At 39.5% G+C, this 1,153,433-nt stretch overlaps 2 protein-coding genes across 6 annotated transcripts in view; both read left to right on the top strand.

The window, feature by feature from the left end:
* The window catches only part of RhoGAP100F (Rho GTPase activating protein at 100F), a 660,953-nt gene extending 434,523 nt beyond the window's left edge, over window positions 1-226,430 (top strand). The window contains exons 2-16 of the mRNA XM_067148290.2: window positions 27,164-27,289; window positions 29,925-30,107; window positions 32,668-32,947; window positions 67,063-67,225; window positions 109,485-109,764; window positions 111,860-112,514; window positions 125,916-126,094; window positions 128,028-128,265; window positions 141,524-141,710; window positions 144,416-144,608; window positions 157,929-158,289; window positions 167,582-167,701; window positions 188,189-188,349; window positions 212,090-212,285; window positions 225,886-226,430. Of these exons, the coding sequence (XP_067004391.1) occupies window positions 27,164-27,289; window positions 29,925-30,107; window positions 32,668-32,947; window positions 67,063-67,225; window positions 109,485-109,764; window positions 111,860-112,514; window positions 125,916-126,094; window positions 128,028-128,265; window positions 141,524-141,710; window positions 144,416-144,608; window positions 157,929-158,289; window positions 167,582-167,701; window positions 188,189-188,349; window positions 212,090-212,285; window positions 225,886-226,430 (3,867 nt within the window). The remainder of the gene's footprint in view (window positions 1-27,163; window positions 27,290-29,924; window positions 30,108-32,667; window positions 32,948-67,062; window positions 67,226-109,484; window positions 109,765-111,859; window positions 112,515-125,915; window positions 126,095-128,027; window positions 128,266-141,523; window positions 141,711-144,415; window positions 144,609-157,928; window positions 158,290-167,581; window positions 167,702-188,188; window positions 188,350-212,089; window positions 212,286-225,885) is intronic.
* Window positions 226,431-363,079: 136,649 nt separating this feature from the next.
* Rfx (regulatory transcription factor Rfx) lies at window positions 363,080-923,652 on the top strand. Of its 5 annotated transcripts, XM_067136614.2 has the most exons (14): window positions 411,313-411,329; window positions 411,442-411,558; window positions 626,423-626,790; window positions 646,913-647,129; window positions 716,975-717,092; window positions 731,754-731,853; window positions 738,876-739,028; window positions 790,266-790,447; window positions 817,284-817,650; window positions 828,958-829,079; window positions 852,697-853,072; window positions 865,625-865,827; window positions 874,178-874,382; window positions 916,902-923,652. In XM_067136614.2, the coding sequence occupies exons 3-14, from the start codon at window positions 626,458-626,460 to the stop codon at window positions 917,070-917,072; spliced, it is 2,547 nt and encodes an 848-aa protein (XP_066992715.1). In that variant the 5' UTR covers window positions 411,313-411,329; window positions 411,442-411,558; window positions 626,423-626,457; the 3' UTR covers window positions 917,073-923,652. The 5 variants fall into 5 exon arrangements, with proteins under 5 accessions (XP_066992716.1, XP_066992715.1, XP_066992718.1 ...); XM_067136615.2 differs by lacking the exons at window positions 411,313-411,329; window positions 411,442-411,558 and adding an exon at window positions 363,080-363,187; XM_067136617.2 differs by having other exon boundaries at window positions 411,321-411,558; window positions 626,423-626,559.
* The last annotated feature ends 229,781 nt before the right edge of the window (window positions 923,653-1,153,433 follow it).

Genomic DNA, 1,153,433 nt, shown 5'->3' with positions numbered 1-1,153,433 from the left:
TTTCAAGACTGGAATTCATATTGATCAACGAGTACTGGCCAGTATCATCAATTTCATAATATAAAAAGTTTCATCAAAGACACTCATATCAATCCAAACCTACAACATCTTAGCTAGCAGATGGCCTCTGTGAGCAAAAATTGGAGGGAACCTACAACATCTTAGCTAGCAGACGGCCTCTGTGAGCAAAAATTGGAGGGAACCTACAACATATGAGCTAGCAGACGGGCTCTGTAAGCAAAAATTGGAGGGGAATGGGATGGAGGAACGGTTGAGCCTATTCCAACAGAAATGTTCAATCATGGTAGTAGTGTCTGAAAATACACTGCCGTGCAAAACTTAAAGAACGAAAGTAACTTTTGCATGTTGTGTCATTGCCAAGTAACATACAGTAGCTCAATTAAACTTGGACTATACATAGGAAAACTGCTACAGTGTGGTACGGTAGGCAACTGAAAGGAATATGCAATCAAACTAACAGAAATGACACTTTTATACAGAGACATCAAATTACACGTAAATCACTGCGACTCATGATGGTGCCCTGGACATCACAAAAGAAGGGATATGGTTCTTAAAAGGTTGTGCGATCACCACGAACAGCGATGCATGCTCTGCAATGTGTTCCCATGCTTGCCACAAAACCGATAAGGAGTCCTTGTGGTAGGGTGCTCCATTCCTCCAACAGCGCGGTTGAAAACTGCTGGATGGTCGTTGGTGCATGTGGACGTGCTGTAATACGTCTGCCCAACATGTCCCACACGTGTTCGATGGAATTTAAGTCGGTGGAACGGGCAGGCCAGCCCATTCGCCGAACATCCTCTCGTTCCAAGAGCTCCTCCACTTGCGTTGTTCGATGCGGTCGTGCATTTTCATCCATAACAATTAAGTCAGGGCCGAACGCAGCCCTGAAAAGACGCACATGTGGAAGGAGTACATTGTCACAATAACGTTGAGCGGTGAGTGTACCCCGTTCAAAGATTTGGAGGTCAGTACGCCCATGCAACATTATGCCTCCCCACATCATAACACTTGAACCACAAAAATGATCATTTTCGACAATGTTCCTGGGTGCATTACGTGTTCCCACCTCTCTCCATATGAGGGTACGTCTAGAATCACTACTCAGACTGAATCTGCTCTCATCTGAGAAGAGCACGCGAGCCCACTCCTCGTCGGTCCAGAGCTGATTCCCATGGCACCATCGCAAACGTTGCTGCCGATGTGTGGGTGTCAACGGAACACAACATAATGGTCGTCGCTCAAACAGACCACTCCCATATAACCGCCGTACCACTATGGAGCGTGAGATTGGGCGCGTTACAGTCCTGTTAAATGTTGCTGCAATTGCACCCGCTGTTTGACGCGAGTCTCTTTCTGCCTGTTGCACAATGTAGCGGTGATCTGTTGCTGTAGTTGACCATGGTCGACCCCCTCCTCTCCTTCGGGTAGCAGTGCCTGTGGTTCGGAATAATCTCCATGCGCGTGAAACAATGGTTTGAGCAATACCAAACTCCGGGGCTACACTTGTCACACTTCGTCTTTCTTCCAGTTTCCCGATGATTCTTCCCCGTGTGAAGTCATCCAAATGTTATCTCCGGGCCATGTTGTAATGAATAACACCACCACAGTGCACCGTAACAGCTCGCTGATTGACTCGCACTCTCTTGTAACGTTCCTTCAACTGCCTATCTTTGTGGGGCCAGACCCATTTGGCGCTATAGTCACGCTGACCTCACGCCAGGTTTCTATGCACGTGTGGGAGACACCTGGCAAGATGTTAACGCACTTTCGTTCTCTATCTCGTCCTTAAGTTTTGCACAGCAGTGTATAAATCACACCTCTGTATTTCGGAAGCTAGCTTGATAAATCCACACGCACACAAATCAATATACTGCGTGCCATTAATTTTAGATGGACCGCTAATCTGAGCCAGTTCATAGCCTGGGCTGCATCAAGCATGTTCTATACTGTCCCATTACTACCAGTAAACCCGTTAGTATCGGTAACCATTCTCATTGTTACCTCTCGGTGCCGGGCTGAGTGGCTCAGACGGTTGGTCCCATTACTACCAGTAAACCCGTTAGTATCGGTAACCATTCTCATTGTTACCACTCGGTGCCGGGCTGAGTGGCTCAGACGGTTGAAGCGCTGGGCTTCTCACCCCAACTTGGCAGGTTCGACCCGCGCTCATTCCGGTGGTATTTGGAGGTGGTCAAATACGTCAGCCTCGTTTTGGTATATTTACTGTCACGTAAAAGAACTCCCGTGGGACAAAATTCCGGCACCCCGGAGACTCCAAAAATCATAAAAGTAGTTAGTGGAACGTAAAATAAATAATAATATTATTATTGAACTTTCCGTAAGTAATGGGATCCGGAGTTATAGATCAATGTAACAATAATCCAGTCTGAGAACTTTCTTCCATCTTGCAAGTTACTGAAGGTTATAACCGCCAGATACATCTCACTTCAATTTCCCCCCGCTACGCTGTTATCCTATGAAGATACTCAGTCTAAACACTTGAATTGGTTCCCTGGTCCAATGTGATAATCTTCTCTCTGAAAATTCAATTTTATTAGGTCCTTTTCTTGCCAACATGACTTTTCTTTGGCAATGATACGTTTCTGTTCAAATATCAAGATAGTAGACTCCAATATATCTACCTAGAATGCCGTAACAACTAGGTCATTAGCATGAGCAGCATGAACCAAACTGCTTCACCTCTCTCATTTCTACCAAGCCATATTTCCGTTAATGGTCCATATTCACGATGTTCACACACAGACATAATGACGACGTTCTTTACTGTATTCATTCAAGGACGATTTTTGCACTTGTCGAGATGATATATTTCATGTGTTCTTTGGCATAATTCGCACACATATTTTTCGTTCGGTTGATGGAAGTATGGATTTTCACAGTTTTTATAATGGAATCCGTGTACAGCTTGTCTTGTGATGGCAGTTCGTAATTCCTTGTTGGCACCCATCCAACTTCTATCTATCATGGTATCCGATGCGTAGAATTCTTCAAAAATTTCGGCTCTTCTTCCGTTCATAGTATGCCAGGTGTATGCATACGTTTTTGCCGGTTTTGTGGTAAAGAAAACACGTACTTTTCAAAGGAAAATCATTTTTGAAATTCAAAATATTAGCCATCGTCCTCTACACACTTCGCCCATCTTTCAGGTAAGTTATGAATATCATGCCAGAAAAACTGCTTGTCTTTTGTGGCAAACCATTCGTCGAGCCATTTTTTAACTTCCTCGAATTTGCTGAAGTGCTGCCCTGCGAGCGCGTGCCCCACTGATGCGAAGAGGTGATAGTCAGATGGCGCCAGATCGGGGCAGTACGGCGGGTCTGGAAGGAAGTCCCACCCAAACTATTTCAAGGTGTATTTCACTGGTTTTGCTGTGTGAGACGGCGTATTGTCATGTAACAAAATAACTTTGCCATGTCTTCTGGCCCATTCCGGTCTGCTTTCGATCAATGCGTGATTCAAATTAATCACTTGTTGGCGATAGCGTTGTGCATTAACGGTTTCGCCTGCAATTGCTCGTCTTCACACTTTTGTGGTCTACCAGAGCGCGCACTGTCTTTCACATCGAAATCACCACGTTTAAACTGTCGAAACCATGTCTTAGGCCTACATGTTCAATTCGATGGAGCGTGTTCACCATATGTTTCTACCAGCAAACGATGACTTCACACAATCTTTTTCTTTTGATTAAATAAGAAAAGCTATGCGTGCCGCAAATGTCCTTGTTCAAGCACAAACGTCGACATGATCACTGAACACCGTGTTTGGCGGACGCAACTTGTGTGTGTGTGTTTTGTAGGTTAATGTCAGACGAACACACTGACGTACGTATGTGTCAAATTCATACGCTGCGTACTGTTCGCTGGCTCCATCTCTCAGTGAAACCTGGTAGCAGCGTAGTGGAGGAGATAGAAGTGAGATGTATCTGGCGATTGTAACCTTCAGTAAAGAACAGTAGTGAACCTCAATAATTTGCAAACACCTCTTGTATGGCTGGAGCCTCCGTGGCTCAGGTGGCAGCACGTCGACCTCTCACCGCTGAGTTCCGTGGTTCAAATCCCGGTCACTCCATGTGAGATTTGTGCTGGACAAAACGGAGGCGGGACAGGTTTTCTCTCCGGGTACTACGGTTTTGCCTGTCATCTTTCATTCCAGCAACACTCTCCAATATCATTTCATTTCATATTTAATTAATTCATCATTGCCCCAGAAGAGTGCGACAGGGTTCGGCAGCCGGCACAATTCCTATCCTCGTCGCTAGATGGGGGCTTCATTCATTCCATTCCTGACCCGGTCGAATCACTGGAAACAGGCTGTTGATTTTCATTTTCTTGTATGGCTATTCAGCTGCAATAAGTGTATTATTATTATTATTATTATTATTATTATTATTATTATTATTATTATTATTATTATTATTATTATTATTATTATTACGTTGTCCGTCGTTCCAAAACGCATAACTAAAGGACAAAGGAAACGTTTATTTCGTAACTATCTGTACACACCCGTACTGGCGGGTTGATCAGAATGAAGGTACGGTTAAGCTAAGCGGAACATTTGTAAAAAGAATATTAGTTTTGTGTTGCTTACAGTAGACAGGACTCAGTGCTCAACATTATATTCATATAGACATCGTCCTTTTCTTTCTTTCTTAATCTGCTTACCCTCCAGGGTCGCTTTATCCCTCGGACTCAGCGAGGGATCCCACCTCTACCGCCTCAAGGGCAGTGTCCTGGAGCGTGAGACATTGGGTTGGGGATACAACTGGGGAAGATGACCAGTACCTCGCCCAGGCGGCCTCACCTTCTATGCTGAACAGGGGCCTTGCGGGAGGATGGGAAGATTGGAAGGGATAGACAAGGAAGAGGGAAAGAAGCGGCCGTAACCTTAAGTTAGGTACCATCCCGGCATTTTCCTGGAGGAGAAGTGGGAAACCACGGAAAACCACTTCCAGGATGGCTGAGGTGAGAATCGAACCCACTTCTACTCAGTTGATCTCCCGAGACTGAGTGGACCCCGTTCCAGCCCTCGTACTACTTTTTAAATTTCGTGGCAGAGCCGGGAATCGAACCCGGGCCTCCGGGGGTGGCAGCTAATCACACTAACCACTACACCGCAGAGGCGGATAGACATCACCCTACTGTGTTTTATTATATATGACAAGATGGAATTTAATTCCGTGCCACCATCCATCAATTTTTAACATGTTACGTTGTACTTGTCATAGTTTTAGATTTCTTAGATGGGGCCCCCATTTTTCCTAGGTCTTATTGTATACAGGAATTTTAACTAGCTGAAGAAGAGAATGTGCATATTCTCGAAACATGTACTAGATATAATGTAAATGTGAAAGGTTAAAAGAATATTAACACGTAGTATTGACTAGGCGGATCATCCATCTCTCTATTTACTGTGATTAAGTCAATACGGACCCAATATTGACCATTATGGTCAAAATTATTTATAGCTTACAGTAGAGGCTAAACAAAACATGGTCTCTACCCATTATTCTTTGCACTTCACTGGCAGAAACAATGTAACATAAGATACTGGCACACACATAGGTTACGTAGCTTCTTCGTTGCTGACATACTGAATTTTAGGTGCTTACTATGAGGCCCTGCCTTTGCTGGCGAGATGTAGTGTTTACAGTGCACTACGTCTTCTGGTATGGGCTAGAATAAAATTGTTACTTTCATTGACCTGTCTCAGTCTCATCCTTGGCTTTGACAATATGAAAGTGACTCAGGTATGTGTGATGCTAGTAATACCATTGCTTATACAGCCAGTCCCTGTTATGAATGGTGTGAAGATATCCCTAGGGTCGGTTGGTGCATGCATTTCAGTGGGCTTGGCAGACTGATATGTAATAGCAGCGGCTGGCTCGGTGAGGAAAGCAACGGGAAACTACATCACTCCTCATTTCCCTAGTACGCCTCTTCAGTGACGCCTAGGCTATTTATGACAGCTGTCGGATGAGCTGCAGAGGATCAAACCAGCCTTCGGGCTGAATACCCAACATACATATACTATGAGGCCGGTTCTATATTACAGATACTTCAAGCCTGTCGTTTAATGTAATGCTGCTTTGTACACCACATTCGTGAGCTAGGTGAGAAGCAGCTCGACCTGAAGTCATGTCCTACAACTCTCAGAGTTTGACCCACGAGGAAATGCAAACGGAAACTGGTAGGCAAACTATGTTATTGTCATATGTGCGGAAATGTGTGCTGCTGTTATTACTTTGAGTGTAGCGGTAGGATAGGTGCTTTCGTACTCGAAATGAGGTACTATCTAAACATTTTCCTGGGACATGGGAGGGGGGGTGTACGTGGATTTATTACACTAATGGCTGGTGTACACGTCCAGCATCGAACTCTACAACCCCAAACAATACTGTGAATAAAGTACCTAACCAGAAAACTAATGTAAATACTCAGTAGTTTTCCAGTTATAACAATTCAGCACTACGCACACCCATTGCTCGGTTATATTCTCTACGGCTAAAAACTGTAAAAATTTCCATTAATAATATCTCTCTCATTATTCCTTCTACTGAAACATTCTACATAAGAAAAACGTTTTAGAAATAGTTTTCCATTAAGACTGGTACATTCCCCTTAGTTTGTCTCGAACAGCTGGGCTATGTCCGCTAGGACTTTCCACTAATAATATCTCCCTTATTAGCCTAGTTCAGTAGTTTAAGAAATCAGCACTAGCACATCCGCTGCTGGGCTATGTCCGCTAGGACTTAAACAGTAAAACATTGCGTTAATAATATCCCCCTTATGAGTACCCCTATCAAAAAAGTGTACATGAGAAAAAAGTTTTAGAAGGAGATTTCCATTACGATTTGTAGATTTTCATTAAGGTTTGTCGCGGATATTTTATAGGAAAGTAAAATATCTGTTTCGGTGTTCCTATAAACTGCCAGTCCATTCAGAGATTTTGAAATGACATGGACCCTAAAAACTATCTTTGGATAGGTGGATTCTAAATATGAAGTTTGGATAAAATATGCCAAGTATTTTTCCAGTAATGAAAAATCAGCTCTACTCGAACCCGCTTTTGAGCTGTGTCCTCTAGGACTGTAAAACAGTTCATTGATAATAATCTTCCTTATTAATCCTTCTATCGAAAAGATACACGTCACATGACAACAAGTTTTAGATTTTCATTAAGATTCGTAGATTTCCATTCGGTCATGGGTATTTTCTGGGAGAGTAAAATCACCATTTTACTCCCAGGCCATGTAGGGAATTTGAAATGAATAAACTTTAAACCTACCTTTAGATATGTTAATTCTAAATATCAAGCTTGGTTGAAATACGTTCAATAGTTTTTCACTTAGAAGAACTCGCACAAAAAACAAATACACAAATTATACCTGAAACGGTCAGGTGTAAAAAAATTCGCTAAAATAATCATTGTAGAGGCACACGATCGTTACGATTTTATTTATGTATTTTTCTATGCGTTACACGTTGTTTTTTTTTTGTTTTTGTTTTTTTTTCGTTTTGCCTGCTTAATATACTCCGCACTGAATTAAAGTTTCCTTCTACTTCTGCTATGCTTTACGAAGTGCAGTTAAGGGTAATGCTCACGACAGATATCGTACAGTAGAATAATCAAGCTGCATCCAAGCCATTTCTATAATGAAGCTCTATTTAATGAAAAGAAATAGCTATATAGTAGATATCTCTTCTTATTGTGGGTTTACATTCACTGCCGAGTAAACAATAGGATTTGGACGGTGGAAATATTACGCAACTATCAGGCTGAGATAATAAGCTTCAGTCTAAATTGCGAAGCACAGTCAGCTAACAACACCCTCCATAATCATCTCCTAATAGCCATTGCTAATATCTTTCAACAGAATTGCCAGAGCTCTGAATGATTAAAAGTGTGTACCACAGTAGAGACTCAAAACCTCGACCTAATGTGGAGTGTGAGGGTCTCGAGTTACGAAAATACGGGGTTTTACGGACTCACGGAGGGGTTATATAAAAATATAGAGGTCAGTGTGAACTATCTTCACCGATCTCGATAGCTGCAGTCACTTAAGTGCGGCCAGTATCCAGTACTCAGGAGATAGTGGGTCGAACCCCACTGTCGGCAGCCCTGAAGATGGTTTTCCGTGGTTTCCAATTTTCACACCAGGCAAATGCTCGGGCTGCACCTTAAATAAAGCCACGGCTGCTTCCCTCCCACTTCTAGCCCTTTCCTGTCCCATCGTCGCCATAAGACCTACCTGTGTCGGTGCGACGTAAAGCAGCTTGTAAAAGAAAAAAACATCTTCATGCACGAACACTCAATATTGATCTTTTGTTTTACCAGCCAATTATTATTGTCCTTTCGACGTTTAAGGGGAGTCGTGACTGAGATCTGAAACTTCTACCATTTGCGTCTTATCACAACGAAATTTGAAGCATAAACATATATTAATAAGAAGATAGAGCACAACACAAAATTTGGAGTTGATTAGTTACTTTGTTGCAAAGTATTCACAAATAATATTTATGTTGCCATTGATGCTTTTACGGCCCGTACTTATAGTCATGATACTGTATAAGGTGAAATTCTTTACGTTTCGCAGAGAACTGTGCTCTGCATCATCAGAAGAAATCTCGACTGTCCACGAGAAAGACTTCTTAAACAATGACTCTTGGACAGTCGAGATTTCTGCTGATGACGCAGAGCACAGTTCTCTGCAAAACGTAAAGAATTTCACCTTATTTTCCTTGACATGGCATAAGCCCAAAAGCCTATACAGTATCATGTCTATAAATAACATTTATTTTTATATGTTGCCGGGAAAATTCTCCTTGTGCCATAGTTTTAATTATTTTTGGGCTTTAATTTGGCAGACTTGTCAAAAATACTCTTATACTTAAAAATAACTCTGGATTTTGCGGTCAGGTATAAACTATTGGAGATACAATTGTTTCATTTTTTCATTATTCATACAATAGGCAAAAATCTAGTTCCGTTCTATTTTAGTAGCAAAATATGATAATAAAATGCAGAACTACTTTTAATTCTTGTACATATTGAAACATTTTTTTAAATGTTCACATGACTAAGAACTCTATTGCAAGAATCATTTTGTACGTGGCAAAGAGTTGAACGTATTTTAAGATAGAAAAATGCAACTGATAGTTTTAAGAAACATACTTGCTTTGAAACTGTCCTGGACTGTAAGTTACTCTCTCAGATATCTTTCTCATCTTACGTACAGCCTAGGCCTACTACAATGTAAATACTGTACATTCCAGCAGAATTATTGAAATAGTGTCCGACTCGTTGGTTGAACGGTCAGCGTACTGGCCTTCGGTTCAGAGGGTCCCGGGTTCGATTCCCGGCCGGGTCGGGGATTTTGACCTTAATTGATTAATTCCAATGGCACGGGGGCTGGGTGTATGTGTTGTCTTCATCATCATTTCATCCTCATCACGACGCGCAGGTCGCCTACGGGAGTCAAATAGAAAGACCTGCACCTGGCGAGCCGAACCCGTCCTGGGATATCCCGGCATTAAAAGCCATACGACATTTCATTTCATTTCATTGAAATAGTAGTCCGAGAACTTTGAAACCAATTATGTCTGACAATGGATAGAAAGGGGCTCTATCTTCGCCGTGCCACTGCCCTTTGACTAAGGCATTTCAAGCTTTAAAAATGGCGTTACGGCAAAACTGATAACGGAATTTGAAAGATGAAGATTTTTTTTTTTTAAGTTACAATTTAACATTTGAATTTTTGGTCAAAAATCCCTATATCTCAGTCATGACTCCCCTTAAGTCCATTGCAATGTTATTTACATTTTTTCTTTTATCCTGTCTTTTTATCGCATCCACATTTCATTTATGGTGTTTTATTTCTTCTTCTTCTCACTCGACATTTTCACAGCACTCAACTTGAAAACTTTCCCGCGCTACGAATCGCTTAGAAATCGCAAGTATTATCCACAAAAAGTTTAACTGAAAGAAATTCGCGCAGTTAATGCATGCCATTCAATAGTTATAGCTCATTTCTTGTTGGAAAGTTCACCCCATGTTATGACTTGAAAACGTAGAAATGAATAAAGTGAGTGACGAGTAATCGATGCGAACTGTTCACCTTCGAAAACTGCTACCTGGAAGCAGGTAGGAATTTCACCGTACAAGTCGCTTGTCACCAGAACGTTGTTATGTGTTACAATATCCTCTAAAAATTACTGCCCCAAGTCATATCGCTCGACAGAAATAAAATGTCATAATAAGACTCATTTCACGATTTATCCGCTACGAAAAAGGAAACTTACGTGTCGAGTTGTATGGAATTTCGGGTTACAAATGGTCGTGTTTCTTGTACTACTTCCTACTGTATTATTTCCTAATTGTACACATCTAAGAAGTGAATTTTACGGGTTAGAACATAACCTTAAAGGTGTTCTGTCATATCCTTCAAAAACAGAGAAGTTATATCTCACTCGGCTCCCTGCATGTCATAAATGCGAGGTCAAGATAGTCTTTTGGCGATTCCTTCCTTCGAACGTCTTCCTTTCTTTTTCCTGATACCATTTATCCCGCCTTTGTGTAGGATCGGCTTTCTTCAACCTTGGCTTACATTTCTGACGATCGGCAGCGTCTGAAATGGTAACTCCCACCATGGCCATGCCATCGCGTTACGTGTCAAATACCTGAGGCGGTCAGATAAACGCATGACTTCAGTGACATTGTCTTGGAACTTCAAGCCACGCCGTTCCTGTTTGAGATCTTTCTGTGGTAGTGCAACTTGTACTCCTCTCCAATTTTCCTAGCTTTTTACATCACTTAGTTTTTTGAAAAATGGCGATATCTACACCTCAGTTCTTCAGAATATCAGAAGTTCGTGACTGCGGCTTGTGAGAGTACCAATGTTGATAGTAGCTAGTTGGATTTTCTGAACTCGCTTCTTTAGCCCACTCCATCCTTGAATAGATAGCCCTTGCCCACTTCCCACACCATTCGGGTGAAGATAATGCACTTCACTTATTGAATGGTACTCCCTGAAATTTCTCACATTACTATTTATTTCCGCCAGTGCACGAGATGCGACATATCATTTTACCAACCAGCTTGTCACAAAGCCTCACGTTAAACCCTCAGTCTTTATCGGGGCTTAAGACTGACACTAGGTTTTCCGTGGCATCACGTAGTAACGGAGGTACTCAATTTTCTCTTTATAATTTTGCAATTTGTTTATCGTGGCGCCAATACTGGTAAGTTTCTGGTCGCATAGGATAATAAGGGGCTCGAACTGCCCTCTGTTACGGTACAGCTCCAACGTTTGCCTGGTGTAAAAAAGAGGAACAATCGAAACAGTTCCCCTTCTGAATAAAGTTCAGAGGGGATGGTTAAATCATTGCATTCCCTCTTAAAACAACAAACACCACCTACACCATCCAAATATGTAGCGAGTGAGATCCTGACCAAAATGAGTACTTCTTTGGCAAAAGTATGTTTTAATCGAAATTAAGATAATAAAGTAAAGCAGATTTTCCATAGACAGACTTATGTCGCTCTTTGTACCTGCTTTGACTACTGTATGCTCACTTCCCTTTACCTTTTATAGTCCCTTCCATTTCCCATCATCATCATCATCATCATCTGTTTACCCTCCAGGTTCGGTTTTTCCCTCGGACTTAGCGAGGGATCCCACCTCTACCGCCTCAAGGGCAGTGTCCTGGAGCTTCAGACTCTTGGTCGGGGGATACAACTGGGGAGTATGATCAGTACCTCGCCCAGGCGGCCTCAACTGCTATGCTGAACAGGGACTTGTGGAGGGATGGGAAGATTGGAAGGGATAGGCAAGGAAGAGGGAAGGAAGCGGCCGTGGCCTTCAGTTAGGTACCATCCCGGCATTCGCCTGGAGGAGAAGTGGGAAACCACGGAAAACCACTTCCAGGATGGCTGAGGTGGGAATCGAACCCACCTCTACTCAGTTGACCTCCCGAGGCTGAGTGGACCCCGTTCCAGCCCTCGTACCACTTTTCAAATTTCGTGGCAGAGTCGGGAATCGAACCCGGGCCTCCGGGGGTGGCAGCTAATCACGCTAACCACTACACCACAGAGGCGGACTCCATTTCCCATACTAAGCTAAATAACTTTCTGGAAAAGACCTTTGACTTCCATGTGCTTCCAAGAGAGGGGTGACCTGAGTAATAAAGAGTGAAGGCTGCAGGGCCAATGTTTGTCATTTACATTCCATCTCAGGCAAGGATGTTTTTTTACGAGTATACCGAATGTCTTGCAGTGACTCTTATTTTAGACAATCATGATTTTAACTTCACCCGTATAAGTGAGTGTCCATTATTCCATAAACGAGCGAATTGGCTGCAGTGTGCCGATCGTGTAATTATAAACCGCCCTTTTGGAGATGGTGACTTCGAACTCCACTGTCGACACCTTTTAATATGGTGATTTTTCACGTAAGGCATGTGTCGGAGCTGTATCGTAATTAAGACTACGGGTGATGCCATCAGTACCTATCCTACTGTCGTCAAAATCTCACCGTAACGTTTAACAAATAGTCGAACTGAGTGGCCCAGACGGTACCTTCTAAGTCTATGTTGACGGGTGCGATCCCAGTCCAGCTCGAAGGTGCTCAAATACGCCGGCCTCGTGTCAGTAGATTTACCAGCAAGTAAAATAATTCGTTGAGGACAAAATTCTGACTTCTCGGTACCTCCGAAAACAGCAAAAATAGACGTAAACCCAGTAACAGGAACAAGTTAACATGAGCCACACATTCCCGAGGCCCCTTTAGTGTATATGAAAAGTGGAAGAATGAAAAAGAAAATAGAAATTGCAAACAAAAATTAGAATTCTCTACTGGAAGTTAATGCAGTAGTGTTATCTGCAGCATTTTCCTCATTACTTTCGTTTTGAATATTTATTTACTTGACTAGAGATTAGCGCTGTAGCTTCCCGCCTGTTTGACTGGGGTTCGATTTCAAGATCTGCCACACATTTAAGTGTGTTAGAATGGGTTCACTCAGCCTCGGGCAACTTAGTAGATCACTGGGATAAAATTCCTTTCTCTTTCGTCCTAGAAGTGGTACCTCCACGTCAATGCAAGGTGACCACCGGGATCGTACCAACGACGCAGTCTCAATCAGTCAATTAAATACCCACATCAGCACAAACATTATAATTATACAGGTTATCAGACAGACTCCTCACAGGTCCCAAATTGTGTTTGTTTTGAGGCTTTTATTCATTCGAATGTAATGTTGAAATGCCATGCTTAGCTGACAGCAGAAAAACAGACATTGGCTACTCAAGAATGATAGAGCTGAAAACAAAGTTTAGTGGTCTGTATTCTGTCCCATTTAGGTTTTCTTAATCGGTGGCGTTGTCTGTCCGCCTTTGAAGAATGACTTCAGCCGGGCTGAATGGCTCAGATGGTTGAGACGCTGACCTTCTGACTCCAATTTGGCAGGTTCGATCCTTGCTCAGTTCGGTAGTATTTGAAGCTGCTCAAATATATCAGTCTCGTGCCGGTAGATGTACTGGTACGTAAAAGAACCTCTATGGGAAAAATTTCGGCACCTCGGCGTCTCCGAAAACCGTCAAAACAAGTTAGTGAGACGTAATAATAACATTATTAGGCCTATTACAAAGAATGACTTCATTAACTGATTCGTCACTAACGCAGACTTTATGCTGGGCTCCTAGAAAGTCTCTTGTAAAGAATGATCATATAAATGGTTACATTATGAGGACATCAGAAACCAGATTACCAAGAAAAATTATAGAGAAACTGTGGAATCTGAAGAAACAAGTAGGATGGATTAAGGGGATTAGAAAGGATATGGAAGAATTATAAATAACCCTGGACGATTTACAAAACAAAACTCAACATTTAAAGAAACGGAAAAGCATATAAATAAGATTTAAACCAAAAATAGACAAACGACATGCGATGAAAAGGGTATTTACAGACGAGGAGCGACAGAAAATATTATAACAAATGAAAAGCTACTGCAAAATTCGAAAAGAAAACTTATCGAAGATGATGATTGACTTAAGTGGTCCAATGAGGCCATAAAAGCAGAAGAAGAAGAAGAAGAAGAAGAAGAAAATGGCTATTCATGTACAAGTGTAGCAGTAATGGAACTGTTATTACAAGTAAGTCAGTTGTTGCAGCACAAACATACACGCTATGATGTAATTCACTGCCAGTAAGTGTTTCACAAATGCCATGGTTCCCATTACGTTCAGCGGCCCCCAGTCCCACCAGACCAAGTTTAGATACAGTTCACGGCCTGTCAGGTGCAGTTTGTTTCCATTGTCTCCAATGTGGATCTCACGTGGCTAATTGTTTCCGTGCATCAGGCGCGGTAGGAGGTCTGATTACTTTGGTCTGTCGATACACACATCTGGTCAGTGCAAACATTGCGCAGATTTGTAATGGAACTCGAGCCTATGAACGCTCGTACACTTAAACATCGGTTGAAATTCTCCATTGTCTGTATTATGATCATGTAATAATACAATAGATCCGATAATCAATAGAGATATTAATGTCGCAGCAGCACTGATAAAATTGCCCGGCTCCATGGCTAAATGGTTAGCGTGCTGGCCTTTGGTAGGGTCGAGAATTTTAACCATCATTGGTTAATTTCCCTGGCACGGGGGCTGGGTGTATGGGTTGTCTTCATCATCATTTCATCCTCATTACGACGCGCAGGTCGCCTACGGGTGTCAAATCAAGCGAGCCGAACCCGTCCTGGGATCTCTCAGCACTAAAAGCCATACGCCATCTCATTTCATTTCACTGATAAAATTGTTCTTCTTATCCTTTCATGGTAATCGATATTGCGGAGAATAAAGACTTCCATTTTCAATAATTATATTTTATAGCCTTTCAGTTCATCCTTTATTTTTGACGTGAGAACGCCTATACATTTTTTTGCACTTTTTGTTAATTAATAACATTTGTATTATTCACATTCTCCATGAGGCTTATATAAAAAAACCATGGCACTACAGCCCTTGAAGGGCCTTGGCCTACCAAGCGACCGCTGCTCAGCCCGAAGGCCTGCAGATTACGAGGTGTCGTGTGGTCAGCATAACGAATCCTCTCGGCCGTTATTCTTGGCTTTCGAGACCAGGATATGAATATACAAAAATTAAATATATACTACAAGCATTGCAAGTACCAACAGAAAATAAGACAGCACCAAAATCTACTCCTGAAACAGAAAAGGTTGATCCGCTCTCGCTCTGTCCGTGATTTAGTTCCAGATTCACTATCTCCCTCAACATTCGGACCTTAGTGTAACGAAGTCATGTATTCGCATTCAGGGTTATAACTCCGAAACTAAAGATCTTATTTGAATGATTGAAGTACCATTTGATTAGAAATTCTGAACAAATAAGAAAACATGACACTCGTTGGGCCTGAGTTAAATACTCGGAGGTATGGTGGCATTTTTTGTGTTATTGGGTCAAACTCTCCCCACTACGTATAGTATCTACTTATTATAGAGTAACAGTACTTCTCACTTGCTCTATGTTTCATTCTAATTTCCCGTCAGTTCCGGAGCAGATCCACTATTGCTACATCTCATAACCCTTAGGCCGCATCTGATGTCAGTCCAAGTTTCCTAACAGCAGTTGTAAAATTGTGAGACTGGCAGAAAGAGTGTCATATATTGGATGCATAGAGTGGGGATTCTCGGCGTATTTCAGAGAGTAAACATTACTCACATGCACTACTAAGTAGTCGAATAGTTTTAATAATGAAATACATAAATACAAATTGTAAAGCACTCACCAGATTACTGTGATCCTCAAACTTAAATGTTGATTAGAAAGTTAGTGATATCCAAAGAGAAGTCGCTTGTAGCTACACGAAAAAAGTCCTGCAGTTGTTAATCAGTACACAGTGATTGTTTTGTTTTAAGGAATTTCATAAAGGAAATTGCTCTCACAAGTAGGTCACCCCGAACATCGCTAAACATTTGAGAGAAAGAACTCGCATTATTTTGAACCTTTTGTTTTCTTCTGCTCCTCGAATTGCTTGGAATTTCTCCTTTTCTAACAAATATTTTAGCACTAAGGAAAACTGGAAATATGTCAATTCAAGTTCCACACGAGGTGTCATATTGTTTCTAATTTCAAATATTTCAAAGTGTAGCGCGGTAATTAAGATTAGACTATTGGTAGCATAAGCAGCAACAACTTCAGGTCACTAAATGCTAAAATATTGCAATTATGGACAGCAACACTACTATTCCGGTTCGTACAAGAACTGAATTTTAAGGAAGTCCTCAGGAGCGTTTGTGCTCGTGAACACTTTTTACTTGCATGGCCAGAGCACAAAATGCCATTCAAAGAGGGCCAGGTTGATATCACGTGGAGGAGAATGATCTCGTTTCTCCATATACAGTAGCCTGAAATAGTGGTAGGAAAAGTCCTGCACTGCGATCAGTAGGTGGCGTATTATTGCACGATTCCACCAACCGCACGCGTCTGCTGCAACGGATCTACATGGGGGGGGGGGGGGGGAGTCCTGATGCAACAACGACTGATATCCTTCTCTTTGGACCACTGAAGAAGGTAGAAAAGGATTAGAAATTAATGGTGAAGTTCAACGGGTCATAATGCTCTGATATTTTCGATGTCAAATTTACCGTTAAAAAAATTATAGTAGATAAATAACCATCCATTATAATCGTTAGCTAGACGGCCTCTTGTGGGCCCTGACCCTGGCCTTCTTCAAAAGTTTGCACCGTTCCTTTACTGTATATTTAGTCAGAATTCTTGGTTCCAATAAAACCCCATGTCATGCCAATCATGTGTGTCAATTATTATCACTCTACCTCCAATACCCCGTGAAGTACTGCCTCGTCAAATGTTAATGGACTTTTGGGTCACCCTGTACTTCAGTAGTTTACTTCTCTTGGCTATTAATCGGTACTCCAAATGTTTCCTGTGACCATAATGGCATCTACTCGCAGTATCCGATTCTGGATTTTCGTACAGAAATTATTTTTGAAGCTAACTTCTGATCCCAGGTTGGTGAAACTATGAACAACTTCGTACATGAACCAATTTCCGTACGTCCAAATCAATTTATACAATCCTCACTTTTTGGTTACAGGCATAAACTTTGTTTGGCTTCATTAATGTTCAGATGCCTCTTTTTATGATCGGGCTGAGTTGCTCAGATGGTAGAGTGGAAGCTGGCCTTCTCTCAAGTTGGCAGGTTCGATCCTGACTCAGTCCGATGGTATTAGAAGACTCAAATCCACCAGGTCCATATTGGCAGATTTACAAGCACGTCAAAAATCTCCTGCAGGACCCAATCCAATACCTCAGCGTCTCTTAAAATCGTGAAAGTTTTTACAGGCACGTATTTCTTTCCTTCTTTCTTTCTTTCTTTCTTTCTTTCTTTCTTTCTTTCTTTCTTTCTTTCTTTGTTAAGCCGTTTACCCTCCAGGGTTGGTTTTTCCCTCGGACTCAGTGAGGGATCCCACCTCTACCACGTCAACGGCAGTGTCCTTGAGCGTAAGACTTTGGGATCCAACTGAGGACGAGGACCAATGCCTCGCCCAGGCCTCACCGGCTATACTGAACAGGGGCCATGTGGGGGGATGGGAAAATTGGATAGGACAGGCAGGAAGGAATGGACAAGGAAGAGGGAAGGAAGCGGCCGCGACCTTATGTTAGCTACTATCCCGGCATTTTCCGGGAGGAGAAGTGGGAAACCACACGGAAAATCACTTCGAGGATGGCTGAGGTGAGAATCGAATCCCCGTCCACTCAGTTGACCTCCCGAGGCTGAGTACCACTTTTGAAATATCATGGCAGAGCCGGGAATCGAATCCGGGCCTCCGGGGTTGGCAGCTAATCACACTAACCACTACACCACAGAGCCGGACATTATTGTTGTTGTTGTTGTTGTTGTTGTTGTTGTTTATTGTTAAATGTACCCGTGCTTCGCTTCGGTAATCTACATTGTATACGGATATCGAAGTAAATTACTGTACACGCAGTGAAGCAGCTTTTTTTTTCCTTAATTGCACGTCTCTTAGCGTTATCCAAGAAACACGATGGGAAGATCCCCATACGTTGTTTCTAATGTAAAGTGCGAGTTGCGGAGTTGTGATGATAACGGCAGGCTCACTTGCCTATTGCCATTCACAATCGAGTTGGGAAGTTTTCGTTTTGATAGAAGGCCCCCTTGTCTACTGTGCGGTCACAGTCGATTTGGAGAGTTTTCGTTACAATGGTAGACCCCCTTTCCTACTTCTAGACACAATCAGGTAGGGGAGTTCTGTAGAAAATTTCATGCTCCCTTGCCTTCTGCCAGTCAAATCGAGAAAGGAATTATTTATTACAATGGTAGGCCCTCCTTACTAAATGTCCTTACTAGATACACAGGAGTTGGAGAAGGACCCCATTCTTACTGCCAGTCAAAGTCGATGTGGGGAGTATTGATTATAAAAGCAGACGCCCTCCTGCTGACATTCACTATCGATTTTTAAACTGTTAATTATAATGACAGACACACCCCTTGTAGATCACTACAAATCACTTCAATGAATATATATATAGATAGTAATACGACAAAAAGTTATAGGACTAAAGTTGTAGATCACGCCAAATTAAACCGAGACTGTGCCATTCGTTTTTTCAGGCAGTTCGGATGCGATTTCATCCTTGAAACTTTGGGAACATATTGTCAATGAGTTCGACTATTAAATAAAAGATCAATTGAAAATTGACATTTTGGGCCCATTTTATGAACGACCCCCCTTTAGGCCTTCATCCCGTCTCTTCCATCTAACCAGGCACTGAAATATACATATATTTTATTTGTATTACTTAACACAAATTAAATTAATAATACAAGAATGATGAGTGATGAAATAAATCAGATGTAATAAAAGGAAAAAAATATTAAAACTAATATCGTACATATAAAAAAGAGATAGTCCATAAAATGTAACAACATTTGAAAAACAAAACGGTTAAGAATTTTCTCCCAGGGCATCCATGGCAACAAAATGGTAGTGAGTAGCAACATCAAGTTTACAGATGATCCTTACTGGTGCATAAAACGTTTCCAAAGTGCTTCCTTGAAAGTGCGAATAGCTCTTAACCCTCTGATACTTTCGGGAAGGAGGTTCCACTCACGGCAGGCAATTACTGTGAATGAATTATCGTAGAATGCAATTCTATGGGTAGGTAAAGCAAGGATGAAATAATTAGTAGATCTGGTGTTAAGACTGTGATAAGATGAGAGGTATTTGAAATATGAAGTAAGGTAAAATGGCTGTGATGCATGAAGGATTTTATGGAGATGGCATAGGGTATGCACAGTGCGACGAATTTCTAGTCGGGGCCAAGATAGGTGGTTATATAAAGGAGTTACATGATCATAGTACCGTAAGTTACAGACGTATCTCACGCATGCATTTTGACCACGTTGTAATCTGCTCAATAACTTGCACCCAGCGTCTCTATAAATCGCGTCACAGTAGTAGAAATGAGGGATAAACCAGAGCTTCTACCAGATTTTTTTTTTAGTTTTTCAGGAAATAAGCATGTGCAATGCAGAGAATGTTTTCTGGGTGATGTTCGAAATACGCGTTTTCCATGACATGTCATCATCGAAAGTAACGCCTAGGACTTTCACTGATGACATTTATGGTATGTTAGTATTGCATAACCTTATAAATGGAGTCTCTCTGGTCGATTGGCATTCGCGAGTAATTTCAGGTATCCGAGGATGATAGCTTACGTTTTTGCTGGGTTTAACGTAAGACCACATCTCAAAGACCAAGAAGAAAATTATGTTAGATCCTGATTTGATTTTGTCTATGGCCGAAAATATTAGATCTAGAGATATGTGGAGCTACATTTATACATCATCAGCGTAAATATGGCATTTGCAGTGCGTTAGGATTTGGGAGACATCATTAATGTAAATAGAAAGAAGAAGAGGTCCTAACACTGTTCCTTGAAGCACATCACACTGCACGGACCGCAAAATTGATTTCTTTATCGTATCTGTAACACACTGCCGACAGCCATGCACATGCCGGTAGGAATTCAACCAAAGGAGGGCGCTGTCCGAGAAATGAAGTGAATACAATATCGAGAGCAAAGTTTCACTGTCAACAGAGCCAAACGCTTTGCTCAAGTCTAGAAGTATTAAAACTGTCACTTCCTTGTTGTCCATTGCTTCTCAAATATCTTCTGTGACTTTCAATAGTGCCGATGTCCGACTCGTTGGCTGAACGGTCAGCGTACTGGCCTTCGGTTCAGAGGGTCCCGGGTTCGATTCCCGGCCGGGTCGGGGATTTTAACCTTCATTGGTTAATTCCAATGGCTCGGGGGCTGGGTGTTTGTGCTGTCCCCAACATTCCTGCAACTCACATACCACACATAACACTATCCTCCACCACAATAACACGCAGTTACCTACCCATGGCAGATGCCGCCCACCCTCATCGGAGGGTCTGCCTTGCAAGGGCTGCACCCGGCTAGAAATAGCCACACGAAATTATAATAGTGCCGATGTAGTTCTGAGGTGGTTGACGAAAACCAGATTGTAGTGGATCAAGTAAGTTGTAAGTCGTCATGTAGTCTGTTATTACATGTCTGTGAGCGATGAACTCTAGCGCTTTGGATAAAGCAGAAAGTATGCAGATGGCTCTGTAGTCAGATGGTTCAGAAGGCGAAGGACGTATAATGCCCGCTTTCTATGTTTCGGGAAATGTGCTGTCTACAAGGGAAGAGTTAAATATGTTAATAAGTGCAGGTAATATCATATCCAGAGTAATTTTTATCGTCTCTATTCCTATACTGTCATTTCCTTTCGCCGTTGATTTTATCCGATATATAGCAAACCTTACTTGTGAGTGAGTTGCTGGTCGGAAGTAGAAGTTTTCTCTATCTGTTTGCGTCTTTGCGTAATTCCCGTCCAGAAATTCCTGTTTCTTTTTTTTTTTTTTTTTTGCAAGTTGCTTTACGTCGCACCGACACAGATAGGTCTTATGGCGACGATGGGATAGGAAGGGGCTAGGAGTGGGAAGGAAGCGGCCGTGGCCTTAATTTGACTGGTGTGAAAATGGGAAACCACGGAAAACCCATCTTCAGGGCTGCCGACAGTGGGGTTCGAACCTACTATCTCCCGAATACTGGATACTCCTGTTTCAGGGCAGCATGTAATGTGCAGTTAGATGAAAAATAATCGTTCAGTTTTTTAAAAGTTATATTTATTTCGTCGTCGTCTCGTCCTTTGGCAATGCCAAAGTTCTTTACGTATTTCCACAACACAGCTGTTGAAACATTTGGTTGAATTAAACTGTGAGCGTGTCGTAGTTTCGCGTAGATTACCTAGACAATTGAGGTACTCAGTCACACAATGAAGAAGAAGAAGAATCCTCATAGGCAATAGCATTGAATTATTTTGAGGTAAAGGCGTGAAAACAGAAAGGACCCCAGTGCCTATTGGAAACAGAGGATTTTTTTGCTATTTGCTTTACGTCGCACCGACACAGATAGATCTTAGGCGACGATGGGATAGGAAAAGCCTAGGAGTGGGAAGGAAGTGGCCGTGGCTTTAATTAAGGTACAGCCCCAGCATTTGCCTGGTGTGAAAACGGGAAACCACGGAAAACCATCTTCAGGGCTGCCGACAGTGGGGCTCGAACCCACTATCTCCCGATTACTGGATACTGGCCGCACTTAAGCGACTGCAGCTATCGAGCTCGGTACTAAACAGAGGATTAGACTGGATGCTGGAAGGTATAACAGTCACTGAATGCTAGAAGGTATAACAGTCTATAGGAAAAATTAAACGTGTTTAACATATATTGTGAGCAAACATACGTACTGACGCGTGTCTGTCTCATCCATGAACCCATTTGTCTGTGCCAGAATTCGACCCCACAATTGGATACAGGAGGTGACCCGAAAAGGTAGACAGGAAAGAAATACAGTAGTCCTAGTAGATAATTTTCCAAGGTGTGAACCAGCTAATGTAACTTGACTGTCACGCTGGCTAGCAATGCCAGATCGTGGAAACGGTATTCACACGTTGTAAATGAATCAGTTATTCCCTCTGACACTTGCTGTAATGTTATTTGATCTCGCCTGGCGCTACACCGCGGATAATTTTCTGGTATTAACACGCTATGGACCACACAGCCCTTACCTTGATGCGCCTGCTAGTGGCCGAGGGGCGACACAACTGTAAATTCGTAACGAGTTGCAGTCTGCTCACATTAGTGTAACACTGACATAAAAAATGAAATACTATTCACCTAATTAATAACATGTAAATTCTTTTCACCCACAAGAATAAACGGAAACTAAACGAAAAATGCCCTGTTTTAATGACCAAAGAAAAGGCTGTAGCCTGGTAAGCATGGGTTAATGGGTTAATGGGGTTTTGAATCAATTGGCTGATCTTGTTCTCAGAAATAGCTTTCAGCGCAACAGTTCATGCTGAAAATCATCAGCTCCGCATTGTGGATATTTGTTGGGAAGAATTTTTAGAAATAATTTGTTTGTTATGAACCGCTACTACAAGTTTTATAGGATTAGATTAAGTGCAAACCGCAGTCTGGGAGTAGCGAGCCTGTATCTTACCAGGAGGACCCGGGTTCGATTCTCTGCCAGGTCAGGGATTCTTTCCTCGATTTGAGGGCTAGTTCGAGGTGCACGTGCCGGGCTGAGTGACTCAGACGATTGAGGCTCTGGCCTTCTGACCCTAACTTAACAGGTTCGAACCTCGCTCGGTCCAGTGTTATTTGAAGGTGCTCAAATACGTCAGCCTCGTGTCGGTAGATTTACTGGCACGTAAAAGAACTCCTGCGGGACTAAATTCCGGCACCTCGGCGTCTCAGAAAACCGTAAAAGTAGTTAATGGAACGTAAAAAGCCAATCAACAAGGTCCACGTAGCCTACGTGAGAACATTTGAGGTACCACGCGTACGCTCGTAATCTGCAGGCCTTCGGGCTGAAGAGAAGTCGCTTGGTAGACCAAGGCCCATTAAGGCTGTAGAGCCAAAACGTTTGTTTTGATTTTCATAGGACGAACGATCCAATGTAGTAACTGTTTCGTAATGTTCAGTCCACAAGCAATATGGCAAATAACGGTGACGAGAGTTTTAAAAATGAACGAAATGTCGTGATCACCCGCCCCTATTTCTTCTGTTTTACGCAACTCGCAATTTATAATCTAACGCGAAAACATCTCTTCTGTCACCCGATAAGAAGTTCTTGCGTAGGTGCATGGCTTGAAATACCTGTATTCTTTGCTAACAAACCGATAATAACGAGGTATTAATTAATGTATAAAACCTTAAAAGGAACGCTCCAGTATTCGGGAGATAGTAGATTCGAACCCCACTGTCGACAACCCTGAAGATGGTTTTCCGTGGTTTCCCATTTTCACACCAGGCAAATTCTGGGGCTGTTCCTTAATTAAGGCCACGGCCGCTTCCTTCCAACTCCTGGCTCTTCCCTGTCCCATCGTCGCCATAAGACCTATCCGTGTCGGTGCGACGTAAACCAACTAACAAAAAAAAAAAAAAGGAACGCTCCATGGTGATTATAATCTACGTTGACACTAAAATGTTACGGTATAAGAACAGCTGCAACCGACTTCACCGTGGCATATGTTCGGAGGTTCAAACCCGGTGTTAGTCGAGTATTTTTATGCATTTATTTCAATCCGACATGAGCCACAATGGACCAATATTAATTACGATCAAAAGTCTCCGTGGCTCAGACGACAGTGCGCCGGCCTCTCACCGCTGGGTTCCGTGGTTCAAAATGCGGTCACTCCAAGTGAGACTTATGCTGGACAAAGCGGAGGGTGGACAGGTTTTTCTCCGGTTTATACTGCCGTATTTCATTCCAGTATCACTCTCCAATATCATTTCATTTCATCTGTCAGTCATTTATCTTTTCCTCCAGCCGGGTTGAGTGGCTCAGGCGGTTGTTGGGGCGCTGGCCTTCTGACCCCAATTTGGCAGCTTCAGTCCTGGCTATCCTATTTTAAGGTGCTCAAATACGTCAGCCTCGTGTCGATAGATTTACTGGCATGTTAAAGAACTCCTGCGGGACTAAATTCCGGCACCTCGGCATCTTCGAAAACCGTGAAAGTAGTTAGTGGGACGCCAAGCAAATAGCATTATTAATCTTTTCCCAAAAGGAGTGCGACAGGCTTCGGCAGCCGGCACAGTTCCCGTCCTCGCCGTAGATGGGGGCTCATTCATTCCATTCCTGATCCGATCGGATGACTGGAAACAGGCTGTGGAGTTTTATTAACTACGAACACATAATTCACTCGACGTGCATAATTTCTTGCGATACAATATAGGCAGTGCAGACGACTGGCTGATGTTCAGATCATGAGCTATGGTGTGTGGGTTATTCTCAATTCCATTATGCAGAGCTGCTTCATCATCATCAGATATCACTGGCGCATCCCGAACAGGTCCCTTCCAAATGACATCGTTTCAGGCAGCCGTCTTTGAACTCTTCGAAACGTATTCAAAGCCAGTAGTCGTCGTCCAGAAAATCGTTCTTGGTATAAGCACTGCGCTTCTCATGCATTACGTCTCGCTTCTTCGTAGAGTTAGATCATATTCACGTACTCATCACCTTACACATAGTGGTTGCCTGAGCAAGAACTACGACACAAATGTATAGACACTACCCATCTCTTTCCCATCCTGCATCGCCTAAACCCTTCGATGTCTATGTGCGGCGTTAAACCACTAGCAAAATTAAATTACATTTATGAAGGGATTTGTCTTCCTTCAATGACCCCATTTAAGCCCAGATAGTGATAACCATTCCCATTGAATGGAGCATGTATAGTCGCTCAAACAAGATTGAGAGCGTGGTAGGCCCTATTATATATTCCTCGCATTTAATATTTGATCAGAATTAATTTGAATGTCCGCCTCTGTGGTGTAGTGGTTAGCGTGATTAGCTGCCACCCCCGGAGGCCCGGGTTCGATTCCCGGCTCTGCCACGAAATTTGAAAAGTGGTACGAGGGCTGGAACGGGGTCCACTCAGCCTCGGGAGGTCAACTGAGTAGAGGTGGGTTCGATTCCCACCTCAGCCATCCTGGAAGTGGTTTTCCGTGGTTTCCCACTTCTCCTCCAGGCGAATGCCGGGATGGTACCTAACTTAAGGCCACGGCCGCTTCCTTCCCTCTTCCTTGCCTATCCCTTCCAATCTTCCCATCCCTCCACAAGGCCCCTGTTCAGCATAGCAGGTGAGGCCGCCTGGGCGAGGTACTGGTCATACTCCCCAGTTGTATCCCCCGACCAAGAGTCTGAAGCTCCAGGACACTGCCCTTGAGGCGGTAGAGGTGGGTTCCCTCGCTAAGTCCGAGGGAAAAACCGAACCTGGAGGGTAAACAGATGATGATGATGATGATGATGATGATTAATTTGAATGATAATCAAAATATAATTAACCTCCATATAGGTGCAAACCCTGTGGATACGCACAACAAACATATCCATAGGTTCAATCGTTACTCAAAAAAGTTTATCTGAGAGGAACCATGTGTTCTTTCTTCTTTTGAACAACTGAACCTATTACTTCGGTACCGCATAATGCTGACAATGGTATACACAATGAGTTTGTCAGTGTTTAGGTGGCTGTTATAACTTCGTTATAAGGGTATCTAAGACTTCAAGAACGTCAGATCTTCATAAACAAAGCCTACCCGATTACAAAATGAAAATGAAAACGTGCCATACGTAAAGGAGGATCCGAATCCTCACTGCTCTGAGAAGCCATGTATATCTGATGTATATCTACCGTGCATAATTACACACAGCTGCCTAAAGCACAAAGATTTACGCATTATTACTCTGTGTTCATGTACCATTTTCATCTCACAATGGTTGCCCAGAATGACGACCGCCACTATCTTCAAGCAGGACATCGGCGAACGAGATTCTGCCGCACTCTTTCAAATAGACTCCACAGAACTAAACACTGATCCATCCACTGACTAATACTTTGTGATGTTTAATTTCCTTTTTTCTAAATGTAAGTTGTGATTTTTGACATTAAGGATACAAATTAGTTGGCTTTCGAGACAAAGTTTGAAAGGAAACACCATAGTTGATGTTATACAACAATTAAGTTATACGAAGTTTGTTGGGAATATTTTTAGCCATTTTGAAGTTTTTAGACACATAATCATACGTGCGATCGTAAACAATACTTATAGTCAAAGGTCCATAGTTCTTAAAAGAAGAAGAAATGGTGATGGTGATAAATGACGAGTTCTTCGAACAGATTGAGGAGATGCTAGCTTTCACTATATGTACTGAACAGAATTAGTTATCCGTTGTTTCTTCCAGTGTGGACCGCATCAATTTATTTGCTCTGTCAAAAGTTTCATGCATTCTGTGGTGTGGCACTTTGAATGACAATGATATAACTGGCATGGTCCACACTGAGCATTAGACGACACCGGCCGCATAAGCCTACGAATAAAGAGGGTTAATTTGTGCAAGTTCGTGGTATTCTTAAATTATACACATACTCTACATTGGCAGAAATGTACTTCTGTAAAATAAACACAGTCATAGACCACAAAGTGCTCTTCGAAGAGCTAAGGCTTGTAACATGCTAATAGCAACTTGCTAAAACGTCAAGTGGTAGAGAACGCACCTGGTTTGACCTCATTAGTTACGCTTGAGTACACAATTGGTAAATATGCATATAGAATGCACGTACGTGTCCCAGGTTTGCTCTCGGAAGACGGCCACACAATATTGGCTTGCTTAAGACGACACTCACTATAGATCTTGATAGCTTGTGCAGTATTGCTATGAACAGCTGCTGTAAATGCAAAAGAGAGAAACGATATACTCTTGCTAAAGTGGAATGTTTTAAGACTATTTACGGTTATAATATTCTACAATACTCTCTTGCACTGATATGGTAGAATTTCCTAAGAGACTGGCATCTCAGAAGTATGTTTATGCATGTCTGATGTAAGATAGAGGGAAGAAGTTTTGTAAGAACATGTTCGAATTTGCTTTTTTGTCTCCCATATCACTAATGATGTCAAATTTAATTTTCTTTCAGGAGGGGCGGGAAGCGACGCCCGAGATGGCGACAAGCCCTCGGCGTCAAGCGTCGCAAGTGCCGGGTTCGACCACTGTTCGGCCGAAGGAGCCTCCACCCATGGTGGTCCAGGGAGACTTCAGAAAGGTGAGTCTTCCATCCAACAATGGCAGTACAACGTATACACCCCTCTGTATTCCTTAGGACTAGTCTCCAGTTGAGGACTCCACAGGACGACCTGGAATTTAATACCATTATCAGTCACAAGATCCAATGCAAATCTCCGTTACAGAAATGTCCAATTTTTATAAAATTTATTAGACAAAAAATCTAGGCTAATAAATATGACAATGGATACTCTAAAAACGGTCCACTATATTACAAAGATGTCCAAATTACAAAGACGTTCAGCGCCCAATATCAATTCATATGTGGACTATTTAAATATCAGTATAGAATTTTTAAAAAATTAGTACATTAACGCACACGTGACATTAATATTGCAATGGATTTAACTTAGATTTAATGCTGCTTCTTCTTCTTCTTCTTCTTCTTCTTCTTCTTCTTGAAGACTCCCATCTATATTTAACTTCAGATGGTATGATATGGCACGGAGGTACTGTTTTGTTTTCCAAGAATCTCGCGATACATGATATTCAGATACGAACTTTCATATCTATTCATTCATCCTTTACTTTCTTGACCTATACCCACTAAGAATGCAGTACTTCAAACTGTGATATTTGTGAAAATTCTTACAGTTCAAGTGTTCCTGTTACTGTTCATCATAATATCATAAACTCTACCAAGCGATTTGTCTACGCGGTTTGGGTCACGTAGCTGTTAGTTTGCATTCAGAACACAGAGAGTTCGAATCACACTGTCGGCAGCCCTGATGATTGTTTTCCATGCTTTCCCATTTTCACGTCAGGCAAATTCTATGGCTGTACCTTCATTAAGGTTAAGGTCAAGCTTAATCCTGTCCTATCCTATCGCCGCTGTACGGGCCTATCTGTGTCGGTGCGACGTAAAGAAAATGGCAAAATAACCTACCTTACTATCATTCTTCGTTGCCTCAAGGAATCTGTTCTGAATACTCTCTTTCCGTGCTTCCATCGTTATTATTTTTAGCAGCAATCCGCCATCATTCTACCTTTCACTTCCGCCATGCTGCATTTATACTTTCAGGAGCATAATGCATTCCTTCCACGCACAGAGAGGTGTTTATTTAATCTAAAGTTACCACATTTACTAGCTATAAATTCTCAAACGATAACATTTTAAATGATGTGCCATGTTCCATTATTCAGAAGGACTGCTTAGAAATGTATGTCTGGCTCAGTCCACACGTATTTCGAGCTCGAAGAGCCAACTTTGTGTCAGTACATTTACTGGTACGTAAAATCAATCCTGCAGACTAAATTCCGACATCTTGGCGGCTCTAAAAACCGCGAAAGCAGTGAGTGGGAGGTAAAGCCAATAACATTATTATTAAAACCTCAGCCTCTCCCCCTCTTCAAAATTTACTCAAGGATATAAAAGAATATAATAATTGGATTGAATATCAAGCAAATACTGCATTATTAAAATCTTGAATATCTTTCATCCAGTAAGACTTGTTTCTGAATAATTCCTTATTAAAACAGATTCATCCACTTACTCCTCCCAGACTTTTCTACATACATACATACATACATCATGATTATAGACCATTATGCCTTTCAGCGTTCAGTCTGCAAACCTCTGTGAATTGACTAAACGTCGCCACAGCCTTCTATTTGCAGCTAGTGCTGTGGCCTCATTTAGTTCTATACCTCTTAACTCTGAATCGTTAGAAGCTGAGTCTAACCATTGTCGTATTGGTCTTCCTCTACTTCTCTTACCCTCCATAACAGAGTTCATTATTCTCCTAGGTAACCTATCCTCCTCCATTCGCCTTACATGACCCAACCACCGAAGTCTGTTTATGCGTACAGCTTCATCCTTAAAGTTCATTTCTAATTTAGCCTTTATCTCCTCGTTCCGAGTACTCTCCTGCCATTGTTCTCACCTGTTTGTACTAGCAATCATTCTCGCTACTTTCATGCAGATATCCTGATTCCACCCAGCTTTCACTCCCGTAAAGCAAACTTGGTCTGAAAACTGACCGATGTAAAGATAGTTTCGTCCGGGAGCTGACTTCCTTCTTACACAATACTGTTGATCGCAACTGCGAGCTCACTGCATTAGCTTTACTGCGCCTTGATTCAATCCCACTTACTATACTACCATCCTGGGGAAACACACATCCTAAATACTTGAAATTATCTACCTGTTCCAGCTTTGTATCACCAATCTGACATTCATTTATCTTGGACTTTTTACCTACTGCCATCAATTTAGTCTTTGAAAGGCTAATTTTCATACCATACTGATTGCACCTATTTTCAAGTTCCAAGATACTAGACTGCGGGTTTTGGCACAATCTGCCATGAAACCAAGTCGTCAGCATAGGCCAGACTACTTACTACAATTCCACCTAACTGAATCCCTACCTGCCACTTTATACCTTATAGCAGATGATCCATGTAAACTACGAACAACAAAGGTGAAATATTACAGCCTTATCTAATCCCTGTAAGTACCTTGAACCAAGAACTCATTCTACCTCCTTTCATAACCGAGGTATAACCTTGACTGCTTTGTTCTGCCACTTCAATAGAGGTAGATGTTTCCCTGATGATGCATGTTATGAATTGTCATCCTAATATGTTCCAGTTACTTTTTCTTTGTAAATGTACAGGTGAGCGGAATCTCGACAGAGATCTTCCGACAGATTGAAACGGTAGAGAATGACCATGACGCGACGACCGCCGCGGCGTTGGAAGCGGTCGAGAGGCGGGGTGAAATGGTGGTCCGCCTGCTCGACCCACGACATATGGGGCGTGCCGCATCGGAGGCTGCTAAGCGCTTCCTCGCTTTACAGGTAAGCATACTCTACAGGGAACACAACCTACTTCGGAGGAAAGCTTTCTGGTTTAAAATGTTGAATTATAGTATTGAATTCTCTTCTTAGTGAGGCTATCCCTAACGAATTTATTAACAAAAACTCATGTAAATCCGTGATTCGGGTATTCAACAGTTGTAATGTAAAGTAAACGCAATTCTGCAGCCAAGTCGTAACTATTTATTTAAGAATACTCTACTTTGTGAGAGAAATACACCTCGTATAACTCTTGGAGAGAGCCCGAAAGCGGATGGCGGTCATTAACCAAGGGTTGCTTGAAGATACAGCCTACAAATCATTTTGCTCAAACAATAGCGTTAGTAACAATTATGATAAAGCTCATACATTTTTTACATTTATTTCTAAACCAGTTGACTAAGAACTGTCCATCTGCAAATTGTATTTAGAAACAAAGTGAAGATGATGATGTACAGTCGTTAAGAAAAAGCTAATGAGCACATGGTATTGTTTGTTCATCACATTTAATATTTTATCAGAATTGTAATTATTCTCAAAATATAATTCACTTCCCAAATAGATACAACCTTTGGATACACACAACAAATACTATATTTATAGGTTCAATTGTTTCTATGAAAAATCTACCTGCGAAGAACTTACACAACACTACACTCTCATCTTTTTCGCGACTGTACTATTGGCAGCGAATCTTTCAGTGCATTCAAAAGTAACATGGTGCCTCCGTGGCTCAGGCGGCAGCGCGCCGACCTCTCACCGCTGGGTACCGTGGTTCAAATCCCGGTCACTCCATGTAATATTTGTGCTGGACAAAGCGGAGGCGGGACAGGATTTCCTCCGGGTACTCCCGTTTTCCCTGTCATCTTCTATTCCAGCAACACTCTCCAATATCATTTCGTTTCATCTGTCAGTCATTAATCATCGTTCCAGAGGAGCGCGACAGGCTTCGGCAGCCGGCATAATTCCTATCCTCCCCGCTAGATGGGAGCTTCATTCATTCCATTCCTGAACCAGCCGAATAACTGGAAACAGACTGTGGACTTTTTTATTTCAAGCCTGACAACTTTAATTTCGAACTGGTTTACATTAAAAGTTCTAAGAAGGATAACTTGCTCATATGTAAAACAATGCATCGTATCGCAGGTATCATACGCAAGGCTTACAGTGTGACCTGTTTTCTAAATCAGCTTCCTTAGCTTAGTCCGCAATTTGTTAAAATCTAATTGGTCATTCGATGCAGAGTGGGTCTCGACCCACAAATAGCCACGGTAGGTCCATGGTCCGACAGCTCTGCACCAGCCAACCGAGCAGAGGAGGGTTGGCCACGGCTCTACCGTGGCTCTACGTCTCTGCATTCGGAAGACGGGACAGGCCTGGCCCCAACCGTCGGCTGAACACTGTCCGAGAGGATTCTTCGCGCTGACCATACGTCAGCTCGTAGTCAGCAGGCATTCAGTCTGAGCAGCGATCGCTTGGTAAGCTAAGGCCCATCAGCGCTGTAGTGCAGTGGGGTACAATGCTTCTTTCCTCTACTTTTTGGATGTAATTAGTACATTGCATATCTGTCTGTTTTCACATCTGACGACCTAAGAACCAGACAGGAGATGGACGAAAATTGAACTAAATCTTCGATTTCTTTATACCTAATCCAAGATAAAACTAAAAATGAGGCAAAAATCTCAGACAAAATCATAATTTTATTTGTATAGATTTCTTACCTTCATCCATCCCCGAAGTACACGTAAATCTTACTCAAACCATAAATTTCGTCCCCATAAGACCTATCTGTGTCGGTGCGACGTAAAGCAAAATGGGGGAAAAAAACATGAATTTCACGTAGTTCCAATTCAATAAACTTACAACAGATGCTGAAATCAGTTCCTTTAATATTCCTTTAATCGTCAGTAAACTATATGAATATAACGTACCAGATGATTCTTCGTGTTGACCACACGTCAGCCTGTAGTCCGCAAGCCTTCGGGCTCAGCAGCGGTCGCTTGGTAGGCCAAGCTCAAAGCTCATAATCAAAATATTTTAAATAAATAAAAAGCAACCCAGATAAACACAATACAATAAACTCCAAGCTTAATAATATAGGTAACAAATACTTACGCTTAGAATAATACATTCACGCCCCTGCGAAAAGTACTAAAATCAACATAGCTCAATTTATACTTATCACCATTGTTTTAGTAGTTTAACACTGGTCTTGAAAACCAGTATAAATGCAGTATATCTCTTATAAAACTCAGAGGAAAGAATACAATAGTCCAAGTTTATGGTATGAAACAACAGGAACGTTTTCCAGGGTGGAGAAAAATGTTTGAGCTAGTTTATCAACATGTTCAGTGATGCAAGGAGTAGATACTTAACTCTCGATGAAGCTGACCGTTTCACACATACCATGGATCGTTCACAGAAATAAAAACTGGTTCAAAGAATTATACGTTTTTGTTCTGATCTTTCAAAAATATAGATATACCTAGGTACATGAACACTCCTTAGAAAAATAAGTATCCCTCTTTGTTCTCACTCAGTATATTAAGATGCATGTTTTCAGGACGCGAAGCACTTCGTGCACCTGGTGGAAATCGTGAAACGGCCGGGCCAGACGCTAGGACTGTACATCCGGGAGGGCAATGGGCTGGACCGCTCGGATGGAGTGTTCATTTCGAGGATCGCCCTCGAGTCCGCTGTGTACAACAGTGGCTGCCTCAAGGTGGGTGACGAGATTCTCGCCGTCAACATGGTGGACGTGACGCACATGAGCCTGGACGACGTAGTCATCATCATGTCCATCCCCAGGAGACTGGTGCTTGTCACTCGTCAGAGGAAAGCAGGTAGGTAATCTCAATATATTCTTCTTTATACGTGGGATGTAAACAAAGCAGTGTCAATATTGATAGGAAGCAATATTTAATGAATTAACAAGTACAATTGCATTATATTCTTTAAATGCAGTCACCCGCAAAGTCTATTACCTTTTGCCAAATGACGAGAAGCCGTTAGGAACCGTTGGCAAGGAGTTCTCTGTTGATGATAGCAACAGACCGCCCTACTGCGCGGAGTACAGATGCCACGTCAGGATATCGGTGGCCTCAGAGGGGTTCCTTCAACTTCGGAAACAGGTCGAAGTCACAAGGACTCATGTCTGGTGAGTACGGAGGGTGTTCCAAGACCTCCCAATGCAGCAGTTGAAATAAGAGCTTGACATTGTTTGCGACGTGACAAGGTGCGTTGTCTTGCAACACGATAGCGCGATCATCGCGCAGCAAACGTTTGCGCGGCATAGCCAGACACAGATGTCGCTCCAGATAAGCTTCACCTGACTGGGTTCCTGTCGAAATTTTTGTAGATGTAGCGAATCTGCGTGACGCCACTCATTCCATTGGCGCTTTAATTGAGGCTCGTAGGCTCGTGCCCACAGCTCATCAATGGCAACAATACGCTGCACAAATGCGACTCCTTCGTTGCGGTATCTGTCCAGGTGGATGCCAGCGAGTGTATACCGGTGCCATTTCTGTGAGTTGATGTGGAATCCAGCGGGACACAGTTTTCTTCGTGTTAAGACATTTCGTCAAGTATGTGCCACACCGTTTGATGACTGAGGTACCAAGCTCGATAGCTGCAGTCGCTTCAATGCGGCCAGCATCCAGTATTCGGGAGATAGTGGGTTCGAACCCCATTGTCGGCAGCCTTGAAGATGGTTTTCCGTGGTTTCCCATTTTTACACCAGGCAAATGCTGTTGTACCTTAATTAAGGCCATGGCCACTTCCTTCCCACTTCTAGACCTTTCCTGTCCCAACGTCGCCACAAGACTTATCTATGTCGATGAGACGTAAAGCAACTTGTAAAAGAAAAAGATGACCGAGACCAACCTCTAAGGATGATTCCCGGAGAGTCAATCAATGTCTACGGAAACGACACCACTCACGATGTCAATCTGATCTTGAGGAACGGACGGCCGACCTGTGCGGCGCAAATCCGCAGTCTCATTCCGGCCGGCACGAAACGTCTTGACCCATCGTGCAACCGTCCTGTACGGTAATCCATTCTCTCCGCGGGCTTCGCGTAATCTTCCACAACATTCTGATGCATTTTTGCCTCGGGCAACCCCGAATTTAATCCACGAACGCTGATCACCTTTTGAAAACATGCTTTAGAGCGGTGAAATCGACACTCCTCACTTCAACGCCACACAGCAACATCACTCCCAACTGGATGCCCGTCAAATACATATCGACAACAGTACCACATTACCACTCCCATATCTTATTTACGCATGCCCGATCTCCTGGACTACATTGTCACTACTTTATTTACAGTCCTCGTATATCCTTCCTGCCTCTCGGCGTCGGAGGTAGCAGCCACTTTCTAAATGCCGACTCTCTCCTCCTCATTAATTTGAAGATTTCGATCATCATGAGTAATTATCCCTACATGGGCTAGCGTAGTGGGGAGGTTGCCCCCTTCATAGACTCCGTGCCTGCTGAACTCTCTGTCAAGGGTGATCACCCGTGTTCCTCATCCAGTTTTAAGAGCACATAGACGTGAAACCTCCGTGCTTTAAGGCCCATTTTGTAGGTTCATATCTAAGAAATTATTTGTTCTAGGACTACCAAACCTTGCTCCCCTTTTAATATCAACTTAGTTTATCAACAGTCCGGCTCAGTGGCTAATTGGTTAGCATGCTGCCCTTTGGTCCCTGCGTTCGATTCCTGGCCGGGTCGAACTTAATTAGTTAATTCCTCTGGCTGAGGACTCTCTCTCCCTCCCTCTCTCTCTCTCTCTCTCTCTCTCTGTGTGTGTGTGTGTGTGTGTGTGTGTGTGTGTGTGTGTGTGTGTGTGTGTGTGTGTGTGTGTGCGTGCGCGCGCGCGCGCGCGCGCGCAGACGCGCAAGTCGCCCTTGGTGTCAACTCGAAAGACTTTCACTAGGCCTTTCCAGAAGCCATAAGTAGAACCCTGTGCGGATATAAAAAATATTATCCGCATCCGCACTTTCTTCATCCGCAAATGAATATCCGCGAATATTTTAAACATTTAATTACAGTACATTACACCTAATATATTGAAGGATAGATCTGTTAATACAATAGGCCTGATACCTGGCACCAGAACTCCTAGTGTCACATGTTTATGAGGGATTTTTTCTTGCGACAATTACCGACGTATTGACAATTGTTCCTTTCTTCCATTAACTAAGGGCAGGCGCAAATTAGGCTTAGATCATATTTACGGCATTATGGTCTCAAGGCTCTTTATATATCACCATTCTCCTATACCACTGTCAAGGGTCACCTAACCACAAGCAAAAATAAAAGTAAAACTGATTGAAAATAAATTTCATTATTTAGAAATTATCAGCAAAATTATCCGCACTGCCATACAGTTTGGATCCGCAAAGACACTATCTTCACGGATATCCGCGGAAAAATCCGCATCCGTGCAAAGCTCTAGCCATAAGGAAATAAAAGTTACTCAACGGGGCTGCAATATATCAACTAATCAGTATAAAAATTCAAATTTTTGCCCCAACTTTAGGTACAATTTTCACGGAATATATCGCTTCGTAAGTCCTAATTCCTTTTGTGTACCTACAATAATGACTTAAAAATGTATTCTAAAAGTACTTTACCCTATTAAAATTGGCTAGCAAATACAAAATACATTTGAAGATGATTAATGCCATACTACTTACATTGTAGGAAAATATACCTCGTTAAGTCTTCCTTGCAGTAATTAAAGGATTGTACAGACTTTGATTGCTCTACTCTTATGGATCACGAGAAGAGTGTGCCTTAAGATTAAAGCTGACACTTTCAGCCACTGTCACTAACAGCCATTGAAATTTTTGTTGCAAGAACGTAAACATATATTTTGGATTCGGGAAAGCGGTCTACATTCGAAGAAGTAAAAAAGTTATATTGACTATTCATGTCCATATGCCATTAAGGTGCCTGAAACTCGCCCTGACTCCTTCCTTTACGGATCTAAGGTGCACTGGTTGCGTAAGTAGGCAACCCTACCTATTAGACACTGGTGTTCTCATTGACTCGATAGCTACTGTTCTCTCTATATATACAGTATATATCATTTATTGTATGTATGTATGTATGTATGTATGTATGTATGTATGTATGTATGTATGTATGTATGTATGTAGGTATGTAGGTATGTAGGTATGTAGGTATGTATGTATGTATGTATGTATGTATGTATGTATGTATGTATGTATGTATGTATGTATGTATGTATGTAGTCCTAAACCACTGGAGCGATTTACACCAAACTTGGTACACTTACGACTTAGCGTCAGGAGACAAACCGTGTGGGAGTAAACACCCCAGGTACCCTTAGGGACGGGAGGTGCGAGGGGGTGACATAAAAGTATTCGAAAATAGTGTCGAATCCAACTTTTCCGGGTCGCTGAGATGAATAGTGACACTCCGGATAAGTCCAAGTCCAAGTGGTGGGGGCGAAGGTTGAGTGATATATAAAAATAATCGAAAATATTGTCGAATCCATACTTCAAAATCTCTTTATTTGCAAATGAGGTGTCTACCTCGGTGGCAAATGGTACACTAAAATACATTATTGTCAAGCACTAAATTTTAAATTAACAAGAGACGAAGAAAATTTTCCTAGAATACAATATTATACAATTTACGCTAATAATTTGTTCTATTAAACACATACATCATCCTTAATAAATTTATATTGTTTACAAAATTCTACTTATAATATCTCACAAACATAGTCAACTCATATACAGTATGTGAAATTACTTCTAATAATAATATACAACTGGTATAAGATTAAAATTAACATTGAATTTATTTACATATTTGTATTTTACCCATTTTGGAACCTAAGTAGCATAACGACCTGCTGCGTCTTAACCAGAGCCCCTTTTGCCACCACTTTTCAGAGTTCCTGAAGGGCCTTCACAGCTACCGTAGCGGTCCCAGGGCCCTCGAAGTCCCCACTGTACTTCACCCCTACAGGCAGTCCCCTACTTGGGCTGTCCAAACTCCATAGACCAGGGGATGGAATTAATCACACACATTTTTTATTTACAATAACCTGCACTGGTCGAATGCCCTCTAACATTTCATTTATTTTCTCTGTTGTTGTTTATTCTCTTCTTGAATATCTGTACAGATTTTGGAAAATGATCAAACACTACCCCTGGTAAACTGTTCCACTCCTTCACGCCCTTCCCAATGAATGAAAATTTACTCCAATCGCTTCTGCTAAAATTCCTTCTAATTTTGTACTTGTGGTCAGTTCTACCAATATAATTATTTTCCAACTGAAGCCTCTCACGGATATCTCTCCATGCTTCTTCTCCTGTATAGGCTCTATATAATCCTATAAGTCTAGTTTTCTCCCTTCTCTTACTTAAAGGTTCCCAACCAAGTTCCTTTAACATTTCTCATACACTACTCTTTCTCCGGAAATCCCCTGTTACAAACCTTGCTGCTTTCCTCTGCACACCATCTAGTTCTTTTATTAGGTATTCTTGGTGAGGATCCCAAACACTGTTTGCATATTCCAATAATGGACAAACCATACTTCAGTAACTTTTTTCTTTTAATTCTTTGTTGCATCCTTTAAGTAGCCTCATTATGACATGTAACGATCTGTATGCTTTCCCAACAATGTCATCAACATGACCCTTCCAGTGCAAATTACTTTCAAATCGCACACCTAAGTATTTGCACTTGTCATCTTTTGGGATAACTACCTCATCCAAAGTATATTCATATTCAGTTTTAAAGCTCATGTTTGTAAATGTTGTAACAGTTGATTTGCCTCCATTAATCTTCATATTATTTTCTTCAACCCATTCTTGGATACTGTCAAGGTCCCTTTGTAATTCTGAACAATCCTCAATGTTATTTATTTCCTTATAAACAATTATGTCATCTGCATACAATCTTATTTTTGATGTTATATTGTTCCCTAAATCATTTGCGTATATTAAGAAAAGTAACGGACCGATTATACTACCCTGTGCAATTCCCTTCCAAACTTTCTCTTCCTGTGATATATAATTTCCTACTTTGACTTTCTGAACCCTTGAATTTAGAAATGTTCTTATCCAACGTATAACCCTTACGTCCAATCCTATTCCCCCCAATTTCTTTAATTATATTCCATGTTACACTCTATCAAAGGCTTTGGAAAGATCTATGGCTATGCAATCTAACTGGCCTCCTGAATCCAACTGATCTGATATGTCCTGCTGAAATCCCACCAGTTGTGCCTCACAAGAAAATTTCTTTCTAAATCCATACTGGCTCCTCATGAACCAATTTTTATCATCACATATCCCTCTGATGTACTTTGCTATTAAACTCTCCAGTATTTTACACACTATACTGGTCAGGCTGATTGGTCTGTAGTTCTCTGGTTTCCTTTTATCACCCTTTCCTTTATAAATTGGTATTATTATAGATTCCTTCCATTCCTTTGGTATTACACTATTATTTATGACATAGTCAAAGAGAAATTTTAAATAAGGCACTATAGACCACCCCATCGTCTTGAATACCTCCCCAGTAATTTGATCACTTCCTGCTGCTTTTCCTTGCTGAAGCAGTTGGATTTCTCTGAAAATATCTTCATTTGTGAATGAGAAGCTTCTTGTTTCCCTCTGTGTCTCTCCCTCTGTATCTTCTGTTTCAGTTTCCAACTCCTGACAATCATCTACTGAATATCTGAATTCCCTACTAAAGAGGTTTGCTTTCTCAGTATCTGTTAAATATTGTTTACCCCCCTTCTCCCACCATTGTAGGAATTTGTATTCCTTTTCCTTTTTGATTCCTGACATATAAATACAGCTTTTTCCATTTCCTTTTGAGGTCATTATGCTCTTGAAGTATGCCATTCATATAATTCTCTTTTGCTTCCTTTTTCACTCTATTCAGTTCCCTCATTAGCTGTTTTCTACTTTCTCTACTCTCCCTACGTTCTTTGATTTTCCTATTTACTATTCTACATTTTCTTTTTAATTTTCTTATTTCCCTTGTATAATAAACAGGGTCTGAGGTCATTTTACCCTTCTTAACAGGTACAAATCTCTTCTCTCCTTCCCAAACGATTCCTTTGAATTTAGCCCAAAGTGTATCCACATTACTCCCTTCACTTATCCAACAACTGAATTGTGATTTAAGGTAAGTCCCAAATTCATCAACTTTAGTTTTTCTGTACAATTTCTTGTCTTGTGTGACCCTCTTATTAAGCCTTTTTGGTACCAGTCCTTCCATTATTACAGCCTTATGGTCACCTATTCCTTCAATTACCTCAGTTTTATCAACAATTTCCCATGGTTTAACCAAGAATACATCTAGTAAGTTATTGAGACGAGTCGGTTCTTGTACTACTTGTGTAAATCCTCCCTCCCAAATTAACTTATTTGCCAGTTTCTGTTCATGGGCTTCACTTGCAGCTCCATTCCATTCAACTTCAGGCTAGTTTAGATCTCCCCCAATTATTACCATATCATTATTATTGTTTTTATGAGTATAATCTATTATTTTCTCAAATATTTCCATGTCTCTTTCCTCTCTTCCAGGCCTGTATGTTCCTATAATTACAAACCTCCTTCATATTATGACAAACTAATTTTATCCCTAATATTTCATCCCTTTCATCGGTAAACCATTCATGTGAACAATAAGTTTCCTTCGCCAGAATAAACACCCCCCCCCCTCCCTTTTTATCTCCTCGATCTCTTCGATAGACTGTGTACCCTTCTGGAAATACTTCTCTATTACCCACCCCTTCTCTCAACCATGATTCTACTCCTATCACCACATCAGTCTCATAAGATTCCATCAATGTATCGATTTTTAATTGTTTATTTACTACACTCTGACAGTTTACCAAGAGCAATCTCAGACATCCTTCCTCCCTAAAACTTGACTGTTGCAATTGGGTAACGTTTGACTCACGAGTTGAGAACGTCCCTGGAACCCAGATCCTTGTACATAGATCTTGATTTAAGGGTCTGGGTTTTCTGGCAAGTTTCCCTGTATGTGCCAGTTTAGTGGTATGGGTTTTCTTAAGTACAGATTAGTTTGCAAATCTCTGTTGATAATTGTAGCAATTTGTCTACAGAGATTTGCTTTTCCATTACCATTCAGATGTAACCCATGCCTAGTAAATATTTGCCTGCCAAGACCTAAAGTATCTACTACTTAGACATTTCTAAAACTCTTACATAATCTCTTGATTTTTATATTTACATCATGTACAGCTTTGTTCACACATGAGCCCTCTAAAAGGTCATACCTAGGTGGCACATTAACTACAATTACTTTTGAGTCAGGTAGTTTGGAAATCTTACCTCTGAGAGTCATAATTAGTTCCTCACCTTCATTTGCAGCAATGTCATTTGTACCACTCACAATTACGACATAATTGTCCTTCTCTAACACAGGATCACAACTTGAAAGGACGTCTTCAGTTTTGGCACCTGGTTTTATTAGTCCTAAAACCTCAGTTTCTGGATTCTGCAGCTCATCCTTGATGCCTTCTGCCATACCCCGCCCTTGACTGTCTGCGTAGAGATGAATCTTTGGCGATCTTGACTTTCGATTGGTTTTCTTCTTCTGTAGGTTACCTCCACTGGATTTAAAATTATTTGGAAAACTTGGTATGTCTTCTTCTGGAACTTGCTGAAGTAACTGAAATCTATTTTGGCACTGCAAAGAGTTTTTTCCCGGTTTTAAGTTGTACGTAGTTTCTCCCATATGTTTAACATTAGGCCTAAAATGGCTACGCGTCACCAAATACAGTAGAGACAATACACGACACTGAGCGAGATATCGAGAGACAGCTATTGGAGCTCACTCTAGCGGATAGACCTGAACGGTACTGATTCTGTCATAAGAGCACGTGTATTTTTGTGTGAAGTTTTTGGTGTTATTTATGCGTTCTCAGTGAGTTGACATAATTAAATAGTAGCGTGTGTCATTCCTTGATATCTCCTCTCAACATGAGGGGAAAGGTATGTGCTGTGTTTGGCTGCAGTAATTACGAAGTAGAGAAAAATGCGCGCTCGTTCTTCAGGTTCCCTCGTGACAAGAACATGTAAGTAATATTGTGTTTGCATATATATTCTTCCAGTGACAGAGATTTTTATAGTACTTCATAATCTTCTGACCTGCTCGACCCATGTTTTAACGGGCTTAAAATATAATACGGATATTTTATTGTATAGTGCAGCAGTTAACCTTCAATACCGATGTGTTGTTGTAGGTGTGATCTGTGGGTTTTGAAATGTCACAGAAGCGATTTGGATAAAGTGTACAAGAAAGAAGGGACGTTACGCTTGTATAAGAATTATAAGATCTGTTCAGATTATTTCCAGGCCAGCGACTTTAAAAATCCTCGACTATACAGCCAATGGCATGTTACATTTTAACTCTAATTTTACGTAAATATTCCTCAAAGCATCACTATCGACAACATTTTCAAACTTTTCTTTCTTTTATCCCTCTTCTCAGATTAAAGCCGGGATTTTATAGATTTTCTTTCTGTTAGTAGGCTTTATGTTAAGAGGAAAATTGTCCAGCTATTAAATGTTAATTCATTGCATCATATGTGTAAGGAATGTGCCGATATTTTCAATGACAAATGTCTTAATGTGATGATACATTGTTTTTAAATGAGGAAAAAGGACAAATCCAACCGTAAGATTTCAGGCAGGTATGCTAAAGCTAAGAAAGTAATGCATAAATGAAAGATCAAGCCATTTCACAGCAGTCCATTTCACACCTTGTTTATATGTCTAATTTCAGTCTTTGAATAATAACCTTTTAAAAAATTCTTCATTCATTTATCCAGAATTGCTTTAGCAACTTCGAAGTTAATATCTCAATACCACTGTCTTTCTAGACGTAATTTATTTATCCATTTCCGTATATACATTTCCATTGATATTTGAATTTAGCGCGATTTGTTCCGGTCAAGTCACTAGGAGCGCCACCGTCGAATTGTCTCCCATTTTAGCAAGGCGAAATCCGTAAGTGTCGTGTATTGTCTCTACTGTATTTGGCGTCGCTTCCGTCCACGGCGATCTTTCTTCTCCAATGTCTTCTTTATCTTCCAGTTTCTTTATTCTGTCCTTTAAGCTTTCATTTTCATGTTTCAGAGCGCATAAATCTTATTGTAGCACTCCTAAAATCTTAATTATAGTTTCGTATGTCTCTCTTTCTTGTTGTTCTGCCTCACTTTCGGTTTGTTTACACTCGGGACACAGCCACTCACTTTCTTCAATATCAGTCCTATTTACAATATTTGCACAACGAAAATGGTACCATTCATCACACTTACGACACAGAATCCCATTTTTAACTACTCTTCTGCATTTGCCACATTTTTCACTGCATCTTACACCATTATCTACTACGGATATCACAGACTCACACACAGTAGTCGCCATCTTACTTCCAGATCCAGATTTCGGGGTCGCTGTGATGAATAGTGACACTCTGGATTTTAAGTCAAAGTTCAGCCCCCTTTGGAGTGAGGGGCGAGGGGGGAGTGATATATCAATCGAAAATAGTGTCGAATCCATACTTTTCGGTGTCGCTAAGATGAATAGTGACACTCCGGACGTTTTAAATTCCAAGTTCAGTCTCCTATGGGATGGGGGACTAGGGGGGATTGATATATCAAAATAATCGAAAATAGTGTCGAATCCATATTTTTCGGGATCGCTGAAATGAATAGTGGCACTCCGGAATTTTTATAAAACCAAGTTCAGCCCCGTTTGAGATAAAAAAACTAATCAAAAAACAGTGTCGAATCGGTAGTTCTCGGGGTCGCTGAGATGATTAGTAACACTCTGGATTTTTTAAAATCCAAATTAATCCCCCTATGGGGAGGAGGCGAGGGGAAAGTGATATATAAAAATAATCTAAAATAGTGTCAAATCGGTTGTTTTCGGGGACAGGGAATAATTAATTTCGCTCCAGATTTTTTATTAGTTCACGTGCTGCCCCCTTTCGTATAGGTGTGAGAAAGGGTGAAAAATGACCTAAATGACCGACATTATGGATGTATCTGTGTATTTTCCAGCATAGCTGACTACTAAATTTGGTGCAAATATGATTTAATATCTGTGAAAAATGGTGTGGGGGCTAGACACCCCTAGAAATAGTGTCGAATCGGTTGTTTTCGGGGACGGGGAATACAGTCATTTATTTCACTCCGGATTTGTTATTAGTTCAGGTGCAGGGCTGAAATATAGATAAAAAAATTATCAATAATAACATCGAATCCATAGTTTTTGGACTAATTGAGTGATTTGAACCAAACTTGGTACACTTATGACTTACCAGCAGGAGACTAACCGCGAGGTACAGGACACGCCTAGTATCTTTTGGGTAGGGGTGGGGGTGAGATTATGGGAATACAAAAATAATCGAAAATAGGGGCGAATCCATCGTTTTCTGGGTCGCTGAAATGAATAATAACACTCCGGATATTTTAAAATCGATGTTCAGCAACCCTAGGGGCGAGAAGAGAGTGATATATAAAAAATAATCGAAAATGGTGTCGAATCGGTAGTTTTAGAGGATGCTGAGATAATTAGTTTCACTCCGGATTTTGTATAAGTTGAAATTCAGCCCCCCTTTGGGGTGGGGGCGAGGGGGATGGTTATATTCAAAAATATTCGAAAAGGGTGACAAATCCATAATTTTCGGAGTCGCTGAAATGAATAATAACACTCCGGATTTTTAAGTCCAAGTTCAGCCCCTTTCTCGGGTGTGGGGAAGGGGCGAAGAGGGAAGTGAAATAGTCGAAAATAGTGTCGAATCCATACTTTTCGGGGTCGCTAAGATGAACAGTGACATTCGTATTTGTTAAAGTTCAATTTAGTCTCCTTTGGCATAAGTTAATGAGAAAGTGTGAAAAAGAAATTGTCCAAAATGACCGAGAAAATGGACGTAGCCTATGTATGTTTCAGCGTAGTTATCAACCAAAACTGATACACACATGACTTACTATATAGAAGAAATTGCTATGGGGTGTGGATGAATTATAAAAAACACAGAAATACCGGTTAAATATACACTGACTGACAGAGCAAATGCAACACCAAGAAGGAGTGGTTCGAAAGGGATGAAAGTTGGGGGGAAAACAGAGACGGCACGGACGAATAATTGATGTTTATTTCAAACCGATATGCAGGTTACACAATGCGCACGGCATCGACTCAGTAGCATGTAGGACCACCGCGAGCGGCGATGCACGCAGAAACACGTCGAGGTACAGAGTCAATAAGAGTGCGGATGGTGTCCTGAGGGATGGTTCTCCATTCTCTGTCAACCATTTGCCACAGTTGGTCGTCCGTACGAGGCTGGGGCAGAGTTTGCAAACGGCGTCCAATGAGATCCCACACGTGTTCGATTGGTGAGAGATCCGGAGAGTACGCTGGCCACGGAAGCATCTGTACACCTCGTAGAGCCTGTTGGGAGATGCGAGCAGTGTGTGGGCGGGCATTATCCTGCTGAAACAGAGCATTGGGCAGCCCCTGAAGGTACGGGAGTGCCACCGGCCGCAGCACATGCTGCACGTAGCGGTGGGCATTTAACGTGCCTTGAATACGCACTAGAGGTGACGTGGAATCATACGCAATAGCGCCCCAAACCATGATGCCGCGTTGTCTAGCGGTAGGGCGCTCCACAGTTACTGCCGGATTTGACCTTTCTCCACGCCGACGCCACACTCGTCTGCGCTGACTATCACTGACAGAACAGAAGCGTGACTCATCGGAGAACACGACGTTCCGCCATTCCCTCATCCAAGTCGCTCTAGCCCGGCACCATGCCAGGCGTGCACGTCTATGCTGTGGAGTCAATGGTAGTCTTCTGAGCGGACGCCGGGAGTGCAGGCCTCCTTCAACCAATCGACGGGAAAGGGAAATTGTTCTGGTCGATATTGGAACAGCCAGGGTGTCTTGCACATGCTGAAGAATGGCAGTTGACGTGGCGTGCGGGGCTGCCACCGCTTGGCGGCGGATGCGCCGATCCTCGCGTGCTGACGTCACTCGGGCTGCGCCTGGACCCCTCGCACGTGCCACATGTCCCTGCGTCAACCATCTTCGCCACAGGCGCTGCACCGTGGACACATCCCTATGGGTATCGGCTGCGATTTGACGAAGCGACCAACCTGCCCTTCTCAGCCCGATCACCATACCCCTCGTAAAGTCGTCTGTCTGCTGGAAATGCCTCCGTTGACGGCGGCCTGGCATTCGTAGCTGTACACGTGTCCTGTGGCACACGACAACACGTTCTACAATAACTGTCGGCTGAGAAATCACGGTACGAAGTGGGCCATTCGCCAACGCCGAGTGCCATTTATCGTTCGCTACGTGCGTAGCACAGCGGCGCATTTCACATCATGAGCATACCTCAGTGACGTCAGTCTACCCTGCAATTAGCATAAAGTTCTGACCACTCCTTCTTGGTGTTGCATTTGCTCTGTCAGTCAGTGTAAAAATGATAGAAACGACAAATATTTATGTACAGTCCATAATTTTGGGGGTCGGTGAGGTGAATAATGACACTCCGGATGTCGTTGTTCAGTCCCCATCGGCATGGAGATGAGAAGGGTTGGAAAAGAAAATGATCAAAATGACCGAAATTACGGTTGTGTGTATGTTTATTCCAGCTGAGCCCTCATACAAACTTGGTACACATATGACTTACTATGTGAAGAAAAAAATACTGTGGGGTAAAACACCCCTAGCACTCTTAGGGGAGGTGGTTACACTTTAAAACAAACGAAAATGACTAATATTAATGTCGAATACATTGTTTACGAGGTCGCTGAATTGAACTGTGACATCCTGAATACTTAAGCCGCAATCAATATGGCGGTTGAGAAGGGGTGAAAATGAATGTAAAAATAACTGAGATTATGGATGTGTGTTGTTAGTTTCCAGAATTGCTCTCTACGGTACTTGGTAGGCCTAAACATAATGACTTACCATCTGAAAAAAATAATGCTATGGAGATGAAACATCACAGCCCCCGCTGGGGGATAACGTGCAAAACTAATAGAAAATTACCTATGTTTATGTAGAATCCATTGTTTATGTGTCGCTGGTACGAATTTTGACGCTCTGGATACCGTTTAAGTCCACGTTCAGCCTCCACTGAAACAGGGGTTGAGAGGGTCTTAAAAGTAAATAGTCTAAAATGACCAAGATTAGTGTTGAATCCACTGCTTTTGGGGTCGCAAGGCTGATTGGTGACAGTCTCAATAACAGCTGAAATCGTGTACATGATATCCATAGCGCGACGGGTAAATACATATTATAGTTATCTCTTATTACTTTTTTTTCGAGCTTCCACAAGGACAAAGTTTTACTCCAAAGTTAAATAATCGAAAACTTGAAATGAAACACATCTAAATAACTCTAAAACTATCAATCAACATTTCAAAGGAAAGCTATAAAAATTCACTTCACACATAACTAACTAGTAATACAAATCTTAAAGGTAAACATTCAAAAAGTATCCAGGCAACGCCGGGTACTACAGCTAGTAAATAAATAAAGGTTGATGAATTTGAACGTAAATACGTAATAAATCATTCATAACCGAGCTCGATAGCTGCAGCCGCTTAAGTGCGGCCAGTATCCAGTATTCGGGAGATAGTAGGTTCGAAACCCACTATCGGCAGCCCTGAAAATGGTTTTCCGTGGTTTCCCATTTTCACACCAGGCAAATGCTGGGGCTGTACCTTAATTAAGGCCACGGCCGCTTCCTTCCCACTCCTAACCCTTCCTTGTCTCATCGTCGCCATAAGACCTATCTGTGTCGGTGCGACGTAAAGCAACTAGCAAGAAGAAATCATTCATAGCGGTACGTATAAGGAAAATTTCCATATAATATTTCTACAAGGGAAATTTAGTTTTGAAAAGGCAGTATTTAAGAGAAAAATGTAAAAAAGTTTTGTACATAATTAGAATCTGATAAAGGATGAACTCCTTCCAAGTCGGATTCCTCTCACTGCTGCTCGTATCATTCGGATTAATGACAAGACGATCGACAGTCATATCGCACAAACCGTCCGATTCCCAAAATCTCAGCTCTTCCGCCACCACGTGATGAATAAAGGCACGCTGAATTTCAGCTGTTATACTCACCAGAGCTTCATTAATGTTTTATTATGAAGCGCAATATTTTCGTTTACCAAACTCCACACTAACTAAATGGTGGGGTAAAGCGTCCGTTGAGCCTTCGCGAACGGACGATGTGATAGAGGGTAAAAGATACAACATGGCGGATCAAGCATGAGGGCATGCGTCACCGGCATTCTTCAGCTCGAATTTGGTTGGTTATATTAATGACGATGAATACATACCGGTTCTTGCATATTTTTCTCGCTTAAAAGAAATTATATTTTGGACATTTTGTATGTAGGATCACATTATGCTATCGTCTGCCTTACGAACTACTTCGATGTTTCCGTGTAGGCGTTCTGCGGTAGTATCAACCAATAAACGTTAACATGAGCGCGGGCTCATCGTTTCTCAAACCGGTTTGGAACCGGCTACGGCAGAATTAATCCTCATTGTAATTAGGGAAATACTGTACCACGGGTATTTATTTAAAACAAGGCAGTATGATGGGTACCTCTACGATTACTGAGAAATCGCCTTTTTGAAGTTGGAAAACTTTTCTTCTTTCCTGTAATTCTACATTTCTAGTCATACCTAGCCCGTTCGCGGGTGTCACTTTCAGACTTCCCACTTCGTATGGAACAGCTTCATCTAAGCTCACAATTCTTCAAAATGATTCACTGAAGAAACAAAAGTACGTCTTCATTTTATTTATTTTTTCAAGTTTTGTCGCCACTTTCAGCAATTCAGCATAATGGGTTGCTATGAAAGTTAGACCGTTCTCCAGACACTCGCACAGGTAAAGAATTGTTGCAGCATCGTCTTGAGAGAATGCGAAAAAATTGTCCAAATTCTCCGAATAGTAAAAAAAACAAAAGTAGCAGAAATTATTTGATAAGAGAAAATTAGAATGGCACATTTATGTTCTGTAAAGGGTATCTTACCAAAATGAAGGGGAAAGGTGAAATACCAATTTGAACATTAAAATCCACAGCCTGTTACCAGTCATTCGAACGTGTCAGGAATAGAATGAATTGAAGCCCCATCTAGCGGCGAAGATAGGAATTGTGCCGGCTGACGAAGTCTATCGCACTACTCTGGGAATATGATTAATGACTGCCAGATGAAATGATACTGGACAGTGTTTCTGGAGTGAAAGATAACAGGGAAAACCGGAGTACCCGGAGAATAACTTGTCTCACCTCGTTTTGTCCAGCACAAATCTCACATGGAGTGACCAGGATTTGAGCCACGGAATCCAGCGGTGAGAGGCCGGCGCGCTGCCATCTGAGCTATGGAGGTTTCGAAATATCAATTTATATCCATAAAATCCAAGAAGAGGCACTATGTTTTATAAAATGCAGCAACGGCTAAAATAGGCAAAATAAAAGTTTGCCCTGCTATTCTGAGATAAGTATAAATATGTTTATCTCCATAGAATCATTTCATACTAACTGATGTACCCGGGCTTCGCTATGGAATTATCAGAAAGACTGTGGTTTTCCCAAATTAAGTCAACATAGGTCATTACAGTGACGTCAGTAGGAATGTCGCAATTAAAAGCAATGCTATCATATGAAGTAGGACCTACTCGATCAAATGGGAAAAAACCGCACATTTTCTCACTTTTAACGAACAGAACGACGCTGCCGATCTAACAGTTCAAAGTTCCAGAGTTGGAATGACCAGGCCGCAGACAGCCGCGAATACTCCTCTGCTATTATTCCGTTAAATGTGCACAATGCTAATTCCAATCAGTACCTCAGAGTAGGGATCGAATAGCTTGACTGCTATTATGAACCAGTGTGTTTACGTACCAGTACTATCAGAAAATTTATGAACCAGAGGAATGGCATGCTAAAGAAGAGAGAGATCTAACTTCCCAGCTACTTCCCGCCAATATTCAGGCAGGCTGTTATACTTGGTAAGCAGCAGTAATCCCATCTATTGGAGATGAGTGGCAACAGAATACACAAAGCACATCACAACAAACAATGGCCAATGTAATGTTATTGTTGATCAATTTTATGAGCTTTTTATATTGTAGGCCTTCACATTTAGTTTTCTTCTGACTCTGTGATAGTTGTACTTTCTCTTAAAACAATAATCGCCATCACTACCAACCTTATCATAGTCGGTACGGTAAAACTGGATAAGACATAAATTATCAGAAATTGTATTGTCTATAAATTTTGTTATGTAGTACTTTCTATAGGACGAATAACATAGGTACGGTAATTAAAAATTAAATTTTAGGCACCTTCCCCTTAACTACCATTTCACCCAGCGTGAATAAAATTATTTGTGGCCTAGATTGTAGCGACTTATTCCCCGACTTTACATACCGATTTTGTTTAAATTCTCTTCAGCCGTTTCCTCGGGATGCCCATTCAGACACACACACACAGACAGACAGACAGACAGACAGACAGACAGACAGACACTGTGGAAAATTAAAAGGTGCACGTCCTTGTTACTGTGGACACGACCAATACAGAAATACCTTTTTTTTTTATTCTGAGCAATGTACAGACAAAACGTTTATTTTATATATATAATAATACTATAATAACAAGCCAGCAAAACAAAAGGGCATTTTGCCAAACATCCGGGCTGTAATCATAAGCAATGAGGTACACTGATGAGTAGAGTCCGGACTTTTATATAATTACATAGTTTTTGTTCTGTATGTATCTGTCTGAAAACTTAACATGTTTACGAATTAGGCTATTGGGATCATTATACTTAATTTTAATGTTACATATGTTTACATATTTTATACAATATTAAATACGCCTATTTTAAAAATAATTACACATGTTTACATAAAACGAGCTCCTGTGCCACATAATTAATTATACACGTTGGATTATACAAAATTATAAATTACACTTAAGAAAATGGAAATTGCAACACCATGAAGGCATTAGTCGTTTGTGTTGATTTTCAAGATATGGAACAATGCCATGTAAGTATGTAAACGATCAAAGTTTCAGACCCATTGGATTGTTGCTACAGGTCTCCCCGCGTGATTGGTCGCAGAGGAATCAACTCCAGTATACGGACTCTGATGTAGCGTAGTTGATTGCAGTCTGTGCAATGAAGTGTTCCCCGTTAAACATGCCTCGACGACAGAGAAAAGCACGCTATCAACAACTGTCGCCGTTTGAGGGGGCTCGGATAATTGGGCTGTGTGAGGCTGGATTATCGCTAAGAACTGTCGCTGCACGTGTTGGCCTACAGGCATTTACGGTACAACGTGTATGGCAGCAGTGGTCAAATGAAGGTACTCATACTCGTAGACCTGGCACAGTCCCACCGCGACGGACAACTGTGAGAGAGGATCGTCGCATCATTCGGATGGCCCGGATGGAACCCCATGCAACAGCAGCCCAAATTCGAGCAGCTGTGGCATCCCACGTTATGCAACAAACAGTTGGTAATCGCCTGCATGCAGCTGGCTTACGAGCCCGTGTCCCTGCAGAAGGTGTTCCATTGACCCCACAACAGCGACGTGTAAGGCTGGCCTGGTGTCGAGAAAGATCGACGTGGGTCGACGAATGACATAGGGTCATCTTTAGTGATGAATCGCGCTTCTGTCTTGCCCGCAGTGATCGCCGAAATCGTGTGCGGCGACGTACGGGGGAGAGGGGCCGCCCAGATCTTATTGTCGAGAGGCACACAGGCCAATACCAAGCATTATGGTCTGGGGAGCTATTGGCTTTAATGTGAAATCACAATTAGTGCTTGTTGAGGGCACTATGACTGATCGACAGTACGTTGATAGGATACTCAATCAAGTGGTTGTCCCTATGATGGCGAACATTGCTAATGGGATGTTTCAGCAGGACAATGCCCGGGCTCACACTGCACGCATCTCCAGAGAAGCTCTCCACGACATCACCACCTTAGAATGGCCCGCCAGATCCCCGGACCTCAGTCCTATTGAGCATGTGTGGGACATGTTGGGTCGACAACTGGCCAAACGTCCTCAGCCACCCACAACTCTGGAACAACTGACTCGTGCAGTGCAGCAAGTATGGGCCACAATTCCTCAGGAAGCAATCCAGGGCCTTATTGACTCCATGCCTCGACGAATTCATCAATGTATTGCAGCTCGTGGCGGGCACATCCTGTATTGGTTGTTGTCCAAACTTGCGGTCAGAGGGACCTGAAAGTGTAATCATCGAATCAAAACCAAACACTCGTCCTGCATGTTCAATTGCAGCAATGTAGCACCACTCCTTCTGGATGTTGCAATTTCCATTTTCTTCAGTGTATTTAAGATTTCGACTTTAAATTGAAAGGTTTCAGTACGTTAATAGAGCGGTGGTGGTGGTGGTGATAATGGTGGTTATTGCTTTAAGAGGAACTACAACTAAGCAACCATCCGCTATAAACAAATAGTTGGAGGGGATCCGATGCTTCGAAAAATGAAGGTACCGGCCAAAGAAAGACAAGGTCCTTGAAGGGCATGAATATGAAAGACTACCTAGGCCTCAAATGCTCTAATACCGTCCGGATCGTTAAAAAACTAGCCTTCACCAAAAGAGAGGTCGGTTAGGATAGATGAAAGTGAGGAGCCTGGCACAAGTAAGTGGAAGCAATGCCACGACTCAACTAAGGGCCCGTGATCGCCAAACTCATGCTCCCAAGTTAAAAGTCTCTAGGGCCCCTTTCATTCGCCTCTTACGATAGGCAGGAGATACCGTGGGTGTTATACCTAACGTGACATTTCCTAGCTTATCCTTTCACCTTTCATTTCCTAATTAGCTCTGGAAAACATAGCTGATTGACAGGTCTCACTACATACTGTAATTGGCTAGTCACCCTACCACCTGAATTCAGCTTAACTTTTACCGCCATCTTTTGTTAGCTCGCTTCGCAAGAAAGTGAAAATGATAAAGTGTGTAAGGTATTTCCTCACTCCACCGCCTGAAGGCAGGTTACTAACTTAGTGATTTTTACAATAAGTCAGGTAGAAGTTTGGAAGGGAGATATAAGGGTTTTATTTTGTTCACTCATAAACGGTACGGGACGATCATTTATAGTACTTTCAGGAACGAAGGACGTTACGTCTGTTCGCGGACAGTAGTTCAATTTTGTGTTATCTCAGTTGCATAGTGAAGAGATAAATATTTTAACCGAGATGGTTCCAGTCCCAAGTGCTTTAGCTGTGAAACTTCGATCCTGGATAACTATGGACAATGCCTTTACTACCGATGAAAAGTAGTGTTGTGTCGAGTGTGTGTACAAAGAAATCTCAAATAGAACAGCACACACGAAGTGCGCTTTACAACAAAAATAAGAAGTTGCATTCATTATAAAGGCAGGTTTTATTAATACAAACTCGAAAATATTATTCTCTAAGTAAGTTTATTAAAGGCATGTTTGAAGCCATGATCGCAACAAACATTCCATGAAACGAAGTTCAGGTGTCGAAATCCGGCACATTTCTCTAGAAGTGCTGTTGTCGCCAAGTTGCAGATGAACATACACTTCGCAAGGGATACCTTAATGCCTGCTACGATAATGCTATGAAGTTCATTAGAAAGGAAATAGACGCTATGTATGTCTGGTTTGCTATAGATGAAACCACCGATGTTCTGGGCCGATACATTGCAAAGTTGGTTGTGGGAAGGCTGAGTTCGGACAGCACATCGCAACCGTATATCATTGTCAGCAGAGTTCTAGAACGCACAGATCACGCAACAATTGCCCGAATCGTTAATGACGGTCTAAAAGTATTGTGGCCTGGAGGTGTACAAGAAGAAAGCGTTCTTGTACTGTACTTTACACTGTCTCAGCAGTCTATATGTTGAAAGCTGCAACTGTACTTAAAGTATTTTGCTCCCACCTCATCCATTTCACATGTTTGGCCCATACTATTCACTGAGTTTCAGTAGAGGTACGACGTCACTTGCCTCAAGTCAATGAACTTGTTTCTTCAACCAAGAAGGTGCTTGTGACGGCGCCCTTAGTTGTGCAAGCTTACCGAGAACAATTACCACAAGCGACACTTCCTCTACATCCCATATTTAAACGATGGGGCACTTGGATAAAGGTAGTTAATTGCTAATATCAACACTTCCAAGATGTTAAGACTATCGTTGACTCTTTCCCTCCTGCGTCAGCCGTATCGGTGTGGGATACACAAAATATTTTTCAGAATAGTAACATTGCATGTGATGTGTACATCAAATCTAACTTCGCCTGGATTCCTGTGAACATCGAATAGTTAGAAACTTGTAAACTATCACTCATGGAATCGATGGACATCATCTGTGACGTGAAAAATAAATAATTGAATGCTGTTCGGGGGTCAGTAGGTGAGGGAGTAATAAAAAAATTTCAGTCAGTTCTTGAGATCCGGGTTACACCGGTTTGTTTACTGTCAGCTAGATCCTCAAAGGCTAGTCGCAAGAACCTCAAAATGAAATCGCTCACAGACACATCAATTTACTTAAGTAGGCACCAGTTACCTCCTGCGAAGTCAAGCGATCATTTTCGAATATAATTTTCGATCACTAACGAAACCTCACTCCTGAGAATGTGGAGAAATGCCTTGCTTCGTACCTTGATTATTTTTTTTACCACGTTCTAATGTGACATAATTATGTATACTGTAACTTATTTAAAATGAACCGGTTTTTTTTCTTTCATGCTCAATAGAAGCATGTTTTTTTAATTTTGGTATTACATATTTGGTACATATTTTGAGACTTTTTATCACATATTTCTGTAATTATTACATAGGTTAATACTACATAAAAATCCGGACTCTGTTGATGAGCACTTAAATTGGAGGTACCTTTCGCCCTTATGATGGCAATGACTATGCGTAGCATGGACTCCACAAGACGTCGAAGACGTTTGGGAGCCATACTGATCCATGACCGCCTCACAGCCTCCCATAATGCAAGGAAATTGGTTGGAGTTGATTCCAGGGCGCGTAAATTCCTCTCGATAGCACATCAGAGATGCTCAATGGGATTGAGGTCGGGTGACCATCGGGACTAGGCAAGCATCCTTATGTCTGTGGAGTTTTCATTACATCAATCGTCCACTATTCTAGAGTGATGGGCCGGTGCATTGTCTTGTTACAAGAAAAGGTTTCCTGTAGGATACTGGAGGTAAACAAATGTGTGGGCATGATCTGACAACAGGTCCCTGTGATATTAGCCAGTGAGGGACGTTGGCAGATATACAAGACATCCCCTGTGAAAAGTCCTCACACGAGGATACCGCCACCACCAGCTGAGCTGTAACCTGCTGGCAAGAGGAACTCATTGTCTCGTGCGCTGGGTGTCGCACTCGTACCAACTTGTACCTCACCTCATCTGCCTAGGCGAACTTTTTGCACACTTTGCAAGTCCAAAGACGATGTTCCTTTGCCCATGTCACTCATTGTGCCTTCTGACGTGCGGTGAGCAGAGGTACCGCTGTGGGATGGTGACTCCTGTTCCCTTTGCGAGGAGATGATTCTGGATGGTATGACTGCTCACACTTCGTTGTTGTCCAGCATTGAATTCGCTAATGATCTACTGCACTCTAGGCACATCTATCGCCTCTTACCATCTGAGCTAGCAACGGCGACCTTCGTTACCAACACGTTGTACGCCACGGCAGTTGGCCCTGGTGGTGGTGACTTTTCACGAGTCCACGTAGTTATGGAACACTCAAGATGGTGGTGATTTTCGTTTTAAGACGAAGTTCAACAAGGTAATCATCCTCTCTGAACAAATTAAGTGGAAGATAAAACAAAACTATTTATTCAACGGAGGAATTAGAAAATGAATTATACACTCCTGTTCATAAAAAAAACAGAACACCTTGAAAGACTAGAGGTAGGAATGTCATATTCACAGGACATGTTCGTTAGTATGTTCTGCAGAAACGATTAGCATTTCAGTCACTTAGGTTCAGCATGTGTCCTGTTGCCTAGTAGGCACTGGGTCTTCCATGGGCACTGATAAATTGTTCCATGCGTGATTGCATCGGCACGTATAAGGCGCGAATGGCGTTCTGCGATATAGCCATCCATGCTGCATTCACCTGGTTCCACCAGTTCATCTTTGGTGGCTGGCAGCGGGTCACAGCGCTGTACCCGTCTTTTCAGCATATGCCACACATTTTCGATTGGTGACAAGTCCGGTGATCGGGGGGGTCAGGGCAACAGTCTGACATCCTGTGACAACAAGAAGACACGTGTTCGTGCAGCAACGTGTGGTCACGCATTGTCCTACTGAAATGTGGCGTCTGGGATGTCGTGCAGAAAGGGTAGAGCTAAGGGGCGCAGGATGTTATTCACGAAGGCCTAGGTCAAACTGGCCACAGTGCCCTGGACACGTACCATCTGTGATTTGTGATTGTACCCAATAGCGCCCCACACCATAAAGCCTTGAGTTGGTGCTGTATGTCTTGTGCGAACGCAGTCAATGTGATGCCTCGCTCCTCCCCCCGCCCCGTCTGCGGCGAACCAGAATCCGGCCTTCATTTTCAAACAAACAGAACCTGGAATCGTCCAAAAACACTATATGCTGCCATTCCTGTCCCAGCGAAGCTGTTCCATACACCATTGCAGTCTAGCATGTTTATGCACATTAGTCAAAGGTAGGCGGAGAAGTGGACGACGCGCCGGTAACCCAGATCGAAATCCCCTTGTGGGTGGGGGCGGTAGAATAACACCCACGGTATCCTCTGCCTGTCGTAAGAGGCGACTAAAAGGGGCCTCAGGGGCTCTGAACTTTGGAGCGTGGGTTGGCGACCACGAGGCCCTAAGCTGAGTCCTGGCATTGCTTCCACTTACTTGTGCTAGGCTCCTCACTTTCATCTATCCTATCCGACCTCCCTTGGTCACCTCTTGTTCTTTTCCGACCCCGATGCTATTAGGTTTGCGAGGGCTAGGGAGTCTTTCATTTTCACGCCCTTCGTGGCCCTTGTCTTTCTTTGACTGACACCTTCATTTTTCGAAGTGTCGGGTCCCTTCCATTTTTCCCTCTGATTAGTGTTATATAGAGGATGGTTGCCTAGTTTTACTTCCTCTTAAAACAATAATCACCAATCACCTCACCACCAGATCGAAATAAACGGCGACGGACTGTCACTCCTGATACTGTACGATGTGTTACACTGTTCGACTATTGCGCCAGAGCAGAGGAGGACGCAGATCTACCCTGCAATGCCATTCGGATGAGGTGTCGATCTTCTCGGAGGGTGGTCTGGGTGGTGCGACCAGACACATCTCGTCGTGTTCTACCTACGGCCTCCTGTGAACCATTCTGTACATATCGTTGCCCTGCCGACACACTTCGTCCCACACGAGCAGCAATTTCCTGGATGGATGCATGACGTTCTCTCATGCCAATAATGCGCCGTCTTTCAAACTCGCTCATTCACGGTACAGTTCTCGCATACGTCTGCGAGACATCCTTCACGTCTGCTTAAGTCACACTGATCCATTACCTTTGCTTTACAGCGACAACGAGAGCCGCAGGCACATTTTACCAGTCGGTGGTGGTGCGCCGAGATATCGATGTGGAGCTTGAACCTGAGGACCAACATGGTTCAAATGCTAATAATTTCTTCAGAACATACTAATGCACATCTCCTGTGAATATGAACTTCCTATCTCTAGGATTTCAAGGTGTTCTGGTTTTTAAGAACACGAGTGTAAACAAAAAAAGAAACATTGTATTGAACCGAAAAAGTCACAAATATTTAAAAATCACATAGTAGTTAAAAATGAGATGGTGTCTCTCCTTCGTTTCTCGTTCAGTTCTCTGCAGTCTATTGACACCTGTTTCCCGCAATACCCACTGGTACATCAGATTCATGACATTCTAGCCAGATTGTGGGATGCTGGCACCAGAATCACTTTCACGTGGCTCCCAAGCCACTTTAAGAATGGAACAGAATTCCCTGAATAATAAAACACTTGAAATGTACATACCCTTGATTAATCCACTCTCACACATAAAGTGAATGACAAATGCGCAGCGATGGTCCAATTCTACGAACTTGAAGGTCCTGAAAAGGACCACACATCTCCTTCTTGTTCGCTCTTTGACCGAGAGGTCGTTTCCGACAGTTCGGTCCCATCTTATCACTGTTGCTTTCTTAGCACCACCCGGGGGACACGTGTAGGGCAGTGTAGTGGTTAAACCTACGGACGTGAAGCAAATGGGTTTGGACTAGCTCTGCAGATTGTGATTGTGGTGTCTCTTCTCAGTCAATCTACCACATTGTTGCTGACTGCCCAATTCGAGCTTTCAAAGGAACGCTAATGGACATTCACCGTACATCGGATGAAGCAGTTGATTGGGTCAAAATGCTAGACCTAGAGTTATAGTATTGTACGGACTTGTGACTACGCACATTTGTCCTGAACTATATGCATGTGGGTACATAGATTCATCATACGATAAATAATAATAAAGTGAATAACGCGATCAGCAGTAGTCGCGTCATCGGCTAGTATGAGTTCAAGTGTCTCCTGCAGGCTGAGGTTCCGTTTTAGGCCAGAGAGATCAGCATACTGTGAGGATGTGGGCCACGGTGAAGTCGGCACCACAAGAACACACTAGGGAAGGGGTCTTCTCTCTTTAGGAGGTATAAGTGTGTAAATCTTCATGAACCATCTTAAGCCCATTGTACACAACACTACGGTCTCTCTCCGTGAAGGCCGGAAAAAGGACAGCCACACGGTAGTTGTCTTCTTATTGCTCTCAGCTTATTGGGAGTTCGGACTGATAGATATTCAGATTATCAGGACGCCAAGATGGCTCGACGTAGCTGAGAACAAATATCCCTGCTGGTACATTCATAGGTCTAGGAGATAAAAGTACAGCGTTTTTGCTGTTTTATCTGCAAGTTCATTTCCCGCAATCCCACCGAGGCTTGGGAGTCACGCGAAAGTGATTCTGCTTCAGCATCACACAACCTGGCTAAAATGCCATGAATCTGCTGTACCAGTGGGTGTTGCGGGAAACAGGTGTCAATAAACTGCAGAGAACTTAACGAGTCGGTACACCGGGTGCAAACTGCGGAGCTTCTAAAAGTGTGAAAAGCCCCGCAGTAGGCCTATACACACCACAGACACTGGAAAACGAAAGATTTGTGGTAACATTATCGGTGACGAAAGAGCAACCCACATTTTCTCCGATTTTACAACCATCCGTGAAGACAAGTAGTACGGCCGGACACTTGTGAACGAAGTCCTGGAAATACCTCCGATGAACAGAGGCATTCGTGTTCTCCATGGGTCCACGGAGTAGATCTAGGCGTATATCCGTCCGCGGAACTAGCCAACGAGTTACCTTGCTAGGGGTCCACTCAAGACAACCGCCGATAGCCACATCTAACTCACGACACAAGCTATCAATTCGAATCCCAACCGGCGGTGTGGCATTCGGTCGGTTTTGGTACCGCTGGTGGTATTAGGTACCAAAGATGCATTGATAACTTGGATGTTACGGTATTACACGAATTTTGGCACTGTACGTGAGAAGTGTCTATTCCTGCCTTGTTCGTAAATGTGAAACTCCCGATTCAGTAAGTAGGCTGGGGAGGGGGTTAGTACGGAATGCTCCCTTTGCCAACCTAACTCCACTATGGTAAATACACTATCCTTGCACGACTTCGGAGATGAAATGACCATACGTCTGGCACCGCGATCAGATGCGCAGAGATCTCGTGCCATCTTGTGGTCAACTGTTACTCGCACTGCCAGTACGACATCGCAGTCACATGCTACGCCGTACTATTACATTTACCGGGCCGACAAAACGGCAGCTACCTCTATTTCAATTGCTCATCAGTGTATAGGCCTACATTGAAACACAACCATAGAGGCATGCATTCCCCTTTCAGTAATGCCACATGAATTGACCAGTGTTCGAATCACAGTACGCCTAACGGTGATAAGAACCAGTGAGTATTGTTGTCGGTAAGGACTCCCATATTTCCACCAAGCGAGTTGGCCGTGCGGTTAGGGACGCGCAGCTGTGAGCTTGCGTTCGAGAGATAATGGGTTCGAACCCCGCTGTCGGCAGCCCTGAAGATGGTTTTCCGTCGTTTCCCATTTTCACACCAGGCAAATTAATTAAGGCCACGGCCGCTCCCTTCCCACTCCTAGCCCTTTTGTATCCCATCGTCGCCATAAGACCTATCTGTGTCGGTGCGACGTCAAGCAAGTTGTAAAAAAAAATATATTTCCCGTACTTCCATGAATATAAGAATGGCAAAGGCAACGTAATCTCCCCTGACGTCCGACGGATCGGGGATTTTACCTTCATTGGTTTATTCCAGTGGCGCGGGAGCTGGATGTTTGTGCTGTCCCCAACATCCCTGCCGGGAATCGATCCTGGGACCCTCTGAACCGAAGGCCAGTACGTTGACCATTCAGCCAACGAGTCGCAGATTGAGGAGCCGTTAAGTACAAGTCTAATGATCGAAATATTACTATCAGGGGAGATAATAATTATAATTTCGTGTGGTTATTTCTAGCCGAGTGCAGCCCTTGTAAGGCAGACCCTTCGATGAGGATGGGCGGCATCTGCCATGTGTTTCATTGTGGTGGAGGATAGTGTTATGTGTGGTACGTACAGCCCAATAACAGCCTTGGCGTCTCAGAACGACTAATGCTCAGTTACACGTGGTCATCGTGAGGACTTTATCAGCCTTATTGTTCGGCTTTCTTCTGCCTCTCATAATAGCCAGTTTCCCAGTTTGAGTCATGAAACTGACTGAAAAACTTTCCAGTCTTTAGTCCAGGATTAACATTTTTGGACGAGACAGGAATTTAACCCGGGTAAGTGGTAGACACGGTAACCGCTACACTATGAGGCTGACCACTGATCTCTATACATGGATGGCTGGTAGCTTGGGTAGCAGTAAGCCGAATAGAAGATGACTGGCGTAGTAAGATGGCAGCGAGCGCACGGTGCAGTAGACGATGAGGAGCGCGCTTGCTTTGTTTATGCTTAGTTCAGTGACGCCAGGTCTCCTGATTGTAGTTCCACGGGTGTTCTGTGCTGTTTTATTGCAATACCCCACACATTTACAAAGGAATTAAGATGAAATACATCAATGAAAAATCACTAGATATTTCACTCGCTGAATTGAAACCACATGTTGCTTTTGCATGTTAGTAAAATATAAACAAACAAGGGAGCCATGCTTATACTACTACGATTAACACAAATACGAATTCATAAATGTAAATAATACAAATACATAATATAATTAAACTATCAAAGTATACATGTGTGGCAGATATAAATTGAGTACTATTTGGAAGAGGTACAACATTCTCTCCGTCAGTTCAAATTACAGTATTTCCTAACATAACGTAATTGTATTGATTATGTAGTAAACAAGCGACTGTCATCATGCCGAAGTGTACTTCTACGGCAAATACGCCGCGAAATACGTGAATATCCAGCGAAAAACACACAGTAAACTAACATTATGCCGTTACAGGAGAAGTGGGTGTGGTTTCGGGGCTTTTAAATGTCCTGCGGGCTCATAGTAAATGGCTTCTACAAGCTGCAAACAAGCCGGAATTACTACAAAAATCATTTTCTGAAAGAGGAAGAATAGGGCTATTTTTTATGAATAAAAAAGAAAAACCTAGTTTTTGGCTCAAAATACGAAAAGTTCAGTCGTACCTCCCCTTAAGAATGCATAATTTCGTGGCATACATGTATAAAATTTACAACAGTGTTTCCAGAAACTGTTTTTCACTCGTATTGTATTACCGATCGCTAATTGCATGTATTCAGCAACTAAGTTAATATTTGTCGGCCGTTATTATACACTTATTTTTATTGCTATCCCGGAGATTTACTGACCTGGTAATGACGTGTCGGTGTTCCCAGTTTCCTTATGCTTTGAGTGAACATGTCCCTATATTTTTAATTATTTCAATGCGCCATTAATTGCGATTTAAAGTTGATTATATTATCATTGCTTCCCCATAAGGAGAGCTCTAGGATGGGTACACCAACATGGCGGACCGCGCTCTCAACTTGGCGTACTTTCTCCTGCAGCGCAGAGCTGCCATCAGCGATCCATGTATAGAGATCAGTGAGGCTGACAAGTGAACGCATGAGGAAGGTAGAAATTCTGTGATATGTCAGTACCATGTATTTCACCCCGATATACCCCTATTGGGAATGAAGGTATGAATTCTTGCGCCATAGAGCCTACTTAAGAAATTGCTAGCCATCCTCCCTGCAGTTTCTTTTTCAAATACATCATTTGAGGAACTATAATTTGAGGCAGGGGTGTAGCCAAGCGGGGGGGTTACTGGGGGTTAGAACACTCCCTCCCCTACCATGGAAATTTTACAAAAAGAAAATAAACTGGCAATAAAAGTTCAGACATCATTGTAGAACCAACAGATCTGTTGAATCTGTCTTCTAACAAGCATCGAAAGTTGGATTTTAGATTTTAAAGTGAACATACCATTCGCTGAACAACTGTTGACCTTGAGCATACTGTTCTTGTTCTGTATTTTAATATAAGATTTTGTAGTGTACTACAATCTGAATATCAACATAATTCACTTGTGTCAGTATCGTTTAATGACAAGTCTTTAATGCGCGCACCACATACGCACAAGCATCTTCACTGAGTTCTATAATCATTTTGTAACTAAACCCCTCACCCACCCATCGGCCGATCGTGGTTACACTACTGAATTGAGGACAACATTCCAATCATTTCCTGCCCCATCAGCAGACTGCAATGTAACCAAACCTCGGCTATGTGTAACAGGCATCTCTGGTGGCCGTGTGAGTAAGAAAATACAACTCCGCCAGAGGCAATGAATCATTGTTTCCTGAAAGTTGGAGTGCAAGATGAACTTGGAGGTCATCGCTGTAGGCGACAGATGGATCAGCTGAGTGGGTGGAGTCGCACCTTGGCCCTGTGTCACAAATATTGATCGTAGCACACTTCCTTACCACAAACACACACTTCCCTGGCTTGGGCCAAACTCCCTCTAAGAAGAGAAGCAGTCTGAATTCAGGAAGCGTCAAAAACTTTTGCTTCGGTCCAGAGCGAAAGCTTAAAACACAGCCTGCAGCAGAAGAACAAGTTTCGCTTCTAGTTGGGAGCTAAATTTGTAACTTATTGACATATGGAAAACAGTCCGATGCAGTGAGAGTCAGATGATTCATTGGTTGTTGCTCTATCATAAGATGTCACTTACGAAAAACTGACCCAATAAAGTTTTACTTTTATTTTACGTAACCAAGACATTAAATTACTTAAGTATAAGCAGAGCTAAAATTAACTTGTAACGATAATAAAACACATTAAATAGAATAATAAATGTGAGCACAATGACAAATTCACTGTTAAATGTGACGTGAAGCCCAGCAGTCCGTATAGCCTTATACTTTACATTTTTGGTCTATTACTAGCTTCATTCCTTTGATTTTTGGCGTCCGATCTCTTTGAGCCCTATGAGTCTCTTGAATCAACAGAAAGTCGCACTGTGTTTTGTGGAAAGTCTAAGATCATAATAATTCATTTTCGGGAGAATATTGATGAAGAATGCCACGAGAGGTGACTTTTAATAAAAGCCCTTTTGATTTCTGAAATTGCTTAGCATTCTGGTGGTGGAAGGATTTTCCGCTAAAATGACTTCTAACGTAGCCCGGGACATGCCAGACCGTTGAAATTATCATATTGCGCATCAAAGTTTATTGACATTCGGGGAGACTATTTCTGTGTACCGTAAAAAATAGTTTATGGGACGTAAAGCAATAATAATAATAATAATAATAATAATAATAATAATAATAATAATAATAATAATAATAATAATAATAATAATAATAATATAGGCCTATTATATTATATTATATTATATTATATTATATTATATTATATTATATTATATTATATTATATTATATTATATTATATTATATTATATTATATTATATTATATTATATTATATTATATTATATTATATTATATTATTTGTGTGTACCCCAAACAAAGTCGATTAGTGCCCCCATGCAGAGTCGTGTAGAAGTAAGGTGGTGGTGGTGGTGGTGGTTCCTTTAGGCAACCATCCTCTATCAGAGGGGAAAAAATGGAAAGGATCAGATACTTCAAAAATTAAGGTATTGGTCAAAGAAAGACTAGGGCCATGAAGGGCGTAAAAATTAAATACTCCCTAGGCCTCACAAACCTAATATCTTCGGGGTCGGAAAAGAACAAGAGTTGTTAAAGAGAGGTCGGATAGGATAGGATAGGATAGGATAGGATAGGATAGGATAGGATAGGATAGGATAGGATAGGATAGGATAGGGAAAGTGAGGAGTCTGGCACAAGCAAGTGGAAGAAGTGCCCGGACTCAGCTAAAGGCCCCATGGTCACCAACCCACGCTCCCAAGTTAAGAGTCCTTGGGACCCCTTTTAGTGGCCTCTTACGATAAACATGGTATTCCGTGGATATTACTCTGCCCCCCCCCCCCAGAGTGGGAGAGTAAATGTTAGGACTGATAAAACATGATGGATTTAGAGAACATTTCAACGAGGACCAGTGTCACCTTGGGACTATCATCAACTGTCATTCCATTCCATTCCATTCCATTCCATTCCATTCAGAAAACTACGTGGATGTGTTTGCTCAAACTGTGTATCTCCATGTTCACACGAAGCAACGATAACCGATAACAGAAAGCGATAAAATGTTCTTGGAGGATTGAGTGGATATGGTAACAAGACCTCTCATTGCCTAAATATACTCAAAACCTACACGAACGTATGATACATAAGACTTAAAACAGATCATTTTGCACATAGTCTTCATACTTGTCTACACATATGCTTCAACAGACACCAATATAGAACTCAAAATATAAGAAATCAAGATATAGTGTCTGACTTCAGGACATGACAACTCACTGAACTTCTCCGTCTCATTTGTTTTTTAATTTGCTTCACGTCGCACCGACACAGATAGGACTTATGATGACAAAAATGAAATGGCGTATGACATTTAATGCCGGCAGTGTCCGAGGACAAGTTCGGCTCCTCAGATGCAGGTCTTTTGAATTGACGCCAGTAGGCGATCTGTGCGCCGTGAGAGGATGAAATGATAATGAAGACGACACCTACACCCAGCCCTCGTACCAGCGGAATTAACCAATTATGGTTAAAATTCCCGACCCTGCCAGGAATCGAACTCGGGACCCCTGTGACCAAAGGCTAGCACGCTAACCATTTAGTCATGGAGCCGGACCTTATGGTGACGATGGTGTAGGAAAGGGCTAGGAGTGGGAATGAAGTGGCCGTGTGAAAATGGGAAACCAGGGCAAACCATCTTCAGGGGTGCCAACAGTGGGGTTCGAACCCACTATCTCCCGTATGGATGCTTACCGCTACGTGACCCAAACTGTGTGGCCACCTGCCCGGTGTGTTGATGGTTTGGTGGACACTAACTTGAGGGTGAATGAAATTCGTCTTTGTGTTGAGTAGATTGGGGGTATTTACTTCAGAGTTCCTGGAATGTATGGTTTGGATTTACGGCGAGCACTGAAGGTTGATCTTGACAAATTAATGTCCCTTTCTTGAAGACTAGAGTTTCCCTATCGAATAGGTGTTTGGATTGTAAGTCGACATATTTACACAGGGTGGTCGGAAACAACGTGAACCGAGTATATGAGCGTTAGAACGTTGGTCATACTGATAAGTAATTTTAAAAAAATACAACTCGCGCCGTTATCATTTTATCAGCTGCTGAAGTTAGCCAATCAGATCGCTTCGCGGGTGAATTTCAAATGGACTTTACGGGCCGCGTGTTGCTAAATCTGCAAGTAGGGATGATATAAAAATGTTAGTACTGAACTGTAGAAGTATTGTAAAGAAAAGAATAGAATGAAGAAATTTAATAGATATATATTTACCAAATTTTGTAATAGGAGTTGAATCATGGCTGAAAAATGATACAATAGATGTGAAAATATTCTCGCGAAACTGGAGTGTTTAACGTGGAGACAGGAATAGAAATGGTAGGAGGGGAAATATTCTGGTGAAAGAAGAATTTGTAACGTAGGAAAAAGTTGAAGATGAGAAACAAATTCTTGGTGTAAGGCTCATCTCTGAAGGTAAGAGGCAACTTGATGTTTATGGAGTGTACAGACCTGGAAAGAGTGGCGCTGACGCTGATGCGGAATTATTTTCTAAGATAATCAGCTGTTGGGAAATGATATGGCAAGGGACGTGATCTGATCTCAATTTACCAAATGCCAGTTAGGAAGGTAACGCGAACGACAGGAAGCATGACCAACAAATAGCAAATAATCTGGGAAGGACAGCTGAATTAGAATTTGATGGAACCAACTAGAGGAATAATATACTGGACGTGGTAGCCTACTGGTAAAACCACATGAGTTCTGTAGAGAAACTCAAGTAATAAATAGTATTAGTGATCACGAGTCTGTTTTCGTCGTAGTTAAAAATAAATGCGACAAGAAGGAAGGTTGTAAAACTAGGGCTATTAGGCAGTACCGTATATATGATAATTTATAACTATTGCGTTCTTCAGTCTACCGAAACTAATTCTAAATAAATAAATCTATAAACTCTCCGAAAAAAACACTGTATGGTAAAAAATCCTGGAAAATAAATAATTTAATTAAAATAGAATGACATAATATTCTATCAAATCACACTCAAATATATTTAGAAATGTATAAACATGTATGTATATATCTATTTAAATGCTTAAAAACTTGAATTTTTGGAACTAATATTAACAAAATAAGTGCCTCCGTGGCTCAGGCGGCAGCGCACCAGCCTCTCACCGCTGGGTTCCGTGGTTGAAACTCCGGTCACTCCATGTGAAATTTGTGCTGGACAAAGCGGAGGCGAGACAAGTTTTTCTCTGGGTACTCCAGTTTTCCCTGTCATCATTTCATTCCAGCAACACTCTCCAATATCATTTCATTTCATCCGTCATTCATTAAGCTTTGCCCCAGAGAAGTACGACAGGCTTCGGCAACTGGCACAATTCCTATCCTCGCCGCTAGATGGGGCTTAATTCCATTGCTGACCCGGTCGAATGACTGGAAACAGGCTGTGGATTTCTTTTTATCTTAACGAAGTTCTCACTGCTCTCCGCTTTAGCATGTTCTATGCTCACTGCTCTCCACTCTCAGTGAGGGTTTTTTCCTACAACTTTCTGTTTCTTCAAATTCGGTAATCAAATGCGTTTTTAGCTCTGTATATGGAGTATTAGATAACGGTTTCGAGATGAGGTCGGAAATCAGTTCGACAACTTCACTATCTAACGAGCCTAATATGTAATGATACCGGATTAGTGCATTGGTTATTTTGCTGTTACAAACTGGGATTTGACTTGTATAAACCATACGTTTAAATCCTTTCTCCAAAAAAGGAGATATTTAACAGCCACACGTGATATTTCCGCGTGATCAACATCAAACCTGGAGACAGACATGTCTTTGCGATACGACAACGAGATGTAGGTATTTGGTTGTACTTACGATCACATTGGCTGTAACCATTTAGAGTGAATGAATATGACAAAGAAAAATTAACAAAAGCTACAAATAGATTTAATTACTCTCTTCTCTTCAATAACACCACCATTATGTATTTTTTTAAATGAATACAGAAGGTAAGTTGGAAGGCTACGGCCACAAGTATAACGGTTTCGAGATGAGGTTGGAAATCAGTTCGGCAACTTCAGTATCTAACGAGCCTAATATGTAGCATTGTTGACTACTTCGGTCCGTCACAAGAGGTTTCTGTTTCAGGTAAGGGAGGAGTGGTATCCCCACACCTGCAGCCCCGCTCAGAGCACAAGCCTCCCCCAGTAGTCGTCATCAAGAAGGAGCTGAGGGAAGATGATGACATGGACGAGGAGGATATGTCATCCCGCCGCCGGGGCGGAGATGGCAGGGAAACGTCTTCCTCCAGGTAAGTCTACTCCTTACTTCTATGTAACTTCCATTTTCTTCTCACTTAGGGTAAACAGTTAAGTGTAGTGCCCTATCCAAACCTCAACATTGACGATATAGCCTAAGAAGGATACAAATGACGGGCTGAGTGGCTCAGACGGTTGAGACGCTGGCTTTCTGGCCCCAACGTGGCAGGTTCGATCCTGGCTCAGTCCGGTGGTATTTTAAGGTGCTCAAATACCTCGGTCGGTAGATCTACTGACACGTAAGAAAGAATTCCTACGTGACTAAATTCCGTCACCTCGGCGTCTCCGAAAACCGTAAAAGTAGTTTGTGGGACGTAGAGTCAATAATATTATTATTAAGGATGCAAATACGAGTAAGCAACCAAGCTTGTAATTTTACGTCGCTATTATTATCATGATCATAGTGACGGAAACTCCATTTTTACGTGGAATATAAATCACAATAACGTGACTTTTCATTTCAAACTGTCCGGCTCGTGGGTGAATGGTCAGCGTACAAACCTTCGGTTCAGAGGGTCCCGGGTTCGATTCCCGGCCGGTCGGGGATTTTAACCTTCAATCTTTAATTCCAATGGCCCGGGGGCTGGGTGTTTGTGCTGTCCCCAACATCCCTGCAACTCACACACCACTCATAACACTATCCTCCACCACAATAACACGCAGTTACCTACACAAGGTACGTAGGTGCCGACCCCCTCATCGGAGGGACTGCCTCACAAGGGCTGCACTCGGCTAGAAATAGCCACACGAAAATATTATTATTATTATTATTATTATTATTATTATTATTATTATTATTATTATTATTATTATTATTATTATTATTGTTACCGTGTTTTAGCGGTAGGTAGAGGCGTAAGAAGGTGCGGGCGTGAATGGGTTTCAAACTACGGAATCAAAGTTAATGTAAAATTAATTTAAAATTTAACTAGGTTATATTTTCTTTTCAAAAACCAAGCAATAACAGACATGGCAGGTACAATGTAGCAAAACAAGGGGAGATACAATATTTACAGGTTTTGGGCTTCACGCCCTGACTTCAGCGATCAGCTCAGTTTTACCACAAACACAAGTTTTAACAGAGGGGCAGAAAACCCCATTCATCCCTAGGAGCCCCTGGCTCCGAATTACACAGAAAAGCCTCCACGAGGCATATGACACTCCATTTTCAAAAGAGCGATCCGCTCTTAAAATTTAAGCCTCTCAAAGGCCACACCAAACTCTACCTTCAAGCTGTCCTTTAAGGACGTATTCACAGGGGTAAAATACCCAACCTACAGAGGTCTATTACATGAAAAGAAGGTTGATTACATGACCTCTAAAATAACAATTTGAGAGGAGGCGATCTTGCACTCCTAATACACTTTGTTTTTTTTTAAAACCTAATCTGGCTCTGGGCCGCTAACGCAAGGGCTAATCCCATACTACAGAGGTGACTTAGAGAAGAACACTTTACATTACATAAACGAAGAATAGTTTGGGAAAATAAGTTCACCTCAAAACAAATGTGAGTGGGAGCTCGAGAGGGTTAGCACTCTCTATCCCAATATGTAGCTTTACAAGAAAAAGATGAAAAGAGTAATTACATTTTAGGAAAAGGTTACATGATGGAAATGCTTCGAACCCGCCGCGAGTGTTAAACTGCCGACCTAGCGAGAAAAGAAGTTATTAATAGGCCATTACCTGATGTAGAACGGCTGAAGAAGAAAGAGGCGCTTCCCGCCTCCTGCTATGTACTTAATACACTGAAAGATGGAACAGAAGTGGCCCGGAGACCCCAAAATCAGCAGTTTATAACCTCTCGCGGAAGATTCTAGGCGTTAGGGGAAATAAAACACCCTCCCTCAAAGTTTTTATTGGCTAGGTAAAAGAAACCCCTACATAGAGGAAGAAGAAACACATTATTGGTGGAAAATTAATTAAAGAAATTCGGGATTGGCTAGATACAAAATAAGGGGAAAAAGAGGGGTATACAGCCAACTTAAACCATGACAGAAAGAAATTTAACAAAGAACAAACTCTTGAAATAAAAATTTCTCCAACAAAATAGTTCTTTGATTTCGCACTAGGTCGCACTATTGTTGATCTTCAGTAGTGTCCTCTAGAAGAGAAAGTTCACACTTCTTACTTCAAGCGAAACAAAAACACATCAAAAATGACACAGTTCAAAAACTCAAAATTTTCCACGTGGTGACATCTTCTGAGAAAGTAGAGAATTAATAGAATAGATAAAGTTCAACCTTCCTCCAGAAGAGGAGTTTCAACTGGCGCAACTTTTAAATAAACGGTGTAGAGGTGTACCGCCCGGTACAGACCTCCCCCCCCCCAAAAGTTCCTCCAGGGGTGACACATGAAATCAGTTTGAAACAAAGTCCAAGAGATGATGTTGATACGAAGATAGATAGCAGAAGCATTTACAAGATTTCTTAATTCAGTTTCAAAATGTTGTTGTTGCAGGTGAATGAAAGTCTTTATGTTTGTAGAATTTGAATTTGTGAAGATAAACTTTTAATACTTAAAGGTGAAGAAAAATTTTGCAATGTCCACCAAATATTGTAGTTGAATTCCCAAGTATAGTTATTGCTTATGGTGACTGTCCATGTAGTTGATGTAGATTGAGTCGAATGGCCGGACCGGCCATTGCAGCTTGCGTCCAACGGAGGCCGCTCGGACCCCTCAAGTACCCTGAGATACCGCTCGCCCGCACTATGAGGGGAGCAGAGGTGTTGAAGTACGCCGTGCCCGCGGTGAACAGATACAGGCTGCGGGCATGTAGCAGGTCGTGCGCCGCACATCAGCCTTGGCCGGGAGGTGAGCTCCGGCTCGCCGTGCACATGTCGTCCTCGCTGGAGAGGAGGGGGCCCATCCCCCTCCCCAGTCGCTGCACGGCGCTGCGCGGCTGCGGGGGCGCTGAAACATTAAAGCTAGGCGGCAGAATTGTGTTGGACAATCATTTCCTTTGAGGGTACAGGCTTGTAGAGAGAGTGAGGGGCCAGCGGCGTGCAGATATTCATGGTATTCATTAAGCCACTGTGTAGAGTGGAGCAGGAGACGGGAGCGTGGTAATGGCCGTGGCAAAGACAGGATGGCAGTTTAATGGGTCGGGGCAGGTTTCACAAACATGCTTACATAAGAAACAAAATCCTATAGAAGGGGCAGAATGCCTTAAAAGTGAAACTCAAAAAAAAAATATAACCTTCATATCCTTTCAAAATAATATGAAGCAAGTTAACACAGAAATTACACCGGTTTCACCTGGGACAGGTGAACTCTAAATATCCTCTCGGTGGCTGGATTACTTAGCAATAAGGTAACCGGCGTAAGAAAATCGAGAATGATACAAGGCCCATGAAATCTGGGGGCAAGCTTGCCCGCGGGAACAAAATTTTTGACCATAACCTGGTCACCTACCTTCAAGGTGGTGGGTCTCCGTCCACGATCATACCTTTCCCTAACCTTTTCATGAGATACTTTAAGATTAGCTTTAGCCTTCTTCCAAAGATCTTTAATGTTGTCCGGATCTATTGTCTCGGGCAGAATGTCATTCAGAGACCAGAGGTTAGAGAGCGGCGTGTTGGGGACGAACTTAAACATCAAAGAAGCTGGAGTAAATTTGTGAGATTCATGAACCGCCGAATTCAAAGCAAAAGCTAACCAATGCAGGGACGTGTCCCACCTAGAATGATCTTCATGATGATAGGCAATAAGTGCGGACCTGAGATTACGGTTAACCCGTTCAGCCAGAGATGGTTGAGGGTAATAAGCAGATGTAGTTACATGAGAGATGGACAAGTCAAAACAGAATTTACGAAACAGATTTGATGTAAAAGCTTTAGCATTATCAGATACAATGTATTGGCACGGACCAAAAGAAGCAAAAATAGAATTTAGGCAAGTAATGGTGGACTGAGCGGTAGCCAGCTTAGTCGGAAATAACCAGGAAAATCTTGTAAAACCATCTACACACACAAAGATGAACTTGTTGGCATTACCCTTTGACTGGGGGAAGGGTCCCACATAATCGATATACAGGCGTTCCATGGGGCGCGACGCTTGATGCGAAGACAAAAGGCCTACCTTGGTGGACATGGTGGGTTTACTAAGCAAACAAGATTTACAAGCTTTTACGAGTTCCCGAATTTCACCGTCCATACCTTTCCAGATGAACATTTCACGAATCTTTTCACGAGTTTTAAAGATACCCAGATGCCCTCCTAATGGGGTCTCATGATAATACTTGAAGATCATAGGTACAAGAACCGCTGGAACAACAACTTTCATCAACTTATCATGCCTCGAAGGGCAACATAGAACACCATTCCTTAGAACATAAGGGACAGCATGTTCCCCAGAAGAAAGGGTTTCCATTATCGGAGCCAGCGTCGGATCTTCACGTTGGTATTTCTCAATATCCCTAAAAAGCATGGGAGCATCTGTTAAGATGGCATTAACACCAGATAGTATGGACTCGGAAGGTGATGAACTGTCGACCGGTTCGTGGGTCTCTACGTCGTTATGAAACATACGGCTGAGTCCATCGGCAACAACATTTTCAGTACCTCCGATATGCCGTACATCGAATTGGAAGGCAGAAATACGGATGGCCCAACGGGCTATACGACCTGTACGACGCGGCCTACCTAAGACCCAGCTTAAGGCTTGATTATCTGTCTCCAGATCGAATTTGACGTGTTCCAGATAGAGACGGAACTTTTCTAAGGCGAATAAGACTGCCAAACCTTCAAGCTCATATATGGAGTACTTTGCTTCTTGAGCTGACAATGTCCTAGACGCATAGGCGATGGGTCGCCTCCCTAGTTCAGTCTCTTGAAGAAGAACTGCAGCTACTGCTGACGACGATGCGTCGGTTTGGACGATGAATTTCTTCGAGAAATCAGGCATAGCAAGAACAGGGGCATTACAGAGAGCTAATTTCAGATCTTCAAAAGCGGCTTGTTGAGAAGGTCCCCACTCGAATTTGATGCCTTTCCTACGAAGAAGGTTTAAGGGCGCCGCTCTATTAGCAAAATTAGGAATGAACTTCCTGAAGAAATTCACCATGCCAATGAACCTGGCGATACCTTTAATGTCCTTGGGAGGTTTAAAATCACGGATGGCCTGTGTTCTAGAATGATCGACTGCTACACCATCAGGTGACACAATATGCCCTAGGAATGACATAGAGGGCTTAGCAAAGGCAACCTTGGACAACTTAACAGTTAACCCAGCCTTACGAAGGCGATTGAGAACTTCTCGCAAATGATCTAGATGTTCTTCAAAGGTTTCGGAAAATACGACGACATCATCCAAGTAGTGATATAAGTACTCAACTTTGATGTCGGAAAAGACCCTATCTAGTAGCCTAGTGAGCACAGCTGCCCCCGTGGGGAGCCCGAAAGGCACGCGGTTGTATTCATATAAATTCCAGTCCGTGGCAAACGCTGTAAGATGTTTAGACTCTTCGGCAAGGGGAATTTGATTATAGGCCTGATTCAAGTCCAAGATGGTGAAGAACTTGGCCTTACGAAACCATGAAAAGCAAGAATGAAGGTCGGGAAGGGGCACAGATTGCAACACCACCTTCCGATTGAGAGCCCTGTAATCAATGACAGGCCTGAAGCCTCCTTGGGGTTTCGGGACTAGAAAAATAGGCGAAGAATACGCTGACTTAGAGGGCCTAATAATACCATCTTTCAACATCTGATCGATGATTTCTTTCAGAGCCTTCATTTTAGGTGGAGATAGCCTATACGGTGGAAAGCGAACAGGAATCGAATCCGTGACCTCAATTTTGTATTCAATAAGGTCAGTAACACCAAGAGTATCAGAGAACACCTCGGGAAACGACTGACACAGTTTCCGAATACTATCAGCCTGCTCCTCAGGTAGATGTCTAAGGTCTAACAACATCTCATCCTGGGTAGGCGAAATAGATGAACATGATACAGAATTACACTTTAACAAGGGAATTCTACAATTGGACGCAAATTTGAATGTGCACGACCTACTCTGGAGATCGAGCACAAGACCAGTGTGAGACATGAAGTCCGCTCCCAGTATGATGGGGCAAGACAAATGCTTGGCCACAAACAATTTGATCTTCCATGTAAATTTAAAAACACGAATTTTGACCAGTAAGGAACCTAGAATTTCTAATGGAGATGAATTAGCCGAAACATATTTAACAGGAGATGAGTCATAGTCAGGGAGTTTACAAACAGATTTCAATTTAGAATACCAATCAGCCGAAATAATGGAACAAACGCTGCCTGAATCTAAGAGAGCTGTTATAGGCTCGTTATTCAACTCAATCCTAAGAAAAGGAACCGGTGCGGGGGTATCCGCCGCAATCCTAAGACACTCTCTGGGGCATTCAAAAAAAGAATTTGAAGATTGCTCATTCCCTGAATTCTCGACCCTTTTGCCCGGGGCTGAGCCTTGGAAAGCAGAATTAGTCGACTCAGCCGAAGCCGCTAGTCACTTTTTATTATTGGCATGGGTGGAATTTGCACCAGAGCAGGAGGGGGTGCTATTTGAGTTTGGGCAATTCTTGGCGATATGTGAGAAAGCCCCACATTTAAAGCAGCCTTGTGATGAACCAGCTCCATTCCTAGTCCCACTTGGCTTGATCAGTGGACACTTGTTGCGCAGATGGTCAGGCGACCCGCAAGCATAACATTTACGGAGATTGACTGGTCGGCGAGGTGGAGGCCGAGTGTTACTAAAGGAAGGCGGGGGTTCTTTCGCGACACGCAAAGAATCGGCGTATCTAACTCCTTCCGCTGAGACGGCCAATGCTTCAAGTTCAGAGAAGGTTTGCGGACACGCCGCGAAACACAAATATGACCTGTAGGATGGCGAAATACCTTCTACAATAGCCTGCACAATCTGATCTTCAGGAAAGTGCAGAGCAAACACCCTAGTGTAGAATTTGATATCTTGAATGAAATCAGCCAAGTTTTCATCCAAGCGCTGTACACGGTAATAGTACTTCTGAATCAGGGAGGACCTGGCCCTAGCCGGGATGAAGTTAGCTAGCAAATGGGCATGGAAATCCTCAATAGATGATTGCTCGGCAATGGCTCTTACGATTTTATCAGAGAGAATACCAATAGCATACGGATAGATAATTTGCAAAATTTGACATGGCGAAAGAGAAAAAACAAGAGCATGATCCTGAAATTCCACTAGAAATCTTAAAAATGAAATTACATCACTGGTGGTGTTGACGGAAAACTTAGAGATACCTCTAAGCAACATTGCCAATGGATGAGGCAAGCTACTGAACCCAGGTGACATAGTAGGTAAAGGTTTCAATGGCAAGGAAGTTAATTCAGCACGTACATTGTTCAACGATGTGCGGCGTTCAGACTCGTTGTCCAATGGGGCAGAGATAGTTTGAGCAGCAACGGTTATCCTATTGCCTTCTCCCTTAGCAGGTTCTTCCTCACTACTTACATTCACAACGGTGGGCTGATCAGATTTGGGAGGAACTTCCCCAGTTAACAATTGAGTGACTTTACTAGACAATTCAGAGATAGTTTCAAGGAGCGTATTAGCTTGCTTCCTCTGAACGTCATTCACCTTCAGAGACAACAGATCATTAACTCTATTTGAAAAGTGATATAGCCTGCCTTGCACACGCTTAATTTGATTAGGAGACGGATCGTTTTCATCAAAAAAGCTGACTACAGATGCTAGCCCAGTAATATTCTCGACGATCGTGGAAAGAGACTCATCAATTTCTTTCTCTCCCAAATTGGGGATGGAAATGGGCAAATCAAGGGACTCTCTAAGCTTGTTGGTGTCGATTGCAACCGTGCCTCCAGATTGCACATTTCTGATAGTTAACTCGTATATCAACTCCTCTTTGCGCAAATAGTTAAGGAGGAGAACATCGCGAGGGCCGGGCATGATGACCGAACAATTTTGAAAAACTCAAAAAATTCCAGCAACTGAGACAATTGTTAGAGTTCGAATCAAAGCAATGTTTAGCCGTCAAAAGGGGCTAAATTGAGACCCATTCAACCACGCTCTGCTACCACTTGTTACCGTGTTTTAGCGGTAGGTAGAGGCGTAAGAAGGTGCGGGCGTGAATGGGTTTCAAACTACGGAATCAAAGTTAATGTAAAATTAATTTAATATTTAACTAGGTTATATTTTCTTTTCAAAAACCAAGCAATAACAGACATGGCAGGTACAATGTAGCAAAACAAGGGGAGATACAATATTTACAGGTTTTGGGCTTCACGCCCTGACTTCAGCGATCAGCTCAGTTTTACCACAAACACAAGTTTTAACAGAGGGGCAGAAAACCCCATTCATCCCTAGGAGCCCCTGGCTCCGAATTACACAGAAAAGCCTCCACGAGGCATATGACACTCCATTTTCAAAAGAGCGATCCGCTCTTAAAATTTAAGCCTCTCAAAGGCCACACCAAACTCTACCTTCAAGCTGTCCTTTAAGGACGTATTCACAGGGGTAAAATACCCAACCTACAGAGGTCTATTACATGAAAAGAAGGTTGATTACATGACCTCTAAAATAACAATTTGAGAGGAGGCGATCTTGCACTCCTAATACACTTTGTTTTTTTTTAAAACCTAATCTGGCTCTGGGCCGCTAACGCAAGGGCTAATCCCATACTACAGAGGTGACTTAGAGAAGAACACTTTACATTACATAAACGAAGAATAGTTTGGGAAAATAAGTTCACCTCAAAACAAATGTGAGTGGGAGCTCGAGAGGGTTAGCACTCTCTATCCCAATATGTAGCTTTACAAGAAAAAGATGAAAAGAGTAATTACATTTTAGGAAAAGGTTACATGATGGAAATGCTTCGAACCCGCCGCGAGTGTTAAACTGCCGACCTAGCGAGAAAAGAAGTTATTAATAGGCCATTACCTGATGTAGAACGGCTGAAGAAGAAAGAGGCGCTTCCCGCCTCCTGCTATGTACTTAATACACTGAAAGATGGAACAGAAGTGGCCCGGAGACCCCAAAATCAGCAGTTTATAACCTCTCGCGGAAGATTCTAGGCGTTAGGGGAAATAAAACACCCTCCCTCAAAGTTTTTATTGGCTAGGTAAAAGAAACCCCTACATAGAGGAAGAAGAAACACATTATTGGTGGAAAATTAATTAAAGAAATTCGGGATTGGCTAGATCCAAAATAAGGGGAAAAAGAGGGGTATACAGCCAACTTAAACCATGACAGAAAGAAATTTAACAAAGAACAAACTCTTGAAATAAAAATTTCTCCAACAAAATAGTTCTTTGATTTCGCACTAGGTCGCACTATTGTTGATCTTCAGTAGTGTCCTCTAGAAGAGAAAGTTCACACTTCTTACTTCAAGCGAAACAAAAACACATCAAAAATGACACAGTTCAAAAACTCAAAATTTTCCACGTGGTGACATCTTCTGAGAAAGTAGAGAATTAATAGAATAGATAAAGTTCAACCTTCCTCCAGAAGAGGAGTTTCAACTGGCGCAACTTTTAAATAAACGGTGTAGAGGTGTACCGCCCGGTACAATTATTATTATTATTATTTCAAACTTCCCATAATAATGCATTACCCAGGTTCGATCCGCCTTGGTTAGAGGCAATGATGATACCACTTTGCTACCATGCCTACTTTAGACCAAGTCAGTGCCCCCGGGTAAAAACAGAGGCCAACTGATCGGGCACTGAGCCGGAGTTTCCATTTGGTAAGGTGAAAAGCTCCTTTCCTTTGACCCTCCAGCTAACTGTGTGCAGTTTAGTCACCTACACACTACAATGTTAATTATCTAAGGACAACTCGCAGGAACCGAAGTTTCAACAAGGCAAGTTATTACAGAAGTGGTTTGCTCCTGATTATGACGAATAGGTTTTCATACGGTGCAGTAACCTTCTCACAAGTAACAAAAGCGAATGTTAAACCGATCCACTTTCACAGCAAAACACGCTGAGTCAAAACAGAACTAGAGTTTAGTCATGAATATCTTCAACAGTTAGCGTGGGTAATTTTTCTTCTCACACTCGCTGAACGAGTGTACTGAAGGGTGATTGGTAGTGGTGATGGTGATGATAGTTGTTTTAAGTTGTATAACACCAACTTCATGTGGCTATTGCCGTGTAGAAAACTGAATGTTAGTGTGGTAGAGGTTAAGGTTGTGTGTGATGTGAGTTGCAGAAATATTGGGGACAGAAAAATTACCCAATCCCCAAGCCAAGGAAACGCATCATTTGCGATTTAAATCCGTAGACCCGACCGGAATCGAACCCAAGGCCCGAAGACCAAAGGCCAAGACACTGACCACTCAACCGTAGAGTAGGACTGTTTTAAGTAGACAAACATGATTTCCAGCTGGTGTCGGATCTTATTATTTCAACTTTATGTGCTCGTAACCCAATACTAAGGCCAAATAACGTTCTGAAGATCAAAGGTATGCCTAAACCCGATAAAGAATCGACAAGAGTAGCTTTTAGTTGACTTCCAACATCACCATGCAGTGTTTCAGTTTCCTACCACAATGTCATCAGTTCATTAGCCTGCTGGTACTTTTAAGAAATTCGTTGTTAATATACAACAGTATGTCATACACATAACATAATGAAAGCCATGGTAATTCAGTGGGTAATGATTTCGTTTCCAAACAGGAAAGGATATAAATTTTATCTCTAATAATAATAATAATAATAATAATAATAATAATAATAATAATAATAATTGTTACGGGGTTACCCGTGGAATGCAGAGGTGAAAGAAGGTGCGGGCTGGAATGGGTCTAACTACAAAGCTGAGATATTGATTAAAATTGCATTAAAGGTTATATTTTCAAAAATACCAAAACAATTTTCACATAATAGTTCAGATTTTAACAAGTAACAACAAGTCAAATCAGGTACAATACCAGTAACAAAATTTAAGTCTAGGAACGACAAGCTTGGTGGTATAACAGAGCTTCGGCTTCAAGCCTTCACTTTACATTTTCTGAGCTCTCAGCTCCCAACCACATATTTACCAAAGGGCAGAAAACCCCTAATAACATGGAGCACTTGCTCCCACCTTCGAATATCAAGCCTCTCTGAGGCGCTTTTACCACAAATAAAAGAGCTGACCCGCTCTCAATTTTCTGAGCCTGTCAAAGGCCACAACAAACTTTACTGTCAACTGCCCTCAAGGCACACTTACAAAGAAACAGGGGTATCTTGTACCCAACCTACTGGGCCTTCGTAGGAAAAAAATAGGTTAATTGCCCAAAATGCAAAACAGAATGAAGGCGTGAATATGCGCTCCTACATGAAACTTCTTAAAACCTAAGAGGCACTAGGCCGATGAAGCAGGGGGTATTCCAAAACTATGGAGGTGACTCGTATACAGAATAAATTTAGTACATTACGGAAGAGTAGAAGAACGGTTACGAAAACGTAGTCACCTCAAATTCAAAATGAAGGGGAGCTCGAGAGGGTAAAGCACTCTCTATCCCAGATTTACAGTTAAAGTTATATGAAAATTTTACATCAAAACTGAAAAAGTTACATTTTTGGACAGATAGGTTACATCAAAAAGGTTTCGGACCTTCCCCGAGGGTTAAACTGCTGACCTAGCAAGAAAATAAAGATGTTAAACGACCATTACCTTTGTGAAGAGCTGCTGCCCAAAGGAAGAGGCGCTACCCGCCCCCTGCTACACGTCCATACACTAAGCTAGATGTTGAAGAAGTGGCTGAGAGACAGGAAAATCAGCAGTTTTTATACTCTCGGGGAAGATTCGAGACCTGTCATGAATAATTAAGACACACCCACAGGCGTTTATTGGGTAGCTTACAGTTACACATCAAAATCGAAGAAGAAAGACACAATTGGTCAAAAATTAATTACAGAAATTCTGGATTGGCTAAGTTCAAAACTGGCGGAAAGAAAAGATTTATATTGCCAACCCACAAATGAAAGAACGAAATTTAGTAAAGAACAAACTTATGAATACAAAATTTCTTCAAATGAGGTTCTTCCCCTTCGCACCAGGGTGCATGGTCATAGTTTTTTTGTAGAGACATCTATCAGAGAATGTCCACACTTCTTGATCACTAGAAAACAAAACAAGTTGAACTCCACACAGTACTGACAACTTCGTAATCACAAAATTTACGGTAGTGACATCTTCTGAGAAAACTTATGAGTTGATACAGTTGTTAAAGTTCAGAGTTTCTCCTGTAAAGGAGTACTTTAAAGCGGAAAATTTAACTGTGCAGCGTAGAGGTGTATCAGCCGGTACAATAATAATAATAATAACAACAATGCATGGCTTGGCTGCTGTATTACAAGTCATTTGCATCCATTCCACCTGCGCGATTTCCACTAACCGACCGCACCAATGTCGCTAACTGCAGTCATTCTCTAACAGTGAAATCGAGAACTCTGTGTAGATAGATTAGAATGTGGGAAATTTTCGAATAAACAGCCTCTATGTTCTCTACCGTTTATTTATATACCGATATCAACGATATTCAAAAATTCACCACCACGACCAGGATTCAAGATCTGATCTAGGACACAAAAGTATTGGCACACTGACCATTCAACCACCATTAGGGAGAAAGATTTAAGAATTGTTCCTCGCCTTCCAAACAGATCTGATCAGTTGAATCACTGGTCAAAAGCAATACTCGATGGAGTTCCTCTATTGGCAGATTTCCTGTGTGGGTAAGAGCCGATCGAAGTGCAGTATTGATGACACCCCCTGTCCTCAACTCCTTTACCCTACGTTAAGAACATGAGAAACTTTCTCTACGCATATTATTATCAGAAGAAATGCCTTGCTTATAATGGTCGAAGTTTTATGGAACTCTTCGGATCAGCTTACGAGTATTAACTATTCTCTTTGTTTAAACTAACTACTGTACTTATAAAAAACCTTTATTGGTGTTTCTCCAGACTTTTTTCTTTATTTATATGGGCACGTACAAATATCTGCCCTTATTGATCCTTGTCTGCTGTCATGATGTGGAGGTTATCATAGTAGTTACCCTATCCTACCTTACCAAATCCTGGTTCTGTTACTGTATTAATTTAAGACTGGTTATACTGTCTACAGCGAAGTGCATCGAACTTCATAAAGACAGCTCAGAACAGGAATAAAATTTCTGCAGCAGTGGCCGGTCCAAATGTCGCAGGAAGGTGTTCATAATAGGTGTTTACAATTCAATAGCACCGAAGACGCACATTTTCGTTCTGCTACTGATATACCAGTATGATTTGAGGAAACACCAGTCGATGAATTTTGTTTTAACACTGTTCTCTGTTACCCAGAATTGGCGAGTAGCCGTCACTGTATTTCTGTGTTTTCTTCTTAAATCTGAGTCGGATGTCAGAGTCGAGTGTTATCATGGAGACCGTGGCCGCTTCCTTTACTTGCTCCAGTTGACCACAACATAAAGTACATCACTGCCAAACTGCACATCACTCAAACAACACGCTGTAAGTACTCTTTGCTAGAAAGCTAAGGTCGTATACAAATATTTCCCTGGCCTTTCTTTAAACGTTTCTCTATCCCCCAGTCCAAATTACGTGGTTTTTTTTCTTTCTTCTTTGAGGGATTAAGAGTAATACTCTCACATTTCCTTCTATCCCGGTAGGTCGTATACGAAGATAATTCATTTCGTATGGCTAAATTGCAATTTATTGTGAAGAAGTTCACATATATTTTCCCAACCTTTTTCCAACTATTTCCCATAAAAAATTTCAGTGCACTGTTTTCATTGTTCTACAAGTCCCTTTATTCCAATGAAAAGATTATTAGGTTAGTTACAAGGCTTCAAATTCATCGCTTCCTTCACTTAGTCATCGCTATGCAATCTTCGTCCTCATAATGCTTCCTTAAGTTTTCCAAACACCTGACAGACCTATGGAGCGTGATCTGAAGTTTAGTGTTTCAAATTTCCGTTTTTGAATGAATGGCAGGTTAGCGGCAGTGGATGTCGAGTATTGCATGAAGATGACGCCCTTGGACGGAAGTTCGCGACGACTGCAAATCGCAGGCTTAAGTTCGTCTTCCAGCATGATGGTGTGTTTAATTCTGTTGACTGCCCTTTTTTTTTTTAAATCATGTCCAGTAATATTGTCTGTTAGGTCTTCAGCCCAGAGGCTGGTATTATCCTCAGAATAGCACCGCCAAAGATTATGCAGTTACAGGAAAATTGCAAAAACTGATGTTGGGATTATAATGAGATGTTCAAGGCATAAGTAGAAATGAGATAATTTGCAATTTCTTTCCTCACTGTGATATAAAACCTTATTGCAGCACGACGATTCCCTAGGAGTAGCACCTTCCATATCATCCAGATGCACTAATCGTGCTTCGAATCTCATTACCTCAGCTAGGACTTCAGTGGAAAGTACATTTCACTATGGCCTGTGCCAAAAGACAGATGAAAAAATTGGCCAATTCATATCTCAGAATAATGTTAGTGTAAGTTTTCCAACAGAGGATGCTGACTAGGACTTTCTAATATCGGAAGATGTGTGTCACCATTCCATAGATTATCTTCTGGATTCTAATAATAATATTTCATTCCCCAAAACAACAAGCGCAATGAGCTCTTCACTGTCAGCATCAAACCTGCCAATAAAATTCTGTAACACAGCACCCATTTTAACCCGTATTCTTCAGTCAACTGTCTTGACAGCCACACAGATATCGTTATTTCAGATTTGTGAGAATAATGCATGAGCAAATAAAACGCCGATGTTCACCCTGTTAACAGCAATGGCCCCAGGAATCCTTCTCTCCTTGCGAATTAGTCCGTTAGTACAGCAACGTTTACAGCAGTGACGGCTGTCGACGGAGGATTCGAACACTGTTCATCAACGACGGACCTTCGACCGAGCTTCTTGAAATATTTCTAGCCACTGGCACACTTCCCTTGCACTAATACATTTTGCGCTATATTGCTGGACTGTACTTATGTGAAGCACCTTCGATTTTATGCTTTCTGACCACAAGACTCAGTACTGCTCCTCTAAGGCGTAATTCCCTTGCAGGTCGATAATGCTTTCGTACTGTCTCTTGCTTTGCGCTTGTACAGACATCTGTTGCACGTTTTCATAACCTATCCTGAACAGTGTGTATCAAAACTCGATGGTAAAACTTCGGAATGTACTCCTCATACAGAGGGGGGAAAGAAAGGATATGACACTATGAGTCCGGAAATGTATAATTACCCAGTAGATACCTCTTCACACCGGAGACGCTTCATAAGGCTACACCCACTCTTCTTATTATCTAGGGGGCCGATGACCTACGATGTTAGGCCCCTTAAAACAACAAGCATCATCATCATCATCATCTTACTATCTAGGAATATTGCCGTTGTTATTTGAATTGTTCTTGTATTCCATTTCCTGAAATCCTTATTATGTTAGATTATTAGCAATATTCTACCAGAACTCCCCTCCATCTCTTGACTTAAATATTGACAACTACAACGAATAGTTTGTGCTGCGAAGAAATTAAGGTCCATTGAAATATAAAGCAATATATAATCAACCTACTGTTAACATAATTTTACCATAGGCGATCTTTCGTATTATACCACTTTCAAAAGCAGATTTTCGCAGGCTATATTGTGGAAAATTCTTCGACCAAATAATGGTGCCTCGTCTGGCAGCCGCTTTCCAGTCTTTTGACCGGAATAGTGCAAGTGTCTTCGTACATCAAACCATCTTCTGTAAGATACCTGACATCCATTGGTATTACACACGTATAAGTATTAACTGGGCACTTTTTAGCGATAGATTTACACCCTAGTGCTGAATCGTCGACCTCGGCAATCTTCGAGATTCGTACTGGCAACCTTTGAAACACAAACTATGAATCGCTTATGCATCGCTGTGTGACATCTGGCGTACACTTTGCGTTATAGTACTGTTGTTACTTACACAGCAAAGCCAAACTAAAGAATTCACTCTAGGAATAAGATTCGCATCGAGAAATGTTATATAATGTTATATAATGTGTGTGTGTGACAGTTGTTGGCTTAAGATAACAAAGGATTAGAAAATTTATATCGATCGACCATATTATCGATTCGATACAGATTTCATTTCCATTCAGTTAGCAGTACTAATGGAACCGAGAGAGCTCCCTCTTTACTCCTCAAACCGTACACAAATCAATCGCTAAAAAGTGCGCAGATAATAGAGCGGAATGTATCTGATGACTCTTCTTTTGAATACTAGGTATATTCCGCCTTTAGAGAGACATCGTAAATCTTAGGATTTATTTCAATGTACTCTGATGACATAGCAGCGCAAACTATTTGCTATAGTTGTCAACATCTGGACACAATGACCGTTTTTCTGTACTGGAGCTAGTATTGGAAAATGTAGGGTAAAGGGAGGTATGTTCGTGATACAGGTAAGTTCGTGAAAATTTTTTTTATTAAGTATCATGTGTCCGCTAGAGCGGACCAATGCGAGTAGCCGGAGATGTGTTGAGAACTCAGGGAACTAGCGGTAAAGTTGAAATGTTTAGTCTGCAATAGGAAAGATCATGATACATATTCAAAGATTTATCACGAACGTACCTGTACGGCCTATCAAGAATATACGCCCCTTTCCCCTAGCTCCTGTATTTTAACCGTCACGCGGAAGCATAAATTGCTATTTAACTGTCAAAATGACAACAGCGCGGACCACTGTTGCCACAAGCTTAAAACTGTTATTACATACTGTAACCGTTCATAATATACAATCATAACTAAAGAGTTCAGAATAAATTTGTGTGCCATAGCGTTACTCATCGGAGATAGCAAAAGAATCCACTCGTAGGCGTGAAAGATCTGATAGGCATCGGTTACAGTTTCCAATAATAATAATAATAATAACAATAATAATAATAATAATAATAATAATAATAATAATAATCACAGATATATTATTGGAAAACAAAATCAGCTTATCTATAATGAGGTTGAGGAAGGATATTATATTCCATAAATGATAACAACTGGGATTATATTTGGAAGGAGGCTCCAGTCATATTATTCTGGATAGGAATTACAGGCACACATTGACCAAACATTGATCCCCCCCGAAAACATGACGGCACCCCCTTGCTGCTGAAGACGACGTTCTGAAAGCAAATACCGACCTTTCCTATAAGTTATTTTTGCGTGGGCATCCCTCCGTTGTAGATCAGCAACCTCTTGTATTTTCCTGAACTTTTTCCAAACTCTGCACATGTCACTCGGCTCACTCCAACACGAGCGGCGGCATCCTTCTTGCAGCAATGTCGCAACTGCAATGCGTCAGTAGTAAAATGCATGTTTACCTCAGTTTTAGACGCACTGTCTATACATCACTGACCTTAAAGTGATGTTAAACTGACCGAAACAACAAATGCCTCCTATCGGACTAATTTCGAATCCGATGCGTCACTGTACGTCTCAGGCATTGGCCTACAATGTATACTGCAAACTTGTTTGAGGTGCCGTGACATGTACCGTGAGAAATCGTAATATACAAAACTGTTTTTGAACACTGTATGACATTGAGAGCAATCAGTGGCGACTGGCCCATAAGGTCACAAGTTCAAGTGCCCTCCCATTAAACACGAATATCTTAATGTTTACTTCTCAGTACATTATACGCAAGTCACAGGTTTTAAGGAAAGCTGACTTCAGGATAGAGCGTAAAATAGTATATATATATATATATATATATATATATATATATATGTCGTGACCCTAAGGGATATACAACAGGCTGAGGACTTGGGTTCGGAGTTCTGGGAGCGTATAGTCAGATTGGCAAAGTTTAAACACTAATTATATTCTACACCCAGAATATTCACACATCAATATATACAATAATACATACCGGGCGAGTTGGCCGTGCGCGTAGAGGCGCGCGGCTGTGAGCTTGCATCCGGGAGATAGTAGGTTCGAATCCCACTATCGGCAGCCCTGAAGATGGTTTTCCGTGGTTTCCCATTTTCACACCAGGCAAATGCTGGGGCTGTACCTTAATTAAGGCCACGGCCGCTTCCTTCCAACTCCTAGGCCTTTCCTATTCCATCGTCGCCATAAGACCTATCTGTGTCGGCGCGACGTAAAGCCCCTAGCAAAAAAAAAACAATAATACATACAATATAAAATCTCTGACACCATTTACGCTCAATCCCTTCTCAACTTCAGATCTATGAGAATGTCTTTAAGTCTTGTTCCTAGTACACACAAGAATACTTATAATGCATATATTTACTGTTGAATACTTAACTACGGAGTATAGCTGATTCTTGTACAGCTGACGTCTTCACTCTTCTCTTCTTGTCTTCTCCTCTTCTGCGTAGGTATCCCTGGAACTCGTTAATCTTCGCGGCGACGTGAATTATCCCAATTACAATTAAGCTGCTAGTCTATAAGCTGATATTCCAACACCTACTTTGACAATCGGTGTGAAGAATCTTTGTGATTGTTCAGCAATAAGTCACACTCAGTTCAAGAGCCTGATACCCCTCTATCTTACTATCACTTTACTGCGTCTGCGACTGAATGCTAAGTTTACCAGTACTCCAACAGTTCTCCCTGATTAACTATTCACTCTTCTGCGCGATACTGCCTACCGTCGAAAAGCCTCCTTTGAGGTCTACTAGTCCAAAAGCCTTCTTCGAGTGTCGTCAGTCAAAAAGCCCTGTTGTTTACAAGTTACCCAGTTATAGTTTCTTCTATTCTTTCTCGAATAATCCTACTGATTCATATACCACCACCACCACAAGTCATATACCACCACCACAAGTCACTAGTTCACGTCACAACTGCACTGTTCTCCGATTGGTTGTTGCGCACGGAACCACCCTGTCACGTTGCATTACACACATTGTTCCAGAACACTTTGGAAACTGTTTCTACGACTCTTACACGTGACTCTGTATATTTCCAACCCAAAAGAAGTGCGTATTTTAACTTACACAATGTTTCACAATATTGAGACACAAAGCTCTTGGCTTACGAGCTCCCAAAGCAACATCGAATATTCTAAATCCTTCTTTGAAATATTCTGTTATTTCTCTTATTATTATTACTGTCATTTATGAATTATGAGTTATGAATATACACGAACTCTCCTATCATTTCCCTTCATATATACATGCGTTCATATGCCTGCTACTTTTAAATCACAGGCTTTCTACCCTGGAGTTCGCGGATTCGAATCCCATTCGAACCCGTTCGCTCTCTCGTTAATACGCGGAAGGCGCGTCGTGAGCCGCCGTTCACGACATATATATATATATAGCATATACAAATCCCATGTGACCGTAGACCAGACGTTTAAAGCAGGGCCTCTCAAACGTCCAAAATCTCACGCGTGCAAATCGAGGCGCAAGAGCTCCGTGCACTGTGCATCGGTCGCGCTCGGCTTGTCTCCAACCAACGCTTCGTCCTTGGGCTACTCGGCTAAGCTCGGCTCTACTGCTCGGATTTGGAGCGCTACGGGGCAAGTGTGGAAGAGGGAGACAGGGGGAGCGAGCAAGACAGGCGTGGGGAAAGAGAGAGACAGCGCTATTGCTCCAAATCGAGGAGTGGGGGGTCTGCACTCCGGTCAACCAAGCGAAGTCGTCTTTTGCACCGTGCACAGTGCATGCACCAAGCGCATGCACCCTGAGAGGCCCTGGTTTAAATTACAGGGTCTACGAACGTTGCCGTTGGCTATGCTTCTTGGAAAAGAGGCCTGCTGTAATGAGAAAGCCTCGGTCACAAGCAAACTGTGACCGAGAAGGTTGGCAGGTTGTTCAGCTACACATTTCACCGACTTGTTTATCCGAATGTGCTATTGTTGAATATAATAATATAACCATGACAATGACTACTGTGGAAAGACGGTGTTGCTCTGTACATTAAATAGAATAAAGATATTCCAGAGAAGTGCAATGGCAACTGAGAGCCTAAAATCTGCTGGCTATGATCGAGACATTTGTAAACAACTAAAGAAAGAAGGGTGGATCTGACATAAGCATTAATGAAAAGTTAAACCTAGGTGTATTTTGACATATTGTCTTCTAAAGTTTATACTTGCACGTGTAAATATGGGTGTATTTTTTAAACTTATATTATCTGTGCCTGTATTTAAACCATAACGTGATCTTCCTATATGCAATTTTACGAGCCGCCAGTGGTAGCAATTGCACCAGCACTGTCACATGAAGATTAAATAACTTCTATGCCAGCATGCCTGCATTTCGTACACAATCACTTGTTCATTCAATTCAATCAATCACTACTGATCTGCATTTAGGGCAGTCGCCCAGGTGGCAGATTCCCTATCTGTTGTATTCCTAGCCTTTTCTTAAATGATCGCAAAGAAATTAGAAAATTATTGAACATTTCCCTTGGTAAGTTATTCCAATCCCTAACTCCTGTTCCTATAAACGAATATTTGCCCCACTTTGTCTTCTTGAATTCTAACTTTATCTTCATATTGTGATCTTTCCTACTTTTAAAGACACCACTCAAACTTATTCGTCTACTGATGTCCTCCCACGCCATCTCTCCTCTGACAGCTCGGAACATACCATTTAATCGAGCAGCTCGTCTCCTTTCTCCCAAATCTTCCCGGCCCAAACTTTACAACATTTTTGTAACGCTACTCTTTTGTCGGAAATCACCCAGAACAAATCGAGCTGCTTTGGATTTTTTCCAGTACTTGAATCGAGTAATCCTGGTGAGGTTCCCATACACTGGAACCATACTCTAGTTGGGGTATTACCAGAGACTTACATGCCCTCTCCTGTACATCCTTACTACAACCCCTAAATACCCTCATAACCATGTGCAGAGATCTGTACTCTTTATTAAGAATCATATTTATGTGATTACCCCAATGAAGGTCTTTTCTTATATTAACACTTAGGTACTTACAATGATCCCCAAAATGAAAATTCACCCTATCAACGCAGTAATTAAAACTGAGAGGACGTTTCCTATTTGTGAAATTCACAACCTGACTGTTAACCCCGTTTATCATCATACCATTGTCCACCGTCCATCTCACAACACTATCGAGGTCACCCTGCAGCCGCTCACATTCTTGTAACTTATTTATTACTCTGTACAGAATAACATCATCTACAAACAGCCTTATCTCTGATTCCATTTCTTTGCACATATCATTGATATATATAAGAGAACATAAAGGTCCAATAATACTGTAATCGGGAAGACTTAATACAGTACGAAACCTACGTCAGCCTTGTGTCGGTAAGATTTATCGGCACGAGATCGAATCCACCAACTTAGGTTCAGGAAGGCAACACATCTGAGCCTCTCAGTTTAGGTGTAATGAAGTAATTTATGTTAAAGGGTGTGTTTTATATAGCTGCAAATTAGAAGATAAATTTCAAATGACCCTTGCATAGGCATATTCCATCGATCATAGGAGTCACGCACAAGTGTTCACAAATTACTGTACCATTAACTAGGGAGATTATTTAAACACAAAATGTCAACAGTAGCAATTTCAACACGACGAAGTCCTCATGTCTATTGAGTTATACTGTATGAGTTTGGTTTGAAGCTTACTAAACATTGACACTTCAAACAGATATAACGTTCCTCCTAATAAATAACATAACGACTCGTATAACGTAACGATTAAAAAATGAAATGGCGTATGACTTTCAGTGCCGGGAGTGTCCGAGAACAAATTTGGATCGCCAGGTCTTTTGATTTGACACCCGTAAGCGACCTGCGCGTCGTGATGAAGATTAAATGATGAAGACGACATATACACCCAGCCCCCGTGCCAGCGAAATGAACCAATGATGGTTAAAATTCCCAACCCTGCCGGGAATCGAACCCGGGACCAGCACGCTAACCATTTAGCCATGTAGCCGGATGACGGAACGAGTTAGTACCTCGCACACAAAGTGCTTTACCGATGCGTCAAAGACACTTCCCCTATATAGATTATGAAGTGTAAAATTAATTACCGGGCGAGCTGGCCGTGCGGTTAGGAGCGCGCAGGTGTGAGCTAGCATCCGGAAGAAGGAGGGTTCGAACCCCATTTTCGGTAGCCCTGAAGATGGTTTTACGTGGTTTCCCATTTTCACACCAGGCAAATGCTGGAGCTGTACCTTAATTAAGGCCACCCATTCCTAGGCCTTTCCTGTCCAATCGTCGCTATAAGACATATGTGTCTGTGCGACGTAAAGCAAATAGAAAAAAATTAATGGTAATCCACGAATACAAAAAGCAACATCGTGACTTTATATATGGAAACCATAACAGCTTCTCTTACGGATGAAGTGTGATATAATAATAATAATAATAATAATAATAATAATAATAATAATAATAATAATAATAATAATAATAATAATACTCCCGGAGGCCCAGGTTTGATTCCCGGCTCTGCCACGAAATTTTAAAAGTGCTACGAGGACTGGAACGGGGTCCACTCAGCCTCGGGAGGTCAACTAAATAGAGGAGGAGTTCGATTCCTACCACAGCCATCCTCGAAGTAGTTTTCCGTGGTTTCCCACTTCTCCTCCAGGAAAATGCCGGGATGGTACCTAACTTAAGGCCACGGCCGCTTCCTTCCCTCTTCCTTGTCTATCCCTTCCAATCTTCCCATCCCCCCACATGGCTCCTGTTTAATAATAATAAAAATAAATGGTTTTTATATCCCACTAATTACTTTTACGGTTTTCAGAAACGCCGAGGTGCCGTTATTGTGTCATTTAGGAGTTATTTTACGTACCGATAGACCTTACCGACATAAGGCTGGCGTATTTGAACACTTTCAAATAGGCCTACCACCGAACTGGGCCATGATCGAAATACCAACTCAGGTTCAGAAAGCCAACATATTACCATCTGAGCTTCTCAGACCGCCAGGTTCATCATTCTGACACAAAGAACTCTGAATAATAGCTAACATGAAAGTGTTTACTGGTGCTGTAATCGCAAGTAAACATTTTATCAAAAATCGTCTGGAAATATATTTAAGTCGTGTAGAACGACAACTATACTTTCATGCACGATCTTTGAAAAAATGTCTGTTTTACAGTTCTTGTTTTGTTTTCTTGTTTTTCAGATATGTTATATTATTTGCCTGTTTCTCTGTTTTCGTATAATACAACGTGCATGAAACGTAAGTTTGCCATCACAAACAAAGGTGCATCGTCAGTTTAAACCCAAGGTAGGTACTGTAGCTCTATGAGAACTGGCCTGGTCCATCTATATAAGACGTCGTGAGAAGATTAATTTGTCAGTAGAAAGAAACAGTGAATCATTCAACTTAGTTGAGTCTATGGACCCCTTAAAACAACATACAGCAGCATCATTCAACTTAGCGCTAATAAATGAGGAAGAAATTTGGAAGTAAATATTCCGTACTGAGTACTGCTTACCAGGGTCCATCAATCAATTGAACTGTAGGAATGTATGTTTGCATGACTGTTCAATCGCCATGGTAACGAACTAACTGGCGATGGTAAGTGTTTTTTGTCGTGATTGGTTCGCATATAAGCTGCAAAGCTGCGTAATAATGTCATGTTCTTCAGAAAAGTAATGAAGATTACTATTAAAAATTGAAGAAAAATGTGAAGGAACATTCACTCGGAGAATTAGAGGGAGAAATAATCATAAAAGGGGGAGGGCCGTTGAAGCCCTAATATCGCCGCGCTGTGAGAAAACAAACGTGATGACCAAGGTTAGAATGTATAAAATAGGTGCATACATAGCGTACGTATTAGAAATAGCCAAGATATGTGCATATACAGTACGGTATTCGTAATTATATTTTCTTAAATATGGGCAAATATGGACTGGTATGAAATAAAATATATAGGTTTAACCACCAAACACTTCCATTGCTCTTTATTTACGCATTCACTTCTTGGGCTGATAAGTATTGCAGAGTAACACTTTTGAATCAGTTGCAAAACCTTCGTCTTTTAACTCGCTAACATAATATTTTAATTTGACGATTGTAGATCTAGATTACTTTGAATTTTAGGTAGCAAGCTCACGGGACACGAACAGGATACCGACTAACTGGGCAGTTAAGCGAGCGATTATCATCCCATTGATCTCTACTGGCTCAAAGGAATGTTTACTATTGTTCAAGTTACGGTAACATACTTTTAAACATCAACTCGTCTTCTGCAAGACTTCACATTCAGATTTTTGTACATAATTGTAAAGCAAACCCGCATTGCCATACTTGCTGTCACGCAGCTGTGAGCTTGCATTCGGGAGATAGTGGGTTCGAACCCCACTCTCGGCAGCCCTGAAGATGGATTTCCGTGGTTTCCCATTTTCACACCAGGCAAATGCTGGGGCTATATCTTAACTAAGACCACGGCCGCTTCCTTCCCACTCCTAGGCCTTCCCTATCCCCTCGTCACCATAAGACCTATCTGTATCGGTGCGACGTAAAACAAATTGCAAAAAGCTGAAAATATGATGAATTCTTGTTTTTTTTTACTACAGAAGAAAACTATGTATGAATATTGAATTAAAATTGCTAAATATGGGATAATATTTGTTTTCCATACAAATATAGGCCTACGCTAAGCCCAAAAATATGGAAAAATGGATTTGCTCAATGCCACGCCACCCCAAAAACGTCTGGCGGGACAGCCGAATGTCTCGCTTTTGAGAAATTGTCCCGATTTTGTCCTGATTCGTCACAAATAACACAGGTGAAAGAATAACATTTTTTTTCTTTCTTTTAAAGACTTGGTACAATGGGAAATATTGTAATTAACCTAACCCTAGTGTAGGTCAGTGACACAAGATACAGCAATGTGTGATCGTAATAGTCATGTTAATAATGTAAATAATAACCATACTGAGAAATCTGACAGATATTGTATTTTCCTCCAAGAATTTGGGCCAACGAGTGCAACATTTCGAAACTTACGTTTCGGTGGGTGGCCGATGACCTAGCTGTTAGGCCCCTTTAAACAAACCAAAAACAACAGCATTTCGCGCGGGGGGGGGGCGGTGGAGTGAGAAAAATGTGTCCCGGTTTTTGGTGCAAGAATAATGGCCACATTGACTATGTCCCAAGTCCTTATCAACAACAGCATTTCACTGACTTAATGTTATTATTGTTGGTTGAGGGAGTGCTCAGTCTCTTCTGCTGCCACTCATGTCCGTTATATAGCATTATTACTGCAATTAAAAACACTAACCTGTCAACGAAGGGTACACAACAGCTAGTTAGAAATAAATATTACTCAGGATCTATAAAGGCCAAGTTTTAAGAGATATGTTACGTAGGATGATTCGCAATGTAAAATGAATGGTATTGCTTAAAGCAACCACTCGAACATAGCATCGTTTTTCCCCATACATCACGAACGTTGACATGTCACACATTCGGCCTTGAGACTTGACATGCAATTACATTATGTAGGCTAGTTAGTTAGTACTCGCACCCACTAGCGTGCAGTATAATGTATGTAAAGCTTAGAACATTCAAACCGATTCGAGAATACCGATAATGACGTGTATTCACGTTCGTTTGAAAGCATGAAACGAAAGTTTCCCGTTAGTTAGTAATTCTTTACATAAATTTCAAGGATTTAGCCATTTTTATAGACTCTTAAAAATTTGTTCACTCTGACGGAGCTCCCACGGACAAATTTGGGCATAGGCCTAACTGTCTCCGAAGTCGAAGACGGTGACCACTTAAGTGTTATTGAAACACAGGATCTTGCAAATATTTTGCAGTTAATAGCCGAATTCCAGTGCTGACTGTTACTTTGATGAACACCATTGGTGGGGTGTCATTATCTGACTCCACAATCTTCATACGTTTGGTACTATACTGTATTTCACTAGGTACCTAAACTTTAGAAATGGCATTTGTATTTCCAGAACTTCTAGTTGTTTGATGATCTGATGCAATTGCTATAAGATTTTTGTGAATAAAGGAAATGTGTATTTATTTGACAAGTTAGAGGACACAATTGTTGCCTTCATGTTGGGTGAACGCTTAAAAATATAAATAAAATGTTATTCTGGCATTGCATGTGGGTACCTAAAGTAAGATAATAGTTTGTACTTTTCAATTATGTCAATTATGTTATTTATCCCGAAAATGCCATTTACAGTATATACTAAAAAGGAATGTATGGACAATTTTAAGAAAATGTTCACGAATAATAGGCTATAAGACACTTCCATACGTACTAGTTTTCTTTTTTTACTAATATCTGAACAGTTTCGGTCCGTATTTTTCCAGCATAATCTTTAGTTTCACAACTCAAATTTTCAAACAGATTTTGAGTTGTCAAGACTTAATCACTGTTTTCTTCCTTGGCTTTAGACATTTCACATATAGTGAAAAGTAACCTCTCTCATTGACCACTTAAGGGCTCTGGGCTTGGTGTACAAGAATGGAAACTACTAGTCTCAGAACGTCGTTGGTATAGTTGGTACTCATAAAGGTGGTGCGAATACGCACTGGAGATGATTTCCAGAACCGGTATCTTATTGGTGCGGTATGCTTTGTGCGAAATCCTGGTGACACCGCTTGTTAGTAGTCACTTGACTGCAGTCGCCCAAATAGAAAGTGCGATTCAATATTTAGCCCTTCATCCTTCCTGCCCCACCCTCCGTGCACCAGATCAGCGGCAATTTTGTGGTGACTAGGTAAAAGTGACGTGTGAAGAGAGTGAAAAGCACACGAATCATATTGTAATACATGGTGACAAACTGTTGCAGACAACATTGGACAACGTGTCATTGTTCGTTAATGCTGCACTATCGCAACAGATGAATCATTCTGATTTTTCCCTGTGGATAGGGGTGGTAGAATAACACCCATGGTTTCCCCTGCCTGCCGTAAGAGGCGTCTAATAGGCGCCCCAGGCACTTAGGGAGCGTGGGTTGGCGACCACAGGGCCCTTAGATGAGTCCTGGCATTCCTTCCACTTACTTATGCCAGGCTCCTCACTTTTAACTATCCTATCCGACCTTCCTTGGTCAACTCTTGTTCTTTTCCGACCCCGATGGAATTAGGTAGCGAGGCCTGGGATGTCTCTTCATTTTCACGCCCCTCGTTGCCCTTGTCTTTCTTTGATCGATACCTTCATTTTTCAAAGTGCCCGACCCCTTCCATTTTGCCCTCTGATTAATGTTAGTAGGGGATGGTTGCCTAGTTGTACTTCTTCTTAACACCATCACCTTAGTAGTAGACGATTCTTTGTGGAATTTGTCCGATTAGGATGTCAGTGGCTAATGGCTCCCCATTCTCCACATGCTCTATACACGATAAAAATTTCGTGTCTCTTCGACTGCATATTTTCCCAGAAAAAGCATTGTGTTCGCTGATGCCAACAGCGGATGTGGACGGTACAGCTGTCGTACCTTTGACGTGGCAACCGTAACAACCTAAACTGCCAACAGCAAAACAAGCATTGATAGTATTATCCAAAACTGCGATATATTTGATCTATTATCACTCATTCACGTATCATAACAATGGGCCATCTGATACGCACCAAGCCACTACCACTATACCTGAGCGAATAGTAAACATATCTTCATTGCCTCATAATAAACTGCGAAACGCAGAAGCAAATCACATCTTCTTGACAGAGTTCCGATACTTAGCAACAGCGTTGTATATAATCATACATCCAGCACAAAGAAGATGATACGGTATTTAATATCTAATTTGGAATAACACCGTAGGCCTAATATCGTAAACATCTGCTATACTTCACAGTATGAATGAAACATGATCCCGTACACCAAGTACAGTACTTTCCACGCCCACTTTCGTTTTCAAAACCAGTAAGGAACATATTCTCTCCGAACCTCCGCAGAGATGTGCCTGAGCCGGAGTTTACGTACGGTAGAGTGGCCAGTTTCTTTCCGCTCCCCCATTCCCTTACTCCCCCTCCCAACAGCGCGTGACAACCCATCCAAATCTTGACCTCGCCCAATGTTGCTCAACTTCGGAGATTTCCGTTGTTTCAACACGGCTACGGCCGTTGGCCGTCAAAGACGTAGGTAAAGAATAATATCGTACCAGGTAAGAATGGAACAGGCCCTACACTCGTTCATCTCTAACGGGCGTTGCTGAATGGATCACTTTTTGGATGGAAAGTTCGCTCAATCCATTTGTCTTTGAGTTGCAGCAGACAATTTGCACACACCTGTTCTTGGTACGGTACTATTTTGAAGAATTATTCGTGAAGAATAAAACTATGTATTTAAATACAGTAGATTTTATTGGCTATTCTGCATGTATTCACAAAAAAATCAGAAAATTGCTATATCAAAATGGTAATTCGGCTGTTTCTTGGATGTTTTTGGATAAAATGTTTGAGTTCGATGGCAGTAACTAACGAAATATATAAGGTAGAAGCTGAATTAGAGGTCGTTAATATTAAAACAATATCAAATTGGTCCTGGCAATTAAATGATTGTGATAGGACCTACTTGCTTTGAAGACAAGCCTCTCTTAGAATGCCATTTATTTCTAGAAACTGAGATTCAGAGCACCGAACCAGTATTCGGAGAATAGTCACGTGCCAGCTTCCGCAAATTGGCAAGCCTTGATAAGCATCTCTACCAACTCGGCATAGAATACGAAATAATAATAATAATAATAATAATAATAATAATAATAATAATAATAATAATAATAATAATAATATGGCCTCATTTAGACTATGCAGCAATTTGAATTTGGCACAGTTTACGCTGCCCGCGCGTCAGTTTCAACGTTCCATTTTATTCTACCAGATGGCAGAATAAACCAAACCTCTCTTAGGCGATCTGTGACTGAGTTTCAATTTGGTCTGGAACATCAAGGTGTCACCAGAAGTCTTTTACATGCCGATATCGTACGACAAGGAGTGCTGAATGGACTTTTCTCCACCCTACAGAAATACGACTGGTTCTGCCGGGTTTGAACCCGCGATCTTGATATCCAGAGGCTGACACTCTACCATTTATCTACAGAGGGAGCTGGCGTGGTGTGCAAATGACGACGAGTACATCCCACCGCCGTCTCAATCTCTATACAGCGTGTACCAAAGCTCTACGGCAAAAATTTAGGAATGGATTCCTCACATAGAGAGAGGAAAAAAAGGTTATGGCAACATGGGTCCAGAAACGTATACTTACAGATTTATTCAGACTTTTGTACATTTACACCGTACGTCTGTAACGGCAGCTGAAACACTTTGAGCATGTTCAAAGTGACGACCTTCAGCTTAAATACAAGCCTCTGCTCGTCGTCGCATGGAGTTATGCACGCGATCAAAAATGCCTGGTGTAGTGTGTAGTGCCTGAAAGGTTTTCACAATGCGCTCACATAATGTTGCTTCATCAGGAACAGGAGTCGCATACACGAAAGGCTTAACGTGCCCCCCACAGGTAAAAGTCCAGGTGGTTCAAGTCAGGAGAGCGTGGTGGTGGCCAAGCAATTGATCCTCCTCTACATATCAGCGCTCAGGAAAATGGGTATTCAGGTACCTGCGGGCAGCAGACTGAAATGTGCGGGAGCACCATCATGCATGAAAAGCATTTGTCGACGGGATGCAAGTCGCACGTCTTCCAAGTAATCAGGCAATGCAGTACGCAAGAAATTCGTGTAGTTCTGTCCAGTAAGCCTATTCAGAAGAACGTAGGGTCCCAACAAGGAATCGCCAACAATGCCTGCCCAGATGTTAATGGCGAACCTCCGTCGATGAGACGATTGGATGATTGTATGAGGACATGTAAATTATTACTAAAATTATTTTGTGTCAAAAAGTGTGAATAAATCTGTAAGTATACGTTTCCGGACCCATGTTGTCATAACCTGTTTTTCTTCTCTCTATATGAGGAATCCATTCCTAAATTTTTGCCATCAGGTTTTGGTACACTCGGTATACTGCCTGCTCTGTGCCACGAGAAATGCGTTTACAGCAACATTGCAGATGGCAGCATTTACCACACCCAGAGCACATGTTGGTTAAATGAGAGTTCATCCGTAACACAGATATAAAATGATAAATAATTCTTAACATGTTACTAATTGAGAAGATAATGCTCCTACAGAAACTAACCTTTTACATTTGAGCTTGGCTTAACATCTAGAAATGTAAAATATATAAAATCTTACCAGTTACAGTAGATATATTAGGATCATCCCACTGCTGCATGACATATAAAAATTTCAGAATTTTCTCAACACGAGTAACGGAGCACCTTACGGTTATTTACCAGCAGTGGACGCACAAATGTTTCCATCACTATTTCCCTGACCCTTTGTTCATGACCAGGATTCAGGATAAGTTTTATAGCAAACTAGCTGATGTACCCGTGCTTCGCTACGGGATTCTTAGAAAGACTGACTTTGTGGCTTTCCTAACTGAAGTCAACATAGGTCATTACAGAAACGTCAGTAGGAAAGTAGTGATTCAAAACAATGTTATCAAAATACATACTCAATCAAATGAAATCGCACATTTTTTCACTTTTAAAAAATAGTACTACGGTGCCGATCTGACAGTCCAAAGGTACAGAACTGGAATGACCAGGCCGCAGACAGCTGTGAACACTCATCTGCCATTATTCCGTTAAATATGCACACTGCTCATTCCAATCAATGCCTCAGAGTGGGGATTGAATTACTCAAATGCTATGATGAACCAATTGTTATGTACTAGTAGAATTAGAAAAATTATGAACCAGAGGAATGGCATGCTAAAGAAGGAAGTTATCTAACTCCCCAGCTACTCCCCGCCAATATTCAGGCAGACTGTTACACTTGGTACGATCAGGCGAGATGGCTATGTGGTTAGGGGCACGCAGCTGTGAACCTGCATCCCGGAGATGGTGGATTCGAATCCCACTGTCGACAGCCCTGAAGATGGTATTCCGTGATTTCCCATTTTCACACCTAGCCCTTTCTTATCCCATAGTCATAAGACCTATCTGTGTCGGTGCGAAGTATTTAAATTTTAAAAAAGTACTCGGTATGCAGCAGTATTCCTATATATCTATCTATCGGAGGTAAGTGGCAACAGAAGACACAAAGCACATCACAATAAACAATGTTATTGTTGATCAATTTTATGAGTTTTCTATATTGTAGACCTTCACATTTAGTTTTCTTTCGACTCTGTGATATTAGGGCGTCTTATAAAATGATTTATAGTGTAGATTGTAGTTCCTTATTCTCCGACTTGACATACCGATTTTCATTAAATCCTGATTACCCATTTTCTCGTGACTCGGTGCTGATATGGACTTAGTAACAAAAATCCACATTCATGAATATCTCTGTGGTCATGGTCGGTACAGTAACAAATAAATTATCGGAAATTTAATACTATATGACTTTAGTTATGTAGTATTTATCGATACAACCACTAATGGCATAATTATTTGGTAATTAAATTGTAGGCCTTCCCCTAAACTACCATTTCACTCAGCGTGAATAAAATGATTTATGGCCTAGATTATAGCGACTTCTTCCCCAACTTTGCATACCGATTTTCATTAAGATAGGACCACTAATACGTAACATAAATATTTGGGAATTCCATTTTAGTCCTTCCCCTAAACTATTTTTTTCTCAGCGTGAATACAATTATTTGTAGCCTAGATTGTAGCGACTTATTCCCCGACTTCACCTGTCGATTTTCGTTAAGATACGGCCATTAATAACATAAATATTTCAGAATTAAATTTTAGGCCTTCCCCTAAACTATCATTTCACTCAGCATGAATCAAATTATTTATAGCTTACATTATAGTGACTTATTCCCCAACTTTGCATACCGATTTTCATTAAGGTACAACCACTAACAACATAAATATTTGAGAATTAAATTTTAGGCTTTCCCCTAAACTACTATTTCAGTCAGCGTGAACAAAATTATTTATAGCCTAGATTGTAGTGACTTATTCTCCGACTTTGCATACCAATTTTCATTAAATTCTCTTCAGCCGTTTTTTCGTGATGCGTGTATATACATACAGACAGACAAAAAGGACGGAAAAATAAAAAGTGCATTTCTTTGTTACTGTGGACACAACTGATACAGAAATACCATTCTTTATAAATTCTGAGCAATGTACAGACAAAACTCGTATTTTATATATATATATAGACATATTTCATTGTACCACTGAGAGGACATCCATTGATTCTTGAGCAAACTATTTCTCATTGTCTTGAATTATATTAGAAACTTTAGACATTCACAAGATGCTCATATTCCAAGAAACAAGGAAGACAACCACAGGGCTCTAGCTCTAAACAATGTTGTAGCAGACTACTTCATAATAACTTGAATAAAATTAATTAATTTTCTTAAAAATTGCTATTGAAAGCCAAGAAAACTCTGCACTCATAACAGGATATATTTTGAATACTTAGCCTACTTTAAATTTTTGTGCTAGTCTGTGGTTAAATTACAAAAAGTAACATTCTCCTTTCAAGTCTCCAGAGATTAAATAGCTGATTCCAATGGATACCAATGTACTGAATCTAAAAATTACAACTTCTTTTTCTACCAGGTTTAGTTCAATGGATATGAATAAAAACATGTTATCGTAATCATTCTATGCTAATTTAATATTTAAATTGCATGTTAACGTCTTCATCGCTAATGCGAAAATGTTAATGAAAACTTTTCAAACACTCAAAGTGTTAAATATGATTCAAATTGAGCCACCCTCTAAGAGTCACCACCAAGTAGTCTTTCGTGTTTTCTCTTTAGTTATGAGCAGCCATCTTTTGTTCAGTTCAATCTGCACCGGTCACTTGACTTATTCAGACGGTCTCATTGTATTAAACTTGTTCAAATTTCGTATTCAATAAACCTGCCCTCTAAAGTAACGGACATTGTATTTCATATCGTAATCCACAGCCTTATTAATAGGTTATTGGCTCAGAGTCGCTCATGGGGAAGTAAAATTATAGAAAGACTCATTAAGTGCTGATACGTTGTTCTGGAACATTCCTTAACGTGGCAAGAAAGAACAAGAAATGGCATTGTCCATGATAATGCACATCAAAATGCTTTCAAAAGACAATTTTGATACATGAAAAATCCATATGAAAGCATCACTCATAAAAAATTATGCATGGACCTACATAAGTGGTGCAAAAGTAAAGCCCATGGCAAATGCAGAGAATGCAGCCACAGTGATGGCATGGGAATCAAGAGATAGTAAGGCGATGTCAGATGTACTTCTGGGAATCTCTTCAACCAAGTTGAAACAGGTGGAGGAATATGCAACGTCGAGAGAACTTCGGCAATATTTGGAAAATGTGAACAAAATACAAAGACACTGCAAGAAAAGCTAACCTGCTGAAACAAATACTGCTTCAACACATGAATGAGGGCGACGATGTTCATGATCATCTGCGAAGATTCTTCGATGCTGTTGACCGACTCGGCAATATGGAAGTGCCGATAAACAACCGCCTTCTGTCGATACTGTTACTGTACAGTTTTTCACGTTGGTACCAACAACGTAAGGCAAGCTAATATAAGTACCAACATAGTTGGGCGATGTGTGGGATCTGGTAAATGCAGCAGGGTGAATTTTAAGGAAGCAAAGTTTGTTATCAGTGGGGATTTAAATAAGACTATGGAGTGGGTATGTGGGAAACTGGGAGTTATATTTCTAGACCCTAATGGGTGGGTAGGAGATAGGGATCTGCGCTCAGATGGACTTCACTTAATCCGCAGTGGTACATATAAGTTAGGAAATTTGTTTAGAAGGGTAATAGGGAGGTACATTCAGGGAAACGGGGTTGTCTACGGAGCGGTGATGAGGGTACAGAGATCTGGAAGTCAAATATAGATGACATAAAAATGTTAGTGTTGAACTGTAGAAATATTGTAAAGAAAGGAATAGAATTAAGTAATTAAATAGATATATATTTACCAGATATAGTAATAGGAGTTGAATCATGGCCGAGAAATGATATAATGGATGTAGAAATTTTCTCATGGAACTGGAGTGTGTATCGTAGAGATAGGATAGGAATGGTGGGAGGGGGAGTATTCATTCTGGTGAAAGAAGAATTTGTAAGCTACAAAAAAGTTAAAGATGAGAAACATGAAATTCTAGGTGTAAGGCTCATTTCTAAAGATAATAGGCAACTTGATGCCTTTGGAGTGTACAGACTGGAAAAAGTTAGCAGTGACACGGTTATTTGATAAGATAATCAGCTATGTGGGAAATGACATGGAAAGGAATGAGATTGTAGCGGGAGATCTTAATTTACCAAATGTCAATTGGGAAGGAAATGCAAACGACAGAAAACATGACCAACAAATGGCAAATAAACTATGTATAATATGGGAAGGACAGCTGATTCAGAAAGTGATGGAACCAACTAGAGGGAAAAATATCCTGGACGTGGTGCTGATAAAACCAGATGAGCTCTATAGAGAAACCCAAGTAATAGATGGCATTAGTGATCATGAAGCTGTTTTTGTCATAGTTAAAAGTAAATGTGATAGAAAGGAAGGTTTCAAAAGTAGGGCTATTAGGCAGTACCATACAGCTGATAAAGCAGGCATGAAGCAGTTTTTTAAAAGTAATTATGATCGGTGGAAAATGGTAAATAAGAATGTAAACAGATTCTGGCATGGGTTTAAAGAAATTGTTGAGGAATGTAAAAACAGGTTTGTACCTTTAAAGGTGGTAAGGAATAATAAAGACTCACCTTATTATAATAGAGAAATAAAGAGATTAAGAAGGAGGTGCAGATTGGAAAGAAATAGAAATGGCTGTGGAAATAAGGAGAAATTGAAGGAACTTACTAGGAAATTGAATCTAGCAAAGAAGACAGCTAAGGATAACATGATGGCAAGCATAATTGGCAGTCATACAAATTTTAGTAAAAAATGGAAGGGTATGTATAGGTATTTTAAGGCAGAAACAGGTTCCAAGAAGGACATTCCAGTAATAATTAATGAACAAGAAGAGTGTGTATGTCAGGATCTTCAAAAGGCAGAAGTATTCCGTCAGCAGTATGTAAAGATTGTTGGTTACAAGGATAATATCCAGATAGAGGAGGAGACTAATCCTAAAGAAGTATTAAAATTTACATATGATAACAAGATATTTACAATAAGATACAAAAGTTGAAAACTAGAAAAGCGGCAGGAATTTATAAGATATTTGGGGATATACTAAAGACAATGGTTTGGGATATAGTACCATATCTGAAGTACTTATTTGATTACACTAGCCTGCAAAAAACAACTTTTTTTTTGTGCGGTAAAAAGGAAAATAGGTGGGTTTTATGAATTTCTTAACGCAGAATTTGGGGGAAAAATTAGTTTTGCCATATCACATCTGGTTTAATGCCAATTTTACAAAATGTTATTTTGTTCTTACATAAAATTGTTGATACTTAGTATTGATTAAATTTGATATATTAATGTAAATTTCAGCTTGCAAAACGTAATCATATTTTGCATGCATTAAATACACATAAATTTTGCCTTGTAAGCAAGTAGATGGTTTGCATTATATTTTTAATGTATACTGAAATTTGTGAAACTGAAGCATAAAACGCCTATTTAGTTTCGGCCGTACAGTTCCTTTTAAATTAATATAACCGTACCTTGAATAAAAATGACATGGTTAAACATACATAGTTTTGTTACATTATGTGCAGGTTAGATTCACACCTACGTCTTTTCCCGTTTTCCGTGGAATTTCCGGGTTTTTGAAGTTCTTGAATGATCTCTAGAAGGGTCGTCTCGTGCAATCAACCAACAGTAATCGGCCATCATATTCACATCCCAACGTCCCTGATAGCGTCATTCTGCATCTTAGAGATCCTGGTGAAACCTTTCACCTTGTTCTTCACTGACAGCTCCTAAATTTGGAGGGAAATAATCCAGATGCAAAGCTAAGAAATGAAGTTTAAGGCTCATATTACAACCGAGTTCCTTAAACTTTACCAACATTTTTCTTACAATTTCTTTGTATTGAGGGTCCTTAATGTTGCCAAGGAATTTAGCCACTACATCTTTGAATGCGTTCCATGCCTCTTTCTCAATTTTGGTCATCATGTCTGTGAAATTTTTATCCTTCATCAGTTTACGAATGTGTGGTCCATCAAATACGCCTTCTTTGATTTTTGCATCTGATAATGAGGGAAATTTAGTGGATAAATATTGGAAGCATAGGCTACTTTTATCTAATGCTTTGACATACTGTTTCATCAATCCTAATTTGATGTGCAAGGGTGGAAGTAGAATTTTTTCACGGTCAATAAGACTTACATTCAAAACATGTTTGGATCCTGGTTGTAGTTGTTTCCTTTCTGGCCAATTCACTGTATTTCAATGTTTATTCTGTGCCCCGCTATCCCATTCGCATAGGAAACAGGGAAATTTTGTATAGTCTTTTTGTTGTCCCAGCAACAATCCAATGATCTTCAAATCACCGCAAATTTGCCACCCATGCTCGTGATATTTAATTTTTTCAAGCACCAACTTTAAGGTCTCGTAGGTTTCAGACATTTTTGTGGAGTGTGCAAGGAAACTGCTTTATCAGTCCATCGTAAACATTGCATAAGGGCTGGGGCCTTTAACACGTCTGTTTATTCAAGTGTTCTAAGATGAAAGACAAACGCTCAACTGTCCTGTCTTCAATCCTACATACCTCGCGGTCTGTTGCGTATCTGGGGGAGTTTGTTATGAATTTACCAGGAAACCACCAACTACAAAATGAACATTTAGACAGCAATAAACCTACAATAATATGCAAACAACAAAAAATCAAACCACATAATTGTATTCTAAAAAACGTTGTACGAGAACATCTCTCAACATTACATCTTACAAATTCATGCAGATACTAAAATACCAAATTGCGTCAAAACTAGACGTGATGGGAAAAAAAGTAGCATCATTTTCGGAATCAGGGCAGCAATTTCCATAAGAATTACATATTTTCTATTTTACCGCAAAATCATGTTGGCTAGTGTTATTCTTTGGTTGAAGGAGCTATACCAAATGAATGGAGAGTTGCTATAGTAGCTCCTGTGTATAAAGAAAGGGGTGATAGACATAAAGTTGAAAATTTCAGGCGAGTAAGTTTGACATGCGTTGCATGTAAGCTTTGGGAAGGCATTCTTTCTGATTACATTAGACATGTTTGCAAAATTAATAACTGGTTCAATAGAAGGCAATTCGGTTTTAGGAAAGGTTATTCCACTTGAGCTCAACTTGTAGGATTCCAGCAAGATATAGCAGATATCTTGGATTCTGGAGATGAAATGAACTGTATTGCGATTGACCTGTCTAAAGAATTTGATAGGGTGGATCATGGGAGACTACTGGCAAAAATGAGTGCAATTGGACTAGACAAAAGAGTGACTGAATGGGTTGCTGTATTTCTAGAAAATAGATCTCAGAGAATTAGAGTAGGCGAAGCTTTATCTGACCCTGTAATAATGAAGAGAGGAGTTCCTCAAGGCAGTATTATTGGACCTTTATGTCTCCTTATATATATAAATGATTTGAGTAAAGGAGTGGAATCAGAGGTAAGGCTTTTTGCGGATGATGTTATTCTCTATAGAGTAATAAATAAGTTACAAGATTGTGAGCAACTGCAAAATGACCTCGATAATGTTGTGAGATGGACAGTAGGCAATGGCATGATGATAAACGGGGTTAGTCAGGTTGTAAGTTTCACAAATAGGAAATGTACTCTGAGTTTTAATTACTGCGTTGATGGGGTGAAAGTTCCTTTTGGGGATCATTGTAAGTATCTGGGTGTTAATATAAGGAAAGATCTTCATTAGAGTAATCACATAAATGGGATTGTAAATAAAGGATACACATGGTTATGAGGGTGTGTAGGGGTTGTAGCAAGGATGTAAAGGAGAACGCTTGTAAGTCTCTTGTAAGACCACAACTAGAGTATGGTTCCAGTGTATGGGACTCTCACCAGGATTACTTGATTCAAGAACTGGAAAAAATCCAAAGAAAAGCAGCTTAATTTGTTCTGGGTGATTTCCAACAAAAGTGTAGCGTTACAAAAATATTGCAAAGTTTGGGCGGGGAAGAACTGGGAGAAAGGAGACGAGCTGCTCGACTGAGTGGTATGTTCCAAGCTGTCGGCGGAGAAATGGCGTGGAGTGGCGTTAGTAGACTAATAAGTTTGAGTGGCGTCTTAAAAGTAGGAAAGATCACAATATGAAGATAAAGTTGGAATACAAGAGGACAAATTGGGGCAAATATTAATTTATAGGAAGGGGAGTTAGGGATTGGAATAACTTACCAAGGGAGATGTTCAATAAATTTCCAATGTCATTGAAATCATTTAAGAAAAGAAACAACAGATAGGGAAACTGCCACCTGGGTGACTGCCCTAAATGCAGATCAGTATTGATTGATTGATTGATTGTTTACTGGCAAGTTTTGATAGTTTTGGTATTGCAATCAAGTCACATGACAAACTCCTGAATCTTGAAACATTGCACATAAAAATAGCTGAAGAAAGTGATGCACGATCAAGTAATCAACAGACTCGTGCAGAATGCAATGTTGGTGCAGAGAAAGATCAATAACAACAGTTGGAACTATGCCAAATCAGGTAAATTGAATATGCATGGTTCAAAAAGCTGGGTCACAAAGCAGTGAATTGTTGATCGAATATGAAAAGTGATCAGAACGAAAACTTGAGAGAAAAACACGACGTTATACACCGCACCAGTTTGAAATGTGTGTCATGGAGCAAATGTTTCACTGGCTCATTCGACAGACAAGAAACGGCGGTGTTTGGATAGTGGGTGTACCACACACGTAACCAAGGACCTTGACAGTTTTATTGAATTGGACATTTGTGAATCATTGAACTTGGCAAACTCCAGCTCCACGAAAATCAGTGCCAAAGATATTGCACAGTTGGTGACACAAGTGAACGAACGCGATATGACAGTTGAAAAATGTCCTGCACATGCCAGATTTACTAACTAATCTTCTGTCGCTTGGGAAGATTGTTCACAAGGGTCATCGTATGACATTCAGTGAACACAAGACTGAAGTTATCAACAGAAAGGACAACAGTGTAGTTCAGCATGTGTCGACGGACAATACTTTGTGAGTAATTCACACGTGATCAAGCCGGAGAAAACTGCTCTGGCAAGCAGTGAACACAAAAAATCTTAGGTGGACTGGCACAGGAAGATGGGACAACTGAACGTCAAAGATTTTCGAGAAGCAGTGAGAAACCACACTGTGCAAGGACTTGAAATTAGTGACATTAACTCAGTCATCGAATGTGAGGTTTGTTTTCAGGGGAAAATGAGATGTCAGCCATTTTCAAAATTGTCTCAAAGGAAAACTGCTCCTGATGAATAGATATGTGAAGGTTCAACCAAATTGTCATGCCAGATACTTTATTACATTCATTGATGCAATGACTCTACACATTGTGAAGTACTTGACGAATTCCGGGCCTTCAAAACCATGACTGAGACACAGTTCAATAAGAAGATGAAGCTCCTGCAATCTGATAATTGAACAGAGTATGTCAACAGGCAATTTTGATGATTATTGAAGAGTTCCAGCATTAAAAGTCGACTGACAGTCCCGAACAACACGGAGCAAAACGGGGAAGCTGGACAGAAAACAGCTGCCCAATTGCCGCATTGGGTGGAAATAATCCCTTTTGAAGCGTGGATGGGTCTACTGTTTTAATCAAACCAAGAGCACAGGCAAGTTTGAGCCATGTGCGTGAAAGGATGTGTTTGCTGCAGAATCCCGAGGCCTTCAGGATTTGGTCCCTGAGGAACGTCGAGTGGAGATTTCATACAATGTCTAGTTCCTGAAAGTGCTTCCAAAAGTGGATGGTGGTCGTCATGAGGATTTCCACCCAGAACAGATGACCGATATCGTTGAGATCGATTGATCGATCGATCAATCAATCAATCAATCAATCACCATTGATTTCCCAAGTAGCAGATTCCCTAGCAACTGTTTACCTAGTCTTTTCTTAAATTATATCAGAGAAGTTGGATACCTACCCCTTTAAATCCACCCCTGATTTCAGAAAGGAGAGTTTGGTCAGTGTCTTTGCCTTCAATCCTCGGGGCCCCAGGTTCGATACCCACCAAAGTTGAGGGATTTTAACCTTAAACGTTTAATTTCTTCAGCTCAGGAATTGGGTGTTTGTGATGTCTCCAATATTCCTGCAGTTCGCACATCGCACAAACATGCAGTTTCCTGTACGTGGCAGACACCACCCACCACCCGAGGGTCTGCCTTGTAAGGATTGCACCAGACTAGCAATGGCAACACAAAATTATTAGAGTGCCTAGTTGCTTTAATTCTGACCCTCACTCTGGTTTAGGAATTGAGAGAACATAGATACAAACTGAAGGCAAAGTTAGTCAGCATGTTGAAATGGTGTTGGTAATCACAAGATATTTAACAAAGTTCCTGCTACTATATGTGTATAAAAAGATCTTTTTTAGCTTAGGCCTATACCAGTCTTTGTGTGGTTGCCAGAGCTACACTGGCTTTTTTTAAGGTTTGGCCAAGGGTTAATGGCGGAGGCGCGCGGCTGTGAGCTTGCATCTGGGAGATAGTAGGTTCGAATCCCACTATCGGCAGCCCTGAAGATGGTTTTCCATGGTTTCCCATTTTCACACCAGGCAAATGCTGGGGCTGTACCTTAATTAAGGCCACGGCCGCTTCCTTCCAACTCCTAGGCCTTTCCTATCCCATCGTCGCCATAAGACCTATCTGTGTCGGTGCGATGTAAAGCCCCTAGCAAAAAAAAAAAATGGCTAGTTGACCTTCAAGGGAGCAAGTAATTTTTCAGATAAATAAAAAAAAACAGAAAAGCAAGTATGACTTACTGATGCAAGGACACTAAAGATATTCCATGTATGTCGCAGAATAGGAAATTTTTATGAGCGAGTAGAGTAGGCTTTTTCTTAGCAACAGCTTGTTTTGGCAGGTTTGTAGCTCTAAATTTAGGAGGCAGAGGCTGGTCCCGACCATTGGCTGTCCTGAGAATGGTTTTCTGTTGTTTCCCATTGTCCTAGACTAAGGCAAGTGATGGGACAGATCGTTTTATAGAACATGGCCACTGCCCCCTCACCTTCTCTGCACCTCAAATCACCTCTACAAATCTCCTTGGTCTGAGAGAGGACATTATCTTCTAGGAGGCCTGCCATACCCCTTCAAGGTACAAAATGAAAGCTTGCTAAAAACAAATCTGTAAATTCTTTGTCAGTTGTTTTTGTACAGTTAAAAAGCGGGTTTTATTCCATCTAGTTAAGTAGTTCAATTCAATCTTTAGAACTGATACAAAATACAGTATTATCTAATAGCATATATGTTTTGACCCTTTTGGGTCATCATCAGTACTTATCTAATAAGGTAATAAAATGAAAAATGTAAAAACTTAGTTAAGAAAAAATCTCTTTATAGTTTATCGCTATAATCTTCTCTTGTAAAAGTGTATCATTCCTAAAGATTGAATAGTAATATTGAACTGGATAGAATATAACCCACTTTTTAATTGTGTAAGACAGTCAAAAGATGATTTTTATTTCTTGTAGTTGTTTTTGTACAAAACAATTGAATTAGTCTCTGTTCACACAGAAAATATATTGTCAAAATATTTTATTGTTCTCTTTATTGTAACATTCTAATATTCCTGAACATCATGATAGCCTTGACTGTGTTGTTAGCTCTTCCTGTCAATCATTCCAATATTGCAAACTATATAGCTTGAAGAAGAATAGTCTAGAAAATGTAGATTGAATGTAGAATGTTATTACAATAACTTTCTTTTTAAATTAAGTTACAGGAGTATTAAGAATTTGTGATCTTGTGCGATGATTGAGTACTGAACTAGTTCCACATCCTCCATAATGTGATGAAATGAGGCATGCAGGCATAATTAAGAAATAAGAAAGTTCTTTCCTTGTGTTCTTAAACAATTCTGTTTATTGTTTGTCTGTGTGTATTTTTTTATCCTCACTCTACAACACTACCAACAGTACAGGGAAAGAAAACTTATGTAAATAGCAGTGAGGCTGTAATAGAGAAGTATGCTTATAATTCCATGTTACAGTATGTTTCTTTTGCTTTAGTAAATGATTTATCAAAGCTGTTTCTTTTAATTTGGATGTCTGTTATTTGAAATCTATGTTCCTGTTCATCCCATTATAAAGCACAAACTGTTACTGTACACGATAAACTGTTCCGTACTATCTTCAGTATGGAACCTCTTCGCGTACGTTCCAGGTCACGTCTAGGTCTGGGGCTCACGGGACTGGGCTCCACGCAGGACCTGGGTATGGACAGCAACGGGGATGCAACTACCAATGGTCTGGGTCTAGCTGACCTGTACTATAACTCACGGCCTGAGCATTCTGGGGATCGACCTTCTGCCACGGCATCTTGGTCGTACCAACCTCCACCACCACCAGTCATAACAGAGCAACCCAAACCGTCATCCACTCCACAGCATTTTCAACCCTACGACCGGAACTACCCCAAGACACTCGAATCCCTCGCTGAAAAGGTGAAGTTCACTGTATTTTCAGTAGCATAAAATGTTAACAAATAGCTTAAATAAATTGTGTCTACCTTAAGTATTTCACCTCCAGCATGTCTGACGTCACTATTACTGATCTTACCTTAAGTTTAAATTCAATGGAAAGAGATCCACCTCTCGCAGTCAAGAGAATCCAAGGTAACACCTCTTTCAAAAGAAGGAAATGGAAGCATCTGTATTTGTTAGAATGTAATTATATTTCCTCTTGGTAATATACTTCAGCACCATAATTAAGAACATCTCTGACTGTTTGCTTTGAAATATCAGGAAAACTAAAATGAAATGGCTGTAAGATAGGAAATTTGAGCCTCCAGTTCCTTTTTTACCTCTAGTACCAAAATTTTTTATAATAGACAGGGCCATATTTCAGCTTACTCGTGAAAGTATCTAGATGATAAAACATGTTCCACTAATTTTGACAGTAGGAAGATTCAACCAAAATCCACTTAACTTCAAAAATGCAAAACAAGTCATTTCTGTAGCTGAGGACAAAACTATAGTCCTTATATATAAATAACTTTTACTGTACACCCCTAAATATAAATATAAATAAATCAAAATCACTACTGCTGCAGTGATTCTTATTGTGTAAAAATGTTTATATTTTAACAAATGATGATAAAGAGGGCAGATTGCCTTAACTATAAATAAATTCAAGAGAAAATTGACCACTGAATCAGCATGTAGGATTTTGAAATACAATGTCTATTAGTAGATTTTTAAATATTTTTCTGTAGTTGCTAATACTAGTTCTATGGCTGATATACTCTCCTGCTACTTGGTTGAAAGATTAGTGTAGTGGCCTTCAGTTCAGAGGGTCCAGATTCAACTCCCAACCAGGTCAGGGATTTTATTCTTAAATGGTTAATTCCCTTGGCCCGGGGACTGGGTGTTTGTGCTGTCCCCAACATCTCTGCAAGTCACACACCACACACAATACCATCCTCCACCAGAGTAACACGTAGTTTCCTATACATGGAAGATGCCACCCACCCTCATTGGAGAGTCTACCTAACAAGGACTGCAGCAGGCTGGCAATAGCCGCACCAAATTATTATTAGCTGATATACTAGAGTAAACTTTAAATGATCAGCTGATAGAAGCAAAATGTACATGCATAAAAAAAACAGATGGAGAGTAGAGACTTACCATATAAGAGTACAGTTTGCAGCCTTTGTCGGTGGAGGATACAGTAGAATAAGAATGGTGGTGATCATTGCTGAAAAGTAGATGATGTTGCAAGTTAAAGGGAGAGGAGGAGATAGGTGAGACAAGAGAATGGAGAAAAGGTGTGGTTATCTAATGTTGAGGACTTCAACTCTGAAACAGTCATCAAACGTGGTTTGATGGTGCCAGGAGTGAATGGGGATAACAAGATCCATGTTATGAGTCTTACAGGTATAGCAGTAGCCACAAGTTCATTTGGATAGAATGTTAGTAGTTACCTCCAATGTTGAAAGTTAAGCAGAACTGCACTGAAGCTGGTAGATATTGTTGGATCAAATGCAGTCATGATGATCTTGTATGGGATAGAACATTTTGACAGTGGATCTGCTGGTGAAAGTGTTTCTGGGTATATAAGATGGAAAGTCTTGCAACAGTTGTGTTCAGAGGAGAAAAAGCAGGAGGTGAAGGTTGGTGTGGTACATTGTGGATGAAAATATTTTTGAGATTTGGTTGGTGCCTGAATGTGACTTTGAGGATTTCATAAGATCATGGGTATAAGGTGATGATGAGTGAAAGTTAAATGCCTGTTTTAAAATGTGATTGATTTTGTGGAAAGAATGATGTATGGTTATGAAGGATACTGTGTTTGATTGCTTGAGGAGTCTAGGGACAGAATCCAGGGCTTGTGAAATGATTGTTCACAGGAATTCACAGAAACTAGCAGTTAAGACATGCAGATGTAAAGAATATCTATCCATCTAGGTCATCACTGAAAAATAGTGGCTCATCTGGATAAATGTACATTATAGTTTTATTCTCCAGCTTAAAATGTTTACATTTACTATATATGGAGCTTTTTCAATTCTCTAATATGAGATTACATGTTTCTGTGCAGGTTCATGCGTTCTATACAGGCCCACCCACTGGCACAACTAGTTCAAGGAGAATGTCTGCTGGTCCACAGCCCACTTCACTACGGCAGCAACAACAGCAAGCATATGGAGCAAGACGTGCAATGCCCCGATCTGGAAGTGACCAGCATTTGCCGCGAGTGGAATATGACTATGGTACTGGTGGCACATCTCACACAATGTTACGTTCAAGTCTTAAGTACGGCTCTCGGTACAGGGACGTATCTGCACAACGACAACCGCTGGGCGGAACTCTTGCACGCAGGCACCGGCCCTCGCTCGACTATGCGTCTGACACGGAAGCCACTTGCACCTCATCCCCTCGTTCTTCCTATTATTACTATCATCATCGTACTCCCCCAGCTGCATCTCGTACCCCTACATTATCTCGATCGCCACACATAGGCAGCGGGACTGCCACTACTGGCTTAAGTACCCCTTCAGGTGGTACACTACGCTCCAATTCCCTGCCACGAGATCATCGAGGTAGGAGTCAACAGGGAAGACATCATGTGGTGCGCTTTGAAAGGGAAGCCAGAGGCAGTACAGGAGCATCTGTTGGAGGTAGCTTGTTAGACCAAGAGGACAGTGACGGGGCAGTATCTGCTCCTGAACTACCAGTCACCCGAAGAGAAAGAGGCAAGTTCACTTAGAATGCTTGTTTCCTCAGCAGTAAAAAAATTTACAGCTGATTTTGACCATAAAATACTTTTTATTTGAAGAAATTCCTATATACTGCTATTAGTGTTGGATTAATATTCTTACACACTTAAAACAAATAAATTAAATCAATAATAACTAGATAGATAGGTAGATAAATAAATCATCATCAGTATTCACTGTCATTTAAAGAATAATGTTAATGTAATTTAACTATATAGGTACTATATGTTTAACTTGCCTTACATTCCTTACCATCTCATTAAGCTGTTCTGTGAAATTGTATTTTTTAGATTCTAATATTATCTTCTTAATTAGCACTTATTGGGAGCTCCCTAGTCATAGTGATCAAGACATGCTTGGTTCACTCAGAAGTATGGAATTCAATCCTCTATCAGAAAGTAGGCAAATTTAGAAACAAGACCTCCATTTCAGAGAATTACATGGTCCTGGTGCTTCATCAGTCTGCACCAGAAATAAGTATCAGGGTCATTCTTGGGGCCATAAGAAGCTGGGCATAGAACTCACTAGTCTGTCTTGCCCTAGGTTACTCCTTCAGTGGCCCTTATGACCTTTATAAAGATGGCTTCACATTTTGCTTTTGCATAGCACGTATAGCTGGAAGTACCCTTCTGTATTGTAAGAGACCAAAGATACATTGATGGACATGGGAAATAAAGCATCCTCTTTCTCTACTTGAAATTTCATGAAACCATCATAAGCTAGCAGATCATATTACAAACCAGCAGTGGTGTTTCTGTCACATAGCATCCACAGTAACCGATCAGTATGAAGTAGGTCCTCCTTTCATAGCTATATCCGATTATACACATTGTTCAGTGTCACCCCCATTCTCTTTCACTATTCCTGCAACAAATTAAAACCTTCATTCCATGGTTGACTGTGTATGACATAATGCACAGGGGGTCATGATAAACATTGCAGAGAACACTGTGTCCATTTCCAGACTTGGTGCATGAAATGCTCCTCTTTCAGTAGTTGTAGTTTGCTAATAATAGCTTTAGATTTACTTTGAAGCAGTATGGTACCTCTGGCTCCACATGTTTATTAGTATGTACTGTACTAGGTCACTCAGTTCAGACAGTGCTGACACTGCATGACAAGCAGTTGTTTTTATTACATTTTGAGTCTTACCATACAAAGTGGTAGTGTGTTTGTGTTTGATGTGCTAGTTATAGAGCTTCCAGATAGTGCCATGAGACACATTAAACCACTCCTTCTGCAACTGCACACGTAGATTGTCCATTGATTATGCAGGTGATTGATAGAAGCACAGACACAACCTCATCTAACACCAGATGTCTTTAATTGGTCACAAATTCAGTTACCTTGATGACCAGGGAATAATGTTCACACCTGTAGAATGTGTTAGGTGATGCAAATTATATTATGAGCATTATCTTATTGTATAATAGTATTTTGTATACTGTGTAAAAGAAAGACAGGAAATGGGGTTGTAGAATTCACTGATATACTGCTGTGTTATTTCTGTGCCTTCAACAAACACGTGAATTAAGGCGACACTCCGGAGATAAAAATCTATATTTTGGTCATTTTTGGTGAAATTTTTAATGACTGAAATTGAAAAGATGGAGTTTCTTTTTTTTTCTTGTCATGAAGTTATTTCACTGAATTCAAAAAATTTATCACTGTAATATTGCTTTGTTTATCAATTGTAATTTCATATTTAAATCCCATTTTTCTCCCATAATATTCTGCCATATGTAACAAAATTTGTACAGTATATGTATCACAGCTATATTAAGATACCTGCATATTGAATTTTTTATTGCAGAATTTTTTCAAGTAGTAGGAATTTTTAAGTCCAAAATTTTAGAACGTAAAAAGACACAAACTTAATACGATATATCTCCTTATATAAATTACGTACAGAAAAATTGATATGTAGTGCTTTTAAAAGAAGTATTATCTACCTAATTACAAATTTACGTTAACATGTTAATTAAATTTCATGAAAAAATGGAATTAAAAATTTCAAAAGAATTTATTTTGAAAAAACTATTAATTGTATATGAAAGAAATGTTCGTGATATCTCTACTTTTATGCAAATGACATTCCCACAAAATTTTGTGAAAATCTATGCATTAGGTAAAAATACCTCTTTATCTCTGAAGTGTCACCGTAATCAGGAATCATAACGGATGGCATCCCAAATCGAAACATCTGGGGTTTAGGATTGCGCTAGATTGAAGTGTTGTCCTCCACTGCACCAAACCCTGATGCAATCATCATCTGCATTAATTTTTTCTATTGTTTTCAAACTGAGCTAGTACTGCAAACACAACCTTCAACCAACATGCCCAGTAAGTTTTTGAAAGTGATTTCAACATTTTAAACTTAATATCAACACTTTTTACTAGATGTCTTTTAGGACTCCCTTCTAAGAAATTGTACGCTAACTTCACAATACCATAACAACTTGGATATCATTGGGATTAGACTTGCGGTTGGAACATGCACTGACCAAAGTCAAGTTGAGACAATGACCCTACCAATGGAGATTTAAGATCGATTGTTTCCTTCATTGCAGAAACAAATCTCTTTCTGCACTCTGTTCCATTTCATCTTGTTTTCCCTCTTCTTTTTTCTTGGATTGCAGCTTATTTTGCTTCATCTAGTTGTAAATCAACGGATTTTCATCAAAATACTTCCAACCAAGAACACTTGAAGTATGGCATTTGATTGTTTCATATATTTTTAACTCTTCTGCAGCCTTACAACACTAAGAATGTCCAGATTTAATGAAAGTGTCCTTGGTTGAACCAGTAGTTGAACTACTATTGTTCAAAGCAACCAGTGGCAAGGAAAGCATAATGTAGCATCCTCTTCAGTACTGTATTCCAGCCAGTGAAATGTTTCCTACCATTTCTTGTTGAAACTCATGTGCCTAGCATCATTTCCTGCACCAACACTCTTGACTAGATAGTGAAAAATTCAAGGCTGAAAGTATCCTGGATTTATCCTAGCTGATCTTTCTAATGTATAATGAGGCAAACCTACCTTGGGATTGTCAGTTTGCTAGTGGCTTTACGTCGCACCGACACAGATAGGTCTTATGGCGACGATTGTCAGTTTGATGTATGGTATAGTTTTGTTCACAGCTGCAACATCTTAAGAGATATTTGTGTTGGGTGATATGAATAAAAATGAGATGTAACTCGGAGACAAGTCTCGAAGAAGGATCGAGACGGAAGTCACTTTGGAGACAGAACTCGTCATATATATGAATAAAGTTTGTTTCTCGCTAACGAGACTTGTCTCCTTCCGCTTGAGACGAGTCTTGCACACTCTTGCACACTGGCTCTGGTATCTGTCAGCTGATGAGTGATTTAACAATCGGAGAGCTACAAAAAGTGGTTTTGTTGGAACAGATGAAAATGTTAGATTTCTTCTTCTTCTTAATCTGTTCACCCTCGGACTCAGAGAGGGATCCCACCTCTATCGCCTTGAGGGCAGTGTCCTGGAGCTTCAGACTCTGGGTCGGGGGATACAACTGGGGAGTATGACCAGTACCTCGCCCAGGTGGCCTCACCTGCTGTGCTGAACAGGGGCCTTGCGGGGGGGATGGGAAGATTGGAAGGGATAGACAAGGAAGAGGGAAGGAAACAGCCGTGGCCTTAAGTTAGCTACCATCCCGGCATTTGCCTGGAGGAGAAGTGGGAAACCACGGAAAACCACTTCCAGGATGGCTGAGGTGGGAATCGAACCCACCTCTACTCAGTTTACCTTCCGAGGCTGAGTGGACCCCATTCCAGCCCTCGTACCACTTTTCAAATTTCGTGGCAGAGCTGGGAATCGAACCTGGGCCTCCAGTGATGGCAGCTAATCATACAAGTGTTAGATTTACAAGTGAAAAAGATTGAAAAGCGACAGTGTGTTCTCGAAAAAACAGAAGAACTAATTTCAGAGCAAAAACAGGTTTTGCAACTGCAAATGGAAAATCTTTTACATGAAACGGAGAAAAGAGCAGAACAAACAAATAAAAGCGAAATGGAACACCCACCTATATTTTTTTCATTTAGAATAGTTCTTGACAGCCTTTTCTTCTTCTTCAGTTGTCTTTCACTTGGGAGCCTATTCTGCAAACTATCCCTTTCGTATTAATCAATATTCAATAATCACTACAGTTATTATTTCAATTCTTTCTAGGCTTACATAAACGTAGTGGCTCGTACTCTTGGTATACTTGCACCCCAGCTTGGGAACAACTGATTTAAGGTTTCTTTTCTTGTAAGTTTCCTTCAAGATATTGTGTAAGAAGTCACATTGTATTTATCATCACATTTAGGAACCACATTCAAATGCATACTTTTCCGCGGTCATTGAAAGTCACTCAAACACTTTTTAAACATGCTTCGTACTTCATTCTTCATGAATATGAAGAGTTTATTGATCATACCTGTGCATAGCTAGGGGCGTTTCTGCATATAATATAATGCACCGACACAGGTAGGTCTTATGGCGACGATGGGATAGGTTTAGGAGTGGGATGGAAGCGACCGTGGCCTTAATTAAGGTACAGTCCCAGCATTTGCCTGGTGTGCAAATGGGAAACCACGGAAAACTATATTCAGGGTTGCCGACAGTGGGGCTTGAACCCACTACCTCCCAGATGTAAGCTCACAGCCGCGCGCCCCTAACTGCATGGCCAACTCAGCCGGTGTATAATACACAACCAATACCTATATACTGTTGCATAAACTGTCTAAATTTCAAACTTTCAAAACATAGAAATAATACAAAATTCTATCCATATTCATAAATGAATATAATTAACAAGGGAGTTGTTTGATTTGGACCGGACAAATTGCAATGAAACTTAGTAACATGATGAGCTAAGACATCCGGGACTCAATGGTGATAACCGTTCTACCGTGAAATAATATTTTCGTACCAGTATTTATTGACAGTAAATTTTTGCTCCAGTTTTAAATGGAACGTGGTGTGTAGATGGCAGCGATTTCTATGAAATATGGTAGGATGATCAATTAAGACATCAGAACATCGCTGCATGATTGATGTTGTTATATAGGTTACCCGCACTGTGACAAAATGAATGACTCTCAACAAGAATCCGAAAGTGTAAGACTATTTATAGCATGCAAGTTTATATACAAATGACAAGGATTTCATATTACATATTTTAGCTTCAATTGTAAATGGCAAAGAAGTATTAAAAGCCTCATATTTTGAAATATTCATATACTGTACATGTTAGTAAAATGGGTTAGACGAGCAAGACATTCTGTTCTTGTTGTCAAAATCTAATTTTCACTCTAAACCGCACTGTTTAATGTAACTTTAAAATAGAACTATCAGTGCATTTCTTTAAAATGTAACTATCAGTGCATTTCTACAGTGCATATGCGAGGTCAATACAGCTGCAAACCACCCAGCTGTTCTTTAGCAATTTATTATAACAATGTCGTTGATTTTATGACAAAGTGAATATAAGCAATAAATTTCAGGTAGATTGACAATTCATCAAAGTTTCATCGAAATCTGTCTGATCCAAACCAAATGCTTCCCTTGTAGTATTCGGCGCAAGTGAGATTTTGGTACAGTGGTTGAGAAAGAGCAGCACTAATAGAGGCAGCAAATCATTGGCTGAATAATGTCATTATGCGAATCTGTTAAATGTTGTGAAACCAGTTACAGCATATTTTTCTCAAGGGCACGAGCCGCCGGTTGAAACTTTTAATAAACTTAGAAACAGCACAATCGAACAAGGCATGGGCAGGGAATTTTACGGCACTTAAAGTAAACATAAATGGGATAGCTTACACCAGGACCAAAGATACTCACACACATTCGTTCAATACCATTTGGCCAACATGTGATATAGAGCAATAATTTTCAGACTTGAAAAAATATCCTTTCAGATATCGAAATGTGAATAATAATAATAATAATAATAATAATAATAATAATAATAATAATAATAATAATAATAATAATAATAATAATAATAATAATAATAATAATAATAATAATAATTTCGTGTGGCTATTTCTAGCATTGTACAGCCCTTGTAAGGCAGACCCTCCGACGAGGATGTGTGTCATCTACCATGTTATTGTAGTGGAGGATAGTGTTGTGTGTGAGTTGCAGGAATGTTGAGGATTTATGGTTAAAATCTCTGACCCGACCGCGAATCGAACCCGGGGCCCCCTGAACCGAAGAGTACCATTCAGCTAAGGAGCAGGATAAAGTGAATAGTGAAAGCCACCAAACTTGGTACACTTATGACTTACTATCAGGAGACGAGCACTGTGGGGGTAAGCCATCCGTAGCTCCCTTAGGAGTGGGGAGGTCAGGGGGGGGGCAAGGTATAAAAATAATTGAAAAAAGTGTCGAATCCACAGTTTTTGGGGTCACTGAGATGAATAGTGACACTCCCGATTTTTAAAAAGTCAAAGTCAGCTCCCTTTTGGATAGGGGGCGAAGGGGGAATGATATATAAAATTAAAAGAAAATAGTATTGAATACATAGTTTTCGGGGTCGTCGAGGTTGAATTATACACACCGGATTTTTAGTATCAGGAGACAAACCACGTAGGGGTAAGATAGCCCAGGAACCCTTACGAGTGGGGGGCGAGGGGGTCAGATATAAAATTAACGAAAATAGTGTCAAATCCATACTTTTCGGTGTCACTGAGATGAATAGTGACACTCTGGATTTTTTAAAGTCCAAGTTCAGCCCCCTTTTGGGGTGGGGGGCGAGGAGGGAGTGATATATAAAATTAAAGAAAAATAGTGTCAAATACATAGTTTTCGGGGTTGCTGAGGTGAATTGTACACTCCGGATTTTTAGTATCAGGAGACAAACCATGTGGGGTCAGACAGCACAGGAACCATTAGAGCCGTGGAGGGGGGGGGGGGGGCGACGACGGGGGTCAGATATACAAATTAACGAAAATAGTGTCGAATCCATATTTTTCAGGGTCGCTGAAATGGATAGTGATATTCCAGATATTTTTAAAGTCCAAGTTCAGCCCCCTTTGGGGTGGGGGCGAGGGGGGATTGATATATAAAATTAAAAGAAAATAATGTCGAATACATACTTTTCGGAGTCGCCAAGGTGAATTGTACACTCCGGATTTTTAGTATCAGGAGACAAACCACGTGGGGGTAAGATGGCCCAGGAACCCTTGGGAGTGGGGGAACGAGGAGGTGAGATATTAAAATCATCAAAAGTAGTGTTGAATCCATACTTTTCGGGCTCACTGAAATGAATAGTGACACTCTGGAAATTTTTAATGTCCAAGTTCAGCCCCATTCGGGGTGGTGGCGTTGGGGGTAATATATAAAAATAGTGTCGAATCCATAGTTTTCAGGGTCGCTGAGATGAATAGTGACACAATAGATTTTTAGTATCAGGAGACAAAGCACGTGGGGGTAATACACCCCAGAAACCCTTAGGGTCAGGGGGGAGAAGGGACTGAGATATAAAAATCATCAAAAGTAGCATCAAATCCATACGTTTTGGGGTAGCTGAGATGAATAGTGACACTCAGGGATTTTTCAAAATTCAACCTTCTTCGTGGTGGGGGGGCGGTGGGAGAGTGATACATAAAAATAATCGAAAATAGTGTCAAATCCAGAGTTGTTGGGGTCGCTGAGATGATTAGTGAGACTCCGGATATTTTATAAGTCCAAGTTCATCCCCCTTTGTGGTGGGGGGCGAGGGGGATTGCAACATAAAAATAATTGAAAATAGTGTCAAATCCATAGTTATCGGTGTCGCTGAGATGAATACTAACACTCCTGATTTTTTAAGAATCAAAGTAGCTCTTTTTAGAGTGGGGGAGGGGGGAGTGAGATGTAAAAATAATTGAATATACTGCCGAATTCATAGTTTTCCGGGTTACTGAGATGAATAGTAACATTCCGGATTTTTAAAGTCCAACTTCATCCCCTTCGGCACAGGGGTTGAGAAGGTGAGAAAATAAATTGTCAAAAATGACCGAGATAGTGGGCGTGTGTATGTTTCAGTATGACTTTCAAGTATGACTTACTACCTGGAAAACATACTTTGGGAGTAAGACGCCCCTAGAACCACTAGGGAAACGGATGAAATATGTTCCATATTAATGAATGAAAGTCAGTTTGGAGCGATCTCTTTATACTGTACTTTATATATATAAATTAAGGCATAAAAATGAAAAAAGACGTAAATTAATGAGACCATTCTAGGAATCTTAGAAACTTAAAACTTGGTACCAGAAAAGCTAATGACTTCAGGATCCCTAGAAAAATCTAAAATTCTCAAAATTCTCTGAGGGAGACATGCTGGGAGTTTCAAATCTGCATAAGAACACAGTCAGTGATATTTATCCAGAACGATAACTTATAGGTTTCATGGGCTTAAAAGTTTCCTGAAAGTCCTAATTTTAACCCCCCCCCCATCTGAAGATGGTGGCACAATCTCCCAGACGAGTTAAACAATTGAAATTTGGCAAAATTATAGCTTTTTTGTACATTCAGTTTGGCTGTATTTCTGGATTTACCTAAATTTTCCACTTTGTACACGTATAATTGATGGTTTGATTCACTTATAGGAAAGATGGGATCATCAAATTCTACATGAATATTGGCCCACCCAGTAGCCATATGTGAGCCAAATTCTATGTTTGAAGCTGTCGCATAAGTATGTGAAAAGTAATTCACTGTGTGAAAATCTTACACAAATTTCACCCTATTCAATGTTTCTAAAACAATCTTACCTTTAAATAGATATGACACGGGGAAATATCATAGGGCCAGTCATTTAGATCGCTAAATGAGGCCAGAGGCGCCTTACCGTACAATCCACTTTTCAATATCTTGCGCCATATAGCAGCAGTTATTCTGTAAATGAAGGTGAACATGCATAGACTTCCATATGTCGATCTATGTTTATTCACTGAAGTCGATTTGTAGCGATCTAGAAGGGGGTGTGTCTGACATTGTAATTAATACTTTACAAATCAATAGTGACTGTCGGCTGGAGGGCGTCTGCTGTTGTAATCAGTACTCCCACATCGACTTTAACTGGCAGTAGGAATGGGGTACTCCTCCAACCCCTATGTGCTATTGTAATGAATAACTCCCTTCTCGGTTTGACTAGCAGATGGCAAGGGAGCGTGCATTTTTCAAAACTCTTTTAGCTGATTCTCTTTATCATTAGGAATAGGTTTCCCCTTGCAAGGGTGCCCCCAATTATTTTAAAAAAATTACCCATCAAAATATGATGACATTACGCATAGTGAATTGCGGTATACAAGTGGACCTGTCGTTATCATCACAACTCTGCAACTCGCACTTTACATTGGAAACGTCTGCGGACCTCCCTATGCTGTTTCTCGGATAATGTCAAAAGGCATGCAATGTAAAAAATCTTATTCACTTCATGTACAGTAATTTACTTTGATATCCGTATACAATGTAGAATACCGTAGCGAAGCACGGGTACATTTGCTAGTTTTATTTATAAAATGTTAGTCGTATTTTGTGAATAGAAAGAAATGTCAACGTACAGAAAAAATCACAAATGTGGGATAGATTAAGAATAATTAAGTTAATTTAATAATTACTAAGAAAATTTTCAGAATTGTATGTTGCATAGTTTTGCGTATTTCTGGTTTGATTTTAAACATTTTATACTTTATGATGCATGTAAATCCTATCGCTAATGGCTATCATCGTCATCATCTTTATCATTATTGATATATGAATGTCTCGTGTATTGGCTCCAGAAAATGTGCTAACCATTCCACATTTTCTTTCCGAAAACGGTAGAGATCTTTATAATCATGTTCAAGAGAATCCCTTCGTACTTTATACATTTTTCTTCTCCATTGTAAAACCATCATAAACTCCGCCAGCGCGTTTTCAGCCTGATTCTATCGCCTTGAGTTATCTTCTGGGCAGTCTCAAGAAATTCTGAGATCAGTCTCCATTCAGAGAGACTAAGCTCCAGTTTATTCATATACATTTGGAGATGCGTCTCTGAGAGAATCCACTAATGAGCTGTGTCTCAAGGAGCAAAGGTCACTTCTGAGACATCGCTTTTTTATTCACATACATTTGAGACATGTCTTAATATTTATGAGACAAGAGATACGTCTCCAGTTTATTCATATTACCCATTATCTGTAAAGGAAGGAAAATTTTTGTATTCAATCAATCAATCAATCAATCAATCAATCAATCAGTCAGTCATTCACACTGATCTGCATTTTGGTCAGGATGCCCAGGTGGCAGATTCCTTATCAGTTGTTTACCTAGTCTTTTCTTAAATAATTTCAAAGGATTTAAAAATTTATCAAACATCTTCCTTGGTAAATTATTCCAGACCTTACCTCCAACTTTTGAATCTTCATATCTTCATGTGATCTTTCTTACTTTTAAAAACACCAGACTTATTCATCTACTAATGTTATTCCACATCATATCTCCACTGACAGCTTGGGACTTACGCATTAGTCAAGCAGCTCATCGCCTTTCTCCCAAGTCTTACCAGCCCAAACTTTACAACATTTTCATAATGTTACCCTTTTGTCTTTTAATACGTTATAGGGGTCAATATCAAAGTGAATTTCAAGGAAAATTGAAAAATTAAAGGTTTATATTCATATTTACAATGAAACAAAAAACATTAAAAAACAGATGGGAAAGACATTGCATAGGCCTAATATTAAATGCTTAATTCTCTAATTGGCCTCCAAATGTTGACTGGATAAAGAATTAAGCTGCTAGAGCCCGTCGAAGTTAACACATTGATGATTCAAACGTTGCATTGATGTGACAACTGAATTCCCCAATCACTATGCATGGAAACAATGTATTTTAATTAAAAAGCTTATTCATTGCCCCTGTTTTCATTTTTATAACACTATAATAATGGGTTAACTTTTAAAATCCTGTCGAATTTACAAGCAGGTAGGTACATCAAAGGTTGTGTTCAATCAACACTTCCATAAAACATGCCAAGCAATTACAGCACATAGAACTACTTTGGAGTGACTGATTTTATTTATACGTTTATTTATGTAAGTAATTTTTTATTTTACTCTTAACTTATCTACAACAGTTTTTGGTTGAGAATTAGGCCTATCAATCAAACGGTATTCAGAATTTCATTATGATTAATTAGGTCTTGTTGACTATTTTCATGGGACAAAACCATCCATGTTTCATCCATTGTCTGATTTCTGCCAGTTCTTACTGAAGTTTGAGGTTCTAAAAAATAAAAAATAAAAACACCTCAGAATAGCATTGTGAGTTTTCACAAATAAATCATGAAAAACGTTTAGACATGGATTGAAAGCTATCTTGTATAACACCCATTGTTTGGATAATCCAATTACTATACACATACAGTAAATATAAACGTTCCTCATTCTCATTTCCTTGCTTCACTTGTACTGTTTTTCTCCTTAATAAAAAGAATCTTTTATTGAAGTCTTCGCTGTTGTAGATTAGTGGCATTTCATGATAGTTCTGCTTTTAACATTAAATACCAAAAGGCACTCACATCCGCATGTCTGGGTACCTGTGACTGCTGGCAGGATGGATTACTTGGAGTATGGCAACTTGTCCAATCACTGATGAGTCCTGATGAGCTGTTGTCATAGTAACAAAACCGGGACATTGTCAACAAATTTTTATGCATTTCATTTGAAATGATACTCACACCTCAGGAAGGTTGCAGCACCAATTTGTCACCCTAGAGCTACGAAATCTATGCCATCACCTTGTCACCACTTCCATATTCATGTACACATAATTTAATCACATTATTTTTTGCACATCATCTATTTTAACCCTCTCCCCCATTGTGCACCCGCATGGCTCTCTCATGGTTCACCCTTCAAGAACCTGATCATCAGTTCATTGTAGCAGAACAGACATGTAGTAACTGAAGCAGATCCCTATTCATGCTGTCTAGCATTCATTGTTTCTTTATTTAATGTTAAGGTTCTGGAAACAACTAAATAGTTGGCCTTTTTTATCTTTGTCCTTAACTACACTGCCTGACAAAGAAAACTGAAGCACCCAGAAGGATTCTCCCCTTTTGGGTGCTCCACGTGTTGAGAGTGTATATGATGTTATTTCAGTGATTACAAAATCAAGTCAAATTTACAGAGAACTTAACAGTACGAGCCCACTTAACAGTATGATGTTGCTCCCTCTCTCCTCTCTAACCTGGATGCTTGCACTGATTCAGTTGGGAAAGGTGTCATAAAGCAGTTGCATCCTCTTCTGAGGTAAGATGGCCCACAACTGTTGTAACTGATCCTTGATATCCTGGATACTGGCACTGGGACAAAGTTGATGTTTGAGCTGGTCTCACATATGTTCTATTGGGGACAGATCTGGGGATCTTGCTGGCCGCGGGAGTACCTCAACATCATGCAAACTGTTCATGGAGACACATGCCTCTCGAAAAGATTGCAAGAATGGGACTTCTCCCCAGGTCACCGCCAAATTCGTAGACGATGGTCATCCGGGGTGGTGCAGAATTGCGATTCATCGCTGAACACAATGTGATGCAGTTCATCAGCAGGCCATGCTTCCTGGTCACGGCACCACTCCAAATGCAGCTGTTTGTGTTGTGGTGCTATCAACAGCCTATGCATGGGATTGTAATTCCCTAGTCTAGCTGCTGCAATGGTGCAGGATACAGAATGTTGCAGAGAGTCCATTACTTGTTTTCCAATGACAGGCGCAGATGTGCTCGGTGCACAATACGGTGATCAAATATGGTCAACTGGAACCTTGACAATGAGTACAATGAGTATGCCTGTTCCCATGCAGTCCAACATCGGGCAACTGTCACATCTAAATGCCCCACAAATCTGGATATTGCACAATTTAACCAGCTGGTCAAATGTAGACCCACAATGAGGCCCCTTTCAAACTCTGTCAGATGATAATAATGCTGTCTCACACCAGTAAGCGGCATCTCTCTGTCTTCCGCAGTGATCACTCAACATGTGACACTGTTCATGGCCCTTATATACCTTACCAGGCCTGGTAAAAACACTAAATAAGGACAACACTGGTGCACTCTGGTGGCTGTTCTACCTTTCACAGAGAATTGCAACTCTAATAATTTATATACCCACCAATGGTGTGTACATGTGCAAAGTTACAATGACATCTGACCATTTCCTCTGAGTGCTTCAATTTTGTTGTTGGGCAATGTAATATCATCACTACCCATTTAATACTTTATTGGAACAGAAATGAAAAATAGTACTCCTCAATGAAATCATGCTAAGAAATAGACTAGATGCCATTTTTAAAACAAGGACAAATTCTTCTGTTTCATTTTGCAATATTTAACATAGGTCGCATCCCATCCTCACCAAGCGTATTCACAGCAGATGAATATCGAGCCTGGTTGCAGCGTACACCATCTACTAGTGCCATCTATGAACGTATTCGAGCAAGCAGGGATGTCCTTCAGTCACAACGTGCTCAAAGATTCACTTACAGCGCTGAGAATCTCCTGGACCGAGCAAGAGAGGTATGACAATTTACAGTATAAGACACCTTTTCCAACATGAAATATGATGGTGGTGTTGATTATTGTTTTAAGATCAAGTTAAAATTCATGTTATGATAACCCATAGGGTAATTTTCTAAATGTGATTTTTTTTTTTCAAATTCATTCATTAGGTTAGCACTGTATGTATCTACATTTAGCTTGCTGTATATTTCTCAGGTATCAATAATACAAAAAAACTGGTAGCTGTTACAGTTAAACAAATCATGCTTGGAATATATAGCATAATAAAATTAACAAGTTGCTTATAATTAAGTTGCAACACAATCCAACATAATGAACTTCCAGTAGCATATACAATAAAGAAAACTGAGAATATCAGACGTTTTGCATAGTACTGCAATAAACTTTATTTTCCTTCAGCTGAGTATCTACAGCATCAAACTCTCTTTCTTTTTATTTTTACAGACAATATAAAAGAAATCGTCCGCCTCTGTGGTGTAGTGGTTAGCGTGATTAGCTGCCAACCCCGGAGGTCCGGGTTCGATTCCCGGCTCTGCCACGAAATTTGAAAAGTGGTACGAGGGCTGGAACGGGGTCCACTCAGCCTCGGGAGGTCAACTGAGTAGAGGTGGGTTCGATTCCCACCTCAGCCATCCTGGAAGTGGTTTTCCGTGGTTTCCCACTTCTCCTCCAGGCGAATGCCGGGATGGTACCTAACTTAAGGCCACGGCCGCTTCCTTCCCTCTTCCTTGCCTATCCCTTCCAATCTTCCCATCCCTCCACAAGGCCCCTGTTCAGCATAGCAGGTGAGGCCGCCTGGGCGAGGTACTGGTCATACTCCCCAGTTGTATCCCCCGACCAAGAGTCTGAAGCTCCGGGACACTGCCCTTGAGGCGGTAGAGGTGGGATCCCTCGCTAAGTCCGAGGGAAAAACCGAACCTGGAGGGTAAACAGATGATGATGATGATGATGATAAAAGAAATCGAGCAATTTACCAATTTTTTAATTATTTTTTTTCTTTACGTCGCACCGACACAGATAGGTCTTATGGCGACGATGGGATAGGAAAGGCCTAGGAATTGGAAGGAAACGGCCGTGGCCTTAATTAAGGTACAGCCCTGGCATTTGCCTGGTGTGAAAATGGGAAACCACGGAAAACCATCTTCAGGGCTGCCGATAGTGGGGCTCGAACCCACTATCTCCCGATTACTGGATACTGGCCGCACTTAAGCGACTGCAGCTATCGAGCTCGGTAATTTACCAATTTTATCACAGATGCAACCTATATTATGCTGAAATAGTTAATATCTTACATAAACACTCACTAATAGTAGAGACACAGGACATGATTAAGACAAAATCAATTTTCACAACTTCACAACAGCAAATAAGGAAATACTGTCTAAACATAACTCATTGGAACCATTCAATTCCTGACTTGTTATTGCCACAGCTGCCTAATTATAAAGTGTAGCCTATTTTGAGAGAAGTATCAACATAGTCCTCCTAATCTATTGTATTTTCTGCTCTTTCAATACACCTCTAGTTCCTTAAACTCTCAGCACAGAATTTTTTTTTTTTTTTTTTACTTTTTACTTTTTTTTTTTTAATCTTCCAAAAATGTATTTATAAATGTAATAATAAGTGATGCATGAATATCAATAATTAGTAGACTATCATCATTTAAAGAAAGATATCTCATTTATTTTGAAACTGAACTCTTACATACCTGTAATATCAATACAAATGCCTGCGATGAGGAAGTCCAAAATGGAGGAATTTAATGTGAAAAAGTTTCACATCCTACGACTTCTAAAGTGTAAATAATAATAAAATTATTAATTTGTGTCCAATTACTGAATAGAAATTCAGATGCAAGGAAACATTTGTTGTTGTATATTACAAATTCTCATTATCTTCTTAATCTGGAACACTTACAAATTTTCTATAGGAGAAGCCCTATTATTCATATCGCCCCCACCTAACCAGCACCCTGGACAGGCATCAGTACTCATCGGCACGAACGGGAGGTGGAACAGGTGGACTGAGTGGGAGTGCCACAACCAGCCGTGCCACATCAATGCGACGCATGAAGCACCTGCTGGACTTGGAAGCAAGGCATATCCCCAACCCGTCACCTACGCGAACCCAGGATCCACGCTCACGTCTCCTTGATATCAACCCAGCAGGTACATGGTTTACTAACTGATCATTTGCTTCTCTTTGTTTCCCATGGTTTGTTCTGAATTTGTGAATGAATGTTATATTTCCTTAACTACCAGTACTTTTATTGCTTGACGAGTTCAGCTCCTGACTGGCCTTGATTGGTTATTTCCTCTCAGTCGGGGATTGGGTATGTTTGTGCAATTTTCAAGATTAGCTTTCATCGTAGGTAGGGCCTTATCCTCACAGATGCTGAGATCACCCATAGGCATGGACTTGAAAGCCTTTCTAGAGTTTTAGCCAGTAAAACTTGAAATCCAATAATTTGATAAAATTGAATAATTCAAAAAAAGCATCCTGAACCAAAATAATCCTTCATTTTCCAAGAAATTGATGGATAGATACTGTGAAATCAGAGGTCAGCAAGAGGAATGTCAAGTGGGAGGAGATAGAGGAATAGAAACTATACTTTGACAGGAAGAAGTGGTGAGTGCTTGTACACTACACCTGGGAAACTGGAGCTGGATGATGATGATGATGATGATGATGATGATGATGATGATGATGATGATGATGATGATGATGATGATGATGATGACGATGACTATGGGGTGTTGGTGGTGATGATGATTATGATGATGATGATGATGATGATGATAATGATGATGACTTTGGTAGTGCTAGTGATGATAATGGCTATGATGACGATGTAGAACACCCAATTTGAAAATCTATTTGTCATCCTAAGTCAAGTCACTTAGTTGACTTTTGGAAAAAATTGGCATTCTAACATTAATCACTTCAAAATAGGATTTTAGTTTGGTGACTTTGTTCCTAATATTACTTTGAAAATGTTTATCTTATGCCATAATGAAGTAATATTGCATAAGTAAGCTTTGATTCAAAACATGCATTTCCCGAAAAATCAATATTTTTGACTTAGCGAGTTTTGGAAATGAGCTCTTCAATGATAGGTATTTATTCAGTGCAGTTCAAATATACTGTGCATCTATACTTGAGAGTGTACAATGGCTTCTTGACCAGAAGATAAACTTGAATCCTTCCAGATATGGCAAGAGGACAAATGCTCATAGGATACTGAGGGTGATTATTATCTTAGCAATGTGAGGAAAATTTCAACCTATTCTACCCCTAATTGAAAAAATATTTTTTTTAAATCAATGCCATAGGACCTATCTGTGTCAGTGTGACATAAGGCAACTTGTAAAAAAATTAATTAATGATTTGAGGCATGCTTTTTGAAGAGAAAGTGAAAGAATGTGATACCCTACTATTATCTAAAAAAAAAACATGTAGCAGGGACAAATGAAGTATATCTACCAAAACTATCATAATGTAATAATTCATTCTCTTCAAGAGGCTAGCTTTCCATTTACTGGTTGACGGTTTTGTTTTGATTTTAGGACTTAGAATATTATAGCATCAACACGTTAACTGACTGCATGGACGTTCTGACTGATAACATGTGTTGATATGATGTCTGTTCTTTTGCATGTACAGTATTTGTATCTAAATGAGGCTAAGTAGCCTTCAGAAAAATATCACCTCATTATTTCCCACAATTTGAAATAGGAAAACCATTATTATTACACTGTAATAGGCAGTGATTTGAACCTATTTGTCTCTCAAGTCTCAATTTTACGATCAAGGAAATGTTTTTGGTTATTTTTCAAATTTGGACCACTTGATATCGCTAAGTGTCTCAGTACCTTCCTCACTCACTCCCCACTCCTCAGTATGCTGTAAGTAATAGACGTGGATGGTATGTGTGCACCGTTACTCAGTCGCCATCGTAAATTTTACGAGTGATTAGCTTTAACGTGAGTTTAGGCATGGTGGTGTATGTTTATGTTTTCAAATCTTTTTAATTCTTGCACTGATGTATCATCAATATTAACACAAATGTTGACATGTACATAGGAAATGTGGACTCCTAACGTTCCCCTGATGAGGGAATTGAAATAACTGTTATGGCAACAGTGTACATAAACATTTATGGATATGAATATGTGATTTCAATAACATTTCTTGCAACTGATAAACTGCTTGATGAGCGCATTCCTTCTCAAAACAGTAAAATATTGTCTTAGTGAACAATGGCTCGTTATTGCAAGGACAAGCTTCTAACACACTCTGAAACTGAAGATGTTCTGAACAGATTGACCGATTATTCTGCTGATGAAATAAATGGTGGAAGTGAAACAGATAACCATGTCTTATCAGACTTATCTGACTCTTCTCATAATTATGTACCGTCACTGTCAGATGATGATGACGATGACGTCATTGAAAAACAGCTACCAGGGAAAAGGAAGAGGCTCTCTTTCACCCACAGGGTTCCTTCTTCCAAAGAATGCCCAGCTGATAGACGACCCTCTGATGTTTCAGAAGAACCTCAGCCCTCAACATCGGCCAGAATGTCAACACAGTTCACTTCGTCATCAACAGATATCCGACTTAAGTCAAGTGGTAACTTTTCAAACCAAGTAAATATATTGAGAGTAAAAAAACAGACATCGTTGGTCTACAAAACCACCTTCTATAACCACAAGAACGGCAGCAAGAAATATATTGCATATCATACAAGGACCAATTGGAGATCGTTTATGCTGAAGTTACAGGAAGATTTGGTAATGCCGTGGATAAATGTAAGGATATCAATCCTAACACTATCGAGCAACAAAAATAAATATTTCTACCATTCTCAGAGTAGACGAACTGAACCAACCCAACATTGTGGTGGCCAACAAATGAACAACGTGCTCTTTGTGTCCCTACCAGAAGAGAAGAATGACTACAAATTACTGTATTCACTGCAAGAAGCCATTTTGTGCAGAACATCATGCAACAAGGAATAGTGGAAGTTCTTACTAGTGATTTTCAAAAATCTGTTAAGTCAAATGGTACACAGTATATATTCATATAAAAGTGCATATGTGCTTACTCACTGAATACAAAAATAAATATTTTCCAAACATTTCATATGCCAAAAATCTTAGTATCACATGAGCATGTAGATAAATCCTAAATAACTATGTAAAAATAATTTTTTGATGATCTAATCAAGATTTTATCATGTTAATGTACAGGATATTTAATAAAATCACTCACTCAGTACTGATCTGCATTTAAGGCAGTAGCCCAGGTGGCAGATTCCCTATCTGTTGTTTTCCTAGCCTTTTCTTAAATGATTGCAAAGAAATTGGAAATTTATTGAACATCTCCATGGTAAGTTATTCCAATCCCTAACTCCCCTTCCTATAAACGAATATTTGCCCCAATTTGTCCTCTTGAATTCCAACTTTATCTTCATATTGTGATCTTTCCTACTTTTAAAGACACCACTCAAACTTATTCGTCTAATTGATGTCCTCCCATGCCATCTCTCCACTGACAGCTCGGAACATACAACCTATCCTTGATATCTTTGCCTAACATACAACCTAGTCGAGCAGCTCGTCTCCTTTCTCCCAAGTCTTCCCAGCCCAAACTTTGCAACATTTTTGTAACGCTACTCTTTTGTCAGAAATCACCCAGAACAAATCGAGTTGCTTTTCTTTGGATTTTTTTCCAGTTCCTGAATGAAGTAATCCTGGTGAGGGTCCCATACACTGGAACCATACTCTACTTGGGTTCTCACCAGTGACAAGTATGCTCTCTCTCCTTTACATCCTTACTAAACCCCTAAATACTCTCATAACCATGTGCAGAGATCTGCACTCTTTATTTTCAATCTTATTTATATGATTACCCCAATGAAAATCTTTCCTTATATTAATACCTAGGTATTAACAATGATCCGCAAAGGGAACTTTCACCCCATCAACGCAGTAATTAAAACTGAGAGGACTTTTCCTATTTGTGAAACTCACAACCTGACTTTTATCCCTGTTTATCATCATACCATTGCCTACTGTCCATCTCACAATATTATCGAAGTCATTTTGCAGTTGCTCACAATCTTGTAACTTATTTATTACTCTGTACAGAATAATGTCATCTGCAAAAAGCTTTATCTCTGATTCCACTTCTTTACACATATCATTGATATATATAAGAAAACATAAAGGTCCAATAATACTGCCTTGAGGAATTCCCCTCTTAATTACTACATGGGCAGATAAATCTTCACCTACTCTAATTCTCTGAGTTCTATTTTCTAGAAACAGAGCCACCCATTCAGTCACTCACTGACTGGCCTGTAATTTTCAGCTTTATGTCTATCACCCCTTCCTTTACATACAGGGGCTACTATAGCAACTCTTCATGCAAACAATAATCAAATAAGTACTTCAGATATGTTACTATATCCCAACCCATTGTCTTTAGTATATCCCCCAAAATCTTATCAATTCCAGCTGCTTTTCTAGTTTTCAACTTTTGTGTCTTACTGTAAATGTCATTGTTATCATATGCAAATTTTAATACTTCTTTAGTAATAGTCACCTCCTCTATTTGGAGATTATCCTTGTAACCAACAATCTTTACATACTGCTGACTGAATACTTCTGCCTTTTGAAGATCCTCGCATACACACTCCCCTTGCTCATTAATGATTCCTGGAATGTCCTTCTTGGAACCGGTTTCTGCCTTAAAGTACCTATACATACTCTTCCACTTTTCACTAAAATTTGTATGGCTGCCAATTATGCTTGCCATCATGTTATCCTTAGCTGACTTCTTTACTAGATTCAATTTCCTAGTACGTTCTTTCAATTTCTCCTTACTTCCCCAGCCATTTCTAACTCTATTTCTTTCCAACCGGCACCTTCTTCTTAGTTTCTTTACTTCTCTGTTATAATATAGTGGATCTTTCACAACAGATAAATAATGTTCTTTAACTTTTCAGCCTTATTCATTTCTAATAAAATCAGATGTTGTAAGATTTACGAATGGTTAGCCTTAACGTATGTCAAAGGAAGGTTAGCTTTCCAGGGTTAGTACCATTCTTATACATTAAGATTCACTTAATACCATATGCAACAAAATAAACTATGGTACACTGAAATCTTATTTGCGTTGGTGCAGGAAGTGTTCAAAGTATACAGCATCACATGCCACACACAGTTCATAAGTTTCTGAAGATTATTGACCATGTTTATGAAAAAAAGGTCACTGTAAGCACACAAAAAATTTAACATTCTCTTTTTGCATAATTCAGGAACATTTGTAAGTGGGTCATCTGTCTTGAAAACTGATTCTTTGAACATGCTCCATACGTAGGCATCTGAGGTCATGAGATCTGGGGAGCAGGAAGGGCACGAGAATGGAGTTCTACAAGAAATTAGGCATCTCCAGAGTGTCATTGTAGAAGGGTAAGTGATTACCCTGCGGTATGGACTATGCTGCATCCATTCTTGATGGAGGAGTAAACTTCTGGTGCAACAAAAACGGTGCAAATCTTGCATGAATAGGGTAATAATGAAGTCTTCTGGTCCAATGTTTTTGGCTTCTGTGCAGCAGTCTTGATGAAATAAGGGCCCAGTATTGCATGACCAGACACAACCACCAAATTGTACCCTGAAAACTGTATTATGGTTTCTGTATAACAACATCAGGCCATTCAAACCATAAAAAATGAGTTGACTGTTCATGTAGCCATCAAGGTCAACATGGCTTTCATCTGAAAATCATATGTTGGAGAAGAAATCTGGATCTTTATGCATCATAGACAACATTAGGCTGCAATAGGACCTACTGTAATGGGGCTCACTCATCCCTTTCTGTTAGATCTTGAGCAACTTGAATGTGATACGCAAATCCATCTAGCTCCTTAAATATCTACTGAACAGCCCTGTCCCTCAAGCCAAATTTCTGTGATGTGTGTCACAGACTACATTTTGGGACCGTAACATCTGTTAGAGAAGTAAGCCATGATTCTCATTTGTGGTGTTGGTTCTTGGACACCGTGCTGTCCTCTTTCATTGACAGAAGACTGATCCCTTTTGGTAGAACTCGTCGTACAATATCTATGGAAGGCCAGGAGAAAAGGACAGGCCCCCTACATGTAGTGCCCCCTGACCTTTTGAAATAATTACCTAAATCCTAAACTAAAACAGTCATATACACTGTTTACAGGCAATGTAACAAAGTATAATGTATACATATTTCTCATTTACACAACCTTTCACTCGCTGGTTCATTCTTCCACATAATCACATACATTTTCTCACTGCATTTGGTTCCTAACATAACATTTAACTATATTTACATTTTTACATTAATGTTGGGGGGGAGGTCATTCCAAAGCCGCGCTGAACGTGCAAAGAAACCTAGTTTTTAGGACTCGGTTCGCACAGAGTTGGGTATAAGACATACCCCTTTGCCTCTGTGGATGGTTAAGGGTAGTCGAGAGAATGGTGAAATGTGAAAGGCCCCTGTGAGGGACCTGTATAAGAAAGTGACATCACTTTGTTTACACAAGGAGGTGATTGACGGGAGGGAAGGCAGGCAGCTGTTCTTGTTAATCAGTCGTTTAGCGTGACATTGGAATCCTTCTAGTTTGTGAAGGTTAGCTGCAGTAGTAGGGTGCCAGACAGGTAGACCATAGGTTAGTACAGGTCTTGCTAGTGTCAGCCGTATAGCATTTGACTTGCACCCACAGAGGCTTCTGTGCTTAAAACTGAGCACCCTAGCAGCTTTGCATCCCACTTCCTCTGTTTGTGTGTTCCATTTTAGTTGATCAGAAATGGTTATTCCTAACAAATGCATGGTTTTAACTCACTCAATATGAACATTATTAATGTTATATATACATTCTATTGGGTTTCAGGACCTACTTAACCTAATGTATTTACACATGCCAGCATTAATGTTGAGACCATTGAAGCAACACCACACCACTATAGTGTCCAAGTCTGACTATAACTTCAAACAATCATCTGCACATTGTATGTCCCTGTACATTACTCTGACATCAGCATACTGGGCCATGGTTGAGGTCACACATTTAAGTAAAGCAGAGACAAATGCATTAAATGATAAAGGTCCCAAGACGGTGTCTTGATGAACTCCTGAGGTTACTTGAACTGTCAAAGATCGAACTCCATCATACACAACACGTTGTGTTCGACCCTCGAGAAATTACCGCAACCATGCCAGTATACTTCCCCTGATATTCATATGGCATCATTTTAACAAAAGTCATTCATGCAGGATTTGATCTAAAGCTTTAGCCCAGTCCGAAGTCATGCAGTCTACCTGAACAATTTTAGATTTCTCCAGGAAGAACTGCCACTCATCATTAACCTTTGTTAATAAAATATTACAGAATCTTCAGAAGAAAACCATGCTGGCTTTCACTTAATAGATTACCTTCCGAGAAGTATTCCCGTAATTTAGAGGCAACCAGTCATTCCATGCATTTACATACATGGGATGTGAGAGACACCAGCCGATAGTTATCAATGAACGATTTGTCCTCCTTCTCAAAAATCAGAACTACCTCAGCACTCTTCCAATCTTGAGGCAGAGATCCACAGTGAAGTGACAGGTTGAATAGTTCACAGAGAGATGGTTCCACAGACTCAGCACAGTCACGGAGTATATGGCTGGGTATTTCATCAGGGTTGCTCACCACATGGGGTCAAATCCTCTTCAGACTTCCTAGTACCTCAAGTTCCGAGAAGTAGAGACTGGAGAGAAGGATATATGGTATGGGTGTGTTGGTTACATGCATGTCCCCAGCTGATTGTACCTGGGAGAAATTTTCTTTAAATTTTTCACTGCTCTTTGGTATCGGAGCAAGCCTTGTGAATATTCTGATCATAAGCCTCCTTAATCTTATTCTTTGTATCTTTCCATGCAGATTTGTACTTTTCCCATGTGTGTTCCATTTGGCACTGTTTCCACTTTTGGTACAGACTGTTCCATTTTCTTATTAACTTCAAAACTTCTTTCTTTATCCACAGAACTTTCTTCTTTCTTTATAAAATGCATTTCAGTACAGTTTGGTCGATGCACCAGAAAAATGTATTTTTCCAGGTGAGCCACAAAGAGTCTATGTCACAGGTTGATAAGGAGGTTGGAGTGGGTAAGTGATTCGGTAGTAAGGTGGAGAGGGATTTCCAGTCAGCTCTTCTGAAGTTATATTGAGGCCTGGATTTGTGTTTGACAGGTTTTCTGCAGTCTACAGTAGCTAGAGTCACTCAAATGGTGTGGTGATCACTGAAGCCAGATATGACTTCAACCTGGGATACTGAGGAGGGATGATTGGTGGGAAATAGGTCTAATATAGAACAAGATGTTTTGGTGATACATGTTGGTTCTAGAACAAGCTGTTCCAGAAAGAGTTTGTAGAACACTGTTAGGAATGTATCTGCCAATGGATTTCCAGGGATGTGAGCAGAATCACAGGTCCATATGATGTCCAGGTTAAAGTCCGCTATGAGGTAGATGGCATTATACTTGTGCTGAATGAGTTGCACTCCTCTTAGAGATTCCATTAATCCTTCATTTATACAGGTCTTGGATTTTGGTGCCTGGTATATGCTGCCTATCAAGAATTTGTTGGCCCTAGATGTCACCTACACTCATAAAGCTTCACTGTCAGTCTCCAAGTATCCTGGTCAGATTGGTTGTAATTCCAGTTGTATAGTGAGGTAAACACCCCCTCCAGATGTCCAGCTTTCTATCCTTCCTGAAGACCAAGTATGGTTGTGGAAATACTTCAGTCATAAGTAGCACTGCCCAACCGCGTTTCACATACACTCACGATCGACGGTTCGATACTGGCCAGTATCTTATCCCCTGCTGTCTCCTATAACACATTATACTTTGTGCATTAAATGACAGAATGGTGATGTTTCAGGTGCCCTGTACACTGGTGACCGAGTTATTTACATAATTTCCTTTATTTGGCACTTCGAAGAACGAGTCCGATGGTACTGGGAGACAACTCTTCTAGCACTGCCAAGACCACAAACCATGTTTAATTTTATGGTAATCATATGGAGAGATTTTGGCACAGGTCTTATGTATGGACATTTCACACGAGACACACTTCACGTAAAGCTGATTGATGTGGCCCTTAGTACTACAAATATGACATTTTGTGTTACATTTCTATCTGAAGGTCCTGGATTTGTTTCTATGTCCCCATATACAGCCATGGACAGGAGAAAGAGGTGAAGTGTTGAGGAGGGAGGTATGGCAACCCTGCTCACTGCCAGTACCAGTGGTCACGTACACATTTTCACTGGCGCAACATATTGAACCCTTTAGGTCCATATTGAGGGATACCTACCTTCCTTACCTATCAGCAAAGTTCATGAGATCTGTCTCTTGGGTCGTTTCGGGTTCTTCGTCACTTGCTGAGGTAAAGGTAGGGTTCATTAATTCTAATCTATCTACCGGAATGAAAGGTCTGTTTAAAAGATTCCTATTTATTCAGGAAAATTCTGAAGCATGTCAATGGTATCATAGAAGTCGATTGTGTCCACTGGACACCACAATCATTTTACATAAATGTCATAACACTGGTGTGAGACTTTAACGTAATTGCCTGATGGGCATTCTTACTAGAAACCATTGTCTCAATTATTAATCATTTAAGAAAGGAAAGTCTGGAAATCCTTAAATTCGGCTTCCATGTGAGACCACATGTACCATCATAGTGATTCGTTATGGTCCAGCCCTCGTAACACGAACTCTGGACTCTGAGTATAATTAAGGCCGTCCAATCGGTGTGTGCCACACAGTGGTTCTACGGCATGGACCCTTAATTGAATCAATGTGACCTGCGTCTATGTCATGGACCGACCTCTACTCTTCTAAGTTACTTTAAAGTCATTGTGGATGATGACTGCAAGGAAATGATGCTACAATGGCATATGGCCCTAATCTAAGTCACAGAGGTTGATGACCCCCTGACCATCCAAGTTTCTAGGCTGAAGGCCAAACACAATTAAGTTACATCGGTTGATGACCAAAGTTCCACTTTACTTATCCCCAGCACAGTCACTGCTCAATCCATCAAAGTTCAATAATTACAACAATAGCAATGCTCACAAACTTAGTGGCAGAAAAATCCATTTCCTTCGGATATGTCCCCTTAATCGTTACTTTATTTTTATATTTCCCAGAAACAAACTAAAATTTCCAGAATGCATCTCCAAGTTATTCGCTTGATTAAAGTTATTTCAAAATGCGGTTTCACTGAATTTAATAATTAAATAAATTTAAATGATTTAACGAAATGTTAACGATCAGTAAATTTTATCTCCGCGGACTCTGGTTTCTTCACAAATTTCTACGCAGCTGTGATGTGAGTTCAATATTGCGATGTTTATCTGGCTGGAAAAGAATTTTACATAATTCATGTCCAGCTACATATATCCTATCTCGTGATATCATGCTTAAAAATCTAATCTAGTCCTAACCGTTATTAACACTTGGATATCATAATAATCTACGTACAAACCAAACAACTCGCCATATAATTACGATGTCATATCTCGTCATCACTGAATTTTGCACACCCCTCGCAGACAAACCGATCGTCACGACCATCGCTCTATATTTTGGACAACCCTGAAATTGGGTTACTCTGTTCCTTATACTCAAAGTTCGTGATTTCAAATGTTCACTACGTCCCCATTTACAGTATTTCACAATACTTAGATCATTACCGGCTATGAATTTCAACTAAATCCAGCATTTTAACGTTTCCCCTGGCCGAGAATTACAGTACAATCTCAACTCCACTTCTTTCCCGCTATCATAGCTGAGGTCTCTCACCCCATGCTCGCTTGGCAGTTACATAAACCACCCGGTTCGTTCTACCTGACTGACTTCTCAAAATGCTCCCTTTAAACTCTGCCGACATGATTAAACAAAATACGATATTCTAACCAACAAAATGCACAGATATGCTTCAAGATGCCCACACTAATTATACGCGTCGGCAATTGATACCGCTATGGATTTCTATGAATTTCTTTCCATTCCCAACATTATAAAATATTCCTCGGGCTATCATATCCCGGCTTCAATGACAGGACTCTAACCTGATTCGCACATCTCATCTCAACTCATATAAAACATTCCTCGGGCTTCCGTGTCCCGGCTTCAATGACAGGTCCAACCTGATTCACAAAACTAACCTCTGTTTCCCAGCTCCACAATTATCATCGACAAAGAACTGAAATAAAATCCTCACTAGAAATCCCGACGTCTGATATCGCACAATGCATTACTCATGAATAACTTCGCATAAATGATATCGTATTTAATAACTTGATTTTTACGAGAAATGACTGAAACATTCTACTAGATCTTTTATTTGTCAGTCAGACACAGTTTAAAAATGGGCATTAAATAAAAACGTTTCTCTCCGTGACCAAATTCATCACCCTAGGTTCTCATCCAACAGCGCGCTTCCACTCGATTGAAAATGAGTGACCATGGATTATTATTATTAACGTCAAATTGCAGACAGAAGAATTTTACGTCGAATGAACATCTTAATTTGACATCACAAAATATAGGCAGTACACTCACACGGATGACGATCTACATTGGACGTGATATCACTTCGAACCCTATTCAATAACTTTTTACAACATTATACGGCCCTCGCAAGACTTCAAAAATTTATCCAAGTGGAAAATAAAACAAATGACTCTTTTAGTCGTACTCTCACATTTACAAAACTTAGTAGGGTGACCACTGCGTCGTATATCCCCATTCAAATACACTTTAAGAAATCACGAGACAGGATATAAGAGGTAGCAAGATGGAAAATCACCTACCTCATGTCTTCATGCCAGTATTCGTCTTAGGGCTCACCTGCGACCCTGGCATTTTATTTAGCCATTTTTACATTCATGGCTGTACATATCATTGTGTTTCTTCAGGTTTCCTGGAATAAAGCATTAAAAAAAAGAAAATACCCTTCACTCGTTTGCTTGAACGCACACGATGGACTACAATTATTTCCGCACACGAATTACTCAATCACATTAAAATTTATTCAGTACTTTGACCGTCCTATCTGTTACAATTATTTCACTCAAGAAAACTATCTCCTCATGGAGTCAAGACTTAGCCGCAATGGCTAAAATCTGCAGTTGAACTCAGTCTACTTTCGTTGGTTTGATTTCGCAGAGCAGCTCAACAATTTTTCGTCCGCTTTGTATCACAAATGCCGGAGAAGGAAGCTTCGTCATGGCGTCCCTTCATATTTATAGCAGTTACCCCCTCTCTTCGGATCTCTCCCTTTGCCGCCAAGAAAAATTTTATAAATTTTCTGACTTACCTAAACTGTAATTTCAAGAGTTTTGAAAGTGACTACATGCTTGCTACATTTCTGGCGGTAGTGTTCATGGACATTTAAAAATTTTACGGGTTCGATTTGTGAGATGATTGACCTCCTTTGATAGGCACTATATTTTTTTGACTTGGCGTGGTCACGCCATGTACACGCGCTTTGAAATAGTTCATAAAAATGACTTGAGATTCTTCCGCCGTCGACACGTGTGGTTGACGTCACGTACCCCAGAGCGTGGGACCGAAGGTAATCACCCCCTCGTCACGTGTCAAATCCATGCTATCAAGAATCCAACTTTTAATTTAATTGTTACATTATGCATAATGTTCTTAGGGCACAAAGGTCATGGGTTCAATATTAAGCACGATATTTTAGAATTTTTCACAATTAGCAAATTCTCTTGGAGGATCGAACTGCTGAGACAATCATTGAACACCCCACCATTAATGATCACTTTGTCACTACCACACATGACACATTTAACTGCTGTAAACAACAAGAAAATACGGAGCACTTGGAACACTACATGTCGACCTGCCACCATTCTCCTCTCTAGTGAGAATCATTATTGCAGAGGTCAGTACAGTACTGAATTCACAATATGTCAAAATATGATACACAATAAATAAATAAATAAATAAATAAATAAATAAATAAATAAATAAATAAATAAATAAATAAATAAATAAATAAATAAATAAATAAATAAATAAATAAATAAATAAATAAATAAATAAATGGATCAATCAATCAATCAATCAATCAATCAATCAATCAATCAATCAATCAATCAATCAATCAATCAATCAATGCTAGAGAAAGTGGACAGCAGATGTGAAAGAATGTCAGTGTTGTTTGTTTTGCTGCATACCACAGTCTATTGCTTTTAAAGTAAAGTAATTTTGTTTCATTAGGCTTACAAATTTTATTACTGGCAATCAAACAAAATTTGTACCTATAACTTTGATATCTTGTCATGTTTTTTTTCATTCCAGAGTTCCTCAAATATAAAATGGACAAACCATCTACTAGCCTGGTGGAGCCTGGAGCCCCAACAGAACCTGGTGTAAGCGGGCTGCTCTGGGTTCACTTATTGGCAGGACGAGGATTACGAGCAACTCCATCCTCTGCAGCTACCACACCTTCCACCCCTTCAGGACCACCCTCTATAGGTGATTCTACGTCTTATGCATCCCTCTTAACCAAAAGTAATATGCCATGCATCAAAAATTGAGTACTATTTCTAATGGCTGTGGGATACTGAAGAGATTTATTCTATTTGGACTTCTGATAGCCTTCTTAATAATAATCTGTAGTCCTGAAGTGCAAATGGTCCAACAATGTTTGATCCTACAGTGCAGGAATGTACTGACAAACTTCTGAAACCATTTTCTGAAAACTTAAAATGTTTGTATTCAAGGAACATTTTCTCAAAAAGTAGGCTACTTAAACTATGGGGATTTAAATTTTACACATCCTTTTAGTTATCAAAGTACAGTTTTAAGACAGCTAATTTACAATACATCAAGTAGTTTAGATGAAATGTTATAAAAATACTTCATTTTAAATTTAAAAATCAGCTCTTAATACATACAATATACTAAAGAAACCAGAAAAGATACTGAATTTCCCTTCATCAAAACCACATAAATAAACCACCATATATCCTACAAAAATGTCAAACTAGTTCATATAGTTTTTGCACGAATGTTCTACAAATTGTGTCAATTTTATATTGTAAGCATAGTGCCTCTGGCTTCTCCTAATAAGAGTTATTTGAAAAGGTAATGTAGTGATTATAAAAGGTGTATATAAATTGGTGTGAAGTATTTTGGGAGCATATTCCTAACAACAAAACATTTACAAATTCCCTAAGAATATGGTCCTCAAAATATATAGTTTCTTAGTTACACTATTTTATTATTAACATAGAAAGTAAGTACAAGTGATACTATTACCAGGTGTATGCATAAGTCATTTCTGGTTTCAGTAAGAGACGGCACCAGCAAACAATATGCAGCATATGAATTTGACACATAAGTAAGTTTGTTTGTCTGACATTAACCTACCAACACACACAAGCTGAGTACGCCAAACACTAGTGTCTATGTTGTATCGTTCAGTGATTATGTCGACGTTTGTGCCTGGAAAGGAACATTTGCGGCACGCATTGCTTTTCTTATTTAATCAAAAGAAAAAGTCTGTGGAAAATCATCATTTGCTGGTAGAAACATATGGTGAACACGCTCCATCAGTTAGAACATGTGAGACATGGTTTCGACAATTTAAATAAGGTGCTTTGTCTCTAGTGGGACCAGAGCGGTATTGTGTATTATGAACTCTTGAAGCCCGGTGAAACCGTTAATACACAACGCTATCGCCGACAAATGATTAATTTAAACCACACATTGATCAAAAGACGACCAGAATGGGCCAGAAGATATGGCAAAGTGATTTTGTTATGCGACAATGCACCATCTCACACAGCAAAACTAGTGAAAGACACCTTGAAATCGCTTGAATTGGACATCCTTCCATACCTGCCACACTTCCCCAACCTGGCACCATCTGACTATCACCTCTTCGCATCACTCACAGAGCAGCACTTCAGCAATTTCAAGGAAGTGGGAAAATGGCTCGACAAATGGTTTGCTGCAAAAGACAAGCAGTTTTTCTGACATAGTATTCATAACTTACCTGAAAGATGGGCGAAGTGCGTAGAAGCCAATGACCAATATTTTGAATGAACAAAATATGTATTTCCCGTGAAAGTTATGGGTTTTCTTTACCAGAAAAACTGGCAAAAGCTTACGCATACACCTGGTAAGCAAGCTATTAGAAAATGCTCAAGTGGCCTCGTCCTGACCTTCTGTTCCATGTTTAGACCTACTCTGCAGAAAACACCTCAACACCTCAAGTGCTTTGTATTTGTTCAAACCTATTCAAGATACACTCTCTTAGAATGTCAACACTGGATATAGGAATTGCTCCTTCCCTTACAGCAATTCTTCTTATACTATCTGATGGATTTTTGTCAGCATTACAAAGAACTCATTCTCCAAACTCACAATTTCATACCTCTCTTAACATTTGAGACATTCCTCAAAAGTTTGTCCGTCTCTCCCAAATGTTGGTGAATTCGTAAGAATGTTCTTGTACAAGGTTGGAGTACCTTTCAGCATAAAGTTTGCATGTTCTTGATGCATTCCCATTTGAGAAACCACAAATTAAGTTAATATCTGTCATTTCACTTATTCCATACCATGTCATAAATGAAACACCATCAACCAGAGGAAAACAAATCTAATGGCCTGCCCTAAAAAATAGTTAAATAAAAAATAGTTACTATAACATGAAAGCAATTTGACTTGACTTGACTTGACTTGACTTGACTTGACTTGACTTGACTTGACTTGACTTGACTTGACTTGACTTGACTTGACTTGATTTGAATCATATGTTTTGTTAACAATATATCCCCAAAATACTTGACACCAATTAATACACACCCTATATAGTGCTAATATGGATTATCTTTGTAATGCTTCCCATCATTAGCCAAAATAATTGGGAGTACCTGTATATTGTATTTTTATTGCAAATTTTTAACTTAGCAATAATTTGACTGAATAGTCAATTATGCATAGAAGCACTTCAACAGTTATGCATAAGAAAAAGTAGAAAACACCTAGCTACTGTCCTGATCTTCATTTTTTCATTTCCTTATTTTACTGTAACTTGAAATATGGTAGTTCCTTGCAGATAATAACAGTTGCAGTAACAAATAATTTATTCAATTAGAGCTTGAGAAATTTCAAGCAGTATTTAACAATAGATAGATTTAAATAAAGTTTTCATTTTCTATTGTTTGGTGCAGGGACCATCAGTAGTACTGGGCTGCGGGACCTGTACTGTGTCCTTGAATGTGACAGAGTGCATAAAGCTCGCACAGTAGTGAGGACTGGCGACCTTGTCTTTGACTGGGATGAAACATTTGAGTTGGATCTGGTGAACAACCGTGAGTTGGACCTCCTCATCTATTCTTGGGACCCACAGTACCGGCATAAGCTGTGTTATAAGGTAAAGTAACTCTATAATTTATTATTAATCTTATACTTAAAATCCTAAGTTACCCAAATTTTCACACAGTAATAAAATAATTAATTGCAGCCCAGGCAGTAAATACCACTTGTTGTACTAAACTAAATAATGTTCTTCAGCATGTTTGACATATATTGTTATTATTATTATTATTGTTGTTGTTGTTGTCGTCGTCGTCGTCGTCGTCCTCCTCCTCCTCCTCCTACACCTACTTCAATCTGTTTGTCATATTCATGCCTTGGTCTATACCTACCATTCTTACTGTCTACACTCTCCTAAAGAACTAACTGAACAAGTCCTGGGTGTCTTAAGATGTGTCCTATCATTCTATTTCTTATAGAAATCGACTTTTAACCTATTAGGTCATGTTACGTACATTTAGTATGTGTTGAAGAGATGTTAAGCACAGAATAAAAATGGCCAACCGAACACCAGTGGGATCCGAACCCACAACCTCCCGATTTTGTGTTGGTTGCTCTACCAATTAAGCTACGGTGGCCTAAGTCATCTTTGTTCTGTTGGAAAGGTTCTAAGCTACAGATCTCTTCAACACTTACTAAATGTACATAACATAACCTAATGTGTGGAAAGTAAATTTCAATTACAATGCAGTCGTAAAGATTCAATATTCATTCTTTCTTCTTCTCATCAAATTTTGCCTAATCAATCCCCCCTCACCAGTTCATTCAGTATCTCACCATTCGTGATTCGATCTACTCATCTTGCCTTCAGCATTCCTCTGTAACACCACATTTCAAAAGGTTCTATTCTCTTTCTTTCTGTGCTAGTTATTGGCCATATTTCACTTCCATGCAATGCTACACTCCAGACAAAAGTCTTCCTGTATCATTGTTGAAAACGAATACATTTCTTTTCTTAAGGAAAACCTTCCTTGCTTGCGCTAGTCTGTGTTTTACGTCCTCCTTACTTCTGCCATTGTTAGTTGTCCCCTACACAAGTAATAATATTCATTTACTTCCTTTAAGACTTCATTTCCTAATCTAATATTTCCTACATCAATTGACTTTGTTTGACTGCACTCCATTACTTTTGTTTGGGATTAATTTATCTCCATCTTGTACTCCTTCTCAAAGACCATTCAGCAATTTCTCCAGATCTTCTGCAGACACAGGTAAAATAACAAAATCATTGGAAAATCTCTTAATTTTGATTTGCTCTCCTTGGATTGTGATTTCCTTGACAAATTCTTCTTTGGCCTCCTTTACTGCCTGTTCCATATAAACAGTGAAAAGGAGAGGGTATAAACTGCAGCCTTGCCTCACTCCTTCCTGGATTGTTGTTTGCTGGGCTGAGTGGCTCAGACGGTTGAGGCACTGGCCTTCTGACCCCAACTTGGCAGGTTTGATCCTGGCTCAGTCCGGTGGTATTTGAAAACCGTCAAAGTAATCAGTGGGACGTAAAGCTAATAACATTAAAATGGATAGCTGTTTCTTTTTCATAGGCCTCAATTCTAATCACTGCAGACTGATTTTTGTACAGAATGTAGATAATCTTTCTTTCTTGGTATCTAATCCCAATCATCTTCAGGATCTCAAATAGCTTGGTCCAATCAACATTATCAAATGCCTTTTCTAGATCTATAAATGTCGTGTACATGGGCTTGTCCTTCTTAAATTGATCCTCTAAGATCAGACATAAAGTCAGAAGTGTTTCACATGTTCCTAGATTTATTCTGAAGCCAAACTGATCTTCTCCCAGCTCAGCTTCACCTTTTCTGTCCATTCTCCTGCAAATAATAGATGTCAACATTTTTCAAGAGTGAGATACTAAACTAAAGGTGTGGTAGATGTCACACTTGTTAGCACCTGCTTTTGTGGAAATAGGTATAACAACATTCTGTCTGAAGTTGGATGGCACTTCTTCTGTATCATACATCTTACACACACTGGGCGAGTTGGCCGTGCAGTTAGAGGCGCGCGGCTTTGAGCTTGCATCCAGGAGATAGTGAGTTCAAATCCCACTGTCGGCAGCTCTGATAGTTTTCCACGGTTTCCCACTTTCACACCAGGCAAATTCTGGGGATGAACCTTAATTAAGGCCATGGCCGCTTCCTTCCAACTCGTAGGCCTTTCCTATCCCATCGTCGCCATAAGACCTATCTGCGTCGGTGCGATGTAAAGCCACTAGCCAAAAAAAATATCTTACACACTAAATGGAATAACTTTGCCATGGTGTTTCTACTAGGGCAGTCAGTAATTCTGAGGGTATGCCATCAATGGTGAGGAAATGGAACTATATAATAAATCAAACTGATTGGCGTAGGGATGTGACGACCCCATCGCCCAGTGGGAAACTACTGCAATCAGCTACCTGAGTATTGGCGGGAAAACCATAACGTTTGCGAGGTATGGAGGAAATGCCTACTCCCAGTCCTGAACAACTAGGACGAACTTGTAGCGTTTCATTTATCAGCAATTCATACTTCATTAAACACCTTTCCAGATCACATCTGGAATTGTAAAGCCTGACCTCGGTCAGAAATGTTTTGATCGAAAGATCAGACAATCAATGATGATGAGTCTTCTAATGAATAAATCCACCGGTACCGGGCGAGTTGGCCGTGCGCGTAGAGGCGTGCGGCTGTGAGCTTGCATCCGGGAGACAGTAGGTTCGAATCCCACTATCGGCAGCCCTGAAGATGGTTTTCCGTGGTTTCCCATTTTCACACCAGGCAAATGCTGGGGCTGTACCTTAATTAAGGCCACGGCCGCTTCCCTCCAACTCCTAGGCCTATCCCATCGTCGCCATAAGACCTATCTGTGTCGGAGCGACGTAAAGCCGCTAGCAAAAAAAAAAAAAAAAAAATCCACCGGTGTGGACAAACAACAACAAGGGTCTGCACAAAGACACCACTCGGAATCAGTGAGGTGTCAAGTAGAAGACCTAGGTGAGTCGGAGTGCCTGGAAGCCCAACAGACAATCAACAGACAGCTGACAGACAGTGGACAAACCCAACAATGTAAGAAGAGACTTAAGTTCAACAAATCAGGAAAATTTTCATATTTTGCAACATTAAACATTAATTCAATAAGTAAGGTGGGCAAGTTGAACCATTTAACTGATGTGATGGACCAACATAGGATTTTAATAATGGCTTTACAAGAACTTAGGAACACCGACCAAGACCCAATTGAATCAGGAGGTTATCATCTCTGCAAAGGACCTCCAGGACAAAGAGTAATGAATGTCCCCCAATTTGGTGTAGGTTTTCTTGTTCATAGTAGCATAATAGACTCAACTGAAGATTTTTCTTCAAACTCTTTGAGGATGGCACTTCTAACAGTTAAAGTAGGGAATAAAACTTATACTTTAATAAATGTCCATGCACCAACAAATGATAAAAACAATAAAGATAGAGAAGGAGTTGAAAACTTTTGTAAAGAACTCAATTACGTATTATCGAAGATCCCTGTTGAGCATATAAAAATCTTACTTGGAGATTTCAATGCTAAAATAGGCAGAGAAAAGAAGTATCGCAGAGTTGTAGGAAAATGGCCAGCTCATAAATTAACGAACGAAAATGGCCAAAGATTAATTGAACTTTGTGCAGATCATGGACTCATTTTGGAAACCACCAGATTCATGAGGCGACCACATAAACTTATGACATGGAAATGCCCTAATGTAAAATTGGGAGAGTTTCAGATTGATCATGTTGCTATGGATAAAGATTATCATAAAGAAATTTATAATGTCAGAGTCCTCCGTGGGGACTCGGATCATTATATCTCAAAAATAAAAATCAAGTCAACACCAAAAAGGAAACACAAACGTAATCATCTCAAAGCAAGGAGAAATTATGATCCTAGTTACTTAATAAATAATAAAATATATTTAGAGAGATCCAAAACACCTTTAAATGACAAATTAGAGACGATGATCAACAAACTTAAAACCATAGCTGAAGAAATCGCTTCAATTAAAAGGAGAAAGAAACATGCGTGGTGGAACGGGGAATGCGACAAAGCAATTCAAGCAAGGCATAAGGCACAGTTAAATGATCAACAGAGGAAAACAGAAAAATCTCGAGAAGAACTAATTAATGCCAGAAGACAAACAGCTAAAGAAATTAGGACAATTAAAAGGAATTATCAAAAGGAAATGCTTAACACTATAGAGGAAATATTCAATCAGCCTAAAACAAGAGACTATTACAAACATTCAAGCAATATCAATCTAAGTTTACCCCTCCCACACTTATGTTAAGAAATAAAAATGGAAAAATGGCACACAATAATCAAGATAATGCTAACATCCTTGAAGAATACTTTAAAGAGTTATTTAATTGTGAGGATCCTGTGGAACATTTAGAATTTGACCCTAATCCAAAAAATAAAACTCCATTACAAAAGATTATACCACCAGTTTACAATGAAGTGAAAACAGCAATTAATGCACTTAAAAACTACAAAGCAGCAGGAGAGAATCAAATAGTAGCAGAAATATGAAAGAATGCTAATGATCAGGCTATTCAAAACCTACATAAATACATCATTTATATTTGGAACATGGAGAAACTTCCCGAGGAATGGAATACAGCGATAATCCACCCACTGTATAAGAAAGGTGATCACTCCGATCCAAACAATTATCGGGGGATATCCTTGCTTGATATTACGTACAAGATTTTATGCAAAATTATATACACAAGAATCCAAGAACAACTCGACCAAAAACTTGGAGAATATCAGGGAGGATTTCGACCAGGTAGAAGCTGTCCAGATCAAATCATTAGTTTAAAATGGATAATGAAGCACCAAAGAGTTCGAAGTAAGGGTCTAGTCATCACGTTTGTAGATTTTAAAAAAGCACACGACAGTATTCATCATGAATCATTATTAAAAAGCCTTAAAGAATTTGGCTTACACCAAAAACTTGTTAACCTCATTAGTATGACTTTTAAAAATACGAAGGCAAAAATTAAATTTAGAGGTGAATTATCAGAATCGTCCACTATAAGAACTGGACTTTGACAAGGAGATGGACTTTCACCATTGTTATTTAATTGTGCATTGGTGAAGGTTATGCGTGAATGGAACAAGAAATGCCAACCAACTATCAAGATCGGTAGAAATATTAAACTCAACTGCCTTGCTTTTGCGGCCGATTTAGCATTACTTGCAAATACAATAGAAGAGGCTAAATTTCAAATTGAATAACTAGAAATTATAGCAAAAAAAATGGGATTGCAAATTTTATTTGAAAAAACAGAAATGATGCCAACTTTTAAAGTTGATTTACCAGTTATTCAACTGAACAGTAATAAAGAGATTAAAATTGTTCAGAAATTCAAATATCTTGGGGAAATAATAACATGGAACACAAATGAAAAAGAAGCAATAGAACACAGAACAACTAAATTTAAACAAGCACAAAGACTTACCTGGCCAACCTATTAAAAAAAAAATCTCTTTCGATAAACGCTAAGCTGAAACACTATAATTCCATAGTTAAACCAGAGGCAACGTACGCTAGTGAAACTTTATTAAAATTAAATGTAAAATCTACAACAGACAAATTACAGAAAACTGATAGAAGAACTCTTAAAACAATTAATAAAAACCACCAAGTTGATGGACAGTGGAGATTGTTGCCTAACAACATTGTCTACCATGAATGTGGATCAATAATATCTACAATGCGTAAAAGAAGAATTTCCTTTTTCTGTCACATATCAAGATTACCAGACACCAGGATATTGAAACAACTATTTGATTATTTTTTGAAAAATAAAATCAATAATAATTGGTTCAAAGAAGTTCAGGATGATTTGGAAGAATTGGGTATAACTCTGCAACAAATCAAAGACAGAAAAGAGAAGAGGATTTTGAAGAACAAAAGCATAAGTCTCAAACTAAAAACAGTTGAACGGAAACAATATACTATATCGGACACACAAAGGGCTTCCAGGTCAGAGAGGATGAGAAAGTTCTGGGAGAAGAAAAAGAAATTAACTCAAATGTATTGATTTAAGTGGTCCAATGTGGGCATAAAATATGTAAATAAATAAATAAATAAATAAATAAATAAATAAATAAATAAATAAATGAACTGAGTAACAAGAACTAAAAAAAAGAATGACACCCTAGCATGAACATTAAAAAATGGACTAGAGTCCCTCATCTCAATTTTCATATGACTCTTTTACACTTTCTGTTAGATAAAATACATATTTTCTGTGTTTTACTCTACTAATGATATGTATTTGTATCCTTTGTGTTAGCAAATCATTCTTCTTCTCTGTGAAAATGAAAACATACAACCTGTTTTCCAGTCATTGACCGGGTCAGGGATGTAATGAATGAAGCAGATATAGGCTCTAAGTACGATGGGGTCGCCACTCCCAAAGTGATTTATTAATGAATGATATATGCTATGAAATGAGAATGGAGAGTGTTGCTGGAATGAAAGATGACAGGGAAAATTGGAGTACCCGGAGAAAAACCTGTCCCGCCTTCGCTTTGTCCAGCACAAATCTCACATGGAGTGACCGGGATTTGAACCACGGTATCCAGCAGTGAGAGGCCGACGCGCTGCCGTCTGAGCCACGGAGGCTTCATTCTTCTTCTCTATCTTTTCCTAATTCAAACTCATTTGTCATCTGTGTTCTACATTTCTTTGACTTAATCAATCATCAATGATCTGAATTTAGGGCTGACTTCCAGGTGGCAGAATTCCCTATCAATTGTTTACCTAGCCTTTTCTTAAATGTTTCCAAAGAACTTTGAATTTATTGAACATTTTTCTTGATAATATTTTCAAAATATCCCTTCCACCTATCCAGTGATTCCCTGGGATCTATTATGAATTCACATGATTTACCCAAAACAATATTCATTTCCCTCTTTTCTCCCTTTCTAAAATTCTTTATTACTGTTCAGAAAGGTTTCCCTGCCTCTTAAACTAGTCTTTCCAGGTTTTTACCAAAATCTTTCCACGACTTCTTCTTGGATTCAACAACTATTCATTTCACTCTATTTCTTTCAGCTACATACAATTTCCTGTCCGTATCAGTCCTTGTTTGGAGCCATTTCTGACACACCTTCCTTTTACGTTTACAAGCTTCATCATTCCACCAAGATGTTCACTTTTTTCCCATCTTTACACACAGTATTTCCTAGGAATTCCTTTGCTATTTCTACTATAGCATTGCTGTATGTCACCCATTCTCTTCCTGAATCCTGAACCTGATTATTATTCGTAACTTTTCACTAATCATATCCATGTACTTCTGCCTGATTTCCTCATCCTGGAGATTTTATATCCTTATTAATCTGTAGATAGATTTCACTTCCTCACTCTTAGGCCTAGAGATAATTAGTTCAATACATATTAGACAGTGGTCAGTATCATCAAAAAATACCCAGAGTACCCACACATTCTTAAGAGATTTCTGGAATTCAAAGTCAGTTACGATATAGGCCATTATGGATGTGGTGCCCCTAGCCTCCCATGTGTAGCAGTTAATAGCCTTATGCTTGAAGAATGTATTCATAACTGTTAATCCCATAATAGCACACAAGTCCAGTCAATGATCCCCTTTCTTTTTAGCTTCCATATTGTCCCCTTTTTACTGGGCACGCTCAGCCGGAGAGTGAGGGTCTCAAAGGTGGACCGTTCGCTGTCAAGCTTTGCTTAATTTTGAGGACTGGGAAAGAAACAAGGACTGACGACAATAATAGAAAAAGAATTGAACAACAGGTTTTGACATTTATTATCAACTGGCACTAAGTGAAAATAACAAAATAACATCTTGTTATAAATCTTGATGGCAAAAAAAACATCTTCTCAGCCGGTCTCTCTCTAGATACAGCTCTTAAATTTTTGATCCCATTTCGACGTTAAATAATTCTGTAAATATACAAATGAATATTAGCCCACACCTGGCTTGACAAAATACAAAAATAAAATTCTACATTGGGATAAATTTCCTTTTGGTCATACTTGAATTATTTACAACATGAGAACGGGCAGATCTCAATAGGTTATTTGCTCCACAAATGATTTTAAACCTTCGAATTGTCAGATCTCTCCCTGACGACATTTAATACTTCAAAATAAAATTAAAATTATTTAATAATTGAATAAATTACGGTGTCTAAGTCTGCTAGAAACAAATCATTAATCGCGTTGTTCTACTCATAGATAATTTTATGTCACATTATCTTGTTCATAAAACATGAAATTATTCAAATTAAGTCAACATGTCTTATTCAGAAAATCATCATTTCAGAATAACTTTATCGGGCTCATTTCCATTGAACTGTATTCAGACAATAATTATTCCCACAAAATTTCTCTAATATTCAATTGAACAACACGTAAAGTTGACCTTAAACCTCTGATGCCTTGGTAAAATTTTACATTTTAAGCTTTAGAACACAATGAACCTTTGTCCAAACGATTGAAATAACCCCTCATTATTCATTGGCATTTGAAACTGTAATCTTGTCTCAACTTAATATTTAAACAAAATTTACTAAAGCTTAAACTCCAAATAAATTAAATCATCTTGAACAACGGTGTTAACAACCTGGGCCCAACCTGACAAAAACACAAGGCCAGGTCAAAATCACATTTCAAAAGAAAAAAATATATCGTCAATCACAGAAATTACTACAACACACACGTACCACATTCACACAAAGACACACGTGAATTATCTACACTATTTACAACGAACTCTAGTTCTTGATTTTTATGATTTTGATTTTTAACCCAGGATATGCGAATTCTCGTGATGACGATATCGGCTAAAGAAAGATTTTACTTTCGACTCTTGGATATGTGACAAAACTTCAGTGGTCACTTGGTCAAAGATGATGTAGATTCCACAACATTGGTTACAACAGTATTAGCAGTAAATATCTGGAAAATTGGTCATCTACAGACACGCACATAATACAGGTCAAATATAGCATTCACGTTTATGGCTCATGAGTCACGACTTTATTATTACTCCATTCTACATTCTCAAATTAACACGTGCTCAGCAATTGAAGAAAATACGTTTACCACGCATATATTCTTCAATAAAAATTCAATAAATGGATTTCAACCATTCAACCACTACATTAATTGATCCGTCAGGATTCTGCCATATTCCAGGCCCATCTTCACTACAACTGAGCACACATGAACATCGACACAAAATCGAGCAATATTTACACTCATGACCCTTTATCCATTCATTTAACCCGAAATGAAATTCTTATTATTATTATCATCATTATTATTATTATATGCGCGAGATATTACTTGAACCAAAGCTTGACAATAAGCCAGATGACTCTAACACATGTTAAATCCAACAAGAAGGAATTTATGTAGAAATTCAGCATGAAAAGTGTCATAGGACAGATATCCTAATTATGATAAAAACCTTCAATAATCGTATTTTGAAGTTTTACGATGAGCCAAAAGTATTACATTAATATATTTATGTTTCATGTCCATGGACGTATAACGTACATATGCTTATCCTGGTTATTATAGCAACAGACGTACGGACACACAGACTTTCAATGTGGCGTCAAGAAACAGCACCATTAGGTCTCTGATGTGAAACATGTATATATTCTATGTAGATTGTTTTAGAGGGCGATTGTTTTCTCTCGAGGGATTGTTTTCTTCTTCTGGCAGGAAAGAAATAAAAATTGGCGACCGTGACAGGATTTCAGAAACTTAACGATGAAAATTGATCAAATGACCGTAGTGATTTTACGAGAGGCACTGAATGTTTTTTTTCTTCTTCTGACAGGATAAGTTTCGTAGTGATAATAAAGTTGTTTTAGAAATACGTAAAAGTGTCCTCGTGTGATATTTTTAGTGCAAAAAATAGAAAATCGCATATAGAGAACGATAAAAGAAAATGCCGGAAATCTGTCCCACATTGTTTCCTTATTGAAAATATTCCAAAATTCAAATTATTAGTTATCGTCAAGGACAATGATTTTTAATTAATGCTAGGCTATTAAATGGGACCTTTAGATTAACCACAGAAGACACACACATATCCTAGCTATACTAATAGGTTTTACTAGTCATTCACACTCAACCTGACAACACTACCATCTCCCAGTGAAAGAAGAATGAAAATATCAATTACTACTGCAAATGTAGAAGAAATATCAACGCTAATGAATAAGCAAGCATTACTTCTACAAAGATGAACAGAGAAATATTATTAAAAAAAAAAAAAAAGTACTTAAATGCATGATGGAATTGGATATCTGCCAGTGATCTGGAATTTCTGGATCACAGGGTGTTGGATGGCCACTTCTGTCGTTATCTCCCCATGTTAGATTTCGCCTTCGCTTAGAACACCATGGCAGCAGCGAAGTCCAATGCAGGAATTCTGTAGGGTTCCTCTTCAATATGTGGAAACATCTTGAGGTACTGCAGTAGCCACGTGGTAATCCTCTTCCTTTTTCATATGCGGTATAAGCTGAAACTAACACAAGTCTTTAGGAAATATTCACACACAAATACACCGAGTTTAGATGATGAACGACACTTAACTTAGCCTGTGAAGGTTCATCAGAATCGTAGATTATTGTACGTAAAAGGATGACATTTCAAGTCCAACTACAGAATGCTCGTGTTCAAAATTTTCTGTAGAATAATTGAGAGCACCGATTCAGTCATTCAGCAGGAAAGCAGGAGAACAAGAGCGCAAGATAGCAAGAGAGTATTTCTTCACAAAACTAAGGTATTTATCAACTTCCCGAGGTAGGTGTGGCTCCACGTCGTCTTATAATTGGCTGCCGTCTTCCTCCTGATGGGTTATTGTAATGCTGGAAAGTGCTCTCATTTGAAGACACTTGTCATGCGTATTCACCTCGCAGTGGTCTTGAGAGCCCTCACTGGATCATGTGGCACAGCTGATCGCTTGATTGGAAAATCAATACTTTGCTCCTGGCTGGCTAAAACTGGTTCCCAACCTGTGAACACGTCTCTGTAACCCAGGCTGGAAATGTCTCGCCCGTACGAAATAAACAATAGCCTGTTAGTTGACTGCACTACAAAATGTTCATTGTAGGCCAAATTTGATTTGATTTGTATCCTTCAGTTCTGTTTCCAACTCTCGCATTGAAATCGCCCATTAGCACTATCCTATCCTTGCTGTTGACCTTGACTACGATGTCACTCAGTGCTTTATAAAACTTGTCATCTTCACATCCTCATCTGCACCCTCACGTGGTGAATACACTGAGACAATTCTCACCCTAATTCCTTCAACATCTAAATCTAACCATATAATTTGCTTTTTCACATGCATAACAGAAACTATGTTGTGTGCAATAGTATTCCTGATGAACAGTCTTACCCCACACTCTGCCCTTCCTTTTTGAACACCTGTTAAGAATAGTTTATAATCTCCTATGACTTCCTTATTATGTCCCTTTACCCAAAATATCATGAACCCCTAACACATCCAGACACATCCTCTTTGATGACTCAGTCAATTCTACTTCCTTTCTTTCTTCCATAAGCCCCATTAATTTTGATAGCTTCCCATCAAATTTGACTTTGTTCACCAAGTTGTTTCCAAGGAGTCCCTCATCTGTAAAATGGTATAATAATAATGCTATTTGTTTTACGTCCCACTGACTACTTTTATGGTCTTCGGAGACTCTGTAAAATGGAAGTGGGACTCCGTTATTCCCACTGCTCAGGCTTGCTTAAAATGTTCTCAGCTCAGTAAATTCTGTGAAGCAGGATGATACCCTTCTTGCACATAGTCCCAGTGAGGATCTCTCCTCTAGCAGGTTAGGACCACCGGTGGATTTTATAGTTCTAGCCGCCTATGACTCAGAATATGTCCAAGATATCCAATCAATCAATCAATCAATCAATCAATCAATCAATCAATCAATCAATCAATCCTATTCCATAGCAACTGGTATCCCAACTCTCAGGACGATTTGCTAGGCCACTCAGCCATTGCCCATGGTTTACAAACTAGGACGTGACTACAGTAACCAACACCATGAATCATATCATTTATGTCTATAACAAACGTAAAGGTCCAATACTACTGCCATGCAGGACCCCCATCTTAATCATTTCAGGATTAGGTAGTGCTTCACCCACTCTAATTCTCTGGGTGTCCGACTTGTTAGCTGAATGGTCAGTTTACTGGCCTTCGGTTCAGAGGGTGCCGGGTTCAATTCCTGGTTGGGTCAGGGATTTTAATCTTCATTGGTTAACTCCAATGGCTCGGCGGCTGGGTGTTTGTGCTGTCCCCAACATTCCTGCAACTCACACACCACACATAACACTATCCTCCACCACAATAATACGCAGTTACCTACACAAGGCAGATGCCGCCCACCCTCATCGGAGGGTCTGCCTTACAAGGGCTGCACTTGGTTAGAAATAGCCACATGAAATTTTTTAAAAAACTCTCTGGGTTCTATTTTCTATAAATTTAGCCACCCATTCAACGACTGTTTTATTCGTAATCTCCCATGATGTACCCTATGAAAAGCCTTGGATAGGTCTATAGCGATACAGTCCATTTGACCTCTAAAATATCTAAAATATCTGCTATATCTTGCTGGAATCTTGCAGACTGAGCCTCACTGGGATAACCTTTCCTAAACTTGAACTGCCTTCTCTCAAACCAGTTAGTAATCTCGCAAATGTGTCTAATATAATCTGAAAGAATGCTTTCCCAGAGCTTACAAACAAGACATGTCAAGCTGACTGGCCTGTAATTATCTTGTTAATATCTTTACTTTCCTGTTAAATTATAATTCATCTTTAACATTTCTTACCACCTTAAAAGGTACATACCTGTTTTCACACTCCTCAACAATCGCTTTAAACCCATCCCGAAGGCTGTTTACATTTTTATTTACCATTTTCCACTGAACGTAATTGAGTTTTAAAAATTCCCCCATGTCCCTCTTATTAACCATGTAATATTGCCTTGTCGTGATATAGTGTAATCAAACAAAAAAAAAACCTTTTCAAATTTTTATTAGAAACTACCTCAATAGACCAGGTGAATTATGAATTGCCACATACAAATGCTATTTTGTATGAAATTGTCTAGCAGTAATAGGAAAAGAATCATTTATAATTTCTCTTGTATGTTTCCTAGAGTAGTGATTGTCAATTGCTAATGGAAATTTATTTTAAAAACACTTATTTTTTCACAAATGATTGCCAGCCATATGTTGATGTCACTCAAAAATGCCATTTCTAGTTGTATGAACTCATCTTTTTCTGTTTGAATGAGAGATCTATACAATGTTTGCATTTTTCTAGGGCTCAGTGCATCTGGCGACACTATTACGAGAGTCTCCCATTCATCAACTAGCCCTTAAAATAGAACCTCGTGGAACATTGTACCTGCGACTACGCCACACAGATCCTCATCAAACATTCAAACGTCGTGGAATGCCCGGTCTTCTTCTGGGTCGTCCAGGTGGTAAGGCACTATCGGGTGCCTCGGGCTTCCTCTTTGGAGCAGATCTGGACACTGTGGTGGCACGTGAAAGCCTTACAGGAGGCGTTCCAGGAGGAGTAGCCACAAGTGTCACACTAGCCACACAGTCAGCTTCTGCTGTTCCCATTATTATAAGGAGATGTGTCGAAGAAGTGGAGAGGCGAGGCCTTGATATTATAGGTGAGTCAGTCCTTCTAATGAAGGTAAGGGAAGTTTGATGACATATAAAAGGTTCATACACAAAATGGTCCACAAGAACCTTATGTTTTATGCAACCTGCAGTATAAAGACAACCCTAAAATATCAGTCATTGTTCCTGTACAGACTTAGTACAACATTGTGTTTGGGTTAATGCTCAAGAATACGGCAGACTGAATTGTTCGGTGATAGAAACTCTGATGAATACTTAAAATGACCACAGTTGCAAATTATGTCAACATTAAGGAGAGATACCCTATAAAAGCAAACTTCTGATTATGTACTTGGTGTTTCATCGCCATCTGGTACTGATGCTCATTCTGCATTGTTGTCTTTATCAGCAATGGTTTCTTCCATGTTTCAGTTACCCCTAAACTTGTAACAGCCAGGGATGTGATGGTGGTGGTGATTATTGTTTTAAAAGGAAGTACAACTAGGCAACCATCCTCTATATGACACTAATCAGAGAGAAAAGATAGAAGGGATCCAACATTTTGAAAAATTAAGGTATCAACCAAAGAAAGACAAAGGCCATGAAGGGCGGAAAAATTAAAGACTCCCTAGGCCTCGAATGCTCATATATCACCTGAGTTGGAAAAGAAAAAGAGTTGACCAAGGGAGGTCGGATAGGATAGATGGAAGTGAGGAGCTTGACACAAGTAAGTGAAAGCAATGCCAGAACTTAGCTGAGGGCCCCACACTCCCAAGTTGAGAGCCTCTGCGGCCCCCTTTTAGTTGCCTCATGCGACAGGTAGGGGATACCATGGGTGTTATTCTACTGCCCCCAACCATAGGAGTTAACAGCCAGGGAATTCATGCCAATATGTTATTGACTGCATTATCTACATCAGTCTCCTATGTTGTTTTACCACCAGCAAAACTTTTTTTTGTGTTAGCTCAATTTTATCTGTGAAATAATGAACATCTACTAATGTGTAAACAAGTTCATATTCCTGACTATATAATATATATATGAAAAATATTTGAGTGAAAGTCAGAATATTCTTATATTATTATGTACAAAGATGTGCTGATATACAATGTTAACCTAACTTTAAAATTTAACTGATAAGAATATAGGTTTTTTAACACTTACAACAATGGTCTTCTTTAAATTCTGACACAAAACATCTCTAACATACACAAAATCTTTATTGTCTAGGATAAGACCCAGTAATAGAGCAATGTTGTGAATATTTTTCCACCCTCAAACTTTGTCCTCTTTGATAAGTGAAGCAGAGAAGGCTCCAAACAAAATTTCTTTCACATCGCTGATTTTATTAAGGATTATAATTTTGTTTGCAATTTGTTGCTGCTTAGAATTATTCATGTTTTGACTCCACACAACTAGAAGTTTGGCTGTCTAACAGAAATCAGCTAACTTATAAGACTTATAATGAAATGTACCAACCTTACAATTACTGTAGAAATTTGGTTTATGAAACAGGTAATTCCCTACAAGTGTATGATCATCTGCTTGTAACTACAACTTATAGTCTGCAGACTAGTATCTTTATGAAACCAGTTCCTTGTATATGCTTCACTGGAGAGCAGAAAGATACATTGAATGCCACCTCTGTAGCTTTTGGCTGGATTGAAAACCTCCCCATGGATCTGTAAATATGTTAAGTAAGTATGTAGTTATTACAGAACTGAGGCAAGTGGAGTCCTGCACAGCACAGCACCACAGGTAACAAACATGATGTCATTGAAGTAAAGTCAGCCAAAGAGTACAACCAAAGCACTAAACCTCTTGTACACAAGTCTGCGAACGTTACCATTATGGAAATCGTACCATGCTTTATATTTCATGTTTTAGGAGGATATTTATGTCTGTAAGACATAATAATTCATACATCAATATTTGTCCTCTTTTACTTACCATTTGTATAAATTTCAGATTGTTGGTCTTTCTTTAATTACATGAATATAGGCTAATACAAACACACATATGAGAAGTTGGGCACAAATGACAATGTTGTCTTTTTTTTTTTAGATTTTCTTGCTGCCTCAGACCAAGCTTGTAAGATTCTGCTTAATCGTGCTCCTCTTTGCTTGCGTGTCTGTCTCCAAATCAGCTGTTGCCGTATCTACTCCAGACTCATCGCTGCTGCTGCTGTCGAATTGAGGGTTAATTATTATGCACCTGATTTCTTCTTCCAGCATTGCATCCCATTTCCAGTACATTTGTTTCACCTTCAGAAATGACAGTTTCTAGTCATTCACTGTTATAGATTCAATCATTTCTCTTGCCAATGGTTTCAGTGTTGACAGAGAAACATAACAGACACTGGTAATCTCAGAGATATGACGACAGCATCTTCAAATATGTCAATGCAGTATGTTATTTTTGGTCTACATTGCTTATATGAATGATAAGTTCTGCTTTTGTCATTTCTTGGTTAAATGGTTTATTGTTATCTCACAGCCATGTATGTATGTCTGATTTTCAGTTGTTGGTTGAGGGTATTTTATTGTCTTGACTGTGGTGGTAGTCAAATGTGTTCAGTTTTGAACCTAGAATAAATCCCATCTACCGATCAGCATGGACAATAATAAGACTGTTATTTACAAACAATCCTGGCACATCATCGACCTGCCAACACTTGGAGACTGTATAATGCGTGTGAATCCATATTTCATTTATGTAATAATGTTATTTGCTTTACGTCCCACGAACTACTGTTTAATAGTTTTCGGAGATGCCGAGGTGCCAGAATTTAATCCCGCAGGAGTTTTTACATGCCATTAAATCTACTGACACAAGGCTGACATATTTGAGCACCTTTAAATACCACCAGACCGAGCAAGGATCGAACCTGCCAAGTTGGGGTCAGAAAGCCAGCGCGAGCTTCCTTCCTTTTCTCAATCACAAAACTTAATGACATTGTAAATAACATGCCAAGCTTGTTCAGTATAACTTTGTTCCTTTTACACTCCACCACCAGCACAGTAGAAACTACTCAACCTAGCCAACAACTTGCAAGCTGCTTTACGTCGCACCGACACAGATAGGTCTTATGGTGACGATGGGAGAGGAAAGGGCTAGGAGTGGGAAGGAAGCGACCATGGCCTTAATTAAGGTACAGCTTGGTGTGAAAATGGGAAACCATGGAAAACCATCTTCAGACCTGCCGACAGTGGGGTTCAAACCCACTGTCTTCTGAATACTGGATACTGGCCGCACTTAAGCGACTGCAGCTATCGAGCTCTGTAGACTACAACTGAAATAAACCAGACTATATGGTACTTCTGTGTATTGCACTTGTGGAACTGTGCTAGCTCACATAATTTCTGTGGATCCACTCAACTCGGTGGGGCAATAATTAGTATGATAAATGAATAAACAAACTGCAAGGAATTTTTCATTTTCATCCCTTTGTGGCCCTTCCTTTCTTTTGCTAATACCTTTGTTCTTTGGAGTGTCAGATGTCTTCCAATACTCTTCTGATTAATGTTAAGAGACCACCACCACCACCACCACCACCACCACCACCATGTTTTCCTTGGACTAGAGGTTCTCCTTGAAAGACTTCATTTTTGTGCTTTTGAGTCAGGATTAGCCTTTTGTTAATCACCTTAAGAGTTTTACAAATACAATTATGTACTCTAATGAAAATTTGAATTGATGAATAATTTGTTATAGTGATCAGCATGAACAATTCAAAATAATTTTCATTTATATGAATGTGTGACAACTAATCAGAATGAATTCTAGTAGGACATTGAAATACTGGAGATTAAAAACTGATTTTTGTTTATGAAAATGAATCAGTTATTTGAACTCTATAGGAAATGCACTTAAGATATTTTATTTCAAACTCCTAAGTACAGTGTATAACAAAAAAAAAAAGATGCACCAGGAAGGAATTATCCGATGGTGATAAAAATCAGTGGATGTGAGCAACAGGCATAGAAAAACAAACGATCAAAAGTGCAGAAAAATCAAATGATTTGTTGCAGAGTTAGAGTGTTACAAAGTGAGGACGCCAATAAGGTGTTGGTCCACCACTGGCCTGGATGCAAGCTGTCACTCGACGTGGCATAGACTAATAAAGTTCCCGGATGGTGTTCTGCGGAATTTCGTGCCAAATGGTCTCCAGCTGTTGGGCTAAATTGGCGACATTTCGGGATGTTCGCAATCGCCCTCTCATGACATCCCAGATGTGCTCTATGGGAGAGGGATCCGGTGACCGAGCTGGCCAAGGAAGGATAGGGCAAGCTTGAAGACAGTTCATAGCAATATGTGCCATGGGCGGCCAGGCATTATCCTGTTGGAAAGTAAGGCCTGGATGTCGCTGAAGGAACAGTAACACAACTGGCTGTAGAATGTCATCAACATACCGCTGTGCTGTCAGTGTGCCAGGAATGACTACCAGAGGGGTCCGGCTATCAAAGGAGATGGCACCCCAGACCATCACCCCCTGTTGTGGGGCTGTATGGTGTGCGATAGTCAAGGAAGGATCCCCACGCTGGCCTGGACATCTCCAAACACGTCTGCGGTTGTCGTCAGGGCACCGTTGGAAACGGGACTCGTCACTAAAGACTATACATCCCCAGTCAGCGCAGTTCCACATTGCTTGAGCGCGGCACCACTGTAGTCTGGCTTGATGGTGAACACGCATGAGTGGTAAGCGGCGTAACGGGCAGCGCGAGCGCAAATTCCTCTCGCTCAGGCACCTGTTGATGGTCATGATGGACACATGTATGCGGGTCACACGCTGGATTGTTGATAACGATGACTCTGGTGCTGACAGCTGTTCTGACAATAGCTCTGTCTGCCCGTGCTGTAGTGGCCCTTGGTCGACTACTGCCGTCCAGATGCTGATGCCTGCCGTTGCTGACCCATGCTTGCCAGCATCGTCTGATCGTTGCATCACTTCAACCCAAATGTCCAGTGACAGCTCGATTCGACCAACCAGCTTCTTTCAATCTGATCACACGACCTCTTTCAAACTCTGACATCTTCTCGTAATGAGCACAAATCCTTCGGCGTGGCATTCTTACAACTGACATTAAGATAGCGCAGTCGAATGCAACAGCTACTTTGAGCATATGCTTCAGAATCGCACCTTATATACACCTGATTCATGCACAGTTCGGATGCGAGGGAGCTCCCATTATTCGTTCATTGGACACAAAACTTTAATCATTTGCATGTTCAGTCCGAATGTCTTTGCATACGTAAATTCCTTACAATTGGACAACACTTTCCAGGTGTGTCTTTTTTTTTTTTTTTGTTATAGAGTGTATATCCACCTGTAACATAAATTTCTGTCCTCTTTCCAAGAGGTGATTAGGTGGATTAGGTGGATAAAATAATAAAATAACTTATTGTTATTATATAAAGTCAAATTATCTGATCAATTTGAACACCAAAGCAACAAATGATACACTGCAAAAGGTTGACAGGAGGATACTCAGAACAATCAGTAATAAAAAACATCAGGTGGATGGACAATGGAGATTATTGCCTAATGCAGTGGTTTATAGGGAAAGTGAATCTATAATAGATATGACAAGAGAAAGAAGAATTGCCTTTTTCTGTCGTCTTTCTAGATTAAATGATAATAGGATAATAAAACAACTATTTAATTACTTTTGGAAAAGTAAAACAAAAAATTAATTGGTTTAAAGAAGTTCAGAATGATTTAGAAGAGCTGAATATTACAATGAAGCAAATTGAAAATAGAGAAGAAAAAAAGGATTCTCAAGAACAAACAAATAAGATTGTCATTAAAAACTGTACAACACAAACAATATGTCACATCTGATGAAGAAAGGGCAGCCAGGTCAGTCAGAATGAAGAGGTTTTGGGAAAGGAAGAAGATGATGCAAGCTAAATCTTCAGTTAATTCTTTGTTAACATAAATATATTTGGGTTTGATTTAAGTGCTCCAATGTGGGCGTAAACTATGTAAATAAATAATAAAGTCAAATATCATCAGTTTTGATCCAAATGATTTATATCACATGTAATACTCCCCAATGGTGGTGAACTGTATGTACCTTTATAACCACATACCAGCACCAGTGCCTATCTTAAATTTCTGGCAGTATTGGGAATTGAACCTGGATCTCTGAGAATGGCAGCTAATAGCACTAATAATTACTCTATAGGTTAGATGTGATCAACATGAGCTGACAGCAAACGTCTCAAAAAATGAAAACAAAATGTGTCATAAATTTTCAGACATAACCATTCTAAAATATAAGTATTTCAACAGTTATAACATTAAAACAGCATACTTTATTTTTTCTGTATCTATACAGTGCAAATAAATGGTCCAAGGAAAACATTTTATAAATGGATAACTTGGTGTGGATTGTAAATAACTGAATGATGGTGCAAAACTCATTATAAAACATCAAAAAATAATCCACATATCCCACCAAAATTAAATACAGTATTTCCTTTTTTTTTTTTTTTTTCAGTAAACTTGTTAACTATTCACAGAGAAACATGTAACATTTAAAGAAATATTTTTATATGTAAAATTCAGTTTGCAAATGTTTGATTTCATAACAGCTTTGATTTAAAGGGTTGAATTTTTGCAAAAAAATGTATGTACTGTTTAAATTTGTTAACTTTTTTTTTTTTTCCCTGACAGAAAATGAAATCCCAACACCAATAAGGAGTTGTACTAGATAAACAAAATTTGGGAGGTGTGTTTACACATGTGAAAGATGTTGCCTATTCAAATTTTCACACTACTGTAGTTGAGTTGAGCTAGTAGCACCACTATGACATTGCAAAGCACGTTTGTTTTAAATAGGTGCTGTATACTTCATGAGCATTGATCATCATCCAGTTTTGATGTTGTGATGTAGATGTGAGTCAACTATGCCTTTAAGGAGATGAGACAGGCAGTATCAGCAGCTTACTGAGTCTGAATGAGGCCACGTAATATACAAGAAGGTGGATGTTCTTTCTGCAATACTGTAGAAAGACTTGGCAGGGATGTAACCACAGTGCATTGGTGTTGGCAATAATGGTCACAGGAAGGCACTGTCTCAAGAAGACTGGGGTCTGGCTGCACATGGGCCAGTACAAAGAGGGAAGATCGCCATATTCGCTGCATGGCTGTGGTGGATTGTGCAGCAGCTATTAGAGCTTCAGTTGGCATCAGAGTAGCACAGTAAACTGTAACAAGTCAATTCTTGAGGGACAACTCTGAGCTAGACATCCTGTAGTGTTCATGCCACTTAGTAGAATCACTGCCATCTGCGACTTCAGTGGTGTCAAGTTCATTGTAGGGCGGAGTGGAGATCTGCTGTGTTCTCAGACAAGAGCCATTTCTGTCTTGGTGCCAGTGATGGCCACAGTTTAGTACAAAGGAGGCCAGGTGAGTGCTTGGAACCAAGCTGTCTGTGATGTCAACACACTGAACCTAGACCAGGAGTTATGGTTTGGGGAGCTATTTCCTTTGAAGCAGGAGCACTATGGTCATTATCCAATAAACCTTGACAGCGGATTTGTACGTCAGACTGGTGACTGAACCAGTTGTGCAACCATTCATTCACAGTATTCAATTGGATGTTTTCCAATGCTCTTCATTATACCACTGCTGTCACTCAATAAGCTCTACAGAGCGTCAATTAGTGCTTTGGCCTGTGAAATCACCAGACCTTTCTCCCATTAAGCATATATGGAAAATTATCAGGTGACAAATCCAGCATCATCCAATACCAGCATTAACCTGTGCTGATTCGACTGACCAAGTGCAACAGGCATGGAACTCTATCACACAAAATGATATACGGTACCTGTACGACACAATGCATGCAAACTTGCATGTTTGCTTTCAAAATTGTGGCAACTACACTGGTTAATAATGCACCTCTATGTCACATGTCTTTTCATGCATATTTGGACCTGTGACCCGAAAACTTTAATCAAATAAGTATGTTACCTAGACTGTTGCTTAGCCTAAATTACATTCCTCTAAACTAATGTTCTCTTGGTGTTGGGATTTAATTTCCTGCTGGTTTATTTTGGGGGTGGGGGTTTGAACTCCATCACCCCTTCTCTGTCCGGGTATGACCTTGTCGGTAAGTACACTATACATCTACTGTATAAGTGTGCAAAGCTTTGGCTTTATCACCCATGTTATATTATTTGAGTGGGGAGTTGAAAGGAGAAGGTTTGAGTTTAATGAAACACGTATCCCATCTTTGGTTTTCCTTTTACCCTTAAGGTCACAAATTAATGTGTTGTACAGAAGATCATAATACTATAGGCTATAATTAGAAATGCTTCAATCAAAATCACTGTGTTATAAGGCCAGGGCTACACAAGCACATGAAGGGCATCCATTGCAACATACTGGATACTTTATGATGGATGTTGAGGACACAAAAGAGGTGCAGAATGTAATGCTTAGCTGTCCTTTTGCTAGTGAGCCAAAATATAATGTAGCTTTTGTCTCTCTATATGTATATTTAAAAACAAAGAAGAATAGAAAATGGTGTGGTCATCCCATAAGACATCACAATAGGAAATTTTACACACTGCACACCTCTATGAGATTATCCAACAAAGTTTGCAATTATCGTTTTACCTTTGTAATCGTCATCTGTAGTGTTGTATAACAGCAAATGAATTGTACTTCACTTACCAATATTTCAATATTCATGATAAAACAGGAACATCATATAACAACACTGGAGTACAACAAAAGAAGAAACCATAGTAATTCAAGAGAGAGACAGTCAGATTCCACAACAGATGGATGTTGACTGTGCACTCCATTTGGTACCATTCAAGATTACACAAAGCTGTGACATCAGTCAGCAAGACACTATGTGTGTTCTAGCATAAATGCAGTCAATGAAAATCAACTAGAGAGAGAGAGAGAAACACGTATCCCATCTTTGGTTTTCCTTTTACCCTTAAGGTCACAAAAAAAAGAGAGAGAGAGAGAGAGAGAGAGAGAGTGTGTGTGTGCGCGCGCGCTCATTTCTATTTCTGCAATGGATGTCATCTCGTGCATGAAAATTAATGCACCTTGTATGTAATCATGTGGCCTCAGCCTAAGGCTGAAGGAAATAATCTAGTATTAAGTCTGTAACAGATTTTAGTCTGGATATTTTGACCCTTAAAACAACAATTGTCACCATCACCAGATTTTAAAACTTTTACATATTTATCAGTGACCTTGTAGTATCCTGTATGTGAACTTTTTTTTCTCCTCTCCCTTCTGATAGGATATGTGTCTCATAAATTTATACTTGTGTAATAATGGTTTTTTTTTTTTTTTTTTTTTGCCTCCAGGTTTATATCGACTTTGTGGTTCAGCTACAAAGAAGAGGATCTTAAGGGAGGCATTCGAACGGAATGCACGAACAGTGGATCTGTCTCCTGACAATGTTCCTGATATAAATGTTATTACAGGTATTAAATTGAACAGCATAGTTGATGTATAATATGCATGGATAATAGTAGTGACATTTTAAAGTGGTGCTGTTTAAAAAAAACAGAAGGTGCCATTACATTCTATGTAGTTGTTTCCACTAACATACTCCCTTATGTATCGGAAAGGAACAAACAAGTGACAAATTGAATCATATAGAGAGAGAAAGAGAGACTTGATATACAACTTTTTGATTCCTTTCCGTTGACCCATTGTGATCCTTTCCTTCATCTCTATTTGTCTTGTTTTCCTGGTCTTTTAGCACCTGTACATGTTTTCATATTTTTGTCTCCTCCCTTTTCCTGAGTTATCTGCTTTTCTTTTCATCACATACTTCCCACATCAAATGAAGGAGCAATAGCAAATCAATGGAGATTTGCAGTAGTAGCCCCAGTGCACAAGGGAAAGGGTGACAAACATAAAGCAGATAAGCTTGACACATGTTGTTTGTAAGCTCTGCAAAAGCATTCTTTCCGATTATATTACATACATTTGCAAAATTACTAACTGGTTTGATAGAAGGTGGTTCGAGTTTAGGAAAGGTTATTTCAGTGAAGCTTAACTTGTAGAATTCCAGCAAGATATAGCAAATATTTTAGATTCAGGTGGTCAACTGGACTGTAGAAATTAAGAACTAGTGGAAGATTACTGACAATTATGAGGGCTAATGGACCAGACAAAAGAGTAGTTGAATGGGTGCCTACATATCTAGAAAATAGAGCTCCAAGAATTAGAGTAGGTAAAGCATTATCTGATCCTGTAATGATTTAGTGGAGGATTTTATATGGCAGTGTTTCTTACCTATGTTTTTTTAATATATACCATGATGTATTTTATGGCCAAAAAAGTTTCTACAAAGGAAACTTTGTGCAACATATGTCCACTTATTCAATACTATAGTCAAGTATTCAGTTACAATAGTTATATAATGTAAATTAGTACATGTTTCAATCATTGTTTGGATCATCTTTAGCTAATATTATTTAACGTCAAAAACTTCATAATGGTCCGTATTGAAAAAAAAATTTACATTCAAAAACAGAGGTAAGGTTATCCACCTGTTCAATACTACTTACAATGTGTTATCATTAAAATGTCACATTTTATTATTCCATTTGGTGGGTACTGGTTTTGGCATTATATAATGCCATCATCAGCCCAAGATTTAATCAAGCAAGGACACTTAATAAAATACATATATATGTACATAGATAGCTAGCAATGATAGTCGCGATACATCATAAAACATTTGACCATATAATATCTCTAAAAACATATTAAAATTATGAAATTCTGGAATTCTAGATTTAAGATAAGAGTTTTTTGTATGTACAATTCAGTATGTTCTTATCACCCAGTAATGTTGATTAATGATTTCTATGTATAGAGCTACAGTAGCTGCTAAGTTATGTAAGATCTTTTTCTTTTTACCATCTATATAGTTATATTATCATCAATAATGCAAGTTAAAATTATATAGGTACAAAAACATTTAAAATAATTTATAATCTTGATGATAATTATAGCTGAAGAAACAAGGATTGAAACATGTAGTACGGTAATTTGCATTAAATATGGTATGGTAACTATTTATTGTAAATGAATAGTTGACTATTGTTAAACTATTTTGAAAACAAAAGCTTCCTTTCCTCCCAGCAATTTGGGTATAGAAAGAACATGGGAACTCTGGCAGCAGTTTTTGAACTTGTTGTTAAATTGCAAGAAGCACTTGATGATGGTTATGTTTCAGGAGGTCTATTCATTGATCTTAAAAGAACATTTGATACTGTTGACCATACAATATTACTTGGTAAACTTGAGAAATATGGTATCCAAGGAACATCACTCCTATTCTTCACAAGTTACCTCTCTGACCGCAGTCAGTATGTAACACTAGGTCAAATTAAAAGTCTAAACAGTAATATTACTATTGGTGTGCCCCAAGGGTCAGTCCTAGGTCCACTACTTTTCTTGATGTATGTAAATGATATCAGTCTTTGACCACTGAATGGTGTCATCAGTTTATTCGTAGATGACATCAACCTTTTCTATAAAAGTAATTCTGCTTCTAGTCTTACTCAGCTCATGCAAGAGGACATTGAAACTCTGCAAAAGTGGTTTATTTTGAACAAACTGACCATAAATATTGCTAAAACTAACTACATAATCATCACAAAACCTGAGAATAAGGATACTTCACGTACTCCATCCTCCATCCTTGGTATACCTTCACAAAGAGTTTATACTGCCAAGTTCCTTGTTATATAATCATTTCGTGTGGCTATTTGTAGTCGGGTGCAACCCTTGTAAGGCAGACCCTCCAATGAAGGTGGGCGGCATCTGTCATGTGTAAGTAACTGCGTGTTATTGTGGTGGAGGATAGTGTTATGTGTGGTATGTGAGGTGCGGGGATGTTGCGGACAGCACAAACACCCAGCCCCCGAGCCACTGGAATTAACCAATGAAGGTTCAAATCCCTGACCCGGCCGGGAATCGAACCCGGGTCCCTCTGAACAGAAGGCCAGTTCGCTGATCAATCAGCCAGCGAGTTGGACAGTTCCTTGTTATAATAACATGGACACAATATATAAAGAGTATAAAAAGGAAAGTATCACCTTTTCCTTGTGTTTTTAGGAGGATACATCCCTACTTCCATATGAATTAAAGAGAAAATTATAGTATGCGACAGTCAATACCTATTTACAGTAATGACAGATTGTTTAGTCATTCTGAAAAATATTACTTAGATAATTGGACATATTTCAAAACAGAACTGTCAGAGCACTATATGATCTTTATCGTCTAACACCTCAATATGATATGTACTTAACTTCTCACATTCTACCCCTTAAATACCAGGCTCAATATTATACTGCCACCCTTATCTACTTAATAACAAACAACCTAATACACTCAGTTACTACAAGTTCATCACTATTATACAAATCTAGCTCAGATGTCCATATTACAAGCATGACGTCAACCAGATACATTATATCTAGTGCACTATATCAGTCAATCTCCTTTTACAGTAGTTTACCAACCAGTATCAAAGCCAATCCAACTACTGTTCAATTTGACCCGAGATGAAGAAGTTTAAGAGGTAACAATAACTGTTGTCATACTTTGTAACAAAAATTGTTATCATCTGTTAAATAGAATTGTATAGCTCCCTAAAAGAATTCCAGGCTCTCAGGAGCATTCTCTATGCAAAAAATAAAACAAAATAAATAATATTGAATAGGTGGACATATATTGAACAAAGTTTCCTTTGTAGAAAAATTTGGTCTTAAACTGTAAGTCAATATGGAACAAAAAAGCTAAAGTCATTTTTTGTAATTATATGATATGAGTAAAGAACTGGAACCATAGATGACTTCTTTGCAAATGATATTATACTGTATAGAGTAATAAATAAGTTAGAGGATTGTGAGCGACTGCAAAAAAAAAATCCTTGACAAAGTTTTGAGATGGACAGCAGGCAGTTGTATGTAAATGAGATGGAAAGTCAGGTTGTAAGTTTCACCAAAAGGAAAAGTTCTCTCAGTTTTAATTACTGTGTAGATGGAATGAAAGTACTTCATGGAAATCATGGTAAGAACCTAGGTGTTAATATAAAGAAAGATATTCATTGGGGTAATCACTTAAATGGATTGTAAATAAAGGTCTCTTAAAATGGTTTTGAGGGTAATTAGAGAATGTAGTAAGAATGTTAAGGACCAGGTGAGTTGGCCGTGCAGTTAGAGGTGCACAGCTGTGAGCTTGCATCTGGGAGATCGTGGGTTCGAGCCCCAATGTTGGCAGCCCTGAAGATGCTTTTCCATGGTTTCCCATTTTCACACCAGGCAAATGCTGGGGCTGTACCTTAATTAAGGCCATGGCCACTTCCTTCCCACTCCTAAGCCTTTCCTATCGTCACCATAAGACCTATCTGTGTTGGTGTGACGTAAAACAAATTACAAAAAAGAATGTTAAGCAAAGGGTACCGTATATAAGTCACTGATGAGACCCCAATTAAGAGTATGGTTCTAATGTATGGGACCATCATCAGAAATTCTTAATTTGAGAACTAGAAAAGATTCAAAGAAAAGCTGCATGTTTTTTCTGAGTGATTTCCAACAATCAAATATTATCAAAGTTTATAATTTTCATGTTCCGTATTGATGACAATATTATTACAAAAATGGTGCAAATTTTGGGCTGGGTAAACTTGGAAGTAAGGAGATGAGCTGCTTGACCAAGTGGTATGTCCCAAGTAGTCAGCAGAGGGATGTAGTGGAATGACATAGATGAATAAGTTTGAGTAGAGTTTTCAAAAGTAGGAAAGATCATAATATGAAAATAAATTTGGAATTTAAGAGGACAAATAGGAGGAAATATTATTTTATCAGAAGAGGAATTAGGGATTGGAATAATTTATCAATGGAGATAAATCCGATAAAATTCCAACTTCTTTGAAGTCGTTTAAGAAAAGATTAGGTAAACCACTGATAGAGAATTTGCTATCTGGGCAACAGCCCTAAATGCAGATCAGTGTTGACTGATGAGTCAATGATTATGTGATTGCTATAGCTTTCTGTATCAACTACATTCTGTATCCATATAGCAATACTTTATATCATAAATTTTGACCGCTGAAAGGTACTAGTACTTCATAGTTACATTCTGACAGAAAAGAAACTCTGATAAGATTAGTGTTATTATGTAATCAAATATGAACACACAATAGTAGTTTGTAGATATCTTTGATCATTTCTCCTGTATATTTCCTAATCGGTATTCAACAGAAATGCTGATAAATAAAATATGCTTATTATACCCTCTAGCATTTTATCCTATATTTTTAGGCAGGGAAAGTTTTGGGTTTATTTTGTGAGCAAACAGTGACGAGTGGATTGTTTATTGCTCTAGCCTTAATTTTTTCTTGAACAACCTGGAAAACACATCACTGGATGTGAGGCAAAGTTTTCTTACTCTTCAAACACTTACTGTTGTAATGTTGTATTGTACCCCTTTCCTTCAAATGTGTTTGTAAGATGTTTCTATTATTATCTTAATCAGTTTTCTGGAGTAAATATGCTGTTAAGTTCTGAAGATGCTGAAAAAGCTGTTACTTTGGTGGAAAATGGTCACAGCATGCATTATTTTGCAGAAGTATTGAGAACTATACCTTCCATGATTTCCAGAACTGTAAGAAGATACAGGGAACCTTGAGGTTATTCAAGGAGACCAGGATCAGTCCTGAGAAGGACAACTCCAGCAAGAGATGATCACTTCTTACAGCTTCAAATTTTCTGCAACTGTCACACCCCTCCTGTTGAAACATGAAATTGGCTCCACTAGTTTGAGGGCTAAATGTTAGTGAGATAACTCTCCTAAGACTGGAAGAAGCCAAGACCCTCTGAAGGCCCAGAACTCACAAAACAGCTTACGCGATGCATGACTGTGTTTCGCAAAGAAACATCACCTCTGGACAGTCCAAAAATAGGAGCGAGTACTGTTCACTGATAAGTCACGATTTGGCCTTCAGTCACCTGATTGTAGGGATGAGTCTGAAGAAATTCTGGGGAAAGGTATTCCCCTAGCATATTCTCACCTGGTATGCCTTCCAGGGAGGTTTTCTGATGGCACAGGCAGTATGATTACAAGGATGGATTTTCTCTTCACAGAGCATTGGAGCTGTATAGCATATCAGTATGTGGAGGAAATCCTTTTGGAACATGTTGTGCTCATTGTTTCATTTATTGGTGATAATTTCACACTAATACAGGACAATGGACACCCACAGGTACAAACTGAAGTGGTGATTCAAATTAAGGTTTGGCCTGCTCAAAGGCCAGATTTGAATTCGATTGAGCATCTGTGGAAGGGTCCATCAGCACTATCCAGACACCCTATAGGAACTATAGGAGGCTTTGTTGGAAGAATGGAAAATGATTCCTTACGAGGACATTGCACTCTTAAACGAGTATGCATACAAGGTTGAATGCTGTGATTGGTGCAAGAGGAGGTAATACATGCTTTTGAGGATAAGAAAACAAATCCAGGAAGTGAGGTGAGAAGTATGGAAAACCAAAAGAAAAAATACTAGTACTGAATAGGTGGTGTCAATAAATTAATTGTTTAACATTTAATAATTGAATATCAATACGGTCAAAATGAAAATAATCACTTGTAATATTTGTGGAATACCATTGGAGGTTACAATTGTTTTCAAATAGTACTAAGGGTGGCTGTTAAGATTTCAACAGTACCGCAGTGTGTGGCCCATTGTTTTACACCGCAAGTTTCTTTCTGGCATTTGCTATAATTTTTTACTGTATTTCTCTTCTACTTCTGTTTTCTGCTTTAATTTCTTGCCTCTGCCTTGTCTCTTTAGGTTTAAGTAATAACACCATAAGTCATCTTATCTGTTTACGTAAGAATCCCTGATCTTAAATTTCTCCTCTCTTACCACTTTCTTAAATCTGTAACTCACATCATTAGAATTTAGTGAGGGATATTTCATTTTCCTAATACATTCACATGGTATTTACATATTTGTCCTATCCGGCTGTCCTCAGTTATTATCCTATCTTCAACTCAACTTTCTTAACTGTATTACTTTGTTTCTTATTCTCCTTAAGTATGCAAGTGTTAATCCCGAAACCTGGACTCTCTTTCCTTTGAGTGATACTATGCACTATTTCTTTCTTGCATTTTTACCTTCATGGTCTATGATTTTGTCATTTAATTTGCATTACATATCATTATCTGGAATTTATTTAGAGTAAGTAGGTAGGTTGTGACACTTTTGATAGCAACTATGGCAACTAAAAGCTAAAAACTGAGCTGCCAGTGGAAAATCTTTGTTCACAGCTTAGAAACACCATTCCATGTCTAGAATGTCCGAAAATGCTTCTGAACGTGAGGCCGGTTCGAATGTGCTCAGATGTAGGAAGGCATTTTGGGGAATGATGCTGATAGCAGGCCAGGTTCTGCTCACAGAGAGAACATCATTGAAAATCTAGGGTGTCTGAGGCTGCTTTTAATATTGTTGCTGTACATCCCAAGGTTTCCGAAGACACCAAGGAGCCAGACATTTTGTGCTGCAAGAGTTAACTTATGTACAAGTAGATCTACCGACATTAGCTTTGCAGATATTTTCAGCTTCCCATGAGCAACACCTCTTCACATACTATCGAATTGAGGCAGGATCAAACCCACTTCAGATTTTGAAATTTGGGGCTCAGCATAAGAAAGCTAGTGTAAGCATTTCTTTCACCCCATGGGGTATATTTTTCCAAAGCGATGACCTATAGTTTTCAAGGGCTTAACAGTTTCCTGAAAGTCATTTTAGCCCCCCACCTCCCCAAATCAAAATTTGCCAACTGAGCTAGAAAATTGAAATTTGGCAAAATTATATCTTTTAGCCTGTAGCCAACAGAAAAATTCCAAAATGTTCAAATGTGTAATATTTTGTCCCCAAAATGTATCAAAATAAGGAGGCAATTTTAATGACAGTGCAGACCTTCATTTCGGGGTAATTGGTGGCGGTTAGCTAATAATAATAAAGTTCATATATCCCAGTAATTGCAGTTCAAGTCCCTGAAACAGTAGGAGTAGTTTTGATGGAAATATTTGAAAAATTATTGTATACAACCTAGTATTTTTCAGTAGGCCTGATTAAGGACACTTTTACTCTCTGTCCCATGGAGTAGGGAAAATAATAGTAATCCACCAGCTGTAATAATCACATAACCACATTTCAGTAGAATTGTAGTGAAGATAAGGTATAATATATTAGATAGTATCTAGCCAGTTATATTCGTGTTTTTCTTTGTATACGGCAATCCTTTCACTACTTAAGCATTTAAATAAACTCAGTGTAGTGTACCGGTAGTGTAGATACATTGTAGTATAGATACAGTACATTTAGATTGTGCCGTATCTTGCCTGCTATATTCGTGTGTTATCTTTCGTGTGTATTAGGCCGTAATACTAATAATAAATTGTCTAAGCATTTAGCTTCGTTGGTAATCTTTGAGTAGAGTAGTTCTTGCAAATTTCATTTCTGTTTGTGCTTAGTAGTGACATACGGTACCGGTATTGTAATTAGGATACGTCTGAAAGTAGTTTAAAAATTACTGCAGTGTGCTGTACAGTAGTATATGAGTAATATCCTATTAGAATTTAGTGTGCTTATTTTATTATTGTAAAGTATTTGTGTAGTACTGGTGTAGTAGAGGTATCCGTAGAAACTCGTACTAAAATACTGTTGTTGTAATTAGGATAGGCTTAATTGCAGTTTGGAATTGTGTAGTTCTGGTGTATTACTTTCGATATTCAGTAATTAATAGCAGTTTTTATCCTGTTAGGGGTTGCAGGATAAAAAATAGAGCACGACTAAGTAGTATTGTAGTGTAGTCGTATATTAATTACCTTATTGTGTGATCTTCGAGTACTATCCCAGACGATATATCCCTCCGTTCATTTACTTTTCGCAAATAAGTTATTTTATTTTTAATTTCATTTTTTCCAAAAAGTGTACGAACTGTGGATGTGGTGAGGCATTGAGGGGTATGAGGGAGGAGTTGGAAAGTTTGAGAGAGATAATTAGGATTCTCACAGAAGACAGGAAGGAAGATAGGACTCCCTCAAACAATGTACAGGTTACAGTAGGTGTACAAGAGGGAGGGGAAGGAAAGGGGGGAGTTGTAGAAGACAGGTGGTCTAATATTCTAAGGGGAAGGAGATTGCAGGCTAAGGGCTCTATTCAGGATCAGAATTCAGGACAGGTGTCTGTGCGAAATCTGTACGAGTCACTCCAGGTAGAACAACAGAGGGAGTAGAGGGACAGAGAACTGTTGCTGAGATGTGTGGAAGAAGGAGGAAGGGAAAAGGTAGGAAAGGGAAATGTAGAGTAGCGGATAGGAAAAGACAGGTGGAACAGGGTCATGGGAAGGAGAAAAGGGAGGAGGAAGTAGCTTCTGCAGCTATCAGGAAAGACAGGGCTGACCAGGAGGGGAGGGGATCGAATGAGGTGGGTAGGATTGAGGCTCTGGTCATGGGGGATTCCATCGTTAAACACATGGGGAAAGTGTGTGGAGGAAAGGGAACCAGGGTAGAATGTTATCCAGGAATTAGGTTGAGGCAGATGTTGAGGAAAATAGAAGAGAGGGAGGAGGGGAAGGAGAAGGTGGTAGTGTTTCACGTTGGTACCAACAACGTAAGGCAAGCTGATCTAAGTACCAACATAGTTGGAGATGTGTGGGACCTGGTAAATGCAGCACGGGTGAAGTTTAAGAAAGCAGAGATTGTTATTAGTGGAATACTGTGTAGGAGGGATATTGACTGGAGGGTGATTGGGGATTTAAATGAGACTATGGAGTGGGTATGTGGGAAACTGGGAGTGAAATTTCTAGATCCTAATGGGTGGGTAGGAGATAGGGATCTGTGCTCAGATGGCCTTCATTTAAACCACAGTGGTACGTATAAGTTAGGAAATTTGTTTGGAAGGGTTATAGGGAGGTACATTCAAGGAAACGGGATGGCCTAGGGAGCGGTGATAAGGGAACAGGGAACTGGAAATCAAGTAGGGATGACATAAAATTGTTAGTGTTGAACTGTAGAAGTATTGTAAAGAAAGGAATAGAATTAAGTAATTTAATAGATATATATTTACCAGATATTGTAATAGGAGTTGAATCATGGCTGAGAAATTATATAATGGATGCAGAAATTTTCTCAAGGCACTGGAGTGTGTATCATAGAGATAGGATAGGAATGGTGGGAGGGGGAGTGTTCATTCTGGTGAAAGAAGAATTTGTAAGCTACAAAAATGTTAAAGATGAGACACATGAAATTCTAGGTGTAAGGCTCATTTCTAAAGATAACAGGCAACTTGCAACTATTTGGAGTGTACAGATCGGGAAAGGGTAGCACTGACGCGGATTCGGAATTATTTGATAGGATAGTCAGCTATGTGGGAAACGACATGGAAAGAAATGTGATTGTAGCGGGAGATCTGAATTTGCCAGATGTCAATTGGGAAGGAAATGTGAACAACAGGAAGCATGACCAAAAAATGGCAAATAAGTTAATATGGGAAGGACAGCTGATTCAGAAAGTGATGGAACCAACCAGAGGGAAAAATATCTCGGATGTGATGCTGATAATACTAAATGAGCTCTATAGGGAAACTGAAGTAATAGATGGTATTAGTGATCATGAAGCTGTTTTTGTGGTAGTTAAAAATAAATGCGATAGAAAGGAAGGTCTTAAAAGTAGGACTATTAGGCAGTATCATATGGCTGATAAAGCAGGCATGAGGCAGTTTCTAAAAAGTAACTATGATCGGTGGAAAATGGTATATAAAAATGTAAACAGACTCTGGGATGGGTTTAAAGAAATTGTTGAGGAATACGAAAGCAGGTTTGTACCTTTAAGGGTGGTAAGGAATGGTAAAGACCCACCTTATTATAATAGAGAAATAAAGAGACTAAGAATGAGGTGCAGACTGGAAAGAAATAGATTTAGAAATGGCTGTGGAAGTAAGGAAAAATTGAAGGAACTTACTAGAAAATTGAATCTAGCAAAGAAGGCAGCTAAGGATAACATGATGGCAAGCATAATTGGCAGTCATACAAATTTTAGTGAAAAATGGAAGGGTATGTATAGGTATTTTAAGGCAGAAACAGGTTCCAAGAAGGACATTCCAGGAATCATTAATGAACAGGGGGAGTGTGTATGTGAGGATCTTCAAAAGGCAGAAGCATTCAGTCAGCAGTATGTAAAGATTGTTGGTCACAAGGATAATGTCGAGTTAGAGGAGGAGACTAAGGCCAAAGAAGTAATAAAATTTGCATATGATAACAATGACATTTACAGTAAGATACAAAAGTTGAATACTAGAAAAGCAGCTGGAATTGATCATATTTCTGGGGATATACTAAAGACAATGGGTTGGGATATAGTACCATATCTGAAGTACTTATTTGATTATTGTTTGGTCGGAGGAGCTATACCAGATGAATGGAGAGTTGCTATTGTAGCCCCTGTGTATAAAGGAAAGGGTGATAGACATAAAGCTGAAAATTAAAGGCCAATAAGTTTGACATGCATTGTATGTAAGCTTTGGGAAGGCATTCTTTCTGATTATATTAGACATGTTTGTGAAATTAATAACTGGTTCGATAGAAGGCAATTCGGTTTTAGGAAAGGTTATTCCACTGAAGCTCAACTTGTAGGATTCCAGCAAGATATAGCAGATATCTTGGATTCTGGAGGTCAAATGGACTGTATCGCGATTGACCTGTCTAAAGCATTTGTTAGGGTGGATCATGGGAGACTACTGGCAAAAATGAGTGCAATTGGACTAGACAAAAGAGTGACCGAATGGGTTGCTATATTTCTAGAAAATAGATCTCAGAGAATTAGAGTAGGTGAAGCTTTATCTGACCCTGTAATAATTAAGAAGGGAATTCCTCAAGGCAGTATTATCTGACCTTTATGTTTTCTTATATATATAAATTATATATGTAAAGGAGTGGAATCGGAGGTAAGGCTTTTTGCGGATGATGTTATTCTCTATAGAGTGATAAACAAGTTACAAGATTGTGAGCAACTGCAACGTGACCTCGAAAATGTTGTGAGACGGACAGCAGGCAATGGTATGTTGATAAACGGGGTTAAAAGTCAGGTTGTGAGTTTCACAAATAGGAAAAGTCCTCTCAGTTTTAATTACTGCGTTGATGGGGTGAAAGTTCCTTTTGGCGATCATTGTAGGTATCTGGGTGTTAATATACGGAAAGATCTTCATTGGGGTAATCACATAAATGGGATTGTAAATAAAGGGTACAGATCTCTGCACATGGTTATGAGGGTGTTTAGGGGTTGTAGTAAGGATGTAAAGGAGAGGGCATATAAGTCTCTGGTAATACACCAACTAGAGTATGGTTCCAGTGTATGGGACCCTCACCAGGATTACTTGATTCAAGAACTAGAAAAAATCCAAAGAAAAGCAGCTCGATTTGTTCTGGGTGATTTCCGACAAAAGAGTAGCGTTACAAAAATGTTGCAAAGTTTGGGTTGGGAAGAACTGAGAGAAAGAAGAAGAGCTGCTCGACTAAGTGGTATGTAATACAGATGTTGGTTCCCATAGGGAATCTGTAATATTTGTTCCGAATGAGTAAATTTATAATACCAATATAAATGGTCCATTATTGGACATTATATATTTTCCAGCTAACTCATTCCTGGTTGCCAGCGTTTCGCCCTCGTGTGCTAGGCTGGGCTCATCAGTTGGTACCTAGCACACCTACCAAGAAGCATGGCTAGTGCATACCGTGGAGGCCACTGCGTAGGCCAATTGTAGCCACCGGCAGTGCCAATGCACTATGAGACACTCTGTCTCACTACTAAAAATTGATGCCTGCTTGGCCATCAGATAATACAGATGTTGGTTCCTATAGGGAATCTGTAATATTTGTTCCGAATGAGTAAATTTATAATACCAATATAAATGGTCCATTATTGGACATTATAAATTTTCCAGCTAACTCATTCCAGGTTGCCAGCGTTTCACCCTCGTGTGATAGGCTGGGCTCATTAGTTGGTACCTAGCACACCTACTAGTGATGGGACATTCGATTCATTTTACTGAATCGATTCATTTGATTCCGTTCACGTTACTGAATTGATACAGTGATCCGATTCACGGCTCATTGGTCACCGCTCCTACTGCATCTGTGTAGTATGTGCTGGTAAGACAGCAGCAACAGCATTTAGTGCTCGCAGCTGCCATCTGGTCTTCATACTATGAACTCCTTTCTTAGAAAAAATGCTAGTTACTCTAATACATCGAAGGTTTCCGGTGACGCAGGGTGGGAAAGGTTAGGATTAGGAAGGTAGCAGCCATGACCTGAATTAAGGTACAGTCCCAGCATTTCCTGGTGTGAAAATGGGGAAACTACGGAAAAACCATCTTAACGGCTGCCGACGGTGGGATTCGAACCCACCATCCCCCGAATGCAAGCGCATAGCCACGCGATATTAACCGCACGACAACTCGCTCAGTCATTTTTAAAAAAAGTATTTTTCTATCAGCTGAGGATTTTTTTTAATAGTCATATTTTTTATAGGCTACCCGAGATGTACAGTAGCCCGCTGGTTTTCTGATTCAACATACTGTTATTGCGTCTGTCCACATATGATTGAAGTCTTGTGCAACGATGTGACATATGAACTGAGAGAATACTGAGCCGTTCTTCCCAATATAAAACAGGTACTTTTGAGTGGTCATGAGCATGACTCATAGTCATAGGGCAGGCTAGAGTCGAGTTTAATTGTCAAATGTCAACTAAGTTATAATACTAAGATTCATTAAACTAATAAATAGTATAATCTAATAGCCTACCTACTTACTAGCTACTTCAGAATTATGTTGTGACTACCTTTTTAACACTGCAAATAAATCCATCTATTATTTAAACCTCCCTGTAAGAACAGGACAGTGAATGAAAATGGGTATTATTTTCAAATGAGCTGAGCTCGAGAGTCCATTATAGCATACGATTCTTTCAGTGTAGCATGGCTCACTGTATGTCTCGCTGCAGTGAGCCGATAAGGAGCCGTGTGTATCTTGTGTCTCACTGAGCCGCGCTCGTTCACGATTCTTTCGATGTGCCATGGCTCACTGTATGTCTCGCTGCAGCGGAAGCTCGGCTCTCCGTGTGTCCAGTGAGCCGATAAGGAGCCGTGTGTATCATGTGTCTCACTGAGCCGCGCTCGTTCACGATTCTTTCGATGTGCCATGATTCACTGATTCACTGTCTCACTGCAGCGGAAGCTCGGCTCCCCGGCAACGTCCAGTGAGTGCGCCACTCAGCACTGTCCGCTGGGAGTAAGCTGAATCATGTGCCGTGAGCTCGCCGTTCCTGTGAATCGATTCACTCCGGACACTTGAATGAATCGATACACTGCTTCAAATCATACATTCAGTAGCCAACACTAACACCTACCAAGACGCATGGCTACTGCATACCGTGGAGGCCACTGCGTAGGCCAAGTGCATTGGCACTGCCGGTGGCTACAATTGGCCTACGCAGTGGCCTCCACGCTATGCACTAGCCATGCGTCTTGGTAGATGTGCTAGGTACCAACTGATGAGCCCAGCCTAGCACACGAGGGCGAAACGCTGGCAACCAGGAATGAGTTAGCTGGAAAATTTATAATGTCCAATAATGGACCATTTATATTGGTATTATAAATTTACTCATTCGGAACAAATATTACAGATTCCCTATGGGAACCAACATCTGTATTATCTGATGGCCAAGCAGGCATCAATTTTTAGTAGTGAGACAGAGTGTCTCATAGTGCATTGGCACTGCCGGTGGCTACAATTGGCCTACGCAGTGGCCTCCACGGTATGCACTAGCCATGCGTCTTGGTAGGTGTGCTAGGTACCAACTGATGAGCCCAGCCTAGCACACGAGGGCAAAACGCTGGCAACCAGGAATGAGTTAGCTGGAAAATTTATAATGTCCAATAATGGACCATTTATATTGGTATTATAAGTGGTATGTTCCGAGCTGTCAGCGGAGAGATGGCATGGAATGGCATTAGTAGATGAATATGAGTGGCATTTATAAAAGTAGGAAAGATCACAATATGAAGATAAAGTTGGAAATCAAGAGGACAAACTGGGGCAAATATTCATTTATAGGAAGGGGAGTTAGAGATTGGAATAACTTACCAAGGGAGACGTTCAATGGATTTCCAATTTCTTTGAAATCATTTAGGAGAAGGCTGGGAAAACAACAGATAGGGAATCTGCCACCTGGGTGACTGCCCTAAATGCAGATCAGCATCAGTATTCAAGTATATTTTCCATAAACAGTAAGTCATATCACAAAACAGATAGTACAATTGTTGCTGAATTTGGAGATCAACCCTTTTCATCCTACAACTTTTTGTCATATTGTGATCCCTTATATGTCAGATAGAGCTGCATTTCTCAATTGTTGGTTAAGTTTATCATTGTTGTACATATATCTTATAGTATGCTAGGAGGCCTGCCATCATAATCAAAACTCCCAATCTCGATCGTGACTGGATTCAATCAATCAATCAATACTGATCTGCATTTAGGACAGTCACCCAAGTGGCTGTTTTCCTAGCCTTTTCTTAAATGATTTCAAAGAAATCGGATATTTATTGAACTCCCTTGGTAAGTTGTTCCAATTCCTAACTCTACTTCCTCTAAACGAACATTTGTCCCAATTTGTCCTCTTGAATTTCAACTTTATCTTCATATTGTGATCTCTCCTACTTTTAAAGACACCACTCAAACTTATTCATCTACTAATGTCATTCTACGTCATCTCTCCACTGACAGCTCGGAACATACCACTTAAAGTAAACTCTTTCAAGATTAAAAATATTGTGTCCACCTATTCAATACAAATATATATTTTTAGTGGTTAAATTCTACATGAATTAAACACACCAGTTAGGGACATGTTTTGCCCTAGTTATGGGCATCATCAGCCTATATTAAACTTAAGGTCAAGGATTAAACTATAACATTGAAACTTATAGTAAACTAAATCTAAATACAATTGTCTTATGCTATTTACATAGTTTACAATAGTTTACAATATGTACAATATGTGCATTAACTTTGCCAGAATTTATGAACAATGCATTAACTTACTTTATCATGACTAGACTTCCAATTGTGGATTGGATTGATCAAGGTGTGAATTGGAGTTTCTCAAATTGTATTGACTAAAATTTATCACTGCGTGAGCTGGGGTTTCTTCAACTGTTCGTAAGAACTTTTACAAAACCGGAATCTTGGTTAAAATTGTTAATATTCAATTTATAGTCCACATGTAGTTGGAATGAATTCCTTTCCAACGGAGACAACATTTGGGCCAAAAATAAATGAACCTTATAAAATTGTAAATTTAGGAGGGCTTTCTTTTTGTACGTTGCTTTAATTTCATTTCCTGACTAGACTTCCAATTATGGATTGGATTGATCACAACATGAATTAGTGTTTCTCAAATTGTATTGACCAGAATTTATCACTGCGTGAGTTGGGGTTTCTTCAGCTGATATGGTCGCCTGAGTTGTAAAAAATTTAACAATACCGGAACCTTGGTTAAAGTCATTCATGTTAGGGTTTGAAACAGTTTGAATATTCCTTTAGAAAGAAGCATGGTTATGTTTTAAGATTAAAGCATGTAAGTAGGATACATATTGTTGATTTTATTCATTGCTTATCCGATAAAAATATTTGGAAAATTCTGTCATTCTTGTTGATAAACTTCCCATTGGTGCATATTCAATCTGGGAGGAATATGAGTTGTCTGTAACTGGATAAGAGGAAAAACGGGGAATTAGAATGATGAATGTGGAACCCAATATGGTAATAAATGTAGAGCGAGTGTTTATCATATGAACTTACTTGTCTTGTCGACGTTAGCTGGGACCAATTGTTCCGGTTGTGTCTGAACAGCTAAGCTTGCTGCTCCTAGTGTAGTATTGATGCTGTAGCGGAGGGGTGAAGTATGGTGGGGAAGGGGGCGTGAGTTTCAAACTGTGCGTCTGTATTGTTGCTTGAGAGGTGTTACTTGAATTGGATTGGGCGGGTCTGGCATTAGGTGTGGCTATTGGAGCGCATGCGTTCTGTGATTTAAACATACTGGGAACTTTATTCTGATTTATGGCCTGGATTAACCTCGGAGTTGTTTCATATAACGGATTTTTGTTATCGATGACATCGTTAAGATTATTATTATTGTTATAAGTTTGATCCAAATAAATGTACAAGTTTTCCGTTTCATTCAATAATTTCCCTTTGCTCAGGCTTTTAATGACCGTCAAATCATTTTCTATTGAGGTGAACTTATGGCCGGTTTCAGTCATATGCTGGCTCATGGCCGAATACTTATTATGCTTGGAAGCATTGTAATGTTCCAGATACCTCGTGTAAAAGCTCCTCCCGGTTTGTCCAAAATATGTGAACTCACATTGGGCACATTTTAACCTATAAACACCTGACCTTGAGTAAATGTTGTTGTTAATATTGACTCTACTGTGGTTGAGGAATATGTTCCGATTTATTATTTATTGTCTTGAAGACTATGTTGACGCCGTGTTTTTTTAAAATATTAGTGATATGATGGATAGCCTGGCTATTATACATAAGATTGGTGTAGCTGTTTGTCTTGGATTTCTCTGGGACTAGGTTGGACGACAACCTAATTTTGATCTTATTAATTAACCGATTGATAACATTTACTTTAAAGCCATTGTACCGAGCTAACTGTCTTATGTAATTTAGTTCTGTTTCCAAACTTTTTGGCGAAAGAGGAATTTTTAGTGCCCTATATATTAGACTATGATAGGCAGCTAGTTTTTGGGTCTTAGGATGCAAGGACGAATCTTTAATAGTTATGGGTGAATGAGTAGGTTTCCTAAAAATTTGAAATTCAAAAGTGTTATTTAAGCGTGCAATTGTTAAATCTAAAAAATTTAAAGAATTGTTGACCTCATCTTCTTTGGTAAATTTGACGTTAGGATCTATTTCGTTCAGTGAGACTAATATATCGTGACTGTTAGTAATGTCCTTATTGATGATTACGAAAGTATCGTCAACAAATCTTAGCCACAAACTAATGCCCTTTATTTGTGAAATTTTTGTATGTTCTATATAGTCCATGTAAATATCCTCTAGAATGCCAGAAAGTGGGTCGCCCATAGCTAGGCCTTTCTGCTGATAGTATTTGCCATTAAAGGAGAAGTAATTATTGTTTAGAACGAAACTCAATATCTTCATGAATTCTTCATTTTCCATTTTACTGAGGCCGCTGTGTTTATTGATGTTGTCATGGATAATTTTAATGGTTTCTTTAGTAGGAATGCTTAGAAACATGTTTGTGACATCAAAAGAACATAAAATATGGTTGGGTTGCAGTTCAAATTTCTTCAATACTTCGCAGAAATTCATTGAATTTTTGAAGGGAGATTTATTGTTGAAAATACAATGTTTTCTTAAAAACCTATGAATGTATTTCGATACTTTGTAGGTAGGACTATTCCTGCAATTTATAATGGGATGCATTGGGGTGTCCTTCTTATGTATCTTAGGTAAAGCTCTGGCGGTAGGGATACTGAGGTTCATGTTGAAAAGTGTTTGTTGCTCTTGTTTGTTGAAAAGAAAATTGGAACTTTTTACTAAAGTTTTTAAATTTTGCTGAATTCTTACAGTGGGATCTTTGTTAACTATCAAATAACTTGTATTATTAAGAAATTCTTCTGTTTTTTGAGTGATAAATTCTAGTCAATACAATTTGAGAAACCCCAATTCACACCTTGATCAATCCAATCCACTGCACTGCACTGCATTCATTGTTCATAAATTCTGGCAAAGTTAATGCACATATTGTACATATTGTAAACTATGTAAATGGCATAAGACAATTGTATTTAGATTAAGTTAGTTTACTATAAGTTCCATTGTTATAGTTTAATCCTTGACCTTAAGTTTAATATAGGCTGAAGATGCCCATAACTAGGGCGAAACATGTCCCTAACTGGTGTGTTTAATTCATGTAGAATTTAACCACTAAAAATATACATTTGTATTGAATAGGTGGACACAATATTTTTAATCTTGAAAGAATTTACTTATTGTATCTTCAATACGGAACAAAATGAGATTAGTTACTTGTAACATACCACTTAGATGAGCAGCTCGTCTTCTTTCTCCCAAGTCTTCACAGCCCAAACTTTGCAACATTTTTGTAACCCTACTCTTTTGTCAGAAATTACCCAGAACAAATCGAGCTGCTTTTCTTTGGATTTTTTCCAGTTCTTGAATCAAGTAATCCTTGTGAGGGTTCCATACACTGGAACCATACTCTGGGTTCTGGCATTAGGAAAGGAGCCTTATCATTATAATGAAAATTTCCCAACTTCATTGTGAATGGCAGTAGGCAAGTGAGCCTGCACTATAGCAGAAACTCCCAAACTTGATTGTGAATGGCAGTAGGTAACGTAGCCTGCCATTATCATCAAAACTCCCAAACATGTACCTTACATCGGGAACAACTTATGGGGACCTCCCCATGGTGTTCCTTGCATAACGTTAAGAGAGATGCAATTTTATAAAACTTACTCATTACATGTACAGTAATTTACGTAGAAATCCATATACAATGTAGAATATCATAGCGAAGCATGGGTACATGCTAGTTTAAAATAAATCTCAGGTTTTTAGCATTTTTAACACTATGCCCACACGAGATACGGGCGCACTGCTTTCCTGGTTGTGGATGACGCCCGTGTCCAGTACGGGCGTGATTTTTACGTGTGTTTAAAGGCAACTTCACATATCCCGTATGGTTCCCGTCCCTTGCTTTGAGGTAGTAGTTTATATAGTGCCTACTAGAATACAACAGTTAACAGGAAGTTCAAACCTAAATGATAAAAAGGGTAGTTTCTCCTTGCCGTGACCTCTACCGGAGCACCTGATGTGCCCGATGCAGTGTGCGCCAAATCTATCATGCTCTCAGCCATGTTACTGTATGAACATGTCCTCATGCCAGCTCTGTGATAGTGATATCTTAAATATTTTATTGGGAGAAGTGGGTTCAGAAATAGATGACAATGATGAATACTCTGCTTATGAACCAAATAACGTATCAAGTGATAGTTTAGGCAAGATTTTTATTTGTTACACCACTTTTGAGTGCAAGTTTCTTTAGCTGCATTATTTAACTCCAAATACAAATTATAGAAATACTTCACCTCTCCGGAAATTTGGTCTTATATTTTCATTTAGACAAAGAGACACAGGCTGATGATTCACCTGTATCGCGAAAAGAAAATAGATGGTGGTTCAAGGAATGCAAGGTTGGACTGTGCATAGCCCAAGGCTACTATACTAAAACAAACTGTTCTTAAATAGGTAAACTGTGTATTTTAAAAGTAATTGTGTTTATTTGTGGCTAAAGTAGCCAGATTAAATTATTCATTTTTATTGTTTGAGCATGCTTATTGGTAAAATCTGAATGCAAAAGTTTTTTCTTGTACATTTTTTATGATTTTCATAACACTAATATAATTCAAATACTTTAGATATGTACTTTCTGATGAATATCTTCATTTTGGATGGTTGAAACCTTCATATGATACCAAAATCAGGTACGTACTATGTTTTGCTGTTGTGTAATAATATAATAAATTTTAAGAAAAAGAATCTAGTTCACTGCCAGGGTCCATGTTAAAATATGGTAGCACTGAAAGGGTTAAGGAATTAAAGTGTTGTATTTTCTGTGCCAGTGAGTGTATTTTCTCTTTTTTCAAATGAGGAAATATTAAAGACAACTGAAATCAAATCCTTACACCTTATTTTAAATTCTTGTATATGCTTACTACATATTGTTAACGTACACAATTTTTTTTTTTTTCAGGGGTTCTTAAAGACTACCTGCGAGAATTGCCTGAGCCATTGTTTACAAAGTGTCTCTACCAGATGATGGTAGATGCATTGAGTGTATGCTTACCAGATGATCCAGAAGGTAATGCAAAGCTCATGTTCTCCATTCTGGACTGCCTACCTCGTGTTAACAGGGTGAGTGGAACATGATTACATTTTTCCTCTAAATTTCTTCTTCTAAAACATAATCCATTTACATCAGAGACTTCTTTTCAGTACCTTTTGAAAAATAGCTTGTGATTTTGGATACTCCAACATACTGTCAGTATTATAAAGTTGTTCTTTCTTTCTATATAAAATGCTTTTCAATATTAAACAAGTCAAACAATAGTAGATCCTTTCAATTCAAAATTATCACTCATCGTAAATGAAGTTTATATTTGTACATTGCAGGAGTAATCTTTATGAATATTATTACTAAAAATAAATGGAATACTTCCATATTAGTTTTGCATCTAACCAGTGTTGCCATATTTCAAGTATGTGACACTTTCTGATCAAAAGTACCTGGGTATTCCTCTGCAATAGTCATTGTCATCTGTTACTCATTTCCGAGTGTACAATTTCTCCTGCTCACAATCCATTAGTACTCAATGCTGTTTGTGCTTGTACTGATGACTGAACAAACCAATTCTAGTATGAAATATGCATCCACACAGATTGCACTCAACAAATGGAATAGGACGAAGCTGCATATGATGGAGTTTCCTGTACGTATCTATCATTTAGTCTTTTCATGCCTGCGATGCTCCTGCTCAGACAGTTCAACAGCAGCAGAGATCTCATTTCATGTGTACTGCAGGATTTGGCTCTGAAATCATAGTGTGTGGAGTAGTAAGCTGGGATCCACCATAAACAAATTCACACCAGTAGCACTTTTCTATACTTTCTGCAATAGTAAACTGATGCTTAATGTCACTATAACCACATTTAAAGTTATAAAAGGAGGCATACGGGTGTGAGATGTTCATTTATAAAAAGTGCCAGCAGAGCAGCTATTACAAGGAAGCTTAATGACTTTGAACTAGTTGTTGATTATTAAATCAGTTAAAAATCTGTCAGGGATATTTCTGATCTCAAGTTACTCAAATCAACTGTTCATGACATGATTGTGTAGTACAAGTGTAAAGCCCAACCACAGAAAAAAAACACAGTTGAGCAGGCTGTGTTTAATGATTGACAGAGACTGTCTAATGTTGAAGTAGGTGATTTATAAAATAATTACACATGAGTTCCACAGTGTTACAAACTATCTAGTCAGCATCATGATTGTGCATGTAGTGTTAAGAGGAATGGAGTTCCATAATTAAGCAGCTGCCAGTAAACTAATAATTTCTCCTGTGAATACAAAATACGAAAACAGCAACAACAAAAAACTGTGTTGTTTTGGTGGAGGATAGTATTGTGTGTGGTGTATGAGTTGCAGGTGGCAGCATAAATACCTAGTACCCAAGTCAAAGGAATTAACCATTTAAGTCTGGAAATATGTAGTTTGAAGTTAGACAGTCTGATGGGAAAGAAATTTGTGATTTTATTCTGACTATAAGGGTTGGACAATGCCAGAACTGCACATTCCTGGCTTAGAGAGAAATACAGTATAGTACAGATCTATAGGCAATATTGAAAGACTCAAATTGTTATGTCAGTCTGTCTCTGTTCTAATTAGAGAAAGAACAATAACTTTGTGTGGCTATTGCTAGTATGGTGCAAATCTTCTGATGAGAAGTGAGCATCATCTACCATGTATGGAAAACTGTGTGTTGTTTTGGTGGTGGTTAGTGTTGTGTGCAGTGTATGAGTTGCATAGAGCAGCGTAAATACCTAGTACCCAAGCCAAAGGAATTAACCATTTAAGATAAAAATTCCTCAAACCTGGCAGGAATCAAACCCAGGGCCCCAAGTCTAGAAGGTCATGGAAAGAGACATGGAAATATTTGAGAAAATAATAGATTATACTCATAAAAACAATAATAATGATGTGGTTATAATTGGGGGGAGATCTAAACTTGCCTGAGGTTGAAGAGAATGGAGCTGCAAGTGAAGCCCATGAACAGAAACTGGCAAATAAGTTAATTTGGGAGGGAGGATTTACACAAGTAGTACAAGAACCGACTCGTCTCAATAACTTACTAGATGTATTCTTGGTTAAACCATGGGAAATTGTTGATAAAACTGAGGTAATTGAAGGAATAGGTGACCATAAGGCTGTAATAATGGAAGGACTGGTACCAAAAAGGCTTAATAAGAGGGTCACACAAGACAAGAAATTGTACAGAAAAACTAAAGTTGATGAATTTGGGACTTACCTTAAATCACAATTCAGTTGTTGGATAAGTGAAGGGAGTAATGTGGATACACTTTGGGCTAAATTCAAAGGAATCGTTTGGGAAGGAGAGAAGAGATTTGTACCTGTTAAGAAGGGTAAAATGACCTCAGACCCTGTTTATTATACAAGGGAAATAAGAAAATTAAAAAGAAAATGTAGAATAGTAAACAGGAAAATCAAAGAACGTAGGGAGAGTAGAGAAAGTAGAAAACAGCTAATGAGGGAACTGAATAGAGTGAAAAAGGAAGCAAAAGAGAATTATATGAATGGCATACTTCAAGAACATAATGACCTCAAAAGGAAATGGAAAAAGCTGTATTCATATGCCAGGAATCAAAAAGGAAAAGGAATACAAATTCCTACAATGGTGGGAGAAGGGGGGTGAACAATATTTAACAGATACTGAGAAAGCAAATCTCTTTAGTAGGGAATTCAGATATTCAGTAGATGATTGTCAGGAGTTGGAAACTGAAACAGAAGATACAGAGGGAGAGACACAGAGGGAAACAAGAAGCTTCTCATTCACAAATGAAGATATTTTCAGAGAAATCCAACTGCTTCAGCAAGGAAAAGCAGCAGGAAGTGATCAAATTACTGTTTGTCCAAATGTTTGTCCAACCCTTGTCCCGTTTCCCTACGGGGTCGGGTATGAGGTGAGATGAATTTGTCGTGGCGGTTTTTTTTAATGACCGGATGCCCTTCCTGACGTCAACCTCATCAGAGGAGTTAATGAGAGATGAAATGAATGACGTGATATATGATAGTAGGGAGAGGGTGAAACCCGGTGCCGGCACATAGCCTACTCCTGTCGAATAGCACCAAGGGGTCTGCTCAAGGCTTAACGTCCCCATCCGACGGACGAATCACCATCAACAGCGTCATATGCCCTCACTCCATATGAGCACTGCGGAGAGGTTTGGAATTTAATCCAGGCTTTTGGCACGCAATCTAGTGATTAGAAATTGTATACCACCACCTCCCCTACCCTGCCGGCCAACATTCTGATGGTGAAAATTTTTTCGACCAACGGGACTCGAACCGGCTAACCTCGGTGTTAGACCGTTTTTAGACTTCAGCGCCTTAACGATCACGGCCACCAGGCGGGCTAAGTGATCAAATTACTGGGGAGGTGATAAAGACAAATCACTTATTTAAAATTTCTCTTTGACTATGTCATAAATAATAGTGTAATACCAAAGGAATGGAAGGAATCTATAATAATACCAATTTATAAAGGAAAGGGTGATAAAAGGAAACCAGAGAACTACAGACCAATCAGCCTGACCAGTATAGTTTGTAAAATACTGGAGAGTTTAGTATCAAAGTACATCAGAGGGATATGTGATGATAAAAATTGGTTCATGAGGAGCCAGTATGGATTTAGAAAGAAATTTTCTTGTGAGGCACAACTGGTGGGATTTCAGCAGGACATATCAGATCAATTGGATTCAGGAGGCCAGTTAGATTGCATAGCCATAGATCTTTCCAAAGCCTTTGATAGAGTGGATCATGGAATATTATTAAAGAAATTGGGGGGAATAGGATTGGACGTAAGGGTTACATGTTGGGTAAAAACATTTCTAAATTCAAGGGTTCAGAAAGTCAAAGTAGGAATTAACGTATCGCAGGAAGAGAAAGTTTGGAAGGGAATTGCACAGGGTAGTATAATCGGTCCGTTACTTTTCTTAATATACGTAAATGATTTAGGGAACAATATAACATCAAAAATAAGATTGTATGCAGACGACATAATTGTTTATAAGGAAATAAATACCATTGAGGATTGTTCAGAATTACAAAGGGACCTTGAGAGTATCCAACAATGGGTTGAAGAGAATAACATGAAGGTTAATGGAGGCAAATCAACTGTTACAACATTTACAAACAGGAGTTTTAAAACTGAATTTGAATATACTTTGGATGGGGTAGTTATTCCAAAAGATGGCAAGTGCAAATACTTAGGTGTAAGATTTGAAAGTAATTTGTACTGGAAGGGTCATGTGGATGACATTGTTGGGAAAGCATACAGATCGTTACATGTCATAATGAGGCTACTTAAAGGATGCAACAAAGAATTAAAAGAAAAAAGTTACTTAAGTATGGTTCGTCCATTATTGGAATATGCAAACAGTGTTTGAGATCCTCACCAAGAATACCTAATAAAAGAAATAGATAGTGTGGAGAGGAAAGCAGCAAGATTTGTAACAGGGGATTTCAGGAGAAAGAGTAGTGTATCAGAAATGTTAAAGGAACTAGGGTGGGAAACTTTAAGTAAGAGAAGGGAGAAAACTAGACTTATAGGATTATATAGAGCCTATACAGGAGAAGAAGCATGGGGAGATATCCGTGAGAGGCTTCAGTTAGAAAATAATTATATCGGCAGGACTGACCACAAATATAAAATTAGAAGGAATTTTAGCCGAAGCGATTGGGGTAAATTTTCATTCATTGGGAAGGGTGTGAAGGAATGGAACAGTTTACCAGGGGTAGTGTTTGATCCTTTTTCAAAATCTGTACAGATATTCAAAAAGAGAATAAACAGCAACAGAGAAAATAAATGAAATGTTAGAGGGCATTCGACCAGTGCAGGTTAATGTAAATAAAAAATGTGTGTGAATAAATTCCATCCCCTGGTTTAAGGAGTTTGGACAGCCAAAGTAGGGGACTGCCTGTAGGGGTGAAGTACAGTGGGGACTTTGAGGGCCCTGGGACCGCTACGGTAGCTGTGAAGGCCCTTCAAGAACTCTGAAAAGTGGTGGTAAAAGGGGCTCTGGTTAAGACGCAGCAGGTCGTTATGCTAGTTAGGTTCCAGAATGGGTAAAGAAAAGAAAAAGTAAATAAATGCAATGTAAATTTTAATCTTATACCAGCTGTACGGTATAATTTGAAGTAATTCCACATACTGTATATCAGTTGACTATATTTGTAAGTAGTACAGGAGATATTATAAGTAGAATTTTGTAAACAATGTAAATTTATTAAGGATGAGCTGTGTGCTTAATAGAAAAATTGTTAGCGTAAATTATATAATATTGTATTATAGGAAAATTTTATTCTCTTGTTAATTTAATATTTAGTGCTTGACAATAATGTATTTTAGTGTACCATTTGCCACCGAGGTAGACGTCAACGGTCTCGATGGCGGATGAGGATATTTCCCAACGGCTGAGAGGGCGGAAGAACTGGCTCTACGGCTAACAACCGTAGTTCTAACCACGGACAGAGTAATCTGTCCCACCAAGCATTACCATGAGGTAACATTATGCATGATGGAAACACTTTCAAGGAAAACTACCCCAGGTGGTACCCAGCAATGGAAATCCACCGTCGCACCAGGCGGCGCAAACAAGCCTTCGGATTCTGGGGAGCTTGTACCAACATGCAAGATGGAGTCGGAGCCATCTGGTAGCCAGACTGATGACGTACTAACGACAAACACGACTAACCTAAAACAAAATCTAAGGACAAAGAAACATCACTATTTTGGAACTATCAACATACAGACTCTACTTAGGACGGGGAAATTAAAACGGACTTTGGATGAAATGGAAAATCAGAATATTCTAATACTAGCAGTGCAAGAGACGCGTTTTACTGATATTAATACGTTTGATTCAGAAAATTATAGAATCTTTAAGGGTAAACCTGGACGAAAAATTGGAAGAAATCTGCAGCAACTTGGCACAGCATTTTGTGTAAACAAAAGGGTTATTGACTCCGTAACGGACTTCTCTTCTCCTTCTGATAGACTCTCCACTCTAACACTGAAATGTGCAAACAAGAGATACACACTATTCAATGCACACGCCCCCATAAATGATGACAACAGAAACAATCCTGATAAGGTGAAAATATTCTGGGATCAATTGGAGAATGAATTGCTAAAGACGCCAAGCAATCATGTCAAAATTCTGATGGGTGACTTCAACGCGCAGGTTGGGAAAGAACGTCAGTTCCGAAAAATAGTAGGTGGTTATCCAGCTCACACCAGAACAAATACGAATGGGAAGAGACTTATTGACTTATGTGAGACATTCGATCTTAAATTAATGTCCACGTACTTCAAAAGACTGCCAAGGAAAAAGAAAACGTGGTGCGCTCCACGGAAAGACCTAGGTGAATATCAACTGGACCATGTTGCAATTTCAAGGAGAAACACTAAAGAAATTATGAATGTGGTAGTACGGAAAGGAGCCAATCTTGACTCTGATCACTTCTTGACCCGCATAAAATTCAAGCCGTTACCGCTAAACAAGAAGAGACTCTCTCCGAATGCGTCAATAAAAGTAAACCATGAAAAACTTCAAGAAAACAGAAACGACTTTCAAAGACGTATGCGGGAGAAGAAAATGGAGACTTGTGAGGATATTCGAGAGAATATGGCTAATATAGCTAAGGATGTTGCACCACTGCGACGAACTCGCAGACACCGATGGTGGACTACAGACTGTGATGTAGCAATTGATAGGAGAGCTGCAGCCTATAAAGCATGGTACGCAGATAAAACAGAAGATAAATTTGAGACATACAAGGAGGTACGCAAACAGACAGCAAAGATCCTCCGGCAAGCCAAAAGGAATCAAATATCTGAAGAAATTCGAAGTATTGACACAGAATTTAAGAAGAACAATACTAGAATCTTTTATAGGACCTTTAAAGAGCACATACATGGATATCAACCATCTACCATGGGATTTCGAAGGGAAGATGGAAAATTGGCAGTGAATAAGAATGAAAATTGTGAGATATTAGCTACATATTTTGAGAAATTGTTGAACTGTGAAAAACCTAAAAATAAATGGCCAAAAGAGGATCCAAAGCAACGGAATGAAAACTCAATACCCCCTGACGAAAAAGAACTCCGTGAAATAATTACAGACTTAAAGAACAACAAAGCTGCAGGGGAAGACTCTGTCACAGCAGAGATGCTGAAAAGTGGTGGAGAAATCGCAATAACAATTTTAAGGCGAGAAATGGAAAAAATATGGGAAATGGAGGTAATCCCTGAAGATTGGAAAAATGCTATCATTCATCCTCTACACAAAAAAGGTGATAGAGCAGATCCTAACAACTACCGCGGCATTTCCATCACATCTGTAACTTATAAGACACTCTCTAAAGCACTACAGAGGAGACTTGTGGAACAAGTGGATCATCAACTAGGCGAGTATCAAGCGGGATTTAGGAAGGGAAGATCGTGCGTTGATCAAATCTGGAGTCTGAAACGTGTACTAGAGAATCATCTCTCAAAGGATCTGGTAGTCGTTTTTGTAGACTTCAAAAAGGCGTATGATTCAGTCGACAGGGAAGTGCTATTCAATATATTAGTGGAATTTGGAATTGACGCCAAAACAACAGCAATTATTAAGCAGACTTTAACTGGGACACATTCGAAAGTTAAGTTCATGGGAGAGAACTCCAAGCAGTTCGAAATTAAAACAGGAGTCAGGCAGGGTGATAGATTGTCACCAATTCTTTTCAACTGTGTGTTGGAGAAGATTATCCGGGAGTGGGAAAAAGAACTGGACAGAAAAGGATTACTTAACCAAGTATACATTGGAGGGTCAAAAAGTGGTGTCATGATTAATTGCCTTGCCTTTGCTGATGACGTTGCGCTGCTATCTAGGAATACTGACACAGCAATAGAACAGCTGAATGTACTAAAACTACAAGCAGAAAAAGCAGGACTACAGATTTCTTTCGAAAAAGCTAAATATATAACAAACATCAAAACAGCCCCTCGGTACCTGAAGACAGAACACGGTAAAATAGAAAGAGTTGATAGCTTTAAGTATTTGGGTGAAATAGTGCAATTGAAAACAAATGAAAGAGAAGCAAACAACACCAGACGGGAGAAAATGGCTGCGGCTTTTCGTAGGACATATCCTATATACAAGAAGAAAACCATCTCCAGACGAGCTAAACTAAGGCACTACAATACAGTGATTAAAACGGAATGTCTGTATGCTAGTGAGTGCCTCCAAATGACAGGAAAAGCGGGACTGAGAGAAGCTGAGAAATTTGAAAGAAAGATCCTTCGCAAAATAATGGGTCCAAAGATTGTGGATGGACAGTATAGGCTGCGAGGAAGGGAAGAACTTTACCGAGACAATGAAAGGCTAACTGAGTGCATGAGAAAACGGAGACTTAAATTCTATGGGCATTTATTTAGAATGGATGAGAAGAGACTAACGAAAAGGATTTTCACAATACTAGACAGCAGACCTAAAGTGTCGGACAAATGGTTCAGGGAGGTGAGGAAGGATCTCAGACAGGTGTGACTAAATTCGGAAGACATCTCAAACCGAACAAAGTTTAGGTCAGTGATCGACAGATTTCAGGGATTCCATGACGAACCAAAACTTAACCGTGGGTGGACGGACGAAAGAAGACAGGCTGCCAGAGAGAGGATGCTGAAGTTCTGGGCTGTGAGGAAGGCTTCCAGAAACATGTAATTGTTATCTAACGTGGTCTCTAATGGCCGTAAACGAATATATATATATATTTAGTGCTTGACAATAATGTATTTTAGTGTACCATTTGCCACCGAGGTAGACACCTCATTTGCAAATACAGAGATTTTGATTTTGATTTGATTTGACTCCGACCATTCATGGCATAAAATAAATTTCATTATAAAGCCTGTATTGTCATTCGTAAACTTAATCAAAAGGTATAGTCAAATGTTCCACCTTTACAATACAAATAATTTTTTATTTATTTAATTAACATTTAAAAATTGGAACATGTTTCATCTATCTTGTAGACATCATCAACCAAATAATATTAAGATTAAGAACAATGGGCAAGGACAAAAACACATTAAAATGATTCGAAATTACCAAATACGTCAGTTAAAAATTCATGTTAGAAATTATGTTGGAATATTCTGGAGCACAATATTTGGTACTATTAAAATGAAATATAAAGATGTTGAACACATGAGATAGTTCAGTAAAAAAAATATGGTAATTGAGTCCTTCTGGTGTGATGTGTTAAAATATGATTCAGTTTTGCTGAATACTTCGATTAAAACTTGGAGAATGCTATGGAGCACAATGTTTAGTTCTAATAAATGAAGACAAAAGTATTAACCTATGTTAAACATATGTGATAGTTCCAATAAGATAACATCATCAAACCAACAAGAAGAACTCAATTTTAACAATTCTTGGTTATAAGGCAGACGGAATATCTGACTGTGATTTCATAGGTGGAGAAATTGTGTGCATTTGAGTGTCCGTCCCCACCTGCCCAAGAATGGTTAGCTCGAAGCATGTGTTGATGTTGATGGCTGACTGGAGGTATTTTAGTATTGTACAGGTGGAATACTTGACTATACCTTTCGATTAAGTTTCTGATCATTCAGCCATGGAATAAAACATTTGAGCGATTACTAAGTTGGTCATTAATTGTGGTCATTGTCTGCTGATAAGGGACACTAGAATGAACCAACCAACCACCCACCATTTGTATGATGCTCTTCAATAATTCGTACTTATATTTCATTGCAAACAAATTTCATTGTTAAGTCCATATTGTTGCTTGTATAAGCGTTATAATGCTTTTAGTGAAAAAGTTCCACCTTTACAATACAAAGGTTATTTTATGCGCATCAAAATAACATATACTTAATAAAATACAACATGTTTCGTCCACTTTGGGACATCATCAGCCATTAGTAAAAGACAAAATAACTGGAACAAGGATAATTTAAAACACTTTATTAATCCTTTGACCACCAGCCTCACATGCGGTGTCCATGTCCTAGACTGCCAAGTCCTAATGAGCACTTTTTACGTTGCAGTAAATTATTTGTAATAACATCTGTTCAATTTATGTAAATGGGATGGGCATTTTTTGTTTTGAAGGTACTGCTCCGGGCATTTTATTGATGTAAATTAATGCACCCTTATTTTATAAAGTTTTATTTTATGAAGTGATAATTCAAATAAATATTTTCTTTCTTTGAGAGAGAAAAGTATTTCATGGTCAAAAATGTTAAGAAAAAATATTTTTATTATCAAAAACTGCATTATTTTAGAGAGGTGGTGTTTTCTATGCCACACATAAAAAATAGAGCTTTATGTACAATATTACAGTTACAATATTTTTATATTATTACTTTAACGTGAAATTTTCTTATCTCACATTATATGCAAATGCTGCAGTTCCTGGTTCGTTTTAAGTAAAAAAAATGTTTACTAATGTCTATTTTACAGAAACTTAACATTCAAAAATTCACTTTTTGCCCTAAAATATGATATAAGGAGCTATTTACTAATATTTACACATGTTTATGACGTGTTCTAGCAAATGTGCTTAGGGAGGCACAAAGGGTGTACACCCTTCTTACACTGTTTACAAATGTATCTGGTCTTTTTCCATTTACCACCTCGACTAGTACTAATCTTTCTGCATATGGAACAGTTGCATTCTTTTATTTTGTTTACAAAAGAATAAGGGGTTCGTTGCCCACCTGCGGGAGCTGAATTGCCGCTTGGTCACTGTTGATATATCTTAATTTTTACTCATTACACTGATTTAGGTAAGCAAATTATACCACAGAAGCACCAGCTTCCTCACACACATCCTTTTATTATGAGCTGTTAACGACAACTGAGCATCACACACACCAAGCAGTTCAAACATTTAACGAACAAAACAAACAAAGATAATAAACCACTCGACACAATTTACCTGAGTTGCCAACACATAACCTTAAAGTTGTTTTTTTTATAACTAATACAAAATATATATACATGGCATCTTATTTTTATTTTTATGAGAAAATAACAACATTCCAACACTCCCCTCTTTTTCAAAAAAATAAAAAACTACACTTCGGTAAGTTATCCTCTCATTGCAAACCTATAAGCTTATACAAACTCTTAAGCTTGTTGCCTGATAAATTCTTTGTGAACAAGTCTGCAGCATTTCTCTCTGATGCTACATATACAAAAATCAATGAACCCCTTTTCTACTAGTTCTCTACATACATGGTACATGATGTCAATGTGTTTTGACCTTTCCTCCATTTTTACTCGATTTAATTGCTGCTGCATTGTCAGCAAAAACTTTACAAGGTATTTCCATAAACCTTTCCAGCCCTAGCTCTGATAGCAAATCTTTCATCCATGTTACTTCTCGAGATACCTCTGCCAGCCCATTGCCATGTATTCAGCATCCATGGTAGATCTGTTTCTGTTTCTTAGTATACCATGTTACTGCTCCCCCTGCCACTGTGGTTACATACCCACTCACTGATCTTCTTGACTTAGTATCTCCTCCCCAATCTGCATCATAGAACACTTGTACTGACTCCTCACAATTTTTGAAACACAACTTTAAATCTCTAGTACCGGTACAGTACCCACATAGATATCTCATGATATGCTTCACCTCTTTTCAATCTTTAATCTTTGGTTTTTGACAATTTTGGCTAACTTTACTTATTGCAAATGCAATGTCGGGTCTAGTATTATTTGACAAATATAGCAAATTTCCTACTGCATTGCGATAGAAGGTACAATCAAATTCCTGCTCATCATTTTCAGCTGCTGAATACTCGCTTGGTAAAATAGTCTTAGTTTACATTCACTGATGGAAAAATCAGCAAGTAATTTGTAAATGGACAAACTTTGACTCAACATAACCCCTTCTTTTGTCTATTCTATTTTTATTGACAGTAAGTTTGTTGCTTTCCCTAGTTCTTTAATCTCTAACTCATCTGCCAACCTTATTTTAACCAACTTAACTACCTCTTTGTTACCTATTACAATTATGTCGTCAACTTACAAGACAATTATACAACACTCCTTTACATACACACATGGTTCTTTGACACATTTCTTAAAATCTAGTCTTCTAACTATATCATCAACACAAGCATTCCAGTCTTTACTCGAATTCGGCAGTCCATAGATACTTTTCTCCAATTTACGTACAGTACATTATTTTGGACATCTTTTTCTACGAAGAATTCTGGTTTTTCCATGTATACAGTACAACTGATTTCACTATTTAAGTAAGCACTAGTTACATCTAGATGTTCTACTATCCAACCTTTGCGTACTGCAATACCTATTAATAGTCTCATTGTTTTCCTCTTTATTACAGGACTAAATATTTCATCATAACTAAGGTTCATCTGTCTCTTAAAACTTTCAGCAACCAACCTGGCCTTATATTTCTGAATTTTACCCTCACTGTCATATTTAAATGAAAACACCCACTTAGAACTAATTATCTTGACATTTTCTGGTCTTTTTACAATTTCCCAAACATCTTTCTTTCTCATCTCATTGATCTCCACTTTCATGGCTACCATCCATTTATCAGACTCTTGGCTTGACATAGCCTCCTCAACTGTTCTAGGTTCCACTACACTCACATGTCTAACTTCCATCACTGTCTTACAATCTGCACAAGTCTTACCTTTTCTCTGTCTTACTGACCTTCTCAGATTATTCCCTGGCTCTTGTATTGCTATAGATTCAACCTCTAGTTGTTCCTCCCTGGTCGTTGACTCAACAGCCAATGTTTCCTCTCTGTCCTCCCTTGTGTCTAACTCAGTCCCTAATTTTAACTCTGGATCTTCAGTGCACAGTATGTCAGTTCCAGGACTTTTCACCTTAAAGGGAAATATCTGTTCCTCAAATACCACACTTCTCCTCACTATTACTTTTTTCCTTTCAAGACACCATAATCTATATCCGGGGTACCTGCCTCGTACCCTATCATAATGCATGAATCTGCTCTGGGATCTAACTTCCTGCTGTCTGCTCTCACAACCCATGTCTGACATCCAAATACTTTCAATCTACCTATTTCTTCCTCATCTAACTTCCTATTAAACCACAGTTCATACGGTATCCGAAAATTTATTGCTGAGGATGGGCACCTATTTCTTAAACACACTTCAGTCATTACTGCTTCTTCCCAGAATTCTTTTGGTAACCCTATCTGGATCGATGGACATCTAACAGTATCAAACATCATTCTATTCTGCCTCTCTGCTAATCCATTTTGTTGTCGGTACAGGCCTCCTATGAGTAATACTACATTTTTGCAAATTGTGCTTGAAACCCGCTACATGTATACCCTATACCATTGTCAGATTGCACTACCTTAATTCCTACACCATGTAACTTTTCTGCCTTTACCTGGTACCTATTAAACACCTCCAACACTTCATCCTTGTTTTTCACACACACCCACATTAAATCTGGAGTATTCATCAATCATAGTTACAACATATTGAGATTTCCCAAGTGATGATGGACTAATTTTTCCAATTACATCACTGTGCACAACATCAAGTGGTTTTTCTCCCTTACGCTCACAAGACTTAGGTATTCCCTTGTTGCTTAGTTTCTCCTGAATGTATACAGAACAAGTATTAATATCATTACTCCTTTTCAATTCTAACATAGGCAATTTAAACAAAGCTTCAGAATCTACATGTCCATATCTCTCATGCCACAACCTAACCTGCCCAACACATTTAAATGCTACATTGTTATTACATTCTTGATTATTATTTGGTCACAGTCACTCACAGCTACAATAACATTTATTCCCTCTATCTGTACTACATATACATCATTCCTCCTGTCTGCAATAAACAATGTTTCATCACCATTCTTATCTACAACCACTGCTTTCTCTCCTGCAAATCCTACTTTGAAACCTTTGCTGGGTAACTTACCAACTGATATTAAATTTGCACCTAAGTTTGGTACATACAACACATCTGTAAATGTAATTGTCCATACTGTTGACATTTTTACTTTGACCTTACCTATACCTCTAATATCCAGCTTACTGTTACCTCCTATTTCTACATTCCCAGTTACATTTGTTGACCTGTCTATAAACATCTCCTCTGTTGGACACATATGATGGGATGCACCTGAATCAAACAGCCAATCTCTAATTTTATCAGTTCCTACAGGAACTACCATGCTCATTGCTTTATCCACTACATGTATAATTTCTGATCTTACCACTTTTCCACTCGCATTCACTGATTTACTCTCCTGTGATGATTCATCACTCTTCATTGTTGGACATACTTTAGAATAATTTCCTGACTTACAACAATTGAAGCACTTTTGGGTACTGCGACAATATTTAGATACATGTCCCTGTTTACGCAATTGTAGCAACTATACTGTTTTCCTCGTCCCACGTCTTCTTTCTTGATATATCGCTTCTGTTGAACAACCATGGTTTGAGCTTCATCATCCTCACATTTTCCAGTGTCGTAAGCCTTTCCTCCATTTTGCCGAAGTTTCCTTCTGCTTTCCTCAGTGAGTAATCTCGCCTTCACCTTCGAGATGGACAGTTTCGCCAAATCAGCTTCCAAGGAAGGTATACAACCTGCATATTCCTCTGTAAGATTTCCAATTATCATTCCTGCAACTTGTTGATCTGTGAACTCGTATCTGGCTTTCCTCATTCTCCTCAACAGTTGATTTATTTTTGCGAAGTATTCTTGAACACTCCTGTCCTTGGGCTTCACAAAATGAGTTAACTGTTTCAGGGTCATAGCACCATTCACTAGCCCTCTGTCATTGCACAACTCATCCAGTTTTTCCCATGCCTTTTTCGCTGATTCAATATCTTCAATGTCACTTTCAAAATTTTATCCGACATATTTGAAAATAACCGCTCATGTGATCACATTGTTTTGTGCTCGCCGTCTTGTTTCTATCTGAGACAGTTGACAACCTGGCGTATCCTCATACCCTATTACTGATTCCCATACATCTTTCAACAACAGCTCTTGTTTCACCTTCAATGCCTGCGAAAAATAGTTCTCCACTGTAAGCTTGGCTACATTCCTCTTCAGTACATTCAAACAGTTACCAAGCCACTCAGCAGCAAGTTCCTCAAGTAAACTTGTTGTATATAGTCTTATTCAATTCAATACTAGACCAAAAAATGTATTATACATTATTAAAACGAATAACTTGGAAAATATTTTATCCCGGAATGTCCGATCAATCGGATGTTGGCATTTTTAGGCTGAACCTCGAACGTCCGATCAATTGGACATTGGCGGTTAAAGGATTAGTAATGGGTAATTCATATTTTCTTTGATAATCCAGTTTTCCAATTATTTTTCCTTTTAGGCCTATTTTTACATCTGTTGGCAAAAAAAACTGCTATCCAGTCAGTGCACTTTTCAAGGAAAGTTCCTCCTACAACTTATTATGTAATGGGATCAATCTTCAACCATAAGAGAACTTAAAAATATTTTTTCTAAGATCAACACTCCATGAAGCTTATTCAATGGCAATATCATACAATTAATAACTTGTATAGTGTGAAATTAGTCTTCAAGCTTTCTAAATGCATGTTTTAGATGTGGATTCAGTATTCAATACACATTTTAAATTCATCCACATGATAAATTTTGATATTAGCCCTTGAATTTTAATTTAATCATCATTGACTGATTCGTTAGTCGAATCACCCATTATTCATCAAGTGTTTTAAATTATCCTTGTTCCAATTATTTTGACTTTTACTATTAGTTGATGATGTCCTAAAATGGATGAAACATGTCCTATTTTATTAAGTATGTGTTATTTTGAAATGAATAAATAACTTTTGTATTGTAAACGTGGAAATTTTTCACTAACAGCATTATAATGCTTATACAGTATTTCAGTGCAGTGGTTACGGTAAAAATTTTCTAATATTCAAACTTGATCCCATAACAGAAAAACAAACCACATTATAATTTTATTCTTGCAGGTTGGTGATAAAAATTCTTAGTTCCTGACCAGTCCAGTACTGTAAAGACAGAATTTTAAAATTGCTGGAAAAATTGATTAAGGTCATGGAAAAATAGGGAGATATCTTAGTGAATAATTATACTAGTGAAAACACATTGAAGAACACCTAGATATGAGTTTTACAACACAGACTGTTTTTGTGCAGAGGGCACTGTGATCATATGTGGAAGGGTGCCACTTGCCTGCACTAGCCTACACCCGTTAGATGAAGTGTCTTATTGTAGGTTGTCTGACAACAAGTGAAATTGTCTGTGTGATTCCACTGCGCGTTTATCACAGAGTGTGTCTGCAATGCGTAAAAACTGACAGGGAGCACTCATTGAACATTTAAGTGACTGAGCGTGGCCAAATAGTGGGACTCCGAAAGGGTGGCTGGATGTTCTCAGTGTAACGTTAATTCGAGACAACAACAACAACAACAACAACAACAGCAGCAGCAGCAGCAGCAGCAGCAACAACAACAGCAACAACAACAACAACAACAACAACAACAATGCAAAAAAATAATAATAAAAATAATAATATTGACATAAAATGTGAATAAAAAAATAGTAAAATGACACAGTGGTGGTGAATACACATCAGAGCATGGAAACATGACGAATAACTTTCAGTACGCAAAATTAAGTCATATACAAGGGAACATTTACAGGCCTAATAATGACAACTAAGAAGGATTGTGGAAGTTGCAGGAACCATATGAGGTCCATGGGAGTGTATGGCGTTATAGGGTAGAAAAGATTTACGATCATCACCTCGAAACTCATCATATTAACATAATTAAAATCAACATTAGAAGAAACAAGGTCATGACATAGCAACTGATCCTTAATTCACAAATGAAGGGTGCTTAAAAGACTAACAAAATACAATTCCATGACACGGAATCAAGACATATATAAGTGACTTAGAGAAAAACTTGATTTAACATAGTTTAAAAAGAAAGTAAGTGAAAGAACTGAAATTACGGCAAGGGGAATCTAGGGCAAACTCAGACATGTTAAAACAAAACTTTAAAAATTATATTAAGTGAGAAAATACCAAAATGCAAAAGGAGTTAAATTAAATGAAACGAAATTAGAAAACAGGAATGGCAACGGAAACGGCACTTACCAATAAGGAGGTAGGGTCCCCGGAGGAGACCCTCGAGCACAACTGCACTCAAGGACAGTCAGATGGAAAAGACGCCAAGCACACGCATTATTTTCTCAAAGCCGGCAGAAGACCAGAAATGGGCCGATCACAATTAACCAATAAGAAACAATTTCCACTAGATTCTCATTTGCCAATACAATTGCATGACCATATATGGTCATTTCCTGGCCTACTGATGCAAGAGGAATTACATCACCTGTTTCAACATCGGTAACCGCACGTGCGGTATAGGATGCTTCAAAATAAAGCACCTTACGAAATTTTACATCAGATTACAATTTTGACATACAGAATTACATCAAATTTACATACAAAAAAAAATCACTTCAAAACACTTTTGCATCTTGCAATGTTCATTTACTGTTCAAATATATCTTGTCTTTTCCCTAAAAAAAAATTATTACACACATATTTAAATTAATATTTCTTTCCGTTACATAAAATAATTCCAGCAGAGTCCAGAGTTCTTATTTCTTCCTTTCGCACAATACAAAATATTACAAACAAAAATGAAATCCTTCAGACACATTAAATAAAAAACTTAAAAATTATATTTCCCCTGGTTCCAGTTCTCCGTCTCACCACATATTACACTATAGAGGTGTGTCGGTACTGGCGTACCGGTACGCGTCACCTATTCTCCGAATGGAGCAGTGACAACCTGCTCCAGGAGCCTCTTCTCTACCGGTCCACTGCTACTGTGACAGTGTTGCGATGCGATTTGCAGTTTGCTGCTACCGGTCCACTGCTACTGTGACAGTCTTGTGCTGCGACTCACAGTTTGCTGCTACCGGTCCACTGCTGTCTGCTACTGTGACCAAACTGTGACGGTCTTGCGCTGCGACTCACAGCGTCCTGTACCGGTCCACTTCTGTGACAGTGTTGCGCTGCGACTCGCAGTTTGCTGTACTGGGAAGTGTTGTTACTGCTATTCGCAAATGGTCCAGTGACACAGCCGTCGTCGTCCCGTACCGTTAGGGAGGTTATGACAAGAACATACTGGTATGGTGTTCAATATTTCATGTGAACGAAAGAAATCCACAGTAATCTACTTCAGCATTAAAACGTTTCTACAAATAATAATAATAATAATAATAATAATAATAATAATAATAATAATAATAATAATAAGAAGAAGAAGAAGAAGAAGAAGAAGAAGAGACCAATCAAAATGGCATAAGATTGATAGACTTTTGTAGAAACCACAATATGATATCAAAATCTACGTATTTTATGAGAAAACCTAATAAACTTAAGACATGGAAACATCCTGATTGGAGAAAAGGAGAATGGCAATTAGATCATGTTTGTATGGAAAAGAATTATCATAAGGAAATCAAAAAAGTTAAAGTACTTAGAGCAATAGACATAGGGTCTGACCATTACATGGTGAAAATTAAAATTAAATTCACACCAGTAAAGAAACCAAAATCAAAATGTAAACTGAGAAAAGTTTATGATCCCCATAAACTAATAAACAATGAACAGTATAAAGAACTAACTTGAGATATTGATAAAACAGATAAATTAGAAGAGATCATACCGAAACTAAAAGACATAGCTGAGAAAATAGCCTTGCCAAGTCCAAGGAAAAAGCATCAATGGTGGAATGAGGTATGCGATAAAGCATTTGAAAGTAGACATCAGGCATGGTTAAATCATCAAAGTCAGAAAACAGAGACATTGTATGAATAATTTACCAAGCAAAGAAAATTAACCCAAAAAAACCATCAGAAATATTAAAAGACAAAATCAAAAAAGCATTATTCAACAAATAGAAATAGATCACAAAAAGACCAATTCTAGGGATTACTATAAAATATTTAGTAAACAACTTCAAAAATATGAACCGCCAACACTTATGCTAAAAGATAAGAACGGAGAGATGGCACATAATAAAGATAATACACAAATTCTAGCAGACAGATTCAATAAATTATTGAATTGTGAAGAACCAAAAGAACTGCTTGATATAAACACAGACATGCCCATTAAAACTCCACCAGAAAATATCGATCCTCCTAGCTTTGATGAAGTTAATCAAGTCATTAAAGAACTGAAAAATTATAAAGCTTGTGGGGAAGACCAAACATTTGCCGAGTTGTGGAAAAATGCAGCAGAATCAATTAGAGAATCGCTTCACCAATGCTTGATTAAAATTTGGAATGATGAAAAATTACCGGACCATTGGACAACTGCAGTAATCCACCCTTTACACAAAAAAGGAGATAGAACAAATCCTGATAACTATAGAGGAATATCACTCCTGGATTGTACTTATAAAATATTCTCGAAAATAATTTACAAATGGTGCAAATATCAACTGGAAAAAGAATTAGGGGAGTACCAGGGAGGATTTTGACCATGGCGTAGTTGTCCAGATCAAATCATATCACAAAAATTATTAATAGACATCTACAAAAGAAGACAGAAACAAATGATTATCACTTTCATAGATTTTCGGAAAGCTTATGATTGCATTCACCGACCTTCAGTATTAAAAATATTACTAAATTTTGGATTACATGCTAAATTAGTTAAAATGATAAGCTTAACGTTTACAAACACTAAATCAAAGATGAAGTTTAGAGGTGAATTATCTCAAGCATTCTCAATCAGAAAAGGACTAAGACAAGGTGATGTACTATCACCACTTGTGCTTATACTCTGGAATACTTGAGGAGAGAATGGTATAAAGACAAAAACAAAAATATAAAAATTGGATGCACTAAAGATGAAATTAACCTAAATTGCTTAGGATTTGCAGATCATCTGGCACTACTAGCTACTAACCTTAATGAAGCTTGGAATCAAATCACAAGTCTCCAAACTATTGCTGGAAAAATAGGATTAACAATTTCATTTGAAAAAACTAAAATAATGGCAATAGATCCCTTTTAATAAGTAGTGTTCTGATATGTGGGAAAGAAATAGAAATTGTAAAACAGTTTAAATACCTTGGAGAAACCATAACATACAACTTAAATGAAAAAATTTCTCGGACAGAGAGAACGAATAAATTATCCAGAGCCCAAGAAGTAACCAGAAATACATACAACAAGAAATGTTTATCAATAAATACAAAATTGAAACATTGTAAGACTGTAGTCCAACCTGAAATAACTTATGGAAGTGAAACATTATTTAAACTAAAGCAAAAGAATAACATAGACAAAATGTTAAAAATAGAAAGAAGAATAGTAAGAACATGCATTAATAAGAAGTACCAAAAAGAAGGAGAATGGTGTATCATCTCAAATTCAACAGTATATCAGGAAATAGAACCTATAACGGATTTCATGAGAAAGAAGAGAATATCATTCTTTGGTCATCAGTTGAGAACACCTCAAGACGGGTTAATACCGGCACGCAGAATTTTGGAAAAGCTTTGGAAACAAAAGCAACAACATGTCTGGATAAAAGAAATAAAAGAAGACATGAAAGAATTAGACATAACACTGGAGGATTTAAAGAGTAAATCAAACAAAGTAAATAAATTGAAGAATATTAAGTTAGATTCCTACCAAAATGTGATAAAAGAGAAACAACTAAAAGGGTATTTTCAGAAGAAGAACGACAACGAAGATCAGATAGAATGAAGAAATACTGGAAGATCAGAAAAGAAAAAAACATAAAACATCATAGAAGAAGACCGGACATAAATTGACTACAGTGGTCCAATGCGGACATAAAAGCATAATAATAAAAAAAGTACGAGATGTAAGGAAAAGTAAAACGAAATACGTAAAAGTCGCGTTTTTATTTTCATCGCGTATAATAATAATAATAATAATAATAATAATAATAATAATAATAATAATAATAATAATAATAATAATAATAATTTATTATTGTGATTATTATTAATGACTGTTTTTCTTAACATAGTTAAAATATAGTCAAACGTCACTTCTAATACTATAACTAATCATTTAATCTGCCGAATATGATCAATGAACATTTTAAATTCACAACACTAAATACTTTTTAAAATGTCAGATATTTCAAAATGATCACCGGCGATTTCTAAACAACATTATAGGTCACCATTAATGTTGCCATTATAGGTCAGTCACATGTCAGAATCTTAGGGAAGAATTGCACACAAAATGTTATCATTTTCCTAGTTGGGAAGTAATTGGGTAAAAGTAATCAGATTATTTGTAATGATTACATTTTAAAAATTACTTGTAACCGTTACTCTTTCCAAAAAGTCTACTTGTAATTTACTTCTTGAAATAAAATTGTGCCAGGCAGAGTAGCTTGGTCGGTACAGTGCTGGCCTTCTGACCCCAACTTGGCAGGTTCGATCCTGGCTCAGTCCGGTGGTATGTGAACATGCTCAAATACGTCAGCCTCGTATCAGTAGATTTATAGACAAGTAAAGGAACTCGTGCGGGACTAAATTTTGACCGAATATCGTAATAGTAGTTAGTGGGACGTAAAGCAAATAACATTATTATTAGTAGATTTACTGGCAAGTTAAAGAACTCCTGCAGAACAAAATTCCGGCACCTCTGCGTCTCCGAAAACCGTAAATGCACTTATTGGGACATAAAACAAATAACATTATTATGCATTATTTATTAATTGAAGATAAAAAAATATTTTCGATACTTTCTACCTACCACCAGTGTGCCAGTATCGAATCGGATAAGACAGGCGTGATCATGACATAATCGAAGAACAGAGCAAATCGTGCATTCGCTGACTACGTAAGCCTACTATGCTATGTTCCTCAGCTCCATTTGTGCTTGTACCGGGTGTCACTGGACCGGTAGCATGTCACCGTGCTATGCATGCTATGCCATGCTCCTCAGCTCCATCTGTGGTTAGACCGGTTTGTCACTGGACCGGCAACGTGTCACTGCTCCAGTCGTGTCACTGGAGCAGTTGGAGCAGTGACACATTATATCTGGACCGTCACACCTCTATTACACTCAGAATTGTCACTCAGTAGAGGCAGGATGTATCAGTAGTCCATCGGTGATAGAAAAGATGGGAGACAGAGGGTTCCCACAGCTGCCTAGCTCCACCAGTGCCACCTCACTGCAATGATGAGTATCTGGACAGAACAATCACTCGGACTACCCTAACTGACTGAACAGCAACCACACATGCAATCAAAGCCACTGTGACCTCTTATGTGTCTGCATGAACAATAAACAATCAATTAACAGTTGGAGATAGGTTTATGAACTTATGTTCCTCTGGCCCTGACACCCTCTCATCATTGTGAATGACTCTGGTGGTACAGAGAGAGGGTGCGTTAGAGAGACAAAAGGAGAGCAGTGTTGTTCAGTGATGAGAATCACTTCTCTCTTGGACAAAGTTTGTAGACATGTGGATGAGTGGAACAATCCTTTTTATCTATTCACACCCACACCTGTGATTATGGTATGGGGAGGGCCATAAGGTATAGATTTTGACTGCCTCTGGTATTCATTGAGCGGAGCATGATGAATGTGGTGTTGTATGTCTGTGATGTAAATCCTGTTCTCCAAGCTTTTTTTTTTTTTTTTTTTTTTTTGCTATTTGCTTTATGTCGCACCGACACAGATATGTCTCATGGCGACGATGGGATAGGAAAGGCCTAGGAACTGGAAGGAAGCGGCCGTGGCCTTAATTAAGGTACATCCCCAGCATTTGCCTGGTGTGAAAATGGGAAACCATGGAAAACCATCTTCAGGGCTGCCGACAGTGGGGCTCGAACCCACTATCTCCCGATTACTGGGTACTGGCCGCACTTAAGCGACTGCAGCTATCGAGCTCGGTCAACCTTATTTTGACACACTACAGTAACCAACCTTCTGGCAGGATAACACATGTTCTGATGTTGCTAGGGCAGCACTGCATGCACTACACAGTAAATGCATACTATCATAGCTCACTAGATCTCCAGACCTCAGCACCATCAAGCATATGTGAGACATAATGGGATGGTACCTGATATCCAGCACAGCCTCAGTAAGGACCATCGTCCAGCTATGCCAAATAGTACAGCGAGTGTAGATACTGTATTGCAGAGAGAGATATTCAGCATTTATCCAACAGTTTACATGTCAGAATCACTGCATGAGCGGCCATTTGAGGTGGTCATATTCCTTATTATTTTTTTAAAATGTTATTCTTTTTTTGCTAGTGGCTTTACATCGTACTGACACAGATAGGTCTTATGGCAACGATGGGATAAGAAAGGCCTCGGATTTGGAAGGAAGCAGCCATGGCCTTAATTAAGGTACAGTCCCAGCATTTGCCTGGTGTGAAAATGGGGAAACCACGGAAAACCATCTTCAGGGCTGCTGACAGTGGGATATTCCCTTTTATGGTGTCTACTATATGTGTTCCATTTTATATCCCACATACCTTCTTCTTCTTCTTCTTCTTCTTCTTCTTCTTCTTCTTCTTCTTCTTCTTCTTTGGAGCAGATATGTGTATTTCTATGGGTGTTCCTAAATGCATTTCCATTAGTATATTTCTTGAGAGCATAAAAACTGGTTTCATTTCCAACTGCAGAAATGACTCTAACCTTATAGACAACTCCGTTAGATACTCCATATAAACTTGAACTTTTTGTTTCTTTCAGTGTACTCTTATCTTCCTGATGGACCATTTAGCTTTGGTGGTGTCACAATCCGAACGAAACAAGATGTCGCCCCAAAACCTTGCCATTGTCTTTGGACCTGTACTGATGCTTCAGTCAGAAGAGGGGCGTGAGCTGGACTTCAATCAGCCTATTAATGTTCTACGCTACCTGCTTGAAATCTGGCCCAATAAGTCAGGTAAAGTGTCTTAGGATCAGTTTGTTTACTTTTATATTAATAATAATAATATGTCCTCGGCTACTATGTGCAGACATTTTGATTTGACACCTGGCATCTAGTAACATTAACATATAAGTACAGTAATGACTTTATGTATTATGTAGATATAGAACCTACCTATTTTTGAAAATACATAGCATTGGCTATACTTCAATTTGAAGTTAACATACCTTCTTGATAACTGAAAGTAAAACTGTTCCATGCAAATCCACGTCTATCTGTGCTTCTTTGACAGAACCTTTTCTAGAATGAAGAAGATGGTCATATATAAATGAAGTATGGCAGTAAAAATCTCTTGATTCACTCTAAATTGGACATTTCTTGCATTTTATAAGAACATTTTTTAAATACACATTCTTTCAACAGTGACATTAGATTTTAGTTTGTAGATGTCAGAGTATACAGCTTGTCTCATAACAACTCTTAATCTTTGTAACTTCCTTTGTCACCAGAGTCTATAATGGCAATATCTTATCGATGAACATTAAAATTTACAAATCAAGACCAAAAGAGTGTAAAGGTAGAAATCTTTTAATGGGATTAAAAAGGTGTTAAACTCCAGTTGCCCTCATACTCATTTCTCATTATTTGATTTAAGATTTTTTTGTATTCAGTGCATTTGGTCGGTAGATGCAGAGTGGGTCTCTGCCCATAAGCGGCCATGGCTGGTCTGTGGTCCGACAGCTTTGCACTCTGACTGGCCAGCTAAGCAGTGGAGGGGTGGCCATGGCTCTACCGTGGCTCCACGCCTCTGCATTCGGGAGATGGGACAGGGCTGGACCTCACAGCTGGCCCCAACCGTTGGCTGTCCAGAGAATGGTTTTCCATGTTTTTCCATTCTCCTGCACTAAGGCGAATGCCAGAACAGTTCCTAGTATAGGCCACGGCCACCAACCCCCTCACCTTCTCCGAGCATGTCATTCACCGTAACAAATCTCCCGGCCTGAGAGACAGTATCACCATCTAAGGGGCCCGCCTCCCCCTTCAGGGGAGGAATGAAAACATTTTAGTAGTAGTAGTAGTAGTAGTAGTAGCAGTTAGTGTATTTGTTTCCAAGAGTACAAATGGAATATTATCTTATTGTTATTCAGTGATTTCCTCAATTTAAGAAATAGATTTAATTTAGAGACAAATACTAAGTGAGGTATATCAAAAAAATGTATTCAGAAAATCTTACATAACACTACATTCCAACATTACATTACATATTTGATACATGGTCTATTGGAAGACAATTCTGATTGCAGTCAACTGTTCTGTGATGTACTGATTTGTGTTGATTGTTTATTTTCTGCACATGTTAAATGCTACAGCTGTACAAAGTGGTAATCTAAAAATTATAACATTATACTTGAAAGCCAACTCAAACAACCAGGTGAAATAGTTTGAGCTGTAATTTCATACAACAGAATAATCAAACCATATATATTTTATGGCTCTGTGGCTGGTAAGAAGTATTTGGAAATGTTGTCAATGAATGTAGTTCCAGGACTGTAGATCCTGTATAATAATTTTGATTCCTTGTGCTCCATCATGATGCTCTACCATACTACACCACCACTGAGACAAAACTGCCACTGGGGTCTCCTGACCTCATGTCTATAGATTTCTTCTTTCACAGCGAAGTCAAAGACAAAATATATGCCAAAAAATCCAGAACACTGGATGACCCTCAAGCATTCATTGAACTAGCATTTGAAGAAACTGACTGAGATATTCTCCACTTCTTGGATGCCTTTAGCTTGTGTCAATATGGGGAGAAACAAATTGAACATAAGAGGTATCTGTAAATCAAAATAAACAGTAATAAATGAGAAAGCTACAGGTGAACAGTGAATTTTGTGCCACCTTGTATAACAAACTAATATGAAACAGTGGTGAAAGATGACATGACCAAAACATTGGGATTCAGGTAGAGATGATAATTTAATAGTAATTGTAAAAGGATGATGCCCCAAGATGGCGACCAGTGCATGGTATCATGTGTTTCAGTCTCCAGGTTTATCAGTGATTTGAAGGTGTAAGATCGGCATTTACGTGTGGAACTTTCAACTAAGTGATAAGTAAAACCACCGTGCTACAAATAGTCACTTCAAAGTGTATCACAAGTAATTAACAACATAATCCTTCTTGTAAACAGCCATGCCAGGGAAAGGAAAGGTAGCAACAACAGACAGCCCAGTGAAGCATGCCCTACAGGAAGCTCCGAGAGACAAGGAAACACTCGCCACGCTAGCAAACATCATACAAGACCAGGTAGCCAGGGCCGTTATAGACCAGCTTAAAGCTATGATAGATTTTAATACCAAAGTAATTGAGGAGATGAGGGAAGCACTCGAGGCCAAAGATAAAACAATATCAGACCTCAGGGAACAGCTTGAAACAAAGACTGATGCTCTCGAGCAATATCAATGGCGGCAATCACTGCGTGTGTTTGGGATGCGAGAATCGAGTGGCGAGGACACGGACAAAATTGTCATCGAGATAGCTGACAGTATTGGAGTACATTTAACGCACAAGGACATAGACAGAAGTCACAGGGTAGGCAATGAGTAAAGATAAGCCGCGTCCAATAATAGTGCAGTTTGTGTCGTACCGCAAACGGAACGAACTATTTAAATCTAAAAAGAAAATTAAAGGAACGGGCAAAACAATCAGAGAAGACCTCACGTCAATCAGGATGAAACTATTGCAAGAAGCGATCACTAGATTTTCTGTGTTCAGTTGTTGGACAATAGATGGTACAATTATTGTGAAACACAATGGTGTGAAATATCGTGTGTCGAGCCGAGCGGAATTGGACAGGATTAAATAAACCGAGAGACCGAAACTAACATGGCATTGCACATTTTACAGTTTTAACTAACTTAGACACTAGACTTTAATTACTAGACTATAATTACTATTCCAACTATTACTTTTAGATTATATCTTCATTAGATTTACATATAACTAAGCAAGATAGAGTACAGGTTGGCAGCTCAAAGTGAGAGTGCTGCACATGCGTCTATTTTCGGCAAGGTTACTGGTGGTCAGCTGAGCGGAATCTCTGCTCCCATACCTACCCAGTCCCCTAATACTAATCCCCTTACAAATGCTTTTAACAACTTCCCAAATTCCTTACAGGTAGTACATGCTAACGTTCAAAGTCTAATTCCTCACTTCCACGAACTCAGAAACTTAATTGCTAAGGTCAACCCTCACATCATGAACGGGGAAACCTGGATGAAACCTTGGTTGTTAGATTCTTTTGTCCACCTCAAAAATTATACTTTGATCCTAAATGATCGCACAGGTAAAGCCGGCGGCGGAGTAGCTATGTATATTAGGAACGACCTAAAATATAAAATAATCTACAAAACAATTAGTGAATACTGCGCAAGGCCTGAGTTCATGTTCATAGAAATTGAGGCTTTAGATAAAAAGTGCTTACTGAGTGTAGTGTATCGCCCACCAAAGATTGGATACATCACCAACCTTGAGGACATTCTACTAGACCTCTTACCCAGGTATGAGCATGTTTTATTACCAGGAGACCTCAATACTGACATCCTTAACGACAAAATGACTGAGACTAAACAACTAATCAACATTTTTAAATCTTGTAACATGACGATTTTGCCATTTAACGCAACACATCCCACAGCCACGTCACATACATTACTGGACTTAATTGTGACGAATAACCGTGTCAGGGTCCTGACCCACGGGCAAATGTCTGCCTGTGGACTATCCAATCACGACTTCATTTATTTAGCTTATTCACTTAAATGCCCCAAGTACAGACCTAAATTAATTACATTCCGAGACCTAAAAAGTATAAATAACGAAGCCCTGTTAGAAGACGATGCAAGCATACCTTGGCATAACGTCCATATTTTAGACTAGCAAGATACCCGTGCTTCGCTACAGTATTATACTGAAATTTATAACTGAATGCTTATTGTTTTATATATAATCCGCCAAAATCTGCGATCTGACTCGTTTTCTGAGAGAATCAGCCAAAATTCGCGATCTGACTCGTTTTCTAATAGATTACGGCAAGTTTCCTCCCATTTTTCAATCTTTCTTTCCAGCAATCGATTTCGTACTTCCCAGGCTAGGTCCAGACATTCCACCTGGTCAGTTGTCCCTAAATCTTTGCCATCTTTTCCTATAAGCATTTTTAATATGGATCAAATCCTTCAGAAGATCCGGCGTGGTGTCGTCTTGGGTGCCTTGGCGGTACTGAATCCGCGGCCAGACTGCATTCTTAGTCATTACCCATCCAGGACCCATTTCCAGCACGGTCTGCACACTTGACGACGATTCAGAACATTATTATTATTATTATTATTATTATTATTATTATTATTATTATTATTATTATTATTATTATTATTATTATTATTATTATTATTATTATTATTGTTATTATAGATGTTCTGGACCCCACAGCAAGATGCAAGACCGCTACTTGGCGGTAAATTAGTACATCTGCTGCCATTGTCATTGTTGACAATGTGACCAGCACCATTGTCGCGCGTAGGCAAGTGTGCTGAATTTCTGGCGATACGAACGACATATTTCTGTGCATTATTGACCTTATTATAGAGGTGAACAATTGGATGGTCAATCTCATTCCTATCGTTTATTTCAAATGTGTTTAAACTTTTATTTATTTGCCAGGAGAATCTACTGTAATCTAAGAACATTCTTCAAAGGAAAATATGGCTCGTGAAAACGAACCCAGGAAAGCTTAAAAATGATCGGTTTATGATCAGAATAAGTACATCAAAAATCTACAGCCTGTTACCAGTCATTCGACAGGGTCAGGAATGGAATGAATAAAGCACTCCTCTGGGGCAATGATTAATGAATAAGAAATGAAATGAAATTATATTGGATAGTATTGCTGGAATGAATTATGACAGGGAAAACCAGAGTAACTGGAGAAAAACCTGCCCTGCCTCCGTTTTGTCCAGCACGAATATCACATAGAGTGACCAGGATTTGAACCACGGAACCCAGCTGTGAGAGGCCGGCGCACTGCCGCCTGAGGAACGGAGGCTCCATATAAGTACATTATGAACAGTAAAATCAATTGGTCTCACCTCCTTTGACACCCGACCGCCGTTAAGTTTATTTACCCCCCCCCCCCAAAAAAAAATTAAAAGAAGGTGTGTTTCTTTGTGTTTAAAGGAGATTCCAAACACCAATGTTCACGTCTATTCCCTTCAGTTTTGAGATATAAGTGTCCCCATAAAAATAATTCACTTTTATTTTGCACTTCCTTTCACACTCCTCCCCCCACCAGGAAGTGAATTTTCCGGCAAAAGTACTTGTTTCTTTCATAGTACAGGATCTTCTAAATACCAATTATCATGACTCTAACTTCTTCAGCTTGTGATTTATGTGTCCTCATGGAAAGAATTCAACTCCTTTACACTCCCGCCCCCCAAGATGATTCCCCGCCCCCAAAACGCGTTTTTCTTTGTTTTTAAAGGAGACCCAAATACCAATTTTCACGTCTGTAACAACTTTAGTTTTTATTGGATGTAAGTATTCTCATATAATCAAGTCAATTAATTTTTCAATTCTTTCACCTAGCCCCCCCCTCCTCGTTGGATTTTCCGAGAATATGTGTTTCTTTACTTTAAAAGCAGATTCCAAATATCAAATTTCATGTCTGTAACATCTTCATTTTTGAGATATCAGTAGCCTAATTAAAAGAATTCAACACCATTTTCAGTCACTTTTACCCTCCTCCACCCAAGTGGTATTTCTAAAAACTAAAAATATATGTTTCTTATTTTTAATAGAGATAAAAAATACCATTTTTCACTTCTGTGACATGTTAAGTTTTTTGAGATATACTGTAGAAATTCTCATTTTAAAATTTCACCTACTTTTTAGTTCCCCTTAAGTGGAGTTTCCAAAAGCAAATCACCTACGTTTCTTTACATTTACAGAAGATTCCAAATACCACTTTTTATGTCTGTAACATTTTACGTTTCTCAGATATTCTGTAGATATAGTCTTTCAAAAAATTCACCCCAATTTGTCGCTCCTGTTTAACAGCCATAAATTGGATTTTCCAAAAAAAAAAATACGTGTTTCTTTATTTTTAAAAAACACAAAAGGAAGACCATCAGGTGGAGTCTCGTGCTACTACAATCCAGCACTAGGACAAGCGACTCGCATAGAGACAAGAAAAATCTTCAAATCGTAGGAATCTATAAAAGACCCCAGTGCTCAGCAGATGAAGTGATAGAAATCGTAATGACTGCACTGAACGAAACTGGCCCAGAGATTCCAACCCTGCTGGCAGGAGATCTAAACTGCCGAATAGACAGACCGAACAACAAATCAGAGGCACTATTTGAACTACTGGAAGAGGAAGGCTTCATCCTCAGCAACGAAGCACAGGATAAAACATACATCTCCCACAATGGCTCGAGCACTATAGACCTAAGTAAATTCGTGTCCGTCCGACTCATTGGCTGAATGGTCAGCGTACTGGCCTTTGGTTCAGAGGGTCCCGGGTTCGATTCAGTCCGGGTCGGGGATTTTAACCTTCATTGGTTAATTCCAATGGCTCGGGGGCTGGGTGTTTGTGCTGTCCCCAACATCCCTGCAACTCACACACCACACATAACACTATCCTCCACCATAATAACACGCAGTTTACCTACACATGGCAGATGCCACCCACCCTCATCGGAGGGTCTGCCTTACAAGGGCTGCACCTGGCTAGAAATAGCCACACGAAATTAAATTAAAAACTATAGACCTTGTATTCTACCGTGGAAATGACCTAAAGCTCAAGACCATAACTACCACCACAGAGTCAGCAGGCACACCTATAAGGAAACATCTCCCAGTAAGAGCAGAATTCCAGATAATATCGACGGAGAGAACCACACAAAATGAGCAGCGATGGACGCCAAGAAAAATAGTTCCTGATCTACTAGTTCAGAACATAAACATGGAAGAAATACTTAACACAATAGAAAGGGGCAACATTGATCTTGCACTGAGGAACCTAACTGAATCTCTGATGAAGTCTGCATCCCCAAAACCGACAAAGAGGAAAAGCAAACCCTGGTTCGACAGTGAATGCTACACAGCATGGAACCTGGTCCTGGAAAAACTGAATGACCTGAAAAAGATAGACACGAACGACGACACTCAAAGGCTCAAATATGTACACGTGAGAACGAGATATACCTCGCTCCTGAAGGCTAAGAAACAACACTATACCCAGGCCAAAGAAGAAGAATTAATATGAGAAGCAGAAGCAAAACCCTACAAAGTCCTAGAACCACAGAGAACCAACTTGACCCCAAGTATCTCAATGACAATATGGGAAAACCACTTCGCAAATATAGTTCAGAAGAAGAAAATGCAATACCATGCAAAAGGAAGTACCCCACTAACAGAAAAAGAAAGAATAACAGAAGACGAAGTTTGGCAAGCAATTGAAAAGAACAAACCTCGAAAAGCAGCTGGCCCAGACAATATCTCGAACGAGCTGATGAAAGGATCAATGATATATACCATTGTTATGGACAGCCCTATACAACAAGTGCCTAGAAATCATGGACACTCCTGCAGTATGGAGAGAATCGATGGTCAAGGTGATCTACAAAGGGAAAGGACCACAGAACATCCCAGAATCCTATAGAGGGATAGCCCTGGAATGTGCACCATTCAAGATAATGAACAATATCTTACTCAAAAAGATCCATAACAACATAATGGCAGTTATACTCAGGAACAGTACGGCTTTACTCCCGGAAGATCAACTATACAAGCGGTGCGACACGTACTCTAATTTATAAGCGAAGCCCTGGCTAAACCCAAAGGCTATGCATATGCAGCATTCATTGATTACAAACAAGCTTTTGATGGGGTAAACAGGAATAGAATACTGGAAAAACTAAAGCCTGTGTTAGACGAAGAAAGTCAGATCTTTAAGTTCATAGCAAGCATCCTCCGAGAAAATACAATCAAAATCCACGATAGCCTAATCCAATCCAAAGGAATCCAGCAAACAAACGGAGTACTCCAGGGAGATCCTATAAGCCCCATTATGTTTAACGTACTTACCCATGATGTGATACAAAGGATACAAACAGAAGAAGTGAGGATGTGGTTGTACGCTGATGACATGATCCTGCTCTCAGAAAGAAGAGAGCCCCTGCAAGTAGCCATAAACAAATTGGAAGAGTGGTCCCAAGAAAATGACCTAGTTATAAATAGGGAAAAGACAAAATTAATGAAATTCAGAAAAGGAGGAAATTTGGCAAACACTGATAGATTCACTTGCGGGGAAGAAGTACTAGAAATAGTCAAAAGCTACAAGTACCTAGGACTCACATTGCAAGTGACAGGACATGCCTTTTCCAAGCACATTGAAGACAGAGCTGTAAGAGCAATAAAGGCGACTTTCAAGATAAAGAAACTGAATCTACTATCCGTCACAACAGCCCTGAGACTATTCGACATAAAGATTGGTCCCATTGCCTCATACGGCATACAGCTTATATGGAACCACCTCACATACTCGAAACTGAAGCGATTAGAGGGAATTAAAACAGCCTACCTGAAAAGAATGCTCTGTGTCTCAAAATACACACAAAACAGAATAACGTATATCCTAGCAGACACAACCTTCTTTATAGAAGACCTGATGAAAGCTCATAATCTGATACCAACACCACAAAGCACCAGATTCCTAGAAGACAGGCGACAGAAAGTGAGGGACATCAATCCTGGACTCCTCACCACCCCAGCGATGACAAGCAACGAATGGAAAAAGGCCAACTACCAACTGCGCCATTTATAAACGAGAGTGGCAGCCCACGGACTACATCACCGAATATGTTCAACCAAGGGATACCACAGCCTCACCGACAGATGTCAGTGCACCATATGTGGAGGACCATGCAACACGTATCATATCATTGAGTGCAAAGACAGGACATTGACTTTGTCACACTATGCAAATGATGCTAATTTCGTTTAATTAATTAATACCTTGTACACAAAGTGTTTAATAAAATTGTGTATATTTATTTTTAAAGGAGATCTCATATACAAATTTTCAGTTCTGTAGTATCTTCAGTTTCTGAGATATATGTATCCTCATTAAAGGCATTCAACTCATTATTCATCCTATTGGGATTTACAGAAAGCAAAAAAATACATGTTCCTTTATTTTTAAAGGAGATTCTAAATACCAATTTTTACATCTGTAAACTTTTAAAGTTTTAAGATGTAGACACACTCATTTTAAAAATTCATCCCCCTTTTCACCCCCCATTATTTGGATTTTCCAAAAACAAAAAAATACCTCTTTCTTTATTTTTAAAGTAGATCCCAAACACCAATTTTCAGGTCTGTAATACCTTCAGGTTCTGAAATATAAGTAGCCTCATTAAAGGCATTCAACCAATTTTTCACCCTTTTCCACCCTTCCTATTGGGATTTTCCAAAAACAAAAAATACATGTTTCTTTATTTTTAAAGGAGATTCTAAATGCCAATTTTTACATCTATAAACTTTAAAAGTTTTGAGATATAGATACACTCATTTTAAAAATTCACCCCCCTTTCCCCCCCCCCCCATTATTTGGATTTTCCTAAAACAAAAAATCCTGTTTCTTTATTTTTAAAGTAGGTCCCAAATACCAATTTTCAGGTCTGTAATATCTTCAGGTTCTGAAATATAAGTAGCCTCATTAAAGGCATTCAACCCATTTTTCACCCTTTTCCACCCTTCCTATTGGAATTTTCTGAAAACAAAAAAATAACCATTTCTTTATTTTTAAAGGAGATTCTAAATACCAAGTTTTACATCTATAAACTTTAAAAGTTTTGAGATATAGATACACTCGTTTTAAGAATTCACCCCCCTTTCTCCCCCCCCCCCCCCCATTATTTGGATTTTCCAAAAACGAAAAATCTTGTTTCTTTATTTTTAAAGTAGATCCCAAATACCAATTTTCAGGTCTGTAATATCTTCAGGTTCTGAAATATAAGTAGCCTCATTAAAGGCATTCAACCCATTTTTCACCATTTTCCACCCTTCCTATTGGAATTTTCCAAAAACAAAAAAATAACCATTTCTTTATTTTTTAAAGGAGATTCTAAATACCAATTTTTACATCTATAAACTTTAAAAGTTTTGAGATATAGATACACTCATTTTAAAAATTCACCCCCTTTTCACCCCCCCTCATTAATTGGATTTTCCAAATCCAAAAAAAGTACATGTTTCTTTATCTTTAAAGAAGATCCCAAACACCAATCTTCAGGTCTGTAATATCTTCAGTTTCTGAGGTATAAGTATCCTCATTAAAAGCATTCAACCTCTTTTTCACCCCCTTTTCAGCCCTCCTATTGGGATTTTCCTTATTTTTAATGAAGATTCTAAATACCAATTTTCACATTTGTAAACTTTCAAAGTTTTGAGATATAGATACACTCATTTTAAAAATTCACCCCCCCTTTTCATCCTCCCATTAATTGGATTTTCCGAAAACAAAAAATATGTGTTTCTTTATTTTTAAAAGAGATCAAAATTACCAATTTTCAATTTTCAACCCCTTTTTCACCCTTTTTTGCCCCTCCTATTGGGATATTCCAAAAACAAAAAACAAAATATGTGTTTCCTTATTTTTAAAGAAGGTTCTAAATACCAATTCTTACATCTGTAAACTTTTAAAGTTTTGAGATATAGATACACTCATTTTAAAATTTCACCCACCTTTTCACCCCCTTAGTGATGGAATATCCAATAATTCTCTCTTAGCGAGCACCTACATCTTAATATGAATGTATCCCCAAAATTTCATTTCTTTACGTCCAGTAGTTTTGGCTCGGTGATGATGAATCAGTCAGTCAGTCAGTCAGGACAAGTTATTTTATATATATAGATAATATAGATGATAAAGTGGAATTCTTAAACACGCAACTGCTAGCTCATCTCAATAAACATGCACCAAAACGCACTGCTCGCGTAACACGCCCTGCAGCTCCATGGATGACTCAGGAAATATGAGACTTAATGACAGAGAGGGACAAAGCTTTCAGAAAATTTAAAACTAGCCATGTACCAAACGATTTTGACTTGTACAAGACCCTTTGTAACAGGACTACACAGGCCGTAAGGCATGCTAAAATAAGACACTCACAGAGCATTTTGCTAACCCGGAACACGACAACAATCTGGAAAGCCATTAAAAAAATGGGCATTGGTGGAAAGAAAATACATACTGCTGACTTTAAACTACCACTGGATGATTTAAACCAATACTTTACTACAAGACCCGTTAACATTGACGAGACTACAAAAGAACAGACGATTAACAAAATTCTACACAATGGCAATACTAACAATGGAGGAGAACGGTTATATTTTTCCCTAGTAACTCCTGCAGAAGTGAGACAAATTGCACGATCAATAAAGACAACTACGACAGGATGTGAAGAGATTGTTTCACAGTTACTGTTAAAAACTCTAGACGTAATCCTACCAACTCTAACCCACATCATTAATACCTCACTGATAACCAGCATATTTCCTTCCCTTTGGAAATGTGCAATTGTTCGCCCACTCCCCAAAACCAACAATCCCGTGGAACCCAAAGACTTTTGATCCATTTGCATTTTACCATTTCTGTCCAAAATTTTGGAGAAAATAGTTCACAGACAAATAACCGCATATTTAAACAACAATATGCTTCTTGACAAATACCAGTCTGGTTTTAGAAGCAATCATAGCACAACTACTGCACTACTTAAAGTTACAAACAACATAGCAGTATCCTATCCTGGATGTATTCCTATCTCTCTGATCACCAGCAGTGTGTGTCTACAGGTGAAAATTTATCTTCATGGCAAGCTGAAGAGACTGGAATATAACAGGGGTCAGTGCTAGCACCACTCCTATTTTCGATCTTCATTTCAGAACTAACACAAGTAATTAAACATTGTCAATATCATGTGTACGCAGATGACATACAAATATATACACATGCACATCCTCGTAACTTACCAACTGCAATAAATAATATGAATGACGACCTACAAAGAATATGTAGGTGGACCGATGACCATGCACTAAAAATCAATGCCCAAATATTGCAGTGTATTCTTTCAGCTACCCAAAAAACCCATGCACGACTTACAGGCATGCATACCCACTCAGTAACATTAAGAGGCACTCGGTTACAATTCAAAGACACAGTTAAAAACTTAGGGATGATAATGGATAAAAACCTTAGTTGGAACAATCATGTAACAGGTATATGTAAGCGAGTGTTTTATTCCTTACATTCCCTTAAGAAACTCAGAGATTTACTCCCCCAAAATGTAAGAAATATGCTTATCCAAGTACGGTAATTCCAGTATTCTACTACGGTGATGTAGTATACAGTAACCTGAATGCCTCACTTTCCATCAAGCTCCAAAAGGCACATAACACATGTGTTCAATTTATTTCAGATATACCAAGGTTTAGCCATATTTCTCCAGCATTTGATAGACTTTCATGGCTACGTTTAAGAGAGCGACGAAATTTACACACTGTTTCCCTGTTACATCGTATACTGAACCTGAACACCCCTGAATACCTTGCCACACAACTCCATCATCTTCTAGTATTCCTACCAGATCATCATCCACCTCAGTACTAAGCATTTCCATTCACCGCTCAACTGGCTACAGTAGATCATTTGTAGTCGCCGCCAGCCAAATTTGGAATTCCCTACCTGCTGAAATTAGGAGCATGTTAATTTTAAGGACACTTCCTCTAAAGCATTACTTTGTCAATTTTATATATTTTTCATCTAAACAGTGTTATGTGGCTGAAGATGTTGATAATATACGAAACATGTACCATTTTTGACCATTAAAAATTGCCTTAAGCAATCATTGTATCGACTAGGTGGAAAATAAATAAATACTTAATTGTGAATCTATTGAAGTGCGATACAGACCATGAAGCTGATTTTATGTAATTAAGAAACTCTGTCAAACCTGGTTAATAAATAATTATTATTATTATTCATAACATGGTAGGATTAGATCATAGCTAAGTTATTAGGTTAATTAAAACATTTGATTGATACCTTAAGATATTAAATTGTAGATAATTGAGTGTGTATTTAACTCTTCATGTAAGTGTATGTATGGTCGGACAGAATAGCAGGCTTCATAGCCTGAGTCCCGCCATATAAAACAAGACAATAACTAATAATAATAATAATAATAATAATAATAATAATAATAATAATAATAATAATAATAATAATAATAATAATAATTCATATTGATTTCAGAGAACCTCTGCAAGCACTGCAATCCTGTTAGGCCTACTTCTTTCAACCCACTGTATTTATACGGAATTTATTATTGGCTACCTTTGATGTGTTGTTTACTACTATATTTCAACTTGTCTCTAAGAGATGATAAATTAAACTCACTGTGTTAGATACATTATATGTCACTATGCTTATGATGTTTGCATATGTGAGGAACCCCAGATCATCAGTACTTCTTTCCACAGACAGTTCGGGAGTTCTTTGCACCTTCCCCCCACCTGTTGGCCTCCTCTCAGCAGCAGCCTCTACTGCCATCGCGCCTTCCGCCCGTGCTGAAAGCTCCTCCAGCAGTCACCTCTTCACCAGCGGGCGTAGCTCAGTGGTCCCTCGGTCGTGGGGGTCGAGGTACGGCCTCGAGGGGACGGAAGACTCCCGAGGCCTCTCTCCCAGTCGGTCCCCAGCAACAGGTAGTAGTGGTCTCATCTCCAGACTCTCCGACGAGTGAGGAATCTTCCCCCTCCCCCTCACCGGAATCAGAAGTGAAGCAGTCCATTCCCGCACAGAGGGCGGGAACATTGGGGAAGGAGCAGTTGCCTGAAGCAACATCACCCCAGCAGCAGGTGCAAACCCCCACTTCGTCCACCACCACTGAAGACTCTCGTAAAGGAGAGGCAGGCCGCGAAGCCGATGAAGAAGGTAGTGACGAGGTGAAAGAGGAAGATGCTGATGATGAAGATGGAATTGGAACAGAAGACGATGTCCACACGACCACCACAGAGGAAGAAGAGGAATGATAAGAGTATGATTCAGCAGGGTAATCGTTTGAGCTATTTAGTTCATTGTGCAATTCCTTAATATAATTGGAATGCAATCAAAGCTTTCTTTGGTACATAATGTACATTGAAATTGTGAGAAAAATCTGTCAGACCAATTTTTGATTGGTAGTATTTTGGACCATTAACGATAACTGGCTTTATTTTTTATTGGAAAATTTCTTTTAATATGTAAATATTGGAAAAAATTGTTGTGAAGCTCTCCACTTCTACGTTTAAAAGAAAATATTTATTAGATTTGATTCTCATTATGAAAAGTTTTTTAAAAGCTGTAGAATCTGTGTAAGGAATTTCTAACACTATACTTTGCTGTCCAGCAAATGCTGTACAAAGACCATAATCTTGATTAACCTCTTCAGCTCTTTTCTCAATAATGGGCAAATTTTAACAACTTGATTTTCCTTTGTCTTTAATTAAGACAAGCTAAGCTGAAAGCTATAGTCAGTGAAGATATATGCTAGCTCATTCTTGTATACTGAAGTGCGTTTCCACGCAAAAATTGTACATAGTAAGTCGATTGTTGCCTACAGATAACCCTATCTATTCATTCCAAACAAGGAGATCTCTGAAGTAACATGTGCAAAAATTGAACCTTTTACTATCCCCATTGTATTATAATGACTGAATGAATGAATGAAATAATTCAAACCAGCTAGGTAAGGATATTTTCCCAGAAACCCCTCTCTTATAATACAGATTACACTATTGCAGTTGGATGTTTAAATGTGAATGTGTGTTGGTGTTGTATGTAAGGGATACAGTGATTCATTGTTCTGTATAAACAAATATTATATATGCATACTACATAAATATTAATTATAATTTATCAAACTAGAAAGTGGCTTATGAATGAAAAGAAAAATATTACCTTTGAATGTTATGGAGTCAGATTTTGATTAAAAGTGCCTGATTGCAATTGCAGCTAGGTCTTTTAGACAGGTTTTTATTTATTTATTTATTTATTTATTTATTTATTTATTTATTTATTTATTTATTTATTTATTTATTTATTTATTTATTTATTTATTTATAATAATGCTTCTTCTGGCCCTGCCAATGTAACTGGGAAATCTTTAGGTGTGACTTGATTTCTCATTATATTTAAGAACAACTAATGCTACAATAGCAGCATTATGACACTCAAGGCCTTATGGATATATGTAAGTATGATTTATTAAGTTGTGGGAATGTTCCAAATTCACAGTGATTGCTTGTGCAAAATTCAAATGAGAATGCACTTTTAGAAGCAATTTAGATTAAGGATTTTTGTTGATTGTTTTAAACAATGATAAATCCTTTTATTCCATTTCAGACTTTATATAACAAGTGCTCTGAGTAAATGAGTCATCCTCTTTTCTTTGTCTCATATTATAGAATATAAATGAACCATAACTTATTTTGTTTTTATATAAATATAAAATATCATTTGTATTCTGACCTAAAATATAATGCCTTGAAATAGGATAGAATTGTTTACACCTATATATTGAAAAACAAACCAATTTCTCTTCTCTAGCAGTTTTAAAAGTTACCTACTCTGTGTCAAATATGTTTGCTATAACAAAGCTGGAATTTTATTTTTATGTTGTTCTGCAATAGCATATCTGCGTGATTTTCAGTAGTTGTGAAACCAGAATATTTCCTTCCTATCTTTTTTTTAATATGTCAGTAAACATTCAGGCGAGTTGCTTTTACCTTCCATGGCACAAATAACTTCATTACTTCATTATACAGACTGTTTCTTTACAAGCAATGAAATGATTAGACTTTATCCTTCTATCACTATGAAATGATCGCTCTAACATGAACCACATCTCTTACTGATAAGTATAAAATTTGTGTTGGGCAAAGAAGATGACAATGGTTTTCACCAATATTTTCAGTTTCCTTACATATTTCTTTTCAAGACTGTTTCTTTAATATTGTTAATCAATATAGGGTAGAGGTGTGCTAAGTCTCAAAAGTCATAATTCCTCAATTAAAATCTCAAAGCTACCTCTTTTTTTCTTCTACTATATTTTGTATTATTCAGTCATTACCATCATTTAAAGATATTTTATTTAAATTTCTTTCTGCCATTGCAGATTGCCATAAGACATAGAATACTATTTACAATAATAAAGGAAGTTATAATATAATTAACCTGAGGAAAATATTAAACTGTTCAATAAATTTAAGTTTTCAGTATCCACACATAGTTATTCTTTATAAACAATATATCATATTTTATGGACTATAAGACGCTGTGAGGTATAAGGCACACCGTAATTTTGCAGCAATATTTTGGAAATATAACACAATATTCTTTTATCATTAGTTTACAAAGACAAACTAAAAAAAACATGTATTAGACTTTATCCTTCTATCACTATGAAATGATCGCTCTAACATGAACCACATCTCTTACTGATAAGTATAAAATTTGTGTTGGGCAAAGAAGATGACAATGGTTTCCACCATTGAACTGACCTTCAAAATCCCAATAAATCATCATCTGAACTTTCTCCTTCCTCTCCCACTTAGTTGTAGACATCTTTTTCCTCCTCCTCATATATGGTCTTTTATGCCCAGTAGCGTAGCCAGGATCAGCCGATGGGGTGGGATGGTTATAGTTACAAAATGATAGAACACAATGAAGGTGCTTGTGCATGTGCGGTGCATGCATGCAAGACTTGTCATTACAAGGACGCTGATATAAGTAATTTATGTTGATATTCAGCTTGCAGTACACTACAAAATCTTACATTAAAATACAGAACAAGAACAATATGATCAAGGTCAACAGTTTTACAGCAAATGGTATGTTCAGTTTACAATCTAAAATCCAACTTTCGAGGCTTCTTAGAAAATATATTGAACAGATCTGTTGGTTCTAAAATTATGTCTCTGAATGTCTGTTTAGTTTAGTGTTTATTGTCAGTTTCTGTTCATTTATTTTTGTAAAATTTTCAAGGCGGGGTACCCCCCCCCCCCTCCTCCCCTGGCCATACGCCTGTATATGCCGCACTTCTTGGAAGATTTAACAGTAATATAATTAGTTACTCTACATCATGACTTTTCACCCACTGACACACTTGTTTAATTGAAAGCCATTTTAAAGCACCTTTTGGTGAGAAATTATGTTGGTTTGCATCCATTTGCTTTATTCCTCTTTCATATCAGATTTAAAGTATTTATTTTTTTAGGCATCAAGTGGTTGAAATTGTGAAGCAAGTCCTCCTGGAACAACAGCAAGCTCTGCATTTTCATGCCTCAATTTATCTTTCAATGAATCTTTCTCAAATGACGACTAAACTAATCTAGTACAAGCAGAGAACTTTTCTTCACTGAAGTGCCTTTCCTTCTTTCTTACACTCTGTTAATCTATATTTTCATATCCCCTTTCATCCAATCAATCAATCAATCAATCAATCAATCAATCAATCAATCAATCAATCAATCAATCAATCAATCAATCAGTCAATACTGATCTGCACATTTAGGACAGTCGTCCAGGTGGCCTTTTTTAAAATTATTTCAAAAAAATTGAATATTTATTGAACATCACCCTTGGTAAGTTATTCCAATCCCTAACTTCCTTTTCTATAAATGAATATTTGCCACAATTTGTCCTCTTGAATTCCAACTTTATTTTCATATTGTGATATTTCCTACTTTTAAAGACACCACTCAAACTTATTCGTCTACTAATGTCATTCCATGCCATTTCTCTGTTGACAGCTCAGAACATACCACTTAGTTGAGCAGCTTGTCTTCTTTCTCCTAACTCTTCCCAGCCTGAACTTAGCAACATTTTTGTTACGCTACTCTTTTGTCGGAAATCACCCAGAACAAATCGAGCTTCTTTTCTTTGGATTTTTTCTAGTTCTTTAATCAAGTAATCCTGGTGAGGGTCCCATACACTGGAACCATACTCTATTTGGGGTCTTACCAGAGATTTATATACCCTCTCCTTTACATCCTTACTACAACCCCTAAACACCCTCATAACCATCTGTACCCTTTATTTACAATCCTATTTATGTGATTACCCCATTGAAGATTTTCCTTATATTAACACCTAGGTACTTACAGTGATCCCCATAAGGAACTTTCACCCCATCAATGCAGTAATTAAAACTGAGAGGACTTTTCCTATTTGTGAAACTCACAACCTGACTTTTAACCCCATTTATCATCATACCATTGCCTGCTGTCCATCTCACAACATTACTGAGGTCATTTTGCAGTTGCTCACAATCTTGTAACTTATTTATTACTCTATACCAAATAACATCATCTGCAAAACGCCTTATCTTTGATCCCACTTCTTTACCCATATCATTTATATATAAGAAAATATAAAAGTCCAATAATACTGCCTTGAGGAATTTCCCTCTTAATTACTACAGAGTCAGATAATTCTCTGAGGTCTATTTTCTACAAATATAGCAACCCATTCAGTCGCTCTTTTGTCTAGTCCAATCGCATTAATTTTTGCCAATAGTCTCCCATGATCCACCCTATCAAATGCTTTAGCCAGGTCAATTGCGATACAGTCCATTTGACCTCCGGAATCCAGGATATCTGCTATATCTTGCTGGAATCCTACAAGTTGAGCTTCAGTGGAATAACCTGTCCTAAACCCGAATTGCCTTCTATCGAACCAGTTATTATTCTCACAAACATGTCTAATTTTTTTACTAGTTGCTTTACATCGCACCAACACAGATAGGTCTTATGGTGACGATGGGAAGGAAGCGGCCGTGGCCTTAATTAAGGTACAGCCCCAACATTTGCCTGGTGTGAAAATGGGAAACCACGGAAAACCATCTTCAGGGCGGCCAACAGTGGGGTTCGAAACCACTATCTCCCAGATGCGAGCTCACAGCTGCGCACTTGGAAATTGGCATTGGAAAAAGTTTAATCTACTTTCAACACAACATGAAAGGACAACAGTGCAGTGCAGTTTTTTGTGACCACTTGTTTTAACTGTTACAGTTTTTTCATGTTCTGTGACAACAGTTCTGATAATAATCACCACATCAAAATGTCAAATGAATTTCACTGATATTTGCAATTTGTCCTAGTTTCATGCTGCTTTCTTCTTAAAACAAAGTGATATAAAGATTTTAAAAAATTTCTTTTCATACTCATGTGATATTTTCTGTGATATTTTGGTTTTGGTTTGCATGCTGAGCCCGTGGGACTTCATAAATCTACTCCACCCTTAATCTTGTTAAGTTACACTGTTGCTCCAATATCACAGTGAGACCATGCTTATCACTGAACTTGAAATAGATTGTAGCTGGATTGTGTGATAGTGTGAGTGCATAGCTTAAGGGGAGATGGAACAGTGTGATTGTTATTAAGTCACCGGGCGAGTTGGCCGTGCAGTTAGGGGCGCGCGGCTGTGAGCTTGCATCTGGGATATAGTGGGTTCGAATCCCACTGTCGGCAGCCCTGAAGATGGTTTTCTGTGGTTTCCCATTTTCACACCAGGCAAATGCTGGGGCTGTACCTTAATTAAGGCCATGGCCGCTTCCTTCCAACTCCTAGGCCCTTCCTATCCCATCGTCGCCATAAGACCTATCTGTGTCAGTGCGACGTAAAGCCATTGGCAAAAAAAAGAAAAGTTTTAAGTATAAATTTTGCAATCAGTTAATTCAATGTTGCCAGATGGTGGTAGGCACTGAAATTTGGCCCCTTTTTAAGGCTGAGGGGAAAGTTGTAATTTGAATTCAAACACTATTTCTTTATCTGTTTTGAGTATGAGATTCAGCTGAATTTTAGAAGTCATCGTTTGAAGAGGAATGTGTATCTTATAGTCCATAAAATACTAAATTACTCCATAGAATTTGTATGGAACTTTTCAAAGCAGCATGGACTAAAACAGTTTTAGTTCCAAAATACTCCTATTCATAAATCGTACACACAAAAATCCTGCAAAATTGCATACTACAATATCTTGAATATTAGACCTCTAAATATTAAATATGAAATACTATAGTCAAAAGTTACTGTTTTTATCATTATTATCATGCCTTTGCTGGTGAGATGTAGTGTTTACAGTGCACTATGTCTTCTGGTATGGGCTATATCAAATTTGTTACTTTCATTGACCTGTCTCAGACTCATAATTGGCTTTGACAATATGAAAGTGACTGAGCTATGAGTGATGCTAGTAATATCATTTCTTATGCAGCCAGTCCCTGTTATGAATGGTGTGAAAATATCGCTCATAGGGTCGGTTGGTGCATGCATTTCAGTGGGCTTGAGGCAGACTGATATGTAATAGCAACGGCTAGCTCGGTGAGGAAAGCAACGGAAACTACCTTACTCCTCATTTCCCTAGTACGCCTCTTCAGTGATGCCTAGGCTATTTATGGCAGCTGTTGGCAGAGCTGCAGAGGATCAAACCAGCCTTCGGGCTGAATACCCAACCTACCATCATCATCATCATCATCATCATCAAGTTTTCTCAGATACCTCCACAGATTAGTCATGTGACATTATGTCTCATAAGTAATATGGATGCTGAAGCAAAAGGAATGATGTGAGTATCCTAAACCATCAGTAGGCCTATGTGAATTTGAGAAATTTCTGAGAGAATGAAATAAAGGATCAAATTAGATAAAATTCAAAATATATAAAATATCAACTACAGAACAAAGGTGACAACTAAAAAGTGTGAGGGCTTCTTGATTCCTAGCCTTTGATTCAATCAATTACAAATACACTTTTTGTTAAAGATACGATGATAAAGATTGACATACACTAGAACATGGACATCTAATATGCTTGTGCTATCAGAATTGACCAATGAAGATAGCACCAAAGTGATGTATGATTTAAGCTAGGTAGAGGTAAGTAAATCCTACCCCTGGTTTTCCGTGGTTTCCCATTTTCACACCAGGCAAATGCTGGGGCTGTACCTTAATTAAGGCCACGGCCGCTTCCTTCCCACTCCTAGCCCTTTCCTGTCCCATTGTCGCCGTAAGACCTATCTGTGTCGGTGCGACGTAAAACAACTAGCAAAAAAATCCTACCCCGTGTTGTGAGGGTCTCTTACCTGAAGTCCCTAGGTTTGATTCTTAGTTCACCTAAGGAGTTTAATTCTGAACTGAGGGCTGGAATGGGGTTTACTCTAAGGGACCAATTGAGGAGCTGTACGATACGAGAGGTAGTGAACTTTTTTCAAGAAGGTCAAACATATGACTGAGAATGTTGACACATGCAAACATCTGCAGGCTATCTCCTTGGGCAGCAGTCATCTTTGTAATTCAAGGCCATTAGTGGGCAATATGTGTCACATGATTTGTTTTGTAAGAGGTCTCAATCAATCACCACTCGTCTGCATTTAGGGCAGTAGTCCAGGTAGAAGATTCCCTATCAGTTGTTTACCTTGTCTCTTCTTAAAAAATGTCAAAGAAATTGGAAACTGATCAAACATCTTCCTTGGTAAATTATTACAATTCCTAACTCCTCTTCCTAAAATATATTTGCCCCAATTTTTCCTCTTTAATTCCATCTTTATCTTCATATTGTGATATTTCCTACTTCTAAAAATACCACTCAAACTTTTTGTCTACTAATGTCATTCCACGTCATCTCTCCTAATGTCGTTCCGTGTCATCTCTCCACTGACAGCTTGGAACATACCACTTGGTCAAACAGCTTGTTTTTTTCTCTCAAGTCTTCCCTGCTCAAACTTTGCAACATTTTCATAATTCTATTCATTAGTTGGAAATCACCCTGGACAAATCAAGCTGTTTTCCTTTGGATTTTTTTTCAGTTCTTGAACCAAGTATTCCTGGTGAGGGTTCCATACACTGGAATCATACTCTAATTGTGGTCTTACCAGAAAGTTACACGCTCTCTCCTTTACATCCTTACTGCAACCCCTAAAGGTGTTCTTGACATCATGTGATAGCCAGGAGATTTTTTCATGTAGACTGGCTGCGAGAATATTGTTGCTTGCTTAGCACCATCCAGAAGTCACGTGTAAGGTACTCTAGCACATCTGTTAGTATAACTTTAGAGTGGATGGAAGGGTTGGACATCCTGATATGAAATTGTTTTCTTGTTATTGTAATATATTCAATTGTACATATGTAGATTTTATGCCATATGGTAAATAATAAACAACCCCTAAATATCCTTATAACTATATTATAAAGAAATCTGTAACATTTATTTACAAACCTGTTTATGTGATTATCCCAATGAAGATCTTTCCTTATATTAACACCTAGGTATTTAAAGTTATATCCATGAGAAGATTCTACCCATTAACCTAGTAATTAAAACTGAGAGGACTTTCCCTCTTTGTGAAACTCACAAATTTTTCACCACATTTGCCATCATACCATTGCCTAATGTCAATCTCACAACACTGTTGAGGTCTTTTTGTAGTTGCTCACAATCTTGTACCTAGTTTATTACTCTGTACCGAATAATATCATCTGCAAAAAGCCTTTTTTTTTTTTTTTTTTTTTTTTTTTTTTTTTTTTTTTTTTTTTTGTTACAAGTTGTTTTATGTTGCACCGACACAGATAGGTCTTATGGCAATGATAGGACAGGAAAGGGCTAGGAGTGGGAAGGAAGCGGCCATGACCTTAATAAGGTACAGCCCCAGCATTTGTGTAGTGCAAAAATGAGAAACCATGGAAAACCATCTTCAGGGCTGCCGACAGTGGTTCGAACCCACTACCCCCCGAATACTGGATATTGGCTGCACTTAAGTGACTTCAGCTATCGAGCTTGGTCGCAAAAAGCCTTATCTCTGTTTCCAGTTCTTTACTCACATCATCATCATCATCATCATCATCTTCAGTTCATTTACTCATTTGAGTGTCTTGACCCCACTGGCTTTGCTGGTTACATCTCTGCTGTAGTTTCACCATCCTGGACGATCTTCTGTTTTCTTAAGGGCATGTTGGAAAGTTAAACCGGTGATAGTTTTCAATTGTCCTATCCATCTGGTTTCAGTCCTTCCCCGTGGTCTACCACCCTCAACCTTCCCTTCCATGATTAACTTCTCTAGATTTTCTCCAGATCATCTCACAATGTGTCCAAAGAACTGTGGTATTCTTTCACTGATATGAGAATTTATATACAAGAAACCATAAAGGTCCAATAATACTGCCTTGAGAAATTCCCCTCTTAATGATTAAAGGATCAGATAATGCTTCACCTTTTCTAAAACTCTGAGTTCTGAGCCACCTGTTCATTTGCCATTTGTCTAGTCTAATTGCATTCATTTTTCTCAGTAGTCTTCCATGATCTACTCTATCAAAAGCTTTAGGCAGGTCAATCATGATACATCCCATTTGACCTCCTGAACTTAAAATATCTGTTATATCTTAATGGAATCCTACAAGTTGAGCTTCAGTGGAATAACGGTTCCTAAATCCAAACTGCCTTCTATCAAACCAGTTAGTAATTTTACAAACTTGTTTAACGTAATCAGAAAGAACGCTTAGCTGTAAACTTGCATTCAGAAGATGGTAGGTTTGAGTCCCACCGTCTGCTTCCCCAAAATATTTTTTTTCTGTGGTTTCCCATTTACACACCAGGTAAATGCTTGGGCTGTACCGTAATTAAATCCCATCCTTTCGTTGCCTCCCTAATATGAAAAGAAGAAACATATTCAACACATTTTGGAAGAATCTCTGTTCTCTTTTTTCCAGATGTCCCACTTGAGCATATTGTATTACCATACTGTTCAAAATAAAAACATCTTCATGATCATTTTCTGATCACCACATATCAAGGCCATCCATGTTGTAAAGATACAAGATGAAGAAAATATTTTATAACTATTTGAATATAAATTCTCAACCAAAATCGTCCAGCCTTATCATATTCTTCATCAATACATCATAGTTGTCTGGTTAAAATGGTTCAGCCTATTTATCAACAATATAGAGATTAGAATCATTTGCTGATCCCTTATGGATACAGGATATGCAGTATGTTTGCTTTAACTACACTTTTCCCCAATGCATTTTCAATTAATTTCCACCTTTGTTCATCTTCTTCTTAGGATGCAATCTCCCTGCATAGGTTGATGATCCAATTAATTATGATTACTCATGAAACAGCAGCTCAAAAGATTCAATAGAAATTCAACCATACCAGCGGCACAAGTCTTTAAGCCGGAAATTTCTTTGTTTCCCCACAGATCGTCATCCTTCAATTCATTCATATCATTCATCTCTTACGATGTTCCTGGTATACCTGAGCTTTCACTCCTTGATGGTTGTTAGAAGCTCTTTTTTCCTCATCTAACAAGCTCAGGACTTCCTCATTGGTCTTCCTTCTATGCAGGATATTTGTAGCATTCTTCTATACAAGTACATTTCAAAAGCTTGAAATCTGCCTCTCCAGCAAAGGGCTGAGTATCCAGCCTTCAAAACCATTCAGAAGGACAGGGAAAACATAGCATCGTAACATCCAAACTCAGAGTTGAAGTTTGAGGTCTCTACTGGTGAATAGGGCCCTTGTACTGTTGAACAAATTTTTGGCTTACCCAGTCCTGGATAACATTTCATTCTTGGCATCGCAATGCTAATTCACAATAGTGCCGAATGGCACTTGCTTAACTTGTTGATCTGCAGGGAGGCCTTCTTTGGTGGTTTTGAAAATACAGTCAGCTTGGTCTTGCCAATATTCATGAGCAGTAATGCTGCACTGGTTCTTACAATGTTGTTAATAATAATTTGAAGATCAGTAAGGCTTCTGACTGACACAACCATATCATCAGCAAAGTGGGCATTATTAATGGCATTGCCATCAATCCTGATGCCTAGGTTAACATCCTTGACACCTTCTCTGAACATATTCTCAGATTAGATAGTAAAAAGAGGACAGGACACAGCTCTGTAGCATGCCTCTCCATATAGCTATGTCTTCAGTTGTGGTTCCTTCTATATTGACCTCTGCTTTTTTGGTTCCAGTAGATCAGAGTGATGATACTTAGATCACCAGCATCAACCCCAGTAGTTTTTAAAATCTCAGCAAGTTTCGCATGAGATATGCAATTGAAAGTTTTTTACTAGTCGATGAAGCATGCGTACACATCGACATTCATATCCAGCCATCTCTGAGTCAAAACATTAAAAAAAGAAAAGAGCCTTGTGAGTTCCAAGTCCATTTCTAAACCCAAACTGAATATGACAATTTGGGTTTCACATTTCGCTTAGATACAAGTGTGGATGATTCATCTTAATGTGAGTTAATTCAGTTTCATTTCTTATGACCAAAGAAACATTGAAATCCTGCATAACAGCTTTCATTGCCAGCATCATGTTGAATATAGGAGACTTTTCTGGGCCTCTGGGTTGTGGTGTAGTTGGGTTCCTAGCTTCCATTGTTCTACCAGAAATTCTACCCAGAATTTTGAAGGGTCCACTCACTCCAAAGATCAGTAGTGGATGTCAATTGGACATTGGCCTTCAAGCCTGGAAAATATCTTCCATATTCTTTGCAATCTTGACCTGATATATATGGTAAAAGAGAAAGTAGCTTTACAGTGTACCTATCATTCATACATTGCTATTATCTGTCTTAGAAATAAAAGATTAACCCCATACAAACACATGTACTGGTAGCTTCTACTCTTTAAAATTGTAGAGCAGAGGAGGTATTTAAGGTCACATTAATTTTTGAGAATAGACCTGATGATGTTACAGTGAAACATTAGAATGATTTAACAAGACATACCCCAAAAGAAAAACCCATATGATTTGTTTTACTGGAAAATATAACATCAACTATAATATTCCTAACACTTATTTCAGTAAAGTTAATATATCACAGAATAATTCTGTTTTCCTCTTTTCCTAAAACCTGAAATTATACAAGAATTTATAAAGAAAATAGTTGATGGTCTGCTTTCACTCAATTATTTTCTTTATTTACAGTAGCCTACTTGCAGCAGCTATTTCTTGAAGGAAATGCTATTAAACCAAGGGGACAGTAACAGGAATTGCAAGATAGAATGTTTTAAATGGCAAGGAAAGGAATAGCAACTTGCTTTTCTTACACACAGGGAAAATTCTTCAGTTTCACATTTTATCGCACAGTAATAAATATTAATACACTTGATGATAACTTAAGTGAAACATTGATAGAAATATGGTATACTATAGGTTTGGTTTGCGGTCCTATATTCTGCAGTTCATTATTGTGTAAATGTTCCTCTTTCACATATGTTGTGGAAACATAAGTTTAACATGTAGATTATCATGCTGTGTCAATTACTTGAGAGCCTCTTTCTAGTTTGAACTGTTCTGTGTCAAGTTTGGCATATGAGTCCATTACTGACCTGTCAGAAGTGCTCACTACATTTTCCCCTGGTCAAAATTTAATTATATTTTAAGGGTGTCTTACAACCAGAATGAGCCGTATTTACTTGAGGAAGAGACTGTGAGAGAGATTGAATGAGTGAGAGAGGGTATGTGTTTGTGTCATGAATTCTACCTGCAACATGTTTAATTTACCTCTCATTTCTACCTCTCCCTCTTTTTTTATATTCCCAGATGCTGAATAAATTTCTTTTTATATTTATCCTTGTATTCAGCATGAAAAAACTAAGTTCTGAGATAACTGTTCCTCAAGCATTCAGCATTCTGACATACTATTTCATTTTATAAAATTGAGAGATGTGAAGTTTGTGAAATTGATTGCTAATACTAATTAGTGAGAACATTGATAGGAGGACAATTGTAATGAAGCAAAGGCAAATTTAGGATGCAGAAAATAAATTTTATTTTAAGCACTCTTACAATCATTCAAAGAGTAAATATTTAATTAATAAATGTGGCATAGTATATACATTGAATTACCGTACTTATAATTCTACACATACAGTTGCTGAATAAGTTTCTTAAGAAATCAAAGGAATTTTTTTAAATTTCAGCAGAACAGTGTAAGGGAAGATATCCATCACACTAGCTGCATTCCCCCATTGAATTGCACTGGGCTGAGTGACTCAAACGGTTGAGGTGCTGGCCTTCTAACCCCAACTAGGCAGGTTTGATCCTGGCTCAGTCTGGTGGTATTTGAAGGTGCTCAAATATGTCAGCCTCCTGTTGGTAGATTTACTGGCACGTAAAAGAACTCATGTGGGACTAAATTCTGGCACCTCAGCGTCTCCAAAAACCGTTAAAAAGTTTTTAATGGAACGTAAAGTAAATAACATTATTATTACCATTGAATTGCAATTCTGACAGAATGTCACAGGAATTCAGTGGAATGTAGATCTCCTGTGAGAGTTTTTCATACTTATTTAGTTTACTGCATACAACCAATTCTGCAGAGGAGCCAGCAAACTTAGATGTTTGTGGCAGATGAGAAATCACACAAGTGTCAACACAAGTGGCATAAGAGAGATTTGAATGCTCCCTTCCCAGTTGGTGGTCATCCATGACAGAGAGGAGAGTATTCCATTCATTCGTCTATAAGAGAGGTTTGCCTTTGTTCCATGGGACTAGAGCCACATTATCAGGACACTTTGGGGTTGTGCATTATAGATTAAGTTCTCCTTATTAATCAGTGTAATTGCTGGGAGGAAATAATAATAATAATAATAATAATAATAATAATAATAATAATAATAATAATAATAATAATAATAATAATAATAATAATAATAATAATAATAATAATAATAATAATAATAATAATAATAATAATAATAATAATAATAATAATAATAATAATAATAATAATAATAATAATAATAATAATAATAATGGAATGATAAACCATATTAATAAATTTAAATACCTTGGGGAATGGATCCAGTAAAATGGACTTGATAGAGAGGCCATAGCAGCAAGAATCAAGAAAATGGAAGTCACTTTCCAAACCACCTGCAACATATACAACAAAAAGTGCTTTTACCTGAACACAAAAATTCATCACTACAACACTGTCAGCAAACCAGTATCAATGTATGCATCTGAATGCCTTATCCTGTCCGAGAAATGTTTGCTTGCGGATTTAGAGAGGAAAGAATGAAAGACCCTGCACACCATACTTGGCCCAAACTACAAAAATGGCATCTGCACTAGAAAATCCAGGCAAGAAGTATACTCAAAGATAGAGAAGATCGCGGACACAATGAGTAAAGGCAGAGTTTGCTTCTATGGTCATATACGATGGATGATCGACTCTCGATGGACGAAACATATCTTCAGTATATTTGACTCAAAACCAAAAACGGCAATGCCATGATACGTTAATGTCAAGAAAGATCGTAAAGAACTGGGCCTACAAGCAGAAAATGCATAAGACCGAAATCTTTCCAGAGCAGCCGTCAAGACTTTTGGAACTTTCCGGGATGAAAAACGGGCAACTGGTGCTAAATGGATAGAAGAATGTCATGCTAAACACAGTGAGCTAATGAAGACAATGTGAATCAAGTGAAAAATGAACAAATGCCAGAGTGTAAAGTGAGGTTTATCATGGTCCCTAGTGTGCTGATTAGCAAAGTTGAATTAATAAGAATAAGAATAAGAATAATAAAATTGACCTACTTTGCCACTTTGGCAACAAGTTCAACATTCCATCCGCCTCACCAGGTTGCACAACAGCTGTCAATACTGTAGTCGGTGAACCTGAGAATTTCATATAAACAGATTAAAATGACAAGAGTTTGACTTTATTAGAAGGACATCTAATGTGTTCAGCACAGCAATAAAAACAAAAGCCATCTCTATACATGCTATGAAGGTCCCATGAGAGATTGAAGGAAGATAGAGGCTTCCACTATTTGTAACGTCTTGGAGAGTGGTCATAGAAGAAGAAAAGTGTCATGTTTATCACCGTTGACTATTTGATTGTAAAATAAAGGTAAAAATCATCTGCCAGTCAACACTTTGTGAGAATTTATTTAAAATTTGGTCATCACATGCATGTTTTGCCCACTATAAAGGAATTTTCAGAGCAACAATCTTTTAACCAGTATCACATGTTTGGTCAGTATTTTTTCTGACCTCATCATCACATTACACCAATATATTGTGCAATCATCATCACATAGGAGTTTTTTCAGGCACAATGACAATATAAAGAATAAACCATCAAAATTTTTAAAAATTATGGGAACATAAGAAAATTAATAAAAACAAAAATTTGAATTTAAAAAAGGGAAGTGAAGGAGCATGTCTGGACAAATTGATATCATTTCACTATTATAACTTAAAACATTTTGGGGTGTACAGGAACAGGGATTACCAGGTTGGATTCATGGAAAATTTTATATGAAGCGACTGCCATGCAGTGCATGGAGAAGCTGTCTGTACTTCATTATGTGATATAATACCAACAACACACATACTTAGTTAAATATTGCCCAGATCCTTTTCAGGTTTTATTACAACATGACAGTGCCAAGTTTGACTGTGCCATGTCAATGCTGAGTGAAACACATGGTCACTAACCTCTTCTGAAGTGGTGGTCTCATTTCTAAATTTCTCAATTTCCTGGTGAAGAACTGAACCCACGTTTTTCTGTGCAAACCAAACGTACCAATAATTATCTTGAACATTAAAGGACTTGGCATTTGATGGAAAGAAAAGAAGGAATGTCCTGTGAGAGTGATTGTGTTTGTTATTATTTTGGAGTGAGAGGTATAAATAGGAAGGAGACTTCAGTACTAAGTAGAAATGGAAGATCATGAAGGTATTTTTTTGTTTGTTTTTTTAACTTCTGATTCCATGCTACGATTTGATGTGACTGTTCACATAGACATAAGATGTAATAGCATAAGAGTTCCCAGAGAGACATATGTGGCATTCCCCTTTCCCACCATCAAGTATTTTTAGTGGGAGCATAAGGCAGATAGAAGATAGAATGTTTACCATGACTGTCTGAAAAAAGAAAAAAAAATTCACAGCTCTTATGCACAGCAATATTCTGAACTTGTCTGTTAAGTTTTTAGCCCAGAGGCTGGTTGTATTCTTAAATAACACTTTTTTTTTTTTGCTAGTTGCTTTACGCACACCAACATAGATAGGTCTTATGGTGACGATGGGATAGGAAAGGCCTAGGAGTGGAAAGGAAGCGGCCGTGGCCTTAATTAAGGTACATCTCCAGCATTTGCCTGGTGTGAAAATACGAAGCCATGGAAAACCATCTTCAGGGCTGCCGACAGTGGGATCTGAACCCACTATCTCCCGGATGCAAGCCTACAGCCATGCACCCCTGACCACATGGCCAACTCATCCGGTTAAATAGCACTATCGAAGGTTATGTGGTTATAGGGAAACCACAAAAAATTATGGCGACATCATGAGGCACACACAGCATCATAAGAAGGAAGGTAGTTTGCCATTGCTTTCATCACTGGTGCAGAAAGTACTAATACAGCTTCAATGTCCCCATCAGTAACACCTTCCATAACATCCATACATGCAACCTATGCTCCAAATGTCATTACTCAGCACTACCTATACATCAGCAACACCTTCCTTCACATCCAGACACACTTGTCATGCTTTAAATGCCATTTCTCAGCACCATTTATGCCTCAGCATTCTCCATACTGTCACAGCCATAAATGAGACTGAGACCATTATAGAAGCTACCTTTTTCTTTGGTCCGTGCCAAGAGACAGATGCAAATACACAGCATCCATTAAGAACAGTAGGGGGATTCCAAGCTTACTCAACTCAAAAACTCTTTCTTCTCACCAAGTAAAATGCCTTCTTCAAGTCAAGAGGTATGATGTAACATTTGCTCATCTTCTTCTTCTTCACTGGTCCATTGTTATTTTTGCTGCCACGACTGTCTTGCAGCTCATCTGAAATGAATCAACATCCTGAGATTTAAAAAATGCACACTTTGCCATGACCCTAGAAGCAAAATGGGTAAGGAGCACCTCTTACATTGCAACAAACTTGATGTGACAGTTAGAACTTCAGGAAATCTCACTCAGCTATACTGGAATGCAAGAAAGCTGATGGATTGGAATTCAGGCTAGCCATAAGATACAACAACAACAATGTTATCACTACTTCTCAGTCCCTTTCTAAATCCTGACTGGAGTCTCAACAGTATTGAAATCCCCTCTTCTCAGTTCACCAGTATCTCAGTGTATTTCTTGCATACTGTATCCTTTAAAGTGATCCCTTCATAATTACTCAGCTTTGACCTCTCACCCCACTTCTTATACATCACATTTTTAGGAATCTTTCTCCACTGAAAAACTTACTGGAGTAGTGACTTGTTGGGGCAACAATCCCAATCAAGAGTTAAATTACAGTGCCACTACAAATGCAGTATGGTATTTATGTATACAGTACATTCTCCCCCGTGCTGACTTGAACTTCTTGTTTGCAAGCTTAAGGCAGACAACCTTAATTTCCCTGTAATTTTGAACATTTATTCTTCCTTGTGTGGTTTGTACTTTTACATTTTTAATTGTTTTATATTAATATGTTTTCCTTTTATAATAATACTTCCACATCCACTGTGTTCTTAGTGTATGCAGAGTTATGATCTTAGCCTTGCTGACTCGTAGCCTGCAATAATAATAATAATAATAATAATAATAATAATAATAATAATAATAATAATAATAATAATAATAATAATAATATAGCCTCAGCTACCATGTGCAGACATTTCAATTTAACGCCATCTGGCTGTCTGCTCATCAATTTCGACGTTCTGTTTTACTCTAGGCTTACTAGATGGCAGATCGAGTAAACCAAAACTCTCTTGGGCGTCTATGGCTGAGATTTAATGAATTTTGTCAGGTAAACACCAAATGTGTCACCAGAGATCTTTTACATGCCAGCATCGTACAACATGGAGTGTCGAATGGACTTTTTTTCACCCTTCACAAATCTGACTGCCTCTGCCGGGTTTTAACCCGCTATCTTGGGATACAGAGGCCGACACTTTACCACTGATCCACAGAGTTGCTCGTATCTCTACCACATTTGATGGAACCTTCATGCATCTTAATGCCACATATAGTTACCTACGGATGAACACTGGCTGAGACAGATAGATACCAATTACAGTATATTAAAAGTTTGTCCTTGGACTTTATTTATGATAATCACAAAGGTGACTCTCAAGGAAAATAGGTTCCTGGCACTGTCACTAAAAATAGCATATCGGGATCAATAGATACTTGTTTTATTCTTAGCAGAGAGACAATACTACCTTTTCCTACACCCATTATGATCTCCAGCTTTATATATTTTGCATCATGCTGCTCATCACTATGCAAACAGACGCCCACCTCTATAGTGCAACGATTACCACTGTTAGCTTACATCCTCAGGCGACTAGGTTCATTTCCCAGTACACAAGAACCTCATTTATCCAGATTAAGTGGGACCAGAACTGATCCGGATTTTTGAACATCCAGATAATCTGGAAAAAACTAAATAAACAAATACAGTACATGATATATCATATATTAATATAAGTTGTACAGTAATACCTTTTTTCAGTTGTACAAAACATGTAAGAACACTTTTCTTACATTTACAACTCTGTTTTATGCACTAAAACAGGGCCTCTCAGAGTGCACACGCCTGGTGCATGCACTGTGCACGGTGCAAAAGACGACTTGGCTTGGTTGACCAGAGTGCAGACCCCCCACTCCTCGATTTGGAGCAATAGCACTTACTCTCTCTTTCCTCATGCCTATCTCGCTCGCTCCCCCTGTCTCCCTCTTCCACACTTGCTACGTCGTGCTCCAAATCCGAGCTGAGTTGCACCGAATAGAGCCGAACTTAGGCGAGTTCAACCGAGTAGCCCAGAGACGAAGCGTTGGTCCGAGTCGAGCCGAGCGGGAACGATGCACAGTGCACAGAGCTCTTGTGCCTCGATTTGCACGCATGAGATTTTGGGCGTTTGAGAGGCCCTGCACTAAAAGAGTGTGTGAGTTTTTCCTATTTTACATTTGTATAGCATTTGTGTGCAGCACAATCACGAAGACATTTTACTAACAACAGTTCTGCCGGTGTGGTTTTAGTCTGGGATTCTAAATAGATCATCTGTTTGTCCATTTGCATTGTTGCCCCTCCATGAGTCATTGTTTCTTCTGATGGAGCACTGGTTTAATTTTCAAATTCACCATCACTCTTGTCATTACCTGCCGAGGAACAAGAGGCATAATTTATTCACCTGTCATTATGCCCTGGCCTGAATTACAGTCATTTTTCAACCAGTCATTTACATCATTCACATCTATGTCCAAGTATCCGGGAATGTGTGCAAATATGTCAAGGAAATCAGAAGAGTCCACTGTTTCCCATTCTCAATTCCAGGTGAATGCCAGGATGGTACCTTTTGATAGACCGTGGCCATATTACTTCCAATTCCCGTCCTTAACTATCCTTGACATTCAAGAAGAGTCGACCCCATAAAATAAATACTGTACAAGTAAAAATAAATCTTTATTATTTTTGATCCGGATAAATCAGAGATCCGGATTAATGAGGGCCAGATAAACCAGAGATCCAGATTAATGAGGGCCGGATAAACAAGGTTCTTGTGTACTGCAATAAATTTGAATATTGGCACAATGACTGGTATATGGCAAAAAAGATACCAGCAGCACATCTGTATTGGAGGTGTGCCTGAAAAGTCTATAGGCTGAAGACACAAATTAACATTTTTCTTACCATGTGAACACCATTTTTAAATTGGTACAAATAACTGTGCTGCATGCAGAAGTCAAAAATCGTACTCCCCCATGAGCAGGCAAAATTCGCAGACATCTACAGTTAAGAAAGTCTTAAATGCAAGATTTCATTCTGATGCAGATGCACTGTCAACATAACCTTGAAGCAATGGGTGGCGTAAGCTCGCTCAAGGGCTTGGCACACATCTGGCACCTTTGTTAGGAAAGGAACAAGAGACAAATTAAGTCACAGTAACATGAAGCACCTTTACTAATTCTCTGCTACTGATCATAACAGGTCATAGCTAGCACACAGCTTATAAATTATGTTAACTCTGTTAAGGTTTACAGCAGACTGAACGATGTGGCGAGCTTTCCTCTAGCACCTCTCCATTTTCTGGTGTACTGTAAAGCAAGAATATCAAAGCTCAAGCTAACATGAGATGCTGAATGTTCCAGTCAGAGTTGTAGGAATGTTTGTAGAAACCATAGGAGATGCAAGTGTACACTTCCCCTCCCATGCATTGTGCAGCACATTAATTTGGATCAAGTTTTATCAAGCCTGATCTGAAATTCATATTTCTGATTAGTACAATAGAGCATTTGGAGGCATTCTAAATGATTTAATAGATTTCAGGCACACCAGCTCCCAGGAATTTCCTTTCTTGTTACAGGAAATGAAGCAAATGCCACTATACTGCTATACATTCTGATGTTGAGGATAAAAATTGGACATGGAAGGAATAATTTCTTCAGATCAAACTTGATTTGTGATTCTGGAAAGAAATTAAAACCATTATGGCAGTAGGAACTAAAATTACTGCTGGATTTTCACTGAGCAAAGTGTGAAATTTTGTAGTGTTTACATGTTCATTTCACCTAAGCTTTGTTCTGATGTAATGCTTTCAGCCAACAAAGTCAGTCATAAATGGTAACATTTAGTTTCAATATGCCAAATGAGGAAACACTAAATACAAATATTTTGATAATTCAAGCACGCTCTGTTTTTTTGAAAAACTCACCCTTATTTGGGTGGATGATTCTAACCTCTGTTACTCATGTCAGACTCATGTGAATGCAACAAAATATTTAGACAAAGTGATGTTTTCCAGGAAGCACCCTGCAGAAGTCATTATACAAAAACTAACCTACCAACAAAGGGTACATCAGCAATGAACCTAATGTAGCTGTACATCTGCACTGTACAAGCTCGCAGGTTTATATAACTTTCGATAAAATAAAAGTAAACCTTGGGACCTCCAGTTTTTGGGAAACATGAACTACAACATGAAACACAGACTGACAGACCCCATGGTGCTACACCCCTGATGGGCTTTGGCCTACCAAATGACTGTTGCTCTGCCTAAAGGCCTGCAAATTATGAGGTGATGAATGGATCAGTGCAACATCCTCTCAGCCATTATTTTTGGCTTCCTAGATGGAGACCTGTATCTCTCTATCAGATAGCTCTTTAATTGTTCCCAAATGAGCATGTTGGCTATGCGGTTTGGGAGACATTGCTGTGGATTCGAGCCCCACTTTCAGCAACTCTAAAGATGGTTTTCCATGGTTTCCCATTTTCACACCAGGCAAATAATGGGGTGGAACCTTAACTAAGGCCATGGTTGCTTCCTTCTTGTTCCTAGCCCTGCCCTATCCCATCATCACCCTAAAACCTGTCTGTCAGTGCGACATAAAATAAATGGGAAAAAAATTGTTTCAAATAGGCTGAGTGGTTCCCAAACCAGCCCTCAGATTCAGCTAAATTCCTTGACCTGACCAGAAATTGAGCCCAGGGCCTCTATGAAAGAGAGAAGATCATTACCCCTATACTGCGGGGCTGGCATGAACCACAGGGACACTAATCTTCATTTCAAAAATATACATGCTTTGTCTGGGATTCCAATGTCATTCAGCTATTACTCTTCATCCAGTAAGTAATATACCGTATACTGTACTTTTCTTAATTCAGTCAGATGTGAGATAAGTGATTAAAACATTTTGGCACTTCTCCACCTCCTAAAATTAACAACATTATTATTGTCATTGTCTGGCTTCTTGGCTGAATGGTCTGTGGCCTTTGGTTCATGAGGTCCTGGGTTCAATTTCCAGCTGATACCAGGGATTTTAATCACATTTGGTTAATTCCTCCTACTTGGGGATGAGGTACTTGTGTTTGTCTCAACATTTTCCTCTCATTTACAAACACCACACCATACTACAACCATCACAGTGACATGCAATAGTGAATATATCCCTCCATATAGGATTGGCATCAGGACATCCAGCTGAAAAATATGGCCAAGTCAATGTGTGCCACATAGTTTCCCCCCATGACCACATCAGGATGTGGGAAAGCTAAGAAAAAATGAAAATCATCATCATCAGCAGCAGCATAGATCACTGATATGTATTCTTTTCTGATATTTATTTGGTAGTAACTCATCCATCTGACTTAACCTTTCTCTTCATAAAGGAATTTCATGTAAATTCTTAGCAAGATGGGGCAACTGGAACTTGGAACTTCCAAATAATGCTTCAGTTGAAATTACTGTGCATAGTCCCTCTTTCCTAATGTTTACCACGCATGTATCAGGGTGTGCTTCATGCCTTCACCTATCTTTTCCAGTTGAGGGCATCATCAAACATTACTCCTACAATTTGCGTGTCTCGCCTGATATAACTGAACTACCATTTCATACGATGACCATGGGGCTGATTTCCTCCAGGGTGGTACTGAGGGGCTGTCTTTGTCATTAAATTCTCATAACTTGCCATAACATGAATAAACCACTTAAGGCATGTTTCTTGAATACTTTCTGCATTATATATAACTCTCATACTGTATGTTACCTCATGTTCCTATTTCTGAAGTGGTAAAGTTTTGTCCAACCAACCAATGCAGCTTTTTGTCATCTCCCTGCTCATATTTCACTAAAGTGCTGCTGTGATATGCAGTATGATTACTTCTGCTGTAGTTACTTTTTTTTGCTAGTTGCTTTACGTCGCACCGACACAGATAGGTCTTATGGCGACGATGGGGAGGGGAAGGGCTAGGAGTGGGAAGGAAGCGGCTGTGGCCTTAATTAAGGTACAGCCCCAGCATTTGCCTGGTGTGAAAATGGGAAACCACAGAAAACCATTTTCAGGGCTGCCAACAGTGGGGTTCGAACCTACTACCTCCCGAATACTGGATACTGGCCGCACTTAAGCGACTACAGCTATCGAGCTCGGTACTGTAGTTACTAGTATGGTGTAAGATGTATGGCATTTGCCAGAGAAAAAAAAAATATATATTACACCCTGTAGAGATGACAACCTCCACTAAACACTGATCAGTACTCCATGAAGTTTAGACAATAAATTTTCATTTCTGTGTCTAATGTTGTTTTCAGCAGTCAAGTAACAGAAAGATTATAATGAATCTTACTGTTGTCCATAGACTGGTTTGATGCAGCTTTCCATGCCACCCTATCCTGTGGTAACCTTACTGATCTTACTGTAGAAGTAAGAAAAGCAAATTTATGGAAGTATATCAGTGTGTTTCCAGTTGTTGTTGTTGTTGTTGTTGTTGTTGTTTGGGTCATTGTTCTGTAAAGTGGTTTGATGCAGCTGGTTGATGTGTTCCCAGTACAGTTTATAAATGTATATAACTCTCTTTGTTGACATATGATTCATCATTTGCCAAGAAACCCTATTTCTAATTAATAACAGTGATGAACAAAACCACAGTCCATTGCTTAAAAGCTATCTGGCATATAGCTAACCTACTTTATTTTCTTAAACAAAATTATAATCATTGTTATAATATGGGAAGTTTTTGTAAGCCTTTATGAATGTTCAGTGCATTCATTATGGACATTAGTTCCTAGGAAGTATATAGTGCTTGGGCTCCAAATAAGAAAATCCTTCATATGCTATTCTGTTGTTGCACAATGTTCCAAGTAGTATAGTTACAAATATCTTCCTATAATTTGCCCTTTTCTAAAACACAAAATATTTTTCATCATTTTCTAGCTCTTTGTAAGTTATAATATGCTATTTTCTATTTAAAATATATATATATATATATATTTCTCTGAACTTGGTATCTCTGATCTTGTTTTCTAAACTTTTTGTAGATCCTGGCAATTTGTCAATTAATATACTAGGTACATACTTCAAAACAAAATATTATTTGTAAATGAGCACTTCTTTGACAGCTTGGTTAATGGATCTGGATATTTTTCAAGATGAATTTGCACAAGTTAGAGTTACATTGTTAATACAAATGTAAGTATATGTAAAGAAGACTTAAACCAAATAAGTCAACCAATGCACAAAATACCTCATCCTAGCTTCATACATTCAATCTACTAGTGTACGTCCGATATTGTGAAGTGAAGAAAAGAAGAAAGGTGTTTAACAAGATACACTACACCGTACGTCCGATTACAAACTAATGAAATGGTGATGAATTTTATGACTAAAATAGCAGTGCGTCATTTGTCAATGTGATAAGTTAGATATTTTGAGTGAGTTATAACAACATTGGAAGCATGGTATGGTGAAATTGTCATAATGATATTCAAAGATATTATTATGTTAGACTGATTGGCCATAAATCACAAGTTTGAGGTAAAAAGATTACAATGTGGGCTCAAACTGGAGGTAGAGAAATCATTCACATTATTTAATTTGGCTCTTAAAAGAGGATAATGAAATGATCAGGCCTGCAAATTGAACTTTAGACAATTGTTTCAAAGCAATAAGAGGAAGTGAGTGTGAAGTGTTGAAGTGTTTCTGTGAGTGGACTTGTTAGATTCTGAGTGCAATCAGTCAGGTGGGATAATACACACAACTGACAGTGGTACTGTCCTGTTCACACATTTCTAAGGTACAATATTCTTGTTGGGACCAAACAAGATTATTGTTAACAGATGATGAGAAATTCTTTTGTACAGGTAAAACAACCATCAAATTTGTGTAACTTTCATAGTAATCTCAAGAGTAGAACATAGTATCCCCTTCAATATAAAACAGTACCTATCTGGTGGGCTGGAATGCACTGCATAAGACATGCATTTCTCTTCCTTCCCTATGACTTCCCAAAGCTATATATTTAAATTATTAAGGTTCCGTTAAAGGTGCACATAGAAGGTGAAACCATGGCCTGAGAACACTTTAGTATACAGAGTAATCCCGTAATCATTACATTTTCATGAAATAGAACAACTCAAAACAAGGACTGCCCTTCAGCTTAGTAAGTCTAGAATCATTCTTCATGTTGTAAATATATAGCAGATTATTGTTTTACACATGATAACAGTGAGGGTAATATTCTTAGTGTAGATAATTATCATTTAGTGAGGAAAAGGAGGTTCTGTTTACTTGATAGCATCAAAACCAGGCAACTTCAAATATCTGTTGGATTTATTTCAGGAGTAAGTTGATTTTTTTGTTTTCTTGTCCATTACTCATCAGTAAAGAGTTCTATAATTCAGAATTATGCAAATAATACGTCCAGAATCATAATGTGATCAGACAACCTCTATTAAGCTCTTTTTCAGAGTTGGACAGTGTCTTTGCTTTATATACCTTACATATACAGTAGGTTTCCAACATCTTGAATACATTGCAGTCTTCTTTATCAAGGTAATTTATGTTCCCTACTCAATCCGATGAATCCTCCCAAGTTACCACCAGGCAAGAAATATGGTCCAAAGATTTCCTTGGGGCTTGTGGGAACCTGAGGTGAAGGCAGGACACAGAAACCACCTTCACAGTTGATTTTATCTGTCTGGGGAGACAGATTTCCTTGGATTGGCTAGAGGTACATCATTCATTTTGATAAAGAATACTACAATGTATTTGAAATGTCGGTAATCTGTACATAAGGTATATAATACGACACAGTTAAAGTGGAAAAAAAAAAGCTTTAATAGACCCTGGAAGATTATATGGTGAATAATGGTGAAGGTGGAATAATAATAATAATAATAATAATAATAATAATAATAATAATAATGATAATAATAATTTTTAACTATAAATTATGAAATTAAGTACATCACAAGATCTACTAATATGTGTAGGCTTATACAATAGAATGTATACAAACTATTAACATGCACAGAAATAGTTGCACAAGGGTGAAAGCTTGAGAAAATTGTAATCATCATAATAAGAAATTCTGAAATTTCATTCCCTCATATATTATAGGGCCACCTATCATAGCAATTTTTATGCTTATATAATGGAGTTTATTATTTTCCATTGCTTATAATAGAGAAAGTCAAGGATCTAAACCTCTGCCCCAGTTAAACTGGAAGATATGAACCAATTTGTGATAAACAGCCATAAGCAACAGTATGTTTGCCATGATTTTTCCCCATTCCATTCTATTCTATTCATCCTCACAATTGACTACAGCCTAATCTCCTATTTCTAAAAGTAAATTCTATCCTGTTAATTAAAGAGGCAGAGAAAGTTCAAACACTTTCTATTCTCTAATCCATTTGCCAAAGAAGGCTAGTTCTTCTCCTGAGCTTCAACAAAGATCTATGTTAACCATGATTTTTTTCCCATTCCATTTCATTCCTCCTCACCATTGTTTACAGGATGAAATGTTTATTTACCGAGCTCGATAGCTGCAGGCGCTTAAGTGCGGCCAGTATCTAGTATTCGGGAGATAGTAGGTTCAAACCCCACTGTTGGCAGCCCTGAAAATATTCTTCCGTGGTTTCCCATTTTCACACCAGGCAAATGCTGGGGCTGTACCTTAATTAAGGCCACGGCCGCTTCCTTCCCACTCCTAGCCCTTCCCTGTCCCATCATCGCCATAACACCTATCTGTGTCGGTGCGACATAAAGCGACTAGCAAAAAGGAAAAAAAAAGAAAAAAATCCTTATCATTTAACTCCCCACAAGTTAATGCACAGTTTTCCTCTTTGAAGTACCAATGAGAAATCAAACTAACCTTGACTGGAAATAAAGAACTTGATTATGATACCATATGTTTGCAGGGAATTCTGATAATGGTTTAGCCATCCCTTTACAAGCCCTGGTGTGGCAGTGGTGGTTATTGTTTAGAGAGGAAGTACAATTGGGCAACCATCCTCTCTTAACATTGATCAGAGGAAGAAGTGTAAGAGGTCCGAATCTTTGGAGAATGGAGGTATCAGCACAAGGAAGAGAACAACCACAATGGGCATTAAAATGAAAGACTCCCTAAGCCTTGCAAACTTAATACGGGCAGGGTCAAAAGAAAACATGAGTTAACCAAGGAGTCGAAATATGAAAGAGAGGAGCCAGACACAAGTAAATGGAAAGAGGATCAAACTCAATTAGGGCCCTGTGATCACCACCCCATGTTCCTAAGTTGAGAGCCACTAAAGTCCCCTTTGAGTCATCTCTTAAATCAGGCAGGGCATACCATGGTTGTATTCTACCAACCCCACCCACAGATGATTTAATAAACCTTCTCTTTACAGTACTTCCTTTCTATAAGTTCTCATGAGAAGAGATCTCTAGTCCTTTGTAGTTGTATCTCCTTCATGCACAAGACATAATATCTTCCCTTCTTACTTACTCCATGATATTATTTGTAGAGATCACTTTGAGATACACTAGCCTGCAAAAAAAAAAAAACCTTTTTTGTGCACTAAAAAGGAAAATAGGTGGGTTTTATGAATTTCTTAACGCAGAATTAGAGAAAAAATTACTTCTGGCATATCACGTCTGGTTTAGTGGCAATTTTACAAAATGTTATTTTGTTCTTAAGGGTTATAAATTTCATGTTGATGGTCCGTATTGAACTGAGAATAACATATGAGTAACAACACAGTAAAGGTTTCCACCTATTCAATACAAATATATTCACAATATTTTAAAAATTACATGGTACTAGTTTCGACCCATCTAGGGTCATCATCAGCCATATCAAAGCAAAGATCACTTTTTGACGAAATCCTAAGAACATGTAAATTTTTAACAGTAAGATTATTATGGAATAACAAGTGAATGTGGTAAATGAAATGAACTGAGATGTTAGTATGGGACAGGTGAGTAATAGCTAATAAATATACAAGGAATATACATAAGAGGTTTGGAAACAAAGTATAGAAGGGGGCTTAGTGTTGTAAAAAATTATATAATCATGGAAAACAGTAAGTCCTTATAATGAAGAATGCAATGTGAAATGACACATATAAGTTTATATATATCGCTTAGGATGAGTGGAGGTGGTTTGGGAGGGGAAGAGGGCTTAAGGTGGGGCTGAAGGGTGCGGGAGAAAGGGTAATTGTCTCAGAAAAGTACCTTTGATTAAATTTAGGATTGATTTTTGGTTGGCTGCATTATTGTTTCTGAGGAAAGTGATAAATAGGTCGAAGAGTATGTTGGGTTTCTCTGAGATTTCATTGAGATTGTGACTGGCGTTAAAGTATTGGTCAAGGTGTATGTAATAATTTTCCATTATGTCGAGTAAAGGGCCCTTGTTTGCTAATACGAGGATGTCCATGTCTTGTTCGATATTGGTGAAATTATGGTTACAATCTTGCATGTGTTGGCCGATGGCTGAAAACCTGTTGTATTTTATTGCATTAGTGTGTTCATGGTATCGGATATTGAAGTTTCTACCAGTTTGCCCGATGTAGGTTTTTCCACAGGTGTTACATTTGATCCTATAAACTCCTGATTTTAAAAAACTGCTGGTCCTGTTGATGTGTGAAGTATTGTGTAAAACGTTCATGTTCTTATAGTTGGTTTTGAAGGCTATTTTAACGCCAAGCTGAAAACCTGTTGGTTTTGAAGGCTATTTTAACGCCAAGCAACTATAAGAACATGAACGTTTTACACAATACTTCACACATCAACAGGACCAGCAGTTTTTTAAAATCAGGAGTTTATAGGATCAAATGTAACACCTGTGGAAAAACCTACATCGGGCAAACTGGTAGAAACTTCAATATCCGATACCACGAACACACTAACGCAATAAAATACAACAGGTTTTCAGCCATCGGCCAACACATGCAAGATTGTAACCATAATTTCACCAATATCGAACAAGACATGGACATCCTCGTATTAGCAAACAAGGGCCCTTTACTCGACATAATGGAAAATTACTACATACACCTTGACCAATACTTTAATGCCAGTCACAATCTCAATGAAATCTCAGAGAAACCCAACATACTCTTCGACCTATTTATCACTTTCCTCAGAAACAATAATGCAGCCAACCAAAAATCAATCCTAAATTTAATCAAAGGTACTTTTCTGAGACAATTACCCTTTCTCCCGCACCCTTCAGCCCCACCTTAAGCCCTCTTCCCCTCCCAAACCACCTCCACTCATCCTAAGCGATATATATAAACTTATATGTGTCATTTCACATTGCATTCTTCATTATAAGGACTTACTGTTTTCCATGATTATATAATTTTTTACAACACTAAGCCCCCTTCTATACTTTGTTTCCAAACCTCTTATGTATATTCCTTGTATATTTATTAGCTATTACTCACCTGTCCCATACTAACATCTCAGTTCATTTCATTTACCACATTCACTTGTTATTCCATAATAATCTTACTGTTAAAAATTTACATGTTCTTAGGATTTCGTCAAAAAGTGATCTTTGCTTTGATATGGCTGATGATGACCCTAGATGGGTCGAAACTAGTACCATGTAATTTTTAAAATATTGTGAATATATTTGTATTGAATAGGTGGAAACCTTTACTGTGTTGTTACTCATATGTTATTTTGTTCTTACGTAAAATTGTTGATACTTAGTATTGACTAAATTTGATATATTAATGTAAATTTCAGCTTGCAAAATGTAATCATATTTTGCATGCATTAAATACACGTAAATGCTGCTTTGTAAGCAAGTAGATTGTTTGTATTATATTTTAATGTATATTGAAATTCGTGAAACTGAAGCATAAAGCGCCTATTTAGTTTCAGCTGTACAGTTGCTTTTAAATGAATATAACCGTACCTTGAAAAAAATTACAAGTTTTGTTACATTATGTGCAGGTTAGATTCACACCTCCGTCTTTTTCCGTTTTCTGTGGAATTTCTGGGTTTTTTAAGTTCTTGAATGATCTCTAGAAGAGTCATCTCGTGCAATTGACCAACAGTAATCGGCCATCATATTCACATCCCAACGTCCCTGGTAGCGTCGTTCTGCATTTTTGAGATCCTGGTGAAACCTTTCACCTTGTTCTTAATCGACAGCTTCTAAATTTGGAGGGAAATAATCCAGATGCGAAGCTAAGAAATGAAGCTTAAGGCTCATATTACAACCGAGTTCCTTAAACTTTACCAACATTTTCCTTACAATTTCTTTGTATTGAGGGTCCTTAATGTTGCCAAGGAATTTAGTCACTACATCTTTGAATGCATTCCATGCTTCTTTCTCAATTTTGGTCATCGTGTCTGTGAAACTTTTATCCTTCATCAGTTTACGAATCTGTGGTCCATCAAATACGCCTTCTTAGATTTTTGCATCTGATAATGAGGTAAATTTAGTGGATAAATATTGGAAGCATAGGCTACTTTTATCTAATACCTTGACATACTGTTTCATCAATCCTAATTTGATGTGCAAGGATGGAAGTAGAATTTTTTCATGGTCAATAAAACTTACATTCAAGACATTTTTGGATCCTGGTTGTAGTTTCCTTTCTGGCCAATTCACTGTATCCCAATGTTTATCCCGTGCCCTGCTATCCCATTCGCATACGAAACAGAGAAATTTTGTATAGCCTTTTTGTTGTCCCAGCAACAATCCAATGATCTTCAAATCACCGCAAATTTGCCACCCATGCTTGTGATATTTAATTTTTTCAAGCACCAACTTTAAGGTCTTGTATGTTTCAGACATTTTTGTGGACTGTGCAAGTGGTACAGATGCCAGAACATTTGTATTCTGAAAGAAAACAGCCTTTAAACTTCTTTTGGAAGAGTCAATAAAAACACGCCAGTTACTCTCTTTCTATCCCAATTGACGTAAAAGATTTGAAACATCCGTACAAAATACAAGTCCATCTTCTTCAGTATAATACTTTCAGAATTCTTTGTCACAATTTCGGTACCAGGAAAATGTAACACCGTGTGCCAACATATTCTTTTCGCACAATCTTGAACCAAGTAATTCACTTTTTCCTTTGGTTAGCTCTAAATCCCTTATCAGATCATTCAATTCAGATTGCGTGAATTTGTTTGAAGGTGCGTCATATTGATATGGCTTGAAATCTATTTCTTCATCGTCAGATTGCAATGAACTGCTACTTTCCTCACTCAAGAGAATAGGTGGAGTAGGTACAGGTAAATCAGGTCCATGAGGAACTGGTCAAAGAGCTGACTTGAGATTCGGATATTTAATTTTGTTTTTACTTTTCTTATTGTAACCGACAGCATGGGTCATAGAAAAATAGCAGTCGTCATGATGGTTCTTTTGCTCTCGCCATTGCATGGGTATAGCAAACAGCATTAAGTTTCGTTTGCCCTCATACCAGTAACGTAGTCCCTCGACACAGGTATTGCATGCAATATGAGGTGCGAAAGATTTGTCTTGATCCCTAACTTTCAATTTGAAGTAAGAAAAATAAAGTTTCTTTACAAACGAGTCTATTTGACGCACCTTGGAATCAAACACATAAACTCCACAAATGTAACAAAACTTTTGAGGACTTTGTTTACACTGTCTTCTGTGCATCCCTTAAACACTAGCCATGATGGTGTTAAAACACTAGAACTTCACTTATTAGTGATCAATTTGAAATTAAATTACATTAAATCTCACGCACACGATAGGCCTACAATTAAATGAATGTGAACTTTAAAAGACGCACTAAACACGTACCAGTACTTCTTGGAGCCCGTCTCAAGCAACACTGTTTTCTTTGAAAGGAAACTGCTTTATCAGTCCATCATAAACATTACATAAGGGCTGGAGCTTTTAACAGGTCTGTTTATTCAAGTGGTCTAAGATGAAAGACAAATGCTCAACTGTCTTATCTTCAATCCTACATACCCCACGGTCTCTTGCGTATATGGGGCACTTTGTTATGATTTTACCAGGAAACTACCAACTACAAAATGAACATTTAGAGAGAAATAAACCTATCATAAAATGCAAAAAAATAACAAATCAAATAACATTATTGTATTCTAAAAAAGTTGCGCGAGAACATCTCTCAACATTACATCTTACGAGTTCATGCAGATACTAAAACACCGAATTGCATCAAAACTAGACATGATAGGAAAAATATAGCATCATTTTTGGAATCAGGGCAGTGATTTTCATAAGAATTACATATTTCATATTTTACTGCAAAATCATGTTGGCTAGTGATATTGATGATGATGATGATGATGATGATGATGATGATGATGATGATGCTTGTTTAAAAGGGTCTAACATATAAACTCCATCCAAATTATATTGAATTTTCTTTTGATAATTCTTAAAGCCCACTCCATCTCAATTTTCCTTTATATGGCAATGTTTTTGCAAAATTTCAAACATGATGAAAAATCAGCATGAATATCATATACGGTAGAATAAAAATCAAATTAAAGAAGCAAAGAAAACTTCAGGAAATGTAATACAAACCAGAAATGTTTGTGAATAACATGTAAAGCAGTCATTCAGTAAATACAGAACTAAGGGTACAGTATTCAGTTCCATTTCTGGAAAAGAAATATTATTGGACTAGAAACTTCATAGAGTTTATCTCACATATCAACAATGTATCACAATAATACACTAAAATATAATTAGTCTTTGAAATGCAGCTGCCAGATTTTGATTCCTTGTACAAAAGAAGATTAGAACAGACAGTGCCTATGTCAAGGTGTCTATCCCAATTTCTGTTGACTGAGGAGTAGCAATCTGTGTTGTTAAGAGTTAAATATTATGTGAATGAAACTTTATTATTAAAAAATGTGAAGGGACAAAAGTGTGTTTTGCCAGGTACACATGCAACATCACTGCCATATATATATATATATATATATATATATATATAAATCTATTATAATTAAAAAGAGACATGTATATCTCAGTCCAGGACATTAATAGAACTGAAAAATACACTTCCATGCTAGAATGTAATAATAATGGTTTCAAGAAATGGCTTGAATTGTATGTACATCATCTTATATTCCAATGTAGCTTCTTCACACACCTAAGGATTCTATTTATTTTGAGAACGTTTTATATCATCTCAAATGATATTTTTCTCATCATTACCACTATTGTTATGCATGTTTTATTAGAGAATTCTTGGATAAATAATGAAGCAAACTGTATTGAAAGCTGTACAGTAAAACAGTAGTACTCACTGAATCTGGTATACCATACATCAGATCAGCACATATAAGTAATTCATTTTTTGTTGTATAAAATAAAACAAAATTGTATGTTTTTTCTCTCGTGTTGTTTTAAATCTTATCTGTTCTGGATATTTATTTCTATTTGAATTTCCTTTTTAAATTTGTTTGTCATATAGACAGTTTGATCAAAGCAGTCATCTCTTAAGGACTGTACACTAAATTATAAAGAGTAAGGAAAGAAACTAAGGATACCTTTTGTGTGAATTATGTGTTATCTGTTAAAGTTTCAGCCAATTACGGTAACTTTTGGATGCAGATTTCATAGTTTTATATCAATGTAAAACTGGATCCACCCTATACTTCTTGAATTCTTGCAAAGTATGGTACCAGCTCTTAGCAGATACTTGAAAGTTTTTCACCGCTAAACAATGCAAGCATAAACCATGAAGTATGAATTTTGAAAATGGAGTAAAAGGCATTCAGTGAGGTATAAAAATTCTATGTCTCTGTATGCTTCACTACATGATAATTGAATCCAATCTCCTAGGTATCTGTGATTTTATGAGATTTTAAAGATAAAGAATTGAACATTTTGTTAATTAAACAATTTTAGCAGAAATATACCATTTGAATACACTTTCTAGTAACTTTATCTCAAGTTAGAATCTTTATGACTAGCTTGTTATCAGGCCTGACAATAGATAATTAAGGCCATGACTGCTACCTTTACAGTCCTAGCCTTTCCTATCCCTCCATCATCAAAAACTTATATGAAGAGTCATATATACAAAGGAACATCAAAAAGAGTACATCATAGGAATAACATAATGACAGTTTATTGTGGGAGGAGGGAGAAATAGAAACAAAACACAAAAGACAAGGACAATTTCCAAGTCTGTACCGTATATCTGTTGAGACCATTAGTTTTTAAAAAACTGTTATACATATTATTATTATTATTATTATTATTATTATTATTATTATTATTATTATTATTATTATTATCTTCTCTTCTCTTCTCTTCTCTTCTCTTCTCTTCTCTTCTCTTCTCTTCTCTTCTCTTCTCTTCTCTTCTCTTCTCTTCTCTTCTCTTCTGGTTTGCTTTCTTTATGTAATAATAATTAATAATTTATGCAATCTAATATTATGTTACTCCATTAGTCACCACACAATACACAGATGATCCATTTATAATCAGACATCCTAAACTGTATTTGATAGGAGAAAGGTGAAATACAGATTTTATCTAAAATGTATTCACTTATCCATTTACTTCAAAATTTATGGAGGAAAATTACAAGTATATGCAGATTGCATTGACCTGATTTCATTTTTAAAACTGAAGATTGAGCATTAGATTGTTCATAAACAAAACATCAAGTATTGTTTCAACAAAGAGTATTTTTTAAGAACATTATTTTCCCCTTTTCTATTGCTTTTCATTTTAGTGAACACCTCTTAATTCACTTGCACCATAGACTATAGCTGTAACATAAGAACAGTTTTACTAGATACAAATTAGTGTACTACTGGTACATAATGGATTATGGTTACACTTAACAACTTCTTCCAATCATATCTTTAATATCCTGAAATCCTGTATAATATAAAATGGTGAATATATTTTGTGGATGTAGGAATGGGCAAATGCCTTTCAGCCCACCGTTAAGTCCAGCCTTGTTTTAGGTTGGGTGGAACTCTTTAGTTGCATATATTACTGGATACTTCCGTACAGTATCATACAGTACATTCAATCCATTTACTAAGTGAATTGGCTGTGCAACATGGATCATATAGCCATAAGCTTGTATTTGAAAGATGGTGTGGTCAAACCCATTTGTTATCAGGCCTGAAGATAGATAATTAAGGCCATGACTGCTACCTTTACAGACCTAGCCTTTCCTATCCCTCCATCATTAAAAACTTATATGAAGAGTCATATATACAAAGGAACATAAAAAAGAGCACATCATAGGAATAAGATAATGACAGTTTATTGTGGGAGGAGGGAGAAACAAAACACAAAAGACAAGGACAATTTCCAAGTCTGTATAGACTGCCTTCTTCAAATAGATTGAATCCTTCGTCATCACTCCTAGTTCTTTATGTCCATTCCTTCTCAGGCCCCGACAAGCTCATTTCTGCTTTTCATCTTCATCAGGAGGCTGGACTTCAACACTCATTCAAGGGCCATCTTGACAGATCTTCAGTATTGATGTGGAAATTGGAAACTTGTGTGATTTAGTGCAATAAACACTTAGCAAAAATTACCTAACCATACAGAATGCTAAGAAATATATACATGTTAGTCTTTTATCACATTTTACAACATCCAAACATTTTCAGCACATACACTACAGTTGCAATAAAGAATGAACTAATCGTCAATATCTGGTGAATCACATCATTTACCTATATGCCTGCCATGGATATGTGAACAAACATGCATGAATCTATTTAAGCTTAGGGCCCTTTACCTGTAATTCATCTGAAATATCACAGACCTACAATTTAGCAGAAATTTTCTGAGCCAAGAGAGCAAATAATAAAAAGGATACAGATTTTGTAACATATTCAGAGTACTCTTTCAAGACATACTGCTACAAAAATAATTATTTTAAAAAATGTATTTTTATATGGATATCTTTCTTGTTAATTCTGATTTCTTTTCAGATTATATAAGTTAATATTCTTTCTCCAAGAATTCTCATCGATAACAAGCCATTATTTGAAACACTTTCAACCCTGCACCCACCCTTGCCAAACTTCCAAAAATACATGTATAGGTTCCTGCGCATAAATATTGAGAGGAGAAAAAGTGTCATACTAATTTTTTAAAAGTAAAGTATGATTTGAGTAAGTGTCCATATAACTGAATGAATATATAAATAAATGCAGTATTAGAATAATAGTAGTTAAATATTAAAGAGAAAGATCATACAATTTTATTACTCCCTCTTCACTGAGAGAAATACTGCATATATTGTAACTTATTTCTGTGCTAATTTTTCTGTTATTATAGCTTTACAGATCTCTGAGAAAATCTCAAATCCTTGTTGAAACAATGAGAAAGGCAAGCTGCTCACAATGGTGCTAATAAAGCAGAAAGATTATGTGGCAACTGTGCCTATGTTGTTTGTAAATGGTACTTGTAGTAGTATGCATGTGAATGGTGGCCCCAGGCCATGGGCGCCCATACCCGGGGGCAAGGTGGGGACGCAGCCCCCACTAGCTCTCAGGGAAAGGAAAAATCTAATATAGTCAGCTGCTTTTCTTTCAAGAAAATGGTTTAAAAATTGGTACCTATTACATAGAAATGGTAGGGGATACCATGTGTGGTATTCTACCGTGGAATACAAGTCGACATTCATCTTCCAAAATATTAAAAATACTACATACCCCCAGGTCTAGACCCCCCTACAAACTATACTATGGGCACCCATGCCTCAGGCTCCTAATTTTGGTTGATAGATTCTAATATGTACTCCATTGATGGTTACAATAAATTACATACAAGCAAATTAAAGAAACAAATGTATTCCATAATGATGCAATGTTATATATTATATTTTATCTTTTTGTTCTTAATCTTGTGATATCCAATGACTAATAGTTGAACAGAATTGGAGTTGTACAAAGGGAAATTGATGATGATAATATAATCAAAACCCACTTAATATGATGTGCCTACAGAAGAGCTGATATTAAGATATAATGGGTTGTGTATCAGAGACACATGATTTTTTTGGTAAAAAACTGTATTATTGGTGAAACATTTTGAATGCATTAATACTTGCCCAAACCTTTCTTTTTCAATATTATTTCAGATGACTTTCACATCTTGATGTTTATAGTAGTTTTTATATACTTTTGTTACATTTTATATTTTCTTTTGTTAAAGTTGCCCATGGGGTTCTTGTTTGGACTATATCTGATGACTGCAGGGTTATAATATATTCTTCAGCTAAGAACATATTTATGGATCTCGCTGTATGTCAAGGTTGTTTTAAATACAATACCTAAAATACCTTGTCTGTTAAGTCATCAGCCTAGAGGTTAGTTGGATCCTCAAATATGACCACCAATAGTTATGCAGTTACAAGGAAATGGCAACAACTGATGGTGGCACCAAAATGAGGTGTACTAGGCAAGATGAGGAGTGAGGTAGTTTGCCACTGCTTTCCTCACTGAGCCAGAAAATGCTACACTACCTGTACCCCAGCACCTTCCATATTATCACAGCCATGATTGAAACTGGTACTTCGGTGCAAGCTACATTTTGATCTGGTCTGTGCCAAGAGACAAATGCAAAATTACTGCATCCATCAAGAAATTATCTGACATGAATGTACAGAAAAAAATCAATACTCATCAAACCAAAGTCTCTGGACTTGTATGGTGCTTCTGTTCAGTGTAGTAAGATTATACAGAAGCACCTAGGCATGGAGTAACTGACGGGATCTGTCCTGAATTTTCATTGGTTACAGAATAGCAGCTATCCTGCTGAATAATTAGTGAAACAAGTTAAGCATGAAATGGGTTTAAACCATCATCTGTCAAATGGATCGTCATCAGATTTTCACTACCAGTAGTTCCCTTGATAATCACTTCTAACCTCCAGCAATTACTTCTCATATGAGTGATATTGCATTAACTTGTGATGAATTAAGAAAACTTTATGCTTATCTCCAAAGTAAGAAAATTGAAGTTTCTGGTCCCTGATAATAGAAATGATAGTGCCATTGCAGACAGTTGATATTATAAGTAGCAAATCTAGAATGACTGAGGATGAACTTCACAAGCCATGAATCATCACTCTAAATTAATTTAAGAGGCTTAATTTTAAATACAATTTTTACTGGAGAGATAATAACAAGAACTCCTGAAGTTTCATGGATGGTTATTAAGGAATGTTGACCAACAAATTCATAATTTTAAAAATTCCATAAAATTTAATTGCAGCAGATGTTCAAAATATTGTCCACTGGCCACAAGAGCTTCATTACAATGCCGTGCTATGATCTTATGAAAATTCCCATTGTGCTTTTATTTGAGTCATCAGTCCATAGTCTGGTTTCATGCAGCTCTCCATGCTACCCTATCCTGTACGAATCTTTTCATTTCTACCTACCTACTACATCCTACATCTGCTCTAATCTGCTTGTCATATTCATATCATGGTCCACTTCTAGCATTCTTACTGCCTACACTTCCCTCAAAAACCAGCTGAACAAGTCCTGGGTGTTCTAAGATTTGTCCTATCATTCTATCTCTTCTTCTCGTCAAATTTAGCCAAATCAATCTCCTCTCACTAATTCGTATCAGTATCCCTTCATTTGTGATTCGATCTACCCATTTCACCTTCAGAATTCTTCTGTAACACCACATTTCAAAAGCTTCTATTTTCTTTCTTTCTTAGCTAGTTATCATACATGTTTCACTTCCATACAATGCCATGCTCCATACAAAAGTCTTCAAAAACATCTTTCTAATTCTTATATCACTGTTCAAAATGTATTTTCTTAAGAAAGGCCTTCCTTGCCTGTGCTAGTCTGCATTTTATGTCTTCCTTATTTCTGCCATCATTAGTTATTTTCCTACCCAAGTAACAATATTCATCTACTTCCTAATCTAATTTTTCCTGCATCAACTGACTTCATTTGACTGCACTCCATTACTTTTGTTTTGGATTTATTTATTTATGTACTCCTTCCCCAAGACTCTGTTGATACCATTCAGCAATTTCCCCAGATCTTCTGCAGGCTCAGATAAAATAAGAATATCATCGGCAAATCCCAGGGTTTTGATTTCCATTTCACTGCATTGTGATTCCTTTCCCAAATACCTCTTTGATTTCCTTTACTGCCTGTCCTAAACAAACACTGAAAAGGAGATGGGTGAAAACTGTAGCCTTGCCTCACTGCTTTCCGGATTGCTGCTTCTTTTTCAAAGCCCTTGATTATTATCACTGCAGATTGATTTTTAGACAGATTGTAGATAATTCTTCGTTCTCTGTATCTGGTCCCAATCACCTTCAGAATTTCAAATAGCTTGGTCCAACCAACATTATCGAATAAATTTTTTAGATCTATGAACATCATGTACGTGGGCTTGTCCTCGTTAATTTGGTCCTCTAAGATCATATGTAAAGTCAGGATTTCTACACGTGTTCCTACAAATCTTCTGAAGTGAAATTGATCTCCTCCCAACCCAGTTTCAACTTGTCTTTCCACATTCTTCTGTAAATAATATGGGTTAAACATTTTGCAGACATGAGATACTAAACTAATGGTGCAGTCGTTTTCACTCTTGTCAGCAATGGTTTTCTTGGGAATAGATATAATAACATTCTGCCAAAAATCAGATGAAACTTCTGCTGTATAGTACATTTCATACACTAAATGGAATAACCTCACCATGCTGGTTTCTCCTAAAGCAGTCAGTAATTCTGAGGGAATGCCATCAATTCCATTCCTCTGTAGGTCCTTCAAAGCTCTGTCGAATTCTGACCTCAAAATTGGGTCTCTCATTTCATCAGCATTAATAGCCTCTTCTTGTTCCAGAAATATATCATCTACTTCTTTACCTTGATGCAACTGCTGGACATGTACTTTCCATCCTTCTACTTTGTCTTCTTTCCCTAGAAGTGGTTCTCCATCTGAGTTCTTAATATTAATACACTTAGTTTTCCTTTCTTCAAAAGTTTCCTTGATTTTCCTGTATTCAGCATCTACCTTTCCTAGGACCACACAATCTTCAACATCCTTGCACTTCTCTTTTAGCCATTCTTCCTTAGATGTCCTGCACTTTCTATCCACTTCATTTTTTAATTGCCTGTATTCTTTTCTGCCCTCCTCACTTTCATTGTACATCAGTCAGGTCCAGTATCTTCTGAGTTATCCACTGTTTCTTAGTTGATCTTTCCTTTCTTCCTAAACTACTGACCTCATTCTTCACGACTGTCCATTCTTCCTCTATTGTGTTTCCTTCAGCCTTTTCATTTGGTATTTGTGCAACATGATTCTTGAAACAATCCTTCACATTCTTTTCTTTCAGCTCATCTAGATCCCATTTCATTGCACTTCTTCCTTTTCTCAATTTCTTCAACTTCAGATGTTATTTCATGATCACCAAGTCGTAGTCAGAGTACACGTCTGCTCCTGGGAAAGTCTTGCAATCCAACACCTGGTTTCTGAATCTCTGCTTAATCATAATGAAGTCTATGTGATACCTTCCAGTGTCTCCAGGTGTCATCCACGTATACAGCCGTTGTTTCTGGTGTTTGAACCAAGTATTAGCAAGGACTAAATTATGACAGGTGTAGAATTCAACCAGCCGACTTCCTCTTTCATTCTTTTGTCACAATCTGGATTCTCTTACTGTATTAGTTTCTCTTTCTTGGCCTACCACTGCATTCCAGTCTCCCATCACAATTAGATTCCCGTCTTTTACATATATTGTATTAAATCTCTCTCTCTTCATGTATTCTTTTGATTTCTTCATCATTCACTGAACTAGTGGTCATATAGACCAGCACTATTATGGTGGGCATTGGCTTGGTGTCTGTCATGACAACAATAATTCATTCACTGTGCTGGTCATAGTAGATTACCCACTGCCCTATTTTTTTATTCTTTATTAAACCAACTCCTGCATTTCCCTTGTTTGATTTTGTGTTGATAATTCTGTAGTCACCTGACCAAAAATCCTGCTCTTCCTGCCAATGTACTTCACTTATACCAATTACATTTAACTTAAATCTCAGATTTTTAACCTACCACAACAATTCAAACTACTAACATTCCACGCTCCGACTCACAGAATGTCAGTATCTATCTTCCTGATGATTACACCCTTTCCTGTAGTTTCCACCCAGAGATCCAAATGGGGGACTATTTTACCTCCAAAATATTTTTCCTGGGAGGAAGCCACCATCAGTATATCATTCATACAGAGAGAGCTGCATGTTCTCAGGAGTTAGTTACGGCTGTAGTTTCCTGTTGCTTTCAGTCGTGTAGCAGTATCAACACAGCTAAGGCATGTTAAGTATTATTTCCTAGGCCATATCAGTTAATCGTCTAGACTGCCGCCCTTGAAACTTCCTAAATGCTGCTATCCCCCTTTAGATAAACCATTCGTTAGTCTCATCTCTCTGACAGATACCAATCCGACATGGTTGCACCTGTGGCTTCGCTGTCTGCTTCACTGGAATGCACAACCCTCCCCACCGCAATGAGGTTAGATGGTTCAGAGGAGATGATTCCTGGTGTATTCCTGATAAATTTGCAAGCAATTAAGATCCTTGTTGAAATATCTGCTTTGAAATCAGACTATGTTTCATGGTAAGTTCATAACATTACCCAAGAGATACAAAAATTTGAAGTAAATTTAATTTAGAGGATTGCTTGGATCAGTTATTCTGCTCCTTGGCTGATAGTTTAGTGTAGTGACCTTTAGTTCTGAAGACCCTGTGTTTGATCACCAGCATTTCCTCCAGGGATTTTAACCACATCTGGTTAATTCCCCTAACTTGGGGTCTGGTTGTTTGCGTTTTTCTTAATATATGTCTTTATTTACATACAACACATCACACTACAAATCACTACAGAAACACACAATAGTGGATGCATCTTTTCACACAGGGTTGGCATCAGGAAAGGCATCCAGCCATAAAACTGTGCTTAATCCAGATATGATGCTGACCAAGTAGTTAGGAAAAGGTCAGGAAGAAGATTGCTTGGATCAATTATGGTACCTGAATTCCCACATAGTTCTTCCTTATGGCATTGTCATTTTTATGTTTATATATAGAATGATGAAAATGCTGACATGCTGACGTCGTTAATACATATGAGTAACTATTCATAACAATCAGTCAGAAACCTTGATTACTTCCTGCCACTATCAAAGAGTTGTGCATCTCAACTAAATGAAAAGAAAGAGATCTAGAATGTTTTTGTTGTTTTTTATATTGTTGCTTGTGACATTATGGTGATGGTGGTGGTGGTTTTGATGGAAGTACATCTAAGCAACCATTCCCTATTAATACTTATCAGGAGAGGAAAGAGGAAAAAAATCTGATCCTTTGAAGAATGACAGTATTGTCTATTGTGGTACACAAAAACTTGGAAAATACAGACTTTATTGCATTTAAGTTTTATATGAAATACATAAGTAAACAAAGACGTAAATAGTGGAAACTACATTTAGGTAACGGTTACTGAAATTTGAATTCAGTTCTAGTGAAGCTTCAAAAAATGAAATACTATTTTAAGTACAGTACAGTCAAATAAAACAGAACAAACTCACACAAGAGAACAAATTGGGGCAAATATGCATTTATAGGACAAGGAGTAAGGGAATGGAATAAGTTATCAAGGGAAATATTTGAAAAATTTCCAAGTTCTTTGAATATATTTAAGAAAATGCTGGTAAACAATTGATAGGGTATTTGCCACCTGGGTGACAACCCTATATGCAATTGATTGATTGATTGATTGATTGATTGATTGATTGATTGATTGATTGATTGATTGATTGATTGATTGATCAATCGATTGATTGATTGATTGAATTACATTAATTTAGGGCCTTCTGTTTGAAGATGCTCACCCTTTTTACTGCCACCATTTCCCACCAATGACACATCAGCAAAAGTTCAGTTGGAGAGGCCTCTGGCTGCTGCTTAAGGTACTCCATCACCATTTCGATTGCCTTATGTCCATCAAAATGTGCTATTTTGACAGGAATTAGGCTTACACTTTCATTTTCAACATTACTATTGCAACTCCCATCTTAATTTACTGCCTCCACAATCATTTTGTCTGTGACTTCCAGCTGATTGTTTCCATTTATTGGTTCAGCAACTGGAATACTTTGGGATACCCCTAAATGCCCTGAACATTCTCTGGATTGTGTCCATTGTTCAGTAGATTTTTGACGGTTTTTGCTAAAAATCACATACACCCCCTTCTATGCTCACGCATACAGTAGTCTCCACACTACCAAAACTCAAAAATTGAGGCTCAGACAATTGTTACCCTATTGTAATGGTAAGAGAAATAGAAGGGTGTGAAAAGGGAGGGCTCTCTAGGCCTCCCAAACCTAATACCAGCAGGGTTAGGGTTGGAAGAGAACAAGAGCTGACCATTGGAGGTCAGATACGAAAGACGAAACTGAGAAAACAGGCGCAAATAACTAGAAGCAATGTCGGTTGAAATCTTCTAAGGAGTCACCAATTCTAGGCACCTCTTATGACAAGCAGGGGATGACACAGATGTGTTCTATGCCCACATTCTATATAACTGATCCACAGAGGGATCCACAGGTACAAAAGTCACAAAGATTATTATACAATATACAATTATATTATGCAAATATACACAAAGTACCTGAACCTGTCAATCACAATGTCCCATTCCCTTGTTCTCCTCAGCCTAGTCTTAAATTCTTAGCAAAATCAGAAATCAAACATTGTTCAACAAGACTGGAAGCAGTGGCCCTAAGAAAATCATAATGAAATCAGTTATTGTAATACACACTCTATTACATATTTCATTCTATGAATTTGGTGAGAAGGTGCTGAAACAGAGGTATTGCCTTGTTCAAGTCATATAAAGTAAAATATAATGATCTCAAAGGGAGAATAAGATACTAGCAATGAATCATAGTTTAGATCTTAGCATGTCATTTATGTCATTGCATAGGTATGTTACTCTTTTTCTATATACTTTCCTTATCCAGCTGCAAATAAAATGTGGATACAGTATATTTTCCTTAGTCCATACATAGTTCAAACTTTTGTTGAAACATTATCAGTACTTTATAATTCCCACTGCTGATCTTAAAAAAGTTGTCAACCAACCTGATATTTCAAATTTGTTAATCTGTGGGTTATATTCCATGGCTGCATTCCACATAAATCACATTAAATGTGAAATTTGTTCTGGGTCAACAAATTTCTTCTAAAATTCTCATTACTTCCATTCCAGTAATGCTTGATAATCATTCATCATTATCCTGAAGAAGTTGATATGCTTTGTCAAGTAGCATGTTCTCATACCTCGGAGCCAATTAGACCATCATTGTCTGACCCAGCACTTGGCCAGGCTTAGACTAGGTGGACTATTATTTTTGTATTTACCTGTGGTATATTAGACTAACGCACAGCCATGTTCAGACACAGATCCTAAGAGATCTCCAAAGTTAAAGAAGATTCAGTATGACTGACTTGCACTGTCGGCTGGAGGAGGAACAGAAAGAACCTGGTTGTCTTATTGCAAGTAAACTCCGGTTCAGAATGCTTGGTCAGTTGTTCTTAAGTTTAGCCGGGGATGCTGACTAGGTTGCCAACATCTAGGTTTAAATAAGACTCAAATCTTGTGGTATACATTAACAATATACTGATAAATTTAAGTTATATTGAAAAATTCATTTATTATTTTTATAACTTTCCCCAATTATTTAGTAATAAAGAGTGGCAGAATGTCTACAAAAACAATTTTTGTCTTTTTTTGGTTCTAAAACATAAAATACATATGAAGAGAATGCCTTATGTTATTTAGGTTCATGTTTTAAAAAAGATAATGTATATAGATGTGTGCATAATGTACTTGGAGGCATTCCTTACAAAAGTATAAAATTATTTCGTTACATTGCAGATGATAACATTTCTTACAAATCAGCATACTGTGTATTCAGATCCCTCATTTCTACAGTTCACTTATCTACCTAATTTTAAAGAAACAGCAGCTAGATTATTTTTAACTTGTCATATCATGAAATTGAGTGGTATGTCATATCATACTGGTATGTAAATAAAACACCAATGGAGTGACATATTGCATGTAGATGCATCATTACTGATCTGAGGGTTTTGATTGTAACTTTATTTTTAATTGTGCTAGTATAGCCTCAACCAAGTTTTCTGTAGCAAAATATTTCCACTGTTTTCCCTGTAATTAATTTAACCTGAATAATTTTTTACATTAATTACATATTAGGATTATTAATGAATGTTGTTTCCAGGAAACAACTGTATTTGAATGAATATGTTGAAATGTATCATAGTGTATAACAAAAGCACCAGAATAAACAGTGGGAGCTCATAGCCATTAGACCAGGTAAGCACAACTTAATTGTGTAAATGAATAGTGCTCAAGACAAGTATAGTGGCAGGTAACCCATACAATGAATTCTTAAATGAACAAATGTCTGTGCCTACCCAGTCCCATTTGGACAAGCTGCCACTGAGAAAATGAAAAGGGTATTGCGATGATATTACAAAGATAGCATGCATGATCATGTGTAATCAGTTCCTAATCTTCTGGAATAATTTCTATCACTAATTTCTCAAATTTCTCCTTAACCGTTCATTTAATTTTGAGCACTGCCCTCATATCAGAAGTTTAAAATAGATTTCAGAGTTGTTAATACAGTATTAATAATGTCAAATTAATAAATCAAAATGACTCAGTTTTACATTTTATGAAACATTAATTTGATGCCATGTTATCTGATGATTTTTTTTTATTTGCTTGTATCTCAGAGGCAGTTAATTGCAGCATTGCCCATATTTGTTAGAAGGATGGAAAGTTGCATTCAGCTTTAATGTAAATACAAATACTAGGAGACTTGTTTTTACAGGCAAAGAGTTTCACATGTTTGTAATTCTTCTGTAAAGGACTTGACGTAAATAATCTTTGAATGATTCCCTTAGTGTTACATACACTAGAATTTTAATACATGTTCAGAATGAGAACATAATGTGTTCATACTGTTATCCACAGAAGTAAATAAATTATGGCAGCTCTTCTCCTGGATTTGTCATATTACACAAATTCAGTCACATGTAATAACTTCCTAGGAACCAATACTGTTGCTGATGAGGTTTTTTGTCATATGTTTCTGTACATGAATATTTTCTGTTTTGTGTGTGGAAAATGGATGAAGAAATGTAGACAGTTTTGCATCAATATTACTGCTGTAAAGACCAATTTCAAGTTCTCAAAAATTCACCTATCTGCTTTAGAGAACATGAAGCATAAAAATTGCATCTATGGTAGAGACGAGCTAATCAAAATATCTTGAAATCAGACATAAACCATTTCTTATAATCAAAGGAAATACTGTTAAATATCAACACTCAGTACAGCGAGAAGTTATATGTTGTTGTTTTGTTAGTATCTTCATGTTGGATTAAAAAAGACATTTCATTTGTCTCTTCTTCTTCTTCTTCTTCTTTTTTTTAAATATATGAGTTACAATGTTTCATAATTATAAATTCAAAAATAATAATTTTGATGAAATGAAAGTGATAGGAAGATACATTATTTTATAAACTCTTCTCATGTAAGAAAAAAGACATGCAATACTAAATTCAGATGGGAAATGAGGGAAAAATGAAGAGTTTCCTCAAACAACATGTACAGTAATTAGAGTCTGTGTTATAAATGTGCACAAACAGGGAGAACTAATTTATACAGCAGCCAATAGAAAGACTGAAATGATGAGACAAACAGGACTTATGATTTTCTGATTGTTCATGCAATGTTTACCATGATTTAATATATGGAAGGTCCCTCTTACACATTATCACACTTCAAAATAGGACATTTTTAACAACACATAGCCTAACAGCAGAGCACATTGATTCACAAACTCATGAAAAAAGATAGAGTATGTATAGACAATTCAGTACACAGTATACTGCATGCAGATCAATCACTGTATGACTGCTCCTGAGTCAGAACGTTTGCATGATTTCAGTATTATGCTGTATTTCACAATGTTACCTTCATTTGAATGCAACTAGAGGTCTAACATCTGTATTCATTTTATCCCAAAGATAACTTTATAATTTATATTCCCTATTTCTTAAAATAAAATGATACATTGTCATCAGTTACCACTGATCTACATTTAGGGCAATTGCCCAGATGGCAGATTCCCTATCTGTTGTTTACCTAGTCTTTTTCTAGGTTTCAAATATCATAAAAATAATACAATATGAGAATCAATCCTCACAATACAGATGCCCAAATCTTAGCATCCCTAATGATTACTTTCACTAAACATCCTAACATTCTACCTACATTTTCATTATAGACTGTTATGCACTTCAAAGATATGTCTGCAAGTCTCTGTGATTTAACTAAACATCTTCACTATCCTCTATTTGCAACTAGCTCATGGTGTCAGCCAGCCCAGCCGCCTTTGCTCCCAGGAATTAACCTGGCACTCACTTTTGGTGCAGGCCGAGTAAACCTCAGGGCCATGTGCACCTCAGGAAGTGGAAATCTTGTTTCTTAAATTCTTCAACTTCCTGAAAGAGAATCAAACTCACGTCCTTCCGGGTGAACCGAATATGCATCTACTGTGACGGCCAGATAGCCCCTATACAGTACCTACATAAAAACTCCATAGGAAACTTCACAAGATAAGTCCAACTATTGTGATTTTGTATCTTGGAATTCACTGGTAGCATTGTCCAGAACAGGTTTTGCCATTATGCAAAATTTATCAATTAACATAGATTTACAGATTTAGTCTTTTGGAAGATGTAAAGTAAACTTATAGTTTTATGTGAATGTTAAAAATCCTGATTATGGCCATGAAGGGCCCTATAATATTTTACATGAAATCCAAACCACAGGGATGTGACATTTCGTTCTTAAAATCTGACATGCATTTGCCATGACTCAAACCAAGGCCACCCTTCTTGGGAAATTAGTGACTGTCACACAGCTATTAAGTCACTGTTGAAGACCTATCATAGCATAACGAGACAGTCAATGAGCAGAGAGTTCTTCATAACACTACCAACTGTGGATCTATACAAACTTTCAAATGCTTTTAAGTACTGGTATCAAATATCAAAACTCAGAATAAAATGAACTTAAGAGTCATAGCAGGAAATATGAATTATTTGGGTCTATGCAACAGTTCATTTGCTCACCCCCTGACAATTGACAATACACACTGATTGACACTGATCAGAATGTATAATGATTTATTATGTGCTTAAGAGGTTGCCTTGACTGAAGAAAATGACATTGCATTTCTATATTGTCTAAGAATTATAACTTTTCTTAGTTAAATTAACTAGGTCATTAATGATGTATTTGGAAACTGTGCCACAGTACCGGTATATAATTTATAAATGTCAACAGTTTTGGCTCCTTGGGTGGACTTTATCAAGGAACATCAAAATCAAATTATCTCCATATAGGCCATGAAGGCCTCTTGGCACTAAGTGGGATAGAGTGGTTAGAGCCCTATGATGGGCAAACTTTGCCCCTCAGGGATTAATCTCATACTCATTTCTGGTGTAGGATGATTGAATCATGAGTCTCTCTGGAAGCCGAAGTCTTGTTTTCAGATTTTTCAATTTCCTGAGGGAGAACTGGATGTACATCCTTCCAGAAGAACTGAGCATGCTTTTTACCATGTAAGCTATGCAGCTCCCTTGTGATGGTTAAGTACAAGCATATACCAAGGACTCTGCAAAACATGCTTGGAAGATTGATGTAGCAATCAATCAATCAATCAATCAATCAATCAATCAATCAATCAATCAATCAATCAATCAATCAATCAATCAATCAATCAATCAATCAATCAATCAATCGGTGTCTAAAGGCAATGCCTTGTCGATTCAACCATTGTCTTCTGTGTTCAGCTTGTCGTTTCATTTCACAGTAGGAACTACATCCAACGTTTTGTATCAGTACTTGAAGGAATTGCTTCCTAGGTCGACCTCTTCCCTTCTTTCCTAAGATCTTGTCTTCTAGTTGATTGGTTAGAAAGTTATTACAACGCATTGTGTGTCCAATGAATTTAGCTGTTCTTCTATGTATTGTTATCATCAGCTGTTTCTTCTCATGTATTTCTCACAAGGTACTTTCGTTGGTTCATTTTCAGTCCAACTGACTTTCATCATTCGCCTCCAGATCCACATCTTAAATGCTTCTAGCTGTTTCCTATCCTGTTCTTGGATTTGTCCAAGATTCACATCACAAAACATTTCCTAATCTCAATATCTAGATGGATATTGGTTAGAAGATTTCTTTTGTTGCTGAATGCTTGTTTGGCAAGCGGTATTTCTCTTCTTATCTCTTTGCTGCAACAGTTATCATTTGTGATTAGACTTCTGAGGTAAGGGAAACTAGCGACTTGTTCCATTACTTTGTTAGCAAGCCTGATGTTGGTGTGATTTCGCTCAGGATATTTACTTACCACTAATATTTTTGTCTTCTTCACGTTAATGTTTAAGTATAAGTCTACTAAATTTGATGACAGAATATTCAGCATCTTGGATAATTCCTTTTCTGAGTCTGCAACCACTGCTATGTCATCTGCAAATTGAATACAATGAATTTGTTGTCCATTTATTGTAATTCCTTTTGTGTTCGTAGTGAACATAGATTTTTTTATGAATAAATTAAAGAGGTACGGTGATAGTGGGCAACACTGTCTTACTCCCTTCCTGATTTTTACTTTCTGGCTGCTTCCTTTGATGTCTACTATTGTGACAATATATCAAATGTAAGGTTAGAGAGCATTAGTCACCAAGAGTAATTATTCCTCTAACTGTATTACCCTAATTATAGGTTGCTGATTTTATTCCTTTGTTCTTATGTGTGATTAAAGTCATGATGGTATCAAGGTGTTCATTGTAATACATGCAACAACAGTCTACTCTGGATTATCAATGGTAATTGAGGGGAAGACTACTGTAGATAAAGCACATTGACAGTTTATAAAAAATACTCTGCCTGACAAAAAAATTGAAGCACCCAGAAGGGGAGGAAGAAATGAAATGAAATGTGTTGAAAGGATATGTGATTTTATTTCAGTGATTACAAAATACAGTCAAATTTACAAATAACTTGGCAGTATGAGCCCACTTATCAGTATGGCATTGCACACCCCCTGGCCTGGATGCATGCACGTATTCAGTAGGGAAGGTGTTGTATCCTCTCCTGAGGCAAGATGGCCCACAACTGTTGTAACTGGTCCTTGATATTGTGGATACTGGCTCCGAGATGGAGCTGACGTCCAAGCTGGTCCCAGACGTTCTATCGGGGACCTTGCTGGCCACAGGAGTACATCAACATCATGCAGACTGTTCACAGACACAGGGCGAATCCAGGGAGAATTTTTGGGGCGGGGGACTTCAACTGTCAGCGCTAGTAGAAATGAAAATTTAGCAGAAGGAGGCATTCGGACAATCCCAAATTATAATTAACCTTATTCTTTGAGAGTGTTTGAAAGTGCTTCTAGACACCAGAAAGTAAATTAATTAATTAATTAGTCAACCAATATGCTTTATTTGCAAATAGAGGTATGTGTCCTAGTGGCAAAATTCAATAATGAAAATAATAACTGAATGGCCTCAGCCACCGGGTGCCAGCATATTAAGATGACTCAATCTAGGCTGCCTGCATGGCAATTTTGACATTATGTTTTTCTCTTCCAGATTGCAATAGTGATCAGAAACTCTATTGGATACCCTCTGGCTGTGTTTTCAATTAATTTTATTGAGTGAATACCGAATGTACCATCAAAGTTCTTTAACATAATGACATCTTACAACATGGAGTGGCAAAAAGTTTTTGTAACCTTCAGAAATCCAAAGCCGCCCGATTGGTGTGAGAAGTGTGTGAGGGCTTCCTGCCCAAGGCTAGAGTAGATTAAAGAAGTAAGGCCAAATTACATAATTTGCAATGACCGACAATGGCACAATGATTGGACGCAGCCACAGCCATGAGTTACCTGAGTCACTCAAGCTACGACAGGTAGATATTGCCTTGATCCAGTAGACAAGGTGGAGAGGCTGTGAAATTGGTGAAGGATAAAAGCTCTTGTACTAAGGCACCACATCCTGCCAAAATGGGTGGCAATTGCAGTCTCAGGGAAATTTTGGGATAACATACCTTATAGAGACCATGTATCCGATTGCTTGCTTGGCATCTGAGTTGTCACCGCATCAAGAATAGCACATATCATCCCTTGTCTTTCATCTCTCATCTATATACCACAGGTAGGATACCAGCAGAGGAACAAGATGGATTTTGGACAGAACTGGAGTCCTGCAGCCACTCTATTGATGCCAGCGAACATCTGTTAATTGGTGGAGACCTGAACATTGGAGTCCTATAGCCACTCTATTAACACCAGTGAACATCTGTTAATTGGTGGAGACCTCAGCAGCCATGTTGGCTACTCAAGGGTGGTTTTGAAAGAGTGGATGGTGGATTTGGTATAATGAAGCTCATGAATGCACTTTTAAATGTGATTTGGCAAAAGTAGATACATTCTTCAATAAACGCCTGCCCCACATTGTCACATATAGCAGTGTTGCAAATTGATTACTGGATAGTGAAGAGAAAGGATCTGCAACTAGCAATGGACTGTAAACTGATACCATCAGACAAAGTCACTCCTCGGCATAGACTCCTGGTTCTTGAATTTCAATTTCACCTTCGCCCACCTGTCCGAGCTGTCACTGCCATAGAACACATCAAGTGGTGGAAGTTTCATGACAAAGCAATAGTGCTAATGGACACCATCTGTCTGTTCATGCATACTGACCACTTTGTAACTGATACATGGAATGAGATCGCTGTACGAATTCAACTGAGTGTGAAAGAAATAGTTAAAGTGTCAAAACTAGGAAAGCATTTTGTGGGCAAACAGGTCTGGTGGTGGAATGACAAGCTCCAGCACACAGTGAAGTCCAAGAAAATTACCAACAAGAACTGATGCTGATCTGTCTTCTGTAAGGACTCAAATCTGTCACCAAATGAACAGCAATCGATGAAGACAATCAATTTTGTGACCTCTATGAATGATTATATCAACCTGTAGAAGCCAATGCTACCTATGGAATACCAGATCTCATCATCATGTCACTGAAGGTATTGGTCATGTCATCCACATCAAGGACAAACATGGACAGCTCCTTCGAAACCCAGCAGATGTACTTAGACACTGATGTGAACATTTTAGTGTCATTTGTAAAGAGGAGTTCCCACATCCAACTATCCTCACAGCCAATTCAGTGCAGTGTGCATTTCCACCCATCAAGCCTGCTGAGGTTGCAGCTGCCATCCACGCGATGAAAAACAGTAAAGCAACTGGACCTGATGACATCCCTGTTGAAGTTTGGAAGGGGATGGGGCAATTTGGGACTGAATTTCTAGTAGAATTCTTCAACAAAATCATTGAAGACAATAACATACCATCATCTGGAAGATCAGTATCACCATGCCAATCTGGAAAGGAAAGGTGATATTTCTATTCACGCCAACTACTGCCCAATTTGTCCCCTCTGCCACACCATGAAAATCCTTGAACGGGTGATTGACGTACACCTGCAAGCATCATTCCTGTCTCATCACACCAATGTGGCTTCATTAAACACAGCAGAACAACAGGTGCTATCTATGCTGACACAGAGACACAGAGAGAAGAGAAGAACAGTCCATATGGCCTTTCTAGATTTAGAAAAGGCATTTGACTGGGTTCCCCATGAAGTCATCTGGTATTCGCTTTATACCCATGCCTGTGTGGGTAAACAATATATTATCTGCATCCGCTCCGCATCCGCACTTCCTTCATCCACATCTGCGAATTATTATCTGCGGATATTGTAAATATTTAACTAAAGTATACTACACCCAAGGTATTGAAACAAATTGATCTGTTAACATAATACAATAGGCCTGATACCTGGCACCAGAACCCCTACAGTCACAGTTTTATGAAGGATTTGCTCTTACAACAACTATCAACGTATTGACCTTTGTTCCTTCCTTCCACTAATTGCAAGCAGGAGCCAGTTAGGCTTAGGTCAGATTTATGGCTTTATGGTCTCAAGGCTCTTTATATATCACCATTCTCCCATAATAAAGTCAAGGGTCACCTAAACACAAGCAAAAATAAGAGTACACCTGAGTGAAAATCAATAAAGTTCATTATTTAGAAATTATCACCATATTCATCCACACTGCCATACAGTTTGCATCAGCCAAGACTCTTAACTTCACAGATAATCCACGGATATCCGCATCCATGCAGGGCTCTATGCATGGTGTCCCAGAGCAATACGTCCATTGGGTTCAGCTACTCTACCATAACTCTACAAGTTCCACCTGCTGTGCAGTGGTGTCACAGCACCATTTGGTATTTGAGTGGGAGTTCACTGAGGATCTGCCCTGTCACCACTCCTGCACATCCTGTGCATGGACGGAGTAACCACAGATCTGCAAATACCCCATCCATGGACTAACTGGCTAGCAACTCAAAAACAGGCTTAATGAATTGGTTACCAGTGGAAAACAAGGCTGTAAATATTTGGACTGCAACTAAATCTTGAAAAAACAGAGTACCTGGAGTGCGGCACCCAGACAAATGGGACAATATTTGTCGATGACATTCCACTATCAAAGACGACATCTGTGTTCCATTACATTGGCTCCTACGTGACAAATGACAGTGACACACCTGTAGACATTCAAGCACAAGTTAACACTGCAGGCTTGAAGTGGTGTTAGGTCAAGTGTGGCATCCTTTGTGACCATAAGATTCAGCTGTATCTCAAATTGAAGATCTACTACACAGCTGTCCACCCAGTAATACTGTATGGGGTGGAATGTTTGCCAGCGACAAAAAGACACAAGCAGATCATGCACATAATGGAGATGCACATGCTTAGATGGATGCTAGGAGTCATGCAACTAGACCACAGTGAGAACTAAGAGGTCAGAAACACTCTTAGAATTGCCCTAATTCCCGACAAAATGAGAGGGGCAAGATTGAAGTAGTATGGTCACATCGCCAGAGCTGACGCAGAAACTATCATGAAGTGAACACTTACACTCAACCCAGATGGACAATGGTCTCAAGGCTGACCAGAAAAGTAGTAAATAGACTGTCTGAGGGAGCACATGAGAGCTGCAGGTGTTCATCCTGCAGACATTGGAGACTAGCCAAAATGGAGGGTTGAAATTCAAGAAGGCAGACTCCACATAAGATGGGAAGAATGCCAAAATGATGAAGAAGGAGAGAAATTGCCTACATCTACCACTTTTGAACTCGCGATTCCAGGATCCAGTGGCGGACATACTACCACTAATCTACTGAAGTACCACACTGGGTGAGAAAGACTTATCTAACTGAGGAAGAAGTTGAACATGCTGGCTGGGGAGGCTTATCATGCACCTCCGAGGGGATGATTAATGAATAAATGGAGCATCACTAGAACGCAAAGGACATGGGGAAACCGGAGATCCCTGTGAAAGCCTGTCTGACCTCCACTTCATCCAGCATAAATTTTACATGCAGTCACCAGGTCTGAACCCAGGACCAGCATTAAAGGCCGATGTATAACCATTTTAGACATGAAAGGGAAACTGGAGTATAAAATTTGATAAATTACACCTCGTAATTTAACTCCTTACTTACCTTACACCTATAAAGCAAACTTAATATATTCTAAGGTTAAAAAGAATTTTCTTCGAGTATGAAAACCAACGAAGATGTTTTTGATTCTTTCAAAATGTGTAAACAATTTCTGAAAGCACCCTTAAAACATTGTACAAAATAGACATATTTGAATTTTAATATACAGTATATTCTATACTACATCTTGAGCCATTTATCTGTTTAGAGTCATGAACATAAGAAATAAAAATCATTATGGAAACAAATATGGAAAGCAAGTGAGCTTGCAGTTTAATGTTATTTTAAATCATGTGATTGTAAGTCACAGGACCAATAGTTTTATGTGGAGTCCAAACCAAAGAGACATGACTGTCAATTTCAAAAATCTCACATGCTCGTACTTTTGGCAGAAGGTAAGTTTGAGCCTCACAATCAGCACCCCTAAAAATGGTTTCCTGTGGTTTCCCATTTTCACACCATGTACTTTAAGGCCATGGTCACTACCTTCTCAGTACTGGCCCTCTCCTTTCCCATCATTGTAAAACCTGCAGTGGTTAGTGCAACATTAAACACATAATAAAAATAATCTTGCAAGCATTGCAATCCAAAGCCACTTTGATAAGAATAACCTGTCACTCACTAGAAACAAGAAATACCATAGGGCCACCACAAGGGAAGGAGAAGCAAAGAGATGCTTTGAGCCCCTCTTGTGTAGCCTATAATGTTATGAGAGGGGTAGTGTTTTAAAAATCTGTTTTCCGATTAAGAGGGCCTCGCAACATATATTCTCTGAAACTCAAGTCTATCTGTAACCAAAAAATTAAACTGACACTGATTTAGGTCCTAATTGACAGCCTTCTGGGGTAGTGCTTAGCATTAGTAGCTTGAGGCCCTACTGATCACAGTACTTGCTTTGCTTCAAACCAATTCAGCAGCCCTGGCATAAAAACATTCCATCGTTGGCCATGTGCTTGCAACCATCTCCAATAGACAGGCTATTGGAAAATATACTTACTATTTCTTCAAGAAACCTTTTTAATTTACATTATGTTTATGAAAACCCAGAGCAAAAAGAAAAATGCCATTAAAGAGTAGGAAACAACAATGGCTAAGAAAATAATGTTGTTCCATTATTAGTACAGTGGAACCTTGGATTGCGAGCATAATTCGTTCTGGCAACATGCTTGTAATCCAAAGCGCTCGTATATCAAAGCAAGTTTTCCCATAAGAAACAATTTAAATGCGGATGATTCGTTCACAACACAAAAATATTTATTCGCATACCATTTCTAAAACAAAATATAACGTAAAACAAATTAAAGTGCACGTGGCCTTACAATAGAATCATTTTTGGTGTGAGGGAGACAAGTGATGACATGAGAAGAGTTACTGTGTAGCACGAATTTCACTAATGGAATCACTGCTATCTGTTGGCTCCCTGGAATTGTTTTCTTTTTGTGCACCTTTAATGAGGAACCCGTCCAATGACTGTTGCTTTTGCCTTTTTTGAGGATTTCACTTAAATGTGACACTGCATTGTCACTGAACTGATTCATCGCTCGTACTGCTACAGCCTTATTCGTATGGTGTTTCTCTACAAAATTTTGCACCGTTTCCCACATTTTACACTTCTCATGAATCTCAGTTGAAGTGAGAGATTCCATTGATATTTCCTCTTCCTCTTCCCTGGACGAGATCTTCTCCATAACCTCCTCCTGTTGTTCGCGATGCAGGTCCATCAGCTCATTGGTGGTCAGTTCCCAGCTATGTTCTTCCACCAGCTCTTGAATGTCCATGTCATTCACCTCCAGCTCCTTAGTCTTCCCTAACGACACTATTTCATTGACAATCGGAGGCTCATTGTCACCAACAATCCCTTCAAGATCAAGAACATAGTCAGACCACAGCTTTCCCCAGGAAGAAGTGAGAGTTCTCTTGGTGACTCCATCCCAGGCCTTATCGATGATCTTCAGGCAGTTCACGATGGGGAAATGATTTCTCCCAAACTCTCGGAGGGTAAGGTTTGTTCCTTTGGTCACTTTGAAACATCGCTGAAATAGTGCTTCTTGAAGTTCGAAATGACTTGCTGATCCATACGTTGGAGTAGTGGAGTAGTGTTGGGAGGAACGAACTTAACCTTAATGAACTTGAATCCCTCCAGTAAGTCGTCCTCAAGACCTCAAGGCCTGGAGAATTAGCAGGATTATTGTCCATAAACAGCAAGTCTTTGAATGGCAGATTATTTTCTGAAAGGTATTTCTTCACTACAGGACCAAAGTCCTCATTCATCCATTCAACAAAAGCACAGGGGAGGGGAAAACGTAGGCACATGTGACGCTCGTATTGCGGAACATCACTCGCTTACCAAGTTACAATTTATTTAAAATGTTTGCTCATCTTGCAAAACACTCGTACACCAAGTTACTCGCAATCCGAGTTTCACTGTATAGGCAATTTGCACTTTACAGTATACTTGCCATTGTATGAGCTGCAATATGCCAACAGTAATAACAGCTAATGGTATCACAAAAATTCAAAAAACAGACACTTACATTTCAGATTATATATTTTCTTCTGAACAGTAAACCAGAATCATAGAGCTCAACTAATTATGATGCTAGATTATTACGTCTCATAGGCTGGGATGCTATTTCTTCCGTCCTTCACCGTGCTTTCTCACTAGGGGTTGGGGCTTTGACCATTGGCTTTCTCTCTCTCTTCTCCTCAAGGTCAAGGTGTTGGTGCTATTAACAGTAGAGGGTAACTCTTGCCATTTATGCTGAACCAGCACATTTCATTTCATTTTGTAATGCTAAAATGTGTGTCCTGCTGTTAAGTAAATTATACATTAATTACAATTTATGATGATTACTTGTAATATTATCACATCACCCTAGACACTGATGCTCTCCTTAATTCTTTTAATTTCTGTACATCTATATACGGTATATAAAGTAACTTGTCCTGACTGACTGACTGACTGACAGATTCATCATCGCCGAGCCAAAACAACTGGATATAAAGAAATGAAATTTTGAGGACACATTTATATTACAATGTAGGTCCTGGCTAAGGGAGGATTTTTGGATATTCCATCACCAAGGGGGTGAAAAGGGGGGTGAATTTTTGAAATGAGTGTATCTATATCTCAAAACTTTAAAAGTTTACAGATCTAAAAATTGGTATTTAGAATCTCTTCTAAAAATAAAGAAACACGTATTTTTTTGTTCTCGGAAAATCCCAATAGGAGGTGTGAAAAAGGGTGAAAAACGGGTCGAATGCCTTTAATGAGGATACTGATATCTCAGAAACTGAAGATATTACAGACCTGAAATTTTGTATTTGGGATCTCCTTTAAAAATAAACACATGTTTTTTTTTTTTTTTTTTTGTATTTGGAAAATCCAGTTAATGGGGGGTGAAAAGGAGAGTGAATTTTTAAAATGAGTGTATCTATATCTCAAAACTTTAAATGTTTACAGATGTAAAAATTGGTATTTAGCCCTTTAAAAATAAAGAAACACGTATTTTTTTTATTTTTGGAAAACCAATAGGAGGGGTGGAAAGGGTGAAAAAGGGGTAGAATGCCTTTAATCAGGATACTTATATCTCAGAAACTGAAGATATTACAGACCTGAAAATTTGTATTTGGGATCTCCTATAAAAATAAAGAAATATGTATTTTTTGTTTTTGGAAAATCCAATTAAGGGGGGGTGAAAAGGGGGGTTATTTTTTAAAATGAGTGTATCTATATCTCAAAACTCTAAAAGTTTACAGATTTAAAATTTGATATTTAGAATCTCCTTTAAGAAACGAGTATTATTTGTTTTCGGAAAATCCCAATAGGAGGGGTGAAAAAGGGTGAAGAAGCGGTTGAATGCCTTTAATGAGGATACTTATATCACAGAAACTGAAGATATTACACACCTGAAAATTGGTATTTGGAATCTCATTTAAAAACAAAGAAACACGTTTTTTGTTTTTGGAAAATCCAATTAATGAAGGTTAAACGGGAGTGACAAACTGGGGTGAATTTTTAGAAAGATTATAACTTCAGTGTATCTCAGAAACTTAAAATGTTACAGACGTAAATATTGGTATTTGGAATCTCCTATAAAAGTAAAGAAACATAGGTGAATTGTTTTTGGAAACTCCACTTAGGGGAAACTAAAAAGGGGGTGAAATTTTAAAATGAGCATTTCTACAGTATATATCAAAAACTTAACATGTTACTGAAGTGAAAAATAGTATTTTTTATCTCGTATTTTTTGTTTTCTGAAAAACCACTTGGGTGAAAATGAGGTTGAATTACTTTAATTAGGATACTGATATCTCAAAAGCTGAAGATGTTACAGACGTGAAATTTGGTATTTGGATTTTCCTTTAAAAATAAAGGTATACTTATTTTTTTGTTTTTGGAAATCCACCAAAAGGGAGGAGGGAAATTGAAAAATTAGATGAATTATTTGTATGAGGATACTATTGTCTCAAAAACGAAATATTTTACAGATGTGAAAATTGGTATTTGGAACCTGCTTTAAAATTAAACAAACACGTATTATCGGAAAATCCAATGAAGGAGGGGGGGGGGGAGGGAGGTGAAAAATTGAAAAATTAATTGAATTAATTGTATGAGGATACTTACGTCTAATAAAAACTAAAGTTGTTACAGACATAAAAATTGATATTTGGATCTCCTTTAAAAACAAAGAAAAAAGTGTTTTTGGGCGAAATCATTTTGAGGGTCGGGGGTGAAAAGGAGTTGAATTCCTTTTATGTGGACACATATCTCAAAAAGTGAAGATGTTAGAGTCATGATAATTGGTATTTAGAAGATCCTTTACTATTAAAGAGACAATAATTTTTAACGGGAAATTCACTTGGGGGGGGGGGGGGGTGAAAGGAAGTTAAAAAAAAGTGAATTCTTATTATGGGGATACTTATATCTCAGAACTGAAAGTAGCAGACGTGAACATTGGTATTTGGAATCTCCTTTAAACAAAAGGAAACACGCCTTCTTATTTTTTGGTGGTGGGGGGGTAAATAAACTTAACGGGAGTGGGGTGAAAAAGGAGTTGAGACCAAATGATTTTACTGTTCATAATATACTTATTCTGATCATAAACTGGTCATTTTTAATCTTTCCTGGGTTCGTTTTCAAGAACCATCTTTTCCTTTGGAGTACATAAAGTTAATTACAGTAGATTCTCCTGGCATATAAATAAAAATTTAAACACATTTGAAATAAACGATATGAATGACCGTGCAATTGTTCACCTCTATAATAAGGTCAATAATTCACGGAAGTATATCATTCGTGTGGCCAGAAATCTCGTGCACTTGCCTACGCGCAACGATGATGCTGGTCACATTATCAGCAATGGCAATGGCAGAGGATATAATTTACCGCCAAGTAGCGGTCTTGCATCTTGCTGTGGGTTCCAGACCATCAATAATAATAATAATAATAATAATAATAATAATAATAATAATAATAATAATAATAATAATAATAATGTTCTGGACTGTCGTCAAAATGTGCAGACCGCGCTGGAAACGGGTTCTGGCCGGGTAATGACTATGACTGAAGTCCGGCCGCGGGTTGAGTACCACCAAGGCACCCAAGACGACACCACGCTGGATCTCCTCAAGGATTTGATCCATATTATAATGCTTATAGGAAAAGATGGCAAAGATTTAGGGACCCAACTGGCCGGGTGGAATACCTGGACCTAGCCCGCGAAGTACGAAATCGATTGCTGGAAAGAAAGATTGAAAAATGGGAGGAACTTTGCCGTAATCTCTCAGAAAACAAGTCAGATCACGAATTTGGAAGATTCTCTCAGAAAACGAGTTAGGTCGCGAATTTTGGCAGATTATATATAAAACATTAAGCATTCAATTATAAATTTAATTATAATAACGTAGCAAAGCATGGGTATCTTGCTAGTTTAAAATATTTAATTTTTTCATATGACCATTTGAGTGGGGTGGGGGGATTTTTCCCCTGTGGTTCTGCCTCTGGTCCACAGTTAATCATGAAAAGTACTTATTTGAGGAGAGAGATTACCAAACATCAAGTTATGTTGTTCTCAATTGAAGTCTGTGACTTGACAGTAGTCAACTTATACAAAACTCCTGGAACTCCCTGGCCATATCTCCTAATTCTAAAAAATCCAAGTATAATTGCAGGGGATTTCAGTAGCTACCACACACTCTGGAGATACGAGAATGACAATAATGGGAAAAAGATCACTGACTGAATAGAAAGTGAAAACCTTCATTTATCTATGATGCCAAGGATAAGGCTTCCTCCCCTTTTGCAAGGTGGGATAAAGAAAGGACCCTGGATCTCTATTTTGTAACACCATCACAACACTCACTCAGCAACATATGATGCAAAGTGCTCAATACATTTCCTTACAATCAGCACAGGCCAGTAATTCTCCAGTCTGATTGATTATACCTATTGTTCACTCCTGCCTGAAACAGAGATGAAAGCCAATTGAGATGAATTCTCTAAACAAATTGTCTGCAACATAATGATGGGTAAGACCTATTCATAGTAACTACAGCAGATTCGTTGATGTAGTTAAAAGTGCTGCGAACAATGTATCCCACGAGGATATCATGAGCAATACATTCCCAGCTGGAACAAGGAGAGTGAAAAGCTCTTCAAAGAATTTGAAGCCACTTATGATCCAGATATAGCTTCTGATCATCTACAAACCCTAGATGAAAACAGAAAGCAAACTTGTCAAGAAACTGAAGAGTCCCTACACTTTAAACACTCCAGCAGGGAAGTCAGGAGCCCAATCAGAAAATTAAATTACACCCAAAAGAAAAAAGAAAAAAAGACATCAATCTAGATGACATGGCCAAGCATATGATTTCTACCTCAAAGGTTTCGGTTGAGAAGCACCACAGAAGGCATGTGCGCTTGAAGGAAAAAAAATGCATTTGGCTCCCTGATCCTCTGATTTCTCTGTTCCATTTGAACCACAAGAAACTAAACAGGCCATAAAATCTAAAGCTTGAGAAAGCAGCAGGTACTGATAGTATATATCCAGAGTTCCTTTGTCATCTTGGACCAGCTGCTAGTAATTTGCTTACTAAGTTCTTCACAAACATTATAGAGACAGATAGTATAGCTTCACTCTTCAAGAAAACAAAGATAACAGGACCCAACAAAAAATGGAAAGTTACCAGCCTATGTGTTACAATGAAGTTCCTGGAAAAGCTGATGCATAATAGAATCTGCAAAAATCAACCAGCATATTCCAATTGAACAAGCTGGCTTTAGACCTAGACAAGGATATGATGAACAGATTTTAGCATTAGTTATCCATATTGAAAAACAGCTTTGAGAACAAAATGGAAAGCATAGGGGTTGCTTAGACAGCTGCATATGTGACATCATATGGCAAAATAAACTCATTCTCAAATTCATCAACAATTGCCTGATACTTATCCCATTACTCAGTAACATGCTGAGTAATAGGTACTCCCAGATTATTTTAGAAGACTCCAAAAGTAGTGTGCATAAGATAAATTGTGGACTCCCCCAGGGCTCTGTACTGATCCACTTACCATTCAATCTAGACATGTATGAGCTCCCAGAAACCAAATCCAGGAAATTCATCTATGCATATGACCTCGCACTGGTCGCCCAATGCCAAGGCTTTAATGAGTCTGCGTTAAAGCTCTCATCAGACTTACAGATTCTAGAAAATTACTGCCATCAAAACAACCTTGCCGAGTAGAAGTGCTGGGTACAAACCAACCATACCATTCAGAGGAGAGAATCTACAATACTGCAATAACCCAAAATATCTTGGTTACCCTGGACCTATAATAAATCCACTCTCTAATATGTCAACCAAAATCGAGACCAGGAATAAGATCCTTCAAAACCTGGCAGGAACCTCTTGGGTTCCTAATGCCCAAGTCCTGAGATTGACCATCCTTGCACTTTCTTATTCCATTGCTGAATACTCCTACTCAGTATGGCTTACCAGGGCTCACATTGGACTAAGAGACATTTGGTTGAACCAAGCAATTCATGTTATTATAGGGTGCATCTGACCAACGAATACTTTCTTGCTTTCCACCCCTAAGAACATCTCGGTCATTGCTTAACATGTAAGAAAATAGAAAACAGTCCTCACCTCCCTAGCCATTCTGACATAGCAGCTTGCCCAGCTAAATGACTGAAATCCAAAAATCCTTCTTGGTGAACTGCAATGAATCTACATGACAGCTCTTTCAATGTGTCAAATGCCTGGAAAGAACAATGGAAACAGCAATCCTTGTTACCCCATCACAATTAAAAATCCCTGCGATTGTCCAGATGGATTTCTCCTTCCCAGATGCTAAACAGAGTTAGGACTGACCAAGGTAGATGTGGAGCTACCCTGTTCAAATGGACATGGAGGACTTCACCAGAATATGACTGCCCTTTATGTGGTTACAGAGGTTCTATAGAGGACTTAAACTGTGTCTCAAGCAAAGCTCTTCTCTGGCTCTCCAACAAGGATATGGAGCTGTAGTTGTGAACTTGAAATAGTTGTTATACGTACAGTATTGTTTTCATCGTACACTAAATAATAAAAATAAGCAACAAATTATACCTGACTTTTGAATTCCTTCTGTCCCTCCTTTGGGTGAACATTCTAAAAATGCCTTATCAAAGCTTTCATTTGTTGCAGACATCATAGTCTTTCATTACACATGCTTATTAGATGACACAGAACTAGAAATATGATAAAATACTTACCTTGTGTCCTCAGATTTCTCAAGGTTGTGCAACTCTTTACAAGTACACTGCCAAGGCAAGGTGAGCTGTGTGAACTAGAAGTGGACTTGATCATTTTATCTTTTGAAATATGAGTAGTATATAAACTTTGTTCTAATTTATAGATTATGTCAGGTTTGATTGACCTCACTGTGCACTTACATTTTGTATCTTTGGACACATTCTTGAATAATGTATACTGTCCCAGTCTGTTCTAGGAGAATGTAAGGAACATACCCTGGTATTGTCTAGATCACGTTTTGACCCAGAAATACTTGTGGAGAAAGTTAATTAAAAGTCTAATTACTCAGCATACCTTTATTATCTATATGATCAGAGAAAATGGATTGAACTCAGATAACAACATAGTGGTATATAACCTATTAGCTTACTTTGTTAGAGAAACCATTCATGGTAAACTGAAATCAACCAAAACTGCAAAATGAAATTAGATAAGCATTATAACAAAGAAAAAATGAAAAGTTATGCATAAAATGTAAAATAAATGAAGAGCTAAGTACTTTTTAATTCTCACTGTTAATTCATTCATGGGTAGCAATGAATAAATAGTCTGATTATTTTGGACCCTTGTTCAAAGAATTATCTGAATTATTTTCTGGAGCAAATGTGGTAAAGGGCTGCCAATGCCAGCCTAGTCTATTTGTTTGCTAACTGACAGCTGTTCTTGGATATCTAGCATCAACTTCATAATTTGAGGATTATATAGTGGAATGTTATGTTTCCCCTCACTTTGGTTAAGTGACTGTATTTTACCTGAAAATATGAAGCCTAAATAATGGCACTCTTGTGGCATAAACAGGCTATAATTAAACAGATCTTTGTTCGGTACATTGTAAACTGCACTGAATGCAAGTTATTGCAAACATCATTTTCATGTTTTATTCTACAGTCTTTTTGAACACAAGCACACACTTTATTTCCTTAATGCTAAACATGAAAGATAAATGCCACCACATGTAACTTCAAGCTGATTTGTCTTTTTAATTTGTTTAATAGTTTGAAATGGTTATATGGCTGATGAACATTGTGATTGCCTATGAATGAATTGGAATAATTTTAATTCTGCTTTCAATAAAGGAACAGATATATAAAACCTAAGTTCAGTATCATAGGCAGAAGACAGAATTGTTTTTAGAGAAATTTTCAAAAATATATCAAAAAAATGTGGTTGATGTGAAAAAAACAAAAATTAACAAAAACCAAAAGAAGCAACAGTGAAATCCATAAATGTCAAATTAGTGAAGACTTTCATATCTCAAGCTTTAGATGTGCATGTTTTTAATTTTTTGGAAACAACTTTGATTTGATTTTTCATGTGTTGCTGATAAGTGCACAGCGGTCTATGTACATCACACGAGAAAAATTATAAAATAATCTAGTATTTGTTTATCATAATAAATTATTGTAAGATAAAACATGGTAATGCGCAAAAAAAAAAAATGAGAGGTATAACTTTAGATTACCTTAAGTGATCAAGTGAAATAAAAAATGATTTCCTACTTCTTATGTCAACCAGCTTACTCAATATTATGTGCACATATCATGGGTAGAAAAATTGTTATTATTTGAGAGCAGGACACCAGTGATATTGTGTACTAGCCATGGATGTGAAGACAAATTGTGGAGTTCGGTTCTTTCTGATGATTTGTTGACTTCTTTAAGATTTGCTCACTTTACACAATATTTTATAACAATATAATGTAATTAATGAGTTTTTGGAATTTTTTACTGTAGGAATGCTCTTAAACTAAAACATGGACCAAAGTGATATAAAATCAAAATAATTATTATTAATGTACTTACATGTAACACAATGGTTAGGCCTATACCTTCATATTCCATATCCTGAATTGTAATTACCTTGAAACATCCTACACATCATGATCATATTCATCATCATCATCAGCCATATCACAATGACCATAATCATTTTTAAACTCGCAACCCAGCAAATATTCATTCATATTCTTTCATAAATTAATTTTACCTTCTTTCATGACAGCAGGTATATTTCAAATTTTCAGTTTCCTTAACTGGTCATAGTTATATATTACTGTACACAAGTAATTTGCTCTACTACGGTACCGGTAATATCTTCATAATCTCTTTAGGTTTTTTAATCTTAATGGAATTGGTGTGACAAGTATCATTTCTATCAGTTGTATATTAGTGTTTTATTTTTTGGTTTATTTCTGATTTTATTTTTTATTTTACTGGAGTGTATTTTATTTTCTTAAATTTCTAAACTACCAGTACTGGTACTGAGAAATATGCATAACACTTGAACAGTTCTAATTTCCTTCTAAATGTTATCAAACCATACAAATTTGAAAATCATCATCATATTCATCATCATTCATCATCATCATCATCTGCCAAAATATGATTATAAAACTAATCTTCTTCAAAAACTTATTTCAGTAAAATAGTTCAAGTTGTTGTTTGCTTTTTGGTTTACCTTGTCCAGGGTATTCCTGGGTTGGGGAGTGGATCATTGACCTACATTTTGCTCTCTCCTTGTCCTGATCTGTTCTGATGCTTCATAAGGACTATTTTTACAGTGGGCTCACCACACCCAAAGGGATTTTATACCTAGGCCCCTCACTAACCTGGAGATCAGATAACTTTTGCAGCCACCTCTAACCTGCAGGAGAGACTCTGCTGGATGAATTTCAGTGGCATTTCCTCCACCAGGCAACAAGCACTCACCTAAAAGAGCTCCTACATCCAAAGCCATTGGCCCCTTTGGAGAGTTGGGTTCTTTTACTGCTCAGTGTTGAGATGCTGGCTTTATGATCTACTCCATCCTGCTTAATAAAATAATATTCAAACTAACAATGAAGGAGATTTGCAGATATTAATTTCTTTTTTGTTATCATTTTGAATTTTATAATGCTCTCAATTTTCACTCTCTAGACATCTTTAGAATGGAATCTGAACAAGCTTTGATTATAATCCATTGCAGGTCTTTTTTCTTTCAATGGAATATGTCATTTGTTCATTTATTAATATTCCCCATTCTATATTCTTCTAGCTTAAAAACATGCAATTTTGTAACAAATTTAATTTTTTTTCTAAAAAAATAATTTAGATAAACTCCGATACATGTAACTTGAGAAAAGTAATAAGAGCTATTGCTATTTATAATGTTTAAAAGAACTAATCTCTGTTATAAAATATTGTGAAAGTAAAGGAAGTCTCAGTATGTGCTGAACCACAGTGGACCTACTAGCACTCTCTTTATCTGTCTGCTTATCTCAGTTCTCTTTATATGTTGTTACATTGCCAAGAATATTAGTCTCTTAATACTTGAGAAGGGCAGATCAGTTCAGAGGGTGTATACGGCCCATTTGGCTGCCTATGCATGGCTCGTTACTAAGCGTTCTAGTCTACGTATATATACATATATTATATATTTACAAACATTGCTCTGGTCTGTGCCATTTTTCTACTTTCTTATGTGTCCTTGAAAAGAAGTATCCTCTAAGCTGTATATGTCACTATAAAAAACAAATGTTTCAGAATAGATAAAGGCTAATGTTGTTGTATAGGAAAGAACTAGTTATTGTACAGACATATGGTGGGATATAGTTGTTATCATGACATAATCACGTTTGAAATCAAGATGAATTGAAAATATGAAAGAAATAGATTATTATTATTATTATGATATTAATATGCCAATATACCCTTTTAGTGAGTACAGTAATGCCATAAGATTCCTATTTGAAATGATCCTAAGAAAAGCTATGTAAAGATATATAATACATTTCCTCTGATCCTTTACTCCCAGAGAAGAACAGTGAATCCTTGATCGACAAACTATTGAAAATGAAAAGCATCTGCCTGCCTGCCTTTCAGTATTCTGTGTACGTATCATATAAGTCTGGTCAAATGAAAACTCAACATAGAAATACTTCCTCTTTTTATTTTTCTCCTCTGCCGTTGACCAGCTTGTTTACACCACTTTCAGTTACGATACAAGCTGTAGAAAACTAAGTGTCTCATTTTTTTTTTTTTTTTTTTTTTAGGACTTAGTAAGATAACAAAGAGTGAGTCCCATTAAAAATTTCTCATTCCAGTCATGAAATACAATTTTACTACCGTAATTCTCAATGCTGAAAAATGGTGACCTTTCTCACAAACCTGAATTCATTTAGTTGCTAGTCATATTTACAAACATTATGGCAAAACAGTAGAACGTGATGAGCAGTAAGATTTCAATCCATTCTTGTCATTGGATGCATAGATGTGATTTGGACTGGTAACAAGATAGTAAACTGCATGCAGTATTTCATTGTGCCATGATAAAATACTATTACTACTACTAGACTTGGGGACTTGCATAAGACATCTTTGGTCATTGGTACCACTTGGCAATTTTTAATAAAAATGATGAATTTCTAAAATAATACAATATTGGTATATAAAATATTAATAGCGAGGAAGATCCCGTATCCAGTATATTCAGCAGATAATGGTAGATGTTAAATACAAATGACTAAAATAAAAGAACGTTTATATATACTGTATAAATAATTGATGCCGAGGATGATCCTGTATCCAGTACATTCAGCAGATAACGGTAGAAGTTAAGTGTGGAAACTATGCTGCGCTCAAGAGGATGGCAGAAAATAGAGCCGACTGGATAGCTGCTGGAAACCAATATACAGATTGAACACTTGATGAGGAGGGGGAAATAAATATTCTCATCAATTTCACATTTAATATATTCACAATAATCTGAAATTTTGGATAAAAAGCTCCTAGGCCTACCTTAGAATGGTCAAACGTTGCATTTAAATTGCCATTTATCACTAACTGACATTATTATGTATTAGCTAGTGTGAACAAAGATTTTTACAATTCTTTGATCCCACTATGCACAGCTTGTAAAAACAGATGGTCCTTGGAAATATTCTTGGGAAGAAAGACTGTGGGAGAGTTCCCACTCACTGGCACACCTGCCAACTTTACAAAACAAAAAAATCAGGAGATTTTGGTATGAAAATCAGGAAATATCAGGAGAAATCAAGAGATACAATTGGTCAAAACTGCTTATTCTACATGTCTTACATAATACAGTACTATGATCTATGTATAACACTTATTGTCTCAAAGCCTGACTGTTGTTATACGAGGCTACAAGGCTAAAAATTACACATCTCTATTCCCTCACAGGAAGTATGTGAGTGAGGTGATTGATCTCTACCGAAAATAGTATGAACTCAAGCTCCACATGTGTAAATCAGTCACGCACTTAGATGCCATTACTTAGCAAATTCATAGATTAATATATTGCATCGAGCGCCCGCGCGATTATGCGAAGCGCAATACTGTTTAGATCAAATAAGTAGCTGATGTACCCATGCTTCGCTACAGAATTCTCAGAACGACTGTCCTTATAGTTTTCCCAACTGAAGTCAACACAGCACATTACAATGATATCAGTACAAATGTTGCAATTAAAAGCAATGCTGTCATATGAAATATTCGATAAAATGAAAAGCAGCACATTTTTTCACTTTTAACGAAAAGTACTATGGTGTCGATCTAACAGTTCAAAGTTCCGTACCTAGAATGACCAGGCTGCAGACAGCCACGAACAATCCTGTGTAATTATTCTGTTTAAGTGTGCACACTGCTCATTCCAATCACAGTCTCAGAGTAGGGATCGAATAGCTGGAATACTATGATGATCCAGTGTGTTACATACCAGTAGTATCAGAAAACTTATCAACCACAAGAATGGCATGCTAAAGAAGAGGGAGATCTAATTCCCCAGCTACTTCCCGCCAATATTCAAGCAGGCTGTTATACTCGATACGGAGCAGTAATCCCATTTATCGGAGATAAATGGCAGCAGGATACACAAAACACGTCACAATAAACAATGGTCAATGCAATGCTAGTGTTGATCAATTTTATGAGCTTTCTATATTGAAGGCCTTCACATTTAGTTTTCTTCTGACTCTGTGATATTACAGCATCTAATGTAAAGTGAGTTGTCCTTTTTTTCATAACTCCCTCTTGTGTTATGATTCAAGCGATCGTTTCTTCATGACTTTTTTCTCATTCTTATAATCATCTTCACAACTGAATCACCATCACCACCAATATTATTATAGTCGGTACGGTAAGACTGAATAAGACATCAATAATCGGAAATTGTATTCTCTATAACTTTTGCTGTGTAGTACTTTTCGATATGACCAATAAGATAAATATAAAATTTACATTTTTGGCACCTTCCCCTAAACTACCATTTCTAATAGGGTGAATAAAATTCCCTGACTTCATATAAAATTCTGTTCACCCATTTTCTCGTACCTCGGCACTGATATGGACTTAGCAACAAAAATCAAAATTCACGAATATCTGTTCTCATAGCCGGTACGGTAAAAATGTATAAGACATAAATGATAGGAAATTTAATAATATATAACTTTAGTTATGTAGTATTTATCAATAGGGCCAAGAATAACGTAAATATTTGAGAATTAAATTTTAGACCTTCCCCTAAACTACCATTTCACTCAGCGTGAATAAAATTATTCATGGTCTAGATTATAGTGACTTATTCCCCAACATTATATACCAATTTTAATTAAATTCTCTTCAGCCATTTCCTCGTGATGAGCATACATATGTACATAGATAGATACATACATACATACATACATAAATTACAGAAAATTAAAACGTTCATTTCACCTTGTTACTGTAGTCACAACTGGTACGGAAATATCATTCTTTTTAAATTCTGAGCAATGTACAGACAAAACTCTTATTTTATTTAAATTGAGATAAATTAAAATTAGTCAGAACTGTCTCCAAATGTCTCCTAATTTCTCTAGAAATTCTGTCACTAAATTACTAAGAAAGACTCCATATCTAGCGACTAGCCTCTAGAATCGACTAGACTGATGTGAACGAACACGAACATAGCAGTGAGAACAAGAGATTGACAATTGACATATGCGTCGCGATATACAGGTTTCAATAAACATTGCACATTCAAGCACATTTTTCGCATTAATAAACGTTGATATTTCGTTTGAAAGCGGCCAATGAGCAAAGGACTTCTGGCCACTGGCGTAAAAAAAATAAATGAAATGGCAGGATTTGAAAACAAATGTTTGAAGTTCACCAAAAAATAAGTTAAAATCGGGAGAAATAATAGAATAATCGGGAGGCGGGAAGAACTGTCGAAAATCAGGAGTCTCCCGCCTAAATCGGGAAGGCTGGCAGGTATGCGCTGGTCAAAAATGTTTCTGGAATGAACCTCTTTGGTGTAGCACGTCTTGCCATGGACCGCAAGAAGTTGAGAAGATTACACAATAATCTTCTTGGAGATCACATTTCACAGGGAGAGAGTATGAAAACACTTTGAAATATTATTTCTCAGCATTGCATGTTATGCAGACATTTTTGTACAATCAAGCCTGATAACCAGTGGATAGATTTGAGTTTGAGTCGCAAGGAAGTCCTACTTTTGAATTTTGTGATGCCATAAATATTTGAAGCAGATGAGAGCTTGTCTCAGTACCATTTTAAGATACAGTCAAATAGGCCTATAGAAAGGAATAAAATAAATGTAAGAACACATACTGTGATAAACAGAATGACAAATAAAGTAATGGAAAGGAAAGGAAGTGTTAAATCAAGTCATATAGAGAGGGAATAGGAACACATGATAGGTTAAACACAATGACCAGTCAAGATAGGAACAAGAAAAGGAACACACAGTAGGATAAAGATAATGACAGGTCAGTGTGTGAAAAGGGAGCAACAGAAAGATGAGACAAGGACAAACATGAAAACACAAAAGGACAAGGAAAATGTCCTCACCTACAAACAATGCCATTTTTTAATAAATAGGCTCCCTCCACATCGGTCCCAATTCTATGTCCATCTTTTCTCAGCCCCCAATGAGCTTGTTTCTGCTTTTCACCTTCATCAGGAAGCAAGGCATCAACACCCATTGAGCAACCATTTTCACAGATCCTCAGTCTTATGTATAGGAAGTGTAGGATAATAATGAAGCTGGATAAACACAGAAAAAAGGAAGAGAACATGTTCATATTCATGTTTCTATCTCTATGTATGACTTGATGATGACAAATAATTGTTGGAATAGGAGTAACAGAAAGAAGAGACAAGGATGATCATGAAAACAAAAGGATAACGACAAAGTGCACATCTTCACGAAGGTGGTTTTTCTCCTCATTAATCCCATTGCCTCCTCAACATGTATCAATGCCCTCCTCTCATTGAAGTTGAGAGAAGCTGAGAAGAAATGGATGTAGAACTGGAATTATTGAAAAGAAAGACAATACATGAAAATAACTGTGTGCGAAGATGTGGAGTTCATCCTTGTTGATTTTATGTTTCATGTTTGTCCTTATGTCTCCTCTCTTCCCACTCTGAATTGTCATTGTGGTATCCTAGTATGTGTCCCTATAATTGTTGCTATCTTTCTCTATTTGACTATTTGTCACTTGTTATCTCCCATTTCATTATTTATTATGATAAAGTAAAATTATTATAAGCTATACATTTTATTTTTGTTCCATATTGAAGTGCAATTATTCACTTTTAATACAATATATAAAGTAAACAATATTACATAAGTCTTGGGACTTAATATTTATTTCTTACAAAGTAAAATTATGTAGGTTAAAAAACAAGTTTGAATATTTATTGTATCTGTGTTTCCATTCACAATCAATACCATAGTTTACACCAAATTGTCAAAACTCAAAGAAAAGGGAATCATAGTAACATAGGACCATCATCTAGAATTAGTTGTGAATTTGTATTCTTGAGTCTTTCATTCTGTCTTCTCCTCATGCCTATAGATTTTAGGAACTCGGCAATTGTGTACAGAACATGACAGAACTTGGAGTATGGTATAAGTTCATCAACAATCGAATAATCAGGCTTACAGTTCAAGCATGAAGTACTGTATATTGAAGGTAGCAAAAAAAAAAAAAAAAAAAAAAAAAAAAATCCCTCGCATAATAGCTACATATGAATGAAATCTGTACCAGAACCTAAATACTGAAGCTGGTATAGGACTGAGTAACTCTCCAATAACTAAGGCCAGCTTCCAACTTTTACTTTTATCATTTGGGGATCTGGAACTGTGCAATAATGTTTTCAGAAACCAGCATCAACCAACAGAGGACCTCAAGAAAGCTAGTCTTTGGTCATTCAGCCACGGCATCCAAGAAAGCAGTAGTGCCAAGATGGATCTCTGGCTTCAGGTACTCTACTAGCACTAGCCTGCAAAATAATATTGTTTTCCTCCAGTAAAAGGTTTAATAGGTGATCTTACCTAACTTAGGTGTGCTGAATGCAAATCAGCTTTCCATTTTCCTCTATCACGTAAGGATTTTTCACAACAGCTGCATCATTTCCTTTAATATCATGATGTTGATCACATTTTGTTAAATGTTGATGCCCCCTTAAAGATTTGCAAAAAAATATATTCACTAGGTGACCATAAATGACTTTCCAGCAACACAAAACTTTTTCTGTGTTTTGAGATGTGATAGGTCTTAATTTTAACACTGAATTTTGTGCCAGTCTGGTTTTTTTATAGTATACAAAACCAATGATATAAAAGTTAACTTTAACCTAATAAAGTGCACTGTAAAATAGAAGGAAATTTTTGTACAACATGAAACAGACTACTGGTACCTAAAGTACACACCTTTATAAAGCACCACTTGAATAAAAACTCTTTTTCTTTGGCTGGAAGGAGGGTTGTGTTAACCAACATTTATAGACGTGCTGCGTAGTTTCCCTCTTCAAGCACCAGCAGTAGTCGGCCAACATTGCTACGTTTCACCATCCCTGGTATCCTCTTTCCATTTCCTTTGTTTGTTGGTGGAATCTTTCACCCTGCTCATCACTTAGGGCTCCCGAATTGTCAGAGAAATAGTCCAGATGACTGTTCGAGAAATGGAGTTTTAAACTCATGTTGCAGCTGAGAGTTTGAAATCAGATCGGGAAAGGGTAGCACTGATGCGGATTCGGAATTATTTCATAGGATAGTCAGCTATGTGGGAAACGACATGGAAAGAAATGTGATTGTAGCGGGAGATCTGAATTTGCCAGATGTAAATTGGGAAGGAAATGCGAACGACAGGAAGCATGACCAACAAATGGCAAATAAGTTAATATGGGAAGGACAGCTGATTCAGAAAGTGATGGAACCAACCAGAGGGAAAAATATCCTGGATGTGGTGCTGATAAAACCAGATGAGCTCTATAGGGAAACTGAAGTAATAGATGGTATTAGTGATCATGAAGCTGTTTTTGTGGTAGTTAAAAATAAATGCGATAGAAAGGAAGGTCTTAAAAGAAGGACTGTTAGGCAGTACCATATGGCTGATAAAGCAGGTATGAGGCAGTTTCTAAAAAGTAACTATGATCGGTGGAAAACGGTAAATAAAAATGTAAACAGACTCTGGGATGGGTTTAAAGAAATTGTTGAGGAATGCGAAAAAAGGTTTGTATCTTTAAGGGTGGTAAGGAATGGTAAAGACCCACCTTATTATAATAGAGAAATAAAGAGACTAAGAAGGAGGTGCAGACTGGAAAGAAATAGAGTTAGAAATGGCTGTGGAACTAAGGAGAAATTGAAGGAACTTACTAGAAAATTGAATCTAGCAAAGAAGGCAGCTAAGGATAACATGATGGCAAGCATAATTGGCAGTCATACAAATTTTAGTGAAAAATGGAAGGGTATGTATAGGTATTTTAAGGCAGAAACAGGTTCCAAGGTTCCAAGGTTCCAAGAAGGACATGGCTGTGGAACTAAGGAGAAATTGAAGGAACTTACTAGAAAATTGAATCTAGCAAAGAAGGCAGCTAAGGATAACATGATGGCAAGCATAATTGGCAGTCATACAAATTTTAGTGAAAAATGGAAGGGTATGTATAGGTATTTTAAGGCAGAAACAGGTTCCAAGAAGGACATTCCAGGAATAATTAATGAACAAGGGGAGTGTGTATGTGAGGATCTTCAAAAGGCAGAAGTATTCAGTCAGCAGTATGTAAAGATTGTTGGTTACAAGGATAATGTCGAGATAGAGGAAGAGACTAAGGCCAAAAAAGTAATAAAATTTACATATGATAACAATGACATTTACAATAAGATACAAAAGTTGAAAACTAGAAAAGCGGCTGGAATTGATCAGATTTCTGGGGATATACTAAAGACAATGGGTTGGAATATAGTACCATATCTGAAGTACTTATTTGATTATTGTTTGGTCGAAGGAGCTATTCCAGATGAATGGAGAGTTGCTATAGTAGCCCCTGTGTACAAAGGAAAGGGTGATAGACATAAAGCTGAAAATTACAGGCCAGTAAGTTTGACATGCATTGTATGTAAGCTTTGGGAAGGCATTCTTTCTGATTATATTAGACATGTTTGTGAAATTAATAACTGGTTCGATAGAAGGCAATTCGGTTTTAGGAAAGGTTATTCCACTGAAGCTCAACTTGTAGGATTCCAGCAAGATATAGCAGATATCTTGGATTCTGGAGGTCAAATGGACTGTATCGTGATTGACATGTCTAAAGCATTTGATAGGGTGGATCATGGGAGACTACTGGCAAAAATGAGTGCAATTGGACTAGACAAAAGAGTGACTGAATGGGTTGCTATATTTCTAGAAAATAGATCTCAGAGAGTTAGAGTAGGTGAAGCTTTGTCTGACCCTGTAATAGTTGAGAGGGGAGTTCCTCAGGGCAGTGTTATCAGACCTTTATGTTTTCTTATATATATAAATGATATGAGTAAAGGAGTGGAATCGGAGGTAAGGCTTTTTGCGGATGATGTTATTCTCTATAGAGTGATAAATAAGTTACAAGATTGTGAGCAACTGCAACGTGACCTCGAAAATGTTGTGAGATGGACAGCAGGCAATGGTATGTTGATAAACGGGGCTAAAAGTCAGGTTGTGAGTTTCACAAATAGGAAAAGTCCTCTCAGTTTTAATTACTGCGTTGATGGGGTGAAAGTTCCTTTTGGGGATCATTGTAAGTATCTAGGTGTTAATATAAGGAAAGATCTTCACTGGGGTAATCACATAAATGGGATTGTAAATAAAGGGTACAGATCTCTGCACATGGTTATTAGGGTGTTTAGGGGTTGTAGTAAGGATGTAAAGGAGAGTGCATATAAGTCTCTGGTAAGACCCCAACTAGAGTATGGTTCCAGTGTATGGGACCCTCACCAGGATTACCTGATTCAAGAACTGGAAAAAATCCAAAGAAAAGCAGCTCGATTTGTTCTGGGTGATTACCGACAAAAGAGTAGCATTACAAAAATGTTGCAATGTTTGGGTTGGGAAGAATTGAGAGAAAGAAGAAGAGCTGCTCGACTAAGTGGTGTGTTACATGTTAATGTTATTATTTCAATTAAGTGGTGTGTTCCGAGCTGTCAGCGGAGAGATGGCGTGGAATGACATTAGTAGATGAATAGGTTTGAATGGCATTTATAAAAGTAGGAAAGATCACAATATGAAGATAAAGTTGGAATTCAAGAGGAGAGACTGGGGCAAATATTCATTTATAGGAAGGGGAGTTAGGTATTGGAATAACTTACCAAGGGAGATGTTCAATAAATTTCCAATTTCTTTGAAATCATTTCGGAAAAGGCTAGGAAAGCAACAGATAGGGAATCTGCCACCTGGGCGACTGCCCTAAATGCAGATCAGTATTGATTGATTGATTCCAATATATTTCTTACAATTGTCTTATAGTTCACATCTTTTACATTTCCTAAAAATGTATCAATTACTTCTCTGAAAGCACACGTGCCTGACGTTCAGCATTATTCATAGTGCCCAAAACTGCAGTGTCCTTCATAAGAACCCTAATCTGCAGTCCATCGAATACTCTCTCTTTTATCTTACTTTCTGACAAGAGTGGAAATCTTTTATTTAAATACTCCAAGCATGTACCACTTTTGTCTAGTGCCTTTAAAAATTGCTTAATAACCCAAAATTTGATAGTCAAAGGGGGAAGTAGTATTTTTTTTAGGATCAATCAGACTAGCACAAATTACATTTTTCTCTCGAGGAGATAAACTTTCCCCGCTCCTTTATTATCCAATGTTTTTCTCTACTTCTACTATCCCAATGTTATAAAAAGCAAGGAAATTTTGTGTAACCTGCTTGTTGGCCTAGCAAGATAAACATTATGTCTCCACACAATAGCCACTGATGTTCCTGGTAGTTAATTTTTTCTAGAATCAACTGAAAACTTTTGTAAGTTTCTTTGAGAGAAATAGAATACCCAACAGGAATTAAAGAAATTTGCCACTATGGTGATACTATGCTAAGATAAATTTATCTGAGGGCTGTGTTTATCTTATCTTTTCTTTCCTCGAATGTTTTTATGAGCTAACGTGTTTGCTTTGTCAAATCACCCAACCCTCTGAAATTTTAAACACATACTGTATCCAGCCAAAGATAAAGAACCGAGGGTGAAATCGGTGTTTTGTTTCACAAAAATATTCTTTGTGTAGGTTCGCTTTTCTCTATTTATTATTATGTAATACATTATAAAGTCTCCAAACCATTCAGTCAGTGGTTCAGTGGTTCAGTAAATCCAATACAGTATAACACTGAGGTTGTATTTTATTTTCATGTGGGGGTGCTAGGGGTGTCTTACCTCCATAGTAATTTCTTCCAGATAGTAAGTCATAATACAGTATTATGTATTCCACCAATTGTTATGACAAGGAATTTTTTTATTTCTGTAAATTTGCTAATATAAGAATTGTAATATAACTTTTTTATTGATATCTTGTAAACGGTACATGATAATGCATTTTTTCACTGAATTCTACACACTAATATTAGCGTTTTTCATGTATTTTGCTGCCTGTTCAGTTTTTTTTTAAATATAGTGAAATGAATTCAAATTTCCTCAAATTTCCATTAAATCTTGAATGTCGATATACATAAAATATCTAGTTACATAAAATCTGTACGTGTTATGTTGAGAGGATTGGTGTTTTCAAAATCAGCACATCGTTTTCCATATCAACCACCTACTTTCACCAAAGCTGGGAAATCATTGCAGGCTAGTGTAGTGTACCCCACCGCAAAGAATTGTGGGAGCATGACCACACCTTTTTATAATGACCTTGGAGTACAAGTATCTCATAAACAGGATATTTATCATCCAACTGTCTGTAGGCTGAGTTTGAGCAACTCTCCTTCTTTGATCTAAAAAAGATATATACAACTTAGGCACAAAAGAACCTTGTTAAATCAACTCCCTTTAACTCAGATCTCTGGATAATCCAGACCAATTTAGAGGGAAAACATAAAAGAAGAAGAATAAAAATGCAAACAAAAATGATTCAATAAAGTCCAGTCTTAAGAATTTATGGATATCTTTCAGAAGACTGATGGCTCTCAGATGTTGTCAGTGAAAGTTGGTTAGAAGCAGACAATGACAGAGGTTACATCATAATTACTGATAAGGAAGTTATTGCATCCTGTTCCATGGGCGCCCATATGACAGTTTGTAAGGGGGGGGCCTAGACCTGGGGGTATGTAGTCTTTTTTATATTTTGCATGATGAATGGCGACTTGTATTCCGCGGTAGAATAACACCCACAGTATCCTCTGCTGTTGGTGGGGGTTGGTACTACCACCTCTACGTAATATCGACTTTTAAATCATTTCCTTGAAACAAAAACACCTGACTACATTAGAGTTTTGCCTTTCCCATGAGAGCTAGGGAGGGGCTGCGGCCCCCCCTTGCCCTCAGGCATGGGCGCCCTTGTCCTGTTCTTCTTCTTGTTCTTCCTCCGCTTTTCCCACATCTGTGGGGTCGCGGGTGCAAACTATGTCGCACATGTAGATTTGGCCATTTCTTATGGCTGGATGCCCTTTCAGACGCCAACCCTACATGGAGGGATGTAATTACTATTACGTGTTTCTGTAATGGTTGGTAGTGTGGTGTGTTGTCTGAATATGAAGAGGAAAGTGTTGGGACAAACACAAACACCCAGTTCCCGGACCAGAAGAATTAATCAGACGTGTTTAAAATCCCCGACCCGGCCCGGAATAGAACCCAGGACCCTCTGAACCGAAGGTCTCAACACTGACCATTCAGCCAATGAGTCAGACTGCATCCTGTTCATCTAAAGATGCTGAAAGTAGTGAAAAGACAGATGAGGATAATGATAAACAACCAGCAGGTATGAGTCACACAGAAGCAATGTCCCAGTTAGATGAGCTAATGGTCTGTTTCAAGCAGCATGAGGAGACAACACTGGTCAAGCTTCTCATGTTGACAAGGATGCACGATCATGTGGCTCAAATGCTGTCCTCAAAACTGACGCAGCAGAAGTTTTCGAGTTTCTTTTCCAATAAGTGGACTGCACTGTAGATGTGTTTGTTATGTGTGAGAGTGTGCTGTATTCCATAAACATGTTTCAGATATGTTTTGCTCAATATAAAGGAAATTTTCTGTAAGAATGTGTGTTGTACATTATTGATTTTCCTACATTTTCCAGTAAACCCAGATGTTTGTTAGCCTGGATTAGCTCCAGTCCCAATTGACCCAACTTAGTAAGGTTCTATTGAACTAGAAAAGAAGCACTTTCTTCTGGGAAAACACTGACTTAGCAAAACTTACCCTTACTTATGTACATGCATAAGAAGTATAAATACTTTTTAATGAAGTCATATTGTAGTAGAAGGAAAGTAATTTTTCCAGTTCAAGTACATATTTTCATCTGTTTTATCATTAAATACATCCTCAGGAGCTGGTCTGTAACCCCTCATAGAGGAAGGCAAACTAGAACTGATGTGCTGGTCACTGGTCAAGTTATTGCTGTCAAAAGTGAGACACTAATGAAAAATATTCATTATTTTTAACATATTCCCCTCTTTTTGTTCAGTACAAGATTGTTCAGAATATAATGGAAAATTGGTGGGTTTAAAAAGTGATCCCATGTCAGTCATCCTCAGAACTCAGAGTCTTGTTGACACAAGTCTCCAGAATGAACTTCATACCACACATCAATACAAACATCAGTCATCAATGATCTGCATTTAGGGCTGTCACCCCGGACAATTATCTACTTTGCTATTTCTTAAACACTTTCAAAGAACTTGGAAATTTATCAAACATTTCCCTTGATAATTATTCCAGTCCCTTACTCCTCATCCTACAAATGAATATTTGCCCCAATTTGTCCTCGTTGAATTCCAGCTTTATCTTCAAACTATCATCTTTCCTACTTTTGAAAGCTTTTTCATCTACTTATGTCATTCCACGCCAACTCTCCTCTGATATAGATGTTGATTCCTATAGGGAACTTAAAATATTTGTCCTGAATGAATAATTGCCTCCAGGGTATGCACTAGCCTTGCGTCTTGGGAGGTGTGCGAAGTCCCAACTGACGAGCCCAACTTAGCACACGAGGGCGAAATGCAGGCAACCAAGAATGAGTTAGCTGGAAAATTTATAATGTCCAATAATGGACCATTTTTTTAAATATTCATTATATTAGTATTGTAACTCTCCTCTGACCACTTGAAACATACCACATAGGCATAAAATCTCAAGGATAATTTAATTCAATAATTAATAATTATCATTAATTATAAAATTAATAATTAAATTGAAAGTGAGACACTAATGAAATTAATAATTAATCATTTAATTTAATTTGTAACATACCACATAGTCGAGGATCTCTTCTCCATACTCTCAAGTCTTCCCAGTCCAAAGTTTGCAACATTTTTTTAATGCTATCCCTGTGACAGAACTCAACCAGAACAAATCGTGCTGCTCTCCTTTGAATTTTTTCCATTTCTCGTATCAAGTAGTCATGGTGAGAGTCCCATACTCTAACTGCAGTCTTACCATGGTCGTATACCCCCTCTCTTTATATCTGTACTACAACCCATAAATACTCTCATAACCATATGAAAAGGTTTGTAACCTTTCTTAACAACCTCGTTAATATGATTACCCCAATGAAGATCATTCCTTAAATTAACACCTACGTATTTACATTATTCCCCATGAGGTAATATCACCCCATAAACACAATTAAAACTGAGAGCACTTTTCCTCTTGGTGAAGTTTATAGGTTGGATTTTTGTTCCCTTCACATTCGTACCATTGTCTGCTGCCCATCTCACAACATTGTTTAAGTCCTCCTGCAGTCGCTCACAATCCTGCAACTCATTTAGTATGTACAGTATAACGTCATCTGCAAATAGTCTTATCTGTGATTCCAGTTCTTTACTCATATGGTTTACTGTATAAATAAGAAAACATGCCCGCCTGGTGACCATGATCATTAAAAAGCTGAAGTCTAAACGGTCTGACACCGAGGTTAGCCGGTTCGAGTCCCGTTGGTTGAAAAAATTTTCACCATCAGAATGTTGGCCGGCAGGGTAGGGGAGGTGGTGGTATACAATTTCTAATCACTAGATTGCGTGCCAAAAGCCTGGATTAAATTCCAAACCTCTCCGCAGTGCTCATATGGAGTGAGGGCATATGACGCTGTTGATGGTGATCCGTCCATCAGATGGAGACGTTAAGCCTTGAGCAGACCCCTTGGTGCTATTCGACAGGAGAAGGCTATGTGCCGGCACCGGGTTTCACCCTCTCCCTACTATCATATATCATGTCATTCATTTCATCTCATTAACTCCTCTGATGAGGTTGACGTCAGGAAGGGCATCCGGTCATAAAAACCCACCATGACAGATTCATCTCACCTCATACCTGACCCCGTAGGGAAATGGGACGGGTTGGACAAACATAAATAAGAAAACATAAAAGTCCAATAATACCACCCCCCTCTTAACAATTACAGGATCAGATAACGCTTCACCTACTCTAATTATCCGAATTCTATTTTCCAGAAATGTGGCTGTCCATTCAACCAATCTTTTGTCTAGTCCAATAGCCCTCATTATTGACAGTAATCTCCCATGATCTTCCCTATCAAAAGCCTTGGATAAGTCAATAGCGATACAGTCCATCTGACCTCCTGAATTTGAAATATCTGCTATATCTTGCTGGAATCCTACAAGTTGAGTCTCACTAGAATAAACTTTCCTAAACCCAAACTGCCTTCTATCAAACCAAATAGTATTTTGCAAACAGCTTTACTATAATCAGAAAGAATTATTTCCCAGAGCTTACAAACAACACATGTCAAGCTGACTGGCCTCTAATTATCCACTTTATGTTTGTCATTCTTTCCCTTGCAAACTAGAGCTACTACTGCAACTCTCTAATCATTTGGTATTGCTCCTTCATGCAAACAGTAATCAAATAAGTATTTCAGATATGTCACTATATCCCAACCCATAACCTTTAATATATCTCCAGATATCTATAATAATTTTGTGTAGCTATTTCTAGCCAAGTGCAGCCCTAGTAAGGCAGACCCTCCGATGAGGGTGGGCACCATCTGCCATGCATAGGTAACTGTGTGTTATTGTGGTGGAGGTTAGTGTTATGTGTGGTATGTGAGTTGCAGGGATGTTGGGGACAGCATAAACATCCAGTCCCCGGGCCATTGGAATTAACCAATGAAGGTTAAAATCCCCGACCCGACCAGGAATCAAACCCGGGACCCTCTGAACCGAAGGCCAGTACACTGACAATTCAGCCAACGAGTCGGACTCCAGATATGTTATAAAGCCCAACTGCCTTTCTAGCTTTCAACTTTTGTATCCTTTTTGTAAATGTCTTTATTATCATAGGTAAATTTCAATATTTTGCCAGTATTAGTCACCTCTTCTACCTGGACATTATCTTTATATCCAAATACCTTTACATATTACTGACTGAATAATTTTGCCTTCTGTAAGTCCTCTCATATACACCCTTGTTCATTAATGAACGCTGGAATGTCCTTCCTGCAACCTGTTTCTGCCCTCAAGTATCTATACATATCCCTCCATTGCTCCCTAAAATTCATATGGCTGGGAATTATATTTGCCATCATGTTATCCTTAGTTGATTTTTTTTTCTTTCTTGAATTCAACTCCTTGACCGCCTCTGTGGTGCAGTGGTTAGTGTGATTAGCTGCCACCCCCAGAGGCCCGGGTTTGATTCTCAGCTCTGCCAAGAAATTTGAAAAGTGGTATGATGGCTGGAACAGGGTCCACTCAGCCTCAGGAGGTCAACTGAGTAGAGGTGGGTTTGATTCCCACCTCCGCCATCCTGGAAGTGGTTTTCCATGGTTTCTCACTTCTCCTCCAGGCAAATGCCGGGATGGTACCTAACTTAAGGCCACGGCCGCTTCCTTCCCTCTTCCTTGTCTATCCCTTCCAAACTTCCCATCTCCCCTGCAAGGTCCTGTTCAGCATAGCAGGTGAGGCTGCCTGGGTGAGGTACTGGTCATCTTCCCCAGTTGTATCCCTGACCCAAAGTCTGAAGATCCAGGACACTGCCCTTGAGGCAGTAGAGGTGGGATTCCTCACTGAGTCTGAGGGAAAAACCAACTCCGGAGGGTAAACAGATAAAGAATAAGAAGAATTCAACTTCTTAGTGAGCTCCTTCAATCTCTCCTTACTCCTGCAACCATTCCTAACTGTTTTTCTTTCTAATCAGCACTTCCTTCTGAATCTCTTTACCGGTATTTCCCTGTTATAATATAACAGGTCCTTACTATTCCTTAGCACTTTTAATGGTACATACATGCTTTCATACTCCTCATCAAAACAGGTTTGTACCTTTAAAGGTGGTAAGGAATGGTAAAGACCCACTATATTATAACAGAGAAGTAATGCCACTAAGAAGGAAGAGCAGACTGGAAAGAAATAGGGTTAGAAATGGCTGTGGAAGTAAGGAGACAATGAACTAAGTAGGAAATTGAATCTAGCAAAGAAGTCAGCTAAGGATAACATGATGGCAAGCATAACTGGCAGTCATATAAAATTTTAATGAAAAATGGAAGGGTATGTCTAAGTATATGGCAAAATAGGTTCCAAGAAGGATATTCCAGAAATCGTTAAGGAACAAGGGGAGCAGTCACTTTGTAGAGGAAAAAAAAATCAAATTTTATTCCATTTCAGCCATCTAAAACTGGGACTTATTAAAAAAAAAATTTTTAAAGCAATTTGTTCAAACCCTGTATTTTCAGCTAATTGTTTCCTTTAATTTATTTAATTATTAAGAAAATTACTCAGTGGAAATATGCACAAAATGTCGTTTGTCGCAGCTAACCGAATTGTACATCGCCACAGCAAGTAGTGAAGACCCGTGGAGCAATGATTAGTATGTTCTGCAATGAAGGGTAGCAAGGCGTATATTTTTGTCAAGGTCACCCGCTTGCCTTCGTCAATCTGTCAGTCTCACTTGGTTAATGTCTCTTCACTTCCACCTAGTGTATGCTACTTGTTGTGTAGTCAAATACTTAATTACTTTTGAATTGTATAATCACGTCATACTTCTATTTAATTGTAATGCATGCATAAATATTGTTCATTTGTTGAACATTTTATTGTATAGTACTATCATTACTGCACTTACATTGGTAGAATGTCAGGCCTTCATCAAAATTTGCTCAGAGGGCATAAAAACTACCAATTTATAGCAATTCCTTTTAATTTTGATGTGTAACCCCTCCCCCAGCCATGATTCAATTCCTATTACAATATCTAGTAAATATATATCTATCTATCAAATTAATTCTATTTCATTCTCTACAGTTTAGCACTAACAATTTTATGACCGGGCGAGTTGGCCGTGCGCATAGAGCTGCGTGGCTGTGAGCTTGCATCCGGGAGATCGTGGGTTCGAATCTTACTGTCGGCAGTCCTGAAGATGGTTTTCCGTGGTTTCCTATTTTCGCACCAGGCAAATGCTGGGGCTATACCTTAATTAAGGCCACGGCCGCTTCTTTCCAACTCCTAGGCCTTTCCTATCCCATCGTCACCGTAAGACCTATCTGTGTCGGTGCGATGTAAAGCCCCTAACAAAAAAAAAAACAATTTTATGTCATCCTTACTTGACTTCATGCTTCCTATACTGTCATCATCGCTCCCTGGTCCACCTCATTTCCCTGAATGTACCTCCTTATAACTCTTCTAAAAAAAAACCTAACTTATATGTAACATTATGGTTCAAGTGACCGGGCGAGTTGGCCGTACAGTTAGGGGTGCGCAGCTGTGAGCTTGCATCCTGGAGATAGTGGATTCGAACCTCATTGTTGGCAGCCCTGAAAATGTTTTACCATGGTTTCCTATTTTCACACCAGGCAAATGTTGGGGCTGTACCTTAATTAAGACCACAGCCGCTTCCTTCTTACTCCTAGGCCTTTCCTATCCCATAGTCATCACAAGACCTATCTGTGTCAGTGCGACATAAAACAAATTCTTTTTTTTTTTTTTTTTTTTAAGTAGTTCAAGTGAAGGCCATATGAGCATAGATCACTGTCTTCTAGCCACCCATTAGGAACTACGAATCTCACTCCCAGTATTCATGCAGACATGGTGTTTACCTCTTAAGTTTACAGATTATTCTCAGTGGTGTGACGTTAGAGCCTGCAAGGCCTGCAAAGCAGGCAAGCTTAGAGCTTAAAGGTCTCCATAAAAAATAAATGAATACATAATTTTACTGGAATGCCTCTCTGCATGGAAAAGTTGACATCCAAATGTTGTTGTAGAATAGACCGAAAAAGATTGTTTTTACAATTCATAAGCAGAGTTATTTCCAGGTTGTTGAATCAGGCTGCCAGTTATTGTGTCGAGTCTAACACAGCCATCTCTCTTAACATGAGCGTCATGCTCTCAAAAAAGCCTGCACCAAGTTATCATAAGGAAAAATCAATGAAATATTTTTACCAAATTATCATACTTTAGATTTAATTATTCTTGTTACCGTTTATTCCACAAAACAATCATTTTTGAAACTGAGACTGCTAAATGGTATGATGCAAGACAGACTCGGTGAACTCAGCCTCCTCAGCATCGAATGTGACATCCACTGATGTCATTGAAATCATCAATGTCTTCACATTCCACATAGCACACTGCATCGTCCAGTTTCTTTAGACTCTAATGGCAGTACAGTAAACTTTTAAAAATTTAAAAATAAAAGATAGGAACAAATATTTATTTATGTTGTTCAGAATTTCAATCCCTACAAAATATTTTATTTTCAAAATCTATGAATAAATAATTTAGTTTTTTAACAGTAAACCAAACACAATGGCTCAACAGCCCCAAAGGACCTTGGCCTACCAAACAACCGCTGCTCAGCCTGAAGGCCTGCGCATTTTGAGGTGTCGTGTGGTCGACACAACAAATTCTCTCAGCCGTTATTCTTGGCTTTCTAGACCAGGCTTTTAACAGTAAGTCCATTGTATATATTAAATGGATACAGACTGTATCCAAGTTATGTTTGTATCTGCTGCAGTTAATTTTGAATGTGTTATTCGATAGATTTTATACAATTTCTTGGAGGGGGCACAAATTTGTTTCCTGCATGTGGGCCCATAACATATTTGTTGTGCTTCTGATAAATCTGGACCATACATTAAATCCTATCTTACTAAGATGCAATTCTGTCCAGCCCCGCAGTGTAGGGGGCAACGCGTCCACCTGTCACCCGGCGGCCCCGGGTTTGATTTCTGGCTGGGTCAGGGGTTTTTAATTGTAAATTATTAATATCCCTGGCCTGGGGACTGGGTGTTTGTGTCATCCTTAAAGTTCCTTTCCTCACATTCAACACTTTACACTTCCGCAATTACAATTACACGCAGGTTCATATCGTATGGTGTAAGTAGTGGCAAAAGATCTACAGAGGTCGATGCCATGAACAAATATCATCAAAAAAAAAAAAAAAAAAAGTGCAATTCGGCTAGATGGTGAAGAGCCACAACATATAAGTATTTAACATACTTACAGGATATGTTAATATGATTGTAAACTAGCTGTAGAGCCTGGCTCTGCTCAGGTAATTGTTTTAAATGTTTAATTTTAGTATTTGTATTAGGCTACCTGTTTGATGTGAATTTTTGTAGATTACTTTATTGTTTTGTTGACTGATAGTTTAGGAAATCTTTTGTAAGAATCAGAAATATTATTATGTGCGTAATTTTAAGATTCAATTTGAGATTATTTAATTTTGCGGTTAACCATTTCTTTGTGGCACCCCAGATTGTCTGGGAATTAGTTGATCCTTTCAAACAATTAATAAAGGTAAGTTATAACTGTATGTATTTATGTGTCGCTCTATAGCCTAAATATGATATAGGATATATGATTCCAACTGTCACTGCGACTGTCACCAATCAGCTTAGCAACCCTGAAAACTAAGGAATCAACACTCCTCTCGGTCACCTTGGACATTTTCTTTTTCACCCCTTCTTAAGCCCTATGCAGTAGGAGGCTGAACTTTGCACTGAACGTCATCCAGAATGTCACAATTTATCTCAGCAACCCCAGAAACCATGCATTCAACAATAATATTGATCATTTTTGGATGATTTTTATTTGTCATTTGTCTATTTGTCATTTGTGATTGAGAGGTATGCTGGAACACACACACATTCAGGACAGGAGATCTAGTATGAACCAAACATGAATAGAGCAGAAGGTACTTGCTTCCCCACCTGTCTGCATGCCCCCGTGGCTTGACCCTGAAGATGCTCTAGAGAGGGGAATGAGAGGAGGAACCACCCAACTTCCTAATGTGACTGATACATAATTTGTATTCAGCATGCAATAGAGGCCCATCAACACTCCCCTCCCCACTGTGGCCTTCAGATACTGCACATCTCTTTGTTTGGTTCTTGCTACATCTCCCAACCAGCACATCCATAATCTCAGTCATTTTAGACATCTTCTTTTTCACTTACAGACTATGAATCTCATTGTTGAAACCATATTGACAGTTGAACTTACAATTTTGTAAGAAATTTTCACCTCTTCTCAATCACTATGCCGATGGAGGCTGAACTTGGACTTAAACGGCATTCAGAGTGCCATAGTTCATCTCAGTGACCCCAAAAACTGTGGATTCGACACCACTATGGGCAGTAACGGTGATTGGGAATTAAAATATAGACAACAAACAGTACCGGTACCCGGGTTTGCGGGATATAGCAGATGGCGGGGGATTTCATCAATACTGAAGGGAAAAAAACCCTCTCTGAGTGAATTTTGACAGAGAGGTAGAGGTTGACAGTTTACCAATTTAAGTGCAGAATAATAGTTTTGTGAGATTTTGATTCAATGCTATACAATAAAACTTTCACCATAGGAACAATATTGCACAATTATTACAATTAAATTAAAGTACAGCATGATTATACAATTAAAATAATTTAGCAGTTGTCTACACACTAAGAAACTAACAGACACTAAAGATACTTGCAAACTGACGAACACGCGCGGCAAGTGGGTGAATCATAACTGTGTCCATGACTTTGGCAAAAAAGAAAAAACCCTGCTGCCCTTCCTTACAGCACATGCAAAGTGTCCACTACTTGCTTTGGCGCTATACAAATCAGTTATCCGGGACGAACAACATTTTGTGATTTTGTGCGTATTTCTGCTAATAATTAAAGAAAATAAAGGAATCAGCTGATAAGACAACAGGGCTTGTACAATTGCTTTTTTTTATTATTTATAATTCCTAGTTTAAGCTGGCTAGTATGGAATCAAAGTGTAATATTTTCTCCACAAAGTGGGGTTGGGGGGGGGGGGGAGGGGAACTGCCCCTAATAGCCATTCTAAATATGGGTCGTTTTCAGTTATATTTTACATTTCACCAACTACCCTAAGGTTGCAAAGGGTGTCTTGCCCCTACAGTTGTTTTTTGAGTTAATAAGTCATATAGGTACATACCAATACCAAGTTTGTAGTTAGGTAGTTAGAAATTGGGCTTGTAAATAGCAAAAGCACTTTACTGCTAGCTGCCTCTGTGGATCAGTGGTAGAGTGTCAGCCTGCGGATCCCAAGATAGTGGGTTCAAACTCGGCAGAGGTACCGGTAGTAGGATTTTTGAAGGGCGGAAAGAAGTCCATTCGACACTCCATGTCGCACAGTACGATGTCAGCATGTAAAAGATCTCTAGTGACACATTTGGTGTTTACCCAGAAAAATGAGTTAATTCTCAGCCATAGACACCCAAGAGAGTTTCGGTTTACTCGGTCTACCATTTAGTAGGCCTAGAGTAAAACGGAACGTCGAAATTGATGAACAGACAACCAGATGAAATGGCGTCAAATTGAAATTTCTGCACATGGTAGCTGAGGCCATACGATGATTATTATTATTATTATTACTTTGGTGCTATTTACAGTAATTATGCTGATAAGAATATGAAAATGTGGTCCAGGGAAAGTAAGTACCGGTATCTCAGCACATTAACGCTAGCTATTTTACAATGTTTAAGCAGAATCTCTCTCTTTGGTCTGCAATCATGCATCTTCAAACACCAGGCCTGTATTCCAGAGATGGGACAGAAAAAGCGCAACAGCTATTTTAGAACTGTTTCGGTATCAAAACGGTTTCAGAATGTAGCTGTTTCACAAAATACTCTGTTACGACCACTGATTCTGAAACTGTTCTGTTGCTACCTCGTTAAACGCTATAACCATTGTTCGCTCTGTGTGGCCCACCGCTTCAGGGTAGGCTAGCTGTTTCACAAAACAACCTGTTTCGAGCACTGCTCAATTTATTTTTGCGTTAACTCGTCCTGTACAGTAGTCTTCAAGTCACTATTTTAAATATATTTAACAAGTATCGTACGATAACAAGCTGAATGGGAACATGCAATGTTTCCCTTAATAATACATATACTGTACCCCAAACTCATAGCAACACCTATTAATACCAGTGTGGAACAACACTGCAGCAATCGGATCATGTCACTATTTGGAAGGAGAAGCAAAACTGCTATTTGAAATAGTTATTGTGAAACTGTTTCGAGTTAAAAACAGGAGCATTTGAAACTCTTTCATGCAAATAGTAGTTTAGCCCATCTCTACAGTATTCTACCGAAGAATCTTTCCGTTGACGTTGCCATGGTTAGGGCCCATCACCTCTTATCCGATGCTTAGAATGGGAGTTATGTGGTGCCAACATCTCAATAACGGTTGGTTTTAGAGTTTCAAAACATGTTTCCGGTCCCGCAGAGACTTGCCGAGCTTTTTACTTCGTGTCACGAGCCTTAAAATAAGCTTTGTCTCGTCCTTGTAAGACAGGTTCAATCAAATACAATAGAGACAATACGCAACACTCTGCGAGATATTGAGGGACAGCGATTAGAGCTCAATCTAGCGGAGTGACCTGAGAGTTACTGATTCTGTCATAAGAGCACGTGTGTTTGTTTGTGAAGTTTTTGGGGTTATATATGCATTTGCATTAAGTTGACATAAGTAAATAGTAGCGTGTGTCATTCCTTTATATTTCCTCTCAATATGAGTGGAAAGATATGTGCTGCGTTTGGCTGCAGTAACTATGAAGTGCAGAAGGATTCGCGGTCTTTCTTCCGTTTCCCTCGTGACAAGAAAATGTAAGTAAATACTGTGTTTGCATATATTCTTCCAGTTACAAAGATATTTTTATAGAAGGCCTACTTCCTAAACTTCTGACCTGTGTGACCCATATTTTAACTGGCTTAAAATATAATAAGTTAATTTCATTGTATTAGTGCAGCAGTTAACCTTCAATACCGATGTGTTGTTGTAGGTGTGATCTGTGGGTTTTGATTTAATTCAGGAAAATGCATATGCATATGTGTGTGGCTGGTTGTGTTCCAAGTTACCCCATTTGGAATGCCCTAATGCGTTGTCAAGCACTGAAGAAAATATGGTTAATTTAAGAAATGTGATGATGATGCAAATTTGCTTTACCCTAATGTAATGGCAAGTATTGCTTATAGGAAAATTTTGAATGTTTTTTCGGCTAAATTTATAGATTTAATTTCTGTTAGTAGGTTTCAAGTTAAAAGGAAAATTGTCCAGCTCTTAAATGTAAATCATTGAATCATGTGTGTAAGGAATGTGTCAATATTTGTATTGACAAGTGTCCTAATGTGATGTACAATGCTTTTAAATGAGAAAAAAGACAAATTTAGCTGTGAAAGTTCAGGCAGGTATGCTAAAGCTAAAAAAGTAGGCCTAATGCATAAACGAAAGATCAAGCCTTTTCACAGCAGTCAATTTCGCATCTTGATTAAATGTCTTATTTCACTTGAAATAATAACCTGTTTCATTCACGGACCCAGAATTTCCTTAGCAACTTTGAAGTTAATATTTTAACAATAATTTCTTTCTAGACGTAATTTATTTATCCATTTCCATATATACATTTCCACTGATATTTGAATTTAGAGCGAATTTTCAGGTCACGCCACTAGGAGCGCCACTTGCGAATTGTTTCCCAATTTAACAAGGCTAAATCCGGAAGTGTCGCGTATTGTCTCTACTGTATTGCCCCCGTTTTACCGGGCAGCTCAGCCAGAGGCAGAACGTTCGCTTTCAGACAACGCAAAGATTTTAAGGGCAGGGATAACCTAAGGACTGACGACAAATGAAACACACTAAAAATGGGCTTTAACATTTATTAAAAAAATAGCACTTTCCAAAATCATCTAGTATTCTCAGAATCTTGAAATAAAAGAATTGTTTCTTCCCAGCCGGAATTCATTGGAAATTCTTCACCAAAATTATATTCTGCAAAAATATGAAACTAAATTTTACTTAACCGCATTAATAAATTAATCCTCTTATTATTCGAGAAAACCCTATGTTAAATTTCCAAAATCTGAATTTTAATCAATTAATTAAATTGACAATATTTCTGTTATTTACTCTTAATTTAATGAAATTTTCATCTCATCACAAAAAAAATCAAATAACCATTTCTTTTAATTAAATGTTCTTCCAATTAATTATTTATACTTTAAATTATTTAATAAAAATAGTCTGAATGATTTCATTTAACACATTATATTTTTAATCTTGCGTAACCTAACGCAATGTTGTGCACAACTCACAATTAAATGCTTTAAAATCTCGATATGCAAGGTTACTCTTTTACATTCGGTGAACTTAATCCATTGACGCGATCCTTGCTTAGATATTTTCCTCGGAATCAATAGATCCTAATCTCTTATTTCACCATAAAATCGCTTAGAGATTCATAACTGAGTCAAATATAATCGCCACAAAACAGCCAGAAATCGAAGAAATTTTACGCGGATAGCGTACACATTTCGTGACGAAATGTCACCATAACAAATCATATTTACAAAATATAATCCATTCATCCATCTCATATTCATGCTTAGGTCCACGGCAAATTTTATCAAATGATTTTAACGAAACCTAGCCCTTGATTTTTATTTTTAATAATTACTCGAAATTGGAGAAGTTTTCCCGATGACGATATCAGATAAGGTCTACCATTGCAATCATTTGGCATGTGATGGTATCAGGGTTATCACTTTTTAATGAAATAGAATTCACAACGATGTTCCAGGAGAATTTTACAGTAGAAATCATCACTAATAATTCCATAAAATTGCCTACAATATCGGATAAATGCACATTCGCAGATGCGGTCTATGAGTCACGATTTCATTATTATTATTCTCCTATTACCTCAAAATATCGATCAATATGTGCTCCTCGTGAAGAAATTATGTTCGAAGACATACTTTCTTCCTTAATTGACTCATTTAATGGACACACAAATAAAATCCTATCATAAGATCCATTTACAAGTCTCAAATATCCAACATTTCAGTAAATGCAAAAATGTAACATACAAGTTACGACCGTATTCCAGGCCTACACTTACTCAAGTATGAGCACACATTTACCACTCACAAGCACAGTAATAATTATACTCATGACCATAAATTATTCCTTTAGACCGTAATAATGTCAAATTATTATTATCATTATTATTATTATGCGCGCGCGATCGCGTCATCGTAGGCTACAAATTAATGAAATCATAGATGACTCTATCTTATCTCGAATCTACGATAAACCACAAAATCATCAAGGGAAGCTCCTAAATAATAGAACACGTCGATATTCTGTCCCACATAATTCAAAATTATATTCAAATTACTTAATAAATTAATAATTATCGCATGGGTTACATAATTTTAGCACTCTCCTATGCTTATTCTGGGACAGTGAGAACATGTCACGAAGCACTCACTCAAGTATAACAAATAACAGGTCCCAAATACACTCTCACGCACATCTCAAATTCTACCACCACCAATGAAAGAAGTATGAAATTTCTAACTACAAAGACTAATAGAAATTACTGTCAATAAATAAGCAAGGACTACGTCTACAATATTATCACAAAAGATCGACAGAAAAATATTTAAAAATCTTATCTGTAATGGACATGGTTCTGGACTTGGCAGATGATCAGTGAAATTGGATCAGACTTCCATCTCGAATTATATTCTCCCCTTGGCTGAAGGATGCCTCACATTTTAGTTACTCATGGCAGCAGCAAAGGAAGATATGGAACAATCACAGACTCCTTCATAACGTTGAGGTTCCATCCTTGGAAATATTTCAGGACTGCTTGCGATCTTCCGTCTTCTGGTAAAAAGCTGAAACTAACAAGTCGGTTTTAGTAAAAGTTCCGAACACACATTCGATGCGTTATGATGGCAAAGTTTTACGTACTTTACAGTTCCTCAATTTTGTAAAATAAATGAATTCTGAACTGCGACGTTTCAAATAATTTTTGCTACTTAAAATTTCCTCAGAAGCAGAAATATTGCCATATTGCAGCAGATAAATGCTTATAGTTGCCAACGTTGTGTAATCGCCTCCAAATAAGACAGGCACTTTGAGAATATGACGACGAGTACTTGAATGAAGCAAGTAGAAATGTAAAAAGAACCAAATCTCCCCAGATACACGGGTATTTAATATCCTTAAGACGTAGGTGTGTCTGCAAGTTGTATACTATTGGTTGAAATCTTGCGATCGGGCTAATCTTCCAATTCTATTGGTGAAATATCATGACGTACAACTTCACAAAGTATTTATCGCCCTTGGCCTGGTACATCCATAGTCACGTGGCACACAGCAGGGGTCTAGAACACAGCACAAAAAACCCAAGGCCGATGCATGCTTGTCGGGAAAAACCTCTTTCTGCCGCCGGCGAGCGGATATGCTACAGAGTTAAAATCTCCGTTCTGACTGATAATTTAATGCACTGTTCCACCCTGACAATAAAACATTCTTCCCAAATGAACCAATTACCAATTTTCAAGGGTACAGTATGTAGTTCAATATTTAAATAATTTAATAGAGCACACAATTTGTGTATATAACGCAATTACATGTCATTTATACATAAGTCTACTGTAGGCCTATTTCTCTTAGAGCATTCCACAACATGGTAACGAGTACAAGTCAAATTACACAGTGCACACACAGAACTATCGTCCGGTTCATGAAAGATCCTTGTTTTGCAGAGTTTATAGTGGTATTCATGAATTGCCATAGAATTGATAAAATGTCGGAGATACTGGTTTGTATTGGCCCATGTTCTATTAGTCATTGCTTCAGTCGAATAGAATTCAGGACAAATATCATTCCTTTTGGCCACTCTTTCATCCAAGAGTTTCTTCCATTGGACTGTATAAGGTAGAGCAAACTTGAATCTCAAATCTTCAATTAAAAAAGGCTCCTTTGCGAGTTCATAAACCAGTCTTGATCTAGTAAATCTGGACACACAGAGAGTTGTCTTTAAGAATCGGGCTTAGACTTTTTCTAGAGTGTGTAGGTCATTCTTTGTTAGCTTATCCCAAATGATTTCAGTCCAAATGTTAAAATAGGGATTATTTTTGCGTCAAACAAGGTCATGGTCGTCTTAAGAGATAATCTATTTAAATTCTTGATGTCAAATATTGCTTTCATAGCTGCTGCAGCACGTAGTCTAATATGAAGTCTAAAGGAGTTTACTGTCGTCTGCATCGTCAAGCCCAGATATTTAAAACTGTTCACGTCGTTTAGTGTTTCTGCTTTATACGTCACTTTGTCACTTGAGGATGTTCGTCCACCATTCCTGAAAATCATGTAGACAGTCTTTTCAATATTTACTTGCAATTCATTTGTGTCTGTCCACTTCTCCAGTGCATCCAGTGCTTTTTGTACCTGTTTAATATCGTGTGATCCTAGAACCATATCATCAGGATATAAATACATGGTTACTTCGTTTGACACCTCTTTTGTCGCTTGAACCGCGTCATAGATAGCTACATTAAACAATAAAGGATTGAGAGGGTCGCCCTGTAGAACGCCATTTGTCTGCGTGATTTCCCTCGATGAAGTTATATTGTCTGAAATGATGACAGTATTATTTATCAACATGTTATGGATCAGAATAGTGAGAGCCTTGTCCTCAACAAGAGAATCAAGCTTCGACGATATAATGTTTCTTTTAAGATTATCGAAGGCCTTCGAAAAATCTATGAACACTGTGTGAAATTTACACCTTGGTAGTCGTAAGATGTTATGTATATCGTCCAGTAGATTTCTTACTGCGTGCAGAGTGCTTCTTCCTCTTCTAAATCCAAATTGCTCTTCAGAAAGTTTGGTTTCAATTTCTTCTGTCAGTCGAGTGGTTATTAACTTGGTGAGTAGCTTTAACAAATTATTCTCCAGAGCAATTCCTCTATAGGAATTTGGATCAAGCAAGTTACCCTTTCCTTTGTATAAAACCTTCAATGTGGAGGTTTTATACGCCTTTGGGATGTCTCCTAGTAACAAGCAGAGGTTTATAAGATTCGTTATGGATGGAAGTAATACATTTGCTGAAGCTTTAATGTGTTCACTGAAAATGCCGTCAGGGCCCGGTGCTTTTCCATCTTTTAGTTTGAGTATAGTGTCAGAGACTTCTTTTTGTGAGAATAGGGTGATGCCTCCCCTGTCTGCTTCAACGTACTTTCTTGAATAGGCTGTTAAGGATCTTTGTTGATTTAGGATGAGTGAGAAGTGCTTCTCCCAGGTCTTCATATCTATTTTACCAGTTGTTGGAACTTTACGTGGTTTTAATGCTAAGAATGGGCCCTTCTTGGCTTCGTCAGCCATCTTCAATGCCTCAAGTTACTTGTTTCTAGAAGTCTTCAGTAATTCTTTGTATTTACTTCTGAGCTGACTGTATTTAATTTGGTCTTCTATATTCAGTGTTGTTTTCGCCACATGAGAGCCTTCAGGACTTGCTTTCTTTCCAGATAGCAGGTCCGATTGAACCACTTTTTGGATTTTCGTGGAGTTATTGTGATGAAGGCAGATTTGAAGGTGTCTTCTAAAACAGAAGCTGCAGCATCCAATTCATTTTTCATTATTTTGTGGTTTAAGTCAATGATTTTATCAGTGCTTTGCAGGAGGGCACTCTCATTAAGTTTTCGAGCTATAGGCTTCGTAAAGATTGGTGCATTCCATGGGTGCGAAAGAATATCCAAATCAAAGATCGCTGAGACTGGACAGTGCTTCTTTAATACTGAGTCTGGAGATGAGTAGCAAATCTTGTAATCAATTAATTTAATTCCAGCCCCTTTGAAGAATAAAACATCAATTGTACTGCTTCCATTATGGGCAAAGTACGTCTTGTCAGATTTGCTGTTGACAAGAGTGAATCCTTCTTCCTCCAACGTTTGAAGCAATTCCTGACTTCGTTATTCATTGTTGTCTATCCTGCAGTTTAAGTCTCCAGCAATGATTGTATTATTTTCTTGATTCACCTTCGATAGAGCAGTCATAAGAATATATAACACATCTTCCATTGCTGAGGAAGGATCGACGTATAATCCTATTATCGATAATTTGTTAGATTCCATTATGATAATGTTCTTATCTCTATAAGTGCATGACAACTTATGTTAGCCTATATTGGCTCCATTGTTGGACGCACTTGTGAATGGCCGGCTGTTGAGAGAGCTCTTCTTTTATCGTAGTGATAAAGTAGTTAAAATCTATTGAAATTTGATTAATTTTGTGGGTGTGATTAATTAAGTGCTATTTGTATATTGGCATTCCGTGCTTATTGGCACAAATTAAGAGTACCGGTAGTGAAATATAGTTCAGTTGGTGTTCGGTAGATGCAAAGACATATAGATTATAGACTGGCATGAACAGCAGGATTCTGAAGCCGCATGCGTGCGCCCGCCGCCATCTTACGTCACTACATTACACCGATGCATTAATGTAAAATAGTAGTTGAAATATAGGACAGGAGACAATTCAAATAATTAAAATCACTCATAAATAATACCAATAATTCTGATTAATTAGACCTATTAGGTCCTTTATTTTACTGTTAAGAACAAGAAACACTGGTATTAATGCTTAAAAATAGCCACCTGTTTTAGACCAATCTATGGTCAAATCTGTTTCCATTCAGGTCTCTTACAGCACGATTCACACGAATTTTCAAGCACTGTGATAAAATTATTATTAATAATAATAATAATAATAATAATAATAATAATAATAATAATAATAATAATAATAATAATAGACTTTACCTGCAAACCTATACATGGCCACAAATACAGTAGCTTTCCTGGTTTTTTCTTGACACTTCCGGCACTATCCTATGAAGACTTTCTTGAGACCCTTTCTTCCACACAAAAATTTGTATCCGTTTTTATTTAAGAATAGTCTATGTTTTACTAAATATATCAGTGCACTGACCAGCAAGATCTGTTAATTACTTCCCTCATTCACGAAAATTGCCGAGGAATTGTTTTTACTCGCATTAATTTTGGGGAGAAAATGCACCGCGTACTCAACAGTACTAACCCAAGAAATAATCATATGTGGTTCAATTGGTTACCGTCCACTTTTGTGCTTGTTCTGTATCAATAATAAAACGCCCTGCTGTAAATCTACGTAACAAGAAATTCAAAAGCAGAACTCATCAGCTCTGGAAAATTAGTGAAACATACTACTTTATTCTTCGTAAGGGGTATTTTTTCGGTTGGAATTTTCGTTTTTCATAAAGGTAACCTTCCCTCATACGAAGACAATGGAAATATTAATGTATATTTACTTTTATAGTTGTATTTTTTCCGTGGTACGCACAAGTTCTGAGTATTGTGGCAACTGCGAACGTTCACACACTGTATTTAAATTTGCAACATTTATTTCCGCAAAAACGTGTGATACGATAACAAATGAATAAATTCCACGAGAGGTATTACGTCCCTTGAATTTGTACTACTCATCACGTGCAGATACCATATCTGATCTAAACTATGAGGTGTCATTATCTTAATAACAGCTGTTTACGTACATCCTGAGTGTTAAAGAACAAACATGCAGTATACTTAAATATAAATTTCCGTCTGTCAACACTCACAATTATCCAAATAATGCACCCAATCCTTGTTAATTACATTCACAATTTCAATTTGTAGACTAATATTTGCGTAGCTCGCCTTAGTTGATCAGCTGATGTGCTTGGCGTTTCTACAATACGGCCTGTACCCTGTATTACAAAGGCAGTGTCAAAAGACGAGCTGTCATGAAGGCCCGCGTAACTAGAGTAGCTACATTTGTTAATCATATCTCTGTGGGGATAGAAACACCTGCAGAATATTTTACAATAATACAACGAAATTCAGACGCAATTAGAAGTTAATGACGCCAATGAACCTCATGATTTAGATCGAGAGGGATTTGAACAATTCTATTTTGGGTTGCAGTCAAAGATGGAAAGACGGAAACATTATTAGAAGTAAAATAGCAGCCATCTGTTAGTGAAAGTAGTGACATAAGCCATAACAATTTAGTGATCTGAAATTGCCTACCATTTCACTTCATAAATTTCATGGCCCACTGTCAGTGTTTATGCATTATCATGACACGTTTAAAAGTATAGTAACCGATAACGATGCCCTAACAGATATTCAGAGGTACCACAATTTATTGTCGTTCTTATCCTGATGAGCCACATAAGGTGATAGGGAATTCACCAGTTACACAGAATAACTTCAAATTCGAATGGAAATTGATCTGTACCGGTAACCGATACAATGATCCTAGGTTGATTCTGGATACCTATGCATGTTAGACAGTCGTTGCACTCCGCCAAGACTGATCATCCAAAGGAGCTGAGGGAACTAATAAACCAAACGAGCAGCAATTTAAGTGCCATTGAAGTACCGGAAATAAAGATCCAAACAATAAGCATGAAATTATAATGTCGCATTACATTTTAGAACGAATTAGTGTTAGTCTTAGAAAATAAGGGGAGGTCAAAACCTCCGGCCAAACCTACCCTAGGCTGAAAGAAGTAACACCATTCCTTGGAAGTAGTTGTCAGACTTCAGAGCTAGTCCGTACTAATAAACTAATGGATGAGAGACAAACCCAACGAACCAAATACCTACAGCAGTAGTAAGAAGGAAAGTACAGGGCAAGCCTTTGCGACCACATCATTAAAATGTGACCTCTGCGATGCTCCTCATCTCTTATTCCTGTGCCTAAAGTTTAGGAATATGAAGATTAATTACAAATTATATTATGCAAATAAGCAAAATCTTCGTTACACTTGCTTGAAGAGTGGTCACCTAGCAAAGAATTCAGCTAAAGATAACATGATGGCAAGCATAATTTTAGTGAAAAATGGAAGATTATATATAGGTACTTTAAGGCAGAAACAAGTTCAAAGAAGGATTTTCCAGGAATCATTAATGAACAAGGGGAGTGTGTATGCGAGGACCTTCAAAGGGCAGAAGTATTCAAATCAAAATCAAATCAAATCAAAATCTCTTTATTTGCAAATGAGGTGTCTACCTCGGTGGCAAATGGTACACTAAAATACATTATTGTCAAGCACTAGATATTAAATTAACAAGAGAAGAAAATTATACCAAAATACAATATTATACCATTTATGCTAGCAATTTTTTCTATTAAACACACAGCTCATCCTTAATAAATTTATATTGTTTACAAAATTCTACTTATAATATCTCCTGTACTACTTACAAATATAGTCAACTGATATACAGTATGTGGAATTACTTCAAATGATACTATACAACTGGTATAAGATTAAAATTTACATTGCATTTATTTACTTTTTTATACACATTCTGGAACCTAAGTAGCATAACGACCTGCTGCGTCTTAACCAGAGCCCCTTTTGCCACCACTTTTCAGAGTTCCTGAAGGGCCTTCACAGCTACCGTAGCGGTCCCAGGGCCCCCAAAGTCCCCACTGTACTTCACCCCTACAGGCAGTCCCCTACTTTGGCTGTCCAAACTCCTTAAACCAGGGGATGGAATTTATTCACACACATTTTTTATTTACATTAACCTGCACTGGTCGAATGCCCTCTAACATTTCATTTATTTTCTTTGTTGCTGTTCATTCTCTTCTTCAATATCCGTACAGATTTTGGAAAAGGATCAAACACTACCCCTGGTAAACTGTTTCACTCCTTCACACCCTTCCCAATGAATGAAAATTTACCACAATCACTTCTGCTAAAATTCCTTCTAATTTTATACTTGTGGTCAGTCCTGCCAATATAATTATTTTCCAACTGAAGCCTATCACGGATATCTCCCCATGCTTCTTCACCTGTATAGGCTCTATATAATCCTATAAGTCTAGTTTTCTCCCTTCTCTTACTTAAAGTTTCCCACCCAAGTTCTTTTAAAATTTCTGATACACTACTCTTTCTCCTGAAATCCCCTGTTACAAATCTTGCTGCTTTTCTCTGCACACTATCTATTTCTTTTATTAGGTATTCTTGGTGAGGATCCCAAACACTGTTTGCATATTCCAATAATGGACGAACCATACTTAAGTAACTTTTCTCTTTTAATTCTTTGTTGCATCCTTTAAGTAGCCTCATTATGACATGTCACGATCTGTATGCTTTCCCAACAATGTCATCCACATGACGCTTCCAGTGCAAATTACTTTCAAATTTCATACCTAAGTATTTGCACTTGCCATCTTTTGGAATAACTACCTCATCCAAAGTATACTCAAATTCAGTTTTAAAACTCCTGTTTGTAAATGTTGTAACAGTTGATTTGCCTCCATTAACCTTCATATTAGTCTCTTCAACCCATTGCTGGATACTCTCAAGGTTCCCTTGTAATTCTGAACAATCCTCAATATTATTTATTTCCCTATAAACAATTATGTCATCTTCATACAATCTTATTTTTGATGTTATATTGTTCCCTAAATCATTTACGTATATTAAGAAAAGTAACTGACCGATTATACTACCCTGTGCAATTCCCTTCCAAACTTTCTCTTCCTGTGATACATTATTTCGTACTTTGACTTTCTAAACCCTTGAATTTAGAAATGTTTTTATCCAACGTATAACCCTTACGTCCAATCCTATTCCCTCCAATTTCTTTATTATTAAAGTTCCCCTCTATCAAAGGCTTTGGAAATATCTATAGCTATGCAATCTAACTGGCCTCCTGAATCCAATTGATCTGATATGTCCTGCTGAAATCCCACCAGTTGTGCCTCACAAGAAAATTTCTTTCGAAATCCATACTGACACCTCATGAACAAATTTTTATCATCACATATCCCTCTGATTTACTTCAGTCAGCAGTATGTAAAGATTGTTGGTTACAAGGATAATGTCCAGATAGAGGAGGTGAATAACACTAAAGAAGTATAAAAATTTACCTATGACACCCATGACATTTACAATAAGATACAAAAGTTGAAAACTAGATAAGCAGCTGGAATTGATAAGGTTTCGGAGAATATAGGTACTAAAGACAATGGGTTGGGATATAGTACCATATCTGAAGTACTTATTTGATTAATGTTTGCATGAAGGAGCTATACAAGATGAATGGAGAGTTGCTATAGTAGCCCCTGTGTATAAAGGAAAGGGTGATAGACTTAAAGCTGAAAATTAAAGAAGAGTCAGTTTGACATGCATTACATGTAAGCTTTAGGAAAGCATTCTTTCTGATTATATAAGACATATTTGCGAATAACTGGTTTGATAGAAGTCAGTTTGGTTTAGGAAAGGTTATTCCACAGAAGCTCAACTTGTAGGATTCCAGCAAGATATAGCAGACATCATCCATTCAGGAGGTCATGTATGGATTCCCCTTCCTCAAACCGTCACATGAAGTTATATCAGAGTCAAATATTCTGCAATTCCGTAAACAAATTCATAATCAGTCTTTATGTATAAGCTAGACAGGCAATTAACCCACTCTACTGTTAACTTCTCCCATTTTAGTGAAATTCATTAGATATGAAACTAGAGGATCATTAAGGATATATCCCTTTCTCCCTAATTCAGTAAAGTATGGAGTGAAAGGCATAGTATCATCAATGCTTAAGAAATATTATATGTTGCCTCCTGTTATAAGGAACACTAAATCGGTTATATGTTTTAAGAAAAAACTGAAGGAATATATCTTAATATAATGTCTACATAAATTACAGTACTTTAATTAATACAATAATATATTGGCCATATTTAATATCTTACAGCCATGCAATATCTTAGTATACTTCTGAAAAACTATGATGTTAACATGTTAAAAAAAACTGTCTTAGTTATCCAAAACTGTACTTGTCACTTTACTGAAAAAGCTATTGCTAGTGGCTTTACGTCGCACGGACACAGATAAGTCTTATGGCGAGGATGGGATAGGAAAGGCCTAGGAGTTGGAATGAAGCGGCCGTGGCCTTAATTAAGGTACAGCCCTAGCATTTGCCTGGTGTGAAAATGGGAAACCACGGAAAACCATCTTCAGGGCTGCCGACAGTGGGATTCGAACCCGCTATCTCCCGGATGCAAGCTCACAGCCACGCGCATCTACCCGCACAGCCAACTCACCCGGTGAAAAAGCTATTGTACACGAAACGTAATTATTGTGTCGCCTAAGAAAAGTATGTACTGTACTCTCCCTATCACGAGTCAGAGGCTCATGGGACCTTTTGTCACGAATAAAATAAATAAAAATAAAATAAATTGGACTGTATCGCGATTTACCTATCTAAGGCATTTGATAGGGTAGATTATGGGAGACTACTGGCAAGAATGAGTGCAATTGAACTTGACAAACGAGTGACTGAATGGGTGGCTATGTAATAGAACTTAGAGAATTAGGGTAGGCGAAGCTTTATCTGTCCCTCTAATAATTAAGAGGGGAATTCCTCAAGGCAGTATTATTGGACCTTTGTGTTTTCGTATTTATATCAATGACTAGCTGATGTACGGGATTCTCAGAAAGACTGACTTGGTGGTTTTCCTAACTGAATTCAACATAGGTCATTACAAAAACGTCAGTAGGAATGTAGCGATTGAAAGCAATCTTATCATATAAAATACTCGATCAAATGAAAAACCGCACATGTTCTCACTTTCAACGAACAGTACTACGGTGCCGATCTAAGAGTCCAAAGTTCCAGAGCTGGAATAACCAGGTCGCAGACTGCCGTGAACACTCCTCTGTCATTATTCCGTTAAATATGCACACTACTCATTCCAATCAGTGGCTCAGAGTAGGGATTGTATAGCTCGAATACTATGATGAACCAGTGTGTTACGTACCAGATATATCAGAAAATGTATGAACCAGAGGAATGGCATGCTAAAGAAGAAAGTTATCTTACACCCCAGCTACTTCCCACCAATATACAGGCAGGCTGTTACAGTCGGTACGACCAGGCGAGGTGGCCGTGTGGTTAGGGGCGCGCAGCTGTGAGCTTGCATCCGGGAGATAGTGGATTCGAACCCCACTGCCAGCAACCCTGAAGATGGTATTCGGAAGATAGTGGGTTTGAGCCCCACTGTCGGCAGCCCTGACGATGGTTTTCCGTGGTTTCCCATTTTCACACCAGGCAAATGCCGGGATTGTACCTTAATTAAAGCCACGGCCGCTTCCTTCCACTTCCTAGACCTTTCCTATCCAATCGTCGCCGTAAGACATATCTGTGACGGTGCGACGTTAAGCAAAAAAAAAATGGTGGTATTCAGTGGTTACCCATTTTCACACCAGTCACACCAGGCTGTACCTTAAAGCCAAGGCCGCTTCCTTCACACTACTATTCATTTCCTATCCCATCGTCGCCATAAGACCTACCTGTGTCGGTGCGACGTCAAGCAAATTTTAAAAAACCTCGGTACGCTGCAGTAATCCTATCTATCGGGGATGAGAGGAAACAGAAGACAAATAGCACATCACAACAAACAATGGTCAATGTAATGTTATTGTTGATAAAGATTATGAGCTTTCTATATTAAAGGCCTTCACATCAGTTTTCTTTCGACTCTGTGATATTAGGGTGTCTTACAAAATTATTTATATCATAGACTGTTGTTCCTTATTCTCAGACTTTACATACCGATTTTCACTAAATTCTGTTTACCCATTTTCTCATGACTCGGCGCTGATATGGACTTAGTAACAAAAATCCAAATTCATGAATATCTCCGATTATATGCGGTACGGTAACAATGTATAAGACATAAGTGATCGGAAATTTAATAACTTCTTACATAACTACTACTAACTTACGACATAACTAAAGTTATGTTAGTTATGTAGTATTTATCGATACGACCACTAATAGCATAAATAACTTATTTGAGAATTACATATCAGACCTTCCCCTAAACTACCATTTCATCAGCGTGAATAAAATAATTTGTAGCCTAGATTGCAGTGGTTCATCACCCGACATTACATACCGATTTTCATTAAATCCTCTTCAGCCGTTTCATCGTGATGCGTGTACATACATACATACATGCAGACAGACAGACAGACAGACAGATATTACGGAATAGTAAAAAATGCATTTCCTTGTTACTGTGGACATGACAGGTACAGAAACACCATTCATTTCAAATTCTGAGCAATGTACAGGCAAAACACTTATTTTATATATAGATTACATTTCAGGCCTTCCCCTAAACTAACATTTCACTCAGTGCGAATAATATTATTGATAGCCTAGATTATAGCGACCTATTCTCCGACTTTGCATACCAATTTTCGTGAAGATACGACCACTAATACAATAAATATTTGACAATTAAATTTTAGGCCTTCCCCTACACTACATTTATCTCAGCGTGTATAGCCTATATAGTAGCGACTTATTTCCTATCTGTGTCTAGCGATTTTCATTAAGACACGACCACTAATAACATAAATATTTGAGAATTAAATTTCAGTCCTTCCCCTAAACTACCATTTCACTCAGCGTGAATAAAATAATTTATAGCCGAGCTTGTAGTGGTTCATCACCCGAGATTACATACCGATTTTCATTAAATTCTCTTACGCCGTTTTCTATTGATGCGTGTAAAATCATGCATACATATATACAGACAGACAGACAGACAGATATTACGGAAAAGTAAAAAAATGCATTTCCTTGTTACTGTGGACATGGCCGATACAGAAATACCATTCATTTCAAATTCTGAGCAATGTACAGGCAAAACACTTATTTTATATATAGATTACATTTAAGGCCATGCCCTAAAGTACCATTTCACTCAGTGTGAATAATATTGTTGATAGCCTAGATTATAGCGACCTATTCCCCGACTTTGCATACCAATTTTCGTGAAGATACGACCACAAATAAAATAAATATTTGACAATTAAATTTTAGGTTTTCCCCTAAACTACCGTTTTTTCTCAGCGTGTATAGCCTACATTGTAGCAACTTATTTCCCATCTTTGTCTAGAGATTTTCACTAAGACACGACCACTAATAACATAAATATTTGAGAATTAAATTTCAGTATTTCCCCTAAACTACCATTTCACTCAGCGTGATTAAAATAATTTATAGCCTAGATTGTAGCGGTTCATCACCCGACTTTACATTCCGATTTTCATTAAATTCTCTTTAGCCGTTTCCTCGTGATGCGTGTACATACATACATACATACATACATACATACATACATACATACATACATACATACATACATACAGACAGACAGACAGACAGACAGACAGACAGACAGACAGACAGAAATTACGGAAAAGTAAAAAATGCATTTTCTTGTTACTGTGGACATGACCGATACAGAAATACCATTCTTTTCAAATTCTGAGCAATGTACAGACAAAACTCTTTTTTTATATATATAGATATGTGCAAAGAAGTGTAATCAGATATAAGGCTTTTTGCAGATGATGTTCAATCAATCACTACTGATCTGCATTTAGGGCAGTCGCCCAGGTGGCAGATTCCCTATCTGTTGTTTTCCTAGCCTTTTCTTGAGTGCAAAGAAATTGGAAAGTTATTGAACATCTCCCTTGGTAAGTTATTCCAATCCGTAACACCCCTTCCTATAAACGAATATTTGCCCCAGTTTGTCCTCTTGACTTCCAACTTTATCTTCATATTGTGATCTTTCCTACTTTTAAAGACACCACTCAAACTTATTCGTCTACTGATGTCCTCCCATGCCACCTCTCCACTGACAGCTCGGGACATACCACTTAGTCGAGCAGCTCGCCTCCTCTCTCCCAAGTCTTCCCAGCCCAAACTTTGCGACATTTTTGTAACGCCACTCTCTTGTCGGAAATCGCCCAGAACAAATCGAGCCGCTTTTTATGTTTTTTCCAGTTCCTGAATCAAGTAATCCTGGTGAGGGTCCCATACACTGAAACCATACTCTAGTTGGGGTCTCACCAGAGACAAATATGCTCTCTCCTTTACATCCTTACTACAACCCCTAAATACCCTCATAACCAAGTGGAGAGATCTTTATTTACCCTTTATTTACCCTTTATTTACAATCATATTTATGTGATTACCCCAATGAAGATCTTTCCTTATATTAATACCTAGGTATTTACAATGATCCCCAAACGTAACTTTCACTCCATCGACGCAGTAATTAAAACTGAGGAGACTTTTCCTATTTGTGAAACTCACAAAGATCCGTGGGAGGCCAAGGCACGGGACCGAGTTCGGATCCAGCGTTGAAGTGACGACGGATGCCGACAGCCGCGCTCTCGCCTCGCTCAGGGCACGGCGACAGCCCTAAATGCAGATCAGGATTGATTGATTGATTGATTGATTGATTGATTGATTGATTGATTGATTGATTGATTGATTGATTGATTGATTGATTGATTGATTGATTGATTGATTGATTGATTGATTGATTGATTGATTGATTGATTGATTGATTGATTGATTGATTGATTGATTGATTGATTGATTGATTGGTCATCAAACCCGCCACTGTTCCATCAGTCTAGCTTAGGCGAGCGAAGGGAACGGACGTGTTGTGTGGAGTGTGCCGGTTGATTGGAATAGGAATGAGGAGCGGACATGTCGAACCGAGTGTTACAAGGAAGATTATCAGTGTAGGACAATATAGGGCAATTATAGGTAGATTGCAGGGAAGTAAGATTGGAAATGAGAGTGAAAGGCGAGATGCTGATGGTGGCAGCGGTGGTCACTGTTATGCTGGTTATTGGGGTGTGGAAGTAAATCCAGGCCCGCAGAGCAGTGGCAACATGAATTGGGAGGACGTAGAAGTAATAAGGAAAGTGGTTAAGGAGGTAGTAGAGGAACTCTGTACGTTTCAGCAGTTAAAATGGATGATACAAGAGCAAGTGAAGGAGCACGAAATGACGAGACGGTGGATCCAGGAAAACACTAATGAAGTCAAAGGTAAAGTGGAAAACAGCGAGAGAGATGTACTTTTTGTAAAGAAAGAAATAAAATATATGGAAGAGGAGGTGATGAATTTGAAGATAGAAGTTAAAGCCTACAGACAAGAAAGCATGAAGAAAGCCATATTTATTTATGGTTTACAAGAAGAAAAGGTAGAGACTAAAGAGGACATAATATACAAGGTGGTAGAAGTAATACAAAGAAAAATGAAAATCAACTTCAGTGAGGTCGATATAGAATACCTGAAGAGGATAGACAGGCTGAAGGGGTGCAGACTTCATTGATGGCAGATACAATAATCAGAAACGCCGGAAACCTGCAGAAAGGAAGAAATGTGGATTAAGAGAGACTGGGAAAGAGATGGGAATAGACATTCCAAAATTTTGAAGGAACATATAATTAGGGCAAGACTGCAAGTGTTGAGAGCTCATATTATGGGCCAAGTACTGGTGGTGTCCAATGGGAAATGGACGCGAAAGTGGGGAGTGTCGAAACATTTGTCCATGGAGGAGGATTTAAATAAGAACGAAACGAGTAGGGCCGACGAGGGCATGCTTGGTAGAAGGAGTGGAGCACCGAGTGCGAGATGTAGCGGCAGAGATGGACATGATGAAATGGGCCAAAGGAAGAGAAGCAGTGAGTTGAGTGATATTAATGTGGCAGCGAGTGCGAGGAAAGAAAGAGAAGAGAACACAGCTTCGACGAGTTTTGGTCTGACAGTGAGAAAAGGAAAAGGTGGACCAGGGAATTTGGCAGAGAAATACATATGGAATGTGAGAGGGAAGAGCGGAGAGTAGTGAATAGTGAATTAAGATGGGTGACAGGAGTGGAGGACTGTTCAAGCCCCATTATGGGTGAATGTCTAGTTCAGAGTGAGAAAGTTAAAAAAGCAAAGCTCTACACAAAAGGAGAAGTATGAACTTAAAAGATTTGTGGACGAAGAGAGATAAAAATGAAGAATGTGCGGTAACTAGGAGTCAAAAGCTAAGTAAAGATAGTAAATAATTTTGGATTAAAGTTGGTTGAGAGTGGTGCGTGTTTGATATGTGCAATAGAGGTGCCCATGTATTGATGTTATTGTATATGGTTAGTTGAGTGATCTTGATATGGTATATGGGAGAGGGTTCAATAGTAAGCAAGCTATTTGTGGTTTTAATTGAATATGTTGGATGGTGGAGTATGTTTGATATTTGTATTTGAGACAAAAGTTTTGAAGCTGTGAATCTGGTGTATTGTGAAGTGTGATCATTTATTGCTGTTATTTAGAATTGTTTAGTGTTCTTGGTGGTGTTATTAGAATTGAAGAGTCTGATGATGGTTAGAGATTTAGCGTTTTGTATATATAGACTAAAGATGGGTATGGTAAGTTAGGTCAATGTGATGATTAGAGAGAGGATGAAGTCATAATTGATTGTGTTGATGGTTGGTATGATGGTTGCTATAAGTTGTGAGGGCACAAGGTTCATAATACACCAAATTCAGTACTTCAACGCTTTTAACTCAAATACAAATGCCAAACACACTCCACCGTCCAACATTATCTTAATTATACTCCATTTACGGTGCATATGGCCCTGAGGTTCACTCAGCATACACAAAAAATGAGTACCAGGTTAACTCCTGGGGGCAAAGGCGGCCGGGCGTAGAGCTAAGCACTCTACCCCATCACCTGCCGAGTTTAACAGTGGTGGAAGCCTTTACCTTCCACTCTTCCAAGGGCCTTCATGGCCTGTACGGAGGTGACTTTTACACTCCATTTACTGATAACTTCAAATACGAATTTCAGATATCATTAAAAATTGCGTAGTGGTCTTGGTGGCGTTATTGAATAGTGAGACATGATGAACGTGATTATTAGTGGCATGTGCTTGGTAAAGTATGTTTGATTGATAAGAGAGGTAGTGATGATGTGGTTGGCGGTTGAGATATTGTTACCTGTAAGAGGCAGATTTGGTGGTATGGGGGAGAAAAGAGTGATTGATTTATAGATATGGTATGGTAATAAATGATGGATATGTGTTTGGAATTTAAGTGTGGAATTTGACTATGAGTAATTTGAATGGAAGAATAACTAGTTGAGGAGATGGATGATAATTTGAAATGTGGAATTTGTTTGGGTCTGTACGTGTTAGAGGGTGATTGGTGATTTAAGTGGGATGAATGCTAGGAGGAATTAGATGGAGGAACGAGAAACGTCTGACTGATAAGAGAGGTAGTGATGATGTCATTGGAGGAATTTCAGGGGAGATCGAGATATGTCTGATGGATATATAATGGTGATATAGTAAGAGAATGAGTTATTTTGGCAGATAATGGATTGTTATAGTGGTTATAAGTAGGAATAGTAAATTGAATAATGTCATTTTATTGTATGTATAATGTGTGGAGTGAAGCAGTTCATACAGGAACTGATAAGCGAGAAGATTACGGTACACTAATGCAGCAGATTATGTAATGCTTTGTCTGAATCAGCGAATCGGTAGTAGGTCAGCGAGTGTGGAAGGCAGTAGTTACGGAATTTGCGAGGTTCGCGAGTTTCAGCAGAAGGGAAGTGGAGGTTTTTAAACCTCCTGGTGCTGAGTTGCCATTCTTATTATCGTGAGTAGCCTCGTAATTCCCCCGCAATCGCCGATTATATGGTATTCACCAGACTCCACCGCGCAATGATCACGGCGGGGAGGGTCCACTATTCATACTACAGTTATTCTTCTGTTAAACTTCAGGCTCCAGCCAGAAGTTATCACTGCAGGGGCGAGCAATTATCCCTTTATACCAAACTCCTACTACATTTGCGAGTAGCCTCGCGAATCTCTGGCAATCACCGAATAGCTGGTAAATACCACGCTTATCAGGTCTATCGGATCGCCGTATAGGATTCGCCGGTGGCCATTTCATTTACGTAATTTAATTTATTGTTTTCGTTATACGAGGGTTGGAAATTAAATAGTGGCAACATTGCTGTGGAGACGCTATACAACGAAATCTAATGTTGTCGCTGATAGCACACGTTGGTTAAATACCTACCTTATCTCAGAGCAAATGGACTCGCCCTTCCCACAACACCTGCGTGCGCACAAGCGAGAAAAACACAGTCACGTGTGAGCTAGCGTTCTAATGTATCGTTGTCACTGTGTTTTCCAAACAGGAACAACGGCGATGGATCAAGGTTGAATGTACCAGAGGGCGAACAGCACGACAGTGTCATCAAGGTCTTCAAGAGGCTTGCGGGGAATCTGCATTGCCTTACAGAACAGTGGCACGTTGGGTAAAACCCTCAACGATGGTCGGCAAACTGTGGCGGACATTCATCGGACAGGTCGTCCTACGAGTGAAGAAGAAGTGCATGCTCGTGCCGCGTTACTGGACAGTGATCGAAACCAGACGACTCGTGAGCATTCGCTTCAGCACTGTTGCAGAGATTCGATAGGGAGTAGACCGCTCCATTCGCAATATCAACAGAACAGACTCTTCTAAAGGTATAATACGACTCCTACATCGCTGGCAACGGTTATACACAACGCTGGTGACCACATTGAAGGACAGTAAAGGTTGCTAATATGTAACTCTTTTGTATCTGTTGTAAATACTGTAAATAGTTGCCCCTATTTAAGTTCCATCCTTCGTATTGGTACTTTTATCTATTATTATTATTATTATTATTATTATTATTATTATTATTATTATTATTATTATTATTATTATTAGTGGCCTATTATTATTACATTGTTATTTTATCTAGGAGAGTAAGGTGGTGTTCGCCTAGGCTGGTCAATATTATTTCTCACCATTAAGGATCACTAAGGTAGGAAATACTGTATATCTGGAGGGAAATAATAATAATAATAATAATAATAATAATAATAATAATAATAATAATAATAATAATAATAATAATAAATTTGCCAACTTCACAATTCATCTAGGATGCATTATTATAGCCACATTTTTGTTTGTTCAGTTTTGCCTGCAATTACTGGACAGATTCCTTCTTCTCACACCGATTGTATATATTGGAATTTCCCCTCTGATACTAGTTTGACAGATCCAAGATTCAACGAACTATGAGAAATTGAGCTACTACTAGGCGCTAGCATATTTCTTTTACGTCCAGGCCAGTTCAACCAAGGACATCCTACCAACCAGAATACAGTATGTGGCTGGGTGCAGTCAGGTTGCATAACTACTGCAAACATAAGTCAGAAAAAGTCAGCTGTCATACGTTGTGTAGAAACTCATGACCCTCTTCACACTACGGTGGAAAGTTTTTTGCAACAGAAGAGTTTAAAGGTCCTCCATTCTCTCAGGAGGAAAAACTTTGTGAAGAACATTCTATGAAGCACACAACTCGAGACAAAACGGAAAGATGTACGGTAAAATTAAGGTTACTGTTCCTTCCTTACATCCCAAGTGCACTACTGACTTGTTTCGCACAGATAAGTTCCATATTTCAGCAAGATTCCATCGTCTTACCTTGGAGATGGATGATGATAATAATGAGGAAAGCCAGCTCCCAGTTTAAAACTCCAAGGTCCACCTGGACACTCAAGTTACCGTAGCTGAACAGGAGCACATAATTTTTTTGTGGTGGGGGATGGAAGCTCACTTCCCACCGTGTGGTGATCACTCTCACGATTTTCATCTCAAGCATTATACAAATATCTTCCTCGGGTTCACGCAGAATCTCCCGGCATCATTACAGGCTTCCAATCACCTGATTCACAAAATCCACCTCAACACATATCTAAACCTCTTGCCTCAAACACGACAAATCTCAATGACAAAATAATGGAATAATAATCCATAGAATCCACAACGCATAATTACGCACAATACTCTAATAATGAACATCTTCGCATAACATGACCTCGTATTTTTAAACTGGATTTTCACAAAAATGATTGGCCAATTTTAATGTTATTTATTGTCAATCACACACAGTTTAAACGGACATAGAATAGCAGTACCTTCGTGACAGATATTCACCGATCTGCACTACTCAACACGACAGCGCGCCTACACCCGATTGAAACTGGGTAACCACGGATATCTTGCACCACTTCGGTCATGATTCAAACAGAAAAATTTTACGTCAGAAAAAAATCTTAACTTGATACCACAAAATACAGGCAAAAAATTAATGGAAATGACGATCTACTTTGGAAGTTATATCACTTCGTAACCCTCATTATTGACTATTGACAACATATTACACGCCACTCATAATGCATTATAAAATTTATCCAAGCATAAAAAACAAATAACCTTTTGTCATATTTTCTGACATTCACATTCACGAAACAAATGGGTGACCAAACTGCGTCATAAATACCCATTACAAATACATATAAGTGTGATATAAAACAGACATATGGGCGGTGATATTGGTATTCCACCTACCTTAACTGCACGTCTGCTTCCATATTAGCTCACCAGTAACCTCCCGATGTTTATTTAGCCATTTTAACACTTCTGGCTTCACATTTTGTTTTATTCATATTTCTTTCCTGGAGAAAGCACAAAAAAAGAAATATCCTTCACTCGGTATTTTCGCGGACCGAAGTCGAATATTTGCAACTATCGTCCGCACACGAAATACTATTTTCTGTTACGACACAATATTAATAGAACTTCACTACTACTACTTCTGTATTTTGACGACCATCTTTACATTTGATTAATACTGCGATGAACAACTATCTCCACTTGGAGACAATCCCCAGCCACATCGGCCAAAATCTAAGTTTCTGCTTCTTAGGCCCGGTTTCATCAACACATGTTAAATATATACTAACAAGTGGTTAGTTAATACGGAGTTAAAAATTTAACATCTTGTTAGGTTTCTTGTGAAATGTTGACTAATCGACTGTTAACTCTCCCTTTATTGCGAACTGGTGCGAATCAAGGAGGCAGTGGTACGAAAATGCTGTTTTACGGCGCGCTCCGATGCGCTTTTGTTTGAGCACAGCTGTAAAATATTGCGTGTGAAGTGAAACGGAATCGTAGTTCTAATTTTTCCTTCTTCGAAAAAGAGTTGTTAATTGAATTAGTAAATATATAGATATTATTGAGTGCAAGCGCACAGATGGCTTGGCGATAAAAGAAAAGGACGAGGCGTGGGAGAAAGTCCGCGAGGTTTTCAATGGGGTTAACAGATACTTTTTGGCGGGTATCCACTGTCACCTAACAAAATCACTTCGTTAATTGTCCCACTTCAAACTGTGCTCCGATATGGGAGTTATTAAATATTGTATTGTCGTGTGCAGAACCAGACCACCTAGCAAGTATATCCCTGATTTGGAGGTTAGGCTCACTAATCACCTGAACATTAACCGATAAATATCCCTTCCGATTACGACATATTTCGGCCCAATTGCCTCCAGTTGATTGGATTCTTACATGTATGCAATCTATTGCACCTAGAACAAACACCAGGAAAACGGCTTATTTCATAGAAGTCGCGGATAATTTGCTGACGTTCTTCTACTGAAGGGAAGGTTATATACCTCCTTATCATGGATGCTATTGCTGCACACACTCGATAAATAACTCTACTAACAGTGGCTTTAGAAATTCCAGCATTGTGTCCGACCATTGTGTGAGCATAAAATCGTAATATTATCAGTACCTGCAACATTGGAGAAAGAGGTAGTTTCTCTTCATAGGATATTCCAACCTCACACGAATTTCGTCAACAATCTTAGCAACTACTATTTTCGATAACCTTTATCTATGAAGAAATTTTGTATCCGTCAAATTTTCAAAGTCATTACGTCGCTGAACACTTCTTCGATCATGATTATTGTGTAAAAGATCTAAATAGAGATTTCGCGTCTAAAGGGAGATTCACAGCAGCCATTTTGGAACAGGTTGCTAAATGCTAATGTTAGCCATTTAACATGGAAAATGGCTGATGTTAACTTTAATACGCCGTTTAACATATGTTAACGTTAACAGTTGTTGATGAAACGCAAATTTTCTTAAATCGTATGTTAAAATAATTCAACACCTTGTTAAGTACTAACATGTGTTGATGAAACTGGGCCTTAGTCTATTACTCGGCGATTGATTAGCTCAACAATGTAACCTTCTCTCGCGAGCTCCGATGATTCAATGTAGGGTGATGAAGATGGCGCCTCCCTTAATTTATAGTTTTCCGTCCCCTCTCTTAGGCATTTTTCTTGCCGCCAAGAAAATTTGCGTACTTTTCCGACTTTGTCGAAATGTATTTAAAACAGTTTTTACTGTAACCAAGTACTTGCTAAATTGCTAGTGACATTGTTCATGAATATTTAAAATTATATCGTATCAAATTAACTGTTTAAATGACCTCATTTGATAGGCAATATATTCTGACGACTTGGCGTGGGTTGAATAGACACGCGCGTCTTTCATGAAATATTCACGGAAACGGCTTAGCAATCTCAAATCTGTATTACTAAAGACCAATTGTCTTACAGATAATTACAGGATACTCATTACAGTACGTTCACTGTTAATTCCTTTTATTAAATTTATTTATTGAACCAACACTTTATTCTATTGACGTCCGAAACGGGGGAGGAGCTTACGGTCAGTTGTTTCCAATATGGCGGCGAGATAGTGACGGGAAGTAAACATGACAGTGATCGGGTGTGCGTCTATAGGATTTATTAAGTATTCAAAATGTCTTTGGTGTCGTATACGCAACTGTTGAGAGTTGTCGGAGATTTCACGCGTCCATTGGTGGAAGGGGAAGAAATATTCAAGCGTAATTACTTGATATGTGTAGGTAAAAAGTTTGAAACCGAAGATGAAACTGGTGTTGTAGCGGTGTGTTTACAATCATCCCACATCGATTCAAAACCGCACAAAGTTAATGTTGTCTTGAACAAGGGGGTGAAAATGTGAAGTGCAACTGTACATGTAAAGCGGGTTTGAGAAATGTTACCGTTGACACGCTGATTCACCTTAACAGTTAAGCTACTGTAATTTTCCACTATTAGAGGTTATGGAGTAATTTCTTATTGATTTGGTCCATGCCAAAGCATTAGCCAGGTGACGGGGGAGTTACCTGTTTTGTAAACTGTAATCTTGGGGAAGAAAGAAAATAATAATTCTACTAAGTAAATGTTGTAAAGCAAATAAATCCTAGGCTTTATGCAGACTTGTGTTGGAACAGCCCACATAAACTTAATGTTCTTCCATTTTTACCATCAGCACAAAATTTAGAACTTAGAACCGAAAATAATAAGTATAAAAATTATAACTACCTACAGAATATGCAGACCAAAGTTGGAAAATTATAATTTAAGAGTACTATAACCTCTACAGTCACAGCTGTTTGGGGTTGAAGAATACTTGGTTTGTCCAATTCTACCAAATAATTAGGTTATGGCTTCTAATTTAAGATGACCGGGCGAGTTGGCCGTGCGGTTAGGATCGTGAAGCTGTGAGCTCGCATCCGGGAGATAGTGGGTTCGAACCCCACTGTCGGCAGCCCTGAATGTGGTTTTCCGTGGTTTCCCATTTTCACACCAGGCAAATGCTGGGGCTGTACCTTAATTAAGGCCACGGCCGCTTCCTTCCCATTCCTAGACCTTTCCTTTCCCATCGTCGCCATAAGACCTATCTGTGGCGGTGTGACGTAAAACAAATAGCAAGAAAAGTTAATTTATTATTTTCTTTCATTGTTAGAAGTATGTTATAGGCATTTTTAATGCAGCGCTTAATTACTACCAGTTAAAGATATTACTCACATGTAGATAGTTAATTTACTGTCTGCTGTTACACATATGAAGAAGTTTACAAAGAGCGGATTACATTCTATGTGCGGCACAGAAGTATTAGGCTACAAGTTTATCAGTATTTTTGATGTAGCTAAATCTTTGTGAATACAAATTGGAGACAATAAGTATCAATGAGTACAATAAACAGTACCGACACCTACGCTGTGGAAAGAAGTCGTCTTCACAAGAATTCAGACTGCACACTGTCATATATCGCGTAACGCGTTTTCCAATTGACAGCGCGTAAACCTATCTTTCTCTCTGAACTTTTTGTACAGGAAAGTAGTGAACAGATTTCGCATCCGTTTTATACGATTTGCAACCGTATACAGAGCAGTACCTCCTCAAATTTGACAATTTTCTTTCTGTTTCCATCACGACGTCAATGCTTCGCCATGTAAATAAATCTCACCAGTCACTATGTTGCAGCTTCAACATTCTACCGCGTGGCTGCGCCATCCAACTTTTCTGACGTCAATATCCGCCCACTTTCGACACGTGCTGATGACGTCACACCTCAGAGCGTGAGAAAGAAAGTAACAACCATCCTGCCTCATATGAATATCTATTCGAGCTTCTCATTACGATTAAGATAGGGCCTCATGTGGTAACTTTACGAAAATAACTTCTTGGGACACAGAAGTCATGGGTAAAATGATAGTTTAGGGGAAGGCGCCTAAAATTTATTCTTAAATACCTATATTATTGGTCCTATCGAAAATTACTACATAACAAAAGTTATAGAGAATAAAATTTCCTATCATTTATTTTTTTATTCAGTTTTACCGTTCCAAGTATGGTGAGAGTGGTATTTCAGAGTCGGAAGAAAACATAATGTGAAAGCCTACTACGTCGAAATCTCATAAAATTTATCAACAATAACATTACATTGACCATTTTTTGTTGTGATATTCTTATCTCTTATGCTGCCATTCGTCTCCGATAGATGCGATTACTGCTGCGTATTGAATATAACAGCCTGCCGGAATATTGGTAGGAAATAGTCGGGGAGTTAGAAAACTTCCTCCTGTAGCACGCGTTTTCTCCGGTTCATAAATTTTCTGTTACTCCTGGTACGTAACACACTGGTTCATCATAGTATTCCAGCAATTCGATCCCTACTCTGACACGCTGATTTGAATAAGCAGTATGCAAACTTAACGGAATACGGCAGAGGAGTGAGTGTTCACGGCTTTCTGTGGCCTGGTCACTTAAGCTTTGGAACTTTGGACTGTTAGATCGGCAGCACAGTACTAAAAGTGAGGAAAAGTGTGGTTTTTCGTTTGACCGAGTATGTCATATGATAGCATTGCTTTTAAGCGCGACATTCCTACTGACGTCATTGTACTGACCTATGTTGATTTCAGTTGGGAAAACCACTCTTTCTGAACTTGTAAAAAGGCAGGTGGAGCGTGAGTGTCTTCCATTTTAATGACAATTGCCCATCTTGATTGTGACTGATGGTAGGCAAGAGGGCCTATCATTTATAATGAAAATTCCCTAACCCAGTCTTCACATGAAAAAAGACGTTTGGTGACTTCTTTTTTGGGGATAAGGGTAGGTAGGTGCAATGCAATTTAATACAATCTTACCTATAACGTGTACACTACTTATCCTAGAATTCTGTATACAATGTAGAATTCCGTAGCGAAGCACGGGTACATCAGCTAGTTGACGAATAATTATGCTGAATTAGGTAACATGGAACCCGTTGAAGAAATTTGCCAAAATCAATCACCCTACTACATGCCATATCACGCTGTGCTCGAGGAAGATAGTACCACCACAAAAACTCCATGCGAGGTTCAATGCATTAACTAAATCTACCAATTCTCTGTCATTAAATTGCATTCTGATGGTAGACCCAACAGTATAAGGACATTTGTTTTAATTTTTTCTAAGATTTAAAATGCACACGTGTGCTCTCACTGTAGACATTGAAAAAATGTACAGAGGAATAAAGGTGCATCCAAAAGATCAAGATCACCGGCCGAGTTGGCCGTGCGGTTAGAGGCGCGCGGCTGTGAGCTTGTATCCGGGAGATAGTTGGTTCGAATCCCACTGTCGGCAGCCCTGAAGATGGTTTTCCGTGGTTTGCCATTTTCACACCTGGCAAATGCTGGAGCTGTACCTTAATTAAAGCCACGCCCGCTTCTTTCCCATTCCTAGGCCTTTCCTGTCCCATCGTCGCCATAAGACCTGTCTGTATCGGTGCGACGTAAAACAAATAGCAAAAAAAGACATCTGCAAAGAAAGAGTGCGCAGGTGTCTCGTGCAGCTGGAACATGACTAACAAGAAGTATATCTTCAGGCTGCAGAAAACCTGAAGAGAGACTTTTAGGTGGACGGCTTACTTACAGATGTTGTTTATTCAAATAGCTACCAGTTGGTACAGTGCCCATTCAATAACCTCAGCATAATGCAAAATGTAACAAACAAATGGACAGATATTAAACCAGATTGATATCAGTCATTATCCATCTCGTCCAGAATAAAATATAAGTTCAAGCCGAAGCTCAACGTGTTTAACCAGTTAATCAATTTTATTTATGTTGATTGTTATAAACGAAAATGAAATACGTACCGGTACCAGCAGGTGTTTGAGATTGAATCCAAAAGTACAATAGGATATGATGTGTAGGCTATTTCTCTGCGATATAGACCTATACATATTTGTGGGTTGATAAATAACACAAACTGATTAGAGAATCCATGTATTTAGAGGATAAAACTACAGTTAAGTACGGTGAAAACAAAACTCGTGATTATTAGCTTCAAGCCTCTCTGTGTCCACCATACTACCAACTGTCGAGTGTGAAATCACATTTGTTACACAGAGAAGAATACACAACATTTCCTCCCTCTTTGAAATTGTACTATTTATGCCTACGGTGAGAATCTTACTGATCGGCGTGGAGGTCTGCGCGGTATGACTCGGGCAGTCGGTGTAGCTGGTGTTGGTGTTTGGTTGCCACGGTTCACTTGTGGCATCCTCTCGACTGGTGTTGCAGTAGCTGGTGCTTGGAAGAACCGAACACGTCGTGGCCTAGGTGGAATTTCGACAGGTTCATCACAGATCGGTTCCGGGTTCTCTCTGTTCGTCTGTGTTCCTGGAAATTGCCTAATTTGGTCGATAAGGCGCATTATTCGTTTCCCCTGGTGGTAGATCTCATAGTGTAGATCTCCACTGCGGACTGCAATGGTATGGGGAAGCCATTTGTCCAGGTTCGAGTTGCCAGATAGAAATTAAACGGACTATCCCGCTTTGAGTGTGTAGAACGTCGAGTCCATTTCTGCTTTGTGTTCTTCGCAGACTCTAATGCTTGCATCGTCGGGTCTCACCAGGTTGAGACGTGCCTTAAGTTCTCGTCCCAGAAATAGTTAAGATGGAGATTTCCAGGTATTAGTGTCCGGCGCTTTTCGGAATTGACGAAGAAACTTGTTCAGGTTGGTCTGCAGAGTTCCTTTGGTGGTCTTCATCGCGTAGATGGCGTCCTTCACTGTTTGGACATACCGTTCTGCTTGACCATTACTTGATGGATGGTACGGCGTTGTAAGCTGATTGTACTTCACAGGAATGCCTTGAATTCTTCTACAATGAACTGCGTACCGTTGTCCGAGACGACGGTGACTGAAGTGCCGTGCGCTGAAAACAAGTCGTCCATCAGGGCGATGGTTGCTGCTGCTGTCGTGGAGGTCGTCGGCTTGACTTCGTGCCACTTGCTGTAAGCGTCTACAAAAACCAGAAGCATGGTGTCGGCTACTGGGCTTGCATAGTCAATGTGGATGCGTTCCTATGGTGCCTTCGTGTACTCACATTGATACTCGCGGAACTTGGATGGAGCGTACGCATGGGTTGCGCATCTGGTGCAGGACTTCGCGAACTTCACGAGGGAGTCAATGCCTGGCCAAAACACGAAGGAACGTGCCATTCATTTCAGTTTGACGATTCCGACGTGTGCTGCGTGCATGTCGTGAGGATGGCATTTCATAGTCTTGGTGGGACTACTACTCCGTGCTCAAACATAAAACATTTGGCGGCGAGTGTGAATTTCGCCTAGGGTGACTTGAAGTCATGGCAAGTGAGATCTTGGCCTCCTTCCAGAAGTTTGTCAATTCTGCCATGAAGGGTGTCCTTCCTCATCTCTCGTCCGATGGCTTCGGATTTGATGGGTAACTGCTGCGTCTGGTGAACTTCAAACAAATCAAAATCGTCTTAATCATCTGCCTCTTCCGTCAGGTGCGGGATTGAGTTTTGGATATTGTTGACAGTCGATGGCAACGGCGCTCTGGAACAGTAGTCAACGTTGACGATTTACTTCGAAGTTTTAAAAGATACAGTGTAGTTAGAGTGTGCTAGATAGTCGACATAATTGGCCATGCGACTAATGCACAAGACTGGTAGTGACTTCTCTGGATGCAAGGACCTGTGTCAGGGGTTTGAGATCTGTGATCAACGTGACGTGGCGAGCGTATGGATAGTTGAAAAACTTCTGTACTTCCCAGACGATGGCAAGCGCTTCATTATCGATCTGGGTGTACCGCTGCTCCATTGCTGTCATGTTCGACTAGCGTATGCGATAGGCCGTTCGAGTCCGTTGCTTTCTTTTTGCTAGTTACTTTACGTCGCACCGAGACAGATAGGTCTTATGGCGACGAGATTCCATTGCTGAGCCGGTGTGACAGCACTGCGCCAAGACCGTTTTTGCTGGCGTCTGTGCCAGCAAAGGTGGTAATGCTGGATCGTACTGCGGAATGACCTGTGCCGAGGTTAGAGCATCCTTGATGTCCTGGTAAGCCATGTCGCCCTCTGGCGTACACACGAGAGGATCCTTCAGCAGCACGTACCTGAGTGGTCCATCTCTTATTGACAGGTTGTGGATGAAGGCCCTGTAATATTTCACTTCACCCAGAAGCAACTGGTGTTCTTCTAGAGTCGTTTGTTTCGGCGCATCTCGTACGCCTCGGATGTGCGTGTCAGACTTATGAATCAGCAGGTTCAGCAAAGCTGCACTTGGCTCGGTTGAACCTCAGACCGTGTTGGCGATATCGCTCCAGTGTCACGGTGGGGGCCCCTATCAAGTTTTCAAAAGTATCGGCAAAAACAATGGTGTCGTCAAATAATCTTACATTTGGGAGATTCTGCAATACCGTGCCCATTCGCCGCTGCCAGATGGCGGAAATCTTGGCTGCTCCATAGACAGCACGCGTTGGGTGGATCAGGCCATGGGTTGGAGTGTTACGCGTGAGGACATGGATGAATAATTCATCCTCAACCCGAGATGAATGTATGCGTCCATAGCGTCCAGGTGGCAGACGAGTGTGACGCCGCGCATCCTAGTTTGAAAGACGCTCTACTTTCGGAATCGGGTGTTCATCGATGATGATCCGCGGTTTGATAGTAGGTTTGTAGTTACCCGTATTTCTCAACTTGCCGTTCTTCTTCACGACAACGTGAGTTTTCGACCCCCACACTGAGTATTCTACTCCCTTGTAGAAACTGTGTTCGATTATGGCATGAATTTCTCTGGTGTAGGCACCTCGCAGGCCCACAGGAACTTCACGTGCTCGGGAGAAGATAGGGGAAGCCCCATCCTTCAGGTGCACCTTCACTGGTGGGCACGACAGCTTCCCCAGGGTATCGCTGAAGACATCCTGGTACTGGTTGAAAACGACATCAAGTTCCTTTTGCTGGTACAGGGACAGAAACTGCTTGACGGAGATTTGGTGGATTTGTCCTGGTCTTCCAAAAAGCTGCTCGAAATTGATCTCTCGCGTGAACTCGAAGATCCACTCTCGACGAAGGAGCGTCTTAAATATATCGTCGACGATGTAGAGGTCAAGGTTCCTGGAGGTGGTGGTGCCAATGGTGGCAGTGAATGGCATCTTGCCGATGCAGGTAATATGGTGGCAAGCGTAGCTCGCAAAGTTACGATCAGTCTTCTGCAAAATAAAACTTGGTATTATCATACCTAGCCACTATTTGCTCATCATCGAATAGGGGTCACCGGTGTCGAGTTCCATCTTGACGGTGTTTTCCTCTATGTTGACATCTATCAACAGCTTCCTTGGAGACTGTATTGCACCAAAGACCTCAATTTGGTTGAAATGATGTATGGCATCAATGCTGTTTACTGGTTGCTCTTCTTCGGTAACGTGATTTGGCTTACGCTGCTTTGGTTTGGACCTACACGCTGCCACACGTTCGTCAATCAGCGTTGAGGAACCTGTACTGACTGCGTGGATGATCCCCGCCACACCCAGTGCACAACGATGACGATTGATCACGTGGTATTCCTTGATTGGCGGGATGCGATCCTTGTTGAGGCCTAGGTTGTTCAGACTTCTGTTGGCGATTGATCGATTTCTTACGTCACCCTTGGATGCCGCCCCTCCACGACTGTGGCTTTGTGTAGCCTATCCGTTTGGTTGAATCAGGTTTTGCGGTAATGTTCGGGTTCTTGACATCGTCAGCAGTGTTCCGGTTGGCTTCGACTGTGCAGACTATCTCGTACGCAGCTGTGAAGCTGCCTGGTTTTTTGCAATAATTTCGTCGCATATGGCCCTCGACTCTAAACATATGAGCAGTTGTTCAGTCAGCATACGATCTAAAAATTCCCCATACTCACAGGGTGTCGCTGCTTGCCTTTATCTGAGAGTGAAGCTGGCGATCGTCTCCCCTGCCCTCTGCATGACGCTCAGGAATTGTATGCTCTCTGCGTATTTATTGCTGCTGGCGTCCAAATAGTATGCCAATTTCGACTGGATTTCACTGTAGAGGAGAGTTTCTAGGTCGATGGGGCTGACGAGAAACTTTAAAGCAACGTTGAGTTCGGCGACCGTGTAGACACCTGCGTACTGCGCGTGCTCTTCCTCTGGAATCTTACCCAAGCCGAGCGCGTAGGTGAACCGCGTGAAATAGTCCCCTATGGTGGTCCCATCGGTGGCGAGATATGCCGTCATTTAGAACTGTGGTGGTCGAGGCTGTTTTGCTGACGCTGACTCTTTCCCGGTGGCATCTCGCGTGATGAATTCCCTGAGAGCGTTGTCGATCATCCCAGAAAGAGCCTGAATAATTTCCGCGAATACTCCTTGTGACATGATAGAAGAGGATGGTTCATTAATTCCCTGATACTCTAACACGTGTAATATTGAACTTCGTTCGGTAGCACGTGGACGCGTTGGTGTTAAGTTTCGCACGAGTTTCACTTCACTACTTATCGGGTACACGCGATATTATTTATCAGTCTCACTTAGGGAGAAACGTTTACTCGTTCGCTAATACACTAATCCGCGTGATGTCGAGCTTTGTTCAGTAGCACATGGTCGCGTTGAGGTTAAAGTTCCGCGAGCTAATTTCACTTCACTTTTTTCGAGTGTACGCGGCGTTATTTATTTATCCTACTTCTGACACCACTTTTTATTTGTGGGTTGATAAATAACACAAACTGATTAGAGTATCCATGTGTTTAGAGGATAAAACTACAGTTAAGTACGGAGAAACCAAAACTCGTGGTTAGTAGCTGTAAGTCTCGATGTGTCCACCATACTACCAACTGTCGAGTGTGAAATCACATTTGTTACAGAGTTCGAACACGCAACAATATATTATGTACACATCAGTTGAGCTTAAGCAAGCAGTGACTGCTGGTGTGCTGAGTGGTTGGTGTCGAGACATGGGCATTTCAGTTGAACAATATCGAGCGGTAATTGGAAGATGACAGAGGAGTATGAAGGGAAAAATAATAAGGAGAATGGAGAGCAAGGGTGATATGGAAAGCACCAGGGAAGTGACATTGGTGGCAGTAGTGGTGGCAGTTCTACTGATCATTGAGGGTTGTGGAATTGAATCCTAGCTCTAGTACAAGTGGTAACATCGGTTGGGATGAAATTGAAGCAATTAAGGTGGTGTTTAAGGAGGTGGTTAAAGAGGCGTGCCAAATGGACCAAGTTAAGGCAATGATAAGGGAATAATCAAAGGAGACAAATGATATGAAGCGGAGGATTCAAGAAAAAATGGGCGAGACAACGTCCAAGGTGGGAAGTAATTCGGAATAATTAGTGCTACTGAGGAAGAATGTGAAAAATTTGGAAGAAGAGGTGGCTAAGATGAAGAAAGATGAAGCAATTTGTAGTCAGGAACGTACGAGGAAGTGTATATGGTGTTCAAGAGGGAGCGAAAAAGAATAAAGTGGATTTAGTTTACAAGGTTGTGTAGGTGATCCAAAATAAAATGAACTTCAGCGAAGTGGACATTGACGATGTGGAAAGGGTAGGAAAAGTGAGAGGATATAGGCCAATAAAGGCCAGGTTATTTTCTACCTTGATGGCCAATATTGTGGTGGGAAACGCAGGGAATCTACAACGTGAGGAAGTGTGGGTGAAAAGAGACATGGGGAGTAAAGGAAGTAAGAGCATGCATTAGAATGTTAAGGAAGCACCTAGTGTTAGCAACGAGCCAAGGACTGAGAGCATGAATCAGGGGCCAACAGCTTGTGCTGGGTAATGGAAGATGGTCTAGAACTTGGTCAGTGGCTAAGCTACGGTAAATAGTGAAAAGCTTAAACAGGAAGGGTGTTTGGTGACGAGACAAGGTGAAAGGAGGTCGCAGAGCGAAAGGATGGCTATGACGAGACAAGAGGCGATGGCATGGAAGAGGACAAAGTCCAGGACAACACAAGAGCGGATACGAGAGTTCAGCAGGCACTAGTGGTAGGGGAAAGTGAAGAATCAACGAGTGTCGTCGACAGTGTGCACGTGCATGGAAAACGTGAGGGAGCACGAGAAGAAAGAAAATGAAGAAAGGCCATGGGCAGAGGAAGAAGTTTGAGTTTAAGAGACCTGTGGGGAAAGAAAAATAATGGTGAGGGGAAAAAGACGGGTGAAGAGCGTCATAAAATGCTTAAAAAAGACCGAATGGAAGTGGAAAGTGAGAGGGTGATAATAACTAGAAGTAAATCAAGTAATATGGTAGAGGGAGGTATAAATAACGGAGGAAGGGGAGAAGCAGGGGAGGAAACTTTATAACTAAATTGGAAGACAGGTTTTGTAAACATTGAAGGCTTGCTAATTAAGATGGGGAATGAGGAAATGATAAAATTAGTAGAGAATTTCGATATTATGGCGCTGTTAGAGACGTGGTTAGCAATAGGGAAGGTGTTAACATGGAGGGGGTTTGTGGTCAAGCATAAAAGAAAAACGACAGAGAAGATGAAGGGCAGAACGCCGGGGGTATATTTGTTTTAATAACGGAAGGAATCAGTGAATTAATTCAAGACATTGAAAATGAGTAGTATGGAAATATACGTTCTAAAACAATGGGTGTTGAGTAAGCATCTTCCCACGAGGTCATTGACCTATAGCAAGGTCATTGACCCCTTGTAGTATGGGTAAGTTTTTCTGACCCGAGGTCATTGACACCTAGTTGAGTAGTAGGGCTAAGGTTATTCGCGGATTTTGCGTACGTGAAGGGGCCTAACCTCACAGACGCCATTGTGGAGCGTGAGCCCAGTTTTACGGCCAGATGCCCTTCCCTCCTCATCCGACACAGTCACCATCTTGGAGAGCCCTAACCTCACGGACGCGCTTTTGGAGCGGTACAGTTTTACGGCCAGATACCCTTTCCATCTCATCTTTCACAGTCACCATCTTGGAGGGACCTAACCTCGCATATGCCATTATGGAGGAGCCCAGTTTTACGGCCAGATGCCCTTCCATCTGCATATAACACAGTCGCCAACTTGGAGAGGCCTAATCTCACAGACGCCATTTTGGAGGGGTCCAGTTTTACGTTCATATACCCTTCCCTCCTCATCTGACACAGTTTTACAAACCGACAATTGACAATTATTCATGGGTGGATTACTTTCGAAAATTATTAGAAGGGAGGGATAGGTGGAGAGAAACAAGGAGAAGGTCATACAGAGGGGAGTAGATGTACAGATTTATGAGTTGGATGAATATATATCAGGAGAGGGGGTAATGGAGGTGACAGAAACTGATGACTAGGTCGGCAGGAGGAAGAAATAAATCAATAATTTATTTTGGAAAGAAATAAGGAAATATAAATGGATGATAGAGGGCATAGTAAAGTTGTTCAACAAGATTTTCGAGCGTGGTTTGTTCCCAAAAGAGTGGCAAATTTGGATTATATGCCCAATCTACAAGAAGAAAGGGGATACGATTCTTCCGAGTAATTATAGAGGAATAAAATTACTGGACTCCTTGAGTAAGATTTACGGGTATATTAGCGAACAGACTGAGAGACTGGGCTAAAGAGCAGTCGATACTGTCAGTTTTCCAGGGTGGTTTTAGAAAGGGCAGAAGGACGACAGATAATATGATAGTTAAGATGATCTTGGAGAAATATCTGAATAAGGAAGGAGTTAAAGTATACATAGCCGCCATTAATTTCGAAAAAGTGTTCAACACCGTGAGTAGAAGGGCGTTAGTAGCAAAATTAGGACGGTGGGGGTTTCCGGAAAGATGATCCGAGCGATTGAGGCTGTATATGATAAAGACTACTGTTCTATTAAACTGGAAGAAGGTATAGTAAGCGATCTTATTGAATGTAAGATTGGCTTGAAGCAGGGTTGTAAACTATCTCCGATTCTATTTTTATTATTTCTTCTTCCTCTTCTTTTCCCATCGCTTTTCCCACACCTGTGGGGTCGCCGGTGCGAACTACGTCGCGCATGTGGATTTGGCCCTGTTTTACGACCGAATGCCCTTCCTGCCGCCAACCCTATATGGAGGGATCTAATCACTATTGTGTGTTTTTTTTGGTGGTTGGTAGTGTAGTGTGTTGTGTGAATATGAAGAGGAGAGCGTTGGTACGGGTAAAACCCCAGGGTCCCCGCGCCAGAAGAATTAATTAGAAGCGATTAAAATCCCCGACCCGGCCGGGAATCGAACCCGGGACCCTCTGAACCAAAGGGCAGTACGCTGACCATTCAGGCAACGAGTCGGGCATTCTATTTTTAATATTTATAAATGATATTTTGCAAGGACACGGGGGTATAATTGGGTGTGTCCGCTTTTAGGCGATCAAGAGATCCCAAGATTAATATTTGCTAACGATGTGATACTAATGACTCTAACTGGGTGGGGTTTACAAAGAAGTTTAAATGCGGTCTCAGAGTATGCAAGTAAGTGGTCCCTGAAAATTAATTGTAATAAGACGAAGGTGATGGTGGGTCGAAAGAACAGGATGAGAAAGAAAAGGAGGAAATGGTTGGTCCAGTGGGGGATGATTGAAGAGGCAGATAAGTTGGAATATCTGGAGGTTCTTTTAAACAAAAAAGGGGGATGGAAAGATAATATTTAAAGAGAGATTTGGTAGGGGGTGTCGGCTATTTCAGTTGTCAAGATTTTGGAGATCAAATACCAGGGAATAAATTATAGTGTACAACGAATGTTTTACAAAACATTGGTGTTAAGCAGATTACTATATGGAGCCGAATTGTGGGGTCTGGAGAAAGTAAGGGATACTCTAAATTACGTTACTAGTAAATTTAGTAAGGCGCTGATGCGATTCCCCGAGTGCACATCGAATGCGGGAGCAATAGTAATTTGTGGGGAATTTATGAAAATGGAAATCTTGAAGATAGTAATTAATTACTGGATGAGATTAAAGAGAGGATAAGGTGGCATATTGCTACAAACTGCTTATCAACAACAGAGCAAAAGTATGTATTGGAAGAGCTGGCTGGTGAAGGTCAAAATGAATGTGCTAAGTCTGGGTCTAGGGTACATTTGGTATGAGGATTGGGATGACAGCTGAAGAAGCTTTTGGAGATTGATTATAAAGAGGATAAAGAATATGCAAATGCAACGTCAGATGGAGGAATGTCGAGGAGAGCGACCCTAAGTATGTTTAATAGGATAATCCAAGTATCGAGGATAAGTATTAGTAATGTAGATAGAGCTGCGAGAAGATGTTTATTATGGTGGATTTTGGCCTTATACAAAAACAAGGGATGGATCCGGAAAAAGGATAATACATTATGTGCACTGTGTGGTGAAGTGAGAAAAGACCTGCATTTGTTAATAACATGTAAAGAAAGGCAAAATGTTAGAGGGAAAATATTGAGTGAGAGTCAGCGGGAATTGTTAAAGCAGCCTGGTAATGATCAGATAATTATTGGATGGGTGGTAAAAGAATGGAATAGGGTAGGTAATTTAAGTTTCTATTTAAGTGCAATGAGAAAATTAGGCATACACAAAATAAAGGAGGTGGGCGTGCGATCATTGCTCAAGAGACACCTGGTCATGAAGTTAGGTATAATGGTAGTGTACGCGGTGGTTTGATATGTTTGTTTTGTGTTGTTAGGTAACTTGTGTTTTTGCTCGATATATTGGGTTCTGGGTAAAGAAAGTAAGATGAAATGAGAAATATAGGGCACTGAGGCTCAGCAGGTATACGGGGGAAGGGGATTGAATCAGCAAACGGTCTTAGATAACGACGGAGGTCTGAGCATGGCAGTGAGGCAGGTCAGGGCCGCAAGAATGCAGCCTTGTCGAGAATCAGTGAAATATGATTCAGGGACGAGGTTATGCATTGTTCTAGGTCGTGGCCTGCGAGTTTAGAGTTGGATGATAAGACACGCTGATTCAACTCGGGCTTGACATGTACGCCATTGCTTTTTTGTGTTTTTGGTTTGTTTTGTGTTTCAGTTTAGTTTTGTTTATTAGCGTTGATCATTATGTGTATCTTTATAGTGTTTTGTATTTTTCTAGTTTTGCTTTGTTTTTATTTGTTTTTCTATTTTCTCCGTAGAGATCAACTGATTGGAAAACGGTAAGATCTGAAGAAAATAAAGGATTACATTATATACACATCTTCATTATATACTGTTATGGCTTTCATTGTTCAGTCTGCAAGCACCTGTGAATGAACTGTGCGCCTCCACAATCTTGTATTTGCAATAAGCCTCGTTTAGTTCCACACCTCGTACCTTTAAGTCATAAAGAACTCAGTCGTCTTGGTCTCCCTCTGTTTTTCTTACGCCGGGCTGAGTGGCTCAGACGGTTGAGGCCTTCTGACCCCAACTTGGCAGGTTCGATCCTGGCTCATTTCGGTGGTATTTGAAGCTGTTCAATTACGCCAGTCTCGTGTCGGTAGATTTACTGGCACATGAAAGAACTCCTGCGGGACTAAATTCCGGCACCTCGGCGTCTTCGGAAACCGTGAAAGTAATTAGTGGGACGTAAAACCATTATATATATAATTCGCTGGGGCCATCAAGGACCACGTTAAGTTTTGTTGCATTTGACACTGAACTTGGCCTTCTTTAGAGCCCAAATTTCCCTCATTCTTTGTAAGTGGGCCTGCTTACGCTCCTCTGTCCAAGGGGCACCGTGTCTTCTCTTCGGTTGCTCGTCTCGGTTTAGCCCGTTCGTCAATATTCTTTTGCGTAAGCGATCTCTGTTAAGGGCGTCTTCCGTTGAGGTATGTAGCATTTGCAGGTCTTCTTCTTCTTTTTCTTCTGCTTATTATTATTATTATTATTATTATTATTATTATTATTATTATTATTATTATTATTATTATTTCTCTTACCATATATGACCGAGTCCATTACTCTCCTAAGTAACCTATCCTCTTCCACTGACCTCACATGACTCTACTGCCGAATACAGTTTATACGCACAGTTTCATTCTTCGAGTTAATGTCTAAGTTAGCTGTTATCTTCTCATTCCGAGTACCCTCCTGCCTTTGTTCCCGCCTATTTGTATCAGTAATCATTCTTGATATGTACTTTCATATCGGTTGCTTCCAACTTATGAATAACATATCCTAAGTCCATCCAACTTCCACTTCCATATGGCGAAGACTGTCGTAAAACAGACCGATAAAAATATAGTTTCGTCCGAGAACTCACTTCTTTCTTACAGAATACCCCACATCGCAACTACGAGTTCATTGCATTAGCCTTGCAACATCTTGATTCGATATCACTTCCTATACTTCCATCCTGTGAGAAAAACATCCTAATTATTTGAAATGAATCACCTGTTCCAGTTTCGTATTCCTGACCCGATATTAAATCCTTTTACGTTTCTTCCCAACCGACAACACTTAGTCTTCACAAAGCTAATTTTCGTATCATACTCACTCGCCTTTCTTCAATCTCCAAGATACTGTATTAGATTGCAGACTTTTAGCACAGTCTGCTATTAAAACCAAGTCTTCGGCATAATCCAAACTAAAGTTACTATATTCCTACCTTTCTGCCAACGACATGAAAAATAACGGTGAAAGGTTACAGCCTTGCCTAACCCCTGAAACCACTTTGAACCAAGAACTCATTCTACCACCAGTTCTCACTGCAGCCCAATTGCCAACGTAAATGCTGTTGACTGCCTATAATAACCTACCCCTATTCCCATGATACCTCAACATGGCCATTTTTTCCCTTCGTGCTCTGTCACATGCCTTCTCTAGATCTACGAAACATAAACATAACTATATATTCCTCTCGCAGCATTTTTCATCTACGGTACTTGAAATCCACTGACACGAAGCTGACGTATTTCATCACCTTCAAATACCACAGGACTGAGCCAAGATCGAACCTGCCAAGTTGGGGACAGAAGGCCAGCGCCTGAACCGTCTGAGGTACTCAGCCCGACTTTCCAAAATGCCTGTGTACACTTTGCCTGGTATATTGATAAATTAAATACCTCGATAGTCGTTCCAATCCTTCCTGTTCCTTTGCTTACAGGATTAATTTGTGTATTTCATTACCTTCATTCAATAAATCCGTTCAACATACTAAATAAATTAAAAGTATTGTGCATGTGGTCCGACAGACAGGTTAGAAACCCTATGTGGCGCGAGTCTGACGTCACATTACGGTAAATCAGACTTGACAACGTCGGTACTAGTGTGACAAGACCATTGGTCTGCTTTCGTTTGATTTAGCGAGTGGCAACTCCTACGTTTTTTACCCCCTGAACTGATTAAAGTTTGTGAATTTGGCTTTAACGCTACTTTCTGTAATCACGTCGTGGATAAAACGGTCGCATCCGGCACATACCATGGCAATTTCAGACTGCACGGATTACTTATTTTCGCCGAATGGGAAGCCCTGTGGTCAGACATAATGCGAGCTGTTTCGGAGACGATATCAAGCTTATCTTCATCACAGTCGACCAATAGCAATACAGAAAATGGTTGCATTTCGCAGATGTTCAGTCTGAGTTTTAATTCTTCTATATAAGTAACCCCTCCTTAGGGTGGGCTGTTAGGTCCTTGGCTAGCATAAATTAAGTATTTCGCCCCTTTGTTACTTTATGTGTAGTTCCACGTCGTTTCTGTATGCTTTTTGTCATTCCTAAACATGGGCCTCGCGTAGCTTAGCGCTACCGCTAAATCTTGTCACTAAGCACTTCAAGCGAAGAAAAGGATGTGCATTTTTGAGCAGAACTCTTCTTCATTATAACAAAGGTGAGGGAGGAAGTTTGTGATGATGTTCACCATATTTTCTTGACGTGGATGACAAACTACATAAGCAATCTATCGAAGTAAGAGAGAGAGGTAAGTCCTTATTTCAAAAATGTGTTTAACAGTAGCTTGTTTAACTTCCCCAGTAATAAAATTATAAAGGTTTGGAACGTTAATAAATGAACTACTTTGTGCTAGTATTCTCTGAGGCTCTTTTTTTTCTCATGGAAATATATTCCAAGTCATTCAATAATGTGCATCTTGTGATTTTATGGACTCTTTCGAATACTGTTGGGAAATGCACTTTTCGGTAAGTTATATAAATTGCATGATCTCAATCCCGAAATTTAATTGAATTCAGATGACCACAACTAAGGGCAAAAATATCATCGAAATCACTTTCTCCCACCTCAATATCTATCGGTCTATTTCGTATTCAACATGAACATATACGCCCTTCATTCACACAGTTTATTTACTCTTTGACTAATCTGAAAGTTGGATGTTGACTACGTAGAAGGTCGTCCGAATTTCTTTTCTTCTTGAGCATTCATGAGAAAGCATTGTTAAGAGTTCTTGCTTCGTTAAAATTCAGTTCGAGCAGTAATGAACATTCTACAGACTGAAGATTATGACAGTAAAATAAATGCTTGTGTCGTCCTAAAATGTTCCGAAACAATTCCACCAGCAGTAAAGCAATTCATGTGTAGAACTGGAAATTCCTTGTTACGTGTTGTTCGGAAATCAAGGCTCCATGGTAACCGTAAGTAGAAAACAAATAAGTCGATAAATTCGTCGGACTACTACTTTTCCCATTCGTGTAGAGTTTCTTGACAACAGGCTCAGCAGTGGGGTTCTACTGTATAGTTTATATTATGTGTACCATTATATTTTATTGCAATATAAGCATTAATAATATAGAACTTAATTATTGTATTGTTTATCTAATTCTTACGATCCATGGATATATATTGAAGTATTTAGTGTAAAAGGGGTAATTGAACAGCATCACTATCTTCTTAGCACTTAAGCGTAATATAAATTAAATTACTCGGATATAATAAGTATTCTGAATGCGTGTTACGTCAGAACTTCAATCCTAATAGATTAATATTGAGATTGCAATGTAATTAAATCCAAAAACTATTCCTCAAAGTTATGGATGAAAGCTGGCAGCTTGTTTTTGCACCTATTACCGCGTCGACCCGCAATTCTCTCAACTTTATGGTCAAAACTTCATTTCCGACCCGATGCCTCTTATCTGTGATCTATTTGTCTGAACCCTTCACTCCACTTTTCACAACTGCGTCTCAAGGGTACGGTAGTGAGTTTTATGAAACATACTGTATGTCGTTAGAGGCAACTAAAAGAGGCCCCAGGAGATCTGAACTTTGGAGCTTGGGTTGGCGACCACGGGGCCCTATCTGAGTCCTGGCAATGCTTCCAATTCTTATGCCAGGCTCCTCACTGTCATCTATCCTATCTGACCTCCCTTGGTCAACACTTGTTCTTTTCTGAGCCCGACGGTATTAGAGCTTTCGAAGCCTAGAGATTCTTTTCTTTTCACGCCTTTCGTGGCCCTTATCTTTTTGTGGCCAATATCCTCATTTTTCAAAGTGTCGGATTCCTTCCACTTTTTATCTCTGATTAGTGTTATACAGAGGATGGTTGCCTAGTTGCACTTCCTCTTAAAACAATAATCACCACCACCACATTCTATTTCTTCTTTCTGATTAGTGTTCAATAGAGGATGGTTGCCTAGTTGCACTTCCTCTTAAAACAATAACCATCACCACCAGCCAACGTTTGTCCCTTCCCTTGATGTCGGCGACCCATTTCATTCAGCTCGTGCACATTCTTGACTACTCAAGTATCCGTAACACAAAACATTTGCCGCGTTTTCATTGTGATGGGACATCTTCCAGTATTTTCCGCATGTAGTCGTTCCTTACGCAGGCGTACTGTAGTCAAGTCAGTCCAACTGACCCATGCAGTATTTTGCAGGGACTCTCAACTTACAAGGGGGCATTCCCTACCCGTCACCACCGATTTTGCTCAAATTTATAGAACATGCAGGGCTTGGCTAGAAATGAAAGTACCCGAAATGGGAACTCCAGATGGCCAAGCGTATAGAAAATAAAAATAAAAATGTTGACGCGGCTCTCGCACCGCATAAGCCACTTACGTTAGTGCTTCCGCCCAGCAGTTGTAGCGGTAAGAGCTTGGACTAGTAATTCGGCGGTCGTGGGTTCGGCTCACCATGTGGAGAATATTTTTCTCAATTTTATATTATTCATTTATTTTAATTGTATTTATTTATATGCAAAAGGCATATAGGACGTAATTTTTTAAATGAGCGTACAATTGTAGAACATTTGGAGTTGCGAACTTTCCCGACGTGTTCAAACAGAAATTCTTCTTTTTTCTCCTCTCCCTGGGAAATATGCCATAAACGTGAATAATCGTTTCGCTGTAAGATTCGTTTTCACCTGGCAAGTGAAGGTTGCTCCTGGCGGCTGTACACTAACAATAGATTCTTGGCACAGGTAGAAGAAAGTCTGACAATAAAATCCCAATTTTTTACCTTTTCTATGCCTTTTGCGTATAAATAAATAAATAAATAAATAAATAAATAAATAAATAAATAAATAAATAAAATTAATTATTCACTTCTTTGCGTAACTGGAAAATGAATAATATAAAAGTTGACAGAAAAAAACAGTCTCCACACGAGGAGTCGAATCCACGACCATCGAATTACCAGTCCGAGCTCTTAACGCTACGCCAACAACTGCCCGACGAGCGCACTAACGTAAGTGGCTTATGCGGTACGAAAGCCGCGTCAACATGTTTATTTTTATTTTTATTTTCTATACGCTTGGCCATCTGGAGTTCCCACTTCGGGTACTTTCATTTCTAGCCAAGCCCTGCATGTTCTATAAATTTGAGCGAAATTGGTGGTGACGAGTAGGTAATGCCCCCTTGTTAGGAGCGTGGATTGACTACGTAAGTCCTAGCTGAATTTGGCATTGTTGTATTAGTAACTGGCTCCTTAATTTCATCTCTCCTACATCCGACCACCTGCAGTCTTGTACTCTTCCGACTCTGATAGTGTTAGATTTGCGTAGCCTAAGGGACTTTTCATTTTCACCAGTTTCATAGCCCTTCCCTTTGTACTGATATTATTATTACTTTTTATTTCGTTAGGGCCATCTATGGACCACGGTGCTAGTGTTTTACCTGTTTCTTGATGTCATCGTCGTTGTTTGCCACAATTGGTGTTCTTAGCGGTTGGTTTGGCAGCTGTTTTCTTGTTGGTACCTCGAGCTTTTCTTATGGCCCAGTAGTCCTTCATTTTCCGGCTAAATTCAATCTTAAGCTCCTCAGACCATTTCCTGGTCTCGTCTTTTGGTCTGTGGGTAAATTCTGTGAGGGATGTTGCAAAGGATTTTGTTTTAAGAGTTGTATGATAGTTACTCCGATCAGCTATGTCATTTTGATTTATTTATTTAATTATTAGTAGTAAGATAGAGGTACGAAGTAAACTTACAGTCCACCATGGGAAGAACTGGGAGAAAGGAGACGAGCTGCTCGACTGAGTGGTATGTTCCGAGCTGTCAGCGGAGAAATGGCGTGGAATGACATTAGTAGACGAATAAGTTTGAGTGGCGTCTTTAAAAGTAGGAAAGATCACAATACGAAGATAAAGTTGGAATACAAGAGGATAAATTGGGGTAAATATTCATTTATAGGAAGGGGAGTTAGGGATTGGAATAACTTACGAGAGATGTTCAATAAATTTCCAATGTCATTGAAATAATTTAAGAAAAGGCTAGGAAAACAACAGATAGGGAATCTAGCACCTGGGCGACTGCTCTAAATGCAGATCAGTATTGATTGATTTACACGGACTGAATAAAAATATAAAATATTAGCAGTATTTTCAATTAAAAGGATGAGATATCTTCCTTTTCTCTCCTGATCAACCGAGTTAGCCGCGCGGTTAGGATCACGTAGCTGTGAACTTGCATTCGGGAGATGGTGGGTTCGAATCCCACCGTTGGCAACCCTGAAAATGGGTTTCCGCAGTTTCCCATTTTCACACCAGGTAAATGCTGGGGCTGTGCCTTAATTAAGGCCACGACCGCTGCCTTCCCAATCCTAGAACATTCCCATCGTTCCGTCCGCTATCCCCCTGTGGGTGAAGGCGGTAGAATAACACCCACAGTGTCCCCTGCCTGTCGTAAGAGGCGGCTAAAAGGGGCTCCAGGTGCTCTCAACTTGGGAGCGTGGGTTGACGACCACGGGGCTCTTAGCTGAGTCCTGGCATTACTTCCACTTACTTATGCCGGTGTCCTCACTTTCATCTATCTTATCCGACCTGCCTTGGTCAACTCTTTTTCTTTTCCGATCCCAACGGTATTAGAGCATTCGAGGCTTAGGAAGTCTTTCATTTTCACGCCCTTTGTGGCCCTTGTCTTTCTATGGCCAATACCTTCATTTTTCGAAGTGGCGGATCCCTTCCATGTTTTCTCTCTGATTAGTGGTATATCGAAGATAATTGCCCAGTTGTACCTCCTCTTCAAACAATCACCACCACCACCACCACCACCACCTTCCGTCGCCGAAAACCTTCGATCTGTCACAGTGCAGTGTTAAACCACTGGCAAAAAATCTCTCCTGAGTACAATTACAGCAGAGGATTAACTCGTACCTCACCTTAAAACAGTAATCACCAGCACCACCACGACCATTATCTTAATTTCTCTTGAATGGAGCGTCTATCCATATATTGCCGCACGCCTGCGTGGAATTCTATAAAGGAACATCGATCTAATCACTGTTTAGTAAGCTGTAGATTTTAGGTGCAACGCAATTTTCTTGTCGCGCGTTACTCCACTGGCTTGGCATCATTTCATCCACGCAGAACTTAGCAAGCAATGGTACTGCAGTCGCAGATGATGCATGAACCTATGAATACCGGGTCCTCTGTTAAGTTGGCCCCCACTGACTGTAAATGTGCCGTCGGTTTTGTCCCAGCTTTCTAAGTTCTTATGAGTTTCGACTTGACATTTGAGCGCTGCCTTTTGGCGGAGGCTAAGCGAATTAATAAACAGCCAATCATAGGCAGCCGATCGCTCCGATAAAGCGCGTTAGACTCTAGTTCCGGTTACCAGTGTTGTCGGTCTGTTGTTTTCTGTAACAACGTGCTATCAACTGTGTATTGTATTGTGCTCAGTTCTTTCCGCGCTCTTTGTCAGTTCACTCGGTCATTCTTGACAAAGAACCAACACTGGCGGCTTGAAATAATGAGTTAATTGAGCTGTTGAAGGAGTACAATATTTCGGTTCACGATAACATAAAGAAAGGGGGAACTCGTGCACCTTGTGAAACAAAAAGCCCTAGTAGCCAGTTTACGTGGTGGATGAAATAGCCAGGACAGTGAAACCTCAACAGACGATGACAATGCCGATAGTGACTCAGAAATGAGTGGTGTATTCCCCTTGTAGGATTTTTTCTTTCCTTGGGAGAAATTGAATTTTATCATCAACGCGAGCTCGTCTAGATGGTGAGTAGAGATTTAATTTCATTTCATTTTCTCGCGTTTTAACTGTTCGAGCATTGATCATTTTTATCTTTTACCCTCATCCTAATTATGTTATGTGTTATTGTTCATCTTATGTGAGTTATATTCCAGTCTATACATTTCCGTTCGTGTTGTGTGTTGGGAATCAGCTGTTTGTACTCTTAACAATTTGGCACCAATGTCTGACTTCTGATTAACTGTGAAGTCGAAACTCATAAAAACGGAACTATACGTACCGGTACTGAGTCTTTTTGAGGTTTAGTATTATCCCATACTGGTCAGAACAGATCTTATCTTATAATTGCTGTCCGAGTCCATTCTGTAATATATTTGATAGCATAGCATAATTATTATTGTATACAGCAATGCCCACGACTCCCTCATTTGGATGTCATTCCTTGATACTGTATAGTATCAATGAAGAAAATAAAGAGCAACGGGACAAGGCTTACTCCTGATGGACACGAACAGTGATATTGAAGACAAGCGATGTGCTAAGTGCTCACTGTACAGTAGAGTAGGACTATGATAACAAGCCAAGCCTTTCATGACATAACTTGCGCCCAGAGAGAGAGAGAGGGGAAAAAACCAGTGTTGCCAACTTATATTTTCAAGATCCGCTAAATACTACTAAAAATCCGCTAAAATTCCGCCAAGAAATCCGACCTCAAATAATAATAATAATAATAATAATAATAATTTCAGATGTCATTCGAAAGCGAAGAGTTAAATTTTTTGGACATATTTCAAGAATGCCTGATGACAGACTTGCTAAGAAAATCTTTAACCACTTCAAGGCAACTCTTATGAAAAATGGTTTGTTAACACGAAGAAAGATTTGCAAGAAATGAACATCAAACATCAAGACATCCACAATAGAACCACCTTGAGAAAAAAGTTACACACATTTAAGGGTTTCCTAGAGCCAGAAACAGCGACCAAGAAGAAACAACAATGGACGGCTGAAAGGAAAGAAGCAGCAAGCAGGATGAAGGAGTACTGGCGCCAAAGAAAATTTAAATCAAGAGGAGTTATTTACGTGGTCCACAGCTGGCACAGCTGGCCAATATCTATAAAATAATAATAATAATAATAATAATAATAATAATAATAATAATAATAATAATAAGAATAAAAGTAAATGTCTGCACTCACCTGATCTGTGAGTTTCACTGGGATTAACCCCCTGCCTGCGAGTCGGCGAGCCAAAACTTGTAGGCGTTTTAGTGCCGGGTACAAACTAGGTGAATCCCCTACCTCAAGGGCCACACACAGAACAGGGCAGTTCATTAAACGGTCTTCCTTCATAGCATAAATATAAATGCTACTCTCTCACAGTTTCCATTATCTGTCGTCATTCGTCAACTAAGAGAAAAGTACCCTTTCCCCACGCATTACAAATTTATGATACCACGATCACATAACATCAAATCAAATAACATGTTTTCCTCATGTGACTGCTAGCTCCTGACAAGAAATACGGAATAGCTCAGACAGACTGGATAACAAATTTTAAAAAAAGTAAAATGGATAAAACGCTAAATTCCGCTATAATAAATCTAGAATTCCGCCAAAAATATCCGCTGTCCGCTAAATGGTATATTTCTCCGCCGATAGTCTTCTAATTCCGCCAAATTTAGCGGAAAATCCGCTAAGTTGGCAACACTGGAGAGAACGTATATCTTCTTGCTGGCTTTCTTCCAATTACCTAGCATGGATTCAGACCACCTTTAAAGCCGGATGCGTTTCCTGACGCAAACCTTATGTGGAGGGATGTATTCACTGTTTCGTGTATTGGATTGTAGTGAGTAGTATGTAAATGAATATGTGTATTAGGATGAACACACACACTCAACTCCCAGCTACAGGAATTAACGAAATGCGGTTAAAATATCAGAGCCCGCTGGAAATCGAACCCAGGATCCTCTGAACCGAATCCCCCTGTGGGTGGGAGCAGTAGAATAATACCCACGGTATCCCCTGCCGGACGTAAAAGGCGACTAAAAGGATCCCCAGGGGCTCTCAACTTGGGAGCGTGGTTTAGCAACCATGGGGCCCTGAACTAACAAGGGGGCATTCCCTACTCGTTACCACCGATTTCGCTCAAATTTATAGAACATGCAGGGCTTGGCTAGAAATGAAAGTACCCGAAGTGGGAACTCCAGATGGCCAAACGTATAGAAAATGAAAATAAAAATGTTGACGAGGCTCTCGCACCGCATAAGCCACTGACGTTAGTACGCACGTCGAGAAGCTGTTGGCGAAGCGGTAAGAGCTTGAGCTAGTAATTCGATGGTCGTGGGTTCGACTTCTCGTGTGGAGAATTTTTTCTCAATTTTTATATTATTCATTTATTTTAATTTATTTTATTTATTTATTTATTTATTTATTTATTTATTTATTTATTTATTTATTTATATGCGAAAGGCATATAGGAAGTCATTTTTTTTTAATGAGCGCACAATTGTAGAAAATTTGGAGTTGCGAACTTTCCTGACGTGTTCAAACAGAAATTTTTTTTTTTTCCCCTCCTTTATTGGCTATCTCCCCTCCTTGGGGAATGTGTCATAAACGTGAATAGTCGTTTCGCTGTAAGATTCGTTTCCACCTGACAAGTGAAGGTTGCTCCTGGCGGCTGTACACAAACAATAAATTCTTGGCGCAGGTAGAAAAAGTCTGACAATGAAATCCCAATTTTTACCTTTTCAGTGCCTTTTGCGTATAAATAAATAAACAAAATGAATTATTCACCTCTTTGCTTAATTGAAAAACGAATAATATAAAAGTTGACAGAAAACTAGTCTCCACACGGGGAGTCGAACCCACGACCATCGTATTACCAGTCCGAGCTCTTACCGGTACGCCAACTGCTCGGCGTGCGCTTTAACGTAAATGGCTTATACGGTGCGAGAGCCGCGTGAACCTTTTTATTTTTATTTTCTATACGTTTGGCCATCTGGAGTTCCCACTTCGGGTACTTTCATTTCTAGCCAAGCCCTGCATGTTCTATAAATTTGAGCGAAATCGTTGGTGACGAGTAGGGAATGCACCCTTGTAAGTCCTGGCATTGCTTCATCTTACTTGTGCTCCTTACTTTCATCTATGGGACCTTCCTTGGTCAAATCTTGTTCTTTTCCGACCCCGACGGTATTAGAGCACTCGAGGCCTAGGGAGTCTTTTCATTTTCACGCCCTTCGTGGCCCTTGCCTATCTAGGCCGATACCTTCAGTTTTCGAAGTGTCGGATCCCTTCGATTTTTTCCTCTGATTAGTGTTATGGTATGAAGAGGATGGTCGCCCAGTTGTACTTCCTCGTAAAACAATAATCACCACCACCACCACTTAGAATGCTGCCATACCCCATATGATATCAATGTAACGAGCTGTGGGGAAGGAAGCAGACTCGAGTTGAAGGAAGAGAATAAAGGGGGAAGAGGAACTGCAAGTTCATTCGTACCGATCCGTACCAGTCAGGGGAGGAAAAGGGAGTTATAAGCATGATTCATCGCTAACAATGTCATTGTTTTGTTCAAAGGTTCAGAAGATACCAGTATGAGTAATATCATTCCTAGTCATGGTAAATGTAAACCTTAACAGATGCGTTTGTATATCGACAGGGAATTTTAATTCTTATCAATGAGAGTTTTAGCAGCAAATTCCCTCTGGGTAGGAGTGAGGGTAGAATACACCCCCGACGGAGCCAGTTAGCTACGCGGTTTAGGTCACTTATCTGTGAGCTTGCATTCGAGATATAGTGGGTTCAAACCCCACGGTCGTCAGCCTTGAAGATGGTTTTCCGTGGTTTCCCATTTCCACATCAGGCAAATGTTTAGGGCTGTGCCTGAATTAGGCCACTATCACTTCCTTACCGTGACTAGGAATGATGTTACTCATACCTGTATCTTCTGAACCTATGAACAAAACAATGACAGTAATAGCGATAAATCATGCTTATAACTCCCTTGGTCAACTCTTCCTCTTTTCCGACCCCGACGGTATTAGAGCACTCAAGGCCTATGGAGTTTTCCATTTTCACGCCCTTCGTGGCCCTTGTTTTCTTTGGCCGATACCTTCATTTTTCGAAGGATCGGATCCCTTCCATTTTTTTCCTCTCTGGTTAATATTATATAGAGGATTGTTGCCTAGTTGTACTTCCTCTTAAAACAATAATCACCGCCACCACCACTCCCAATCGGGGGAGTGGGCCGTGCGGTTAGGGGCACGCAGTTGTGAGCTTGCATTCGAGAGATAGTGGGTTCGAACCCCATTATCGGCAGCCCTGAAAATGGTTTTCCGTGGTTCCACACCAGGGAAATGCTGGTGATGTGCCTTAATTAAGGCCATGGCGCTTCCTTCTCACTTCTAGCCCTTTCATATTCCATCGTCGCCATAAGAGCTATCTGTGTCGGTGCGACATAAAGTCAATTGTAAAAAAAAAAAAAAAGCATCCTTCCCAATCCTAGCCCTATCTTATACCATCTTTCCCATAATACCTGTCTGTGTGGTGCGACGTAAAACAAACAGTATGTATATATATCCACGATATCCCTGTCTATCGTAAGAGGCAACTAAAAGGGGAGCCTTGGGACTCGCAGCTAGAGAGCGCGTCTTGGTGACCAAAGCTACGAAAATGTTAGGGATGAGAAACTTGAAATTCTAGGTGTAAGACTGCTCTCTAAAGATAATAGGCAACTTGATGGGGGTGGACAGATCTGACAAAGCTGGCGTTGATGCTGATAAGGAATTATTTGATAGTGGTAGTGATTTTTTTTTTTTTGCTAGTTGCTTTACGTCGCGCCGACACAGATAGGTCTTATGGCGACGATGGGACAGGGAAGGGCTTGGAGTAGGAAGGAAGCGGCCGTGGCCTTGATTAAGGTACAGCCCCAGCATTTGCCTGGTGTGAAAATGGGAAACCACGGAAAACCGTCTTCAGGGCTGCCGACAGTAGGGTTCGAACCTACTATCTCCCGAATACTGGGTACTGGCCGCACTTAAGCGACTGCAGCTATCGAGCTCGGTGATTATTGTTTTAAGAGGAAGCACAACCAGGCAACCATCCTCTATATAACACTAATCAGAGAGAAATAATTGAAGGGGCCGACACTTCGAAAAATGAAGACTTCGGCCAAAGGAAGACAATGGCCACGAAGGGCGTGAAAATTAAAGACTCTCTAGTCCTCGCAAACCTAATAGCTTCGGGGTCGGAAAAGAACCAGAGTTGACCAAGGGAGGTCGGATAGGATAGATGAAAGTGAGAAGCATGGCACAAGTAAAATTACTTAATAAGATAATCAGTTATGTGGGGAACGACACAGAAAGGAACGTTATTGTAACGAGGGATCTGAATTTACCAATGTTAACTGGGAAAGGAATGCGAACGACAGAAATCTTCAGCAAGCACACAGCTAGATTGATGGGCTACTGAAGGAAGAATTTTCGTTGGCAAAACCTGCTGGTGGATGCCATCAACTACCTGTATATGAGGCTTCCAATGAAAATTACCCATTAATCACAAGAAGATGGCAGATATTAAAATCACATTCAGTGCGTTCCCGAAGAGAAACAAGAAATATTTATACAGAGTTATTTTCATGGCCCACTTATGAAAAAGATAATGTAAAGGAAGAGTTTTAGTTTAGCAATGTGTTCTGAAATGTTTTCCATTATTTAATTGTAATTTCTTCAACAAAAAACTCTCTTTTATTAGTTCGTTTGTCTTTAAACTTGCACATTATTAGTATATCTGCATAAAAATATCTTCTTATAAAAAATCGATGCAATATCAGTGCACTGAAAAAGGCCACATCTCCATTATAATTATACCGTTCTCACGCATGACTGAAAAATATTTTTTGAAAATTTAGCTTTTAGTGCCGGGATATCCCAGGACGGGTTCGGCTCGCCAAGTGCAGGTCTTTCTATTTGACGCACGTAGGTGACCTACGCGTCGTGATGAGGATGAAATGATGATGAAGACAACACATACACCAAGCCCCCGTGCCATTGCAATTAACCAATTCAGGTTAAAACCCCTGACCCGGTCGGGATTCGAACGTGGGACCCTCTGAACCGAAGGCCAGTAGACTGACCGTTCAGCCAACGAGTCGGACAGCGTAATAAATTAGAAAACCATTAAAAAGGATTCTGAAATCCTTGTTTTTCAGAATTACGTGGTTTTTTACTCTCCTGGCAAATTTCATTTCAAGAAGATATGGCATTTTCCAACAGACCGATTCAGTTAGGCTTTGATTCTTATTAATTAAAATTCAAAGTTATTTTTGTTCCCTGCTGTTGTTTTTAACTCTGCCGTTTACGTATTTCCATATACGTATATACATCTTCCTCCGAGCATTCTATCAGCAGGGTTCTGTGAATTAATTAAGTGCCTTGACGATCTACTATTTGCAACTAGCTCTGTGGCCTCGTTTAGTTCCACACGTTTCCTTTTATTGATAACAAGGTACTTGTATGACTGGAACGAATGTTTGTGTGTGAAAATGATGTTATGAGATTATGAGAGTTGTACATATAAAGAAAATTTGGGTTAATACGATAAATCAAAATACGTCTAGTTCTCGGGTATTAGTAAATTAGTTGAAATCTGTTACTTTCCTCCTAACTAGATCGATTAAGGTCTTTTATCTGACTTAATGACTTTCTGATTTAACAGTGCAAATCAACAATTAAATTAAATTAAAAATATCAGCATCTACCAATTAGAAGCAAACATAGTTAGTAGTAATTCATCATCATCTGTTTACCCTCCAGGTTCGGTTTTTCCCTCGGACTTAGCGAGGGATCCCACCTCTACTGCCTCAAGGGCAGTGTCCTGGAGCTTCAGACTCTTGGTCGGGGGATACAACTGGGGAGTATGACCAGTACCTCGCCCAGGCGGCCTCACCTGCTAAGCTGAACAGGGGCCTTGTGGAGGGATGGGAAGATTGGAAGGGATAGGCAAGGAAGAGGGAAGGAAGCGGCCGTGGCCTTAAGTTAGGTACCATCCCGGCATTCGCCTGGAGGAGAAGTGGGAAACCACGGAAAACCACTTCCAGGATGGCTGAGGTGGGAATCGAACCCACCTCTACTCAGTTGACCTCCCGAGGCTGAGTGGACCCCGTTCCAGCCCTCGTTCCACTTTTCAAATTTCGTGGCAGAGCCGGGAATCGAACCCGGACCTCCGGGGGTGGCAGCTAATCACGCTAACCACTACACCACAGAGGCGGCTTTAGTAGTAATTACAGTATTTAATTCAGATCTAGTACCGCAAGAATGCTTTTTTATTTAATACCAGCAGTTATCCGCGCTTCGCTCGCGTGAATTTCGAAATTTTATCAAAGTAATCGTTCCTCGCTACTATACTAAGACATTATCTGAAAATCCCTAAAATATAAAAACTCACCGAAAAATAGAGTTTCATTTACCCCAGAAAGTCTTTGTAAACCACGTTTTTCGTATTGCCTTTTGGACTTTTGACCATGCGACATAGAACTGTACATGTGAGAAACAGTCTTGTCTCAAGTCGAAAACAAACAAAAAATGAATAAATACATGTTCCTTTATTTTTGAAGGAGATTGCAAATACCTATTTCCACGTTTGTAACATCTTCAGGTTTGCTTTTTTGCTAGTTGCTTTACGTCGCATCGACACAGATAGGTCTTATGGCGACGATGGGACAGGGAAAGGCTAGGAGTGGGAAGGAAGTGGCCGTGGCCTTAATTAAGGTACAGCTCCAGCATTTGCCTGGTGTGAAAATGGGAAACCACCGAAAACCATTTTCAGGGCTGCCGACAGTGGGGTTCGAACCTACTATCTCCCGAATACTGGACACTGGCCGCACTTAAGCGACTGCAGCTATCGAGCTCGATCTTCAGGTTTGAGGTATACGTATCCCCATAATAAGAATTCAACCCCTTTATCAGTTCTTCCCCCACCTCCACCCCATCCCCTCCTAAGTGGATTTTCCGAAAAGAAAAAATGCATGTTTCTTTTTTTAAAGGAGATTCCAAACACCAATTTTCACGTCTGTGACATCTTCAGTTTTTGAGATATTGTATGTTTTCTCATAAAAAATAATTCAACTCTTTTTTCACTTATTTTCACCCTCGTTAAGTGCTCTTTCCGAAAACAAAAAAGACATATGTTCTTGTATTTTTAAAAGACTTTCCAAATGCGAAGTTTCACGTCTGTAACATGTTACGTACTCATTTATAAATTCACCCGCTTTTTTCATTACTTTCATCCCCTTAAGTGGATGTTCCAAAAACAAAAAATACGTGTTTCCTTATTTTTAAAGGAGATTTCAAATACCAGTTTTCGCGTCTGTAACATCTTCAGTTTATGAGATATAAGTATCCTCATAAAAAGAATACAACTTCTTCTTCATTTTTTTCCATCCCCCTCCCCTCTTAAGTTGACTTTTCAAAACAAAAAATACGTGTTTCTTTCTTTTTAAAAGATTCAAAATACCAACTTTCATGTCTGTAACATTTTCAGTTTTGGAGACATAAGTATTCTCAAAACGTGTATAAACCCCTTTCTCATCTTTTATCACGCCCCTTAAGAGGATTTTCCGAAAACAAAAATACCTATTTCTTTATTTTTAAAGGAGATTCTACTTACCGATTTTCACGTCTGTACACTTTTAAGTTTTGGAAATATAGATAAGGTAATTTAAAGAATTCACACCCCTTTTTACCCCCTTAGCAACGGAATATCCAAAAATCCTCTCTTAGTGAGCACTTACACTCTAATATAAATGTATACCCAAAATTTCATTTCTTTATGTCCAGTCGTATTGGCTCGGCGATGATAAATCAGTCAGTCAGTCAGTCAGTCAGTCAGTCAGTCAGGACATGTTATTTTATATACAAATATAGATTTATTTTACTCTAATGTTTAACTTTATGAAGATAAAGTTAATTCAAGAGGACAGGCTGGGGCAAATAGTCATTTATAGGAAGGGAATGGAATAATTTATAAAGGGAAATATTTGATAGATTTCCAAGTTCTTTGAAATCGTTTATGAAAAGACTAGGTAAACAATTGATTAGAGAATCTGCCACCTGGGCGAAAGTCCTAGATGCAAAATGGGAGTCCCGGAGGCTCTGAACTTTCGAACGTGACTTGGAGACCGCGGGGTATTTAGCTGAGTCCTGGCATTGCTTCCACGTATGCCAAGCTCCTCACTTTCATCTATCCTATCCGACTTCCTTGTTCAACTCTTGTTCTTTTCCGACCTACCACCACCACCACCACCACCGCTAGCATCTGAGAGGATGCCTCCTACGCTGAGATGTGCTGGCTAACAGTGAATGCTTAACCTCACATGACGTCATAACCTAACAATGGATACCAGTGTAAGCTTAACCTTACAGGCTTTGCACTCCAGACTTAACCTTACAGCGTCACTAACTTTAAAAAAAACGAAGTTTGACACCTGGACTAACCGCTTAAAGGTGTAAGCTTAACCTTACAGGCTTCGATTCGAATCCAGGCCTAACCTTATCGGATAATTAACTTCACAGACTCAAGTTCGATGCCCAAGCTCACCACGGATTCGACCCCCAGGCTTAATCTCATTGACTTAACCTACCTGAACAGGGCCAAGTTCGACACCCCGGCTAACCTCGCAGACTTGAGTTAGACTCCTGGGCTAACCCTAACTTTACAGACTCCAAATCGTCTCTTTGGCTAAATCTAACCTGACAGATCCAAGTTCGATTCTCACAGCTAACCTTGCAGGCTCGAGTGCGAAACCTTGGCTAACCCTCACCTCACAGGTATAAGTTCGACTCTCAGCACCAATCTTAACCTAACTGGCCTACCCTAAGGTCAAGTTCGACGCCCCGGCTAACCTTGTAGACTCGAGTTCGACTTCTTGGCTAACCCTAACCGTACAAGCTCGAGCTCGACCCCAGCAGTGGAAAGCTTTCTGAGCTTAATTCCAAGGGTTCTATTCTTGTATCTTGAGCTGGGATTGACTCTAGTTCGATCCTCAACTTAAGTTCAAGTGTCCGATACTTGTACACTTCAGTTAATTCTGTTACTGGAAGAGGGCTCCCGTTCGATCTTCAGTGTGACCAACTCTGGAGAGCTACCTTGCGGTCTCGGTGCTGTGCAAGGACTACTGAAGAAGATGGCTGCTATATATATTGCTCCTATGAGGCTAATTCAGAAGAGATGGCACAGTAGGCTAATGCCTATACATCGCTAGGAGAGCTATAGTACTCGTCACGTAAGGAAAGCCAAATATCGCCACCCTATTCTCCTTTTTTATGGCTCACCACTGCTGCCACCTTGACTAGTTACATATTGAAATTACGAGCCATAACCATCAACAAACTAACCTCAATGCAAGTATCAATACTAGAGGTTCCCTTATCTACGTAAATGATAATAAATGATCACTCAACATATTCATAATTAAGTCGGTTTTTAAAGCTGAAAGAGGAATTATGGAAATACACACTCCCTCTCGCCTTCACTCAATTTAATGTTATATATTTCTGCTTTTATTTTGATATACCGTACGCATTGCTATAACCGTATTCTTCGGCGTTAACCTTGTGTAAATAATTCTTCTTGAAATTTTGTATTACTTTTGTCGGACTGAAGAGAAAACACACAAGCACATATATTACATGTACATATGCCGTAAGTCAATAAGAATACACAAAGGCTAAGTCTGTAAATCATACCGAAGTCGTGACAAGACAAGGTTAGGTTAAGTTAGGTTGATAACGAAATTTCCTTTCATTTGAATTGAACTGGTATTTACAGAGGAGGTAACGTTGCTTTCCTATTCGGAGAAGTTCTTTCAGATGTTTCTTGCTTCTTAGACATCGTAATCGAATTCTATATGTAAGTATTGGACGAAATAAGACCGTAATTAATAAAATGCTGCGTTCGTCATTCCACCCGCCAACAACGCTATTAAATGCATTGTTCGAACGTGTCACAATTCTACTTGCCTGGTATTACCCAAACAAATGTAAAATTCCACAGAAAATAAAACATGCTTTAAGTATACCCGCAAATGTAACGCTAGTGATTTTAACAATACGGCAGTGGCAATACGTAATTCTCGCAAGTCATGAAATAAACAATGACCAGGGAGTGAAGACCATGACTGTGTAGTGCCAACATGCCAGATTAACAGTAACTGTAAGACGTCGTATCGGCATGTAGGGTCCCTAAACTGCATGGTTAGCAGTTAGAATACTATAAATCACCACCTTCAGTATGAACAGGGGAGAAAGGAAAAGGTTGTACCTTTATTGTATAGGTAGGTTTTGCGTGCCTGGGAGTATACTTCAAAGGCTCATAACTTGTAACTTATGACCTGCTAATACAGGGGCTATTGGCGATACATTACTCTTATTAGGACTAAATCTGGAGAGTTACCTTGGGGACTCGGAGCTGTTAGGACTGTTAAAGAAGTACAGGGGCTAATGGCGATATATAACTCATATGGGGCTTGTCGCGGTCACTTTTTGACTCTGTGACGAGTGTGTGTTGATAATAATAAAAATGTGATATTGTGTTTTGTTATTGGCTTTACGTCGCACCGACACAGGTAGGTCTTACGGCGACGATGGGGAAGGAAAGGCCTAGGAATTGGAAGGAAGCGGCCGTGGCCTTAATTAAGGTACAGCCCCGGCATTTGCCTAGTGTGAAAATGGGAAACCACGGAAAACCATCTTCAGGGCTGCCGACAGTGGGGCTCGAACCCACGATCTCCCGATTACTGGATACTGACCGCACTTAAGCGACTGCAGCTATTGTGAACACGACGGTGAAGTCCTCTTATAATTCAGTAGTTTTACCATTTATATAACATAAATTTGGTGCCGAAACCTCCGGGATATTATTAGTTCAACGCGACTCGAGAAAACAGAAGAGAATCTTCACATCGCGGTCACGGATGTTGAGTGACTTAAATCTCGACATATATACGCATCTCTGAGGAGAAGGAAGGATCACCAACGCCGAACTAGCTACAACTTCAAACGCAACAGATAAGACGGAACATAATTACAGTATACGTAGTGTTAACCGTAGATTGTTCATTTTTTTCTGAACATTTAATGCATGAGAAGATCGAAGGAATTACGACGATATTACTCGTAACAAGAAATATAATCCCACCTACGTCAAAATATCCGTAATGGCTTCCATTCCAGAGAGATCTATGCATGCAGCACTCGAGTAGACGCCGTCTGTTGAACAAAGGGAGTAACTAAGCTATGATCTTGAACTTTGAATACAACATTCTCTCTGGCAACCATTTATTGACACAATAGTGTATGACGTAACGCTAAGCTGCGCAATCATTTAACATGTTTATTTTTGTCTGAATATCTCAAGGAGTAATAGTTTTCAGGGCAACGAAGTATTAATTTACTAACGGGAGACATCACGGAAGGTAGTATAGCGAATCATATCACGAAATTGAAACGTAGACGAGCGACTCAAGTTTCGAATCCTACGCGTTTTATTGATCAGATTCTTTCGTTCAATCAATCCACGGACTTAGATGAAATATAACATATCCGCGAGCGTCTACAGGAAACTTTAGCGCCCTTAAATGCTGTAAATGACAGTATCCAAGATTTACTGGATGACGTGGAGTACGAAGACACGTGGCAGCCTGTGAAGAATACCTGAACAACTCCAAACGGGCGATTAGAAATGCCACGGGCCTTATACAACAGAAAAGCGCGAGGAATGAGGCCGACTCCACCACTACGTCTCCGAGTCTCCTGTTCGACTCACAACTACAGCCGAGATAAAGCTTCCTACCATTAAACTCCAGTCATTCTCAGGGAATGCAGAAAAATGGCTGGGATTCTGGGAGCAGTTCGAGTCTTCCATTGACAAAAATTTGCCGGTGCCCGTCGTAAAAAAAAACAACAAACACGTGTTTCTCCTTGGGTACTTGGAGGGAGAACCAAGGCGTCTTGTAGACACTTATAAGCAAACTAAAAAATTCTGATAGCACGATATGGTGATAAGAACAGGATTATCCAGTCTCACCTCGATTACTTGGAAAATTTCGAAGTTGCACTTTCGGAGGCCCCCGAAGTATTAAACACGACCTACATTGAATGCTTTCGCCGGATGCAAGCATTGAGAGCACTAGGTGAAGACGTCGACGGATATGGTCGAATTTAAGCACCCAAACTATTACGAGCCTTTCCAGAGGACATCTGTCACCGTTGGCTCGTCCACGCTAAAAGACTAGGGGTTCAAGAAGGGGACAGTACCCGACTAATTGCGTTCCTTAACGAAGTAGAAGGAGCCCTTGACTCTCAAAGGATACGGGGTGAAGCCCCATTAACGACGTCTTCAATACCCACAGCAGCCACTCTTCACGTAAACACAAAATCAAACAAACAAAAGGGGAAACAGACGCCGCGACCAGACCCTTTCTGTGTGTATGCGAAAATCGAGGTCACTGGGGTCAGGATTGTCAGCAGATGAAGGATCCCCAGGCGAGAGTCGAGAGGCTGAAAGCCACAAACCGGTGCTTTCTTTGCCTCCGCCGTGGGCACAAGAAGACACAGTGTCTTAAGAAGGGGAAGGCATCCTGCAACAAATGTCCAGGGTCACACCATGTATCCATTTGTACTCAGGGCAGCAGTCAACACACTTCCGTAGGCAAGTTTGGCGTCATCACGTCCGATTTCACACACCTACAAACGGCCCGTGTATGGATCAAGGGGCTGACAGGGCGAAACAAGCTAACTCGTTGTACCCTGGATGTAGGGAGTCAGTCGAACTTCATCCACAATTCTCTGATTGATTCGCTGAAGCTTAATGTTACTGAACGCAAGACTCTTAAGATAAGCACGTTTGAATCACCCTCCACTATGTATGATATTAGACGGAAGGTTTGTTTCGACATTATGGGCTACTCAACCAGAGCTCAAGTCTCGATTACCGCCTTTGAAAGTCACAGCTCCTACAATTTTCAACCAACTGCAACCCAAGACATAACCGCGCTAGCATCGCTAAGGAAGATGAAGCTGGCTGATCCGAATGACGACCCTGACAAAGATCTTCCGATCGACGTACTCATACGAGCGGATTCATACTGGACGATAATAACAATGTAAGAACCTATCAGAGTATCACCATCACTGGTTCTTCCTACTATCTTCGGATACATTCACAGCGGAAGTAGATCTGGCACTACGATCAACCAAATAATGGTCCATCACGTATTACTCACAACGGATCAAGTAATAAAAGCATGCGACGGTTCTGGGACTTGGAAACTATTGGAATTGTGGATAACCAGGGGCGAACATTATCCATTCAAAAAAACTCCATTTTGCAAGTGTTTCGAGAATCCTACCGCATCGAAAATGGACGAAGAGTTGTATCATTACCTCGAAAGTGGGGAGGGCATTCCCTTATATGACAATCAGACCACCGCTAAAAACGATTCTACCTGTTAGAGACCAAACTGCAGTGAGACAAGGACTTGAAACACATCTACATGTGGGACTACATAAGACAAGAGCACGTGGAAATGCACCCGTGGTCGTCACTCCTAATAATGTTTACTATATGGCACACCACATCGTAAGGAAACAAAGGGGAGACATCACAAAATACAGAATTGTCTTCGACGCGTCGTCACATGAACCAGACTTGCCTTCACTGAACGACACACTGGAAATAGGCCCTAACTTGCTCCCCGAAATATTGGGGAACCTGCTACGTTTCAGGAGCCACCTGAAGGCTATCGCGTGTGATGCTCACCAAGCCTTTTCGCAGTTAGCGTTAGACGAAAACGACAGAGACCTCATGCGATTCCTGTGGCATCGCACCGAGCAGATGCGTACAATTTCACTGACGAGGTCATAGCCTACCATTTCAAACGTATGTCATTTGGACTTACTTCGAACCCATTTCTTCTGTCCGATAGCCTTAGGGATGTGGCAACACTGCGTCAAGATAATTATCCATTAGCACCCGGACTTCTCGATAAATCAACATTTATGGATGACTTAAAACAAGTGTTGCAGACGATATCCTCGCGATGAGTTTATGTCACGAACTCACCGATCTTTTGATGGAGATCAAACTCCCACTCCGTAAGTAGGCTACCAGTTCACTGATCTTGAAAGAAGCCGGGCGCAACGAGAGGGTGGAAATGAGATCCGTTACGAGTGTGCTGGGTATCGATTGGGATACCTCTGAAGATATAATTTCGATCGATAAGAGGAAAATAGGAACAGACCTGGTGGACAACCTAGGTACGAAGTGCGTAGAGGCACGGGGCTGTGAGCTTGCATCCGGGAGATAGTAGGTTCGAATCCCACTATCGGCAGCCCTGAAAATGGTTTTCCGTGGTTTCCTATTTTCACACCAGGCAAGTGCTAGGGCTGTACCTTAATTAAGGCCACGGCCGCTTCCTTCCAACTCCTAGGCCTTTCCTATCCCATCGTCGCCATAAGACATATCTGTGTCGGTGCGACGTAAAGCCCCTAGCAAAAAAAGGTACGAAGTGGAACATTCTACGCGCCACTGCCAGATTCTATGACCCTCGTGGACTTTTCGCACCTGTGGGGATCGTAGCAAAACTGACATTCCCAGACACGTGGCTCCGAGGCCTATCATGGGAGGAAGTTCTTCCATCAGATCTTCCACGTAAATGGTATTTGTGGACTTCCAAACTTCAGCACCTATCAATCATATCCGTTCCCAGGTGGGTGGGCATTACAGGACCAGGACACGAACCAGAGCTACAGTCTTCTGTGATGCTTCGGAGAGAGCATACAGAGCTGTCGTCTTCACGAGGTCAACGCATAACGACACTCCTGCCACAAAACTCGCGTGCAGCAAAAACAGACTGGCGCCCGTGAAAAGATTAACTCTACCAAGCCTAGAGCTGCTAGCCTCATTTGCTGGTACACGCCTTCCTTACTATTTCTGTCAAGAGAATGGCTGTGGCATCAAGATGGCTCAGCTGTGGAGCGATTCTACTGTTACATTTGGGTGGATTCGCAACGATCCGAATAAGTGGAAGACATTTGTCTGCAACCGCGTGACAGAAATATATAATCACGTAAACCCCAGTCAATGGAGACACTATGCTGTAGATCAGAACCCTGCAGATCACTTCACTTGAGGACTATACGCAGATCAGCTAGCCTCCTTAGAAACATGGTGGCATGGTCCTCGCTGGCTCATCAAAGACAGAGGCGCATGGCCACGTTACCCAACGCACACCTGCACGCAGTTGCCAGAAGCCAAGAAGACGCAACAAGTTCACACGCTCACTATTGCGGAACCCCTACTGAATATCTCGAGGTATAGCTCATACTGGACATTGATACACGTCGCAGATTGGGTACTTCGTTTCGTCAATATGTTGAGCAAGAAGACAAAATACCCTAATGCACTAACGGCTGAAGAGCTACGTGCGTCACGCACGTACTGGATCAAAAGGGTTTACTGTTGAACTAGCTGCATTGCGAAATGGTGAACGATTACCAGGCACTTCACAGATTGCTAGATTTAATCCATTTCTACATGATGGTATAATCTGACTTGGTGGTAGACTACAATTCTCAAATTTGTCTCAAACTGAGAAACACCCAACAATTCTGGACAGCCGTCATCGGTTCACCGAGTTAATCGTTCAAGAGGCCCACATCAAATTCACCATCTAGGAGTGCGCATAGTACTGGCAGAACTACGTGAAGAATTCTGGATTCTGCGAGCTCGACAAATAACTAAGAAGATTCTGCATTCTTGATTCTTGTCTACCGTGCAAATTGGCGCACAACAGCAGACCGCATACAGTTGACACAACCCTTCTCTGTGATTGGAATCGACTTCGCTGGACCCCTGTACGTTAGATGTGGCAGTAATGTTAACAAATGGTATTCGTTGGAAGTTTATCGCACCGAGGGCAGCTTGGTGGGAAGGCTTTTAGTAGAGAATGGTTGGCTCTGTAAAAAAATGTCTAAAAAAGGTACTCGGCCGTTCCCAGCTGAACGAAGAAAGTCTCAATACAATATTGACAAGTGTTAAAGCCATCATCAATAGCAGGCCAATCGCTCAGGCCACAGACACGGGAGATCTCCTGACACCATCCCATTTTAGTTGAAAAAAAACTAACATCCATCCCGGAAGGGCCAGAACCGAGCACGAGGAAAAATCTCGTAAAGGAATACAGACTGCAAAAAAAGATCTTGGGGCACTACTTACGACGCTGGGAAAAAGCAGTATCTGCTTGAACTGAGAAGTCACCATGAGGTCAAAAATCAAGAGACCAATATGCATTTGCCCAAGATCGGAGACATCGTCCTTTTCCAGGAAGACGTCAGACACCGCTACATGTGGAATAAAGCGAGGATAGAAGAGATGCACCCAGAGACAGATGGACGTGCAAGAACGGTCGTTCTGCGGCAGCCTGACAATACGTTCATTACTCGGCCTGTGCAGCTGGTCATGCCTTTGGAGTTAGACCAGGGTGGGGAGGATGTCGCGGATTGACATTGGTTACATCAACTATGAGATATCTATGTATCCTTTGTATTTGTATATAGTTACTTTTTTACTCTGTGACGAGTGTGTGTGTTGATAATAAAAATGTGATATTGTGAACACGACGTTGAAGTCCTCTTATAATTCAGTAGTTTTACGATTTATATAACAGGGCTAACTCTAGAAAGCTACCTTGGGTCTCCCACTTGGGTTAAGACTACTTAAGAAGATGGCTGCTATATATATTGCTATTATGGGCTAATTCAGAATAGATGACATAGTAGGTTAATGCCTATACATCGCTTGGAGAGCTACTTCAGGGGCTCACAAATTGAAACTTATGAACTGGTAGTACATGGGCGAATGGCGATACATTGCTGTTATTAGGACTGGCTCTGGAGAGCTGCCTTGGCGACTCGGAGCAGTTATGACTACTGAAGATGATGACTGCTTACCGAGTGGTTCACCAGCCCATTGCGATTTAGTTTTATGCATCCCGCCGCATTTACTACAATTCTGAAATACATATTTCCCCCTCCCTAAACCGTGATAATATAACGAGATGTGTGGTTACGGGCTAAAAACCAGTAGGAATCGTGAGTACCACTATTAATTCATTGTGAGTACCCCAAATGAACCCGTAAACCAATTGAGCAGTACGTGCTTGAACTGACGGTCTCTATGGTCGACACAGAGCTTCGCGCGATGTTGTAGGGACTGTATGGCACGTTGCAACATCTCCAGCGTAACGGTTCGACATGCCTCGGTGATGAGTGAGCTGTCTAAGGTGACCAGGATTACTCGGCTCCTGCGCATACACCAGTTATTTTACATGGTCTCACAGGAATCAAGTACAGGGGCATAAAATCGGGTGATCTGAGGGGCCGGGGGTAGGTCCTTCTCTTTCTATCCATTTATCACGATACGTCGCATGGAGGTAGATCCGGACGACTACCACCGCGTGCGGTGGAGCTCCATGATGTTTAAGGGCCGAATTCATAGTCAGCACTTATACATAAGTGGAACCCTTAAGTAATAACGGATCACTTATAATAAGTATTCACTTATATGAGTTTACATTTCATAGACAGCACTTAAAGAGCACACTCACTGATACAGTATCACTGGAGATGTGGCAATGTTGTATATTATGCCCATGCTTCCTGGATCGTGCAGTTCTGGCTACCGAATAGTGGAATGATCTATAGTGCTTTGTTTATCGAAGGACATCGCACGACCGCGCGCCTAATATTTGAGGTTAAAAGATCGTCTATATTGTATTTGGTTATCAGAATGGATAACAAAACAGCGAGCTGAGACGACACCTGCAAGAACTTGCGCATAATATAGAACAAGCAGACCGACGCAGTTTCTCATCAGAATATGAATGACGTGGGAAAAACTTGTTGTGGACAATGCAAACTACGAAAATGCCCAGAGTCTAATTTTCTTCTTAATATGTTTATAGTTATTCAGGTACTCGAACCTATACAAATATTCATCGAAATGTAGAATATCTAGCCTTACAAGTCGTTTAATGATTTGACAAGTATATCCGTAGCCGTTATGTTGTAATAGGCCTAATTACATCCCCAATAAAATGCAAATAGTATGTTTTGATGTGTGATGCCATAATTTCAGAAACTTCTGATATAATCCGGCAAACGATTCGTTGACTAACCTGATATAATTAGCACAGATCAACTTTAAAATAAATGGTAGTAGTGTAACACGTTCATTTTTCTTATAACTCAGTACCGTACAGTTCTTTACTATTCCGTAGGCCTATAGCCTTGATAACTTATCAACTTGTAACACATTTCCAATTAATTAAGCGAAGTACCGGTAATGATGATGGTGATGATAATAATAACAATAATAATAATAATAATAATAATAACCTGAAATTAAGAGGTGGCACAAAATATCAAAACAATATCTTCATTAATGGTGAGATAGTGAGTCCTCTAGAGGTTATGTTCACTCTCTCAATCAAAGGAACAAGAATATTCATAACTCTCACTTTAATAAAACGGAACCTTCATTAAATTGTTGGTCACATTGCATTTCGACAGGATTTTCCATCTCTACTGTGTGCACGGAAAGTATTCTGTGAATGAAATGCAACATATTCAGCAAAATCATTATCCTCCATCTTGCTGCAACATAAATGAGACACTTAAGTGTGTGTGGGAGGTCCACTTATAACAATAAGTGGGACACTTAAATAGGTAATATTAAATGAAACCTGGCTTATAATGGGCACTTATATATAAGTGCTGTCTATGAATTCGGCCCTAAACCTCATCTTGCAGCGGCCAAAGAATTGGGCATGTTCCAAGAATGGTGGTAAGTCATCTTGGGGAAACCACAGATAGCGTTCTCCCGTCCTTCAATGAAATGGGGACCAATGAGGTAGTCACGCATTCACCATACGATCACGTACACTGTACCTGAATAGCTGCCTGTCGTACCCAACGGGAATTATCCACACTCCAGTAATGCATGTCATGTTGATTAAAGGTTCTATTGTTGTAGAACAGCGTTTTGTCTATAAATAAGATGGTCGCTAAAAAGGCCGGATCAGTCCACATGCTGTAGGGTCCATTGACAGAACGCCACGCGTGTTTCGACATCATGGCATGAAGCTCCTGATGTAAGTGCGGATGGTACGGGTGTAACCGCTGGGTATGCAATATCCGCATAGCAGACGCCCGGCTGATGCTCGTCTCCCGTGTTAAAATAGCCCGTGTGATAGTGTGAGGGTTATGCTGGACAGCGTCCAACACAATACACAACATCTTCATTGTGAGCAGACGTCACGGGATGATCTCGAACAGGCTGTGTCCTTCCCAGGGAGGCAGTAGCCCGCAGACGTCTTTCCACGCTCCGAAATGTCATGCCTGTCTGTTGTCGTCTATCCTTATAGCGTTCTTGATACAGGCGTTGTGCCTGACATGCATTCTGTTCAGTTTCTCCATAGATGAGTAATGTATCCACATACTCGTCGCTGGAATACAACGCGAGGCAGTGAATAAGCTTTGCGTTGTCTTGTATTGTGACTTGCCTCAAAGAAGGGGAGCTCACGTAGCTACATACCTGCCATCGCATGTTGTTATTGTTTCAAAAGTGCACATTTTGCTCTACCTGTAGTCTACGAAGCTTGGAACATGTAAGACGTAGCTAAATGGTTGCCTGTGTCCTAACCACAGACCATCACCTCCACATCACCTTCCACTCAGTACCCTATGCCACAATACATACGGTCCATTACATGGCCAAATAAACAAGTGTGTGGAAGCTGTCAAGTATGCAACCTTATCCCATCCCAGGCAATTGGCGGCAAAATAATATTATAATATAATATAATAATATTTGCGTGGGATTCGAACTTTCGAGCACCATCCACTATCACAACTCCCACCACGTCCATGCCAAGTAAGCTATTGCGAGGCTTGACAGACATTCAGCGCGCTGTTTCCAGCCTATACAATACCTGCTCCTATCTGTGTGTGCACCTCGTGTTGTAAGGTACACGTTCTTCGTTCTGTGTTCGTTTTACGGGTTCATTCGAGGTACCCATAATGGATTAATAGTGGCGATCACGATCCCTGCTCTCTTCTAACCCATAAACACACATCTCGTTATATTACCCCACTTTTTTTGCTAGTTGCTTTACGTTGCACCGACACAGATAGGTCTTATGGCGATGATGGGATAGGAAAGGCCTAGGAGTCGGTAGGAAGCGGCCGTGGCCTTAATTAAGGTACAGCCCCAGCATTTGCCTGGTGTGAAAATGGGAAACCACAGGAAACCATATTCAGGGCTGCCGACAGTGGGATTCGAACCCACCATCTCCCGGATGCAAGCTCACAGCCGCGTGCTCCTGACCGCACTTTCAACTCGCCCGGTTACCCCGATTTAGGTAGAGGGAGCGATGTATTTAGCATTTGTAGTAAACGTGGCGAGATGCATAAAACGAAATCGCTGGAATAGGTGTTCTTTTGCGAAGAGCAATCTTGCAGCACGGTTCTTCTCAATAACACAGACCCCCTTCCATGGTACTCTGCCATTGTAAACATGTCTAAGTAATATCTGGTGGACCGTCTCAGTGCATATTTTCTTCCCAGTGAAATGAAATGGCGTATAGCTTTTAGTGCCGGGTGTGTCCGAGGACATGTTCGGCTCGCCAGGTGCATGTCTTTTGATTTGACCCCCGTAGGCGACCTGCGCGTCGTGATGAGGGTGAAATGATGATGAAGACGACACATAACCCCAGCCCCCGTGCCAGCGAAATTAACCAGTGATGGTTAAAATTCCCAACCCTGCCAGGAATCGAACCCGGGACCCCTGTGACCAAAGGCCAGCACGCTAACAATTTAGCCATGGAGCCGGACGTTCTTCCCAGTAGTAACTTCTAGTTCTACCCTCAGGCTAGGAGCACTTACGCGGGTGTTGGATTTTACTCGCCTCAAAATTAGTCGTTCTTCTCGTGGATTTAGCATTGTTGTTTGGGTTTTCTTAGTACTTTCTTCACTGACCTTTCATACTTAAACATATCCACAGCATTTTGAACTGTAACGTGACTTTTATTCAAAATAGTCTTATTTTTTCTTAGGTAGAGAGCCTCGAAGTATTAGATTTATAATTGACTGTTTCAATCGAACCATCGCCCTCTGCTGTGACTGCGCTAATACGCCTTCCCAATACAGCGATATGGGCCTAGTTCCTATTTTAACCGCGGAGCGCTGTTTCGCTGGCATTCAAACACGATTGTTCATTACAGCACATGTAAGTAATTTTTATATATCTCTTTAAATATTTAGCCAATCACTCAGTGAAATTTAAATCGCACTTACATCTTAATAAATAATTAAGTGAAGAGCGTGTCTCTCCCGGCGGAAAAAGCCGTACAAAATAATGTTAACGGTACCATTAGAATAGAAATACACATACCTCTCTATCTGGGAGCTACATACGCAATACCTTTCTATTTAAGGGTTTTGAGTTCAAATATTTCGGTCTTTCAAAGATCTCTGTTATTTAAGAATACAGGAATAGCACACTCACAAATAACTTCACTCATTAACTGTGAATGTGCGATTTCAGGACAAGATAAGATAAGATAACTCTTTATTGCCACCCTAGTTTGCACCATCGGTTACAGGCAATAAAAAACATAAAATACACATAAACCCCCCAAAAAACCAAACAAAACAATATAAACCAAAACAAAACAATATAAACTAACATACTATTATATATAATGTAAAGCTCTAACTATCTACACTAAAACTATTAACTATGAACCCAAAAAACCACACAAAATAATATAAACCAAACAAAACAATTTACTAACTACTCTACTTATTTAGTGGTGTCCATGCCGGCGGAATCCAGCCTGGCACTGCACCAACTTGTCTAAAACTATTGAGATGCCTCTGGTATGCGAGGAACACCTCCGCATGTTAGGGCATCCTCTACCTTAATTCTAATATACTAACCCATATCTACTCTCTACAGCTAACTAAACATAAAGAAAAAGAAACTTTGGCTGCACGCGGCATTCCCTGTGAGGAGAGAGCCATCCCACCCAGAGCACCGCTATCAGCCACTCCTCCCGGGTTAGATATTACCCCCACCTATAACTCGTACTTCTCTCCTCATTTTACGTGGCGAATCGTAGAGGCGGATGCCGGTCCATCATACGATCCGTCAGCAATTTATCTACTGCTCCGCCTATAATCGTGTCGTCTTACTTCATTCCTGCCACCATCTTGATTCACTTGTTATTCTGTGAGCGGACATGTTTCCTCTTTCACCTAGGGATGGAACTGTACCATCCCACCCGTCTGTCTCTTATACCCCTCCCCCCTTCCACCCCCAATCTTCCCCTCTTACTCTTCCTTGCCTCTGTCCATCTCTCTTATAATACTTATTCGCTAACTTTTACAGATAATCATCCACTATACCGTATAGTTAATATTTATACACTATATACAAACGTACTTGTTGACAATTTCCAGTTCCTTAGACTAAAGCTACTTCCTAATTGTATTTTTTAATAGTTGAACTTACATATTAAACCACCGAATTGCCACAAATCAGATCTGTCTTTTCCTTGTTTCCTCACATCACTTATCCATCCTTTCCATCTCTAAACAGTCCAACAGTTCCTCTTCCTCACGGCCACTCATTACTTATTAAAATTTTAAACCAGTGTTTAAAATTATCTACTATTATGTTATCCAAACACCTTTTCTTATCCACTAACCCTATCGTTAATTTTCAAACACTGTTTACAAATGTATTTGTTGACAATTCTCTAGCTCCTTATTCCTTACATTTCTTTCCTCTTCTTACGACTCTTAGACTAAAACTAAAAACTACTCTCTAAATTTTTTTTAACTTACATCTTAAACCATCGAATTGCCAACAATCAAACCTGGCTTTCCCTTATTCCTTCTCTTTCTTCCGCTTATTTCCGTTTCTAAACAGTTCAACAGTTCCTCTTACACACAGCCCTCGTTACTTTATTAGCCTTTTTTTTCTAACATTACCTACCACCTCCGTTCTCTCACATATGCAATCCTCTCCAAATATATACAAATCTTTTTTTTCATCATACAATCAGATTGTACTCCGTACTCCTCTTATTGTCATACATTTTTATATAACCTACCAGTTTCGTTTACCTCCTTCCTCTCCTTCCTCTGTAACCCTCTTTTACCCCTTATTCTCTTAATTTCTTTATAAATCTCATTCTAACCATATTTAAATATTTAGAAATATTTGTTCCTTTTTCCCATTCTCTGGCCAGCCATACCGTCATCTTTTCAATTTTTCTACTTTTTCTATCTCTTTTTTACTCAACGCTTTCTTTTTCAACTCTTCTAACTCCCTACATTCGATGAATATATGTAGGTCCGACCATCTTTCTCCACACAGAATACATCTACCCGCATTTTCTGTACCTATCCACCCTCTGTTTCTAGGAATTCCAAAAATCCACCAGTATAGACCTCTTTTGCCCTTGCGGTCCTCAACTTCGATTTTCGGGTTCATGATTTCTAACAATTTGTTTAATACTGATAGTGAGGCTCTTTCTCTACATTCCATTATTAAACTCTGTCTCTCTATATCGGCAACTCTCCTTATAACCCTTCTCCATACCCATTCTTTCTTCTCTCTCCACCTCTCATATCCTATATCTCCTAACCCCAGTTTTCGTAATTTATTTTTACACTTATTTATCCAATACCTCTCGTTCTCCATATTTTTCTGGAACCTATATGTATCTTGTACTAAATCCCTTCCCTTCCCTTCTTCCAGTCTCATCCAATACTTCATCACCCTCTTGGCTATAGTAGTGTCTATCGATTCTTTACATACTAATCTAGCCCCCACATTTGCAGTACAGTTTGGGACTCCCATAATAATCTTACTAAATTTCGCCACCACCTGGTTTAGTTCTTTTCTATTTTCCTCTAATCCCCATATTTCTACCCCATATAACATTTTTCCTTTGACCATTGATTGGAACACCAATCTCTGTATTTTGTACTTTATATCCGGAAATTTATTTTCTAATATCCCCACTACTGCCAGTGCGCCCCTCCCTTTATATCTGGCTCTAGTGATCTGATTTTCCCACGTGCCGTTACTACTAATTATAACTCCTAAGTACTCCATTTTTTTCTGGTTTGATTTCTTGCTGCTCGACTGTCCAGAATTTCTTTCCTTTTTTGGCTTTCCTCTTCCTACATATCATTATCTGCGTCTTCCGTACATTTATCCTGAGTGCCCATCTTCTAGTATATTCCACTACCTCATTTAGCCCTTCTTGCAACCCCTTTGCTGTTAATGGCAAGATCAATAAATCGTCTGCAAATAGCAGCCCCGGTATCTCCCTCTTCCCAATCCAAGGGCATTGCCATCTCTCGCCTCCATGTCTATCCAATATATTATTTATAAACAGTAGAAATAATATCGGTGATAGCTTACAACCCTGCCTCACACCCCTTTTCGATTCCATACACTTACTCAACCCACCCCCTTTTAGTTTAATCATCACCAATACTTTCTCATATATTCCTTCTATTGCCAGCCTCATTTTTTCCGATAACCCAACCTCTCTTAATCTAGTAAATAACGCCTCTCTATTCACTGCATCGAAGGCTTTCTCTAAATCTATTGCTGCTACATATAATCTCTTCCCTGCTATTTTCACATACTTCGTAATTAAAGTATCCAAAATCCATATATTATCCACAGTATTTTTCTCTTTTCGAAATCCATTTTGATAGTCCGAAATCCTTCCATATTTCTCTGCCCAATTTATAATCCTATTAGCTAAAATTCCTGTATATACCTTCGACAGCGAGTCCAGGAGTATTATTCCTCTATAGTTGTTTGGATCACTTCGACTTCCTTTGTTCTTATATATAGGACAAAGTACTCCTTTTCTCCACTCGCTAGGGAATTTATTCGTTTCCCATATCTTGTTAAAAAATTCCACCATCACTTTCAACATTACTTCATTTGCTCCTACCTCCTTCCATATCCTGTTAGTAATACCATTTGCCCCACCCGCCGTTTTGGTTTTTACTTTACTTAACACCCTAACTATTTCCTGGCTTGTTATCTCCTCATCTAGTAACTGTACTCCTGTTTGTACTTCCTTTACAATATACGTCTTTTCCATACCCCCCTGACCTTCTCCCCTCCCACCCAAAAGCTCTGCAAAATATCCTATCCACTCATTTTCTGTTATCATTGTTCCTCCCCCTGTCGATCTAGTTCTCTTTATCTTATTTATAGTTTCCCAAACCCTATCAAATCTTTTCTCTTTACAATACCTGTTCACTCTCTCAGCTTCCGCCTCTTTCCAGCACTTTTTTCTCATTTAGTAACTTCTTGTAATCTTTTCTTAATTTACAATATTCCTCTCTTTTCCCTTGTTCCCCTCCTTTCTTGAAGTCCGCTAGAGCTGTCATTACAACCACTCGTTTCCTCTTACACTCTTCATCAAACCACCCCGTGCCTATGTTTCTGTCTATCTCTTCCCTTATTCTCACTTTCTTACCCACCTTCCATACTGGACGTTCTATTAGTTTTAAAACTTCATCCACATCCCCTCCTTCCAACATCCTTTCACTTTCAACACTTATACTTTCTTCACTCTCTTTTAACTCTGTTCTCAATCTCTCGATCGTAGTATCATTCCAAATGTACTTCCATCCCTCCTTATACCTGTCTCTTTTTCCTACCCTTCTCTTCACTCCATCATACTCCCCTCTTAATTTTATCTTGATGGGCATATGTTCTGTTATCACACATTCTGTCACCTCAAAACTTATTATCTTCTTTAGAGCTATTTCCGTGCTAACTCCTATGTCTACTACACTCCCGCCCTTCGATGTGATGAATTGTAAATACCTAGGTGTTAATATAAGAAAAGACCTTCATAGGGGTAATCACATAAATATGATTGTTAATAAAGGGTACAGATCTCTGCACATGGTTATGAGGGTATTTAGGGGTTGTAGTAAGGATATAAAGGAGAGGGCATATAAGACTCTGGTAAGACCCCAACTGGAGTATGGTTCCTGTGTATGGGACCCTCACCAGGATTACTTGATTCAAGAACTGCAAAAAAGCCAAAGAAAAGTAGCTCGATTTGTTCTGGGTGATTTCCGACAAAAGAGTAGCGTTACAAAAATGTTGCAAAGTTTGGGCTGGGAATACTTGGGATTAAGTGGTATGTTCCGAGCTGTCAGTGGAGAGATGGCGTGGGAGGACATCAGTAAACGAATAAGTTTGAGCGGTGTCTTTTAAAGTAGGAAAGATCACAATATGAAGATAAAGTTGGAATTCAAGGGGACAAATTGGGGAAAATATTCGTTTATAGGAAGGGGAGTTAGGGATTGGAATAACTTACCAATGGAAATGTTCATTTATTTTCCAGTTTCTTTGCGATCATTTAAGAAAAGGCTAGGAAAACAACAGATAGGGAATCTGCCACCTGGGCGACTGCCCTAAATGCGGATCAGTAGTATGAAATGAACTGGCGTATGGCTTTTAGTGCCGGGAGTGTCCGAGGACATGTTCGGCTCGCCAGATGCAGGTCTTTTGATTTGACGCCCGTACGCGACCTGCGCGTCGGGATGAGGATGAAATGATGATGAAGACGACACATATACCCAGCCCCCGTGGCAGCGAAATTAACCAATGAAGGTTAAAATTTCCGACCTTGCCGGGAATCGAACCCGGGACCCCTGTGGCCAACGGCCAGCACGCTAACCATTTAGCCATGGAGCCGGACTGGATCAGTAGTGATTGATTGATATTTATTGGCGTAATTTTGCTGTGCTTCAATTACGGAGGTTAATGATCCGCAATACTTATTTTGGCATTGTTCTAGCTTATTACTTGCTAACATTATTCTGCCCTCTAACACATTAGCCCACCACAGCTTCATTGCAAGGTTTGTTTTCTCTTTGCCTGGCTTACCTAACCTAATCTCAAGGTCAGAAATTGTCTAAATCCCTACTGAGCAATGACTGACAGTCGGCTGAGTTTCATTTTCACCTAAATCCTCGTCCAGACCGCCAGTTTATGCAGAAATATTATCTTGCTTAAAGTGCCGAATGGAAAGTAATATTTATAGTTTATTTTGCGCTTTCAAACTGGAATGTTTCTCTTTCATGACTTGGAACATATATTTAAAACGTGAATATCTTTAATGAATGAGAGAAAAATAGAAAATATTTATCATAGGGCAAATTATAGTGCATGACGTACGTGCCAGCCTCGTAAGTCTTAGTTAGACATGTTTTTGTTAATAATCATATTACAATGAATAGGTAGTTCTTAGAATTGTTTTAATATATTTCTTCTTTATCAGACAAGACGAATGTGGATTTCGCAAGGCTATCCTTCCACTATCTGCATGTTACCACGACTTACCAGGCTGCGGCGCTCAGTGAGCTGTTTTTGTCACGGTATGCTTTAAAATATCCTTCAAAAGTTGAAGTTAGCGACATTGTCATCGGCTAAAGGTTATTTTTTTAAATGTTAAAGCAGGAAATGTAATCTATGGCGGTTGAGGAGATACAACCCAGAGTAGGTTCTTCTTTACTGCATTCTTCTTCATTGCTTCCCGTTTGGCCTTTTTGTTCAAATGTCTGATACGAATGAAAGTCCTTGTCCTTACAAATAAGGCAATGATTTTCCTATCGACTTCGGGAAATTTCGAGTGTATAGTTGATGTTAATGTTTCCATTACTTTGTAGCACCTTGAAAAACAGTGCCCGTGGAAGGAAGCAAAAATAACTTCGAACTCCATTGTCGTAGCCAACCACTTAGGGGAAGGAGAAACCTTTAGAAACGATAGTGATCCAGTCTCGTTTAGAGGATAGTTTCGGATCAAGACGATATATATACGTTTTTGTTCCCAACGAACTGTCAATGTTTTTACACGTGTAGGCGACGTAACCTGCCAAGTATTTTAAAGCATCGTCTGTTACATCTTCATTGGGAATTGTTAAACTGCTTAGGTCAGTATCAAGTAGCAAGTTTTCTTCACTTCTATCAAAACTTAAAACACCGGACGGGTCTTCAGTCACTTAGATGCAAAGTTCGCTAGAAAGGAAATTCTGTAATTCTTCTTCAGTTCCTTCGTCAGGTGTCAGGGGGTCAGAAAATGTAGAAAGTTGACTTCTGTTCTGAGCAACAGAGGCTTCACGATATAGAGGCATGTTGTTCGCGTTCCAATTTAGTATTAAGAGGCGCATTCTGTTCTTCACTTCGAAAGGAGCGGGATTGTTATAAAATATACCGAGACTCTAAAGTTTAGAAAAAATAATTTTCCAGACAGTCTTGATTCAGTCCGGAAGTCGAAATGTACTTTTCCCCAATCCCTTTCACATCTCCAAAGAGTCCAATAAGGGAGTTTATGGATATTAAAAACCCTTTCTGGAACGGAAGGAGACTGCTTCTTTTCCCCAGCCGCATACTCGAGTAAATGTCAAAAAATCTTTTTAAACCACTTCTAAGGGGAGCTTTTTCGTCGTTATGGACTCTTGAGTTCAAAACATCGAATACATAATTTATTAATTCAATAATATTCCCCTAATTATGTTTGTTTATAATATATTTAATTGCTTGGGCAGTGCGACGTGTAAACAGCTGTGCAGCCATTCTGACTTGACGAGCCCGTCCAGTAACGTTCAGGTGAACCTCTGATATATGGTGTACGATTGAAAGGTCACTTTTCTGATGCCTTAGGAGATCTTCTATTAGAGTCTTTGTCACAGTAGTCCCATCTGGCAAAGTCCACCATCAGGCAAAATGATTACCGTACGTAATAGTTTTAACAAGTGAGGGACATCGAAGAACACCCAGACTTTCCGATTACTGTCCACAGGGTTGGAGAAATATGTCTTGCTTGTAGATACCCCAAGTTCTTTCCATACTTTTGCATTTTCCCCCCATGTCGCAAGTAACAGCAACGACATGCACTCCAGTTCCTTCAAGCTCTTTGATAATTGTTTGCAACAATGTGCTTGTCATCGTAACATCGAAGTCGTAATACACAGGCTGTTTCCATTTGAAAATAAACTGCGAATCATCGCCACCTGAACATTATTGTGCGGCCCGAGTATCACATCATCGGATGAAACATAACTCACGCGACCGTCAATATTCATTTCGTCGAAGCTTAAAACAGCCAATGCCTCGAATGGTTTAAACATTTGTGACCTACCTTTGATTAAATTTAGCACTTCTTTCAAAATGCCCGGTCTGTATTTAAACTCTTTTGTCCACCTCCGAAGAGTTGACCTGCAGGATAAAGGGTATTTCCTTTTCCTCAAATAAGCGAACGCTTTGGGAAAAAGTGCTCTTAAAGTGAGTGCATTTGCAATATATTCAGGGCTCCATCTGACACGTTTCTTTCCTTTTCAGCAAACATCGTATTTGACCCGGTGTAAAGCACTGGGACAAAATTGCCATTAAATCTTTACTTATAGTTTCACGTCTCATTTTGCAAGGCATAGGTCTCTTAGCAGATATCACGTGTTTCTTACATTTATCTTTCCTCAGAGCAGCAATTTTTTGCTCTAGGAGTGTATTTTTCTTCCGCAGAATCACTAATTCTTTCTTTAGCTCCAAAATTTCCTGATCTTTCATTAATATATCTGGATGAGGAGCGGGTTCTGTGTTGGTTGCCTGGTCTAGTTCCAGTTTCTTCGGAGACAAGGAGTCTAATGTTGTCACGTCCCTTTTCCTAAGTGATCTGGTGTCACTGCGGTGTTCTCGCTCCGTTATAACCTAAACAGAAAAGAAAGGTATTGTTGGTTTCTGAGTATGTTACTATTTTTTTACAATTATCTTTACGTCGCACGACACAGATAGGTCTTATGGCGACGAAGGGATAGGAAAGGGCTAGGAGTGGGAAGGAATTGGCCTTGGATTTAATTAAGGTACAGACAGCCCAGCATTTGCCTGGTGTGAAAATGGGAAAGCACAGAAAACCATCTTCAGAGCTGTCGACACTGGAACCCACTATCTCCCGGATGCAAGCTCACAGCTGCGCGGCTCTCAACCGCACGTCTAACTTGCCCGGTATATGTTACTATTAATAACGAGCATTTCAAGTCTGAAATGTAATTTTAAATTTTAAATCATAAAAATAAATGCCGAGATTAAGGAAAGTGAATGTGACTTACTGCACTAGCCTCAGTTTTATTTTCATGCCAATTCGATATTTTCTGGGAAGGAACAGCGGCCGTTTTCAATATCTTCCGTATTGGGAGACCCAGTAATTCATTTTTCAAGTCACGTTCATAACCATCTGGAAGAAAACGTTTTGAACATATTCTTGCATTATTAATATTTATCTTGTTCATTCGCTTGCACCGAACTACCCATGTATCATTCTTTGGGAATCGATGATAAACTATGTCCTGAGTTTTGTAACCAATATGATTACACAGAGCAACGGCACAGTTAGTTAGTTCTATTTCTTACTCATTTTACTTAAATAGCCTACGTAGAACAATAAAGAAACCAATCACCAGTTAAATGAGAAACGAAGTGTTTACACCGGTAAGTCAGATAAAGGCTTCAGTACAAATGAACATTGGGGAGGAAAATGGATCCAACATGCACCGCCAGACATTATAACTGTTTTAAATACCCAAATTAAACCAGCTGGTTTTGATCTGCCTCGACGTACGTGGAAAACTGTCAACAGGATTCGTACAAACCATGGAGTACATGTAATGACTTCCTGTATAAATGGAACAACATTTCTGATCCATCTTGTGTTTGTGGAGCGACTCTCCAGACCATCTAACACATTGTGCAGCAGTGAAGTATTATCAAATACAGTAGAGACAATACGTGACACTCAGCGAGATATCGAGGGGCAGCTATTAGAGCTTTCTCTAGCGGATTGACCTGAGAACTACGGATTCTGTCATAAGAGCACGTGTATTTGTGTGTGAAGTTTTTGGTGTTATTTATGCGTTTTCAGTGAGTTGACATAATTAAATAGTAGCGTGTGCCATTCCTTGATATCTCCTCTCAACGTGAGGGGAACGGTATGTGCTGTGTTTGGCTGCAGTAACTATGAAGTAGAGAAGAATGCGCGGTCTTTCTTCAGTTTCCCTCGTGACAAGAAAATATAAGTAATATTGTGTTTGCATACATATTCTTCCAGTGACAAAGATATTTTTATAGTACTTCATAATCTTCTGACCTGCTCGACCCCTATTTTAATTGGCTTAGAATAGAATATGCATATATATATATATATATATATATTGAAACAGGAACGCCCGTACTTCAGTTTTTCGGAGAGCATGAGAAACGACAAGGCGTGTACGGCCCATGCTAAGAGAGTGAGAGAGAAGGGTAGTGAAAAAACATTATGATTAAAGTGGATCCTTCAGTTTATTCAATAGATATGCAAAGAATTATGTCACCTTTTACAGCTGAATCGTGGGGTTGTCCTTGAAGGCGTGGAGGGGACGTCGTCCTGCGGCGTCTGCGTCGTCTTGCGGTCGGCGTCGGCGTTGTCTTCCGTCGTTGGTGTTTTCTTTGTATTAGCGTTGATGGCGACTCGAACCTGAGGCAGGAACGGGGAAATGTGGAGCTTCCGCTTTGGACGTCATGGGACTCTGGTGTGGCACCTTTCTAAGGCGAAGCACACCGAAATAGTTCCCACAGTCAATGATGTTGAACGCACTTTAGCAACAAGGATAAAGTCAGAGTCACAGTTCCATGAGAATAAGATGGAAGGAATTATCGTATTTGGAATAATAAACAAACGAAAACAATCTAGGACCTTGCGAGGTGCAGTGATTAAGCACTTCACAAAGAAAATTGAATTCACCGGGTACAGTTTCTGCACTGTACACCATGAGCACAATATTCACACATTTGTTGAAATAAACGACAGTCCAAGTTCTGTTACGTCATAATTTTCAGAAGATTATCACTGACACTTAAGATCATACGTGATTCTGAACAGGTTATGATGGGAATTGGCATGGTCCCTCGGAAAGAAATGACGATACCGTATTCCACAAGTTAATACTGTCTTTAAGAGGGAATGTCGGCACAGTTTTATTACGAACACAGTTCCGAAAAATGGATAGACACAGTCTTTAAATGAAATGAAGACTGCACAGTTTTATTACGAACACAGTTCCGAAAAATGGATAGACACAGTCTTTAAATGAAATGAAGGCTGGCACAGTTTTATTACGAACACAGTTCCGAAAAATGGATAGACACAGTCTTTAAATGAAATGAAGGCTGGCACAGTTTATGTTAGAAACGTTATCGCTGTTTTAACACAGTCTTTAAATGAAATCAAGGTTGGCACAGTTTATGCTAGAAACATTATCACTGTTTTCACACAGTCTTTAAATGAAATCAAGGTTGGCACAGTTTATGCTAGAAACATTATCGCTGTTTTCACACAGTCTTTAAATTAAATCAAGGTCGGCACAGTTTATGCTAGAAACATTAACGCTGTTTTCACACAGTCTTTAAATGATATGAAGGTTGGCACAGTTTATGCTAGAAACATTATCGCTGTTTTCACACAGTCTTTAAATGAAATCAAAGTTGGCACAGTTTATGTTAGAAACATTATCGCTGTTTTCACACAGTCTTTAAATGATATCAAGGTTGGCACAGTTTATGCTAGAAACATTATCGCTGTTTTCACACAGTCTTTAAATGAAATCAAGGTTGGCACAGTTTATGCTAGAAACATTATCGTTGTTTTCACACAGTCTTTAAATGAAATCAAGGTTGGCACAGTTTATGCTAGAAACATTATCGCTGTTTTCACACAGCCTTTACATGAAATCAAGGTTGGCACAGTTTATGCTGGAAACATTCATAGTCCACAAACGAAATATAATCGCCCAGTCGTACAGACTGATAAAAACGAAATTACGTTTTTGTTCATGCACAAAGTTCAAGCCCACGGAGAAGGCTTCCAATACTAACGTTTCCGAACTCAAGTACACAGCCGGACCGAGTGACGAATTATATCGCGACGTGCTTACTTGCACACACACACTGAGCTCACGGCTTACTGCTGACTCCTCTCACTCTCTCTGCCTACGGCACACTGCAGCTGCACACTGCACACACTGCACACTCTCTGATTTACCCCAGGCTGGCGATTCGCTTATATTGCCGAAGGTCGGTGGGCGTGGCTACACATGTGGGCCCCAAGAAAATTTTATATCTTGGCCATCTTTACACCGATTGACATTAAATTTCGGCTAGCAGCGTTCATTATTCCTGCCTGCAAGGTGACGTTATTGAAATATTGATATCACATTTCGTTCATGCTGCAATGCTATGGAACCCGAAAGAACCTTCTGCGTGACGTCGCTTGACCTTGGCCGGTGTTCTGGAACAGCGCGAGCTTGCTTGCAGTTCCCACAATGCCTGTGCGCTCGGCGCAAGTTTTAAAAGCTTACGGCCGGGTGTTAGCGAGTTCCTCTTAATAAATGAATGAAACGTGAATGCTCGTAGGGCATTCCCGTTTCAATATATAGAATACCGATGTGTTGTTGTAGGGGTGATCTGTGGGTTTGATTTCATTCAGGAAAATACATATGCGTATGAGAGTGGCTGGTTGTGTTCCAAGTTACCCCATTTGAAATGCCGTAATGCGTTGTCAAGCACTGAAGAAAATATGGGTGATTTAAGAAATGTACATATTTTGTTGAAACAATATGATGATGCAAATTTGCTTTACCCTAATATAATGGCATTATGGCGAGTATTGCTTATACGGAAAGTTTGAATATTTTTAAGGCTAAATTTATAGATTTTCTTTCTGTTAGTATGCTTCAAGTTAAAAGGAAAATTGTCCAGCTCTTAAATTTAAATTCATTGAATCATGTGTGTAAGGAATGTGCCGATATTTTTGTTCATAAGTGTTTTAATATGATGATACAATGCTTTTAAATGAGAAAAAAGAAAAATCTAGCCGTGAACGTTCAGGCAGGAATTCTAAAGCTAAAAAGGTAATGCATAAGACTGGAAAGAAATATATTTTTTTTTGCTAGGGGCTTTACGTCGCTCCGACACAGATAGGTCTTATGGCGACGATGGGATGGGAAAGGCCTAGGAGTTGGAAGGAAGCGGCCGTGGCCTTAATTAAGGTACAGCCCCAGCATTTGCCTGGTGTGAAAATGGGAAACCACGGAAAACCATCTTCAGGACTGCCGATAGTGGGATTCGAACCTACTATCTCCCGGATGCAAGCTCACAGCCGCGCGCCTCAACGCGCACGGCCAACTCGCCCGGTAAGAAATAGATTAGAAATGGTTATGGAAGTAAGGAGAAATTGAAGGAACTTATTAGGAAATTGAATCTAGCAAAGAAGTCAGCTAAGGACAACACGATGGCAAGCATAATTGGTGGTCATACAAATTTTAGTGAAAAATGGAAGAGTATGTATAGGTACTTTAAGGCAGAAACAGGTTCAAAGAAGGACATTCCAGGAATCATTAATAAACAAGGGGAGTGTGTATGCGAGGATCTTCAAAAGGCAGAAGTATTCAGTCAGCAGTATGTAAAGATTGTTGGTTACAAGGATAATGTCCAGACAGAGGAGATGAGTAATGCTAAAGAAGTACCGGTATTAAAATTTACATATAACAATGACATTTACAGTAAGATACAAAAGTTGAAAATTATAAAAGCAGCTGGAATTGATAAGATTTCTGGGGATATACTAAAGACAATGGGTTGGGATATAGTACCATATCTGAAATACCTATTTGGTTATGGTTTGGTTGAAGGAGCTATACCAAATGAATGGAGAGTTGCTATAGTAACCGCTGTGTATAAAAGAAAGGGTGATAGACATAAAGCTGAAAATTACAGGCCAGTAAGTTTGACATGCATTGTATGTAAGCTTTGGGAAAGCATTCTTTCTGATTATATTAGACATGTTTGCGAAATTAATAACTGGTTTGACAGAAGGCAGTTTGGGTTTAGGAAAGGTTATCCCACTGAAGCTCAGCTTGTAGGATTTCAGCAAGATATAGCAGATATCCTGGATTCAGGAGGCCAAATGGACTGTATTCAGTGGCGGCGCGTGGATAAAACATTTGGGGGTTCACTACATTGAGAAATAACCTGTCCAAATTTAATGTTACTTGATATTTATACAGATGTAAAGTAGTGACATTGTTTGACTAGAAAGGTGACTTTCCTTTGAATGCACACGACTGCAGCTCGAAGAAGTTACAGAACTACGAGTAATGAAAGACAGAAAATATAAAGTGTAATTAACTTAAGTTAATCCAGTTTCGTCTAATGTTGAAGACGTTGCTGGCGTTGGTATAGCAGCTGTCGTCTGTGTGTACAGGGAAGCCATCCTCCTTTCCTTCCTGGCGGCAAATAAGTCCGTTACCTTCTCATTAAAATCGACTAATTTATGGGTCATCTCCTTCTCGATGGACAACATAGCGAGAGCAGACAGTCTTTCTTCATCCATTGTACTCACTGATCTCTATACATGGATCGCTGATGGCAGGTCTCCGCTGCAGGAGAAAGTACGCCAAGTTGAGCGCGCGGTTCGCCATGTTGGCGTACCCAACCTAGAGCTCTCCTTATGGGGAAGCAATGATAATATAGTCAATTTTAAGTCGCAATTAATGGCGCATTGGAATAATTAAAAATATAGAGACATGTTCACTCAAAGCATAAGGACATTGGGATCACTGACACGTCATTCCGAGGTCACTAAATCTCCGGGATAGCAATAAACATGAGTGTATAATAACGGCCGACAAATATTAACTTAGGTGCTGAATACATGCAATTAGCGATCGGTAACACAATACAAGTGAAAACCAGTTTCTGGAAACATAGCTGTAAATTGTATACATGTATGCCATGAAATTATGCATTCTTAAAATGATGTACCTATAAACGTAGCTCACTATACAGGCCTAGATTCGACATTCGTAATCGGTGCTTGATAATGAATTTCTGTTTCCTGTTTCAATGAAATAACGCGCATATTATCAAATTAAAATATCATTGAAGCAAATGTACACATTTATAAAACCAGCAAATATTCAAAACTTGTTAATATATCACATTACCTGCAGCTTAATTTACTATTACACACCTCTTTAATTAAATTCAGCTAGCAAAGCGATATTGATAGTCATCATCAGATATAAGTAACACCAGTTAAGAGTCCCAAATACCACGAATTGTATAATGGGATAGCCCCAAACACCCACCACACTTTCCCTTCTACCACCCATAATTATTACTGATGTAAATAAGGTCTAGAATTCCCCCAGACTTCATTTTCTAAGATTGTTATAATGTCACGTCAATTATTTCATCGAAACCGTCAGTTTAATTACGAGAAATAAAAAAAATATAAGTAAATTTTTACTTGCAGTTAATGTTCAGTAAAATTGAAAACAGTTGGCTGTACATCACTTCTAAGGTGTACAGTTTGTCCATTTCTATCAAAACAGTCTTCCTCTAAGTGATCCGAGCAGAGAACAGCTGTTTTAGAAGGCTCCCAATTCTCCCGCCTGATACTCCTAATCGATGATCTTAGATGTTCGGGTCTCGAGAAAGGAAACCTACAAAAATTAATTGCCATTTTGCTCCCGGAATATGCGAAATAAGATACAATAAACCTAAAACTCAAAACACTACCCTAGGAAGATTCTTATGTACAGTATAAAACTCCCCGATGAAATGATTTCTCCTTCTACTGATCGGTTCTGTTTGTACATCCATAAGCTGAACACTGCGGTATGTTAATACCCCGTAGAATGTTTCTTCATTCATATTTCAGATAAACACATCATCATCTGTCGGCTTTTTCCCTCGGACACAGCGAGGGATCCCACCTCTACCGCCTCAAGGGCAGTGTCCTGGAGCTTCAGACTCTTGATCGGGGATACAACTGGGGAGAATGACCAGTACCTCGCCCAGGCGGCCTCACCTGCTATGCTGAACAGGGGCCTTGTGAAGGGATGGGAAGATTGGAAGGGATAGGCAAGGAAGAGGGAAGGAAGCGGCCGTGGCCTTATGTTAGGTACCATCCCGGCATTCGCCTGGAGGAGAAGTGGGAAACCACGGAAAACCACTTCCAGGATGGCTGAGGTGGGAATCGAATCCACCTCAGTTGACCTCCCGAGGCTGAGTGGACTCCGTTCCAGATCTCATAACACTTTTCAAATTTCGTGGCAGAGCCGGGAATCGAACCCGGGCCTCCGGGGGTGGCAGCTAATCACGCTAACCACTACACCACAGAGGCGGACTCAGATAAACACATACATATTTAAATTGAATCTTGTAATCCACAAGTATACTACAAGGCAACGAACCTAAATTCGTAAAATACACTACTATTTACTTTGCGATAACAAAGCACAGAACACTCGTGGAACTACAATCAAGAGGCCTGGCGTCACTGAACTAAGCATAAACAAAGCAAGCGCGCTCCTCGTGGTCTACTGCACCGTGCGCTCACTGCCATCTTACTGCGCCAGTCATCTTCTGTTCGGCTTACTGCTACCCAAGCTACCAGCCATCCAGGTATAGAGATCAGTGATTGTACTCCTTAGAATGTCTTAATCCGCTTTAAAGTGGAAAAACAGCTTTCTGCTTCAGAAGTAGTCAAGGGGACAGTAATAATTAACATTTGCATTGTTAATTTCTTTAAAATCACTTCTTGAGTAAATCACTTGCAGTTCGGTTTTCAGTTTATGTTTGTCAAGAAAATGATAGGATTGTATAATATACGTAAGATTCTCCTCTGGAAAATTATTTTGGAAGGATGGGGAGAATTGGTGATCAAAGAAGCTGGAAGCTAGTAAGTGGTTGGAGAAGTTGAACCTCTCTTTGCTGTGATTTATAATCACGTCACATACCTCCTTTGCCGCAATGTTCCTCGAGTAGTACCTATTTTCTCATCTTCTTTTCCCTCTGTTGTCTTCTTGTACATTTTCCTCCACAACGATGTTGTCAACATAGTCCCTTACTTTCGAAATTAAAAGTTTACGATAATTACATAAACATAGGCCTAATAATGGTATACAAATCATAGTTACAAAAATAGTTACAAAAATATTTTGATTCATTGCGGTTAATTACATCTAAAACGCAAAATCGTGAAATTAAAATCCCTTCAAAACGTACCATGTACAGCAAATTTTAACCGCGCGCTTTGAGACAATACATCGGCTAACTTCGGGCTTGTTCGATGTAGATCGTGTCGAGCGGTTCCAAGAGCTGGTCCTGTCACCAGCGACAGTTTTGCTTTGTCCTCGGCTTACCCCCCCCCCCCTTGCCTCACACGTCCCGCGCCTTGCTCACCCTCCTTACGTCCCACCGCCCCGCGCCGTCAGTCCAGAAATTGAACCTTTCCGCTGGTTCCGGAGAGCAACCGAGTGTTGATGTCAAAATTATCGCTCCGAGCGCAAATTTACAGACGTAATTAAATAAATATCTACTTGATTAACCATTTTACTAAGAGTTATATATTTCTAGGGGGTTCACTGAACCACTGAACATATAGAACGCGCCGCCACTGACTGTATTGCGATTGACCTATCTAAGGCATTTGATAGGGTAGATCATGGAAGACTACTGGCAAAAATGAGTGCAATTGGACTAGAAAAAGAGTGACTGAATGGGTGGCTATATTTCTAGAATATAGAACTCAGAGAATTAGAGTAGGCGAAGCTTCATCTGACCCTGTATTAAGAGGGGAATTCCTCAAGGCAGTATTATTGGACCTTTATGTTTTTTATATATATCAATGATATGTGTAAAGAAGTGGAATCAGAGATAAGGCTATTTGCAGATGATGTTATTCTGTACAGAGTAATAAGTAAGTTGCAAGATTGTGAGCGGCTGCAGGGTGACCTCGATAGTCATGGGCGCCCGCAGGATCTTTTCCAGGGGGGGGGGGGGCGGAGCACATTAACAATTTTCTTGAATATAAAAACAAATATAACGTCAGCAACATTAAATTGTTTACAGAAACTTCCAGTTACAACATATGCTAGATGACTGTCAGTAATTTCAGCTTATGTAATAATCTGGTATGATATTAAACAATTGAACATCAACATCTTTAGAATTCCAGGGGGGGGCAAGTGCCCCCCCCTTGCGGGCGCCCATGTCGACAGTGTTGTGAGATGGACGGTGGGCAATGGTATGATGATAAACGGGGTTAAAAGTCAGGTTGTGAGTTTCACAAATAGGAAAAGTCCTCTCAGTTTTAATTACTGCGTTGATGGGGTGAAAGTTCCTTTTGGGGATCATTGTAAGTACCTAGGTGTTAATATAAGAAAAGATCTTCATTTGGGCAATCACATAATTATGATTGTTAATAAAGGGTACAGATCTTTGCACATGCTTATGAGGGTATTTAGGGGTTGTAGTAAGGATGTAAAGGAGAGGGCATATAAGTCTCTGGTAAGACCCCAACTAGAGTATGGTTCCAGTGTATGGGACCCTCACCAGGATTACTTGATTCAAGAACTGCAAAAAATCCAAAGAAAAGCAGCTCGATTTGTTCTGGGTGATTTCCGACAAAAGAGTAGTATTACAAAAATGTTACAAAGTTTGGGCTGGGAAAATTTGGGAGAAAGGAGACGAGCTGCTCGATTAAATGGTATGTTCCGAGCTGTCAGAGGAGAGATGGCGTGGGAGGACATCAGTAGACGAATAAGATTGAGTGGTGTCTTTAAAAATAGGAAAGATCACAATATGAAGATAAAGTTGGAATTCAAGAGGACAAATTGGGGCAAATACTCGTTTATAGGCAGGGGAGTTAGGGATTGGAATAACTTACCAAGGGAAATGTTCAATAATTTTCCAATTTCTTTGCGATTATTTATGAAAAGGCTAGGAAAACAACAGATAGGGAATCTGCCACCTGGGCGATGCCCTAAATGCAGATCAGTAGTGATTGATTGATTGATTGATTGATTGATTGATTGATTGATTGATTGATTGATTGATTGATTGATTGAAGATCAAGCCCTTTCACAGCAGTCCATTTCACATCTTGATTATATGTCTAAGTTCAGTCTTTAAATAATAACCTGTTAAATAATTCTTCATTCATTTATCCAGAATTGCTTTAGCAACTTTGAAGTTAACATCTTAGTAACACTTTCTTTCTAGACTTAATTTATTCATCCATTTCCATTTATATTTGAATTTTGTGCGAATTTTCAGGTCAAGCCACTAGGAGCGCCACTTGCGACTTGTCTCCCATTTTAACAAGGCTAAATCGGGAAGTGTTGCGTGTTGTCTCTACTGTATTTGGTATTATGTCAAACCCGGGTGATCTGAAGCACTTTCTAACGTTGACTCTAGATGCTGTTAACTGGATAGACAAATTACCTTGCACTATATAAGTGCAAACATTGTCATTGTATACTCTGTTTTATGTCTAATTGTAAAATGGTCGGTCGATGCAGAGTGGGCCTTGGCCCATAAGAGGCCACGGCTGCTCCGTGGACCAGCTCTGCACACTGACCAGCCAACCAAGCAGAGGAGGGGTGGCCACGGCTCTACCGTCGCTCTACGCCTCTGCATTCTGGAGACGGGACAGGGCTGGACCTCACGGCTGGCCCCAACCGTCGGCTGTTCCTGAGAATGCTTTTCCGTAGTTCTCCATCCTCGGCGAATGCCGGGACACTTCCTAGAATAGGCCACGTCCGCCAACCCCTTCACCTTCTTCGAGCATCTCCTTCACCATAACAAATCTCCTGGCCTGAGAGACGGTATCACCGTCTAAGAGAAAATATTTCAGTAGTAGTTTCAAACACAAAAGGGATTGTGGAGAACAAGAGGACTCCAGAAGACATTTTTCATATTTTAACAGTTTTAGAAAACTCATTAAGCAGGTTTCTCTTTCGTCTACATGTACAGGAGAAAGCCCATTGAAAGGCCATGCCTGCACAAAACACGTTTGCTTCTTATTTGTGCTCAGTGAGAGGATGCATCTACGAATTCCGTTTTGACCGCTAGGTGAGGTTATGATGTCATACCTTGAATCACGAGGGCAATACTAAACTCACGTGCCACATTGAAGGAGCCGAATCGATCGGGCGCCCATAGAGGAGCCACAAATCGGTTAGGTGGCCTGCAGATGAGGTTAAGACGTCATTATGACGTGTTAATCTAACCTTGCGCACGAACGATTACCTTACTCCCCTTGGACGAGTCGAATAGGTTATGACGTGTCAACCTAACCTCGCTACAAGGAACGCTAACCTAACCTCAGAATGGTTCCCCTTGGAGGAGCCGAACTAGTGAGGTGAATTGTAGGTGTGGTTAACACTGTGTTACCCTAACCTTGGCCACGAACGGTAACCTAACCTCACCCAGACACTTTGTCGTCTCCCTTTGAAGTAGTGACGGAACTGTGGCGTAATAAGCGCGGGCGATTTAAAAATGCATACTTATCTTTACATAACCGAACGCGCATACCTTCTCCTCACTGTTGTGACGTCACAGCGTTAGTGATTTCAATACCAGGGGTATAATTTTTTGCCAAGATCATGGACTCTGAGGTATGATTCACCGACTTGCCGCACACATCCTTCCACCTAGCAGTCTCTTTACTGTCTATTAGTTTCTTAGTGTATAGGCCTAGTCAAATACTAAATGATTTTTAATTGCATAATCACGCCGTACTTCTATTTAATTGTAACAGATGTATATAATGTTCCTTTAGTGAAATTTTTAATGTATAATCTATTATTGAATCAGAATCTCAAATTATTGCCACACTTAAGTTGATAAAACATTTACCTCTCTGTGGAAATTAGCTCAGAGAGCATAAATAATTCCCACTTTGGAGGGTTTTTTCAGTTTACATGCATACACCACGCCGTCTTCCTCCCCCCCCCCCCCCCGCTATATCCCACTAACCCATCTACTTTTTGTTGTCTGTACATTTTTGCCCCTCCCCCACTTTTAATTCCCAATCGCCGCTACTGGCCCTCACTCCATATGCGCACTGTGGAGAGGACTGGAATTTAATCAAGGCTTTTTGGGCACACACAATCTAGTAATTAGAAATTGTATACCACCACCTACCTTACCGTGCTAGGCTGAATGGCTCAGACGATTGAGACGCTCGCCTTCTGTCGCAAACTTTGCAGGTTCGATTTTACCCTCTCCCTTTCTACTATCATATATCATGTAATTCATATCATCTTATTATCTTCCGTGATGAGGTTGACGTCACGAAGGGCATGTGGTTATAACAAAAATCCATCTTAACAGATTAATTTCACCACAAACCAAATATCGTAGGGAAACGGGACAAGGAATGGACACACGTTAGATTAAAATGTCATGCACCCTTAGCCAGCTGTCCGCATTTCAAATCACTCACGCTGTGACGTCACAGCTCTGTCAGGAGAAGGCATTCGCGTTCGGTTATGTAAAGATAAGTAGGCATTTTAAATCACCCGCGCTTATTGCGTCACAGCTCCGTCACTACTCCAAAGGGGGACGACAAAGTGCTTGTATGAGGCAAATACACTAGAGACAGAAAATCTATTAAATCCCGGCTTTAATCTGAGAAGGGGGATAAAAGAAAAAAGTATGAAAATGTTGTCGATAGTGATGATTTGAGGAATATTTACGTACAATTAGAGTAAAAATGTAACATACCCTTGGCTGTATAGTCGAGGATTTTTAAAGTTGCTGGCATAGAAATGATCTGAACAGATCTTATCATTCTTATATACCGGTAAGAGTAACGTCCCTTCTTTCTTGTACACCTTATCCAAATCACTTCTGTGACATTTCAAAACCCACAGATCACACCTAAAACAACAAATCGGTATTGAAGGTTAACTGCTGCACTATACAATAAAATATGCGTATTATATTTTAAGCCAGTTAAAATATGGGTTGAGCAGGTCAGAAGATTATGAAGTACTATAAAAATATATTTGTCACTGGAAGAATATATATGCAAACACAATATTATTTACATGTTCTTATCACGAGAGAAGCGAAAGAAAGACCGTGCATTCTTCTCTACTTCATAGTTACTGCAGCCAAACACAGCACATACCGTTCCCCTCATGTTGAGAGGAGATATCAAGGAATGGAATGGCACACACTACTATTTAATTATGTCAACTCATTGAAAACGCATAAATAACACCAAAAAATTCACACACAAATACACGTGCTCTTATGACAGAATCAGTAGTTCTCAGGTCTACCCGCTAGAGAGAGCTCTAATAGCTGTCCCTCGATATCTCGCTGAGTGTCGCGTATTGTCTCTACTGTATTTGTAAGAGGTTAGGTTACCGTTCGTGGCCAAGGTTAGGTTAACACACGTGTTAACCACACCTACAATTCACCTCACTAGTTCAGCTCCTCCAAGGTAAACCCTTCTGAGGTTAGGTTAGCGTTCCTCGTAGCGAGGTTAGGTTAACACGTCATAAACTATTGGACTCCTCCAAGGGGAGTTACGTGAGCGTTCGTGAGCAAGGTTAGATTAACACGTCATAATGACGTCTTAACCTCATCTGCAGGTCACCTAACCGATTTGTGGCTCCTCTCCTAGCGGTCAAAAACACTCCTGGTTGGCCAGTGAGGCCTTTCCGACTCGGCTCCTACAAGGGGCCCGTCCGATTCGGCTCCTCAAAAGTGGTCCGTAAGATGAGCATTGCCCTTATACATAAGGGTATGATGCCATAACCTCACCTAGCGGTCAAGAACACTCCTGGTTGGCCAGTGAGGCCTTTCCGACTCGGCTCCTCCAAACTGTTCCGTGAGGTCAACATTCCCTTGTTCATAAGGGTATGACGTCATAACCGCACCTAACAGTTAAAAACACTCCAGGTTGGCCAGTGAGTTTAGCATTGCCCTTGTACTATACATATGACGTCATAACCTCACCTAGGATGTCAAAAGCACCCTGGATCATTCCCTGACTAATTAAGCCCCTCCAATGGAGTCTGTGGGGTTAGGCTTGCTCTTGTACACAAGGTTATGGCGTTATTCCAAGTTCAATGGTCTAGAACCTACATAGCCCTACTGCTTATTTAGGGGGCAATGACCTCGTGGGAACATACTTTGACCTTTTTCTGTCAATACCTTAATATTTTGAAATGTCGGGTCCCTTTCTCTTTTTCTCTCTGATTATTTTTAATAGAGGATGGTTGCTTTGTACGGTACTTCCTCTTAAAACAATAATCACCACCATCTCCTCTCCTCCCTCCTGTTTTTTCTCACCCTTGTCCACCTCTATGGCAACAAAAATCTAGTTAGTGTGACGTTAAACAGCTATGCAAAATAACAAGGTCTATGTGACAAATTCTGATTATAGAAATCTCCTCAAGTGGCTAAGGATCGCGTACTCTCGGTTTCTCTAGATGTATTTCTTCAGACGAAATAACCAGTTCTCCATCTTATTTTAAGAGTGAAAAATTGGACTGTACGTAAGCAGTTGGTTGATATGGGCAGCATAACTTTGCTTATTCATGAAATCCCAGTCAACAGATTCACTTGCACTTTAGAACACTCCTTGGAAGAAACAATCTACATTCTGGTGACCTATCGTGAAACCAGCAGCAGTGGTTAAAGGGACATCAATGGAAAAAGTAAGTAAACAAGCTTGTAGTTTTCTGTGGATGTTTTCCTGCTCATACCCTCTGGACTTCACATTTTACAAGGAATCTGAACCATGGGAGCATGACTTTTCATTTCAAATAACGCACATGCTTTAACTTGGATCAAAACACTACCATTTTGGTGAAATGAAATGGCGTATGGCTTTTAGTGCCGGGAGTGTCCGAGGACATGTTCGGTTCGCCAGTTGCAGGTCTTTTGATTTGACTCCCGTAGGCGACCTGCGCGTCGTGATGAGGATGGAATGATGATGAAGACGACACATACACCCAGCCCCAGTGCCAGGAAATTAACCAATGATGGTTAAAATTCCCGACCCTGCCGGGAATCGAACCCGGGACGCCTGTGACCAAAGGCCAGCACGCTAACCATTTAGCTATGGAGCCGGACGCCATTTTGGTGAGAACTCAGTGACTGTATCACTTGGTTATCACACTCTTTTCCTCCCCCAATAGCAACAACTACTACTACATGCATACCGGTATATACAGCTTCATAAATCGAGTTCATTTTTAACCGTTTATCTCCCTTCTGCCTTTGTTCCCACCTGTTTGACCAGCGATCATTCTTGCTACTTTCATGTCTGTTACTTCTAATTAATAAGATATCCTGAGTCCAACTAACTTTCACTCCCATAAAGCAAAGTTGGTCTGTAAACAGACTGATGTAAAAATAGTTATGACTGGGTGCTGACTTCTTTCTTACGGAATACTGTTCATCACAACTGGGAGCTCATTGCATTAGCTTCGCTGCAACTTCATTCATTTTCATGTTTTAAACTACCACACTGGGGGTAGCGTGCACTAACCAGGAGTAAGTTCTTCTTCCATAGTAGAGTATTCTTGAAGTCAGCATTCGGCGACCACCATACGAGAGTAAATTACTTCTGAAATATTTTAGTCCTTGCAGATACTCCTGGACTAAATTACTATAAGAGTAATGATGATTTATGGCAGATTGTGCTGAAAGCCTGCAATCCAATATCTTGGAACTTGAAAACAAGTGCAATGAGAATGATATAAAAATTAGCCTTTCCAGCGAAGAGAATTGAATGTCACGCTGGGAACACAAAACTAGAACAGGTAGATCATTTCAAATGTTTAGCATGTGTATTCTCCCATTTCAACATAGACCAAATGGCTTACTACATTTCCACCTAACTGAATACCTCCCTCCCACTTAACACCTTTCAGTAGATGATCCACGTAAACTATGAACAACAAAGGTGCCAGTGAAAGATAACAGTCTGTAAGTACTTTGAATCTAGAACTCATTTTTACCTTCAATTTTCACTTCAGCCTTTAACTGCTTTTTTTTTGCTAGTTGTTTTACGTCGCACCGACACAGATAGGTCTTATGGCGGCTATGGGACAGGGAAGGGCTAGGAGCGGGAAGGAAGCGGCCGTGGCCTTAATTAAGGTACAGCCCCAGCATTTGCCTGGTGTGAAAATGGGAAACACGGAAAACCATTTTCAGGGCTGCCGACAGTGCTTTTAATGATCTACCCTTAATAATATAATATAATATAATATAATATAATATAATATAATATAATATAATATAATATAATATAATCCCCCAGTACGGCTAACAATTTTTCTACTTACTTGTGCACGTCTCCTCACTTTCATCTATCCCATCTGACCTCCCTTGGTCAACTCTTGTTCTTTTCTGACCCTGATGTTATTACATATGGAGGCTTAGGGAGTCTTACATTTTCATACCTCATGGCCCTTGTCTTTCTTTGGCTAATACCTTAAAGTGTTGGACTCCTTCCATATTTTCTCCCCGATTAGTGTTATATAGAGGAGGTTGCGTAGTTGTACTTCCTCTTAAAACAATAATCACCACCCGTACTACTTCCATTCCTATTAGCTTCCACACATTTACCCACATCCTTGTTTTATTTCCAACTCTCACACTGAAATCGCCTATTAGCATTGTCCCATCATTGCTGTTGACCCTGACTACAGTGTCACTTAATTGTGTTGCACTCGATCACTTTATATTTTTGATTATACGAATTTACACAGACCTACAACTTTAAAAGCTGCTTGGTTACCGAGTTCGTTTTGTCCAATTTGATGCGGTTTATCATAAGTTTGAATCAATCGTTTTTCCCGCTGTTGCGGTTATCAAGGATGATAATCATTAAAGAGAATTCACTCTTTTAGTAGATAGAGTTTGTATTACAATGGTCTAGAATTGATGAGTAAGCTATTCAATAATTGCAAATTATAGTAATCAGATATACGAATGAATAGTAAAACCTATAGGTAGAATTTTGCTTGTTTTCTAGTAGTCAACACCACGAGATCTATATCATTCGATGAGCTTGTCTTAATACTTGATCCTTTTTGACACCTTGACTACGGGACTGTGCCAATGAAGTAGTTCTTCGAGCAAGGTACACTATTGTGTTAGAGCTCAAATTACTATTAAAGTTGATTAATGCTGCCGTGAAATGCATATAAATATTTATTTAAGAGTAATCTGGCGATTTTGTTTGCTGTTATAAGGACATGTGATTTTAAATCATACTAGTATCAATACGCCAGACCTGTGTAGTGCGGTCGGGTAGCAACTGATGCCGTAGCCATAGACACCAAAGCCGCCACCAGTCAACAACAAACAAGGTGAATATCAATTCCCGTCAATATTTTGACTGTGTGTGCTTAGAGCATGTTCCATCGTTTGTGTCTCCAAGCTGTCGTGATTGTCACGTGTTTTGCTGTGGTTATTATGTTTAATTGATGTTAATATCTGGCGATTTCGTATGTTCGCTGGTGAACCACTGTGCGATTTGATTGCAAGATGGCGATGTTATTTTAATTATTGACATTGTTTTTATACTTTATTTGTATATTTTGAATGAATTTCATCTTCTTCATGCTGTCAGTACACAACAGTGGTGCGTTGATGTTTTTAACCGTTGTTGAGGGTCAGCGAAGGAGATCACCCTTAAGACAAGACTGCAGAAGGGTAAGGGAGAAAGATGTTTCTTTCTATTTTAGAATGAGATCAAGTGATTGACAACTGATTATTCACTATTACTACGCCTTGGACAGTTCTCCTTTACACACAAATTTAGTATGCATTCTTGAATAATCGTTTAATAGGTCATTCCTTAGTTGTAGGTTTGTCTGTTTTGCAACTAGCTTTATCATGTACATTACCATATAAACAGACAATGTATTGTTAATAGAGAGCTAACTTTTGAGCAGGGTTGAAGGAAAAACAAGCAAAAACCATGCCCTTTTTGGTTTAAACTTTAATTCGGATTGAAAATCCAGAGCCTGTTTACAGTCAGTCGACCAGATCAGGGATGGAATGAATGAAGTTCCTATCTAGCGGCGAGGATAGGAATTGTGCCAGCTGCTGAAGCCTGTCAGACTCCTCTAAGGCAATGATTGATGACTGACAGATGAAATTAAATTATACTGGAGTGTGTTGCTGGAATGAATGATGACAGGGACAACCAGAGTACCTGGAGAAAAACCTGTCCTGCATCTGCTTTGTCCAGCACAAATCTCACATGGAGTGACAGGGATTTGAAGAATGGAACCCAGCCTCAGCCACGGAGGCTCTTTAATTTGGAATATTTAGTTTAAATGAATTAAAACCAGTTCTGGTTTCTTATTTACTATCTCTTCATTCTCAACTCAAAGAAGAGTAAACAATGTTATACTCTTGTTCAAAATAAGTTTTACGGGTTACTGGTAATGCTAAGTCAGAAGTTATGATATTATATTTTGAGAAATCCAGTCACCAGGTTTCATACAGAAATGTTGCTTCATAATTAGCCCTACAATATAAGCCCAAAATAATTAGTGACTGTTATTCAGTATTAAAACTAAACCATTTAAGTAGAATTAAAAAAGCACTACAGGTTTATGAATGATTTAAAAAAATAACTATATAAACACTATTTCACTTTTCTTTTCTGTTTACTATTTACATTTTCACATCCCTAAAGGCTTTCTCTCTGCTTCATCAATGCATTAAACCAAAAAAAAAAAAAAAACATTTGCTGAAGAAGATTGTGCTATAAATAATTGTTCAGTAATGAGAAAAACTGCTGTTAAATTTATCATCATTATTCTTTAAACTTTTTCCGACCGAGCTCGATAGCTGCAGTCGCTTAAGAGCGGCCAGTATCCAGTAATCGGGAGATCGTGGGTTCGAGCCCCACTGTCGGCAGCCCTGAAGATGGTTTTCCGTGGTTTCCGATTTTCACACCAGGCAAATGCCGGGGCTGTACCTTAATTAAGGCCACGGTCGCTTCCTTCCAATTCCTAGGCCTTTCCTATCCCATCGTTGCCGTAAGACATATCTGTGTCGGTGCGACGTAAAGCAAATAGAAAAAAAAAAAAAAACTTTTTCCCACTTGTAGGTAGTAACCTTTCAACTTCTTTCTCATGAAGTAACTCTTGAAAATGTGAGATTTTTGACAAACTTGACAATTAATGGAAGAAATTAATATGCCAATTACATTAACTTTGCAAATCCAAATGGCGTTTTCTATTTATTTTTTCTTTATTTTTGTGTGACACTGTGTCCTTCGTAGCTTCAAATTTAATTTAAGGATTCCTCAAAACACTATTGATCTGCATTTAAGGCAGTCACCCAGGTGGCAGATTCCCTATGAGTTGTTTAATAATAAAAGGAATAGTGCATGAATATATGCATATAGTTATCAGGTGTTTACCTAGTCTTTCCTTACATAATTTCAAATATTTTTCTACATATGCTTGTTTAAAGGGGCCTAACATCGAAGGTCATTGGCCCTTTTTACATATGTACTGTCTCAGAAATAATCCTACAGTGGTTTTTCCGAACATCATCAAGGGCGATGGAAATATATTAAGCATATCCTCTACATTCTGTTTTAATCCATAATTGGAAACTTGTGTTTGCACTACTTTATCGGTTAGTTGCACAATTTTCTTCACAAATTTGTAATGAAGTTGGCCAGCCTTTAAGAGGTATCTCCAGGTAGACTTCATTTCTGAGAAGTTTTAGGGTACTAGACTTCCTGTAACATGCATTAGCAAAGTGGTTGTCTCTGAAGTACCTTTATCAAAAGTTCTCTCACATTTGGAAAACGAATGTCATTTGATAGCAGATTTAGTACGTGTGCCGGGCATTCATAAATGATGACATCCAAGTCTTAATAATTTTTTAAGCAGAAGACTCATAATTAAAATGTTGGCAGCATTGTGTGTAGCAACAGAATGAACTTTGCCCTTTGGTTTTTTTGTTTGTTAAGAGGGGAGCCGTACTTTTCAGTGTTGACTCAGTTAATATAACATACCATACCACAATAAAATGCTCCAGTTTGTCAGTTAAATTCAAACGTCTTGATTACACTTAATCACTGCATGATGTAATAGGTTTTGAAACACAAACGTGCGTCTATTTTTGCTTAAAATGACTTTATACTCCAAAAACGCACTCTCCACATCACATGCCACAATTGGAGAATAATCCAGCTAGACTAAATCAGAGACTTCTAGTATCGATGCACTGTCAAATTTGCCTTTGCTTTGGATAACACGAGAAATGTTTGTAAGTTTTAGGAGACCGGAGTTTTTTTGCACTACACTCTGCAAAGAACAAAACAAAATCTTTGTATAAAATCCACCAAAGAGCAATAGAAGCAAATTATCTTGGTGTTCTAGCTTTGCTCATTATCAGCTTCTGCACAACACTATTGGAAAATTTGTGTGTTAAGCTGTGCTGGTTATCCTCAGGTAGGCTGTTTGACAGGTTGGCAACATGTTTAAATTTAGCAACACCAGTTTTAAATCTTCATATCTTGAGTTTTTAACGGTATGCAATTCTAATTACTGCTAGAATTTTACTTATTGATGTTTCTGTAAACTTGGCCGAAATAGATCATTCAATAATCTATTCATATTAACCTAATCTGTAATGAATAATCTTAAGATAATTATACATTTGCATATTTGGAGCAGTTTCATCTTAACAGTGCATATTTAGGGGGTTTTCCTCATGTTAGGGCATATTTCAAAAGTATTTTTCGTCTTGAGTGCAGACATCATTGTTCTCCCCTCTACAAAATGCTCCACTGTTATTGGTGTGATCTCAAAAGAATTGTGCAACTCATTCTTGTAAGACAGTTGCACCTCAACCAACAGTCCTTACCTATCTTATAAATTTAAAATTTGCAACTAAGAAAACATATAGCTTGAAAGTGCTTTATATTCAAGGCTTTGCACTTGATTAAGATTATTGGTCTAGAGAAAATACTGCAAAAACTGAGAAAATGGAGTTTATTTTACAACCTGAATCATCTTGGCCTATAGCTTATGTCGTTGAATTTCTTAATACCTATTTCCCCTTAATACAAAATATTATTTGGGATCATAATAATAATAATAATAATATATAGGTTTTATTTTCCACTGATTAGAAGACACAGGTGCAGAAATTATGTTCCTCAGAAGCTCTCTTATGCGCCAACCGACACAAAGCTTCTTAATTTTTCAAAGTGCCAGATCCCTTCCATGTTTCCTCTCTAATTAGTATTAAGTAGAGGATGGTTGTACCAAGCTCGGTAGCTGCAGTCGCTTAAGTGCGTCCAGTATTCGGGTTCGAACCACACTGTTGGCAGTCCTGAAGGTGGTTTTCCATTTTCACACCAGGCAAATGCTGGGGCTGCGCCTTAAATAAGGCCACGGCCGTGTCCTTCCCATTCCTAGCCCTTTCCTGTCCCATCGTCGCCATGAGACATATCTGTATCAGTGCATCATAAAGCAACTTGTAAAATTAAATAGAAAGGATGTTTGCCTAGTTGTACTTCCTCTTCAAACAATAATCACCACCACCACCACCTTCAAATGCTACCGAATTGACCTGGGGTTAGACCTGCCGAGGACCAGAAAGACATCTAGAATCACAAATTAACTCATTCAGACTATTGTGCTGTAAAGCTGGCCTGGAAATGATGAACTAGTGTGTTAATTTTTCTATACAGCATTTCACAACATACAAGAATGCATAGAACAAATATCCTTTTTCTTTCTCTTTTAAATGGCTGCATGAAATCAGATGTATGAATGAGATATTCACTTTCCTTTCTTTATGCTGTTTGTTGCAGCAGACAGTCTCCCATCTATCCAGTGCAGTTTGTGAGGACATGTGTTTTACATGACAGTCTTTCTGTTTATTCACCAGAAATATGTACATACACTGAATTGAGTGAGAAAAGGACTGTAAATAAAATGCTTTTGTATTCCAAATTGAGTTACAGCTAATGCTGATGTTATATGGGTTATTGACTTTTTTCTCTGGATACATTTTTTCTCCCTTTAGCACACTAACTTACCAGTCTGATTTGAATTTTTACTGACAAGTGTGGAAACTAATGCTTTATTAGTTTGGTGTGTTATGTGGGTAGAATCAATCACTACTGATCTTCATTTAGGGCTGTTGCCCTGGTGGCCGATTCCCTATCACTTGTTTACCTAGTCTTTTCTTAAATGACTTTAAGGAAGTTGGAAATTTATCAAACATTTTTCTTCATAAATTCTTCTCCTTTTTTCTTCTTCTTCACCACTCCCTTCTGCCTCTCAGCATTGGGTCTTCCAACCACAATCTTCAGTACTCTGTTCTGTCCCGTGCCAGTTGCCTTACTTCGTTTGGGTCTTTTCCTTGGTATGTCAGAATTTCACTGACCCTGATCCCAGTTCATCCTTGGACGATCCTTTCTTCTCACATCCCTTACGTCTAGCCTCAAACCATTGCTTAGATCCTCTTAGCATCGATACGGACCAGGTGACCAAACCATTTGAGTGACTTCTTATCAGTATCATCCACTACAGATGTTGCCGCAAGCCCTTCTCTTATTTTTGGTGGCAACTCTACAAAAATAAATTGAAATAGTACTTGAAATGGAAAAGTATAATTTGAAGATTTTGGGAATTAGTGAGAAAGCCTCATGGATCCAAATATATGCTCTGACCGAGAATAAGGAAGAATTTTAAAAGGATAATTTCTATTGCACTTTGCAGAAAACTGCAAACAAAGCAAGAGATATTAATGAACATATCATAGTAATGGGAGATTGGAATGCCCAGATCAATAATGATGTGGCACTTGATTTAAGCTATATGAAGAGCTATATGGAGTTGAAGATACACAAAACAGGAATGGTAATAGAATGATAAATTATTCCAATCCCTTATTCCTCTTCCTGTAAATGAGTATTTGCTCCAGTTTGTCCTCTTGAATTCCAAATTTATCTTCATTATGATCTTTCCTACTTTTGGAAACTCCACTCAAGGTTCTTCATATACTAATGTAATTCCGAGCCATCTCTCCACTGACACCTCGGAACATTCTGCTTATTACATGTCATAAACCTCATGTTTTGTCTGTATTGAAAGTTGTTATAACTTATAACTTTTTAAAGTTACGTTCTGCTTAGTCGAGCTGGTCGTCTCCGTACTCGTAAGTCTTCCCAGCACAAAGTTTGTAATATTTTTGCAACAGTACCTTACGTTTCGTCAAAAATCATCCAGAACTAGGTGAACAACTTTTCACCCCATGTACCATCATACCATAGACTGCTGTCCATCTCACAACTTTGCTGAGGTTGTTTTGCAGTTACTCTCAATCTTGTAACGTGTTTATTACTTCATGCAGTATATCATCATCCCCCAAAAACCTTATTTGTGATCCCAGTTCTTTACTCACATCATTATATAACTGTATAAGAAAATTGAGGTCCAAGAATACTGCCTTGTGGGACCTCCTCTTAATTATTAGAGGAGCAGATAATACTAATTCTCAGAGTTGTATTTTCTGGAAGTTTAGCCATGCATTCAGTCACTTTTTTTGTCTAGTCCAGTAGCCCTCATTTTTGTCAGCAGTCTCCTATTATCTACTCTGTCGAAAGAAGACATGCCAACTCTCCCAATTTAAGTGGGAGACTCCCGATTTTTCATCATTCTTTCCGATCTCCCGATTGCTGGGACCGGTCCCCCAATTTTCAGAGCAGTTTAAGCAATTTTCGTACTATTTTAAACTCCTGCACGTTTCCTAGTTCTATTGATATATGGCTGAGTATGGCTGGTTGGTAGTTATTGTGGTTCTAAAAATCAAAACCGGATGGCAGTTCGGGGCACGGTGTCCAGCCATGCGCTCCTTTTTGGTCTATAATACAGTCAAATACACAGATAGCTTAATAATAGAAAGTGGAAGTCCCAAGCGAATAACCTAACCCTAGAAGTAGCATGCCATAGACGTCTACTCGGGGCAGGGCCTGCATATATGCTTGTGTTAAGTCACGTTGTAGTGCTTCTTGGTTGTATGGCTTAATATATATATTTTGGCCAAAATGTCAAAAAAGAAATATCATGCAGTGTTTAAGAGCAGTTATAGGTAAGAGTTTCCGTGTTTCATTGAATCCAGGAAGGGCCTAACGTTCACATTCTGTACTAAATGTAAGTGTGATTTTTCAGTTGCGCATGGCAGGAAATATGATATACTCAAACATGTGCCAAAAGAAACACAAGGAACGTGTCCAGTGTGTAGAAAGAAACCAGAAACTAAACTGTTCATGAAAAAACCAAGATGTAAATGCTGTGACGAATGCTGCGGCTTTATTTACGTCATTTATCGTGGAACATAACCTGCCCGTAAATTGTGCCGATCACGCAAGGCCTTTGTTTTGTAAAATTTCTCTGGATTTGGAAATCGCTAAACGATATGGGTGTGCTAGAACAAAAACAGCGGCTATCATTACAGAAATGTGCATGGAAGAGAGTGAAAATAGTATCACATTTGCAGGTGAATGCATTTTCTGTTGCTACTGATGGTAGCAATAAAAGCAACTTGAAAATATATCCTATTGTTGTAACATTTTTTAGGCCTGAACTCAATGAAATTCAGAGTTGTCTTCTCTCTGCCTAATTTAGAAGGGGATGCTACTGGAGCTAACATTGCCAATCTTTTGCTATCAACTTTTCAGGAATTCCGCAGTCCATTAAAAAACTGCCCAGCTCTTGGTGCTGATAATGCTCCAAAATGGTTGGATTAAAGAATGGTGTGGCAGGATGTTTGAAGCGGGAAAATAGTAACATAATCATCGTAGGCTGCTCTTGTCACCTAATTAATCTTGCTGTAGAGAAGGGTGTGGTGTGCTTGCCTGTAAATGTAGATGAAAGTATAATTGATATATTTTATTATCTGGAAAGGAGTGCAAGGAGGAAAAAGAATTTCATATTTAAGACAACACAGAGATCAGAAAAATTCTGAAGCATGTGCCTACTCGATGGTTATCACTAAGAAGGTGTTTAGATAGTATTTTGCTGCAGTGGAACCCTTTGGTTACTTTATTCAGGAGAGAAATTGTGAGTAAGGATTTTCAGATGGGAACTCGTCTTCTTTCTCCCAAGTCTTCCCAGCCCAAACTTTGGAACATTTTTTGTTACTCTACTCTTTTGTCGGAAATCACCCAGAACAAATCGAGCTGCTTTTCTTTGGCTTTTTTCCAGCTCTTGAATCAAGTAATCCTGATGAGGGTCCCATACACTGGAACTATACTCTAGTTGGGGTCTTACCAGAGACTTATATGTCCTCTCCTTTACATCCGTACTACAACCCCTAAACACCCTCAATACCATGTGCAGAGATCTGAACCCTATATTTACAATCCCATTTATGTGATTGCCCCAATGAAGATCTTTCCTTATATTAACACCTAGATTCTTACAATGATCCCCAAAAGGAACTTTCACCCCATAAACGCAGTAATTAAAACTGAGAGGACTTTTCGTACTTGTGAAACTTACAAACTGACTTTTAACCCCGTACCATTGCCTGCTGTTCATCTCACAACATTATCGAGGTCATTTTGCAGTTGCTCACATTCTTTTAACTTATTAATTACACTATACAAAATATCATCTGCAAAAAGCCTCATCTCTGATTCCACTTTTTTACTAATATCACTTATATTTATAAGAAAACGTAAAGGTCCAATAATACTGCCTCGAGGGATTCGCCTCTAATTCTCTGAGATCTATTTTCTAGATATTTATCTAGAAATATAGCGACCCATTTAGTCACTCTTTTTTGTCTAGTCCAATTGCACTCATTTTTGCTAGTAGTCTCCCACGATCCACCCTATCAAATGCTTTAGACAGGTCAATCGCGATACAGTCTATTTGACCTCCTGAACCCAAGATATCTGCTATATCTTGCTGGAATCCTACAAGTTGTCCTTCAGTGGAATAGCCTTTCATAAACCTGTACTGCCTTCTATTGAACCAGTTTTTAATTTTGCAAACATGCCTTATATAATCAGAAAAGAAAGCCTTCCCAAAGCTTACATGCAATGCATGTCAAACTTACTGGTCTGTAATTTTCAGCTTTATGTCTATCATCCTTTCCTTTATACACAGGGGCTACTATAGCAACTCTCCATTCATTTGATATAGTTCCTTCATGCAAACAATTAAATTTCTTCAGATATGGTACTATATCCCAGCCCAATGTGTTCAGTTTATCCCCAGAAATCTTATCTTATCAATTCCGGCCGCTTTTCTAGTTTTCAACTTTTGTATCTTATTGTAAATGTCATTGTTGTATGTAAATTTTAATACCGGTACTTCTTTAGCATTACTCACCTCCTCTGTCTGGACATTATCCTTGTAACCAACAATCTTTACATACTGCTGACTGAATACTTCTGCCTTTTGAAGATCCTCACATGCACACTCCCCTTGTTCATTAATGATTCTTGGAACCTATTTCTGCTTTATAAAACCTATGCATACCCTTCCATTTTTCACTAAAATTTGTTTGACTGTCAATTATGCTTGCCATCATGTTATCCTTAGCTGCCTTCTTTGCTAGATTCAATTTCCTAGTAAGTTCCTTCAATTTCTTCTTCCACTGCCATTTCTAACTCTGTTTTCAATCTGCACCTTCTTCTTAGTTTCTTTATCCACTTTTAAATCACCCTTTCCTTTGTACACTAGGGCTACTATAGCGTCTCTCCATTTATTTGGTTTTATTTATCTACTTTATTTTAACCACCCTCTCCTTTGTACACTAGGCCTACTATAGCGTCTCTCCATTCATTTGGTATCGCTCCTTCATGCAAATGGTAATCAAATATATCTATTGGTTCCATCACTTTCTGATTCAGCTGTATTTCCCAGTTTAACTTAATGGAGAGAGAGATTATTATCAGTGGGATATGGTGTAGGAGGGTTACTACCGGGAAGGTGATCGGGAATTTAAATGGGACTATGGAGGGGATATGTGGGAAACTGGGAATGAGATTCGTTGATCCTAATGGGTGAGTTGGAAATAAAGATCTGTGCTCGGATGGCCTTCACTTACAGCTCAGTGATACGTATAAGATAGGAGGTTTCAAAGGGAGGTATAAACAGGGAAACAGAGTGGGCTAGGGTGCATTGATGAAAGTACAAGGAGCTGGAAGTCAAGTAAGGATGACAAAAGTTGTTACTGGTAAAATGCTGAAGTACTGTAAGTAAAGGAATAGGTCTTATGGTGACGATGGGATAGGAAAGGCCTAGGAGTGGGTAGGAAGCGGCCATGGCCTTAATGAAGGTTCAACCCCAGCATTTGCCTGGTGTGAAAATAGGAAACCACAGAAATCCATCTTCAGGGGTGCTGACATTGGGGTTCAAACCCACTATCTCCCGGAAGAAAGCTCACAACTATGCACCCCTAACCGCACGGCCAACTCCCCTGGTCCCAGATTAACTTATTTACCATTTGTTGGTCATGCTTCCTGTCATTTGAATTACCTTCTAGTTGACATTTGATACATTGAGATCGCCTGCCATAGTTACGTTCTTTTCCATGTCCTTTCCCACATAGCTGATAATCTTCATTCTGCATCAGCGTCAGTGCCACCCTTTCCAGGTTTGTACATCCTGAAAACATTAAGTTGCCTATTTAGAGATGAGTCTTGCACCTGAAATTTCATGTTTCATCCTGAAGTTTTTCATAGCTTAAAAATTTGTCTTTTGTCAAAATGAATACTTCTCCTACTTTCAAATCTATCCTGTCTACTATGAACACTGGTTTCGGGAAAAATTTCCACATCCATAATATCACTTCTTAGCCATAATTCAGCGACGATCCTTACAGTACTTCAGCATTTTACCAGTAACAACTTTTGTCATTCTTACTTGACTTCCAGCTCCCTGTACTCTCATTAATGCTCCCTAGCCCACTCTCTTTCCCTGTTTATACCTCCCTTTTAAACAAACCTCCTATCTTATACATATCACTGAGACCGAGCTCGATAGCTGCAGTCGCTTAAGTGCGGCCAGTATCCAGTATTCGGGAGATAGTAGGTTCGAACCCCACTGTCGGCAGCCCTGAAAATGGTTTTCCGTGGTTTCCCATTTTCACACCAGGCAAATGCTGGGGCTGTACCTTAATTAAGGCCACGGCCGTTTACTTCCCACTCCTAGCCCTTCCCTGTCCCATCGTCACCATAAGACCTATCTGTGTCGGTGCGACGTAAAGCAACTAGCATATCACTGAGGTGCAAGTGAAGGCCATCCGAGCACAGATCTTTATCTCCAACTCACCCATTAGGATCGACGAATCTCATTCCCAGTTTCCCACATACCCCTCCATAGTGCCGGTTCTACCACCTACTGGTAAAGTAGCGCGTAATTTGCCCCCTGCATGAAAGGATGTTTCCATTCGACCACTCCTAGGTAGTGCTATCGGCAGCATAAATCGTAGTTACCCAGCGTATAATTTATGGGCCACTTCGAGGGCCCAATGAGACTTTACCTGCCAGTGAAGTTTTGAGAGCTGAACATTATTAGCTGTATCTTTGGTGACATACAACTTAAATTAGCTTAGTATACTGAAAAAAGCATGATACTGTAACAGTGATTGATATTGTATTGCAGGATTTTGAACATTAATGCTTCCCTTGAGTTGCAATGGTCCCGCCAGCCTCTCGCATCGGTAGCGTAGGGAACACATTTTATACCTCAAGCTTTCGCGAAGAAGCTCTAAAAGGATTTAAAATCAAAACCTATTTGGAAATCATTTCAAATGGGCTTTAATTTTCGACTTTTTCAGTTTTCAGACACCAGGTATAACTTAGTGTATGTATCCTATGTACCTCAAGTTTTCTCGTAGCGTAATGGCTAACTCGCTCACTTCAAAATACGAGGTATGCAAGTTCGAGTCTTCATTATGAGGGATCTCTTTTATTTTCATTATTAGCGTTGTATTAATCTGTATGCCTCTTTTCATACGTCCTTTTGTTAATAATATATTTCATTGAAATGTTTAATCACAATATTATATCTACTAGCAAAATCCTTTATGTGTGTGCTACTTATATAAAAAGTGATGTTATGATTAATATAGGATATATGACTGTCGCCCAGGTAGCAGATTCTCTATCAGTTGTTTACATAGTCGTCTTGTAAATGATTTCAAAGAAATTGGAAACTATTCCATTCCCGAATTCCTCTTCCTATGAATGGATATTTACCCCGTTTAGTTCTTTACATTTACAGTACCTTTCAACTTTATCTTCATGAAGTTAAACATTAGAATGGCATGCATATTAAATAAATGGAAGCATGTGGAAATAAACAAGGACACAGAGCTAGTTGCAAATAGAGCATCCTGCAGATAGGATGCTCAAAGGCAATAAGTCCTTAAGAAAGATGTATGTGTGTACATATATGGAAACGCGTAAAAGAGAGTTAAGAACAACGGCAGGGAATGAAAATAAATTTTTAAATGTAAATTAGACGATAAAAACCTGCGTACCTTCTATTATGGAGCGAGCAACTTGACCAATTTACTAAGAGAATACTTTCCAAAAATGCTGCCTTGCATGACAGGTAATAACTGGCGTAAGAAAATGTAATCTTGAGATTTTAATCCCAATAAGGTATTGATTTTGAAGCTCATAGATTAAAATCACGAAATCTTGATATAAATCATTGTCCATAACTCTTAAGACTCCCCTTATTAGGCTTTTTGGTGATAATCAGCAGATGCAAACACAGGAAAATAAGACAATCGAAATGAGCTTCATACATCTGACGATAGATAGCACCACACTCAAAAGCGAGAAGGCACTGAAAATCAGTCTAGCCAACTCTGTGTATTGGTGTGTAGCCTCGGGTAGCTACCTAGCGTTTGTGCGGAGGTGGTCGCACGCAAGCCAAAGTACCAGCTGATTTACACCCCCAGGTAGTTTTTTTTTTTTTTTTTTTTTGCTAGGGGCTTTACGTCGCACCGACACAGACAGGTCTTATGGCGACGATGGGACAGGGAAGGGCTGGGAGTGGGAAGGAAGCGGCCGTGGCCTTAATTAAGGTACAGCCCCAGCATTTGCCTGGTGTGAAAATGGGAAACCACGGAAAACCATCTTCAGGGCTGCCGATAGTGGGGTTCGAACCTACTATCTCCCGGATGCAAGCTCACAGCCGCGCGCCTCTACGCGCACGGCCAACTCGCCCGGTCCCAGGTAGTTTACCTCCCGGGCAGCTGCCAGCCACTTGACCAGCAGATGGTCGAACCGGCCCATAGTCTCATTTAAATTCCCGAACACCTTCCAGGTAGTAACCCTCCTATACCGTATCCCACTGATAATAATCTTCGTTTCCTTAAACTTTTTCCACGCTGTTATAACCAGATCCCACACTTTTTCAACTATATTGTACCTATTCCTGCTTGCCTAAGTTGTTGGTCCTCCTTTGGGTGGGAGTGGTAGAATAACACCCACAGTATTCCCTGCCTGTCGTAAGAGGCAGCTAAAAGGGGCCCCAGGTGCTGTTAACTTGGGAGCATGAGTTGGCGACCATGGAGCTCATAACCGATTCCGTGCATTGTTTCCACTTACTTGTTCAGGCTCCTCTCTTTCATCACTCCTCTCTGATCTTTCTTAGTCATCTCTTCTTTTCTAATCCGGACAGTCTTGGAGCATTCGAGGCCTAGGGAGGCTTTCATATTTGCGCCTTTTGTGGGCCTTCTCTTTCTGTGGCCGATACCTTCATTTCTGAAGTATCGGATTCTTTCCAGGTTTTTCTCCTCTGTTTACTATTAATAGAGAATGGTTGCCTAGTTGTACTACCTCTTAAAACAATGATCACCACCCTCAATGTAAAGAAACTTCCACCTTCTTGTTATTGTACCCCCCCTCTTTCCCATCTACTTTATATTTTCCTCAACATCTGTCTTTCCGTAATTTGTGGATAATACTACCCTGCTTCCCTTTCCTCCACACATTTTCTCCTCGTGCCTAACAATGGAGTCCGCCATGACTGGAGCCTGAACTCCTCTCTCCTCATTAGATTCCATTTCCTGCTGGTTTCTGTCATATTCAATGATGGCTGCAGAGCTTACCTTCTACTCCTCCTCCTCCCTTCGCTCACTCTCATTACCTTTTACTATCTCCTCCTTCCTTCCTATCCTCTACTCTCCATTTTCCTTTCCTTCCTTTCCCTATCCTCTTACCTCTTCCTTCCTCTGTAACACTTCCATATTCCTCATCTCTCCTCTGCTGTTTTACCTGTAGTGATTCATACCATTCATACCATTTCCTTACCAATACCTCTCATGAACTTTCCAACTTTCCCTTGGCCCACAATGTCCTTCCCCTTAACTTATTAGCCCACATGTCTTCCACAACTTACCGTCTTTCTTGGTCTCTTTGTATACTTACTATATCCTGTACATTGTTAGAGGGAAATCTACTTTTAGTCCTGTCTCCCATGAGAATCTTAATGATATTAGACCCAGTAGTATGTCTGGAATCAAGCAAGCAACAGCTGTATGATGTGCATCCTGAGAAGCAGGAAATTTACATTCCAGTATCCAATTACTTCATGGTGAGATACCATGTAAACTCTGTCACTGTTTATGGATTGTTTGTGGGCGCAAGAGGTACCATATCAGGGATGAGACTGGAAACCTATCTAGCTACAATTGCAGAGACGGCTGTGCATCGATCTGTGCTTCTTTAAAGAAAACATTTGTACTCCTTAAATACAATACAATATGACAATACTCTGCCTTATGGCACACCTGTCGAGGGTCAATTTCGTGAATAAAGGATTATATATACTTAAACTCTCTGATTTTTCCCTCATACTCCTTAAAGCCTGCTTATGCCCACAGTCCCTACACCTATATTCCTTAGCCATTCTGTAATCTTCTGTATGGAAATATAAACATTTAGTGCTAAAAATATATATATTCAGTGGATGGAAATAAATATAAAAGAAATACTGTAGGCCTAAACTACATCATGCGTGCAGAAATGGTCTTTGAATTGAGAAGCCAACCCAAATTTTAGGAGCCAGCAAGGATTCCACCAACCTGATACCTATAAATAATAAGAGTTGTTCTACTTAACATTGACTTTGGTTATTACGTTTTTCTAATCTAAACATTTAAACTGTGCAGAAGTATAGAGATATTGTAGGAATATTTGCTGTAAGGAACATCAGCTTTATTTTACAAAATTCAAACGATATTTAATATAGACTCGCAATCTTTGCAGAATAATGATCTAATTCTTGCAAGGTCGTTTGTGAACATGGATGTGCCTTTTAATGTTGCTAATAAAACCCACTGGTCCATAGCTCTTATAGGATCAAATTCCTTTACTGCAGATCCATTCATAATACGAATCATCAAATCACGCAAAATATTTGTTTCTAATGATGGTCTGAATCTATATTTTATAAGGTTCATCTGACTAAATTGCCACCGCTCACATGATGCTGTAGAGACGGGAAGCACACACATAATAGATAGTAGCTGTCCCAGAATGGGAATCTGTCACTGCTTGCCAACTCTTAACAGTTCAAACAATTTTTTTCTGTTCCCAGAACTTTGAACTCAAACCACTCGATCTGTATGCATTGTACGTAGTTTCCACCGTTTTCACATTTTGCAAGTTTTTCCCAGAAATGTTCTGCCAACATTGAGATATCGTCAACACCATAATTTTCCAGATCAGTTCCAGTTGTAGGTTTAATACAATATGTAGATGAGAACTAACTGTGATGGGAGACTGGAATGCAGTGGTAGGCCAAGAAAGAGAAAGTAATGCTGTAGGAGAATTGGGACTGGGACAAGGTAATGAAAGAGGAATAAAGAAATAAATGTGTTAACATGATTAAAACCACTTATATATATTTATTTAACAAAACCAAGCTTTCTGCCAAATTGTATTGCCCTGATGAAGGCACTAGACCTGGAGAAAGATTAGGGTGAAAGGAAAGATCAATTAAGAATCGGTGGATAAATCAAGATATACTAGACCTGACTGACGAATGGCAAAATTACAAGAATGCAAAAACACAAAGAATACATGTGAATAAATAATGTAGATGGAAAGGGAAGGACAGCTAAGATAGTCCGAGCGGCAGGTAATAAATGAAGGGAGGGTACTTGGAAAGTATTCCAAATTTAATGATATTTTGGTGTGATGTTTGTGGGTACTCTGGAATGGAATCTGAGTTTTCGATGAAGGCCAATGCAATTTGGCGGAAAGCTTCACTTTGTTAAATAAATATATACTGTATAAGTGGCTTTAATCCAGTTAACACATTTGTTTCTTTATTTTAATACAATGAGCCATGAAAATCTACGTTCATTAATAAAAGAGGAAGTTGGCTGGTTGAATTCTGCACCGATCGTAATTTAGTCCTTGGTAACGCATGGTCCAGACACCACAAACGATGCTTGTATACGTGGAAGAGACCTGGAGGCGCTGGAAAGTATTGAATAGACTTCTTTATGATTGGGCAGAGATTCAGAAACTGGGTGTTGGATTCAAACACTTTTCCAGGAACAAACATGGTCTCTGACCACAAATTGTTGGTCATGAAATGCCATCTGAAGTTGAAGAAACTGAAGAAAGGAGTGCATCAATAGATAAATTGAAAGAAAAGAGAGAGAGGGATTGTTTCAAGGAATATGTTGCACAAGGACTAACTGACAAGGCTGAAGGAAACACAGTAGATGAAGAATGGACAGTCGTGAAGAACGAGATCAATAGGGCTGCTGGAGAAAGGTTAGGAAGAAAGGAAAGATCAAGTAAGAATCAGTGGATAACTCAAGAGATACTAGACCTGACTGACAAATGCTAAAAAGTACAAGAATAAAAAAAACACAAAGGTTACACGTGAATAAATAACAAAGTAGATGGAAAGTGCAGGACAGCTAAGGTAGTCCAAGTGCAAGTAATAACTGAGCGGTGGGTACCTGGAAAGTATTCCAAATTTAATGATATTTTGGTGTGATGTTTGTGGGTACTCTGGAGTAGAATACGAGTTTTCGACCTCGGGGACCCTTTGCTGACTTGAAGGGGGGGGGGGGGGGGTAGCCAAAAAATCTCAACATTTTCAACTTGTTTTATTTCTTTTGCTTATTTCTAAACCATGCGTTTTTAGTGGAATACACCTATTTACAAAATTGAACAGCATTAAAATTCCTTCACATTTCACTAGTCAAAAGTATTTTTTGTCAGTGGTCAAAGATCTAACAAATTTCTCAAATTATCAAAAACATCAGAAAAGTGGAGGTTTTTACCTTATAATTTTCACTTGTCTACATTTTTTATGTAAATTATGTTAGGTGCCCCTACATTTCAACTCGTAGAAACATCGAGACCCCTCCGCCCCCCCCCCCCCCCCCCTCCCACACCCCCTGCATACATGACTCACACTTCCCTGCAAAATGTACATACTTACACCCCCTATTCCCATTCCAAAAAACATTTAAATTCTACACTCACAGCCGACTTCACATGGGTGGGGAAAGGGGGAGGGAGGAGAGAGATCACCTGACCAGGTGCTTCACGTCATACTTTCCATTTTATTATTCATTTAGTTAGTTTGTCGGTTTTTATTCTATGTATGGCTTGTACCTGTGGCATAAGGTTGTGTGGAGCAAATCAACAGAAGCCACATTTGAATTGGTGTGCTAGAATTATGTAGATTATGTTCAAAGACACTGTGGGAGCAATGCCATAGTGTTTCTGATGGTTATCCTGTTGGCATAAATTACCAAAGCAGCAGACCGATATATATGGTCTTTGCTGCACTAATGAACAAAGTTTGTGTTCACAGAAACAACATCTGTTACTATGATTTCACAAGGAAAATTTCTCTCCAACAATACGAATAAGTTAACTTCATTACATTGCTGATAACTAAAATGGAAGCCAAAGGAATTCAAGTGAAGCAGGCAGTAGAAAATGCTGATGTCATGATAGTGGAAACTGCTATATCAAAAGCTGGCGACTTTGATAGTGTCACCATAACAGGAGAAGACATCGATGTTTTGGTTTTGCTGACTGGCAGCATTAGCTTCTTCTAAAAATAACATCTATTTCCAGAAGTGTGGGAGAGGTAACACCCCTAATGTTTCGTATTTATCTCGCCTCCTGCAAAGTCAGCACTCAGAATATTCTCTTCCTTCACGCAGCAAGTGGGTGTGACACCTCTTCAGCACCCTGTGGTGTTGGGAAGGTGATACGGGTTTGAGAAAAACCCTTGGCTCTCAGAAATTTTGTTTTTAAAGACCCTGAGGCAACACCACACCAAATTTCTAAAGCAGGAGAGAAGTTTCTGGTGAAATTGTACAGTGAACTTTCAACGCAGATAATTTGGAGGTTCTGCGGTTCCAAGCATTCTCATCCAACGTTATGGTAAAACCAAAATTTTAACTTGTCATATTGCCACCTACAGGAGATGCTGCCATATACCACTCCTTAAGGACATACCTGAAGGTACAAACATGGCTGGGGAGTGAAGAGAGCCCGCAAAAGTTGCTATCTGCTTGGGGCTGGATCCTGACCAAACGAGGTTAGTATTATACTCGTTCATAGTATTTGTCATATTGTTAAACTTTCATCATACCAGACTGTTGTTTGACGATTGCTCTGGTTTGTTATAATTCATTGTGCTATGCCAAAATAAATGTATTTATTTACTTATTTTTTTTATTTATTTATTTATTTATTTATTTATTTAATTATTTATTTACAGGTGTGATCCTCATTACCACGACTATGGATGCTGCTCCAGACCAGCTCCTCAACATTGTTCACTACAGATGTACTACAGGATGAAGCATGGGGTCCTGCAGCTGCAAAAAAGCAGGCCTCCGTTGCAAAAATTCACCAGAAACAGACTTGAAGAAGACACTGACGCTAAATGTGAAGAACAGGCCAATCTCTTTGACAAAATTATAGCTCGGGAAAAATACAACGATGATGATACCAATGACAACATGCGAAAGAGGTCAAGGCGTACAAGTACGCGTGATATTTATTTTTAAGTTACTGATTTTCAGTGTATTAGGTTAATGACAATTTATTCTGCAGGTTAATGATGTTTTATTTTATATGTATCGAAGATATTTTGTATATTTTTATCTACCTATTTTGTATATTTTGGTACTTCAAATATATTCATTATCAATATTTTCCGTCATTTTACTTAATTTTTCATGCTAGGCAGGAGCACGAAGGATTGTTTTCTTAAATATATTTTGTAAGTATAAAACAGTGATTTTTGTTCTTAAACTACCATTATTTCATTGAGGATCAGGCATTCAGTCTTTAGGATCATTAATGAAAATAGGCTATACAAACACAGGTTGAAGTTTAAGCTTCTCAGGTTGGAATATGAAAGATATACATACTTACACTCACTCTTCCCATTCAGTAAACATTTAAATTCTACAGGGGCAGTCAAAATTCTTTGAAATTCTTGGACTTTTTAAATTTTGTCACTTATTTCTAAACCATGCATTTTTAGCGGAATACACCTATTTACAAAATTGAAGGGCATTAAATTTCCTTCATATTTCACTGGTCAAAAGTATTCTTGGACTAAATATTTACCGAGATACAGTGGTTCAAAGATACAACAAATTTTTGAAATGATCAAAATTACCAGAAAAATGCAGGTTTTTGCCTTATCACGTTCATTAGTCAACATTCCTATGTAAATTAGGTGTCCCTAAATTTCAACATGGACCGGGCGAGTTGGCCGTGCGCTTGCATCTGGGAGGTAGTAGGTTCGAATCCCACTATCGGCAGCCCTGAAAATGGTTTTCCGTGGTTTCCCATTTTCACACCAGGCAAATGCTGGGGCTGTACCTTAATTAAGGCCACGGCCGCTTCCTTCCAACTCCTAGGCCTTTCCTATCCCATCGTTGCCATAAGACCTATCTGTGTCGGTGCGACGTAAAGCCCCTAGCAAAAAAAAAAAATTTCAACATGTAAAAACATCAAGGAGCACCCCCTCGCCCCTCAAGATATACATACTTACACTCCCTCTTCCCATTCAAAAAACATTTAAATTCTACACTCACAGCAAAGAATTTTGACTGCCCCTAGTTAACATTGGCTCATCAGATCGAAAACTCAGATCTACTCCACAGAGTACTCACAAACAACATACCAAAATGTCATTAAGTTTGGAATAATTTCCACGTACAAAGTACCTACCTGCTGGATTTAGGAAGAATGGCTGAAAGAGAAGTGCAAGGATGTTGAAGGCTGCATGGTTGTAGGAAAGGTAGATGCTGCATACAAGAAAATCAAGGAAATCTTTGGAGAAAGGAAAACTAGCTGTATGACTATTAAGAGCTCAGATGGAAAACCACTTCTAGGCAAAGAAGACAAGGCAGAAAGACGACAGGGACATATCAAGGGAAAGAAGTAGACGATAGGGTTCTGGAACAAGAAGAGCCTGTTGATGCTGACAAAATGGGAGATCCAGTTTTGAGGTCAGAATTCAACAGAGCTTTGGGTGACTTGAACTGGGACAAGGCACTTGGAATTGATGACATATCTCAGAATTACTTACTGCTTTAAGAGAAACCAGCATGACAAGGTTATTCCATTCAGTATGTAAGATGTATGACTTAGGAGAAGTGCCATCCAATTTTAGACAGAACGTTATAACTTTTCCCAAGAGAGCAGATGCTGACAAAGTGTGAAAACTATGGCAGCATTAGTTAAATATCTCATGCCCGCAAATGTTTAACACGTATTATTTACAGAAGAATGGGAGATCAGTGTAGCTTCGAAGAAATGTAGGAACATGAGTAACAATGCTGATTTGGCATCTGATCTTAGAGGATCTAATTAAGAAAGACAAGCCCACAAATGTGGCATTTGTAGATCTAGGAAAGCCATTTGACAATGTTGATTGAACCAAGCTCTTTGAGATTCTGAAGGTGATCAGAGACAGAGAAAGAAGAATGGTCCCCAATCTGTAATCAGTCTGCAGCGATAAGAATCAAGGACTTTGACAAAAAAAGCAGTAATCCAGAAAGGAGTGAGGCAAGGTTTCAGTTTGTCCCCTCCCTTTTTCAATGTTTATATAGAAACAGGCAGTAAATAAAAATCAAAGAGGAATTTGGAAAGGGAATCGCAATCCAGGGAGAGGAAATCAAAATCTCTTGATTTGCCTATGATAACTTATTTTATTCTTAGTCTGCAGGAAGTCTGGAGAAATTGCTGAATGGTATGTTCATTGTCTTGGGGAAGGAGTACAAGATGAAAATAAATAATTAAATCCAAAATAAAAGTAATGGAGTGCATTCGAACAAAGACTAGTGATGCAAGAAATATGAGATTAGTAAATGTCTTAAAGGAAGTAAGTGAATATTGTTACTTGATTAGTAAAATAACTAACGATGGCAGAAGTGAGGAGGACATAACATCCAGACTAGCACAAGCAAGGAAGGCCTTTCTTAAGAAAATAAATTTGCTCACTTCGAACTTCGATATAGGAATTGGAAAGATGTGTTCGAAGACCTTCGTATGGAGCATTCCACTGTATGAAAGATAAACGTGGATGATAAGTAGTTTAGAAAGAAAGAGAGTAGACGCTTTTGAAGTGGCATATTTTACAGAAGAATGTTGAAGGTGTGATGGGTAGATTGAACCCCAAAGGAGGAGATAAATCAAATTGTTGAGAGGAGATCGATTTGGCTATATTTGACCAGAGGAAGAGGTAGAATGATATGACACATCTTAAGACACCCAGGACTTGTGTAGACGGTAAAAACGGCAGGGGCAGATACAGCTATGAATATGATAAAAAAGAAGAGTAAATGTAGAATGATGTTGAAATGAAAAGGATAGGATGGCATCAAATCAGTTTGTGGACTGATGACTCCAAAAACAACAACACCACCAATGCAATTCTGAAAAGCTTCGTTGATTTGTCAAACGTATTAGAATCCATTTTCTTAACACGCATGAACAGGGGTGTTGTTTTTGGAAACAGTGCTGTATTACAGCACAAGCTGCCACACAGTTTCTATGTTGTAAAGATTTCTTGTGTTTCTTAAATCTCCTAACAACCTGTTACTACTTTTGAAGCCTGATCTGAAGAATTTGGAAACAAATTACAAGATTTACATTGAGCCATACCTGTAGTTTTATTGAACGCTAGGCAAGGCAGTTCCTTATACCACTCTTCTTTGAATTTTCTTTTACTTGGTTGTAGGCCTCCTGCAATGTAAATTCATTTACAGGCTCTCTTGCTTACATACTGGAATTCTGAACTCCTGTGCTGATTATGAAAAAACCCATTAGCATTTTCTGCGTCTTAGTTTACTCCCAGTACCCGCTTTATATACAGGTAGTATAATTTAAAACTTCATAGCGGAGTACCGAGGCATCAGAGCGCAAAGAAGCGGTGACAGCGAGTGCAGTGTCCGCAATGGCGAGAGGACGTAGTCGTCTCAAAGAAGCGCCGTGATTACGCCTTTAAAAACCAAACGAAACTGAATTCGCCAGCTATATACGTGCTCAGGACAAGTAAATAAATAACGTAAACAAATAAACTAGTAAATGAAACTGAGCTCACCAGTATTTACAGACTTTAAAAGTTATCTCCTTCAGCTGCGATGCAAGCTTCACATCTTATGAGATTTTGAAACACTTTGCAGTCCATGAACATTGATGGAACGCACAGTGTTCCTAATTTCAATTTGTAATGCTTCTGCTGTTCCAGAATTATTCCTGTAAACTTTTCCTTTTGAGAGTTCCCAATAGATAAAATTTGCTTGTGCTTAAATCTGGCGAACGCGGAGACCATAGGCCATTACTGATGATCGGATCATCATCGAACACTTCCTGCAACCGCCTATAGAACTATGCCTCGTATAGGGCGTCGCACTATCCTGCTGGAAATAGCAGTAGGCTTACCTTCTTTATTCTTGAGTTAGTTAAGCAAAAAATGTTTCAAGAATGCTGTGAATATAACGATCGGAAGTAATCGTGTCCTGAAAAAATAATCTGTAGGCCTGTGACTTCCCTCCATCTCATCCATGCTGCCTTTATCCTCCTTCGCGCTTCATCATCTATCCCACCGTTAGTCTGTAGGCGAGATCCTAGATACCTGAAGCTTACTGTCTTCGTTAAGGTCTCTCCATTGAGCCGTTGCTTGGGATGGTTTTCAGGTATTCGGTCCTCTTTTTGCTCAATCTAAGACCATATTGTGAGAGACGGCTGTTCCAATCTTCAATTTGACGCTGCAATCTACTTCTGGTGATATCAGCAAGTGCGACATCATCTGCGTATAACAGAGTCCAAAGGACACTCCTCTGCGTGTAATTGTGTCCGTGATGAGTACAAAGAGCAATGGGGACAATGCGGAGCCTTGGTGTACACCCGACTTTCACTGGGAAGCTCTCAAAGGTGCCCGCAGTGCAACGTACACGACTTGTGGTGTTCATGTAAAGCATCTTGATCCAATTGATAAGCATTTTCTGGTACACTATGGTCACGAAGTGCATACCAGATCACACGATCGGAAACCTTTTCAAAAAATACCGACCTACAATTCGTCGGGCACTAATAGTGTACCATACACTCACCTTCACATCATGCAGAAGTCTCGGCTGTTAAATGTGCGGTTTCTCTGTATCCCAGACCCTGTTGTTCTGTGAATGGTCATATCCACTCAAATAAAACTATGCTTCGTCACTCATAAAAAGAAAGTTCGGGATCCACGATACCGTTGTAGACACTATTTATTACACAAAAATCACCTGACGGAACTTGGCCTGCAGATTACGAGGTAACGCATGGTCAGTGCGTCGAATCCTCTCGGTCGTTATTCTTGGTTTTCTAGATCGGGGTCGCCATCTCACCGTCAGGCAGCTCCTTATTTGTAATCACGTAGGCTGAGTGAACGTTGAATCAACCCTCAGGACCAGGGATAAACACCTGACGTGGCCAGGAATCGAACCAGGGCTTCCGGGTGAGAGGCAGGCACGCTACATCTCGACCGTGGGCCAATCGTTAGCAAATTGCAAAATCTTATTTTTGCAATGCACTCTGTAGGCTGTATGTTATGAACTGAATGAGTCCGGTAAAATTGTAAATGTAATAATTTTGTAGCATTACGTCTTGACGAATGTGCGATTTATGTGGACTGACTTGCAGTCTTGCCTGTATATCTTCTGACCTCTCCTGTGTGAGAGCTGTTCCCCTTCGCTGTTTTTTCTTATTAGTTACGGAACCAGTACTACGCCACTTGTGAGCAAGTTGTTCCACGTAACTTTGGATGGTACTGTAGAACCGGGAAACTGTCTACGGAATTTTCGTAGGCGCCTATTAGTTGGTTTCTTCTTTTTGTATAGATAACACTCGGCCAAAAATATTATTTGTACTGTAGAGTACTTAACCATCGCGTTAATTACCTCACATCACAGTTTTATTCCAGTAGTTACTAGCCAACAGCTGTCAGCTGTCCAGACTTCTTATCATGCCAAGCGTGATGCAAGCCAAGCGCTCGCTTGGGAATTCCAGCGGCCTGTGATCACAGGTGTGAAGTCTTCATAATCGAGGATCGAACCTGCCAAGTTGGGTTCAAAAGGCCAGCGCTCTACCGCCTGAGCTACGCAGCCCTGCTTAGGTTTATAAATCTTGTGTTATTGCGAGTGTTGTTATACTGTGCTAGCCTTGGAACATGAAACACAGTAAGAAATCCAAGTGTGATGACCAATCAAAGCAGGCTAAGTTGACTCAATTCTTCACAACTCTCACATACACTGAAGTTGTTGTTATTATTATTATTATTATTATTATTATTATTATTATTATTATTATTATTTTGCAAGTTGCTTTACGTCGCACCGACACGTATAGGTCTTATGGCGACGATGGGGCAGGAAAGGGCTAGGAGTGGGAAGGAAACGTCCGTGGCCTTAATTAAGGTACAGCCCCAGCATTTGCTTGGTGTGAAAATGGGAAACCACGGAAAACCATCTTCAGGGCTGGAAAGGAAGGAATCGTCCGTGGCCTTAATTAAGGTACAGCCGCAGCATTTGCTTGGTGTTAAAATGGGAAAACACGGAAAACCATCTTCAGGGCTGCCGACATTGGTGTTCGAACACCTTATCTCCCGAATACTGGATACTGGCCGCACTTAAACGACTGCAGCTATCGAGGTCGGTTAAGTTTAAATAGGATATTGACCGATTCATTCAGGATTTTCATGTTTTTGCAATATCTTGGTTTAAAAACATTGTACATAGTTATTTATCAGTTTTATCTGAAACTGAAATTCAAGTGTTAATACTTTAAATTTCAGCTACAATGTAAAAAGAAGATATGTCTGACATTGTCAAAAAGCTTTTTTGTAATGTATGAAGCAACCAACGACAATTTGTTGTTGATCAAGACATTTGTGGACTAAAGTCATTTTTGAACCTAAACGGAGTTTCAGCGGTTAGGGTCGCGGAGCTGTGAGCGTGCATTCGGGAGATGGTGGGTTCGAATTCCATCGCCAGCAGTTCTGAAGATGGTTCTCCGTGGCCTCCCATTTTCACATCAGGCAAATGCTGGCGCTGTACCTTAGTTAAGACCACGGCCGCTACCTTCCCAATTCTAGCCATTTCCTATCGTTGTGTCGCCGAAAACCTTCGATGTGTTCGTGCGACGTTAAACCAGTAGGAGAAAAAAGTCATGTAGAATAAATATCCAGTTAAGATTGCAGAAAATCATTTTAACTGAATGGAAAGAAATATTTAATGCCATTTCTTGGTAAGCATATTTCTTTGGCATATTAATCTTTGTTTTCTCAAGATAACATTTTTGTAATTAACCCTCTTTACTCTTCAGAGATTGATGGTGTCCTATTTATCTAACCTTGAGAACCTACGCAGATCTTTTCTGAACAATTCAGACCGTAAATAGAGGTGCTTTTGGTAAGTTTACAATATTAAAGACTTTGTCAAGTTGTAGTGACTTGTGTGTTTGATCCAAACACTTGTCGAGGGAAACTTACCATGAGAGAGTAGAATACATTCATATTATGGACATATCCTGCAAGCATTATTATAATAAAAGCAGAAGAAAGGAAGGAGATGGAAGTGTTCCGTCTTACCAAGTTCATTGTAACCTTTAGTTGTGAGTTTTTGCAGTGAATAAAAAATCACACTTGTTTTCACTTTTTTATATTTTTATCTTCAGAAGAAGTTATCACGGTGGGACGAATCTTCTGCTAAACCCAGTTAATTCAGGGTCACTGGAGTAACCTTTTCGTACATTTTGCCTGTTTAAGGTCAGATACACCTCCTGACGCCACACGATTTTTCAGGTGAAAATTCCACCGCTTGATCCTCTGGGTTTCAAACATATGTCCTCTGTATGGAAAGTAATTACGCTTACCAGCCTTCTCCCCCAACATAACATCACAATGAATGGTAAATGTTATCGCTATATATTTGTGTAACCTAAAATCAATCAAAGGCATTTATGTTGACAATTGGGCTTCAGTGAGAATTGATGGTAGAATGAGTTCTTGGTTCAGGGTACTTACAGGAGTTAGACAAGGCTGTAATCTTTCACCTTTGCTGTTTGTAGTTTACATGGATCATATGCTGAAAGGTATAAAATGGCAGGGAGGGATTCAGTTAGGTGGAAATGTAGTAAGCAGTCTGGCCTATGCTAACGACTTGGTCTTAATGGCAGACTGTGCCGAAAGCCTGCAGTCTAACATCTTGGAACTTGAAAATAGGTGCAATGAGTATGGTATGAAAATAAGCCTCTCGAAGACTAAATTGATGTCAGTAGGTAAGAAATTCAACAGAATTGAATGTCAGATTGGTGATACAAAGCTAGAACAGGTCGATAATTTCAAGTATTTAGGTTGTGTGTTTTCCCAGGATGGTAATATAGTAAGTGAGATTGAATCAAGGTGTAGTAAAGCTAATGCAGTGAGCTCGCAGTTGCGATCAGCAGTATTCTGTAAGAAGGAAGTCAGCTCCCAGACGAAACTATCTTTACATCGGTCTGTTTTCAGACCAACTTTGCTTTATGGGAGCGAAAGCTGGGTGGACTCAGGATATCTTATTCATAAGTTAGAAATAACAGACATGAAAGTAGCAAGAATGATTGCTGGTACAAACAGGTGGGAACAATGGCAGCATGGTACTCGGAATGAGGAGATAAAGGCTAATTTAGGAATGAACTCGATGGATGAAGCTGTACGCATAAACCGGCTTCGGTGGTCTGGTCATGTGAGGCGAATGGAGGAGGATAGGTTACCTAGGAGAATAATGGACTCTGTTGTGGAGGGTAAGAGAAGCAGAGGGAGACCAAGACGACGATGGTTAGACTCTGTTTCTAACGATTTAAAGATAAGAGGTATAGAACTAAATGAGGCCACAACACTAGTTGCAAATCGAGGATTGTGGCGACGTTTAGTAAATTCTCAGAGGCTTGCAGACTGAACGCTGAAAGGCATAACAGTCTATAATGATAATGTATGTATGTATGTCTTTATTTGTAACTAGAGTAGACTTTCATTTTTGTGCAGTCTTTTTTTAGGCTATCAAGAATGTCCCTACAGTCTTCCAGTTCATTTTTTTATTATTTTGTACTTAACCTCCAGGAAGCAACCGCAGCCGACAAAATAGGAAAATAAGTTATTATAAGATGGTAAATGAACATTATTGTAAATGTCAAAATGCATTTTGGCGACAGTTTATCGTTAATTTAGTCAAAGCTTATAGTTAAAATTCCGTGGTTACCAGAAAGTTATTGACTCGGGATGTTGCTCTTCACTCTGACTTCATCTCAGGGTTTTAAGTTGTGAGGTATTTGTTTACGAAACTAAGAAGTCGAAGTTCTCCACGGAAACCGATTAGTTTCGTTTAAAAAAAACGTGGATCTTGTGATATGTACAGTATAGGCTTATGGATTGCTTCGCGATCCCTTTGAGGTAACGATGTGTTCTATGGTCGCAAGATGGCAGCACGTGCACGCACTTTCATTTTGATAGTGATCGTTCCACATGCCAACTGTTATTAAATACGAATTTTTGCGAATCGAGTTAGGTATGGGACGGAAAGCCATGTACTTCCTTTTATATGTGAAGCATATTATTGATCGTTCATTCCTCTTTGTTTATAGGATCGATGTGCGAGTCGCGTGGATACACCACACCTCGTGTGGAGAAGTTTTAAGGTCATGTAAAACAAGACGTGTTAACGTATAGCGCTAAATATTATTGCAGAAGTGGTATGATGTGTCCTAGTTTTGCTCATTTTTGCTGTTCTGAAACAATTCACCGCAATGGAATATCGACTCGGAGGTTTATGGAAAAGTGTGATTGATAATGGGAAATGGATAATACAGTAACTTTGAGCTCAACTTTCGCCCACAAAATAGGTACTATATGTACGTGTGCATTGTAGTTCCCCGTTTTTTCTAGTCTCCAAAATTTAGTTTGCTAGTGGTTTAACATCGCTCTAATACATACAGCTTTTTCGCGATGCTGGGGCGAGAAGGGTTATGATTGTGAAGGTATAAGACGTGGTAGTAATAAAGAAACATGTAGAACAAGACCTGTTTACGTATAGCGCTAAATAAATATTATTGCAGAAGTGGTGTGATGTATCCTGTCTTTGCTCATTTTTGCCCGGTGTGAAAACTAGGAAAAAACGGATACTCATCTTCCAGGTGCCGACAGAGCGATTCGAACCTACCATATGTCTAGTGGAAACTCATTGCTACAAGACTCGTCCCCCGGAGCAAACTCGCTCAGGGGGTCCTGCTTTTTATTTGAATGCGATACCAAGTTGTACATAATCCCATTTTTAGTCCGTTGTACAAACTACTTCCTGCGGGTGGGGGACGCACATGTAGATTACACCCGCGGTATGCCCTGCCTGTCGTAAGAGGCGACTAAAAGGGACCCAGGGGGCTCTCAACTTGGGGGTGTGGATTGGCGACCACGGAGCCTTTAGGTGAGTCTTGGCATTGCTTCCACTTACTTGTGCCAGGCTCCTCACTTTCGTCTATCCTGTCCGACCTCCCTTAGTCAACTCTTGTTCTTTTCTGACCCCGACGGTATTAGGGCATTCGAGGCCTAGGGAGCCTTTCATTTTCACGCCCTTCGTGGCCCTTGCCTTTCTTCGTCCGTTACTTAATTTTTCGAAGTGACGGATCTCTTCTTTTTTTCTCTCTCTCTCTCTCTACCCCCTGTGGGTGGGGGACGCAGAAGAAAAATACACCCACGGTATCCCCTGCCTGTCGTGAGAGGCGACTAAAAGGGGCGACCGAGGGATGATTGTCTTAGAACCATGAAACTACTTTTGATTAGTACCATCACGCGGGGAACACCATGGGTCGCCTTTACTTGCGAGTAGTACCACTATATTAGGTACGAAATAGGTTTGTGCTTAGTAGCAGCAGTGGGTGTGGACTGTGGGTTTCCAGTACCCGTGAGTCGTACCCATGTGAGCAACACCACGGGTCTGGGCGTTTCCTATGATTAGTACCACTATATGAGCGACACCATGGGTCTGCGTTGCCTGTGATTAGTGTCCACTATGTGAGGAACACCACGGGAATACCGGTGCCCGTGATTAGTACACCTAGGTGAGGAACCCCATCGGTTTGCGTTGGCTATGAGCGGCGCCATTGTGTGAGAAACACCATTGGTCAGCGTTACCTGTACGACGTACAATACTTGTGAGTAGTACCATCATGTGTGGAACACCGTGAGTCTTCGCTCCTTTTGATTAATACCCAAACATGGCACATACCATGGTTCTACTTTACTGGCGATAAGTACTATTCTGAGGGGCCTTTGACCTGGATTTTGGACCCTTTTAGACATCAGCATCCTCGATTCAGGATTGTGCTTTAGAAATGGTCCCTTGGTCAGTAATACTATTATTTATGAGTTTTTTTGAGTCGGATCCACTGATTGTTTTAACTTCATGTCCATCCATTCATTCTTCATGACGTTTTTTTATTTTGGTCAGTGGATGATTTTGAACTTTTAATTTGTAATTTCATTTCGTACCATTAGGGGCCGATGACCTCGATGTTAGGCCCCTTTAAACAACAAGCATCATCATCATCTTTACGAACAGTATGTGTCTATTTTCTACGACTAAACTGAACTAAACTAAACTAAACTAAACTAAACTATTAGTATATGTTCGGCCTCGACTTTCGGATAAAAGTCGTCATGCCTCCTGGGCAAATTGCACGTCATGTATGTGTTAAGTTCCACCAGATTGCCTGCCTCAAGTATTTTTTTTTTCTAGTTGCTTTACGTCGCACTGACATAGATAGGTCTTATGGCGACAATGGAATAGGAAAGGCCTAGGAGTTGGAAGGAAGCGGCCGTGGCCTTACTTAAGGTACAGCCCCAGCATTTGCCTGGTGTGAAAATGGGAAACCACGGAAAACCATCTTCAGGGCTGCCGACAGTGGGGCTCGAACCCACGATCTCCCGGATGCAAGCTCACAGCCGTGCGTCTCTACGAGCACGGCCAACTCGCCCGGTGCCTCAAGTATTAACTATGCTCAGCGCTGTTACTTAGTAATGAAACCGGAAACGGATCTGAACGCTGAGATGTATTTTGTGTGTTTGTCCAACCCATGTCCTGTTTCTACGGGGTTCGTTATGAAGTGAGACAAATCTTCTTGGTTAGTTTTTACGACTTGATGCCCTTCCTGACGTGAACCTCATCAAAGGAGTTAATGAGATGAATTAGGTGATAAATGGTAGGAGAGAGAGAGAGAGAGAGAGAGAGAGAGAGAGAATGAGAATCTGGCACCTGCACGTAGCGTACTCCTGTCACATAGCTCGAAGGGGTCTGCTCAAATCTTAACATCCCTACTCGATGGACGAATGACCATCAACAGCGTCATATACCCTCACTCCATAGCAACATTGCCGAGAGGTTTGGAATTGAATCCAGGCTTTTGGCACGCAGTCTAATGATTAGAAATTTTATACCGCCATCTCTTACCCTGGGAATGGGGCATTGCGGGTCGGATCCACTGATTGTTTTAACTTCATATCCATCCATTCATTCTTCGTCCTCACGTTTTCAAATCTGGTCAGTGGAAGATTCTGGATTTTTTAATTGTCATAACATTTCGTCTCATTTCGTACCATTAGGGGTCGATGACCTAGATGTTAGGCCCCTTTAAACAACAAACATCATCATCGTCATCAGATTAATGCTGAAGGTGAAAGCTTGCTGCTGGAATTTCCTGCATAATTCTTGAATTCCTTGGAATTAATGCTTTGCCACCACATATTCTTATTCTAAGAATTGGAGCCATAGTTATGCTCCTTAGAAATCCGAACGGCTCCTAAACGGAACCAGATTAGGGCCTAATTCTAAGAAGTTTGTATGAAAATGGTTTAGATTTGGACATCATAATTGGAGATAAAGCTCTAATCCCTGAATTGACTTAAACGGTCCGATAAAACACTTCCATTTTCTTTCAGGAGGCATCGATTTCCAATTCGCTTGGCGTTTTGTATCACGATCAATAAACCTCAAGGGACGTGAAGGTCTCTATTTACCTCATCCAGCTTTCAGCCATGGGCAGTTAAAAGTTGCGATATCAAGAGAGCGATATTTTAAAAGTTGCAATGGTGCTAAAAGGTAATTGTCCAAGAAATGCACCGAGCAAGTGGCTGCGTGGTTTGGGTCACGTAGCTATCAGTTTGCATTCGGGAAATATTCGGTTCGAGCCCCAATGTCGACCCCTGAAGATGGTTTTTCGTGGTTCCCCATTTTCACACCAGGCACACCTTAATTAAGGTCACAGTCGCTTCCTTCCCACTTCTAGCTGTTTCCTGACCCGTCGTCGTAAGACGTACCTGTGTTGATGCGACGTAAATAAAATAGTAAAAAGATAAAGTACAGGGAATGTCGTATATACAGGAAATCCTTCGGTAAATGTTCACCCCCATTAACCGTCATGTCTTGACGGGTTTAAGCCAGTCTATTTTTAATTTTTCAAGACCTTCGCTTTGTATGTGACGTAGTCACCTTCATACTAGTGCAATAGAGCACTAGCTTATGTCCGGCAGCTCCAGATGTGTGTGATGTAGCTCCAGATGTTTAATACAAGCAGATGCCATGCCACGGAGATGAGCTTATATTTTCTTGGTGTTACTGCCATTTGAGAGTAAATTATAAAAATTTTAGACATAGTGCATCAGTGATTCTCCTTTGTGAGCTATAGTGGTCCACTGATAATTTCCGTTGATGAATCCTGTTGTAGGCTGGCACCAAATGTAGACGTGTTCCAAGAACGTACAATTGTTGACAGTTATTGTTAATAATAATAATAATAATAATAATAATAATAAATAGGTTTACTTCCCGCTGACTACCTTTACGGTTTTCGGAGAGTTGACAGTTATTAAAGACCACAAGACATTCACCGAGACAACCGATCAAAAGAAATTAAAGTGACAACGCGAAGCATTGGGGATTGTTCTTCTGGACTTCCTGCAACTGTGACGCTGGCAGACGTCGACCTATGCTGTGGTATTATCGAGACGCAGGAGGTTTAGCTATAGGATAATACACTTGTGAGCAATTGAATTGCAGGCACCTGGCTAGGAGCGTGTAGCATCTCTTATCGCCTTGTTGGCGGCGATGCGGTGTGTCATGGAGTCCACAAGACACCGGAAGCGTTGGGGAGCCATTCTGATCCATGATATCTGCACAGCCTCCCATATTCTCGGAAGATTTATTGGGGCAGGATCCAGGGCCCGCGCATCTCTTTTGACAGCATCCCTCCCATTTGTGTTCAGTGGGATTGAGATTTTCCCCTGTGAGTGGGGCTGTAGAATAGCATCTACGGTATCCCCTGTCTGTCGTAAGAGGCGACTACAATGGGCCCCAGTGGCTCTTAACTCGGGAGCATGGGTTGGCGACTACGGGGCCCTTAGCCTAGTCCTGGCATAGCTTCCAGGCTCCTCACCTTCATCTATCCTATCCGACCTCCCTTGGTCAACTCTTGTTCTTTTCCGACCACGAAGGTATTAGAGCGTTCGAGAACTAGGGAGTCTTTCATTTTCATGTCCTTCGTGGCGCTTTTGTTTCTTTGGCCGATACCTTCATGTTTCGAAGTGCCGTATCCTTTCCACTTTTTCTCTCTGATTAGTTGTTATATAGAGGATTGTTGCCTAGTTGTACTTCCTCTTAAAACAGTAATTGCCACCATCCCCACCACCGATTGAGATCGGGGCTGCTCGGGGGCAATCAGGCATCGTCACATCCGTGGAGTGCTCATCGAACCAGTCAGGTACAATTCAGAAGTGATGGGCTGGAGCCTATGCCTGTCTTGCTGTAGGTACACATCGCTTGCAGGGTAGTAGAGGCGAAGAGAGGGGTGAACATGATCTTCCAGGAGGTTCTTGTAACGTTCGCCGGTGAGGGACGTTGTCAGATGTACCAGGGGTCCCATTTCTTCCCACGTGAAGAGTCCCCTTACGAGGATACCACGGCCTGAACTGTACTCTGCTGGCTAGAAGGATTCATCCATCGCCTGTCGCACTCGACGCACTCATACTCGGATATCGGCGTGCACCAACTGGTAAAGATGGGCCACGGTAACTGTGAAATCGTGTGACGTCAGTGCTCACAGCCGGCTGCTGTCTTCGCGCCCATAGTCTTTCCGGACATTTCTGTTCGCCGTTGCCCTCTACCACATACGGCTGCCTATACAGAGGTTGTTATACTGGAAGGTGAATTAAGATTGTCGGACGTAATTTGGAATATTTCAATACATTTAATTAATGATTGAATAAACAATACATAATGGTTGTAACGCATCACTACTTAATACACACAACTGAATACTGAATCAGATGTCACATTCAGACTGGTCAATAACTGACCTTATTGTTTGTTGTTCATGGCATTATAGAGAAAATATAGCACAAAATCTGAATAACCAAACACAAGAGAAAAACTGTGCACAACTTATTCGAATGTTGGCAATAATCGTGATGTTCCTCCATTGATCACATCGCTTCCCGTGGATACCGTTAGGCTCCTTTCACACTACACGGTTTCGACCGTACGGCAAAAAAAAACCGTACGGCTCTTTTGCCGTGGATGTTGCTTTCACACTGCAACGTTCTTTTTTTTTGTTTTTTTTTTGCCGTGGGAAGCTCAGTGCATGTCTTGATGCTAGTCATACAAGAGAGTCATTTTAATAATAGGATGATTTCTTAATATTAGTAGTTTGTGGCTGAAACTGTGAAATTGTATCATAAATATATATTTGTGAATCTGTATTATGTAATAATATACACTATATATATATATATGTGTATATATATACTGAAAATACACTTAAGTTACCAAACACACTTTTTTCTTTGTCTTAAATTAGATCAAAATCTGGTTTTATTTCTAAGTAAACTTCACGCCAGGCTTTTCTTGTCGCATTCCGATCTTTATAAATGCAGCAGCGGCGATTAGGGGGCGAGGGGGTGCGATCGCCCCCGCCCCACTTTGTGGAGGAAAAAGACTAAAGGCTTCCACCATTGTTAACCGCGGCACGTGATGGGGTAGAGTGGTTAGCTCTACGCCCGGTCGCCTTTGCCCCCAGGAATTAACCTGGTACTCATTTTTGGAGTAGGCTGAGTGAACCTCAGGGCCATATGCACCTCCGGAAGTGAAAATCTCGTTTCTTAAATTTTACCACTTCCTGACGGGGATTCGAACCCACGTCCTTTCGGGCGGACCGAGCACGCCTTTACCGCCTCGGCCAGGCAGCCCCTTAGTGGAGAAAACATTACATTATTATTCCATTTTAGGTGGCTGAAACTAGGACTTATTTAATTATTTTAAAAAAGCAATTTGTGCAAGCCCTGTTGTCTTATCAGATAAATCTTTCTTTTATTTTCTTTAATTATCAATCAAATTATTAGCGGGAATACGCACAGAATGTAGTTTGTCGCGGCTAACCGATTTGTATAGCGCCATACCAAGTAGTGGAGACTTTGCATGTCCTGTGAGGAAGGGTGGCAGGGGTATATTTTATTGCCAAGGTCATGGACGCTGAGGTTTGATTCACTCGCTTGCCGCGCGCATTCGTCTATCTGGCAATCTCGTTAGTGTGTTAGTTTCGTAGTGTGTAGTCAAATTCTAAACGAATTTTAATTGTATTATCACACCGTACTTCTGTTTGATTTTAGTGCATGTGTAAAATTGTTCCTTTGATGAAAGTTTTATTGTATGGTAGTCTGACAATCTTTACCTCTCTGTCGGAATTAGCCTACCACTTTGAGCTTTTCTTAAAAGTGTTGGTGTATATACACACTCCCACACCCCCACGCTATACACCACAAACCCGGGTACGTTTTGTTGTTTGTACATTTCGCCTCCCCCCCCCCCCCCCAACACACACGTCCAATACAATCGCCACTACTGTGTAAATGTCTAGCGTTATGTCCCAGTATGGACCAGAGTAATAAGAATTTCAGAATCTGCGTCAGCCATTTCACAAAACCAACAATAAATCCTACAAAGCAATGCACTGAACATTTTAATAACAAAGTAAAGCAATAAAACACTACGATACCAATACGTATAACTTGTGTCTAGATACCCTTGCGTTATCTCCTCTACAGCTGCTCGAGAGCTGCCGTACGATTAAAAAACCGTGCAGTGTGAAAGCATGCATTTAGCTGCGTGCGCCACTGAGTCAACGGCAGCCGTCCATTCCAGTGACAAGACACGGCTGCTACACGGCACGGCAACGGCCGGGTAGGTGTGAAACAAGCCTAATGCTCTTCACGCCACTAATGGAATGTCGCCGTACGTTTTTTTTTTTTTTGGCGTACGGTCGAAACCGTGTAGTGTGAAAGGAGCCTTACGGCAGCACATACTGTGATGACTGATCACAATCACAGTTTATGTAGTAACATTCACTGGTTCGATGTATGAGGGCGCGCGGTAATCACATTGGAGAGAAACTTCGAAATCACGGCGTAGGAAGTAACAGTCGTTACTCGTGATTTTTAGATATCAGTGAAAATATCACAGTTCTTGAAATATCGCCCATCACTAGTCAGTATGCAGTGAAAATTTATCCACGGTAGATAAACTTTGTGTTCTGAGCTTTAATGATATGCACATAAACAGCAAGGTTTTTAAGATGTTGGAATGGATGAAATTCGTCCCCATTCAAAAGTTCAGGTAGTACTAATCAGAGGACCACCGCCACCACCACCACATACGCTAAATGGAAACAGCCTGTGTATTTTGATTTCGATAAGACTTGTGAATTTAGCGGGAAATATGGAGCCGGAGGATATGGAAGTAGTACGAGTTCCTATACAGGAACCTCGGCAAATCGTATAGAAAGGCAGCAGTACAACTGGGAATATCCACTCGCTCCGTTGAACGGACTTTTGACTTTTTTCTCTTTACATAAGACTACTGTTGAACACAAGCGGCAGAGACTAATAATTGCTTTCTGGGTAGATGAGAAAAACACGCTCTTAACGTTTGGTTTTCTGACAAGGCACCTTTTCATTTGGACAGTGGTGTGATGAAGAAACAAAACATACGCCTTTGGGCTACTGAACACCCATAAGTGCTTCATGAAAACCACCATCTTGCTCCGAGGATATAATACCGTATCTGAAGTACTTATTTGATTATTGTTTGCATGTAGGAGCTATACAAATGAATGGAGAGTTGCTATAGTAGCCCCTGTGTATAAAGGAAAGGGTGATAGACATAAGGGTGAAAATTACAGGTCAGTCAGTTTGACATGCATTGCATGTAAGCTTTGGGAACGCATAATTTGTGATTATATTAGACATGTTTGCGAAATTAATAACGGGTTTGATAGAAGGCAGTTTGAATTTAGGAAAGGTTATTCCACTGAAGCTCAACTTGTAGGATTCCAGCAAGATACAGCAGATATCCTGGATTCAGGAAGTCAAATGGACTGTATCGCAATTGACCTATCTAAGGCATTTGATAGGGTAGATCTTAGGAGACTACTGGCAAAAAATGAGTGCAATTGGACTTGACAAAAGAGTGACTGAATGGGTGGCTAAGTTTCTAGAAAATAGAACTCGGAGAATTAGAGTAGGCGAAGCTTTATCTGTCCCTGTAATAATTAAAATGGGAATTCCTCAAGGCAGTATTATTGTACCTTTATGTTTTCTTATATATATCAATGCCATGTGTAAAGAAGTGGAATCAGTGATAAGGATTTTTGCAGATAATGTTATTCTGTACAGAGTATTAAATAAGTTACAAGATGGTGAGCAACTGCAAAATGTCCTTGATAATGTGAGATGGACGGTAGGCAATGGTATGATGATAAACAGGGTTAAAAGTCAGGTTGTGAGTTTCACAAATAGGAAAAGTCCTCTCAGTTTTAATTATTGCGTTGATGAGGTGAAAGTTCCCTTTGGGAATCATTGTTAAGTATCTAGGTCTTAATGTAAGGAAAGATCTTCATTGGGATAATCACATAAATGAGATTGTAAATAAAGGGTACAGATCTTTGCACTTGGTTATGGGGGTATTTAGGGGTTGGAGTAAGGATGTAAAGGAGAGGGCATATAAGCCTCTGGTAAGACCCCCAACTAAAGTATGGTTCCAGTGTATGGGAACCTCATCAGGATTACTTGATTCAAGAACTGGAAAAAATCCAAAGAAAAGCAGCTCGATGTGTTCTGGGCGATTTCCGACAAAAGAGTAGCGTTACAAAAATGTTGCAATGTTTGGGTTGGGAAGAATTGAGAGAAAGAAGAAGAGCTGCTCGACTAAGTGGTATGTTTCGAGCTGTCAGAGGAGAGATGGCGTGGAATGACATCAGTAGACAAATACGTTTGAGTGGCGTCTTTAAAAGTAGGAAAGATCACAATATTCGTTTATAGGAATGGGAATTAGGGATTGGAATAATTTACCAAGGGAGATGTTCAAAAATTTCCAATTTCTTTGCAATCATTTAAGAAAAGGCTAGGAAAACAACAGCTAGGGAATCTGCCACCTGGACGACTGCCCTAAATGCAGATCAGTAGTGATTGATTGATTGATTGATTGATTGATTGATTGATTGATTGATTGATTGATTGATTGATTGATTGATTGCAGTGCGAGTCGCAATTTCCAGGCACGGGCTTATCGGACCCCTTTTCTTTAAAGAAATTGTGAACAGTGGGCTTTATTTGAGCATGCTCCGCAATAACTTCTTTCCACAACTACTTATTTGTGTGTAGCCTTTCAATACGCAGTTGTTCATGCAAGATGGAGCAAGGCCGCACACTGCGAACATTGTGTTGGATTTCTTACACGCACGATTTAAGGTCTGCACACATCAACGCGGAAAGCGGGATAGGGAGCGAAACCTACAATCCCGCGGTCGCTGCGAAGTTCGTCCTTGTCTTCACACCGGAGCGGGATCCATTTCAGTGAAATGGATTCGTCTGATGCGGAAAGGCTTCTGCTTATATCAGTTGCTGAGGGTGATGACCGCAGGTTCATATTATTATTAATTACTACTATTTTCTTTAACTTATCCCAGTTATTCTTGAGGTTATTTCTGATACCCTGCGTTGTCCAGCAATAAAACTGCTTTAATAGGCGGACCCTTCTTTCTCAAATGTTTTAGTTTCAAGAACGACAACAAACGCGCGTGATGTCAGTTGAGGGGAGCCAGAGTACGATGACATGGCGGGAATCAGCTGGGAATGAAATGCTGTAGAAAAATAATTTTAAAATTCCAAAAAGAAAAAATCAAATAATGCTCGGATTTCCGAGACTCTACTGTACGTATTTTTCTTTCAGATTTCTGACTACTGGAGTTTCCTATTCTGCGATTGGTCACAGTTTCCGGGTCGAATTCACAACAATTGGTGCTGTTGTGCGAGTTGCTTGCCAAGCTATTTGTGACAGAATGCAATGAATATATATACCAGAACCATCTACCGAAACATGGATAGAATCAGCTCAAGGATATTTGCAGAATGTGCCGATTCCCAAACTGTATTGGTAGTATCGAGGGGAATCACGTTACTATAAAATGTCCGAGGAACAGTGCGTCAACTTATTTTTGTTACCTGAGGAAATTTTCTATTGTGCTTTTATCAATTGTTGGCCCACATTACTTATGTGTGGTTATCGGAGGGTAAGAAAAAAAAAAAAAGCATTGATGGGGGTATTTTCCAGATCTCTGTAATGGGACAACGGTTAGAAGCGGGTGCTCTTGGTGTTCCGAAAGACAACGAAGCGTTTCCCCTTAAAAGGTACAGTAGAAGTCCGATAGTCCGGCACGATCGGGACCGGCCCGGTGCCAGATTACCGAAAATGCCGGACTATCGGGCGGTACCTCTTACTACGATGTAGGTTAAGGCGTACAGTGAAAACAGCTCTAACACCGCGTTTTGCAGTAAAATGTTGATCAGCAGAATCATTAGTTTAATAACACACTTCTCTTTTCAATCGTGTTGTTTCTTATTGTCATTCCATAATAATGACGAAGTTCATTGATATTTTTATCTGTAAGTCTTCCTTTACCATTTAGAGACTTTCCATCTACAACTTCTCTTTTCCTTTTGTCCGCTTCAATTTTTGAAGGTATGTTCCCATCCGTTTTTGAACGTGGCCCATACATTCAATTTTTTAAATCTGTTTTTTTTTATCATATGGTTGGCTTTCCAGTACTCAGTGTAGCACACAGCCTTCCAGACTGAATATTTCCAGAGATAGAGATATTTGTCAATGCATAACAACTGGATTGTATCAGATAAATTAGCACTATTTACTTTGAAATAATAAAAAATACACTTCCAATGGTTTCGACAAATGCATCAAATTGTTCAGGAGAGATCATTATTAAGAGAGAATAATACCGGCATTAAAAATCCTGGAATGGTGGCGGATCATCGGGCGTTCCGGACTATTGGATGCCGGTCTAATGGAATTCTACTGTACTTAATAAGACCGTTTTCATACAGGCAAGCAGGAGACAAGCGCAAAGAAAATTACAACTATTGACTGTGTAGAGCAAGAAGAGTCCTAGAAAATCCCTTCAGCATATTAGCACAGAAATTGAGAATTTATTACAGACCAATGGAAGTTAATTTGGACACATCTAACCTTCTAAATATGGCAGCGTGCATTCGGCACCTATTAGCATATTACGAAGATTTTAGATCCACCGAAATCAACACACTGAGCATTTGAAAATGTTGACAATGATGCACGACGAGCATAGTTCGCGGCGCTGTAGCTTTCGCTGATCGTGAGACATTTGGGGGTTCTTTGGCATGCATAACAACGGTGTATAGATAGTTTTAGCATGCATTTTACATGTATCTGAGGAATTGATACCAGATATATGCACTTCTTTTATTTTGTCATCCCACAACATATCTTTATTCCTTACGTTCTTATGATCTATATTACTCATGTCGTAAAGCATTGGATGTTTCTTAATGCGCTCTTATCACCAAGTCAGTCGCCATTGTCATTGTTCACAATGAACGCGGGAAAACGCTGCATGCAGCGAACTGAAAATGATTCGCGGCAATCCCGTTTTGTAGGTGGGAGAGTGACGCCCCAGTGTGAGTGGATTCATATCCCGCTGTACTCATAATAGTTCGCGACGGGATCGCTCCCGCGTTGGTTTGTGCAGACCTTAACATCCGGGTCATTTCACGCAAGTTTCCCGGTCATTTCAAGGACGGACACATTTGACCCCCCCCCCCCTCCAGTAGTCCAGATCTCAACCCGTGTGACTTTTTTCTTTGGGAGTACCTAAAGGAAAATATTTATCCTAAAACGCCCACAAAATCTGATGGAGCTCATAAGACTTCTTCTTCAAGCTTGCAGTGAAATCATGGAAGACGTGCCGTAGAGTATTCAGTAATGTCAGTGTTCCCTTGAATGAAGTTAGAAATTGAAATGGTGGCCATATTGAGCACGTACTGAATTTGCATAGTGCGCTGGCAATTATGATATACGTTTGTCTGAGATTATCTTCACAATAATATCATTCAGCTGCAGAATGGTGGATCATATCATGCACCACCCTGTACTTGAAAAATATTGCCTAAACTCACTGGTAAGTAAATACAACTTCGAAGGGATTGTCTTGGATTGTTTCGGGTGCAAAACTTGAATTTAGGCAAACTGTAACCTCTTCAGTCTTTGAGGTGTAATTATCCTCGTAAAAAATAATTCAACACCTATTCCAACATTTTTCCACACACCACTCCCCCTTTATGTGGACATTCCGGAAAATATACGCGTTTCTTTATTTTTATAGGACATTCTAATACTAATTTTCACGCCTGTAACATCTTCATTCTTTGAGTTATAAGTTGTTTGTCCAACCCTTGTCCCGTTTCTCTATGGGGTCGGGTATGGGTTGAGATGAATCTATCGTGGCGGTTTTTTTAATGACCGGATGCTCTTCCTGACGTCAACCTCATTAGAGGAGTTAATGTGATGAAATGAATGACGTGATATATATATGATAGAAAGGGAGAGGGTGAAACCCGGTGCCGGCACATAGCCTACTCCTGTCGAATAGCACCAAGGGGTCTGCTCAAGGCTTAACGTTCCCATCCGACGGACGAATTACCACCAACACCGTCATATGTCCTCACTCCATATGAGCACTGCGGAGAGGTTTAGAATTTAATCCAGGCTTTTGGCACGCAACCTGATGATGATGATGATGATGATGATGATGATGATGATGATGATTGTTGTTTGAAGGGGCCTAACATCTAAGATCATCGGCCCCGCCACGCAATCTAGTGATTAGAAATTATATACCACCACCTCTCCGAACCTGCCGGCCAACATTCTGATGGTGAAAATGTTTTCGATCAACGGACTCGAACCGGCTAACCACAGTGTCAAACCGTTTAGACTTCAACACTTTAACGATCATGGCCACCAGGCGGGCACAAAGTTTTTTGAAAATCCACTTAAGGAGGGCGGGGAGTAAAAGAACTGAAAGAAGTAGAATTATTTTTCATATTCCGAAAAATATACGTGTTTATTTTTAAAGGAGATTCCAAATACCACTTTTCACGTCTGTAACCTTCGTGTTTTGAGATATAAGCATCGTCAGAAAAAATTCATTTTTCACTTCCTTTCACCCCCTCACCATACGTGGATTTTCCGAAAACGAAAAAAAAAATACGTGTTTCTTTATTTTTAAAGGAGATTCCAAATACATATTTTAATGTTTATAACATCATCAATTTTTGAGATACAGGTATCTTCATAAAAATAATTCGACTACTTTTTCGTCCTTTTCAAACCCCCTACGGAAATGAGTTTTCTGAAAACAAAAATAATCCAATTTTCACGTCTTTAACATTACAATTTTTGAGATATAAGTATTCTCATAAAATAATTCAGCTCATTTTTCAGTTCTTTCATTCCCCCGCTCCATAAGTGAATTTTCCGAAAACAAAAAAATTGGAGTTTCTTTTCAAAGGAGATTCCAAATACCAATTTTCACGTCTGCAACATTTTCATTTTTTGCGGTATAAGTATCCTGATAAAAATATAGGGCATATGACGCTGTTGATGGTGATTCGTCCGTCGGATGCCCTTCCTAGAAATGATTGACGTGATATGTGATAGTAGTAATAGAGAGGGTGAAAACCCGGTGTGGCAATAGCCTATTGTTGAATAGCACCAAGGGATCTGCTCAAGACTTAACGTCGCCATCCGACGGATGAGATTCAAAATACCAGTTTTCACGTCTAAATGTGTTTAGCTTTTGAAATATAAGTATCCTCATTAAAGATTTCAACCCCCTTTTCGCTCCTTTTAACTCACGCCTTAAGTGGCTTTTCCGAAAACAAAACAGTACTTGTTTATTTTTGAAGATTTTAAATACCAATTTTCACGTGTGTAACATCTTCAGATTTTGAGATTCTGTAGATATACTCATTTTAAAAATTAAGCCCTTTTTTTCCCACTTTTTTCACTCCCCCCCCCCCGGATTTTACAAAAACAAAAAATACGTGTTTCGTTATTTTTAAAAGAGATTCCAAATACCAGTGTTCGCGTCTGTAACATGTTAAGTTTTGTGATATACTGTAGATATACTCATAATAAAATTCACCCCACCGGGCGAGCTGGCCGTGCGGTTAGGGGCGCGCGGTTGTGAGCTTGCATCCGGGAGATAGTGGGTTCGAATCCCACTGTCGGCAGCCCTGAAGATAGTTTTCCGTGGTTTCCCATTTCCACACCAAGCAAATGCTTGGGCTGTACCTTAATTAAGGCAACGGCCACTTCGTTCCAATTCCCCCTGTGTGTGGGGGCGGTAGAATAACACCCGCGGTATCACCTGCCTGTCGTAAGAGGCGACTAAAAGAGGCCCCAGGGGCTCTGAACTTGGGAGCGTGGGTTGGCGATCAAGGGACCCTTAGCTGAGTCCTGGTATTGTTTCCACTTACTTGTGCCAGGCTCCTCACTTTCATCTATCCTATCTGACCTTCCTCGGTCAACTCTTGTTCTTTTCCGACCCCGGCTCTATTAGGTTTGCGAGGGCTAGGGAGTCTTTCATTTTCACGCCCTTCGTGGCCCTTATCTTCCTTTGGCCGATACCTTCATTTTTTCGAAGTGTCGGATCCCTCCATTTTTTCCTATCTGATTAGTGTTACATAGAGGATGGTTGCCTAGTTGTACTTCCTCTTAAAACAATACTCACCACCACCACCACCACTACCAGTTCCTTCTAACTCCTAGACCTTTCCTATTCCATCGTAGCCATAAGACCTATCTTTGTCGGTGCGACGTAAGCCACTAGCAAAAAATAAAAATAAAATTCACCCCATTTTTCACTATTCACCACCTTAAGTGGATTTTCCAAAAAAAATGCGTGTTTCTTGAAATAGATTTCAAATACCAATTTACACCTGTGTATCATCTCCAGTTTTTGAGATGTAAGTATCCTCATAAAAACAGTTCAACACTTTTCAATTCATTTCGCCTCCGCTTAAGTGGATTTTCATAAAACAAGAACGAACGTGTTTCTTTATTTTTTAAGGGAGATTCTAAATACCAGTTTGTACGCCTGTGAACTGAAGTTTTTGTTTATATACTGTAGATGTTGTCCTACTCATTTAGACAATTCACCCCCCTTTTCATCCCGTTAGCGACGGAATATCCAAGAATCCTCCCTTAGTGAGCCCCTACACTGATTTTCAAAACTTCATTTATTTACGTCCAGTTGTTTTAGCTGGGCGTTGATTGACAGTCGGTCAGGACATTGCCTTTTATACAGGGTTATTCACTTAACATGTTACACGCAAATAAATTCCAAACCATTAAAGATATCAGCATTCTGATTTCATATTCGTAAATAGTACGCAGGGTCTTGTAAAACAACGTGCTACTAAGTCTTATAGGGTGATTAACAACCGAGATATTGATATTAACTCCATATTATTAAATGGAACGGCATACATTTATACAGCTGATTTAAAAGTTCATATGCGTACAAGTTCAAATATGTAAGTATTTTCAAAATCGGAAAATTACTTTTTGAGATATAAGTAAGAACAGCATGCGCTGTTTTGCATGCCGCATCAGACTGCGTGAAGTCGGGCAAGGCCGTATTGAGGCGCAAGCAGTTTCCTGCGAGTGAGTTCAGCCACAGAATGGGTACCAGGCATGTAAGCACCTCGTGCACATGTGATGAGTTTGCAAAGTGTGTATGGCAGGCGAACACATGACAGGACAGAAATGGTTGATGTGTTTAAAACGAATAAAATAAGTACTTTGCCTTGAAAGGAACATAACGAAAGCTATAATTGTTACTGGTTTTAGTGTACAGTTCACACTACTCTGAGTTGAGAAATAAACATAACACAAAACACCGGAAGAGCTCCTTCTAGAAAAGCAAATGTTCAGAGCTGATCGTAGTGAGATGGCAGCAACACTATTATTTATGTTTTATTTTACACGCATTATTCTCCACAGAGTTCCAGCGCGACTGTAGTAGCGTGCATTCGGGAGAGCGTAGGTTCGAGTGCTGCCTCGCCCAACCTGACATTGATTTTCATGGTGTCCCATGTTCAACACCAGGCAAATACCGGATAGGTACCTTTGTGATAGGCCACGGCCGACTTTCTTTCCAAATCCTTCCCATTCCCATCCGTCAGAAAAAAAAAAACAAAAACAAAAAAAAAAAAAACGCTAAACTGAGCGCAGCCTATTTCATGTCAAAACAAAACAATACAACTTTAAATCACCCTTCCCCGTTGTGTGTTCGCCAGTCATACAATAACGTTGCACACCCAGGGTATGTTACGGTACATCACATTATATTTACAGTACATGCCTGGTATCCGTTCTGTGGCTGGAATCAAGGCCAGGAAGCAGCTTGCGCCTCAATATGTCCTTGCCCGACTTCACGCCGTCTGATGCGGCATGCAAAACCGCGCATGCTGTTCTTATTTATATCTCAAAAAGTAATTGTCCGAGTTTGAAAATACTTACATATTTGAACTTGTACGCAGATGAACTTTTAAATCAGCTGTATAAATTTGTGCCGTTCCATTTAAAAATATGAAGTTAGTATCAATATCTCGGTTGTTAATCACCGCATGAGACTAAATAGTACGTTATTTTACAAGACCCTGCGTACCATTTACGAATGTGAAAACAGAATGCGGATATCTTTAATGGTTTAGAAGTTATTTGCGTGTAACATGTTAGGTGAATAACCCTGGGGGTATATAGATTTTATGCCTGCCTTCCTACTATACTTCGCCATTTCACGTCTGATTTAATCTATTATTGCTGCCTTATGACAATTGAAGAAATTCGTGGAAGTTATGCTGATGTGGATAAGTTGATTTCAGTAGTGAAAATTATCTTCTTCAAAGCTCCACTACGAGTGTAGAAATATAAGGAAATTGTTTCTTCTGTGCCATTGCCTCCCCAACCCATACTCACACGTTGGGGAACGTGGCTTAACGCCGCAAACTACTACTGTACCAACTACATTGCTATCGAAGATGTTAATGCATTCAAGGAAGGCGAAGCATCCACCATCAAAACTGCCAAGATGCTGTTTTCAAGTACCACACTGACGGGGGATAGCGCTTATATCGGGTCAAATTTCAGCATAATATCAACAACAGCCATACAATTAGAAGAAACTGGCGTTCAACTCTGTGATGCCCTTCAAGTGGTGAAAAATGTTGAAAGTGAGTTAAAGGCTGTACGTGGTGAAGTTGGTGAATGTGTAAATACAAAACTACAGTGTGTGACGGGTCGGAATGAAGGATACTCTACTCTCTCCAAGATCAGCTACATTCTGAGTAGCAAGCCGGCAACTCTTCATGGAGATAAGCCTCCGTTGAACTCGAATGATTTGACTTGTTTCAAATATGCCTCAATAACATCCTGCGATGTTGAGCGGTCTCTTTTCTGTTACAAGTCAATGTTGCGTGAAAATAGAAGATCGTTCCCTATTTGCTGTTGTAATTCTTTCTGATCGCCACGAACCTACAGGGTGGCGCACGAATAGTTGACACATTTAATTTTAGAATAACAACTTTATTTTTCACAGAACACTAATGCAATTTTAGACACAGGCAGCTTGGAACCTGGAAATACATTTCACAATATCACATGTTCAATGTGGCCTCCACTTCGGCGGATAACCTCTTCGAGACCAGTACGCATGTTTCTGACGACTTTGCGGCGCATGTCTTTATGAATTTCACTGGAGAGCTGCACAAACCGAGCACGCATTTCCATGCGGCTTCGAGGTCTTGAAGAGAAGAGTTTTTTTTTTCAAATAGCCCCATAAAAAGAATTCACAGGCTTCATCAGAGAACCAAGTGTTAAACAGTATTTCATCTTTATCTTGAGTTCATAAGGTGTACTGCTAACTCTTCTGCCTGTGAAGAGCTGTTAGCTTGTGTAGCACAGACATTTCGTACGGGTACAATTGAAGGTACCCGGGTAACATTCTTTGAACTGAATGGGGTGATATTTCACTCTCTCTTGCAGCCCCCCGTGTTGACTTGTCTGGGCTGAGCTGCATGGCGACCCTCAGGAGATTGAACTGCTGATGCACGTTGTTGCTTTTCTTATTTCACACTGCCTTATCCTTCAAAAGTTTCTGTATGAGCGAAGGGTGGTGTTCCTTGCTGGTGCCCACCTAGTCTGAAATACAGCACGAATTTTTTTTGTGTCGCCGTAACAATTTGATTCGCAATAACAGATAACATTTTGGCGCGCTGCAGAACGGAGAGTTGGCCGTGGTCGGCCATGGAAGAAAGCCCACTGGAATGCAGGAATTTGGAGACATAGCAGCAGTGTCACCTCTACAGATATTTCCATGAAACGGGGAAGGCGTGCGCGAAATTTTAACAACATAGTACATAAGTTGCATTTTATATTTGCTTTTCAAATGTGTCAACTATTCGTGCTCCACTCTGTAGTACGCTGGCTTAGCAGGGGGAGAGGTGATAGGCCTACTCCCACGTGGCGCGTCCCAGGTAGTGGATAGTGGTCGCCCATCAAAATGTGACATTTATTTCATTTTGTGTAGAGTCAAGAGTAGTTAAATACATTCAAAATATAATAAAAATTAATATAATTACTTTATTATTATTATTATTATTGAATGTATTAGATTTTAAAAGAATATGAAGTCATGAATTTAAACAGCGGCAAGCAAGATTTTGAATATTAAAAAAAATGCGACCAAAAAATTAAGTGATATTTATTGTGATATTTTCATATTTTTTAGGTCATGAATGCTTGCATATTTGTAACATTTTTAGTTCACAAACATCCGGGCGATGATTTTTTTTTTTTTGATTCGTTGTGCCCAGCTGTGGAGCGCGTTTGAACTTATTTTGCACAATGTTTCTTCTTCTTTTCTTCCCAATACTTCTTCATTTTTTCACTGTGTTCCTTTCTGCGTGTTTCTGTCCAGCCTGTATTTTTTCTTGTTGGTTTCTCTGCAAATTTATGTTTGTTTACTAAGCTTCTAAATTTCATTCTATCTTGAATGGTTTCGTCCTCAATACCCATTTCTTGTAGATCTTCATGAATTTCTGCTAACCAATTGTTGCGGATTTTCAGGGTTAGAGCTAGATTTAGAATTTTCTTTGTCAGCCTGTTGTTATCCATTCTGTGTAGGTGTCCGTAGAATTTTAGTCGTCTCTTTCTGATGGTATCTGTGATTTTTTCTGTGAATTGAAAAATTTCGTGTGGTTTCTTTTTCATCCAAATGTGATGATATTATTATTATTATTATTATTATTATTATTATTATTATTATTATTATTATTATTATTATTATTATTATTATTATGGCCTATGATTCAATTGATAAAACTACCCTACTTCAGATCTTAAAGGAATTTGGCTTGGACGGTAAAACGAGAGTGATCATCCAACAGACTCTCACCAACATGTCAAAAGTGAAGTTTAGAGGAGAGATTTCAGAGGCCTTTGAAATACGGACAGGAGTTAGGCAAGGAAATGGTCTCTCGCCTCTGTTGTTCAACTGCGTTCTTGAGAAAGTGATCCGTGAATGGCGCAGAGAAATGAGTTATGAAGGAGTCGAAAGCGGAGTCAGACTAGGCCACAAGAACAAGAACCTTTCAATTGACTGCCTAGCATTTGCAGATGATCTCGCGGTTTTCGCTGATTCCTTGGATGTGGCCACGAAGCAGATCAACCAGCTTCAAACACAAGCTGCAAAGGCGGGCCTCCAAATCTCCTTTGAGAAAACGAAATTCATTACAAACATCAAACTGGCGCCAAGTGAGCTAGAAGGGACTCACGGAGAAGTCAAGCGAGTTGAAAAATTTAAGTATCTTGGTGAATGGATAGAACCTAACTTGTCCGAAAAATAAGCCTTTTCTTCACGCATGAATAAAATGGAAATGGCTTACCATCTGAGTAAAAATGTCTATAACAAAAGATCTATATCTCTGAATGCAAAAATCAAACACTATTGCACTGTTATCCGGCCAGAGGCTCTATATGCTGCGGAATGTCTCTCCATGAACAAAAAGGGCATGGTGGAGAAATTGGAGGCCAAGGAAAGAAAGATTTTGAGAAAAATCTTAGGTCCAGTCAAAGACAACGGCGAGTTTAGGGGACGGCACAACCAGGAGTTGTACTCGCATGTGGAGAAAATAACTGATGTGATGCGAAAGAGGAGGATTACTTTTTAAGGACACATGGCCCGAATGAATTCAACACGGTTAACCAACCGCATTTTCACTTTCTTCCAAGAGAAAAAGGCAAAGGGGGCATGGTTCAGTGAGGTACAGAAAGATCTGCAGGAGATTGGGATCTCATTTGAAGATATCCAGGAGCGTGTCCCACTTAAGAAAAAACTCCAAGAACATCAGAGTTTCCTACCAAAGCCGAAGATGAAAACTGGAAAGGCGTGGACGGAAGAACGAAAGGAGCAACACCGTATACGAATGAAGGAGTACTGGACCAACATTAAAGCTCAAGGGAAACAGTTGAAATGACGTGGTCCTTAGTTGGCCGAAACGAAATAATAATAATAATAATAATAATAATAATAATAATAATAATAATAATAATAATAATAATAATAATAATAATGTTTTTAGTCCCACTAACTACTTAACGGTTTTCGGACACACCGGGGCGCCGGAATTTTGTCCCGCTGGAGTTCTGTAACGCCGGCCCCGTGGTGTAGGGGTAGCGTGTCTGCCTCTTACCCGGAGACCCCGTGTTCGATTCCCGGCCAGGCCAGGGATTTTTACCTGGACCTGAGGGCTGGTTCGAGGTCCACTCAGTCTACGTGATTAGAACTGAGGAGCTATCTGACGGTGAAATAACGGCCCCGTTCTAAAAAGCCAGGAATGACGGCCGAGAGGATTCGTCGTGCTGACCACACGACACCTCGTAATCTGCAGGCCTTCGAGCTGAGCAGCGGTCGCTTGGTAGGCCAAGGCCCTTCAAGGGCTGTAGTGCCATGGGGTTTGGTTTGGTTTGGTTTGGAGTTCTGTAACGAGCCAGTAAATCTACCGTCATGAGGCTGACCTATTTGAGCACCTTCATATACCACCGGACTGAGCCGTGATCGAACCCGCTAACCTGAGCTCAGAAGGCCATCGCTCTGCCGCCTGAGTTGCTCAGCCCCGCAACATGTTGTACTTCTGTTATCCTGACAGTCTTTCGAACACACACAGTTTTCAGCATTAATCGAAATCCTCATCCAGAAGATTTTCACTTCCACACCTCCATATCTCTGAATTACGAAGAAAGATGTATTGTAGATGTTCTTAAGGTTATGCATATGTATAAACATTAGTAAGTAGAGCTTCTTTCGGTCCAGTTCTCCTGTACCCATCTGTGGGTGGGGGCGGTAGAAAACATCCATGGTATCTCCTGCATGTTGTAAGAGAAGACTAAAAGGGACCCCCAGGAGCTCAACTTAGAAGCATGAGTGCGGCCAACTCGTGTTCTCTTCCTACCCCGACGGTATTAGGTTTGCGAGGCCTAGAGTGTCTTTCATTTCACGCCCTTCGCGGCTCTCCCCGTTCTTTTGCAGATACCTTCATTTTTCGAAGAATTGGACTTCTTTTTCTCTGTGATTAGTGTTAATAGAGGATGGTTGCACAATAATTGTACTTCCCCTTAAAACTAAAGCCACCACCACCACCACAATCCCTCTATGGGTGTGGATGGTAGAATACACCCACGGTATCCTGTGCGTCTCGCAAGCGGCGACTAAACGGGGAACCAGGGGCTTTCAGCTTGGGAGCATGGGTTGGCGACCTGATCGGTGTATAAAGCTGGTGACTTGGCTCAGTGCAGGACTCTGCTGCAGACTAAGCAGGAACTCAATTTGCTATAGCCCTTGCAACTTTCGGCAACTTGTCCGTCCTTACGTTGTTGCGTGTAGCTGTTTCGAGCATCACAATGAAAGCTCCTACAGCGTACGAGGTAAACCACTCATTCTCTACGGAGTACGTATCTGAAACACCCAATACAGTACACTTAATAACGTCTGAAAGAGAACACATACATTTTAAAAGATAAATTCTTATGGAAGGTATGGTATCTGGAATAGAAATTCATCGAGGTGTAATTTTTCAAAGCTTAATTGAAAACATATAATCACAAAACACTTAACCCTTTGCTTTTGTCCTTTGTATCTTACACTTCGTACGCACAGTCGCTCAGAAAAATGAGTGCATGATATTGTGCAGGTTCCTCGCAGGTACGTATTTTTCAGAAACAATTATATGTAAATGTTTGTGTTTGGACATTCACAGGGTTTGTTTGTACGTGGGAGGTGAATTATATCTTGGCAGACTGAACGCTGAAAGGCATAACGGTCTATAATGATAATGTACGTATGTATGTATTGATTAAAATTATGTATAATCAAATAGTATTAAGTGAGGATAATTGCCCAATTGTACTTCCTCTTTAAACACAAATCATCACCACTACCACCACTCTCTCGGTCTAGTTCTATCCTATCGGTGATTGTACGTTCTTCTCTTTCAAGATGTTGGTTTCGATCTCGGTTAGTTCGGCGGCGTAACTTCGCGTCGTTGTCTTCTTGCCCATGACAAACCTGCGGGATAAATTTCTTGACATTTCTTAACATATTATTGCAATTGAAGGGACGTTAAACAAACAGTATTATTTAATATTTAAATTTGTATGCGACACATTTCGTCGTCGGACTTGGTACAAGCTGTTGTGCGGTTCCACGTAAGACTCATATTTTGTTGTAGATCGCTGCTTGCTGAATGCTTCAGCTATACGCAGCACGGTCAAATTTGGAGGTAGCGAATTACGGAAGTGAATATTGTGAATGCCTAGATCTCCCACACAGCTCCCAAGTAAATTGCGTGCGATGTGAATGTCTCCTCCTCTGGTTTGTGGGCAGGAAAGAAAAACTTAGACGAGGGAGGAGCGTTGGGGTGGATGTACGTCTACAAGCCAAGCGAGCGCCCCGCTAAATCAATCAATAGCGAGAGGAAGCAGAGGCCAGCGTTGGTCAGGCAAGCCGGACAGTAGAGGGAGAAGAGATGTTATGCATTGACATCTCGAACATTGTCGTCATACACTATATCATGAAAAACAAGCCGCTTACATCTCATAGCAAGCGAAGCTGACATAATGCGGTTCATTCCTTGGAAACGCCTGGTGTAGGTTGCGGTAAGCGTAGTTTGGTTCTGAAACAAAATCCATGTCGAATTACCAACCGAGTTCATCAAGGTATTTTGATTATTTAACGTTTTGCAGTTTATTTATATGCATCGATATTTTGTCGCCAGGATTTTTCTTTATCACCGGCAAGTGTTATGGTGGCCATTATGGCACACTCAGTAATTCTCAACCAAATTGAACCAATTCTTAACCCTAATTAGGTCTACTTAAGCGGTAATTCACTCCCATTTTCGAACCTGAATGTTGCAGTAGTGAGATTATTTTTTCTTAATCTCGTCTTTCGAACGAAGTGGGATCATGCTCGTTCCTTACTGGTATTAAACTATGTGTATAAAGGAAGAATGTTGTCTGAGTCTTGACTGTTTCGAAGTAACACTCTTGAAAGAGATTTGTGCTCTGTACTACGATTTATCTAATTTGTGATTCTATTTTAGAAGAGAAAAATAGTATAATGTGGAAATAGGCCTTAATATTATTTCTAAAGACTATGCATTGTTATCGCTTATTGATTTCAATAATTAAAAAGGTGTAAAGTAACATCGTTTATTAGCGGAGTGTTGGTTGACGGGAAGTTTTACCCCTAGCAATGTCATGTTTTTAGAGGGGCTGAAGTTTTTTTCCTAGTGGCTTTACTTCGCATCGACACAGGTCTTATGGCGCCGATGGGATTGAAAAGGCCTAGGAGTTGGAAGGAAGCGGCCGTGGCCTTACTTAAGGCACAGCCCCGGAATTTGCCTGGTGTAAAAATGGGAAATCACGGAAAACCATCTCCAGGGCTGCCGACAGTGAGATTCGAACCCACTATCTCCCGGATGCAAGCTCACAGCCGCGCGCCCCTAACTGCACGGCCAACTCGCCCGGTAGGGACTGAAAAGACAGGGACTTTAAAATAACGCTAAATGTCGTCTTTTTCAAGGTTCAGTGAAAAAAATGAAAACACCTTTCTTTTATTACAGAAGTATTTTGTCTTTCATTGTCACTATCATCGACTGGGTGGTAAGAGAACTTCGCTTTTGGAAGATGTTATTCATATTTTCAAACAATGACCTCTACACTTTCAATGACCAATCGCGTTTTGAGTAAGGTGCGAGTAGCCGTAACAGACTCAGTTGTATTATAGTTCGTGGTTTTCTCACTTATTTGTTAATCGGTCCGTGTGATAAGTAATTTCGTAGTGGAGGGAGAGAGAGAGGGGGGGGGGCACTTTCTGGTATGCAAACACAATTTGTAATGCAAAAAAAAAATGTTGAGAAATAAGTACGCGAATAAAAAGCGTTGTTAAATACGGACTAACATGTTGCGTTCAATCAAGTGGACAAACAGATAGAAATCACATCGGAAAATATAGGGGTAGCCAAAGAAATTGAACTAGTCGGCATTGTTGATGAAATAAAATTGCAATTCGGAAGTTATTTAATTCAAAAATTAGGAATTTTACATTCTACAAGGAATCTCACGGTAGGTTCTTTTTAATCACTTATATAAGCACAGCTGCAATCATTTACCTCTGATCTACTTATTTTGCTTCGGGTTGAAAATAATCCCCCTGTGGGTGGGGGTGGTAGAATAACACCCACGGTATCCCCTGCCTGTCGTAAGAGGCGACTAAAAGGGGCCCCAGGGGCTCTGAACTTTGGAGCGTGGGTTGGCGACCACGGGGCCCTCAGCTGAGTCCTGGCATTGCTTCCACTTGTGCCAGGCTTCTCACTTTCATCTATCCTATCCGACCTCCCTTGGTCAACTCTTGTTATTTTCAGACCCCGACGGTATTACGCATGGATACCTAGAGAGTCTTTCAATTTTCATGCCCTTCGTGGCCCTTGCCTTCCTTTGGCTGATAACTTCATTTTTGGAAGTGTCGGACCCCTTCCATTTTTTCTCTCTGATTAGTGTTATATAGAGGATGGTTGCCTAGTTGTACTTCCTCTTAAAACAATATTCACCACCACCACCGGTTGAAAATAATGAAACGACTTAAACTTTTCTGCTTGCTAAGTAGCAATTTAACTCGTTCAAAAAAAAATGCTATATTTCGTTTACTGTTAATGAAGGCACAAGTCGCTCTGTGGATCTGTGTCGATTTCTGGATCCCAATATCGTAGATTCAAACCTGGCAGAAAATGTGATTTTTGACGCGCCGTTCGGTACTCCATGTCGTACGATGTCGGCACGCAGATCATCATCACCATCCTCATCCTTCATGTATTAGACCTAGTGGCCCGTTACGATCTTGTAAAGCATTCTCTCGCCAACGTTTCATTGGACGACCAATGTATCTTGTTCCTTTAGGGTAGTACTTGAGAATTTTATGGGAAATCTTCCTGTATCGGGCCGTATACCTAGATGTCAGGCTCCTTTAAACAAGCATCATCCAATTTGACTTTGCCATTTTTCTTGATTACAATGTATTGTACTGCTGATTCATTTTTAATGTCTGGCTCCATGGCTAAATGATTAGCGTGCTGGCCTTTGGTCACAGGGGTCCCGGGTTAGATTCCCGGCAGGATCGGGAATTTTAAACATCATTGGTTAATTCCGCTGGCACAGGGGCTGGATGTATGTGTCGTCTTCATCATCACGACGCGGAGGTCGCCTACGGGAGTCAAATCAAAGGACCTCTTCCTGGTGAGCCGAAAATGTTGTCGGCCACTCCCGGCACTAAAAGCCATACGCCATTTTTTTTCTTTTCAATTTTGATTCTTTTATGATCCCATCGAGTCCCGCTGTTTGTTTAGCGCCAGTTTTCATTCTTGTCCAGGCTTCACTTCCATTGCATAGGACTGGTCTTGCTAAGTACTGATGATGGCTTCGTACTTGATTTATAACTCCTAAGAGTTTTTTTTATATTTTGTGATTTTACGTGGAAAGTCGCCGGCCCCGTGGTGTATGGGGAGCTTGCCTCTTACCCGGAGGCCCCGGGTTGGATTCCCGGCCAGTTCAGGGATTTTTAATTGGATCTGAGGGCTGGTTAGAGGTCCACTCAGCCTACGTGATTAGAATTGGGAACATGCATCATTTTCAAAAATATTTGTTTTGAAAAGTACACCAATGAAATAGTACGTAAACGTATTGCATTGTGGTATGTTGCCTTGTTTTCTACCATTAAAAAAATATTTAATAGTGCCTTTCCGCACGGCGAGTGAAACGGCCTCTGACGTAAGCAGCGCGCTGTGACGTCACGATCCAGTACCGCATGGAGCTCTACCAGCCGTTGTGCATCAGCCGTTGCTAAAAGCCGATTGTTTATTATTCATGATCGCGAATAACTTCGAAATGACAGAAAAAAGGTTCAAAACAGCACAGTCAGACAATCTACCATGCGTAGATGTCATCATTCTTGAAAAATGTGACTTTTGTGGCCGCAGAAATTCGCGGATAACTAGCAAGTTTGTAAGTGGCGTCTTTTATGTACGTGCAATGTACTGTAACCCATAGTATTAGGATAACAACAAACCTGGATAGAAATAACATCACTTTCAAAATTTCCTTCTAGACTGATTCCCATATTAAAGAATAACATTACATTTTCGGGCTTTCAGCATTAGTAAAGTAAGAAATCGGATTTCAGCACTAACATAAACATATAGGTAGCATTATAGTACTAGTCCGCTTCTGTGGTGTAGTGGTTAATGTGTGCCACTCCCGGAGGCCCGGTTTCGATTCTCGGCTCTGCCATGAAAGTTGAAAACAAATAGTACGAGGGCTGGAAAAGGGTCTACTCAGCCTCGGGAGGTCAACTGAGTAGAAGGGTTTCGAATCCCACCTCAGCCATCCTCGAAGTGGTTTTTCGTATTTTCCTACTTCTCCTCCAGGCACCTAAGGCCACGGCCGTTTCCTTCCCCCTTCCTTGTCTATCCCTTCCGATCCTCCCATCCTCCAACAAGGCCCCTGTTGAGCATAACAGGTGAGGCCGCCTGGGCGAGGTAATGGCCCTCCTCACCAGTTTCATCACCATACTCAAAGTCTCACGTTCCAGGACACTGCCCTTGAAGTGGTAGAGGTGAAATCCCTCGCTGAGTCCGAGAGAAAACCAACCCTGAAGGATAAACTGATTAAGAAAGAAAGAAAGAAGGAAAGAAAGAAAGAAAGATCATAGTACTATAGGGCTATAATCTATCATTCCCCCAAAAAAATATATTTATGGTTGGGACAACTGGCCTACCCACTTCCGGGGCCCATGAAAGAGAATTAAATATCTTTGTGGAGGGAAAAAGTTAAACATGATAAAGATAAATATGACCATCTAGTTTTCACAAGTCGGGCTGAGTGGTTCAGACTGTTGAGGTGCTGGCCTTCTGACCCCAACTTGGCAGGTTCGATCCTGCTTCAGTCCGGTGGTAGTTGAAGGTGCTCAAATACGTCAGCCTCGTGTCGGTAGATTTACTGGCACGTAAAAGAACTCCTGCAGGACTAAATTCCTGCACATCGGCGTCTCCGAAAATCGTAGAAGTAGTTAGCGGGGCGTGAAGCCAATAACATTAATTACATTTGGCTTTTAACAAGCTGCACATATCAAGAAAGAAAAGTGTCCTGGTGACATTTTAGTCGCTCAATACAGAAATGTCTTTGGGTGCTGTGACTTTTTTTTTTTTTTTTTTGCTTTACGTCACACCGTCACATATAGGTCTTATGGCGACGATGGGACAGGAAAGGCCTAGGAATGGGAACAAAGCGGCCGTGGCCTTAGGTACAGCCTCAGTATTTGCCTGGTGTGAAAATGGGAAACCACGGAAAACCATCTTCAGGGCTGCCGGCAGTGGGGTTCAAAACCCACTATCTTCCGGATGCGAGCTCACAGCTGCGCGCTCCTAACCGCACGGCCAACTCGCGCAGTATTTTTACCCTTCGGTTTATTGACTTGGCTTGTATAACCTAAAACTTAGGCGAAGTTGGATAATATTTTAAACACCTACATCACTATTTTCACCTGTGTGCAATTATGTTATTTATTTCATTAATATTATGATAATTATTATAATTGAGCATTGTTAACTTATAAGACCCCAACAGACAAGCATTGGTTTTGTGGAGAGTTATACATTTCTTAAATTCACGTTGTTTCCTTTCATGATGTACACGCCTATTCTTTGTTACATTATAGAGTATTTAGATATAGCCTAAATTTCTTTACCAATTAAGTTCTTCAATAAAGACATACATAACTGTCCCATGCCAAGATATATTGGTAGAATTAGAGCTGTCAAAATGGTTCATAACCCCTTTGATTTATTATCTTGACATGGATCACCCAAAACATAGGTTAGGTTTGGAGAATACTTTAATAATCAGCATTATTTAATGCACTGTTTATTACTTTCATATTCCAAGATGTAATTGAAGCATTTAAATAAAGCATCATACATTAAAATTTAAAGTTTTACCACTAGAACAGCTGACATGGAAAAGTGATTTGAAAATTCAAACAAATTCATCTTACGTTAAAATCTTCAAAAAGTAAACTGTAGACTTTTCCGATATATCACCAGCATTTCTCCGGCTCGCCAAAATCCATTTCTCCCTAGTTTTAGCGTCTTTGGAACATTTATAAACAATTTGTTTGGTACGGTATGCGATGTGCTATTGCACATCGGAACTCTACACCATTTATAAGTTTTCTGCCTCACTGTCTGCGCAGGATTCATTTTAAGTCTAAAATATACCACTCAGATTATTATCCAATGTATAGATCTCGAATTTAACCATACTAGACACTAATGTAAAGTAGAAATACGCGAAGTGTATCCTGCTTCTCACAGCACACTATGTGTTATTTCGTCTGCTAATTCAGTCAACCTGTACGATGACGTCAGACCAATGAGATCGCGTACTTGCGTGACGTGACATTTTCGTAGATTTTTATCATGTTTGGAGTTATTATTTGTACATTCTGATCACATTTTTGAATTCTGCATGAAATTTTGAATCAGATTAGCATATTTTTAATTAAAACCCCGGATCATGCATGTTCCCTATTGAGGAGCTATCTGACGGTGAGATAGCGGCCCTGGTCTAGAAAGCCAAGAATAACGGCCGAGAGGATTCGTCGTGCTTAACAAACGACACCGTAATCTGCAGGCCTTCGGGCTGAGCACCGGTCGCTTGGTAGACCAAAGCCCTTCAGAGCTGTAGTGCCATGGCGTTAGGTTAGTTATGTGGTAAGCTAGCTTCCTCTCTATAAGATAATTTATAGCCCAGATAAGTAATTCATTTACTCTTTCCATTAATTCATTTAAACAAATTTTGCTTGGAATGGGTTCTTTCCTTTTAAAAGTCACAATTTTAGTTTTCTGTTTTGATGTACTCATATTATACTTGGATGGTATTTTATCCAAATTATGGAACGGTCGTTGCAAGTCATCGTCTCTAGGGGCAATTAAAGCAACACCATCTGCGAACAAGATAGCATTTAACTTCAGGATTTTATTAATATGTGGGTATATAGCTATGTTACTCTTGCCTCCACTGTTTCATAACAGTATTCAACTGTATTCATGTAAATTATAAATAGCAGAGGGTAAGTCCATATCCTTGTCTGACTCTTCTATTCATTCATTTCCATTCTGTCTGACTGTTCCCAAACCTAACCGGTATCACAATGCTCTGATATATGGCGTGTTCAGAGCACAAGTGGATCAGTCAATTTTGTCAACAAATCAGATAATGGGTGCATTGGTTTGCTCAGGATACCCTCTTTTTATTTTGCCATCAGCGAAGCTCTGTAGTTTATTGGACGCAAGAGGTAGAGATTGTTTGTGCACTGAGTAGAATGTCATTTGTCTTCGGGGCACAAGTAATACATGTCTTTATGGTCGGTTACTAAATTGCAAGTATGGGCTCCGACGTATCAAGCGGTAACTCCAGCACAACGCAAGACGTCTCAAATTCAACCACTAATAATCGTCTTTTTCTCATATTTGATTTGCAAAAAAGCGCTACCAATACTAAAATTAACTACGGTAGTTCTGTAGCTAATTATAAAAGTAATTTGTAGTCTAAAATTTTGGTACTCATTCTTTTAATTCTGACAAGTCGTTTATACACATATGGAATGGGACAGAAGGAGGGAGGGGCTCCCAAAACATTTCTTATTTTTTAGTAAAGCATTTAAAAACCCATGCTTCAGATTGTGAATTCACAGTTCTTTATTCAGATTCGTGCACTGGCCAAAATGGAAACATTAACATGGCTTTATCACTATTGAAGTTGACATATTTACCCCCTGTGGGTGGGGGTGGTAGAATAACACCCCCGGTATCCCCTGCCTGTCGTAAGAGGCGACTAAAAGGGCCCCCGGTGTCTCTGAACTTTGGAGCGTGGGTTGGCGACCATGGGGCCCTTAGTTGAGTCCTGGCATTGCTTTCACTTACTTATGCCAGGCTCCTCACTTTCATTTTCACGCCCTTCGTGGCCCTTGTCTTCCTTTGGCCGATACCTTCATTTTTCGAAGTGTCGGATCCCTTCCATTTTCCCTCTGATTAGGCCTAGTGTTATATAGAGGATGGTTGTCTAGTTGTACTTCCTCTTAAAACAGTAATCACCACCACCACCTGACATAGCAATGAAAACTATTGATCACAAGTTTATGGTTAGTAGTTGCTCATACCTTCCAAATGATGTGGATTTTGGTAATATAGAGAGTGCTAACAGTAAGTTTGAAGTTATTGAACGCAAAAGAGATGACTTCATATCAACCGAACCATTGGAACGTGTTGTGAGTCAGAAAAAGAACGGTAAAAGGTAAAAGTTCTGCTGGCTGGAAAAAAAAAAAAAAAAAAAAAAAAAAACAACACTCTGTCTTCGTCTTGAAAAAAGGATCTCACCTTAGCTTTAAATGTAAAACGTCATTCGATTCAGGAGGAGAATTCAGTACTGTTTCTTTAGAAAAAATGGTCGTGATCGCTTTCGCACAAAGTTATCCAACATTGAACAGCCGGCACTTTACTCCACACGCCGTGTAATTACAGAAACGAAGAAAAAAGGATATGGAAGACTTACTGCCGTCTATTCCACCGATCCATCAGGCCTGTTTCATGTAGCTTCCTATCGAATCTCGGACAAGATCGAATCGCTGTGGGGAACTAGAAGAGGACGACGGCAACGTCGAGATCTTGTATAATTGAAGTACCGAGAAAAGTTCTCTGAATATACAGTATTTACGTAACAAGATGGAAAGTATTATCTTTTATTTTCGTGAAAGTCAGAGCCTTATGCAACAGGACTATGATTTTTACTGTTTTTCATTCAAACACTGTAAAAATAAACGCGCCGTCCTTGTTATCATAATCTTCACACTAAAGGTTTTTAAGTCACTATATCATGAAATCCAAGTATCGCATGCTTCGTGGAATTTATAAAAGCCCACCAACTTTACTGGCGAATATCTCTAATCGTCCCTGAATGGACTTGACCAGGTTGTGCTCTGAACACGCCATATCTTAGATATATTATGTACAATATGTGGATTGACATAGTCTAGTTTTCTTTTTTCAATCTACCTTACGTCGCACGGACACAGATAGGTCTTATGGCGACGATGGAATAGCAAAGGTTTTGGGAGTGAGAAGGAAACGACCGTTGTCTTAATTAAGACACAGCCCCAGCATTTGCCTGGTGTGAAAGGGGGAAACCACGGAGAACCATCTTTCGGGCTGCGGACAGGGGGGTTTAGTCTTAAGTTAAACGTTATTTAAAATTTAGATTGTTTATTTTGGCGAATGGCGTTTTGAAATCAATGAATGCAGTATGTGTATATAGATTAAACTCCCTGCGTTTTTCTATAATGATTTTTATTGTAAAATAGCCATTATTACAAACCCATTTTGTTCATTTCCAATTTTATCACCGAAGTATCTGTTCAGCTTATTTGTTATGATACTGGCATAAATCTTGTTGGCCGAGTTCAGTACCCTTTTACTTCTCTAATTTCCTAAATATATTTCCGATTCTTATGTATCGGAATAACGATGGCCTTTTGTCAGCTTTTGGGCAAATTTCCGTTCCAAACCATATCTAGAAATCTCAGAAACCCGTAAATATTCACTTGAGTAGCCTGTTTAAAGAGTTCCGAATTAAATTGATCTTCACTAGGAGCTTTATTACTTTTATTTTTTAGAACCATTTTAAATTCTGGCAGGGTATTTCCTTCATTATCAGTATTTTCTGAGTTTGGCTATTCTAAAATGTAGTTATCTCGACTGTCTTTTTGACTTGCTGAATGCTGACCCTCTTTTTGGAGATCTTTTTGACGTTCTTCTGACTATAGATGTTGAAAAAAAAAATCCATGTTTAAAGGAGTATAACATATATTTGGCTGTCTTTTGTTTCTTGGTTCAAGTGCTTAAACATTTTGTATGTTTTTATCTGAGGTCTCGTTATGTCTGTTTCGAGGGAGGAGATAACGTTTCCCCGCTTTCTCTATAACTTTTCCGAACGTCTGTATTTGCTATGGTCCTCTTCCGATGGTAGTCTAATTTATTTTCAAATTTGTTTAGTGATGAATATAAATGTTCTCTCTTGGCTGTAGTCACCTTGTGGGTGGGGGCGTAGAATAACACCCACGGTAACCCTTGCCTGTCGTAAGATGGGACTAAAAGGGGCCCCACGGGCTCTGAACTTTGGTGCGTAGGTTGGCAACCATGGAGCCCTTAGCTGAGTCCTGGCATTGCTTCCACTTACTTGTGCCAGGCTCCTCACTTCCATCTATCCTATCCGACCTCCCTTGGTCAGCTGATATTCTTTTCCGATCCCGACGATATTAGAGTACTCGAGGCCTAGGTAAGTCTTTCATTTTCATGCCCTTCGTTGCCCTCGTCTTCCTTTGACCGATACCTGCATTTTTCGAAGTGTCGGATCCCTTCCATTTTTTCTCTCTGATTAGTGTTGTATAGAGGATGGTTGCCTAGTTGTACTTCCTCTTGAAACAATAATCAACACCACCACCACCGCCATTATAGACGACAAAATCTATTAAGTTAGTGTCATCTCTAGACATGGTAATAAACTTTTGGGCTTTTGCTGTGCCAGAAAACAAGGTAAAATTCTTTACGTTTCGCAGGAAACTTTATTCCGCGTATTCAGAAAAATAATTGTCTGTTCACGAGCAAGACTTATCTAGAGTAAAGTACTCTGCGAAACTCAAAGAAATTTACCTTGTTTTCTGACACGGTAACAGCTCAACAGCTTATTGTCATGTCTACAATTACGAACCGTGAAAGCATTAATCTTAATATTAGTGTCATTTCTATTACGTGTTTCCTCGTTAAGTATTCCAGTATATTGGTCTATTTTCTTATTATCTGCGCTATCATTGAAATCTCCCATCAGGACGATCATATCTAACTTGTTAATTTCGTTTATAAAACTTAGATTTGGCGTCTATAATAGACTCCACCAGTTGTAAAATAACCTTGAGAGAGTTTATTATTATTATTATTATTATTATTATTATTATTATTATTATTATTATTATTAAATTTGCTTTACGTCGCACCGATACAGATTGGTCTTATGGCGATGATGGGATAGGAGTGGGAAGGAAGTAGATGTGGCCTTAATTAAGGTACAGCCCCAGCATTTGCCTGGTCTGAAAATGGGAAAACCATCTTCAGGGCTGCCGACAGTGGGGTTCGAACCCACTATCTCCCGATTATTGGATATTGACCGCCTTTAAGCGACTGCAGCTATCGAGCTTGTTTGGGAAGGAAGCGACTGTGGCCTTAATTAAAGGGCTGCCCCAATATTTGCCTGGTGTGAAAATGAGAAACCACTGAAAGCTGCCGACAGTGGGGTTCGTACTCACTATCCCCTGAATGCAACCTGATAGCTACGTGACCCAAACCACGCGGCCACTTGCTCGGTCCGAGAGAGCTGACATCCTAACTATAATTCTTTTATTCCAGAAAATATAATAATTATTATAGTATTATTTATTGAAGATCTTAAACGTTTATGAACCATGAGCATTGCTCCAGATTTTGCTCGTATGTTGGATTTGACTCCACTGCAAAACTTAGTTTCCTTTGATCCTTGGAGTTTACGTTTCGTTTCTGAAATGGCTGCAATGCAGATCATCTTAAGTGGGCATCTTTATAGGCAATGCTTTGCACATTCGAGGTTGCAAAATTAAGTATATTTCTTTTTTTTTTTTCCACTCCCTATCGGTTTTCATGCATGTTTCGTCAACCTTAAGATCAGCCTGGCCGACAGGCATGAATGAGATATAGGCCGCCCCTAACGTGGAGAACGGACGCTTCTGCAGCCTCTGCTGACATGGAGAACAAACGCTGTGTGGTTGATTCCAGTGTCAATTCCTCCACTGCGGAGATCAACACCCCAACTCATCCGCCCGAAGCCGTTGGCTTCCTTAGAAGGTCGCGTTATTTACCGCAACCCGAGACTCTGCGTTAGCAATTTTGACAGTTGGATGCCAAACCAGCAGTCCATCCTCCTTTCACATTCCGGACGTGGGACCGGACAGTAGTAGTAGTAGTAGTAGTAGTAGTAGTAGTTTATTATTAACAAACAACCTGACATCTTCCGTCCATTGAGCTGTCTAATTGTGTGAACTCTTCTTCATGCTAAACATTTTGAATTTCCTTCCCCTGTTTGCTTTAGAAGATAACGAGATGACCTTCATCACGTTCACGGTTTTCAAAGTGTACCTGAGATTTTCCCCTTGGTTCAGTGATCCCCACACGGATGTCTTTTCATGAGATTACAGGAGATGAATAAGAAGACAAGGAAGTAACTGCCAAGAATAAGGGCCCGGATTCACTTACAGTGGGTCACTTTAATATTCGGACAACACAGATAATGGAATGTTTCCTGACACACATTTGTTTGTGAACAAATTATATACAACAAACATACGTCGTACAATTCGTGAGTATTTAGCGCACGTATCACAACAAGATTAAATGTCAGGCGAGTTGGTGAAGTGTTCTGATAGTGATAGAAAAGGAAATAATGAGCTACTACACATCATTTTAATATTCGGACACAGCATCGTTACTCCATTTGGACGTGACTACCTGACCCAATTGCGGCAAGGGAGAAACGTAAGGAGGAGGATACGTATCCCTGATCTTCACTGCAGTGAGCAGCGCTGTACAGAACGACAGGGATTAGTCTGTACGTACAATGGGGTGCAAAAGCAGAAACACAACGTTTGAACAGCGCCAACTGGTTATTTTCCACAATGCAAAGGGGCGCAGTTGCAGAGATATTAAGCGAATGTTATGTATGAGTAAGAGTACTGTCAATTACATTGTACGGCGATTTAAAGAAGAGGATAGGATTGTGTCTATACCGTAAACGGGTCAACCGAAAAAGCTAACTGATCGTGAAGAAAGACTTCTCTTAAGAAAAATAGGAAACGGTCCTAAACTGAGTGCGCCACAACTTGCACGGGAGTTAGAAGAGGAAGCTGGTAAATCAGTGCACCCTGAAACTGTGTGTAGGACTCTTCGAAAGGCCGGATTTAACGGGAGGGTGTCGAGGAAAAAGCCATTTATCAGTGAAGTGAACCGAAGGAAAAGATTGAAGTTTGCCTTGCAATATGTACACAAGGACATAGAATGGTGGAAACATGTGTTATTTTGTGATGAGAGCAAATTTAATATTTATGGATCGGATGGGAGAATGGTTTGACGCAAACCAAATGACGAATTAAAACCGAAACATTTGCAACCAACTGTCAAACATGGAGGCGGGAATGCAATGGTATGGTCATGCTTTTCGTCTGCTGGCGTGGGTGAAATGTCGTTTATTGAACATACAATGGGCCATAAACAGTATCTAGCCATCCTGAAGCAGAATTTACACCAAAGTGCTACAAAGCTTGGGATCAGGGACATATTTCATTTCTATCAAGATAATGAGCCTAACCATAAAGCGTGGAATGTCCGAATGTGGCTATTGTTCAACTGCCCAAAGGTGCTTGAAACTCCACCCCAGAGCCCGGATCTTAATCCCATTGAGAATTTATGGAGTGAACTTGACAAGAAAGCGAGGAAGTCCAAAATAACGTTAAAGAAGGAACTCCCAACGAAGACTGATACGAGAATGGGCTAATATTAGCCTTAAGGACATGGAAAAGTTAGTTTGTTCTATGCCATAACGACTGAAAGCCGTCATAAAACAACTTGGCAATGCCACCAAGTACTAGATTGGTTTGAGTTCCATGTTACGCTACAGTTTCGGTCATTATGATCCTTGTGTCCGAATATTAAAGTGGTTTTGTTATGTGATAAGGTGACGGCTGATTTTTTATCTACAAGTCATTTTTGCTCTGATACACTTGTATTATTATGTAATCATATTGGAAACATTGGTGTTTTGTATTGTCAAACTTTCCTTTCTGTATGCTCAAGAAAATACAAATATAATGTTCAGATTGTCACAAGCCATCCGGTGTCCGAATATTAAGGTGATTCACTGTGTGTGTGTTAACGCTGTGAAATCGAAGTGTAGCATTTATAATCAAAGGAAAGTACATTAATTTTCTCCCTCTGTGTTATAAAGGAGAATCTGTTAAGAATGGAGAGATAATATCAGTAAATGAGGTAACACGATGCATCACCACTGCAACAGGAATTGGCCTTGTTGAAATTCGAAAGGGAAATGTAGTTTACTAGCTTTGGCAAGTGCTATCTATGATTTGACCAGAGCAACAACACATGTTCTATACTCTACATGCACGCGCTGGGTTCAGATTAAGTAATGGATTTTTTAAGAACGAAAATTATATCAGTGTTTCATATGTATGTAGGCGTAATGTTTTAACAATGTGAATCTAGTGGGACTGTGGCAACTTGGCTATACATGGCTTCATCTGCACCAATTTTCCTTTTTTGGTGACTCAAGACTAGTGGTAGCTGATTGGATTTTTATAACCTCTCGAATGTTCGATATATCTGCGTATTTAGGGTGCCTAGGCACACTTTTGTGCGTGGTCCTTTATTGCTATACACGCTCCCGTTGGTTTAGCGTAATTAAGACTGCAATATTGGTTCACATTTGATGTGTACCGCGTTTGATTTCAAACAGGCTGTTTTAATTTTCAGGTCAACAACATGTCAACAATTTCTACAATTTCTACCTAACGAAATACCATCCTACCTATTTTCGTATATGGCGTTCTGTATGAAAGCCGAAGGACAAGGTCACTGGCTTCTCTTCAAGGAGGTCACGTTTAATCGTAGCCAACACAGTGATTCGGATTCCTAGTAAAATTGGAGGCCTACATTTGTGATCGATCTGGTCAGGAGGGGTTGGCACGGTACCTCTGCTGAGTGCCTCAGAGGATCAACGTGAGAGCGTGGGTTGGCGACCACGGGGCCCTCAGCTGAGTCCTGGTATTGCTTCCACTTACTTGTGCCAGGCTTCTCACTTTCATCTATCCTATACGACGTCCCTTGATCAACTCTTGTTCTTTTTCGACCCCGACGGTATTAGAGCACTCGAGGCCTAGGGAGTCTTTCATTTTCACGTCTTTCGTGGCCCTTGTCTTTCTTTGGCCGATACCTTCATTTTTCGAAGTGTTCGACCCCTTGCACACTTTCTCTCTGATTAGTGTTATATAGAGGATGGTTGCCTAGTAGTACTTCCTATTAAAACAATAATCACCACCACCACGTCTGCTGAGTTTGTTGAGAGAGGTAGGTAATCCCGTTGATTTGCCCCATTTAAACAGTAGTTCCACAAGAATAAGATATTCGGTCATTCGGGTGAACAAAGCATGAACGTGCTACATGTTGTACTTATCAGCCGGTGCTAGTTTTTATATATTTTCTGTTGTCAGTTCCTGCTTACTACTTTTTTGTTTGTTTTACAAGTTGCTTTACGTCGCACCGACACTGATGGTCTTATAGCGACGATGGGACAGGAAAGGGCTAGGAGTAGGAAGGAAGAAGCCGTGGTCTTAATTAAGGTACAGCCCCTGCATTTACCTGGTGTGAAAATGGGCAACCACGGAAAACCATCTTCAGAGCCGCCGACAGTGGGGTTCGAACCCACTATCTCCCGAATACTGGATACTGGCCGCACTTAGCGACTGTAGCTATCGAGCTCGGTCTGCTTACTATTTACCTTGATAAAGAGATGTGTACCCTCCTATCCTGCAAGCGCATTATATCCATTTACTGAAGCAGAAACTGAATACAGAGAATGGTATCCTACCTATAGTAGGTCTTCATTTTCTCTATTGTTTTCGTCTTACTGTAGTTTGCTGGCTCAATTTGAACTTGGTTGGCAAGCATGTTAGCTATCATTCAGCAAAGGTGACGTCATGTAATTGCTATTTATATGCATAGAGGAGGGAATTTGTAAAGGATTACCTATATGGTATTACATTGACTTTTTTTGAAGCACGTGCAGGTTATTGGGGGATGGGTTGTTGGAAGTGAGTCATAGGTAGGGTGAGTAACGCGATGTAAACAAGCTTGTACCCACAATCGTAAGCTAATGGAGCCTCTTCACCACCATCATTTGGTTGTAGTTTAATGGTAGTGTTTGTGCTTGATAAGTTTCATTTTAACAGCCAAGCTGAGGCTTCATGGGGCTCAAAACAAGGTATTGAAATTACATTAAATAGAAAGCATTTAAATACTCACTGTAAAGGTAATTTTGAATAATAGATCCAGTTTTCGATATCCTTCAACTTTTTTCCTGCTGGTGGCTCAACGTTGCATCATCACATACAGATTTTCGGCGACGGTGGAATAGGAAAAGTATAGGACTAAGAAGGTAGCAGCCGTGGCTGTAATTAAGATATTACCTATTGTGAAAATGGAAAACCATTCCCAGCTGCCAACGGTATAGTTCGAACCCACCATCTCCCGAAGGCAAGAACACATCTTCACAACCGAAATTGCATAGTCAACAGACTAGGTTTCAATATTCAGAACACAATAATATTTCCTCTGCTGTTCAGCGTTCAATCATGGTCACAAGTATTGTAGTTAAATATACAAATGGAATGATGGAATATACAGAGTGTAAACGACATCCTTGGCCAAACTTCCGGAATGGATTCTTCGCCTCTGCTCGCCTTGACATTGACTTCCGAACACGCTCAAAAATGCCTGGGTAGCGCATATTTTCAGGCAGCCACAATTCAAGTACGGAAACTTGCTGCCTCATCCACAGCAGTCGAATGCACCAAGTACTTCATATGCTCTCCCAGGAGAAAGTACATTAAGTTTAAATCAGGGGAGCTTGAGGATCAAGCAATTGGTCCACTTCTTGCTTATTTAGCGCTCGTGATTGATAATGATAACTAAGGTGTCTACGGCCACAAAGATGAAATGTGTGGGAGCACCACCATGCACGATTATGATTGGGACTGCGAGAATCATTTGTGGGTGTCATAGACTTAAACAGGTCAGCATTAGTTTATCTGCAACATGGTTGGAAGTATCTCGGATTTCACTGCAGCAATTGAGATAGGCATGGATAACTCAGAAATTGTGTATTTCCTGACCGATATTATAACTTTTCTTTCATTTCTCTGTGTGTGGAATTCAGTTCCGAAGTTTCGCCCAGGATTTCATTACACTCCAGATATTTTATAGTAAATCGATAAAACGTGTTTCTACTTGGTTTAAGGAATTGTCGGTATGTAAGATTACGGATGTGAAAGTGCACTGGATTGCTATTGAGAGTTATACACGTAATACGTATTTTTCTCTGCTGACGGATCTGTTTCTTTGTGTGAAGTTCGTGAGGAACTCTGTTTTAATACTTTCCACTACCAAGTCTAAATCTCCACTTGCAGTCAAGAGTGGTGAAGAGATTATAACGAACGCTTCTATCAACAACTGATGAAACTTGTAACGATGGGTCTCGATTTTTGTTACGTTTACACCCATATGACGTTATTATCATTTCTGTGGGGTCGAAATCCAAACGCTAAGTTTTTCTATGATAATAATAATAATAATGTGTGTTTAATGTTTCTTCAGATATATTTACACTCTTCAGTACCAATAAACTGTTCTGGGCTTTTTTCCCCTCAAGCAGGGTCGTGATAGCCGAATGGCATTGTCACTGACTTGTTACCAAGGAGGCTGCGGTTCGAATCTCGATCAATGCATGTGGGATGTTTTAAATTAAGAAGATCACGCTCTTCCACGTAAAACTGGAGGTTCCGTGGCTGTGATCATAATATCAACAGTAACATAGAACTACATGTATATTTGCTTCACCAGAGTGGTGTTCTCGTTCTTATAACTCAAGACTTATTTTATGAACATATTAGGAAAGCTTTAAAAGTTCCCTTTTATGTAATGATTCAGTTCTAATCCAACCGGCCAGGTTAACGGACGTAAACTGGAGAGAGAGAGAGAGAGAGAGAGAGAGAGAGAGAGAGAGAGAGAGAGAGAGAGAGCGCGAGAGGTGTGTGTGTGTGTGTGTGTGTGTGTGTGTGTGTGTGTGTGTGTGTGTGTGTGTGTGTGTGTGTGTGCGAACTACATAAATATGGGAGTATCTATCGAGAGGTAGCATTGAGGTAGGGGTCCTTGATCTGTAGTACGAGAATATGTGACCCAAAATATTCACGGTGAATTCATGACAAGAAGATACGTATTGCACATGAAGACTTTTTGGGCCGTTTATAGTACTGTAGTTCTCTAAACTATCTTCGCCCTGAAGATAATTACCAAAATGGTGTTCTCCTTCGTATAATTGAGGACTTATTTTATGAAAATATTAGGAAAGCTTTAAAAATTCCCTTTCCGACGAGGTGAACGGACGTGAAATACATTGCAAGTGGTGCAGCCGTCAGTGGTGGTGATTTTTTTTTTTTTTTTGTGATTGGTGGCAGTGAAATGAACCCCGGCATTGGGGGAGGACATCGGAAAGCTAAAGGAGATAATGAAGGATGCGTGCCTAGTAGCCAAAACCAGGGAAATATTTCTAGACCAGAGTAAGGAGTTAAAGGATATGTAAAGCTATCTACAATCGGAGCTGAGTGACATAAAGGTGAGCTTGACTCAAAATAAGTCTGATCCAGATGACTTAAGAATCGAGTATACTGGACTTGGAAGAAAGGTTTAAGACATGGGTGGTCAGCTTAATTTGCGGGCGGACCGAATGGCAGATTCCTAAACGAATTGCGGGCCGCATTATTCTCCCCTTCCACTATGTCCTTTCCTAACACACCAATACATCCACACACCCAGGTGCCCCCTTCTTCAATCACCAACCAATTATCCAATCAACCTCACACACGGCTATTCGACAGTATGAACAGTAACCTGTCTCACACAATACAAATAATTGAGAAAAGTAAACAATACTCTGTAACTCTGAATAAACTTAGCAGTTAATGAGAGATCTAGGCCTTCCATTCACGTGACAGTGTTGAAATGTCGGGAGATAGAATTGACACAGCCACTCTCAGAATGGAATGTAGGTGTTCGTCACTGATCGGGGAACGTAATTTTGATTTCATATACCGTACTTCATTTTTGAAACTTTTTGGTCACAGATGTAAGTACTCGCAAACGCGCAAAAGTATTTACTCGCAAATTTTAAGCAAGCCGGAAAATGTTCATTGCTAAGCGCCATGTAAAAGTTGATAAGATTTCCCTCCGCGAACTTTTCCGTTAATGGGGGAGAACACTGATGTTTAATTAATTCGACCTGTACTTGCACAGGTGCAACACAGACGTCTACTGCAAAATGGATTTTCGAGCAAATTAATTTTCTTCGCACTCCCAGAAAGGTCTTTAAATGGTAACGTCTTTAAATCTGTTTTCAAACTCGTTCTTCAATAAATCAATCAACAAATCATATGGCGCTGAACTGTTTTGAGTTCGCTTCTTGAAGGTCAGTGCAGCATGGAAAGTGTGGGAACATGTCCTTCTCTAATTGCTGTCGGAATGATTTCAGTTTCTTTTGGAACGCTAACACATAACATTACACGCTATTAAAAAGCACGCCTTTCGCTTATAATCCCTTATTCGAAATATTTAAATGTTGCGTTAAATCTATGAGTATTGCTAAATCCCAATCCAGGTTTCGTCCCGAAATTATGCCAGTTCTTTATGTTTCATGTTCATAAATTTGCTTATTTCCTCACGAAGATGAAAAAAGGCGTTTGAAAATATTAACACGACTAAGCCAGCCAGCCTACCTTGCTATGATAAGTTACATCGCCTAATCACAATCAATTTTCATCCAGAAATGACTCGAAATGCCGAGGATTGAGTCCATATGAGCAAATATAATTAATTGTGGATGTCACTATGTTCATGAAATATTGTAAATTTAATACCTTTCGACATGGCACTTGATGAATAATTCAGTGTAATTCAAGAGGCATACCAGTATTTATGTTTAGTAAATTCGTTTTTTTTATTCTTCCATTTCAGTTTTTGTATATGTCTTTTCACGAGAGTTTAATCCTGACGTAAACATGGTATGTCCACGCCTCCACCAAAGAATGTGTTGCTATTCGCTGAGCGTGTAGTACCGACCTCCACCCCGTCAACGTCTCGTTTTCGGACGTACAGGGCTGCGCATCGTATACAACAGTGCGAAGATCTGAATTTCTGAATAAACGACTAAACCTGGATTCTGTTCACTTAGTTTATTGAACACATTCACAACGCACTGCCTATGGTCACTTCTGAGCGGTTTTCCTCTTTTGTGGTTTACTACACACCAAGGTCCTACCTCTTGCTCGATTTTTCTCACTGTGAATACGGACTCACTGAGAAATGCAAAAAGCAACACCTTATCTCTACGTTGTGCAGCTTGGGACTTTCCCCCACTACGAGAAGACGTCATGTATTACACCACGCTTTGCGCCTTCATTTTTCGTTATTTAAGCATTATCATTAAAAAAGGCATATATATACCGGTGTACACGACGACCATATTTTAATTTGATTACGTACTCTTCCAAACTCTCTAAATCTAATAAACTAACATAAAATAAAATGAATGCGACGTACTACTTTTTTCGAGCTCGCATACAGTCGAGTGAGTGCGATGGTTGCTTCTCCAATCAACTACGTTTATGTCCACGTGTAAAAGCAAGGTGCTCCGCCTATTTGTTTACATCAGGATTAAACTCTCGTGAAAAGCGGTATAGCACTCATATTCCTTGTTCCATCTATGGTTATAGCTGTCAATTCATCCCATCCTAAATTGAGATCCTTCAATTTTTCACTCAGTTGAAGAAACAAATCCTCCCCTGTTTTAGTTCCATGGATGCTTCTTAAAGATGCCAGCTGCTCAGTTATATCATATGCTTTGTCAGTGCCACAAATAAAAATTAGAAGTCGCGTGCTGTATCACGGACGTCATTACTTTCTTGCAAAGGCAACGAAAAGCACTCGAATGGTTATGATTTTTCGCACAGTTGTGAACACAAATTAGCCCCGAGTTCTAATGTTCTTCGAATCCTTGTGCTCCGCGACAAGCTGACCAAATGCATCGGTTATTTCTTTTCAGGACACATTTCTTCTATTATAGAAAATATACAGTTCCTCACAAACTCCCCGTCTAAAAATGGTTTCCTTTTCCCGGTTAATAACAGTACAACTACACAGTCAAAAAAATAGGAGAACATGTTTTTGAACGTATGCCATGCTCCACCAAACAATACCATCCAGATATATTACCAACTAAACCTTTATTCTTTACCGCTGAAGTATACAAAATAACATCGATGGATTCGCGTTCATTTTCAGAGCACAAACGGAAATGTCCAAGTAGGGGCGAAAACAAAGTGATAACAGTCCTCCTGGGTGGATTTTTATCACATTTGGAGAGCTTCAGTATGGTGTATGTCCTCCACGAGCATTTATTACAACTTCGCACCTACGTGGCATGCTCCGTATAAATAGACGGCGGTTCTTCAATGAGAGCCTGTTCGAGTTCTTGGAGAGTCTGTGGTGGAACAGGACGCCCACGAACACTTCTGTCAAGCCTATCCCATACATGCTCGATGGGATGGTCGGGACTCACTGCTGGCCATTCAATCTCTTGAATGTCCAGTTCTCGCAAGACAGCTCTGGTGATGCGCGCTACATGAGCCCTGGCATTGTCGTGCATGAGTACGAATTCAGGACCAACGCCGTATGTAGCAACCAACACATGATGTAGCAGTATCTGCTCGATGTACCTCGCAGCAGAAAGATTACCACGGACGATGACAAGTTCCGTACGGCCATCAATACTAATGCCATCACAGAACGTTGTCGGAATCGGTCGCCTTCCTGGACAACATTTGGCATGTACTGCTCACCACGGCGTCTCCATACACGTTGACGTCCATCACGCTGTGTCAGGGGAAATCTGGACTCTTCTGTGAACAACACAGGTCTCCATTGGCGAAGTTGCCAGTTGACGTGGGTACGGGCAAACAGAAGACGAGCTGCGCGATGTTGCTGCGTTAAACGGGCCACTCGAACAGGACGTCTGTGTCGTAAGGCCACTTCTCTTAACCTGTTCCTTGCTGTCTGATCAGACACCGTGACTCCAGTTGTGACGTACCCACTCTGCCCACCTATGTGACAAAATTGTGACGTGGCGGGTCACCTTAATTTTGATATAAATAAGTAATATCTCATTGTTTCTCCATAAACAATATCCCATGGGCGCCAGCCTTCAAGCTTATGGCTTGAAAACCAGAGTTGATAATTAATAATAATACTAATAATAATACGTAATGAGACTCTAAAAACTCCCAGGGGTGGGGTGACGGAACACTAACCATTAAGTACACTAACTTGGAAGTTACGGATCATTAATAAGAATTTCCGAAAATGAAAATTAAAATAATTATTTATTAGGATGAAAAAACGTGACGTAACGGCGTATTAACGAAATCTGAACTTACAGAGGCAAAAGAAAAATTGAATGAAATAAACTCTAAGAACATGAATTGTAACGCGGAGACTTGCATTAATTTATGCCATTAGCTCACCATTTGTAGACTCTGTCATCTGGATACGATCTATGTAGCCGCTGATGTTTGATAGACTCTCGTACAGGCGTCGTCATCTATCGTTGTGGTTGGTTCCAGTCCTACTTCTGCTTCGTGCATAGTACACTAGCTGTACTATGACTTTTCCTCACTTTAACACTTCCTACAGTACTCCTTACATAAAGTCGTAATGAGTCCTAATTTTAATAGCAAAACCACCATGGGTTACGTTCATGGAGAGAATACACCTGTATTCTTCCGTATTATAGAATTGTAGCGTAACGAAATATATAATAAAATCTCTCCTGCCCTATGCCAGTCAAAATCGGTCTCCCGTTGGCTTTAACTCTCGTCATTGGGATAAACAGGTCTCAATGAGAGTAAATTTTGAGTAGTATAGTACTCAGATGCGAAGTGAACTAAGTTAAGATCTTCTCCGATGTAAAGACATACAGCCCTCCTCCGATGATAGAGTAGAATCGTCCTTCTAAGTAGTTGTAAGAGTGTCCCAAGTAAGAGAGAGAGTGTAAGAGTGTCCCCTCCAGCTCTCGGTCATTTCGCACATTTTATGTTTTCAGTTCTTCCGAACCACTTTGCTGAACTAGGACTTAAACGGCATCCAGAGTGTCGCAATTCATCTCAACAACTCCGATAACTACGAATTCGACACTAATACCGGTCATTTTCGATTAATTTTGCATGTCACTTCCTCCCAACCCCCGATCGTAGGGGTGCAGTATGTTTTCCGGATAGTAACTTATATGCTTGAGAGCTGTGCTGGAACGTACACACCGACAACCATAATCTCGATTATTTTGGACAGTTTCTTTTCTACCCCTTTGCACGCGTTAAGCGCATGGGTGCTGAACTTGGACTTAAACGATATCCGTAATGTCACTATTCTCAGCAACCTCTAAAACTGTGGATTCAACACTAATATTGGTCATTTTCGATTATTTTTATATATAACTACCACCTCAGCCCACCGCAAGGGATACTAGGGGTTTACTACCCCTACAGTATCTTTTGTTGCAGATTGCAAGTCGTATGCGTACCAAGTTCGGTTAAGAGGTACACTGAAACATACACACATTCATGATCTTGGTCATTTTGGACATTTTCAATCGTTTCTCAACCTCCATTCCGGCTGCGGCTAAACTATGACTTAAACAACATCCAAACGGTCAGTTCATTTCGGCGACCCCGACAACCATGGATTCGGTCGTTTTCGATAATTTCTCTACATTTCACCTCCCTCCCCCAGGGGTGGTAGGAGTGTCTTGGCCCCCTCCCCCCAAAGTCATTTTTCCAGATAGTAAGTCATATGGGTACCAAGTTTGGTTGACAGCTGCTATGCTGAAACATACACACATACATCCATAATCTCGGCCATTTTGGACTTTCTTTTACCCCTTCTCACCCCCCCACATCGATGGGGGCTGTGAAGTTCGACGTAAACGAGATGCGGAATGTCACTGTCATCTCAGCGATGCCGAAAATTATACATTCGATATTATTTTCGATAATGTTTATATGCCACCCTCTCCCCACATCCAAACCTAGGGGTGGCTTACTCCCTTAGTGTATTTTTTTTTTCAGACAGTAACTCGTATGTGTAGCAGAAATTATCCTTGGCCTGGCCTATATTCGCGCACCTGCCTACTTCGAATACCAGACCTGTATTTTACTGTAGAATCCTGAACTGGCGTTGCAATGGTTATGGCCTGTCATTTCTTCATCCGTTTGCTAGAGCGGGGGTATTGTGGTGCCAATATCTCAACAAAGGATGGTTTTCGGGCCCGTAACATTTTTTTTTTCCTTCGCGTCGTTAGGCTTAAAATGGACATCTCGTCCTTGTATGACAAATTCGAGATTTCACCTGTATTGGCCTATGTTAATGTGCAAAGGGACCTAAATCTAGGGAATGGAGAGGGCTGTTGAAAATTAATGTAGACGGGGATTCATTTGTATGAGAAACAGATGGATAGACATAGGCATTGCGCATTAGATCCACTGATTATTTTAAATTCATAATCATTCATCATTTTTTAAATTCTAGTCAGTGGGTAATTTTAAATTACTTTATTATGTCATGTCTCATCTCGTACTATTAGGGACCGATGACCTAGATTTTAGGCCCCTTTTAAACAAGCATCATAATCATCAGCTTTCTAGGTCATTTGGATATTTCGTGGTCAGTCGGTGGCATTTGGATTGTAGGCATTACTTGTTTGTAGTTTGTGCAAGGTACCTATCTGCGATATCTTATCGATATCAGTTAACTGAAGTTGACTTTATCAAGTAAGGGATCACGTTGACACTTCATAATAATTCATGTGTGTTGCTGTAAGATGCTACGTTGAGTGAGCCATGTTGATTGAAGAATGCCGTGTAGAGTTAGGTAATAGATTTCACAGCAGTAAGTTACCTACTAACAAAGGCTGCAGTTAGGTTTCCATACCATGGTGGTGAATGAGCGGAACAATCCTCTAGTCTTATTCAACGGAAATTTAAACCTATACCTACACTAATAGTTTTCATTCACCCCCCCCCCCCCCTCTCTCGCCCCCAACTCTCTCTGAAACTTCTTCAGTACGCACCTTCATTACTTAATAGATAGCAGTGCTTAAAGACGAGATTTAACCGTGATAGTCAAGTACCATTTCCACCAGGAATATTGATAAAACATAAGTAAACCATCCGGAATTAGGAATAGAGTTGACGAATAATACTAACACTGTTGCATCCTTTAAGGATGTAAAATTTTCCTTATGGAAAAAACAAAATGCTGCTGAGCACAGGGAGGAGACCTGTGAGACCTGAAAGAAGGTAGCAATATAGTGAGCACAGCTTACAATATTGTTATGTGCCAGGCCTGTGGTAGCCCCATTTGGTACTTCGTGGAAGGGACTAGTGAGACACATGACAGGGGAACTCCCAGCCAGCCTGCAGGGCGTGACCAGCCTTACCGAATACCGTTCTCTTCGTCTGATTTCCCTATATGTTTCTGCGAGGTGCAGCGAGAATGTTCCGTCTCTAGTCACCTCGCGAATATTCCGGTACACATCACCCGAGCCATTGAAAAGAGGCTAGTCGCGAACGGTCAGTCATTGTTGGACTCAGAAGTGGAGTCAGCGTGGGACTCAGTGTTGGAGTCGGAGTTGCACTCGGTGTGTTGGGGTTCGGTGGTCGGGCTGAGGGTGATAGTGATGTTGGCTGTCGCTAGTGTCCCACGGGAGTCTGAACGAAGAGTGGTTGTTGCTGCGTCGGAGTGTCAAATGAGTAGTTGGACTGAAGACGGCGCACGGGACAGAAGACAGTGTACCGCCTTAGAGTACAGAGAGAGTGTGTGTGTGCATCTAAGTACCGACGTAGTCAGGGATTAGAGCAGCTATCGTAAGTGTAATTGAAACAGTGTTAATGGTCGTTTTGTGAGGATTACTTTCCTGCTGTTTAGCCCTGTCGAACTGTCACTATATGTGACTGTGAATTACTGGAGTCGAACCAAGGAGCAGTCATCGTGTGTTGTGTGGCCGGTAGCCCTGTGTTCAAACATAGCTGTCTGCACGCAACTGCTGTACGGGGTGACTGACTTGTGAGCGCAAGTGAAAGGCCTGTCAATCAGGATTAAAGCTCTCTGAGGTAATTCCAACGAGTCGGAACTCCCTGCTGTGTGTAAAGAATGGAGACTTGTAAATAGGCAGCAGTTAGTGAGTGTGGTCATTCATGTTTGAATAGAATTGTGTATGTACAACCTGTGACAATAAAGTTCGGTGAATAGTCCTGTACTATCAACATAGATGAACAATGTACCACAGTGACCTTACCGTCCTTCGAAATAGTCCCCTCCCATAACTATGCACTGCTGAGATCGACGGTACATGTCCTGGAAACTTTGCATGAAGGCTTCCTTTAGGATGGTGTTCAAAAGCCTCGTCACGTTTCGTTGGATTCCAGGAATATCGTCAATTCTCTTTCCTTTCAAAGCGAGTTTGATGCGTGTCTTTTCGGCTCTGACCTTTTTCCGACGAGGGGATCCCAGAGGACGCCATTCCATGCTTTGCCGTTTCGTTTCAGGGTCTTACCCGAGACACCAGGTTTCATCCTCGGTGACAATACAGTTCAAGAAATTTGGTGTCCCTTCCGCCGTTCCGACAAAATCCTGTGAAGCCTCTAAACTTGCCTGCTTCTGATCGTCAGTCAAGTGATGTGGCACAAGGCGAGAACACGTTTTCCTCTTCCCTAACTTCTGGGTAACGATTTGTCGCACCGTGAGGTTATTCTGCAGTTCATCTGCTATCATGCGCACAGTTAACCGCCGATCGTTCGTGGTTAATGTCCTCACCTTCTCAATGTTTTCGTCACTGACGGCGGTCGCCGGTCTTCTGCTACGGGAGTTGTCAGAAACACTTTCCCGGCCTCCTCGAAAACGGGTGAACCACTCGTACACACACTTCAAGGACAGTGCTTGATCTTCATAAACACGTACCAGCATCGTATGCTTTTCTTTCGGTGTCTCGCCAAGCTTAAAACAAAACTGTACATTGATCTTTTGGTGTTTCATGTTCCTGTTCGCAGAACCAAAGCACTAAACACGCACTGTGTCAAACAGGTCTTACACGGCACACACACGATGCTCAACTGAACGTTGGGAGCAGGTGGTCAAAACCTGCTGCTACCTAGGTGCAGCGTTGTGTGTCGCCAGTGTTGCCGGATCGACCGTTCTGACTTCATTCACCGAACTTTTATTGTCACAGGTTGTATGTGTGTGTGTTTGTGTGTGGATTTGCTGGGTCAGCCTGAAATAAATTAGAATAATAGGACAGGCTGTGTTTCGTTCGTAACGGTATTTATTTGTTTATTTATTTATCTAACTATTTATTTAGATTTTACCGGCAACAGTATGGGATCAGAAGACATCCCGGTCCAATATCATTGATAAATATGATCTCAGGGAATCTACACACACATAAATAAATAAAGAGTTTTGTCTGTACATCGCCCAAAATTTAAAAAGAATGGTAATTCTATATCGGCCGTGTCCACAGTAAGAAGGAAATTGACTTTTTACTTTTCCGTAATTTCTGTCTGTCTGTATGTATGTATTTATTGGGACATATAAGTCCAGCCCCACAGTTGGATGACAAAAATGGGACGTATTGTCTATAAGTAAATTAAGCGTGGTGAAAATATACGGGGCCTAACTGTTACATTATTTATAATATGTGCTGTCAGTATCGTTCATCCTACGGCTTCATCATAAATCCATTACAAACAACAACAGATATGTACAATTTACATCAAAATTATCGTTAGGTAGGATGTCGTAATAGATACAGTATCTCATATGTGGGTTCGGCGTATATTTATCATATCGCATATCTGCATCATCGTATTATGTTATTATCATATTATATCATTTATGTTTATTTTGTATTTCGCTTAGCTCCGGCAGAACATAAGATTCCTAAGTCATGAGTAGGTTCTCACGACAATTTCACCACAATGTTAAGTAATCGTAAAATAATAAAATATACCTGAGACAGGAGTTTCGTGCAATGGTCATAATTAATTATTATGAAGGAATGTAGAGGATTTCTATCAAATAATGAACTTAAATATAGAATGGCTGGTTTATTTGCATAAGATGTGCTATTGTTGGAGGACACAACGTACATTGCTGAAGATAACATTGAGAAGAATGGCGGTCTTTAGTAACAACACTGGCGTATCTAAACAATGACCTTTAAAATGACAACATGTCCGTAATTACAATTGCATTTACAAATATTTAATCGTTACTCCACTTGAAATTTCGTAGAGTCGAACATTGATTCGATCATAAATAATAAATCTTCAAATGAATAGTATCTTGAAAATGATTTAAAACACTGCCGTTAATGGTGGTTTAATTATCAGCTTAATAATTGATTTAATACATGTCACCATGATATAAGTTAATCTCGATTGTAATTGACAATATCATGATTGAATTTGGATATCAATGGTGCGCATGAGTTTGAGTTGGTTGATTCTCGTCTCCTTTACCCGCGGTTCTACGAGAAATCCTGACATTGGCCAGTATTCGCCTTCAGGTTATATCATTTGAGCAATTATAAATTAACGTTAATTTAATGGCAGCAACATAAAGATACTCTTGAAATATGAAAGAGATTTTTCCTTTCTCAAACAACATACTCAATTCAATGCAGAAATAAATAATGTGAGATTAAAGATCGATTCGAAGAACATAAACAAATGTGGTACCATCAAAGTAAAGAATAAAGCGACGATGGGACAGGAAAGGCCTAGGAATGGGAAGGAAGCGGCCGTGGCTTTAATTAAGGTACAAAATACCACGGCACTTAACGGCCTTGAAAGGGCTTTGGCCTGCCCAGCGGCCGCTGCTCAGCCCGAAGGCCTGCAGATTACGAGGGGCCGTGTGGTCAGCACGACGCATCCTCTCGACCGTTATTCTGGGCTTTCGAGACCGGGGCCGCCATCTCACCGTCAGATAGCTCCTCAATTCTAATCACGTAGGCTGAGTGGACCTCGAACCAGTCCTTAGGTCGAGAGAAAAATCCCTGACCTGGCCGGAAATCGAACCCGGGGCCTCCGGGCGAGAGGCAGGAACGCTACTCCTACACCACGGGGCCGGCTTAATTAAGGTACAGCCTGGTGAAAATGGGAAACCACGAAAAACCATCTTCAGGGCTGCCGACAGAGGGGTTCGAACCCACTATCTCCCGGATGCGAGCTCACAGCTACGCGCCCCTAACAGCACGGCCAACTCCCCCGGTAATGAATCATCTCAACATACTGATTAAATGAGAAAACCACGAACCTACTACGCTGGCGTAACAGGGGGAGAGGTGCTACTCCCACGTGGCGGATAGGGGGGTCCTAACCGGCTTGCCGGCGGACTTGAGGGAAATAAAATACCTCTCGCGGACCAAACACACTACCCCCTGCGGGTGGGGGACGCACATGTAGAACACACCCGCGGTATCCACTGCCTGTCGTAAGAGGCAACTAAAAGGGGCGACCAAGGGATGATTGAATTAGAACCATGAAACTACTTTTGATTAGTACCATCACGCGCGGAACACCATGGGTCGCTTTTACTTTCGAGTAGTACCACTCTGTTAGGTACTGAATAGTTTTGTGATTCGTAGCACTCAAGCGGGGTTCAGTGTGGTTTTCCAGTACCCGTGAGTCGTACCCATGTGAGCAACACCACGGGTCTGGGCGTTGCCTGTGAGTTGTACCACTATATGAGCGACACCGTGGGTCTGCGTTGCCACTGATTAGTACCCACTATGTGAGGAACAGCACGGGAATGCCGGCGCCCGTGCTTAGTACACCTAGGTGAGGAGCCTCATCGGTTTGCGTTGGCTATGAGTGGCGCCATTGTGTGAGAAACACCATAGGTCTGCGTTACCTTTACGACGTACAATACTTGTGAGTAATACCTTAATGTTTGGAACACCGTGAGTTTACGCTACCTTTGATTAGTACCGCATCTTGAGAAATATCATGGTTCTACTTTACTCGCGACATGTAGCATACTGAGGAGCCTTAGACCTGGTTTTTGGACCCCTGTAGATATCAAGCATAATCGATTCAGGACTGTACTTTATAAGTGGTCCCTTGGTCAGTAATACTATTATTTATGACCGTTTTTGAGTCGGATTCACTGTTTTTTGTTTGTTTGTTTCTTGTTTTTTTGGGGGGTTCATGTCCATCCATTTACTTTTCATGACATTTTTATTTATTTTGGTCAGTGGATTTTTTGAACTTTTTGTTGTCATTTCATTTCGTACCATTAGGGGCCGATGACCTCGATGTTAGGCCCCTTTAAACAATAAGCATCATCATCATAAATGAGAAGAATGGATAAAGTACATCCCACAGTATTACAATATAGCCACACTGGATCAATTCTGGATTACTCTTCGACGAAAGGCTGAAATAAAATCTCATGCACAAAGATAATACAGTAATACTGCTGGTGGTTACTGGATCAATTCTGGTCAGATTCTCGTGGAAATGCATCTGTAATAAATTAAAGAGTAGAACTCTGCATACGGCTTCTAATATTCATTGATTAATATCGAACATTCTATTACCTTACTTATTTCCTTGCTACAAGCGATCTATTCATTTCTATACTCGAAGACTCTATTCAACAAATACCTCTTATAAAATATCAATGTAACATAATACGCAACTTAAATAACACGTCAGTTCAGTAGCTCGTAGACTCATAAACACGTAGATTCATTACTCGTAGACCTTCATAAATACGTAGATTCAATAACTCATCGACCTAAGATACAAAGATTCAATAATATGTAGCTAACACTGTCCTCGATTCTCCTGTAAAATAAAAGTTACCGTGCAAATCTGCTAAATCTGCTGAATGCTCTGAAATACTCTGAATTACTACTCGCTATTCAGCAATAATAGTGCAAATATTATTACACTCGATGAATAATCGTTGTTTCGAAGATCCAAATTTAGCTGACCCGTTTAACACTGAAATTAATATTACTGAAGACTAACATTCAGAAATTCAAATAAGTGAGATCGAGATACATGATCAACATTACATGTGGCTTGAATTGTTAATTTAAGATATATTATGTCCTACGGTACCTTGATTTATTTGAAGATATAATATCAATCTCATATTCCGAATATACTTTCTGCTCTGCCGATTGTAAATGATATGTACACACGAATCAAAATAAAGAAAATAATCTGAAAGAGAATTCTGTATTAGTGAACTTAAAGGTGAGGACTTATGTAGAGCCGCCCCCGCTGGGATCAGGTGAAGTATTACAGTCCATCCTGGCGTTGTCCTGGTGCCTCACATATTAATTCATTGATGTAACACACGCTAAAGAAAATACACATCTTGAATGTTGCGCACTTTGACACAATAGTATACATTATTCTTGGCCAAGCATGCATAAATTACAATTAATAAAATCAATATGTATACGATCGAGAAGTTATAATTCCAATCTTGAAATAATCACAGCAAACAGTTCCGATTAATATTAAATTCCGTAACTCCGACCGTACGACAGAATACTGGTCGCGTCTGTCGTGAATATCGTTGACGATCCTTAGCGTGAAATGCGGCTATAATAATAAATGCTCAGCTTATACGATTGCTTCCTTCCACGTTCAAGGCAAGAGAGTGAGTGAGGAAAATTGTTAACAATGGGCAACGTAAGCTTGCCGCGTCTGTACGACTTCAGTCGTATCCCGCTTTAAATGTTGAGTTTCCATACTCAGTTTTGTTAATTATCCATCTCGTTATTACCTTATAAATCATGCCGTGAATTTAGAAATATTGCTCCATTTTCTCAAGTTTTGTAATGAATTCTTTCATTTAAATAAAATACTATATTGAAATGTCGTTGTTCCGTCGTATTCCAAAGATGCAGATTCCATTCTCCGTGAAGCAAAGATGGTTATTATCAACGGCGGTATGAGGAAAATGTCACGTATGTATGTATGTATGTATGTATGTATGTATGTATGTATGTACGCTCATCACGAGAATATGGCTGAAGATAATTTAATGAAAATCGGTATGTGAAGTCGGGGAACGAGCCACTACAATCTAGGCTATAAATTATTTTATTCACGCTGAGTGAAATGGTAGTTTAGGGGAAGACCTACAATTTTATTCTCGAATATTTATGTTATTAATGGTCCTGTCGATAAATACTGCATAACGAAAGTTAGATAGAATTAAATACCCAATCATTTATGTATTATACATTTCTACCGGACCGACTATGATAGCAGATATTCATAAATTTGTATTTTTGTTGCAAAGTCCATATCAACACCGAGACACGAGAAAATGGGTAAACAGAATTTAATGAAAATCGGTATAGAATCGGGGAATAAGAGACCACAGTTTAACCTATAAACAGTTTCATTCGCCTTGGATGAAATGGTAGTTTAGGGGAAGGAGCCTAAAATGTAATTTTTAAATGCGTATGTTATTGGTTCTATCGAAAAGTACTACATAACAAAAGTTATAGAGAATACAATTTCCGATCATTTATGTTTTATTCAGTTTTACCGTGCCGACTATGATAAGAGTCGGAAGACAACTAAATGTGAAGGCCTACAATATCGAAAGCTCATAAAATTGATCAACAAGAACATTACATTGACCATTTTTGTGTGATGTTCTTTGTCTCCTATGCTGTCACTCACCTCCGATGGATGGGATTACTGCTTCGTACTGAGTATAACAGCCTGCCTGAATATTGGTGGGAAATAGCTGGGGAGTTAGATAACTTTCTTCTTTAGCATGCCATTCCTCTGGTTCACACATTTTCTGATACTGCTGGTACGTAACACACCGGTTCATCATAGTATTCCAGCTATTCGATCCATACTCTGACGCGCTGACTGGAATGATCAGTGTGCACACTTGACGGAATAATGGCAGATGCTCACTTATGACCTGGTTTAGAATTACAATTTCGGCCTATTCCAAATGATAGCACCACAATTCACTAAATTACTCAAAATTCAACCCTGAAAAGGGCAGTTTCTTAAGAAAAGCTTTTTTTTCTTCTTCATCTTCAGTTTTATTAAATTCTATATTCATTTTATTCCAAATTAGCAGCGAAGAGGGGGGGTTTCTCCTCTGGTTTGGAGGAAAAATTTGCCTCCAAGTCAGATATTTTTTCTCCCACCAGTGTAGTGAATTGAGAATTGATATTTTCCGACTCATCGGGTTCTCCTAGGAAACAGATGAGTAAAAGGGCAAATTTCTTGCCCTGGGACTCTCCGCTATTCGTCCCCCTATCCCCCACGAAAATAGTATGTACACGGCTCATGGCTGTCTGTGGCTTTGTCATTCCAGCTCTGGAACTTAGCCGCTATTAGCCAAGTACCGGGCGATCAGTGGTGCAACTTGTGAATAAATTGCTCAGTTGATATCGGGGGAATAGTCACTAGAGCTAGAGAGAGAGAGAGAGAGAAAGAGAGTGAGAGAATGGTGTCCTATGATGAACTTCTTCTCCTTGCTCTTCTATTAAAAATGAAAAGCCGAAGGGTTAGGAAAATGCGAAAACATCCTATGTCTGTTTTTCGACTGAATAGGGGATTATATCGTATGTTGGTTAACGATCTAACTGCTAGCTACAGTAAATGTTTCAGTTGTCGCATGTCGAAATCGTCATTTTACTAATTGATTAGCAACATAAAGTAAAATATGACAGGAAACGACACAGGACTAAACAAGCGTTTCCCAGCAGAGGAAAAATTGGTCCCCACACTGGGGTAAGTCATGCCATAGTCGTTACTTTGTTTCTCATATAAATATTTTACAGTTATCGGTAATTTTGAAAAATCTTGTTATTCGAATCCAACACAAATTATTTTAGTTAATAATAACTGACTCATTAAGTCCTCTGATGAGGTTGACGTCAGGAAGGGCACCCTGTCGTACAAACTAGCCGCGAAGATTCATCTCACTTCATACATCCGACCCTTAGAGAAACGGGACAAGGGGTGGGCATACATACATACATACATACATACATACATACATACATACATACATACATACATACATACATACATACGTTACTGACGGTGTCATAGTTGTTGCGCGCTAACTAATTCTTCCTAACGAAATATATTTAAAATAATTGTAATTAGAAAAACACGAATGTTAGTTAATATAAAGTTATTTTTGTAAAAATATTTACTTCGCGATGAAAATAATTTATTAACTAGTAATACTAGTAACTATAACTAGTAGTAAAAAACGTAGGTAAAACAAGCAACGTATGTTTATTGTACTACTTTAATTAATGTGTCAATAATATTTAAGATTTTTTTCTAAATAAGACTTCAAGTCTACAAAAAGTATTTGCTCTTCAATTTACCCAATCCATCTGAGCTATTATTCAGCTATAATTAACTAATATAGCAAGACAAAGAAACAATGGTACACATTTAAATGATACAGAATTTTTATAAATATTATACATTTCTACACTGAATAGTACATGTAGTATAAACTAGGGAAGGGACAAACGGTTACTTTCCAGTATCATGTTCCTGTGTATCCGTTACACCGTAGTATTAGGTTGGAGTATTAGGATGTAAAAGTAACATAATACAAGTTGCAGGTCAACTTTTGGAAGGAACGTCCCTTATACCTGTTGTCTCTTGTAGCCCCTAATGGCACCTTAGTAAGTACTTATAAATAGCAATACTATATCTTCGTCTCGCTTTCTTCTTTCCCACTGTCCCTTTCGCCAACTCGTCACTCACATTCTTAACTCTTCCTAGAAAAATGTTTGCAAGGACCTATTTTACATTCCGAGAACCAATACTTCGAAACCCTCATTTATAAAAAGCGCCGTGGCTGCTATGTGCATTCATAGATGTCCAAGGACCTGTAGTTAAACTAACACTAGGACCAGACTATAAAATATGTTGACGAACGAGTGTCATATACACTTCAGATGCCGCCGGAATTGGTCTTGAGGAAATAGCCGTATGAGGCAAGACGTAAGCAGAGTTTAACCCAGTACTTTTTGTTATTTGTTTTTTTAATGTCGCACCAACACAGGCTGATCTTACGGTGACGATGGGATAAGATAGGACAGGACTAGGACGGAAGCAACCGCGGCCTTAACTGAGGAACAGTCCCAGCATTTCCTTGATGTGAAAATGGGGTTCGAATCCACCATCTCCCGAATACAAGCTAACAGCTACGTAACACAAAACGTGTAGCCAACTCGCTCTCTAAAGCCAGTATAAAAGGCTTCAAAATCGCCATTCGTCATATACAGAAGGTTGTGGACATGTGGTAAACAACAGTGTAAATGGTTTGTCTAGCGTCTTTTTTTTCTCTGTATATCACTCCTCTTTTGTGAGCTTTTGCTGCACTGCCTCACAGGTTGCAGTCGATGACGAAATTTCACGACGCACAGATCCACGTGATGGGACTTGCGATAGCTTTTCAGGACCTGATATTTGAGTACCATGTACATTATCAGAACTATTGTATATGAAACGGTAGAACTTTTAAATTATTATTATTATTATTATTTATTATTATTATGCCTCCGTGGCTCAGGCGGCAGCGTGACGGCCTTTCACCGCTGGGTTCCGTGGTTCAAATCCCGGTCACTGCATGTGAGATTTGTGCTGGACAAAGCGGAGGTGGGACAGGTTTTTCTCCGGATACTGCGGTTTTCCCTGTCATATTTCATTCCAACAACAGTCTCCAAAATGATTTCATTTTATCTGTCATTCATTAATCATTGCCCCAGAGGGGTGCGACAGGCTTCGGCAGCCGGCGCAATTCCTATCCTCCCCACTATATGGGGACTTCATACATTCCATTCCTGACCCGGTCGAAAGACTGGAAACAGGCTGTGGATGTATCATCATCATTAATAATAATAATATTGGGTACCTTATTTCAACGCGTTTTTAGAAACCGTTTTCCTGTAATTTGTCCACATAAATCGTATCCATTCACTCATTGTCCAAAACACGGAGTAAAACTCAAGATGTAAAGTGAGAAGACCACGTGTAACTGTTCCGAGGAACTACGCTACTGTATGCACTACCACCAGGAAGCCTAATACAAAGCACTTCGAATAACTAAAGAATATCTGTAACCGAGCAGCAAGTAACAGCATAGGAATACCAGTACTGCCACTAAACTGTTACAAAACTATCGCTCGCACCTGCGCAAGAGTGCGCGTTTAAAGCGAGCTGCTATGCTTCCTAACATCCGTTAGCCAGTCAGAAACTCCCTACCCTTCCCTTGGTTTCGCTGAGACAGTTACTTTTGTATTAAGGTCTCCGGAGGAACATAATACAGTATTTCTGGAACAGCTTACTGTTATGGATTAGGATACAGTATCATGTTACGATATGTAACTCCCATCCCTAGTATAAACATGACCTAGAACACTCTTCTCGCCCAGGGGTTTTCCTTCCAATTCTGGAATGAATTCAGTTTTTGTACTTTGCGTAAGTTTCAATGCTGGAATCTCTTCTCCAAGAAGCTAATGAAATAATTCTGTGGGTGGAGAGCACAAACTCCAGTGATGTTGCGTATACGCGCGCAGGCACATCGGGCGACTAGTTGCGCCACTAGTCGCCCACGGCTAATAGGTTACATTTACTGCAATGCCCCGTCGTGTATTTGGGCAACTACAAAGAGTCGCCAGAGCAGTTGCCGGCTCAGATGACGGCCGGCGACTAGTTGCTCAGTTTCGCCAGCCCGGCTAATAGGTCCCATTTGATCCAATGGTTCGTGAATCGCCAGAGCAACTAGTTGCGCCACTAGTCGCCCACGGATAATAGCGGCCTTAGGACTGTTAGATCGGCATCGTAGTACTGTTCGTTAAAAGTGAGAAAATGTGTGGTTTTTCACTTGATCGAGTATTTCATATGATAGCATTGCTTTTAATCGCGACATTCCTACTGGGGTCATTGTGAAAATTCGTTAACCCGGTCTTCACATAAGAAAAGACGTTTGGTGACTTCCCCGTCGCATTTCTAGGGTAACGTTAAGAGCAATGCAATTTAATACAATCTTACAACGTGTACACTACCTAACCTAGAATTCTGTATACATTGTAGAATTCCGTAGCGAAGCACAGGTACATCAGCTAATCTATATATATAAAATAAGAGTTTTGTCTGTACATTGCTCAGAATTTGAGAAGAATGGTATTTCTGCACCGATCATGTCCATAGTAACAAGGAAATGCAATTTTTACTTTTCCGTAATTTCTGTCTGTCTGTCTGTCTGTCTGTCTGTCTGTCTGTCTGTCTGTATGTATGTATGTATGTATGTATGTACACGCATCACGAGAAAACGCCTGAAGAGAATTTAATGACAATCGATATGTGAAGTCGGGGTATGAGCCACTACAATCTAAGCTATAAATACTTTTACTTGCGCTGAGTGAAATGGTAGTTTAGGGGAAGGTCTAAAATGTAATTCTCAAATATTTATATTATTAGTGGTCCTATCGATAAATACTACATAACGAAAGTTATATAGAAATAAATTTCAGATCATTTATGTCGTACATTGTTACCGTACCGGCTTTGATAACACAGATATTCATGAATTTGTATTTTTGTTGCCAAGTCCATATCAACGCCGAGCCACGAGAAAACGGGTTAACAGAATTAATGAAAGTCGGTATATACAGTCGGAGAATAAGAAACTACAGTCTAAGTTGTAAACAATTTTATTCACCCTAGTTGAAATTGTAGTTTAGGGGAAGGCGCCGAAAATTTAATTTTTAAATACCTATGTTATTGGTCCTATCAAAAAGAACTATAAATAAAATTATAGAGAATACAATTCCCGATCATTTATGTTTTATTCTGTTTTACTGTACCGACTATGATAAGAGTGGTATTTCAGAGCCGGAAGAAAACTAAATGTGAAGGCCTACAATATTACACTGACCGTTGTTTGTTGTAATGTTCTTTGTCTCTTATGCTGCCGCTCAACTCCGATAGATGGGATTACTGCTGCGTACCGAATATAATAGCCTAACTGAATATTGGCGGGAAATAGCTGAGGAGTTTGCTAACTTGCTTCTTTAGCATGCCAATCCTCTGGTTCATACATTTTCTGATACTGCTGGTACGTAAGAGACTGGTTCATCATCATAGTATGTCAGCTATTCGATACCTACTCTGACGCGCTGTTTTGAATGAGCAGTGTGCGCACTTAAGTCAGAGGCTCAGTTAGTCGTAGTAGTAGGAGTAGTAGTACGATCTGGTCTGGAATTACAATTTAGCCCTATTCCAAAGTATAGTACCACAATTCACTAAATAACTCAAAATTCAACCCTGAAAAGAGCCGTTTCTTAGGAAAAGCTTCTTCCTCTTCACTTTCATTAAATCTACATTAATTTTATTCCAAATTAGCAGCGAAGATGTGGTTTCTTCTCTGGCTTGGAGGAAAAATTGCCTCCACGTCAGACAGTTCTTTCCCCCGCCAGTGTAGTGAATTGAGATTTTCCGACTCATCGGGTACTCCCAGGAAACAAATAAGTAAACGGGCATAGTTTTTGCCCTGGGACTATACACTATTTGAAACCCCCCTCCCCCCACCGAAAAAAAGACGAAGATTGTTCACGGATCACGGATATCTACGTCTTGGTCATTCCAGCTCTGTAGCTTTGGACTGTTAGTTCGGCAGCAAAGTTCGTTAAAAGTGAGAAAATGTTTTTTTTTTTTTTTTTTTGATCGAGTATTTCATATGAAGGCATTGCTTTGAATAGCGCTATTCCTACTGATATCATTGTAATGACCCATGTTCATTTCAGTTGGGAAAACCACTAAGAGAGTCTTTCTGAGAATCTATACAGGCAGGCGGAGAGTGAGTGTCTGCCATTATAATGAAAACTCCCCAACCTGATTGTGACTGATGGTAAGCAAGGGGACCTACCATTACAATGAGAATTCCATAACCCAGTCTTCATATGAGAAAAGACGTTTGGTGACTTCCCCGTCGCGTTTCTAGGGTAACGTTAAGTGCTATGCAATTTAATACAACTTTGCTCACAACGTGTACACTACCTAACGTAGAATTCTGTATACAATGTAGAATTCCGTAGCGAAGCACGGGTACATCAGCTAGTAGTATAATGAATCCAGATTCGTAGTTTGAATGTTGAAACGAATAACAATTTTATCAAAAAATCGACCATCCTGACTGATTACGATAACGAATTTTGATCAGTACATTTAATAAATTTACATCCAAAAATTTAGCAAAACAAATGGGATGCTACAAGTTCTAATAGCGGCCTAATAAATGACGGTCGCATAACAAGATGAATGAAATAATTGTTACGGTTAAATTATTTCTGAAATGCTTGTTCTCCTCGTCAAATGAATTTAAAGTTTCAAATTTAAAGAAATTCAACAGGTTAATTTACATTTAATTGTTTTACAAATTTGAAATATCAGTCAAACGATTAATTATTTTGATGGTCTTGATTTTTTGATTATCCATGAATATTTTATGTTTTGTTGAGAAAAGTCGACAATAATTTGACGCTCGTTTCCTTTAGCACATTACAGGTAAACTTTCCTGTCACAGAAAAAAAAAATTGATATCGAAGATGTTTCCCTCATCATAACTTGGTTTAAGAATCAAAAAACGTTGATTACTGTAAAATAAAATCAACAACTGAACGACAACGATCGCGACAGATTTGAATAGTGCATGACGAAAATAACACAGAATACTACTGTCAAGATTATCTACACCGAGCTCGATAGCTGCAGTCGCTTAAGTGCGGCCAGAATCCAGTATTCGGTAGACAGTAAGTTCGAACCCCACTGTCGGCAGCCGTGAAGATGTTTTTCCGTGGTTTCCCATTTTCACACCAGGCAAATGCTAGGGCTGTACCTTAATTAAGGCCACGGCCGCTTCATTCCCACTCCCAGCCCTTCCCTGTCCCATCGTCGCCATAAGACCTATCTGTGTCGGTGCGACGTAAAAAACAAAAAGAAAAGGAAAAAAAGATCTACAGTGAAATTAAATGGCGTATGGCTTTTAGTGCCGGGAGGGTCCGAGGACATGTTCGGCTCGCCAGGTGCAGGTCTTTTGATTTGACTCCCGTAGGCGACCTGCGCGTAGTGATGAGGTTGAAATGATGATGGAGGCAGCTCATACACCCAGCCTCCGTGCTAGAGAAATTAACCAATGGTAGTTAAAATTCCCGACCCTGCCAGGAATCGAACCCAGGACGCTCTGGACCGAAGGCCAGTACGCTGACCATTCAGCCAACGAGTCGGACTCTACAATAAAAATATCTACCAAACGAAACTACAGAATCACCGATCAAGTGGCTGTTCTGTTTAGGTCACAGATAGCTAGCTATCAGCATGCTTCCAGGGGATAGTGGGTTTGAACCCCACTGTCGGCAGCCCTGAAGATGGTTTTCCGTGGTTTCCCATTTTCACACCAGTTAAATGCTGGGGTTGTAGCTTAATTAGGGCCATGATGTTTTCCTTCCCCCTCTTAGCCCTTTCCTATCCCATCGTCGCCGTAAGACCTATCTGGCCGGGCTTATTGGCTCAGATCGTTGAGGCGCAGGCCTTCTGACCCTGGCTCAGTCAGGTGGTATTTGAAGGTGCTCAAATACGTCAGCCTCATGTCGGTAGATTTACTGGCACGCTAAAGAATTCCTGTGGGACAAAATCCCGGCACCTCGGCGTCTCCGAAAACCGTAAAAGTTGTTAGTGGGACGTAAAGCAAATATCATTTTTCTCTTCTTTCTCGTATTATTATTATTATTATTATTATTATTATTATTATTAAGACCTATCTGTGTCTTTGCGACGTAAAGCAAATTGTAAAGAAGGTAAATAAATAAATACGTAAATATTATTACCATCCTATAAATGCGCACTGTTTTATTATTATTAATTATAAGTCTTCTAATGTCGATCATAAATAATATTCAATTTAATACGAGTCCCTAACATCTTAAAACTCCAAGAGGAACACAATGGATTTCAAAAGGTTATCCATATAAAACCTCCTAACCAATATCACACACGCGAACAGTTGTCCACTAATTTAATTCGGATGTAGTTGACATTATTATAATCGTGATTATTACCTTCTGACATGGCCCAATGCGTCCCAGGCATGTTCTATAGGATTCAGATCCGCAGACCTCGCTGGCCAGTCCAAGCGATGAATGTCTTCCCCAGCCAGAAATTCATCCACCGGAGCAGCGCTGTGCGGCCGGGCATTATCGTCCATTAAGATGAAGTCTGGACCAACCGCACCTCTGAAGAGTCGAACATGTGGTCTCAGTACTCAGTACCTCATCCCTGTATCTCCGAGCGTTAAGTGTTCCTCGGAACACCCATGAAGATGTGCAGGTCTGTACGGCCATTCAACATGATGCCGCCCCACACCATGACGCCACCACAACATACTGGTCCCGTTCCACGATGTTCCTGTGGTTGTATCGGCTACCCGGTTCTCTCCAGATTAATGTGCGACGGGAATCATTCTGCAAACTGAATAGGGATTCATCTGTGAAGAGCACATGCCTCCATTCTTTAATAGTCCAGTTTCGATGTTGACGGCTCCACAGTAAACGGACCCGTCTCTGTGCTGGAGTGAGCAGGACGCACATCGCTGGACGTCGGGCAAACAGCCCTACTGTTCTGAGCCTCCGGTACACAGTTTGCCGGGAAACGGCAACTCCTGAGACGGCTGCAAGCTCCGTCGACCGTTGTCTTGCATGTGCACTCCGATTTCGTCGGGCGGTTAAGGCCACATATCGGTCCTGCTGTGGGGTGGTTACTTATGGTTATACATTGAAAACTTCCCTATCACCATTTGCCAAGAAACATAGCCTACATAATTCTATTACAGTAGACCTTCAAATCTACCAGAGAATATACAGGGAAATTGTTCTAGAAGAAAATCTCTACAGATCAAGTGTTAAAGAATTGTAGATGGTATTCAAACATTTTACTCAACGTCTACAGGAAAAAAAGTTCAATTACAAGAAATCATTTTAAGTATAGACTTATCTTTCATTTCGTGCTGCTTCCTCTGGAATATACTTTAGGAAAGGATGGCTCCATTGGTGTCGGCTCTCCCATTTAAGCTCCCATGGTGGTTGTGTGGAGTCTCTTAGAAGCATCTACACTAGTGTCCAAAAGTTAAGCATAAGTTACGAGTAAGCAGGCCAGCAGGAAATAGACCGCAAATCACACGACATATGCACCCATCAACCTTACGTGTTTGCTCTGTATAGGAAAGGAGTGTTCCCCGCTTTGACTAGCGGCGTTACCGCATGGTAAACATAGTCAGTGCCTGCGCCCCATATTCGCTCAGTCGTGTTTGCCCTGTTATAGTGTGCGGAGTGCAGCCTCGTGGTGAATGTGACAACGTAAAGGCACAACGACGCCATTTGGAACCCGTTTTGCAGGGTCGCCGTATCCTTGAATGTGCCACAGAGTGTCATTTCCAGGCTTTGGAGACGATGTCGAGACACAGGAGATGTTAGTCGTAGGTCAGTACCAGGTCGCCAACCTCCACCAAGGACCCTCCAAGACCTTCGCATTGCCCTTTGGGAGGAATGAGATCGATTGCCACAAGAGCTCTTGGAACATCTGATAGAGAACATGCCACGTTGCTGCGAAGCATGTGTGGCCGTTAGGGGTAACCATACACCCTATTAACAGCATATTTTGTTGCGGAAGAAATTTCCAAGTTTTGTTAGTTGTTGTTAACTGTAGCTATCAGAACCTTTCTGACACTTGTTTGGACAAGTTGTGTGATTCAGCTTCTGTTTGTTCAGCAATCTGTCTGACATTCCTATCAGGTGGAATGGCCTCGTTTAGTGATTATGCTTAACTTTTGGACACTAGTGTATCTTCAGTCACGAACACTCCCTGTCAAAACACGTTGAAAAGTTCCAGATCTCTTTCCGATGCGATTATTATTAATGTAGATCTCTAATTATCAAACAACACGAAATCTGTACATGAAAAATCAGACAAGGGCTCCGCTATTCTCCAGCATCTGTAGCAATTACACCATACTCAACTTTAGGTGACGATGTGTGCCTAGACGATATTGCACTATGAAACATGCACTTTTATTTAACCACCGACGTCACAAGTGGGATGCAATTATGTTTACGTTTTAAATGCATACGTATTCTACCTGACGTAACATTTTGCATTTCCTGGATTCAAAAGCATGTATTTTAAATTTAAATATATGTCATTAATTTCACTTTATTCGCCATTTAATCATTGTATTAATCGCCCTTTGCTGCCAGGACCTAGTGTTTACAGTGCACAATGTCTTCTGGTATGGGCTAGAGCAATTTTGTTACTTTCATTGATCTGTCTCTGTCTTATCCTTGGCTTTGACGATATGAAAGTGACTGGTATGAGCGATGCTAGTAATGCCATTCCTTCTGCAGCCAGTCCCTGCTATGAATGGTATGAAAATGTTGCTCATATGGTCGGTTGGTGCATTTATTTCAGTGGGCTTGGCAGACTGATATGTAATAGTAACTTCTGGCTCGGTGAGGAAAGCAACGGTAAACTACCTCGCTCCTCATTTCCCTCGTACGCCTCTTCAGTGATGCCTAGGCCATCTATGACAGCTGATGGCGGAGCTGTTGAGGATCCAACCAGCCTTAGGGCTGAAGACTGAACATACACATTAATCGCCCACGCACACTAAAATATCGTCACCGAGCTCGATAGCTGCAGTCGCTTAAGTGCGGCCAGTATCCAGCATTCGGGAGATAATGGGTTCGAATCCCACTGTCGGCAGCCCTGAAGATGTTTTTCCGTGGTTTCTCATTTTCACACCAGGCAAATGCTGGGGCTGTGCCTTACTTAAGGCACGGCCTCTTCCTTCCCACTCCTAGTCCTTTCCTGTCCCATCGTCGCCGTAAGACGTATCTGTGTCAGAGCGACGTAAAGCAAATCTATATACATAAAGCAAGATGTCCTGACCGACTGACTGATAATCAACGCACAGCAAAACCTACTAGAGATAATTGCAAGAAAATTTGAAGACATATTCCTACTGTAGCTTAGATGTGCACTAAGAAAGGATTTTTAAAAAATCCTATTTTAAAGGGGTGAAAAGGGGTAAAATGTGATTTTATATTTTTGTTGAATAACTCCATTTCTGTGAAAAATATTGTACTTATATTTATTCCGATATTTCTTTTCATACATCATAAATACCATTTTTAAAGAAATTTTTAAAATTCCGATTTTAAAGGGATGAAAAGGGGGCGATATGTGGTTTTATATTTGTGTTCAATATCTCCGTATTTTGAACAATATTGTACATATATATTCATTCAATCCTCCAAATCGTCTCAATAGTACAGCAAAATTCTTGCATTTCTTGAAAAGTCAACGGAAATATATTTATTTTCAAGATTTTCCAGATGAAATACTTATTTGCGCGCATGAATCTGGCTTTTGCCAATTAAAAATAGCCGTGGCTCTTTCCAACATATCCACTCCGTGTATTTTAAGATGGTAATGAACCAAGTCCTTAAAGAAAATAAAATACAATATACAGTATATAGGCCTAGGCCTACATATACGAATGTTTGTCAGTAAATTCATGAGAAACTGTTGTACGCTGCGCTGATAGCGCAACGGTTAAGGCAACGGACTGCAGAGTGCAAGAATGCAGGTTCGAATTTGCGTGTTAGCGGCTGTTCTTAACACAGGGATATTGTTTTATCAAGGAGAATTATTACAGTTTTATATTTTGTTAGTGAGTTATGCAACCGCTTACAGTTTAAATGAATTGTTTCATCCGTACAACTGGTAAAGTAGGCTAGGCGAAAGCAGTACCAGTTCTTCCTTCATTATGATCGTCGCGCGCATGCGTCATTAGCAAAACTGTCTAAGGTTCGAAGATATGTCATTCATATTGACGAAGAAGAGACCGGAGGCAACTTGCATAACATTGTCGACCAGTAGGCCTAATGATGTGAGTGTGATAGAACTCTTGAGCAAGAAGGCTTTGAACCTTGGCAATCCTTGCTAATAACTATTCCTCCTCAGAAGAGTACCAATTTTTCATATCAGAAGATTCAACGTACTGGGGTATGATATTTCAAGGAGACAGCTAAATAACAGACTGTTATTTCTATTGTAGGTGACTGTGCGTGTCTATTTATATCTCTTTCTTACATTTTATATTCTACTCATTTACGGCATAAAGAAGTTCGTGAAGCTATTGTTTCGTAAGTTGTGAACAGCTGGGTAGAGTTCTCCATTTTGTCCGAAAATCATCATGGTAATAACTATCCTCCTGGGAAGAGTGCCGACTTTGCGTGTTAGAAGATTCAATTTATGGTGGAACAGTGAGTTGATGGCAGCTGGCAAAATATTTCCATTCCGCTTTGAAGTTTATCGTGATCAAAAGTTATACTGGACATTTAGTGATGAAGCTAATACCGTAAACATATTGCGATTTACTGGTAATCTCTCTAACGGACATTTTGAAGTAATAAATATGAACGTCTGTGCGAAGAAACAAGTGCTTCATTCGTTATTACAAAAGTTTCTGACGAATGTCATACTCGATACTCAAATGCTACGAGAAAAATACAAATTAAAAAAGCAGCAGCCACATTTTTACAGATTAATCCTTACGCACATATCATTCCTGCAAGTAAATACCAAAATAAAAATCGCGAAGTCCATAGAGCAGCAGCGGGCACGTACCAGAAGAATGATCTCAAGGTTCATAGAGCAGTGGCACCGACATACCAGAAAAATAATCCCGAGTTTCATAGAGCAGCGTCAGCTACACACCAGGAAAATAATCGCGATTATCACAGGACAATTCAAGCGATATGAGCAACATCACCCTGGGGTCCGAAAAGAAAGACGATTGCGTCCTTCTAAAATTAAGTTTTGTTCCGGGATGTCTTACGATCCTGAAATTAATTACGAAGATAACAGCTTGATAACCAGTGGTACAATGATCCATACATGCCAATTCTGCAAATACCAGGCATGTGTTGCGATTCTGGCAAGGTTCAGCTGCCACCACTCTAATCTCCACCTGAACCGTTGTACAGTTTACTAATGGGTGCCCTTCCAGATCATGGTAATTTTTTTTGGATCGAGTTATAAAATATAGCAGCTGTTGTCAAATGACATCTTTTGGTACTAAACAAGTCATCCAACCCGGCTTTATGACAACTTTCAAAGTACAAGGTCAAATTTAGCATTCCAAAGGCAGTCTATTGCCAAATGCTCATCTAGATCCTGGATTTTTTCAGATTTACTTTGTTGGCGAAGATGAAACAGAAGCACTAATACACTGTTTTAAGATACCAGATATTAAGCCGGCGTTGGTTAAACAGTTACAAAAAATGCTCCATCATGTTAACTGTTATGCAAAGAACTTGAAAACAGCTCTTGAGAAGGTGTCGTCAGGATGTCAAGATTTTAAGGTAGTTCTTCATGCGAACAGAAAGCCGGCTGACAGTCACACAGGACGATATAATGCTCCAACATCTAATGAGGTTGCTTTAGTAATCGTTGGCGAACAATTTGAAAAATGAGATATAGGTATTCAGAGCCACCATGATAAACTCAAACGTATCACTGAAATTCATTCGTCTTATGATGCACTTCAATATACTATGATGTTTCGTTATGGTGAAGATGGCTATTCAATAAATATTCCTCAACGTGATCCCCATAAAAATATTTTTTTGAACAAAAAGGTATCAGCGGCGAGCTATTATGCCTTTCAAATAATGGTGCGAGAGGGCGAAGATAATTTACTCTTTGGTGCTTTTTAAAAATCAATATTTAGTTGATAACGTTCACGTGTTACATTTCTTGCGAAAGTCCGATAAACGCATAACGTTCGTCCGGTGGCCTTCATAAGAAAATGGTAGATAAAATAATATAAATGGGGCATAACTATGACGCGAGCGAGGCACGGGCAAAGCGCTAGTTGTAAATATATATATGTAATATATATGTATCTTCATTACCAAGCGGGCGGAAAGTTTCTAACTCTGGTCAAATTTATTTCCATGTATATTGGGTCTCCAAATTACCGGAATTTCAGTGTTCTGTCCTTCAAAACCAGATGTTATTGTAGCTCGATCATTATTTCACAAGGCTGTATCGATGGACACAAAAAACATTGCAGCATAGAGTCTCACCTAATAAGTGTCAAGGTGACAGCTTGCCCAAAGAAAAGACGGGGCAGATGAATCACTCCAAAGAAAGAGTTCTCAACTCGAAGGTTGGTTGTATCCTTAACGGATGCACCGTCAGCTGTCGTAGATAGCCTGGGTATCACTGAAGAGGCTAGGGAAATGAGAAGTGAGATTGTTTCCTATTGTTTTCGTCACCGATTCAGATGGTGCTGTCACATATCAGCATGTTAAGCCCATCGAAATGCGTACACCAGCCGACCCAATGAGCGATACTTTCACACCATTCATTACAAGGATTTGCTGGAGAAGGAATGATGTTCCAAGCATTGCTCATACCTTCCATATTGCCTAAGTCAAGGATGAAGCTGAGACAGATAAAGGAAAGTAATTAAACTTGGTTAGCACAGAAGACGTGATGTGTTGGCAGGGTGGTTACGTGCCAGAAACGACCGTGCCGGATGCGACCGCGCTGATATCGTGCCGCTAGCGACCGAGTGGATTAGCATCGTGTCGCATGCGACCAATCTGTCAACCAGTCAGTCACCGTTGTTGTGTATTTAGGGAATCTCCGATGTGGCAGATTACCTCTCGGTTGCTTACCTAGCCTTTTCTTAATTAATTTCAGAGAATTTGGAAATTAATCGAACATTTCACTTGCTAAATTATTCCAAGCCCGCCTCTGATGTAGTGGTTAGTGTGATTAGCTGTCATCCCGGAGGTCCGGGTTCGATTCTCGGCTCTGCCACGAAATTTGAAAAGTTGTACGAGGACTGGAACGGGATCCTCTCAGCCTAGGGAGGTCAACTGAGGAGAGGGGGTTCGATTCCCTCCTCAGCCTTCATCGAAGTGGTTTTCCGTGGATTTCCACTTCTCCAGGCGAATGCCGTGATGGTACCTAACTTAAGGCCACAGCAGCTTCCTTCCCTCTTCCTTGTCTATCCCTTCCAATCTACCCATACCCTCACAAGGCCCCTGTTCAACATAGCAGGTGAGGCCGCCTGGGCGAGGTACTGGTCCTTCTTCCCAGTTTACCCTCCGACCCAGAGTTTCACGCTCCAGGGCACTGCCCTTTAGGCGGTAGAGGTGGGATCCCTCGCTGAGTCAGAGGGGAAAAACCAACCCTAGAGGGTAAACGGATTTAGAAAGAAAGAAAGAAAGAAAGAAAGAAAGAAAGAAATAACTTATTCCAATCATCAACTTCCTTTCTTATAAACGAATATTTGCTTCAATTTGTCCTCTTGAATTCCAATTTTCATGTTGTGATCTTTCCTACTTTTAAAAGCACCACGCAAACGCATTCGTCTGGTAATGTCATTCCGGGCCATCTCTCCTCTGATAGCTCGGAACATACCGCTTAGTCGAGCCAAGTCTAGTGTTAATTTGGTGCATCAGTTTCCTTCCATGCTGTATATACTGGAATGTGGTTTGATTATGTAACGAAACTTCAAAGTATCTGAATAATTGCTACTATTTCCTATGATTACCTTGAAAGTTTTCAAATTTTATTTTTTAGCGCATGACATGTAGTGCTGGAAGTTTCCGAGGACACGTTCCGCTCGCCAGATATGTTGCTCCTTTTCCCGGTACACCGCATGGGAGTGAGCTACTCTACATGTACTACTGCTGTGGGTGTTGTCTGTGGATGTAATTGTACGGGCTAGGAATGAGAAGAAAGTGACATTTGGCTGAAAATGAAAATGGGAAACCATGAAAAACCATTTTTGAGGATGGCCGACGGGGGATTCGAAACCAGCCGTCTTCCTATATAGCTGTAACAGACAGTGCCGTAACGCACTGAGATAACCTGTTTGGTAACTTCTCCCGGACATGGAAACGAAGCCCTATATATGGGCATATTGTAAGATGAAATGTAAACGCATCACCATATTTCGTGTTGTAAAAATCTACCAGTTTCCCGCAGTAAATTCTTCAAAAGCAACTTAGGACGATGCTGCTCTGTCATTTTTGTTTCCCGAAAATCCAGGGTCTGAACTTTATGATCCACAAGAACTGTGTTTATAGGTAAGGTAACTGTGAAACAAATATAATCACTGGGGTGAGTGGCTCAGATGGTTGAAACGCTGGCCTTCTGACACCAACTTGGCAGGTTCGATTCTGGCTCAGTCCGGTGGTATTTGATGGTGCTCAGATACGTCAGCCTCGTGTCGGTAGATTTACTTGCACTTCAAAGAACCCATGCGGGACTAAATTCCAGCATCTCGGCCTCTCCGCAAACCGCAAAGTTACTTAGTGGGACGTAAAGGAAGTTATTATTTACAAGCATAATTTTCGTTAAAATATGACAGAAATTGTGGTATTGTAGTATTCAATATAGAATTACCTGATTGTACATTTCCCCCCGCATGTTTAGGGTTTTGACCTTAACATATCTCTTGCATTATTTATGACCCATCTATGCTTTCTCTTGGGGAGGAATATATTTATGGCATTCCAAAGTATGCATTACACTGATTTACTTTTCAACGACGAGTTCTTGAGTTGGTTTTAGACATTACCTTTGTGTGTAATATAATGTATGCATGTTATGTTTGAACTTTCGTCATAGAAATGTACTCATTAATTATTATTTAAAAACCTTTCACGCAGTCGTTGGGATTGTTCTCCGTAAAGATTTATATCGGCTGTAGGCCTATTTACCGACGACTCCTGTTCCATGGCTAAATGGTTAGCGTGCTGACCTTTAGTCATAGGCGTCCGAGGTTCGATTCCCGGCACGGGGATGGGTGTATGTGCAATCTTCATCACCATTTTATCCTCAACACGTCGCGCAGTTTGCCCACGGAAGTCAAATCAAAATACCTGCACCTGACGAACCGAACATGTCCTTGGACACTCCCGGCACTAAAAACCATACACCATATCATTTGTTAACATTTTCCTTACCGACGACGAATTCAGTGTACTATTAAACGTTGTGCACAGTTTGTGGTTATAGTAGTCCGCTATTTTAACAGAACAAAGAACAATTTCATTCCCAACCCGGTGAACAGTGCTATAAATGTTTGGCTTATTTTCTAACCTTTTCTTTTTCTTAATTAGCTTACCTAATCTTGGATGATGACATAGCTTACTAAATTACAACTGGGTTGTCAACACCGGTCGCATCCGGCACTTTTACAGATTATGCGGTCGCTAGTGGCACGGTTCGCATGCGGCACGGTCGCATCTGGCCGTTGCCTACGAGATATACAAGGCCGGGACATAGCTACTAATTTGCCGTGTTCACGGTTTGGCCGCTAGATGTCAGGCTTCTGTTCTGCTCTTAGCGGCCTTTAACATTGTGATGTACGGAGTAATTGTGATGTTGTGTTGATTTTATGCAATTTATTGTGCGTATTGTTTCTGTCGGTGAGTGTCCGTGAAGTTGAAAAGCATGGTGCACTGTTGTGTGCATCTATGTACTTCGGATACCGCTAAAAAGCAAAAAATTGTGACGTTCCATAATGTTTCTTCGGAACATGCAGGCAAGCTATTTCGAGGCACGAGTATGTAGCTTGCATTTTAATACATCGGATTTCAGTGTAAGCATATCAATCAAGCGAATTCTCCCCAACGAATTTCCTTCTGTTTTTAGTGTATATCTTGTTCACAACAGAAAAGTGTCAAACGCAGGAAGGCTGCAGCTCAAAGGAATGACGTATTGCCATCAAAATTTAGTAACATTTCTGATTCAGATAACGATGAACATACCAAATCATCAACACATAACTGATCTACGTCACTCAAAAACATAAAAGAAGTACCTACAAGTCTCGTTTCTATGTCAAGGAAAAGCTACGAGTATCTGTGTTAAATCTAAATATATACTGACTAGCAAGATACTCGTGCTTCGCTACGGTATTATACTGAAATTCAGAATTGAATGCTTATTGTTTTATATATAATCCGCCGAAATTCGCGATCTGACTCGTTTTCTGATAGAATCCGCCAAAATTCGTGATCTGACTCGTTTTCTAATAGATTACGGCAAGTTTTCCTCCCATTTCTCAATCTTTCTTTCCAGCAATCGATTTCGTACTTCCCGGGCTAGGTCCAGGTATTCCACCCGGACAGTTGGGTCCTTAAATCTTTGCCATCTTTTCCTATAAGCATTTTAAATATGGATCAAATCCTTCAGGAGATCCAGCGTGGTGTCGTCTTGGGTGCCTTGGCGATACTGAACCCGCGGCCGGACTGCATTCTTAGTCCTTACCCGTCCAGGACCCGTTTCCAGCGCTGTCCGCACATTTGACGACGGTCCAGAATATTATTATAATTATTATTATTATTATTATTATTATTATTATTATTATTATTATTATTATTATTATTATTATTATTATTATTATAGATGTTCTGGACCCCACAGCAAGATGCAAGACCGCTACTTGGCGGTAAATTACATCTGCTGCCATTGTCATTGTTGACAATGTGACCAGCACCATTGTCGCGCGTAGACAAGTGTTGGATTTCTGGCCATACGAATGACATATTTCCGTGCATTATTGATCTTATTATAGAGGTGAAAAATTGGACGGTCAATGTCATTCCTATCGTTATTTCAAATGTGTTTAAATTTTTATTTATATGCCAGGAGAATCTACTGTAATCTAAGAACGTTTCCCGAAGGAAAAGATGTCTCTTGAAAACGAACCCAGGAAAGATTAAAAATGATCGGTTCATGATCAGAATAAGTACATCGAAAATCTACAGCCTGTCTCCAGTCATTCGACTGGGTCAGAAATGGAATGAATAAAGCCCCATCTAGCGGCGACAATAGGAATTGTGCCGGCATCCGAAACCTGTCGCACTCCTCTGGGGCAATGATTAATTGATGACAAATGAAATGAAATTATATTGGACCGTGTTGTTGGAATGAATGATGACAGGGAAAACCGGAGTATCCGGAGAAAAACCTGTCCCGCCTCCGTTTTGTCCAGCACGAATGTCACAAGGAGAGACCGGGATTTGAACCACGGAACCCAGCTGTGAGAGGCCGGCGCGCTGCCGCCTGAGCAACGGAGGCTCCTTATAAATACATTATGAACAGTAAAATCGATTGGTCTCACCTCCTTTTACACCCCACCGCTCTTAAGTTTATTTACCCCCCCCCCGCCCCCAAAAAACCTAAAAGAAGGCGTGTTTCTTTATGTTTAAAGGAAATTCCAAACACCAATGTTCACGTCTATTACCTTCAGTTTTGAGATTAAAATAATTCACTTTTTTTCACTTTCACACTCCTCCCCCCCCCCAAGTGAATTTTCCGGCAAAAAATACTTGTTTTTTTAATAGTAAAGAATCTTCCAAATACCAATTATCACGACTGTAACTTCTTCATTTTTTTAATAATGTGTCCTCATGAAAGGAATTCAACTCCTTTTCACTCCCGCCCCCCAAGATGATCCCCCCCAAAACGGGCTTTTCTTTGTTTTTAAAGAAGATCCAAATACCAATTTTCACGTCTGTAGGCCCTAACAACTTTAGTTTTTATTAGATGTAAGTATTCTCATAAAATTAAGTCAATTAATTTTTCAGTTCTTTCACCCCCCCCCCCATCATTGGATTTTTCGAGAATACGTCTTTATTTTTAAAGCAGATTCCAAATATCAAATTTCACGTCTGTAACATCTTCATTTTTGAGATAACAGTAGCCCAATTAAAAGAATTCAACACCAGTCACTTTTACCCCCACCCCCACCCAAGTGGCATTTCCGAAAACTAAAAATACACGTTTCTTTATTTTTAACAGAGATAAAAAATACCATTTTCACTTTTGTAATATGTTAAGTTTTTTGAGATATACTGTATAAATTATTTTAAAATTGCACCCCCTTTTTAGTTCCCCTTAAGAGGAGTTTCCAAAAACAAATCACCTATGTTTCTTTACATTTACAGGAGATTCCAAATACCACTTTTTACGTCTGTAACATTCTACGTTTCTCAGATATTCTGTAGATATACTTTCAAAAAATTCACCCCAATATGTCACTCCTGTTTAACCGCCATTAATTGGATTTTCCAAAAACAAAAAAAAAAATACGTGTTTCTTTATTTTTAAAGGAGATCCAAAACACCAATTTTCAGGTCTGTAATATCTTCAGTTTCTGAGATACAAGTATCCTCATTACATGCATTCAACCCCTTTTTCACCCCTTTCCACCCCTCCTATTGGGATTTTCCGAAAACAAAAAATACGTATTTCTTTATTTATAATGAAGATTCTAAATATCAATTTTTACATCTGTAAACTTTCCAAGTTTTGAGATATAGATACTCATTTTAAAAATTCACCCCCTTTTCACCCTCCTATTAATTGGATTTTCCAAAAACAAAAAATACGTGTTTATTTTAAAAGAGATCAAAAGTACCAATTTTCAGGTCTGTAATATCTTCAGTTTCTGAGATATAAGTACCGGTATCCTGATTAAAGGCATTCAACCCATTTTTCACCCTTTTTCACCCGTCCTATTGGGATTTTCTGAAAACAAAAAATACGTGTTTCCTTATTTTTAAAGAAGATTCTAAATATCAATTTTTACATTCGTAAACTTTTAAAGTTTTGATATATAAATACACTCATTTTAAAATTTCACCCCCCTTTTCACCCCCTTAGCGACTGAATATCCAAAAATCCTCTCTTAGCGAGCACCTACATCTTAATATGAATGTATCCCCAAAATTTCATTTCATTATGTCCAGTAGTTTTGGCTGGGCGATGATGAATCAGTCAGTCAGTCAGTCAGCCAGGACAAGCTATATAGATGAGATTTCAAATTCCATGTTACGGAAAACAGTCTTTATATTGAGAAGTAAGATATGGTAATGGGATCAGAAAAATGATTTAAGGTATCTGAACTTGACCAAAAGGTAAACCAAATTCAAAATATTGGTACATATGATCATTTAGGAGCTTTATTCCTGATAGAACAAACTGAATCTTACGGGAAGGAAAAGTGAAAAACGGAGAAACGACGCTGAAAATTTGCGTCCTCTGGCATAGGAAAGCACCTACCGGCTACAGATTTGACATCCTTGCACTGCCTAACTGTACCACATCAGAAGATGCTAAAAATTATATAGGATTTTGTAATGGCAAAACGGGCATAACATCGCTCTCCAAACAGCGGCTTCAATACGAATGTCGCAACATCAGTGTATGGAGGAAAAGGTAGGATAGCTAATAATTTATAAGATGGAGATTAAACCCAAAGTTAGTTATGACCGCAATCTTGACCAGTTTATCGGATACACTGAGGCAGAATTAGAGAAAACGTGAAGAAGTGACAAACTCGCTAATAGACTTCTCTGCTTCTTTCGTGAATTGCTCATTTCGTTTAAGCAAAGTGTAAGAAATACGTTGTAGAAATTAAGTCATGCAACTTCTCTTGGCCTATTTTTTATCTCACATCTGTTTGGTGTCTTCTGAAATTGCTAGTTTTAATGAATTTTTTATAGGTTTTCGTACTGGAACGTGTTGCAATGAGCGGGCGAGACCAAGGTCTGTCTAGGGAGGTCAAGTCACGAATGCTACTTATGGAGCAGCCATATTGGGTCTTTAAGCGAGCGTAACCAAAGGCGAGTGTATTAGAATTTAGAGGATTTCGGTACCGTACATTGAAATAAAAACAAAATACCAACTATTTTTCATAAAGAATTTAATTGGGCATCTACTGGTCATGTATATATAACTGTATAACACTTCAATGATATGAATACATTCACAGCTATTTGAATAGGAAGATAATTAACAGAGCCTGAAATTCTTTTTTTTCTTTTTTTGAGAAACAAGAATCAATAGAAAAGTTCATGTTCTTCTCTTTTACTTCCTTACAACTTGGTCTTACTGTGTTTCTTATTAATATCATCTGCCAAATACGTAATCTTATTGACAGAAACATCGAAATCTGTACAATACCTGTGTCATATTATGATTACCGGCACATGAAATACCGAACATGAAGTACTGTATTTGAAGAACTAAACGACGGTTGTAATAAATTACCTTCAGCGTTTTCTTTATTAAGAAAGTAATTTCCGATACTGCGTTTCTAAAAGGTTGACAAACACTGAATGCCCCTTGAGTTGAGTGCGTTAAATTATGTATGGTAACTGTTGTTATCCATTTATGTGGTATTTCTTTGGGTTCTAAGGCAAAAATATTCTGCACATATGCAACAAGAGTGATGTTCTTAGCTACTCGTAACTAGTTTATTGATAACCCATGCAGGTATACAGTACAAAGTTGTGGTGGTGATTATTGTTTTAAGAGGAAGTACAACTGGACAACCATCCTCTATAAACACTAATCAGAAGAAAACAAATGGAAGGGGACCAACACTTCGAAAAATGAAGGTATCGGCAAAAGAAAGATGAAGGCCACAAAGTGCGTGGAAATGAAAAACTCCCTAGGCCTCGAATGCGCTAATGCCGTCTCGGTCGTAAAAGAACAAGTGTTGACCAGGGGATTTCGGATGGGCTAGAATACTGAAAGCAATGTCAAGACTCAGCTAAGGGCCTCGTAGTCACAACCCACAATAGATTTACCCCCGTGGGGGACAATAGAACAACACACGCTATCCCCTGCCTGTCATAAGAGGCGACTGAAAGGGGTGTCAGGCGCTCCTAACTAGGGAGCGTGGGTTGGCGACCACGGTGCTCTTAGCTGAGTCCTAATATTCATTCATATAATAATAATAATAATAATAATAATAATAATAATAATAATAATAATAATAATAATGGTTAAGAAAATTAAAGCCATTGGTAGACACGATTCCATTAGAAATAAAAATTCAGTCATTATTAAGTTGAGTTAACCTAGGTTAGGCTATTTTAGGGATTACATTAGGATATTATGTTAGGCTACGGTACATTAAATTACAGTAGTTGTTTAGTGCGAGTGAAGTGAGTGTTGTGATCTCTAAGTATTTGTCCAGCCATATAATGTACTCTATAGAGCATTTAAGATGAATGAAATTTAGCTTAAATAGTAACTAGAGTACAGTATAAGACTGCTATTATCAATGAAATTGTTGTAATGATGGCCAGCTGGACATAAATTGTTGGTTTGAAGTGATAGGCCTATTGTTTGTTGTGATTATAATTGGTAAATGAACAGGAACAAGCATTTCAAATATCTGTGAAACACTTCTACGTTGCATGTAGGGTTAGAATGATACTGTCTGTAGTTTACTTGAAAAGGAATGGAATGAAATGGCGTTTGGCTTTTAGTGCCAGGAGCGTCTGAGCTACGGGAGTAGCCGACCTGCACGTCGTGATGAGAAGGAAATGAAGATGACACATACACCCAGCCCCCGTGCCAGCGAAATTGTCCAATTATGGTTAAAATTCTTGAACCTGCCGGGAATCGAACCTGGGACCCCCGTGACCAAAGGCCAGCACACTAACCATTTAGCCATAGAGCCGGACACATGAAAAGGAAATTTTCATAAACATCAATACCATGGGCGCCCGCAGGATCTTTTCCAGAGGGGGGGGGGGGGGCACATTAAAAATTTTCTTGAATATAAAAACCAATATAACGTCAGCAACATTAAAATGTTTACAGAAAATTCCAGTTATAACATATGCTAGATGACTGTCAGTATGTTCAGTTTATTAAATAATCTGGTATGATATTAAACAATTGAACAACAACATCTTTAGAATTCCAGGGGGGGCAAGTGTCCCCCCCCTTGCCCCCCCTTGCGGGCGCCCATGATCAATACTACTATTACACATTTCCTGTTACTTTTCTTGCTTGTTTTGAAAGACAATTCTCTTTCTTTGGGAGGTTTCCTATTATATGTCAAAGACTTAGGTGGATTAGGGGCGTTGAACATTGTTGGGATGGAATTCCACTTGAGTAGTTTCCGTCCATCTGCCCTCTTTAGTTCAAATTGCGATTCTTCAAAATGATGCTAGAAAAAAATACATAATAAGCCCTATAAATATAAAACATCGTTCATATAAACATACTGTTATTCAGGAATAGTACGAATGTATAACTTCACTAACCTCGCACAAGAAGCAATTATCTGTAGGTTGCCATTTGTCACGCCTACAGTTTTGTACCCACTGAGCTCTCCTTTGCTTATCTCTCGGGAAGCGAAACGCTCTAATTCCGTCAGTTGTCTTATTTTGACAATTTGGTGCGGCTCAGTATCCCGTTTTCCTTCAAAATACAAGTAATAACTCACATCATTACATCGGGCACGCCCACATAACAACGATATATGAGACCCAATATGGCCGCCACCGCAAAGGATTGTGGTAGCGTGACCAGACCTCCCTAGACAGACCTTGGGCGAGACAGCTCAGTGAAGAGAACTCTAGCGGCGCTTGTCGGAAGTATCTCGAGGCCGAGTCTAGTTTGCTGTATTTCCCGGCCTTATGTATATCGTAAGCAACGATCTGGCAGGACACCGGCAGGACGCGATGTATTGGCAACACTACATCTTATCCGCGATGGATCTGGACAATGCGCTCAATATACTGTGACTTACGACTAAAAAGGAAGTGAGGAAGCAACGGGTGGAGCTGTCTGTTGTTAACAGCGAAAGTTTATCACACTGATATCAGAAGTAGACAACATGACCACTGAACAGAATCTGTTATAAATAAAAGGTGTTTTTTTTATTTTTTTAATTTTTATTTTTAGCATTTCGGTCAGAATTTTTTTTAAAGGTGGCGTTTATGTGTTGGTCTTATCCAGAATAAGAAGCAAATGCAGTTTTTAAATATTGCTATCACAAGAAAACGGCTTAATAGAATTGAATGAAAATCGGCCTTTAAGGTCAAGGAAGAAGGCACTGCAATCTAGGCTGTAACTAATCTTATTCACGCAGGGTGAACTAGGCGTGCTAGAAGTTATTTATATTATTAGGTACTCTGTACGGACGGCGTCAAGGAGATAAACGAAAAGGTATACTACCTTATCCAAGCTGTGTGCGTTTATCGTAGGTATGCGTATTTGTTGTCTGGTGTATGGATCCTCGTGTTATCATTGTGTCATTATTTTGTGAAGGGGCTGCCTGGCCGAGGCGGTAAAGGCGTGCACGGTTCGCCCGGAAGGACGTGGGTTCGAATCCCCGTCAGGAAGTCGTAAAATTTAAGAAACGAGATTTCCACTTCCGAAGGTGCATATGGCCCTGAGGTTCACTCAGCCTACACCAAAAATGACTACCAAGTTAATTCCTGAGGGCAGGGCGTAAAGCTAACCACTCTACCCCATCACGTGCCGAGGTTAACAATGGTTGAGGCCAACGAGCTAGAATAACATAGAGAGGCGGAAGCGCTGCCTGGGTGAAGCTAATAGAACGAACGTCCGCCATGTTTCCTGTTGTCACAGAAGCAAGGGGGCATGGCCTTTAAATGACGAAAAGTGTAGAAAATACGAATTTTAGAATCACTGGGGGAGAATTAAATACCGTTGCCGAAAGCTGGAAGCATTAAAGCGAATACCGCCACTTCATCATATTGCGGTACGAGGCCAACATCACGATCAGTTGATTGTAGGGTAGTTCGAAATCATCGCACAGTGACATACGAATAGGCCTCGAAATCGGAACAAGAGCGTTTCCCTGCTTGGCTGTTGTGGTTAAGCGTAAATTAGAATAAAAACGATGGACATAAATATTTATGACAGGAAGCCTTAAAATCATAGGGATCTACAATAGGTTACAACCTCATTCTGTTCATATTTTTAAAATTATTGCATCCTCATGAGTACTGTGTTCCTTTCTTAATCTGTTTACCCTGTTTATCCTTGGTTTTTCCTACGGACTCAGCGACGGATCCCACTTCTACCACCTCAACGACAGTGTTCTGGAGCGTGAGACATTGGGTCGGGGGATACAACTGTGAGGGAGGGCTGTACCTGCTATGCTGAACAGGGGCCTTGTGGGGGGGAGAAGGAAGCGTCCGTGGCCTTAAGTTAGGTACCATCCCGGCATTTGCCTGGAGGAGAAGTGGGAAACCACGGAAAATCACTTCGAGGATGGCTGAGGTGGGAGTCGAACTCACTTCTATTCAGTTGACCTCCTCAGGCTGATAGAATCCCGTTCCAGCCCTCGTGCCCCTTTTCAAATTTTGTGGCGGAGTCGGGAATCGAACCCGGGCTTCCAGGGGTGGCAGCTGCTCACGCTAACCAGTACACCACAGAGGCGGCCCATGAATACTTTACCACAATAATCGTTTAGTGTAATTATTTATTATAATATAGGGGGGATATCATGTTTTCCCATTACCATATCATACTGGGATTACTAGCTGAAAGGTAAGCTTGAAAGTTGTCCATTATGAAGTGTGGCATAGTTTTAAAAACCAAGGCAACAGACATCTACAATAAAGGCTGTATACATTTCAAAAATAGCAGTAAAATATACTGTATTTACCATACTTGGTGTACTTTTGAACGAAATAAGTGTTTTTTTTTTTTTTTTTTTGTGGTTACGTTTTCTTGGTGGTGGGCGCTCCATTTCCTTTATTTGTAAATGAAAATTAAATAGGGCTGGAAATGTACAGAGCATAAGCAACTGAATTGAGTGGGACACCATTTTTGTCTTTTCGCCCTCACAACGCATTGTTCCGTTAATTCCTCGTTCTTTAAACGAAATCTGAAGCAAAATTCGATAAACAATTACCGTGGCTATCCGTACTTTCGCTAAGTAGATAATAAAATGGATTTAATTACAAACAGAAATTACAAAAAGGAATCTCGGCTATAATTCAGTAATACTTACTTAAAGTACGATATATCCTTGGTTTTATTACTCCGATTAGTACAACCATACGCTGAGCTTACGGCTGGCATTCTTGAAAGCGAGAATCTATGTTTTCACTTCTTAAAACTTAGGGAATTAAATTGGCATGCACGATCTCCCTGTCACCTCAACATATGCTCTCGCGCCAATTCACTTTGTTTTGACAACCGTTAACATGGCTGCCCCTTATCAACTTGCTTCAAGCTGGGAGCGCTGATGACAGGCATACAGCCCCTCTATGTTATTCTAGCTCGTTGGTTGAGGCCTTTACCTTCCACTCCTCCAAGGGCGTTCATGGCCTATACGGAGGTTTTAATTTCGTGTGGCTATTTCTAGCCGAGTGCAGCCCTTGTAAGGCAGACCCTCCGATGAGGATGGGCGGCATCTGCCATGTGTAGGTAACTGCTTGTTATTGTGGTGGAAGATAGTTTTATGTGTGGTGTGTCAGTTGCAGGGATGTTGGGGACAGCACAAACACCCAGCCCTCGGGCCACTGGAATTAACCAATTAAGGTTAAAATCCCCGACCCGGCCGGGAATCGAACCCGGGACCCTCTGAACCGAAGGCCAGTACGCTGACCATTCAGCCAACGAGTCGGACTATACGGAGGTGATTGCGGTAAATTGCGTCTCACTAGCTGCCTTTTTTCGGAAATATAAGATTGCTTTGCATTATTTTGTGAGTTCGGTACATACGTCACTGCTACTATAGAGGACCGCGGTATGTTGGAATACATGGGGAGCATATTAGTTGATATTGATGTAGAGGTAGATGAATGTGTAGTGATAATCATCATGGATGTGCGTCTCACTAGCTGCCTTTTTTCGGAAATATCGAGCTGCCGGAATTTTGTCCCATTTTTGTTTGTGTGTCGGAAAATCTAACGACATGAGGGTAGCATATTTGAGCACCTTCAAATACTAACGGAAATACTTGAGCTCGGAAAGCCAGCACTCTGCCGTCTGAGCCACCCTGCCCGTTTATAGCACTAGTTATCGACGATACAGAATCGGGTAGTACAGAAAATGGAGATGATAGTGACCTGGAAGAAGTCGTACAATCGTACGCATCATTCCATTCTATAGAGGGACACATGTCACTGCAGAGTAGCAGTTTACTGTATATTCTATCTCAACCGAAATATACGAACTATTCCAAGGATCAGGTACAACAGGTCTATGACTCTTTGGTAACACAATCTCTCGGCGTTCTGATGTCCCTTCGATAACAATTAAATGGACGTTATACACACCTACCACACTACGTAGTTCGATGTAAATTTATTTTCGCGCTGGAGATAGTGGGTGCGAACCCCGCTGTCGGCAGCCCTGAAGATGGTTTTCCATGGTTTCCCATTGTTACGCTAATTAAGGCCACGGTCGCTTCCTTCCCACTCCTAGCCCTTTCCTCTCGCATCGTCGCCATAAGACCTATCCGTGTCGGTGCGACGTAAAGGAAATTGTAACAACAACAACAACAACAACAACAACAACAACAACAAGTATTTTCGTGTAAGGGATACTTATGGTTAGTAGAACTATCGTTTTCTATTTAAGTTCAACACGGTATGATATTGATTAGTGGTTTCGAAGACGAGGAGGAAAGATAGAGACCCGCTGTATTAAAGTAATTGTGAGTTTGCAAATCTGGAAAGTATTGTTCTTTGTATGGAGTAGTAACATGACCTATGTTGGCGATCTAAGGTAAATGGAGAAGGATGTTGGAGTATATTGGTATTAAAGAAAGGATAGCAGGTTTGTTTGATGTCACAAGGCATCAGTTCCTATCGGGACGCTGGACTGGACCACCTGTTGCGAGTCTGATAATGCCTTATCTCTCCCTCTTTAACCCATGTATAACGTCGATCTTTTCATCCACTCCCTTCGACTTTGCCCTTTGTATTCGTTCTTTCCTTTGATGAATCGGGAGATTCTGATCCTGTCCGGCTTTTGAGCAGCAGCGCCTTGCGTAAAACAGGTCCACGAGGATCACAGCAGGAAATAATATATTTCTTTTTAAGAAAAAAATACTTTGAAAATAAGTTAAGTTGATGAGTTTTATATGGAGTAGTTTTTTTGCCTCCAACCATGTAGGGCAAGTCTATAAACAGGATATATTAGTCTAACCGAAACTAGTTCTCAAAGGCCGTTTACCTTGTTGTACTGCAGTATTAATAGTGACGAGAAAAGCTGGTCGCAATGGTTATCATTTTAGCTTGACCACTATAAAGGCCAGTTATGCGTAGACCCCTGCGCGGATGTACAAAATATTACTCGCATCCACACTTCCTTCATCTGCACCCGTATCCGCGAATGGTTCTCTGCGGATATTGCAACTATTTAGCTATTTTACACCCAAAGTATTGAAACGGATAAATCTGCTAACATAATACAATAGGCGTGGCACTTGTCACCATGTTGTGTTGGGCTGTTCTCTTCCGGAACCTTTGTTCCTTCCTTCCACTAATTGCGGGCAGGGGCCAGCTAGGCTTAGTTCAGATTTACGGCTTTATCGTCTCAAGGCTCTTTATATAGCACCATTCTCCCATACCAATGTCAAGGGTCGCCTAACCACAAGCAAGAATAAGAGCATACCTGAGTGAAAGTCAATAAACTTCATTATACCAGGTGGCTCAAGAACGCCGTACTTTCTACTTACAAATGTCCCGCATGCACAAATGATGAATGGGATGTCTACCAACTGATTTTCACAGGCGCACTATTGCCAGCGGGTAAGTTACGTCAGAATATGAAGAGATAAGAAACAGCCTGTCGCTCGCAGCGTGTTACTCAGCGTTCCAGGTCTAATACACCCCTTGTAATAGTAAACATCGTTTTCCACCGCATATTTCTAGGCTGGTGTATGGTACAGCCGCACTATATTTGCTATCAGCATATCGGCAATGGATAGTGTGTTCAGCAGCGACAAATACACAGACATTATTTTAATCTGGACAACCTGCTCGGAATGCACCCGAAGCTACAAACAGACGTAAGTCAATGCCTTCTACGCACGTATTTCACCGAACAATATTAGTTTTTGTTTCTTACAAGCAACTCTATTATCGAGTGGAATGTCTACACGTTTATAAATTATTAAGTTATTAAATTTCATTTTCTGCATCTTTGGCTTGTTTACAAAGAGTAGCGGTGATTAGGGGGTTGGGCGAGGAGGAACAGTGGCATCCTCCCCCAACTTTTTGGAGTAAACATTACAATTTTTCCACTTTAGCCAGCTGGAACTCGGAATTATTAAAAAAACCTATTTGTACAAGCTTTGTTATCTTATCTGCTAATTCTTTCCTTTATTTTTTAATTAACATAATTATTGGCGGAAATACGCACAAAATGCCGTTCGTCGCGGCTAAACGATTTGTATAGCGCTACGGCAGGTATTGGAGACTGCATGTGCTGTGAGGAAGGGTAGTAAGGGTACATATTTTCATGACAAGGTCGTGGACACTTAGTCATAATTCACCCGCATGCCGCGTGCATCCATCAGTCTGGCACTCTCTTTTAGTACCAATTAATTTCTTAGTGTGTATTCAACACCGCCGTCTCGATCCTCCTATACTGCCTGCTCTATGCGAGCCTTTTTGCGACTACGTTGCGACAAAATTTCTCCTCTAGATGGCAGACATAGACGCACAATGTTCTAAACTTATTCTAATGACGACAGCCTACAAGACACTATGCAGTATGGTCATATGTTCACTGAAGCTCGTAAATTACATCAGTAATGTTAAATATTGGCAATATTACCTGTATGAAGTCGCAGTTGGCCTCTTCATGCACAATTTAAAGATTTTCCTGGACGAAGGCTTGGAGTGGTGCCGTAGTTTTTGTGTTCTTGTCAACGCAATATCAAATAATAGAGGTCTTACGAACTTGGTTAGGATACTATCACTAGCAGTTTGCTGATGTTATTTGACCTCACACTGTAACAAAACACATTCTGAAAGTTTTTTCTATTTGTTTTACTTCGCACCGACACAGATAGGTCTTATGGCGACGATGGGGGAGGGCAGGCCTAGGAATGGGAAGGAAGCGGCCGTGACCTTAATTAAGTCACAGCCATAGCATTTGCCTGGTGTGAAAATGGGAAACCACGGAAAACCAATCTTCAGGGCTGCCGACAGTGGGGTTCGAACCCACTATCTCGAGGAAGCAAGCTCACAGCTGTGCGCTCCTAACCGCACGGCCAACTCGCCCGGTATTCTGAAAGGGAAGACGTCGCAAGTCCTCATATTACGCACGTAAGTTTGAAGGACTTCGACAATAGGGCACAGCAGCTGAAACGAACTCCTGCAGATGCTTCACCAGAGCAACAAAAGAAGGTTATGGGTATCGAACTACTCCTCTGCCCTGATGCATAATCAGTTCCATTTAGCGGTGTCGAAGCTCTAGGCAGTGAGATGTTGCTGACACAAATGTCACACTCCATCCTCTCTTCAACAACACGAACCTAGTACCCACAAATTAGGATTTGATTTCCTGTTTCTAGTTTGATTGGAGTATTATCGTCTGGATATCTGAGGTTGTCCAAAATGTCTAAACATGAAGATGTTTGTTTTGTGATCGTCCGTCACAATTCTTATCACAAGGAATCCACTATCCTCTACGGCTTTAATCACCTTCTAAAAAAAATCCGCAGCCTGTTTCCAGTCATTCGAACGGGTCAGGAATGGAATGAATGAAGCCCCATCTAGCAGCGAGGATAGGAATTGTGCCGGCTGCCGAAGCCTGTCGCACTCCTTCGGGGCAATGATTAATGAATGGCAAATGAAATTAAATTATATTTGAGAGTGTTGCTGGAATGAAATATGACGGGGAAACCCGGAGTATCCGGAGAAAAACCTGTCCCGCTTCCGCTTTGCCCAGCACAAATCTCACATGGAGTGACCGGGATTTGAACCATAGAACCCAGCGATGAGAGGCCGGCGCGCTGCCGCCTAAGCCGCGAAGGCTCCATCACCTTCTGAAAGAAGGTATAAAGGTACAGATGCGAGAGTAAACTGAGGATATCCAATTACTTCCTTTATTATGGCCTTGCCTAGATAAATCCGACAGCCGCTTTTTCCTTAATTCCCTTCTAGGCGGTATTTCATGGAGTTGTATCTTTTCTGGCTGCGAACCACCTTGCCGAGATTGACAAAATGGTTCACAACAGTTGAATATTTCGGGGAAAGAATCTAAAGTTTCAGTTCTATGAAAAATATACCTTGCACAAACTGAAAGAAACAAGTACCAACACCTTAAAGTCACTTTTGATATATCTATAAGCATAACATGATTAATTCATTTCGCAGTTCTATACAAAATATCTCTTGTACGAACGGAAGTGACCAGACACGTTTACTCATTGTACGAAATAACTCAGGTTTTCACACACATCCATGCACCAATAACACAACGCTTCACCCACACTGACAGCGAAGATTGTGCGTCTACTGCTGCACTCTTACGGCGACTTGGAGAAATATTGGTAGTCGCGCCTTCCTATGTAAAATTGTGGGATAGAGCAGGCAGTATAAGAGGATCGAGACGGCGCACAGTGTGTCGAATCCCATATCTAGGTGGAAAAAATTCACTGTCGCAAATCAAAGCGAAACCAGGCTCATTCGATAGTGAACAAACCAGATGGTGACCTTCAGTCTTTCTTTCCGCTTTCTGGTGCGTACGAGGGTGGGGACAGGTGCTGAAACGTCTTCCTGGCAGTTATCAACTCAGTTGATAGGAGGTGTCAGAGTGAGCCGAACGTTGTGTTTCTAGTGATTTCAACGAGGTTTTGTATTCTGTGGCTCATGGAATAGTGAAAAGCGGTATATGTTATCACTTTTAAGCATAATACAAGCGTTCTGCACTGAAAAAATCATTTACAGTGCGTTGTAAAAGGAAGTAGTTGTAGAAAATTAGATTGTTTTTAGGATTTGCTCGAAAAAAACTTTATGAGTGCCTCATAGTGCCACTTTACTTTAAACGTCATTCGATGAGAAATTTAATGTAGATTCAGGATCTGTAGTGGTTTAGTTGCGCACGAATGTGCATGATGGTTTATTTTCTTATTTTCAGTGCCCATGTGGGCGTTACCGCGAGAAGAATATTTCAACGCGTGGCGGTCATGTCGTAAAGAGGGGCGTTTAGAAGTCATATTTCAATATGTTATGGATAAATTAGAGCCTACAACTCTTACTGACACTCAATTTCAGGAGCTAAGAAACAAAATTAAATTGATATCCCGTAATATTAACAAAAATGGGAGAGTGCAGGAAGAAGAGAACAACGATTCCGAGAAAAATTCTGTGATAGATTAAATGTGACGGATTTGATCGTGTTAAGTGAACAAGACGACATTGATCCAGCGTATCATCTGAAAACAAGTTGTGTCCCTGACAAAGCCGGCCGTCACCTTAAGGAATTTAAGGACTCGTCCGTAAAGACGAAGAAGCAAAATGTTTGTGATATTACCGAATCGCGTAGTTTGGAGGAAGTCGCGTTTGCTGCTGAAGATTCTTTTCGATCAAGCGGGAAAAGATGAAGGCTTAATAAAAATATATTATGTATTGCTAGCTGTTCTTTCTTCTGGCTCTGAAATAAATGTGAATAAATTCAAGGAATTTGGTGCGCAAACTGCGGCTTTGTATGTTAAACTATATCCATGGTATTATATGCCCGTAACTGTGCATAACATTTTAGTACACATTACTCAAATAATTAAACATTTTCTGGTGCCAATAGGAACTTTATCTGAAGAAGCTCAAGAAGCTAGAAATAAAGATTGTTGGAGGTTGCGTGAACTTCATACTCGAAAATGTAGCAGGAATTCAACGAATAGAGACTTGCTTAAGATGTTTTTGATTACATCAAATCCCTTAATAAACAAGTACCGAACAATGCCACGTAAAACTCCTGGTAATCTACCTATGGAAGCTACTGAGTTACTTACTGACTCCCAAGATCCTTTCACATCAAATGAAGAAGACCAGTATAGCAACGACTACGATTTTCTGGACTCTACAGACGAATCAGGGGACGAATGAACATTGGACATGTTGTTATTGTGAACGGGATGAGATTGATGAGACAATTACTTGTAAATAATGTAATATGATCCATTCACGTCTTCTACGAAATGTTTCTGAGTGTAATCTTGACTTTTTATATGGAAATAATATATATAATTGTTTTCGTGTGTAAGGTGTGTTTTACTAGAACTACGTCATTAACAGGACTCGAAAATGAAATTTTGCTATAAAGAAATATTCTTATGGTTTTGACGAATATATTTTATTTAAAAAATAAATTTTATTTTTTGTTCATATTTCCTTGTTCTATGTTTAATACCAATTTAAAATAACTTTTCAATCTGGAAGAACTTACATACAGTGCCTTCGTCTATTCCCTCAAATAAGGTATAACAAGAATACTGGACTGAAATTCTCATTGTTATTCATATTTTATCCAGTTTTAAATAGTATGTTTACCACTGTTATAAACTATAACATACATATCCAAATCGTGTTTTTACTCCCGTAAATGGACGATTCTTTTGTTACTTTCGGTCATTTTTCAAACCTCCCCTTGCCCCTCACCCCTATATATTTACCCCCGAACATCGTACACTTTAGACGATGCCAGACATGAATTCAGCGACCTCGAAAACGGTATAGTGCCAACTTTTAATAGGATCCCAGCACTATTAACGACGTTATTAATTTTTTCCACCTAGAACGGGGATTCGGCACACTGTGCGGCGGTGGTATTCAAATACTGAATTATTTTAATTGCATAATCATGCCGTACTTCTATTTAATTGTACCGGGCGAGCTGGCCGTGTGGTTAGGGGCGCGCAAATGTGAGCTTGCATGCGGGAGATAGTGGTTTCGAATCCCACTGTCGGCAGCCCTGAAAATGGATTTCGGTGGTCTCCCATTTTCACACCAGGCAAGTCTATCTTAATTAAGGCCACGGCCTCTTCCTTTCCACGCGTAGCCCTTTCCTGTTTCATCGTTGCCATAAGTCGTATCTGTGTCGTGGCGACGTAAAGTCAATTGTAAAAATAATATTTAATTGAAATTTCAACGGGAGATAATACCAACTTTACTTTCAGCGGACTAAATTCTTTCGTTTGTGTTATGTTATTTATTATGTAAATGTAATTAACCTGCCCCGTGGTTTATTTGTAATAATACTTTTTTGAGATTGTGATTAAACGCTTTATACTAAAATTTTCACCAGGTCTCAAAACAAACCACGGGGTAGATTAAATAGATTTGCTTAATAAATAACATAACACAAAACAAATAATCCAGCCCAGTGAAAGGAACGTTTGTATTATCTCCCGTTGAAATTACAATTACAATTGAATTTATTTTACAATTGGCTTTACGTCCGCCTCTGTGGTGTAGTGGTTAGTGTGAGTAGCTGCCACCCCGGAGGCCCGGCTTCGATTCCCGGCTCTGCCACGATGTTTCGAAAAATGGTACGAGGGCTGGAACGGGTCTACTCAGCCTCGGAAGGCAGACTGGGTAGAGGTGGGTTCGATTGCCACCTCAGCCCTCCTCGAAGTGGTTTTCCGTGGTTTCACACTTCTCCTCCAGGCAAACGCCGGGATGGTCCCTAACTTAAGGCCACGGCCGCTTCCTTCTCTCTTAGTTGTCTAACACTTCCAAACTTCCCATTCCCCACCAAGGTCCCTGTTCAGCATAGCAGGTGAGGCCGATTGGGCGAGGTATTGGTCATCCTCCTCAGTTGTATACCGACCCAATGTCTCACCCTCCAGGACACTGACCTTGAGGCAGTAGAGGTGGGATCCATCGCTGACTCCAAGGAAAATCAACCGTGAAGGGTAAGCAGAAGAAGAAGAAGAAGAAGAAGAAGAAGAAGAAGAATTGCCTTTACGTCGCACCGACACAGATACGACTTATGGCGACGATGAGACAGGAAAAGGCTACGTGCGGAAAGGAAGAGGCCGTGGCCTTAATTAAGGTACAGCCCTAGCACTTGCCTGGTGTGAAAATGGGAAACCACGGAAAACCATCTTCAGGCCTGCCGACAGTAGGATTCGAAACCACTATTTCCCGCGTGCAAGCTCACAGCTGCGCGCCCGTAACCCCACGGCCCGCTCGCCCGGTGCAATCAAATAGATGCACGGCATGATTATGCAATTAAAATAATTCAGTATTTGAATACACACTAAGAAACTAACAGACACTAAACGAGACTGCCAGACTGACGAATGCGCGCGGCAAGCGGGTGAATTATAATTCAGTGTCCACGACCTTGTCAAAAAAGTATGTACCCCTACTACCCTTCCTCACAGCACATGCAAAGTCTCCACTACTTGCCGTAGCGCTATACAAATCAGTTAGCCGCGACGAACGACATTTTGTGCGTATTTCCACCAATAATTATGTTAATAATTAAAAAATAAAGGAAAGAATTAGCAGATAAGACAACAAGGTTTGTACAAATAGCTTTAAAAAAAAAAGTAATTTCTAGTTCCAGCTGGTTAAAGTGAAAAAAAATGTAATGTTTACTCCAAAAATCGCCGCTACTGTTTGTAAACACACCAAAGATGCAGAAAAGTAAATTTAATAACTTATTAATTTATATATGTGTAGACATTCCACTCGATGATAGAGTTGCTTGTATGAAACAAAAACTAATACTGTTCGGTAAAATACGTGTGTAGGGGGCATTGACCTACGTCTGTTTGTAGCTTCGGCTGCATTCCGAGCAGGTTGTCCAGATTAAAATAATGTCTGTGTATTTGTCGCTGCTGAACACACTATACATTGCCGATATGCTGACAGCAAATATAGTGCGGCTGTACCATACACCAGCCTAGAAATATGCGGTGGAAAACGATGTTTACTATTGCAAGGGGTGTATTAGACCTGGAACGCTAAGTAACATGCTGCGAGCGACAGGCTGTTTCTTATCTCTTCATATTCTGACGTAAGTTACCCGCTGGCAGTAGTGCGCCTGTGAAAATCAGTTGGTAGACATCCCATTCATCATTTGTGCATGCGGGACATTTGTAAGTATAAAGTACGGCGTTCTTGAGCCACCTGGTATAGACATTATCAGCAAAATTATCCGCACTGCCATACAGTTTGCATCCGCCAAGGGCTGTAGTTATAGGCAGTATTTCCGGCACTGTGAAGAAATCGCTTGAATATTTATGTTTGCAAACCAACTGATGAAAAATACTTCCAGCTGGTAGTAATGGAATCGGCATATCTAGAATTCCTTTATATGGATACATTTTAACTGACTGTACGTTGGAATTTTGAGTTTATATATCGACAACAATATTTACGCAAGTAGTCTGAAATTATTGTACGCTTGGGACCATCGGCTATTTGTGAAATTATTTTCGATATTTGACTATTACAGTAGTCTAAAGATACGCCAACTATTATTATCCTCACATTCACACGGTGCTACAACACAACGGTCATACGTCCTGGAAAGCATGCCACTCAAAAGTACATGGACACAACGTGAGATGGTCGTGCGTTGGACTGGTACCACGTACAGGGCGTTGGAACTACTGCCATACTCGTTAATGCATGGCAGTCAAATTGTGCAGTCGAAGTCCTCGGAGAGAATCCATTCTCATGTAGATTATTATTAGAAGCCTCTCAACCTGGTGACGTTCTGTTCTCTGTCGTCGAGGCATATTGTAGAACAGGAATCACTTCACATTATAGACTGCAAGTCAGCTAAGCTATGTTGTGCTCTGCATACTGAAAATTCGCCTGTGGCCATTTACATTACGAATACGGTATAAACAATCGAATTGGCCTGAGTCTGGCACTGTTTACGTAGGGTACCTAGTTCGCATCGTACCTCCAAAATCAGCCTTAACGTCCAACTCATTGATGTTGCAAAGTTTTCTTGCTACTTGTTTAACGTCGCACCAACACATCGAAGGTATTTGCTACTTTATTTTTAGTAGTATAAGCTACTCCTTTCTGGTATCGGGTAATGCTTTCGAAAGATTTGGTATGCTTTTGAAGTGCACATTATGGTAACCGCCAATGAAGTTACCATTACAGTCCATTGAGTTACTCATAATGTCGTTTAGTGTGAAATAACATTATTGTGGTATTTTTTCTATGGCATCGGCGTTCGAAATTTAGTGAGGCATGACATTGAACAATAATAATCGACATATTGCCCAGTAGATGCTTTACCGCTGAAAAGTCTATTCGTGACTATTAGAATAAGTGAGAGGAGCCATTAACGCCAAGTGAGCGCGGCAGACCCCCATTAGAAGGATTCACCCGACTTTGACCGGACTGTGTACTGTTTTACCATAATATAGGTTGAAACATCGAGGCAGTATTGTAATATATTGACTGAAGATAATAAATAAACTTTGTGCGTCACGCATCATAACAGCAGTCAAGCGGACATTGTGCATTAGTACAAATTTAAGAGTGGAGTTATACTAATTCCCATCAAACACTACATTTTATACAAGGTATGTCTAAAACGTTCGGTCTATGTTACATTAACACAGAGAAAACAGAAGTTACAAACCAAATACGTTTAGCCGCCTTCAAAATACTCTGTTTGCCACAGCACACTTTTAGTAACGTGTATACAGTTGCTGGAAACTGGCAGTGAAGGCATCCTTTGGAATCGATCCAAGCACTGAAGTCACACGTCTGTGGATGTCCGGTATGTAAGCACAACGCGAGTCTTTCAGTGTTCCCTTGAGGAGGGGAAACAAAAAGAAGCCAGATCTGGTGAGTACGGTGGATATTCAAGACGTGGCACATCAAGAATTTCCTGTTCATCCCTAAAGCGTTTGAACCAGTCACAAACACATTTTCTGATTACGGCTTCTGTTCCGTACTTGTACCAACATCACAAGCGTCTCCGTTGGTTTTCCCAACTTGTAATAAAACTTGATGTTTATGCGTTGTTCCAATGCACTGTGACAAGAGTCTTCACACTAGTGTTGGCTACTGAATACATGATTCGAAGCAGTGTATCGATTCATTCAAGTGTCCGAGTGAATCGATTTACAGGAACGGCGAGCTCACGGCACACGATTCAGCTTACTCCCAGCGGAGAGTGCTGAGTGGCGCACTCACGGCTCACTAACGGGACACTGGACGTTGACGAGGAGCCGAGCTTCCCCTGCAGCGAGGCAGTGAATCATGACACACCGAAAGAATCGTGCACAAGCACGGCTCAGTGAGACACAAGATACACACGGCTCCTCGACACACTGGGCACTGGCGGAGAGCCGAGCTTCCGCTGCAGCGAGACATACAGTGAGCCATGGCACACCGAAAGAATCGTGCGGCTCAGTGAGACACAAGATACACTCGGCTCCTTATCGGCACGCTGGACACTGGCGGAGAGACGACCTTCCGCTGCAGCGAGACAGTGAGCCATGGCACACCGAAAGAATCGTACGCAGTCACGGATCAGTGAGACACAACACACACGGTTCATTATCGGTACACTGGACATTGGCGGGGAGCCGAACTTCCTCTGAAGCAATATATACAGAGCCATGGTACACTGAAAGAATCGTATGCTGTAATGGACTCTCGAGCTCAGCTCATTTGAAAATAATACCAAATTGCATTCACTGTCCTCTTCTTACAGGGAGGTTTAAATAATAGATAGATTTATTTGCAGTGTTAAAAAGGTAGTCAAAACATAATTCTAAAGTAGCTAGTAAGTAGGCAGGCTATTAGATTATACTATTTATTAGTTTAATGAATCTTAATATTATAACTTAGTTGAGATTTGACAATTAAACTCGACTCTAGCCTGCCCTATGACTATGAGTCATGCTCATGACCACTCAAAAGTACCTGTTTTATATTGGGAAGAACGGATCAGTATTCTTCAGTTCGTATGCCACATCGTTGCACAAGACTTCAATCATATGTGGACAGTAAGTGAGCCGACTGACGCAATAACTTAAGCAACAGTATGTTGAATCAGAAAACCAGTGGGCTACTGTACATCTCGGGTAGCCTATACAAAATATGACGATAAAAAAAATCCTCTGCTGATAGAAAAATACATATTTTCAAAAATTACTAAGCGAGTTGGACGTGCGGTTAGTATCGCGTAGCTATGCGCTTACATTCGGGGGATGGTGGGTTCGAATTCCACCGTCGGCGGCCGTTAAAATGGTTTTCCGTAGTTTCCTCATTTTCACACCAGAAAATGCTGGGACTGTACCTTAATTCAGGCCATGGCTGCTACCTTCCTACTCCCAGACCTTTCCCATCCTGCGTCGCCGGAAACCTTCGATGTATTAGAGTGACTAGCATTTTTTTTCTAAGAAAGGAGTTCATAGTATGAAGACCAGATGGCAGCAGCGAGTACTGAATGCTGTTGCTGCTGTCTTACCAGTACATACTACACAGATGCAGTAGGAGTGGTGACTCTAATGTGCTGTGAATCGGATCACTGTATCGATTCAGTAACGCGAACGGAATCTAATGAATCGATTCAGTAAAATGAATCGAATGTCCCATCACTACTTCACACGCAATACGTTCGACTGACCGCAGCAGATTAACCTACTTCAGCTCTGTGTGTTCAACGCTAGTGGCGCTTCTGGAGATGTCTCTCTGTTCACATGCGCATGCACGCAGTTACCACATATTGCCCTTGCGATATCGGTCCATTCACCGTACTTTTTGATACACCTTTTATTACGGTTGCGGCGATAATGTGTCAGTGGCAAATAATAAGAAAAGTCATGCAACGTCTAGTGATGTGTGACAAATACACTCATTAACATCAAAATGTGCACACCAAGAAGAAAGAAGGAACTGTTGGTTTTCATATTTCATTATTATGATCATACAGTCAAAAGACAGAACCAATGGCAATATCATTGCAAGACAGAAGAAAGGTGAAATTACAGTATCATTGCATGAGGATCATGTTTCACCTTATATCATTCTGCGGTAGATTTTTCCATAAGTTGCTACAAATTATGCTTCAAATAACGAAATTTCGACTTTAAGTCAGTTGGCATCCGATCTACATTAGTTGCAAACAAAATCGATGATGTAGAGGTTATAATGCCCAGCGCTCAATATCATGGACAGTCAAGGTCGACGAGATTTAATATTTACATGGTAGCCTCAGATAAACTGGATTGTGGACAATGAAACCTCCCTTTTTGTCAAACGATCCTCCCTCCTATAGTCTGTCTAGATCGTTCAGAACATGCCCGCCGTATATGTGAGAACGTTCACATGTCCATTGGTCCTCACACGATCGAACTGTGGAGTCTGTTGGGCCCATGCAGCAAACTTCTGAGATTCGTTCGATTCCTCGGTCTTCAGCTTAGGATGTAAATGCCTAACCAACTTTGCTTTCAACGTGTTGAGGTGGCTTTGCAAAACATGGTTTATAAAAACAGTGTGAACTATACATGACCTCAGTACTACTTGAAGAACAAATTCATAAGTTCACTTTTGGACGTATTTGTGGAATTCATATTTATGTTCTGATCAGCTCAGAAGGGAGTACAGAAGAAAGAATAAGCTTGCTAATAACCTTAAAAAATAAATCTGTAAGGGTGGCAGCTATTCAGCCAAAATAATCTGATGCAGGCTATTTTCTCATTTACCTCTCATTATTTGCTTGTTATAGGCAAACACATATTATATTCTTGTTACATTTTTTTAACTTACGTGAAACATTGCACGGTATTGGTATGACGTTACCGATTGTTGGAGATTCAAAGTAAAGGACTCATACACACTCTATCGGGGAATGTGTGTACTTGAATATGTAATCTCTTTGTACTGGATTCTGGTAAGTAATAATTAAAAAGAATGCCAGCCGTAACGAAGTGAAGTGATTCAGTATTTTATTTACAAGTGATATCCCCAACACCGATGTTGACGGACACAGGCATACAAAAAGCAGTGTTTCAGATTTCATGCCCTCCCATGATGCTGAAAAATGCATTCAATGAAAATTGCTCATTGATATACTTAATGAAGAAAAAGCATAATAATATCGGGTGAGTTGGCCGTGCGCTTAGAGGCGTGCAGCTGTGAACTTGCATCCGGGAGAACTACTTCATAGTCACATGTGGTGAAAAATGTGGTGCTGTGTATACATGTTAGTGGTTGTACGCGTGTTCTTTGTTATTATTCAAGTTTTAGTAAATGCAGGGCTTTGGCCTGTAAATCATTAATCGTGTGTTTGTGCGGGTGTTTAATATTATGCTAGCCTTTGAACATGAGACGCAAGCGTGAGTCAGGGAGGGAAGCCGCTGTCGCGAGTGTGAAGGTAAATGGACCTGTGTTAATGTTCACTGTAGTGCGTATTGTCCTGCTGTTGAATCCTTTTGAGCTGTTTGGTTACTCACTGCATGTGAGTGTGTGAAGTATAAGTAAAGTCGAACCAACGAACAGTCGTCGTGCGTTGTATAGCCATTAGTCAGTGGCACTGTGTTCAAATCCAGCTGTCTACACACAGTGGCTGTAGGAGGTGACTGGACTTCGGGAAAGTGAAAGTAGGGAATAGTATCCCAGGTAAAGGAACGGGCTGGATCCTTGCTGCGGTAGAGAGATTTGTAAATAGACTGGTAATTAGTGTGGCGATTCATAACTGGTAGAATTGTTTGTGTTTAAATATGTGTGTGTGTGTGCATTTATTAGGCCATCCTGAAATAAATTAAGAGTAATGAAACATATGGAGTTTTATTTGTAACAATATATACCGAGGTCAACACTGAGTACCGCTACTCGATTGTTTATAGGTATCAGGTTGGTGGGATTCACGCTGGTGCCTACATTTTTGGGCTGGCTCCTCAATTCAGAGAAAATGTCTGCACCTCTGGTGTACTTAGTATCAAATGAAGTGTCTGATAACCTGTGGCGATGTGGAGACCACATTTGCTTCTTTTCACAATGCACCTCGGGTGTTATCAAATTAATTATTATTGCAGAAGTTTACAGATGATGACTGATGGAAATTGTCAGTCGAAATATATGTACCGTAAATTGGGGTGAATGGGAACGGTTTTATAGTATTTTCTGTCGCTGTTTTCTTGATTTAGATAATTTAATAAATTTCTTCGTGTAGCAGTGTTAATAAGGTCACATAGCTAGTTATGGCACATGAAATGAACAGATTGGTACAAAAAGTTACGTGATATTGACTGAAAAATTAGTGTTCCCATTCACCCCGAATATGGGGTCAATAGGAACAGATACTTAAGTGTCCCGTCTAAACCTATTCTCCTCATACTGGGGTGAAAAGGAACACTGAAAACCTTTAAAAATGTTATCTAAGATCTGAAAAATGCATAAACAGTAAGAAATAATACAATAAGGTAATTGTCGACCTAAAACATGCTCCAAAATGTTACCATACGTGGAAATTTACATCGAATTTCAGGAGTCCCCTTCTAAAAAGATTAGGGTGGTGTACCACACCAACAACGCTTGCCTTATCAATTTCACAGACATTTTTATGTTCGGACCACTTAAAAATTTGTCTGCTCTCTACTTTAGTTGGCACATACAGTAGGCCTACTTCAGAAACGTTACTGTGAAGCATTCATAGTCCAACACTGGTGACTGTTACAATGAAATAGGATTGCTCTGAAGAATTTGGGTGATTTGATTAATGATGTGGATGGAGAAAAAAAATCTACCATAACCCAGACACCTACAACTCGTGCTTTCTTGTACACACCTCTCATTATTTTTTCAACCGGATGTAGTTCTCAGTTGCAGTCCTGCCTTAGGTGTGATTTAGGATTCTGATTCTTGCGTCCTTTGGTTGGGATTGGCAACTTTCTTTTACTAGCATGTTTATCAGTAGGAACTTCATTTTATTTTGAGATCTCCTTCTGCTGTTGCTAATCATCTGACAGATATCCTTCTTGGCTATCATTTTCCAAGTCGTCAGCGTTCACACTCTGACCAGGACGAATGTTTAGCTTTCTCTTTCTAATTTTTACTGTCCCAGGACTGAACCTCATATCATTGAGTACAGAAACAATGCAGTCATCAGTGATACCAATGTTTCCTTCAACATCATCCACCGTTTCTTCTGCTGATGAACGGGGCAAGCGACTTAGAATACGGTGTCTATTCTGTTTAGACACATTCGTTGAGATAAAACATTTTCATGACGATTAAGGAAACTGAGTGCAAAGTCATAACCTGGCATATTGTTCCTGAACCTCTTCACAGTAACTCCCATTCTATCAAGGTAAGCCTTAACAATACAGCGGAGGTCGTTATGCATCAAATGGGTAATAAGAGGAGAACACATCACCAGCTGATCAACCAAATGCTTTTCAGTACGGTATCTAAACAATGTCTGTCCAACTTTTGGTTATATTTCTATTCCTCCTTCACTTTTATTATATTTCATACGTCTGTTTAACACTGTTGTAGGAATCGCATACTTCTCTGAACATTTTCTGTATGATGATTCTCTTTTAATATCCTCTAATGCAGCAGAAAGTGTTTCCGGTGGGTCTTTCCTGTGGATTTTGCCCCTCTGATCTGGTTTACATTGCCTTGGCATCTTTCTTCATCAACTGGAATACAGATAAAATAAGGGATAGAATTACCGAACAGTATTTATATGAAGACTGTATTCACATTTAATCTCATTTTACACATCATCTATGTGTTCCCATTCACCCCATTTTTTCAATGATTTTGTTCACTAATTGTGCATAGTGTTAACGTAGAAAAGTGTGCTTGTATGTCATGGTAAAATTATGTTTAATTGTATCAAAACATGGCATAGTTACTTATTCTAGACATTAAAAGCACTTACCTCCACGTGATTTTCTAATCCAGAAGAAGATTTTATGGTCTTTAATAGCTATAAAAAATTCAAGGTTTTCTTATTGGGCACTATTGTTGCTACAAGTTATTGTTATCCTTTCAGAGCACATAGAAATGGCGGGAAATAAGGATAGGAAATATTTTGGGTGAACAAATCCCACTGAACTGCTTTACATACGATGCAAACCTTCCATAAAATAAATTCCCTACTGTGCGTTCCCTTTCACCCCCATGTTCCTATTCATCCCATTTTACGGTATTCCAATGAAGGTAGCCAGTAAGACTCAATATACACTCATAAGTATGTTAAAGAATAGTGTAGAATATATATTATGTGCAATTTATAGCCATGCTTCAGTTAACCAAAATGTGGATTCCTCATAAAGGCGGTATTTCTCTAACTCTTCGTACAGAGTCTTTCAAAATGGTTTACGTATTTTGAATGGCCAACACCAAAGCAGGAGAGAAATCATCAAATTTCCTATCATAGCTTAAGGTTTATGGTGTTATCTGGCAGTCTAGCATCTCGGCAAAAGACACGTTCGTACCGCTCACGAACCCTCCTATGTCGATTGTCACTCACTACGTGACAATAACAGTGCTGTTCCCGTGTTCCTCTTAAATAGTGGGCAACTACGGAAGAAACTCACGGTATTATATCAAGTGATCTTAGTGCCTAATTAGTAAGCTCTGACAATGAAATCAACTGCAGTCATTCAAGCAATGAGATTACTTCGTTGAAAGAGTGGTTCATGGAATATGCAATCTTACTACAAGTTGGAGTTTCATAAAGCAACGACAGAAAGCCATTTGGTGTTCGGTACTTTCCTGTCAATTGCATGCTGGGCGAGTTAACAGCGTTAATGGTAGCATAGATCCTTGGCGAATTTCATGAGTTACTCTTTACCAGCTTTTGTCCGGGTCCTTAGCTGAATGGTCAGTATAGTGACCTTCTCACCAGAGGACCCCGCATTTTATTCCTGATTAGGTTGAGAATTTTAACTGCGTAGGGTTAATGGTGACCTAACCAACATCTTAGGATTAACTGCAATATCGGCCTATAATAATCCTATATGGTGTAAATTCAGTGTCTACGGTGACCAAAGCCGCCTGACACCAACATTCACAATGTGGCAGCACCAACATATTTGTGCTCCGGATTCTGGTGTCATAAAGGGCTATTATAGGCCGATATCGCACTTTATGTAAGAATACTGGTTAGGCCATTATTGCGCTGATAGCGTCAATTCCTCTAGCTCGGGTACTGGTTGTCTGTAGTCGCCTTAAAACACGTCCTTTCATGTATACTTGCCGACACAATGTGAGCGTTCCCTGGAAGGTATGGTTGCCCGCAACATGGCGTGGATAGGACATGCGACCACGCTTGCAATGTTGACCACAAGTTAGCAGATGCCAGATGTACAGGAAACACAGGACACGGCCTTCCCCGCCAATCGCCAATACGTGGTGCAGTCGATTATGTCGAAATGTGTCTGATGTGTCTGTTAAGTCTTTAGCCCGGAGGCTGGTTGAATCATGAAATGACACCCCTGATGGCTGTGTGGGTATAGGGAAAATGAGTAAATGAGGTAGTTTGTTACTGCTTTCATCACTGGGCCAGAACGTGCTATTACAGCACGTCCGGCCACATGTGTAGTACCTGTCATAACATGCAGGCGCAGTTGTGCTCTGAATATCGTTATTCAGCACCACCCATACCTCGTCAGCCGTAAAATGACACTGAGACGTCGGTGGAAGTTAGACTACATTTTTCTCTGGCCTATGCCACGAGACGGATGCAGAAAAACTTCACCCATCAAGGAATAGAAACAGGCTAACGTGAATAATAACCGATGGTATTGTGATATTTGTAATAGTTAGTTTACTGTAACTGAATTTAGGATTTGGCTCGGTGCCTCAGGACTTGGAATAAAGTATTATCTTAGCATTTACTAGAAGAGTGTGGAATAACTCGGGCGAAAAATCACACTCAGTATGGCTACATCATTAAACGTTATTGTTGCATTTTTCATTGTAGAAAATATCAGAAATAGTTTCCAGCAGGTGTATATGAGCGGCTCCCCTTACCAGAAATAAGAATGAGCAAGTGTTCAAAATATTCTTTTATGGTCCACTTTTCTCGAAAATTTCTCGCCTGCTTAGGAATATTATAATAATTTGTACCTAGTTTTCATTCCCGTAATGCTTTCTATTGAAATACCGACTTCCATGCAAATCACTTAGTAGGTTTGATGTATTCTAATATTTCCATGGACGATCAAACCAAAGGTTGAATTGATTATACACAAAGTATTAGCCGAAATTTCGAAGCGTACTGAGAGAATAACTCCTCTTTCATTACTGTTGCACGACTCAACGTACAGTAAGTGTAAACTAAAATATGATGAGGGGATCTGCTAATTTACTATCTACTTAAGACTAGTATTGCCAGGATTTCAATTTATGAAGATTGGTTCTTTCACGTTATCAGTGGACTGGCAGCAGGAACAAGCAGGATCGCTGGATTTTATCGATTCTCTCGTGTGTTCCCGGCGATCTCCATAAACCTGGTAACTGACAATGAATTTGCCGTTTTAGAAAGTTGTATTGGACAAAAGTTGTTGCAAATTAAATTTGGAATCAGTTTCATTGTATAGCATTTTTCCTAAAACCTGTATTGAGTGAGATTTTTTCAATTCCATGTTTTATATATCATAAAATCACAGGAATAGAAGGTTATTAGGTCGCGCGATGTGTGTGTGTGTGTGTGTGTGTGTGTGCGTGCGTGCAGTGTTTCTACCATGGCGCGCCGTTGGGCTCGCCAGTTGGAGACCGTCTGTTCACGGCCGAATCACTCAAAAGGTTTTATTGCTGTCATTTTTTGATTTGTAGCCATGAAAGCCTTAATTGGCAAAACGGAAATTTTCCTTTGCCTAGATATCAAGTTTCATTAACAAATGTTAGCCAGCCTGGTGGGCATATTCGTTAAGGCGTCAAGTCTATATGATATGACATCGTAGTTAGCAGATTCGAGTCCCGTTGGTGGAAAAATGTTACCTTCAGGATGTTGGCCGGCAGGATAGGAGAGGTGGTGGTATACGATTTTTAACCACTAGATTGTATACCAAAAGCATGGATTCAATTACAAACCTCTCCGCCGTGCTCATGTCGAGTGAGAGCATATGACGCTGATGATAGCGATTCGTTGGTCGGATGGAGACGCTAAGCCTTGAGACGTTGAGCAGATTCCTTGGTGTTATTCGACAAGAGAAGTCTATATACCGGCACCATGCTTCACCCTCTTCCTATATCATCATTATCACCATCATCTCACATCCATAATGCCAGAAATAAGACCTGCACCGAACAAGTGTCCTCGGACACCCCGGTACTAAAAGTAATCAGTTAAATAAATATATATTCGTGTGTTCGGCCATTTTCATGGGATGTTCATTCATACCTCACTGAGAGAATAAATTGCAATTTTTTCCTATTCTGAACACACTTGACACAGAAAAAACAAATTTATTAATTCTGGCTAAAGTACAGACAAAACAATTACTTGAGTTATATAAATACTGAAGCATCATCTTGGCATTTACAAACCCTAAGGGCCGATTGGAGAAACGATGACTAGGTTTTTTTCTGTTTGCTATTTGCTTTACGTCGCACCGACACAGATAGGTCTTATGGCGACGATGGGATAGGAAAGGCCTAGGAATTGGAAGGAAGCGGCCGTGATCTTAATAAAGGTACAGCCCCAGCATTTGCCTGGTGTGAAAATTGGAAACCACGGAAAACCATCTTCAGGGCTGCCGAGAGTGGGGTTCGAACCCACTATCTCCCGGATGCAAGTTCACAGCTGCGCGCCTCTAACCGCACGGCCAACTCGCCCGGTATGACTAGTTTTAATTCGTAGACAACGTCTAAATCGAGCACGATCTTCCATCGCATATACAATGTTCAGCCGGTGGTTAGCTAGACGTCGTTCAAAGTTTCAGTATTGGTTCGAAAATGGAAATAGAAAAATCTTCCATGCAACTCTTGGCTTGTCGCAACCAATTAAATTCGTCGGTGCGTGCGCCAAACGGCGCCAAACGTTACGCTGCCGTCTTCCTATACATGCATGAGCATGACTTACCCACAGATAAGAATAGTCTATCGCTTTCAATGGAAATAAAATCTCAAAATATTATCAACAATAAAGCGACACGCCACCGCACGAAGTGTAGCTGTGAATAGTGTTGTTACGGTGAGTGTAATCTAAATAGTAGAGGTCTGCATTATCTCTGATTTGTACCGACGAGTACCGCTCGCCTCTCTGGCTCTCGGGAGTATGCGGCCGAGCGACCTGTGCAGCCGGTTGCGGGCCACCGATCATCAGCGACTGGCCGAGTGCGCCAAGCGCTCGGTCGGTCGCCAGTAACCGGCGGATTCAGTGCTAGCCAGCCAGCGAGCTGCGCTTCGCCGGACGCGAGATCATTGGCCACTACTTTACATTAACCCTCACCTATTTCTTTTACAAATGTCTTTCGTTTTTTACTATCAGTTCTATAACCTAAATATTACAATTGAATACCGGTATGTTACTTTTGAAGTGTGTTAATATGTTGCAGACTATTGGATTTTCGTCTTTGAGGTGATCATGTATTCCAACAATTGTAACGTTATGAACTGTAATGTCTTCATATAGTACACTGACTGACAGAGCAAATGCAACACCAAGAAGGAGTGGTCAGAACTTTATGCCAATTGCAGGGTAGACTGACGTCACTGAGGTATGCTCATGATGTGAAATGCGCCGCTGTGCTGCGCACGTAGCGAACGATAAATGGGACACGGCGTTGGCGAATGGCCCACTTCGTACCGTGATTTCTCAGCCGACAGTCATTGTAGAACGTGTTGTCGTGTGCCACAGGACACGTGTATAGCTAAGAATGCCAGGCCGCCGTCAACGGAGGCATTTCCAGCAGACAGACGACTTTACGAGGGGTATGGTGATCGGGCTGAGAAGGGCAGGTTGGTCGCTTCGTCAAATCGCAGCCGATACCCATAGGGATGTGTCCACGGTGCAGCGCCTGTGGCGAAGATGGATGGCGCAGGGACATGTGGCACGTGAGAGGGGTCCAGGCGCAGCCCAAGTGACGTCAGCACGCGAGGATCGGCGCATCCGCCGCCAAGCGGTGGCAGCCCCGCACGCCACGTCAACCGCCATTCTTCAGCATGTGCAAGACACCCTGGCTGTTCCAATATCGACCAGAACAATTTCCCGTCGATTGGTTGAAGGAGGCCTGCACTCCCGGCGTCCGCTCAGAAGACTACCATTGACTCCACAGCATAGACGTGCACGCCTGGCATGGTGCCGGGCTAGAGCGACTTGGATGAGGGAATGGCGGAACGTCGTGTTCTCCGATGAGTCACGCTTCTGTTCTGTCAGTGATAGTCACCGCAGACGAGTGTGGCGTCGGCGTGGAGAAAGGTCAAATCCGGCAGTAACTGTGGAGCGCCCTACCGCTAGACAACGCGGCATCATGGTTTGGGGCGCTATTGCGTATGATTCCACGTCACCTCTAGTGCGTATTCAAGGCACGTTAAATGCCCACCGCTACGTGCAGCATGTGCTGCGGCCGGTGGCACTCCCGTACCTTCAGGGGCTGCCCAATGCTCTGTTTCATCAGGATAATGCCCGCCCACACACTGCTCGCATCTCCCAACAGGCTCTACGAGGTGTACAGATTCTTCCGTGGCCAGCGTACTCTCCGGATCTCTCACCAAACGAACACGTGTGGGATCTCATTGGACGCCGTTTGCAAACTCTGCCCCAGCCTCGTACGGACGACCAACTGTGGCAAATGGTTGACAGAGAATGGAGAACCATCCCTCAGGACACCATCCGCACTCTTATTGACTCTGTACCTCGACGTGTTTCTGCGTGCATCGCCGCTCGCGGTGGTCCTACATCCTACTGAGTCGATGCCGTGGGCATTGTGTAACCTGCATATCGGTTTGAAATAAACATCAATTATTCGTCCGTGCCGTCTCTGTTTTTTCCCCAACTTTCATCCCTTTCGAACCACTCCTTCTTTGTGTTGCATTTGCTCTGTCAGTCAGTGTATTTTGTTCCGTTCGCTAGATAAACGGGGACTCAGTAATAGTGGGCTATGTGTAGCCTATCTCCAGACTCGGCCACATATACACTGTACTAATATGAAATGCAGGATCAAGAAGGAATGCAGGATTGTTTTTAAACAAATACTCATCAATTTTCTTTTTAAAAGCGTTAATTTATAAACAAATTATGACCTGTAAATAAAATTACATGTGAATCATAGCTATACAATTCGTTTTTCGTCATTGGTGCTGCCTGATGCACAGGGGTCATTTGTGTTCCTGGAGCTACTACTATAGCTGGCGGTTTACACTTCTTCCTGTGAAGTAAATGAAAGCAGAATCATACATTTATAGAGCTTGAGGAATGTTACCTTTCTTGTGATTACGTGGTATGTTCAGAATACGTACGAAATGTTGATGGATCAATAAGAGATCATCCACCTTGTCTGATTCCAAGCACGACCTTTTGCTGGACAGCAGGTGACCGGCCTGGCTAAAATTTCTCTCGCTGGCAGCACTAGTGGCAGGAATGCAGAGAACTCTTCTGGCTACTACCGACAGCCTTGAAAATAACTCCGCATGCGTTTTCCACCACTTCAAAATGTGTCCTTTGGCACAGCTACAGTCGGATTTGGAGAGCGAAAGGTACCTATCGAGATCATTAGTAGAATTTGTGTGTCCATCTTCGTCGTCCTCATCCGAACTCCAGTCCACCTTAGACTTTTTCATGGGAAGAACTTGGTCACTGTTTGCTTGAATGGGCTATAAAAATGAACGAAAACATCCGTAATGCATTCCTGTCATCTTTAAATATGTATAAAACTTAGGATTACTGCCTACTCAAAAGCTGTATTTCCAGCGAATTGCTATATATATATAGCAAAAATTACATCTAAGTGCATTGTGGAATTTTTAGGCTGCGAAACCCTTCCCAAATATTGTACATTTTAGACGGCATAATTGTTGATCTAACGAAAGGTGGAAGATTAGACAAACAAACATTTGTTTACTAATTTGTTTCAGTGATTCAACCTTACCATTTACAGGCAGTTCCGAGCACAATCGTCGAATTTCAGCATACGCGACTTGCTTTTCTTCTGCTGTGACTTTCTTCAAATGACGTCGTAATGGCCATAGAACCGTTGCAACGTAATGGACAGCCTCCAATTTGCACTTCTCTCTGATGAAGTATGCTGCTCTCGTTTTTATTTTCCTCATGCACTGGAAAGGATAAACAATATATACATAATTAAATTCCGATAGTTCAACAGGTTTATAAACGATCGTAACTTATAAAAATATTTCTTACTTCGTTGTCACTCTCTTCTGATTCACAGTGATGTAACAGACGCGTGTACCAAGGCAGCACACGTTCCACTGTTGTGGCAGGAATGAAATAACTTACATCGCATCGCATCGCACACGTTCCAGCGTTGTTACTTTTCCACTTTCCAAATCCAAACTCGCTTCTTTAAAGGGGGTTAAAAAAGCGATAACTTCTCGTACGCACTCTTCATGGAAAGTTTTGATTCTAGTAGATCTCGAATATCGTCAGTTTGACTTAGGATGGAATTGAGCATTAACAGTATACTGTTCCACCGCGTTACAGCTTCTTGCTTCACAGAGTGCTGCAGACGCCCCGAGTGACCCGATCTCTTCAAATAGCCTACTATAGCTCTTGCTGATACCAAGCACGACAGGATTTCAGGAGCTTCATCTTCTAAAAACGTCTCTTGAAATGTGTGACGAAGCGCAGTCATCAGGCAGTGATCAAAGCAAGGCAAACGGTCGTAAGATTCAAGAGCGTTCTTCATATTAGCTCCTTGGTCGGTGACAAAGTATTTTTTTTTTTTTTGCGTCGCACCTTCACAGATAGGTCTTATGGCGACGATGGGACAGGGAATGAGGAGTGGGAAGGAAGCGGCCGTGGCCTTAATTAAGGTGCAGCCCCAGCATTTGCCTGGTGTGAAAATGGGAAACCACGGAAAACCATTTTCAGGGCTGCCGATAGTGGGGTTCGAACCTACTATCTCCCGAATATTGGATTCTGGCCGCACTTAAGCGACTGCAAAAGTAACATTTTGTAAGATCATTCTTGTTAATTGTTATCTCAAGCAACCGCTCTTCGATTTCGTAAAGAATGTTCTCTCCTGTCTTAGGTATGTCCGGAAATGAAATGAAATGGCGTATGGCTTTTAGTGCCGGGAGTGTCCGAGGACAAGTTCCGCTCGCTAGATGCAGGTCTTTTTGATTTGACTTCCGTAGGCGACCTGCACATCATGATGAGGATGAAATGATGATGAAGACGGCACATACACCCAGCCCCCGTGTCAGCGAAATTAACCAATTAAGGTTAAAATTCCCGATCCTGCCGGGAATCGAACCCGGGAACCCTGTGGCCAAAGGCCAGTATGCTAACCATTTAGCCATGGAGCCGGACGGTATGTCCGCAAACTCAGTTGTTAGCAAAACAAGCGTTTCTAGCTGCCACTCATCGTTAACATAATGCGATGTCACAGTCAAAAAAATTCACTTCTTGTAGTTATCAGACCACAGATCAGCATCTAAAGCGCACATTTTGTTCTTTAGGGCACATATTAGCTTGGGCACCATTGTCGCCCGTATTTTGTCGGCCTTTTCTTTAACATGCCGTGATACAGTGGTAGGATGCGGAAGAACATCTTCTATATTGACTTTGCCATAAGTCGCGCCAACATTGATGAGCTCCTGCGAATAGTTCTTGAAGCCAACCTTACTACAAGTATTTAACGGTAGCAAATCTACTCCACTCATATCGACCAACTTATCGACAACAACTTTCTTTACGCTGCTTGGTACTGCACGTGTTCGGTGGAATTCTGATCCGCAGTTACTTTTGCAGCGCCGAATCATACCTGTTGTGCTTGACTGGTAAGAAAGTACAGTATCACATGTAGTACACTGCACGAACCCAGAAGAAGCCTGCGTGACAGGATCCACTACAAGTGCAAACGATTTCCAAGCTTCACTCTTCGCCTCCTATTCCGACATATCTTTCTTCTTCAGGACTAACGAGCCGCTCCTAATTCTCTCCAGAATACTTCTCTTCGTTTCTTGAATTTAGCGTTTACGACCTATACTTGGTTGATCCATAACGTTGTCTGCACTGCTCAAAGCCCAGTCACCAACTGATTTTACACACGATTTCTGATGCAAATCCGTACCGTTGAGCGCGCGGCGGGTTTACTGTCACCGGCCGGGATTATGATTTCGTTCGAGCGCCCGGCAGTGCTCGACACTTCCACTGATCACCGTGAGGTGAAGGACGACCGGCCACATGGTCCGTTAAGGCTTGGTTTCTCAGAACCGACGCATGCGAGGTGCGAGCCCCGCCTCGCACAAATCCAGACTACACGAGCTTATGCAAGTGGTTTCTCAAGCTGCACGGTGCTCAGTGTGCGCAACCTCGCAGCGTCACCGCGCACTGATTCGTCCGGCCAGATTTGTGCGAGGCGACATTGTTTCTGTTCTTGTTTTTACTGTTTTAAGCAACACGATGAGCTTTACGGACGAAGTGGACGAGGAACTGATTGAAGAAGTTCGAATGCACCCAGTGTTGTATAACTTAACAACACAAGAGCTACAAAAACAACATTGTGAAAGACAACTTATGGAAAATGATATAACTGAAGTCGGATAGAACAGCTAATAAATGTTGCTAGTTTTATGTATTATACAATGGTCTTGAGAAGGAAAGAGTTCGTAAAAATAGAAACTCCAAAAACGGAGGTACCAGACGATTAATGTTAATTTACTGTCATTTGGAATCTCCGTTCTTGGGATTCTTTGTTTTTTCATTGATGTGGTAACTGCCTCTGTGGATCGGTGGTAGGATGTCTATTATTATTATTATTATTATTATTATTATTATTATTATTATTATTATTATTATTGATGTTACTTATAACAAATATAATGAGTTCAGTTTCAAAGGACTAAATAATTAACAGATTTAGAAATGATATATCAACCAATAAATCCATTACTTTAATATCAAATATGCCAATATATATAATTTTACAAAATTTGAGTTCAGGATTGTTCATTTAATAAAATCACGTGTTTTATTTTAATAACGGTGTTAATTCCGTTATTATGCTAATTGGGTCACAGAAAAAGTAAACCATAGGTAAACAAATACATGTTTGTCCGTTAGAAGAAAATTTTCACTCCACCCTGTTAGCATATTCTCTTTGTCATACCGATTCTCTCTCCCTGCTACAAAAATATTTCTTGAAGCTGTCTCTTATCATGAAAGCATCATGTGTAGAATTACCTCCGTTGTTAGCTGCCAGAGGAATCATGTTTTCTTCTGTTAATTCCAAATTGCCAATAAAGTGTTCATTCGGGCAAGGAATTCGCTCATTCCGGAGAAGGTTGTGGACGATACAGGCTGCCATCACAAGATCAACAGTTGCCATTTATACTGCTATAGGGGTGAAGAAAACCCTCCAGTACTGACACATAATCCGCTTCCTCTTCCAACAGTAGCGCACAGGCTGCGAGATCCAATGAACAAGACATGTGCTCGGCAACTGATCCGCTTCGCAGCCTGGGAAACCACGAGCCTCGCAGCGTCATTGGGACGAAAGTACGCAACGTCGACCTCGCACCTCGCATGCGTCAGTTCTGAGAAACCAAGCCTTTAGACAGCCACAGCCTTATCGCAGCGTGGGCTTTTCCCAGCCGTCGAGCAGCGGCGCGAAATGGGCAATGCTCGAGCGGTTGTTTTCTTCCAAATGCAGAGCTCTACTAAATAGCTTCTGCTAAGGGAAGATGGAACTATATGACTGTGATAACTGAATGAGTTGTACGGGCCTCATAGATTTAGCTTGCATTCTAGAGATCATACGTTCGAAACGCACCATCGGCAGCCCTGAAGATTGTTTTCCATAGTTTCTCTGTTTTTACATCGGGCAAATACTGGAGCTGTTATTATGGCCACAGTTCTTCCTTCCCAGTCCCTGTCTTTTATCTCGTAATTGCCGAAAAAATACCTGAATTAGCACGACGATTATCCGCAATAAATAAAAACCCTGCTTTTTAAAGGTGTAATACCTATATGGCAAGTAATCTCATTATTGCCATTGTTTAATACAAATGTCGTAGGATTCAGTATGTACTTCGTTCATCAGGATACAGAGCGGCATGCTTAAAAAAACCCTATATCAACTAGTACCTTATTTCATAATTTATCAAAAATTCCTTTCTAAAACAAAATGTATGGAGAGCAATTTGTATATTAACCGTATTCTGAAAATTTCTTTCCTGCTGAAAGTGAGGCATAGGTCGGAAGCGATAATATATATATGAGTTTTGTGTATACATTGCTCAGAATTTGAAAAGAATGGTATTTCTGTATCGATCATGTCCACAGTAATAAGAAAATGCAGTTTTTACTTTTCCGTAATTTCTGTCTGTCTGTCTGTCTGTCTGTCTGTCTGTCTGTATGTATGTATGTATGTATGTACACGCATCACGAGAAAACGGCTGAAGAGAATTTAATAAAAATCGGTATGTAGAGTCGGGGGGTGAACCGCTACAATCTAGGCTATAAATTATTTTATTCACGCTGAGTGAAATGGTAGTTTAGGGGAAGGCCTAAAATTCAATTCTCTAATATTTATATTATTAGTGGTCATATTGATAAATACTACATAACTAAAGTTATATAGAATTAAATTTTTGATCATCTACGTCTTATGCATTTTTACCGTACCGGCTTTGATAACACAGATATTCATGAATTTGTATTTTTGTTGCCAAGTCCATATCAACGCCGAGCCACGAGAAAACGGGTTAACAGAATTAATGAAAGTCGGTATATACAGTCGGAGAATAAGAAACTACAGTCTCAGTTGTAAACAATTTCATTCACTCTGGTTGAAATTGTAGTTTAGGGGAAGGCGCATAAAATTTAATTTTTAAATACCTATGTTATTGGTCCTATCAAAAAGAACTACAAAACAAAATTATAGAGAATACAATTCCCGATCATTTATGTTTTATTCTGTTTTACTGTACCGACTATGATAAGAGGGATATTTCAGAGCCGGAAGAAAACTAAATGTAAAGGCCTACAATATTACACTGACCGTTGTTTGTTGTAATGTTCTTTGTCTCTTATGCTGCCGCTCAACTCCGATAGATGGGATTACTGCTGCGTATCGAATATAACAGCCTAACTGAATATTGGCGAGAAATAGCTGAGGAGTTTGCTTTGTTCTTTAGCATGCCAATCCTCTGGTTCATACATTTTCTGATACTGCTGGTACGTAAGAGACTGGTTCATCATCATAGTATGCCAGCTATTCGATACCTACTCTGACGCGCTGTTTTGAATGAGCAGTGTGCGCACTTTAGTCAGAGGCTCAGTTAGTAGTAGTAAGAATGCAGGTTCGAATCTGCGTGTTAGCGGCTGTTCTTAACACAGGAATATTGTTTTATCAAGGAGAATTATTACAGTTTTATATTTTGTTAGCGAGTTATGCAGCCGCTTACAGTTTAAATGAATTGTTTTATCCGTACAACTGGTAAAGTAGGCTAGGCGAAAGCAGTACCAGTTCTTCTTTCATTATGATCGTCGCGCGCATTCGTCATTAGCAAAACTGTCTAAGGTTCGAAGATATATCACTCTTATTGACGAAGAAGAGACCGGAGGCAACTTGCATAACATTGTCGACCAGTAGGCATAATGATGTGAGTGTGATAGAACTCTCGAGCAAGAAGGCTTTGAACCTTGGCAATCCTTGCTAATAACTATTCCTCCTCAGAAGAGTACCAACTTTTCATATCAGAAGATTCAACGTACTGGGGTATGATATTTCAAGGAGACAGCTAAATAACAGACTGTTGTTTCTATTGTAGGTGACTGTGCGTGTCTATCTAGATCTCTTTCTTACATTTTATATTCTACTCATTTACGGCATAAAGAAGTTCGTGAAGCTATTGTTTCGTAAGTTGTGAACAGCTGGGTAGAGTTCTCCATTTTGTCCGAAAATCATCTTGGTAATAACTATCCTCCTCGGAAGAGTGCTGAATTTTCGTGTCAGAAGATTCAATTTATGGTGGAACATGTGAGTTGACGGCAGCTGGCAAAATATTTCCATTCCGCTTTGAAGTTTATCATGATCAAAAGTTATACTGGGCATTTAGTGATGAAGCTAATACCGTAAAAATATTGCGATTTACTGGTAATCTCTCTAACGGACATTTTGAAGTAATAAATATGAACGTCTGTGCGAAGAAACAAGTGCTTCATTCGTTATTACAAAAGTTTCTGACGAATGTCATACTCGATACTCAAATGCTACGAGAAAAATACAAATTAAAAAAGCAGCAGCCACATTTTTACAGATTAATCCTTACGCACATACCATTCCTGCAAGTAAATACCAAAATAAAAATCGCGAAGTCCATAGAGCAGCAGCGGGCACGTATCAGAAGAATGATCTCAAGGTTCATAGAGCAGCGGCACCGACATACCAGAAAAATAATCCCGAGTTTCGTAGAGCAGCGGCAGCTACACACCAGGAAAATAATCGCGATTATCACAGGACAATTCAAGCGATATGAGCAACATCACCCTGGGGTCCGAAAAGAAAGACGATTGCGTCCTTCTAAAATTAAGTTTTGTTCCGGGATGTCTTACGACCCTGAAATTAATTACGAAGATAACAGCTTGATAACCATTGGTACAATGATCCATACATGCCAATTCTGCAAACACCAGGCATGTGTTGTGATTCTGGCAAGGTTCAGCTGCCACCACTCTAATCTCCACCTGAACCGCTGTACAGTTTACTAATGGGTGCCCTTCCAGATCATGGTAATTTTTTTGGATCGAATTATAAAATATAGCAGCTGTTTTCAAATGACATCTTTTGGTACTAAACAAGTCATCCAACCCGGCTTTATGACAACTTTCAAAGTACAAGGTCAAATTTAGCATTCCAAAGGCAGTCTATTGCCAAATGCTCATCTAGATCCTGGATTTTTTCAGATTTACTTTGTTGGCGAAGATGAAACAGAAGCACTAATACACTGTTCTAAGATACCAGATATTAAGCCGGCGTTGGTTAAACAGTTACAAAAAATGCTCCATCATGTTAACTGTTATGTAAAGAACTTGAAAACAGCTCTTGAGAAGGTGTCGTCAGGATGTCAAGATTTTAAGGTACTTATTCATGCGAACAGAAAGCCGGCTGACAGTCACAGAGGATGATATAATGCTCCAACATCTGAGGTTGCTTTAGTAATCGTTGGCGAACAATTTGAAAATTGAGATGTAGTTATTCAGAGCCACCATGATAAACTCAAACGTATCACTGAAATTCATTCGTCTTATGATGCACTTCAATATACTATGATGTTTCGTTATGGTGAAGATGGCTATTCAATAAATATTCCTCAACGTGATCCTCATAAAAATATTTTTTTTGAACAAAAAGGTATCAGCGGCGAGCTATTATGCCTTTCAAATAATGGTGCGAGAGGGCGAAGATAATTTACTCTTTGGTGCTTTTTAAAAATCAATATTTAGTTGATAACGTTCACATTTTACATTTCTTACGAAAGTTCGTCCGATGGCCTTCGTAAGAAAATGGTAAATAAAATAATATAATTGGACATAACTATGACGCGAGCGAAGCCGCGGGCAAAGCGCTAGTCGTTGTATATTTAGTGTCGTTAATACCTAGTATGATGTTATAAGCAATGCTTGTATTTTATCTGATTTGGAAACTTGTAATTTGAAGTGAAGGAAGGTTTTTAGGAGGAGATTTTTGTGATTGAAGACTAAAACAAACATCTCTCTTAGAGTATAAGGGAGGAGATGTTTTATCATCGGCACCCAGTGTGTATGTTTGGTTACCTTAGTGGTTGTGTCAACAACAGTCCTGTTTTCTTGTCTTGTTTTTGTTTTTTTTGTTGTTTTCCTCCCTCTCAGTGAAGTATCAACACTGACTCGACCGAAGTGGTTGCTGATCTCTTACTCACCCTGGAAGGCAGGGATTATGTCTCCAGTGCTGGTGCTGCTGCTCTGCATGTTAACATATCGATATTTGATCCACTTGAGTAGACTTCATGCAAACCAATTGGTGCTGTTGCTAAAGTTGAAGAGAGCTTGTTATGTGGATTTGAGATGATATTTCCTCCCTTATTTTTGTTTGTAATATTGTGGCTCTCAGCTGCTCGGTTCTTTCCTTTATACTCGAGGTCCATAATTATTTCGCATAGTGTATAGATTTGCAGAGAATAGATTAAATAAACTTCTACTTTAATGAAAATATATATACGTAATTAACGTATATTGTATTTTGTATAAACGAGTTTTACAGAAGCATGGCTTACCTTTATCCACCGTTCTCTCTTATTGTTTTTTTGGCCGACTTTAATGACTCAGCCAGCCACATGTTCCCTATATAGCAGTTCCAGCCTGACTGGGGTCGGTGGCAGGTAAGGGCGAGTAAATGCGGCAACTGCATCTCCATTTCTTTCCCCGCACATCAAAGAAATGTTTCGGGGCAAAGTTTGACCCACTGAACCTATTGAATCGTAATTGTTTTCGGAGGTGCTGTGATTTTGTTTCCTTGAGAATTCTTATTGTTCTAGTAAAACTACGTTTGCGTCGCTGTCGTATTGGGACACTTTAATATTCGACTAGACTGAGTTGTGGCCTAACCAGTTAACTTGGACTCAGGAAGTCAGCGCTGTACTGTCCGAGCCACTCAGCCCGACGGAAGTTATATATTATACAGGATGATTCAAAAGGTTGCACAGAAACGGTAATAATGCAGGGAGGGGTTGAAAAACAACTACTTTCGAATAGAATAGTATAGTATAGTATAATATAGTCTGGGACGAAACTGCACGCCAGGGCAAGCGTGCATTGAATATTTGGGGCGATAATTCAATCAGACGTTGTAAAGAACAATCACGCAATGTCCGATGATATCGTAACTTCGCTGTGTGTTCGAACGACTTCACTTCATTGATTTTCATTTCTTCGTTGTTGAGCAATGTAATACAGTTTGAAAAAAAATGCCCATTATGTCGTTACTGAAAGCCCTAGGCTTGCCCTGACGCAGGGTTTCGTCCTAGACTATACTTTCCCATTCGACAGTTGAACTACGACTCCTCTGTACGGTACTTCAGTTTCTGGGCAACCTTTTGAATCACCCGGTATGTATTTTTCAGGTGTGTAGAGGGCTTATTAAGTTGTGCACATTTCGTGCAGTTTGAAAATCAGTGGAGCGATTTTAGCCATTTGCAAGACGACACTTGACTGTGTTTATAATCAAGTAATCAATAGAAGTAGTTCGTATTGAGTTTCGAGTATGGAAAAGCTCCATATACGGCATGCGACAATATTCTTCTGACTGCAAACCAGTTTTTCTTGACTGTCACTGTTATACCCTTCCATGGCTGGATTGTGTTGTGCTAACAGGTAGATTGCACACATGCGTGCTCTTATTGGTTCAGAACATGTGCTAGTCCTCTGCAGTTGAATGGGATGCTTGCTATTGTATCTCTCCTATTGGAGGTCTAATGATAATCTGTTCTAGTCATGCATAAGTCCTATCCAGGTGGCCATTGTAGTATCCGCTATCCCCTTGAATATGAAGTTGATAATGAAATGTCTTTGTCCGTCTCTTCTTTGATATCCCACACCATTGGTGGTTATGGATTGTTGGTCATTGAGTGCTCGGGGGATTTATTAGAGTGGTATACGATGATCTGCAAATAATTGAAAGTTCGTTATTGATTTTAAGCAATACACATTTGCTATACCGTATGATTTCCTTTAAAATAGCCATTAAAAAGGAAGTTGTGGAGAAAGTTAATTGTGATTAACTTCTTTAGTAACTTGTTACAGTGTTACAGGCTCACGTATTTTAATGATTAGAATGCAAATTTGACCTTGAGCCTCCTGGGAAATGAATGTAATTAGAACTGGGGATTTATATGTTAATTACATATCTCGTCACAAGCCATTGAAACTTCACAGTTCCTCTGGAAATAATGGTATTGAGCCATTTGCAGGTAATCTTACCGTCTCTTTGGTCATATTTGTAGGTTTTGGTGTTAGATTGAAACTTAAGGTAATAGCAAAATTATTCGGACACTTCTATGTAATACTGTCATTGTCATACGGTGAGTCACAATGAAACTCGTTTATCAGCAAAATATGTCTTTGAGCATTTACCAACAATAATATACTATTTTTATTTCAAGCTGGATATAACTCTTTTGTAACCAGTAGGCCTACATAATTTTTTAATAGAGTAATCAAAATTAACATCTACATTATCGTCTACAAAGTTTTCTCAAATATACACAAAAAGAGATCACATTGAAACCCTATGGTAGGTCCTTGAAGTTCAGAATAAGACGCAATTACTTATAAACTCAGTATTTTGTTGTAGAAGAGTGTTGAAAGAGCCTACAATGAGGGTAGGACATATTACGGATGGATGATTGTGTTACGAACCGGTTAGTTAAGAAATTGCCAATAGTGATATGTAGTAAAAGGAATATTAGTAGATGTAGCACTGTAAAGTCGCTATGTTAGTAAGCCATAACGTAATTAAATGTTAAACTGTTTGTAATGAGACAGGGCCCAATGGATACAATGTTTCACCCTCAGCTGCTGGCGATCCGTAGCTGTAGGTTGATAACATTCACTACTCATTCCACATATATTATTCATTCAATCATTTATTTAATTCATAATAAGGGCTCTCTCCCCAGTTACTGGTTATCCGTACTGGGAGGGATGAGTTTTTACCCCCCTATCATGCATGCATGAATATTCATATACCCATTCATAAATCCATCCATACATGTTTTCTCAATACAGTTAGGGAATCAGTAATTAATTAGTTAATTAATTAATTAATTCATTTATTCATACATTCATGTAGATAATTGTAGGCTTGGCCCTTGCATGTGGAATGGCGATTTGCGTGTGCAAGGAGGCACTAATTTAGGCAAGGAATCATAGCCAATTGATTGATTAATTAATTAATTCATTAATTTATACACTTATGTAAGGATATAACCGAAGTAGGACGGGATAGGACGGGCCTATCCCAATCGAATATGTAGAGTGACCTAAATGCAACAGAGAAAGAAGAATAGGGAGGGAGGCGCACATGGGGAGCGGGATTTCCGCTTACGTGTGCCTCGCAGAAACTAGGGAATGGTGAGAAATTAGTGTTTGACAGCTATTAGATCAGGTGGGGTCTTCCGTTTGGGCCTCAAGAGAAAGGGCCGGACGTGTTATCCTTGGGAAGGCGGCTCCTTTTCTCATCAGGGGTGGATAACACGACCGGACAGTAGTTATGCATAATCCCATCCATGCATTTATCCTGCGAACCGAATGTTCTCTCCTCAGTTGGTGGCTATCCGTGACTGGGAGAGAAGTGTTCATTCATTTATTCATGCATGCATGACAATTTAATTCGGTCATGGAATCATTCATAAAAAACAAAACAAAAAACCCACCTCATTCAGGCATTTACGTACACCTATGTCTGTGAAAATGGAGGAGGAGAACTCTGTACAGACTTATGACAAATAAATATCACAGTATTTTGTTGGATATTCCTTGCTCGTCTAACATGTCTCAAACGGGTAGGCATGGATCGTACAAAATTTTCTCAGTATGATAGACATATTTTCTCCCAGTATTTGTGCAAAGTAGCTTTCAGGTCATCTTTGTTGAAAATCCTGTGTTTCCTTATTGCCACTTTTAAGTGATGCCACAAGTTCTCTACAACACTTAAAATCTGATGACGGGGGAGGTGTTTCCAGCACCTTTGGAGAGTTATACAGGAGCCATATTCACACTATGTGCTTGGGATCGTTTTCCTGATAATACATGTATTGGTTATGCATTCCAAGCTTTAGAGCACTATCAGGCAAACTGTTTTTCCAGTATGTTTAAATACACATTTTTATTCATGATCCCGTCAATGAAAGTCAACTTCCCTACCCCACTAGCTGCCATATGCCCCTCGACATTAAGACTTCCTCTACTCTATTTAACAGTTGGATGCATATTGGTAGGTTTTAGCTCTTCGTTCGGTTTTCTCCAGACAGTAACTTTCCCATCTAATCCATTGATATTGAATTTGCTACTACTTTTCCTGATATTGCGCTTCATTGTTTCTGGATGGGATGCTTTTTCCCTGTATGTTCCTCCACCATCAAAACAAGTTTTGAAGCACTATGGATTCTTCTTAACCTCTCGTAATATCCAACATTCATCTGTGGAATTAAATATTCTTTTCTGACTTATCTTGTCCTTATTTTAAATCCGGTTGCTACTTTTATACCTGTCTATATAAAACATATTGCATACTTGAAAGACTTCTGTTCACAATTTTGCCAATTTCTCTTAATGATTTCCTGTTTTATAATGAAAAAATCAACTCTCTTTTTGACGGCTCCTTATTGCACTACAACGTGTCTTTACTTCGCAGCGCTTGACAATAGACTGGACTTGTCTCTTGCTTTTTTTCTTTTCTTTTTTTTCGGGGGGGCCCCCGAAACCCGCTCCCCCCGCGTGACCATCGACTCAATCTACATGACCTCCGACATGCTATTATTTCTAAGAAGAAGAAAGAGATAGCAGGGAGGAGTGGGAGGTGATACAAAGAGTATCTGCCGGTTTCCGAGTCAGACTCGCTACCACGGCAAGAGTTTGTGTTAGGTATATGGTGTTGAAGTATGGTATTGAAGGGTCAGGGAAAAACCACATAGGCAGAAAGAAGAAAGAGCCTACATGTAAAACCTGACATTGTCTCTTGCGTTTCGCACTGTGTTTATACCTGCCCATGGAGGCCTATGTGAGTTTCATTGTACCTCGAGCAGCAGCATAATATAGACTGCGTAGCTAACTCGCTCAGTAACCGATATAGCAACACTTCAATGATTGGCCTAGTACGAAAATCAAAAACACACTGTGCACACATCGCGTAGCTAACTCGCTCAGTAAACGATATAGCAACACTTCAATGATTTGCCTAGTGCGAAAATCGAAAACACACTGTTTAGCTAACTCGCTCAGTAAACGATATAGCAACACTTCAAATGATTTGCCTAGTACGAAAATCAAAAACCATACTGCGTAGCTAACTCGCTCAGTAAACGATATAGCAACACTTCAGTGATTTGCCTAGTGCGAAAATAAAAAACACACTGTGCACATATCGCGTAGCTAACTCGTTCAGTAAACGATATAGCAACACTTCAATGATTTGCCTAGTGCGAAAATAAAAAAAAACATACTGCGTAGCTAACTCGCTCGGTAAACGATATACAAATCAAAAACCATACTGCGTAGCTAACTCGCTCCCCGCACTGCTAAGACGCTTAGTAATTGCAATTACACTGATATGTCATGCGAAAGTCAAAAAAGCACACTGCGTAGCCAACTCGCTCGGCCACACTGCAAATACATCACAACACGACTAGAACACTGATATACGTTACTCTTTATTTTCGAAACACACACACGCACACGGATAAGAATGTTGCGAGATACTACATACATTTTTAAAAATATGGGGGATGAAAAATCATAGATTATTCGTACGCATGTTATCTCCTCCAAGTTGTAAGACGAAATGGACGCAGTACTGTGAGTCTGCTATGGCTGGCGAACGGAAGTTGCGTGTTATCTCAGCAAAAAATACGCGTGAGCTTGTCCTTGCATACACGCGTCGGACACAATGATGGATACCGCGATTCAAATCGTGGCAATTTATGCCGTCAGGAAGGGCATCCGGCCAGATCCTTATACACGTTGTCAGGAAGACTGACGATCGTGCAGGGAAGGGCTAGCAGCGGCTAGCTACCTCGCCTAGCATTTGCTATCTTCAGACCTGCGGACAGTAGGGGTTCGAACCCGCTATCTCCTGAAGTAGCGAGAATGATTGCTGGTACAAGATGTTGATGGTGATTCATGTCTCGGATGGAGTCGTTAAGCCTTGCGCAAGCACTTTCCACGGGAGTACGTTATGTGCCGGCACCGGGTTTTACCATCTCCCTACTGTGCTGGCACTGGGTTTTACCCTTTCTGTACAATCATAATATTTTATCTTAGGAACTTACACCAGCTAGATGCTAGAAGGAATTACCTACACGACTAAGAAAATGCTCTTTGAGTTACAAGTACCTTATCATACACACAGTGTCCTCGCTGATTGCTGAAGGTTACTACAGCCGGAAGACTAGTGTACAATTTCAGTCAACGCATGCATTCCTCACTCAACTCGCTCTGACTGACTCTGTAACATACACAGGTACAACTTCAAAGACAGTGTTCTAAGCGGCTTTACTTGTTATGCGGAACAAGGATAGAACCTGCTATGTTAACAACAAAAGACGTAACCCGGTGCCAGCACATAGCCTGCTCCTAAAGCTTAACACCTGAACTACACTGTAAATGTTAGGAGCTCCTGTTTTACAGCCGGATGCGGTTCCTAACGTAACAGGACCAGGATTAAAAATCGGTTTTACAGCCGTTTGCCCTTCTTGACGCAAGATTTTAAATCACAAGAATCTGTTTTACGGCCGGTTGTCCTTCTTGATGCAAAGATTTTAAATCGCAAGAATCTGTTTTATAGCCGGATACCCTTCTAGGATTTTAAATAACAGTATCTAGCCTCTTACATCATACACCATTTTTTACGACCGGTTGCCCTTCCTGACGTCAAAGAACTGCGATCAATAATCTGTTTTACAACTAGATGCCCTTTTTAACGCGAGAATCGGGGTTTTACAGCTGGATGCTCTTTAACGCAAGAACTAAAATTTAAAATCGCAGTATCTAGCGTCTTACATCATAAGCCATTGTTTTACGGCCGTTTACCCTTCTTGACCTCAAAGGACCGGGACAAGAATCTGTTTTACAAGCAGATACACTTCTTAACGTGAGAATCGGGGTTTTACAGCTGGATGCTCTTCCTGACGCAAGAACTAAGATTTTAAATCGCAGTATCTAGTGTCATACATCACGAACCATTGTTTTACGACTGGTTGCCCTTCCTGACGCAAAACTAAGATTTTAAATAGCAGTATCTAGCCTCTTACATCATACACCATTGTTTTACGGTGGTTACTCTTCCTGACGTCCAAGGACCGGGATCAAGAATCTGTTTTACAAAAATTCTTTTTTTAACGCGAGAATCGGGGTTTTACAGCTGGATGCTCTTTTTGACGCAAGAACTAAGATTTTAAATCGCAGTATCTAGTAGCTTACATCATGAGCCTTTGTTTTACGGCTGGCTGCCCTTTCTGACGTCGAAGAACTGGGATCAAGAGTCTTTTACAACCAGATGACCTTTTTAACGTAAGAATCGGGGTTTTACAGCTGGATGCTATTTTTAACGCAAGAACTAAAATTTTAAATCGAAGTATCTAGCGTCTTACATCATAAGCCATTGTTTTACGGCCAGTTACCCTTCCTGACGTCAAAGGACTGGGATCAAGAATCTGTTTTACAACCATATACCCTTCTTAACGCGAGAATCGGGGTTTTACAATTAGATGCTCTTTTTGGTGCAAGAACTAAGATTTTAGATCGCAGTATCTAGTAGCTTACATCACGAACTATTGTTTTACGACTGGTTGCCCTTCTTAACGCAAGAAATAAGATTTTGAATTGCAGTATCTTGTGTCTCACATCACGAACCATTGTTTTACAGCTAGATCCCCTATGGAACTATGATTTTAAGTCGTAAAAATCTCTTTTACAACCAGATGCCCTTTTTAACGCGAGAACTAAAATTTTAAATCGCAAGAATTTGTTTTACAGCCGGGTGCTCTTTTTGATGCGAGTAATAAGATCTTAAATTGCACTATATTGCGTCTCACATCACGAACAATTGTTTAACGGCTAGACGCCCTTCTTGACGCAAGATTTTAAGTCGCAAAAATCTGTTTTACAGCTGGATGCTTTTCTTGACGCAAGAACTAAGATTTTAAATCGTATCTAGTGTCTTACATCGTAAACCATAGTTTGGTTGCCCTTCCTAACGTTAAAATACTAGGATTTTAAATCGCAGTATACGCGATATGAAGTAAGACAAATCTGTTGTAGCGGGTCTTATAACTAGATGTCCTAGTAAAACCCGGTGCCGGTACATAGCCTACTCCTGTCGAAGGAGCCTGCACAAGGCTTAACGCCTCCATCCGACAAATGAATCACCATCTTGTAGCCGCAATCATTCTCGCTACTTCAGGAGATAGCGGGTTCGAACCCCTACTGTCGGCAGCTCTGAAGATAGCAAATGCTAGGCAGGGTAGCTAGCCGCTGCTAGCCCTTTCCTGCGCGATCGTCAGTCTTCCTGACAACGTGTATAAGGATCTGGCCGGATGCCCTTCCTGACGGCATAGGTTACCACGATTTGAATCGCGGTATCCATCATTGTGTCTGACTTGCGTGTATGCAAGGACAAGCTCACGCGCATTTTTTGCCGAGATAACATGCCACTTCCGTTCGCCAGCCATAGCAGAAACTCACAGTACTGCGTCCATTTCATCTTACAACTTGGAGGAGATAACATGCGTACGAATAATTTGATATTTCATTCCCCCCACTTTTTAAACATGTAAGTATGTAGTATCTCCCAACATTCTTATCCGTGTGTGTGTTTCGGAAAAAAGAGTAACGTATATCCGTGTTCTAGTCGTGTTGTGATGTATTTGCAGTGCGACCGAGCGAGTTAGCTACGCAGTATGGTTTTTGATTTTTATATCGTTTACTGAGCGAGTTAGCTGCGCAGTATGGTTTTTGATTTTCGTACTAGGCAAATCATTGAAGTGTTGCTATATCGTTTACTGAGCGAGTTAGCTACACAGTATGGTTTTTGATTTTCGTACTAGGCAAATCATTGAAGTGTTTCTATATCGTTTACTGAGCGAGTTAGCTACGCGATGTGTGCACAGTGTGTTTTTGATTTTCGTACTAGGCCAATCATTGAAGTGTTGCTATATCGTTTACTGAGCGAGTTAGCTACGTAATATTCATAAGATCGCGTTGTATGGTCGATAAAGCTATGTCTTGACAGAGCAGGAAGAGGAAAAGGTTATAACAATCGCTATCTTACGCAAGCTGTACAGAATTCTAGTCTTATTATTTTTTTTCTGTTAGAACGAAGGTATACCCCAGACATGTTGTAAACACATCAATCGATGTTCTGATCATATGTTGTATCGAGTACAGTTTTCAATTCTATTCTTAATCACTTCTTTTGTAACATGATCTTCTTAGAACAAAGGTATCCCCTGACATGTTCTAAACACATGTACCGTGTTCGGTTCTAGTTAGTGATCTGAACTCATCAATCAATGTTCTAATCACATGTTGAAGTTAACAACATCGATTTTAGTCTTGTCATATTTCTCTTGTAATCCGCAAGTCTAAACGTGCACAATAATATTATCGCTGCACACTGTTGCCTTCGCGATGCGTGTTCGATAAAGCTATGTTTTGACAGAGGAGGAGGAGGCGGAGGAGGTAGAGGAGGAGGAGGAGGAGGTAGCCATAACAGCCACCGGCATCTTGTGTAGTAACCTCTAAGTTGTAATTAGCGTCGGGAGGGGCATTTTGTTGTATGGTCTCTTTCAAGATGGTAGATGAGAGGTTAGGTTCGCAAATGCATTAAAGTTGATGATAGCTAACGGAATTTCAAATTATCCGTCACCACAATTCGAAGGTATGTTGCTAAAGATAGCAGCACGGTGCTCTGTTGATTAAAGATGGCATCTGGATAGAATTTCAAATTGCCGCCACCACATGTTAAATGTATGTAGCTAAAGAAAGCAGCACGATGTTCTGTTGATTAAGGATGGCGGTTGATAGCTAACGGAAGTTTTTTTCAAATTATGCGCCACCACATGTTAAATGTATGTAGCTAAAGATAGCAGCAGGATGCTTTGTTGATTAAAGATGGCGGATGACAGCGGACGGAATTACCCGCAAGATAGCAACACGGCGCTCTCGTGATTAAAGATGGCGGATGACAGCTGTCAAAGAAGCATGTATATTTTAAATTTCCCACCACCACCACGATAAGGTTTAGTACCGTATAGATGGCAGCCTGAGGTAAGCGATGCAAGATGGCGGATGACAGCTGACGGAATTGCCCGCAAGATAGCAGCACGCTGCTCTGTTGATTAAAGATGGATGATGACAGCTGTCAAAACGCACGTAGGTTTGTTTCCAAAGAAGAGCACGTGGCATTTTTCAAATTGCCCGCCTCAAAGGTAAGTAGCTAAAGAGGACAGCACTAAGATTAGCGATGCAAGATGGCGGATGCCAGCTGTTACGTAGAAATTACCCACTACTACGATAAAGATAGCAGCACGGTGCTCTGTTGATTAAAGATGGCAGCTTGTCGAATACAATTTTTTCAAATTGTCCGTCTCAATAGTAAGTAGGTAGTTAAGCAGGGCAGCACGATGCTCTGTTGATTAAAGATGGCTGCTTGTCCAAGAAGCACGTGGGTTTGTTTCCAAAGAAGAGCACTTTGAAATTACCGACACCACCTTTCAAAGGTAAGCAGCTAAAGAGTGCAGCTCTGAGTTTTGCGATACAAGATGGTGGATGACAGCTGAAACATTTTTTAAAATTACCAGCAGTGTCGTAAAGAGTGCAGCACTACGGTTTGCGATACAAGATGGCTTTTGACATCTGTCAAAAAAGCACATAGAATTTAAATTACCTACCACCACATTTCAAAGGTATGTAGCTAAAGAGGGCAGCACGGTGCTCTGTTGATTAAAGATGGCTGCTGTCAAATAGAATTTTTCAAATTGCCCTCCACCACATTTCAAAGGTAAGTAGCTAAAGAGTGCACCACTGAGGTTTGCGATGCAAGATGGTGGATGACAGCTGACGGAATTTTTTTAAATTACAAGCAGTGCCGTAAAGATGGCAGCACTAAGGTCAGCGATGCAAGATGGCGAATGACAGCTGGCAAAAAAGCACGTAGATTTGTTTACCCATTCAAATATCGCACAAGTAATGTTTAGTTGGTAGCACTGAGGTTTAGGCCCGTCAAGATGGCAGCAGTAAGGTTAGCGATGCGTTGTTGTCGATGACAGCTGTCAAAAAGCACGTAGCTGTCAAAAAAGCACGTGGCTTTGTTTACCAATTGAAATCTCGCGCTAATGAGGTTAAGATGGCAGCAGGGAGGTTAGCGATGCGTTGTTATCGATGACAGCTGTCAAAAAGCACGTGGCTTTGTTTACAAATTCAAATTTCGCGCGGGAGGAGGAGCGGGCCCCTGGGAAGGCCCCTCGGGTGGCGGCGGAGGAGCGGGCCCCTATGAGCCGGTGGAGGCGCTAGCACCCGTGATTTATACTACTGGCGTCCATGATGAGTTGCCGGATCTGGTCGGGGTTTTCCGGCGCTTGAGTGTAAACGATGTTCTTCAAATGTCCCACAAGAAGAAGTCTGACGGGGTGAAATTCGGTGATCTGGCGGGCCAAGAAATAAGGCTCCTGGTCCTATCTATATCCCTGGCAGTTCCTCATTGAGATGGTTACGAACGGGCAAAGTCGAATTTGGTGGAGCTCCAGCCTGTTGCAACCACATCGTCAAACGATTGTGCAAGGGCACATCCGCCAGCAGCAGTGGGAGTTCCTGACGCAGAAAGTGCAGATAGTGTGGGCCCGCCCAATGGCTCTTAAAGAAATAAGGTGCAATCAGGCGATCTCCCAAGATTCCACACCAAACATTCACTCCCCATCGTACTTGATGGGCCGCCTGTCGCACACAGTGAGGTTTGTCCGGGCTCCAATAGTCCATGTTGTGGGGCTTGACGCTCCCATTATTGTGAAATCGCGATTCGTCCGAGAACAAGGTATGCAATACAAATGCTGCACCATTGTCCAACCTACCTAATAGCCACCGACAGAACTCCATTCGAGCTTCGAAATTCTGCCCATGGAGCTCTTAGCGCAGCTCAAGATGGTATGGGTGAAATTCATGTTCATGTAGTATTCGCCAGACGGACGGCTGGCTGGTGTTCACCTGTCGTGCAATCGCCCTTGCACTGGTGTGTGGATTATTACTAGGTGCCTCCAGAACGGCCTCTTCTGTTTCACCCGATGTAGCGGGCCTATCGCTAACTGGTGGCTGGTTGGAAATCACGCCTGTTGTCCTTAGGCGTCTTTCACCACGGCGGAATGTCGTAGCAGCTGGGCGGCGCCTGTTGAAGTACAGTTCCTGGTACAGACGTAGTGCCTCGCACGCATTTTGTTTTGCGTCCCCATAAATGAGGAGCATGTCAACGTATTCCCCTGTGGAAAACATGCCGAATGACAGCAGATATTACGGTACATTCAGGCCCTCACAGCGGAGTATTGTGCGCAGGACACAAGATGAATAACAGCGTCATTGTACTGTTTGAATGTGGCAAACGTGGGCCTGTGTTTACGTATTCAAACATCATACCGATGCAAAAATATTTGAACGATGCAGGATTCGAACCGCCGCTGGCACATTCCGTCGATTGCTAGGCGAGCGCTTAACCACATCCCCTACGCTACACTGCTGGAAACTTGCTGGTAGTACGACGAGAGCAGACAACATACGCCATCTGGTTCGGTGTTTAAGACATTAATTACTGCACTGTTACCTAGTTTTATGCCTTGTTACCCCTCTTCGTTACACCTGGTCACGAGGCACGACACATTAACATAGTTACTTTTTTTTTTCTTTTGCTAGTTGTTTTACGTCGCACCGACACAGATAGGTCATATGGCGACGATGGGACAGGGAAGGGCTAGGAATGGGAAGGAAGTGGCCGTGGCCTTAATTAAGGTACAGCCCCAGCATTTGCCTGGTATGAAAATGGGAAATCACGGAAAACCATCTTCAGGGCTGCCGACAGTGGGGTTCGAACCTACTATCTCCCGAATACTGGATACTGGCCGCACTTAAGCGACTGCAGCTATCGAGCTCGGTAACATAGTTACATGGTAAAAATTGTTGCTTCATGATTTCAAGGCGTCATGTTTTGCGAACGGATGATACTACATTTCGCTAGGGTTCAGAATCGTGTGCAAAATGTGCTTACTGAGCCATACAGTACACCTGCAGGGGAATAGCACCCCTATAATGTGCACGTTAGTTGGGCTGCAAGGTAGGTAGAATAAGAGGTAGGGATCACGCGCAGGTCTCCCCGCCACGTTTGGCCGTCGGTGACGTCAGCGAGAACCCTTAGCGCATTGTCTTCTTTATGAGGTAATACATTGCTGTGAGCTATTCTGTTTCAGCCACGAGTTAGATATAAGAGAACTTAATTGATATTTTAACCTCACCTCAGTAAAGGCATTCCACTTCACTATTACATTCGAGTAATAATACGAAATCAAATACAGTGTGAATCAAGCAGCGTTTCTGATGTATTTCGATCTGTATAAAAGGTTGTAACAATGCTAAGACTGTGATCGCAGTGGAATGATCATTCCATGTGTTCATGTTCTCAACACCTATGATAACAATAACAAGGGGCTTTAAATGTTACAGACTCGAACATTAAAGCTTGTTACAAACAATATTAGGAAACTATATACACTGTCAACAACACAAACAGCAGATGTTAGGAAACTATAACTATCCACTACACAAACCGTACAGTAAACGTTCTCCTCCAAGATCCAAGAACTGACAAATTCTACGTTAACATTACATAGGCTATATACATTAAAGATCCTTTATATTAACATTCTTAGCATTGGATCCATACACTGACTTACCAAATATCATGGGATAGTCACCTAATAGCGTGTGGGGCCTCCTCTGGCCCTGCGAACTGCAGTGAGACGCCGTGGAAGTGAGTCGACAAGTCCCTGGTAGTCCTCTGGACGCAAGTGACACCAAATCGTTTGCAGAGCGGCTACCAATGCTGGTCTGTTCCTGGGTGCAGGATCCATGGCACGGAAGCCTGCGTTCCAGGACATCCCAGATATGCTCGATAGGGTTCATATCGGAGCTTCTGGGTGGCCATGTCAGTCGTTGGACCTCCGCTGCATGTTCCTGGAACCATTCCCGGGTGACGTGGGAGCGGTGTTGAGGCGTGTTATCATCTTGAAACACCGCAGAACCGTCTGGGCGCTGTAAGGCCAAAAATAGGTGGAGATGGTCTCCGAGCAGCTCAACATACCGCGTACCATTCAAAGTCTCTTCCAGAACAACTAGGGGGCCCATTCCATACCAGGAAAATGCACCCCAGACCATAACAGTCACATCAGCGCCCTGGACCACACCTTCGAAGCAGGCGAGATCCATCGCTTCATGTGGTTTGCGCCATACACGGTGCCTCCCATCGGCATGGTGCAGTTGCAATCATGATTCTTCCGACCATATCACGTTACGCCATTGTTCCAGTGTCCATCCCTGGTGACTGGCGACAAATGTGCGTCGTTGTGCCCGATGACGTTGGGTTAACAGTGGCACCCGTGTGCGGCGCCGGCTCCTATACCCCATAGAACCCATGTTCCTACGGATTGTCCACTGGGAGACGTGTCTAGCACGGCCTGTGTTGAATTGAGCCGTGATTTGTTGCACGGTTGCCCGTCTGGCACTATTGACAATCCGTCTCAGATCTCGCCGGTCGCGGCCATCGAGGGTAGCTGGACGGCCGGTCGTTCGTCTGTTGTGGACGGTGACACCCGCATTCAACCATTCATGATACACCCTGGACACGGTTGATCGTGTGAAGCCGAATTCCCGCACCACTTCCGAAATCGCACTTCCCATCCGTCGGGCACCGACCACCATACCACGTTCGAACGGTGTCGGCTCACGACGACGTTCCATGTTACACCTGTCACATGCACAGCCACTGCTCACAAGGTCTCCTATACAACTGCCGCTGGCACAGGGGGCGTATGGTGCGCAAACACACCTGCGCATCAGTGTTCCGCTATCCCATGGCATTTGCTCAGTCAGTGTATACAACATAGGCTAATAAATTGCCTTTCAAAAAATTAACTGGTGTGTTATACACAAAGAATAATGCCGATATTTATTTATTTATTTATTTATTTATTTAATTTATTTATTTATTTATTTATTTATTTATTTATTTATTTATTGTATGCAAATATACAGGCGTTAGCCCAATTACAATATTTGCTCATAACTTCTAATCTTATAAAATATAATTAGAAAAATACAAGAAATAAGATAATCACAAAATAGAGTATGAAATAGAGAGTTACCTAACTACAGTATAACAGTAGTGATAAAGATAAAGAATACAATAAAAAGAAGAATGAAAACTAAACGAAAACAGGCAGTATGGCATCATTCATCTAGCTAATTATGTGTAATAAAGGCTTACAAGATTTCAAAAATTCGGATTTTTTTATTTTGAAATAAATTTATATTCAGAGGATGTAATTTATTATACAGTGACATCATTCTGTATAGGGGTGAATTTACATGTTTGTTTGTGTTAACTCGTGGCAAGAAAAACAAATTCCTAAATTTACCTGCTGTTTTTCTAGGTGCATCATCGACTGACATTTTCTTCTGATATCAAGCCTTTTAAAATCAAACATTTCAGTCATCTTATGATATGATAAATATTTAGGAATATATATTTCAAGAACTTTTTTTTGATCCGTTCTATCAAATCTGTGTGAACTTTTATTGATTGATTCCAAATAATAGAGGCATATTCCAGATTTGATCGAAGTAATGAAAAATACGAACAAAATTTTCAAAAAAGGTTTTATCAAACACACTTATCTACAGCATCAGTAGAATTCCTTTGCTTTTCTTCTTTCTTAATCGGTATTGTATTAACTGAAACGGTCTCCTGAATGTTTTACTTATGTTCAAAACGTTCATTCGAATAAAAGAACGGCTTCTCACGAAGCAACTTGCAAACTCATAAATTTAGGGGAATTTTTTCTTCGGGATATCCGTAAGGTTTGTGATGATGTTAGAACCCTCTTTCAGTTCTTTCCCGTGGTAAAATATGAACTCTTTCTCCATCTGCACTACCGTGGTGTACCATCTGTCTGTAGGCTGCATCAAACTGTCTCTGGACGTCTTTGAAATCTTATTTCCACACCTTGTAGGTTGACCTGTCTTCTCTCCATAATCGCTTTCTATAGCGAGGTTCTTCTTCTTTGCCCTAAACGATTTATAGCCAGCGAAGTCTTCAAACAGCTCATCACGATCCTTGGTTTCGTGACTGTCCTCGAGCTGTTCTACTAGCTCTTCGAGGGCTTTAACGAACTCTTGCTTACGATGTTGAGGGCTCAACGCTGGCCTTAGACTGTTACACGATATCCGAGTTTTGATCGACTTCATCAGTAGCATATAACATATTTGGACGCGATGTTTCATAATCTTCCGGAGAACATTTGGAATTTCTTATCTCCTCGGAAGCATTGAGGCTGAGAAGCAATGATTTCACCCTTTGCGACTCAGCTGTCGTAAGATGATGGTCATAAAATCTTCCGAACCCTCGAAGCTGAGAAAGATAGCTTTCAATAATGTCTTGGTTACTTCTTACTGCCACCATTTATTTAGGTCCGTGACTTCAGGGAATACATGAAAGTGTAGGTTTCGTTCCTTCGCGTGCCTGCTATGATTTGTGCAGCCTGCAATGGCACAACAAACCATACTGAAAAGTGTACAGTATTACTGCTTTTTACGTTTTATCACACAAAACAAACACACACGGTTTCTTATACACCACAAATATGGTACTATCGTACATTATTAGTTCCTAGCTTCTGCGTGCACAGCGATTCTTACTCGAACTATCTCTACCTCATTCAGGGCAGGTTCAACGCGAGGGTCCTGCGTGTCGTCACAGTTCTGCTTTGCTACTGCGCATCTCTCCCGTCATCCCTACCTTGTATTCGTACCTTGGTTGGGCTGCAGCAAACGATATTGGAAGGGGCTCCTGAATCACACTGTATAGAAAACTGCGTGTTATTGCTGTGGAGGTTAGTGTTTTGGGTGGTATATGTGTTCTAGGGATATTTGGGACTACCAACACCCAGTCCCCGAGCTCTGATGTTTAGTTAAACTCATATTTTTTCTTTGTCTCTATTTTCTTGTCTGATTGGATATTGGTGCAAATCAGGCGATTATTGTCACAATTAAGTGATTTTTATTTGTCGTATAAATGCATATTTGACTATTTTTTGTCATAAGGTCATATTTTGAGCTATTTTCGTAGAAAGGTCATATTTCGGTCATATTTTGATGGTTTGACGACAGCTGTAGCTGTGCAAAATCATCTTCAACTTACCGAATGTGAACTAGTATTCACACAACTGCTTCTCGGTATCATATCTGCAGTTAATACAAGTGGAATACTTTGCCGCTTCTATCAAGATTGCGCAGGAATTGTTTTCGAACAGTTTCTCAGAAAGTCTGGCATATATTAAGTCGAACTTCGGAATTATATCGAGTGCAATTATTCGTTTAGAAGCTGTTAGCTTAGACATTCATGCAAGTATTGAAATTGGTTTTTTGCTATTTTGCTTTACGTCGCACCGACACAGATAGGCCTTATGGCGATGATGGGACGGGAAAGGCCTAGGAATGGGAAGGAAGCGGTCGTGGCCTTAATTAAGGTACAGCCCCAGCATTTGCCTGGTGTGAAAATGGGAAACCACGGAAAACCATCTTCAGGGCTGCCGACAGTGGGGTTCGAACCCACTATCTCCCGGATGCGAGCTCACAGCTGCGCGCTCCTAACTGCACGGCCAACTCGCCCGGTATTGAAATGGTAAGAAGTGTTGAACTTTCAATACAACAATCGCATGGAATAGTTGGCGGCAGTGTAAAACGGAAACTTCAAAACGTGCTTAATCGAAATGACGATTTTCGCTGTGTGTGCAAGATAAATGATATTCTTAAAGGAGAAGGTACCAGTACACTTGAAGACGAATGCATACTCCACAGCAGTGCTTTAACATTATTTAAACATGCGCCAATGTCTTGTGACGTAGAAAGGAGCTTCTCTTCTTACAAGAATATATTAAGTGATAATTGAAGATCTTTCGCGATAGATGCTTTGAAGATGAATCTTGTCACATACCTCGATTCCATTCGTGGAGAAGAATGAAAAAGGTATGCGAGTTTGCATTATAGGCCCTGCTGTCCTATCATAATGTATTTTAGCTAGTGGCTTTATGTCGCACAGACACAGATAGGTCTTATGGCGACGATGAGATAGGAAAGGCCTAGAAGTTGGAAGGAAGCGGCCGTGGCCTTATATAAGGTATATCCCCAGCATTTGCCTGGTGTGAAAATGGGAAACCACGGAAAACCATCTTCACGGTGCCGACAGTGGGATTCGAACACACTATCTCCCGGATGCAAGCTCAGCCGCGCGCCCCTAACCGCACGGCCAACTCACCCGGTCATAATGTATTACAAGACATCTACTTAATTCGTTTCGTGGGGCTCAATTTAAACTTGAATGCATTTGAGTAATATTAATGAAATCTGGGCTTAAACGTTCCAAAATATTTTTTAAAAAATCTAGTTTTCTCGTATTTCAAACCTCCAATGCAGAGTGCAAACATGTCTTGACTTAAAAAATGTGTGATCTGATAATCTTAGCGAACTTAATACTTTATAGAGATGTATTCAGAAATGCTTGATAAGTGAATCAAGGACAGTAGACTGTGAATAACTGCTAAACATGTATATTCAGTAATATGAAAGTAAGAATAAAGAATTTAGTTATCAGATATGTATAAAAGGAATCGCTGTTTCGATTTATAACTTATTTTAAAATGGCCATTGTTAGATTAATCGTTTTCGGGTCATGTTTTGTACTTTTTATGCCCTATTTTGCCACCTTTGAGGTATTATTTCGTCACTTTTGAGGTCATATTTGCTTGCTTATTTGGGCTATTTTTAGGCCTTAAACATCCGAGCCCTTGTGATAAGCATAATACTTTAAATGTTAGGCATGAATGATTATTAATCTGAATCCCAGAAGTATTCAATGACGCCATCATCATTGTCCTACGCTGTCGTGGAAGAAGACGCCACTGCAGCAGAGACTTATCTTTTTTTCTGTCGGCCGTGCTTGAGTATTCTGCAGAATTCATGGTGGATTGGCGGAAAATATTATGGAAGAGACTGTAAATCGTAGTACTTTACATTGACGATTCTTGGAGGCACTTCATACAAAGGGGTAGTTAATGCACTAGTTGTTGGGCGCCCAACCTTATATTTTTCCATGCCATACGTTTCAAACTCCATATCTTCATTGAGCGAGCATTTGTAATAAAGTGTACTACTACTACTACTACTACTACTACTACTACTACTACTACTACTACTACTACTACTACTACTGTTGCTGCTACTTTGTTTTCATTCCTCCCCTGGAGGGGAAGGCGGGTCCCGTAGACAGAGACGCCGTCTCTCAGGCCAGGAGATTTGTGGTGGTGATGGGGATGTGTGGAGAAGTTGAGAACGTGAAGAGGTTGGTGGCCGTGGCCTATAGTGGGAACTATCCCGGCATTCTTCTTGGTGCACGAGAATCGAAAATCATTCTCAGGACACTCGACGGCGGGGACCAGCACCTCTCAATTTCGTGAATGCAGAGGCGTAGAGCCACGGTAGGGCCGTGGCCATCGTTCCTCTGCTTGGCTGGTCGGTCGGAATGTAGAGCTGCCAGACCATGGACCTGTCCTGGCCACTTGTAGGCCGAAGCATACTTTGCAACCGCCGATCTAGTAAAGTGTGAATGGGTGATCCTTTAAACGGATCCATTGGAATTTGCTGATCCCCACGACGCTCTTTTAGGTACTCCTTCATATATTTACTTGAATAGTAATCTTCAGTAGTCATTCTGACTACTTGTAACTTGCGGTGCACCTTTGCAACTGCGTACACCCAATCCTCCGGTTAACTCCAGCTAGCTTACTGTAAGCACTTTGGGGGCAAAGAGGTATAAGTATACTTGTCTCCGTCTACCGCCAGACAAAACAACAGTTTCGTGAAGCGGTTCTGAAGCAACATGCTGCATTGCAGCACCTATCGGTGTTTTACCACCACAGATTGTTTATTCCCTTAAACTTGCTGCATACTAACTCCAAATTGTTAAATTTTTGCACCTGCACCCCTTTGCTTCTAACCCCCTCAGTTGAGAGATCTGTTCTGTTCTGCCCTGTCCTAGGCCATTCAATCCTTTCCATCCTCGAACTTCCTCCAAATTCCTCTTTCACCTGCAGTCCTCGCCCAGATTTGTCCCACAACCTGATTAAGAACATCGGACCACCTGTTGAAAGATGTCCCCTGCCTCCCTGTCATATTTCTGGTGTACCATTCGGTTCCCTTGTCCACTATATGACCTGCCAAACTCCACTTTCGAGCCAGTTTCTTTTCTAGTGTCCCATACTTCGGTTTTAAGTCTGATTTTAGTGTTTCGCAGACGGTCCTTCAGGAAAATTCATCGCTAAGTTCGTTCCATTCTTCTCTGGCAGACACTCAGTTTTTGTCTTTTTATTGGAGACAGAGTCTGAGTGCCAAATGCCAGAAGAGGTAGTTCACACGTATTGAATACGTTCTTTTTGTTCATGGGAAAAACAGTTTTTAAGGATAAAACTTGTGACCAAACTGATGCCTAGCTTTGACCGTTCTCTGTGTGATCTCTTTGCCTTGCCTGTTAAGGAATGAAACTGTCTGACCTGGTTATACGTAGTCTTCTACATATTCTTTACAATTACCATTGATCTTAATTTCTTTCTCAAGACTCATAGTAATGAGCTTAGCTTTTGTCTCATTAATCGCAAGTCCAACTTGCTTGCTGTGCTCATTTATATCTTATGTTATCTTCTGAAGTTTTAGGGCACTCTCACCGAAAAAAGGACGATGTAATCTGCGAACTTCAGATTTGAGAGTTTCGTACTACAGTATCAGTGCTGATACAATACTTGTTATTTTATTCGATTTTCCCCGAAAACAGCCTGTAATAAACAGATGAATAACTTGGACATAGTCTCCCTTACGAACCCCCTTTTTAATTGAGGAGCGTCGGAACAAGAAACCGATAAATCCACGTTTGCTGACTTGCGTTTTCGTGCTTCAGGGAGGCGTTGTGGGTTAAACACACATGACACTACAAATATAAACAAAAATCATTAAATCCTCCTTAAGAAGTCGTCTGAAGTGCATCGGTTGGATCGCAAACCGGTAAGTCCAGCGAAATATTATTATAAAAAAGGAAGAACGTGGAAATATATAAGGAACATGGCACTGTACTAACTTTAAAAATGTACTGCCGGTGTGTATTTTATTTACATCTTGCTTTACGTCGCACCGATACAGGTCTTACGGCGACGATGGGATAGGAAAGGGATAGGAGTGGGAAGGAAGCGGCCGTGGCCTTAAGTAAGGTACAGCCCCAGCATTTGCCTGGCGTGAAAATGGGAAACCATGGAAAACCATCTTCAGGGCTGGCGACAGTCGGGTTTAAACCCACTATCTCCCGAATGCAAGCTCACAGGTGCGCACCCGTAACCGCACGGCTAACTTGCTTTGTGAACTATGCATTACTGAACATTAAATCTCCCGGAGAGTCATACAAAAACGTGCATGGTATAATTGACGACGGAAATACAAAATGTTTCAAGGAAAATGACAGAGAAGACAAATATAAATATTATTCAAGTAAAATACTTTGTAGGAATGAGTCTATTTAGGAAATGCATTTTTGGGTTTTAACAAGAGGAGGAAATCATTCACAATCTTTGACGACATTAAATAGTCTAGACCGGACGAATGACTTTTTTTTTTTTTTTTTTTTTTTACAGGAACCTGCTTTAGGATCATATACAGTAGATAATGTTGATGATGAAGAGCCCTCCGTGGCTCAGACGGTAGCACGTCGGCCTCTCACCGCTGGATACCGTGGTTCAAATCCCGGTCACTCCATGTGAGATTTGTGCTGGACAAAGTGGAGGCGGGACAGGGTTTTCTCCGGGTACTCCGGTTTTCTCTGTCATCTTTCATTCCAGCAACACTCTCGATTATCATTTCATAGCATTTATCAGTCATTAATAAATCACCCTGGAAGTGGCGACCCCATTGTAATAACAGCCTATATATGTTTCATTCATTACATCCCTGACCCGGTCAAAGACTGGAAAACAGGTTGTAGGTTTTCAGTGTTGATGTTGACAAATAAATGAAGATGAGCGGTGTGATTGTTTGGAATATGATATTTCATCGTAAGTGTAATAAAATTGCATTTATGTGCAATAAACTAAATGGTATTCTCAATAGTAAATGCTTTGTATTAGCTACTTCATAAAATATATCCGCTGCGGTCTGATCAATATCTGATGACTCCAGACAGTCAGATTAAAAGTAGCTATTGCCATTTTCTTGAGTTTAATACATAGATAATTAAAATTTATATTTCAAGTTTGATTTAACTCTCGGAATCGTGTTTTCTGTTGCTCTATTTGCTATAGTCTTTTTCTTCATAACTTGAGTAATCACAACTTTATGGGTATTTTTTTTCTACTTCTTTTATGTCGCACCGACACAGATAGGTCTTATGGCGACGATGGGACAGGGAAGGGCTAGGAGTGGGAAGGAAGCGGCCGTGGCCTTAATTAAGGTACAGCCCCAGCATTTGCCTGGTGTGAAAATGGGAAACCACGGAAAACCATTTTCAGGGCTGCCGACAGTGGGGTTCGAACCTACTATCTGTCGAATACTGGATACTGGCCGCACTTAAGCGACTACAGCTATCGAGCTCGGTTTATGGGTATTTATTAGATTATCTAATAAATGCTTTTCTAGATTTATCGGTTTTTGTTCTGGTGCTCCTCAGTTCTAAAGATCCAAGGCAAAATATTCGGGGCATTCATGTTTGAAATCAAGAGACTGAAAACTGGAATACATTTTTTTTCTGTGTGTGTGTGATCAAGTAATTGGTGACGACTATTTCCCGCATTCAATGAGGAAGGAATAACACATTTTTAAAACATTAGAATTGCGAAGTTAGAAGTGTAGACTATGGGTGGTAGTCTATTAATTGGACACTATATTGAAACATGAAAAGGCACAACATATTGTAAATACAGCCAGGTAATCTAACTACTTAAATTGCTTTTAAATTTCGTATACATTACGGTTGATCATCAACACGCCGAAGTAATGTAAACGCAGCTACCGTTGTATATTCCTTTGAATACTGTATATAAAACCTTTCAGAAGTATGATTGAAGTCCAGAAGTTTTTAAAGTTCTGAGAAACGCAATGGGAATCTACGAAATTTCAAAGGCTGTGGGAGGGAGTTAAAATTATAATATAGGTATGAAGTTACATTTCTGATGGCCGCATCTTTCATCCCTTGAAGGGTATGGTCCGTCTGTACCTGTTCAACCTGACTGCAGTCTTCAGCGACCACAATCGCCGTTTACATGCTCCATGTCTTAATTGGTTGGACGTCGACCTTTCACGGCTGTAATTCATGTTTAAATCTCGGTGACTTCGTGTGTAATTTGTTCTGGGTGAAGTAGAGACGGCATTTCGAGATCTAAGTTTTACCCTTCCAACTTCATTTAAGTACATCATCGCCTGGTGGTGCGCAAGGGGTATAGAGCCTGGTCATACTATTTTATGTGCTTTTCATGAAATTCACACAAGACGATTCTCTAGGAACCCGAGGGGTGGTATAGTTGAAGTTGCTCGGTCATTTTACAAGAACTAACATTGCTATCATCATACATTTGGTATTGTCGTGCAGTTTCGAAGCTTGGAGACCCACACATGCCATTCTGGTGCATTTTAAACATCGTTGACCGATTCATTTTCCGTTAAAACTTATGACCGGACAGGCGAGCCAAGCCTGGCACAATAGACCTATATCTCAATTGGCGTTATTAGCTTAATTCATTTCATACAACAAACAAATCGGCGAAGGATTTTAATTAACATAACCTTTTTTTTTTTTTTTTTTTTACAAGTTGCTTTATGTCGCACCGACACAGATAGGTCTTAGGGCGACGATGGGACAGGAGAGGGATAGGAGTGGGGAGGAACCGTCCGTGGCCTTAATTAAGGTACAGCCCCAGCATTTACCTGGTGTGAAAATTGGAAACCACGGGAAACCATCTTCAGGGTTGCCGACAGTGGGGTTCGAACCCATTATCTCCCGAATACTGGATACTGGCAGCTATCGAGCTCGCTAATTTGGATTTGTTGATGGTTCCAGTTTGCTCTAGATAGGGAATCTTCTATTGTAAGCACATGACTCAAACATTTATGGTTATTTTATTATGTCTATTTAACATTTGATTACGACTTTGATCTTCCTTTATTTTGTCCTGGTCTCTTCCAGAACACTAATCATGTTATGTATTCTTATCCCCCCGTCCTCCATCACTTGCTTTTATCTTTCTACATATATTGTTGCGAATGAAGAGGGAAGGTTTAGCTTACCTGTCAGTTGTCATGGGAACATGTTATCTGCTCTAATTGGAGGGGTGGAGTGAAGCATAATGGGAGAGCAGACAATACTCCCCTCCCCTTCTCACTTGTGAGTCATACACTGTTTCCTTCGTGCACCTGACCTGCCTACACACCTTGCATTTACAACGGTTTTCTCATATTTGATTCTGTTCGGAAGGTTTTATACCGAAGCTTTGTACTTCATGTGTGGCTTCATTCTGCCGTAGTTTTAACTCTGTCACTTTTGCACTACAGGTCATTTGTTTTCGAATGTCCTTATTCTGCTTATTGGTGGTGTAATGTGATTGTACCTTAATTAAACTTTCGTTTTGGGAACCCGTTCTAAGGAAACATGCTGTCTCGTCGGGATGTTCCAAGAAGACCTAGGTTTGCGCGAGAGCTGTGTAATCATGCCCCTTTCTATTGTCTTATTCTTAATAAGCATTGTACTTGTTCTACGAACGGTATTGGTAGCAGTTCGTAATAAAAGTGCCCTGACATATTGAGTACTTTTCGTCGACACAATTCTTTAAAGAATATTGCTCAGCGCATCGTACCTTAAAGTTGGTATGTATCTTCAAATGTTACTATCGAATGTTTGAACTGTAATAGATTCAGTTAGACCCAGGAACAAAAAGGCCAGTTAAATGAATAGCTTTATATTCACTAAAGAAAATCCTATATCTTCAACCGTGTCACAGTGGACACAGGAATAATGTCACAGACAATGCCTGGGGACGCTGGCAGTGTTTGCCAAAATTTAAGAAAATACTGATTTTGCAGTCGTTTTTCAAGTACGACAGCTTCTGAAGATTACTTTCCGAAACATTGGTATGAGTATGGCGTAGCCTATGCTACATTACATATGATTTATAGGCTTTGGGCCCGTATCAGTTTCGGAATCTATTTTTCTTTTTGAACTTCCTCTGTATTCTATGTTGTCGTTTGGCTGGTATTCTGACAATTTTTGTCAGTCTTCTATAGTGTTGGATGAGAATTTCGTTTATTTTGAGAATGTTTTTCTTTGTATTGAAGGACTTTTTCTACAGCTGGGCTTTCAGAGTCTTTTGCTGGATATTTAAATGTTGCTACTTGTTATTTTGAGTTTCCAATTATTATTATTATTATTATTATTATTATTATTATTATTATATTATTATTATTATTATTATTACAGTCTTGCGGCTGTCGGAACACCAATTAAATGAAGTGGCGTATGGCTATTAATGCCGGGAGTGTCCGCAGACAAGTTCGGCTCGCCAGATGCAGGTCTTTTTATTTGACGCCCGTAGGCGACGTGCGCGTCGTGATGAGGATGAAATGATGATGAAGATAACACATACACCCAGCCCCCGTGCCAGCGGAATTAACCAATTATGGTTAAAATTCCCGACCCATGGAGCCGGGCAAGGAACACTGATTATAACACACATAACATACCTGTAAAAAATTAATAAACAGGTATAGCTTCCTCCTTAACATATTATTATTATTATTATTATTATTATTATTATTATTATTATTATTATTATTATTATTATTATTATTATTATAGACATGATAATAGGCTTTTGTGCATTCGCCGTGTCAAGAAAACAAGGTGAAATTCGTTGTTTCACAGAGAGCTTAGCTCCACGTCTTCAGAAGAAAATCTCGTCTGTTCGCGAGGAAGGCTGCGCTAATAATGGCGGTTTGAATTTAAGTATCAATCAATCACCACTGATCTGCATTTAGGGCAGTCGCCCGGGTGGCAGATTCCCTATCTGTTGTTTACCTAGTCTTTTTTTCTTAAATACTAATTGCTAAGAATTTGGAAATTTATTGAACACCTCCTTTCGTAAATTATTCCTGTCCCTAACTCCTCTTATTCTAAACGAATATTTGCTCAAATTTGTCCTCCTGAATTCCAACTTTATCTTCACATTGTGATCTTTCTTAGTTTTAAAAACACCACTCAAACTTATTCGTCTACCAATGTGATTCCACGCCATCTCTCCACTGACAGCTCGTAACATACCACTTAGTCGAGCAGCTCGTCTCCTTTCTCCCAAGTCTTTCCAGCCCAAAGTTCGCAACATTTTCGTAACGCTACTCTTCTGTCAGAAATCACTCAGAACAAATCGAGCTTCTTTTCTTTGGATTTTTTCCAGTTCTCGAATCGAAGTAATCTCTGTAGGTTCTCATACATTGGAACCATACTGTAGTTGAGGTCCTACCAGAGACTTATATGCCCTCTCCTTTACATCCTTACTACAACCCCTAAATGCCCTCATAACCATGTGCAGAGATCTGTACCCTTTATTTACAACCCCGTTTCTATGATTACCACACTGAAAACCTTCCCTTATATTATCACCTAGGTACTTATCAGTAATCCACATAAGGAACTTTCACCCTATCAGTGCAGTTCATTTGACCTGAATCTAAGATATTTGCTATATATTGCTGTAATCCTTCAATTTGAACTTCAGTGGAATAATCTTTCCGAAACCCGAACTGCCTTCTCTCGAACCAGTCATAAATTTCGCTAACATGTCTAATACAGGGTTTAGCAAAAATGTTCGGCACAAATTTCAGGACACATTCCTTATACATAGATGAATAAATTATGCTTTGTTCCTATTTTACACCTGTCTCCAACTCATTAATCGTGGGAAACACACAAGAACAGAACATACCAGCATACCACATGCAACTCTTTCTCACAGATGTTCAATATGCCCTCCGTGAGCTTTGATACATGCTTGCCAAGGTTGTACTGATCACTGGAACAGTTGATGCTATCTGTAAACAACCAATGATAAAAGGTAACCCATGAGTGTTCAGAAGTCCTAAACTATCAAAGCTATACTTTTCAAATTTATACCAAAGTTGTAATATGATATCAGAAGACCGGTTATAAGTTTTCAATTCAGTACCTTCAGTTGTTCAGAAGATATGCTCAAATGACTTCATTTTTATGGGTCTCCCCAGAAAAAGCCGCTGGTATTGTAAATTTGATTTTCTCAACTCCATATTTTGTCAACATGTTTACCATACATGCACTTTTTAAAATTACCCTTGGTTTTAATGTACTGATGATAGATAGTCCTCTAGAATTGTTTACATTTATGCACTCATAATTTTTTCCTTAAATATCAGCACAAAAAATAATTTAAAAAAGTAATAGTAATTTTTTTCCCAGAAGAAAACCAAGCGCTATTTCAATTCACCATATATATCTGTGAACTAATGTAGGAAGTTTGAATTGCCTGTCTCAAAAGCTGTAACGCAATGGACATTTATATACAGGAAGGTACTGAATATGTGAAGTATAAGAAAACAGCGATTAAAGATCTGCATGCACAACTCACACTAAAATCCTCCTGGAACAAACTGTATGTGGGGCCCTCAGATTTCTTTTTCTCCTGCTCTCCTGATGCTTTAGCAATCTTTTTCTTCTCTGTCTGGTCTTTTCCACTGTTAGAATCTCGCTTCTTGCTAGGGTATATCCGACTCTTTTCCGCGTTGCACAGAATAAGTGGGCGTAGCGCTCGCAGAGATTAAAGCGCCGCGAGACATTTACGTCGCTGCAGGGACTTAAAAAATAGCTGTTGTGGTTCCGCGGTGCAATATTTCGACAAATGAAGGCCTGAGGTATTTTATGTCGTCAAATACAAAATTTCAATTTTTTCATCGATTTTCACGAAAATTCACTCATGGGTTACCCTTAAGTCGCATGGCCACAGGGACATGTAAAACAAAACATTTGGTGGTGCACCTACGATAATGACACTGTTACCAGACGTAACCAAGAGTGCATGTTTCCCATGATTAATGAGCTGGAAAAAATGAGGTGTAACATGGAAACAAAGCGTTTCAGGACTACCGAGCTCGATAGCTGCAGTCGCTTAAGTGCGGCCAGTATCCGGTAATCGGGAGATAGTGGGTTCGAGCCCCACTGTCGGCAGCCCTGAAGATGGTTTTCCGTGGTTTCCCATTTTCACACCAGGCAAATGCCGGGGCTGTACCTTAATTAAGGCCACGGCCGGTTCCTTCCCATTCCTAGGCCTTTCCTATCCCATCGTCGCCATAAGACATATCTGTGTCGGTGCGACGTAAAGAAAATAGAAAAAAAATTGGCGTTTCAGGACTCATGTCCATATAACATACTGCAATTTCTTTGTCTACGTGTGAGGAATGTGTCCTGCAATTTGTGCCGTGTATTTTTGTTCCACTCTGTATAATCAGGAATAATGCTTTCTCAAAGCAACACATGTCAAACTGACTGGCCTTCAGTTGTCGATTTTGTTTATTACCCTTTTGTTTTTACACAGGGGCTACTATAGGAACTCTCCATTCATTTCGTACAGCTCCTTCATGTAAACAATAGTCAAATATGCCAACCCATTGTCTTTAGTAGGCCTATATCCGCAAAAATCTTATCAATTTCTAGCTTCTTTTCTAGTTTTCAACTGTTGTATCTTATTGTAAATGTTTTGTTATCGTAGGTGAATTTCAGCACTTCGTTAGTATTAGTCACCTACTCTATCTGGACATTATTCTTGTAATCAACAATCTTTACATACTGCTGACTGAATACTTCTGCCTTCTGTAGATCCTCACATACACATTCCCCTTGTCCATTAATGATTCCTGGAATATCCTCCTTGGAACCTGTGTCTGCTTTAAAGTAACGGTACCTATAATACCCTTCCATTTTTCACTAACATTTGTATGACTGCCAATTATGTTTGCCATTATGCTATCCGTAGCTGACTTCTTCACTAGATTCAATTTCTTAGTTAGTTTCTTCATTTTCTCCTTAACTTCCACAACCATTTCTAATTGTATTTCTTTCCAACCTGAAACTCCTTCTTAGTCTCTTTACTTCTCTATTATAATATAGCAGGTCTCTACCATTCCTTACCACCTTTAAAGGTACATACACTTGTCTTCACATTCCTCAACAATTGCCTTAAACCCACACCACGGTCTGGTTACATTTTATTTACAGTTTTCCACCTATCATAATTACTTCTCAAAAACTCCCTCAAGCCTGTCTTATCAGCCATGTGGTACTGCATAATAGTCCGACTTTTACTACTTTTACGCCCTTCCTTTCTGTTAAATATATAACTACGACAAAAACTGTTTCGTAGTCGTCAATAACATCTCTTCACTTTCTGTATAGAGCTCATCTGGTTTTACCAGCACCACGTCCAGAATAGTCTTCCCTCTTGTTGGTTCGATCACTTTCTGATTCAACTGTCCTTCCCAGATTGACTTGTTTGCCATTTATTGATGATGCTTCCTGTAATTCTCATTACCTTCCCAATTTACATTAGGTAAATTGAGACCACCCGCTACAGTCATGTTCATTTCCGTATCGTTTCTCACATAGCTGATTATCTTACCTAATAATTCCGAATCAGCGTCTGCGCCACACTCCCGGGCCTGTACACTCCAAAAACATCAAGTTGCCTATTATCTTTAGAGATGAGCCTTACACCTAGAATTTCATGTTTGTCATTTTTAACGTTTTCGTAGCTTGATTTGATTTTTACTGGGTTTCAAATGGACTAACATTAAATTTTGTCTGAAATACATACTATTTCGCTTTTTTTTCCGGTGAGTGTATTTATTAAATCACTTAATTCTATTCCTTTAACGTAATATCGTATATATACTTCCTCAATTTAGAGGCTGCCTAAAAGACAAAGTATACTTAATACAAACTAGTATTGTATAATGAAAAAATAAATAAAGGTCAATTGAATTTTAAAGGAAATCATCAAAGGTGGTTTCCTAAAACATTTATTGACGATTTCAAGCCAGAAAGTGCAGTGCCAGTAATCAAAGTTTTTGGCAGGTGGAACGTCATGCAAAACTCAATACTTCTACAGTTTTCATGTCATCCCTACTTGACTTGCAGATCGCTGTACCCTTTATGACCTCAATCCGTTGATCTATTGTAAGTGGTACAATCATTCTTCACCAGATTGCTCACTGGGCGATAAGTAGAGCCCTGCGCGGATATACAAAATAATATCCGCATCCGCACGTCCTGCGTCCGCATCTGCGAATGGTTCTCTGCATCCGCAACATGGTTATCCGCGGATATTGTAAATACGTCTTTAACCACAGTATATTACACCCAAGGTTGGCACCTGGCACCAGAACCCCTACAGTAACAGGTTTCAGGAATTTTCTCTTGCGACGACTACGGACGTATTGACCTTTGTTTCTTCCTTCCATTAATTGCGGACAGGAGCCAGTTAGGCTTACGTCAGATTTACGGCTGTATGGTCTCAAGGCTCTTCAATATATCACTATTCTCCCATACCGCTGACAAGGGTTGCCTAACCGCAAGCAAAAACAAGAGTAGGCCTATACCTGAGTGAAAATCAATAAACGTCATTATTTAGCAATTATCAGCAAAATTATCCGCACTGCCATACATTTTGTATCCGCCAAGACACTAACTTCGCGGATATCCGCATCCGTGCAGGGTTCTAGCGATAACCTTCCGAGTGGGACATGCCGACGCCATCTTGGCTCCTCAGTGTTGCGATTGAATTGACGGAGCAGCTGTTTCCTGACTTTTAGTCGTCTGCACGATTAACAGGTTGACGTGCAGGTCAGAGGAGATCCTCTTGTGAATTTATTTAGCGCCTTTTGACCCAACTTTTATGAGTGAATAACCTGCAGTGAATATATCGCAGCCAATCCGAAATAAAAGAAATAAAATAAATTTGCCTCATGAGAAAATGGTAAATCAGGGACAACTATCTCGAAGGTTGCTTGCTTTACAAAGAAGGGAATCTTTACTTATGGGTCGCTGTAGTTTTCTGTAAAAATCATATTCAGAAAAATTAGGCCACGGCCACTACCTTTCCCGTCCAAGCTCTATCTTATCCCAGCGTCGCCGAAATAATACCATGCAAAAGGTCAGATAGTTTTGAATTTTTAAAATATGTTTTATAACTCGGTTCCCCAATAACAACGTGGTTTTTACAGAAAGAAATAAGCAAGCCTACTATTGCCACTTTGGTAGAAGGGAACATTTTCTGCATGTTTGTTTCCTTATCTGAAACAAGTACAGTACTGACAAACGGAGCCGCCAAGTTCGGGTGAAATGTGAAAAACTGCCAAAAAATCAGGTATACAGTTTATTTTTCCCGAGCTCCGGAGTTCGCGGTACCGTACCTCGTCACTTCGTCGCCACATGGAAGCGCTTCCAACTTCCAATGAAGCTCATCCCCGAAATTGCGACCCTCGTACTCCGAGGCTCCATCAAGATCCTGAGACACCACCTCTACAGCTGCAGCTGTGAAGTGCCACACTAATTATACTGTTCCTTTATAATTTATTTTCTTCAATTAATATATCTGTACAGAAACTTGATATGTTTTACCTTGTACTTAGTGGCAGCCTGTAAATATAGGAGGTTGTTCCCAAATAAATGAAAATGTATATGTTTCAGTATGCTTTAGAGCAAAATATACTATTACCAATGTTGTAGAGAAAAACGGTATCTGCAAATTTAATGTATTTTCGCCCCCTTTCTCACAAGGTTCTTAGAAACATAGCCATTTCGGTTGAAAAAAAAAAAAAGACAAATAAGTAGCTCCGAAATAACTGCATTTTTAATCATTACTGCAATATTTACCTATGGCGAACTTAAATTTTAGAGTTCACTCAAAAACTTTTGTTTTTCTGTTTACTTGGTCCTGCATTGACATAAGTACCGTCACCTTTCTCGATTTGTTCAGCTCAACAGGATTGTCGTTATCATCGATTTTCATTCCAATCTCTGGTGCGTTTTCACAGGCCACTCCTGCTCTTGGAGGCACAGTAAGTTCTGAATGTATGACACTGAGCAGCCAGTCTAGTTTAATCATATTTGTTTTTTCTCACAGCTTTCGCAAAACGCATTTGCTTCAATGTTTCTAAATTATTGTTCAACTTGTCTCCGTACAAGGCTACGAGGAAATGTTCGATGATTTTCTGTCTATCTGGACCTGGGTCTCAGAACACGTGAACAAGTTCATTCAGGAATGGGTGCTTCTGTGGTACGAAACTTCTTTTTTCCCTGACTGAAAAGAGCAGAAGTTGTTGCATATTCAAACAAACCAAACCCCATGGTGCAACAGGTCCGAAGCGTGTTGGCCTACCAAACGATCGCTGCTCAGCCCGAAGGCCTGCAGAACACGAGGTGTCGTGTGTTTCAGCACGACGAATCATTTCTGTCGTTATTCTTGTCTTTCTAACCCCCTGTGGGCGGGGGCGGTAGAATAACACCCTCGGTTTACCCTGTCTTTTGTGAGATGCGATTAAAAGGGGCCCCAGGTGCTCTGAACTTAGGAGCGTGGTTTGGTGACCACGAGGCCCTTAGCTGAGTCGTGGCATTGCTTCCACTTACTTGTGCCAGGCTCCTCGCTTTCATCTATCCTATCCGATCTCCCTTGGTCAACTCCTGTTTTTTCCGACTCCGACGGTATTAGGTTTGCGAGTCCTAAGGAGTCTTTTCATTTTCATGCCCTTTGTGGTCCTTGTCTTTCTTTGGCCGATACATTCTTTTTTCGAAGTGTTGGATCCCTTCCGTTTTTTTCTGTCTGATTAGTGTTATATAGAGGATGGTCCGACTCATTGGTTGAATGGTCAGCGTTCAGGCCTTCGGTTCAGAGGGTCCCGGGTTCGATTCCCGGCTGGGTCGGGGATTTTAATCGCATCTGATTAATTCTTCTGGCCCAGGGACTGGGTGTTTTTGTCCCAACACTTTCCTCTTTATATTCAGACACACACTACACTACCAACCACCACAGAAACACGCAATAGTGATTACACCCCTCCGTATAGGGTTGGCGTCAGGAAGGTCATCCGGCCGTAAAACAAGGCCAAATCCACATGCATGACACCGTTCGTACCAGCGGCCCCACAGGTGTGGGAAACGCGGTAGGAAAAGAAGGGGAAGAAGTGTTAAATAGAGGATGGTTGTCTAGTTGTACTTCCTCTTAAAAACAATAATCACCACCACCACCACCACCACTCTAGACCAGGGCTGCATTCTCACCGTCAGATAGCTCCTGAATTGTAACCACGTAGGCGGAGTGTACCTCGAACCAGCCCTCAGAGCCAGGTTAAATTCCTTGACCTGGCTGGGAATCGAACCCGGGGTATCCGGGTAAGAAGCAGGCACGCTACCCCTACACCGCATGGCTGGCTCTCAGCCGCATGTAGCACATTCAAACAACTTCGTTATAGTTTCAAATAATTGATGGAATACATTATAGAAGCCAGTTTACCTCCCGGTTTTTCGTAAATAAATGTTGTATGGCGCTAAGACAGCCAAAAGACGTGAAAGATCAACGTCGTCACCGGTCATGATAACAGCATCATATTCAGAGGTTAAAGATGTGGCTGTGCTGACTGTTAGCACATTTCTATCTTCTGCAGACTGTTTTGTTATGTGTGCTCGTTCAAATTCATTTTGAAACGTAGAAATAAAATGTGATTTGTTTTCGTTTCCCCAAAAACCTCAACAGACGTATGCATTTTTGAACGCCGAGCTCTTTCAGAGTGTTTAGGTCTTCTTCGATCATCTTCAAGTAGGTGACTATCGAAGGCGACAAAAGCATGTACATATCGTACGTATTTCCCGAAGACGGCTGAGAAACATTCACTGTCCGGCTCCTTGGCTGAATGGTCAGCGTAGTGGCCTGGTTCCACGGTATCCTCTGCCTGTCATAAAATGCACTAAAAGGGTACCCAGAGGCTTCCATCTAGGGAGAGTGTGATCCGAGTCTGGTATTGCTTCCATCGACTTTTGTCAGGCTCCTCCCCTTCATTTTTCCTATTTGACCTCCCTTGGTCCAACGACGGTAATAGGTTTGCGAGGTGTAGAGAATCGTTTAAACGCCCTTCTAGGCCCTTCCCTTTCTTATACTGATACCTTTCTTTCTTCTTCGAAGTGTGGACCTCATCTATTTTCTTCTCTGATTAGTGTTAATAGAGCATGACTGCTCAGTTGACTTACTCTTAAAAATATATTCACCGTAATCACCACAACGGAAACACGCAATTAATCACCACAACAACAGAAACATGCAATATTGAGTACATCCGTCCACACAGTTATGACGTCAGGAAAGACATCCAGTCGTAAAAATAGGCTTAATCCACATTACTGCCGACTCCAGATAACTGGGATAAGACCAGGAAAGGAGGAGGGTGAGCTACATTCACTGCGATCCCACCCAGTTCTTTGTAGAAGATATCCCCTATCAACTATTCCCACTTTCTTTGTCATTTGGTGGAAGAGTGAAGCTGAATAAAACGTGTTGTGGGGAAATGGTTAACCCTGAACCCTTGACAGATCCATTATTCGCCCTCCCCTCTCCCGTTTCTTCCTTGCCGTGCTCCAGAGTCTGTATTGTTCGTGTAGAAACAGAACCAGTTGGAATGTGACAATTACGTAACTTCACTTGCACAGTTTTCCGATGTTTACCGCTCCGTGTCTCAGTGCCTCTTGAAGATACGGAACAGTGTAATCCGTGAAGCTTATAGGAAAGTTATACTCTTCAAAATCGGAAATAGTAATGCTTTCCAAATACCTTGAAAATGAGATATTTAAGAAAAACTAATTGAATTTCATACGTGATTTTGCGCATTTTTAAAAATGGTGTCGCGAGCACGAGCGTGCCAAGCTCGAAAACTAGTATTTTTTAAAATTGGCGGACCAATCCTTAAAACATTTCCGAAAATCAAAACTACCCGCCATTTTGCATGTCAAGATCAATTTTTGCTACCTAGCCCCTGGATTATAAACCTACCTGTTTGGTATAACATTAAAAACAGAAGAAAAATAAAATGTCAGTTCAAGTAATTATCTAATTAAGCCTTTCTAGTGCTACGTTTATACGTCTGCAGATTGCAGGGTACCGAAAGCCAAACGTGAACGGTGCAGAGACGTTGTGATTGTCCTCATGGGGCGAGGTCAGGGGCCAGGATACGGCTTAAGATGCTTCCTTGAAAGACACAACCACGGTTTGAAGAGGAACCAGTTCTTGTGCAAAGCTAAGAGTCGCACTGAAATAGTGTGAGCAGGGTCGTAGCCAAGGGAGGGAGGGGGGCGTTACTCGGGGTTAGAACCACACCCTGCATGGATTTTTTTTAAAAAAAGAAAATAAACAGAAACTAACAATAAACTAAATGAACATTCAGAGACATGATTGTAGAATCAAACAGATCTGTTGAATCATTTGAGAAGTCTCGAAAGTTGCATTTTAGATTGTAAACTGAACATACCATTCGCAGTAAAACTTTTTACCTTGATTATATCGTTCTGGTTCTGTATTTTAATGTACGATTTTGTAGTGCACTGCGATCTTAAATCTGTACAATTCACTTGTATGAGTGTCCTTATAATATCGGGCGAGTTGGCCGTGCGGTTAGGAGCGCGCAGCTGTGAGCTCGCATCCGGGAGATAGTGGGTTCGATCCCCACTGTCGGCAGCCCTGAAGATGGTTTTCCGTGGTTTCCCATTTTCACACCAGGCAAATGCTGGGGCTGTACCTTAATTAAAGCCACGGCCGCTTCCTTCCCATTCCTAGGTCTTTCTTGTCCCATCGTCGCCATATTCCTAATCTGTATCGGTTCGACGTAAAGCAACCAGTAAAAAAAGAATAATGTCCTTATAATGACAAGTCATGCGTGCATGCATGCACGCACCACACACGCACAAGCAAGATGATAACATCGTTTAAGAAGCCTCGAAAGTTGGATTTTAGATTGTAAACTGAACATTCCATTCGCAGTAAAACTTTTAACCTTAATTATGTTATTCTGGTTCTGTATTTTAATGTACGATTTTTTAGTGCACTGCAATCTTAATATCAGTATAATTCACTTGTATCAGTGTCCTTATAAGGACAAGTCATGCATGCACGCACCACACAAGCACAAGCACCTTCATTGTGTTCTATCATAATTTTGTATCTTTAACACCCTCCTCCCTATCGACAGATCCTGGCTACGCTACTGAGTGTGAATTTCAATTGTTATTGTTGTTATTATTATTATTATTATTATTATTATTATTATTATTATTATTATTATTATTATTATGCGTGAATGGTCCCTTTCGAAACACACGAAGCTTTATTTATGATTTCGTTTGCGGAGGATCCAGGATGCTTTCATCTGTTGACTAAAGATCCTCTTCCTATCTTCCGTCCACTTCGTACCTGCTCTTTTTGGTACTTCATTCTCTGGAGTAACTTCCCACTTGTCAATTTTCTTTCTATATATATTTCTATTCAAAATTTCTTCAGGTTGAATTTGTGCGTTCTTCATGTCCGCTTTTGTTTGTTGTATCCAAGGAAAAATTTTCAGTTTATCAACTCTTTCAAGAACTTCGTGGTTTAGTCTGGTTTCTGGAAGCCTCTTAACATGACCATAAAATGTTAGCCTTCTTTTCATGAGGTCTGCCGCAATATTGGATTTCCGGGTTTGGAGGCGGTACCCTTCTCCCGTGTGTCTTGGTCCTAAAATTTTCCTCATGATTTTTCGCTCTTCTTTTAGGATATTTTCCAGCTCGCCCTTTCTATGAAGCGTTAGAGTTTCCCCTGCATATAAAGCCTCAGGTTTGATTACAGTATTGTAATGCTTAATCTTAACGTGGAGAGACATACATTTTTTGTTGTAGATATCTCTTGTTCTCCCATAGCTCTTCTGAGTTTTTGGACACGGTTGTTTTGGGCTATTTTCTCTTGTCCGGTTGGTTCGAGGATTTCGCCCAGGTATTTGAAGTGAGGGACTCTGTTGATTTGTCCGTATTTTGTATTGAGACTATGGATGTCTAGTTGTCCGACCTTTCTGGCACATTCTTGGAGAATTTCAACTTGCTTTATTGCTGTGACTTCATCGCTGGACAAAAGGACGAGGTCATCCGCGAAGGCTAAGCATGGAATTTCAAGCTTGGTTTTTTTTTTGTGTCCCAATGTTTACTGGGTTCCAGCTATTTTGTGCTTTCAGTTCATTTTCCCAGGTCACAGTCCATCTCCTTGCCGGACACCAGTTTTTATCAGGAATTAGTCTGAAATTTCTCCCATGAATTTCACTCTTGACTTCGTGTCAGTGAGGGTCTGTTTGGTCAAGGTTAGTGTTTTGGAATCTAGTTCCTGTTCTTTCAGGATGCTGAACAGAGATTGACGAATCATAAGCCTTCTTGAAATCTACGAAGGTACAGATGATTGGAAGGTTTCTGAGGGCCCTGTATTTTAGAGCGGTTTTGAGGTTGAAGATCTGTTCAATGCACGATCTGTGAGGGCGGAACCCAGCTTGATATTCACCTATCTTATGCTCTAGTTGTTCCTGTATTCTTTTCAACAGGCATGCAGAGAAAATTTTGTAGCCGATTTCAAGGAGAGAGATTCCCCTATAGTTGTTGACATAAGTTTTGTCTCCTTTTTTGTGAAGTGGGTGAATCAAGGCACATTTCCAGTCTTCTGGGAGGTTTTCGTTTTTCCAGATTTTCTGTATGATTTCTGTAAGTTCCTTGAGTGAATTTGGACCAAGATTCTTAAGGAATTCTGCAACAATCCCATCTCTTCCTGAGATTCTGTTGTTCTTTAGTCGTTTAATGTGGCTCTGAATTTCTTCCTGGTTTGGTGGAGGTGATTCTGGGTGAGTGAAACTGGATGCTTCTTCAGGAAATCTTTCAGTGGGTTCGGGGCAGTTAAGAAGTTCTGAGAAGTACCGTGCAAGTTCTTGTCAGTTTTCGTTATTAGTAAGCCCCAATTTTCCGTCTTGTTTCCTGAAACATAAGTTCTGTGGAATGTTTCCTCGGATTTTTTTCTGTTAATGTTCTGTAGAAATCCCTTGTGTTGTGATAAGTTTTCTTCAATTGAGTCCAGTTGTTCTTTCAGGTGATTTCTTTTTTCTTGCCTGATGGTTTTGGATACTTGTTTTCTGGTCTCATAAAATTCTCGTTGAGTTTTCTGGGATTTTCTACTGTTGTATTTCTGAAACGCAGATTTTCTTATCTTGGTTGCATGTTGAGTTCCACCAGGGGTGTTTTGTATTCCTTTAAGGGTACCATTTCTCGTGCCTTCTGTATGATTTTGGTGTGGAATTCTTCCCATGTTTTCGCTGGTTGATTTTCCCCATGCTTCTTTTAGATCCGTAACAGGAATCCTTTTTATGTCCAATTTCTGATGTTGGATTTTCTTGGGGTGGTATTTTCTTGGAGTAAATTTTACTTTAACTCTCGTCAGATAGTGATCAGAGTCGATATTTGCTCCTCTTGTACATCATGTACCTCTTTCTGTAGCGGATATGAGATAGCTACATGATCAATCTGAAATTTGCCAATGGATTCATTGGGGAACCTCCACGTTTTTTGTTTCTTGTGATGCTTCCTGAGGGATGTGGACATGATATTAAGGTTGCGCTGTTGACATAGTTCAGTGAGTCTTGAACCGTTTTTTGTTGGTAAATTTGTGCGCCGGGTAGAGTCCGACAGTTTTCCGGTGTTCCTTTTCTCGGCCGATTTATGCATTGAAATCGCTTAAGAGGATTTTGACGTCATCCTTTGGAATTTTTGACATTACCTTTTCAAGTTTGTTCCGAAATTTGTCCACCTTTTGGGGATTCTTCTTGTTGTCTATATATGTAGGGGCGTGTGCATTTATTAATGTATATATTTTTATTGGCACACTGTCCTCATGGTCATTAGGCGATTGTTGATGGAATTAACTTCTTGGACCGAGTTCAGTATACTTTTATGTACTACGAAGCTCATACCAAATAAAGGGATCCTATTTAGAATCTTTTGGTCTGTTTTACTTTTGAATATACGGTAATTTCCATAATCCAAGGTGGCATCATCAGTAAATCGAGTTTCCTGCAGGGCAAGGATAAGCATTTTTTGCCGACCAATTATTATTATTATTATTATTATTATTATTATTATTATTATTATTATTATTATTATTATTATTTGTCCTATTATGCGCTATTACTAACGCCTTCCTATTATCGGTGTAAAATTGTATTTCGTAGTTGCATGTTGAAAATATTGTAATGCTACTCTATAAATACTGTTGCACAATGTGAAGCATCCCTTTTCTAAAGAGATACTCTGTATCGTATGTCAGGTCTTTTAGGCCCTATAGTGGTTCCGACTGAGCGAAGCAGAAGACTTGATATTTTTAGAGCACTGAACGTAGTTGATATGCCGACATACAGTATAATGTTAGAATGGCACAAAATGTGAAACCAGACGTCACGAATGATCCTACACATAACAGGTAACAAAGCATATGATCAAACGCTTTATTCTGATGAAGTACGCTTGCAGTAATGAAAATCAGAAGATCGTGATTGTAATATCAGGGTGATCAAATTCCACTGGTATGTTGGCCGTGAAGTCATTCAGTAGTAGTTCTGCCAGCAAATTCACTGAATTCGAAACAAGTAATACGTAGGTCTGGAAGTGTCCCGAGTGGACGCTTACAAAATGCTATTCGTGTATCTAAGGCATCTCACGGTTCTATGCGATTCTTGTCCCCGATAACTCTTTGACCATTTCATGTCTTGGAGGAGACTTTTCCTGAGCTGCTTCCATTACCTATGCTCTGAGATGCTGTACGTTATCTACCATTTATATGAATTTGAATACTGTACTCATATACAGCATTGCGTACGATTCCAGTACATAATTTCTGCACCTCTCAACATTGACGGTACCTCTAGCGAAAATATAGGTTTATTGAACATGATAGCTGCCCAAACCACTACCAAACAGGTTTCTTCGAATTTAACAGTTTTTCTCCATATTGTCACTCGATTGGAATATCTGTAAACTATATCTAGTTTCGTCTGGGAAGATTACTGTGTTTCACTGGTCTAGTTCTAATGGCCGATCTTTCATTCGCTGCAAACACATTATTCTTTCTTTGCAGGGGTAGAGCGATGCACGCTCAGTATGTCGGACATTGACGTTGGCTGCCCCGAGTCTCAAACACTGTGCATTTCCGGAAACTGGCGTCACTTTTCTTCTTCATGCTACTGTTCTTCGGTTTGGAACATAGGCCGTTTAATGTTCCATAATATCTGGTTGTACACTTACTGTAGATGTTTTAGGTCGGTCACATAGCAACCCTACTGTTTCTTCTTCTTAAAACCATATAATTATGTCTGTAAATAATTATGCTTGAGTGTGGTGGAGACCATACAGAAGTCTGTTAAACAAGACTGAGAGTAGTTGGCCAGTTGTACTTCCCCGTAAAACAATACCATCACGTTGGCTTCCGAGAAAGCCGTGAGTAGTTAAGACACCTTGGCCGCTACCTTCACAGTCCTAGCCCTTTCGCATCCCAAACCAAACCCCATGGCGCAACAGCCGCGAAGGGTCATGGCCTACCAAGCGATCGCTGCTCAGCCAGAAGGCTTGCAGATTACGAGGTGTCGTGTGGTCGGCACGACGAATCCTCTCGGCCGTTATTCTTGGCTTCTAGACCCTTTCGTATCTCAGCGTTGCTAAAAACATGTTTGCATTAGTGCGATTTTAAAAGACGAACAGCAATTGAGAAAATCGTAATACAAAGGTTAAAAATGAAAGCCAACGGAAGATTTTTCTTTGTGCTTCACTGATAGCAATCTGTTACAGGAAGCATAGCAATTGTTTGTTTGTGTCCAGATTATCGTAGATTGGCGGTGTATTCTATTTGGATGAAAAGTGTTTTTACAGACTGAAGAAAGGGTCCAGATTAATGTCAGTGTGGTAAATTAGAAGTTCTAATGGTAACATTAGAAGTGTAAAACATTCACTGAAATTCTGTAGTGTGCGATTTGGATAATTAATTGTCATTAAATCGTTGAAGTTGTGCTGAAAACTGCAGTGGCATTGCACCAAGTGTAAGCGCAAGCGTGAACAAAGCAAATTTGAAACAGAATGTACAATATTTCAAATAACTCCAAACAGCATTACTCACTAGATCAGCAACAGTATAATGGCTGCACCGTCGGTAATGCAGCTGAGGTTTGGTTGAACTGCATGATTTTGAAAAATAAAAACTCCCAAGAACTCCGGTGACTTAGCACTTTGATGAAATGGTTTAACGCTGCTACCAATTATTTTTATATTCAGGTCAACTTAATGGATCTATACTGATCTATGCTTTGGAGCAGAGAGCCTGAATAAAGAGCAATGTTCGTCTACAATCGAGCCTGCCGTCCGGATTTAATGCCTGGTCTAATGAAGTATAAAGTAAAATATTCACTTTTCAGGGAGTACTTGTTTAGTCGTTTGGTATGGAAGGAGAATAAACCTCTGAGATTGATGATGACTACTCACCATGTAACTTTATGCCTGGCACACCGGCTAAATAATAGTGGTTTTATCAGCTGACAGAACGTCGCTTCCTTTCTCTAATTTCGGATTTGGGCGGGGTAAAATTAGGAATGAGGTGGGAACTGAAAGGGCTGCCAGGCGGGTTTAATTTTCGTGTAAGTTACTCCGAGAAAGGCACTGGATTTGTGTTGTATGTGAAAGATTTTCATATTCCATGCTAATATGATTGATTGGATAGTATATATATATTTTTTTTTGCTAGGGGCTTTACGTCGCACCGACACAGATAGGTCTTATGGCGACGATGGGATGGGAAAGGCCTAGGAGTTGGAAGGAAGCGGCCGTGGCCTTAATTAAGGTACAGCCCCAGCATTTGCCTGGTGTGAAAATGGGAAACCACGGAAAACCATCTTCAGGGCTGCCGATAGTGGGATTAGAACCTACTATCTCCCGGATGCAAGCTCACAGCCGCACGCCTCTACGCGCACGGCCAACTCGCCCGGTGATAGTATATTTGTATACCCTGTTACGCGGTGATGGTAAGGCGTGTATTGAAATATGAAGTATACTTTGTCCTAGTGGCAACCGTGTAATTAGGAAAGTTATAACACATAAAAAATAAAAAGACCGAAAATTTACAACTTAATCAAAAGTTTATTGAAACAAATCCTCTCCAAGCTGTGGCTGTGGTGCAGAAAACCATCACAAAAAAGAACTAAGAAGCAAAGAGTTCCCAACATACGATACTATCGACTGTATACAAGGTTCCTTAAAATTAATATTAATATAGCTTGAAATGAGTTTTATATAATCCCTCCACAAGTTTGGTTTGGGTATAATCTACTTACCTTTCTTCTTGACATCGATGCTCGGAGGAAAATAACTTCAACGTCAGATGACAGATAAAGAACGTGAGGTGTTTTGATTTTAAGTCACCGATTTCCTTTAATAAATAAAGTAAGCGAACTGCCTATGATCATTTTGTAAGTGTGATTATGATTTATTCAGTGCCTAGTTTCCTGGTTGCTAGTACTGACAACAGTTCGCTAAGTACGCTGAGTACTAGGATATTTTTTCCTACCGGTTTAACGTCACACTAACTCATCGCAGGTTTGCGGCGGTGGAAGGATGGAAAAGGGCTAGGATTGTGAAGTAACACCCGTGGCCTTAATTAAGGCGCAACCGCAGCATTTGCCTGGTGTCAAAATGGGAAACCACGGAAAACCATTTTCAAGGCTGCCGTCGATGGTATTCGAACCAACCATCTCCCGAATGCACGCTCTAAATTAGAAACAACAATGAAAACATAATTTAAAGACATCTACTACTACTATTACTACTAATAGTAATGGTATATTCTACGTATCAGTATCGTATGACATTTTCATTCCAACGGATTTCACATAAATACATAGTTTTTTAGCATAACAGTCAACGGCTGTTATTTCTCCACTGGTAACACACAACAATCATTTAGCCGCTACTCTAATTACATAAAGTTTTCCAACACTGTTTCACCCCAGTCTTATTCTTCCTCACTATGTCTTATTGTCATAGTTGCTATGAGTTATCTTCTTCCTGATATAATTTTATTAGAAATGTTACCTGGAAAGAGTAAAGTAATCAGAATATGATTAGGATTTCAAATTACAATTAGTACATTTTCATTAAAACATTATCGGTATCGTTAAATTCTTAGGTGATATTAGAGGCATGGAAATAATGAACTCTGGTATGGTGTCGTGTTATTTCTGGAAAGCATGGGAATGTAGCACAGTGTTGTCCTGTAGCCTACATGGGACCAATTACTTTGTATTGTAATATAAAGTTACCATGTTTCTTTAGTGAATGGGATATTAGAGCAAATGACGACGACGACGATGATGATGATGGTGGTGCTGATGATGATCGCAAGGTGGTAGAGGAGGGTTTCCCAACAACATAAGGCCCGGTTTCTTCAACGAATGTCAAGTGTTAACACTGCACTTAAGGAGACTTAACACATAATTTAACAAAATGGTCGTCTCATCAAGAATTGTTAACTCGAACAAATTGTTAATGTTGTTGTTGTTGTTTGAGTCATCAGTCCATAGACTGGTTTGCTGCAGCTCTCCATGCCACCCTATCCTATGCTAACCTTTTCATTTCGACGTAACTATTGCAGCCTACATCTGCTCTAATGTGCTTGTTGTATTCATACCTTGGTCTACCCCTATCGTTCTTACCACCTACACTTCCTTCAAAAGCCAACTGAAGAAGTCCTCGATGTCTTAAGATGTTTCCTATCATTCTATCTCTTCTTCTCGTCAAATTTAGCCAAATCAACCTCCTCTCACCAATTTCATTCAGTATCTCTTCATTCGTGATTCGGTTTATCCATCTCACCTTCAACATTCTTCTGTAACACCACATTTCAAAGGCTTCTATTCTCTTTCTTTCTGAGCTAGTTATCATCCATGTCTCACTTCCATACAATGCCACGCTCCACACGAAAGTCTTCAAAAACATCTTTTTAGTTCCTGTATCAATGTTTGAAGTAAGCAAATTTCTTTTTTTTAAGAAGCTCTTCCTTGCTTGTGCCAGTCTGTATTGTATGTCCTCCTTACTTCTGCCATCGTTAGTTATTTTACTACCCAAGTAACAATATTCATCTACTTCCTTTAAGACTTCATTTCCTAATCTAATATTTCCTGCATCACCTGCCTTCGTTCGACTGCACTCCCATTACTTTTGGACTTCATCTTGAACTCCTTACCCAAGACTTCGTCCATACCATTCAGCAGCTTCTCAAGATCTTCAGTCTCAGATAAAATTGTTAATACTTGTGTTAAATTAACCTAGCAGCACCCCTATGTTAAACCTCTTAACAGCTGCTGAAATTTCAAAGTGGAGGCATGCAGAAGACGTAAGTTTGAAGCTTTACTGCTGTATGAGGACTATTTATAAATTGAAGAAGGCAAAGGACGGCCCATACTAAGAAATAACGACTTTTTAGAGTTATCAGAAGAAAGATTTCTAATCACCAAAGCCATAATGAACAAGGTACTATACGATATAGAAAATAGGTTAGAGTTTCCAACAGACTGAAACTTATCAATCTCTCCAGTGCAGCAGTTGCTGATAGATTTTACAAGAATGGGCCAGACCCTGCGTCCAATCGATTTCAACTAGCTTAATGTACCTGTTGGGGGACATTCAACAGTAACTCGTGTATAAGGGTTTGGGTCAATACCGTACACTTTCGTTTTCGAAAAAAAATGAGGACAAATGTCATGAGGCAGGATCCGTTTCGGACCACGTGGAGGTGATAGAACACTAAAATACGAACACAGTTAACTTAAACTTGTCAGGTCCTCAAACTAATAATTTCCGAAAAAATTATGAATCCCCCGATTGTAAATTACCTCGTATATACTTGAAAAGTTGCAACCCAGTTAAGTGAAGCAGTGGCCGAGTGGTCATCGTACTTGTCTACGAACCGCGACGACGAGAGTTCGAGTCCCGCCCTAGGCTACATTTTTATACAAATTAAATTATTATTTCAGGGAATGTTGAGGTAAAAATGCGAATAAAAGTAATAATCAAATTGCAGTTGAACTTTATTTTCTACCACAAATTAATAAATATATATATACACACACAGAGAGAAAGAGATCCAGCAGAACTGTGAGAACGTTTAGACCTATATTAATTTCAGGTAGAAAACAAAGTGTACCGGTACTGCAATTTGCGTAATATTTTTATTCCAATTTTTAAATAACGTTCCCTGAAACGAGACTCGAACTCACGTCTACGACGTTCGTAGGAAAGTACGATGACCACTATGCCACAACTCCCAAGTATATACGCCTTGCATCGGAATCGGGGATTCATCAATTTTTCAGAAGTTATTAGGTTGCGGACCTGACATGTTTAAGTAAAATTTGTTCGTCTTTTAGTGTTCTGTCACCTCCACTTCGTCCGAAGCGGAGGTTTGTAATGACATCTGACCTCGAGACACTTTCCATGTAGGCCTAATTGTAGCGGCAAAAGATCTTCATAGGTCGACGCCGCGAACAAATAGCATTTTTTAAAAAAAGAAAAAAAGGCCTAATTGTAGGTGACTATGTTCATGAGTGCAAGAAAAGAGTGTTTAGAATCCTACAAAGAATTCCTGCTGCTGTTGCAGCGTTAACAAGGCACTACATTATTTTCCCCGCAATAAAAGAATGCCCGAAAGTCATTCAAAACATATCAATTATCACATTTACCCGGTGATGTAGGAACCTTAGATTGCACTCCTACAAGAATAGGCTATATCGAATGTTGTGATATAACAGTCCGTTATTTCATTTTTTAAGCACACTCGGATAATTTTTAATTAAAACTATAACAACATTTGTCCCGCATTCATAATAATAACGCTTTTGTCGTTTCTTACTTGACATGTTTACTTCTTAGCGGTCTCCGCTAACCATAACCTATAATAATGTCAACCATGTGTCTGTGTGACAAAATACTATTTCAACACGCCACTAGGAGCGCTATATGTAAAGAAGCAAAAGACGCTCACTGCCAAACGCGTTCAGAAATCTTACGGAAATGTGTTAATTTGTCTTGAACAATTGTTTCGTAACAAATGTTGGAAATATATTCGTGAAACAGGGTACTTTTAAACGAAGTGTTAAATTAATAACATTTGTTAGTTAACACTTGTTAAGCAAAATTTAACATAGAGTTGAAGAAACCGGGCCTTAGAGAGTCAACCCGAATGAAATCCAAGGGAGGCAAAGCTCTGTAAGCTGTTGGGATACCAGTTTGCCTAGGAGTAGAGAACTCGAAAATCAAACTTTTGCTCCGTGACTACTCATCATGATTCTAACTCTTCGGGACAGTAGCTCACTCCATTACCTCGTCAACTACAGAAAAAATACAAAATGGAAATAATACACCACCCGGTAACCTCTATTGTGCAAAGGAATTCAAAGCCACAGAGTAAGCGGTAAAAGTAGCGCATCGGATTGTACGGGCGCTCCGCCTAATGCGAACATCAAGGACCAATCGGAGGGTCCTTCATCTCGAAGATTCAGCCCCCAATAGAGCGCTTATATAGGAAAATCTCTATGTCCAGACACGTACTATAGTTGGTAAACCGCTCTGGGCAAATACAATGTCAAAATTCTTGTAATTCAGGAGACTCGTATCGGAGGTTATCTCAACGATATATGAATATCGGATGTTAAAGTACAAGGCTAAGATCACATCTGCTAATTTAGTTGCTCTAGGCAGAGCCTTCTTAGTTTGTATATCTACTGTGAATTATGTAGTGGACTTAAAAACCATTTCTCCCCGCCTGTCAACTCTTAATATAAAGTGTGCTAACGAGGCTTACATCCTAATCAGTGCTCATGTTCCTTTCAATCAAGACAACTCCAGCAATCTGGAAAGTTGAAAATCCTGTCTGGAATGAGAGATTTCAATCATTTCTTTCAGGCGACTTCAACGCTCGATTGGGTAAGGAGCGAAAATTTAGATACACTGTAGGAGAACACCCAGTTCACGTCCGAACTAACCGCAATGGGGAATGCTTCAGTGACATCTGCAAGCCTATGAACCTTAAAATTATGACCACTCACTTCAAAAAAGAATCATCTAAGGTGTATGACCCGGCACTTGCTAATGATCTGATTGGTAAACGTTGCCATGTTGCCATCGCTGACCGCAATTTCCGCGAGATATGTAATGTGAAAGTACTTGGAGGTGCTAATATTGATTTGGACTATTATCTAATTAAGATTAAAGTGTGATTTGAGCCAAAAATCCAATCATAGATCCCAAACGCAGAATATCCGTACATTTCGGATCAACGAAATCAAGAGAAATCAAAATGGCATTTATGATTACCAGAAGGACTCACGCAGGTGGGAAGACATTTCCAAGAAGGTTCAGGATGCTGCTGCCCTAACGGTCAATGTAGCGAAAAAAAGAAACACCCATGGACTGAACAGTGTAGTGAAGCTCTGAAAACACTGTCTCAAGCCTGGAACTGCCAGAATGAGACAGGAAAAATTGAAGAATACCTCATCCAGTGTAAACTGACTAATTAAGTGATCCGTAAGGCAAAACTTGCTTATAAAAGGGCTCAGTTCGAGACCATTAAATAAACTTTCTGGAGAAACAACACACACGATTTCTGCCATACTTTCAAATCTGGTACCAAGTCACTTCGCTATGTTTCCAGTAGGAGAACAGCAATCTTATTCTGAATAATCTTAACAGTCGAAAAGCTCGTTTCCAAAACTCACTGAGACAAAAATACTGTTTTTCAGGAAATGCATTTTTGAACCGGAGCCTATGTAGGCATTATTGCTTAATTATGACAAACATTTACAAAGTAACATTACGAACACTTTTAACAAACTAAAACCCTGTTTTGAAGGGATTAACGTTAACATGTAGAATTTCTTTTCCAAAAGTAAACTAAATCACTTTCGTTGACTTGTTAATTTCAAAGAGGCATCTGATTCAGTAGACCGATTCAGTCCTTGACATCCTCAAGGAGATGGGCGTGGTAAACAAGACTCGTTCATTATCAATAGACCTGGGATTTTAAGGCAAATGCCTATTTCGTTCCTTACGAAATAACATGATTAAAAAAAAAAAAAGGTTGACGTTTCATGATAAATCCCTTACATTAATAGAGTTTTACAGTGCCCTAAAATGCCTATTTGGACTTTTAGAGCCTATTTTACTATTTTAGTGCCTAAAAATGCCTATTTAAAATAAAATTCAACTTCTGTAATTTTTACAATCACACAATGGACATCCCTGGAACGAGCAGAACAGCAGAGGGTGGGATTTTCACAGAAATGTGCTCTTCCGAGACAACTGTCACCAAAGGAATGCTGAGGGGTGAGGGGGAGGAGGATTATCTAGGAAGAACAAGGAGCAGGTATACTGAGAGTCAACTTAAGACCTTAGCGGTCCCTTTGATGTTAGTCAGACTTCTGGTCGGTGAAAAGGCTTCCGCAGCGCCAAATAGTTCCCTAGGTTTGTTACTTGTTCCCGAAGTCAGGAGCTTCCTTCAGTTTGGTTAGATATTCTGGTAAACTGACTTAATTTTAATTCATCAAAATTTTTGCCCTGTATAAATATGGAAAATATATCACAGGTTGTATGTTATTCGGGTTCGTTACCAACTCTTATATTTCATACGTAGATGGCTGTGAATAGTTATTGTTCTCAGTGGTGTATATAGCAAAATAATAATAATTTAATATGATATTGATATCTTATTGCACTGTGTACTTAGTAAGATTGTTCGAGTTCATTCCACTGTTGATAAGTTCGCATAATAGGTGGGACGTTGAAGATGGATCCAAGAAAACTGTTGGCAATACTGGCTGCAACAGCGTGTTCACTGTTCAGTATTCATAATGGCTGCCAGCTGTGAGCACGACGTGTGTGATGCTGTGACGCTTGAGTTCCCTGTGAAATACTTTAAAGCTAACAAAAGTAGAGGAAAATAAAGTAGAAAATCTAAACCAAATTGTTTTAAACGTTTACAGTAGCCTACGAGATTAGAATCCACTGTGGACTGTGGAAGACGTGAAAAAGTCCGCGCAGCTGATCGGCGTTTCTGTGTACAGTGTTTACGCAGCTCGCTTGGAATGGAAAATCCAAGTCTCCAGGGAAAGAACGATGTGTCAGCTCAGCACTCGCCGTAAATAAAACAGGAAAGGCCTTAACACGGTATGGGAATAGGATCTTTGGCGTATTCGATGATGATGATAATAATAATAATAATAATAATAATAATAATAATAATAATAATAATAATAATAATAATGTGTACTTTACTTTATATTCGCAACCGCACTCTACCTACAGAAATGTTGTCATGAGAGGCTCATGAGTTCGTTTTTACCTTCCGAATGACTAGACTACAATATTTACAACATTCCTGGAAGCATTGTATTTTGCAATCCCACTCACCGGTGGGTTTTTTCAGCTTTTTTAACTATGAGAAACTGCCACTGACAGTCGTTGCAAGAGAGCGGAATCGTATACGTATGTTGTAAGTCTCCATGTGCCTCACACAAATCGCATTATGAAACAAAAATAATTCTTGCTTCTCTTGCCTCGGAATTCGTCAGTAATCTGTAGGTTTTATATGGTCAATGGAGGAATAAATAGGTATGGTACGTAATCAAAGTACAATTATGTGAAAGGCAGTGATTTCGTTTGATGCTTCACTATTTCAGAATGAAGTACTGTACTTGTCAGATGGACGCACGGCGTTAATGATAAGCTGGTTGTGGCGGAGATGGAGAACCTTGACGAGACGGGATGGGGGAACAGGGGACGTGCTCACGTGCGGAAGGATACTTTTCCTAAGCTCTTAACTTGAATTTCAGTGAAGGGACATACTGTGTGAAGGCGCCAGTGAAAGAACATCTGTTTAAGTGAATATAGTTCATCGTGCCTAAAACGAAATCATCTAAGAGTGCGCTTATACAATTTCCAGGGATGACTTTTGATGGCAAGATTATTTTCTGCCAGTACTGCAATAAACAGGTATGTGCATATATCTTAAATTTCGTATTAATCTAAAACTAAGGTTTTGATGTTGGCTCCTCTAATTAATTGTAGAGACCTAGTCCAAGCGACCTGGGTTCGATTTCCAGTACCGGCAGTAATTTAGAAATCTATGAGGTCTGGAACGGTGTTGACCCAGCATCGTGAGGACAATTGAGAAGCTACAGGGGGCAGGGGCACGGAGGCAAGGCAATACGACTGAGGGATGTATCGTGCTGACCGCACGCCACCCAATATCTGCAGGTCATGAGCTGGGCAGCAACCATTATTGAAAGCCAAGGCCCTTCGGGGACTGTAGTGTTCTTGTTCGTAATTAACTGTAGAGTAATAATGACTTAATTTAAATAGTTCAACATTACAAATTTTATTCAATAGCTCACCTTTTCTATTCCTCATCTTAGTCTCTAATTGACATCACTTTATTGTGTTTTAGATTTCACATGAGAAAAAATGCCACCTTCAGCAGCATGCAGATACTGCCAGTCAAAAAGCGAAAGCAGCCATGAAAAGTAACATTAGACAGATTCTGCTCACACAAACTATATCTCCTACAACCCATAATGGTTTCTATGTTGCAGCAAATATCCCCTGGAATGCTGTGCATAATCCGGTTTTCAGAGATTTTTTTCAGAAATACCAAGCATCACATCCCATCAGCATCTACATTAAAGAAAAACTACTTAGATATTTGTTACAATGAGGTCATTTTGTCAATCAAGGAGGATATTGGGGGAGTCTTGCATATGGTTGTGTGTGGACGAAACCACCGACTCTGTGGGCAGGTACATTGCTAACCTTATAGCAGGAAAACTGGAACCCAATCAGGCATCTACCGCTCACCTTGTTTGCTCTAAACAGCTTGAGAAAGTCAATAGTCAAAGCATTGCATACTTCATCAACAAGGGGTTGCAATTGTTGTATCCTGGGAGTGTTGATGATTCTAAAGTCTTTCTCCTTGTCTCCGATATTGCTTCCTACACGATTGCCACTGCACTTCTCCTCAAAACTTTCTATCCTACTTTAATTCATGTTACTTGCATGGCCCATTCCTTGCATAGACTCACAGAAACTCTCATTTCAACAATGAAGAAATTGTTCTGTAAGGCTCCATCAAGAATAGCTATCTTTCGAGAAAAACTCCCCTCTATTCCTCTTCCACCACAGCCAATCATCACCCTTTGGGGTTCCTGGATGGAAGCTGCCCTTTATTATACAGAACATCTTGAGGAAATTATGACTGTGATAGACAATTTGCCTTTAACGGACAACTCTGCTTGTGTGCCGCCTGTCAAAGAGCTGTTGAATGATTGTTCCAGTGTTCAGAGAGACATTACGTATATTCAGGCAAATTTTTCATTTCTTCCAGTCACCATTACAAAAATGGAGGAAAAAGGAAACAGTCTCAAACAGCAAGTTTCTGTAATTGAGGAAGCTGAGAATAACACACAAAGTGCTAGGGGATAAAATAAGAGATAAGTGGTGTAGTGTATTGCAGAGGAACCCAGGTTATTCAGTGCTGAAAAGGGTACATCAGGTAATGGATGGGGAAAAGGTAGACTTACCAAGTGAAATTGAATTGAAAAATGTAGGTAAATTTTCCTATGCCCCTCTAACATCTGTGAGTGAGGAGCGCTCTTTTTCTGCTTTCAAAATGATTTTAACAGACAAAAGACACAGCCTGACTGTGGAAAATTTGGAGAAGATTATTGTTATGTATTGTAAAGCAAACTATGAATGAAAGTACTGTAGGAATGTTCCTCACAAATAATAAACACATACTCCACTCGCGTTTACACCGTTATTGGATGCCTATAGTTCTGTAATCGTGTACAGTGATTTTAGTATTAAGGTTTTAGATCAGTACTGATATTGATATATCATATAATCCATAACTTTTTTGACACATGAATTTTTATATTGTTTTTGATAAATGTCTTTTTTATTCTGTCTTAATTTTGCAGTTATTTCGGTTAAGAATAGGGATACCACGTTTGTTAAAGTAAAAAAGTATCACGATATAGTTTAAGTGTATATTGTAATATTTTAAAGTCTATTTCCTGCCTATCCACACATTTTTAAAACAAATTTTAAGTGCCTATTTTCTTTTTTAAAATCCTATTTACTTGTTTTAAAAACCTATTTTAGGCGCCTAAAACTAATTTTTTTAGAGCCTAAAATCCCAGGTCTAAATTTATCAAACAAAATATGACCAACATCTGTTCACAAGTGAAATTCTTAGAGGAAATCTCTAGATTTCGTTTCACTCATTCTTTCCAACTATGTTCTTGAAAAGGTAGTCCGTGATGAGTAGAAAAAACAGACTACCCAACAATAGTATTAAGCTGGGCACTGGATCCAAAGCAGTGAACATCGACTGCCTTGCTTTTGCAGATAATGCCCTAATATCAGATGACCTTAACATCGCCCGCCTCCAGGTTGAAACATTACAAGAAGTAGCTGAAGCTTCAGACCTCCAGATTTCTTAAAAAACAACTGAAGTGTCATAATACCACTGCATTTCTTGATGTCATATCTAAAATCAAACGTTGCATTAATTTCAAGAATCTTGGAGAGATCATTTCCTTTAATGCTTTAGAGAAAGAAGCCCTGATATATTGGGACTAGACGCATAGAAACAGCCTTTCACCCATGAAAACCCACTTATCAATCCAGATCGATCTCATGGCAGGCCGTACACCGCTACTGCACCATATCGCAGGTTTGCATGCTTCTGGACACTTGGCTCTCACTCACCTCGGTGAATCCAAATTACAGAGAGGAAATTCCTACGAAAGATCATCGGCCCACTTCAAAATTCTGAGGGCGAATATAGCTTGAAGTTAAATGCAGAGCTGTAACATCAGGATATCTCGAAGAATTCTTGACCTTCTCATGACTTGGAAATGTACCTCTCCTTGGGCAGCTAGTGAACGAGGAGCTGCCGTTGTCTTTGAGACAATGGTTCAAGAAGTAAGTTCAGGACCTGAGAACACAGGATTAAGGATCTTCCGTAGAGAGTGAGAAGACGACCTGGTGCAAAGTGTTCCGAAGAGCGAAAAACTGTATTCTCCATCAAGATGGAGGAATGCTAGAAATCTAGAAAGACTGACAAGTGCTAACTGTGGTTCTAACAGTGGCGACGCGTGAGGTTTTGAAAATTGTTACCACACTCCCCCTTGAGAGTATATTGTCGCTCGCACCTTCTTTCTGTAAGCTCTACTCTATTCTGGACCTTCCGAACTGAATCATTTCGGCAACAGCGTTGATGTATGCTTGAGACACCTCACGGCGTCTCTTTAAAACTCTGAAACTATATAAATTGTCCATACCTTCGTTTTTCCAAGCTTTATTTCCCGAGGAGAATGGAACACGTGACCAACAATAAACTTCATTATTTTTTGCTTAACCAATTAACCGATGCAGATTTCTGTACCACGAGTCATGAAAATATCGTACTGTTCTTTTCGATTCCTTGACTGAATTCTTAAGAGAAAGCGTGGATGCAACTTTTTCAATTATGTTTTTTTCTTTATCTTCAAAGTTTTCTAAGGAAATTGGTGTGTTCATTAAAATTCCTATTATACATGATCATTCAGGACCCACCAACACACTTATTTTCGAGTTGGAAGAGGCAGCACTCATTTTAACGTGTAAGAAGTTTTGCAGTACTATATGCTATCTTTATCTAATGCAAATTAAATATAAATTCACACTTTAACAAGAAAAGTCACGTCGTATTATATCGGAAACAATAATTAACACAAATTATAACAGTGCACTTTTGAGCGCGGTGGAAAGAAGGGACAGAACTGCTCAGCACCAACGTTTTAAGTATTCGTTACCACTTTACATTGTGGTAACATGACGAGAGAACGTACGAGGGTACATCTCAGTGTAGGGGGAAGAAGGGCTTTGTTGGCGCAGGCGCAGTAATACTTGCGTAGATGTTAGAAGAGATTCAACGCGTATCCACTGCCTGGAGTTGGTAACAGTAGTGGTGGGTTGCGACTGGAATCGCGAAGAGTCGATTCCATATGTTTGGGAAATTGGGTACCCGATTCCGGAATCGATTCCGAGGAACTAATGGCACCATCTACGATGCAGATACGTCAACACGTGCAGCACGATTGTGTTCTGTAATGCGAGTTCGTTTTCGTTTATAACCAGGTCACTTTACAAGCCATGCCTGCTCTCATTGTAGTGTCCTGGAGTTATATACTGTAATGCGACTGTAATTTGATAAGAATATGTGATTCTTTGTTTGAAACTAATCAAATTGTATGGATTGTAAACAGATCAAAACTTGTACGGGGATTATGACATAATACAGGGCCTCTCAAACGCCCAAAATCTCACGCGTGCAGAGGAAGGCGCAAGAGCTCCGTGCACTGTGCATCGGTGCCGCTCGGTGCCGCTCGGTATGGCTCGGATCAACACTTCGTCTCTGGGCTACTCGGCTATGCTCGGCTCTACTCGGCTATACTCGGCTCAACTCAGCCCGGATTTGGAGCGCTACGGCGCAAGTGGGGGAGAGGGAGACAGGCGGAGCGAGCGAGACAGGCGTGAGGAAAGAGAGAGACAGCGCTATTGCTCCAAATCGAGGAGTGGGGGGTCTGCACTCTGGTCAACCAAGCCAAGTCGTCTTTTGCACCGTGCACAGTGCATGCACCACGCGCATGCATCCTGAGAGGCCCTGACATAATATAACACTACTATTTCATCAGAATGTAAGTGTAATAAAGAGATAACCTTAACTAATCTTAAGCAGTGATGAAAACAAAAATAGTAATTCTGACAGTTTCTCAAAATAATAATATATTCACTGACTGACAGAGCAAATGCAACACCAAGGAGGAGTGGTTCGAAAGGGATGAAAGTTGGGGAAAAAAACAGAGACGGCACGGACGAATAATTTATGTTTATTTCAAACCGATATGCAGGTTACACAATGCGCACGGCATCGACTCAGTAGGATGTAGGACCACCGCGAGCGGCGATGCACGCAGAAACACGTCGAGGTACAGAGTCAATAAGAGTGCGGATGGTGTCCTGAGGGATGGTTCTCCATTCTCTGTCAACCATTTGCCACAGTTGGTCGTCCGTACGAGGCTGGGGCAGAGTTTGCAAACGGCGTCCAATGAGATCCCACACGTGTTCGATTGGTGAGAGATCCGGAGAGTACGCTGGCCACGGAAGCATCTGTACACCTCGTAGAGCCTGTTGAGAGATGCGAGCAGTGTGTGGGCGGGCATTATCCTGCTGAAACAGAGCATTGGGCAGCCCCTGAAGGTACGGGAGTGCCACCGGCCGCAGCACATGCTGCACGTAGCGGTGGGAATTTAACGTGCCTTGAATACGCACTAGAGGTGACGTGGAATCATACGCAATAGCGCCCCAAACCATGATGCCGCGTTGTCTAGCGGTAGGGCGCTCCACAGTTACTGCCGGATTTGACCTTTCTCCACGCCGACGCCACACTCGTCTGCGGTGACTATCACTGACAGAACAGAAGCGTGACTCATCGGAGAACACGACGTTCCGCCATTCCCTCATCCAAGTCCAAGTCGCTCTAGCCCGGCACCATGCCAGGCGTGCACGTCTATGCTGTGGAGTCAATGGTAGTCTTCTGAGCGGACGCCGGGAGTGCAGGCCTCCTTCAACCAATCGACGGGAAATTGTTCTGGTCGATATTGGAACAGCCAGGGTGTCTTGCACATGCTGAAGAATGGCGGTTGACGTGGCGTGCGGGGCTGCCACCGCTTGGCGGCGGATGCGCCGATCCTCGCGTGCTGACGTCACTCGGGCTGCGCCTGGACCCCTCGCCCGTGCCACATGTCCCTGCGCCAACCATCTTCGCCACAGGCGCTGCACCGTGGACACATCCCTATGGGTATCGGCTGCGATTTGACGAAGCGACCAACCTGGCCTTCTCAGCCCGATCACCATACCCCTCGTAAAGTCGTCTGTCTGCTGGAAATGCCTCCGTTGACGGCGGCCTGGCATTCTTAGCTATACACGTGTCCTATGGCACACGACAACACGTTCTACAATGACTGTTGGCTGAGAAATCACGGTACGAAGTGGGCCATTCGCCAACGCCGTGTCCCATTTATCGTTCGCTACGTGCGCAGCACAGCGGCGCATTTCACATCATGAGCATACCTCAGTGACGTCAGTCTACCCTGCAATTGGCATAAAGTTCTGACCACTCCTTCTTGGTGTTGCATTTGCTCTGTCAGTGTAGCAGTACGGTAGTATGAAACCTTCTTCTTTTTTTCTACCAATTTTCTCACACCTGTGGAGTCGCGGGTGCGAACTGCATCTCTCATGTTGATTTGGCCCTGTTCTACAACCTGATGCCGTTCCTTACGCCAACCCTATGTGGAGGGATGTAATCACTATTGCGTGTTCCTGTAGTTTTTTTTTTTTTTGCTAGGGGCTTTACGTCGCACCGACACAGATAGGTCTTATGGCGACGATGGGATAGGAAAGGCCTAGGAGTTGGAAGGAAGCGGCCGTGGCCTTAATTAAGGTACAGCCCCAGCATTTGTCTGGTGTGAAAATGGGAAACCACGGAAAACCATCTTCAGGGCTGCCGATAATGGGATTCGAACCTACTATCTCCCGGATGCAAACCCCGGTGTGTTCCTGTAGTGGTTGGTAGTGTAGTGTGTTTGAATATGAAGAGGAAATTGTTGGGACAAACACAAACACCCAGTCTTCAGGCCAAACTAACTAATGAGAGGCGATTAAAATCCCCCACCCGGTCGTGGATTGAACCCGAGACCCTCTGAATCGAAGGCCTCAACGCTGACCATTCAGCCAATGAGTCGGACAGTAGCACAAAATGCTCATTGCAAATTAAATGTAACGGAAGACGTGCTACGAAACAAGTTGTGTGCTTATTAAAAATGTGGCTTAATTCCACAGACTGTATACGTTTATACTACTATAGATATTTGAAAAACACACGAGAAAAATACAGTATAGGCATAAATAACGATGTCGATTGCTACATCCAGTGTCGAAATGTGTAATGTGATTTCCAGACTACGAGGATAAATAGTTAATTCATTATTATGTGGCATAATTCATTCATGAAAACCAATGAGACATTTCACTGCATACAAAAGAAATAGTAAATAATGCACGTTCGAATTTGCCCCACGTATATACGAAAGACTCACTCTAGTGAGTGCGCCCAGCACACTCTAGTGAGGTCATCGGGAACCGATTCCTCGTATGCGACTTCGGAGACGTAGGAACCGATTCTCGCGATTCCAGGCGTCATTCGCGCACATCGCTAGGTAAGAGTCTCTCTCTCAGCTTTGGCGATGGGTATCGACTGCAATATAGTTTTCGCGACACGTCCCGGCGAAGAAACAAATATATTAATATTAAAGATTACGAGATTTTTATATTTTCAAACTGTTACTAGTGGTAACAGTGGATACTAGCACGCTTCGCCACTGGGTTCTAACGTGCCGAAACAATATGTTAATACATCGTATGGCCGACTACCGTGTAGAGGCATTTTGATTTGATGTTACTTAGGCTGTCTGCGTGTCAATTTCGACGTTCGGTTTTACTTTGCCAGGTGGCTGAGACACTGATCTCGTTTGGGCGATCTGTGAGTGAATTTTAATTAATTTTGTCGGTACTAAATGATTCACCAGAGATCCGTACGACATGTAGTGCCGAGTAGACCTCTTTCCGCCCTTTAAAATTCAGACCCTTTGCCAGGTTCTTGGGATCCGGACGCAAACACTCCCTCACTAATCTACACAGGGAGCTGAAGATGATAGTTACCAACTAGCGTGGTAAAAGAAATTCCATCCGGCTTCTTGGCTGAATGGTCAGCGTCGCTGCCTTCGTTTCAGAGGGACCTGAGTTCGATTCCCGATCGGGACGAGGATTTTTAGTCGCTTCTAGTTAATCCCTCTGCCTCTGGGACTGGCTGTTTAGTGTTTGCATATTTCCTAATATAGTATACCTAGATAAACGCCACATAACCAACCACCTAGTTTGTGTGGTGTTGCTGTCATATTTGAACGCAAACAAGACTTCTCAACATACCAAGTTGTTTATGTTGACAATGGGGATAGTTCAGTAATTGTGATCTAGGAAATGCTGCAAAATATGCGCACCGAAAGCTAGGAGCGTACGAGGGTAATTCGTATGTTACAGCATGGTTTACCGATCTTTTCCTGGAGAGTCAAAACGATTTCATGATCTATGAATGGAAGAATATTCGAGTGAAAGGGAGATGAGTCGAGTAGACTGTTGTTGACATTCGAAGCAAAGGAAGAACTTAACATTTCACGTGACGTCTAGTGGTAGTATGGGAAGGGGAGTAGACTGAAGAAAGCTTGAAGATTACAAGTACGCTGGTGATGAGTAAAAGCGAGATGTTCATCCACTGTGAAAGCTTAAAATATGCATGCAACATGCACTATATAATGTCTACAACATAGCCACTATAATTAAGCACAATTAAAACTATAATCTTCTTTTGGTACAATGAACAACTACCAGCATTTGCAAATTTATTTCAGGCAAATTCATACGTTTGTCGCAAATATGATTCTTTTATCGACAAGAAAACTGACAGGAAAACCTTAAACCAACAGATATACCGACATAAATTCAGGTTTACCGGACTATTGTATAATGTAGTCATTAATATCAGAGGAGTTTGTTTTCTATACCGACCTCACGGCGTCAAAATTCTCGTACTAGTTTCAGCATTTACCCAGGTACCCCTTCTGGTAAGATTGCAAATCTAGCAGGCTCCCTTTAAACTCAGCATCATAAATAGGAGCTTTAAGGAAGAGTTTAATAATATACAGTTTGCATGTCATTATTTAATTATTTTAATACTGTAGTAGTATTCGTATTACCAAGGAATTAGCGAACACTTCAAGCACAATAAGCTAACGTGCCTTCTTTGTGGAGGAGATGAAACTACTTATATTGTCGTACTCCATGCTTATAGTTTGTGCAATATGGTGCAATGCATGGGCCATACACGTAACGTGTCTTAAATTAAGATAGAATATCTTAACTGCTTTCCCGTCCTTCCCAGTTTATGGAGCCGCATCACTAAGAAGCAGGATACAGTAACTGTCCTTATTTAAATTTCGTCACAAGATACCTGAAATTAAAATAGGGTTAAAAAGTGATTGAATATTAACATGAAAAGGAAGTTCGCATTCCATTAAGACAATTGTCACTACGCAATCCATCACCAAAGAAGTTCGCAATCGTAGAGTTATTTGCATGTCGCACTTTACTACACACAAGATGGGGTTTCTAGGTTCATCCACACTTACCTTACCGACAGTCAGATTTGCGATATATCGACCTCAGAATCGGTTGTTGCATCGATAGACGTTCATATACAGGATGAAGCGTAATTCGCGCACTCGGGCGTCGCAGCGCGACTCCTCACATGCCAGCAATGAAAAAATGTCTCTTACAAAATTTCGTCCTGCGAGTATATCCGGTAGAAAACGGACGTTGAAGAGTAGCAATCTGGCAACACTGTAAGCATATGTAGGGTAACTACCGCTGTCAGCGCGTTCTGGCCGTGCTGTACACTTGGTGCAGTGGGTAGAGTTTTTGGTGGGCATGCAGGAGATCGATGGTTCGATCCTGGGTTGAGGCGCATTTTTTATTTGCTAATTTCCATCTGACATTACCTACTGTAATACAGCAAGACACCGTTTCTGAGGTTACATGTATCCTATATTTACAACATTTTGTAACGCTGAAACAACAAATACCTGGTTAGACTAATAAGAAATAGACAACTGAAACAAATGACCAGTCATAGGACAGAATAACTACACAAACAATATCACTTTCGATATGCTAAAGATGATAGCACAGTACAGTAACACAACGTCTACCTTGTCATTTACATACTAAATGTATAATAATAATGTTATTTGTTTCACGTCCCACGAACTACCTTTTTTAAGGTTTTCGGAGATGCCACCATACTACATGTAATATGCTCGCGCAGATGTAGCACATTAGCACTAATATTGTCCATATTAAATTCACGCCCACGACGTGGAAAGGGCGCCTTTCAAAGCTGACCAATGAAAACGATTGTTCGTCCATTTCTAGGATCGTATTATGTAAGTGCAAATGGTTTCTAGAGGACCCGCTGCAATCGCTGTTGACGATTAAGATGCCAGATACCATACCACCTGGACTAGATTTACGAAATAAAAAACATACGCCTCAACCCAGGATCGACCACTCGACCTCCTGCAAGCTATCCCAAAACTCTATCCACTGCACCAACTGTTCAGTACGACTAACGGCTGCTGACAGAGGTAGTTACCCTAGATGTGGTTACAGCGTTGCCAGATTGCTACTCTTCAACGTCGTTTTTCTGCCGGATATACTGGCAAGACGAAATTTTGTAAGAGACATTTTTTTATTGCTGGCATGTGAGGAGTCGCGCTGCGACGCCCGAGTGAGCGAATTACGCTTCACCCTGTATAATATTTGAGTCTCCCAGATTCTCGCGAGTTTTGTCTGTGACCTGATTAGTGAAGTTACACAATTATTTAATGAGTCTGAGCTAGGTTTCTGCAATTTTAACTTTATTAATACAAAAAGAACACGGTTTCTCATTTTCATATTAGATTTCCCGAAAAAATAATTTTAAAATAGTAAATTCCAAAGATTGTTTGTCGCAAATATGTCAAGATTTGCATACAGTGCATAACAGTCTTGTTTGTACACCAACTTATTGCTACGAAGTATCAGTTAAACTTTTGTATACAATTATTTTGTTGTATTGTATTGCCCATATCGTAATACACACTAATAAACAATGTAAATAATAATAAAACAGATCTGTGATCTTACAGTTTAACACAAATACAAGCAATGTACTAAAGCCGGGCGTTTCATCGTGCAACAATCTTGTTTGTACACTAACAGAAGAAAATGAAAAATACTTGTTACTTTGGCTTTAATACCCCGATAAGTATCCTCTGGCCTTCAGATCTGCCTTGCACCTTCACTGCATGGAATGAACCAGTTTCTCACATCTTTTTTGGGTCGGTTTTACCCCATTCTTCGTTGACTATACTTCTTAACTGTTCAAGTGATTGAGGTTTCCTTGCATGAACCCTTTCTTTTAGATAGACCCACAAATGTTCTATGGGGTTCAAGTCAGGGGATTGGGCAGGAGTTCGCATTTGCGTTGGTACGTTCCATATCAGCCACTGCTTGCAAATATCAGCTGTGTACTTGGGGCCGTTGTCTTTCTGAAAAATGTAGCGAGGCCCCAACCCCGTTTTTACTGCATTCCGTTTGACATTGTTCTTTAAAATGTTTAAATAACCCCATCTGTCCATGATGCTATTGATGATTTCGACATCCCCCACTCCACAAGACGACATGTACCCCCAAATCATAATTTATCCACTCCATGTTTTACGGTGGGTAGCGTATTTGCAGGTTTATTGGCTGTATTTACTTTTCTCCACACATAACTGTTTCCTTCCGAGCCGTATAGACATATTTTGGACTCATTTGACCAAATGACTTTGTTCCAGAACGTACAATCCTCGTTTTCATACTCTCTGCAGAATTTAATTCTAGCTTGTCGATTTTCCTTAGTGACAAACGGCCTTTTCCGTGGTCGTCTACCGTGATACTCATATTTCCACAGTGCCCCACGAAGTCTGACTTGACATTTTCTTCTTCGTACTTCCTTCCAGCATTACGCGGATCTTAGGTGCACTTAATTGTAGATTCTGTTTTACTAGTTTCACAATATAACGTTCATCTCGTTTATTCAGTATCTTTTCTTTTACTGTTGTTGGCAAATTCCTTGTCGTTACTCTATATTTGAATTTCTTCAACACACACAGTGTATTGTGGAATGCGGTTTATTTACTATGCGTCCAATTTCACTCAGAGAATACCCTTGTAATCCGAGAGATACAATCACATTTTTAGTTCGTCATTTAACTCTGTTCTTTTACTCATTATGTAACACACGGGCTGGTGCACTAACTGCGAACTTATACACGCTAGGTAACTAGGAGTGTTCCCGAGCAAATACGAGGTAGTGGACGTGTACAAACAAGACTGTTGCATGCAAATAAGCCACTACACAACACATTTCACTCCTATTCTGTCAAAATGATGTGCCGAGACTTTTGATCACTAACATCAAGTTCTCATCCTGCATTGGTTATGTACTGTTTATAAATTATGAGGACATTGTACACCCTACTTAGCAGATATAAACAAGACTGTTATGCACTGTATATCGGAAGATATATTTCTGCAAGGTTGATGTATATGGGACGTCGTTCTTGGTATATTTTTCAGGAACCCTGCATTGTTCATTTTTTTCTAGTGGCGTGTAAGCTCTTACCAAAGCATCACATAAATCCATAAAAAATATCTTAGATGCTGGAGTAATGATGAACCTTTGGACCTCTTGTGAATTGCACAACTTCTTTTTGCTATGCAAAATTGGTGACATACCGGTCAGTTTGAAATATTTTTGAGCATGTGATCTGCAAACATAATATACAGTGCTTGATGTTTTTTTTTTCCTTATTTCAAAAACATTTTTTCTTATGAACGGTTAGGCCTACTAATTGGTTGTTATAAAAATAACGGACATAACCTACATTCTTCGCAGCCACCTCGGGTTAAGGCAGTCGAATGCTATTATATTCCTTGTTTTAGCCAAATGCGGTAACTTGATGGAGATTGAAGCCAGTGTAGCACGTTTTCATCCTTAAATGCTGAGTGCACATTGAATCCGTATTTGTTTCGTACGGACAGGTACGACCGTAATCGTACGTATGAACGTATCGTACGTATCGTAGAACTGAGTTGATCAATGAAATATACCCGAAAAGGGAAGAATGAGGGAAATTCCATCATACCTGGAAGATAATAACCAAACTCGAATAAAATCACTTCGCATTATCATCACAAAGCATGCGAATTTACAGTACTTGAGTGTTACTTAAATTTGTAGTTACGGAAATTCGAGCCCTAGTAATAATGCAAAATGTAACTTGTAAACTTTTCTTTGTATGTATGCGTGTAGAAATGTGCATCACTTCAAGTGTAAATAAAACAAACTTAGCAGGCATACCGTATCAATTTCTTCAGAGATTTCCTTCCATGAATTGCGTTGGTAGTCACGCAAGTGATATTTACAGTCACTTTGATCCTGCAAGCATTTTCGTTCGTATATTAACCTTATGAACTTTTCAAACATCCATATTGCTGGGAGTTCGTACGTAAAGATCCGGTAAATCCCAGCAAGTTGGGAACGTGATCGGATGTCGTATATAAACGCGCGTGTACGTATACGCACGGCTATGTCATGCGCAGAGTTCGAGCCCACATAGCATTACTAGCGTCGGGATTGTTCGTTCGCGCGTTCGTACGATGTAATTTTGTACGAATACGGATCCAAATGTGCGCTCAGCCTAAGCTATAATAATGTGTAGTATGATAACTGTTTACCATACAGATTCCCATGCGCACTTTTAACAGATACTGTGTTACTCTACTTACGTATTTCAATTCCTGGTGCATTTTCTCAATCAAAGAAACTCGTGACTACCGTTGTGACAATTGCATATCACCAGATAACAGTACTAGCCGAAGAGACATGGTTTGCTTTGGAGAATGTCAAGAATAAGGACCATTTGAAAGACATAACCACCAGATTTAAGCATTAAATAAAGCCCTACTGGAAGAAGTGAATACTGAGAGAAGAATGTCTATATTCCAACAACCCCCTCTATCAAACTAGTCTGATCTACAGAAGATGGAAGTAATCGAACTAAGGACTTAGGACAGTGTCAGCTTTATTCAGAAAAATCTGGAAACAGTTTGTCATGCTGAACAATGTAATGCAAGATCTTGTAATAGCTATCATGACTTATTAGCAGTTTTAAGAAGTCCGATAATATACAGTATAATTAGGAGTTTTTTACACTAAATTAAAAATCTTGAATTTAACAGATGAGCTTTAGTTTAGCCTATTTGAATTTATTATTATTATTATTATTATTATTATTATTATTATTATTATTATTATTATTTACTTCGTCCATTGTTGGCAGTGTATAAAAGTATTTTAACACAAAAAATTAATGATGTTTGCCATAAATCATACTTTTTATACCTATATCATTGTGGAAAGGCCAGCCGGTAATTTAGTTTCGTTCCTTTAGTGTTCGCGAGTAGGGTTGCCTTAATAGAAAAATTTAAAACCAGGGCATTGTTGCAGTTTAAGGATCTAAAACAAGGATATACTGTAGTGGTCATTATAAATAAACATTTATCATAATAACATTGGTGTGTTAGTATCAACTTCATTTGGTGACAATAACATCTGTATTACTACATGTGTACTTTTCAAAGCCATGAGCAGAAGATAGGAACTTGGTTTGGTTTTCATTTAGCCTGTGAAACTTGCTACAATTTCACATTTCATGTTGAATTGTTGGCTGCTTGTAGCATTTGCATTTACAGATGTTGGTGCTAACCTGTTCCTGTCTTCTGTCCAAAGGGCAGACGTAAGAGAAAACATCTCTACATTTGCATTATATTCAGGAATAGAAAAAAAAAAAAAGCTACAGGTTTGAGCTTTTCAGAATACTATTTCCCCGGAATACATTTATGACAGAGAAATTTCTTGGACTTAATGTTCTCAGACTCTTCAAACTTTGTCTTAAAAAAAAAATCATCCAATTTGTAAGTTGTAGTTTCTTGCATCCATTTCATTGATTTTTCAATGTTTTCTCATGAAAGTGCAGCCTTTAACAGTGGGGTATCCGGTTGAAAAGTAATATATGATCAAAGCTGAACCTTTGCTAGCAATGTCTTTCAGATTTCGTGGCAAAAAAGTTCCCAAATTGATTTTCAAAACTGGAATTTTGTTTTTTCGGCCTAGAGTTATTCTTACTGTATTGTCCGTGAAATCTATGGCGTATAACAATCCTACGTGAGAAGTTATCGGTGATCCTCAACTCAGAAGACTTCTAATGAGAAAAGTGCTAATTGGCATCATACTGACCTTTGACCTGTGTACATAAATGAAAATGTGATTTGGAGGTATTGGGAATTAATAAAGCAATGCAAGTATCTTTTCCTAAGAATTAAGTTTACTATATGTCTCAGTTTTACTGACTGATCCTGGTATCATGGCCAGTTTATAAATTGTTCTAGTCTCAGATTTAAATAAATTAAATATAACTGCAGAAATGGAACAGCAAGCCGCCAGCTGGTTTCAGTGTTACCAGTTTAATGACTTTGTCTGTAACTGATTTTAAAGAAATGTACTGACAATATAATTTATCCATTTTAACTCATTTATATAATAGCTCACTTCTTACTGGAAGTTTTCCTGAAATATTAAAGCTCTCTAAAGTCATTCCAGTACACAAAAAAGGGCCCAAGCAATTAGATAACTATCGACCAATTACTTTTCCTACTGGCATTTCAAAAAAAGTTGAAAACAATTATGTATAATAGACTAGTAAGTTTGACAAAAAGTAGTAATGTGGTATCATTTCACAGCATGGATTCAGGGCTGGGATGTCAACACAGATGGCCATTTATGAATGTATTAATAGTATATTAAAACTAATGGACAACAACATAAATGTAACTGATATATATGCCTGGATTTGTCACAGGCTTTTGACATTGCAAATCATAAAATCATTCTTGCAAAAGTAAATCAACATGGTATTAGGGTTGTAGGTAATAAATGGATTGAATAGTTTCTAGTTACCCAGAAACAAATTGTTAGCTTAAAATACAATGGCAGTGGAAACACTCCACATAATGAGCAGTTATATCTGATGAGGGTACCATGAAATTTGGAATTCCACAGCGGTCATTCCTGGGCCGTCTTCTTTTTCTTTACTATATAAATGACATAACACAGAATATTGATTCATATGAGATTTTGTTTGCAGATGATGCCACACTTTTAATGAAAGTTAAAACAAATGAGGCTATGCAGCAGCCTGCCGATCCTGTTGCAGAACAACTATCTGATTGGTCTTGAAACAACCGTCTAATAATAAATTATGGAAAAACAGTATCACTTAATTTCCATACTGCTCAGAACAGGAAACCTGCAACTCCAAATATAATTGTAAATGACCACCAAATAGAAAACAAGCTAGAAACAAAATTTTTAGGGATTTGGATTCAGCATGAGCTCAAGTGGAATAAACATATGCAATGTTTAAATTCAAAACTGAATACGATGTGTTTTGCTTTATGTATTTTGAAATCTTGTACAAGCATGATAACATTAAGAAACACATACTTTGCTTATTTCCGTGCACACTTAAAGTAGGGAGTAATATTTTGGGGTATGTTGTCAGATGTTTTAAGTACTTCCAGGATTCAAAATAGTGCACTTAGAATTATGACGAATGTTGTAGCTGGAGTATCTTGCTGGCCTCTATTTAAGACTTCAAACATCCTCCCATTGCCTTGTATCTATATCTATGAAAGTATTCTTGTTTCTTTAAAAGAATTTAAAGAATAAAGACAGTTACCGTTACCTAAAAAGGAATAGCTGCATTCATGACCGTAACACAACGCACAAACAAATACAAGTACATATTAAAAGTGAACATTTCATTTTGGAATCAAATTATGCAATAAACTACCACAGGAAATTAAATTTGTCCCCCAAATAAAAACATTTGAAAGATTATTAAAGGCATATCTGGCATACCATTGTTTTTATTCTTTGGAGTAATATCTAAATAGGTCATAAAGTTTATTCAGTACTGTAATTACAAGATTAGAATATAAAATGTACATAGCGATTTGTTGTACGGAATGCTTGATTTGTTCATAATGAGGTACTTGTTGTACATAGTGATTTTTTTTTTATATCATAGAGCTTTAAGATTTCTCTGATATCAAAATGTACTATGTATACATATATTTGAATTGATGGAAGTATATATATATTCCTCTACTCCAGCATTTTTTCATTGGCAAAATAAGTGGAACTATTGTATTACTTTAATTAAATATGAACAATTTAGCACCTGTGTAATGACATAGGTCTACCATTTGGTCGTTAGTGACAGGAATAACATTTTATTCATTGAATATCTTTATAATTTAGTGAATTTTCGTTGTGGCATAAGGAGTTCTCCACAAAATCAGTTGGCAATGCTGATTGCTGATGGGCATTCAGTTTTAATTATAATGTAAATTTTTTTGATAGTAATGTGATGGCAAAAGGCTTTTTTGTTTTGGCTTTTCTACTCTTATTGAAAGAGTATTTTTTAATTATGACAATGTATAGTCTGAAGGAAGAGCTAAAAGACAGGATCCACAGTGAAAGGTCTAGTCATGTGAAAAATAAACATTGAACTTGACTGTAGTGAATTTTATGACGTGTTCAAGAATGACAAACCCTTTCTAAAAAAAGGGAATCCATATTAGTAAAAAGTGCGAATGGTATTGATCACACTCTGATAGCTAGGTTTCTGCTGTAAGTTAGTTTCTTGTGTAGTAAAATATGTACCTTTTTGTATAATTGTTCTTAACCACACTTAATATTTTGTAATAAGTTCTCCCAAGTAGGCCTTAACACAGTGTTGCAACTGAGGCATAGATTACATTGGCAGGCTATGCCACAGTTTTTACAAAGTGTCCCAGTTTGAGATGAAATTGGTAAGAGCAGACACAAATTCAGAACAAATAAAAATCAAATCACCATGGTTTCATATGACCTGTAGAGATAAGCACTGAGGATTGCCTATTTGCCTAGAAATGTATTCAAATCCTCTCTGCTATTCCCTGTAGTAACCAAAAATTTCTATGTACTGCTGCCTGCAGCCCAAATTTGTGGACTCAGAAACTTATGGAAAAGGAGGATTTAATCATCAAAAGTTTAATGATATCCTTTAAATGCTACCGGACTATGAACTTAGGATGTACAGAAGAAGATTAAATGGGGATCTGCATAATAGTAGTAATATCTATAAAAGGTCATTTTGATATCTGTATGAAGTAAATTTTTGTAACATTCCTTATCGAGTATGTCCTGAATATTTTACTGTTGTAAGAAACAAATGTATAAAGCTAAGTGTTTCTATAGCCAGCACCTTGTTATTGAATACATATTATATGGTACTGATAATCATATGATGATTTGATATTGTGTGGTTGACTTCATTGAATATACCATACAATTCATAAATGTGTTCTAGTTCATACAAATATTAGTTGGAATTTCCGGGAAGCTTTGGATTCAGTGCGTGATTGATCCTAGTGGAAACCTGTGTCAGATAATCAAATATACTGCATCTTTTTTGCATGCAGAATTTTCTTTATTACCTTTGTAAGTATAGGAAGAGAAGAAAAGGAAGGAAATATTTTGCTGTATTTGACATGTAAAGAATTCTTGGTTATCTCGTTCTCCTATTTTCCCTATCGCTCTGTATCTTATTGGACCTACAATATTCTTCTGTGAGTAATATTTCTTTTTTTTTTTTTTCTTCTGTCCTCTCTCAGATCTCTCCCACCACCCGTGTATTGTCCTCCTCCCCTCCAGGTGTATTAGTACTCAACCCCACTACCATTCCCCCACTCCTGCATTCTGTCCACACCCCCACTTGTTGATGTGCTACCTCTCATGCAGTAGATGTGACATACTGTTCGAGGAGTAATCTTTGTTTACAGGCTTATTGATCCATCCACTGCCACTCTTATTCATAATATGGTTTGTTGTTCATAGTTTGATTGTCGCACAAAGTAAAATCATTTCAGATTTTTTCACTTATTTGTGTGAAAAGAGCACACAGTTTATGAACTCCATTATTCCCCTTGAAAAAATGTGCAAGTTACTGCTCTTAATGTTGCAGTTTTCCTTCTATTATTTTCCATTGTTCTTCAATTAACTTATTTCTTATAGAATTACATTCTTATACTTTTTAATTTACTTTCAACATATTTTTGCTAACAAACAACAAAGTTCTTCCTCTTTTGTTGATGTAGTTTTCTGTTCATTTATAACAAATGAATGGCATTAAGAATCTTTTACAATCCCTGTTTAGAGAGGGTAAGTGTACTAATGATTGGCAGGAACCAGTATATGACCAATTATAACAACTTAATGTGGTGCTATATCAATATGCTTTATATATATTTCCAGATCAGTAAAGTCCTATTTATACCTGTATGTTTGCTAGTATTTAATCTGCAGGCCTTAGGGTTGAGCAGCAGTCACTTGGTAAGCCGAGGCCCTTTGGGGTTGTGTAGTGCCATGGGGTTTGGTTTGGTTTGGTTTGCAGGTGTTGTTCCTCATATACCTTCAGACTGCTATAAAATATTTAAAAGTAATATAGTTATAAAAATGCTGTCCTTATTACTTTTATTTCTGATCATTTACTAGTGCAAGAGTAGTCAATGTATAGAAGAAAATTGTCTTTCATTGGTGTTTAAGCAAACAGGAAAATTGCCGCTATATTTCTTGAATCTGCTGTTCGGGCTTCTAATCCAAGTAATTCAAATCCCTATTCTTTAGACATAAATTGAGGGAACTGTGTTTTCTTAGGTCTTTAATTTCAGTAATTAAAAGTAAATGTACAATTTATGGTCCTTAAATGGTCATTTACTGAAGCGTTTACCCCACTTCAATACAAACTTCTATCTTCCTTGAAGAAATACATCAAGAACATGTATCAGCAATGAGTTAGGTTAAAATTGATGCTATTTGCTATGTACTTCAGAGAAATAATCAAATATGGGTGACCTCTGGAGAGTGATTATTTTCAAAACACCTATTCACCCTTTAGAAATGATTTGCTTTCTTCATTAGTGGTCTTCATTTATTCTCTAGTAGGTATAGTCTTTGTATAACTATGAACTTAGTAGCCAAGTTTATTATGCAGTATATGTATAAATATTGATTTCTATTTAAATTGGAATATCTTTCAAAAATGTGCATTGATATGGTATACATTTTATTTGAAAACTGACCTCTTTTTGTTTACATATTACCTTGTTATTTGTATATGAGAGGAGAGAGGGAACACTGAGAATATGAATGTGTTGCTTCACATTACAGCAGCCGGAACGAGAGGCAGTGGCGGGCCAGTTGCCATGACGACGGCACAGCCAGCATTCAACATGGCCGCCACCACCACGGCGACAACAGCCGCAGCCGCGGTCGCCACACCAGCTTCGGACATCCACCAGCAGCAGGTAGGGGGTGGTGGAGGTGGAGGGGGCAGAGGAGGCAGCCAACAGCGGGCTCAGGCTCAGCAACAGCAGCAAAGCGAGGGACAGGGGCAGGCTCAGTCCGGGGGGCTCAGTTCTACACCAAATGTGACGGTGGTGAGCAGTCCAGCTCAAGTAGCAGCCGTAGTAGCAGCAGCTGCGGCCGCAGCCAATTCAGTCTCCATCACTGCAGTGCCTTTGCACTCCTTGCAACAGGTGGGAATACCTGCTTTCTTGGTTTTACTGATCTGAATCATTATTAGATTTTAAAATTCCCTTTATTGAATTCCAGTTGTGAAATTTTAAATTATCATTTTTATATTCTTTATATTTCCCTTTTTTTCTTTTAAAACTTGTTAATTCAATAATTTATAGCAGTCCCTTTGTAGATTAGGAATAGCAACATTTGTGCCACAGAGGAATTCATGCGTGTTATTCATACTTAAATGATAAATTGAAATGCTGTTGTGTTCTGAGGTGAATTGTTCAAACAGAAGAGAAAAATCTAATCTGTTGCAAGGGTTTGAGTCCACTCTCTGAGGCTGAGTGCTTCTCCTCTGCCTTACTCTGCTGCTACTGTTCTTTGTGTCTTAAGATATTCACTTTTGCTTGGACCAACTAGGATTACTTAGTGATTCTATTAAATAGTGGACAATTTCTGGACAATTTAAACTTAATGTGAATTATTGATATATCATCCAATGTAGTACTGGTAATAATGTTTGAAATATCTTCAGGGTGTGCTATTTCTAGGCCCAATATCCTGTAAATATTTTTAAAATTGGTAACTGTAAAACATACTACTTTCAGTAATGTATTATACTGTACAGTGAGGAATATTTGCCATTTTTATGAGGTTCATAGGGCTCATATATACTAGATTATACCAAGCTGACATACACTGATGATCAGCCGTATTTAGTATGTTTGTATAAAACAAAGGAGCCGGTTAAAAAATATAATTAATGGAGATTCGAGTTCTGCTCAAGTATCCTATCAGCATCACTAGGGAAAGTGTTAGGAAAATTAACACACTTCACTGAGGAATTAGCCAGAAGTTTGAATAATCTTTCAGCTGCATGTGCATCATGTTAGCGAATGTAAATACATTGATTGATGCTACATATCAGATTGAATGTATAATATTCAACTATATATCTGGGTAGCATTATTAATGGAAGTAATGAAATCAACCCTGAAATTAATAACAGACTAAGTAAAGGTACAACATTTTTTTATCAAGTCAGAGAGCTTTTATGGGATGACTAAAGTACCCCGAGAACAAAATTAACATTATATAAACAGTATTTCATACCAATTGTAACATACGGACTAGAAACACTGGTAACTAATAAGAGACAAGATAGTAAGATCCAAGCCATAGAAATTAAATTTTTAAGAACATCGGTTAGAAAGACAAGAAGAGATAGAATTCAAAATATTAAAATCAGAGAAGAGCTAAATATAGAACTGTTAGTACAGAACATACAGGAAGCAAGACTGAGATGGTTTGGACATGTAAAAAAGAATGGGAAAGGACTGGGTAGCAAGAAGGGAATTGGAAAGAGAAAGGGAAAGAGACCAGTTGGAAGACCGAGGTGGATGGATCAGATTTGGAAGGACATTCAAGAAGCTGGATTGGACGTGACGGAAGTAATGGAGCAGGAAAAGTGGATGGTCAGAAAGGAGTGGAGGAGGCTTGTTAACCACACCCGGGCAACTGGAGTGGGACATTCATTATGATCTCAGTTTTACAATATTCAATAGCAGAGAGACTTGTGGATTGCCAGGTTGCATTATATGTAGTTCTGGGACTATTGGTTTGTATTGTTTGATTTTTCTTCTGTGGTTAGGCAAGTTATAATCACTTTTGGAACTCGGTTTATTCCAGTTAATCTTGTTTATTGGACAAAAATATACTGATTGAAGATAATTTTATTACTTAATGCTGGAAATGTTGTAATTGATCTCGTCCTTACTCATTGCAATTGATTGGTCTTATTAATGATGTTCATCATTTGTAGCGATAGAAAACAGGATTAAAAAACCCCAGGATGGACAAAAGCAGAGTTTTATTTTTGTTAGAACTGGTTGCGGCATGGTGCTTTGAAAGTAGTTTTCTTTTATTGCTTTAATGTAATAATGTTATTTGCTTTACATCCCACTAACCTTCTAACCCCAACTTGGCAGGTTCGATCCTGGCTCAGTCCAGTGGTATTTGAAGGTGCTCAAATATGTCAGCCTGGTGTCGGTAGATTTACTGGCACGTAAAAGAACTCCTGCGAGACTAAATACCGGCACCTCAGCGTCTCCGAAAACCGTAAAAGTAGTTCGAGAGACGTAAAGCAATAACATTATTATTATTATTATTATTATTATTATTATTATTATTATTATTATTATTACATCCCACTAACTACTTTTATGGTTTTGGAGATGTCGAGGTGCCAGAATTTTGTCCTGTGGGAGTTCTTTTATATGCCAGTAAATCTACCAACACAAGGCTGATGTATTTGAGCACCTTCAAATACCACCGGACTGAGCTAGGATTGAACCTGCCAAGTTGGAGTCAGAAGGCCAGCACCTCAGCTGTCTGAGCCACTCAGGCTGGCATTTTAAATGTTTTTAACATAAAATGTCATGATTTTCTTTTTGGGACTGTACAATCCAATATTTTTGGATCTCTATCTAACACACAGGAGAGCATTTTGAACTACAGGTGTTCCTTCAGTAAGTGCATGGCATATATTCCTTTTATCTAACTATTTTTACTGTGTATTTTTAACTTTTTGGACTTCTTGTACTCAGTCTTCTTACAGTTGAGGATGTCCCTCATAGGGAAGAAATACGTACTGTTAATAAATATTTAAATGTATTCTGTTTATGAGTATTGAACAGTGTTGAAAAGGTGGACTCCTACTTTATTTTATTCAACATAAGGAAATAACTAAGTTGAGTGTAAAAAGAATGGCTTCCATCGTAACAAGTTACATAAGTGTTCACAACAGTAGACAGTTTTGAATGCACATGAATTAATAAACACAGTATTGCTGATACATTTCCAATCGACCAACTCAAAATTTACAATGTAAACAAAATTATTAATTTGTTTGCTTTTTAATGTATTTATGAAGCCAACTTGGGTTTGACATATATACATTTTTGGGAAATAATTAAGATATAAAATGAAATGGTAACTATAAACAAATAAGTGTTTATTCTGCTCCGAGATGGGGTCCGGTCCTGTGTTTTGATTCTGTGTTGCCATTTGGGATGATCATTACTAGGGTCAGGATTTATAGACACAAAAAACAGTTTAAATTGGCAGGCATATAGGCACTAAAAATAGCCAAAATTGGTTTGTAGATAGGCTCCATTGTGTAAAATAGGCAACATAGGCATTAAAAATTACTTATAGTGCACTCAGTCACTATGGAAGGGATTTATAATTAACAAATTTTCAATATTTTCAGGTAACAATTGTGCTCTGTTGTCATGAAGAATGTTTCTGTATTGAGGGAAGTATCTATCAACATCACATCAGCCCCCTCCCCTTGGATTTCGTTGCAGGTCTCAATCAAACTTTCCCTGATAGCTGCTACATTTCCAAATGACTTCCCTTAACTCCTTCCGCAAACATAATGGACTCCATAAGGGGCATGACACTTCTCTCCAACGCTGTAATGGCTCCCAGCAGCTTGCTGAAGTTTCCTTCAGGAATATCAAATCTGATCAAACCGATGGGTAGGACGTGCTTTTCTTGGCTTTTCTTATGTAGACAGCATCCTCATTGCCCATGGCCTAAATCATATAGCGGTGTAACAAAACAGTTTGCCACAATACATAAATTAATAGCCCTATGAATGCTACAACAAAATGCGATCGTAGTCTTCAGTCACAAAAAGATAAACCTTCAAGCTTGGCAAAAGGGAAGGAAGTTGGGATCTCCAGTGATCCACTGCTTCAGGCAGGAGGAATTGGAAGATTTTTCTATAGGCATTGTTAAATGCACTTCTTCAAAGAGACCAGAAAATTTGGATTCTTTTAAAGACTGTCAAAAGGCATTAAATAGGCAATTATACTCCATATAGGCACGAACCCCAGAAATAGGCATTTATAGGCACAATCAAACCTACAAATTCTTGCTAAAGAGAGCCTAAAACACATTTGTAATTATCTTAAAAACCTACGTTTCCGTATACAGGTATAACAGCGACAAATAGGCAGAATTTCGTCCCCGATCTTTACCATGGTCTGGGTGTAGGCCTGCAATCCTGAGGTTGTTGTGGAGGGTATGGATCCTTTACCATCGACCTGCAGAGCAAAAGTCCTCTTTGCCACGGTTGATTTCTCTGCTACAAGTACGTGACCGTACCAGTGCAGATGGATTTCCCTCTTCTTCTGTATGATTGGTGTCACTTTATATTGCCTGCATACTTCGTTTGTCAGATGATCAAGAAGTATGCACTGTAGCTTCCTTGTTTTGGTCACAGCAAATTGTTGCTCCACTTCCTCAGTAAATGCCCAGCATTCAGCACCATAGAGAGCGACTGGCTGGATGACAGAGCAGCATATTTTTGTATTTAAGCTGATCGGGAAATTTCATATCAGAAAAGACACTTGTCATAGTACACCATTTAAGCCTATGCAGTTCAGCAGTTAGGGGATGTTGTGGATGAAAAGTCACAATCTGGTAAGGCATGTATGTTGCACACTGTTTCCCTTACTAGGAACAAAGTACAAACTGTTAATATGTCCAGCTGAGTATGTAGTGGCACTTCTTCCCTGCAGGCATCATATTAGAGAATTGTAGTGTACACACACCACCAGCCTCTCTGGCTTCTCAAAGTGATTGATCTTCAGAGTAAAGATTGTATACCCTCATATCAGGGGTGCAGAAATTTTCTCTGAATTGAGAAGCCAGCCCAAATGTTTAGGTGCCAGCAAGGATCCCACCAACTTGATACCTATAAATAATCGAGCTGCCTACTTAACGTCTCTCTAATCTACACATTTAAACCTTCCGGAAATATAAAATTAAAGATATATTATAGAACTATTAGGTGTAAATGCTAGTGTTGGCTGTATTTTACAAAATTCAAAAGATATTGAACATAGGCCTACAATCTTGCAGAATAATTATCTAAATGACCATGCATGTGCGTTGCGGTCTTGTCTTCCTACTAAGAAGCTACTGGTCCACAGCCCTTGCAGGATCAAATTCCTGTACTGCAGTTTCATTCATGTTACACATTATGAGATCACAAAATAATGCTTGTTTCTAATGACGATCTGAATCTGTCTTTGATAAAGTTTATCCAACTAAATCCTCACTCACACAATACTGTAGAGATTGGAAGAACACGTACAAATATCGAATGTCTCCAAATAGGAAATCCATCACTGCCTGCAAGCTCCAACAGCTCATACGATTTTTTTCCTCTTCGAAGAATTTTGAACTCGTACAACTCATTTTGTATACATTCACTCCATTTTCACATTTTGCAACTTGTTCCCTCAAATGTTCTGCCAACATTAACATTTCACCAACACCATGATTTTCCAGATCCGTTCCAGTTGGCATCAAATATGGTTGTGCGCTTCTCTACAGTTCCCTGAACCAAAAATCTTTCCTTGAAGTGTCTCTATGACTAATCAGTTTTTCATTCTGCAAATTGACAGGAGAACTAGCAGCTGAGGCAATTCACTTCAGCTGTATCTCTTGGAAAATGCCATTAATGGAGGTGTTTGTTACAAATTTATCATCATTTGGGCCAGGGGTAGTTTTGAGTAATTCAAGTCATGCTACTGACTTTTAGCACACAGTTCAATAGTTATCTAAATTAAAATATAAAATTTCAACCTCTTTAGTACTATATAATGTAATCTTGTAAATTACTTAATTATCATATTGTATTTTTAAAAATGTACGTGTTTTGGCTCTTTGAACCATTGTCAGCATTGGAAAGGACAATGCAAATGAGTATACATTATTAATTTATAAAATCTGACATAATTTAACATCAAATATGTAAATCAAATGCAGTAAAATATGATCATGACAGTGAAATCTTGTGAATAACAATTGGCTCCATCCATTGAACTCTTCTTCATAAGTAATAAACTTGATATAATATTGCTGTTGTCTCATATATAGTCCGGAAACTTACTATCATCATATTTTACTGCGTATTAACAGAGTTTTACTGTATTTCCATTAGAAAATGTGTCAGTGATAGTTATTTTGAGATCAGAGACTTCCTCAAGCCAAAATAATTCTGAAATAAAATTTCCAGTAGCAGAAGCTCACAAAACCACTGTTCTTGATACTGACCATAGGCTCAATGAGTAAACTTGCAAGGAAATAACAGAACTAATGAACTTCAGATCTACAGTACTGAAGAATTTAAGATCTCCCATAATAAAGCAAAGTTTTGAACAGATTTCTCAGGCCGTCGGTTAAGGCCTTACCCCATTTTCTTGACTTTATTATGCAAACTTTAGCAAAAGAAATGTTATCAAGGATTGGTGTTTTTCAAATTAAAGGTATAATAATACTAGACAGACTACCAAAAGCAGTCTGAAATATATTTATTGATCTGATGTATAAAAGTGTAGATGTAGTAGATTGGTGATTCAAAAACACTGACATTCTCTCAGCAGAGTTTCAAAACTGGATGTCACGAATCCAGATCAACTTACACCTTCAGTCAGATGTATATAACACAACCCAGTATTTTCAAACTTTTTTCTTGCAGCAAGAGGTGTGATAGGTGATTTTAACTAATTTTGGGTCGCTGAACACGAATCCGTTGTCCATTTCTGTGTATCACGTCATGTTTTCTCGCATTAGGTATATCAAAATAAGAGATAGACCTGAATATTGCATTTAAAAAGTACTGAAAAATGTTGATAATTTTGGAAATATTTATATTTCTTTGTATTATTATATATATTTTGAAATAGTTGAATATTGTCTTGAATTATTATATACAATGAATAATTATTGAGTATAAAATTACAATGAAATATTTAGCATTTATCGCAACAGAGGCCTAATACTGATTTACACAAAAACACATAAACAAACAACTCGGAGGCAATGAAAGCATTTTATTTTCACAATTAAACATGATTTACAAGCAAACAATGTAACTTTTATTCAGTATTTTTATGAATTCATAAATGTGAACAAAATTAACAGTCCTAGATGTCCGCTTGGAATGAACGCTTGGCTCCCCAGTGTCTGACTGCATCAAGTTTGTCTTCTCTTTTCAAACACCAACAGTAGTCGGCCATCATTAGTTCATCCAACCTTCCCTGGTATCTTCTTTCTGCCTTCTTGATGTCCTGATGGAATCTCTCTCCCATCTCTTCATTAACAGCCCCAAGATTTTCCAGAAATTGATCGAGATGAGAATGAAGGAAGTGCAGTTTCAGATTCATTCTGCGCAATTCTTTCATATCACCCAACATCGTTTTCACTATTGCTCATCCTTTACATTTCCTAGGAACTTCATTATGACGTCTCTTATTGAATTCCATGCATCAAGTTCCACGGCATTCATCATCTGTTCAGTTTCTGTCTTTCAGAAGCTTTCTAATTTGTGGTCCATTAAATTGCCTCCCTTGACTTTTGCATCAGATAAATGTGGAAATTTGCTTGCAATGTACTTGAAACAGGGGCTACTTTTTTCCAAGGCCTTAACGAACTGCTTCATGATTCCCAGTTTGATGTGTAGTGGTGGCAAAATAATTTTTTGTGGGTCAACTAATGAAGCATTTGTAACATTTGTAACATTTTTCACACCAAGTGTCAAAACTTGTCTCTTGGGCCAGGAAGGTGTAGACCAGTGTTTGTCTCTAGCTCTGCTGTCCCATTCACATAAATAACAAGGGAATTTAGTGTAGCCTGCTTGTTGTCCTAATATAATACCACACACCTTCAAGTCATTACACACATCCCACTGCTGCTCATGATACTTGATTTTATCTAAAATGGTTTGCATTGTGGTATATTGTAATTTTCTTTTAGTGAAACCGAATGTGCTATTGCTAGAATGTTTCCGTTATGAAGTAGTACAGCCTTTAACCTCCTCCTGTAGGAATCCACAAACAGCAGATTCGCTGTTATCACAAAGCAGCACTGTGCCGCAATGAAACATTTTCAGACAGTAAATGGCACATAACATGAAAACTATATGTGATAGAATAGAACCAATGACATTTCTGAAATCAGGAGACCTTATTTAGTTAAAATCACGAATCAGATGCTTTGCTGCAAAAATCATGCTGGATAGTGTAATTCACTGGAGAGATTCATTCAGCTTTGAGGTCATACTGCAAGAGATATGAGAAACAACATTTTGGATAGCTTATCAACCTGGCCAACAGCTAGAAACTGCAGATGATGATGATGATGATGATGATGATGATGATGATGATGAACCTTACAAATTCCCGTGAAGACTTGACAGTGCACTAAATATTTTCTTTTGTTATGGGCTATAACCTGGAATTCAAATTTTCAATTCATTAGCATTATAATAATCCCAACCCAGGTTATAAGTAAGTTTTAAATTCATACAAGAGCCGGTAAGGAAGTTTGGGCCTCTTAAGCAGTGGTATATTACAGTAGAGTCCCACTTATCCAATATAGACGGGCCAGCATGATGTCGGATAAACAGATATGTCTGTTAAAATGGAAAGAGGAAAAAACGATATCGTGAATTGTGTACAGATGTATTATTACTGATACAGATGATATTTACATTCACTGTACAATACAGTTTAATATTTGAGCATAAAAGGATGTTGAAACAAATTTAAATTTGTTTAAAGAAGTTTGTAATAAAATTTTTCTTGTCTGTTGACTGTCTTTTTCATGCTGTCACATCATGTATTCTCTGTACAAGTAACACATCAGTGTTGGAGGTTTCTTTATGTTGCTCCACATATTTCAATTCTGCTTCAAGGGCTTTGAATGCTTCATTGTGTTATTTTGGCATACATATCCTTCTTGAACGTTTTCTCTCTCTTTTGTTTCTCTATTTTATTGTAAAGAAATGTAGACAATGTCTTCACTAGTCACTTCAGACTGGACATTAACGACAGATCACTTCCTGATGATTTCATCAGTCGCATCTGCACATCCAGGTTTTTTTTTTTAGCACAGTATTTGGAAAACTGCATGTTATACTGGTAGAGGATAGCGTTGTGTGTGGTGTATGTGCTGAAGGCATATTGAGAATAAAACAAAACACCCAGTCTCTGAGTCAGGGAATTAACCATTTAAAATTAAAATCCCTGTCTCAGCCGGGGGTGTGCCTTGGAACCAAAGGCCACTATGCTGACTTCAGCCAAGGAGCTTGATATCGTGACTGGTAATAGACAGTGTTTTTATCAAAGGAGATATCATTGCCAATCTCTCTGTTTTGCTAATAATTAAGCTGAGGACATTTAGGCATTGAAAATCCTAAATGAGGCTCTAAAAATAGGCACTATTAACATTATAAAACTTGTTCTAACTTCTTTGTCCACTTTTTCCATACCTGGGTGGTATTGTGGGTGCGAACTGTGATGCACGTGTGGACTTCGGTCCCGTGTTAGAGCTGGATACCCTTCCTGACTCCACCTCATTTTGGTAGGATGTATTCAGTATTCCGTGTTTCTGTGGTGGTTGGTAGTGTGGTGTGGTGTGTGTACCACATATAAAGATGAACACAAACACCCAGTCCCGCTGAGTCAGAGGAATTAACTAGCTGCAGTTAAAATTCCTGACTCGACTAGGAATCGAACCCGGGATCCTCTGAACCAAAGGTTTTGCCACTGACATTCAACCAAGGAACCAAACCTATATTACAGTCGACTGCTGTGTATTTTTCAAGATTTTCTCATTCCAGTCGGGATAGTTCTAAATCAAGGGAATGTGACCTCATTCTCACAGGATGTGATTGAGCTATACCCTCTACTGACTGACAAGAAATGTCTAAGCAAACAAATAAAATAATCACAATTCTAAAAGGTTTAAAACAATGTTTCAGGCATTTAAATGGGCATTTATTGCAAAATAGGTACTAACAATCAAAAGACATGTATAGGCACTAACAAACACCTATTATTCATCATAAATTGATGTATACATTCCTAACTTTTCTCTATATTCAGTAGTTACAGAAACAAATAGGCATTTTAGGAAATATCCTCAGCTTATTGTACTGATAACATTGCATTATACTTGATGGCATGTCCAGGTCTGGTCACTATAACCTTGTGTTCTTAAACTATAAAGTTCTTTGCCTCCAGTACATCATATTGCTGTAACAGAATTACTATTATGAAGCACACACGCACTCTGTAGTGACATGCCTCTTGGGGCAGATAATGACCGTAACCAGACAGAAGTCCCATTGACTTCTCGTTCAGTAAAATATGGAATGGGGGTTGTTTTCCAATTCAGCAGTGCTAGGGAAATTGTGATACCAATTACAAAACCAGATCAAAAATATTTAGATAGGTATAGACTAATTGGTTATGTGAATGAATCTGATCCACTAAATGTCACTGTAATATTTGCTCCAAATGAAAGATAATAATTGCTTTCACTCAAATAATGTGTAAAATCTGTGGTAAATTAACAAATACTGTCGTTACTAGGGAAATATCTAGAGAAATATGTATATGCATTTACGGGCTGTAGACAGGACTCCCTTATCTTGAATTCTGCTGCTCGTGCCGTCTTTTGTTTCTTTCTTGAGGTCCAGGGCTAGCACCAATGAATGGGAGTGCTATGCCTGTCAATTCTCATTATCTTTGTCTACATGACTAGCGCGGGAGTTCAAACAGCAAAATAGCATGATCCCTGGACCGATAAATATATTACTGTTTTGTTGAAAGGAAAATAGCATGAATCCTGGACCAGTAATAATGAATGAGTTAGGGCACAAAATGAATGAGCAACATGAAGAAAACAACACCTAATTAATTCAAACAACTTCAGTGCACAAAGACATCGCACACAAAATCTTAGACAAACAAAACACATATAGAAGCGCTGCGATGCAGCGGAAAAAATAGTTGTAAGGTAGTAAAGTATGTATCCATATTATTCTCTACAAGTAAATATTTTGTACTTTTCCGTAATTTACCGCAGATTTTACACTTTCTTTGAGTAAAAGCAATTACTGTATTATCTTTCATTTGGGACAAATAATACAGTGACATTTCATGGATTGAATTCGTTCATGTAACCAGGCTAATCTAGTCATATATAGAGATACAGGAACATATAATAGGGCAAACACAGTGGCAGGTCAGTGTGGAAAGCAGGAGCAACAGAATGAGGTGGAAAGGACAGACATAATAACTCAAAAGGACAAGGATCATTTTCACATCTCCATACACTGCCATCTTCAAATAGATAGGATCTCTCCTCATCAATCCCAGTTCTTCTAATATCCAGACAAGCTAATTTCTGCTTCTCAGCTTCATCAGGTGGGCAGACGTTGGCACTTATTGAGGGTCCATCTTGAAAATATTCAGTGTTGATGTTGGAAGTGTAGGATAATAGGAAATCTGGGTAAATACATTAAACGAGAAGAAACATGAGATAAAGATGAATACAGGTGGCAGAAGATTAGGAACATAAGGCAACCATTAGGAGAAAAGGATCCCAATGGCATAATATAAGCATTGGAAAGGTACATACAAGTATCGAATCAAGTCATATGTGGAGAGAGATAGGAACAAGAAAAGTAACACATAAGAGGATGATCATAATGGCAGGTCATTATGGAAAAACAATACAAAGAGGAGACAAGCACCAACATGAGAACACAGAAGGACAAGGATAATCTTCACATCTTCATACACTGCTGTCTTTGAATAGATTCCTAGCTCTTCTTGGCCCCCAACAAGCTCATTTCTGCTTCCCAGCTTCCATCAGGAGGGCAGGCATCATTATTCAATGAGTGGCCATCCAGATAGATCTTGTCTTGATGTGGGAAGTGTTTCTAATCTTTCACCATTGTATTTACCTTTATTGTGTGTTTCTTCCCTTTCCCTGTATTTATTCGGCTTTCTTTTTATCCTACACTTCCTGAATTAAGACCGAGGACCTGTCAAGATGGTTCCTCAATGAGTGTTGATAGCTTGCATCGGAAGAGGGTGGGTTCAAATCCCACTGTGAGAAGCGATTCTAATTCAGGCTCTTAAGATGTAACGACTGATGCTTACGATAACCTGGTGTTTTGTATATTACTGGTAGTGGTGGTTACGATAATTTCTTTTTTTAAATGTGGTTTTTACCCTCTAGATTAATTTGACGCTTAACGATACTTTGCCAGCATGTGCAGTGGAGTCCGATTGACATAAACATCGTAACTTCAGTTTTGAAAATGTCTTCATGGCTGTCTGCATTAAATGTAGGAAGAATTCATAGTAAATGTAGGCCATGCTCATTTGTACTCTTAGCTCACAGCAGTGAGACATGGACGTGAACATACTGTAGGGGCCCTTTGCTAATTCTTCCAATGCTTGACATATTGTGCTTGGCTACCCTCTTTCATTAGTTTTGTCTCATCTCCTTGATGTTTTAACAACATTAGTTGACCCTGAATGATAGAATGATTTTCATTTTCACCTTTCATTTTATTTACTTCTTACTGTTGAATGTGCTGAGTACTTGTAAGATCTATGGTATTGATACTGTTAGTCTCCTGTTTGCTTATTTCTTTCATTGCTTTTAGGAAATCTCCGAAGACTGTAAAAGTAGTTAGTGGGACGGAAAACAAATATTATTATTATTATTATTATTATTATTATTATTATTATTATTATTATTATTATTATTATTATTAACAAACGAGTGAGTACCTACAGTTAGGATATCAGCAGCAAGCCAGCTACCTGGTTTTGTAATGTGTCTAAAGTTTTAAAAAATGGGTTCAGATGATGCAAATAAAAAAGTAAATTACCTCATCTTGAACTAGTTGTGTTATACAGTACGCAAACCTTTTCTTGATACCAGGTTTTACGAGGGTGGGGAGTAAGGAGGGAGCGCTCCCAGTTCCAGTTATACTGCCAGCTGAATCAAAATGAAATCTGAATTGAATCGATAGTATGATTGGGAGTAATTTTCTGAACCTTTATTATCTTAAGCCAACAACTGTGTCACACACACATTATATATCATTATACAACATTTCTCGATGTGAATCTTGTTCCTAGCATGAATTCTATAGTTTGGCTTTGCTGTGTAAACAACTACAGTACTAGTACGTAAAGTGTACACCAGATGTCTCACGGCGATTCATAGTTTGTGTGTCAAAGGTTGCCAATAGAAATCACGAAGATAACCAAGGTTTACCGATGCAGCACGAGGGAGCTTAGGTATCACGAAAAGGTTCACGTACTGTACACATCTTTTGAGGGGCCTGGGCCATTTCATTTCCTTAACATGTGCTGTTGGTTTAGATGTTAAGCCCCTATACTTCAACTGTCAGCTGGTATGGGGACGTTAAACCTTGAGCAGACCTCTTGGTGCTATTCAACAGGAGTAGGCATTGTGCCGGCACAGGGTTTCACTCTCTCCGTTCCTACTGTAATACCTCATGTTGTTCATTTCATCTCATTAACTCCTCTGATGAGGTTGTCATCAGGAAGGACATCCGGTTGTAAGACTCACTATGAAGATTCATCTCACTTCATACTCGACCCTGTAAAGAAACGGACAAGGATAGGACACACACACTTCAACAATTAGCCAGTCATTTTAGTCATTGCTTGTTATACTTTTCATTAAACATTCGTCTCACACATCAATCATTTTCATATGCAGTATTATCCTCTTAAAAATAAAAATCATTAGTGATCCAAATTGAATTTTGGGTATTGATAATTCTTTCTGATTACCAGTAACATTTATGCTACTTGACTCTATTTGGGCTTAATCTTTATTTTATGCTGTGATGAAATTTATTGATTTTCTCTGGCCAGAGTTAGGAGATATGAATTGTAGTAGTAGTCAGATAAGGACTTGCACTGTGCTGTGCTGTACTGTGCTGTGCTGATTATTTTCCAGTGTGGTCTTGTTCCATTTTGTGAAAAGTGCTTCAGTCATTGTGTAAATTATTACTTTTTTTCAGATGTTAAGGAAGCTTGAAATTAGTTTAAGAGGTATTATTATTAGTTCCTGGGGGTAAAAGCTAGGGTGATCATCTCTCTGAGAAAAAGGCACTTGCATTTCTCGCTTCATAAGCTGGCACAAATCAAATTGGCAATATTTGTGCTATATAAGTTTACAGAAAAGTAAGGTATTTGACAATTTAAATTGACAATGAAAATTAAACTATGAAGAATTATTGCATTATCATTCATCAGTAGTAACATTGCTTGTACTATGATGCTTTATTGTACTATAACATCTTCCTTTCTACACCAGCAGTACTAAATTTAAGGACCTATTTTTTAAACGAATGCTTTATACCATGTTAAATATTTAAGAAATACCAACGGTTTAAATGTTTTTATTGGATACTTACTTTTGATTATTAGTGATTTAAGCCCACTAGGGAGTGCTTATGACTAGTTCTTTTTGGATGCTCGCTTTTGTTCCCAATACCTCTGGAGTCCTGCTATTAGTTTTTCCTTTTTCTGTGAAAGAGGTTTGAGAGATTTAACAACTTTTGGTAGAGGAGACCACGAATTTACCAATTTACAAAATTTATGGCGGTCTGTGACATCAGTATCAGAAATCCCAGCAGAAGCTAAGTCCATTTTTACTTCATTGAGTCACATGCATCCCAGTCTTGTAGCTTTGGATGAGTGAGAAGATCTTCGTAAGCCTGCCATTGTCCATTCTCGCAAGGTGCCCGTAAAACTTTGGCCACGTCGTATGCTAGTATTAGCCGTTTCCTACCGTTGGTACTTTTGATTTTATTGTACTTAAAATTGTTTCTCTCTGTTAGACATTAACTAAAGAAAACAGTATTTCTATATTTGCATAGTGGCTAAGGATGAGTGGCAATCAGTTCTGGGGAATCATTAAGTAATTGCACCAAACATCATTTCCGAGTCTTCAGTCAGTTTTGTGCATAGTAATGTTGATAACTGTAATGAAATGCACTTTGTTGTGCTTTGTGGCTTATTGATATATTGCTAATAAAAAAATATAAAAAAATGGTATTTTCCAAAATTTCCATAAATCTACTCTGACTCTTCTTTTGCCTGATAAAAGAGGACATATCCGGAAAGAGGTTATATGGTCACCCTATATGATGATGAGCAAAAAAACGTGTAATACTTAAAAAATTTAAGATTTTTATAATAAAATTAGCCATGAAAGAGATCTATTCACATTTTAAACACTTTTCACACATTACAACATCCGTCTGAAGTATCTATGAATTGAGAATGTGACCATTCTTAGGGTGGTTTATTACTCACAGTCGCTGAAGCACTTACCTTTGATTTATGGAGGGTAGCAAAATAAAATCTTTTAATGTTCATCATCAGTCTTGTGGCTTACTTATCATTGCTGTAGGGATACCCCTGTGACATTTGTTTAAGATTTTTGAACCATTTGCTTGCATTTCAGTCAGCTATCAGTGTGCAATTCTCAGTAAAACATTCCTCTTAGCCCTGAACATGCTGCAAGGTTATTTGTGTTGGAGGATGGATGCAGCTTCAGTTATTTTGCTCAGGTCATTGGATAATCTCTTGATAGCTTTTACCATGCAGTGCTATACTACAGAGAACTCCAAACATACAACAGCAGATGAGGGTCAGACCATAGAAGGAGCACAAGTGGCAGGGATGACAGATTTCTCACCCTGCAAGTTCTATGTGATTGCCGTACCACAACTGGAAATATCAGACTTGTGAGACTGAGGGAGTGAACAGTAAGGGAGAGATTCCAAGAATCTTACCTTTCATCCAGGACACCTGCACATAGATGCCTACTTGAAGGAACAACACAGAGAAGCGCGTCTTCATTTCTCAAGGCATCATCTGGGATGGACCTGGAAGCAGTGGGCCTCTGTTCTCTTAACTGATGAGTCATTTTAATCTCGGGTCTCCTGATGGAAGGGAAAAAGTGTAGAGAAAGTCTGGAGAGGTGTATAACACCATTGCGTTCTCCTTGAGGACTTCTTTTCGAGGTGGGTGGATGGTCAACAACATACAGATGTGCACTGAGTTGGTGGTCATTTATCATGGAACTCTCAATGCCCAAAGGTACATCAAAGAAATCCTGGAGGACCCTGTGATGCCCTTTGCACCTTTCATTGGCCAAAATTTCATGCTGATGCATTATGATGCCCATTTTCATACCTCTCACGTGTTGTACGGTATCTGCAGGAAGTTGGGGTTTGAACGCTGGACTGGCCAAGTAGTTTTGACATAAACCCTATTGAACATGTATGTGATATGCTTGGAAGGTACATCAAAAAACTTGACACCACCACCTTGGCACAGTTGAAAACAACATCATCAGAGGCCATCCAACAACTTGTGAACAATATGCCTAAGCATTTACAGGCCATCATAGACATTAGGGATGAAAACACCTGTGTTTAGTGACCTGTGTCCTTGCGAAGTGCAGTACAAACATTTACTTGGTTTTGTTTGGCCATAAATTTAATAATAATTTACAAAAACCACCTGAAAAAACAAACAAACAAAAGAACCAAAACTGAGTCGGTGCGACATAAAGAGAAAAAAAAAAAAAAAAAAAAAAAGAACCAAAACTTGAATAATTTCAATAATTGCAAAATGTGAGGAAAATTGTCAGTTACTGCATATTGTAAAACATGTTTGGATATTTTTTTGTACCCAAACATCTAGCTTTTGTAAAAATTTAAATGAATATTGCAAACCCAATACATTTTCGTGGAATAAATTAAGATTTTACCTAAGAAATTATAGTGTTACACTTTTTTCTTGCCGGTCAGTTTATTTATTATTCTCAACTTCTTCGGCATTCAACAATATGTAACTTGCTACAGCTGTATGTGCGTACTGTTTGTCAAGATCTGATGTATTTGATGCTGTGAGTCTTTTAAAAAAAATACTATTTTCAGAAAATATTCTGTGGAAGATTGCATAATGAAAAAGTTGATTCGTACAGTTTTAATATCGGCAGCAGGCCTGCTAACAGATTGAAGTCAATAATATTCGTTCATGTATAAAATTACCTCTGAATATGTGTTGTAATTATGAAGAATAGCTAGTGAGTTCCACTGAAGAACTGAAATTTGAATCAGTATGCCTGGAAGAGGGATTGTCCCATTTCACTATCTTCGTTTTTATGACATGATGCCCTTCCTGATGTCAGCATCATCAAATGAGTTAATGAGATGAAATGAATGATGTGATATATGATAAATAATAATTTTGTGTGGCTATTGCTAGCCTTGTGCAGCCCTTTTAATGCAGAATAATTTTGTGTGGCTATTGCTAGCCTTGTGCAGCCCTTTTAATGCAGACCCTTCGACGAGGAGAGGCTGCATCTGCCGTGTATGGGAAACTGCGTGTTATTGTAGTGGAAGATATTGTTGAGTATATGGTATGTGGGTTGCAGGGATGTTGGAGACAGCACAAATAGCCAGTCCCCAAGCCAAGGGAACTAACCATTTCAGGTTAAAATCTCCAGCCTGGCTGGGAATCGAACTCGGGGCTCTCTGATCCAAAGACAACTACGCTGACCATTCAGCCAAGGAGCCAGATGTGATGTATGATAGTAGTAAGGTACACGTAATCTACTCCTGTTGCATAGCACCAAGGGGTCTGCTCAAGGTTTAATGTCTTCACCTGATGAACCAGTCACCATCAACAGTGTCCAGTGTGCATATCTGGTGTAATTTCAAATTATAAAGATGTTGTAATGATCGTACCAGTTAGTGACATGAGTCACATGTTAACTTATTTACTTATTTAACTTACTGACCATTAATAAAGTACAGGGACGAACTCCCAAAAACATGGGTGGCTACTTACCCAAACCAGTATTCAGACACGGCCAATTGTATGTTGCACTATCTCGTGCAAAATCGTTTGAAAATGTTAAGATCCACATATCTCTGAATGGTCAACACACAGAGAATATTATTATAAACTACATTACCAATGAATCAGTATTATTATGTACCAGTATTAAATGTTCATAAAACTATTGGAAAGGGCAGTCAAAACAACAGGACTATGACAGGCATATCAAGACAAGTTATGTGACCTGTTTATAATGAGTGCTGCGGAGCAGGGCGGGTCCACTAGTTATATTTAATTTTTTGTCTGGTTTCAGCAAACAGGAAACTGGTCGAACACAATTTCATCTTCGAAAGTACGTTAAATGGGGTAAGAATGGGTCCACCTATTCAGTACGTAAATATTAGTGGCATATATAACTATATTTTTGTAATAATTGGCTATCTTCTCATTAAAACATTAATGATACTACTTTCGACCTTACTTGAGGTCATGCTCGGCCATTACATATGGCATAATTAAAAATACTGAAAAATACAAAACATCTAAAAAGATAACACTTTAAAAAAAAATCATGAGTCTTTGATGAAAAATATTTTGAAGAGTGACACCAATGTCCATCAGTTGCAATATAATATACTGTTATACAGCTGAAAATGTTCATTAAATTAATGGTGCTGTTTTCTTCAAGTTGTAGGAACCAGTCATATTCTTGATTTACACAGTGACTTATAATGAGAAAATATGTTTGACAAACTTGAAAATTAGGTGAGGGGACCACTGTTTCCACAGTTCTATTTCGTAGACTGAGAACCGTTGCCGGTTAAGGAATCATCAATATGTGTATCTATTGCAAGTCTGGATTGAAGTGAATAGGTGGACGTCTGAAAAGAAAGAAGACTAAAGTTGAAGAATGCTCTGTTAAATAGAAACCAATGTAAAAATCAATGTTTAAACTTACTCCCTTGGTTCCATGTGGGCCTGTTCCCAGTGGCTGTGTTTGCAGTGCACTGAGCACTATCCACTGAACTAAGATTACTGTAGGTGGAATGGAGAATCGCACCTTCCAATACTTTCAATACAAGTTGAGTTGATGCCAGTGTGGGACAAAAAATGAGATTTGTAAGTTGTACTATCCACTGCTCGAGGCGAGCTATTACTTAGACTGTGAGAGGGGGGGGGGGGGAGGGGAATAGGAGGGGAAGCAGATGGAGGAAGCTGATGAGAGCATTGATTAGCGAACTTTTTGGAATAAGAATTAGCATTTAAAGTGATAAAAGTGTTAAATAGAATGTTTGTTTTTCTGTTATTTTGTTTAAATTATGGTATCCAAGTAATAGCTCGCCTCAAGCAGTGGAAAGCACTCAGTGCACTGTAAACATAACCGCTGGGAACAGGCTCACTCGGAACCGAGAAAGTAAGTTTAAACGTTGATCTTTTACATTGGTTTCTATTTGACACAGTATTTTTCAACTTTAATTTTCTTTCTTTTCACATGTCCACCAATCATTCACTTAATCCAGATTTGCAATAGATACACATATTGATGATTCTTTAACTGGCAACAGATTTTACCACTATCTTCATAGTAACTTAGGACGTTCCCTCAGATCATCTTCATATTTTAATGTAACCAACTATACCTGCATTAAGCTAAGTTCCACATCACTGAATATCTACAAATTTTTGTAGATTTCATTATTGTGACGTTGACTGATATTTACAAACTATTTTGTGGATTCTGAGCTTGACTTAAACGGTATGCAGATTGTCGCAATTCATATCAGTGACCCCGAAAACTATTTATTCGACACTAACATCGTTCGTTTTCGATAAGTTTTTCATGTTAAGCCCTCCACTATGGGTGCTAGGGGTGTCTTACCACCACAGTGGTTTTTTCCAAATAATAAGCGATATGTGTACTATATTTATTGTAGAGCTATACTAAAACATCCACACATACATCCCTTATCTTGTTCATTTTGTACATTTTCCTTTTAATTCCTCCTTACCCTCCATGCCAGTGGGGGCAGAACATAGATTTAAATGGCAGCCTTGTGTTGATTGATTTACCAGCTTGTAAAAGAATTCCTGTGGGACAAAATTCCTGCACCTCAGCATCTCTGAAAATCTTAAAAGTAGTTAGTGGGACATAAAACAACCACCACCACCACCACCACCATCACCATCACCACCACCACCACCACCACCCTCATTAAGGCAGGGGAGATTAAAGGAATCTTCAAGTTAACTTAGTACTTTGCCTTCTATACCTGTATGGGTTTTTATCAGGTGGTCTACTAATAAAATTTTATATAATTATTTTGTGGTTAATGTTTTGTTTGTGTCTGTGCAGAACGGAAGTGTCGACTGCTCTCTTGATAGCCCTGGTGACTCTTCAAACGGAGGAGGTGCGGCTTCCAACAGTAGCGTGGGTAGCGCAACTGCTCAGGTGACTGCTCAGGTTGTTGTGAGCAGTGGAGCTGAGCCGGCTGTTGCAAGTCCAGGTGACCAAACTAACTCATCTGGCGCAGCCACAATTGTTGGCTCTCCACATTACATTACTGTAACAGGTAGGTTTTGTGGGATGTGCATGCTTAATCATAATGTGTTCTTTTAACCAGGTGAAATATTGACCCTTTGATAATGGGAGAGCACCCTGTTACCTAACATCCATCTTCTTAAACTGATAATGCTTGTGTACTTATTGCTGTTGTGTGTTAGTTTTATAAAAATATTTATTCATCCTCTATTCTTCCACAGGCTTATTCCATTGTTCGCTGAGAAAAAATATTGTAGTCCAACTGGAATATAGGCTTGAATACTAGCGTACTGTGGTATTATATGTTCAGTATACGATTGCTCTCGGCCATGTCAGAAACTACTGCTTGTTTATGTCCCTGATGCCGGCTATAAGAGTACAAGTACAGTGTGTAAACTGCTCTAAAAAATGACAGTAACATCAGTAAAAATAGTTACCCAAGATCAAGCAACCAAGCTGTTAAACAACCCAATCTCCCTCATTAAATTCAATGAAGGAGGTGACAAAATTAATAAGAATCATTACAGAGCTATCGAAAAACCTATCCAGTGCTCTGTCGCCAGATACAGAAGCATGCTAAATGTTTGACTGCTCAATCAGTCATTCGGTCAGTTATTGGTGACATTGTTCCTTTCGCTTTAACATTTCGTGGATTTTTATTTGTTGTATTCGTTTGTGTTCTATTCTAATGAATTCACTTTGGTTTTGCATTTGTAGCACTCTCAAATTCTCCTCTAAAATTCAACTTGTCCTGTCAGTAAAGTGAGACTCGCCTAGCTGTTGTGTACCCACTGTGATAAGGAAACACTAGCACCTCGTTGCCCAAGTGCAATTGTATTTTGCATAAGTAACAATATTCATTTGCTGAAGTTTTAATACAGTATTTTGGAATTTTGCTTGTTTATGCCTTACTGCGTAATATTTTCTGATGGTAGAAACCCAAGTATGTTCAGTTATTCATGCCTGAATCAAGGTAATGTCATGTTACTTTTTATTTTTCCTTTCTTTTTTGTTTGTTTGTTATAGTCAAAGCCATTTCTTTTCAGTTTCGATTTAGCTAATGTACAGCAGTAAGGTTCTTCAGTTTGTTGGAATGAATGGATGATAAAATAAATTTAGAAACTAACTGAAAAAAGAAAACATTGAGAACATATTGTACCTGAAAAAGATTTGGTACCATTAGTTTTGACAGACTGAAGAACTGCACATTTACAGACTTTTTATCCGTACAAATCATTCTGTATGTGCTTAATATTGGAAAGGGAAGGGTTCATCATTTTGAACTGTATAGTTCACATTTCTGTTTAGCAGGATATTTTGTGATTAAGTTATTGATATTTCTTCATAACAAAAGAGGAATAAATTCCCCTTTTTCTAAATGTCTGAAATTGAGAAAAATGTTTCTTTGTATATACTCTTTCTGAATTTGATGTGGAAAAAGAAAAAAATCTACATTCTTTTAGCAGAATATTTGAAGCGGAAAATGTACAATACACTATGTAACATGGCAGTTAACTGTTCAAGAGTAAGGAGAAAAGATCTAATAAGAGGGCTGATAGTTGCAGATAAGTTTCTGATATGGAAATAGATTTTGAAAATCTTGTATCACTTATATTGTACTCAAACATCACTTCAACTCCCCTAAGTTGTTTTACCAGCACAAGTTTATTCTTTATAGATTAAAATGTTGAGTTTCTTACTATGAAGGCTTTAAACTAACTTGGTGTAGTTAGCTAAATAATTAAATTAATTGGAACAACCTTATAATAAGAAAAAACAATGCTTAATATTGTAGCCATACAATTCCAACTTGATATGGTCTGTTCAGTAGTTGGTGGTTTGCATTCACTAGCAGTTTGTGATATGACATGCACACACAAATTAATCATGACGGGAAGGATACTGGACTTCTGAAACCTCATTTCTATTGGTATAAAGCCTACCACAGCTCATAGAACAGAACTTGCCAAAATACGTATTGTAGTTTAGTACTTACGTATATTGTTAATGTTTTAAGACCTTCATGGCATGGCTCCTTTTGTTGACAAATTTGCTTGAATTTTAACTAATGCCCTTGATTCAACATCACTTAAACCATTTAACCATCTTCTTGATGAAATGCTGTTATCAATTTTTCAAGAGGATAACAAAATTTTCTTTCTGTGATAGGATTCCTATACTGCCTCTTCCTAAATTAATCATGAGATGTTCTAGCATAAAATGGGCACTCAGATATTCATGAGAAGAGACATTTTGTGAAGAATTTCATGATATAATATTGTCCTCTGCCATTATTGATCAGTATTGTATTTCGAATATTTGCATCTAGTACAATTTTAACACTTTAAAATGTTTAGTGCATGAAATATTGATGAACTTTCACAAATTCAGTCACTCAAGACTACTCTTGTGTTACAAACGTTCTTCAGAAATGTTACTCTGTAGGTTGAGGATAACTGTGTAAATGCTTATATGTTATTAACATGCTTAAATTATGATAAAGAGGAAGTTAGTGGAGAGTTTAGGTGTCAGCTGATGCAGTTCCTTTTCTCTCTTCCCTCCCCTTATAGATGATTAAGAGTTCACTTATGTGGATAGGGCATGCACAGTTTTCTTACCTATGTACTCATTAATTCATTAATTAGTTAATTAATTTATTAGCAGTGGAATCTTCTACTACAGACAGACTTTTTTGGATAGTTGCATGTGAGATGGTGTTTGTCAGTAAATCTCACTTCTTGTGAATTGTAGAATCTATTTAAGAAGCACTCTGTACCTATCTTGTAAAATAGTGGAAGGTCCCTTTTGCACCCATGTGTAGGAGTTTTCGGGAAAGTGGTGTGGGGTCTCCATGTTTCACGACCGACGGCTCACTAGGGGACGGTGTAGCCAACAGTACCACACCTGGCTGTCTTCTCGCCCTGAATGCCTTCGAAGCCATTGGTACCCAGATGCAGAAGCTTGGTGGGCAGCAAGATGGGTGCAGGGGCAAGGTAATAATCCTAGCGTCAACCAGGCTTAAATGCTGCCACCCTTGGCACTATAAATCAAAATTTATAACAATAAGGTTGCTTTTATAACTTCCTTCTGCTTTGGGCAGAATTGATGCAATAATATCATAAGGTCTTTGAATTGGCCATATGTGGGAAATGTCTTGAAGAATTTGTTTTAGAACTGATAATTTGTATCTAAATTTAACAGAAGCCTGTTTTATATTTTCAAGAAATGTAAACAGCTAGAGTTCTAACCCTGTGTAAAGAGAAAGAGGGTTTAAAGTATCCGTTTCATCATCATCATGAATTCCTTCCAGTGAGCCAGGTAGGATGTTTTAGAATGATGTGCCTCCATTTATTACAGTCTTGGTATGCTGCTTCTCTCTCTAGAGCATCCCATGTTTCTCCTCTCTTCTCTTAGTCTTCTCTAATCTGGTCTAACCATCCGGTCCAATCAGTCTTCGTCTCGGAACGATCTTCTCAAAATACTGTCTTGGAATTTGAGTTGGCTACGTCTGCTTAACATGTCCTAGTAACACGTACTACAATGATTACGATCCATTGTCGCCAACATGAGGTCTAAATTATCCCTACTATTGTCGGTTGAGCAGTAGTGCCAATAGCTAGTGAAGGTCACCAGCAAGAACAAGAACAAGATTACACAGAACACTTATCTAAAAATATCTCCAGAAATTCCTTCTCCATGTGGAAGATATGCGGAAGTGCATCCCAAGAAAACATTAAAGAGGTGGGGGGAAAATAAGTGTTTGCTACCATAAAGGATCGATTTCATCACTAACTTCACCCAGTGACACTCACCAATACATTTTAGAATACTGATTTAGTGACTCAAAATTTTAAATAAGATCAAATAAAATCAATAAGAATAAAATATAAATAAATCAATTGGAATAAAATATGAAATAACTTAAACTGAGAAACCAACAGAAATAATTCATGCCATAGTGTTTACTCAAAAATAAATAAATAACTTGAGAAATAAATAAGGAATTTAAATTAATATAGACAATTCATTATCTGTAGATAATCATAAGAGCTTTTCTCTTCCTGAAAATACATGTGCCGTTTATCTTACTCTTATGGAATGAGTATGAAATCCATTACAGTTTGGAGGTCTCCTTAAAATAGAATGCAGTTATCCTTAAGTTACCAGCAATATTTTGTAATTGTCTACAGTTATTCCATGTAGTCAAACGTTTTTGTCACCTACAGCATATTTAGCTTTCAATGAGTCTTCATTTATCTGCACAACCCTTCTAAGACTCGAATGCAATACTATGAAGCTTAAAAAGTGTGTCATTAATTAATAAATTTCCCCAAAAATGCCAAGAAATTATCAGGAAGTCACACCAAAAGAAAATAACTTCATAAACACCAAAGCAACGGGCGAGTTGGCCATGTGGTCAGGGGCATGCGTCTGCGAGCTTACATCCGGGAGATAGTGCCGTCATCAATCAATCAATCAATCAATCAATCAATCAATCAATCAATCAATCAATCAATCAATCAATCAATCAATCAATCAATCAATCATTCAATACTGATCTGCATTTAGAGCAGTCGCTCAGGTGGCAGATTCCCAATCTGTTGTTTTCGTAGCCTTTTCTTAAATGATTTCGAAGAAATTGGAAATTTATAGAACATTTCCTTTGGTAAATTATTCCAATCCCTAACTGCTCTTCCTATAAATTAATATTTGCTCCAATTTGTCCTCTTGAATTCCAACTTTATCTTCATATTGTGATCTTTCCTACTTTTAAAGATGCCACTCAAACTTATTCGTCTATTAATGTCATTCCACGCCATCTCTCTGCTGACAGCTCAGAACATACCACTTAGTCGAGCAGCTTGTCTTCTTTCTCTCAGTTCTTCCCAGTCCAAACTTTGCAACATTTTTTTAACGCTACTCTTTTGTCGGAAATCACCCAGAACAAATCGAGCTGCTTTACTTAGGATTTTTTCCAGTTCTTGAATCAAGTAATCCTGGTGAGGGTCCCATACACTGGAACCATACTCTAGTTTGGGTCTTACCAGAGACTTATATGCCCTCTCCTTTACATCCTTACTACAATCCCTAAACACCTTCATAACCATGTGCAGAGATCTGTACCCTTTATTTACAATCCCATTTATGTGATTACCCCAATGAACATCTTTCCTTATATTAACACCTAAGTTCTTACAATGATCCCCGAAAGGAATTTTCACCCCATTAATGCAGTAATTAAAACTGAGAGGACTTTTCCTATTTGTGAAACTCACAACCTGACTTTTAACCCTGTTTATCAACATACCATTGCCTGCTGTCCATCTCACAACATTTTCGAGGTCACGTTGCAGTTGCTCACAATCTTGTAACTTATTACTCTATACAGAATAACATCATCCACAAAAAGCCTTACCTCTGATTCCACTTGTTTACTCATATGATTTATATATATAAGAAAACATAAAGGTCCAATAATACTGCCTTGAGGAATTCCCTTCTTAATTATTACAGGGTCAGATAAAGCTTCGCCTACTCTAATTCTCTGAGATCTATTTTCTAGAAATAGAGCAACCCATTCAGTCACTTTTTGTCTAGTCCAGTAGCACTCATTCTATCATTTAGGCTACAAAGGTAACATCTGGTATTTTTGTGGAATACCAAACCTACTCAATTTTATGCTTCCTTCCTATTACCATGCCAGTATACAGTAGTTCACAATCTTCTCTCAACAATTTTGAATTTGTCCCTTTCCATTTTGTCTCATTCAATCCCAGTGTATAAATCTTCTTTCCATCATATCTACAATCTCTTCACTCTTGCCTGACAGAGTTATCACGTTGAGAGTTCCTACCTGCAGTTTGCATTTGTACTTTAGTCCAGTCTGAGTATTTTATCTTTCATTGATATTACTTCTTGTACTTCTAGGATTATCTTCAAACTCAGGAGAGTCATCATTCGTTCCAAGGGTACACGAAGTTTGGTGTAAATTATGTAAATTATTCTTCCATCTGAGGCTTGTTTGTAGATTCAAAGCAACAACAAAATAACACACTTCTGCTGACCTGTGAAGCCTAATGCAGGGTTTACTCCCCTTAGCCGTCGAGGATTCGACCTTTTTCCCACAAGGCAGTGGTTTTCTTCTGTACTATCCCCAGATGTACGGGTTGCCTTCTCCACCAGTTCAGCCGCATTGAAACTTTCATTTTACGCCTTTGCTGCTGTTAAGGTCTTCGCAAGCATCTCTGTGCACAAGGCCCATGTTATAGCCTGGGGGACTGGGTCCCCACCAGAACTTGGTCGCTACTGTAGCTTTGATTACATTATAATTGCCCACCCCCGTGGCATGGATGCGCCTGACAGTATTTATCCATGTAGACACAGATCATCTCTGACATCTCATGGGCTGGGTTAAGGAGACTGTCTAATGCCAGCTCCAAGGCATTTGATATAAACCCAAATTAGGGGTAGATATTGATACAAACGTCTCATATACTTTGTTCTAAATCATCTAATGTGGTATGTACTAGAGAATGGATATTACAAAATATATTTTATCTTTCTAATCATTCCTCACATCTGATATTTCATAGTTGCAATGTTCTGTAGCATCATAGTTATAGATCATCGTAATGTTTGTAAATCTACTTGAAATACTTATACCATTATTAGCAGGGGAAAGAAAATTATTTAAAAGATGTGCTGAAATACATAACTACAATGAAGAAATGACATGTACAATATTGTTGTTCTGTTTCAATACTGAAATCAGATGTTTCTCCTTGAGCAGAGTTTTATAAGGTGCCCTCTTGCCCTCTACCTGTGGAACAAATAAGAATGTGAATAACCCTTTCACAGACGTGCCAACTCTCCCGATTTAAGCGGGAGACTCCCGACTTTTCATCGTTCTTCCCAATCTCCCGATCGGCGGGATTAATCCCCCAATTTTCAGAGCAGTTTCAGAAATTTTCATATTATTTTAAACTCCCGCATGTTTCCTTGTTCTATCAATATATGGCCGAGTATGGCTGGTTGATAGTAGTTGCAGTACGGGGCACGGTGGCTGGCCATGTGCTCCTCTTTGGTCTATAATACAGTCAAATATTCAAACAGCTTAATAATAGAAAGTGGAAGTTGCAAGCCAGAAGTAGCATGCCATAGACTTCTACCCGGGGCAGGAATCAAGGAAGGGACCAACGTTCACATTCTGTACTATATGTTGGTGTGATTTTTCAGTTGCGCATGGTGGGAAGTGGGATATACTCAAACATGTGCAAACAAAAAACATAAGGAGAATGTCCAGTGTGTAGGAAAAAACCAAAAACTGAACTTTACACGTAAAAACCAAGATGTAAATCCTGTGATGAATGCCAAGGTTTTATTTACGTCATTTATCATAGAACATAACCTGCCTGTAAATTCTGCCGACCACATGGGGCCTTTGCAAAATGTTTCCTGACTCGGAAATTGATAAAAACAATATAGGTGTGCTAGCATGAAAACAGCGGCTGTCATTACAGAAATGTGCATGGAAGAAAGGGTGAAAAATGGATCGCTTTTGCAGGTGAATGCATTTTCTGTTGCTACTGATGGTAGCAATAAAAGCGACTTGAAAATATATCCTATTGTTGTAACATTTTCTTAGGCCTGAACTCAATGAAATTCAGAGTTGTCTACTCTCTCTGCCTAATTTAGAAGGAGATGCTACTGGAGCTAACATTGCCAATCTTTTGCTCTCAACTTTTCAGAAATTCCACATTCAATTAAAAAACTGCCTAGCTCTTGGTGCTAATAATGCTCCAGTAATGGTAGGATTAAAGAATGATGTGGCAGGATGTTTGAAGCGGGAAAATAGTAACATAATCATCGTAGGCTGCTCTTGTTACCTAATTAATCTTGCTGCAGAGAAGGGTGCGGCGTGCTTGCCTGTAAATGCAGATGAAAGTATAATTCATATATTTTATTATCTGGAAAGGAGTGCAATGAGGAGAGAGAATTTTATGTGTTTAGATAGGAATTTGGTGCAGTGGGACCTTTTGGTTACTTTATTCAGGAGCAAAATTGTGATGGGAACTTTGAAGACTTACAAAATTCCTAAGCACAGTCCAAGTTCAGATATGTCTTGTTTGTCTGAAAAGCTGAAGCATTGTCATAACATTTTACCACACTCCTTAGTTAAAAGGAAAACCCAGTTATCAGTTTTTCAAAAAAAAAAAAAAAAAAAAAAAAAAAAAAAAAAAAAAAAAAAAAAAAAAAAAAAAAAGCCTAGTGATGCCACAAAGAGCCATGCTTTGTCACGTGAAGATCAACTGTTTATGTTCCTTTCATCATATTTACATAAATCTTTTTGCTTTTTTCTCTCAATTTTTAAGGATATCTTTGAGAATCAAAACATAGCTTTTCAGTCAAGTATGCTGTATATCCATTTATTGAAGTCAATTTTGGAGGAACTATTGAAGAATGTGATGACAAGTTTTGTGAAACCACACATGATTAAAGCTCTTCCTCTCTCCTTGATGTAGATTAACATATTCCAGCAAATCGAAAGGATGATTATGATCTGAAGATAGGGAACTCTGCGTTTGGTTTGGCGAACACTTCGAAGTCTCAGAAAAAGTGCATATTCGTCTGTTAGAATGAGACTACATGGTACATAAATTTCCGTTCAAAGATGAAGTTTTAATTAATGCAAAAGTTGCAAATATTTCTGCTATAAGTAGGGCATTATTTTCTAGCCTTAGATTTTTCAATAACAAGTTTTCAAACATTCTGACAAGTCAAACAGAACATTTAGATAAAGAAACTGATATTCTGCACTCCCAGTTCTGTAACTTTCAGCTCAAAGAAACAGACCTAGCAAAAGGAAGAATTGATGTTCAGTGGGCATTGGTAGGTCATATGAAATCACCTGATGGTGGGTGTACTGTACTTAAACATGACAGACTCTCTAAGGTGATGCTTGTTATGTTATCAATTTCACATAGCTACGCAGAATGTGAAAGAATTTTTAGCAGAGTTACAAAGACAAAAACACAGTTCATAACCTTGCTGTCTGAATGAACTTAAGAGAAACTTTTAAACTTAAAATCAGTTCAGCAAGGCAAGTGCTTTGAGCAAAAATTTAATTCCGAAGAGGGCTAAGTCAGCTACAGGTGTGGTGAACAACAATTAGTCATAATGTGTTCAGCATGTTGAAGGATGAGAAGTTCAGGTATGTCCATTATTTAGTATTCACATGTAAATAATGAAAAGATATATATGTTGGCCAAATAGAGTTGTTAATGTAATTAGTACATGTTCTGTCATCTGTGAAATGAAATGAAATGAAATGAAATGAAATGAAATGAAATGGAGTATGGCTTTTAGTTCTGGGAGTGTCCGAGGACATGTTTGGCTCACTAGGTGCAGGTATTTTGATTTGACGCCCGTAGGTGACCTGTGCGTCATGATCAGGGTGAAATTATGATGAAGACAACACATACACCCAGCCCCCATGCCAGCGAAATTAACCAATGATGGTTAAAATTCCTGACCCTGAATGCACCCACACAATTGTGCGTGTTAGGACTTAATACAAAAAAAAGAAATTCAACTCAGTACATATGGATATACTGTACATATCGAATGTTCTGCGGAACAATTTAAAACAATCATAATCTTATACATTACATTTCGTACATCGAGTATGAGTTCTGCATTTACAGTCCTTCTGGTGGCAGCACCCTGCACTTCCATATGTATTGCCTGTAGGGAAACCTAGCCCTCGCAGTTGTGCATATCAACATTCAAAACCTCATGGTATTACGTACAATATTGTATCTTCCCAATTTACGTTCACTAACCAATTTACACACTTCATTGATTACATTCTGATATTCAGTAGAGCTTCTAGATTAATATGACTGGGCAAGTTGGCCGTGCGGTTAGGAGCGCGCAGCTGTGAGCTTGCATCCGGGAGATATGGGTTCAAATCCCACTGTCGGCAGCCCTGAAGACTGTTTTCCATGGTTTCCCATTTTCACACCAGGCAAATGCTGCGGCTGTACCTTAATTAAGGCCACGGCCGCTTCCTTCCAACTCCTAGCCCTTTCCTATCCCATCTTTGCCATAAGACCTATCTGTGTCGGTGCGATGTAAAGCCACTAGCAAGAAAAAAAAAAGAAGATTAATATGAATGTAATACATAAATACTTAAATTTGGCCTTACTGCTTCCCGCCATCTTGCCGATCAACTGTTTTTAAAACTCTTCTTCCTGCACCTTGGTGGTAAAGCGCTAAATAAAAACACCTGAAGTACATACTACGTGTTCCACACAAGCACTGCAGTCTAGTCTAGCGCCAAGAAAACGACAAATATGCTGACATAAATAAAATACAAACCCGCACAATTGTACGAACATGGTCTGAAAGGGCTTGTGAGGTAGTGCTGCTGCTGTACCATGGCTCCACCAATGTAATAAAGAATATGATGATTGTTTCCTCTCAAGAACAGTTTGTATTCAATTTAAATGTATGCATATCTCATTCAGCCTTTTTTGAAAGTGCATGGAAACTGACTTGCGCTCTGGCAGCACTTGACTGAATGTGTGTTTCAGGTCTCATGGGCATAACTACCGAGTATAAGACTGCACAAAATACTGTTTGACTTGAGTTTGTATGTGTTGTGAAGGGCAAGGGAGTGCCAGTGGTTACATGTGAGATCTGCCTCGCATACTCAGACACGTGCCGCCAGAGCGCATGTCAGTTTGCACACTCGTTCATATGAAGGCAGAATAAGATATGCAAACATATGCTTGAAATTTAAATTTAATATAAACTGTTCTTGGGAGGAAAAGAATTCCATATTTTTTCTTTATTGTATTGGTGATGCCAAGGCTACTACTTCATGAACCGCCCCTGCTTTACCTACCAGAACGCAAGCACAAATGATCAAAATTGCTAACTTTTCTTGTGTTTATTTACCGGACAAGTTGGCCATGCGGTTAGGGGCGCACGGTTGTGTGCTTGCATCCGGGAGATAGTGGGTTCGAACCCCACTGTCGGCAGCCCTGAAGATGGTTTTCCGTGGTTTCCCATTTTCACTCCAGGCTGCTTCCTTCCCATTCCTAGACCTTTCCTGTCCCATCATCGCTATAAGACCTATCTGTGTCGGTGCGATGTAAAGCAACTAGAAAAAAAATCTTGTGTTTATTTTATGTTTATGAATAGCATTGTTAAATTATTTTTTTATTTAATTATATCAGGTACATTGGATATCCTTCCAGGTTTATATGTGTGTGTAAAGTAGCCTTGAAGCCTTCAAGTTGAAGGTAAGGCATTTTTTAAATTTCATTTTCGTGTCAACTGAAATTTTGACCCAATGCTAGCACGCGCATGGTCATGTTGCCGGTAGCTATGCTTATTTATTGTTATGTGAGGCAAGCACCTGTTACTTTCAGTACCATTCTTATTAGTTCAGATGAAGGTGTCATTTGAGATTTTGGAAAAAATACTTTAGGTGAGTAGACCCTGCATATGTTGTGTTGTCTTCATAATTTTTTTTTTTTTTTTCCTGAGAGGTTGTAAATTTGTTCAGTTAATTTCTTGAAACTGGAATTTAAAGAAAAATGCTTGTGGATTAATAGTAAATATTGATAATGGTTTCTCAATTTCTAAATTTGTTTTAGTTGATACTTCCTTTTAAAGAATGGTGCTGTACAACGTCTTCATTAAATAATGTGATTTCATGTAACGTAGCATAAATAAGCATGGTCTGTACTTGCAACTTACAATTTGTTTACAAATTTTGAATTTCCTGGCACCACCAATAGAATAATCACCAGCTCCCACTGATGAAGTGTTACTTTTCAGTATGAAGTTTCTTCCCCTAATGAGACATTGTTGGATATCAGAAGGGTGTGGCAATTCCATTGCAAAACAGCTGTAAGGGAAACTGTGTATTCAAATAACTGAAGAATGGAAAAGAGGCATTTTATTTTGTATTTAATCTAATACCTACTTATAAAGAAAGGGTCCAGTTGATTACTTGGGGTGCTTTCTGTATTTTTATTTTTTTCCAAATTTGTAGGCGTTCGATAGTTTATTTGGCTTATGTGGAAAACTGTCCTTGTTTCATTTTGTCGTAGAAATGCCTATTTTTATATCGACTCTAACATCTACGCTTCCATTGCTCCATGAGATGATAGCAGGTTTATTTTATAACTGTTAGTTTCTTCAGTCTGTCGAAACTAATTTGCATCTTCTTTGCGATATGTAATTCTGTTATTATATTTTTTCTTTTTCGGGTAGTTTTAGTTTCTAAATTCATTTGTTCATAAATTAGTTTTGACAGACTGAAGAACCTAACAGTTATAAATTAACTGAGTCGAAACTGAAATAGCTTCAAATATATATATATATATATATATATATATTGTACCTGTCGTGGGCCTCGATAGAGTACTAAGTATAAAATCCTGCTTCACAAATTTGTCATGGATGGAAATCTCATGGATGAAAAACTTCAGTAAATCAAACTCAGGCATCGAAGTCCCATTCTCCCTATTTTCATTCAGTGCAACGGCAACGCTCGAGAGCATACGGGTCATAGTTATGTTCGATGAATAAAATGGGCATGTGATATAAATATCTTGAAAGTAGGGCACTATAGTAAGAGGAATACACAATCTACTAAATCGTAAGAATGGATTTTTACCAAATTCACAACATAATTTTCATTACTGAGAGAAATCATTGGTTAAGAAAAACTTTATACCCGTGAGAGGTGCCGCATAATTGCCTGCGTGGCAATGTTTAATATATAATACACTGAACTTTAACATATAGGTAATGCCATTTAATGTCTTTGTCAGTTTGCTATTCTCTCCTAAATTTCATTCTGGCATTTCCAATCCAAAATCACTCAACACCACATATATTACACTTTTCTACAAATTAATAGGGACTTGTCCCTTTACCTTAATACTGATATCACTTTGATACCCATGATATTGTGACATAACAACATACATTACATGCAGACATTGATACCTCTTGTGAATAATTTTTACGGAGTCGAGATCATGGAATTTGCGTCTGACAAGTACATCCCATCTACTCCAACTAATTACCCAGTCATGAAAGTCACGTCGTCGCCTATCACTATAATTTTTACAATATCACATTAAACATCACCACCCTGCTGAATATATGGGTATCTCTGGTATGATAAACTTACTACTAATATTTATAATGTGGACACTTCAGAGTTGGTTAGCCTGTAACTCCACAAATGAATCAACATACAATTACACACAACACAAACAATCGCATATAATATGGTGGAGCATTATCCCTGTGAACAAATAACAAATACACTTTAATGCCCTCTGCTATCTGTGACCATTTAAAGGTCTATTGGTATTGACACAAGGATTTTGATACCAGTCGGGTATTGAACCACGCCATTTTAGCTTCAAGTTGCTATCTGAAAATCACTACTACGACTTTGTTTAAATGCCTTAATTGGAGGGAATACATCAACTCCAGCTCAAGGAACCCACAGCCTTGCAAAAACAAATTACTAAGCACTTGAATATTTTGAATAAGGTGTTTGAAATGAGCGAATTTATCTCTACCATTTTCAGGCGCACAAGCAGCAGAAACGGCCTTAACAGGACAGAACAACTGAAGGTCTAGAATTTCACTTTCTTTCACCCTCCACTACGAGGCCATAAATCACTCGTCTCAAAGACATGCTCTAGCTACAACAGCTGAGTGGATACACACAATTGCATCCGGAATAAACGATTAATTCTTCATTGATCTCTCGCATGTTTTCCATGCATATTACCTCCATGGGCACTATTCACATCATCGCCTATCACTATTCATTACTGGCCTCTCTGTTGTTGTTGTTGTTGTTATTATTGTTATTATTATTATTATTATTATTATTATTATTATTATTATTATTATTATTATTATTATTATTATTATTATTATTATTATTATTATTTCTCCCGTCCTGCACATTTTCACATATTATTTCTATCGCCCTCAGTTTCAAAGACACATACTTAATATTCATACTGTTAAAGTATCTTCTAAAATATGTAGATGACCCTTAACAATATGGGATTTTATCTATCAAAGTCATTTGATCGCACCTCAAGCAGTCTTATTCTCTTCACTTAACAGCATCCTTAAACTAAAGGAGGATGTCTATAGTCATGTTAAATTTAAATTGTGAAGCACCTGAACAAATTAATATTTGGAACTTAAGAAGATCATATCATCTGAATTTACTTGGAAATATTGTGGAAATTAGCCAAATTATTTAAATCCACCCCATCTTTCGAGAGCTTCACTAAATAGACATACAACCTATACAACCCTTAACAATATGGGATTTTATCTATCAAAGTCATTTGTTCGCACCTCAGGCAGTCTTATTCTCTTCACTTAACAGCATCCTTAAACTAAAGGAGGATGTCTATAGTCATGTTAAATTTAAATTGTGAAGCACCTGAACTACTAAATACTGTAAATTATGCAGAGTTTATTGATTCCTTTCATGTACTTCTCCTGGGCTTGCAACAAATTTTCCTTATTATTATTATTATTATCATCATCATCATCATCATCATCATCATCATCATCATCATCGGGTCATTTGAATCAATGTTTATCTGACTTGAAAATGATGTGACAATGGTAGTAACCACTCATAAGCTCGAGATGGACTACCACACGTAGCGATTAGTGTGTCTGAATATCGCCACTCGCACCCCGTTCATTACAGATAGAGATATTCGCTAATTTGTCTATTCCCAACTGAGCGTCACTCTTCACTTATGGTACACATTCCTGGCTGATCTGATGACATTTATTTTATTACGTTACTGCTTCTAATAACTGCATATGAGCTAATTATGGCACAATGATCGTTAGTTCTCTATGCTTAATATCTCACTTCGCACTGACGATTGCAGATATCGTAACCCGGTCTTTAAATGAAATTCATTTGTTTAGCCTGCAGATCATATCACTTGTATTCACTCTGTCACTGAGTACTGATGTCAGTATCACACACATCTACCATACACTAACTGTAGCTCTACACAAAGAAATACTTAGGCACTATGAAACCAATAAGCTTCTGGCCGACACAGAATAAACTGTCAAAAACATATCAGATGTAAGACTTTTCAGGCGTTTGCTCTATTAAACGCTATTAAACGCTGGTTAATAGAGCAAACGCCTGAAAAGTCTTACATCTGATATGTTTTTGACATTTTTGACATGCTCTATTGGTGAAAAATATCTAAATCCCTCCATGGGAATTTAGAATTTTCCATACAGAATTACTAGACAGAATAAACTTCCGACTGAAAAGGACTTAATATACTGAATAGGCTGAACAGACTGCGTAGACTGAATAGAATGAGTATTGCCAGGCAGGGGGTGGCTCCTTATATATAGGCCCCTTTAAACAACAAGCATCATCATCAGCTCCTTATATAGCTGACCAGTGGAATTCGTCCTGGAAAGGGAATGCTCCTTCCACTTTGACCCAATCGCTCCACTAGTAATCAATTTCTAGAGTCGAACGGATATTAAATTTATAGATCTTTACACCTTCTATCTACTGAACTATTTTCATTCAAATCGCATTGCAGGTTTAATAGTAATTGATAAAGCGTTTTTTGACTTTTTGGGGCGTGATTGTGGGGGAAGTGAGGACTCCCCGCTCTGTGTTACGAACACTGCCATACACCTCTGACATCCATTACTGCGGCGCTATCTTAAGTGCGCTATTAGGAATGCGTTCGAGAAGTAACTCATATTTCTATACTACTAAATACTGTAAATTATGCAGAGTTTATTGATTCCTTTCATGTACTTCTCCTGGGCTTGCAACAAATTTTCCTTATTATTATTATTATTATCATCATCATCATCATCATCATCATCATCATCATCATCATCATCATCATCATCATTTGAAACACTGTAAGTTAACCACGCCTTCTGACACTGGCAGCCTTCTGAGAGTAGCATCATCTCTTTATCTCCCTTGCATGATAAAAGATGGCAATACTAAGGTCGTGCTTATTCAAAGCTTCTCCCTCTCTGTACGCGTAATTAGAGCTCTTGCTTCCGAGCTCACACGGCATAGTTCATATCCCGGACGGGGCATAAAATGCTGTTGCAACCAAATACTTCATTAAATGTTGCGGAAAATGGCACATGTATCTAACTGGGCTTCATGACATGTCTATGAACGTGGTATTGAATGGTTTCAATATGTAAAATATGAAATGCAAGTAGGTAAAAGTTTAGCCAACAGAAAGCACAACAAGCAGCAAATAAAGCCTGTATGTAAGGACAGAGATTTCCAGGGCTGGCCAACCACTGCTGGCGACTGTAATATGGAGATCTCTTAGATCCGTTGCCAGTGTGTAAAAAAAAAAAAAAAAAAAAAAAAAAAAAACACCCGAAGTATGGAATCTGCAAGGAGGCTGGTACCTCTTGATGACAGCTTACCTGTTCCAAAATCTCCAGAAAATGAAACTGAAATTTTCCAGAGAATAGAATGAGACAGTTATTGATGGTGAAGAATTGGAATGTGCTTCTGATCCTGAATACGTTTCTGAGTTCTCGAGTTCTGAATTGCTGTGATTACCCAACATTAATTGAACAATGTTATTAGAGATATTTTACTCCTGAAAGAAAAAGCGGAACTTCTAGTTTCCTGGCTTAAGCAGCAACGTCTTGTTGAAGATGATGTCAGAATCTCCTATTACAGAAAACGAACAAAGCCTTTAGAAAAATTAGTTTTGTTAGATGGTCCAGTGGTCTTCTGCAACAATGTGCCTGATCTCTTTGAGGAACTAAAACAACAATATATTGTTTCAGACTGGAGGCATTTCTTCTTTTACTCTTCCCAGAGAACTTTCGAGGCTGTTCTGCATAATGACATTGTAAAGCCTTCTGTACCTATTGCTCACACTGTTCATTTAAAAGAAAACAATGAAAATATAAACATAGTACTGGAATCGTTTCAATGCAGTCTCCATCATCAGTGGCATATCCGTGGTAATTTGAAAGTCAGTCATGTTGATGGGTATGCAGAGAGGATTTACTAAATTCTGCTGCTTCCTTTGTCTATGGGACAGTCAAAACACAGGCGAACATTACATCAAACAAGAGTGGAAATCTAGAAGCTCTTACAACTCAAGAGAAGAAAATGTTCCGCAAGCTTCCTTCTCTCCATGTAAAGTTTGGCTTAGCAAAAACGTTTGTAAAGACGTTTTGAAGAAAAAATTCAAAAGCATTCTGGTATATCCTCGAACCTACTACGCTGGCATAACAGGGGCAGAGGTGATACTCCCACATGGCGCATCCCAGGTGACGGATAGGGGGTCCTAACTGCCTTGTCGGCGGACTTGAGGGAAATAAAATACCTCTTGCGGACCAAACACACAACCCCCTGTGGGTGGGAGACTCAGACGAATTCATCCACGGTATCCCCTGCCTGTCGTAAGAGGCAACTAAAAGGGGCGACCAAGGAATGATCAAATTAGAACCATGAAACTACTTGTGATTAGTACCACCACGCGGGGAACGCGGAGTCGCTTTTACTTGCGCATAGTACCACTATGTTGGGTACCAAACAGGTTTGTGATTAGTAGCAAATGAGAGCGCGACAGCTTCTACAGTATCTGTCATTGAAATGAAATGTCGTATGGCTTTTAGTGCCGGGATATCCCAGGACGGGTTCGGCTTGCCAGGTGCAGGTCTTTCTATTTGACGCCCGTAGGCGACCTGTGCGTCGTGATGAGGATGAAATGATGATGAAGACAACACATACATCCAGCCCCCGTGCCATTGGAATTAACCAATTAAGGTTAAAATCCCCGACCTGGCCGGGAATCGAACCTGGGACCCTCTGAACCGAAGGCCAGTACGCTGACCGTTCAGCCAACAATTCGGACACCTGTCATTAGTAGCACTATATGAGTGACACCATGGGATGAGGGAACCCATGGTTCTGGCTTGCCTATGATTAGTACCCACTATATGAGCAACACCACGGGATAGTACGAGTCCCTGTGGTTAGTACCCTTATGTGATGAACACCATAGGTTTGCATTGCGTGTAAATGGCGCCGCAATGTGCGAAACAGCGTAGGTCTGTAATACATGTGCGAATTTCATTACCTGTGAGTAGTACCATAATGTGTAGAATACCGCGAGTCTACGCTACTCTTGATCAGTACCGCAATATGACAAATACCGTGGTTCTACTTTCCTAGCGATAAGTACCATTGTGATTGGCCGCTGACTTGGATTTTGTACCCCTTTCGACTACAAGTATCATCGATTCAGTATTGTGCTATAGAAGCAGTCCCTTGGTCAGTAATAGTACTGTTCTATGCCAGCTTCTGTGCATATGAGGCACTGTGGGTCAGTTCCATTGATCGTTTTAAACTCATATCCGTCCATCCATCCATTCATTCTTCGTCCTCACGTTTTGACAGTTAAATTGAAATAATAAATATGGTAGTTCAACCTATTCAATACAAGTAAATAAGAGATGTAGAGATTACATTCTTATTTAATTAAAAGTGGAAATAGTACCAGAACATGAAATTTTTATCTTTAAAACTCACGTTTTGAATCATGGTCAGTGGATGTTTTTGGGCTTTTAACTTGTCATTTCATTCATCTCATTTCATACCATTAGGGGCCGATGACCTAGATGTTAGGCCCCTTTAAACAACAAGCATCATCATCATCATCATCATCATCATCATCATCATCATCGATTCTGGTATAAGAGGAAACATTTTGCCATACGTCAGCTGCTGAAGTTTAAGAAGGCATCTTATTGGGCCCACAGGTCAGGGAGCTATTGCGGGATCAAAAACGTGAAGAAAATTTGGATGAGACTGGAATGAAAGCTTATAAAAGCTTCATGTGGCTGCGTATGAACTTCTTAGTGAAGACAATGTCTCCTGACTGCAGCCGAGGTGGTTAGGAATTATTGGATATGAATAAAGGAATGGGTTGCCGTACGTCATTAAAACATTTCCTACATTCACATTTAGATTTTTCCCCAGCCAACCTTCGTGATGCCAGTGACACAAAGACATTAAGTTGGTGGAGAAACACTACCCTAGCTTTGGGAATAAATCCATGATATCAGATTACTTTTGGATGCTGTGTCACAATGACTCAGAGAAAAAGCATGAAAGACAATCATCTGCGAAGCACTTCTAGCCTCCAGTTCTGTTCACGTATCTATATTCCTGTTTTCAGTTATCAAATTAATAATATGCATGTTTGACCTTATTTTTTATGAAATTAGTGTATTGTAACCTTGATGACATTTAAATATATGTTTTTCTCCATCCATTTAACATATTTAATGTATCATGTGTAAATTAAAAATCTGTATGCGATATGTTGAAACTAAAGGTACATTGGTGTAGAAAAGTATAATTTTATCTGCGATGATAAAAATGAATTCCTTTTCGTCGACCAGTGTAGTAGTAGTAGTAGTAGTAGTAATAATAATAATAATAATAATAATAATAATAATAATAATAATAATAATAATAATAATAATAATCACCACCTCACCTCAGCACAGGCTTTATAATCAGTAAACAAATCCTGGGAGCCATTGGAGAATAGCTTCAAATGACTCTTTATAAGGAAATTGAACACCGGGCGAGTTGGCCATGCGCGTAGTGGCGCGCGGCTGTGAGCTCGCATCCGGGAGATAGTGGGCTCGAGTCCCACTTCGGCAGCCCTGAAGATGGTTTTCCGTGGTTTCCCATTTTCACACCAGGCAAATGCTGGGGCTGTACCTTAATTTAGGCCACGGCCGTTTCCTTCCAACTCCTAGGCCTTTCCTATCCCATCGTCGCCATAAGACCTATCTATGTCGGTGCGACGTAAAGCCCCTAGGAAAAAAAAAATTGAACCAGTATTGAACTCATTTAGAAAGAAGCGCATCTCATTTTTTGGACATCTTATTTGAACTCTGAAAACTAGAATTAGTAGGAATATTATGGAATTGAAAGTAGAAAAGTTGAGTGTTAAAATGGAAAAAGAAAAAAAGACTGTGGTGATTTGGATATTTATTCTTCTTCTTCTTCTCCTTCTTTGTCTGCAGTGATCGGAAGCTGGTGACTGGCTGCAGGGACAAGTCTTGTAGCCAGTACACTGCTGTGGGTGCTGCTGGATTCTGGACAAAGTTCATGACTTATTTCCATTAATTATTATCATCATTATCATCATCATCATCATCATCATCTTCCTAAACTTTCTCCAGTTTCCCGGGTGTGGTATATGAGCCTCCTCATCTCATCCTGTCCTTGTACCATTCCTCGTCCACCAACTTGTCCCAATCATTACCTCTCAGCAGTACATCGTTCTTAACTAAATCTATCCATTTCCTTCGTGGCCTTCCCACGAGTCGTCTTTCTTCTACTTTTCTGTCAAATTCCTTCCTTGCAGTTCTGTTAACTGGCATCCTCTTCATGTGACCAAACCACTTCAGTCTTGATATCTGAATCTTATTGAGGAGAGAATCATCTATTCCTAGTTTTTCTCTAATGTTCTCATTCCTAAACTTGTCTTTGCTGGTTTTCTGGATCATAGTGCATAGGAATTCATTTCAGCTGCCTGGAGTTTGGAAAAGTGTTGTGGTTTCGAGACTGTATGTAAGAATTGGTGTATAATAGGACTTGTACAATGTCATTTTTGTTTTCATAGGTATTTGCTCATCCCACAGCAGGTGTCGTTACCTGGTGATAAAATTATGTTGCCTTATTGATTCGATTGTTCACCTCATGTTTTGCTAGGTTGTCATTTGATAGAACGCTACCCAAGTATTTGAAAACTGGAACACTATCCAGTTGGGCTTCATTTAACATGACTATTGGTTCTGCTCCTTCCCCATACACTTTCATCATCACCGTCTTGGTCTTACTGATGTTTAAACCATATTTCCTAAACTCCTCATTCCAGCTTTGCATTTCCTCTCCCAATTCCTCTTCTGAGTCACTCCAGATCGCAACATCATCTGCAAATGTGAAGGCTTTGATATCTCCATGTTCTTTCCTTTTAATGGATTTCATTACTACATCCATCACAATAATAAATAGAAGTGGTGACAATGAGCTGCCCTGCTGCACTCCTCTCTTTGTTTCAAACCATGTCCTACTTGAATACAACTGCTATTCCCACGGTACAACATTTTCTCTTTGTCTATTAGGCTGTCTCGCACTTGACTTTCTTTCATGCATTGCCAAATTCTTTCCCTTGATACACTGCCGTAGGCTTTCTCAATGTCCAAAAATATTAGAAATAAAGGCTTGTTCTTCTCCCAGTATTTTTCCATTAGCATCCTAATTGCAAATATAAGGTCTGTAGTTGACCTTCCTGGTCTGAAACCATATTGCTCTTCTTCCAAAATTGGTTCAACAATATCTCTGATTCTGGTCTCTATTATTTTTTCCAGTATTTTCAGGACATGAGACAGTAGTGTAATACCACAATAATTAGTACATTTCGTCAGTTTCCTTTCTTGAACACAGGTACAATGATGCCCATCTTCCAGTCCTCACGAATAGTGTTTTCCTCCTTTATCTTGTTGAGCAGTCTGTAGAGCCATTGGATTCCTGGAATTCCCGTCACTTTCAGCATATCTGCACTTAGTTTGTCTATGCCCACTGCCTTTCCTTTCTTCATGCTCTTGAGCGCATTTTCAACCTCAAGGCATGTAATTGGTGGTTCAGTTGTGGTTCCTTGACTTGGCTCTCTTCTATCTGTTGTTATGTTTTCTGTATCTCCATTCAGCAACTTTTCAAAATAGATCTTGAGTTCCTGTTTAATTTCTCCCTCTTCTTGCCTCAGAGTTCCATCATCACATTCTATTGCTTTTATGGTCTCTTAATCCGTTCGCTTGTTTTTCACTACTCTGTATAGCAATTTCATATTTCCTCTACTGTCCTCTTCCAGTTTGTCTGCAAAGTCATTCCATTTCTTCTCTTTTTCTTCCCTTACAATGTTCTTTACAGCAAGTTTCTTGTTCCTGTATACTCCTTGGAGTCTTTGTGTTTCTTGTTCATTGCGTTCTTATCCCTGTTTTTGTTTTTCCTTATCCAGTGCCATCTTTATTTGGTTTCTTTCTTTCACCACTGTTTTCACCTTATCTTTCCACCATGGTGTCTTCTTTCTTTCTTTTGATGGAACTTGTAACTTCACATAGGTTTTTGGCTTCTCCCACAAAGGTGTCTTTGAAAGCTTTCCACTCTTCATTAACGTTGGTTACTTCACCCTTCGCCAGACTCTGTTGAATCCTTAGTTTGTATTCTTCCTTTATTTGGATTTCTTGCAACTTCCAAGTTTTAACCCTTGTTTTTTTCAATAATAATTTTCTGCATTTCATTAGTCTTATGTTTGAAGTCTACTGCTAGCAGTCTGTGGTCACTGTCCATGCTTTCCCTAGGGATAACCTTTATATCTGTGATGAATTTACCACCATCTTTATTCGTGATTACGTAGTCAATCATTGTTCTATACTGGCCATCCCAACTGTACCTTGTTAGTCTGTGACTGTCTCTTTTTTTGAAGAATGTATTTTTGATTATAAGATCATTTCTTCTGCACAAATCTAATAGTTGTTCTCCTTCTGGGTTCCTTTGTCCAAATCCATGTGGACCAATGATGTTCTCGTACCCCAGTCTGTCTGCCCCAACTTGTGCATTTAGATCTCCAATAACAATGTTTTCCTCATTAACTGTATCTTCCAGGTCTTGCTGAAATTTCTCTTTGTCTTCCTCACTGCAGCCTGTCTGTGGGGCATACATTTGTATGACGGTGTACTTAGTGTTCTCCAGTCTCATGAACATTTTAGTGATTCTCTTACCTTTGCAGATAACTTCAGCTGTAGCATCAGTCCCTTTGTTAATTAAGAATCCAACACCATTTTTCGCTACCTTCCCCTGTCCACTCCAGTATAATTCGTATCCTCCACGAAGTGTCTTACTTCCAATCCCTTTCCATTTGGTCTCACTTAATCCCAATATTGATATTTTTCTTCTATCCATTGTGTCTAAGAGTTCTTCTACCTTTCCAGTTAATGATGGAATGTTCATAGTTCCAATTCGGTATTTGAATCTCTTATTTATTTTGGGCTTTCTTTCAGAACATTGTATATCATCAGCCTTATCGGCATCATACTTTACAATTGTCTGAAAGGACGTGTCAGTCCGGTCAATAATCTTCTTTCCAAGGCTCTTTTTCGTATGGAAAGCGACTGTACTCAGTACTCTCCTGCTGACTTGCTAGGCCTAACGCATAAGAGAATTTTCTTTCAGTGTTTACTCCCTTAGCCTTTGAGGATTCCTTCCTCGTCCTACCAGGCAGTAGGTTCCATCTGTACACCCCCAGAAGGATGGGTTGCCTCTTCCGCCATCCCCACCGCACCGAAGTCCATCTTCTCCGCCGTAGATGCCGTTGAGGTCTTTACCCTCAACCCGGGGCAAGGGCCCTCCATATTTATGACCCCTGGAGAGGGTGTCCCAGTATTCTAAAGCCCCCAGGAATTGGGCTATCCATTCATTGTGTTGGTGTTTAATCATTTGGCAGCATTGATGTTGAAACAGTGGCCCTTCAGATCTTCCTCAATATTTCTGTGCTTTTTTTTTTTAGAGGGCTGTTTGTTGGACATTCCAGTACGTTGGTTATTGTTGCCAAGGAGTTGGTACTGTAATCGAATGGTGTTCATTAGAAAAAAATGACCAGACCATTGCACTCGCCACGTTTGAATCTGTTATCAGATATATGACATAGATGAACGAAGAAAATAAAAATTCAAAAAACGATAGAATTTTGAACAAAAATTAAGAGATACGGAGCAAGATCTCTAGTGTGGATGGAATTCAGGTTCTGGTCTGAAGGCTGTGGGCAGGTAGAAAGGTAAAATAAAAAGAGAAACCATGTTTGATCTAGCTGCATCTTTGTGCTTAAAATTAGTTTCTTATGAGAAACTTTTGCAACATAATTCCATACAGCAGTGGCATAGAACATTGGAATAAGTAGTAGTATAAGTCAAGATTATTTAAAGTTTTTTGTAGTCCAGGAACTTTTCCAAATACTTCTCATTAGTCACAGCACTGTTAAAGAACTATGGTCCAAGTGTTCTTTGACCAGAATTTCTTAAGTATAATTGTGTACCTGTACATACAGTTGATTCAGGTAACATGGCTAGGCAATTTTTAAAATTCCTTCATCACTCCAATTTATCATTGAAAAAAAAAAAAAAAAATCCCCTTTATTATCCTAGTTCAATATAACCTTGCAAAACTGTGGCTTGTGACAGGTTGATCTCCCAGGAGACCCTGAGTCAAGCATGGAAGGTTATCTTTTAATTTAACCTTATGTCAGGTCTTTCAAACCATCTTCTTGATATGTTTTGTTTATTAGCTATCTGTATGTTAATTCATTGGGACTTTGCTTTACTCCCTGCAAGAGGCTCATAGTATTCACTGTTAACTGGAATATGCCTTCCTGACTTTGTTGAATAAAAGAGCTTTCTACATTGACTAGCAATGCAGTCATGTGGTTGACATAAAACGGAAGTTCTGTATCAATTTCAAACACTGCATGTGATCAAGAGCAGTTGTTGTAGTTGGGGAGTATTTATGTTAATGATTCATACAGTTTTGTCAAAATAACAGTTTGGCTGTTATATGTGTTACTGTGTTGCATGCTGGTCGCATCCTATTCTATATACTTAAAATTTATATTGACCATCTACTATTATATATATTTTTGTTTAAACCATTCTGCTTTCAGTGAAAGGTTTTATGTGCTTTAAATTTAAGAACCTGTACTTCCTGCTTATCTGTACATTTGAATAAACTACATTGATAGGCTTAATATTTCTCATTGTAACACTTCTTGAAATTAGCTGTATAAATCATTTTTATTTGAATTCATTACCTTAAATGTGTCTTCTATCTTATGATCATGTGCATGCTGTAGTTTGTTATTTAGCATTTGATATGTATTCAAAAAGACCTTCATTCTTCACAGCACATTAAAGTGAAATTTTGATAGGTGTGCGATTACCAAGTGACATCAGCACTGGTTTCTCTCAAAGACATCTGTGATTTGATCCCTAGCCAATGCATGTTGGATTTTTTCTGTGGTCCCTGTGGTTTGCAATCCACATATACAGTAGCTCTAGGTGCTGTGTCTGGGATCGTTTTATCAGCACTTATGTAAAACCACAGGCTTGCTTGCATGATATGATAGGACAAGGAAGCAAAGCTCAGTTGTTTTGTCATGGATCGTAGTATCTTTTAATGGAAGTTCAGAGCAGGGTTTTCCTTAGGATTACTTTTTATGCTTTTTCCAGACAAATGCTATGTCATTACTTTATATAGTCTTTCAGCATTTGTCTAAACTTTGTGAATGATTATTATTTCACACATGTGTTATTATAGATACCACACTAATACAGGTTATCCCGTAGATTTAAAATCAAACCTACTCTTCTGCCAACCCTTACAATCTTCTCACTTCATTGGGCTAATGTCCATAATAATAAATGCACCACCACCACCTACATCAAAAACAACATACAAAGTCAGTCTAGACTGATGTGTTACAGGATAAATTGGAACTAGTGGTCATATAATCGTGTTTTCTGTTACTAATATTTGATAAACAGTCCTAACTGTTTGGTATGATGATTTTATGTGTGTTGGCAGAGTTGTAAGCAATCAAAGCTGGTGTCTAGTTTTTTGGAAAAATAAATAAAATTTGACATTACTATTTGCTTTGTGTATGGAAAAGAATTGGCGTAGCTACCATTATATTATCTTTGGTTTAGCTACCATTATATTTTTGTGGGGCCGTTTGTAAGGTTATAGTGTTTAAATTACTTTTGTTATTCCTTCTACTCGTAAGTGTTGATAAGTGTTGTAAACTTCTTATGCATATCTACAGTTATCCATACAGTTCTTTACTTGTGGTTGGGAGATCAATTATACTAAATGTTTATCCATTGTGAGTTGGATGCTGAAGTGATACTAAACTATCTTGTTTCATGCATCCTCCACTAGAGGGAAACGGCTCTCGGTCGTACACTTCCCTCACTCCCGTTAATCCCACAGTAGGTAAGAAAATGACTGTTCTCTATCTCGGACTGCCATAATTCGCTGGCTTCTGTTTCATGCTCTTTCCTATTTTTCTCACTTTGTTAGAGATTTTATGTTTTCAATGTCATCATTATGATTATGTTCTTGCTTTTCTTAGTCATGGATTGAGTTTTTTCCCTTTCTGGTGTATTGAATGTTAATATGGTTATAAAGCAATCTTTAGGTGCTCGTATGTATCGAAAATGAATTGTATCGTAAGGTGTGTTAAATTATAGGAAAGGGGAATTTGTATTTTTCTGAATGGTGACTGCAATATTGTTGATTTTTATATACATCCTTCTTGTAAAGTGTTTTTCTTTTTTGAAGCTAGTTTAGCTGTAAGTTAGCTGAATCATACTACAGTCTGAAAATAAATAGTGCTCTTGAATTCTAGATATCCTTATGCTTGTCTCAGCTGTAGTTTTGTTCATTTCACTTAGGTTTAATATAAATAGTATTTTCTAGATGGATGTCAATGTACAAGCAGAAACTGAACAATTTCTATCAGGTGTGTGTAGAGGGCTTCAATAACTAAATTTAGGAGAGTAAGGGATGTACTAGGGAAGATCTTACTACTCATATAGCACTTTTACACCTGTCAGTTTAGCTCTCTTCAGCCTGAGAAGAGAAGGGCACGTACCGGGTAATCGTTGATCTTACCTAAATTTTGCACACACGTTAAATGAGCCAAGAATAACACAATAGCCAAAATACTCTTTTTGGAAATTAATTTGTGCGACCTACAGAAAGCGTTGAAGTTCCTATGTTTGAAATAGCACGCTCGGCTATGCAGTATTGCACCGCGTGCTAGGTTCACTCATCAAGAGGCCGCTATTTTATACCCTACCCACAACTTGCAGGGTTCAACAGGCTGTTCAATATTGGAGAAGTGGTAAATGGGGCCCACTGTCATTTTCGTCAATGAAACAAAAGTTCCATCATGTCAAAAACAAAAAAAAATATATTTGTGGGAAAAGCATGTAAAGAATAGTGGGACATACTGTGACAAATCAAGGGCAATAGCACGTACTGTCGATGGGGGGAATTTTGCCCATGAATATAATGAAATAATTCATGATGTGACCATCCAGCAGTGGGCAATGCAAGTTGTTCATGAAGAACAATGCGCGGGATTTAAAGCATACTACATGTGAGTACGTAACTTCAAGAAGCGCAATGATATTGTGTTGTGGAAAATAACATCTGTAACGATGAAAAAGCAGACCAACAAAGTTGAAACCATGGCAGCAGCAGCAGCAGCAAAAATGTTCATAGAAGAAGTTAAATCTGTTATAAAATCCTACGGCCCCAAAAACGTGTGTAACAGCGATCAGAGTGGGTTGAGTCTGGAGATGTGTATGGGGAGGATATTGACTTTGTGACTTACCCACTCTGCCCACAGAAGTGTGACAAAATTGTGATGTGTCGGGTCACCTTAATGTTAATATAGATAAGTAATATATCATTGTTTCTCCATAAACAATATCCCATGGGCACCAGCCTTCAAGCTTATTGCTTGAAAACGATAGTTGCTAATTAATAATGATGATAATAATAATACGTAATGAGACTCATAAAACTCCCGGGGGTGGGGTGATGGAACACAAACCATTAAGTACACTAACTTGGAGGTTAATAAGGATCATTAATAAGAATTTCAGAAAATACAAATTAAAACAGCTATTTATTAGGATGAAAAATGTGACATAATGGCATATTAACGAAATCTGAACTTATGAAAAAAAAAAAAAGAAAAAAAAAGAAAAATTGAATGAAATAAACTGTAAGAAAATCAACTGTTGCGCGAAGACTTGCAGTAATTTATGCCATTAGCTCACCGTTTGTGGACTCTGTTATGTAGAAGCTGATGATTTATGGATCTCTCGTACAGGCTGCGTCATCTCTTGTGGATTCCAGTCCTACTTCTGCTTTGTGCCTAGAACACTAGCTGTACTATGACTTGCCTGCCTTTAACACTTCCTACTGTACTCCTTACATAAAGTCGTAATGAGTCCTAATTTTAAAAGCAAAACCACCATGGGTTATGTTCATGGAGAGAATACACTTGTATTCTTCCGTATTATGGAACAGTAGCGTAACTAAATTCATAACAAAGCTCTCCTGCCCTATACTAGTCAAAACCGGTCTCCCGTTGACTTTACCTCTCGTCATTACGATAACAGGTCCCAATGAGAGTAACTTTTTAGTAGTATAGTACTCAGATGCGAAGTGAACTAAGTTAAAATCTTCTCCGATGTGCAGACGTAGAATCGTTGTAAGAGTGTCTTCCAAGAGTACGAGTACGAGTGTGAATCTGAATGTGAATGTCCTCTCCAGCTCTTGTCGTCGAGTATATAGCCTTCAAAATTTCCCTCTATCAACCATATTACATGGTCCAATAAGATTCGAGGTCTCATCCCTTCTCCTATGTATTGCTGTGAATCTATCGTCTTACTTCATTATGTCCATTCACATAGGCTGAACTTTCTCACGGAAATAAGGCGTCAGGTAGCGAACTTCGAAAAGTAGGCTTTATAATGTTTCAACTGTCTCTTCATAGTGTGGAAGGGGTACGGTCTCTCGTAAGCTTGATGACGTACATTTCCAGAAAATGGGCTGAAACTAGCCTTCTGACTCTGGTCACCTCACTACGGCTATTGGAAAATTTACTGCAAGCTATTAATACGAATGATGTTGAAATACTTTACACAATAAGTTGTTCGTTCAGAATACGTTATAGCCGTGATACAAAGAAATGAAATGATGATGTGAAATGGATGATGAAAACCCTATATATATATATATATATATACACAGGGTGAAGCGTAATTCGCGCACTCGGGCGTCGCAGCGCGACTCCTCACATGCCAGCAATAAAAAAATGTCTCTTACAATATTTCGTCTTGCGAGTATATCCGGTAGAAAACGGACGTTAAAGAGTAGCAATCTGGCAGCACTGTAACCATATGTAGGGTAACTACCGCTGTCAGCACGTCCCCGTCGTGCTGTACAGTTGGTGCAGTGGGTAGAGTTTTTGGTTGGCATGCAGGAGGTCGATGGTTCGATCCTGGGTTGAGGCGCATCTTTTATTTGCTAATTTCCATCTGACATTACCTACTGTGATACAGTAAGACACCGTTTCTAAGGTCACATGTATCCTACATTTACAACATAATAATAATAATAATAATAATAATAATAATAATAATAATAATAATAATAATAATAATAATAATACATTGAGATATGTACTAAACAGCATGCGGTTACCAGACGCAACACGCAATGTTGAAAGGCAGAATTATTGGGACCATGGTGATAACACATACAAATTGTAACCCAGTTTGGGCATTATTCGCAGAGCACGTTGCTAGGCCTACGGTAACGTAAGGCCCTAACGAAATATAATGGACCTGAACGAGGCAAGAATAATAGTTGGTACTAATCTATGGGACCATTGGAGGAGGGTACAAAGAAAACAGGTTTCACATCTAGTAGATGAAGTGGTGCGAGTAAATTCACGCCCACGACGTGGAAAGGGCGCCTTTCAAAGCTGACCAATGAAAACGATTGTTCGTCCATTTCTAGGACCGTAGTATGTAAGTGCAAATGGTTTCTAGAGGACCCACTGCAATCGCTGTTGACGATTAAGATGCCAGATACCATACCACCTGGACTACATTTATGAAATAAAAAACATACGCCTCAACCCAGGATCGACCACTCGACCTCCTGCATGCTAACCCAAAACTCTATCCATTGCACCAACTGTACAATACATGTTAAGCCTGCTGACAGAGGTAGTTACCCTACATGTGGTTACAGTATTGCCAGATTGCTAATCTTCAACGTCGTTTTTCTGCCGGATATACTCGCAAGATGAAATTTTGTAAGAGACATGTTTTTTATTGCTGGCATGTGAGGAGTCGCGCTGCGACGCCCGAGTGCGCGAATTACGCTTCATCCTGTATATATATATATATGTACACATATTAGTTTAAAAATGACCTACCAGTGATTAAATATATACATCTTATCAATTAAATTATATAGTTTTACACTTTGCCACTTACGTTTCACTTGTTTTTTAAAGCAGCTCTACATTCACTCATTATACAACGTAACAATATTTTACAAAATTACATCTTGATGATTCCAACTACAACTTAATTACAACAAATAATATTTAACACTTCAAAATTTCCTAAAAAAACACAATATTATAACTTAGCGAGTTTCTGATGGCTCACTTTTTCAAATGTTCATCATGTCTTGCTGATTTCAAGAATCCAGTGTATGCAACACTTGACAGTTCATTTTAGATCTGTACAAAATTAACACAAACAAACTATATCGTATTACTCTTTCAAGTGTTTTATACGTTCTTGCTGTACGACTATCACTTCACACACGCTAACTCATTCACATGGTTTTAGCCTAGGGTAAAATTATTGCAAGTTTTTAGGATGACGGGGAATCTACAAATCTTACTCTGCAATATTAATCATCCTCGTTCTATTTAAATCAAATACTAGATTCCCCATACATGGCATTACATAAAGAGAATGGATGTAACCTTGGTAATAAACGCTTGTCGATTGTATACACACACACACACCGTGAAGACAGCAAAACAAAACTTGGGAATCTCCACGGCACCGGACTTCCTGCGACAGGTGTATTATATAAGAGATAAGAGTAGCCTGGCCTACTGACCTATATTCCAACTGTACGGAAAATCCACCGGACTCGTAATATATTTACGTAAACTCCTAATGTTGTACGATCCCAGTAAAATGCTATCGCCGTCAGATAATTTATAAGCACAAGGTCCAAGTTTCTTATGTATACGACAAGGTCCTAGATATAAAACTCCAGCCAGATCATCCATAAAAACCATGGTGAAATCCCCTGTGTCATCACCTAATGCAATATTTAATGCTCTAATTAAAGCTGCAGAATTTGTCTTTGTCCCTTATGGAACATGCTGAAACTGATACAAGCTGTACTTATGACTAAATGCTGCAAGAGGCCTGTCCTCTACTCTCAAAGGAATCTGCCAAAAACTTCTTCTTAAATCAACAGATGAAAACCATTTTTTACCCTGAAAACCCTGAATTAACTCTTCAAATGTCTGCAATTTTAACTGGTCAGCACAAATACTTCTATTCATATCAATACACAGTCTAATGCTTTCATCACTCTTGGGCACAACGATTAAAGAATTTAAATAGTGGCTATTAGACACTTCAATAATCCCATCGGTTAACATCGCTTGTATCTGATCGTCAACTGCCTTGGCATATTTGTGAGGTATAACATATCGTGGCCCGCTGAAAGGACTGTCATCCAGCACTGAAAAAAGAATGTTCATAAACATTTGTTCTACCGGGTTTCTTAGAAAAAATCTCAGCGTGTTCACATAACACTGCCAACAATTTGTCTTTCTGGACTTCCTCTACTGTTACTCGCAGCTTCAAATAAGGCATCCTTCTGATCCTCTTTCAACCACAACTGGCATAAATTAAATCCCTCACTGGGTTTCTCCTCATATCTGGAAACCTCAATAACACTCCACATAGCACAAACATTCGTTTTCCTCTGAATTTCATTTTTTAGTTCGAGTTTGACATACTTATCATCCCACTTCAGATTTACCATTGCTTCTTTGTAATCGAACTGAGCCAATTTCGAAGTCAACCAGTCACATCCCAAGATGAGATCAAATACCAGGTGAGGAATAACCAAACATACCTGTACTGAAATTAATCCCTCTATACAAATTGGCGCCGCGACTTGCTTGCAGATTTGTTTCGACTTTTTACCAACAGCTGTAATAATGAAAGTTGACTTAACAGGCATCTCTTCCATCTTAATACCTTGTTTAACTAAAGAATCATACCATTCTGAGCTAATGCATGATTTCTGATTTCCTGTATCAATTAACGCATTAACATACGCCCCCCAAACTTCTAAATGAACCACAGGATTAACCACTTCATCATCTGAATCTAAATAATTACGATCTGGTTCACACATAAGATTTTCCTTAACATCTAGGTCATATGGCAATAGTTTCATAACACAATTTCTAACTACTTCCTAGTAAGGCTGGAATTCTGACCCTTCATTACAGCCTGCATTTAGTTTAAAGTTTGCGATTGTGTACCTACACTTGGCTCGTTAGTAACTTGTCCTCTGACTTGTTGGGCATTTCCTGTTCTATTTTCAGGTGCTCCAACCCTACCGTTATTCCTTGACTGAAACTGATTACGATTCTCATAGTTTTGCTGTCTCCTATTATCCCTTGGTTCACTATGAGGAATAAAATTATGTGAGTTTCCTGTTCTATGCCCACTGTTTCCTAGTGCATCAAAACTCCCTAATAACTGCTCCATTTCCTGAATTGTTTTAATACTTTGCATGCACGCTGCTTCGTGTACCCTGTTCGGAAAATGTCGTAACAGTAATCTGACTACATCTGAATCAGCCGTGATTCTGTCTAAATTCTGGCAAATAATAACATGTGACAGGAAATACTCAGTCATAGAGACGCCTTCATTATATTTGAATTTCCCAAATACTACCCTTTCTCTTTCACGGCTTTGAACATGTTCGTTCCAGTATATGTCTTTGAAATTAGTCTTAAATTCCTTCAGACTTTTCATATTGCTTTAATAGACTGAAAACCAGGAACGCATCTCTCCCACAAAAGCATGATCAATAATGTCGATCGCCTATTCCCAGTCCACAAATCCCTCCTCAATCTGTTTCCCAAACCATTTTTCTACTATCTTAAGAAATTCTAGTGGGTTAGTTTGTTTCCCATTAAACTTTGGTAATTCGATTTCCGTACTGTAAATCCTTCCATGACTTTGTCTCTCAGCGTTACCCTGTCTTTCTCTTGCTTCTTGTCGTATGCATGTTTCTGCCATCGCTATGCAGTTATCTACATCTTTATCTCTTCTTTCAGTTTCATTCACTACAGTGTTCTGTTTTTCTTTCAACGTCTTAATCTTCACTGTATTGCCTTCTACCATCGCAAACTTTTCACTTTGTTTCCTAGTGTTGTCTTCAATCATACACCTAACCGTATCGATATTGTTTTGTACCTGTTCTTTAAATTCTCTTATTTCTTCCTTTTGGGTCTCAACTTTATTGTTAATCCCTGTGACCTGTATCTCCAACTCCTTTCTGGTGTTGTTGCTTTCTTTTTCCATTAATCCCAACAACTCACTCCTCTGCTCTACAAATTTCTTTTCTACCTCTTGTTTAGAATTACTTAAAACACTACCCTTCAGCACGTGCCCACTACGCAGCGTCATGTCTTTCTCCTCTTGCTCAGCCATGCTACCCCCAAAATCAAACACACAAGAAAATTATAATATGGATACACAACAGTTACCCCCAAACTACTGATTCTAGCCGTTCTATACAAGTACTTAATGGTTTACGAGCCCCACACTTGCGGCGACAATATGTGACGTACCCACTCTGCCCACAGAAGTGTGACAAAATTGTGACGTGTCGGGTCACCTTAATGTTAATGTTAATATCACTGTTTCTCCATAAGCAATATCCCATGGGCACCAGCCTTCAAGCTTATTGCTTGAAAACGATAGTTGCTAATTAATAATGATGATCATAATAATAATAATAATAATAATAATAATAATAATAATAATAATAATAATAATAATAATAATAATAATAATAATAATACGTAATGAGACTCAAAAAACTCCCAGGGGTGGGTTGACGGAACACAAACTATTAAGTACACTAACTTGGAAGTTAAGGATGATTAATAAGAATTTCAGAAAATACAAATTAAAACAGCTATTTATTAAGATGAAAAACGTGACGTAACGGCGTATTAACGAAATCTGAACTTACGAAAAAAAAAGAAAAGAAATATTGAATGAAGTAAACTTTAAGTAAATCAACTGTTGCACGAAGACTTGCAGTAAATTATGCCATTAGCTCACTCTGTTATGTAGAAGCTGAAGATTGATGGATCTCTCGTACAGGCGGCGTCATCTCTTGTGGATTCCAGTCCTACTTCTGCTTTGTGCCTAGTACACTAGCTGTACTATGACTTGCCTGCCTTTAACACTTCCTACTGTACTCCTTACATAAAGTCGTAATGAGTCCTAATTTTAAAAGCAAAACCACCATGGGTTATGTTCATGGAGAGAATACACTTGTATTCTTCCGTATTATGGAACAGTTGAAATTGAAATAATAAATAAGGAGGTTCAACGTATTCAATACAAAAGAATAAGAAATGCAGTGATTACATTCTTATTTAATAATAAGTGGAAGTGGTACCGGTTTCGACCCTAGTCCAGGTCATCATCAGCTGATTAAAACATGAAAAACAATGCATAAGAAAGAGAAAATAAAAGATCAAGTTCACTCCGGATCAGTAGAAGAGGCGATATAAAAATGACGGGGGTACACACTGTAAAATTCAGAAGTAGTAAAATGTAAGTCACTTAAAAGAAATGGTGCGTAATTTGCTGAACGGCGGTATGGCACACGCAGTGTTAGGCAAAGTCTTATAATGTTTATGAAAAACGGAGAACGGTTTTATGAGCTAGCTTGTATACACTGTCAGGCACAAAGTCATAACACAATCAAACACATATGAAGAACCATAAACGTGCTGAAGCTGAAGATGAGTAGATCAATTGAAGTAACTTGCCAGCTCCCGGTGATCAGTGCGATATATTCAATATCAGGCACTGTGGTTTCAAACGCCAGTGTAAAATGAAGAATAGCTTAATGATCCAGTATTTGCTTTGGTTGCGGGAATGTAAGTGTATATAAATACATATAATATAATTCAATATAATTGAATAATTATGATCCTGTAGAATTTTTGGAACAGTTGACATGAAAAAAAACAATTGTGAAGAGAGAGAAAAATAGTAAAAAGTGCAATACCGGAAACAAATGAAAACATATATGCACAGTGCGCTATTTTTTAAAATGTAAAAAATTCAGGTCGTGATTGAAGTAGTCAAAGTCAAAGGCAAGAGTTAAATTTGAATGAGAAGAACCGAAATGAAGGTGGCAAAAAATCCAATGCCTATTCAAACAAGCTTTAAAAAACTCTTCCTTTCTCCTCACAGATCAAGAAAAAAACTAAATTAATAAACATGAACCCAGGCCTACCCACTGCCAAAGCCCTCCCAAAAATTCACAAAACTAACATTCCCACCCATCCAATAATCATTTACAGACCCAGTCCCCTATACAATACTTATAAATTCATCAAACATTTTTACTAAAAAACTATCGATTTGTATCCAACAATTCTATCAAAAACACTTCTGAACTAATCAACAAATTAAAGAACTTTGATATCCAACCAAATTTTTCTCTCCATTCTTTTGACATTGTAAACATGTACCCTAGTATTCCAATTTCCAAATTATTCCCCATAATAAACAACAACCTAAACAAATTCAGTAACCTGAGTAAACTTGAAATTCAAGACTTCATGTCTGTTTTAAAATTGGTTCTCAACAACTATTTTACCTTTGATAACACCATTTATCAACAAGATGGCTTGGCTGTGGGCTCACCAGCTTCAGGCATTCTTGCTGAAATTTACCTTGACTTCTTAGAAAACACAAAAATTAATAATAATAATAATAATAATAATAATAATAATAATAATAATAATAATAATAATAATAATAATAATAATAATAATAATTTCTCTAATATCCTCTTTTGGCCAGATATGTCGATGAAACATTAGTAATTTTAAATGAAGAATCAACCAACGCAGCCTCTACACTTCTTCATCTCAACAACATAGACTCTAACATTAAATTCACCCTCGAATCAGAACATAAACAAACTCTTAATTTTCTAGACTTAACTGTCACTAGACATCCTTCTTCTTTATCTTACAAAACATTCAGAAAACCAACCCAAACAGCAACCACAATACGACAAGATTCTTTGCACCCTCAAGCACATAAACGCGCTACTTATAACAGCTTAATTTTTCATGCCTTCAACACCCCTATGTCTAAAACAGATTTAAATAATGAATTGAACACCATCCGTAACATCGCTAAATTCAATGGCTTTAACAACTCCTTCATAAACCGTATCATCAATAAATTCAAACACCGTCCTAAAACCACGTTATCTAAAGACATAACAAAACCAACTGCATTTTCCACTTTCACTTTCACTCAAGATGCTTATAAATTAACTAATGTTTTTAAGAAACACAACATGAAAATTTCTTTTAGAACTAACAGTAGAAATTTTGATATTTTACACAACTCTAAATCACTAAATAAATCTAATGCTTTTTCTAAATCTGGAGTATACAGATTCAAATGTAACAACTGCAGCTCCTCCTACATCGGACAAATCGGCCGCAACTTCAATATCAGATACTCCGAACATATCAATGCCATTAAATACAACAGATTCTCTGCCATAGGACAACACATACAAGACTCCAAGCATAATTTCACCAATATTGAAAAAGACATGAAAATACTTAACATCATTAACAAAGGCCCCCTCTTAAACACTACTGAAAATTGCTTTATTCACCTTGACCAATACTTCAACCCTAATTTCAATTTAAACGACATTTCTGAAAATCCCAACATCCTTTTCGACTTCCTAATTCTTCTCAAAAATTCTAAATTTCAAAACCCCAATTCTATTTTCCATGCCTTACAAAGTTCCTTCCCTCATTTTCTACCTCCAATAACCCACCCTCCTAACCCACCCTAAACTACACCTCCTTCATCTCCCTATCTTATCCTTCCTCAACCCCATTTAACTTAAATCTCTTTTATTCTCTTATTCCACTATTCCTCTTCCTCTATTATCCTATCTTTTCTTTTCACCAAAACAAAAAACCCCTTCAATGCCACCTTCATTTCAGTTCTTCTCATTCAAATTTAACTCTTGCCTTGCGCCGACTTAGAAACTGGTTCAACACCATGGCATGTTGATGCTATGGTAACCACGGAGTTATCAACCCACCAAACAATACTTATACCCTCCGAGTTCGTTGCCATGTCGTATGTCCCATGAGCCTGTCTCTTCATTTCGTTTGAAGGTGTGATCGGGCAGTCTTTGGGAATTCTATTCTCTCGAATGGTTCCTGTAGTGCCATATCCGCAATGTTTTAGATGAGCCAAAAGTGCCATTCCAGTAAAAAGATTATCGAAATATAGTTGAAAGGGTAAGTGTGACATATCATCAGGTAGTTCTTCCAGCATCAGTACCATTGGAGCCAGCACACTTACCAAATCGTTGCTCATATTCAGTATTACCATGAGGATTCTTTCCTTGATATATGTCAAAATTTATGAGATAGCCCGAGGGAGTGTTCAAACACCAGACCTTATAACCAAAGCGGATGGGCTTTCCGCGGATGAATTGCTTGCAGCTGTGCCTACCATAATATTCCACCATGCATTCGTCAAAATCTAAATTCTTTTCAGGCCAGAAATTCGCAAGGAATCTTTTCTTCAGCATGTTTATAAGAGGTCGTAATTTCCACATTTTATCATTCATATCAGGCTGAGTATTATCTGCGCAATGAATGAAGCGACAAATTTCCAGGATATAGATGTTGATTCCCATAGGGAATCTGAAATATTTGTCCTGAATGAGCAAATTTATAATACCAATATCAATGGTCCGTTATTGGACATAAATTTTCCAGCTAGCTCATTCTTGGTTGCCAGCGTTTCGCCCTCGTGTGCTAGGGTGGGCTCATCAGTTGGTACCTAGCACACCTACCAATACGCTGGCTAGTGCATACCGTGGAGGCCACTGCGTAGGCTAACTGGAGCCACCGGCAGTGCCAATGCACTAAGAGACTTTGTCTCATCACTAAAAATTGATGCCTGCTTGGCCATCAGATGATATAGATGTTGATTCATTGATGCATTGGCACTGCCGGTGGCTCCAGTTAGCCTACGCAGTGGCCTCCACGGTATGCACTAGCCAGCGTATTGGTAGGTGTGCTAGGTACCAACTGATGAGCCCACCCTAGCACACGAGGGCGAAACGCTGGCAACCAAGAATGAGCTAGCTGGAAAATTTATAATGTCCAATAACGGACCATTTATATTGGTATTATAAATTTCCAGGAAGCGGTCTCTCCTCATAGCATTTACAACAAGTGTATTACGTACATCATCCGCTGCTTCCCAATACGATTGTTTGCTAGGCACATTGTTGTAACCGGAAAGAATTAGCACAGCAAGAAATACTTTTAATTCCTCCTTAGATATTTTTGGGTCGTCACAATTCTTAAACAAGGCAAACTTGCTTGATTCTTGAATCATGAACTCCCATCACTTCATTGTCAAACATTAGTTCAAAGCACTCTGTAGGAGATTTGCCGGATAAGGTGGAAAAATCGGCTTCCGGGAATGTGCCAACTGAATCTCGGTTGTCATCCTTACTCCATACAGGATTTATTCTTTGAAGTTTAGTTTTCTTGCTAGGTGACTGATCTAAAATACCTGCTGAAACGGGATCATCGTCTGTGCCTCCTATACGATCGTTGCCAGCGAGTACAATTTCTGCCTTACGTGAAAGCTGGCAACCTGTGAGGTTATCAACCAAACCACCAGCATCTTCATCTCCTGAATCTTCGTCGGAGTGAATATTAGCTTCCGGAGGTTCAATAAAAATGCTGTTAACATCTCCAATTGTTTCGTCCGATTCAAGAATATATAATACTTCTTGGAGCGTAATGTCGCTGTAAAAAGGGAAACAAGGTTTTGTAGCTGCATGTATGTTAACAAGTCGCAATTTATTTAAATGTAGAATAGATGACCGTAAATTGAATGAAGTTGATGTATAACAGTAATTGTAACAGGTAGCATAACGTCCATCATCAAATGCATGCACAGGGTGCATAGCTAACACAAGCGCCTAGCGTGATCATACGATCACGCAATGTTTTAAGTGTCTGCGGGAGTAATATTTACTGTTAAATGTAAATTAACTGCATCATAATGTGAACATAGATCACTCCCAAACTTGTTAAGCATATGAGTTGTGTAATCTAAACATAAATATATATGAAGTATCGAACTTACTTGAAGCGCGCCATCATGATTCAGCTGCTGTGACAATGACACGAAACGAAAGTGCACCGAAACAATGAGTCGATATGTATCACGTAATAATATGCTCGCACACAGTTGCCACATGCTTCTTGAATTGATCTACACAGTCAGCAATCAATTCCAGCGCTATACAAAGCACTGAGAGCAATCTAAATGAAAGAATGCAGGCTGTGATCATATGGACACGCACGGCGTTAACGGGTTAATACATGCAGTGATGTCCCAAACATCACAACTTTAAAAGGGGACAAAACATCAATTACCGCTGCAGTGCAGTCTGTGATATCCATCACATACAATTGCACCATAATGTCTAGAGTTACCACAAATGGCAAACTTATGGGGCTTATATGCACACCACTTTAAGAGAGTTGGAAGGTGTTTCATAAGATTGTGAAAAAGGACATGTTTTTTCATGAAATATTCATGTTGGTGGCAATAAATGTGGAAAAATGGGATCTGTGCAAGTGAACGAATGGTTTAATGACGTATTCAAGCAAAATACATCGTCTGGAGAAGTTGTGTTCATTCTGGATTCCTTTTCTGGACATAAATCTATACAAAATTAAGATACCGTACTGCTGTTATGATACCCCTCTGGTGTCACAGCTTGCTGTCAACCACTAGATGTATACGGGTTTAGAATATGGAAAAGCTTTGTACATAGATTATCTGACACGGTTTGATTATTGAATTTGGATATCATTTCGGTGCAGAGGAACATCATCTTGAAAATTCAGTCTGTGACATACCACCGTCGTCTCCTTGTTTTCGTCTTGTGTGGCAATACGCCTGGTACCGAAGTCAGTACTTGTCCAAAAACCCGGGTGCCTTGAGCATCCTGTGCAATATTGTTTTGACAATGGTGACTTAAAATGTTCTACTTGCCCTTATCCTCGCCCTGTTAGGTCTAGTTGGTGTAGAACCGCTTTGTGATTTCAACATTTCTACCATGAGCATCATTGTTGCAGAAAATATAAGGAGTAACTTGCATTCTTGTGTTACATCTGTTGTTGTACTGATTAACCTTTATTTTCACCATAACAGTCGTATTCTACTGCTTTTATTGACCCAGAATCAATGCAGGAATTAACTTATTTCTCTTAATGTCGCTACTTCATCTTCGCGATATGCTACGCCATTACTAAGGAAATAAGAAAGAAGATCCATGGTGTGGTCCTTGACTGGTGAACCCAGTACGCATCACAGTCTTGCGTAGCCAATTCAAACATGCGAACTTTAACGCTTTCTGTAGGTCGCCTAAATTCGTTTCTGAAAGAAACGTTTTGGCTGTTTTGTTATTCTTGGCTCATTTAACGTGTGTGCTAAATTTACGTAAGTTCTGTGGTTTCCCGTTACGTGCCATTCCCTTGTGAGTGGCTAAACGCCTCTTAATTCGAGTTAATAAGGCTGAGTGGCTTTCACAGTAGATTGCTGGCCTTCTGAGCCCAAGTTGGCTGGTTGGATCCTGGCTTAGTCCAGTTGTATTTAAAGGTGCTGAAATACGCTAGCCCACTGTTGGTAGATTTATTAGCACATAAATCACTCGCATGGGATAAACTTTTGTCACCTCGGTGTCTCTGCAAACCATAAGAGTTGTTAGTGAGACATAAAACTGATTATTACTGCTACTATTACTACTTGCAAACAGAAAAAGCAAGCAAGATACTGTCTAATAATAATAGTTATGCTACAGTTGTTAACTGCAGTTAAGCCTATTCTAATTACAACAGTACAATTAATTCTAACAAGAGCTAAATTTCTAGAGATATATTTCCCTTACTGCATAAATATTTTGCAACAATAAAATGAAAATTACTGTTAAAAGTTGAAATTCAGAAGAACTATACAAGGATTACCCAACAAAGCTAAATATGTAGACAGATTATTATAATTATTATTACTATTTTACCTTACTATGCTCTAATAGCATTGAAAACTGGCATTTAGTTAAATACTGAAGTATCAAAAGGGTTACCATACACAAGGTAACACATGAATGTAGCAGGCAAGATACTAACTATTAAAATAAATACACTACAATTCGCAATTTCAACTGCACTTAGGTGTATCCTAATTATAACACGTTTACTGAAACAATAGAATTGAAGTTAGAACTAAATACTTGATACTTAGTCAGGTTATTATTCTTTTTCTACCTACATGCTGAAAGAATAGAAAAATTTAACCCTACTAGACAAATAATATGCAATGATACAGTAAGCATGATAATTTCTAATAATTAATTTATTTATTTATTTAGCGTATGGCTTTACAGATACAACACACAATGATTTTGAAGAACAGATTATATATTTATATCCAGATTATTTATATAGCTAACTGTCTCTGAAAGCGCATGAGCAAAGTCACTGATATCGCCACTGTACTTTCTTTTTGGACATTCGCTGATAATGTGCAGGATTGTCTGCTTAGAGGCACTACAGTCGCAGTTAGGCATAAGAATTCTTATCCACTTGTAGTGGAAATCTGTGCAGTTAATTTCTAATAATATAACTACACTACATTAATTCTAACTTTCATTTAGATTATCCTAATTAAAACTGTTAAATTGAGACAACAAAAATGTAGTTAAGACTAAATCCTTATTAGAAAGTACTTTCGTTTTATTCCTACAAGCTAACTGAAATTAAAACTGCTCTTAAATGCTGAAAGATTGAGGGTGGATAAATCATGCTGGAGACTTGAACTACCTACTCAGAACTACAAATAAGTTATCAGAATACAGGAATCAGCTGATTTGTATATTTTGCTGGTTAATCAGTGTCTAACAGTGCAATAATTTGAATACAAAGAGCTCCAATAACACCGGCCTGCGGGGGGAATCTCTCCAGCGAAAGGTTGAAGAGGATTTACCCTAACTTAGGTGTGCTGATTTCAAATATGTAAACTGTTTTTGCCTATCATGTACATAATTTTTTTTTTTTTTTTTTTTGCTATTTAAAATCCAAATTTGACATGTTGTAATTTTGATGGAAAACACCATAATAGAGAATATATGTAATTTTAATGGGACATGATCAAATTGCAATGAACGTACAAAAAAGTGACATGTTCATTGCTAGAATATATGAATCTCACTACAAGAACTCTATTGTTTGATGCACTTTGATGTGAATGAACGCTGTGTTGATTTGTGTTTGTGTTTCTCAGTAGTGTTACCTCGCACTAGACACCAACAGTAATCTGACATCATGGAGACGTCCCGTTGCCTCTGATACCTTAGTTCCATTTCTTTTAGATTCTGATGGAACCGCTTGCCATGTTCCTCGCTGAATGCTCCTTCATTTGCAGGAAAATAATCCAGATGACTGTGCAGGAAATGTCATTTTAAGCTCATGCGGCAACCCAAATTCTGGAAGTTGTACATCATGGTTTCCACAATTTGTTGGTAGTTGACATCGTTACCCAGGAATTTGCTACAAACATCCTTGAATGATTCCCATGCCTGAAGCTGTGTTTCGTTCATCGTCGTACTGAATGCTGGATCTTTCATAAGCTTCTGAATTTGGGAGCTGTCAAAAACACCTTCCTTAATTTTGGCATTCAACAGTTCTGGAAATTTCTGACAGAGGTACCAAAAGGAGGGACTGCTTCTATCCAAACTCTTCATGTACTGCTTCATAATTCCCAATTTAATGTGTAAAGGGGGCAATAACACACTTTGAGGATCAATTAATGGACGATTTACAATCTTTTTTCCTCCAGGCGTGAACTGTTTCCTCTTGGGTCACTCGGACACTAACCAGTGACGATACCTGTCTTGAGAGTCCCACTCGCACAGAAAACGCAGGAACTTAGTATATTCTCCTTGCTGCCCTAATATGATACCGCACACTTTTAAATCACAGCACAGTAACCATCTGTGTTCATTGTAGTTCAGTTTCTGCAACGCCATAGATAAATTGTGATAGTTTTCACGAAGAGACGTTGAATGGGCAACTGGCACTGAAGCAAGTTTATTTCCATTGTGCAGAAGAACACCTTTGAGACTTCTTTTACTGGTATCAATAAATAGACACCAGTCCTTTGCTTGGTAAATAGTTCCAAGATAATGAATCAAGCCAGAGATATCGCAGCAAAACACAAGTTCGTCTGTGTGAACAAAAAATTGCTGGAATTCTTCCTCCCAATTTCTGTAACAATATGAATTTGTTCCAGGAAGTAAAAAATTTCTCTTTTTAATCTTGATCCTAAAAGTTCACTCTTTTCTTTAGTGAGGCCTAGGTCACGCACCAAATCATTGAAATCACACTGATTATAAAGACGTGGAGTTTTATCCTCAACATCCGGTACAACGGTATCATCACCACCATCCTCCGAAGATGATGAAGACACACTCTCTGGTAACTGTATTGGTGGTTTTGGGACAGGAATATCGGGTCCATGTGGTACGGGGATTATGGCAGATGGAAGGCAGGGATACACAATGTGCTTTTTTCTTTTGTATTGAACTCGGGACACTTTACATACACAAAAATATCATGCTTCAAAATGATTTGTTTCCACCATGCCATTGGGATTCCGAATGGCATTGACAGCAACAACCCATTCTACCATTGCTGCAAGTTTTCTACACACATTTTACGCACAATATGGGGTGTGAAATTCTTGTCCTGATCACCTAACTTCATGTAAAATATGCCAAGGGCAGGCTTTTTATAAATGGCATAATATTTCGCTTCTGGCTTTTAATTGTATAGTGGCCACATATATAACAGAAAGAGTTGGGATTGTTCACACATTTTTGCCTCTGAACATCACTGCCACTTGCCATTTTAACACAAACTAACTCACGTATTCACTCAATCGACTTCAAGTGCACGTTGTAACTTGTAGACAAAGGCGTGACACATGTTCTCAGATTCTCCTCTCAGACTACGGAGAAATGCGATCTTGGTGTTTTGACCTTGTCTGACATTGCGCATGCGCGAACTGCAAATGCTCTACTCCTCTCAGACTGCGGAGAAATGCGATCTTGGCGTTTTGACCTTGTCTGACATTGCGCATGCGTGAACTGCAAATGCTCTAATTGTTCTTTTGGTGTTCCTATATGATTACCTGCTCCCTTCAAAACAGAGCACATACAATATTTTCTGTCAGATGTGTCCCTACCTGCATTCCATACAACCAATCCAAACCTCATTTACAGTAATGAAGCTCCATTAGCATTAACATGAGATGAACTTGTGACAAATCTGTATGTGATATGAAACAACTGGTATTATTTTTTACATAAGGACACTAAATGTAACATATATCACATACAATTACTTTTGCCAGAAAATCTTTGCAGGCCGGTGTAATCGATAATGGTATGTCGACTCTTAACCAATTAAATACTGTATATTCATTTGAATTTCTTTCTTTAAACAAAATTTACAAGGGTATCATGTTATTTAAAGAAATGGTCACCTTTGTGATAGGTGCAACTGGTGAATTTCTCTTGGTGATATTGTATGTATTTTCTGTATTCATGTAAATGCTGCAGAAGTTACAGCTCATTATAATATCCTGTCTTTGTAAATATCCTATTGACAAACCTACCAGTATTTAAATTTAAAAAAATATAACTTCTTCTTTCTCCCAACCCAGAACACTTAGAGCACATAATCTACCGAACGCCTACAGAACTACTCAATGTAAAATCTAAATAAATATCACTAAACTCACTTACTACAAATGCACACTAAACACCAATGTTTATAGAACTAAATGGTCACACACACAAAATTTAACTAGATTTCAGTAAGTATTAACTACTTTATCACTAAGATGATATGGAGTTCTTGTAACAGCCAACCAGTCGATAGTGCGTCCAACAATGTATCATTTATATGCAGCAAATTCGTATTGTAAAGTTGTAACATAACATAGCCCGTGCCCAGTGGGTGAGATCATGTATAATGGTGCTGCGTCTTGTATCGGCTTATACAGAAGAACTGTACTTTGTTTGTGGCCTCTGAGATATAATAGTGGTTTAACTTTTGGTGCTAAAAGTGTGTAAGTGTTATCTTGTGATTTTGTTCTTGTATAATCTTGTTTTACCGGGCGAGTTGGCCGTGCGTGTAGAGGCGCGCGGCTGTGAGCTTGCATCCGGGAGATAGTAGGTTCGAATCCCACTATCGGCAGCCCTGAAGATGGTTTTCCGTGGTTTCCCATTTTCACACCAGGCAAATGCTGGGGCTGTACCTTAATTAAGGCCGCGGCCGCTTCCTTCCAACTCCTAGGCCTTTCCTATCCCATTGTCGCCATAAGACCTATCTGTGTCGGTGCGACGTAAAGCCCCTAGCAAAAAAAAAAAAAAAAAATCTTGTTTTTGGGGTAATATTTAATATGAATTTTGTGCCATAAATGTCCACCATCTTGGTGATTGCTGCAATTATTCCATACAATCTAGAGGTCACTCCATATATCTGAGTAACACTTTTGACCCAACTGCCCCTTTTTTGGTTTCCTTTCTCATTATTTCCATAGAAACCTCGAATAAGATATGCACTATTCTTTATATTCTTGGCGTTATCTAGGTCACACAGCCGGCCACTATTGTCAGCCATCTTTATGACCGGCAATGCGACACTTCTGTACTGGACAGCATACTACATTATTACCGGGTCAGTTCACGTGGGGGTTTAGTTCCGAACTAAGTACGAGCTAAGCATAACCCTGTGTGAGACACTGGGATGGGGCTCTCAACCCCGACACGGCGTGTCCCAATGGCTAATAGGAGAAGTTTCCTGGAGATATACAGGACAGGTGCGAATAAGACCTAGTCTAATAAGCACTCGTGGATCAACTGAAGTGAATAGAACTGTGTTCATTGGCTTCGATGGCAGAAGAGTACTTATGTCTCAATGGCAGAGAGGGCGGAAGAACCAAAAATGAAATCCACTTCGCATCTGACTTGGATTGAGTGGTGATGTGGTCAGCGTCTGTTTACCTAGTAGGTACGGCTGTACAAATTACGTTCCAGGAACTAGCAATCCTCGGTTCTAAACTCTCAGTGGAAACACTGGACTAATTCTTGATTAGAAGCAATTATAATTCGTGAGAGTAATTACATAATTACCCTAGGTGGTAACCAGTCCACCTGTCCATGGACGGCAACCAGGTCTTTGGATTCTGGGGGACCTGGGCTACCACGATCACAGAGAAAGTCGGAGTTCTCTCGCAAACTACCATCATAGAAACCCACATACATCGGGACCTTCAACATTAACACGTTACTACAACCAGGCAAACTACACATCTTAACATCAGAACTAGATCGACAAAGGATACAGATACTAGCTCTTCAGGAAACACGCCTTATGGATGAAAACATACTTGACTATGGTAATTATCGTATTTTCAGAAGTAAAACAGACAAACAAATAGGAAGAGGTGGCACCCCTGTTTTGGGCATGGCTTTTGTAGTTCACAAAAGCATAGTTGATTCAATAAAAGAAGTCACTCCCATAAGTAGTAGAGTAATGATGATGCACGTACAATGTGCGAACAAAAGGTACACAATAATTAATGTACATGCCCCACGAACATTGAAAATAAGAAGGACTTGCAGAAAGTAGAACAATTCTAGTCTAATCTCAAAAAAATCGTGGCAGCAGTCCCCAGAGAAGATACAAAGATATTGCTAGGTGATTTCAATGCACAGATTGGTAGGGAAAAAGAATACCAAAAGACTGTAGGCAAATACCCAGCTCATAAATTCACCAACAAGGATGGCATGAGACTTATTGAGCTGTGTCAACAGAACAACCTGAAGGTAATGTCCACCTTCTCTGAGGAAGCATCCTCAGAAACAGAAGACCTGGAGATCACCTTTGCAATCTCTTGGAGAATATCAGATTGACCATGTAGCCATCACACATCCTTTCCCAGAAAGAAATTCATGATGTGCAAGTTTGAAGAGGAGCTAATATTGATTCTGACCACTATTTAGTGCGTATCAAAGTGAAATTTACCCCGAAAAGAATCCACTACAAGAAATCTCATCTTCAGAAGTTTGACACGAAAAAGATAAAGGAAACTAACATAAAAGAAGAATGGGAAAAGGAAAAGGCGGACACCTGGCAACAGTTCCATGACAAGATCATTACAAGAGCTAAAGAGACGATTCCATTGAAGAAGAATACAAAACACCTTTGGTGGGACTCTGCATGTGAAGAAGCACTGGAAAAGCGGAAGAGAGCCTTTCAGAAATATAAATGTAAGAAGTCACTCGAGGCTCAACAACACTATCTTCAGACAAGGAAGGAAGCGTCAAAAGTAATCAGGCAAACGAAGAGGAGATACATGATGTACCAACTTGAATCTATAGAAAAAGATTTCCGAGATCACAATATATGAGACTTCTACAGGACTTTCACAGGAAGAATCCGTGGATACACCCCACAGAATTTATGCTTCCGAAAACAAGATGGAAAACTCACATTGTCTAACCAGGATAATTGTGAGGAGTTGGCTCGATATTTCTCTAAATTACTCAATTGCCAGGAGCCAACATTACGATGGCCCAAAGAAACTCCTGTACACGTAAACCCTGAATCTCCACCATCTACCAAAGAAGAAATCCAGAGACACATCTTCAGACTCAAAAATAACAGGGCATCTGGAGAAGATGGCATAGTTGCAGAACTCTTAAAGAACATAGGCCCATATATACTTGAGGAGCTCACACTAATAATCGTGGACATCTGGAAAAAAGAAAAGCTACTTGAAGAATGGAAATGTGCACTTATCCATCCGGTACACAAGAAAGGTGACACACAGAGCTCGATAGCTGCAGTCGCTTAAGTGCGGCCAGTGTCCAGTATTCGGGAGATAGTAGGTTCGAACCCCACTGTCGGCAGCCCTGAAAATGGTTTTCCGTGGTTTCCCATTTTCACACCAGGCAAATGCTGGGGCTATACCTTAATTAAGGCCACGGCCGCTTCCTTCCCACTCCTAGCCCTTTCCTGTCCCATCATTGCCGTAAGACCTATCTGTGTCGGTGCGACGTAAAACAACTAGCAAAAAAAAAAAAAAAAAAAGTGACAAAACCGATGTAAATAACTACAGAAGGATTTCTCTCGTTCAAGTCGCCTACAAGATTCTCTCCGCTTGTCTTCTTCAAAGAGTACAAGAAAAGCTTGAACACAAAATTGGAGAATATCAAGCCGGTTTCCGACTTGGGCAGTCCTGTGTTAAACAAATTTTTAACTTGAAGACGGTATTGAAACATGGAGCAACCCGAAACTCTCCGATTATTTGTAGTTTCGTTGACTTCAAGAAAGCGTACGATTCGGTCGATCGACAGTCTCTCTTTAACATCTTAGAAGAACAAGGGCTTGACCCAAAAACATTAAGACCCATCAAGGAAACACGGACACAAAGTCAAAAGTGAAATTCATGGGTGAAGTATCGGAGCCCTTTGCCATTAAGACCGGTGTGCGACAGGGTGACAGACTGTCGCCACTGCTTTTCAACCTTGTTCTAGACAAAGTCATTCGGGAATGGGAGAAGGAATTAAAAGTTGAGAAGCACTGGAAACCCATTCAACTTGGCCGAAAGAACGATGACATTAAGGTCAATTGTTTAGCTTTCGCAGACGACCTAGCGATACTAAGAGACAGTGATATTTCAGCGATCAAACAGATTGAAATCCTCAAGGAATGCGCTGAGTAAACTGGACTAAAAATCTCATTTGAGAAGACCAAGTTTATTTGCACTAAATTCGACATTCAGGAATTACAAACAAAATATGGACAGATCAAACAAGTTCCATACTTTAAATATCTCGGTGAGATCCTAGAACCAACAGGGTTGGAAAAGGGAAGCACAGAAAGTTAGATTACAAAACCTCAAAAGAGCATATTGGAGAACCCGTGACATCTACAACAAGAAATGCATGTCGATACATACAGAAATCAAACATTATAATACGGTGATTAAACCTGAAGTGCTGTATGCAAGTAAAATCTTGGTTTTTAATAATAAAGGAGATTTGGAAAACATCTTAAAGGAGGAAAGGAAGATCTTGAGGAAAATTCTGGGCCCAGATAAAAAGGAAGAAGGGTATAGACTCAAATCACGCAAAGCTACGGAAAGACTGTCTAACCTCGCCGTAGACGTCAGGAAACGAAGACTGAAATTCTATGGACACGTTCACAGACTATCGTCTTCAAGGCTAACCCACAAGATTTTGACATATACTGAAAAACTGAAGAACGTACCATGGATACAAGATGTTAAAAATGATCTGGAAATGGCCCAGATAGAACCATAAGAAATACTGGACAGAAACATTTATTGTCACAAAATACATTGATGGGTAGTAAAGCCAGAGAATGAAGTCCCTAAAAGATCGGGGACTAAGTGGTCAGAAGAAAGAAAATAGGCACACAGTGAAAGAATGAAAGCAATATGGTCTGTTAGAAACGTGAATCATAAATGTAATGCATGATCCAACAGGGTCCATACGTTAACAACAACAACAACAACAACAACAACAACAGCAGCAGCAGCAACAACAGCAACAACAAGAACAACAACATGAGCATGGAAAGTTGCAAGAGACTAGGACAGGAAATATTGCAGGGCATAAATAATGATTAAAGTAGAGGAATACATTTCAGTCAAGTAACTGTGACAAAATGCTGTTAGTTTCCCTTTGTTAATCGAAGGGATGCTTGTGCTCCACATGTGTGCGATTGGTGTGATTGGTAGTGAGTATATTCATGGCAGCCCTTTATAAAGCATGAATTAATTAACACCCCTACTTTCTTTTCAAACTGACCACTAAAAAGTCATCTGTTTTGAGAAAATAACCTCACAAGTATCAAAATACATTAATGAAATCCCAGTATAGTCCATTTTTACAGAAGATATTCAGGATATTTGCACATTCCAGCTACCTGTCATTCATTACATACATATGGTGGCAGAAAATGAAATCCCAAACCAAGGAGGCATTGTACTAGATGAACGATATTTGGGAGGCGTGTCTGCACATCTAAAAGATAATGCCTATTCAAATTTCGTGCTAGTTATGAAGTGTGGTGCTAGTAGCACCATTAAGACCTTGCAAAGTAAGTTTGCTTTAAATACATGCTGTTCACTTTGAGCGTTAGTCATTGTCCGGTTTTGATGTGAGGTAGGCGTGAGTCGGACATGCCTGTAAGGTGACAAAGAAAGCAGCATCAGCAGCTTGCTGAGTGTGAATGGGGTATGTAATAGGGCTATGAGAAGGTGGATGTTCTTTCTATGATATTGAAGAAAGACTTGGCAGGAATGTATCCAACAATGGTCATGGGAAGGCACTGTCTCAAGGAGAACAGTGTCTACTCGCACACTGATCACTACAGAAGGGGGAGACCGCTATATTTGTTGTATGGCTGTGGTGGATTGTACTGCATCTTCAGCAGCCATTAGTTGGCACCAGAGTGACACAGCAAACTGTATCAAATCAGTTGCTTGAGGGACAGCTCCAAGCTAGATGTTCTGTAGTGTTCATTCCACTAACTCCAAATGACTATCATCTGAGACTTCAGTGGTGTCAAACTAGAGCTCGTTGGAGGGCGGAGTGGAGATCTGTTCTGTCCTCAGATGAGACCTGTTTCTTGTCTTGGTGCCAGTGATGGCCGTAGGTATGTAAGAAGGGGCCAGCCAGGTGAGCGCTTGGAACCAAGCTGTTTGTGGCCTCGACACACTGGACTTCACCAGTAGTTACGGTCTGGGCACCACGAAGCTACTATGCTGGCGTAGCAGGGGGAGAGGTGATACTCCAACGTGGTGCGTCCCAGGTGGTGGATAGGGTGGTCCTAACTGGCTTGCCGGTGGACTTGAGGGAAATAAAATACCTCTCATGGACCAAACACACAACCCCCTGTAGGAGGGGGACGCAGACAAAGAATACACCCATGGTATCCCCTGCCTGTCATAAGAGGCGACTAAAAGGGGCGACCAAGGGATGATCAAATTAGAACCATGAGACTACTTGTGATTAGTACCACCACGCGGGGAACACCATGGGTCGCTTTTACTTGTGCGTAGTACCACTATGTTAGGTACCAAATAGGTTTGTGATTAGTAGCAATAGAGTACGGTGCCGGCTTCTACAGTACCTATGATTTATACCCCTATATGTGCAACACCATGGGGTGAGCGACACCAGGGTTCTGCCTTGCCTATGCTCAGTACCCACTTTGTGAGGAACACCCCGGTATAGTGCGGGTCCTTGTGGATAGTCCACTTTTGTTGGGAACGTCATAGGTTTGCATTGCCTGTATAGGTTTGTGTTGCCTGTAAATAGCGTCGCAGTGTGTGAAACACCATAGGTCCGTATCCCATGTGCGAATTTCATTACCTGTGAGTGGTACCATACTGTATGGAATGCCGCGAGTCTACGCTACTTTTGATTAGTACCGCAATATGAGAAATACCATGGTTTTACTTTCCTAATGATAAGTACCATTATGAGAGGCCGATGGCTTGGATTTTGGACCCCTTTAGATTAAAAGCATAATCAATTCAGTATTATGCAATAGATGCAGTCCCTTGGTCAGTAATACTATTGTTTCACAACAATTTCTGTGAATGCAAGACATTGAGGGTCGGATCCACTAATTGTTTTAAATTCATATCCATCCATTCATTATTCGTCCTCATGTTTTGAATTCTGGTCAGTGGAGGATTTTGGACTTTTAATTTGTCATTCCATTTCGTCTCATTTCATATCATTAGGGGCCGATGACCTCGATGTTAGGCCCCTTTAAGTAACAAGCATCATCATCTTCACCACGGTCTGGGCGGTTTCCACTGACAGCAGGAGCTCTGTCATAGTTATCCCTAGAACCATGACAGCAGATTTGTACATCAGGCTGGTGAATGAAATGGTTGTGCTGCCATTCATTCGCAGTATTAAGGGCGGTGTTTTCTAATAGGATAATGCTCGTCCTCATACCACTGCTGTCACCCAACATGCTGTACAGAGTGTTGACCAGTTGCTTTGGCCTGTGAGATCGCCAGACCTTTTGCCTATTGAGCACTTATGGGACATTATTGGATGTCAAATCCAGCGTCATCCAGTACCAGCATTGACCTTTGCTGGTTTGACTAACCAAGTGCAACAGGCGTGAATCTCCATCCCACAAAATGACCTACGGCACCTGTACGACGCATGTGCTTGCGTTCAAAGTCGTGGTGACTACAGCAGTTAATAATGTATCACCATGTCACATGCCTTCTCCTGGAAAATTTAATCAAATAAATATGTTACCTAGACAGTTGCTTAGCCTAAATTGGATTCTAAACTAATGTCTTCTTGGTGTCGGGATTTCATTTTCCGCCAGGGTATGGTACATGTTAAATGAGTATTAATACACCTACAGGCTTCATCATAATGGAAATTAGTGAGCATGTTTTAGTTGTAATAAAGAATCGCTCGAGCATCCGTGGCTCAGGCAGCACACCGGCCTCTTACTGCTGGATTCCGTTGTTCAAATCCCGGTCACTCCACGTGAGATTTGTGCTGGACAAAGCGGAAGCAGGATAGGTATCTCTCTGGGTACTCCGGTTTTCCCTGTCATATTTAATTCCAGCAACACTCTCCAATATCATATCATTTCATTTCATCTGTCATTCATTAATCATTGCTCCAGAGGAGTGCGACAGGCTTTGGCAGCCGGCACAATTCCCATCCTTGCCACTAGATAGGAGCTTCATTTCATTCCTGACCCAGTCGAATGACTGGAAACAGGCTGTGGATTTTCATTTCAAAGAATCGCTGGTTAAAACATAAGCTTATTTGAACTACTTAGAGTTCTCAAATATGTGGAAATATATGCATCATGGAAATAATGTTTCTGCCCCTATCATTGTCTTAAGATGGAGATTTGTGAACTAGTTTGGTTCACATTAGCAAAGATGTGGAAACATGTAACTGTTTAGTTGAAGCCTTTCTTATACACTTGTGGTCTCATGGCATTTCTCATAGAACATTTTATACCGTACTAAATAATTCCTACACACATAGTCAAGGATATCTTTAAAAAGGTTTAAGCAGCATTAAGCCACGACTCAGGAATACTCTCCCCATACTTTGTGCAAACTTTTTACTCTTAACAAATATAAAAAGCTGTTGTTGTAAGCGACCTTATAAAGATAGATTTGTAGATTTCGTTTAATAGTCTACAATTCTTATACGTGCACTTTGTGGATATCTTGGAACAGTTTAGGCAACCTAAGCCAAGAGTTCTCATATCTAGTGCAGGATTTCTACCTTTAACAAACATCAATCTGTAATTGTGGTTGAACCTTTAAAGATAGGTAGGGGGTAGCTGGGATTTTCTTGGAGAACTTTTTATGCTCCACAGCTCGCACCCGTATAATTCGTGGATGTATTCGTGATTTAGGCAGCATAAGCTGATAAAATTGTTGTTTGGTGTTATATTCTTTACGTTGTTTTGCAGAAATCCTTTCTCCTCGGTTTTCTTTCATCACAATTTAGTATTGTGTACATAAAAATCCTCCTTTGGAAATCCTCTAGGTAACAGCAAAAACTGAATAAAAAATTCCATCCAGTGGTTATCAAGTTATAACTCAAATCAATCAATCAATCAATCAATCAATCAATCGATGGAATGTGTGACTCTAACGTGATGTTACCTAGCAGCCATGCAGGCTATGATGTGTAGTATTGATGGATAGCCAAAACATACAGATCCATTGCCTGTGCAGTAGAGATGGGAATTACATATCGTAATGTGATACTGTATCCTAATCCATAAGAGTAAGCTGTTCCAGAAATATTATGTTCCTCCGGAGACCCTAATACAAAAGTAACTGTCTCAGCGAAACCAAGGGAAGGGTAGGGAGTTTCTGATTGGCTAACGGATATTAGGAAGCATAGTAGCTGGCTTTAAGCGTGCACTCCTGCACAGGCGCGAGCGATACTTTTGTAACAGTTTAGTGGCAGTACTGATGTGCATATCCTGTTACTTGCTGGTCGGTTACAGATATTCGTTAGTTATTGGAATTGCATTGTATTAGGCTTACTGGTGGTAATACATAAAGTAGTGTAGTTCCTCGGAATGGTTACACGTGGTCTTCCTACCTTTCATCTCGAGTTTCACTCTGTGTTCTGGACAGTGAGTGAGCGGATTTATTGCATCCGATACGATTTATGTGGACAAAAAATCAATTACAGAAAAATGGTTCTTAGAAACGTGTTGAAATAAGGTACCCAATAATAATAATAATAATAATAATAATAATAATAATGTTGCAATCTCCAGGAGAAACAGCCCTGAGATTATGAATGTCAAGGTAAAGAAAGGCATCAATGTGGCCTCAGATCATTATATGTCTCTTATCAAATTCAAACCAATTCCCACAAACACAAGGAAGACAACCAAACAGATCACACGCTTCGACAATGATAAACTTCGGCAAAGGGTCGAGGAGTTCCAGGAGAAGGCTAGACCAAATGACTGTGACTTTAACAACGCCAAAAGTCTCCTTGTTGAGGCCGCCAAAGACGTTGCAGAAATCAAGAGAAGCAAAAAGCATGCCTGGTGGAATGGTACCTGCGAATCAGTCCTCCAAGAAAGACTCAATGCGTGGAAACAGTACTACTCTACGAAATCAGAAAATGATTGGGAAACCTACAAAACCCAATGTGCCCAAGCAGCTAGGGTGTTCAGAACTGAGAAACGTAAATACGAAAAATCTCTCATTGAAAAAGAACAAAACTATAGGAAGAATGAAAGCAGAGAGTACTACAGAGCCTTCAAACGCAAACTCACTAGCTATAAACCACCATCTCTATGCTTTGAGCGAAAGGACGGCTCACTGGCGACGTCAAATGAAGAAAATTACAGCATTCTGGCAGACTACTTCAAGAATTTACTTAATTGCTCTAAACCGCAAAGCCCCATTGAAACCAAGGAACCCTTACTCAGGGTACCCAGATTCCAGACCACCCGACAAGAGATGAAATCAAGCGCCACATTGCCCGTCTCAAAAATAACAAAGCGCCGGGGGAAAGACTCAGTAGTAGCAGAACTATGGAAATATGCCCCAGAGGAATCACTTGATATCTTGCAAAAGCAAATAGAAGAAATTTGGAACAAGGAGACCCTACCCGAAGATTGGAAAATAGCTTTGATCCATCCATTACACAAAAAAGGCAGCATGAAGAACATTAACAACTACAGAGGAATATCTTTTGCTACCCGTGACTTACAAAATTCTATCACTTGCCATCCTGGAGCGTTTGGAAGCACAAGTCGAACATGAAATAGGTGAATACCAAGGAGGGTTCAGAAAAGGTCGCTCAACAGCTGAACAGATCCAAAATCTCAAAACGATCATCAGATATTGTACACTAAGGTCCAAGCAGTATGTGTCTGTCTTCGTGGACTTTAAGAAAGCGTACGACTCCATTGACCGGGAAGTCCTGCTAAACATCTTAAATGAATTTGGAGTTGATTTGAAACTGCTGGCATTAATTAGAGCCACCCTGACTGATACTAAATCCAAGGTGAAGTTCCACGGATGTCTCTCGCATTCCTTTGACATCAAAACAGGAGTCCGACAAGGTGATGGGTTATCCCCGATACTCTTCAACTGTGTTCTTGAAAAGATCATCAGAACCTGGCGGGTGAGATTACAGGAAACCAACTACAGTCCATTGAGAATAGGAACTAAATCTAGGGGGATCGCAACAGACTGCTTAGCATTTGCCGATGATATTGCTGTTTTCTCAAACGACATAGAAACCGCTAGAACTCAAGTTGAAATTTTAAAGGAAATTGCCGAACAAACTGGTTTGCAGATATCGTTCGAGAAAACAGAAGTAATGACTAACATAAAAGAGGCTCCACCAAAACTCCATACAAAATACGGGGACATCACCCGAGTAGACAAATTCAAATACCTGGGTGAGATCATCATGAAAAATGGACTGGACAAAGAAGCACTTCAGGAGCGAGTACGCAAACTGGAAATAGCCTACCAAACATCCCGCACAATCTACAACAAAAAATGCCTTTCCCAAAACACCAAGATACGTCACTATGAAACAGTTCTGAAGCCAGTAGTTCTGTATGCAGCCGAAACCCTGTCTCTAAACGCCAACAAAGGACTCCTTGAAGAACTGGAGAAAAGAGAACGCAAAATTGTGAGAGGAATCTTGGGATCAAAGTACAGAAATGGAGTCCATCAAAAGAGATCCAACAAGGAAGTCTACAGCAAAATAGAGAAAATTACCGACACAATCAGAAAAAGACGGGCACGATTTTACGGTCATCTGAAAAGAATGGACGGAAGAAAGTTAACTAAGGAAATCTTTCACTTTTTTGATTCAAACCCCAAAACCACAATTCCCTGGTTTAGAAATACCAAAGAAGACCTTCAAATGCTACATATCTCAGCTGAAGACGCCCTTAACAGAGATCTCTTCCGCAAGAAAATATTGACGAACGGGCTAAACCGAGACGAGCAACCGAAGAGAAGACACGGTGCCCCTTGGACAGAGGAGTGTAAGCAGGCCCATTCACAAAGAATGAGGGAAATTTGGGCTCTAAAGAAGGCCAAGTTCAGTGTCAAATGCAACAAGACTTAACGTGGTCCTTGATGGCCCCAGCGAATTTTATATATATATATATATATATAATTTAACAAATTCTACCAGTTCATTTAGTTCTGATAGTGTACATGGTACTCAAATATCAGGTCCTGAAAAGCTATCGCAAGTCCCATCACGTGAATCTGTGCGTCCTGAAATTTCGTCATCGACTGCAACCTGTGAAGCAGTGCAGCGAAAGCTGCCAGCATAATTTTTATCAGTACAAAAGAGAAGGAGTGATATAGGCCTACAGAGGAAAAAAGAGGACGCTGGACACTGTTGTTTACCACATATCCACAACCTTCTGTAAATGACAAAATAAGGTTTTGGAGCATTTTATACTGGATTTGTGGAGCGAGTTGGCTACACGATGTGTGTTACGTAGCTGTTTGCTTGTATTCGGGAGATGGTGGATTCGAACCCCACTGCCGGCAGTCCCCAAGATGTTTTTCGGTGGTTTCCCATTTTCACATCAAGCAAATGCTGGGACTGTTGCTCAGTTAAGGCCACGGTTGATTCCAACCTAGTCCAGTCCTATCCTATCCCATTGTCACCATAAGATCGGCCTGTGTCGGTGCAATGTAAAAAACAAATAAAAAAGTACTGGATTAAACTCTGCTCATGTCTTGCCTGGTAGGGCTATTTTCTCATGACTCATTCAGGTGGCAGTTGACGTGTTTATGACAATCTAGAAATGAAAATAGGTTCCACTTAATCGATACTTTCTCTTTTTTATTTAGCCTTGGGCTATTTATTAATAATCACAGAACATGTTTCGATTGCTTAGCAATCATCATCAGCTGTTTTACATGTAGCTTAGGTAAAAGTAGCATTAAATTAATCTCATAATTTACATTAAAACATTAAAAAACAGGTGTTAGTAGAAACCACGGAAGAAGATCATTGAAGAGGTAGTTGAGATGATGGGATGCCAAGAGATCAATGGTTGCAGCAACAAGGCACAGCCTTTAGATGATGATGATGATGATGATGATGATGAGTTAATAATGTGAGTGACGAGCTAGTGAAAGGGACAGTGGGAGAGAAGAAAGTGAGATGTAGATATAGTATTTCTATTCATAAATACCTACTAAGGTGCGGTTAGGGGCTGCAAGAGACAGCAGGTATAAGGAATGTTCCTTCCAAAAGTTGACCTGCAACTTGTATATTTTTTTTTTTTGCCAGTTGTTTTACGTCACACTGACACAAATAGGTCTTACGGCGACGATGGGACAGGAAAGGGCTAGGAATGGGAAGGAAGCGGCCGTGGCCTTAATTAAGGTACAGCCCCAACATTTGCCTGATGTGAAAATGGGAAACCACGGAAAACCATTTTCATGGCTGCCGACAGTGGGGTTCGAACCTACTATCTCCCGAATACTGGATACTGGCCGCACTTAAGCGACTGCAGCTATCGAGCTCGGTGCAACTTGCATTATGTTACTTTTATATCCTAATACTCCAACCTAATACTACAGCGTAATGGATACACAGGAACATGATACTGGAAAGTAACCACTTGTCCCATCCCTACTGTGCAGCTCTCTTTATACAGATCAATGGTGTGTGCTAAAGGTACTGTTGCTAGATAACATAGCATCACATACCTATTTTGTTACACAAATTTTTGGATAACCCCCAACTCTTAAGACATTTATGTCCAAAGAAAGAAAGAAAGAAAGAAAGAAAGAAAGAAATGAAAAAATACATTGAGTATATCTGTTCTGTACAATTTTGTCATCATTCTTAATCAGTCTGCTACTGGTACTGTACTCCCAGTCAACGCATATACTGTGCTGCGAAGAAGAGTATCTGTCACCTGTGAACTGGCCATCTAAAGATGAGTATGCATAATGTTCTCGAAAGAAGAAGACTGCAGTTAGATTAAGATAGAATATGCTTACAGCCAAACAGTGAAGCTGTATTATCAAGACCGGGGCGAGTTGGCTGCGTGGTTAGGAGCGCGCAGCTGTGAGCTCGCATCCGGGAGATAGTGGGTTTGAACCCCACTGTCGCCAGCGCTGAAGATGGTTTTCCGTGGTTTCCCATTTTCACACCAGGCAAATGCTGGGACTATACCTTAATTAAGGCCACGGCTGCTTCCTTCCCATTCCTAGGCCTTCCCTGTCCCATCGTCGCCATAAGACCTATCTGTGTCGGTGCGACGTAAAGCAACTAGCAAAAAAAAAAAAAACCCCACATTGTCGCCTTATAGAACAGTAGCATGGTGGGTAAAAAACCTTTAATGACAAATGCCAGTAAATGGTCAACGTGCCTTGGTTGGGATGCCCTGGTGTCAGTGAAGAGGCTGTTGGCAACAGATACGAACCAGACAATTTTTGAGTTAGCTTGAGAGATAGGAATAAAGACTGTGCTTTATATCCTGTATGACTGCCTGGGCATGAGAAAAATTTGTATCACAATGAGATCCACACCATATGATGTATTTGTAAAAATGAAAATATGTTGCTGTGCAAACCCTCTTGGACCACCATGAGCATGAGGGAGGCTTTCCTATGCCATGTCATTACACAGGATGAATCAGGTGCCCAGCTGTATAAGCCAAGAATGAAATGTCAATGGAACAAGTGGTGTCAGGATGGGTCCCCACCAAAATCAGTAGTTCGCAGAATCTCAGCAGTGAGAAGATGTTGATTCTAGTATAAGACTGTGACGGATTATGGCACATATGGTGCAAGCAGGGGCTCAGTTAATTGTTCAAAGGGGCTGAGAAGTGCTGTACTATCCCGCATATTCCTTGAACTTAAGCAGCTGTGATTTGATTTTGAAGATGAAGAAATCCCTTCGTGGCATGCATTTCCAAATGGTTCCCAAGGTTCTTCAGGTGGTAGACAGCTCCATTTGCACCATCCAAAGAACAAGTGCTGCAACAAGTATACTACAATTTATGCATCGCTGGCAATGAGTTCTACACAATGTTGGTAACTACATCGATTGAGTGTAGGACTTTCACAGGGGTGTACTTTTGTATAATTTGTAATAAAATAGCTGCCACTGTTGAAGTACCAGCCCTTGTATTAGACTCGTAGTTCTTGTTCAGATCTTTTGTAGTGGTCGAGTTTTCTGCTATTTTTAGAAACTTACATCTGCAACTTGTTTTTAGAAATGCATCAAAAATTTTTGCAGTAGTATAACTACATCTTTGAACTAGTTGTGAACGAATGAGCGTGCAGCCTTCTTCCTTCATTTAGTGTGAATGGTTATACAAATGCATTTTTCTTGGAAGATTGGCATTGACATTTCCGCAGTGTGTCTATGGCAAAATACTAATCCCTATCTACCCTATCTAAGGAAAGAACTACTCTGATTTGTGGGGATTTGGATTTGTATCTGTAGTGTATTACAATTTTTTTTTGGATAGGTTCGAAGTTGAGATATCTGTACTTGCAGGGACTGGCTTTCTGTGCATCACAGTAGAATACTTAGTCAATCACACCAACAAATGGCAAATAAGATGGGAAGGACAGCTGATTCAGAAAGTGATGGAACCAACCAGAGGGAAAAATATCCTGGATGTGGTGCTGATAAAACCAGATGAGCTCTATAGGGAAACTGAAGTAATAGATGGTATTAGTGATCATGAAGCTGTTTTTGTGGTAGTTAAAAATAAATGTGATAGAAAGGAAGGTCTTAAAAGTAGGACTATTAGACAGTACCATATGGCTGATAAAGTAGGCATGAGGCAGTTTCTAAATATTAACTATGATCGGTGGAAAACGGTAGAGAAAAATGTAAACAGACTCTGGGATGGGTTTGAAGAAATTGTTGAGGAATGCGAAAACAGGTTTGTACCTTTAAGGGTGGTAAGGAATGGTAAAGACCCACCTTATTATAATAGAGAAATAAAGAGACTAAGAAAGAGGTGCAGAATGGAAAAAAATAGAGTTAGAAATGGCTGTGGAAGTAAGGTGAAATTGAAGCAACTTACTAGAAAATTGAATCTAGCAAAGATGGCAAGCATAATTGGCAGTCATACAAATTTTAGTGAAAAATGGAAGGGTATGTATAGGTATTTTAAGGCAGAAACAGGTTCCAAGAAGGACATTCCAGGAACAATTAATGAACAAGGGGAGTGTGTATGTGAGGATCTTCAAAAGGCAGAAGTATTCAGTCAGCAGTATGTAAAGATTGTTGGTTACAAGGATAATGTCGAGATAGAGGAAGAGACTAAGGCCAAAGAAGTAATAAAATTTACATATGATAACCATGACATTTGCAATAAGATACAAAAGTTGAAAACTAGAAAAGCGGCTGAAATTGATCAGATTTCTGGGGATATACTAAAGACAATGGGTTGGAATGTAGTACCATATCTGAAGTACTTATTTGATTATTGTTTGGTCGGAGAAGCTATACCAGATGAATGGAGAGTTGCTATAGTAGCCCCTGTGTATAAAGGAAAGGGTGATAGACATAAAGCTGAAAATTACAGGTCAGTAAGTTTGACATGCATTGTATGTAAGCTTTGGGAAGGCATTTTTTCTCATTATATTAGACATTTTAGTGAAATTAATAACTGGTTGGATAGAAGGCAATTCGGTTTTAGGAAAGGTTATTCCACTGAAGCTCAACTTGTAGGATTTCAGCAAGATATAGCAGATATCTTGGATTCAGGAGGTCAAATGGACTGTATCGCGATTGACTTGTCTAAAGCATATAGGGTGGATCATGGGAGACTACTGGCAAAAATGAGTGCAATTGGACTAGACAAAAGAGTGACTGAATGGGTTGCTATATTTCTAGAAAATAGATCTCAGAGAATTAGAGTAGGTGAAGCTTTATCTGACCCTATAATAATTAAGAGGGGAATTCCTCAAGGCAGTATTAACGGACCTTTATGTTTTCTTATATATATAAATGATATGGGTAAAGGAGTGGAATCGGAGGTAAGGCCTTTTGCGGATGATGTTATTCTCTATAGAGTGATAAATAAGTTACAAGATTGTGAGCAACTGCAACGTGACCTCGAAAATGTTGTGAGATGGACAGCAGGCAATGGTATGTTGATAAACAGGGTTAAAAGTCAGGTTGTGAGTTTCACAAATAGGAAAAGTCCTTTCAGTTTTAATTACTAAGTTGCACCATCCTGAGGGGGTTTCTTTCTTGCACCATATTGGGCGACCTATCAAATGCTCCGGCTATTTTCCCCTCAACCATCCATCACTTCTACAGATCATTAAATGGATCAATGCATTTAATAAAAATGATGCTAAGTGTCGGTAGCTATGCTCGCTTCTAATATTCATTGTATAAACAGTTACTGCATCATAAAAATTTAAGCGATATCGTAATCTTCATTTTTCTTATCACGTTTATTGATATGATAATCCTTAAATTGCCACGCGACACTTCTCAGGGATAATTAAATTGCTTATGTGAACCGAACTATTTTTACGTGAGGTCAACTGGGACACCATATTTGCTTTTTAATAAATTACCATCGATACCATTCGTCCTCCAGAATCAATATCAAGTTTTCCAATGCTTATTTTCATCATTATCAAATTGATATTCTGTCATCAAATCACGTGTTTCCTCCGATGTTATAACGTTAGCAATCGCAAGTAAGTTCCAAATATATATCAGCTCAAAATGGTTATTCGAAGAAAAGAAAAGAAAATAAATAAAGTATTTTTTATAAAATGAATTAATTCAAAATCATTTATATCATAATGATATTAGCCTATCTCCTAAAATAATAACACCTAAATTGGAAAATCTATAATTTATTTCATGATTCTAGAATCATAAAAGAAAATCTGATAATATTTATCGACATCAATTATCTTCCTCCTCTCTATAAAAAAAATTTTTAATTTTAATCTATCTTCGATCTGACTCAACTATTCGTCTTGCATCAGTTATGCGCATCATAAAAATAAAGGATAAATTCTCTTAATTATATAAATCGAAAGTACATATTCTATCTGTTGAAAACGTAGTATAACATTTTTGGGTTAAAAAAATAAATCTAAGTCCCTAAGCCTTATTAAACTCCATAATAAATATGCATAATCTGAGTCCATCAGTTCTTGTTTCTTTCTTTTTTTTAAAAAAATGCTTATTTTCATCATTATCAAATTGATATTCTGTCATTAAACCACGCGTTTCCTCCGATGTTATAACGTTAGCAATCGCAAGTAAGTTCCAAATATATATCAGCTCAAAATGGTTATTTCAAATATATATCGTTCATTAAATGAGAAATATTGGTCACCTTGACCATGTCATTTGGTTAAAATATTCAAATAACATCTTAAAATTAAATGTAGGTATCATGTAAAGAATAATTATAATCGTAGTTCAAATAGAAATTATTCCTAACATGATTTATGGTTTCACCAATATCCAATCAAATATCAAAAATTCCGTAGGAATGCATTTGGTAACCTATTTTATTTAATTGTGGTAGAGATTTAAAATATGAAATTGTTCTATGAATTAAATATATTCTCGACACCAAACTTCAAATAATATTCAGTATAACGTTGATGTATTCTCTATGAAGACAACAAGTTTCCCTTCTTTTATTTCTTATTTGGATATTTAATATGAAGACAGTTTACGGTAACCCGCATACGAAATCTACGATGTATTTCATTGTATTCGTGTACCACTAACCCAATATATCTCGCATTACCATATTAATATCTTGCCGCATATGTCAAACTCACCATTGGCCAGTAATACTCCGTATTTACCGCCAAAATTATCCATAAGCATATCTATCTCTCCATTTACCAATATTAATTACTATAATATATCATTATTCATTCCCACAAATATATCTCAGCGAATAATTATTCGTAAATCCATATCAACATGCCACTCAAATCATAACTTCCCTACGTAAACATTTATCATTTCCAACAAGGCGGCAAATCATCTTAACATATCATTAAAGTACTGCAACGGTACACTTTTGGGTTACATTTCATATATAATACACATAAACACGTTATCCTGAAAATGAAACACATATATAAACTAAACAAGTTAATATTTACTCACATGCCATCGCGTCGTAACAGCAACCAAATATTAGTTACTCAGAAATCAACTATCTTCTTTAAAAATATTAAATCTGGGATACGTCTCTTTGTATACGTTGCTTCAATTCCTTAATGGTTGAAAATCACACTCTAAATCTCTCCTTGTTCAATTATAAACATTCCTATATTATGACATTGATTGAAAACTCTGGAAGAAATACCTACTCCCATATTAATAAATCAACAAGGACAATCTCATTGCAAAGATGGCATCGACTGAGATTTTATCACGAAGAACTACGTAAAAACAACATACCAATGTTCACTACAAATATATGAATACTACATCTACTGCACATTAATTTCAAGATAATAAAGTAATTCTTTGCAACTTAGCTTGCGATCGCTGACGTTAGATGACTGGCTTTGGCTTCGATGTTGTCATTTTAGGACTGCGTAGATCGTCTCCAACATCCGTTACGTCACCATGGGGTTGTAGTTTTGGAACCTGGGATAGTAGAAACAGCTGGGCGGTCTACGTCGGAAAGTCGGCTCCATCTCCGATTTAGCCTCTCATGTTGTAGCTGTCAGTCATATGTGAAAGAAACATTTCCAAAATGGCAATAAATTTCACGTCCATACTCTTGAGAATGAGAATCTAGTTTATATCTCTGATTCAGGTTATTAAGACAGTAATTCAATGTTATCTCCTTGTGACAAATTTTAACAGGTAAAAATCATCAAATTAGCTTTAAAATTTTTTCTTATATCCAGCTAATCAACCTATAATGCGTTAAATTTGTCTTGATTTCTCGTAACGGCCTTCGGTCTATACTTCGACTACTGTTCGGATATTTTTTCAACTTGCGCTGATTTTCTGTCACGATATTTGTTCAAATATAGGTATGATTCAAATATTTCTTCGCTGTGCAGATTCTTCAGCCCGTAATAACTGCAATATCTTCCTTCTTCTTTATGCGAGGATTATTTTTTTCTCGTGGATAAATTTACGTAGTTTTGCGTAACAGATTTTTTTTATTGTTCAACTACCTCTTCTTTTTTATCAATTTTAAAAACCTTCTATTATTTTTATCACGGCTGCATGGATCCTTTATAACTTTCAGTCTCACTCCGTGATCTAGACATACTTAATTCGCCAAATAAACATCTTTGTCGTCACGTGCATGGCCTCCTTGATTTTATACGTTCGTATTATATGCATATTCTGAAATCACAGCCTATTTCACTTAATATATGCGTTCTTTTCAGATGTATGGCCCAATTACGTAATCTTCGCGATCTCATTACCGTGCATGGCAAACTTTTAATGTCGTATGACAACCTTTATTCCGTTATCAGGACGATGAAAACGGTACATTTATCCTCCTGCCATAGACAAATAAATATGCTGCTCGCAGTATATTTATTTCAATTTTTGTTGTTCTAAACTGATGTAGCTTTTCATCGGCCTGACTTCGTTCATTCGTATCATATGTTTTGGATTTTTAGTTAGTATTCTATTCTTGATCTTCTTTATAATTGACAAGTTTGGTTTTTCGTATTCAATTTCTGCTCTTCTTTATCTTTTCTTTTATCCTGCTGAAATTCTAGACTCTCGGCTTCCTCTATATCTGCATTGATATGTCGACCTTTGATCGCTCCTTCCCATCTCTTCTTTTCTCTGGTTCCTTTTCTCTTATCCCTATAATCCACTTCGTTCTTCCTTTCCTTCGGAAATTTCCTTGTCCGTCTGACATTCGTTCTTGCCTGTTCTGCTTTTATTTTCACCTTTGGATTCGGTTTACCTCCTCCATGGTGATGTACTTGATTTGTTTCTGCTAAAGTTTTAAGCTCTCTCATGATTCTCTTCATTGTTATCTGTTCAGTCTTAAATAAGTGTCTTCCTTCTTGGTCTTGTACGTTGTTCTGGTTCATATCTAATTCGTTCTGCATTTGCAAAATTTCAAGGTGAATTATTCCAATTTCCACCTTTCTTCTTTTCTTCTGCCTCTCTTCCGTTCTTCTTATCTGTCCTAGCTGCTTCTGCCGCCATTCTTTTTGTAAGACGAGGTCTTGATTTCTCGTAATGGCCTTCGGTCTATACTCCGACTACTGTTCGGATATTTTTTCAACTTGCGCTGATTTTCCGTCACGATATTTGATCAAATATAGGTATGGTTCAAATATTTCTTCGCTGTGCAGATTCTTCAGCCCGTAATAACTGCAATATCTCCCTTCTTCTTTATGCGAGGATTATTTTTTTCTCGTGGATAAATTTACGTAGTTTTGCGTAACAATTTTTTTAATTGTTCAACTACTTCTTTTTTAACAATTTTAAAAACCTTCTATTATTTTTATCACGGCCGTTCGTATTATATACATATTCTGAAATCACGGCCTATTTCACTTAATATATGCGTTCTTTTCAGATGTATGGCCCAATTACGTAATCTTCGCGATCTCATTACCGTGCATGGCAAACTTTTAATGTCGTATGACAACCTTTATTCCGCTATCAAGACGATGAAAACGGTACAACGTTGATGGGGTGAAAGTTCCTTTTGGGGATCATTGTAAGTATCTAGGTGTTAATATAAGGAAAGATCTTCATTGGGGTAATCACATAAATGGGATTGTAAATAAAGGGTACAGATCTCTGCACATGGTTATGAGGGTGTTCAGGGGTTGTAGTAAGGATGTAAAGGAGAGGGCATATAAGTATCTGGTAAGACCCCAACTAGAGTATGGTTCCAGTGTATGGGACCCTCACCAGTATTACCTGATTCAAGAACTGGAAAAAATCCAAAGGAAAGCAGCTCGATTTGTTCTGGGTGATTTCCGACAAAAGAGTAGTGTTACTAAAATGTTGCAAAGTTTGGGTTGGGAAGAATTGAGAGAAAGAAGAAAAACTGCTCGACTAAGTGGTATGTTTCAAGCTGTCAGCGGAGAGATGGCGTGGAATGACATTAGTTGACGAATAAGTTTGAGTGGCGTTTATAAAAGTAGGAAAGATCACAATAGGAAGATAAAGTTGGAATTCAAGAGGAAAAACTGGGGCAAATATTCATTTATAGGAAGGGGAGTTAGGGATTGGAATAACTTACCAAGGGAGACGTTCAATAAATTTCCAATTTCTTTGAAATCATTTAGGAAAAGGCTAGGAAAGCAACAGATAGGGAATCTGCCACCTGGGCGACTGCCCTAAATGCAGATCAATATTGATTGATTGATTGACTAAAATATATTTATTTGAAAATATAGGTAGGCAATAATACATTTCCTGACAAAAAAATTGAAGCACCCTGAAGAAATGGTTGGATGTCAATGTAACTTCGTATTATATAAACTTCATAATGATCCATATTTCCATATTTCCATGAAGTAAATTTTACTTTATTTCATGTGTAACTTTGTACACATACACACCATCAGTGGGTATGTAAATGATTAGAGTTGCAATTCTCTGTGATAGGTGGAGCGGCCACCAGATTGCGTTAGTGTTGTTCGTGTTTAGTGTTGTTACCAGGCCTGGTAGGGCATATAAGGGGCATGAACCGCAGCAGATGTTGAGTGATCACTGTGCAGGACACGGAGATGTTGTGTGCTTGTGTGTGAGACAGTGTTATTTGGCCAGCTGGTCGAGTCGTGCAGTATCCAGTTTTGTGGGGCATTTGGATTTGACAGTGGCCTGATGTTGGACTGCATGGGTACGTGAGGGCAGGCATACACGTCGTTGAGGTTCTGGTCGACCACGTCTGACCACAACAAGGGAGGATCGCCATATTGCGTACCAAGCAAATCATAACCACTTCGCATCTGCGCCTGCCATCTGAGAACAAATAATAATGGATTGTGTGCAACATTCTGTGTCATCCTGGACCATTGGTCGGAGACTAGCAGCAGCCGGACTAGGGAATTACTGTCCCATGTGTAGGCTGCCATTAACACTACAACACAAACAACTGTTTTTGGAGTGGTGCCGTGACCGGGAAGCATGGACTGCTGATGAATGGCGAATGGTGTCACATTGTGTTCAGCGATGAAAGTGGTTCTGCATTACCCCAGATGACCATTGTCTGCAATTTTGGCAGTGACCTGTGGAGAGGTCCCATTCTTCCAATATTTTAGACAGGCACAGCGGGAGTACTCCTGGTGTCATGGTGTGGGGAATCATTGGGTATGACTACAGAACATGGCTGGTAGTGATTGAGGGAAATCTGATGGCACAATGGTACGTCATGGATATCCTGCTTCCTCATGTGTTATCTCCCATGCGACAGTATCCGTGTTAATGTGAAGGCCTACAATATCAAAAGCGCATAACATTTATCAGTTATAATGTTACATTGACCATTGTTTGTTGTGATGTGCTTCTACTCAGCTCCGATAGATGGGATTACTGCTGTGTACCGAGTATAACAGCCGACTGAATATTGGTGGCAAATAGCTGGGGAGTTTGATAGCTTTCTTCTCTAGCATGCCATTCCTTAGGTTTATACATTTTCTGATACTGCTGGTACGTAACACACTGGTTCATCATAGTATTCCAGCTATTCGATCCCTACTCTGGAATGAGCAGGTGTGCACACTTAAGGCAGAGGCTGACGTAGTAGTAGTAGTAGTAGTAGTAGTAGTAGTAGTATAATTTCGGCCTATTTCAAATTATAACACCACAATTCACTAACTCAAAATTCAACCCTGAAGAGAGCCGTTGATTAAGAAAAGCTTCTTCTTTTTCTCCTTCTTCACTTTTATAAAATTCTACATTCATTTTATTCCAAATTAGCAGCGAAGTGGGGGCGGGGCATTTTCCCCTGGCTTGGAGGAATAGTTTGGCTTCACGTCAGATTGGTTTTTTTTTGCCCCACCAGTGTAGTGAATTGAGATTTTCCGACTCATCGGGTACTCCTAGGAAACAGATTAGTAAAAGGGCATAGTTTTTGCTCTGGGACTCTCCACTATTTGACCCCCCCATCCCCCCGAAAAAACGAAGTGTTCACGGTTCACGGCTGTCTGCGGCCTGGTCATTCCAGCTCTGGAACTTTGGACTGTTAGATCGGCAGCATAGTACTTCTCCTTAAAAGTGAGATTATGTGTGGTTTTTCATTTGATCGAGTATTTAATATGAAAGCATTGCTTTTAATCGCACCATTCCTACTGATGTCATTGTGTTGACCTATGTTGATCTCAGTTCGGAAAACCACTAAGACAGTCTTTTTGAGGATGTAAAAAGGCAGGTAGTGAGAGAGTGTCTGCCATTATAATGAAAAGTCCCCAACCTGATTGTGGCTAACAGTAGGCAAGCGGGCTTGCCATTATGATGAAAATTCCCTAACCCAGTCCTCATATGAGAAAAGAGGTTTGGTGACTTCCCCGTCGCGTTTCTGGGGCAACGTTAAGAGCTTCCTCACAACGTGTACACTACCTAACCTAGAATTCTGTATACAGTGTAGAATTCTGTAGTGAAGGACGGGTACATCAGCTACTTAGTTATATTCCTCACATTTTCTGGTTTTCTGGATCCTTCATAAATGATTCATCTACCTCAGTTTTTAATAGATCCCTTTTCTTCCCCCTTCTTCATTATTGTACTGTAACCTTAATGTTAAGGTATTAAGCCAAACTGTCATTATCATCATAACTTACGCAGGGAAGTACTTTGTTTTAATACGTTACAAAATCATGCCTCATAAAACTAGGATTATAGTTATTTTATAACTTAATGTTTCACATATTTGGTTTGAAGCAGAATTTTGATGTGTAATGTAGCCTGGAAGTAATTTCATATTTTGTTACTTTTTTGGATGTAGTGCCGTACTTTCTGAAGTATTCTAAAATTTTCTGTTTTTATTTAAAGAAATACATTAATTATTACTGATCTTGTTAAAGTTTCGGAGGCCGACGCCGTGGGTTCCGACGCAGTATCTCAGGGTGTTCATCCCACATATGTCCAGTATGTAGAAGGTTCAACTGAGCAAGCCATCTATGCCGCCGCTAATGGACAGATGTGAGTATTATTAGTAAATTTGGATTATGAATTCAGAATCTCCAGCCATAGGCAGCAATTCATCTAATTCAAAGTGGTGTTTTTTTATCAATTTTCTTTACCTTGCACCTATGCAGGTAGATCTTATGGTGATGATGACTGTGGCTTTAATTAAGGTACAGCTCCAGTATTTGCCTTGTGAAAATAGGAAACCACGGAAAAACATCTTCAGAGCTGCCAACAGTGGGGTTCGAACCCACTGTCTCCCGAATATAGGCTGACAGGTATGTGACCCAAACCATGCAGCCACTCACTTCGTCTTCAAAAGATATCAACCCTTGTAGGTCAAATTATCCAAGTCCTTCAGATTACTTGTGCAAAGCAGTTGGATAGATTACATTCTTTCTTCTTCTTTCAATTTTATGACTGCATACGATCACTTTAGTTAGTCCATTATCCTAGTCTCTTGGAAGGGACTATTCAGGCTTTGCGGTCCTTCCAGTACTTTTTCCTGTGTTCTGATCTTTGTGTCCTTCCTGGTGTTGAAAATATTTGTGTTGCGAGTTCTTTTCATCCAAGTGTAAAGTGGATGTTTGTGTCATGGATTTTTTTGTTTAATTATATTATGTGTAGAGTTTCTGGTATAAGGCCAATTTCCTTCAGATCCTCTGTTATTTCTGTGATCCATTTGCATCCTGTTGTATATTTTGAATCGAGATTCAACTGTACCAGTTGTTTCAGAAGTCTTGAGTCCTGCATTCTCATTGTGTGTCCAAAGAGTCCTACTCTCCTCTTACGCATTGTATCAGTTATGGGCTCCAACTCTTTGCACATGACTTTGTTGGGTACTATCCGCCACTCTCCGTCTTTCAGGAATATTTTGTTTGATGCAGGTTCTTCCAATTCTTCTTCTGATCTTCTGGAGTATGTTGGTGTTTGGTTGGTTGTTCAGGTGAAGGAGAGTCTCTGCTGCATATGTTGCTTCTGGTTTTATAGCTGTGTTGTGAAGTGTTTCAGTTATATGTATAGATGGCCATTTTTTTTTTGTTTGTTTATTTTGTAGATGTTCCACGTTAAGCTTGTTTGTTCTTATTTGGACCAAGATTTAAAAAAAATTTTTTTTTTATTTAGGTCGTTTGTTATTGCTTCTCCTAGGTATTTGAATTGGGTGAAAATTTTGAATTCATTATCATTTATGCTTATTTCTTTTAATGATGTGTGTTTTTGGAACATAATGTCTGCTTTTTGATTAATATTTTAAGGCCAGTTTTATTTCCAATGTTTTGAAGATCTGATATATCTGTTTTAGCTTCTTCTAAATCAGTTGTCAGCGAAACCAAGTCTGTTTGTTTTGATTTTCCTGCCTATTTGTATTTTTGGGGGGCATTTCTTAAACCATTCTCTGTCATTACCATTTCTAGAGTGCAGTTGAACAGTAGGGTTGAGAGTCCATCACCCTGGCATAGTCCTGTTTTGATCTAGAATGTTACTGATAAATCACTCCTGAACTTCACTTTTGACTTGGTGTTTGTGAGGGTCATTTTTATCATACCGCATTTATGCGAATAATCCCAGCGTATTTTTAAAAAAATATTGAGGCACGAAATTGGAGTGCGGGTTTTATTTGCGTCAAGGTTGCCAACACGCACCTGGCTCACCTAGTTTTCGATGTCGAGTGTACAGTTATGCTTTGTGTACCCGCAGATGGAAGAAAACTGTCCCCATGTGTCATATTTAAACTGAAAACAATTGAGACTTTTAATTCTAAACTGCCTTTACATTAAAAAAATAGTATTTTACAGAGTAATTTAAATTAAAAATTTCTCTGTGTCACGATAGAATGTGTCTTCCGGAATGTGCAGCGGTAGCTTTCCGCACTTTCACTTCGGTGCGTCTATATTGTGTTTCATAGTTGAAGTTCGAGTGAAATCGTAATTCTTTTGTATTCAGCGTTTTAAGGAACGCCACAATATCACGTAGCAGGCAGTGTGCGGAGAAGCAGAATCTGTGAAAACTGGCGATGCCGACAGATGGAAAAAAGTTTGGCTTATAATTATAATCAATTCGTGTGCACCGAACGATATTGTCAATAATGATGAAACTACATTTTTTTTAAATGCCGTGCCCAAACGGACTTGTGGTACTGTACTGTGTTGCAATGCAGATGGAAGCAAAAGACTTCGTCAGCTCGTCATAGGAAAATTCGATAAGCCACGATGTTTTAAGGGCGTTGGACAATTTCCGTGCAGGTACAAGGCATCTAAAACTGCAAACAGTATAGTAAACCAAAAAAATAAAGCACTTGCGAGGAGAAGGGGAGCCAGCATAATTTGTCCTCATCCTTGAATCGTGTTTTTTTTTCTTCTGTTGCGTAAGGTCATGTTTGCCACTGATTTATCCAAATAGGTTTTTTTTTTCCATGGCATTTGAAAGGTTTAAATGGTTAATCAAGGTGATTGCATCCATTAATGGCTCTTCGAATACTGTGTTACGCGGCAAGGGTTGGCATTACAAGAGAACTTGAAGTGCCATGGCAGGAAATCGTACAAGATGAGTCACTGTACTGTAGTGCAATGCAAATGGAAGTGAGAGAGAGATATCCTACAGGCTTAATCCAGTTATAAACTTGTCCCAACCTCATTTATTCACGAAACTTCCCTTTTATTATATATAAGACTGGTGGCTGGATGTAACGCGTGAGCGAAGTCCATCAATACAATGAAGAAGAAGAAGAAGAAGAAGAAGAAGAAGAAGAAGAAGAAGAAGAAGAAGAAGAAGAAGAAGAAGAAGAAGAAGAAGAAGAAGAATAAGAAGAAGAAGCGAGAGACCTCCTACTTCCTCCCCTCGTCATAGGAAAGTTTGATAAACCATGACGTTTTAAGGGCATCAGATACTTTCCGTGCAAGTACAAGGCATCTAAAATGCACACAGTACAATAATCCAATGAATAAAGCACTTGCACAGGGGAGCCAGCATAGATTTCTCTGCGACTTTGAATAATTCTTTACCGAGCTCGATAGCTGCAGTCGCTTAAGTGCGGCCAGTATCCAGTATTCGGGAGATAGTAGGTTCGAACCCCACTGTTGGCTGCCCTGAAAATGGTTTTCCGTGGTTTCCCATTTTCACACCAGGCAAATGCTGGGGCTGTACCTTAATTAAGGCCACGGCCGCTTCCCTCCCACTCCTAGCCCTTTCCTGTCCCATTGTCGCCATAAGACCTATCTGTGTCGGTGCGACGTAAAGCAATTAGCAAAAAATAATTCTTTTTCTTTCATTGCATGAGGTTATGTTTGCCAGTGAATTATCCAAGTGCATTGTATGAATACTGTAAATGCACCTTGTTGGATACATTTTGGAAATAGTTTTTTCATGGCATTTGAAAGTTTAAGTCTGTAAATACATTCTTTGATGTACACTGGTAAATTATTGAGGCACTTACAGAGTTATTGTGGAACCTCCTTCGGCCTTTAACATTTCCTGCATTCCTCTAGCCATGGATTCATTGAATGCTGGAAACATGATATTGGAATAATTTTCCATGTAAATGTGTTTAGGGGTGTAGGGCTGTGGCAAAATGCTCTTTCTAGCTTGTCTAGAACATGCCAAATGCTGTAAAAGTATTTCATATTTCTGAAACCATTGCATAGTTATATGGCTTCCTGTGAAGGTGCATTTGCCTTCAGGAATTAACCATCAATCTGAGTATAAAAATGCGCATCATGATTAGTAATGTTTATGATAAGTATGGCATTCAGATGCGATCTTTGGGTTCAAAAGAGAAAATATTGTCGGTGTTCTGGCAGGAGTTACTAAGTCCGAAAACATAGTTTTGAGATAAATGGGTGATATATGATTCTGTGTTACTGCAAGGCTATCATACCTTTTGGGCTAGTTCTTTTTGCAATGCCTTCTACTATGATACAAGTGATACATATTAAGTGATTGATTGTCCACTTAGTCACTTTTGTCTGTACGTCAATCTTCAAAAATGGACTTCACATTAGGGTACCTGTACCCCCAAAATGATTTGTTCTGTTAAAATAACGATCACGCCCTCGTGTAGAATGTGTTTTCTTACCCCAGTAGTGCATTTAACTCAAATTTGAAAAAAAAAAAAAAAAAAAGGACTTAGTCACTTCTGCCTGAATGTCGACAATATGTCTTGCTCAGTATTATAGTCATCTGATGAGAAGTCACATGGATGCGGGGTAAGAGGTGCGAGGTGTAAGCATGGCTCCCGCACATGCGCCTAATCCCAAGTCTCAAGACCTGACAATAAACATCGGTTCCGTCCGCGGTGACTCTTGTGAATTGAGGTGGTGTCATAAAGTTTCGAAGTGGTAGACCAATTGTGCTTTAGTTATACATTTATAATATTTGATAAGTACTGCATAATGAACAATTTAATAAGGAATATGCAGGAGCTCACGTTGTCTGTCACGATTAATACTTGTAGGTAAGAGTGTACTATCTGTTACTCGTGCCGTACCTACAAACTGTCACCATTTCTCCTCAGATACAGATAGTACAGTAGTTGCCAGACATGATGGATTGAGGAATTTGATTGTTCGTTAAAAATCAGATTTTACACACTACTCCTGCATGATGCAGTACCAACATTGACTTGTCAGACCAAGCAACTATTTTTTCCCTTCCATTTCACTTAGTAGTTTAGCGCTGATATTGCTGTATCTACTCAAGAAGTGCTCTCTTTCATTCTTAATTTATGTTAGTGGTACCTGATCTTTCTGTTGGCTGTTGCGTCACATTTTTCAACAAGTTAAAACTAATGGTTTGTTCATATCTTATGCCCTTCAAGATTGATTTTTATGCGATTTGCAGTATGTGAGATCTGTGTGTATGTCTGTTCCGACATCTCTCATTGATGAGTGACTTTATTGCACAAATATGGTGATGATGTTTGCTGTTCATTGTTCCATTCTGGGGATATTCTTGAAACTGAGAAATTCAGGAGAAATGTTATTTCAGGGATGCTTTGTAGTGAATGCACTGCACCTTATATAATGCTGTTTCAAGTCTCTCTTTTCCTTGTTCCAATTACCAATTGTCCATTAACCTGACAGTAGCCAGGTTGTTTTGCTGCATTTTTTTCAGCAGTAGTGATCATGCTTTATTGGAGAGGAAATGATAGCCAAGGAACTCTGTCACTGACTTCTAACCAAAGCCAAGACAGCTGCAGTTTAAATCCTGTCGTCTGCATATGGAATGTTTGAAATGAAAAGTATATTCCTGTGAATCACATTCCACTTAAAAACTGGAGGTCCTTCGACGATGATTTACAAAATCAACGTTTGTGTAATTTTGGAAGCTTGCTTACTTCAAAATTTAGTGGGATGACTATCTGTGTGCAATAGTGTGTACATAATAAAGTGTTATCTATATGTTTTTTGTATCCATTACGTCTTATTGAGCTGGGCCAAGTATCTCTGATGGTAGAGTGTTGGCCTTCTGAGCTTATACATTGACCTCATGTTGACAGATTTACTGGCACATAAAAGTCCTATGGGATGAAATTCTAACATCTTAGCTGGAAGTAGAACTGAAGGATATGAGAAGGTGATGGGTAAATGTGAAGAAGATATGAAAGCTAACAGGAATGGGGAGCATGTACTGGACTGTGCTAGTATGGGATTAGCAGTTATGAATACTTTCTTCAAGCATAAGTCTATTCACTGTTACACAATGTCACTCCAAATGATATCACTATATCATAACCAACTTTGAATTCAGGAAATCTCTTAGGAATGTGAAGGTATTCCGAGGATTTATCGATGATACAGACTACTATTTGATCTATATAATTGGGCACATGAGGGTTGGAGTCTGACATTTGGGTGGCAAAAGGAGTAACTACGAGGTGTGCTGCATTTTCATAGTTACCTACTCCTGCTATATATCATCCTTAAATACAGGATGAGTGTTTAATAAAATGTGTATCCTTAATGGAATTCAAAAAGCTTTGACCCATTCCTAAGGTTGTGCTAATAGTTTTGCATTTAAGACATGACACGTCATTGCAGATAAATATGAGATCTCATAATCGGTAACAGAATCATCAACTGCTGATAATTAACATCAACAAATACATAAAATATAAAAATTGCAGTCAGGGTATATCTTATGTCCATCAGCCAGTCATGAGGAACTTAAGTTATAATACAGAATAGAGCACTACCCACATTAATATTTTTTATTATTTAACACAGATTGTTAACAGCACACTAAAGAATAAAACTAGGAAAATTGTAAACTAGACACTGATGAACTAATAAAAATAAAGTGTTAACAAAAATAATATTTAGAAAACAAACACTTAAAGCAATACAGATAATACAGTAGCACTCTAAGTGATATCACAAAAGTGGCTGAGAGCAAGCTAAGGCATGCAATATGACTATAGCCTCCTTGAAATATAGCAGTATTGGGATCATTGCCATAGAAACAGACCATTTTTGAGCAGTCATCTTTAGGCCACTGAGTGCGATCTTTGCTTTCACCAGCATAATGTGTAATTTATAGGGAGGTGCTTGAGCAGTCATTCCGAGTCCCTATGTATCTTGTGACACAGTCATGGTGCCAGCAGCACAATTAGTAGCATTGTGGAATTCATGGGTGATGGTATCACATGATGTGCAATTTTCCTGTACCACCTTCTTCAATGATTGATGGTGTGTGTTGGTCAACACATGTGACCTACTGGGCTATGGTTTTGTTATGGTTGTGTTTTCGTTTCTACTTCCCAATCATGTCTCTGACAGTTAACTTGGGCAATTTGAGAAGGGTGGAAATGGCTCTGTCAGACTGCTTACTAAAGTGGCATTCCTCGTTTGTTATCACTGAACTCCCCCTTTCTACCCATTCTACAGGTATTGTGAAGCTCTGAATAACTTCGAGCTCTCAATCACCTGTTGTAGAAGCAGTGGTGGGTGTAGTGACATCTGGGCTCTACTTTTTTCTTTGTTGGTAGTTTAACATCGGACCAACACATCTCTGGCGATGCAAGGATGGGATTCGGTTAGCGGCTGTGGCCTTAATTAAGGTACAGTCCCAGCATTTGCCAGGTATGGGAATGGTAAACAATGGAACACCATCTTCCGGTCTGCCGTCAGAGGGATTTGAACCCACCATCTACCAAACGCAAGTTCACAGCTATATGACCCAAACCCCATGGCCTACTCACTTGGTGGCTCTACTTCCATTCGTACCAAGGAGTGTATGGATACTTTTGAGTATCTGCCTCCTTTCTGGAGGAATTTGGAATGTTATTGATGACTGACAACTGAGTGATAACTTGCTTTGTCCATTGTAGTAGTAGTAGTAGTAGTAGTAGTAGTAGTAGTAGTTTTTTTGTTGTGGCAGGGGAAAATCTTTTAAAGACACCACTCTGTGTGGGAGTTGGATTTCCACCAGCTAAAAACCCCTGCCCTCTTCACTCAGACCATTCTGGAACTGCTTGTCGGCATGACATCAGAATGGAGTGATGTATATTATTAAGTTCTTCTTTCTCCTTCATCCCCATAATGCTTGTCGCCATTGCCTTTACTGTGTTCCAGGCAGACGGGCTCTCTAACATAATCTGAACCAGATTCCCTGGCGTGAGTTGTCGGCCAAGTTGTTGGCAGGCTTTCCTTCGTTCTTCTTCCCATTGAACACAGTAGAAAAAAGTGTGTTCTACTGTATCCCTTTCAGAACAGTACCGACAACCATCTCCCTGCGTCTTTCCCATCTTCGTGGCGTATACGCCGAATCTTCCATGTCCTGTCAGGATCTGCGACAGATAGTAATCTACCTGCCGATGTCTACATTTAAGCCAGTCTCCTATGTTTGGTATTAGCTTTTTTGTCCATTGGCCAACATCGGTTGTGCCATCCCATGGGTCTTGCCAGTCTAGTAAGAGTTGGTTCCTCGAGGCTTTCTTTTCTTCAGCAGATATTGTTGCACCCCTTTCATGCCAAAGTTTTCTCTCTACAACGAAGAGGTCAATGGGAATACTGGCAGCTACAACTTGTAAAGCTGCTGTCGAAACAGTTCGATATGCACAGGTAACTCTGAGCAGCATTTTCCTCTGTACTCTTTCCATAGCTCTTTGGTGAATCTTCCTCCTGAGTGCATTGTGCCAGATAGGTGCAGCATAAAGTAAAATGGAATATACTGCAGAGCACATAATCTTTCTCTTAACTGTTCTTGGTCCCCCGATGTTAGGCATAAGTCTGGCTAATGCCGATGCCTTCTTCTCTGCCTTTTGAGTTACTGCCTTCACATGTGCACCAAATGTGCAATTCCTGTCAATAAGAACCCCAAGGTATCGTACAGACTTTCCTGGGATAATCACTGTATCATTTAATAAGAAACGGACATTTTTCCAATTCCTGGAACCTTTCAAAATTACAGCCTCAGTCTTATGTGGAGCCAATCTCAACATATTATTTACCATCCAAAGGTTAACTCGCCTCAGTGATTCATTTACTCGGAAGGTCAGTTCTTCTACATTCTCTGCTATTACCACTATTGCAAGGTCATCTGCATAACCAATAGATGTTGTCCCTTTTGTCAGCTGCAGGCGTAAGACACCATCATATAGAATGTTCCACAAGGTGGGTCCTAGGACAGATCCCTGTGGAACGCCAGCACTCATTTCAAGATCTTCTAAATCATGAAATAGTATTCTTCGTCCTTTGAAGTACTTAACGATTATTTGTTGTAGATACTGAGAAATGTTCATCCTATGAAGTTCTCTCAAAATAATGCTCCAAGAAGCAGTGTTAAAAGCATTTTTGACATCTAGTGTTATCAAGGCAGCCCATTTCTCACTGCTTTCTGCCTGTATTTGAATCACACTCTCAATAGCTTGGGTTGTGGTTCTACCCTTTCTAAATCCAAACTGGTTCGAAGAAAGTCCTCCCTGTTGTTCAAGTTCTTTCTCCAGTCTAGTTTTAATCAATCCTTCGTAAAGTTTGCTCAAGGTGTTTAATAAGCAAAGTGGCCTGTATGCTGATGGATCTAATGATAGTTTCCCTGCCTTCAATAACAGCACTAGCTTGGCTACTTTCCACTCATCGGGGAATTCACGCTTTTTTAATAAACCATTGAAGACTGATAAGATCCAACCAGGTGCCACCTCAACTGCATACTTGATGACTTCTGGTGGGATTCCATCTACACCTGGTGCCTTACCAGTCTTCATATTGCGTGCTACCTCTTGTAACTCAACCACAGTGAACGGTTCTGCAACACAAAAATCTGATTCCGTTTCAAGTCTGTCATTAGTACAAGGGAACAACTCCATTGCTATGGCTTTCCTTCTATCAACTGGGAGCTGAACTGGTACCCTGTTGATTATTTGACCGGTCACTATCTTATATCCCGCTCCCCAGATATCACTGTCTAGATCTTCGCATAGCTTTTGCCAGAGATTTCTCTTAGAATCCTTTATTAGCTTCATTAGTTGCCTCTTTGATGCCTTATAGTCAGCTTCTAATTGTATTAAGTTGACCTGGCTGATTTTTTTCCTAGATCTTGTAAGAATTCGTCTCTTGCGATTGCAGTCTTTCCTTTGCATGTCTATTTCATTGTTCCACCAGTAAGGGACTCGTGTTTTATATTTTGTTGATCCCCTCAATCGGCTGGTCCTACAAGCATCTTTAAGAACAGCAGTTACATCTTTTAGAGTATGTTGCACTGTATCTACAGTTTGTGACATCCACTCGATTGCAATTTTAAAAGTTTCCCAATTATAGTTCCACACCGTTTTCGTGATATCATTAAGCTTCTTCGATCCCTTAACTTGAAAGTAAATAAAACGATGGTCGCTGAGAGATTCATCTTCCATAACTTCCCAGTCAACAATGAATGATGCTATACCCTGCGTTGAGCAGGTGACGTCTATGAAAGACTCTGAGTTCCCTCTGGAAAAAGTTGGTAAGATTCCAGTGTTGTGAACTACCAAGTCTAGGGTCGCTATCCATTCTGCCCAATATTCTCCCCTACGATCTGCAGTTGGTGCCCCCCACAGAGGCGACTTGACATTTAGGTCTCCGAGAATGATAGATTCAATACCTGACACCATGCAGTCCTGAACTATTGCATCTACTTCAGCTTTGAAAATATCAAAAGGGATGTTAGGAGAGATATAACAACAATAAATCTGATATTGCTGAAGTTGAATACACAAATATCCTTCTTCTGCCCTTATGCTTAGCACCTCCAACTTATCATTTAAAAAATATGCAGCTACATCACATCTTTTGTCCGTGAACCAACCACCTTCGGCTACTCTCCTTCAGTTTGGCTCGCTAACAAGCACTAAGTCTACTTTCTTTTCCAAGGCTGTCGCATACATGATGTCATGACTGTCGGATTTCCTCATGAGATTCTCCTGCAGTATGTCCATTATTGGTCGTTTAAATTCAACTTCCTTGCCTCTAATATTAGCTTCCTGTAAGTAGGGCATTTCATTTGATCTGAGCGGTGGCCCTCCACTTGGCACATGGTACAAAACGAAATGTTCCCACAATCCTTCGCCAAATGGCCTTCTTGTCCACAATTTAGACAGCTCCATGACCGGTCATCCTTAACGTCGCAGTGTGGCGCTTTATGTCCAAATCCAAGACATTTAAAACACCTTGCAACTGTAACTTTTTCCTTCACCATACAGGTTGCCCATCCCACATTTATTTTCTTTTTCTTTAACAGTATTTTCGATGGTTCCGTTGGCAATATTACGGTAGCATTCAGATTTCCGAACCTCCCCGGTCTTACGGACGTAATATTGATCTGAGATTCTTCGACAGCAGCTTCTAAGGAGAGTGCTGCTCTGAGATAGTTTTCATTTAAATCCGGATCCATACCGTACACTAGAATTGTTGTCTCCTTCCTTTTTGTTGAAACCTCTATTTCCTTGACGTTTTTAGTTATCTCACGTTGTAATACGTCAGCCTTTCCTTTGCCTTCTACAGTAAGTATAAGGTCATCCTTTGCCGTTTTCCTTATTCGTTTTATTTTAACACCAATTTTTTCGATGTTTACTCCTTCCTTTACTGTTTTAAGCAATTCAGCGTACGTTTTTCCCCGCAGCTTTTGCACGTAACCGTTTCCTGAGTATTATCATTTAAGGATTTCTTTTTCGATGTTAATCCCACAGAAACAGCCTGTTTTACCTGCGTTTTACCCGATTCCAAGCACCCTATTTCAATATCACTCTTACGAAACATCCATTCCAAGATTTTCCTTATATAATTCCGATCAAGGGTATCCGGGATAGTTATCAGCACCTTCTTTCTTGCATGAGTCTCAGTTATCTCTCTCCAGTGGCTGAGGCATGAATACAGGCTCTGCAGGTCATTTACTCCATCCTGATTAAATGAATATGGTATTACATATACATATCGCAGCTTCTCCCGCTCTCCTCCTCGACTCGTGTAGGTTTGCGTAACAGTGCGCAGGAATTCCGTCTTACCTTCCTCCAGATTAGAGTTCAGCAAGTCAGAGATTTCTGTAGGCATATTCTTCATGCTTCTCATAATTCCATCCTCCTCTGTAAGATGTTTGGGATTTACAACCATTGATATATCCCAATCAGTCAATTTCCCTATATTTCCGGAGATGACGTGCGTGTTACTGTAAACACAGTCAGGCCATTCCTTATCCAATAGCTTCGCAAACTCGTCAAAGCACGTAGCTTCCAAGAGGGTCTGCTCTATATCTAGCACTCTGTCACTGAATTGCGCCTGTGTCCCAACATCACGGGTTATTTTCTTACTGGAGGTAGTGCCCTGTTCCAAATCACTCCTAGCCTTTGGATCTTCATTCACATCAAATTGTTCCCATTCCCACGAACGACTACGGATTATTTCTGCCATTTGTCCCATTTCTTTAATACCTTTCTTTATCTCCGCTTTGGTATTGGGAGTCATCTTAACTAATGCTAATAAGTCTTCACTATGCTTGACTAACTTATCAATTTCTAGTCGCATCTCTTCTAATCCTACTCTTTGGTTTATAGTCTTCGTACTCTGTAGTTCCATGGTTACGTCCAGCTCCTCATCCGACATAGTATCTCTTTGGTTTTCTACGTCTATTTCAACCTCTTTGGATTTGACATTTCTATTCTCAGTACCTCTACTCTCTTTTCTCTTTGAAAACATAACCTTAAATCATTTAAAGCAATATAAATGGCCTATTTACCTTGTCAGAAAAGGGATGCCTCTTTAGCTCATCAAAGAGAGATAATACCGCGTTCTGAAGGGCAGCACTTCCACTTATAATCGCAATATATTTTATCCATACACAGCCTTTAAAACACCACTTAATTAAGCAAATACGCGGAGCACTAAACAACACCAGCCATTCAATAGCAGCACGTAGTAGTAGTAGTAGTAGTAGTAGTAGTAGTAGTAGTAGTAGTAGTAGTAGTAGTAGTAGTAGTAGTAGTAGTAGTAGTAGTAGTAGTAGTAGTAGTAGTAGTAGTAGTAGTAGTAGTAGTAGTAGTAGTAGTAGTAGTAGTAGTAGTAGTAGTAGTAGTAGTAGTAGTAGTAGTAGTAGTAGTAGTAGTAGTAGTAGTAGTAGTAGTAGTAGTAGTAGTAGTAGTAGTAGTAGTAGTAGTAGTAGTAGTAGTAGTAGTAGTAGTAGTAGTAGTAGTAGTAGTAGTAGTAGTAGTAGTAGTAGTAGTAGTAGTAGTAGTAGTAGTAGTAGTAGTAGTAGTAGTAGTAGTAGTAGTAGTAGTAGTAGTAGTAGTAGTAGTAGTAGTAGTAGTAGTAGATGATTTGCTGTCATTGCTCTTCCACAGGTACTTTTAAACCACCATAATTTTCAGAATCTTGCCAGATAGACTCAATTGTCTGCTTTTGATTGTGAAATGTTTAGGTCTTGTGTTCCTTGAAATCTTAATTTCATGCATCCATTGTAAGAATTTTATTCTAGCTGTAACTATGTCGCCTCTCTCCATTAAAAATTTCTGACCATTGTTATTCTTCCTGTACTGAAATCCCACACCTTTCAATATACGTCATGTGGAGGACGGGGAACCATTGTAAGATATCTTTTTCATCAGAACTGCAGGTATTTTATGAGTAGGTGGAAATTCTCCCCATCATATAATTCAAAGACAAACCTGTGAACAATATCTTTGTCAACGTTATATAAGTGTGAGACTCTTTTTGGAAAATTAATGTGTTTCCTGGGTTTGAAAAACTTGGAGTACCTCACAAGTTAGACTTCTTGGACTCCTGGCGCATACGTGATACAGTGGATTTATTTCCACCATATGCTATAGCAATCAGAATTTGACTTTTGGAAAAATCAATTTTTGTTGTTGTTACCATTTGCTTTATGTTGCAAAATCAAGTTTTGCTCTGAATCCTTCACTGAAGCATTTCTTAATATTATGTTCCAAGACTGACATCCTGATATCACTTTCTCTTTTCCAACCATGTTACCAGTGCTTGTACTTGGTTTACTAAGTGACATGTATACAGTAAACACACCTTCACACACAACGCAAGATACTGAAACAAGTGAATGCAGAACACTTTTGAAGAATATATTACTCATATGAGAGCAGCCTGGCAATGTCCTCCTACATAGATGTAGAAATAGTTAGGAGTGAAATAGCAACACTCTGTTATCTAGAATTAAGTCAAAAGTGAGAGGTGAGGAAGTATATATGAGTAACGCTTGCCTTATTTGTAGATCTGATAATACTGACTGTAGAAATATACCTCATAGATCTTAAACGGATCTAATCTTCACATCCAGTTATCTTTCGATTTAATATGCTGTAACTCAAAAAACTAAATTGCAGATAAAAATGCTAATATTTCTCCAGTCCCTTCGTAGAACTGTTCTCCATATCAATAACTCACTGACCATCTTATATTGTCATTAATCTGTCTGAGCAGTGATGATATTCCAAATTAAGTTTCACTGCAATTGAGAGGAGCCTTTTTTTTAACTTGGCAACACTGCGAATACCCGATTGGTCAGTGCTGGGAGAGGTGTCATGATAAAAACACTTGAGGTTTGGTGTCTTCTATAGAACTTTTTCTTTGTCATTCATTATTGTTGGTTTGGACATATCCTATGAATGATGGCCTATATCAAGCCTTCATTGGACAACCAGGTGGGAAGAGACCTCTGAGTTGACAGAGATCTGTAGGAGAAATCAAGCGGTACAGGCTCTGCTGGATGTCAGAAGGAAAAAGGCAAACACTTGTGAGCGATGCTGAAAGATTTTTGTTTTAAATGGCCATGGTTGTAATTGTAATCGACTATTGTAAATTGTGCCCATTTGAATTGAATGGTGATTAATGATAAATTGTTTGTTCAACATATTCTGACATGTTCTGGATGGCCATGGCTAATTTGATTGTTGATTCTAAGATAAATTTTCCAACAGTTAGGGCAGGAAATTGACTGCATTACAATACCCTAAATATGATGTGAAAGACTATTGATTATATGTTTGTGTTGTATATTTGATATGTGAATTTATTTGATTATTATGTACTACAGTACAGATAGGTTTATTCAGCTTGTAGGTTTTAGGGAAAAGTTCTTTATAGGTTTCACTTTTCTTCATATTCCTACTTTCAATAAGTTTTATACATATTGGATGCAGTCTTTTGTTTGTAATTTATAAAATGACGATTCATTTGTTTCACTTAGGGCTTATCCGGTGTACACGGTGGGAGAGACAGGTACCATGTACACCCCTGCTTCTGGGCAGTACTACTCTGGGAACACCACTGCAGTTACATATAGCCAGGTAAGTATTTTTACCTTATCTTGTAGGCTCGTTACAACCTATTAAAGAGCACAAAAACCTGGTCAGTACAGATTATAAGATTATCATTAGCCGGGCTGAATGGCTCAGACAGTTGAGGCGCTGGCCTTCTGTTGCCAGTGTGGCAGGTTCAATCCTGGCTTAGTCCAGTGGTATTTGAAGGGGTTCACATATGTCAGCCTGGTGTCGGTGGATTACTGGCACGCGAAAGAACTTCTGCAGGACTAAATTCCAGCACCTTGGCGTCTCAAAAAATCGTAAAAGTAGTTAGTGGAATGTAAAGCCAACATCATCATCCTTTCCCCTTATCCAGCTCCTGCCACCTCAGGGCATTTATAGCACTTACTGTCTTTCCTCTCTCCTTCCACCATTCCTCATCCATCAGTTTGTTCCAGTCCAGGTTTCTTCTTCTTGCACTCCTCTTTATTGAATTGATCCGCTTGCTCTAGGTCTCCCTCACGCTCTCTTTCTGTCAAACTTCATCTCCATCATCTGTTCTGGTATTCTTTCTTTCTCCATCCTCTGTACATGTCCAAACCATATTAATTTACTCCTCTCAATTCTCTCATTTAGATTTTCCAATCTCACATCTTTGTTTCTCAGTCTGTCTTTCCTTGGCTTTTCTGTACTGTAGTGGCAAAGAGAAAAGCAAGACCATGGTGATATCAAGAGGACAAAGACAAGAGAAAGGCGCTGTGAAATTTGGTGCTCAAAGCCTTGAAATTGTTGACAGTTTCAAATACCTAGGGAGTGAATCAATGCAGAATATTGTACAAGGCTGGACATGGAGATTAGCAAGAGGGTACAACAGGGCTATGCAATCTGTCAGAGTGTAAGAAACCTTGTCTGAAATAAGGAGGTACCAAGGAAGGGTAAAGAGATACTGGGATCGAGCCCTACTGTCAGCAGCCCTGAATATGGTTTTCCATGGTTTCTCATTTTCACATCAGGCAAATGCTGGGGATGTACTTTAATTAAGGCCACGGCTGATTCCTTTGCACTCCTAGGCCTTTCCTATCCCATCATCACCATTTAGACCTATCTGTATTATTGGTGCGACGTAAAGAAAGTTGTAAAAAGATAAAGAATAAAAGGAAGTGGAAAGAGATAATGTACAAAATGTATTATGCACTCATATTGACCTATGCAGCTAAAACCTGGACCAAGAAAAGTAGGGAGGAGAGTAGAATTCAAGCCATTGAATTAAAATACCTAAGAAGTATGATAGGAAAGACAAGGAAAGACAGATTTTGAAACAAAGATGTGAGAAAGGAGGTCGGAATGAAAAACCTAAGTGAAAAAAATTGATAGAATTGATAGGAGTAAACTAAGGTGGTTTGGACATGTAAACGGGATGGGGGGAGGAAAGATTACCAAAACAGACGATGGAGATTAAGTTCAAGGTAAAGAGAGTGAGAGGAAGACCTAGAACAAGGTGGATCGATTCAATAAAAAGGAGTGCAAGAAGAAGAAACCTGCACTGGGACAAAATGATGGAAGGAGAGAGGAAGGTGGAGAAGTTCCATAAGTGCTTCGACCTGGCAGGAGCTGGATAAGGGGAAAAGAGGAGGATGATGAAGAAAACATAAAGGTCCAATCATATTGTTTGCAGGAATGCTCTTTTAATTGTTACAGGATCAGATGATGCTTCACCTAGTCCAATTCTCTGAGTTCTGTTTCCTAGAAATGTGGCCACCCATTCAACCACTCTTTTGATTAGTCCAGTAGCCCTCATTTTCGTCAGCAGTCTCCCATGATGTGCCTTATCAATAGCCGTGGATAGGTCAATAGCGATACAGTCCATTTGACTGCCTGAATCAAAAAATATATGCTATATCTTGATGCCTTTGCTGGAAATACCTAGTGTTTACAGTGTAGTATGTCTTCTGGTATGGGCTAGAGCAATTTTGTTACTTTCATTGATCTGTCTCAGTCTTTCCTTGACTAGGTGTTCGTGTTGGTTCCATCACACTCATCTGCTTCATACGCACACAACATACCACACTACCAATTAATGCACAGTAGTGAATACATCCCTGTACGTAGGATCGGCATTAGGAAGGGCTTCCAGCTGTAAAACAGTGCCAAATCCACACAGGCGACACAATTCACAGCCCCATACCCGACCAGGCTGGAGTCGAAGAAGACATTTTTGATTGAATTGATACCAGGAGTTATCTGGCCAAGGGAGTACTTGGATCTTATTGTCACAAAGGATTTGTTTTAACTTTTTGGATGAGTGATGTGGTGCAAGATGTGTTGCTGAATGACACCATCACCATATGGAGAGTTTTTGTAACTCAGACACTACTCTTCTTCAAAGGATTTCTATGTATTGATCACTTTTCATCCTTTGACAGTACTTGCCTCTTGTGGATAAAACTTCCTTAAAACATCACTTTTTATGGATATTTAGGTGCTAGTTAAATATTGGTTTGTGATATGTTCTCTTTGTGACAAATGGAACACACTGACTAAAATATTCGAAATGGCTTTCATCAGAAAACACAACAGTCTTCCAGATTTCCCCGGTCCAGTCTTTATGGAGTTCAACCCATATCAATGACTTTTTGTGCATTACATCAGGCAGAACGTCTTTGCTCATCTACAAAGGTCGATCAGATATAAACAGGATTTTTGTTCCTGAACATTCGACCGCACCATATCATTTTATGGTACGTTTGCCTTTTCTGAAGTCTTCACGTCCTAGCGAACTCTTGTATCTATTGTAAACTGTTAATCTTTCCCATCATGTGTTGTTACCACTACGCAATCTTTCCTTATTCCGGTGGATGGCATCTAATGCGTTAACATAGTTCAAAGCATTTCTTTTCTGCCCCGCCTTGTTGGGTTATCTTTCTGGTTGGTTGTGAGGGGAGTTTTGACTTGAGATGATGGAAGGATTGGATTTCCAAGTCGCCTTTGTGGCATATAAAAGATATTTTAAGAGATTCAAGACGTCTTTGTACATATCTCGACCTTTCGAGAATGTTAATTGCTTATGTAATTGAGATATATATTTTTCTTTAATCTTCTCTTGGTTTTATTATTGCTTTGTTCTGTGCTCACCTTGTTTGGGTTAGAAAGGCTTCCCTCATTATGTGTGTTTCTAATTTATTTGTGTGTTAACTTTGATTTGACACGCTTCTTTCGGTATTTTTCTTTACCAATCTGGTACGTTTATTTAGAGAACAGAAGGTAACACGGATTCGCGCGCGTGCATGCGCGTGTGTGTGCGCGCGCGCGTGTGTGGTTTTTATTTTATTTTATATATATATATATATATATATTGTTTGCTGTGTGCCACAGAGACCTTTTACTCATGTCGCCTCATTAACATTCCACTTGTTTTGTATAATTCGTGTCCACTACATAGGCATGGTATGAATACAAGCTAACAATGCGATTGGCCTGTTTCTGTGTGTTTTGGTGTTGGAGACACTCCGTCTCTTAGTTGGACCACTTTCTGGTTCGTACTGTCTAAGCTTGAGAGCGGTTGTTTATTTTGTTATGTGCTGTGTGTTGAAATTCTTATATGTCCCTTTATTCGGTGACCTAACCCCTTGTTCTCTGCGTGAGCGTGGGTGGTTCTGACTCTTGGATCCGTGATACCTTTTGTGTCTAGTTTACTTATTAATTGTTCATTTCACATTGCCGTCATTGGCTTTCTTAATAATGTTATTTGTTTTACGTCCCACTAACTACTCTTTTTACGGTTTTCGGAGACGCCGAGGTGCTGGAATTTAGTCCCGCAGGAGTTCTTTTACGTGCCAGTAAATCTACTGACACGAGGCTGACGTATTTGAGCACCTTCAAATACCACTGGACTGAGCCAGGATTGAACCTGCCAAGTTGGGGTCAGAAGGCCAGCGCCTTAACCGTCTGAGCCACTCAGCCCGGCATTGGCTTTCTTTACCTGTTTTATAGCGTAATATGTTTTATTCTTTGCAGGATGGCTTTCCATTTTATCTATGTTGTTTGGCGTGAAACCATGGTAATTTCCCCTTTTCTCTTTGCTTTAATTTTATGAGCTCGGTGCACTCTTCCCTCTTCTCCCGTTTTAAGCTCTTTTACTTATTGATCTTGTATTCTTGGGGTATGTGGATTTTTAAAGTTGAGAGCTTTATGTCTTACCTTATGAATTTAAAGGGAGAATGTTATGATAAGGTGCTGTTACTCCCTAAACTTATGGCTGTTTAGACCTGACGTGCATAAAAAAAATTACTTTGTACCCACCTAAATTTATGTTCTTCATTTAATGATGGTGGATGCCAAGCCCTTGTACCTAACTTTTCATCATGTCTTTTATGAAGGTAAGCGAGTGTGAAGGTGCGAGAAACTGTGAATCTTGTGTATTTTGATTATGGGCCAGGTATGATTAATATAATCTATTTGATTTTGGCCCCTCTGTTTCGCCTATGCATCCTTTTTTTTGATTTTCTTTTCATAATAAATTTATGTTCTTGCCCCTATTCCTGTTATATTTTTATTTATTTGTGTCTCTTATATGTGTGTTATCTGTAAGAGGTCCGGGTCCAGTTCCTGGCAGTCTTTGCTAGTTTTGACCAAATCCACCGCACTGGGTCTTCGTCGTGTTTATAGTGTCAGTTCAACATCAACAGTTGGTAGGACTGGCCCTGCGCTTCTGCTATGCTTAGGTGGTACCGTTAGGAGTGGGGAGAGCGTGCTGTTAGATATTTTCTGCCGTTTTGTCAGTAATGCTCACGTTGTCAGAGCAACAGGTGCACCCCCCCACTGCGCAACACATAATTATAACATTTCTTGCTAGTGAAGGAGTTACAATGGTTGAAATTTGCCAGAGATTGACTGCACAGTTCGGTGATTGGCAAGGACGCATGTGTTTGCCTGGCATAAAAAGTTCAAGGAAGGACGAGAACATATAGAAAATCAGCAACATAATCGCTGTCCTCAGACGAGCATTACAAACGGAGACATTCGTGTGGTTAAAGACATTATTGATGATGATATCACAAACGATCTACAGTTCCGTAAAGTGTGTTCCAGACAGGTCCCTCACCGTTTGACCGAAAATCTGAAGTTGAGACGTTTGGAGGTCTGTCAGAGGCTTACAGCAAGTTTTGTGAAAGAAGGTGATGCATTTTTGAGTCGGATCATCACCTGCGATGAAACATGGGTCCACCACTCCGCTCCCGAATCCAAACAAGCCAGTGAGCTGTGGCGGAGGAAAGGGGAGGCAGCACCAGTGAAAGTCAAGACTCGACTTTCAGCTGGCAAGGTTCTTTCAACCGGTTTTTTCGATTGGCGAGGCATTTTGCTGATTGATTTTTGCATGAGCGACACACAATCAGTGCTGCTTACTACTGTGAGCTGTTGAACAAGGCGAGGGTTGCATATCGCCACAAAAGTCTAGACCAACCGATTCGACAGGTCATCCTCCTCCATGACAATGCACAGCCCCATACTGCAGCTCTTTTAACTGTCTCCAGGCTACAGGAAATGCACTGGACTACACTTGATCATCTTCCTTACAGCCCGGACTTATCTCCCTGTGATTTCCATTTGTTCGGACTGCTTAAAGAAGCTCTAGGAGGGCAACGATTTGAAGATGATGAGAGTGTGGAAGATGAGAGTGTGGAGGACTTACTGTGCAACTAACTGGTGACACGACCCTGGTATTTTTTTTTACAATGAGGGCATCAAAAAGCTGCCCATACGCTGAGAAAAAATGTGTTTCCAAAGCAGGAAACTATGTGGGAAAAAAATTGTAATTGCCTTGTGTTTTTCAATAAATGAATTTAATAAAAAAATAAAATCTCGTTTGTATTTTATCTCTCCTTGTAAATACTCTTCTTCCAGCCTCTAACTATTGTAATATGAACATTTCACCCACTCTGATTTAAATCTCTGTTTAGGTCAACAGCAGGAAGTCTTGGATTTATTTTACTCTTCTGAACAAGTAAACAGTCATGTTCTAGTGTTGTTTTGCGCCAGTGCATAAACTGCAATACTGTGGTACCATTCGATAAAATTTTGTAATTTGTTCATAGGACCAGACCTTATTGATGTTTACTACTAAGAAAAGGAGAAACAGTATGATGCCTGATTCTGGTATTTGCACATGGATGACTGATTTCAGTTATCCTTCAGCGTTAAAAACAACTGGTTTTTGGAATTGCTTCAAAATCAAATTTACTGCAGCTAAACCATCACATTATGAAGCAGTTTGTCTTTGTGCCATAGAGGTCATCATTATCAAGTGTATTCCGCCTTGTGATGGATCTGTCCTTGCAATGAGTCTTTTCCAAGTAAATCTATTTTGAGCTGTCCTTTTAACCTTTTCTTAGTTATTTGGGCAAGTTTGAGTGAAGAACATCTTCATAGTTGTGTTTCTTGGCCTTTCATGTATGTGTTTTCCAGGTATTTTACCCACTAGTATATCAATATCAGGTCACCATGTTTCAATCTGTGCCCCAGCCATGATGATCTCTTCTGGATCGGATTGATCAGTTGTCATTCCTCTCTAAGTTGATCCAGCACATCTGTATTGATCATCCTTTGTACCCAGCTTATTTTCTGATGACTCCAGTTCTACACACATCAAAGGCTTCTAATTTCTTAATGTTGCCTTAAGTCCAGGTTTCATAACGGTACATCTCAACCGGCCATAGTCTCTACAAGTTGATATCTTAGGCTAGGGACATGGTTTGCTAACATATCAGAGACTCGTTTTTTCATGAAATGCCTGCTTAGTCACAGCTATATAACTTCTGATTTCAATTTCACTCCAAAGATCTTTTGTTATTTCAGTTGAAATGATTTCAAAATGCATTCCAGCCAGTATGTATTCTGCAATACTGTGGTACCATTCGATAAAATTTTATTATTTGTTCACAGAACTAGACCTCATTGATGTTAACTTCTGAAATAAGGAAAAAGAGTATGATGCCTGATTCTGGTATTTGTACATGGATGACTGTGATATCAGTTATTTATAGAAGTTAATTTCTTTCGGTTTTTAATAGGTAGCAAACAGCTTGGCACAAGGTACCACGTCAGGTCAGCTGTTGGCACAAGGAAATGGTACCTATCTTATACAGCAGCAAGGAGTAGACCCAGATGCAGCACATACTCTCATCACTGCTGCTCAGCGTTCCAGTCCTCAGACTGTCACTGCAGTAAGTATCCCTGAAATCACCTTGAGTGAGGCCTTCAAAATAGAATTCTTAAGTAACGTGCAATTTATGAAAATTCTACTGTGACTGAATAATATGCAGAATGGCATTTTATGGAATATACCTAAACAAACGGCCCGAAGAGTGGGTAGTATGCAGTATTATCCGTATTATCTCCGTAGCTACTCTCCATAGAGTTAGTTTTTGGCTCTTGGATTGTACTTGTACTTTCAGGCGACTGCCACTGATGTCCCGTAATTTTTACTGTATCATATTTTAAATCAATTTTCTCATGTGCAAATTTTTAGTAAAAGTAACGGTGAGAGATATGTAGAGATTAATGTATTAAGGCCCGTCAAGCTAAACTTTTTTGGACAGCTTATAGCCAAGATTCTCACTTGCCCTTATCCTAAACTTAAATACCAATTTTCATGAAAATCCCTCTTGTCGATTTTCCTGTGCTGCTTTAACAGACAAAAATTAAAATTAACCCAACATAGGCTGTTATTTGTCCGTCCATTGTAAAAACTAGGTACTGTAACAGGTTGATATTAAAAAAGTACAAACAGAAAGACAATTTTATATATAGAAACATGAATAGGAATACATGATATTCTTGTTCATGTTCCTATCTTTCTATATATGTTGTGGTTTGCCATTTGTTTCTTTCCATTACTTTTGTCATATGCTGTGCGAGGAAGAACTGTTTTGAAATGCTATTGTGTCAGATATCTTCTATATTACTCAAAACCAATCAGGTGGGTGGGTTGTGTACTACAGTAAAATTCTTGTAACACAGGTTTGTTTAAGATCAAACGATCAAGATGAACAAATCATTGTATATACCAAGGGCTGTGCCTGATGTGTATTGTACAAGGCACAAGAATCCCAGATGATATCATACTTCACCATTCCATTAAGTAATACAGTAGAAGTCCGCTATAGCGAGTACGGCATATAACAAGAACCCCGTTATAACGGTAACTTTTGTCCGTCCCTTCAAAATTCCTATATTAAACTGTGTATTATCCTATGGTTACAGCGAGAGCCCTATCACTGACGCATCCGTTATTTCGAGCGATTATGCGCACTCAATTTTTTCCGTTGCCGATATTTATGCACCCAGTCATTATACTGCATGCGATCGATCATCTTCGGTACTGTATCGTTTTCTCGTTATGCCCACCAGTGAGCTCTCTAGTCGACATTCGAAGGCAATGTCGGAGTCGATTAGTAATAGGCTCTACCCGTCGACTGCTTTTCCGCAAGGAAAATGAAAGAGGAGAACATGTTTTCGTAATAAATGCGTAAATAACGTGTCCGATAGCCGTTGTTAACTCATTAAAGATAAGCGCTGAATAATCGATCGTTTAATTTTAAAGCTGAATACCGCAATTTCATAAGAATGAGATAGGTCTACACCTCAAGATGTGGCGGAGTGCGTCGTTGATTACGAGGTTAGTTTATATTTTCTCGCGTCCGTTAAATTTTGGAAAGCTATTCCATGTCAATTTTTAGCCAGGAGGTTAGCATTTCTCTACATGCGTTTCTAATAGGTTTTCATGATGCATAAATGCGGTTAGGTTAGGTGATGCAGTTTGACGAAGTAAACTGAAATGTTCTCAAAATCTCATGTGAAAAATCAAGCAAGGGTCGCTTTGCATTCGTGGCCTGATAGTAATGAATACCACTGGCAACTACGGTACCGCAGTAACCACACCGGTTTTAACCCCCCCCCCACGTGCGCACACAAAACTCGTTGACAATAAACGACCGTCTCTTTATCATACATAACTAGTCGCGGCGACTGGTTGTACAGTGCCTTTGTGTAACGAAATAGTGAAGAGAGAATGGCATTCTATTATCCTCTACAAAAACCTTTCTCAAATCTGCAGAATGGCATCAAAACAGCGAGACTTCAAATTCTTACAAAGGCCACGCCTACTCAGTAGCAGAGTTATAATGTGCCTGCTGTACCTGACACTTAGTAAAATTAAGTTTTATAGACAGCAGGAATATTTTCGAGATGAATCGTCATATTGTAAAGATACGTGGAATAGGTATTGCCGGCAAATTTTCAAGGGGCTATCGTCGATATTATGATGCCAATTTTAAGTTAATGACTATTAAAACACTAGGAAATGTATAATAATAATAATAATAATGCAGCCGCAACAAAATACGGCATACGCCTAATTAAAGCCAATATTCGGCGTTACCGTGAAGACAAAGATAGCTTAAAAATGCGTACTGCACAAAAAATGCATTCAGTGGCCCGCAACTAGGACGCTTTAAAGAAGTCGAAGATGAAGATGTGAAGTACGTGCACAAAAATGCAAGGGTAGAATTTCCATACCGCGGTGCAATAAACTCGTTCGTTGACTTTCAAAGTCCGCGATTAAGACCTATACATTGCTAGCCGCTGAAGTTGACCGAATCCGGCAAGCAAGACGTGCGTGTAGTGCCTGAGTGAAAATAACAGTTTTACAGTAAGCAAGAATATTTTTCTGATGGATCGTCGTATTGTAGAGATGCGTGGAATGTGTATTACCGGCAAACTTTCAATGAGTTCCCTTTGATATCATGATGCCAATTTTAAGTTAATGGTTATTAAACCCGTTGAATTAAAGCATAATTGTTCGGCTGAAAAAAAAAAAAAAGGGCATAACTAAAGCCAATGCTCGGCGTCTACAAATAGTCAAAAATGCGTACTGTATAAGAAAGACATTCATATGATTTTACAAAGCACTTTTTAAGCCTGATTAATACTTTTTGAAGGAAAAAGTGGGAGTCGTCTTGGATTCGGAGAAATGCGGTAATATATATTTTTCAGAATGAAATTAAAGACACACCTTCACGTGGTATCGGATTTCGAAAAACACAAACAAGTGAGCTGAAGTGTGTATATTATCCGCGAAAACGCAAGTTTTGAAGAAACTGATTGCCATTTCGTACTGATTATAATGTGCATGCGGGTTTTCCCGACTTTTACAAAAAATCGGATATAACAACAATCTGCTATAGCGAGTAATTTTTTCGCAGTTATGAATTATCGCTATAACGGACTTCTACTGTATTGTTTTAACTAGTCAATTCCTAGAATAGTGCTTCCTCTCTTTTTTTGGGCGCTATTTGCTTTACATCGCACTGACACAGATAGGTCTTATGGCGACGATGAGACAGGAAAGGCCTAGGAATAGGAAGGAAGCGGCCGTGGCCTTAATTTTTAGGTACAGCCCCAGCATTTGCCTGGTGTGAAAGTAGGAAACCATGGAAAACCGTCTTCAGGGCTACCGACAGCAGGGTTCAAACCCACTATCTCCCGGATTTAAGCTCACAGCTACAAGGCCCTAACTGCATGGCTAACTCGCCCGGTTCTTCTCTTCTTATTCTGTCTGGGGAAGGGTCCAGTACCTTGATCATATAATTTACAGAATTTTTTCCCACAGGAGTGCTTTAATGTGCAAGTAAATCTATCGACACAAGGCTGACATATTTGAGCATCTTCAAATACCACCGGACTGAGCCAGGATTAAACCTGCTAAGGTGGACTCAGAAGGCCAGTTCTATATCATCTGAGCTACTCAGCCCAGTGCCAACACTGTTTTGGACGTCCATGTGGGCAGTGTCTATCAATTTCAAAGTGTTGAGCAAGATTAGAGACTGTTCCAAGTGCAGCATGGGTGTGATGTCCATGTGCTGGTGAACAGTGTTGTTCTTAACGTGATCCAATGACCAATGAAGTATTCACATTTCCATGCTATGGTTATTGGCATTCAGTGGATTTGTCATATGGTCGAAATTCAACCTTGTATAAAGCAACAGGACGTACTACCATGCCATTGTAGCCAAACATCTCCCAAAATAACAACACGACAGCATTTGATTACTACAACACAAGAAAAAAATAGATAACTTATTGTGCTATAGCATGAAAATCATCCAAAGTTAAGGAGTACCAATCTTACAGAATGCCCATGAACAAGTCATGAATAAAATTAAGAAAAGAATTTAATGAACTGACCAAGTTACATACAAGTTCTACTGGTCTCTGAAATTATTTTGGACTTGATACATACTACGAAGGGCATACTATATTGTTTTACACTTTATTTTTTTCTACCCAAATGAAGTACATTACACATTAGTTGTCACGTCTTCTTTCTCAACATAATCTCCTTGAACTGCATGCACTTTTGCCATCGATGTGTCAGTCTCTCTAGACCTTCCTGAAACCATTCTTTTGGAGTGCTGCGTACCTATGCCTTGACAGCTGTGTCCAGTTCTGCAAAATCGACAAAACGGCAACCAAGCAGAGGTTTCTTCATTCCCGAACAGGTGATAATCACTTGGTGAGAAAGTCGGGAGAGTATGGTGGGTGTGGCAGCACCGTGAACCCCAATTGATCAATGGCAGCGGTGGTGTCTCAGTTAGTCTGTGGCTGGGCATTGTCATGTTGCAGAAGCGCATCTTTAGCTAGCCCATTTTCCTGGCCGCTTAGTTTGAATGGCACGACATAAGCGCTTAAAGGTTGCCACATATGCTGCACTGTTAATCATGGCCCCAAATTCTAGCCAGTCCATGAGAATGATGCCCTTAGTGTCCCAGAACACTGTTGCCATTCGCTTGCCAACTGATGGCATTGTTCGACATTTCTTTGGCGGTGGACTGCCCCTATGCTTCCATTGCATCAATTGTTGTTTCGTTTGTGGCTCATGGTAATGGAGCCATGTCTCATCACCAGTCACAAGCCTAGCCATCAAGTTACCCATATCTTGATCATGGTGTTGCAAAAGTTCTCTGCACACGTCCACACACACCTCTGCTTTTTGTCTGCAGAAAAGAGTCTAGGCACCCACGTGGGTGACACCTTCCCCAACTGTAAGTGGCCGTGCACGATTCGCTGCAGGGTGTTTCGGCTAATTCCTGTGGCTGCCTCCATTTCCGTAAATGTGATGCATTTGTTTCCTTGGATGGCCTGTTCATCTAGGGCATTCTTGGCTGGTGTTGACACTGTCACATTCATTCCAGAACTGGTTCCCTTGTCCACTGATGTGTGCCCTGTTTTCGAACCTTCCACCCAGTTGTAAACTGTTTTCCGTGACGGCGGATTTTCTCCACAGACTGCCACCAAGCGCCGATGAATTTCTGCAGTGGTCACACCTTCTTTCCATAGGAACCAAGCCGTATAGCGTTGTCCCTGACAGTTGCTTTTCATATTGTCTCTTCCTACGCGGACAGTGTTGTTATGAAATGGCTATGACGAGTGCATTCGTTGGCCCCTGTGTGTGTGCTGCTACCAAACGGTGGAACAAGACACTAGTTACACATCACCACCTTCAAAAGTGAAATGTGAACTACTGTATACCTGGTTGTACAAAAAATAAAGTGTAAAACAATATAGTACGCCCCTCGTACTATGGAACCTTAAGTTGTTTTTTTTTTTTTGCTAGTTGTTTTACGTCGCACCGACACAGATAGGTCTTACTGCGACGATGGGACAGGAAAGGGCTAGGAGTGGGAAGGAAGCGGCCGTGGCCTTAATTAAGGTACAGCCCCAGCATTTGCCTGGTGTGAAAATGGGAAACCACGGAAAATGATAATTGAACCAAACAATTAGATGTTTGATGATTTGCTTAATTAAATACAGTAGAAGTCCGTTATAGCGAGATTTCATAACAGCAAAAAATTTATTCGCTATAACGGATTGTCGTTATATCCGATTTTGTATAGAAGTCGAAAAACCCATCATGCACATTAAAATCGGTATGAAACGGCAATCAGTTTGTTCAAAACTTGTGTTTCCGCAGATGATATCCACACTACGGCTTACTTGTTTGTTATTTTTCGTAATCCGATACTACATGAAAGTGTATGTTTAATTTCATTCTGAAAAAAATATAGTACCGTATTTCTCCGAATCCAAGATGAACCCCAATTTTTCCTTCAAAAAATTTAAATGAGGCTCAAAAAGAAGTTTGTAAAATCATATGAATGCCTTGTTGTACATTAGGCCTACGCATTTTTAGACGCCGGACATTGACTTTCGTCACGCCGTTTTTTTTTTTTTTTTTTGGCTGCACAATTATTCTTTATTTTCGTGGGTTTAAGGACCATTAACTTAACATTTGCATCATAATACCGAAAAGAACTCGTTGAAAATTTTCCGGCAATACCTATTCCATGCGTCTCAACAATACAACGATCCATCAGGAAATTATTCTTGCTGTCTATAAAACTGTTATTTTTACGCAGTGTCAGATATAACCGGCTACCGCTACACGCACGTCTCGCTTGTCGGGCCAAATTCAGCAGCTAGCGATGTATAGGCCTAATCGTGAACGTTGAAAGTCAACGAACAAGTTTATTGCGCCACGGTATGGCCCTTGCGTTTTTCGTGCATATACCTCACAATTTCATCTTCGACTTCTTTAAAGCATGCTTGTTGCGGACCACTGAATGCATTTTTTTGTACAGTACACATTTTTTTAGCTCTTTGTCTTCACGCTAACGCCAAATACTGGCTTTAGTTAGGCCTATGCCGTATTTTCTTGCGGCTGCACAATTATTTTACATTTTCGAGTGTTTAATAAACATAAAATTAGCATCATAATATCGACTAGAACCCGTTGAAAATTTGCCGGCAATACCTTTTCCACGAATCTTTACAATACGACTATCCATCACGAAAATATTCCTGCTGTCTATAAACCTTAATTTTACTAAGCGTCAAGTACAATAGACGTGTTATGACTCTGCCACTGAGTAGCCATGGCTTTTCTAAGAATTCGAAGGGTCGCATGTTTTGATGCCATTCTGTAAGTTTGAGAAACACACAGGCACTGCACAACCGATTGTCGCAGCTAGCGATGTGTAGTAAAGAGGCGGTCGTTTATTGTCAACGAGTTCTGTGCGCGTGTGAAAAGAAGCAGCGTGGTTACCGCGGTAGTTGCCAGTGGTATCAATTAACTTACTGTTAGGCCACGAATGCAACAACCCTTGAGTTTTCGCATGAGATTCTGAGAAAAAAAGTCTTGGATTCGGAAAAATACGGTATCACTCCAGAGATTTCTGTGGCAAACACCTCAGCTTTCTTCTTCAAACAGCGTCACCTAACCTAACCGTATATGTAGCCTATCATGAAAACATACTTGAAACGCATGTAGAGAAATAACCTCCACGCGAAAAATTTACATGTAAATAGCCGTAACTAGACGCGAGAAGATATGAAATGTCCTCTGAAATCAGTGCTGTACTCTGCCATATCTTAAGGTGTATCACATTCTTACTTAATTTCCGTATATTACTTTAAAATGAAGATATCGTTTACTTCGGTCTTTATTTTTAACGAGTTAACAACTGCTATCGGCCACGTTATTTATGCATTTATTACGAAAACGTGTTATCCTCTTTCATTTCGAATTTTCTTTAGAGAACAGCAGTCGATGGGTGTTACTAATCAACTCCAACATTGCCTTTGAATGTCAACGAGAGAGATCGCAAATGCACAAAGTGAGAAAACTATACCGTACCGAAGATGATCGATCGCATTTTGTTGCAAACGTTTTTCTTATTCAAACAGTGCCACGTATTCTAACTTAACCGTACTTACGTATGATGAAAACACACTTCAAGCGCCAGTAGAGAAACTATAACTTTCTCGCTACAAATTTTCATAATAGCCTTTCCGTAATTTAACCAGACACGACAAAATATAAACTAACCTCTGAAATCAATTAAGCACTCTGCCATATCTCGAGGTTTATCCCATTCTTACTTAATTGCAGTATTTAGCCTCAAAATTAAGCGGTTGTTTAGTCAGCCTTAATTTTTAACGAGTTAACAACCGTTATCGGACACGTTATTTACGCATTTATTACGAAAATATGTTCTCTTTCATTTCGAATTTTCTTTACGGAACAGCTGTCGGTGGGTATTACTAATCGACTCCGACATCGCCTTCGAATGTAGACGAGATAAATTGCTAGTGCACATAGCGAGGAAACGATGCCGAAGGTAATCTATTGCATGCAATATCATCGCTGGGGTGTATCAATATTGGTAACGGAAAAAATCGTGCACGCTTAATCGCTCGTAATAACGGATGCGCCAGTTATAGGGTTCTCGCTGTAACCGAAGAACGATACACAGTTTAATATAGGAATTTTGAAGGGACAGAAAAAAGTCGTCACTATAACAGAGTTCTCGTTATATGCTGTACTCGCTATAGCGGACTTCTACTGTAATTTGTACCACACCCATAATGGGTTTTCTAGGTTTTAACGCCTTTCTTATTAAAAGGATGAAGAGAAGAATAATGAACTGACTAAAATTAAGATTCTCCTTGAAATCTATTACTGAACCTATGTTTAGTGAAACCAGACGGAAAGCAGAACTTGAACAGTTATATGAAATTAAATGGAGAGGTAAATTAGAAAATGAATAAAATACTAAATAAATAAATAAATAAATAAATAAATAAATAAAATGTTCCCTCTAGGAAAATAGAACAAATAAAATAACTTCACCAAGAACAGCCCCCAATGAACATAGAAGGTAACTCGACATGATCAGTGTCGGCTCAACACCAAAACAAAATCCAACCCGTCAACAAAGGAGGGCCTGTCCCAGCAACTAGACTTGCCAAAAACAAGAGAAAACAAACAGAAGAAGTAAGGTTAAGAAATTTAATCTCAACAAATGAAACAAATTAAATTACACAAGGATAATAACCACAAACACAGAAAAGAACTAAATAGCTTACCCATAAACATCTGAAACAATACGGGCTGAATTAACCATGTACCTATTACTTCATCAATACGAAATATAAATTATCATGGTGATGATGATTACAAATTTTTTTTATATTTCAATTATATTACGACTGAAAACATTTTACATGGGTGAATTTTACGTATTACTTTCAAGTAAACACCAAATTTCATAATTCTTAATATGTTAAGATAATCTGCCTTTAGAAAGTCCTAAAAATTGCTGCCAACATTTGATCACTCACATTCAAGATGCCGGACGCTTTTAAAACATCTTGAAGATGCCATAGAAGTGAATTCATTTAATTTCCACAGATTTTTTCAAATATAATACGAGGTAGTCTTTCGCGCCGCCAAAATTTCTTGGAATAAAGCCCAACACAAGATGGTACTCACTTGAAATCTTCAGGAGAGGTGTTTCAAAACTCAGGATTGAAACCATAGAGTACAGTACCTTATACCTTCATAATATACTCCTGGGATAGTGAGTTACAGATAATTCTTGGTTGAGGTTAAAAAAAATTTTAAAAATAAAAAACCGCATGCGCACACGCATACATGCAATGATGAACAGCTACCGCATCACAATGGTTTTTGTTGCACAAATTGTGCACACTCCATTCTTAATGTTGAGATACACAGTGTGCTGCTAGATGTTTCAATCCTTCAAGAGTTTGCCAAGCCAAGTGATCACAGCTCTCGGAGTCACCAATTGCATTGCTCTCCGTTTAAAACAAAAGACAGTTGAAATCTGGAAAACCAGTCAACACATTTTTAATAATATCAGGCCCTTCGACTATCTCATAATGTGACACGGTTTTCAAAGTTTACAAGAACAAGTCCACACTACTTTCATTGCTCCATAAATAAACAGACATGAATTTACAATTATTTTTTACAATTTGCTTTACGGTTGCACCGACACAGATAGGTCCTATGGCGACGATGGGACAGGAACGGGCTAGGCAGACATGAGTTTCTATGCCCCGTAAGGACTAGTCCCGAAATAATTGTCACGCTACGTTGTATATTTTGGACTTCAGATGTGTTGACATTCTTCTATTGCACAGCATGCCTGCGACTTCCTCTGTGTCATACATGCAGCTCACTGAACCCACCATCATTCTATAGGCAAGTCCCGAGATATTGAAAGCTTTGCGGTCTTCAATAAGGTCCATCAACTTGGATGCAACTGTTCCCAGGTGTTTGGACTTCTACTTATTCATTCTAAGACTATGCACTGAAAGACATTTGTTCCAATTTTCAACTTGATGCTGCAGTTCTCTTCTGGTAGTATCTGCAAGTGTGACATCATCTGCATATAAGAGAGTCCAAGGGATGCTCCTTTGCAGGTCTCGTGTGATTGTGTCCATCATAAGGGTGAAGAACAATAGGGACAGTGTGGAGCCCTGATGGACACTGACTGTCACTGGAAGTTTCTCCAATGTTCGGACAGCGCATTGTACACAACTTGTGGTGTTTGTGTCTAACAACTTAATTCAGTTGATTAGCATCTCTGGTACATCATGGTCACGAAGTGCATATCAGATAACTTGGTGTGGTACATGGTCAAAAGCCTTTTCAAGATCATGGAGGAACTATGCAATAACTGTTCTTTCTCTCTTTGCTTTTCAAGGAGTAATCTAGTGCCCTTGACAAAGCTACATTGATTGGTACTAACGCTGATGATTTCTCTCAGTCGGCAATCAAAGATTCTCTTGAAGAATTTCTTTGTATATGACAGGAGAAGAATTGCAAAGAGGAGAAGAACTCCACCTGATCAATACTTGTTTATTATTATTATTATTATTATTATTATTATTATTATTATTATTATTATTATTAAAAATACAGGACCGGTTTCGACCCTAGCAGGTCATCCTCAGCTGGACATACATATACATATAACACATCGTACAATTGCAAACATTACCATATTTAGAAAGGAATATCATGTGACAGTAACATGTCGGGTTGTACTCATGAGTAGGGCATTCGTCAAATTGCGCATCTAAGAAAAGTGAATATTCCTAAACTTAAAACTTACTTATAAGTATTCATAAAATAAAAAATAACATGTGCGTGAAACACTTTCATGCTTGTGAATGTTCGAGTTCCTTGCACTGTTTCTTAATTCTTCTGTTTGAGTGCTATCATTAATTCTAGTTGTCCACAACTGTGCATTATATTAAAAAGCCAATGGCTTGAATTGTAATATGAGTTACATTTTAAAATACCAATATCTCATTTTTGTCACCATATGTACACAAAAGATAAGAAACACTTTGCATCTCTAAAAGGCAAAATATAGACATATGTAGTGTGGATTCAGTTGATGCTTGGACGGAAGTGTAGAAATTGCAGCTTGCCGTATATAAAATCCAGTTGTTTACATTAAAGGATGAGTCATGATGTCCTTTCCGATATTAAGATGATGTGTTGCATTAAACCAAAGTGGAGGCTCCTTTCTTTTTTTTTTTTTCTAGTTGTGTGATATTGTAAGAATTGTCTGCGAAAGATAAGAGTAAGATGTGAGTGGTACTAATATGTTGAAGGACTGTCTTAGGTCATCTGAGAGAATCTATACGTGTACTTACTGCTATTGTGGTCTTGAGGTTGTATATGGTTTGGGAGCACGTTGTGTACTACTTCGTGTCCGTCTAGGGCTAATGCCGTTTTCTGTGAGGGCGGGAGGAGTGGCGGATTTTTCGATGATACAGACCACTATCTGATCTGTAGTGAACTAAGTATCTCTAAGCCTAGGGTAGAGAAAGTGAAATCTGTCTGCAAACGAATAAGGGTAGAAAATCTCCAGGACGAGCAAATTAGACGGAAGTGCATGGATATGATTAGTGAGAAGTTTCGAACAGTAGATAGTAAGCAGGTTCAGGATATAGAAAGTGAATGGGTGGCATACAGGGGTGCTGTAGTAGAAACAGCAAGGGAATGCCTAGGAACAACTGTGTGTAAAGATGGGAAAAGGCGAACATCTTGGTGGAATGAGGAAGTGAGAGCAGCTTGTAAACGTAAAAAGAAGGCTTATCAAAAATGGCTCCAAACAAGGGCTGAGGCAGACAGGGAGTTGTACGTAGATGAAAGAAACAGAGCGAAACAAATAGTTGTTGAATCCAAAAAGAAGTCCTGGGAAGATTTTGGTAACAACTTGGAAAGGCTAGGTCAAGCAGCAGGGAAACCTTTCTGGACAGTAATAAAGAATTTTAGGAAGGGAGGGAAAAAGGAAATGAACAGTGTTTTGAGTAATTCAGGTGAACTCATAATAGATCCCAGGTAATCACTGGAGAGGTGGAGGGAATATTTTGAACATCTTCTCAATGTAAAAGGAAATCATCCTGGTGGTGTTGTGAACAGCCAAGCAAATGGGGAGGAGGAAAATGATGTTGGTGAAATTACGCTTGAGGAAGTGGAAAGGATGGTAAATAAACTCCATTGTCATAAGGCAGCAGGAATAGATGAAATTAGACCTGAAATGGTGAAGTATAGTGGGAAGGCAGGGATGAAATGGCTTCATAGAGTAGTAAAATTAGCATGGAGTGTTGGTAAGGAACCTTCAGATTGGGCAAAAGGAGTAATTGCACCTATCTATAAGCAAGGGAACAGGAAGGATTGCAACAACTATCGAGGTATCTCATTGATTAGTATACCTGGCAAAGTATTCACTGGCATCTTGGAAGGGAGGGTGCGAGCAGTCGTTGAGAGGAAGCTGGATGAAAACCAGTGTGGTTTCAGACCACAGAGAGGCTGTCAGGATCAGATTTTCAGTATGCGCCAGGTAATTGAAAAATGCTATGAGAGGAATAGGCAGTTGTGTTTATGTTTTGTAGATCTAGAGAAAGCTTATGACAGGGTACCGAGGGAAAAGATGTTCGCCATACTGGGGGACTATGGAATTAAAGGCAGGTTATTAAAAGCAATCGAAGGCATTTATGTTGACAATTGGGCTTCAGTGAGAATTGATGGTAGAATGAGTTCTATCTTCAGGGTACTTACAGGGGTTAGACAAGGCTGTAATCTTTCACCTTTGCTGTTCGTAGTTTACATGGATCATCTGCTGAAAGGTATAAAATGGCAGGGAGGGATTCAATTAGGTGGAAATATAGTAAGCAGTCTGGCCTATGCTGACGATTTGGTCCTAATGGCAGATTGTGCCGAAAGCCTACAGTCTAATATCTGGGAATTACAAAATAGGTGCAATGAATATGGTATGAAAATTAGCCTCTCGAAGACTAAATTGATGTTAGTAGGTAAGAAATTCAACAGAATTGAATGTCAGGTGGGTGATACAAAGCTAGATCAGGTCGATAATTTCAAGTATTTAGGTTGTGTGTTCTCCCAGGATGGTAATATAGTAAGTGAGATTGAATCAAGGTGTCGTAAAGCTAATGCAGTGAGCTCGCAGCTGCGATCAACAGTATTCTGTAAGAAGGAAGTGAGCTCCCAGACGAAACTATCTTTACATCGGTCTGTTTTCAGACCAACTTTGCTTTACGGGAGCGAAAGCTGGGTGGACTCAGGATATCTTATTCATAAGTTAGAAGTAACAGACATGAAAGTAGCAAGAATGATTGCTGGTACAAACAGGTGGGAACAATGGCAGGATGGTACTCGGAATGAGGAGATAAAGGCTAATTTAGGAATGAACTCGATGGATGAAGCTGTACGCATAAGCCGGCTTCGGTGGTGGGGTCATGTGAGGCGAATGGAGGAGGATAGGTTACCTAGGAGAATAATGGACTCTGCTATGGAGGGTAAGAGAAGTAGAGGTAGACCAAGACGATGATGGTTAGACTCGGTTTCTAACGATTTAAAGATAAGAGGTATAGAACTAAATGAGGCCACAACACTAGTTGCAAATCGAGGATTGTGGCGACGTTTAGTAAATTCACAGAGGCTTGCAGACTGAACGCTGAAAGGCATAACAGTCTATAATGATAATGTATGTATGTATGTATGTAATTTCTTAAATTCACATAGATTTTAAGCAAAACAAGGTACTAATTTAGATGTTTTTAAGAAGATAATATACCGTACTTGTAATTTCACTTAAGCATTGTAATATAGCTGAGGATGTTCCAAATGGAATGAAATATGTACTGTAAATGACTGATTTGCTCAAAGCAAATATAAGCATTAAAAAAGTGTAAATTAACTTGTATTGATTCAATGTACATACCACTTAGTCGAGCAGATCGTCTCCTTCCTCCCAAGTCTTCCCAGCCCAAACTTTGCAACATTTTTGTAACACTACTCTTTTTGAATGGAAAATTCTAAATTCCCATTGAGGGAATTAGATATTTTTCCCAATAGAGCTGTCAAAAATGGCAAAAACATATCATATGTAAGGCTTTTCAGGCGTTTGCTCTATTAACCAGCGTTTCGTCTTAGGTCTGACACTAGACTCATCAGAGTGGGATGTGTCAGACCCTATCCACTGACGCTGGGGTGTATGTAGGTGAACTTATCAGAAGCCCTTATAAGAGGCACAGTCTGATAACTACTCTATTGTCGGAAATCACCCAGAACAAATTGAGGTGCTTTTCTTTGGATCGTTTTCCAGTTCTTGAATCACATAACGCTGGTGAGGGTTCCATAACCTGGAACCATGCTCTAGTTGGGGTCTTATCAGAGACTGATATGCCCTCTCCTTTACATCCTTACTACAATCCCTAAACACCCTCTTAATCATGTGCAGAGATCTGTATCCTTTATTTACATTCTCATTTACGTGATTACCCCAAAGAAGATCTTTCCTTATATTAACGACTGGGTACTTACCGTGATCCATCCCTATAAGGAATTTTCACCCCATCAATGTAGTAATTAAAAAGGAGAAGACTTTTCCTATTAGTGAAACTCACAATCTGATTTGTAACCCCATTCATCATCATACCATTGCCTACTGTCCATCTCACAACATTATAAAGGTCATTTTGCAGTTTCTCACAATCATGTAACTCATTTATTACTCTATACAGAATAACACATCCTCCGCAAAAATCCTTATCTCTGATTCCACTTCTTTACTCATATCATTTATATATATAAGAAAATATAAAGGTCCAATAATACTGCCTTGAGGAATTCAGCTCTTAATTATTATAGGGTCAGATAAAATTTCACCTACTCTAATTCTCCGAGTTCTATTTTCTAGAAACATTCTTTTGTCTGGTCCAGTTGCACACATTTTTGCCAGTAGTCTCCCATGATCTACGCTATCAAATGTCTTAGATAGGTCAATTGAGATACAGCCCATTTGACCTCCTGAATCAATCAATCAATCAATCAATCAATACTGATCTGCATTTAGGGCAGTCGCCCAGGTGGCAGATTCCCTATCTGTTGCTTTCCTAGCCTTTTCCTAAATGATTTCAAAGAAATTGGAAATTTATTGAACATCTCCCTTGGTAAGTTATTCCAATCCCTAACTCCCCTTCCTATAATGAATATTTGCCCCAGTTTGTCCTCTTGAATTCCAACTTTATCTTCATATTGTGATCTTTCCTACTTTTATAAACGCCATTCAAACTTATTCGTCTACTAATGTCATTCCACGCCATCTCTCCGCTGACAGCTCGGAACATACCACTTAATCGAGCAGCTCTTCTTCTTTCTCTCAATTCTTCCCAACCCAAACATTGCAACATTTTTGTAACACTACTCTTTTGTCGGAAATCACCCAGAACAAATCGAGCTGCTTTTCTTTGGATTTTTTCCAGTTCTTGAATCAGGTAATCCTGGTGAGGGTCCCATACACTGGAACCATACTCTAGTTGGGGTCTTACCAGAGACTTATATGCACTCTCCTTTACATCCTTACTACAACCCCTAAACACCCTCATAACCATGTGCAGAGATCTGTACCCTTTATTTGTTGTTGTTGCTGTTGTTGTTGTTGTTGTTATTGTTGTTGTTGTTTGAGTCATCAGTCCATAGACTGGTTTGATGCAGAACTCCATGCCACCCTATCCTGTGCTAACCTTTTCATTTCTACATAACTATTGCATCCTACATCTGCTCTAATCTGCTTGTCATATTCATACGTTGGTCTACCCCTACCGTTCTTACCCCCTACACTTCCTTCAAAAACCAACTGAACAAGTCCTGGGTATCTTAAGATGTGTCCTATCATTCTATCTCTTCTTCTCGTCAAATTTAGCCAAATTGATCTCCTCTCACCAATTTGATTCAGTATCTCTTCATTCGTGATTCGATCTATCCATCTCACCTTCAGCATTCTTCTATAACACCACATTTCAAAAGCTTCTATTCTCTTTCTTTCTGAGCCAGTTATCGTCCATGTTTCACTTCCATACAATGCCACGCTCCACACGAAAGTCTTCAAAAACATCTTTCTAATTCCGATATCAATGTTTGAAGTGAGCAAATTTCTTTTCTTAAGAAAGCTCTTCCTTGCTTGTGCTAGTCTGCATTTTATGTCCTCCTTACTTCTGCCATCGTTAGTTATTTTACTACCCAAGTAACAATATTCATCTACTTCCTTTAAGACTTCATTTCCTAATCTAATATTTCCTGCATCACCTGCCTTCGTTCGACTGCACTCCATTACTTTTGTTTTGGACTTATTTATTTTCATCTGGTACTCCTTACCCAAGACTTCATCCATACCATTCAGCAACTTCTCGAGATCTTCTGCAGTCTCAGATAAAATAACAATATCATCGGCAAATCTCAAGGTTTTGATTTCTTCTCCTTGGACTGTGATTCCCTTTCCAAATTTCTCTTTGATTTCCTTTACTGCCTGTTCTATGTAAACATTGAAAAGGAGAGGGGACAAACTGCAGCCTTGTCTCACTCTTTTCTGCATTGCTGCTTCTTTTTCAAAGCCCTCGATTCTTATCACTACAGACTGATTTTTATACAGATTGTAGATAATTCTTCGTTCTCAGTATCTGATCCCTATCATCTTCAGAATCATAAATAGCTTGGTCCAATCAACGTTATCGAATGCCTTTTCTAGATCTACGAATGCCATGTACGTGGGCTTGTCCTTCTTGATTCGATCCTCTAAGATCAGACGTAAAGTCAGGATAGCTTCACGTGTTCCTACATTTCTTCTGAAGCCAAATTGATCTTCTCCCAACTCAGCTTCAACTTGTTTTTCCATTCTTCTGTAAATAATACGCGTTAAAATTTTGCAGGCATGAGATACTAAACTAATGGTGCGGTAGTTTTCACACCTGTCAGCACCGGCTTTCTTGGGAATAGGTATAACAACATTCTTCCGAAAATCGGATGGCACTTCTCCTGCCTCATACATCTTGCACACTAAATGAAATAACCTTGCCATGCTGGTTTCTCCTAAGGCAGTCAGTAATTCAGAGGGAATGTCATCAATTCCAGGTGCCTTGTTCCTATTGAGGTCACTCACAGCTCTGTCAAACTCTGACCTCAAAATTGGGTCTCCCATTTCATCAGCATCAACAGCCTCTTCATGTTCCAGAACCAAATTATCTACATCTTTACCTTGATACAACTGTTGGATATGCTCCTGCCATCTTTCTGCCTTGTCTTCTTTCCCTAGAAGTGGTTTTCCATCTGAGCTCTTAATATTCATACACCTAGATTTCCTTTCTCCAAAGGTTTCCTTGATTTTCCTGTATGCAGCATCTACCTTTCCCAGGACCATACAGCCTTCGACATCCTTGCATTTCTCCTTCAGCCATTCCTCCTTAGCTACCTTGCACTTTCTATCCACTTCATTCTTTAATCGCCTGTATTCTTTTCTGCCCTCTTCATTTCTAGCATTCTTGTATTTTCGTCGTTCATCAATCAGGTCTAGTATCTCCTGAGTTATCCACTGATTCTTAGTTGATCTTTTCTTCCTTCCTAACATTTCTTCAGCAGCCCTACTGACTTCATTTTTCATGACTCTCCACTCTTCCTCTATAGTGTTTCCTTCAGCCTTTTCATTTAGTCCTTGTGCAACATGTTCCTTGAAACAATCCCTCACATTCTTTTCTTTCAACTTGTCTAGATCCCATCTTTTTGCATTCTTTCCTTTCTTCAATTTCTTCAACTTCAGATGGCATTTCATGACCAACAAGTTGTGGTCAGAGTCCACGTCTGCTCCTGGGAAAGTTTTGCAATCCAACACCTGGTTTCTGAATCTCTGCCTAATCATAATGAAGTCTATTTGATACCTTCCAGTGTCTCCAGGTCTCGTCCACGTATACAGCCGTCGTTTGTGGTGTTTGAACCAAGTATTGGCAAGGACTAAATTATGATCAGTGCAGAATTCAACCAGCCGACTTCCTCTTTCGTTCCTTTGTCCCAATCCAAATTCTCCTACTGTACTACCTTCTCCTCCTTGGCCTACCACTGCATTCCAGTCTCCCATCACAATTAGATTCTCGTCACCTTTTACATATTGTATTAAATCTTCTATCTCCTCATATATTCTTTCGATTTCTTCATCATCCGCTGAACTAGTAGGCATATAGACCTGCACTATTGTGGTGGGCATTGGTTTGGTGTCTATCTTGACGACAATAATTCTTTCACTATGCTGGTCGTAGTAGCTTACCCGCTGCCCTATTTTCTTATTCATTATTAAACCAACTCCTGCATTTCCTCTGTTTGATTTTGTGTTGATAATTCGGTAGTCGCCTGACCAAAAATCTTGTTCTTCCTGCCAACGTACTTCACTTATGCCAACTACATCTAACTTTAGCCTATCCATCTCCCTTTTCAGATTCTCTAACCTACCACAACGATTCAAACTTCTAACATTCCACGCTCCGACTCGTAGAATGTCAGTATCCATCTTCCTGATGATCGCCCCCTCTCGTGTAGTCCCCACCCGGAGATCCGAATGGGGGACTAGTTTACCTCCGCAATATTTTACCCGGGAGGAAGCCATCATCAGTACATCATTCATACAGAGAGAGCTGCATGTCCTCGGGAGTTAGTTACGGCTGTAGTTTCCCGTTGCTTTCAGCCGTGTAGCAGTATCAACACAGCTAAGCCATGTTGAGTATTATTACAAGGCCGTATCAGTCAATCATCCAGACTGCCGCCCTTGCAACTACCGAAAGGCTGCTACTGCCCTTTCGATGAACCATTCGTTAGTCTGGTCTCTCAACAGATACCCATCCGATATGGTTGCACCTGCGGCTCGGCTATCTGCATCATTGGGACACGCAAGCCTCCCCACCGCGGCAAGGTCACATGGTTCGCAGAGGAGTTACAATCTCATTTATGTGATTACCCCAATGAAGATCTTTCCTTATATTAACACCTAGATACTTACAATGATCCCCAAAAGGAACTTTCACCCCATCAACGCAGTAATTAAAACTGAGAGGACTTTTCCTATTTGTGAGACTCACAACCTGACTTTTAACCCCGTTTATCAACATACCATTGCCTGCTGTCCATCTCACAACATTTTCGAGGTCACATTGCAGTTGCTCACAATCTTGTAACTTATTTATCACTCTATAGAGAAAAACATCATCCGCAAAAAGCCTTACCTCCTATTCCACTCCTTTACTCATATCATTTATATATATAAGAAAACATAAAGGTCCAATAATACTGCCTTGAGGAATTCCCCTCTTAATTATTACAGGGTCAGATAAAGCTTTGCCTACTCTAATTCTCTGAGATCTATTTTCTAGAAATATAGCAATCCATTCAGTCACTCTTTTGTCTAGTCCAATTGCACTCATTTTTGCCAGTAGTCTCCCATGATCCACCTTATCAAATGCTTTAGACAGGTCAATCGCGATACAGTCCATTTGACCTCCAGAAAATCCAAGATATCTGCTATATCTTGCTGGAATCCTACAAGTTTAGCTTCAGTGGAATAACCCTTCCTAAAACCGAATTGCCTTCTATCGAACCAGTTATTAATATCACAAACATGTCTAATATAATCAGAAAGAATGCCTTCCCAAAGCTTACATACAGTGCATGTCAAACTTACTGGCCTGTAATTTTCAGCTTTATATCTATCACCCTTTCCTTTATACACCGGGGCTACAATAGCAACTCTCCATTCATCTGGTATAGCTCCTCCGACCAAACAATAATCAAATAAGTACTTCAGATATGGTACTATATCCCAACCCATTGTCTTTCGTATATCCCCAGAAGTCTAATCAATTCCAGCCACTTTTCTAGTTTTCAACTTTTGTATCTTATTGTAATGTCATTGTTATCATACGTAAATTTTATTACTTCTTTGGCCTTAGTCTCCTCCTCTATCTCGACATCATCCTTGTAACCAACAATCTTTACTTACTGCTGACTGAATACTTCTGCCTTTTGAAGATCCTCACATACACACTCCCCCTGTTCATTAATGATTCCTGGAATGTCCTTCTTGGAACCTGTTTCTGCCTTAAAATACCTATACATACCCTTCCATTTTTCACTAAAATTCGTATGACTACCAATTATGCTTGCCATCATGTTATCCTTAGCTGCCTTCTTTGCTAGATTCAATTTTCTAGTAAGTTCCTTCAATTTCTCCTTACTTCCACAGCCATTTCTAACTCTATCCAGGATATCTGCTGTATCTTGCTGGAATCCTACAAGTTGAGCTTCAGTGGAATAACCTTTCCTAAACCCGAACTGCCTTCTATCGAACCAGTTATTAATTTTGCAATCATGTCTAATATAATCAGAAAGAATGCTTTCCCAAAGCTTACATGCAATGCATGTCAAACTGACTAGCCTGTAATTTTCAGCTTTATATCTATCCACCTTTCCTTTATACACAGGAGTTGCCATAGCAACTCTCCATTCATTTGGTATAGCTCCTTCATGCAAACAATAATCAAATAAGTACTTCAGATATCATACTATATCCCAACCCATTGTCATTAGTATATCCCCCAAAATCTTTTCAATTCCAACTGGTTTTCTAGTTTTGAACTTTTATATCTTATTCTTTTATATCTTATTGTAAATGTCTTTGTTATCATAGGTAAATTTAATACTTCTTTAGTATTAGTCATCTCCCCTATCTGGACATTATCCTTGAAACCAACAATCTTTACATACTGTTGACTGAATACTTCTGCCTTTTGAAGATCCTCACATACACATTCCCCTTTTCATTAATGATTCCTGGTATGTCCTTTTTGGAACCTGTTTCTGTCTTAAAGTACCTATACATACCCTTCCATTTTTCACTAAAATTTATATGACTGCCAATTATGCTCGCCACCTTGTTACCCTTAGCTGACTTGTATGCTAGATTCAGTTTCCTAGCAAGTTCCTTCCATTTCCGCTTCCTTAAACTTCACCCGTGCTGCATTTACCAGATCCCACACATCCCCAACTATGTTGGTTACTGTGACAGTTTTTGTAGATATAAAAAACCCATACGATTCTTTATATAGACAAACACTTTTTGATATACTGGAAGAGTTTAGAGTAGATAAGAAAACAATAAATTTGATCAGGCAGACACTGACTGACACCTCCTCGAAAGTTAATTTCTTGGGTGAAATTTCTGATCTTTTTATATTAAGACGGGTGAGACACGGGGCTTATCTCCATTACTGTTCAAGCTTGTGCTAGAGAAAGTAGTCCTGAACCTGGGGGAAGAAAACAAAAGGGATTAATATCAGCAAGCTAGTTAAAGATAAAATTCACATCAAATACTTAGCTTTTGCAGATGGTCTGGTAATTCTGTCCTGCAACAGGCAAAAGGCAATTCAGTCCCTGGAAAAACTTCATGCAATTGCATCTAATATTGGACTCCAATTCTCGTATGAGGAAACTCGATACTTAGAAGGATCTCCTTGATACTTTACCAAACAACCTCTGGCAACCAAATTTGGCAAAGTCCCTCGGTTAAAAAATTTCAAATTGTTAAGGGAAATCATCCAGCCATCTGGATTAAATTGCGAAGCAAGTAGAGATAGAATTTTAAGTTACAAAAAGCCTATAGAATCACATGGAACGGGTACAACAATAAATCAATATCTCAGAATAGTAAATTAAAACACTAAAATGCTGTAATTAAGCCTGAAGCATTATACACATCAGAAACCTTGATTATTGGAGGCAGATCACTAACTAAAACTTTAGGAAAACAAGAAAGGAAAATCCTTAGGAAAATCTTTGGCCCAGTATGCATAGAAGGAGTGTGGATGTAAAGGAGGTCTCCTGATTTACACGAACATTCTGAGAAAATATCAGACACTGTTAGTAAAAGACGACTGAAATTTTATGGCCATCAGAACCACCACTTCATGTACAGAAGAACAAACACTGCAAAAGGATGAAGAGATTCTGGAAAAAGAAGAAAGCAAATTCATCTGCTAAATAATTTCAGTCGCTCTCCTTAGTTGGGAACGATGGTGTGTAATAATAATAATAATAATAATAATAATAATAATAATAATAATAATAATAATAATAATAACTAATAAATAATAATAATAATAATAATTTTGTGTGGCTATTTCTAACCGAGTGCAGCCCTTCTAAGACAGACCCTCTGATGAGGGTGGGCGGCATCTGCCATGTGTAGGTAACTGGGTGTTATTGTGGTTGAGAATAGTGTTGCGTGTGGTGTGTGAGTTGCAAGGATGTTGGGGACAGAACAAACACCCAGCCCCCGGGTCATTGGAATTAACCAATGAAGGGTAAAATCCCTGACCTGACCGGGAATCGAACCCGGGACCCTCTGAACCGAAAGCCAGTATGCTGACCATTCAGTCAACGAGTCGGACATAATAATAATAATAATAATAATAATAATAATAATAATAATAATAATAATAATCTTTGCAGGCAGACAGGACTATAAGGTCAAACAGGCCAGATATTGTCATTATTGACAAACAGCTCAGGAAGACTGTTATTCTGGATGTGACAATCCGTTCAGATCACAATTTCCTCCAGGCCTGTGTCCCGAAGATTGAAATGTATACTGACCTTGCTTCAAAAGTTCGATAATTGTGCGATATGGACCTAAAAGCAGTGAGGCCTTTAGTCATTTCCATCACAGCACTTATGAACAATAAGCTGCAACAATACCTGCAGGATCTGGACATCACCTATACTCTTCCACAAATGCAGAAGGCTGTCATTCTGAACACCTCCCGCATGACAAGAACCTTCCTATCACAGCAGTAGAAGTCGGGAGAACTTGACAACAGTCCATCTCCTGATTGGTGAACCGCCATGGTGAGTGAAATGTGAATAATAATAATAATAATAATAATAATAATAATAATAATAATAATAATAATAATAATACCGTATGTACGCTGTGCATTTTTCAGTGAAAATTTCCCATGTGAAATTATTATTTCTATTAGTACAGTTGAGATTGGTTTTTATGTAACTAAGTTCTGTGTAATTCTGTAGGTTCTGGCAAAATATAACTTAAAAATATAATAAATCTCATTTGTATGTAATTTTGTGTTATACATATTCATTTCCCTTAAATGTTGTTTATTTGTACATAGCATTGTTAAGATAATGTTGCCGACGTGTCCATTTCCTCCGATCGAAACACAAGCAAGTCTGAAATCTCGTGCGTTAGAGTCTGCTTTAGTTGTAGATGTCGGAGGGATGCAGTGTGGTGGTATGACGAAGGTCGTGGGAAGTGACCATGTGGCTTTTAATGAGAAGGGAAAGATTATGAGCCAGACAGCTGTGCTTGGAATGCAGTTGATTAGCACGTAACAGAGTTAAAATGACATAGCTGTATCAAGGGGTGCCAACTATTACGGATTGTCCGTAATAATTACGGATTTCACCTCACGATTACGGAATTACGGTCAAAGGGGAAATTATTACGGAAAAGCAGACATTATCACAAAAAAATAATTTTGAACGGTAAAAATAAAAGAAGGAAAAATTTTCAATCCTTTCAAGCCTTTCTCCTAAATCGTGCTCGTTTCAATGCTTGCGAGTTGGCAACGATACTTATTCGATCGTGACTTCCTGTGCTATCCACAAGCGCTGTAAATTTCATTGTGAATGAAGGAGCTCAGGCGCTGCCCTTCTCCACTATAAATCCTTCAGTAATGTCGTATTTGCTGTGTTAAGTGTGCCTGGAAAGAAGTGAGGCCTACATTAAGCACATCAGCACTGGAATCGCTTATTGTTCAGAGGACGAAAATGCCATCACAGTGGGAAGGATGCTTCAAGAAAAACTACACTGAAAAGCAGCTGCTGCGTGAGAAAGAAGCTACAATTAATGTTTTATCACAGAACTAACGGGTTGTGTGCAAATATTGTGTAATATGGTATGCTTTCGAATAGATTGCTAGAGGGAAGGGCAAAAGGGGTATCATTATCGACAAGGAAGGAGCATGCTTTGGACTTGACTCGAAATTCTTCTCGGGGGCACAGGGCGATTACTGATAATCCACTTCAGAGGTTGGCACCTCTGCTGTATGAATTTCCTGATGTTACCGAAATACATGCGGGTTAAAAATGCAACCGTTAGAGTTGGCATTGTTAGCGGCGGGACTATAGCTGCAGATATCAGAGTGCGCTGTTATGGTATAGCGAAGGTCATAGGAAGTGACAGAGCGATATAAAGCTACTGTAGAAAGATCACGAGACACGTGTTTGGGACATAGGACATGCTTCCATATTGAGTAATAAAAACTGTGGGCCTATCAGTAGTTGCTGTCAGTTGGCCATAGAGAACAGAAAGAAGAAAAGTTACATGCTGGATGAGAGATTACCCTCCAATTTGTATGAGAAGTGGACGGTAATCCACATAAAACTGAAATAGCTGGTGATTTAGGATTTGCTAGCACACTTTGCACAGTCATTAATGAAATAAATTCTAATTTAGACCAATGTTTAAAAATTGGGTGCAAAATCAACAATGTTGTAAACCTGATATATTAAAAGAACTATCAGTACTTACAAACTGCGTTGTTAACTTATATCTCTGAAATAACCTGTCTTTAATCTTATTTCTGAAAATAGAGAAAATTATTTCTATAATTTATGACAATATCTGACCCTGATTTATAAGGGTTTAGTTATATTTAAAATCTGCTTTTCACCTTGATTATACGTATAACTTGTGTTCAATGCTGTTGTCATCATCATCATCATCATCATCATCATCTCATCATCATTTTTAATTTATTTGGTGAACCTTTTAGAAGATCTAGAAAATAATATTTTCTTCAGTATACACAGTGTGATAAAATGTAAACATTTATTGTACTGTGCATAACCCCAAAATTGGCATAATTGTTTTATTTTTGATTCTAGGTTGGTATTATTTGTTCTGTCTAAGAGCAGCATTATGCTGTTCAGTATGTTAATATTTTACACATAGATTTGTTTACCCTTTGAAGTAAACATGTCTGATTCAGGAGGCCTTGGGTTGTATGGCAGTATGGAAAGCTCTGTGTATTGTTGACTTTTTATGTTCACTTTTGTTACACTGTCTCAGAAGAAAAGCAACCAGAGAAGAAGCCTTTTTGCTGCTGTGAACTTTTGTTAATGAAAACATTGAGACTTCATAGGTTAAATTTAATACTATGATGGTTTTTTTTGAAAGACATTTTTGTGATGCTCCAAAGGACAGTGCTATTTTACAGAAGGTAAAAATACACTTCGTGGCATGGTTTATCTTTTCTATACGAGAGATAAATGTTTAAATTCAGTAATTTGGAAGGACTTGTACAGGATAAATTTTATTTTGTGTATTTCAAGAGAAATGTGTCATATCTTAGTGCATTACATAGCAAGATTTGTGCTGTGCATTTTTAGGTGCTTGACACAGTGATTTGCCTTGTGAAGCAGCCTAGTAAGTGTAAGAATTCAGCTGGCTGTAACATTCAGTCTTTTAACACAGCTTTCCACAGTATCCTTCAGTCTTTTAACACAGCTTTCCACAGTATCCTTCAGTATGTGCTGCATTGAGACTTGTCTCTGTTTTCGAAGATTGTGACAAATCATTTCATTGGTTAGCAGGGATGGTTTTGGTGTTCCAAAATTTGGCTTTTAGCATATAGTCAGCTGTTACATGATTGTTCCAGAAAAATAATTGGCAGGAATTATGTCAGAGCCTCTATTTTGTTGTTCTTGAGTTTCTGGAAGTGTTGGAGACTGTCCCGAACCTTGAAATAGTAAAATTGTTTTATGATGGAGCAGCGAGCCATTTTAAGCAAAAATCTACCCGGAGCAATTTCAAGTTACTTTCTGCCATATTTGGATTTAAAATTCAATGGAACTTTTTTGAATCATACCATGGAAAAGGAGCAGTAGATGCAATTGTAGGCCAAGTAAAATTAATGGTGTGGGTGGCTGTGAAATCTGGAAAGAAAGTACAGAGTGCTGAATATTTTGTTGAGTTGAAGAGGATGAAATTCACCTTGATGGTTTTTTATGGTCTTTGTATTCCTGTTTAAGACTTCCTAAAAATGTTTTCTCCAGTGAAAATCTGAGTGCCTTATTTGGATCACTGAGGTTTCAGGTCTAGAGTTGTCAGACTATGGGTAGCTTTAGTGAAGGTGAAGAAAGCTCTTATATTGTTGTGTTTGGTCAGATTCTGCATTTCAAGTGATTTAACTGCTAGCGTTGGTTCTTCATCATCTGGGTTCTTCTCTGGCTACAATCATAGGACAGACTCCAGAGAGTAGAGATAGGAATGCAGCACAGTGTAATGCTCTTTTGTTGTTACTTCACTTCACGAGTGTGCCAATGGAGGGTGATGTTCTTTTGTTGTTGAGTCATGGGAATGCCAATGGGAGTGTTGTTAGCTGCTACAAACTGTTCTGGGATGGGGCTGACACTTCATTTTGTGGGGAGTGGTGGATCTGTGTTAAATTACAAATGTAAGTTTCTTTACCCTCCTCTGCATTAGGGTAGATTTTAAATATTCCTTCCATTATGTTTTCTTTACATTTGTGTGTGTGTGTGTGTATTTTTGTTGGTGTGTATTTCCTTCATTGGTTTAAGGTGTGTACAGTGGAACCTGGATTATCCGTTCCCGGAAACTACGTTTCCCCGGGTTATTCGTTCAAATTGCGCGATCCCGCGAGCATCTGAATTAAATTACATTGTAAAAATCCCGCACTAGCCTTTCCTTGAAAAAACTATTTCCCGGATCAGTCGTCCAGAAATTGTAGTCCCATCAATGCTAAATCCTCGATTAAGCATTTATCAAGAGACTGTATCTCACGAAAGGACGGGTGCGGCATACTTCTGGATTTGGCATTAACATCCCATCATTGCGATAATTGGAGCAAGTACTGTACTGGAAAAGCGATCGGCAGTGAACTTGTGCATAAGCGACCATCTTAGCATCGCATTCGGGTGGTATTGTTTAGAAAATCCTCGGAAATCATACAGCGAAGAGTGCCCACAACAACTGGAAGGAGACAGAGCACATTTCAACAGCTCAATTTGAAAATGGAACGAGTTTTGTCTAATGTTCGTACTTGTAAAACGTCTACATTGCGTCCAGGATTAGATGTATGTTTTTACTTTTTCCGGTTGTATCGCCGAACAGGTTTTCGGCACTTCCCTCAGGGCACTGTATAATCACTGGGCTTTCAGGCAGGTAATCGAAACGGCTTCTTCTTAACACAAATCTAGTATTTTAATATTATCGTATACAATTATGTTATCGAGACCAGAACGCATGTTGCATCTTAATAAATGTAAAGCCATGGGTCTTGGGATTGCCTATTAATATTTTGGTCCTAATATAAGACAGGGAGATTTACGTATTTGTATTCAAATGTCATAAAAACCGCAGTCATTATTAAAAGTTCAGTCCATCTAACGCAGCATTAGTACCATGGTTACCGCTTGCATCGGCAATATCTACGCGCGGTATGCTTGTCCTATGTTTATTTCTTGCAGACGACTCGCCGATGACGAAGCACAAAGCTGCCAACCACTGTACTTAGGAACTAGTCCATCTGTTAGCAAAGGGGTCTGGGCGGGGGTAAGCCCCCAGTTAGGGTAGGGCATGGATAAGACCATTGGTCTGGATTGGTTATGGTACGGAGCCCTGGACCACAATTACCTTTCTTTTCACATGTTAGGGTTCTTAGCCCTGGACCACAATTACCTTTCTTTTCACATATTACGGCACTTTGCCTTGGACCACAATTACCTTTCTTTTCACATGTTAGGATACTTAGCCCTGGACCACAATTACGTTTCTTTTCACATGTTACGGTACTTAGCCCTGGACCACAATCACCTTTCTTTTCACATTACTACACCACGGCATTCTATGTGGGTTACTGGTCAGGAAATGATACGATTGATAGCAGCAAAGGCTACTACGTCTTTCTTCGTACATAGCGCCTCCACATCTATGCAGCAGTGCATCTGTCCATTGTTGATACAGAAAACATACCTAATTCTATTGACATGGCATCGTGCGATGGATGCATTATTCATGTTACAAGTTTAATTATTAGTTAATGAGAAGTTCAATCGTGTTGTTTTTTCATGTCGTCGCCGAGTACAAGGGGGTCGGGAATGTGTTTGTTATGCCAGTGCTAGAAAAAATACTTTCTTTGTATGGTTTGTAGTGTTTAGAATCGTAATTACTGTATCGAAACGTCTCAGCTATTTCAACATGTTCTTATATAATCGTGGCTGGCGGTGGCACGAATGGACTGTGCCATCGCCTGAAGATTTGCCCTATGAAATGTCACTGCCATACTTCAAGATAGCCAGATATTGTTAATCTTATTTGTTTCATATGGTGGTTACGTGAACTATGTTGATTCACGAAATATCACTGTAATATTTGTTACAAACGAAAGGTAATCATTGATTTACTCAAATGAAGTCTCAAATCCCAGGTTGATTAAGAAATACCGTCGTTACTAGCAAGAAATATGTATACGTATTTACTGGCTGTAAATAGGAGTCCATGGTGTTGCATTCCACTGCTTGCGCCGTCTTTTGTTTCTTTCTTGAGGTCCAGGGGTGCACCGATGAATGGGAGTGCTATGTCTGCGATTTTTGTTATCTTTGGCCATATGTCCTGCATTCTGCTGCTCGCGCCGTCTTTTTTTTTTTCCCTTGAGGTCCAGGGCTGGCACAAACGTGATCGAAAAATAGCATGATCCCTGGACCAATAAATCATTTAATGAATCAGTTAATGCACATGAAGTGACAGCCCATCAAATTACATCGAATGAGAAAAATCAATAAAATGACACCAAAGAACTTCAGTGAGCAAAGACATCACAGACGACAGTGTTGGGCAAACAAAACACTAACGGAAGCACTGCGACGTAGCAGAAATAGTTGTTGTAAGGCAGTAAAATATGTATTCTCTAAAATAAAATATTTTGTATTATTTCTTAATCAACCTGGGATGAAATCCATGTATTGCAAATTGTGTAAACAAGTGTCCTTGCCAGTCTTTGTAAATCATTGCGTCCGTTGAGTAAAATTCGCTCCTGATCTCTCTCTTCTTTGCTCTTAATTTCTCTATGAACTGTAGGTATGTTGGTGTAGTTGGCAGCGGTAGGTGATAACGGAGAGATCCTCGACGTAGGAAGGTTCACGGGTTAACTTGTACACAAGCCTTGAAGGCGTATACTTCGAGACACATAGTACTTTTTTCAGAAAAGTATCACTTTTTCTGTTTGCTCGAACTGCTTCATTTTAGATGTGGCCATACAATTTCTAAACCGTAGGTGATCACGGGTAAGACTTTGAAGTCAAATAGTTTCAGGGCTGTTTTGATAGACAACTTATTCAAGTTCTGTATGTCGTTGATTGCTCTGATTACTGCATTTGTCTTGTCGTTGATGTGGGTAGAGAAAACATTACCTCTAGTTTGTAGTGTGACTCCCAAATACTTGAAGTTCGATACATTATTTAGAGGTCTCTCATGTATATGAAACTCTGATGCTTTACCTCCTTTCCTAAATGTCATTGATACTGTATTTTCCTCGTTTAATTGAAGTTTATTCTCTTCTGTCCACTTCGCCAACACGTTAGGTGTGTCTTGCAGTTTCTCACTGGACCTCGAGGCAATCACGTTATCGTCTGCATACATATATATGCTTGTTTTTTCAGGGATTACTTCTATAATATCAGCCGTAGCAATTATAAATAATAATGGCGTTATTGAATCCCCTTGTACACCTGTGATTTGTTGAATTGGGTTGGACTTCGCGATCCCATCACTAATTTCTATGCAGTTTGAGCCCAGTGTGTTCTGAATTAGTCGTTTGAGATTTATATTCCCTCAGTGTTCTCCCTAGGACCTTTCTAATGGGCACACCGCTCAGTCATTTTCACTGTCCGACCAGTTATCATAATCTAGATATCTGCTAGTTACATAATATTTCAAGTTGCTTTACGTCGCACCGATACAGATACGTCTTATGGCGATGATAGAATAGGAAAGTGCTAGGAGTGGGAAGAAAGTGACCGCGACCTTAATTAAGGTACAGCCCCAGCATTTACTTAGTGTGAAAATGGGAAACCACAGAAAATATCTTCAGTTCTGCCGACAGTGTGGTTCGAACCCACTCTTTCCCGAATGTAAGATCACAGCTGCGCGCTCCTGACTCGCTCGGTTTACGTAATATTAATACATTTTTCAGTCATTGAAAACCTACAACCTGTTTTCCAGTCAGTGACCGGGTCAGGGATGGAATGAATGAAGGCCCATCTTGCGGCGAGGATAGGAATTGTGGCGGCTGCCGAAGCCTGTCGCACTCCCCTGGGGAAATGATTAATGACTGAGAGATGAAATGAAATGGTAGTGGAGAGTGTTGCTGGAATGAAAGATGACGGGGAAAACCGGTGTACCCGCTCTGCCTCCGCTTTGTCCAGCACAAATCTCACATGGAGTGACTGGGATTTGAACCATGGAATCCAGCAGTGAGAGGCCGGCTTGCTGCCGCCTGAGCTAAGGAGGCTACACATATTTCAGTCATTATGTGTTTCAGATTAAAATGTAAACACTGTAAAACTGTTTATTTAAATGAAAAGTATTCATTATTGTCAGCATAATTGCGCGAGTTACATCGGAGTTCAGCTTATCACGTAGTGTCATGCGCGAGAAGTGTCTGGATTAGCGTGGAATCGCATGCGAGCACTCGATTCTGCGGGATGTAACAAACCCGTCTGGCTGTCCACAGCAACCGAGTGATTATGAACGAGTAGTAGAACACTAGAAGTTCAAACTACTCTGTTACGCCTTCATGATAACAGTAAAATAGTTCATTTTTGCAGTTAATGTTTACCTGTCTAATATTATTGTTAATGGCCTGAGGGTAATAAGTTGAAATGTTATCATATTTATTTTTTACGTAGTATTCTCCACCCGGCTACTCATTCCTGCCACCCACCTGATGAACATTTCTGGGGAGAACACTGCTTCTGTCTAGTATCCCCATTATAATTTTTCGGCAAATAAAGTCAAAAGCTTTAGAGAAGTCAGCGAAGATGGTGTATAGTTTGTCTCCCGTTGTAGTTGTACCTGCTTCAATATCATTCAGAAGACACTTGATGGCTTATATCATGTTCCTCCCTCTTCTAAAACCAAATTGTTCCTCTGGTAATTTGGGATCCACTTCGCTAGTCAGACGTTGACATAGGAGTTTTGTTAGGATCTTTAGCAGCGTGCATTCGAGGGCGACGCCTCGATGAGCGTTCTGATCTTCAGTATTTTCCTTTATATATCATTTTGACTGTGGACTTTCTCCAGTTGTTTGGAATCGTTCCTTGCTTAAGGCATTGGTTCAAGACATATGTTATTGCTTCTTTTAATACCGGGAAAGCAATTTTAATCTGTTCATTGTACATATTATCCGGGGTACGATGCGCATTCGTATCCCTGAAATATCACTATAAAATTTGTCACAAAAGGAACCTAATAATTGCTTTTACACATATCAAGTGAAAAATCTGCGGCAAGTTAAGAAATACCGTCGTTATTTGGGAAATATGCAAACATACTTAAGGCTTGTAGACAGGACTGGTTTATGTCGTACTCCGCTGCTGGTGCCGTCTTTTGTTACTTTCTTCAGGTCCAGGGCTAGCACCGTGGAATGGGAGTGCTATGTCTGTGGATTCTCTCATTATCTTTGTCCATTCGCTGCTGGTGCCGTCTTTTGTTACTTTCTTCAGGTCCAGGGCTAGCACCGTGGAATGGGAGTGCTATGTCTGTGGATTCTCATTATCTTTGTCCATATGACTAGAGCGGCCAGTTCAAACAGCAAAATGGAGGTCAACAGAAAAATAGCATGATCCCTGGACCAATAAATATTTGTTTGTTCGAACGAAAGTTGCTCGATCTCGGGACCAATAAATCTCTAGTCCACAGAATTCTTCTTGTGTACATTGGCCATACCATTTTGTCGCCTATTAAATATTGCATATCGCGATACAATTCAGGAAATGATGTCATTGACAACTGAAGCAATGAAACGAAAGCAAAGAACTTCAGTGAACACAGACATCACACACAAAATTGTTGAAAGTGTAAAACAAAAGACATACATGTGTCACTGTGAGCATAACACCAAATGTACTTGTAAAGTGGTAAAGTACGTATACATAATATTCTCCAAAAATGAAATATTTCTTTTTTTTTTTAATTTTTTTTTTTTTGCTAGGGACTTGACGTCGCACCGACACAGATAGGTCTTATGGCGACGATATTTCTTAATTTGCTGCAGATTTTTCACTTGATATGTGTAAAAGCAATTATTATGTTCCATTTGTGACAAATTTTATAGTGATATTTCAGGGATACGAATGCGCACTATACCCTATTATGCATACTGCAAGCCTTATTATTCTTGGAGCTCTACTTCCTCTATTTCCTTGAATGTAAACAATTCTATGTCTAGGTCTTCTTCTCCTGTGTGTGTATGAACTGGAATATTACATGGGCGTGTGTCTCTTTTATTTAATACGTAGCCCAAATGATTCTCCCAAATCTCAATAGGAATATTTCACAGATATTGTAGGCCCCTATGGTTAAGAGCTTTATACAGGCGTTGCTCTGCTTTTTCTATCAACCTTTGTTCTTCCTTTTCCTGAAATAGCTTTTTCTCCTGTTTTATAAGTGTCTTATAGGTCCGCCTCTTGTTGGTGTAATCTTGTAGTAGATTGGTGCTTGGGGCTTTAAGGGCTGCATGCAGTGCATTCAGTGCAGTCTTTCTTGCCAAGTAGCAATTTCCCTTAAACCAGGGCTTTGCTATTATTTTAAATGGAGGCTCTGAAATTTCTGCTCCTTGTAATCAATCTTCTAGCTTGTTGGCCACTTCCTCCAGGTTGCCTTCCACAACCATCTTCACAATTGCATGGTTGTCTGTCTCACATACATTGTGTTGCAGACATTTTCTCGATATCCTACGGGTTTCAAGCTCCTCCTGATCATAATCACCTTTAATCAGAAGCATGGTTTCTACCATCTGATGTTTCCTTAATGGGTTTAGGATAATTTTCTGTCCCATTGGTTTTAGTTTACCCAGGTGCCATTATGACTTATATATGTTTTGTCTTCACTTCTATTAACCATGGAAAATCCTTCCTGTTCCAAGTATTCTAAGACTTCTCTCTTTTTTTTTTTTTTGCGAAGGAACATCCTCTCTGCAGTTGAAGTCACCCGCAAGGAGAATGCCATCATTTCTGTTTGTTGAGTTCAAGGCAGTGCCTATTTCATCTATAATTTGGAGAGAGATTAAGTCCGGTTGGAAGTACGCACAAATGAAAACACACAGTTTAGTTTTTATTACTAAGACATTATTTGTTCGATGCATAATTTTAAGGGTCATGAATTTTGATGTGAGGAGGCATGTGATTCCTCCTTTTGGTCTTCCTATCAGTCCTTGTTCTGCTAGTACGTTAACTGTATAGTGCTTGTTTGCTGCCCACTCTGAGGTCAGGAAGGTTTCTAACATTATCACTGCATCATAGCGATCAACAATATCCTCTGGTCCTAAGTTGACTACATTTAACAGGCCTTCAACCTTCCATAGCAATAGCTTCACTTCTGAGTCTTTCATTTGCCATGAAGATTTACTCTCTATTTGACCTGAAACGAAAGGGCCGAAAAATTACATCCGTTAGCTAGAAAGCTGGATCATACACTTTATCTTTGCTTTCTAGAGGAATTTTGACCTTGAAAGTTTTATTTTCTCCTTTGGTTCTGAGTTTTTCACGTTTTACTCTATCTTTGAATCCCTTGTCCACCAAGTAGTCAATTGCATCATTTGGAGTTATGTCCTGGTGTACTCGGCCTACATAAATCCAAGCCGTCCGGTTAGCAGCCCTTAGTTTTAACTTGCCTTCGGATGTCATTGTGTTCTCTGTTTCTTTTGAAGTCTGGTATTTTCAATATTTTTCAGGTTCCCTCCCATCGTTCCTCCAGGGGATAGTGTCGCTCTCCCTTCATGTGGACCTGCATCTGTATAGCCGTCCGTACTTTTCCTTACCCATCTACTGATGACTCCCTCTGATCTGCGTTAGTGTCCTGTCTGGGTGTTGGTCTAAGTTTCTCATCATCTGAGAGACAATCCTATTTCTACCTTTGCTTACATCAGGTTAAAAACCACTATTATCTTCACCTAACATTTGATTAACTTCATCCATCATCTGCATTCAATCTTGATTTGCACTTTTCCATGTCTTATCATGATCGCCCTTCCCTTTCTTTTCATTTGTAATAATCTTAGTAGCTATAGCGGATAATTTTTCTCTTCCCAATTTGATTGTGATTAGCGACAGGCGGAATGTAATATAATGCATTGAAGAACTTTTGAGAATCAATACTTACATTCAAAACCATATTTTCGAGTCAATGTAACCTTTAAAAGTCGATGTAGGCCTAATTTACACAGTACAAGATTTCAAGAAACTGACTACGAACAGTATACCTGTGACCAAATTACAATGGAAGGTTAAGAAAAGAAGGGATTTTGCTATCATGTTGGATGCTTTTGTATCTAATGTGCTTTATTGTATTAGAGTAGAGAAGTAAAAGCTACTTGTGGTTGATTGTTGTATGGCTTTGCGTTATTAGATTTTTCGAACAGTTTGGCTGATCAAAGTTGCTGAACTGAAAGAAGTTTTCATGGGAAAGTGACAAAGTTTCCCCAGTAAAACTGAATGTAAAGTTTTTATTTAATTAGGAAGAGAAACCTGAAACATCTGATTTTTAAATTGCCGGAATGGATATGAATCTCTAAGATTCGAAGGTAAGAAAGACCTCTTGCATTTTAGGAGAAGTATGAAGGGATCTACAGCTAAATATGACGAAACTGAAAACACAATTTTTTAAAGAAAATTCTCTTACGTTAGCAAAATGGACTGAAACCAGTGAGGGGTAGCTCAGTCACTAGAGCGCTGGCCTCCTGAGCTCAAGTCGGTGGGTTTGATCCCGACTCAGTCCGATGTCATATGAAGGTGCTCAAATACGTTAGCCTCATGTCAGTAGATTTATTGGCACATTAAAGAACTCATGCGGGACAAAATTCAAGCACCTCGGTAGGATCATGAAGTTGATTGCTAGCAAATCTGTAACAGTATCACTAAAAAATAATTTAATGCTATTGTATGGTCGTGACATTTTATCAGACTTGTTTTTAATTATAATTCAGTTCACTTGCTATGTAGATACAACAAGTATTATATCTATAGGTTCAGTTGTTTTCTGAGAGAAATGTACCTGTGAGGAACTTATGCAATACTATGCAATCATAGACACATCTTACTGTTGCTGACTTGTGTTTTAAAGATGAAAAACAACTGTCACTTCTAATTTGTATTTATATAACTTGGTGGATGTTTTTTCCTGCATGAATTAGTTCTATACAGACCATTGTTCTTTTTTCTGTTGTAAATTATCTGAATTAAGTTGAAAATGTCATGATATTTGTTCTGTATGTCTTCAAACATCTCATTCACACATCTGTTGGAGGGCTACAATATGAGCAAATTAAATACTTTTGACTGCATTAAGCCCTTGTTATTTGAATGTTTCGAAGACTTGACCTGTAATTTTCATTTATTGGGTGTTGCGACGTCCTTATATAGAGTCAGTGTCTACTTAAGTTTCTAACCCAATGGCTGCCTTCAGGATGCAGGTGGGGTGACTTACATGGTTCCTGGGAATACTAACCCTTCTTCTCTGGACGGTGACGGTGAGGGTGACGGGCATGCCAACCTTACACACGCCACCCGGGTGTCACCGGCCACTGTAAGTGACCTACCATTAACCATGCTTGACCTTGGCCTGGGCATGTCTCCGTGTTGCTAGCTGTCATTCACCACTAACTGGATTATGTGTGTGTATTCACTTGATTGAGTGTTAGTTTGTTTGCTTACTTAGTTTCCTTTAAAACAAATACCGTTGATTGTGATTTATTTCTTGGAATGCTTACTACTTCCTTAAAGCTTCACACAGTTACACATCTTTTGTGTTATTGTTTGCTGTTGATAATGTATGTTGAAGGAGGATTTGTATTTCTTTCCATGTTATGAAATTTGAGTATTGTAACAGAAATTTTAGACTTGTTGTTTGTGCTATTTAGTGTTGGAGAATGTTGGTATTTGGAAAGTAACCATATCAATGTTGCATGCAAAGAAGAAAGAAACAGGTGCAGAGTGATATAATGACGGCTGTTTTTCTACAAAGTAGTAGTGTATATGTCTATTCCATAGTCCCACTTCATGATATGGTGTTCGGGATGAGGCAAGATGAAATTTATGGCATATTTTACAGCCAGATGCCCTTCCTGATGCCAACCTCAGTTGAGGAGCTGATGAAGCTGAAGTAAATTAGGGTGAATGAAATTGGGCAAGGAGATGAAAGGAATTGGCTGTGGCCTATGAATAGGAACTGTTTCAGCATTTGCCTAGAAGCAAAAATGGGAAACCAGGAAAAGCATTCTCAGGACAGCTGATGGTGCGGTTCGAATACACTCATCTCGCGAATGCAGAGCTTGGCTCTATAGCTGTAGTGCGTTAACATGTGGCCACTCCACTCAGTTTTGAAGTACCCAATAGTGCTTTTTGTTAAATCTTTGCAAGGTAAGCAGTCTTCCTCTATGCAAAGTTTGCTTATACCCATTTATAATTGAACAGTTCCATATATGACTGACTGACATTAATATTAAACTTCAGCAAGAAAATGTCTATGTAAACATTGTGCTGGGTGTAAATTTAAAATTTTAATAACATGATAGGATAAAGGAACATGGCAATTACAATGATATATAAAACATGGCTTAAAAAGATGCTGAATACTTGGTTCCAAAGTTTCTGTGCTGACTGATATACCGTACTCACTCGTGTATTAGACCCCCTCGCGTATTAGACCACCCCCTGGCTTTTCGAGATGCAGAAAATGAAAAAATAAATCTCGCATACAAGACCCCCTAACGTAATTCGCCAGAGAAGAACGATGATTCCGCTTCGAAGCGGGTACAAGTCTTATTGCAGCTCTGATGACATCGCACAAACTTGTGAATAGTTTCGTCCGTACGACCTACGCAATGAAAATACGCGTCGCAGTCATGCGGTACATCTGTGTTTCGTAGTTGAGAAATGTCCACCTCTGTAGCATAGGTCTACTGTAGCTCTGATGACGTTGCACAAATACGTGAATAGCTTCCGTGTCCGACCTGCGCATTGCAAGCATGCATCAGTCATGCTATATGTCTGTGTTTTGTAGTTAATAAGGTCCACCAGCATAATGGTTAGCACAATTAGCTGCCATTCTCGGGAGTCTGTGTTCGATTCCCGGTACCGCACTGCCAGAGATTTACAAATGGCAGGAAGGTTGATATGCGGCAAAAACGGTACATGTAACTTCTCTCCACTGGGGGTGTGTTTATAAAGAGCTGCACTACCTCGGGATGAGAAAATAAATTTACTTTAGTTGAGAAATATTCACGGTTGTTGCTATTTATATAGCAGGCGAGATCATTAAGAAAACGATCGTTTAATATCTCGTAACTTGGGCCGATATAAGTATTTTTGGAAAGAAGCAAGTTTAATACGTGATGAAAGCTATCCAATTATAACGTTTGTTTTACTCGCCAACATACAACATACCTAACAAATAATAATAATAATAATAATAATAATAATAATAAATCTTTTATCTTCCAATGTACTTTAAACGATTTTCAGAGATGCCAAATTAAAAATACTTACTAGAGTATGTGTTAATTAAAAAATGGAGACAATGAACATACAAAATTAAACATTACGATAACAAAACGCATTACCGCCACACCTGCAGATATCAACAAATGCGGCAAACTTTTCTGTTATTTATTTTTATTCTTTCCATCGTGGAACTTTTGGCACTATTCAGGTGATAGCATACCTAACCTAAACAATGCGGTCTCTCTTATCTCATGTACAGCTGTTTTCATAAATCCTGATGTAGTAAATGGAGAGAACAAGCAAGAAATATACTTAAAAATAAGGGTCTTGCTTTCAACAGTCGCAGTTATCAAAAGAACGCTTCTAGTCACTGTATGTTATCTACAATTCGTGACATACGCTAGCTGTCAGCTGGTGGTTTGGTACACCTTCTACAGCATGGCTTTATTCGGAAGAAGTGGCTTCTGCTACACATACACCAACTGGGAATATCAGAGACCATCTCCAGAAACCATTTTGGAATAGATTCACACTGTTTAGACTCTAAGTAGGGAGCAAAACTATTTTTAAAAGGTTCAAAAAGATGGGACCTCGTATCCTTCAATTGCAGTGCTGCAGTGCATAGCTGATGCGGCAAATGAGATGGCAGTGAAGATGTCACTTAGAATGACAACACACCCGCAGCAGGAAAGTTAGCAGTGCAAGCGCAGTGCAAGACGATAATTCAAATGAAAGCAGTGATCAGGTTTACTGTGTGGTAGGCCTACTGCTCAACTGACAGAGACAAATGACTGGCCATTAAGTTCTTTTGTATCAATATTGCATGATACAGTACCCATATCCCTTTCCTCTACTGGGTCAAGTATAAAGTGAGATGAATCTTCGTAGTGAGTTTTTATGACTGTAAGCCCTTCCTGACGCCAGACTCTTCAGAGGAATTAATGAGATGTAACGATTGACGTGATATGAGTACCAGTAACAATACGGACTCTATTTACTGTATATGTAGGCCTAAAAGTCGTGTTCACCATTCATCGTCTTTTTTTTTTTTTTTTTTAGAAATACTGCCTTCCAAAGAAAATAGACAGTATAACTCAGATGCAGTCTTAGGTTTGTTAAAGAATAGTGTAGAATGTTTACATGTACAAATTATAGTTCTTTATAACCTAGAAGTTGTCTTCGCTGCACAAAATTTGAAGTTATCGCATATTGGAACCTCCTTTACTATTTTTGGCTGTAAAAGTGGTAAAAAAGGGGTCTAATACACAAGTAAATATGGTAAATGTCAACTCCGTGTTCTCCTGAACATGTTTCCTTGTATATTTCTCTGAAAGTTTATTCAAATACTGTTTTTCAAAACATTGTTTAGAGTTTGGTGGTCGTTTATAATAAAAGGAATATATCTGAAACTCAATTTATAAGGATGTTATATAGGTAAAAATGTTGTGTGTGACTGACTGACCTTGTTATGTGACTGACTGACATCTCTGAAATTATACATTTCATGCTGTGTTAGTTTACTGTGTTTTATTTGTAGTTTGCAATTTACATCATAACCTTCTTCGCTATCTGTGCATTTGGGTGGAACACATAACACAACATCCGGACACATGTGATATGCTGCTGTGCGGAACACTGCATAGTGAAATCTTTCAATGTATCACTTTATTGTCTGACAGGTTTTGTTTTAATTGTGAAACTTGTGAATCCTCACTAATGGTTCACACGAAAGTTGTGCATATTTTGTAACATATTCGCCCATTACTCCTTCATAATGAACTTTATGTGTGGCCGGAATAGCTGAAATGTGTTGAAATTGCTTTTCAAAATATCTCTTTACCTTTCCTATTTCAACCTGTGGTTCCTCCTGAACAGTAATTTGTTTGGTCTTATTGCTCAAAACATGAACAAAATCTTCAGCACTCTCTTTCCAGATCTCACATCCACCCACACCATTAATTTAACTTGGCCTACAATTGTTTCTACTGCTCTTTTTCCATGATATGATTCAAAAACGTTCCATTGAATTTTAAATCCAAATATGGCAGAAAGTAACTTCAAATTGCTCCAGGTAGATTTTTGCTTAAAATGGCTCGCTGCTCCATCATAAAACAATTTTACTACTTCAAGGTTCAGGACAGTCTCCAACACTTCCAGAAACAATGTTCTTAGAAAAACATAGACTACATATTTATATAATCTAACACGAGAGCAAGTGACTTCTTCTGAACTTTGTTGTTCCCATCAAACCAAGCAACTGCAGTAAACACAGACCTATTTATTATTCCAATGAGCTGCCTGAATCTCATTTTGCTCCTGCGTGTTTAATTTTCAGAGAAGTCAATTTAGATGACAGCTTCATTTAGTTCAACTTTTTCTCGAGCACACTTAAAAGCCTCAGATTGCTGTTTGACATAAACACAGTTTGTGGATTGTGGCAGACAGGTGCTCAGTGTGTCCATGCAATCAATTACTGACCCTTCTTCTCCTTCAATTTCAGCTCGTCCGTTTGAAAACGACCTGTGACTTCACTCACACCTTCAGTTACAAAGTTCATCTGCGATGTCAGTTGCACTTAACAGTGGACATTTTTCACACCTTGACTGCATGCTTTCACCTGAGTTCTGGTCACGAACCACCTGAGATATAAACTCCCTAAGTTCAGTCTGTACAGACACTTGTTTCCAATGCAGCGCCTTCAAAAGAAATTTTACATTTTCGTGGTAAACGCACATGCATACATCATGCGAGATGTCATGCTGAAGTTACATATGAGAGGGCGCAATTCAGCAAACTTTGAGAAACCTACTGGTATATTTTCGTAGTCTCTTTGATCTCACCACGAACACGGATCTTCTTAAAATCGTCTCTTCTCAGAGCCTGATGTGAGATGCCGTCAGCACCATAAAACTTAATGACAGCTGCTTTAAAATCTGATAGGCACACATTTTCTTGTCTGGCTAATCCCTAAGCCCTCTTTTTCAGCTAAATACAAAACAAGTTCTTTTTCACCATGAAGAGGGCAGTGCTTCCTCTATACATTTTTTCTGCATTTTCCGTTATGTGCCTCCTTCTGAATGTTGTGTCAAGCATCACATTATACAGTATTTTTCACATGGGAATGGGTTATGATTATTTGGCAGTATTCCACAAGAAGTCTTAAACCTATTTACCGTATGTAGCTGCGTAATCTTGCCCCTTGTTTAATTTTTACATCCTTTATTTTGGAATGGAAATTTAGGGAAAAATTCACATATCTTTCCTGCCATGATAATGTAATTGTGTAAAAGTATTCTGTCATTGGTGTGTCTTCTCCCTCTTCTTCTCCCCCCTCCAGCCTTCGCAAAATGCGAGGTCATGAAAACATTAAGGCAATTTTTAAACCTAACAGTAGTCCATTGAATAATGCAAGAAATATGCACGCAGTGTTGTGCAGTATGCTGTGACTACACTCTACATCCGGCTCCATGGCTAAATGGTTAGTGTGCTGGCCTTTGGTTACTGGGGTTCCGGGATTCCCGTAAGGGTCGGGAATTTTAATCAACATTGGTTAATTTCTCTGGCACAGGGGCTGGATGTATGTGTTGTCTTCATCATTTCATACTCGTCACGATGCGCAGGTCGCCTACGGGAGTCAAAATCAAAAAGACCCTGCACCTGATGAACTGAATATGTCCTCGGACACTCCTGGCACTAAAAGCCATACGCCATTTCGTTTCACTAAACTCTACAGAATTTATTGTGCAATGTCGAAATACAAAGCCATCCTCAATCTCACAGCACTGAATAGATCAGGACCCCTAATCTTCCAATAAAGGATGCAACTTTTAGCGGCTACACATACCGTATGTTGTGACATAGTGTTACAGGGACCAGGTTGATCGCCAATTTTATTTGACGTATCCACCACTTCCTTAACCATTTCTGTCCATGTTGTTATCTGATTACCGATAACTAAACAGTTGCTCTTGAAGTTATGCTTAATTCCATTATGACGTTTCAAAGCACTTCATTCCTTTGAACATGCACGACGGTTTACATTGAGGCTCTACAAAAAAGGCAACTACTTTAAAAATGCATTGTGCAGCCAGCGCGTTCCAAAACTGTCATTTAATGCATAGATAACTGCATTATTTAACATACGGTCTAGCCGGGTTGAATGAAATGAAGCACTACATTCATTCGTAAAAGGAACTATTATGTTTAACGTCTGTCTGGCCGTAGTCCAACAGTTTGTATGGTGCGACTGAGAAGCGCAAGCTGCAACAGTGCAGTAAGATCACATTGCTTGGCAACCTATGCATAATGTTGGTCTACGCACGCATTGCTAGTATATTATTTAACCAGGTGGAAGGCGTGCACTTATTTTATATCGGTCTCTGTGTTGATTATTTTTATATACGTTATTGGTTAGTGGTGAGTGATGGGTAAAGAAAACAAAAGTTACCGAGTACAGTTTAAATTAAGTGATCACGTTCACAGAAAATAATGTCAGTCATGCTGCAGGATGCAAATTTTGTGTAGAGCCATCACATACATGCTACCGGTACAAACAAAGAGGAGAGTTTCAGTGTACTAAGAGGACAGCTCTATCATTTTGGGGGCCAAAATCAGACCAGTATGCAGAAATTGAAAAAGAGCTGTGAAAATATTTACCAGGATTAAGCAGTGACGCCTGTTCATTGGAGCATGAAATGCTACAGTTAAAGGCGCTGAGGATGCTGAGAAATGCAATACATTAATCTTAAAGTTTAAAGCTAGCAGAGGATGCCTGTGTAGATTCATGAAGAGGTACGACCTTTCTGTTCAAAGGAGGACAACATCTGTGTACCAGTTATTGCCGAAGGACTATACCACAAAAGTGATGGAATTACTTTCATATTTAGATTCAAAATTAAATTTGCATACATTTCTTCCCCCTTTTTTGAGGTTATAAAATAGAAAATTTGTACAAGTAAATACAGTATTGATGATTACTTTGTTATTGTGTATCATGCTTGCGATCTTGTTCCTGGCTAATTTGTGGTTTGAATGGATCTAATTATTTATCATTAATGTAATGTTACTGTGGTGGGGAAAGAGGTCGGGTAAATTTGGTTTCTGAGAGAGAAATATATTTATTACTTGAAATAATAATGATGATGGTGATGGTGGTGGTGGTGATGATGATGATGATGATAATCAGTGGAACCTCGATTATCCGTTCCCAGAAACTGCGTTTTCCTGGATTATGCATTCAAATTACGTGGTCCCGCAAGCATCCTAATTAAAACGTAAAAATAATTATCCATTCTTTGAAGAAACAATTTCCCAGGCTACCATACAAAAATGTCAGTCCCATCAACACTAAATCCTTGATCAAGCATTTTTCAAGAAACTGTATCTCACAAAAGGTTGGCTACGGCATACTTGTGGACCTTAGTGTTAACGCCCCGTCATGGCAATAATTAGAGCAAGTACTGTACTGGAAAAGTGATCAGCGGTGAGCTTGCATAAGGGACCATCTTAGCATCGCATTTGGGTGCTATTGTTTAGAGAAACCTCGGAAATCATAAAGCAGAGAGAGGCCACAACAATTGGAAAGAGACAGAGTGCATTTCGACAGCTCTTCTTGAAGACAGAACGAGTTTCGTCAAATGTTCGTACCTGTAAAACGTCCACATTATGTCCAGGATAAGATGTTTATACTTTTACTTTTTTTCGATTGTATCGCCGAACAGCTTTTCGGCACTTCCCTCAGGGCACTGTATAATCACTGGGCTTTCAGGCAGGAATCAAAACTGCTTCTTCTTAACACTTATCTAGTATTTTAATATTATCATATACAATTGTTATTGAGACCAGAACAGATGTTGCACCTTATATACATAAAGCCACAGGAGGTCTTGGGATTGCCTATTACTATTTTGGTCCTATTATAAGACTGGGAATTGTACGATTTTTGTTAAAGTGTCATAAAAACCGCAGTCGTTTTATTTGAGCACGTTACATTTAAATAGTTCGTTTTATTTCCAACTCGTACTGACTTGTGCAGCGAGCGTGCTTTCCAGCTGAGCTCGAGATCATGAATAACCATAATTTCTGAAGTTTTGATGATATTTTTTCTCTTTCCAATTTGTTTGTGTTAGTGATGGGCAGAATTGAATATAATGCATTTGAAAAGTTTTGAGAATCGATACTTACATTTGAAACCATATTCTCTAGTTCAACGTAACCTTTGAAATTTGATGTAGGCCTAATTTACGCGGTACTCAATTTCCAGAAACTGAGTATGAACAGTATTCAATATACTGTACCAGAGACCAAATTACAATAGAAGGTTAAGAAAAGAAGGGATTTCGCCATCGTGTTGGGCGCTTTTGTATCTAATGTGCTTTACTTTTTATTATATTAGAGAATTAAAAACTACTTGTGGTCAATTGTTGTTTGGCTTGGCATTATTGGATTTTTTGAAGAGTTTGCCTGATCAAAGTTGCTGAACCGAAAGAAGTTTTCACGGGAAACTGACAAAGTTTCCCTAGTAAAACTGAATATAAATTATTGAGATTTTTAACTCGCGTACTGGAAATTAATGTTTGCAGCTGGTCCCATGGTCCAACTTGCATGCCTCTTACCCGCAAGGCCTGGATTCAATTCCTGGCAAGGTCAGACGTTTTTACCTGGATATAAGGACTGATTCCAGGGCCACTCTTCCTATGTGATTACCTTTAATTGAGGAGATAGCTAATCGTGAGATGGCGACCCCGGTCTAGAGGGCCAGGAGGAATGGCCGAGAGGATTTGTCACACTGACCATGCATCACCTCGTAATCTGCAACCCTTTGGGCCGAGCAGCAGTCGCTTGGCAGGCAAAGGCCCGTTGGGGCTGTAGTTTGGTTTGATTTAGTAGTGTTTGTAAGATTGTAATTGTACCATGTTCATTTTTATGATGTTTAGCCAAATTGTTAGATGGTTTTCGTTCATTCCCGGATTTTCCGTTTTCCCATGTTCTAACTTTTTTTTTTCTTCGTGGTCCCTCTAAAAACTGAGAATTGACGTTCCACTGTACTATTAATTCAACCAAAAGTATGTTAGAACTATCGTTTATAACAATACAATATTAAAAGTTATTTATACAGTAGTTGAACAAAATACTGCGTAAGAATATTACAAAGAGTTAAAAACATTGTCTAAGGAACAGATAAAAACTGAACCTTTTCACAAAGATATCAGAAACTGGAGGGGAAAATTTTCCATTGCAGCAACTGAAGTGTCCTCACAAATGGTTCGTGTTGATAGCATGCTTTGGACACTAGGAAATTAAATGAGCTACTGTTAGTTCTGATTGACATTTACAAAGGTATCCTCCTATGTATGTATGTATGTATGTATGTAATGTATGTATGTACGTACGTACGTATTACATACAGTTTTCTTGGATTTCTTACCTACTCACGTCAATTTAGTGTTCAAAAGGATAATTTTCATACCATACTCATTACACCTATTTTCAAGTTCCAAGATATTAAACTGCAGGCTTTCAGCACAATCTGCCATTAAGACCAAGTCGTCAGCATAGGCCTGCCACTTCGTACCTTTCAGTAGATGATCCATATAAACCTTGAACAACAAAGGTGAAAGATTGCAACCTCGTCTAACTGCTGTAGGTACCTAGGACAAGAACTCATTCTACCATCAATTCTCACTGCAGCCCAGTTGTCAACATAAATGCCTTTAATGGATTTTAATAATCTACCTTTTATCCCATAGTCCCCCAGTACGGAGAACATCTTTTCCTTTGGTACACTGTCATATGCTTACATTCCTCTATTCCTTTCATAACATTTTTTAATTACCTGGCGCATACTGAAAATCTGATCCTGACAGCCCCGCTGTGGTCGGAAATCACACTGGTTTTCATCCAACTTCCTCTCAACTACTTGATCGTACCCTCCCTTGCAAGATGCCAGTGAACACTGCCTAGTATATTATCTTAATATTTGTTGCAATCCTCCTTGTTCCCTTGCTTATAGATAGGTGCAATTACTGCCTTTGTCCAATCTGAAGGTACCTTACCAACACTCCATGCTAATTTTACTATATGAAGCTATTTCATCCCTGCCTTCCCACTATACTTCACCATTTCAGGTCTAATTTCATCTATTCGTGCTGCTTTATGACAATAGAGTTTATTTACCATCCTTTCCACTTCTTCAAGCATAATTTCACCAACATCATTTTCCTCCTCCCCATGAGCTTGGCTGTTCACAACACCACCAGGATGATTTCCTTTTACATTGAGAAGATGTTCAAAATATTCCCTCCACCTCTCCAGTGATTCCCTGGGATCTATTGTGAGTTCACTTGAATTACTCAAAACACTGTTCATTTCCTTTTTCCCTCCCTTCTGAAGATTTTTTATTACTGTCCAGAAAGGTTACCCTGTTGCTCGACCTAGCCTTTCCAGGTTATTACCAAAATCTTCCCACGACTTCTTGGATTCAACAACTATTTGTTTTGTTCTGTTTTTTTCAACTACATACTGTACAGTTCCCTGTCTGCATCAGCCCTTGTTTGGAAACATTTCTGATAAGCCTTCTTTTTATGTTTACAAGTTGCTCTAACTTCATCATTCCACCAAGATGTTTGCTTTTAACCATCTTTACACACAGTTGTGCCTAGGCATTCCCTTGCTGTTTCTACTACAGCATCTCTGTATGCCACCCATTCTCTTTCTTACTGTCCACTGTTTGGAACTTCTCACTAACCATATCCATGTAATTCTGTTTAATTTCCTCATCCTGGAGATTTTCTACCCCTATACGTTTGCAGACAGATTTCACTTTCTCTATCCTACGCCTAGAGATACTTAGTTCACTACAGATCAGATAGTGATCTGTATCATCTAAAAATCCCTGGAAAACCCATACATTCCTAACAGATTTCCTGAATTCGAAGTTGGTTAAGATCTTGTCCACTATGGATCTGGTACTCCTAGCCTCCCCTGTGTAGCGGTATTTGTAACTGCTAAATCCATACTAGCACAAAAAAGGCCAGCAAACACTTCCCATTCCTATTAGCTTCCATATCTTCCCCACATTTACCAATTACTCTTTTGTATCCTTCAATTCTAGTTCCAATTCTCACATTGAAATCGCCCATTAGCACTATCGTATCATTGCTGTTGACCCTGACTACGATGTCACTCACTGCTTCATAAAACTTGTGAACTTCCTCCTCACCTGCACCCTCACTTGGTGAATACACTGAGACAATACTCATCCTATTTCTTCCAACTGCCAAATCTACCCACATCATTCACTCATTTACGTGCCTAACAGAAACTATGTTGCGTGCAATAGAATTCCTCATGAGCAGCCCTACCCCACACTCTGTCTTTCCCTTTGTAACACCTGTCAAGTACACTTTATAATCTTCTATCTCTTCCTCGTTATCTCCCCTCACCCAAATATCATTTACTCCTAGCACATCCAGATGTGTCTTCTTTGCTAACTCAGCCAGTTCAACTTTCTTTCTTAGATAAGTCTCATTAATATTGATAGCTCCCCATCGAATTCCATTTCGTTCGCCAAGTTGTTTCCAAGGAGTCCCTCGCCTGTCAAATGGGAGTGGGACTCCGTTACTCCCATAGGTCCGAGGCTTCCTTAAAATGTTCTGAGCTTGGTAAATTTGTGAAGCAGGATGCTACCCTCCTTACACATAGTCGGGACAAAATCTTGGCATCTCAGTGGCTCTGAACGCCTTAAAAGTAGTTAGTGGGATATAAAACCAATAACAGTATCATTGTCTATCTTCACAGTCATTGTCCTTTTCTTTGCTTCTGTCACCAAAAATCTACTCATCTACCATGAAAAAAAAAAAAAAAAACCAAACTTAAAAGCTGATATTTTTCTCTAACACTACCTTCAACATTTGGCTTAATATTTTTGACTTCAAACTTAAAATCATGATGAATACAGATGAATGTTGATTACAGAGATAAGTGGATGAAACTGAAAGATTCCATTGTGAAAATATTTCAGGAACTATTTTGTTCATATTAAGATTACTCTGTAGGTTTTCTCCTCCAGATTTGTAGGCATACAAGTAGAGATAGAAATTCTTCCCAGTTGGAAACCTCAAGGCTTGACACTCTGTGTGGCCGTGTGGTTAGGGGCTGTGAGCTTGCATCTGGGAGATAGTGGGTTCGAATCCCACTGTCGGCAGCCCTGAAGATGGTTTTCTTTGGTTGCCCATTTTCCACCAGGAAAAAAAAAAAAAAAAGACAACCCGTCAAGCGGAAGTGGAGTAGTGCTATGTTCTCTGTGCACATATATAGCAATCACAATGTGCCATAAACCTTTCTCTATCAAAACAGGATTTGAGCCATTTTAAAGAAACACATTTTTGTTAATATGCTGTAACACAGGCAGAACATCATCCTAGAATTCCTTGTCTTCGAAGTACCATACATAGGATCTTCTCTTTTAATTTAATTTAATTTAATTTAATTTAATTTAATTTTAATGCAACTGCTTAGTTGCAATCATCATCATCATCATCATCATCATCATCATCATCATCATCATCATCATCATCGACCATCTCCAGTTGCCCGGGTGTGGTGTTCGAGCCCCTTCCATCTTTGTCCATGAACCATTGTTCTCTCATAATCTTTTCCTAATCATGTCCTCTCTCCTTGACATCTTTCTTCACCAGATCTGTCCCTTTTCCTCTGGGTCTGCCCACTGATCTTTTTACTTTTCTCTTTCATATTCTCTTCTTGCAGTCCTGCTTGCACTTATCCTTCTTACATGGCCAAACCACTTGTCTTGCTTTCTGAATCCTCTGTAGTAGGGAGTCTCCTATTCCCACCTCCTCTCAGACTTTTTCATTTCTGAATTTGTTCTTCCTGGTCTTCTGTATCATGGTGTGTAGGAACTTCATTTCTGCAGCTTGGTATTTTTGAGTTGTGTCGTTAACGTGGTAGTTTCCAAGTGATACATAGGGTGGGTGTGTAATATGATTTATATCATGTCATCTTTGCTTTCACTGGTACTTGTTTATCCCACAGCAGTTGTCTTACTTGGTGGTAAAATTAAGTTGTCTTGCTAATTCGACTGCCAACCTCATACTTTGCAAGGTTGTCTTTTGATCCTATACTACACAAGACACAAGTACTTAAACATTGGAACACTGTCCAGTTTGGTGTCGTTTATTCAGATTTGTGGTTTGTCATCTCCTCTCTGTCTCCTCCGCTTAGTTGCAATAAGAAACGAAATAGGAAAAATCCTTGTTTTGGAACTCCTCAAAAGCGAACGTAATAATGTGTGGAATGAAATAAAGTTGTTATTCTTTTTAATTGTGCCTCCTCATTGATATTTATAAAAAAATTGTTTTTAATTTAACTGTAAAAATATTTGCACAAAAGGAATGAAGTACAGCCTCAAATGTTTGGCTGTTTCTTCAAATCGTGAATCATGCTCAATGTATTTTTTGTTTGTATAGTTTATACTAGGAAGTTCCACAAATTTTTTTTCTTAGCCATGAGTGTGCACTAAAAAACATTACATTCAGTAAATTATGAGAAGGGAGCAGATATTTTCTTTCCACCATAAATCGAAGGCTCATGCTCAGATGAAATGACATATTCTGTTTGCCTTATAGGCTGACTGGGTAAATCAGACCTCTTACTATCTTTCTTCCTGCTTGACTATATCTCGGTTCCAATCGCAGAGTACTGAGGTTTGCAAGCTGAACCCTGAAAGGCTTAACAGTATATAATGGAGGTGTGCATTTAAAAAAAGAATTAAAAAATTGAAACTGGTTCCTAATTGCCAAATTGCAATTGCTCTTCTCTTTATTCTTCTATAAAAGCAAAGCCACGGATTCCGTATGCTTTCTTTAAGTCCGCATGTCTATGTAGCTGTAGTATTAGTTGTGAAATAGGAAACATTGTTAAAAGGAATAATATTTACAGTACTGTATTTATAACAAGTTAGTTAAATAACAGATCTCATAGCTGTAGAGTCCTTCACTCGTCCGGTTGACTGAGGCATCACATCATATTATCGCTCTCTCTCAATATACCACATGACTTCAGAAGCGTGTTTAGGCTTCTCGTGAATCTTCTGAGATGTCTCATCAGAAAGGCATTGAGAGGTTCTCGGGCTTATCGAGACATGCACCCTCGTTTCCCATCCCTACTTTTAAGTAGATGGTAGTCAGCAATTTGTGATTTGTTAGTGTACTTCAGTCATGTATTCCTGAAATATTGCACTTTTGATCATTCAATATTGTAGTATGTAAAGTGAATTGTATCCCAAAATTTCACTTACAATTGTACAATCGACCCTAAGTTGGCAGTTTGTCTGTATATTTGTTTTCAGTCATTTCAGGAGACATTATTGCTTTGAATGTAACTTTTGTTACCCCATTATTGTGTGTAAACTTTGAATATTTCAGTAGAGTGGGGTGTCCGTTTTTCTGTATTTCATTATACTTATTGTCTGTATCAAGCATACTATATATCACAGTACTTAGTTTCTTCCAGGTGCACATAGTTAGAGCCCTGCATGGATGTGTCTATCCGCAAATTTATCCGTGGATATTTGCAAAGTTAGTGTCTTGGCGGATACAAACTGTAGGCCAGTGTAGATAATTTTGCTGATAATTTCTAAATAATGATGTTTATTGATTTTCACACAGGTATACACTTGTTTTTGCTTGTAGTTGGGCGACTGTTGACATTGGTATGGGAGAATGGATATATATAGAGCCTTGAGATCATAAAGCCGTAAATCTGACCTAAGCCTAACTGGCTTCTGCCCGCAATTATTGGAAGGAAGGAAGGAAGGAAGGAAGGAAGGAAGGAAGGAAGGAAGGTACAAAGGTCAATACGTAGGTAGTTGTCTCAGGAGAAAATCCGTCGTAGATCTGTGACTGTAGGAGTTGTGGTGTCGGGTGTCAGGCCTATTGTATTATGTAAACAGATCTATCCATTTCAATATCTTGGGTGTAATATTGTGTAGGTAAATATTTATAATATCCGCGGATAACCATTCACGGATGTGTGTGCGGATGAAGGAAGTGTGTATATGGATGTTATTTTGTATATCCTTGCAGGGCTCTACACATAGTTCTGTCTTGGGAGCTAAGTTTATGTCACCCCTGTACCAAAGCTTGTGTTTATAATTGATGTTTGTTTGAGTTTTGTTTAGTAGTTGTATGCACATTCATTTAATTAGGCATTCTTGGACATAAGTAACTTGGTCCTCATTTTGATATGTTTTGGATTTGGTTTCATTTGTTTTTCATTTAGCTGTGATAATAATGGTCATGCAGTACTGTTATTTGATATAAGTTAACTTTGGAATTCTTACCTGCAGGTTCAATGGCTCCTTGAAAACTATGAAACTGCTGAAGGTGTGAGTTTGCCACGTTCGACACTTTACAATCATTACTTACGGCATTGTAGTGAGCACAAGTTGGAACCAGTGAATGCGGCATCATTTGGGAAACTTATTCGTTCTGTGTTCCTTGGTCTACGTACTCGTCGTCTTGGAACCAGGCGAGTAGATCTCAGGTTGAATTTTTCTTGTTTGTTAGTCAACTTTCGTCACATAAACCCAGCCTGTTGCAGCTACAAAATTGTCCATTTAAAACAACAGTCACTACCACTATCCAGCTATTCCATTGGATAAAGTTTCCTTTTTTCCCTTTCTTTTTTTAAATGTTATCTTACTTCCTATGCTAACAAAAGCATAAAGAGGAAACTAATGTAATAAGTAATGATTAACTAATCATTACTCTGTTATAAGTATTCATTACAAATGATTTAGTTATTCAAACCATTTGTGAACCTGTTCCATCCTGGTTGTTTAGAGGCAATTTCATTAGCACGTGTAAAATAATATAAGTATAGTTCAATTCCTTCGATGAGTAAAATTAATGGCTCACGATTTCTTGATGGCTTGCAATAAATTGATTTCATTTTTAAGAGCTGTCGATAGTATTCATAAATTGAAACGGCAGTCAAATAATAATAATAATAATAATAATAATAATAATAATAATAATCATCATCATCATCTCAGGATGAAAACTGAAATTTTACTGTGGAATGGGATTCTTGAAGATGCCAGTAAATTTACTGAAATAAGAATTTAAATACTCTTAAATGCCAGTCTGAAGTCCCAGCTTTTCATCCTGCAACCTGGAGCAGAGGAAGGTAGTATCTAAACAACAACCTGTGCAGCAGTGCTTGTTCTATAGAAAATGGCATGAATATGGAGCTCTTGGCTCATAAAGTGTTGAGCTGCTATCATGGTCTAGGGGTTAGCATATCAATTTTCTACTGAGTTAACTCGGCTATGGAGGATCTAAGTCTTTGTCTGAGGGTTGAAATGGGATGCTCTCTTTCTGGTGGGAACAAATAGCAAAATAAATTGGTTCAGATCCCATTATTAGGAATCATAGAATAGATTTTGCATGATTTCCCAATACAGCAAATGTTTTTATCCCAACTGATATGTTTTAATAAACTCCATTTTTGACTAATGTTTTTCTTTATTATTACACACCTGCCAAGTATTCTGGTTTTCCCAAAAAATTTACAGATTTTGTTGTGTGTGTTTTACGGTTGTATGGATGAGCAACATTATTGTACAGATTTTGAATATCCACATTTGTTTGGCTTTCTGCAGTCAAACAGTATTTGTTTGACATTCAATATTAGCTGGAAATACGAGATGCAGTGTTTGAAATTCGACCGGTAAATGTATCGTTAATCACATTACCACCGGGCGAGTTGGCCGTGCGCGTAGAGGCGCGCGGCTGTGAGCTTGCATCCGGGAGATAGTAGGTTCGAATCCCACTATCGGCAGCCCTGAAAATGGTTTTCCGTGGTTTCCCATTTTCACACCAGGCAAATGCTGGGGCTGTACCTTAATTAAGGCCACGGCCGCTTCCTTCCAACTCCTAGGCCTTTCCTATCCCATCGTCGCCATAAGACCTATCTGTGTCGGTGCGACGTAAAGCCCATAGCAAAAAAAAAATCACATTACCGATTGTCACCGTGCTTTTGTCACCTGTTCGACTTCAACTGCTACTTCATTCATTAGATGTTCCCAAGCAATTAGCAGGCTGTGATTTTGAAGAAAAGAAATCAGTGAAAAGTAGCAGGCTATGAATTTATATATAATAACTTTAGTAACTGCGTCGTTCTTCGTAGCAGCTGAAAGGCTTTGTCTGTGTGTGTGGGTGTGATTAGCATTGGTGGTAGTTCTGAAACTCGTGGAATTGTGTGACGAATTTGTAAGCGATTTAGTATTTTTAGTAGTGTTCGTAATGAGTTCAACTAAGAAAAGATGATATCAATTTTTCAGGGAGGCATATTCTGCTGAATTTCCTTGCTTTATAAGATCACGGAAAGACGAAACATAATGTATTCTGTTCCATGTGCTCGTGTGATATAAACGCTTCTTAAGGAGGAAGAGCAGAATTAGTAAATCAAATTAAATCTGTTAAACACATCTCCAATATAAAATTTAAGGATGGCAGTCAGAAAATTAATTTATTTTTTACCTCTTTTGGAGCCGACCTTGATATAGTAAGAGTGGAATGCTTGTTCACTTCATTGTTAATTGAACATAATATGCCCGTCAGCTGCTGCTCTGTTTAGGAAAATGTTTCCAGGTTCAGAAATTGCAAAAAATATGGCTGTAGTCGTACGAAAACCACACACATTTTGAAAGAAATGGGTACGGATTCAAGAAGGGAACTCGGTTACATGCAATGTGAACCATTTTTGTTAGCTACAGATGGGAGCAATAATAGTAATGCCAAGCTTTACCCTATTGTCATCACCTGTTTTCTGGCAAAGCAGGAAAAGATAGCTCAGTGTTGTCTGTCCCAACCTTGGTGTGTGATTCAACGGGATGTAATATTGGTCATTTGGTAATTTCACAGAGTGTTACAGAATACCAATTCAAAATTGTGTAGCTTTTAAGGAAAACACAGTCATCTGTCTTCGTACTGGGTTGCTCATGCCATTTGATTAACTTGGCTGCTGAGAAAGGTGCAAGCAGTTTGCTTGTTAAAGTTGATGAACTATTAGACGACATCTTCTATTATTTAGAAAATAGTTGTAAGAGGAAGGAACACCGTAAGAAATTCCAAGAGCTTCACAACAAGAAAACGAAGAAGATACTGAAATATGTTTGCAGAAGATGGATATCGTTAGGAAGGTGTCTGCAGAGGCTGTTAGATCAGTAGGATCCACTACTTAGTTTATTTAACCCTAAAACTGTGGACCGTCTTTCTGCTTCGTCAAGTGCGATCGTCTTTCTGACAGATGGTGTCTTTCTTCTGCCACAGATTTATAACTGGACGCCAGATGGCACTAATACAGATACCAGTTAAATAGTGATACTTTTATCTTCACTTTTGAAAGTCTTTGTAAAACAAGCAACAGTATGGAGAAGTTCATTTAGCTGTAGAAGTGAAAGTATTTTCATATGTTCCTAGAATCAAGATGGCAGCCTGCTTTGTTGACTATTCTGAAATCGAGTGCTTGATTTCCGAAGATCTTAGCGACAGTACTGATGGTGACAGTGATTATTGTGTTAATTCCGACAAGAAAATTATTCCTGAAAGTAATGAAAGTGACGGTAAAGTACGAGGTGCCTCGGAAGTAATGGAAAATTCCGATAACCGGAATGATGTTCAAATTGGTGCAGGTTATATTATTGGCAGTACGTTAATATTTTAAGAAACCAGTGAAGGGATAAGTGTGAACTGTTGATATTTGTGTATATTGTTATAAATACTTTGATCGCAACACAAAAAAAGAAACTGCCCTAAGGAAACCAAAATAAGCTGTAGGTTCAAAATTCGTGAAAAGAACTCAAAATCAGTTTCGAGAAAAAATATGTTTTTCTTAGCTTTTGAAATGAAAAGTGAAGAATTGTGTGGGGAAAATGTAAGAACATACCTGTGTATTTCAGGATATCATGTTTCAGGAATAAATTATATATCACAAATTATTTTCTTAGAGCAAAATATTTCAACAATTCCCTTTGTTCAAAGAAAATTATAATTTTATATTTCGATAGTTAGAAATCGTTACAATTTTTTAAAATTATTTCTGACATCTTCATATTGATCAATCAGCTTTCTGTTGGTGTATAATATGTATTTATTGGGATTAATATGAGTTTACAGGGATGATTTTAATTTCATAGTGTATAGTGAGGAAAATAACTGCAGCATTTGACAAATAAACCTGCAGCAGTTCTAGGGTTAAAGATGAGGTGCTTGTTAATGCTCAGTGTGCATCAACTACTAGCTTAACATCATTTACGATCCCAAAAGCCGTGCCTTGTAGTTCCAAAGACCATGAAAAGAGGAAAGCTATTGAGTTGTCAGAATTGGACGCTCCCAAAAGATTCGCATGTGTCTCAAAATCTGACACTCCTGTGCTAAAGCAGAAGAACACTATTCAAAATTGTGATTTTTTTAATGGTTATTTCATCAAGCTTAAATGGCATACGCTTGCCTTCATGTATGCTGTCATTCCTTTATTTGAGAATCTCAATTCTACACTTCAGAGTGCTTCCCCTCACATTCATAAACTACTAGAACTGCTTTCCAGATTTGTTAAACCGAAAGTGATCAAAAGTTCCCTTTTATTAAAAGTTCCATACCATTCTAGTGAGAATCAGAGAGGCAGTGATGAGCTAGTCATTAACGTTGAGGCAATGAACTTGATGAAGAAACTTAATGCTAGAGATAAATCAACAGTCTTTTCATCTGCCAGGGGTTACTTCTGCACAGCATGTGATTGTATTATTAACAAGTTCCCTCTCAATGATGAAGTACTGAAACATGCAAAGGTTGCAGATGTTTCAAAAATTTAAGATGCCCAGTTTTCTTCTGTACAATTCTTTATAGAAAGATTTCCATTATTGCTGCTGAGGAAGGACAGTGAGTCAGTTGAGGATGCAATGAATATGCTTCAGAACGAATTTGTAGCTCTTCAGATTGATATTGATGAGTGTGTTACAGTTGAGAGTGAGAATCTGACAGATGGCACCAAAAGGGCTCGCTTGATGAACATTCGTGGAGCTGATGGTGTTCCTAACTATGATAGGATATCCTGGCTAATGCTTTCTGTTCTGACTCTACTGCACAGCAATGCTGAGTGTGAACGTGTGTTCAGCTTGGTGAAAAAGAGCCAAGATCAGTTTAGGTCCTCAATGTCAAATGAAATTCTGGAATTTATTTCTGTTTTGAAAACCAGAAGTTCTTGTCTATATTACTAAGAGTAGTTTTCTTCCAGAATTTCTGAAGAAAACAAAGAAAGCAACTCATCTCCATCTGTCCTCTCCAAGCTGTGGTGCATAATGTGAAATTGACAGAATTTTGTAAATAAGTGTACATGATTAGTTTAATTTTGACGGTGACATTCATATTGTGACCCGCAAGATTGAAGTGCAGAAAAACACTGCTTGTGTACTATGTGAACTCTTCCCAGTGTTAAGTGAAAACAGATGAGCGCTCATCAAGAATTAACTTTGTGTATTTAAATTCAGGGGTGATCATAACATGAATTTGATTTGTATTAGTATTGTTTGCAATCTCTCCCTTGCCGTCCTTTTTCACTATGTCTCAAGACTTCATGACGCATGTGTGTGTTGTAAAAAAATTTCCGCTTTAGGATCTTCCGGATTTCTCTTTTTGAAAGTTGCCAGGTATGTTATTATTATTTATGAATTAACAGAAATGCCATCACCCATGTTATTGGCATTACCTCTCAAACAACATGAGCATTGATATTGAAAGAAATAGGACCTGGAAAGCTGAAAATGTGAAAGAAACTTTGTTCCAATAAATGTTGTAAAGTTGAAGTAGAGCAGGAGTTTACTGACCGTAATTTGATTGGAAAGGTAGACAGGAATCAAGCTGTTACAAGGATGCTTAACAGTTTAACAATATTATACCCAAACTTCTTCGAATCCCTATAGTCATCCTAGGCTTTGAAAGTACAGTACACTTCTTACTATCCAGCTCACAACTATCTGGCCTAGTTAAAAGATATATCTGTAAGAGGAATAATTTACTTTGCTATGGCAATGCAAGTGGGTATATGCTATGATCCTCCTATTATGTGCAGAACGCAAGTTACGACATGAAAAGCACAGATAACCCGGCCCTACTATTTGCTCTTTGTTTTGTCAGTTGAGTATTGGATGTCTGCAATTTACATTTGCCGCTGTTCCCTGTTATGTTTGTAAATTGCTTTTCGATGTGCTTCATTGCTTTTAATTGAAGATTACAAAAGGTTGGAGTGCCTGTGAAGGAGAGCCTAAGTTGGTGTTGGTGGTGGTGGTGGTGGTGGTGGTGGTGGTGATTATTGTTGTAAGATGAAGTACAACTAGGCAACCAGCTTCTATATAACACTAATCAGAGAGAAAAATGGAAGGGATCCAACACTTCGAAAAATGAAGATATCAGCCAAAGAAAGACAGGGCCACGAAAGGCATGAAAATGAAAGACTCCCTAGGCCTCGAGTGCTCTAATACCGCCGGGGTCGGAAAAGACCAAGAGTAGACCAAGGGAGGTCAGATAGGATAGATAAAAGTGAGGCGCCTGGCACAGGTAAGTGGAAGCAATGCCAGGACTCGGCTAAGGGCCCTGCGGTCGTCAACCCACACTCCAAAGTTCAGAGCCCATGGAGCCCCTATTAGTCGCAACTTACGACAGACAGGGGATACCGTGAGTGTTAATTCTACCGCCTCCACCCAAGCTAATGGAAGTGGAGTGAAAAGTAAGAGAGACTATGGTGAAAGGTAGGCATAAAGAATTTGAGGAAGCTTTATTTTTGTGCCATGAACAGTTAAGAGGAAAAGGCCTGCCTGTTACCAGGCTGATATTGCAGGAAAAAGTATTGCAATTTAAGCAACAAATACTGCAGTGGAAGGAGAAAATTCAGAATTTACTGAAATGGTTAAATCACTGGAAAAAAACAGTTCAGTATTTACCAGGTTACCATAAGAATGGAGGCTTTATCTACTGATAAAGAGGCTGTACCTTTCTTCAAAGACCATAGTTTTAAGCTTATTGAAAGGGAAGGAATTTCTGGGGAGCAGTTGTACAAATGTGATGAGACCAGTTTAAATTATAAGACGTTTCCTCCAAAAATGCTTGCATCAGAAGAGCAGCTGCTGCACCAGGATACAAGAAAAGTAAGGAATGGGTCACCATCTTGGCTTGCAGCAATGCAACTAACCTTGACCTTGTAGGAAAAATAAGAGGTTTAAAAAATACTTTTAAAAAACCAGTTATCACTGTCCCTGTATTACACGCGCATCAAGAGAAATCATAGGTGAATTCAGAAATCTTCAAAAAACTGGTTCCAAAATGAATTTGTACAGACTGTAGAAAAATATTTATTTACTTTCACCACGTCAAAATCTATTTTGTGTTAGTTTCTGTGAAAATGAGTGATTACGTAGATGCAACCAGGGACCTGGCTGGCTGCAGACCTGAAACCAGATGTTGTAGCCCGCCACCGATGAGTGCGGCGTGCGGAGCACAGACTTGCTTTGCTTCGTAGGCCGGCCAAGACATGCCGCCAACTAGAATTTCTTAGGCTACCGAACACAGGCTCTCACCCACCTCCACAGGGAACGGGTCCCTTCACCATCTGTCATCGCATCTCGCTACTGAAATGCATTTTAATGTCAAATAATTCATTCGAATCCTCAATTTCACTTTGGTTATTGCTGTGTAAAATCATATGCCGACCTGATTGGGTTGATAAGTAACGTCACATATTGCGTCATTTCGTAAGCGTTTTATGCTGCGTAGCCGATCGAATTGGGGACAGTGTTATGTCATTGGGTGACCAAAGAGTCTCTTGAGATACTGCGGCTAATTTTTTCTGTGCTAGAATGTTTGCGACTTATAAATGTGTGCAGTTAGTATAAGAATTCAGTTGCACATTACCTAGCAACCAGCTGTTGTTGGACCAGCGTAGCTATTAATAAAGACCTATACTGCCGGTCTGATCAAACTCCTGTGACAGCTAACGTGTTAGTTTGTGGCAACGCACCTTCTCATCCGGCCACTGATGAACTCTCTGGTGGAGACATCGAAGATTTACTGAATGAGTTGGCTCCGCGATTAGGGTTGCGTAGCTGTGAGCCTGCATTCAGGAGATGGTGGGTTCGAATCATCCCCTTGGCAGCCCTCAAGATGATTTTCTGTGGTTTCCCCATTTTTGCACCAGTCAAGGCCATGTTCACTGCCTTCTCAATCCTATCAATTTCCTGTCCTTGTGTCACCAAAATTCTTCCATGTTAACATTATGATAAACAACTAGGGAAAAAATACACATCAAAGATTTATTTTTACCAGTCAGTGTGAGGGCTGTTTGTCACTGATTGAACCCGGGTGTCCTTAAAATGCTAGAGAAAAAGTTTCACCAGCATCTTCTCATTTTGTTGATATCAGTGATAGATAATAATGGAGACTACTTAATCACTCTGATAAAGATTAACATTCTAGATATCCCTCTGTGGATGGAGGATGCAGATGGAGAATACACTCACGGTATCCCCTGCCTGTTGTAAGAGGTGACTAAAAGGGGCAACCAAGTGATGATGGAATTGAAACGATGAGATTACTTGTGATTGGTACTGTTATGTGAGGAACACCATGGGTCGACTTTATCACTGTGAGGAACGCCATGGGGCTGTGATTAGTATCATCATGGATGGGTCACCATGGGTTTACGGTATTCATGATTCTCACCATTATGTGAGAATCACCATGAGTCTGGGCGTTGCCTGTGATTAATACCACTATATGAGCGACACCGCGGGTCTACGTTGCGTATGATTAGTACCACTATGCGAGGAACACCACGGTTCTGTGCTGCTCCTGTGATTAGTACCACTATGTGAGGAACACTATGAGTCTGCGTTGCCATTATTTGAGGAAAACAATAGGTTTGTGTTTCCTATGAGTAATACATTACCTGTGATTAGTACCACTTTGTGAGGAACACTGAGTCTATGTTACTTGGTTGCCTATGGGTGGTACCATAATGTGTGATACACCATGGGTCTACATTGCCTGTGATTAGTACTACTATGTGAGCAACACTATCACTATGCGTGGTCTGTGATTAGTATCATATGTGAGGAACACACAAATCTAGTCGGCGCTTATGATTAGTCCCACTGAGTGAGGAAGACCATGGGCCTGTGTTGCTTGTGAGTAGTACCCTTATGTGAGAAACACTGTGGCTCTGTGCTGCCTGTGAGTGGTGCTATTGTGTGTGACATATCTGTAATTTGTACCACTATAGAAACACCATGGTTCTGTTTAACCAGTACTGATATTATGTATGTCCAACTTGTGTCCCATTCTCTGCGGGGTCGGATATGAAGCGAGATGAATCTTCGTAGCAAGTTTCTACGACTTGATACCCTTTCTGACATCATCCTCATCACAGGACATATAATTTTACAAAGTTTATTCCACCTACTCAATACAGTACAATAATTGCAATGTCTATAAATACATTACAGTATGTTATCAAAGGACCCTATGTGGGTCATCATCAGCCTAAATAAGATACACTTTTGATTTGCCGAAATCCTAAGACAAAATAAATTTGTGGAATAAAAATTAGAAGAGTGAACTGTGTATGTGGTGCGGTAATATACATATAAAATGGTGGAGTGGATGAAATATTGATGGATAAAATTATGTTGTACTGATCAATGAAAATTAAAATTTCAGGTTAACATATGTTGCAATTAGACTGTAAGAATAGTATCACAATGATTTTCTACATTGATGATTAAAATTGAATATTAAAAGTATAAAATGCCGGTCTGAATACAAAGTCCAGATGCTTCTATTGAATTCTAGGTTTCAAGTGCATCTTCAGGTAGAAAATTGAATGTTTGCGTGTTGAACATTGGCGCAGAGAGTGTCTGTCTTGCTTAACGTCCAGTATTTCTGATACAGAAATAAATGTAGGCAAAACCATGCGACTTCTTATAATATAATGGACCCTTCCTGTGATATGAGGAGAATTCTCAATCCAAGTTGGAACCAATAGAACCTGATGATGAAAAATTTAGAATTAACACAAGATTTTTAAAGAAAATGGCGAATAACGAAGGAAAAGAGTGAGTATTCACCTTGCACGCAATGTGAACGACTTGACCGGTAGTGTGCAACTAGAGTAATGGAAATGGCAAGGAATAGGAGGGGAGGAAAGTTGGTGATGGGAGGAGCAACCCAGTGGAGTGCGTGGCGTGCGAAGGGAGGGGCGGGGATTTGGGAAGCGGCTTAAGGCGGGGCCGAAGGGGGTGAGGTGGGGCATAATGGTGATTGTATCGACGAAGGACCTTTAATTAACTTAAAGAAAGGTTTTTGATCCGCTAAATTGTTTTTCCTGAAATAGGTAATGAATAAATAAAATAAATTTTGAGTTATTTTTATGTACCGTAGTAATTTGTTTCAGTCTCTTTTTTCATTTATTCAGTATGTTATATATTTTTAAGTTAATTATGTATTTCACTGGTTAAGTGTAAGACAGGGACACGTGTTCCTAACTTTGCCAGTTAAAATAAATCATATCTATCTATCTATCTATTTCGTTAAGGTTATAGTTATCATTAAAATACTGGTCCAGATGTATATAAAAATTCTCGATTATATTAAGCAGAGGGCCCTTGTTAGCTATTTCGAGAATGTCTGTCTTGTTCAATATTCATGAATTTATGATTGTAATCGACCATATGTTGGCCGATAGCCGAATATTTATTGTATTTGACTGCATTGATGAGTTTGGAATATCTTATATTAAAACTTCTTCTGGTTTGCTCTACATAAGAAATAACACATAACACCTGATTTTGTCTACCTGTTGACCTTGTTGATGTGTGACATTTTATGCAGAATGTGTGTACTGTTGTTATTGATTTTGAATGCTATTTTTACACCTTTTGTTTTGAAAATATTCGTGATCTTATGAATTTCGTTATTAAAAGTGAAAGTGGAAAATGATTCGTATTTAGATAGTTCTTTCTTAAGTGTTGTTTTAGGACGAAATTTATGTTTATTGATTATACTTACTATGAAGTGGCTATCAAAGTTGTTGAATTTTGCTATACAGTGAACAGTATTCAATTTAATGGAAGTATCTTTCTCGGCCATGGGTATGTTGAATGCTCCGTGAACTAGGCTTTTTTGTGAGGTTGGGGGCGAGTTGAAACTTGACGAACAGTAACTGCGGATTGGGTGGGTTTTCTGTCAATTTTATAGGTTAAAGAATCTGGATGTCTTAAGATGGTTAGATCTTGAAAGTTGATCTTTTGATCTATTTCTGATCCCAAGGTGAATTTGTTGTAGGAGTCGATACTATATACCCCTTGAAGGGTGGTGGGAGCGTCGGTTGATTTTTCATTTATAATTGCTAGAACATCATCAATATACCTGGCCCAGAAGAGGATGATATCGAATTTGTTGTTAATTGTGGTGTGCTCAAGGAAATGAGGTAAATTTCTGCAAGAATACCTGAGGCCGGTGAACCCATTGCCAGACCGTTCTGTTGGTAAATGATACCATTGAACATGAAAAAGTTGTTGTTTATGACCAATTTAAGTAACAAAATAAAGTCTTGAATCTCTAATCTACTCAAACGATTATTTTTGTTATTTTCAATGATGGGAATTAACTTGGAAATTTGAATGATGGGGTACATATTTATAATATCAAAAGAGTGGAGAGAATAATCGGGTTGCATGCTGAACTTATTTAGTTTATCTATTAATTCATATGTGTTTTTAATGGATTTATTAGATGCAAGTTGGTAGTTGTTCCTTAAGAACCTTTGGATAAATTGTGAAGTTTTGTACAATGATTGGGCGAATGGAACACAGGCCTTATGTATCTTCGGGAGAGCTCTGGCAGTAGGAAGGCCCGGGTTCATACTTATAAGTTGACTTTTATCTTGTTCAGTAAGCAGAAAGGAAGTGTTTTTTAAGGCTTGTTTGAGGAGTCTTTGAACTTCTTGCATAGGATCTTTTTTAATTATGGAAAAGGAACTTAGTTCAACTACCACAATGATCAAAGAATCAGAGCTAGCTATCACAAAAATGCCATTAGATACACAAGACGAATTAAGGATTGTGGTTAAAAAAAAAAAAAGAAGCTCAACAATATCCCTTCGCGTAAGTACTCACCCAACCTTTCTGACAACATTAGTAACAATAAAATAATAGGCGAGCAAAAACTTCTGCATGCTCTAAAAAATAAAATAAAAGACAATGATCTAAGTGTGACCAAAGCCGACAAAGGCAACATAATAGTAATTATCGATAAAAATTATTATATAAGTAAAACAACTGATTTCATTACAGGTAGTTCCTTTTCTGTAATTATTCTCTCCACTCTTTTGATATTATACATATGTACCCCCCCCACCATTCAAATTTCCTAGTTAATTCCCATCATTGAAAATAATTTGAACAAAAATAATCATTTGAGTATATTAGAAATTCAAGACTTTATTTCGTTACTTAAATTGGTCGTAAACAACAACTTTTTCATGTTCAGTGGTATCATTTACCAACAGAACTGTCTGGCAATGGGTTCACCGGCCTCAGTTATTCTTGCGGAAATTTACTTCAATTTCCTTGAGCGCACCACAATTGACAACAAATTCGATAATATCCTCTTCTGGGCCAGGTATATTGATGATGTTCTAGCAATTATAAATGAAAAATCAACTGACGCTCCCACCACCCTTCAGGGGCTAAATAGTATCGACTCCCACATCAAATTCACCTTGGAATCAGAAATAGATCAAAAGATCAACTTTCTAGATCTAACCATCTTCCAGATTCTTTAACCTATAAACTTGATAGAAAACCCACCCAATCCGGTTACTATTCATCAAGATTCAACTCGCCCCCAACCTCACAAAAGAGCAACATATAATAGCCTAGTTCACCGAGCATTCAACATACCCATGGCCAAGAAAGATCTTTTCATTGAATTGAATACTATTCGCAGTATAGCAAAATTCGACTTTGGTAGCCACTTCATAGAAAGTATAATCAATAAACATAAATTTCGTCCTAAAACAACACTTAAGAAAGAACTACCTAAATACGAATCCTTTTCCACTTTCACTTTTAATAACAAAATTCATAAGATCACTAACATTTTCAAGAGAAAAGGCATAAAAATAGCATTCAAAACCAATAATAACAGTACACACATTCTACATAACATGTCACACATCAAGAAGGTCAACAGGTACGCAAAATAAGGTGTTTACAGGCTCAAATGTAACTCGTGCACTAATATTTCTTATGTAGGGCAAACCGGAATAAGTTTTAATATAAGATATTCCGAACACATCAATGCAGTCAAATATAATAAATTTTCGGCTATCGGCCAACATATGGTCGATTACAATCATAAATTCATGAATATTGAACAAGACACGGACATTCTCGAAATAGCTAAAAAGGGCCCTCTGCTTAATATAATCGAGAATTTTTACATACATCTGGACCAGTATTTTAATGCTAATCATAACCTTAACAAAGTAACGGAAAAGTCCAATATTTGATTTGATTTATTACGTATTTCAGGAAAAACAATTTAGCGGATCAAAAACCTTTCTTTAAGTTAATTAAAGGTCCTTCGTCGATACAATCACCATTATGCCCCACCTCACCCCCTTCGGCCCCGCCTTAAGCCGCTTCCGAAATCCCCGCCCCTCCCTTCGCACGCCAGCACTCCACCGGGTTGCTCCTCCCAGCTTTCCTCCCCTCTTATTCCTTGCCATTTCCATTACTCTAGTTGCACACTGCTGGTCAAGTCGTTCACATTGCATACAAGGTGAGTACTCACTCTTTTCCTTTGTTATTCGCCATTCTTTTCTTAAAATTTTTTGTGTTAATTGTAAATTTTTCATCAGCTTCTATTGGTTCCAACTTGGATTGAGAATTCTCCTCATATCACAGGAAAAGGATCCATTATATTATAAGAAGTTGTATGGTTTTGCCTACAATCAGAAATATTGGACCTTAAGCAAGACAGACACTCTCTGCACCAGTGTTCAACATGCAAACATTCAATTTTCTACCTGAAGATGCACTTGAAACCTACAATTCAATAGAAGCATCTGGACTTTGTATTCAGACTGGCATTTTATACTTTTAATTTTAATCGTCAATGTAGAAAATCGTTGTGATACTATTCTTACAATCTAATTGCAACATATGTAAACCTGAAATTTTAATTTTCATTGATCAGTACAACGTAATTTTATCTATCAACATTTCATCCACTCCACCATTTTATATGTATATTACCGCACCACGTACACAGTTCACTCTTCTAATTTTTATTCCACAATGTAATTTTGTCTTAGGACTTCGGCAAGTCAAAAGTGTATCTTATTTGGGCTGATGAAGACTCGCATAGGGTTGAAACTAGTCCCTTGATAACAAATTGTAATGTATTTATAGACATTGCAATTATTATACTGTGTGGAGTAGGTGGAATAAACTTTGTAAGATTTTATGTAATCTTAATTCAATATGGAACCAATTATGAAATTCATAATCTTGAATTGTCAGAGGAGTTAATGAGATGACATGCTGTTTGATAGTAGGAAGGGAGAGGGTGAAACCCGGTGTCGGCACATTGCCTACTCCTATTGAATAGCACCAAGGGTTCGGCTCAAGGCTCTACGTTTCCATCTGGTGGACAAAACACCATCAACAGCATCATGCCCTCAATCCATATGAGCACTGCGGGGTGGTTTGGAATTTAATCTAGGCTTTTGGCATGCAATCTAGTGCAGTGATGATTTTTTGTTTCCTGCTATTAAGTTAGACATTAAATTTACCATGTGTACATTATTTTGATTCTTGGACTTTTTTTTCTGTAATAAATTATAAAATGTACAGTACATAACAAAAATTTATAAACTACTAACCTCTACTAAGAAGTCAGACCTTCTGTATAATATTATCCTAATTCTAGCAGCTGAGTTCATGATGAACTCATCAGTTATTTGGTTGGTTAGCTGATCTTGTTTCCTATAGAAATCCTCTGTTTTTCTTATGTGCCTGCATGCATCTTTCCACCGTTTGGTAGTCACTGAACATGCTACATTGTGAAATATTTGTAACATGCCCCACGTTAAATTTTGTATTTCCTTTTTTCTTACATTGTCTTTTATTTGTACCCATTTAGGCTCAATAGGGTTAAATTCACATAATTACACCGTGTCCGATTTCTTTTGCAATCCTGTCAATTTCCTCTGTACTGTATCATGGTTTATACAGCTACATGAGTTCATACACTGATAAGCAACTGAATTAGAGATAGCTGTCATTAAGGCAAAATGGTCCTGTAGTCTGCCTGGTGAATGTAGTAGTAGTAGAGTAGTAGTAGTAGTAGTAGTAGTAGTAGTAGTAGTAGAGCTTGGCATGTACCTGCAAAATAGACCTAGCTCTGACAATGTGAGTAACAATTGGTATTAGAGCATTCGAGGTCTAAGAGGTCTCATTTTCATGCCCTTCATGGCTCTTATCTTTCTTTGGCTGATTCTTTTATTTTTTCGAAGTGTTGAATCCCTCCCATTTTTTCCCTCTGATTGGTGTTAATATAGGATAATTGCCTTGTTTTACTTCCTCTTATAACAATAATCATCTGGGTGATAGTGGGTTCAAATCCCAAGGCCATGGCCACTTCCTTCTCATTCCTAGGCCTTTTCTATCCCATCGTCGACATAAGACCTATCTGTGTCGGTGCGACGTAAAACAAATATTAAAAAAAAAACAAAGAAAAACAAAATCAATAATCGCCACCACCATCGCATGTCATGAGGCAAAAAAACAACACCCGATCACCAACATTCAATTTAGATGACTTTCTATCTTTATCATACTTATTTTTGACCTTCTCATACGACACAGATATTCTTCCTGGCTTCATTCCAAATCCTTTGAACATCATTAGGCTTGGACAATTCAGGTAGAAGATCTTTGATATACAGCACATTAGACATGGGGGAGTATGCGGTATAGCTGAACATGAGAGACATAGGTGTCTTACCATGTGATTACTGAGTAGCGGAGTTGAAGGCATGGGCCAACCAGTGTAGACAAGAACCCCATTTGGATTGATTATCATGGTGATACGCAATCAGTGCAGACTTTAGGTTCCTATTCAACCTCGCAGCATATGAAGGATTTGGATAGTACGGGGTGGTAGTAATGTGGGAGATGCACAGCTCAAACAGATACCTTTTGTATGAATTGCTAGTGAAGGAACTAGCGTTGTCAGAGACTAGAAACTTGGGAGGACCAATGGATGCGAAAATAGAATTTAGACAGCTGATATAAGTATGAGAGTTAGTGGATCTGGGGGGAAAGATCCAACAAAACCAGGAAAATGCATCTATACAGACAAAGATGCGAGTGTTTCCTAGAGAAGACCAAGGGAGGGGACCTACGAAATCGATGAACAACCTTTCTAAGGGACGGGAGGCTTGTGACGATGACAACAATCCAACACGGTTATTCAGGTTAGGTTGACTAATGGCACAAGATTTACAGGATTTGATCATATTTCTGATGTCACTGTCCATTTTCTTCCAGACAAAGAACTGCCTGATTTTCAGTCTGGTTTTGAAATTACCTAAATGACCTCCAATGGGAGAGCAGTGATAATACCTAAATATAACTGGTACAAGAACCTTTGGGACAACGATTTTTAGGTTATGGTTCTTCCGACCCTTACCAGCAGAGAACACCCTTAGATAAGGAGTAAGGTTATACTTCAGTCCCACCATTAACTGTGTCGATGATGCTTTTCAACTCTGGGTCAGTTTTTTGATGATCCCTAAATTCGTGGTACAACAGAGGAAGATCGGTAAGGATGGCACTAACACCAACAGCATTAGCTTGAAGTTCTTCCACATCAGGATTCACATCAGTGCTGTAATTTCCATCAAACATCCTACTCAAGCTATCAACAGTGACATTTTCAGAACCTCTAATATGCCGAACATTGAAACTAAAGGATGAGATTTGAAGTGCCAGTCTAGTTATCCTTCCGGTCCTTTTGGGCCGATTTAGCACCCAAGAAAGAGCCTGATTGTTGGTCTCTAAGTCGAAGTTCACATGTTCGCTAAAGGGCCTAAACTTTTCTAGCACAAATAGCACAGCTAGACACTCCAGCTCATAGATGGAGTATTTACACTCCAGATTGTTGAGGACCCTGGATACAAAGGCTACAGGTCTACGCCCATCTTCATGTTCCTGTAGGATGATACTAGCAATAGCTCGGCCAGAGGCATCAGTTTGAACAATGAAGCGCTTATCGAAATCTGGGATTGCCAACACTGGGGCATTGGTCAAGGCAACTTTCAATTAATTGAAGGCTTCCTGTTGGGCACTATTCCAAGTGAACTTAACATCTTTCTGTGTAAGATGGTTCAATGGAGCTGCAATTTCTGCAAAGTTGGAGGTAAATTTTCTGAAAAAGTTCACCATCCCAATGAAACGGGCGACATTTTTAACATCCCTAGGTGGTGGGAAATCTCTGATGGTCTGAGTTATGGAATGATCATTTGAAACACCTTCAGACCAAACCACATGCCCGAGGAAGGACATGCTAGGTCTGGTGAATGCAACTTTGGATAGCTTCACAGTAAGTCCAGCCTTCTTTAGGCATTGCAAGACTTCCCTAACATGTTCCATGCATTCCTCAAAGGTGTTGGAAAAGTTTACCAAATTATCCAAATAGTTGAATACAAATTTGAATTTTATGTCCGAGAGGATGGAATTTAACAATCTAGGTAACACTGCGGCACCACACGATAAGCTAAAGTGCAATCTCAAAAACTCATACAGATTCCAATCAGTTATGAAAGCAGTAAGGGGAATATATTTCTTAGAGAAGGGTACTTGGTAGTACGCTTGGATCAGGTCTAATACTGGGAAAACTTTTGCTCCCGAAAACCATCCAAAACAAGTGTGCAAGTCTGGCAACAGGATAGATTGAAGCACAATCTTACTGTTGAGGGCACAATAATCTACAACAGCTCTGAAGCTGCCAGAGGGCTTAGATACCAAGAAAACTGGGGAAGCATACAGTGAAGTAGAGGGTCTGATTACACCATCTTTCTCCATTTGTTCAATTATCTTTTTTAACTCAAGCATTTGAGGTGGCGAAAGACAGTAAGGGGGAGATCGAACTGGCTGGTGGTCCGATAACTCAGTATCGCATTCCAGAACGTCATTCAAACCTAACTTGCTAGTGAAAACTTCCAGAAACTCTTTACACAGAGCACGGACTTGATTAGCTTCAGCATTTCCTAAATGGTTTAGAACGAGGCGATCACTGTCGCTAGGATCATCAGACTGAGGGTAACTAACACAAGAAACAATAGGGACCTTCAATGGAATGTTAATTAGGTCAAATTTTAGACTAGGTGAAAATTTGAAAAAGAAATTTCGACTTTGTAAATCCAACACAAGTCCGGCACTAGACAAAAATTGGCACCTAGAATCAAATTACAGGAAAGGTTAGGTGTCACCAAGCACCTGATTTTCCAAGTAAAATTACCGATCCTTAACTTGACCTTCACCGAACCCAAGATTTTCAGAAACTGACAATTGGCAGAAAAACATTTGACATTGGTATGTTCCAATTTAGGCAGCTTACGTGAGGTTTTCATCTGGTGGTACCAAACAGAATTAATTAAACATACCATACTACCAGTATCAAGCAGAGCATTCACCAGTTCATTATTAACCTCAACAAAAGCACAAGTACCATGGGAGGGAACATGAGCCAAAATCTTGTTGCACAGAGGTGGGCAGATAGTCTTTTGGGAAGAATTTTTGGCTTGTAGTCATTGGCCACTATTTTGAATCGACAAGGGGCAGTTCTTTTTGAGGTGCTGTTTCGAGCCACAGGTATAACAACCACTAGAATTATGCTTGGAAGTTGGACAATTGTTCTTCAAATGATTCTTGGACCCGCAATTGAAGCATTTACGACCATTTGCATCTTTAGAGTTTGGAGAAGCAACGGGATAGGCCGGGATAACAGGAGAGGGAACATTGACAGGTCTCGAAGTATCCCTGTGTTTAACATCCTCCACAAATGAACACGCCTCTTCTAATTCTTGAAAATTGGTCGGACACTGTGATAACGAAAAGTAGGAGCGTTATGAAGGAGATATACCCTTTAGAATCCTAACTACCATTTCCTCTTCGGGAACAGAGATTTAAAAAACTTTACAGTAGAACCTTAAATCCAGAACGTAAGCAAGCAGATTTTCGTATAGGAACTCCGTTCTAAAGCAGTGCTGCGCAATTAAACTCTGGAAAGCAAAAGAGGGGATGAATTTAGCTAACACAAGTTCATGAAAGGCATTAATTGACAAGTTTCTAGATATAGCTTCCAAAATTTCCCTCTTTAAAATCCCTTCCCAATGAGAAAAGAGGGCGCGGAAAATACCTAAGTCATCAACTGAATAGACGTTTACCAGTGTCGGTTAGCTCCACAAGAAACCGGAGGAACTTAATGCTTTTGTCAATAGAATTAACAGAAAAGCTTCTCACTCCACGAAAAACTTCTTTTAAACAGTTTGGAGGGGAAACAGAATTTAACCTGGACATCAAACTTTCTAAAAAGGGTGCTGTTACGCAGCATGAACTTTGGTTCTGAGGAGAGGACACAATATGGTTTGAGGGGATATTTGAGGTAGGTACAACAGGATTGTTTTTCTGAAATCGTCCAGTTCTCCATATCCCTGATGACTAACAACAGGTCCAGATCAGCAGAAATACCTGAAACAACTGTCAACAATCTAGCACATTTAGATATGAGTTTAGCATCGGGCTTGATCGATAGTAGATCTTGGATTCGCCCTGAGTAGTGGCTCGCTCTGTCCCTCAGCCGGTTCAAGCCCCAGGGGCTCTGAACTTTGGAGCGTGGGTTGGCGACCACGGGGCCCTCAGCCGAGTCCTGGCATTGCTTCCACTTACTTGTGCCAGACTCCTCACTTTCATCTATCCTATCCGACCTCTCTTGGTCAACTCTTGTTCTTTTCCGACCCCGATGCTATTAGGTTTGGTGAGGGCTAGGGAGTCTCTCATTTTCACGCCCTTCGTGGCCCTTCTCTTTCTTTGGCCGATATCTTCATTTTTCGAAGTGTCGGACCCCTTCCATATTTTCCCTCTGATTAGTGTTATATAGAGGATGGTTGCCTAGTTGTACTTCCTCTTAAAACAATAATCACCACCACCTCAGCCTGTTCACCTGGGCTTTCAATGGAGGGAGTTTCGTGAATTCTTCCCGGATAATGTTTATTTCATTAAGAGCATCACAAATGATATTTAGGTACTCACCAACTCGGTTCTTGTCAATTACAGATAGATTAATAGGGACGTGGGTGTTAGCTGATAGCAAGGCAGCACATTCGGCAATGGTACAGGCAGGTTCAAACCCATGAACAATTAACTCGTACTCCAATTCAGCACGTCTGAGGGGACTCGGAAACGGGACAGGATATGACATAGACATAAAGACAAAATTAAGAAAAGAATTACACAAAATACTTGCACTTCCTTTCACAAGTACTTTTTACAATTAGAGTTGTTTTCTTTTTTGTTGTTGATTTCCGTTCAACCTCCAATCACTGCACTGTACACATAACAAGGGAAAAGGGGAGGATCTCGCTGCACACAGTGGAAACAACTTACATGAAGCACAGATCAATAGTGAAACAAAATACAACCGCACTCTGCTACCACTCAAACTGCACTGTCTACAGGGCAAACCCGCAACCCCTAGGAAGGCGAGCCTTAACGTTACCCACCCAATAGGAGTCCACCAGGCAAGAAGGTTTGTAGTTTGTTAGCCCCTGAAGGCAGTTAAAGCTAACACTAATGAAAGGCATAAAAAACAGGCAAATGGGAGAGAAACAAACGCTTACCTTGGGAAGCGCGATCAGTGGGCTCAAAGGCCGCATTCAAAATTAAAAGAACAAACAGTGACAGTGCTGAATCGATGTAAAGGAACGAAAACCACCAGTCTTTAGGTAGCAAAAAGCTTCAATTGAAAGTAAAAATTGTTTGAAAGACTGAAAGTAAATCAATTTAAATTATTTTAAAAATCAAATGAAATGTTGATTAGCTTGAATAGTTATAAAGGAACAATAAAATGTAAAGCAATTTAGGTTGTTAAAAGGAAATAAAATGTTGACCTCCATAAGAACTTTAAAAAAAATCTGAAAGAGTTAAAGCTCATAGTTATGACTGGTTACCTATCTTAAAATTAATTAAACTAAACACTCTCTTAGATAAAATCGAGTGTGTTAATTCCATTAGGTTGCCTTAAAATCGCACAGAATTAAAACCATTTCCCCACCAAGGGGACTGATGCAAGGATGGTATCTTCACTATTAAACGAGAAAACAAATCGCCTTCAAAAATTAAAATGCCAAGATTAATAGACGGCGAAAATGAAAAAATGGGGAACACATCACAATTAGTGCGCTCGGAAATCAACAAAACTCCACTGAATTGAAAGCACAATTAAGTCACACCGGCCCAATCAAACCCAAATCTTAACAACAATCAAATCAACAACCACCGTTGCTAGGGGACGCCAAAAACAAAGCAACGCGTCCACCCAAAAAACAATAGAACAGGCTCGGCTCCAAATTAAATGGCAAAAATCAACTAAACAGGAAAGAGTAATATAAAGACCAGAAACAAACACATGAGAAGGTAAAAATTACTTAAGCTTAAGTGAAATACTAATACAACTTTGCGAGGACCGCCTTGATTTACACAGATAACATTACCCTTCTGGGGTGAAAATTAGAATAAAACCTAAAATTAAATTTTGAAAAACTGTCCACACCATGTATTGTTTACACACCAAGATGTAACTTCATTAATCGAAACCGTCATAATGTAATGGACATACAGGGAGATTATTATTATTGCAGATGTAGTAGAAGTTAAATTTTAACATACGTAACCAAAATAATTCCTTTTCTTTCTTCTTGAATTTAATCACTTTCTAGGTAGTATTCCCCTGAGTAATATTAATGCTAAGACTGACAGTTTTAATCCATCAGCAACGAAGCAACACACAGCCCAAAGGATGTTACCTTTCACATGATGAACAATTAAATGAAAGGAAAGCAGATCAATTACTCGTAGTATACACACGAAGAATAGTAGAGGCCAACATGAGAGCTTAATGGGCTCCAATGCCCATAGAAAGTTAGTTTCATCCAGGGTCAAAGCCACAGACCCACGCCATCGCGCTGAACAGACACACACACACACACACGTACTCATCATGGCTGCTCGACTTGGACTGGAGCGCGTCTCCACGCCAATAAGAGTGGCTTGACTCTTCTGCTTCCAGCGCGCGCGCAGAATGCCTGAGGTAGTATCGGGAGTTCAAAGGCTAGACATTAGGGCGCAGCACCATACAGACTGAGTAGAAGAATGTAGTCAAATACTATACGAAGATGGCAAGATATTCCACTTTAAATAGGATACAACAGTGTTCATTGGCAAGAAGCCCATTGACACGAATTTTGATGGTAATAATACCGGATATAAAAGGTTTACAAGGGAGGTCTTTTTACTTAAATACTGTCACAGTGTTTATATAAGGAAATATCTATACCCATCAGAGCTACAAATAATATGTGGAGAAAGAGAAATTGGATAAAGAGTGATGAAAAAAATTGAGAGAGAAAATCATATGAGCAGTTGGAATTAAAGCAGAAGGCTGAAGACGTAATGGAGATGAAAAAAGAACAACTTAAACTGAAAAGGGCTAGTAAGTGATAAATTGTTTGAGGAAGGTATTGAGAGAGTGGCTTGCATTTAATAATTTTGTTTGTTTAAATTTACCGTGTATTGTTGTATTAGCAAAAAATGTCTGTCTGTAATGATTTTAATTCATTTCCCATCCAGGAAAATAACTGTTTCATTTTTAATATTTTTGCTGGAGTTTTCACGTCACATGAACTCATCAAAGGTTTTGGTCATGCAAGAATTGGAAGGGGCTAGGAGGGGAGAAGGAAGTGACTGTGGCCTTGATTGAGGTACAGCTCCACATTTGCATGGTGTGAAAATGGGAAACCAAGGAATACCATCTTCAGGGCTACCGATGGTACGATCTCCCAAATCCAGGCTCACGGTTAAACACTCCTAACCGCACGGCCAACTCTCTTGGTGTAAAATATTTTTAGCATGTGTGTGAAGGTTATTGTAAAAGTGTACTCTTTTACATTTTTATGAAGCTTTTTTTTTTTTTGGTAAATTAAAATAAATGCTTAATTTTTCAGATATTTTCTTAACTAAGTAATTATATAGGAGTGCTTTAATATAAAATATAATATAAAGTTATAACTTCAATGCACCTTAAGACAAATGGTAAGAACCTCCATGGCTCAGGCGGCAGCACGCCGGCCTCTCACCGCTGGGTTCCATGGTTCAAATCCCAGCCACTCCCTGTGAGATTTCTGCTGGACAAAGCGAATGCGGGACATATTTTTCTCTGGGTACTCTGGTTTTCCCTATCATATTCCATTCCAGCAACACTCTCCAGTATCATTTAATTTCATCTGTCATTCATTAATCATTGCCCGAGGAGAGTGTGACAGGCTTTGGCAGCCGGCACAGTTCCTATCCTTGCTGCTAGATGGGGGTTTCGTTCATTCCATTCTTGACCCAGTCGAATGACTGGAAACAGGATTTTCAAGACAAGTGGTTCCTGAAGTCCCTTTAAAAGAAATGCTCCCTTAGTCCTTTTTTATGATATAAATTTCCTTAAAACCCCGAGAAAATTATTACATCATTTCTGGTTAAATGCTTCTGTGCTGCTTTGTATAATCATAATCTATTTTCTGTTCCCGCAAGCCAGGTGCGGGTGTTTATGAGCCTCTTTCAGTTTGTCCTGTCCGTCCACAGCTGATGTTCTACCTTTTGCTGCCAATTTACATCACATTTGGCAAGGTCTTCGAAAATGTGCTTTTCCTAGCTATCATGAGGCCTTCCTCTGGGCCTTTTACCAACCACATTCCTTTCATAGTATGCTCTTGGGGTCCTAATTGGAGCCATCCTTCTTATATGTCCATACCATCATAATCTGCTTAATTCTAAGGTTTCCAACAGGCTCCTATCCAATCCAAGTTGTTGCCGAATACTTTCATTCCTTATTTTGTCTTTGCTTGTCTTTTGGAGACACGACTGAAGGAACTTCATTTCAGTGGCCTGTAGGCGACTTTGTGCAGATCTAATCAACGTTGCTGCTTCCAGTCCGTATGTTAGAATTGGTACAAGATATGTTTTGTAAAGCGTGAGCTTGCAAGCTTGGGGAAATGAGTCATCCCAAAGTAATTGACGATCGGAGTGGTAGAATTTTGATGCAGCTTGAATTCTATTGCTTATTTCTTGGTTATGGTATTGTCAGAAGAAATGAAGCACCCTAATTATTTGAAGTTATTGATAATGTCTACTTCTTCATTGAGCACTCGCAGGTGGATTGCTTCAGGATTTTGACTCATTACTGAACCGGTTTTAGTTCAGCTGATAATCATCCCCATTCTTCGAAATTCTTCTTGCCATAGATCTAGTTTAGCTTGATCTTATGCTTCTGTCTCACCCCATAGCTTAAGATCATCAGCAAATACAAGTGCATTTGTTGTCTGATCTTTCATTTTCACTGCTTTTATAACCTCATCCATTATACTAATGAAGAGAAGTGGTGATGGACAACTTCCTTTTTGGAATCCGCTCTTGGTTTCAAAACAATTCGACCTGCCTCCTTGAATCTGCACACAGCTCTTTGTCTCTTGATATAGTTGTTTTACTCGAGCTATAATCTCATCTGGCACTTCTTTATGTATCAGAGGGCCGATGACCTTCGATGTTAGGCCCCTTAAAACAAGCATCATCATTATGTATCAGACATCCCCATATGTGCTTACGTGGTGCATGTTCATATGCTTTCTCGGTATCCAAGAATACAACTATAACCGTTCTATTCTTGTCCCAGTATTTTTCAAAGAGCATTCTTGTTGAAAAAATGAGGTCTAGCATTGATCTCTTTGTTCTAAATCCATGTTCTTCCTCGAGTTTAAGTTCAACAAATTTTCTGATTTTTCTCTCCAGGATGGTCTCATATTTTTAACCCATGTGATAGAAGGGTTACACCTCCATACTTGTTACACTTCTTTCAGTCACCTTTCTTAAATAGTGGAATAATCACTTCATGCTTCTGGTCACTGGGGATTTCATTTTCTTTCCAAATTTTATTTAGTACTCTGTAGAACCATTGTTTACTAGTTTCTCCAAGTGGTGCTTTGATCATGTCCACACTGAACTCCAATCCTGCAGACTTGTATTCATTTCACATATTGCTGTCTCCACTTCCAGTCAGGTCAAACTTTCTACATTATAATTTATAGTGTTTAGAGGGTCATCTTGTGTGTCGTCAGTTGTATTACAGTTTAGTAAGTGATTGAAATATCTACTGAACTCTTGTAATATTTCCTTTTTATTTCTAGTTACCTCTCCGTTTGGAAGCTGTAGCCTACTGTGTTGATAATACTATGATCATTTCTTTTGTTTTTAACAATGCTATACAGGAGCTTCTTGTATTTGTCTTGCCCTATTCTATTGGCAAGACCTTCTTTGCATTTTCGTTCTTCAATATCAACTATTCTTTTGACCTGTAATTTTTCTCTCTCTGTAAAATGATAGTTTATCCTGAATTTCACTTGGATTTCCTCACACTCTGGCAGGATACAAAGCTCTGCTTGCACCATTTCTAGCTTTGACAGCAGCTTTTACATCCTCATTCCACCATGCTGTTTCTTTGGATTTTCTTATTTGGCTCTGCCTTTCATGTACTCTCTCAGCTGTCTTCACCAATACTCTCCCCAGGTTATCCCATTCTTCATTTGAGATCTCAGATCTTCTTTTGGTAACATCTTCCGAACATTTTCTCGAAACATTTCCTTCATCCTTGGTTCAGAAAGTCTCCAAGTTTTTATTTTTGGTGTTCTTTTGTTGTAGACGTTGAGGTCTTCTCTTTGTGATATCTGGATATCTGGAATTACTTTGACATCTTTTACAATCTTCCAAACTTCTTGGTCGGCAAATATATAATCAGTCACAGTTCCACCCCGTCCCAACTATATCTTGTGACCTTATGTGCGTCCCTTTTCTTGAACTAAGTGTTATTTACAACCGTATTTTCCTCATAGAAAGATCTAGAAGATGTTCGCCCTCTGTCGTCCTATTCCCCATTCCATGAGGACCAGAGAGGATTTATAGCCCAGTCTGTCTGATCCAACTTGAGCATTAAAATCTCCCATTACTACCAAATTTTTACAATCCATATGTTCTTCCAAATTGGACAAGAAAGGCTTCTTTTTCTTTATTTGAACATCCTGATTGTGGAGCATAGACCTGAATTATGATATTTGTCTCCATTCCAATGTACTGGCACTTTAATTATTCTATCATTGCCAAATTCAATCTGGCTACAAACATCAATATGAAGTATAAAGCCCACTCCATTTCTGACTCCAAGTTATTTCCAGACCAGTATAGTTTATAGTCTAGACAGAGTTGTCTTATTCCTGTTGCCTTCCATTTGGTTTCACTCATCCCCACGATAAGAATTTTCCTCCTTTCCATCATCAACTATTTCTTCTGTTTTATTTGTCAGTGTTAGAATATTCAAGGTTCCAATCTGGGAACTGGGTCTTGATTTGGGTTTTGTAGCTGGTGAAGCTTCAGGCTGTAAGCTGTCATACGCACCTAGCTGTTGTCGTATTCTTGAGTTCTTCGATCTGAGGCTCGTATTTATCTTGAAAGCGATTGCAGTTACTCTCCAACTGACTTGGTAGGCCTAACGTTAGAGAAGATTTTCTGTCAGGGTTATGTCCCTTAGCCTTTAGCAGTTCCCTGCCTCATCTGCAAGGCAGCAGCTTCCTGTTGAATTTATGTCATTTCCTACACAAAGGCTTCAACAAGCCCTCCAAGGGTGAACTCCTCTGCCCATAGCCATTGGTTCTCCCTTAGTTTGTCAGGTTTGGTAACGGCCACCCAACCCTCAGTCAGTCAGTCAGTCAGTCAGTCAGTCAGTCAGTCGCATGTAGTACCGTCTACTGTCGCATACAGTAGCAGGGTGTACCCAATCTGACCACCATGTTGCTGCTGCTTTGTACTTATGCAAAATTATGCTTGTTTATAAATATTGAAAATTTTAAGTGATTTAATTTTCTTTCTTTTTAGGGGAAACTCAAAATACCACTATTATGGTATACGTGTGAAACCAACATCTCCGTTAAACCAGCTTTCAGATGATGGAACATCTATGGCAGTTAGACAACAGCCTTCTTCGCAGAAGCGTTACAAGTTCCTGTCAGGCTCTGGCCAGAAAGGCATGGATGGTCAATACGAGCCTAATTCTAACCACTCTGCATCAAATTCCAGCTCAACATCTCCTCAACATACTCATCACCATCAGTATCTTGGTGATGGATCCAATGCCATTCCTGAATTTCCTGATATTGAATTCTCTCCTGGACTGACCTTACCAGATGATTGTACTCTGGAAGATGTGGACACATTTCGCAGTATATACAGAGAACATTGCGAGGTAAGAAATATCAAAGTGCATTTTTAGTTTAATATGCACTGTAGATTTAGATTGGCATTTTTAGTTTAATATGCACTGTAGATTTAGATTGTTCACCATAATTTTATTTCATTTTTCATGATTTTGATTTTAATCTGAAAGTCTTTTTTTTTTTTTTTTTTCACCCTCTCAATTCAGATCAGATTTATTATAATTGCTGAGGAACCTATCACAGCATGGTAGTCACCAAGTCTTGCCCCAAAGAAAGTTGTCATGACTGCACTTTATCTAATATCATTTATGAGCTTCAATACAGACTTCACCCAGCTTTCTACATTGCCATAATTACTAACACAGTACCTGAGAAACCCACAACATGGTTCTTCTCATCTTCATTCTCACCTGATTCCATCAAACCACATTTGATTAATACTTCATGGTTTCCTTCAACATTTATGTCCATTTTACCACCCTCTTGAGAATGAATTTGAACGTTAACTGAAGCTCTGGTGTAGGGAAGCACCTGAACTTAATGTAAAATAACCATTCCTGTTTTCCATGCTCTTGTCTCTCCTATCTGCTGTTACCTGTCATTGATATCTTCATTTTGACAACAGTCACCACCATTTTTACTCTCCTTTACTGGTGAAAGCTTCAGCTAAAATTGTTGAACTTCTGTGTGTTTTGTTTTGAATTCTCTGTCTCTGCATGCTTAATTGGTGAGTTGATGCTCTCCATCTGTTTCTAAGAAATGAATTAGCTGACCAAGTTGTAAAAGAAGAGCCAGGCTGAGTGGCTCAGACGGTTAAGGTGCTGGCTTTCTGAGCCCAAGTTGGCAGTTTCGATCCTGGCTCAGTCTAGTGGTGTTTGAAGGTGTTCAATTATGACAGCCCTGTGTTGGTAGATTTACTGGCACATAAAAGAACTCCTGTGGGACAAAATTCTGGCACCTCTTTGTCTCCAGTAACCTTAAAAGTGTTTAGAGGGATCTAAAAACAATAACATTATTATTGTATTACTATCACCTTTACATGTGAACGTGCCTGCTAGAAATATTTGCTCGATTAGAATATGAATTTCTTTCACATCTACATAAATATATGATACGCAGAATAAATATCTATATAACATATTTACGAATCTACTGCACTTGTATAATGAGCAATTGTCATAAATGTGCAGCCAGTTACTGTTTTTAGCTTATACTGTAAACTTTTTTTCTTCTTTTTTTGCTAGTTGCTTTACGTCACATCGACACAGATAGGTCTTATGGCGACAATAGGATAGGAAAGGCCTAGGAGTTGGAAGGAAGTGACCCCCTGTGGGTGGGGGCAGTAGAATAATACCCACGGTATCCCCTGCCTGTCGCAAGAGGCGACTAAAAGGGGCCCCAGGGGCTCTGAACTTTGGAGCGTGGGTTGGTGACCACGGGGCCCTTAGTTGAGTCCTGGCATTGCTTCCACTTACTTGTGGCAGGCTCCTCAAATCTCGTCTATCCTATCCGACCTCTCTTGGTCAACTCTTGTTCTTTTCCGACCCCAACGCTATTAGGTTTGCGAGGGCTAGGGAGTCTTTCATTTTCACGCCCTTCGTGGCCCTTGTCTTCCTATGGCCGATATATTCATTTTTCGAAATGTCGGATCCCTTCCATTTTTTCCCTCTGATTAATGTTATATAGAGGATGGTTGCCTAGTTGTACTTCCTCTTAAAACAATAATCACCACCACCACCACCACTTGGAAGGAAGTGGCCATGGCCTTAATTAAGGTACAGCCCCAGTGTTTGCCTGGTGTGAAAATGGGAAACCACGGAAAACCATCTTCAGGACTGCCGACAGTGGGATTCGAACCCAATATCTGCTGGATGCAAGCTCACAGCTGCGTACCCCTGACTCGCCTGGTACTGTAAAATTAACAAAATGGACGTAAGCCCTTTTGCTTCTTAGGTAAGGAGTTGTGAGACAACATTGAAACCAACATTTGTACTAATATTGTCCCTTTCTTTTCCCAAGTATGGCAATCCTGTTAAATGATAGAGATTTTTAGAGTCACAAATCCAAAAATTTTGATCCGTATTTATCCGGCTTTGCGCTTATATATTGCCGAAATCCACAACATCCTCTGATAGGAACTAACTGTCCATCCACTGTAAGATTCTCACCTCGAAGGTAATATTTCCCAAGATTGTGATTTATGTCTTCTCATATGTCCCTAAAAGCAGCGAATTTGCCCTCCTTTCCTTTTTTCACTTTTCATAGACTTGTCATCAAAACACCAAAACATCAACAGTTTATCTAATCTCTGACAACTAATTGTTGCATGAAACACTACTGGTCTATACTTTTTGCTCCGTAATATTCCAATGTTAGACAGTTTGCTTTTCAAATGACCTGCAGTGATGAGTAGTCCAATCAATGCTCTCAGCTAAACACTGTCACATTTTGTCCAGCATTTTTATTTCCTTTTTCACTGTAAACACATTTAGCTTTTGTGTTGGTGTGAAGGACAAGATTTTCAGGTATGTCTGATGTGAAGTGTAAGTCAAAAGGGTGTATAGGAGATTCAATTGTTTTCAAAGGTGGCAGCTTGGCAACTCTAGTCTGAGAGTTGAGGATGTTATGCTTCCTTACCTTGCTTTGTGTTGGAGGGTACACATTCCAAACAAAGCCATTTTTTCCCACATACATTCAGTAGTAGTTGGATATTACAGATCTCTTTTAAAGTGTTTCATTAGCGTTTTGGCATTTTACAGGAAGTGTTAAAGCATTTCACAGAAATCATTGCAACACTGCAGTGTTTACAACACAGAGACACCATTTTAAATGAATTGTCATGTTTGAAGGTCGAAAATCAGTGCGTCAAAATTTACAGTGCATTTGACGATCGTCAAAGTGAACAGACATTGAAGAAATGAAAAAATTACGATAAACGAATCGTCACAGTTAAACAATTGTCAAATTCATAAACAAAGCTTGGTGAAACTGGCCATTTTGTATTCTCAGTATCAATAAGATCAGTATCAACAATTTCACTCACATCATTTATTTTACTCACTACAAAGACATGATCCTCCTCCTCACTGCCATTTACATCACTTTCTGGTATATAGTCTGTTTCATCTTCACTGAAAACACCTTCACTCGAATCATCCTCGCTAAAAAATCACACCAATTTCAGATTCTGTCAGCTTCCTCTTACTCATTTTGAATGAATGGTTACTTGTAAGAGCTGTGTGTGCTGTCACAATAGAAACTAGCTTATTGTCGCAACAGAATACTGCTCATATGTTCTAGATGGGCCAGACAATACTTGCAAGTCCATTAGACTCAGCCTAGGTGTCAGAATAACAATGTGGAACTAAAGCGCATATTAATGAAGAATGACTAATAAAATAATGAACGAAGGCATTATATTATAAAAACATGGTATTCATGGTCATAAATAGAAGGAGAATTTCCTGCAAAGAAAAGTAAAAAGTACAAAATATGACTTGGCGAGTCTCAGAGACTCCCATTAGGAGTTCTAGGGTTAATGTTACAGAAAATGTTGTAGGGCTAATTACAGTATAGTGCATAGCATAGGTATCTCCTTGTTTTATTGTTGTCATTGTGTAAGTTACGTGTGTTGGTGCAATTTATGTCAGTACAGGCAAGGATTTCTGGAAAATTTCTACTAAAAAGCAAACTACCATCTGTTATTATTTTAAAAAATGAGGCGCTGACAGTTGTGTAAATATGTACTGTATACAGGCAAAGTAAATCAGTATATTGTCATTGTGTAAATATGTTGTGGGTGTTATAATTTTGTAGTGACCGGGCGAGCTGGCCGTGCGCGTAGAGGCGCGCGGCTGTGAGCTTGCATCCGGGAGTAGTAGGTTCGAATCCCACTATCGGCAGCCCTGAAGATGGTCTTCCGTGGTTTCCCATTTTCACACCAGGCAAATGCTGGGGCTGTACCTTAATTAAGGCCACGGCCGCTTCCTTCCAACTCCTAGGCCTTTCCTATCCCATCGTCGCCATAAGACCTATCTCTGTCGGTGCGACGTAAAGCCCCTAGCAAAAAAAAAAAAAGTTGTAGTGTGCTGGGAATCTACGATCTTTGAATTTAATGTTACAGAAAATGTTGTAGGCCTAAAAACAGTATAGTGTGTAGGGTAGGTGTCTCATTTTATTGTCATTGTTTAAATTACTGTATGTGTGTTGGTGCAATTTATATCCATACAGGCAGAGATATCTGAAAAGGGTTTGCTTAAAAACAAACTACCATGTTCAATTATTTCAAAAAATGAGACACTGACCGTTGTGTAAATAGGTCTATGTACTGTATATAGGCAAAGTAACTCAATATATTATTGTCATTGTGTAAATATGTTGTAGGTGTTATAATTTTGTAGTGTCCAGGAATCTACGATCATTGACTACTGTATTAGTGCTACAGAAATAGTTGTAATTACAGTATAGAGTGTAGGGTAGGTATGTCTTTGGTGTTACTGTTGTCATTGTGTAAATAATGTGTGTTGATGTAATTTGTCAATACAGGCAAAGATTGCTGGAAATAGTTTGCTTTCTACTGAAACCTCGATTTAAGGTTAAAAAATTTCAGTCTCTAGAAAAATGCTAAATAGGGGTTCTACTGTAGTCGTTATTTGAATGATAATTAAATATCCCCAAGATACCTCTTGTATTGTGGAATAAATTTATACATCATCATCATCATTTCCCCTTATCCAGCTCCGGCCAGGTCTGGGTATTTATGGCACTTCTCCATCTTCCTCTTTTCTTCGACCATTCCTCTTCCATGATCTTGTCCAGTCTAAATTTCATCTTCTTATGCTACTCTTCACTGATTCAATTAACGTTGTTCTAGGTCTTCCTCTTGCTCTCTTGCCCTTGCACTCTGCCTCCAGCATCTGTCTTGGAATTCTCTTCTCCTTCATCCTCTTTACATGTCCAAACCACCTTAGTTTATTCTTTTCAGCTTTCCACTTTCCTATCCCATCTTCCTTCCTAACCTTCATTTCTCACTCTGTCTTCCCTTGTCTTTCCTATCATACTTCTTGGGAATTTCATCTCACTGGCTGGAATTCTACTCTCTTGACTGCTAGTCGAAGTCTAGGTCTTAGCTGCATATGTCAGTATAGGTACATATTACATTTTGTACATTATCTCTTTACTTTTCCTTGGTACTTCTTTACTCCAAACAAGTTTACTTACACTTTGGTAGAATGCATTGCCGTTCTGTACCCTCCTGCTAATCTCTATGTCCATTCTGCATTAATTCACTTCCTAGGAATTTAAAGCTGTCCACAATATTCAGACTCTCGCTTCCAATTTTCACAGTGCCCTTTCCTTGCCTTTCCTCTCTCGACATCACCATAGTCTTGCTTGTATCTGTACTGATTTTCATGCCATATTTTTTCGTTTAGTACATGTAGTTGTTGTTGCACTTCTTTGCTGTTCTTTCCCCAGATCACAACATCGTCTGCAAATAGCAGTATATTCATCTCTTTATCTCCATAAGCTTTCTTTGTTTCCTTCACGATTTCGTCCACAACCATAATAAACAAAAGAGGTGACAGCACACTCCCCTGTTTTAGTCCAGTCTTATTCCTAAACCATTCTGTGTTTCCAACTGGGGTCAGTATCCTGCTAACAAAGTTGTACATTGGTTGCACCATTTCTAGCATTTCTCTTCCAAGTCTCTTTTTAACCATGGTTTCCCAAACCTTTTCTCTGGGGACTCTATCACATGCCTTTTCTATATCTATGAAAGTCATGACCAGATCATTTCCATATTCTCAGTTCTTTTCCATCTCATGTTAAAGTGTGGGTCCACTGTAGATCTTCCACTCCTGAAGCCATATTGTTCCTCTTGTAATTCTCCTTCAATCTTTCATCTCATTCTTCTTTCTAATATCCTTTCCAGTATTTTAACTACCTGCGATATAAGTCATCATCGTAGGTTGTTCTGCCATCCGGCAGGTCCAGTCATGGCTGTGACCTCCATATCTCTCGATCTTGTGCCCTTTTCTTCACTTCTGCATAATCTTCCTTTCTTTTTCTAATGCTGTCTAATAACTGATATCGTCTCCTTCCCCTTCCTCGTTTTCCTTTTATCATCCCTTCAATTGCTACTTGTAGTAAAGTGTTGTCCCTTAGATTATGGCTTATCCAATTTTTCTTCCTATTTTGGATTACGGTCTGCATGCTCCACACTTCTCCCGCTCTCTTCAGAACTTCCTCATTTGATATTTAATCTTCCCACTTTACTCCTTCAAATCTTCACCAAATCCACATCTCAAATGCCTCTATTCTTCTCTGTTCTTCCTTCCTTAATATCCATGTTTCAGCGCCATATAGAGCTATACTCCATACGTAAAACCTTGCAAGTCTCTTCCTCAGATCTTTCTCTAGCGGGCCACAAAACAGTTTTTTCTTCTTGTTGAAGCTTTCCTTGGCTAAGGCAATTCGAGCTTTTATGTCTGTTATAGAGTGAAGGTCTTCAGTCACAATACTTCCAAGATACTTAAATTTATTCACCTGTTCAATAATTACTCCCCCTATCTTGATTGTCGCTTTTTCACCTTTACCTCAAAGTATCATGAATTTGGTTTTCTTTTTGTTTATGCTCATTTCGTACTCTTTACACTTTTTGTTTAATTCTCTCAGCATTTTGCAGATGTCCTTCACATTTTCAGCTATTACTGCCATATCATCAGCAAATCTAATACATTCAATTCTCTTTGCTCTAACGTTGACACCTCTTTTACCATCCAAGCATTCACAAATAATTTCCTCCAAGTAAATATTAAACAAAGTTGGTGATAAGTAGCAACCCTGTCTAACACCTTTCCCCAGTCTTATTTCTTCTGTTAATTCTCCTCTTATTCTCACTCTTACTGTTTGGTTGTAATATAATTCCTTGATCAGTCTTCTCTCTCTCCATTCCACTCCATGTTTTTTAAGTATCTCCAAGGGCTTATCCCTCCTCACTTTCTCAAATGCTTTCTCTAAGTTTACAAAGACTGTGTATACTTTTCTATTCTTCTCGATGTACCTTTCTTCTATGACTTTCAGTAAACCAATGGCATCCCTTGTGCCTACTCCATGCCTCAATCTATATTGTTCTTCACCAGTATGATTCTCCATTCATCTGTAAATCCTTCTGTTTATTGCTCTTAATAGTATTTTAGCTGCATGAGAAATTAAACTTAGTGTCCTGTGTTCTTCACATTTCTTACTATTTTTCTTTTTTTCTATTGGTATTATTATATTTTCCAGAAAATCTTTTGTCCGTTTCCCTTTTAAGTATATTTCTTGACAAAGTTTTACAAATATATACTTTTCTTTTCCCTGCTGTACTTTGAGTAGTTCAACTGGTATTTCATCTACACCAATTGCCTTACCATTCTTCATTTCCCTTATAGTTGCCTCTATTTCCTCTTCTAATATACTGAACCCAATCTGATCTTCATTTATTTCATTTTCCTTCTCCAAATTTATACTACTCTCATCTGGCCGCTGTTCCAATCATATAACCATTCTATGTACTCTTTCCATCGTTCCTTAACTTTTTCAGGCTCAGTTACTAACTGTTCATCCAATGTTTTAATCTCAGTCATTCCACTTCCATTCCTTTAATCCTTGAATGTTAATTCCATAGCTTCTTTGTACATCATGTCATATTTACGTTCACTTTCCAACAGTTCTATTTTGCTGCAGGTTTCTCTGATCCACTTTTCTTTAGCATGTTCAGTCTCCCTTCTTAATTCATTATTTAATTTTCTATAAATCTTTCTTCCTTCTTGAGTGTTTATGTTTTTCCATTTTCTCCTTTCTTCCATTTTGTCCAACATTTCTTTAGTTCCATATTCCTTTCTTATTTTTTTCCTCTGTTTTGTTCCCAGAACTTCTTTTGCTTTCTCTTTAACGCTTTAGCGTCGACGTGTACATTTGCTTTTTCCGTGGTAAACTGCTGAAATGCAGTCTACATTTTTCAGGTTGTTGTGGGCTGCGGATGTTCGTAATTTCATTCGTAGATGATAATCAAAGACATATTTTATGTTCAAAGTTACTATTCTTGTGTACCCCCATTGGGGTGACATATGGTTATTAGGTTGACTATGCAACAGAGAAAGTGATGGCCTTTTTACCTTTGTTGTTGTGGAACACTGTGCTCTGTACTGTGAGCTGTTGATTTACGCGCCTTTCAACGAGTTCATTGTAATTTACAGTTTTGTGACAAGAAATTAATTCTTTTTGGTAGGGGCTTTACGTCGCACCTACACAGATAGGTCTTATGGCGACGATGGGATAGGAAAGGCCTAGGAGTTGGAAGGAAGCGGCCGTGGCCTTAATTAAGGTACAGCCCCAGCATTTGCCTGGTGTGAAAATGGAGAAATTAATTCATGATATGTGTTTCTGTGTTGAGTAAGCCATGATTACCGATAGAGAGATAGAAGAACAACCTGAAAAGGGTTCGAGTGTTGAATCAAGAGATGTTGACATTTAGGATTTGCAATGTGATGCCACCTTTCCCGAGTCAGAATGCAACAATAGTTTGTGTAGTGAGGACACTAGCAAAGATTCCGGTGCTGCATCGGGCAATGATTCAACCAAATCATCAGCCAGTGACAATTACTGGGGAACATTCCCAGGTTTGCAGAAACATTTTTTTTATTCACACGTAGCCCCATATGGGGTGACAAATGTCAGAGAACTTCCACTGTTTGTTGCTCAATGCACAGCATGCTGAGAAAGGAATGGGCACTGCGCTGCACTCTATGAACACCTTACGTGAACAAGCAATGCAATACAACAGCGAATGGTAGCGCTAGTTTCGTGCGACAGCCTAAAGTTGAAAGGCCTGGACACACTGCCGTGTCACCCATGAGGGGTGACATACTATATTTTTTATGAGGGTCCGTCACCCCACATGGGGTGACATCGTCTTCAAAGTGTTTGTTTTTAAATCTCTCCCATTTTTCATTAACACAGACTCATTCTCAGATGTAATCTTTCAACAAGCCTCTCTTCCAACTCTACAACATTTTTGTTTTCTTTCAAATTTTCAAGGCATATCACTTCATTGCTCTTATTTATCCTGTCTGTCTGTTAGGTCAACAGCCCAGATGCTGGTTGGATTCTCAAATAGCACCATCAGAGGTTATGCGGTTATAAGGAAACCCCAAAAACCAATGGCTGCACCAAAATGAGGCGTACTAGGCAAGATGAGGAGTGAGGTAGTTTGCCATTGCTTTCCTCACTGGGTCAGAAAGTACTATTGCAGCACGACTGACCCTGTGAGCAGCACCTTTCATAACACTCAGATGTACTAGTCATACTCTGAATGTCATTACTCAGCACTACCTATACCCCAACAGCTTCCATATTGTCACAGCCATGGATGTTGACTGGGACTTCGGTGGAAGCTACACTTTACTCTGACCTGTGCCAAGAGATGGATGCAAAAGTCCTGTATCCATCAAGAAATGACAGCAGGCAGCTTACTTATCCTAACCCTTTTTAATTTAATGCACAGATGTACAACAACTAGGTTGTGATCAGAACATATGTCTGCTCCTAGATAACAATTTGCATTTTTTAAGCCATTCCTATATCTTTGTTGTATCATAATATAGTCTATTTGGTACCTTTCATTATTAATACTAGATGTCCAAATATACCTCTGCCTTTTACTGTTTTCAAACATTGTATTGCCAATAACAATGTTGTTTATTTTACAGAACTCAACTAACATCTGGCCTCTGTCATTTCTAACTCTGAGCCCATACTGTACTTTCCAACTATTTTGTCTTCATGTCCTTCTCCGACAATGGCATTCCATTCTCCCATTATCGCCACATTCCTCTACCGCCTCTTCTGGGTGTTGACTGGTTGGCATATAAACTTGAATTATTACTAAATCTTTCTGATAGCCTTTCAATCTTATCATAATTATTCTCTCATTTACATATTCTATCTTCAACACTTTAGGCTTTATATCTTTCTTAATTAGTATTCCTACTCCATGTTGTCACTACGCTCAGCACCTGAGTAATATAGTGTATATCCTCCACTATCCAGTTCTCCACTACCTCCCCATCTCACTTCATTCATGTCTAGTATGTCAAGTTTGTTTCTAGCCATGTCTTGTTTAGCATTTTCCAGTTTTCCTTGCTGTAATAAAGTTAGTACATTCCATGTACCTATCCTCAAAATCTGTTTACATTTTCTAGGGGTTTCATCTCTGTTAGGAAACCATGATGTATTCCCCTCCCGGAGATCCGATTGAGGGGAAGTTTTACCTTCGGAGTCTTTTATACAGAGGTCAATTGCCATATAAGTGTGATTCCTCTATAGTTACCACAAATTTTCTTGTCCTATTTCTTAAACACTGGTATTATTATCCCTTATTTTTTTCAGTCTTCTGATACATATTTGTGTTTTCACATACACTTAGTAGTCGGTACAACCATTGCAAAGCAACAGGTCCAGCAGCCTTTGACATATCCACACTGATTTCATCCATCCCTGTTGCTTTGCCTATCTTCATTTTTTGTACCGCTAACTCCACCTCCAGTCTGGCCATGCGTTGTAGGGGGAAATGTGTCCGCCTGTCACCCGGCGGTCCCGGATTCAATTCCCGGCTGGGTCAGGGCTTTTAAATTGTAATGATTGATATCCCTGGTCTGGGGATTGGTGGTTTGTGACCTACTTAATCTTCCTTTCCCCACACACAACATTCCGCACTACTGTCATTCCAATTACACGCAGGTTCATACAGTATGGTGCCAGTAGGGGCAAAAGATCCACATGGGTCGACACCCCGAACAAATAGCATTTTAAAAAAACCTCCACCTCCAGCATTGTTGCTTCTATCTCCCCTGTACAGTTGTTCACATTCATTAGCATATCAAAATACTCCTTCCATCTTCTTTTTATCTCTTCTGGGTGTGTTAACAATTCCCCATCTTCATTTTTCACTAGCTTTGTGATAACTCTTTCTGTCCTCTTACTTCTTATAAGTCCATACAGCATCCTTTAACTGCCACTTACATCCACATCCAGTTTTTGTGTAAATTCTTCCCAACTCTTCTTCTTTTCTTCTCCTACCACCTTCTCACATCTCATTTTGTTGTTGCGAGCCGATGACCTTGGATGTTAGGCCCTTTTAAACAACGAGCATCATCATCATCATCATCATCATCATCATCATCATCAGTTTGCTGTTGAGATACTTCCTTTTGCTTTCTTGTGTTTGATCTCGGGGTATAATATAATACTGCTTAAATATCAGTTGCTCAGACTTTTTTTTCCTTTTGTTGCAGGCATTTTTAGATGCAGTTGTGAATCTAGAGTTTGGGACGGTTGAAAGCCTTTGGCGTGAATTTTGGCGAAGTCAGGATAACAACAATGGTGATGAATGTGAAGAGGAAAAGTATTTGTCTAAGTGAGTATCAAGTTGTTTAATATGGATATATATATGGTGTACTTATCACTGTGCCGGGCTGAGTGGCTCAGACGGTTAAGGCGCTGGCCTTCTAACCCAAACTTGGCAGGTTCGATCCTGGCTCAGTCCGGTGGTATTTGAACTCCTGCGGGACTAAATTCCGGCACCTCGGCGTCTCCGAAGACCTTAAAAAGTAGTTAGTGGGACGTAAAACAAATAACATTATTATTTATTATTATTACTTATCACTGTCTGATCTAAAGTATCTGGATACATGCTTGAAACTACAGTAAAACTTGCTCAAAGCAAAACGTCTATAAAGCGGAAACTTGTCCAATGTGCACAAAAGTTATGGTCCCGACACACTGGATATGTCTTTGCATGTCATTTATGTTGTATAAAGTGGAATCAGTTGAACGTGTAAACAGAAGGAAATTATGAAAATAATTGCTGTATAATGCGGAACTTATGCTTTTGCTGTGAAATTTATTTAGGCATACCCGGTACTGCAGGTACATAAATATTTCACCAGGGGAAGAGTCAGGTATTTACAGACCATAACATGCAGCTCTAATGTGGTCCAGGTTTCACAAATTCCTGGTAGAATGGGATTTAAATCTCCACTAATTGCCTGACTCTTGCCATGGTTCATAGAGATCTTTATCTTATGTACAAGTACAACTTGAACCCAATTCTAAGATAAACAGTTCCCTTTGTGTCCCGTCAGTAAATTTGTGTCAGTTTTGAAGACAGCATGATGGCTAAGAAATATACGTCAGCCACTGAACGAGAAAGTGAAAGTTATTGAAGCGAGTTGAAAGGAAAAGTTGTCTGTACGTGAAATTATGTTGCATTTCAGATGTGGAAAATCTCAAGTTTATGAAACTTTAAAACATAAGGACGACATTACTAAGCAGTGGATGGAGGGGAATGGACAAATGAAGAGGAAATCTAAGGTAACAGGCAATGAAGAAATCAATGATTTAGCGTGGGAATGGTTCATCAGTGCCCGTTCGAGAAACCTTCCAGATAGTGCGCCTATGATACAGAGTGAGGCTCTTGCCATTGCTAAATCACTTGGTAACACCACCTTTAAAGTATCAACTGGGTGGCTGGAGAATTTCAAAACAAGACACAATATCGTATGGAATGAAGTCTGTGGCGAGTCCAAAGATGTGGATGGAAATGTTCTAGCCAAGACTAAATCGAAGCTGGAAAATTTCATTTCTAGCTATGAACCTAAAAACATTTTCAGTGCCGACGAAACAGGATTGTTTCTTCGAGCCTTGCCTTCAAAGTCACTTAAAGATAAAAATTTCATAATGTTCCGTATTGAAATGTATCGCAATGAAACTGAAATAATAAATAAGGTAGTTCAACCTATTCAATACAAATAAATATGAAATGTAGTATTACATTCCTGAATTCTTATCTTCAAGAAGTAGCGCACTGTGCATATACGCTTTTCATTTGTTTCCGGTATTGCGCTTTTTACCATTTTTCTCTTCACAATTGTTTTTTACGTCAACTTTTCTAAAGAATCTACAAGATCCTGTTTACGTACTTAAATTATATTAAATTGTATTATTTATATATATATATATATACACACATTTTCGCAACCGAAGGAATTACAGACTGGTTCATCAAGCTATTCACTGAGTTCAGTCGGCATTTGAAAGCACAGTGCCGGACATTGAGTGTGTTGTGCTGATCTTCAGGAGCTAGCAATTCGCTTCAATCAAGCGACTCGTCTTCGACTTCTAAACAATTTTGGGACTTCATATTCATTAATTATATTGTGACTTCGCGCCTCATTCGCTGGCTCATTTAACTTTTCACCTCTTCTTGTAAACATTATGAGACAGTGCTGAAATTTGCGTGTGTTGTGCTACTATTCAGAAGATGGCGCCTTACTTCTTATAAGTGACTGACTTTCTACTTCTTCTAGATTTTACGATTTAAAATTGCACAGTGCCAATCCCCATTAACATATTTCGCCTCTTCAACTGTTTTTGTGAAAGACTCGCTCTTTAATTTCTTATTTACCTATGCATTGTTTTTTGCATTTTATTCGGCTGATGATGACCCAGATTAGGGTCGAAACCGGTACCGCTTCTGCTTTTAATTAAATAGGAATGTAATACTACATTTCATATTTATTTGTATTGAATAGGTTGAACTACCTTATTTATTATTTCAATTTCAGAGCGCTTCAGGGAGAAAAGTGTGGTGGGGGTAAAATGTCGAAAGAAAGACTTACAGTACTGTTGTGTGGTAACGTGGAGGGGGAAATGAAAAAAAAGTCCCTGGTAATCGGGAAATCAGCAAAACCAAGGTGTTTCAAAAACTTGGACTTGCGGAAGCTTCCGGTAACTTGGAGGAGCAATAGGAGAGCGTGGATGACCAGTGCTCTAATGGAACAATGGCTGAATGAATTTAACTCTAGAATGAAGAAGGAAAATCGCAAAGTTATTCTTTTTCTTGACATTGCCACTTGTTACCCACGTGTTGCTTTCCACTGTCAAGTTAGCCTGGTTTCCACCTAATACAACCAGCGTTGTTCAACCTATGGGCCAAGGAGTGATTTACACCTTTCAATCTCACTACAGGCGTTTATTGATGCAGTCACTGATCAAGAATATTGATACAGCTGACAACACCTACTCCCTTGCATGCTCAGTTTCCATACTAGATGCTGTCAACTGGATCAGTTTGGCTATGAAGCAGATCAAACCTCAAACTGGTAAGGTGTTTTGTAGAAGCGGGATTTGCAGAAAATGATGACTTCGGCACATCTGAGGAAGTGACTGAAAATGCTGCACGGATATTTACGCTGATCCAACAACAGAATTTCGCATGTAATGTAGACGAATACATTTGCAGCAACGACCAGCTCGCTACTCACTACAGTTCCCAGTCTGCTGTACAGCTTCTGAAGATCCACCGTACAGAGAATGAAGAAGATCATAATCCGAAGGACGAAGACCAGGAAGAGGTGGAGAAGGAGGAAAGAGAAAGTCAGGAAAAAATACGCTCTCATGAACAAGGTATTGAGTGTGTCAGGAACATTATGAAATTTGCTGTCAAGTCAAATTAACCGAGACTTCTTGAGCTACTGTACAGTGCGTAAGACTGCATTGAGAAAGACATGACATCAAGGAAGGTGAAACAGGTTTCTTTGTTAGACGTGGAAAAGGAATAATTTGACAAATACAGTATTGTTTGTAATGTGTTATAATTATGCATACTGTAGTTTGTTTATTAAACACGTGGAATAAGGCAGAAATCATGTTATACAGGATATGTTACAGTATATGTACGCTGTAGTTTGTCTATTAAACATGTGGAATAAGGCAGAAATTGTCCAGTTTTCATTTTCATTGAGTATGATACATATAGTACATGCTGTACATAATATGTTGAGTGTGTTATAGTGCAGGTCTATGCGAGAGTAATAAAAACCTACTGTACATCAAGATATTGTGTTACTGAGATTTGCGTCACCAAAACTAGACTAATGGATCAGGGGTAAGTAATTTGTGAATCTTTTTGTATAATTTTGTTCAATCTGGAAACTTGTCTAATTTGGAAAAGAAACTCGGACCCTTGTGATTCCGTTTTGAGCAAGTTTTACTGTATTGTCTGAGGGTTCCCTGGATATACTGCCCATTAGAGGACATTAACACAGGGTGTGGCCCAACCTTAGTCCTTATTGCAGCTCAAATTCCGCAGGAGATAATATCTGCCAGGTGTGGAAATTTCTCAGAGTGAATGGCAGACCATTCCTCCTGCAGTACTGTAGCAAGATTAGTTAGTGACTAGCTGTAGTACCCGTCGTTGACGGGACAATCTTCTAGCAAGTGCAAAGTTACTAATTCCCCTGGTACTTTCTACCAGTATTCAGACATGCTGTTTTATGCAGGACACAGCAGTAATCCCATCTGTCGGGGATAAGTGGCAGCAGAAGAGACGAATCACATAACAACAATGGCCAGTGGTCAATGATTCTTGATTATTTTATGAGCTTTCGATATTGTAGGCCTCAATATTTAGTTTTCTTCCAACTCTGTGATATTAGGGCATCTAATGTAAAGGGAGTCCTTCCTTCTTTCTTGACTCTCTTTTGTCTTATTCTTCAAGCATTTTCCTTCAACTTTTTCTAATATGCTGTTTATAAACTTCTATTCTATAAACTTATACAGTAGAACCTCGATTATACATTCCCGGAAACTATCGTTTTCCCGTATTATTCGTTCAAATTACGTGGTCTCACGAGCATCTTAATTAAATCACGTTGTAAAAATCCTGCATTATCCGTTCCTCGAAGAAACAATTTCCCAGATCAAACGCCCAGAAATTTCAGTCCCATCAACGTTAAATCCTCGATCATGCGTTTTTCAAGAAACTGTATCTCACGAAAGGACGGCTACGGCATACTTACGGATCTTGGTGTTAACGTCCCGTCATTGCGGTAATTTGAGGAAGTAGCCTACTGTATCGTATTGATTAGGTGGAGTTCTTCTCCTCTTTGCATTTGTAGTCTACTGTAGCGTACTAGAAAAGCAAACGGCAATGAACTTGCATAAGGGACCATCTTAACATCGCATTCTGGTGGTATTGTTTAGAGAATTGTCGGAAATCATAAAGCAGAGAGTGTCCACAACAATTGGAAGGAGACAGAGCACATATCGGCAGCTCTACTTGAAGACGGAACTGGTTTCGTCAAATGTTCATACTTGCAAAACGTCTACATTATGTCCAGGGTTACATGTTTATTTTTTTTTTATTTTTTTTTTTTTTACGAGTATCGCCGGACAGGTTCTTGGCACTTCCCTCAGGGCACTGTCTAGTCACTAGGCTTTCAGGCAGGAATCGAAAGTCCTTGTTCTTAAGTACCGTACCGGTAACACGAATTTAGTGTTTTAATATTATCGTATATGATTATGTTATAATACCAATATAATGGTCCGTTATTGGACATTATAAATTTTCCAGCTAATTCATTCTTGGTTGCCTGCGTTTCGCCCTCGTGTGCTAAGTTAGGCTCGTCAGTTGGGACTTAGTACACCACCCAAGACGCAAGGCTAGTGCATACCGTGACTAAATTACAATGGAAGATTTAAAAAAAAAAAAAAAAAAAAAAGGGGGGGGGGGGTTTCGCCATCATGTTGGGTGCTTTTGTATCTAATGTGCTTTATTTAATTAGATTAGAGAATTAAAAACTCCTTGTGGCCGATTGTTGTTTGTCTTGACATTACAGGTGTTAGACTTTTTGAAGAGTTTGGCTGATCAAAGTTGCTGAACTGAAAGAAGTTTTCAGAAGAAACTGACGAAGTTTTCCCGGTAAAAGTGAATTTAAAGTTTCAAGATTTTAAAGTCGCGTACCGGTAATTAATGTTTGAAGCTGGCCCTACGGTCTAACTTGTCTGCCTCTCACCCGGAGGGCCCGGGTTCGATTTCCGGCCAGGTCAGGCATTTTTACCTGGATATGAGGGCTGGTTCCAGGTTCATTCATTCCACAATTACCTTTAATTGAGGAGCTATTTAATGGTGAGATGGCGACCCTGGTCTAGAGAGCCAGGAATAACGGCCGAGAGGATTCATCACATTGACCATGCGTCACCTTGTAATCTGCAGGCCTTTGGACCGAGCAGCAGTCGCTTGGTAGGGGGAAGGCCATTGGGGCTCTAGTTTGGTTTGGTTTAGGGGTGTTTGTAAGATTATAAGTATACATATTTCATTTTTGTGATGTTTAGCCAAATAGTTGATGGTTCATTCATTCCCGGATTTTCCGTTTTTCCGTGTTATACATTTTATTACCATGGTCCCTCCAAAAACGGAAAATCGAGGTTTCACTGTATTTCTATATCCGCTCTGCAGCATTGTTCAAATGAGTAAAATAAGTAGTTGCTTAATGTCAGTGAGCAAAATATACGGACTAAGCAACAAAAGTCTAAATTCATGAATTCTATTATCATAGTCGGTATGGTAAAACGGTTTAAGACATAAATGATCATAAATTATATTCTATATAACTTTTGTAATGTAGTACTTTTCGATAGGACCAATAACATGGGTACTTAAAAATTAAATTTTAGGTGCCTTACCCTAAATTGTCTACTGTGCCACCTGCTAGTTTCCTTGGGGAATGGCTACAACTGGACCCCCCCCCCCCCGACTTACTTAATTTCCTCGATTTTTACCACTGCTTCACCAAGTTGTACGAATTTGTTCACCCATGTACTGGTTTCTTGAAATTCAATCAACTCCATTTCTAAATGGTCAATATCTAACCAGTCAAAACAATTGGCCTTAATATCACTCATTTGTACAATATAAGGTTTTGAATTAAAGTGCAATGTTTTCTTCAAATCTCGAAATTGGGAAAATTTCTTGGAAACTATTTGTTTTGAATTTTGTAAGACGTCCACATACTTCTTACAAATACTTTTTGTGTCTTCAAAAGTTAATTGATCTGCAGAATTTGACATCAATTCGAATTGCACTTTAAGTGAAGGAAAGTACTTAAATGCCTTTGTTTCAACATCCCTGACGAATACTTCAAGTGTCCGACTCGTTGGCTGAATGGTCAGCGTACTGGCCTTCGGTTCAGAGGGTCCCGAGTTCGATTCCCGTCCGGGTCGGGGATTTTAACCTTCATTGGTTAATTCCAGTGGCCCGGGGGCTGGGTGTTTGTGCTGTCCCCAACATCCCTGCAACTCACACACCACACATAACACTATCCTCCACCACAATAACACGCAGTTACCTACACATGGCAGATGCCGCCCACCCTCATCGGAGGGTCTGCTTTACAAGGGCTGCACTCGGCTAGAAATAGCCACACGAAATTAAAATACTTCAAGTTTTCTTTGAAATGATTTTATGATCTCAAACAATCTATCTGCAATATGTCCCTTTCCTTGCAGTTCCTTATTCACATCACTGTATATTGCTGTAAAATCACGGAGAAACATTAAATCGCACAGGCAAATAAGGTCCATGAGTTCTGGGAATTCTTCCTTTTTTTCTGTCATGAAGAAGCGAATTTCATCCAAGAGCTCAACAAACCTCTGGGTACTTGCCCGCGACTCAGCCAGCAAACATAATTGTACATTATTAGTCCGCCATATTGAGATTCCACTTCCTGTAACATCTTCGAGAACTGGCAATTATTTGGAGCATGTGCAGATATGAAGTTCACAGTTTTAGTTACCACCGAGAGTACACTTTCAAATGACTCTAAATTTTTCCCATCCAGATTGATCTATGAGTTGTGCAGCGAAACGTTGCTTTTGGAAGATCTCCGCCTACAGCTTACGAAGAAATAGTCTCCGAACACCAGAGGAAAAAGAAAGACATCTGGATTGACTTCTACAGCACAGACGCGATGATGACAAATGACTGGAAGGAAACGATCCACGGCTTTCACTTCAAAGTCTGTTGCACGGATCATTTCTATGAACCATGTGAAGACTGTAGTTGTTCCTTGTGTGGCAAGCTATGCGATCGATACCACATGCAATTTTGTGAGAACCGGTGTATGTCGCTTAAGAAATTCTGCTCGGAAGAGAGTTAATACTGTGCAGACTTAGAATTATCTAAATGAAATTGTAATTTGTAATCAGCTACATATATCAGTATGTATGTTTCTCTATGGCCATTGGCTGCAATAAACATATTATTATTATTATTAAATGACTTCATACCTTCTTTCGCACAAAGGGCTTCCTGGCGTAATAAACAGTGGAACTGTAAAATAGGATGTTTAACTGAGAATTGATCTGCATGTAGGTAGGTTTTGCTGAATTTAAGATGTAAGTTTGTAAAAGCTTCATGCTAAAGATCTAGTCTAGCTTGTTCTTCTGCTTCTGTCTCACTCATGCCATTACATCATCAGCAAAAGCCAGGGCATTAGTTGTTGGATTATTTCTTTTAACTGCTTTTAAAACTTCATCCAATATGATTATGAAGAGGGGTATGTGTTGATTAGATTACCAAACGTTGTTTCTTAGCCATCAGGCATTGACAGCTAAGATCTGCTTTGAGTTGTTCTACAGGAATTGGCTTCCAGCACTCGCGAAATTGTCTACCAAGCTCTTGACTTAACAACTGACCATCATTTACCACCTGCACCAGCTCAGCTTTTGGAACAGACACTGTCAAGAAGTGCCTCATGAACTGAGGGACCAGTAGACATAAAGGGGGATGATGCTTTGAACAATTCCAAAGATCACCAGTGTGACAGAGGGTTGTGTCTGAGGATGGAACTTTTATCTCTCTCTGAAACTGTTTAGGTACCCAATAGCTTCAGCTTATTCAGGTGGCAAACTATATAGTTCAAAAGAGCAAGTTTGAACACAAGGTCGTGTTGGGAGTACTGGGAGCTGGTTCCACATGACTGTCCTTGTGTAGCAAACTCCATACTTGGCACCTGGATTGCGTATATTTGATTCTCTCTCTCTCTCTCTCTTACAAATAACACGTGTAACAGTGGTGAAGGAGAACATGAAAGTTCTACTGCATCTAGTATGTAGTCTGCATAAGATTTTTGAACAGTGCTTTGATTTATTGGAGAGCGAGCTTTGGGAGATTTTGATTTCTAAATCAGCTGAGCAGACAGTAGAATGTACAGACCTTCATTTTCAAGAAGGAACCATAAATCGATTCTTCTGAGAAGTTATAAATCACCACTTTCTCTTTCTGGCCTGAAGAAGATCAATCAATCATCATTAATCTGCATGTAGGTGGCAGATTCCCTAGCAGTCCTTTATGTAGCCTGTTCTTAAATGATTTCAAAGAAGTTGGGGAAATTTATCAAACATTTCCCTTGATAAATTATTCCATTCCCTAATTCCTCTTCAATTTGTCCTCTTGAATTCCAACTTTGTCCTTATTTTATGATCTTTCCTACTTTTAAAACCTCCACTCAAGCTTATTCATCTACTATTGTCATTCCAAGCCATCTCCCCCTTAACAGTTCATCTCCTTACTTCCAAGTTTTCCAAGCCTAAATTTTGCAACATTTTTGTTAACACCACTCTTTTGTGGAAATTATCCAGATACCCAGAACATATCACTGCTTTCCTTTGAATGTATTCCAGTTTTTGTATCAAGTAACCCTGGGGAGGACCATTACACTTGAACTCCACTGTAATTGGGGTTTTACCAGTGACCTACATGCCATTTCCTACATCCTTACTACAACCTCTAAATACCCTCAAAACCATATCAAGAGATCTTTAACCCTTATTTACAATCCCGTTTGTGATCATACAACTCTCAGTGTTCAGAATTTTGCTCCCCCTTGAGAAGTGTTCTACCTCGACCGTAATCAAACCTCCAAACTTGTGATAGTGTGACGGACACTTTACTACCATCAGTTCACTGAAGCATTTTTGCTCTTCTTACAGTAGTGAATGAAGCATTGTGCGAGGACAGATACTGCTAGCGTAGTTCTCAATTGTTTTTATTCCCACAGAGACTCGCAGCTTGCAAGATGTGCATGTTGATTATCATATCCTAACTGAGCCTGTTACTTGTCACAAGGCGTTTTCTTTTCGTCTTTCTGTTGTTCTTTTCTAACATTTGACATAACTTAGTGAGGTCTTAGGAATTCCTTGTAACTTTTTTGTCTTTCCCCCCTTTTCTTTCCCCTCTGCAATATCCTCACAGCCACCTTCATATTCCAAGGGATTGAAACTCTTTTCTTCAATGGCCTGCTTCCTCGCTGGTTGCGTTGATTGCTCAGGCGAGCGACAGAACCTCAGCCTGTGGGAGGTGCTCTTGCTCATGCTGGCAGTCTCGTCAGTTGCTTTGTGTGTGGTAGTGGACTGGTCTGGCACATGTGGATTTTAGGTGTTCCGTAGCTCTAGGGACTTGTCTTCTCTTTTGATGAGTTCATGTCTCTTTCAGCTTATTGAAATCTTGTACATTTTATTTTTTCTTTCATTTTCAGAATTTGTTCATTGAATAGATGATTTGAGTAAAAAAATAAAATAAAAAAATAAAATAAAAGAGGATGCTTGGCAAGTTTTACTACCACTAACTTTATCAGACTCTTCTTGTCGTATTGTCAGTCCAACCTTGTATGGCAATTCATTTATTAATTCACAACTCGTGTGATTTGCAAGGCCTGTTTTTCATGGACTTCCCCTTAATTCATCTGATGTTTTTATTTGTTGTGTAGTCAGAATTCTCCTTTTGCTTCGTTAGTCATAGGACTAGTGACTTCAGCATTAATACTTAAAAACAGATCGAATCTGATTATCTTGTAAAAGATGTGTTCTTCTGTGCTTATATAAAATGTAAGTATTACTTGTGTCTTTCATTAATAGCAATTGATATATTTCATTTATAGCAGCCTACTGGGTGGCCATGATTGTTAAGGTGTCAAGCCTTCATGATCTTTTTTGAGACAAAAATTCTTATGAAAGAAATTGGTTCATAGTTTGGGTTACTGTAATCATTTCCTAGTTCATGAACCATGGGCCATGGCTGAGTTGCTTAGTAACTGGGACTGAGAGTGAGGATACCAGTTGCTGTGGAATGGGAGTGGGCATCTCTGACATATTCTGAGTCATGGCCCTTCAATCAATCAATCAATCAATCAATACTGATCTGCATTTAGGGCAGTCGCCCAGGTGGCAGATTCCCTATCTGTTGCTTTCCTAGCCTTTTCCTAAATGATTTCAAAGAAATTGGAAATTTATTGAACATCTCCCTTGGTAAGTTATTCCAATCCCTAACTCCCCTTCCTATAAATGAATATTTGCCCCAGTTTGTCCTCTTGAATTCCAACTTTATCTTCATATCATGATCTTTCCTACTTTTATAAATGCCATTCAAACCTATTCGTCTACTAATGTCATTCCACGCCATCTCTCCGCTGACAGCTCGGAACATACCACTTAGTCGAGCAGCTGTTCTTCTTTCTCTCAATTCTTCCCAACCCAAACACTGCAACATTTTTGTAACGCTACTCTTTTGTCGGAAATCACCCAGAACAAACCGAGCTGCTTTTCTTTGGATTTTTTCCAGTTCTTGAATCAGGTAATCCTGGTGAGGGTCCCATACACTGGAACCATACTCTAGTTGGGGTCTTACCAGAGACTTATATGCACTCTCCTTTACATCCTTACTACAACCCCTAAACACCCTCATAACCATGTGTAGAGATCGGTACCCTTTATTTACAATCCCATTTATGTGATTACCCCAGTGAAGATCTTTCCTTATATTAACACCTAGATACTTACAATGATCCCCAAAAGGAACTTTCACCCAATCAACGCAGTAATTAAAACTGAGAGGACTTTTCCTATTTGTGAAACTCACAACCTGACTGTTAGCCCCGTTTATCAACATACCATTGCCTGCTGTCCATCTCACAACATTTTCGAGGTCACGTTGCAGTTGCTCACAATCTTGTAACTTATTTATCACTCTATAGAGAATAACATCATCCGCAAAAAGCCTTACCTCCGATTCCACTCCTTTACTCATATCATTTATATATATAAGAAAACATAAAGGTCCGGTAACACTGCCCTGAGGAACTCCCCTCTCAACTATTACAGGGTCAGACAAAGCTTCACCTACTCTAACTCTCTGAGATCTATTTTCTAGAAATATAGCAACCCATTCAGTCACTCTTTTGTCTAGTCCAATTGCACTCATTTTTGCCAGTAGTCTCCCATGATCCACCCTATCAAATGCTTTAGACATGTCAATCGCGATACAGTCCATTTGACCTCCAGAATCCAAGATATCTGCTATATCTTGCTGGAATCCTACAAGTTGAGCTTCAGTGGAATAACCTTTCCTAAAACCGAATTGCCTTCTATCGAACCAGTTATTAATTTCACAAACATGTCTAATATAATCAGAAAGAATGCCTTCCCAAAGCTTACATACAATGCATGTCAAACTTACTGGCCTGTAATTTTCAGCTTTATGTCTATCACCCTTTCCTTTATACACAGGGGCTACTATAGCAACTCTCCATTCATCTGGTATAGCTCCTTCGACCAAACAATAATCAAATAAGTACTTCAGATATGGTACTACATTCCAACCCATTGTCTTTAGTATATCCCCAGAAATCTGATCAATTTCAGCCGCTTTTCTAGTTTTCAACTTTTGTATCTTATTGTAAATGTCATGGTTATCATATGTAAATTTTAATACTTCTTTGGCCTTAGTCTCTTCCTCTATCTCGACATTATCCTTGTAACCAACAATCTTTACATACTGCTGACTGAATACTTCTGCCTTTTGAAGATCCTCACATACACACTCCCCTTGTTCATTAATTATTCCTGGAATGTCCTTCTTGGAACCTGTTTCTGCCTTTAAATACCTATACATACCCTTCCATTTTTCACTAAAATTTGTATGACTGCCAATTATGCTTGCCATCATGTTATCCTTAGCTGCCTTCTTTGCTAGATTCAATTTTCTAGTAAGTTCCTTCAATTTCTCCTTAGTTCCACAGCCATTTCTAACTTTATTTCTTTCCAGTCTGCACCTCCTTCTTAGTCTCTTTATTTCTCTATTATAATAAGGTGGGTCTTTACCATTCCGTACCACCCTTAAAGGTACAAACCTGTTTTCGCATTCCTCAACAATTTCTTTAAACCCATCCCAGAGTCTGTTTACATTTTTATTTACCGTTTTCCACCGATCATAGTTACTTTTTAGAAACTGCCTCATACCTGCTTTATCAGCCATATGGTACTGCCTAACAGTCCTACTTTTAAGACCTTCCTTTCTATCGCATTTATTTTTAACTACCACAAAAACAGCTTCATGATCACTAATACCATCTATTACTTCAGTTTCCCTATAGAGCTCATCTGGTTTTATCAGCACCACATCCAGGATATTTTTCCCTCTGGTTGGTTCCATCACTTTCTGAATCAGCTGTCCTTCCCATATTAACTTATTTGCCATTTGTTGGTCATGCTTGCTGTCGTTCGCATTTCCTTCCCAATTTACATCTGGCAAATTCAGATGTAAATGTAAATGTTCTCAGGCGGCTAGGACAATAGAATCCACCGGTTAGAAGAGAGATTTTTACTGGGACTGCAGTATATGTAAGTAGTGTAGCATCCTGCTTCACAGAATTTTCACCAAGCAGCGAACGTTTTAAGCAGGCCTCGGACCTATGAGAGTAACGGAGCCCTACTTCCATTTGACAGGCAAGAGACTCCTTGGAGACAACTTGGCAAACAAAATGGAATTCAATGGGGAGCTATCAATATTAATGGGGCTTATGGAAGAAAGAAAGTAGAACTGCCTGAGTCAGCAAAGAGCATGCATCTGGATGTGTTAGGGGTTAATGATATTCGGGTAAGGGGAGATAACGAGGAAGAGAATATAGGAGATTATAAAGTCTTCTTGGTGGGTATTAAAAATGGAAGGGCAAAGTATAGTGTAAGGCTGTTCATCAGGACTACTACTACACGCAACATAGTTTCTGTTAGTCAGGTAAACGAGCGAATGATATGGGTAGATTTGGCAGTTCGAGGAGAATTGTCTCAGTATATTCAGTATGTCAGGGTGCAGATGAGGATGAAGTAAACAAGTTTTATGAAGCACTGAGTGACATCATAGTCAGGATCAACAGCAAGGATAGGATAGTGATAATGGGCAATTTCAATGCGAGAGTTGGAAATAGAACTGAAGGATGTGAGAAGGTAATGGGTAAATGTGGGGAAAATATGGAAGCTAATAGGAATGGGAAGCGCTTAATGGACTTTTGTGCTAGTATAGGATTAGCAGTTACGAATACATTCTTCAAGCATAAGGCTATTAACTGCTACACATAGCAGGTAGGGGTACCAGATTTATAATAGACAACATCATAACCAACTTTGAATTGAGGAAATCTGTTAGGAATATGCAGGTATTCAGGGGATTTTTTTATGATACAGACCAATGTCTCCAATGTCTGATCTGTTGTGAACTAAATATCTCTAGGTCTAGTATAGAGAAAGTGAAATCTGTCTGCTGTTAAATAGGGTGTAAGGGTAGAAAAGCTCCAGGATGAGTAAATTAGACAGAAGTGATTAATGAATAATTCCAAACAATGCACAGCAGCAGGTTCAGGATATAGAAGGAGAATGGGTGATATGCAGTACTAGAAACAGCAAGAAAATGCTTAGGAACAATTGTGTGTAAAGATGGAATAAAAGTGAACAAGTTAGTGCAATCCGCCATTGTCCGGTCCCAAGTCCGGAATGAGAAAGGAGGAGGGTTTGCTGGTCTGGCACCCAGCTGTAAAATTGCCAACGCCGAGTGTTGGGCGGCGGGAAATAACCTGACTCCCTAAGGGGGCCAACGGCTTCGGGCGAATGAGCCCCTTTGGGTGGGGTGATGGTCCCCACAGTGGAGGAAATGCCACTGGAATCCATTACGCAGCGTCTGTTCTCCAGGTTAGGGGCGGCTGCACAAGGCGTCTGTACTCCAGAGGAGCGGCCTCATTATCACCTCACTGGATCACATCCAGAGTTGTAATTCGGGACCTAGTCCCACACAGGTGACACCTTGACAGTCAACCATGGAAGGTCTTTTAAGGAATACTCCACCGGCTGAACCAAGAGTTCAGAGAAGGCAGCATTCGGATACGGTGGGCTGCCACCTGAAAGATACCGTGAAGTCGGAGGCACGGAAATACCCCAGTACTACATACACGAATGAGACAAAATCAAGAATCAAACCAAAACAGATAACATACTTCTCTACACACAACATAAACTCACTCATGCAAACCGGTAAACTAAAAGTGATCACCGACATAATGGACCAACACAAAATTCTTATCATGGGATTACAGGAAATTAGAAACACTGACCAGGATGCCTTGGAATCTCAAGGGTACAGACTTTATAAAGGTATACCCGGGAAGAGAGTGATGAAGAATGTCCCACAATTTGGAACAGGATTTTTGGTCAGCCTTAAAATAATAAACTCAGTTCAAGAATTCAGATCACAGTCTCCACGACTCTCAACGCTCACCTTAAAGGCATCTAATAAAATCTATACTATAATAAATGCCCATGCTCCCACTAATGATAAAAACAACTCCTCAAAAGACCAGGAGGAAACAGGAGAATTTTGGGACCTATTGGACCAGACCATAGATAACATCCCCAAACACCATATAAAATTATTAATAGGCGACTTCAACGCTCAACTAGGCAGAGAAAGAAAATACCGTGACATCATCGGAAAATGGCCAGCACACAAGAAAACAAATAAAAATGGAGAGAGACTAGTTGACCTGTGTAGAAACCATAATTTAATCTCAAAATCTACATGTTTTAAGAGGAAACCTCAAAAACTCAAAACATGGAAACACCCTGACTACACTAAAGGAGAATGGCAACTGGACCACGTCTGCATGGACAAATACCACCACAAAGAGATCTATAACGTCAGAGTCCTCCGAGGAATAGACACAGGTTCAGATCACTACGTAGTTAAAATTAAAATTAAACTCACTCCCCAGAGGAGACAACAAAAGCAAGCCCTTAAAACTAAAAGAAAAATAGATCCTACCCAGCTAATCAACAACAAAAATTACCAGAAAGCAACTGAAAAAATAAAAATCACAGACAAACTTGAAGACTTAGTACACAACCTTAAACAAATTGCAGAAGACCTAGCTCCAATTAAACCACGTAAAAAACACCAATGGTGGAACAGTGAATGTGATGAAACAGTGGAGAAAAGACATCAGGCATGGCTATTACATCAGTCCCAAAAGACAGAAATATCCTATCAAAAGCTAGTAAAACAGAGAAAAGAAACTACCCAAGTCTTAAGAAGAATAAAAAGACAACATCATAAGGACACCCTGCAGTTAATTGAAGAACAGTTCAGTAAAACTAAATCAAGGGACTACTACAAAACCTTCAGAAAGCAGCTCCAAAAATATGAACCCCCGACCCTACTGATGAAGGATGAAGATGGTAAGCTGGCCCATAACAATAAAGACAATGCAGAAATTCTGGCTAAACATTTCAACAAGCTTTTAAATTGTGAGGAACCTACAGAACTCCTTCATTTGGACACCAACACCCCCATAAAAACATCACCAGAAAACATCAATCCCCCCACAATAAAGGAAGTCTACCAAGCTCTGAATAAATTAAAAAACTACAAAGCGCCAGGAGAAGATCAGACCTTTGCGGAAATCTGGAAATATGCAGGAACCTCAGCAAAAGTTGCCCTCCATCAACAACTTGTCTCTATTTGGATTAAAGAAGAACTACCAGAACACTGGACAACAGCCCTCATTCATCCTCTGCACAAAAAAGGGGACAAAACCGACCCTAATAACTACAGGGGAATCTCTCTCCTAGACATAACATACAAAATATTTTCAATAATCATCCTTAATAGGATAAGTTTACAACTTGAGAAAGAACTAGGAGAATATCAAGGAGGTTTCAGACCCTGGAGGAGCTGTCCTGATCAGATCATGAGTCTTAAGTTGATAATGGACTATAACAGGAGAAGAAACAGAGATATGGTGATAACATTTGTAGATTTCAAGAAAGCTTATGATTGCATCCATAGAGAATCTCTGTTTAAAATTTTAAGACACCTTGGACTACACCCCAAATTAATAAACATGATAAAATTGACTCTCACCAATACCAAGTCAAAAGTGAAGTTTAGGGGTGAAACATCAGAGACATTTGAAATTAAAACTGGACTACGGCAGGGAGATGGGCTCTCACCACTATTATTTAACTGTGCTCTAGAAATGGTAATGAGGGAATGGTTTAGAAAATGTCCCCCCAAAATAAAGATTGGCCGAAAAATCAAAACAAATTGCCTGGGTTTTGCTGACGATTTAGCATTACTAGCAGTGGACATAAAAGAAGCAAAAACCCAGATATCAGAACTTCAAAACATTGCAAATAAAATTGGCCTCAAAATATCATTTGAAAAAACAGAAATTATGCCCCAAAAACCAACACAGCTAAAAGAAGTCACCATAAATGGTAATAAAATCAAAATAGTAACTCAGTTTAAATATCTTGGAGAAGTAATAACACATAACTTAAATGAAAAAATCTCAATCCAAGTAAGAACAAATAGATTACCTAAAGCACAAAAATTAACATGGGATATCTACAAAAAGAAATGTCTATCAATAAATACAAAAATAAAACACTACAACACAGTTATAAAACCGGAAGCTACATATGCAGCAGAAACACTCTTTTACCTGAATAAACAATCAAAGACTGACAGACTTCAGAAAATTGAAAGGAGGATTGGAAGAACCTGTATCAACAAAAAATATCAGAAAGATGGACAGTGGCGGTTAATACCTAACAAAGTCGTGTACAAAGAGCTAGAACCCATTACAGATACTATGCGTAAGAGGAGACTGGGATTCTTTGGACATATCATGAGGATGCAGGACTCGAGACTTCTGAAACAACTAGTACAACACAATCTCGTCTCAAAAAATACCACAACAGGATGTAAATGGATCAGAGAAGTAAGAGAGGATCTGAAGGAAATAGGTCTTACAACAGAAGACACCAAAAATAAGATAAAATTGAATACAAAACTCAAGAATACAAACCTCCGCTTTACCCTTACACAAAACAAACCAACAACACGCACATTTTCAACTGAGGAAAGGGCACGAAGATCGGAGCGTCTGAAGAAGTACTGGGAGGACCGCAAAGCCCGAACAATCCCTTCAAAGAGACCTGAACGACGGACTGACTAAAGTGATCCTATGTGGTCATAAAAGAAGAAGAAGAAGAAGAAGAAGAAGAATGAAGTGAGAGCAGCTTGTAAACATAAAAAGAAGACGTGTCAGAAATGGCTTGAAACAAGGACCGATGCAGATGGGGAATTGTACATAGGTGAAATAAACACAGCAAAACAAATAATTGCTGTATTCAAGAAGTCATCTTGGGAAGATTTCAATAATAACCTGGAGAGGCTAGGTCAAGTGGCACTGAAACCTTTCTGGACAGCAGTAACAAATCTTAGAAAGGGAGGGGAAAAAGGAAATGAATAGTGTTTTGAGAAAATAGAGTGAAATAATAGATCCCAGAAGAATCACTGGACAGGTGGAAGGAATATTTTGAAAATCTTGTCAGTGTAAAAGGATTCTTGTTGACATTGCAAACAAACAAGCTCATGGGGAGAAGGGCAGTGATGTTGATGAAATTATGCATAAGAAAGTGGTAAGGCCAGGTTGAGTGGCTCAGACAGTTGAGGCGCTGCCTTTCTGACCCTATCTTGGCAGGTTCAATCCTGGTTCAGTCCAAGTTGTATTTGAAGATGCTCAAATATGTCAGCCTCACTTCAGTAGATTTTTGGTGTATAAAAGAACTACTGCAGGAATAAATTTTGGCATCTCAGCTTCCCTGAAAAGCGTAAAAGTAGTTAGTGGTACTTAAAAACCAATAACATTATATTGGAAGTGAAAAGGGTGGTAAATAAACTCCAGTGTCATAAAGTAGCAGGAATAGATGAAATTAGACCTAAAATTGTGAAATATAGTGGGAAGGCAGGGTTGAAATAGCTTCAAAGAGTAATAAGATTAGCATGGAATGTTAGTAAGGTACCTTGTGATTGGACGAAAGCTGTAATTGTACCTATCTGTAAGCAAGGGAACAGGAAGGATTGCAACCATTGTCGAGGTATTTCATTGATTAGTATATGAGGCAAGGTGTTCACTGGCATTTAGGAAGGGAGGATGCAGTAAGTGGTTGAAAGTATGTTAGATGGAAACCAGTGTGGTTTCAGACTACAGATGAGCTGTCAGGATCAGATTTTCAGTATGTGCCAGGTAATTGAAAAGAGCTACGAGAGGAATAGACAGCTCCTGGATGAAACTATATTTACACCAGTCTGTTTTCAGACCAACTTTGCTTTATGGGACTGAAAGTTGGGAGGACTAATTATAAGTTAAAGTTAGAAGTAACAGCCATGAAATTAACAAGAACGATTGCTGATAGAGCAACAGGGAGGGACTAGTTAGGTGGAAATGTAGTAAGCAGTTTGGCCTATGCCGACAACTTGGTCTTAATGGCAGATTGTGCTGAAAGCTTGCAGTCTAACATCTTGGAACCCAAAAATAGGTGCAATCAGTATGATATGGGAACAATGACAAGAAGGTACTCAGAATGAGGAGATAAAGTCCAAGTTAGGAATTTATTGATGACTCTGTACGCTTAAACCGGTTTCGGTGTTGGTGTCATGTGAGGCAAATGGAGGAGGATGGATTACCTAAGAGATAATGGGATTCAGTCATGGAAGGTAAGAGAAGTAGAGGAAGACCTAGACAATGATGGTTAGATTCAGATAGGACTAAAGGAGGCCACAGAACTAGTTACAAATAGAGGATTGTGGCAGCATTTAGTAGACTCGCAGAGGCTTACAGACTTAACACTGAAAGACAATACAGTCTATAATGAAGTATGTATGTATGTATGTATGTATGTATGTATGTATGTATGTATGTATGTATGTATGTATGTAAGAAACTTTCTTATGATCCACCAATTTAATACACTTGAACTATTCAGTTACATGAAATAGTTTTTTTGAAGTTAGTACATGTTTCAATCTTTATGGGATAAACTATTTAGTGTAATGGAATAGTTGAATAGTATTGAATAGGTGGGCATGTTTTAAGAATGTTTCTTTTGTAAATTCTCTTTGTGAATTGTAAGTCAATACGGAACATAAAATGAAATTCATTTTTTTGTTTGTTGTAATCTTTATGATCTGACACCATGGATAGTCAGTTCAAGTCCCATTGCTGGATTTTTCTTCACCAACAGTATGTGCTGTACTGAGTGATGGTAAATGATGCTGTCAATGGCACTTGTCCATTTCATGGGGTCTTTTAACTTGAGCATACCCTTTGGTATTTGGCAGGAGTAGGCTATACTCATCAACAGGTTTTCAGCCTTTCCCTTCATCATCATCATCATCATCATGTCCGGCGCCATGCCTAAATGGTTAGGGTGCTAGCCTTTGGTCACAGGGGTTCCGGGTTCGATTCCTGGCAGGGTCGGGAATTTTAACCATAATTTGTTAATCAAGAGACCTGCACCAGGCCTCTGCAGAGGGCGCATGACATTGTGTGTATCATTATCATCATCATCATTATCATCATCATCATAGTTATCATCATCCCCATCCCCACACAGTCTACACAACACACAACATGCTGCTGTTACACTGAGCACAGAAACATACACACTGAGTGATGACCTTCAACTCTGTGGTTGTATATTATTATTTATTATTTACATATTTTACACCCACATTGGAGCACTGAAATCAATACATTTGACTTAATTTCTTATTTTTCTTCTCCCAGAACTTTTTCATCCTCTCCGACCTGGAAGCCCTTTGTGTGTCCGATATAGTATATTGTTTCCGTTCAACTGTTTTTAGTTTGAGACTTATGCTTTTGTTCTTCAAAATCCTCTTCTCTTTTCTGTCTTTGATTTGTTGCTGAGTTATACCCAATTCTTCCAAATCATCCTGAACTTCTTTGAACCAATTATTATTGATTTTATTTTTCAAAAAGTAATCAAATAGTTGTTTCAGTATTCTGGTGTCTGGTAATCTTGATATGTGACAGAAAAAGGAAATTCTTCTTTTACGCATTGTAGATATTATTGATTCACATTCACGATAGACATTGTTAGGCAACAATCTCCACTGTCCATGAACTTGGTGTTTTTTATTAATAATTGTTCTAAGAATTCTTCTATCAGTTTTCTGTCATTTGTCTGTTGTAGATTTTACATTTAATTTGAATAAAGTTTCACTAGCATACGTTGCCTCTGGTTTAACTATGGAATTATAGTGTTTCAGCTTAGCATTTATCGAAAGAATTTTTTTTTTTAGGTTGGCCAGGTAAGTCTTTGTGCTTGTTTAAATTTAGTTGTTCTGTGTTCTATTGCTTCTTTTTCATTTGTGTTCCATGTTCTTATTTCCTCAAGATATTTGAATTTCTGAACAATTTTAATCTCTTTATTACTGTTCAGTTGAATAACTGGTAAATCAACTTTAAAAGTTGGCATCATTTCTGTTTTTTCAAATGAAATTTGTAATCCCATTTTTTTTGGCTATAATTTCTAGTTGTTCAGTTTGAAATTTAGCCTCTTCTGTTGTATTTGCAATTAATGCTAAATCATCCGCAAAAGCAAGGCAGTTGAGTTTAATACTTCTACTGATCTTGATAGTTGTTTGGCATTTCTTGTTCCATTCACACATAACTTTCTTCAGTGCACAATTAAATAACAATGGTGAAAGTCCATCTCCTTGTCGAAGTCCAGTTCTTATAGTGAATGATTCTAATAATTCACCTCTAAATTTAACTTTTGCCTTTGTATTTTTAAAAGTCATACTAATGAGGTTAACAAGTTTTTTGGGGTAATCCAAATTCTTTAAGGCTTTTTAATAATGAGTCACGATGAATACTGTCATATGCTTTTTTAAAATCTACAAACGTGATGACTAGACCCTTACTTCGAACTCTTTGGTGCTTCATTATCCATTTTAAACTAATGATTTGATCTGGACAGCTTCTACCTGGTCGAAATCCTCCCTGATATTCTCCAAGTTCTTGGTCGAGTTGTTCTTGGATGCTTGTGTATATAATCTTGGATAAAATCTTGTATGTAATATCAAGCAAGGATATCCTCTGATAATTTTTGGATCGGAGCGATCACCTTTCTTATGCAGCGGGTGGATTATCGCTGTATTCCATTCCTCGGGAAGCTTCTCCGTGTTCCAAGGTTTTTAATAGTCTGATCATTAGCATTCTTCCATATTTCTGCTACTATTTGATTCTCTCCTGCTGCTTTGTAGAACTGTATAATTTTAAAAATTAAGATTTTTGTCAATGTTGCCAGTGCACTTGGTGCATAGTATAGGGTAGTGGTGATTGTAAGTCCATTTCTATTACAATTTGTAAAATGTTTATATAGGATGTAACAAGATAGAATAACCAAACTTTCAGGACACATTCCTGAAATGTAGTAGAAGAAGAAAGTACGTTATATGGACATGGATCTGGAAATGCTTTATTTCCATGTTGTAACTACAACTCTACATAGTACCCATTGGCCCACATGACGAGCTATGGTCACACGCAGTGTAAGCATGAATTAAACGATGAGCTCAGCTCGCAATGACGCAGTGCCTTGCTTATCTTCGTACATCAGATTCCCTTTTCAATATAATTTCTAACAACACACACTGTAAGGAACTAGAGGCATGTGCTGTTGGTAAACAATGCTGTCTGTATTTCTGTGTGACACTGGGATTGTTGAATAATAGTTTATTTTCATCAGTATTCAGTATTTATTTTGCATTAGAACCAGTTTCGCGGCAATGACGACGAGAGATTGAAAACGCTTGTAGACATTGTTTTAGATGGCAGTTACGGCAATAATGATGTTTTGGAAAATGAATCTGAGTTTGTGATAGTGACAACAACAGTGAAAGTTAGTGAAGTGAGCAGACTGTTGAAGATAGGAGAGTGCCTCACAAGGCTTTTTCAAACGCATGCGGCTGGTGACACAAAAGAATCCTAGTGATTGGAAATTGGAGGAAAAAGACAATAATGCTGATATATATCCATTTTGTGGATACAGAAGTGTTTCAGAAATTCTTAGGAAAAGTGTGTAGTCCACCCACCGTCCAAAATTGCGATGTTTCTAGAGTACATGGATCCGCTCTTTTTGACATTATTTCAAATAAAACATTTGTAGCACAGCCAGCAGTCACTCAAGGAAAGAAGTCATAACCTTAATGGCATGAATGCAACATTTGAGTAAATTATCTGCATTAATTTTTATTTTATGCATGTTTTTGTGTAACAGGTATGCTCAAATTACGGGCATGCAAATTAAATCTGATTCCACTGTCAACAGTGTGGCTATTTATTGTGACTTGAAGGGGTTAATCATGGGAACTGCACAGGAACAGAATGTAAGAAAGAGTTTTGTGTGGTATGCTAGTATGTCCTGTTCCTGTGCATTTCCCATGATTAATGTAATATGTAGAAATGAATTAAATTAATTCTAACATGGAATTAAGCATTTCTGGACCCATGTCCATTTATCTTTTGTTTCAGAGTAACTCTCTTATATTTTCTTCTTCTACATGTGAGGAATGTATCGTGAAAATTTGTCCGTTTCTTGTTGATACACCTTGTATGTATATGTTGCTAATTTCCAAAAGGGTTGACTGTGCTGACATGGTTTATTTTTTTAATACTTTTTTCTCAATAAGTGACACATTTCTTCTCTTCCTCTCTCATGGTTTTTGCATTTTAATTTCTAATATAATTTGGAAGTAAGAAATGTGAGTGAGACAGTTCACTTCAATAACATTTCAATGGAAATATGTTAATTACTTTAATTATTTATATTTTTTGAAGTCGTCAACATTTATAAATACTCCAACGAAATTTTGGTCTACATGGGTATATTACTAGTAGACTATTAATTCTTGTCTTTTTAAATTGTATTTTATAATATTTGTATTTTTTGATAGTAATTGTCATACTGAATCAGATTTCTTTGTTTTTGATGTGTAGGACAAAATTGTTGCTACTGTGCAAGTGTGGGCCTGTGCAGCAGTTTGTGCGGCGTGTGGACTACCTCTTTTACCAAAATCTAGTCGAAGTTTTAATCCCAGATGTGCTGAGACCTATCCCCAGTTCGCTGACTCAGGCCATCCGTAACTTCGCAAAAGGACTCGAATCTTGGCTTTCGTCGGCTATGACTGATTGTCCTCAAGAAATGGTAATGATAAAAGTTTCTGCTGTGAGTGCCTTTGCTCAGACCCTCCGTCGCTATACGTCCTTAAACCACCTAGCACAAGCTGCGCGTGCTGTACTTCAGAATTCTTCACAGATTACTCAGATGCTGGTTGATTTGAATCGAGTGGACTTCCACAATGTGCAGGAACAGGTAAGGTTGGATCATCATCATCATCATCATCATCATGAGCTTAATACAGTACATGTTGTAAAATCAACAGCGTAATATTTTAATCATTTTCAGTCGGTAAACAACTTTAAGAAAGTGAAAACTCTTACTTAAGGGATCAGCAACAGTGAATCAAAGAATGAGAATGATGTAGTGTGACGAGAACTCATCTATGTATCTAATTCCAGCATAAATAGTGAGTTACTGGGAGAAGAACAAGACGGCTGTGATGATAATCGAGTGAAAATTCCTATAGTAGAATTAACTGATTGCTTATATATTTTATGTTTAATGAAAATTAATGTGCAGTGGAACCTTGGATTGCGAGCATAATTCGTTCCGGCAACATGCTTATCCAGAGGGCTCTTATATCAAAGCAAATTTTCCGACAAACAATTGAAACGCAGATAATCAGCCAAAACACAAACATATTTATTCGCATAAAATTTCTAAAACAATATATAACGTAAAACAAATTAAACTGCACTTTACCTTACAATAAAATCATTGTTGGTGTGAGGGAGACGAGAGATGACATGAGAAGAGTTACCGTGTAACACGAATTTCACTAACAGAATCACTGCTATCTATTGGCTCACAGGAATGGGTTTTTTTTTTCATGCAACTTTAATGAGGAACCTGCCCAATAACTTGCTTTTGCCTCTTTTTGAGGATTTCACAAAAATGTGGCATTGCATTGTCATTGAACAGATTCATCGCTCACACTGCTACAGCCTTATTCGGGTGGTATATTTCTACAAAATTTTGCACCGTTTCCCACATATTGCACATCTCCCGAATCACAGTTGAAGTGAGAGATTCCATTGACTTTTCCTCCTCCTCTTGCCGGACAAGATCTTCTCCATAACCTCCTCCTGTTGTTCGCGATGCACGTCCATCAGTTCGTTGGTGGTCACTTCCTGGCTATGTTCTTCCACCAGCTCTTGAATGCGTACGTCATTCACCTCCAGCCCTATGGTCTGCCGTAAGGACACAATTTTATCGACAATGAGCGGTCCATTGTCACCAGCAATCCCCTCAAAGTCACATCCAGGAACACAGTCAGGCCACAGCTTTCCCCAAGCGGAAGCGAGAGTTCTCTTGGTGACCTCATCCCAGGCTTTATCGATGATCTTCAGGGAGTTCACGACGTGGAAATGATTTCTCCAAAACTCTCGGAAGGTAAGGTTTGTTCTTTCGGACACTTTGCTGACATAGTGCTTTGGTGTATAGCTTCTTGGAGTTCGAAATGACTTGCTGATCCATAGGCTGGAGTAGTGGAGTAGTGTTGGGAGGAAGGAACTCAACCTTAATGAACTTGAATTCCTCCAGTAAGTCGTCCTCCTCAAGGCCTGGAGGATGAGCAGGAGCATTGTCTATAACCAGCAAGAAGAGCGGCAGATTATTTTCTGAAAGGTGTTTTTTCACTAGAGGACTTATCACGGAGCGTAACTTAATGTGCTCATCTATGCAGGAGGAAGAGAGGAATAGTTGTGGAACGTAAAGTGACATAATATATAAGTAGTTTTTCATGAAAAATAACCAGAAAAGGAATAAATTGTTTCCTATAAGCTTCTAAATATTTTTCTTATTTTTCGGAACAAAATGAATAAAATGTATCTTTTTCCAACTTTTGAAATCACACACACAGATGAACCGGCAGCAACGAATCCTCAGTTAGCAAGAAATTTTCAAACACAACTGGAAAGCATCGAAAAGGAAGCCGAAGGAGCACCATGCGTTTGTATGTCGAGTGCTGCAATGGCATGTATTGGAGGGTATTTGGTAAGAGTTGTCGAAGACCACATGCCATGTCAAGTGTGTGTTGATAGAATTAGTAGTATCCAGAGTCCATCTCCACTAACATCATTAATATACACTGACTGACAGAGCAAATGCAACACCAAGAAGGAGTGGTCAGACCTTTATGCCAATTGCAGGGTAGACTGACGTCACTGAGGTATGCTCATGATGTGAAATGCGCCGCAGTGCTGCGCACGTAGCGAACGATAAATGGGACACGGCGTTGGCGAATGGCCCATTTCGTACCGTGATTTCTCAGCCGACAGTCATTGTAGAACGTGTTGTCGTGTGCCACAGGACACGTGTATAGCTAAGAATGCCAGGCCGCCGTCAACGGAGGCATTTCCAGCAGACAGACGACTTTACGAGGGGTATGGTGATCGGGCTAAGAAGGGCAGGTTGGTCGCTTCGTCAAATTGCAGCCGATACCCATAGGGATGTGTCCACGGTGCAGCGCCTGTGACGAAGATGGTTGGCGCAGTGACATGTGGCACGTGCGAGGGGTCCAGGCGCAGCCCAAGTGACGTCAGCACGCGAGGATCGGCGCATCCGCCGCCAAGCGGTGGCAGCCCCGCACGCCACGTCAACCGCCATTCTTCACCATGTGCAAGACACCCTGGCTGTTCCAATATCGACCAGAACAATTTCCCGTCGATTGGTTGAAGGAGGCCTGCACTCCCGGCGTCCGCTCAGAAGACTACCATTGACTCCACAGCATAGACGTGCACGCCTGGCATGGTGCCAGGCTAGAGCGACTTGGATGAGGGAATGGCGGAACGTCGTGTTCTCCGATGAGTCATGCTTCTGTTCTGTCAGTGATGGTCACCGCAGACGCGTGTGGCGTCGGCGTGGAGAAAGGTCAAATTCGGCCGTAACTGTGGAGCGCCCTACCGCTAAACAGTGCGGCATCATGGTTTGGGGCGCTATTGCGTATGATTCCACGTCACCTCTAGTGCGTATTCAAGGCACGTTAAATGCCCACCGCTACGTGCAGCATGTGCTGCGGCCGGTGGCACTCCCGTACCTTCAGGGGCTGCCCAATGCTCTGTTTCAGCAGGATAATGCCCGCCCACACACTGCTCGCATCTCCCAACAGGCTCTACGAGGTGTACAGATGCTTCCGTGGCCAGTGTACTCTCCGGATCTCTCACCAATCGAACACGTGTGGGATCTCATTGGACGCCGTTTGCAAACTCCGCCCCAGCCTTGTACGGACGACCAACTGTGGCAAATGGTTGACAGAGAATGGAGAACCATCCCTCAGGACACCATCCGCACTCTTATTGACTCTGTACCTCGACGTGTTTCTGCGTGCATCGCCGCTCGCGGTGGTCCTACATCCTACTGAGTCGATGCCGTGTGCATTGTGTAACCTGCATATCGGTTTGAAATAAACATCAATTATTCGTCCATGCCGTCTCTGTTTTTTCCCCAACTTTCATCCCTTTCGAACCACTCCTTCTAGGTGTTGCATTTGCTCTGTCAGTCAGTGTAAATCAAAGACAGAGGTGGTCTCAGGTATCCAAAGCCAAGTTTTGTTTCACTGCTGATGAAATTGGGGCAAGTAACGGACGCGGGCCGTCCAGAAATAGCACAAACATTAACTGAAATACTATTGCCACATGTTGCAAAAAATCGTATTATACAGTGTGGGAAAAGTTATCATACTGAGGAACTAAGCAGAATAATACTGCAGATGATTCTGTGCCCCTCTGTCACTTGACTACGCTAATGACATGACAGATGAGTATCGCCAAGAATACTTCTTGAGAAGACAATTTATGAGAAGAAAATGTCAAGGAAAATGGTTGAAGTCATTCCTTTTTCACTGAAAATCTGTGGTGCGGTAGTAAAAATATCTAGTGCAGACCTTATATCCTTTAAAATGCCAGACATAAATTTCGACAGTTATGTGTGTTATCTGAAATGAAAATGCACAGCTGAATTGAACTCGTAGGGGTAAAAGATGAGCATTTATTATTTTCTACTTAATTCTGCTCAGTAACATATATAATATACAGGAAGTATAGGTTTTTTTTTTTTTTTTTTTTTTTTTTGCTAGGGGCTTTACGTCGCACCGACACAGATAGGTCTTATGGCGACGATGGGATAGGAAAGGCCTAGGAGTTGGAAGGAAGCGGCCGTGGCCTTAATTAAGGTACAGCCCCAGCATTTGCCTGGTGTGAAAATGGGAAACCACGGAAAACCATCTTCAGGGCTGCCGATAGTGGGATTCGAACCTACTATCTCCCGGATGCAAACTCACAGCCGCGCGCCTCTACGCGCACGGCCAACTCGCCCGGTAGGAAGTACAGTGTAGGGGTAAATTTGTGCTGGTTTTAACTCCCGTTAGCAATGCTAGTGAGTGCTGATGTGAGGTGGTATACTAGCGCTTCAGTGGTCAAGACGTGCACTGTCAGGTGCACACTGTTTCTGAAGAGAGCACTGCGAGTGAGCAGGCTTTGTATTCCTTGTAGGCTCAGCTTGGAGGTGTAGTCGAAGTCTGAAGGCATACTTACACCGAGGAGGCAAAAAGAAAATTACATGTTTTAAAATATATACCAAATGGGAGGTGTTCCAAAAATAGGTTCAAAGAAGAAAAGCACTTCAGGAGGGGATTAAATCCCCTCGTATCCACTAAATCATCCTGGATCCATGTTATACGGAGGTTTCACAGCGAACCGTGAAATGAGCGTCCAGTCACTCCCCATGTTCTTAGCAGACAGACTCTTTGGTTGCTTCAGTAACAAGAAGCTGGCTAGTCTCGCTAGGGGAAGATGCGCTAGAGAGCTGCACAGTAGGTTACAGCTAGGCAAGGAAATACGATCTACCTCCGGTAGAGTGCAGTAGCTGACAAAGGCTTACAGTCAAAACATACCTTCAGGTAGGCGCATAAGTAAGTTTCAAATGAGTAGCACCACATACTCCAACGTAGAAAAAAGGGAGCAGTTCATGATTTTAAATCATTTTAAAGATAATATAAGTCCACATCTCGCAGGAAGACACCAGAAATTAATTTCGATGGAAATAGGTTCCAATACGAAAATGTCAATCAAGGGAACTATTTTGCTAGTTCTGTCTTAAGAAGGTCGAATTAAGAAGAACAAGCCCACATACATGGTATTCATAGATCTAGAAAAGGCATTTGATAATGTTGATTGGACCACGCTATTTGAGATTCTGAAGGTGATTGGGATCAGATACCGAGAAAGAAAAATTATCTACAATCTGTATAAAAATCAGTCTGCAGTGATGAAAATCGAAGGCTAAGAAGCTGCAATCCAGAATGGAGTGAGGCAAGTCAAGGCTGTCTATTAACATATACATACTGTATCAAATTCCACGTTGTTAATACCCAGTTTTTCCCAATCATCCCACATAGGTCCCTCATCAACAAAGTCAATGTATTTGAAACTTTCATTGTAGTTACACTTCTGGAAATGGTTACGAATTGTGACTAGTGAGATCTGATGCCAAGCTGACAATATGAAATTAATTGCCTGCGGGACATATATTTTCATTTCTGCTCTCCTTCCATTGTCCATGAAACACATGGCTCTTTGCACTAGCTGCTTCCTGTAACACTGCTTTAATAATGCCTGTATCTAGAGGTTACAGTATGTTAGTGGTATTTGGGGGAAAGAACATCAATCTTTATCTTGTGAAGGAATGGAAGGTTCTTTGGATGGGCAGAATAGTTGTCTATAAACAGAATTATCTTCCTCTCCTGAGTCCCCATGGAAGCGTCTAGCCCATGAAAAAATCCTACAAAAATGTCAGTAGTCGCCCAAGCTTTAGTGTTGGAAAAATATTGAACTGGTAACTTATGAATATTTTTGAAACACTTGGGTTTCTGAAACTTTTCTATAACAATAGGCTCATGCTTCTTGGATCCATCACTGTTACAACACAAAAGAACAGTCATGCTAGTTTTGCTCTTTTCCCACCATAACACAACTCTCCTCTGACTGCTAGTGTATGGTTGGGAAGACAATTGTAAAAGAGACCTGTTTCATCTGCATTATAAATGTCTTGGGGTTTGTATCCCTCGAGCAGCACCAGTAGGTTTTCAACCACAATTCTGTATCTGACGTATCTACATCAGCACACTTGCCTGTTAGTTTCCAGTGGCTTTGAAAATTGTAAGGACACCTTATAAATGTAGATGGTATCTGTCCTTATACTTTTCTAATATCAAATCACCGGGCGAATTGGCCGTGCGGTTAGGGGCACGCAGCTGTGAGCTTGCATCCGGGAGATAGTGGGTTCGAACCCCACTGTCGGCATCCCTGAAGATGGTTTTCCACGGTTTCCCATTTTCACACCAGGCAAATGCTGGGGGCTGTACCTTAATTAAGGCCACGACTGCTTCCTTCCCACTCCTAGCCCTTTCCTATCCCATCTTTGCCATAAGACCTATCTGTGTCAGTGCGACGTGAAGCAAATTGAAAAAAAATCAAATCATGTGATAAGTATGGGGTTATTTGTATTAAAACTGAATTGTATTGGTGAAAACCAGAACTCTCTAGGCATTCAAGATAAAAAGTTATTGAGTATTTTGTGTTTTAGTGTGTACATAAAATTAACAAAGTGTTTTGATATAAAAAGTAAATCACTTGCCGACCAGTTGTGGTACAGTTTTCATTTTTGGTGAAAATGCAGCTGTACCTGAAAGATTTCTGCATTAGAAGTCAAGTTTATTCCAAAAATAGTTCTGCTTGACCCAGCTGGGTTGGAATGTCTAATTTTTTAAAGGTCAAATTCAGCAAACATCATTAATTTTTCCACAGTCCAAAAATTATTAAAATAAAAAGTAAATCACTTGCCGACCAGTTGTGGTACAGTTTTCATTTTTGGTGAAAATGCAGCTGTACCTGAAAGATTTCTGCATTAGAAGTCAAGTTTATTCCAAAAATAGTTCTGCTTGACCCAGCTGGGTTGGAATGTCTAATTTTTTAAAGGTCAAATTCAGCAAACATCATTAATTTTTCCACAGTCCAAAAATTATTAAAATTTCCTACCTCTTTGACTTGTAATTACACACCCCTATTCATAATGTTCCTTCCCGCCTACCCAGCAATTGGAGACAACAATGAACTTTCAATAGTCCGTCAATGAGTCACTGTTCTTAGTTACGGTTTTTGTCACTTCTTCTTAGATTGTGTTAGTCTGTGTTTTGCAATATGCCCCATGCCATTGTCAGTGAAAGTGTGAAGTGGGTGATTATTGGCATACATAAGGCTGGTCAGTCTCATAGGAGCATAGGAAAGGAGATAAAAGTGAGCAAAACTTGCATGTAACAAACTGTAAAGAAATTTAAAGCGACCAACAGTGTAGCTAACGCTCATAGATATAGACGACTCAAGAAAACTTTACCATGACTGGACAGAACTTGATCCTAAAAAGCAAAGCAAACCATACAGTTCTTTGCCTGAATTGTTTGCAGTTATGAGGAGAGATTTTGGTGTAGAAATGAGCACTTTTCACTGCATCAAAATGATTCCAAGAGGCTGGATTGATGTCTTGTGAACATGCCACAAGTCCAAGGCTACGTTGGCATGGTTCCAGAATCATGACGTTGTGGTCCTACCGTGGCTTGCTAGGTCCCTCGACCTAAACCTGATAGAGAACTTGTGGAGCTACATGGCAGCCAGACTTAAGAAAGCCCAAAAACAAGGAGGATATGAGGTATCAACTTGTCGAGCTCTGGCGTACCATTATCATGGATCAGTGCCGAGCCCTGATTGACAGTAAGCCACAGTGTGTTGACGCTTGCAGGAAGGCTCGTGGTAGCCACATTGACTATTAAATGTATAGGGAATTCTATGTTATCTTTCCGACAGTATTTGTAATTTCTTTCTAATAACATTTTATGTGTAGATTGAAAAAAAAGCCGTTTTTGCATGGTGTCCTCATGCTTTTATAAGCCACTTATGCCCCATGCTGCTCCTTGCAGTGAGGGACCCATCCATTCGAAGCTGAGAAATTCTTGATGTTCCATTTGTTCCGTGACTTTGAGGGCTTTTGTTCAAGATGCTGCTGTCCGCTGGAATGCTTAATGCTCAGACTTGGTGATACCAGGCAAAAAATACAACTTCCAACTCACTGTATGTAGATTCTCTCTCAGTCTTTCTTTTCTTCATGGACATTCCATGTTTTTCTGTTTGGTCATGTATTTGTGTTTTCTACTCGCAATGGAATTTAATGTTGATCGTCCTAAACCCAGTTGTTTAGCAATGTTGATTTTTCTTCGGAAGGTTTCTTCTCAACTTCTTTGATAATTCGAAGGCTTTCTTGTAAGATTCTGACTTACTTAAAAGGTCACATTATTTTGAATTACACAAGAAATCCACAAATTAAGGCAATTCATGAACAACTATACATGGGAAATGCACACTCATAGTGAATTGATATAGGCTACATCCCCAACCTCGCTTGCCTTCGATACTGCAGCTTGAAACTCGGGCAAAAGTACGATACCCAGTTTGGGATAGATCCAACATGGCATGGCTCAGATAATGTCACAGGGGTTAGTCATACATTGTGGTGCAGCTGGATCGATGTCACAACGGTTAGACATACAACTCGGAAAAATTAACAGTGGTTAGACATTCAACTCGACTCAAATGTTTGGCAACCTATCCACTCATGAGAAAATATGTGAAAGGATATAAGATGATCTATTTTTACATGTTGGATGATATGGCTCTATTGAACAGTTTCATTATCTGGCATATTTTAAATACTGGAAAGAAGTGAAGGGGCTTCACATCATTTCATCTAAGTGTAGCTGAACAACTTTCAGAGACTGTTCATCTGCCTGCTTACCCAGGCAGGGGCCGTCCCAGCCAGGGAGACACACCACTGAGGTTGCAGGGTTAACAATAGGGCCATTTTCCTTCCAAAATTGCGTCAACACTGAAGAAGTCGGTTCCTTCAAGGGTCTGCACAGCACGTGTTCTTTGCAAAGAGTCGTCGTTTGAATGCCACAGATGCTCTTTACGTGGAAGAGTTTCAAGTTCTGCCACACTCAGATTGACTTCTCCTAAATTTATGAAAAGACTGGAAATGAAAAATATGGTGTTTATATTCATTTGTATTCCTCTGTGTTAAATCTCTACTAGAGTTAAGAATCACTTGAAAAATAGTAGTGTTCCTGTGATCATCCTATTCCTAAAAAATGGAGAGTGAAAGGGTTAATATAAGTTATAACATTTCAACAATTATTAGAAGAATGGACACAGGTTTTAACATAAATGGTTTTACACTTCATAAAAATAAAATAAAAAAGCGATGTGAAAAATCTGATGTTCTTTTAAAAACGAAACAATTCATTCTATTTTTAATTAACTTGTTTCTTTTCCAGGTATGTTCTAAATTTTATTTAATCATTAATTAATTCAGACAGACTGAAGAACACTGAGCAAGTGGCTGCGTGGTTTGGGTTGTAGGTATCAGCTTGCAGTCGGGAGATAATGGGTTCGAACCCCACTGTCGGCAGCTCTGAAGGTGGTTTCCCATGGTTTCCCATTTTCACGCCAGGCAAATGCTGCGGCTATACCTTAATTAAGGCGAGGGTCACTTCCTTCCCACTCCTAGCCCTTCCCTACTTCGTCGTTGCCATAAGACCTATCTGTGTTGGTGCGACGTAAAGCAGATTGCAAGGACTGAAGAACCTAACAATTATATCAAATCAAAATCACTTTATTTGCAAATGAAGCATCTACCTTGGTGGCAAATGGCACACAAAAATTACATTATTATTACAAGCACTAAATTTTAAATTTAGAAAGGAAAAAAGAAAAAAATTCCTAAAATACAGTAGGTCGTACTATACAATTTACACTAACAATCTTTCATTAAACATACAGCTCATCCTTAATAAGTTCATATTATTTACAAAATTCTACTCATATCTTCTGTACTTACACACATAATCAATTCATATACAGTATGTAGAATCACTTCAAATAATACTATACAACAGCTACTGTATAAGATTTAAATTTCCATTACTTTTCTTTTACCCATTTTGGTACCTAATATGCCTAACAACCTGCTGCATCTTAACCAGAGCCCTTTTTGCCACCGGTTTTCAGAGTTCCTGAAGGGCCTTCACAGCTACCGTAGCAGTCCCAGGGCCCTCAAAGTCCCCACTGTACTTTACCCCTACAAGCCTACTTCGGCTGTTCAATCTCCCTAGACAGGGATGGAATTAATTTATTCACAGAAATTATTTCTATACAGTAACCTGCACGGGTTGAATGCCTTCTAATATTTCATTTCTTATCTCTGTTGCTCTTTATTTTTTTCCTTGAATATCTGTATAGATTTTGGAAAAAGATCAAACACTTCCTCTGGTAAACTGTTCTACTACTCCTTCACGCTCTTCCCAATGAATGGAAATTTACCCCAATCACTTCTGCTAAAATTCCATCTAATTTTATACTTGTAGTCAGCACTGCAATGTAATTATTTTCCGACTGAAGCCTCGGATTCCCCTCCTCCATGCATCCTTTCCTGTATAGGCTCTATATAATCCTATAAGTCTAGTTTTCTCCCTTTTCTTACTTAAAGCTTCCCACCGAAGTTTCTCTTAACATTTCTATACACTACTTTTTTCCCCCTGCAATACCTTGTTACGAATCTTGCTGCTTTCCTCTGCATACCATCTATTTTATTTTATTTTATATTTAATAGGTATTCCTGGTGAGGATCCCAGACACTGTTTGCATACTCCAGTAATGGATGAACCATACTTAAAGTAACTTTTCTATTTTAGATCATCCAAGTCGAAGCTGAAAAGAAATGGCTTCCACTATAATCAATCAATCAATCAATCAATCAATCAATCAGTCACCTCTGATCTGCATTTAGGGATTTTGCTCAGGTGGCAGGTTCCCTATCAGTCGTTTACCTAGTCTTTTTTTTTTTTAATGTTTTCAAAGAAGTTGGAAATTTAATCAACATAATAACAAGTCTGCTGCAAAAAGAAATTGGACAGGGATTAATAAAAATGATCATGGCAATGCACAAGGAATGTTGTAGTTGCGTGCAAACACAAGTTGGCAGGACAAGTTAGTTCAAAATCACTAGTGGGCTGAGACAGGTGTTCTATCACCAATCCTGTTTACAATAGTAATGGATGACATCATAAAAACGGCAAAAGCAGCATATGGCGGAAGAAAAATGAACATGTTTTTATTTGCAGATGATATTGTGATTTGGGGAGAAGACGACATGAAGGTTCAAGAACCGTCGGATGTGGTGAATGGGAAGATCGAAGAATGTGGATTGAAAATAAGTGTAGAAAAAAGTAAAACTCTTGTTGTGACTAGAAGGGAGAAGGCAGGAAAAGGTCAGACTTGCAGACAAGCCCCTGGAAGTAGTGGAGACGTTCAAATACCTGAGGAGTGAATTAATGGAGAATGCTCGACTGGATGCTGAAAATAGTAAGAGGATTCAAGCTGGAAGCTGTTTCTATCATAGTCTAAGAAACATGTTACTGGACAAAGATGTGCCAATGGAAGCAAAGGAAAGTATGTACAAGATTTATTATGTACCCATAACAACTTCGGGAGCAGAAACTTGCACAATGACAAAGAAGGATGGGAGTTGAATACAGGCAGTCCAAATAATGAAGGTGTTGAGGAGTATGATACAGAAGAGTTAGATAAACAACATAAAGAATGAGAAAATCTGAGAAGAAATTGGAGTGGAGAAAATGAATGATAGAATAGAGAAGAGCCTATTGAGATGGTTTGGACACACAAAGCGAATGAGTGATGAAAGGATGCTAAAAACGGTGATGGAAATGCAAATGCAAGGAAGGAGAGGCCGCGGAAGACCATGATTGAGATGGAAGGACACAATCCAATGCAGTAGTAGAGAAAGAAACCTGGACTGGGACACAGTGTTAGAGCAGGAGTGGTGGAAAGACCGAAGAAAGTGGAAAGGAACCATACTTGCCCCTACTCGGCTACAGCTGGATAATGGGAAATGATGATGATGATGATGATGTTGAATAAGAAGAAAGGGATTTAATTTCTTACAGATTCAGCCTAAGTGGGGTTCATCAGCTACTGCATTACTCAAGGACTGATCCCAACCTAAATGCACTATTCCCTGGAAGCAGTGTATTATCCATCCATATAGCCTTGGAGACCATCCCACTTCTCCAATTTGATATTACATAACAATTTGATTAATAGACCTACTACTACAGGGATAAAACTCGCCTAATATTTATCGGAGCAAAATGCCTTTCTGAGAATTCTGAACAGACATCCCAGAGCTCAACAAGTGGGACACAAGACTTTACCCCTATGGGTAGGGCAGGAAAATAGTGGCGAGTACCAACTAATACAAGGTTAGAGAATGCAATGTTTCCAATTTTCAAAAAGCAGAGATCTCTATGTGCAACTGGAGAAAGGTAGCCTTTATGAATTTTGTCCCAGGGGGCACCACAGTGGGAAATCCAGAGGGATAGATAAAAGATAAAAGGTCACATAAAGCAGAAAAAGGAAAATTGTACCAGTAATGATCATTATGACAGTATATGGTTCATATTAAAAAATTAAAGTGATAACTATGTGGTATCAATAAATTAGTGCATATTAAAGATCTCTGGACTATCAGATATTTTCAATCTGCTTACATTGATTGGTGACAAGAGACTAATTCAAATATTGTGCTTATGAGGTGTCCTTAAAGTATTCATATTTGTTTCAGGCTTCATGGGTATGTCAATGTGATGATGGTGTTGTGCAACGACTTGAAGCAGATTTTAAAGTGACTCTTCAGCAGCAGAATTCCCTTGAGCAGTGGGCAGCATGGTTGAAAGGAGTGGTTACTCAGGTACTGAAGCCTTATGAGGGGAAACCTAACTTTGCTAAGGCAGCACGGCAGTTCCTGTTGAAGTGGTCATTCTATAGGTGAGTTAATTTCAAAATGGCACTATGATGACTAATTTTGTAATTGAAAACTATTAGGATAACAAATTGTAATAATATAGTATTTACTTTCACAATTCTGACTATCACATAATTTAAGCTCCTTGATTTTTTAAATTCAAAATATTGAGATGATTTTGAAAAACATATTTGAAGCACCTGTTTTCTGGAGCATTTACTGTGCAATTCTATGAGTGTTGAGAAATGTAGGTGGTAAGTCGCAGCCTTTCCGTTTTGAAATCTGTTATTTCCAAACTGGAACAAGGAACTAGTTCAATGTGTAAGTCAGCACCAGCCTGGCACAGTAATGCTCTGTTCAGTCTGTCATGAACATATATTCTATGGGAGTGTTTTGCATATGTTCTGTGATCTCATAATGGTTTGCTATAAAATCCACAATGAGGAAGTGCACTGTGCAGTACTGGCAAAGACAAGAAAATGTACTTCAAGCTATCAACAAGTGGAGTAAAGATTTAGCAATCTGAAAAAACAGTAAAATTTTGCAAGAATACACAGTACATTGCATGGTGATGGATATGCTGTTTCTTATGAAATGCTATATTGTAAAGGATGTGAAATAGCTGCTGCACTCGAGATTACGCATCCTGGATTTTAAGGTAAGCCGGGGCTGAATAGTAAATTTTAAGAGGAGAAATGTCTCTCTGCAGCATATGTTATAGTGGCAAAGAATGCTGAAAGATTTTAACCAAAAGATTATTGGCTTTCATCGTTTTGTGATAAGGAAGTGGAAAGGAGAACAGTTACCTTTTTTCCCAAACCTGAAATGCAGAAAGACTCGTATCAGCTTCGAACAATCAATATGAGTTGCAAAACAAGTGTTATTGTTGAAATGACTGGAAATGAGAAACAGAGATGCACAGTAATGCTTAAGGTAACAGCTAACAGCAGAAAACTTCTACCATGCCTGGTTCTAAAACCATGCCAAAAGGTAAATTTCTGTGAGGGATCCATGTTTGTGTACAGGAGGAAGGGTGGATGGGCATTGTACCATCACTCTACCTATAGTTAATGCAAGGTCTAGTGACATCAAACGGTAATAGTTCATTAAAGTAAAAATTAAATTAAGCAAAGCCAAAAACTCAAATATAAGGGAGGGAAAAAAAATAAAACTGGTCCAGAAAAATTGAGATTGCTTGCTGCAGGTACTACACTTATGAAATTACTAAACTAATAACTGGAATTACGGAATTTAATTTCATGAGATTGAAATAAAATATTAAAATTCATTTAAATGCACAGTGATATAACACAATAATAAGGTAGAATAGGAAAACAAATGCAATGATGGTCACAATAAAACAAGTTACAATAGATAATGATGATAATTTAAGTAAGGTAGTGTATTCATGTGTGCTGAAGCAATTGCCAATTATCTAAATATCTAAAGTTCAATCTAGTTTAAATTGAAAAGTCAGGGAGAAAAATATTTCTATTTCTAGCCGGGTGCAGCCCTTGTAAGGCAGACCTTCCGATAAGGGTGGGTGGCATCTGCCATGTGTAGGTAACTGCGTGTTATTATGGTGGAGGGTAGTGTTGTGTGTGGTGTGTGAGTTGCAGGGATGTTGAGGACAGCTCAAACCCCAATCCCCGAGCCAAGGAAATTAACCATTTAAGGTTAAAATCTCCAACCCGGCTGGGAATCGAACTCGGGGCCTCTGGACCGCCACAGAGCCGGACAGTTATTGAATATGAGGGGTACAATTACAATTAGCCCAAGTAAAAAATCCACAATGATTAACAGATTACTAGGAAACCGTACTGGTTCCAATCCCAAGAAACAAACAAAAGCTACTTGCACACTAAAACAATTATTCACCCTCAACATAAAGACGAAAGATGAATCAAAAACAAGAAGCCAAGGAAATGTGAGGAAAATCAATAAAGATAACAAGATCTCAAGAAGGGGTGCCCTACCTAAATTAATTCTTTGAAAACTTTTAATTAATCCTGGAATAAGAAACAAATAACAGAAAATGGTAATAGAAATGTGCCAGAAGTAGGCCTAACAAATTTAAAAAGGAATTTTAAGTTCCACTTGTGTTTCCTTTTGATGTGTTTGTGTCCATTTTGGCTTTATAAAATAATTTTATTTTGTTTACTTTATTCAAATTAATTAATTCATTCAGTATTTTTTTTTTTTCAATTTTTCCACGCAGTTTGTTCAGAGAGGATGGTTGCCTAGAAGTACTCCCTCTTATAAGAAAAATCACCAACAGTACCATTATTATAGAGGTTTTTATTTATTTATTACGTCGCACTAGCACACATAGGTCTTATGACAATGATGGAATAGGAAAGGGCTAGGAAGGGCAGGGAAGCTACCATGACCTTGATTAAGATACAGCCCGAGCATATGTCTGGTGTAAAAATGGAAAACCACGGAAAACCATCTTCAGGGCTGCCGACAGTGGGGTTTGAACCCACCATCTCCTGAATGCAAGCTGACAGCTGCATGACCCAAACCCTGAGGCCACTCGCCTGGTCCAACACCAGTAAAAGACTAGCCTATCGACTGACTCGCAACAAGCGATGCCCGTCCAGAAATCTGAAGAAACACTGCCCAACAGTCATCCACCTTGAAGCCCTATATGTCATGGAGTGTCTGTCACTGAATGGAAAAGATTCATAAGTAATGAATTTCATTTTTGATCCACATTGACAATTAATCAAGTTACAATGTGAAAAGGTCCACCTATTCAATACATTTAAATTATGTAATTATGTTTTATTCATTAATTAATGGGACTCATATCAACTTCTATATTGTGAGATCGGAAAAGGCTAGAGTGAAAAACTGGAAGTCAGGGAGGGAAGAATTTTCAGAACAGTCCTTGGCCTAGTAGGCTACTGGAAAATGGGGAATACTGGAGACAACACAATTTAGAGCTCTATTCTCTGACTGTGCCGGGAAAAGAATGGTAGTTTTCTATGGTCATCTGGCACGATTGTCTCCCAACAGACTGACCAACCACCTGTTCTCCTCCTGGAAAAACAAAACAAGGAAGTTAGAAGAACTAAGGCTGACAGACTTACAGTCTGTGGTAGATCATGAAGAAAGTCCATAGGTTTTCAGGAGGATGAGGAGGAAGAAGAAGGAGAAAAAACTATATATAGATAGAAATGTGAAGCAATCCTTAAATAGGTGAGCATGTAAATGAAGGAAGGATTATTACAAGTACATTTAAAGACTTGAAAACATCTTAGAAGTGAAGCTTCCATGGTGTGTAGAATTATTTAGTTCTTTTTCTGGGTTGAAATATGTTGTTGTTTTGTGTACATTACGTACAGTTTGCTGATGTTTCGAATACTTTGCAGTATTCTTTGTCAAGGCGACTGAAATACCCCTACTTGATACAAGGTAATCAGTCTCCCAGGCAGCAATCACACTACGAGAGTGATTTCTGACCTTGGCCTTCGGGTGTTTCTTGACTTCGATAGCCTCACGTTTTTCCTTTCCAGATTCCAAGGGATAACTGTTAGGATCTTGTTCTTGTCAAATGATATGTCGGTGAAACAAAACGCCTGATCTCTACCCGCCTAAAAGAACACATCCGTCACACCAAGAACCAAAACACAGATATTTCAGCTGTAGGCAAGCATTCCTACGAAACAAGACCTCCCTTTGTCAACTCTTTTTCTTTTCCGACCCCGATGGTATTAGAGCATTCGAGGCCTAGGGAGTCTTTCATTTTCATGCCCTTTGTGTCCCTTGCCTTTCTTCGTCCGTTACCTCATTTTTTGAAGTGACGGATCCCTTCCTTTTCCTTTCTCTCTCCCTCTACCCCGTGTGGGTGGGAGACGCTAATGTAAAATACACCCACGGTATCCCCTGTCTGTTGTAAGAGGCGACTAAAAGAGGCAACCGAAGGTTGATTGAATAAGAACAATGAATCTACTTGTGATTAGTACCATCATGGGGGAACACCATGGGTTGCCCTGACTTGCGAGCAGTACCACTACGTTAGGTACTCTATGGTTTTGTGATTAGTAGTATCAGAGAGCGGTTCACTGTTGGTTTCCAGTACCTGTGATTGAAAATGAAAATGAAAATCTAAAGCCTGTTTCCACTCATCCGACCGGGTAAGGACTGGAATGAAGCCCCCATCTAGTGGCGAGGATAGGAATTGTGCCGGCTGCCGAAGCCTGTCTCACTCCTCTGGGGCAATTATTAATGAATGACAAATGAAATGATAGTGGAGAGTGTTGTTGGAGTGAAAGATGACAGGGAAAACCGGAGTACCCAGAGAAAAACCTGTCCCGTCTCCACTTGTCCAGCACAAATCTCACATGGAGTGACCGGGATTTGAACAACAGAACCCAGCAGTGAGAGGCCGGTTGCGCTGCCATTATGTGAGAAACACCACGGGTCTGGGCGTTGCCTGTTGTTAGTAGCACAATATGAGAGACACCGTGGGTCTGCGTTGCCTGTGATTAGTACCCACTATATAAGGAACACCACGGGAATAGCAGCGCCCGTGATTAGTACACCTAGGTGAGGAACACCATGGGTTTGCGTTGCCTATGAGTGCCGCCGCTATGTGAGAAACACCAGAGGTCTGCATTACCTGTACGATGTACTATACTTGTGAGTAGTACCATAATGTGTGGAACACCGTGAGTCTATGCTACTTTTGATTAGTACCACCATAGTTGTATTTTACTAGCGATAAGTACCCTTATAAGGGACCGTTGACCTGGATTTTGGACCCCTTTAGACAAGAAACATCATTGATTCAGGATTGTTTTTTGGAAGCAGTCCCTTGGTCCATTATACTATTGTTCAGGATAGTTTCTGGGAAGGTGGGGCATTGCAGGTCGGATCCACTGATTGTTTTAAACTCATATCCATATATTCATTCTTCATCATCACGTTTTGATTTCTGGTCACTGGATGATTTTGGTCTTTTAAATTGTCATTACATTTCGTACCATTAGGGACCAATAACCTAAATGTTAGGCCTTTTAAACAATGATGATCATCATCAAGACTAATATTGTAATGTACTTTCAACATTTATGCACAATTATTTCATATTCCATGTCCATTGCTGCGATAAATAATTATTATTGTACTGTCTTGATGCAGAGTACAGGCAAACATGACCGAAGGATTTAACAGGCCATTATGAAACCTAAATATAATTATATTTTTCTCTTTGCTATGTATTTAAACATTGCATTATTGGAGGAAAGACCGACAAATTCTTTCCCCCATCTTGCGATATTTGCAAGGTATACGAGAAATGTAGGACAGGAAAGATAGCATCCTTGGCTTTAATGGAGGTACATTCTCTGCATTTACATAGTGTGAGAATGAGAAACCATGTTTGAAAAAAATTTTAGGCTAGCGGTAGAATGACTTGAACTCACCATCTCCCAGATGCAGGCTTATAGCTTCCCATCTTGTACTGCATAGCTAACTCACTTGGTGTTGGTATGTTACTGCGTACAGTAAGTACGTGGATGGGGTTGATGAAGCAGACTAGTAGTTTTACCTTCTCACAAAAGGCAGTTAAGTTGAGCAAAGGCAAGGGTCATTATTTAAAGCATTCAGACTGCAGTGTATCCCTAAAAAATTTAAGATGTCAGACTGTTTTTCATGAGAGTGGCTAGGGCTGGATGACTGAATATCAAAATGTCATTAATCTACAACATTCCAGTATGTCAAGGTAGCTTCAAGGAAAGATCTATCTTTGGTCAGTTCCCACTCACTTTCAGTTCCAACAGCATTATTGATGATACTTCAGTACCTTGTTCAGATGTTGGAATCATAGAAAATGTTTTATACTCGCTGAAGTAGCAGAGAGGAGGATCCTTTCTCGATGCTTGCCAGGGACCCACCAACCCGCCCTTAGAAGTATTCCTTCTTTTATGCAAGCACTAAAATGGAGACTGTATAAATCTAATGTTTGCGATTTTTTTTCTACATATTTTGTTACATCACACCGTCTTATGGCGATGATGGAATAGGAAAGGCTTAGGAATGGGAAGGAAGTGGCTGTGGCCTTAATTAAAGTACAGCCCCAGCATCTACTTGTATAATGTTGTATTAATACGTTGATGATTTTCAGCAATGGAGGGATGGGAAAGGGTTAAGTTTGGGTAGGTAGCGGCCATGGCCTTAAGGTCCCCATTTGCCTGGTGTGAAAATGGTAAACCATGGAAAACCATCTTCAGGGCTGCCTACTGTGGGATTCGAACCCGCCATCTTCCAAGTAGAAGCTCACAGCTGCGCGACCCTAACTGTATGCCCAACTAGCTCGGTTGATCATTTTCTCTGTTGCTGTTGGCTGGCTTGGGTCAGCTGTCATGAAGAGAAGTTATCTATTGTCTCCAATAGATCTCGCATCATGTGTTCCCTCAAGGCTGCCACTTTTGCTGAAAATAAGAAAACCTCGTACAGTAGTTTCATATTGTCGACGTGCACCCATAACTGTAGGCCTATTTTTTGTCACTTTGTCACTTTTGTCACATTTTAGCAGGACTCCTAGCAGCAAAAACCTAGGGACTTATGCCCACAGACCCCATTTGCCTGCCCCTGGCCCAATGGTTTTGTCACTAGCTGGACCTAACCAATCCAGTCCAGTGGTCTTGTCACTAGCTGGACCTGACCAATCCAGTCCAATGGTCTTGTCACTAGTTGGACCTTGTTTAATGTTGCATTAACACGCTGAAGATTTTCGGCAATGGAGGGATGGGAAAGTGCTAGGTTTGGGAAGATAGTGGCCTATCCAGACCAATATTTTGTTGCTGTAATTTTTCATCGTCTTTCATATTATTCATTAGTTGTGTATACTGCTGACATTGGCAAGCCTGTGGGCTTCTGCCACCATGTTGGATCTATAGATCCTATAGTTCATGAAGCAGGTACGGAAGTTTTACCATATTATTTTATTAAACCTATGAAGTTTTTCATAATCTTGCCTTCCATAGCCCCCTTCCCTTTCTTAACCCTTTGCCATTCCCCATTTAAAGACGGATGCCTGGCCATAATTACCATGTTTTCTGACAGTCCTTTAAATCCCAATAGGCACAGCAGCATAAATACCACCCTTTAAAAGAAAATAACTGGAAGTCAAACGAATAAAGATATAAGTGTAATTTCTTTTGCATTTCATTCCGAAATGATTAGTGCATATAAATGTGTACTCACCCTAATTTTGAATATCCACATTTCTCTCTTGTTTCCAAAAAGCACCCTGTCTTGCTCAGTGGTAGATAGCACTGCTTACATTTGAATGTTGTTCGTTTGGCTCTCCCAGAAGCTGCCCTATTTTTTATTTGTAAACACAAAGCACACACTTTGGCATGACCAGGTATCTTCACAAGAGAATGAAATAATTTAGAGGATAGATAGCCAAAAGTAATCCCATATAAATTCGAACTCCTTCATATGCCCTTATTTCATCAGCGTTAGTGTATTGCCAGGTAGTATGAACAGTGCCAGATTTTCTTTGTAAATATTTGGCATGAATATTCGTCTGCTCTGCTACTAGCTCATAAAATTCCGATCCCACAAATAATTCAAAAAAAGTCCTTTTCTGAACTCCTGCAAGGTAAATCGTGATTTGGACTAGCATTGTTCTCCCAAGTTTCAGTTCATCAAAACTAATATTGTGAGTCCAGATATCACTAGTAACATTTCTTTGTAGCCCTGTCCCTCAATCTTCACACAATATTTGTTCACGCTCATGATTCTCGGAATCATTATCACTACTACATTCATCATAATACAATTCGGAACCACAACTAGAAAGTTCACTATCTCCACTGACTTCTAGTATATCTTCAATTTTGCATTCTTTCATACCTTTCGACACAACTCCGCGATTAGGTGACATGGTGTAAACTTGGACAAGAATAACCTCTAACTGAAAGGAGAGGTTTATAAAGTAGGTCTGCTTGGGAAATACACACAGCAGATTGCTAAGTCAAGGGAATACAGTGTGGTTTCACAAGACCCTTCAATATTTCTCTCGACACACTTCTGATGAATGAGTGTGACGAGCGCTTTGGAGCGTTTAACATGGCAGGCGGCTGATAATGCTAGAGTGCTCTGGAGCGTTAGGGATGGCAAAGAGTTCAACTGGTACATTCAATTTTCATAGGTTTGAACCTCTTTCTCCTCTAACTAGTATTAAGAGGGTCTAATAATATTGTTATTTTGCCCTTTAAAGCAAGAATCACCAACACCACCACCATTCCCTTCACATTTTGTATATGTGTAGTATTTATTTGTCTTTGTCATTTTTGTGAAATATTGTTTTGTTTAGAATTTCTTGTTGACTTTTTGCTACTGGTTGTGTTTCAGTTCAATGGTCATCAGAGACTTGACTCTTCGAAGTGCTGCAAGTTTTGGTTCATTTCACCTCATCCGACTACTGTATGATGAGTATATGTTTTTCCTCATAGAGCACCAGGTGGCTCATGAAACTGGAGAGACGCCCATTGCTGTAATGGGGGAGGTGGGTGCTGATACTTTGAAGCACAGCCAGACACTTGATTACAGTTTCCAGGTGGATAGAAATAAGAATTTTATGTTATTTATGTTCTCTTCTCGTATAATTTCTGTCTTGTATCTATGTAAATGAAGGAAAATGATTACATCGCATGTGATATATAATTTCAGTATCCAATAATTCAATTGAATTAGCAGCTGAATTATTGGAACAAGAAGATTGTGTCTTCTATGAGCCTGCTGTGTGGTTACAACTGTAATATGCTGCTAGCTCAGAATAAGGGCATGGAGAAAGGAGGCCTTTGTTTCAAGGGAAACTGGGAGAAAAATATATAGCTATTCATGAATACTTAAACTCTTTGAAGTAGCTGCAATAGGCATCTAACAAAGAACACTCAACTTGTTTGAAACTGGGGTTTCGTTCAGGTTACATAGGTACAGTATTACCCCTCTTTTATACTTTTCAAGGGACCACGAAATACTGGTGTAAAAGGGGTGAAGTGTAAATCAAGGGAAACAACTTGTACAGGTATATATAAAAATGCTCTGGAAAAGGAGATAAATGATACACAAATGCATATTATTAATTTATAGAGTATTTCACTTACCTCAAATAAAGGTCCACTTAAGTTAATTACTGTACTGTATTAACTGTTGACTACACTGCCTTTGTAATTCTGCTCATCCTTAGCCCAGGAGAAGGTTACTGGTAGGTGGTTAAGAATTTATTAATATATTCTTTTATTTATTATTTACATTTTATGGCCTTCATTGGACCACTCTAGCCAACTTTATACAAATAATTTTTCAGTTTCCTCTCAGCCCAGTACTTCTTCATTCTCTCTGATCTTATCCTTCTTTCTTCATCGGAAATCACCCTTCCTATTGTCTGTTTGTTGATTCTGATTTGCAGTCTGGTTTGTTTGTCTGTGAGTTTCTTGATTTTGTCAGTTTTGTTTCTTAGGTCTTCCGCTGTAATTTGTAGTTCATCCATATCTTCCTTGAATTCTGTAATCCATTTAATGTTGCACTTACTATTCCATAATTTTTCTATTATTCTCCTGATGATCCTGTTCTCCGGTGTCCTGATTAGATGTCCAAGAAATGAAATGCGTTTCTTCCTGATTGTGCTCATTACTGGTTCTATTTCCTTCTAGACTGTTTCATTAGAAGCTACTCTCCAGTGTCCATCTTTTTGGTATGATTTGTTGATGCACGTTCTAATGATTCTTCTCTCTATCTTGAGTATTTTGTCTGTGAGTTGTTTTGAAGATGGTTTCACTTGCATATGTTATTTCTGGTTGAGTGACTGTTTTGTAATGTTTTAATTTTGTTGCTATTGACAGGCCCTTTTTGTTGTAGGTATTCTTGGTGACATATTGTGCTCTGGTCAGTTTATTTATTCTGTTATGCCATGCTGGCTTTTCATTGAGGTTATGTTATGATTACTCCCAGATATTTAAATTTATCTACAATTTTGATTTCTTGGTTCCCTATGGCAATTTTGTTTATGAGTGGTGGGTCAGTAAACATAATTACTCTCATTTCAAAAGATATTCCATGACCAATTTTCTGTGCTATTTCCTGTAGTGATATAACTTCTTGTCTAGTTTCCTGAATATTGTTGGACAAGAGAGCAAGGTCATCGGCAAAACCTAGGCAATTTAAACTTATGTTGTCTTTGGGTCTTCCAATTCGGATGTTCTTTGGGTTACTCTTGTACCATTCCCTCATTATATATTCCAAGGCACAGTTGAACAGCAGTGGTGACAAGCAATCTCCTTGTCTTAAGCCTGTTTTTATGATGAATGGCTCAGAGAATTCCCTTCTGAACTTGACTTCTGATTTAGTGTTGGTTAAGGCGAGTTCAATCAATTTGATTAATTTTGGATGGAGCCAGAAATTTCTTAAAATTTTCAACATTGAAGGTCTATGGATACAGTCGTAAGCTTTTTTGAAGTCCACGAAGGTTATTGCAAGAGGTTTGTTTTGCTTCTTGTAATATGCTATGGCTAATTTTAAAGTGATGATTTGTTCTGCACAGCTTCTCCAAGGTCTGAAGCCTTGTTGGTATTCGCCTAATTCTTCCTCTAGTTGCTCTCTGATCCTCCTGTATAGGATTCTGGAGAAAATCTTGTATGTGCAGTCTAAGAGAGAGATACCTCTGTAATTATCTGGATTGCTTTTATCTCTTTTGTGGAGTGGGTGTATTATGGCTGTGGTCCAATGTCTGGGGAACTTTTCTGTTATCCAGATTTTTGTTAGGGCCATGTGTAAGGATGTTCAAACTGTATCACTGGCCAATTTCCACATTTTTGCGAAAACTTCGTCTTCTGACATAGATGTTGATTCCCATAGAGAATCTGAAATATTTGTCCCGAATGAGTAAATTTATAATACCAATATAAATTTTTTTTTTTTGCTAGGGGCTTTACGTCGCACCGACACAGATAGGTCTTATGGCGACGATGGGATAGGAAACGCCTAGGAGTTGGAAGGAAGCGGCCGTGGCCTTAATTAAGGTACAGCCCCAGCATTTGCCTGGTGTGAAAATGGGAAACCACGGAAAACCATCTTCAGGGCTGCCGATAGTGGGATTCGAACCTACTATCTCCCGGATGCAAGCTCACAGCCGCGCGCCTCTACGCGCACGGCCAACTCGCCCGGTACCAATATAAATAGTCTGTTATTGGACATTATAAATTTTCCAGCTAACTCATTCCTGCTTGCCAGCGTTTCACCCTCGTGTGCTAGGTTGGGCTCGTCAGTTGGCACCTAGCACACCTACCAAGACGCTGGCTAGTGCATACCGTGGAGGCCACTGCGTAGGCTACTTGGAGCCACCAGCAGTGCCAGTGCACTATGAGACACATCAATTTTTGGTCAAGTGACAAAGTCTCTCATAGAGTGTGTGCTAGGTACCATCTGACGAGCCCAACCTAGCACACAAGGGCGAAACGCTGGCAACCAGGAATGAGTTAGCTGGAAAATTTCTAATGTCCAGTAACGGACCATTTATATTGGTATTATAACTTGGTCTTCTCCGCATGCCTTATAATTTTTCAACTCTTTGAGTGCTGTTTCCACCTCTTGGACTGTTGGGGGGAGTTTATGACTTCAGGCAGGGTTTTGATGGGCGTGTCTGTATTAATTGCTAAAAGTTCCTGGGGTTCTTCACAATTCAAAAGTTTAATGAATGCTTTTGCCATGATTTTGGCATTTTCCTTGTCATTATGTGTCGTTTTTCCATCCTCACTTTTCAGCATGAATGTAGGAGGATCAAATTTTTGTACTTGTCTTCCAAACATTTTGTAAAAGTCTCTGGAATTGGTTTTGTGGTAGTTTTCTTCTATTGAGTTGATTAGATCTTTCTGTGATTGTCTCTTGGTTTGCCTGATAATTTCCGTGAACTTTTTCCTGACATTTTTGAGGTTGGTTGCACTTTCTTCTGTTTTGTGTGTTTAAAATTTTAACCATGCCTAATGTCTTTCTTCATATTCTTTTAATATACAGTATTTTTCTTAGAATGGCTATAGAATTATCTAAGATGCAATATTTTCTCTGAATGAAACATTTTAATTGCTACTATTGTACCTGTATTTACAACATTAACACAAATTTATTCCAGATGGAAAAGTACACAATCACTGCTTCTTACCAGAATAGTCCAGAATCAATGTCTGTATACACTTCGTCTTTCTTATGACCTCCATTTGTTTTTCAAGCTTATAAAGGTTATGAAAATTATTTTCACCCCCCTCTACAGATGACAGATACCTGTGTAAAACATTCACTGCTGCACTTGCATCAGCACTGGTAGGCATCACTTCATTGTCTTCCTCTGCTTCATCATTGTCACTGGTGGAAGACTCGGCTGCTGTTTCCTTAGCAACCAACTCCTCCACATTTCTTTCCTCTGCAGTGATCACAGAATCATCTACCCGAAGAAAATCTTTAGTGGTGCAGTCTGACTGCAACATTCTCCATACATCAGCTAGCAGGCCTCCTCCTTCTTCTTCTTCTTCTTCTTCTTCTTCTTCTTCTTCTTCTTCTTCTTCTTCTTCTTCTTCTTCTTCTTCTTCTTCTTCTTCTTCTTCTTCTTCTTCTTCTTCTTCTTCTTCTTCTTGCAGCTGAGATTATGGATGATTCTTGAAAAATCCTGCTTTCAAGAAACTATTTGAGATGGTGGTCTGTTTCACGGCTTTCCAAGACTTTGCAATGAAGTGAAGCACATCCAGGATTGAAACTTTAAATGATGGATCCTTTCCAGCATCCATATCTGTATATGTAAAATAAGAGTTTTGTCTGTACATTGCTCAGAATTTGAAAAGAATGGTATTTCTGTATCGATCATGTCCACAGTAACAAGAAAATACAGTTTTTACTTTTCCGTAATTTCTGTCTGTCTGTCTGTCTGTCTGTCTGTCTGTCTGTCTGTCTGTCTGTCTGTCTGTCTGTCTGTCTGTCTGTCTATCTGTCTGTATCTATGTATGTATGTATGTACCGTATGTATGTACACCCATCATGAGAAAACTGCTGAAGAGAATTTAATAAAAATCGGTATGTAGAGTCTGGGGTGAGCCGCTTCAATCTAGGCTATAAATTATTTTATTCACGCTGAGTGAAATGGTAGTTTAGGGGAATGCCTAAAATTCAATTCTCAAATATTTATGTTATTAGTGGTCATATCAATAAATACTACATAACTAAAGTTATATAGAATTAAATTTCTGATCATTTACGTCTTATGCATTTTTACCGTACCAGCTATGATGACAGATATTCATGAATTTGGATTTTTGTTGCTAAGTCCATATCAACGCCAAGCCCCGACAAAATAGGTAAACAGAATTTAATGAAAATCGGTATATAGAGTCGGGGAATAAGGAGCTACAGTTTAAGCTATAAACAATGTTATTCACCCTGGGTGAAATGGTAGTTTAGGGGAAGGCACCTAAAATTTAATTTTTAAATACCTTTGTTCTTAGTCCTATGGAAAAGTACTACATAACAAAAGTTATAGAGAATATAATTTCCGATCATTTATGTTTTATTCAGTTTTACCGTACCGACTATGATAAGAGTGGTATTTCAAAACCAGAAGACAATTAATAATGTGAAGGCCTACAATATCGAAAGCACGTAACATAGATCAACAGTAACATTACACTGACCGTTGTTTGTTGTAATGTTCTTTGTCTCTTGTGCTGACATTCTCCGATAGATGGGATTACTGCTGCGAACCGAGTATAACAGCCTAACTGAATATTGGCGGGAAATAGCTGAGGAGTTAGATAACTTTCTTCTTTAGCATGCCAATCCTCGAGTTCATACATTTTCTGATACTGTTGGTACGTAACATACTGGTTCATCATAGTATGCCAGCTATTCGACACCTACTCTGATGTGCTGTTTTGAATGAGCAGTGTGCGGACTTAAGTCAGAGGCTCAGTTAGTAGTAGAAGGAGTAGTAGTATGAACTGATCTGGAATTACAATTTAGCCCCATTCCAAATTATAGTACCACAATTCACTAAATAACTCAAAATTCAACCCTGAAAAGAGCCGTTTCTTAGGAAAAGCTTCTTCCTCTTCACTTTCATTAAATCTACATTAATTTTATTCCAAATTAGCAGCGAAGATGTAGTTTCTTCTCTGGCTTGGAGGAAAAATTGCCTCCACGTCAGATAGTTCTTTTCCCCACCAGTGTAGTGAATTGAGATTTTCCGACTCATCGGGTACTCCCAGGAAACAGATAAGTAAATGGGCATAGTTTTTGCCCTGGGACTATCCACTATTTGAAAACCCCCTCCTCCCCGCCGATAAAAGGACGAAGATTGTTCACGGATCACGGATGTCTGCGTCTTGGTCATTCCAGCTCTGTAGCTTTGGACTGTTAGTTCAGCAGCATAGTACTGTTCGTTAAAAGTGAGAAAATGTGTGGTTTTTCATTTGATCGAGTATTTCATATGAAGGCATTGCTTTTAATCGCGCCATTCCTACTGACGTTATTGTAATGATCCATGTTCATTTCAATTGGGAAAACCACTAAGAGAGTCTCTCTGAGAATCTATAAGGGCAGGCGGAGAGTGAGTGTCTGCCATTATAATGATATCTTCCCAACCTGATTGTGACTGACGGTAGACAAGCTGGCCTACCATTACATTGAAAATTCCCTAACCCAGTCTTCATATGAGAAAAGACGTTGGTGACTTGCCCGTCGTGCTTCTAGGGCAACTTTAAGAGCTATGCAACTTAATACAATCTTGCTCACAACGTTTACACTACCTAACCTAGAATACTGTATAAAATTTAGAATTCCGTAGCGAAGCACGGGTACATCAGCTAGTAAGAAATAAAATTTGCTGCACCAAGTTCCTCCTATAAAGTGACTTAAAGGAGTAAATAACCCCTACATCTATAGGTTGTAGCTTCCTTGTGCACTTAGCAGGCAGAAATTCTAACTGCTCATTCCTCACATTAACATCCACGGGATGTTTATTTAAAGATAAAAATTTCATTGTTCTGTATTGAAAAGTATCACAATTAAAATTGAAATAATAAATAAAGAGGTTCAACCTATTCAATACAAAAGAATAAGAAATGCAGTGATAACATTCTTATTTAATAATAAGTAGAAGTGGTACCGGTTTCGACCCTAGTCCAGGTCATCATCAGCCGATTAAAACATGAAAAGAAGGATCTTTCTATTTTGCACACCCATTTTTGAATCCTGAGCAATTAACTGCTGTTGGAAAAGATCTGAGGTCATCCAAGCTTTATGGTTGGCATCGTAGGCAGTAAGTAATGATCGCACATTCTTGAAGCAACGAGGCTTTTTAGATTTCCCTATCACATAGGGGTAGAGCTTCTCAGAGCCATCAGCACTGGCTCCCAACATCACTGTGAGCCTCATCTTGCTGTGTTTCCCACCATGGCATTTATCTCCTTTGAATGCCAAAGTCTTGCTGGGCAACACACTGAAAAACAGTCCAGTTTCATCTAGGATAAAAATGTTCCTGGGTTCGTAATCCTTGGTCAGCTCCTGCAATCCTCTTATCGATCCATTCTTCCACCGTTTCATCACTAACTGCATTAGATTCCCCACAAACAGTTTTATAGGTTTGGTTATACCTTTTCCTAAATTTATCGATCCAGCCATTGGACGCGCTGAAATTTTCAATGCCAAGAATGTTTACCACTTTAAGCGCCTTTTCCCTTAAGAGCACACCATCAGTTGGAATGCCTGCAGCTCTTGAAGTTTCAAACCAACTTTTTTGCAATTTTTTCCATTTACTTGTATTTGCAGTATGATGCATACTTCTTTTTCTTGGAGTTTGGTCCGCATTCTGAAGCACTTGATTTAACGCTTCCTGTGTTTTTCACAATTGTATTCAGAGTGGATACAGGAAGCTGCAATTTGCGTGCCAATTAAACATGTGTTCCACGGTACGAATCAACCTTTTCTTATGTTCGAACTTTCTCATCCGTAGTGAAAGTTTTTCTTTCCTTCTTTTTTCCATTATTGGCAGGAAAACAATAAAGCAATAACAAAGAAGGATTAACAAATACAGACGACAGGAAAGGAAGATCGCAGCAATTCACTTTGACCGCTCGACTCACATAACAAGAACAAAAAACCTAACGAACAACAAAAATAAATGTGATGAATCAGTGACAATAACTTCAACAACTCCAACAACAAACGCAAGAGTAAAACAATAACCGTGAAATAACGATCTCAGGCAAGACAAACACTGAATCACTATGGAAGCTATATAAATGAATGAATGAATGATAACGTCTCCTTCTTGTGGCTTATACTGTACTTAGCAATAAAGCAAACGCCTGATATCTCCTTCTCCTTTGCGGTTTTGTTGGGCTCTACATTTTGCCATTACCCAGATACTGTAATGTGCGGTATCATACATGTTTTTGATTTCTATTGGATGTTTGTTTACTTGCATTCAAAAGTCATAGGATTATGGTAGAAAGTTTGTGTGTATGTGAGATTTATATAGTTAATTCAACTCGAATTTGAAAATAAGTTTTAGGACGGTATAGAAAATGCGTGATATCAAAGAATGCGCTGCGTTGGTTAAGCGGAAGTTCAATGCTGAGAGTTCTAAGATTTATTATAGAACATGGTTGTTTGATTTGGTCATCATGCCATGGTTACTCAAAACGTTTTAGGTTAGTTGCGACGCCATTTTACCTCAAATTTTTCCTTTCGAACGGCCTGTCATGGTGTAAATGGTGGGAAGCATAAAATGTCGCAAACGTAAATTTGAGGATTTCAGTACATTGTGAGCATAGGAAATCTCAGGGGACCAACAAAAAATGTTGTAAAAGACAGGAAAACATAAAAGCCTGGAACGTAAATGCGGGGTAATACTGTAGTTGATTGAGATTGTGTGCTTCTCAGAAATTGAAACGGTTTTGGCACAGAGTGAAATGTTGGGCCATTTTTGAGCATTCAAGTATGGATCTTGTTGCCAGTGTGTGTGGAGGACACTGGTATATATTAAATGAGTAGTGAATAAAGGAACAACTATTAGAAAATAGGACAGTGAAACAAAAATAAGAAATAGTCTTTGTAGTTCGTTAGTTTTTCTTGCGCCTGGTAATGATTTTAGTTGCACATGAGGGCATTTTCTTGGTAACAGACTTACAATTATGGGGGTATTTTTCATTTTCAGTGCTCAATTGACTCAGTATATTAATTATTCGAAACATCCAATACCTGTGATGATATATAATTTTTCCTCCATCGTAAGATTGTATGTGAAATTGTGAATCCTTTTTACTGTTGAGTATAATTGTACTCAAAATCCTGGCTACAAAATTTCGAAAAACATGACCCACATTTTTTACACCTATATCTAACATCAACATTCTTTGAATGGACTCTCATTTGTGCTAATATTTTGCTATAAAAGTAATACCGTCTAGTGTAATGAGGGCTATTTGTCTTGTGCTAAAAATACTTTTATAAATTCCATTTATGCTCTGTTTCATGAAGGGTGATGATGATGATGATGATGATAATGATAATAATAATAATAATAATAATAATAATAATAATAATAATAATAATAATAACAAGAACAACAACAATAATAATAATAATCTCTATATAACAGCAAAAGCCCTGACTGACTGACTCACCACTAATTTTCACACTTTCCACAAAGCTAGAGGGCTGAAATCTGACACAGGTGTTTCTTTTAAGCTAATTAACCTTCCATTAGTCACGCATGGATCTGCTAGCCCCAGGGGGTGTGTGCCGTCTTCACCATTAGAATTCATCATAGGTAGGGCCCCATCCTCATAGATGTGCAGGTCGCCTGTTCGGTGTCAAATCAAAAGACCTGCGCTAGGCCTCTTCAGAAGCCTTCTTAATATCTAACCTACAGATGTGCTCGCGTTCTTATCGCTCTACGACATTTTCCATCGTACCTTGATAAGTGTTTTCCTGGATCAACAACATGATTAATAAATAACTTCACACAAACTATTACAGTCAGTTGCTGTGTCACTTGGCACCGATAGACCCGGCGCACAAAGTAATGTAACATTTTGTCAGTGAACTGCCAAAGCGATTGCTTCAGTTCAGTAAACTGTGTTAGTAGAACTTCATGTTGTATACAGTATTTCCTTATCGTATCTGAATCTTGCTGCTTATTGAACACAATTTGTTAAGAAGGAAGCCATACTTTCCAGTGCTGACTTAGTTAAATGTAAATTAAAAGCTTTTCAGTCTGTCAAACACACAAGTTCAGACGTGCCAAGTCTCCCGATTTGAGCGGGAGACTCCCAGTTTTTCATCATTCCTCCCGATCGCCGGGTCTGATCTCCCGATTTTCAGAGCAATATCCGTAATTTTTGTATTATTTTAAACTCCTGCGGATTTCCTCGTTCTATCAATATATGGCTGAGTATGGCTGGTCAATAGTTCTAATAATGATACCAGATGGCAGTACAGGGCACAGTGGCCAGCCATGTGCTGCTCTTTTGTCTATAATAGTCATTCTCTTTGCAAGCGAGTCAAGCGAGGAACATTCTCTTTCGAGTAACCTAACCTCAGAAGTAGCTCACCATAGTCGTTCTACCTGGGGCAAGACCTGCAGAAGTGCTCGTGTTGTGCCTTAATATTTGTTTTGGCCAAAATGTCAAAAAAGAAATATGACGCAGTGTTTATTGCTTATAGGGAAGAGTTTCCGTGTTTGAGTGAATCCAGAAAGGGACCAACATTCACATTCTGTACTATATGTAGGTGTGATTTTTCAGTTGCGCATGGCGGGAAATGTGATATACTCAAGCATATGCAAACGAAAAAAACATAAGGAGAGTGTCCAGTGTGTAGAAAGAAACCAGAAACTGAACTTTTCATATAAAAACCAAGATGTAAATCCTGTGACGAATGCCGAGGCGTTATTTACGGCATTTATCGTAGAACATAACCTGCCTGTAAATTGTGCCGATCACGCGGGACCTTTGTTTCGCAAAATGTTACCTGATGCGGAAATCGCTAAACAATATGGGTGTGTTAGAACGAAATAGCGGCTATCATTACAGAAATGTGCATGGAAGAAAGGGCGAAAATTGTATCACTTATGCAGGTGAATGCATTTTCTGTTCCTACTGATGGTAGCAATAAAAATGACTTGAAGATATATCCCATTGTTGTAACATTTTTTTAGGCCTGAACTCAATGAAATTCAGAGTTGTCTACTCTCTGTGCTGAATTTAGAAGGGGATGCTACTGGAGCTAACATTGCCAATCTTTTGCTCTCTACTTTTTGGGAATTCTGCATTCCATTAAAAAACTGCCTAGCTCTTGGTGCTGATAATGCTCCAGTAATGGTAGGATTAAATAATTGTGTGGGAGGATGTTTGAAGCGGGAAAATAGTAACATAATCATCGTAGGCTGCTCTTGTCACCTAATTAATCTTGCTGCCGAGAAGGGTGCGGCGTTCTTGCCCGTAAATGTAGATGAAAGTATAATTGATATATTTTATTATCTGGAAAGAAGTGCAAAGAGGAAAGAAAAGTTCAGAGAATTTCAGACTTTACACAACACAGAGATCAGGAAAATTCTGAAGCATGTGCCTACTCGATGGTTATCATTAAGAAGGTGTTTAGATAGGATTTTGCTTCAGTGGGAAATTGTAAGGATTCTCAGATGGGAACTTTGAAGACTTACAAAATTCATAAGCACAGTTTAAGTGCAGATGTGTCTTGTTTGTCTGAAAAGGTTAAGGATTGTCATAACATTTCACGTCACTCCTCAGTTAAAAGGAAAACCCAGTCATCAGTTTCACTAAAAAAAATGAAACTACTAATAACACTAAGAGCCATGCATTGTCACGTGAAGAACTACTATTCATGTTCCTTTCATCAAATTTACATAAATCTTTTTGCCTTTTCAATGTAGAATTCATTAAAAAACCAATTTGAGAAAATAGAGATCCCTATAGGTGAGAAAACATTTTCTATCATGACCAAACTCTCTACTTGTTTCTTGCAATAACATGAAAAATGGTTACAATAGTTTTCTGCTTGATGTGATAGTTGCCATCATATAGGTTGATGTGTATTGTGTAAATATGTGCTATGGAAGAGATAGATTGAATCGCTACCTCGACATGCTGACAACCTGAAAGTTCTTCCAGAGTGAATCCTGAACTTGAATCCGCTTTGATCTGTATTATAAACCATATCCAGGCCTGAATAGACTATGTAAGGCACGGCTCCTTATATGAAATTACTTGCTCTATAGCAAATTGTTTTAATCCTTTGTCGTGAGTGATGTTCCCTCATCCCTTGCTTCTACCATACATACAAAATTTCCCCGCTTTTTAATTTCTTCAGCTTGTTCTGGACTCTTTTGAATGACAAATTTTTCATCTTGCCACTTTCCTGAAATAAAACAGTTTGTTTTTAAATAAAGTGGAATGTATTCCTTTTTTTTTTTTGTAGTTGTTTGGGTATGAAGATGAGGACTGCTGTGTTTTGTGGTAAGTTGGAGAAGACTGCAAAGAGGACGAATCCTCCTAGTCATCTTTATCAGCAGCAGCATCATTATCCATTTGAGCATCGTGTTACACACATTGAAGTAAATACGCTTTTAACGTAAAACAGTCTTCACACAGATTAATTATGTATGAATTACTGTGCAGAGAATGCGTAGAGAGTGCGGGTTCTAAGAATAAGCAGTGAGTAGTGTAGCACACTGTTGTCAACCATTGGAAAAATTGTGAAGAAGCAAAACCTTGTTTGGATTAATTTGCATGGTATTGTAACATAGGAAACCAAATATATTTATGCAACTAGGGATTGATTATTACAAAACAGTACAATAAAATACCAGTATAACTAAATTTTGGGGTCCTCAGAATTTAATTTGTTATAATGAAATTTTGTTAAACTGAAATAAATCAGTTCTTAAGAACTCGCCCATTGCTAAACCTGTTGAAGAATCTGCGTTATTTCAACATGAATTTACACATAAAAACCTTAATACTGTATTTATTAAATGGAAGGAAAATTAGGATACATATATATATATATATACATGAAGTAATGATTTAAAGTACAGGTACTTGCAAGAAGTTTTCAGCATCTCAAATAGTACCCTGTACCGGTACATTATGTCCTCGACTTTAAATTTTGAAAAAGTCTGTGATTTTCTTCTGAACACTTCCAGACACAAACGAATATTTAAGGCAGTCAGTAACCACTGCACTTTAATTTAACACAGCTTCTGGCACATCACTTTGTGACAGAAGAAAATCCTGAGGACTACCTGCCATGTTTGCTGCCTGCACAAGAGTCAGACTCTGTTGAACACTTTGAGGCATATCTTCCCCTTCCTCCTATCACTTGTAATATCTATTGTTTCAAAAATCGGTATGTTGGAATACATGTCTTTTATGTTACTTCTATGTTACTTTGTATTACTTTCCTCTAATTCAAAATGCTTGGTTCTGTTGCAAAATTCAATATCGTTATCGAGTACTGCTGTTGAAGTAAAAAAAACTTTCTTTAAAAAAAATTCTGTATAAATTTTGCTATCATATAGGTTGGACTATTTGTAAAATTTACTATTGAACTTATGGATTTGTTTACTTTATGAATTATGAATAGTGTAGTTTTAGTATTCTTTTATGAGATTTATAATAATAATACATTTTATTGCGCACAATGTGCAAAATTTACATATTACATCAATTAAATTATAATTCGCTTAAGGAGCACTTTGTTCAGAGCAGAATTGCTTCAGAGAGACTGTTCTCTTCATGCACTTCATTACGTGATATGTATCACACTGTTCTTTGCACAGTACACATACACACTCCTGGCTGGCCCGGTGGTAGGACTTCTTGGCACAGATACGGTGATGAAAGCCGTGTATTGCAAAGTACGTCACCAAATGTCTCAACTCATATTCCTCTTTCATCCAATCCTTATTTATCAGTGCGTCTGTACTGTAAAAACTTTCCTCGATCGAGTCCCTTTTCTCCCGTAGTTCTCGTAACAGCTCCTCGTATGCCGGAGTTTGCTGTAGAGGCATTTGTAATCTTAAATCCTCTATCAAGAAGGTTTCCCGTGCTAAGACATATACGTACCGGGATCGGGTGAATTTAGATACCCCTAGGACCCTCTTAAGGTATCTCGGTTTCATGCTTTCCAGATCTCGTAGCTGTTTACATGATAGGTACTCCCATATTACTTCTAATCCGTATGTGAGCGTTGGTAGCACCTTGACTTGGAAAAGTTTCATGGCCGTCTCCAGTTATGATATACAGTAAAATCTCGTTTAGACGTTTCTACAGGGGACAACGAAAAAGAACAGGTTAAGCAAGAAAACGTACTACTGAATATACAAATAAAAGCTATCTAACAGGGATATAGAAACGCTAAATACGACTTTTGCCGACATGAGGGCATTTTTACAAGTAATGAAAATCATTTTATTTTCCGTATTGAAAGAATCTCAATAATAATATAAGAGAATTTATTGGACTCCAACCTATTCAATACATTACAGGATGTTAACATTTTTAGTTAAACATTGTGCTCCACAAACCTCCTAGCAATTAGGTAACAGCTCAACAGCTTTCAAGATTCCCTCACATGTAGGACAGCTCAAACACCGATTGCACTGCACAACATTTTCGACCGTTGCCCATTCAACCAACAACTGACTTTCCCACACTTCAACAACAAAATATACGCAAACCTCTAGTCAACTAGGAAGAATCTAATGATGTTTTTAACTATCTTCATTTGAAGCTGGTGTTGTTTTAACTCTGTCTTGGCACAGCCTCATTTTATAATCAACAAAAGCTGTTCACTTGCACTGTGCACTCCATTCATATAGAGAGTGACCAACGGAGTTGACTACCTCATGAATCCTAGGGCGAATTATTTTGGTTGGAGCCAAATTACAAATAAACAAATTGGAATGTTTTACCTCATCAATTTTAACAATTATAAATAAGTGTACAGTAATTATAATTTGTATTTTATTTTGCCAACATTTGTGTATACTACGTAGAACTACCATCGAACTCAATATCATATAGACTTTGATTACTTTCATTGTTATACTGTACATATGACGGCCTCATTTCAATATTAAGAAACCACTAGCGTGTTTTACTATGTGTAACTGGTCTATTGTTATTTCGTTTAGGATAGGACCTTGTACGTGTTTTTTAATGTATTCTTTCTTACATATTATGTTCATAATTTCCAACCAGAGGTCTGGTTTAATTTTGAGGTGCTTTGATATGACTGATGATGCCCCACAAGGAGGGCGAAACATGTCTCCATTTTAACAATGTTTAACTAAAAATGTTAACATCCTGTAATGTATTGAATAGGTTGGAGTCCAATAAATTCTCTTATATTATTAATGAGGGCATTTTACGTTGTGTATCCGGGGTCTAAACTATATCTACCATATCTAAAGTATTATTAAAAGGTTTGAAAAACACAAGAGAACAAATATGAAAACTTTTTCTGCTGGGGCTCACAAAATAACAAGTACACTGAAAGTTGTGAAAAAAACCAAACTACAAATATGAAGACGTGCATGGGGGCCAATGAAAATATCAAAGTATTATTGCAGATCACACTTTTTCTAAAACAATAATGTTAGTAGAAGCCTTTTATCTTGGAGTAGGGGGGTTATTAAATATTATTCTCTGGTCACACTCTTTGACAGTGAATTGGAGGTTACACTCGACCATGTGCGACTGGCAGGAATGACTTTGGCCGTCATTTTGGTGATCGCCCAGTCCACTTTCTGACGGATTTTAATTTTGTTTTCATTAGTAAGTAATTTCACGACTTTGAAGGACTGATGTCATTCGCTATTTCTCCTTTCTCCACTTCCCGAAGTATTTTACATTTTTCTTTTAAAGAAAACTGCTTTCGCTTCTTTTGATCCATATTGGTGAAAGAGTTAACTGGCACACTAATACGTTGCTTCACGAACGAAAGATAAACAATGAACGCATCATGAGACGTGAATAAACAAAATGCAGTGCTGAGTGTAGAGATGCGATACCGTAACGTTCATTGGTTGATTGTAAATGTGGCGTTCCTACCCAGCCAATAGCGTTACTTTGTATGTATTGGTTACTTTGAAATCGATATCCATCTCAACCAATCGTGTACATGTATGGAAAATGGCTACCTGAACTGTATCCTGTAAACGCGAATATTGTAAATCCAATCTGCGCACCCCAATATTTGAAGACATTTTTATTAGTAGAAAATTGGCTTTAATTTGTGTTTTATGTATAAGAAATTAATCCTACATGACGTTCAGTACTGATACACCAAAATTGAATAAGATAATCTTCACCTGCTGTTCGGTAGGCAACCCGCTTGTCAGAATTGTACTGTGTTTGCTTACCATCCCCTGATTTGTAATTGGGTAGTTTCGCCTTAGCTGTATAGAGACATGTTGTGCAAAATACACGGCGATTAAAACAGGATGAATTTCAGTTATATTTTGAAGGGAAAACATGTTAAATTTAAGCAAAAAGGCTACATTTTAATTCGTTGTATTGTAAGTTCAAAATTTGTTACAATGGAATATTTTAACACGCAAATAGGGAAAAAGGGAAGGGGCCTAAAAATAATTTAGCTGTTCTGAACATTTTGTTAAACTGGCTTTCGTTATAATGGCATTTTGCTGTATAGGTGTCATTGTTCACTTGGATATTGATGATTGCCGACAATATAGGTGTCGCTGCCAAGTTATATCTTAGTTTTAATTTCCATAACTTTGATTTTTGTTTATCCTTTCCACTTGTCATCACTAATTATTATGCTTTTCTTCATATTGATCCTCATTCTTATTATTCAGTCTCTCTACTTACTGCAACAATATGTCCCAATTTCATCATTAAATAACATAATGTCCATTCATTTACCTCTATATTGCTCTCTTGGTTCTGTTATGATATTGTCCAACACGTTATAAATAATAAAGGGGTTTTTATGTCAGAGTTATCCTGTTGTTTCTACTTGTGTCTTGATCCAACTGCATCATTTAAAATACAGTGTTTATACCATTTTTATTCTCATTCAACACCTTTTTCTGTCATACTTTTGAAAATTTTGGAAAGACTATCCTAGGTCTTTCCTGATGTCAGTCAGTGCATTTTTATATATTTCTACCTTCATCTTTATTGTGACTGAGTGAGTTAGCTATTCACACAATAACACATCAAGATACACGAGAGAATCACGAATACCTACCTAACTTACCTCTCTTCATAAATTGCCGTGGATGGACTGGAACGAACTAAGACAGTTTGGAGCCAGACCCGCATGTCGACAAAAAGTAAAACAATTGTGATTGGATTGTTTTTAACGTTTTAAACCTATTTCTCTCCCAGAAAACCCTGTTTTGGTTCGAGTTATGAGATATTACATGATCACTTTGTTAATGATCTCGCCTGCCTAGCAACAACAACCGTGAATATTTCTTAACTAAAGTAAACTCGTTTCCTCATCCCGAGGTGGTGCAGCTCTTTTTTTTAGACAGGTCCCCGGTGGATGGGAGTTGCCTGTACCATTTTTACCGCAAATCAACCTTCCTGCCATTCATAAATATCTGGCAATATGGTATCGAGAATTGAACTCAGGCTCCCGAGAACGGCAGCTAATTGTGCTAACCGTTACGCTGGTGGACGTTCTTAACTACAAAACACAGACATATATACGTGACTGATGCGTGCTTGCAATGCGCGGGTCGGACACACAACTATTCACCTATTTGTGCGACGTCATCAGAGGTGCAGTAGGCCTATGCTATGGAGGCGGACATTTCGTAACTACGAAGCACAGATGTACTGCATGACTTCGACACGTTTTTATTGCTTGGGTCGTACGGACGAAACTATTCACAAATTTGCGTGATGTCATCAGAGCAGCTACCGACTTTGAAGTGGAATCGTTGTTCTTTGATGAATTACGTTGGGGGGTTTTATATGCAAGATTTATTTTTTTCATTTTCTTCATCTCGAAAAGCCAAGGGGGATCACACAAGTAAATATGTATATTAGTTACTGTGCAAACTCATTCTATATCTCTTCATCTTTCAATGTCCACACTTTTATTCTCCTTTCCTGTTGTACAGTAATTGCATCTACTTTCAGTTTTATCATAACTATTCACTGATTATCAGGTCTTTTTTTTTTTTGTCAGGTATGGCTACAACATTTTGTAGCCTACCTATAACAATGAAGTGTACGTTATTTCTTCCACACTAGATAAAACATATCCTGTAGATGTTAGACTTGTAATGACAACTGCCTCATGTTTGGGTATTTATGAATAGCTCTGAATTTCAAACTTTTCTGAAGGTGTATGTACGAAACTAGTACTATTAATGTCTGGAATCCTGGAGAAGAAATATACAAATAAATGTAGTATCACTTTGTACCTAATATGGACTATTTTATTAATATATATCCTCTCTTAGTTGTTGTATTACCTTTAATTCTGTAAAATTACTGTTTTAGTAAGTTGATTCTTTTCATCTTTGTATTTGATATGTTTCATTATGACTTGCTTTTTAGAACTACATTATTTCCTTTTTAACAGTGTAGTTTGCATTGTTTCAATGTGTGTTTCATTATGACTTGCTTTTTAGAAATATTTCCTTTAAAAAATGTAGTTTGCATTGCTATCATTATCTTTATCTTCATCATAATCATCATCATTATTTGTTTTTTCTTTCTTGCTATATTATTCGGACAGTCTTTGACTATAAGACTTCAATTGCTATAAACATTACTCTTCATTTATGTGTAATTTCTTGTAGCTTCCATGATAGTAATTCAGTTTTGTTTGTTGATGTACTGAAATATATGAAAATAATCGCTGATAATGTTACACGTGTCCATATAAGGCTGTTTTAAAACCATGCAGGTATATACCCTTATCACAGTTTCCGTATTTAGCATACAGTTTTAAAGGCCCAATCACAAGACTCATTTGAAATATTTCTTGATATAAGGCACAAAATATAGACTCCAGTATTCACTTATTGGTGAGGGGTTTTTCATTTTTGTTCCTCAACAGTTTCACACTTCGGAGGTGAAAATATCTATTCTATTCGTAGGCAATTCCCTATACTCTCCCAACCCTGATAGTATTATTTTGCAAGATGGCAGTCTAATATTTCCTACCTGTCATATCCCGTCACTTTTTTTGTATGCGTTCTAATTTTGGATGTCTTCCTTATCCTCCTTCAATTAAGAGAAACTGATGTTCCACCCATTTTATATCAATTTATGTGTATACTTCAATGGGAAACTTATAAATATTTTACTTGGAAGATTATCTGACTCCTCTCTTTTATCTTTTATGTCTGTTTTCCCTTGGCAAGCTACTATTCTTTTCCAGCCCTGATGGTATTCGTTTAGGAGCCAGGGAGTCTTTTATTTTTCGTGATCCTTTCCTGCCTCTAGCTAATAGCCTTAATCACCAAGGTCCCCGCCCGTTGTGAGTGGGAGTTATAGAATACACCCACAGTATCCCCTGCCTATCGTAAAAGGGTTACCTGGGTCTTGGGATCATGGGTTGGCATCCACGGGCCCCCAGCGAAGTCTGACGTTGCCTCCACTACTTGTGTCAAGATGTTTTCATCTTTCCTATCTGACCTCCCTTGGTCAACTGTTGTTCTTTTCTGACCCTGATGGTATCAGGTTTGGGAGATCTAGGGAGTCATTAATTTCCTCACCCTTCGTGGCCCTCGTCTTTCTTTTACCGATGCCTTAATTCTTCGAAGTGTTAGGCCTCTTCCCTTTTTTCCTTTGATTAGTGTTTAGAGTGGAGGGGTGCTCAGTTGTACTTCCTCTTAATACTATAATTACCACCACCACCTAATCATATAAAGGATTTTACTTTTTAATTAATGTTAAGAGAGCTGATAATTCCTTTACCACAACAATCTCAGAACCACCAGATTTATGCAAAACATTTTTCAACACAATGAAACATTTTTGTTCCAAGAAGAGAGAATATTTTTATCAAGCTTTATTTTATTGCTGCATTAATTCTTTCAAGATTATGGCATGCACTTTCATATAGTTGAAACTTTTTCCCATGCTATGATAAACATGCTCTATCAAACAATAAATAAAGGTTGTTTATAGCTAAAAGATTGTTTATGTTTACAGCAAATAGTGCTGCTCCAGTACTAAGAAAGGAGTTCATACAACATACCGGTACATCCTGAAACACACAATGGCCTGTCTTTGTCATCATTATGGAAAATGCTCTATGTGGTTTCCTTTCTGAGTCAAACATACTTTAGCCCTATATTTTTTGGTAATTGCACTCTGTTACAAGCCAATCTGATCTCTTGTTAATGATGTTTCATGCAATGAATGCACATTCCTGTAATAATAATAATAATAATAATAATAATAATAATAATAATAATAATATATTTAAAAAGAAGTCTATGATTCAGTTGATCTTAAATCACTCTTTCTAATATTAAAAGAACAAGGTTTAGACATGAAAACACTTGCAGTCATAAAACAGACACTGACAGACACAAAATCCAAAGTTAAATTCATAGAGGAAATCTCGGGTCCCTTTGATGTCAAAATTGGAGTGAGACAAGGAGATGGACTCTCACTTTTTTCTTCTTCTTTCATTTTGATGTACATTACACTGACACAGAAAGGTCTTACGGCAATGATGGGATAGGAGTGGAGAGGAAGCAGCCGTGGCGTTAATTAAGGTCCAGCCCCAGCATTTGCCTGGTGTGAAAAATGGGAAACCACTGAATACCTTCATGCCTGCTGACAGTGGGGGATCAAACTCGCTATCTCCCGAATGCAATATCACAGCTGCGCGATCCAAATCACATGGTCTCTTGCTCTGTGACTCTCCTTTTCTCTTCAACTGCATCCTTGAAAAAGTGGTACAAGAATAGCGCATGCTGAAACTAGTCCACCAACCAGTCACTTTAGGCAGAGGAAGAGTAGTAGCCAAAACAGACACAATGAAATGGATTGGTGAAAGCAAAACTGATCTGAAACAGGTAGAATTTACACTAGGAGATGTCCAGAACCAGGTAATCTTCAGATCCAAAGTTCACAAATGGCAAGTTGACCAAGAGGAAAGACCAAAGAAGAAGACCAGAACAACTTGGTCTGAAGACAGAAAGGAAGCCCACAGTAAAAGAATGAAAGAAATATGGGCATAAAGGAAGGCAAACGCATGCCATTAAGTACTCTGCAGAGTCCTCGTGGGCTTATTTGCAAACATATATAATGATAGTAATCATCATCATCATCACTATCTGTTCATTCAAGGTCTGCTCTTGAACACCTTATGGATCATGGTTCCCCACGCTACACTGTCTTGCAGTACTTTAATTGCAATTGAGACATTTCCCACCTTTCAATACATGTGTTAATGTTTTATCTATATCAAGAAGAAAAACACAATAAAAATGACAGTACATATTTCATCCCTCTATATGGGACATCTTCAGCTATAAAGATTGTTTATATCTAGAAAAGATAATGAACAAGTTGTTTAAAAATGTATGTCACTATATTTTTCATGTTATCTTGAACAACTTGTCCATTGTAGTTTTTTAGATATAAATTATAGGAGGTCGAAACATGTACTAATTGTTATTCTAATTATGTGTTTGTTCTTGGTAGAGACAAAATAATAGTAAACTGTATTGAAAAGGTGGGATATCTCTGAATTACAATTGATTTAACATCAATATAGATTCTTGACAATGAAGTTTATAAATTGCAGTACTTCTTTAGTTGTTCCATTCCCATCACTTTTCACCAAGGTAGTGCTGCTAGACCAAAAACTGCCAGAAGACCTGTCAACACTAGCCAAAGAATGCCTAACGGCACATAGTTGTACTTCAGCAAGGATTTCTACGAACAGACAGAAGGGGCTGCAATGGGATCACCGCTCTCTCCAATAATTGATTACATATACATGGAACACTTTGAATAGAAAGCCTTAGCCACATCTACCCTGAAACCAAAATGCTTTCTCCGCTTTGAGTAGACACTTTCATCATCTGGCTTCACGGTAGCAATAACCTGCAGTTATTTCTAGACTCCCTCAATTCAATTCATGTGAAATTCAGTTCACCATGGAAATTGAGGTAGATGGAAAACTACCGTTCCTGGATGTCCTAGTAAAATGTAACACCAATGGGACTTGAGTCATGCAGTATACAGGAAACCCACACACAGATAGACCTGCATGCCTCTTCTCACCACTACCCATCACAAAAACAAGCTGTTTTAAATCACTGATTAACAGGGCCATAGCGATATCGGATGCAAAAATCCTTGAAGAAGAGAAAGAACACCTCATGGGAACCCTCGCGAGAAACAGCTACTCGCTCAATAACATCCAACAAGTTTTTAGAAAATTAGAAGAAAACAATGAAATGGCCACCATAGAAGAAAACAAGTGGAGGAAGAACTGACCCGTCCAAAAACAGCACTACTTCCGTACATCAGAAACACTGCAGGCGGAATCGGCAAGATATTAGTCAAGTATGATGTAAAGACCATCTATAAACCACACCTGAAGTTAACCCGTGGCAGATGACGTGACATTGAAGACCCATGATACCCATATTTTGAGAAGATAGCTACACGACGCAAATTTGAGGATGGACTGTTACTCAAATACATTGACTATGAGCACACGAAACTCCAAGTAATTCTACCAATGGAAGTTCATTGAAACTTCATCTGTCAGATTCATTGAATAACTAGAAATGGAGGTGTGGTCAATGTTCTGGTAAAACATTTACTTGAACAGGACTTTGAATAAATGTGGGAAATTTTATAAGAACACGCGACATATGCCAGATGGTCAAACATAATTCTTACTTAACCCTCTACTGCCCAATGTGACTTTGAAGTCACACATCATTCTGTACACATTTTCTACTCTTAGAATGCAATTGAGCCACTACTTCCCAGTGTAACTTTCAAGTTACAGTATGGCTGTGTGATTTTCAACTGTTTATAGTTTAATAGTTATATGCATAAGCCACCAGGAAGCGCCAAATGTATGGTTGGGAGCATTTCCCAGGCACATGGCGGATAGCTAGTTTTACAATTATGTTTTGTGTTATTACTAACAAATTATATGCATAAAAAATATAGAAACCAAAGGTAAGCATCTTGAATATTTTATGAGACTGTTATTTTATAAATTAGTCAATTTTCACATATCAGAACATTACTGCCCAGTGTGACCTGGAAGTCACAAACCTAATTTTTGAAAATCAAAAATGAAAATTCAATAAAAACTGCATTTATGTGTAGTTTACAACATATTTACTTAGTATATGGCAGAGAAAATTTTTTAAAACACAACAAAATAATTTGGGCAGTAGAGGGTTAAGCAACAACCCATCCTCTTATCACCAACTAAACCTTGAGAATTTGATGCCATTGGCTTGTATGGACCAGTGTCCAAGACAAAATGTGGAAATCAGCACGTAATCTTGGATGTATTTTCTAAATATATATCTCTACATCCCTAGCAAACCTTTACTGTGCACCACACAACATTAGTACCATGGGTCACTACTCGCATTGCAAACTTGTTTCTTTCTCCTGGATGATGCGATGGTACGGTGCACAAGGCTACCAACCTGTCTACTGAGGAACTAGAGACAAGACTAATTATTGTTTTTCTTTTTCATTTATTATGAACTGTGTGTCCTTAAGTTTTCTTATATTTTTGTACTAGCAAGATACCCGTGCTTCACTACGGTATTATACTGAAATATGTAATTGAATGCTTAACGTTTTATATATAATCCTCCGAAATTCGCGATCTGACTCGTTTTCTGAGAGAATCCGCCAAAATTCGCGATCTGACTCGTTTTCTGAGAGATTACGGAAAAGTTGCTCAAATTTTTCAATCTTTCTTTCCAGCAATCGATTTCGTACTTCCCGGGCTATGTCCAGGTATTCAACGCGGTCAGTTAGGTCCCTAAATCTTTGCCATCCTTTCCTATAAGCATTTTTAGTGTGGATCAAATCCTGAAGGAGATACGGCGTGGTGTCGTCTTGGGTGCCTTGACGGTACTGAACCCGCGGCCGGACTGTATTCGTAGTCATTACCAGGCCAGGACCCGTTTCCAGCGCGGTCCGCACAATTTGATGACGATCCAGAACATTATTATTATTATTATTATTATTATTATTATTATTATTATTATTATTATTATTAGATGTTCTGGACCCCACAACAAGATGCAAGAATGACATACTTCCATGCATTATTGACCTTATTATAGAGGTGAACAATTTGACAGTCAATCTCATTCCTATCGTTTATTTCAAATGTGTTTAAATATTTATTTATATGCCAGGAGAGTCTACTGTAATTTAAGAACGTTCTCCGAAGGAGAAAAGGCTGTTGAAATCGAACCCAGGAAAGATTAAAAATGATCGGTTTATGATTAGAATAAGTACATCGAATATCTACAGCTTGTTTCCAGTCATTCAATAGGGTCAGGAATGGAATGAATAAAGCCCCATCTAGCGGCGACAATAGGAATTGTGCCGGCTGCCGAAGCACTCCTCTGGGGGCAATGATCGATGAATGACAAATGAAATGAAATATTGGACAGTATTGCTGGAATGAATGATGACAGGGAAAACCGGAGTATCCGGAGAGAAACCTGTCCCGCCTCCGTTTTGTCCAGCACGAATGTCACATTGAGTGAAAGGGATTTGAACCACGGAACCCAGCTGCGAGAGGCCGGCGCCCTGCCGCCTGAGCAACGGAGGCTCCTGATAAGTACATTATGAACAGTAAAATCATTTGGTCTCACCTCCTTTTACACTCCACCGCCGTTAAGTTTATTTACCCCCCCCCCCCCCGAAAAAAAAGAAATTAAAATAAGGCGTGTTTCTTTATGTTTAAAGGAGATTCCAAACACCAATGTTCATGTCTATTACCTTCAGCTTTGAGATATAAGATTCCCCAAAAAATAATTCACTTTTTTCACTTCCTTTCACCCCCCCCACCCTAAGTGAATTATCCTGCAAAAAATACTTGTTTCTTTAATAGTAAAGGATCTTCTAAATACCAATTATCACAACTCTAACTTCTTCAGTGTTTGATTTATGTGTCCTCGTGAAAGGAATTCAACTCCTTTTCACTCCCGCCTCGCAAGATGGCTCCCCACGCCCCCCCCCCCCCCACAAAACGTGTTCTTTGTTTTTAAAGGAAATCCAAATTCCAATTTTCACGTCTGTAACAACTTTATTTTTATTATATGTATGTATTCTTATACAATTAAGTCAATTAATTTATCAATTCTTTCAGCCCCCCCCCCCCCTCATTGGATTTTCCGAAAATACGTGTTTCCTTACTTTTAAAGCAGATTCCAAATATCATATTTCACGTCTGTAACATCTTCATTTTTGAGATATCAGTAGCCTAATTAAAAGAAATCAACACCATTTTCATTCACTTTACCCCCCCCCCTCTCCACCCAAGTATTATTTCCGAAAACTAAAAATTCATGTTTCTTTATTTTTAATAGAGATAAAAAATACCATTTTTCACTTCTGTAACATGTTAAGTTTTTTTATATATATACTGTAGAAATTCTCATTTTAAAATTTCACCCCTTTTTATTTCCCCTTAAGGGGAGTTTCCAAAAACAAATCACCTATGTTTCTTTACATTTAGAGGAAATTCCAAATACCCACTTTTTACGTCTGTAACATTTTACTTTTCTCACATAATCTGTAGATAGGCCTATAGTCTTTCGAAAAATTCACCCCAATATGTCACTCCTGTTTAACCGCCATTAATCGGATTTTCCAAAAACAAAAAATACGTATTTCTTTATTTTTAAAGGAGATCCCATATACAAATTTTCAGTTCTGTAATATTTTCAGTTTCTGAGATATGTGTATCCTCATTAAAGGCATTCAACCCTTTTACACCTCTCCCATTGGGATTTACAGAAAACCAAAAAATACGTGTTCCTTTATTTAAGGGAGATTCTAAATACCAATTTTTACATCTGTAAACTTTTAAAGTTTTAAGATGTAGACACATTCATTTTAAAAATTCACCCCCCCCCCCCCCTTTTCACCCACATTATTTGGATTTTCCAAAAATGAAAAAATACCTGCTTCTTTATCTTTAAAGTAGATCCCAAATACCAATTTTCAGGTCTGTAATATCTTCAGGTTCAGAAATATAAGTAGCCTCATTAAAGGCATTCAACCCCTTTTCGCCCTTTTCCACCCTTCCCATTGGGATTTTCCGAAAACAAATAAATATGTATTTCTGTATTTTTAAAGGAGATTCTGAATACCAATTTTTACATATATAAACTTTAAAAGTTTTGAGATATAGATACACTCATTTTAAAAATTCACCCCCTTTTCACCCGCCCCCCCATTAATTGGATTTTCCAAAAGCAAAAAATATATGTTTCTTTATTTTTAAAGGGGATCCCAAACACCAATTTTCAGGTCTGTAATATCTGCAGGTTCTGAAACATAAGTAGCCTCATTTAAGGCATTCAACCCATTTTCACCCTATTCCACCCTTCCTATTGGAATTTTCCGAAAACAAAAAATACGTGTTTCTTTATATTTAAAGGAGATTCTAAATACCAATTTTTACATCTATAAACTTTAAACGTTTTTGAGATATAGATGCACTCATTTTAAAATCCACCCCCCTTTTCACCCTCCCTTTAATTGGATTTTACAAAAACGAAAAAATATGTGTTTCTTTATTTTTAAAAGAGCTCAAAAGTACCAATTTTCAGGTCTGTAATATCTTCAGTTCCTGAGATATAAGTATCCTCCTTAAAGGCATTCAACCCATTTTTCACCCCTTTTCACCCCTTCAATTGGGATTTTCCGAAAACAAAAAAATACGTTTTTCTTTATTTTTAATGATTTTAAGTACCAATTTTTTACATCTGTAAACTTTAAAAGTTTTGAGATATAGATGCACTCATTTTAAAAATTCACCCCCCTTTTCACCCTCCCATTAATTGGATTTTCCAAAAACCAAAAAATACGTGTTTCTTTATTTTTAAAAGAGATCAAATGTACCAATTTTCAGGTCTGTAATATCTTCAGTTTCTGAGATATAAGTACCGGTATCCTGATTAAAGGCATTCAACCCCTTTTTCACCGTTTTTCACCCCTACTATTGGGATTTTCTGAAAACAAAAAAATACGTGTTTTCCTTATTTTTAAAAAAGATTCTAAATACCAATTTTTTACATCTGTAAACTTTAAAAGTTTTGAGATATAGATACACACATTTTAAAATTTCAACCCCCCTTTTCACCCCCTTAGTGAAGGAATATCCAAAAATCCTCTCTTAGCGAGCACCTACATCCTAATATGAATCTATGCCAAAAATTTCATTTCTTTATGTCCAGTAGTTTTGGCTCGGCGATGATGAATCAGTCAGTCAGTCAGTCAGTCAGTCAGGACAAGCTATTTTATATATACACTGACTGACAGAGCAAATGCAACACCAAGAAGGAGTGGTCAGAACTTTATGCCAATTGCAGGGTAGACTGACGTCACTGAGGTATGCTCATGATGTGAAATGCGCCGCTGTGCTGCGCACGTAGCGAACGATAAATGGGACACGGCGTTGACGAATGGCCCACTTCGTACCGTGATTTCTCAGCCGACAGTCATTGTAGAACGTGTTGTCGTGTGCCACAGGACACGTGTATAGCTAAGAATGCCAGGCCGCCGTCAACGGAGGCATTTCCAGCAGACAGACGACTTTACGAGGGGTATGGTGATCGGGCTGAGAAGGGCAGGTTGGTCGCTTCGTCAAATCGCAGCCGATACCCATAGGGATGTGTCCATGGTGCAGCGCCTGTGGCGAAGATGGTTGGCGCAGGGACATGTGGCACGTGCAAGGGGTCCAGGCGCAGCCCGAGTGACGTCAGCACGCGAGGATCGGCGCATCCGCCGCCAAGCGGTGGCAGCCCCGCACGCCACGTCAACCGCCATTCTTCAGCATGTGCAAGACACCCTGGCTGTTCCAATATCGACCAGAACAATTTCTCGTCGATTGGTTGAAGGAGGCCTGCACTCCCGGCGTCCGCTCAGAAGACTACCATTGACTCCACAGCATAGACGTGCACGCCTGGCATGGTGCCGGGCTAGAGCGACTTGGATGAGGGAATGGCGGAACGTCGTGTTCTCCGATGAGTCACGCTTCTGTTCTGTCAGTGATAGTGACCGCAGACGAGTGTGGCGTCGGCGTGGAGAAAGGTCAAATCCGGCAGTAACTGTGGAGCGCCCTACCGCTAGACAACGCGGCATCATGGTTTGGGGCGCTATTGCGTATGATTCCACGTCACCTCTAGTGCGTATTCAAGGCACGTTAAATGCCCACCGCTACGTGCAGCATGTGCTGCGGCCGGTGGCACTCCCGTACCTTCAGGGGCTGCCCAATGCTCTGTTTCAGCAGGATAATGCCCGCCCACACCCTGCTCGCATCTCCCAACAGGCTCTACGAGGTGTACAGATGCTTCCGTGACCAGCGTACTCTCCGGATCTCTCACCAATCGAACACGTGTGGGATCTCATTGGACGCCGTTTGCAAACTCTGCCCCAGCCTCGTACGGACGACCAACTGTGGCAAATGGTTGACAGAGAATGGAGAACCATCCCTCAGGACACCATCCGCACTCTTATTGACTCTGTACCTCGACGTGTTTCTGCGTGCATCGCCGCTCGCGGTGGTCCTACATCCTACTGAGTCGATGCCATGCGCATTGTGTAACCTGCATATCGGTTTGAAATAAACATCAATTATTCATCCGTGCCGTCTCTGTATTTTCCCCAACTTTCATCCCTTTCGAACCACTCCTCCTTGGTGTTGCATTGTCACTGTCAGTCAGTGTATATAGATTAAATCCCAAGTGCAGTCCTTCCTTATTCCTAGAAACAAACAACATAAAGGAAATAAAGAAGAATTCCACCAGGAATTTAAACACAAAAATAAAAGAAAAACTGAAGGACACACAATTCATAATAAACAAAAAAGAAAAACAAAAATTACTCCCAATGAATCCAAGATGCCCAACTTTAAAAGTCTCTCCCAAAAATCCACAAAGAGAATTATCCCATTAGACCCTTAATAAGTTGTCAAAACAGTCCCATATTTCAACTATCTAAATTTTTACTTAAACACCTACAAAAACACATCAAATTAGAAAACAATAAATCATTATCAAACTCTTTGGAAGCCATTTCCAAAATACAATCAACGGACATAAACGAGGAAACTATAATGGTATCATATGATGTGACCAACATATATTCCAACATTCCTATTAAAGAGACCATCGACTTAATAGAAGATAACTTAAAGAACCAAGACAAACTAAATCACTTAGAAATTAATGAAATGATAAATTTATTTAAGTCTAATATTAGACCATAAGGGGGCCACTATCAGATTTATTAGCCAACATTTATTTAAATAACCTGAGAAAAACCATATTGGACATACATCAGAAGGAAATAAAATTACAGGTCCATTATGTTGACGACACGGTTGTATTTTTAAATGGAGACCTCATCACTCCTGAAACACTTCCGGGTTGTTTAAATTTGCTTGATACCAACATCAAATTCACTATGGAAAAAGAAAACGATAAAAAGTTAATTCCTTAGACCTCACATTAACAAAAACAATAGGATAGATTTCGATATTTTTAGGAAACCCACACAGTCCATCGCCGCCATCAACATAAAATCCAACCACCTAGGAACTCACAAACAAGCAGCGTACTACAGCTATATTAATAGATTATTAAAAATTCTCATGAGTAATGAAAGCAAACTGAAAGATACCTACTGTCCGTCTTACTAATAAACGGTGTATAACTTTTATACAAGTTTTATATACCGTATATGTGAAATTCATTACTAATAAACCGTGTATAAGCCTCCTGTGTATACATCTGTTATAGTTATAGCGTTGTATAACAGTGAGTAGCGGAAAGAGAAATGAGTGAGCATTTTATTTTCGTGGTATTTATTGTCTATAGTAATATAACCGTGATGAAATATTCGGCTTATCCATTTAACATTGAACACACATTGAAAGAATGGACGATAACGTTGATGATCTTCACGATATTGTAAACATAGAAGACATACACCATTCAGAGGTTATGGAGGTTAGACATCTTCGTAAAGTAAGGCACTTTAAAGAGCGTGACAATGAATAACTATAAAAGAAATGATAGTTGGGCGTATTTTTTGTGTAATAATGTGTTACTGCTTAATAGACTTTTGATATTGTGAGTTTATTATACATTATCTGCCCCTACAAAGATCTTTCTCAAATTTGAGTACCTATAAAATGGGACATATTCCTCGAGATAAAAAATGGTATAACTTGAAAACCGTACATAATTTGATTTCCATACTTTGTAGTTGAATACGCAGAAATATGATGTATAAATGCCTAATAGAAACTTTTTTGATCAAACTTTTCTTTTAAGCTACAAAACAGTTTTTCCTTTCTCCTGAAAAGTAAGGATTTTGGAATGTGTACTCTTTTCAACTCGCCGATTCAATTACAATTGCTTACGTTTTCCGTACTACCTACCCCAGTTAGGAGCTTTTGATCTTTTCTTAGCTTTTCCATTTCTTTTTTGGCGTTTATTATACAAGCAAGCTGAAGAAGTATTGATATCAATATAAGTCAATTTCCAGCTGTCTCACGGAATGACAATGAATAACTAAGTTATAAAAGAAGTGATGGTTGGGCGTATGATTGTGTAATAATGTGTTACTGCTTAATAGAGTTTTGAAATTGCGAGTTTATTATACATTATCTGCCTCTACAAAGATCTTAGATCTTTCTCAAATTTGAGTACAAAAAGGGACATATTCCTTGACAAAAAAATGGTATAACTTGAAAACCGTGCGTAAAATGATTTCCATACTTTGTAGTTGAATACGTAGAAATATGATGTATAAATGCCTAATAGAAACTTTTTTGATCAAACCTTTCGTTTAGCTACAAAACAGGTTTTCCTTTCTCCTGAAAAGTAAGGATTTTGGAATGTGTACCCTTTTCAACTCGCCGATTCAATTACAATTGCTTACATTTTCCGTACTATCCCAGTTAGGAGCTATTGATCTTTTCTTAAGCCTTTCCATTTTTAATTTTTTTTTTTAATTTTTGGGCGTTCATTACACAAGCAAGCTGAAGAAATGTTGATATCAGTATAAGCCAATTTCCAGCTGTCTCACTTAGTGTTGCCACTGCCTTTTCGATATGCTGTGCTACTATGCGACTTTCCGGAAAGTTTTGCTTGTAGATAACCAGCAGAAGCGATCATCAAGGCGGTGAACGTGCGAAATACGTCAGTGAACTGCAGGAAGAGATTCCTACGCCTCGGAACGAGTGTATACGTGCTGTATAGTAATACAATGCGTATACCTCGTTTATTAGTAAGAAAAATGTAAAACGCTTATACAGGGTTTATTCATTGAAAACTAAACAAGAGTTAAACAACTGTATAAGGACTTTTTATTAGTAAGACGGTGTATGTATAATTATAAAATAAGAGTTTTTTCTGTAAATTGCTCAGAATTTGAAAAGAATGGTATTTCTGTATCGGTTATGTCCATAGTAACAAGGAAATGCACTTTTTACTTTTCTGTAATTTCTGTCTGTCTGTCTTGTCTGCCTGTACGTATGTATGCACATGCATCACGAGAAAACTGCTGAAGAGAATTTAATGAAAATTGCTATGTAAAGTCGGGGGATGAGCCACTACAGTCTAGGCTATTAATCATTTAATTCTCAAATATTTATATCATTAGTGGTCCTATCGATAAATACTATATAACTAAAGTTACATAGTATTAAATTTCTGATTAATTATGTCTTATACATGTTTACCGTACTGGCTATGATAACACAGATATTCATGAATTTGTATTTTTGTTGCTAAGTCCATATCAACGCCGAGCCACGAGAAAATGGGTTAACAGAATTTAATGAAAATCACTATATGGAGTCAAGGAATAAGAAACTACGGTCTATGCTATGAACAGTTTTATTCACCTTGGATGAAATTGTAGTTTATGGGAAGGCGCCGTAGCGACTATGATAAGAGTGGTGTTTCAGAGTCGGAAGAAAACTAAATGTGAAGGCCTACAGTATCAAAAGCGCATAACATTGATCAACAATAACATTACGTTGACCATTGTTTATAGTGATACTTCAGGGATCAGTACCGAGTGTCACGCTGTTCGTAATGCTATCAACGGCATAGTTGGGCCCGCAGTCATTCTATCCCTGTATGTAGACGACTTAGCTCTACATTACCGCTCTGGAAGGGTGGCGTTTGCTGAGAGACAGCTACAGCAAGCTATAAACTAAGTCGACAGATGGGCCCTGCAACATGGTTTTCGATTTTCAGCGGCGAAAACCTCAGTTGTACACTTCTGTTGACGTCGGCTTGTGCATCCTGAACCAGAGCTCCGCTTGTGAAACAGTGTCTTACTGGTAGACACCTGCAGATTCCTGGGTCTCCATTTTGATAAGAGACTTAATGTGGCAGCTCCACATCCGTCAGTTGAAGGTGGCCTGCATGAAGAGACTTAACATGCTTAAGTTTCTCAGCGGCACTTCATGGAGGGGCTGACTGTGCGGTGCTGCTGCGGTTTTACACGGCAACGGTCCTCTCTCGAATTGACTATGGAAGTGCGGCTTGTGGCTTAGCATCAAAATCTATGCTGAGCCTTTTAGACAGTATTCACCATAGAGGAGTTACGCTGGCAACGGGAGCTTTCCGTACTAGCCCCATTCCCAGCCTACTCGCTGAAGTGGGAGTTCCATATTTACGGATAAAGAGGCAGCAGTTACTCCTCACGTACGCTGTCAAAATTAGTGAAGTGCCACTACATCCAGGCTATGAATGCATCTTTAGTACCCAATACCACCAGAGGTACCAAAACCAGCCGAATGCCACACGGCCGGTTGGGTTTCGAATTGATAGCTTGTGTCGTGATTTGAATATCAATATCGGTGGTTGTCTTGAACAAACTTTTAGCGAGGTACCTCCGTGGTTGGTTCTGCGACTGGATGAACACGGATTCCTCCATTTATCGGAGATATTTCCAGGACTGTGTTCACCAATATCCGGCCGCGAGACATCTTAACGGATGGTTTTAAAATCAGAGATAATGTTGGTTGCTCTTTCGTCACCGATGATATGAGCTCGAAGATCTCGCTTCCTAGTGTATGTAGCGTGTATACTGCAGAGCTTTACGGCATCTTAGAAGCTCTGCAGTTTGCACTGAGTGACGAAAGAAGCCACATTCTTGTGTATGGATTCGTTAAGCTCTCTGCAGTCTGTTGAAACCTGTTTCTTGCAACACTCACTGGTGCAGCAGATTCATGACCTTCTGGCCAGGTTAAGTGATGCTGGCACCAGAATCACTTTCGCGTGGCTTCCAAGCCACGTTGGGATTGCGGGAAACGAACTTGCAGATGAAGCTGCAAAGGAAGCGGTACTTTTACCTCCAAGACCTGTCAATGTACCTGCTAAAGATATTTGTTCTCAGCTATGTCGAACCATCTTGGTGTCCTGGGAATCGGAGTGGCTAGCTAAATGAACTACCAACAAGCTGAGAGCAATTAAGACCGGGCGAGTTGGCCGGGCGCGTAGAGGCGCGCGGCTGTGAGCTTGCATCCGGGAGATAGTAGGTTCGAATCCCACTATCGGCAGCCCTGAAGATGGTTTTCCGTGGTTTCCCATTTTCACACCAGGCAAATGCTGGGGCTGTACCTTAATTAAGGCCACGGCCGCTTCCTTCCAACTCCTAGGCCTTTCCTATCCCATCGTCGCCATAAGACCTATCTGTGTCGGTGCGACGTAAAGCCCCTAGCAAAAAAAAAAAAAAGAGAGCAATTAAGAAGACAACTACCGTGTGGCGGTCCTCTTTCCGACCTTCACGGAGAGAGGCCGTAGTATTGTGTAGGCTGAGGATAGGTTATTTACGATCTACGCACTCTTACCCCCCCAGTGTGTTCTTGTGGTGCTGACTTCACCGTGGCCCACATCCTCACAGAGTGCGCTGATCTCTTTGGCCTAAGACGGAGCCTAGGCCTGCAGGAAACACTTGAATGCATACTAGCGATGATGCAACTACTGCTGATCTCGTCATCCGCTTTATGTGCGACATTGGATTAATCAAGAGTATGATGATGATGATGATGATGATGCTTGTTGTTTTAAGGGGCCCAACATCGGAGGTCATCGGCCCAATCAAGAGTATATAAATGACAAGTGTACTGTTACTTAGGGAACGCACGTTCTCTTTTGATTCGTTACTACTTTTTGGCCTAATTCAATAAATTTTTGTTTAAATTTGTACTGCGTTTCCAAATTCCTTTGTTGAATAAATAATTTTGTTTTTATTTTAAATTTCTTTTCCACTAATTTGTTCAGAGAGGATGATTACCTTGTTGTACTTCCTCTCAAAACAAAAATCAGCACCACCACCACCTGTTCTTTGTTTCTTATGCTGCCACTCTAATCCGATAGATGGGATTACTGCTGCGTACCGAGTATAACAGCCTGACTGAATATTGGCGGGAAATAGCTGGGGAGTTAGAAAACTTTCTTCTTTGAAAAGAACAGTGTGTTAAGAAAAGCTTCTTCCTCTTCACTTTTATTAAATTCTACATTCATTTTATTCCAAATTAGCAGTGGAGAGGGGGTTTCTCCTCTGGCTTGGAGGAAAAATTTGCCTCCAAGTCTGATAGATTTTTCCGCCGCCAGTGTAGTGACTTGAGATTTTCTGACTCATCGGGTTCTCCTAGGAAACAGATTGCCCTGGGACTCTCTACTGTTCGACTCCCTCCCCGTGCCGAGAAAAGATTAAGAGTGTTCACAGATCACGGCTGTCTGCAGCTTGGTCATTCCAGCTCCGGAACTTTGGACTGCTAGATCGGCAGTGTAATATTGTTTGTTAAAAGTGAGAAAATGTGTGGTTTTTCATTTGATCGACTATTTCATATGAAAGCATTACCTTTAATCTTGCCATTCCTACTGACATCATTGTAATGGCCTATGTTCATTTCAGTTGGGTAAACCACATCTGAGGATGTAAAAAGGCAGGTGGAGAGTGAGTGTCTGCCATTGTAATGAAAACTCCCAAACCTGATTGTGACTGATCAATGAAAATTCCCTAACCCAGTCTTCATAAAAGAAAAGACGTTTGGTGACTTTCTTGTCGCGTTTCTAGGGTAGCGTTAAGAACTAACCTAGAGTTCTGTATGCAATGTAGAATTCCGTAGCGAAGCACAGGTACATCAGCTAGTTAGAATAATAAAACAAATTGCTAAAGCAAAAGGCTACAACCCAGAAATGATAGACAAAATCACATGTAAAAAAAAGAAAATGGAGAAAAAAGAAAAACCATGAGAGAAGAAAGTTCGCACAATATACTGTAGAGCCACGTCTTAAATCTTTCATTAAATCATTTCAGTCTGTGGTAATGACAATTTGAGTATACTCTTTTGTAAATATATATTTCATTTTAAAACTTTCATCATCTAGGAGAAATGGGTCACTCCGTATCTTAAGGGGACCCAGAATGCCCTATCCTTACAATGCTAAATTGGCAATGTTTGATGTACGTTTTTCCAAAAGCTACCCATGGCAGTCGTATGCAATTTTTATATGTTTTAAGATGTGAACCTTGCCTAGCTACTGAAGCATGCATAATTGAAATTGTGCCTCGGGTGTAATAAGTATAATTTTTTCTTTCCAAGTGGGAATGTACATTTTACAGAACATAACATTCATTAAGGTGAACATTAATTCGAAACCAGGCAGTAAAAGACCTTCAATATACACAGAACCCTTGAACAAACGGTAGTAGAAGCTAAGAAAAGGTACATTAAGTCAAAAAAAAAAAAAAGTAAACTCCCGAAAAAACAGTGTCCGCAGTTAGAATGTCAAAATAAGCCTGCCCCATTACGTGGATCATCTTCTGCCTCTTCAAACTGGTCCAGAAGTTTTCTTTTGGCAGCTCCATGTCCTTTTCTTGCTTCTTTGGTTAATTCCTGGAACTTTCGGTTAGCATTTCGGAGTCTATCCTTGTCGTATCATAGCATGGTATCAACAGTTTGACTCCTGACAGCCAATCCCAGGTTTTCCAAAACCTTACATGTTGTTACATTCCCGTCATTGAATGCTGCTACTGCATCAAATACTCTGAAGTGTAGGGTTTGAATACCCACAAACACTGTCTTGGGAATCCGACTCCAGATTACATTGTTTACACTCTCGTTTGGATTTTGTGTTCGGCCGTGCAGACATTTTTTCAGGCCGGAAGTGATTTTTCAAAATTGGTTTTTTTAAAGTTTGATATAGGTTTCCAAAACTCACAATTTGAAACCATTCTGGGCCCTTTAGCCCTTCAATTTTCGGCACAATTGTGGAAATTGCTTAATACTACGTTTTTCGTAATAAGGGGACCCATACTTTGCTAAGAAATGTTTTCAACATTAAAGCATATCATGTCTTCCACATAGAGTATAATTGAAGTAGTCATTTGATAAACTACAGGATTTCCATCAGTTATCCTCTTTGCGTACCTTATATATCATTCAAAGTTCACTCCAAACCATTATGAGAACGTGCTGTTTGATATCTGAGGAGCCTCCTGACAATTTGGTGGGAATAGAGGCAAGCATCCACCAGGTTTGCCAACCACTGAGTTTAAAATTACTTTCCTGAGTGTAAAACACCTTTACAGAAGTTAAAATACTCTCACAGACCACACACTGAAACCTTAGAGATAACTCCGTCGGCCATGATTGCTACCAACTGTCAACTTTTCATGCATGAGTTATTTGAAAAATTAAAAGAAATACTTTCACATATCATACAAGAATGATTTATATGTCATTTGAAAGCAGAGATTCCAAAGTTAATTTTAGATTTTAAAAACGCAACTAGCGGACAGTATGCTATGACAAATATAATTGGTTGACGCAGCTAAGCAGTTAACAGACCATGGGACTTAGTTTGCCTCAACTCAATTTCAGAGAGCAACATTAAGTTGCGTGAACCGTTTTTCAAGCACCAAGCCATTTCAGATTAGCACTATATGTGGCGAGAGCCGCTTATAAGCATAAAACCTTTTCCAAATCTTTCTGCCATCTATCAAGTGTTGGTTGTACGCCTTATTGATCACAGAATTCAAGTTGGGGTTAGGGAAATTGCCTTCAGGACCTTTGCCTGTCCCTCCTACAGCACACTGCTCTTGCATCTAGTAGGTAGTGCTATCACCATGGTGACTAACAGTGGTTATGGAGGCAAAAACAAATTGAAGGATTTAGCCGAAAATTGTACCGCGCATATGCTGTTAGATTTAGAAGACAGTGATGCTGATAGCAACAGTTATTTTAGTGATCCAAGTGGTGGCAATGATGCAGCAGTTGGAAAAGGTAACAGACATTCAAACAAAGTGGGCAAATTTCAGAATAGTGAGAAAGGTAGTTATTTACTGCCGATGCTAGTTTACATGTATACTTTCAGTCTTAATAATAAATAGTGTATAACTTTTATACCAGGTTTATACACTGTTTATGTATGCATCTGTTATAGTTATTCACTTAATTGCTTACATGGACCAGGTCCCTTAAGATTGAATGTTCACCACATATTCAACTAGGTCCTTAATCCTGAAACTAAGCGGAAAAGGCAATGAAGGAAATTGGAAAATTATGGCTTATCTACTGCTCCAATTACTGTGTCATTGGAAATGAATCAGTGTTATTCCCATTATTATGGATTGCATTAATAATACTGTGCACAAATCAACAGGGAACATACCATTGGCAATTCATTTTGTTATCCAAGTCAACCACGGAGTTTGATTATTAAGTGCACCCAAGGGACATGACTATCACATAAGGAATATGCATAAGGCAAGTAGCTGCATAAGGCAAGTAGCTAGCCACATGAAGAAGCAAGTAGAACATCAATTGAAGTGAACACAACAGAAGAGGTTCCACAGACCAATGTAACTTGGTGAGGAAACCTACAATTTCAAATCATACAGCAAAATTTTAATCAAAATTTGCTCACCTATACATTGGACCTTTTAGGATAATTGAAACGTTAGAAAATAATGCAAACTGAATCCAGAATTAAGATAAAGTGAATACAGCAGTTTACAGTGCATGTAATTTAAAGTTTTATCATATGCCACAGGAAGCTATAAATGAAATGAACATCTTGGAGTATTTGTAATCTGGAGACAATGAAGAATAAATTTTGTCAGAAGGAGAACAAAGGCAAGAGTTATGTGAAGTATGTCAGCAAGAATATCTGTCAATCAAGGACTAATTAGTTGCAAGCATCAAAGCGATGTCTGGCTCCATGGCTAAATGGTTAGCTTGCCGGCCTTTGGTCCAGTTGGTCTCGGGTTCGATTCCCGGCTCGGGCGAACCTTCATTGGCTAATTCCGATGATTTAGGGGCTAGGTGTATGTGTTGTCTTAAGCATTAGAAATCATCTTAGGTAGGGCCCCATTCTCACAGACGGACAGGTCGCCTATACGGCATCAAATCGAAAGACCTGCACCAGGCCTCTCCGGAGGCCACATGCCATTATTATTACAAAGCGATGATGGAGAAGGAACAGTGCAGCAACAACAAGGAGATTTTATTCAAGAAAGAGAAATGTTACTGCTGCTATTTGATAAAGGAAGCTGTATGCAAGAATAAAAAGGTCACGATTTTGACTATTCAGAAGTGAAATATTTAAAAATTCACACAGTAATTTTTTTAAAGTAAGCGTAGGGGGTATGTAATCTTTTCATTTTTCGTTCTGAGGAACAAAGATGGTGGAGTGTCCATACCTTTGTTGCAGTGAAGCTCCGATATGTTTTTCTGTGGAGGCATTGTTACAGTCAGAGAGAGAATCTCATGGACTCCAATTACATGGTGTTCTGGAGGTATATGTCCATTGGACGCAGTTCCTGTATTATAAATGTAGCTGTGTGGTGCGATGTCCAGCAGGGATCTCTCCTCCAAATTTGTAAGCTATGAAAAAGTTAAGGATGAGGAACATGAAATTCTAAGGCTCGTCTCTAAAGATAATAGGCAATTTGACGTTTTTGGAGTATACAGATCTGGAAAGGATTGTGCTGGTGCTGATGGAGAATTATTTGAAAAGATGTGGGAAATGATGCGGAAGGAACGTGATCTAATGGGTGATCTCATTTACCAAACATCAATTGAGAAGATAATGCGAACATCAGGAAGCATGACCAACTAATGGCAAATAAGTTAATCTGGGAAAGACAGCTGAATCAGAAAGTGATGGAACCAAGTAGAGAGAAGAATAATCTGGATGAGGTGCTTGTAAAACCAGATGAGCTCTATAGAGAAACTGAAGTAATAGATGGTATTAGTGATCACAAAGCTGTTTTCATTTTTTTAAATAAACACGATAGAAAGGAAGGTTGCAGAATTAGGACTATTAGGCAGTAACATATGGCTGATAAGACAGGCATGAGGCAAATTTTTTTTTAGTGGTGGAAAATGGTAAGTAAAATGTAAACAGACTGTGGGATGGGTTTAAAGCAATTGTTGAGGAATGTGAAAACAGATTTGTACCTTTAAAGGTGGTATGGAATTCAAGAGAATTGTTAAAAGGGGCCAAGAAGGAGGTGTAGGTCAGAAAGAAATAGAGTTAGAAATGGTTGTGGAAATGAGGAGAAATTGAATGAACTTACTAGGAAATTGAATCTAAAAAAAAAGAATTCAGCTACAGATAACATGATGGCAGGCATAACTGACAGACATAAACATTTTATTGAAAAATGAGTCTGTATAAGGACCTGGGAGAGGTCGCATTAGTCTTTTAAACCAGGTTCTTATTGTTCACGTCACCATCGTTGTTTGCTGCACACCCTCCCCAAATTGTTGCGGAAAGTTTCAGCAACACTTTCTTGTAGTCTGCCAGTCGGCTGCTGTAGGGTAACATGAATTACAAATTATTTCAGTCCTGGTCCTTTGAGACACACACAACCTACTGAATTCTCCATTTCATGATGGGCTCTGAAGAAGATAGAATTAGGAAGCTCATGGAGAGTGTAGAGAATGAAACAGAAACCCAGTGCTCAGAGTTGAATTGGACAGTTTCAAGAGAATTGTTTGATGCATAGCAAGAGGGTACTGGGGAGTTTGAAGAGGTGAAGAGGACTACTTGGATTGTAGTAAACGCAACACAGACTCATAGAAGAACAAGATTGTGATAACCTGATGAAATATAATACCGGAAGAATTACTGGACCAGTGTGCATGGGTAAAGACAGTGTTAAAACATTGTGAGTACATTCCTCTCAACAAAGGAGAAGGACACTCCAGCGCGATCTAATTTCTCGTCTGCCTGGAGCCAAAAGTGAATCTCACAATGCTCGCTCTTCGATAGAAGCTTGGAGTATTTATTTTAGAGACTCCTAAAATTGAAAATATTGTAGGGTTTACAAATATGTGGATAGAACAAACGGAAATGGGACAGGTATAGAAATTTTCTGAACAACAATGAATCTTATGTTGCTTCAAATTCTTACTTAGAGCTATGAGATTCGAGAACATTCATGGCAGACATGGGAGAACTCAGATCATCTTTCTAAAATCCATGAGATATTTCAGGTTTTTGACAGACGATGCTCTTTTAGCATATTCACCTAGTTGATGAAATGCTGGAGTCGTTTCATGGGAAATGCATTTTTCAACAGTTTATACCAAGCAAGCTGACCGAGTATGGCATAAAAATTTTTGCCTAAGTTTGCACAGTTCGTATGGAAATTTTTCCCGGTCAACAATCAGAAGGACCATTTAATAGTGACAGTTCACCAAGAGCCATTATTGAAAGAATGGTACAGTCATTATCAGGCACTGGGAGGAATGTGACTGTTGATAACTGGTTTATGCCCCCCACTAGCCATCACTCTTCTTGAAAACCACCGTCTAATGACTGTCAAAACTGTCCAAAAAACAAAAAAGAGATTCCTCCAATATTCATTGATCCAAAGAAGCCAATTAACAGTAGTATTTTTTGATTTAGAGATGGCTGTACATTGCTCTCTTATGCTTTTTGATTTCTACTTTCCATGATTCTGACACAATTGATGAGAGTTCTGGAAAGGCCAGAAAACCTGAGCTCCTAAACTTTTAAATGACGAAGGGAGGTGTAGATTACCTGTTGCTGCCACTGACTGTTTTCTATGTGTTACTGAATGTTGCTTGGATAAACACATTCATTGTCCTTATGAAAAATACACAGAAATCCATAATTCAACGAATTTTTTTTAAAAAAGCTCTCCTGGCAACAGTGCCCTGACTATCTCCAATATCGAGAAATTATTTATTGTTTATCCAGGGAGATGAAGATGAGAATACAGAGCACTCTGAAAGAGTGCAGCAAGCTAACTGAGATGGAATGTAAACAGCCTACAGCATCGAGGCGGGAAACAGGACCTAGGAAAATCAAGACCCAGTGCAGCAATTGTCAGATGTACATCTGCATGGATTCGAAACAAGACCAGTTTTACAAGGACGATTCTATCTCATAGATTAAAAAAATAAAAAGTATATTTTTAAGTATAGCAAGAACAAGTGTAAAGACTTTTAATCAGTGTTTTCAAGCACCATTTTTTTTCTGATCTTAGTGGGGACAAGAGCATGTTCGTTATTTATAGGAATCATGAGTATATGACAACTCTTTACTGCCTGTACATGTTTATCTTTAATCTATACTAAATAAGTTGCTGATGATGTCTCAAAGGGACGAAACATGTCGTGCAAATATTTTTGACATTAATGTAATTTAATCGTTTGATTATATGATGTATTGGAAAGGTGGAAACCTCAATTTTTTAATTTATTACAAATTGATTGATGTCGCACAGACACAGATAGGTCTTATGGTGACGATGGACAGGAAAGGGCTAGGAGTGGGAAGGAAGTAGCTGTGGCCTTGATTAAGGTACAGCCCCAGCATTTGCCTGGTGCGAAAATAGAAAACCATTGAAAACAATCTTCAGGGCTGCCGACAGTGGGGGGGAGGGAGTTCGAACCCACTATCTTCTGCATACCGGATACTGGCCACACTTAAGCAACTGCAGCTATCGAGCTCAGTCTCAAGTCTTTTTATTTTGAAGTATCTTACTGTCAATACGGACCGACAATTTTTTTAACATGTAATAAATGGTATGTTCTAAGCTGACAGTGGAGAGATGGCATGGAATGACATTAGTCTACAAATAAGGTTGAGGGGTGGTTTTAAAAGTAGAAAAGGTCACCGTAAGAAGATAAAAGTAGGAACTCAAGAGAAAAAATTGGAATAATTTACCCGGGGAGATGTTTGATAAATTTCCAAATTCTTTGAAATTATCTAAGAAAAGGCTAGGTAAATAACAGGTAGGAGATCTGCCACCTGGGTAACTACCCTAAATGCAGATCAGTGGTGATTGATTGATTGATTGATTGATTGATTGATTGATTGATTGATTGATTGATTGATTGATTGATTGATTGATTGATTGATTGATTGATTGATTGATTGATTGATTGATAAGTGCAGTGCAGTGAGAAAATTACAATTGTTGATCCAAAAGTATTAGAGATATGGCTGTTTGAATTTTGTACTGTAGGTGAAACATGCAAAGAAGATAAAGAATCTGGTATCTCGTTTGTCCCTACTAGCAATTAGAATACTGTACATGGTCAGTAGGTAGAAGTTGTAAATAATAAGTCCTTCTCTTTTCGGCTTATGTAGCATAACTTTATGTAGTATGTCAAATATAATTTAACATGATTATATTCTAACAATGATTTCATTGACTAGGTCTGTTCATTGATTTGGAACTTGTATTATCTTTTTCAGTTGTAAACATTGCCTCTTTATTTATTTGTGATATCCCTTTTTTTTATTTTCTAGAAATACAATAACAATCCGTCCAATATAAGTGGCTATGGGCAGCCTGGTTCGTGCAATGGTGGCATGGCATTAAGCATGGGAGTAGGAAACAAGCTTGGTCCATCAGCGTTAATAGGGAATGGAAATGAAGTTGGACACCATCCAGCCTCCAAACGTCTAAAGATCAGCTAACAACTGGTGGTGAGGGGGAATTGAGAGAAAGCTAATGTGCTGGCCTGGAGGAGAGTCAGACTAGGCAAAATAGTAAAAATTTTATTAACGTGTTCTGGTAATTTTCTAATTTTTGATTCAGAGACACACTGATAAAGATTGTACATCTTAACACCAGAGAGAACTTGTCACTGTACAAAGAACAACAAATGTATACAGGGATTATTTTTAAGGTATTAAATGCTTTGTTGTTCAAGTCAATTGAACAGTTTAGAACTGAATTTTGTGCTGTTTAGTCATAAATATACATACTATTGCTTGGAAACTCTTGTGCTATTCAGAAATTTCATCTCTCCCTATTTTACCAAGTTACAAAATCAAGATCTTTAAGCTTCTGTTGCTTTCTGAAGTGAAATTGTGTTTTCCACATCACATTCCCCATGCTATCTTCCTGTCTCCTTATGAGTGGTGAGAAAATCTGTCAAGAAGGTAATGATACTTATTGTGTTGTAGGAGGAGAAAAGTAACTAATTTCCAGTTATTTTTGATGGGGGAAAAGGATGTATTTTTAATTACAGTGTGGGGAATTTTTTTATATACTGAAGTTAGTATGAAGAACTATAGAAGGAATTGGATAAAAAAAGGTCTATTTATTTTGCTATACGGTGATAAGATATGATTATTTTGGTGTCTTGGTGCTGTCTCCTTCAAGTTCCTTCTCTCCTCAATGGCCTGTACTTATGTGTGCAATTATAATATACCAAGGTGTGTAATAGTGGCCTATTTCTGTGTGGCTTAATTGCCATGTTTTACCATAAGCTGTATAGATCCATAACGAAGATTGACTTCAAAATTATAAAGGATATATAATTACCAAACTCAAATGAAACGTACTCTTAAAATAATCTGTGCTTTTCATTTATACTGAAGCTAAAAGCTGGATTCATTTTGAAAGCTTTAGTTTTAGTTTTATCACTGCACAAATGTGTAAGAATTGTAACCCTAAAAACAGTCTGAATTCATTTTGATCCTTCCTGTCATCTGTCTGTCAAATATATGACCCTAAGTCTATTGTAGACGAAGATTTTAACTGAGTCTATTTTTACAACATTCAGAATGTACCTTTCTGTAGAAATTTATTCATATTTGTTGTTTATGTTGTTCCTTTTCTTTTAATTTAAACATCTCTGTAAGGATTCCCTTCTCAGTAGTTGTTTTTAACTTTTTCTTACTTTGCAAGCGAATGCCATATTGCATTGCAAATGATGGTTCGGATCAATAGGTTGCGTTAAGTTACAGAAAATGGAGCTTATGCAGAGTTTGATAGAGCATTTTTGCATTTAGAAACCTCTTGGAGTTTTGGGAACTGAAACAGGTTGTAATTTCAATTTGTTCATGTTCAGACTTTGTTGTCAACATAAGGAAAAAGTACTTTTATGTGTGGAGGATTTTTTTTTTTCTTTTTTCTTCTCTACCAGTGAAAAATATGAAATGAATGCCCCATAGATTACTTTTATTGCCCCTATGATTGCTCTTTTGTTCATGTTATGACTGTTGAGTTGTTGAGTTCTTTGAGATGATATATGCTTGTTTCTTAGTTCAACAACCCAGAATTTTAATTTGGTTCTTTCAAGAGGCTCTCTAGTGTTGGGTTAGTTGTCGGTGAGAAAGTCTGTTTCCTTTGTTTTCGTTATGTTCTGAGATTCTTTGAACTACTGAAAACATAGTAAATTCGTACAATTTTTGGTGCATGTTGGAGTCCTTAGTATCCGCAATATCAGCATAAGCTGAATTTTTTCATTGAAGCTGTACTCATTCACAGACCATTTTGAGTTAGTCTTTCATGCTTTAAAATGAATGGAAATTTTGGTTTGGAAACTGTAAGTTGATATCTTTTGAATGTCTGGCTAGTCTCCTTTAATATTTATCTCTAAGAGATCTGCAAGAATTCAGAGAATTTTTTACAGAATTTGTTACCACAGCACCATGTTACCAAAAGGTTTCAGATCAAACCATAAAACATTATGATGATATAAAAAAATCAGTGAGGTGAAGAGATATTTTTCTTCAATCCTCACTCTGAAATTTTGAATAGTATGACACATCGTGTTCTATAAAATGTAAATGAATTTTTTCTGCTGCAATTTTGCTCAAGAGTCCATCCATCCATCTATAGGAAACAATATTATTAATTTTGGTTGTTAATGGAGGAAAATAATACCCAGTCGAATTATATAGTGCCAGTTTCATTTCAGACGTTCTTGTTAAAGTATTGGTTGTAAATGATCATTAAGGGTTTGGACAGTGGAGGGTGTAAATGTAAAAGGTTTGTTCGTATTAAAGGAGTTTCTTTTTTTTCTCATTTTAAATATTAGTCATATATTAACTTTCTTTCATATTTATTACCAAACTTATTTAGATGTATAATGATGTATGTTCCGATGTTATACTTAAATTTTTCGACATATACTTTAGAAATTGTTCCATATATTGTGACTAAAAATATGATTTTTCTGTTTATTTATTTTTTATTTATGTCAGAGATCACAATTTTACATGCCCAATTAATAAATTCTTCCATTACAATTTTTACTGATGATTGTAAGATTCGCTACAATTATTATGTTCCATTGTTTAATGGAGTATTTCTTAATATTAATTCAGAATTCAGGAACTTACATCTTGAAAATTACATTTTGATTTTCTTTGTTAAACAAGCATAACTTGTACAGACTCAGACATATTGTTAGTCAAGAAGGATGAAATTCTCTGTCAAGTATGCATTGGTAGTAAAACTATCATGAAAAGTATAACTAAGAGTTTTATGAAATAAAATGTAATACAGAAGAAAGAACCATTGGCAATGTCACAACTCATATTCTTCGATGTTGATTGAATGTTTATCAATTTTAAATGTAAAATTGATTTTTGAAATGTAAGCTACTCATGCAGAATTTCTGATGGGTGAACAACCTGGCCAATTATTTTAGGAGTGCAGTGGTTTGTGTGCTTCATTTTACACATTCATTATTTGCACACTTCTCTAGTTCCCTCAAGTAATCTTAATGTGATGAAGTTAGATTACTGTTATGAATTTCTGGGAGATTTTGTCAGCTTTCTTTTCTCTTTATCCAAATAACTATGAATTGAAGGATAAGTGTATGGTAAATGGAATCATTTTTTTAATTTCATTTTGTTTTCCATCCCTCCAAGTTTCTCATTTCAGACAAAACTTATACTTACTACTTGGTTCAAGAAAAATAATTCTACATGCTCCTTATTCTAGGAAGATAAGGAAACTTAAGTAGTACTTTACCTTGGGTCCCTTTTTAAACTGTAGTTTTCATAATGGTTTAATCATTGATAATGAGTTTAGCTAGAGCTACTCTATTTGATTCAACATTTTTGAAAATGATATGTTGATTCAACATTTTTTTATATTGAGGTTTTCTAACATTCTTTTTTATTTTATCATATGAGCTTTACGAAGTATCACTTGATCTACATTTCTTTCTTTTAATGCATTCTGTATGTGTTGTTGGAAAGTATAATATATTTTTTTCTGTGTGAATACTCTTTTTCTTATTCATGTTAGTAATGGATCTATTCTGTTTAATAGATTGGTAGTTGATACACTTAAATCTTGAAAGCAGTTTCAGGATTCTAAATTGCCAATCAATAACAATTACATAAATAAATTCTGTTAGCTGTTCCTAGTTGAATTCCAGGCAAATTTTGGTGCAAAGTAAGGGTTTTTTTCTTTTTCTATTGGCTTTACGTCACACTGACACAGATAGGTCTTACGGCGACGATGGGATAGGAAAGGCCTGCGAGTTGGAAGGAAGCGGCCATGGACTTACTTAAGGTACAGCCCCAGCATCTGCCTGGTGTGAAAATGGGAAAGCACGGAAAACCATCTTCAGGGCTGCCGACAGTGGGATTCGAATCCACTATTTCCTGGATGCAAGCTCACAGCCGTGCGGCGCTAACTGCATGGCCAACTCGCCCGGTAAAGTAAGTTTCATTGTAAATCTGAAGAGAAGTTGTGACATCTAGGTATTCTGTTCTCTGTGTGTTCTGCTGATGTTTTTCTTAAGTATTTTAATTGGGCATGTGGGAAGAAGGCCAATGAGTAAGTCATGACTCCTTTCTAATACACAATTAAAGGTGGTTTTTCTTGTCCTGTTATACAGGTACAATGCTTAGAATCATAATTGGTTTAGGAAAGATCAAAAAGTTGAGTAAAGGTTCCTTTTAATTGAAATAAATTTACTATGCTACTTTATTTAGGATTCAGGTGTGAAATGTATTAGGAAAAGATAATAATACAAAAACCCATCAGCTTTGCACGGCTTTCACAATTTTAGGAGAAAAAAAGTATGCAGCAAAGAATTGTCACTGTCTATGGATTGTGTCAAGAATATCTTGCTCTCCAGATTTAACTATATCACTGTTGACATGATTTGATGAATAAGAGTCTAAATGCTGAAGTATGAAGGAGGGCCTAAGAAGCTCAGAATCAGTTCATTTGGTTCCAGAACAGTTCTTGTGACAGTTCGTATCATATACAGTTATTGTCACTGGACATCATTAAAATTGCTCTTCTAGTTTGACGGCAGTCTCATGTGTTTGACTTCATATTACTTTGTTTTCACTACAATATTAGTTTTATATTTAGTTCAAGTGACTGGAAAAATAAAATGAGATAAATGTGTCTTATAAATATTAGGTATTTGAAGCTGGAACTTTGAAAATATTTCACTAGCATAATGCACTATTTGATGATGTACACGGACACTTTTCCCCATATGAATTCGTACTGAAATATTTATAGTAGTTATGCTTGATCAAATTAATTTGTATTTTTGCTAATGGTAAAGGAATCTCTTTGACCCTATGTTATGTACAGGTTTCAGAATATCAAGGTTTGCCATTCCTGCAAATTGGAAAATACTTGCATTTAACATGCTGTTCCTGATGGTGTATCTTTGTCCACCAGCTTTAGTTATGTTTCACACCTGACTTTGTTTAATTGTCTTGAAGGTTAGAAAGAATCCTACTATAGAGAGTGTGCCATAAAAGGATATTGAGTTACTTAAATGTAATGGATTCTGCTGTCCTCATGTGAATCAAAAAGTCCTTATTAGTGGAAGCAGTAGCATTACCAGAAAGAACTGTTAGTTTGAAAGAATAGAAACAATATGTTCTTACAAAAGAAAATATTGTGGTACTGTGTTAAACATAAATATTATATAATATATATATATATATACACATGGTAATGCCTATACTTGTAATGTGCTATCTAGTTTATTTGTATGAATGACTGGACTGCATGGACTAGTAGCTATATTTTTCATGTTCAGAACACAAATGAACAAAAGATGAGGTGAGAAAGTTAATGTGTTTAATGTACTGCCATTATATTTGTACACATACAATTGGTGTCTTATTGTCGACCCATCTAACTAGAAGACAGATTGTTGACTTATTTTCTGCATATTCTTGTTTTATAATTGAGGTCTACAGAATCTGAATTTCACTAGTGTCTTGAGAGAAATTTTCAGTCGACAATATAGTAATCACTTACTTTTTGCAGTTGAGTGAAAATATCTTTGTTTAGTTTTCATAGAAATGAATCCATAAAAAAAAAAAATCTACAAAATCTGGAAGAAGCAAAAGTTATTTCTTGGTGCATGGAAATCTGACAAGACTCCTTCACTAGGGGTCTTCGTATACCAAGATACTAGTTTGTGTCATATTTAATCCTAATTTGCTGTCTTAAAAATTTTTTTTCTAACACGAAAGAATAAAAATGCGGTATGTGTATGTTACTTCCTCTTTGTGAATGTATAATAGATGTGTCACAATTTTCTTTGTGTTTGTTTGCTAGGTTGCAAGTTAAAGAAAACAAACTGAAGAGCTAGTCATATATTACTATGTAATGGTTTCAATCTATTTTGTATATAAGTGTATATACTTGTGTGCATGTTTGTGTGTGTGGTTTATTGTTTTCAGATTTGCAATGTTTATTTATATGTTACGTTCTTTGTTACTTGTGCATCTTCATACTCTTGCATCTCGTCTTGTGAGTAAAATTTTGCCATATTCATTTTATGAAATATGCAAGTTAAGTGTCCTTTTGATTTCATATAGTGAAAAGCACTTTGCTTCTTCCATCAAAAAAACAAAAAACAAAAAATGAAATTATGTATATGGTATATAATAAGTAAGTATTTAAAGGCTGAGACATTTAATTTTGTATCAACCTTCTTATTGCGTGTGCCTCACTGACATATCAACAATAATAGTACAGAAAGGTGGTGTCACACACTTTTTTTTGCACCTTTAAATTTTTAATACCTTTGTGCAGACTTATGTATACATAATGGAGTACCAAAAAGTCCCAGTTTGGATATTTGGCATGCATACATTTCATTTCGCTTGCTTTGGATTGCCCTGTCGGAGAAAAAGTAAAAATTTTCTTTTATTTCCTGTTGTGGTTTCTATGTGTATACAGTCATTGATTTGTACAATTGGTAGAGCTGTTTTGTACACCTGTTTGGTACAGTGGGATGTAAACAAGTATCAGCAAAAGAAATTAATTGTTTTCATTGAAATTCTCTCCTTACCTCCCTTTTCCCTTTATGTTGGTTTTTTTCAATCAAGAGTTGAAAGAATGCTCACAATTGCATTTTATCTTTCTAGCTAACACCAGGATATTACAATAAAAGCTTGTTAATTGAAGTCCCTGGGATACAAATTCGTACTTTGAAATATTTCTTTGATTTATCCATATTTTTAAAAAAAATTCCTTCATGTAAAAAAAAAAAGATAATACCTATCAGGCAGGTTAAAGAAATGTCATTGAATTGCCATTTTGTATCGATGGCGTAGTGAGCCACTGTGATTGGCCAAGATGACATACCTGAATTCTATCAGAGTCCATTGTGATTTTTCATGACTAGATGCATGAAAATATTGCAACTGCGATTAACACTATGGGAATAAAAAGCCTGCTTTTTATGCTTTTTAAAATTTTTTCACTTTCCTTTACATCTCATCGTAATTGCAGTTCATTAAAGGCCAGTTTCATTGTTGCAAATTAATGTTATAAGTGAATATTACAGCGATAATCTATATTTTCAGTGAAATACAAGCAATTTCAAAGAATGCATAATTATTTTAATTCAAATTTGAAAAACAAAATAGAGTTATCAGATGCAGTGACAGAACTACTAGCTAATGATTGGGTAGGGTAGAGTAGTTCTAAACGTTATAACGTAATCTCACAAGTTACAACAGGTACACTTGTTTGGCAGTTGGTAAGTATTGTATTAGGTGGGAAACTGTTGTCTTCTATAACAGTGGTATTCAAACTATTTGATTGGCGTACCCCCAAAATCCAATTGTTTTACCTTCATGCCTCCAAAGTATGAGTATATTGTGATTATAGCAGAAATAACAAGTGCTTGTTGGTAGATGCCAAATAATATTAACAGTAATCATCATCTTTCGCAGCTTTTCCCACTTGTGCAGGGTCCCTGCGTGCACTGAGGCACAAAAGAGTTGGGTCGGGGATTTTAGGTCACATGACTTTCCTGAAAGTACGGGATTTACCCCAGCAACACCAGGAATGAAAGCATGGTCGTTGGGATGACAGACAAGCAGCTAAGCCACTACACCATCCTAATCCCCAATAATAACAATTATGTGTTTTGTGTGTGTGTATATACCATCACTGGGCCAAGGAAACCTCGTGACTCCTTTGGAGTAAACTTTACAGAAGAAACCAAAAACTGAGCAGTGAGCAATTGCTGAAGAACTGTTCATGCCATTTTCAGTGCTTAATGATAGTCCAATTATTCCACAATGGGCACCTTTTGCTCCCTTCTCAGGCAATGTGGCAAGCCTTCCAAAGCCAGATGGAGAAACGTTGTTTTCTCATGAGTGGAATTATGAGGTTATCGCTGCTTAGCAACTAAGTTACGAGTATTATTAATGCAACGATTGCTATCGTACTGTATACACTGCTACTGAAGAAAAATTGAAGGCAATGAGTTGATTTCAAAACTAAAAATTTTAAAAAGTGCAATGCAGCATAAATAAGCATTTTTGTACACCTAGTAAATGGGATGGATGAGCTTGTTTCTTTGAAGCTGGAAGTTCTGTGCATGAATGAGGCCTGGTTCAGGATTCAAACGATTGCTGTGTTTGGTTTTTAGTTGTCAGAATTGAGAAGCCTTGTTCACACAGATATGTTGACGGAAATGGAAGAAATTTCAAAATAGCAATATCACTTAGTTCTTTGAATTATTTGCATACTGAAGTCCAAAAGTCACTGATTGACTTGTCTTCAAAAGAGTTACTTAAATGAACAGTTAACAGATATTTAAATTAAATCATCTTTTAATTTGATTGGAAATTCAGATGATTGAACTGTCTTAGTATCAAAATGATTTGCCACCCAATCATCTGTTTTGTTTTCTGACTCAGTATGTGAAAAGTACTTCTGAAATGTTTCACTAAGGTTGATCAAATTACATTTTATAATTCCAGTCACAGTATCACTAATACCCATTTCATTTTGCTTGATGAATTCATGAAGAATTTGAAATATGGCAAAATTACCATCATCAGTACCTTTAAGCCAGAGCAGAACTTTACTTTGGAGACCTTTGATCTTATCCTGTGTCTTGAGTACATGTTTATTAAATCCCTGTAGTTGGATATTCAGCTGAATATTTGCTGAATATTTCTGCCAGATGGGCCATTTGGCAGAGCCACTCACTACTTTCAAAATATTTCACCAAATCAGAATGCATTTGTCAAAGAAAGCACACCACTTCTCATTATTCAAAGAGACAGGCCAGTACTCTTCCTCGTGACAACCATCATACCTTGTATGTTGTTCACTGAACAAATAAAGAACAATATAAGTACAGTAAATTGCCACTACCTTCAAGACATTTAATGTTTAAAATGAGAAACAGTTGAGCACTGCTTAAATGAATTTTGATATATTTTTGAAACACAACATTTTCAATGTATCCATTGCATTCAGTACTTGATCATAAGCATTACTTGCACTTGTGACTGTGGCCAAAACTGACAGTGCTGACATCACATCCCTTGATGGTCGGCAAGTTGCAAGAGATTCTAAATAAACAGCTGTTTCTTTGACTACTGCTTCTACTTCCAGCCCTCACATTCATTTGTTATTGCATAAATGGTGTCCTCGATAATTTCCAATTCTGGCATTTGATGGTCATTATTGTTAAGTCTTTGAAATTTTCTTCAAAATCCAAGTGGTGCTGTAACTCCTTTCCAATCATCATAGTCGTCTTCTTTGACTATCTTCCACAGCATTGGTGGTGAAGACAATTTTTGTCTACAGAGAGCATGACAGACTCGAGTGAAAGCAACAGCCTGCATCATGTCTGTTATGTTCCACTCTTTTTGAATGGGGAATATTTCTGGATATCTTAGTAAGTAAGAAATGCACCAACTGATTTTGGTATACACATTTTGGACAGTAAATGATACCTTGATTTGAAGGTTGTACATACCTAGTAGTGTTCACTGGCAAGTAGAAAAGGTGGACATTTTTAAGTTCCAATCCTTTATGGTTGTAGGCTGCCCAGTTATCCAATAGAAGAATTAGAGACATTCCTCATTGCCACCTGATCTAAGCAGTGTGGAGGTGAAGGGACTGCCCTATTCTGCAATACCCAGAAGTCTGTCTGTGAAAAGGCAGAACATTCTTTGATCCCACAGTGTTGAGCATAGGAATCTAATAGCCATTTCTCAGTTCGAGGAAACCAGCCACTCACAAAATATCTCCCCTGTCATCCACATGGTTTTGAAAGTCACATAGAAACTGTTTTATTCCTTTAGAGCAGTAGGGCTTTTGCAAATTTGCCTATGATTACAGGGCACACCTTGCTCAATGTCTCTTATAGTCTGTCTTTAAACACCTTGCTGCCATGACTCCTGTAAATTCACAGCAACCATTCTGTTTAACTGAGCATTAAAGAACAATACTGTTTCATCCATATTAAGTGTATCCTTCAATACATTTTTCCAAAATATATGCCACCTGTTCTTGCTATTTGACAACACATATCTGTGATATCTCGTTCTCCACAAACAGCTTGCCAGGTGATATTCTTTGAAACACTGCAGCACACATTTGACTACTGGAAATCCAGTCCAATTTTCAGTGCAGTTTCATTAGCCCTTTCTTTTAACTACTGGTCTAACAACTGGAATGTTGGTAGCTTGGGCATGGTAAAACCATTCCATTAACTCTTCTTCCATATCAGAGTGTTTTGCGTCTCAAATTCACTTTCTTTTATCAACTTTCGTATTTTGAAATGCCTGCAAATCATTTTTCAAACATTTTGAGTGCGAGGAGAGTGGTATTCCATAAGATTTAGTTATTTCTGTCTGATTATTTGTTATTTCTTGGCAACTGTTTTTGCATCCAAAATGGTTCTCTTCACACATGTTTTGTTCCTGACAGCTGCATCTAAACTTTTATTGTATACACTGACACGAAACTCACATCTGTTAATTACTAATGTACTAACTATATTAATGAAGATCGAGGAAGCCATGATGTAGCAAACAGTGTATGCGCCAGTTCTCAGGAGCCTGCTAAAAGTTAATTTCAAAATTCCTGATTATTGGCCATCCAGCTACATTTTACGCTACATGACGAAAACCGCAAATGAGTTGAACCAATTTTGATTATATTATATTTGATGTATCTTTTAAATGTAAATAATTTGTAAAGATCTGTACAGTAACAGTTCATAATTGGATAAAATTAACAGCCATCCATTTTGTGAAATTCCCACATATTATTACACTTGGCCCTAAAATAGCTTTGAATTACAAATTAACCATATATTGTAGGCCTATTAACTGCATCAAATAGTACATAAAACCCTACCTTTGAATCTGGGGAATGGCATATACTTCGAATATACAGTATTTTGAATTTAAAAGTTCCAGACCCTTGCTTGCATGGCACAAAGTAGAACAGCTGCTTACCTGTACTAAGGAACTTCATTCCTGCGTGGAAAGAAGAAGAAAGGATTCTTAGAAGGACATTTGAATCTAGAAGTATAAGTAAGGAAGGAAGAAGCATTACTTTCACTAGACTTAAAAATACAGATAGTTCGGGTGTACTTTTATTCAACCAAAAATAATGTACATTGCTAAAAATAAGTTTTGCATATTACATACCTGCCAACTTTTAGAAACCAAAAATAGGAAGATTTTTTTATTCTTGGATTTCATCACATATATTCCACCACAGTCAATGTGAAAATAGGTCAGGGTAAAAGGCATACATATCTACAGTTTACAATGCGAATTGACCATTAAATTTAAAATCTTAAACTAAGAAAACATAAAAATGGTTACAAGAAAATGTACCTAATCACTCTCATTTATGAAACTTACATATGAATAATAATATTTGTGTCACACCGACGCACACAACAAAATGCATAATACCGTATTTTCTCGCGTAATTAACGCACTTTTTTGACGAAAAATACAGGCGAAAACTTCGGGTGCGTAAATTATTCAAGGAATTCAGATCTTTACAAATTATTTACATTTAAAAGATACATCAAATATAATATAATCAAAATTGGTTCAACTCATTTGCGGTTTTCGTCATGTAGCGTAAAATTCCGGGGTGAGATTTTTTCTGAAAAGTCAAATAGGGTACATCAGGTAGGGGTAAGTTAGACACGTGGGTCTAAAGTACCGACACTAGAAAATATTCTTCTCACTACGAGCTGAAAATACGACCTGAACGACATACCGGCAAAAAAAGAAAACTATCCAACACGAGAAGGGCCGGGCATCGAAGGAGGGACTCTGCTACATTACCCATAACCGTTCGTATCCAATCTTGTACGAGTGACGTGTCCATCCACCCTTTCTCTTGAATACGAACGTGGATCACTCGCGGAAAATTTGCTTTAGGCATTGCTTTTCGTTTTAGAACAATGTAAGGTGCAAGCTTCTGCCATCAGCTGTTACAGCAAGCATTGCAGTACTGGAACGTTTTTTTTTTTTGCTTCCGATAGCGCGTGCGATAACACTTGATAACACTGTATGTTCCTTTCTTATCGATTGTTCGACTTTGTAGCATATGGAAACTGATTGGCGTCTGACCTGCGGTTCCTATAAGGGAGATCAAATATTCCTTTACTTCACGCTTCTCAATCACAAAGCGATGAAAATGGTTGAAATCACTCGTCATTTTTTGATAGAATGTTCTTCGTGGAAGAGAAAGTCCATTTCTCTTCATAAAATTAATCAAGCCCCGGCTAACTTTCAAATCCGAGACACTGATTCCATGTGCCGCGGCTATTTCTCATTCTTTAAAATACAGCATTTGTGAGAAACGGCTTATCCAACGTTGCGTAACAAAATCGTATATTTAGGCAGATAATCCTCTACTTGCGGAAACTTGCCGCTTTTTGGTCCGCGAAATGCTTTGCGAGACTTGTTGGCCGCTTGAACTGCACTTCTGTTACCGCGGTAGCGCACGTTTCATTTGGACACTGAATACTTGCTGCTCGCTGCTCTATTCCCGTATGTTTCGACGTAACCGATCACCGCGAGTTTGGCCGGCTCCATGGCTAAATGGTTAGCGTGCTGGGGTCCCGGGTTCGATTCCCGGTAGGGTCGGGAATTTTAACCATCATTGGTTAATTTCCCTGGCACGGGGGCTGGGTTAATATATTGTCTTCATCATCATTTCATCCTCATCGCGACGTGCAGGTCACCTACGGGTGTCAAATCAAAAAGACCTGCACCTGGCGAGCCGAACCCGTCCTGGGATCTCCCGGCACTAAAAGTCATACGCCACTTCATTTCACCGCGAGTTTGTATGATGCAGTATTACTCCAATACCGTGGACTGACAAACAATTTTGTGATCACAGAATGTTCCGTACCCGAAACACTCGTAAAACTAGTCCGGTCGGATTTCCTGACGGCTAATAACAGCACCTTGTCCTGTATTTGGAATGCGCGCTTCGCGATAGGAAGCCTGCTACCTGAGTAGTTGACATCTTAATTTCGAAACGCATCCGGAGCTGAGGGATGGATGTTGGAAGTTGTGGGTGCGTAAAATCCGTGAACATTTCTTTTTCTCCACTTTGGACCCAAAATTATTGGGATGCGTAAATTATGCAAGAAAATACGGTAGTTTCCTTTATCCGATGGTGAAATGAACGGAAATTTATAGGTACATATCTCTGAACACTTGGAGATAACGTTTGTTACATTTTTTTTTGGCCATAACGAGGAAAGAAAATCCCAGAAACTGTCGCCGAACGAACCCTCCTTAAAAATCATTCAACTCATTAAAATTATGCACTTAAATACGCGAAACTACCATATACAAAACAATTCAATATGTCCCATACATTATTAACATATGACTTTGACAGAGGGGGAAAGCATAGAAATGCAAGAAAAAACACGTGGCCTATAACTCCGACGAAACTACGCACAGAAACGATGTTAACAGCGCGCGAACAAAATTAAAAACTCATTCTTTCGTCCCGATTAACTGAGTCGTTAGCGCGCGCTAGCCTCTTGCTTACAGGACGATCGCTGCCCCGAATCCCCAGCTGTATCGAGCGCACACGCTGCTGTGGTGAGCGGGAAGCACGATACACGTAGGCGACGGACGAAACACTCACGAAATAAAGTATTAAATAAATACGCTGGAAGATGAGGTTCGTAAATTACACAAACACGTAAGAATTTATCCCTTATCGTAGGGGAAGAGTATTGGCCGTACTAGAGGTTATGTTAGTCAAAAATCGGAAGAAGTAAAAATAAATCGGAAAATCGGAAGACGAGTTAAAAACCGGAAAGTTTCCAGGTAAATCGGAAGGGTTGGCAGATATGATATTAGGATTTCACAGTACCTCAAACATGTTTACAGTATCCACTGTAGGCCATTCTCTGACACGCACAGTGATAAACCAATATCAGGTTCAATATTTATCTGATAGTATGCATTTGTCGTGTTGGTCAGTTTATTATCATCACTTGTAAGGTGTATGAACAGCACATTTAGGACTGGAGTAAATTTGGCAAGCGTACCCATTTCTGCTGCTGATTGCATTTGAATTGTGACACTGTTGCATGAATGATGGTAGCAAGTGGATGTCACCGCTTTTGTACTGATGTCTCCCGAGTTTCGAAAAAATTGAGGAAGACACAAACGGTTACTGATTGACAATGGAGGAGATGTCCATGCAAAACAGCTTACAGGTAGGAGTGGTATTGTTGCTTTCAAGCATGTCACGCTGTAGGCCCACTGCTCCTGCTACCTTGTTTTACCAGGATCTTTGGAGGGTCACTGGAGTGAATGTTTCAGATCAAAAGGTGCAAAATCGGCTGCACGATTGAATACCGGAGACGTCAACATTCAGAGATCTACTTCCGTATAGAGTGCTCTCTGACTACGCCAAGAAAAGGAAAGTAGTTTTGTATGATCATGTGGCATGATGCCCCCCCCCCCCCCCCCCCCGCCGCCAAAAACAGACTGAACAACCGCCTATTCACCTTCTGGCAAAACAAGGAAGTCCGTATCACAGGGCTGAGGGAGACTGACAAACTAGACAGGCCACAGACAGATCCTGAAGAATTTTTGTGGTTTTCAGGAATAGAGTACCACCCCCTTCCCTTTAGAGGAATGAAGGGAGGTACACCGGAAGATGATGCGACAACACTGGACAAAGATCAAAGTTTATGATGCTTGATGCTTGTTGTTTAAAGGGGCCTAACATCTAGGTCATCGGCCCCGATCAAAGTTTAGTTGTTGAATAAGTGCGGTCCCAAGTATACTGTAGGTCTATTCGAATGAAGAAGAGTGAAAGGAACTTTTGTCCAGTGTTCAAAAAATGTCATTACTCTATAAATGTACATTGTAAATTAATTAAATTCAGGTATAATATGTACACAAGAACAAACTATTAAATATGACACAGATGGTATATTTAAAAAATTAAACAATCAGTTTCAATAAACATACAGAAATATTTTCATATCATCGAGCCCCTAGCAAATTCTTCTAAAAGTGTATCAAACCTGTGAACATTTTAAATATTTACAGTGAAACAAATTCTTGCCACCATGTTTAAGCAAATGACAGAAATATTTGTCTCCCGCTGCAAACCCATGTTAAAGTATGCGCCGCCCACCAGACAGACTGCTATGAACTTATCTTTTCATTTAAACCGCTGAATTGTAAAAGGTACTGCTCCAAAACTGTTTCAAACTTTTCTTCCTGTAAAATCTACTTGAAAGCAAAAATATATGTTGCTATAAATTTTGTTTTCGGAAGCCCCTCTCCCCCTCCCCGATAAATCGTAATCCCTTCCGGAAAAAAAAAATGTCCTGGATACGGCCTTGCTGTTTTCTTGGGTATCACTACTGTGAACGCATTTTAGTGACACTTCACGTTCACTTTCTTTCCCAGAATTCACTGTAACTTCTTTTATGTTTTCTATATTTTTAAGAAATAGTTTTGTTACCTTCTTTCACACTGCCGCTTCATTTCGAGACAAAATGAGAGGGCACATACAGCACGACATTCACTTTGCTTATGAGCACCGTTGATATATATTAGCGGGCTATTATTGACAGAGAAAAAGTAACTAAGTACTCTGGCGGAAAGAACTATCCAAACACCAAGAAGGGGTTGTGCTAGATTGACGAACAATGGTAGGCGTGTTTATACATCTGAATATCACGTTGATTCAAATTTCCTGCAAATCGCATTAGCGTGGCGCTAGGAGCGGCCCCATGGTGTTGCACATCAGGTTTGCTTTAAATATGGGCTGTACTGTGAGATTGGACGGAGTGACTGAGTGGGTCAAGAAAGTCTTTAAGATGACGAAGAGGCCAGTATGAACTGCTCACTGCGGTTGAACGAGGCCGTATGATAGGGCTACGTGAAGGTGGATTTTTCTTCCGCGCTGTTGCGGAACGACTTGGCAGGAATGTCTGCACTGCTTATGCGTGCTGGCAGCAGTGGTCATGAGAAGGTACGCTCACAAGAAGACCGGGCTCCGGACGTCCCCTTGGCACCACCGAGAGGGAGGACCGCCGTATTCGGCGTATGACTGTGGCGCAGCGGATTGCGTCTGCGGCAGCAATTCGAGCGGCAGTTGGCACCACAGTGACGCAACGAACTGCTCGAAATCGGTTGCATAAAGGACAGCTCGGATCCAGACGCCCTGAGGTGTGCATTCCACTTACCCCAAACCGCCGTCGTCTGTGACTGCAGTGGTATCAAGCGAGAGCTCATTGGAGGATGGAGTGGAGTTCTGCCATGGTGCCAGTGATGGCCGTGATCTGGTTAGAAGGAGGCCAGGTGAGCGCCTGCATTCCACCTGTCTGCGGTGTCGACACACTGGATCTACATCAGGAGTTCTGGTCTGGGGAGCAATTTCCTATGACAGCAGGAGCAGGGGCGGCCGTACCTTATGTGACGAAGTGCTGCAGCACATTGCCTATTTGAAAAATAAATTACTGCAATTATCTACAATCAAATACAGTGCATTGAAAAGGACGTCAGCTAAAGAATAAGAAATTATTCAACTCCCCTTACAACCAGGCAGGCTAACTAATCGTGTGCTCCACGCCGGGTGGCTTTGCTGGGCTCTGCGATCACAGCGCAGCGAGAATTTCTAAGCTTGTTGCCAGAAAGCAGGAACTCTGCCTTTTGCGCATGCGTGCCCAACTTTTCCGATAGGCTGTGGAAACGACAGCTAAGACCGTCAAGACATCCATTCACAGCGATTCTTCGTTCGACCACAGAGAGGCAGCACCAGTCATACTTGCATTACGACCGAAATGAGAAATGGCAGGTGGCACCCTCTCGACTCAGCGGTAGTATTTAAGAGTGGATCGCTCGAAGCAAACGGGAAAACAAAATACTGTAGAGCTGTTCCCGCCAAGTCTTTTAATTCCAAAGAGGATAGAATACTCCCAACTTCTCTATTCCATAGCCATATTTGTAAATCGATGAACTATAAACATTGTACTTTTTATGTTGTCAAAATAAGGACAGGATATTGTGATTTCCTTTAATTAAAAATGTATAGTTTATAAATGTCACTATTAAAAACACAACATATAATTTTGCATTACGACGTTGCTAGTTTTATTTCAATGATTTTGGTAACATTGGGAAGATCTGTTTTTGCGCGCTCACACAAAGTGTTTGAATTCGTGAATATTTTGCCATTGCAGGTGTTATTGTGTGTTTAATTATATACTTTTATAGCTTTTATGAGGAATGTGTATATGTATTGAGGTTGTTTGCGTGTTTGTTCAGTGTTGAAAACTCAACCGCATACCGGTTTGTTTCTAAATAATTTTATTTTTTGGAGTGGGGATGGGTTACACCACACAGTGGATTTTCTGCACCAGCCGCCACTGAGCAGGAGCACCCTGACTGCAGATGTGTATGTCCGTTTGGTGATTCGACCTGTTGTGCTGCCATTCATGAACAGCATTCCCGGGGATAGTTTCCTACAGGATAATGTACGCCCCCATGCCGCTGTTGCAACCCAACGTGCTCTACAGAGTGTCGACTTGTTGCCTTGGCCTTCTTGATCCCCCGATCTGTCTCCTATCGAGCACATATGGAACATCATTGGACGACAACTCCATCGTCATCCACAATCGGCATTAACCGTCCCTGTATTGACCGACTAAGTACAACAGGCATGGAACTCCACCCCATAAGCTGACGACACAATGCATGCACGTTGGATGCCTGCATTCAACAGTCAGACGATTACACCGTATATTAATGGACCAGCATGGCACATTTGTGATGGCTTTTCTCAGGCGGATATTAACCTGTAGTCTTGTACCCTGGGGATACTTTGACCAGTAACACTGAAAAATATTTTGTGTTTACTCTTTCAGAACTCACTTGGTTCTATTGAAAATCCAGGTTGCAGACAGTTTCCTTGATCCTCCAGTTGGCTCTGATAACTCAATCTTTTCTTTGTTGTGATTTTGGTCAGCTTGGCTGTTTTTTGAGTATTCATGTCAGCTTTTCGCTAAAAATGGTAAGCGAGAAAATTGTCAATTCTAGCCCATCTCGGAGAAATATGTTGCAATTTTTCACCAATAGTTATGTACATCTTTGGTTTATCTTTCAAAATATATCTTTAAATTCAGAACTTAGTAATGGATTATGTCAAATCCAGAGAAATTATTTAAACAGAAATTGAGGTTTCTTTGACCGGGTAGTCATTGTTACCCACCATGGTGAAAATAACTCAGTCATGTATAAAAAGTAACAGCACATCGAATGGAGGCTGTACTGTCAGACTGTGTCAAAGAAATGCTTATGGAAATAAGGCATGGGGAAACAGGCAACTCAGAGTTCAGAAGTAAGAGGTCAATGTTTGTGCTAGAATAGGTATGCTTTTTGTTTAAAGGGGCCTAACATTTAGGTCATTGGCCGAGCTGGAATAGGCATTACTGTTGAATATTATGAGTCTGAGCGACTGAACGAATTCGCAGAAACTCCTAAAAAAAAACGAAAAAAAAAAAGAAACAAAGAAAACCATCTAGGAAATTGAATAGGAGGAATCTTTCTACGTCCACCAATGAAAGCAGTGAAGCAGTCTTCACGTTTCGTATATGGACATTTCCGATGATACTGGGATTGAAGGTAACGAGGACAGCAATTCCCTACTAGATGCTGAGAAAACCAATGAAATGACAGTACTTGAAGAGATGGAACCTAAGTTAAAATATATTGTTTTGCGATTGTTAGTCCCTACAATTAAAGTGATCATTTTCAGGCATTACTTAGCAGAGATTCTGAATATTAACTCTGAGCTAAAATGTTGTCAGATATTTGAGAAAGGTGAACAGGAAGTTTGTTTGGCCTGGTGTGGACTATAGACCAAACTCACATTGTTCTTATTCTTCCAAAACCAGACATGCTGAAATGAGAGTTCATGTTTGAAAGGAATGAAGTTGATAGCTTCAGTTTGTGCTAATTTGTGTTTTGAGGGTTATATTAACTGTCTCACCTTGAACTCAGTACATTTTACATAGATATTTCAGTTTGTAAACAATTTAGAAATTTTGGAGGATTTTACTTTACCAATTCAATTGTCAGTTGTTATAAATGAAAGTTACCATGCTCAAAGTAAAATTAATACCTGACTTTCTCTTTCTAAGCTTAACGTTTTTGAATTTGTAGTGGTCAAAGTTTGCTTACTAAAGCTCAATACTGAACAAAGCATGTACTTACTGTATTTAAATAACTTTTACTACTCTGGTCAAAGTATCCCCAAACATCAGATAATTTTGACCACTCAGTTTTCTGCAAATAGCCACCAGATTTTGCAATATTGGTGAGCACTTTCAGCTAAATTCTATTTACACATTCATGCCCCCAATAAAACAATAAAAAACTGCATGTTTCTGTTAAAAGCCTGATTTGCAAGTTACAATGAAATTCTAAATTTATGTTGGGCTGTACTACCTTAATTAAGGCCACGGCCGCTTCCTTCCCATTCCTAGGCCTTTCTCATCCCATCGTCGCCATAAGACATATCTGTGTCGGTGCGACGTAAAGCAAATAGCAAAAAAAGAAATTCTAAAGTGGTCAAAGTATCGCCAGTTTACGATACCTTTAATCAATTAAATATGTTACCTCGACAAATATATTGCCAAAATTTCCGTATTCTACATTCTTTATTTCATGGTGTTCGGATTTTTTTTTCCCGCCAGTGTATTTCACTGGAGTGGTATTAAATGAAGAGTGCACCGCGCGTCACAACGGTAACTCAATGAGCGAGAACGAGACGATAGTAGGCTACTATTTCCTAATGCAATTCAGTAAAGATAAGTTTGAATGCAGCTGTGTTGTAGCGACAAATAATACTCGTACTACGAAGAAGGAAATGCGATGCCGATAGAAGGTAAACGCGAATGCCACTGGAGCGGTGTTAATTAATAAACACAATACGGAAGCCAGCCAAGCTCTGTGTACCGTGACTGTGCCGCCGAACTTCAATTGATGTGCCGAATGCATATTTTATTACTTGATAGTTTAAACCTAATTCTGCAACATGCATATTTATGTGTACCTATACTAGTTGCAATATATTTAATTTTTGTGGGAACCTTTAGTAAATAACATCATTTTAATAGAAGAAAAGAGGCAGAGTGATTCCAAAAATTCGAAAAAATACCAGGGTGGTTACAGGGTTTAGAAAACCGTACCGGGGCGGCGCCTGCCCCGCCAGGGCACAACTGCAACCCTGTGACCTATCCATACCTAATTAATGTTATGAAAAAATAAACGTGACCTTCCACAACGTAATTTATGTCTCGGAATAAAGGTGTCCCTCGATAATGTAATCGATCACCGGCGGTATCTGACAGTGAACAAGGGGAGGAAACAGCAGAAGCCATCCAATTAAGAACACCATAGTTGATGTTTGAACAGAGATAATTTGACACACATGGGATTATAGAAAGGTCGGTCATATTCATTATTTCATCATTAGTAAAAGGATGAGGGTGGGATTGTCGGGAAGTAAAATATGTTACACTCCGCGGTGGTCACTTTTATTGTATTACCGTAAGTAAAGTGATGGGAGGAATACAGTTACTTGAGAAATATTCTACTCAATTACGATTACAAGTTACTTTTACAAAAAGTAATCAGTAAAATTACAATTACGTTACAGAAAGAGTCTTAAGGAGTCTGTCTCTGTGGTCTAGTGATTAGCTACCACCCCCGAAGGCCCGGGTTCGATTCCCGGCTCTGCCACGAAATTTTAAAGGTCTTACGAGGGCTGGAACAGGGTCCACCCAGGCTCGGCAGGTCAACTGAGTAGAGGGGGCTTCGATTCCCTCCTCAGCCATCTTCGAAGTGGTTTTCCGTGGTTTCCCCACTTCTCCTCTAGGCAAATGCCGGGATGGTACTTCCAATTTTCCCATCCCCCTCCAAGGACCCTGCTCAGCATAGCAGGTGAGGCCACCTGGGTGAGGTACTGGCCCTCCTCCCCAGTTGTAAAGCACGACCCAAAGTGTCATGCTCCAGGACACTGCCCTTGAGGCAGTAGAGGTGGGCTCCCTCGCTGAATCCGAGGGAAAAACCAACCCTGGAGGGTAAACGGATTAAGGAAGAAAGAAATAAAGAGTTTTAAGGAAATCACTGATTTTTTTTCTCTTGGGGCAGGAATAATACAAAATTCTGCAAGGAAAAGGAATATATTTCTTCATTTTATGTGTGTGGTTTTTGTTTAGCATAGAGGCTACTTAGTGGCTATCATCATGGTAGGGCCTACCTTGGAATTTTTGAAACGATCTTTTCCCATCTTTTTAGTTATTGACTTTTAGCGTTTGAAATAATTTTCCATTTACTTTGCAAAAAACTTAATCGGTTCTTAAAATTCTCATCGCTAATCCTCGAGGCCTTAAGGGGGGGGAAGTACATCTTTGCATTTACTGAGAAGTCGTCCTCCAAGGGCACTTGAAGGAATACATGTGTTTAATTTTGAGAACATCGTTGGAATGTCTTTAAAAGTACTGGAGAGGTAAAACAGTACCCCATCCAGAACTGGTGAAGATACTGGTTTGCTGTAATAGAACTAAAAACGTTTTTCTTCATCATAATTTACTTTTTCACATTTCTCTTTCTGAGCGATGTAACTTATATCAATTACTAGAATGTAACGATTACGCTTTCATTTCAAGAAGTTACAAGTAAAAATCATATTTGTAACAAAGTAACGATTACAAGTAAAAATACTTGGAAAGTAATCGTTATATTAATTCGAATACTTTTACTCAGTTACTTCACAACTCTCCAAATATCTCCAAATGTTGAAATAAACAGGGAGAACAAAGAAACCTCCATTTAAGTTCAACCATCACCAACAATGGCACTGAAGTGCCAACAAAATGCTATTGAACACCCTACACTAATCGAAATTCTCAGTCGAACCGACGTTGTAAGTTTCTGATCCGAAGTCCTAAAGGTACTGAGGCATATTGAATAAAATTGTGTCACATTGTCTTCATTTATATCCACCCTCTTCTTGTCAATCCTTGTTTCGTTTCGACTTTGACTGTTTGCAAGGCCATTTTTCCACCTCTCATAAACTTGTGTCTCTTCAGCAGATACTTTCCCTTGGGAGTCTTCTTTCTTCTGATTAGTGCGGCTTCATGGTTAAATGGTTAGCGTGTTTGCCATTGGTCTAAGGGACCCTGGGTTCGATTTCCTATATAGAGATTGAGACTGCGGTGGTAAGAACATAAGACTGGAGACGTAAGCAACGAACAGTTATGATTATGAGTTATGACCGTAAGTAAGTGTTGGCTGATAATGTTATTCACCCAGCTGAACTTTCGATGTTCACGATTACGAGGCTAGCTGGATAGTTAAAACCCACTGACAGAATGGCGAAATTAAAATGAAAAAGGAAGAAACGCAAGATATCAGAGGACATGTGGCGTATACCCTCGATTACAGCTCTGTAAGTGGCTATGATCACTAAAAGAGACTAAACAAACATTCAAAATGATCGCTCTCGAGCAAAGTTTGCATGTCACTTTCGTGTTTTAATTATTTTCAGACCGAGCTCGATAGCCGCAGTCGCTTAAATGCGGCCAGTATCCAGTTTTCGGAAGATAGTAGGTTCGAACCCCATTGTCGGCAGTCCTGACGATGGTTTTCCGTGGTTTTCTATTTCCACGCCAGGCAATAGCTGGGGCTGTACCTTAATTAAGGCCACGGCCGCTTCCTTCCCACTCCTAGTCCCTTCCTATCCCATCGTCGCGATTAGACATATCTGTGTCGGTGCGACGTAAAGCAACTTGTAAATAAATTATTTTCAGGGCCAACTAATTCTAAATATTTATTCAAATAGGGGAGTGGGGATTCCTTATTCCCTTCCTCGATACAAGTTTATTCAGGTTCCGGAGCTATCAGACGGTGAGATAGCGGCCCCGGTCTAGAAAGCCAAGGATAACGGCCGAGAGGATTCGTCGTGCTGACCACATGACACCTCGTAATCTGCAGGCCTTCGGGCTGAGCAGTGGTAGCTTTGGGCTGTTGCGTCATGGGTTTTTTTTGTTTGGTTGCATTCTCGACCACGTAGTGCACAATTACTTGCAGTAAATCTCAACCAGAAACCACAAAAAACTGCGAGTATATGAACGAGTGCACTACTACTACTACTACTACTACTACTACTACTACTACTGAATTGTTTGCATTCCTTCCCTGAAGGGGCAGGCGGGCGTCCTAGACAGTGACGCCATCTTTCAGTCCAGGAGGTTTGTTACGGTGAAGGAGATGATAGGCGAAGGTGAGAGGATTAACGGCCGTGGCCTACCTATTTTTTTATGATAGTACTTTTTTATTGTCAACATGTTATATTACAATACAGATAATGCAAATACCAATATACTTCAAAATGAGAAGATTCGGAAACAACAAACACATGCAGTCTGTGATTCAAAGACTATGTGGGGTAATACTGATAACGGACACAATACACTGTACAATAATTGGGATAAATAAGTAAAATTTTACATCAAGTACACACGCTCTGTATACTAATCACAAAATACCACACAACCAGGCGTCACATCAGTAGGAGCTAAAAGAATTAATGACTAACACAACCTAAATAACAAAGAGACTCGTTTACAACTGTTGAGGTCGCTTATTAAATAACACTCCTTGTGACAGAGATGAGAAAGTTTACAGTAGTAACTATTAACACAAGTGCGTTGTTAGATGACTGCTAGAAGTTTATTAATATACTCCCCAATATATAGCTTCTTCTGGGGGGATGCGAGGACGTTGTGTACACTGACACTGATGTCTGCAAATAACTCTTGTTGGGTGTATGGTCTCTTGGCTTGTAACACACAATGCACATAACTGCCTAATAGGAGCACTACAGTACTATTTAGCTGAGCTGGTCTCAAATTAAAAGTAGGTCGAATAGTCCACTCAGAGGCAATATAAATCTTGGGCTGATTTATAACATAATGAAGTTTCATTTTGAAGTCCCTCCACACCTGTTGTGTGACGTCACATTGCGTCAGTCTATGCTGAATTGTATCCCTAGGAGCTCGGCAAAACCCACAGGCGTCGTTTTCCTGCATATGGATGCGATGGAGTTTGCTATTTGTAGGAATTACCTTATATCAAGTATCACGTATTGTTTGAGGGAGAATGCGATTTGAGATGTTCCTCCAGACTCTAGACCAGTTTATTAACAGCGCTGTCCGAACTATTGTCGGGGCTTTATACTGTTGTGTAAGTATATACTTATAAAGTTTCTTCGTTGTTATGTCTGGAGATAAGAGGAGATCATGTGGAACATAGCTCATCTCACAGCGCATATACCGTGCATGTGGCGCGTGGTGGTGGATATCATAAAATGCTGGCGGGTTCTTAATCTCTTCAGGGTTACACAATTCCATTAAGAAGTCGTTGGAGCGATGTTTTCCTACTGCTTGCATCATTCTGAGATTCCGTAACAAGAAGAGCACTTTACTTTTAAGCTGTTAATAAGACCAAGACCTCCTTCCGATGTAGCTAATATGAGTGTAGATCTTGCGATGCGGAAAAGTGATCCTTGCCAGAGATACCAGCCTGAAGCTATACGGATACCAACTACTCTTGGCATTGGTAAAATTTGGCTTAAATACCAGATTTTGCTTAGACCATACATATTGACATATTGCACCCGTTGTTGTAACACCATGAATTTATATTTAACTTGTTGCAGGATACTTCTCACAGATGCAAGTGCAAGGGACCAATTTTTCTGAATCATCTGACGGATGCTATTATAGAACAGGATACCGAGTATCTTAATCTCATCAGTAATCTTGATCCATGAGGGAACATTTTCGGACGCCCTGCTTCGATGCCCTATTCGCATAGTTTTAGTTTTTTGGAAGTTGAGTTGTGCACCGGAATATTGTTCATAAGTGTCTATCTCGGTGAAAAGACGCTGGTAGTCAGCATTGCGATCCATTATGAGTGTGACATCGTCAGCGTAGGCAAAGATGTCGATCATACATTGGTAATAAAGGGTTCCAAGGAGAGCACAAAAAGCATAATTGATAAGGGACAGCCTTGCCGTACTCCTCGTTTAATTTTGATAGGGTTTGAAAGATAACCGCTCACAGTAATTTTAGAAGAGCCGCCAGTCAGTATCTTACCAATCAGAGCTGTAAATGGCATAGTGAATCCTAATGCTTTGAACACTTCGATCAGATAACCATGGTTGACTCTATCAAATGCTTGGTCAAAGTCCAAGGAGGTCAGCTGTCTCCGTTTATTCTCTATAAGTGACCTACTAATCATATCGCGAATTGCACAGACAGTGTTCAAAATGCTTCTACCCTGAACAGCTCCTGATTGTTGGCTGGATGTTACATCTGCTAAGAAGTTATTGAGCCGTTGTTTCAAACATCGAGTGAGTAACTTGTAATCAAAGTTGAGGGGTGTGATAGGTCCGAAGTCAGCTGTTGTCGTTGGTTTTCCTTTCTTTGGGATTAGAACTATTTGACCTTCCTTCAACTTTTCGATATTCCTTCCAGGTTGCAGGGCGGAGTTGAGTATCAGCACAATTTCGTCTTTTATGATTGGCCAGAGCTGTACATACAATTCCTTCCCAGACCATCTATTCCTGGTGATTTATGTGACGCACTCTGCTTGATTGCTCGATATACTTCGTCTTCCGTTAACTCAGCCAGCAGACTGTCTTGGTCACGGTGCTGAAGCCTTCCACGTATTCCATCGAAAAACGTGTGTCGGTGATCAATATGTGTTACTTCGCCTCCTCCATACAAGTATTGAAGGAAGTTTTCAAGTATTTCTTGTATCCGTGGGTGGTCTTGAACAATTTGTCCGTCCTGGGTAGTAAGCTGATGGATATATTTCTGTCGACCCCTGCGACATTCTCGAAGTAAGTGATAAATGGACGGAGCCTCGTCGCTGTTATAATGTTTGTCTCGAGCGCGGATTTTCAAACCTTCTTGGTGTCTTCTGTGCAGTGTTAAAAGCTGAGCTCGTAGCTGCTTGATTCGCTGGTACGTTTGCGGGTTGGTAGGATCTTCAGTACAGAGCTAACGTAAACCTCTGTAATAAAAGTCCGTAGTCTGGTTGAGCAACCGGCGACGTTGGGAACTGTATGCCTTCAATAATCCTATTGTTCGCGGTTTGGCATATAACAACCACCAATCTAATATATCTTGATATCTGTGTATATGCCGTTTCCATCTGGCCCATTTAGTGGAGAATTGGTCCTGTAACTCCTCTTCCCGCAAAATATTGCAGTTTAATTTCCATGTACCTCTTCCATGGGCCGGTCCCATAGCTGGATGTCGTATCTTACAACTATAAGCACTGTGATTCGAAAATTCCACCGGGCATACCTCAACTTCGCGTAGCTCTTCTTGTAAAGGGGGTATCGTGATATTGGAAGAACAGTCAAGTAAACATACTAGTTTCGTTTCTTTTCTATTTATCATTGTTATCAAAAAATCTAAGATATAACACTTATGACACAATGATATTAAATAAACATATAAAACATAGCACAGTCCAAAGAATGATCTCGAGTAGTGTCTATCAATTCCCAACATTCTCCCCACCCTGGTCAACTTCTAGGGGGATGACCAGCTGAATTGGTCGGGCTATTTTATGTCCCTGTGGGGTTCAAAGAATCACAGTCCTTATCTTCTGGTCCCTTCCTTCTAGTAACCTCTCTATTCTTGCCCTTTTCCATAATTGGCGTGGTCGCCCATCTTCTTGAATCAATGCCAGATCTCCGGGTTGAAACTCAATGGATCTCCCAGACACACCTCGAGCTTCATGAAAGCTCTTGAGTTCTAAGAGGTACTCCTTGGTCCATCTTCTCCAAAAGTCGTCTGAAAGTTTTTGTCTCAGTCTGAATTCTCTTGTCAAGGCAAGTCTGGTAGTCGGTTCTGGTCCTGTTGGCACGGTCATGAGTCCTTCACCAACAAGAAAGTGTGCCGGCGTCAGGGGTTCAGCGTCATCTCCATGGGAGATCGGTCTTGAATTTATCGCAGCTTCAATATTGACTAGAGTGGTGTTAAGCTGTTCTTCTGTAAGTCTTGATAGTCCCAGCACCTTTCTTAGGCATCGCTTAACTGTGCCTACCATTCTCTCCCACCATCCTCCCCACCAAGCTGCCCGTGGGGCGATGAACTTCCAAGTTATACCGTCTTTGGCGAGGAATCGATGGGTCTCCGAAGATGACAGTGCCTTCCAAAGTTCCGACAGTTCTGAATTGGTGGCCTGAAATGTCCTTGCGTTGTCTGTATATATAGTATGTGGCAGTCCACGCCTACCAGCAAACCTTTGAAGGGCCATAAGGAATGTGTCAGTGGTCATACTGGAACATAACTCTAAATGCACCGCACGTGTAACAGCACAAGTGAATAGTGCTATGTAAGCCTTTTCCATCGTCATGCCTATTTTGATATAGAGGGGACCGGTGAAGTCTATCCCAGTAATTGCAAAGGGTTTCGACGGTCTCACCCTATCCGCAGGTAGTGGAGCTTCGATTTGCTGCCCTCTATGGTTCTTCATGATTCTGCATGGGAGGCAGGCGTGCAAGACCCTCTTAACAGTTTGACGAGCTCTAAGGATCCAGAACTCTTTTCGGAGCTCCGACAGTATTACCCGAATTCCAAAATGATGTAGTCTGATGTGTGTTTGCCGAATGAGTAGATACGTGAATCGATGAGAGCCGTCTAGAAGTATTGGGTGCCGTCGCTCCTTAGCGAGGTCCGCACAGTGCAATCGACCCCCGAGGCGGAGGAGTCCGCCTTCAATGAAGGGGTTGAAGGGTCCTATTTTGGATTCTTTAGGAATTGGTCGACCGTCTTGGAGTGCTTGAAGTTCTAGTGCAAAACATTCTCGTTGAACAGCTCCTATCCAGTATCTACGTGCCTTTGCGAGCTCCACCGCTGTTAGTTCTCCTGTAAGCTTCTCTCGATTGCGAGTGTTGTGTGTAAAGCGAAGAATCCAACCAGTAATACGCATCAGTTTCCAGTAGGAACTGAACTTCGAACTGTCTATAACGCTGGAATATGTGGTCGTTATCATTACATGTTTTATGTTTCTGTTCTTCTACTCGGGAAGTTGCTCGCTTGGGGTTTGAGCACCAGATGGCCAACATTCCTCACGATGTGCAAGCCATGTGGGTCCATTCCACCACTTGCGCTCAATCCGTATCTGGTCACCACGAAGTCCTCGTGTAAGGTGGTCAGCCGGGTTCTCATGTCCAGGGCAATGCCTCCACTGACTTGGAGTTGAGTACGATTGAATCTCCGTTACTCTGTTGCAGACGAAGGTTTTCCATCTGTTTGGGTCACTGCGTATCCAACCCAAGGTGACAGTAGAATCCGTCCATAGTATTTCCTGAGTGATATCGTGGCCTGTAGCTGCACAGAAATAGGACAGTAATCGTGCTCCCACTAGCGCTGCTAGTAGTTCGAGCCTTGGCAAGGTTACCTTCTTGATCGGGGTGAGCCTGTTCTTGCTGCAGGCCAGATGGACGAGTACGTTGCTTCCCTCGTTCGTGCGAATGTACAAAACCGCCCCATATGCCCTTTCTGAAGCATCACAAAATACGTGGATCTGAACCTTGCCCGCCGTTGAAGTAGCTAGCCACCGCGGAATTTGTACCCGTGAAAGAGAGGATAAGGAGGATGCTCAAGTGTTCTATGATGCTCCGATATCAAGAGGTAGCAACTCGTCCCAGTCAATTCCCCTGTTCCACGTATCCTGGAATAACAGCTTACTGAGGAGGGATACGGGGGATAACAGTCCGAGTGGATCATAGAATCTAGCCGTAATCTGTAATAACTTCCTCTTGGTGATTGGTCCTTCAGGTAAAGCCTTGGTGATCTCCTCTGGGTTAATGTAAAGGTTATCCGTTTCGGTATTCCAGTAAACGCCTAGTACCTGCGTCTCTACGTTGACCTCTTGACCTTCTGCTCTCCAGATGGTCTTTAGCGATTCTGAATTAGTGGCCCATTTCGCTAGGTGGAAGTTCATCAATTTCATCAGTGCAGTAAGTTCGTAATACAGGGCAATCACACCATTGTCATTCTCTGCGCCGGATACGAAGTCGTCCATAAAGGTATTGTCATCTATGAGGGGTGCTGCAATAGGAAATGTCGTCTTGTATCTGTCGGCGAGTTCCCGAACGGACTGCAAGTCAGGCCGAATGGGAGCCTAGTGAAGCGATAGGTCACTACCTCGTCCGTCGTGTGGTAACTTCCGTTACTGTCCTGGGTGACCCTGTACCACAAGAATCTGGTCAAGTCCCTGTCATCCTCGTGCAAGATCAGCTGAAGAAATGCCTGTGTAATATCAGTAATGATGGCCATGGGATGTAGCCTGAATCGTAGTAGAATAGCCAGTGTCTCCGGTAGCAGATTTGGACCTGCCTCTAAGGCATCGTTGAGAGACGGAGACTTGGTTTCGTGAGAAGATGCGTCAAAAACTATTCTCCATTTTGTTTTTCCCAGTTTCTCCTTCTTTACAGCTTGGTGGGGGAGATAAAACGTGGTGTTTTTTGAATCTCCAGTAGGTGTGACTTCTATTTGTCCTTTCATGATATGATCCAGCATTTGGTTGTAGTACATCTCCTTTAGAGTGCTATTGTTTTGAAGTCTTTTGATCAAGTTATCAAATCGAAGTTCCGCGTTTATCTTGTTACTTGAAGGGAGAACATCCTGCTTTCTTGGTAGGCAGACCACTCTCCGGCCACCTTCAACGCGATAGGTTGCCTTGAATTCTTGAAGAATAGCAGAGTCTTTCACAGTTAGGTCTCGATTTTGATTTGCAACTATTCCCATTGTCTCTAGATCCCAGAATTTTCTTAGTTCATCATCAGAAGGTGAGCTAGCTTGTGGAATGAAGTTCACAACAGTAGAATTCACGCAAGTCCCTGATCGGCTTCCATTTAAGATCCATCCAAAAATTGTTGAAATCAGAACGATCGATTCAGATATTCGAATCGGTGAACCGTCCTTCACTATTTTCCAATATTGGTCACTGCCAATTAAGATCTCCACGGGCAGGTTTTATTTCGAATCAGACCTAGGGTCTGCTAACTGCAATTTGCGTACGTGCGCCCAAGTTTTGATGTCTTGTGGAGCTGCTGGTTGAGGTGAGAGTGAGTGTGCACTTTCGTAAGCTTTCATTGAAACCTTAAAGTTTGTGTAAACTCCTTTCACACTGAACCTGACAACTCTGCGCTGACATGATGGGTTAGTCTGGGACTGAAATGTGCAAACAGTCAGTTCTCTTTTGTCGGTGGTTAGTAGCTGTAGGTCGTCTATCAGTGATCTTGATATAAATGTTGCCTGACTTCCACTGTCTAGTATACATCGAGTAAGTCGGCTTATCCCTGTAGGTCCAGTGATTCTTGCTTGAGCTGTCTGCAAGAATGTGAAACCTGGTGTGGTGATATCTATTTTTCCTACAGAAGCTGTGTTGGCCTGATCTTCTGAGGTCTTGTGACTCCTTCCGTTGTCGCAAAGTGATTTATGGTGCGACTTCTTGCAGTTAGCACACTGTGCCTGTCCTTTCTTTCGACAATTGAACGCCGTATGCCCTCGATTGAAGCACAGGAAGCACCGGTTAGCTCTCTTCAGCCTTTCTTTTCGCTCCGTAACGTTTGTGATTTTCTTACAATCCTGAGCCCAGTGACCTCTTGATTCACAAAAGACGCAAAATGGTTCCGGCCCCTTAACCTCTTTTCCTGCTAAGCCTTTAGGATCGGCACGGACATGAAGAGCTTCCGCCGTAGGGGGGTAGCTTGATGATACGGAGGTTTCACCACGAATCGTTTGTGTAGTAAGCGCTCCGTCAACTTCCTCACCGAGAAACTCCATTAGTTTGAGGATGTTACCCTCCGAAAGGTCTTTTCGCTTTGCGTGAATGATCCAGCGACGGCATATATCGTCTGGAAATGCTCGGAGGATCTTCGGTGCAAGTACTCGGCCATAGGCGTTCACATCTTCCGCGAGAGCGCGCAGAGCTTGAATGCGACGATTGCAGTCAATAAACGTAGAATTAAGTGCGTTCGGTGTGGCAAACTGGATGGGCTTAATACATTCTATGTAGTCTAAGTGGGCCTGTATGATTCTATTCTTGTCGCCGTAGCGAGCTTCAAGAATTTTCTTAGTCTCTTCATAAGTCTCGGCCGTCACTGCGATGCCCTCAATCAAGTGCTTCGGTTCCCCCTCTAAATAACCTCTCAGAAATATATGTTTATTAATAGTAGAGAGTGACGTGTCCTTATCTATTGACTGTTCAAATTGTTCCCAGAAACGTGCCCATGTTTCTATATTACCTGAGAAGGGTTCTAGTCTTATTGGGGGGAGTCTTAACGTGGTTGAGAGAACAGCTGAGGCAAGTGGTGGTACCGTCTGTGTGTTCGTGAGTCTAAGATTCGACATCGCGCTTTCAAGTTTTTTCTCCATCCCATGTGAAATGCGAATGATAGCGCGCTTGGCGTTCTCTATATATTCCTCACATGTACTTATGTCATCAGCGTACGCGGTGTCATCCAGGAGGTCGTGAACCTCATCGTCCAGGGCTCTTAATTTATCCAAAGTCTCTTGTAACCTATCCTTACAGTACTCGTAATCCTCGGGAGAGGTAGACTCAGTGAACTCTTGTGCTTTCTCCACGAGACGAGTGATGTTTGCCCTTTCCCTAGCACGTCTTCTTTTCAATTGGTGTAGTCGTGTGTTTGCGTTACCGCCTTCCATACTGGACCTCTAGACGTGAATTTGCTATAGTAAAATAGTGTATATGATAGGGACTTCGTAATAGCGTGGGAAATATTTCGTTACTTGATCTATTATTAATCGTACTCCGATGTATTGCGACGTAGTTCAAGGAAAGCCAGCAGATGGCAGCACTGGTCACTTAGTCGTGCGTGACGTCTTCCCCAAGTGACGTAAATAAACAATATGGCTACCCTTCCAGCTTAACCAATAAACTATCTATGCGTTTGCACTACAAATACTACTTCTACCCCTTTTTTTATCGTACTATGCTTTATGCGGTATTTGGAAGTTCCTTAAGTATTTCAGATATTAACAGGAACAAAATTACACCTGAGAAATGTTACCGTACATTGATGGCTTGGCGTGATAGGTTTTATTTCCACGGCAGCAATTTTCCCGCAGTCTCCTTACGGAACGTGTAGTAAACCAATGATTACCTATTTAGTCTCTAATATATTGCCCATTCGCGCTGGAGTGTAGTTCTTCCCGTGTTTCCGGCACCAAAATTATATCGTGATATTGGAAGAACAGTCAAGTAAACACACTAGTCTCGTTTCTTTTCTATTTATCATTGTTATCAAAGAATCTAAAAATCTAAGATATAACACTTATGACACAATGATATTAAATAAAGATATAAAACGTAGCACAGTCCAAAGAATGATCTCGAGTAGTGTCTATCAATTCCCAACAGGGGACTTATGTAAATTCGGTCCAAGCGGAATGCTCCCATGTGGTAAAAATATGTATATCCAGGGCTGTGAGGTTGCTTCAGTTCCCACGTGTCTTTCAAGTGTAAACCTTGTATCAGCGCGGCTAAGGCAGGGCAGCCCTGAAATTGACCTGTTTGGTCTTTAGGCGAAATTACGGCATTAAAATCGCCTCCGAGGATCATATTACCGTTGTAATGTGGAAGAAGGGGTAAGATTTCTGTCGTAAAAAAGATCCGTCTTTCGAGTCTGGCGTTCGAGCCCGATGGTGCATAAATATTCACTATCAGTAGATCGTTAATACGAATACTAATACCGCGGGAGTTTAGAAGCAGAATGGCATCTGTATATTGAATGTTGTCTTTGATGTAAATGGCAGTACCATGTTTGTATTCATTAACATTTAAAATTTTCTCATAGCCAGGTATTGATTGCAAGTCCTCCGTAGCTACTTCTTGAAGAAGAGCAATATCAACGTCCTGTTCACGCAGAAGTTGCCGCAACGAGAGCTGCTTACTGGGAGCCTGGATACAGTTTATGTTAAGAGATAGTATCGTGTAAGTCAGCAGCATGATCCTAAGAGTGACCATTATATGTCGTCTTCCGAGTTATTATTGTGAAGTGTAATTGACGAGTATACGCCCTACTCTTGGGCCGGTGGGTTTATTGTTTACTATCTGGCGTTCCATTCAGTATTGTTGTCTGCAGGGTATAGGTTAACAGCCGCATCATCAGAGGTGACATTTCCTGAGTGTACAAAGAACAGAGAGGTAAGCGGTGGGGGGAAGGGTCAGGGGTTTGGGGGGGGAGAGAGACTATCTTCTTTCTGCAGCTCTACTCCCTTGTAGACGCGGATCTCTTGTCGTGTAGGGTTTATGTGTTTCTTCCCGCGAATGTCGTTGTGTTTCTAGTTTTGGTGTGATTTTCGCCGCGGTGGCTTCTTTGATTGTTGGTTCATCTACCTTCATGCTTTCTTGGGTCCCTGACCCCGTATCCTGAGTTTCCATAAGTGTAGAGGTGTCGTCTTCTATGGCCGAAGCCCACTGCATGCTATTTGTCACTGGATTTTGAGTGGAGTTCTGACTCAGTGAGGAGACATTTATGTTCCCCTCCTCAGCTATCTCAGGTACCTTAGTAGTTAACACACTCTCCACGTCAGTGTTGGGAGGTGTGCGGCTAGTTTCCTGGTGAGCGTTGTTGACAAGCAGGGTCTCTATTCCTAGAAGGCTATCTATCTTCGGCTGAGTATTGGCAGATGTTTGTTGTTGCTCGTGTGTGTCCGGTTTTGACTGCTGTGTTTGTTGTTGTGTACATATTGCAGTTGGTGAGGCGACCGGGCTGACTGGTGTCGGCGAGACGACAGTAGAGTGGCTAAGTGAGTCATCCGTGTGTTGTTGTTCTGCCGCTTGTGATCGTACTGGGACAGGGTTTTCTGCGTATACTATGCTTGTAGACATCCTCCCTGACTCGAGTGCATCCGGTGAGTCACTGTTACAGTCTATATTAGCAACTATCTCACTGAGGAGTCTAGGTCCGGATTTATTGCCATTCTCACCGCGCCTTACGGGACAGTCTTATCGAAAATGATCTGTAGCATTGCAAAAGAAACAGGATTTCGGTTGCCCCTCGTATACTACCTGCGCCCTGTAGCCCTCTATAGAGACAATGGGAGGTATGGCAGTTTTTAGCTCTATACGCATGACCCTAATTCCACTGTATATATTATAAATATAGGTTGAGGACCACCTCTCATTACGGATTTCTCGTGCCTTTCCATACTTGCTAAAGAAAGACATTATTGTTTCATTTGGCATTTCTATGGGGAGGTTCATGATTCTCACTAGTTTGCTATCCACGTCTGCACATGTTATCACCACATCAGATAGAGAGCCATTAAATTTTCGTACCTGTGAGTGTCCATTGGTCGTGAGTAAGATCTTCTCCATTAACAGTTTACTGGTTAACTTGATGTAGACTGCCGTTTCCAAATTGTCAAGTTGTATGGCCTCCAGTTAGTCGACATTTAATTTTAAAGTTTGCTGGATCCACTCGTGTATTTCCGCAGGTCCAGGTTTATTGGCCTTGTCGGGGAAAGCACATTTAATTGTATTTTTCCTGATGCCGTTTGTTGCCATATTCACTTTACGTTATTACACTAGAGAATAATAGAACACCACACATCACACGAAAGGAGGCAGAGTCTCGCGAACCGTCCTCTGCCACAGCTCAAGCCGGACTAACGCCTACCGGTATACTAGGAACTGTCCTGGAATTCGCCTCAGTGCAGGAGAATGGAAAACCACGGAAAACCATTCTTAGGTCAGCCGACGGTGGGGACCAGCCCCTCTCCGTCCCCCGAATACACAGTCGTAGAGCCACGGTAGGGCCGTGGCCACCTCTCCTCTGCTCGGTTGGACGGTCGGAGCGCAAAGCTGTCGGACCACGGACGAGCCGAGGTCACTTGTAGGCCGAATACTACTCTGAAACCGCCGACCATGAGATCGCGTCGTATCCTTGGTTGTACAGTATGCCCTTGGCGCGACACCTTGTGAATTATGTTTCCGTAAGTTAGGCCTCAAAAATAAAGAAACTAATGCCGAATTTGTTCCAGAAGAACTAGAAATGCACGCGATGCAAATAAGCAATGACTGATGTCAGTTATGGCATATACTTAACTGTTGATACTGACGTTACAGTATGTGGAGATCTGACAGGAGACGAGATTCCACAGAAAGTGCTACAAAACTCCAATCCATCCAAATGATGAAGAGGAGAGCAGTCAGGAAGCCTGTACCGATCACGTCCGAAGCTTTCAAAATGGTAGGAAGTTTGAGAAGATTTGCTGAAGCTCAGTCCAATATTTATGATGACGCATTTCATGCTTTAAATGACATTTGTTTATCATGTAAAACTAAACAAACCCATATTTCTTTCCTTCGATTTTTCTTTCCGCAGAATATATTTTATTTTTGCTGATTTTTTAATATTCATTAAAGAAAAATTAAGAAAGGAATGCAGATGTAGGGACTGTGAGTGTGGCCAGACTTTAAGGAGTATGAGGGAGAAGTTCGAGAGTTTGAAGGAGATAATAATTTGGATTTTCTCGGAGGACAGGAAGAACCTAAGACGTTTTCTTTCTCAGTACTCCCACTTCTTCGGAAGATGGAGTCTTCTTTTTAATTGGCTTAACAGTAGTATATTCCTTGCAATAAAATCTTTTGTACTTGCCGGACGTGATAACCGACTGGCATTATTATTGGCTTCTTACTAAGGTGGCCGTGGTTCAAATTCCGACTAAGGCATGTGGAATATTTGAAATGAAAAATCTCGTTATCGTGGTTCGGATTCCTCGTAAAAGTAGAGGTCACATGATTTGGATCACAATATCAACAATCACGTAAAACTTCAAGCTGGGATTTTCCAATTTTCATATCAGGTACCTTAATTAAGGCCACGGCCACTACCTTTTCAATCCTAGCTCTTGCCTATCCTTCCGTCGACAAAATATGCCATGTGTTAGTGCTGTAATGTTTAGAACATCACAGAATGTGTATAAAATTATCAAACTGTACAATTAATTTGTAAGATGTATATTTAATTCATGGTAGGCCATTCTAAATTATAAAATTATTAAACTGTACAATTAATTTGTAATATGTATATATTTAATTCATGATAGGCCATTTTAAACTATTGTGCTTATATATACGGTTTTTTAGTGATCTATTTCACATTATCATCTCATTTCTTTGTTTCACGGCAATGACGAAAAATGAACGAGTTAAGTTTTGAGTATGGTATTACAACATTACCCGTATTAATGGCTTGCAGTAATTTTCCAGTAGCCCGAGATCAGGAGACCGGACACGCCATGCTAAATTTAGCCCTTTACTAGGAAAAGGACATCATCGAGATTGCAGAATTACACCGTCCCCTCCATATTCTGAAGAGACAGTTAGAACTTGTTAACTCCTACTTTTCGAACTTGCTACATGACGCTTACCAAGCGCGCGAACTTTCAACCTATGTGAATGAACGTTACGAAACAAGATGTTGGATATACAGCGATGGAAAGAAGAAGGGAAAGATCATCAGATCTTACTGGACCATGTGATATGATAGATGGAGGAAGCTTAAGGTAGTGACGTCGGAAGTTCTTAATATCTTAACATCTTAATAAGAGAACATCGTAACATCTTAACGTCTCAGCTACTGAACGTCTTAGCGTTTGGTGGTCATAATGATAGAGGAAGATTGTCTTTCTCATCGTTCTTATGATACAAGAGAAGACAGGGCAGATAACAAGAGGAGGTTCTCGGTTTAGTTTTTCTTTTTGCTATTTGCTTTACGTCGCACCGACACAGATATGTCTTATGGCGACGATGGGATAGGAAAGGTCTAGGAATTGGAAGGAAGCGACCGCGGCCTTAATTAAGGCAAGCCCCGGCATTTGCCTGGTGTGAAAATGGGAAACCACGGAAAACCATCTTCAGGGCTACCGACAGTGGGGCTCGAACCCACTATCTCCCGATTACCGGATACTGACCGCACTTAAGCGACTGCAGCTATCGAGCTCGGTTCGGTTTAGTTTACAAGTTCACTTCGTATCTGAGTGGAGCACTACCCAAAGTTACTCTCATTGAGAACTGGCTATCTCAATGACGAGAGATAAAGTTAGTGAGAGACCGGTTTTTGACTGGCTGGAACAGGAGATATTTTTGTCATGTATTTAGTTACGCTACATTTCTCTAATACTGAAGAAAGCAAGTGTATTCTCACCATGAACGTAACCCAAGGTGGTTTTATATTTAAATTAGGGGTCATTACCACCTTATGTAATGAGCATTATATGAAGTGTTAAGGTCAGGAAAGTCGTTGTCCAATTAGTGGGCAATGCACAAAACGGAAATAGGACCGGCACTTACTACGAGAGATGACAACGACAGTACGGGGGGAACATCAAACAACAGTTCCCACATCATCGAACGTGTCCAGATACCAGAATCTACAAATGGTGAGCTAGTGGCATACATTACTGCAAGTCTCCGCGTAACAGTTCATTTTATTACATTTTATTACATTCAATTTTTCTTTTGTATCCGTAAGTTCAGTTTTCGTAAATACGCCGTCACGTTTATCATCCTAATAAATCGTTATTTTAATCGGTACTCTCATAAATTCTAATTAATTATCCTGTGATTCCTAGTTTAAATGTACTTAATGGTTAGTGTTCTGTCACCCCACCTCTGGGAGTATTTAGAGACTCATAACTTATTACGTTTAATTATCAAATATCGTCTTAAAGCCACAAGTTTGAAGAATGGTGCCTAGGGGATGTGGAGAGGGAAAAGAGTGAGTATTTATTTATATTAAAATTAAGGTGAACCGGCATGTTACAGTACGATATTAAACAAGCAGCAAAAAATTCATGGTAATAATAAACTTTTTCTTTTTATAACTTACTCTTAAATAATATTAATGTGTTATTGTTCTACCGCCGTTTTTCTCATCCTGGTAGTTTGTGGGCGCAACCTGCGTCCCACATGTGGACTTGGCTCTGTTTTACGACCGGAGGCCAATCATGACGTATTTGAGAACAGGCTATCTCAAAGACAAGAGATAAAGTTAGTGAGAGACCGGTTTTTGACTGGTTATGTATGTTCAGTCCGTCAGCGATGCCGCTGATGGGATCCTCAACAGCTCTGCCATCAGCTGTCATAGATGGCCTAGGCATCACTGAAGAGGCGTACTAGGAAAATGAGGAGTGAGGTAGTTTCCCGTTGTTTTCCTCACCGAGCCAGAAATGCTATTACATATTAGTCTGCCTAGCCCACTGAAATGCATACACAAACCGACCCTATGAGCAACATTTTCACACCATTCATAGCAGGGACTGGCTGCATAATGATTGGCATTACTAGCATCGCTCATACCTCAGTCGCTTTCATATTGTCAAAGCCAAGGGTAAGACAGAGACAGATCTATGAAAGTAACAAAATTGGAACAGGAGATATTTTTGTCATGTATTTAGTTAAGCTACATTTCTCAAATACTGAAGAAAGCAAGTGTATGGAATTGGAGAGTGTATCGTGGAGATAGGATAGGAATGGTGGAAGGGGGAGTATTCATTCTGGTGAAAGAAGAGTTTGTAAGGTACGAAAAAGTTAAAGATGAGAAACATGAAATTCTAGGTGTAAGGTTCATTTCTAAAGACAATAGGCAACTTGATGTCTTTGGAGTGTACATACCGGGAAAGGGTAGCGCTGACACGGATTCAGAATTATTCGATAAGATAATCAGCTATGTGGGAAACGACCTGGGAAGAAATGTGATTGTAGCGGGAGATCTGAATTTACCAAATGTCAATTGGGAAGGAAATGAGAACGACAGGAAGCATGACCAACAAATGGCAAATAAACTAATATGGGAAGCGCATCTGATTCAGAAAGTGATGGAACCAACTAGAGGGAAAAATATCCTGGATGTGGTGCTGGTAAAACCGGATGAGCTCTATAGAAAAATCGAAGTAATAGATGGCATTAGTGATCATGAAGCTGTTTTTGTCGTAGTTAAAAGTAATTGTGATAGAACGGAAGGTCTTAAAAGTAGGACTATTAGGCAGTACCATATGGCTGTTAAAGCAGGCATAAGGCAGTTTCTAAAAAGTAACTATGATCCGTGGAAAACGGTAAATGTAAACAGAAACGGGGATGGGTTTTAAGCAGTTATTGAGGAATGTGAAAACAGGTTAGTACCTTTAAAGGTGGTAAGGAATGGTAAAGACCCACCATATTATAATAGAGAAATAAAGAGACTAAGAAGGAGGTGTATATTGGAAAGAAATAGAGTTAGAAATGGCTGTTGAAGTAAAGAGAAATTGAAGGAACTTACTAGGAAATTGAATCTAACAAAGAAGGCAGCTAAGGATAACATGATGGCAAGCACAATTGGCAGTCATACAAATATTAGTGAAAAATAGAAAGATATTTTAAGGCAGAAACAGGTTCCGAAAAGGACATTCCAGGAATAATATGTGAGGATCTTCAAAAGGCAGAAGTATTCAGTCAGCAGTATGTAAAGATTGTTGGTTACAAGGATAATGTCTAGATAGGGGAGGAGACTAATGATAAAGAAGTACTAAAATTTACATTTGATAACAATGACATTTACAATAAGATACAAAAATTGAAAACTCGAAAAGAGGCTGGAATTAATAAGATTTCTGGGGATATACAAAAGACAATGGGTTGGGATATAGTGCCATATCTGAAGTACTTATTTGATTATTGTTTGGTTGAAGGAGCTCTACCAAATGAATGGAGAGTTGCTATTGTGGCCCCTGTGTATAAAGGAAAGGGTGATAGACATAAAGCCGAAAATTGCAGGCCAGTAAGTAAGCTTTGGGAAGGCATTCTTTCTCATTATATTAGACATGTTTGCGAAATAAATAACTGGTTCGATAGAAAGCAGTTCGGTTTTAGAAAATGTTATTCCACTGAAGCTCAACTTGTAGGATTCCAGCAAGATATAGCAGATATCTTGCATTCAGGAGGTCAAATGGACTGTATCGCGATTGACCTGTCTAGAGCATGTGATAGGGTGGATCATGGGAGACTACTGGAAAAAATGAATGCAATTGGACTAGACAAAAGAGTGACTGATTGAGTTGCTTTATTTCTAGAAAATAGATCTCAGAGAATCAATGAAGGCGGAGCTTTATCTGACTGTAATAATTAAGAGGGGAATTCCTCAAAGCAGTATTAATGGACCTTTATGTTTTCTTATATATAAATGATATGAGTAAAGAAGTGGAATCAGAGGTAAGGCTTTTTGCGAATGATGTTATTATGTATAGAGTAATAAATAAGTTACAAGATTGTGAGCAACTGCAAAATGACCTCGATAATGTTGTGAGATGGACAGCAGGCAATGGTATGTTGATAAACGGGGTTAAAAAGTCAGGTTGTGAGTTTCACAAATAGGAAAAGTCCTCTCAGTTTTAATTACTTCGTTAATGGGATGAAAATTCCTTTTAGGGATCATTGTAAGTACTTAAGTGTTAATATAAGGAAAGATCTTCATTGGGGTAATCACATAAATAGGATTGTAAATAAAGGGTACAGATGGTTATGAGGGTGTTTAGGGGTTGTAGTAAGAATGTAAAGGAGAGGGCATTTAAGTCTCTGGTAAGACCCCAACTAGAGTATGGTTCCAATGTATGGGACCCTACCAGAATTACTTGATTCAAGAACGGAAAAAATCCAAAGAAAATCAGCTCAATTTGTTCTGGAAGATTTCCGACAGAGTAGCGTTACAAAAATGTTGCAAAGTTTGGATTGGGAAGAACTTAGAGAAAGAAGACGAGCTGCTCGACTAAGTGGTATGTTCCGAGCTGTCAGCGTAGAGATGGCGTGGAATGACATTAGTAGACGAATAAGTTTGAGTGGCGTCTTTAAAAGTAGGAAAGATCACAATATGAAGATAAAGTTGGAATTCAAGAGGACAAACTGGGGCAAATATTCATTTATAGGAAGGGGAATTAGGGATTGGAATAACTTACCAAGGGAAATTTTCAATAAATTTCCAATTTCTTTGAAATCATTTAAGAAGATGCTAGGGAAACAACAGATAGGGAATCTGCCACCTGGGCGACTGCCCTAAATGCAGATCAGTATTGATTGATTGATAGAACGTATTGTTTGTAAATGCGAAGGTGTGTGTTGAGACGATCACAAACACTCAGAACCCGAGCAAAAGTGATCAACCAGACGCAGTAAAAATCTCCGACTCGTTCTGGAATCGAACCCGGGACTCACTGAACCGAAAGCTGCGACGCTCACCATTTAGCCAAGGAGCCGTATTTAAATAATTGCAATGTATAAAAGTAAATACAAGTTTACCCGGAATAACCAATAGAATATGCGCAGTTTGTTAGTCATCAGTAAATCCAGAGGAAATGTTTCCCAAATGCAAACAACACCTACTAATGGAATTCGTTTTCTTAGGAAGATTTCAGAACATTCTGGTAACATGGAATAACATTTGGAAAGTGTGCCAACGATGTGATTCACATTAAGAAGAAAAGATTAGTTCAAATTTCTAAAGTACATATTCAGTTATTTAAGAATAATGTACTGTATCCATTACTCTTAATCATTTTGACATTATTCACCACCCTTCGATCGATCGGCAACCGGGTGGCCTTAAATGAACGTCTGCTACGAGTGACAAGTTAACTACCGTCATTTTTTCTGGAGAAGAAAAGATTTTGAGACATTAATCATCTCTTACTCATTTCTGATCTTCATATATGATTACATCACTCACCGACTGTGTTACACGAACTGAACATATTATACTCTGAAGCAATTTTGTCACGACAAATATACCACTATTAGGCTTAATATTTACTTCTCGATAGAATTAACTTGAACTTTCTTTGTACATAAGCAAGTCGTTTCAGAAGCCATGACAACTGTGTTATATCGGCCGAACATGTGGCAGCACGGTGTGGGGTGGTTTTACGTTGGAGACTACAGTAGAGTCCTGCATAAACAAGCTTAGACTCGGTTCGAATTCGACAGGTCAGCGAATATAATGCGTCGGTTGTACTCGTCCAAACATTTAATAGCCGACCAGTGTTGCCCTTCAATGTACAACTCAGAATGCAACCAAATGCATTGGTTCAGTATCTCATAGCTAGGCAAAGTGGACAAATACATATAGAGGTGATGACTTTTCCCTTACGTACACTCGAAATCTTTAGTATCTCGTGTCCAAAAACATAAGTCAAGAAATCAGTACAGCCCTCAGAACCACCCAGTGCCTGCTTACACACACTCTCTCACTGGTCACAACCATTAGACGCGTTAACAAATGCACGCATCTGAAGAGTGAGGGGGAAGGCTTGGGGATGGAGAAAATGAAGTACGAGGATATCTAGCATGACCGAAACACACGCGGAGGGGAAGGTACTGGCTTGCCCGCTTGCCCACACGTCCCAGTGGCTTTACAATGAAGGGAGAGGGGAATGAAGGGAGGAACCACGCGCCTCCTTCTTCAAGGCAACAGACGTAATGTGTATGTCAACTCATTGAGGGTCAAATTCTCCAGTTTCTTTGTGTGCGAGGTCTGGCTGAAACGTTAGCGGTCTCGACTATGACTTCATCAGATGGCATCGCGCTCAACCACTGTAAGACAGAATGACCCTTATTTTCGTCAATATAGGCCCTGTTATAACTACTACTACTACTACTACTATGTTATCCTCAAAAACCAAAGTAAAAATAACCTGGCATTAAATAATTATGATTATCAGTGACACAAGGGCGTTTGGAAAACCGTTCCTATGAAGTCATTGTCAGCGCTGATCAAACATGTAAAGGCCATATATTGGGGTGGGGTTACATCGTGCACACCTCATCGCAATTAAATTACAGTTAATTAATTGTTTTGCTTGATTAGGAAAAGCTAGTATAGCCAGAATGTTTAACCATAGAAATATCATAAACAGTTCTCGAAAAAATGGGGTTTGGCCTCTGAGTGCGCAACGTGGCAAGCCACACCTCCTGGAAGACGAACACATGTGACGTAGCTTTGGTTACTTTTCTTTCATCCTCAGGGTTGGCCAAAATCTTCGCACAAACGTTACCTGTTTCCTTTTCCACCCGGAATTCTTGTGATCGCGATTGTGCAAATTAGTTGAAATATTCCATTTTAAAAGACACCAAGATGGCGACCAGATGCTTAGTAGCGTATGTTTCAGTCTCCAGGTTTATCAGTGACTTGAAGGTGTAAACTCGGCATTTACGCGTGGAACTTTTAACTAAGTGATAAGTAAAACCACCGTGCTACGAATAGCGAGTTCAAAGTGCACGACAAGTAATTAACAACATAATCCTTCTTGTAAACAGCCATGCCAGGGAAAGGAAAGGTAGCAACAACAGACAAACCAGTGAAGCGCGCCCTACAGGAAGCTCTGAAAGACAAGGGAACACTCGCCACGCTAGCAAACATCATACAAGACCAGGTAGCCAGGGCTGTTATAGACCAGCTTAAAGCAAAAACAGTAGAGACAATACGCGACACTCAGCGAGATATCGAGGGACAGCTATTAGAGCTCTCTCTAGCGGGTAGACCTGAGACTACTGATTCTGTCATAAGAGCACGTGTATTTGTGTGTGAAGTTTTTGGTGTTATTTATGCGTTTTCAGTGAGTTGACGTAATTAAATAGTAGCGTGTGTCATTCCTTGATATCTCCTCTCAACATGAGGAGAAAGGTATGTGCTGTGTTTGGCTGCAGTAACTATGAAGTAAAGAAGAATGCGCGGTCTTTCTTTCACTTTCCTCGTGACAAGAAAATGTAATATTGTGTTTGTATATATATTCTTCCAGTGACAAAGAGATTTTTATAGTACTTCATAATTTTCTGACCTGCTCGACCTATATTTTAACTGTCTTAAAATATAATACGCATATTTTATTGTATAGTGTAGCAGTTAACCTTCAATACCGATGTGTTGCTGTAGGTGTGATCTGTGGGTTTTGAAATGTCACAGAAGTGATTTGGATAAGGTGCACAAGAAAGAAGGGACCTTACGCTTATATAAGAATTATAAGATCTGTTCACATCATTTCCAGGCCAGCGACTTTAGAAATCCTCGACTGTACAGCCAAGGGTATGTTACATTTTTACTCTAATTGTACGTAAATATTCCTCAAAGCATCACTATCGACAACATTTTCATACTTTTCTTTTATCCCTCTTCTCAGATTAAAGCCGGGATTTTATAGATTTTCTTTATGTTAGTAGGCTTTATGTTAAGAGGAAAATTGTCCAGCTTTTAAATGTTAATTCATTATGTGTGTAAGGAATGTGCCGATATTTTTATTGACAAGTGTCCTAATGTGATGATACAATGTTTTTTAAATGAGAAAGAAAGACAAATCTAACCGTAAAAGTTCAGGCAGAAATGCTAAAGCAAAAAAAAAAAAAAAAAGTAATGCATAAATGAAAGATCAAGCCATTTCACAGCAGTCCATTTCACATCTTGTTTATATGTCTAATTTCAGTCTTTAAATGATAACCTTTTAAATAATTCTTCATTCATTTATCCAGAATTGCTTTAGCAACTTCGAAGTTAATATCTCAATAATACTTTCTTTCTAGACGTAATTTATTTATGCATTTTCGTATATGCATTTCCATTGATATTTGAATTTAGCGCGACTTTTCAGGTCAAGTCACTAGGAGTGCCACCATCGAATTGTCTCCTACTTTAAAAAGCTAAATCCGTAAATGTCGCGTATTGTTTCTACTGTATTTGCTTAAAGCTACGATAGTTTTTAATACCAAAGTAATCGAGGAGATGAGGGAAGCGCTCAAGGCCAGAGACAAAACAATATCAGAGCTCAGGGAACAGCTCGAAACTAAGACCGATGCTCTCGAGCAATATCAGCGGCAGCAATCACTGCGTGTGTTCGGGGTGCGGGAATCGAGGGGCGAGGACACGGACAAAATTGTCAACGAGATAGCTGACAGTGTTGGAGTACATTTAACGTACGAGGACATAGACAGAAGTCACAGGGTGGGCAAGATGAGTACAGATAAGCCGCGTCCGATCATAGTGAAGTTCGTGTCGTACCGCAAACGGAACGAACTATTCAAATCTAAAAAGAAACTGAAAGGAACGGGCAAAACAATCAGAGAAGACCTCACGTCAATCAGGATGAAACTGTTGCAAGAAGCGATCACTAGATTTTCTGTGTCCAATTGTTGGACAATAGACGGCACATTATTGTGGAACACAATGGTGTGAAATATCGTGTATCGAGCCGAGCGGAATTGGGCAGGATTAAATAAACCGACAGACCGAAACTAACAGGACATTACATATTTTACAGTTTTAATTAACTTAGACACTAGACTTTAATTACTAGACTATACTTACTATTCCAACTATTTCTTTTAGATTATACCTTCATTAGATTTACATATAACTAGGCAAGATAGAGTACAGGTTGGCAGCTCATAGTGAGAGTGCTGCAAGGTTACTGGTGGTCAGCTGAGCGGAATTTCCGCTCCCATACTTACCCAGCCCCCTAATACTAATCCCCTTACAAATGCTTTTAACAACTTTCCAAATTCCTCACAGGTAGTACATGCGCTAACGTTCAAAATCTAATTCCTCACTTCAAGGAACTCCGTAACATAATTGCTAATGCCAACCCTCACATCGTCATGAACGGGGAAACTGGGATGAAACCTTGGTTGTCAGATTCTCTTGTCCACCTCGAAAATTATACGTTGATCCGAAATGATCGCACAGGTAAAGCCGACGGCGGAGTAGCTATGTACATTAGGAACGACCTAAAATATAAAATAATCTACAGAACAATTTTTTTTTGCTAGGGGCTTTACGTCGCACCGACACAGCTTTTAAATGTTAATTCATTATGTGTGTAAGGAAGTGTGACAAGTGTCTTAATGTGATGATACAATGTTTTTTAAATGAGAAAGAAAGACAAATCTAACCGTAAAAGGTTACGGCGACGATGGGATAGGAAAGGCCTAGGAGTGGAAAGGAAGCGTCTGTGGCCTTAATTAAGGTACAGCCCCAACATTTGCCTGGTGTGAAAATGGGAAACCACGGAAAACCATTTTCAGGGCTGCCGATAGTGGGATTCGAACCTACTATCTCCCGGATGCAAGCTCACAGCCGCACGCCTATACATGCACGACCAACTCGCCCGGTACAGAACAATTAGTGAATACTGCGCAAGGCCTGAGTTCATGTTCATAGCAATTGAGGCTTTAGGTGAAAAATGCGTACTGAGTGTAGTGTATCGCTCACCAAAGATTGGATACATCACAGACCTTGAGGACATCCTACTAGACCTCTTACCCAGGTATGAGCATGTTTTATTACTAGGAGACCTCAATACTGACATCCTTAACGACAAAATGACTGAGACTAAACAACTAATCAAGATATTTAAAACTTGTAACATGACAATTTTGCCACTTAACGCAACACATCACACAGCCACGTCACATACATTACTGGACTTAATTGTGACGAATAACCCTGACAGGGTACTGACCCACGGGCAAATGTCTGCTTGCGGACTATCCAATCACGACTTAAATTTATTTAGCTTATTCACTTAAATACCCGAAGTACAGACCTAAATTAATTACATTCCGAGACCTAAAAAGTATAAATAACGAAGCCCTATTAGAAGACGCTGCAAGCATACCTTGGCATAATGTCCATATTTTAGATAATATAGATGATAAAGTGGAGTTCTTAAACACACAACTGCTAGTTCTTCTCAATGAACACGCGTCGAAACGCACTGGTCGCCTAATACGCCCTGAGGCTCCATGGATGACTCAGGAAGTACGTGCTTTAATGACGGAGAGAGACAAAACTTTCAGAAAATTTAAAACCAGCCAAGTACCAAACGATTTTTACCTGTACAAGACCCTTCGTAACAGGACCACACGGGTCGTAAGGAATGCTAAAATAAGACACTCACAGAACATTTTGCTAACCCGGAACACGACAACAATCTGGAAAACCGTTAAAAATGGGCATAGGTGGAAATAGAATACATACTGCTGACATTGAACTACCACTGGATGATTTAAACCAATACTTTATTACAAGACCCGTTAACATTACGAGACAACAAAAGAACAGACGATTAACAGAATTCTGCACAATGGCAATACTAACTATGGAGGAGAACAGTTATATTTTTTCCTCGTAACTCCTGCAGAAGTCCGACTCGTTGGCTGAATGGTCAGCGTACTGGCCTTCGGTTCGGAGGGTCCCGGGTTCGATTCCCGGCCGGGTCGGGGATTTTAATCGCTTCTGATTAATTCTTCTGACTCGGGGACTGGGTGTTTGTGTCCGTCCCAACACTCTCCTCTTCAAATTCAGACAACATACCACACTACAAACCACCACAGAAACACGCAATAGTGATTACATCCCTCCATATAGGGTTGGCGTCAGGAAGGGCATCCGGCCGTAAAACAGGGCCAAATCCACATGTGCGACCCAGTTCGCACCCGCGACCCCACAGGTGTGGGAAAAAGCGGTAGGAAAAGAAGAAGAAGTAACTCCTGCAGAAGTGAGACAAATTGCACGATCAATAAAGACAACAGACAAATAACAGCATATTTAAATAACAATATGCTTCTTGACAAATACCAGTCTGGTTTTAGAAGCAATCATAGCATAACTACTGCACTACTTAAAGTTACAAACGACATAGGAGTAGCTATGGATAAGGGAGAAGTTACTGTTTTAACTCTTCTAGACCTTAGTAAGGCCTTCGACTGCGTTGACACGGACATACTAATAGCAAAATTACGTGCTCTTAATTTCTCACAAAGCACACTATCCTGGATGTATTCCTATCTCTCTGATCGCCGGCAGTGTGTATCTACAGGTGAAAATTTCTCTTCATGGCAAGCTGTAGAGACTGGAATACAACAGGGGTCAGTGCTAGCGCCACTCCTACTTTCGATCTTCATTTCAGGACTAACACAAGTAATTAAACATTGTCAATATCATGTGTACGCAGATGACATACAAATATATACACATGCATATCCTCGTGACTTACCGACTGCAATCTATATATATATATATAAAATAAGAGTTTTGTCTGTACATTGCGCAGAATTTGAAAAGAATGGTATATCTGTATCGGTCATGTCCATAGTAACAAGAAAATATACTTTTTACTTTTCCGTATTTTCTGTCTGTCTGTATGTATGTATGTACACGCATCACGAGAAAACGGCTGAAGAGAATGAAAATCGGTATGTAAAGTCGGGGGATGAGCCGCTACAATCTAGGCTATAAATAATTTTATTCACGCTGAGTGAAATGGTAATTTAGGGGAAGGCCTTAAATTTAATTATCGAATATTTATATTATCAGCGGTCCTACCGATAAATTCTATATAACTAAAGTTATATAGAATTTAATTTCCAATCAATTATGTCTTATACATTTTTACCATACCGGCTCTGATAACACAGATATTAATGAATTTGTAATTTTATTGCTAACATATCAACGCCGAGGCGCGAGAAAATGGGTTAACAGAATTTAATGAAAACCGATATATAGAGTCGGGGAATAAGAAACTACAGTCTAGGCTGTAAATAATTTTATTCGCCCGTAATTAAATGGTAGTTTAGGGGAAGGCGCCTAAAATTTAATTTTTAAATACCGGTACCTATGTTATTGGTGCTATCGAAAAGTACTACATAACAAAAGTTATAGACAATACAATTTCCGATCATTTATGTTTCATTCAGTTTTACTGTACCGACTATGATAAGAGTGGTATTTCAGGCGGCCTACAATATCGAAAGCGCATAACACTGATCAACAATAACTTTACATTGACCATTGTTTGTTGTGATGTTCTTCGTTTCTTATGGTGCCGCTCAACTCCGATAGATGGGATTACTACTGCGTACCGAGTATAACAGCCCGACTGAACATTGGCGGGAAATAGCTGGGGAGTTGGAAAACTTTCTTCTTCAGCATGCCATTCCTCTGGTTCATGTAGCCTCCGTGGCTAAGACGGCAGCGCGTCGGCCTCTCACCGCTGGTTACCGTGGTTCAAATCTCGGTCACTCCATGTGAGATTTGTGCTGGACAAAGCGGAGGCGGGATAGGTTTTTCTCCGGGTACTCCGGTTTTCCCTGTCATCTTTCATTCCAGCAACACTCTCCATTCTCATTTCATAGCATCCATCAATCATTAATATCATTGGGAGTGGCGACTCCATCGTACTAATAGCCTATATATGGTTCATTCATTACATCCCTGACCCAGTCAATGACTGGAAAACAGGTTGTAGGTTTTCATTTTCATTTTCCTCTGGTTCATACATTTTCTGTTACTGCAGGTACGTAACTCACTGGTTCATCATAGTATTCCAACTATTCGATCCCTACTTTGACGCGCTGTTTTGAATGAGCTGTATGCACACTTACGGCAGAGCCTCACGTAATAGTAGTAGTAGTAGTAGTAGTAGTAGTAGTAGTAGTAGTAGTAGTAGTAGTAGTAGTAGTAGTATGACCTGGTCTAGAATTACAATTTAAGTCTATTTCAAATTATAGTACCACAATTCACTAAATAACTCAAAAGTCAACCCTGAAAAGAGCCGTTTCTTAAGAAAAGCTTCTTCCTCTTCACTTTTATAAATTCTACCTTAATTTAATTCCAAATTAGCAGTGAAGAAGGGGCTTCTCCTCTGGCTTGGAGGAAAAAATTGCCTCCAAGTCAGATAGGTTTTTCCGTTGCCAGTGCAGTGAATTGAGATTTTCCGACTCATCGGGGACTCCTCGGAAACAGATTAGTAAAAGGGCATAGTTTTTGCCCTGGGACTCTCCACTATTCGCCTCCCCCGCCCCGCACCGCCGAAAAAAGACGAAGAGTGTTCACGGATCAGAGCTGTCTGCGACTTGATCATTCCGGCTCTGGAATTCCAGCATAGTACTGTTCGTTAAAAGTGAGAAAATGTGTGGTCTTTAATTTGATAGAGTATTTCATATGAAAGCATTGCTTTTAATCGCGCCGTTCCTACTGACGTCATTGCAATGACCTATGTTCATTTCAGTTGGAAAAATCACTAAGACAGTCTTTGTGAGGATGTAAAATGGCTGGTGGAGAGTGAGTGTCTGCCATTATAATGAAAACTCCCCAACCTGGTGGTGACTGATGGTAGGCAAGCGGGCCTATCATTACAATGAAAATTCCCTAACACAGTCTTCATATGAGAAAAGACGTTTGGTGACTTCCCGTCGCGTTTCTAGGGTAACGTTAAGAGCTGTGCAAATTAATACAATCTTGCTCACAACATGTACACTACCTAGCCTAGAATTCTGTATACAACGTAGAATTCCGTAGCGAAGCACGGGTACATCAGCTAGTAAAGATATGAATGACGACCTAGGAAGAATATGTAGGTGGACCGATGACCATGCACTAAAAATCAATGCCAAAAAATCGCAGTGTATTCTTTTAGCTACCCAAAAAACCCATGCACGACTTACAGACGTGCATACCCACCCAGTAACATTAAGAGGCGCTCAGTTACAATTCAAAGACAAAGTTAAAAACTTGGGGATGATTATGGATAACGAACATGTAACAGGTATATGTCAGCGAGTGTTTTATTCCTTACATTCCCGTAAGAAACTCAGAGATTTACTCCCCTAAAATGTAAGAAAACTGCTTATCCAAAGTATGGTAATGCCAATATTCTACTACTGTGACGTAGTATACAGTAACCTGAACGCTTCACTTTCCATCGAGCTCCAAAAGGCACATAACGCATGTGTTCGATTTATTTCAAATATACCAAGGTTTAGCCATATTTCTCCCGCATTTGATAGACTTTCATTGCTACGCTTAAGAGAGCGACGAAATTTACACACTGTTTCCTTGTTACATCGTATACTGAACCTTAACACTCCTGAATACCTTGCTACACAATTCCATTACCTAGCATCACCTTGTAGTATTCCTACTAGATCATCATCCACCTCAGTACTAAGCATTCCCATTCACCGCTCAACTGGCTACAGTAGATCATTTGTAATCGCCATCAGCCGAATTTGGAATTCCCTACCTGTTGAAATTAGGAGCGTGTCAAACCACCTCCGCTTTAAGAAACTCTGTAAAACCTGGTTAATTAATAATAATAATAATTTTTATAACATAATAGGATTAGATCATTGCTAAGTTATTAGGTTAATTAAACATTTAATTGATACTTTAAGATATTAAATTGTAGATAATTTAGTGTATATTTAACTCTTCATGTAAGAGTATGTATGGTCGAACAGAATAGCAGGCTTCATAGCCTGAGTCCCGCCATATAAAACAAGACAATAAATAATAATAATAATAATAATAATAATAATAATAATAATAATAATAATAATAATAATAATAATAATAATAATAATTGCTAAGTCTTCTGGATCATTTTTGTAGTTTTATATGTTTCGTTCCTACTGATGTAAAATGGGAATTTGAAGGTGCTCAAATACATCAGCCTCGTGTCGGTAGATTTACTGGCACGTAAAATAACTCCTACGAGACTAAATTCTGGCACCTCGGCGTCTCCGATAATCATAAAAATATACTTATTGGAACGTAAAACAAATAAAATTATTATAAAATTAGAATTTTGTCCTTACTTGGTTACCTTCTGGTTCTTAAGCGACTATATAAATGATGTGTCCATAGGAATTTTTCATTCCTATCTCGTAACTAAAATTAATGTTATAGCCAGAGAGTGGGTCGGTGAGTGTGATGGTGAAGATAATATTGTTCTAAATGATTTAAATATTGCTCTTCTTGTATTTTCACTGCGGTAACACTGATGATTGTATTAATTCATGATTAGCGTACAATAATTGAAACAATATTTTAAAACGTAGACTTTCACGACCACTAAATGACACTATAATATACAGTTTTGGGGATGTTAGGTCGTGTAATGCTTATAATCTGCTGACGCGTTTCGAACCTGCGACCCGGATCGTCTTCAGAGTAATAACAATTTTACTGGCAACTGTCACTCCATAGTAACCAGACTCAAGATAGAGAGACCCTGCTAGAAAATATAGCTCATTCCAGGTCCTCCAGATTCAAGGAAGGAGAAAGATGTTGGCGAGTTAACTATGGAGGGTAGCCATGATCTACTCAGTATATATCCGTCGCCTATATTAAAATATTCTGGTGATTAGCAATTTCAATCTCCTCACGAATGATTCTAGATATACAATATTTCTCTTTACAAATGACAGAAATTGCATCAAAAATGATTTGCTAGTCAGTACTAGCACGTTAGTATTTTGCAACCACTAATCAATGAAATATTCGAAGAGGAAGGAACACATGTGACGTAGCCTTGGTCATAACGCTTTCCTGAATCCAAAGCCAGCTTTCATCAACGTATTCCTTGGGGAGATAATCCAACATCGCACATATTCTTAAATGTTGACGAACTTTCTCGTTGTCCATAATATGTTCTCTTGACAGTTCAATATCCTGCATTTAACTCCAAATGCATTAATTGAAATGAAAGATGCAGCCTGATCGTTGAAGTTCTTATATTTTTCTGAAAGAAGACGCAACAGCTCTTTCGAAGTCCATTGTCACCTCGGTTGGTTTCTAAAACACTTGTAAGTCTTTCTAGTTTTGCTTAGTACTGATGCAAAAAATGCTTGTACTACTCTCGTTTCGTCTGATGCATTCCCTATATACATGTATGGTGTATATTTGGAAAAAATGTGAGCTGTAACTTCTAAAAGTACCACCCACAAAGCATCTTTTTCCCCGAGTACTAAAAGAAAAAAGTAATTCTTTGGTGCTATTATCAATAAACAAAGAATTAGATTTTTTCATTCAAAACTATCTCCTCTCTTCTTTCCTGAACATTCTTCTGTGTCAATGTTTGATCTTTAAACATTTTTTTTTTGCTAGTTGTTTTACGTCGCACCGACACAGATAGGTCTTACGGCGACGATGAGACAGGAAAGGGCTAGGAGTGGGAAGGAAGCGGCCGTGGCCTTAATTAAGGTACAGCCCCAGCATTTGCCTGGTGTGAAAATGGGAAACCACGGAAAACCATTTTCAGGGCTGCCGACAGTGGGATTCGAACCTACTATCTCCCGAATACTCGGTACTCCCCGCACTTAAGCGACTGTAGCTATCGAGCTCGGTGATCTTTAAACACTTCTAAAACTGTTTAAGTTAGGTATTTCAGTCAACATGTCATGTGTATGTATGTTTAGTCCTCAGCCCGAAGGCTGGTTGGATCCTCAACAGTTCCGCCATAAGCTGTCATAAATGGCCTAGGCATCACTGAAGAGGCGTACTAGGGAAATGAGGAGTGAGGTAGTTTCCCGTTGCTTTCCTCACCGAGTCAGAAGTTGCTAGTACATATCAGTCTGCCAAGCCCACTGAAATGCAAGCACCAACTGACCCTATGAGCAATATTTTCACATCATTCATAGCAGGGACTGGCTGCAGAAGGAATGGCATTACTAGCATCACTCATACCTCAGTCACTTTCATATTGTCAAAGCCAAGGATAAAGCTGAGACAGATCAATGAAAGTAACAAAATTGCTCTAGCCCATACCAGAAGACATAGTGCACTGCAAACACTAGGTCCTGCTAGCAAAGGCACCAACATGTCATATCCTTTGTTATAGGGAGACTGGAATTCTTTACAGCTATTCGTGAACGGGCTATCTTACTTCACCGGCATGTTTTCGCAGGGTTTTTCGTGGTTTCCCATTTTCACACCTGGCTACGGATGCTTCCTTCCCACCCCTAACCCTTTCCTGTCCCATCATCGCCATAAGACCTGTCTGTCTCGGTGCGACGTAAAGCAACTTGTAAAAGAAAAAGAAAATGTATGTCCGGCACACAAGAGTGATTACTGTAAAAAGTCATTACCTTTAGTGTCTATTTTAATTTTACATTTAGACTGTTTATCTTTGACGCAAATCCACTAAGGTCTTAAATTTTTTCTGAAAGCCTTTATAAAGAAGAGATGTCTTCTAAATATGGTCTCGATGAATTTCATAACTGTTCGCCCTCCAGCTTCCAACGCTGAAAGTGAACGGAGGAGGTTTGTAAATAGCTGGTCAGCAAAATAATGAGCAAAACAGGAAGACGGGGTGAATCGTCGAACATTCAAGGTTAACTCTGGTCTCAAACAACCGCTAACACAACCAAATCGGTCGAGGGAGTGAATCATCGAGATGGTAGCTGCGTACAGTCCTATATCCACATTTCAAGAAATCGGGCGCAAAGTTTACCGTAAACTAATCGTAAAGTAGACGGTTGTAAACGCAACATATTCAATTAAGGTCACGGCCGTTGTATTCTCCATCCTAGCTCTTTCTCCACGTCACCCGAAATCAGTTTACAAAAGTAGTACCATCCTTAATGCGCACAATTGTTCCACAAAAATGAACCCATACTACCACCTAGCTGTGGTCCTGCTCGGATGATTCGCTGGTTAGCGTCTTGAACATCGGGCATCGAGATCCCAAACTCAATTCCCGTCTGTGAGGGGAATCAATGATGTTCCTACCTGCTCTTCGCGGGAAATGTTAGTGAAATAGGGAAAAGTGAGAGTTATTGATGACCTACTTACTGAACTATTTATGCATATTTCTATATCTCCTTTATAGGATACTTTATAGAAATAGAAATTGCCCCAATAAATTTCGAACCACCCAAGTCAATGACATTTGCTGAAAGTTACCGTGATGGAACAACTTAACTTCAGCTTCGTTCACGTCTTGTACTACTATTTTAGCACTTGGACAGACTCATAAAAATAAAGCAGAAACATCTGATTGTTCTTCCCTTTTAAATACTTAGGTTACTGTGTTCAAATACACCATCTGATCAAAAGCATACGGACACCCGCTTGAAACTAAATTCTATATACTGTCCAGTAGCGGGTTGGATGGTCCACTTTTTCGCCTGTATTACAATTGGAACTCTGCGACGGAGACTGCCTCCCAGGTGTCGTAACGTCTGTGGAGAGATGGCAGACATTTTCTGAAGCGCTGTAAAAAACGTAGTTGACGATGTGGGTCGTTGGGGGTCTGGAATTTAGTCGGTGTTCTAGTTAATCTCACAGATGTTCGATAGGACTGAGCTTGAAACTCCGGGATGACCAGTCTATTTCTGTTATAGTTTGATCCATAAACCATCGCAAACAGTGTCCAGATTTTGGCAGGGAGCATCATCATGCTGAAACCCATTGTAATAATCTCCAAGCAGGTCTTCCTCAGTAGACTACACACAAGCGGGTCAATGACCTTTAACACGTTATATATTACTGCGAATTATGACTTTCCTTCCATCAAAACCACTCCCACACTGTCTCTTCACCTCCACTGTAGACACTGTATAGGTTCACGTGCATCGTTCGTCTGGCATTCACTTCCTCACTTAGATCCTCCATTCTGAATCCCACCTGGTGTAGCGTGATTTTACAACAAATCAGCGTTCCCAGTCGTTCACGGACCAGTGGTGGCGCTCCTTATACTGTGACCGTTCATCATATCGTCAAGAGCATGTTATGATACCCTGCAGTTTGAATATGCCGTTTCCCGTACGGTTCTACGACAAATAGTGCCTAAACTAGCACATTTTACACGTCCCGGGACACGAGTGGATCGGCGCTAGCCCGAGAGGCCGAGGTCTCATTGGGCGCAAGTAGCAGAAACAGGTCTTGCGTGCGCTCGTAATTGAAAAGCGCTGTTTTTTCCGAGGGACATAGAAAGGATGAGGCACGCAACGCAAAACAGAAGATGTAGGTCACGATGCATTGCTTTCAACCCTGAAAATAGTATATCTCTGTAGGCTTCCCTGCATATTCACTAGTACCAATCCAAAGTCTTCAGCTGTCTTTGGTATTGATAATAATAATAAAAGTTGTGAAGTACGTGATGGATATGTACGAGTTAAGTCTTGTAAGAATCAGTGAATTTTATGCTAATTTATAACACTAAGAAGTGTTTTACATAATTGAAATAATAATGAATACGCAGTAAATGAGGGTGCAGTCAGATGGGGTCCAGATGTTGAAAGCCGACAACGAGAGGAAGCCCAGGATATCCCCGAGCTGAGACTCCGCCTACGCTGAATTGCCAGATGACGCTTTCAAGATTATAGACAGATCCACGATACGATCGTAATGAAAATCGATCGGTGAGAACATGAGTGCATAAGCTTTAATTTGATACCTTAATCACTGTCTAGAACCACTTATTAACGGAGCGAAGTCTAGCAAAGTGGCGTGGCCTACCCTCTCCATTCACGCCAGACAGATCTACCTATATAAGGGATGAGATTTGAGGCAGCGGGGCATACATATTCTTATACGTATACTAGTTCCTGTACTTGCTTGGTGATACGTTAAATTTTTCTGGTTGATTTTCATAGTACTTTTGTGGTGGACAATATTCTTTGTCATATTGTGATATAGTAGAGTGGTGACTCAATAATTATTCGCGAGTGGCTACGAGATTGATAATACTTTCCAGTGAAGAAATTAAAAAGGTAGTGTGGATATAAGTTTCGCTGCTAAAGAATGCACAAGGGACGGCACGAAGCCGTGAGTATAGTTATCTGTGTGACGTGTGAGGAGGCGTGTTGAACCGTACGTGAGTGAAATGAATGCAGTTCGATTGCAGTAAGCTATACTGCCATATAACTAAGTTTACGGATATAATAATACTGAGGGAGTAGTGTAGGTCTATAACTGTGTGTTACTTAAAGAGCAAATTGGGAGAAGGAATGAGCGGCTTATGGTTGAATGGGGCGCCGTCTGCTAGGCAACCCAAATGCAGTAGATAATTTTTTTACCCATGACTAGTGCTGTGAGTTAGGCCAGCTTAAAACCATGTCTGTTTAAAGTAACAGTGTATATCCAGTGACAGTGACCAGCCAAACGTGTATTAATTCAGGGCCTAAAGTGCTGAGATTGAACTAGATATGCAAATGAGTGAGTAGTAGCGGGCGACATGAACAACACCGTTACTAGATTAGAGTGCTCGAGCCAATGAATATCTCTAATCATAATAATTATAATTTGTGACGTAAAATTTAATACAGTTATAATCAGTCAGGTCTCATTTGTGTACTTGAACCAGTGACATCATCATCCGAGGAAGGCGACTACAAGCAGGTTGCCTGTGTTCGTCCTACGCATCGTGAAACTTCCAGAGCATCCAACACTGAACGAGAACCCGGCAGATATGCGAATGACTCATCAGCAGCTGAACCCTGGACTCTACGCCGTTGAAGCTGCCGTGATGTTCGCTTAGATCCATGTGTGTACCTGCCCGAGAGAGCTGTCCGTCATGCAGAAAGTGATGAGTACCATTTCAAGTTTTACTCCAAAAGGCGTATCTTTTAATTAAATGTAAATAAATAACTTGCATGTAAACACTTCCGAATATAGCTTAGCGTTTCGCTGTTTCAGAGGGATGGTAATAGTTGTTTGTTAGGGTTTTATAGAGATTCTTCTTCATGGTCGGATGACCGTTTTTATTTCATTCAATAGGGGAAAGGTAGTGCATGTTATATTTAATGCCCTAGATTAAATTGTGAAGCGCTGTAATGTTGAAAGGGTTTTTAAGATTCAGTAAAATGACTCCAGCTATCACCATTTCATAAATCAGCATGAGTCGTCAAAAGATTCTAAGATTATTTATTTTGCACTTCACACATGAGTAAGATTGCTGGACCAGAAGGTGAAGAAATGACAGTGGGGTGTAACCATGCTTTATTTAGCTCGCGAGTGTTAATGTATATTTGTCCCGTTTGATATACCGTGAGAGGGGGCGGAGTTTTTATGCAGATTGTTGTGTAGGTGCGATATTATGTGAGAATATGAATTTCCCCAAATGAGTGATTCTGCACCAGGGATATGATTAAGGCCAGATTAGAGCCGATATGCGATAACGATGCCTATAGCATCCAGGGGAATTAAAGCAATCAAATAATTATCTGCGAGAATGAGAATTGCCAGTGGAGACGACAGTGCTCCGTTACGTTGAAAGTGATAGTAGAAAGGGGCAGTCAGCAAGCCTGCCTAATTTATGGCCCGCTGTCAGGACGACGGCTGGAGGGAAATACTTGTCCTGCCGCACTGAGGAACACATCGCACGCAATCTCGCTTGCCATCATTTAGAGATTGCCGCCGTTGGATAGATTCACAGTTCCTTGAGATGAGAGAATTTTCCTCCATTTTATTCACATTAAATTAAATCGTATAGGGATTACAGGTGGACTACCCACCCCACGTTGTCAGAGAAGCTTGTGTTCATTTCCAGGCAGCAGTGGAGGCTATGTCCACTGTTGCCAACTGCTGATGGACTATACCATCTGTGATTCGTCGTGTGAATATGAAGTGCATTATTGTTTGTCTTTATTTCAGGGAGTGGTGATTAATATTTTTTTATTGTACTGTTTCGTTTCACTATGTTCCAGGAAACAACGTTGTTTGAATGTCTTGTTTGTGAATTACTGTTCCCGATGAAACATGCGCCATATAGGATTTGATGATTTATTAGATATTCAGACAGGTTTTTCAAGCGAATGCCGTGATACGACTTTCATGTGTCTTGAAATGCGCTCATAATAACTTTGTCATACACCTCAGTTAACTTGATACTAGGGTATCGTAACTTGTTATTTAAAATATTTTAACTCACGATATACTGTAAACAGGACGAAACATTGCAAAATATGCCTTTGTTTAATTATTACCGAGCTTGATAGCTGCAGTCGCTTAAGTGCGGCCAGTATCCAGTATTCGGAAGATAGTGGGTTCGAGCCCCACTGTCGGCAGCCCTGAAGATGGTTTTCCGTAGTTTACCATTTTCACACCAGGCAAATGCTGGGGCTGTACCTTAATTAAGGCCACGGCCGCTTTCTTCCTACTCCTAGCCCTTTTCTGTCCCATCGTCGCCGTAAGACCTATCTGTGTCGGTGCGACGTAAACCAAGTTGTGTGTTTAATTATCTTTGTGTACAGTGATATAAGTGTATAATGTGACAAGTGCTTTCGATAGTTATATGGTCAGAGAAGGGACGCCTTCTCAGGTTTATAAAGCTATAGAGTGTAATGCGGATCTAGAAAACAGATTAGGAAGACATTGAATGAAGAAAATTTGAAGTGTATATAATTTCATGTATTTAAATGGTGTGGCGTGTCTGTGCAGATAGTATACATGTGCTTTCTTAGCCATTACATTTGTGTTGTGAAAGATAGATTCATCCTTCTCATTTCTTAGTGTAGTTGTATTCCTCTCATAGTTAAGGTTCCCCTACTATAGAGATAATTAGTATATTGCCCTTTTCCGGACGGTCTACTGACCCGTAATACTCTCCTGAGCTCAGCCGCGGACATAATCTAGTAGGGGTGATGGGACTTCGACACTCGGCTTGTTCGCAGCTCTCATCAAGGGTGCTCCATGCTGATATCATATGTATGTGCCACGACATTTTATTTATGTCCCGAAGCCTTGGACAGGTATAATACCATCGAACGCGGCGCTTAGCCTTCACCGGCAAATTGTGCGATTTATGGGTGGGTGCCTGAATCTTGAACCCCAGTCCACATATATCCTGGAGCACAGTTAGCTGTACATTTAGTAACACTGCGGAATTCACGAGTGATAGTATCACACGACGTCATGTGAATCTCGTACCACCTCCTTCAGTGGTCGACGATCCTTTTTGGTGAATACACATGGCTTACTCGTTCGTGATTTTGCTTTTTATTTATTATTTTATTTATTAAATGGCTCATTCTTCATGACGAGACTCAGGCTATGAAGTTTGTTTTTCTGTCCGACCATACAATCGACGGCATTTGAAATATGGCAAGTAATTTTACTTACAATGAAACTTACAACTAAGTTTTTATAACTAAGGTGATCTTGTAACTAATTTATTTTAACTTAGCATATAAGGTAGGTTTAAAGCACTATTTAAAATTAATTTACCACTTAACTGATATATACACGGCCTGACAAAACAAGTTAAGCACCCAGAAGGAGTGGTCCAGTATTATCCAATTTCGGTATACATGCATACCATTGATGCGTGAGTAAATGATTAGATTTCCAAGGATTTGTAATGTGTAGAACGCCCACCAGAGTGCATTCGTAATGACACCGTCCTGTTGTTGATAAGTTGTTACCAGTCAACTGCTGAGAGTCAGACAGGGACAAGATGTGCACAGAGGACTACATACAGTACGAAGCACCCGCGATATCTCGCAGACACGTTAGACAGCCTACTCACCAACTGACTATTCTTATGTCACAGTGACCCGTTGTTGGACTTAATGAGTACACGAGGGCACCCAATCACGTCGTGCAGGTTCGGGTCGACTAAGAAACACCACCCCGGGAGAGGACCATCGTATGGTGACCCAACATTGCGGGATCCCATTACTTTGGCACTCGCCATACGCGAATATGTACTGGAGAGTTTACAACATTCTGCGAGTTCCCGCACAGTGCCTCGACGACTCGCATCCGCCGGATTGGGGTACTACCGCCCCATGCGTCGGTTGCCATTGACACAAGAACACCATCGCCTACGTTTGGAGTGGTGCCTTGCTCGGGAGGCATGGACAGAGGACAACTCGCGTTCAGTGGTGGGTCCCGCTTCTCCATAACCTCTGATGACCATTGAGTGCGGGTTTGGTGGCGTTGAGGGCAGAAGGCAGATCCTGCGCATATTGTGGAATTACACACAGGTATAATCCCTGGCATCATGATGTGGGGAGCCGTAGGATATGCGCTCAGGTCACTTCTAATAGTGCTTCGGCAGACTTTGATGGCACAGCGATACGTCACAGACATTCTGCGTCTGCACGTCTTACCCCTTATGGCACAGCGCCCTGGGACAGTGTTCCAACAAGATAATGTAGGTCCACACACAGCACGTGTGTCTATGGACTGCCTAGAGCATGTTGAGCTCCTCCCGTGGTCAACAAATTCCCCGGACCTCTCCATCATTGAACACATGTGGGATGACATTGGAAGGGGACTCCGCCCAGTACCAACCTGCGGAATGTGGAGGGACAGCTGCAACAACTGTGGATAAACTTGCCTCAGGAGAGGATCCAAAGGCTGTTTGACACCATTCCGAACCGTATAAGGCATGCATTGCGGCCAGGGGAGGAAGGGGGGACGCCCTACTGATCTGGCGCCAACATTCCACCTGTAACTTTCATCCCATATTGTAATAAGTTAAGTAAAGGCACGCAGTCTTTCAGCATATGTAGTTTCATTCAGTTTCAACCACTCCTTCTGGGTACTTAATTTTTTTTATCAGGCAGTGTACATGTATTCCACTGCAAGCTTTGTACTTTTGTACATCCATTCCTTCTTTGCTTCGTAAAGTGCAATGCATTTGACTTGCTCCTAATTTTAACAGGTAGAGAATTGCAGGTGTGGCTTGCGGAGACAACGAATGACTTACTATATTCAGCTGATCGGTGAAAGAGTATACTTAGCACAGAGCTTGATAAGGATTTCATTTGTGTGTTTGTAGAATTACAGTAGACAGGCATTGCAACTGAGAGGCAAGGTATGCTGGGATGTTTAGTGTCAGTATGTGATGTAAGGTGGTGACAAAGTGAAGGTTCTGCTTTAAGACGTTACCATTCTATTTCGGAGAACGCTGGGGAGATATGATCGAACAGTGGCACATTGAGGATAAGTCTAATATACATGCATTTATGGGCTCGTTGAAGTTTGTTTGAAAATTGAAGTGCAAATGTTATTGTAAAGTACATCACAATAATCGAAGATAGGCATTATAAGACTCTGTAATAGTAATTTCCTTACTTTTAATGGCGGTAAGTGTAAAGAATAAATACTCGCTGACAAATATGTACGATATGCTCATGCGCTATATGAGATGTTTGTCCATAAGGAGTCCTAGATTTTTCGTCTTTAAATTGCAGAGAAGTTCCATTGAATACTGTTGGTTGAATGGGGATAGTTGGGCGTAAGCTTTTCGCCTACCTGTCAGACTGCATTGTAGTTTCAATGCATTCACTTTAAGTGCGTGTGTATCAGCCCATTTACATATGCGTTTCAAGTCTTCGTTGATGACATTTATAATGGTATGGAGGTCTCGAGGATGAGCATGTGCATTTGTAGGTTGTCTGCATTCATATGATAGTTGCTATGCCTTATTACTCGAGGTAATCCCATGGTTAAAACCGAAATTAGGGGAGTTGCCAGCACGTGTTGTTCCAATCTCGACAGTTCACCACGAAAAGAAATTGTTACCTACCAAATTCCACTGCTGGCGTTCTGAAAGGTGAGAATAAATTCAAGATAGCGTACTGCTTGAAAAATAGAGGTTGCTGAGTTTGGTTAGAATATTATTTGTGTCAGCTCAGTCGAAGGCCTTACTGAGATCTAACAGAGTTAAGAAAGTTAACTGGCCTTTGTCCACAGCCACACGAATGCCATTTGAAATTTTAAGCAGTGCTGTTGTGATGCTGTGATGTGTTTTGAACGCTGATTGGTGCTCGTCAAGAAGGTTGTTGCAGTTTAAGTAAATTGTTACTTGTCTGTGTACTATTCTCTCCAAAATTTTTGACAGATACAACAGAATGTTAATTGGTCGGAAGTCGTATGGTTCAGACTGGTTATTTGTCTTAGGAGTTGGGTGGACAGTTACTAATTTCCGATGGGACGGGGATATCTGTCATCAGTGAGGTGTCAAGTTTGGTAGAATTATGTCAAGAATTTGAAAAATAATAAAGGTTATGTTATCGCATACTATCGGCGTTGATTTAATGGAACACATTGTTTGCTTCACCTCTGCTGGAGAAACGCGAACGAAAGTAGACTTCTTCCTCCCCTCATTTTTCTTCTCTGAGAATAATCTCAATGATCTTTTGTTTTGTTGTCTGGGCTATATCAACAAGTCTAGTCATGGATACTGTGATCGTGTCTTCCTGTTTCCACCCAATAATTACGTCACTGACAGTCGATTAGGGCACCTTCAGAAAGTCTGAATTGACCCTGACTAATTTCTTACTGATATGATTACCAATAACCATTCCACGTTCGAAATCATTAGGCTCCCTTACTCCATCCATTGCATAGGTATCTGCGGGCACTGAACGATATCAAGCCCTCAGTCACCTTCTGTAGCACCTGCGGCTGTCGTAGTGATGTGTAGACTCTAGTTTACATATGCAGAGGGGCATTCAAATAATTTTGATCGGACAGTGTACTTAGTTCATTTGCATGAAGTTTTACAGTGGTAGAAGACACCAGTAATATGATTTAATTTCACGTCTAACAAGGTAAGCGTGATCTTGAGTAACTCCGTTGTGGACTCATAATTCCAAGAGAAGAAGAATGTAACTAGCTTTAAGATGTTTGTTTTTAGCAATAAATGATGTGCGGCATAACAGGAGAGTGTGGGTTATGTCTTTTTCCAGGAGTACACTTAACAAGAGACCTTCATGGATAATGGTGAAGGTACGGTATATCTGAAGCAGTAATAAAATGCGTAAGAGCTCTTTATATGTAGTGGCAATAAAGTGTGGATCTCGTTCAAAAGAACATGCTATGAATTTTTACAGTAAATTTGAAATGCTCCCATTTTATGTCCGTTGATCCTCTAAACTGTAACTCTCTGTCACGCCTGTAACGATGATGGAGCATTTTGGATTTATATCTTGCATAAAGAGAGGTGCATTTGGTCGAGATATCAACTTTTTCGTGTATGCATGAGATCTATTTTACATTTTACATGTTTTGTGTTATTATATAAGTTGTAATAATCGGATATTGTGGATAACATGGTTGCAGTTCTTATATCGTATAAGCATATATGAGCTTATTTGTGGTAGATTGTCTAGAAACTACGGGTTGCCTAGCTGAGGTGGTAAAGGCTTTCTCGGTTGTTTCCCCGAAAGTACGCGAATTCGATTCCCGTTAGGAAGTCGAACAATTTCCACTTGTAGAGAGGCACATTGGCCCGTAGGTTCGCTCAGTATGCACCAAACATGAGTATCATGCCAATTCCTGGGAGTAAAGCCGACCGGGCATAGAGCTAATCAGTCTATCCCACTTAGTGGCGAGGTGCTGTACCTCCCACTCCCCCAAGGGCCTTCATGGCCTATGCAGAGGTGGCTGTGCTCTTGCTTTTGGCCAGAAACTTAGCATACTGAACCGCCATTTTGCCTGAAGAAACTCACTAATTGTGACTGTCCATGTCTTAGGCTAGGGCCACACTTACGTGATTTCACGCTGCGTTAATGCGTAAAATGTCGCGTCAAAATGCACAACACTAATTTGGACGGGACCGGCCACACAGTGTGATTTCTCACCGCGGGACACGAGACATGGCGTGTCTTCAAGGTCGCCGAGGTCCATTTTTTTTGCGTGTTTTACCGTGCACTGCCTGACCACACTTGCGGAATGAAGACGCTGCGGTATTGTGTTCTTGTTTGAATATTGCGCGTGGTCCATCTGCGTTCGTTTTGTACTTTCACGTTGCAAAATGGAATTAGATGGTGAATTAATAATGTTGGAGGTACAGATGTACCCGTGCCTTTACGATAAAAAGAACCAAGAATTCAAAAAACAGACGTATGAAGAGAAATGCGTGGTTATCAGTAACGAGCGCTGTGTTGGGGCAGACGTGTTTCTTTTGCTGATAGCATTTTTCAACAAACAGAAACGCATTTCAAATGAGATCATGGACATCCTGTAATACTAAAAAAAATCTCTTGGTTGGTTTTTTAGTTTATTGTGTAGGAGCACAAATAATTGTCCACTTGATGACCTGGATCCAATATTTTCCTTGATGACGATGACGACGACGACGAACAACCAACGTAGCACATAACCCAACAACGGAGTTATTATTTAATGAAATTTCTTCCATATGCAGAGCAGTGGCGATGCTTAGCTACTTTACAATATACAGTACAAGATACTAATAAAATCACGCCGTACAAACACGCAAGTGTAAGCCACGCGCCCTGTCGTCCAGCAAAAATCCAGCATGACAAAACCCAAATGTGGCCATCCACCTCGCAGGTCGTCCATCTGCGTGAAAAACACGCACGAACGTAGCTTGAAATCACGCAAGTGCGGCCCTAGCCTAACGCAAACACTTTCTCTTTCAAGCGTGTGCTCTGCAGTGCGATCCATTTTCTATGGGATGCAGATGTGAAAATAAACCAGATGTTTATCTTCTTCAATAACCATAGCTCATGAGGTGAGTGTCTAACTAACTGAGCTGCGTAGCCAGTCTCTCAGAATTTCCTCTACGCGAGTAATAATAATTTCGTATGGCTATTTCTAGCCGAATGCAGCCCTTGTAAGGCAGACCCTCCGACGAGGTTGGGCGGCATCTGCCATGTGTAGGTAACTGCGTGTTATTGTGGTGGAGGATAGTGTTATGTGTGGTGTGTGAGTTGCAGGGATGTTGGGGACAGCACAAACACCCAGCCCCCGGGCCACTGGAATAAACCAATGAAGGTTAAAATCCCCGACCCGGCCGGGAATCGAACCCGGGACCCTCTGAACCGAAGGCCAGTACGCTGACCATTCAGCCAACGAGTCGGACTCTACGCGGGTAATACGGTACCAATTAAATTTCGGAGAATGAAGATTCGCCACAGACATCAAGTACCTTAACTGATAGTTCTGTCATATATGTGCCGCAAACTGTAAATAATAATTTACTACCGGACCTGAGTGCCTCAGACGGTAGAGCGTTGGCTTCCTGAGTCAAGTTGGCGGGTTTGAGACCGGCTCAGTGCGGTAGTATTTGAAGGAACTCAAATACGCCAGCCTCATGACGTTAGACGTACTAGCGATAAAAGTACTGCTGCGAGATAAAATTCAGACACTTCGTATCTACGAAAACCAAAAAGGGACGTCAAACCAATAGTATTATTAATGGTAATATTATTACCGGATATTGCATCTTCCGTCGAAGGGTTAGTTGTCGTACTATTGCAGAAAATGCATCATTATAAACCCATCAACAGAGTAATTCCTGCCGGGCTGAGTAGATTAAATATACGTAGTTGAGACGCTGACCTTCTGACGCCAACTTGGCAGGTTCGATCCTGGCTCAGTCCGGTGATATTTGAAGGTGCTAAAATACGTCAGCCTCGTGTCGGTAAATTTACTGGCAGATAAAAAGAACTCCTGTGGAACTAAATTCCGGCACCTCGGCGTCTCCTCAAACCGTAAGAGTAGTTACTGGACGTAAAGCAAATAACATTATTGGAGTAATTTGTGGAAAACAAATTGGTGCCTTACTCCGAGGAGCATGTTGAGTAGTTAAAATCTGGTTACGTCAGCCGAACAGTCCTATCCAGGGAAATAGAGAAGTTAACTTCATTGATGGTGTGAAACAACATGATTCGAAAACTGAAGAGAGGGAACACGTTGTATGTTCACAGTCGTGGCTCCAACGTTACCATAGTAGCTGTTCAGACAATGGCTGAGCAACATTAATTTGGCAGTAAGAACATAACGCGAGCTCCTGAATCTATCTTCAAATAATGTTTTACTTTATTTTATAGAATTTGTTTTAAGTCGTACCCTCATGGGTGTCTTATGGCGAAGATGGGATAGGAAAGGCCCAGAAGTTGGAAGGAAGCGGCCTTAATTAAGGTATATTTTCCTGGTGTGATAATGGGAAACCACAGAAAACCACCTTCAAGGCTGCCGACCGCGTGGGGTTCAAACCCACAATCTCTCGGGCGCAAGCTTACAGCTGCGTGTATATTTCAGATAAACGGATATGGAATGTCAAGTTGAGGAAAGTGAGCTTTTCCGACACATTTTACTCTTTGAGTTTAACCGAGAATCCAGTGCAGCGGTAGCTGCGAGAACAATTTGTGAAGTGTACGGTAATGAAGCAATTGCTGAAAGAACAGCACAAAAATGGTTTCCCCGCTTTCGAGCAGGACAGTTTGACTTGCTAATGATCCATGTTCTGGAAGACCTTCAGATTTTGACGAAAATCGCTTGAATGAGTTGCTTCATGAGAATCCTCGTCAAACAACACGGGAAATGGCGCAAGTTTTTGAATGTGATCAGTCAACTATTGTACGCTACTCGCATTCGATAGGTAAGGTACAGAAATTGGGTATATGGGTACCACCAGTGCCGGATTAAGGTGTTTGGGCGCCCTGGGCTATTTAAAAATGTGGGGCCCCTTCTTCGTAACATCACGTAAGACTAGCATATTGAAGTTGTTATAGAACTACTTCCACATAAACTGATGAATAGGGAAGTGTTTAAATAGACTACAATTTTTCTCAATTTTTCATGTTAATATTTCATAAAGCCAAAACATATTTTACATTTGTCTCATCGTCACTATCAAATCGACATACAAAACAGAACTTATGTTTTTTGGCACCACTAGGATATTTTCTATCAATTTTACATAAACATTACAGTTGTAACTTATGAATGGTTCAATAATCAGAGGTGAACTGGAAGTTCTCTTCCTGATGGAAAGATATAGTATAGCATGCACATTTCACCGCGCTTCCCCTGTCCCCTTCCGCTCACTTCCCCCTGCCCGCTCTGCCCATACTCGTAAGCTGCCAGATTTAAACTTTCGTCAACAATAACTTTTATAATAATTACAGTGCGTAAGTAGCCAGGATTCGTATCTCCGGACGGTAATTGATTCTAGCAGTGATGAAATACTAACGCGGACAGCTGATAAGAAGGAAGGAAGAGTGCGTGTTCGATATTTTGCGAGAGTAAATATTCATATACATGCACGGAGGTGGAACAGCAGGCCTTTTTATACAATTTTAGGTTCGGCCAAGGGACGGGGCCCCTTAGCACGCGGGGCGCTGCAGCCCCTTTAGCCCCCCTCTTAATCCGGCCCTGGGTACCACATGTTCTAAGTGGCAGTAAAATAAATAAACGAGTAAATATCTGTTTGTCATTGCTTGCCCGGCACCGGTTGGCCTGTGATAGGCACGAAGCATTCCTTTCGAACATTGTCACCGGTGATGAGAAATGGCGCCTGGATGTCAACATGAAGAAGAGGAAAGAGTGGCTCAGCCCACCAAAAAAATAATAGCAATCAATCATCAATCAGTCACTACTGATGTGCATTTAGGGCAGTCGCCCAAGTGGCAGATTCCCTATCTGTTGTTTTCCTAGCTTTTTCTTAAATGATTTCAAAGAAATTGGAAATTTATTGAACATCTCCATTGGCAAGTTATTCCAATCCCTAACTCCCCTCCCTATAAACGAATATTTGCCCCAATTTGTCCTCTTGAATTACAACTTTATCTTCATATTGTGATCTTTCCCACTTTTAAATACACCACTCAAACTTATTCGTCTACTGATGTCATTCCACGCCATATCTCCTCTGACAGCTCGTCTCCTTTCTTCCAAGTCTTCCCAGCTGAAACTTTACAACATTTATGTAACTTTACTCTTTTGTCGGAAATCACCCAGAACAAATCGAGCTGCTTTTCTTTTGATTTTTTCCCGTTCTTGAATCAAGTAATCCTGGTAGGGTCCCATACCCTGGAATCATTCTCTAGTTGGGGTTTTACCAGAGACTTATATGCCCTCTCCTTTACATCCTTACTACAACCCCTAAATACCCTCATAACCATGTGCAATCATATTTATGTGATTACCCCAATGAAGCTCTTTCGTTATATTAAGACCTAGGTACTTACAATGATCCCCAAAGGGAACTTTCACCCCCATCAACGCAGTAATTAAAACTGGGAGGACTTTTCCTATTTGTGAAACTCATAACCTGACTTATAAGCCCGTATATCATCATACCATTGCCTACTGTTCATCTCATAATATTATCAAGGTCATTTTGCAGTTGCTCACAATCTTGTAACTTATTTATTACTCTGTACAGAATAACATCATCTGCAAAAAGCCTTATCTCTGTTTCCACGTCTTTACACATATCCTTGATGTATATAAGAAAGCATAAAGTTCCAATAATACTGTCTTGAGGAATTCCCCTCTTAATTATTATATTGACAGATAAGGCTTCGCCTATTCTAATTATCTGCTGTTTTCTAAATATATAGCCACCCATTCAGTCACTCTTTTGTCAAGTCCAATTGCACACGTTTTTGCCAGTAATCTCCCATGATCTATCCTATCAAATGCCTTAGATAGGTCAATCGCGATACAGTCCAATTGACCTCCTGAATCCAGGATATCTACTATATCTTGCTGGAATCCTACAAGTTGAGCTTCAGTGGAATAACCTTTCCTAAACACAACCAGCCTATCGAACCAGTTATTAATTTCGCAAACATGTCTAATATAATCAGAAAGAATGCTTTCCCAAAGCTTACATGCAATGCATGTCAAACTAACTGGCCTGTAATTTTCAGCTTTATGTCTATCACCCTTTCCTTTATACACAGGGGCTACTATACCAACTCTCCATTCATTTGGTATAGCTCCTTCATGCAAACAATAACCAAATAAGTACTTCAGGTATGGTACTACACCCTAACCCATTGTCTTTAGTATATCCCCCGAAACACTTTATCAATTCCAGCTGCTTTTCTAGTTTTCAACTTTTGTATCTTACTGTAAATGTCATTGTTGTCATAGTTAGATTTTAATGCTTCTTTAGTATTAGTCACCTGCTCTATCTGGACATTTTCCTTGTAACCAACAATCTTTACATACTGCTGACTGAATACTTCTTCCTTTTGAAGATCCTCGCACACACACTCCCCTTGTTATTAATAATTCCTGGAATATCCTTCTTTGAACCTGTTTCTGCCTTAAAGTGCTTATACATACTTTTTCATGTTCACTAAAATTTGTATGACAGCCAATTATGCTTGCTATCATGTTATCCTTAGCTGACTTCTTTGCAGATTCAATTTCCTAGTAAGTTCCTTCAATTTCATTTTAGTTCCACAGCCATTTCTAACTCTTTTTCTTTCCAACCTGCATTACCCTTTTAGTCTCTTTACTTCTCTGTTGTAATATAGTGGATCTTTACCATTCCTTACCACCTTTGTAGGTACAAACCTGTTTGAAATTCCTCAACAATTGCTTTAAACCCATCCCAGAGTCTGCTTACATTTTTATTTACCGTTTCCACCGATCATAGTCACTTTTCAAAAACGTCCTCATGCCTGCTTTATCAGCCATATGGTATTGCCTAATAGTCCTAATTTTAATATATTCCTTTCTTTCACATTTATTTTTAATTACCACAAAACTACTTCGTGATCACTAATGCCATCTATTACTTCGATTTCTCTATAGAGCTCATCTGGTTTTACCAGCAGCACATCCAGAATATTCTTCCCTCTAGTTGGTTCCATCACTTTCTGAATCAGCTGCCCTTTCCATATTAAGTTATTTGCCGTTTGTTGGTCATGCTTCCTGTCGTTCGTGTTACCTTCCCAATTGACACTTGGCCAACTGAGATCACCCACTAAAATCCTGTTCCTTTCCTTTTCGTTTCCCACATAGCTGATTTTCTTATCAAGTAATTCTGAATCAGCGTCTGCGCTGTCCTTTCCCGGTCTGTACACTCCAAATACATCAAGTTGTCTATTGACTTTAGGGATGAGCCTTACACTTAGAATTTCATGTTTGTCGTCTTTAACTTTTTCGTAGCTTACAAATTCTTTTTTTCAACAGAATTAATACTCCCCCTCCTACCATTCCTATCGTATTTGTACGATACACACTCCAGTTCCATGGGAACATTTCTGCATCCATTATGTCATTTCTCAGGCATGATTCAACTCCTATTACAATATCTGGTAAGTATATATTTATTTAATTACTTAATTCTATTCCTTTCTTTACAATACTTCTACAGATGAGCACTAACATTTTAATTTCATCCCTACGTGATTTCCAGTTCCCTGTTCCCTTATCATCGCTCTGTAGGCCACCCCGTTTCCTTGAATGTACCTCCCTATAACCATTCTAAACTAATTTTCTAACTTATACGTACCACTGCGATTTAGGTTAAGGCCATCTGAGCGCAGATCCCTACCTCCTACCCACCCATTAGGATCTAGAAATCTCACTTCCAGTTTCCCACATACCCACTCCATAGTCTCATTTAAATTCCCAATCACCTTCCAGTCAGTATCCCTCCTACACAGTATTCCACTGATAACAATCTACGCTTCCTTAAACTTCACCCGTGCTGCATTTACCAGGTCCCACACATCCCCAACTTGTCTTACGTTGTTAATACCAACGTGAAACACTGCCACCTTCTCCTTTCCCTCCTCCTTTTCTACTTTCCTCAACATGTACCTTAACCTAATTCCTGGATAACTCTCTACCCTGGTACCATTTCCTCCACACACTTTCCCGACATGTCTAACAATGGAATCCTCCATGACCAGAGCCTCATACCTACGCGCATAATTTGATCCCCTCCCTTCCTAGTCAGACCTATCTTTCCTGACAGCTGCATAATCTACTTCCTGCTCCCTCTTCTCCATCCCATGACCCTGTTCTACCTGTCTTTTCCTATCCACTACTCCAGATTTCCCTTTCCTACCTTTTCCCTTTCTCCTACTTCCACACTTCTCAGCAACAGTTCCCTGTTCCTCATCTTCCCTCGGTTGCTCTACCTGCAGTGACTCGTACCGATTTCTCGCAGACACCTGTCCTGAATTCTGATCCTGGATGGAGCCCTGAGCCTTCAATCTCCTTCCCCTTAAAACATTAGACCACCTGTCTCCTACAATTCCCGCCTTTCCTTCCCATCCCTCTTTTACACCTACTGTATCCTGTACATTGTTTGAGGGAGGCCTACTTTCCGTCCTGTCCGCTGAGAGAAACCTAATTATCTCCCTCAAAGTCTCCAACTCCTTCCTCATACTCCTTAATGCTTGGCCACTCCCACAGTTCCTGCACTTGCACTCCTTAGCCATTCTTTATTGAATAATGAAAAGAAAAGGAAAAATAAGATAACTTATTCTGTGCAAAATAAAAATGAAAGGAAAGAAATATTGTCTAGAATAAAACACAAAGATCACACGACAATAAGGTAATTAATATAAGCTATTACTACACTACAATACTACTTAGTTGTACGATTTTTTATTCCTACAACAGGATGAAAATTGCCGTTAATTACTGGAAACAGAATAATACACAAGAATTACACAATTCTAAATTGCAGTTTAGTCTATCCTAATTACTACAACAGAATTCTAGTAAGAGAGTTACTACAGATACCACAGATACTATACTACACAAATATTTCACAGTAATAGAATAAACACACTATTTTCTAATAAGATACTATAATACACTACAATAATTTTAAACTACGTTCAGACTACGTTCAGATACTACAATACACTACAAATTTGAAACTACGTTCAGACGTATTCTAATTACAACTGGTTATTACTAAACACAAACAGAAAGGGAAATTACAATTGGGCCTAAAGTTAGATATTCGCAAGAACTACCGGTACTCAAGTATTACCAACAAAGTTAAACACGTAGATAGATTAATATTAGTACTACTTTATGCTACTATGCTGTAATAGAAATGAAACCTGCCGTTTGCAAAAAAATACACACTAATATAACAGGCAAGATACTATCTAATATATCGTATCTACACCACAATTCTCAACTGAAATGTGGTTATGTGATTATTACAGATGGTAGATTACTATTATTTTCCCTACTCCACCGGACGGAGAATAAAAGTGTCTTTAAATGCTGAAAAATATGAGGTGGTTTACAATAATTTCTCAAAAGTATTTCTGTCTAAATATGCCAGGGAATTGAATTTCAATTATTGGAATGTAGTAACTTGATTATTAGCTAACTCACAAATACTGAAATATCGAGGGTGTGAAATATAAATTACGGATACTTTAACTGTCTACTCAGAACTACAAATGATCGGAATACAAGAATCAGCTGATTTTTAATTTTATTTTCTTGGTACACTACACCCTTTGTTCACGACTGTAGCCAACAATGCCAGTATTTGAATACGAAGAGCGACAATAATCAATAATAATACGATTGTTAACTATTTCGGCAGTGAAATACTGTATTATGTTGAAATCCTTTCTTTAAACAAAATTTACAACAGTATCGCGTTATTAAAGAAGTTATTACCTTCGTGATAGGTGGAACCGTTGAACTGCTATTTGAAATACGCCGTCAAATGTCTGTACTAATAGATATAACCGCTGCCGAAATTACGACTCTTTTTAATATCTCGTCTGTGTAAGTATTTTTTCAACAAACCTTGTGATATTTTAATAATAATATTAAAAAGAAAGATATATTTCTTCTTTCACGCAGTCCTAAATTACAGGTTGTAATTATAGCGAACGCCTACGGAACTACTCAGTGTGAAAATTGTAAATAAATACCACTAATCGCAGATTACTAGAAACAAACACTAAACACCAATATTTGTGGAACTAAACGTGTCACACACACACACACACACACACACACACACACACACACACACACACACACACACACACACACACACACACACACACACACACACACACACACAAAATTTGCTAAATTTCTACAACTATTAACTCTTGGAACAGCTAATCACTCGCTAGCGCATCTAACCCAGCAACTCCAAGAATAGAGTCCATCCACAGAAAATCATATGTGTTTGGTGGAACAAAAATGAATTTCTTCCGAAAAACGTAACGATTACCTCTGCTGTGTGTAGTGACCTGCTAAGACGGCTTGCCGTTGCTATTGACAACAAAAGACAAAGAAAACAGTCAGTCTTACTGCTCCATGATAACGCTCGTCCTCACACAGCGCAATTGACCAAAGGTGCGATTGCTGAACTTGGCTGGGAACTGCTTCCTCATCCTCCGTATAACCCTGACCTTGCCCCCTCAGATTTCCATATTTTCCGCTCTCTTTCTAACCCTATTCAGGGGCAAGTGTTTCCTGACGAAGCTTCTCTTGACCAATGGCTAACAGATTTCTTCTAGTTAAAACCAAAACAGTTCTACAGGCGAGGCATTCAACTGCTACCTGAATGTTGGCAGAAGGGTATAGAGTGTGGAGGTGAATACATCACCGAGTGATTGTGATTGTGTGTTACAGTGCGCTACAGCGACAGTAAAATAAAATATAAAGTATAAGAACCGCACGAATTTATGTATCCACCCATTATTATTATTATTATTATTATTATTATTATTATTATTATTATTATTATTATAAACCAAGCGAGTGGCTGCGTGGATTGGGGCACGTAGCTGTCAGCTTGCATTCGGGAGATAGTGGGATCGAATCCGTTGTCGAGAGCCCTGAAGAAGGTTTAGGCCACGGCCGCTTTCTTCCCGCTCCTAGCCCTTTCCTATCCCATCGTTGACATAAGACCTATCTGTATCGGGGTGACGTAAAGCAAATTCTAATAATAATGTTAATAATAATAATAATAATAATAATAATAATAATAATAATAATATAATGGCTTGTGGCCTCCGGAGACGCCTGTTGCAGGCCATTCGAGTTGACGCCTGATAGACAAGCTGTGCACCGATGATAAATTCTAATGCTAAAGATGGCACTGACACCCAGCCCCCAAGCCACTGGAATTAATCAATGAAGGTTAAAATCCCCTACATGGCCGGGACTCGAACTTGGGGCCTCTTGGACCAAACGCCAGCTTGCTAACCATTTAGTCATGGGTCCGGGCATAGACTTAGCCCTCCTGCCTTACTTAGATCTCTGGCAGCACCCGGAATCACACCCGGGCGTCTGAGGACGGCAGTTAGTTGTATTAACTCTTACGCTACGGAGGTGGATATATCAACGCTTAACAGTCTGTTTAGTTGTGGAGGATAAAACCAGGAAACGCAGTGACGGATTTAAAATTTCTGTTCCCCTGGGCACAATATTTTCAGCTGTAAGCACTCCTAAATGTAACGCATTATTGACCATCATGGAGGAAAATGAGATAGTCAAGTGGAGGGAATCGATAACCAGCTTGTAAGTGAAACTAGTGTTTTATTGGAACCGTTTTATATCACCGTTATTAATTCAAAAAGGATATTTCGGAATTACTGTAAGGCCTTAATACAAACTCAAATCTACTAGCCTATAATCAATGTTTTACTTTATTATCAAGCCCCAATTATCTGAATGGTGCATTAGTTAATATCATTCAGTAGGGGCAGTATTTTTAACATTTAATGTTCTTTTCTGCATAAATTAATTGAATTTAATGACTTTGTTTCATTTTCAAAATTTAATACAAAAATTGTCATCCTGGCGTTCAGCATTTACTTTCTATTTGTATGATCACGCTGATATCAGTTTTGACAGCCGTCTGTAGACATAAAGTAGGTTGTAAAATAAAATACATTTACTTTCCTCGAGGATTGAACAATGATATTGCAGTAGGATATCATGTGCTTTTGTGACGTAAATTTCAAGAACACGAATCCATATCTTAGTCTACCTTCATTTGAATGAGTGCGCAAACCGACATGCGCTCTGGCGGCTCTTGTTGGAATACGTGCGCCAGATCTCACGGGCACCGCTTCCGAACATAAGACACTGTACGAAGACTGTTGTGCTCAGTCTGGCTTGGGTTTTATGTGTGTTGTTAAGGGCTAAATATGTATCAATGGCTGCGTGATGCAACGCTTCAATTTCATCCGCTAGATTGCAGCATGTTCAAGCACATGTCCACTAGGAACGCCACAGTACAGTACATGGTACGCACAACACGCAGCATTACCAATATAGCGATTTTGTCACTGCATTATATCCTTTAATAAGATATTATTTATTCTCTCGTGTTAAATCAGACATCTGGCAACTTTTTTAAAATCTTGTATAAGCGACAGAAACACATCTTTCACAATTTGTAATGTAACAATCTGGAATATTTGCAATTAATTTTGCTCTGTTTCATTAATGTAAGTTGATCTTACCTACCAGAATGCAAGCACAAAATATCAAGATGTCTAACGTGTTTGCTGCTTATGTTGTGTGTTTACGAACAGCGTCATTAAATCGATGTTGATGCTTGTTGTTTAAATGGGCCTAACATCTAGGTCATCGCCCCGTCTTTAAAGTATTGTTGTGTGTAATGTAAGGTTCAGCGGATATCCCTTCCAAAGTTATATGTGTAAAGTAGCCTTGCAATTGAATTTTAGCGGCTACTGACATTGTGATCAAGTACTTGTGCGCACACACATGTTGGCAATAGCAATGGTTATTTATTCCTATGTGAGGCAAGCACGTACCGTTCGAGGTTTTGGAAAGAACATTTCTGGTGGGCAGGTCTTACATATATTTTTTTCAATTTTTCCTAGAGAGGTTATTAATTTATTCAATACATTTATTAAAACTGGAACTTTTAGAGAAATGCATGTGGATTAAAGTAAACATTTATATTAGTTTCTTGATTTATAAATTCGTTCCAACTGATACTTCATTAACAGAACGGTGTACAATTTCACAGTTAAATAATGTGATTTTGATATTTTGTGCTTCGTACTTGCGTACTTGCAACCTTCAAAGATTTGTTTACAAACTTTGAACTTGCAGGCACTGCCAATATAATAATCACCAGCCGCGACTGATTGTACATGTTTCGAGGCATTCATTTTGAAATAAATTGGAGACATTGCCACGTGGAGCATAATGTTCCTCCAAGCACGTTCTTAGGTTAATGATCTTACTCCTTAGCTGTGACACACAAGATAATTCCTTTGTGGCGCTGTTGATTTCGTTATTTCTTTTCTCTGTATAACATAATATCCTCTTACTTGCGTATTCTGTATCACAGTAGGAAAAAGAAGAAGAAGGGGAAAATGTAACTTTCATTTGGCTTTCATTTCACACACAGTCGTGACTAGGTGTCCTTCGTTAATTTCAATTCAGGTTGGCAGCAATTTTCGATTGTGCTAGGCTTCTTGCTTGATAATGGTCGGATAGAAACACCACAAATTGAAGTATTATAAAGATACGTGACGTTTTTATCTCTGGAAGATTACAAGACACTCATTTCCTCTCTACGGTAAGGTCAACAGTCTAAATTTAATTTCTATGGTAGTCTCAGCCAGCCATCACATAGAGTCTTTGAACTACTGTAGAGTGAATGATGAGACAAGACCCAAATTGTTACTGGCTGCTGCGCTGAGGTCTACAAACATGGAGAGGTGGCGTTGGAAGAGAACTTCTAGACCGCTAGTTGAATCTCGTAATGTTACCACTTACCTCCTGTACGACCTTTCTTGGTCAGCTCTTGTTCTCTTCTGATCTTAACGGTATTTGGCTTGTGAGGGCTCGGTGGTCTTCCATATTCCCACCCTTTGAGGTCCTCCTTTTCATACTGCTGACGCTTTCACGCTTCGAAAAGTGTCTCTCTTTTGATTAGACGTAAGATGGGGTCGTAATTTAATTGTTCCTCATACACTAGAGCACTGGCTTTCGTACATCAAGTTGATGGGTTCTATCACGGCTCAGTTCAGTGGTACGGTATTTAAAGGTGCTTAAATACACTAGCCTCGTGGAGGTAGACTGACCAGTACGTAAAATAAATCCTGATGATCAAAATGCTGGCGTCTTAGCGTCATCAGGAACCATCAAAGTAAAGTAATGGGAGGTAAACCTATTATTATTATTATTATTATTATTATTATTATTATTATTATTATTATTATTATTATAAAAATCTCATGTTTTTAAGGAATTATGTAAAACGATGTGACTATTATTTCTATATCTCCTTTCTTAACTAATAAAACAAGTATTTTGGAATTCAATTATATTAAAATTATAATATTAAGAAACGATCAAACGTGACTGACCGGGAGGGGGGGGGGGGGGAGCATGGCACTGATGAATCAAACTATGAACGAGACATCAACATGAGTGTGACAGGTTTAAATCTCAATAACTTTTGGTGGAATCTGTGCTAGAACGTAGCAAGAAGGATATCTAAAATCCCCTAGCCAAGACCCAAATTGTTACTGGCTGCTTCGCTGAGGTCTACGAACATGGAGAGGTGGCGTTGGAAGAGAACTTCTAGACAGCAAATAATGTTTAGGTTTTACACCAAAATTCACTTCAATTCTAATTCTGAAGACTAAATTATGCACTTCTTTTATACAATGATGAATCCTAGTTAAAGCACGTCAAATTTTGGAAGTGGTAGCAATTTTTTGGTTTTAAGTTCCATATTAAATTGCTAGCTTAGTGGCTTATGACCACAAACTACGATAAAACTGCAAGTTTTCTGGTATGTGTTTAAGTCATGGAATTTGAAAAAAATAGATGAAGAGAAAATTGATCTTTATGTTGGCAAGATACTTGTCTCTGGTACAGAGTCAAATCTAGGAGAACCGGACGAGATGGCCGTGCGGTTAGGGGCGCGCAGCTGTGAGCTTGCATCCGGGAGATAGTGGGTTCGAATCCCACTGTCAGCAGCCCCGAAGATGGTTTTACGTGGTTTCCCATTTTCACACCAGACAAATGCTGGGGCTGTACCTTAATTAAGGCCACGGCCGCTTCCTTCCCGCTCCTAGGCCTATCCTATTCCATCGTGGCCATAAGACCTATCTGTGTCAGTATGACGTAAAGTCAATTGCAAAAAAATAAAAAATAAATCTAGGGAATATGACTAGTGCACTTTAGAATATTCAATTTTACTTTAATGATATATTTTACACTGAAAATACAGACTAATGCTACGCTAAATATATTTGAAAAAGGAGGAGAATGCTGTTTGCTTCTCACATATCCTTAAGTTTGACGAACTCCAAAAGTTTGCGTTGGCATTATTCTGCAGAATATTTGGGCCAGTCCTCTTCTGTAGTAGGGCAGTCTGAGCAGTTTATGTCATTGCTGACACTGCTATTTATTTATTTATTTATTTATTTATTTATTTATTTATTTATTTATTTATTTAATCCATTTATCCTCCAGGATTGGTTTTCCCTCTGAACTCAGCGAGGGATCACTCCTCTACCGCCCCAAGGGCAGTGTCGTGAAGCGTGAGACATGTGGTCCGGGGGAAAGAAATGGGGAGGAGAACCAGTATCTCGCCCAGGCCGCCTCACCTGCTATGCTGAACAGGGGCTTTGTCGGGAATGAGAAGATTGGAAGGAATGGAAATTTGCCTAGAGGAGAAGTCTGAATGCACAGAAAGCCACTCCGAGGATGGCTGAGGATGGAATCGAACTTCCTTGTACTCAGAGGCTGAATGGAACCATTTCCAGTCCTCATGTCACTTTTCAAATTTCGTGGCAGAGCCGGGAATCGAACTCGGGCCTCCGGGAGTTGCAGCTAATCACACTAACCCATACACCACACAGGCGGACTGTTGATACTCCTATTGCCGTACGAAATTAATTTCTTTCAGTGACAGACTTAATGTTTTGCAATATGTTGTAAGCGTTTATTAGCAGCTAGCTGTAGTACCTGGCGTTGCCCGGATAGTTTTAGAATGTTTACGTTTAATATTTGTATTGCCAGTTATGTGTGAAGTGAATTTTTATACAATTCCCTTTTTGACATGTTGATTGATATTTTACGATTTATTATGTAGTTTGAGAGTTATTTAGATGTGTTTCATTTCAAGTTTTAGATTATTTAATTCTCGAGTAAAACTTTGTCCTTAAGGATGCTCGAATTATCTGGGAAGTATTTGATCCCGTCAAAAAGATAGTAAATTATTACTATATGTATTTATCTGTCGCACTATATATACGATGCACACGATTTCAACTGTCTTTGAGATTTGAGACTGTCACCAATCAGCCTTGCGACCCAAAAAGCTTTGGATTCAGCACTAATGTCGGTTATTTTAGACTATTTACCTTTAAGCCTATCCCAGCACCCCGTTTCAGTGGAAGCAGAACGTAGACTTTCATGGTATCCAGAGCGTCAAAATTCATCTCAAAGACATGTAAATAATGTATTCGACGTTAATGTAGGTTATTTTCCATTATTTTTACACGTCAACCCCTCCCATTCCCCACCCGTAGCGGGGGTTGGGATGTTTCATCTCCATAGTATATTTTAATGTATTTTTAGACGGTATATGTGTACCAAGTTTCGTTGAGAGCTATTCTGGAACATACGCACATACATCCATAATCTCGGTCATTTTCACCCCTTCTCAACCTCCATTCTGATTGCGCCAGGCTGAGTGGCTCAGACGGTTGAGCCGCTGGCCTTCTGACCCCAACTTGGCAGGTTCAAACCTGGCTCAGTCCGGCGGTATTTGAAGGTGCTCAAATACGTCCGCCTCGTGTCGGTAGATTTACTGCACGTAAAGGAACTCCTGCGGGACTAAATTCCGGCACCTCTGCGTCTCCGGAAACCGTAAAAGTAGTTAGTGGGACGTAAAGCAAATAACGTTCGTCATTCTGATTGCGGCTGAAGTATGACGTAACCAGTCACAGTTCAATTCAGCGACCTCGTAAAAATGGATTCTTCATTAATGTAAGTCGTTTTCGTTAATTTTTATATTTTGCCTATTCCCCTAGGAGTGCTAGGAGTGTTTTCATCCAACAGTATTTTCTTCAGATATTAAGTCATTTGTGTACCAATACTGTATGAGGGTTATGCTAGAAGAAACACCTATACATGCGTAATTCTGGTCATTTTGGACATTTTCCTTTTCACCCCTTCTCATCCCCATGCCGATGGGGGCTGAACATGGACTTCAACGACATTCGGAATGCCATTATTCACCTCAGTGCCCCAAAAAACTATGGTCTGTACATTAACATTTGTCGTTGTCGATTATTTTTATATTTCACCCCTCCTTCCATATTTTCTACAATACAACCACGCTCCTTGGGGTGCTAGCGGTCTCTTACCTCATAGAAATTTCTTCCATATAATAAGTCATATGTGTACTAAGTTTGGTTGAGAGATATATTAGAACATGCACACGTACGACCATAAACGGCCATTTTGGACATTTTTTTCTTCACCCGTTCTCACTCCCGTGCGGATTGGCACTGAAGTTCATCTTAAACGGCATACAGAGTGTCACAGTTCATCTCAGTGACTCCGGGAACTATGGATTCGACTCAGATATGTCGTTTTTAAAATTTTTTTTACATTTCACCTCTACCTTAGGGGGCTAGGTGTTTCTTACTCCCACGCGATTAGTCTCCCGATAGTAAGTCATAAGTGTGTCAATTTTGGTTGAAAGCCATGCTGGAACATACATACATACATACATACATACATACATACATACATACATACATACATACATACATACATACATACATACATACATACATACATACATACATACATACATACATACATACATACATACATACATACATACATACATACTGTACCCGCTGAAGGCCTGAGTCCCAACCAGCATTTATCTCAGGGGGTGTTACGGTCCGATTCTATCGCAACTAATAAACAATAAAATGGGGGACGAGCGTTGCTTCACGTCCGTAGGTGAAACCTTAAATTACCCTACACGTGTCCCCCGGGTGGTGCTAAGAAAGCAACGGCGAAGAGATGCGATCGAACTGTCTGAAAAGACCTCTCGGTCATAATGCACAGAGTAATAAAGAAACCGGTCCTTATCAGGACCCGGAAGTCTATAGCCGAAAAATCGGACCTTCAATTCGAATATGCCATCTTAACATCGAAGGCATCAGTAGAGCAAAATGTGAATGTCTAGCTAAAATTCTGAAAGATCAACAGATTGATGTCATTGCGCTACAAGAAACTCATACAGCCAATGAAATGCAGCTAAGAACAAGAGGCAAGATCCCAGGCTTCAAGTTAGTGGCTCACAATAATCACGAGATGTATGGCTTAGCTACCTATGTGAGAAACAATATTACCAACTACGCAGTAGTCGACTGTAGCTCAAGTGATGACATTTTCACTGTCACAATTAAAATTAATAATCTAACAATAATGAACGTATATAAGCCACCAAACACAAAGTGGCCCACTCCTCCCCTACCATCCTTACAACACCGAACCGTAATCATAGGAGACTTCAACAGTCATCACACATGTTGGGGCTATCAAGAAAGTGATCTAAATGGGGAGGCAATTGTTGACTGGATGGATATGGAAAATCTTAAACTAATCTACGATGCTAAAGAAAAAGGAACCTTCTTCTCTGCCCGATGGGGTAAGGAATATATTCCAGATCTTTCCTTCATAACCCAATCCCAAAACTCTCCAAACCAGATACTTCGCTCGTTCTCAACAATTTCCCTCATAGTCAACACCGGCCTGTCATACTCCGAATTGGCATGTATATTCCTGTCATTCGATCTTATCCGAAACCTAGATGGAACTTAAAAAAAGCTAATTGGAAAAAATTTACAGAACAAACTGATGCAAATATAAGATGGATTAAGCCAACCTTTAATAATTATGTCAGATTTGTTGGAGTTATAAAAGGTGCTGCTCGGCGCTGCATTCCAAGAGGATGCCGTAAAGAATATATTCCTGGATGGAATGCAGAGAGCGAGAGCCTTCTTAAAGAATTTGAGGAAAATGGCAACAATGAAACAGCCACAAAACTTATTCAATCACTGAATGACAATAGAAAACAAATCTGGATCGACACTGTGTCATCTCTTGATTTTACCCACTCAAGTAGAAAGGCCTGGTCTCTCATTAGAAAGCTTGACTCGTCAAAGCCAGCTGGTGGACAGAAGCTGAGTGTTAACATAAACGATCTAGCCAAACACATGATCTCTATCTCAAAGATCAATAGAGATATACAAGTTGTAAGGGAAATCCGGTCAGCACTGAAACATAAAAAGCAATTAGCAAAACAACAATCATCCCAATTCTCTTGCCCTTTCTCAAGAGAGGAAACCCTAGAAGGCATAAAGAACATAAAATCCGGGAAAGCAGCCGGTATAGACGGCATCTACCCAGAATTCCTACAACATCTTGGACCTGCAACAATCTCTTGGCTCACCAAATTCTTCTCCAATATTTTGGAGACAGGTAACCTTCCTTCATTATTCAAGAAGACCAAAGTAATATCGATCTTGAAACCCAACAAGGACCCTCTGAGAGTGGAAAGCTACAGACCCATTGCACTTCTAAGTGTTACTCTAAAGCTCCTGGAAAGAGTAATATACAATAGGATTTCAGAAACCATCAATAATCTCCTTCCCACAGAACAAGCTGGCTTCAGACCTGGAAGAAATTGCGATGACCAAATTTTTGCTTTGACTTCTCATATTGAAAATGGATTTGAGAATCGGAAGATTAGTATGGCTGTCTTCTTAGACTTATTAGCAGCCTATGATACTGTTTGGCGAGAAGGGCTTCTGCTAAAACTTATCTCTGCCATCCCCTGTGTCAAGTTTACAAATCTCATTGGCAATATGATTAGCAACAGAAACTTTCAGATCTTCTCGGATGATGCAGTAAGCAAAATTTACAAACTGAATGATGGACTTCCACAAGGATCTGTTCTGGCACCCTTACTTTTCAACCTCTATACTGCTGACTTACCAGCAACTAAGTCCAGGAAATTTATTTACGCAGATGATATACTACTGGTTAGTCAAACACCAAGCTTTCCAGAAGCTGAACAAATACTTACAGCAGATCTAAAAAAGCTAGACACATATTTCCAAAAATGGTGTCTTCGTCCAAACCTCCAAAAGACTGTTGTATCTGTGTTCCATCTCAGAAATAAATTTGCCAACTACAAGCCTTCAATAACAATCAGAAATCAATCCTTACAGCATTGTCCCTTCCCAAAATATTTAGGAGTCACATTAGACAGATCCCTAACATATAAGCATCATATTAACAACACAGCCGCCAAGATTAAAAGTCGGAATAATATCCTTCAAAAATTAGCCGGCACCTCTTGGGGCGCAAACAACTAAGTGTTGAGATCTACTGCTCTAGCCCTTTGCTATTCAGTTGCCGAATACTGCGCTTCAACTTGGCTGAACAGTGCTCATACTGCGAAGATAGATGCTCAACTAAATCAAGCAATGCGCATTATAACTGGTTGCATTCGCTCTACAAACGTGGCCTGGCTGCCTACACTCAGCAATATTCCACCGCCTTGCTTAAGAAGGTCTGAAGCTCTTCTAAAATTGTGGAAGAAGATCAACCAGGACTCCAACCTCCCCGTTCATCAAGATATTAATCAATTTGCCCCTCCACGACTTAAGTCTAGATCTCCATCCTGGCGTGCTGCACTTACACTGGAAGAATCTGGGTTCTCCATCACGAACGCCTGGTTACATCAATGGCAACAGTCTTCTGTTCCCAATCAACATCTTGTGACCCTACCTCATGTTCAACCTCCCGGATTCCATCTACCCAGACGTCAATGGAGGACTATAAACAGGATTAGAGTCAATCAAGGAAGATGCGGCTATACTCTTTATAAATGGGGCTGGCAGAAGTCTCCTGGGTGTGATTGTGGAGCTACCTCACAGACCATCTACCATGTAATTGTCGAGTGTCCACAGAGAGCATTTCAAGGTCCTTTGGAGGACATTCATAACGCAACTGAGGAGGCCTTAAAATGGATCAATGGACTTGATTTGGAACTATAGGCTTCTGTTTGTATACATTGTGTACTTATTTGCATACTTATTTATATAATCTTTCTGTGTACATCATACGATAAATAATAAATAAATAAATAACAATAAAAATGTATGAAGATATAAGATCTCCAATTAAATGTATGGGCGTCATCCAATTAGTACTACAGGGTTGAACGGGACACTCTATAATCATTAACTTTAAGGCCCATCATAAAAACACATAAAAATATATTTAATCAGATCAGAGGGAAAAATATGAAGGCTCCGTCCTAGGAATGGGGACGGATATTTAAACGGTCATCAAGGGTTTACTATTCTACAAGAACAAGAACCTGGAACTGTTTCCTTGCAAATGCTAAAGGAGCATTTTATTTAAGCAAACAAAATATTTTTTTTACACAACTAAAATCTGTTGAACCTTAATTTGCCGGGATTGGCAAATTATTCCTGAAATTTTTTACACAGTATTTGACACTTTTGACCACCTATCCATTAGGGTGGTGGAACCGTTGATATCTGAAGGTATCAAATTTACCCTCGTAAACACAATGACCATTTATGGTCATGGACCAATTATCTGTTGGCCAAGTGGGCGCGATCACATGACCCCTGTCATCGCCTCCACTTTTATTGAGATGAGACCAACCCGGGACACTACAAACTCTCTCCGGGTTCCTAACCAAGATATGCTAATCGTTAACTGAAGGAAACGACAAAGAGACTAATCTAATGGTCCTGATGTAGGGATTTGCCTTAATATTACAAATATTAACTTAAATTATTATTTACAACAACTTGACATATTACGTTATTTCACCAGCTGACTTCCCTAGTATTATTCATCATCATCATCCGAAATAATAAACAAAATAAAAAAATAAAAATATTTTAATTATATTCTATTATTATTATTATTATTATTATTATTATTATTATTATTATCAACATTACTATTAATAGTGGAGATCGTGATTATAGTAACCCGTAATCACCCTCGCTCTAATATTTCAACTTCTCGCTCTTATTATAATCTAAAATAAAAAAGTAGGTTCTTCTTCTTCTGATTCTTCAAATATTATTATTTTTATAGTAGTTTGAAAATTTCAATATTTTCATTTCAACTCCCACCATCATGGGTATGTTCATAAATCAAAAAATAAATTCTTCTTCTTCTGATGCTTCAAATATTATTATGGTAAATTCATTTCACGCGTTACCCCACCGTTAGCAATATTTATGGTTAATGCATAAGCTTTTATAATTACGGTCTACTTCGGCCCTAGGCAATTGATTTATGATTTACTTGGATTATTATTATTATTAGTATTATTATTATTGTTTCGAAAATTTATATTTTTATTTCCCATCTTTAGAACTTAGTCACATATGTTAACTCCCAAATATGAACCACCCAGATCCGATTTCATATCGCTCGGGACATAATAACGGTACATGAACCCGCAGCCTTATTTTCGTACTGTCGTTAATTCATGGAGACCATGTCCTCCTAAGACAAATCTCAAATCCCATAACACCTCGCAGTTGGGCAACTACATCCAATCTCTGCAAGTGCTAAATTATTATTTCCATTTTCGTTTTGAAATCAATTTTTTCACTGAAACTCTTCAAACATTTAATTAATTAACCCTCGGTGCGTGGACTCTATTCTGCCACTCATAACACCGGTCTCGGCATACGACCTCAATGCCGGCCTTAAGATCCATCTATTTCTTCATCAACATCAGTTCAATTCACTTTCATCTCGTGCCGGATTTCCGTCCCGCACGACTTCCGATCTCAAAATTGGGCTCAAACCACTCTGGGCTTTCGACATATCATGGCCACCTATACACATTCCTCTATCACTTCTAAACAAAGATTTATGATTATTATGGAGTCCAAAAAAAGTTAATCAACAATTAAGGTTAAAATCATATTTACTGCCTGAATTAAAATATTCACGCCACATGTTATCTCGACATTGAAATTACTTTAACTTGCAATCATTCCATTAACTTAGGCCCTTGCCATTATTCACAAAGCATTGCAATAAACACGCATTTACATATTACCCATGTTCATTTATCACTCCGATACTTCTACTGATTATTATGTTTCTGTCCACTGGCGAACTTCGCTGCACGAGTAATTATCGATATTTACAGACAATTCAATGGACTTCATTCCGTCCCACAAGAACAAAAATCACTCGGCAACCCTCTACCTCTGGATACTCTTAAAACATGCCTTAATATCTATAAAGTGTCCGATAACGGAAACCACATTTGAGCACTTATAAAATGAATATTAACCGTATCTTTACGTGAAAGTTGCTCCATATAATTTCAAACAATTCAAGCTCTTGAGTAAACAAATCAACCCTACTCTACTCTATTAAATAATCAATATTATGATGAGTGCTTGATCTAATTATGTTCACATTAATTTGTCCCTTTGTCTATCTATCTTTGAATTTATACGAGCCGGAAACGGCTTGTTTCACAATCAAGTCACCATAATGAAGGAATATGATTTCCTCCCGCTAACGATAGCAATCTACAAATTTATATTAAGGGGTACTCATCGCAGCCTGTAGTTTGCTAAACCGGACGAGGAGCACAGCCCTCACCCATGTTTAGCATTGTATCTTACTGGTATTCATGCCAGCTTGAAGAGGTAATCCAATGCACTTTTCAGATTTACACATATTAAATTTCAAGTTTTAAAATTTTAACATTTTAACAATTTTACACACACTAATATTGAACTGAAACTTTACATTTCTGGCCTTTTATCTAGCCCACTTAATGTAAATATACCTTCTTCATTCCTTTCCCGGACACTAGGAACATGGGATACCTCGGGATCCCCTTTTACAACAGCCCGGGCGCGCACTCGAATTTCCGTCGCGTGTTCACGCAGCTGACCAGGTATCAGTTGATGATTGACTGTTTACTGGGTGAAATACGTCGAACACCCGTGATCGTTCTCACGCCACGTACTTCCTAATTTCTTTTTGCAGAATTTCACACTCCTATCCGTGGGTTTTAATTTAATGAGTTCTGTAAATATTGGAACTCTTCCTGCTAGTATACTGTTCAAGACTGTAATTTGAGCTACTTAACGTCACGAATCACTGTGCTACGTAACATTCTAACACTTTGAACACTACTCCACGAGTAAATACACACATGCTCCCTGGCCTAGTAACGGCACGGAATATTCACAAGTAAGTTACGCACCCCTGGCGTGGTAACAGCTCGAACACCTTATCAGAAGTCACTGGCGTAGCCAAGGGGGCCCCAGGGGGGCCGGGCCCCCCCAAAATATTTCCTGAAACTAGGGCGAGGATCAGCCGTTGTTTTACGTACGGTACGAACAACTTAAAAACGTACGTCGAAATGTTAATTTAACGTAGCGACAAGAATCTACTATCAGGGCTCTATAGGGCCATACATAATTCTCCATATTTGTACTGCTTGAATGAAAGGAAGACACTTGTGATGCGCGGAGATATTTCCATGTAGAGGTCTCACTATTGAGAATGTAACCGTGTGTTGAAAAATGTCAAGACATGAAGGAAGGGGCAATTAGCAAGTGATTACTCAGTAGGGGGCCGGAACGTGACCACCGAGATAACGGGGGCGACGGCCAGAAACAGTTGCAAGCTTACAACATCTTGTTAGCTTTTGCATATCGTTTCCAGGAAACAACAATGTCCTAGGGATCTTTGGGTATTACCGTGGTTGAGAGATTTGCTGTGTTTAAGTTGCAGCGTTGGGAAGACTGTGACAGGATTGTGAGCTGCACGTTAGTTTCTCATTTTGTGCCATATAAGTAAATTTTTTGAAGAGGGACCGTTTTGTTACTGTGAAGCCAACACTATGTGCATCCTCGGTAAGTTATGAAAAAGGTTTTTTATTCTTACAGTAGCAAGACAATCGCGGATGCGTGCGTAAGTTCGATAGGTAGGCCTATATATTTTGTCAAATGCCCGGGGACTGACTGGAACCTCATATGGCACCATCAAAAGTGCGGGTAACTATTTTGTAAATGGCGGGCGTGATAACTCAGTTCCAATGGTTCTATCTTCTCACCAGGACGGCCCAGGCTTTAATCGCAGTCGATGCATGAAACATTTTTTAAATGGGAAGTCACGTTCTACTGATATGGATTCTACTTAAAACACTAGATCCCGTCCCTTACCATTCCTTATACTTTTGAGTCAGAACCGCATCATTTATAGTGGTGTATTTTGAGTATCCAACCATTATTCGGACTTACCTTGTACCTTAAATGGTGAGTGAATGCAGTGGCGTACCCACAAAATAATTTCAGTGGCCAGTAGTGTGGATACAACTTTTCCTTGGAAGGGGTTGTGAAAATATTTTTTATTTTTTTATTTGGAATTTGCTTTACGACGCACCGTAGGTCTTATGGCGACGATGGAAAAGGAAAGGGCTGAGAGTGGGAAGAAGCGGCCGTGGCCTTAATTAAGGTACAGCCCCAGCATTTGCCAGGTGTGAAAATGTGAAACCACAGAAAACTATCTTTAGGGCTGCCGACAGTGGTGTTTGAACCCACTATCTCCTGGATGCAAGCACACAGCTGTGCGCCCCTAACCGCACGGTCAACTCGCCCGGTGGATATAAAAAGAAAGCCGGTCCTACCGAGTGCGGTGACGGATCTTCAATAGATTTTGTTGGTTTTGATTGTTAGGCCTACCATGTACAATCATAGCTTCTGTACTCTTAACATAAACCTGCTGCATTATTGAAACTGTTCGTAAAATTGATAATATCGTTCTTCGTTTGTGAGGAAGTAGAATCTTCATTTAATTTGTCTTCTTAAAAAAGGAATCACTTCGGTACTACACCCCGTGAATGTGACTACCTTCCAGGCCGTAGATATTTAGATTACTGGAGACTCAAGGAAAACTCTACTGCACACAAAAACAAGCCTGTATCCTCCTCATCCCATGCCTTCTTAACTCTGTCAGTGCCTGGAATCGAATGCAGGATGCCTTAAGTCAAATTCGAAAATAAGGATACCTAAAAGTAACCAGCCGGCCCCACGGTGTAGGGGTAGCGTGCCTGCCTCTTACCGGTAGCTCCGGGTTCGATTCCCAGCCAGGTCAGGGACTTTTACCTGAATCTGAGGGCTGGTTCGAGGTACACTCAGCCCACGTGTTTATAATTGAGGAGCTATCTGACGGTGAGATGGCGGCCCTGGTCTAGGAAGCCAGGAATAACGGCGGAGAGGATTCGTCGTGCTGACCACACGACACCTCGTAATCTGCAGGCCTTCGGGTTGAACAGCGGTCGCTTGGTAGGCGATGGCCCTTCGGGGCTCTTACGCCATGGAGTTTGGTTTGGAAAAGTGAACAGAGAAGGAAGCGACACCCCTGCAAGGCTCCTTAGCTTCCAGCTGGTTCTTCTGTCCGCCTCGTGCATTTAGGACAGTAAGAAAACGTACGCCTTAATAAATGCTCCTCATAAAACTTTTGTAAAAATACTAACTGCATCTACAATAATCACAAACGCCTCCTTTTCATGTGGCTCAGTTGGTTGTGTCGCTGTCCTTCTGAGTCTGAGTTCGCAGGTTCAAATCCCGGCTTGAATCGGTAACCCTTAAAACGGTGTTCAAATGGCAACAGCTCAGTGTCGTTGGTTTCTGGCACGTTAATAAAAAATATACATACGAATATTAGCGTCACAAAACTCTAACTTTATACTACTATATTTTGTATCCCAGGCTTGCGTGGAAAAGTAATTAACAATTTACTTTACGTCGCACCGACACAGATAGGTCTTATGGCGACGGTGGGATAGGAAAGGCTTAGGAGTGGGAAGAAAGCGGCCGAGGCCTTAATTAAGGTACATCCCCAGCATTTGCTTGGCGTGAAAATGGGAAACCACGGGAAAACATTTTCAGGGGTATCGACAGTGAGGTTCGAATCGACTATCTCCCGGATGCAAGCTCACAGCTGCGTGGCTCTAACCGCGTTGGAAACTAATAGGACAAGGTAAACCCTACATAGCATATGTTGTAACGTGTACTTTTCTTTACCAACTAACAAAATATCTATACCCATACGCTTTACATTATTTATTTATTTATTTATTTATTTATTTATTTATTTATTTATTTATTTATTTATTTATTTATTTATTTATTTATTATTAGTGCCTTCAGTTCAGTGGCGAAGTTAGAGATCCAGGCCCTCTCGTACACTTAAACCACATACTAATCAGAATCTTAAATAAAATACTGAGATACTTAAAATAGTTAAAACTACATAAATTAAGATAATTGAAAATAAATTTAAATTACTAAATTAATATTAGAACTAATTAATATTAAAAACTCTTAACAATGGCTAATCCTCAGGAACGTACACATTCATACTTCAACCATTCAGTCAGCTGTCCTCAGCAGGTAGTCTCGGCAGGTGACCTTGATTTGAAAAAGCTAGTTTCTCTGACCTGAACCGGCAGGGAATTCCATAATCTGGCGACAGTCACCACAAATGATCTATTAATTTTATTTGTGCGGTGCAGTGGAATAGAAAGAATGAATCTAGAACGGTGTATTTAAATTGTGAAATGATGATAAAACGATGAATTTAGAAGAAATATACATTGGCTGACTTTCAGCTACCACTCTGATCACCATCGTTAAAGTGTGTAGCTACCGACGTTTATCAGTCATCAGTCATGAGACAGCCTGATAGTATGGGGTGATATGAACAATGTAACCGATATTGTAAATAAATCGCAGGCAGGTGTTCAGTGCTCGTTGAAGTTTAAGTGTTTCTTCTCTCGTCATGTCAACTAAAACAACGTCACAATAGTCAAGAATAGGGAGAATGAGTGTATGTGTTAGTTTGGCCTGTAGCTCAAATGGAAATACATCCCTCTGCCGTTTAAGAGGGTGAAGAAATTCAAAAATCTTTTTACGTATTTCTTTCGTGTGATCAGACAAATCAACTGTTTCATTCATCATTACGCCGTGATTTTAACCGTTTTACTGTAGGGAATAATGTTACCATTCAGTAGGATAGGCGGGATTGCGACATTGTTTGAGCAGCTCAGTAATTTTCGTGATCCAATTATAATTGTCTGATATTTTTTGCAGTTTAGTATGAGAGAGCTTCGTTATTATATTATTATTATATTTGCCTTTATTTGTAGTGGCGAAGTTAGGACTCATGGTCCTCTCTTACACTTAACCACACTTCATTAACATAGTACATCTGAGAGCAATATTCATAATCTTATCTTAAAACTACCATTACAAACTAGAAACAAAATATGAAACATAATAACATAAACTCTATAAATATTCTTAGTCATGTCTTAAACTATCGTTACAAATTAAAAGTTGATTGACACTAAATACCCTAAGCACAGTAAACGTACATTCATACACACATTCACTCTGCCAGATTCATTCAGCCTGGCGGCACATATCGAGGAGATGCTCACGGCAAGACAACTTGAAGGAATTTAAGGATTGTATGGCTCTAATGTTGTGGGGGAGAGAATTCCATATTCTAGCTCCATTTGCAACAAAGGAACGGCTGAACGCTGCTGACCTGCTGAGAGGGATAGCAAGTGTACTGCCAGAGCGTGTATTATGCTGGTGGAAAGAGGATAGGAAATTGAGTTGTGAAGATAAGTAGTATGGGATATTCTCTTTTAATACTCGAAAGATTAATACTGCCACGTGGAGGTTTCTATATTGTTCCAATTTTAGAAGGGAAAGTTGTCGATAATAAGGGGTAACATGAACATCATAGCGTAAGGAAAAGATAAATCTAATACACGAATTCATAGCACGTTGTAATCGGTTTAGTTGTTCTCTCGTGGCATCAATTAGTACTACGTCACAGTAGGAAAATATAGGGAGGATAAGAGTATTTATAAGCCTAATTCTCATGTTTAGTGGCAGCATATTTTGATGATATTTTAGTGGGTGAAGGGACGCGTACACTTTTCTACAGATATTTGTAATGTGCTCTCCCCAGTTAAGATTCTCGTTTATAATTACCCCAAGATTTCTTACCGAGTTTTCGTACGGAATAATTTTACCAGATAAAGTTAGTGGAGGAATGTTGTTGTTTTTTGCCGCACTGATTTGTTTCGTTTGCCCAACAATAATAGCTTTAGATTTTGATGGATTAATTAAAATACAGTTTTCATGAGCGTATGCACAGATATTATTTAAGTCAGAGTTCATATAACCTATTGCTTGATTGATGTCTGAAATTTTGGAATGGTAATAGATCTGCAGATCGTCAGCATACAAGTGGTATTTACAGTGTCTTAGCCGTGTCGATATATCGTTAATATAGATAACAAAGAGAAGTGGTCCAAGTACAGAGCCTTGTGGTACTCCTGAAAATTTCATTACCCATTCGGATGACCTATTCTGAATAATTACGCGTTGTTTTCGTTCCGTAAGATATGAGAGAAAGAATTCTAGGGCTGTCTGTCCAAGGTGAAGCGATTTCAATTTAGCAACCAGTACGTCTATATTTACTGTGTCAAAAGCGCTGCTAAAATCAAGAAGTGTAAGTAACGTCACCTGCCTTTCGTCCATAGCGCGTCTCATGTCGTCTGTAACTTTCAGCAGAGCAGTGGCCGTACTGTGTCCCTTTTTGAAACCCGATTGTAAAGGGTCAAGTAGTTTGTATTTATTTAAATAGTCGGTTAATTGCACGTGTACTATGCGTTCAAGAGGCTTGGAGAGAGATGAAAGTATGCAAACAGGTCGATAATCTGTTATAAGTACAGGTGAGGAAGTTTTGGGAACAGGATTTATAATGGCATTTTTCCACATTTTTGGAAAGTGGCCACTTGTGAGGCACGTGTTGTATATATGAGTAATGGCAGGAAGAATAATGTCAATGATGTGTTGTATTATGAGTATGGGTATTTCATCAGGTCCTACAGCAGATGATGTAATTGATAATACCTCGCGTTTCACGTCAATCTCTGTGACTTCGCGAAATTCAAAGAATGGCCTATTTGGTGGTGGCTGGTTCAGAAGAGATTTTATAGTCTGTGATATTGTGCGTATTTCCGGTTTAATTTTTACTTCAGAAAAATGAGCATTCAATCTCTCCAGACAGATGTCTGGATTACATGGCTGGGGCAAAGCTTTCCCAATTCCAATGGAACGAAGTTGTTTCCAAGTGTTTGACACATTTAAATTTCCAGCCAGGTGATTGTAAAAAGAAAATTTCTTATTTCGAATTATTACTTTAATTCTATTCCGAAGTTGTCGATACTGTTCAAGCGCACTGGAAGAGTGTGTGCGTCTGTAGAGTCGGTGTAACGCGTCACGGTGAGACATCATTTGTTTAATGTCATCGGTCAGCCATGGAGAAGGAGGTCGGGAGACTTTGGTCGTACGCTTAGGTGCATGTTTATCAAGGAGACCAAGTATAAGTGAACTTAAAGTTTCAACTTTCTTATCAATACCGTTTATATTTTTTACGTCATCCCAAGGTCTATTCAAGGCGTCAACTCTCAGATGATCTAAGTTTATATGTTTAATGTCCCTAAATGTGATGTATCTGGACTTATACTTCGGTACTTTGAGTGAGTAAGATAAGTATATTAAGTCATGTGTCGATATACTAGGGGTAGGAATTTGTCCATGTGATACTATTTTCTGTGGGTTGTTAGTGACCATTAAGTCAATTAGTGTATGTGAAGATGAGGTATGATTTGTCGGTTTTAGTGGAAGTATTGTCATGTCACACGTCTGGAAAATACTTAAGAGTTGCTTTGTATCTCCAGTCTGTTCCAGTAAATTAGTATTGAAGTCTCCAAATATTAAAATATGTTCATAAGCAGGTAATAGTCTCTGCAGGATGTCTTCAATGTCTGAGAGGTGACCTACCCGTGGTGGCCGATAAACAACTCCTATTAGGGCTTTAACTGTTGTCACAGTTATCTCGGCAAAAATGAACTCAGGTCTCGGGTCAGGACAGTGGGCAGATGTGCATACGATTTTACATTTAATATCATCTCTACAGTACAAGGCTACTCCTCCACCTCTTTTATCTATTCGGTCATGCCTGTAAATATTATAGCCCGTTATGTGTACCATACTACTAGGGATAGTTGCGCGTAACCAACTCTCACTGATACAAGCTACGTGTACATTACTGTTTTCAAGGAGAGCTGTTAGCTCCTCATGGTGAGCAGGTAGGGATTGAGAATTTAAATGAATGCAGTTCAATGAACGTGCGTTGGCCTGAAATACTTTCGCTAATGAGCCTTGGCAGCGGGGTGTCTCCGTTCTCGGGTAGGAGAGGTTAGGGGTAGCGGGACAGTCAGCTCCACAGCTGGTAGTGGTTATAACAGTACTCATCACACAAAGCCGAATACCAAGAAGAATACATGCTTCTTACCTGCGTATTTCCTCTGATATCGCGCCGGCTTTTCATGCACTCAATCACATTCACACTCAATAATAAAACACTATAATACAAACTTAAACTAATCCACATTGTCGTTACTTCACACTGTTTCACCCCCTAGCTGCTTGAATAACATTGTTAAGGTCAGCTCGTGTGGTCACTTGAATTTTCTTCCCATCAGAGCTTAGAATAATGATACGTCCATCCTTAGTCCATACAGATTTCTGACCGAAGTGGTCACGCGCGGCGTTTAGTATGTCCTTTCTCGTTGCTGTCAGCGATTCTGTTATCAGCATACCCGATCCCTTCAGCGATTTCTTTGCACGCCAGATACGGTCACGTTCGTGATATCGCGTGAACTTTATTATGATGGGCCTCTTCCCCCCCGTCACTACCTCAGCAGTTGTTCTCCTTGGTTTCCCAATCCTGTGACAGCGATCTAAATTGTCCAATGTCAAGTCTATTCCTAGGTGGGATTTCACAACACCGAACACCTTGTCATAGACGTCCTCGTTCGGAGCTTCTGCCACCCCGTGGAGTAATAGGCAATTTCTCCTGCTGTACTGCTCTGCTTCGTCCATTAGGTCGTCCTGTTTGGAGATCTGGTTGTGCATTTGGGTAAGTTCGGACTTCACCTCCTTGAGCTCCTCGGTGACAGCAGCTCTGAAAGACTGGAACTCCAGGGCGAGTGCGTCTAGGGAAACATCGCCGGGGTTGGTAGCACTGCTGTTGGCGGCGCGCGTTGCTTTCTCGAAGCGAGCTTGGATGTCGTTTAGCTTTTCTTCGAATGAAGAAATCCGCTTGTTCAATGACTTTAGAGACATTGTGAATGGATGTATGTAGCCACTGAGTGTTATTTAGTTATGGAACTTGACCTAGTACACACGAATTGCAGTTAAACTTGCTGATTTGCTAGGTGGTTTACGGAGCTCTCTCACATGCACTTCTTCACTGCCGCCATTAAGTCGATATACACTGAGTCGTCGGAGGTCCCTGTTAATATCTTCTTTTGCAGTGTCTATATATTTGAAGATCGTCAGCACAGAGGTCATGTGTGTTATTTCCTGTCACAGATGGTATGTCATTGATATAAATACAGAAAATTAGGGGCCGTAGAATACTGCCCTGTGGGGCATCACTAAGTTTCATTTTCCATTTAGAGGCCTTGTCGTTTACTGTTACACGCTGTTGACGGTTACTCAAATAAGAACTAAAAACCTTAAGCGCAGCCAGGTCGAAATTTAGCAGTTCCATTTTCTTTATCATAGTCGGAATTACTATAGTGTCAAAGACGCTACTGAAGTCCAGAAGGATACGTATAGTGAGCAGTCCTTTGTATATAGCGTTTCTAATGTCTTCGATAACCTTCAAAAGTGCTGTCGCGGTACTGTGAACCTTCTCACATCCAGATTGCAAAGGGTCCAAAAGAGCATTCCAGAACTTGCTCGTATACTATACGTTCAAAGGCTTTAGAAAGCGCAGGGAGTATGGACATAGAGCGATAGTCAGAAGGTCTAAACTCTTAGGTACCGATATAATATTGTCTGTTTTCCAGACAGTAGGGAAAGTTTCGTTTAGTAAACAGTAGTACAATATGTGCGTCAGTATAAGCAGGACAGCACCCATTAGGTTATGCATAAAAGTAATAGGAATATCAACTACACCTGGAGTCTTTGATTTAATCGAGTACAAAACCTTTTAACCTGATTTTCTGTGACACTGTGAAATGTGAATGGTGGATTGGCTGGAGGGGAGGGCGGTGAGTCGGTGCAGTTTATTTGGGTAGGTTGAATATTTATTCTACTAATCGTTCAGTTCGTCAAGTGGAGTGTCAGGAGTTGTCTGTCTCTGTTGACGTTTTCCTATTCCCAGAGCTCTAAGTTGGTCTCATGCACGATTAGAATTTAAGTTGTTAGCTAAATTCCGAAAATATATACATTTTTTAAAATGTCTCATTAACTGCTTTGTGCGATTTCTTAAGATGCGGCTAGATTCGAAGTCTGTGTCATCTAGGGTTTGTTTATAATGTCGAAATAACGAGTCACGGTGGGCCATCATTTTCTTGGCTTTATCATCTAGCCATGGACAAGAAGGACGAGAAACCTGTATTCGACGCGCGTGTGTGTGTATATCTTTGCCGCATTATTTGTATAAAATGTCACTTCTTTATTGCTTATCACATGACCATTATTATAATAACATTACCGTATTTATTCTAAACCAGAATATTGCATCTTTACTCAAAATGTTTATTCTTGCATTCATTTCACTTGTACTCGGAATATATGAAATGCTGCTGTTATGTTGGGATGGGAGTAACAGAGGTAGCCGGGGAACGGGGGTGTTGTCGTCCAAGGAGTCCAGACACCCCAGGAGTTTTAACGAATGTCCTTTTATTGAACATTTTATACATAATGTGCATTAATATTAGCTTCCGGAGTCCGACTCATTGGCTGAATGATCAGTGTTGAGGCCATCAGTTCAGACGGTCCCGGGTTCGATTCCCGGCTGGGTCGGAGGTTTTAATCGCATCTGATTAATTCTTCTGAATGGGGACTGGGTGTTTGTCCCAACATATCCATATTCAGACAACATACTACACTACCAACCACCAAACAAAACACACAACACTGATTACATCCCTCTATATAACGTTGGCGTCGGGAAGGTCTTCCGGCCGTAAAACAGGACCAAATCCACATGTGCGACACAGTTCGCACCCGCGACCCCACCGATGTGGGAAAAGCGGGGGAAGAAGAAGAATATTATTATTATTAGCTTCCGGAATCCGCACGAATCCACCACTCTTACTTGGATCCAAGGACACTCCTTTCCATTTTTGGTATTCTACACCACCTAAATATGGAAGTTTGGACACCTACCAAAATAAAATTCTGGAAGAATGCCCCCAAACTGAAATCCTGGCTACGCTACTGTTAGAAGTAAGTAAGTCTGTCTCCACAACCCTATATTTATATTCGTCTCCCTTCTCCTCCGAGTTCACGAAAGGTCATCTTACGACGCGCAACTCTGATATCCTCATACGACTATTTGCGCCTTTGCTAGTGGCTTAAATATGGGATCCAATAATGCAATTATGTTGTCAAAGGCTCTATGCCAATTCTCAACTAATATCGTTCGCTGGTAATTGATATAATTGCGAATTTAGCTCTTGTATCCGGGCCTGGGATTTCGCGCTCTTTTGCCGCGTCTCTTGCCTGCAGCCAATCAACGGATGGGAATTACACCAATCAATCTCTCTCAGTTAATAACTTTTAATATTATTATATGGTTAGGCTTCTAAATTCCACCTTATTCCGAATTTATTAATCACTTCCTTCTATAAATTTAATCCGTGGATTCAAGTTTGATAGTGCTTCTTATAATACGAAGTTGTCGTACCTACTACTGGTCTATGAATTTTACGATTGGTCCAAGCTAGCACGGGACAGAGAAGTTTCATATTTTTTTTCAAGTGCCAACCTTGCGCTCAGCTACTGCTAGTAACTTGGAGCTCCCTTGACGTCTTTTCTAGGAATTCTGCACACGGCCTCCTCCAGTGTGTCGTACTATAATTTCGCCCGCGGGCCTGAAACCTTCCACTGACTCGGAAATAACTCTTGCCTGTCTCTTCCCCCTTCGTCACCATTTCTGAGAATTCTAATTCTGCTTGCCATTGTATTCCTTAATCTTAGTGGAGACAACAGTCTGTGGCAGGTTGCATAATACCATATCGGCCTGCCCTGCACTTACTTTATGTAAACTAAGATATTGTTATCGAAACAGACTTTCAACGTATTAGGTCGTGTTACGTACATGTAATACGTGTTGAAGAGATGTTAAGTACAGAACAAAAATGGCCAGCCGGACACCAGTGGGATCCGAACCCACAACCTCCCGATTTCCCGACGCGAAATCGGGAGGTTGTGGGTTCGGATCCCACTGGTGTCCGGCTGGCCATTTTTGTTCTGTACTTAACATCTCTTCAACACGTATTACATGTACGTAACACGACCTAATACGTTGAAAGTCTGTTTCGATTACAATGCGGTCGTGAAAATTCAATATTCATTAAGATATTGTTGTTTTTGAAACTGAAATATATATTCCCCAATAATTAATTATAATTGCATAACGCCTAACACACCCCCACCAGGGCGCAATACATACATACATACATACATACATACATACATACATACATACATTATCTCGGTCAATTCGGAAATTTTCTTATTCACCTTTTCTCGCCTCCTCGTAGTAAATCTTAAGTATATTAAGCTTGGTTGTAATCACTCCCGTAGTTCCGAAAACTATGGATTCAACACTAATATACTGTAGGTCGTTTTTAGTTACATTTCACCCCCTTCCCTAGGGGTTCTAGGCGTGTCTTTCCCCCCATGGTATTTTTTTCCAGATAGTAGGTAATATTTGTACAATAGTAGACAGCTATGCTGGAACATCCACACAAACATCCATAATCTCGGTCACTTTGGACATTTTCTTTACTTCATCCCATCTTACCCCTCTGTCGTTTGGGGCTCAGCTTGGGATTAAACGACATCCGGTGTGTCACTATTCATTCAGCGACCCCGAAAACTGTAAATTGGACAGTATTTTCAACTACTTTTATCTCACCGCCTCCAAACCCTACCCATAGGGGTGCTAGGGGTATTTTACCCCCACGCGGTTAGTTCCCTGATAGTAAATTATAAGTGTATCAATTTTGGATGAGAGCTATGCTGGAACATACACACATACGTCCATTACCTCGGTCAATTTGGAAATTTTCTTGTTCACCTTTTCTCATCACCTATACGAAAGGAGGTTCAACTTGGGCTTAAAACACACCCGAAATATCACCATTCATTCAGCGACCCCAAAAACTATAAATACGACATTATTTTTGATTATTTTTATACCTCACCCCTTCAACCCCCACCCCCAGGTGTTCTAGAGGTACCTTACCCCCACGTAGTTAGTCTCCTGATAGTAAGTCATAAGTTTACCAAGTTTAATTCAAATCACTCCAGTCCTGCAAAATATGTATTCGACACTAATATTGGTCACTTTTAGTTACATTTATATTTCACCCCTTCCCCTAGGGGTTTCAGGGGTGTCTTGCCCCCACAGCATTTTTTACAGATAGTAAGTAATATTTGTACCAAATTTAGTTGACAGTTATGCTGGAAAATACACGCGTACATCCATATTCTCGGTCATTTTGGTAATTTTATATTTTCACCCTTCCTTACCCACGATGCCAAAGAGGGCTGAACTTGGACTTAAAACATCCGGTGTGTCACTATTCATCTCAGTGAACCCGAAAACTATGGATTAGACAATATTTTTGATTATTTTCATATCTCACCCCCACACCCCCACCACTAATTGTGCTAGGGATGTCTTACCCCACATGGTTAGTCCTCTGATAGTAACTCATATGTGTACCAAGTTTGGTTGAAATCTTATCAGTAGCCTCAAAACTACGGATTCGGCACTAATATCGGTCGTTTTTAGTTATGTTTATATTTCATCCCCTCTTCTGAGGATTCTAGGGGTGTCTTGCCCCAACCGCATTTTTCACAGATATAAGTACCAAATTTTCCTGACACCTATGCTGCAAAATACACACATACATCTATCATCTCGGTAATTTTGGTAATTTTATTTGTTCACCCTTTCTCACCCTTATGCCAAAGGGAGCTGAACTTGGACTTTAAAAATATCCGGAGTGTTACTATTTATCTCAGCGACCCCGAAACTATGGATTCGGACAATATTTTCGATTATTTTTATAACTCACTCTCCCTCGCCCCCACACTAAAGGGGGCTGAAGGTTGACTTATAACAAATCTGGAGTGTTACCATTCATCTCACGGACCCCGAAAACTATGGATTCGACAATATTTTCGGTTATTTTTATACACCACTCCCCCCTTCGCCCCCACCCCAAAGGGAGCTGAACTTGGATTTCAAAAATCCGGAGTGTCATTAATCATCTCAGCGACCCCGAAAACTGTGGATTCGACACTATTTTCGACCATTTTTATTCCTAAATCCACTGACCTCCTACCCATAAGATGGCTAGCAATGGCTTATTCCCACAGTGCTCGTCTCCAGATAGCAAGCAATAAGTGTACAAAGTTTGGCTGAAGTATTATTCCAGTGGTTTAGGAGGAGATGTGCCATTTACACACATACAGTACATCCATTTTTATATACCAGGCAGCTCGCGAGTATCGTACTTTCTACTTATAAATGTCCCACATGCACAAATGATGAACGGGACATCTGCTAACTGATTTTCACAGGGGCACTACTGCCAGCAGGCAGGTTACGTCAGAATATGAAGTGATAACAACCGGACGGTCGTTCGCAGCATGTTACTTAGCGCTACCCGTCTAATGCAACCCCTTGCATTAGTAAACCTCGTTTTCGACCGCATAGTACTAGGCTGGTGTATGGTACAGTAGCACGACATTTGCTGTCTGCATATCGGCAATAGATAGTGTGTTCAGCAACAACGAATACACAGATATTTTAATCTGGAGAATCTTGTCGGAATGCAGCTGAAGCTCCAAACAGACGTTTTTGTTTCATACAAACAACTCCTTTATAGAGTGGAATGTCTACACGTGTATAAATTAATGTTATTCAATATTCTTTTCTGCGTCTTTGGCGTATTTACAAATGCACCCTGCTGTGGAATGTGTGCAGTAAAATGACTGCCATTTGTTTCACAACATCCAAAATACAGCACGTTGTAGCGCTCCTTCGAAAACAAGTGATTAGGCATCCTATGCATCACTATTGCATGCGAGCCGCCTGGTATAGATAGATTTAAACTTATAACAATCTTCCTCGGCATAACTTCCAAAATTGAGCTGCAGTTGAAAAGAAATGTATGTGAGGATAAGTAAATTGTTTAATAGAAAACTAGTCAAGTTATTTGGAATGTAAAGTGAGTAAGGATACCAATCGGAAAGTTAATATGAAGTTTAAATAATATATTTGTTTGACTCTTCTGTTGACTATAAACTTACGCAATTTTAAATAAAATTTGAGTCACAATTTTGCATTTTATCTACCAAATTCGGCACTTATATTTATATTGTTGTCAGCTCTTGTTCACTTCCGAACCTGGAGATTTTAAGTTCGCGAGGCCCAGGAAGTCTTCCATTTTCATACTCTTCGTGGCCCTTCCGTTTCGTATGCCAATAACCTCATTCTTCGAAGCGTCATAACAATTTCACTTCTTCCTCTTATTAGGGAGTTAAGAGAGGTTAGATGCCTAGCTGTACTTTTTCTTGCCGGGCTGAGTGGCTCAGTTGGTTAAGGCGCTGGCCTTCTGGCCCCAACTTGGCAGGTTCGATCCTGGCTCAGTCCGGTGGTATTTGAAGGTGCTCAAATACGTCAGCCTCGTGTCGGTAGATTTACTGGCACGTAAAAGAACTCCTGCGGGACTAAATTCCGGCACCTCGGCGTCTCCGAAAACCGTAAAAGAGTAGTTAGTCGGACGTAAAACAAATAGCATTATTATTAGTACTTTTTCTTAAATCATTACCACCCTGAGTATGAATCCATGTCGATTTCTCCTATTATTCGAGGAGAATACTGGGCTATATCTTTTCTTTGATAATTGAAAACGTTTTCCGATTCGAATACCAGATTGTCACACACAGCCTACAAAAATTCCAACACAGTGTCTGAGTGATATGTTGAAGACCCTCATGCCAGATAGAATGGAATAATTTTAGAAGTTATACCGAGGATTATTTTTGAATGTTTCAATTGCTCATAAACGCCTACAACGTATTTGTGATATGATTCTCATAATGTGGGGACTTTTTTTGACTGTTTATTTGTCTTGTATTTTTGAATGAAATCACGAGCTTTGGATAAGTTAATTCTTTTCATACTTCTAAGCCGACCAGCGACTGAATAATGATTTTTTTCAGGTCTCTTCGTTTAATTCCCTTATCGCTCCTCTATTTTCGTATATATGATGGATTCCGAAGCCATTATTTATATCAGAATATACGTGTAGGGTTACGAAAATGAAGGTACTCTGTTGGAAAACCGGGTTCATAACTTAAAATTGGTTGAAATGGATGCACATTAAAATAATTTTTAAGCACTTGTGTCAGGTCTTCATCTAGGGTTTCTGGCCTTACTCTAAACGAATATGTTGAAAGCTATTCCGTTGTAATGTTATACAAGTAGTATTTAATGTGTTATAACAACTAGATTGAAATATAAATATTCAAAATAAGTGGTTGCAAACTACTATGAAAATAATTATGTAATTATTTTATACTGTGGATATTAATATTTACAATAAGAATTTATACCATAACACATGAACAGATGGTTTAAACGTTTATGCATGACTTTCAAGAAATGAAATAGAATAGAATACATTTTTGGCAGTTTGAATTGCTTACGATAGTATACACAAATTTCGAACCATTATGAGTCATTAGTACGGACGTTAATGAAACGTATTTGAAGTGTCTGTCAGCATTTTCTCCGTCAGTTTCCAGTTTGATATATTTTAACTGTTCTCTTAACTCCACATTTCTCAGCTTTGTATCCATAATTCATTGCCTAAACACACACACATCCTAATATGATAATTGAGGCTAGTAATATACAGTACCATTATTTTCTATTTCTATTCTGAAATCTGGATTTTCATCAGCACTGGACATTATGTTCTCTATAAAAATTGACATCAGAGAGTTAAAGGCACAGCGCTCACGTTCCGGGTCAATACCCAAGAATTTGGTTCAAAAGGGGCTGTTTAAAAAGGTTAAACTCAGCTTATACATTGGAATGAATTCTTCCGAATGCAACCACAATGTTCGCTAAATATGTTACGCTAAGCGAATCAACACTCTGTGTAACTCGTGAAACCTCAAACATTTGCTCTTTCTCACTGCAAACAGTGGGGGACACGTCTGTGTCGAAGAACACACACCAGTTTGATTCTCTTACACATCCTGTTTACAGCTGCCTATACATTTGTGCAGAGCACGAAGGCTTAAAGAATATTGACTGCCTGCGTCATGGTTTAAAGCAGAGAGGTGATTTGAGGACACGTATCATTTAGGAGTCGATCTAAAATCTAAAATTTTAAAATCCATACCTCTGAAATAGAAATGGAAATACCGAGCGAGTTGGACGTGCGGTGAGCGTCGCGCAGCCGTGAGCTTGTACTTAGGAAACAGCAAGTTCGAACCCCACTACGGCAGTCCTGAAGGTGGTTTTAGATGGTTTCTCATTTTAACACAAGGAGAATGCTGGGGCTGACCCTTAATTATGACCCTTTCCTATCTCATAGGTACCATAAGACCTATCTGTATCGGTGTGACATAAAGCAAATTAAAAAAAATAGAAATTAAAATTTAAAAAAATGAATTAATAGGGCAATATGTAACGAACGAGTTGGCTACACGGTTCCGGATGTGTAATTGTAAGCCTGCATTCGGGAGATAATGTGTATGAATCGCACTATCAGCGGCCTTGAAGACGGTTTTCCGTATTTCCAATTTTCACATCAGGCAAATGCTAGGCGAAGAGCCAAAGATCAGGTATTCCAAGCCGGAGTATACATGCGATAGGGCGGCTAGTTTCTTTTTGTTCTTCCTCTAGTCAACAGCACATGGCTAACAATCCAGATACTGACCACGCCTAATGTTGCTTAACTTGGGAGTTCTTATAAGATCCGGTATTTCAACCTGGCTATGCTGTTGGCCATCTACCACTATCCCTCACACGTTGGTGGAGTCGTGGGTTCGAACTGCGTCGCACATGTGGACTTGGTTGTGGTTTTACGGCAAGATGCACTTTTGCCTCCAACCCTATCTGGAGGGATACATTCACTGTTACATTTTTTGCAGTTGTTCGTAGTGTAATGTGTTGTGTGAATAAGAAGAGGGGAGTATTGGGACATACACAAATACCCAGTTCTCGAGTCAGTTAAATTAGCCATACGCAACGAAAATCTCCAACCCGGCCGGAAATCGAACCCTGGAACCTAAGGACCGAACCGAAGACTTCAACGCTAACCATTCAGCCAACGAGCCGGACTATAATAATAATAATAATAATAATAATAATAATAATAATAATAATAATAATAATAATAATAATAATAATAATAATAATAATAATAATAATAATAACAATAATACAGACCAACCGCAAAATGAGAGCAGAGTATGTGTCTCCAAGATATTTAACACTATGGTCTGCGTTCTTTTGTTTTCGAATATTGTCAAGTTACAAGAATTTGTCTATTCATTGTTGTGGTGTTAATTTCATATTTCCAAAAGAAATCATACTCCATTATAGATGAGAGCTGAGTATTTTTGTTTAGAAAAATAGTACTGTTGCTGACTTTGAGTTTAAAAAAATAGTTCACAAACTTGCAACTTTAGTATTGTTTTACCATAATTATTAATGTACATCAATAATTGTACTGATATAATACTAATATTGTAGCTTATTTGCAGTTTTCACCTCAACCAGCTTTCAGGTAATGGATAGTTTAATAAAAAACAATGATTTTTTAGCTATGACTGTTTTTACAGCGATGTTTCTTTTTTGGTCAACGAGTAAGGTGTGTATCGAAAAACTGTTAAATGGACTCTGTTTCATAACTGGTAAAAGTCTGAAATAATCGGGGATGCCTTCAAGTCCAAAGCTCTAGATTGTAAGTCTTTAATGAAAAACACGGTGCCACTTGTGCTTCTAAAAAGCCATTAATTGTACAGACATTTAAAAACCATGACGGGTCTTCGCCTTCCTAAGCGACCGCTGATCAGCTCGAAGGCCTGCAGATTACGAGCGTGAGGAAACGTCTCGACTGTTATTTTTGGCTCTCTAGATCGGTCCGCTACCTCACCATCAGTTAGCTCCTCAATTGTAATCATGGATGAGTGAACCTCGAACTAGCCCACAGATCCTGTTAACAATCCGTGACCTGGTCCGAATTGAACCCAGGGCCTCCGGGTAAAAGGCAGGCTAGTTACCGCTTAACTGCAGAGCAGACGAAATTTAAAAAAGGTCATAAAAATGTCATGAATTTTGTTTTTGGGTATCTGTACAATTACGCATTCATTTTACACAAACAATGTTCCCTGATATTAGTAAGTTGGTGAAATCAAAGAAATGGCAAGTGTCGTTCTAAATGCAGAAAACAACACAATTTTACTTTGTTGCATTATTTTTTAAAGGCTCATAGCTCGTATGGTGGCCATGATCGTCAATGGGTCAAGTCTATATGGTACGACACCGTGGTTAGCCGCTCCGAGTCCCCTTGGTCGAAGAAAAGAATCAACATCAGAATATTGGCCGGCAGGGTGGGAGAGATGGTGTTATACAATTCCTAATCACTAGATTGCGTGCCATAAGACTGAATTTAATTCCAAACCTATCAGTAGTGTTCATATGGAATGATGAAGGATGGTCGCGCGATTGTACTTCACCTTAAACTAATAATCACACCACCTCTATTCATACGGAGTGAGAGCAAATGACGCTGTTGATGGTGATTCGTCCGTCGGATGGAGAGCAGACCCCTTGGTGCTATTCGACAGGGGTAGACCATATTTCTCTCCCTTCCTACTATCATATCACTCATCCCACGGAATAACAAAATAAGTCAAAAAATAAAAATCTCAGGAGAAGCATTTTTTGTTTTTTAAATAATACGAAATCACCGATTAACCAAATGTCAAACCATTGTGCGTTATAAGAAACAACTTTGTAAATCATGCTTTTGATTTGATTATGTTTAATTCAAATTATTAATGAAGTATCTGCTTTGGATCTTAAATGAAAATGGCTTGTCCTATAATGACCAGGCTATACTTTTTGATGTGGACCAGTCAAAGACAAAGTGGATTAAGTCACATTTGTGTATTGTTAACTAGTAAAATTTTAGCAGTTCTCATAACAAAGGCAACTGCGTAAATTCATTTACAAGATAATTATATCCACGTCTACAATAACAACAGAACACACGCAAGATAAACCGACTTTTATTAACACTATTCAGAATATTAAGAAGATAACTCAACTTACCTGGTTCTTTGTGTCTTGCTAGTGTCAAAGGATATACAGCATTGACCTTAGTAGGTTACCGCATGTAGTGCGGGGGGACCTCTGCTATCATACTATAATATCGCGCTACCATAACAGTCGGGGTGGTAGCGTGTTTAGACAAAAGTACAAGTAACGATAAATAATCAGAAGTACGCAGAGGAATATGCAAAGATATATGGCGATACAGTAGAGAGCTCAGCGTACTAGAATAATAATAATAATAATAATAATAATAATAATAATAATAATAATAATAATAATAATAATAAATGATGATGAGTAGTATAAATCAAGGAAAATCGCGCAGTAAGGAAGAAGCTAGGCCAATAACAATGCGAAATAGAATATATATTTAACAACCATAATTTAACAACAAGATAAATAATTGCAAGTAGAAGAAAAATCCAAAAGGTCTGCCACATTCACAAATAATTATCCAATGGTACATAAAAGGGAAGCCTGTTGAGCAAATTGGAAGTGTACAATATACATCGAAACAGAACCCTGAAAGAGAAAAAGCATGAAAGGGAGGGGGAAGGGAAGTAGGATGAGTATTAGGACGGGGAAAGGATTTTCTTCACCGGGTATTGCTGAAGTTTAGTAACAGCATAGATCTAGGATGACATCTGAAAATAATATACAATCGTCCGTAGCGCAGTGCGTGAATAGAAGCAGTCTAAGTTATGAGTTTTTAAAGGGAAGCATAACCACTCGACAGAAGAAAGTATTACAGCAGGCAATAGTCCGAATGAAAGTTTTGAGTCCAAATGCAGATAAATATTATAAGTCTTGCTCACCGAGTCGCTGTAGATAGAGTCCAGATGAAATTGACATGATTACAATAAGCACTGTTTCAGTGTGTGGTCCACCACTCCGCCACGAAGCCCGACTCAACGGTGGAAAGGCGGAGAGAGCAATATATAGTAGAAAAGAAGATTCCAGAAAAAGAACGCAGGCTACAAGCCAGTGAGTTCTAGAAACATAATGTCACGTGGTTACACAGCGCACAGGCAGAGCGAAGGGCAGCGAAGATGACGTAATCAGTCAAGTAGACGACAGGTGAGCGAGGTGCATGGTGCGGCGAGAAGGAAGTAGAAGCGAGCAGCAGTAAACAAGGTAGGAATATGTAGAGTATATTCGGTGATCGTAATACGCAAAAATTGAAAAAAAAAAAAAAAAACTGTACAAAAAATACTTATCTGGATTTTTCCCAGATGGGTGTTATATCATGTCATCCATTTCATCTCATTAACTCTTTTTACGAGGTTTGCGTCAAGAAGGGCATCCGTTTGTGAAAGACTTGCTACGAATATTCGTCTCATTTCATACCCAACCCCGTAGAGAAACGTGACGAGGGCTACATAATCCTACAATTTTTAAAGCCTGATGTTTACTTCTTGAAATCTTTCTGTCTCATTAAATGTGCCGTCCTTACACCTGACTCCCTTCCGTCTCTTTCCCACTAACTCGCCATCTGTCTCATTCGGAGATCGCTCCCAGCCCTGAGAACCGGTGGCTGCCCACCTGGAATGGCTTGCCTCTCATAACATGATTCCAGGCGTTGATACAGTGTCGCTGCCATATACATTTCTGAAAGTGTCACTCACGTAAAGACTTTAATATTACTCATCTAAACACACAGACCGCGGTGGTGCTATGCGGAATATAGAATACCTTCACGCATCGCCATGTTGCGGGCGCTTCACTTTCAAATGCATGGTTAACATGTGGTGATGTTTACAGTTCCTTGCGTGTTTTTTCTTGGTGATTCCTGTCGGTTAGTGGATCTGTAGTTGTGTTATGTGATAAAGTGATCATTTATGGCAATGGCAACTATTTTCAGTAATAAGAACGAGCTTAACAATTTATCGGCAATATTAAAGGAGAGTAGGCCTAAGTTAGGCCCTATGTGCGGAGTGGAGAATTATTCACGATGGTGACCTCTTTCAATTGTACAAATCGCTATCAGAAAGGATCTGGTATTTCTTTACACGAGTGAGTAGAAATTGAACTCTTATAAAAATACCACAATCAAGAATGGGCCATAGGGTGGTGGATTCAGGGAATGTATGGACATGGCATTCTCAATGTTTAGCCTTCTTCTTAGTTTAGGGTTTTTCCATTTCATTAGGGATAATTCTTAAGAACTAAACAGCTCTTCTGAGAAAGCGTACAGTTTTTCTTACAGACTGTGCACCGGTATTAAAATTTCGATAAACATGGGCCTAGAATCCGGAAAATATGATTGATAAAGATTGATAAAACCTACCATATTTAGGTAAATATATGGCTTCAAATTACTGGAAATTACGAGAAAAATTATTTATTGATACCGTTATCGTAGGCATCGCCGCATAAAAGTAACTAACGATAATCATTAGAACCGATATAGTGTAGAATGTGCTAAATTCAATGACTACAGAATGCTTCGCATGCATGTGGCCATTTCTTTTGCTTCTTTTACGACACAACTGAAGACGATATGTACAGCGCAGATTCAAAGAAATGCTTGCGGTTGTCCAAACGTACATACTTAACACTACAATACTCTTAAGGTGTTCCGAGATCGTCTTACGACCCGTTGGGGCTCTTCGTACGACGAAACGGTTTCGGTGTGCGTTTTCCTGTCATTATTGTTCAGAACCAAGCATATGGACACGTGAACCTTCTTTTGATCAATGAGATCATCTTCAATGTTCTACTTATACTTCTTGCCCATTGTGTTGCATAATTCCCCATATCCTAGACACCTCCTCACGGGGAATCGTACCCGCGTTCTTCCAAATGAACCAAGCACACCTTTCCGGTCTTGTCTAGGCAGCTTTCAACCTCACCTAAATTATATTTAGTTTCACTGAAAACAGGATGAGCTTAATTAGATATGACATGAAATATACGTAGCTGAGTCTTCTAGTTCATGGACTGCTTTACCGCGGAGAGTTTGCACCACAGGATATTGCCCTGCCAGTTGTTCGCTAGTCCCAACACGAGGCAGTTGGGTGCATGCAGTATAAGCAGAACTATGGTCTCTGTTGTGAAGGGTAGTTGGATATCAGCGGTGAAACTTGAGAATGTCGTAGTTTGAGCAACGGGCAAATTTCAAGTTCTGCCAAAAATTAGGCAAATCCGCTAGCGAAATGCTTGAGATCGAAATCGCCCGGATTACCACGACGAGAGAAAGAGGTGAAAAGACAGGTCAAAAGGCCAGTCCACGAACATATTGACTGTAGTACGTTCATAGGTGTACACTGTGTTGACTACACTGTAAGCTCCAGTTCAAGAAGTTATTGGCTGTTTAGTTCATATTGTTTGTTTATCACTCGTTAACAAGTATGATAGTCTCCCAAAGGTAAATTTCAAATCTCATGAGTTCTTTGATGGCTGTATAATTCAATTCTGGAACCACAGACTCTTCCACAATGTTGGCACACGGTGTCTTGGGTAGCCACTGGTCCTTGAGGGTTGATATTTCTGCTATTCATACGATCTTTCCTAGCATTGTGTTTGTCGCCCAGAAGTTTCCTCCGTGGTAATTAAAAGGATAGATGGCCTTGGTGGACGAGGCGACGTCTTTCTGGACGAGTGAATGCCACAACCTCCCAATTTTTAGGGTCAGTTTGACATTTCTTTAGATTCGACTTCATACGTCTTTATACTGTTTTTGTTGCCCACCCTGTTTTCTTTGTACGACCTTCAACTGACAATTACATGACCTGTCCATCGAAGCTGGTGTTTTATTATGAGCGCCTCAGCGCTGGTTGTATTAGCTTGCTCCAAAATACTTACGTTAGTGCGTCTGTCTTGCAATTTTATTCCTAGGATTCTCCGAATGCAGTGTTGATGGTATTTTTCCAGACATAGTAAGTGCTTTCTGTATGTAACCCAAGTTTCACAACCATAGAGTAGAGCTGGGACGACAACGGCTTGGTATACATACAGCTTATTTTGAGTACTGATGTTACGGTTGTCATACACCCGAATTCGCATATGACCATAGGCTGCGCCGGCACATTTGAGACGATATTGAATTTCAGCGTCAATGTTTGCATTTGTTGAGAGGTGACTCCCCAGATAGGGAAAGTGTTCAATATTTTTAAGCTAGTTCCATTATTCATGATAGCAGGAACAGCAGCGTTACAGGTTGGTGCAGGTTGATATAAAATTTGCGTTTTAATGGTGTTTGTGCCTAGACCAGTGCTCCTATATGCCTCGTTAAATTCATCCAGGATATGCTGAAGATCATCTTAGATGTTGTCCGACTCGTTGGCTGAACGGTCAGCGGTTCAGAGGATCCCAGGTTCGATTCCCGGCCGGGTCGGGGATTTTAACCTTAATTGGTTAATTCCAATGGCACGGGGGCTGGGTGTATGCGTTGTCTTCATCATCATTTCATCCTCATCACGACGCGCAGGTCACCTACGGGTGTCAAATAGAAAGAGCTGCACCAGGCGTGCCGAACCCGTCCTGGGATATCCCGGCACTAAAAGCCATACGACATTTCATTTCATCTTAGGTGTTTACCAATATAACATTATCGTCTACATGTCCGTCTCGTTGGCTGAATGGTCATCGTACTGGCCTTGTTCAGAAGGTCCCGGGTTTGATTCCCGGCCGAGTCGGGGATTTTAACCTTCATTGATTAATTCCAATGGCCCGGGGGCTGGGTGTTTGTGCTGTCTCCAATATCCCTGCAATTCACACACTACACATAACACTATCCTCCACCGCAATAACACGCAGTTACACATGGCAGATGCCGCCCACCCTCATCGGAGGGTCTGCCTTACAAGGGCTGCACTCGGCTAGAAATAGCCACACGAAATTAAAATTAAAATCGTCTACATACTGGAGTTCAAGAATAGAAGTAGTAGATTCCTTAGTGTTTGCACGCAGTCTGCTAATATTGAATAGCGCTGTATACAATAAGCCTATATACAATTTCTATTCCATTTGGATTTTTTCTTTGACCAAATAATGTATGTCACTAATATATACGGGAAACAGTGTGGGGTCAATCACACAGTCCTGTTTTACACCCGTTACGATCTTAAATGGTTCTCCAGGTCTATTGTTGTTCAAGACTGCACCATTGATACCATCATGCAGTAATCGAAGAATCTGTATGCATTTTGGAGGGCAACCAATTATGGATACAATCCTCCAAAGAGTTTCTCGATTGACAGAACTGAAGGCCTTAACGATGCCAATGAATGCCATATATAGAGACGACCTTTTTCTCTAGAATTTTCCTGCAATTGCCTGGCACAGATCTTATCAGTTGGCCTCGATTTGGTCTAAAGCCACAATGAGTTTCAGGCAACATTGCTTCGGCCAGTGGTTTCAGGCGATTGGTCGCATTGTGGCGAGAATTTTGCCAGCAGCAGAAAGCAACGACATCCCTCGATAGTTGCTACATTGTTCCCTATCACCTTTTTAAATAAGGTTACTATCAGAGCATCCCTTAGATTGCCAAGCATGGTTCTAGTTTGCCATAGCTTGTCAATTAGCTTGTGTATGTGGTGAACAAGTGATGTGTTCCCTTTCTTGAAGAGCTCAGCAGAAATTCCATCCATGCCTGGTGCCTTATTATTCTTGAGTTGACTGATGGCAAATTTCACTTCTAAGGGACTGGAAGCTTCATCAAGGTGGTCTTGTATAGGGCTCTGAGGAATTTGGGTAAAGATGTTGACATCAATTTGTGTGTCCCTATTCAGTAGTTCTTCAAAATGTTCTTTCCAGCGGGAATTAATGGAGTTTGTGTCTCTAAGAAATTCAGTATCATCTTTCGACTTAATGGGACTTATTCCATGATGAGATATACAGTTTTAGTTGCATTGAAGAAAGCAAGGGTATTGTTTGTGTTAGCTAGATGCTACATATCATGGAATGTAGATATCTACCATTGGTTTTTCATTACCCGTGTTTTTCCTCTGTTTTGACTGTAATACATGAGTATACGCCGTTTTGCTTACACTATAGGCACCAGTCCACAAACTTATTGACTGTAGTAGTATAACACGAGACACTGTCATTTATTTCCAATTTGGAGTTATTATTTTCTCTCCGTCTCCTTGGCTGAATGGTCAGCACTCTGGCCTTCGGTTCAGACGGTACCGAATTAGAATTCCAGTCGGGTCGTTAATTTTAACTTTATCTGGTTAATTTCTTTAGACCGGGGATATGTGATTGTGTTTATCATAATACACAGCTTTGTTAACATACAACACTTCACACTACAAACCATCACAGAAACACGCAATAGTGAATACTTCCCTCCATACAGTGTTGTGTCAGAAAGCCATCCGGCCGTAAACACTGGGCCAAATCCGTACAGATTGTCGATCCCAGGAAATTGATAAAAAGCAAGGAAGAAGAATAATAAGTTATTATTTTCTAGAATTTATGTATTTTGTGTTTCAGTTCACCTGATTTTAATGGAAAATCTTCCTCAGCACTCCAGATAATTTGGATTGAAATGTGTTAATCACATTGAAAATTGTATGAAGAGAATTCTGTCCTACTATTTGAGAACAGAGGAAGGAAGTGAAGTAAGTTTCTCAACATGTTATTCGTATGCGCTCGTAAACTGACTGATTTATTATTGAGCTGCGTACCTTGGGATATTAGAAATATGACTTGGTTTAATGAATACGGAACGCTGCAGAGACAGTCTACTACAGTTTGGACATTAAGCGCACCCGGTGCGTTATTGTCGGAGACCCGTAGCCACCTCCTGCAACACAATACTATGATTTATTGAGCTCATGGTAATTAGCTATGTATTGCATCAAAGTATATCATGCATAGCAAAGCAAGGCGAGAATAATTTTCGATGAGAGAAATACATAACAAAACCTTATACAGTGTGGTCCACCAACCCTTGAAATTTATTTTTATGCAATCTGCACTTTATATATAACCTAATACGCACATCAAAAACAGATTCTCATCACCTCGCACCAAAGAGTTCCTGGCCCGTTACAAAATAAAAAAATAAAAAACGACTGAGAGACATATCTACATAGGTACTATATCAGCGATATTTATTGCCGCAGAAAATGACAAATGAGGGCCTTTAGAATAATACAGCTTTACTTTTTCAATTTGAGTTATGGAATACAGCACACACCAGTATCTTTAATACCGGGTGACACGTCCCCTTATATTGGTGTATGCCTGAATTCATCTTGGCGTACTGTCTACTATTTCATCAAGATAATATTAGTCCGAATTGTCCCAGTATTCAATGCTGATTAGGCGCAGATCTCGCAGAATGGTAGGTGCGTTATGACGTCAAGACTTCATAAACAACCTGCTTTAATTTATCGCAGGCATGTTCGATAGGGTTCATGATTGGATAATACGGTGGCCACTCTAGTCGAGCGATATCATGATTGCAAAGGAAGCCATTAACGAGAACCGCACGATGGATGCGAGCATTATCATTCATTAAGACAAATTATGCTCCAGCATATTGGCTATACAGTGTCACTATATCGTTCCTGTATCCGTGAAATTGCCCTGCAAACCTAGGAGTGGGGGATGATAGCCCCCACTTAATACCACCCCAAAATATCGGTTAGCTACCACCTCGCTGCACGTGCTGGACAGTGTGAGACGTTAAGCATGACGAGATTGCTTCCAAGCACACTGCCGGTGATCTTCAAGAACTGGGCTTATGCGGCAGCACTCATCGATGAAAATGACTTTCTGTCAGTTCTGAAGAGACCATTGAGCATAATGTTGGGCCCATCTCTACCGCGCCCAATGAAGTCTAGGTTTGAACCTGGACCTCATTATGGGCTTTGAAAGTGAATTTGTGCCTCGTACAACCTGTTTCTCACAGTTTGAGTTGAAACACAGTGACCTGTGGCTGCCCGAAGATCATTATTCAGCATGGTGGCATTGCATTCAGGGTTTCTCCGAGCTGAAATTCGAAGGTAACTGTCATCTACTGCAATCGTAGCCCTTGGATGACTTGTGCGAGGCAGGTCTCATCAACAGTTCTTGTCTACATGAACTGCTTCCATGTTCGAACCACATCGACCACGTCGAGCAACTGCCCATTTTGACCATCCTCCTTGGTATAATGTCAATTGGATGTCAATACAGTAAGCACACGTTCACACGTCGTGCCATCCTAGGCGCTCACTATACTGTTTTTAACACATCTCTAATGCTTCCACACTAGTGTTACAACTTCAACTGAAATACTGACTCCCATCTGAGCCTAGCGTTCTGCCTTTGGTTTCGGTTACGTGCAGTTGTGAATATCTTTGTAAACATCGTAAGGGTCGTCTTTCCGGTCTGGATGGACAGGCCAAGTTAACAATACTGTTAAATGATCTGTGATATACCTGACTCGCATAAATTTACAGTTAAATGACAAACAGAGACGATGTAAAAGGTTTATTGATGTTTTTATCATCGATCTCTATTCCTATACAGGATTAGTACTTGTACCACGACGTGGTTGGAAAATACAGACGAAATTGTTAGTGCCAGTAGTACTCGTAATTCAGTGATAGAATCACGCAGTGCAGAAGCAGGTTCAAATCCCCGACAGTACTTTTTTTACTATCTATGACTGTAGACATAATGTGAGCACATACTCATTTCAGAAGAATATATTTTAATTTAGCCTTGAAAAAGGTCGTTTGTATTGGATGTTACGTAGCGTGATTTTCGTGAAATCGTGATTCATTCGAAAGAGGGCTATTGATGAAATGGTTGCATCTCTGCCCATTATGTGTAATATCCATTGACAAAATATTTCCTAAGAATCGAAGAAAGGTCATGAAGCTTCTGAGCTACAGTAGAAATTCGTAACCTCGAAGTGCTTTGACAGACTGGACGAACTTCAAGTTACCGAGAATTCGAGGTATAGGAAAACATGCATACTACAGAAAATATCAGATGTTCTCTTTGTTACTTCCTAATTTTTCACCGAAGTAACTTTTTTCTGGGTCTAGAATTTAAATATGCCTTTGCTGGCAGGATGTAGTGTTTACAGTGCACTATGTCTTCTGGTATTGGCTAGAATAAATTTGTTACTTTCATTGACCTGTCTCAGTCTCATCCTTGGCTTTGACAATATGAAAGTGACCGAGGTATGAGCGATGCCAGTAATGCCATTCCTTATGAATGGTATGAAAATATCGCTCACAGGGTCGGTTGGTGCATGCATTTCAGTGGGCTTGGAAGACTGATATGCAATAGCAACTTCTGGCTCAGTGAGGAAAGCAACGGGAAACTACCTCACTCCTCACTTCCCTAGTGTGCCTCTTCAGTGACACCTAGGCTATCTATGACAGCTGTTGGTGGAGCTGTAGAGGATCAAACCAGCCTTCGGGCTGAATACTCAACATACATACAATTTAAATACTACCGTTATGTTATTAGATATCGTGAAGTTGGTGTTTTGAAAATCATTTTTATTATGTCTTAATGAGGCACATTCTCGTTGTAGAATTCAGTAGCTTTAAGATGCTCTGACAAGTCGCGGCAGCTTGTACTGTAGGTACGGCAGGAGTAACAGATACTACGCTCTTAGCTACAAACACGAGTCGTAACAGACAATGCGAGCTCTCTCAATCAATGCATATTCCTTATCAAACTGGTCATTATGCAGTACATGTAGTAAATGTGTAACTAAGGCACAAGTGCTCTACCACTTAGAAACTTCACGACAGCACCTCAGTCTGCAAGAGTCACCGCAGATGGAACAGATGTTTATTGTCAGGCCTTGAGACTTGAGATAGGCGCAAGCGCGGCAGACATACCTCTCGCACCTCTTACCACGCATTCACGCGTCTTCTAGTCAGACGACCATAGTACACACTGGTGAATGTGTATTCTTGTATGCGAAGACCACTTTTCCCGTGCAGACTTTGCTCCTTTTACGTTGCTGACATGTAGGTAGGAAGCAGAGCAATATCGGCCTGTTTTTACGGTTAGTTTTACGTCGCATCGACACAGACAGGTATACAAAACGGAACTTCAATTGTGAAGAAAGTATACATCGGATTTAATTGAACAATGCAGCAAACCACTGAGTATAATTTCAAGTTTCGTGTACAAGTATTACAAATATTCAATACTTTTTCTCTTTGTAATACGGCATATATCTACTGTGTAGCCACGTTGAGCAACTCAGACGATACAGCGTTGGACTTCTGAGCTCAAGTTGGCGTGTTAGAACCCGGCTCGGTTCAGTGGTATTTGAAGGTGCTCAAATACGTCAGCCTCGAGTCGGTAGATTAACTGGCACGAAAAAGAACTTCTACGGGATAAAATTCCGGCACCCCAGCGTCTCCGAAAATTGGAAAAAGGTAGTTAGTGGAGCGTAAAATCAATGTCTTTATTATTATCTAATCTGTGAGTAATTTTGAACCAAACTCTACAAATCATATCATATTACGGTCAATGGTCGCTACTGCTTCTCTTATCCGAATTCGCAGTTCATTTAGACATGAAGGAAGAGGTGGAAGAAACACATTTTCTTTAAGGTAGCCCCACACACAGAAATAAAGAATGTCAGATCGGGTGATCTAGCTATCGATCATGTGGGAGATACGCCAGAGTTAAATATTTTTTGTGTACTAAGTTCTACCAAAGTGTATGGTCCGTTCGTTTTTTATCGCGAGTACTGTAACGGATTATCTTGATATGTTCCAAAGCTATCATATTCTCTTTCTTCTTTTCCTACCGCTTTTCCCACACCTGTGGGGTCGCGGGTGGGAACTGCGTCGCACAGGGTGACTTGACCCTGTTTTACGGCCGGATCCCCTTCCTGACGCCAACCCCATATGGAGGGATGTAATCACTATTGCGTGTTTCTGTGGTGGTTGGTAGTGTGGTATGTTGTCTGAATATGAAGAGGGTATGTTGGGACAGACACAAACACCCAATCCCCGAGCCAGAAGAATATTAATCAGAAGCGATTAAAATCCCCGACCCGGCTGGGAATCGAACCCGGGACTCTCTGAACCGAAGGCCTGTACGCTGACCATTCAGCCAACGAGTCGGATACCGGTATATGTTCCAAAGCTACAGTATCTAATGCCACAATTGCAAGAAGACATGTATACAGAGTTTACTTTCCAGCTGGATAGAGCACCTCCACATTTCCATCATGAGGTTATTCGACGTGGTGGAACGATAGCTTGGCCTCCAAGATCACCCAGTCTGACGCCCTTGTATTTCTGTGTGTGTGGGACTACGTTAAGGAAACTGTTTTGTCCACCTCTTTCTGCAAGTATACGAGTACGGATAGTAGAAGCAGTAGCAACCACTGATCGAGATATGATACGATTCGTAAATGTTGGGACGAAATCACTTACAGGTTAGAAATATGTCGTGTTATAAAATAAATCCATATCGAATATTTGCAATACTTGTACACGAAAATTGAAGTTGTAGTGAACGCTTTGCTTCATTATTTAATTAAATCCGATTTATACCTTTTTTTTTTTACAATTCAAGTGCCTTTTGTATAACTAATTTGGATATATCCTGTATATTATATTATAAGCCCAAATCCATTTCTGGTAAGATATAGCGTTTACAATGCACTATGTCTTATAGTATGAGGAAGAGTAAATTTTGACCGAGCGAGATGGCCGTGCGGTTAGGTTCGTGCAGCTGTGAGCTTGCATTCGGGAGGTGATGGGTTCGATTGCCACTGTCAGGCAGCTCTGAAGATGGTTTTCCTTGGTTTTCAATTTTAACACCAGACAAATGCTGAGACTGTACTTTAATTAAGGCCACTATCGCTTCCTTTCCACTCCTAATCCTTTCTTGTCCCTTCATCGCCATAGGACGTATTTGTGTGGTGCGACGTAAAATAAAGTTGTAAAAAAAGAAAGAGTAAATATGTTACTTTCACTGACCTGTCTCTCTCTCAACCTTGCTTTAACAGTATGAATGTCACTGAGGTATGAACGATTCTAGTTATACCATTCCTTATGCAGTAAGTTCTTGTAAATGGACAGTGTGAAAGATTCACTCATAGGGTCAGCTGGTGGTTGCATTTTAGTGGCAGACTGATATGCAACAGCATATTCTGGCTCAGTGAAGAAATCAACAGGAAACCACCTCACTCCTCATTTGCCTAATAGGCCTATGTCTTTTCAGTGGCGCCTATCAGTGACAGCTGATCGTGGAACTTTTAGGGATCCAATCAGACTCTGGGGTGAAAATTCACTATACGTACAGAAATATTATATTATATTATATTATATTATATTATATTATATTATATTATATTATATTATATTATATTATATTATATTATATTATGAAAATGTAAACCTACAACCTGTTTTCCAGTCAGTGACCGGGTCAAGGATGAAATGAATGAAGCATATATGCGTATAGGCTATTAGTACGATGGGGTCGCCATTCCCAAAGTGATTGATTAATGACTGATTGATGCTATGAAATGATATTCGAGAGTGTTGCTGGAATGAAAGATGACAGGGAAAACCAGAGTACCCGGGGAAAAACCTGTCCCGCCTCCGCTTTGTCCAGCAACAAATCTCATATGGAGTAACCGGGATTTGAACCACGGCATCCAGCGGTGAGAGGCCGACGCGCTGCCGTCTGAGCCACGGACGAATAATAATAATAATAATAATAATAATAATAATAATAATAATAATAATAATAATAATAATAATAATGGATGGTTCAACACAAGTACTCTAAGTCTGCTCATTATAAAATGAAATCCCGGGTAGGTGTCTGTCGGGCTACTCTCGAGAACCACCGAACGAATTTTGATGCAGCTTTCACAGTTATAAAGGGCACTTATCGAGGAAGGTTTATGGATAAGAAATATTAATATGTAACAAAAGGATGCTAAGCATTGACGGTTTCAAAGTCAAAGAAAAATCAACCATCCAGGCGCTTTCTTGGCTTACGCTGCCTAAACCTTCAACGATAGACCACAAGTACGCGAGGAAGCATTGTTCAACATATAAAGCTCTACATTTCAGTCTGCGATGGCATATATAGTAAAAAACAAATTTAAAAAATGAAATGGCGTATGGCTTTTAGTGCCGGGAGTGTCCGAGGACAAGTTCAGCTCGCCAGATGCAGGTCTTTTGATTTGACACCCGTAGGCGACCTGCGCATCGTGATAAGAATGAAATGATGATGAAGACAGCACATACACCCAGCCCCTGTGGCAGCGAAATTAACCAATGATGGTTAAGATTCCCGACCCTGCCGGGAATCGAACCAGGGGCCCCTGTGACCAAAGGCCAGCACGCTAACCATTTAGCCATGGAGCCATACACATATACAGTACCTATCTGTAAGAAGTACTTGATGTCATATTTTACAATAAAATATAAGCCTTAAAATTGAAAACTATATTTTTGAGATTTTTAACGTAATCTTTATCAAAATGGATTGTTTATTCATCTCAATAATGCTATTAAGGTAAAGGAATACCCATAACAATATACAATACATGAATGGTGTATAAGTTATTGTCGTTTGGTGAAAGAACGTTTTCACCATCAGAAACTAATTGGTCTCCGCGGATGCCGGGCTGAGTGGCTCAGACTTTCTGAGTTCGAGGTGACAAGTTCGATTCCTGGCTCAGTCTGGCGGTATTTGGAGGTTCTGAAATATGTCACGCCGCGTCGGTAGGTTTATCTGTACGTAAAACAACTCCCACGGGACAAAATTCCGGCACCTCGGCGTCTCCGAAAACTGTAAATACAGTGGGACGTAAAAATTATTATTATTGTTATTTCCGTATGGAACATATTTTTGCAACTTCTAGCATCCTCTTCTACTACGTGGCATCATCAGAGGTGCCGAGTACCACGAAGAGGAGAAGAAACTGAAAGCGCTGACAGCTGGACGGACGCAGTGAAGTGGGCGGGTCGCTCCAAGCTACACTCGTCGTTAGCTCTTCGCGAGTGTCGGCTGGTCGTGTACCCTGCGTGTAGTGTTGGTGTTTATCCGTGTGCTGTGTGTTGTATACTGTGCATGTGTGTTCATTAGAATCTTTACTGCAACATGTGGTGAGTTAATACCTTTCTTCTCTTTCGAATCAGACTTGATCTTTCCTTCTTCGTGACTTCTTTCGTCATTTGTTGTGATTTACAAGTTTCGTGATAATGATGATGATGGTGAAGAAAATTCATTGTATCAAAATTTCGTGAGTCCTAATTGCGGTATTATTACGTATCGATATTGTCATTCAGTTATAGTTTTTTTTGTTAAAGGGGAGAAACAATATCATAATTGATATTTTAATGGAACATAATTTATTTCCCTGAATCTTGTAAAGTCACAGGCCATTTTTACAACCAGCGAACCGCATATTTCTTATTAGCTGATACTTAAATCTTGTTTACTGTATATCAGTTAATAGACCAAAAATGAATAATATACTGTAAATTATATAAAACTCAGGAAGGCTTTGAAAGTCCTTTCTCCATTTAACCAGGTAAGAGCGTACTATCTCTACGTATATTGTCAACATTCGTCCTTTCATTCCTATTTCGTACTTCAGCAAATGGCTCATAGGATGAACAATAATGTTGAAAATAGGACATAATTTGTGACAGCTGAAATAAAATGCTTTCTTTTGTAATGATCATAATTTTACTCCGCATTATCTCATGTAGAATTCGAAACTCATGGTTGTCTGGGTGGAAAGCAATCAGCAGCTGTCACTGCATTATTCCATGGCTAAATGGTCAGCGTGCTGGCCTTTGGTCACAGGGGTCCCGGGTTCGATTTCCGGCGGGGTCGGGAATTTTAACCATCATTGGTTAATTTCGCTGGCACAGGGGCTGGGTGTATGTGTTGTCGTCATCATCATTTCATCCTCATCACGACGCGCAGATCGCCTACGGGTGTCACATCAAAAGACCTGCACCTGGCGAGCCGAACATGTCTTCGGACACTTCCGGCACTGCATTATTCACGCTCATAATGATTGGATATGAGCTTTCACAGCTCGAAATACTAGACTTGTTCGTGTTTTGAGATTATGTCGGGAAATACGAGACAAATTGCTTGCCGGGCAAATGGTTCAGTCGGTACAGCACTAGCCTTCTGAACCCAAGTTGAGAGTTTCGATCGTGGCTCTGTCCGGCGTTATTTCAAGCTGCTCAGATACGTCAGCCTCGCGTCGATAGATGCATCGGCACGTAAAAGAACCTCCGAAAACTGTAAAAAAAAAAGTAGTTAGTGGTACGTACAAGACAATAACTCCATTACGTAAAAGAACTCGTTTAAGACGAAATTCAGGTATCCTGATATCTTCGAAAACGATACTTATAGTTAGTGGGGCATGGAACCAGTCACATTCTCCTTATTTCACCATTTTCCCCAATTAATCTGAATGAATATGAGTTTTACGGTCGGATTCCCTTGTTATGTGGAGGAATATTGCTTGTTTCTTTGGTGATTTGTAGTGAGATAAATTAAGACGATCACAAACATGAAAACCACGAGCTACAGCAATAAACCAGATGCAGCTATGAACAGAAGACTACTACGCTGACCATTCAGCGAAGGAGGCGTACGAAAGCCAAAGACATTCTTATTCTTACTATTATTAATATTATAAATAGCCTGGAATTCTGAATGTTTCACGAAGAATTTTGCATTGGTTCTTCAGAAGAAACTAAAACTATTCTGGTAATACCAAAAGGGTATTTTGTACCAACAACACAGGTGGATTAGTGGTAGAATGTAGGATCCAGATCCCAAGATAGCGAGTTCAAACCCAGGAAAGATACATGATTGAAAATAAGTCCATGTGGTACTCCAATTCGTACGATGTCGGGTTGTAAAAGATCTTTGGTGACACATTTGGTGTTTACCGGACAAAAGTAATTTAAAATTTTCTGTCATAGATCGTCCAATAGATATCTTTGTGTCTTCCATGAGGTATGGAAACACGGAGCGTCGGAATTTACAGGCAGGCACCCTGAGTTGCACCAATATCTGAGATCATATAATAATAATAATAATAATAATAATAATAATAATAATAATAATAATAATAATAATAATTTCCATGCATACCACGTAAATGGGAACTGTGAGTCACCGTGTCATTACAAGGATATTAGTTTAATTTTTAGGAGACGTCTGAGTGCCAGAACTTCGCCATTAAAAGGTGTTGTTATCCTTGGCTTTCTAGATTCGGTCCTCTATCTCATCGTCAGCTACCTCCTTAATTATTCTCACGTATGTTGAGTGGACCTCCAACCAACTCCCAGGTCCAGGTAAAAATTTCTGGACTGGATGGGAATCGAACCCAGGGACACTGGGTTAGAGACAGGCGCGCTACCTCTTTGATCTCATTTTTTATTTACAATTTTGGTTTACGTCGCACCGACACAGATAGGTCTTTTTTTTTTTTTTTGCTATGGGCTTTACGTCGCACCGACACAGATAGGTCTTATGGCGATGATGGGATGGGAAAGGCCTAGGAGTTGGAAGGAAGCGGCCGTGGCCTTAATTAAGGTACAGCCCCAGCATTTGCCTGGTGTGAAAATGGGAAACCACGGAAAACCATTTTCAGGGCTGCCGATAGTGGGATTCGAACCTACTATCTCCCGGATGCAAGCTCACAGCCGCGCGCCTCTACACGCACGGCCAACTCGCCCGGTAACAGATAGGTCTTACGGCGACGATGGGATAGGAACGGGCTAGGAGTGAGAAGGAAGGGACCGTGGCCTTAATTAAGGTACAGCCGCAGCATTTGTCTGGTGTGAAAAGGGGAAACCACGGAAAACCATCTTCAGGGCTGCCGACAGTTGGGTTCGAATACCGGATGCAAGCTCAGAGCTACGCACCGTAACAACACGGTGAACTTGCATTAGGGGGAGGATGTTGTTGAAATGTCATAATTTCCCTTTTGGACTAGGATATTACTCAGAAGTATAGAAATTCATTCTGCGATGTTACTTATTTATTTATTTATTTATTTATTTATTTATTTATTTATTTATTTATTTATTTATTTATTTATTTATTTATTTATTTATTTATTTATTTATTTATTTATTTATTCCGTTTACCCTCCAGGATTGGTTTTCCCCCAGACTCAGCGAGGATTCTCACCTTTACCACGTCAAGGGAAGTGTCCTGGAGCGGAGATAAAACTGGGGTGGAGGACCAGTACGTCACCCAGGTGGCCTCACCTGCTATACTATGCTAAGCAGGGGCCTTGCGCGTATTCAGAAAATTGGAAGAGATAGGGAAGAAAGAGGGAAGGAAACTGCTGTGGTGTTATGTTAGATACCATCCTGGCATTTGTCTGGAGAAAAAGTGGGTAACCACGGAAAACCACTTTGAGGATGGCTGAGGCAGGAATCGAACCCACTGTACTCAGATGACCTTCCGAGGCTGAGTGGATCCCATTCCACTCCTCGCACCACTTTTCAAATTTTCGTGGTAGAAGCGGGAATCGAACCCGGGCCTTTGTGGATGGCAGCTAATCACACTAATCACTACACCACAGAGGTGGACATTATGCGATGTAACAAACGATAATAACACGTTTTTATTTTGTTTTCTTTTGTATTTTTTTCCGATTTCGGATGGTCAGTAATTATTTTAACTTTCAGGAAGGTAGGTCAATTTGAAGAATTTTGATATTATTTTAAAATGGTTCTTTTAATTAAAATTTATGCATGTATTATTTATTGTCAGACTGACAAAAAAAGCTCACAAGTGACAACATAAAAAAATACATTTTTCTTACATAGGATTAAATTTGCTAAGTATCTTTCATGACCAAGCAAACTGACCAGCAATTTTTGCTAACGAAGAAAGCATAAGGAAATGATTTATACCTATGGGTCTTGTGTTTCCAAGATAGTTGCAGGAACACAATACAGAACTATGATGATTAGAACGAAGTATTTCCTATCGTGCTTCGATCACAAGGAATGCAGCAGCCTTCGTACCCGCTTCTACACCCAGTTATTCATCCCCACGTACCTCAAGGTCAAGCACAAATGTAAACTAGAAGGGACTGAAAACACGATTCAGTACAGAATTATCCTCCTAAGAAGTTCTGTGCAAGAAAATAGTCAAAAGTGAAACCATCACGAAGTGTATTTTTATATCAGCTACTCTAGTGAATGAATAAAAAAAAGACGTGTTTACGACAGATGAGTGTGTTTCATATTTTAACTTTTGTATTGTTAAAGAGAGTTCGGAAAGGACATTTATTGTACAGCAGCAAATTAAACGAAAAACCCCCATCTGAAATCTGCAATGAGTGCAAGAAACAAGTTTTCCCATGTTTTATTATTAATATATACACTTCCAAGTAAATTACGAGATAATTATTTCTGTAAAAACAAGAGATGGGCAGTGAATATAACATGTTTGTGAAACTATTGTTATAGTCACTAGAATTCAGTTTGGTCAAATATTAAAAAAAGCATTTTCCCATAAATTTAACGGCATTTTATTTGATCACTTCCAGAAATTTTTAGGTCCACAGCATCCGTTCTCTATTTATTATATACGCCGCCTTTTAAACGGAGATGGAGTCTCGCCCACGGGACATTCCATGTGAAATTGGGCAAAATTAATTTTGAAGTTGTATTTCAGAAAAATAAATTTGTTGGACATATTCATTTATGCACATTATCACTCGTTGAACAGTCTTCATTTTGTTGAATATTAATATAGCATTTATTCCGGCAGTCAGCTTTAGAAAAAAGAATGAAGAAATTATAAAGACAGAATTTTCATTTCTTTGCGGTTGTTAAGATAATTGTGTAGAGAATACAATAATAACTGTTCTGTGAATGAACCGAGTGGGCTACGCGGTTTGGATCTCGTAACCGTCAGCTTGTGTTAGTGGGTTCGAACCTTAATGTTGCCAGCTCTGAAGATAGTTTTCCGTGCTTTCCCATTTTCACACCAGGCAAATGCTGGGGCAGTCCCTTAATCAAGGTCACAGTCACTTCTCAGTCCTAGCCCTTTCCTATCCCATCGTCTCCATTATACCTGCCTATGTTGGTGTGACGTGAAAACAATAGTAGAGAAACGTCTTGGGAATGTCGTTATTTCTTAATATATTCTGAAAATATTATTTCTTAATCTGTTTACCCATCCGAGTTGGTTTTTCCCTCGGACTCAGTGAGGGATCCCACTTCTGTCGCCTCAAGGGCAGTGTCCTGGAACGTGTGACTTTGGGTTGAGGTAAAACTGGGGAGGAGAACCAGTACCTCGCCCAGGTGGCCTCACCTATGCTGAACAGGGGTCTTGTGGGGGATGGAAAGATCGGAAGGGATAGCCTAGAGAGCGGGAAAGAAGCGGCCGTGGCCTTAATATATGTACCATCCCGGCATTTGCCTGAAGGAGAAGTGGGAAGCCGCGGAAAACTACTTCGAGGAAGGCTGAGGGGGGAATCAAACGCCGTTCTATTCAGTTGACCTCCCGAGCCTGAGTGGAGCCCGTTGCAGCCCTCGTACCACTTTTCAAATGTCATGACAGAGCCGGGAATCGAACCCGAAATTCCGGGGGTGGCAGCTCATTACACTAACCACTACACCACAGAGGTGGGCGTTCTAAAAATATATTTATTAAATTTGACCAACGAACCGACATGCATAGGCCACATGCGATTCCTTACAGCTGCTTACCCAATTTTATTCACGTCATCTTTATTAGCTGCTCGCCTGAGGTAGCGTAAGGAAGGGCATCCGGCTGTAGAACCATATAATTTAATCTCGCCTCATCCCCGACCCCTAATCAGTAAACGGGACTAAGGGGGTAGACATACATAGGATACAGTACGACCGACGTCCCCACGTTAAAAACACATTTTGAAAGTCACTACACTTTCCACTTCAAAACAGGAGATGAACTGCATTTACAAAACTTGGAGAGTTTTCCTGTAAAATATATGGAAGTCAATATATAGGTTCACTTTCGAAACTCGCGCCTGAACTTCATGCAACAATACAAACTGCGTTCTAGGCACTTCAGTTAAACACGCCCTGCATTTTAACCCGCATGTTGTGTGATGCTTCTTGTGGAGCTCATACTCACCATAGTATAGTAAATATTGTTTTCATTTTTTAAGATATCATTCACCACCCTGTAAATTTCATAACGCAAATTTATTCAACTGCCAAAACTAAACGCATTGATATATCAGATATTTCTTTATATCTTGGAATTAGAAAAATAGCATTTCAATGCCTATTTCAATAACATCGTGAACATCACATGATTTACGTATCATTAATGTGAGGAAATGTAACCTTATTAATATTTTATCATTAAGGAATATGGAACAAGGGCTTCGAAAGTCACGAAAATTATTTTACACTACATTTAACGACCGCATGAGCGCTATTACTATTAGAAATATTTTTGACATATTTTTAAGCTTTTCTACATCTATTTTAAAAATCGCGAATTCATTTTTGCTATTTTTGTCCGAACTGACATCGTATTAATGTCCCTGTATTCACAACATTTTTCGGCTATAATTTTGAAGTATTTTGTCTGTTTTTGGCATCTACTGTGAGTTCACAGAATCAGGATGAAATGAAATTTTTAAATTTAAAAGGCCTTCTATGATATTTAATTTTAATTGAAGCAACAAAAATATTTTGTTTTATTAAGCCATGTGTGTGTGTATTAATTCATTTCACTTAGTGTGAAGCATATTACATCTATGCAGGTTTAAAAATTCTTTCTTTCTTAATTTGTTTACTCTCGAGGGTTGATTTATTCCTCGAAATCAACGAGGGATCCTACTTCTACTGCCTCAAGAGCAGTGTCCACGAACGTGAGACTTTGGGTTGGGGATACAACTGGGGAGGAGAGCCTGTACCTCGTCTAGGCGGCCTCACTTGCTATGCTGAACAGGGCCTTATGGGGGGTGGATGGGAAGATTGGAAGGGATAGACAAGGAAAGGATGCGGCCGTGCCTTAACTTAGGTACCATCCCGGCCTTAGCTTGGAGGAGAAGGGGAAACCACGGAAAACCACTTCGAGGATGGCTGAGGAGGATATCGAACCCTCCTCTACTCAATTGACCTCCCTAGCCTGAGTGGACCCCATTAAGTCCTCGTACCACTTTTCAGATTTCGTGGCGGAGCCGGGAATCGAAACTGGGCCTCCAAGGGTGGCAGCTAATCACACTAACCACTACACCACAGAGGCGGGCTGGTTTAAAATTATTATTCTATGTTACGGTAATTTTCTGGTTAATTGTTAATACATATCTAGTCCATTGCTAAACCATTGTACTTTGAATATCCATCCACAAACCTACTACGCTGGCGTAGCAGGGGGAGAGGTGATACTCCCACGTGGTGGGTCCCAGGTGGCGGATAGGGGGTCCTAACCGGCTTGCCGGCGGACTTGAGGAAAATAAAATACCTCTCGCGGACCAACACGCTACCCACTGTGGGTGGGGGACGCAGACGAAGGATACACCCACGGTATCCCCTGCCTGTCGTAAGAAGCGACTAAAAGGGGCGAGCAAGGGATGATTGTATTAGAAGCAGGAAACTACTTGTGATTAGTACCACCACTCGGGGAACACCATGGGTCGCTTTTCCAAGCGCGTAGTACCACTATGTTAGGTACCAAATAGGTTTGTGATTAGTAGCAATAGAGTAGGGTGTTCAATGAAGCTACTGCGTACTGTATGTCGTATTGTATAGTGTTTTATTGTGATTGTGTATAGTGCTGTAATGTATGTGAAATATTCGTTACGTGAACGTGTATATCTGCACAATACTTACATTAAGTGCAGAAAATCGTGCGCTAGGACAAGACAAAAGTTCCGAGCGAAATTTCCAGGGAGACCCATTCCTATTAATCGGACAATAAAACAACTGGCCAAGAGATTCAAACCTACAGGTTCAGTAAACAATAAAAATAGACGTAAAGGTCGTTATCTCCTTACTGACGCGTGTTTGTTAAGAGGATCATAAGTAAAAATCTGTGGTCCTCTCATAGCCCAGATTTAACGGCATGTGATTTTTATTTGTGAGGAATGTTCAAAAATCTAGTTTATGGGAATAACCCTCACACACCAGATGAACTTAAAGACAATATAAGAGCTGAAATTGCATTCATCAGTGCTGAAGAACTTGGTAGAGTAACCGAAAACTTCATTAGGAGATGCCGATTATGTTTGGCAGCGTATGGGGAACATTTTCAGCATAAACTGTAAAAATGGTGAGTAAAATGCATAATAAATGCATGATAATGCATGATAATGATTTTTGAGCATAAACTGTAAACATGATGAGTAAAATGCATGATAATGATTTTGAGCACCGTATTCTGCCGTACGTACGCACGCTCGGTAGCCGGCAACTGAACCGTCACTGGCGGCCAAGGTCGAGCGAGAAAGTCCCTGCCAAGCATAAATAAAGACACTGTAGTAGCACTATGTTAGGTACCAAATAGGTTTGTGATTAGTAGCAACATAGTGCGTTGCCGGCTTCTACAGTGCCTGTGATTAGTACCACTTTAGGAGCGACACCATGGTTCTGCCTTGCCTATACTTAATACCCACTGTATGAAGAACACCATGGGATAGCGCGTGTCCCTGTGGTTAGTATACGTGTGTGATGAACACCATAGGTTTGCGTTGCCTGTAAATGGCGCCGCAATGTGCGAAACACCATAGGTCTGTATTACATGTGCGAATTTTATTACCTGTGAGTAGTACCATAATGTGTGGAAAGCCGCGAGTCTGCGCTACTTTTGATTAGTACTGCAACATGACAAATACCATGGTTCTACTTTTCTAGCGATAAGTACCATTATGAGGGTCTGATGACTTGGATTTTGGACCCCTTTAAACTAAAAGCATAATCGGTTCAGTATTATGCTATAGACGCAGTCTCTTACTCAGTAATACTATTGTTTCACGTCAGTTTCTGTGAATGTGAGACATTGCGGGTCGGACCCACTTGATTGTTTTAAATTCATATCCATACATTCATTCTTCGTCCTCACGTTTTGAATTGTGGTCAGTGGAGGATTTTGGACTTTTAATTTGTCATTCCAGCTCGTCTCATTTCGTACCATTAGGGGCCGATGACCTCGATGTTAGGCCCCTTTAAACGACCAAGCATCACCACCATCATCATCATCATCATCATCATCATCATCATCATCATCATTGAATATCCATGTTATGCATTGCTTCTTAAAGTCTAACGGCCTATTCCTCTCGTAGCATATTTCAAGAAGGCATATGTAGCGCAAAAAAAAAAAAAAAAAAAAAGTCCTGTCAGCCACTCAGTCAGGCTGCACTACATTTCAGTTAAATTATCAGCTGATTAGAGCATTCATTCATTCATTCATTCATTCATTCATTCATTCATTCATTCATTCATTCATTCATTCATTCATTCATTCATTTTATTTCCTTCATTCAATACAGCTCTATCAACCTCTGTGGCCTTTCAATCTAGACAATATTGATCATTCTCTATTTCCTAAAATGCCTTGAATAAGGATACTTTGCCTAATATACTGATGAAAAAATGTGTCGATATTCGTTTCAAACTTTCCTGTTGCCTTTTATGTCGATTGGTTCAAGTATTGTTTCTGTCCGGTTGGGTGGTACGTTGTTCAAATCGCCTATTAATGCCATTACTCTACAAAGTAGTTTTATTTCTCCCTTGCCACTATATCACACTATTGGCTTGAATTTCGTCTTTCCTTGCTGCTTTGCAACTCTGATGTTTATTTACTCAGATTGAATGCAACCATCGTTCACATCCCGATGAATTCTCTGCTTCTAAACTCCAGCGAAAATACCTATTTTCACAATGAGTAGATTCTTACGATATTCTTTCCATCTGTCCAATGATTCTCAACGAAATACAATGAGTTCACCTGACCTACAGAAAATTCTATTCATTTTTTTCATACTTTCCTTTGTAAGCTGCTTTATTACTCTCCAGAGACGTTTCCGCATCGTCTTTCTCAGCCTTTCCAGAATGTCTTAAAAGTTCCCAAAATTTCACTTTGGATTCGGTGATTTGTAGTTTTCTCCATATTGGCTTGTGTCCCTCCCATACAACAGTGCTCATGTGCAAAGTTCTACGTTTAGAAGCTGTCCTGGTTGCTTCCACCACCACCACCACCTACAACAACAACAACAACAACAACAACAACAACAACAACAACAACAACAACAACAACAACAACAACAACAACAACAACAACAACAACAACAACAACAACAACAACAACAACAACAACAACAACAACAACAACAACAACAACAACCCCCTTACACTTTTCCAAAAACTGGAAATATTCAGACTTGAGTTCAGAGTGTGTTGGTGTGTCGATTTATGTTTTACTCGCCGGGCTGAATGGTATCGTGATAGTTCCGCTCAGTGAAATATCCCCTCACTAGTTGTCCCGCATACGCTCCCGCTGTTTAGCTGACTTATGAACTCGCTTATGAACTTAAGGGGTTCCTGACCAGGTCGATTGGGTGGAAAATAGGCTGTGAATTTTAATTTATTCTGATTCCCATCACACTTTTACTAGGCTTTGGACTAGCTAATAATTGCAATACCTTGCAAATATTTAGGCGTGTTTAAAATTAGTTTATAAAAATTTCGTCATTATTTTCTTACTAGGAAGAGTTTTTTCAGTCATTTATATTTGATGTAAAAAATTACAGTACATTCAGGCCTATGATCAGGTTATACGTCATGGGAAGGGACGACGATTCATCAAGTTTATTCCATTTTTGGTAACAATGAGATCGCTCTAACGTTGCCTGTATCTTCTTTTTTCTTTCCTGTGTTCTCGATTCTTTAATCCGACCTTCAGTATGCAGTTTTCCTTCTGTTTCCATCAAAATTTAACTGAGATCACATGCACGCTAAGGCTGAATTTTCCGCTTATTTCTTCAAGCGAAGCACCACGTCTCTGATTCCGGGATTTGGCCGTCCTAGTATGTTGTTTAGGCGATGATGCCATCCTTTAAGAGCATTCGTAGTTCGGTGCCGTCTCTTGTAGCATGTCCGAATTTCGACAGGAATATCTTCGGTTTCTAGCCATCTCTCGTGAAAATAATCAGAAAACTCCCTTAACTTTGCGTTGACGGTAGCCTGCGATTGGATCTCTAACCAGCCATCTTTTACGTCTGCAGGTTTGAGAAAAGCCCACTCTGGGCACATGTAAATATGATGACGAATTTCTTCGTTTTTTCATTATTCTCTTGTTCAGCCAAGCTCTTGGAATTCCCACCATAGGCATTTCTTCATACGGAAATAGCAGCCATTCACTACGACGGAAGAAAACACTTCCTTGATAGATGAAATTGCCGCAGCTTCAAAATCTACATTAACCATCTTGGGCTTCCATCTTGGCACATCTTCTAAGATGTCCTAAAAGAGTCTTTCATAAGTATCTTTCTTTTTGTTCGGCAACAAAGCAAACACGATCGGATGTGTGTTCGTCTCTTCGTTGCTACTCCCAAAATCAGCGTGATTTAAGTAAATTGGGAAGAACTGTTTGCTTGAACTTTTAAACGTTCTGTCCATGGAAAAGTTGGTCATAAATCTGTAAAGTCTCTCTTCCCGTTTCATAGAAAATAGTATTCTTTCGCTTGAAATATTATCTTTTAAAATAAAACTGTTTCCATATCTCAATTTTTTGCCAAATACGACGTAACCATGAGTCTTCGGCTCGTTTTGGTTGCCTTGTGCTGTACTCCTATGATAGTAATGGGATACTCCTGGCAGCAGACTGGCTAGGAATTTCGGTCACGAATTCGTATCCCGTGTTATGAAGATCTCCCAGCTCTTCAGAGTACATATTTGGTATGGAGTGTCTTCTTTTGTAGCTCTTTTATTTGTCTGTAATCAAATTAAGAATTTTAAAAAGTATTAAAATGTATAAAATCGCGAATGGTGAAGATGCTCAATGGCTGAAACACAACACAACACAACACAACACAACACAACACAACACAACACAACACAACACAACACAACACAACACAACACAACACAACACAACACAACACAACACAACACAACACAACACAACACAACACAACACAACACAACACAACACAACACAACACAACACAACACAACACAACACAACACAACACAACACAACACAACACAACACAACACAACACAACACAACACAACACAACACAACACAACACAACACAACACAACACAACACAACACAACACAACACAACACAACACAACACAACACAACACAACACAACACAACACAACACAACACAACACAACACAACACAACACAACACAACACAACACAACACAACACAACACAACACAACACAACACAACACAACACAACACAACACAACACAACACAACACAACACAACACAACACAACACAACACAACACAACACAACACAACACAACACAACACAACACAACACAACACAACACAACACAACACAACACAACACAACACAACACAACACAACACAACACAACACAACACAACACAACACAACACAACACAACACAACACAACACAACACAACACAACACAACACAACACAACACAACACAACACAACACAACACAACACAACACAACACAACACAACACAACACAACACAACACAACACAACACAACACAACACAACACAACACAACACAACACAACACAACACAACACAACACAACACAACACAACACAACACAACACAACACAACACAACACAACACAACACAACACAACACAACACAACACAACACAACACAACACAACACAACACAACACAACACAACACAACACAACACAACACAACACAACACAACACAACACAACACAACACAACACAACACAACACAACACAACACAACACAACACAACACAACACAACACAACACAACAGTAACCTATACATAGATTTGTAATCTACTTATCCATTGTGATAATTAATTCCTGAACATAAAGAAATGTTGGATATTTAAGCTCTTAGCTCATCTAATGTAAACTCTTCTGTACTTCGAGGCGCGCTTGATCCGGGGCTCCACATGAATGTTCACCGACACATCACTTGGCTGTCTCTACTATTTAGCATCCCATAACACTTCCTTGAATGTCACCTAAGACATAACCAAGTGCTAAGACCGTTTGTTGTACTCCTGTACTGCCGGTACGCGTAGCCTTCATAGTTCTTGGTTGTAGTAAGAAACTCCATAATGCATTACGTAAAATTCAATGCAGAAATGAAATGAAACAAATAGTTGATGACGAAGCGCTGGGTTTGGTATTTGCTCCCAGAACGGTAAGTTATAGGCAGGGACGCTGAAGAACCAGAATATGGGAAAGCCCGCAGGCAGCATTTCATTTGAGCGGAATATTCGCAACATTCCATTCGAGCGGAAATTTCACTGAGCCCACTTTTCATGTAACCGGGCTGAGTAGCTCGGACGGTAGAACGCTGGCCTTCTGAGCCTAACTTGGCAACTTCGATCCTGACTCAATCCGGTGGTATTTGAAATGCTCATCTATGTCAGCCTCGTGTCGGTAGATTTACTGGCACGTTAAATAACTCCTCCGAGACAATATTCTGGCACCTCGGCGTCTCTGAAAACCGTAAAAGCAATTAGTGGGACGTAAAATCTTTAACATTCTTATTCTTATTAGCTACTCTCTCGTGTTTAAAAACATTGCCAGTATTTCTCAGCCGTGGCTCAATATTAAAATGATTTTGGCGTAGTTTTAGGTGAGTAAGAGTGTACGAATTATGAGTTTTGTATTTACAATTGTTAGACATCACAAAATATGGTATAAACCGAACGTCAGACATATTTAACGTCATTTGCTGCAAAGTCAAGACAGTATATAGAAAATATTAATTCATCGAATGTAGATGTATAATTATCTCTTTTCCGATTTAAAACTGGTATTTGAAATCAGGACTAAGACATGGACGTAAATATTAATACAGCCACTAGGAAACAACCAAAGTATGTATTTGTGGAGCTCTCAGTACAAACATAAATACTTCATATTCATAAAGTTAACTAATCGCTTGAACGTATGAACGCAATAATGATACAATTATAACGTTATTCATACAAAAAAAAAGCACGCTTCTCTCAATGCGAGTTTTAAGCCGGACAGAAGTATTCGTACACCCACGCAATATTAATTTTGTCGAATGAAAAACAATGATTAATTCTAACCCTCAGTACTTGGTGTGCAACCACGCCTGTGAATCACGTCCCTCAGTCTCAGATTTCCAGTTGTGTCTGCTCAAAAATTATGCCATTCCTTCGGCAGCAATTATTTCAGTTGAGATTTACTAGAGATGTGATGTTTTAGAACTATTATTTCCAGTTCACTCCAGAGGTGCTCAATAGGATTGAGATAGAGGAGCTATGATAGGGTTTGGGGCGTATTAGGAAACACTCATAGTCGGACAGTCTCGGCTGTATGCTTGGGATTTCTGTCACGCTGAAAATAGTAATCGTTTCCCAAACCCAGTCCCTCTACATTCTTCAAATTTTCTTTCAGAATACGTAAATAAGCAAATCTTTCCATAGCTCTTTCAAATAAAACTAATGTCCCTTGCACAAGATGTGGCCATATGCACCCCCAGACTATAACACCACCTCTACCATGCTTCACAGTAGCTTGAAGATTCTGAATGTCAAGACCAGTATCAGATCTCCATCAAACCAAACATGGTCATCGTTGTGCAACAGGTTGAATTTAGTTTCGTACGAGAAAACAACGCTGTTTTAGAAATCACGATCCTTTCTACTTACGCTTTTGAGAAATCTAGTCTGCTCGTTCGATTCTTGTTTATGCAAGGCTTCTTTATGGGTACCTAGCTCTGTATTCTGCAAGATTGATGAGAAGCCTTATTCATCTGGGGGTCAATTGCTTTCAGAACTGTTCTCCAACATAAGCAGATATCACATCAGATGTTTATATTGGGTCCTTTTTGATCATTAGTATCACATGCCTTGTTTCCGTGCTGGTCAATTTTTGTGGGCGATCTGCTCTTTGTTTATTGTAAGGTTAGTTTCTTATCTCAACATTGCAATTTCGTAATGCGACTTCCCTTCTCAAGTTAATGAAACAATCAGCCGGCTCATTTCTACTCTGATTTTCTTTCCATTGCGACCCACTTGAACTACTTGTCTCCCACCAGCCGCTCAGTACAGCTCGTTTAACATGCAGTCAACACCTGAGAGAGACGAAGTGTAGTAGACAGCTAGTTTGTCTGTTGTTCCCTTGTTCAAGCCATGTGTACGAATACTTACAGCGAGAATCAAAAGTAAACGAATACTTTACCATTTTCAATATAAAAGGTAATACTTTTGCTCCTATAGGTAGGAAGTGCAATTCGGCATATCAGGTGCATTACTAGTGAACTAGCTTTCTTCTGAAAACAAGCGGGATTTGTTTACCAGTCCCTTTTATGTCTTTTATACTGAACACCAATTGGAGAAAATGGCCTGCTCCCCGCACGCTCCAGATATATTTGGATAGCTAATGAAGGAGAGAAGCAAATGAGTGTTTTGCCGTCACTCCCGTGTTTCAGAATCATACCGAACCTCGGGAGTATTAGTGTGACACGTTGCAGCAGGTGGATACCATTGACATCAAGAGCAAAAATAAGTAAATATAGTAAGTTATAGGACGATACAGGATGAAAGAAAATTGATTATAAGTTACATAATCAATTAAAATCAATGACTGAGTTAAGCAGGATTCTCCATAGACCTCTTTTAACTATTTGCGATGTAGCAGACAAATTTGGCAGGGACAAATCCGTCTAAAACTGGCCAAGAACGGGACGACCACAAATACTCACATTATAAGCGTGTTATCCACCGATATATCAAGAAAGACTTCCGTCTTAATGCACTACGATAGCAGCTGAACTACAGAACACAATTGATACAGTTTCTGCGAGTGCAGTGGGGCATGTTTGTAATTCTAATGGCCGAGTCGGTCGGAAAAAGTTCTGGGTGAATGAAACGAACGGGAAAAAGCGACTAGAATTTGCTTTGAAATATCAGGATAAGGCTAAGGAAGTTTGAAAAGGTAATAATATGTGCTGGTGAGAGTAAATTCCACATGTATGTTTCAGATGGGATGGAGCAAAGCGAACGCTGAACTGGAGCCTCAGAATATGTTTCCAACTGTTAAACATGAAGATAGCTATATGTGTGCGGGGCTGCATTGATGCACTCGGTGTGGGAAAACTGCACACTAATGACAGTACCTCAGGTACCTCAGAATGTACCTGAATATCCTTAATCAAGAACTACCAGCCAGGGTGAAAAAAATTGGGATGACTGACGACTGGATCTTTATGCAAGACAATGACTCCAAGCATACCGCTCATAATGTCAAACTGTGGCTGTTGTATAACACTCCCAAACACCTATACACTCCACTCCAATACCCTGATATTTATATCACCGAGCATATATGGAGGCTTTTGAAGAAGAACATAAGGAGAGATATTAAAAACAAAGATGACGTCAAACATGCTTTGAATTCCATTCAACACACACTAAAAGCGGCAATAGGAGCTAAAGGATATCCAGCAAGGTACTGAAATAACAGAGTAGTTTGATAAAGTATGTTTTTTTCCCTGGAACACTCAGTGTCCGAATACTTTTCACACGTGAGAAATGAACCATTATTTACTTACCTTTGCTTCTAATGTTGTTAAGTTTTTCTTACTTTTATCCGTAATTCATGACGGTAGAAGTGCCTGATATTTTGTGTGATTGTACGTTCAAGCTTAAATATGTATAATATCATTCTACGAGTAAACGGCCTAAGAAGCTTGCGCTGTCCGAATACTTTTGGTTGTATGACCGGGAAGAACTGGACGTTACGAAGTAAACATTTCTCATTTTCACACACAAATACGACCTTGCACGTGAGGATCTATGGTATTATCTCATACATGTTACTCAAGGAAAATAGAGTATTCAAACAAAATATTAAGAGAGTTATAAGTCGCTTGCTATAACATATTTTACTGTACGAATACTTACGTCAATGTTTGTATATTTATACAAAAATTCCTCTTCCTGCTCAACGCGCATTCAGCTTGAATCCTGTCAGAGCTGGGGTAAAGAAAGTGTAACATTTTAATATAGTTACCTCGAGCAGCCTTGTGATTGAAAGATGCGCCTTTGTACTTACACAATACAATAAATCCCGTGGTAAGAAGGAGGGGAGTGGTTGCTGCTTTTGTGTGGTCGCCCGCATGAAGGATTTATTGAAGTCTTTTTGAAAATTCTTATTGTGTCAACATTTTTTGGTGAAAAGGGATTTAATATTTATAGAGTTCTGAGAGAGAGAGAGAGAGAGAGAGAGAGAGAGAGACCAGTCTTAGAAAGGGTCAGCTTTTGACTGTAGCGCCTTCTTTTATGTAAATCAACACTGCAGCACGAGCAGTGCATTCTTCATGTCTAAAGTGAGCCAGAGGTCTGCCTAGCTATCAATTGAAGGATAGCCTTTGCATCTACGAAGTGTAGGTCGCTCAGAAGAAAAACGTTAACCTGTAGTGCATGTTATTTCAAAAGCGAAAACTATTGTGCTATATCCAGTATTAGTGACAGAATGATATTATAGCACAATTGAATATGAGCCGAGATCAATAGCTGCAGTCGCTTAAGTGCGTCCAGTATCCAGCATTCGGGAGGTAGTGGGTTCGAACCCCGCCGCCGGCAGTCCTGAGGATGATTTTCCGTGGTTTCCCATTTTCGCACCAGGCAAATGCCGGGGCTGTACCTTAAATAAGGCCACGGCCGTTTCCTTCCCACTCCTAGCCCTTTCCTGTTCCATCGTCTCCATAAGACCTATCTGTGTCGGTGTGACGTAAAGCAACTTGTAAAAATAAAATGTCAATGAAATTACCGTACGACCTTCTTAGTTCAATTGTTTTTACGAAGATAATTAGTGTGAGCACAATACAGTACATTAGCAGACAGTATTAATACTCAGATACTGCCTGACAAAAAAATGTAAGCACCCAGAAGGAGTGGTTGAAAGTGAATGAAACTACATATGCTGAAAGACCATGTGCCTTTATTGAACTTATTACAATATGGGATGAAAGAGACAAGGCCGTTGGCAGTTACAGTTGGAATGTTGGCGTCAGATCAGTAGGGTGTCGCACCCACGCTGGCCGCAATGCGGTTCGGAGGCAGTCCATAGACACACGCGCAGTGTGTGGACGTGCATTATCTTGTTGGTACACTGTTCCAGAGTGCTGTGTCATAAGGGGTAGGGCGTGCGGACGCAGAACGTCTGTGACTTATCGCTGTCCTCTCAAAGTCTGCCGAAGCACTATTAGAGGTGACCTGAACGCATATCCTATGTCTCCCCACACCATGATACCAGGGATTACGCCTGTGTGTCTTTCCACAATATGGGCAGGATCTGCCCTCTGCCCTCGAAGCCGCCAAACCCGCACACGATGGTCATCGGAGGTTATGGAGAAGCGGGACTCATCACTGAACGCCAGTCGTCTTCTGTCCATGTCTCCCGGGCAAGGCACGCACCAATCCAAACGCGGGCTTTGGTGTTCTGGTGTCAATGGTAAACGATGCATGGCGTGGTAGGACCCGAATCCGGCGGATGCGAGTCGTCAAGACACTGCGGGAACTCACAAGATGTTGTAAATTCTCCAGTACATATTCGCGGATGGCGGGTGCCGAAGTTATGGGATCCCGCAACGTTTGGCGCACCATGCGACGTTCCTGCCTCGGGGTGGTGTTTCTTGGTCGACCCGAACCTGCACGACGTGATTAGGTGCCCTCATGTACCCAGTGAGTCCAACATCGGGCTACTGTAACATTTGAATGACCCACAAGCTTGGCAATTGCACGATACGACCAACCAGCTCCATGCAGTCCCACAATGCGGCCTCTGTCAAATGCTGTCGATTGATGGATATGGTGTCTAACGCGTCTGTGAGGCATCGCGGGTGCCTCGTACTGTACGTAGTCCTCTCTGCACGTCTAGCTTAACTGTCTGACTCACAGCTGTTGACTGGTAACAACTTATCAACAACAGCACGGTGCCATCACAGATGCACTCTGATGAGCGTTCCACACATTACAGACCCTTGTCAGTCTAATCATTTACTCACACATCAATTGTATGCATGTATACCGGAATGGGATAATATTGGACCACTCCTTCTGTGTGTTTAACTTTTTGGTCAGGCAGTGTATTTTTCTGATGAACAATGGACTTTTGCTTTGTGCTTACAAGCAGTCCTCAACTTCCCATACAGAGCGATATGGGAGTTTTATAAAGAGGCAGACTGCTTTCTATCTAGGTATCCACCAGTGATAAATGCTAGAGGATTGTCCAGCTCCTTGGCTGAATGAACAGAGTACTGGACTTCGATTCAGAGGGTGCTGGGTTCGTATCGCCTGGCAGAAAGGTGGTTTTCCTGTGCACTAATATACAGTACGCAATCCATACAGCTATCTGCATGTTCTCTTGAATTTGAACAGTTGATGACGAGTGTGATGAGACCAACACAAACACTTAGTCCCAGAGTCTGATAGATTAAAACCTGACCCGGCCGCGAATCGAAGCCGGGACACTCTAAGCGGAAGGCCTCAACGCCTTACTAAGAAGGTAACTTGTCGATCTTTCAGTCTGGAGACAGGTTATTACAATGAAATGGAAGTACTATCCCTGAGAGTCTTTGATAAGTAATTCCTCGAGTATTTTCGAGAAGTTTACACCTTGTAAGTTTTAAAATAATTTTTATAGATTATATTCTGAACGATGCATTATCGGTTACACATTTATTGATGTCTTTCAAGCAGCAGCAGCTGCAGCAGCAACAACAACAATAACAGTAATATGGTGTTTGAGGGAATCTTACACTTCACCAAGACTTGTCGGTGTCTGTAATACTAAACATAAGTTACCTTCTTAGTAAGGCGTTGAGGCCTTCGGCTTAGAGTGTTCCGGCTTCGATTCGCGGCCATGTCGGGTTTTAATCGCATCAGACTCTGGGACGAAGTGTTTGTGTTGATCCCATCACACTCGTCTTCACATTAACGCAACGCAACACAACATCTCAGAAACACAAAAAAATCCCACCATGGTGCAACCACCCCGAAGGGCCATGGCGTATACAGCGACCGCTGACCAGCGCGAAGGCCTGCAGTTTATGAGGTGTCGTGTGGTCAGCACGACGAATCCTCTCGGTCGTTATTCTTGGCTTTCGAGACCGGGACCTTCATCTCACTGTCAGACAACTCCTCAATTGTAATCAGGTAGGCTGAGTAGACCGCGAACCAGCCCTCAGATCCAGGGAAAAGTCCCTGACATGGCCGTGAATCGAACCCGGGGCCTCCGGATAAGAGGCAGGCACGCTACCCCTACACCGCGGGGCCGGCATCTCAGAAACACGCAATAGTGAATACATCCCTCCACATAGGGCTGGCGTCAGGAAGGGCATCCGGCCGTAAGCCAGGACTAAATCCATATGTGCGACACAGTTCGCAATCACAACCCCACCAGGGTGTGTGAAAAGTGGAAGAAGGCAGAGAAGAATTAGTCTTAAAATTGAGTTTGTTAATTACTATTATTATTATTATTAATAATTTTGATCCATTTCAGAATAGTAATAAGATGGAAAAATGAGCATAATTGGGTCGGATGATATTTTCTTAACATATTTTCCACACCTAATTTGTAGCGACAGTAGATCGTATTTGCGACTATTACTTAAAGCCTGTCTTTGACAGTCAAACTTACCGTGTGAATAAATTAGATATCTAAAATGAGGATATTAATATATCTTATAAATATGTCGTATACATAATCGACAGACGTAATGAAATAGCATATGGCTTTTATTGCCGGGAGTGTCCGAGGACATGTTCGGCTAGGCAGGTGAAGGTCTTTTGTTTTTACTCCCGTAGGCGACCTGCGTGCCGTAAAGAAGATGAAATGGATACATACAGTACACCCAGACCCCGTACCAGCGAAATTAACCAATGATGGTTAAAATTCCCGACCCTGCCGGGAATCTAACCCGGAACTTCTGTGACTAAAGGCCAGTACGCCAACCATTTAGCCATGGAGCCGGAGAGCGACAGTCGTAATTACTATTTATTTATTTATTTATTTATTTATTTATTTATTTATTTATTTATTCAGGTCTTTAGCAATGACAAAGTTAGGTCATTTGAACAGAAATTATAGACTTTGTTATAGATGATATTGAATATCGTTGTAGGTGGGGGTTGAACTATTGCGTTTATGGATCTGTTCACCGTTGAGGAAGCTATATAGAGTTGTCCATGGTCAAACACCGGAGTGGAGAGATTTATCTCAGCTTTATGAAAATTCGTCCCTGTGACTTATAGAATGTAACAGTGAAGAGTACATTTAGAGGAAGTTGCCTCAGTTTAAGAGCGAATGGTATATCGGGATTAACAGGTGCTAAATCTATTCTTGGAATAAAACTCTTCTTGAAGCTGAGCCCGTCAGAATTTCTGTATTAACTATATATATATAATAAGATGGAAAAATGAGCATAATTGGGTCGGATGATATTTTCTTAACATATTTTCCACTCCTAATTTGTAGCGACAGTAGATCGTATTTGCGACTATTACTTAAAGCCTGTCTTTGACAGTCAAACTTACTGTGTAAGCCTACAACCAATTTCGTTCCGCTGCATAAACCAGCTTTATTACCATCATTGTATTCTACGGAGTTGGTGGTAATATATATTATTTGGTCACCTATCGAAATATTCAGAACCTTATGACGGAAAATTATCATACCGAGATGAAGTTTACTTACATTATCAGAGTTTTTAAATCCGATTTGTGGATGATTTATTACAGGTGATATGGCAGGCAATTGTTAAACAGAACCTTCCATATTATTGAGTGTTGTCTGAGTTCTACAACGTTACTATGATTTTTTCAGTTTCTTCCATACCCTTATCATCATAGTTTACATGCTCCTCTAATTAATTCTAGTTTATATCCCTTACGAATGGACCAAAAGTCTTGTCATCTTTGTACCTATGAATTAACCTCATTTCTATTGTAGGCTATGCAAACATCAGTGTCAGGCATGTCTCCAAGAATGCTGGACTCGCTCGTAAATTTTTGACTTCTTGACGGGATATCGAACGTACGTCTTTTTGCGTGAATCGAGTAAGCCTTAACGTCAGCCGTATCATTGGCATTTAGGAGTGGACTTTATCATTGCAGAACATAATTTGTGCATCTTTCGTGCAGCCAGAACGTACTTCTTCCAGAGCCGATGTGGTCTGTCTGGAGTGGGCTACTGGTTTGCAAAGAGACCCGCAGACAGCGTGAACACGCAATCTGCTAGTGCAACACCACATTTAAAAAGGAAAACGGAATAGACCAATGGTGGCTTGATATGTTGATGGATGGCATGATTCACTCATTGCTAGTGAGCGAATAACCAGATATTTAAAGTGCTGAGGTTGCAGACTGAGAAATCAGCACGGTACCGGTACTCTGGCATATTCCATAAATGTTTTTGGTAAGCACTAGGGGTTGTAAGTATTTTCATATCTCACGTCCATTTTTCTTTTCAATGTTACGAACTCTGTAAGGCATATTTTATGCGCTTGCTTTACTTAATTTGCTCACTGTAAAGGTCAGTTAGCTCTCTTTTCAAGGACTTAGGTTGGGTCTCTGGTAATGTTTAGGAGAACCTTACCTTCAAGGTGGTTCTAGCAGAACTCTTATTCAAATGCCTAAAGGACATGCCAAACGTAGACAGCAGTGTACTTTTCTTGGTTCAGGAAATATTGGGCTCATAATTACATTGAAAACCACCCGTCAAGAGCGGTTGTAATCTTAGTTGTAGTTATAGTCTCGAAGGAATACTTGTACTGTGGTAAGTTCAATGGAAATATAGCGAATATTATTCTAAACTAAAATCTCGAAGGCAAAATTTATGTTGATAACTAGGAGATGTGAGAAGTTTGAATTCTACGTAAATAATTTAAATAAATAGATTATGTGAAGAATGTGTTTTAATTCAGGGTGGCGGCATTTTAAGGGAGTTAGAATACAGGTATAACGGAGTAGTTTTACAGTGTTGTAATGGGCATGGCAGAGGCGTTGCCTACGAGATGTATATTGGTGATCATTAAAAACTCGCGGCCAGAAATATTAATTTCAGGCAGGAAATCTGTATATCCCTCAGAACCACCCAGTACCCGCTTACACACTCTCTTGAATTGGTCACATCCATGTAGACGCGTAACATGCACACATGTGAAGAGCGAGGGGAGGTAGAAAGAGCGAAAGACGGGAAATCTACAGGGTCCTTTTTTTTTTTTTTTTAGCTTGTTCCGCTGCACCACTCAGAGCACGGCACGGCTGGCGCAATGACACTCGGTCGCCAGCCAGTATAATGTGCGCTTTTCCTCCCCAATACTCACTGCAATTCACACTAATAGAAATCAATTTCTAGTGAAACTATTAGTCTAAAACCTACCTGGAATTACATTTGATGTTCAAAATGTTGTCCCTCAGCTGTCAAACACGTCTGACACCTTGTGAATAGGTTTGCAGACACCCGGCGAATCTCAGCCCGTGTGATCTTAATAATAACTTGTGTAATGTTCTCTTGTAGTTCTCTTGTGTGAGGGTTGTTCACATACACTTTTCCATTCCGCATCCCCCACAGGTAATAACCACAGGGATTTAAATCAGGTGATCTAGGAGGATAATTAACCACACGACCGATTAGCAGTGTGTGCCGTCGCATTATCTTGTATAAAGTATCCATTAGTCCTTTCTTCTTCCATCAGCTCTTGAAAGAATGGTCTGAGAATGAGGTCTATATATCGATCAGCATTTATTGTTTCACGGGAAAATATAGGCCCTCTAATTCTGCGAGCACTTATTGCGCAACAAACTCCTATCTTTACATCATGAAGTGGACGGACATGCAGCTGGTGGGGATTTTATGCACAGCAATAGCGACTGTATTGACTATTTACATAGCCATTTAAGTTTAGCCATTGGATCATCACTATAAAATAAAAGTTCTAGGTCAGCATACCCATCGTGAACTGACTGAAGCAACCAGTTACAATACCGAACCCTAGCGAAAGAGTCAGGTTCTCTTAAATATTGGGCACGGGTGGGTTTCTATGGTGTTGCTTTTAAAGGTCTTGTTGCTTTGTGAGCAGAAGATAATGACACATGACAGTAGTATAATACAGGGATTCTGGCGCCTCCTCCCGCGGGAAATTTGAATTCTGGCGGGAAATTTGAATTTTTGGCGGGAGATTTGAATTTTGGCGCGAGATTTGAATTTGTAAACAAAGCCACGTGCTTTTTGACGGCTGTCATCGACAACAACGCATCGCTAACCTCACTGCTGCCATCTTGACGGGCCTAAACCTCAGTAGTACCAACTTAACCTAACTAGCGTGTAGTAAACAAAGCCACGTGCTTTTTGACAGCCACGTGCTTTTTGACAGCTGTCATCCGCCATCTTTAAACTACAGAGCACTGTGCTGCCCTCTTTATCATAGTAGATGTAAAATTCGTCACCTGTCATCGGCAGTGCTGCCATCTTGGCGGACCTAAACCTTAGTGCTACCAACTTAACCTCACTAGCTCGAGATAAACAAAGCCACGTGCAGCTGTCATCCGCCATCTTTAATCCAGAGAGCATCGTGCTGCCCTCTTTAGCTACTTACCTTTGAAATGTGGTACGTCACAGCAGTCATACGCCATCTTGCATCCGAAACCTCAGTGCTGCACTCTTTAGCTGAAATGTAGTGGCGGCAAATTCCACGTGCTCTTGTTTGGAAACAAAGCCACGTGCAGCTGTCATCCGCCATCTTTAATCCATAGAGCACCGTGCTGCCCTCTTTAGCTACTTACCTTTGAAATGTGGTACATCACAGCTGTCATCCGCCATCTTGCATCGCAAACCTCAGTGCTGCACTCTTTAGTTTGAAATGTAGTGGCGGAAAATTCCACGTGCTCTTGTTTGGAAACAAAGCCACGTGCAGTTGTCATCAACCATCTTTAATCCAGACAGCACCGTGCTGCCCTCTTTAGCTACTTACCTTTGAAATGTGGTACGTCACAGCTGTCATCCGCCATCTTGCATCGCAAACCTCAGTGCTGCACTCTTTAGTTTGAAATGTAGTGACGGCAAATTCCACGTGCTCTTGTTTGGAAACAAACCTATGCGCTTTTTTGTCAGCTATCATCCGCCATCTTTAATCTAGAGAGCACCGTGCTGCCCTCTATGTGGTGGTGGTAAATTCTACACGCTTTACAAACCCATGCGCTTTTCTGACAGCTGTCAACCGCCAGAGAGCACCGTGCTGCCCTCTTTATGCCGGTGGCAAATTCTACGTGCTTTTTGACAGCTGTCATCCGCTGAGAGCACCGTGCTGCCATCTTTAGCTAGATACCTTTGAAATGTGCCCACGTGCTCTTGTTTAGTAAACAAAGCCACGTGCAGCTATCATCCGCCATCTTTAATCAATAGAGCACTGTGCTGCTATCATGCGGGTAATTTCGTCAGCTGTCATCCACCATCTTTAATCTACAGAGCGCCGTGCTGCTCTCTGTAGTAGCGGGCAATTTGAAAAGTTCTGTTACTTTGTCATCCGTCATCTTTAATCAACAAAGCTCCGTACTGCTATCTTTAGCTACATACATTTAACATGTGGTGGCGGATAATTTGAAAATAAAAAACCTTCCGTTAGCTATCATCCGCCATCTTTATTCAACAGAGCAACGTGCTGCTATCTCTAGCTACATACATTTAACATGTGGTGACGGCAATTTGAAATTCTATCTAGATGCCATCTTTAATCAACAGAGCACCGTGCTGCTATCCCCTTTGAATTGTGGTGACGGATAATTTGAAATTCCGTTAGCTATCATCATTAAACATTAGTGCATTCGCTAACCTAACCTCTCATCTACTATCTTGAAGGAGATTATACGACACCTCCTCTACCTCATGCTCTTCCTCCTCCTCCTCCTCCTCCTCCTCCTCCTCCCCTACCACCTCCGCCTCCTCCTCCTCCTCTGTCAAGGCATAACTTTATCGAACACGCATCGCGAAGGCAAGAGTGTGCAGCGATATGCATGTTTAGACTTGCGGATTACGAAAGAAACATAACAGGACTTGAATCGAACACTGCACTCGATACAACATGTGATTAAAACATTGTCTGGTGTGTTCAGAACACTACATAAGTAGAATCGAACGCTGTACAACATGTTAGGGGATACCTTTGTTCTAAGAAGATCAGATTGAAACATAACAAGACTAGAATCGAACACTGCACTCGATGTCGTTAACCTTAACATGTGATCAGAACATTGATTGATGTGTTCAGATCACTAAACAAGTAGAACCGAACACTGTACAACATGTTAGGGGGTACCTTTGTTCTAAGAAAATTAGATTGCAACATAACAAGACTAGAATCGAACACTACACTCGATGTCGTTAACCTTAACATGTGATCAGAACATTGATCGATGTGTTCAGATCACTAAACAAGTAGAACCGAACACTGTACAACATGTCAGGGGATACCTTTGTTCTAAGAAGATCAGATTGAAACATAACAAGACTAGAATTGAACACTGCACTCGATGTCGTTAACCTTAACACGTGATCAGAACATTGATTGATGTGTTCAGATCACTAAACAAGTAGAACCGAACACTGTACAACATATTAGGGGATACCTTTGTTCTAAGAAAATTAGATTGCAAAATAACAAGACTAGAATCGAACACTACACTCGATGTCGTTAACCTTAACATGTGATCAGAACATTGATTGATGTGTTCAGATCACTAAACAAGTAGAACCGAACACTGTACAACATGTCAGGGGATACCTTTGTTCTAAGAAAATTAGATTGAAACATAACAAGACTAGAACCGAACACTGCACAACATGTTAGGGGATACCTTTGTTCTAAGAAGATCAGATTGAAACATAACAAGACTAGAATTGAACACTGCACTCGATACAACATGTGATCAGAACATTGATTGATGTGTTCAGATCACTAAACATGTAGAACCGAACACTGTACAACATGTTAGGGGATACCTTTGTTCTAAGAAGATCAGATTGAAACATAACAAGACTAGAATCGAACACTGCACTCGATGTCGTTAACCTTAACATGTGATCCGATACAACATGTTAGGGGATACCTTTGTTCTAAGAAAATTGGATTGAAGCATAGCAAGACTAGAATCGAACACTGTAAGAACATTGTTTGATGTGTTCAGTACAACTTCAATGATTTACCTAGTGTAAAACACACACTGTGCACATATCGCATAGCTATCTCGCCTATCACTTGCCTAGTATGAAAATCAAAAACACACTGTGCACATATCGCATAGCTAACTCGGCAACACTTCAAATGATTTGCTTAGTACGAAAATAAAAAAATCTATACCGCGTAGCTAACTCGTTCATCACACTGCTAAGACGCTTAGTAATTGCAAATACACACGAAAATCAAGAAAGCATACTGCGTAGCCCACTCGCTCGGGTCACTCGCTTAGTAATTGCAACACGACTAGAACACTGATACACGTTACTCTTTTTCTTTTTCTCTAAACACACACACACACACACACACACACACACACACACACACACACACACACACACACACACACACACACACACACACACACACACACACACACACGGATAAGAATGTTCCGAGATACTACATACTTACATGTTAAAAAAATAGGGGGATGAAAGATCATAAATTATATGTACACATGTTGTCTCCTCCAAGTTGTAAGACGAAATAGACGCAGTACTGCGAGTTTCCGCTCTAGCTAGCGAACGGAAGTTGCATGATATCTCAGAAAAAAAAATACGCGTGAGCTTGCAAGTCAGACACAATGATGGATACCGCGATTCAAATCCTGGCAACTTATGCCGTCAGGAAGGGCATCCGGCGAGCATCTAGCTGTAAATCCCCGATTCTCATGTTAGAAAGGGCAACTTGTTGTAAACTTTCTTAATCCCAGTTCTTTGACGTCAGGAAGGGCAACCGGTCGAAAACAATAGTGTATGATGTAAGAGGCTAGATACTGCCAGTTTTGCGTCAGGAACGGCAACTAGTCTTAAAACAAATTCTTGCGATTTAAAATCTTAGTTTTGCGTCAGGAAGGGCATCCGGCTGTAAACAAATAGTTCGTGATACAGCGATTTAAAATCTAAGAAGAGCATCTAGCTGTAAATCCCCGATTCTCGTGTTAGAAGTTGTAAAACAGATCCTTAATCCGAGTTCTTTGACGTCAGGAAGGGCAACCGGTCGAAAACAATAGTGTATGATGTAAGAGGCTAGATACTGCTAGTTTTGCGTCAGGAAGGGCATCTAGTCTTAAAACAAATTCTTGCGATTTAAAATCTTAGTTCTGCGTCAGGAAGGGCATCCGGCTGTAAAACAATAGTTCGTGATACAGCGATTTAAAATCTAAGAAGAGCATCTAGCTGTAAATCCCCGATTCTCGTGTTAGAAGTTGTAAAACAGATTCTTAATCCGAGTTCTTTGACGTCAGGAAGGGCAACCGGTCGAAAACAATAATGTATGATGTAAGAGGCTAGATACTGCTAATTTTGCGTCAGGAAGGGTAACTAGTCTTAAAACAAATTCTTGCGATTTAAAATCTTAGTTCTGCGTCAGGAAGGGCATCCGGCTGTAAAACAATAGTTCACGATACAGCGATTTAAAATCTAAGAAGAGCATCTAGCTGCAAATCCCCGATTCTCGTGTTAGAAGTTGTAAAACAGATTCTTAATCCGAGTTCTTTGACGTCAGGAAGGGCAACCGGTCGAAAACAATAGTGTGTGATGTAAGAGGCTAGATACTGCTAGTTTTGCGTCAGGAAGGGCAACTAGTCTTAAAACAAATTCTTGTGATTTAAAATCTTAGTTTTGCGTCAGGAAGGGCATCCGGCTGTAAAACAATAGTTCACGATACAGCGATTTAAAATCTAAGAAGAGCATCTAGCTGTAAATCCCCGATTCTCGTGTTAGAAGTTGTAAAAGAGATTCTTAATCCGAGTTCTTTGACGTCAGGAAGGGCAACCGGTTGAAAACAATAGTGTATGATGTAAGAGACTAGATACTGCCAGTTTTGCGTCAGGAAGGGTAACTAGTCTTAAAACAAATTCTTGCGATTTAAAATCTTAGTTTTGCGTCAGGAAGGGCATCCAGCTGTAAAACAATAGTTCGTGATACAGTGATTTAAAATCTAAGAAGTGCATCTAGCTGTAAATCCCCGATTCTCGTGTTAGATTCTTAATCCTAGTTCTTTGACATCAGGAAGGGCAACCGGTCGAAAACAATAGTGTATGATGTAAGGGGCTAGATACTGCTAGTTTTGTGTCAGGAAGGGTAACTAGTCTTAAAACAAATTCTTGCGATTTAAAATCTTAGTTTTGCGTCAGGAAGGGCACCCGGCTGTAAAACAATAGTTCGTGATACAGCGATTTAAAAATCTAAGAAGAGCATCTAGCTGTAAATCCCCGATTCTCGTGTTAGAAGTTGTAAAACAGATTCTTAATCCAAGTTCTTTGACGTCAGGAAGGGCAACCGGTAGAAAACAATAGTGTATGATGTAAGAGGCAAGATACTGCTAGTTTTACGTCAGGAAGGGCCACTAGTCTTAAAAACAAATTCTTGCGATTTAAAATCTGTAAAATATATTTTTATTCCCAAGAGAATCGAACCCGAGACTGCCGGGTGAGGGGCATGCACACTAAACCAAACTGAAGGCTATAGGTTACATTTTTTTGTTCCACAGTCTTTGAAGTTGTATCGGCGCAGTCATTCTGAGCGAGGCGTGGAATGCATGTGTTAGCTGAAATTGTACACGTATCTTCCGGCAGCATTAACCTTGAACGAAGACACGGTGTGCTGATAAGCAACTTGTAACTCACCGTGTAAGCTCCTAACATAAATTATCATGATTGTACGGAGAGGTTAAAACACACAGTGCTATCATATAGCCCCACTCCTATCGAAAGAGCCTGCACGACGCCGGCATGTAGGCTACTCCTGTTGAAGGAGCCTGTACAAAGTTTAACAACTGCCATCAACAGCCCTTCCTTAACGCTAGCTTATTTTTTGCACACCCGCCTCTTAGATCATACACCATAGTTTTACAGCCGGATGCCCTTCCTGACTAAGATTTTAAATCGCAGTATACGCGATAAATTTGTTGTAGCTGGTTTTATAACTAGATGTCCCGGTACCGGCACATAGCCTACTCCTACCGAAGAAGCCTGCACACAGCTTAACGCCTCCATCCGACAAATGAATCACCCTCAACGTCTTGTACTCAAAATCATTTTCGAAGGAGTCTGCACAAGGTTTAACGCTCCCTATCAACAGACCTTACTTAATGCTCGCTTTTTTACACACCCGCCTCTTAGATCATACACCATAGTTTTACGACCGGTTACCCTTACTGACTAGGATTTTAAATCGCAGTATGCGTGATAAATTTGTTGTAGCGGGTTTTATAACTAGATGTCCCGGTACCGGCACATAGCCTACTCCTACCGAAGAAGCCTGCACAAGGCTTATTGCCTCCATCCGACAGATGATTCACCATCAACGTCTTGTACTCAAAATTATTTTCGAAGGAGTCTGCACAAGGTTTAACGCCCCCTATCAACAGCCCTTACTTAATGCTGGCTTTTTTGCACACCCCGCCTCTTAGATCATACACCATAGTTTTACGACCGGTTACCCTTCCTGACTAGGATTTTAAATCGCAGTATACGCGATAAATTTGTTATAGCGGGTTTTATAACTAGATATCCTGGTACCGGCACATAGCCTACTCCTACCGAAGAAGCCTGCACAAGGCTTATTGTCTCCATCCGACAGATGAATCACCATCAACGTCTTGTACTCAAAATCATTTTCGAAGGAGCCTGCACAAGGTTTAACGCCCCCTATCAACAGCCCTTACTTAATGCTGGCTTTTTTGCACACAACGCCACTTAGATCATACACCATAGTTTTACGACCGGTTACCCTTCCTGACTAGGATTTTAAATCGCAGTATACGCGATAAATTTGTTATAGCGGGTTTTATAACTAGATGTCCCAGTGCCGGCACATAGCCTACTCCTACCGAAGAAGCCTGCACACAGCTTAACGCCTCCATCCGACAAATGAATCACCCTCAACACTCTTCAATCATTCTCGCTACTTCGGAAGATAGCGGGTTCGAACTCCTACTGTTAGAAGCCGTAAAAATAGCAAATGCTAGGCGAGGAGGACCTGCGCGATCGTCATAACGTGATCTAGCCGGATGCCCTTCCTGACGACATAAGTTGCCAGGATTTGAATCGCGGTATCCATCATTGTGTCTGACTTGCAAGCTCACGCGTATTTTTTTTGCTGAGATATCATGCTACTTCCGTTCGCTAGCTAGAGCGGAAACTCGCAGTACTGCGTCTATTTCGTCTTACAACTTGGAGGACACAACATGTGTACATATAATTTATGATCTTTCATCCCCCTATTTTTTAACATGTAAGTATGTAGTATCTCGGAACATTCTTCTCCGTGTGTGTGTGTGTGTGTTTAGAGAAAAAGAAAAAGAGTAACGTGTATCAGTGTTCTAGTCGTGTTGCAATTACTAAGCGAGTGACCCGAGCGAGTGGGCTACGCAGTATGCTTTCTTGATTTTCGTGTGTATTTGCAATTACTAAGCGTCTTAGCAGTGTGATGAACGAGTTAGCTACGCGGTATAGATTTTTTATTTTCGTACTAAGCAAATCATTTGAAGTGTTGCCGAGTTAGCTATGCGATATGTGGACAGTGTGTTTTTGATTTTCATACTAGGCAAGTGATAGGCGAGATAGCTATGCGATATGTGCACAGTGTGTGTTTTACACTAGGTAAATCATTGAAGTTGTACTGAACACATCAAACAATGTTCTTACAGTGTTCGATTCTAGTCTTGCTATGCTTCAATCCAATTTTCTTAGAACAAAGGTATCCCCTAACATGTTGTATCGGATCACATGTTAAGGTTAACGACATCGAGTGCAGTGTTCGATTCTAGTCTTGTTATGTTTCAATCTGATCTTCTTAGAACAAAGGTATCCCCTAACATGTTGTACAGTGTTCGGTTCTACATGTTTAGTGATCTGAACACATCAGTCAATGTTCTGATCACATGTTGTATCGAGTGCAGTGTTCGGTTCTAGTCTTGTTATGTTTCAATCTAATTTTCTTAGAACAAAGGTATCCCCTGACATGTTGTACAGTGTTCGGTTCTACTTGTTTAGTGATCTGAACACATCGATCAATGTTCTGATCACATGTTAAGGTTAACGACATCGAGTGTAGTGTTCGATTCTAGTCTTGTTATGTTGCAATCTAATTTTCTTAGAACAAAGGTACCCCCTAACATGTTGTACAGTGTTCGGTTCTACTTGTTTAGTGATCTGAACACATCAATCAATGTTCTGATCACATGTTAAGGTTAACGACATCGAGTGTAGTGTTCGATTCTAGTCTTGTTATGTTTCAATCTGATCTTCTTAGAACAAAGGTATCCCCTAACATGTTGTACAGCGTTCGATTCTACTTATGTAGTGTTCTGAACACACCAGACAATGTTTTAATCACATGTTGTATCGAGTGCAGTGTTCGATTCAAGTCTTGTTATGTTTCTTTTGTAATCCGCAAGTCTAAACATGCATATCGCTGCACACTCTTGCCTTCGCGATGCGTGTTCGATAAAGTTATGCCTTGACAGAGGAGGAGGAGGAGGCGGAGGTGGTAGGGGAGGAGGAGGAGGAGGAGGAGGAGGAGGAGGAGGAGGAAGAGCATGAGGTAGAGGAGGTGTCGTATAATCTCCTTCAAGATAGTAGATGAGAGGTTAGGTTAGCGAATGCACTAATGTTTAATGATGATAGCTAACGGAATTTCAAATTATCCGTCACCACAATTCAAAGGGGATAGCAGCACGGTGCTCTGTTGATTAAAGATGGCATCTAGATAGAATTTCAAATTGCCGTCACCACATGTTAAATGTATGTAGCTAGAGATAGCAGCACGATGCTCTGTTGAATAAAGATGGCGGATGATAGCTAACGGAAGGTTTTTTATTTTCAAATTATCTGCCACCACATGTTAAATGTATATAGCTAAAGATAGCAGTACGAAGCTTTGTTGATTAAAGATGACGGATGGCAAAGTAACAGAACTTTTCAAATTTCCCGCTACTACAGAGAGCAGCACGGCGCTCTGTAGATTAAAGATGGTGGATGACAGCTGACGAAATTACCCGCATGATAGCAGCACAGTGCTCTATTGATTAAAGATGGCGGATGATAGCTGCACGTGGCTTTGTTTACTAAACAAGAGCACGTGGGCACATTTCAAAGGTATCTAGCTAAAGATGGCAGCACGGTGCTCTCTTGCGTATGACAGCTGTCAAAAAGCACGTAGAATTTGCCACCGGCATAAAGAGGGCAGCACGGTGCTCTCTGGCGGTTGACAGCTGTCAGAAAAGCTCATGGGTTTGTAAAGCGTGTAGAATTTACCACCACCACATAGAGGGCAGCACGGTGCTCTCTAGATTAAAGATGGCGGATGATAGCTGACAAGAAGCGCATAGGTTTGTTTCCAAACAAGAGCACGTGGAATTTGCCGTCACTACATTTCAAACTAAAGAGTGCAGCACTGAGGTTTGCGATGCAAGATGGCGGATGACAGCTGTGACGTACCACATTTCAAAGGTAAGTAGCTAAAGAGGGCAGCACGGTGCTCTCTGGATTAAAGATGGCGGATGACAGCTGCACGTGGCTTTGTTTCCAAACAAGAGCACGTGGAATTTGCCGCCACTACATTTCAAACTAAAGAGTGCAGCACTGAGGTTTGCGATGCAAGATGGCGGATGACAGCTGTGATGTACCACATTTCAAAGGTAAGTGGCTAAAGAGGGCAGCACGATGCTCTCTGGATTAAAGATGGCGGATGACAGCTGCACGTGGCTTTGTTTCCAAACAAGAGCACGTGGAATTTGCCGCCACTACATTTCAGCTAAAGAGTGCAGCACTGAGGTTTCGGATGCAAGATGGCGGATGACTGCTGTGACGTACCACATTTCAAAGGTAAGTAGCTAAAGAGGGCAGCACGACGCTCTCTGGATTAAAGATGGCGGATGACAGCTGCACGTGGCTTTGTTTATCTCGAGCTAGTGAGGTTAAGTTGGTAGCACTAAGGTTTAGGTCCGCCAAGATGGCAGCACTGCCGATGACAGGTGACGAATTTTACATCTACTACGATAAAGTGGGCAGCACAGTGCTCTGTAGTTTAAGGATGGCGGATGACAGCTGTCAAAAAGCACGTGGCTGTCAAAAAGCACGTGGCTTTGTTTACTACACGCTAGTTAGGTTAAGTTGGTACTACTGAGGTTTAGGCCCGTCAAGATGGCAGTACTGAGGTTAGCGATGCGTTGTTGTCTGTCAAAAAGCACGTGGCTGTCAAAAAACACGTGGCTTTGTTTACCTCGCGCTAGTTAGGTTAAGTTGGCACTACTGAGGTTTAGGCCCGTCAAGATGGCAGCAGTGAGGTTAGCGATGCGTTGTTGTCGATGACAGCTGTCAAAAAGCACGTGGCTTTGTTTACAAATTCAAATCTCGCGCCAAAATTCAAATCTCCCGCCAAAAATTCAAATTTCCCGCCAGAATTCAAATTTCCCGCGGGAGGACTCGCCAGAATCCCTGTATTATACTACTCATGACGGCGAGACGTGACAGGGATTTTGTTGGAGTTCTTTCCAAGAGAGCTCCTATTTCGTCAAGCTTTTCCTCTGTTAAAACGGTTCGTCTCCTGCGTGATTTATTGTTATATATGGACCCGGTGGTGCAGAACTTCTTTACTAATTTACGTACCGTACTCCTGCGGTGGGGGGGGGGGGATGATGCCAGGAAATTTGCGAATGAATCGAAAGCGGCATTCTGTATAAGAAGAATGCTTCGCATAGCACAACACAATCAATACACGCTGTTCTACCGTATACATCACTCGTTAAACACACGATTAGTATTCCTACAGAAACTACGCTATTTTAAAGCGAACACGCTACCAATACCGCAGATGAACTGAAACATTGCTGTGAAGCAATGGTTATCGCTACCGTATTGCATTAAATCATCTTAGCCGGCCATGAAGCAATATACTGTATCTCTCGGCAAATGAGTCACCCGGCCATGCCATCGCCTTCCGTGCGTGTTCCCTGACACACGGAACAAGCCATAAAAAGACCCTGTAGCATAAACCAATCTTTTCTTTTCTTTATACAGATTACCTTACTATTATGACCATATTTTCCACCTTTATAAAGCCGTTGAATTTTAAGTAACTGGTGAGTTTGTTTACAAAACGGTGTATTATTATTTGTTGCGACCGACGAATCAACATATCGGACGCACATAACGAAGTTCATTTGTCCGCCTCATTGGCTGAATGGTCAACGTTGACGCCTTCGGTTCAGAAGCTCCCGGAATTGATTCCCGGCCGGGTCGGGGATTTTAATCGTGTGTGATTAATTCTTCTGGCCTGATGTCTGGGTATTTTTGTTTGTCGCAACACTTTCCTCTTCATATTCAGACAACACACTACACTACCAACCACCACAGGAACACGCAATAGTAATTACATCCCTACATATAGGGTTGGCTTCAGGAAGGGCATCCGCCGTAAAACATGGCCAAATCCACATGTGCGACAAAATTAGCACCCGCGACCCCACAGGTGATGGAAAAGTGGAAGAAGAAGAAGAAGAAGAAGAAGAAGAAGAAGAAGAAGAAGAAGAAGAAGAAGAAGAAGAAGAAGAAGAAGAAAGACAACGAAGTTCATTTCCATAGGCGCACAAATATAATTTTGATTCAAGTCAAATTGAGAACCAGACTGCCCTACATGAGCAGACACATTACTCGGAAGTTAATTTGAAATATTTATTACACATGAATAAATGAATAAACACCACATATTTACACATATGTACAATAACTTTAGAGATACATCAATATGCGTCTACTGCTACGGTTGCCGTGTTCATTCTGACGATAACAGAAGATGCGGCAGCACATTGCCAACTCTGAAATGGCAAAATGAAATGTGGCAGGCGAGTTTACAACACGTAAGCTGCATTATTATTATTATTATTATTATTATTATTATTATCATCATCATCATCATCATTGTTATAATGACATATTTTATCCTCAACAACTAAAGTAAAAGTAACCTGGTATTAAATACTTATGACGCAAGTGTGTTTGAAAAACCGTTGCTTTGGTGTTACTATCAGCCCTGATCAAACACTTCACTGCCATACGTGTTGGGGCGGGATTACATCATGCACATTTTTTCATAATTAAATTACAGTTAATTGCTTCCCTTGATTAGGAGAAGCCAGTATAATCAGAATGATTAATCATAGAAACATCTTGATCATTTTCCGATAAAATGGAGTTGGAGTGACGTCTGATTGCGTAACGTCACAAGCCACGCCTTCTGGAAGACGAACACATTTGCCATTGCCTCGCTTGCATCTCCTCCATCCTCAGGGTTGGCCAAACTCCACGTCCGAACGTTACCTGCTTTTCCTTTCCACCCGCATTTCTTTTGATCACGAGTATACAAGGCCGGGAAGGCTAGCGTAAGTCCACATATTCCTTTTTTAACGATTTGCTTTACATCGCACTGACACAGATAGGTCTTACTGGCGACGATGGGATAGGAAAGAGCTAGGAGTGGGAAAAAGTCGACCGGGGCCGTAAGCAAATGCGGTACGTTACGTTTGCAAGGCTTGCCGCTAAATATCAGGTGAACCTGATGTTACTATTCCAGTGTTAGGTGGAATAGTGTGGACACAAGTGTGTGATCGAAATCTTTTCATTGTAACTGAGTCTAAAATCGTTCTATCTACATTTGTTTTAGCGTGATATTTGTAATAAGACTGTTGTAGAACTGTATCCTGATATTCTTCTTCTTTGTTCTAGCCTTTGTCTCATTTCATTTGGGGTAATCATCTTTTGTATAGATTTGTTTAAAAACATATCAGATGTAAGGCTTTTCAGGCGTTTGCTCTATTAACCAGCGTTTCATCTTAAGTCTGACACTAGACTCGTCAGAGTGGGATGTGTCAGACCCTACCCACTGACGCTGGGTGTATGCAGGTGAGCTTATCAGAAGCCTATATATGAAGCACAAACGTTAACCTGCCGCGCCTGGGAACAGGCTGTCATCAGTATTAACGTCATGCATAGTAAATGCGCAGGATCGCAGAGCCTTGCGGTATCTATCCAGGATATTTTTGTTTTTGAAACGTGTTAACTGTGACTTACTCCTCATTGATTTAAAAATATATGAAATTGAATTGAAATAAAAAAAATATTAACATATTCATGAAATAAAATACTGAATCGTCGGACTATGTACTCACACTTAGATCTTACCTGATTATTTACACCTACAATATTTGATGGGCGCCAGCTACAACTCAGTGCAGCAATAATAGAATGAGAGTCTTGAATATCTCAAGGGTGTGAGGTAATACGCTTACTTAGACAGCATAACATAATAGGTTCTAGGAAAAGGAGATTGTCGTTTTGTTTCCTCATTAAATTTGAGGTTATCTCATTCTACCATTGAAATAAAACGATCAATTAATTTGATATTGAACAAAATATATCTTTAAAATTTTGTCTTGAAATAGTAAAATTTCCTGCGATAAAACAGATGATAATATAAAATTATGACATTACAAATGAAAGAAACTAAGCATTAAATTTGAATTCCTCTTGACCGGACATTTAAAAGTTGTACAAGAAATTTATCCCCCACTGGTTCACATAACAGTACCTTCAACACTTTGAGTGTAATTACGACGTATTCCTTTGAGTTAGTGTCATCTGTAGGTATCTCAAGCCTGATTTGGTGATGTATCCCTTTTCTTTCACTGACGAGATATAACATGGCTTGAAATTAGATTCACACTTGACAATCAACTTTATAAGTACTTCACTGATAACTGTTAGTCTGAATTATGTCGACTTTATATTCAGCTCTCACCGCACTGACACAGAAACTCGACCGAACTGATATACGAAACACACTCCGAAATTTAATCCATATGGTGACTGACGACTAAGTATCCATGTGACTGCTACTTCGCCATCTCACTGACTGACTACTACCATCTCAGTAGTACTCCGTATGGTAAGGCTCCGTTTCCAATTGACTTCATTTCAAGTTTCTTCATTAATCTCCTTCCAATCAACTGCTTCCAACTAACTGAACTCTCCAATTGACTGACCGACTAAGGCCTCTCCATCCAATTGACTGCCGCTATAATATACAGCTCATACAAATAGCCATTCTTTGACACCCACACGTAATCTCTAATAATAGCAATGATGTCACCCAACTTAAAGTGTTGCAGGTTGTTGTGAAAAAGCCTAAGGCGACTAGGTGTTTCCCTGAACATGAGCTCATCGCTAAATGCATACAATGATAGAGTGATGACTCGACAGTTACGGTAACAGTATTGCACAATGTGGTGCAGTGTTAAAAGTTATTTTACACAATATATCCACATCTGATATTATGCAGCAACTCTCACTTTACATGTCTTTAATGTTAATCTACACACACACACATTTATACATAACAAATTAATTACAATCAAGCAAGCGATAATCAATTAATACATAGCGAAATCAGATTATAGAATTGAATCAAACAATAATAATAGTTATAATAATAATAATAATAATAATAGCACAGATAAAATAACGATAATAATAATAATAATACAGATGAATACTTGTAACGGGATTTGAACCGTTACATAACATTCACGAAACATAGCATAGAGTATGTAGGAAAGTTCCAAGTACTAAAAAAGACTTCAAGTGCGTTTAAGGCGTAAGTTCAAATCTCACTTTCTGATTATTTTTCACCGAGCTCATAGCTACAGTCGCTTAAGTGCGGCCAGTATCCAGTAATTGGGAGACAGTGTCGGCAGCCCTGAAGATGGTTTTCCGTGGTTTTCCACTTTCACACCAGGCAAATGCTGGGGCTGTACCTTAATTAAGGCCACGGCCGCTTCTTTCCTATTCCTAGGCCTTTTCTATCCCATCGTCGCCATAAGACGTATCTATGTCGGTGCGACGTAAAGCAAATAGCAAAACAAAAAAAAAAAACAAAAATTCAGTCGTTTTGGAGGGCTGAGTGGCTCGGACGGTTGAGGAACTGGCCTTCTGGAACCAACTTGACAGGATCAATCCTGGCTCAGTCCGGTAGTATTTGAAGGTGCTTAAATAAGTTAGCCTTGTGTTAGTAGATTTACTGTCACGTAAAAAACTCCTACGGGACTAAATTCTGGCACCTCGGCGTCTCCAAAAATCATAAAAGCAGTACTGTGACGTTAATCCAATAACATTATTATTATTATTATTATTCAATCTTTTATATAATTTCTTCATAGCTATCATGAAAGTACTGTATTTACGCAATGGGTCCGCTTTTGACCACATTTCCTTTCTAATTACGACAGTAAATTAGCATTCTTTACTCAGTTTGTATTTTCAACATCACGTAAAAAGAGCGATCTGGCTGGTAATGGTGTAATTATTAGTGGAGACCCCGTTCTGAAGTCCGCTTTTCCCGGCCTCTTGTATCTCGTAAGCAACGGCAGAGAACGGGTTTCTGGTAGGGATAACTACTTCTAATATTCCTGAATTTTATTCTGTTTACAACTTTGTGATCAGTGTTTCATTCTTCATTAGTGACCCCGTTGGCAGTTATGAAATACACGAAATATTGGTCTAGTATTGGAGGTCATTGTCGTCAGCCATTTTGGAAATTTTAAGTTTTTGTCTAGACCCGTTTACATTATTTTCTTGGATGGTCTAGTACCGGAGGTCATTTGTGCCGTCTTCAGCAGTAGAATTCATCACAGTTAGGGCCCCATCCTCACAGATGCACAGGTCGCCTTTACGGCGTCAACTCGAGAGATCAGCACCAGGCCTCATCAGAGGTCACACGTCATTGTTATCAAGTGTCGGGTTTACGGATCGTGGAAGCCTTCAAGGGCCTTCATGGCCTCTATGGAGACGACCTTGCTATGCTTTTTTCGCATCTTTTGCCTGTGAACATGTGAGTGTTTCAGCTACTTTTAGGTGTGACTTCTCATCCCAAGAGGCTGTTGTTGCTACTTGGTAGAGGGGGACTACCTATACCGCTGGTTACTCGTTTAGACGCAGTCTGATGACGTCATATCCTGCAAACCTACCGACACGAGGCTGGCGTATTTGAGCGACTTCAAATGCCATTGGACTGAGACGGGACTGAACCCACCAATTTGGACTCAGAAGGCCAGCGCTCCACCGTCTGAGCCACTTAGTCCGACGATTATCTTGCTGCATTATTCTTCGAACGTTACCTATGTTTTTTTTTTTAGCTCGGTTAGGCCTATTGGTATTTTGAAGCAGAATGTATAAAAAGAAGAATACAGTTTAAAGGTAGTTGTTCTGAAGCCATAGCTCCTGATGGCTCTTCATGAGCGTTTGTTTGCAATATTTTCACTGGATACAGATCCTTCTAATTTCGTGTGAATGAATTATACGAATAGCAATTGCACAAGAGTGGATAAAGCAATATTCCATATGCCTGATGGAATGTATATCGTGCAATAACGGAGAGTGCATTAAGATATGCTATCCCATCGGAATAGCGAGCTCGAAATGACCAGCCATACTCCAACTTCATTAAATATTTTATTGTTTCACTGTAATGATAAACCATAACGTAATAAAAAGTAAATACTTTATCGTCTGAAAAAGGGATGTGGATAAAAATTGCATTCAGATGACTGGAATTCACCAATTAATGGCCAGATTATCCCAAATCACTAAGGATATTTCTGTTACTCCAAGGATGAACGTAAACTAGTGATTATTACACATAAATAAATAAATAAATAAATAAATAAATAAATAAATAAATAAATAAATAAATAAATAAATAAATACGTAATAAATATTTGACTCCTCTTTCTGCGTTCATTCTGCAGTTATCCATGAATGAACTAAGCACTTCTAAAATCCACAATTTGTAAGCAATAATGTGGATTGCTTCTTTGTCCTGATCATGATATTAAAACACACCTGTCTATCTCTTCCTACATCTCCTAATTCTCTTAACCTGCCTCGTCGATCCCTTATTATTAGAGAAAGTAAATTTTCGCAATCGCGAAAAAAAAGAAATTTTGCCAAATGATGTAAAAGTAAGCATATTTGACGTTTAAATGACAGTTAGGTGTGTCACTGTGCTTTCTAAATTAAATTCGCGATAAAACGCAAAATTTGCTAAGAATTGGGAAGTGCGTTTTTCCGCGATAAGAACGAAATTACGTTTTCATGAGACCTTCTCGTCTATAAAAAGAAAATTGCTATTCTGAGTGTGCCTTTCCCTCATAAACACATCAAGGAAAGCTTAAGAGTAAAACATGTAGTTTGTATGAAGAAAGCTGAGCGAATTGGCCGTGTGGTTAGAGTCGCGCAGCTGTGAGCATGCATTCGGAAGATAGTGGGTGCGAGTCCCATCGTTGGCAACCCTGAAGATGGTTTTCCGTGGTTTTCCAATTTCATACCAGGAAAATACTGGGGCTGTACCATAATTAAGGCCACGGCCGATACCTTTCTAATCCTAGCCCTTTCCCATCCTTCCGTCGCTGAAAACCTTCGATATGGTAGTGTGACGCAGGGGGGGGGGGGGAGACCCATCTTAACAAAGGAACATTCGATTGTTAAATATGCTGAAATTGTTGCTGACAATTGCTGCACATATCCCAGTGTTGGCATGCTTCCTGGCAACCAGAAGCAATGATGTCAAAATTCTAATAATTCTAATATTTGAAATAAAATGTTCAAAATTTCACGCCTTTTTAACAATATATCACTGTTTCCCTTATAAATTCCAAGTTTATAAGAATTTTCGTACTTATCCTTTTTTAAAGTGTGTATGGAAACTCCACCTACAAAATGAACCTCAATCATTAACATAGACTGTGATTTAGATATTTCTGTCGAGTTTTTATTCCGAGCACCCGAAAATACTAATTTTTTTGTAAATAAATATGTTATATAAAATCTAATATAAATCTTATTGATCTGAATGAGGTACAGATTGCAGTACAATAGTATGGGGGAAACCCTGAAAAAATCATAATTATCCGTGAAACAGTAAGAGAGTTATGAAGGAAACCGTGATATATTGTTAAAAAGGCGGGAAATTTTGAACATTTTAACACTAGCTGATGTACCCGTGCTTCGCTACGGGATTCTCAGACTGACTTGGTGGTTTTCCTAACTGAATTCAACTTAGGTCGTTACATGAACGTCAGTAGGAATGTAGCGATTGAAAGCAATGTTATCATGTAAAATACTCGATCAAATGAAAAACCGCACGCTCTCTCAATTTCAACGAACAGTACTACGGTGCCGATCTAAGAGTCCGAAGTTCCAGAACTGGAATAACCAGGTCGCAGACTGCCGTGAACACTCCTCTGTCATGATTCCGTTAAATATGCACACTACTCATTCCAATCAGTGGCTCAGAGTAGGGATTGTATAGCTCGAATACTATGATGAACCAGTGTGTTACGTACCAGATATATATCAGAAAATGTATGAACCAGAGGAATGGCATGCTAAAGAAGAAAGTTATCTTACACCCCAGCTACTTCCCACCAATATACAGGCAGGCAGTTTCAGTCGGTACGACCAGGCGAGTTGGCCGTGTGGTTAGGGGCGCGCAGCTGTGAGCTTGCATCCGGGAGATAGTGGATTCGAACCCCACTGCCGGCAACCCTGAAGATGGTATTCGGGAGATAGTGGGCTCGAGCCCCACTGTCGGCAGCCCTGACGATGGTTTTCCGTGGTTTCCCATTTTCACACCGGGCAAATACCGGGACTGTACCTTAATTAAAGCCACGGCCGCTTCCTCCAACTTCCTAAACCTTTCCTATCCCATCGTCGCCATAAGACATATCTGTGTCGGTGCGACGTTAAGCAAAAAAACAAAACAAAAGATGGTATTCCGTGGTGTCCCATTTTCACACCAGTCACACCAGGCTGTACCTTAAAGCCAAGACCGCTTCCTTCACACCACTATTCATTTCCTATCCCATCGTCGCCATAAGACCTACCTGTGTCGGTGCGACGTCAAGCAAATTAAAAAAAAAAAACCTCGGTACACTGCAGTAATCCTATCTATCGGGGATGAGAGGAAACAGAAGACAAAAAGCACATCACAACAAACAATGGTCAATGTAATGTTATTGTTGATAAAGTTTATGAGGTTTCTATATTGCAGGCCTTCACATTAGTTTTCTTTCGACACTGTGATATTAGGGTGCCTTATAAAATTATTTATATCGTAGTTCCTTATTCTCAGACTTTACATACCGATTTTCATTCAATTCTGTTTAACCCATTTTCTCGTGATTCGGCGCTGATATGGACTTTGTAACAAAAGTACAAATTCATGAATATATCCGATTATATGCGGTACAGTAACAATGTATATGCCATAAGTGATCGGAAATTTAATAACTTCTTACATAACTACTACTAACTTACGACATAACTAAAGTTACGTTAGTTATGTAGTATTTATCGATACGACCACTAATAACATAAATAACTTATTTGAGAATTCCATTTCAGACCTTCCCCTAAACTACCATTTCACTCAGCGTGAATAAAATAATTTGTAGCCTAGATTGCAGTGGTTCATCACCCGACATTACATACCGATTTTCATTAAATTCTCTTCAGCCGTTTTCTATTGATGCGTGTACAATCATACATACATACATAGGTACAGACAGGCAGACAGACAGGCAGACAGACAGACAGACAGACAGACATCACGGAAAAATAAAAATGCATTTCCTTGTTACTGTGGACATGACAGATACAGAAATACCATTCTTTCCACATTCTGAGCAATGTACAGGCAAAACACTTACTTTATATATAGATTACATTTCAGGCCTTCCCCTATACTACCATTTCACTCAGTGTGAATAACAGTACTGATAGCCTAGATTATAGCGACCTATTCCCCGACTTTGCATACCAATTTTCGTGAAGATAACACCACTAACAAAATAAATATTTGACAATTACATTTTAGGCCTTCCCCTAAACTACCATTTTCTTAGCGTGTATAGCCTATATTGTAGCGACTTATTTCCCGTCTTTGTCTAGCGATTTTCATTAAGACACGACCACTAATAACATAAATATTTGAGAATTACATTTCAGGCCTTCGCCTAAACTACCATTTCACTCAGCGTGATTAAAATAATTTATAGCCTAGATTGTAGCGGTTCATCACCCGACTTTACATTCCGATTTTCATTAAATTCTCCTCAGCCGTTTTCTCGCGATGCGTGTACATACATACATACATACATACATACAGACAGACAGCCAGACAGACAGACAGACAGACAGACAGACAGACAGACAGACAGACAGACAGACAGACAGACAGACAGACAGACAGACAGACAGACAGACAGACAGACAGACAGACAGACAGACAGACAGACAGACAGACAGACAGACAGAAATTACGGAAAAGTAAAAAATGCATTTTCTTGTTACTGTTGACATGACCGATACAGAAATACCATTCTTTTCAAATTCTGAGCAATGTACAGACAAAACTCTTATTTTATATATATAGATTACATTTCAGGCCTTCCCCTAAACTACCATTTCACTCAGTGTGAATAACATTATTGATAGCTTAGATTATAGAGACCTATTCCCCGACTTTGCATACCAATTTTCGTGAAGATACGACCACTAATAAAATAAATATTTGACAATTACATTTTAGGCCTTCCCCTAAAATACAATTTTTCTCAGCGTGTATAGCCTATATAGTAGCGACTTATTTGCCATCTTTGTCTAGCGATTTTCATTAAGACACGACCACTAATAACATAAATATTTGAGAATTACATTTCAGGCCTTCCCCTAAACTACCATTTCACTCAGCGTGATTAAAATAATTTCAAGCCTAGATTGTAGCGGTTTATCACCTGGCTTTACATTCCGATTTTCATTAAATTCTCTTCAGCCGTTTTCTCGCGATGCGTGTACATACATACAGACAGACAGACAGACAGACAGACAGACAGACAGACAGACAGACAGACAGACAGACAGACAGACAGACAGACAGACAGACAGACAGACAGACAGACAGACAGACAGACAGAAATTACGGAAAAGTAAAAAATGCATTTCCTTGTTACTGTGGGCATGACCGATACAGATATACAATTTTTTTTCAAATTCTGAGCAATGTACAGACAATACTCTTATTTTATATATATAGATGTTATTCAGAATTTTGACATTATTGAAGTTGCTTCTGATTGCTCTGAAGCATGTCAATACTGGGATATGTGTAGCATTTGTCAACAATGTTTGTGGCACTAATAACAATCGAATGAATATTGGCCTATTTTCCCCGTGTTAAGCTGGGTCTCCCCCGTTTAAAGAAGTTGCCAGAAAAAACTAAAGAAGTACCGAGAAAATCTATCACATCGTATGGAATAAAATGAGACAAATACATTTTTTCCAAGCTATTAACGAACTTTTCAATCCAGCAGTGTTGAATCAGCTCTGTTGCGTAAATGTTGATAAAGTGTTAGCTCGGAAGACAAGAATATTACTAGCATCATCCGTCACGGCTTCGCCAGCGATTGTTTTAATTGTAAAGGTACATTTTGTAACGAAGAAGAATTGTTTATAGTTCAGTGTTGTATAAATACAGGTCAGTTTGGTATTCAAAGTTAGCACAGATTTACTGTCGATAAAATTAATATAATAAAGATATACATTTAAATAACATAGTTATATTTAAAATGCGATATAATTATGTCAAGATCTCTTTGTATTCGGCGTTAGGAGTCCTTATTACCAGTTTCTAAACCTTGATGGAAAACTTACTCAGGAGCAGGCGACATATAACTGGTCATGGAGGAAACAGTCTTTTAAAAAAAGTCGGATTCCTGTAACTTGAAGTGACTGCCCTTGTGAATTATTGGTTGTCATTGCAAAGCAGACTTTTATTGGAAGCCGCATCCTTTTGAAATGAAAGAGGTAGTCGGAAGGTACGGTGTGGTATGCGAGGTATAGGCCATAAAAATTGAGTCCGTATTTGGATGATGCCCATTGTCGTGATAAATTGACTTCAGGAATAGGCACATGCGCGTCAAAATGTCCCTTTTAAAGTTCTTCAGTAAAACGTAATCTTTTCACTTCACCGAATTTAGGGCAAGTCGATAAAATGCGAATAAGAATGGACAAAGTTTGCCCGCGCCCACTAACTCGCAAGCTCCACCGTAACTTGAAGTACTGGATATATCCCATACATACTGAGTGGAACTAGGATAGTTATCAGGAGAGGGCTCGGATGTTATGACATGTCATATTTTATTTCTTTATATTATTTCAATGGAAAATACGTCCGACTCGTTGGCTGAACGGTCAGCGTACTGGCCTTCGGTTCAGAGGGTCCCGGGTTCGATTCCCGGCCGGGTCGGGGATTTTAACCTTAATTGGTTGATTCCAATGGCCCGGGGGCTGGGTGTATGTGTTGTATTCAGTATCATTTCATCCTCATCACGACGCGCAGGTCGCCTACTGGCGTCGAATAGAAAGACCTGCACCTGGCGAGGCTAACCCATCCTGGGATATCCCGGCACTAAAAGCCATACAACATTTCATTTCAATGGAAAATACAAGTTGGAAGGCACGGTGACTAAAATTATGGAATTTTCAAGGGTAATATTAAGTCATATTTTAGCTCTTCATTTTTGTCATTTTACGGTAATTTTTCACATTACGGTCATATTTCCCCGTGAATTTTAGCGGTTTTTCATATTTTAATATTTTTATTCCATTTTCGCACATCTGCTTTCAGCCGTCTCAAAGACGGATTTTTCACATCTCCTAATTGTTGTCTGCCATTTCTTACAATTATATTTCTTAGAAATATATGTCTGTCTGTTAGGTCATCAGCCCAGGCTGGTTGGATCCTCAAGTAGCACCACCAAAGGCTATGCAGTTATAGGGAAACCACAAAAACCAACGGCAGTACCAAAATGAGGCGTAGTAGGCAAGACGAGGAGTGAGGTAGTTTGCCATTGCTTTCCTCACTGGGCCAGACAGTGCTACTGTAGCACAACTAACCCTATGAGCAACACCTTTCATGACACTCAGACACACTGGTTATACTCTGAATGTCATTACTCAGCACCATCCACACTCCATCAGTTTCCATATTGTCATAGCCATGGATGAGACTGAGACTTCGGTGGAAGCTACACTTTGCTCTGGCCTGTGCCAAGAGACCGCTACAAAAGTACTGTATCCCTCAAGAAATGATAGCATATATTTATGTGAAATAGAAGGGTAAGCTGTATAGAAAGAGACAGATGCGCATAAAGTGACAGAATAGTGAGCCTCAATTGAACTCTTAATGATTTGACGTTTTTTCAAATATGGTCCAATAACTTCCTGCGATGTTGAGCGATCCATTTTTCGTTACAAGTCAGTGTTGCGTGAAAATAGAAGATCGTTCCCGTTTGAAAACTTTAAAATGTATGTAATTTGCTACTGTAATTTTTCTGGTCACCCTTCAAAATGTAACATTTATTTCATTCTGTTCAGAGTCGAGAGTTTTTTTTTTTTGCTAGGGGCTTTACGTCGCACCGACACAGATAGGTCTTATGGCGACGATGGGATAGGAAAGGCCTAGGAGTTTGAAGGAAGCGGCCGTGGCCTTAATTAAGGTACAGCCCCAGCATTTGCCTGGTGTGAAAATGGGAAACCACGGAAAACCATCTTCAGGGCTGCCGATAGTGGGACTTGAACCTACTATCTCCCGGATGCAAGCTCACAGCCGCGCGCCTCTGCGCTCACGGCCAACTCGCCCGGTGAGTCGAGAGTTACCTCTGGATTAATTAAATAAAATCAAAATGTAATAATAAAATTAATGTTATTAGGCTACTTATTTATTATTATTGACCGAGCTCGATAGCTGCAGTTGCTTAAGTGCGGCCAGTATCCAGTAATCGGGAGATAGTGGGTCCGAGCCCCACTGTCGGCAGCCCTGAAGATGGTTTTCCGTGGTTTCCCTTTTTCACACCAGGCAAATGCCGGGGCTGTACCTTAATTAAGGCCCGCTTCCTTCCAATTCCTAGGCCTTTCCTATCCCATCGTCGTCAAAAGACCTATCTGTGTCGTAAAACAAATAGCAAAAAAATTTATTATTGAACGTTCTAGATTTTAAAATAACATCTATATAATGTTAATTTAAACAGCGGCAAGATTTTGAAAAATGTGACCAAAAACTTTTAAGTCATATTTTAATACATTTTTAGGCCATAAATGCTTGCATATTTCTAACATTTTTAGGTCATAAACATCCCGGCCCTAGGTTATCACCGTTTGCGTCATGAGACAAATAAGAAATCTCATCCAAACATTCAGCGACGTAGGTTGCTCTATTTCACATATCTCTCTACACATCACTTGAGGTACATATAAGGTACATATAAGGCAAAAAAAGCTCCATCACCGATGAACGGAAGGATAGTATGGGGTTCATTAAGCCCCATTAACGTTAACGTTCTCCATTGATATTTGGGGTATTATAACCCGACATTATAAACTTACTAAATAATCACGTTTATGAAATTCAATTCCCTTTAACTTTTATTTGGTTCGGCATGAGATATTCTTTCTACATTCAGGGCGTACGTGGCATTCCCAACACCAATATCATTTACTCCACAACCAACGTTAAAATCAGACTTTCAGTTTGCAAAACATCTTTTATCAAATAATAATTTCATGTCATTCGTAACCGACTTAAATTCATTTTAACGATATCGTTTTCAATAAACCATACACGTCGACTTCAAATTACGGCACATTTCTCCACATTCAAACTTTTCACAATGCATCTTTCGAAGATTAACAACCAAACAGTGTCGTGGCAATACGAACATTACATAATACAATTTTCGGCCATTAAAAGTTATACCCATTTCTTTTTTACATAAATAGAATTTAGTGTCCACCTTTTCATTTCATATTGCTCGTACCGCCTTCTTATAAGTATCCCGATTAAGCTACTATTAAAGAGGTTGTACTCACAATGTAGATCAGGGCCTTACAAACGCCCGCAATCTCACGCGTGCAAACCGAGGCGCAGAGTTTCTGTGCACAGTGCATCGATCCGACTCGGCTCGGTTCGGACTTGCGTTTTTATCTCGGGGTGACTCGGCTAAGCTCGGCTCAACTCGGCTCAACTCTGCTCGGATGGTGGAGCATTGCGGAGCAGGTGAAGAAGAGGGAGACAGTCGGGGCGAGCGAGACAGGTGTAGGAAAAGAGCAAGAGAGCGCTGTTGCTCAGGGTCGAGGAGTGGGGGTCTGCACGCTGGTCAACCTAGCCAAGTCGTATTTTGCACCTTGCGCTGCGTAGTGCACAGGTGCATGCACCTTAAGAGGCCCTGGTATAGATGAATATTTCTAGCAAAACTAGCGTTGATATCTCATGTCGTTGTGAAGAATTTGCTATACATCTGATTTTCAACCGTTTGCCTTCCCCCTCCCCCCTCCTTGAAAGTCGAATTTAAAAAATGCATAAATTGGATTTTAGGTATTTTTTTTATAAATTATGAATAATATTTTAGTAAAATGGAACGAAGTTTTATTTTACTTCGCGGCCGAAAAAATAGGAAAACAAATTTCGAGTATACCTCGTTTCAACCCTTTAAAATCAACATTTATTAAAACTCTCTGCTGCTTACCTCGGAACACTTCTACGAATATATCATTAACATTTCATATCTCCAACTTTAATAGTTTCGGCTGGGGGTTGATGAGTGAATGAATCAGTCAGTCAGGACATCCTCCTTCATAGACATAGATTTCTATACCCAGATGTTTTTTGTGTGGTTGAGATCAGGTTCATAAACAGTACATTGCATTAGGAATGATTTAGAGGTTGACTGCATGTGTTTAAAATTCCTACTCTTTGCTCAAGGAGCCACTGAGTCCATCTCGTCATCTACTAATATCTTCGACGTAGAATTATTTTTCAGCAAGTAAAATTTTATTACTACAGAACCTTAATTAAATCCACGGACACTTCTTCCCCATTTGTCCAACTCCTGAACCCGGTTCATAGGGTTCCGGGTTCGATTCCTGACCGGGTCTGGGATTTTAATCGCGTCTGATTAATTCTTCTGGCTCGGGGACTGGGTATTTGTGTTTGTACCAACACTTTCCTCTTCATATTCATACAACACACTACTCTACCAACCACCACAGAAACACGCAATAGTGATTACATCCCTCCATATAGGGTTGGCGTCAGGACGGGCATACGGCCGGAAAAGAGGGCCAAATCAACATGTGTGACACACTTCGTACCCGCGACCACACGAGTGTGGGAAAAGCGGTAGAAAAAGAAGACACTTCTTTCCCAAAAAGTCTGAGGTCTGAGTTAACGTGACGTTCAACCGTCAGCAAAAAGTAATCTTTGTTGATGTAAAAACTAAGTTAGAGGATTGTCAAGGACTACAAAAGGATCTCGATGATGATGTGAGTTGGACACAATGGTATAGGTCACGTTTTTCGTCGTAATCTCTCATGATCTACCCTATCAAAAGTCTTGCATAGGTCAATAGAGAAACGGCCTATTTGACCTCCTGAATCTATAATACTTTATGCATGATTAGTTTGACATAAAGGATCTTGTTCATCATTTTAACTTTTACCATCATATATTGAACTATTTTAAATTATCAATCAATCAATCAATCAATCAATCAATCAATCAATCAATCAATCAATCAATCAATCAATCAATCAATCAATCAATCAATCAATCAATCAATCAATCAATCAATCAATCAATCAATCAATCAATCAATCAATCAATCAATCAATCAATCAATCAATCAATCAATCAATCAATCAATCAATCAATCAATCAATCAATCAATCAATCAATCAATCAATCAATCAATCAATCAATCAATCAATCAATCAATCAATCAATCAATCAATCAATCAATCAATCAATCTATCTATCATAATTGATATGCATTTAATGCTGACGCCCAGGTGGCAGGTTCTGTATGAACTGTTTACTTAGTCTTTTCTTTAATTATTTGAAAGAACTTCGAAATTTATCGAAAAAATTCCAATAATTCCAGTCCCTAATTCCTCTCCCTATAATTAATATTTAGTTCAGTTTTTCCTCTTGAATTCCTACATTATCATTTACTTACTTCCAAGTTTTCCCAGCCCAAAGTTTGCAACATTTTCGTAACACTAGGCCCTACTCTTTTGTCGAAATCACCCAGAAGAAATCGTGCTGTTTTCCTTTGGATCTTTTTCAGTTCTCGCATCAAGTAATGTTGGTGTGGGTTCCATACAATGTAATCGTACTCTTATTGGGGTCTTACAGAGACTTATACGTCTTCCCTTTTACAGCCTCACTAAAACCTCGAAATATCCTCATAATCATATGAAGAAATCTGTAACCTTTCTTATCAATCTCGTATGATTATCCCTATTAAATCTTTCGTTATATCAACACCTAGGTTCTTACATAAATCCCCATCAGGTTATTTCACCCCATAAAGACAGTAATTAAAACAGGGAAGACTTCCCCTCTTGCTAGCACAACCTGACTTTTTTTAATCCCTTTTTCCACCGTACCATTGTGTCCGTCTCACAACAATGTTGAGGTATTTTGTACTCCTTCAAAATCCTGTTACTTATTTACTAATCTATACAGTATAATATAATCCGAAGAACTTCGTCCGTGACTCCAGTTCTTTATTCATACTGTACCGGCAGGTACACCTCAACTCCGCTCATTTAAAAGAAGCGCCTTAAGGAACGCTATCTCCCTAACAAAACGGCATGAAGTGGGGACATTGACCTGAAGATGTCACCAGTGAATTATGGAGTAATGTGTTATTTTGAAGTTGCCTAAACTGACTGGACTTACTTATTTTGTTTTGATTTACGTCAAGAAGTTTAGACTTTTCTCCATAGATGTCATTACAAAAACTGAGGTAATGCACTCTGGTGCAAGGTAAAAGAATGAATGAATTAAGGACGTTTTGTGTTATTATGTTTTCTCAACTAAATTAACTTTCATTTATTTTGCTATTTCAAGGTTTACAACACTTCTTTCCCATTGCGCCAATTGTTGAATCTGGCCAATCAGGAATTTTCTGTAATTATTTTTCAACCAATCACACATTTGTTGTAACTTCTGAATTTGCCAATAAAATTGAGAGGGTGTGTCCGGATTAGTCCAGAACCCTCTTGAATCGTCCCCTCGCGTATATAACCTGCGGTCTTTCAGGCTACTTTGTCTTTGGATCACCAAATTTCTCTGAGTGTGTGTGTGTTAAGACAGGAGGCGGGGCGCCTCATTCTTCGCCAGGAAGTTCATCAGCCCAGGTAATAGCCACCAGTCATATCTCTCTGTAGCTACCTCAGCAGACTTACACGAGGGGAAGGTTCTAATTTCTAACTATGTAACCTTCTGTTTTCTAAAATGTAAACTTTCCTTCGGTTAATGTAAAATTTCATAAAGATCTTAAACTGTAAATCGGGGATAGAGAGTGCGTTAACCTCTCGAGTTCTCCTTCAACTTATTTCGAGGTGACTACGATTTTGTATTTCTCTTTCCTGTAAAGCGTAATTAACCTTCATTCTAGTCACCTCAGTAGCTTGGGATTAGCCTCTGCTTCATCGGGCCGAGAGCCCAAATTAGGGTTTTATATTTCTAGGAGCGCAAGTGTACGCCTCCATTCATTTTGTGTTCGGGCTAGTAATCTAACCCGTTTTTCTCGTTCACGAAGGCCCAGTAGTTTGGGTACTAGTTACCTCTGTGTACACAATTATAAAATTGTAGGTTGGGCCTAGAGAGGCCAGAAATTTGTAACAATTTTGGTGTAATGTTGCCTTAAGTGAGCTGTAAGAAATTGGGAGCGCAGTCTCCTTGGTTAATGTTGGAGAGCATGTAAGCCCGTTTCTGTGATTTCTAATTCAACTGTAATATTGAGGAGTGCCTCTGGAAGGCTGTAAATTTGTATCGTCTGGAGCAAAGTGCTCTTGTTTTGGGAGATTTCTCCTTGTCTATGTAAACACTAATTGGTGATATTGTAAAGTTGAAAATTAGGGGCTTGAAGCCCAAATTTGTTAAATTCTCTAATATTGGGTTTTCCAATTCTTGTTTCAAGATTGCTATTTTTACCTGTCACCCTGTTATTTCACTAAGTGAAACATTTGTTAAGTTTGTGATTGAAAAAGAAATATAACCTATATTAAAGTTTAAACCTAATCTTTGATAGAGTAGATAGACCCATTCCACCCAGCACCTTCTTTCACCTCTTTCTGCTCCACGGAAACTCCGTAACACATACCATTAAGGAAACATAAATGTCCAAAAATACTGTCTTGCGGAACCCCTCGTAGTCATTGCAGGATCTGATAAAGGTTCACCTACTCTAATTCTCTGTGTTTTTCTTTTCCTAGAAATGTATCCACCCATTTAACCACTCTTTTCTCTAGTCTAATGGGCCTCATTTATCGTCGAGAGTCTCTTACGATCTACCGTATAAATAGAGAAACAGTCCATTTGACCTCCTGAATCTGCAATACTATATGCATGATGGTTTGACATGAAGAATATTTTTCTTCATTTTAATTTTTACCACCGTATAGATGCAATAATACAACGTCGAACACAGAAATATTTTAAATGATTAAACAAAAGTTACACGAGATATCCCTAGAAATTGTGTTCTGATGGTGTATATTTCTGTTCGATAGGTGTATGTAATGTTTGCATCAGCTTATTCCTCGGAGGAGTGGAAGGTACGGAGTTTTGTATTCACGGCAGCAAGCAGACAGACGATTTGCATGGACTCCACGTGCACACAAGTACCGTGTTTTTGTGTAGAGAGGGAGTATTTTTGTGAAACTTCTGCTTAAACTGGGGCTGTATAAAGCTTAAAGAGAATATTTGAGATTAAGTTAAGGTTCATAACTGTTCGAGACTGATGCAAATTTGTCCTGAAAATAGTGAAGATTCAGAATGGAAATAAAAAGAGCCTTTAAAATCGGAGGGAAGTTCGTGCCTGTGTCCCTTTTCATATAAATATCACGTTTCTTCTGTACTGTACAAGACATCGCTTTGAGTCTTCAAGTTAAATAATAGAAAGGGGATAGAAAGTTGCAACGGAAAATTCTTTTATGATTATAAGGTTGTTCGTGTATTTCTCTCAAAGAATCTCTCTCTCTCACACACACACGTACGTGTCCGTGGAATGAGAAAGAAACAATCACATTAATTGCCTTTAAGTTAAATGAGAAGCAAGAAAAAACGAAATGGATACAGGCGGATTTCCTTAACTGAAGGGTCGGCCTAGTGGCCTTCGTTTCAGAGGGTCCCGGGTTCGATTCTCATTTGGGTCGGCGTTCTTAACTGTGTATATTTAATTCCGCTGGGTAGGATACTGGGTATTTGTGTTTGTCATAATACACTTGTTTTCATCTACATACAACACACCACACTGCCAGCCACCACAGAAACGTGCAGTTGTGAGTACATTCCTTCTCATACATTTGGCGTCAGGAAGGGCTTCCGGCTGCAAAATAGGGCCAAATCCACATCCAGTGCGAACACGAAATGTTTAGGAGAAATATATAAAGGAGAAGAAGAAGAAGGCATACGTGGATTTCGAATCCATCTCTTTCCTAATTTCATGAGTATAAATCATTTAGACATCCGTAACAAACTACTACCCATTTACGTGGATGTAATTTATTATAGCTTTCTGTTTAATTTCTTTGTTTCTTAATCCGTTTACCCTGCAGAGTTGGTTTTTCGCTCGGACTCAGCGAGGTATCTCGCCTCTACCGCCTCAAGGGCAGTGTCCCGGAACGTGAGACTTTGGGTCGGGGATAATCCGAGGAGGAGGACTAGTAGCTCGCCCAGGCAGCCTCACCTGCTATGCTGAATAGGGGCCTTGTGGGGGAATGGGAAGATTGGACGGGATAGACAAGGAAGAGGGAAGGATGCGGCCGTGGCCTTACGTTAGGCACCATCCCGTCATTTGTATGGTGGAGAAGTGGGAAACCACGGAAAATCACTTCGATGATGGCTGAGGAGGGAATCGAACCCTCCTCTAATCTTTGACCTCCCGAGGCTGAGTGGACCCCGTTCCAGCCCTCGTACCACTTTTCAAATCTCGTAGCAGAGCCGGGAATCGAACCCGGGCCTCCAGGGGTGGCAGATAATGACACTAACTACCACACAATAGAGGTGGACTTCTGTTTAATTTAACTCAGTATAATCCTCCAAAATCAAAGAAAATTTTCAAGCCACTAAAACAGAAGTTCCTTAATAATTGTGGCGGAAGGCAGCGACATTAAATTAAATTAAACTGTAGGCAAGTTTAACTCCAAACAATGATGATTCTTCTTTTTAATATTTTGTAATTGATATTTATTTAATCTACAAAATGTTATAATGACGTATTACTTCACTTGGGAGGTTTGTGATATCTTGTTCATCAGATCCATGTGCGAAATTTTGTCTGATAACCTATGGGCATTAATACGTCCGTAGATTAGATACTTTTCGCATAATTATTGAGGTTAAAAGGGAAGCAATAAAACATTCTCATAAGGTGCGTGCATTTTATTGAAATTGCTGTGAAGCTGAGAAGTTAGCAGTGGTATTCTACTCCGTTAACTGAACCCGTAGCATTTAAAGGCCAAGAGGACTGCTGCCTAGTTAGATGATCTGTAGATACTGAAGTACCATGTGCTCAGCGTAACCACATACTCAGCTGTGACGAGCTCCGTTGTAATAATAATAATAATAATAATATGGCCTCAGCTACCGTGTGCAGACATTTCAATTTGACGCCATCTGGCTGTCTGCTCGTCAATTTCGACGTTCCGTTTTACTCTAGGCCCCCACTAGATGGCAGACCGAGTAAACCGAAACTCTCTTGGGCGTCTATGGCTGAGATTTAATGAATTTTGTCGGGTAAACACCAAATGTGTCACCAGAGATCTTTTACATGCCGACATCGTACGACATGGAGTGTCGAATGGACTTTTTTCCGCCCTTCGAAAATCCGATTACCTCTGCCGGGTTTGAACCCGCTATCTTGGGATCCGGAGGCTGACACTCTACCGCTGATCCACAGAGGCAGCTAGCTCCGTTGTTTCTCAACTCCTTAGTCTGAGAGCGATAAAAGGAACTACGAAGGTATGGAAGACTTCGCTTCGGGCTTCTCGGAGAAAAGCACTGGTGGATTGGCATGGCATACCTGCTGAAGGGTGAACGCCCCTCGGTGTGTACTTGCGGCGGTCATCTAACCGTGGTACACGTCCTTACGGAGTGCGTGGACCTGGCCGATCTACGCCGTAGTCTACAACTCCCGAGTGCATTTCCCTCATCCTACGGGATGACGAGCAGTCAGCAGACCTCATCATACATTTTATGAGTGAGTCTCTCTTATCGTGTGTAATAATGTCCTTTGTACTACTGTATTTCTGTTAACTGCGCTTTTATCCCACTGACTCTATTTTAGTTCGTGTTTTGCGTATTTTAATGTGTTATTTTAACTTCTAACTTGAATTATATCTGTACTTCCAGGCAATGCCTTATTCCATTGTCACCTGTATTTTCTATAATTTTATTAGAAAATAAGGCATTGCGAATCAAAAGGACTGGCCGGGAATAATAACAATGTTATTTGCTTTACGCCCCACTAACTACTTTTACGGTTTTCGGAGACGCCGAGGTGCCGGAATTTTTCCTCGCAGGAGTGCCAGTAAATCTACCGACACGAGGCTGACGTATTAGAGCACTTTCTAATACTACCGGACAGCCTGGGTCGAACCTGCCAAGTTGGGGTCAGAAGGCCAGGGCCTCAACGGTCTGAGCCACTCAGCTCGGCAACCGGGAATTGAACCTGGAACCTCCAGGCAAGAGTGGGAGGGGGGAGGGTACGCTTTCCCTACGCTACGGGGCTGGCGTTACATTACATGAGGTTGAGATTCGTGTCGCTTGAACTGTTTTCATTTTGGATAGATTTGTAATATTTGAAGCCATTTCTTTTCAGTTTCGACTCAGTTACCTTATAACTGTTAGGTTCTTCAGTTTGCCGAAACTAACTTTGAGTAAATAAATGTATAAACTACCTGAAAGAGAAAACATGTACATTATGTACTGTATGTTGGGTATTCAGCCCGAAGGCTGGGTTGATTCTTCACAGCTCCACCAACAGCTATCATAGATAGCCTAGGTGCCACTGAAGAGGCATACTAAGCAAGTGAGGAGTGAGGTAATTTCCCGTTGCTTTCCTCTCTGAGCCAGAAGTTGCTATTACATATCAGTCTGCCAAGTCTACTGGAGTGCATGTACCAACCGACCCTAATAGCGATTTTTCACACCATTCATAACAGGGACTGGAAGTACCGGTAGGCTGAACATGAGTGGTTTCACCGTATAAAGTCAGCTTTCCCTAGTGAATATTCTCTCTGGAGTTAAAATAACTGTGAACTGTAAATTCATTCTCTATATATTAAGAGTTTACTAAAAACAGCTTTGGCAAATCCGTCCGTCCGTTCTGTTAAGCCGATTTGCTTTATTTCTGTTTTATTCTCTCCGGAATTACCTGCCGGTGAATCATGAGTAGTCATAAAATCAAATTATTAAATGATCACCCAATATTGCAGGCGAATGCTTACACTCTCACGACATAAAATACTAAGGTAGAGCGTATAGCACGACCAGGGATTGAACCAAGAAAACAAGAATAACATGAACCAGATAACTTACCATGCAATCCCAATAGTAAGGTCGTCGCAATGTGTAGAAGCAACCGGGGCCAAGAGGCCAGGCGAATCAATAAAAAAAATAAAATTAGCTAAAGGCTGGAATAATAACCACTGAATAAAATTTGAAGAAAAGAAAACTTTAATTAATATTAACCTCTAAAGAAAAAATAACCGACCTCTCAAACTACAATTGTTTTAAAATTTAAAAGTTGCAACTGGATCAATTAAAAGGCAAAATTAACTGAAAATTAAACCATCAAGGTCGATGCATTAATTTAAAGAATCAAATCACAATTAAAATCTATAAATTCACAGTTACAGTCTTGAAGGTGAAAACTTCTCCAATGACAATCTCGGTCATACCCTACCAACCCATATTACTTCGGTAATCTTCAAGAAATAACCCAAATGAAGGTACATGATCCACAAGAAGGATAACTAAGAGAACATTACATCAGAGACCGAAACTTAAATCACTTGAATATCATCAAACAGCAACCAGTTCACCACAAGGTGACCAAATCAAGACCATTACATCACACGTTTCTACCCGTCAATAATCAACACAGATCCTCGCCTGTCACAGGCAACAGGACAACGCCCACCCACGTGTGCATTCTATTACATCGTACAGAAACAAAACAGAACTACATATATTGGATTCCATTTATATAGTTTAATATTATGGTGTGCGTGTCCACGAATTAAGAGTTCGAGATACCATGGTCCCTTCTTGGATTTGCGCATGGGGAGCCATCTTGCGGTGGACTTGGTTATAGAAACACGAGGTGGCTAGTGGTGCTGCGATCTGTCTGCGAAATGTGAAGTTACCTGGCGAAGCACCGTCCTCGACAATGATGTCTGAGCGTTTTTGTTTTTAATTCTTGGGACTGAATTGAAGAGACGCTCTGAAGCTAAGCTCTTGGTTGTGGTTTAACGACAAGTTATTTATTCAAGAAAGAAGATGTTGGTGAATTTTGATCCGGGTTAAAGGACTTCCACCTGAGCCTTAGGCTCGTTGTTTGGTTTGTCATTTAAAAAAATATTCTCTTCTAACTAGCCGACCTCGTAAGTAGATTCATATGTACTTCTGAATTGGGTTGATATCGCCGAAGAAACTACTAATAATGACGTTTGAAGACATGAAGAAAATTTATGGCTATGAAATCTGAGAAATGGAATATTTGATGTTTCGGACATTTCTTTTGCGTATTTAAAGTGAAGGACTTTTCCTACTGGTCTTGTTATGAGCTTGTAAAATTCAATCTAGGTTTGGGGTTTCTAGGTTCAATGGTAACTATGATATTAATTTTAACTTTTGGTTCCGTCACTTAAGGTTTCATGCGCATGAAACAAGATTTTATATTTGGGGAGCTCCTCACTGGTAAATATGTATGTAGTATCTGTGTAACCTAATTCATTTTTCTTATTTCCCTTTTAATAATAATAATAATTATTTGATTACTAAATTTTTCAAACCTATTCGAGGGTGTTTGGTAATATTGGAATATTGTTAAGATGAAAACTTTTCTTTTGAGCTACTCGGTACTGGCGTAGCCATTTTGAATTACGGTGATTCTGTTTTGTTTCTTCACGATGTAATAGAATGCACACGTGGGTGGGCGTTGTCCTGTTGCCTGTGACAGGCGAGGATCTGTGTTGATTATTGACGGGTAGAAACGTGTGATGTAATGGTCTTGATTTGGTCACCTTGTGGTGAACTGGTTGCTGTTTGATGATATTCAAGTGATTTAAGTTTCGGTCTCTGATGTAATGTTCTCTTAGTTATCCTTCTTGTGGATCATGTACCTTCATTTGGGTTATTTCTTGAAGATTACCGAAGTAATATGGGTTGGTAGGGTATGACCGAGATTGTCATTGGAGAAGTTTTCACCTTCAAGACTGTAACTGTGAATTTATAGATTTTAATTGTGATTTGATTCTTTAAATTAATGCATCGACCTTGATGGTTTAATTTTCAGTTAATTTTGCCTTTTAATTGATCCAGTTGCAACTTTTAAATTTTAAAACAATTGTAGTTTGAGAGGTCGGTTATTTTTCTTTAGAGGTTAATATTAATTAAAGTTTTCTTTTCTTCAAATTTTATTCAGTGGTTATTATTCCAGCCTTTAGCTAATTTTATTTTTTTTATTGATTCGCCTGGCCTCTTGGCCCCGGTTGCTTCTACACATTGCGACGACCTTACTATTGGGATTGCACGGTAAGTTATCTGGTTCATGTTATTCTTGTTTTCTTGGTTCAATCCCTGGTCGTGCTATACGCTCTACCTTAGTATTTTATGTCGTGAGAGTGTATTTGGTAGCAGATTGCGTGGTTGCCATAGCAACTACGTTCTGTTATCCTCGTTATTTGTGCTTAGTTTCTGAGCACGTGTAATTTATTGAACTACTAATTGATACCTGGTGTATCACCTTTTCTTTTCATATTTCTTGTGAATTATTGGCTAATTTAGCCAAGTCACAATGGTCTATTGGCTGGAATAATAAGGAGATTGAGACAAAAATTCAAGGTTGTGAAGGGAAAGGCAGACTTACGTTGGGTGGTAACTTCTGTGTTTTCTGTTTCATATCATTATGCCTGCACGTGCTGTGTTGTTGCCGCGAATGTTACGAAAAGGGGAGCTGCAGTACGAACTGCAAGTCCGCGGCTTGGTATCAACCGGTTCCATGGAGGGTGACGTTGCCTTGCTTCAGGCTTCCCTGGATTCTGCTGTAAAACCAGGTGACATGAACATCCAAGTGGGTGAGTCAGTGAATTACCTTTCAGTTTCAGTTAGTGAATTGTTAGTCTTTTTAAATCAGCTTAAAGAATGCAATCCATCTGACTATCAGTTGAGAAGGCTAAAGGCTCGAACTAATCACCTTATCAACAGGGTTCAGGATTTAATTTCCCTTGGGCCTGAAGGAGAGTTGATTTCCCAGTGTACTTCCTTGTTGACTTCTGTCATCAACATTTCTGTGGAACTTGATTTAATGATTAGTACCAAAAAGGTTGGTCAATTGTCGTTGAATGATGAAATTGAGAATAATGAAAGTAATTGCTTTGGTCAATCTAATGAGAATATTTCTCCCCAAAACGTAACTAATCCGTGCTCATCTCATTGCTGTGGGCTAAGTCCTGTGCTAGAGAATTTGTTGGTTAGGTCATGTTCGGCCCCAAACTCTATTAAAGATCTCTTTAAGGATGTAAAGGTCTTTTCTGTAGATTCCATTGACGAAACCATCAGATTTCTGCGGTTTCTGGTAGAATTATCTGAGTCGGCTAATGTGTATAGCATGAATGCTCTGGGGATTTTTAGAGTGTTATTTCCTAACTGTCAAGGTGTCCTTAAAAAGGAAATTTCTAAGGCTATTAGCAGCAATTTAAGTGTAAATGAATTTCACGAGTTAATCTTGGCAAAGTTTATTCCGTCCCTTGCGTTACAAAGTCTAGTTCCAAAACATTGTTATAGGACGCAGTACTTGCATGAAAATCTATTGGCCTATGTCTTGGATTTGAAATTTTATTGCGAGGTTTTTAAAATCATGGTACAGGAAGAAGAGATGGTAGCTCGTATAATCAAAGGCATTACTCCTCAATATCGGTCCTTTTTATCCTTGACTAAGTGCCCGAGTAATTTTGCAGAACTTGAGGAAGCATGTACCTTTGCTGAAGACGTAAAACATGGAGATGAGTCTCGGCACACTAGGTATCCTCCTCCCTGTGTTTCTTATAGACCTAATGATATTTCTAACCATCATGTCACTCCCTTATCATCAAAAAAATGTTACGCTTGTGGATCCAGAGATCATCTAAGAAATAATTGTCCTTCAGTGAGGAAAAGTGGTAACGTGAGTTCAAATCAAAACGCTAGTTGTTATGTTTGCGGATCTAAGTCTCATATGAAAAGACAGTGCCCTAAAATGAGGAACGGTAATTCACAATGACCTATTAGTGTACCCAGTGCAGTGAATAAGAACTTATTGGTTGAAGATCATGGAAAGAATAGGATTCCCTTTCCTCAAATCTTAGGTATCTCTAGTGATATTGTTCCGAAATCTTCTACCATTTGTCTTGAAGTTAATAATGAACCTGCATTGGGGTTGATTGATTCGGGTAGTGTGGTGTCACTTATCAGTGAAGCTTGGTATTTGAAGATGAAGAATTGTTGTAAATTACCCACTATTAAAGCTTCTAAACTTCAATGTGTGGCTGCTAATGGAGGCGGATTAAGGATTCTGGGTTCGGTTTCGGTTAAGATCCGAATTGGTGATTTCACTTGGAAAGCTGATTGTTTGGTTGCCTCTGATTTATCTCACCAAATAATTTTAGGTGCTGATTTTATGGGCAAGGTTGGAATGATTTTGAACCTTCAAGATAGAAATTTTAGTTTCAAGTTTTGTCCCGGTAGAATTTTCAATTTTAATGAGGATATAATATTTCAAAGGTATCCTGCTTGTGCTCTTGATGAGGATATTGAGGACAGCAGTGGTAATAAATTAGATCTTGATCATCTGCCTCCCGACCAAGCTAGCAAAATTCGTGATCTTTGTGCTATGTATCCTGAAGTTTTCACTGATAAATTAGGATTAACTAATGTGCTTAAATACCACATTGATATTACGGACGAGATTCCTGTTAGATCTCCGCCCTATAGGTTATCACCACCTAAGATGGTTGAGTTAAAGAAAATCATCGATAAGATGCTTCAGGATGGTGTTATTCGACCTTCTATCTCTCCATACTCGTCTCCGATGTTTCTGGTGCCCAAGTCATCTGGAGGTTTCAGGCCAGTGACGGATTATAGAGAGTTAAACCGTAAGATCGTAATGCAGTCGGTGCCACTACCGGATTTGCATACTTGCTTTTCTTGGTTCCATGGTGCTAATTATTTTTCGACCTTTGATTTGAATCAGGCATACAACCAAATACCTCTTGATGAGGAATCTATTCCTCTCACTGCTTTTGCCACTGACTGGAATCTGTATGAATACACGGTTATACCTTTTGGGCTATCGACGGGAGCGGCTGTGTTAACTCGATTACTGGATTCTGTGTTTGGGGATGTGAAATTTAAGTACGTTATTCATTATCTTGATGATCTTGTTGTATATTCTGCAAATTTTGAAGATCATCTCAAGCATGTACAGGAAGTAGTTGAAAGATTGAAGAAAGCAGGTTTAACTGTCAAGCTTTCGAAGACCAATTTTGCCAAATCTCAGATCTCCTTCTTGGGACATGTAGTATCGTCACAGGGAATTTCAATTGATCATGCCCGTACTCAAGCTATTCACGATTTTAAACCACCTAAAGATGTGAAAGGGATTGCCAGATTCATTGGTATGACTAATTTCTTTAGAAAATTCGTTCCGAATTATGCTGAAATTGCTGCACCTTTGAATTCCTTACGTAGAAAGAATGTCAAATTTGTGTGGGAAGACCCTCAACAAAGAGCCTTTGAAACCTTGAAGAGAGCGCTCAGTAATGCTCCTATACTTGCTATTCCCGATTTTAATAAAAGGTTCATCATCCAGACTGATGCCTCAGGCAAGGCTATTGCAGGAGTCTTATTGCAAGAGTCGGAAATGGGTAGACGTCCTATCGCTTACGCATCTAGAGCTCTCTCCCCTCTGGAAAGGAAATATTCTGTCTATGAATTAGAGTGTTTAGCGGTACTATTTTCGTTGGAGAAATTCCGTGTTTATGTGGAGCACGTTAATTTTGATTTAGAGACAGATAATGAAGCTCTTTCCTGGGTTCTGAAAAGACCCAAAAGAACTGGAAGGCTAACTAGGTGGGCGCTGAGAATTTCTGCTTTTAAATTTAATGTTCGGCACATTCGTGGAACGGAAAATGTAATCGCTGATGGGCTTAGTCGCATGTTTGATGAGGAGGATGGTTTTGAAAACTTGGAAGCGAAGAGTGTATCTCAAGTTGTTTCGGTAAAAGTGAATTCTATCTTGACTAATCTTCCAATGTTGTATCAAGATATTGCTCTGCATCAAAACGATGATCCCCAGTTAAAGGAAATTCTGGAAAAGATTAATTCTGGTAAAATTATCAAACCCTATTCCTTGGCAAAAGGGGTACTCTGTTGTCAATCCCGTTATGATAAAAAGATAAAGATTGTTGTCCCCAAGATTTTAATTCCTGTAATATTTCAGTATTACCATGATAGTCCGGTTGGTGGACATTTGGGAAACTTCAAAACTAGGTCAAAAATAAGGGAGTTTTTTATTTGGAAAAACATGGATCAGGATATCACATCCATGGTTAAGTCTTGTAAAAGTTGCGCCATTAGTAAACCTAACCTAAACAAACGTGTGGGGTTGTTGTCATCGACTCAAGCTTCCAGAGCTATGGAGCGATTGTTTATCGATCATGTTGGACCCTTTCCACGTTCCAGTCGAGGAAATACTCATGCATTGGTGTGCATTGATGGTTTTACCAGATTTTGCTGGATCTTCCCGACTAGATCGACCAATTCGCAGACCACTATTTCCTGTTTGAATTCTATTTTTGCCTCCTTTGGAACTCCTAAGTTTCTTGTATCTGACAATGCTGCTGGGTTTACTAGCCATTTATTCAGGAAGTACTTGTTTGATTTGTGCATCTCCCATGTGACCACTACTCCATATTATCCCAATCCCTCATATTCCGAGAGGATGAATAGAAATTTGAAGTCTGCTCTCATTGCTTACCACCACTCGAATCATACCAAGTGGGACACCTGTCTTCATTGGTTGTCGTATGCATTTAATACTGCAACCCATGAGTCTCATGGCAAAACTCCTATGGAGTTAATGTTTAGTTTTGTTCCATTTTCTCCGCTATCAAATCTCCTTCGAATTGAGGAACTGCTTCCTGAAGTCTCTACTCCTCGTGATGTGAGAAAGGTGTGGGATGAGGCCAAAACGAGGTTGGCTGTGTCGTATGAAAAGGTACGAAAGAACTATGACAAAGGCCGAAAGCCCACCAAGCTAAGTGTTGGAGACCAAGTCTTCGTAAAATGTTATCCTGTCAGCAAGGCTATAAATAAATTTACTTCAAAATTAGCTCCTAGATTTCAGGGACCTTGTACGATATTGCAGTTTTTGAGCCCTGTATCTATGCTTGTCAGTGATCCTGTGGCAAAAAGGATTCGGAGAGTCCATTTATCCCAAGTGAAAGCGACTTGATATATTGTGTGTTTTGGGTTGAGTTCAATATCTTGTGGGAAGTCGATGGTATTTAATCAGGTAATTGTTTTAGTTAAAACTGTGATGTAAGCGTAGGACTTGTCCGGTCCGTATCGCTATTGGAAAACTTAAGTTTTGGTATAACTATATCTTGATGCCTTGCATATCTGGTGGAATTCGAATCTTATTGAAAAGGGGAAGTCTAAGGGAAGTCGTGTTAAGTGATTTCATCCTGTGGAAAGTATTGAATATTCGTGTGGACTTCACGTTGTAAGGTGCTCTGGTACCCTGTTTATTCATCGCCGTTATCATCAATTTCTAAGGTGTTTTGGGGAAAATTACGAATTGTTTTATTGAAAATGTTGTTTAATTTGAGTTGTAGGTTCATGTAATGTACTTAGAGTTTTACTTCTTCCGTCCGTTAGTGTGGAGTGATGTTGAGATAGTTAAAGGATTCATGACCTAAGGAGTGTACCTCCTTTTGACCTTAGGGTATGGTTTCTGATCCTTGTGTATTGATGAAGTTTTGGTATTATGGGTTTGATTTTGGGAATTATATTTGGGAGGCATTATGGTTTCGTTGAGAGGTGACTGTGTTCCTCTGAAGTCATGATGGTTATTGCGGTTGTTGTGATGATATTGGGTGGGCACTCTGTGATTTGTGAGATGCTGTCGAGGATTTGTATGTCCTTTACCTTCGTGGCTGACACATCGGCACTGGTGGTCATTTGAGTGGTGATGTATTGTTGTTATTTGAGTTACTTATTATGTGGGTTGTTGTAGTATGGACACCTTGAGGAGGTTGTACATTGCCTTTTTATTTTTCTCTTGGTGTCAAAGGTGGATTTGGTGAAAACTCATTTTATGTATCTACAACTCATTTTGGGAAAAATTCTTAACTATGTGTTTATTTTGGGTTTGTCACCTGACTTGTGTTTCAACTTCTTATATTCTCTGCCATGTCTTGTTCACCTGTGGTCATCTTGCTTATGCTTGTGGATTTAAACGTTCATTTTAAGTAACCTGCCTGTCTAAGGCCTTTTATTATGGGAGTTACATCTGAATGATGTCGTTGGTATAGTAAATTATCGTTCTGTCATGAAGAAGAATAAGTATGGGATTATTCTGCTCATTCTGACCGTATTGCAGTCATCGATCCTCTACCTGCATATGGGGGCTTGTAGAAGGAATATGTGATTTCAGAATTGTGTTGTCTCCCGTGTTTCTCCTGGTCATTTTCTGTCCCGGTGTAGGTCTTCATATTGTATGTTTATTGTCTGGTAATCGCTGCTAGTTCGGTTGTTGATGACCCACCTTACGCGTACCCTACATCTGAATTGTGCATATGTCTCCAACTGTAATTAACCTTTTACCATGGCTCTGAACATTGATATCTTCTACTCTAGTTTATTTTTCTATACTAAGCATGTTTGTTCCGTGTCCTTCTATTGATTCTTGTTCTAGTCATTCAGCTTCTCTTTGGAATGAGATTATGTGTACTGGGGTATGGAAGTTGATCCTGAGTTAGTGTTGAGTAATTGTTGATTTCTGAACTAGATATGATTTTAAAAGAAATTTTTGTGGGGGACTATGTAATTCTACTTGTTTGCTGGCCCTTGATTTCACGGAGATGTATATGTGTGTTAAATTTAACTATATTGTAATGTTATTTCCTCCTAATTCTTGCTGTTGGCATGATTATTGATTGTGTGGTCTAGTTATTTATGTAATATTCCTTGATCTGGAGTACGTGCCTCTATGGTAAAGGAAACTGATGATAAGGAGATTAGTGTGGAAACGTCACTTAAGGATTATGTAGAATTCGGTGCACTGACTTATCTCTTGAAGATGTTTGTGTTTCCTAGTTATCTTATTTTATCTTTTCTTTTCTTCTCTTCTCCTTGTATTTAATCTTATTACTTAATGTGGTAATACCTTACCATTCAGAAAGTCATGCCTTTTTCCTACGTAAGAGAAAACCCCAAAACAAGTTCCAGAGAATTTTTTATGCTACTCTTAAAATTATTGTAAGACCAGTCTTCTCAGTGTAGTGTGTTCCTGAGGTTTAATTGTGTTACAACGAACTTGTGCACTCATGTACTACTCGTATTAGGTCAATCGCTTCGGAATTAAGTGAACATTTCAAGGAAGATTGTAATGTGAAAAAAAAAGAACTTAAAGAAATTTTAACGGACTGTGGGTGAGCTGTAGCACTTGGTTTGGCATGTGTGTTCATGTGCCTCTACTCGCTTCGTGACATGTCAGTGTTGGTTGTTGGAGGAAACCAAATTTTCATATATATAATTGTAATTTTCATCGGACCTGCTCGTCATGCCCCACCCCTTGTAGATCTTTTCGAGGGGGAGGCTGTAATGGAGTTGTATTACTCCATTACCTTAGAACTACATATATTGGATTCCATTTATATAGTTTAATATTATGGTGTGCGTGTCCACGAATTAAGAGTTCGAGATACCATGGTCCCTTCTTGGATTTGCGCATGGGGAGCCATCTTGCGGTGGACTTGGTTATAGAAACACGAGGTGGCTAGTGGTGCTGCGATCTGTCTGCGAAATGTGAAGTTACCTGGCGAAGCACCGTCCTCGACAATGATGTCTGAGCGTTTTTTGTTTTTAATTCTTGGGACTGAATTGAAGAGACGCTCTGAAGCTAAGCTCTTGGTTGTGGTTTAACGACAAGTTATTTATTCAAGAAAGAAGATGTTGGTGAATTTTGATCCGGGTTAAAGGACTTCCACCTGAGCCTTAGGCTCGTTGTTTGGTTTGTCATTTAAAAAAATATTCTCTTCTAACTAGCCGACCTCGTAAGTAGATTCATATGTACTTCTGAATTGGGTTGATATCGCCGAAGAAACTACTAATAATGACGTTTGAAGACATGAAGAAAATTTATGGCTATGAAATCTGAGAAATGGAATATTTGATGTTTCGGACATTTCTTTTGCGTATTTAAAGTGAAGGACTTTTCCTACTGGTCTTGTTATGAGCTTGTAAAATTCAATCTAGGTTTGGGGTTTCTAGGTTCAATGGTAACTATGATATTAATTTTAACTTTTGGTTCCGTCACTTAAGGTTTCATGCGCATGAAACAAGATTTTATATTTGGGGAGCTCCTCACTGGTAAATATGTATGTAGTATCGGTGTAACCTAATTCATTTTTCTTATTTCCCTTTTAATAATAATAATAATTATTTGATTACTAAATTTTTCAAACCTATTCGAGGGTGTTTGGTAATATTGGAATATTGTTAAGATGAAAACTTTTCTTTTGAGCTACTCGGTACTGGCGTAGCCATTTTGAATTACGGTGATTCTGTTTTGTTTCTGTACGATGTAATAGAATGCACACGTGGGTGGGCGTTGTCCTGTTGCCTGTGACAGGCGAGGATCTGTGTTGATTATTGACGGGTAGAAACGTGTGATGTAATGGTCTTGATTTGGTCACCTTGTGGTGAACTGGTTGCTGTTTGATGATATTCAAGTGATTTAAGTTTCGGTCTCTGATGTAATGTTCTCTTAGTTATCCTTCTTGTGGATCATGTACCTTCATTTGGGTTATTTCTTGAAGATTACCGAAGTAATATGGGTTGGTAGGGTATGACCGAGATTGTCATTGGAGAAGTTTTCACCTTCAAGACTGTAACTGTGAATTTATAGATTTTAATTGTGATTTGATTCTTTAAATTAATGCATCGACCTTGATGGTTTAATTTTCAGTTAATTTTGCCTTTTAATTGATCCAGTTGCAACTTTTAAATTTTAAAACAATTGTAGTTTGAGAGGTCGGTTATTTTTCTTTAGAGGTTAATATTAATTAAAGTTTTCTTTTCTTCAAATTTTATTCAGTGGTTATTATTCCAGCCTTTAGCTAATTTTATTTTTTTTATTGATTCGCCTGGCCTCTTGGCCCCGGTTGCTTCTACACATTGCGACGACCTTACTATTGGGATTGCACGGTAAGTTATCTGGTTCATGTTATTCTTGTTTTCTTGGTTCAATCCCTGGTCGTGCTATACGCTCTACCTTAGTATTTTATGTCGTGAGAAATTCAATCTGTACTTAGCACGTTGCTAAGCGACTAACACTTTCATTAATATTCTGATAATAAATGCGATTTTCATCCTTAGTAATGTCATTGGGCATGCAGCCATGTTTGATTACTACCTGCCAAGCCAGAGAGTATACACTTCCTCTGATCACGGAGAATACTGTTCCCTGCTGGATACTTTTTGACTGTCTAAGCTTTCCCAGCTTCCAACTATATTCAACAGATGGCAGAGCGTTCCTAATAACTTACATGCTACTAAGAGTAAAAAAAAAAGTCTACGTACAAACTGACCCCATCATGACATCCGCCTTATACATTATCCGAGAACACCTATCGAAGGATAACATAGATAAAAATAGTGTATCTTAAAAAAGATCTCTGCCTGGCAAAAAACGCTCCTTCGAGGCTAACTTATGAGCTCACAAAAAACCGTTCTATAATGAAGAACTCCGATTAAAAATACCATTGCCTTCTACGACACAATAGCCTACCAAGCTTTACATCAAGAACTAATATAAGGATATAATTTTACCAAACGTGATTCTTATTAAATGTTCTTAAAACCACTGACAAGGGCAGGCAAACAATATGACTACGACAGGGATATCAAGCAGTTATCTGACCTATTTATAAGGAATGCACGGGTCCTCTAGTTTGTTTTTAGAATGTCACTGTTCTTTGTGGGTTGTTTAAGTCCCTTTCCCGAATGCAGCGCAGGGTCAGATAAGGAAGAGGAACTGACAACGAATCGAACATTTTGGGAACCACTGATGTAGATGATATTCTTTTTACGATTAGAGGACCCTGTTTGACAAGAATTTATCAATCTGACGGGCGCGCGGCACCAAGTAGCAAAGGGACCGACAAGGAAACTGCAAGCCAACCCATTAAAAATCAACGTTGTCACTCCTCTGCTTTCTGTTTCTGTCGACGATGGTCCTGATGCAAAGGCTTTCAGCTACTGTCCTCGATTGTGCATTTAAGAAACTGTAAGAAAAGGATGAAAAGAGAGAGACAACACTTGGAAACCATTTCATCTGTCACTCTACAGTAGTGGCATAAGCGCAGGGGCCTTGCGTCGCATAATAAAGAAAGCACTGGAAATACTTCAGTTGTGTGTGAATTTGTATACGATGATGTTGGATTTAGAATGTTAAACTAGTTGTGAAAATGAAAATGAGAACCTACAACCTGTTTTCCAGTCATTGACCCGGTCAGGGATGGAATGAATGAATCAGATATAGGCTATTAGTACGATGGAGTCGCCACTCCCAAAGTGATTTATTAATGACTGATAGATGCTATGAAATGAGAATGGAGTGTGTTGCTGGAATGAAAGATGACAGGGAAAACCGGAGTACCCGGAGAAAAACCTGTCCCGCCTCCGCTTTGTCCAGCACAAATCTCACATGGAGTGACCGGGATTTGAACCACGATATACAGCCGTGAGAGGCCGACGCGCTGCCGTCTGAGCCATAGAGGCCGCTCTGTTAAACTAGTAGTATTTCTTGTAATATTTTTTACCCCTGGAATTGCTTGTTGTACTGTTGTAGTTGTTGTTGGGTAATTATGTTTTAACTTTACTTTATTATTACACTATTTTAAGTGATAATTGCCAGTGTGATATTTCCTAATTGCGATGCATTTGTTAATAATAATAATAATAATAATAATAATAATAATAATAATAATAATAATAATAATAATAATAATAATAACCTTGTTCACCCCGTAACAAATGTCTGGGGGTGGGGGCAAAACAAAATAAATACTTTTAATGATAATTATTGGGCGAAAATATCAATGAGTTTAAAAAAGCTGAGGATGCAAGTGTCATCATAGCGTTCAGCAAACTCATGTAGGTTTAAAAATGATGTTTTAACTATATCAGCTTATGTGAAATAGATTGAAATCTGTAAACGCGTCATTTATAGAAAAACAGACATTCTCGAAACTGAGCCACTGGTAGGTTCCTCGGCTCCTTAACACCCGATCGGGAGGAATTTAAGCCATAAGCCCCGTCTACTTCTGTTAATCCCTTTTCCAATTGCTTGGTGAATTCTTCCTTAAACCTTCTCTTTCGTTCCGAGGCTTGCAGGTTCTGTTTTCTCTCTCTCTCTACGAGCACGACGCAATAGAAGAGTGGTGGTGAACACCCTTGCCGTGGAACAGAGTACAGAAGTATTCATGTGAGGGGAACAGATTGAGAAGCATTTCTTGTAATAAGAAAAAAAGGAGGAATACGGTCTGGAAATAGACTTTCAGCGTATTAGAGCATCCTGAGTTACTACAGTACATTCCAAAGAGATGTTAAATTACTGAACGGAAATGGTCAACCGGAAACCGGTGGAAATCGAACCCTCAACCTTTCGTTTTACGTCGTATGCTCTACCTATTTACCTACGTTGGCCTCGGCCATATTCATTTCGTTGGAAGAGGTCGTGAATACTAAATATTCACTTCGAATATAGTAGTGTTTCCCAAAGCTTTCCAGTTCACAGCATTATCGTTGCTCAATAAAATCTGGTCCATTGTTTGATAGTACAAGAAATGCCTTACAAAATGTATTCCAAAGCTACCCTATATCAGCATATGCCTAATAACTACTGAAATGAAATGAAATGTCGTGTGGCTTTTAGTGCCGGGATATCCCAGGACGGGTGCGGCTCGCCAGTTGCAGGTCTTTCTATTTGACGCCAGTAGGCGACCTGCACGTCGTGATGAGGATGAAATGATGATGAAGACAACACATTCACCCAGTCCCCGTGCCGTAGGAATTAACCAATGAAGGTTAAAATCCCCGACCCGGCCGGGAATCGAACCCGGACCCTCTGAACCGAAGGCCAGTACGCTGACCGTTCAGCCAACGAGTCGGACCCTAATAACTACTGACCTTATGTAAGTCAAATACAAATAACCAGAACACGTATTTGACACTATAAAATGTGTGATAAGCATTCAGTGAACAATTGTGTCATTGAAGTGAACTGAGACATGCAGTCCACTGCCACCTTGTAAGTAGTTAAAACAAAAGCGCCTTCAAATAGTGCGTAAGGCCATATATACCTAAAACAGTCTAAAACGACGAGAACTTTCCGGGCAATTTAATATTACCAACAGTTAACAGGAATCGTTGCAAGCACACAATAAAACTTAGTAGCAAATATCCATCCATACGTATTTCTCTGAGATTGCATATACAGTACTTTCTATATAGTTATTAAAACTAATTTTTCCCTGAAGAGTGACCAAATCTTTTAATTCGTAGACAGTTTCTAAACACTAATACCTGTCTCAGCAATTAACATACTTCCAGCAACCCAGGCCATGTCACTAAATTAATTTCAGTGCCAGATCTTCTAATAAAAGAAGTTGTATTTAGTGTAATATATCAGCTAGTGATCTCGGCATGAATTTATTGTGCACTCGAATGATACATCCATGAGAATTATTGAGAAGCTGGCTACAAGACTAATCCTTCTGTGGGTTGCACGGAGGAAACTCATCCGTTTATTTTTTTAGGTGATAAAATATCGTAATCGAAACCCACACTAATCACGTCCATTTCCCCGTAGTGTGGCGAGCAGATGATATACGAGCAGAAACAGCGGCAGTGTGAAGGGAAAGCCATGAATACCGAGAGGCGAGTGGCAGAGTTAAATGGCCTCCTGATAATAAGTTATGTAGCAGGTTCAATGACTGCACCTCCAGTATCTCCCAGTACGATGGTGGCTAATACTGAACAACGAATTAAAGTGTCAAGTAGAAAATTCACAGGAGAAAATTATTGATAGGTAGAAGATTGTGTCATCTACTTTCAGGCTACGGATGACTTTACTTTCACTTTGAAATATTCAGAGAGGATTAGTCAAAATACTTGATATATATCGTATTTCTCAACACTACATCCCTTACAGAACGTGTAGCTTGTCAGTGTCGCGGACTTTGGTTCAAAGGGTGCCAGTTTCGTTTCCTGACAAGGCCGAAGGCTTTAGCTGCGCCGGTTTAACTAGTCTGACCAAGAGAGACTGGATGTGTGTCACAATACAGGCCTCTTCATGTATAGTCACCACACTCCCAACGGCCAGAGGAAATCGTAATGGTTTAAAACATCCCTCGTCATTGGTTTGGCGTAAGGAAGGGCAACTTACCGGAAAACTGTGCTACAGAGCTCGAACACTCAACTCCCTCTAGGGTGCTGAAAACGTAGTGGAGAAAGAAGGAAGGAGAATAGATTCACATTGTTGAGTGAAGATGGCTACAGGAACATAATTGTGGAACTGTATTTTAAATGGTGCAGTTGTGCCAACACGGAAATGGGAAAAACTGAGATATATAAATTGAAGGAAAGATTACCCTTAATTATTATATTAATAATGGGTAATACCATGAGAGCAGTATTTTGATGTATAAGAATTAAGTGAAGGATGGTTGCTGATAAATTGTGATTAAAAAAAAATAACTGAGAGATCCATCTTGATGCAGAAAATGGGAAGCTGAATAATTGGAATGAAAATCAGAAAAATAAGACAGGGATTGCAGGAGAAAGATAGGAAGAAACGGAGGAATAGCAATAGATGACGAAGATCTGCTAGAGGAGAAGTTCAAACACTGAGGATGAGAATTGATGGAGAAGACTAAATTGATGGAAAAATGTAGGAGAGAACTTAATTTATTAAGGATCAGTATTCTTTATGTACAAATAACGGATAAATAATGTACAGACTTATCAATCAATCAATCAATCAATCAATCAATCAATCAATCAATCAATCAATCAATCAATCAATCAATCAATCAATCAATCAATCAATCAATCAATCAATCAATCAATCAATCAATCAATCAATCAATCAATCAATCAATCAATCAATCAATCAATCAATCAATCAATCAATCAATCAATCAATCAATCAATCAATCAATCAATCAATCAATCAATCAATCAATCAATCAATCAATCAATCAATCAATCAATCAATCAATCAATCAATCAATCAATCAATCAATCAATCAATCAATCAATCAATCAATCAATCAATCAATCAATCAATCAATCAATCACCACTGATCTGCATTTAGGGCAGTCGCCCGGGTGGCAGATTGGTATATGTTTCTTACCTGGTCTTTTCTTAAATAAATTGTAAAAATTTGGAAATTTATTGAAATGGAAGGACGATAATTGAATACAGTCTAAAAAACTGAATAGTTGACAAGTCCTCCTTTACTTCTGTCAGACACAAACACTGTTAGAAATGAACATTTGACCACTTTTAAATGTTCGTACCTCCATAATACGCATACATACTGAAACAAAAACAGACAAGCAATGAACATAAACCACCTTTTTGCAACAGTAAGAATTCAAGTAGAAAGCGTTGTTTAAACACTCAGTACTCGACGCCATTGCCCAACGTGTCATAAGCATAATAAATAATAAAAATGTTATTTGCCTTACGTCCCACTAACTACTTTTACGGTTTCGGAGATGCCGAAATTTAGTCCCACATGAGTTCTTTTACGTGCCAGTAAATCTACCGACACGAGGTGGACGTATTTGAGCACCTTCCAAATACCACCGGACTGAGTCAGGATCGAACCTGCCAAGTTGGGATCAGAAGACCAGCGCCTCAACCGTCTGAGCCACTCCGCCCCGCACGTGTCATAAACAAAGTGGTCCCTGGTCATACAACAAAATGGGTACGTAGCAGTTAAGTGTCTTAATAAGGAGTATTGGTGTAGATTACAGCTTCACAATACCTTCTTATGCTTCTGACAAGACGCCACACGTTTATTTTAGGCAGACGTCCCTACTCTTCCAACAGGACTTGCAGTGTGTGCGATGGTGGATTTCTTGCTCTGACGCATTGCTACAGTTGGTCTCTGACTTGTTCGACCGGATTCAAGTCGGAACTTCTGGATGGCCATTCTATTCGTTGCACGCGGTGCTCATGCAGGAATGGTGTTTGCATCATTCACTCTATCATTATCACAAATGAATGTTGAATTTTCTCCTACTTGCTCCACGTGATGAATCACATGTGGCACTAAGATTTCGTCAATATACCGCCGACGATCCATTGCGAATGATCAGCAAATCGGTCTTCGTTTCAAAATTTGTGTCTGCCAACACTGCTAGATCCCCATCCATACGCAACGGTAAATTGTACATCAATTGGACGAAATCTCTCCGCACGTCTTCTCTAGATTCGTAGACAACCTTATGAATACTATAACGCGAAAGGGTATTCACCCGATAATACTGTAGCACAGTATGACAGTGTCCTAGAGTAGAACGCAGCCCGGAAGGCGGTTTGAAGAGGGTTGCGCAGTAACATTCGCGCGCTATGTAGTATGACGTGTTTTCCGCTGAGCCAATAGAATCATTTCAGTAAGAGGTGTCTGTTTGTGCGGGTCACGAGTGAATGTTTCGAGTATTATTTGTAAATATCATAATCAACGAATTTAGGGAACTATTTGCGCTTGTACGATAGATCCAGGAAGAGCAAAAAGACAAGTATTCCGTCGACAGGCGAGGGAAATATTATTTAAAGTGTATTTGTATTTGGTAAGCATGCAGCAGCAGGCGTTCATAGGCGGAGAAGGTGAGGAACTCCATGCTGCCACGCTTCAAAAGAAGACAGCACTCGCGTGTGGTGTCGGCCTGCGAACAATACAGAGGATAAAACAAGCTTCGGAAATAAAAATAATGCGGTGTTCAGGTCGCCAGAGAAGAACCCTTAGAGGAAAAAGCCAGTGACGGTCCTCGATGATTTCAATAAAAATATTCTGCGTACAACAATATTTGATATGTATAAAAACGGCGAATATCCTAAGGCATTGAAACTGGACCGTCCATTTACCTTCCTTAATATCTCGAAAATTTTCCTCAACACATTCGCGGGTTTTGATGTTAAAAATTAATTTGGACTTTTAGGAAACGTTTAAGCCCACGAAAAATATAGGTCATCGCTTTGGAATTCAAGATATAACTGGATGGAAAAATGTTTACACATTCATGCTGTTATGCTCTCTACACTTCGCCTTCATTTCTCTCAACTTCCATTTTTCTTTAATATCTCGAAAATTTCCCTCAACACTTTCTCGGGGTTTGATGTTAAAAATTAATTTGGACTTTCACGAAACTTTTAAGCCCACAAAAATATAGGTCATCTCTTTGGAATTAAAGATATAACTGAATGAAAAAATGTTTGCACATACATGCTGTTATGAGTAGGCAAATTGGAACCACCGCACCTCATACTTCTGTCTCTCTCTGCGCAACGAAACCGCCTTCCGGGCTGCGTTCTACTCTAGTGCAATATGAACTCCAGCAAGCTGCAGTCCCCTTCCACGATGCCATATGTTCAGTACAGGTTCTTGGGTGGTGGGGATCTTAAATTGACCTCTGGAAACCTGTTTTTCACTGTTGGTCACAAACTCGCACTCCACGAGCCTGCTGTAGGTCCACCTATAATGTTCGTGCTGTAACTTGGCGATTTTAGAGAGCCTGTAGATGCACAAAACAATCCTGCTCTGGGGTTGTTTTCCTCTGTCGCCCTGTGCAGGGCGCCTGGCTACGTTGACTCTAAAGATCTGGGATGTGGGTTAGAATATACTTGTTTGTATTACATTATTTGAATTTAGGCAGTGCTCTTGCCAATCGAGAAGTTTTACTAGGTTATTATTGATCACTATAATGTTTTATAAGATACTCCTTAACTCATTTCCACACTTTTATTTCATCAACATCATTATCATGCGTTTACGCCTCGTCTATCCGTGCCAGCAGGTCTTCTAATGTCACCGTCATCACTCACTTCTTTTATTGAGAAAACGATCCTTCGGATGTAGCCTTCGTGCATAATAGCAAGCTATCTCACGTTCCGTATTCCCTTAAATTGTACTTTAATTTTCACAGCTTCCTCTACGTTATATACACATACACTAAGTATGGACCTCAAATAGTCCTTATTGAAGCTGCCTAACATATCCTTCTTTCATGTTTTATTAAAGCTAACATCAATGTCGGTTCCCGTAAATTGTGAAAAAGGTTTACAATTTAGCCCCTACTACACAAAATTAATAAATTTGCCGATTCGCCCCTTCTTTCTCGTACATTTATATGGGCTTGGAATTCTACTGCACCGCATGTTATATGCCAAATAACCCACTACCCTCGACTCGAGGCTAGTCTGCTCCGAAAATACGGGTTCACACTACCCCAAACCGCTGATACAGACCTAATATTTGTCATCCCTTAATCTGAGGCTGAAACTGTCTCATTTCCGCGATTATTAATATCGACCAGGTCAGCAGTAATGGTCCTCTGAAGCATGACCAGACGCAGCCATACGTTACAAATGGGAGGACATTCTACTGTTGCCGGCAAACGAACGACTACATTTTAATAAATGACCTGATTTGATAGGTCGTCCCGATAAAATCGGTCCTATCTACTTTCTCATTCACGTTTTGCTTGTTATCATCACTACCTGTTGGAAAACAAATCCATAGTTCCAACGTAGGACATGACCCCTGCAACGACAATAACACCACCACATGTCATATATGGTCTGTCCAACGTGGGTATCGAGTTTGACCTTCATAATGTCTTTCTCTTCAGCCCTTTAAATAGCCCCACGTAATTATTGGCGTCCCATATATGTACCTTATCCTGTCTACTGTAGACTCCGTCTAGGCAGCGGTGAGACCGCAGTCTGTTCGATAATAAAAAGTGGGTTTATGAAATATAATTGACAGGACAGGGAACAAAGTACATAATTGAAGGGTATGGGGAAATATATGGTAACCCACATTGGCTATGAATGGTTTAAAAAAATATTTCATACATTTTTTTTGACATTTTATTAGTAATGCAACTGGTATTTACTGTTGAAAGACTGAAGCATACAAATAAAAAGAATGTAAACATTGAATTTATAGTGCACAAATGATTCTATTTTCTTTTGCAATGGCAACTTATTTTGTGGCATACCATTGTTTTCCTTCAACTAGCACAAGATTGCTGAATGTTGTCACATCTCGTCTGCAGAGGCATCTACATACTCACCCTCAATTTTAGATGACTTCTTAGTTTTTATGGCCCTGTAGAAGTCGTTGTAAATAGGAGGTATCCATTTCAGTGGAGAAATGAGGTCGTGTTTTTTCTTTGCGTCAATTGGAAGTGACCCGTTCATTCGAAGATTGGTACTTTGTAAGGTTGAAGGACAACTTCGTTTGTTTAAGTTTACTTTCTGCCAATCTTCTCCATTAAATGTATTTGATACCAACTGATCCTTGGCTCGTCTGCAGTGAGGATGAGACGTACACTATCCCGGAGAAACACCTTGTGCCCTTCTTCTGAGATATTCTTCTGACTAAACAAATATCTCATGTCACTGCAGCACACACAATCTTCTGATTTCATAATATGGACACAAAACGGTCTCTTTTGGCCACTCTTCTTCAAGATGTCCATCCAGTCTTTAGGGGCTTATACATACTGCACATGTCGACAAACGTACTTCTCCACAACACCAAAGTCTCGATCACTTGGCAACATGGAGTGTCCAGAAAGAGGAAAGTGGTGCTCAACGGAGGAAAATCTTCCTGTTGCAATAAGCAGAATCCAAACGTCCACACTATTCCAGGTTTTGTTCTTCCCGGAGCAGTTGTCTGAAATTGCAATCTACTTATTCCCTCGTATATCGTGATCTTCAAAATACTTCATTAAGCAACTGCCTATTTCATCTAAACCCCTGGATACTACTGTTTCATCCCAAAACGAAAAATGACCGGGTGAGGAATTAAAGGGACGAATGCTAAAGTTATATGTCCACAATTTCCTCTTATAGAACATTGGTCCTGTTGAGAGTTTAGGAGTGGGCAATGCCTGTTGTAGATCAAAAGTTATTACATGGATATCTTTATCTAAAATTGGCCGCTCTGTTTGTACTTTTAGATTATCTCGGCATGCCTGGGCTTCTCTGAGATTTAATTCCTTCTGTACATTTATTTGTTTTAACTTTTCATGTTGTTGTCGTTTCTCGCAGCCATCAGTTCAATTTCATTTGAATCACACGTTGGGTAATTATCTGATTTGGGCAATTTGAAGGAAATATTGAATTCTTCAATAAAAATGAGATGATACTTATCGAAAGATACAGGATTTGCTTTGATATCAGGACAGTATTCATCTTTATAGTGGTTGTAGTAACCGTGTATAGAATATTCTATTGACACATAGAATTTATCACCATTATCTTTTCTACTATAATGGTTTTTGTATTTTGGAATACCTTCTATATGTTTCTTAACTAACTGTACGTCTTCCTCTGAGTACGCATGTGGTCTGTGCTTGTGTTTGCTTCTCCTATCGTCTGGTGGAGTAGTAGCCCTTGTTCGCATTTTTGATTGTATATTTTCTACCCTACCTCTGTTGTGCTGTAAACCATGGATGCTTAAAAATGCAACTTTACAGACATCAGTGCTTCTGCCATCTTTTATTACACTGTATCGCACAGTGTTGTTACGTCTACTAATCTCATTGCCTGTATATCTTCTTTTTATGGGTTCTAGCCGCATGCAACCAAACAAATAAGCATTTTGTTTGTTGAACTCCCCAATGTTCCAGAATGACTTGTTTATACTTTGTATAAGCCCCTCCCCAACCCGTTAAAAACACATTTTAGCACATTTACAAGAAGCACCAAGTACATTTCTCGCCTGGATCACTGAACCTTTTTTTGTGTGTGTACTCAAGTCCACTATTCCTTGCAAGTTTCTTCCTTTGTTGTTTGTTCACTTTCCTTTTTCTTTTTCTTGATGTCTTCATTGCGATGTATTTATTCGAAGGTCAATTCTGTTGTGGTCCTCTTCATTCTGGTAACAAAATGATATTGTATAGAAAGTGGCATTTTAAATTATTAGGTCTAATACATCAATAAAATGGTAACCTCATCAATGAAGTGATGAATAAAATGGTATTTCACAAATACGAGTATACTGCTATTTGTAAGCATCGTATGATTTATACAGTACAGTATAGTTGTATTAACTGTGTATCAGTATCATGATCTCGTATAATAGTTCAATATCCAAATAAAAACGCAGCTTAACTTGCCCGCACAAAAATAATGGTAGCCAGCAAATAACATGTGGTGGAAAACAAAACTTACCTCACTTGTACTAGAATTAATAGTAGTAGAATCTTCCATCTCCTTCTGTAAACTGAAGTCTGGATCGTTAATGTCATCATCAAAACATTCAGATTCACTGGAATCACTAGACAATTCACTTAAAATTACATTATTATCACAACTTCCCTTACTACTGCCAGCTGCTGCCTCAATTTTAAATTTCTGAGTTAGCATTGTCTCTCACTAGATAGTGTGGGTTCCCATAGAAACAATCCAATATTGTGCTGCCATCTCTCATCAGTAAGACGAACTCGTGGCACCAATTAGTGTAGATATGGGTTACCATTGTATTACTCTACTTACTTCGAAATATTCAAATTTGGGGGTTACCATTACCTTTCCCCATACCCTTCAATTGTGAATGAGAACTCAACGAAATAAGGTTGGCAAATTAAATTATAAAAACATAAATTCTGGGATAAATTCCCACTAAAAGCTGTATAAAATACATAAAACCCTAGCACATTATTATTTAAGTGATGGGTCCACTGCCCATATTAATTATATCGTCTTTATTTTGTGGATATGTAAGATAGCTTCTTGTTCAAGAAAATATTATGATCGTTTTAGTCTGAACTGATGCTAGACCAATCTGACTGGAAATCGACCAACCTTAATGGAATTCCATTTCTAAAAACTTTTTTCTCATGCACTTTTTATCGGTAGGAGGATTAATAATGGAGATGTCATGAACGGTCTGTTTTTAGGCTAAGTCCAGCGAACGTGGCCCAAAATGTGTTTAGCGTATAGCAGATTCTTTATCTCTATAAATAAATTTGTAACGACCACGTAGGTCTACATTAATCTGTTTGGCTAAATGTCCGTACAGTTATCCGTTTCAAGTGTAATAATGACCATCTGCATATTCGTTAGCTTTAGTTACCTGATACTCCTCATTTTTAAACCCCCCCCCCCTCCATCAAAGCATGATTGAGGCATTATCTGCCAGACGAGCTGGAAAATAGAAATTTGGCAAAGTTATATGTCAAGTCTGTAATCGACAGAAAGATTCCAAGATCTTTAAATATTTCATTTTTACCCCCGAAAAATATCGGAATATTGAGGCAATTTTAATGACGGTGGAGACCTTCGTTTCGAGGTATTTCGCAGCTAAACGGTAAGTCGTATCACAAAAGAGATGGCACAATTTCTGTTCAATTTGGAGTGATCTACAGCTTTGGTCCTATGATGTTTCGTCGTATCTCTATTCCTTATATGTTAGATTTGTCTCTATTTCTCGATTATACCTACATTTTGCACTTTATACACGTATAATTCGTAGTTCGAATCACTTATACCAAAGGTAGAATCATCTGATTATACACGAGCATGGCCCATCCAGTATCCATACGTGAGCCAAATTCTGTGTTTGTAGCTGTCATGTTAGTACCCAAAAGTAATGCACTGTGAGAAAACCTTACCCAAATTTCACTCTATTAACGTTTCTAACTCAATTTCACCCATAAATAGATGAGACAGGAGAAAACATCTTAAGACCAGGAATTTAGACAGCTAAATGGGGCGTCTTGTACAATCCGTTTGCCGATAAGATGTATTGTTTAGCAGAAATTAATCTGTAAATGAAGGTTTGCAATATTGTAAACATGCATATACTTCGTATCCCGATCTATATATGTTCATTGGAGTCGATTTGTAGCATTGTAGAAAGGGTGTGCTTGCCTTTATAATTAATATTTTACATCTACAGTAGCTCTTAGGAGGACAGCGTCTGCTATTGTAATCATAACTCTCTATATGGACTTTGACTGGCAGTAGGAATAGGATCCTTCTCCAACGCCTTTGTATCTAGCATTACTAACGAGGGACTACCATTGTAAATAATAATTCACTTCTCGACTTGACTGCCAGAAGTCACGGGAGTATGCAATTTTGTTCAAAACTCCCCTAACCGATTGTGTTTGGGAGTAGGCAGGTGTGCCCGCCATTGTAAACAAATTTACCCATCTAAAGTGGGACTAATATTAGGCACAGTGGCCTTGCTATTATAATGGAAACTCACCGAATCGGTGTGACTGTCATTAAGAAAAGGGGCCTGTCATTATAATGATAACAGCACAACTCAGTTTTGACTAGCAGTAGGGAAAGTGCCTGATTTTATAATATAAAGTCCTCAACTGCAATCTGTCTGGAAGTAGGAAAAAGCGCCTGCCATCGTAACGAAACTCCCCAAATCGATTGTGACCGCGCAGTAGGTAATGGGGCCTCCCATGATAATGAAAACTTTCTCACTCTATTGTGAATGGCAGTAGCGAAGTGAGCCAGCCGTTATCATCACAACTCCGTGACTCGCACTTTACATTGCAAACAGCGTATGAGAACCTCCCCGTGCAGTTTCTGGATAATCCTAAGGGGCATGCAATTTAAAAAATCTCATTCACTGCATGTACAGTAATTTACTTCGATATTTGTACACAATGTAGAATTCGTAGCGAAGCACGGGTACATTCGCTAGTTCTACAATAATTTCTCTTATCGCATGCTTCCTTATCATGGGCCTCGGTTCATATTCCTCGTAGTATTTCCTTTCTGAGACCCCTTGGTTCGTATTTCTCGTAACATTTCTGATCTTAGAACCATTCATTAATATTTCGAGCAGTGTTTATCTTAGATACCTTGTTTTATATTTATCGAAGTATATCATATCTTAAAACCCTTGGTTCATATTCCTTGCATGCCTTTTAACACAATGTTCCCTAGATCACATCTCTCGTCGTAATATTTCTTACTTAATTTGCCCCTGTCCATATCTCACGTCCTACCGTGAATTACCTTTGCCCGAATATCTTTGAGGACTCTACTTCAACGTTGGTCCGCCTTGATCTCCCATCTCTTCAAATCACTGTAAATTCATGCACATAGTATCATTCATGCAATTTTTATCTTTAAGTTGTTTATCCCTCATATTGATCTACAAGGCCATCTCGTTCTTGATCTGTGTAAGGAACTTAACACTCATATCTCATGTACGACTAACCAGCGAACAATCTACAAACATATAAACTAGCCTAACACATTTCCCTCAAAACCAATAACCTGATCCCACATACAAAAAACTGTACACAAAATTAAGATCTGCTTTGGTCCTGAACCTGTCTTATCTACTGTACTATTAATTTGCCTTGAGAATTAATTAAAGTTTTATTTACAAATAAAATAAGTGAACCTTATTAATCTAACCCATGTTAATATCTGTTAAGACTTAACTTATTAATATGATGTCATCCGAACACGGTGATGATTAGTATATCATAGCACCTTGGGAGTCCATGGTTCGAGTCCCTCTGGCACGTTCTCTACAGCAATCCATGGGGACGTCGTCTGCTTGGCCAGAGTGAAGTTGAATTGACACGTTCTCCTCATTCGATGCTGCTATCACTCATATAACTAGAGCCCTGCGCGGTTATAAAAACTATCTGCATCAGCTCCGCATCCGCACTTCCTTCATCCGCATCCGCGAATTGTTATCCGCGGATATTGCAAATATGAACTACAGTATATAATATCCAAGGTATTTAAACGGATAGATCTGTTAATGTATTATATAATATGATAGGCCTTTTTTTTTTGTTATTTGCTTTACGTCGCACTGACACGAATAGGTATTTTGGCGACGGTGAGGGAGGAAGGGGCTAGGAGTGGGAAGGAAGCGGCCGTGGCCTTAATTAAGGTACAGCCCCAGCATTTGCCTGGTGTGAAAATGGGAAACCACGGAAAACCATTTTCAGGGCTGCCGACAGTGGGGTTCGAACCTACTATCTCCCGAATACTGTATACTGGCCGCACTTAAGCGACTGCAGCTATCGAGCTCGGTATATGATAGGCCTGATACCTGGCATCAGACCCCCCACAGTTACAGGTTTATGAGGGGTTTTCTCTTAAATAGTGAATATATAAGATCAAATTAAATATTATGAGCAAGTAGTCCGCCTATTCAATACAATTTATAATTTATTATATTAGTGCATATTTCGTCCCCTAAGGGACATCAGCTATAATAAATTAATATATCAGAATACAAAATAGATATTATTAAAATTGGCAAGACACATTAAAAACATTGATGTATGGTACATTTAAAATACAATCTTAGCAAATTTTGTTAAAATCGTAAGTCATATGATCGATAAAAACAGTTGAACTGTCCATTAAACTCTTGATAATGTTCTTGGAAGTAACAGCTGTGCTTTATAAAATCTTAAATGATCACTGTTGTGAATAGCACTCTTGAATTAAAGTATTTCTTGATGAAAGATTGTTAGGTCTTTGATATGCATTTCCCAAATAGTATATATATTGAATGCTTCAGAATTTAAAGTGAACTCGGGGCCGTAGTGGTAAAGCTCTTTGTAGTAATGAATATTATTTTATTCCTTATTATTGGCCCCGATGTGCAGTGAAGGACTCACTTCTACTGAGGTAAGTGTGTATCTGATTCAAAACAAGTACTCTCTTGTGACAACTGCCGGCGTATTGAACTTTGTTCCTTCCTTCCATTAATTGCGGGCAGGAGCCAGTTGGACTTAGGTCAGATTTATGGCTTTATGGTCTCAAGGCACTTTATATATATATCCCATGCCACTGTCAAGGATCACCTAACGGCAAGCAAAATTAAGAGTATACCTGAGTGAAAATTAATAAACTTCATTATCCGAGGATATTGCAAATATTATCAGCAAAATTATCCGCACTGCCATACAGTTTGTATCCGCCAAGACAGTAACTTCGCGGATATCCGCGGACAAATCCGCGGATGTCCGCATCCGTACAGGGCTCTACGTATAACCTGTTCTGTCCTATCACCTCGTTATCCTGACTCTACTCGTTCTACTGGGTTGAGCGCTGTTAGTCACTGTAATCAGACTAGAAGCATTCGCTGTCGCCTGGACGTTATAATACTGTTATTGATTTCAACATCACATAGTAAGTTAAATGATATTCTCTGTTATTATAATCAAACTGGGTCCTCCTTTAGCGTTATAGTATTTATAGTTTATAGGGTCTCTCCCTAATTACTTTCTACGCCCCGTTCTACCAGTATTAATATCTTGGAATCTATTCCTTCAATTCTAAAATTATTCCGGATGATCACAGTCTTTTCGGAAAGTCTAAATGATATTGTTTACCGCTCTAGCGCACTGTCTTACACTTTCTTGATTCACGTCCATGGACCTACTACGCTTGCGCAGCAGGGGGATAGGTCATACTCCCACGTGGCGGATAGGGGGTTCTAACCGGCTTGCCGGCGGACTTGAACGAAATAAAACAGCTCTCGCGGACCAAACACACAAACCCTGTGGGTGGGGGACGCAGACGAAGAATGCACCCACTTATCCCCTGCCTGTCGTAAGAGGCGACTCAAAGTGGCGACCAAGGGACGATCGAATTAGAATCATACGACTACTTGTAATTAGTACCATCACGCAGGGAACACCATGGGTCGCTTTTGCTTGCGCTTAGTACCACTATGTTAGATACACAATAGGTATGTGATTATTAGCGACAGTGTGTGGATCCGGGTGGGTTTTACGGTACCTGTGATAAGTACTACTATATGAGCGACACCATGGGTGAGCGACACTATGAGTCGGTTTTGCCTATGAATAGTACCCACTATGTGAGGAAGACTATAGGTTTGCGTTGCCTGTGCATGGCGCCGCATTGTGAGAAATACCATAGGTCTGTGTTACATGTGCGTGTTCCATTACCTGTTAGTAGTACCATAATGAGTGGAATACCGCAAGTCTACGATACTTGTGATATCGTAATATGACATATACCATGGTTCTACTTCCATGGCGATAAGTACCATTATGAGGGGCCGATGACCTGGATTTTGGACCCCTTTAGACAACAAGCATCCTCAATTCATTATTATGCTTTAGAAGCAGTCCCTTGGTTAGTAATACTATTGTTTATGATAGTTTCTGGGTCGGATCCACTGATTGTTTTAAATTCATATCTATCCATTCATTCTTCGTCATCACGTTTTGAATTCTGGCCAGTGGATGATTTCGGACTTTTAAATTGCCATTATATTACGTCTATTTCGTACCATTAGGGGCCCGCAAAATGGTCGGGGCTCTGCACGTTGTGGGTGGGCCGCTCTCGTGTATCGTCTTGCTGTCTGGCTCTCTATCCTAGCTTCAATCCCTGGCGCTATACATTACATGCATGGGGCGCTCACAAATAATCGTATCTTCCTGGACGGATACGGTTCAGTATTTTGAATCAAGAACTCATTCTACCATCAATTCTCACTTCAGTCCAATTGTCAACATAAATGAAATTTATTGCCTTTAATAATCTGCCATTATCCATTAATCTCATAATCCCCCAGTACGGCTAAGACCTTCTTCCTCAGTACCCCGTTGGTATGACTTCTCTAGAGCTACAAAACTTAACTGTATATTCCTCTCATAGCTTTCTTCAATTACCTGGCGCATAATGAAGATCTGATCCTTATAGCCCATCTGTGTTCTGAAATCACTTGGTTTTCATCCGACTTACTCTGAACCACTGATCGCACCTTACCTTACAAAATGCCAATGGGCACCTTGCCTAGTATGTTGATCAATGGAATACATACGTAGTTCTTGCGATTATTCCTGTCCCCTTTCTTATATACAGGATTATTTACCGAAGACGTTACACGGAAATAACGTCTAAACCATTAAAGATATCGGTTTTCTTTTTTCATATTCGTAAATGATATCCAGGGACTTGTAAAATAATGTGCCTCTTATTCTCATGGGTTGATTAATAACCGAGATATTGGTGCTAACTCCATATGTTTTAATGGAACGGCACAAATACATGCAGCTGGCCTAAAATTTGAACTGCGTACAAGTTCAAATGTGTAAGTATTTTCAAAATCGGACCGTTACTTTTTCAGATATCAATAAAAAATTAATTTGGATTTTTGCGTGCCGCATCAGACAGCTTGCGGTCGACCAAGGACGTATTGGCACGCAAGCTGTTTCCTGGCATTGAATCCAGCCACAGATCGGATACCAGGCGTGTACTGTGAATTATCGAACACATAATGTGACGTACCGTAACATACCCTGGGTATGCAACGTTATTGTATGACTGGCGAACACACAACTGGGAAGGGAGGTTAAACTTCTTTGGTTTTGTTTTGAAATCCATGTGTAACAGGTTGCGCTCAGTTCGGCGTCTTCCCCCACGGATGGGAATGGGAATGCGAAGGATTTGGAAAGGACTGTTACACTGACGAGACCATTTCATATCTCCGTGCCCACAAATGAATTCTACATCGGACATTATTCATTTGCTTTTTTAGAAGGAGCTCTTCAGGTGTTCTGTATTATGTTTATTTCTCAATTCATACAGTAGTATGTACTGTACACTCAAACTAGTGACAATTATAGCTTTCGTTATGTTCCTTTGAAGTCAAACTAGGCTTATTATTTTATTCCTTTTAAAAACATCAACCCCCCTCTCCTGTCATGAGTTCGCCTGTCATACACACTTTGCAAAGCATGTGTATGATATGCTTACATGTCTGGTATCTATTCTGTGGCTGGAATAACACCCCGGAAACTGCTTGCGCGTCAATATGTCCTTGCCCGACTGCACGCTGTCTGATGCGGCATGCAAAACCGCGCGTGTTGTTCGTAGTGATATCTCAAAAAGTAACTACCCGATTTTGAAAATACTTAAATATTTGAACTTGTATGCAGTCGAACTTTTCGACCAGCTGTATGAATTTGTGCTGTTCCATTTAAAAATATGGCGTTAGTACCATTATCTCGATTATTAATCACCTCGTAAGAATACGTAGCACATTCTTTTACAAGTCCTTACGAATATGAAAACAGAATACCGATATATTTTATTGTTTAGACGTTATTTCCGTGTAACATCTTAGGTGAATATCCCTGTAGAGGGGGCGCAATTACTGCTTTCGTCCAGTTAGAAGCTACCTTACATCCCATGCTAATCTTAATACCCTTTAAAGTCTTTTCATCCCTGCCTTCCCACTATACTTCTCCATTTCAGGTCTAATTTCATCTATTCCTGCTGCTTCATGATTTTGTTTATTTACAATCTTTACCATTACCTCAAGCAGTTTACCATCATTGTCCTCCTCTCCATGAGCTCGGTTGTTCCCGACGTCAAAAGGATTTCCTTTTACGTTGAAAAGAGTTTCAAAATATTCCTTCCACCTGTCAAATTATTCCCTGTTGCCTACTATGAGTTCATCTGATTTACCCAAAAGATATTAATTTCTTTTTTCCTTCTTTCTCTCTCTAAATGCCTTAATTACTGTCCAGAAAGGATTCCCTGCCGCTTGACCTAGCCTTACCGGGTTGTTACCGAAATCTTACCGTGACTTCTTCTTGTATTCAACAATAACTTGTTTCGTTTTCTTTCATCAACGTACAATTTCCTGTCTGCATCAGTCCTTGTTTGGGGCCATTTCTCTTACGCCTTCCTTTTACGTTTACAAGCTTCCCTCACGTCATCATTGTACCGAGATATTTACTTCTTTCGCATCTTTACACACGGTTGATCTTGGTAATACAATAAATAATGTTATTGGATTTACGTCCCACTAATTACTTTTTTGGTTTTCGGAGACGCCAGAGTGCCAGAATTTTGTCCCGCAGGAGTTGCTTTACGTGCCAGTAAATCTACCGACACGAGGCTGACGTATTTGAGCACCTTCAAATACCACTGGACTGTGCCAGGATTGAATATGGCAAGTTGTTCCTGTTTCCTCGTTCTGGAGATTTTCTACCCTGATCAAAAGGCCAGCGCTTCAACCGCCTGCGCCACTCAACCCGGCGGTAGATCTTAGGCATTCTCTTGCTGTTTATACTACAGCATGCCCATTCTCTTCCTATATCCTTAACCTGTTTATGTACATTGTTCGGAACTTTTCACTAAGCACATCCTTGTACGTCTGTCTTACTTTCCTCGTTCTGGAGATTTTCTAACATTATTCGCCTGCAGATAGATTTCACTTTCTCTATCCTAAGCCTAGAGATACTTAGTTCACTAAAGATTAGATAGTGGTCTATATTATTGAAAAATCCCAGGAAAACCCGCACATTCCGAACAGATTTCCTGAATTTATTCAAAGTCGGTTAAGATATAGTCTATTATGGATCTGCTGCCCCTACCCTCCTATGTGTAGCGGTGAATAGCCTTATGCTTGAAGAATGTATTCGTAACTGCTAATATCATTCTAGCACAGAAGGCCAGTAAACGCTTCCCCATTCCTATTAGTTTCCGAAACCTCCCCATATTTGCCAATCACTTATTCACATCCTTCACTTCAATTTCACTCTCTCACATTGAAAACGCCCAATGACACTATCCTATCCTTGCCGTTGTCTCTGACTACAATGCCACTCCGTGATTCATTAAACTTGTCAATTTCCTCCTCATCTGCACCCGACGTTGTGAATACACCGAGACAATTCTCATACTAATTCCTCCAACAGCTAAATCAAAAGCATTCACTCATTTAAGTGCCTAACAGGAACTATGTTGTGTGCAATAGTATTTCTGATGAAGAGTCCTACCCCACACTCTGCCCTTCCCCTTTTAATGCCTGTTAAGTACAATTTAAAATCTGTCTCTTCCTCCTTATCTCCATTTACTCGAATAGTATTAACTCCTAACACATCAGACGTATCCTCTTTGCTGAATCAGCCAGTTCTACTTTCCTTCTTCCATAAGCCCTATTAATACCGATAGCTCCCCATCGAATTTCATTCCGTTCACCAAGTTGTTTCCAAGGAGTCCCTACCCTATCAAATGGAAGTGGCACTCCTTTATTCCCATAGATCCGAGGATAATTAAAATGTTCTGAGCTCGATAGATTCTGTGAAGCAGGATGCTACCCTACTTACACATAGACCCAGTGAGAATCTCTCCTGTTAGGAACCACCGGTGGATTGTGTAGTCCAAGCCGCCCGAGTACAAGGAGTGCCATAACTCAGACTATGCATGAGATGCCCATTCCTACCCAACTAGGATGCAATTAGCAACCCAAGCTATGAACAACCACCCAAGATAAACCATCTTTAAGTTTGCCAATGGTAAGGCTCGAATCCAAGCAACCCATGCAAGCTTACAGCTAGACAATCTGTTCCATATAGCAATCTCGCTTGGCATATTTATTCCTTTCAAGAATTATATTCCATTTATATAAGTTGATATTAAGGTTTTTAAAAATGCGTTTTGGTCAGGTATTAACTTTTTCTTATCGACTACTATCCCAATAGTTACATTGAGAACATGGCAATATAGTAACATTGTACGATATATGGATCACAATTTCGTTGAATAAGATGGGGTAGCAACCTATATTCAGAAGTGTTATGTTAATATACCTGGTAGCAAATGAAAATGCCTACATTGTTTAATTGTTTTAGTTGCCTGTATTTGTTATAATATTAATTTACAGTATGAATATGTCAAATCAATATGAACACACATTATTATTCCTAAGTTCTATGGTTTTCTTCTGAAATTCCTTTTCACAATGTTTTCTTGTGGCAATAACTTGCCATTCGTTTAGTTGTAAGACATCAGATTGCCTAGCTCCATTTCTTTGTTCGAAAATTATAAAGCTGTCCGATAAAATAAAACAACTTCTGTTGTTAGAAAGCGCTATCTTTTAAACACATTACTCACGCTCTAATTACAGCAAGAGGAAAGTCGCTTACCTCCAATGCGTTAAATCCGTTGTCAGTGGTGAAATTCAGGGCTCACTCACAAATCTAGTACACTTAATGACAACGCAAACCACTTAAAAGGTTCACTCGAACAATGTTACAACGAAACTTTCGGTTAATGGAGTTTCTGTCAATGCAGATTTAATTATATTTATGTTCTACAGTAATAGACGAAAGTCGAATCTTTTTGTTACTTTATGCTTGCATTGTAATGTTAGGTTCATTTAAATATAAATGATCTTAATACTTACCGTCATCATTCTGGAGATATTACTCCCCCAGTGAGTTAGGGACATAAACACAATTTTCCGCCTGTCTCAAGCGGACGTGTTACAAGTGTTCGTTTCGGTGGAGGTCTCGAGGGAGAGCTGACCACTGTCTCCCAGAGGCTATATATTAGGAAGTTAGCTTGGAACGTAGGGGCGAGAAATTGAATATTCTTCAGGCAGACAATCTGGAAAAATGTTTCTAACTCCAGCTGAACGTGGCTAGCCTGTAAAGAACTTTTATTCACCGCAATCGTAGAGTTATCTCAGTAACTGAGCCACGTAACAAATAGCAATCGTATGAGGTCCTCACGAAATAAGTTTATCAAACAGAATAGAAACAGAATTGAGCTATTGGTAGAAAGAGATCCCGATCAATGTTATTTAAAGGAGACGAGTTGCTCGGCTGTATGGTGTGTTCCAAGCTGTCAGCGTAGAGATGGCGTGGAATTACATTAGTAGATGATTAAGCTTGAATGACGTCTTTTACAGCAGGAAAGATCGTAATATGAAGGTAAAGTTTGAATTCAAGAGGACAAATTGGACCGAGCGAGTTGACCGTGCGGTTAGGGGCGCGCAACTGTGAGCTTGCATACGGGAGATAGTGGGTTCGAATCCCACTGTGGGCAGTCCTGAAGATGGCATTCCGTGGATTCCCATTTTCACACCAGGCAAATGCTGTGTCTGTACCTTAAGACCACGGACGCTTCCTTCTCACTCCTACCTTTCCATATTCTGTAGTGTTGCCCTAAGACCTATCTATGTTATATCAGTGCTGCGTAGAACAAATTTAAAAACATAAATCTCGAAGTAAAGGTTGGAGATCAGTTATTACTTCCTTATTTATCAAGCAAGGTGTTGCTTGTTTGCTGCACATTCATCTGACGCAAGTGCTCTTGGAGCTGCCTAGCTGAGGCGTTAAAAGCGTGCTCGGTTCACTGGAAAGGACGTGGGTTCAATTCCCAATCGAAACGTTTAGGAACGAGATTTCCACTTCGGGAGAGGCACATGACCGTGGAGCTTACTCATCCTACGCCAAAAGTGAGTTAATTCCAGGCAGCAAATGTGGTCGGACATAAGAACGTAACTTAAACTATCCCACTTACCTAGTGTACATAAACGACATTTGTCTAATATAAAGAATTGTAGCTACCATCTTTATGCGGACGACTTACAAATTTACTGTCACTGTAAGACCTCTAATTTGCCTCAATGCTGACCTTCACCGACTTAATGCTTACTCCTTGAAAAATTCCCTCCTTATTAACCCCTCAAAAACGCAAGCAATCTACTGGCTCTCAAAATTGTTGACTAGAGTACGATACGAAACTATTCCTCCAGTTATACTGAATGGCAAAGTTATTTCATTCAGCCAAACTGTGAGAAATTTTGGAGTGACAATGAACGAAACTTTAAATTGATCAGAATATATTTAAAATGTTTGTAGAAAATATTTTCGATACTTTATTCAGTTAAAAGAAACAGCAATATTTTGCCTTGTAATGTGAGAGTCAAACTCATACAAACACTAGTCTTTCCCGTCCTTGACTACTGTGATGTAATTGTTGTAGACGCAACAAAAGAGCACACTTCGAAACTTCAGCGAGCGCTTAATTGTTGCCTTAGGTTTATTTACAGTCTGAGTTATGATACACATGTCACCCCATACTATCACATTATTTCATGGCTGAAACCTGTTAAACGACGAACGTCTCACATACTGATACAGATATATTGACTGCTCTCTGAAAACAAACCGCTGTACATTTCACCCCAGCTTTAGTATTTGTCCTTTTACAGTAGTAATATTCGCTCTGGTCCCTCCTTTTCTATTCCTGTTCACCGATTCTCTATGTATAACAATTCCTTTGTTGTGACGGGTTCTATACTTTGGAATTCCCTGCCTGTTAGTGCCAGAAATATGAGCTTATTACTTAAATTTAAGACATTGCTGAGACTACCTGCTGAATGCAGCTGATTAACTTGTAAGACTGGAAGATCGAGTGAGTGTAATGTACTTTTGTGTAGGTATTTACTGACTAAATAATATTATGTACTCAAACTCTGTTCCCAATGATGTGTCACCACAGTGGTTAAGTGTAAGAGAAGGCAAAGAGCCCTAACTTCGCCACCTACAAAGGCATATGAACGAACGAACGAACGAACGAACGAACGAACGAACGAACGAACGAACGAACGAACGAACGAACGAACGAACGAACGAACGAACGAACGAACGAACGAACGAACGAACGAACGAACGAACGAACGAACGAACGAACGAACGAACGAACGAACGAACGAACGAACGAACGAACGAACGAACGAACGAACGAACGAACGAACGAACGAACGAACGAACGAACGAACGAACGAACGAACGAACGAACGAACGAACGAACGAACGAACGAACGAACGAACGAACGAACGAACGAACGAACGAACGAACGAACGAACGAACGAACGAACGAACGAACGAACGAACGAACGAACGAACGAACGAACGAACGAACGAACGAACGAACGAACGAACGAACGAACGAACGAACGAACGAACGAACGAACGAACGAACGAACGATGCCGAGGTTGAAGATGGTGGAAGCCTTTACTTTCTACTTCTTCATGGACTATATGGAGATCGCTTTGCATTTTTTAATGCATGTAGTCTAATCATGCTTTGGCAAAGCATGAATGTCATATTTTGTATCTCCCTCTAGTATGACGGTGTCTTGTTAGTGAAATGAAGAAAGCGGATACACAATGCCATTCAATTCTGGCAATTATTTTCTATTTCAATCCTTTAAATACCGGAATTAAAAATAATTACATGCTAAGAGAAAATCAGTAAAATAGGGTTTGTACGTTCCAAACCGAGCTCGATAGCTGCAGTCGCTTAAGTGCGGCCAGTATCCAGTATTCGGGAGATAGTAGGTTCGAACCCCACTGTCGGCAGCCCTGAAAATGGTTTTCCGTGGTTTCTCATTTTCACACTAGGTAAATGCTGGGGCTGTACCTTAATTAAGGCCACGGCCACTTCCTTACCATTCCTAGCCCTTTCCTGTCCCATCGTCGCCATAAGACCTATCTGTGTCGGTGCGACGTAAAGCAACTAGCAAAAAAAAAAAAAAAAAAAAAATGTACGTTCCAACAAAGCGGCAATGACAGTAGTCGTCTTGTACATATTTTATAATAGAAATTACAGTAGATTTTGTGAGAAATACAATTAAACTGTGGGAAGAGTGTAATTAAGACTAATAAGAAAGCAAGAAGGTGATTAAGGAAGAGTATCTCAATTAATATAAAATATATCCAAATAGTATTTGAGCTTAACTTGACTCACATACAGAGGATGAAGAGAGTAGTAAAATTAAAATACTTTCTCGTAGCAAAAGAATGGGAGTTTGCGTGATACGCAGTAATGATTGCTACTTTCCAACATGTTTACAATTGGCTTTATGTCGCACCGGCACAGATAGGTCTTATTGCAACGATGGGACACGAAAGGACTAGGAGTGGGAAGAAAGCAGCCGTGGCCTTAATTTTCCTGGTGTGAAAATGGGAAACCACGGAGAAACATCTTCAGGGCCACCGACAGAGGGTTTCGAACCCACTATCTCCCGAATGCAAGCTCACAGCTGTACGTCCCTAACCGCGCCGGCCATCTCGCTCGGTTAACTACTTTAGAACAAATTCAAATAAAGTATAAAGCCAATTAAACATCTTTTAATGAAGGGAGCCATACATGTGGTGGTGTCGTTAAACTAGAATCGCATTTTAAGTAAACTACATGATGACTAATTGTCATAAACGTACACTCTGCAACGCGGACTGGGAATGAATCGGCCGTGACCGTAATTAAGACACAGGCGCAGCATTTGCGTTTGTAAGTGATGAACCATGAAATACCATCTTCGGGGCTGCTAACGGTGGGTTTCGAAGCCACTATCTCCCGAATGGGAGCCAAAATATTTGATAGTTAAAGCGACGTCCATATGTAGTCTGATTTTACGTAAAGAGTATTCACTTCCGTTATTAGAGATAAGGGCTACGTGTATTTCCAATGCACATCTTAATTCTTATTTTTAGCACTGGTCCAAATGATTTAACGAATTAGACCGGGGTAGTATTCATAATGTCGAACACACGATCCCTTGCTAGCACCACCATCTTAACTGAAAGAAAAGGGTATTTCTGGGAAGAAATTTGATGTGCTCTTAGTATCCGAGGAAGAGGGGTTTGTTTTCATCTTGGCGAGGGAGTTTGGTGGGTGAGTTGAAGATCTGAGGGCGGAAGTTTTAATGGAATGGTGGGATGTGTTTAAAAAGTGAGGAGGAATAAAGTGTGGGAGATAAGGGAATGCTCCAGCACCACAGAGATAAAGGGGTTGTTACGGTTCTTTTAATGAAATCCTCTATGTGTCTCACTTGTTGGATTCAGCAGAGGCACCGCACTAAATGAGCCTTAGGAGAATAACAGGAATGGCTGACGTTTCAGCTCGCGGAGTTCACAAACGTTCGTGTGTGTGACTCTAGTTTATACTTCCAACGGTAATACTTTTCTTATTCTTATCTCTTATTCTTTAATAACACCTCTTCAGCTTATAACATCAGCTGTGCTGAGCAATTGATTTACCATCAGCTCCCGAGGGTAGATTTCTCGCATAGTTGGCTGTCTAAATGTGATAATCCCATACCGATTTATTTAGACACGTTAATGAACCTCTTTTGGAGACAACATTACTGTGCCCTGGTACTCCGTAAGTATTTTGAAGCGTATTTCTATTTTCTTCTTCTTCTTCTTCTTTGTTCGTGTCGGCCTACTAAGGACCATGTTATTTTAACTTTCTTCTCTGAGCTTTGATCTCTGCCCAGTGCTCCTTCATTCGTTGCCGATTTTGCTCTTTTCTTTCCTCCACCCACGTCTTTCCCGTCTTCAACTTTGGCCTTTCTTGAAAACCCTGGTGGTCTTTTAGTTTCCTGCTGAGTGGGTTGCATTCTTGTATATTTTCATAAGTGATCCCCATCTCCTGTAGGTCTCTTTCCACCTCCTTGAATCAAGTTGGCTGGGTCTTGGTACGATAATCATGTGGGTTTCATTCTTAGCAAGTGACCATAAAATGCAATTCTCCTTCTCTCTATAACGCCAGAGATCTTCTGGACATGAGTAGACCTATGGAGCTCATGGTTAAGCCGACGTCTGTATTCATCGTTATCTTTAACTGGGCAAATAATTTTTCTTAAGATCTTTCTTCCCTTAATTTCCAATTCTTCTACCAGGCCTTCCTTGATCATAGCAAGTCCGGCTCCATGAATTGTTAGCGTGCTGGCTTTCGGTCAGAGGGGTTCCGCGTTCGATTCCCGGCAGGGTCGGGAGTTTTAATAATCATGGGTTAATTTCTCTGGCAGGGGGGTGGGTGTATGTGTTGTCTTCATCATAATTTCATCCTCATCACGACGCGCAGGTCGTCTAAGGACGTCAGATCAAAAGACCTGCACCTCGCGAACCGAACATGTCCTCGGACAATCCCGGCATTAAAAGCCATACGCCATTTCACTTGTTCATAGTAAGGCATTATTTATTCTTCTTTTCATTCTTTTTCTTTTTCTTCTTCTTCTTCTTCTTCTTCTTCTTATTATTATTATTATTATAACCGAGCTCGATAGCTGCAGTCGCTTAAGTGCGGCCGGTATCCAGTAATAGGGAGATAGTGGGTTCGAATCCCACTGTTGGCAGCCCTGAAGATGGTTTTCCGTGCTTTCCCATTTTCACATCAGGCAAATGCTGGGGCTGTTTCTTAATTGAGGCCACGGCCGCTTCCTTCCCATTTCTAGATCTTTCCTATCCCATCGTCGCCATAAGACCTATCTGGGTCGGTGCGACGTAAAACAAATAGCAAATTATTATTATTATTATTATTATTATTATTATTATTATTATTATTATTATTATTATTATTATTGCTCGTTACTTTCTCTTGATGGATGCAACGATTTTGTATCTTTCCCTCCGCTCAGGAATCAAGCTGGACGGTTCGATTCATACTCAGTCCGGTGTATTCCAAGGTGCTCAAACACGTCAGCATTCGTGTCATTAGATTTAATGACAGCATGAGATCTACTAAAGTAAGGGTAATGCTGATGTGAGTGATGACGTTCGGAGCTTTTTTGTTGTTGCTATTTTGCTTTACGTCGCACCGACACAGATAGGTCTTATGGTGACGATGGGATAGGAAAGGCCTAGGAATGGGAAGGAAGCGGCCGTGGCCTTTTATTAAGGTACAGCCCCAGCATTTGTCTGATGTGAAAATGGGAAACCACGGAAAACCATCTTCAGGGCTGCCGACAGTGGGGCTCGAACCCACTATCTCCCGATTACTGGATACTGGCCGCACTTAAGCGACTGCAGCTATCGAGCTCGGTGACGTTCGGAGCATGACTATGCGTTTGAGTATTATGAAAGTTGTTAGTCATAGGGTCAGTCGTGCTGAAACAGAACAAGACAGTGAGGAGAGTAATAGCAAACTACCGCATTCTTCGTCTTGCCTAGTATGGCTCATTTTAGCGCTGCAATTTTTTTTTCGGTTACCCTACAACCGCATAACACTCAGTGGTGATATTTGAAAATTCAATTAGGCTGATAGGACAGAGTATATTAAAGTGTTTAATCTCCCGGCAGGCAGTACGGATCCATGGACTCGGGAACATAAGGATTCAAATCTCATTGTCATCCATGAAATAATAATAATATTAATACCCAGAAGAATAATGATCGCGGCCGTGGAGGCAAAGAGAAGCAGAGGAAGACAAAAGCGACGACGACTAGACTCAGTTTTTAATTAATTAAATTATGATTATGATTATTATTATATTAATTATATATTTGAGAGTGTGAGGAGTAAGAAGTGCACAAGACTTGTTAAGAAAAGAGGATTGTGTCTTGTTGATTGAACGCTGAAAATCATACCAGTCTATAAAGCAGATGTATGAATAATAATAATAATAATAATAATAATAATAATAATAATAATAATAATAATAATAATCTTCTCCCCACATCAAAACTACTGCACCTGAACTTACCATTGATATGAATAAAATTGCAAGAGTAAGAAATGTCATCACTTAGGTGAAAAAATCCCTGAAAATGGCAATGAAAATAAATCAGTAGGTTCAAGAATTCAGAAAATGGAAATTGCTTTTTAACCCACAAATAATGTTATAACAAAAATGCTTGTCCTGGAAGAGTAAAATTCATCATTACTTAACAGTGATCAAACCTAAAGCTCTCTACGCTTCAGAAACGCTCAATTTACACCATAAAATATTAAAGGAATTATTAGTAATTCAAGGAAGGAAAATCATGAGAAAAATCTTAGGGTCAAGAATTAAAAATGGAGTACATTACCCCAAAGTAATTCGGAAATATATTTAAAAATATCTGAACTTACTGATACAACAGAACTACGACGAATTCAATTTTTAAGCCAGTTAGAAATAATAAATAACAAATCAAATCAAACCAAACGTACGACATCAAAATGGTATAGGCAAATAGAGAAAGACGTCACTAAATTAGGATCACCAAATCTGCAGGATGGAAATGTAATCAGAAAAGTTGTTCACACAAAGGGTTTTGAGGAAGATGAGAAAAAACCACACGACGTATTTGGTCGGAGGAACAGAAATTACGAATATCGACGAAAATGAAGAGCTATTGGGCAAGGAGGAAAGGTCAACAAATGTTGATTCCGCGTGGTCCTAAGTGATGTGATTTTTCTTAACTGACTGACTAACTTTACAAACATATAAATCTTCATTTAACTTGAAAAATATTAAATATCTGCATTTAAAATGGAAATTATGAAAATTAACATTCATTAAATAAAATACACACTTGTTGAACCTTGTACTCACACTTACTTGTTACCTGCTTACTTACACATACATTATTTGGAGGGCGCCAGCTGTCACTCAGTACAGCAATAATAGAATGAGACTCTTGACTATCTCTAGGGTGTGGGGTAATAAGCTTACTTTTGACAACATACCATATAAGTTCTGGGAAAAGGAGATTGGCGTTCGGTTTCCCCATTAATTTTGAGGTTAAGATATTTTACTTTCATTGAAATAAAACTATGAATTCGTTTGATAGAACAATATATATTCTTTAAATATTATATCAAAAAATAGTGAGTCTTGTTGCGATAAAACAGATGAGAATGTGAAATTATGACATTGCAACTGAAAGAAACTAGGCATGAATTTGAATTCTTCTTGACCGGACATTTAACAATTTATACGAAATATTTCCCTCACTTATTCACTTGACTGTACCTTCAACACTTTTAGTGTAATTACGACGTATTCCTTTGATCTGGTGTTTACTGTAGATGTGTCACGCCTAACTTGGTGATACATCCTTGTGACTGCTTCTTCTCCATCTCATCTGACTTCTTTGTAAGTCAATATGGTATTACCTCTTGGTAGGTCCTGGGTTGCCCTCTCTGACTTCATGGTAAGCCCTTGCGTCCGTGTCTTCCACTAAGTGACGGACCAACCATTTGGTCTCACTCTCTCAATGACCAATAATGGCTCACTGAGTCTTCACCATCTCTCGTTCACACTGGTTGACTGACCAACTAAGGCCTCTTGATCTAGTAGACTACTTCACTGTACTGCATCCGTATAACTAATGACTGACGCTACAATATGCACCCACCTTATATAGACGTTGGTTGACACAGCTACGTAATCTCCAGAAATAACCATGACATACTCCCACAACGCGGCAAATATTACATACAGTGGTGAAATAGCCCGGAGGCGGCTGACTCTCTGAGCGCATATTCTAAATAAATACGATGACATAGCCATGGCGCGGCGATGACTTGGCAGAATCGCCAGTGGTATAGCAATAATAACAACGTCACTTCCAATCTCTGATATATACAACAATTCTCACTGTACAGGTATTGAGTGTTATTCTACACATACGTATATATGCATACATCTAAGTACAATCTTGCAAGCAACAGGCAATTGCAAAATCGAATTGAATAAAACGGATAATTACAATAATAGTAACAATATCACAGATAACATAATAATATGGACATAATAATAATAATAATAATAATAATAATAATAATAATAATAATAATAATAATAATAATAATAATAATAATACAGATATCATCTTGTAACGGGATTTGAACCGTTACAGTGATTCATTCGTGTATAATAATAATAATAATAATAATAATAATAATAATAATAATAAAACAAATCCACGAACCTAGTACGCTGGCATAGCAGGGGTAGAGGTGATACTCCCACGTGGCGTGTCCCAGGTGGCGGATAGGGTGTTCTAACCGGCTTGCCGGCGGATTTGAGGGAAAGAAAATAGCTCTCGCGGACCAAACACACAACCCATTTGGGTGGGGGGCGCAGACGAAGAATACACCCATGGTATCCCCTGCCTGTCGTAAGAGGCGACTAAAAGGGGCGACCAAGGGATGATTGTATTAGAACCATGAAACTCCTTGTGATTAGTACCACCACGCGGGGAACACCATGGGTCGCTTTTACTTGCGCGTGGTGCCACTATGTTTGGTGAGAAATAGGTTTGTGATTAGTAGCAATAGAGTGGGTTGCCGGCTTCTATAGTACCTGTGATTAGTACCACTTTAGGAGCGACACCTTGGATGAGCGACACCATGGTTCTGCCTTGCCTATGATTAGTACCCACTATGTGAGGAACGCCATAGGTTTGCGTTGCTTTTATAGGTTTGCGTTGCCTGTAAATAGCGCTGCAGTGTGCGAAACAGCATAGGCCTGTGTTACATGTGCGAATTTCATTACCTGTGAGTAGTACCATAATGTGTAGAACATCGCGAGTCTACGCTACTTTTGATTAGTACCGCAATATGACACATAGCATGGTTCTATCTTGCTAGAGATAAGTACCATTATGAGGGGCCGATGACCTGGATTTTGGACCCGTTTCGACTACAAGCATCATCGATTCAGTATTGTGCTTTAGAAGCGGTCCCTTGGTCAGTAATACTATTATTAAACGCGAGTTTCTGGGAATGTGGGTCATTGCGGGTCGGATCCATTCATTGTTTTAACTTTATATCCATCCATTCATTCCTCGTCCTCACGTTCTCGAATTCTGGTCAGTGGAGGATTCTAGATTTTTAAATTTTCATAAAATTTCGTTTTGTACCATTAGGGGCCGATGACCTAGATGTTAGGGCCATTTAAACAACAAGCATCATCATCATCATCATCATCATATATATATATATATATATATATATATATATATATATATATATATATATAAAATACTAGCAGAATTACCCGTTCTTCGTACGGGTTATCAGAAACTGGCTTTACTCATACTATCGGTGTGACTGACTTCATTAGATATTTATATCACTGGTGTATTTACTTAAGTACGTAGAAATTATTTGTCATGTTTGGAATTATAGTGTATCTTTTCTTCTTCTTTTCTTCATGGGGGGCTCTGAATGTTAGTTCCTAATTAGCGTCGACATCTAAGATCTTTTGCTACCATGTTTATCCTTCATTCCCACCTAGATATACCTGCTCCCTTAACAAAGCTGCAGGTTTAGTGTAAGCATAATTCCGCTAGATAGTACCACATATATAAATATTATTGAATGTATTTGTTTGTTCCGACATTTCGTAACTATTACAAATGATCAAGGAAATACGCGATGCATAAAAGAATTTACTATAGTTATCGAGAATTATAATTCTCAGGGCTTGTCACTCATGTAGCACATCATATAATGAATCTGAGTATAAATGTTGAGAAATTTTTTCAAGTCATGGCCGCACCATCATGACAATTGTGTACAGTATATAGGTTGTTTTCATGGTTACAATGATCGTAAAAGTAGACCAAAATATCGGCACTAATAACATCAGTGATCCTACTACTCCATGATTTGATAGAAAATAGTTTAAACTATAGGTAACAGACTCCGCAAAATGCTGAAACCTAAGCCAGTACGTAAAAACGGAGGCCCGTCGGCAAGCACTGGTCGCTGTACTACGGAGATCTCCGGGGCTATTATTTTTATACTTCACTCCTTTTCCATCCCCGCCCGAAGGAGTGCTATGAACGTCTTACACAACAGTTTATTTTTTTTTCCAAATAGTACGTCATATGTGTACCAATTTTGGTTGGCAGCTATGCCCAAACTTACATGCATAATCTAGCTGCTGTAGAATCCTGGAGCTGACGTTGCCATGGTTACGGCCGTTCGTTTATTTATCCGATTCCTAGAGCAGGGGTAGTGTGCTTCCAATATCTCCATAACGGTTATTTTTAGGGCCTTAAAACATGGTTTTCGGGCCAGGAGGGTTTATCTAGTTTTCTTCTTTGCGACAAGGGGCTTAAAATGAGCTTTGTCTCGTCCATGTGTGACACATTCGATTTCGTCTATAATAGCCCATTATTTTAATATTTATATATCTCCCCCGTCTCCCCCTTGAATTGTTTTGAAAATAAAATACAGCCTATGTTACTCACTGGCAATGTAGCTTTCTATAGGTGAAGTAATTTTTAAAATCGGTTCAGCAGTTTTTGAGTCTATCCGTTACAAACAAATATACAAATTTTTCCTCTTTATAATATTAGTATAGAAGTATAGATTACATTCCTACACACACGGTTGCCGCCAGGAAAGGCATCCAGTCGTAAAACAGGGTCAAATCCGCATGTGCGACAGAGTTCGCGCCCGAAACCCCACAGGTGTGGGTAAAGCGATAGAAGAAGATACTCATTTTAAAAATTCACCCGCTTTTTTATTCTTTTCACCCCCTTAAGTGGATTTTCCAAAAAGTGTATGTTCATTTTTAAAGGAGATTCCAAGTACCAATTTAAAAGTCTGTAACATCTTCATTTTTTGAGATATATGTATCCTCATATAAATAATTCAACTCCTTCCTCACTTCTTTTCACCCCCGCCCCTTAAGTGGATTTTCTGAAAACGAATATTTGTGTTCTTTTATTTTTAAAAAGGATTCCAAATATCAATTTTCATGTCTGTAACATGTTGGGTTTTTGTGATTTATTGTACATAATTTCGCTGTTGTAGAATCCTGGAGCTGACGTTGCCATGGTTACGGCAGTTCATTACTTTATCCGATTCCTAGAGCAGAGGTGCCAATATCTCCGTAACGGTTGGTTTTAGGGCCTTAAAACATAGTTTTCGGGCCCGAACGGCTTACCGAGTTTTGTTCTTTGCGTCAAGAGGATTAAATTGAGCGCTGTCTCGTCCTTATACGACAAATTCGATATTTTGTCTATATTATTCTATTGTTTTTATATCTGCCCCCCGTACCCCCCACCTCGAATTGTTTTGAAAATAAAATACAGCCCATGTTACTCACTGGCAATGTAGCTTTCTATAGGTGAAGTAATTTTTAAAATTGGTTCAGTAGTTTTTGAGTCTATTTGTTACAAACAAACACATTTTTCCTCTTTATAATATTAGTATAGAAGAGTTTTGTCTGTACTTTGCTCAGAATTTGAAAATAATGGTATTTCTGTATCGGTCATGCCCACTGTAACAAGGAAATGCACTTTTTTATTTTTTTATTAACGCTGAGTGAAATGGTAGTTTAGGGGAAGGCCTAAAATTTAATTCTCAAATATTCATATTATTAGTGGTCCTATCGATAAATAATACATAACTAAAGTTATATAGAATTAAATTTCCCATCATTTATGTCTTATACATTTTTACCGTACCGGCTATGATAACACAGATATTTATGAATTTGTATTTTTGTTGCCAAGTCCTTATCAACGCCGAGCAACGAGAAAATGGGTTTACAGAATTTAATATAAATCGATATAGGCCTATAGAGTCGGGGAATAAGAAACTACAGTCTAGGCTACGAACAATTTTATTCATCCTAGATGAAATTGTAGTTTAGGGCAGGGCGCCTAAAATTTAATTTTTATAAACCTATGTTATTGGTCCTATCCAAAATTACTACATAACGAAAGTTACAGGGAATACAAGTTCCGATCATTAGTGTTTTATTTAGTTTTACTGTACCAACTATGGTAAGAGTGGTATTTCAGAGTCGGGAGAAAACTAAATATGAAGGCCTACAACATCGAAAGCGCCTAACATTGAGCAACAATAACATTACATTGTTTGTTGTGATGTTCTTTGTCTCTTATAATTCTACTCATCTCCGATAGATGGATTTACTGCTGTGTACCAAGTATAACAGCCTGACTGAATATTGGCGGGAAATGGCTGGGAAGTTAGAAAACTTTCCTTAGAATGCCATTCCTCTGGTTTATACATTTTCTGATACTGCTGATACGTAACATGCCGGTTCATCATAGTATTCCAGCTATTCAATCCCAACTCTGACGCGCTATTTTGAATGAGCAGTATGCCCACTTAAGGCAGAGGCTCACTTAGTAGTAGTAGTAGTAGTAGTAGTAGTAGTATGTCCTGGTCTAGAACTACAGTTTAGGCCTATTCCAAATGATAGCACCACAATTCACTAAATAACTCAAAATTCAAACCGGAAAAGAGCCGTTTCTTAAGAAAAACTTCTTCCTCTTCACTTTTATTAAATTTTACATTCATTTTATTCCAAATTAGCAGTGAAGAGGGGGTTTTTGCTCTGGCTTGGAGGAAAATTTGCCTCCAAGTTAGATAGATTTTCCGTCGCCAGTGTATTGAATTGAGATTTTTTGACTCATCGGGTACTCCTAGGATACAGTTTTGTAAAAAGACATAGTTTTTGCCCTGGGACTCTCCACTATTCGCCTCCCCGCCTCGAAAAAAGACGAAGAGTGTTCACGAAGATGATGTTTGGTTTTTCATTTGATAGACTATTTCGTATGAAAGCATTGCTTTTAATCACGCCATTCCTACTGACGTCATTGTAATGAGCTCTGTTCATTTCAGTTGGGAAACCACTAAGACAGTCTTTCTGAGGATGTAAAAAGACAGGTGGAGTGTGAGTGTCTGACATTATAATGAAAGCTCCCCAACCAGATTGTGACTGATGGTAGGCAAGCGGGCCTACCTTTACAATGAAAGTGCCCTAACCCAGTTTTCATATGAGAAAAGACGTTTGGTGAATTCTAAGTCGCGTTTCTAGGGTAAGGTTAAGAGCTTTGCAATTTAATACAAACTTGCTCACAACGTGTACGCTACCTAACCTAGAATTCTGTTCACAAGGCGGAATTCTGTAGCGAAGCACGGGTACATCAGCTAGTCATCAATAATGATAATATCAATAGTATAATTTAATGACCAAGCGATTTGACGGCATGGTATACAGGTGATCGTGCTTCTGTAAATGGTGAGTTCAAGGTTGGAATAAAGAATAAGCCCCGACTCACATGGGGTTCTGTATTATGGGAATCAGTGAGGGAAGACTCTAAGGTGAACAGTCTATCCAAATACCCAAAATTATAACGTGAAGCAATTTCTGTTCAAGTACCTAATGGAATTTCATGAAGGAACGGGAGATGGATTCTGTTGTACGTATTGTCGGCTCGAATTGGAGTTGGGCATTCAGCTCTAAGCTCGACTACTAACACTCCAAAGAATTAACATAGTATTCATTCCTGTTGAGGGTTAAGTGAACGTCTGACCACTGTGCCTGTAGGAAATGGTAGATTGTTTGCTAAATTTCTTAACTTTCCTACTGGAAATGGAGCTCAGGTTCATTTTGAATAAAACATGCATGGCTGCACTTTTTACTAGGCTTCAGTAATTATCGCTTGAATTTACGTTAATGTCCATTAATATCATCCTATTTTCTTCCTTCACTCTTTTCCCATACTTGTGGGTTTGCGGGTGTGAACGTGTTTAGTTTTACGGCCAACTGCTCTTCCCGGTGCCAAACATATGAGGAGGGATGTATTGATCTACTACGTGTTTCTGTGGTGGTTGATCGTGAGGTGTGTTCCCGAGCCAGTGGAATTGATGGGATGGAGCTATAATCTTAGGTTCGACTGGGAATCGATCACGGGACTCTTTTTTTGTTAGTGGCTTTACGTCACACCGACGCAGATAGGTCTTATGGCGACGACGGGATAGGAAAGGTCTAGGAGTTGGAAGGAATCGGCCGTGGCCTTAATTGATGTACAGCCCCAGCATTTGCCTGGTGTGAAAATGGGAAACCACGGAAAACCATCTTCAGGGCTGCCGACAGTGGAATTCGAACCCACTATCTCCCGGATGCAAGCTCACAGCTGCGCGCCCCTAACCGCACGGCCAACTCGCCCGGTACGGGACTCTCTAAACCGAACGCCATTGCTTACTATTTAGCTAAGAAGCCATATCTTATGGTCTATTAATATAGTAGCTAATATGATATAATTAACCGAAAAGTATATTTTTCACTTCCTTTTGGATACGATACGTCTATTAGTGGTCATGAAGTTCACTCAGCGTACGCAAATAATGAGTACCAGGTTAATTCCTGGAGTCATAGGCAGCTGGGCGTAGAGCTAACCACTCATCCCCACCAAATTTCGAGGTAACGGATAGTGGAAGTCTTTACTTTCCATCCATTCGAAGGCCTTTATGACTTGTATGGTTATTCCCTCTAGTTTGTGTTTGTCTTAATGCACATCTTAATTTTCATACAACACACCATAGTACCAACGACCGCAGAAACACGCAATAGTGTTGGGTTGGCGCCAGGAAAGGTTTCTTACCTTAAAACTGGGCTAAATCCATGCAAAGTGTCGACCCCAGAAATGGGAAAATCTAGACCCACTATTACTACTCGATCTAAAAATATGTACTACAATGATCAACACAAATACTGACAAGCCACCTCCCTGTGGTTCAGATTCCACGTAAGATGCACATTGGTGTAATAATAGCACACATCTGATAGGCCACAGTATTGGGGAACAAGCAAATTACTTATAGATGGCTGACCATTCTCCTACTCGAGTACTGCCCGATCTGTCTCGGGTTTTGACGTCATCTGTTCAAACTGATTGAACTCCGCTCAAGTACACCACTAATCAAGAGCCTACTTACCTCACGAGAGGATAATGGCTGCTCGCTTCCTTTAGAAACCAAATAAGCGTGCGTATCTAGTCCCGAGTGAGTGCTGCATTCTACTGACAGGGGACAAACAGTACGTCTGCGCTGCCAGCTCCATTGTCCCATATTGCAGTCACTTCAGTACTATATTACCTACCGAGCTCGATAGCTGCAGTCGCTTAAGTGCGGCCGGTATCCAGTATTCGGGAGATAGTAGGTTCGAACCCCACTGTCGGCAGCCCTGAAGATGGTTTTCCGTGGTTTCCCATTTTCACACCAGGCAAATGCTGGGGCTGTACCTTAATGCCACGGCCGCTTCCTTCCCACTCCCAGCCCTTCCCTGTCCCATCGTCGCCATAAGACCTATCTGTGTCGGTGCGACGTAAAGCAACTAGCAAAAAAACAAAAAACAAAAAAAAACTATATTACCTCTTCGGCATAGCCCCGCCTGGCATTCCATGTGAGGTAGCAGCGAAGAAGAAGAAGGACAAGAAGAAGCAGAGTCAGTACCACCATGACTTGAATCAAGAAAGACTTTCTTTAAGACTACTCACAAACTTGCAGGGACACCAAAGCAAGCGAGATTCAAATTGTGGCGTGCAAGATGCGAGTAACTCAAGGAGTGGCAGACATCCAATGAAGCTCTTGAAATTGACTTTCATCTTCTTAGGTCGTACGTATAGTACATACGGAAGATAAGTTAAGTGCAGGAAAAAGTAAATGCGGTCTTGAAGTATAAATATTCGGAGAGGTCTTTTTCCTAGTCAAACGGAGCATTGGACAACTTGGAGACCTCTCAACAGACTGCACTCGGGTGTAAGATCAACGACTGTATGAAAAATGGGCCCGGTGTAATTTCCGCTCAAATGGAATATTGTGAATATTCCACACATATTCTGGCCCGCAGCGTACGTGCGTATGACTCACCGCTATAGGAGTAAATTCCAAATCCTCTGCCTCGCTATTCGTTTAATTGAATTTCTGCTGTGAATTGTGTGTGATGCACTAAGGAGTTTCTTACAACGACCAAAGGTGAGCCTCGCTTGAACTGTAAAGTAGGGATAGCAAGTGAAAAGTGTAATTGAACGTTCATGTGAAGCCCCGGGTGAAGCGTACCTCGGAAGTGGAGGAGTTTACATCAGGTGAGCTAATAATTCACATATGTAATATTTCTTTATGTTTATGTTAAGGAATAAATTATCACATGAATATGAATTATAAATTACCAATCTATATATCTACTGTGTATTATGAAACTGAGGTGGTGTCCGTCTGTTTATTTATTCGTTTGACTCAATGAACATTTTCACCGCTCGCATTTTAAGGCGTTTTAACCATGCTTCATTTAATTACAGGCAAATAAAAGTGCTAGAGAAGAAGACACTCTCATTTATTATTCTGAAGAGCTGGGAGTCTGCTGCGAGGAGGATCCTGTACCAGCATGCGAGTACACCACAAGACAACCAGAAAGAACCGATGACTCGGGAGGAAATCATGTTTGACGAAGAATTGTTTATAGATGACAGACGAAAACAGTTTTCTTTCGAAAGACCAAAATAATTACTATTTAGAGCGGTGAAAAGCGAAGAGAGTCCTTACAGATTAATAAAACATTTTCATGGACGGCACTTTTAAAAGTTCAAGCAAACAGTTCTGATAAATTTACATAATTCGCGTTGATTTTGAGAGCAGTAACGAAGGGAGGACCAGACATCCGATCGTGTTTTTATTTTTTATTTTTTGCTGAACAGAAAGCAAGATACTTATGAAAGACTCTTCGGGCGATCTTAGAAGCTGTGCCAGGATGAAAGCCTAAGATAGTTAATGTAGGTTTTAAATCTGCAGCAATTTCAGCTCTCAAAGAAGTGTTTCCTTCCCTGGCAGTGAATGGCTTTTGAGATTAAGAAACGCCTGTGGTGGAAGGACCCAGAGCTTTGCTTAACAAGAAAATACCAAGAAACCGAGAAAACTCATCATCATATTAATATGTGCCCAACGTTGGCTTTCCTTAAACTTGATAGATGGTTGAATAGAGATCTAACCGCAGCCTCCCGTCAACGCAAAGCTAACAAAGTTTTTTGATTATTTTCTCGAGAGACGGCTGGGAAAGGAAGATATTTCTGTCGAAATTTGGACATTTTACAAGAGAAACTGAACTACAAATGATCTTGAAGGATTGGCATAATCGCCTAAACAACCTACTAGAACGTTCGAATCCCAGAATCAGGGATGAGGTGCTTCACTTGAAGAAAGAAGACAAAAAATTCAGCCTTTGCGTTCATGAGACCTCAGCTAAAGTTTGATGGAAAGAGAAGGAAAACTGAATACGGAACGTTGGATGGAAGAATCGAGAAACACAGTACATTCAGATAAAGGATAAGGTCGTATGGCATACATTTTTCCTGTGTTCTTGATTTTTAGAATGTAAATAATTGACTTCGAAATAAATCTTTCTAGTAAGAAAATAATGACAAGTTTTTATAAATTGATTTTAAACACACCTAAATAGTTGAAAGGTATTTCAATTATAAGGGAGTAATCAAGATCAGCTAAACGACGAAAGTGTATGCGGGACAACGGGTAATCGGATATTTCGCTGAGTGTATACAGAGTCTCTCTTACAAACCCAGACCGAGTGCACTGTGTTTGTACTCTACGCTACAGCAGCTGCCTCGGCCCAACTTACTTCGTGTGCGGCCGTCCTGTTTTAAGCGTGTATATACAATCTTATATGAAATCTTGCTATATATAAAAATGGGTGTATGTATGTACGCATGTGAGTAAATGACACATCTCCTCCTAAACCACTGGAGTAATTTCTATCAAATTTTGAACACTTATTATTTGCTATCTGGAGAGGAGCACTGTGGGGGTAAGCCATCTCTAGCCCGCTTAGGGGTAGGGGGTCAGGAGGGTTAGGTATAAAAATAATCGAATATACTGTCGAATCCATAGTTTTCGGGGTCGCTGAGGTGAATAGTGATACTCTGAATTTTTTCAAAGTTCAAGTTCAGCCCCCTTTGTGGTGGTGGTGGTGGTGGTGGTGGGGAGTGAGTTATAAAAATAATCGGAAATAGTGTCGAATCCGTAGTTTTTGGGGTCGCTGAAATGAATAGTAACACTCCGAATTTTTTAAAGTCGAAGCTGAGCCCCCTTTGCGTATGGGGGCGAGGGACAGTGAGATATAAAAATAATCGAAAGTAGTGTCGGATCCATAGTTTTCGGGGTCGCTGAGTTGAATAGAAATATTACGGATGTTTTAAAGGTCAAAGTTCATCCCTCTTTGCGGTGGGGGCGAGAGGAAGTGAGATATTAAAATCTATCTATCAGTCTATCTTCTAACTACAGTATATATAAAAATGGATGTATATGTGTTAATGACACATCTTCTCCTGAACCACTGGAGTAATTTCTATCAAATTTTGAACACTTCTGGAGAGCAACACTGTGGGGGTAAGCCATCTCTAGCCCCCTTACGGGTATGGGGTCAGGAGGGTTAGGTATAAAAATAATCGAAAATACTGTCGAATCCATAGTTTTTGGGGTCGCTGAGATGAATGGCGACACTTCGGAATTTCTTAAAGTAAAAGTTCATCCGCCTTTGCGGATGGGGGGGGGCAAGGGGGCAGTGGGATATAAAACTAATCAAAAATAGTGTCGAATCCATAGTTTTCGGGGGGTGAGTTATAAAAATAATCGAAAATAGTGTCGAATCCATAGAGTTCGGGTTCGCTGAGATGAACAGTAACACTCCGAATTTCTTAAAGTCAAAGTTTAGGCCCCTTTGCGGATGGGGGCGAGGGGGAAAGTGAGATATAAAAATAATCCAAAATAATGTCGAATCCATAGTTTTCGGGGTCGCTGAGATGAATAGTAACACTCCGTTTTTAAAGTCAAAGTTCAGCCCTCTTTGAGGTGGTGGCGAGGGGGGGGGAGTGAGGTGTAAAAATAATCGAAGATAGTATCGAATCCATAGTTTTTGGGGTCGCTGTGAAGAATGGTGACACTCCGGAATTTTTTTAATGTCCAAGCTCAGTCCCCTTTTGGGAAGGGGGCGAGTGTTGTGTGAGATACAAAAATCTAACATAGTGGTGAATCCATAGTTTTCGGGGTCGTTGAGATGAATAGTAACACTCCGGAATTTTTTAAAGTGCAAATTCTGCATCTTTTTGTATGGGAGGCGAGGGACGAGTGAGATATAAAAGTAATCGAAAATAGTGTCGAATCCACAGTTTCCGGAGTCTCAGAAAAAAATGTTGGGCAAGACACCCCGAGAACCTCCAACGGAGGAGGTGAAATTTAAATAGAGCTAAAAACGACCGATATTTGTGTCGAATCCATGGTTTTGAGGACTACTGGACCAATTTAAACCGATCTTGCTATACATATGACTTACTATCAGAAGACTAACCACGTGGGGGTAAGACACCGCTGGTACCCTTATTGGTTGGGAGTGAGGGGTGAGGAAAAAGAGTAATCGAAAATAGTGTCGAATCCATACTTTTCGGACTCGCTGAGATGATAGTGACATCCCGGATTTTTTAAAGTCCAAGTTCAATTCCGTTTGGCATCGTAGATGAGTAAAGGTGAAAAAGAATATTTCCAAAAAGACCGAGATAATCAACGTATGTGTGTACGTTCCACCATAGCTCTCTATCAATATTCATTCAAGTATGACTTACTATCTGTAAAAATACTGTGGGGGTAAGAGAAATGTAAAAATAATAAAAAACGACCGATATTTGAGTCGAATGTATAGTTTTCGGAGTCGCTGAGATGATTTGTGACACTCTGGATGCCGTTTAAGACAAAGTTCAGTCCCAATCGGTAGAGGGGGTGTGAACGAGTGAAGAAAAGAAAATGTCGAAAGTGACCGAGTTTACGGATGTATGTGTTGTAGCATACCTGTCAACCAATCAGGGTACATATATGAATTACCTGGAAGAAATTACTAGAGGGTACGATTCAGCTAACTCCGCTAGCGGCGGAGTTGAATTATAAAATAATACGGAAAGAGGGTTGAAATATGAAAATAATAAACAACGACAAATAATATTAATGTGCACCCCATCGTTTTCGGGGTCCCTGAGGTGAATAATGACACTCCGGATGTCTTTGAAGTCCATGCTCAGCAATCATTGGCATGAGGTTGAGAAGGGGAGAGAAGGAAAATATCCAAACCTAGGGAAATTACGGATGTATGTATGATTCTTCCAGCATAGCCCTCATACAGTGTTGGTACACATATGACTTACTATCCTAAATAAATACTGTTGGAGGAAAACACTCCTAGCACTCCTAGGGGGAGGACGCGAAATATAAAAAATAATGAAAACGACTGATATCAAAGTTGAATCCATTTTTTACGAGGTCGCTGAGTTGAACTGTGACATTCTGGATGCTGGTTAAGTCCTACTTCAGCCGCAATCAGATTGGAGGTTGAGAAGGGGTGAAAATGAATGTAAAAATGACCGACATGATGGATGTATGTGAGTATGTTCCAGAATAGCTCTCAACGAAACTTGGTATACATATGACCATCAGGAGAAAAGAAAAACCTGTGCAGATGGAACATCCCGCGCCCCGCTAAGGTTGGGGAATGGGAGGGGATGACATGTAAAAATAATGGAAAATAACCTATATTTATGTCGTCCGACTCCTTCGCTTAATGGTTAGGCTAGCGGCTTTCGGTTCAGTGGGTCTTCAGTTTGATTCCCGGCCGGGTAGGGAATTTTAATCGCTTGTGATTAATTATTCTGGCTCGGGGACTGAGAGTTTGTGTTTGTGACAACACTGCTTCATAATGAGGTAACATACTACACCACCAACCAGGACAGGAACACGCAATAGTGATTATATTCCTCCATATACGATTGGTGTCAGGAAGCCCATCCGGTCGTGAAAGAGGGTAAAATACACGAGTACAACGCAGTTCGTTCCCTCAAACCCACAGATGTGGGAAAAGTGGTAGAAGACAAACTCGTCCGACCACAAGTACGACTCTTTTAGCAATGTCAAAAGGTTTAAACTTTGAAACCACTTGATCGTTGCTCTGTTAATTAAATTATACTCTTGTTCGTCGCCAAATTGCTCACTGTACACTATTACACTATGCTTACATGCCCTTGAGTTGCAGAATATGCAATATAAGGTCATCTGACTAATAACAGAATATTCCTCCTCCCCACACTCTTTTCGACTTACTTCCCTATTCACAACCATTTCTGTTCTATTGTTGTTCCTTTATATTTCTTCTGTTGCACTTGATTATATTTTTCACTCATATTCATCCAGCCTTTAATTAATATGATGACCTTGTATTTTCTATTCTGCAACTCGCGGACATGTAAACACGAAACATTTGACTTAGAGAAATAATACAGACGTAATTTCCAATTTGGAATGAAATAGCGCATAGTAAGCCATCTGGTGGCAAACGACGTTATCATTTTTCCAATGGTCTAGTGTAATCAAACTTCAAACAATTCATCGCCAACATGATTTAAACAGATACAAAATAATTATATTATATTCTCTTTACAGAATATTACATACTGTATGTAATCGTGTGTTTGGTCAGATGTTGGTCACATGGCCTTAATATTAATAAAGATAAATCAAATTTGTGTGCTATCGGATAATACTTACGTTCATATTTGTGCTCGTACGACCACTAACTTACTATACTTGCTAGATATATGAAAATTTATGCTGTAGAAGAAAAACTTGTATGAAGAGCAAGTTTGGCACACACGTGTAGCTTTTCTTAGATAGCAGCCTGCCTTCAATATTCCAAGATACTTGGGTAGCTTGTGCATTAAATCACACGTAGCTAATTTCAGAACAACTCCTTTTAATGTTGATTTGCTGGAAGTTCTATTAATAATTACCATTAATTTTCTTGTAGCCCATATAACATACCAAGGAAAGATACAGCCGTGGCAAGGAGAAGAGGAATCAAAGATAGTGCTTAAAGTCTTGTGGAGATTTAGATCCGTATATCTGCGGCGAACATTGTTTGCAGTATGGACATTGACATTTTAGTTTATATGCTTTGGATTAGGCTTAACATCGCTTCCTCTTACACCGTTAGTGAAGTTATCACTGTTTGTTGAGAAGTGCAGCATCAGACATTTAAGTCTCCATCTCGAAAGAAACTTTGTAGACCTATAATTGTTATAGTTCGCAACACAGCAATTATATATATGTACAAATATTAGGATATTTCCCTGGAGTATTTTATAGACATCACCCTCTGAATATTCAAAATACAGCTCAACAAGTCTTGAACATTCAGTTTACTGCGAGATTCAGGCAGCCCAGTAAGCAATCTGGTAGATCCCTGTATCGTTTATCAACGAATATAATTCCCTACCATCTGTTCCTAT

This window comes from Anabrus simplex, chromosome 1 (assembly GCF_040414725.1).
Source record: "Anabrus simplex isolate iqAnaSimp1 chromosome 1, ASM4041472v1, whole genome shotgun sequence".
NCBI lineage: Eukaryota > Metazoa > Arthropoda > Insecta > Orthoptera > Tettigoniidae > Anabrus > Anabrus simplex.
Note: the sequence above shows the minus strand (reverse complement) of the source record. Positions and strands in the feature narration are given on the sequence as shown.

Bases quoted from the DNA above. Each gene is read 5' to 3' on its own strand.
- Rfx (XM_067136615.2), top strand. From the start codon at position 626,458: ATGACGACGGCACAGCCAGCATTCAACATGGCCGCCACCACCACGGCG. The intron at 717,093-731,753 runs GTGAGTATTATT...TGTTTCACTTAG, and splicing joins GCCGCCGCTAATGGACAGAT to GGCTTATCCGGTGTACACGG. The intron at 829,080-852,696 runs GTGAGTATCAAG...TTTGATGTGTAG, and splicing joins GAGGAAAAGTATTTGTCTAA to GACAAAATTGTTGCTACTGT.